The sequence below is a fragment of the Lissotriton vulgaris genome, chromosome 3_1 (assembly GCF_964263255.1).
Source record: "Lissotriton vulgaris chromosome 3_1, aLisVul1.2, whole genome shotgun sequence".
NCBI classification, from domain to species: domain Eukaryota; kingdom Metazoa; phylum Chordata; class Amphibia; order Caudata; family Salamandridae; genus Lissotriton; species Lissotriton vulgaris.
In genome coordinates this window covers 1,427,303,392-1,428,456,824 of record NC_141689.1, presented here as the reverse complement: position 1 = coordinate 1,428,456,824, position 1,153,433 = coordinate 1,427,303,392, and the positions used below count along the sequence as shown (strand labels likewise).

The following is a 1,153,433-nucleotide window of genomic DNA, read 5'->3' as shown; positions in this document are numbered from 1 at the left end:
GGAGATTTGGCAGTGGCACCACAGATCAAACCACCGCCTGCTGACATATCTGCAAAGACCTACATTCACAACCACCTCAGTAGAAGTAGGTACTGCAGCGCCAGAGAGTCAAACGTCGAAACACCCACCTACCACCAGTTCATCCAACACTGGCAGTGGCACCAGCTTCAGAAAGTTGAGCTCCCACGTTTGGGATTTCTTTTCGGTTAGAAGAAGGAGGTAAATATTGCCATATGCTACCTTTGCAGAGCAAGTGTTAGTCGAGGTATGCTTGGTTCAAACTATGTTACCAGGGCCCAAACAACCCATTTGAGAAAGCACCATACAATCCGTTGGAATGCACACCTTAGCGGAGGACAGTGACTGCCCTGCTGAGAGACATTGAGCCTATCACCACTGACTTGTCTCAAGAAGTCACCTGCATCAGTGGCATCAGGAGAGAAAGAAATTCAGGCTACTATTCCTGCCATGTTTAGGCAGAGGGGCAGGATGAACACAACCACCCAACGGCACGCTTGTCCAACGCGAAGCTGGCTAAAATGTTAGCACTGGACCTCATTCCTTTTTCTTTTGTTGAAGGGGTGAGTTTTCTTGAATTTTTGGCAGCCATCTACCCAAAATGGAAGGTTCCCTGTCGGTCCTATTTTGTCAGAGTTGCTGTTCCAGTGCTACATTGCAATGTGCTTGAATTGCTTGGACAAGCTTTGCAACAGAGTGCTGTCCACAGTATCCACCTGACAACAGACATGTGGACCAGTTGCCAAGGGACTGATTACATTGTTCATCACTGCACATGGGATCTCTTTTGTGGGGGCTAAAGAAAAATATCTGCAGGTATTGACACTGCTGAGATTTTTAATGCTGCCCAGAAGCATGCAACAGTAGCTATGTTCACAATGGAGAAATCTCATACAGCTGCAAAGATCTTGGAAGACTTTAACAACAAGGTCTTTGAATGGCTGCAAACAAGAGGGCTTAAGAGTGGAATTGTTGCAAGGACAAAGGCAGTAATATAGTTAAGGCCAAGGTTGATGGTCGTTATTTCTGGGTCCTGTGTTAGGCGCACTACATCAACATCAGTGTACAGGACTTTCTCAAAAAATAAGACCAAGTAAGCAACTTACTGTCCACCTGCAGAAGAATCTACACTCTTTTGAGCCGTTCATTTAAAATCCGGAAACAGCGGAGGGTCATTCAGCGTGATAATAGTATGCCTGTTAAACCACTCATACAGGAGGTGCCAACACGCTGGAACTCCACTTATTACATGCTTGAACACATGTAAGAGCCGTACAGACCTATCAATGAATATGTCATGCAAAGAGGAGATGCAACTGTACAAGGCATGATCACTGAGATGGACCAATGGGGCCTAGTCAAATGCCTGAGAGAGGCTTCTTCCTTTTGAGGTGTTCAACAGGAAGTTAGCAGAGGACAGTACCATGGGCCAAGCTATCCCATTGTTGCACATGCTACACGAAAAGTTAAAGGGGGTGTCTGCAATATACGCAGGTGTGGAGTAAAAAAAGATGTGTATTACTTGGTGAAGAGCTTAATCCTTCCCTGGTCTGCTAATACAAGGGTGCTTAGAGACACTGTGTCCTCCAAACATTAAATCTGTGCCACAATTCTGATCCACAGTACAAACCATTACTGTCCACTTTCACTCCTTTTTCAGACAGGGTTGCTAGAAAATAAAAGCATGGATAGCTGAGCACGGCAGAGAGCTAGAAAACGAATGGCAGAGAATTAGATGACCACTGGTCCAGGGCAAAAGTCCTGTGGGGAAGCCTTCAAGTTCAGAGCCTGAGGGAAGTGCTGTTGGCTAACAACAGCCAAAACCAACGACAACACCACCATCAACAACACAAGACCAGGTGCATCAACCCCCAAATCTGCAACTGAGTGTTTTCTACTGCAGGGTTTAAGGCCAGCGCAGCGGCGAAGGCAACAGAAGTAGAGAAAAGTGAAGCCCCAGCAATGAACATTGAGCGGATGGTATACGCTTATCCGGTTGACGCAACAGAGGTCTACTTTGATCAAAACCCATTGGTGTATTGGTATTGGAAGAGGTGCCAATGGACAGATCTCAGCAGTCTGGCAATAAACTATCTAGCTTGCCCTGTAGCTAGTGTCTCCACTGAGTGAGTTTTTAGAGCTGCTGTTGCCATTGTCACAGTAAGAAGGACCAGTCTCTCGGCCCAAAACGTGGAGAGATTAACCATGATCAAAACGAATCAGCACTTTATACCACCGGATTACACTATACGTAATGTACCACAGGAGAACGATGAGGGAGACTCTGGTAATGTAAGTAGTGTGTTAGATGACCTACTTCTGGGCGAACCACCAGAGTTTGATGACGAGCTCTACTTCCCTGACTGCTAGGCTTTCTTTATTTGATGCCCAAAAAAAATTATATATATCTATATCTATATCTATATATATATTTCTTGCCTACTGGCGGTCGCCAGTAGGTAGTTATAGTTGGCACCTATTATCCATAGGAAATCCGCAACATTCTTTTTGGAATAACTTTGGCGCCGGATGATAAATGTGCGTGAAATTTTCCAACCTTTTGGCCAGCTCAGTTCTGCTCCTACCCTGAAAGTTGGGGTGTGATTGGTCAAGCGGGGTCCGAGAAAAAAGGGGGGTCCCAAAACGCGTTTTCCCAATGCAATTTCCCATAGGACCTTTAGCCGCAGCTACAGTCCGAACTGCCGAATGGAATTACAGCAAATTTGGCAAAGAGGTAGTCCTTGGTTCAGACTCGTGCCTTTTGCTTATTTGTTAAGTAGTTCCAGAGAAAATGACAGTTAAAGTCACATATATATCTATGGGCGTGGTGGATCCGGGTATCTATCTGCAGCCTACAAGCACACTGCCGTGTACGAGATGAATGCTAATTGGCTGACAACTGCCAGAATAGGGAAGTGTTGGCAGCCATCTTGTGCCTCAATAGAACCGAGGCACAAGAAACCAAAAACAAACGCCGCAAAATGCGAAAAGGGGGCAGGGTAGACACACCCTGGCCCCCTAGGCCTGCTCAGAGGGTCCCACGAGGACCCCCAGGGCCAAAAACAATTAATTTTTATTAAATCGCTGGTTGCGCGTAGGATCCGCAATCCTAGCAATAGAAAAAAAAAAAAAGAAACGCGGTGTCCCTGTAAATATGGTAATTTTCCCCCAGGGGGGCCAAATCCTGGGGGCATTATTAAGAACAAGCATTTACAATGCAATGGTCTCTGCATTATTAAAGGTACAGCTATTGGCATTGCTCATGACATTATTTTTTTTTTAAATCATAAATAAATGGCATTGTCAATTACATTGGCAATAGCTTAATCGTTTGCATATGCGACACCTATTGCATTAGCACCCACACACAGGGGGCAGGGGCAGGAGAGCAAGCACAACAAACTAGGGGGCAGGGGCAGTCCAGCATGTGTACTTTGCATTTGGAGTGCGGGGGGATTTAAGAGTTGGCCCAGCCTGGCACCACACACTTGTCTGTCCCACGTGCACACCTTTGGTGTGTCACGCTGTCTCCGATCCCCACGGATACATTTGTTCCGAGTGGGAAACTGTTCCACAATCCGCCCACGGCCATGTCCTCCGAGATCCTACGTCTCTCCCCCTCAAGCACGCAGCCTGTCACCGTCCCCCACAGCCCGAGCTGCTCTGCCAGCACAGGTCCCACGCAGGCACGCACCTGGGCCCAGGGCTGGCCGGGCCCCCGCTCACTCACACTTCGCAGCAGGGGATGGAAGCAGGAGGGCACTGGCGGAGATCACACTATGAGTTAGATGTTCCTTCGATCGGCGTCTGATTACATCAAGGGAGGAAGCACGTTCCGAGCGTCGGCTGATAGTGGATGCCACAGGAGGCGGCGAGCGGCTCAGGCACCCTGTGAGCCAGGGGTCATCTTAAAGTTTCTACAACACTTTGGAGGGGAGATGCTGCTGCCCCTGCAGCCTGTGCCCCTGCTAGGACAGGGCACTTGTACCACTGAGACGCCCACATAGCATATGGTACTGCCAGGGTACCTGTACAACTGAGAGCTGCCCTTGTGGCACTGCCAGGGCACATGTACCACCATGAGATGCCAATGTGGCAACGCCAGGGCACATGTACCACCATGAGATGCCTCTGTGGCACTGCCAGGGCACATGTACCACAGAGAGACCCCCCCGCAACCTTTGGCACAGTCAGGGCACTTGTACCACCGTGAGATGCCCCCGTGGCACTGCCAGGGGACCTGTACCACCGAGGTGCCCATATGGCACTGCCGGGCTCTTGTTATCCAGGACCCTTGCTTTGTTCAACGGCCTGCCTCTTTAAAGCCTCCCCAGAAGCCCCCACACCACCCCGTCTGACTAATCCCCAGAGCCAAAAGCAACTAACCTTAAATCACTGCCGAGGGCAGCACTTAAAGACACAGCGGCGGGAGGGCGGCCGGCGGAAGAGGGGCGCTGGGACAGTGGGAACTGCGCTGGGACAGAGCAGTGCGCACTCGGGCACTGTGTAAACTCTGCTCAGGCAGCGGGCACCAGTGTGCCATGGCGGCACAGATTTCTCCAAGAAGATGGAAACTCAACGACTGTTGGGCCGGGTGTAGGGAACAGCAGACTGCAGAATCAGAAGGGAAATCACTGCCGGGAGAAGGGGGCAGCCGAGGAGGGCTGTGCCGGCCAGGAAAGCGCCGGGCAGCAGGAGACTCTGGACGAGGGGAGTTCATGGATAGAGAGGGCAATGAGACAGGAGTTAGGACTGTCCAGAGTCCCGGGGCAGTGGCAAGGCTTTGTACGCTCCGGGCAGTGTGCTACGGGCAGTAGGGCAATCCCTGCCCTGCGGGGACAGTCCTGCCTCCTGGTCGGGTTTCAGGCTGCGGCTTAAATTAGAGGAGGAAACAAGTTTTAACAGAAGCAGACACAGAGCCTCGCATTCCGGGCGGGGGCTGAGGTGGCGCCAAAGGGGATCCAGCCTGGTGGGGGAGGGGCCGCTAAACTTCACGTCCCCCACCAGCGGATTAAAGTAGGGTGGCAGAGATCACCCCCCCCCCCACAAACATACACAAGTATTGACAGGGAGAGGCTGAAACAGCTCCCGGCGGAATTATGTAAAGCGGAGGATCACTTGCAGCCCCCCTCCCCTCAATATAAACATAAATGCATGCCCACAGGGGGGGTAAAGATGTTTAACTCTCTTGCTTAAGAGGGGGGCACTAAGGTCCAACACTGTCCCCAAGGACACCCCCGCCTGCAATCCGGTGCGAGGAAACAAAGTTTGTGTGGGCTCCGGGCCTGCAGGGAGCCCTCGCCAGGACGCGGAAGTTTGGGAGTTTCTCTGCGGCCCCCGATCGCGGCCCCGGCCCCGTACCAGAGTCCCCGGGGTCTTCATGGCTCTGCACTCGATTTGCTGCACGCTCCTCTGCCCCGCTCAGGTCCTCATGCCGCTCCGGCGCCTCCTCGGTCCTCGCGTCTCCTCTCGTTTAGTATTTGACTCCTGGGCCGCCCACGCCGCCGCCCACTTGTGACGTCACCGCCGAGCACCGCGTCGCTATGGAGATCCCCTCCGGCCCCAGCGGATCTGGACCGGGAGTGCAGGTCCGGGTGGGGGGGGGGGGGGGGGGGGGGGGGTGGAGGGGGGGGCGACTGCCCCATGTCCCGAGGAAGGGGCGCTGGACCCTCCGAGGGGCCGGAGAGGGCGCAGAGGCCACGAGAAGGGAGAGAAGGGACGAGACGAGGCGGGGAAGAAAGAGTGAGAGAAGAGACACAGAAGAAAGAGTGGAAGGGAAGGGAGGAGACGAGGCGGGGAAGAAAGAGTGGGAGAGAAGAGACACGGAAGAAAGAGTGGAACAAGGGAAGAGAAGGCGAGCAGGGAGAGGAAGGGCAAGGTGAAGACACGACAAGACAAGAGATGCAAAGAAAGGCAGAGACAAGGGAACGAGGAGAAGAAAGATAAGCAAAGGAAGCGAAGAAAATGATGGGAAATACAAACATGAAAATATAGGTAAAAGAGAGTTTCGTAATCAGGGGCGTGTTTCTTGCAGAGTGACGGATGACGTCACAGATAGAAAGAACGCAAAAAACACGCCCCCGAATCTGAAAAAGACGGGGCTTGAACAGAGTGAAGCCCCTCTGCTCCAATGGCTGGCCTCCGTTAAGGAAACCAGCCAATGGAGAAGAGGGGCGGGTTCAAGCCCCCTAACTAAAAAACATAAAATCTTCGGACCGAACTGCGCAAGCGCAGCCTACGATCCTTGACCTAAAAAAGTGTGTGGGGGGATCCCAATCCCCACACACTGCCCCTGGAACAGCCACCCCCGGGGCTCTTAGTTAATGTATGGGGCTTTGTTGAAATGGGTGGGGGGCTCTGAGGCCCCCCTAGTCCCGTGGACCGCCACTCCCCGGGGCTCTAATTAAATGTATTGGGGGGGCTCACGGGCAGCCCTGGGGACCGCAACCCCAGGGGCATTCTTGAAATGGGTGGGGGGGCTCTGAGGCCCCCCAGCCCCGGGGACCACCACCCCCTGGGGCTCTAATTAAATGTATACGAGGGGGCTCACAGGGCCCCCTCGCAGCCCCAGGGACCGCCACCCCCGGGGATTTTTTTAAATGGTTGGGGGGGCTCTGAGGCCCCCCCCAGCCCCAGGGACCGCCAAACCCCCGGGGCTCTAATTAAAAGTATGCTGGGGGTTCACGGACCCCCCGCAGCCCCGGGTACCGCCACCCCTGGGTTTTTTTTTTAAATAAAAAAATCTGTGTGGGGAGGGCATGAGCCCCCCACACGCCCCGGGGACCGTCACCTCCCCGGGGCACCACATTTTTAATTTGGGGGGTCCGTCATGGACACCCAAGCCCTGGGGACCACCACCCCCAGGGCTTTTCATATGATGGGACGGGGGCCGCGAGGCCCCCCTCCTGGAGCTCTTGAGGGCCCTGGGGACCGCCACCCCCCAGGGCCGGCTCCTGCAGTGTCCCGGGTGCCCACTCCCGGGACACTGCTGTTTGCAATGGCAGGGCGGGAGCCTCACTGCTCCCACCCCGTCATAGCAAATTGCTTTCCTGTTTGGAAGAGAGAGCAGGGAACCTGCTCCATATGCTCCATATGCCATTGCTTTTCCATATGGGGAGCAGCATGTCCGCGGATTAAAAGGGAAAGGCATGGTGGTCGAGCACTCTCTTATAGGGGCCCCACTCTCTGGAACCCCTAACGCTGAGACAAAATTCCAATCTGGGAGCCTTTAGGAAATTCTTAAAGACACACCTGTTCCTGACTATTTAAACCTTGTATCTTTCCTGTCTGTTTTTTGGTCTCTGACTCTCATGGTTTATGGTAAGATACCCCTTTGGGGGTCGAATTCCTGCGCTATATAAGCAAATAAATCAAAGCAATGCCGGCTCCCGCAGGATGCCGGTTGGGACCGTGGGGGGATTGGGGACCCCCCACGGTCCCCAAAGGAGTGGGGGAGCCCCGGGCTACTAGTGACCCGGGAGGGGGGCCACGCGGCCCCCCTCCTCCAAAATATACATATTTTTTTTAATTGGGCGGCCTGGGGTGGGGTCCCCGGGGCCAAAAGTGGCCACAGGAGGGGGGCAAGGTAGCCCCCTCCTAATAATTATTATTATTATTATTTTTTTTAAAAGGCCCATGCCCCGGGGAATGGGGTCCCCGGGGCCGACTATGGCCGCAGGAGGGGTGTCACAGGGCCCCCTTCCAAATAAAAAAAAAAAAAATTGGAGGCAGGCCCTGGGGGATGGGGTCCCCAGGGATCAAAAATGATTAAAAGAAGGGGGGCTACACAAATGTAAAAAAAAAAAAAAGGGATTACGGTCGGAGGTCACGCCCCCTTATTGCACTACTCTGCAAACGCGCGAGGGGGAACAAATTCCCCTTGAATACTGGGGGTCCCTGGGGGCCAACTAGCCCACCAGGTACCTCCAGTATGTGCTAGGGGGCTGCGTTGCAGAGAGGTGTTCTGAGTCCACGCCCCTTTTTACACCTCTCTGCAACGCAGCTCTGTGGCGCTTACTGGAGGTACCTGGTGGGCTAGTTGCACCCCAGGGACCCTAAAGATTGAAGGGGAGTTAATCCCCCAACTTAAAACGTGCCACAGGCGCATTTGCACAGTGGTGAAGGGAGGGGGTGTGGCCTGAGGTGACATGTGCGCAAACAAGCCCTGTGTCGCGTTTTAAGTTGCGGGATAAAGTGCCCTTGAATCCTGAGGTCCCCTGTGGGCCAACTAGCCCACCAGGTACCTCTAGTACGCGCCACGGAGCTGCGTTGCAGTGTTGTAAAAAGGGGCATGACCTCTCTGCAACACAGCCCCCTGGCGCATACTAGAGGTACCTGGGGGCCCGCCCCCTTCCTTCACCATTGTAAAAGTTTCTAAGTGTTAATTTTTTAAACGTACATATATTCCTGTAAAATCAGCCGAACTACGAATTCCGACTTACTCACCTGTTATCAGGAGAGAACCCAGTGTGGCATCTTTTAGCCCAGCACTGACCCTGAAAAGTAATTCTAAGCGTACTTACCAGTAACTTGTATTTACTTCCATAGGAATCCATTGTGTGGTTTTCAGCAGAAAAGTTTCTAAGTGTTGATTTTAGAAATGTACAAATATACCTGTAAAATCAGCCGAACTACGAATTCCGATTTATTCACCTGTTATCAGGAGAGACGTCAGTGCTGCATCTTTGAGCCCAGTACTGATCATGAAAAGTAATTCTAACCGGAATTACCAGTTACTTGAATTTCCTTCCATAGGCAAACATTGCCTTGGTTCACTTGGAAAATTTTCTAAGTGTGGAGTTTTGGAACTTTAAAAAATTCCCATAAAATCAGCAGAACTCCGAATTCAGATTTACTCACATGTTATCAGGAGTGACCTCAGTGCTGCGTCTTTGAGCACAGTATTGATCCTGAAAAGTAATTCTAACCGTACTTAGCACTAACTTGTATTTCCTTCCATAGGAATCCATTGTGTGGATTTCACCAGAAAAGTTTCAAAGTGTCTATTTTCATAAAGTAAAAATATTCCTTAAAAATAGCCTGTATGACTTAAACGCATTCTTTCGACTGTTTACAGGAGATGCACCCGTGCAGGAACCAGGATCCACCACTGAGTAAGAAAAAGTAACGTTAACACTACTTACCTGATATGTGAATTTCCTCCCATAGGATAACATCGGTGATTCTATGTGAAAAAGTTTCTAAGTGTCATCTTTTAAAAAACAATAAAATTCCTTAAAAATCACTACTGTAACCAAAACGCTTTTAATCAACTGTTGACAGGTGATGTCTCAGGACTGAATTTAGGATCCAAAAAGTAATTAATTACATTTAACTAGAAATTCACATTGACCTCAATGTTGCATTGTGTTTGAAATTGAGTTGCCCATTGCTACAACTGTAACTACCGTACTTAAAAGTCTATTGCCTATTTGCAAAGTATTTAAACTAAAGTAATTCATTCTGAGAAAGTATATTTTGTAATGTAATGTATAATGTAATTTAAAAAATGAAATATCTAAAAAAACTTTTTAAAAATGTAGAAAATCAGTATAAAAAAATAAAAATAATAATAAATACATTTAAAAATTGTCCTTAACAAAACCTTTGAAAATCACTGAAAAAAACATAGGTTTGAGGCCTGTAATAGTTAGGAATTAGCATTAAAAAAAACCTTAGAAATTCACTGAAAAAACCATAGGTTTTACGGGTGTTATAGTTAGTTGGACATTTCACTAGTACAAAACCACTGAAATTCCCACGTTATAGTTAGTTGTACTAACTATAACTCGCTCGCCCGCAATCCACTGCTGCTGATGTCACATATTACATCATTCATGACATGGTCAGTGACATCACTGATGACATCTCAAATGACATCATCCACGTGGCAATCTGATACATCTTATCATACACTAGTATAACCTTTCAACACTCATCAAATATGGAGTACCATATTTGAAACCATTGACACACCAATGCAAGTTTCTAAAAAACCACTTAGTGATTCCTACATCTAAACACACACATCTAAACACTTACCTATAGATTCACTCATACATGCTAACAAAGATCTATAGAATACTATTAAATATACTTATACACCTACATCGACATTGCACACTAGCAGACATCCTATTCACTTATGCAGTCATCCTAATCACTTATGCAAATAATTGATCATACTTACATTTACTAAGCTACACACTTATACAAACACCACTTTAAGTATTCATATAGTTAGACAGTCATACTTAGTGTGTTATAAAATCACTATTTCAAGTAAACAGTTATCCATACAGTCACTCATACAATCACTGAGTCTTAGGTATACTTATTTATATACACAACTGTCACATACACTGCCTGTTATATTTCTAGTTTGTTGAATATGTATCATTGAGGCACAAGTTACTACTTGTGTAACGATATATCTGTAAGAGACATTAGTTAGTGATAGATTCCTTACCTTAGAATATCCCCAGGCGTCAGACTGGATCCGGAAATTTTTGCGTAGCAATACCCCTGCGCGCTGGTAGGCGTCGTCTGCGGCTCCGCGTCCGTCGTCGGCGTCGTGAGCGCCGGGATGACGTCGTCGGAGTATATAGACGGCGCCCATGCGCGCTGACGTCAGTTCTGATAACACAGCTTTTCCGCGCCAGATACGCAGAGCCATGATAGAACTAACACTGGTGCCATGAAACTAGGGCCCTGAAAGGGGATGACCTTAACCCTAAATATCGGTTCGCAGAACGGGGAGGATGGGAGGGCGGTAAGGAATCTATCACTAACTAATGTCTCTTACAGATATATCGTTACACAAGTAGTAACTTGTGCATCTGAAAGAGACACGTTAGTGATAGATTCCTTACCTTAGAATAGATACCCCAGCAATACCAACCCCGGTGGTGGGTCTGCGAACCAATATCACACCAGAAAGTCCTGGAGGACGGAACGGCCAAAGAAGCCATCCCTCCGGACTTGACTGTCCAGGCAGTAGTGTCTTGCGAACGTGTGCAGCGAGGCCCACGTGGCTGCCTGACAGATGTCCTGCAGGGGACACCGCGGCCCAGGGCAGTTGTCGTTGCCGTGGCCCGAGTGGAGTGAGCCCGCAATCCAGCCGGGGGCTCCTTCCTCGCCATGGAGTAGCATGCTTGGATGCACAAGATGATCCACCTTGAGATGGTCCTCTTGTGTACAGCCTTTCCCTTCTTCGCGCCCACGTAACCAACGAAGAGTTGGTCATCCACCCGGAATTGGCGAGTGCGGTCTAGGTAGTAGGAGAGCGCACGTTTTGGATCCAGACGGTGGAGCCTCTCCTCCTCTTTCGAGGGATGCGGAGGCGGAAAGAAGGTGGGCAAGGTGATGGACTGCCCGATGTGGAAGGCCGTGACAACCTTGGGCAGAAAGGAAGGACGTGTACGTAACACCACCTTATCAGGATGAACAGACAGGAAAGGTGGAGAAGAAGAAAGAGCCTGGAGCTCACTCACCCTCCTGGCAGAGGTGATGGCAACCAGGAAGGCCGTCTTTAGAGTAAGGAGACGAAGAGGGCAGTTATGAAGTGGCTCAAAGGGAGCACACATCAGATAGGTGAGAACCAGATTCAAGTCCCACTGGGGCATCACGAAGGGAACAGGAGGGAACATGTGTGTGATGCCCTTCAGAAATCTACTCACAATAGGGGACTTGAATAAAGAGGGTTGATCTGGTAGCCGTAAGAAGGCGGAAAGAGCAGAAAGGTACCCCTTAAGAGTGCCCAGAGCAGAGCCCTGCTGGGCAAGGGAAAGAAGGAATAGAAGAACCTCAGAGAGAGGGGCATTGAGGGGATCCACAGCCTTTGCTGTGCACCATGCCACAAATCTGTTCCACCGGCAGGCGTATACCGACTTTGTGGAGGGACGCCTGGCTGCCAGAATGATATCACAGACTTCGGGAGGCAAGTCAAATGGCCTCAACTGCCGCCGCTCAATCTCCAAGCTTGTAGGTGGAGACTGGACAGGTTCGGGTGCAGGACCGTCCCCTGCTGCTGCGACAGAAGGTCCTCCCGAAGAGGCAGACGAATCGGGGGATCGACTGACATGCTGAGTAGCTCGGGATACCAGTATCTTCGTGCCCAGTCCGGAGCCACAAGGACGACCTGGGCCCGGTCGCGCCTGATCTTCTTCAGCACTCTGGGCAGAAGTGGTATAGGCGGAAAGGCGTACAACAGACCGCAGCTCCACTCGCGACGAAAAGCGTCTCCGAGCGAGTGCCGCCTTGGAAACTCCAACGCGCAGAACTGCTGACATTGCGCGTTCTCTTCGGTGGCGAATAGATCTAACCAAGGCTCTCCCCACTGTCGAAAGAGACCTTTCCGAGGTCCGAGTTCAGACGCCATTCGTGATCCATCATGCACCGGCGGCTGAGTTCGTCCGCCCTGGCATTCAGAGAGCCTGCCAGGTGTTGAACCACCAGGGTCACGCCCTGATGTTCCAGCCACTGCCAGAGGCGCAGAGCCTCCTGGCAAAGGGTCCACGACCCCACACCGCCCTGTTTGTTGCAGTACCACATGGCGGTGGTGTTGTCGGTGAACACTTGCACCACGCTCCCCCTGACAGAGGGGAGGAATGCCTTCAGTGCAAGACGAATCGCCCGCAGCTCCAGAAGGTTGATGTGGAGCCGGGACTCCGCCGGAGACCAGAGGCCTCTGATCTCCGCCTTCCCCATGTGGCCTCCCCAGCCCTGGAGGGACGCGTCCGTCACAACTACGTGCTCCGGCTGGGGTAGGGAGAGGGGTCTGCCACTGACCCAGTCGCGGTCCGTGAGCCACCACTGCAGTTGCTTCGCAGTGCCCTCCGAGATCAGGACATGATCGGACAGGTTGCCCTGATGCTGGGCCCACTGAAACTTCAGGTCCCACTGCAGAGCCCGCATCCGCCACCTGGCGTGACGCACCAGAAGGATGCAGGAGGCCATCAGTCCCAGAAGCCGCAGCGTCAACCTGACCGAGACCCGGGATAACGGCCTGAAGACAGGAATCAGAGCCTGAATATCCCGAACCCGCTGTTCGGGTGGGTAAACCCGAAACTGCGCCGAGTCGAGAACCGCTCCGATGAAAAGGAGCTTCCGAGAGGGACACAGGTGTGACTTCGGCACATTGATGGAGAACCCCAGCAAGTGCAGGAGGTCGGCCGTAGTCTGGAGGTGGCTGACGACTGTCTGGGGCGAGCCCGCCTTCAACAACCAGTCGTCGAGGTAGGGGAAGACTGACACCCCTTGCCTGCGCAGATGGGCTGCGACCACCGCCATCACCTTCGTGAACACCCGTGGGGCGCTGGTAAGGTCGAAGGGGAGCACGGTAAACTGAAAGTGCTCTAGGCCTACCGTGAACCGCAGGTAACGCCGGTGGGCCGGCAGGACGGGGATGTGGAAATAGGCGTCCTGCAAGTCCAACGCTACCATCCAGTCTCCTGGGTCCAGGGCAGCCAGGACCTGAGCCAAAGTGAGCATCTTGAACTTCTCCGTCCGGAGGAAGCCGTTGACGTTCCGCAGATCCAAGATAGGGCGTAGGCCCCCTTTGCCCTTCTTGGGTACCAGAAAGTAGTGGGAGTAACAGCCACGTCCTACTTCTGGCCCAGGAACGCGCTCGATGGCCCTCTTGGCCAAGAGGGCCGAAACTTCCTCTTGCAGAAGTTGCAAGTGATCCCCCGACACGCGGTGGTATTGAGGTGGCATGGATGGAGGGGAAGACTCGAAGGGGAGGGAGAAACCCCTTCGGACAATTTGCAGCACCCACCTGTCCGAAGTGACTGTATGCCAGTGGGAGAGGTGATGGCGAACCCTGCCTCCCACAGGCGTCACATGGGCCTGAAAACTCGGACTAGGAAGGTTTTGAGGCGGGGGCTGCTGAGGGAGGTGTGGACTGGCCTCGCCGCTGACCCCGACCACCGCCGCGGCGGTTCCCACGTCCGCCACCGCGCTGCTGGACATTTTGCGGCGTGTGGCTGGCGGTCCGTGGTGGGGCGCCCCTTCCGTGGCCACGAAAGGAGCGAAAGGCACCCGATTGCTGGCGTGGGGCCGTAAGGCCCAAGGACTTGGCCGTGGCCCTGGAGTCCTTGAAACGTTCCAGCGCATGGTCTGCCTTGTCGCCGAAGAGGCGACGGCCATCAAACGGCATGTCCAGGAGGGTGGCCTGGACATCGGCCGAGAAATTGGCGGACCTCAACCAGGCGTGGCGTCGAACCGCCACCGTCGTTGCCATCGCCCTGCCCAGTGAGTCCGTGGTATCCAGCCCACACCGGATAGAAAAACGTGCCGCATCTCGGCCGTCCGCAAGGGTTTGGCTGAGTTTAGCCCTGACCTCCTCAGGGCATTGTGGCAGCACCTCCGCAACCGTGTCCCACAGAGTGTGGGTGTAGCGGCCCAAGAGACAGTTGGTGTTCACTGACCGTAGCCCTAGGCTCACAGACGAGAAGACCTTCTTCCCGAACTGCTCATATCTCTTGGATTCCCTGTCGGGCGGGGCCGACGGGAATGCGGTCTGGGAGTTGGAGGCCTGGATGACCAGACTCTCGGGGGTGGGGTGGGTGGACAAAAAGCAAGGGTCGCCCGGTGCCGGGCGGTAGCGTCTGGCCACGTTCCTGTCCACAGGGGGGCCTGTGGCGGGCTTGGACCAAGTGCCCAGAAGAACGTCACACAAGGCCTCGTTGAACGGCAGGAGGGGCTCCGCGGAGCCGGACTGCTGTTTGAGGACCTCAGTGAGGAGATTAGTCCTCACGGCCGCGACGGGGAGCTGAAGGTTTAAGGCCTTAGCTGCCTTCGTCAACACTACACTGTAAGCAGAACCCGCCTCCGAAGCCACAGTCGGGGGCGACGTAAATCCAGTGTCTGGCGAGGTGTCAATTGCCAGAGGGTCCTCGGACCCCTCCCATTGCTCCTCGTCACCTGGCTCCTGGAGACCAGGATGAACAGCCAGGGCCTCCTCGTGGAGATAGAACTCTCCGAAGGCCGACGGAATCGGCGCCCAGCGGCGCCCCTCCGACTCCTGAGGAGGACCGTAGGAAACATTGGGGGCGGCAACCACATCGGCTGCCGGGGACGACACCTGAAGGGACGGCGCCGGCGAGGTCGTAGGGTCGACCGGCGAGGTCCCGGATCCGGAGCCGGATCCAGCGAGGTCGTGCGGCGCCGGGACCGAAGTCGCCAGCGGCGCCGGGCCCGAAGTACCCGACGTCGTCGGGGCCGAAGCGCCCGACCCGGAAGGACCTCCAGACGGAGCCGATCGGCCCGAAGGCGCCACGGGAACCGACTGAGGAGGGAGGGCCCGCATGGCCATGAGGTACCTCTCTACCTCCTCCTGCGACGCGCCGTGCCCAGGGACCCGAAGGTGTGGGGCAGGCGGCGACGCTTGCGACTCCCGCGGAGCCGCGTGGGCGGTGTCGCCCGAGTCCCCGGTCGCATCGTGCGAGCGACGGGGCGGGTCGGAGGATCGATGGTGTCGCTCCGACCTCTCATGCCTCTTACCTGAGGACTTGGAACCAGACGATCGGTGTCCACTCCCGGAACGTCGATGACTCCGACCTCGCGACCTGTCCCTCGACCTCCCGTGGGACCGGGACCTGGAGCGGCGCGGGGCCGACTGCCTCAGCTCGAGACGCTTGCGGGACCGCTCCCGCCTAGCCTTCGACGTCAGGGCCCGGCAGTCGGAGCAGGTTCGATCGTCGTGGTCGAGGCCTAAGCACTTCAGGCACCGGCGATGGGGGTCCGTGACCGACATGAGTCGGCCGCACTTTGAGCAAGGCTTGAACCCGGGCATCCCTGGCACCGATAGTCGAGAATCGACTAAATAGAGGATCAAAAAGATCAAAAAAGTTTTCAGTCAAAAAGTGACTGGGGGTAGAGCTTCTTCCGGATCTGCGCTAGCTGGCGCGGAAAAAAGAAGAACTGACGTCAGCGCGCATGGGCGCCGTCTATATACTCCGACGACGTCATCCCGGCGCTCACGACGCCGACGACGGACGCGGAGCCGCAGACGACGCCTACCAGCGCGCAGGGGTATTGCTACGCAAAAATTTCCGGATCCAGTCTGACGCCTGGGGATATTCTAAGGTAAGGAATCTATCACTAACGTGTCTCTTTCAGATAAATATATTTACTCATCACCCCACCCATAAAGAGATTCACTCACCCAAACAACTGTTTCCACATACAGTCTTAACCTCATATACCTACTAAATCAACTATTTACACATCTTTGGACAGTCGCACACCTGCCACCCAACCACACACACATTCATTCATTCACTGTCCGATACAAATACTCACTTATTTATTTATTTATTTTTGGTTTTATAAAGCGCATAGCTGCCCAAGCAACGAGGCGTCCCAGCGCTATCAGAATCCTCAAGGACCAGAGCCAGTAGTGAAAACCCGCAGATAAGCTACTTACAGGGAAAAAGCCAGGTTTTTAGGGTTTTGCGAAAAGCCAGATGATTTGATGCAACTCTCATGGGAAAAGGGAGTGAGTTCCAGAGTTTTGCGGCCAGGTAGCCAAAGGAACGACCACCGGCCCTCGCTCTCCAGATGCGTGGGACACGGACCAAGGCAAGATCGGCAGAACGCAGTTGACAGCTTGGCGCATAGTACTCCAGCAGATGGAGTGGCCTCGTCAGGGCCTGTCGTGCCATAATCTTATGAGAGTAAAACAATGCTTTAAACTCGATGCGACGATCGACTGGCAGCCAATGAAGCCTCGGAAGCACATGAGCAACCTTGGCAGAGCAACTAGAAGTCGAGCCGCCGCGTTCTGGGCCCTCTGTAAGCGTTTGATGCTTGCTTTGATAGCGCCCAGAAAGAGACAGTTAGCATAGTCCAGTCTGGACATAATGGACGCCTGGATGATGGTCTGACGCAGCTTGGGAGGAAAGAACCCGGGCAGTGGTCTAAGGCCACATAAAAGTCAGACGCAAGTCCCTGCAACAGCCTTAGATTGTTTTTCAAAGGACAAGTTGCTGTCAAACAATACGCCCAGGTTCTTCACTGCCTCCTTGGGACAAGAGGCGGGCTTAAGGCGATCCGGCCAGCATTGGTCAGACCACAGCTCGCGATCCCTGCCAAAGAGGAGAATCTCAGACTTGCTTGGGTTCAACTGTAAACAGTTAGTCGCCATCCAGTCCGAGATTGCCAGGAGATCGTCCTTAAACTTGACCAGTGTGCTATTGCACTTCTTCGAGAGAGCCAGCACCAATTGGGTGTCGTTGGCGTAGGACACCAGGAATAGTCCTCTGCTGTTTGCCACCTCTGACAAGGGTCCAACATACGAGTTGAACAACAAGGGACTCAAAACGGAGCCCTGCGGGACTCCCCAATGTAGAGCCGCCTCTCGAGAGTGATATGGAGGGACCAGAACCAGGAAACACCTGTCCTCAAGAAAAGACCGCAGCCAGGACAGTGCCAAGTCACCCAATCCCACTTCCCTGAGACACTTCAAAAGGACGTCGTGAGAGATCGTATCAAATGAGGCACTGAGGTCCAGGACTTAACTAATTAATAACTAATATAGACTTTCACGTAGCTAGCAACCAACTTATGTAGTAGTTTATGCAAGAGATAGAGTGATACATGTATTCACACAGTTTATTCACTATCCCATATATTTAGTGAGACACTTTAAATTTGTCACTTAGACAGTCAATCACATTGCTACTGAATCCTCCATTCAGACACTTATACATCCACTCCGTCTTCAAGGCAGATTGATATATACATATATATATATATATATATAAATACTTATTTAAATATCGAAGCAAACCACATTCACTGGATGATGTCATCAGTGATGTCATTTGAGATGACATCAGTGACGTAACTGACCATGTCATGAATGATGCAATATGTGACCTTATCAGCAGTGGATTACGGGATTGTGGGCGCGTGAGTTATAGTTAGTACAGCTAACTGTAACTTGGGAATTTCAATGGTTTTGTACGAGTGAAATGCCCAACTAACTATAACACCCCTAAAACCTATGTTTTTTCAGTGAATATATATATATATATATATATATATATATACGGTCGCCAGTAGGTATATATAGTTAGGATTTTTTTCCTATGGGCTTTCTGAAAATTCTATGTTGAATAACTTTGGCATTTTTGGACGGAATTGGCTGAAAGTTTCAGGAAAATGGCACATTTTGTTTCTGAGCAGCCCCTGAAAATTTGGGGGGGTTTCGTCAAGGGGGGGCCGAGAAAAAAGGGGGGTCCCAAAACACGTTTTTCCCATTCATTTTTCCATAGGGCAGTTGGACTCACTTTTAGCTCGAACGGCTGAATGGATTTACACGAAACTTGGCAAAATTGTAGATATGGTTTGCCCGACGTGCCTTTGCTATGTCTCAAAATATGTGCTTCAGTGGATTTTGAGAAATTAACATTTCAAAAAACAGATATATCTGTGACAGCGTCCCGGTTAGCGCCCCGGTTCGCGTACCTGCCGCGTAACGGAACTTCGCGAGGAGAAGCCGATTGGCTCTCCGGTGTCTGTCAACATTCTAAACAGTCCGGACCGGCCGCCATCTTGTCTCTCGGTAGGATCGAGAGACAAGAGGTGGAGAAAAACGAAGGGGGAGTTTAATGAAAGGGGGCAAGGTAGACCCCTTCTGAACCCCTAAGATTGATGAGGGGGATATTAAAGTGCCCCGCGGAGCAAAAAATAAAATAAAACATTTTTTTTGGCGATTTTTCGCTGTAGAGGCGCGTCCCGGTACGCGAACCGGGTAGCTTACCGGCAGCGTAACGGGAGTTCGCCATTTTGTGTTTTGGACAAATTTTATCACAAGATGGAGGAATAACAATGTGGGAAATGGGTGTAAGGGGGCATGGGAGAAGTATCTTGACCCCCTAGGTTTTCTGAGGGTAGCTGAGGAGGCTCATATATGTCTTAAGAAAAAAAAATTCGATTTTTTCGCGTGGTTAGCTGCCGGTACGCGAACCGGGTAGCGAACCGGGAAGCGAACATAAGTGAAAAAAGGTACATTCGAAGTTTCAAAAAAGTAATTATAGTTAAGGTAGCTCTGAAAAGAGCTTTTGGGTTCTGTGTAAGTTCTAAGTAGGTATCAATACACAGTCTTAAATTTTTTATGAAAACTCTGTTTCCCTTATCTGAGAAGTGCACACCATCTCCTCTGTAGATATCTTGCATGTAGTAACGCAAGTTATTGTTGTAGATGGAGCCCATTCCATGGTTTGTTATGTAAGCTGAAACAGACTTATTTACATGCTTCCTCGCTTTCTCAATTTGTGGATAAAATTGATTGGACCACTTCCATTTCTGTCTTTGGCATATTTTGGAATATACCAAGGCAGTTTGAGGAAAAAGTGCCATCAATTGCTCAAAGGTGTCCTTTAAAAAGCATTTCCAGACCTACCCCAGAGAAGGACAAAATGTTGTCTGCTTCTTTAAACAAATATTTCACTTGCCCCATGATTCAGGGAGAATAATTTGCTTACTTGATGTGTATAAAAACGTTTCATGAAGTCATTTAGGTTTCTTGATATGTACTGCTAGAGTTTTATAGCCAGCATGGAGCATATTTACAAGGCCTTTAAGCCACTTTCAAGTTATTTTTCCCATGTTAAAAGTGATGCAAAAGTAGTGCAAGAGCCTTGTAAATACGCCCTCATGTGTGTTAGGGCATTTTAAGTAAATTCCCCATGAATGGGGGAGAATAATTTGCTTACTTGATGTGTTTAAAAACGTTTATTGAAGTCATTTAGTTTTCTTGATATATACTGCTAGAGATATCATAGTCAGCATGGGGCATATTTACAAAGCCTTTGAGCCATTTTAAGTCAAAAAACACATTTTTAAAACACATCAAGTAAGTAAATTATTCTCCTAGATTCATGAGAAAGTAGAAACAGATCCTTTGAGCATTCTCTGAGCACATAGTAATATAAAAATGTTGTACTCTTTACCATTAGTCTGACTTTTTTTTATAATTACTCTACTATTATATCTTAAATTTCAAGTAGTACTTCATCTGAAATTTCATGATCTTTTTTTTCATAAGTTGTCTCTTGTTTATCAAAATTGTCCATAAATTCCAACAGTTGTTTGTCTACTGTCACATTAAAAAAATCGTCATTTTTGTCCTGTATTTCAGGTTGTACTTTGGGTTCCTGTGCTTCTTTATCCATAATTGCTGTTAAGGTAGAATAAAAAGAGAGAGACAAATAGAGGTTAAGTAAGAAACTTCAACATTTTTATTTTTAACTTAACGTGTACAACATAGTTCTGAGTTTTTAAGAGTAAATTTATGTTTGGGCAGTGTATTCTACAAGGCAGGAAGTAGAAATATAAAGTACTGCATGTGATCAAGTCTAACTCAATCTATGACTACAACAGAGAAGCCTTACTCAATCTATAACTATAACTGAGGGACAGTAAATATCTAACAGGAAACGTTTTTATAAAAATAACTTTAGGTGCAAAACCTATTTCTCCTTCAAAACTATTAACTTACATTTGGAAAAGAGTCTTAGGTTTCTCAGGAAATGCTCTGTAAATGTGCCTCAGGGAGTTCCAGTCAAAATGGCTGTCTTTCCCTCTTATTTTTCATATATATTCATGTAACAAACCAATCAAATGTCAGCACATAAAAATACAACTTGAAAGTAATGTTATCATTGGTTGAAAATGTCAACTCTTTCTAATGTGTTTTTGCCATGTAATTTACCTCAGGTTATTTAGACAGGGCTACAACTTGAATGGCTCTATGGAATTCCATCAAATTTTGGAAAATGGTAGGGACTGGTATGTAGTAGGGACTATTCCAAATTTGGTGAAAGTGTCTGTAGTATTATTATAGTAGTATAGCTTTATTTCGATACGGTACATATCATAAAAGCAGTACAAAAAGTAAAATCATTACAAAGGTGCATAATATAAAATACCGTAGAGAATCATAATAGACATTAATACATAAAATACACATTTAAGCTATCCTTACATATATTTGCACTAGTGGCTAAAAACAGGTCAAAGAGAATAGGACATTATTGAATCAATAGCTTTCTTGCAGATCTTATACGCCATGCCCAACCAAGAAATTTTGCCATGCAGCATGCAAAGAATGGGCGGGCATCAGAGCGCAATATACGTAGGGCTTCTAGATGTGATCTTGTTCCCAGACTTCTGCACAAGGGCTTTAACCATTTCGATCTAGGAGCTGCATAAACACTGCACTCAAACAGAAGGTGGGCGTCAGATTCAACCCTTGAGTCGCAAAATGGAAAAAATGGGACCGTTTGAAAGGGAGGATTCCAGGAGGAAGTAAACAATCCTAAGGGGAGAACACCCACCCTAAATTTGAAGTAGAGTGATATGTCTCCAGAGCTGTGGATTAGGTCCAAATAAGGTTCCCTGAAGGGGAGATCTTTAACTAGTAAAAATTGGGCAACAGATTTGCAAAGATTGGAGTTGCGCATTCTGTTATTTTTTACCCATAGCCAGTAGGCATTCTTTAGAAGCAGCTTGGGTGGTGCTGTTTTGTTGGCCCAAGCATCTCCCAATCCCAGCTCATAGAGCAATCGTTTTACCTCCCTAAACCAGGGTATCTTATTACAACCTGGGAGAGACAACAGATCTTTCAGGGCGTCAGCGTAACTACACAATTCTGGGACATTCCATACCCGGGACCAAAGTAGCAGGGGGCGCAGTTTTGCTTGCTCACAAATTGGGCGAGTGCCTGCATCCAACAAGAGGGGGATTGTAGGAGTGCTGTGGGGTAGCCTCATCAGATCTTTATGGAAGTTGTTTTCCATCTTTGCCAATGTATCGACTCTCTGCGTACCCCACAGTTCGGCGCCATATAAAGCTGCGCTTACGACCCTTGCTCTGTAGATATCTAGCACTGCCCCGATTGGTTTCAATGAGGAGGCTCGTTGCTCCTTGAGCAAAACACCCGTGACCCTTTTGTGCGTCAGAAACACCTTTTGATGGTGTGCCTTCCAACTCATTGAGTCACACAAGCGAATTCCCAAGTAGTCAAATTCTTTGACTCTCTCCAGGGGGGTGGAGTCTAAAACAGGTGGGGCGACGGATTTCTTGGGGGGATTAAGGACAAGGAATTTGGTCTTGCTTATATTTATAGCTAAACCCCTGCTATCACAGAAGGATTTAAAGCTAGAAAGCAATTTCTGGATGCCAGCTGGAGATTTCGAGATCAGGAGGGTGTCATCCGCAAACAGGAGCGTTGGGATCTTTCTGCCCGCCAGGGTAGGCGCATCCGCAGGGTGTTGCAGCAGATGCTCCACCACTCCGTTGACATATAGAGAAAACAGAGTGGGGGCAAGCACACACCCCTGGCGGACGCCCCTGTCTACTGGGATGCGAGATGTTTTTTCTCCCTGGACACCCCACCTGATCTGGGCGAAATTGCCTTCATGAATTTTTTTAAGCAAGAACAACAGGTAGTTAGGTAGTCCTAGACCATCGAGGACATTCCATAGCAGTTCCCGTGGGACTAGGTCGAAGGCCGTTCTCAAGTCTATAAAGACTAGATATAACGTACCCCCTCCGAGCACCACCACCTTCCAATATATCATCAGAAGGCGGAATGTTTGCTCGATGGTGCCTGTCCCTGTTCTAAAACCTGCCTGAAAATCAGACAGGATCTTTTCCTCGTCGGCCCATTGGAGGATCCTACCCAGAACAACTTTCCCCGCAACCTTCTGGGTTGAGTCCAGCAAGCTAATAGGGCGGTAGTTTGCTGGGTCGTCCCGGCTGCCTTTCTTAAAAATAGGCACAACTTCTGCGCCCCTCCAAGAGTCAGGAAAGGATCCCCCTAGCAGAGCCTCATTTAAGAGTAAAGCAATTAATCTGCTCCATACTACCGGGTAGGATTTAAGTAAGTCCCCTGGGATACCATCAGGGCCTGGAGCCTTGTTGGGGACAATGCTCCTAATAGCCCCTTCAACTTCCTGACTGGTAAAAGGGAAGTCTATAGGAAGAGAGTTAGCTATTGTAATGGCCAAAGATCCCGGGCATGGAGGAGACAAGTCCAGTGCAACAGAATAAAGCTTGGAGAAGTGGGCAAACCAAGCATCACCCGGAATGTTGCAGGTTATTTGTTGGTCAATGGGCTTGTTCCTTGCTCTTAGGAGATCCCAAAACCGTTTGGAATCCTTCAAGGAACTAGCTTCAGTTAGGTCACACCAGAAATGGTAATCATGAGTCTCCTTTGCCTCAACCACTATTTTTTTGTAAGATTTCCTCGCGGAACTAATGGCGACCTTGTCCCTACTCTTTACTGCAGCAATAAGCTCCCCCTTAGCAATACGACATTTAGGAGAGTACCAATTGTCTCTAGCATCGGAATCACTTTTGGAACCCACCCTGGGTTTGGTATATTGAATAGTAAACAATTTACTCAGTGATACTATAGTCTCTATAAAAAGTGGTAAGACTTTAGTACTGGCTGGGCTTATGGCGTCAAGCCGAGGCTCCACCACTGACAAGATGGACCCGGCTTGCGCCATCCTTGCCTCATCAGCTTTAACTTTTGCCCACTTCAAACGTCTACCACAATTGGACGGAACAATTTCATGGGATGACTTCCAAGTGGGTGCTTGCTTGTACTTCTTGCTTTGCCAATTTGGAGAGAGGGTTAAGCAAAGGGGGTTGTGGTCGCTATCGCAAGATGCTACAACCTCCATATCCAAGTGGAATGGCCAAAGATTATAATTCAGGATAATAAAATCGATTCTGGAGGAGTGACCCGGTCTATTGTAGGTGTGAGCTCCCATAAGGTCCGATTTTGAGCGGCCATTCGCTGATCTCAAATTATGCTCCAAGCAGAGTGCATTGATATCTAACGCACTTTGTGTCCATTTGGGAATCGGATCCAGCGACAAGGTCGGGATACCCCTTCTTGCATCTTCTTCGAAAGAATTCAAGATATCCTCCTTTGCCAGCGGTTCGAAACAACAGTTGAAGTCGCCCGCAAGGAGAATATAAGAGTCAATCTTGCAAGCAGCTAGGTCGTTGCTAAGACCTGTCTGAGGTAGGCTTGATGTCCCGCTCCTGGCGCCCCTCAGATATAGGTTGAAGACCTCTAACATCTTGCCCCCCTCGCAATGTATTGAGATCCTCTGCAAGTCGGGAGAATGAGTGGACCTATCACTCACTTTTAAACCCAAAGCAATTCTAACCCATATTAAAAGGCCTCCAGATGGACGACTCTTTGAACCCCTTTGTTGGAGAGCTGGGACAAAATAGGTGGTAAATCCTACTCTATGTTTTGGGTCCAAGGTCCAGGTTTCTTGCAAAATGCAAATGTCAAATGGCTCTATGAACACATTCCATTCGGGATTGTCAAAGTTCCGATTTAGCCCTGCCACATTCCAGCTTACAATCTTTAACGGAGGTACAGCTGTGATAGGTTGACTGGGGGAGTAAGCAAATGCAGTAGAAGTTGGCACAGCCGCTGGGGGTAACTTGTCGAGGGGCTCATCTTGGGAAATTTTGTAGGAGGTTGTAAGGACCATAATTCCCTCAGACTGACTTCCTACAAATGAAGGTGTGGCCTGTACAGGGGCATTTGGTAGGATATGCAAGGATTCCGACTGTGCATTCCTACCTTGTGGACTAGAGGCTCCCAATACAGTCAGCTCGGCTTGATCTGCACTACTCTTAGCTATCAAACCCCCCTCAAAAATAGAGCTGTGTAGTGTTTGAACTAGGCCAAAAGGATGTACAGTTGCTGAGGGTTCGATGCCTGCACAATGGGACCCGGGACGCCCATGGGCTGGGAAAGATGGTACATTGCCCGCTGTGTGGGAACCTGGGTGCCTAGGGAGTCAATCTACTTCCTCCAAACCCCCGAATCTATTTGAGATTGGGAAACCATTCCAATGTGAAAAAGGATCCACTTGATGGTTAAAATGGTTTCTCCTTGGTTGTTGATGGACTAGTGACCAATTGTCCATCTGATTGTGGATCGGTCGTGGGGGATAGAAGAAGGACAAGGGTTTTGGAATGACAGAGGACCCTTCACTACAAGGCCACGAGCATATGTGCTGTGCTGTGTGCGGGTCATCGAAAGTTACAACTATGCAATCCCCCGCATTTGTTTTCCTAGTTGGGCCCACCCAGGAAGTTCTGCGCACCATCAGCACTTTACTTCTACGGCCATTGGGGATAGGTCTATTGACATTGAGCCAATGCATTATTTTATTTTTCAAGGACCAATGATCCTCATATTGGCCATTGCTGATCTGTGGAACCCCCATCAACACAACTACAAAATCATTTGCTTCCGGGGGAAGGTCAATATAGCCCCCTCTAAAATTGTTCTTAACCTGGAAGTCCCGGGTAGGTGGTATAGCTACCTTGTCAGGCTGGAGTTTTGAAGATAGCCCAGCTTTAGAATTGACAGGTAGGTGGGTTGGGGTCCGCTTCGGGGCCTTAGGGATTGTAACAGGAGGTATTTGATCCACCTTCACAGTCCTCGGTTTAGGAACCGGTCGTACTATCGTGGGTATAGTGGGCTGATTTTGGTGTGTTTGCACTATGGGAGCTGGAGAGATAGCATCGGCTACAGGGAGGCCCTGATTCTCAAGACTTCTCAAACCGAGAGTGGCCAGAGCAATAATGCTCTTTTCCATCTCAAGTAGATTATTTTCGATTCGTGAAAGTCTGAGATCTAAGGGGGAAAGGAGCTTTTTAAGGGATTCCCATACCAGATCTATGAATTCCCTGTCATTATTACCCAAACCATCTATCTGTGGACCTTCAGTCACTGGGGTGGAAGCAGGTAATTGCTCAGTGGTTGTCCCCACCCCAACTCCCTCCAGTGGTGGCTGCTCCCCAAACGGCCGAGCAACTTTGATGGTAGGTGTTGGGCCATTCGTCGGTGTCAGGTGTTGTGGCACCGCGATTTTCGCCTTTTTCCGTGAATAGGCGGAACGAGAGCGAGCCTTCCGGTTTAATTTGGTGGCACTAGGGGCACTAGAGACCACTGGGGGGGGAAGGGTAGGAACAGCATTCTGGGCGCAAGAGGTGACGGGGGCGCTCACTTCCAGTAAATTGGGTTGTGAGGTGTGGTGTGGGGAAGGGATGAGTTGAGGAGGAGTCTGGTGTACCTCTGCCTGGGAAATTATACAGTGGGGGATGGGAGGACGCTCTGGAGTGACCGCCACAGCTATAGAGCCCATGGAGGATTTTTTGGAAGTAGCAATGACTTCAGACAGTCTTCTGGCCGCTGCCAACTCGAGAGATACCCGAGTCTGAAGCTTGGATATTTCCCGGTCAATGGCGAAGTTAGTGCGGGTAATGAAGTCATCCATTGGACCACTAATTGGGTGACCACCTTTGGAGGCCTTACTCCTGGTTATTCTTGTGCACATATCTTAAGTAAGGGGCAAGGCCAAACAACAAAATATATATAAGAAAGGGAGGGCGTGGATCGAACTTTGCGGACCTCTGTGGTAGGAAGTAGCGGGCGAAAGAGAGCAGGCCAGTCCAGTCCGCTCAGTCCTCGAACGGCCTCAAACGGCCCGCTCTTTGCCCGGTCTTCGCCCCGGTCGCTCCCGCGCGCGCTCCCGCGCAGCGAGGGACAGCTGTATCTATAGGTCCTTGGGCCAATGGGCAGAGACGTTCGAGGTGGGGCGGGGCGGTCAGGGAGAGCGGGGCCAGGTGACTCGGCCTCTCACACACCGGGACTCCTGGGAGTGTGAGTCCCGGGTTTTGTGCTCGCAGCCCTGCCGCTTTTCACAACCCCACAGCAGCGTCCACAAGACGGGAGAATCCGAAGCGGGACCCGCGGAGCGGGTACCGCGAGGCGTTGGTCAAGGACAGAAAAGCCTCCAGCAATCAGCAGGACAGAAGAGCCTCCAGTAATCAGCAGCGCCGTCCAGGTCAGGCAAACAGTGTCCCACAGTAGAGAGGGTCCTTCCCTCTTTTCAGCTGTTCGAGGTGGGGCGGGGCGGTCAGGGAGAGCGGGGCCAGGTGACTCGGCCTCTCACACACCGGGACTCCTGGGAGTGTGAGTCCCGGGTTTTGCGCTCGCAGTCCTGCCGCTTTTCACAACCCCACAGCAGCGTCCACAAGACGGGAGAATCCGAAGCGGGACCCGCGGAGCGGGTACCGCGAGGCGTTGGTCAAGGACAGAAAAGCCTCCAGCAATCAGCAGGACAGAAGAGCCTCCAGTAATCAGCAGCGCCGTCCAGGTCAGGCAAACAGTGTCTGTAGTAGTTTTTCTGTAAATTACTTTCCCACCTTTTTTTATCGAGCGCTTACCGGTGCGCTCCCCGGTACGCGAACCGGCAGCGTTACGTGAGTCCTCCATTTTGTATATCGGTAGAATTGATACATAAGATGGAGGACAAACAATGTACGGAATGGGTAGAAGGGGGCACGGTAGACAGTTTATGACCCTCTAGGTTTTCTGAGGGGGGATTAGGACGCTGATATATGGAAAAATACAAAAATTTAATTTTTGAAAATTTTGCGGGGGAAGCGCCCGGTACGCGCACCGGTAAGCGAACCGGGGAGGTACTTTGGTGAAGAAAAAAAAAATAGAAAAAGATAAACGTTTTGAATGATCACAGGTAGGGTAGCTCTGAAAAGAGCTATTGTGTTCTGTGGCTAATTTAGGTACCTACAAGTAAGTTCCAATGCACACTTTTAAATAAAGGACGAATATTCTATTCCCTTCATCAGAGAAGTGCACACCATCTCTTCTGTAGATGTGTTGAATGTTGGAACGCAAGTTATTGTTGTATATTAAACCCATTCCATAGTCTCATGTAAGCAGAAATAGATCTATTCACATGTTTCTGTGCTTCCACAAATTGTGGAAAAAATTGATTGGACCACTTACATTTTTGTCTTTGACATATATTGGAATATACCAAGGCAGTTTGGGTAAAAAGTGTCATTTAAAAGAAGAATACATTTTACAGCTTTTGATATTTGCTATTAAAAACCATTGAAATTCACTGAAAAAACCATAGGTTATAGACCATATATAGTTAGGAATTAGCATTTACAAAACCTTGAAAATTCACTGAAAAAAACATAGGTTATAGACCATATATAGTTAGGGATTAGCATTTACAAAACCTTAGTTTGCTCGCACAAAACCATTGAAATTCCCATATATAGTTAGTTGCACTAACTATATATCGCGCACCCGCAATCCACTGCTGATGATGTCACATATTACATCATTCATGACATAGTCAGTGACATCACTGATGACATCACTGATGACATTATCCAGTGACTGTATGTTTCTGTAAAGTTAAAATATGTCTTACATATTAAAGAATGAGTGGATGTATAAGTGTCTGGATGAAGCATAGTAGGTGCATGACTGACTGTATGAGAGAGTGATTAAATGAGTCTCACTGAGTGCATAGGTTAGTGACTAAACTGCCTTAATGTGTGCATCATTATATCTGTTGTTCTGTAAACTGCTGCATGTGTTGATCAGTAGCTATATGAGTAACTATATGGGTTATTGATTGGTTGCCCAAGTATTTGTATGGGAGAGTGAGTGTGTGTGTGTGTGGGTGGCTGGGAGGTGTGTGACTCTGTGCATAGATGTGTCAACAGTTGATTCACTAGATGTATGGATTCAAAACTGCATGTGGAAACAACTGTATGGGTTGTTGACTGTGTGCATGGGTGTATTGGTGAGTGAATGTATATCTCAGTGCTACATGTCAAAGTAAGTACATATGTAAAACACAGTACATGTGAGAGTTGTCATATATAAATTACTGTGCATAAGAGCCAGTGAATGTGTGAGTGGCTGTATGCATCATTGTAAACTTGTATCAGGGATTGTATAAGAGAGTAAATATGTGTTAGTATATGTTTGAATAAGTAAGGTGTGTATAACTGTATAGTTGAGGAAATGGAGGTGTGATTGATTTTCTGCATGAGTGACTAGGTGTTTGAGTAACTCCATGGATGAGTGACAGTCTGTGAGTGTCTGTTTACACTGATTGTATCTAAGGTTATATTAGAATCTGAAGAGGTTCATTGTATTATCAAATAAATGATATCATCAGTGATGTGATGAGTAATGTCAAATGAGATGTCATAAGTGATGTCATTTGAGATGTCATCAGTGATGTCATCAGTGATGTCATCAGTGATGTCACTGACCATGTCATGAATGGTGTAATATGTGACATCATCAGCAGTGGATTGCGGGTGCGCGATATATAGTTAGTGCAACTAACTATATATGGGAATTTCAATGGTTTTGTGCGAGTAAAATAAGGTTTTGTAAATGCTAATCCCTAACTATATATGGTCTATAACCTATGTTTTTTTCAGTGAATATTATATATATATATATATATATATATATATATATATATATATATATATACACACACACACGCACATACACGCACACGCACACACACGCACACGCACACACACGCACACACACGCACACTCACACACACACAGCACACGGGGAAACCTTCAGGAGCCGTTTAATAAAGGCAGCAAAAGATAATGCATTTCGGCACAAATAGCCTTCCTCAGATGCTGCTGTTACCGTAATAAAACTGCACCCATGCCTTATGAGTGCCCTGCATTGCCCTCATTGGAAGGTAGGTTCCGACCCCAAGTCACCTGATCTTTTTTTTCAGCAAATGTAGTCCATAGTGGCACTTCATGTCCCAGCAAGCATTGCGCCCTGGTTGATGCTGCGTGGAAAAGGGATCCCTATTCAGGGAAAAGGCGCAGCAAATTCAAATGGAGTGTCCCGGTCAAAATGGTCCCCTTAACGTTCCAGCCTCCTGTGATGATGTCTGCTGGGCCTTGAGTCGACAATGCAGTGATTGTGTCGCTTCGTGCAGTCACGAGCTGCACCTGGCAGTGGTCCATAGCTTCACCAACACTTGAGGCGGGCAGGAGTGATTCGATACCTCGAAGAGATGAAAAACGCTGAAAACAGCTGATGCCAGCATTCTCCTGCCACTTAATGGAACAGGGTCTCTTGTGCACCCTTGGCATGCGCGCAAGTAGACTACAGACAGCACACCCCTCCGATAGGAAAAGGAAAGAGCCACACAGGGAAACCTTCAGGAGCCGTTTAATAAAGACAGCAAAACATAATGCATTTCGGCACTAATAACCTTCCTCAGATGCTGCTGTTACCGTAATAAAACTCCACTCATGCCTTATGAGTGCCCTGCATATATATATATCTAGTTGGGGGGACATTATTTACTTCATTATTTGTGTGTGTCTGACTGTCTGGTTGACCAATTCATCCCCACTGACTTACTCTTGCTGGAGTTGAGTTGCAACTGAGTGCAGTCAGTGGAGAGATCAGACTCCTGACTCACCCTCCAAAGCCATTTCCCTCAAGTCAGACATTGGACGGAGAATACAAACAAATGAGCGCCTACTTCCAACCCCAGGCCATGGCTATCTATGCTTTCCTACCCTGGACGGACTGCCCCACCCACATGTGACATTATAATTCGACTTACACTGGCAATTCTCTGCTGGAGGATCAGCATTCTCCAATGTACCACCAATTGATCACGGTGAGCACACCAGAAGAACAGGTAAATGCTGGTATACATTGCAAGCTGAAACTCTGTTTGATGTGATGTGTGAACTTGTTGTGTGATATGTCATCATCAATGTGTTGAGAATAGATTAAGAGATGAGATGATTCATGTGCTGACAGGCAGTGTGAAACTGGGTGTTTGTTTGTGACGCTTAATGTGTAAGTGATGAATTTGAGATTCCCAAATTGTTGGTGGCCTACGGGAAGCTTATCAATAATTTAACATTTTCAGCTGAATGTTATGTCTTTTCCTTCCCCTTTGAAAGATAGGATAGCGAGATTCCTTCACCAGGTCCAACTCACTCCAGACAGTCCACACTGCTTTGTTTTTTTAGTGTTTTATGCTTTATATTTATACTACTCAAAGATTCAGATCCGATCAGTCCCTTAGATAATGAAGTTTGCCAACACAAATCTATTCTAAACAAAAAAAGACTAAATCTTTCCCTTCTTGTTGTTCAATAGCAAAATTGTTCTACTACAGGCCGATCTATTGCATTTTGAGTCAGGACTCGGTACACTGTTGGTACGGAGTTGGACACCATACTTAGGTTCAGGCTCAGAAGGATCAGAGATGACGGATTGACTCAGGGTGTGGCTGTGAGCGGGACTACTATGAGAACGGCCACCTGAGTAAGATGTAAGTTTTCAAATTAACTGAAACCAACCGATTTGGATGATGATGAATTTGAAGTGGCCTAAAGGTGAACAACAGCACCAGACCTACACAAGTCTGTGTAGTGGTGGAATCATGAACTGTTTTCAAAGTTTTGGAGTACATTGATTTATTGTGGCTAAACATGGAAGAGCTTTGCAATGAGTGTTTAAAACACTACGAACGTTGTGCGCCTGGTATAAGGTGTGAAAAGTTCGCCCCTCTTTTGAAGTCTTCAGTATCACCGTGAAATCAGGGTAGAGCACGGTATCCAGGAAGCACGCAAATCAAAAAATAGTTGGCAAACAAGTGGACAAGAAATACATGTTAAAGAAAGGTGTGCACAGCAACGTTTGTGTAATGTATTACTTCCAGTCTACCCTACCAGCAAGTTGCACCCACAAAAAAACGATTGGAAATTATATTAAAGAGATACGAACTTACACACGTGAGATGTACATCTTAGTCATTGAAGGAACTTGCAAGCAAGCATTTGAGTTTCCCACATTTATGGACAAGAACATTTGATAACTCTTAAATGTCGCATTTCTACGCAATAGGAGTTTTGACTATTTACTGGTGTGAACAAATGTCATTTTAGATACGGCGCTACAGATTACATCAAAAGGGAGGGCGGGGTACAGAATTGAAGTGCTTTGGAAAACTACGAGTTTAATTAGAGAGATTAGAGATGGATTATTTCAACGAGGGAGTTGTGCTTTGGTAGTTTGATAAGAGATGAATTATGGGACATGGAGTCACTAGTGACGATGTAGTGAGTACAGGGAGGTTGTGATAGGTGGAACCAAAGAGGTGGGGCAACGTTCATGGGTTTAAATGACCAGGGAAACTACGGAGATAGTTTTAACATCGTTCCATGAGGAGAAATGGTTTTGAAAGGGAACGGTTTGGAGTAAAACTGCTAAAGGTACGAGCTGAAATAAATAAAAGCACGGGTAATAATCCACGGGTGAGGAGTGCGTTGGGTGAAAGTAAGCATGAAATAGAAGGTTAAGTAGCAGAGGAGAGAGTTTTCAGGCATAATGGCGGGAGTAATTAAGTTCCGCTTTTAGAGGGAAAAGCGCTGTGTAACAACAGGGTATAGATGTGTTTGTACAAATATACACAGCTTGTAATAGTGGTTAAAATTCAAATCCTAATGGTACTGTTCTTTTATTTGTAGAAAACCCCCTGAAGAAGGGCTAATAAATAGCCCGAAATGCATTTGGTGTAATGAGATCAGCAACTAAGAATGTTTGATGTTTTTTCCACGTGCCCGGAAAAAGGCTTGGATTGGCATATCTGCGGCATGAGAAGCAATGAAAGGCATATTCATCCCACGTGTGAGAAAAATAAAAGGAATCATGAACTGTTTTCGAAGTTTTGGAGTACATTGATTTATTGTGGCTAAACATGGAAGAGCTTTGCAATGAGTGTTAAAAACACTACGAACGCTGTGCGCCTGGTATAAGGAGTGAAATGTTCGCCCCTCTTTTGATGTCTAAATTAAATTTACACCATTAAGTGATCACACACTTGGTGGGGCTGATGTGGTGAAAGCAACACCGACTCCAGGCGGGCTAGGGTCTTCTTTTGTTCTAAGTATAGCCCACACTGGCAATATTATATATATATATATATATATTAGATTATCCACAGTATTAGATATTTACATTGTTTTCAGAGAAACATAATTCATAATTGCCTGCATCATCTTCCTTCCAGCACTATAGGTTACGCTTGTCTACTTCATAGCTCTAGTCAACTTCAGCTTGTAACTTTTCCTAGCTCACTGTCTGATTATTTATTTTACTTTAGCATTGCTCATCATGTTTTCTCGTTTGATACTCTTCTTTTCGTGTACTACTAATAGTCGTACTCTAGTCTCCCTCTGGTGACTGTCTCAAAGTTTTTTGCAAAGCTTGCATACAAAACGGCAATAACTGTTTTTTATTTCAATTTAATTAGTTCCCTGATAAGAATATTCCTGATCTTACAGTTTGATTTCGGCTAGGAGGAAGTGGAACCTCGCTTCTGGATGTTGTGCTTTCACTAGTATTTGACAACTAGTCCACAAGTATGCTGCTGCCTACTACCACCACCATGGCACCTTGGGAAGCCATGCAGCCATCAATTTGCCTAATCACAGGTAAGAGAAGAATTGTGGGGGATTATTGAGCTACAATAATCTATATACTCGAGAAATTCACACACCCACACCACCTCAGAGCCCTTAGGGGTTAATATAGTTGCAGACTGCAAAGACTAGGAGAAAGGAGTAGTAGGACAAGCGAGGGTACCACATAACTATCTGTTGATGTGTTACACTAACAGCAAATTTTGAAAACTAGCAGCGGGCCTGCGCTGCAAAGGAAACAGTGTGAAGTAAAAAATGTATTTCCCTAACAAATTAGAAAGCCCACAACACCTGGTCCACCCCTCTCCCTAACCGAACCAATGTCCAAAGTAAAGAAAGTCCAAATAATTGTCCAAACAAATGACCATAAATAAAAATGCCAAAAACCTCAAGATTTCCTAAACTCCCACATTCCCACCCTCTCAACAACAAGTCCCACCCACCAAACAAAAGACAAAAAATGGGGCAAGAGAGTCCTAACAGCGGGCTAGGAGCTTCCTCTCCAATCGGTCGGACTGCTCCTCTATCCTGGCTTCCATTTGTCCCATCCTCAGGAGCATGCAGCGTTGAAAGGCTCTACAGAATCTATAGGGGCAGCAGCAGTGTTTGACTAATGGCGCTGGGTGGCTGCCTGAACGCAGCGCCGTATAACTGGACGCACTAAGCCTCAGTCACGGGCCCTTGGGTAAGTAGCCTCAATAGCCAAGAAGAAAATATTTCATTTGCATGACAGTATTGTTGACTTTGTAGAAAATGATGAGCATGTGTGCAGGCCTTGGTAAGCTGCTATCACAATTGCTCCATGGTTCATATTCAGAAAATGGCCCGTGACGGATTGGATCGATCTTTTGGATGAATATTTTCTTCTTGGCTATTGAGGCTACTTACCCAAGGGCCCGTGACGCGTGTTTACATCTTTGTCCTGATATCTGAATCTCGATATTGGCATCTGCATTACTTCTTGGCCAGTTGTCTTGTCTACGTTATTTCGTCGCATCAAGATCTACTAACATCTTTGCCCTGACGAAGCTCTCATGGTTGTGGAGCGAAACGCGTTGGCTGTCTGAAAAATTGAAAAAATAAAGGAAAATATTTATCTTTTTGATACAACGTGGTCCTGTTTTACTTTACGCTTGGTGCTGCCTCCACTCTTTCTTCAAAGTTTTCATCTGGATTTCCAGTGGGACCAAACCGCAGCAGGTCCTGGAGGTTGTCAGCACAACAAAAACTGAATAAATCAGAGGGACATTGGAAAATAGAGGTGCTGGTCGCTTGATCCGCTGTGGAACACAAAAAATAATTGATGGAGAGGATGCAGAACAATGTTATACATTCATCCCAGTACAGAGATCTGGGCCTGATTCCATTGTTTCTTTTCTCACCATGCCATTCCAGTTTGGACCCAGCCATTTGCAAATCAGTCTTGACCCTACGCCCAAGGGGAACAGTCCAGCCCAAACTGCTGGGCCAGGTCCTCCCTGGACTGGAAACAAGCATCCTAGGACCGGTTTCCGGGTTTCACCCATCATCAGCTAGGATAGCTTGACTCCAGTGGCATGGAGAGCACGGGAGCCACGTCTGGGCATACCCGTCACACTTAGGGTGACAAATGCAAAAACAACAACTGACGGACAGAATGCAGAACAATGTCGTACATTCACCCCAGTAAAGAGATCTAGGCCTAAATTCTCCTGACTGGGAGTGAATGTATGATTTATTCAGCATTCTATTCAGCCAGGATAGCTTGACTCCAGAAGCATGGAGAGCAGGTGGATGATGGGAGATCCAGTGATGGTATCTCCTGTACTGATGGGATAAATCAGCTGGATAACATGCTACAGCGTTGGTGGTGGGGTGTGCACTGGCCCTCAAGTAAGGGTAATTTGAGCCGTACAGTACCCAAGTACTGGACTAACATCATCTAGCAAGTAAGCCTAGACTGCTTGAACATGGTACTCTTCTGTAATCAAAACAAATACAACTTTCTTTGGAACCAGCGAGCAGTGCCAATGTACCAAAGCTCCGGTAAAACAGCGGTAAACAACCATTACTCACCAGAGAAATAAATGCACAATAAACGTGGACTGCCCCAGGAGCTGAAGAAAATGCTGGACAACAACTGACTACTTTATGTTACTGTCACGGTCCAACAGCTCCTCGGAATCAAGAAGATGCTAATAGGGTTCCACCTCCAGTTTTCCCCGCACTCTGAACACAGGGCTTACAGAGTACGGTGGTAAGCAGGTGAGGGAAAAAACCGGGGCGGGAACTGCTGCGGAAGGGATGCCTGTAGAGATAAAGAACACACATTAGCATCTAACTCAGGGGTCGCCAACCAGACGATCGCGAGCTACCGGTAGCTCGCAGGTGCCCTTTCAGTAGCTCGCGGCCGGACTTCCACTTTAGGAGCCTATCATTGTCGTTTTGTTTGTTTTTGGGCCTTTTTCAGTAGCTTGTCTTCCGCCGTAGGAAGCAGCTGCTATTTGAGCCTAACTGGGGCGGGGTGAAGTGGTTGATGTCGGCCCGCGCATGGGCAGTGTTTGCTGCCCTCGGAGAACCACTGCGCGCGCCTTTTGGTCTCCGTTCTATGATCCTGTGACCCGTGCATTTTTGCGGCCGGAGCGGCAGCCTTGAAGGCATAATTGGATCTCCATGCTGACATACAGGAGATGCAGTGTCAGCCACCTTAAGCTGAAGCAGACAGATAGCAGGTATGTGGGCAAGAGGAGCTTTCTTTTTTTTTTTTAAATAGATACCTGTACATGCCGTTATTAGGGTTATCTAAATAAAACATGAGCAGTTGTTTGAACAAGTACATTTGGACCGAATTCCATCCAAATCGCTCTGGCGGTTTAAATTATATAGCTCTTGTTGAGCTAGTTTAAAAAGTCTTATAGTACGTGTGAAAGGCCTTATTATTCCCTCCCTTGTGTGGTTACTATGGCGCCCTCTGTGTCTCTACTGGTCATTATACAAGTGGGTGACTGTTCTCTTTTTACAAGCAAGGCTAAAAGGCATCCCATTCTATCCCTCTCTCGGTGCAGTGCCTGAAGATAAGAGCGTAACAGTAACAGTTCTCTTTGTTTCATTTTTTCTACAATTTCTGCCTGAAGAGCTGCACGTCTAATTTCAGCTTGAGCAGCTTTACCAGAGGCGTTCTGCTGGCGGATCAGCTCTATGTCTCTGTCTCTGTCTTAGTGTTCTGTGTTCATTTGCTGGTCATTGAGGCTACTCGTGAGTGCGCAGTACCTCTCAACTACTCAGTGACAGGCCTTTGATTTTAACATCAGCTGCCACTGCGCTTCACATCCGCCTTCAGTAACAAAGCACGGTGGCAGCCAACCTTAAAATCGATGGTCCTTGCAGCCACTGAGCTGCCACCCCAGTGGTGGCCAAAGTTAAATTCAAAAGTGCTTGCCTGCTGTGAACTGCTTTCACTGACTACAGCACCCTTTAAATTTGCCTTTGTGTTGTAGTCAGTAAAAGCGGCCCAGTGCATGCAAGGCCCTTTGATTTTAACATTGGCTGCCACTGTACTTTATTATATCTTCTTTCAATTTTAAAGCTTAGTGTCAGCCCAAGTTGAAATCAAAGCGCTTTACATGCACTGATCCAATCCTCCTAAAGCAGGCTCTTCACCTCTCTGTCCAGTCCATTCACTCCCAGCCTCTTGTCTCCCACACTCTTCCTTTGTGCAAAGGCAGCTGAGGATGAGTATGGGATGATGCAATTTTTTCTTGCGTAGGATTTTTCTGAACAAGGCTCATTAGTCCTTACCTGATTTTACCCATGCACTTTGATCCCATTGATGTTCTGTCTATATATGGCTTTGTTTTTGAGGTGTTACTTAGAAGAAAGTTCAATGAAGGACTTGATTGCCCTGATTTAAAAACTCATGGCCTATGTAGGAGGAAAGCAGGCTGGTGAGTGCAACAGATATCTGGAGTGTGTGTGCATGCACGAGGTGTGATCAGATACAACATTTGTTTTAAGGAACAAATGTATGCTCACTTGTTTAGAGCGTTTTGAAAATTTCATGATGTGTAAGTTTGAATAAATTTGATCTGTATATTAAAGTAGTTAATCATGGACCTTTCTGTTTATTGAGGGATGTGCTCAGGGACATTGCCATCTGTTTAATGCTATTATATTATTACTGGAAGTAGATTAAGTCTGTGCAGCGAGTGCACAGCTTAGCAGACAGTCTATTGCTCAACATTGCAGAACTATGCATTTTCTGAAAATTGACTTTGCAGCGTTAAAGCAGGCGTTATAGAGCGCAGCGTTAAAGCATGCGTTATAGAACTGAGTGAAGTGCTCTAAAATGAAAGTCATCTTTCCAAATATCTTCCATTTGTTGTTCCAGTAGTCTGCCAAGGCCCGGCCATGAAAGAAAATCATATGTATAATTACTAACATAACTTTTCTCCCTTTGCTTTACTTTTTTTTGATAATGATGAAAGTGGAAGCCTTCTGTTGCAGCATTGTAATAGCACTTACTAATGTGAGGCACTGAAGCACTTACCTACATGGTTAGCAAGCTATGGAAAGTGTAGGGTAGGTGGTTCAAAGTGTTTTCTTTGGTTTGTGATCCTATGTGGGAAGTAATTCCTTGTCTTACCTGATTAACACCAAGATGCAGTTATCGTTATCATGTTATGGGACACAGTGCGGAACAGTGTGGTGAATGAGGTGTGAGACAGATATACAGTTATGTTATGCTTTTCTGTCTTTTGACAGCTTTGAACAGCTTCATAGGTCTATGTATCTTGTTCAAGCCACAGTATGGGCACAAACAAACTAGGCTTAAAGACAATGAATGAGGGTGTGGGAGGTGTCTCCGAAAAATGCGCGGTTGCTTGGCCTTTAGTAGCTCACGACGATTTTCACTGATCAGAAGTAGCTCTCGCTACAGTAAAGGTTGGAGACCCCTGATCTAACTCTCTCCTACCATCGTGTTCTATGTTCGATTAGCGGAACCCCTACCTGATTACTCTCAGGCGTAGATCCTCTTCTTATAATGTGCAAGAGGAGATACCCTCTCTCATGTTACGGGACAGATCCCTGGAAAGACAGGAGCATCCACATTAGGCTGATACCCTTCCTTATGTATTCTTATCAAATACCCTTGACTTAGAACCATACATACCTAGCGTTCTCACCCCTTGTGCTCCAAAGGAAAACCAACCCCCCCAGGAGGACCCTTCCTGAGAAGCGTGCAATATGTGATAGTGAAAACAAAAAGAAAAAAAAAAACAGTTCAAGCGTCTATAGGTTCCTCTAAAGACTGTTCCTGGGAATCTGAGATATGAACAACACAATTGCCATCAGCAGAGGATACTGCAACAAGCATTTACAATGCAATGGTTTTGCCTTTGTTAAAGTTAGAGCTATTGGCATTGCTCTTGACATTTTTATTTATGTTTTTTTTAACATAAATAAATGGCATTGTCATTTACAATGCCACTAGCTTTATCTCTCGCAAATGACACACACAAACACACACAGAGCCCCCCCACACACACACCCACACAGAGCCCCCCACACACACAGCCACACAAAGCCCCCCACACACACAGCCACACAAAGCCCCCCACACACACAGCCACACAAAGCTCCCACACACACCGCCCTCCACACATCCACACAGAGCCTTCCACACACACCCACACAGCACAAGCAGGCAACAGGGGCACACGGAGGCACAAGCAGGCAACAGGGGCACACGGAGGCACAAGCAGGCAACAGGGGCACACGGAGGCACAAGCAGGCAACAGGGGCACACGGAGGCACAAGCAGGCAACAGGGCCACGAAAACTGAGGCACAAGCAGGCAACAGGGGCACGAAAACTGAGGCACAAGCAGGTAACAGGGGCACGAAAACTGAGGCACAAGCAGGCAACAGGGGCACACGGAGGCACAAGCAGGCAACAGGGGCACACGGAGGCACAAGCAGGCAACAGGGTCACGAAAACAAGCACAAGCAGGCAAAAGGGTCACAAGCAGGAATTGTAATTTAGACTGGGCTGAAGTGGAGAACGGTCAGTAGGGAAGTAGTGCGGCTGGTGCAGTGGTGTGCTGCAAACTTGAGCTGCAGTGAACTGTGAACTTTCATAACTGGAAGGTCCTAAACAAGTATTTGGGGGGAGTAGGATTCCTTTTCATTAACAAGGGTTCTATGCATTAGTTTGAGGGCAACCACTCTGAATTCCTGATTCAATAATGAACCTACAAAAAAAAGAAACTGCTTAGAAGGCAGGCACTGCATCACGACCAGGATTTCTAAGCAGATCACAGCACAGCTTCTACTAATGCAACCTGACTCTGCTTTACACTACAAGCCAGCACAACACTCCTTCATTGACTCCAGCAATGGATCTACTATGAGCTCTGTCAGCCTGACCCATCTGAATCCTAGTTCTCATTTCAAAATTAGGATCCAAGACAGCTTTGTGGCAATGCATCATTATAATCACTTGGCCCAGTGAAAGAAATTATATTTTCCAAAAGTGCCGTAAACACAGACAACGCACGCAACCACATAAACACAAATCAGTCTACATTTTAAGACAATTGCTACTCTGGAAGTGGGAACTAGTACAGGGATCCTAAGCAGAGCTCAATCAGTGCACACGTGATACCTCTACTGTTTATGATCACAACTGAGGCAGATGAAAGCTCAAAGTTTCTAATTGATTCACATAACATCAAGAGCACACACAATAAGGTCTACACAAAAGAAGATGGCTGGCAAGTGTATGCTGTATCTTTGGCTCCTAGGATTTGCACCTAGTGGCCCTCAGATGACAATCTTCGCTTGTATGTCAACAGATTATTCACTCACTAAACCAAAGAAAGCACCATCAACTTAAAAGCCATGTATAACATTTTACTGCAGCGACAGGTTAAAGCTCTGCAGTTAGTACATTCCCACCAACCTTACTGAGTGCCGAAACAGTGGAAATCTCGCTCAGATCCACAGTGAACATAACTAACGGGCCCGCACTATTTAGTGACCCTTGTCCCCAGAATTGTTCATCCTATGCTCCTGGCTCAAACGCACTACTCCACAGGATACCAGTCTTTCAATGCAATGATACAATATCAATTTCAAGGCTTTCACTTAGCCTACTTACCCTGAAGCTGGTGTATCACGGATCACGGATGCAGCATTGGCAAGAACAAAACCTTCACAGCAGAACTTACCTTCATTTGGAATATTGTGATAAGTCTTAATTAAATTCGTAGTCTTTGTTGAAAGTACTGTAAACAATTGTATAGAACCTGTCATTACCCGTGTTTATCCTAGACACTATAGTGCGTAACTGCTGTTCATTGATAACTGATCATACGTTATTGTATCTTTGCCTTTCCCGCCGACCCCTCGGCATGCCCATTTGACTATTATACCCATATCACCAACACTAAAACAGGACAAATCCTTTCTGTCCACCGACTTGGGACTTTGTCATTTTTTAATACTGTCTTTCCCCACAGTCCCTTACAACTCTGTGTGGGGTCCTCCTTGTTCTCTAAAGGACATGTATTGCTGCATTGAATTGCTTACCTATGTAAAGCCTTATAGATTTTTAACTAATGTTTGGAACACCACCTTTCGATTCCCAAAATCAATACACAAGAAATAAAGCTTTTGCACAATGATCAGTCACATCTGATAAGCTTCTGAATACTTCGCTTCCAAGCAGCTTTCTTGCCAAGAGCCCTTTGAAAGTTAAAAGAAACTGCAGCTCTTTCAATGTAAGAAACCATTTGCCCAATACCTAGCCCTGGCTTAGGGAGTCGCTTGGGACCACCTGGCACCTAGGTGAATACCACTGTTTATACCTCATGTTCTGATAAATAGACTATCACACATAAGTGACAAGTTTTGTTTAAGCTTTCTGGTAAGTCATGTATTTACCTGTCTTTTTCTGTCTGTTCTGTACGAAGTCAGAGCGCCGAAGAGTGGAGGGGGCTGTTCGCCTGTAGATACTGTTTCTTTCCCACAGGTCAGTATTGCGCTCTGCCTCGACCATGTCATGGTCGTTGTCCCTCCATTCTGGTGAAATTCTGCTTGGACTGTAACTCCCAGGGTCACAAAATTCATCGAAGTCCAAGTCCAAGGAAAGGCCACTTCGATTCCTGGAATTCTGCAGACCCTTGGCACGGAAACCAAGCTCCCCACGCTCTTGGTCTCGCTCTCCAACTTCAACAAAACCATCACACTCCTGTACCCGCTTCCTTGGACTATTATTTACCCTCCCAACCTCTTCTCCATCCACAGGGGCGGAGGGTTTATGGTCTATAGTCTGGACTCTATCTGTTCTACAGCTTCATAATCTTCATCCAAATCCCTGTGATCATAACCACGAGCATCCCCATTCCATTGCGTAGTACCATATCCATAGCGCCTGGATTCCTTGTAGTCCTTCCGACCCCTCTCCCAGTTTTCAAGTCCTACAGGACTGTCCATCTCTCTGTAGTATTTATTGTCGCGGTGTGACGTGCTGCGTCCACCTTTCCTAGAATCCTCGTAGTCGCAGCGCATTTTACCACGATCCACACTCTGACAGGGGGGTTTCCAGCAGTCTTCAGGGGCTTCTTCTAAGCTCCTGGTCTCGTCATAGCGCCTGGGCCCCTTCCTTGGATAGCTGTTGTCCCGACAATGGGGATCACAGTCATATCGGCTCCTGGCCTTCCTGCGCTCCACCAGGTCCTGGTCATAGTCGTCGATGGTGGGGTGCATGCCCCGTTCTAGCCTGTAATCCCGAAAGTTTCCATTTAAAGGCCTGTCGTCCACATTCCATCGTCCATCTTTTCCATAACAGCCATAATCTCTATCTAGTGACTTTGCATCGACATATACAGTCTTGGGCCTCCTGAGGTCTTCACCATCAGGGTACCTCCGGTCGGAGGCCCTATAGTAGTCGCAGTCCCGGCCACAGGCTCTGTCCTCCCTGTAGTCCCTGTCAGTCCTGTCGTACTCCCAGCCCCTGTCCACTCTCCTGTGATCCACATACCGGCCCTCATCCCTCCGAGGGTCCTGCTGGTAGTCCCGGTCCAGCCTCCTGCCATCCCTCCGCGGCGGCCTCTCCACCCTGGGGTCCGGGCCGCAGTCTCCCCTCCAGGCCCTTTGCCCAGGGGGGCTGCCCACCCCGTAGCGCCTCTCCAGCCGGCTGCAGTCCTCATACTCCCAGCTGAGCCCCTTGCCGTCCCTCCGTGGCGCCGCGGGGCCACCGCCCACCGTGTGGTAGTGGCGCTCGTAGTGTAGGGCGCACATGCTGGCAGGGGCAGCAGACAGATTCTCACAGCGGCCCGGGCTGCCTGCCTCTGCCCTCCTCGGTAGGGGTCATGGCCCCGGCTGCACGGAGCGCAAGATGCAACTTTGGTTGGAGTTTCGCCGGTGGATCCTCTCAGACGCTCCTCGCTTCGTCAGCTGGCGGAGAGTGTTTTCTTTCCTTCACTCCCGGCGCCCAATCAACAAGCAGCGGCAATCCAATGCACCTGATTTCTGGAATAATCAGCGACCGAAGCCCTGAGTGCAAGAGGAGCCCGCGAGCCTGGCCTGTGATTGGCCCGCGCACCTGGAGGCTGCCCCGGCCCGAACAGGCTCAGCCGCTTTGTGATGCTAAAGGCTGAAGGAGGCGCTGGGGGTGGAACTGTGACCGGGGCCAGCGAGGCTTTCTCCGACTCCAACAAACCCGTTCAGCACAGCTTTATATTTAAATCAAGTTCGCTGCGCTCAGGTTTGAGGCACAGGGCGGTCCTCCCCTCACCTTCCCTCGGTACCGGTTTCCTCCCTCCTCCGACCCTTGACACTCACCTCCGCGGTGTGTGATGTGTCTGCAGCAGAAGCTCTGCTTCTTTCTCCGGTGCAGGAGCCCCGGGCACTTCAGCAGCAGCACCGAGGTCAGCACATACCCGCCAATAGTGGAAAGCAAGTACAAGGCTCTCCACTCCTCCTCCGGATGACGTGGCGGAGGCTCGGCCGGCTGGGCCATTCCCAGCGCGGCCCTGGCTGGAGGCACATGGCTGCTTCCTTCGGGCCGGCTTCTCGCTGCGGGCAGCATCTCAAGTCTCCCTCACAACACGGGAGACCGGCAAGGCAGGCAATGGCTTCCCCAAGGAAGGGGGAAGCAGAAACCACGTCCTCCCGGCCCCGCCCACAACCAGGCGGCGGGCCGGACATCATCTTCCGATGTTTCCAATGCCGGACCAGATTCGGGGGCGTTCCCGAGAACAGGCTTTCGGCTGACGTCGCCAAAAGCCAAAAATTCTCGGGAACGCCCCCGAATCTGGTCCTGCATTGACGGACAAACGCGTCTTCCAATGGCTAGCCTCCATTTATGGAGATAGCCAATGGAAAACGGGGCGGATTCCAAGCCCCATATACTATACTCATTAGGTTTTTTCCTAGCACATGCGTACTTCGTACGCATTGGCTAGGCAAAACCTAAAAACGGAACAGTGGGAGATAATCCGAAGAAACGTCTCTCTTACCACTAGATGGAGCTCGCACCTTATTCAGTCTCTGTATCCTCAAGGAACCAAACAGTAAACTCCGGTCACAGGAGGGGGCAAATCCAGCGTCTCCCGAACCGGAGGAACCAAGACACTTCAAACGGTCACAGGAGGGTGCAAATCCCGCGTCTCCTACGCTGACCTGATTCTGGAAATATGTAGCGCACAGGTGAAGACTGAGAGGGGGCAACTCCGGCGTCTCCCGCACCGGAACAAAACACGGAACATGCAACTTGGGCTCAGGAGGGAGCAAATCCAGCGTCTCCCAAGCCAGTAACCGAGCGCACCTCCGCAATCACAAATCCGACGAACTCCTCGTTCATTAGCACCAGGACCCAACACAACCTCGCAGCCCGGGTCGTATCAGGAAAACTTCAGGACTCCGTCACTTAACTCCACAATGGCAGCGCGGGAGTCAAGCGTCTGACATCGAAAAACACCCAGTAAAGACAAAATCATGTGCACCACACCAATGCTCTCACGTGCATATATGTCCTCCTTCGCTCCTCCCAGACCGACGGTATTCTGGGAGATGTAGTCCAAAGCTGCATTCAGGTAGGCACCCGGCGAACCCTGACAGTTACTCAATCTCAGCACACTATCTGGCTGTATGACAGTCTCTTAGGATGTGACCTGTTGGGCATGTCTAATATAGTGTTGCATGATGTGTGGGCAGGAATACAAAGCAAGGTCGCCATGGCAATGCAAAACATCATCTTAAATATGCAACTCCATTCATACAGGCCTGGAGTTCATCACCTAGAACGGATAGGGGAAAAAAAACGCTCCAATATGTTCTCGCCATAGCACTTTATTTTTTGTTATTTAACACCAACAATTGAGGCATTGGGGGTGATAGAGGCAACAAGAGTGATTAAAGTAGGAAATGTAGGAGGGGCGAAGGAAACAAAATTGATATTACGTGACCAGAGGTGTCCACGTAAAATCACTTATTTTTCCTGTTAATCAACACTGACAATGGAGGCAGTGTGGGGGGAGACGACAGGGGCAACACAAGCGATTAAAGGAGGGAAGGTGAGTTATGGAGAAGACCAGCGATGTCTGCATCATAGAGCTTTTTCTTCTTATGGAGGATGAGGGAGCAGCACAGACAACATGTGGGAAATATCATGAAAACACGGACAACAGGAGGGAGCAGGCAAACAGAGACAGGCCTCAAATGAACAGTGGAGAAATACAGGAGGGAGCCCACCGCAAAAGACTCACTCTGTAGACTGACCCCCCCCACCCCCCCAAAAGAAATGTAGACCACAAAAGCACAAGCAGTGGAGGGACACAACTACTCTGGCAATGCCTATGGGGAGGGCTAAAGACAAGAGGAAGTGGCGGATGGACGCACTGACAGCAGCAAGCAAGCAAATGAGACTGATGATGAAGCAAACCAATGTAACCAATAGGAAGGATCCAAGCTTCCTGTAAGCAATCAAAACGTCTGGCAAGCAACACTGCTTGCGCAGTCCCATTCAAGACCTAAAAGTATACTTAGTTCTAAACGCCTCCTCTCTTGGCAATTTACAAAGAATCTATACATATAGGAATCCTACTACAAGATCTCATGGGGCGGGGACCCTTATATCAGTAATCCTTGTGCAGGGCAGACCCCTTCAAAATGTGCCTTATATCGCCTTATCTTGTTTAAATACTTAGAAAACAAAATACTAACCAAAGTATTGGCTTGAAAGATCAACAGTCAAATCTGATGTTTAATACGCTATGACTAGAATGGCTTTAGGTGAGGGTGTGATACACAACATTGTCTCTGATGACTCCCTGTGGTCCTTGTACAACAAAGAGAGGCTGGGACTGGTAGGGCCCTTTTCTCTGTGAACTTCAAAAAGGCATTTAATTCCATGCTTTGGCCCCTCATGTTCAAATTGTTGGTTCAGAAGAGCTTTGGACCAAAATACAGACTATATATACAGGGACGAAGCAGCCAAGCACTCCTCTTTGCCATCATTATTGAGCAGTGGTGGACTGAATCCGTAGGGACACTCAGCTATGTGGGTTCACGGGATGACACTTCCAGAGAGCACAGTCTCCTTATATGCCATTTGGGATGGTGACGGCATTCATCCCTTCACACACTTAGCTGAAAGATATGATATGCCAAAGACACAATGTTACTGCTACTTGCAGGCCCAATATGCTCTGGGACCTACACCAAAGATTTCACAGTCCTTCCTGAAAATAATCTATTAGAATCCAGAGCAAATGACACGCTGATTATGGACAGTATGCAGAGCAAATCAAACATTCACCCCCAGTCAAGAGATCTGGGTTGAATTCATTGTTCTTTTGCTCACATTGCTACCCCAGTTTAGACCCAGCCATATGCAAATCAGTCTTCATCCTGTGCCCAATGCAAGCAGTCCATCCTGAACTGCCAAGCCAGGTCCTCTCTGGAATGGAAACAGGCATCCTGGGAACGATTTCTGGGCATCACCCCTCATCAGCCAGGCTAGCTTGAATCCAGGGGCACAGTGAGCCCGAGACCCACGTCTGGGCATACCCGGCACACTTAGGTCAAGAAAGCAAAAGACACACAGATGATGGACGGAATGAAAAACAAATCAAACATTCAACCCAGTCAAGAGATTTGGGTTGGATCCATCGTTCTTTTGCTCACCATGCCACCCCAGTTTAGACCCAGCCATATTCAGATCAGTCTTGACCCTGTGCCTCATGGGAACAGTCCAGCCCGAACTGCCAAGCCAGATCCTTCCTGGAACAGAAACAAGAGTCCTGGAACCAGTTTCGGGGCGTCACCCCTCATCAGCCAGGCTAGCTTGAATGCAATGGCACAGTGAGTCCAAGACCCACGTCTGTGCATACCCGGTGCACTTAATGCAAGAAAGCAAAAGACACAATGTAGCGTATGGGGGAACCAAGGGAGTCTCTAAGATCTATTGCACATTAGTGAACATCACCCAAGATCCTCTCTAGCGTCTGAGAGAACGATGGTCTCAGGATGTAGAGGACCTGGACTACGTAGATTAGACAGAGGAGAGGAAGGCTCCCAAGGTCATCGCAGTGTCCATGTCCCTCTGACTCACAGAGCTTAAATACTTTCACAGAGTCAATTACACTGCCAACTTGGCTAAGCAGAATGAAACCGGGATTGGACCCCAAAATGGTGTCACTGGGACTTCTGGATAAGTGGAGGGGCCACCAAACCACCAGACTGTTTGTTGCACTGGCACCATTCATATCCAAAAGGGCCACTACCCGACACAGATGTGCCAACAGACTTAAAGTATGCACTACTGCACCAAAGAGGAAGATTAAATGTATATCTTGGGGGGGTATGTGGGTATGTATTTAGAAATATAAGGTCTGGGATTGTGGTGGAATTACCAATAACATAGTTAGTCACTTGCATGCTAAAGTACTGTATTATTTAAATAGTTACTGATAGGCTGGCATGGAAGTTGACTTAAAGTGCTTGCTGTATTTTTACTGCTTTAAACCAATAGTTAGTTAAAACATAAAAAACATGGATCTCTAACTTGCTAAAAAAAATTACAAATCGTGTTAAACTCTGAATATGTGGATGTGCAGAGAAATAGAGCTGTACCAAATAGATAACTTTAGTGGTTTTGGTACAATCCTTAATTCCAGGAAAAGTGTTTCCTAGATGGATTCATTTCAGCCAATGTGTCTCTAATCTCCAATAGAGAGTTTCTCTACAGAGACCTTTAAAAGGTCTTACTGACAAAGAAACAACAAATGGTAAAATACAAATAGAAAAAAGGTCATAGAAGCTTACCTTAACTAAGAATCTCCAGACAAAAGCTAATTCTCACAAATGCAGGGAATTTTATTTCTACACAAGTGGCAAAGAACCCCACATTAGACCTTGAAATATCTGTGGTGATGAGCCTAAGACCTTAATGCTACAAACTGTAAGAAGACTAATCAAGTTAAATCCACGCATGATGACAAAAGAAACATTGGGCATGAGGGTTAGCCGACTAACTATGCACAAGGAAAGCCAAGCCAGGTAGCCAATTTCATGTTTGCTCACAATCAGCATTGCTTGGTAATAAGCAGTGGGAAAATTAACTTTTCTAGAATAAATTAAGCTAAAATTGACAATATTTCCATGGATTTCATGTCTTTGAAATTTGCTATGAAAAGTAGGATGTGTTGGAATAAGCTGAAAAACATCATGTTATCAGAACAGATCACTTCAAACTCACTTGTTTTCAGGATGCACGGTTTTAAACAGCATTGATGCAAATCTGTTCATAGATTTCTCATTCAGAGGCTGACTTGAGCTTCCATGCTGCTCCTCACGTGCCCGAATAGTTTTCTGTGAGTTTGTAAGTTCCTGGGTCCTTTCAAGTATATCAACTTGATCTGCAGTCTGTTTTCTCAATGTATGGTGAGGCTCATTGATCTGTAGAGGGTTCCTATTAAGAAAGTGAGCCATTTAGCTAGCAGCCCAACAGATGGACAATTCCATTAAACAGCCGTAATTAACAAGTTACTTACCTTCCATAACACTGTTTTCAGTGAATACTCTATCTAATCTCAGATTCCTCACCTGTGAATATCCCCTGAGATCCGATTGGATCAGAAAAACATTCTCTATAGCAGTGCTACTACGTGCCGCTAGATGGCACCATACAGATCCACACTAATGCCACAACACCCCAGAAGTGATTAAGTTGAACCATGTTCTTTTGATGGATACGTAGAACTACATAATCCTCACTGTAGATTAGATACTAAAGTGGGGCGTCCACTCCCACAGAGTAGACTCGGACCAAAAGATCTTGCCGAGCACGTACAGTGCCCTTCCCCTGGAACTGGCTGCAAAGGCAAATGTGCTTTGTGAGTGTGAGCAAGCCCACATTGCAGTCAGACAAAAGTCAAGAACAGGCACTCCTGCATGCAGAGGAACTTTCTTTAATAAAGTGCCTTTGCTTGGTTTACCTCCATTCAGTAGTTTTTTTTTTAAAAAACACACCAAAAAAGTGGTTCTTGTAAATCCTCAAATTTAGAGAAGATGCAATCAAGTTAGAGATATCTGGACATTTGGTCCATACTAGATCTGTGAAAACAGGTGCATGAATCGTACGCAAATAAAAAAAAAAAATCCTCAAATCAGATTGGACAAGGGAGGATTTTCTCCTGTTGGCTTCACGCCTATGGACACCAAGCTCTCTCTCACTGCCTAGCTGCAACTTCAAAAAAAACGTTGCATCTGCCATTACGAGCACAGGTACTTGGTTATTGTGTTCTGGAAGTAAAACAAGAGGAGTCATAAAAGAAGCAATCCCCACCCAATAGCTCATGCGTGAGAGGTGTAATATGGTGGGTGTGGCAAGCCAAAAAGACCCCCCCCCCATCCACCTCTGACAGCCACGGCTCAGTTGTTATGAAAAATAATAAAATATTTTGCTGGTTTTGCAACAAGCTTCACGAAAGAAAGGATAGGGTCCTGGAACCACTGTTGGAGATCCCAAAGTCTTTTGAGGACAAACTACCAGATCCATGAACCCAACTGGATGCCCAACAAGATAGGGTCCATAAATGTAAACAAACAGGGCTGGGTATAAAGACTCTAGGGCAACCATTGGTGCACACAGCCAAAGGACAGGCACTGGGGGAGGTTGGCCATCTGCAGCAGGCAGGCCACTGCAAAATGTTTACTTTGAGCTCCACTGTGGGATTTTGATTCAACTCAAGTAAATACATCGGGAGAGGATGTAGCCTTGCGGCTAGAGCGGTTGACCTCGAAGCTGGGTAACCGGGTTCGAGTCTCAGCAATGATAATCAACATCCTGTGATTCTGGGCAAATCACTTGATCTCCCTGTGCCTAACAAAAATGAATGTGTCCTTCTGTAACGAAACTGGTGCTCAAGTAAAGTGCTCTGATACCCGATTTCTCGGGTCTAGTTCACACTATATAAAACTAAAAAAATAATAATAATAATTAGTAAGACTGGCAAGTGTGAATGATTTCCAACAGCCATAATTGTTTAAATATAGCAAGAGGCCAGAACATAGAAATACACTGCGACTGTTAGTAAGTTCACAGGTGCTCCTACTCATTTGCAAAGTGAATAGTCAGTGGTGGTAGAGTCTCAGTCAGTGGTTTGGTAAAATTATATGATGCATTTCATTGTGAGTGTCCACTAAAATCATCTGGGTAGCATAATATTTATCTTGTTCCACTACACAGGATGAGATCGTATTAAGGCATGGGCACTGCTTTTAGTTATTTATGAAAGGGACTGGTCCTTGTTAAGGATGGACATATTTCAATCTTCTGATGGAGGTTCTTTCATCACCCTTAAACAAAAAGTATTATGAGCACTTGTTTCCTATTCAGGCAATATTAATTAGGTTCACTATATGCCCGTATGTGGCTCTGGATTGAGGCATACAGATTGATCCCTGCTATTCAAAGTTATGGAAAAGCAAATGGTTAAATCACAGAGTGTGCAGCATTTGAGGGGATTCACATCACATAAATCTGAAAGCTGTTATGGTGATCACTTCATTAATTTACAAATAAACATGAAACTTTACATTCAAACAATAACCCAAGGGTGCCTCTGTTCATAATTAATATAAATTTAGGTCGCGCTTGTCATAATTGGAGTTTACCTCCTGGCTGTTTCTTCTTGATGTGTTTGATGCCACGCGTAAGACTGCTGCTACTGCCACTGTATATCTGCCAGAAATGTTTGGTAATTTGACAGCTAAAATCTGTAGTAATCTTAAGTGTTATAGAAATCCACCTTGTTGGCAGTATACCTCACATTTTGTCTTACATGTCCACTTCCATCTCTCAATCTATTGATTATGATACTTACCCTGTAAGCATATGTTTGTGGCATGTTCTAAAGTTAGTGCTTGGAGCTCACCGACATGCCTGACTGAAAGTAATGTCAATCAAAAAGATTACCTTCCAAAATAGATATTGGCAGGAAAAAATATGTAATGGTTCGAATGGTGGACCCATAAGTCTGGTGAGAACAATAGTGAGATTCCATGTGAGTGCAGGTGGATTTACTCTTTTAAGGCCTTCCATAAAGGCCTTTTAATAACTGGCAGTTTGAACAAAGATGTGTGTTGCCTGTTTGGGAGATAGCCAGCCACTGCAGCTAGATGCAAGTGTATTGAAGTGATGGAGGTCAGAGAGCTGAAAATGGAGAAGGTAGCACACAATGTTATGCACAGTTGCATTAAATGGATCAATGTGCTTATTACAGCAGTAAACAACAAATCTTTTCCATTTAGCTGCATAGCATGCTCTAGTCGTAGGCCTAGGAGCTTCTTTGAGACAGGGCATACATTTGGGTGGAAGATTCAGGTAACAAAATTCCTTGAACTCAGGAGCCAAATCGCAACGTTGAGTTCCCTTGGATTTGGATGCCTGATTTCTACATGGGTCTGAGTGAGAAGGTTTGGGTTGAGGTGAAGCTTCTCAAGGGGAACTACGGACAGTTTGAGTAGTGTCCTGAACCAGGGTTGACAAGCGCAAGTGAGAGCTTCTAGAATGAGAGTTAGACATTTGTCTGAGCCTCTGAACCAAAAATGGAAGAAGAGGGGGGAAAAAAAGCATAGGCAAATATCCCTTAAGAGTTCATCCATAGAGCATTACCCTTGGATGGCAGGTGGGAACGAGGAGGCAAGGTTTGGGGATTTTGCATTGTCTGTGGTTGCGAAAAGATATACCTGTGGAAACTCCTGCTTGTGGAAGTATAGGAGGACTCTGGAGTAGAGTTCCCACTCGTGAACTTGTTGCCATGTCAGTACCAATCCTTGCAAAGTCCCATCTGCAATAGGCTACCTTTGTGCAGATACCGGGATGTACACAACTGTAGTTTCCAATGAGAAACCCACATATACATGTGCTCATATGTAACCAGCCAAGTGCCTCTTCCCTTAGCTGCTCAGAAGTGGCCTTTTCTTAAAAGGCAAACACTAGTAGGTACACTCAGCCCAATAGCCATGAATAGCTAGGTACACTCAGCCCAATAGCTATGAAACTTTCTTGAGTGAGATTCGGGTAGGACTACTTGCTCACAGTAAAAGACCAAAAAACGGGTAGTCAAAAGCAAACGATTCTGGGGCACTAAATGGGTGGAGCCCATTTGTTTTAACAGTCTTTCCTTCATTTTTAACCAGCAATGTCTCCAGTGTTGCTTACTCTGGGATTTTAACAGCTGCTGATTAGAAATTGGTAATGCAATAGTGTGCAAAATTTCATGAGAGTTAATTGCAAACTATTTGGACGAGTTACTTACCTTCGGTAACGATGTATCTGGTAGAGACACAGTCTAGCCACAGATTCCTCAACTTAGAATATCCCGAGGCATCAGACTGGATCCGGAAAACTTTCCGCAGCAGTACCTTCGCGCAGCGGGGCGACGCCGCCCGGCTCCATCCTGATGTCGTCCTCGGACGTGCTGTCAGAGGAGCCATATATGCCCCTGCCAGCGCACTGATGTCAGTTTTCGTTGTAAAACCTTTTCCGCGCCACAAGGCGGAGGCAAAACCAAAAACTGTGAGAGCATGGAAACAATGTGCGTAAAGAATGAAAAAAGAAATGGAATGGTGAAAACAGCACCATAAAGGATAGTGCTAGGAACTGCATACTGCAAATGAACGAAGGGAAGAGCAGAGCACCGCTCTGAGAAGTAACCCCGCAAAAGCAAAGGCTAAACCCTCCCTGGAGGCAGAAGAAGATGTGAAAAAACATTATGGCAGACGTCAGAAGTCCGCAACCACAATATATAACCGAGAAGGACAACAAGTCAGGAACACATGAGCAAAGAAAATCGACCACAAAACGGCACCAGAAAGGGACGTCTTATCCCCAGTATGAAACTTCTAGTTAGAGGCAGATCCAAGGGACTTCAAACCAATGGACCGCAGGGGAGGCAAGAGACCCCCAAGACGATTGAAAAGGGGATAGCGGGGAGGCGGACCATGAGCAGATCCCGCACTGGACAACCCATGGAATAGGGATGTAAAAGGGTAATATGGGCATACCGTCCAATCCAAGAATGGGCGGAGCAGAGCTTACAAAACAGAATGAAGTATTCTGTGAGGGAGTGAAGTGAAAGATCACCCTGCAGAAAGCCAAAGCCACCCGGGGGGAGGCGAATGCAGGAAGCCCAACCTGAAAACGTCCTCGCAGAACGGGGAGGATGGGCGGGCGTTAAGGAATCTGCAGCTGGACTGTGTCTCTTTCAGATACATTGTTACGAAAGGTAAGTAACTCGTCCATCTGATAGAGACATCTAGTCGCAGATTCCTTAACTTAGAATAGATACCAAAGCCATACCCACAGAGGAGGCGGGTCTGTGACCGAACCCCACTAAGTTCCCAAGAGAACTTAGCCGTCAGCAAGGTGATGAAACACGGTGGGGACCGCAAGTCAGCACAGCCATGCCAGGCCACGAAGCCCTGAAAAGAGTGGGAAACAGTGGGAGGCCAATCACCACAAGCCGATAAAGGACAGCACGAACACCTGGTATATAGATGCGGGTTGAGAGAAAGGAAGCAGAAGCTAGAACTGTTGATGCGGAAGTGAGAGTTCATGGCTTTGCAAGAAGAGGAACGGAGCCTAGGGTCTGATGGATCCGCAGGACGATGTGTTGACTGTTCGTAAAGCTCCGAGATAACAAACTGGTATGACAGGGTCAGCGCATACCAGTCCAGTATGCTGAACAGTGGAAAAAAGACACAGTCGAACCCGCACCAGGCAAAATACGTGGGACAGCAGTGGTAAGATGCCGACCCATGGCCAATAAGTGTCGGTAGCACCAGAAACACAAGACACTCCAGCACACAGACGCCGTGTCACAAGACATGTGAGAGGGCCGACGGCAACAAACAGAAGCACCCAAAACAGGACTACAGTAAAAAGAATAGTCATTTGGAAGATAGGAACACACCTAAGCATACCCTTTGGGTGCTAGAACCACACGAAGCAGAGGGAAAAACCCCATAGGGTAGCGGGAGTAGCCCAGACATGAAGGATGCATTAGCAAGCAGGCTATCTGTAAAAAGGAGTTATATGGCAAGCTAGACACCCACACAAGAGCTCTTAGAATGAGCAGACCAGGCTGAAGACCACGGACACCGCAGGAAGGAACATCGCCTGAGAAACTCTGCTACGCGAAGAGCACAGAGTGGGTATAGATTAAGAAGAGATCGTAAAAAGCTGCGTTACATAATACAAGACTGGTACGCAAAAAGCACCAACAGACATGCGGAAGCAGAATTGCACAGGACTAAGTCCAGACCCGTAAGCGACATCAGCCACCCGCCCGGAAGGAGCAACGGTCCACTGCTAGACAGATAAGAAGATGGAGCCAAACACGATTGTGGAAACAGCCAGGACCAAGCTAATGGCCCAGGGACTCAGAGCGAGTAACCTGAAGAGAACACTCCCCTTGAGAGGGTTACAGTAGGAATCCGAAGCAGAAGTGTGGAAAACACCTGTGCAGAAAGCAGCAAAAAAAGAGAAAAAAAACTCCTGTTGGGGAAGTGCCCAGAATAGAGTGCACAAGGCCATGTACAGCAGAGATGTAGATGGCAAAGATGCCTCCTTTAAGAACAAGACCATACATGGCTAAAGTACGAGAATTTAGTACCCATCCTGAAGAGGGGAGGGTAGAACCAGTTCCACAGAAGCGGAAAAAAGAACGTAAACACCCTATGATAGCGAATCATATTAGGTTGCACTCTCAGTACGTGCCAACACTAAAGAAGCATGCCGCACAGCAGCTCTGCCCTGGCACAAATGATGACAGGGCGTTAGCAGTGGTAGAACTGTGCCTGAAAGGAACAGAACAAAGGCCCCAAGGGACAGTGGCTGGCTAAAAGAGGAGCAACCAACATGGACAAAGAGGAGCTCAGCGATGCTAAAAAATGCCTCTGTGAAGGGCAGGCGAGGTAGAAGCCTCACTGTAAGAAACCTATATCGGAGGGTCGAAGGAGTACAGACAACCGGAGACCACAACCTTAATTGAAAATGCAACAGATCGATACCAGCCTGTGGGTCGCATAGAGCAGTAAAAGAGAAGACCGAGTGATCCACAGAAGATCTTCTGGTAGGAATATTCCACAGGAGCCTACCAAGCCTTCCTTGTAGGAAGGCAGCTTCACAACAGCTACTAAATAACCCACATAGGGTAAATCTGAACTCCGACGAGGGGGCCTCCTTTGGAGCCAAGCTCACAGACAGAGGACTTCAAAAATTGCAGAACCAGCTGTATCAACCACGGTAAACATGGCGGAGTATCTGCCCAGACCATCTGGGTACTACGTCATGAACCCAGGGTCCAAAACAAAGAAGGCAATGCTGCCTACCAAGAAAAAGCAACATAAAGCCACACAGTGTGTGACAAAGACAGGCCACAAGGTCGAGAAAGCCTGGCCGTAAGGGCCAGCAAATCACAGGAGGACAGACATTAGGCAGGAGGCCGCTGAATCAGCGTGACGACAAAAAAGGTCCACACCATTGAATGGCAGACCCCACAGAGCGTCCTGAACATTCTCAGGAAAACGACTATCGCACATCCAAGCATGGCGGCGCAAAGCAACCGCCGGGCCATTGACCTACTAATACAGTCATAAGCATCCAGGGCTGATCGAATGGAATATTGTGCCAATCTGCGGAAGGCACGGATACTTGCACTGGCAAAAATATTGCGCCCCATGTCTCCAGCCACCGAGACTCCCTAGTGGGAGGGAGCAACGGCAGAGCGAAAGACGGTTGCAAGGCGAAAGCTGCTTGGACAACCAGACCCTGATCCCTAGGGTGAAGGGACAAGCAAAGCGGATCGTCTGGGGCTGGGCGATGCTGGCGAGTAATTGCTCTATCCACAGGGTCACCAGAGGAGGGCTGTGTCCATGTACCAAGCATGATATCAAATGCAAATGCTACTTACCAGTATGCATCTGTTCTTGGCATGTAGGGCTGCTGACATTCATATCTGTGCATAGATCGCCGCCTAGTGTTGGGTCCGGATGATTGCACATTGTTGTCCTGGAAGAGTCTTCGAAGTATCACGAGATAGGTGGCTCCTCCCCTGGACTACAGTGCGCATGGGCATCGCCTCCATCCCTAGATTGTTTTTAGCCATTGGCAGAGATGGAGTGAAGTATGTGAGTGATGACCATGCTATGAGCATATATATATACATATGAATGAATACTGCAGCTGCTACAGGCGCCGGGGAGGAGGGTGGGCGATATGAATGTCAGCAGCCCTACATGCCAAGAACAGATGCATACTGGTAAGTAGCATTTGCAGTTCGAGGCATGTGGGCTGCTGAATTCATATCTGTGCATAGAATACATAGCAGTCCCTCCATTAGCGGCGGCCGCCCGTGCCAGCTGCAGCAGTCTGAAAAAGTGTTTTGAGAACAGCCTGACCAACAGCTGCCTGCTGTTTGGAATGCACGTCTACACAGTAGTGTTTAGTGAAAGTATGTGTGGTAGACCATGTGGCTGCTCTACAGATATCTTCTAAGGGAATGTTACCTAGGAAAGCCATAGAGGCCCCCAACTTCCTGGTGGAATGGGCCCTCGGTGGGATAGTGAGAGTGCGCTTAGCTTTAGCGTAACAGATCTGAATGCATTTCACGATCCACCTAGCGATCCCCGCTTTGGAGATAGTGTTTCCCTTGTGGTGTGTGGCAAAAGCAACGAAAAGCTGCTTGGTTTTGCGAAAATCTTTTGTCCTATCTACATAGTACATCAAGGCTCTCTTAACGTCAAGGGTGTGGAGCATCCGCTCCGCCAGCGTCTCTGGGTTTTGGAAAAACACCGGCAACTCAATTGTCTGGTTTATATGAAATTCAGATACCACCTTGGGTAAGAATTTAGGGTTAGTGCGGAGCACAACCCTGTTAGCATGCACCTGGAAGAAAGGTTCCTGGATGGTGAGCGCCTGCAGCTCGCTAACCCTCCGTAGCGATGTAATTGCTACTAAGAACGCAACCTTCCAAGTTAGAAACTGAAGCTCACAAGAGTGCAGTGGCTCGAAGGGAGGACCCATCAGTCTTGTGAGAACCACATTGAGGTTCCATTCTGGAGCTGGTGGGGTCTAGGTGGGATGACTCTCTTGAGTCCTTCCAAAAAGGCCTTGATAGCAGGGACCTTAAAGAGTGACAGGTGTTGCCTATTCTGGAGGTATGCTGCCATAGCAGACAGGTGAATGCGGATGGAAGAGTACGCTAAATTGCATTGATACAGGTGGAAAAGGTAAGAAATGATGTTTTGAATGGAAGCATCTAGCGGGTCAATATTGTGGTTAGCACAGTAGATGACAAACCTCTTCCATTTAGCCGCATAACAAGCTCTAGTAGTGGGCTTCCTTGCCTCCCGAATGATGTTCATGCACTCGGGAGGAAGATTGAAGTAGCCAAACTCTAGGACTTCAGGAGCCAGATCGCCAGGTTGAGCTGTTGCGGATCCGGGTGCTGAATGTCGCCATGGTTCTGCGTCAGAAGGCTGGGAGTGAGATGAAGCCTTTGATGCGGTACCACAGAGAGTTCCAGAAACGTGGTGTACCATGGTTGGCGAGCCCATGTTGGAGCAACCAGGATGAGAGTCATCGAGTGCTGCCTCAGCTTGCGTGCCACCAGCGGTATCAGAGGTGCTGGGGGAAAAGCGTACGCAAATCTGCCTGACCAGTTCATCCACATCGCATTGCCCTGTGATTGCGGGTGTGGGAACCTGGCGGCGAAGCTTTGGCATTTTGCGTTCTCCTTTGTGGCGAACAGGTCTATCTCTGGATGACCCCACCTTTGGAAGTACGGTTGGAGTACTGATGGATGTATCTCCCACTCGTGCATTTGATGGCTGTGCCTGCTGAGCAGATCCGCCATCTGGTTGTCCTTGCCCGGGAGATGCTCTGCCATGAGGAAGATGTTCCTCTGAATGGCCCACTTCCACATGCTCTGAGCCAGATGAGACAGCTGTGGAGAGTGTGTGCCTCCCTGCTTCTGAATGTAGTACATGGCCGTTATGTTGTCCGTCCGGATCAACACGACTTTGTTGCACAGATGTACTTTGAACGCCTTTAAGGCCATGAAGATTGCCATCAGTTCCAACACATTGATGTGCATCTTCCTTTGCTGTAGTGTCCACAGTCCCTGCACAGTGTAATGGAGTACATGCGCTCCCCATCCCTGGAGAGAGGCGTCCGTCGTCAGGATAATCTGTGGGACAGGCTCTTGGAATGGTCGGCCCTTGCAAAGGTTTTGTGGATTCCACCAATGCAGAGAGTTGTATGCCCGACCGCTCACCAACACTAGGTCTGTCAGTTGCCCATGAGCCTGAGTCCACTGACGTGCTAGGCACTCCTGAAGCGGACGCATATGTAGTCTCGCGTGCGGGACAATGGAGATGCAGGAAGCCATCATGCCTATCAACTGCATGAACACCTTCGCTGGAAGCGAGTGTTGGGGTCTGAATCGTTGGATCAGCGCCTGGATACTGGCGATTCTCACTGAATTCGGCTGCGCAGTGGCTGCCAGAGTGTTGATTGTCGCGCCCAGATACTGTTGCACGTGGGCGGGCTGGAGATGGGACTTTGGGTAGTTCAGAGAGAATCCCAGATCGTGCAGGAGATGAATGGTGCGTGACACATGGTCGACGCACTGTTGTTCTGTCTTTGCTTGAATGAGCCAGTCGTCCAGGTAGGTGTAGACGTGGACGTTCTGGCGACGGAGATGCGCCGCCACAGTCGCTAGGCACTTTGTAAATACCCTTGGCGCTGTGGTGACCCCGAACGGCAGAACCCTGAACTGGTAATGCTGGTCTTGAATCGTGAATCTGAGATACTTCCTGTGGGAAGGATGCAGGGGGATATGAAAATATGCATCTTTCAGATCCAGCGTAGCCAGGAAGTCCCCCTGCTGAAGCAGAGGGAGTACTTGCTGTAACGTGAGCATATGTTTCCCTGAGGCCTCGAAGATTTTGGACTCTTTGTCTGGGGGAGGAGCGTCACCAGTGGTCTGCGAGTTCGCCCTCTTCCGAGCGTTGGATACGACCAACGAGTCCAGTGGCAAGTGTCCCTTGATGTATGTAGGATCTGAGGGCGCTGCCTTATATTTTTTGTCAATGCGAGGGTTGACGACACGCGCCCGGGTGGGCTCCTTGAAGACCTCCGTTGCGTGTTTAAGCACCCCCTTAAGCATTGGCAGTGTTTTGACTGACTTATCAGCCACTGAGAAAGTGTCAAATAAAAAGTCCACATCCACAGGGTCCGAGTGCAGCTCGACATCGTGGTTAGCCGCAGCTCTCTCGATCAGAGCGTTGAAGGCCGCTGAGTCCTCCGTCGGTGACGTTTTGGCCGCAAAAAGTTGCGTGTCCTGGCCCGACTGCGGGTCCTCCGCGTCGCCTCCGGCCGACCAAGGTTCGTGCTCCTCCTCCGGATCCGAGTACGCCGGATAGTTGTACTCGGCATCTTCCTCGTCAGCCTCGCCTGCGGCGGAATGCGTCGGCGAGTGCCCTAGGGCTTGTGGAGACACAGGTTCTATCGGGGCCGAAGTTTCCGCAGAGTCCCTTTTATTTTTGAGAGGGATCCGAAAATGTTCCAACACCGGCTCAGTGGTGATTTTTCTCTTGAGGAGAGACAGTTTCCCAGTATTAGCGTCGATGATGACCTCTCGACGCTCCTCCTCAGCAAGCGGCTGGAGCCGAAGCTTCGACACCACCAAGGCTGCTTTCGGTGTCAACACCTCCTTCGAGGGCCCGCTATGTTTCGGCGCGAAAGCCTTCGGCGTCGACTTTGGCGGCAGGGTAAAACGGATAGGCGTTTGCGCCTTCGCAGGCTTCGTGTGCTTAGGCGCCACAGTGTCCTGATCAGGAACCACATTGTCTTTCCGTATCCGCTGCAGGGATTCCGCCACCTTCTTTGTCAAGGCAGGAGAGGGCTTGACCGGCTCGAGCGAACTCCCCGAGTCGGGAGCCGGATCGATGGCAGGCACCTTCTTCGGGGCCGACACCTCACGCGCCCTGTCCCCAAGGGCCGGCGCCGGCCGTGCCCGGGTCGCGTCGTCGCCCTGATGCTTCTTCGGAGCAGTCTTCGGGTCCTCGACCCCCTTCGGCGCCGACGCAGCCGCGTCGGTCGACTTCACCTTCGGCGCCGACCCCGAGGGCTTCGGGTCGGCCATCTTGGCGTGGCTCTTCAAGTCGGCCATCTTGAATTTTTTGGAAGTTGACGCCTCCAGAACCTTCTGCCCCAGCACAACTTTCACTTTCGGTTTCGAAACCGAGGGAGCGTGACCAGATGGCTTCACTTTCGTTTTCTTCAACGGGAGTGGCGCCTCAGAAATGTCCGTGACCGGGCCCGGAGGCGGGGACGTAGGACTTATAAGCAGATCTTGGGTAAGGCCCAAAGGCGATCCCTCGACCCGGGCCGTATGAAGGGGATTGACCCCTGAGTCTGGTTGGGGATGCTCTTCCTCCGAGCTATCCCCTACGGTGGCAATAGCCGATCGTCGTCCCCTACCTCGTCGGCGACTTCGTCAAAGTCCTCATAACCCGTGTAGTAGGCATCCCCTTCGGACGCGGGACTAGATTCCGAACCTTGTACGTCGTCTTCGTCTCCAACAGATTCTTGGAATATGTCGTCTGGTGGGGGCGCCGCGGTAGCTGAGAACTTGGCCTGGAGCCTATTGGCCCGACGAATCTTGAGAGTTTTCTTGCACCGGAATTTCGAACACGCCATGCAGCTGTCTTCGTTATGGTCCGGTGACAAGCAGGTATTGCACACGGGGTGCACGTCGAGGTGTGAATATTTGGAATTACACACCGGGCACTTCTTAAACGGTGTCCGCTCCATAGCAGAAGTGTAGTGTAGGCCCGTCCGCGTCGAAAGCACGCGGAAGGGTAGCAAGAGTTCGGAGCTGAGAGTCAGACAAGAAAACCCGAACGCAACTATACCGACGCTCAGCCTAAAGACCTTCTGGTCTCGAGTAGAAGTTGAACAACTATCGGTTCCGACAGAGGGAACCGAAACACATCCGAACCCAATGGCGGAAAAAAACAATCTGGGGATGGAGGCGATGCCCATGCGCACTTTAGTCCAGGGGAGGAGCCACATATCTCGTGATACTTCGAAGACTCTTCCAGGACAACAATGTGCAATCATCCGGACCCAACACTAGGCGGCGATCTATGCACAGATATGAATTCAGCAGCCCACATGCCTCGAACCAAGAACCCGCCAAGGGGCAGTAAAGGCTCCACGTCCACAGGCTCCATGTGTAAGACATTCAGTAAAGGATCAGTGGGTAGGGAAACCCCAGGGGGCTGCATGCGGAGAATATCTGCAGCCCTGCGAATAGCTCTCGCGAAGGCCGCACTAGCCTCTGTCGCAAACCGTTGGTTGTGGACGGTTGAATGTTAACCTGACCGCTAGAAAATAAAGGCGGAGCATGCTGGGGTTGATCCAAAGGCCAAGGAACACTAGGAACCAGCACCAAGGGGCTGTGAAACGACCCTGGGCTTGGTGAGCCCAATGGGGGCACATCCTCCAATTGAGGAGCTGTATGGCCATTGGTCATACCTCCTTAGTACCAGTCTAACACCCAATTATAGCAGTAAGCAACAGAAAGGTGACGAGTCCAGCTTTGCAAAGGGCATTGCACTGTGCTGCAACACGTGCTGCTGCATTTTTAGCAACTTAAAACCAGTTTGAGCTAAAAACAAACCATTTTTTGTTACAATCTGCAGATTATGCAGCAGATGATGGATTATGTGGCAAATCTATAATTATGCTAAAATCACTGCTGCCGCACAATTGTATAATTCCAATGGCCCAGACTTTAGCATAGCATGTTTGAATACATTTAAGAATCCATCCTGCAATGCCTGCTTTAGAAATAGCCCGCCTTTATGAGGTTTGGAGAAAGCCACAAATAGCTATTGTGTCTTTCTAAATGATTTTAGTCCTTTCAATCAGGTACATGAGAGCTCATTTTAAGTCGAATATGTGTAAAGCGATTTCTGCAACTGAGTCTAGTTGGGGGAAAAAGACATGAAGTTAAATAGATTAAGGTGGCATTTTGAGACCACCTTTAGAAGAAAATTGGGGTTGGTGCTAAATACAACCCTGTCCCTATGTATTTTGTAGAATGGCTCTTCTAAAGTTGGAGCCTGAAGCTCACTGACATCTAAGCAAAGTGATAACAATCAGGAATGTAAACTTCCAGGATAAAAACTGGAGGGGCTTAACTGGAGGAGCTCAAATGGAGCGCCTATTAATATTGTTAATACAATATTGAGATTTCATGTGGGAGATGGTGGCACCCTCGGAGGATCGGTTCTTAAGATGTCTAGGAAGGCTATGATGATTGAAATTCTGAATAGGGAAGCGTGTTGCCTATACTGAAGGCATGCGGCTACCACTGCTAAATGCAGTCCTATTGATGTAAACGCTAAACCAGAGGTATGGAAATGAAATAACTTATAGACAATTTCCCCTACTCTGGCTGCTAAGGGATCAATGTGTTTGGAATGACAATAGTAAAAAAATCTTTACTATTTAGTTGCATAACAGGCCTGAGTGCTAGGCATCTGTGCAACTTTAAAAATGTCCATACATTGTTTTAGGAGATTGAGGAACCAAATTCTAGGACCTTAGGAGCCAGATCACAAGATTGAGGGATCTGGGGTCGGGGGTGTTTTTCTCCATGGTTCTGCGCGAAGGTCCTTCCTGTTCAGCAGTGCTTCGTGGGGGAACTACTTACAGTTCGAGGAGTGTGGTGAACCATGGTTATCGTGCCCATGTGGGGGCCACCAGGAGAAGGGTGAGAGATGTCTTCTGAAGTTTGCAAACAACCAGTAGCAGCAGGAGAGGTGGACAAGTGTAAGCAAATATACCTGACCAACTCATCTATAGTGTGTTGCCCTTGGACTATGGGTGTGGAAACCTGGAGGCGAAGGTTGAACATTTAGCGTTTTCTGCTGTGGCAAGGAGGTCTATTTGTGGTTGTCCCCAACAGTGGAAGTTTTGGTGAAGGACTTGTGGGTGGAGTTCCCACTCGTCGACTTGTTGGCACCTCCTGCTGAGATTTGCATAGTGTTGTCCATGCCCAGTAGGTACTCCACTAACAGATGAATGGTGTGTAGGAGAACCCACCTACAAATGGCTTGGGTTAAATGAGAACGATGAAGGGACTTGGTGACCCCTTGCTTCTTGACATAAAAAATGGCTGTCATGTTGGCAGTCTTGATGAGGAGTACCTTGCCAATGGTGAAGAAGGAAGGGGGTTTATGGGGAGATATTGCTGACTGGGTGTCCAGTGGGCCTGGACAGCTAAATGTTGCAAATGTGCTCCCCAACACATAAGGGAGGTGTTTGTTATAGTTGGGTGCGGAACTGGGCCCAGGAAAGGCTGTTCTTTTAACAGGTTGTTGGTGTTCCGCCGTTGCAGAAAGTGGCAAGCTTGACGGCTGACCAGAACTAGATCCTCCCATTGACCCTCCGCCTGTGTCCACTGTTGTGCTAAGCACTGCTGCAACAGGCAAATGTTTAGTCTGGCATGAAGTACTATTGCTAGACATGAAGCCATTACATCAAGGAGACGCATGTGTGTCCTCACTGTTACCAGTTGACCTGTTTGGAATTGTGGAATGAGTTCCTGGAATGACTGTATCTTAGCAGTATTCAAGTAAGCTATTCCTAATTGTGAGTTGAGAATTGCTCCTAGGTAAGGTTGGAGGTGGGATTTTAAGGCACTGATAGTAATGTCTAGGTTGTGAGTAGGGTTATAGTGACCTAAGTGTGTTGGCAACACTTTTAATGAGTTGCACTTTTGATAAGCCAGTCGTCTAGGTATGGAAAAATGTTTGCCATGTTTTGCCTGTGCAAGTGAGCGGCTACTACCCCAAGAAATTAGGTAAATACCCTGGGTGCGGTAGGGACCCCAAGAGGAGCACTCTGAACTGGTAAGGCAGCCTGTTTATTACAAACCTTAGATATAGGCGATGTGCTGGGTGAATAAGTATATAAGAGTAGGCGTCCTTGAGGTCGAGTGCAGAATGAAGTCACATTGTTGTAATAACGGGGTAACATCTTGGAGAGTAGCCATGTGAAAGTGCTCTGATAGAATGTATAAGTTTAAAGGTAAGAGATCCAATATTAGTCTGAGGGACCAGTCTTTTTAGGTAACAAGAAGTATAGTGACAAGACTTCTGGGCCCTGTTGATGAGGTGGAACAGGTTCTAGAGCTCCTTTTTGAGGACTGCGTGTACTTTTTCTCTAACAACGTTTTGAGGTTATGGGGAGAGTCTGTGTTTACGAGGTGGAATCTTAGGAGGTGTGGAAGTAAGCTCCAGACACAAACCATGTTGAATAACATCCATTATCCACAGGTCAGAGGTGATGTTCCACCAGGTGGGAAGAACCCTTGTAGTCGACTCCTGACAGGTGCTGTGAGTTTGGGGGGGAACGAGAGCCAAGTAAGGATTTGGTGGTTGTGGTGGCTTGTCTCTGCTTTTGTTGTAAACCCTCTATGAACATTAGTAATATCCTCCAGGCGAGGTGCTTTGGGTTTGTGGTCGCTGGTAAGAGTAGAAGTCTCAGTAGAGGTAGTTTTGAATCTTTCACTGTAGGATGAGCGACAAAAGGAGCCATGATGGGAGGGTGTGTTCAGAGCTCCCATGGCTTTGGCCGTTTCATTGTCTTTTTTGATTTTTTTCTAATAGCCTCTACTTGATAGCCATACAAATGTTGCCCATCGAATGGGAGGACCAGTCGATTTTGTGGACCTTGGCTTTGAACCCCAAGACCCTAAGTCAATCATGTCTGCGTGATAAGACACTGGAGTTTACTGCAGTATCCGCGTCGTCGAAGGCACAACGTATAGTTGTGTTGGAGATTAACTTTCCCGTAGAGGCTCCTTGATATGTTCTTCTGTGAGGTGTTGGAGGAGTTCTTCCATATCGTCCCAATAAGCCCAATCGTACCTAGAGAGCAGGCTGATGGAATTTGCGATACGCTAGTGATTGGCAGATTGTGTGGCTATCCTCTTTCTAGCTGCACCAATTTTCTTGTGCTCCTTATTGGGTGGAGGGACTTCATCGGTTGATTGTGAATTGACTCTTGTGCGGTTGCTACCACTAACGAGTCTGGTGGACGTTGATCTCGTATGCACAGCGGGTTATTAGGTAACGCTTTGTATGTTTTGTCTACCCTTGGTGACATCACCCGGAATGTCTGAAAGGGTATTGTTTTGACATATACTGGGTGCGCCCTTGTTTCTGGACAAAGCTAAACCTCTCTGAAGAGCTATAATGATAGCAAAACATGTGTGAGGGGTTGCTTTTTATTAATTTCGGGTAGACGTGGTTGGTATTTTACCAATTCACAGCTGTAATACTGTGCCTGGAGAGGTAAAAGGCTTTTGTCATGTTATGGCTCAGTATGGATGGCAATGGGCTAATCCTTTGCTTAAATATTTTGATAGAAAAGCAAACATTTGGGGTGAGAAAATGTAGTGTCTCACTGGTGTTGTAGTGTGCTCTATACAGGAGGTACTCTATACCTAAACTTGAGAACTACCTGGAGTTCTCTGCTTGTTTTTTGCACACATACATACACACACACACACACACACACACATATATATATATATATATATATATATATATATATATATATATATATATATATATGTATATATATATAAATATATATATAACTTTTCCAAAGTGGCCCATTTTCATATATATATATATATATATATATATATATATATATATATATATATATATATACACACACACACACACATATACACATACATAGGTACACATATATACACATATATATACACACATTTACATGCACATACACATGCACACATACTTATACATGCACACATACATACGCATACATATACACACACATACATACAGAAACAAATACATGCATAAATATATACACATTTATATACATTCATACACATACACATATATACACATACGTTTATACTGAAGGGGAGTTTGTTCCAGTGATAGGTGGCAGTGTAGGAAAATGGTTTGCCCCCCGCGTTTGAGGTCCGTATGCGATGGGTAGTCGGACTAGACTTATCCGAGGACCTAAGGCCTCTGGAGGGCAGATATGGTTTTAAACGGATGGACAAGTAGAATGGACAAGTAGACAGTGCGGGATTTGTAAAATGCCTTATGTGTTAAACAGCAAAGTTTAAAGATGACACATTTTCTAATTGGCAATCAAGGAAGCTTCTGAATAATAAGGGAGGAGGGGGAGCAAAAAGGAAGATTGCAGATTAATCAAGCAGCAGTGTTCTGGACCACCTGCAACTTGGTCAGCAAGGTGTCGTTTACTGATGTCAGCAGAGCATCTGCATAGTCTAGGCAGATGTGATGAGAGCCTGGACAAGAGTTTTCCTTGCACTGTTGTGGAGCCAAGTGAGGGACTGTTGAAGAAGATTCATAGTGGCAAACAGGTGCCGCAGATGTCGTTAACTTTGTCCTTCATGGAAAGTGACTGATCAAACTTCACTCCAAGATTTTTCACTGCCTGCTTCTGTGAAGGGGCAGAGCCAAGTTCAGACAGCCACCAGTCGGCAGACCAAAGATCTGATGCTTTCTTGTCACTGTTTAATTGGAGACAGTTGCTCGTCATCCCAGCAGCGACTTCCCTCATGCAAATAGCAAATTTGCTTTTCACTTTGTCTAGGTCGGGGCCAAGAAGTTGGGTGTCATCAGCGTACAACACTATCTCCACAGAGCAGGCTGTCACGACTTGGGCAAGTGGCGCTACATAGATATTAAAGAGGGTTAGGCTAAAGCACTTAAGCACTCCTTTGTTCAATTGCATAAGACGTGACTTGACGGAGTCGAAGCAGACTTGTTGTGTTCAATTTGCAAGGACGTTGCAGAGCCAGTGTGTTGCACAACAATGCAGCCCAGCCTTGTGAAGCCTGCGGATTAAGATGGGATGAGAGACAGTGTCAAAACGTCGCTGACAGATCCAGCAGCACCAGCATAATTGGGGGACCCCTGTCAAGAGAGAGCCTCATGCTATCAGCCACACCCAACAGAGCACACTCTGTGCTGTGGAGCTCTCTGAAACCGGATTGCGAAGAATCAAGGATGTGATTTTCTTCCAAGAAAGGAAGTGAATTTTTTATTGATGAACCTTTCAGAGATTTAGCAAGTAAAGATAACAATAAAATCAGTCGATAGTTGGCAGATTTGCTGTGGATTTCTTAAGCAACTGCTTAAACTTCCATTCCTTTGGCACTTTGGCTGTAGTCAGAGAGGTTGCATAAATCTGTGACTGCAGGAGCCAGACAGGTAGCTAAGCTAGCTGCTATTCTGGGAGGGCAGGGTTCAAGAGGTCAACTGGACTTGGCAGGGGATAGCATATCCAACACCTGAGCCTCAGAGCAGGGTGTAAATATGCTCAGGCTACCCATGGTCGTAGGAGGGGGATGATTATGGTCGGAATTGTGCTGAAGTCCGATTTGGTCTTCAAAATGTTCGCTAAATTATCACACAAATACAGAGACCGCAATGGAGGAGACACAGGTACAGGATTTCACAACATTATTTAATGCTTTCAAAAGCTCTTCGTGGAATTCCCCGCTTTCTCAATTTAGAATGCTAGGTAAGATTTCCGGGCTGACCTGATTAGAGTATGATAGACTCCAAGCATGGACAGGTATTCTGCTTTATCCTTAAGGGATTTAGTGAAGCGTCACCTGCATTCAAGGCGTTTGCAAATTGATTTTTCTTGGCACAGGGCGTCTGAATACTACAGGGCAGAACTTCTCGAGGAGACTAGGGATGTCCTCTTGAGAGGTGCAATATAGTCTATAGAGGTTGTTAGGGAGTCATGATAAATAATGTTGTGTCCACTTCTGCAGAGGAGGAAGGTGATTAAAAACCTCTGTGAAGGCAGAGAATACGCCGTGGCCTTTTTACTGCTTTTATAGGTTTGTCACAAGCTTTGTTACGCGAGAAGGAGAAAGGGATCAGACAATGATCTGACCAGGTAACAGGCAGAAAAGAGTCACACGCCACTTCCTCAATATTAGTGAAAATAAGATCCAACACATGACCAGCCGTATGTGTAGGGCCGGACACCAGCTGTTTCAGTCAGAGAGAATGCAGATCCGCTAAAAGTTGGGCAAGGCCAGGAACAACAGAGTTTTCACCATGGTCATTAAAGTCACCCTGTACGAGGAACTTCTGAGAGTCCAAGACATAAGGAGCAATAGAGTCAATTAGTGCTTGCGGAAAGTCCTTCCTAGTACCTGGAGGGCGATATATAAGCGCCCCTTTCCAAACTTCTGTAGACGATAGTGACAACGTGAAAATATATATCTCAAGCCGCCCGGTACGTAGTGTGTCAATGAGCTAATTCTTAAGGGAGCCATGAAAAGCTATGGCAATACACCCCCCCCCCCCCAGCTCCCCAACCCCGGGTGTTCTGTCCTGTCAGATTTGATCAGGAAGTAGTGCTCACAAAGACAGCTCTAAATGCAGCTACAGAAGAAACTAGGACTTATTTAGACACTTTGGAGTCAGAATTAAATGTTATGACTTCCCCAAAAGGGTACCATATTGCCAAGGCAAAACACTCGTATAGCACCATGTTTATGGACTACATCATTGGAGATATCAGATTAATACCCCAGCGACTCCCTCTCTGAATGGAAGGGCTAAAGGCCGACTATCTGTTCTAGTTTCTGTTACATGTCCCTTATTTTTAAAGAAAGCCTATACTGACACATTTTTTCTAATGTTTGTGGTTTTTAAGTTCCGAAAACGAGCGTTTTTTAATAATTATCTACTATAATAATATTTTTGATAATACTAGAAATAAGCTCATAATGGCACTTGAAAAAAAGTTAGATTCATTTATAAAACACATTACAGTGATTGTTTTTCTTCTGGGTTGGGGATTTTAATAGTAAGAAATGCAATATATTGGAAAGGGAACATTGTGTGTACAGGAATGAGCATGGCGAAAATTATTCCCACATCCCACACAAGTAGTATGGAGAAACTATTAATGGTGCTATGCACTGTTAGATCAGGGGGTCTCTAGTTGGCAATGGTATTCACCTTTGTCCAAATAGGGTCCCTTGCTTCTAAGTCAGGATAAGGGGATTACACTCCTAAATAACCCCCGCTCACCCCCTTGGTAGCTTGGCACGAGCAGACAGGCTTATCTCAAAGGCAGTGTGTTAAGCATTTGTGAATATACACAGTGATACAGTGAAAACACTACAGATGGACAACACAGGTTTTATAAAAATTCGTATTCTTTATAAAGACTTAACACAAGACCACAAACGACAAAAATCCACAATACTGTACTTAACATTGACTTAAAGATGGTAAAAGTTGCTTAGTTCAAGTTGGTGATAAATGCGACACAGTTCTCACAAAAGTACCTCGATGCGCAACGGAAAAAAAACAAAAGGCTTGCAAAAGGGAAGATGTGTTGGTTCCGTGATCCGTGGGAGGTGATGCGTCGTGCCTCAATGCTTGCTCAGAGTAGGGGATGCGTTGTGATCCTTACCGGTGCGGGATGATGCTTAGGTTCTCGGCTTGCGGTCCAGCCGCGATGCGACAATTCTGGTCCGATGCGAGAAGATGGCGCCCTTGATGTGACGATTATGCGTGGATGCCCCTGAAAGCCTGGAGACGAACCTGTACTTTGGAGCCGCGACAGGCCCTGCGACACGCTTCTCCGGTGATGCGATGGCGACTCTCTCTATGGCGTCACGCTTCTCCGGTGATAAGACAGCAGGAAGCTTTGACAAAGATTGGCTTTCTGGGAGATACGGTGCCGATGCGCTTCTCCGGCGATGCGACGATCTCAGCTGCGGCAGCGTCGCGCTTTTTCTCGTTGTGACGCGCTTCCAGCTCCCAGCGACAGGCAGGCTTCTGCAGTTAGAATTCCCAGCAAGGAAATTCAGGGGGGAGCTGGAGATTAAGCATTTTGTCCCTGAGACTTCAGCAGGAGGCAAGCACAAATTCAAGCCCTTGGAGAATATTCTGGAAGATGATGAAAGTCCTTAAAACTTCCTTCTCCTTTTCCTTGGCAATAAAGAAACCACTGCAGGCCAACCCAGCAAACAGAACACTGGCAGCGGGGGCAGTCCAAACTCCTGCAGCTTCCTTGGTTCTTCTCTTTGGCAAAAGGTTTGTCTTGTTCCCCAAAGTGGTCTAAAGTTCTTGGGTCCGAGTCACAATATATATACTACTTTTCTCTTTGTTATCTGAAGGCAGAGGGGCCTCTGCCTAGTCTAAACCAGTTCTTGAGCACTTGGTTTATAGGACTCCTTTCCTTTCACAGTGCAGGGCAGAAACATCAGACGCCCCACAGGAGGTGGAGCCAGCATTGTGGAGGGACAGCACAGCCCTGGAGCACTTTGTGGACACGATTCCTTATCTTCTTTCACAGTGCAGGGCAGAGACATCAGCCGCATCCCAGGAGGTGGAGCCAGCATTGTGGAGGGAAGGCCCAGCCCTATTCAGGTCCCAGGTGCAACTCCTCCCTCCCATCTAGATGCAGATCTACCTATTCACCCTGGTCAGACTCATTCTAAGATGTATTTTATCATTCTGAGTTCAGGCATACCAAATTCGAATTTCTACCATGTTCCCTGAGTCAGTTCGTATTATAAGATGTAATAATCTAACTGCTCATTCTGCCTCCATCCAATTGATCCATAAAGAAGTTGGGATCGAGTACATTTCTGACTTAGCAGCAGTTCGGCCACTCTTATTGTGGCGTTCTATTTGGGCTAAGCCAGAGACTCGATTCACCCAGGAAATTATTCTTGACTGTATAGGTTTGGATCACTCCTCACGTATATCCTGGTTAAGATACATCCATCGCTGGTATCTCCTTCTTTTTAACATTGATGTGTACCGTGAGCCCGAAAAGGTTGTCTCCATTTCAAAAAAAGAAGTTAAGACAACATTTTTAAATTTTCGTAAAGCTGAGCGAGATAAAACCGCTGGCAACCTTGTCACCGTGAAATTCTACAAAGATTTAAATCTAGCTCCTGGACTCCAATCCTATCTTGTATATGTGACTCGCCCCTCTCACCAGTATGTTTTAACACGGGTTAGATTGGGCATTGTTCACCACTTGGTTGCTTTTCCAAACACAAAAACCAGTTCTAAGATACCCTGTCCGTGTGATAGTACCTCCCGGCAGAGTAGTTGCCATTTTTTACTTTTTTGTAAATTTTTTCAGTCCCTCAGGATAAAGTACCTTAAACCAATTTTTATCAAATATAACATTTATACCACACAAACAGCATTGATATTTTTATCTTCATTAGAGAACGAGGAGATCTGTTTCTTCTTGGCCACTTTTATTTTAAAATGTACAGCTGCCAGGAAAAGTATTGTACTATAATAATGTTTACCTACCTGTCTGTACTTATGTTATACAGCTGCCAGGAACTGTTTATGATATTACCGTTTACACTCCTGTCTGTATATATATGTTCTTAAATTTGTAAACTTTATATCAATTTCTGTAATTAAGGTATCATTATATATGTAGAGGTCCACAGTATTGAATGATGATTATTTAATAATTTTAATGTACAGTTCCCAGGAAATGCCTAGTGAGTAACTCCTTCTGATCCCCAGTTTGTCCATGTAAGAATGCTTGTATTTTATACTAATAGGTTGACCTAAAGAGGCATGATTATTTACTACTTTCTGCACTTTAGCCTTTTTTTCCCCTTTTAGGAGAGATTATATGGTGATTTTAATATTTCAATTATGTATTTTGCTTGTATGATTTGTATGTACAAATCGAATAAAAGCTTTTGAACTGAACTGAGGGCCTATGGAGAACAGGTAGCCTTGCAATAGTGAAAAAAGAAAATGGCTGTAATTCACTACTAGGACACGCTACACACACCAGAGCATGCCCTACCTTATACTTACAATGCACCAATTACGCCAGGTCTAACATGCACAAATACATTATAGAATTACTGAAGCAGTTTACTGTGGAGCGACAACCTCAGTTACCAACTTCTGAAGGACATGGGCAGCCCTCCATTAATGACCATATACAGATTTCAGAATCAGGATGAGGGCAGATAATTAAGTTGGAGGTGACAGAATGTGTTTTTAGTGACCACCACCCGCTATTTCTGACCCTCAGACTTAATATGATTGAGTGACTTTGTTTAGCTCCTAATATTGTAACACAAGGAGAGAATGGTATCAGTATTAAATGGTCAGGTGTTAACCCAATTGCATTTTTAGATAAAATAGTGCATGAATGTCAAAACTATATTGGTACACAATGTCCAAATTGATGGGTAGAATCCTTTTGGAGAGACTGGAAACCTGGTTAACTGACAACCTAATCCTTACAGATACTCAGTATGGATTTAGAAGGGAGATAGGGACTGTCTAGCAGTGCATCAACCTACACGTAATAATTAAAAAATATACAGTTGCAAAAAAGGACCATTTACACATGTGTTCTGTTGATCTTACAAGAGCTTTTGACTTAGTAAATCCTGCAAAATATTTGCAGACCTTGGCATTCATGGGCACTCCAAGTGATATTATTGTCTACTTGTCACAAATATATAAACGATTAACAACAAGAGTTTGATATTGGACAAGACGAGAGTGTACTACCAGTTTTAGAGTAACACAGGGAATTAGGCAGGGTTGTGTTCTTGACCCACTCCTGTTTTCTTTATATATAAATTGTGTAGAGGAATGCCTGCAAAAGCTAAAGGCTGATGCGCCTAGAGTTGGTATCCGCGCCATCCTCACATTGATTTATGCGGACGAAGCAGTTTTATTGTCCAGAGCGTAATTGAGAAATTTGCAGAATATATGCAGGAAAATGATTTATTTCTCAACTTGAAAAAACCTTTTACTATGGTCAGCGGAAAAGGGAACCAAAGAATAGGACACACCATGTAAATGGGGTCCCTTTTGCAGAAACACATTCTTTCTCGTATTTAGGACTGTTATTTACATAAAACGGCTATTGGGGACCCTATATTGATAATTACAAATAAAAATTTACACAGATTAGAGAGGCACTTTTTAGGTTCTCAAAAACATGGGGAATAAGCCAATTATGGAAATATTGACCCTCTATAGGAGTAAGTGCCTTACTGGAATTTGCTATGGCGCTGCGCTTTGGGTAACGGCTAACTACTAGGAAAAACAATGGGAGAGCAAGAGTATTGAGGGGGCGCGTCCTGAACCCCTGCAGCGTATGATACATAACCAATGTGGAAGAGCCCACTATGTGTATGTGAATACTTGCTGTCACGGTTTGTGGCATGAGTTGAGACCCATTGGGTGTTTAAAAGACCCCTCACACACCAACCTGGTTGGTGTCATGCTTCATCATCGGTGTCCCAACCGGGTGGCCGAATGCCCCCGGTTGTGCTACGACGCCTGATTACAGCGGAGCGGGTGTTGGTGCGTTAGTGTGATGTGAAGTTCTACAGTTAAAAAATATCTCTGAGAATCCTTGCCTCAACTTTATTAATGGCTCTCCACGTCGAGGCTTACGAGTAAGGATGTCTCTGGGTTATATGTCCATGGTGAAAACCACCAATACCTACCTACAGGACACTAAAGACCTTCTCAAACTTCTCGAAGGCCTGACATATAACCCAGAGATATCCTTACTCGTAAGCCTCGACGTGGAAAGCCTGTACACGAGCCTCCCGCAAGATGACACCCTGAGAGTCCTGGAAATGACTCTTTAAACCACTGACTGGCCATATAACGCCTCCACTAAATTAATCTAGGACTGCGCAAAACTCGCACTAAAAGACAACTTCTTCGAGTTTGAGGGCCAACTGCACCTTCAAAAGTACGGTACTTCGGGGGGCGTGGCCAAGATGGCGGGCTGAGAGGTCGCACTCGCCGAGAGCTCCTGGACCCCTGAATTCCTGCACCGCTTGTAACCGCTGATTCCCCCCCGGATCACGCGGCGAATGAGCCTGGTGCCCCCGGTTGAGGTGTGGAGCGACTGCTGAGCATGGTTTGCACCGTCGGGGGTGCGATTCTGACCGGTAAAGCCTGGGTCGAGGCCCGCTGAATGGCCTGTGTGTGAGCCGGAGGCCGCGAGTCTCCCGACCCTCGGAGCCTGACGGAGCACCCTGCCTCCTGTGTGTGAAGCCCGCAGCAGTGCGTGTACTGTCGGAGTGGGAGTCGGCAGCGGCTTCGCGAGCGGAACGGAGTTGCCCATCGGCGGTGGTACGGAGCGGAGCTGAGCGGAGGTGAAGGGCGGAGGCGGAGCCGGCATTGTCTTGCTACGCCGGCCCGCGGCTTGAGGGGGCTTGTATTGTGAGGCCGCTCCGGCCAGCTGTCGGTGTTGGAGCAGTGTAACTGGGCTTCTGGAGCAGATCTCCCCCTGGAATTGCGGGCCCCGGCGACCATCGCACCGCGAGTTTGCCCACCGGCCGGATTTCTAGATCCCGGACCAGGGACGGAGAAGGGACCTCCATCTTGGGCGTTGGCCTCTCGATATCGCAGGGCGGCCATTTTGTGAGCTCCGGCCTGGCAGCTCGGTCCTCCTAGTGCTCTTTGTGTGGCGCTAACCCCGGCTGGTGTATAGCCGCGCCGGTACGGCGGTTCTCTTTGCTGGACAGTAAGTCTCAACGTCCTCTACTCAGCTGAAATGTCGAGCGCTAGAGGACAGAGAAGGGGCGACCGAACCTTGCCGGACATGCTGGGAACGCGGCGCCCTACGCAGTGGGGGAACCCAACCCACCACGACCTCCCCAGCCCCGGCCAGGGGTGCAGATGGCGGAGAACCCCCAGTGACGAGATCGTTTCTTGAGTCGCTCTTCAGCTCCCTGCGGGAGGACTTTCAAACGCTCAAGCGTGAGGTGGCCGGGGAGGTCCGTGAAGTAAGGAGAGAGATGGACTCCCTGGGGGAACGTGTGAACACGGTGGAGGAAGCGGGTCACTCCAGGGATGAGGAGATCACCCATCTGCAACAGGAGGTCCTGCGACTGCGGGAACAACAGATTGAATTGCAGGCCCACGCCGAGGACCTTGAAAATCGGTCCAGGCGGAATAACATACGGGTCCGCGGAGTGCCGTCCGGCGAGGAGGGTGAAGACGTGACTGCATACCTGGTGGCCCTCTTTCGTGCGATCCTGGGGGAGTCGGAAGACTTTCGGATCCGCATAGACCGAGCACATCGGGTGGGTCGCCCCCGCAGAGCCACGGCGCCCACCCCGGACATTCTGGCTTTCCTCCCGGACTTTCCCCTGAAGGAGCGGATCCTACGAGAAGCACGAGGGCAGCAATCTTTCCGATTCCGGGACCACCCTGTGACCCTGTTTCAGGACTTATCCGCGGTCACGCTGCAGAAGAGGAAATCATTCAAAATCGCTACTGACTTCCTTCGGGAGCGGGGGACACAGTATTCATGGGGGCACCCTTTCCGCCTGATTTTTAGATGGAACGGTGTTTTGCACCAGCTCCGATCCCTCCAAGATGTCTGCGCGGTGCTGGGCCTCACAGCATCGGACACGGATACCCCGGCTCCGCGGCGGAGGCGAAGCACTCGTGACGGATGGCAGCAGGTGGGAGAGGGAGGCTCTCCTCCGTCGGAGCGACCGGGCTCGCCCACGATCCGGGCGGACATGGCGGCCGCCATCCAGGAGGCCTCCAGAGTGGCGGCAAACGGCGAAGTGGCCATGACGGCCTGAACTCACTCCGGGGGGAGTCTACTCTAGCTTGTTCCCTTTGCAGGTGCGGGGATTCGGGGGGAGGCGGGGAGGTATGGCGGGTGCTGGAGGTGGTGGCTGGACGTCCACTAGACTGATTTACCACGGCCTTGTCCGTTCTGGACCGGACTGGGACAATGTCTTTTTTGCAAAGTTTGAGAAGTGGGGTGTGGGAACGGGACTGGCGGGTGGATGTTTTGATTCCGGGGCCTAGGGGGGGGGTTTGTTGCGGGGGGTGGTGTAGATTTGGTAGTGTGGGATTTCGGGGGGCAGGGGGGGCTTTTCTAGTTGTGGGGTGTTGGGGTTTGGGGACTGTACTGTGCCAGTGGACTGTTCATAATTGCTCTGTTTTGGGGCCTCGAGTGGTGCCTTCTGTGTTTGCCTGCTGGGCTTTGCTTCTTGATATGTGCCCCACTGATTCCCCTCCTTGATGGCTCTTAAAGTGCTCACTCTCAATGTAAAAGGGCTGAATAATCCGGTTAAGAGGCGGGCGGTGTTATCCTTGTTGGAAAACTCACAGGCGGATATCTGCCTATTGCAGGAGACCCATTTGCTAGCTAAGGACTGCTCGAGAATGCGTACCCCCAAGTTCCCCACGCAGCTGTTCTCCTCTAGCGCCTCCAAGACGGCAGGGGTGGCGATCTTGTTCTCTAGGGGGTTCAGGGGAGAGGTCGTGAGCAAGGTAGCTGAACAGAAAGGGAGGCTTCTGGTATATAAGATCAAGATGGGAGGTTTAGCACTGACTGTTGGCACCATCTACTGCCCCAATGATCATCAGGACCAATTCTTACACAGGGCATTGGTGGACGTGGCATCCACCTCTGATAGGCACATAGTGTTGGGGGGTGATTTGAACTTGGTTTTCGATGCGGCAATGGACAGGTCTGTGCAGCGGCGCCACCAGTTGGGTGAGCTTACGGGCTCGATTCGCACTCGACTTGAGGAGCTGGACTTGCATGACATGTGGCGCCACCTTCACCCTACTACCCGCGCATACTCCTATTTTTCACATGCCCACAGATCCTATGCGCGACTGGACCATCTACTTGTGTCGGGCCCAATGCTCCTTCTGGCTTCGAATGCAGATATGGGGGTCCTCTCTCTTTCCGACCACGCTCCGGGGGAGGGCGCTTTCACTCTGCCGCCGGCGGTTCGGCCTAGGGGGGTCTGGCGGCTCCGAGACACGCTATTGCACAGGCGATCGGTGGTAGACCAGATCCGGGCGGCCATCTTGGATTTTCAGACCGTGAATGATAATGAGGACACTTCGCGTGCGACACAGTGGGCAGCCCTGAAGGCGGTGCTCCGGGGCGAATTTATAGCGATTTCCTCGGCCGAGAATAGGGACCGACAGCTCAAGAGGGATGAGCTCACCCAGCGGGTGAGGGAGCTGGAACAGGTTCATCACAGGACAGGGGCGCCCAGGGTTTGGAGGCAGTTGAAGGCGGCACGGAAACTCTTGGTGGCCCTTGACACGGACCGGGCGGAGTATGCGATGCTCCGCCTGAAACACAAATATTACACAGGGGGCGACCGGTGCGGGCGGCTTTTGGCCAACAAACTCAGGGTGCAACACCAGCAGCACCGAGTGAAGGAACTAGTTGACCCAATCGGAGGTATGGTCACGGCTGACGAGCAGATAGCAGACGTCTTTCGCAGCTTTTATGCTGACCTCTACACCGGGGATGCCCCCTCGGCCCAGGCTGAGGAGGACTATCTGGATTCAGTACCGCTCCCGTCGTTGACACTGGATCAGGCTCAGTATCTGGACTGCGATATCCGTGTCGAGGAGGTGATCACGGCGATATCCCGGCTCAAATTGGGCAAGGCCCCAGGTCCGGATGGCTTTATCCCTCTGTTTTACAGAACCTTCTGTCAGGAGCTGGCGCCTCTACTGACCCGCCTTTTCAACTCCTTTGCGGAGCCGGGTGCCATCCCCTCCGAATTTCTCCAGGCCACGGTTTCCGTGATCCCGAAGCCGGGCAAGGACAGGACCGCCTGTGGGTCCTACCGTCCTATCTCGCTGCTGAACACAGATTTGAAGGTGTTCACCAGTATATTAGCTGCACGCCTGGCGTTGCACCTCCCGGGCATGGTTGATTCGGACCAAGCGGGCTTTGTGCCTGGTAGGCAAACAGACAACACAAAGAGGGTAACCCACATCCTTGAGAAGGCTTCCAGGATCCCTGGGGAGAGGATGCTCCTGTCCATAGACGCGGAGAAGGCTTTCGACAGGGTGCACTGGCCCTACTTAGAGAAGGTCCTGAGCAAATTCGGGATTGGGGAGAAGTTCCGTCATCTGATCTTCAATTGTTACCGGTTCCCATCTGCAGTGGTCCGAGTGAACGGAGGCAGCTCTCGACCCTTTCCCATTGAACGGGGTACGCGACAGGGGTGCCCACTGTCCCCTTTACTCTTTGCCCTGTACATGGAGCCATTTGCCCAGAGGGTTAGGCAGAACCCCGATATTGTCGGTGTCAAGATGGGTAAATTCCATCATGCGATTAGCCTGTACGCGGATGATGTCATTCTGACGCTAGATGACCCGCGGAGGTCGCTGCCGGCTTGCGTAGAGGAACTGGACTTATTCGCCGCTGTGGCGGGCTTCAAGGTGAACCTGGGGAAGTCGGCTGCCCTTGACATCTCGCTTACTAACGCCACTAGAGCGGAATTACAGAGGCTTTACCCTCTGAGCTGGTCCAAGGACCGGATCCCGTACTTGGGGATCCTGTTGGCGCCCTCCCTCCCAGAGATGGTCACGGCCAATTATGCGGCTTTGGGCACGAAAATCAGGGAGGAATTAGGCCGGTGGGATAAGGGTACGTTGTCGCTACTGGGTAGGGTGGCCGCGGTGAAGATGACCCTCCTGCCTCAGGTGCTTTACCTTTTCAGAGCGTTGCCGCTCCAGCCCCCCGCGGGGTGGCTTGCGGAGACACAGACTGCCATTGCGCGGTTCGTATGGCAGGGCCGCAAGCCGAGGATCAAGAGGAGTATCGCTATGCTGACGCCCGAATCTGGGGGGCTGGGGATACCGGACTTGCGGAAATATTTCCAGGCCGCCTAACTCCGCTATCTGGTGGAATGGAGCCGGTGGGAGTCTGACAAGCACTGGCTGTTCCAGGATCAGGCAGTGGCGGGTAGGACGCTACAGGAAATACCATTCTTGAAGCGGACCCATCGACCTCCTAACCTCTATGCGTCTCTGGTGACGCGGGTCCCGCTCCGGACGTGGGACTCGGTGGCTGCCAGGTACGAGCTTACTACCTTCCCCTCTCCCTTTACGCCGCTCATTGGCAACCCGGACTTCGGCCCCGGGATGGAGCAGGGTGCTTTTGAGCGCTGGCGGGTGGCCCGCTGCTGCACTTTGTATCACTTGTACAGCCCTGAGGGAGTTGTCCCCTTCCAGGACTTGAGGCGGGATTATGGCCTCCCAGAGGCGGAGCGCATGCGATACATGCAGGCGCGTCATTGGGCATTACAACCCCAGGTGCGCGATGCGGCACACCGGGAAATCACGGCGTATGAGCGCTGGTTAATCACTCGCACGTCGGACGCTAAACTGATCTCAGACCTGTATAAAATGCTGCAGACCCCCTCTTTTCACATTCACAACCCCGGTCGGGAACGGTGGGAAAGGGAGCTCGGGCGAGTGTTGAGTCACAAGGAATGGGAACATATCTCCTTCCGCGCGCGTCACTCGGCCTATCACACGGGTCTTACGGAGACCTTCACTAAAATCTCGACCTACTGGTACCGCACTCCGGAGAAACTGCACGAGATGGACAGGGCAATACCAGGGACGTGCTGGCGCAACTGTGGCAACACTGGTACACTAACACACATCCTGTGGGACTGCCCCCTACTAGCTCCTTATTGGGAAGAGGTCCTGGGTGAGGTGGACAAATGCTTTGGGATAGAATTGCCGAGGTTCCCTGCCTATGTTCTGCTAGGGTTACCAAATGGGTTGATGTATCCCCTTAGGTCTAAGAGGGGTAGACAGATCGCGATTGCTCTGGGGTCAGCGGTGCAGACTATTCTCGTACACTGGCGCACTACCACGCTTCCCTCTGTAGTTGGCTGGCTGCATAGATTATGGCATGTCCTTGGAATGGAGAAGATGTCCTTAGTAGCCCTGGGAGATACTGATACCTTTGAGGAACTGTGGGCGCCCTTTCACAGCCTGTTATGTTCCGAGTTTCGGGAGATCACTTGCCCCAGATACCTTAGGTTGTTAAGGCTGACGCTGCCACCGGACCCACCTGTCTGAACGGGCGGGGTCGATACTGCATAGCGGGGATTATTGGAGAGCTGAATGAAGAGGAGGCTGTAGATAATGGCACAGTACAGGGGGTGGGTCGGGGTATGGTAGTTGGGGGTTCTGTTTGGTTGGGTAGGTTTTTGGAGCGGGGATGCTTCCCCACCCTTCACCCCCCCCCCCCTTTTTTTTTTTTCTTCTTCTTTTCCCCCCCTTCCCCTTCCCTCTTTCCTTTTTTCCCTTATTTTTTCTTTGTCCCCCCCCTCCTGATTTTCTCTTCCTTTCCCCTATCCCGTCCTTCCTTCCCTCCCCCTTCCCCCCCCCCCCTAGTTCTTTGTATGTGACCACAGGTGCGAAAACTGTGCTCCCGAGTCGGATGAAGCCTCTTGCAAAGTTGTGACTGTATTGTTGTACTTGCTGTATAATGCGCACTGATTGTGCGGTTCCTGTGGTTTACCTGTTCCTTGCCCTATTGTGTCCTGCCCCACCCTGCTTCAATAAAATACTTTAAACCTAAAAGTACGGTACTTCAATGGGGAGCGTGTTCGCTCCCAGCATAGCAGGCCTATACGTACATCATTTTGAAACACAGCACATCTTTACCGATGACACACCTAAAATCCCAGAGATCAAATTCTATAAACGCTATATAGATGATATCCTAATGATCTGGGAAGGCAACAGCGAGACGGTGACCGCTGTTTGCCAATGGCTCAACACCTATGAGAGCAACCTAAAATTCACATACAGCTTTGACCCCCTAAAAACCACGTTTTTAGACCTTGACATGGAGGCGCAGGAAGGCCACCTGAAAAGCAAGACGCATTTCAAACCCACAGCACGCAACTCTCTATATTACACTTCTCCAGTTTCCATCCCAGGCCATTGAGGGAGAACCTCCCGTATGAACAGTACCTGCGATTAAGGAGGAACTGCAGCAACGTGACTGATTTTAAGAGACAGGCCAATGACCTTACAACCAAACTGAGAGACCGCGGATATCCACAACACATCACAAATAAAGCAAAGAAACGTGGCAGGAACCAAAATCTACAATACTCATTGCTGTTTCCGGCCAGGCTGTGAATCATAGTGGACGGCTCGACCACCTTCTGTGACACCCCGGAGGAGGACTGTGCATGACTGGAACGCTACAGGGCGGGGAAGGATGGCAAAAAACGAAAAGCACGGGTCCCGACAGACCTTCTGCAACAGAGGAAGTCACGGAGGCTCCGACGTCAACAGAGGAGCTTGGGGAGACCATTACTGCGACAGGTAGCGGCGGAGCAGCAAGATGCCCTGGATTCGGTGACGGCACTGTCGGGCACATCAGGACGACAATCTCCAGAAAGAACGGACTCCGACAAAGATAAAGATGGCTCGGACGCTGAACAGTCAGAAGAGGACAGTGCACGCCTGCCGGAGGTCACGCCCGCAACGGCGAACGGGATGCTGGACGAAGGCTGAGGTAACTGCTGGGCTGTATTGTGGAGGGCCGTGCTGGACTTGCTGGACTTCCTGCCGCAGGTTTGGAATGGGAGTAAAGGTAGGGGGGGGGGGGGGGGTAGCTGAGGGGCAGCTGGGCAAAGAAACCTGGAGGGCTGACCTGCTTGTGGACTTGGACCCAAATTTAACTCCCAAGCGTGAATTATCGGAGGGGTTTTTTATTTTTGTGTTGCTGCAGGGGTGGGGAGCGCCCGGGGGACCTCTTTATAGAGGGCTCAGCTGCACAGTGGGATCTGGCGTAGCAGGGCGTCGGCCTGTTGGCAACTAGGCCCCCCTAATTGCTCTTAAGGCATGCCCGCAGCGTCTGCTGTTGGGCTTAACAGTTGTTTGGTGGATGTCATGGTTTGGATGGGAACTAGATGGGAGTTGCTAGGTCCTGTTCTTGGGGGGAGGGGAGGGTTGAGATGTTCGGGGTGGAGTTGGGGAGGCATAATCACTGACGCAACGTTAGGGGTAGGACTTCAAATGCACAGGACACTATAGGAGAATGGGTGAATCAGCTAATTTGAGATGTATAACCTGGAATGTGAGAGGACTTCATACTATGACACGACGGCATAAGATCCACACCTATATGGTTCGCAGGGGAGTACACATTGCACTACTCCAAGAAACTCACTTAACGAAAGCTGAGGGGATAGCGCTATAACGTAGATGGCGGAGCCAAGTATACAACACCACATACTCTGCGTTTGCTAGAGGTGTACTGATCTGGATTAGAGCGGGGGTTCCTTTCCAGGTGACTAGACAGACGAAAGACCCTGAGGGAAGGTTTGTAGCTATTGCAGGGAAATTACGAGGTAAGGACATTGCCTTCTGTAGTGTGTATGCACCTAATGTTGATCAGTTGAATTTTCTGGCGCGGATGTCTGGGTCTTTGGCGTACTACCGCACGAGCCCTCTGGTGATGGTGGGAGACTTCAATTCAGTGACGGACGTCCCCCTAGATAGGTCGCATCCCCCCTGGCCGATTCCCCGATACATCGCCTGACCAAGGGTAGGCTGGAATGGCAGACGCGATGGGGGTTAAAACACGCCTGGCACGAGCACCACCCAGGGGACCGAGACTACTCCTATTTTTCTGGCATGCACAAGCTGCACGTCAGATTAGATGCAGTGCTGTGCTCCCCACAGTCATGCCAACTATTGCCCGTACTGAATATTTAACCAGAACGATATCCGATCACAACCCATTGTTAGTCACCATGCATAGGTCGCATCCCCCCTGGCCGATTCCCCGATACATCGCCTGACCAAGTCTAGGCTGGAATGGCAGACACGATGGGGGTTAAGACACGCCTGGCACGAGCACCACCCAGGGGACCGAGACTACTCCTATTTTTCTGGCATGCACAAGCTGCACGTCAGATTAGATGCAGTGCTGTGCTCCCCACAGTCATGCCAACTATTGCCCGTACTGAATATTTAACCAGAACGATATCCGATCACAACCCATTGTTAGTCACCATGCAGTGGATGACTGAGATCTCATGTGTCCCCACTTGGAAATTGTGCCCTGAAACGCTAGAGGATCCGCTTTTCCATACCGCGCTTGAGAAAGGGATCACCCAATATTTTGCGGAAAAAGCTGGCACGACTGCAATGAGGGCAACGGATGGGTTGCCTTCAAGGTAGTTGTCAGGGGGCTCTGCATAGGGAAACATGCGGGAGTGCGGAAGACACTCTTAAGCGACCTAGACCAGGCTGAAACTAAACTGCGCGAGACAGAATTATCAAGGCCTGGCCACCCTGAACTACAGGAAGAGCTTAGTGCAGCGAAAGAAGCGGTGGCGGCCGAAATGGAGCGGTTACGTAGCTTTGACCATAAGGCTTACACGATGAAGATCCACGCGGAGGGTGATAAGGCGGGAACTCTGCTGGCCTGGTTGGCCAACCCCACGAAGCGAAGTTCCCCCATCTTAGCTTTAGAAACGGGAGTTAAGAGTCTGAGGCAAGATGGCCGCGGACCGACCCACTGAGTGAGAGGCTGCTTTTTCCTCTCCCCTCTCATGGAGTGAACAGCGAAAATATGCAGATGCAGACGAGAGTTTTCAAGTGCACAGATGTTGAGTAAAAATGGGAATAAAGGAGTCGCTACTGTAACCTTCTTACAGTTGGGAGAATCAATCTATAATCGAGTTGTCTTGGCAGAGCGGCTACTAAAGTTTATTGCCAGTTACCTCAGGGCCGAGGTAGTGGCTGAATAAATTACAGTACTTTCAGAACGCGAGAGCAAGCAGAGTATGCCCTCGCAGATTACGACGAGAAAGCAAACCGCCAGAACGAAGAACCTGGAGACAGATGCCGAGATGGACTCAGCTGCCAAGAAGAGAGAGCTGAGAAAGAAAGAGAAGGAGCGCGAGGCTGAGTTGAGAGCCGAGCAGAGAGCGGAGCGCCGGGCAATTGCAGCAGCCGCCAATGCAGGTCGCGCGGAGAAAAAAGCACACAGAGCGGAGGCAGCAGAGAAAGTGTCGGCGTCAAAGGAATCAACACCCAGAGCAGGAAGAGGCGCTCTGAGGCAGCCTACCTTGGTCGAATCCTTTGGCAGGGAGACATCCACAGACAGAAACAGGACCCCAACCCCAGCTGATGCAGTGGTTAACAAGACGCCATCGCCATCACCACGAGACGCGGCTCCTGGAGAGACAGAGAAGGAGGTGGCAGAGTCAGAACAAGTCGGGTCAGCGCAAGTGCCGAGGGAAGCCGGGTCCAGCATAGACGATCACAGGGCGGAGGGAGTTACAGAACCAGACGCAGAGGCACTGTTAAGTGGCCCTAGTATCCAGACGGAGACCGAATCCGGTAAGGATCTGCCTGATTCTGTGAAGATAAGAGCGGAAGGGGAAAATGCAGGACTGGAGGGGGGAATCCCAGCAAAAACATTGGTGAACACAGTTCCAAACCAAGGCAAGAATGCAGGTGATTTGAATGGGGCGAAGGAGTCTGAGGGTATCATGACTGAGCATAATAATCAGAGTAACAGTGGAGCAGGATCTTCAGGAGAAAACGCTTTTATTAATATGAATATTAATAGCGCACCACTGTCAGTCAACTCCGCCACTACCTCAGGGCACAATCAAACTACAGAAACTGTAGCTGCAGCTGATTCAGCAGACACCCCCAACAGCGTCACTCCTCAAGAAGACAAAATAGATAAGGTACATGAGCAGAAGAGGCTTGAAGGGAGGGGTAAGGCTCCAGCATTGACAGTGGGGGCAGCAGACACATTACCGAGTTTACCACCAGGGACCCCAGGAGACGACATCTTCTTCTCTCTGAATGAGGAAACTATTGAAATAGGCAAGACAACAGAAGTACATAAAAAGAAGGGGGACATACTCGACTCTGAAATAACTGATTTAGATGGAAGTATAGAAGAGTCGGAGGCATCTTCCTCAGATCAGGGAAGCGAGACGGACACTGAGTCAGAGACAGGTCAGACAGGTCATACAGGGCGCACGCAGTCTTCCACGGATGATAGTGTTGAGAAGCAGACAGTTGTAAGAAGGAAGCAACAGAATATTAGGAAAACGCAAAGAAGATCCAGTACCAGACTTACTGAGAGACCGAATAATCTGATATGGGACTACTCAGCTACCTCAAGGATGTACCAGGAGGAAGGGGGAGCTAGGTCCAGGCATAATAGACCCTCAGGTTCGGGCTCTCAATTCCAAGGTCAAGGACAGGGACCTACTATGGAGATGCTTTACGCCACTCTTAGGCAAATGCAGGAAGAGGTGAGGGCTGAAGCTAAAAGGGCAAAACGGACAAGTAAGAAGATCGAGGGGTCATTGTGTAAAGTGAATAAGTTATATGCGGAGATGGCAGGCAGAATGACAGAAGTGGAAGAGAGAACTGGCCAATTGGAGGATGAAGTCTCACAGTGGAAAGAGTTTAAGACAGCACAGGAGAAATTCAATGAGGATTTACAATGGAAGGCTGAGGATGCGGAAAATAGGCAGAGGAGGAACAATATAAGACTTCTAGGGATTCCGGAGGGGGTAGAGGAGCAGAACCCCAGGGCCTACGTAGTCACACTGTTAAAAGAAGCATTTCCAGAGCTTGGAATTGGGAAGTTGAGGTACAACGGGCACACAGATTTCCGCTGACAATCAAGAAGTCCTATGGTGCCAATCAGAGTGAGAGACCAAGAGCTATGTTGGTATATATAGGGAACTTTCTGGCAAGACAAGCCATTATGGATAGTGCAAGACCACAAGATCGCCGGGCCTTCAAAGGGAACTCATTCTTCGCTCGCCCGGATTTTTGCCATGCCACAGTGGAGAGGAGATGGGGGTTGCGACAATTGATAGATCCATTCCAGAAAGCTGGGTGTGAGGCATACCTCCTGTACCCCGCAAGGTTGAAAGTAATAATAGAGGGCCACACGAGAATGTTCTTCTCAGAGATTAAAGCACAGAGTTTCCTGTCTGAGTTAAAGGAGAAAAGAAGAAGATAAACAATATCCCCAAAAAAATAAAAAAATGAAAAAGAGGGAAAAGGGGGGAGGGAGGAGGAAGCCTGAGTTGTGTTGTATTGTATTGAATAGGTTTAGAATTTAAGAGGTGAAGGGTTAGATTATTTGTATATTTTTTAGTATAGACTCGGCAGGACTCTTTTCTCTTTTTGTTTTTTCTGCAACCACATTTATTACTACAGGAAGAGAGGGGAGGGGCGGCTCCACTCAAGGGGGTCGGGAACCAGTCATACATAGGTCAGGATTGACCTAGTTGCCTGTGGGCAGGGGAGGGGGAAGGGGAGCGCCAATAAGGGGGAGACAGTGATGAAACCACAAAAGACAAAGTATGTAACACAGATGATACAATTAGCACAGCAATCTCAAGTAGCAATGCAAGTTGATGTAGCACAGGTAGAAGGAGTAGATGAAGTAAACACCTATCAAAAAAAGTGGGAAGAGTGGAAACAAACAAAAGAGCATATCGACTATAACATTTGCAAAGAAAATACAATGGGATTACGAGGTCGTAAGGAAAGCCTACATAACCCTCCATGAGTGGGAGTATTAAAATTATTACTATGAACGTGTGTGGGTTGAATGACTAATTAAAAAGACAGCGTCTGGCACTGTTAAAGAATACTGGGGCTGATTTTATATGCTTACAAGAGACACAGGTAGAAGGGAATAGGTTATTCTTATTGGAACAACTGGGATTCAGGGTACTAGTACATTCAAAACAAGGGGCGAGAATTAGAGGAGTGGCTGTACTAACCAAACATACAGACATTAAAGCAAGGAAGAGGTTCGAGGATGAGTGGGGGAGATGTGCCCTGATTGAGTGTTTTATAGGAGAGGAGTGGGTTACCATAGGCTCTGTTTATGGATCAACCGAGGATGACCCAGAGTTGTTCCTCTTTTTGGATACTGAGTTGCCTTCTTGGGCGTCACGGGTGATCCTGGCAGGAGACTTTAATATTGACGGGGCCAAGGGGCTAGATATAGATACAACAGGGCAATATAAGGGAAGAAAGAAAAGAGTCTGCAGGGCAATACAGAGTCTAGTAAGAAACAATGGAATGTATGATGTATGGGGGGCCAAGAAACAGTCAGATCCTGGATATACATTTTATTCAGCACCTCACCACAAATGCGTTAGGTTAGATTATTTTTTTATATCACGGGTACTATTAAATAATGCAACAATTGAGAGATTACCACGTATATTGTCAGATCACAACCCTCTAAAATTAACAATTGAAGGAGTAGGTTTTAAGAAGGTGGTGGGATCATGGACGTTCGAAAGGGGTTTGTTGAAAGACGATTATGTTCCATACATGCACGCATGGATTAAACAATTCTGGGATATTAATAGAGGGAGTACCAACGTTGGGAATGCTTGGGATACATTCAAGGCCCGTATTAGAGGGGAGACGCTTAGCTATTCCATTGCTAAACAGAGGAGGGAAAAAATAGAAAGAGATCGGTTGAACAACGCTCTGATTTTGGCAGAAGCACGCCTTGAGTTAGCTACCATTGAACAGCGGGGACTCACTGAACGACTTCTAGAAGTAACAGCAGCTAGGGCAGCGGCTCTGGAAGAAGTGGCGATTAGGGCCGCTAGATTGTATGACACGCAGAGAGAGAGGAGTTACGAATTCAGTGAAAGAATAGGACGCACGCTAGCTGCACGAACAAGACAAAGAGTAGCTAAAAGTGAAATCAAGGAAATTAAAGACGAGACAGGTCAGATAATCATTGATGATAAGGGAATCGCTGAGGTATTTAGGGCATATTATAGCAGGTTATATAAGGAGGAGTTAGTCCGGGATAGGAGTGAAATAGAGCAGTATCTAGACAACATCCCGGGTAAAGTACTTAGCGAAGAGGATAGAGAATATCTGGATAATGACTTAAGCGATGAGGAGATAAATGATGCAATACTGGGCTTACCAAATGGGAAAGCAGCTGGACCTGATCTGATTCCAGGAGAATTTTATAAAATATTTTTACCATCAATATTCAAAGACTTAGCGAGAACTTTCAAAGGAATTCAGCAAGGGAAGGCAATCCCAGGCAGTTGGGCGGGAGCAGACATTGTAATCTTACTAAAAAAAGGGAAGGATCCGATAGAACCTGGATCATATCGACCCATTACATTAATCAATGCAGATACCAAAATATTCTCAAAGATAAAGCAGCTAGATTCGCCAGGGTAATCACTCAACTGGTGAGTGTCAATCAACACGGGTTCATACCTCACAGAGATACCACAACACATGTAAGGAAAATGATAACACTGTTTGATATTCAGGAAGGGGAAGGGAAACCAATGGCCACTTTGTTACTCGACGCTGAGAAAGCATTCGACAGGGTAGCATGGGAGTATTTATGGGCTGTTTTGAGAAGAGGGGGAGTGGGCGAAACATTTATCAAAGTAATACAAGCACTCTACTCAAATCCAACAGCAAGTGTCAGGATAAATACAGGTCGCACGAAACCTTTTAATATTACCAGGGGCACAAGACAGGGGTGCCCCTGTTCACCTTTGTTGTTTGCAATGTATATAGACCCTCTAATATATAAATTAGAACAAAACGCAAGAATTGAACCACTACTTTCTAAGAGGGGAGATATAAAGGTTCTTGCGTATGCAGACGACATAGCGGTTATAACACCCAACCCAATGGATGCGATAAGGGAAATAGAATCAGAGGCAGAGCTGTTTGGGCGAATAGCGGGTTATGCATTGAATAAAAATAAGACACAAATTATTAAAAACGCACATACAGATTGCACAGACACACGGGTGGTTAATGAAGGTAAATACTTGGGTATTGTTATCACAGCAGATTTAGGAAAGTTGGTGGAAATCAATATCACTCCTATTTTCACAAAAACGAAAAAAGACCTGGATAGGATACACAATCTGCACATGACACTTGTTGGAAGGTTTAATTATGTGAAAATGAACCTGCTACCCAAAGTGTTATACTTGTTTAGAACAATTCCGCTGTTTTTTAATTTGATATGGTTTAAGAAACTAGAGAATATGGTAAATCGCTTCGTATGGGCACAAGGGAAGACAAGGAGGGCACTGAAATACATGTCACTACCTTATGATAAGGGAGGATGGACTCTACCAGACCTCAGGATGTATTATTGGGCAGCGGCTCTGCAACAAATGAACTGTTTACTGGGAGGGATCGAAGGAGAGGAGGAATTACATACAGGGTCTTTAGAAGTGTATGGCTTAATTTTGGGAGATGAAGCTAATAATGCTTTCCTGAGATATACGCAGCCAAGCTACTTCAAGCGAACTAGGTTTAAGACATTGGAAGCCGCCAATAAGATTTGGAAGGCATTTAAGAAGAGTTTCGGTCTGGGTAGACTTCATGGATATACAAGATTAGCAGGGGACACAACATTACCCTCGGATATTTTCTCGGATGTAATCTTTAAAGAATGGGTTAGACAAGGTATTAGAAACATGGGAGACTTGATGGGGGAATCAGGGGTACGGCAATTTGCAGAGCTTCAACAGGAATTCGGGATTAGTAATAGGTCTTTTTTCAAGTACTTACAGATAAGAAGTTTTTTAGGTAATAAACGTGGCGGTCAGGCAGGATTTAAGGAGAACCCAATACTACAGATGATCGAAGCAGAGCGACCATGTACAATTAAACGGCTGTATGCAGCATTAATAGAAAATAGAGGGGACGACTTAGGGAAGCATGAGGCCAAATGGATGGAGGCACTAGGAATTTCTGAAGGGATATTTACAAAATCACTAACCTTGGGGCATGAGGTATTATGTCTGGCATCACTACAAGCACAACATTACAAAACTCTGTTTAGACTTTACTATACCCCAGCTAGGATCACTCAGTGGGGAGGAACACAGGGGGTGAGGTGCCCGCGATGCGACAGTTCAGAGGCAGACATAATTCACATGTTCGCAGGGTGCCCAATCCTCTCACCACTCATAAATAGTATTGAAATGGTCTGTGATAAATCATTGGCTTTCAAAGTGAAATTGACACCTGATGTAATAATACTAGGCCTCGAGGCACCCAATATACAACAACATAGTGCAGGTGGTTTCATATTTGTGGCAATGGCCGTACTACGTCTTTGAATAGCGTCAGTATGGAACGATAAATTGGCACCCTCTTTTCAGCAGTGGCTGGCTAAGCTATTGTATATGCATAACCTTGAGAGGGCTATTTATGCTAGAAAGGGGAAAAAAGAGAGAGCACTGGGGTTACAGCTGTGGAAGCCGATATCAGACTGGAAAGATAGGATGTTAAATGTATAAGGGGGTAATACAAGGTAGTAGGCCCTGAAGAAGCGAATGTTAAGTTCTTTCCTTTTTTATTCTTCTCCTCCTACTTTAAATACTTAAAGTTTTAGTTGGTAGTCTTAAATTAGGATTTCTTTGTCGATTCTGTTATTTTATATCGTATTCTGTAAGAAATGCTATTATTGCAATATGTATCATCTGTAAATGAGTAATGAGAAATGATGAAATTTTTTTTTTTTGGCGCGGGGTGGGGGGGGGGGGGGTAAACTGTTGTAAAATGTCAATAAAAATATAAAAAAAAAAAAAAAAAAAAAAACGGGAGGAGGTGGTTCATACCCAAACTGAGATACTGCAGTGCTTTATGCGCTACTATGAGGCGCTTTATAAAAGCAAGCTCATGGCTGAAGACCCTGCCATTGATAGCTTCCTGGAGGGGCTGCACTTGCCGGAGCTAGACCGGGAGCAGGCGAAGGATTTGGGTAAAGACATAGAGTTGGGGGAAATTAGCGGCGCCATCTAACACATGGCCCGCATTAAAACCCCAGGATTGGACGGGCTCCCCATAGAATTCTATGGGAAATATGTTGACTTATTAGCACCAAGACTCCGGGAAGTCTACAGAGAGGCGAAAGAGCTGGGACAGCTGCCCCACTCTATGCGAGAAGCGCTAGTGATATCTCTGCTGAAACCAGGGAGGGAAAGCAAGGACATGGCCTCTTACAGACCATAGTCTATGTTAACCACCGACTACAAAATATTGAGCAGCATACTGGCGCCCCGACTGCTGCAACACATGACGACGCTAGTCCAGAAATATCAGGCTGGCTTCATACCGACGCGGAACACGACCACGAACATCAGACGTTTGGTGCGCCTACTCGAGAAACACCACCCGGAAGCGGCTAAGCCGATGATACTGTCGGTAGACATCGAGAAAGCTTTTGATAGTTTGGAGTGGGGCTATTTATACAACGCACTGGGCCGTTTTGGCTTGTGAGAGGGCTATTTGCAATGGACGAAGGTCTTGTACACGTCGGCGGTGGCCAGAGTGAGAGTAGGCACGCTGATTTCCTCCCAATACCCAGTAGAACGAGGGACGAGACAAGGGTGCTCGCTGTCCCCGTTGTTGTTTGCCTTGGCAGTGGAACCCCTCGCGGTCACGATTCGGACGGGAACCCATTATGGAGGACTGGAGAGCAGAGAGGGTCAACAGTATGTATCACTATATGCGGACAACCTACTGCTCTTCCTTGATGATGCTGACAGGGCGATGGCAGAAGCTGAAAGGCTGCTCTCGAGCTTTGGGGACGTCTCGGGCCTGAGAGTAAACTGGTCCAAGACATGCCTGTTCCCGGCACGGCAGGGAGAAGCCCGTCCCAGCATGATCCGAGTGGTGCGGTGGGAGCCCACCTGCTTGAAGTACCTGGGGGTACACATTTACCACAAAGCGGTGGACTTGCTAGAAGGAAATGTGGGTCGCAGGCGTGAGGGCGGTGAAGGGCAGCATGGCTTTTTGGGCCACCCTCCCTTTATCAGTGACGGGCCGTGTGGCCCTCTTAAAAATGATAGTTCTTCCTCGTTTCTTATATTATTTTAGGACGTTACCAGTGTGGATACCAAGCTCTGTGTTCAAATCACTGAAATCGCTAATAGTGTCTTTCCTCTGGGTATCGGGCAGGCGCAGAGTTGCGCAGGCGACGCTCATACGGCCTAAGGCTGAGGGAGGACTGGCGGTCCCAGACTTTGAGCTGTATTACCTGGCAGCCCAACTGCAGATCTACACACAAGAAATAGCCAGAAAATTTAGGGGACCGGAACATAAGAGAGGTAGAGGAGTCCCGCGCCACATCCTCTTATCGCGTTGCAACAGAAGTTAGACCTCAGAGGTTTCCTAACGGAGGAGAACACGCTCAGACTCTGTTGGAACCACTCCCAGCGCAGGGCGGGAGTATTGCACCCATAGGCACCCGAAATACCGATTGGAATGGTCACAATTGCTGTTATGGGAGGAGGCGGGACTCCAAATGCTGGGTGACCTCTACGAGGACGGGGCTCTGCTTCCATACCAGACGCTCCAGGAGAGGTTTGATTTACCGAGGGGAGGCTTCTTGTTGCACGCAGCGGTAACAAGAGCGATACAGGCGCACTGGCGGGAAGGCCTGCTGGAACCTCGGACATCGATGGCCTGGCAGTATACCATGATGGCGGCTGGGACATTCAAGGCGGTCAAGTGTCTATACTACAGAATGCTCAATGAAGGATTAGCGCCCCTGACAACGCTGAAAGGCAAGTGGGAGACAAATTTGGGGAAAGATATCCCTGACACAGCCTGGACGCAGATAGTGCGAAGGGCCTGGAAGAGCACCAGGAATGCAAGGTTCCAACTGGTACACTTCTACGTACTCCATAGAGCGTACTTGATGCCAGGTAGAATCTGGAAATACTTCAATATTGCAGGGGCGGCATGCCCCAGATGCACGAAGGAGGGGGTGGAGCTGGAACACATATTGTGGTCCTGCCCAGCGATGGGAAATTTTCGGAAGGAGGTGGGAGATACGCTAAATGCGATAACAGAGAGACAGTTGGGGTTCGATATGGCTATTAGCATCTTGCACTGGTTCCCTCACACGTCCAAGAATAAAGTCACAAGTAAATTTGTGGACATGGGACTTATGCTAGCGAAACGAGAAATCACGAAGCATTGGAAGGCAACTGTGGATCCCAATAGCAAAAAGTGGAGGAGCGAACTCCTAAAGTGGGCCAACTGTGAGAGCGCGTTGAGGTATCAGCTGGGGAATAGGCGGAACAATGATAAGGCGTTAGAAGCAGCAACGGCATGGGAGACCTTAGTGCAGGCACTGAGAGTCACAAGACGACTGAGCGAAATGGGTAGCTGATTGAGGGGGAAGTACTGGGACATGACAGGTACATCACATGGGGCAATACATGGTCACTCCTGTGCATGCATGAACAAAGGAACAGACACGGTTGTGCGCGTTGGTGATGAGGGGTTGCGGGAGGAGGGAGGGAGGGTAAAGTTCGAGGCGGCAGACCCAGAAGCTGAAATCGGCCCTGGACCAGGGTTCAATTCCCCGCCTCGGCGGGTCTTGGGCTCAAAAATTCCACGGACTCGATAATTCTCGCTCCGGTGCCTTCTCAACTCACGGGTTCACACTCTGCGACTCTGGGCAATAGCTTGCTTAATCTCCACAACGGCCCCTCGCGGTGGGATGCCTGGCTTTCACCTTGTGGATACCCTGTCGGGGTTATCTCACAGGGGAATACCAGGACGGGTTCCCTAAGCAAGCGCCAGGAAACCCTTTGTGGGTAGCTGTGCGCTATATAAGCTCAAATACATTTACATAGAAGAGGGTAGAGGGGCCATGTTTCATGGGTTTTGTTTTGTTTGATTAGGTGCACTAATTGTAAAGAGCTGATATATTAACGTAACACGTAAAAGCTGGCATTTGGGGGGGGTCTCCGACCGTCATTTGAGGCTGCTCTGGCAGTTGTAATGTAATTGTTTATGTATGTTTTGGGCACAAAAAAAAAACCTACGTTTAAAAAAAAATAATAATAACACTGGTCAAGAATACCAGGCTATTTAAATCAGACTAACGCGCTCGGTTAATTATTCTAACATACCAATAGCAAAGAATAATATCTCAAAAATACAAGCTAAAAACATCGCTACGGGCGATTACTCTTCAGTATACTCTTGGCTAAGAATCATGCTGGTAACGAGAGTCGGAATTATACAGCAGAGGTAGCTTACCTCAATGAAAACTGCTACTAGCTATCCAATTGACAGAGGAAGACGTCTGTCAATACATACAGTTTATCTATCAACAAGGCAAGAGAATGCCAATTAAGACATGTGATGAAATATAGTCGCACATGGATGTGCAACCCAATCACCATCTAATTTTTGATTTACACAAAAGAGCGAAAACGAATATCGCAAAAATGTTGTACGTCGCCATAGAGATCTAATGCAGAAATTACTTGGCTGTAACCATTTTTGGCCATAGATGAATTTGACTTAATTATTCATGAATGGTATAAAAATATGTCTTACGTACCTATTGAAAAACAAAGTTGATCAAGGGGCCTAAGCAATTTTGTGAAATGTGTACACAAGTCGCAAGTGAAGCTCTTACCTACAAATTTCGAGGTACAGGTCTACCCTTCATTTAGTGTAGCGTTAAAATAACTTGCTGTTAAGTCTGAGGACGACAAACGAAATAGAACGTAAATCTGACTGACATTCGTATGAAACTATCAAAATATTTCCAAGCCATTTCTTAGCGCTTACCGAGTACGGGTCTGCTAACTTCGTGGAACCTCCTTAAGATTGTCCGGTGGTTATTGTGTTTACTGCGATACCGCGGTTTATATTCCATCATGGACTATAGAAACCTGGAAGTTCTAAGTGGAGGAGTGTGAAACCAGAAGGGACTAACAACTCGGTCCCTTATCGAAAAAAGGGCGGCCATCTTTGAATGTCTCAGATTGCATAGATCGCCTAAATGTGGATCTAATTTTTATATCCCAATAGTGATAAAATGACTGGCAGGCAAGTTAGTCTCGCATTTTAAAACTGGACAGTATGCCCAAATAATGAACTCATACGATATATTGTGAATAATACGAGAGTATAACGCATTTGTGCTCTGCTTAATGCCTACTGGTAAATTAGGCTGATGGATGCTGCTGCATTGTTATATACGACTGTACCCTTTTCAATTTTATCGAGATTAAAAAACTCTTTGTACTTTTGGAAAAAGACTCTCCCGTGCTTTTGAAATTTCCTTATATTCATTGATTGTACATGTTTTGAATAGTTTCATATACGTTTAGATTATTTCAAGGGTTCAAGACCATTTGGTATTGAACATAAAATCAATTGCATATATCTTACACTGGAGTAATAATTTTCAAAACAATCCCTTGCAGGCATCTTTGCACTCATTATTAATTGATTGCCCAAGCCTCCAAGGGTATATTGGGTTCCCCACTTCCTTATACCGTCAAGGATTGTAGCGCCATCTCGACGAGGAGCAAAGGCCTATGATGAAGCATGACACCCTGTAAGAGTTTGTGAGTGCTCTAATTCCAAAAGAGAACCACACCCCTTGGCTCCATACACTACTCGACTTGTTAGGACTTATCTACTTTTTAATTTCTTTTCTACAGGAACTGAATCCCTCTGAGACTACTAGGACTATTCTCATCCTGGTCCCCTGTATCAGCCTCTGTGTGTGGAGAACCCTGTGTGTAATGTCTAGAGGGTTTGAGTATGGTAGTGGTAAACATGATAGAGGGGATTGAGGGTTAGGGTGGATAGGGCTTAGAGACATGTCCTTTTTCTTCTTTAGAAGAATTTTGTAGCTTGTATCCTCTGAAAGAATTTTCCTTTTGGAAAGTGTTACATCCTTTGCCAATGTATGTCAAGAATCTGGATTAATGTACGTTTTCTTTTGCTTAGGATCCAGTTTTTTCTTCATAATTTACAGGATAGGTTCCAGAGGTTTTTGAAGGGCATCTTTTGTTTTCGCTGCTAAACTGGACCCGTTCTTTTTATCCTTGAAGCTGAAGGTTTCAGTGCCAAAGGTGTTTTTTCTCAGATCGAGCAGGAAGGCTTGGTGTGCTGTTTCGGTGCCAAGCCCGAAGGCGGGCGTGGGAAGCAGTCTTGCAATGCCAACCATGGTCAGAAGGCAGTTGTGACCCAGAAGCATTTTGTTTGGTGGATGTTAGCTTGGTGAACAAGGGGTCTTTGGAACTCATGGCAGGCACCCTGTCTGATGGAACGTCTTCGGACTCTAGGATGAACTCCAGGTCCAAATCTGACTTGTGGACTGAGAAGGCCGCCTCCTCTTCCACTGCTGTTGCTTCTGTCTCTTCCTGTTCAGTATCTTCTCCGAAGATATCTGGGGTGTGTTAGATGTTTTCCCACTGCATGTCCCTTCGCCGAGCCAGAGGGTCCCGCAAAGTCTTTTTCACGATTGACAAGCATGGCAATGTACATCTTTTTGCTCTGGTGAGAGACACAAGTTGCAGACTTTATGCAGGTCAGTGTGCGGATATTTTGAGTGGCACCGAGGACAGAATTGACACCGAGTCCATTCCGTCTGCAGGAGACTATGTTTGTGATGGAGTAAAAGTAAACGGCGCAGCTAGGTCCGAAGGCTGAAGATCGTTCTTCTCAATCGAAGATGGAGATTTTTTTCTCATTTTCGAAACTAGGAGGGTGGTGAAACACGTACGATGCAAACAATACCGACGAGGGTACAGTGGGTTGCGTACCGAGGGGATCCCGTAGAACGTGTTCAAACCAGAGCACCGCAAACCACGTCCGAACCCACTGGCGGAAAGAATACGTTCTAACAATGAAGTCGATGTCCATGCACACCATAACCGAAAGGAGGAGTCTCCTTACCTCGTGATTGGAAAATACTTCTTCGAAGAAAAACAACTTGCAAACATCCGGACCATACACTAGATGGCAGGAGTATGTGTATATACAGCACACATGCCTCAAACATAAGATTATATGTCAAATTAAATGTGGTAACACAAAAATGACTAAATAAAGGTGTCCGGTTACCTGAGTCTAATATCTTTCTCTGAGGCAGTGTGTACAGATGGCTCAGTTTTTTGTGAAAACTCAGAAGGTACTGGAATCTTAATAAACCGGGGGGTCTGAATTATTTTGTCTTCAGGCTGACTGAGTTTAGTTAATTTTGATGCTGGTGTTTTTCTTCCAAATGGTGGTTCTTTATCCTTGAAGCTTAACCTATGAACACAAAAAGGGAACATTAATGACCGACTCAATATTTCCACTATATAGATTGAAATGTTACTGTCAATATAAAACAGCCTACTACATACATCCGACCTCTATGAACTGTTACCACTGACGGTTGTAAAAACACATTTTAGAAATTAAATGCACATAGATCAATCATTAAAAAAAAGAGGGCAGTATTCAGTATCCAACAGATCTATGACTATTCTTCACTCTGAAAAAGCAGAGGAGATCGGACAGTAAAGCTTGTGTCATTCCAGCTGGGATGCTTTGTTAGAGATCCATGGGCCTGGCTCCCTCTTTCTGGTTGTGAGCAGCAGTGTGAGCTAGTATGAGGCTTGCACAGAAGGCAGTCAGAACACTTTTCATGCAGATCAGTGACTGTAGTTGTTGCGCTCAGCCAGGAGTGTTGCATTTCTTATTTATGCCCTTTGATCTTTGCCCTCTGATGTTTTTACATTAATATAAATATTAAGTGGCTATGCTATAATCATAAACTTGCCATCTTAACTGGGATTTGAACATGGCTAGAGATGCTAACAACCAGACCATACTAATATGTCTTTTACAGGATAAATCAAATCCCAAAAGACTAACTAGATGCTCCTAGCCATGAGTTCCAATACCTAGGAACGAATATGCTACTTACCAGTATGCATCTGTTCTTGGCATGTAGGGCTGCTGACATTCATATCTGTGCATAGATCGCCGCCTAGTGTTGGGTCCGGATGATTGCACATTGTTGTCCTGGAAGAGTCTTCGAAGTATCACGAGATAGGTGGCTCCTCCCCTGGACTACAGTGCGCATGGGCATCCTCTCCATCCTCAGATTGTTTTTCGCCATTGTGGCAGAGATGGAGTGTAATACAGTGAGTGATGTCCATGCTACATAGTAATTCTGAATGCTACAGCTGCTACAGGCGCCGGGGAGGAGGGTGGGCGATATGAATGTCAGCAGCCCTACATGCCAAGAACAGATGCATACTGGTAAGTAGCATATTCCGTTCGAGGCATGTGGGCTGCTGAATTCATATCTGTGCATAGAATAAATAGCAGTTACCTCCTTATCGGCGGTTGCCCGTGCCAGCTGCAGCAGTCTGAAAGAGAGTTCTGAGAACAGCCTGTCCAACAGCAGCTGCTGTTTGGAGTGTACATCTACGCAGTAGTGTTTGGTAAATGTATGCATGGTGGTCCATGTGGCTGCTCTACATATATCCTCTAGAGGAATGTTACCTAGGAAAGCCATGGATGCCCCTAGCTTGCGTGTGGAATGCGCTCTTGGGGGAACTGTTAAAGTGCGTTTAGCCTTTTGATAACAGATTTGTATGCATTTAACTATCCATCTGGCTATACCTGATTTGGAAATAGGGTTGCCTTTGTGTTGTGGAGAGAAGGCAACAAACAGCTGTTTAGTTTTTCTAAAGTCTTTTGTCCTGTCGATGTAATACAGGAATGCCCTTTTGACATCTAAGGTGTGCAGTGCTCTGTCTGCCACTGAATCTGGGTTTGGAAAGAAAACTGGCAGTTCTATGTTCTGATTAATGTGGAACTGCAAGATGACCTTTGGCATGAACTTGGGGTTGGTGCGCAGCACCACCCTATTAGCATGAATTTGCAGGTAGGGCTCTTGAATTGTCAGGGCTTGAAGCTCACTGACCCTTCGTAGCGATGTGATGGCTATCAGAAAAGCCACTTTCCATGTAAGAAACTGTATCTCACAAGAATGGAGAGGCTCAAAGGGGGGCCCCATGGGCCCCATGAGCCTGGTGAGAACGATGTTTAGGTTCCAGACAGGCGAAGGAGGGTGTCTGGGAGGGATTACTCTTTTAAGGCCTTCCAAGAAGGATTTGATGGCAGGCACTCTGAAGAGGGAAAGGTACTGCCTGTTCTAAAGATAAGCGGCCATAGCAGCCAAATGCATCCTGATGGAACTATACGCTAGATTGCATTGATGCAGATGCAGCAAGTAACATATGATGTTTTGCGTGGACGCATCTAGCGGATTAATGTTATTGTTGGAACAGTATATGACAAAACGTTTCCATTTGGCTGCATAGCACGCCCTAGTTGTAGGTCGCCTTGCCTCTTTGATGATGTTCATACACTCAGGGGGCAAGTTGAGCCAGATCGCTAGGTTCAACTGTTGCGGATCTGGGGGCTGAATGTCTCCATGGCTCTGAGTGAGGAGGCTGGGAGTGAGGCGCAGCCGTTGGTGAGGCACCAGTGAAAGTTCCAGGAACGTGGTGTACCACGCCTGCCGTGCCCACGTTGGAGCAACCAGGATGAGCTTCATGGAGTGCTGCCGCAGTTTGAGCGCTACCAGCGGTATGAGTGGGGCTGGGGGAAAAGCGTACGCAAATCTGCCTGACCAGTTCATCCATATCGCATTGCCCTGAGACTGCGGGTGTGGGAACCTGGCGGCGAAGCTTTGGCATTTTGCGTTCTCTTGTGTGGCGAAGAGGTCGATCTCTGGATGATCCCACTGCTGGAAGAATGGCTGGAGTACCGAGGGGTGAAGTTCCCACTCGTGCATCTGATGACTGTGCCTGCTGAGCAGGTCCGCCATCTGGTTGTCTACGCCCGGGAGATGCTCCGCCATGAGCAAGATGTTCCTCTGAATGGCCCACTTCCACATACTCTGGGCTAGGTGAGATAGCTGCGGGGAGTGTGTGCCTCCCTGCTTCTGGATGTAATACATGGCAGTCATGTTGTCCGTCCGGATCAACACGACCTTGTTGCACAGGTGCAACTCGAACGCTTTTAGTGCCATGAAGATCGCCAGCAGCTCTAACAGATTGATATGCATCTTCTGCTGTTGTGTTGTCCATAGTCCCTGCACCGTGTAATGGAGGACATGCGCTCCCCAACCATGGAGAGATGCTTCCGTCGTTAGCACTATCTGTGGGACAGGCTCTTGGAACGGTCGTCCCCTGCAAAGATTTTGTGGAGTCCACCAATGCAGAGAGTTGTATGCACGACCGGTCACCAACACTAGGTCTTTTAGATGCCCATGAGCCTGGTTCCACTGTCGTGCTAAGCACTCTTGAAGGGGACGCATGTGCAGTCTCGCGTGCGGGACTATGAATATGCAGGATGCCATCATACCGATGAGCTGCATGAACACCTGTGCTGGGAGCGATTGCTGAGGCCTGAACCTCCGAATGAGCAGCTGCATGCTGTTGACTCTGGCAGAATTTGGCTGCGCTGTTGCAGTCAGAGTGTTCAATGTTGCCCCTAGGTACTGTTGCACATGGGCGGGCTGCAGGTGTGACTTTGCGTAGTTGAGTGAGAACCCTAGACTGTGAAGGAGGTGAATTGTGCGCGACATGTGGCTGGCACACTGCTGGGCTGACTTGGCTTGAACAAGCCAGTCGTCCAGGTAGGGATAGACATGAATGCGTTGTCTTCGAAGGTGCGCAGCCACAGTCGCTAAGCACTTGGTGAACACTCTGGGGGGAGTGGTGACCCCGAAAGGCAGGACCTTGAATTGGTAATGCTGATTGTTGATGGTGAACCTGAGATATTTCTTGTGACTCGGTGAATGGGAATGTGGAAATATGCATCCTTGAGGTCCAGGGTCGCTAGGAAGTCGCCCTGACTGAGCAACGGCAGGACCTGCTGTAAGGTCAACATATGAAAGTGTTCTGAAAGTATGTATAGGTTGAGGGGTCTGAGGTCTAGAATGGGCCGCAGGGATCCGTCCTTTTTTGGGATTAAGAAGTACAGAGAGTACACCCCTGTACCTCGTTCTTCTGCAGGCACGAGCTCTATTGCCCATTTTTGCAGTATGGAGAGTACTTCTTGCTGCAATAAGTGCATGTGCTCTGCGGACATAGGACAGTGTCTTGGGGGTATGTTGGGAGGGGTGGAGGTTAGTTCTAGACAATAGCCGTATCGGATAAGTCGTCTCACCCACCTGTCCGTGGTAATGCCTTCCCAGACTGGCAGGAACTGCTGGAGTCTTCCCTCGACAGGTGTCAGATGGTCGGGGGGAAGTGACAAGGCGTCACTTTGTTGGGAGCGGAGGATCTGGCGTTGTTATTGCCACATCCTCTGCCTTTGGCGCTGTTCCCACGGTATCCACCCCAGGTATTGCTTGTATAGGTGGATTGCGTGCTCCCTTTGGTGTACTGGGCCTGCTGTAAAGCCTGTCCTCTAGAGGCTCCCCTATTACTGGAGCGACGAAAGGAACTGCCCCGAAACTGCTGAGATTGCAGAGCCCCCATGGATTTCGCTGTCTCAGTGTCCTTTTTTATTTTTTCGAGTGTTGTGTCTACCTCGGGACCAAAAAGGAAGTCTGGGTTAACCGGCTGGTTGAGCAGAGTTGTTTGAATCTCGGGTTTGAATCCAGAGATGCGGATGTAGGAGAGTAGGGTCTGCAATCCTATGATCACCCAGATTTTTTGCTTTTGTTTCACTGGTTTACGACTTTCTCTGGCTGTGGGCCTGCCAATCAGACCCACAGCCTGGCTGTTCTCTTTCTAAATTACGATATGTACCCTAGGTGCATTTACCAATTGGTACTGGGCCACCTTATCAGACCCTGTAACTCAGGGCATAGGTGTACCCAGGGCCGCCAGGGGCTGCAGCATGTATTATGCCACCCCTGGCTGGCCTCCTAAATTTGACACAACTGGCTGCATGACAGCTGGGGCGAAGTCGTGTAATCACCCTTTGCTTTAGATATAGTAGCTCTATATCTAACCATACGATGGACACCCGAGTCCCTATCAGTCACTCCTATGGCAGGCCTTGACAATCCTGAAGGCAGAGTGCATGGGCTCGCGTGAACTGTGTTCTGGCCCGAGCCGAGCCGGTTGCAGCTTGCGGAGAAAAGACCCAATGGCTGTTCCATGGTAACGCGTGCCACATCGGTAACTTCGGTGTCGCGTTATCAAGACATGTCGAGTAAGGTGTCATACGAATCGGGATGCTGCCCTCTCACCAACTCTGGCGACGAGGTTAGCATTCCGCCCTTCTAGAGGGACACGACATGTACGTAACTGTGAACCCCGGTTAAAGTTAACGAAAGCCTCAGCTCCACAAAACGGATGCTGCCACCACAGACACGAGTCTGACCTCCTGCTGCTGGGAGTCCTTCCAGCGAGGAGCGCTTGGACAAAGGGTTTCCTGTCGAGGGCGGTGTTCGCACCGTCCCAGACAGGGTTTGTGTATTCTGGGTAGGTAGGGCTTTTGCGAGAAGGTGACTGCGGAGTGGCACCCCGGTGCTCACTACGCATCTGCCGGTTAGAACCAGTTCCAGGGGCGACAGCCCTGGCCTGGGGAAAGTCCGGCAGGGGAGAGGGGTGTAACTACCCCCCTTCCTGGTCCCACCCTTAGGGCAGGACCTAGTCATGTACCCACCCCTTTCTTTAGGATAAAGGCCGGAGCGGGGACCCTTCCAAATTAGATCATCTTTGAATCAAGAATACTTTCTACGAAAGGACTTCAAGACTCTTCTCAAGATTTCTCCCTTGTGGCTAAGGAGTAGTCACCCTGCATCAGCGGGCACCATCTAAGAACTCTGCGGTTTGCTGTAAGTCCTTCCTCAAGGAATCCGACGGCCCAGCTCGACGAGAACCGGCTTCCCTGGCACCTCTGACCTCTACCCCCGTCATCAGCTCAGCTGTGACCTGTGGGTGCGACGAGACCTCGAGGGACCGGCCATCATCAGAACCTGCACGCTCTTAAAAACCAGCACGACCATCGAGGTAACTCTCTGGTGAGTGCTCTGGGGTCCGAGAAGCCCCGACCCTGAGCCGCTCCAGCTCCGAAGTGCAGTCCCCCAGCATCTCCACGATCTGCGTGGGGCCCTTCTGCTCGCTGCTCAGCACGTTGTCTGGTCACTAGCCGCTGGCTTGTGTCCTTCTGTGACGACATCCGAGAATCATCACTGCCGGTCTGGTTGCTCCAGACTGGCCCTTGCTTCCATCTTTTCGAGAAGCACCCCGGACCCTCCTGGTCCACTCAAGACGCCGACAGCGACATCCGTCGTGGGACAGCTCGCACCTCCACCGTGGTCGCCGACAACGCCTCCTGGTCCGTGAGACTGCAGAGCCTAGCGTCGCCCACTCACCTGGTCGAGGTGACGGCCAACTGGTGCCTTCCTGGTACCCTCTGACTACTGGCTAGTAGTACGAACTTGGTCCCCTCTGCTTTCAGGTTTCTTCAATCTCCGATCCAGGCTTGGATCTCTACGAACTATTCAGCACTGGTCGCCGGCCAGCAACTCCTTTTCTTCCGGCTCCTGGCTCGTCAGCGAAGACCCCGACGCCTGTAAGACTTGTGCAGCCGCAGCCCTCGTGGCTAGGTAACTCGGCATTTCAGTGCCTGCATAGCCTCCTTACTCTAGGGTCCCGAGTCCCTCGCTTCCGACTTGCCTTAAACCTTTCCGTGTCCTCGGACACTTGTTTTAACTGTGCACTTAAAGTATTTGCTAAAGAGATTTGGTTTGTGCTAAGTACCCTGTCCTCATAAAGAGTACAGGGCTGTTGTGATTCTTAATAAATATACTGTTTATTTTCATAACACTTGTGTGGTGTCCTTTCACTGGGTGTTCAAGGGGTACATGTGTGGTAAACAGCTGGCTTAACGCGCCCTCTCGAGTCTTTAGCCTTAGACTGCTCATATCCACGCTACTAGGATAGCTGGTCTATAGGTTGACTTACAACCAAACACCATACGGGTCGTTGGAACGATACATAGCGGTCGCTAGAATAGCGAACGTTGCATATCGGGCCAACTTCTCACAGCGGAGCCATGCGTGACGTCTTAGCATTACACTAGTGTTGATGGCCCTAGCTGCCGTGTCTGCTGCATCCAGTGCGCATTTGATGGATGCATTAGAAATCAACTTCCCTTCCTGTATAATAATTTCTGCTCCCTCCTTGTAAACATCAGGCAGGTGTTGCAACAGCTGTTCTAGTGTGTCGTAGTGAGCCCTGTCATATCTAGCCAACAGGGCCTGTGTATTTGAAATCCTCCAAATATTAGCAGCCTGTGCTGCCACTCGCTTTCCTGACGCCTCCAGGATCTTTGATTTTTTGTTCGGAGGAGGAGCGTCACCACTAGTTTGCGAGTTTGCCCTCTTGCGGGCATTGGCCACTACAAGGGAGTCCAATGGGAGCTGGCCTTTGATGTAGGTGGGGTCCACTGGAGCAGGCCTATATTTTTTTTCAATCCGTGGGTTGATAACCCTTGCTTTCGTGGGTTCCTTGAAAATGTCCGCAGCATGCTTGAGGACCCCTTTAAGCATAGGTAAAGTCTTAGTGGATCTTTCAGAGGTGGAGAAAGTGTCAAACAAGAAATCTTCTTCCACAGGTTCAGCGTGCATTTCCACGTCATGGTTGAGGGCTGCCCTCTCTATCAAAGCGTTAAACGCCGCCGTGTCCTCAATTGACGATGTTTCGACGCTGTAGGACTGAGCATCCGGTGCAGCTTGTGGATCATCGGGGTCTACAGTTTGATCTACAGCCTCAGACCACTGTTGAGGTTCATCCTGATCAGTGTCAGTGTGATAAGTGAAGGCCGCCTGACCGTAGTCTTCACCCATGTCCTCCTCTCTTTGTGCTGGAGAATATACCATTTGTTGTGGATAGTCCTCAACAGGTTCAAAGAGAACTGGTGCGGTGGCCGAGTCTTTCTTCCGTTTAAGAGGAAGTTTGTAACCCTCCAAGGGATGTTCAGGTGCGATCTTCCGCTTATGGATGGTTAGCCTGCCCGATTCAGAGTCGATGAAGAGTTTCGACTGGTTGTCGTACGAGGGCTCGTGGAACACAACCCCTTCAGGGGTGGGCTTCGAAGGCGCCGACGACGTTTTTGAAGGGTCGGTGCCTCTGTGGTGTTCGAGATGCTTTGCTCGAGCCGTTGGTGGTAGTCTGAACTTAATCGGAGAGTGGCCGACTTGTTTGGAGCTCGACGTAGTGGTCGATTCGAGCTGCTTCGGCGACTGAGTAGGACGCTTGCTTGATTGCGTCGACTCGAGCTCCCGGTGTGTAGCAAGCCCGGTCTTAGGCGTCGACGACACTTGCTGTTTCGGGTCGGCTTTTGTTTTCGACTCGAGTTGTTTGCTCAGCAGTGGCTTGAGCGCTGAAATCTTCGGCTCGACGGCCTTATTGGTCTGGAGGCCTTTGGTCTTGTTGCCATGTTTGAGCGTCGACGCCGACTGCGTCGAGGTGACGTGTTGGACGGTCGAGCTCCACTTCGACGCTCCAGTCTTACAGGCGACGGCCCCTTTCGACGCCGAAGGGTCGTCGATAGTCTTTGATTCGACTGGCGTCGACGTCGAACCGACCACCTTTTTAAGTAGTTTCGGTTTCGATTTTGGCTCCGTTGGTTTCGGTTTCGATTTTGAAGAATCGACCGATGGCTCCTTCGATGTATTCTTAGCCTGGCTTGGACGTGGGGCTATAGAATGTAAAGGAAGATCTTGGCTAAGGCCTCTCGGCGATGCCTCGACCTGAGCCGTAGGTAGCGTAATGTCAGTTATAGGCCCCGCTACTGCGGTTGGGGCTGGCTCATCACTGGAGTCGTCATCGACGGCTCCGATGGCCCCTTCGTCGTCCCCTACCTCGACGACGTCTTCGTGGACGTACTCTTCAACCTGCTCGTCCACCTCGAAGTTGGAGTCGTGCTCCGACGCTGGTTCCGACTGCTCTTCAGGAACCTCTTCTTCTTCTTCTTCTTCTTCTTCTTCTACTTCTTCGGCGCCTTCTTCGTCACCGGCCTCGAAGATGTTGACCGGCTCGGGCGCCGACTTTTGCGCTGACTGTCTTGCTGCGCGTCGAAGTTTAAGCGTCTTCTTGGAGCTGAACTTCGAGCAGGCCATACAGCTGGCCTCGTCGTGCTCGGGGGACAAACATTTATTGCACACTGGGTGCACATCAATGTGGGGGTATTTTGAATTACAGACGGGGCATCGTTTAAACGGGCTCCGATCCATCGTCGTCGTAGTCTGGGCCTTTGTCGACGAAAGCGATAAGCAGCCTCCGACGTCCGGTTCGAAGAGCTGGAAAAGAAACAGGCACCGAACGAGACAATACCGACGCTTCAAAGGCCTTTTGGCCTTAGGAAAGAGTCAATACAAAGTTTCCGAACAAGAGTCGAGAAAGTACATCCAAACCCAATGGCGGGAAAAAACAATCTGAGGATGGAGAGGATGCCCATGCGCACTGTAGTCCAGGGGAGGAGCCACCTATCTCGTGAAACTTCGAAGACTCTTCCAGGACAACAATGTGCAATCATCCGGAGCCAACACTAGGCGGCGATCTATGCACAGATATGAATTCAGCAGCCCACATGCCTCGAACACTTTGTTTAGCTCCTAATATTGTAACACAAGGAGAGAATGGTATCAGTATTAAATGGTCAGGTGTTAACCCAATTGCATTTTTAGATAAAATAGTGCATGAATGTCAAAACTATATTGGTACACAATGTCCAAATTGATGGGTAGAATCCTTTTGGAGAGACTGGAAACCTGGGTAACGGATAACCTAATCCTTACAGATACTCAGTATGGATTTAGAAGGGAGATAGGGACTGTCTAGCAGTGCATCAACCTACACTTAATAATTTAAAAATATACAGTTGCAAAAAAGGACCATTTACACATGTGTTCTGTTGATCTTACAAGAGCTTTTGACTTAGTAAATCCTGCAAAATAATTGCAGACCTTGGCCTTCATGGGCACTCCAAGTGATATTATTGTCTACTTGTCACAAATATATAAACTACTAACAACAAGAGTTTGATATTGGACAAGACAAGAGTGTACTACCAGTTTTAGAGTAACACGGGGAATTAGGCAGGGTTGTGTTCTTGACCCACTCCGGTTTTATTTATATATAAATGGTGTAGAGGAATGCCTGCAAAAGCTAAAGGCTGATGCGCCTAGAGTTGGTATCCGCGCCATCCTCACATTGATTTATGCGGACAAAGCAGTTTTATTGTCCAGAGCGTAATTGAGAAGTTTGCAGAATATATGCAGGAAAATGATTTATTTCTCAACTTGAAAAAACCTTTTACTATGGTCTGCGGAAAAGGGAACCAAAGAATAGGACACACCATGTAAATGGGGTCCCTTTTGCAGAAACACATTCTTTCTCGTATTTAGGACTGTTATTTACATAAAACGGCTATTGGGGACCCTATATTGATAATTACAAATAAAAATTTACACAGATTAGAGAGGCACTTTTTAGGTTCTCAAAAACATGGGGAATAAGCCAATTATGGAAATATTGACCCTCTATAGGAGTAAGTGCCTTACTGGAATTTGCTATGGCGCTGCGCTTTGAGTAATGGCTAACTACTAGGAAAAACAATGGGAGAGCAAGAGTATTGAGGGGGCGCGTCCTGAACCCCTGCAGCGTATGATACTTAACCAATGTGGAAGAGCCCACTATGTGTATGTGAATACTTGCTGTCATGGTTTGTGGCATGAGTTGAGACCCATTGGGTGTTTAAAAGACCCCTCACACACCAACCTGGTTGGTGTCATGCTTCATCATCGGTGTCCCAACTGGGTGGCCGAATGCCCCCGGTTGTGCTACGACGCCTGATTACAGCGGAGCGGGTGTTGGTGCGTTAGTGTGATGTGAAGTTCTACAGTTAAAAAATATCTCTGAGAATCCTTGCCTCAACTTTATTAATGGCTCTCCACGTCGAGGCTTACGAGTAAGGATGTCTCTGGGTTATATGTCCATGGTGAAAACCACCAATACCTACCTACAGGACACTAAAGACCTTCTCAAACTTCTCGAAGGCCTGACATATAACCCAGAGATATCCTTACTCGTAAGCCTCGACGTGGAAAGCCTGTACACGAGCCTCCCGCAAGATGACACCCTGAGAGTCCTGAAAATGGCTCATGAAACCACTGACTGGCCATATAACGCCTCCACTAAATTAATCTAGGACTGCGCAAAACTCACACTAAAAGACAACTTCTTCGAGTTTGAGGGCCAACTGTACCTCCAAAAGTACGGTACTTCAATGGGGAGCGTGGTCGCTCCCAGCATAGCAGGCCTGTACGTACATCATTTTGAAACACAGCACATCTTTACCAATGACACACCTAAAATCCCAGAGATCAAATTCTATAAACGCTATATAGATGATATCCTATTGATCTGGGAAGGCAACAGCGAGACGATGACCGCTTTTTGCCAATGGCTCAACACCTGTGAGAGCAACCTAAAATTCACATACAGCTTTGACCCCCTAAAAACCACGTTTTTAGACCTTGACATTGAGGCGGAGGAAGGCCACCTGAAAAGCAAGACGCATTTCAAACCCACAGCATGCAACTCTCTATATTACACTTCTCCAGTTTCCATCCCAGGCCATTGAGGGAGAACCTCCCGTATGAACAGTACCTGCGATTAAGGAGGAACTGCAGCACCATGACTGATTTTAAGAGACAGGCCAATGACCTTACAACCAAACTGAGAGACCGCGGATATCCACAACACATCACAAATAAAGCAAAGAAACGTGCCAGGAACCAAAATCTACAATACTCATTGCCGTTTCCGGCCAGGCTGTGAATCATAGTGGACGGCTCGGCCACCTTCTGTGACACCCCGGAGGAGGCCTGTGCATGACTGGAACGCTACAGGGCGGGGAAGGATGGCAAAGAATGAAGAGCACGGGTCCCGACAGACCTTCTGCAACAGAGGAAGTCACGGAGGCTCCTACGTCAACAGAGGAGCTTGGGGAGACCATTACCGCGACAGGTAGCGGCGGAGCAGCGAGATGCCCTGGATGCGGTGACGGCACTGTCGGGCACATCCGGACGACAATCTCCAGAAAGAACGGACTCCGACAAAGATAAAGATGGCTCGGACGCTGAACAGTCAGAAGAGGACAGTGCACGCCTGCCGGAGGTCACGCCCGCAATGGCGAATGGGATGCTGGACGAAGGCTGAGGTAACTGCTGGGCTGTATTGTGGAGGGCCGTGCTGGACTTGCTGGACTTCCTGCCGCAGGTTTGGAATGGGAGTAAAGGTGGGTGGGGGGGGGGTAGCTGAGGGGCAGCTGGGCGAGGAGCACGGAAAACTGGAGGGCTGACCTGTTTGTGGACTTGGAACCAAATTTAACTCCCAAGCGTGAATTATCAGAGGGTTTTTTTTGTGTTGCTGCAGGGGTGGGGAGCGCCCGGGGGACCTCTTTATAGGGGGCTCAGCTGCACATTGGGATCTGGCGTAGCAAGGCGGCGGCATGTTGGCAACTAGGCCCCCCTAATTGCTCTTAAAGGCATGCCCGCAGCGTCTGCTGTTGGGCTTAACAGTTGTTTGGTGGATGTCATGGTTTGGATGGGAACTAGATGGGAGTTGCTGGGTCCTGTTCTTGGGGGGAGGGGAGGGTTGAGATGTTCGAGGTGGAGTTGGGGAGGCATAATCACTGACGCAACGTTAGGGGTAGGACTTCAAATGCACAGGACACTATGGGAGAATGGGTGAATCAGCTAATTTGAGATGTATAACCTGGAATGTGAGAGGACTTCATACTATGACACGACGGCATAAGATCCACACCTATATGGTTCGCAGGGGAGTACACATTGCACTACTCCAAGAAACTCACTTAACGAAAGCTGAGGGGATAGCGCTATAACGTAGATGGCGGAGCCAAGTATACAACACCACATACTCAGCGTTTGCTAGGGGTGCACTGATCTGGATTAGAGCGGGGGTTCCTTTCCAGGTGACTAGACAGACGATAGACCCTGAGGGCAGGTTTGTAGCTATTGCAGGGAAATTACGAGGTAAGGAGATTGCCTTCTGTAGTGTGTATGCACCTAATGTTGATCAGTTGAATTTTCTGGCGCGGATGTCTGGGTCTTTGGCGTACTACCTCACGAGCCCTCCGGTGATGGTGGGAGACTTCAATTCCGTGACGGTGTCTCCCTAGATAGGTCGCATCCCCCCCTGACCGATTCCCCGATACATCGCCTGACCAAGGGTAGGCTGGAATGGCAGACGCGATGGGGGTTAAGACACGCCTGGCACGAGCACCACCCAGGGGACCGATACTACTCCTATTTTTCTGGCATGCACAAGCTGCACGTCAGATTAGATGCGGTGCTGTGCTCCCCACAGTCATGCCAACTATTGCCCGTACTGAATATTTAACCAGAACGATATCCGATCACAACCCATTGTTAGTCACCATGCAGTGGATGACTGAGATATCATGTGTCCCCACTAGGAAATTGCTCCCTGAAACGCTAGAGGATCCGCTTTTCCATACCGCGCTGGAGAAAGGGATCACCCAATGTTTTGCGGAAAATGCTGGCACGACTGCAATGAGGGCAACGGAATGGGTTGCCTTCAAGGTAGTTGTCAGGGGGCTCTGCATAGGGAAACATGCGGGAGTGCGGAAGACACTTTTAAGCGACCTAGACCAGGCTGAAACTAAACTGCGCGAGACAGAATTATCAAGGCCTGGCCACCCTGAACTACAGGAAGAGCTTAGTGCAGCGAAAGAAGCGGTGGCGGCCAAAATGGAGCAGTTACGTAGCTTTGACCATAAGGCTTACACAATGAAAATCCACGCGGAGGGTGATAAGGCGGGAACTCTGCTGGCCTGGTTGGACAACCCCACGAAGCGAAGTTCCCCCATCTTAGCTTTAGAAACGGGAGGAGGTGGTTCATACCCAAACTGAGATACTGCAGTGCTTTATGCGCTACTATGAGGCGCTTTATAAAAGCAAGCTCATGGCTGAAGACCCTGCCATTGATAGCTTCCTGGAGGGGCTGCACTTGCCGGAGCTAGACCGGGAGCAGGCGAAGGATTTGGGTAAAGACATAGAGTTGGGGGAAATTAGCGGCGCCATCAAACACATGGCCCGCATTAAAACCCCAGGATTGGATGGGCTCCCCATAGAATTCTATGGGAAATATGTTGACTTATTAGCACCGAGACTCCGGATAGTCTACAGAGAGGCGAAAGAGCTGGGACAGCTGCCCCACTCTATGCGAGAAGCGCTAGTGGTATCTCTGCTGAAACCAGGGAGGGAAAGCAAGGACATGGCCTCATATAGACCATTGTCGATGTTAACCACCGCCGACAAAATATTGAGAAGCATACTGGCGACCAGACTGCTGCAACACATGACGACGCTAGTCCAGAAATATCAGGCTGGCTTCATACCGACATGGAACACGACCACGAACATCAGACGTTTGGTGCGCCTACTCGAGACAGACCACCCAGAAGCGGCTAAGCCAATGATACTGTCGGTAGACATCGAGAAAGCTTTTGATAGTTTGGAGTGGGGCTATTTATACAACGCACTGGGCCGTTTTGGCTTGGGAGAGGGCTATTTGCAATGGACGAAGGTCTTGTACACGTCGGCGGTGGCCAGAGTGAGAGTAGGCACGCTGATTTCCTCCCAATACCCAGTAGAACGAGGGACGAGACAAGGGTGCTCGCTGTCCCCGTTGTTGTTTGCCTTGGCAGTGGAACCCCTCGCGGTCACGATTCGGACGGGAACCCATTATGGAGGACTGGAGAGCAGAGAGGGTCAACAGTATGTATCACTATATGCGGACGGCCTACTGCTCTTCCTTGATGATGCTGACAGGGCGATGGCAGAAGCTGAAAGGCTGCTCTCGAGCTTTGGGGACGTCTCGGGCCTGAGAGTAAACTGGTCCAAGACATGCCTGTTCCCGGCACGGCAGGGAGAAGCCCGTCCCAGCATCATCCGAGCGGTGCGGTGGGAGCCCACCTGCTTTAAGTACCTGGGGGTACACATTTACCACAAAGCGGTGGACTTGCTAGAAGGAAATGTGGGTCGCAGCGTGAGGGCGCTGAAAGGCAGCATGGCTTTTTGGGCCACCCTCCCTTTATCAGTGACGGGCCGTGTGGCCCTCTTAAAAATGATAGTTCTTCCTCGTTTCTTATATTATTTTAGGACGTTACCAGTGTGGATACCAATCTCTGTGTTCAAATCACTGAAATCGCTAATAGTGTCTTTCCTCTGGGGATCAGGCAGGCGCAGAGTTGCGCAGGCGACGCTCATACGGCCTAAGGCTTAGGGAGGACTGGAGGTCCCAGACTTTGAGCTGTATTACCTGGCAGCCCAACTGCAGATCTATACACAAGAAATAGCCAGAGAATTTAGGGGACCGAAACATAAGAGAGGTAGAGGAGTCCCGCGCCACATCAGCTCTTTTATCGCGTTGCAACAGAAGTTAGACCTCAGAGGTCTCCTAACGGAGGAGAACACGCTCAGACTCTGTTGGAACCACTCCCAGCGCAGGGCGGGAGTATTGCACCCATAGGCACCCGAAATACCGCTTGGAATGGTGACAGCGCTGCCACACGGCGGGGACTGGTCACAATTGCTGTTATGGGAGGAGGCAGGACTTCAAATGATGGGTGACCACTACGAGGACGGAGCTCTGCTTCCATACCAGACGCTCCAGGAGAGGTTTGAGTTACCGAGGGGAGGCTTCTTGTTGCACGCAGCGGTAACAAGAGCGATACAGGCGCACTGGCGGGAAGGCCTGCTGGAACCTCGGACATCGATGGCCTGGCAGTATACCATGATGGCGGCTGGGACATTCAAGGCGGTCAAGTGTCTATACTCCAGAATGCTCAATGAAGGATTAGCGCCCCTGACAACGCTGAAAGGCAAGTGGGAGACAGATTTGGGGATAGATATCCCTGACACAGCCTGGACGCAGATAGTGCGAAGGGCCTGGAAGAGCACGAGGAATGCAAGGTTCCAACTGGTACACTTCTACATACTCCATAGAGCGTACTTGACGCCAGGTAGAATCTGGAAATACTTCAATATTGCAGGGGCGGCATGCCCCAGATGCACGAAGGAGGGAGTGGATCTGGAACACATGTTGTGGTCCTGCCCAGCGATGGGAAATTATTGGAAGGAGGTGGGAGATACGCTAAATGCGATAACAGAGAGACAGTTGGGGTTCGATATGGCTATTAGCATCTTGCACTGGTTCCCTCACACGTCCAAGAATAAAGTCACGAGTAAATTTGTGGACATGGGACTTATGCTAGCAAAACGAGAAATCACGAAGCATTGGAAGGCAACAGTGGATCCCAATAGCAAAAAGTGGAGGAGCGAACTCCTAAAGTGTTGGGCTTAACAGTTGTTTGGTGGATGTCATGGTTTGGATGGGAACTAGATGGGAGTTGCTGGGTCCTGTTCTTGGGGGGAGGGGAGGGTTGAGATGTTCGAGGTGGAGTTGGGGAGGCATAATCACTGACGCAACGTTAGGGGTAGGACTTCAAATGCACAGGACACTATGGGAGAATGGGTGAATCAGCTAATTTGAGATGTATAACCTGGAATGTGAGAGGACTTCATACTATGACACGACGGCATAAGATCCACACCTATATGGTTCGCAGGGGAGTACACATTGCACTACTCCAAGAAACTCACTTAACGAAAGCTGAGGGGATAGCGCTATAACGTAGATGGCGGAGCCAAGTATACAACACCACATACTCAGCGTTTGCTAGGGGTGCACTGATCTGGATTAGAGCGGGGGTTCCTTTCCAGGTGACTAGACAGACGATAGACCCTGAGGGCAGGTTTGTAGCTATTGCAGGGAAATTACGAGGTAAGGAGATTGCCTTCTGTAGTGTGTATGCACCTAATGTTGATCAGTTGAATTTTCTGGCGCGGATGTCTGGGTCTTTGGCGTACTACCTCACGAGCCCTCCGGTGATGGTGGGAGACTTCAATTCCGTGACGGTGTCTCCCTAGATAGGTCGCATCCCCCCCTGACCGATTCCCCGATACATCGCCTGACCAAGGGTAGGCTGGAATGGCAGACGCGATGGGGGTTAAGACACGCCTGGCACGAGCACCACCCAGGGGACCGATACTACTCCTATTTTTCTGGCATGCACAAGCTGCACGTCAGATTAGATGCGGTGCTGTGCTCCCCACAGTCATGCCAACTATTGCCCGTACTGAATATTTAACCAGAACGATATCCGATCACAACCCATTGTTAGTCACCATGCAGTGGATGACTGAGATATCATGTGTCCCCACTAGGAAATTGCTCCCTGAAACGCTAGAGGATCCGCTTTTCCATACCGCGCTGGAGAAAGGGATCACCCAATGTTTTGCGGAAAATGCTGGCACGACTGCAATGAGGGCAACGGAATGGGTTGCCTTCAAGGTAGTTGTCAGGGGGCTCTGCATAGGGAAACATGCGGGAGTGCGGAAGACACTTTTAAGCGACCTAGACCAGGCTGAAACTAAACTGCGCGAGACAGAATTATCAAGGCCTGGCCACCCTGAACTACAGGAAGAGCTTAGTGCAGCGAAAGAAGCGGTGGCGGCCAAAATGGAGCAGTTACGTAGCTTTGACCATAAGGCTTACACAATGAAAATCCACGCGGAGGGTGATAAGGCGGGAACTCTGCTGGCCTGGTTGGACAACCCCACGAAGCGAAGTTCCCCCATCTTAGCTTTAGAAACGGGAGGAGGTGGTTCATACCCAAACTGAGATACTGCAGTGCTTTATGCGCTACTATGAGGCGCTTTATAAAAGCAAGCTCATGGCTGAAGACCCTGCCATTGATAGCTTCCTGGAGGGGCTGCACTTGCCGGAGCTAGACCGGGAGCAGGCGAAGGATTTGGGTAAAGACATAGAGTTGGGGGAAATTAGCGGCGCCATCAAACACATGGCCCGCATTAAAACCCCAGGATTGGACGGGCTCCCCATAGAATTCTATGGGAAATATGTTGACTTATTAGCACCGAGACTCCGGATAGTCTACAGAGAGGCGAAAGAGCTGGGACAGCTGCCCCACTCTATGCGAGAAGCGCTAGTGGTATCTCTGCTGAAACCAGGGAGGGAAAGCAAGGACATGGCCTCATATAGACCATTGTCGATGTTAACCACCGCCTACAAAATATTGAGAAGCATACTGGCGACCAGACTGCTGCAACACATGACGACGCTAGTCCAGAAATATCAGGCTGGCTTCATACCGACACGGAACACGACCACGAACATCAGACGTTTGGTGCGCCTACTCGAGACAGACCACCCAGAAGCGGCTAAGCCAATGATACTGTCGGTAGACATCGAGAAAGCTTTTGATAGTTTGGAGTGGGGCTATTTATACAACGCACTGGGCCGTTTTGGCTTGGGAGAGGGCTATTTGCAATGGACGAAGGTCTTGTACACGTCGGCGGTGGCCAGAGTGAGAGTAGGCACGCTGATTTCCTCCCAATACCCAGTAGAACGAGGGACGAGACAAGGGTGCTCGCTGTCCCCGTTGTTGTTTGCCTTGGCAGTGGAACCCCTCGCGGTCACGATTCGGACGGGAACCCATTATGGAGGACTGGAGAGCAGAGAGGGTCAACAGTATGTATCACTATATGCGGACGGCCTACTGCTCTTCCTTGATGATGCTGACAGGGCGATGGCAGAAGCTGAAAGGCTGCTCTCGAGCTTTGGGGACGTCTCGGGCCTGAGAGTAAACTGGTCCAAGACATGCCTGTTCCCGGCACGGCAGGGAGAAGCCCGTCCCAGCATCATCCGAGCGGTGCGGTGGGAGCCCACCTGCTTTAAGTACCTGGGGGTACACATTTACCACAAAGCGGTGGACTTGCTAGAAGGAAATGTGGGTCGCAGCGTGAGGGCGCTGAAAGGCAGCATGGCTTTTTGGGCCACCCTCCCTTTATCAGTGACGGGCCGTGTGGCCCTCTTAAAAATGATAGTTCTTCCTCGTTTCTTATATTATTTTAGGACGTTACCAGTGTGGATACCAATCTCTGTGTTCAAATCACTGAAATCGCTAATAGTGTCTTTCCTCTGGGGATCAGGCAGGCGCAGAGTTGCGCAGGCGACGCTCATACGGCCTAAGGCTTAGGGAGGACTGGAGGTCCCAGACTTTGAGCTGTATTACCTGGCAGCCCAACTGCAGATCTATACACAAGAAATAGCCAGAGAATTTAGGGGACCGAAACATAAGAGAGGTAGAGGAGTCCCGCGCCACATCAGCTCTTTTATCGCGTTGCAACAGAAGTTAGACCTCAGAGGTCTCCTAACGGAGGAGAACACGCTCAGACTCTGTTGGAACCACTCCCAGCGCAGGGCGGGAGTATTGCACCCATAGGCACCCGAAATACCGCTTGGAATGGTGACAGCGCTGCCACACGGCGGGGACTGGTCACAATTGCTGTTATGGGAGGAGGCAGGACTTCAAATGATGGGTGACCACTACGAGGACGGAGCTCTGCTTCCATACCAGACGCTCCAGGAGAGGTTTGAGTTACCGAGGGGAGGCTTCTTGTTGCACGCAGCGGTAACAAGAGCGATACAGGCGCACTGGCGGGAAGGCCTGCTGGAACCTCGGACATCGATGGCCTGGCAGTATACCATGATGGCGGCTGGGACATTCAAGGCGGTCAAGTGTCTATACTCCAGAATGCTCAATGAAGGATTAGCGCCCCTGACAACGCTGAAAGGCAAGTGGGAGACAGATTTGGGGATAGATATCCCTGACACAGCCTGGACGCAGATAGTGCGAAGGGCCTGGAAGAGCACGAGGAATGCAAGGTTCCAACTGGTACACTTCTACATACTCCATAGAGCGTACTTGACGCCAGGTAGAATCTGGAAATACTTCAATATTGCAGGGGCGGCATGCCCCAGATGCACGAAGGAGGGAGTGGATCTGGAACACATGTTGTGGTCCTGCCCAGCGATGGGAAATTATTGGAAGGAGGTGGGAGATACGCTAAATGCGATAACAGAGAGACAGTTGGGGTTCGATATGGCTATTAGCATCTTGCACTGGTTCCCTCACACGTCCAAGAATAAAGTCACGAGTAAATTTGTGGACATGGGACTTATGCTAGCAAAACGAGAAATCACGAAGCATTGGAAGGCAACAGTGGATCCCAATAGCAAAAAGTGGAGGAGCGAACTCCTAAAGTGTTGGGCTTAACAGTTGTTTGGTGGATGTCATGGTTTGGATGGGAACTAGATGGGAGTTGCTGGGTCCTGTTCTTGGGGGGAGGGGAGGGTTGAGATGTTCGAGGTGGAGTTGGGGAGGCATAATCACTGACGCAACGTTAGGGGTAGGACTTCAAATGCACAGGACACTATGGGAGAATGGGTGAATCAGCTAATTTGAGATGTATAACCTGGAATGTGAGAGGACTTCATACTATGACACGACGGCATAAGATCCACACCTATATGGTTCGCAGGGGAGTACACATTGCACTACTCCAAGAAACTCACTTAACGAAAGCTGAGGGGATAGCGCTATAACGTAGATGGCGGAGCCAAGTATACAACACCACATACTCAGCGTTTGCTAGGGGTGCACTGATCTGGATTAGAGCGGGGGTTCCTTTCCAGGTGACTAGACAGACGATAGACCCTGAGGGCAGGTTTGTAGCTATTGCAGGGAAATTACGAGGTAAGGAGATTGCCTTCTGTAGTGTGTATGCACCTAATGTTGATCAGTTGAATTTTCTGGCGCGGATGTCTGGGTCTTTGGCGTACTACCTCACGAGCCCTCCGGTGATGGTGGGAGACTTCAATTCCGTGACGGTGTCTCCCTAGATAGGTCGCATCCCCCCCTGACCGATTCCCCGATACATCGCCTGACCAAGGGTAGGCTGGAATGGCAGACGCGATGGGGGTTAAGACACGCCTGGCACGAGCACCACCCAGGGGACCGATACTACTCCTATTTTTCTGGCATGCACAAGCTGCACGTCAGATTAGATGCGGTGCTGTGCTCCCCACAGTCATGCCAACTATTGCCCGTACTGAATATTTAACCAGAACGATATCCGATCACAACCCATTGTTAGTCACCATGCAGTGGATGACTGAGATATCATGTGTCCCCACTAGGAAATTGCTCCCTGAAACGCTAGAGGATCCGCTTTTCCATACCGCGCTGGAGAAAGGGATCACCCAATGTTTTGCGGAAAATGCTGGCACGACTGCAATGAGGGCAACGGAATGGGTTGCCTTCAAGGTAGTTGTCAGGGGGCTCTGCATAGGGAAACATGCGGGAGTGCGGAAGACACTTTTAAGCGACCTAGACCAGGCTGAAACTAAACTGCGCGAGACAGAATTATCAAGGCCTGGCCACCCTGAACTACAGGAAGAGCTTAGTGCAGCGAAAGAAGCGGTGGCGGCCAAAATGGAGCAGTTACGTAGCTTTGACCATAAGGCTTACACAATGAAAATCCACGCGGAGGGTGATAAGGCGGGAACTCTGCTGGCCTGGTTGGACAACCCCACGAAGCGAAGTTCCCCCATCTTAGCTTTAGAAACGGGAGGAGGTGGTTCATACCCAAACTGAGATACTGCAGTGCTTTATGCGCTACTATGAGGCGCTTTATAAAAGCAAGCTCATGGCTGAAGACCCTGCCATTGATAGCTTCCTGGAGGGGCTGCACTTGCCGGAGCTAGACCGGGAGCAGGCGAAGGATTTGGGTAAAGACATAGAGTTGGGGGAAATTAGCGGCGCCATCAAACACATGGCCCGCATTAAAACCCCAGGATTGGACGGGCTCCCCATAGAATTCTATGGGAAATATGTTGACTTATTAGCACCGAGACTCCGGATAGTCTACAGAGAGGCGAAAGAGCTGGGACAGCTGCCCCACTCTATGCGAGAAGCGCTAGTGGTATCTCTGCTGAAACCAGGGAGGGAAAGCAAGGACATGGCCTCATATAGACCATTGTCGATGTTAACCACCGCCTACAAAATATTGAGAAGCATACTGGCGACCAGACTGCTGCAACACATGACGACGCTAGTCCAGAAATATCAGGCTGGCTTCATACCGACACGGAACACGACCACGAACATCAGACGTTTGGTGCGCCTACTCGAGACAGACCACCCAGAAGCGGCTAAGCCAATGATACTGTCGGTAGACATCGAGAAAGCTTTTGATAGTTTGGAGTGGGGCTATTTATACAACGCACTGGGCCGTTTTGGCTTGGGAGAGGGCTATTTGCAATGGACGAAGGTCTTGTACACGTCGGCGGTGGCCAGAGTGAGAGTAGGCACGCTGATTTCCTCCCAATACCCAGTAGAACGAGGGACGAGACAAGGGTGCTCGCTGTCCCCGTTGTTGTTTGCCTTGGCAGTGGAACCCCTCGCGGTCACGATTCGGACGGGAACCCATTATGGAGGACTGGAGAGCAGAGAGGGTCAACAGTATGTATCACTATATGCGGACGGCCTACTGCTCTTCCTTGATGATGCTGACAGGGCGATGGCAGAAGCTGAAAGGCTGCTCTCGAGCTTTGGGGACGTCTCGGGCCTGAGAGTAAACTGGTCCAAGACATGCCTGTTCCCGGCACGGCAGGGAGAAGCCCGTCCCAGCATCATCCGAGCGGTGCGGTGGGAGCCCACCTGCTTTAAGTACCTGGGGGTACACATTTACCACAAAGCGGTGGACTTGCTAGAAGGAAATGTGGGTCGCAGCGTGAGGGCGCTGAAAGGCAGCATGGCTTTTTGGGCCACCCTCCCTTTATCAGTGACGGGCCGTGTGGCCCTCTTAAAAATGATAGTTCTTCCTCGTTTCTTATATTATTTTAGGACGTTACCAGTGTGGATACCAATCTCTGTGTTCAAATCACTGAAATCGCTAATAGTGTCTTTCCTCTGGGGATCAGGCAGGCGCAGAGTTGCGCAGGCGACGCTCATACGGCCTAAGGCTTAGGGAGGACTGGAGGTCCCAGACTTTGAGCTGTATTACCTGGCAGCCCAACTGCAGATCTATACACAAGAAATAGCCAGAGAATTTAGGGGACCGAAACATAAGAGAGGTAGAGGAGTCCCGCGCCACATCAGCTCTTTTATCGCGTTGCAACAGAAGTTAGACCTCAGAGGTCTCCTAACGGAGGAGAACACGCTCAGACTCTGTTGGAACCACTCCCAGCGCAGGGCGGGAGTATTGCACCCATAGGCACCCGAAATACCGCTTGGAATGGTGACAGCGCTGCCACACGGCGGGGACTGGTCACAATTGCTGTTATGGGAGGAGGCAGGACTTCAAATGATGGTTGACCACTACGAGGACGGAGCTCTGCTTCCATACCAGACGCTCCAGGAGAGGTTTGAGTTACCGAGGGGAGGCTTCTTGTTGCACGCAGCGGTAACAAGAGCGATACAGGCGCACTGGCGGGAAGGCCTGCTGGAACCTCGGACATCGATGGCCTGGCAGTATACCATGATGGCGGCTGGGACATTCAAGGCGGTCAAGTGTCTATACTCCAGAATGCTCAATGAAGGATTAGCGCCCCTGACAACGCTGAAAGGCAAGTGGGAGACAGATTTGGGGATAGATATCCCTGACACAGCCTGGACGCAGATAGTGCGAAGGGCCTGGAAGAGCACGAGGAATGCAAGGTTCCAACTGGTACACTTCTACATACTCCATAGAGCGTACTTGACGCCAGGTAGAATCTGGAAATACTTCAATATTGCAGGGGCGGCATGCCCCAGATGCACGAAGGAGGGAGTGGATCTGGAACACATGTTGTGGTCCTGCCCAGCGATGGGAAATTATTGGAAGGAGGTGGGAGATACGCTAAATGCGATAACAGAGAGACAGTTGGGGTTCGATATGGCTATTAGCATCTTGCACTGGTTCCCTCACACGTCCAAGAATAAAGTCACGAGTAAATTTGTGGACATGGGACTTATGCTAGCAAAACGAGAAATCACGAAGCATTGGAAGGCAACAGTGGATCCCAATAGCAAAAAGTGGAGGAGCGAACTCCTAAAGTGGGCCAACTGTGAGAGCGCGTTGAGGTATCAGCTGGGGAATAGGCGGAACAATGATAAGGCGTTAGAAGCAGCAACGGCATGGGAGACCTTAGTGCAGGCACTGAGAGTCAAAAGACGACTGAGCGAAATGGGTCGCTGATTGAGGGGAAGTACTGGGACATGACAGGTACATCACATGGGGCAATACATGGTCACTCCTGTGAATGCATGGACAAAGGAACAGACACGGTTGTGCGCGTTGGTGATGAGGGGTTGCGGGAGGAGGGAGGGAGGGTAAAGTTCTAATAGAAGAGGGTAGAGGGGCCATGTTTCAAGGGTTTTGTTTTGTTTGATTAGGTGCACTAATTGTAAAGAGCTGATATATTAACGTAACACGTAAAAGCTAGCAGTTGGGGGGTCTCCGACCGTCATTTGAGGCTGCTATGGCAGTTGTAATGTAATTGTTTATGTATGTTTTGTGCAAAAAAAAAAAACTATGTTTAAAAAAATAATAATAACACTGGTCAAGAATACCAGGCTATTTAAATCAGCCTAACGCGCTCGGTTAATTATTCTAACATACCAATAGCAAAGAATAATATCTCAAAAATACAAGCTAAAAACATCGCTATGGGCGATTATTCTTCAGTATACTCTTAGCTAAGAATCATGCTGGTAACGAGAGTCGGAATTATACAGCAGAGGTAGCTTACCTCAATGAAAATTGCTACTAGCCATCCAATTGACAGAGGAAGACGTCTGTCAATACATACAGTTTATCTATCAACAAGGCAAGAGAATGCCAATTAAGACATGTGATGAAATATAGTCGCACATGGATGTGCAACCCAATCACCATCTAATTTTTGATTTACACAAAAGAGCGAAAACGAATATCGCAAAAATGTTGTTCGTCGCCATAGAGATCTAATGCAGAAATTACTTGGCTGTAACCATTGTTGGCCATAGATGAATTTGACTTAATTATTCATGAATGGTATAAAAATATGGCTTACGTACCTATTGAAAAACAAAGTTGATCAAGGGGCCTAAGCAATTTTTTGAAATGTGTTCACAAGTCGCAAGTAAAGCTCCTACCTACAAATTGCGAGGTACAGGTCTACCCTTCATTTAGTGTAGTGTTAAAATAACTTGCTGTTAAGTCTGAGGAAGGCAAACGAAATAGAATGTAAATCTGACTGACATTCGTATGAAACTATCAAAATATTTCCAAGCCATTTCTTAGCGCTTACCGAGTACGGGTCTGCTAACTTCGTGGAACCTCCTTAAGATTGTACGGAGGTTATTGTGTTTACTGCGATACCGCGGTTTATATTCCATCATGGACTATAGAAACCTGGAAGTTCTAAGTGGAGGAGTGTGAAACCAGAAGGGACTAACAACTCGGACCCTTATCGGAAAAAGGGCGGCCATCCTTGAATGTCTCAGATTGCATAGATCGCCTAAATGTGGATCTAATTTTTATATCCCAATAGTAATAAAATGACTGGCAGGCAAGTTAGTCTCGCTTTTTAAAACTGGACAGTATGCCCAAATAATGAACTCATACGACATATTGTGAATAATACAAGAGTATAAGGCATTTGTGCTCTGCTTAATGCCTACTGGTAAATTAGGCTGATGGATGCTGCTGCATTGTTATATACGACTGTACCCTTTTCAATTTTATCGAGATTAAAAAACTCTTTGTACTTTTGGATAAAGACTCTCCCGTGCTTTTGAAATTTCCTTCTATTCATTGATTGTACATGTTTTTGAATAGTTTCATATACGTTTAGATTCTTTCAAGGGTTCAAGACCATTTGGTGTTGAACATAAAATCAATTGCATATATCTTATACTGGAGTAATAATTTTCAAAACAATCCCTTGCAGGCATCTTTGTACTCATTATTAATTGATTGCCCAAGCCTCCAAGGGTATATTGGGTTCCCCACTTACTTATACCGTCAAGGATTGTAGCGCCATCTCGAGCAAAGGCCCTATGATGAAGCATGACACCCTGTAAGAGTGTGTGAGTGCTCCAATTCCAAAACAGAACCACACCCCTTGGCTCCATACACTACTCGACTTGTTAGGACTTATCTACTTGTTAATTTTTCTTTTCTACAGGAACTGAATCCCTCTGAGACTACTAGAACTATTCTCATCCTGGTCCCCTGTATCAGCCTCTGTGTGTGGAGAACCCTGTGTGTAATGTCTAGAGGGTTTGAGTATGGTAGTGGTAAAGGTTAGGGTGGATAGGGCTTAGAGACATGTCCTTTTTCTTCTTTAGAGGAATTCTGTAGCTTGTATCCTCTGAAAGAATTTTCCTTTTGGAAGGTGTTACATCCTTTGCCAATATATATCAAGAATCTGGATTAATATATGTTTTCTTTTGCTTAGGATCCAGTTTTTTCTTCATAATTTCCAGGATAGGTTCCAGAGGTTTTTGAAGGGCATCTTTTGTTTTCGCTGCTAAGCTGGACCGTCCTTTTTAGGTTTCGCCTGGCCGAAGGCTGCGCTCTGCGCAGCTTTTCAGCGCAGGCGAAATCTTATGTTACAACAGAGTGGGCTTGGGATTACACCCTTTGTTCCATTGGCTAGCTCCATAAATGGAGGCTAGCCATTGGAACAGAGATCTGTCCGTCATGGCCGGACCAGATTCGTGGGCGTTCCCGAGATTTTTTCCTTCTCCGCCTCTGCAATGTCGTCATCGCGGCGGTGGGCGGAGTTTCATTTTTTTTTAAATGGGTTTGTTTTCGTCATTCGACCACAGCCGCCGGAAGAAGTACAGGTGAGTGCTTTGTTTTTCTTGCCTTCCCGCCCCCCTCCCCCTGTCCTTGTGCCCGTTCCCGCCCCCCTCCCGCTGTCCGTCTTCCTGTTCCTGCCCCCCCCCCTTGCGCTGTTCGTGTCCCCGTTCCCGCCCCCCTCCCGTTGTTCGTGTCTCACATCTCCTTGTGCTGCACAGTCCTCGGTTTCACATATCCTAATGCTGCACACACTCCACTTATCCACAGGAGGTTGACGTTTCCTCGTGCTTTCTGTAGTCACCTCAATCTCGCAGTGCCTCGCGCTCTCTGTAGTCCCATTAGTTTGGAATGCTGCCCTGTTGCACGGCGCCCCCATAATCTGGCAATTCCCAGTGCTTGCTACAGACTCCACGGGATTACTTCCTTGCGCTGTCTCCAGTGGGACCCTTTATTTTGAAGATTCCAATGTTGCTGTTCCTTGCATTTTTTGTACAATGTAGTCCCCATGACGCTAATAACGAGGCTCATTTCACGTTCCGTGTTTAATAAAATTGCTTTGATGGCAATGTACGTGACTCCTCCCAGTCCAAACCTGCTGTATCCAAGGAGATTGTGTAATGCTAGCACGTAAGATGACGCACAGAGGGGAAACCAGGTCAGATGCAAAGTCTTGCCATACTGTCGGCCTCTCCCTGACTCTTTTCTCCGCCTCTCTAAACTGTCTCCGGTCTACTCTCTACCAAGTTATCTCTTTCCCCTTCACCACACGCCCTTCTCTCTTTTCTTCAGTGTCCCCTTTGAATTTAATGACCCATAAAATGCCCCTTCTGCTTTTCCCGGCCCCCCTCCGCCCCCTCTCCTCGACGTCCAATCTAACTCTGCCCCGCTGTCCGTGTGCCCGTCCCCCTCCCGCTGTCCGTGTGCCTGTCCCCCCTCCCGCTCTCCGTGTGCCCGTCCCCCCTCCCGCTATCCGTGTGCCGTCCCTTTGCAAGGCTGTTAGGCTGTTCCTGTATAGTCTATGGACGTGTGGTCACTCCCCTAGGGACTGTCAGTAGTCCCACACCCTGTGAACACTCCGTAGGACATTGTTGTACTTTAAATTCTTGCCATTCACTTTTGGATATCAAAAACCTGACCTACTGTGCAACTGTAAGCCCTGACGGCCTGCTGTATGCGAATGGAAGCGGCAGCCCTAACGCATGCACTCGCATAATAGGTCTCTTCTAAGAAACATGGCATAACTTGAAATTTGCATAAGGCTGTGTTGCGTTTATCTTTGTAGCGCTTAGACGCAGATGTGACCTCAGACATTTCCATCGGCCTGTTGGTTGACTTGTGCATTAGCAGCAAAGCTAAGCTTTTAACTGCATTTTTATTGGTCTTCTGAACCATTCAATGTTTGTGTCAGCTGTTACGTTAAGAGCCGCGTGTAAGCATGTTTCTTTTTATACCATTTGTAGTATAAGCACAGCTTATACAGTTGCAAGTTAAGAAATACTGCTCTTCTTTTCTTTTGTGGTGGTTGTAAGGGTTATTATTCGTGCTCTGAATCGAAGCCAGGTTGTGGCTGCCGAATGCTTGTTAGAGGGAAATAGGGCTGCTTCTGCTTTAACTGAGCCCGCATCGGCTTAACCAGTCACTAGTGGCAACTTTTGTCAGCAATTAATTTTAGTTTGCTGAAAATGCATGGATACGCGTGATTTTGTAAATGAATAATTCATATCTTTGATGTTCGTTTCTATTCAGTTCACGTTGTTTGTACAGCAGTGGTTTAGCTCTTCACCGGAGCACCTTTATCTGACTGCTGTCTTTCTTTGCCCTCTCTCCCTGATCAGAGACCTTTCCACTGGCAGCTGAATTTTGCTGCTGAGACAGAGTAGAGTTCCTTCTCTGCCCAAGGATAAATAGAATGCTGTCTTTCCCCCTACCATGCCATAAAACTTGTAATTGTTGGTTATGACGCTGGTGTTTGGCGGTAGAACTACTCATTTGGTCACAAGATTCGAGACTTCAAACTCCTGGTGGTTATTATTATTATTATTATTATTATTACATTTATTGAGCGCACAGCTACCCGGAGGTTTCCCGGCGCTTGCCTTGGGAACCCGTCCTGGCTTTTCCCTGTGAGATAGCCCCTACAGGGTATCCCCAAGGTGGAAGCCAGGCATCCCGCCGCAGGGGGGCCGTTGTGGAGATTAAGCAAGCTTAATGCCCAGAGTTGCAGAGTGAGAACCCATGATTAGAGCAGGCACCGAAGCGAGAATTATCGAGTCCGTGGACATTTGAGCTCAAGACCCTGCCGCGTCAGGAATTGAACCCTGGTCCCGGGTCTGACCTCAGCTTCCGGGTCTGCCTGCTCTACACCGTGAGCCACACTTCTTCACTGGGTGATTGGTTTAAAGTTGCGACTGATTGTTGGCTCTTTGGTGACCTGGGGGAAGGAAGCAGGTGGTTTCAGTCCCTGGTTTTGCACCAGTAATAACATTATTGTGGTCGGGACACTTGTGAAGGGTCTTTGTGCCAGTAGGTGTCGAAAGGTGTGCTGGAGCTACAGCATAAGGCAGTGACATTGATGCAACAGGAGCTGGCACCTGCATTTTACTTTCCTAAAACCTCACCGAAAGCTATGTGGGATCAAAAGCTTAGGGAAGATATCCCTGATAAGGGATGGTCGAGGATCCTAAAATATGCTAAAACTGAAAATAGAAATTAGCGCTTTTCATTCACACAGTGTATTAATTAATTGAGCTGCACCTTTTTGTCTTTGGCATGGCTGGTCAAAATGTGCCTGGGAACAGTGGCATTATGTCCCAGATGCCGAAATGACTTCCCAGATTTGTTTCCAAATGAGTTTTCCCAGTATTTCATTTTGGGCCTCTGCTATCTGTGGAAGATCCATCCCTGCCAGATAGTTGGATTGGGATGAAGTGTTGACCTGTTCTGCTGTATAGAGTTTATTATATAAGTCCCCAAGTATGCAGGTTCTCTCCAGTTTGGAGGTCTCCATAAGTCCCTACACTTTGCATATATTACCTATATATTCCTATGATCGTTTGGTCTGTAGGTGGCGTGCTACAGGTGTGTCCACTTAATTACTCTGTGAATAAGGATCCTGTTTGAGGCGTAAAAGTGTGATTTTACCTGTTATAAATAGAGTTAATGTTCCCACTCACAGCAGTGACTTTCTACTGAAGGGCTAGGGTCTGCGTGGTTTTATTGCTGTCTGCTGAGCTCGTCCGTAGGGTACAATAGGTCTCACATTTGCGAGAGATTAAGCTAATGGCAATGTAAATGACAATGCCATTTATTTATCTGTTTTCAAAACCAACACATAAATACAAATTTTGTCATTTACAATGTCAATAGCTCTAACTTTTCCAAAGGCGAAACCATTGCATTGTAAATGCTCGTTATCCTTGAAGCTGAAGGTTTCAGTGCCAAAGGTGTTTTTTCTCAGATCGAGCAGGAAGGCTTGGTGTGCTGTTTCGGTGCCAAGCCCGAAGGCGGGCGTGGGAAGCAGTCTTGCAATGCCAACCATGGTCAGAAGGCAGTGGTGACCCAGAAGCATTTTGTTTGGTGGATGTTAGCTTGGTGAACAAGGGGTCTTTGGAACTCATGGCAGGCACCCTGTCTGCTGGAACGTCTTCAGACTCTAGGATGAACTCCAGGTCCGAATCTGACTTGTGGACTGAGAAGGCCGCCTCCTCTTCCACTGCTGGCGCTTCTGTCTCTTCCTGTTCAGTATCTTCTCCGAAGACATCTGGGGTGTGTTATATGTTTTCCCACTGCATGTCCCTTCGTCGAGCCAGAGGGTCCCGCAAAGTCTTTTTCAATTGGAACAATTGACAAGCATGGCAATGTACATCTTTTTGCTCTGGTGAGAGACACAAGTTGCAGACTTTATGCAGGTCAGTGTGCGGATATTTTGAGTGGCACAGAGGACAGAATTGACACCGAGTCCGTTCCGTCTGCAGGAGACTATGTTTGTGATGGAGTAAAAGTAAACGACGCAGCTAGGTCCGAAGGCTGAAGATAGTTCTTCTCAATCGAAGATGGAGATTTTTTTCTCATTTTCGAAACTAGGAGGGTGGTGAAACGCGTACGATGCAAACAATACCGACGAGGGTACAGTGGGTTGCGTACCGAGGGGATCCCGTAGAACGTGTTCAAACCAGAGCACCGCAAACCACGTCCGAACCCACTGGCGGAAAGAATACGTTCTAACAATGAAGTCGAAGAAAAACAACTTGCAAACATCCGGACCATACACTAGATGGCAGGAGTATGTGTATATACCTCAAACATAAGATTATATGTCAAATTAAATGTGGTAACACAAAAATGACTAAATAAAGGTGTCCGGTTACCCGAGTCTAGTATCTTTCTCGGAGGCAGTGTGTACAGATGGCTCAGTTTTTTGTGAAAACTCAGAAGGTACTGGAATCTTAATAAACCGGGGGGTCTGAATTATTTTGTCTTCAGGCTGACTGAGTTTAGTTAATTTTGATGCTGGTGTTTTTCTTCCAAATGGTGGTTCTTTATCCTTGAAGCTTAACCTATGAACACAAAAAGGGAACATTAATGACCAACTCAATATTTCCACTATATAGATTGAAATGTTACTGTCAATATAAAACAGCCTACTACATACATCCGACCTCTATGAACTGTTACCACTGACAGTTGTAAAAACACATTTTAGAAATTAAAAGCACATAGATCAATCATAAAAAAAGAGGGCAGTATTCAGTATCCAACAGATCTATGACTATTCTTCACTCTGAAAAAGCAGAGGAGATCAGACAGTGAAGCTTGTGTCATTCCAGCTGGGATGCTTTGTTAGAGATCCATGGGCCTGGCTCCCTCTTTCTGGTTGTGAGCAGCAGTGTGAGCTAGTATGAGGCTTGCACAGAAGGCAGTCAGAACACTTTTCATGCAGATTAGTGACTGTAGTTGTTGCGCTCAGCCAGGAGTGTTGCATTTCTTATTTATACCCTGTGAACTTTGCCCTCTGATGTTTTTACATTAATGTAAATATTAAGTGGCTATGCTTTAATCATAAAATTGCCATCTTAACTGGGATTTGAACATGGCTAGAGATGCAAACAACCAGACCATACTAATAGGTCTTTTACAGGATAAATCAAATCCCAAAAGACTAACTAGCTGCTCCTATCCATGAGTTCCAATACCTAGGAACGAATATGCTACTTACCAGTATGCATCTGTTCTTGGCATGTAGGGCTGCTGACATTCATATCTGTGCATAGATCGCCGCCTAGTGTTGGGTCCGGATGATTGCACATTGTTGTCCTGGAAGAGTTTTCGAAGTATCACGAGATAGGTGGCTCCTCCCCTGGACTACAGTGCGCATGGGCATCCTCTCCATCCTCAGATTGTTTTTCGCCATTGTGGCAGAGATGGAGTGTAATACAGTGAGTGATGTCCATGCTACATAGTAATTCTGAATGCTACAGCTGCTACAGGCGCCGGGGAGGAGGGTGGGCGATATGAATGTCAGCAGCCCTACATGCCAAGAACAGATGCATACTGGTAAGTAGCATATTCGGTTCGAGGCATGTGGGCTGCTGAACTCATATCTGTGCATAGATTACATAGCAGTCCCTCCTGTTAGCGGTGGCTGCCCGTGCCAGCTGCAGCAGTCTGAAAAAGAGTTTTGAGAACAGCCTGTCCTACAGCTGCCTGCTGTTTAGAATGCACATCTACGCAGTAGTGTTTCGTAAATGTATGTGTGGTGGACCAAGTGGCTGCCTTACATATCTCTTATAAAGGAATATTCCCCAGGAAAGCCATGGACGCTCCTAACTTACGTGTGGAGTGTGCTCGTGGTGGAATGGTTAGTGTGCGTTTAAACTTAGCATAGCAAATCTGTATACACTAAACGATCCACCGGGCTATCCCTGCTTTGGAAATGGGGTTGCCTTTGTGTTGTGGAGAAAAGGCAACAAAAAGCTGTTTTGTTTTTCTGAAATCCTTTGTTCTGTCTATATAGTACATTAGAGCCCTTTTGACATCTAACGTGTGTAGGGATCTCTCTGCGACATTTTCTGGATTAGGAAAGAAAACTGGCAGTTCTATGGTCTGGTTCATGTGGAACTGCGAAATCACCTTAGGCATAAAGGTAGGGTTGGTGCGTAATACAACCCTATTTGCGTGGACCTGTATGAATGGCTCTTGAATGGTTAGTGCCTGGAGTTCACTAACTCTCCTTAGTGAGGTAATGGCTACTAGGAAAGCAACTTTCCAGTTCAGAAATTGAATCTCACAAGAGTGTAGAGGTTCAAAAGGTGGTCTCATCAATCTGGTGAGGACCACATTCAGGTTCCAGACTGGTGACGGTGGGTGTCTGGGAGGGATCACTCTTTTAAGTCCTTCCAGAAAAGCTTTAATGGCAGGCACTCTGAATAATGAGAGGTGCTGCCTGTTCTGAAGATAGGCTGCAATGGCGGATAAATGTATACGAATGGAACTGTACGCTAGATTACATCTGTATAAATGCAACAAATAACAGATAATGTTCTGAATAGATGCATTCAGTGGGTTAATGTCATTGTTGGTACAATATATGACAAACCTTTTCCATTTAGCCGCATAGCATGCTCTGGTTGTGGGCCGTCTTGCCTCCTTGACGATATTCATACATTCTAGCGGCAAGTTGAGGTAGCCAAATTCTAGGACTTCAGGAGCCAGATCGCCAGGTTGAGCTGTTGCGAATCCGGATGCTGAATGTCGCCATGGCTCTGCGTCAAAAGCCTGGGTGTGAGGCGTAGCCTTTGATGCGTTACCACGGATAGTTCTAGAAACGTGGTGTACCATGGTTGGCGTGCCCACATTGGAGCAACCAGGATGAGAGTCATCGAGAGTCATCGAGTGTTGCAGTAGTTTGCGTGCCACCAGCGGTATCAAAGGTGCTGGGGGAAAAGCGTACGCAAATTTGCCTGACCAGTTCATCCATATCGCATTGCCCTGCGACTGTGGATGTGGGAACCTGCTTGCAAAGCTTTGGCATTTTGCGTTTTCCCTTGTGGCGAGCAGGTCTATCTGTGGATGACCACACTGCTGGAAGTACGGTTGGAGCACTGATGGATGTGTATCTCCCACTCGTGCATCTGGTGGCTGTGTCTGCTGAGCAGATCCGCCATCTGGTTGTCCTTGCCCGGGAGGTGTTCCGCCATGAGGAAGATGTTCCTTTGAATGGCCCACTTCCACATACTCTGAGCCGGATGAGACAACTGTGGAGAGTGTGTTCCTCCCTGCTTCTGTATGTAGTACATGGCAGTCATGTTGTCCGTCCGGATCAACACGACCTTGTTGCACAAGTGTACCTTGAAAGCTTTCATCGCCATGAAGATTGCCATCAGTTCCAGAAGGTTGATGTGCATCTTCTTTTGCTGTGCTGTCCATAGTCCCTGCACTGTGTAGTGGAGTACATGAGCTCCCCATCCCTGGAGAGACGCGTCCGCCGTCAGTACAATTTGTGGCACAGGCTCTTGGAACGGTCGGCCCTTGCAAAGGTTTCGTGGGTTCCACCAATGCAGAGAGTTGAATGCCCGACCGCTCACCAACAGTAGGTCTTTTAACTGTCCTTGAGCCTGATTCCACTGACGTGCTAAGCACTCCTGAAGTGGACGCATGTGTAGTCTTGCGTGCGGGACTATGAAAATGCAGGAGGCCATCATGCCTATCAACTGCATGAACACCTTCGCTGGAAGCGAGTGTTGAGGTCTGAATTTTTGTATCAGCAATTGCATGCTGTTTATTCTCGCTGAATTTGGCTGAGCTTTGGCAGCCAGAGTGTTTATTGTCACGCCCAGGTACTGTCGCACGTGGGCGGGCTGAAGATGTGACTTTGGATAATTCAGTGAGAATCCCAGACTGTGAAGAAGATGAATGGTGTGGGACATGTGGCTGGCACACTGCTGGGCCGTCTTTGCTTGAATAAGCCAGTCGTCCAGATAAGGGTAGACGTGTATTGCTGTCTCCTGAGGTGTGCTGCTACTGTCACCAGGCACTCTGTGAACACCCTGGGTGCCGTCATTACTCCGAAAGGGAGGACTTTGAACTGATAATGTTGATGTTGAATAGTGAACCTGAGATACTGTCTGTGTGATGGGTGTATGGGTATATGGAAATACGCATCTTTTAGATCCAGTGTTGCGAGGAAGTCTCCCTGACTGAGTAACGGCAGAACTTGCTGTAAGGTGAGCATATGAAAATGCTCTGACAGAATGTAACTGTTTAGAGGCCTGAGGTCCAGTATAGGTCTGAGACACCCGCCTTTTTTGGGTATTAAAAAGTACAGAGAGTACACCCCGACCCTTGGTCTTCTACAGGCACGAGCTCTATGGCCCATTTTTGCAGCATGCTGACGACCTCCTGCTGCAATAAGTGTAAGTGCTCTGCGGACATAGGACGGTGTCTTGGTGGGATGTTGGGTGGAGTGGACGTTAATTCCAGACAATACCCGTACTGTACAATGTCTCTCACCCACCTGTCTGTGGTGATGGACTTCCAGACTGGCAGGAACTGTTGTAGTCTCCCCCGACAGGTCTTATAGGGTCGGGGGGCAGTGACAGGGGGTCACTGTTTGGTATTGGCAGAGGATCTGGAACTGGTGTTTCCTCTGCCTCTGCCCTTGATGTTGTTGCCACGATATCCACCTCGGTTGTTCTTACTGTAGGTGGATTGTGTACCTCCCTTATTGTATTGGGTCTGTTGTGTTGACTGGCCTCTTGAGGGCCCCCTAGTATTGGAGCGACGAAAGGAGCCACCCCGAAACTGCTGTGACTGCAGAGCCCCCATAGACTTTGCAGTCTCTGTGTCTTTTTTAAGCTTTTCAAGGGTGGTGTCAACCTCAGGTCCGAATAAGAAGTCTGGGTTAGCTTGCTGATTGAGGATAGAAGTTTTTATTTCAGGTTTGAATCCTGAAATTCTCAACCAGGCGTGTCTCCTTAACATAACGCTAGTGTTGATGGCCCTGGCTGCAGTGTCAGCTGCGTTTAGAACGCACTTGATGGAAGGATTGGTTATTAGTTTCCCCTCCTGGATGAGTAGTTCTGCCCCCTCCTTGTACTGATCAGGTAGGTGTTGCAACAGTGTCTCAAGGGTATCGTAATGTGACCTGTCATATCTGGCCAAGAGTGCCTGAGTGTTGGCAATGCGCCAGATGTTGGCCGCCTGCGCAGCTACTCTTTCCTGAAGTGTCCATAACTTTTGACTCTGTCAGGAGGAGGAGCATCACCTGTAGTCTGGGAGTTTGCTCTCTTACGTGCATTAGAAACAACTAAGGAGTCATGTGGCAACTGTCCCCTTATATAAGGAGGGTCCACAGGGGCCGGTCTATATTTCTTCTCAATCCTTGGGTTTAACACCATGGCTCTAGTGGTGTCTTTAAAAATGTCACCAGCATGCTTGAGGACCCCTTTGAGCATGGGTAGGGTTTTGACTGCCCTTTCTGAAGTGGAAGAGGTGTCGACCAGAAAGTCTTCATCCACAGGGTCAGCATGTAGCTCGACGTCATGATTACTGGCTGCCCTTCCAATAAGGGCGTTAAAGGCAGTTGTGTCCTCAGTAGATGTTTTCACACTGTACACATGAGTGTCCGGGCCAGTCTGCGGATCCCTTGAGTCAGCAGGGTCCGTCATTGTTAGTCTTGATCATCAGGATCAGTGTCCACATGATAGAGGTCATCCTCATGTTCATCATCCCCTGCATCCACATCTGAGTATGTTGGGGGAAAATTTTGAGGTTCCTGTCCATAGTGATGGAGGGGTTCCACAAGAGCTGGAGATGTTGTAGAAACTCTCTTCTTCTTCAAGGAAATCTTATATGATTCCATGGGAGTTTCTGGCATTAATTTTCTTTTGTATATGGACAGTCTACCAGTTTCCGAGTCGATGAATTGCCTCGGCTCCTGGTCTTCAGGCTCTTCTGCAGACTCCATTTCCGCCGACACATGTTTAGTGGCGCCGATAGATTGTTTCGGCTCGAACATCTTCGGACGCACCGATGGTGGTAACCCGAATTTGATAGGTGTCAACGCGGTCTGAACTTGTCCGACCAGCTTCGGCGTCAGGGCCTTCTTCGGTCCGACCGCTGTAGCCTTATCCTTGATGCTTTTGAGTGACTCCGACACTTCCTTGGCTATGAATGGACTGGGGCGCGTCGACTCGACAGGGTCCTTGGAGCCAGTCTTCGACTTGTCCGTAGGCCTCGACTGAGGATCGATCCAGTCTTTCGGTTCAAGCCTTTTCTGCGAATCGACTCCCTTCGGCGTCGGCCTTGGTGGTTCGACGGCCTTGACCTTGGTCTTTGGTGCCCCAACCATCGGCTCAACGACCTTTTTGAGCTTTCCGGCATCAACGGCCATTTTCTTTTTCTTCGGTTCCGAGGGGTTTGAGGCCTTGGAGCCGACCAGAGTCACTTGCACTTTCGGTTTCGATTTCGGCAATGATGCTGTCGGTTTCGATTTCTTTGTATCGACCAATGGCGGTTTCGAAACCGAAGGTTCTTTAGTAATGTTCGAAGCCGGGCCTTTATGCGGGGCTGTAGAACGAGATTGTAAATCTTGGGTAAGGCCTAGTGGCGATCCCTCGACCTGAGCCTTATTGAGTGCACCATCGTCGGCCCCCGTATAGCCGGTAGGGCCTAGCTCTTCGCCTGAGCTATCTTCTACGGCCCCAAGGGCCTCCACGTCGTCTCCTACCTCATCGATGACGTTTTTGTCTTAGTCTTGCACCTCTTCGTCTTCGGCGTCATACTCTGAGTCATGGCCCGAAGCCGGATCGGAGCAGTGTTCCTGATCCTCCAGATCAACGACCTCTTCGTCTTAGGTCCCAAAGTTGTTTACGGGAACAGGCGCTGACTTCTTTGACTCCAATTGAGCCGCGTGTCGAATCTTAAGAGTTTTCTTCGACCTGAACCGGGCACAGGCCATACAGTTGGCTTCGTTGTGGTCTGGGGACAGGCACTTGTTGCACACCGGGTGGACATCGATGTGCGGGTATTTTGCATTGCAAAGGGGACACCTCTTGAATGGACTTCTTTCCATTTGAGATCGAAGATCGGGTCGAGTGTGGAAAGAAAAACCTGTTGAGTCCTCGATGTCCTCCTGAAACAAAGGCACCGATACCGAACGAAACAATACATACGCTGTCGAAAGCCTTTTGGCTTTGTAGAAAGTTTTCCTAACTTCAGCTAAAATAGTAACATCCGAACCCAATGGCGGAAAAAACAATCTGAGGATGCCCATGCGCACTGTAGTCCAGGGGAGGAGCCACCTATCTCGTGATACTTCGAAGACTCTTCCAGGACAACAATGTGCAATCATCCGGACCCAACACTAGGCGGCGATCTATGCACAGATATGAATTCTGCAGCCCACATGCCTCGAACAATTTATCTTTGAGGATGGTGGTATCTCAGCATGCATACATACTTTTCCCAAGCAGTAATATCAGGTTTCAGTCTGACAAAGTAGACCATAACACTACCAAGTAGCTGAACTAAATGTTTTTTAAAAACACCCTTCTAGCAGAAACCAACTGACTCTTAGATCAAAAGCTAAACATTCAGCAACATAAAGAGTCTGAGGAATTACTTTATTAACAAAGACCTTGATCAACGGAGCAGTTAATAGAAAACCATACAGATGACAAATTATTGTACTGAGAAGAAAAAGTTACTCACCTGTAATCCTAGTTCTCTTCCGGGGAAAAAACTAATAAAAGTCATCAGCATTAAATGGTCACGGCCGGGGATCCCAGAGCACTTTCAAACTATACAGTTATGTATATCTAATTTTGTACAATAGTTTGCTGCATCTATGTTTCAGGAACCCTTATCTTTAGTTATAAGCACTGAATTGAATAGCAACCCCATTTGGCCCAGTTGGTAGAATCTGACTGTCTAATATTGACATTGTCTCTTTCTTGCATCTGCAAACAAATCTATTTCTGGCTAACCAGTCTTGAAAAAGTTCCAGTAAGACTTTGTTGTTTACAACGCTATCGTGGTTTTCCAGAAATACTCCGCTGTGTGTGTCTGCTTGTACATTTTGTACACCTGGAAGGTGGAGTCGTTATTGTCAAATTTCTCGTTATTAACCATTTCCATATGACTTGAGATTTGAGGGATGGGGGTCTCAAGTGAGATCCCTACTGCTTGTTCAGATAATATATTGCTGTTGTGTTGTCTGTCTCGACACAAAATTACGTTATCGTTATGGACGGTACAAAAGACTTCAAAGCCAGATGAACAGTTCTTCATTTTAGAAGGTTGATATGGTAGGTTCATATTACTGAGTTTAAGTATCCCACATGAGATCCCTATTCTTACAGAGAAGGATCTGTGACTAGAGTTTGAACTGGAAGATCCTGAAGGAAAAATATTCCTTTTAGCAAATTATTTGGTTGTTTCCACCATAGAAGAGAGTAGATTGCAGATTATGAGAGAGTTTGTTTCTTTCCCAGTGGTCTGAGAGCTGGTTCCATCGGTCCTCTAAGCACTGTTGTAAAAGTCTCATGTGAAGTAGGGTATGTCGAAGTAAAAAAATGCAAAAGGCAATGGACCTCAGTAGGGATGATATCTTCTGTGACGGTGCATGAGGAGTTTGCAATAGACTAACACTTCAGATGGATTGATGATGATAATCTCTCCTCTGAAGGAAACACTTTTGCAGACTGGGTATAAAGCATTGTTCCAAGGTTTGGGATTTTTTTCACTAGTTAAATTGTAGATTTCCTGAGGTTCACCTTAAGACTAAACTTGGTCAGGGTGTTGAGGCATATTTTTGGAAATGTTTCACTGTCTCCTTTGATGTTGTGCCTTTTATTAGTCAGTCAACTAGGTACGGATAGACCAAGACGTTTTGTTTCCTTAGATGCGCTGCGATGATGTCGATACATTTTTCAAATGTTCGTAGAGCTGAGTTTAGAATGGAAAGTAGGACTCCACATAAGTGGTACGCAGAAAAAGCTACACAATTGTAAATAAATACTCCACATAATGTGAGACGTGTACCAAAAAGGGTATGAACTCGAGACTAAGTTCCTCATCAGAGTAAAAAATAAAAGAATACATGATCGTATTCATAAAGTAACAAAAAATGCAAAAACAACTATGAAGCTGAAAAGACAATCTGGAGAGTAAAATAGTTAAATCCGTAGTCAAAATGTTTCGCAGTAAGAAAAGAAGTAGTGCTTAATACTTTAACACCACAAAGTGCAACAACAGCAGCAGCAGCAGCAACAGCAGGAATTAAATCCTTAACCTAACCTAAAGATTCACAACCGTGGCTATATAAAAGGGTAATTTAAAGACACTTAATAATTGGTCCATCAATATAAAAGACCAACAAACACTGAAAAGGAATAGATATTGGAATGAAGGGCCATACCGAAAGGAAGGCCAATGGCAAAAAATGAATGCCGCATTGCAAGCGACTAGCCATGAGGCGTTGTAGTGCAGAATCTGCATGGCTGTCAAATAAGAAGACACAATCAAAAGTCTTATCTGTGAAACTCTCCCGAACAGTGTCAGAAAAATTTAAGCAGGTCTGAGCAACAGAGTGAGCCATGACTCTACCATAGAATCGGTGGTGTCCATAACAGAATTGATGGTAAACTTCACCATATCACGGCCATCTTGCACAAGCTGAGAGTTCAGTCCTAACCCCTTCTGGGAGGGAAAGTAGCAGATGGGCAATATGGTCACAAAAGCGTAAGAAGCCTGCCAAAAACTAGACACGTTTAACGACTTCAAAGCCAAAATAGTAGAAGAAAAGAAATTTCGGCCACAGAAATCCAATCACCAGAATTCTCTACCCAGTGGAAGCAAGGGAGAAATATCTGGATCCGGCGATGTCGTAGCAGCTTGCACCACCAGCCCCTTAGTAGTAGGATGTCGAGAAAGATAGGCAGGATCGTCTGGAGCAGGACAATGGCGATGGGAAATGGCATGATCAACAGAGACACCGGTCACTGGCCTCGTCCAAGTTCCAAGTAAAATATCAGGCAGAGAATAGCCAGGGCAGTAAGAGTTCAACACCTGTCGCACCCTGATGAAGCAGATCCACAAAGGGATCAGACAGCAAAGATACAGAAGGAAGTTGCAATTGTAAAGCTTCAGCAGATCTGGTCACAACCTCTGCATAAGCTCCACTAGCCTCCGTCGCCATTCGTGGAGGAGAAAGCATATCAGAAACAGGGGAGGGCCGTGGCTCACCGTCCTCACCCAATGCAGCCAAGGAACCTCCATAAGATGCAAAACAGGACTAACCAAGCAGTCGACATAGCAGACTCCAAAACAACCATGTAGCTCTGGGGAAACAGCAACAGGGACGGCACCAACTTCGGAGTGCAAAGGAGAAGATGATGGAGGCGCAGTGTCTAAGAGCGGTGTCACCGGCGCCAACTGATTTCGGGGCGTCGCTGTAACAACTTCAACCTATATGACTTTGCCCAACTGTGCCGGCGCCCTAGCTGGAAGAGATACCGGGCTGTGCACCAATGCCTTATTGACTCTTGGAACAGAGTCGGGCCTTCAACTGGCAACTAGGGCAAATCTCCCAACGTGGTTCCAGTCATAGTACTCTCTACCTCCTTGGGCCTGAAGACACTCCAGGGGAAGGCGTGGACCGAAAAATGACATGCAGAGCATGGTAGTATGCCTGCATCCGGGTCATAGTCGCCCTGGGTCCAGGATAAGGAGGGAGGTACGGGGTCGACACTAATGCACAGTCTTCCGCCATGGAACATGAGGAGCCGGCAGAGACCACGTCGCAACACGGTGAGACAAAAGGCCAAAGCGACTTTGATCGCTTACGATGGGATTTTCGTGACTTAGGTGAACAACGTTCAAGGGAACGGCTCCTTGGACGGCCCCAGACAGGAACCTCAGAGCAGGAAGAAGATAAGACGTCGCCTGGACTCAGAAGACAGGGAGAACTGCGCCGTCATAAGCTTCATCCGCCTGTCCCGCAAGGCCTTTAGCTTCAGCTGTTTTCAGCCGTCAGACTCCTCAGTCATGGTGCTCCCTCAGGCACAACATGCAGGTGGAATAGGGCACCATGGCCGACATTTGTAGAGCACAGGACTCTCACATTTTACAGCCCGAAGGCATAGCCACACTGTTACCGGTCGCAAAAACTTGCCGAAGTAGACCAAAAATACAATTGGCCTCAAACAGATTCTCCAGATCCGAGTTACAACACAGAAAAGGAAAAACTGACGCCAGCATGCCCGAGGGGATTTATAAGACTTCACTGATTTTACAACCGAAGTCGACATCAGCACGTACAACACCGTCCCCCGGTGCAAAGAGCTAAGCGAAAAAATTTCCAGATCCAATCTGGCGCCTAGGGAGAATTCAAAGTTACGGAATCTGCGAATATATGTCTCTATCAGATTATCTTACCCTTACAAAACATGGAGTACATACAAAAAAAGAATGTTTTTGGAAAGATTTTTCAATGATTTAAAGACAAAAAGGTTGAGCTCAGTGCCCCAGGAGCTGGGAAAATGAACTGACCAAACTATTATCTGTGGGGCATGAGGAGATGCAGGGCGTACTGTGAGGTACTTAAAAGTCACAGGGCCAGTTGTTATCTCCTACGCTTTCCATTGCAGCCTAGATGTCAGTCAGAACTAGGCTGAAGGACATGGGAGCCAAACTCTACTGTAATATCCTCCGACATTTAGACATAGTCGGAGAGGTCCCCTTAATGCTGGCCCCAATTAAACATAAGACCCTACTGCAGAGCCCACATTTGCCAACTGGCATGCGGTACCAACAGGATGCTGAAGGCCATCAGTTCCAGCAGCCACAAATTCAACCTCACTGAAATCCAGGACAGAGCGTGAAAGATCAGGATCATAGCCGAATGTCCTCAAACTAAACCAAACTGGGTACAAAATGGCATGGATGAAGGAGAGTGCCTGAGAATGAGTCGGGTATGACTTTGGCACGATAATAGTGAACCTCGAAGATGAAAAGAAGCTTGCCCCAATCTGGGAGTGGTGGGCGACTGCTTGGGGTAAGCTTGCCTTCAACAGCCAGCCGGCGAGGTAGAGTAAGACTGGGACCCCTGACTTCTGACAGTGTGCTACTACTACACCATCCCTTTACGGAACCCCCCAAGGGGCACTGATGAGAACAAAGTGGAGCTCATCAAACTGAATATGCTCCTGTCCCAGCAAAAACATGAGTTTCTACATATGGGCCTACAGGACTGGTGTATTGAACTAGGCATTCTGCAGGTCCAACACGACCACTGATTCTACAGGATCGAGGATGGACAAGACCTGGGCCAGGGTGAGGATGCTGAATTTGTCCTTCCTAAGAAAGGCATTGAGAGGGAACAGGGGTAAAATAGGACACGTGCCTCCATCTTTCTTTAGCAACAGAATGCAGCAGAGTACCAGCCACAACCCACCTTTGAAGCAAGCAACCTCTCAATAAGTCCTTTGGCTAAAAGGGCTTGCACGTCCTGTCATAAGACGGACATATAGTCCTCAGTCAGTTGCCTGAGGAAGGTGGAAGGTGCGCTGGAGCAGGTACGAAGAGTAGTGAATACCCAACCTGGACAATTTGCAGGACCCAACAGGCCACTGTTATGGCCTGCCAACCTGGTAAAAAAAATGGTTGGATCGTATATACAACAAGGCTGCTGTGCTCCTCTAAGAGAGCACTAAAGGGGTTTGGCAGTTGGGCCTGCAGTTATGTGGGGCAGTGGACTTATTGCTGCACTGCCCTGACCGCCAGGTTGTAAAACGGTTGGGGAGCTTGCTGAGGCTGAAGTGGTTGTCTGTATAGGGTAACCTTGCCAAAGCCACAAAAAGAACACAATAATTGACGAGGTTGGCATGGTGGAGGAGGCAGGCCGGAGGACAGCGCTGTGGTCTGCTCTCTCTGAAACGGTCCAGTCAAGAATACGCTTTGTCTCAAAAGAGGCGAGTCCCATCAAAGGGAATGTCTATAACAGACTGAACGTCACCTGTAAACCCAGTCGACTGTAACCAGGTATGATGACCAATAGTTACACTAGTGCCAATGGCTCACCCGATGAAATCCGTGGATTCCAGGCCACAACGGATTGCAAACCTGGTTGCCTCACGGCCATCATTTATTGCCTTGGTCAGTACAGGCCGGTGGTCTTCCAGAACACCTGGGAAGATTTGAGCAACAGAATCCCACAGAACATGAGAATAATGGCCGAGCAGGCAACTGGAATTGACCAACTAGAGGGTCAAACTAACAGAGGAAAATACCCTCCGCATGCCAATCATAAATGAAGCACTTCCTTCAGTGGCAGGTCCCGGGGTGAGTTGTCAAGACTGCAGGCAACCTGGAGGACATATACCAGTTTTCTTCATTGTAGGGTTGGTCACTTTCCCCTCCCACATTGAAGTCATGATCGGAGTCTGTCCCAAACAAGAAATGTAATGTATGAGGTCTGCCCTGCAGAGGTGAGGCACTAAGAGGCTCAGATGGAGAGGGTTGCAGTTTAATGGATACAGAGGAAAGCCTTGTTTAAGGATATAGCACTGCAAACCTCAGAGAGGACAATGGTTTGCGACTCGCCTTCCAGTGTCACTGAGTCAGCATCAATGTTCTGGGAACCAGCATAGAGCAGGAGGTGAGATCGGCAAATGTGTGGGTGAAGCAGCAACAGTGTCAGAGGATCCAAAGGGCACTTGCGGTCATGTATGGCCCTCTGATTTATTGACGCCAATAATAATAATAATCCTGTATTTGTACAGCGCACAGCTACCCGTAGGTTTCCCGGCGCTGCGGGCCATCGGGAAGATTAAGCAAGCTATTGCCCAGAGTCGCATGGTGTTGGGCAGACCCCTGCCGCCGGTGCCGGGGATCGAACCGTGATCCCCAGCGTCTGGCATCAGTCGCCCTGGCCGCTGCGCCACACCTCTTCCACACGCTAGGTCACTGCAGGTCTTAGACTTGGGGCTTGACTACAAGCACCACAGGTAAACCTGATGCGGATCTTTCAAAGACATTTGTTTGATACAGTCCATACAAGTATTAAACCCTGTCGTCTTGGGAGGTGACTTGTCCATGTGGGATGTGAGGTAAACAAATTTCAAAGAGATGAGTGGAAGCTCTGGAACTATGTCTGGTGGTGTGGCATAAATTAACTGACATCAATGAATGGGAGTGGAAATTGTATTTCTTATTTGGCAAGGTAGGTGGAGAGAGGCTGTGAAACATTTGGGCTCCCTCTTTCCAAAGCATGACATATCAGCGACACTGAAACAAATAATGAGGAATGCCTTGCATTGCTGCCTTGACTATACAGCATTGCCTCGTGGATCCCCCTTTGCAATACGCATATTCAAAGTACAGGCAGGATAGAGGCAGAGGCAGTTGATGAGGGCACTGAAGCGTTTATAGCAGAGGGACTATGCAAGATTGTATAGCCCACTACCACTACACTGCCTCCAATGGTGGTCTGCACATTAATGGTTCAATAAAAACTAAATGTAAAAATGGTTGTAGGAAGGTAGGATCCTTCTAGCATGGTTACCCCCACGTTGTGCCAGGTGTCATTGTGTTTTGACTAGTCTGACTAGGATCCTGCTGAACAAGACCCCAGTCACAGTGCTTTCTCACTAAATTTAGCTATGGCAATTACTTCTGTACAACCCTAATTAGCTACTGGTGTACTCTTGTAAGTCCCCAGTATACGGTACTAAGGTACCAAGAGCATAGGTATACAAGGGGTCTCCCATTGGCTGCAGCATGTATTGTGCCATCTATGAGAGACCACTCAAAATGTGATTATTGCAGCCTGTGTGAACTGGTGCCATCACCCCTCACCACAGATATACGTTTTCTTATATATGAGGTGATTACAGTTAAAACTTATAAGTCACCTCTATGGCAGGCCTTTCAGTCCAGAAGGGAGGGTGCTTGCTTATAAGGGGGATGGTGCATGAGCAGGACACCCATACAACCCCCGGAGTTGATTCTCTAGGCTTTGTAAGTATGGTCAGCCATTTTAATACATAGAGGCACATTAGTCATTACAAGATGTCTATCTTTATAGTGGCTGCACCGTACCCGGTCACGTTTGGTATCAAATATGTTGGAATCATACCCCAACACCGATTCCAGTGTTGGACGTATGATTCCATGTACTGGGGGGCTCCCTTGAGGTACCCCCATGTACTCTCGGTTACACCCTTTTAGGGTCTGACAGCAAACTTGTTGCTGCCGACCACAGACACAATTCTACCCTCCTGCTGCTGAGCCAAGCTCGAGAAGGGGAAGGTAGAACAATAGGTTTCCTTTCACAGGGAGGTGTGACCACCTCACAGATGGGACTTAGTGTATTGGGCTGGAGTAGGGGTGCTTGCCAGCGTTACCAGACTACTTTGAAGGGCATATTTGGTGTCCTTCATGCATACTCCAGTTGAAACCAGTTAAGGGAGTCTGTGGCTCACTCTCTGGAGCAAAACCAGAGAACGGACATGGGAGTATCCTGCTCTCTGTCCAGCTCCTCCTCTGGGAGGACTCCACTCCCCCGAGTCATTCCAATCCTTTCCCTAGGGTACTTAAGGGCTTACAATCTTCAAATTCGTCATGGAACAAGACTCAAGCCTGAAACCACGTCACTCTTTGACCGTCTGGACACTTGGACTTCACCTGGAATCAAGACTGCATCAAGGAAGACCCCTGGTCTCGCAGTTCTGCAGGTCTTCTATGTCATCTGTGTCTGTGCTTATTCCAGGATCTTTACCAGACCTGTGCGCATCAAGGACATCCAAAGTAATCTCCCTTGGAGTGAAGGAGTCACGCCCCTGCATCTGCAGGCACCGCAACAAAGCAGACCTTTCTGCTACTCCTGAAGTCCCACAGACTTTGAAAGGCTCATCAACACAGCTGGTGGTTCTGCAACTCCCTCGAGGCCTGACCTGCCCTCTGCAATTTTGAGGCCAATGCCCCTCATCGGAACCACTGGGACCAATCCCCGGTGCAGTCTACTTGCTGTTGCCAATGCTTGTTGGCTATGCACTCCAGAGATCTTTGGGCTACAAGAAGCTCCAAACTCCAGCATCTCTTCCTGCGAAGTATAGCGTTTTCACTGTATCCTCTGCACTGTGGCCATTTCTCCTTGGTTAGCTGCTCGAGGTCCTCTTGCGACTCTTGTGCCCTTGACCTGTGGGTCCTCTTTCTTCTGCTTCAGTGGGCTCCCTTGCTTGCTAGGGGCCCGCTCTGACACTGCTGATTGTGGCGAGTTCTTTGGACCTTGCTGGTCCCAACGTTGCTCCTTCTTCGCTTTCCACACCCGTTGCAGCTGCCAAGGCTTGTTGTTGCTCCTGCTGGACACTGACCCCTTGGTTCTCAACTTCCAACATGGGGCAGCTCATGCACGGCTTCTGTCTTCCACAGCGTATCCAGGTCATCACAGCTGCAGCAGCAAGTCTCCTGACCTCTTCATCATCGTTGGGCATTGCACTTCCGTGCCTGCTGGTCACCGCCGAGTGGCATAGACACTGTCCGCTCTGCTTACAAGTTCTTCACTTCAAGAATGCACCATTTGATTCCACCGGACACTTGCACAATCTTCGCCAGAGGCATCTTTCCTGAAGGTCCTCCATTGTGGCCTACGGCGGTTTCTGACGTCAATTCGCACCTATGCACACAGCTTCTCTTGGCTAGGTACCCTGGTTGCTGGAGTATCCACAGGTGGGGTGACTCTCCAACCTTCTGTCTTCCACAGGGTTTCTTCAGGGTCCACTTGAAAGGCTCCTTCTTCAAAACTGCAACCGCGACTTCCACGTTGACTTTTATTGGACACGCAGCTGTTTCCACTTTGCACACCACCTCCGTAGGGTTCCTAGGTACTGACCTTGGGTGGTTCCTTGTGTCCCCAGCTCCTCTGAGTCTCCTGGTCCAAGTCCTGATTTCGGTCGCATTCCATTTTTTTAAAGTATATGGTTTGGTTTCGACCAGGAGACCACTGAATTTTGTGCTTACTTATCTATTGCAATTGAAGTATTATTGTGATATCTCCGGGTAGGAGATATTCCAATGTGTTAGTGAGTGGTGATTAATAAATAGACTTTTGTTTTATATATACACTATGTGATTCTTCTTCATTTGACCTACACTACATAATTAAACTGGTAAATCAAGCTGCTTAACATTCCTTCAAGATAAGCCAGAAGGCTGCTCTTTACAGCTACCACTATGATAACTTTCTATGGCTGTCTAAGACCACTAAAATCACCATAAGGGTTGCCTGGATTAGTGCAAGGTACTTCACTTAAATAAGTGTGTACCACATACTAAGCCAGCCTCCTACAATGGTACTTCAGAGTTTTACTGCCGGCCTGGATCATAATTGTTTCCATTTTATAACATCTTGCTTAGGAGTATGTGAAAGGCAACATAAAAGGCCTGCTGACATACTCTTTGATTTTCAGAGAAATGGTTGTTTTTAGGATCAGTAAAATACCTTCTTCTCACTGTTAAGATTAGTTTGTTTGCACGGACAGTTGCATCATTAGGTTTTCAGCCGCTGTCTATGTAATCACATTAACTTTCATTTCTGATATGCTTTCCTTTAAAAAATAGAGCATCGTGGAGCAGAAGCCAGATCCCATTTTAGGTTGCGTTTGTTTTAAAAAAAAAATGTAATTAAAAAAAAAATTGGGAAAAAAATCAAAGCATTGATTTAACATGTAGCACATTTTTTTTTTAGACGGGGATTATTAATTGTTTAGGACTATCATTCCACAGCCTAGGAAGGACAATGTGTATTGCCTATGTTCTATTGGTGTTTCCCATAGCTACAGAGTCACAATCAAAGTTCTTCAAACATACATTAAAGATAAAGTTGCCTCAGCTATCCATTAGACATTTTTGGATAGTGATATGTTAGCTATTATAAATGTTTCAACACAATGCAGATAAGTACTTATATTCTACTGTCCCAAGGAAAGCAGCAACGGAAGACCAAATAAAGTAAATTGAGGTTACATATTCTAGTTACAATTGATGGTAGAACTAAATTTAAAGAGCTAAAAAGGGATAAAGTGTACCTTTATCAATGGAACATTAGTGGTGACTAACGGGCAGCAAAGACAACTTTATAAAATCCTAACACCAAGAATTTGCAATAATCTGGACTTGAATCATTGAGTTCAAGACTAATGATACTGTAATAATACTAGTACAAATACTGAGTTGGAGGTCGACTACTAGAGTTAGGCTACACAAACCTCACAAAAGCTAAGATTTGCAACCCTTCTGCAACTCCATTTAAAAGGTGTTGCTGCATACCGAATAGTTTCTTACCCATCGGTGTAGTTTTGCAGCTTGAAGATCTTTCTGGATTCACTTTGCTGTGCATATTCCGCAATCTGGTGGTTGGGTCCGGAATCGTAGTCTTTTTTCTCTTTTTTTTTTTCTTTTTTTTTTCGTAGCCCAGGTGGGCGTCGACGTCCCACCTTCTGGTGTACCTTCGGTGACGTCGGCATGCTTCCGGCGGAAGCTACCACCCTTGGGCGCCATCTTCGGATTCTTTTTTCTGTCTCTTTTTGTCTTTTCTGCTTGCAGTGAATCCATGGCTATGTATGTTAATCCTCTTTTTTTTTTAACATGATTCTTTTCACATATCTTGCAAGCTTCAACTTTCTTTCCTTTTCTATGCATTTCCACCTTCTTTTCCAGCCTCATCTTTCTGGCGGAGGCGGGTGGGTTCGCTAGTGAATCCAGAAAGATCTTCAAGCTGCAAAACTACACCGACAGGTAAGAAACTATTCGTTTTGCAGCGTGAATCTTTCTGCATTCACTATGCTGTGCATAGATTTTGTAGCGGTTTTTGTTACTTTTGTGGCAGTTGGGTGGAAGATGAGCGTTGGTTGTTGAAAATATGTTGAAGCACCTTTTGTCCTACTTGTGCTTCCTTGTTCATTTGAACATCCACGCAATAGTGCTTAGTGAACGTGTGCACTGAAGCCCATGTTGCCGCCAGGCATATGTCCTGAACTGGTGTGTTGGCCAGAAAGGCAATTGTTGCTCCTTTCTTCCTGGTTGAGTGGGCCTGTGCCCCTCCTGTTAGCTCCTGGCCCGCTTGCTTGTGGCAGAATTGTATAGTCTGTGTGATCCATCGAGCTATGGTGTTTTTTGTCACTGGTTTACCCATGTAACTGTTTGCGAAGGATACGAAGAACTGTTTTGTCTGCCTGTGTCCTTTCATCCTTTCAATGTAGTGCATCACTGCCCTTCTTGCGTCTAGAGTGTGGAGTGCTCTCTCAGCCCTTGTAGTGGGGTTTTGGAAGAAACTAGGGATCTGAATACTTTGATTCATGTGGAACCTTGACACCACCTTCGGCATGAAATGCGGGTCCTTCTCATTACGACCCTGTCACTGTGTATCTGAATGTAGGGTTCCTGTAGTGTTAGAGCCTGCAGTTCGCTCACTCTCCGTAGCGATATGATTGCTACCAGAAAGGAAGTTTTCATTGTCAGCATTTGCAGTGATGCTTTGTGGATAGGTTCGAAAGGTGCTTTTATGAGCTCTGTCAGTACTACATTCAGGTTCCAAGCCGGTGGTGGCATTCTTTTTGGTGGCGCTATTCTTTTAGCCCCTTCCAAGAATCTTTTCACGACCTGAGATGTGAAAAAGCTTCTCCCTGTTTCTCCTCTTGTGTATTCCACAATCGCTGCCAGGTGTACCCTTAGCGAGGATGAGCTTAGTTTAGCCTTTATTAGGTGCGTGAGGTACCTTAGCACCGTAGATTCCCTTGTCAGTTTTCTGTGTAGTTTTTTCTTGCGACACCACTGAGTGAATCTTTTCCATTTTTCCCCATAGCATTTGCGTGTGCTGGGCCTTCTTGCCTCTCGCAGCACTCTCAGGGTGCTCTCTGGTAGTTTTAGATGTGCAAACTCTAAGTCCTCAGGAGCCAGGCTGAGAGGTTGAGGCTCTCCGGCTCTGGGTGTAGAACTTCTCCGTTTTCCATAGAGAGTAGGTCTCTTCTTTTTGAGAACTTGTGGGGGGGCCCCTGCGCCATCTCCATTATCTGGGAGTACCAGGTCTGCCTGGCCCATTGTGGTGCCACCAGGATCAGCGTCATGTTGCTCGTCATGCATTTGTTGAGAACCCTGGGGATCAGTGGTATCGGGGGGGAAAAGCGTAGGCAAATGTCTTTGACCAGCTTATCCATAGGGCATTCCCCTGCGATAGTGCCTCTGGTTGCCTGGATGCAAAGTATTGGCATTTTGCATTCCGGCGTGTTGCAAATAGGTCTATTGTCGGAGTGCCCCACCTCCTGAATAGTTTCTCTGTCTCCTGTATATTGAGTTCCCACTCGTGGGATGCTGAAGTCTGCCTGCTGAGCCAATCCGCTTCTACATTGTCCTTCCCTGACAGGTGTATGGCTAGCAGGCCTATTTTGAGTGGTATTGCCCATCTCCAGATTTCCTGTGCCAAGCTTGACAGGGGGAATGATTGAGTTCCCCCTTGTTTGTTTATGTAAAACATCGTTGTGGTGTTGTCTGTTTGTATCAGCACCTTCTGGCTGTACAGGTGTTTCTGGAAGGCCTTGAGTGCTATGAAACACTGTTTTCAGCTCCAGGTAATTGATGTGTCTGACCGCATCTGTAGGGCTCCACAGGCCCCTCACTCTGAGCTTGTTCATGTGTGCGCCCCACCCCTTCTGGGATGCGTCTGTGGTAATGGTCACTGTTGGGTCCGGTGGTGTTAGAGGTTTTCCTACTGTTATCCTTTCCTTGGTCCACCACCTTATTTCTTCCTGCCCCCTGTGCGTTACAACCACTAGATCCTCCCAACTTCCTGTAGCTTGTGACCATTGCTGTTGTAGCCACTCTTGGAGCGGTCTCATCTGTAGGCGTACATTGGGGACCAGGTGTATGCACAACGCCATCATCCCCAAGATCTTGCTCACTGTCCTCACTGTCAGAGCTCGCCCCTTCTGGTAGTGACGTTTCTCCCTCAGCAGGCTGAGTGTTCTCTTTTCGCTGGGTGACACCCTGCATTGGATGGTGTCGATTTGAGCACCCAAGAAGATCATCACCTGCTCCAGTTCCATTGAGCATCTTCCCCAGTGTATGGAGAAACCCAGGCTTGTTAGCATTCTCGTGACTTGCTGTGCGTGATCTTTGCATGTCCTGTACGAGCTTGCCTTTACGAGCCAGTCGTCTAGGTAGGAGTACACGTGTATCCCCTCCCTTCGCAGATGCGCGGCCACTGCCGCGAGGCATTTGGTGAACACCCTTGGTGCGGATTTTAGACCGAAGGCCAGGGTTGTGAACTGGTAGTGATCGTTGTTCACTGTGAACCTTAGCATGTGCTTGTGCTGCCTGTTCATGGGGATGTGCAGGTACGCATCCTTGAGGTCTATGGTGGACAAGAAGTCTCCGGCCTTTATCTGTGGGATGACTTCTTGCAGGGACGTCATCTTGAATTTTTGGGTCTTAACATATTTGTTTAGGAACCGTAAGTCCAGGATGGGTCTTAGGCTTTCGTCCACTTTCGGTACCAGGAAGTAGTTTGAGTTCACTCCTCTGTTCCGTTCTTTGAATGGGACTGTTTCAATGGCCTCTTTGAGGAGCAGTTCTTGGGCTTCCTTTTGGAGCAGTCGCAGCTCTGTTCCAGAGTGCTCTGTTCTCTTTGGCTTTCTGTTTGGTGGATTCTTTAGCAGCTCTATGCAGTATCCGAACTGCATGATGTTCAGTATCCACTTGTCTGTGGTGATTTTTCTCCACTCCTGGAGAAAAAATCTTAGCCTGCCTCCAACTGGAGTTATATGATCTTTTGTGTCCTGTCCGTGTATCCCTCTCCTCTTTGTTTTTCCGTGCTCTTCCCTCGGGTGGGTGAGCACCTTTTCTCGTGAGCAGTCACTTAGAGGGGGGTTGTTCACCACGTCTTCTTCTTTGTCCTCGTCCGTTTCCTCTTGATCGAAAGGACTGGCCCCTGTTCTGGTTGTTCCAGTTTTGCCTCTGCTGGCCCTGGTGACCTTGATTGTCACTCTGTTGTCCCTGGTGGAACGCCTGGTGTGATTCTCCTCGCTGGTTTCCACCTCTGCCGTTTGGCCTCCGCGTAGGAGTGCCCCTTCTCATCCTCCTGAATTGCAGGGCCCCCATGGACCTTGCTGTCTCGTTGTCCTTCTTCAGTTGTGTGAGCTTCTCATCAACTGTGGTTCCGAACAGTGTTTCACCATTGAAGGGTGTGTTCAGGATGTTGTTCTGCACCTCAGCTTTGAAACCTGAGATCCTGAGCCAGGCTTGCCTTCTCTCTGTGATGCCTATAGCCATCAATCTGCTGGATCTTTCAGCCCCATCCAAGGCTGTCTTCAGGCATGAGTTTGCAATGCTTTTTCCTTCTTCCACAAGGTGTGATGCCCTCTCACTGTATTGTTCCGGGAGGTGCTTGAGCAATTGCCCCGTCTCATCCCAATGTTGGTATTGATGTCTGTTTAGGAGGGCGTTTGAGTTCGCCATCCGCCAGTGCGTTGCGGCGTTTCTCTCTATTTTCCTCCCAGTTAGGTCCATTCTCCTGCTTTCTTTGTTAGGTGAAGGCCCAGATGTTGCTGGGACGTTGGCCCTTTTTCTGGCCGTCGCAGCGATAATTGAATCTGCTGTGATGGACCCCTTGATATAAGCCGGGTCCTGTGAGGAGAATTTGTATTTTTTTTCCGTCCTCGGCGTTACTGATCTGCATGTAGCCGGGTCCTTGAAGGCTTCCTTCCCCTGGTCTGTGATACTTTTCAGCATGGGAAGGAATTGGCTTCTTGTCTGTGTGGGGAGCAATGTTTCCAGCAGGAAATCTGCTTTTGGCTTTTCCTCCTCTAGCTTAACCCCATAAGCTGCTGCTGCCTTCCTGGCGACCTCGTTGTATGCCCCGATGTCATCCGGTGGCGAAGGCCTCGACAGATATGTCTCCACCGCCTCCTCCGGGTTTTCGGCCTCGATGTCCTGCCACTCCTGGTCTTAGGCCGTCGAGGAACCCGAGCCGTAGCTTGACTGCTGTTCCCCGTATTCACCTTCTGTATAACAGAGGTCCTCTTCCTCTTCGTGCTCCGAGAGCTCTGGAGTTTTCGGCGGCTCTTCGACGTCGAACTCCTCCTGTTCTGTCACCTCAGCGACGGACGTTGCCGGCCTCGAGGGAATCTTGTAACTTCTCATTTTTTCGTCGAAGTCTTTCTTTCTCTGGAGGATGTTCTCCATTTCGGCCTCGAGCCTTCTTTTCTTTCTCAGCATCTCTGCGGCTTGGTCGTCGTTGAGCGTTTCGGCCGCTCTCTTCGGCGGCGTCGACGTCGAAGCTTTCTTCAGCTCCTTTTCCTTCGAAGTCGAAGACCCTTTTTTGCGGGGGCTTGCTTCGACGACCTTTGCTTTTCGCCGGTCTTCGGGAGTCCTTGTCGAAGGATCCGCTGGGCTCTTTTCCAGAGGATGCAGCTTCGGCCGTTGAACTTTTCGGCGCCGCTGCTCCTTTCGAGGCTTTGGACTCTGCCTTTCGAGAGTCCGCCTCTGGCTTTCGAGGCCCTGAGGGAGTTTTCGGGGTCATCTGGACCTTCGGCGATGTTGTCCTCGTCGTCGGTGGAGAGGCCCAGTTCGTAAAGTGTCGGGGCCTGGCCCTTGCCCTGCATCGTGTGATGAGCTATCCTCTGCTTCTCTCGAACTCTGAGTGTCTTTGGCAAGATGGAGCAGGCGTTGCAGTCTCTGCTCTCCTGGTCGATAGGCAGGCAGATGTTGCAGACCGGGTGTTGGTCCTTCTGCGCGAACTTGTGGTGGCAGTTTTTGCAGAATTTAAATGGAGTCTTGTAGATCCCTGCGCTCAGGGGGCCCCCTGTATGTGCATTCCTCCAAGGACGTCGAAGATCTCGATGTTCTTCTCTTTCTTCGTCGTCTCCTCTCTGATGGTCTTCTTCTCCCAATTTTTTCCGGTCTTTACCGTCGAATAGTAGTTGTATTTTCTCCTTTTTCCCTCCAAAACTTCTGGAGCTTCACGCGACGATCCAGACCCAACGGCGGAAAAAAGAATCTGAAGATGGTGCCCAAGGGTGGTAGCTTCCGCCGTAAGCATGTCGACGTCACCGAAGGTAAACCAGAAGGTTGGGCGTCGACGCCCACCTGGGCCATGAAAAAAAGAAAAGAAAAAAAGACTACGATTCCAGACCCAACCACCAGATTGTGGAATATGCGCAGCATCGTGAATCCAGAAAGATTCACGCTGCAAAACTACTTTGACAGAGAAAACAGTTAAATAAAAAAATAACAAATCAAAACATTTGGATTGGAAAACACAATTAATTGCCACTAAAGCTTTCACAAGAAAAAACAATGTTACAAATGCACATTAACAATTTGAATGATTTTACCTCTTTCGTGCCTGCAGCTTAACTGTGGGACTTGATGGTTCTACAACAACCGAACTGTCACAGGCATATAACTTGTCCTGTGGTCTTTCCACATCGTGCGGATCTAAAGGAGCAGCCGTCATTTGAGCATCTGCCCCCAGAAGAATGGCTTCACCTTTCTCAGCTTCCACGTCTTCCTCATCATCACTCTCAAACATCATGGGCCTTTTTCTTTCTAGAAGGTTCTCTCCCTTTTTAGCACCTTGTCCAGGTGATCCAGAAACAACGGCATGTTTATGCAAAGTATTAAAAGCCTGGTCAGATTCTGAAAGACATATTAAAGCCTTTGTTTCAGGTCAAATCTCAAACACTGCAATTATTAAAAGGTTAACAGAATATATATAAATATATATATATATATATATATATATATATATATATATATATATATATATATATATATATATATTTACTCGCTATAACGTGGAATTACAAGAGCACACTTTAAACATTCACATTTCCCTGTAGACCATCAAGTGTCAGTCAATTCTATTTTAAATTTGCAAGAATATTACAAATGTCGGTATTTAGAGGACGCCAGAAAAAACATGGTGTAGGAAGGTGGACATCTGACTATGGTTGCCCCCAACTTTTTGCCTGGTGTTTTGCTGGTTTTTCGACTTAGTTGACCTGGGGCCCTGCTATTCAGGACCCCAGGCCCACTGCTCTCTCTGTAAAATGGATTCCATGTACTCTAGGTACATATCAAATTGGATACTGAGTCACCTTATTAGCCCCTGTACAGTGTACCTTAGGTACCCAGGGCATAGGCGCACCCAGGGCCTACCAGGGGCTGAAGCATGTATTATGCCACCCCTGGCTGGCCATCTAAACAGACACAACTGGCTGCACGACAGCTGGGGAAAGGTGGTGTGATCACCCTTTGCTTTAGATATAGTCCCCTAAATCTAAACCTAAAATGGACACATATATTCCTATCAGTCACTCCTATGGCAGGCCTTATCAATCCTGAAGGCAGAGTGCTTGGAATTATGTGAGATGGTGCTCTGGCATGAGCTGAGCCCGTTTGCAGCTTGCAGAACCAAGTCCGAATAGCTGTTCCATGATAACGCTTTACCATATACTCTTAAGTGCATTATGAACCTCGCGGTCAAATGCTAACTTTGGCATAGCATTATCAAAACATGTCGAGTAAGGTGTCATACGAATTGGAATACTAACCTCTCGCCAATTCTGGCGACGGGGTTAGCATTCCACCCTTCTAGAGGGACACGACATGTATGTAACTGTGAACCTCGGTTAAAGTTAACTCGAGCCTCAGCATCTCAAAATGGATGCTGCCACCACAGACAAGTCTGACCTCCTGCTGCTGGGAGTCCTTCCAGCGAGGGAGGCTCGGACAAAGGGTTTCCTGCCATGGGAGGTGCTAGCACCACCCCTGACAGGATTTTGTGTATTAGGTAGGACAGGGCTGAAAGGAATGAGACATGCCTGGGGCACACAAGGTGTCCCTGTGCATACACCGGTCTGAACCAGTTCCTGGGGCACTCCAGCCCCAGAGCTGGCACCAGACCGGACAAAGGAAAGGGGAAAGGGGGTGTAACCACCCCCCTTCCTGGTCCCACCCAGAGGAGGGACCTAGTCGTAGTGCAGCCCCCTTCAGCTGAATAAAGGTAGGAGCTGGTCCCATTCCCCTTTAGATTAATCTTGACAACTTCCACGAAGAAACTCTTGACCTTCGACCTCCTGATTTCCAGAAGACTGAAGAATCTCCCCTATGGTCAGGGAGTGACCATCCTGCTTCGCAGGCACCATCAAGCTCCTGTGCAGTTTGCTGCAAGTCCTTCCATCCCGGAATCCGACGACTCAGCTCCACAAGACCCGGACCTCCAGACTCCTCTGACCTCTACCCACAGCCACAGCACAGCTGGGACCCGTGGGTGCGACGAGCAACGTGGAGACGGCCATCTTGAGAAACCTGCCCAGAGCTTCCAGCACGACCGCCGAGGGATCCTCGAGTGAGTGCATTGGGGTCTGAGAAGCCCCACACCGACGCAGATCCTGCACCAAAGACCAGCCACCCAGCATCCACGAGATCTGCGTGGGGCCCTTTTGCCTGGTTGCTGCTTGTCCTGTTGTCTGGTCACTTGCCGGCTGGCTCATGACCTCTGAGACGACGACCCGAAGAATCCAACACTGCTGGTCTGGTCCCCCAGACTGGCCCTTGCTTCCTTGTGACAGAGAAGCACCCCGGATCCTCGTGGTCCGCACCAGACGCCATCTTTGTTCCACCGCGTGGCTTGCATTAGCCAAGGCCTGTTGACCAGATCGACGATCCAACACCGCCAACAGCAGCAGACTACGTGGGACAGCTCGTGCCTCCAGCCTGGTCGTGAAGAACAGCTCCTGGTCCGCGCAGCTACAGAGAGAAGCGACCCTTCCTTCACCTGACTGCGGCGACAGCATCTGGTTCCCTCCTGGTTCCAGCACCGTCACTGGCTAGTGACCGAGACTCTGTCCCCTTCCCTTTCAGGACTCCTTCTTCTAAGTTCCATCCTTGGAACCACCGAACCCCTCCACCTGGCTGCCTGCCAGCAACTCCTTGTTTCAGGCATCACCGGGACCAACGCAGCAAACCCGACACAACTTCAGCCCTATGCACCCGCAGCCTGTGGGTTAGGTAACTAAAGCTTCTAGGTGCTGAAGTCTGTGTTCACTCTCCTAGTGTCCAGGTCCACTGTTTTCCCTCCATCCAGCCGGGTTCGTCCGGAATCCGTAACTTTCTAACACTGTAGTATCCATAGACGTTGGTACGCATCCCGCGTGAGAGTTCCCACTCTGCATGTGAGTCCCATGGGCCTCCTGCTCCTTACTTACCCAGTTTGTAGCGTAGTCCCAGCGATCCACCAGCCTCTGGATCTCCTTACACTATTTTCTTTCCTCGCATTCCATTGTTTTGAGTATATGGTTTGTCGGGCCCTAAGGCGCACTTGTAAATATTGTGCGAACTCGTATTTCCTATTAAGTATTGTCATGTGCTTAGCCCTCTGACCTCATAAAGAGTTCAGAGGTGTATGTTAGTTAATAAATATCTGTTTATTTTCATAACAACCTGTGTGGTGTCCTTTCATTTGGTATTCAAGGAGTTATATGTGGTAAAACAGCTGGCTTCACATGCCATTCAGAGTTTAGCCTAAAGACTGCTTTTGTCCACGCTACTAGGATAGCTGGTCTATAAGGTTGACTTTACAACCAATCACCATAAGGGTTGTTTGGACTGATACAAGTTGATCACTAGAACTAGTGAACATCATATATCAGGCCAACTTCTCACACATGGGTGACAGACTTTCTCTGAAATCTATTTTTGTTTTTAAATTTAAATCAAACACACAAGACATATTGGAACAATGAATATTCATAGACTATGAACAATGACAGCGGTAATAGCTATTTAATACGTTGTCTGGAGCCTAGTAAGCACAAAACAAAGTTTACTCAACCCAAAAGTGATTGACTAAAAAATACATGATCATCAATTAAACGCTCCCTAAAACTGCATAGCATTCCAGAACTTTTCCATAAAAGGACAAATCAAATTTGCAACCTATCTGATAGAGAACAAGAAATGCGTTACTTACCTGTAACAGCAGTTATCCAGTATTGGTGTCTTTCATAGATTCACATGCCTGAATCATTCCCCGTCGCCGAGACGGGAGCCTCCGGTACATAAAAAAGTAATGTCCTAAGGACATACCTAGAGAATATAGGCCGAAGGGCCTCCCCTTTGGGGCCTTTCCACGTCCTTATGTAAAAAGGACCGAACTCTCATCGTTAGCCAATCAGCTCCGACCTCCCTCTAGAACCTTCCCGGGAGGAGCCTCAGTCCCTCAGATTTTCGTACGCACCCAGATAGGGTGTCGCAATGTAGACATAGAGGTACGTGAGTCCTTACCGGGGAGGCGGGAGGGTTGCATGTGAATCTATGAAAGACACCAATACTGGATAACTGCTGTTACAGGTAAGTAACGCATTTCTTATCCAGTATTTGGGTGTCTTTCATAGATTCACATGCCTGAATCAGAGTAGCCAGCAGTTATACATGCATAGTGGTAAAGCACATTCTCACAACCAGCAGGCCTGCATAAATTACAGACAACGTGAGAGAAACATGGCAATATACAGTCATGCATATAGCAGAAAAAACCCATGAAGAATGTGCATACCTGGATGGCGGGACGAGGTAAGGCTCACCTTATTGGAAGAGATGGCGCAGCACCGCTTGACCCACTGCAGCGTCCTTCTGCAGTTCGATGTCCAGGCAGTAGTGCCTGGAAAAGGTGTGCGGGGACTTCCAGGTCGCCGCACGGCAGATGTCCAGGATCGTCACTCCAGCGAAGAGCGCCGCTGACGTTGACATCGCTCTGGTAGAGTGGGCAGCCACTCGGTCCGTCAAAGGCCGTCCGGCCTGATCATGGCAGAAAGCAATCGCTGAAGAAATCCAGCGGGAGATGCTCTGTTTTGTCAGGGGCAAACCCATGCGCGGGTTGCTGTAGGCTACAAAGAGTTGAGAAGACTTCCTGACCTCTTTGGTCCTGTCCAAGTAGAATTTGAGACACCTTTTAAGGTCCAAGGAATGCAGCGCCCTTTCCGCCGCTGTGGAAGGGTTTGCAAAAAATGACCTGAGGACAATTGGTTCGTTCAGATGAAAGTCTGACGGCACTTTAGGAATGAATTTAGGGTTGGGCCTGAGTACCACTCGGTCGTGCCTGAATTGGAGATACGGTTCCTGAATAGACAGCGCCTGAAGTTCGCTGACACGTCTGGCCGACGTCAGGGCGAGCAGGAGTGCTGTTTTCCATGAGAGATGTTTGAGAGTGGCCCGGTGTATGGGCTCGAAAGGGTGTTTCATTAGTTGGTTGAGCACCAAGTTCAATTGCCAGGTCGGAGGGACTTTCCGAGGCCTCGGAAAGGACCTGTAGAGCCCTTTCAGAAATTGCTTTATCAGTCGACTGGACCATAGGGAAGGTCCTGATGAGGTCCTGGTGAATCTAGAAATCGCAGCCAGATGAACCTTAATGGAGGCGTGAGCCAGCCCCGATTGAGCCAGGTGGAGGAGGTATGGTAGCAGCTGTACTGGGGTGACCCGGAGAGGGTGTAAGCCTTGTTCCGAACACCACAAGCAGAACCTCTTCCACTTCAGCGAGTAGGTTTTGTTCGTGCTGCCCGCCCTCGCTTTGGCTAGTATGGCCCTGCAGTCCTGCGGGATCTCTAGGTCTCCGAACTCTCGGTGCTCAGGAGCCAGGCCGATAATTTGAGCGAACGGAGGTTCGGGTGGTGTACTTGGCCTCCGGACATCGTTAAGAGGTTCGGGTGTTGTCGCAGGTGAATCGGGGGCTTGATGGAAAGGCGAAGCAGGTCCGAGAACCAGTGTTGTCTCTGCCAGTACGGAGCAATCAGGATCAGGGTGCACGGCTCCGTCTTCATCTTCCGGAGGAGCCTCGGTATCATCGGGAACGGAGGAAAAGCGTACGCAAACACGCTGAACCAGCCGATGGAAAAAGCATTTCCCAGCGACCCCCGTTGGGGATGCCAGCTTGCGTAGCTTGGGCATTTGGCGTTCCCTGCCGTCGCGAAGAGATCGATCCTCGGGGTCCCCCATTGCGAGAAGACGTGGGCCACCGTGTCGCCGTTCAGCTCCCATTCGTGGGAGAGAGAGGTCTGTCTGCTGAGGGCGTCCGCGATAGTGTTGTCCTTCCCGGGAACGTACTCCGCTTTGAGGGAGAGCCCGTGTGCCACCAACCAGTTCCAGATTTTTTGCGATTCTCTTGAGAGAGAGAGAGATCGCGTTCCCCCTTGTTTGTTCAGGTAGTGCATCGTCGTGGTGTTGTCCGTTTTGACGAGCACCGGGGAAGTTCCGATACGTGGCAGGAATGCCTGCAGAGCCAGATACACTGCCCTCAGTTCCAAGAGGTTGATGTGTAGTTGTTTCTCTTGGGCGTCCCATTTGCCGCTGACTCGAAGGTCCAACAGAACCGCGCCCCAGCCTTCCAGTGAGGCATCTGTCGTGATGACCAGAGGTGCCGGCGGCAGGAGGAACCGCAAGCCGGCCGTCAGGTGTGTCCGGTTTCTCCACCACAGAAGGGCCTTTGTGATGGCCGGTGTGATTGTGATAATGTCCTCGAAGGAGCCGGAACTCTGTTTCCATTGTCTCGCCAGCGCCTCCTGCAGGGGACGCATGCGGAGCCTGCAGTGTGGTATGAGGAGAATGCAGGAGGACATCATCCCTAGCAAGGAGGTGAATGTCCGGACTTTGATGCGAGACTTCTTGGCCACAGCCGCGGCCAGAGACAGTATTTTGTTGGTCCTGTCCTCCGAGGGGAAAGCCTTTGCGCGCTTCGTGTCCAAGGTAGCCCCTAGGAAGGTGATCCTCGTTGATGGAGTAGTGCATGATTTTGTGAGGTTGATCGTCAGACCCAGTTGTTGAAAAAGAGCGCTGCAGGCGTTGGAGGAAGCAGTCGCGCCCTCCGGGGAAGGCGCCTTCACCAGCCAGTCGTCCAGGTAGGGGAATACCTGGTGACCCCTTTGTCGCAGGAAGGCTGCCACCGGCGCCAAGCACTTCGTGAAGATACGTGGAGCAGATTTGAGGCCGAATGGCAAGACCTTGAACTGGTAATGTCTGCCTGCTATTTCGAACCGTAGGTATCTCCTGTGCCGTATGAGGATGGGGATATGGTAGTAGGCGTCCTGTAAGTCCAGGGAGACCATCGAGTCTCCTCTTTCCAGCGCCCCCAGGATCTCCTGGATTGTGACCATCCGGAAGGATTGAGTCCGCAGGAAGGCGTTGAGTGCCCGGAGGTCTAAGATCGGCCTCCATTTGTCCCCTTTCTGTTGGACTAGGAAGAAGTGGGAATAAAAACCCTTCCCCTTCTGGGACTCTGGGACTCTCTCGATGGCTCCTTTGACCAACATGGCGGATACTTCTTTGAGAAGGAGGTGCAGGTGTTTGTGAGCACGCTTCAGCGGAGGAGTGTTGGGAGGGGTGTTGACCATTTCGAGGGAATGTCCAAATTGAATTATTTGTAGTACCCACCGATCCGTAGTGATTTTTCGCCAATTTTGGAGGAAGTGGGTCAGCTTTCCCCCAATTCGAAAGGATTGAGACGGTGGTGGGACTGGCTGGAGTAAATGGTCACTGGCGGCCGCCAGTGCCCTTCTTGGCGGATTTGCCTCTGAAGGACGACCTCCCATAGGACGATTGCCGGGCCTGTTGTTTGTGCTGGGGCTGGTTCCTGTTGCCGTAGGAGTAAGACGACCGATTTTGGTAGGAACCTCTGTAGGAGTACTGACCTCTGGAGCGGCCCCCCCGAAAGGACTGGTTCCGGGACTGGAGGGAGCCCAGAGCCCTCGCCGTATCGGTATCTTTCTTGATGGCCTGGAGTGCTTCGTCTATCTTCTCCCCAAAGAGAAACTGACCATCGAAAGGCATGTCCAGCACCTTAGATTGGACCTCTTGTCGAAAGGACGTTGCTTTGAGCCAGCCTTGGCGGCGGAGCACGGCAGCACCGGCCAACTGGCGGAATCCCGTCATGGCTGCGTCGATGGCGCAGTCGATGATTTCTGCCGCGGAGTTTTGTCCTTCCGCTAGGAGAGCTTTCACTTCGTCCTGGACCGTGGATGGCAGACCTTGCAGATAGGGGGCTATGTCTTCCCATAGCTGGCGGTTGTAGCGCCCTAGTAGGGCGATGGAATTCGCTACCTTGATGGTCATGGCGGACGTGGTAGAGAACCGTTTGCCTATGGTGTCCAATTTCCTTCCTTCCTTGTCTGGGGGTGCGGACAGCGGCGAGGATGGGTTGCGGGATTGCTTTTGGGCCGCCTGAGTCACAACCGAGTCCGGTTTGGGGTGGCCGGTCAGGCAGGCTGGCGCGGTGATCGGGGCCTTATATTTTTTGTCTAGGCGCGGAACCACCGCAGGCACCGAGGCAGGCGTAAGCATCAGCTTCTTGCCCTGTTCCCACAGAAAGTCTATAAGTGGAATAGACTTGGCCAATTTCTGGCTGTGCTCCTTGAAATCATGGAGGAAGCATTCCGTTTCCGTGGATTCCACCGCCATGTGAAACCTCTTTGCTGCTCTGTCCACTAGTTTGTGGAAACCCCCAACGTCCGCCGTCTCAGATTGGCGCGGTCGCGGGGATGCCGGGGTGGACGAATGGTGTGATGACGCAGCATCGGCATCGTCGTCTCTGTGGTCCGAGTCAACGTCTTGCACTTCGCCTTCCTCCAAGTCCGTCTCCTCCTCCTCGTCTTCCGAGGAGTCCTCCACCTGAGGCTGGGGCCGAGTGTGAGGCTGGGGTTGGTTCCGAGGACGGGCCTGGAGAGCGGAAGGGCGCGAGGCCGACGGTTGCGCTTGGGTGACCGGCACCTGGGTTCCGCTGTCGGCATCCGGGAACCGTTGTTTATAGTCCTGCACCAGGGAGCGCAAATCGTTGACCAGAGACAGGGGCAAACAGATCATCGGGGTGTTCTCCGTGTTGACGTTCATGGAGCGTTCCTGATACATAACTTCGTCCTGGTCCTCGTGAACGTCCTGGTTTTCGTCGTCGGACTCCTCACTCTGCAGTGTCACCTGCTCTTGCTCGGGTGCCAATTCCACCGTTGGGGGAACCGAGGAAGTTGGAATCGAGTGAATGGAGACTTCGACCAATCTAGATTCTTTCCAAGATGGCGCCGGGGTCTCTTCCGACGACGTGCGTGAAGATGGCGCGCCCGCCGTGTGTGTTGGTGACTTGAACGTCTCCGTTAGTGTCGATGGCACCAATTTCTGCGGGGATAAGTGAATCGCCGACTTACTGGTGGTAGAGCCTTCGACTTGAGATTTCTTGGGTGAAGGCGGACCCTTTGAACTTGACCTCGACCGTTTAGGTGACGATCCCTCGGTATGAGATTTCTTCGGCGAAGGCGTACCTTTAGATTTGGACCTCTTAGGTGACGATGACGCAGATAGTGGGGACACCGTCGATGGTCCTGTATTAGGCTTGGACGAAGGCTTCGGAGGAATGGTAGAGGAGACCGGTGCGCCTGAGGACGCAGTGGTGGTCGTTGTGGCCGTCGCGGAGGGCGATGAGGCCGTAGTGGTCGACACAGTGGTCGAGACCGAGGTGGTCCGCTTAGTAGATGGAGCGGGTTTCTTGAACCTCTGGCCGTCTTTAACAGACACGGAGGAGGTGGTGGAACGTGCCTCCGAAGGTTTCCTGTGCGCCTTCTTAGGAGGAGTGTCTGTCTCTCCAGGGGACTGCACCCTGGGTCTCTTCTTGGAGACTTTGGAGGTCACGGAGACACTACCCTCGGAAGATTCCAGAGTGTCTCGGACCTTAAGCCTGTCGAGCCATTCGAGAAGGCGAGCCTCTCTTTCCTTAACAGTCTTTTTTGGGAAGGCTCTACACACCCTACACTTGTCAGGGACGTGGTCAGGGTACAGGCAATATAAGCACAGATCGTGCTTATCCTCCGCTTGAATCCGCTGCTTGCCGCAGGAGGAACAGGCCCTGAGAAGGGCTTTCTTTTGCGAGTCCGCCATGGATGAAGCCTTCTTATTGGATTCCGACATGGGAGACAGTAGTCGAAGATAGGATAAGTATTCTGTTCGTACAAAGTGTACTTCCAGCGAAGTTTGAGACTTCGAAGCAAGAAAAACCTGAAGAGCTCAGGTTGGAGACTCCCTAGCACAACGTGCGGTAGAAAATCTGAGGGACTGAGGCTCCTCCCGGGAAGGTTCTAGAGGGAGGTCGGAGCTGATTGGCTAACGATGAGAGTTCGGTCCTTTTTACATAAGGACGTGGAAAGGCCCCAAAGGGGAGGCCCTTCGGCCTATATTCTCTAGGTATGTCCTTAGGACATTACTTTTTTATGTACCGGAGGCTCCCGTCTCGGCGACGGGGAATGATTCAGGCATGTGAATCTATGAAAGACACCCAAATACTGGATAATCCAACTGAGCCGATGAGTAGTACATTAACATAAGAACAAAAAATATACAAAGAAAAAGAAAATAACGAGAAAGAAATCAATTTACAAAAGCAGCAAGTATGCACTGATGTAGCATCAGAAAAAAAACATGCATTTGCAAAGGCAATAGGTCTGGATCTCACGGACTGCCTGCTTTGTTGGCTGTCAATGCTGGTTTTGTTTTGCCAGGACTGGTAAAAAAATTCTGTTGAAGGGAGATGCTGGGCCCTTGACAATGAAAAAAAATCTTTGCCCAAAAACAAATCACCTTTTTGGTTTCAAACAGCACACATTGCCATACTAGCCCCTGACACTTAAGAAAACTACTATGTGTTCAGATGTGCCCCCTGTGAAAGAAAAGAATATCGTCGCTCAGGGAAATTAGTCAAAGGCTTAAGTGCGCTGATCCATTAACACATGCTCTGTAGTGTAGTGGGTGGAAGAAAAATGTGAAAGACAATAACAGGCCAAAAAGGTGTGACTAATATAATTTTAGTAAATTCAAAATGTCTGGGCTAACATCAGACCTAAAAACATAACCCTTATTTACAACTTGTGTGGCTATAATACTCACAAATATGCTGGTCTAAATCATCTTCTCCAACAACCGGATCAACTCAATTCTCATCACCAGCTCACAGTCCCTTGAACACACTTTCTTTGTTCCATCTCTTTCCACTATTAACAGCTAACCTTGAAATCTCTGTAACTTTGCTCCGATCCAAACTGGAGGCCACCCATTCTTTTCTCCCCCGGGCTTTCCCGTATGTCTTTTATACAACTGAGTCTCTCAAATCTAATCTTATCCATCATCTCTCCTTCCTTCAGTTTAATCTCCATTGCATTCCTCACACACTCTGCACCTATCACCATTTCCTCTTTTGGGCAAGCACCCCACATAATATACTAGCTTTACATCCCCTCAAAGAAAATAGTGTCACAATGGCAGATAAACAAGGTCTAGTTTGTATGGTATGCTATCTGGAGGCTGTCGGAGTTAGGACCAGCACCCACAGACCACTCAAGAGATCTAGGGATCATCCTAGATGACAAGCTCAAATGACTACTACAACAAGATTGGGCATCCCAATATACCCTTGAAGGCTTGGCTAGATTTCAGAATCAGGTAAGTATGCCTACAAGTGTTAATGAGAAACAAACTAGTGTTTTAAGTATTTATCTCATTCACTTTTGTATACTTGCGATTTGTTTTTTGTACCCTGAAGTACAAGTTACTTACCTTCGGTAATGATGTATCTGGTAGAGACGATTCTTGCTGCAGATTCCTTAACGTAGAATTATCCCCAGGCATGAGACTGGATCCAGAAAAATGTTTTGCCACAGCATCCCTGGGCGCCATGGTGCGGTACCACGTGACTCCGCCTTGACAACGTCTGGGGACGTGACGTCAGCGAGGTCACACAAGTCCCGTCCCAGCGCGGTGACGTCAGTTTTCTTCAGAGAACTTTTCCGTGTCACAACGCGTAGCAATCCCAAACAAACCTGTGAGGGTATGGGAACAGTGTGCGGAAAAAAAGCAAAGAAACTGAAAGAAAAGAAGCGAATTGAGAACAACACCACCATTAGGGACAGTGCCAGGCACTGTGGTACTGAAAAGCATGGAAGAGAAAAAGCAGAGCACCGCTTCTGAGAAGCAACCCCACAAAGCGAAGGCAATATCCACTCTAGAGGCAGAAAAACATGTGAAAAAATATCATAGCGGACAACAGAAAGTCTGCAGCCACAGTCTATAACAGTGGAGGGCAACAAAACAAGAACAGGTGAGCAACGATAAATTACCCCAAGACCATACCATCAAGGAGTGTCGTGTCACCTGTAAAGAGCTAAGGGCCAAGGCCCAGCCAAGAGACCCCAACCCAGAGGACTGCAGAGGAATCAGAAACCCCAAGCAATGAAAAAAAGTGGAGAAGATTTTGAGTAGGCCCCACACTGGAATAATCACGGTGTAGGAATGCAGAAGAACACATGAACCGGACGTCCAAAGTACCAGAAAGGAAGGAGTGAAACACAAAAAAAAACAAAGCATACTGCCAGGGAGGGAGAGAAAGAGCAGAAGACAAAGCCCCCCAGAGGGAGGCGAGTGCAGAAGACCCATCCGAAGGTCCTCGCAGAACGGGGAAGGGCGGGCCGAGAAGGAATCTGCGGCTAGAATCGTCTCTATCAGATACACCGTTACCGAAGTTAAGTAACTTGTACATCTGATAGAGACTACTAGCCGCAGATTTCTTAATGTAGAATAGATACCCTAGCCATACCTAAAAAGGGGTGGAGGGGTTGCGAGAGAACCTCAACAGTGTGAACAACACAGGGTCCTAAATAGGGAATGTGTCATGGGGACAGGGAGGACGGCCCAGCCCCTACCAAGAAAAAGTAAGCAAGAACAAGGAGAAGGGAAGGCCAGGATACCACATGCATACCTGAGGGCAAAGTGCGTCTGGCAGAAACCCCGGAGGGAGAAACTGCACCAAGAGAGTACCAAGCAAAGAACCACCCGCGAAATCCAAGGAACAGAGGTGGAAACTGAGGCAGAGCCTGCTGCAGGAGAACACCCACACAGCGAAGGGGACAGCTGAACTGGCAATAGCCCAGCGGCAGTAGATAAGGCAGGAACGGCCCCACAGGCGAGAAGCACAGACGTGAGAAGGAAGACAAAGTCGCGCAAAGCTCCAGCAGAGCAAGGGACAGTGGCACACGGGTACACGCCGAGGTCCACAGAGGTTGACCATAACGACCAGGTGTGCACAGCCGGTAGCTGGTAATACTATGAAGTAGTGTGCCCAGAGCAAGCCAGTGCAAGACGAAGGCATAGTCAAGGAAACCCTTGAACAAGCCCCAGAGAAGGGCAGTCCCAGTGGCGCAACCCGGCCCACGAAGAAATATGCAGTACAGCCCTAAAGCCGTCAACCAAAACACAGGAGAACACAAGAAGTATCCTAGCCCCCCTGAAACACAAGGCAGAGGACCAGGCCGAAACGTCGGAGAACAAGGTGGAAACACAACGACCCGACGCCGTAGACGGCATGACAACAGTCGGGCTGGCGATCCAGAGGCTGAAGAGGGAAGGCAAAACATTCCAATGCAGATATCCAGCAGGAACAAGGGACAAAATGCACGACATGCAAGCCCTGTAGACAAAGGATAGAAACACTCTCGGATACTGAGCAGGATAGAACCTGGAGCAGCGCAAGCTGCGCTAAGACAAAAGAAAAAAGAGACCGCACCAAGAGGTATACAGTAACGCCAAGAAAGGCAAGGAACCTGAGAGGATATCCACACCCGCCCAGCTTAGGACAGAGCAATACAATAGCTACAAGTACCCCACCTAGGATATGACACACCCCACAACAAAACATGGGACCCCTTCTTAGGGAACAAACCCACAGCAGAGGTCAAGAACATAAAGGACCTGTGGGTAGCACCATAGGCGGCTTACCAAGCAGCCAACAAATACACAGATGGTCTAATCCTAAGCACCTATAAGGCTTCACCAACAACCAAAAACACACAAAATCTAAAAGGTTGTACCAGCAGCCAACAGTACAGAGGGGCAAACTTAATGACCCTGAAGGCAGTCCAAGCCACACAGGACACACAGACGGTCCAACCGAAACACTAGGCCCAAAGAGATAGGTGGGATAAACGCCTCCCATAAGTCCCCTGTGGACCGACAAGCCGTAGCTTACTGAGGGGGAGGGGGGGGGACGGAGCCCCGCAAAGAACCGTTGAATGGCGGAGTCCACGTGGGTGTTAAATTAAAGAATCCCATCAAAAGGCAGGTCAACAAGACGCTCCCTAATGTTCTCCGGAAAGACGCCATCACGCAACAAAGCATGGCGGCGGAGAGCCACAGAACTCGCCATAGCGTGGCCGAGCGAATCAAACATCCAAAGCCGAATGGAGAATAAAGGCAGCCAACTCCCGACCATTAGCACATGGTGCCGCAGATCAGCGCAGACACCTTCATGTGAGGAGCGAGACAGAAGGGACTCCGTGGAATCCCATAGGCAGGAGGTAGCCCTAGCCAACACATATAGTGTGTTAAGCGCTCGAAAAGCAGCACTAGTGGAAGCGAAGATGTTACGCCCCCAGGAGTCCAACCACCGGGCCTCCCGTGACGGAGGGAGCAACACTGCAGGCAAGGAAGGTAAAGCAGTCTGCACGAAAGGGCCCTGGGCAGAAGGGTGGAAAGAAAGGCAGACTGGATAGTGCGGAGCAGGGCAGTGGAGGAACGGCTGAGGCACCGGATCCCCGTGGCAGGACGCCCCAGGCCCCCAGAAGAGAGTTGTGGAGCTAAGCTTCAAATGGAAGAAGCAGTTCCCATCCACCAGAGCCCTGGTGGAGAACTTCCAACAAATGGTTCATAGGGAAGGGAGTGACTGGGTTGCCCATTTGCAAAATCCCAGCGGCCGTGAAAATGTCCCGGACAAAGGCTACACTCACCTCCGTAGGGCGTCGCGGGAGAGAGAGCAATACCTCCATGGGCGAAGGCTTCAAGCTAAGTCGCCCATCCCAGAGTCCAGCAGGAGGAAGAAATGGCTAGACCCTGTAGGATGAAAGATCCATGGACCAGGGGGGAACCTGAGGGGTCTCTGGAGAAGGCGGAGAAGCCTGCAGGGCAACCAACCGCAAGGTGCGGAAAAGAGGATCTAGGGGCTGTGGCCGAGGAGACGGCGTAGGGCGCACCTGGGAAGACGCCAGGGAAAAAGCAACAACGCTGCGTTTAGTCTCCGGTGAAGAGGAGACAAGGAGATGATAAACCTCCTGAGAGGAAGGTAACTCCAGAGACGAGTCGACATCCAACGCCGTAGTGGAGTCCGCCATAGGTGCCAGTGTGTCCTCAATCGGCGCCGGAGTGCCTTCAGGGATGCCGAGTCGACCTCCACCACCACATGCTTCCTAGGAGAATGGGGTGGGGTTGGAGCGGCTAATGAACGGTGCCGAAAAGGCACCGGCTCCACCTCTGACGAACCATGAGTCCTGGCGACCTCCTGCGACACCACAGGGAACCCCGCAGGGTTTTGCAGCGAGGCAGGGACGCCGTGGGCCGATGAGGGGAACCCATTAGGGTCGCACCTCGACGACAACACAGCCCCAAAACCTAAAGCTGAACCCGTCTGCACAGAGGTCGAAGCCGCCGGCGACTCTGTGGTAGGCCCGAGCATGGCAAGGGATCCCCGGACGTCTCAGGAAGAGGGGGGGCAAAGAAGCCTGCAGAGGCGCAGCACAGGCCTTCATTTGGGCCCTAGTTGCCTCGACGCCAGGAAACGGCCGATAGGGTGGCGAGGGCAAACGTCCCGAGGTGAACCCGCGCCCTCTGCAGAACTATGACAAGGCCCTGGAGACAAGCTATAGGACTTACCAGCGTATGAGCAACGCCCGTGGGGCCTCAGCGAAGGACGATGCCGCAGTCGGAACCAGCGGCTTCTGGCTTCTGAGGTAGAGGACAGACGCAGTGATGAGACCGACCTGGACAAGCCGGCCGAAAGCAATTTCATCCAGCGCTCCCGCCGGGATTTCGGCTTGAGATGATGACAAGCGTCGCAGTCCATAGAGTCATAGTGCTCGCCCAAACACCACATACAAACAAGGTGAGGGTCTGTCGCCGTCATCAGACGCTTACAAGTACACGTCTTGAAACACGAATGCATTCGCACACTGATCCTCAACGCAAAGCGTTAAAAGACGGCCTGAAAACAGGTCAAGGGACATAATCCGGATCCGCATTGCACGCAGAAAAGAAGGCAACGGACGTCAGCGTGCCGGGGCTTATTTTACAAATATACGCTGCCAGTAATGAACTTTGCTTCAGTCATGTTCTTTCAAAAGATCCGGATGGATACAGTTTGAACACTAGAAGTTTGGGAAATAGCAATAACACTGCACGTGTGGATTCATGTTTGGAGAAAAGGGATGATCTAAAGAAGTTTGGAATACAAGGAGTACATTGAGCAACGTGGATGAATATCTTAGTGCCAAGGTGGCATAACCAGCAGTGCAATTGGTTGGTGCGAGATGACGCCCCATTCTAAAATGATGTTGATTATCTTCGTGCCAATGGGTATGGCACGCAAACCAAGTGTGCACGCATTCACTGCTTAAATTGGACACGTTTTGGAGAATAAGAAATAGAAGGAGTACATCCTGTTCCTATAAGAATGATGACTCATAACATAATGCCCAACATCGGGATAGCACCCTTTGGTTGAAAAAGGATGGAATAAGGAGTAATGAATGAGTCCACACGGCCAAGATTACAACGTGGTTCATGAAAGACAGTGTTGAAAACGATTGAGAAACGACCTCTAATCACAGTGAAATTATAGCTTAAACACTCACGATTACTACATGCTTGCATAGTGTCACTTATCATTTGCTTACAGGAATGTGGTCCGCATTTTGTGGTTTAAAAGAAGTGAATTATGGAAAATTGAATTTTGGAATGGAAAACCTCCGGTGTAATGAATTGTGGCGCCACTATGGCGGGAAATTTAAATCAACGGGCCAATTGGGTGGTTCAGAAGGACGGGTTAAATTAGCAAGTGACTGCGGGCGCATAATGCCTCGCTGAAAGGAACAGCCAGGATGGATGGTTTTTAATCTCATGGCAGGTACAGAAATGATTGCAATTCAATTGATAACTTTATTTCGGTCAAAGACCATAAAAGTGCACATAAAATACACACAAGCATAAAATATTAAAACAATGAACAATCATCAAATGTTAAGAAGAAAATTAAACAATGAGTTATCAAGAGCTGGAAAATAGACGGTGTCATATTTTCTATAGTTTTTGTCTTCTACGCCACATACTAAATAAGTAACGGGATACAGCAAAAACAATAGGGGGATGGGTATCATAGGTTAGTATCCTGGAAGCCAAATTGAACTTCAGAAGTTTGAGGTTCTTGCAAATTGGAGTCAGACAACAGTTTCTAATTGTAGAATAGGCAGGACAAAAAAACAGTGCATGTGGTACATTTTCGATTTTAGAATCACATGCAGGGCAAGCTTCATTGTTAGATTTTAACCATTTACATGTAAATGACCTAATGGGTAAAGTGCCATACCTTAGCTGAAGATACAACTTTCTAGCAAGCGGAGGTTCAATTACATCCAGGAATTCCTCAATTTTAGATTCCAATTTAACTAAGAGGAACTCTGTTGTTAGCCTGCCCATGGTTCCAGAGCTCTGTAATGTTAGAAAATTCTGCCTCCGAATCGGAGTATGGAGTTCCCTTTTTGATATCCCAGGGCAATAGGTCTCGGGTGTTTCCCAAAGTTCCGGAAGGCCTATCCGGGTACTAACAGCCCTTATGTGCTGCAGCCATGGGATCTTTTTACATTTAAGGGAAGTCCAAACCTCAGATAATTCTGCTCTGTAATCTGCCAGTTCTGGGACTGACCAGAACCTCTTCCAATACATAATTGGCCTTGCGCTTGTAATCTCCTCTATAGGCTCCATCCCAAGGTCTAGTCTAAGTGGGATCAATGGAGTACTTGTAATTTGAGTGCCGACTTGGCAATCTGTGTGTTCCACTCAAGGCTTTCTGTCAGGGTAACACCCAAATATAAAAAAGTCTTGACCCTCTCGAGGGAAATACCGTTTAAGACCGGGTTTGGGCGTGTCCGCTTCGGGGGGTTGAGAATCATGAACTTTGTTTTTTCCAAGTTGATTTCCAATCCCCGCAGCGCGCAAAACGCTACAAATCCGTCGAGTGTTTTTTGAATGCCCGTTGATGTTTTAGACAACAGGAGAGTGTCGTCTGCGAACATCAGAGCGGGCACTCTCCCTGTGGCCAATTTTGGGGCATCGTTATCCACCACACCATTCAGATAATCCCCAAATGATTGCAAGACAAATTGGGGGTGAAAGATTAAGGTCAAGAGTACGATTCAGTTAAAGTAAATGGTGGCAGCAGACAAATGCGATATTCCTGAGCAATGGAAAGCGCAGGAAGTGAGAGTGAAAGCATATTTAGAGATATAAAATATGGAGGTTTACACCACCAACTGATCGTGATTCGGAAGGGAAGAGAAAAGTGATGTGGACATGGTGTGAATGAGGGGACCTAATTAGGCAATGCAATATTTATATAACTACCAGGATTGAGGGATAGAAATAATATCGTATGAGAACCATGTGCAAAAGGGACACCGTGTGAAGCAGGTTTCAGAAGGGAATTGGCAGGCTTTGTGAAGAGAGGAAAACCAGTTTAGGAGGGGTAAGTAGTGATTCACTAAAAAAAGTATATAATGGTTTTGTTGCATAATGTTATGCTGATTTTTTCACTAATGACACAGCAATGAAAGATGTTTCATGTTTGGTATAACAACAATCAGTGATCGGGTTTTTTATAATTATTTACAGTGACCCCTGAAGAAAGGCGTTAAGCCTGAACTGCATTGGGCATATTAGGAATAAACGCTGCCAGTAATGAATTTTGCTTCAGTCATGTTCTTTCAAGAGATCCGGGTGGATACAGTTTGAACACTAGAAGTTTGGAAAATAGCATTAACACTCCACGCTAAAGAAGTTTGGAATACAAGGAGTACATTGAGTAACGTGGATGAATACCTTAGTGCCAAGGTGGCATAACTAGCAGTGCAATTGGTTGATGCGATATTACGCCCCATTCTAAAATGACATGAATGATTTTTAAAGACAGTTTGTTTTAAATACCATTTTCATTTATTTTTATTTTTTTAATACAGGTAACGTGGGGGAGTTCCTTACAGACATTTTGTACAATACTGAAAAGACAAATCAGTCAGTCAGTCAAGATTGCTTTATTGGATTAATTAAAACCATAAAAGCATACAAAATATGCAGTATTCCAGAGAGATAAAATCTATGACATATCATGGGCCATTAGTAATAAAATACAGGGCTAAATATTTCATGTTAAAAATGTACGACATAACGGGAGAATCTACTACACAAATAGATAAAACAGTCTTAAAAGCAACAGTCATTAGGGAGACAAGAATATGACACATAGACGCTGCAAACTTGCCTGTGGTGTGTAAGTCCAGGCTGGGACTACCGGGACCAGCAAGCCGCGAGGGCTACCACCTGACATCCAGCCCCTCCCGCAGCCACCGGAGGACTTCAAATACCTCTTGCGCCTCCCGCTTCGCAGGAGAAGCTGCGAACTTGCCTGTGGTGTGTAAGTCCAGGCGGGGACTACCGGGACCAGCAAGCCGCGGGGGCTACTGATGGAGCAGGGATTCGCACGTTACGCGACTTGCTTGAATTCAACACCCTCGCATAATGTTTAATGTAATAAGCAATTTGCTTTGTTTATTAATTTTGCACTTTTACACTACACACGGGTGTCCCAGAGATGCTTGCCTATGTGTTTATTAGTCCTAACTACGCTTGCACCTAATATGGTCGCTGCTATGTTGGATTTCAGTCTGCGCATGCGTCGGTCATACCCATGTGATGTGACGCACTCGTAATTCTGGAGGGATTTTTCGCTCATGCGCAGTACTGCTAAAAATGGCTGCTTTGTCCTAACATGCTCTTTGCTTGCCACCGCTGCTTTTGCTCAGATGTTTCATTCTGCTTAACTCCTAATGCTATAGATATTATAAAGTAAGGGGTGTAGTGAAGCCAATCATGGTATACAGTGTATTCATTTTTTCTATGTTTCTAAATTGTTTTCGCTTACTTTTCATGTATCGCTTATTGTGGGCCTGGGAGCGGGGAGCCACTCCATCTTTGAAGCCCATGTAGCCCTAACCACGTGATGATGGAAAACCGAATCACGCAGTAGTGGAACTTAGCCAGCTGGCTGCCGAAGCTGAGATGCTCCTGGGAATCGACCTGCGACCAAGCGAGAAGAGCCGAACTGCACCTGAAATTGTTACAATTTTGATATTCCACTGTGTGCGCTATTGTTTCTGTATGCTTATACCATGGGAACTGGAATGTAAGGGGTGGGTTCAAGAAATTGAATATTAGGGAGGAGCCTAGCCAGCAGCCGAGATGGCCGCCTAGCGCTTCGGCTCCGCCGACCCGTGTGCCTTTTACCAATATCCTGCTTCAAATCCTGCACCTCCGTGCACCACACTTACCTAGGAGACGCTCCTACTCCCGCTGCTACGAATCCCGGTGAAAGCGGAGCGATCCCGGTGGTGAAGAGCCTCTGTTTCCATCCCGGCCTCTCGAGTGGCCGCAGCAGGGACATCGAGTTACGGAGACGGCCGGCGGCGACAGCAACAGCAGCGGCCCCTGCGGAGGGGGAGGAGCCGGTGGACTGTATCTACAGACTGGCGCTGGGCTTTTTCATAGTAGCTTTCCTCGGCTTGGCTGCCCAGCGCGCCTTACCTGCAACATTGTATCGGCTCCCGCACACTGTATCCCGGCCTCGCTGGAAGAGAGCCGGGATTGCTTCATTGTTGCACTCCCCCGTGGCGGACGCCATTTTCCGCGTCTGCAACCCTGTGCCTGCCAGAGGGATTCCCTGCTCCGCCGGCTTCTTGATAATAGAAGCTTCCCTTCGACCGGCTGCCTTCCTATCACGGTACCAGCTGTGCCCTGCAGACATTGCACGGATTTCTCGGGGGCGGCTCGCTGACGAGTGAGGCTTGCTTTTCGTGGCGCTCTACAGCTGTGCGCACAAGATGGTGGCCAATGATGCACCCCCCATTCCGGATCCACCGCTGGCACTTCGGGATGTCCTGGATGCACTTGAAGATCTGCGTATGGCCTTTCACAACTTTGCTAATGATTTGGGGGCCCGGCTCACTGAGATCCTTCCAGCTGGTCACGATGGCCCCTCAGCACTGCACACTACGCCACATCCTCCATTGGTCGACGGTGGATCACCCGCTCTGGAGTGTACGGAAGCGACGGATGGGCGCGCCTCCGTTACTGCTGCAGTACTCCTCGGCTTCGCCTCGGGGGAGTTCGGCGACACTGCTCCTTCGCGAGGGCCGGTGCTCAAGTCTCAGACGCCATGTTGCCCTTCTCCTTTGTTCTCTGGAGACTTGCTTCTTTGCATCCTTCTGGACTTGCTGTTTGTGCTTCGTCTGGCCGCTACGCTGGAACTCTCATCTGGTCTTGCACCCCGTTGTGCTGTTTTCGGTTTGGCGGTGAAGATTTCTTGTGCCCCCTGCCATCGAGCTCCAAGCCAGTTTGCCTCGTCGCAAGCGCCTCGACTCCCGCACTGGATTCCACGGGGGCCCTCCCCATCCATGTTGGCTGATCTGGAACTGGACTCTGTTGTCATGCTGGTTCGAAGGGGACAGGGCTGATGATGTATTTTCGTGTGCTGCAACTTCCCATGTGTATGGCCGGGACTGTGAATGACACTTGTTGGAGGTACATGTGGATTAGGTACTAGGTCGGGCCTGGGGTTGGGCGGCCGTGGGTAACGTTATTGTCTGCTTTGGTGATATCCTGGGCCCTCCTCCGATCAAACGTGAATTTTTTCTTTCTTTTTCTTCATCTTCTTCTTCTTCTGCATTTCGGGCACTCCTTTGGGGCGACAGACACACTGCTAGGGGGGGGTAGGCCGTAGCCTCTGCATGCGTGTAGGGTGGGGGGTTAATTTTTCGATCGTTTTAGTTTCCATGGGCCTCTTTTTCTTTCTTTTTCTCTTCTTATCACTTTTATCCTTTATTCCTTTCCTTCCTTATTTTCTTGGGTCAGAGGGTGGATTGGGAACTGATGGGTAGCGATTGGAGGTCACTAGGTGGCGGAATTATTTTCTATCCTGATTTACTTGCTTACAGTCGATTGTTTTGCGGATAATGCTTGCTGATTATTATGATGTTCGTTGCCCACTTCTGTCCTCATCGTATTGTTCTGACTCGGATCCTTCTTGACCTTAATGCTGTGGACTCATTTAAAAACTTTAAAATTAAACCTCATTATCCTACCTCTCGGTGGCGCGATTATGTATAATGTAACTTGTATTACTTGTGCCTGCTTTGATATGCTGCTGAGTCGCTTAATTGCTTGCTGATGTGCCTTTTATTGTCGAGGCCGGCCTGTGGGTTGTAGGCCCGTATTTGTTTGCACATACTGTCCAATAAAGGTTTTCAAAAAAAAAAAAAAAAGAAATTGACTATTAATTGTGGTGACAATGACCTAACCACCTCTCTTGTCCAATCCGAAGTTGGGGATCCTTACACTTGCAACATTTGTGGGTCGTCTACTGACCCGAAAACAGTATAATTGGCCTAGGTTTAGCTAGAGAAATTGTCCGACTTGTCCGAATAGCTGACCTGTCACTGACCCTACGAACTCTATAGGTGATTGATACAGAGAGCTGCGGAGCACTCTGTCCGTAATTGCCACAAACTTAGTCTGGGGTGGAGAAACCTTTGAGTGCTGGCGAAACACTTTGCTGGAAGATTCGAGAACCCAATCGGGGTTATTGGCAGATTCCTTGCAGAGAGGGCGTAGCGCAGGCGTTGCATCCGAAGCTGCAGGTGTTGGTCGTACCCTTCCGTGAGCCCAGTCCTGATCTAAATCCTGGGGTGATCCTGTCCTGACTGTCCATGAGCTGTACCTGCTCACCTACTGGCATCCTAAGTCCTTGAGGGTCCTTTCCCGCCTTTCCCAACTGACCCGTGGCCAGGGTTAGTCCTCATTCTGTCCTAGGGAAATATAATATATGTGGGTGTTTGTCTATCTAAATCTTTCTCTCCTATTTCCTTAATAAAGCAAACTTGCCTATGTTATTTTTCTCTATCTTTATATAAAATTGTCTTTCATGCAAATGGTTTTCTAGCCTGGTCCATATTTTTCCCTACCCTTAGTCAAACACTGACCCTGTTTTCATATATAGTATGTCCCATTCTTACCCTCCCTATAGGAAATAAGTACTGGTTGATATAGAAATTTCATGAGCGACGTTTTCTCTTTAACTGATAGCATATTAGGAAAGTTACTTTTGATTAATATGTTCCCTTTCTTTACCCGCCTTTAGTAACATTTTTGAAGGTCTATTTACTATAATAGCGTGTTTCTAGTTTCCGTCTCTTATATTTCCTAAAATTCTAAATGATTCTTGCTTTGATTCATAGCTACACTGTATTTCTGATTTTAGTTATTGATAGTCTGATCTGTGCAAACCTTATTCTCATGGCATATGATAACGGAAATTAATAGATAAAGGTTTTTGAAACTTCTTGAGTGTGTGGTTATTACAAAGTCTATACAAAATTTTAAATGTATATGGTATTGGTGTTTATCTACTTGAACTCAAACTCAGCTCCTGATCCATGGTGATCATAGGTACCTGTTCTCGAGGATTTGGTAAGTCAGGTACACGTACATAAATAGCCAGGAAAAACCCTCGAATTACTGATAGCGGTGTGTGGGTTACCTGATTTATGGAAAATAGTGACAAACATGTATTGGGCCCAGTAGCGTATATTTGATATAAAAAGGATCGGGGGACCTGCGCGCTCTATCAGTAATTTTCTGGTAGCGAGATGATGGTTAAGACTAGTTGAGACAGGTAGATAGGTCAATTGTTGATAAACCGTGAAAATTTAAATGTGCTGCTAAAATTTATTTTCTCCTTGAGATCGATCGACTGAAAATTATTGGTTTAAAATGTTACGAAATGTTTAAATTGTTTTATGAAATGCTGCTATATTAAATGTTTATTAACAAATAGTTAGTGATTGTTATATGTTGTCTGGAAAATTCCCCGGGGACAGAATAGCGGGTGGTGAGTAGAATCCACTCCGCAGCGAGGTCACTTACTGTGAAGAAGATTAGTGAATGGTTAGGCAGAACTGGAAGCACTAATTAGGGTTTTCTGAATGAACAGTTGAATAAATGGTAGCAACGAGTCCGCTAATGAAACTTCAGTTGTGATATTACCTAGTAAGGGTCACACGAGGAAGGAGTAATAGGTTCATCGGAGCTTGAGTGATAGCCAAGGAGTACATTGGTGAAACTTTAGACTTCGTATATATCCCGGAAAGAGTGGATGAGTCAAAAGAAGTAACAGGTTCTCTAAGGCTTGTGTGAAGGGTAGGCAGAAGGGTCTATCCGTAGTGTATGAAAAGTAGACAGAAGAGGTTTACTTGCAGTGAAACAAAACGTTCTTACAGACACTCGAGTACAGTGGCGAATGTTATACGTTGTTAACTAAATTGAGCACTTGCACTTTAAGAAAATTCAAAGTTTACGTTACCTTGTGAAGGAGGGAGTCGGTCGCGAAGCTGCGCTGACGTCACTCCGTGCCGCGCTGGTATTGGCTGAAACAGCGGGCGTGTAACGAAGCTAGTATTGTAAAGGAGGGGTGAGTGCCGGAGCGTGAGACCGCGTCTCGCGAAAAGGCCGTGCACCCATTGGTCGAGAAAATTTGCAATACCTGTATTGATTGGTTATTGAAAAGTTATAAGACACGCTAGTATTGGAAGGGGATTTGTAAACAAAAGTCGTAGTTAACCACGGAGCTTCTGGTTACGCAGTCTATGTGGTATCCTGAATTCTTACCTGATCCACAATATTAAGGTTTTCGCAAGGATCAGATGCGAAGAGGTAGACCTTACAATATGTACGGGAGCAAGAGGAAAATGTCATTTGCTGACAAAATCAAGAATTACTTCAAGAAAGACAAGCCCATTAGAACTAGAGAAGGTGTAATCATTCCACCTCCTAATACTCCCGCATCATTTATGATGTTTGATAAAGGTTATCATACCTGCGTATGGTTGGAGAATTGGGTAAAGTATACCCAAGACGATGGAATCCTAGCATTTCCCTTAGATGGTACCTTTAACAGTAGAATTTTGTTTAATTTGAGGACCCGAATGAATGACTTACATCCCAGACCAAGATTGACTCAGTATGAGGCTTTAGAAGAATGGGAGATTGAGGCCTTAGAGCGAGACAGACCCAGAATGGATAAGGGAGTGAGCAAATGGTACCCGAAATTGCAGCGAGATGCCAAAGAGAAAAAGATGAAACAATGGAGACAGAATGTGATGGTCGAAGGACTATTTCCAGTATTTGGGGTAAACGAACCTGTAGGAGAAAAAAGAACAGAGAAAACCCGAAACTTAATGACTATGGGTGACTCGGAAGATGAATACTTGGAGGATTTATTTATGAAAAATCCACCCCCTTATGATGAGGAGTCAGGGTCTTTGAGCTCGAAAAACCCATTCTTTAGACCTCCTAGAAGGAGAAGTGCTAGTGAAACAGATACAGCAGATATAGCCAATAGCCAAGCTAGTGGAGACGGATTTTGTAGACCTGATACCACTGTCCCAAATTATAAGCCATTTGGTGAGGAAAGACCAGTTACGACAGTCCCGACTGCCCCGAGTCTGTATCCTCCTTTAGTTCCGCAAGTATTACATGACACTTCCAGTGACAGGGTTTTACACGAACGAGAAAAGGAAGCCCTAATTAAACAGCGAAATGAGCTCATTCAGACCATAGCTCAGATAAATCCCAGTCCTGAAGCCCTAACAATTCCAGTAACTATTGGTCCCGTTGTTCCTCTTTATGGGGATAGACAGGCTAGTCCAAAAACACCAGTTATTACACCACCTGTAGCCCAGCCCAGAAAAGAGCCTCTCATAGTTGATGATCAGGCAAGCGAATGCGAATCTGTAATCTCCCTGATGGATCTGCCCATAAGGGAGCCGGAAAGCAGTGTACCACGGACGAGAACTCAGACTAGGGCCAAGGAAGTCCTGATTGAAACAGCTTCAGGGACCCGGAGCGCCACAGTAGTGACTCCGGAGGAACTAGATCGATGGACCCGAGAATTAGAAAGGGACACTCCCCAGCCCAAACCATTAGATATTTACAAGCTAAGAATAGAGTTGGAAGAACTAATGGCTGGAAATGTGGGACTGGACAGATTGAATACCCTTAGTGAAGATGAACTTTTGTTCATCTGCAAAAGTATTACCAGAAATACCAGAGTGTTCCATGAAAAACTAATGGACACACCAGCTAATATGGGAATTGATGTTAGCAAGTCAAAAGTCCTACAAAAACCTTACAGAGCAGAGTTTTCAGACAAAGACCTAGAAAACATGAATGTGTCCGGGAAAAAGGTGCAGATAAGGGAATTGTTAAACCTGTTGCAGAAATGGGGAGACTTAGAAAAATGGAAAGCCAGATGGGCAAAGAAAAAGGAAGACAGTAAGGCCAGACCGAGGACTTCTGAATATGTCCTAAAAGAAGTCGATAAGGCAGAGACTTTGTATCCCATGAGAGAAGTGCCAGGTGGAAAATATGTACATGTACCATGGTCCCGACAGGATATTGTGTCCTTTACCAATGATTTCCCAAAGTTAAGAGAGAAGCCTGTTGAGTGGTATAGGCAGGTCGAGAGGTTCGTCAAAGTCCAAAAGTGCCTACTGAAGGACCTGGATGGGTTCTTCGACATTGTAGTTCCTGTAGATTTATGGACAGAATGTAAAATTGCAGTTGATTGGCCCAGTGAGGAGTATGAAAGCGACTCAAGAACAGGAGCTCCCTCTCCGAATGTAATGAGGCAGTATGATAAGGTAATACAATATTTGAAGGGGAAGGTGCCAGCCAAAGAAACTGATTGGACCCGCATAGATAGAACTACCCAAAATCGTGATGAAACTGTTCACTCCTATTATGAACGGCTGCTACAGGTATTCAAAACCTACAGTGGAATTGATAACATTGAAATGAAGGATATGACCCATTTCATTTATCGATTTGTGTTGGGATTGAGACCTGAAATCTCCCAGTGGATTAGAGATAAGAAAATCTGTTGGCAGGGAAAACCCATAGATGAGGTCCTGAAGTACGCCAAGTACTGCGAAGATGAGCTGGAGAACAAACGGAAGGCCTTAAAGGAAAAGGTCATGTGGGCTCAAGTGAAATTGGCGCAACAACAAGAAAAACAGTTAAGTAAAATGAATAATAATACCCCAAACACAAGCTCTGGGGGAGGAGGGAAACCCCGAGTTAAAATGAGTCGAGAGGAGGCCATGAAGAAATTTCCCTGCCACGGGTGCGGTCAGATAGGGCACTGGAGAGACGAATGTTCAATTTACAGACTGGTAATGTCACCATTAATGGTTTAAATCCACAGGAGCAGAAAGAGGGGCCACGAAAGACCCAGCAACAGGTAAAACAGAATCAGTTGCCTCGCGCTCCTAGACCTAATTATAAGAACCAAGCTCAGCAGAATGAAGGGGTCGAGGTATGGGAAGGAAGGGAGGACAGAAGTAAAGGTTGAAGGAAATGACGTCACCTTTCTGTTGGACACTGGTGCTACCCGTTCTACTGTGAGAACAGCAGGCGTTCCTAACCTACCCCTCTCGGGAGAAGCAATCCAAGTAGTGGGTGTGTCAAACCAGATAATTAGTACTCCAGTAACAGAACCAATAGAGATTTCAATAGGGAATTTTAAAGAAATGCACAGATTTGTGGTCTGTGATTCTAGTCCTGTGAACTTACTGGGACGTGATTTGCTGTGCAAAATGAACTGCACCATCTTTTGCACACCAAAAGGCGTTGAAATCCAGACTCCAGATGAAGACGGATTGTACAAATTAATGTTGCTAAGGCCTGACTCAGAAATCAAGAAATTGACAATGCAAGATTTACCTGAAGAGCTCCAACAGACAGTGATACCAGAAATGTGGGATTTCACTGGAAGGGATGTAGGATTAATGGCAAATGTAGACCCGATTCAAATAGCCATAAAACCAAATGCAGTTTACCCGAATACCAAGCAGTATAAAATGAACGCAGAAGTGAAAGCTGGAGTTGCCCTCGAAATAAAAAGATTGCTAGAAGCCAACATCATACAGGAAGTAATGAGCAGTCCTTGTAATTCGCCCATAATTGGAATCAAAAAGCCTAGTGGGAAGTACAGGGTAGTGCAAGACCTGCGCTCGGTAAACAAGATTGTTGTTCCTTGTTGTCCTATTGTGCCAAACCCTGCAGTGATTTTGTACCAAATTCCATGGAATGCTGGATGGTTTACCGTCATTGACTTGTGTCACGCATTCTTTTCTATTCCATTGCATCCAGACAGCAAATTTCTTTTCTTATTTGAATTCGACAGTCATGTCTACGTCTGGAATCGTGTCCCTCAAGGGTACACAGCGAGTCCTTCTATTTTTAATCAGATTTTGAAAAGATGCCTTGAATCATTAATCTTACCTGGAGAATCAGTTTTGGTCCAGTACATAGACGACCTCTTGGTGGCCTCTAAAAGTCGTAACGACTGTGTTACTGATACCATTGCATTGTTGAACCATCTAGGTAAAGGAGGGCATAAGGTATCGCCAGACAAATTACAGTTCTGCAAAAATTCAGTGAAATATCTGGGGCACCAGATAGGAAAAAGGTATCCGAAAAGTTACTTCAGAAAGGATTAGGATAATTCGAGACATGGAATTACCCCGTACTCAGAAAGACATCAGAATGTTCCTGGGAGTAGTAGGATACTGTAGACAGTGGATTGTGGGATTTGCAGTCCTAGCCAAACCATTAATAAAAATGACCAAGAAAGGAGCAAAGGATCCAGTCGAGTGGGATGATGAAAGCATGACATCCTGGATAAAATTACGAAACTGTCTGTGCTCAGCTCCTGCATTAGGAATGCCTGACTATTCAAAGGACTTTGCCTTTTTTAGTGACACACGAGACAATTGTGCACTTTCAGTCCTGACTCAAATTCATGGTCTAACTAGACGTCCGGTGGCATATTTTTCTGCTACCCAAGATCCAGTGGCTGCTGGATTGCCTGGATGTCTGAAAGAAGAAGCTGCAACTTGCACGAGTCTTGAACAGAGTGAATCCATTGTCATGGGACATCCAGTGACTGTGTATGTTTCACATGCAGTTGTAATACTACTGACCCGGACCAAGACTCAGTACCTCACAACTAGTCAGCTGACTAAGTATGAAAGGATTTTAGTGGGAGCTGCAAATGTAACTATCACTAGATGCAATATGCTGAACCCAGCAACGCTATTACCAAATATACTGGCTGCAGAAGTCAGGGAAGATGTTGAGCATAATTGCATTGATCTTACTGAATATAGCACAAAACCACGCCCAGATATTAAGGAAACAGCTTTGCCCATAGAAGACAGTGAATTGTTTGTAGATGGCTCATGTTTGAGACATGAGGATGGAGGCCTAAGTGCTGCCTATGCTGTGGTCACACTAGAAAAAACAATAGAAGCATCCTACCTATTTGGAGTAAAATCTGCACAAGTAGCCGAACTGATTGCATTGACAAAAGCTTGCAAAAATGGGAAAAATAAAAGAGTAACCATATACACTGACAGTCAATATGGTTACGGGGTTGTGCATGACTTCGGCCAGTTGTGGCTGCAAAGAGAATTCATGACTTCCTCAGGTACCCCTATCAGAAATGGAAAAGTAGTACAAAACCTACTTGAAGCAATCCAGTTACCAAAAGAATTGGCAGTGGTCAAGTGTACTGCTCACAAATCTGGAAATGACAATGTGACAGCTGGTAACCGATATGCTGACCAAATAGCCAAATATTGTGCCCGAAACAAAATGTCATTGAACATCACGTTGGGGGGAGTCGGAAACAGCTGGGAGGAACTGAAAGGGTTGCAACAAGCAGCAGAACCAGAAGAAAAGGAAAGATGGGAAAAAGATGGTTGTCAACCACGGGATAGAGATGGTGTTATTGTTTATATGAATGGTATGCCTGTGTTACCAGACAGCATGGTTACTTCTATGGCAAGACTGATACATGGAGACTCGCACATAGGGAGAGACGCGATGGTTCGTGTTTTTAGACAAACCTGGTACAATTCGAAGTTCAGGAACATTGCAGAGGCACTTTGCCAGAGGTGCTTAACTTGTCAGCAGTTTAATCCTGGAAAGAAAACAGTGGTGTTACCAAGTACAATTGGAAAAGCAGAGGGTCCTTTTATCAGACTACAAGTTGACTTTATTCAGCTACCCATTTGCAAAGGACATAAGTATGTTTTTGTTATAGTCTGCCTATTCTCAAAATGGGTGGAAGCTTACCCAGCTAAGAAAAATGATGCCATTACTGTAGCCAAATTGTTACTAAGGGAACTGATACCTAGGTTCGGTTTTCCGGTCACAATTGAATCAGACAGAGGTGGGCATTTTGCCAATGACGTAATAACTCAGCTCTGTGAAGCATTCAAAATTACCCAAAAACTGCACTGTGCATATCATCCAGAGGCTTCTGGAGTAGTAGAACAGCTGAATAGCACTATAAAATCAAGACTGGCAAAAATGTGTAACTCTACTGGATTGAATTGGATAGACGCTTTACCCCTTGTCCTGATGGGACTAAGAAGTATCCCAGACCGAAAAACAGGCCTGAGTCCCCATGAGATACTAATGGGAAGAGTGATGCGGCAGGCATGGGTACCAGGACACAAACTGCTAAGTATTTCTGATGATTTGGTACTAGAATTCTGCAAGCAGCTGGGTGACCAAGTGTGTTCTATCTTTCACCAGATTGGGGAAGACGCCGTCGCCAGGCCAACAACTCCAGTCCATAATCTGAACCCAGGGGACTGGGTTGTGCTTAAGAAACACACCCAAAAGAGTTGCCTAGCACCGAAGTGGGGAAAACCGAGGCAAGTAATTCTTATCACTACGACTGCGGTGAAGTGTGCAGGTGTGCCAAAGTGGATCCATGCAAGTCATACCAAGAAAGTGACTGAAAAAGAAGCGGCTGAAGCTGAAGGTTGTGCAGCTGAAGGGTCTCCAGACGATGGTCCTGAAATAGCTGAGGACGAACAACCGAGCGCCAGTCAAGACGAATGGTACCCAGCAGATGACCTGGTTCTTGATCCAATAAGAACCAGAAGATACACCTACCTAGATAGAGAGTGGGATAGTGAGGACGAGACAGGACTAGAAGGAGAAAATCAGATAATCGAAATACATGACAGATCTGATGAGGAAGGAGGTCAGATAGGGACAGGACAGGTCATCGACACACCTCCTACAACTCCAGAAACGGAAAAGGGACAGTTAGAAATTAGGGCGGAAGTTCATGCGGAAGAAAATCAAGGGTTCGAATTGCATGAACAGGATCAGATAAAAATAGACTAACGTTATCAGGAAACAGAATCTGAGACAAACAAGAGTCAAAATCAGCATACACCTGAACCAGGCCAGTTTAGCAACCAGGCAGAAGAAACTGTAGTAAGACCTGGGACTAGTCAGACAGGAAGAGAAAACGGAAGCGTCGAAATAGCTGTGCCACAAATGAATGAAAATAAAAGAGCTCGTGAAGAAAGCCAAATTACAGTGCCAGTTAAAAGACTTAAAAAGAAGAAAAATGAACCAAGATTCATAAAAAGACTGAAACTGAGATTGAAAACTGTGGAAGAAAAACTAGAAGACAGAAAAAGGGCTGCCAGTGAAAGGGCTGAAGCCAAGCCTAAAAGAAGAAGTGACAGAATAAAAAGACAAAACGAAAAATATCGGGGTCCTGAATGGACTTACCTAGTACTAGAGGAATTTGAAGGCCTCGAGATAAGTGACAGGAGTGACGAAGAGTCGATTGCTGATCAGGGTTCCGAAGAAGAAGACCCCACCTGAAATTTAACCTGCGTAAGCCACCTGTGTAAAGTTACAAAGAGGGGTTGAAAAACTTCTTCTAAGCTAAAATGTCTGATTCAAATGTGAATGGAAGACCTAGACAGAATTGCTGTAAAACATGCTGTAAAATATGCTTGTGTAGTGTAGCAATAGTATTGATAATATGGATAGGACTAACAATCGCAATACCATTTCATGATAAGTAAAGACTCTAACCTGTACCCTACTAAACTAGTGACAAAGGACTCAGACGTTCTGCCGACAGAAGAGACACTACAGAGTGTAGAAAGACGCGAGAAAACATCTAGCCTTAGACAGACAAAATTGGACTTAGATGCATCAGATGAGGGAGGACTACATTATCACAGAATAAAAAACAGGACACACTTGAATGTATTTGCCAATCTTTTTGTACACTATGTAGAAGCTATGGAAATAGAAGTCTGCTATGTCTGTATGAAGCTACCCACTTCTGTAGCTGAAGGTGTGACCTATCACCATTTACCCTTAACCTATGGAATTTCCTGTAGTATTTTAGCAAGTCTATTCTATAGAGGAACCTTACAGTATTACTATTCTAACTCTGACGTAATATTTTCTGATCTTCCTATTCGGGGAAATCTGAACATTGTGCACACCAAGAGTGATGTGACTCGTTATATGGGAGAATACTTTTTGACTGTAGGTGACATAGATTTAGGTGAAGCACACAGAAATAATTTGACCTGTTCATTACATGAACAAGAAAAGATGTTTTTAAATATGGCAGAAAAGAGAAGGGAGAATGTTCAAAGAAAGGCAAATGATAAAAGACAGAAAGCTCCTAAATGGGCAGAAAATATGGAAAGCACCTCAAATGGTGAAGAGAATGCTGCACTGTTGCTGGACTTCGAAAGAAGGGGGAAACTGTGTCTTCACAGAGAAAAGACTAGTTATTATAACAATGTATTCATCAGTTCCAGTGAATGCGAACACAATTATAAGGTAATTGGAGGTTGGGGTTTCAAAAATGGGTCAGAACCTGTGTTTCCCGGAATTTATTATATATGTGAAAACAAGGCTTATTTCAAATTGCCGGATCACTGGTATGGAAGCTGCTATTTTGGCATCGTCTTCCCGAAAATATACCATGTGAATGACGTCGCTGGAAGCAATGAAAATACTAATGGTTTAGTGCGTAGTAGAAGAGAAAGTGTAGGAGAAATTATAGGTGATATATTTAGTGCATTGATACCTGGAGTGGGAGTGGTTCTGAATACACACCGAATTTTCAAATTGTCTACAGGGGTGGATCGGTTATCTACTGACACCGCTGCTGGTTTCCAGCTGGTCAATACTGAAATGGTTGCGATCAGATCAATGGTTTTACAAAATAGACTTGCTCTTGATACCTTATTGGTAAAAGAGGGCGGAGTCTGTAGAATGTTGAAAACGCAACATTGTTGCACTTACATTCCAGATAAAAGTATTGAAATTAAGAAATATGTGAAAAACATAACTAATTTGGAAAAGGAACTCAAACCACTGGAGGTTGACAGTGCCTGGAAAAGACTAACTGATGGTCTCTCCTCTGTATGTAGTTGGTTTTCTAACATGGGTGAATGTCTCGTGAGTAAAATACTGATGCCAATAGCAGGAATTAGTTTAATTGTGCTAATAATAATAATTTGTTGTAAATGCCAAAAATGCAAAAAGAAGTATGCTGTGAATAAGAGAGGAGTGAAACGGAATGTTGATGAGCTTGAATTGGAAGAGCTGAATAATCAAATTTACAAAAAAATGAAGAATTACCATCCTAATAAGGATGCAGAAAAAAGGCTGAGTAAAAAGTTTGTCGAAATCGAGATGGGTGAGATGTGAAAGGGAAAAGTTGGCATCTGGTTCCATTAATAGTGATGATAGTAAATATCATCAAAGAGGGGATTGATGGAGCAAAGATTTGCACGTTACGCGACTTGCTTGAATTCAACACCCTCGCATAATCTTTAACGTAATAACCAATTTGTTTCGTTTATTAATTTTGCACTTTTACACTACACGCGGGTGTCCCAAAGACGCTTGCCTATGTGTTTATTAATCCTAACTACGCTTGCACCTAATATGGTCGCTGCTATGCGGGATTTCAGTCTGCGCATGCGTCGGTCATACCCATGTGATGTGACGCACTCGTAGTTCTGGAGGGATTTTTCGCTCATGTGCAGTACTGCTAAAAATGGCCGCTTTGTTCTAACATGCTCTTTGCTTGCCACCGCTGCTTTTGCTCAGATGTTTCATTCTGCTTAACTCCTAATGTTATAGATATTATAAAATAAGGGGTGTAGTGAAGCCAATCATGGTATACAGTGTATTCATTTTTTCTATGTTTCTAAATTGTTTTCGCTTACTTTTTATGTATCGCTTATTGTGGGCCTGGGAGCGGGGAGCCACTCCATCTTTGAAGCCCATGTAGCCCTAACCACGTGATGATGGAAAACCGAATCACGCAGTAGTGGAACTTAGCCATCTGGCTGCCGAAGCTGAGATGCTCCTGGGAATCGACCTACGACCCAGCGAGAAGAGCCGAACTGCACCTGAAATTGTTACAATTTTGATATTCCACTGTGTGCGCTATTGTTTCTGTATGCTTATGCCATGGGAACTGGAATGTAAGGGGTGGGTTCAAGAAATTGAATATTAATTGTGGGAACGTGAAATTCTAGGTGGTGACAATGACCTAACCACCTTTCTTGTCCAATCCGAAGTTGGGGATCCTTACACTTGCAACATTTGTGGGTGGTCTACTGACCCGAAAACAGTATAACTGGCCTAGGTTTAGCTAGAGAAATTGTCCAACTTGTCCGAATAGATGACCTGTCACTGACCCTACGAACTCTATAGGTGATTGATACAGAGAGCTGCGGAGCACTCTGTCCGTAATTTCCCCAAACTTAGTCTGGGGTGGAGAAACCTTTGAGTGCTGGCGAAGCACTTTGCTGGAAGATTCGAGTACCCAATTGGGGTTATTGGCAGATTCCTTGCAGAGAGGGCGTAGCGCAGGCGTTGCATCCGAAGCTGCAGGTGTTGGTCGTACCCTTCCGTGAGCCCAGTCCTGATCTAAATCCTGGGGTGATCCTGTCCTGACTGTCCATGAGCTGTACCTGCTCGCCTACTGGCATCCTAAGTCCTTGAGGGTCCTTTCCCGCCTTTCCCAACTGACCCGTGGCCAGGGTTAGTCCTCATTCTGTCCTAGGTAAATATAATATATGTGGGTGTTTGTCTATCTAAATCTTTCTCTCCTATTTCCTTAATAAAGCAAACTTGCCTATGTTATTTTTCTCTATCTTTATATAAAATTGTCTTTCATGCAAATGGTTTTCTAGCCTGGTCCATATTTTTCCCTACCCTTAGTCAAACACAAACTGTTTTCATATATAGTATGTCCCATTCTTACCCTCCCTATAGGAAATAAGTACTGGTTGATATAGAAATTTCATGAGTGACGTTTTCTCTTTAACTGATAGCATATTAGGAAAGTTACTTTTGATTAGCATGTTCCCTTTCTTTACCCGCATTTAACATTTTTGAAGGTCTATTTACTATAATAGCGCGTTTCTAGTTTCCGTCTCTTATATTTCCTAAAATTCTAAATGTGTCTTACATTGATTCATAGCTACACTGTATTTCTGATTTTAGTTATTGATAGTCTGATCTGTGCAAACCTTATTTTCATGGCATATGATAACGGAAATTAATAGATAAAGGTTTTTGAAACTTCTTGAGTGTGTGGTTATTACAAAGTCTATACAAAATTTTAAATGTATATGGTATTGGTGTTTATCTACTTGAACTCAAACTCAGCTCCTAATCCATGGTGATCATAGGTACCTGTTCGAGGATTTGGTAAGTCAGGTACACGTACATAAATAGCCAGGAAAAACCCTCGAATTACTGATAGCGGTGTGTGGGTTACCTGATTTATGCAAAATAGTGACAAACATGTATTGGGCCCAGTAGCGTATATTTGCTCTATCACTACCACCCGACATCCAGCCCCTCCCGCAGCCACAGGAGGACTTCAAATACCTCTTGTGCCTCCCGCTTCGCGGGAGACGCTGCGAACTTGCCTGTGGTGTGTAAGTCCAGGTGGGGACTACTGGGACCAGCAAGCCGCGGGGGCTACCACCTGACATCCAGCCCCTCCCGTAGCCACCGGAGGACTTCAAATACCTCTTGCGTGTGGTGTGTAAGTCCAGGCGGGGACTTCCAGGACCAGCAAGCCGCGGGGTCTACCACCTGACATCCAGCCCCTCCGGAAGTACTTAGGGGAACTATTGTATCCGTCACGCGGGACGCGCGCGGGCGTGCCCGGGGCTAAGCCCAGGCAAAGGGCGGGCCATCTGTGGCCGTCAGGGGCCGAAGGAGGCTGGGCTGGGCCACCCCTCTAACCTACAGAACGGGTAAGCGAAAGCAGTTGTGCAACGTGTCACAGGAGGGGAAAAAGGCAAAGGTGCCAAGAAAGTCCGAATCTATCATCTCCTACTTAACATCGGCTGTGGGGGTTTTAAGTAAGGAGATCGCAAACGCCGAGAAGGAACTGGGCTTGGATCGTCCCACTTTAGTTTGTGATGACTCTGATATTTTACCAGCACTGCCTGTGCCCATTGTTCCCCTGGAACCGGTAGTTGTGATCACACAACCTATGCTTCAACCTACGTCTGTAGCTGAGACTATAAGTGGCCCTTCAATAAATGATGCTATAGACTGTCCCAACGAAGGAAATACAGTAGCCCCCTTGCCACATAACAATTCAGGGAAAGGTAGACGTTCAAAGAAGGCTACTAACCGATCCAAACCTGTACTATTGCCTAAAGGTGTGGCGCTAAGTATTTCTGATCAGCTGGCTGAACTAGTAGAAGACATGTTTGATAAACGATTGGAGCCAGTGTTGGTTGGCATAGCCAAGGACATTGTGGACTCTCTCAATACCTGTGTAGCTGGTCTATTGAAAAAATGTGAATACATTGACCAATTTATTAGAGAGTACAGAGGGCAGAAATCTTCGGAGCAAGAGCCGGAGAAAGTTCATGATCCTAAGGCTAATAAGGGTGCTATTAGTACTCAGCTTAAGGGTTTAACCAGCAATTCACAATATGTGGTAAATGGTTTTCTACCGCGAGGGGGATCTCAACGGGTTGAAATCACTGATATAAGCAGTGATATCCCCGCTGTGATCTCTTCTGGTGATAAAAGTTCTACTTATTTACGTGGTATGTCCCTGGATCTCCCCCCAGAGGCTGCCCCCTTGGTGGCTGTACTCACAAGGGTTCCTCCCTTAAATGCGGGTGCAGTTGAAACTACCCATGACCTCCTTAGGTAGTCCAGAAATTGGTGTAACCAACTTAGCAGTGGTGGCCAAGACATAACCCTTAATATTATCATGGCCAGACGGGTGGGCTGGGTAGGGCGTTGCACGAAAAGCATTGGGGGGGATTGCATGGTAGTAAATTTTATTAGGTGTAATGTGGCTGACAGATTGTTTTGGGATGCTTCAGCTATAGGAAAATCCAAAATCAGACCACTACCACTGGGTTATTTCTATCCTCCACGGAGCGCACACGTAAATTCCCATCCCAAACAATCATTATTGCCCCCACAGACTAGTACAACATGTGGTTCCAAACATATTCCTCAGGGTATTCCGACTAGAGGGCTCTAATTGGGAGAGAAGGAGGGAACTGTATCTGCTCCCTCACAACCCACTGGTAATTCCACGAACCCCCGAGAAACTGACATAGCCTTAGTGAACCGTTTTTCCCCGTTAGCCAATCTGGAGGAAATTGACTGACTATATCCCCCAGCCTCAAAGCTGAATGTTGATCCCCCGATCCCAACGAATGTAACCACATGTAAATTTATAAGCTGGAATGTGGCAGATTCTAGACAAAAGATAAGTGTTGACATCTGGGTAGATTTTATTACTCAATACCATATCATTGGCCTCCAGGAAACGTGGGATACATCCAGGACCTTCTTTCTGGACGGTTTTATGAGCTTTGTCGTCCCAGCAACCCCTGGATTAGGGGGCAGATCAAAAGGAGGTTTAATCCCCCTTATATCTTTAAAATTGAAAGGCTCTATGAAAATGTTGGAGTCAGGTTCAAGCAATATTTTAATTGTTGAGTGGGTTATCCCAAATCGGTCTAATATTTTATTAATTAACTTTTATAATGCCAGTGAGAGCGAAATAATCAACCAACACTTAGGCTCCCTGGATGCTTTATTAGCAGATTATGTCAAAACATAACACTTTATTCGATATCATTATTATGGGCGATTTTAATATTCACCCATGTAAATGGGATTGTGCGTTAGATCAATACCAAGGGTTTTCAGGTACTGAGGTCCCGCACTTTTACTTTTAGCCTTGAAGAAGAGACCTAGAGACAGGGACACTGTCCGTAGCCTTAGAAAACTATATAAAAAGGCTATTAGTACGCGGAAGCAAGAGATTAAAGAGGAGGCGTGGAGCAACCTTTTATCCACGAATGTTCTGCAGGATAGTAGTAAGTTTTGGGCAACTATCAACCACCCTTTTTTCTCGGGCTCGGAGAATCCCATTTTGGACTGTGTCATCCCAGATGAACACTGGCTCTCACATTTTAATGAGATTTATGGCTACGGGGGCCAGGGACATGGGGAAAATCCTAAGGTGTATAATCAGTCTTCACCCCTTTTAACATTTGAAGTGGAGGAGGTACAAAGGGCTATAAGGGAAATGTCTAAAAACAAAACCCCAGGACCGGATGGGGTCCCAGCGGATTTGTATAGTACCTATCCTAACTTCTGGGCAAAAATCCTCACCAACGTCTTTAATGCTTCTAGTGAAAAGTGGTTTCCGGTATCCTGGGCCACCTCAATCATTGTACCGGTGTTCAAAAAGGGGGATAGGGGGGACCCCTCTTGTTATAGACCAATCTCTCTGATAGACTCTGCTGTTAAAATCTTGGGCAGAGTCATTTTACGTAAAATGAGAGACTGGCTTGATGACAGAGGGGTCCTCTCCAACCTTCAATATGGCTTCAGGGAAAAGAGAAACACCATGGATCAATGTCTTAACTTGCATCTTCTTATAAATAAATACACATTGGCCAAAGAGGGGTCCCTTTATATGGGTTTTATGGACCTCTCCTCGGCCTTTGACCTGGTCAACCGGGAAAAACTCTGGTCAATTTTGCTGGATCTGGTAATCGATCCACCCTTGGTAAATTTTTTTGCTGTCCTCCATCAAGGGCTTTTAGCTTCAGTCAGGGTCACACAGGATGGTAGATGCACTACCCATTTTAGTTCAGTGAGAGGAGTTAGGCAGGGCTGTATTCTGGCCCCCCTCCTCTTTACCTTATATATTAACGCATTGGAGAAATCTCTAGCGGGGGCCTCTCTGGACGTACCGCGTGTAGGAGACTCGGTAATTCCGGTTCCCCTGTACGCGGACGATGCCGTTTTACTGTCCCGTACTGGCCGTGGCCTCCAGAGGTTGTTGGATTCTTTCGGGGACTTTATGGGATCGTTGGATTTGAAGGTTAATAGTAAAAAGTCACACGTTATGGTGGCTAGTAAACGCCATAGGAGTGTTAAGCTACGTACCTTTTTTTGCAATGGAGCCGAGGTTACCAAGGCCCCTGTGTTTACTTACTTGGGGGTACTTTTCGATGAAAAGGGCACCTGGGGACACCAACAGAACACAAAAAGTAATTCTGTAGCAAGGTCCACTGCAGCATTGATGGGCTTTGCAAAGCGGCTGGGGGCGCGACGGCTGGAGGCGCTTTTGAACGTCTATAAAGCTAAGTGCCTGGCCATAGCTACTTATGGCTCCTCGGTCTGGGGTTATACATCACACGATAAGATCCAAGTGGCAAAACATTAATTCTTGAGATCGCTTTTGGCTGTACCTCAATCTACCCCTACTTATTCGCTCCGCACAGAATTGGAACTGGGTTATGTTACTGATCAGCTGAAAGCTGCCCCGCTGACATGCTGGTTAAAGACCTGGTTGAACCAAGAAATCACATTGAATCATCAAATCTTACGTGATTGTCTTTCCCTGGATAAAGTTAGCAGGGTGCCATGGTTAATGTATATTAAAGCTGTGTTTACTAAACTTGGGCGCCCTGAACTTTATACCTCACCGGACTCTATTACCAGGGAGGACATATGCTGGACTAAGAAAAATGTTCTTATTATGTTGACAATGGAAAGGGAGGAGTCAGAGTTACTGAAACCATGTGTTAAAGCAAATTACGTACTGTGAACCTCTCCCTCCGTTGAACCATACTTAAAAATTGTCACTAAACCGTTCCATCGCCAGCTTTTAATTAGATTTTAGTTCAACTTAATCCATTTGTCCCTTGGCGTTTTCCCCAAATGGTGTAAACCTGAAAATAGCGATCCCTGTAGGTGTGACAACTTTTCTAGACCAGACACAATGCACTTTATCATGTTCTGTGACTTCTATGCGGATATTCGTAAAAAGTTTTTATTGCCAATTCTTAGAGAGGCAGGCTTTATGCAAGTCAGGCCCGCTCTTACTTTTCTCCAGATGCTAGGCAGTACACAAATGATATTCTCCGTTGCTAGTTTTCTGCTGGCTGCTGTTCGAATCAATAGCAAAAGATTAATTGCACAGAACAACCCTGGCTGATTTTATCTGATGTTTTATTTGGGCTTTTTAACTGTTTTAACCCCTTTTTTGTACAATGCTGGTCTTTTATTGATTGATTGAAGGATTTTATATATCAACATGAATGTTTTTATATTGTCTTTTATGATTTTAATTAATCGAATAAAGTGTTTTGACTGACTGACTGACACATATTAAACCAGCCACATAAGAGGTTATTTTCTTTTGCTTCTTGCTCTAACTGCTGCAACTAAAAAACTGGCAATATTAAACATTTCCTAAGGGCTGTTCAGCATCTGCAGGTACACTAGGGCTGGTCGAACCTGCAGGAAGCCCTTATCCTTTAGAATTGGGAAAATAAAACGCTTCTGTAACTGCAAGAAGTGATGACAAAACATTACCAAATGCATAGTGTCTTGCCTTGAGAAACTGTCACAAGAACAGGGGCCCAAGTCGTCTAGCCTGCTCCAGCCCAGGGGCTCAGCCAACACGAAATGTAAAAGGTGAAACCTCAGTCTAATCAATAAAAAACGATGTCTGGGTTTAGTAACTATGCCCAGGTAGGTCTCCAACATGATGGAAGTTTTTAAAATCTGATGGGCTCGTACCGTGGGCTTTGGTAGTTTAACAGCCTCTCTTTCTATGGATGTAAGGCGCAAAAATGACGTCTTTCCTAAACCCACATCCTTGTTACATAAATGTTCTGGGTTATTAACATTGGGGCGACCTAGCTTCCTTGCAATGTTTTTCACATAATTGAGCCATGGAATCCTACTGGCCCTGTCCAATGACATACAATCTACAATGATCTTGCGATTTAGCTCGAGTTCTGGGTTACACCATATAGAGATCCACTTGATAAAAGGGGACATTTTAATTACATCAGTCACACAGCCAACACCCAGTTTCTCATGTATATTATATGAAGATGTAGACTGAGGAACTGAAAGCAGGCTTCTTAGGAATTTATTTTTTACAGTTTAGATCTCTGGACAATTTGTAAACCCCCAGATGTCAGAGCCATTACAAGCGATAGCTATACACTTAGGTTTATATATGTTTAACATTGCCTTCATTGGTTTAGCACCTAACTGTCGTGTGAAGTCAAGTATCGAGCCTGAGGAGAGAGCCATGGCTATTCTTTTTGCCCTCTCTGTGTAACCCAAGAGCATCTCTTATCGAATAAGATGCCAAGATACGGAAATGAGGAGACCCTGGTTATTTCATTCCTGTCGCATCCAAATGCCTTGATTTTACTAGTCTTTTCTCCCAGACTCCTAGCGTGTGATTTGGAAAAGTTGACGTTCAAGTCCAGTGAGCCCATAAAGTCAGCAAACTACGATAGCAGATGCTAAAGCCCCACTGCAGTGCGTGCCAATAAGGCTGCATCATCTGCATAGAGCAGGGCTGGAATAAGTCGATTCCCCACATGGAGAATATCCTAAGCAGCACCACACAATACCAGGTCTAATTTGTTAATATAAAGGGTAAATAACAGAGGATCCACAATACAACCCTGTCTGACTCCTCTTGTCACATCTATCTTCTGTGTCAGATTTCCCATTTGGCCGAATCTTACTGCAGCATACAGATCCCTATGCAGGTCGAACAAAAAATACACAATATTTTTTATCCATACCCATTGCTAGTGACAAAGCCCACAGCTTGGATCTATTTACTTGGTCAAACACCAAGGATAGATCCATGAACGCAATATGGAGGGATTCTTTTTAGGCTATAGTATACTTTCCTATTATGAGATAAAGACCTAAAACCGCTTGGATATCTGACAATATACCACGTTCACCAATCCATTCAGTTAGTTTGTTGAGCACCACTCTTCCCATCACTTTGACCGTGGAATAAATCAGGGATATAGGCCTATAACACCCTGGGTCCCCTCTGTTACCCTTTTTGAAAACCGAGACCATAATTGATGTGGACCAGAATTTAGGCGTTCCATTTTGACATGCCGTGCTCAAAACGTTGGCCAATAACTTTGCCCATAGAAGAACATCCGTTTTTAAGAGATCAGCGGGGACCCCGTCCGGGCCTGGGGCTGTATTGCCCGTCATTTGGGTTACGGCCACAGCCACTTCTTGTGCGGAAAAAACAACCTGTAAAAGGGGACTATTTACTATTTTCCAACATTTGGAACTGTTCTTGATTATGTCGACAGACAGCAGGTCCTCCCTTGCTTCTAAGTTGATTTCCAATTTGTGTGTATGCCTGGCCTGATTATACTCTGCCCTTGCCCTAATTATTAAACTTCTATCATGTGATTTCTGTTGTAGGGCACATAATAATTTCTGATGGGCGGATGTGCATTTATGATCAAACCACCTCTCTACTTTAATGGTTGCACTTTTGTTAGGTAAGGAGAGGGCACTGGCTACATGCTTACATATCCTGTCAAAAGCTGTGGCACTCCACCGCGCCCCCCCCCCCCTCTGTGAACTATCTTGGCAGATAGCCATCTCGTTCCCAATGGTGTTTAACAGGTAATGCAAAAAAAATTCTTGACTTTAAAAGTTGAAAATAATCATTTAGAAAAGTAGAAAAGACAGTGGGATGAGTTACAATCCATGTTGATTATACAATTTTCAAAATACATTAACCGCTTATTTTATAATCGTAGTACATTAAGACTGGATGGAGAACTGCAGCATTGATGAGTAATATGCATCCCACAAAACAAAGGTAAATAAAGACAAATAAAAGTTTCAAAAAATAAAAGAAAGTATGCTCGATTTCTAAGTATAGTAGTATAACGCCATGAGGGGTGTATATTGAAGTATTAAACAGTAGCACATAGGGTAAGGGACTAATAATGTTAATGGTCTTAAAGATGGGGTGTATTTTCCGATACGCGTGTGATGCTGGAAGACGTTTAAGAAAGTTGTAAAAGAGGTGAGCATGGAGGATTTGATTTTTGCATATATAAATCTAGTTAGCTCCATACTTTGCGTGAGGCCCGTGGGCTGAGGTTCCCATTAAAAACAGGTGCTGTCCCCACTTCTGACCCATGCCCACCATGTGTGGCATTAAATGTTTTTATATGATTTCCATTCTCATAGTATATTTTTATGCCTAGTGTGAGGAGGAGATCGAATTATCTGAGATCCTGTGTGTTTAATGTAGGAAAAGGTGTTAAGGACTATGTGTCAAGGTATATGTTGACAAAACTAAGGGAAAGGTTAATGTTGAAGTTCTTGTTAATAGTTTTCTCGATTTCAGATCAAAACATATTTAGGATGGGGCAAACCTTTTCTGATATTCATTCCAATTCACTTATATCAGACGTGCCTCCCATACCTGCTACTAGATGTTCACATCCTCATAAACAAACTCCTTAACCTCCCTTTCTGCTCTTCTGTTTGTGTCAATCTAGGCAAATAATCTGCTTTCTTATTCTGAGCTTTACGAATAAGATCAACTTTCAAGGTTTCCCTACCTAAAATGTCATCAATGGCTTGGGGTCAGTCTTTAGAGTAAAACTCAATCCTTTTGAACTAGTGCACCGCACATGTACATGCCAACATCTCCTTCTCTATGATGCAATATAACCTTTCAGATTATCCGAGGGCACTTGATGCAAAAGTCACATTCCTCTCACCATCATTTGTCCCTTTGTGTTAGAACTGCACCAAGCCTTTGTGCTAGAACTGCATCAATATCATTCTCACCAGTGTCCTCTAGAACAGCCTTAACAAAGGTGCATTCAATATGTTTTAAGGGGGGGGGGCGTGGCTTCCACACCGTGCAAGATTGTGGCAGTCCCCTGAGCTCTGTCGAGTTCCGGAGACAAATGTTATTTTATTCCCTTCTTCTGCCTATACCTGCCAGGTCCTGACCAGTTTCTCAGCTCTTGGGTGCCTTCCCTGCAGTTTCTATCAGTGTGGTACCGATAACCAGCCTTTAATCTAACCGGGAGCTGCGGTGGTGAGTTCTTGTCAAACACAAGCGGCCGTCATTTAGTGACATTGCCACTTGCTTTATAAGCCTTCCTCTAAATTCAACTTGGCATATTCACCTCTTACTGCTCCATTTGATTATGCAAATGCTGGAATACAATGTTTTAATACCTAGAACTTGCTTTTTCATCATTTTTCTACCAAGTTAGCTGCACTAATTTTCATGTTGCTTCAGCGGTTGCTGTTTACTGTGCTGCCGGTGCCTCTGCTTTCAAGCCTACCACTGATTCTTTTCACTGGAACAATGTCTATATATTTAGACTTTTGCTATTTTCATCCTCCTTTGTGGCTATATTGCTAGGAGCCACCATGAATATTCCTCACTACACTTTTTTCTCTTAGGACTTATGCCTGTGCATTCATTCATCATTTTGTTGCTTGCCTAAGTGGTATCACTCCTACCTGAGATTGTGCCTCTCCACTGTTTTGACCATATCACTTTCTTTTAAAATCATTTCTGAACTGCTACAACGTTTGACTAAAATTTGCCTCAGGCTTTACCAGAGATCACCTTATTATTCTGCACACTAAGTCAAAATGGCCAGTGACCGGTTTAGTAAGACGTCTACCTCTGGCACTAAACTTAAAGGGGCAAATAATGACCCCCCTCGCCAGTCATGTCCTCTCATAATCCAGTATTGGAGACTACTCTTGACGAGATACCAGGTCTAAAGCCTTTTATGTGCGTTACCACTGGAAAACTCCAAAAAACAGAATATCGGTAGATTGCGATGGAAAGTAACCAGTTTAATTTGGAGCAGCTTGTTAACACTTTCCAAGAGGTAGCCACTAAGATTACTTTCTTCAGCAAGAAATGTTTAAACTTAAGCTTCATACTGAAGACCTTGTAAACAGGAATAGGCATACTAATCTCCGCCTAAACGGTCTGCTGGAGAACCTTGAGAGTCCTGACCTCCTCCTCTGCTTAAAAAAGTTTCTACCAGATCTTTCTTGGTCTTTCTTCCCAATACTCCACCTCTCAAACTCCAGCAAGCTTATCGTCTTGGTCGACCTCACCTTCGCTCTTCTGGCCCTAGAGGTATTATTCTGCTGTTTCTGGAATTTACAGATCTTCTACCGGTCCTCAAATCTGCCAAGGAGAAGTGTCGCCTTACTTGGTTTGGTCATAACATTTAGATTTCGCAGGATCTTTCCACCGCCAGAAAGAAGGAATTTCTTGTCCTGCGTCCTCAACTAAGACAAATGAATATTTGTTATGGTATCTTGCATCCTTGTATCTGTGAAATCACCTACGAAGGCACTTCAAGATCTTTTGTTGACCCTGTCAAATTAACATTTCTTCAGAATATTTCATCTACTAACATGGACTCGAAAGTTCAACGTTCTTGAGTATTTGTTTTTTTGTGCATTACTGATTAGTTTATTTTATAGCTCTTACTTTTATGCCATCTTTTCGATATCTTAGTCTTCTCTTGATGTCTCATTTGCTCTTGCTTCAGTGCGGACTCATCTCATGCTCATTTTCGATAATCTTTTTCTCAGATCTGGATTCTCATCCTTGATCTGTCTCTTTACTCTTCTGTTCACTCGCTATTCTTTCATCTTCTTCTTTTTCCTGTGAGCATGCAAGTGATAATTTGTTTTTCTTTGTATTTTGTTCACATACATTTTACGTGTCATTATTATTAACATATGGTGTCTTTTAGTTTTCCTCTTCGTTTCTGCAGCTAGTCATCCATGTTCCTGTATCCCTATTTTACTCCCCAACATGTTTAACATTGCCTTGCGGAATCTTCGTGGTCTGGGACATCTTGCCAAGAGTCAAAAGGTACTTTCTCATTTGTTATAACTTAACTCTCTTACTTTTTACAGGAAACTCATTGCAATGATGTTGAATCACATAAGCGTCAATGGGTTGGCCAAACCGTTTTTCCACCTGCTATTATTCGCATGGGTGGTATTGCCATTTTGTGTTTTAAGTAGTTAAATGTACCAATTCTATCAACTGAATGTTACACAAATGTACGATGGGTATTACTTAATGCCATTATAAACATCAAACAAATTTCTTTAACATCTACAGCCCTGTAAAATCTGACCATGAATTCTGGCATAGCATTAAATTAAAATTGGCTTCCATAGAGAGTCCCAATATTATTTTTGCTGGCGATTTAAATGAGTGGTAAGACCCCTTTACCGATAGGAAATCCAAATGTAAACTTAATCATGATAAATCCCATGAAGCATTCCAAACCGTTCTCACCTGTCGTCCATTTTTTGATGTATGGAAAACTTGTAACCCTGACTAATGTTCACCATACTATGTCCAGAATGTATTATATTTTAGTTTATAAATCCTTACTCCCTTCCATTCATTTATCAGAAATTGGCTCCATTTTTATTTCTGACCATGTCCCTGTTTTATCTTCTGTTGATCTAGCTTTCAATAACTCTAAACATGGTTGTTGGAGATTTAATAACTCCCTGTTGTTGGATCAAATTTTAGCATGGAAGCTACTTCATTTATTAGAGATTTCTTTCATTTTAACCAACATACTGACACTTCCACTCATAACAGGCATGCTTTTAAAGCTTCCTTTAGGGCCATTAATATTGCGTACTCAGCTTAAAAAAAAATCCCAATACCTTTCTACTCTTCAACATATTGAAACACTTGAGCATACTTACTTCACTTCAAAATCCTCCATTATTTTTGCAGGAATTGATTTAAGCCAAGGTAGCCATCCATAAACATGCAACTAATGATACATTTAATATCCTTTTCAAAGTTAAATATAAACTAGCAGCCCGTCTCAACGTTGTCAGGGTATGAATTGCTGCCGGCCAGTAGTATATTGTTTTGTAGGATTTCGTTTTGATAGCAATTCCTATCTGTGACAGGCCTGTGAAACGCTCCGATTCACAGTGCACTGCTGATGCACTTAAGAGTGCGCTTTCAGTAGTGTGTGAACTCGAGTTTCCCTATTTTATTTTTCCTTGCAATATTATATAGCGCAAACTCGACAACATGGCATGAGCACAATTTGCATTACAGAAGAACACATTTATTTGTGGTAGGCACGGGGAGACAAAGCGATTTGCCTGGAATCACAGGATGGTGAGCTGATGCCGAGATTCGAACGAAGCTCCCCAGCTCTAAAGTTCGCAATTCTAGAACTTGTGGCGGGAGGTGTGCTAAAAGTGTATGTCGGTGCTGGACATCAATGAGAGAGAACTGTGCATTTTTCAAATGGTTGGTGAAAATATATGAGTATGTTGCTGGAGATGTGGGCCACCGTGCCACAAATGTACTTATCGGGGAGGGTAAACACCCATTATTCCGCAACTTTCTTTCCGCATACCATCACTCCGCATCCTTTCATTACGAAAGTACCATGACTCCGCAATGCCATTATAACGCATGGCATTACATTTTATATGCTTTTACCACGCATACATTTACAACGAAATTCGTTGTAAATGCATGAATGGTAAAAGCTTTTTTTTTTTAAATCTTTGGATGAGGTAAGAATGGGTATAGGGGTATATGTTTTGGGGTACTGAGGAATATGTTTTGGGGTGTTTGGGTATTTTAAGGGTTCAGATATAGTTTTGGGTTATGGGGTACAGGGGTAGTTTCAGGGTTTTGGGATAGGTATGGGTTTGGGGGTACACAGGTATTTTTTAAGGGTTCAGGGCTAGGTTTGGGTTTTGGGGTATAGGGGTATTTTTAGGGTTCAGGAGTAGGTTTGGGTTTTGGGGTACAGGGGTATTTTAAGGGTTCAGGGCTAGGTTTGGGATTTGGGGTACAGGAGTATTTTTAGGGTTCAGGGCTAGGTTTGGGTTTTGGGGTATTTTAGGGTTCAGGGGTAGGTTTGGGTTTTGGGGTGCAGGGGTATTTTAAGGGTTTAGGGCTAGGTTTGGGTTTTGCGGTACAGGGGTATTTTAGGGTTCAAGGGCAGGTTTGGGTTTTGGGGTACAGTGGTATTTTTAGGGTTCAGGGCTAGGTTTGAGGTTTTGGGGTGCAGGGGTATTTTTAGTGTTCAGGGGTAGGTTTGGGTTTTGAGGTACAGGGGTATTTATAGGGTTCAGGGCTAGGTTTGGGTTTTGGGGTACAGGGGTATTTTTAGAATTTAGAGATAGGTTTGGGTTTTGGGGTACAGGGTATATTTATAGGGTTAAGCTGGGTTAGTGTTTAAGGGTGGGTTATGATTATGGGGTGCAGGGGTATTTAAAGGGAGCAGGGTGGGATTAGCACACGATATGAGACATGGCATGAAGGGCGGAACGTACCACACGCCCCCAGCGTTTGTCATGCCCCCAGCACACGCCCACAGCACAACGCAGACACGCCCACAAGGGACTACTTTGCTGGCACGGTTCTTTTACCTTTTAAATGTATATGGTGGGCATCTGCATAGCCTATGTCCTGCTGCTGCAACTGCCCTTTCCAACGCTGTATTGGGTGTTGTGATTGGTGCTGTGGTTCCTGAGATTACCCGCCTCAAAGGTTTGGGCTCTCTCTTTATTATATTAGTATGGATTTCATGGTAAAAAAAAAGCTGGTACAATGTTGCCCAATTATTTGAAAATGAAATTGGAACAGAAGAATATTGAGCCTATTCTTAATAAACTTACCAATAGTACAGTAACCTATGACCTAGATATTACTACTGCCTTTCAGACTTATTATGAATCACTATATACAGATATTACCACTCCCTCAGAACATGTCATTAAATCTTTTTTTATGGGCTTCACAACCTTCCCCCCTTCTATTCTTGATACTATTATTGCTCTTAAAAGTGACATAACTCACCAAGAGGTTATTGATGCTACTAAGTCTAACTCTTCCCAAAAAGCCTAAGCTCCTGATCCAGATGGTTTCAGTATGGAAAAGTATACTTATTCTCTTCTTGTTTTGCCACTAAATTACTTAAGCTCTTTAACTCTTTTTTTATAATTGAATTCTTAGGCTAATGGTTCCTTTTTAGAACCCCTATTGTCCTGATCCCTAAACCAGATCAGGACCATACCTTCTGCAAATATTATCATCCAATTTCATTAATTAACTAGGATTGTAAAATATTTGCCAAAATTCTAGCATCCTGACTAGAAGATGTTATTCCGCTTATTGTTAAACCTGACCAATCTGTTTTTATTAAGGGTAGACTGACTATGGATAACTCCAGAGTGTTCTTGAAAATTACTGCATTTGGAAAGAAATACCACTCTTCCCATGCAGCCTTACCCCCTGATGCCGAAAAGGCATTTAACCTCATTAATTGGCAGTTCATGTTCACTACTCTTCACAGGGTTAGTTTGGCCCTAAATGTATTTCATTTGTAAAACTATTATATTCTGAAACTCTTCCTAGTGTTCGTGTTAATGGATGTTTTTCCCCTTATTTTAATTTACATATAGGAGCTAGACAAGGTTATCCTTTTTCTCCCTTGCTCTTCTTTCAATGTTTAGAACTCTTCTTGGAATGTATTTGTTGTAACCGCCTCATATCTGGATTCAAACATGACTTCCATGAAATTAAGCTTTTAGCTTGTCTAATCACCTCACCTCTTTAGATCCTTTTTTGCAAGAGAATAATTTATACTCTAATATTTCTGGTTCTGGTTATAAATTAAATTTCTCCAAGACGGAGATCTACCAATAAATACATGCTTGCTAATACTAATTTTGCATGGTGCCCTTCCAAAATTAAATACCTGGGTGTTTGATTTTCTCTCTTTCTCCAACTATTTCTAACATACTTACTCATTGACTGAGTTCGCGCTGTATGTGGCTGTACCCTTGTGAATGTGATGTTTCTGTGACAAATTGATTTTAGCATTTTAGATGTTTCTGTGACGAATTGATTTTTTGCATTTTAGACCTCTGTAAACACTCGGTGCTTTTAAACGCTAAAGCTGACTAAAAGCTATTTTGCACTCCTTACCTGCGCCGCACGCCCCCCGGTCCACCACAGCTGACGCTGATTGAGTGGAGGGCGGACCGGGCAGAGCCAGACACACCCCCTGATACGCCTTTCCCGTATATATCATGAACAAAACAAGACGCGCAGCGGGCGCATGCAGCGGGCGCGCCGCCGGTGCGCCGAAGGCGCGCCAAAGGCAAGCCCGTCTGCGCCCGTCCGCGCCGGGACAGGACCCAGGGCCATGATTTCTGCCGTAAATATTAGCGATAACACGGGGAGGGTAAGATACTCCAAGGAGGATCTAATTCTGTTAAGACCCAGACCATGTTGCTGTCAGCTCTCGCCTATATTAGAAATAAAACATTGCGTGAAGTGCCAGCTGAAGTTTGAATATTCACTGATGTGTTCTTGCATGTTTAGATATTTGTCCAGGGTGACACCTAAAGAGCAAGCGAAGTCCACCACATGCGGGGAGCAGTTGCGTGCAGAGATATTTGTGTTCAAATTCTGCATTGGGGTCTCTTGTTTGCGGGGTTTAATCAGGAGAAATTCTATTTTGAGGGAGTTTAGTAACAGATGGTTATGTGTTAGCCATTGCTGAGTTTTTGGGAGCGCTCCATTAAGAGTTTTAATGCCATCTGGAGAGGAGATCTTCAAATACAGTTGAGTATTGTCCGGTACATATGGTATTGAATGTTTGACCCATTCAGAATAGCAGTTGGCGATGCCTTGAAGAGATTGAAGAGCGTGGGCGAGAGTGCGGAACCCCGAGGTACCCAAATAGTGACCCAGGTGCTTGCAGCCAAGATTGGTTGACTTTGATACTCTGTGTTCGGTTGTGCAGGAAGGAGGAGAACCACTTTAAGACAGGGACAGATAGCCCCATCCTATATTGCAGAAGGTTAATCAAGTTATCATGTTTAATAGTGTCAAAAGCAGAGGACAAATCCAGAAGAATTAGAAGGCAAGGCGTAGCTTGGTTCAGAGCACTCAAGGAGTCATCCACAATGTGCGGTAGGGCTGTTTCTGTACTATGAACTGGTCTAAAGCCTGACTAATGTCGGTCTAGCAGCTGAAATTCCTCGATGTGTTTGCATAGCTGTGTGTGAACGCATTTCTCAAGCAACTTTGTTAAAGACATGCTGCTGGTGATCAGTCGGTAGTTATTGGGGTCTGTTAGGTCTCCAATTTCTGCATTGGGCTTCTTGGGGATAGGTGTGACTTGCCCCATTTTAAGGCAGTCGGGGATCCTCCCCTGTAAGAGAGTTTTGGATGATCTTGGATCAGCGAGGCAGAATGGCCGATTTAAGGTCTTTGAGCAGCATAGCGGGGAGTGGATCACTGAAATGGTTGGATGGTTTAAGAGATGCCAATGAATGTGATACCTCCTCCAGGTCCGGGAGTATGAAGGTGTTCCAGCAGGCATTGTTTTTGGGTATGTACTCTGTGGGGTAAGGTGGAGCACTCACTGCTGCAGGTACTGTCAAACCCAGGGAGCTCATCGACAGCAGGTTAGCGGCGGCACACTGCAGTTCCAGATAAATACTCCTAGACTTTACCGAAAAGTGCGCTGAGAAGACTTCTTCGCTGAAACCAGTGGTTTTGATTGCAGGAGTAGGATTAGCCTGTTTGATGTTATCGAAAGTTTTTTAGGACGGTTTTTAGTCCTGTCAAGCTGAGCTCTGAAATGATCTAATTTAGCAATGCAAATGTGTTTGTTATAAGAGCTTCTCTTCTTCCTTAACGGTTTGAGACTAGAAGTAGAGGGGGCATTTCTCTATTTAACGGTTTGAGACTAGAAGTGGAGGGGGCATTTCTCTAATGTCTCTCAGAGAGCCTAGAATTGCGTCTTTCATCATTAAGAGCACCATTGAACCAAGGTTTAGATTGCTTGCAAGGAATCCTTCTGAGCTGCTTCTGGGCTGCAGAGTCTAGAATATTTGTCATGGCGTTGACGTAGTGATCTGTCAACTCTCCCAAATTATTCACGTTAGTGGGAGGTTCTAGAAGATTCTTGCTCAAGTTGGTGAGGTTAGGGATGTTGATGTCTCTCAGGTTACGAGACAGTGGCTTGTTTTTGAGCGGTTGACCTTGTCTGAGCAATACCTTTTCCTGGATGTGTAATTAGATTTGGTGATGATCCGACCAATCGCATGGTACTAGATCATCCAGTTGAATGATGTGAACTCTAGCTATAATAAGGTTGAGGGTAGCGCCATTGGAGAGAGTGGGTCCATTGCAAGCCTGTTTATAGTTGAAGTCGGAGAGGAACGACTTAAGAGAGCAAACTAGTGGATCATTAGTGTCATTCCAGTGAAGATTGTAGTCACCTAGGAAGATATGGTAGGGGTGGAGGGTGAGCTAGCAGAGATGGATTCCATCAGTTGCTCTACAAAGCGTAGGATATCCCCGGGGAGGATGATAAATCGAGTGAAGCACACAGAACATCTTGTTCTTGTTCCAGATTTCGGTGACTAGGACCTCACAAGAGGACATCATATCATTATGGGTCTGCTTCAGAACGAGGCTAGAGCGATGGATATAGGCAATGCCACCCCCAGTTTTAATAGATCTATTGCATTTGATAATGTCAAAGCCAGTAGGAATTAAGATGACAAGTATAGGGGAAGATGAGTCATTAAGCCACGTTTCCGTAAGTATCAAGAGATCTAATTCTTGTGATAAGATGAGTTCGGAGATATCCGCTGCGTGTTTCACTGCTGATCTGCAGTTGAGATGCATTAATTTGATATGAGAGTTGGTAGTTGCTCCAACTCGGTGCGACATGGCGATCTAAAGTTAACGATAAGTTCTCTATCTGGATCAGAAGTGATAGTGGGTATGTTGCTATTAGGGTCCTCAATGTCATCATATGAAAGTGAGAGAGTGAGCGCGTCTTCCTCAGACATCTGAGGCGGGAATCTAAGGGGTCTAGCAAGGAGATTGGGAAGAGGGTGAGTGGGCCATTGTGGGTTACTAGGATAAGTCTCAGAAAACTTTTTCAATCCACCAATTAAAGGGGATGCTAGGGGCTTAGGGAGATCAGACCTAGGGAGTGGATAGGGTTTGCATAACTTCTCATTCTTCCATGAGCAGTGTAGGAGGGTCTGGAGGTTATCCTTTACAGTAAAGAGGTCCGGCTTCAGTTCAGCTTGTTTGTCTTCAATCCGGCGCAGGCTGTCACTGTCATGACTCGCCCAGAATATGATGAAGAGAGAGGCCCATTCTTCTCACAGTGCTTGCACGGGGGGATGGACGCCTGCATGGGCTCATTTATGGGCTCTGACATGTTCTCAGTGGTACGAATGGTTTGAATTCTATTCATGAGCCTGGCTAAGGTTATATATTTTTAGACTGTGGTTTTCCACAAAATAATTTTTAAATAGTTGGATGGCACTAGTTCAAAAGGCTTGTGAAACATCCTAGTGGGACAAAGGTGTATGTCCCAGAGAACATATTACGGAGGGGGGAGAGGGGAAACACTGGAGTAGGCCCTTCAGATGCCCCTTATGGCTCATGATCAATGGTGGAGGAATCCTAGGGAATGCTGTGGGAGATATGTGACACAAAATAGGTTTTGCAGGTGCATGTCCATATAAGAGTTATCCAAGTGGAGCCAACAAGACATTACATCAAATGAGAAACTAAGTGTAGAGATGTTCAATGACAAAACTGCAACCATTTCCTCTTGTCCTGGATTCCAAGTTGTGTTCCTGTTTACAATCATGAACTCCAAGTTCTCAGAGTAGGCCTAGTCCGAGAAATGCCCATATGCTGTAACATTCTCCTTTTCTCCAGGAAAAGGACTGCTCTTTTGTTTCTGGAGGAGGCAGACATGGTATTTGTGCTGAAGGTGAAGTGAAACCTAGTACCAAAACCATCAAGGCCAGACGGAAATTACTGGGATTACAGAGAACCCTGTTCCTGCCCTTGTTCTTCTGGAGAGATCAAATGTGGGAAAATCATACAGTTACATATATCCAGTCATACAGCAGGTTATACTGCTTGAGTTAAGAACTTCAGGTTTGATATGTCACAATTTCAGTTCTTCCTTTCATGCAAAATCAAAACGCATAAGTGCCATCAACATTATTGAACTGGCTCTATATGTGCAGATTTCACTGATGTGCTTTTCATTTGCATAGCTTATATGCAGAGATGCCTAGGGGAGCAACGTTTTTGCATCCAGTTAGTGAAAAGCATAGGAATCACACATGAAAAAGCATTGTTAAACAACCTATTCAGGCAAGCCACTAATACTGGCAGCTATCAGTTAGAAAACATTTGGTGGTATATACGAAAACAACATTTTGGGGTTGATTTCACTTCTCAGGCATGTATTATAAAAAGCCACTCTCATAAAGTAAAGCTCAGTCAATCTTCCTACAAAGTATGTTAAAACCCTGTAGTAAACAAAGAAATGCCAACCTGGCCTGCAGGTTGATTGGATTCTTCGGTCAGACGACTTGCCTATTGATTCCCTTATCGTTGTCTTCACAATCCCAGCCACACCTGTTGATGCCACCAACTCCTAATTAAAAATGTAGGGAGATAAGAACAGCGGGCTTGAGTAGGATGTTACAAAATGTCACTGGTTGAGTAACACACTTATCACAAATAAGCCCCATGAGATTCTGGCACTTTGATTGGTTTATTTATGTACAACGTCTTAGTCATTATTCTGTAAAAATAAATCAACCATCTCAGTGTACCTTCAGCAAAAGAATTAGTAAAGCATAACATTGAAACAATGAAGAGATAACCAGAGTAGGAATTCCATCACCACAGAGGATAACGGCATTGGAAAAACTCGGGAACCTTCCTACCTAACAATGGATTCTCAAATGTCATGCTCTTCTTTGTATATCGAAGGAAATTATATCAACTTCTATGAAGACTTTCTAGAAATACTACCTGACCCATGCATCTGTTAACATTTTCAATGTTTATTCCCTCAATGAATCAGGCATTAATTTGCCACCGCTCAATCGCCAAGCATGGAGATGCACCCTGCCGAAGCTGCAGCTTCATCAAATGACAGATGCTCACGGATAGGATTTCCAGGTACCATACTCTCCTTGCCCAATCGGTACCACTAGGGTGAAGCACGCTCGGTCCTTTTCTAATCTTCTTCAGAGCTCAGGAGAGGCAGTGAAGGCATACAGGAGTCTCAAGCTCCTCTAAAGATGAAAGGTATCTCCAAATGAGAGAGAGCCTTTGGAAACTCCAATATACAAAGGTTTCATTATTGCACACACTCACTGGTGGCAAAAAAACACAAGCCAGGGTTCTCTCCATTGCTGGAAGATGCCTTAAGCCACCTCCTTGTGGAAATTATTATTTGTGATCCGCTATGCCCCTGCAGCTGAGGTTGTTCGCGCCTGAAGCTTAACGCTCTTGCCAGGTGGTTTACCACCAAAGAAATACTTTGATAGTCCAACCACATCCAGAGGCTTAAAGCCTCATTACACATGAGCTATTGGGGGGGATAAAGGGTGAGGCTGAAAAGGGGAAGAGTGGAGGGAGGAGAGGCTGACAATTGCCTGGGGCAAGCCCTTTTTAAAAAGCAGTCTTTGAGGTAGAATAAGACTGGTACTCTCAAAATCCTAAGGTGTGCTGCGACCCCAGCGCTTATTTTCGGGAACAGCTGAGGGGCGCTGGTAAAGCCAAAGAGGAGCACTGCAAAACAAAAAAGATGCTGACTTAAAGTGAAGCGTGGGGAGAGCCTGTGGGACTGCAGGATGGAGATATGAAATAAGCACCCTGAAGGACCAAAACCGCCATCTAGTCTCAAGAGTCCGAGACAGGCAGAACCTGAGCTAGTGTGAGGATTTAGAATTGGTCTTTTCTCAGGAAGGAGCTGGGAGGTTGAAGATCAAAAAAAGGTCAAAGGCCTCCATCCTTCAGCACAAAGAATTAGCAGGAGAAACACCCAGTTCCAACTTCCAGGTTGTGGACCTCTCCATGGCACTACTGGATAAAAGGGCCAGCCTTTCTGTTGCAAAACAGATAAATGTTCCTCCATCAGCTGCCCTAAAGGAGGTGGAAAGTATGGCAGGGTAGAAAGAAGTAGAAAGGCAGAGCCACTTGTCTGAAGTGAAGGCCTCATATCCCTGGAGGAAATAAGGGATCCCGACTCCAACCAGGTGGCTCCCAGCCAGCACAAACGCAATAAAGCTGTTTTGTGGCAGTCAAAGGGCCACAAGGATGAGCTACATTTTGCCCCTACTGTCCTCTTGGTCGTTGAGAACCTAGGCCTTTAACACGAAAAGGCTGAAAGGCCTGCTGGGAGGAGTCTGACACTCACTGATGAAATGGAAAAACCTCAACCGTAGCCACGGAGAGGGCGATACTGCTGGTGGAATTGGCTTGCGGGAGCAGAAAGTAACACGCTGCGGCTATCCTTGAAATGTTTCAAGGATGAGTCCCCTTTGTCACCAAAAAGACCAGAGCTGTCAAACAGCGAATCCATTACTGATGTTTGGACATCGCCGGAGGAGACCCTAGAAGTCATTCAGCCATGGCGCAGGAAAGTCACAATGGTACCTACTGACTTTGCTGTGGCCAGTACCGAGCAGACGACAAATTTCACTGCATCACATCCATCCTGAATAGCCTGGGTAAGGGACACTTGATGGTCAATGCATTTGGATTAGTTTTGCTGAGGAACGACTGTATTACCAGACTCTCTAGCGTTGGGTGTTGAGTAAGATAAGGAGAGTTCCCAGGTCCAGGGCGATGAGCAACTTATCTGTTAACAGGTAGACCTGAAGAAGCCTTGTTGCAAGGATCCCGCTCCTACACAGAACTGTGGCACAGACGCACAGGACTACAGTGAATTGTGGTGTACAAAAAACTCACCCCAACCAGCTCGCATCAGTGTCACATTAGCTCTTCATCCGATAGCAAAGCAACCAATAATTAGACAACCTAGAACATGTGACTAAGAATATACTCAGGAATGGTGGGAAGGGAGAACACTCTTTTGTTATACTGTCATACCAGTCCACAACCGGAGTAAATAAGAGACACAGGAAAGGTTAAAATATTTATTTTAACAATGTGCTCTCAGGTGCAGTATCTTTGCACAACATAAGCAGACATACGATTAGAAATAACATGGTCAGCATTGTTACAATTCCATAAAACACAAAGGGAGAAATCATATTACAATGATGGTGAAAACAGGTCTTATAATGCCTAGTTAGAACATCCTCCCATTCTAGGAACTATGTTTTATAAACTAAAGAAGGTCTCTTAGGCTTGTTTGGGGGGCCCCATTACCTCTCAGCTCAGCATGAGGGAATCACATCAGGATCAGCAAAAGCAAGCACTCTGCATCACTGGAAACGGAAAATCTTCCAAGTGTGTGAAATCATGGCTGTCGTGCAATAATAAAGGCGCCAGAATTTCAGTTGACTTCGCAGCTGCCCTATGTTGTGTCTAACTAAGTGAGCCGATCAGTTCGAACAACAGCTACCATGTTATGATAACCTTGGCGGCTCGGGCACTCAGAGTGCAGACTTGGGTCACGATGTAAGTCTAGGGATGTCGAAAACAAGTGTTTCTCATGTGAAGACATTTGCTCAGCTTAACTTACAAAAACAGCTATATGCAGTGTTGTGTGCAAAAGCAGCAAAAGGTAAAATGGGGTTTAAACTTTCTAATAAGCCATGCTAACATAGCAATGTGTGCAAACCAGGCTTAGGCCACACACAATACAGCCTGTGGCCAAGGGGCTCATTAAATGGTAACAGCGGCTTTGTGGGAGCCTGACCAGGTTACAATAATCCTTCAATATATTCATTTTAACTTTCATAGTTGGTAGTTGTATGTCTAGAACAGTTGCTGCTCTTCACATTATGTTATAAAGTGAAAGGAGGACCCCCCGCAGACTTATAGGGGACTGGGGGGAAGGTAGTTTTTAAAGAAAAGCAAAGAAATCCCCAAAAAATGGACAAAGTGAGGGTGTGTCCAATTTCAATGAATATTCCCTGGGGTGAACCTATTATCTAAAAAACAGCACGCCATCAATTGGGCGGGAAAGGCAAAGGTACAAGGCGTTGTATTCAACTTATAACAATATGCTCAAACTGGACAACAAAAAGTTATTCTCAAATACTGCTGTGTTTGATAAATAACAAAATTAAAAAAGAGATGATCCCCACACTATATATTTGGTAAAACTTTGTTTAGATTTATTCTGATACAAAAATTACTCCATTATTCATTATCACAATATTTAAAAACACGTTATACATTTTATTAAAAATTTCATTTAAAAACACAAAGAATCAAAACAAGTCGACGCGTCGATAATGAATAATGGAGTAATTTTTGTATCAGAATTATGAGTTTATGTCTTTCCTGCCCAATTGATGGTGTGCTGTTTTTTAGATAATAGGTTCACCCCAGGGAATATTCATTGAAATTGGACACACCCTCACTTTGTCCATTTTTTGGGGATTTCTTTGCTCTTCACATTAGGACCACGAAAGAGAAGCTTTCATCCGTTGCGCGGCACTGGGGAGTGGTATGTACAGGGACAAAGCCAATATATGGAAAAGTGCCCAGCCCACTGGCATCCTGAAGATGTTCATACCAGTTTTACTCATCCTACTGGGAAATACAGTCATCCCCGCTTACATTGTTTGACTCTGTGCCAAAAAGACTGTGAAAGTTCTGGACCCTAACATGTGGGAAGGGCGAATATCAGAATGAAGGTTTGCCAAGTGGATGCGTGCCAGTCAGCACCAGGCGTAACTTAGGTCAAGGTGGGTTCAGTTCAAAGTTGGATAGCACTATATGCTGCACACCCATATCGGGCGTAGACGTCTGTATATGTGTCTTTGAGAGAAGAACAGGCGCTGGAGTTGCATGGGAACCCGAGCCGGGGGTTGAACCTGGTGCGGGCCCAAGAGGCACAGATGGCTGAAGTGGACTTCCTTGGGGCTTGAAGGCATGCCAGAGGAAGTCGATAAAACCTCCCTGAAGGTCTCTAATTGCTGCAACGTCAGAGGCGAACAAGTGTAGAACACATGCTAACGCCCTCACACCCTCTCAGGAGTTTGAGATTGGAAGAAAGGGATGAGTTCGCCTTGAATTCTTGTGTTTTTTCTTTGACTTACTCGAAGACATTGATTGTAATGATGAGCTGCCGTGGGAACGGGACTTCTTTTTGACTTCAACCGGTCGCAGCATGGAGTCTTTTTGCGCTTGGCCTCACTATCCCGTATGGCCATAGGGTTCATCTTGGTGTAGTTGACAGAAACAGGTTTTATGAGGGTTCTTCACAGACATCTGTTTGTGATAGTTCCTACATGGTTTAAACCCGGTTTTCCCTTGCACACTGGTAGAGTTGCTCAACAGAATCTGGTCCAAAGACCAAGGAGAAGCTCAGGCTCTGTGATAGAAGGTGCAGAAAGGAATAAACATTATCATGCCTAGGTGCCACTTAAATGCAGATTTGCTGGTCACCTCTGTAGCAGAATCACATTGGCGCAAAGCTGCATGATGCCACCTTCTGGTGCACAGGACGACTGTTTTTATAGTTTCGGGATCCAGTCAGACACCTGGGGAATAGTCACATGGTGAGGAGTCTGCGGATAGATGTATTCATCAAAAACACTTGGTTTATTTGGCTCAAGAAGTCAAATTGTTAAGGAGCTCCCCGGGCTAGGGATCGCCATTTAGCATAAAGCCCCTTTGAACCCCCCCACCTCCTTCAGTTGTTCACGGAGTCCAGAACGACGCGTCAATAGAACAACGAGGTGATACAACAATACAGCTAAGAATGAAACAAAGACCATGCCACAGCAATAAAAACTGGCGATATTCCCTGCTGGGTGCCTGCAAACAGTCGTCCTGCTGCCCCTGTGTGGCCAGTCTCCTCTTGAAGAAACGGCATCCTGAGCCTTCAATAACAAGCAGGGTGACACTACGAGAATCACGGACAAGAACCACACAAGAACAAGGAAGAAGGGAAAGGCAGGAAGGTTTTTCCCCTACTATGTGCCTGCAAAAGGCTGCCAGTCCTGACATCCCTGTGCAACCAGCTCCCTTTAGGAAGAACAAGGGTTCTCATATGGAACTAACTGCATGTCCTTACAGTTGAGTACAGATACTGCCATCCCAATTTCCTATGTGACCACAGCCTGCCGAAGCGGGGGATATAGAGAATGAAGCTGCAATGTTGCCATGAGTAGAACCCACCGCCGGCCATCCCTTCCATCAACCTCCTTCAGCCTGCATCGCTCGACCGGCCACCGGTACTGTGAATGGAACTCAGATACCTTGGACGACCAGCTCAAAAATAGGTGGTGAAACTAGAGTTGATCCCCCCCGCAGCCCCCGTGCTTCCCCCATGATCACACAACCGGCCCCTGCCTGAGGGCCAGCAGTCACTGAACTTGATGAGCGTTGGATATAATGTTATCGGTGGTTAAGCGTAAAGAGATTTGTGCGACCAGTTCATCAAAAGGGCAATTCCCCCATTGATTTTGGATTCCATACCCACAATATGAATTTTGGGCATTTTGCATTGTGTATGCTTACAAACATCTATTTCTGGAAACTCCCAGTCTCTAAAAAATTATTTGAAAAACATCATTGAGTTCTCATTTGTAGAACTGTCTGCTGAGCTAATCGGCTCGCTGAGTATGTTGACCTGGCAGGTGAACAACTTGAAGTGACAGATTTCTAACCAGCAGCCAATGCCAAATTTCTTGAGCTTCTAGGGAAAAGGTCCTTTATCTTCTTCCTCCTTACTTGTTTAGGTAATTGTGAGGAAATGGGGTGTATTGCTTGATGTGGTTGTGCGTCCTCACGTGGAATACACTTGCCAACCCCTTCGGACCCTTGGATTTTGTTTGCCAAACATTCAGCTCAACCCTAGGTAGCTGTGGCTCGGAGCAGCAAGGCTTACTCAACAGAACAGGCGTAAAGCACATTAAAAAAGGAGCAAAACAATTGAAGAAAAAATGTATGTAATCAAAATATTTTGACATCAATTTAGAAACATAGCCTGCATTTTTACATATTTTTAGACACCACAATGAAAAATATGAACCAGAGGCTTCTGGAGATATAGAACTTAGAAGGTAGAGCAAATCAAAGTGTTTTACTCAACTGTGTCAAAGTATTGGCAAAATCAACAAATGTGACACTTCAAAGCCTTTTCACTAAAATGTTTGGGCTAGCTGTACTGCAGTCATTGGGAGTAACTTTAAGCAACCCACTCCAGAAGTCTCTGGAGTGGGTTGCTTAAAGTTCAGCCAGCAAAGTCCTCAGAAACAGTTACCTCTGCAGGTGAAACAGTCTTTAGTAAGTTCCATACACTTATCTTTTGCAGGGCTTTCCTATGGAAGTGGTCCTGGTTCAAGGGATGAAGGATGCTGAAGATGCTCATAGGATGCTTTGGATCTAATGAAGTCAACGGGGTCTTGCTGCAACTACTCCTTGGTTTACAAAGGGGGGGAGGCGGTCCTGGGCTTACAGTCAACGTTCCTCAAAGTCCTCTCGGTACCATCAGAAGTCCTGTTGCCACTGGACTACCATTATTTCAGTATTGCGGTCACGGGCCAATTTTTTCTGGGTCAATAATTCGTCCCCTGGAGGCCCCAGGTGCAACTTTATGCATTGGGTCCTGGTCCACAGGGCTGCATGCCCCAGCAGACTTCTTCGGCATTTGCATTCCTATGCTGCGACCAGGAAGCTAGTAGGCTGTCCCTTGGAGTCTCCTGGCCTATGCAGGGCCCTGGAAACATCTCCTCAAACAGGACACAGCAGGCACAGTCCCTTTCCTCTGCTAGCTACCAGGTTCAGTCCATGCCAGTGCAGCCTCTCTTTGCCGGTTCCAAGGTGCAGCAGGATATTCCTTCCTTGGTCCTTCTTCCATTCCAGCAGAGATCTGAGTTTGGGGTGCAGAGGTTCCCTACTTACACAAAGGAAATGTCCCCAAGGCTCGATGTGGGGGATAGCCAATGGCCACCAGGTTCCTTCCCACCCGCTGACCACTTCCTGGGTAGTATGGTATCTGGGAATCCCAGAATGCACCAATCTGTCCACACCCAATATGGCAGGACCCCTCTTCCAGCTTGTGGAGCTTCCTAGCCTTACCCACAGGTGTTGTTAGCATGCCCCTGGAAAATGGTTTGGCAACTGGTTTCCCCTCTCCAGTCCCAAAGGTCAGCCTGTCTGTCTGAACAAGGAAGCACACCCCTCTTCCAAGTGTTACCCACTAGTCCTTTCAAGGCGGCATCTCCTTTGAAGCTCACTTTTTGGGCCAAAACACATGTGGCATCCTGCAGAAGGGAGGTGAAACCTCCTTCCAGAGCAGACCCCTATTGTACCCTTTCCTGTGAGTTGTTCTTACATCTTCCCAGCAGAGCAGAAAGTGGATATGGCAACAGGACTCCACGTAAAATCGCCATGGGCACAGGGGACTAAAGGCATCTAAATGGCAAATTTGCTAAAGTTGAGCACTGCAACTGGTTACATTAATTGTGACCGGAAGATAAAGCCTGGCTTAATGTACCAAGTTATTTGATACCTTGCATGACCCACTTTGGTTGCACCAGTCCAGAGTTAGAACAGCTCAGGGGTCCGCGGTTAACTCTACACTGGCAATTTGGGCCACCAAACCTTTCCACAGTAAAGACAACTGTTTCCCATTTTACTATCAGAACATGTAAAATTACACGTTCTACCCTTGGTATATGTTGCACCATGCTTTGGGACTCAATGGGCTTGCCAAGGTGGAACTTGTACCTATACCAGGGTACATCAGGCTTTGCCATTGCTTTAGTTGGCAAAGTCGGCCCAGCAGTTAAAACTGCTTTTCAAATGCTGTGCTGGGAGTCTCATTTGACTTATAACGCATCCAGGGGTAAACAACCAGTGCTGCAATCCCTGAGGGGACCCTCTAACTTACATGAGTACCTTGGGTACAATGTACTAGGGTCCTACAGGTAAGACAGCATGGCCAAATGGGTAAAAGCCAATTCCACATACTAGTTTAAGGGTAAGGACACAGGTCCTGTGGTCTGTTCAGTAAGTGCACTCTCAGAATCGAAAAATAAGCATCATCAGTCTGAAAACTTGGGGGTGACCATTCAAAAAGGGGTATTTGCTTACTGTAACACATTGTGTGGAATTGTCACTTTGTACTAAAATTTTGTATGAGACCAAAGCTGGCTGAAACACTTTCAGAGCCAGTAGGAACTGCTTTGAGCTTGAAAATACTGATGTGATAGAACTATTGTTGAGCAGATCATTGACCTTCAAAGGTCGAGATCATCAACCTAACAGGGCTCCCCAGCATAATAAAGACACATCTGACACAAGGGTCTGTGATGGAAGATAATGGAATGGAATTCCTTTCAGAAGATTCATTGTGTTCATCATCCAATAAAAAAAGGTTGTTGAGCTGGTTGATTCAAGACAATTCTGTATTCTCAGCTTCCTTGAACTTGTGTTTCATTGTTGTAGCCATCTCATGTATAAATGGGCATTGGGAACAAGAAGATTGCACCACGCCATGGACTCTAGAAATGAAGACTCTATCCTTACGGTTGGATTTGTGATATGTAGTAGCCAGAGACATTTTTGAAATATTGAATATACTCTGTCCTTTTAGTTGCTTAACCGCAGCAGCCAATCCACCGCGGTGCGGCAGTTTAAAGAAGTGGGAGGGACCGCGTCGGCCAACAGACGTGCGCAGCACTACGGAGGTAGTGCTCCCTACGGCCGTTGGCCGACGAACGCATGGAAGGGGTTAAGGATATACTTCTCCTTATATTGTATTTAGAGATGCTCCCAAATAAGATAGTACTTGAACAGGCGTTGGGGTTGATTTGTCCAGATATACATGCACTCCCATGTGGTTTAACAATTTAAAAGTATAGTTGAAGTCTTTTTGTGCTTGGGTATCTGACTGAGATTTTTTAAGTCAAACAGGGATAGACAAGAATCCTTTTCTTTTTTTTTTTTGAGACCCCAAACAATGTTTTTACAAATTCATCAATATATCACAATATAAATGTCCAATAATGCGCTTACGAACAGAAAGTACGGCACACATATTTAAGAGTTAAAAAAATAATACAAAGCAGAATAAAAAACAGAATTACATTGAAATTAAAAAAAAACCATTAGAGACCAGGTGCATACTAATTAAAAAAGTAACTTAAGTGCCCATTGTGCATTAAAGTGCGAATCCGACTGAAGCATTGAGATATAGCAGATGAGGTTTCTGATAATATTTTGCCATAAAAGACCAAGTACAACATCAATTGCCTGTTTTAAGAAGAACTAAAGTGTCTATATTGCAATAAAGTTCAAGTATGTTGACATATAAAACATCGGATAATATTTCATCATATTAACAGTGGCCATTAAATGGGAGGCTTTATTTAATACTTAGTCAAAATATGCCTCCCAGACTTTTTCAAATTTCTTAACCCCCCCCCCCCACTTCGTATTGCAAAAAAACATTCACTATTTCTAACCAGTTTCATTTTCCAAACCACTCATCTTTTGTTGGTACCAGACCTGATCGCCATCTTTGAAGCAACAGCGACCTGGCGACCGCCATTGCAATATATAATAGTTTAACCCATTTATCTGATAAGCGAAGGGAGGGATCATAGCCCAGGACTTTCAGCCAACTGTTAGAATCCAATTTAATAATTAGACATTCGGCCTCCAAATGTCGGAAAACATAATTCCAATACCCCTGAATTGAAGGGCACTGTGAAATGATATACGTCCAGTTGGCTGTCGACTGATTTGAGCAACGAAAACACGGACTAGACTGACTGGGATAAAGCTTGGATAAAAAATGTGGGGTTCTATATAGGAGCCCTTTGCTAAAAAATAGCATCCGGCACCAATTAGCTCCTCGTAGCATACTTAAGTTACGTTTATTTACTTAAGCCAACATTCTTGCTGTTACATCCAATCCTGCATTTTTTTCCCATTATATTATTGCTTTCCGAGCGAGTTCCGGACGTTTGAAAGGGCGTTAAAGTTTTATCCTCACCCCGGGTTTACTAACTACACTTTCTTTGAATAGCGCAAGCGCCAGATTTTTACGCTTATTAATATGCATCAGATCCAGATTTCGAAGGAAAATGATGAACATACTATAGGACCCGAGGAGAAGAAAATCATTTGGAATTCGATCATGCATTTTGGAAATATTTAGCCGCCTATCAATCGTAATAAAGTCTGAGATTTTCAAGAATCCGGCCTTGGCCCATTTTTTAATAATTCCAGACGATTCTCTAATCCTAAATGCCGAAGTGAGTTCGGATAAAGGGGTTGAAGTATTGATTGCTGGGATTCTATATCTTCTATGAAAGTCCTGACATTTGTGAAAAAAGCACTGCAAACACTTATAGCGCATTCGTTTCGGTGATTTTTAATGGACAACGTATCTGGTACTCTTTGCAGATTAAGCTCATGAAATAGTCCACAAACACTCCTGTAAGAAATTCTGACTTAAACCTAGACATATATTGTGCAAAGTATGCAAAATAATAATCCCCAAGATTAGGGAGGGCTAACCCACTCTTCTCAAGCTACTCATATAAAGTGTTTAGTGCAATTCGGGTTTTTATTTTCCCCCAGAGGAAAGGCGTAAACATGGACTCTAGTTTACCAAGAAAGGTGCTGTTAAAACACACAGCATTGCAGAGAATACGAAATTAAACAGCGGGAGAACAGACATCTTCATCAATGGAAACACTCCCCATGATCGTTAACGGGAGCGAGTTTAAACGGAGAAATAAATCCTGTACTTTCAACAGAAGCGGAGCAACGCTTAAATCATACAGATTAGAGATTCGTGACGAAAAATTAATTCCCAAGTCTTTCTTTGTTTTGGAATTTACGCATGACAAGATATCAGTATGTAATACATCAGACTTGCTCCGTACTGGATTATTTCCGTTTTCTTTTTATAAATTTTATATCCGCCGAACGATTCAAACTGTTCAAAGATCTCAAAGACCTTTGCTTGAACCCTCTTACCGCAATCGATAATGAGCATGATATTGTCAGCGTATAATTTTTGTTTACCCATAGTAGGTAGAGGGGGACGAATATCTACATTATCACGGATGGCAATAGCCAAAGGCTCTATAAAAAAAAAGTGAATAAAACAGGGGCAGTGGATATACTTGCCTGCTCCCACGTTGAACGCCAATTTGTCCTACCTCAGAAGCATTGCCAATAATATTGGCTTCTGCATTGTGATGCATTTTCTGAATCAACCCATGATCTGGCGGGGGGGGGGGGTTGTATACCAAACCTAGACAGGATACAGAATAAAGTCTCCCAGACCAGGAGGTCGAATGCCTTCTCGGCATCCAGCAGAAGGAACAGGGCCGGTCTTTTCTTGGTCTCTAAATAATCCAGTGCTTCTGATAAATAATGAGTATTTGTCCCAAGAGGTCTTACCGCAATCAAACCATTTTGATCAGAATGGATCAGGTTTGAAGCTATTATATTAATTATATTGGCTAAAAGTTTGGTAATAATTTTCTAGTCTGAATTCAAAAGTGTAATTAGGCAATATAAATTAGGTTCTTCACTGTCCTTTCCCTTTTTTAGGTCTCGCCTAGCGACGCAGCAAAGCTGCTCGCTAGCGAAATCCATTGTCGCCGACTTGCTTAGCGATGCGGGACAGGAGATGTGCACTTTCCCCCGGACAGGCCATGTGCACGCTCATGCCGTCAGTTCTCTACGCTGTTGCTAAGGGGGCCAGGAGATGTGCGCTTTCCCCAAGACAGCCAATGTGCACGCTCACAGCGTCTGTGTCTGTTCTCCTGATGCGCGCTCCCACCGCACTTGCCTGGACAGCCCGACGCTATCTTTGTTGACTGGCGGCCAGACAGCATATGTGCACTCAGGGCGTTGCGCGCTGCCACCGTGCTCACCTGGTCATCCCGACGCCACACGGACAAGTGCGCACCACTCGCGCCAGTGCTCCAGACTCATGGGGGATCGAGGACATCCTGAGCTGAGCGTGTGTGTTCATCAGAACTGGCACCACGCCCCGATACCAACCAGCCAGCCACTATTACCGTGCTCAGCCGCTGTTCCCATCTGCCTGGCACACGCACACAGAATCACTCACCTGCCGGACTCACCCAACAGCTCGAGCTGTATCTGGGTAAAATTTCTCGCAAGCCGGTCACTTCCTGGATGAAATCATTTACCTTTGAGTTATCACGTGTGCGTCCTGATAGAAGTTGAGCTGAGAGACGTCATCAACGTAAGTAAATTCTACAGAAAACTGCACGAGCATATTGAGAAAGTGAAACTGCATGAGGCTTAAAACGGCTGACGCATGTGCGCAGTGCAGTTAACAAAGTCTTTACTCTGCACGTCTGGCACATAGCAGTTTCCATTTGGTTGGCAGTACTTCTGTAGTGGCTTCAGGCGAGAGCTCCGGGGGCACCAGCGGTAATATTTGTTGCCCTGGGTTTGGCACGTAATCTGCTTGTTATTGTTATGCAAGCACTGATAGACAATGAAGTTCTCTATTTATCTGCTTTTCATAATTTTTGTTGGGTGTCTGTTAAAAAGGGTTCCAAAGACAACCGGTAACCAAAGACCCTTTTATGTTGCCCGGCAGTATCGCCTCTATGACCCACCAATATTAATCAATGAAGAAGCAGGCGCTGGAGACTGGAAGGCGGGAAACGAGGATTTTATTCTCTCCGGAGGAGAACACATCAATTCAGACAGCAAGTATCGTCACGAGGTGCTCTAACCACATCTCTGAGGCCTGGCCTCTTATACTAGGGTTTACGACCTTTATTGCACATAACACATTCTCGCAATACTTTAGAACTTGAAAGAACATCCTCGGAATCTCCCCTTCAGACCCGTTCCCACACACATTTACAGTTGGATTCCCCACCCTGGTCACAACAGGTGATAGTCGTCGCACAGCAGGGCATTCCGCCGATTCACGGAATGCATGGGGTTGATCGGATCTCATGGGGTGGGGGCTTTGATCGGTTCGGGGGTCTTTTGATGGAGAAGGGAAGCTTCCTACTGTACGGGGTAATAAACAGTATCCGCAGAGCCAGGTGGCGGCCTGGGAACAGGGAAGGCAAACGGGGGCAGAGGAAAAAGGGGTTTGTATAAGAAGGATCTGAGGCCATGAAAGGAATGAGGGGAGGTGTCGCGCTGGGAACAGGATGGGATTCCGTGGTGAAGCTGCGCTGAAGAGGGGTTTATGACCCGAGGCATGAGAGAGCGGGGGTTGTCAGCGTGCGGGGGAATGCTTGCGAGGTTAAGAGAGAGAGAGAGACGCGCTGGCTATTAGTGAGGGGCAGGGAGGCCATGGTGCTCAAAATGGCTGTCGCTTACGCGCACGAGTGGGCTTGGAAAGGGGCAAGATGGCGCCGATAATGTTCACCAAGTTTGTACTTATTTTCCACAGTCCTCCCTTTAACATTTCCAAGACATCTTGCTGGCCTATTTCCTATCTACACCTATATGCAGCGGTCATAAGTAAGGGAGAGGGGACTTAGGTGAAAGAACTGTACATAAACATCACATTATAAACATCATATTGAAAAATCTCATCATTTAGTAGGCGGGTTCATCGTTAAGTTGGTTGCAAAAAAGTCATCGTAATGCAATATCAGACTAGAATTACGTAGCGAGAGCGTTGGGTACAGATCATAGAATGAGAACTGGTAAGTTATCATATAAGTAAGTCCTTTTTGTATACGGCGGGTGCATAGTCAGTCCAATGGTGGTTGGGAGAGAAAGGAGAGACAGTAAAAATATCAGAGTTCTCGTTGTCTTTTGTCATCTTCTGTTGGCACTGTTAAGCACCTGGATTACAATTCGGTCCGTCAACAGGAATGTTCATGTGGATTGAGTCGTTGGAGGTCTGCGGGCAGGGGTACATTTTGTCTTGTTTCGCCAGGCCTCATAGGAGCAATGCGTTACGGTTTTGGGGCAGGTGCATCTTCTTCCGTAATGCAGAGCATAGATTTTGCAATGGAAAATGCAATTTGTTCCGGAACTGTGAGATCTGTTCGTTCCTTGAGTCTCTGTGGTGGGCACTTCCTGTTGCTTCCATCATCTTCAGGGTGCTTGGTAGCGGGCAGAACCACAGACTTTGTTTATCTTTTCTTCGGGGGTGACCCTTGGTGGAGTTCTAGGTCACCGTTCTGGGATTTAACATAGTTCGTGGTCTACTTAGTCGGAGCTCCCCCCCTTTTCTGACGCAGGGAGTACTCTTCTCTGGGTAGCTCAGTAGGTTTTGGAGGAATTTGGGAGTTCGGATGGAAAGGTGCGGGTGTGAACAGTCCTTATGGTAGGTCGGAGGAGGAGGGGATGGAGCAAGGCCAAGTCGGGGACAGATCAGGGGGAGGCGGAGAGTTTGCGACAGGCGAGTCCGTAACCATGTTCAGAGAGCGGGGACTCTTGGCACACGTTGATCATAGAGCAGGGGCTTCAGGTCAGCCCTTTCCTTAGCTTTGTTTGAAACAGTGCCTCGTCCGGCGTCTCCTTACTGCTGTGGTCTCGCCTCGGCCTCCGTCGCTGATGTTCCACAATCCGCAGTCAGGCCGCGTGCTCCCACATCCGGTCTCTTTCTCCTCCGACAGTGATACCCTTAAATGAGTTTTGAAAAGACAGTCTTTAGAGATTTTGCAGAAAAAGGTAATTACATAAGTCTATTTCTCTCCCAACACCAAGCAACTGGGGTAAGCACTCGCTACATTGGAGATTCTTGCGGCTAACGTATAAACAATTGAGGATGGGTTTGCTGGATCCCTTACAATTTCCTTTCGCTGGCTAATTCTTTGGCGCTTTGATGACTATTTCGTTCATTTGTCATATGTCTAGTATAGTAGATGTCAGTTCTTCTGGCAGAGACCCATTTCCCTAGTATAAGTAACGTGCTATTCACCATAGTCTGATAGGCATCCTTCTGAGGGATGAACATAGGCTAAACAAGTCTGCATCACATAAAAGCATCTTATTTTCAACCATGCTTACTGCAACAAGTTCTTTCGTTTTTCAATCTAATTTTCAACTTTGCACACATCCTTCTAACTTTCTATATAAATCCTCGCAACTTGGTTACTACAAAAACTCGGGAGGGGTGGTTTGCAATAATTATTAAACTTATCCTCGGGGAAGGAGGGATCTTATGGATACCAAACTGGGGGCATTTTGGGTAGATGGGGGTGTCCCGATCATTTCTTACAGCTTGGGGTACGGAGACAATTTTCAATGGGGATGGTCGCATTACCACAGACACATTTTATCACAGAAGCCACTGACAAATAGTTCCCTGAGAGTGGGTCAAATTTAGGGAACCTTAGTCGTCTTACCTGTCCCTTTCTTATCGGTCAATTTAAATTTCATCCATATTTTAGTAGAAAAGGAGAGGTAGTAACGTGGTACCAATACAATTTTATTTAGGACAAATTTGCGCAAATACTTGTGGTATTTGGGGCCAATCAGGAGGTGCACCAGGTTCGCCAATTAGGTGCCAGTTGCTAGGAAGAGGGAAAGTGTGGAGGGGTGGAAGAGTGAGTGAGAGAGAGAGAGAGAGAGAGAGAGAGAGAGAGAGAGAGAGAGAAAGAGAGAGAGAGAGAGACAATAGGCCGAACAGTACACCGTGTATTGTTTGGGCTATTCAGTGCGTTACCCAACGTTAGATGTTTCGGGTCTGTGTTAGGAGGTAGGAAGCATGCAGTTTTGGGACAGAAAAGCGTTAGATTTGGTAAAAAGGTCGTGAGAGCGTCCTTGTGGTGCCATTTTGTAGCGTTAGTCCGTCTTCCTGCATCGGGCGTGACGTGGTTCCAGATCCCTTATGATACTCTAATCGGGATTTCTAATGTAACCTGCAGAGGAAAAAGGGGGGGAGAAATAGGGGAGGTAGGGGGACAACATTCGAACACATCAAATGTAAGGGCACGAAAATCCTTTACTTACCACATACTCGTACTTGTCTCTTCGGGATATAATCCCTTAGGGTTCTGGTTTCTTAAAGTCATGGGGGCAGGCAATGTGATGGGTGGTTCATGGGGAGGTTCGAGGATGGCATTAAGGATCGTGTGTAGTGAAAAACGCTAAAAAGAGGAATCGGGGGTGCCTAGCGCGAGGTACCCGGTTTCGTAGATGTATCCGGTCATCGGGGTCCCTAAATCATTCCCAAAGCTGTGATGTTCTTAAGGCATACCAGTTCTTCGTTCAACTGTACCTTAGTACCTTCGACCACCATATCCTTATAACAATTTATCAATCACACCATTTTACTTTACCCACTCTCTGAAGTCGAGGTCCTTCTTCATACGTCAGTTCCTGAGCTTAGTCGCATATCTTGGAGGCAGCGTATCATACCTTCGATTTGACCATCAACCCAGGGCCGAACAACCATTTCTCGGATAACCTTAAAAAGAGAGCAGAACAGTTGCGCACAGAAAAACCCTCCCACCGATACCCGTATTTACAAAAGTACGCGAAGCCTATCCATAGCTTTTAAGACTTTTATTTGTAGAATTATTCAGTACGTAAAATGTGAGAGCGCAATTCATATTTTGGCCTGACATGTCGTCGATGGAAGCACATACAGTAGGGGGTTATTTTGTAGTACAAGAACATGTAAAAAGGTCTAATTAATTATTTGTAAGTAACCAAAAACATTTCATTGCGTGACGAAGGAATCAGGGGCATTTCAGTTCATAGATGGAAACACAGTCAAGCTCATCGTAATCACATTTCCTAAATGCAAAACCGCGGGCGTGCATCATGAGCGACGTTATGTATCAGTTACAACAAATATCAAAAATAAATTGTTCATTGAAATCAACATTTTTACGGAACCCTTCTTAAATGTTCATCAAGTGAACCCTCCTCCCTTTAACATCGAGTGCGCAATGGTTCGTATATATATATATATATATCTTAGTACGTCCAGTTTCATTAGCTAAGGAATACCACGAGGCATCCGTTAGTTTCGGGCGCTACAAAACACCTTACATTGATACCAGCGCCATTTTGGGCGAGGCCGGTTTAGTCCGGAAGTAGCATCAGGGGCAAAATATCCCCGCCAATTGGCGGTTGGACCAGAGTCCCTTTCGGTAGTCCAAAAGAAAACTGTGCTAACAAAGGGGGCTGGTGGTGTGGACCGTCAATCAAGAGAGGGAGGGGGTAAAGTCTCTCTTACCAGGTCATGTTGATGTTCAGCCGGAACTTGCTCGAGTTCGTTAGCCCATAATGTTCCTGGGTGGTTCAGACGGAAGCTGATGCAGACACGAGAGCACCGCCATCTTGTTGCTGTGCCGTGGTTATTTCATTTGAGATCAATGCAACTGTTCCTCACCGGAAGCCTAAAGGGGCCGAGGGCTCTTGGGACTTTGGTAGAATCTTCAAAGTCGAGGGGATGTTTGTCGATGGTGGGGGCTTGCGCCCAGGTGGGCAAGCGCCCGAGTTGCAATTTCGGACAAAGTTACTCCAGCGGCCTAGACCCACCTTTCGAGGGCCCAGACGCCATTTTGAGGCCCTGCAGCAACCTTTGCCGTATCCATCAGGAGTGGAGGAACTTCTTGTGATGGCGAAAAACAGAGCATCATGCGGCTGGAGCAGGACATTTTGGTTCGGGGCGCCAGGGTGCAGCAGTGGAGCCTTCATCTGGGGAGGTGAGGGAGGCTCACCCGTGCCGTCTCCCTCTCCCGGCGCATCCTTCGCCGTCCCTTTGAATCAGGGGCGCACATGATGACCACCCTACGCCCCTGATTCCGACTCTTGGGGGACCACTGTACATCCGGTGCTCCGCAAATATACCAGTCGGGCGTTGTATGTCTTGTGCTGCGAAAATATACCAGGCGGGTATGATATGTCCTGTGCAGCGTAGGTATATGGCCGTCGCCCGGCTGGAGGACTTCGGCGCCGGGCCAGGGCAGGGAAGCCTCCTACCTGTGGAGGTGGGAGAGGCTCGTCCGCGTCGCCTCTCCCTCCCTGCCCACCCTGCATCCGTTCGATGGAGGAATTCGTGATGGCCGGACCAGGAGATACGAGGGAGGGGGTCATTTGCAGCCGCCCCCTCCCTACTCGCGGCCCGGGGGACGCCATCCCTGGAAGGGCAGTATGGAAAGACCATTTCATTGCCTGCTTTGTGGAGTCCCCAGTACCTTCTCACCAGCGATCTCTTTTTGGCCCATGGTTGCTGGCAGGCCCCGCCCCACACGTGCTATGTGTTTCGGATGGGCGGGACCATCGAACTGTTACATTTCGAGGACTTCCGGAGTGAGCATAATATGTTCTGTATTTTTCCTATTAGTCAAGTTTGCTTTTTAGAGAGTTCTACTAGTTATTCTATTTACTGTTGGTTGTGTGTTTTACCGTAATTAAATCCTAAGTTATATAATAGACGCTTGGCTTTCTTGAATCTTTTCTCTAACGGGGGGTTGTTTACACTGACCTGCAGTTGTGTTTGTTTTTCAGAGTGGGGGAGCAACAGAGAGCAATCAGTCCCAGAACTCTAACATGTCGTTAAAATTGGTCTGACGAAATCTGTGCCACCGAGCATAATCAAACGGGGTGGTCCTGTCTGCACTAGTCTGATTGGTTTTTATCTCGTGCCTTTTCCCTTTCTGTCGGCCTGTTCTTTCTGTCGACCCTCCGTTCTTACCTATGCTTTGCAGAGTCGGGCATTGGGCTTTCCAGTGTCCAAGACATTTACAGAAAGCACATTGGTTTTGTTTTACATCTGTTCGTCCTGTGCATAGTGTCGGGGGATTACCTTCAGGTCGTTGTGTTCCGGGGTTGGCTTGTCGGCACATCCCTTTACACCGTTCGCTTTTCATGTCTACTCCTCGGGACTGTGCCATCGCTGGCCCTTCCCTTTGCCTACTAGACGTTTGGAGGGTTATCCGTCGTGTCCCCTCATCTTTTCTAAATTCGTCGCCTTCCCTTCGTCGTGTGGCTTCTTTGCGCCACATGCCGAGACTATCGAGCATAATAGGTGTTGTTTCATTCCTACGAAGGGCTATTTCTACTGTTTCTATTTTGTCGAGATCAAAGGATCCTCTCAGTGGCCACTGTCTTTCTCGATCCCTTTTCGTATATTTATGCCACAGCTCACTATAGGCTATAGCAATTAATCCATGCTTCATGAACATGTCCTTATTAGGGGTGCCTTCCAGCGGAGCCGGATGGTTCATCTCTAATAAGCGGTCCGGGTTAAACAGGCTATTGACCAGTGGGGAGAAGACAGGCATGACGGATCGCAATGGGATAATAGTCAGCACTACCTATCTTATCACTGCGCGCAAAGACTAGACAGAATATTTCTATTCTACGTTGTTTGCACGTAGTGAATACCTCATGAACCAATTCTGAGCAATCAATCAATGTTAGGTCAAAAATAAAAAATCAATATGGTCAATGGGGAGAATAAGTAGGCTCGCAAAGGTTCGCGTCACCTACCCTTTCACTATCTGTAAAGAGGGGACCTATTTTTCCCTGTTTGCAGACGGAGAATCTCCAGAAAACAATCTATAACAGTTAATCAATGTTTAGGTCGAAAATAAAAAATCAATATGGTCACTGGGGAGAATAAGTAGGCTCGCAAAAGTTCGCGTCACCTACCCTTTCACTATCTGTAAAGAGGGGACCTATTTTTCCCTGTTTGCAGACAGAGAATCTCCAGAAAACAATTTATAACAGTTAATCAATGGGGGAGAAAGATGGGTCCGATGGGTGCGTACCTATCCTTCGCTGTTTATAAAGGGAGAGCCTGTTGTTTCTCCGTTTGTAGACAGTGAATCTCTAATAAATTAACAAAAAGTAATACTAGTATTTTCTCAACAATTATCAACCACTTCCAATTATCTATCACTTTCGCAATTCGTCGTGTTTACACGACCTTACCCGGACCGCATGGACAGTTTCTCGTCTTCCGAATCCAGCGCCCGATCGTCCTCTTCTCTTCGTACTTCTCGTGGCGCTTCCTGATGGTTCCCAGTCAGGACCGCAGATCACTCGAGAGAGGTCTGTTCGGAACCAGTGAAGTTCGGATGATCGGCTGTCAGACAAGGGTCTATCGGACAGGGTACCTTCCGATCGTTGCAGTCGTTCACTCTGTCGTCGGGACCTCTCCCACTGGATCCACGAGTCGCTGATGGGCCCCACGTTTGGGACGCCAATTGTTAAAAAGGGTTCCAAAGACAACCGGTAACCAAAGACCCTTTTATGTTGCCCGGCAGTATCGCCTCTATGACCCACCAATATTAATCAATGAAGAAGCAGGCGCTGGAGACTGGAAGGCGGGAAACGAGGATTTTATTCTCTCCGGAGGAGAACACATCAATTCAGACAGCAAGTATCGTCACGAGGTGCTCTAACCACATCTCTGAGGCCTGGCCTCTTATACTAGGGTTTACGACCTTTATTGCACATAACACATTCTCGCAATACTTTAGAACTTGAAAGAACATCCTCGGAATCTCCCCTTCAGACCCGTTCCCACACACATTTACAGTTGGATTCCCCACCCTGGTCACAACAGGTGATAGTCGTCGCACAGCAGGGCATTCCGCCGATTCACGGAATGCATGGGGTTGATCGGATCTCATGGGGTGGGGGCTTTGATCGGTTCGGGGGTCTTTTGATGGAGAGGGGAAGCTTCCTACTGTACGGGGTAATAAACAGTATCCGCAGAGCCAGGTGGCGGCCTGGGAACAGGGAAGGCAAACGGGGGCAGAGGAAAAAGGGGTTTGTATCAGAAGGATCGGAGGCCATGAAAGGAATGAGGGGAGGTGTCGCGCTGGGAACAGGATGGGATTCCGTGGTGAAGCTGCGCTGAAGAGGGGTTTATGACCCGAGGCATGAGAGAGCGGGGGTTGTCAGCGTGCGGGGGAATGCTTGCGAGGTTAAGAGAGAGAGAGAGACGCGCTGGCTATTAGTGAGGGGCAGGGAGGCCATGGTGCTCAAAATGGCTGTCGCTTACGCGCACGAGTGGGCTTGGAAAGGGGCAAGATGGCGCCGATAATGTTCACCAAGTTTGTACTTATTTTCCACATGTCAGCCAGGTCTTTTAGGGTGTACGCTGCTGCAGGTAGTAGTGGGTCTGGGCCAAAGCAAGTAGAACGCTAGAAAGTTACATTTACACCAGGGGCCTTCCCTGAGACAATGGAAATGCAAAGTTGTGAGATGTTTGCACAATCTGTTGAAAACCTACTAAAATGTACTTGTCTAGGTAGAGCTGATTTTCCTAAAGGGGAGTCGTTTTGAGTGCTTTTCTTGCATCGGACTGTTAGACGGTAGGAACAGCTCTCTGTGTTTCTGAAACCCTCGGCTCAGAAAACGGTAATGTGTAGACATGCAGGTCACATGTTCTGTCGTGAAGGCATGTCTGACATAATTGGAGCCAGTGAAATGAGATCACTGAGGTAAGTGCTGCGCCACCCTCTGCTACGTGCAGTAGGTGATTGATTGACCCTCTCCACAATCATTGCTAATTAAATCCAGGTTGTTGTTCTGCCTCTGGGCCGGCGTCTTCCATGTCTGTGCTAGTGATGTGTCCTAGTCCTTTCATAGCACACAGCCCTTTTCTTTTCTGTCTTGTGGAGGCCCTGCAAACCACCTTTTTTTAAATTCCAAAGCATTTTGTTAGCGTTTATGGTTAGAGCCCTGAGGACATCTTTTCCCCTTCATATTGGTTTAGTCACCTGGAGCACAGGTGGCGCTGAGTGCAAGTGCTGATGGCGTACTCCTCTCTGCAACACCACCCCTGGTGTATTATGGGGTGATCTTAAGACGAAATAGGTCTTTCATTCTTTATTTCGGTGAGAGAAAGACGAGGTAGCACACCAGCATTCTGGCCAATGTGTTGAACACAATATTCTTTTTTGATTTGCTTTACTGGACAGGATGCCATGCTCTGAAACTGTTATCTTATTTCATTTTAGACTATTTATTCTTTACAAACATAGAAGAAAGGGTAGAAGTAAACATAAGATGTCATTCCGAGCAGAGGTAATCACTCCAGAGTTGCAATTTAGAAAATGGTACACAGGATTCACAGGAATAAACATTAATTTAAAACAAGCATTTGCAATGCAATAGATCTCGTAGTTGTGAGAGTTTGAGCTGTTGGCATTGTAAATGGCAATGCCTTTAATTTACGGGTTGGTTTTTAAAACAAAAATAAAATGCGAGACCTATTGCGTTGCAAATGCTTGTTTAAAAACTGACTACATTCCCTCTTCGGAATGACACTGGTATCGGACCTCCCTCTAGGCTCTAGGATTGAGTTGGCAATCAATAAATAATATTCTGATAAAACCCTTGAAAATGTTTTTAAAAATTCAGCCGGAAGACCATCCGGTCCCCAGGCTTTACCATTCAGAAGGTTTTTTATAACATCACCCAGTTCTTCGGGACACATCATAATATTACTTGACCATAGCGCGCTGCCATACTCATTGCTGCACTTGCTGCTGATTTTAACAATTTTAAAAACGTAATCCTTGCACTGCGCGCTCGCGCTGGTATTCTTTGCGCTCTCTCCTGCTTTAGCGCTTATTTTAGCACCAGTCTCCCCCTCATACCTGCATTATAAATTGGGTCCTCATTCCGCACTTTGCGGGAATATTTCACCGTGTTAGGGCTTCAGGGCTCTCGGGGACATCGCGTAGCGGTTGGTAGCCGCCATCTTGGGTGAGTGAGGGAACCAGGAAGTGCCGAATTGCGGGCACCATCTTGGTTGGGGGGTATAGTGATCGCTGGATAGGACTCCTGCGCCTACGGCTATAAAGGACGACCATCCCAAAAGCGCGCAGCGAGGGCGCGACGTAGGCACGCCGGAGGTGCGCCAGATGTAAGCCCGTTTGCGCCCGTTCGCGCATCGGGCGCGCATAGGGCCGCTACCTCTGGCCATCCGTCCTCCCCTCGCTTGATCTACTCTCGGACGGATCTGCTGGAACTAAGACCGTCTCAGGCTCCCGTGATACAGAGGGCTTCCGTTCCTTCTCCATCTCAATCCCTGTCTTGTGGGCTGCTCAATGTTCCGTCGCTTTGCAAGCACCACACTGAGATTGCCTTGCTGATCGACTCTTCTGGGTTGGACTGGTTGTTCCTAACCGAAACTTGGACTCGGGAGGACTGTTCAGTTGAACTGGGGTTGGCTTGCCCCCCAGGCTTTAAAATTATCCACACCCCTCGACCGAAGAACCGGGGTGGTGGGATTGGCATTATCTATCGTGAATGGCTGGGTCTTTCCCAGCTTAAAATCAGCGAGGTATCGGGCTTTGAATTGATGGGGGTTTCCATTAAAGATTCGGAGAAAGCACTGATTTCGGGTGTGTTGTGTTATCGGCCACCGGGATCGGCTTCCTCTCTACCAGAGTTCCTCGACCTAGTGTATGACTTATCCAACACCCATTCGAAGTTGTTAGTCCTGGGCGACTTCAACCTATGGCAGGGGGGCCCTGCAGACGGAGCGTTCACGTCTCTCTGCCAGGCTCTTGCTGACATCCAACTGCAGCAATTGGTCCGCTCGGCGACACATAGGGGTGGTCATGTCTTGGACTTGATTTTCGCTGACGGTGAATCGGCAGTGATTAACGACATCCTAGCCCAGTGCTGGACTGATCATGCGCTTGTGGCGTTTTCTCTATGTTTAGGGGATTATTCCTCTGAAGGCGCCGGGGTAGGACTTTAAAAATGGGGCAGATCTTGGTCCCGACTGCTCAGCTCATCTCCTAGGCCCTCCCTAATTCCTGCTAACTTCCGCTTGAGTAACTCGGTGGAGGAAATCTACTCCTTGTTGTGCCGGTCGATTACTGATACGCTTGACAAGGCTGTGCCCCTCCGTAAATCTAGAGGGAGAGTGAACAGGGCTTTTCCCTGGTACACGGAAGAGCTACGACAATTGAAGCTGAGCTGTAAACATGCTGAAAAGAGTGTGGAGGAAGCAGTACTCCGCCCCGGAAAAAATCTCGTACAGGCTCACATTGCGGGATTACAAGGCTCAGATTAAGAGGGCCAAAGCGGCCTTCTTAGAAGCTTCCTTGACTCAGGCGTCTAATAAATCCCAAGCCCTGTTTAAAATTGTCAGGGACCTGTCCCACCCTGTCTGTGCGGCTAATACGGTCCGTGCGTCGCAGGCACTTTGTGACTCGCTGGCCATTGCTTTTGAGGAGAAGACTGCTAAGATTCTAGAGGGCCTAACGCACCCTTTACCTACTGCCGTCGGCTCGGGAGCTCCGGTTGGCTCGATCAGTCGACCCCAGCCAATTGCTCCTAGCATTGGTTTGGGAGCTCCGACCGCGCCACCCAGTCGACCCCGGTCGTCTGTCCTTCCTCCAAGAGTGTCGGATATGGGAACTCCGGTTGATCTGCCCAGTCGACCCCGGACTGATGCCTTTGGCCCGAGTCCGGGAGCTCCGGGCAGCTCACCCAGTCGACCCCAGCCGACTGGCTCTATCTGCACCTTGGGAGCCCTGGGTGTGGGAGCTCCGGTGGGTCTGCCCAGTCGACCCCAGACGGATGGTGATGACCTGGGTCTGGGAGCTCCGGGCAGTCCATCTAGTCGACCCCAGCTCAATGCCCCTGACCTTAGTTTGGGAGCTCCGGTTACCTCCTCCAGTCGACCCCAACTAAGGTTTTTTCCTTCCCCTTCCTTCGAGGAATTCTGTAAGGTGGCACATACGGTGTCCTCGGGGTCCCCGCTCGACCCACTGCCCCCCAAATTCTGGAAGGCTTTCCACGCAGATCTTTTCTTGCCTTTGTACTCGATCTGTCTCCAATCTTTGGAGTCGGCATCGGTACCAGAATGCTGGAAATTAGCAGTAGTGTCACCTCTGCTTAAAAAGCCCACTTTGGACCCTGCCTGTCTTTCCAACTACAGGCCTATTTCCTTGCTCCCTTTTCTGATCAAGATTCTGGAAAAATGGGTGACTCGTTCACTCTCAGGTTTCCTGGAGAACATCGGCTGGCTCGATGAGGACCAGTTTGGCTTCCGCCCCGGACACGGGACGGAGTCCGCGCTGGTGACCGTGTTGGACAATCTTCTTTCGCGTGTCGACAGTGGTCGGGCAGCCTTCTTAGTGCTGCTCGACATGTCGGCCGCGTTCGACACGGTCTGCCATCGGACCCTTGTCAGGAGACTGGAGGAGTGCGGGGTCATTGAGGGGGCAAGAGATTGGCTGACATCCTATCTTGGTGGCAGGCAACAGTTGGTTTCACTTCCACCATTCAGCTCTGAGCCAAGGAGTGTAGGACAGGGGGTCCCACAGGGCTCGGCCATCAGCCTTATACTCTTTAACTTGTACCTCCGTCCCTTAGTCCAGCTAATAAAATCTTTCGGTGTCTCGGCATTTAATTATGCCGATGACACCCAGCTGGTATTTTCCTTGGAAGGGAATAATGCGGTCTCGCTGGATACTTTCCATCGCTGCATGGCAGCCACAGCAGACTGGCTACGAGCGAATTCCCTACAATTTAATAGCTCCAAGACGGAGGTACTCCATTGTTCCATCGACCGGATTCCGCGGGCACTCCCAGAGAACTTTTGGCCTAGTACCTTCCTTGAGCCAGTACTGGCGGCGGAATCAGCCCGTAATTTGGGGGTGATTTTTGGCCCTAACCTACAGCTTGACATACACGTCAATAAAACCACTTCTAAGTGTATGATGCTGCTGCGCATGCTGCGCAAGGTTTTGCCCCTTCTCCCCGCTCAAGCAAGGCCGGAAGTAGTTCGTGGGACCATATTAAGTCGCCTCGACTACTGCAATGGGCTTCTTTTGGAGGCCCCAAAAAATCGGACCGGTAAGCTACAGCGGGTGCAAAACATGGCCGCCAAACTGTCTCTCTCTCGCCCTAGGTCCAGCTCCTCCACCCTTGCTTTAAGAGACCTACACTGGCTCCCGGTTCATCTGCGGGTACAATATAAAGCTGCGTGTCTTGTGTTTAAAGCTGTTCACCAACAGGGCCCCATTCCTTTGCAAAAGATGTTTGCATGGTACTCTGCTTCGCGGCCCCTCTGCTCTTCTTCGGCGCATCTTCTTGTAGTTCCGAGGTTTCACAGAGTGAGGATGGGTGGCCGCTCCTTCAGTGTCGCAGCGGCCAAACTTTGGAACTCCCTGCCACTCTCTCTGAGAAGCCACAAGGACTACCTTTCTTTTAGAAAAGCGTTAAAAACCCACCTGTTTCCATAAATAGCCTGAGTTGTTAAAGTTCTATGGTTCTCGTTCAAAGCGCCAGGATGCCCTCTGGGTGACAGGTCTTGCGCTCTACAAATATACTAAATAAATAAAATAAATAAATAAATAAATAAATAATTATCGGTCTCGAAGAGCACCAGAATTTTCCATTCCTGAAGGAACATTTCCAGGGACGCATTGTCAATTGCTTGTTTTTGACCATAAATATGCCTGCAGTGTTCCAGCATTATGTCCCCTATGCTAGCCGGGTCCTTGCTCCGGGTACCAGAAACGGGGCATTTCAATAGGCTGATCCAGTTGTTTGCGGCCTGCTCCCTAGCCTGCCATGAGAAAAACCTCTCTGTAAAATTACTTTCTCCGTATACCTTTTGCCTATAGTTACGATTGGATTTTTCACATTTTAAATATTATGCTTTGCTTAGAGCCCGTTTAGCCTGGTCAAGTTTCCGTTGGTTGTTAGCTGCAGGACTTCTAAGAAAGGTATCAAAGCACTTCTGCACCTTCTGCTCTAGGATTTGCTTTGTTTCTTTCTCTTTTTTGAAACGTTCTCAATCTTTACCAATAGCCAGGCCACGAATATATGCCTTAAGGGAGTCCAAGACAATGTGAGGAGGAGCTGTCCCATGTTTTCTTCCTATAAATTCCTTTATCTCTGTTTTACAGGGTGGCATCCAACTTTCTTCCAGCAAGTATTGCCTATTAAATGCCCATCACTTGGGGATGAACCAGAACTTTGCCTAACTCAACCTCTAAAATAATCATGGCTTTATCCGCGAAGCTACTGGGGAGGATTCTCCGATTACTAAAATACAGGACCTTGGATAGAAGGAAAAAAAACAATACTTGAAGAAGTGCAGAATCTGCCCAAAAAACAGGTACACGCAATTTTAGTCGGAAATGCTTCCCTCCATGGGACACCGTTAAATCCAAAGTCTTACTATAATTTTGAATAATTGTTTACGTTTGGGCTTTTCATTGTTTTATGGAAATTTCTGAGGAGTCAACTTTTGGGTTTGAGAAAAAATTGAAATCGCCCCCAATGATTATTTCACCGGGAATTTGTATTAAGGATTGTAATAATTGTTTGTATGGCTCAGAGTTATCTTCAACTAGGGCATAAATGCTAGCGAAAGTTAGATATCTACACCCCAGCTTACAAGTTGCTCAACACCAACTTCCTCTCTTGTCACTTGCAAAATTCACAACCTCCGCTTGAAATATTTTACCCAGGAAAATCGCTGTGACCTGATGTGTTGCAGGGGAAGAGGAGAAGCCCCGATATGCTACCCAGGACCTAAACATAGAAAAACTGCTACCTTCCCAACTGGTATATGGGTTTCCTGCATTAAAATTACAGATGGATTTACCATCTTAATCCAAGATTCAATGGCCCGCATTTTCTTTTTATTGTTGAGGCCATTAACATTAAAGGAGACCACCTTTAGGATTTCCTTTTTATCAATTAGCTGGATATACTATTTTAGCCCTAGAGGGGTCTCAAATATAAACTGCAACTTAAGACAGATAAATCCGAGGAGGAGCTTCGCGGGCAACTAAGATGGCCGCGTGAGATCGGAGCTCCGAAGACCCTCCGATCCTCCGCATTGATCCTGTCATCTATCCTGATCCACAACCGTGGAAAACTCTGGGTGAACTGCTGTTGGTGCGGGACTCGTTGTCCGATTGAAATTCCGACGTCCCTAGGTGAAGTTACACCGTGTGCAAGTTTGGGGACGACGACGTGACCAGCACCCGTGCCTGAGCCGGCGAGTGCGACACAACCGTACGGAGGTGGCATGGACAGAGAGTGATTGTTCCGCCTCGAAGCGGAGCTTGCGGAGTTCCGGAGTGTGTTGGTGCGGAACGGACGGCGGGGACAGCTGCGACCGCTTGTCACGTTGGTGAGCCGGCGAGGCCCCGGGGTATTCTCGATCGTGGTGGTCGTTCGCTTATCATTGCGGGAAGAGGTGAACCCGACAGAGGGAAGCCCCGGGCCAGTAGAAAACCAACCTACTCCCAATCCAACAACATGGAACGATACGCCCACCCTAAGGACATGCATCGAGAGGTGTCGCCAGACGACTCGGCCCCAACCCTCCGGGACGTTATGGGCGCCATCGCGGGTATAAAAGCCGAGATGCACAAACAGCACGAGATCCTGGCACATAAGGTCGACACACTGGCCATTGAGGTCAACCTGATCAGAGCCGATTTGGGCAAGACCAATGATCGGGTCAAGTCACTTGATATAAAAACCTCGAGCCTGACCATGGACGTCTCGGACCTGCAATCAGAGGTTCGAGACCTGAAGTCTGCGAACTCGCTATTTGCCCATAGGCTTGAGGACTTTGAAGGACGTGCCAGGCGCCAGAACATCCGAATTGTCGGTGTTCCGGAGGGGGCCGAGGAGGCTGCCACCGACCTCTTTGTCGAGGACTTGATCCAGAATCATCTGGCCCCTGGGGGCCTCAGCAAGTTTTTCTCGGTTGAACGGGCTCATGGACTGCCCGAAGGCCGCCCGAAGTTGGGGGCCCTTCCGCGTCCCATCATTGCCCGTGTGTTCAACTTTAGGGACCGGGACACTATCCGGCAGGCATCGAGGAGAGGTGAGCCGCTGAAATACCAAAATGCGGAAATTAACTTTTTCCCGGACTTCACCCAATCAGTTCAGAGGCGGAGGCAAAGCTTCACGGGCGTGAAACGGAGACTACGTGAGCTGGGGATGAAGTACTCCATGCTGTTCCCCGCGAAACTGCGTATCGAGCATGATGGCCGTGCATTCTTCTTCGACTTGCCTGAAGTCGCGGGGGACTGGCTGGACACTTTGCCTCAGCGGCGTGAGGAACCTGAGGAACAGTCGGAAGGAGCAGCGGGTGGTCCTGAACATCAGGAGTAGAATGATCCTTCGGACCTTTTTCGGACAATGGGACTGCCCAAGCAGTCGGTATCACAGTACTGTACTCTTGGTTACTATCCTCGATTTTTGAACGGGGGAAGCGGGGGGATAGGATAGACTCCTTCCTCCTCTAGGGGCTTTTCGTAGAGTAGTTTTCTAGGGGCGACAGGCACACTGCTAGTTGGGGGGGCTCTTTAGTCTAATGCAGGGGTGCAGGGTGGGGGGTGGATGGGTTGTTTGTTCTTTACTTGTTCTCTTTCTCCATTTTTCTACTTCACGGCAAGGTAAATGTTGTGCTACTAATTGTGTTGTAGCGACGCCACCCGACAGGGCTGGCATGGGCCTGCATTTTGACGACGGGGGGTAAGAAATTGAATGTTTTGTGTTCGAATGTTAATGGGCTGGGGGATCGTATTAAGAGAGGTGTAGTAGTACAAATGTTCAAGAGATGTATGCCTGATATCATTCTGTTGCAGGAAACTCATTTGGTAGGAAACACGTGTCATGAGCTTAATAGAAAGGGTTTCAAGATGGTGGCACATTCGGAGGTTCTCTTCGGGGTCCCGCGGGGCGGGGATCATGGTTCGGGTGTCACTCTCATTCGAGATAGAATCCAGCGTGACTGATGAGAGGGGGCGCTACGTCGCCGTCACGGGCAGATGGGAGGGGTGTACCCTAGTTTTGGTTTCTGTTTACGTCCCTCCTGGTTTGCAAACAACCACGTTTCAGGATCTCGGGGGAGCCATTTTGGGTTTGCCTGAAGGCCTGCTTATTGTGGGTGATGACTTCAATGCGGTTGGTTCGGGGACCTTAGACAGGCATCCATCCAGAGATATTCGAGGTGCGCAGTCCTGCTTCCCGACTTCTTGGATACTATGGGGCTTATTGACTGCTGGAGGCTTCTCCATCCCACCCAGCGTCAATACTCATTTCACTCTGGGGCGCATGGTAGCCTCTCCAGAATTGAATACGTTCTGGCTCTAGCGGCCCACGCGTCGGCGGTCTCTGAGGCCCGACTGATGGCCGGGGGTATCTCGGACCACTCTCCGGTCTAGGTGTCCTTTGACTTTGACATTGTGGTGACCAAGAGGGTGGCGCCGGTTAACCCGTGGTACTTTCGTAACCCTAAGACGCGTGGACTCCTGGCCAAGGCCATTGAGCTCTACTTTTCTGAAAACACGGGCTCGGTCACATCAGCTGTCTCCCTATGGGAGGCCTTTAAGACTGTCTTGAGAGGAGAGGCCTTCTCCTTAATAGCCGAGGTGCGGAGACGTAGGGACGCGGACGTGGTGCGGATTGAATCAGAGATCGAGGTTCTTGACTCCCAATTGGAGAACGATCCGACACCGGCCCTACTCCACGTTCTCTCGCTTAAGTAGTCAGAGTACCGGGCCACTGTTACTGACGCTGCCAAGACTATGGGCAGAGAACAGCAGGGGAGGATCTATGATGTCGGGGACAAGGCAGGCAAGCTTATTGCGTGGCTTGATAAAAAGGAGATGGCCTCCCGGGTGGTCCCTGAGGTGCTGGGGGAGGACGGCTTGGCTGTTACCGACCCCAGCGCTATAGTCATGGTCTTCGCCGAATATTTTGAGTCCGTTTACACCTCGGTCTCTGAGATGTCTGAGGCGGACTACAATGCCCTACTGAGAGAGGTGGACCTTCCGTGCCTGTCAGATACTGAACGCGACGACATGGATAGGGGTATAACTGCTGACGAGATCGCACTTGCGATACGCTCCCTGAGGTCCGGCAAGGCGCCCGGCCCCAACGGTTTCCCGGTGGAGCTTTATAAGATAAAGCCTGACGCCATCGCCCGCCCTTACGGGACATGCTCCTGGAGGCGCGGGAGGTGGGCACGCTTCCCCCCGGACCAGAGATTGGCCACCATCGTGGTCATTCATAAGGAAGGGAAGGCCAGAGACCTGTGTAGATCGTATCGCCCCATTTCTTTGCTGAATGCCGAGCCTAAGATCTTGGCTAAATTGCTGGCCAACCGACTGGTTGGCGCGACTAGCGACTTGGTTCATCCGGATCAGTCGGGCTTTATTCCTCATCGCAACACCGCCCTTAACCTTAGGAGACTCCATGGGGCTCTGGCGAGGATCCGTACGCTCCGGGAGCCGGACGTTTTGGTGTCTTTGGATGTCCCGATGGCCTTTGACTCCCTTGAGTGGAACTACCTGTGGGCGGTGCTGACGAAGTTCGGATTTGGTCCGGAATTTATAGGATGGGTCAAGCTTCTGTATGCCAGTCCACTTGCCAACGTTACGGTCAATGGCTGCGTATCTGCATCCTTCGCTCTCCGCAGGGGCACCAGGCAGGGTTGCCCCCTGTCGCCCTTGTTGCGTTGACACTTGAGCCTTTGGCTGCATGGCTGCGATTTCATCCGGACATCAACGGTATACGGTGGTCCCCCGGATTTGAGGACCGTGTGTCTTTATACGCGGATGACATCTTGCTTTACCTCACCTCTCCCTGCAAGTCCCTTATCGTGGTGTGCGACGTGCTGCATACCTTCGGTAGGTATTCAGGCCTGGTCATCAACTGGTCGAAATCACATTTATACGTTTTGAGAGGTGAGGTTCCGTGGCTCCCGAGGGGTTGCAACATACAGGTCGCGAGGCAGGGGTTCAAATACTTGGGCATCTATATTTCAGCCGATGCCAAGACACGTTATGCGAACAACTTGCTTCCCCCTCTTGCACGCCTACGGCGGGATGTAGAGGGGTGGCGGAAGCTGCCGCTTTCCCTGCTCGGACGTGCGGCATTGTTCAAAATGATGTCCCTGCCCAGATTCCTGTATGCGCTTCAGAATACCCAGGACCCGGTCCCATCCGGGTATTTCAGAGAGGTCGAAGGCTTGCAGCGGGCCCTTCTCTGGGATGGCAGACCACGCATTGCTATCACTAAACTCACGCTTCCGTGGTACGACGGAGGTATTGCATTGCCTGACATCCGGAGGTATTATTGGGCTTCCCAACTAGCCGCCCTCAATCATGGTTTCTACGGTCCAGCTGAAAGTCCGGGGTACGCCATGGATCGGTGGCTCCTTGACGATGGGAAATATTACAGGGCGTTGTACTCGAGATCTCTGGATGGCAGAATGACAGGTCCGACTAGGACGGCGGTACACATATGGAGGGCTGTCACAAAAGCACAGGGATGGAAAGGAAGACTCACGATGGCCACCCCACTCTACGACTCGACCTACTGGGCAAATTGTGGCATACCAAGGGGTTTGATCGATGGGACCTGATTGGTATTTCCAAAGTTGAAGACATGATGGTCAAGGGTGAAATAAAATCTTTCACTGCTCTACAAACAGAGTTTCAACTGGGTGCGACAGAATTTTTTAGGTACGCCCAATTGCGACACACCCTTTTGACAGTGATGCCGGAGGGTGATAAGGTCCCTGAGTCATCCCCGTTGGAAGATAGGGTGCTGGACGGTCATATGCCGGATAGTGCCATCTCTTTGGTCTATAAAAAACTAATCAATGTCCGCACAGACCTCGTTCTAGGTGTGAGAGAGCAATGGGTTCGGGATGGTATTGAGCTGGATGACGAAGATTGGCAATATGCGGTGTCATCCCCAAGGAGGTAGCGATCCCGGCCAGACTACGCTTGGTCCAGCTGAAAATCTTACATAGGGTGTATGTGACCGATCCTCGGTTGATACATATGGGCCATTCGGTCGATGGACTCTGTAGGCGTGGTTGTGGTGCATTGGCCACCTTCATGCACATCATTTGGGAGTGTCTTGCGGTCACTTCCTACTGGAGGCGTGTCCACGCGGTGATGAGTGAGGTGACTGGAGTTGACTTGCCGGCTGAGGCCCGGCGCTGCCTACTGAATGTGGGGGGCCCCACGGACTACAACAGTGCGCAAACGCAATGGGTCACCTTGGGAAACATGGTGGCAAAGCGTGACATCGCTCAGAAGTGGGGCGCAACGTCGCCTCCCTCTGTGGAATTGTGGAAGACCAATATGGATTGGTGTATGGTTCGTGAGAAAACAGTGTATGTGGCCCGGGGTAAACCCAAGAAGTGGCATAAGGTCTGGGGGGCCTGGAATGAATATAGGGGTGATATCTGTCTCCCACCCGACACTGCCCCCTTGGAGGAACAACTATCCCCGTAGCCTGTAGTTCCAACCCAAATGTTACTACATTGCACATCCTGCACTCTTTCCCTCCCGATATCGTCCATTTTGCACTGTTCATACGTGTACTTTTCGGGTTCCTTGGCCCAGCCTTCCCCTGACCTGGGTATTGTCGCAATTATGCTCTTTTGCCTTGCCTTTTAGCACTGGTTCTGGTGCTCTTTTATCGTGTTCTATTTCATGTTTTCTTATTTTATAACATAAAACTAAACCTGGTACGATTTTACACTATGTACTGTGTGCACCGGCCGTCCTACCTTTACTATGCTACCTAGCCTCTGGGATGTAAGGCTAAATAGCTGTGTACTTTGATTTGTAAATAAAGGTTTTTCCAAAAAAAAAAAAAAAAAAAGACAGATAAATCCTCCGACATACCTGGCCACCCCCAAAGGTCCAAAATATTTACAACAAGGGGTGGTGAGGGACAGAGTCTCTGAATTAAGCAGAAAGCTCTCACCCAGTCAAGATATCAGGGCTAGATCCAACACCGTTTTTTAGCTCACTGCACCATCCCAGTTTCAGAACCTGGCTGTATGCAAATTAGTCTGTTCCTGTAATGATGGGAACAGGGCAAACCAAACTACAAAAGCCAATTCTTACCCCCAAAGGTCCATCATGGATACAACACTGACACTCACAGGGTGTAAATTTACAAATAGAGTTCAGATAGCGCAATTTACATTTGACTTTGGAATTTAGAAATGGCTCTCTTTTTCCCTACTTACTTCCCAGTCCTACACACCGCCATGCCCCCCCCCCCGCCCCCCCCCCGCCCCCAAAGCCACGGTGAGCAGTCCACCGTCCCCGCTCACACCTGACAGGCTTACCCCACTCCCCTAAACTGGCACCTTGGCCTTGTGCCAGAAGCTATTGGCCTACCCACCCCAGGACGTGAAAAAAGTAAAGAAGCAATCCCCAAAAAACTATCTGAAACAAATTCACAAAGGGAGAGAAGAAAACTGATATGCAGACAGTCATGGCACCCAGAGCCCAGAGCTAAGAAATTAAGATTTGCTAGAGATTTGTTGCAATTGCTCCTGGGCTTCTGGGACATTGCAAAATACATGAAATCTTCCTTTTACAAGCATATTTTAGTTTACTTTGTTCTGCAATCATTGCATGTGCCCCATGTTCTTTGAAAAAGTGTAGCATTTTAATGAATTCTTTCCGCCTTTTGTTGAAGGCAGGGTGTTGAAGCATGATGACGAGACGGCGTTGACTTGTCTGGTCATCGAGAGGGAGGAGTCCAGGATGAAGCCCAGGTTGCGTGCATGGTCCGTTGGTTTGGGGGTGGTGCCCAGGGTAGGGGGCCACCAGGAGTCGTCCCAGGCGGAGGGCGATGATTTAGGATGAGGACTTCCATCTTGTCAGAGTTCAATTTCAGGCGGCTGTTCTTCATCCATTCGGCGACGTCTTTCATCCCTTCGTGTAGGCTGGTCCTGGAGGTGGTGGGGTCGTTGGTGAGGGAGAGGATCAGCTGGGTGTCGTCGGCGTAGGAGATGATGTTGAGGTTGTGTTTACGTGCGATTGCCTGCGAGGGGGCTCATGTAGACGTTGAAGAGGGTTGGGCTGAGTGATGACCCTTGTGGTACACCGCAGATGACTTCGGTGGCCTCGGATCTGAACGGGGGAGACGGACTCTCTGGGTTCTTCTGGCGAGGAACGAGATGATCCACTCCAGTGCTTTCTCTCGGATTCCGATGTTGCTGAGGCGCTGTACTAGGGTGCGGTGGCAGACAGTGTCGAACGCTGCAGAGAGGTCCAGGAGGATGAGGACCGCTGTTTCCCAGTTGTCGAGCAGGGATCTGATGTCGTCAGTGGCTGCGATGAGGGCGGTCTCGGTGCTGTGGTTGGCTCGGAAACCGGACCGCGAAGGGTCGAGGGATCCGTTCGTCTCGAGGAAGGCGGCAAGCTGTCTGTTGACGGTCTTTTCGATGACCTTGGCAGGAAAAGGGAAGAGTGAAATGGGTCGGTAGTTCTTGAGGTCGGTGGGGTCCGCTGTTGGTTTCTTCAGGAGGGCGCTGTGCTCGGCGTGCTTCCAGGTCACCGTTCTCCGTTTCTCTTAATGGTAATTTTGAGTTACCTATTTTGATTCTAAAAATTTTACCTGCATGATGTGTTGACTGAACCTTGTTTAAACCTTTTGGAACCATCAGGTCAACACTTAAGATGCCCAATCCAGTATGTTTTATCTCATGTTGTTACTTTGTTTTTCGTTCTTGATAACTTAAGGTAGTATTTAATTATTGCTTTCACTAGTCTCCTAAATTCTGCAGTAAGTTGTGTGACGCTTTGAATTTCCTTTTGCCTAATTACAACAAAACAAGAATGACTTGAAGATGACCTTTTGGTAAAATAACTGCATTTACAATTAACACAGTACTTAATCTTCCCCAACCCAGAAGTGAGGGGCTATTTTACCTATTTAAAAAAACAATTTTAACTCAGTGTACATAAAACAACCTATGGCGCAGAGGTATGGGGCATTTCGAAATGTAATTATATTCCGTATGAAGAGAACAGGTTCAGTCGAAAGTTCCCGGGAGTTCCAATCTCTACGTCTCAATTCGTGTGCTACAGTGAACTAAAGTTACATTATATTGAAGACTATATTAGGGCGCAACCTGCTCTATTTTGGCTAGCCATATGGAAAAATGAGGCAGCCTTCCTCAATAGAGATATCATAACAGACTGCCTCAATTGTGAAAAAGGCATGAATATCCCATGGCTAACAGAGGTGAGAACTAGTTTATGTAGGTCCAATGACGAACATATCTAACAGCCCTAATGAGCTAGAGTGACAAACAAAAAAGATCTCCAGGCAGCCCTATATAGATAGGTACTATAGAAAGGACAGACTCGACAGGGAGTCTACCAAACTTAGTACAGCCACTTTTATGAACATTGAGAATGATCATCAACTGGCTAGTTACCGGACTAAATCCCTTTGGTTCACTGGGAGCGCAGTCTCTGCTTTTGTTTAAGGGCAGGCACTGTGAAGTATTTCTTATGTTTCCCCTTGGTTTTCAAATCAATCGATCTTGTTCCATGCCATGGATGCTCAGACCAAACCACATTACTTTATTCTTGTTTAAGTATTATATACAATACACTAAACTGTTCTGACCTCTGACCCTACTCGCAGGCAGGTCGCTCCCCACGCTGCTGCATGGCTCTGCCTGCATTGTTTTTGGCTAATCTTGTATTTTTCCCCTGTGCCTAACTTACTTTCTTGCCCAGACTTGATTTTATTCCTCTGTGCCTGTACTTGCTTTCTTGCCCAGACTTGATTTTATTCCTCTGTGCCTGTACTTGCTTTCCAGCTCAGACTTGTTTTTATTCCTCTCTGCCTGTACTTGCTTTCCTGCCCAGACTTCATTCACTCAAAATCTTTATTCGGATACAATAAATATCCATAAAAGCACAACTACAGAATTTCAGGTATCACGTTTTTAGATAAAACAAAATATCCAGACTTTATTTTATTTCTCTGTGCCTGTACTTGTTTTCTTGCCTTAAATTGTTTTTCCTTTCTGTGTCCAGTTCTCACGCGGCCCACCCGTTTTTTCTGCCGCTGCTTCTCTGCAGCCATGCCCCCCTGCAATCCCATTCGCCGCCCGCTCCTCCTTCCCAGCTGCTCCTCCCTCCCACATCCCCTGATATGGAGGCCGGCTGGTGCGCCGAAGGCAAGCCTGTCTTCGCCCGTCAGCGCCTGGACCGCGCCCAGCGCCAGGACCCCGCAAACGCCACGACGCCAGACACCGCTACGATGCCAGAACCCTCCACGCACTCAACACCGGATGATCACACACCTGCTTCCTGGCGGCCCGGAAGCGCACCCACTGAGCATTCACCTGCTGGAACTGCAGCTTCACAAGCATCCGCCCCACCATGCTGTCGACCAGGATAGAACCGAACCACCTTAGTTGCATCCTTCTCAACACCTGCTCGGCCCGCAAACACGCCGTTGAACTCTGGGACCTACTCGACTCAACCTACCCTGACGTCGCCTTCCTGACGGAGACCTGGCTGAACCCCGCCTCGGCACCCGACATAGCCATATCCGTCCCGGAAGGCTACAAGATCACCCTCGCCTCCACTGACTACATCCTCCTCGGGGACCTGAACTTCCACCTCGAGAACTACAACACCAACTCCACCACCCTGATCGACAACCTAGCCAACCTTGGAAGTCAGACAACTGGTCACAACACCCACCCACTCCGCCGGTCACAAACTTGACCCCACCTTTTCTGCAAGCCCCTGCGTCTCATTCTACCACACCACCGAACTCCACTGGACCGACCACCGCTGCAACCACCATGCACTACCGCACCCAACAGATGCCTCGCCGCTGCTGGAGCAAAGTCACCGAAGACCAGCTAACCACCACCCTTGCCCAAAGCCCACCTGCCGACCCTACCGACCCAGACACCACCGCCCGCAACCTCAAACAGTGGATCAACGACTGCGCCAACACCCTTGCCCCGATCAAGAAACCCTCCAACAGTCACACCAACAAGAAAGCCAACTGGTTCACTGAAGACCTCCGGGCCTCCAAGCAAACCTGCCGAAAGCTGGATAAGATCTGGCTCCGTGAATGAACACCGGACAGCCACGCAGCCCACCAGAACGCCACCCGCAGACACCATCACCTCATCAGATCTGCCAAAAGGGCCTCCTTCAAAGACCGCATAGACAACAACGCGCACAACAGCAAAGAGCTCTTCAACATCGTGAAGGAACTCTCCAACCCCAGCTCTAACACCAACGATGTCCCACCCTTGCAAGACCTGTGCGACTCGCTGGTCCCCTTCTTCCACCGAAAGATCGCAGACATCCACAACAGCTTCAACGCCACGACCGCCCCGATAACCACTGAGACCTCCGCCCCACGACCACCATCCGCACCAATCGCTTGCTCTCCTGGACCAACATCAACGACGATGACACCATCAAGATCATGAACACCATCCCCTCCGGATCTCCGTCAGACCCATGCCCACACCACATCTTCAACAAAGCCAGCACAGCTATCACACCCCATCTCCGGAAAATCAACAACACCTCCTTTGAGATAGCAACCTTCCCGGAGAGCTGGAAGCACGCTGAGATCAACGCCTTACTCAAGAAACCCAAGGCGGACCCCAAGGACCTCAAGAACTTCCAGCCCATCTCCCTGCTCCCGTTCCCAGCAAAGGTCATTGAGAAGACCGCCCACTAACAACTGACCCGCTACCTCGAGGAGAACAACATCCTGGACCCTTCCCAGTCCACGTTCCACAGCAACCACAGCACCGAGACTGCCCTCATCGCCGCCACCGATGAAATCAAGTCCATGCAGGACAATAGCCAAACGGCGTCCCTCATCCTCCTGGACTTGTCAGCCACCTTCAACACGGTCTACCACCACACACTACAAACATGCCACCACAATGCCGGGATCCAAGAGAAGGCCCTGGACTGGACCACCTCCTTCCTCTCAGGCAGACCACAGAGCGTCCACCTAACTCCCTTCCGCTCCAAAGCCACCGAGATCATCTGCGGCATACCCCAGGGCTCATCCCTCAGCTCACCTCTGTTTAACATCTACATGGCACCGCTCGCCCACGTCGCCCGTCGGCACAACGTCAACATCATCTACTACGCCGATGACCCCCAGCTGTTCCTCTCCCTCACCAAGGACCCCCACACCGCCAAAACCAACCTTCACGAAGGAATGAAGGCTGTCGCTGAATGGATGAGGAACAGCTGCCTGAAGCTAAACTCGGAAGTACTCATGCTCAGATCCACCCCCTCAGCCTGGGACGACTCCTGGTGGCCAACCGCACTGGGAACAGCTCAAATACCCACCGACCACGCACGCAACCTAAGGTTCATCCTCGACTCCACCCTCTCCATGACAAAGCAGGTCAACACGTCTCATCCTCCTGCTTCAACACCCTCCACATGTTCAGCAATATCTACAAGTGGATCCCCTCAGAAACGGTCCCCCGGTCCCTCGTCAGCAGCAGGTTGGACTACGGAAACGCCCTCTACGCAGGAGCCTCGGCCAAACTCCTGAAACGACATCAACGCATTCAGAACGCCTCTGCAGGCCTGATCCTAGACATCCCTCGTCACAGCCACATCACACCCCACCTGAGAGACCTTCACTGGCTGAAGTCCTCCCGGCTGACGCTGTAACGCCGATAGTGCTTGCTGCGTGCTGCAGGCCCGGGTTCGAGGCTGTTCAATCCTCACTCTCATAGTGTTTTACAGTGGGCACAGGGTGGTGTAGGGTGGTGTGGGGCAGAGAGCACTAGCACAAGAGCAGGGAGCCACTTTGCTCCACTTGGCTCCACTCACCCCTCCCCCCCAGGCACCACTCACCACCACACGGCTCCCTGCGGCTCATCGTGGCTCACAGCAGTTCCTCACAATGCAGGAGCAAAGGCAGGGGCAGGGCACACTGGAGCTCACTGGAACAAGTGCCAACCAGGAGTAAAGTGGAGTCGAGAGAACGTGTGCATGTACGTGGATCAGGAGGTGTGCGAGCAGGAGTAGAGTACACTGGAGCTGCAAGGGCTGCTGGTGCCACTATCGCCCCCCGCGGATCTACCCACTCCACTCACAGCACTCGCCGCTCTACTCTGCTCCCTGACTCCTTGCAGGTCCTTGCGGCTCCTCGCGGCTCCGTGCGGTTCATGGAAGGTTACAAATTAAGACAAGGCGGTACTAAGGAGAAAGTAAAAAGCCTATTAACGAATCAGAAGCCAGCATTTAAGAAGGACAATGAGAAGCCAATGACAAATATGGGTTGGGATTTAAGTCCATACTCTAATTCAGCATGCCTAGCAGAGCATGCTTACTGCCCAGGTTCTACCTAACCAGCATTTGCAAGGCAATAGGTCTTGCAGTTATGCAAATTGAAGCTATTGGCATTGTAAATGACAATAGCTTTTATTTATGGTTTTAAAACGAATGTGCGGCCTAGGGATCACTTGAAATAGATATACAGTCTGTAAAAGAACCACCCCCCTACCTTTTTGGTCCCAGTCCCTCGAATGCATTTTTTTTTTTTACAGTTATTGAAAATGTCTGGGCTTTGGTTGTACCTCATTAGTACCAGTTCAACACATCATCTAGCAATGAGCAACAGAAAGGTGCCCGGGCAAGCTTTACAAAGGACCTTCCCCTTTACCTGCGCCTTTTTTTGTTAAAATCTGTAATTATGCTGCAGATCACGGATCATTTGGCAAATGCGGAAAATCAATCATTATGCGAAAAACGCCGCAGCCTCCCAATCACATAACTCCAGTGGCCCTTCCTACCCTGGCGTCCACCTTCCACAGACCAACTGATGACGCGTGTGCGCTGGGGTCGGTGGAAGATTGTAGAACCGCCTTCGGTTGCCATGAGAACAGAAGTAAAGTGAAAGGTCGCGAGACCTTCCTGCCTATTTCACACCCGTCCCTTCGGCACCCCCGCAGAATGCAAACACCAACCCGAACCAGACCACCTGGGTGTGACAGCTCACAGAGCCGAGAGGTCCTGTGCTTGTTGAATGCAGCATTATTCAATGCACGGCGGTTGTGGGTGGCTGTACGGGTACAGACCCCAGCCACTTACTGTCTATTGTGCAGGGCGTGGGGAGGCGACATACGTGTATAGAGCTGGATATTTTTTTACAAATGAACAATGTTTGTCGTCCCCCAGAGACTTACACATACACAGAGCCTCGTTTACAGCTTTCTCGAGTCAGTCTAGTGCACACTGGCCTTTGAGCAAGGCAGGCAGGTAATGTCACGTGTGCGGTACACACTGAGGCTCCATAGGAGTTAGCGCGCTCCCTATCTTATCAACCACGCGTCACACTGTCTGCACCCTTGAAAGGTCAGAGTTCTAATCACGGGAGACTGCACCAACTACGGTATGTTATGTTGTTACCGTCAACCAGCTATGACCTATACAAGTGTGAACACGCACGTGCATACATCAGGCACATGGCTACATTAAGGTCACTGCAGGCAATTGCGTTACGGTGACATCACAGACAGCCACTAGGAGGTGCCATATTCTAATATAGGACATTACATACGTGGCCTTGTAGGGAAGAGAAAGAGGGCTAAAATCCTTGCAGCGACCCTGAGCAGGAGCCCACACACTTCACCTGTGGTGCAAGCATGCACTGGTTTAGGCTGCACATACTAGCAGCATCCACTGGTCTAGGCTGCACATACTAGCGGCATACACAGTTCATGGTGCAATCAGGTGTCCGTGTACCCCTCAATGTTATGATTCGAATAGTGCTTTGCACATGCATAACATATGGCACTATTCTATTGTGCAATTTGATGAACAGGGCAAAGTTAATGGTGCAATGTGATGATGAGTTGGGCATATTGGGTAGCACAATATCCTGGGCATAGGTCATGGTGCAATGTGATGTGCATGCTTCCCTGCAGAATGTAATTGGAATAGTACCTTGCACGTGTACAAGAACATGGGAATATTCCATGGCACAATGTGATATACGTGCTATCTTGCACAATAGTCAGGAAATGTCTCATTGTATAATATGATGGTTCGCTCTCTAGAGCAATGTGATGAGTATAGTCTCTTGCACAATATTTGGGGCACGCTCCATGTCATTAGGTCGTGTGCTCGCTCCCTAGAACACCGTGATGACCACGTCACGTGATATAAAGATAATGTTAGCCCTGTGGCTAACACAGGTGCTCGCTGCTCATATCTGTGTGCCACATACAGTTTACAGATTCGAGCACAACTTAGTTCATGTTTACAAAGATGATAAACTGGGTAACAATAACATCAGTTACCCACAATTCTGCCCAAGGAATAATCCCCTCTAGTAGTGAACGCATAACAAGGAAAGGTTTATTATATGTCAAACAAATTCTGCTACAAATCGAAATCTATTTCCCACTACCAGGGTGTGGTCTTACAAATAAGGATGAAAATGTTATCTGTCAAAATGTAATGGGTATGCTGCATCTGTCTGTATTTAACGTTAAAAATAGCTGTGCATAGAAAAGCTCCGCAAAAAGTAAAGTTGCACAGAAAATGCTCCAGGCTGGAACTATGATGCAAACATACAAGCAGTTGTTGATCACACAAAGACAGAATGTTCCCTAAACTGGGCTTTATTAGGATAAAAATGCTCTTTTTAAGTAGAGAAAACCTTTGCACGATCAAAGGAAAACTAGGGAATTTAGCACGCTATGCTAAAGGTGAAAAGTATGAAATCGTCAAGTGAAAACTTCACTTGCACAGCTCGGACGGTGCCCAGTTTGCATGCACAGCCGGCCAGTGTCTTGCACTACATATGGAATTACAGCGTGCTGATCTCCGATCGTGCGACTTGGACACAATGGGTATTGCAGTCAGATAATCTGTGTCCATATGGCCTGCTGACAGGGATCTTTATCATCACACCATATGTGGAAATGTAATTTAATACTGAGGCATCGCGGCCTCCTCATGTCGGCTTTATTTGCTGAGATGTGCAGACCTGTGGTAGACGCTGTTTATGAGTGTTTGAGCCTGGATAAATAAGATGGTATCGTTTTTATGTACACACATCACAGTGGGCTGCTGAACGCGGTATTTCCAAAAGTGATGCCTTACAGTTCCACATAATCTCACACTGAGGATGTGTACCTGTGAGTGAAACTGCTTATGCAGCACTTTGAGTGGATGAGGCATGCCTTAATACAGGTCGCATCGTTTTTATTTACACACATTAGAGTGGGCTGTCGTGAGTAGTATCCCCAAAGGTGATGCCTCATAATTCCGCATAATTTCTCAATGAGGTTTGGGTGGGAGAAAATGGGGTACATTTGAAAAAACATATGGATGCCCAGAGTAGTTCATGCTTGACGATGCAGTCTCGGGAAAATGGGCTCATTGGTCTAAATTACATTTCACTACTCTAGCGTGTGTCTGTTTGTGCGTGTGTGCTTGCCTGCGTGTGTGCTTTACTATGGAATAAAAATGTGGAGTAGATAAAACAAGTTGATTACACCTTCTAAATGAAGAATACTAAGTGGAACCAACATACTATAACCAGACCAAATGCCAATCGGATTTTGTACTAGTGACCATTTATAACTGGTCAACTGGAAGGAGTGCAGGCCCTTTGGACACATTTTGATCTCTTGAGACATTTTCATGAGGCCCCAGCTCCAAAACCTTTCACAAGCCTTCCAAGATCTGACAGTGCCGCAGCTGCTGAAGACGAACAGATCCTCACAGACCCCTACCTCACCTCACAGACCACAACCACACTGCAGGCGCCAGGCAGCCAAACCTCACTGTATACCGCCCACGGCAGGACCCGTCTCATACAGTCTAAAGTTAGCGGGCTCGCCTTGGTTTTGACGCCTGCCTGCAGTCCTCCGTGCCGCCTGCCTTGCCAGAAGTGTGGGACGATGTCTTGTGCATGTCACTGGAGTGCCCGGGGGGAAATGCCGGCTGTCGAGGCTCACTTTCAGGGGCTCTCTCGAATAGACAGCCACCGTCTGATGGGCCCCCGGCTCTCGCCCGCTCTGCCTGAGCTCGTGGAAAATAAACGTAACCCAAGTCAACAAGACGCCGTGAGTGTGCACATGGGCTGTCCAGGTGCCCTCGCTCACAAAAGGGAAAGCGTGGGGGAGCGCGACAAGATGCTGCTAACGCAGCCGTACACGCTCACAGCCCATGTCTCCAAAGCGCAGGTTCACAGCGCATGGCTCCAATGTGTTTCCACACTCGTGCATCTCTCCTGTCCCACTTCGCTAAGCTACCCAGCAACAATAAGTCTCGCTTACACGAGCAGCTGGCGCTGCATCGCTAAGCGAGACCTAAAAAGGGTAACTTTGGCCTTGCTTGTATTCTTTTAATAGAGTTCACCCTTCAAATGAATATATAAACAGTAAAAGTTTATGTAGCATTTAAAAAGAACATGTTTCATTTACCTGTTTATTCTGATTAAGTGCAGCAGTTCGGGAATTGATGCTGATGGGAGTGGAGCAAATCAGAGGCTGTGGATCAACTGTGCTAAGATCAGCAACAACTAAGGATAAAGAAATAAAAAAAGATAGCATTAAGGAAGAATTTGATTTAAGATGATAGCAATATTCTGAGTTCTTGTAACACCTCCTTTACAAATGAATGAGAATTGACTTCATTACAAACAGGAATGGAGAAGGCTTTGTTTGAAAATGTTGTACTTCGAGAAAAGGCCTTTCATGAACATTCTCCTTCAAGTTTTACATTCAAACTAGATGTTTCAACCTGATCAACCACAGTTCCTATCACATTCTCATCAAGACAGTCAGTGATGGCTAAATGATTTTTACACAGGAAGAAAAAGACCCATATGTACAAACCAATTTTGCATTTCTTAAAGTCCGAATCACTAGTTCAGGCCATTAAGAAATGCAAACTTGCCCTTGGTATGTAAGAAAGCCATATACGTCATCGGAAAAAGATTTCTACCCAGTTGAAAATGTATTTTGGGAATCGCAAACTAGGAAATGGCAAATAGGGATTTCCTATTTGCAATTCTGTAACTGCATGTATGTATGTATGTATGTATGTATATATGTATGTATGTATGTATGTATGTATGTATGTATGTATGTATGTATTGGCATACTTGTATAGCGCAATGACTGTCAACGGGTATCCTAGCGCTTAGTCTTCAGTCACATTACATAGGATTTCCTCACTGAGACTAATGGACATTTAGGAAATGCAATCATCATTGATTCTGAACTGGTGGTAACTGTAGCACCTGGATTACAAGGGCAGTGGTGACCTAGGCCGCAGAGTGGGGCCTAACTAACGGTATGAATAATCACACATACACACTAGCTGCTGGCTCGGGCCGAAGACCCCGAGCGGTCTCGGGCCCATTTATTTATACCCAGGGGCTGCCCCGCCCCTGAGGTGTATGCGTGCGTGCAAGGACGGGCCAGGTGGCACCGTTACTACATCCCTCTAAACTCACGGATCAGTAGTCCCGGTCATGGGAGTTTCTTGAGGGGACCCAGACCCCACGCATAGTCCTTGAGTCTCTGGCTAGGAGTTGGGTTGGACCTGAGATGGTATCTTTGGCTCCGTTGATTCTCTGTCGCTCCCTCCTCTCTGGACTGCTCAACTGGGTCTGGGGTTTCTCTTGAGGTACCCTCCAGGGTGTCGTTCTTCTCTGGTTCAGGTCTTGGCGGGGATGTTTCCCCTCCTCGCTGGCTTGTCGGCATTTCGTTGTCGGCATGACCATCGCCCTCATGCTCCACTTCCTCAGATGTTTGGCTGGCATCGTCGCGCCCTCTAGGGACGCGTTTGAACCATGACACGTTTTGTGTGACTGCTCTCATGCCTCAGGTTGCGGATATCATGGTGCCTTGGACATTAACAATCTCCCACACTTCAGGCTCGATAGGCGTTGCCATACTTCCAATTTGGGTGTCTGTTCTTGAGGACAACTTTGTCACCGACCACCAGGGACCTGGGTTGGGCTCTTCTGGCCCGACTGGCTTTTTCGTTGGTACGTCTCCTCCTGCTTTGGGTGGCGTTCTGGTCTAACTCTGGCAGGCACCAGGAGGGACCGTTCGGCACACAGTCTCTTGGCATTTTCTTGAACAGCAGATGAGCCGGGCCGCATCGGGTGGTGGAGTGAGGAGTTTGCTGATACGCGCACAAAAACTGGGACAGACATTCTTCTGCTTCTTCTCTCCTTTCTACTCCGATCTGGAGCGCTCGGTTCAAAGTCCGCATGATCCTCTCGACCTCACAGTTCGCCTGAGGCCACTGTGGGGTGATTTTCCGGTGGTGTATGCCTCTGGCTGCCAGGTAGGTCTGGAAGTCTTTTCCTTGAAAGGGTGGGCCGTTGTCCGACCTTACTTCCGCGGGCAGACCCATCATGGCGAAGATTCGTTGTAGTGCTCTCTTCACATGCGTGAACGCGGTGGAGGGTACTACCTCTACCACCGGGAAACGTGAGTAGGAGTCATTACCACCAGCGTGTGCCACCCATCCGGTAAGGACCCGAAGTCTATGCTGAGTTTCGGCCATGGCTAACGACACGGGTCTTCTGTGATTACGGGATGAGGGGCTGGGTCCTGGCCAGTGATAGTACACGAATGATAGTTGCGGATTTCCTCTTCCACCGCGGAGTCCATGCCGGGGAACAATACTTTACTGCGCAGCTGCGCCTTCGTCTTCAACGCTCCCTGATGACCTTGGTGGGCAAGGCGCACCACTTCTTTCTGCAGATTGGACGGAATCACTATCGCCGTGCTGCAGAGGACTATCCCGTGGGGTCCCACACGGAGTTCATTCTGTGCCCTCCATATTTGTTGTCTAAATTGTTGTTCCGTGGCCGTGAGGTCACTGACCCAGTCTAGGAAGTTTCCAGCTGCGATTGGTGAGTGTGTTATTAACCCGGTTGAGGCACTCATCTTCGTTTGTGGCCTTTCCAATGGCATCCTGGGTGAGGGCGGCGGGGCACGCCTCCTGCGACAGCATCCTCACAAATTCTTCGACCTCCTCCGTGTCTTCCATCGCCTGATCATGGGCAGCCGTGCCCAGGTGTAGTGACAGGAAGTCTGCCGGGTTATCCGCTCCAGGATGGTAGATGACCTCGAAACAGTATGTCTGCAGCTGGACAGCCCATCTTTCAATGCCGGGAGGAGCAAGCCTGGCCGTCCCTGCGAACAACGGCACCAGAGGTTTGTGGTCTGTGACAACTTTAAACTCGTGGTCATATAAGTACAAGTGAAAATGCTGGCATGCCCACTTAATGGCTAACGCCTCCCGTTCGATTTGTGCATACCTCATTACCGTAGCGGTCAGTGCCCAACTGGCATAGGCGGTGGGCACCCATTTGTGGGCTTCCGTCTCTTGCATCAGGACAGCTCCAAGGTCAACCGGGCTCGCATCCACAACCACTTACGTGCGCCGGTGCGGCCTGAAGTATGCCATGACCTGGTCGTCGATCAATGCGTCCTTGACTGCCGTGAATGCTTCATCCTCTTTCGCGGACCACATCCATGGCTGTCCTGCCTTGGTCAGCACCCTTAGGGGTTCCGAGAGGGACGCCAAGCTAGGGATGACGCGGCCACAGTACGTGGCCATCCCTAAGAAGCTCCTGACCTCAGTTGCAGATGTTGGTTTCGGCGCTGATCTGATTGCTTCCGCCTTTTTCGGGTCTACCTGGAGTCCATCCCTCGAGAAGACATACCCGAAGAACTCTACCGATTCCTGGTAAAATGAGCACTTGGCTCGAGGTAAGGTGAGGCCGTGATCAGCCAGGCATTGTAGGGTGGCACGAAGGTGTACGTGGTGTTCTTCGAGCGTCTTCGAGAAGACCAGGATGTCGTCCCTTAGGCTTGAGTCCCGACAATCCAGACAGTGTTTCCCTTATGGCGTTTTGAAAAACTTCGGCAGCAGATGAAACACCAAAGCTTAACCATTTGTACCTCTGAAGGCCGATGTGCGTAGAGAAGGTGGTTATGTTGCGGCTATCCAGGTGTAGCTCGAGCTGGTGGTACCCGGCATTCAGATCCAGTTTCGAGAACCAGCGGGCCCCGTTTAGGTCCGCTACGATGTCGTCCATCGTGGGCGTCAGATGCCTTTCTCTTTTCACTGCTTTATTAGGTAGGCGCATGTCCACGCATAGGCGTATGGCACCGGGTTGTTTGGGTTTAGGGGCGACCACGAGAGGTGAAAGCCAAAGCGTCGGGCCTGACACCTTCTCTATGACCCCCAAATCCTCGAGCTTCCGCAATTCCTCCTCCACTTGCGGTCGCAGGTGAAACAGCACACGTCTGTGTCTCAATGCCGTTGGCCTCACTGTGGGATCAATGTGTAGCTTGAAGGTCTTTCCTTTCAGGCGACCGAGCCCTTGAAATAGTGCAGGGAAGTCTTTCAGCATCGCGTCGGCGTGTAGCTCTTGCACTTGGCGTGCAAAGAACACCAGCTGGAGATCCTCGGCCGTATGGCAGCTGAGCAGCGTGCCACGCTTTCCTCCCGTTACATGAAACCTTGACTACACCTCCTGGTCGTTGCAGGCAGCCACTAATTCTATTATCCCTCTCAGGGGAAGTGGGTCATCGCTGTCGTAGGTATAGATTTTGGCTTTAGATGGCGCTAGTGGCGGGCGTGGAGACAGTTTTTCATATTGTATGCTGTCCATCACTTTTACAGACGCCCCCGTGTCAATCAGAGCCTGTACTGGGGAACCTGCTATGGTAATCTCGCACATGGGAGGTGGCTGTCTCCTCCACCCCTCTCTTCCTACGAACAACACAAAGACGTCGTCATCATCATCTTCTAGGTGGAACGCTGACCGTGAGGCGTCGCTGCAGGGTCCAGGGTCCTCCAGTGACAGATGTTGCACAGCATGGACAGGCCTTATCGTGCTTGGCCCGGGGCGGCGACCGCCACTGCTGCGGCACATTTTCACAAAGTGGTTGGGCTTTCCACAGTTCGAGCATATTTTGCCTTTCGCGAAGCATCTCCCTCCTGCCGGGTGGTCCATGCCGGTTACGTCCCACGGCGGAGGCCAGCCTCGAACACTGCCCTGAGCCATGGTCTGCGGGCCGCGAACGGTCCAGAATCTACATGTCCCATGAGCGTTTGGCCTGAGAGCGTGTGACGTCATCACGCAACTTTACAAAGTGATGCCAGAACTCCAGAGCGGTGCCGTTGATTTTGTGTTGCTGCCGAAGGAGACTGGTAGGGGTGTTCGCACCAACATTTGTTGTCTTTGAAGGGTAGATATTTCCCGCATCTCCCTTAAGTTCTTTTATACTGTTCCTCTCTTCCAAGCAGTGAAGGGGCAGTCCCGTTGGCCGAATCCCTTGTGGATTCTTGCGGGGCTGCTGTGGTCAATCCTTGTTCCAGCTGTTGCTGAGCAGTCCCGTTGTTGTGTGGAATTTTCATGCTTCTAGCGGGACCATATGTTACTAGAGTGCATACTGTGGGCAGCTCTGGGCGCAAGCTGATAATCACCTTCTGATGCAAGAAGGACATTTTCTATTACAGTATTCTGTGGGCAGTTCTGAGCGCGAGCTGCTGATTGCCTTCTGAGGTTAAGAAGGTTATTGTAAATTTGGAACTTTTTTCAAGTGTGACTGTGCTTAGAGATTACCGGGGTGCTGATCCATCAAGGTTGCTGGGAATTAGATTTCCCATCCTCCTGAGTTCTGATGAAACTCCCAGCGGGAAAAAGCATCACCAGAATTTATTGTTTTGGCCCTACAAATCAGCTTTAGTTTTGAGCATCACGGAGCACTATTTAATTGATACTCCTTGGTGGAGTTAAACCAGGAAGTCTGAAGCACGTTGTTAATTGATGCTACAATAACCTTACCCAACCATTTTATATTTACGCAGCAGGGGTTGATTGAGCTACCGCCTGGCAGGCTCCGTTCTACTATCCCCCCTGTTGAAGAGATCCTAGCTAAACCTATTGGTATGTCTGACACATTTACATGATTTCTGTGTTCATGCAAACACTACAGGGTTGATTCTAATATACTGTTTATCGCATAGGTTACTATTGACTACACTCTGCAGGATACCAGGTTGCCAGGCAATGTTACGTTCTTTTCATTTACAGCTATTACTATTTCCTACTATGCAAGATAATTTAGATTTATGTATATGTATCAACAAATGTCTATGCTCAATGTAGTATATGTTTTTGTCTCATAGTGCCTTGTTCTCGTTATAGGTCTCCCTCCCTGCTGTCTCCTTCCTTTCCTTCCCTCACTGCGCTGAAGAAGGCTAAAAGACGCCGAAATGCATTCGCCACTGCAGGTGTTTGTGAATTTCTTTGCCGGCTGTTTGTGGAATAAAGCCACTTTCCACGTTTCCCCTGCTGTGGCCTTTTCTTCCTTTGGAGGAGTGTTCTGGACATATATATATATATATATATTCATATATATGTATATTCATACATATACGCATTTATTCATATATACACGTATACATCTATACGCAGATATATATATACACATACGCATATAGATATACATACATATACACATATACATACATCTACATATATATATACACAGACATATATACACACACACAGACATATATACACACACACATATACGCATATACACACGCATATATACACACACATATATATATATATATATATATACACACACACACATACACATACACATACATATATATATATATACACACACACACACACACACACACACACACACACATACATACATATATCGATATTTGGGAATTCTGCCATCTGGCTCAGGCGTTATGAGCTGCGAACGTTTGCAACTAGGACGTGTCGGCAGCCATTTTGTGTTTCAGTTGAAGCGAGTAAGGGGAAAAAAGGGCAAAAAAAGTAGAAAAGAGGTGGATAGGAGCGCTGTGAGCTCTGTGAGGTGGTTAGGTGTGCTAAACAGTGCGTGTGAAGTGAAGTATTTACCCCTACCGGTATGAAAGTGCTGTTTTGCTCACAGTGAGATGGTGCTGAGGTGAGGTGCTGGTACACTTGGGGATGAAAGCGGGCGCCTAAACTGTGAGCGGAGGGCTGTAAACTGATGTGCTCTGGGCGCAGTCGCATACTGCGCGCTGTAGCATAGCTGTACAGGTGGTGTTAGTATGCGTTTAGACAATAGCGGGAGTGGGAAGCAAACTACTCACTGCTACCAGTCTGAAGACTTAGGGATGAAACCGTGAGCCTAAGCCGTGCGCTGATTGCTGTAAAGTAGTGTGCTGTGGGCGCTGTAGGATACTGGCCGCTGTAGCATACCTATGTAAGTAGTGTTAGTATGTGTTTATACTATACATCGAGACATCGAGTGGGAAGCAACCTACTCACCCCTACCGGTCTGAAGACTCTAATGCAGTGTTTTAGCAAGCAGGAATAAAAAAATAATCGTGAAGAATATAATGCAGAATGTTGCAATGCCGCAGAAGCGAAATGGTGAAATCAGGTGTGTCTAAGAAAGTGACTGTGTGTAATAAAGCGATGGAGTCTGAAAGTTATATTAAAAAGTGTCTTTATTTAAGTGCCATAAATGGACCCACTGGTGCAAGATCTAAGGCATCCAGCTGAGGCAAACTCCAACCGCTTCTGCTGTATCCAAACCGAAGCTCCTGCATCAGTGAAGGAGTAGTTTCTGTCCTGTAACTCCAGTTCTGTAGTAGGGGTATCTCTGTTATAGTCATAATCTAGTGAATAGTCCCGCCCATGTGCGTGGACCCCGGAGCAATCAAAAATAATCTCTTAAAGTGTCGAAAAAATGCAGAACTGCACAGACACTTAAGAGAGAATTTAAAGACAGATAATGCAGCCTATAACCAGGCTACACTGTCCAGTACTTCAACTAGAAATTCCACCACAAATCCACAAACAGCAAAGTCTGTCCAGATTTCCCTTGCCTCAGCAGCAAAAACCCTCTGGAATGATAGAGAGGAAGACATGAACAGACAAGCCCCATAGGCTGCCATTATGTGGCTCAAAACAGGATACTATGCCTTTAAGAGAACTTTCCAGAACTTCACAGTATCCCAGAATGCACTGCAGGTCCCTTTTACTTTCAGTTCTTTTTGAAGGCGTAACACGCCAGACCTGTAGCATTCCTTACATGAATATCTCTCTCCACCGGGGAGGAGGGCGGTTATGACTATAACAGAGATACCCCTACTACAGAACTGGAGTTACAGGACAGAAACTACTCCTTCTGTAGTAGGGGATCTCTGTGTATAGTCATAATCTAATGAATAGAATGGCAAGCCCATCCCCACACCAAAGCGGCGGTGGAGAAACGAGAAATAACACCACTATTGTGCGAACAGATTTCGCAGCGAAGCCTGCCCAACCAGAGCGTCTGCCCTGGCATCCGGGTCCAGACAGTAATGCTTAGCAAAGGTATGGGCCGACTTCCAAGTGGCGGCCTTGCAGATTTCTGCAATAGGAACGTTACGGAGCAAAGCCGTCGTGGCAGCTTCGCCCCTGTTGGAATGAGCCTTAGGTTTACCCCCCAAGGTCTTATTAGCTTTCTGGTAACACAGTTGTATGCAGGACACAATCCACCTAGAGATGGACTGCTTAGAGGTAGCAAGACCCGTCCTGACTGATCCATAATTGATGAACAATTGGTCTGACCTACGAATATCTTTGGTCTTATCCATATAAAATTTTAACACCCTCCTAACATCCAGGGAATGTAAGGACCTTTCCGCTGGAGATGAAGGATTCTGAAAAAACGTAGGCAAAGTTATAGTCTGGTTGACATGAAAATCAGAAATGACCTTGGGAAGAAATTTAGGGTGAGTACGCATAACAACCTTAGCAGCATGAAATACAGTATAAGGTTCTTGGCAACACAACACCTGAATTTCACTCACCCTGCGGGCCGATGTAATGGCCACGAGGAACGCCGCCTTCCAGGACAGGTGCTGCAACGAAGCCTTATGAATAGGTTCAAAAAGGCTCCTTCATCAATCTGGACAGCACCACATTCAATTCCCATGAAGGCGAAGGAAGCCGGACAGGAGGGAATACTTTCTTCAAGCCTTCCAAGAAATCTTTGATCACAGGGATCTGGAAAAAGGAAGTCTGTGAAGGGCATTTCCTGTAGGCAGTCAATGCAGCGAGATGCACCTCAATGGAATGAACATTAAGGCCAGACCGCGCCAAATGCAGAAGGTAAGGAAGGATGACGTCTTCCTAGCAAATAATGATATTCTGAAGTCTATGTACCATAACACCTATTGCTCTCCTTGCCATGCATATGTTTGTGTGTAGAAATGTCAATAAAGACATTAAAAAAAAAAAAAGTGATTCACAGGCTTTGAGAGGGCTAGTGGATTGAGGCAAGTAAAGTCACGCTGGGGAGCCCTACTTTGGGAACTTTTCTCTGGTAACTGCAGAGACCGACTTCTGCCCCTCACTGGTCCAGTTGCGGAGTCCTTTGACCTCATGAATAGACAACAGAGGAGTATAGGATTAGATTCAAGGGGGCTCAAAAAACCCCAAGCCAATCCTGGGTTGACTTCATGGACTACTCAGTAAAGACACTACATGGTTGGTTAACTGGAAGTGATGTGCATAACTATGTTGGGCTTTATAATATGTTGATGAAAGAAAACGTTAAGTAATTGCACAAATGAAACTTACATCAGTAACTAATGGACCTAGGTCTAATTTCTCCCTAAGAATTGGGAAAAAGATAGACCATTGGGTCAAGACTAGGGTGACCAAAACTTCCATTGTTGGTGACCAACAGAAGGGGGTTACAAAACCTTCCCAGGGGAGAGGGGGTGAACACCCCAAGATAAAAACCAGGAGTCTTTTTTAAAGACCCCAAAACATGTTCAGGAGGGTGGGCCCCGGAATCCTTCACAGTCCACTAGTGGGTATAAGGGTAAACATTTTTATCCCTTAAAGGCCTGGTGTCGCACTTGTAAGAAGGTTGTACACCAAATTGGAGCTTCTGCCTGTCCTAACAAAAATGCCCCTAGTCTACCACAAGTTAGCCCTGGTGTGGCAAATCTTCAGTGGGGATTAATAGTGTGCCCAGAGAAAATCAGGGTTCACAATGAAGCTGTTCTAGGTTATGAAGGGGGAGGGAAAGTTGGCCACTTTAGCTGTCCGGCCTCCTAACTTAAAGAAGTACTTGGAATGCCCCTTAGTTAATAGGACTAGAATAGTAGAAGCCCCAAGGGCTACAGGTGCCAGTATCACTATGTTTTGAGATACAGTGGTTTCCCCAGGCAATATGTGACTGAAAAAACCTATCCAGTCACCATCGCTGACAGTGTCACAACAGATCATTCCATGGCCATAGTTACATTAGACTGGGGGTGGGGGGGGCTGGGGCTCAAACAAGTAGTGGTCTCTCCAAAACATCCAACTGCCTGTCTGCTTAGAAATGACCTGGAGACCTCAGCATGGGCAGAGGAAGAACTGGAAACCCATGCAGCCATGCTGCAAATCCCTGAGATAGTGTGTGTGAAGACAAGAGCAAAAAACCGAGCACAGTGAATAAGAAGGGTTGGAGCCTGAAAGGATGACCCAACCTTCCAAGAGGAAAGGCAAGAAAACTGGGGGACCAGCTTATAAACAGCAAAGAGCTCAGGACCCCTCTCCTCAGGGAGAGGACTTGTCAGCTCCAGAGGGAACGGAGCCCATGGAACTAACCAGGTTGAGCTCCGGGGTCCAGGGGGACCCACTAGGGAACAGCTGTGCCTTGGGCAGCAGGTCTGCACCACTCTTGAGCAACAACAAGCTGCTGCACAGGAAAAGGGAGATGTCAGTGGCGGCTCCCACAGGACCTATTGGGAGGAAGAACTCCTGTATACTGAGGCCAGCGAACCCAAACCTGGTGCCACTAGGAGAGTCAAGTCAAAGTCAAATGATTTATATAGCGCACTACATACCCAGAGGGTCTCAAGGCGCTTGAAGAAGGGTGGGGGAATTACTTGTCGAATATCCAAGTTTTAAGTTGCTTTCTGAATGCTCGGTGGTTCTGAGTGAGGCGAAGGTGAGTGGGAAGTGAGTTCCAGGTTTTAGCTGCCAGGTAGGAGAAGGATCTACCTCCCATTGTGGTTTTGTTGATGCGAGGTACAGTAGCAAGGGCTTGGTTGGAGGATCGTAGCTGGCGGGAGGGGTGTAGAAGGAGAGTCGTGTGTTAAGGCATTCGGGTCCAAGTTCGTAGAGTGCTTTGTGTACGTGGGTTAGGAGGCGGAAAGCAATCCTTTTATTGACGGGGAGCCAGTGGAGGTTTTTCAGGTGACCAGAGATGTGGTCTTTACGCGGGATGTCTAGTGTGAGTCTGGCTGAAGCGTTCTGGATGCGTTGGAGTTTTTTCTGGAGTTTTGCGGTGGTACCGGCGTATAGGGTGTTTCCGTAGTCCAGGCGGCTCGTGACCAGTGCGTGGGTGACAGTTTTTCTAGTTTCGGTGGGGATCCAGCAAAATGTTTTTTTGAGCATGCAAAGAATATTGAAGCAGGATGATGAAACAGCGTTGACTTGTCTGTTCATGGAGAGTGAAGAATCCAGGATGACGCCCAGGTTCCGTGTGTGGTCCGTCGGGATGGGTGCTTTTCCAAGGGCCTCTGGCCACCAAGAGTCATCCCAGGCGGAGGGGGAGGTACCTAGGATAAGGACTTCTGTTTTGTCTGAGTTCAGTTTTAGTCGGCTGTGCTTCATCCACTCGGCTACTTCTTTCATTCCTTCATGTAGGTTGGTTTTGGCAGTGTTCGGGTCTTTGGTGAGTGATAGGATCAGTTGAGTGTCATCAGCGTATGAGATGATGTTGAGGTTGTGTTGGCGTGCGATGACTGCGAGGGGGCTCATGTATACGTTGAAGAGGGTGGGGCTGAGTGAAGATCCTTGTGGCACGCCGCAGATGACTTCAGTGGCCTCTGACTTGAATGGTGGGAGGCGGACTCTTTGGGTTCTTCCGGTGAGGAACGAGGTGATCCAATCCAGTGCTTTTCCTTGGATTCCGATGTTTCTGAGGCGCTGTAATAGGGTGCTATGACAGACTGTGTCGAAGGCTGCGGAGAGGTCGAGGAGGATGAGGGCGACTGTGTCTCCATTGTCCAGTAGAGTTCGAATGTCGTCTGTGGCTGCGATGAGGGCGGTCTCAGTGCTGTGTTTGGCTCGGAAGCCGGACTGTGAGGAGTCGAGGGATTTGTTGGTTTCGAGGAATGCGGCGAGCTGGTTGTTGACAGCTTTCTCGATGACTTTGGCCGGGAATGGAAGGAGCGAGATGGGGCGGCAGTTTTCGAGTTCGGTGGGGTCAGCTGTGGGTTTTTTCAGAAGGGCGCTGAGTTCGGCATGTTTCCAGCTTTCCGGGAAGGTGGCGGAGTTGAAGGAGCAGTTGATGACGTCTCGGAGGTGTGGTGCTATGATGGAGTCTGCTTTGTTGAAGATGTGGTGAGGGCATGGGTCTGTGGGGGATCCTGAGTGGATGGAGTTCATCAGGCGGATGGTGTCCTCAGTGGAGATTGGGTTCCAGTCATTAAGGATGTTCAAGGGGGGGTGAAGGTCCTGCAGAGGGTTGGGTGGGTAGGTCTCCGAGTCGGTTGTCGAAGCTGTTGTGGATGTCTGCGATTTTGTTGTGGAAAAATGAAGCTAGGGAGTTGCAGAGGGCTTGAGAGGGGGTGATGTCGTTGGAGTTGGCTGAGGGGTTGGTAAACTCTTTGACGATGTTGAATAATTCCATGCTGTTGTGGGCGTTGTTATCTAGTCAGTCTTTGAATGCGGCTTTCTTGGCAGACCGGATTAGTTGGTGGTGTATGCAGGTGGCGTTTTTGAAGGCATCCCTGGTGCTGGTGTTTGGGTCTTTTTTCCAGGCCTTTTCGAGGGAGCGACAGAGTTTCTTAGATTTCTTAAGATCGTCATTGAACCAGGAGGCGTTTTTACTGCCTAGCTTGATTTGGCGTTTTTTCAACGGTGCTAGGATGTCGGCGCTGTTGGATAGCCATTGGGTGAAGTTAATGGCTGCTTGGTCGGGGTTTGAGGAGTGGGCAGGGGGGTTTTGAAGAAGCGATGAGGAGATCTGGTCGATGGTGATTTTGTTCCAGTTTCTTCGCAGGGTATGTTGAGGGTGGTTGTGGGTTGTGGTCTTATTGTAGATAAAGTGAACGCAGCTGTGGTCCGTCCAAAGGAGAGCTGTGGTGTGGCTGAAGGAGATATGTTTGCTTGAGGTGAAGATAGGGTCGAGTGTGTGACCTGCAATGTGGGTGGGGGGTAGTGACAAGTTGTTTGAGTCCGAGGTTGGCGAGATTGTCCAGAAGGGTGGTTGCGTTGCTGTCATTGTTCTTTTCCAGGTGAAAGTTGAGGTCTCCCAATAGAATGTATTCCTCGGAGGGGAGGGCGTGTGGGGTGATAAAATCAGTGATGTCGTCACTGAATTGTGCACGGGGTCCTGGAGGCCGGTAGAGGAGGGTGCCTCTGAGTGTGGTCTTGGGGTCGGTGTGGATCTGGAAGTGAAGGTGTTCGGCGCTAGCGAGGTTGACGTCTGAGCTGGTAGAGATGCGGATGGAATTCTTGTGCACGATAGCGATGCCTCCTCCAGTTTGGTCGGTGCGGTCCTTACGGATGATCTTGTAGCCTTCCGGGATGGCAATGGTGATGTCTGGGGCTGAAGAGGCGTTCATCCATGTTTCTGTTAGGAAGGCGACGTCTGGAGAGATGGTGTCTAGTAGATTCCAGCGGTCGAAGGCGTGCCTGTGGACCGAGCGGGTGTTGAGCAGGATGCATTGAAGGTGGTTGGGGTCAGATATCTGTTTTGTGTCCGAGGAAGAGGAGTTGTTCTTGGTGCCGTCGAACTTGCAGGAGTTGCAAGATAAGGGTCCATGTGTGTGTCTAGGAGCGGCTTGGACGCAGTTGGGGAAACGGCCGGGGTTTAGAGCTAAGAGGGTGGTGGCGTCGTATGTAAGCCGGGTGGGGTAGGTGGTACAAGGGCCAGGGGGTCTGGCGCTGGGCGCGGTCTTGGCGCGGACGGGCGTAGACGGGCTTACCTTTGGCGCACCTTCGGCGCGGCCGTAGCGCGTGGACGTTGCGCGTTGGGTCATCAGCCTTAAGTGGAGAGTGGAGGGGGGGCGGAGCGTGGGCGGGGCAGCTGGGAGGCGGGAGCTGGGAGGAGACACGGGCTCACACAAGGTAAACAAACACTCCACAAAATGGCAGCCCGGTACCAGAAACGAAACTGGGGCCCAGCCGGAGTGCGAGATAGGTACACCAATTATTAAAATAATTTAATGACTGTGCAGGCGCTTTTTACCTTCCTCGCAAAGCAAGGCCAATGAACAATAATTATGTAGGCAATTAAATGATGTCAGGCGCGATGCAAACGCTCTAATAGGGCAAGCAGGCAGCAGGCATAAAATTAATAGTAACGATACCAAGCGCGATACCAAGCGCGGCGTGCACTTCGAGGCGCTCAATCAGGGCAATCAGGCAGCTGGGAGCAAAGCGTCTGTAAGAGTGGTAGTGCCTCAGCTATATAGAGAGTTCTTACTCACTTTGGTCCATGACATCCCCCTAGCTGGGCAGCTGGGGTCAGACAAACTTGGGAACGGCTTATCAGCCATTTCCACTGGCCCCAGATGTCCCAGAAAGTAAAGGAGTTTGTCAGATCCTGTGTCACCTGTCAGGCAAGTTGCAAAACAGGTGGGCATTCAAAGCCTCCTTTAACTATACAGCCATTTATTGAGACTCCCTAAGAGAGGGTTGATGTGGACCTAGTGGGTCCACTTGAGCCGCCCACAGCCTGATGAAACAAATTTATACTGGATGTAGTAGATCATGCTACCAAGTATCCTGAAGCAATTCCCCTTAGGACTTCTACAGCTCCTGCAGTAGCCCAGGCCCTCATTGGTGCCTTCACCAGGGTAGTGTTCACTAACGAGTTGGTGTCAGACAGAGGTACCAAGTTCATGTCTGCATACCAGAAACACACATGGAATGAGTGTGGAGTGAACTACAAATTCACTACACCTTACCTCCAACAAACCAATGGCCTTGTTCAACAAGACACTGAAAGTCATGATCATGGGGCCCCCTGAAAAACTCAAAAGCAGAGGGAATGTCCTCCTTCCATTCCTGCTTTTTGCTTACAGGGAAATGCCACAGAAGGGAGTAGGGTGTTCCCCCTTTGAACTTATGTTTGTCCATGCCGTGAGGGGGCCACTTGCTCTTGTAAAAGAAGATTGGGAGAGGCCTCTCCATGAACCTAAACAATATGTGGTGGACTATGTACAAGGCCACCGGTCCACGATGGCAAAAGTACATGGAAAAGCCATCCAAAAATCTTGAGGCCAGCTAACAGCTCCAGAAGCTGTGGAACGACCAAAAAGCTGCACAGTTCCAACCAGGGCAAAATGTGTGGGTATAGGAGCCTGTGGCACGAAGGGTCCGTCAGGACAGATGGAGTGGCCCTTACCCTATTCTCGAGAAGAAAAGTGAGGTCACCTACTTGGTGGACCTGGGGACTAGCAGGCACCCCAAGAAGGTGAGCCATGTAAAAAGCTTGACATTTATCTGTGGCAGGACTGATGTGTCCATGCTGTTTGCCACTGATGAGGAATAGGAGACGGAGTGAACCTTTCCCTGGCCTCCTTTCTTACAGTCCAAAAGACGGGTCAGTTGATGGAGTTATCTGCTCAGAAACTCTCACTGCCCAACAACAGGCTGACTGTAGGCATGTCATGCAACAGTTTGCTGGGCTCTACTGCTTAACCCCTGGACAGACACACAGATGTACCCAGGATGTGGACACTGGGGACAGCTTGTATGTCAAGAACAAAATCTATCAACATTATGAACAAGTTAAGGAGAGCATCAAAGCTGAAGTAAGCAAGATGCTGGAGTTAGGGGTTATTGAGCCATTTGATAGTCCCAGGGCCAGTCCAGTGATCTTGGTCTTCAAACCTGACCCTAGGATGGAAAAACAGATGTGGTTCAGTGTGGACTATAGGGGTCTCAATGCTGTCACTTAGACAGATGCTCACCCCATACCCAGGGCTGGCGAGCTGATAAGACTGGCCGATTCCTCAGCACCTCTGGCTTAACTGCAGGGTACTGGCAGATTGGCATGGACCCAGGAGGCATAGACAAAAACAGCATTCTCCACACCTGATGGGCATTATCAGTTCAGTTTTGCCCTTTGGTTTAAAGAATGCCCCTGCCACCTTCCAAAGGTTGGTGAATCCAGATCTTGCTGGATTGGAAACCTTTAGTATAGCAGATCTTGATGATATTTCAGGCTTTAGCTCCTCCTGGCAGGATCACCTGGCCCACCTGGGGAAGATTTTACATGGAAAAACAACTGTCAAAGGAGGGTCTAGGGGACTAGATTTACCGACCTATCAAGCTCATACCCCTTATGAACTATGCTACAACAACAAAAAAGCTTGAAGGTCTGGAAGGTTGAGCAAAAAAAGTGGCCACAAGGAAGTGTCACACACCACTATCACAACTAACGGTGAGAGACCATCAGATGTAAAGAAGTCCTATCAGCCCACCCATGTGGCGGAACATCGTCATCTAGGACCTTATCAGCAGGTTCTTATGTGGCCAAGCCCAAAGATAATGGCTTGGTACCAGTAGATCCTGATTCTGAAAAAAGATGCGTCCTCACCGAAAGTGGTGTTGATAGGGTGCAGTGCTCAAAAAGATACGTGATGATGATTAAAATGACGGTCAAGGTAAAAAAATATGTTTATTGGTATCTACCGAGACGTCAATTATAAAAACAGTGTGATGACAGTGTGAGAATATCACTGTACAGTAAGCTTGTGAAATTTAGGCCAACATGTTTCTGCCGTTATGGTATCAGTTTACCGGCATTCTTCAGGGCCAGGCTGGATTTTTAGCTACTGCAACATCCACCATAGTTAGTGTGAAAAAATGATCATTTAATCAAGAAAACATAATGATTACAGAGATGGAATGGTGTGGCCAAATAGACCACCCTACCGTATCCTCGTAAGTAACTGGGTAACGAGGAGTCCTTTCCTGTAGACATCAGAGAAAAAAATGTTATGTCAACAATGAAGCAATGTGGATTTTGATCAATGTGATGTGAACTCAAATTGTGGCATATTCATTCACTCAGTGGGCCAGTCAATTTCATGACGGCCAAATTATATCCTGTGCATTATAAATAGTCACATACAGTTAATCTGTGTACAATATGAAAATAAATCTTACAAGCACTTACCCAGCTTTGTGTGGGAAGTAAGCCTCACCTCATCCGGCAACGGCTCGGATACTGAGGCCCCGCTCTATTGGACATATGGAGAAGGACAATTTCAGGGCATGATGACTGTCACTATCTCAATATGTGCTAGGATTTTATTACATAAAAAACTTGGTTGTTCAAGATAGCCCATGAGGTCAAGAAACACGATGCGCTGCACTGAGAGGGCTGCATCCCATTAGAGATTTATTGTTAAATCATAATCCCCAGTTTAAAGAATTAAAAATTAGGAATTATGAAGACAACTTTGGAGTCTATGTATCGAAATAAGCACTTATATTTTCAGTGTTGTTGTCTAAAGTTAGTTATCAGGCCCCAAAGCCGCGCCTAGTTTAAATAGTTAAGCATCACATGAGAAGTGTTACAAAGAAAGACTAGGGCGGCTAGCGGGTAAAAATCACGAGCGGGTTCCCAGCGTCCTTCCCTGTCCGTCGGTACCTCCAGGAGCGTTCCTGAACTGAAAGGGAGGTGCCGACGGGCGGTAGGAGACGCGTATTTATACCCCCGTTGATTGAAGTGTTACTAGCAGATACTGAACACCTGTGGAAGACGTCCGTAACTCGTCCGGGACGTCCAATCAAAACACGGCACAGAACGGCTCAGATCTGGGCATGCGCGCCTGTCTAACCGCTCCGTTTTGCAGCGGGCAGCTGTCACTCCATCGCGCATGCGCCGACTCATGTGGTGCCGTGTCTGGAATGCTACCTCGATCGGGTAGTTACGACTATCGCGGGAGTTGCACCTATCTTGCTAAATGCTTAGGTATATGTGCTTCGCGCATGTGCAGCTGGAAAAATACTACCATGGAACGCTGCTTTCGTATATAATCTATATGATCACATGCCCATGCAAGCTTGTGTATATCGGCCATACTACCAGGAAGATCAAGCTCCGTATAAGCGAGAATAAAAGCACCATTCGGTGGAATAAACAATCAACTCGCTTAACGAATCACTTTTTGGAACTTAAACATAAATCAGACGAACTCAAGTGGGTAGTGCTGGAACAACCGTTCATTCCCCCGCACGTAACTGATGTGTCACGTTTCTTGTTCGTCAGGGAACAACGTTGGATATTCAAACTCAGGACGGATGTTCGGGGGTGTTCAGTATCTGCTAGTAACACTTCAATCAACGGGGGTATAAATACGCGTCTCCTTCCGCCCGTCGGCAACTCCCCTTCGGTTCAGGAACACTCCTGGAGGTACCGACCGACAGGTAAGGACGCTGGGAACCCGCTCGTGATTTTTACCCTCTAGCCGCCCTAGTCTTTCTTTGTAACACTTGTCATGTGATGCTTAACTATTTAAACTAGGCGCGGCTTTGGGACCTGATAACTAACTTTAGACAACAACACTGAAAATATAAGTGCTGATTTCGATACACAGACTCCAAAGTTGTCTTCATAATTCCTAATTTTTAATTCTTTAAACTGGGGATTATGATTTAACAATAAATCTCTAATGGGATGCAGCCCTCTCAGTGCAGCGCATCGTGTTTCTTGACCTCATGGGCTATCTTGAACAACCAAGTTTTTTATGTAATATAATCCTAGCACATATTGAGATAGTGACAGTCATCATGCCCTGAAATTGTCCTTCTCCATATGTCCAATAGAGCGGGGCCTCAGTATCCGAGCCGTTGCCGGGTGAGGTGAGGCTTACTTCCCACACAAAGCTGGGTAAGTGCATGTAAGATTTATTTTCATATTGTACACAGATTAACTGTATGTGACTATTTATAATGCACAGGATATAATTTGGCCGTCATGAAATTGACTGGCCCACTGAGTGAATGAATATGCCACAATTTGAGTTCACATCACATTTATCAAAATCCACATTGCTTCATTGTTGACATAAAAAAAAATTCTCTGATGTCTACAGGAAAGGACTCCTCGTTACCCAGTTACTTATGAGGATACGGTAGGGTGGTCTATTTGGCCACACCATTCCATCTCTGTAATCATTATGTTTTCTTGATTAAATTATCATTTTTTCACACTAACTATGGTGGATGTTGCAGTAGCTAAAAATCCAGCCTGGCCCTGAAGAATGCCGGTAAACTGATACCATAACGGCAGAAACATGTTGGCCTAAATTTCACAAGCTTACTGTACAGTGATATTCTCACACTGTCATCACACTGTTTTTATAATTGACGTCTCGGTAGATACCAATAAACATATTTTTTTACCTTGACCGTCATTTTAATCATCATCACATATCTTTTTGAGCACTGCACCCTATCAACACCACTTTCGGTGAGGACACATCTTTTTTCAGAATCAGGATCTACTGGTACCAAGCCATTATCTTTGGGCTTGGCCACATAAGAACCTGCTGATAAGGTCCTAGATGACAATGTTCCGCCACATGGGTGGGCTGATAGGACTTCTTTACATCTGATGGTCTCTCACCGTTAGTTGTGATTGTGGTGTGTGACACTTCCTTGTGGCCACTTCTTTTGCTCAACCTTCCAGACCTTCAAGCTTTTTTGTTGTTGTAGAAGATTTTACATGTCCAGAAATCTGCACACCTAACTATCAAGGTATCCAAGTGCCAGGTAGGGTGGGAACTGTTGTATACTTGGGCCACCTTGAAGGTGGAGGCCAAGAGCAACCTTTGTAAACCAAGATCCAGACTATTCTGGATTGGGAGGCTCCAACATCCCATACCCAAGTAAGGACATTCCTTGGCTTGACTGGGTATTACAGGAGGTTTGTGAAGCGATATGGGTCCATTGTGACCCTCTCACAGAATGTACCCCCAAGAAGATGCCCTAGAAAACAAGCTGGACAGTTAGCTGTCAAAAGGATTTTGACACTGAAAGAGGCAATGTGCTCAGCACCTATTCTCAAAGCTCCAGACTACTCCAAGAAGGTAATTGTGCAGACTGAGGTCTCTGAGATAGGGATGGGAGTAGTCCTATCCCAGACAAATGACGATGGCCAAGACGAACCTGTTACTCCCCAGGGGACAGCGTTGGAGTGCCACTGAGACGGAGGCCTTTGCTGTGGTTTGGTTCTTGAAGAAGCTGAGACCCTACCTGTTCGGTACTCACTTCCGATTCCAAACTGCCCACAGACCTCTTGGATAGCTAATGCAAATGAAAGGTGAAAATCCTAAACTGTTGAGGTGGTCCATCTCCCTACAGGGAATGGACTTTACAGTGGAACACATACCTGGGACTGCCCATGCCAATGCATATGGTCTTTCCAGGTACTTCCACTTAGACAATGAAGACCCTCTTGAGAAAGGTTAGTCTCATCCTCTTTCGGTTTTTTGTTGTTTTTTTGGGAGGGGGTGGGGGTGTAGGAAAATGGTCTTTTTTGCATGTTTGCCCCCTAACTTTTTACCAGCTACAGGATGCCACCTTGACTGAGTTTTCCCTGGGTCCCTTCCAATCAGGTTCTCAAGGTCTGTGTACTTTCCCAAAACTGTACCTTTATTTCCACAATTGGCACACCTCTGAGCCACCTGTCTAAGTCACCTGTAAACGGTACCCCGGTACCAATGGCCTTGTTACCAGAGAGGGCCTCCGAGGGCTGCAGCATGTATTGTGCCCCCCTCAGAGACCCCTCAACTTAACACCCACACACTGCCATTGCAGGCTGCATGTTGTCGTGCAGACCAAACTGAAGAGTTGACATGGCACATATCCCTGTGTGCCATGCACCTACACTGCCTGTGGCATGGGTAATTCAACCCTCTAGCAGGCCTAACAGCCCTAAAGACAGGGTGCACCGAACCACAGGTGAGAGCTTAGCACGAGCAATATGCCCCTACAGTGTCTGTGCCATTCACAGACATTGTAAGTGCAGTGAAGCCAATTTGGGTACATGGACTGGGAGTTTGTCAGCACAAACTCCACAGCTCCATGATGGCTTTACTGAAGACTGAGAAGTTTGGTACCAAACTTTTCAGCACATTAAACCCACACCGATGCCAGTGTTGTATTTAATGTAAAATGCACTCAGAGGGCATCTTAGAGATGCCAGCTGAAAAACTGGTGTGGTTCCGGTCTGTCTACCAGACAACTGCCACCACCAGACAGGTTTCTGAACCCCTGGGTATTGAGCCCCGCTCTCTGGGTCCTGAACCAAAGCACAGCCTGGGCAGAGGTGTTATGCCTCCTCCCCCGGGATGAAATGGGTCCCCGAAGGCGAAGCTTCAAAGACTTGCTGCCTTTGTTAGCTACCCCCAGCCTCTGCTGCTATCTGCAGCTGGCTCCCACAGCTTCTGACCCCCACTTTGGGCGGAAGAATCAGCTGGGAAATCTAGTGAGACAGGGAGGCCCCTCAGGTGAGGGAGGAGAAGTGAAGCACATATCACAGTCCCACCTTGGAGTTAAGGGGACTCCCCCAATCAGGACAAGGCAAATGTCCCACTCCCACTGGAGGGTGGCATAAAGGTGGGTATAGCTCCCTTAGGGAAGGGACCCATTGGTCCCAACATGCACGCCCCTGTGACACCCCTAAATCTAATATTTAGGGGCTCTCTGAACCTTGCTCCTTAGATACGATGACCTAAGAAGAAGGGCTGAAGAGCCGTGCAGCAGTGGACAAGAGCAGACTGACTTGGCCCCAGCCCTACCGGCCTGTCTCTTCCTCCAGCGACCTTGCTTCCAGACACAGTCATGGCCCGCAGCCAGCAACCTCAAGAACCCCAGAGGATCTGTGCTGTCTTCGACAAAGACTCCTGTCTCCTGTGGACACTGGATTGTCAAGTAAAGAAACTAACACTAGTCTCCGGATTCCGGCGGATCCGCGTCACTTCACTACTCTGCACCAGACGCCCACCGCCCGAGTTTGAGTGATTCACCTATCCTGTGAAGTCTAACCGGTGATCCTGACCTAGTCTGCATAGGTGGCTGACCTCTCCAGGTCCCTACCTCCCTTCCCTTGACGCCTGCAGCCTCTGTTCGAAGTGTCACCCGACCGCGACCGGATCCTGCTAAAGAAACCAGACACCAAAAGGTATCCCTGACACCCCCGACATTGGGGGAGCCCAGCCGAGGAGCCCAGGTGTCCCCCAGCTATCCAACTTACATGCCCAGCCGTTAGTCGCCTTTGTCCAGCCTTCTGGTCCAAGCCTGCAGTCTCTTTCGAGAACCAACGACCTCTATTGAGAAGCATTGGCCGCCCAATGCTGATTTTGTACCCTGCTGCCCCTGTGCAGCTGGTTGTGTAGCTTTGGTGCTGCTTTGTGCCCCCCCCATGCTCACCTCAACCCCTGGGGTAATTGCCCTAAGACGGCGGGTACCTACCTGAAAACTGTGCCTCTTTGAGGTACCACTTCGGATCCATTGGATAACACTGGGCCCAGTGACCTCTGCACCCATCTGCCCTAGCGCCACTAGTGGTGTAGTACCTTGCCCTGTGTTGTCCTAAATCACTGAAGCCTGGGGAAGAAAATCTATTACTTACCTGCAAAATGCCTGATATTATTTTCCTCCATAGGATTGCATTGTAGTTTTATCTACTGCCTTGCACTGTCTAACTTTAACACTGCAAAAGTATACAACTGTACTTGATTGACATTTACAGAAACTATTCTTAAAACTGTACAATATACAACTGCATTTACAAACCATTACTACATTATTGAAAAGTATTGCTAACTTTCAAACTGTACAACTCACTTGCACTAAGTGATTCTTGATAAAACAAAAAAAGCAACTATTTTTTATACAACCAATTGCTTGGAGTCAGTCTGAGTGTGTGACATCATTTTTTTGCCTGAGTGGGTATAATAACTTCCTAATCCTCTGATAAGCGAACGGCACAGCCCAGCTACCACGAACTTGAGTAAGGTATTATCTACTTTATCCTCTGCTTTACCTCTGGGGATCCACTGGACTCTGTGCACACTATACCTTACTTTGGTATATTATATAAAGCCAGATTCCTACATTCCTCCTCCACCTCTCAGCAGCGTTCAACACTGTATACCCACCACACCCTCATCAGAAATCTCTGCCATGTAGGCATCCAGGGAGACCCTCTCAATTGGATAGCATCCTTCTTCTGAGGGCTCACGCAGAGAATCCGCCTCCGCCCTTCAGTTACGAGCCTATCATCATCATCATCTGTGGCATCCCAAAAGGCTCTTAACTCAGCCCCACCCTGTTCAACATCTACATGACACCCCTGGCTGGCATTGTCAGAACCTTTGGACTCTTATTCTCTGTAGACGATACCAAACTCATCCTCTTGATCACGGAAAACCCTGCCACCACCACCAAATGTCCGCAACACCATGCCTCTAGTAGCAGACAGGAATAGGACCAACTGCATAAAGCTCAACATGAAAGTGCACTCCAACTGACCACACCTGCAACCTAGGCATCGTTCCGGGCAGAAGACTCACTATTAAGTGCCAGGTCAACGCGGTCTTCTCGGCCTGCTCCCATACCCCTGGAAGCGCGGGACGGTCTTCAGATGGATTCCCAATAAGCCCAGGAAATTGTTGTGCAAGCCTTCGTCACTAGCTGGATAGGCCTATGGAAAAACACCCTACGGCGGAACCACCACCCAACTTCTCAAGAGACTTCAGACCATACAGAATGCAGCGGCCAGACTCATCCTCAACTGCCTCCAACGGACCCACATCACCCCACACCTCAGAAACCTCCAATAACTCAACCCCCGAAGAAATGCCAGTTCAATTTACTGACAGACATCTAAAAGGCTCTCCATGATCAGGATCCAGCATACATTAACCACCGCCTCAACTTCTACCAACCTACCAGACCGCTGCGCTCCACCCCTTTCGCCCTTACACACATTCCCCACATCCACCAAAGCTACAGTAGAGGTCGTTCCTTCTCCTCCCTCGCTGCCAAGTCCTGGACTGACCTACCCTCCATCAGCCTGTGAACATCACACTCCCTCACGGATTTCAGAAAACGATTCAAGACCTGGCTTCTTGACAGAGACCAGCAAGATTGCTTCACCTGGATGCACTCAGGAATTAATTGCCAGGCTATACAAGCACTGATTGATTGCCTGATAGAAGCTCTGACACTCCTGCTGCTCTTCGTAGGTGAGAGAGGAACATAAGGAAGCTTCCGACCCCCCCCCCCCCCCCCAAGCATCCTCCCTGTATTCTCCTATCTGCATTTTGCTACCTCCGTAGGAACAGCTACCTCTTGTGTACTAGATTCTTGCTAGTCACCATCTAACTTACTGTGGCTCTCTATTTTCCTTCCCCTAGTCTGAGGGTACTTTTCCTTACTGTCCCTTGCCTGTCCCGGGTTTGTTCCCACTACCAGTAGTTGGCTTGTCTGTTTGTCAGGGCCAGAGACAAGAGGAACTCAGAGGTATCTATACTGCTTCTTCGTCTGAACTGTGGCACCAAGTCCCTCACAACTCATGTTAGTATTGATAATCAGGAGGTTCTAGCAGTTACAGCAACAGTTAATGCTGAGCTTCAGTCAATCTCTGCACCAGATCCTCAGAACCCAATCTGAAACAATAAGGCACTTGATGATATCCTATTTTATGCAAAAGACAAAGGATACGTGAAATATGAGGGAATCAAGGGTGATGGAAAGAAGCACCACATCAGACAAAAGCATCGCTTTTGGAATCCAAGGGTGGAGTCTCTTTGGAAAACTAAGCCCTGTGTTTGCAAGTCGAGAGCAAGCAATCCATCTGAGAGGCCACCATGGAGCAATGAATTAAAGGAGAACACGTTTTAGTTCCCATTCATTGTTGGCATAAACCAATCTGCAGTGATACTCCTTCCCACAAGTTGTGGTGCAGAAAGGGAAACCTCCATGGTCCGATACTCCAAACCAGATCTCACAAATGCTGTGGCCTCAGGACACAATAGTCTTGTCAATACACTGCACTTCTCGATGACAAGTTGCACGGCTAGTGTCATGTTTACTTCTTCAATCCCATTAGTCAATGGAACATCAACAAATTACTCTGATCACTAATCCTCTTGGAGTTGGAATGCTGGTAGCGTTCTCCCAAATGCCAAGCCCTTCTGATGGAACATCCATGAAGGAGCAGCAGCCTACCATTGAGGAATATCTCACAAACATTTCTAACAGCTAGCCCTTTTAAACAATCCTTCCTATGTTCATCACTCAAGACTGAGCAGTGAGTTTGTGACATCAAGATTGATTCCAACATATCCCGCCTCTGAACTATTTTCACTTTTATTGCTGTTCTAACTGCATTGTTCGCACATGCAGACTGGCCTGTGTGAGGAGTAAAATGGGTGGGCTAGCAACCTTGCCAGAGTTAGCTGCATGGATTTTAACTGTACCCTCACTTTTCACAACAGGATGTCTGAGGGTGGCAAGAAAGAAGGAAGAGGTCAGATATCCTTGTCCTCCAGACCGGTATTGAATACTCCGCTCTAATAATTTGAAGGGCTAAATTGTGCAAGGTAATTTCTTTTCACCTCTTCAGGAAGATAAGACAAGACACAAGCTAGTGGGAATGGAAAAGGATTAGCGGTTTGAAGCTACTGTGGTGGAGTCTCAGGGAAAGAAGCAGTATGGCCTCTGGAAACTACATGTGGAATGCCAGTGCTAGCTTTTGCCTCCGTTTGTGGGAGTCCACAATTCTGAAACCTGGGAGTAATCTTTCTAATAGTGGAAAAACAATGAAATATGATTTTAAATAACTATGTAATTTTCAAGAGTAAATTTAAATTGAGACCAATGCGCCCAAGTAACAGCACAAACTGTAGGAGTTGATTCCGTCACTGCCCTCGAAGGAGCATTTGACAATGGGCAAAGTAAAAATTAAATGGATGTGGCTTACTTCTATCCACAAAGAAATTCTTAAATACGTCTCTCGAACTGCTATCAGCCCCATGAGCAGGTGGGTTTTGTTGCACACTGCAAAGAAAAAAATACACTGTACATAATTCAAATATAAGAATCGATACGTAATTATTTACATTTATTTTTGACTGCAGTGGTACAGTGCAGATTTTAAAGAGGCGAAGATACACATGATTCATTAATAACCGCGAGGCAGAGTCTGAATGGTTATCCTGTAAAGACATGCTACATGGCATGAAGTTACCTGAGGTGTGACCCTTATGTTCGAGACATTACCTCAAGAAACCAAGCCAAAAATTGAGAATCCTGTCCAATGAAATGAGCTGGAAATATGAAGGATAGAGGGTAAGGTGAGGAGGAAAATGTGTCTGTGGGCTGACAATTTGATATACAACTTGATCTGTACAATGTTGAAAATCGATAGGATGGTTTGGCAAGAAACGTTGGATATAGGGATGATCTTATGCACAAAGATTCTGCGATTTCAGTGCTTCGCTTGCACTGCATTTGGATACCACCAGTAATGGCAAAAAAATTACCTCAGAACAAGAGGCTTGGCATTTCATTCAGCGAGAAGTCCTTTACCCACTCTTGCTTTGAAAGGGTGCTTGTTCAACAGATACCTCTAGCACCTGATTCAACAAACACTCGCAATACGATAAGGAGTAGATTATAAGTAAAAGTAACTCTTCAGTCACAGGCGAGTCAAGGCATTCAATTCCTCATCATACATGGACTCTCACTCATTCCTGCACCCATGTTTAAAGTTGTCTACCACTAGCTCATTCTTGCAGTTACTCACTTACCAATCCACGATAAAACACAAACTAAAAACATATGGAGGATAGATGAAAAGAATAGAAATAGCAAAAAGAAAAAATGCTGCTGCCTAAATGTAGCATGTGCAACCTTGCAACAAACATAAGTGAAAAACGTTAACACAGCAGCAGAGTTCATCATGAAATGGTACTCTGCACAGTTAACCATTGTTTTCGAGTTGAAATATACTACCCACATTTAGAAACATCAGTATGGCTATCCTAAAAAGGTACAGCAATATGCTATACACAATACCATTCCCAGATGGCTGCCCAGTAAAACCACTATTTTATTTGCAAAGTTTTATATATTTCTGGCTAGAGCCGGAGGTATCAGAGCGCTTTACATGAGGATAAGCGAGTTACAGGATACATAGTTACATTAGTTTGAATCAAAGAATCACAGAGGGAGGAGGAGGGGGAAGGATGAAGACACGAACGGGAAGACGAGGAAAAATAATGTCAGATGACCGACTGGGTAGGTGACGGCCAAGGGGCCAGACTCCTCTATAGCTGTATAGGACAGCTCCACCGGGCATCGGCCTAGGTTGCTCGGGCTCCGCTGTAGGTAAAAACAGTTTTGGTATCCGCCCAGGGTAGTCATCATAGTTCCATCGAAGGGGGAGGGAAAGAGACAAACAGGAAGACAAGGAAAACCAATGTCAGATGCCCGGCAGGGTAGGGACGGCAAGGGGCCAGACTCCTCTATAGCTGAATAGGACAGCTCCACCAGGAATCGGCCAAGGTTGCTCAGGCTCCGTGGTAGGTACAAATATCTTTGTTATATACATCAGTTGAATCAGCGAGTTACGGGTTACATAGTTACATCAGTTTGAATCAAAGAATCACAGAGGGGGGAGGAGCTTAGCGCGCATCCAAGATGGTCACGTGAGCACAGGGCTCCCCAGACCCTCGTCACTCTTTGCAATCTATCCTGATGATATCCTGAATTCTTGGACGGATTCTTTGAGATGAACCTCGACTGAGTCCATAACTCTTTTCAGAATTTAAATCGGACTTGGGCAACCGAAACCACATCGATCTGAACTTTTTGGGCTAACCTGGAGGGGAGCTGGGGACTGGGCGACTTGTGGATCCGGGACGAAGTTGAATAACAACGGCAGTGTGGTCTCCTTGGTAGCCCTATCACAACTTTCGGTTTCGTTTCTGGATCCCGGCACGGTTTGATTGAGAGACCGTTTCGCTCGGCTGGGGGCCAATCCAGCCTCCATTTAATGCAAGCACTGCTTCATCGTCACAGCCTTTTGGATCACTTTGTGACTTTGTCTTGGCCGTACGAGCCAGCTTTTGTGGTCTGTTGGTGCCCGGCCTGCCAGCGGCCATTTTCACCAGGTCTCGCGTGCCCCTCCGGGGCGCCTCTTCCAACATGGCTGGCAGGGGTGATTTTGAGAAGCGGAAGACAAAGGCGTCTCTTCGTGGGGGACCGGTCCAGACAAACGTTATGGACCGATACACTCAGTCCAAAGGATCCCCCGGACTCTCCAGTCGTACCCCAGAGGACGCCAAAGAGGACCCGTCCGCTCCTGTTGATCTGTCCCTGCAGGACATTATGGGCGCCATCTCCAACAAGGAGACCATCGGCCAGCAATATGAGGCTCTGGCTCGTATAATCGACACGGTCGCCATTAATGTCACCTTGATCAGGGCCGACCTGTCCAAGACCAATGAGAAAGTGAAGTCATTGGACCTGAAGACTTCCAGCCTCACGGCCGATGTGTCGGAACTTCCAACTGAATTTGGCAATCTGAAATCGGCCAATGACTTGATGTCCCACCGGCTGGAGGATTTTGAGAACAGGGCGCGACGCAACAACATTCGCGTCATAGGTGTTCCAGAAAATCCCGAGACTCACTTGGTGGATCTCCTGGTCGAGGATCTCGTCCTGAACCATCTTTCCCCCTCTGGACTCAGCAAGTTTTTCGCAGTGGAGCGTGCACATCGTGTTCCGGGTGGTAGGCCCAAGCCGGGCGCTCCCCCGCGGCCTATCATCGCAAAACTTCTCCACTTCAGAGACTGGGATGTGATCCTGCAGGCATAGAGGGTGCACGGCCCGGTAAACTTTGAGAACTCCTCTGTCAATTTTTTCCCGGACTTCACTCAACTTGTCCAGAGACAAAGGATGGGTTTTCAGGGGGTAAAACGACGTCTTCGGGACCTGGGACTAAAGTACGCAATGCTTTTTCCTACTAGGCTTCGAGTGGAGTATGAGGAGCGGACCTTCTTTTTCGATCGACCGGACAATATGAGTGTCTGGTTGGATTCCCTGCCTGGCCGAGGCGATCGGACGGCGCACCCTGGCGGTGCCGAGGGTGGTGAGCCTACACAGAAGTGACTTTTCCGTCCCTGACCTCCAAACATTGGACATTTTCAGCTGGGTTCTATTTCTTTTTATAGTATGTTTCATTGTTGTCCACATCCGGGTGGCGACGGGCCTCTTTCCTCCTCCGGGGTCTTTTTGTAGAATGGGGCTGTTAGGGCGACAGGCACACTGCATGTTGGGGTGGCTTCTTAGTCTACTGCAGGGGTGCAGGGAGGGGGGAGTTGTAACGGGTGTTGGTTGGGGGGTGGGATGGGGTGTTTGTGTGTGTGTGCTTTTCTCTCTCAAGGCAGCATATTGTTTTTTTCTTTGCTTCAGGTGTCCTGCTCTTTGTGGGGTGACTTATGCATCACTTGTGGGGATGGGGGGTAGTGGGTTGTGGTTGGTATCTTGGAACGTCAATGGATTGAGGTATCGTATAAAACGGGGTGTTGTACTGCAATATTTGCGTCGTTTGTCTCCTGATGTGGTACTCTTGCAGGAGACGCATTTGGTGGGAAATATGTGTCATGCTATAAATAGGTGGGGCTACCGCTTGGTTGCTCACTCAGGGTTCACCACTGGTTCCAGAGGGGTTGGTATCTTGATTCGGTCTTCTCTCCCTATAGAGATTGATAATGTAATCCTTGATGACAGAGGGCGCTACGTCGCCCTCACTGGTAGGTGGGAGGGTAAGACTCTTTCATTGGTTACTGTATACGTTCCCCCGGGTCTCCAGACCTCGACTTTCTCGGATGTTGGCCGGATGATGCTGAAGCTCCCTGACAGTCTTCTCCTCATGGGTGGGGATTTTAATTCTGTGCTTTCAGGCGGTTTGGATCGCCACCCTCCCAGGGATCTTCCCACTTCCCAGTCTTGGCTCGGTGGGTTCATAGACACCTGTGGTCTGGTGGACTGCTGGCGGTTAATGCATCCGACGCAATGTCAATACACCTTTCACTCTGGTGCTCATGGGAGTCTCTCCAGGCTCGATTACATCCTTATGCCTGCTGTCCAGTCTTCCTACGTTAGGGAGATCAGACACTTGGCCCGAGGCATTTCAGATCATTCTCCTTTGTGGCTTAGTTTTGATACGGGGATACACGCTGCGGGGCGGATCGCCCCTATCAATCCATGGTACTTGCGCAACCCAAAGACCCGTAACAGCCTGATAAAGTCCCTAGATCACTACTTCCTGGAAAATGAGGGGGTCCGTTTTGTCCTCTGTGTCCCTGTGGGAAGCCTTCAAAACTGTTATTCGTGGACAGGCCCTATCTTTATTAGTGGAGACCAAGAAGGCTAGAAATAGGGAGGTCATGAGTCTGGAGGCCGAAATACTGGAGTTGGAGGCTGATCTAGACTTAGGCATCACCCAGGAGAGACTCCACGCCCTTAGTTTGGAGCAGTTTGATTATAAATCCCTTGTTACAGATGCTGCCAAGACAATGTACAGGGAACAGCAAGGTAGGCTGTATGATGTTGGGGATAAGGCGGGTAAATTGATCGCCTGGCTTGATAAAAAGGAAAGAGCGAATCGTGTGGTCCCTGTGATTCAGACTTCGGATGGTCTGTGCGTGACTGACCCTGGCGAGATTGTGGAGTGTTTTTCCGATTATTTTAGTGTGGTCTACTCCCCGGTGTCCGACAGAGACGAAGATGACTCTTGTTTGCTGCTGAGAGACATCGCACTGCCCTGTCTGTCTGAGGAGGATCGAGAGCGCATGGAGGCCCTGTTGTCGGTTGACGAGATTGCTACCGCAATCCGTTCCCTCCGCACTGGCAAGGCTATGGGCCCTAATGGCCTGCCTATCGAACTGTACAAACTGCGCCCGGACAAAGTCGCGCCTTATCTCCGCGCAATGTTCAGGGAGTCATGTGAGCTTGGCACCCTCCCTTGTGACCAGCGTCTGGCTACTATAGTTGTAATTCCTAAGGAGGGCAAGCCTCGTGATCGCTGTGCGTCGTATAGGCCTATTTCCCTATTGAATGCCGAGCCGAAGATTCTCACCAAGGTTCTCGCTAATCGTTTACTCACTGTAATTTGTGACCTGATCCACCCAGATCAATCCGGTTTCATTCCGCACCAGAACACTGCTCTTAATTTGCGGCGCCTACACGGCGTTCTCGCCAGGGCGGAGTCCCTTCCGGAGCCGGCCATCTTGGCTTCCTTGGACGCCACAATGGCCTTTGACACGATTGAATGGCCATATCTTTGGGCCACTCTGGCGAAGTTTGGTTTCGGTGTGGAATTTATCAGTTGGGTTAGACTTTTATATACGGATCCGTTGGCTCAGGTCGTCGTTAATGGCAGAGTGTCCCAGTCCTTTGCTCTCGGGAGAGGTACTAGGCAGGAATGCCCGCTGTCCCCCCTGCTCTTTGCTCTTGCTCTAGAGCCACTCGCGGCCTGGCTCCGATGGGAGCCGTCGATAAAGGGCATTCAGTGGACCCCCGATTTTGAAGATCGCGTCTCGTTGTACGCCGACGATATGCTCCTGTACCTCACTTCCCCTCGTAAATCCCTTAACGTCCTGTTCGACTTTCTCACTTCTTTTGGTAAGAACTCCGGCTTGATCATTAATTGGTCCAAATCGTGTGTGTATGTCATCTCGGGCGGCCATCCCCCCATACCGAGTAGGTTTCCCATTCAAATCTCACAAGCAGGCTTCAAGTACTTGGGAGTCTATATATCGTTAGATCCAGTTGTCCGCTACGAGCATAACCTCCTTCCTCCTCTCCGACGATTAAAGTTGGACGTGGCTCGGTGGCGTAGATTGCCGCTGTCGCCACTCGGTCTAGCGGCACTCTTTAAAATGATGTCTCTGCCTCGATTTCTCTACGCACTTCAAAATTCTTTTGACGTTATTCCGGCGGCCTACTTTCGGGAGGTGGAAGGTTTGGGACGGCCGTGCACGCATCGCTCTTGCAAAACTAACTCTCCCTTGGTATGACGGGGGCATCGCGCTCCCGGACATCAGGAGGTATTATTGGGCCTCCCAGTTGTCCGCCATCAACCATGCTACGTATGCACCCTGTCCGACTCCTGCTTTCGAGATGGACAAATATCAGTTGACCAGTGGTAACTTCAATAGAGCGCTCTACTCTCGGACGGCGGGGAGGAACCTAACGGGACCCACTAAGATTGCGGTGCGTGTGTGGAAAGATGCCAATGTGGCCATGGGATGGAATGAACGATTGACGCGAGCGACCCCTTTGTATGCTTCTGAACAATTGGGATGCCTCTGGACAACGAAAGATTTTGAGAACTGGGATATGATTGGTATTAGCAGAGTGGGGGATCTCTGGGTGAAAGGCGCGGTGAAGACCTTTGAGATGTTTCAAAGTGAGTACGAGTTGGGGGACCGGGAGTTCTTCAGGTATGTGCAGGTTCGCCACGCTTTGCTGTCTGTCTTCACAGCTGGTGTTACGGTTCCTGAACCTTCCCCAGTCGAGGACCGTATACTTGACGGTCATCTGCCCGATAGTACGATCTCCTTGATCTATAAGAAACTAATTAACAATCGGGCAGATCTCCGTGCGCGTCTCAGAGAGGTCTGGACCGGAGACGGGTTGGAGTTGGATGACGAGGACTGGCTGTCCGCCCTATCCTCCCCAAAAGAGGTCGCCATTCCTGCCCATCTCCGTCTCGTCCAGCTCAAAATTCTTCATCATGTGTATGTTACGGGTCCTCGTTTGGTTGCGATGGGTTTTTCCTCGGATGGGTTGTGTAAGCGCAGATGTGGAATGAGTGCCACCTCTCTCCACATCCTCTGGGAGTGTCGGGAGGTGGCGGCGTATTGGCAGCGGGTGCATGCGGTCATGGATTGTGTCACTGGGGTCGCTTTGCTGCCTGAGGCTCGTAGATGTTTGTTGAATGTGTGGGAGCCGAATGATTACAACGTTGCTCAGGGCCGGTGGGCGGCACCGGGGAACATGATCGCAAAGAGATATTGCGCAGCTGTGGGGTTTCCCACGGCCTCCCACCGTGTCGGTATGGAAGGAGAATATGGACTGGTGCATGTTTAGAGAGAAGACGGTTTATTTGGCTAGGGGCAAGACTAGGGCGTGGAGTAAAATTTGGGGTCAATGGAACGCCTACCAAGGGAACATCTGCACACCCCCCTTTGAAGACACTCCGGACATTCCACTTTCCCCCTGATCCGGAGGTTCCTGAAACGATTTACTCCTATTTCCTATGGTCGGACTTCCCCACTGCCTCCCCCTCTGATCATCTTTCTTGCCCTCCTGATTCGTTATCCGGTACTGTAGGTCCCCCCATCGGAGCTCGACATTGTCTAGAATGCTTTTCGCCTTGAGTTTTGTTTCTTTGTTTTCCTTTCTGTTCTGTTTCTAAAAAATTAAAAACATCTATATCCTGCCTACATCCTGTGTTTTGCCGAAAAGGTATCCTGTACTATGCTGGACCACTAGAGATCGGTCACTGCTTTGTGAGTTTATACAATTGCTTTACACGTTCTAGCGGCCGGCCCTTGTGGTTGTAGGCCCATACTTGTAATGATATTTTTTGCACAATAAAGTTTTTCAAAAGAATCACAGAGGGAGGCGGAGGGGGAGGGAAGGAGACACAAACGGGGAGACGAGGAAAACAATGTCAGATGACCGGCTGGGTAGGTGACAAAACTGTATAGGACAGCTCCACCGGGCATCGGCCAAGGTTGCTCGGGCTCCGTGGTAGGTAAAAACAGTTTTGGGGTCTGCCCAGGGGGGTCATCATAGTTCCATCGAAAGCATCCGGTGTTTCTGACTGCTGGGTTGGAATGTGAGATGGGCGGTGGGAGCTTAGGCCGATCCATGTAGAGGCCTGTTTTGCTGAACCCAATGCTTAGGTGACATCATAGAAACAGCTTACAATAACACCAAAATGCCTTTTTTTGGTGTCATATATGCAGCTCAGTGAGTTCTCTTCTCTGGGGCAGTGTACTCCCCCTCCGGTATGTGGCTTCTTTGCGTAGATGAGGCACGTAATGGTGTCTATCTGGTATGTAGAGGCCAAGTCAGTAGCACATTGCAATAATTGTAAACCAGGGCGGCCATCTTAAAGTCAGGCATGGAGTGTTGCTCTGTGCATCATTTCTCTGGAGTCTGCGCTCTTGCTGGTGAGTGTAGGGGGTCAGGGGGTCTCCACTAGCCTCTTAATCGGTCACAGCGCCTGTATCTCGAAGACCCGTGGCCCCAAGTCTTTCAGGCTCTCTCCCTGCGGGCGCTATTTTGGAGTCAGGCCGCTAGTCTCACCCCCATCAAAGATCTAGGCCTCTTCAGCCTCATGGTAATCTGCCGGGGATCATCCTCCCGAGCCGCCCACGTGCTGTACTCCACTGCTCTTGCTGCTCCCCCTTACCTGCGCTTCCTCAATGTACTGGGTAAGTTCATCCCAAGCCAGTTTGATTTCAATGTTTTGCCGCACATTTCTACACCGAAAAAAACAGCTAAATATCACAGAGTGCCATTCTATGGGGTCCTGCGGAGCGCCGGGATGCCTGCTGCTTCCTCCGCGGCATCCTGGAGAGTTTCCTCAGCCCCTCTTCGATCCCTGGTCTTTTCATGCAGGAAGGTGGGGGCATTAAAAATACAAGAAAGGGGGTCCTCGAAGTCTCCGGGGCGGTGGGGCGGGCTCACCGGGTAAGGTTCTGGCTGCGGGCTGGACGCGGTGGCGCCACCGGCGGGGCTGGGGGCTTAGTGGCCGGCCGCCGCTGCGCCTCTGAGGCTTCGAGGCTGTGGGCACGGGCGGGAGGGTCGGGATCACTATCTGTGTAAATCCCCGAATTACCCTGCCATCCAACCTCAAATTTGTTCGCCCCTTAATTACCTTTCTCCTGAGGTCCATAGATTCGCCGCCGACGAACTGGCCAGAATGGTATTGTTCCACCAATCCAAAATAGAAACCACATTGATTTAAATGTGGTGGCCACCATGGAACATTAAAACAATAATGCAATATTACAACTCCATGAATGCCGCACGCTTAGAAGTCATAGCTGACTTGCGTGGGGCACACTGCAGATGAAATGGACAAAGTTAGTGGCCTAACATAAATGGATAGGGAGTTACCAGGGGCCACCTCCGTGGGATGTAGCTGTGCGCTTTACAAATGCTGGCATTTGGGTGAGCAAGAATGGCATCAGCTAAGTCGAAGAAGGAGCGTTCGGTCCGCGATTTACTCCTAAAGGGCGATGGAGAATCCCTAGGTGAAAAAGCACCTATGGGCGAGCTGAAAACATTCGGCGGAGGAGAGGGAGCGGAGAGTCCAGTGACGGGCAAATTTCTGGAGGCTTTGTCCGCCTCCCTGAGAGAAGATCTCCAGGCAGTGAAGACGGATTTGCAAATGGAACTCCGAGAAGTTTGCTGAGATGTCCGCAGCCAGAGATGAAGAAATAGAAGCCCTCTAACAGGGAATTATCCAACTGCAAGACTAACAGATTGATTTGCAAGCCCATGGAGAAGACCTGGAAAACCGGTCCAGACGGAATAATATCCGCATCCGTGGGGTCTGTTCGAACGCAGAAGGCCTCGAAACTTGAGGACTATGTCCGGGCCTTGTGTAGCTTTGACTTGGGGACTACAGTAGAAAATGAGGTCAAAATAGACCAGTGTCATTGTGCGGGCTCTCCCCGGCAGCCTTCCCATCCTCCCGCAGATATCTTGGTCTGCGTGCACAATTTCACAGTGAAAGAGGCTATACACAAGGCAGCTCAAGACGCTCAGAAGCTGCAATTCAGGGACCACGAACCTCAACTCTTCCAGGACCTCGCAGCAAGTACCTTACAGAAACTGAAGGAATTTTGGCCTGTGACTAATCATCTGTGGGCAGCGGGTATTGCCTACTCATGGGGCCACTCATTTCGTCTACCTTCCCTGGCAGAAACTTGTAAGGTCCTCAAACTAGATCTTAGTGAGCAGGTCCCCCGAAGATCAACGGCAGATGACAAATCACCTGACAGAGACCACAGAAGATCTCGATACTGATCTCAACTCTGGTGCCACCGCCCTGATCCGGACACAATCATCAAAGAAAGATCGGCTGTGCTGCGCTCTCTCTCTGGCGCTGGTGGAGAAAACGCTGATCCTCTATCCTGAGGTATTGCTCGGAATATGTGGTAGATTGGTCCTTTCGGAGTGGTGGAGGCGGGGGCATTGAGACTAGATGCTGTTAGATGACTCTTCCCACCTTGGTTGATACCCTCTGTACTGGCCTTCCTACTGTGATGGACTATTCCAATTTTTCATACGTTAACATTTCCATTTGTTTTGTTACACTGTTGGGGTTTATGATGTCTTGTTGGGGTGCCCCTTCTGAAGAGCCAATTCCGATAGGTTATCCACACACACACAAGCTGCTGTGCGAATCTCCCTCCAATTAAGTGACATGATCCCCACAGGCACGACCATGGTGACACTTGCTCGATTTCTCAAAGCTTGCTTTCTTCCCTTTGACCCTGGAGACGAAGATAGTTAGCCTCAATGTACGAGGCCTCAACAACCCTATCAAGAGATCGCGGTGCTTTCCATGCTGCAGCACGCTCAGGGGGACATATGTCTGGTTCAGGAGACACACTTACCCCCTAAAGATACACAAATAATGCACACTACAGCAAGGACCACAGTAATTTTGGTCCACGGGGAGGAAGAAGGGGTGTGTGGCTATTCTCCTCTCCAAACACTTTTCCGGTACAGTCTTGGGTCCTATTGCAGAGATTAAAGGTTGCCTACTGGCCCTACGAATGCAGTTGGTGCATTCAATCTCACAGTGGCATCGATTTACACCCCCCAAACGAGCAGCAGACGCCCTTTCAAACAGACGCCACACCCCAGATGCCCTAGCTCATTGCACCATCAGGATTCAAGCAAGCCGGGCCGAAGACGGCTGAAATGCCAAAGTTCCCATGATGCACTGGGCCAGGGTCAGACTAATTTGCATATAGCCAAGTTCTGAGCTGGGATGGTGCAGTGAGCTGAAAAACGGTGATGGATCAAGCCCTGATCTTTGGACTGGGTAAGAGTGGTCTGCTTAATTCAGACACTCTGTTCATCACCACCCCCTTTTCTGAATCACACCCCAGATGCGGCGGTGGTGGTGGGAGGGGACTTGAACATAGTAATGTACTCTGAGCAGGTCTGTTCAGGGTTAGATCTGGTAACAAAGGGACTCTTGCCTCTGGGAGGCGGGAATGAATGGAAGAGTGAGGGATGCATGATGTGTGGCGCTCCCAAAACATTAGAAAGCAAGACTACACATTTTACTGCGTGGCCCACAAAACATATGCTCGATTAGATCACTTTCTAGCCTACCCGTCTGCATGGGAATGAGTGCTCAATTCCACCATTGAGCCCCACTTGCTATCAGACCATGCACATATAACGTTAACTCTACGTACTTCTTTCGCCCCCACATGAGTGCCTTCCTGGCACCTCCGTGAGACAATGCTACAGTCACCAGTGACAGTTGCAACACTTAAAAAACTATACAAGATTATTTATCTCTTAATGACACAGGTTCCACTGCATTGTCTTCAATATGGGAGGCCTTAAAAATGGTCCCCCGTAGGGCTTTTATTGCGAAAGCCGCACACGAAAATAAGATGAGGAAAGTTAAGAGGAAAGAACTGGATACTTCGGTGCTTGAATTGCAATCTATACATAAATGCACCGGGCCCCTCGGATCTGGAGGCAACTCGAAAGAGAGCGCCTACTACTTAAAAGCCTCCATCTGGATAGAACTGAACATGCAATGTTACGCCTAAAACATACATTCGACATAAGAACTAACAAAGCAGGTAGTATGCTCTTGCATAGCCTCAGCAGTAAGCAATTTGCACAAGCGGTTAAATCTGTCCAGATGACCTCTGGGGCGGACGCATTCCGGGCCTATTATGCCAAATCGTACTCATGTGAACCTCCTAGTCTTTCAGACCAACAGGCATATTTAGAGACATCGATTTCCCCCCTTCCTCCAGCAGAATCTGAAGCACTAGACGGGCCATCCGAATTGAAGAAGTGATCTCAGGGATTGCTCGCCTGAAGCCTCTGAAGTCTCCGGGACCGGATGGGTTCAGCGCAGCATTCTATAAGGCTTTCTTCTCGGAACTCGCCCCTATACTTACTCACTTATTAACTCCTTTGCTCAAACGGGCACCCTTGCAGAATCGATGCTCCAAGCCTCGATTTCTGTTATCCCTAGGCACTGGAAAGACCCAAAGCAGTGACCCTCATATCGTTCTATTTCGCTTCTGAACATTGAAACAAAAATATTTGTTAGCGTATCAGCCCACCGTCTCAATCCTGAAACTAGGCAGGGTTTATCTCCAGCCGTCAGTGTGGGGACAACACTAAACGCACTTGCCATCTGATAGACAAGGTACACCGATCTCAGGAAGAAGACTTGTTACTGGATGTGGACGTTGAAAAAGCAGTAGATAAGAGTGCACTGGTCCTATCTATTTGCGACTCTCAAGCACTTTGGCATGGGCATGCGCTTTAAGAGCTGGATTTCAAGCATTTATAGCTCCCCCAGGGCAGCTGGCGGGGTGAATGGCCCAAGCTCTAGCAGCTTTTCTATAGAGCGGGCACAAGGTGAGGCTGTCCTCTCGCGCCACTTCTTTTTGCTCTTTATAGGGAGCCTTTGGCACAGAGATTAAGAGACAATCCTAATGCTAGGGTGTGAGGAAGAGACCGGAATACCAGAGCACAATACCTTGCGCCGCCCGACAGTCGGACTACATCAACCACGCTCCTTTGCTATCTCTCCCCAGACGTTCGCACGTAGTGAAGGTGGTGACCCGGAAGTGAAGGAGAAATCACCCGGACACAGTCCTGCCGGACGAATGAGAAACGCCTACAAAGAGGCGGGGGCGGAGAAAGTGAGCGTCCACGCTGAAGAAGGAGGAGGAAGTGCACCGACGGAGAAAGAAGACGCGGGCCCGTAAAGGAGGCAGGAACTCTTGAGGACGACGGCGCTGACCCGGTGAAAGAAGACGCGGGACCCGAGGAGACCCAGACAACACCCGAACTGGACGTCGAAGAAGACAGCTGGAGTGAGGACTGGTGGTGTCCGGTAGATGCTGGAGAGCGGCCGTGACTCTAGGAAGAGTTACGGCAGGGTCGGTGAGTGACATTGGCCCTTGGGAACTGTAGTGGGTAGCGGGTGGGAAATACGGGGAGGGTTTGTTCGTTTAAACGGGGATTGCACACGTTCAGTAACTTGTACACCCTGGAACCAGTACCTGCTACATAGGCTGGTTAAATGCATGGCACCATACTGTTGTATTCCTCTTTATGACGGAAAACGCTAGACACTGTGAGCACTTTTTATCGTGTTGCTCTAGGCACTGTGAGCACTTCTATCGTGTGGCTCTAGGCACTGTGAGCACTTCTATCGTTTTTCCCTAGACGTTTTTTGAGCACTTTTTAAACGTTCTAACCTAGGCACTATAATCAAACACCACTATTCCAATTTCACTCTACCTCGGTCTGAATTATATGGACTGCCTATTCTGTTACTCTACTATTGGCCATAAACACTAAAGGTGTGGTGAAGGGAAAAACATCCTTTTAGGTTATTATTGTCATTCTCACGGTTCACTCATTTATTCCTCCCTTCTCTTATGAGCCACCGGGGAAACCAACCACGTCCTGAAGATAAGGCGAAGAACACAAGGGACACTTCATCACCTGATCCCTCCCCGGAGACATCGGAAGAAGAAGAAAACTTTGAAGATCCTTTACAAATCCCTGTCACTTCATCATTTGTTTTCAATAAACCTACTTCCTTTAAACCACCTCTACCGCCTCCACGCCTGTTTATCAAACCCGCCCTCTTACAAGTGGTGTCAGAAGTGGGATCTCAAGGCAAGATGGAGGCCGCCATGGCGAAGATGGCCGAAAATCAAGAACACCTGAGGAAAATTATGGAACGATTTCTGAACGTTGTGGAAGAAGACCGGGACAAGATCCAAAAGGTCATTTCCGGACAAGGACAAACACATGAAGCAGCCATGGGCAAACTTACTGAAGTACTAGGACAACAAAGAGGACCTACCACTTTACCTTCCGTGGTTTTGCAACGATACGTTACAGGAGAAGATCCTGATTTTTTCTTTAATAATTTTGAGAGAATGGCAACTGCAGCATCCTGGCTGGCCGAAAAATGGGCAAACAAAACAAGTGATGGACCGAATGTGGATCAATGTCACACATTCACCCCAGTCCAAAGATCTGGGCCGAAATCCATCGTTTTTTGCACTCCACACCGCCCTGGGTTAGACAATGGCGATATGCAAATCAGCTCTGACCCTGTGCCCCATGGGAACAGTCCAGTCCGAACTACAAAAGCCATGTCCTTCCCAGAACGGAATCAAGCATCCGAGGACCGGACCGGTTTCGAGGTAACACCTCTCATCAGCCCGGCTAGCTTGACTCCAGTGGTGTGGAGTGCCTGGGACCCACGTCTGAGCATCCCCAGCGCACTTAGGGCGGAATTTGAAAACAAAAATGGGGCCAATATTTGGGACCATTGTTATCTGGCGACTTACAGGCCGCATACCAAGCAGCGACTCTACAAGGAGCAGTCCCCTATGCCGACATTAAGAGATGTATCCTGGAGCGACTGGGAATAGATGAAGAAACTTATAGGGTGAAGTTAAGGCAAATGAAAGAAGGACCTCAAGAAACCCCACGTGCCTTGTACTTCAGAGTAAAAGATATGACAGATCGATGGCTTAAACCTGCTACTACGGATAAGGACGGGATCATGGCCAAGATCCACCTAGAACAATATCTGACCTCTCTACACCCCCCAATTCAAAGATGGGTGCGACAGCAGGCAAACCTTACTTTGGAAACAGCTGTCGAGATAGCCAGCGCCTTCCATAGAGCTTTAGATTTTCAAAAAGGGAAGGATGAGTCCACAGGGAAAACAGGAGGCCATACAGGAGCTAGGCATCCTAGACCGCCACTAGTAAGGAAACCTGAATCCTTGACTTTCCTGCCAAGCGCTCCATCTCTTAGTACTCCTTTTCCTCCACGTCCACCTTCTGCAGGCCCACAATGTTTTCAGTGTGGAGGGATAGGACATATAGCTAGGTTTTGTACACAGAAAGAGGAACCCATGGAGATCGGGATGGCCCGTAATTATTACTGTTCTCCTACCGAGAAGAAGCCACCCCCATATAGGTGTACGGTTTCAGTAAACTGACAACCTCTCACTGCTTTGGCTGACACGGGTTGTTTACATAGCGTAGTCAGGCCTCAAGATCTGGGTAAAAAGCTAGGACCTATAGATGGAATGGTGGCCATTAAATGTGTTCACGGAGACACGAAACCCTACCCCACTGCTCAAGTACAGATTCAACATTCCCATGATGATGGTACGTCTATGACTGTAGATCTTATACCCCGACTACCAGAACAAGTAATCCTAGGAAATGATTATCCCAAGTTGACCCAGTTCACATATAATGAGGTATGGATCGGATACACCAGAAAGGGTGGTGTTTTAAAATGGCCTCAATAGGGTAGTTTTGACACAGAGATCTTAGATAATCTAGAGGTTAAACTTTTTAAGAAGAAAGCCCGGCCGGCAATGTTGGACTCTTTTCGCATATGGCACAAGAGTCAAAGGAGAAACTTGATCAAGATCCTCTAATGTCTCATCTACTGAGTTCACCACCTCCTTATGCGCAGAGTGCTACAGCCCCTCAGCAACCCTTGATTGTGCAACATCCCATTGTTGGATCACCGGTTCTACAACAACCACCAGCTCCTCTTCAGCTGGTTCGGACTCCTCCGGCGCAGCCCCCTCAAGGGCCGCCGCTTTTGCTATCTACTCCATCTATGTTCCCTACGACTTTGCCTACTGCTCCGACTGTTTATCCTGATACTCCTTCTGTGTCTTTCTCCGCTTCTGCATTACCTCACCCTGTCTTTCCTCCTGTCCTTCCGTCAGTTTCTCCTTCTGTTCGACAGAGAGTGGCCAACACTGTTGCTGGTCTTTACTCACCTTTCTTTGGGTTGCCTAATACGACCCCTAGCACAGAACGAAGGCAGTTGCGGAGTCAGCTGCCTGACTATCAAGAGAGAATTACTGAATAGGTTAGCGCGTAAATGGGTTGTCGATACTGCAAGATATGACGAAGAGTCTATCATAGAAGTCTTCCGTCAATGGGAAGCATCGAAGAAGAGATATGTTTTTGAGCAAATGTGTGTACTTCTCCATGAAGACCTGGAGGGAAATGACTCAGAACACGACCTGTCTGAATTGTGCCGTGTGCGGTTCAAGTTTGCGGAGGGCATGATCGTAGGCACCGATGTTGAAAGAGCGGTTGCAACATTGTTGTCGTATCGGAGTAAAGGGGGCACTTCTCGATCACTATCTGAGCGTGACGCATCCGGTAGGAAAAAGGCGCAACAGTATCCCATGAGAGAGGTTCCACCGGTCTGGAGGGAAGGGGACGCAAATGCTAATCCAGCCATTCCGCCACATTTTCAGCGTGTGTGGGTACATGTTCCTTGGAAGAGGTCTGAAGTTTTGGCCCTTAAACAGACATTGCCTGACCCCCGTAAAAATCCTGCAGGGTATTATAAGGAATTGTCACAGACTGCAAGCTTGTGTATTATGAACTTAGCTGATATAGACATGTTGTTTGGGAACGTGGTTCCACAGCCTTTATGGGGAAAGATTCGCCACACCGATCACGATCAGGAGTTAGGTGATACATGGGCTAATATTGCTGCTGTAGATAACAGACAAGTGGGTGGTGCTAAACCCGAGCCTTTAATTGCAGAACTCCCTAGTAGAATAATTACTTATATGAAGACATTAATGCCTGAATTACGTGTCAATTGGGATAAATTGTCTGCATGTAAGCAGAAGAAAGACGAAGCGGTGTCCGATTTCTTCACATGGTTTGAAGAAACTTTTGTAGATCATAGCGGTCAGGATATGGCTACTGAAGGTGGCCAGAGATTGTTCGTCGACACATTTGTGCATAATTTACTTCCGGAGTTGTGTGCTAAGTTGAAGGATTCCGAGAGTGCTTGGGCTGTCTCAACGTCAGCGCAGATTTTAGCTACAGCCCAGTACTATGAAAATAGGCGCAAAGATGAGTTAGAGAAAGCGGATAAAAAGACTAAAGAATTAAAAACTAAAGTTCTGCTGCAGCAAGCGTATCCACCCCGCACTAATAATCAGCGCGATTATCAGCAGCCTCAGAAATATTCGAGGAACTCGCAAAGAAACGAGTCTTCTCAACAATGTTTACGGTATGGTCCCAATCAGTGTGCGTATTGTAAAGAGGAAGGCCATTTTAAGAATAGTTGCCCGGCTTTGTTACAACATACAAATGGTGCTACCGGTGTGCGAGGCCGCGGTATTCAACAAGCGCCTAGAGGCAGGGGACGCGGTGCGTTCCCACAAAACGCACGTCCGTTTCCACCACAGAATTCAATGAACAGTTTTGACCAACATAATAACGCGTCTGGTAGGACGACTCAGTACAATGCTGATGACTACTATGCAGAGGATGAAAATATGATAGGCAATGATTGCTAGGACAGCCATGGACAAAGAGAGGGAGTTGTTTCAGTTCCAGTAGATCAGAATGGACCTTATGTTGAGGTGATTACATCAGGTGTGTCAGAGCCTTTTCTGTTGGATAATGGTGCTACAAAGAGTTCTATTATGCACTCAAAACTCCCTGGCGCACCTTTGTCTGGCGAAATGAATGTTTCAGTAGGTTTTTCTGGCGCCCCGGTTAGGAACCCGATCTCTAGTCCTATGTCTCTTTCTGTTGGACCTTGTGAATTCGAAGCACCCCTTATTCTTACAACAGGTTGTGGTGAAAACTTGTTGATTTGGATCTATTGAAAAGATTATACACGACTCTGTACTGTTCTCCTTCGGGAGTACAATTAACACTGGGAAAAAGAGTGGTTTTTCCAATGTATGTATGTAAGGATAAAATCCCGACAGAATTATCTTCTCTTCTGGATACTCTTTGGGCTACTGGTCCTAATGATGTAGGTCTTTTGGAAATATCACCATATGTCGTGACATTGAAAGCCAATGTTAAAATGCCACGTATTCCCCAGTACAAAATATCCAGTGAAGGTGAAAAGGCATTGTTGACGATCATCTATGACCTGGTTGATAAGGATGTGATTGAAGAGACGAGAGGCAACATTTGTAATAGTCCTGTTCTGCCTGTTTTGAAGTGTACTGATCCTTCTCAGCCACCTGTCTATAGGTTTGTGATTGATCTTAGGGAGGTGAATAAGATTGTTGTGCCAGTTTCCAGTTGTCCCTGACATCACTACCCTATTGACTATGATTCCAGCTTCCGCCACTTGGTTTTCGGTGATTGACTTGAAGAATGCTTTCTTCAGCATCCCGATTGCCGAGGAGAGTAGAGATATTTTTGGCTTCAGTTTAGGAGGCCGAAGTTTCCGCTTCAAGCGCGCTCCTCAAGGCTACTGTGAAAGTCCATCAATATATAGTCAGGCTTTGAAAACACAGCTTGACACGATTGTTTTACCTGATGGCGCTACACTTGTTCAGTACGTCGACGATTTGCTGGTAGCTGCAGATACTGAGGAGATTTGTAAAGAGACTACCTTGTCGTTGTTGCGTCATTTGTCTGATTTCCATCACAAAGTGTCTCTCTCTAAGTTACAGTATTGTCGACAAGAAGTGACCTATTTAGGTCACCTCTTATCGAAGGAGGGAAGGAAACTGAACCCAGAAAGAATTCAGGCAATTGCAAAATTGAGTGTACCAAGGACACAGAGAGAAGTGCGTGCTTTCTTGGGCATTACATCATATTGTAGGCAATGGATACCGAATTTCTCATTGTTGGCCAAACCTTTGGTGGCATTAACTTGTAAGGATACACCGAATCCCATTCCGTGGTCTGAAGATTGTCAGAAAAGTTTTTCCGAATTGCGTGACGCTTTGTGTTCGGCTCCTGTGTTGGGTACCCCCGACTACAGTAAGCCCTTTACACTGTATGTCCATGAGAAGGAAGGTTGTGCATTATCAGTATTGACACAGTCTTTTGGGGACAAGCAACGTCCATGCGCGTATTTCTCGTCGACTTTGGATCCGGTAGCTAGGGCATTGCCAAGTTGTGTAAGAGCCACAGCAGCAGCAGCTGTTTCTATTCGACAGTCTGCTGGGTTAGTGATGAATAACATGTTGGTCGTAATGGTCCCGCATGCGGTAGACACTTTGTTAAATAGAACCAAGACACAGCATTTAACTAGTGCTCGATTGTCAGGTTATGAGTTAACCTTGTTAGCAAGTCATGTCCACATTAAAAGATGCAGCGCATTAAACCCAGCCACATTGTTGCCAATTCCAGTTGAGACAGAGGATGCTGAAAAGCAGCACAACTGTTTCTTTAGGACAGAAGAAGAAACGAAAGGGAGAGTAGATCTTAGGGACACTCCTCTTACTAGTGCAATGGTACTTTGTGGGTTGATGGTTCGTGTTTCAAACTCCCGAATGGTGACACGACTGCAGCATATGCCGTTACGACTTTGCATACGATTCTTGAAACTGCACGTATCCCACATAACTCGGCACAAGCAGCAGAGTTGATTGCATTGACAAGAGCGTGTGTGTTGGCGAAAGGAAAACGAGTGAATGTGTACACTGACAGTCAGTATGCCTTTGGTGTGGCTCATAGTTTTGGACGTTTGTGGCGTGAACGTGGTTTTCTGACTTCACATGGTGCTAAGATCCAGCATGGTCAGTTGGTGAATGAGCTTTTCGAGTCACTGACCTTGCCGTTACAAGTTGCGATCGTGAAATGTAGTGCACACAAAAAGGTGACAGATGATGTTGGTCGTGGAAATGCGTTTGCGGATGAAGTCGCGAAAGAAACTGCGAAGAATGTGATGAGTCGAATGTATGTTGTGGGTCCGGCGAGATGGGTTCCGGATAGAGGAATGTGTGAAGATTCGATTGAAAGTGTGAAATCCATTCAAGCTGAAGCGACAGAGAAAGAACTAAAGGTGTGGAGAGAAAGCACGGGTAAATTGGATGCGAATGGTTGTTGGGTCGAATTGTCAGAGCATCAGCGATGGTTGTTACCCGATGCGTACGTGCCTGCAGTGGTTACAATGGCACATGGAATGGCACACATCAGTGTGAAAGGGATTTGCAAGCTACTGGCTCCAGTATGGCAGAACACTAGAATCCCTAAGTATGCAGAGAACATAGTCAAGAACTGTATGGTGTATCTGAAGTACAATCCTGGTAGGGGAACCCCAACTCCAGCTGGTCATTTTGCTCCTCCTACGTACCCGTTCGAGGTTTTGCAGCTAGATTTCATCCACATGGAGAGGTGCAACAATCTGAAATACGTACTCTTCGTTGTTTGCGCCTTTTCAAGATGGATAGAAGCATAGCCATTGAAAGACAATAGTGCCTTATCGACAGCTAAAGCCCTTGTCAAAGAATTCTTCCCCAGATTTGGAATGCCGAGAATGGTCTGGAGTGATAATGGGAGTGAATTTGTGGGACGAGTGATGAAGAGAGTATGTGAAGGGATAGGCATTGATCAAAAGTTCCACGCTGCAAATCACCCCCAATCAGCTGGATTAGTAGAATGCTATAATGGCACCCTTAAACTGAAACTGGCCAAAATCCAAGTGAGCACTGGTCTTAAATGGCCTGACGCTCTACCCTTGGCACTCCTATCAACAAGAATGACTGTACACTCAAGGGTGGGGCTTAGCCCCTATGAAATAGTGTTCGGCCGTCCAGCCAACATCTGGGGAGTGCCAAGGCCCACGAAATTTAGCGAGTTAGAGCACCCTGTACTGCTTGATTATCAGTACGAATTGATGGCTAAATTGCGTGTTTTACACCAACAGGTACATGACACTACCTCAAGCTACTGAAGCTCCAGGACACCCTATCGATCCTGGAACCTACGTACTCGTAAAGAATTTCCAGCGGACAAAGAATGATGAGCCCCGCTGGACCGGTCCCCACCTAGTACTTCTCTCCACAAGATCAGCCGTCCGAGTGGAAGGAAAGAAACACTGGATCCACGGGACCCATTGCAAGAGGGTCCCTTTACCTCTGCCTCACGACCGGTAGGTCCAGGAAGGGATTGCTGACTCTGAGACCGAGACCTTGCCTCGCTTCTTGCTCTTTAGTGATGCACAGGTAAAAGGAACTAACTCTGTACGCGAAAGTGACAACATTCTGCAAGGATCTGTGCCACCGTCAATGCGATTAGACACTACAGAGCCTGAACTTTTGTTCCAGGACCAGACAACACCTGGAAGAACACATTACAATTTGAGGCCGAGAACTAGGACTATGGACAAATAAAGAATTGTTTTTTATGTTTTTGAAAGTGCAGCTCTCTCTCCTCTGAGGAACTTGCTTATTTTTGTTTTTCGAACCGCCATCTGGGTTCTGCTGCTAGGGTCGCGGTTGTCCAAGTCTTTGGGGTGCAGCCGAAGACGTTAGGTCAACGGTTCTGGTTGGTCTAAGGGAGTTGCCCTGAACTGACAGAAGCATTCCTTAGCATAGAACACCCTACCGCAGCGGGCAGCAATTCTAGAGGATGGAGTTTTTCACGATGGAGAGACCTGCCAAATCAATGAACTTTGAAACCAGAATATGCACAGTGATGGCAAGAACACGATTTTTGATAATATGCATTTTCATGTTGTGTAGTGTAATAAACAGGCTATGTTTTATTCACTTTTCGAGTGACATTGGCACACACCACTCAGCCCACACCTCCTCCTCCTGTTTCCTCACATTCTTTTCACCCTCTGCCTGAACACGAGTCTGCCAGAAGATTGGAGTTTGTAAATAATTCATTCGTTCAGCTTTTACACCAACACCAGTTAGTAATGAACACGACTAATTGTTGGGTGTGTGGACTTATGCCACATACCACAGATAAAGGTATCCCATACTTTGTCTTGCCATTTAGCTACTATGGTTCTTTATGGGCATTCCAAACGATGTTCCTATTTGCCATCGAACCATATCCCCCACGTTCCACGAGAAGTAACATAAGCAACAAGGCATTAGTGGTGGGAATCACAAACATGAGCAGAGATATCGGCACGTATAGAACGATTCCCAGAGATGAGTTGAAGGCTTACAGTAGATGGAACACAACGGGGTATGGAGTTGCCTTGAGTGAAAACATGCTAGCAAAGAGATCCTCCCCAATCTGGATCGTACCCCATCAGGGTCACCTATGTCTGCAGGGAAATGGCAAGAACCCCAGAGCTCAGTTAGGGAAGAGTGTCTGTACTGAAACTTATGTCTTTTCGTCCCAGACCTCTCCCCCATTCCTGGCAACTAAGGGCACCTACTTCATCTGCCACGATAGAGCATATACATGGTTGCCCCCTGACTTCTCGGGCACATGTTTCATTTCGTTCCTGTTGCCTCCCACCTACACGGCCGCAACAGATTACCATAGGACAAGGACAGTTAGAGGTGTCGTGAGTCAAGACGACACTACGGGTCAAGAGTTTGGTGACTTCGTAAAAGGTTTTCTGCCGTTTTGGGGGCCTATGGTGAACAGCAGGAACATTCGCCAGTTGACGAGGGTAGATGAATCTACGATAGTTGAAACTACCGGTGCCCTTGGTAACTTGACTGCGGAGCTCCAGTCGGACCGCCTTATGACTCTTCAGAACAGGGTCGCCTTAGACGTCATACTTGCAGACCGAGGTGGGGTATGTAAAGTGATCCAATCAAGTTGCTGCATTTTCATCCCAGATAACGCTCCGACGGTATACCAGGCCATCTCCAAACTGCATAAAATCTCCAAATCAATTCATGTGGATAAAGGAGACTGGTCACTGATGGGGTGGTTCTGGGAACTGATATCGGCCTGGGGATGGAAAATTCTGATAGTCATTGGGATGGCCTTAGCCATTCTTTTCCTGCTCTGCCTATGTATACAGTGCGCTCCTGCAATATGTGGCCTCTGTGCTGCATCATGTGTAAGGAAACCTGTATCAAGAAACGAGCTAAGTAATAGGATGATGCTACAGCAACATCTCAATGACTTCGTGAACATAGACCTAGACTCAGATTAGCAGGAGTATTGGATGTTTTGCCTATGTAAGGGCAAAAGGAGGGTCTGTGGTGCTGAAAATTCTGGACCCATGTCATAAACATCGTCGCACCAGGACGATTTTGGTATCAGCGAACCGGTAATGATTTAAGCAACAGACACAAGCATTTCCGTCACTATCGAGTGACGGAATCACCCTGAAATCAGCATTTCCGTTCCGAACCCTCGGGTTCCATTTTGTGAACGGCATCCATTTTGTGATTGCCCTCACATAGCCAAATGATTAGAAGCCAAAACCTGGTCCGAAGGACACGTACACCTTAGCTGACTCCTCTGTGACCTGGGCATGCTGACTCCACTGCCCGAAGCCAAACCTGTTCGGCCAGGTCCTTCCTCTGTGGCCGAGCTAGATTCGTATCAAGGCACAACATGTCATAAACCTTTCATCGCACACAAGCCATGCCTAATCTTACACACACCTGTCCCTGTTTCTATCTTTATGACTCGCTTTACGAGGAGGAGGTGCCCGATTTTATTGGGGGTCCGTCGATATCTGATGAAAATACTGGGTCTTGCCGGGTAATCAATTACGGGTTGGACGAACTGAAATATGTGCTTGTCATCATGACTCTGCTTTTCCTTTGTAGTGAAAATATGTGTATGGTCTAACTGTAAAATAAGGAATTTATGCCCGAAGCTTATTATTTTGTATAAAAGATGAAGGCTGGCTTTGTAAGTTTGAGAAGTCTCCTGAGAACATACACGCCGTTGTACTTCTAGGATACCTGTTACTGGTTGCAGCCAATAAATACGATCTTTGACTTCACCTAGAAGACTCAGTGTTTCTGTGGTTTGAAACAGGAAGGACTCCGAGTTTTCAGGTTTCTCCCTGCACCGCCGGGTCCATAAAAACCGGGACTCCACCATTGGTTGGCTTCCTAAACGGAGGCGAGCCATTGGAGGAGAGGAGCATCACTCTGTTCAAGCCCTGTCTTTTTTCGGATTCGGGAGCATGTTTTTTGCAGTTTTTAACTCTGTGACGTCATCCGTCACTCAACAGCAAAAACCACGCCCCCGAATGCGAAAATGGCGGCGCTTTTCTGACGCCATTTCTGCCCGACCGCCGCAAGAAGTCGAGAAGCTGCCGAGTCCTCCGGTGAGTGCTCGCTTTTCTTGCCTCTCTTCCCTGATTGTGCCCATGTGCTTGCCTCTGTCTCCACGTTGTGCGTCTGACCCCTCGTTGTGTGTCTGCCCCCTCGTTGTGCTTACTTTCCGGCCCCCCCTCGCTGTGCTTGCTCCCCTTCCCCCTCATTCGTTGTGCTTGCTCTCCTGCCCCTGCCCCCTCGTTCGTTGTGCTTGCTGTCCTGCCCCCTCGATGCTTGTGCTTGCTGTCCTGCCCCCATCGATGCTTGTGCTTGCTGTCCTGCCCCCTCGTTGCTTGTGCTTGCAGTCCTGCCCCCTCGTTGCTTGTGCTTGCAGTCCTGCCCCCTCGTTGCTTGTGCTTGCTGTCCTGCCCCCTCGTTGCTTGTGCTTGCTGTCCTGCCCCTCGTTGCTTGTGCTTGCTGTCCTGCCCCCTCGTTACTTGTGCTTGCTGTCCTGCCCCCTCGTTGCTTGTGCTTGCTGTCCCGCCCCCTCGTTGCTTGTGCTTGCTGTCCTGCCCCCTCGTTGCTTGTGCTTGCTGTCCTGCCCCCTCGTTGCTTGTGCTTGCTGTCCTGCCCTCTCGTTGCTTGTGCTTGCTCTCCTGCCCCATCCCTCGTTGGTTGTGCTTGCTCTCCAGCCCCCCCCCTCGTTGGTTGTGCTTGCTCTCCTGCCCCCCAGTTGGTTGTGCTTGGTCTCCTGCCCCCCACCCCTCGTTGCTTGTGCTTGCTGTCCTGCCCCCTCGTTGCTTGTGCTTGCTGTCCTGCCCCCTCGTTGCTTGTGCTTGCTGTCCTGCCCCCTCGTTGCTTGTGCTTGCTCTCCTGCCCCCTAGTTGCTTGTGCTTGCTCTCCTGCCCCCTAGTTGGTTGTGCTTGCTGTACTGCCCCCTCGTTCGTTGTGCTCTCCAAGCTCCAAAGATGTGGTTGTGTCCATAAACTACAGCAAGAAAGCAGAAGCCGAGGCCTCTAAACCTTTCTCTTCGTTATCTGCTGACAAAAGTCCTGTCATGCAGAAAGGTACTGTAATGAAAAACACATTCATCATTGCCTTGATAATTTATGAATTAGAAGTAAAAATATAATGCTAAATGTGTCACAAGATGTGTAGCATTATTGTGGGTGGTGATTTGCAAAATGAATAAGAATATAATTTCAGATATTGGTTAGCCTTCTACAATATCATATTTTAGCATATTTAGAAGGCCAGCCTTTACAACCTTATTTGCATGAGAGAAAAATTGCACTAGGCCTGCCAGTGCAAATGGTGGTGACACTGCTGTGCACTTGCAATTGATGGAACACTTTATTGTGAGCCAGATGTTTTAGGTTGTCTCCTATTCACGTGGGCACAGTGGGAGAGATTGGATTCAGGAAACGCTTCCTTATTGAGCAGTGGTGTCTTAACATCTTAAACTTGCTGGACAGTAGCCATTGACCACCCCCATTTCGCTCTCACTATGTTTTGCCTTGTTCTATTTTAGCCAGACTTCTTGTTCGAAGGGTATGTGTTGTCTGTCCTACCTAAATTAAAAGTAGTCTTGCTTCCTCAGCAGTGTCACTTAAAAATTGCCTGAAATGTCAAACATTCCCTGTGCTTGCTGTCTTGCCCCCTCGTTGCTTGTGCTTGCTGTCCTGCAGTCTCGTTGCTTGTGCTTGTTGTCCTGCCACCTCGTTGCTTGTGCTTGCTCTCCTGCCCCCCCTCGTTGGTTGTGCTTGCTGTCCTGCCCCCTCGCTTGTGTTTGCTCTCCTGCCCCCCCTCGTTGGTCGTGCTTGCTCTCCTGGCCCCCCCACCCCCACGTTGGGTGTGCTTGCTCTCCTATACCCCCCTCGTTGGCTGTGCTTGCTCTCCTGCCCCCCCTCGCTGGTTGTGCTGCTCTCCTGCCCCTCCTCGTTGCTTGTGCTTGCTGTCCTGCCCCCTCGTTGCTTGTGCTTGCTGTCCTGCCCTCTCGTTGCTTGTGCTTGCTCTCCTGCCCCCCCTCGTTGCTTGTGCTTGCTCTCCTGCCCCCCCTTGTTGCTTGTGCTTGCTCTCCTGCCCCCCCTCGTTGCTTGTGCTTGCTGTCCTGCCCCCTCGCTTGTTGTGCTTGCTCTCCTGCCCCCCCTCGCTTGTTGTGTTTGCTCTCCTGCCCCCCCTCGTTGCTTGTGCTTGCTCTCCTACCCTCCCCTCGTTGGTTGCGCTTGCTCTCCTACCCTCCCCTCGTTGGTTGCGCTTGCTCTCCTACCCTCCCCTCGTTGGTTGTGCTTGCTGTCCTGCCCGCCCCTCGTTGCTTGTTCTTGCTGTCCTGCCTCCTCGTTGCTTGTGCTTGCTGTCCTGCCCCCTCGTTGCTTGTACTTGCTGTCCTGCCCCCTCGTTGCTTGTGCTTGCTGTCCGCCCCCTCGTTGCTTGTGCTTGCTGTCCTGCCCCCTCGTGGCTTGTTCTTGCTGTCCTGCCCCCTTGTAGCTTGTGTTTGCGGTCCTGCCCCCTCGTTGCTTGTTCTTGCTGTCCTGCCCCCTCGTTGCTTGTTCTTGCTGTCCTGCCCCCTAGTTGCATGTGCTTGCTCACCTGCCCCCTAGTTGGTTGTGCTTGCTGTCCTGCCCCTTCGTTTGTTGTGCTCTCCAAGCTCCAAAGATGTGGTTGTGTTCATAAACTACAGCAAGAAAGCAGAAGCCGATGCCTCTAAACCTTTCTATTCGTTATCTGCTGACAAAAGTTCTGTCATGCAGAAAGGTACTGTAATGAAAAACACATTCATCATTGCCTTGATAATTTATGAATTATAAGTGAAAATATAATGCTAAATGTGTCACAAGATGTGAGGCATTATTGTGGGTGGTGATTTGCCAAATGAATAAGAATATCATTTCAGATATTGGTTAGCCTTCTACAATATCATATTTTAGCATATTTAGAAGGCCAGCCTTTACAACCTTATTTGCATGAGAGAATAATTACAGCTAGGCCTGCCACTGTGAATGGTGGTGACACTGCTGTGCACTTGTAATTGATGGAACACTTTATTGTGAGCCAGATGTTTTAGGTGGTCTCCTATTCACGTGGGCACAGTAAGAGAGATTGGATTCAGAAAAGAGTTCTCTCCTGAGGCGGAAGCCGGGAGCTAGGCCAGCACATTATTTTAACCTTTTTGAGTGTCACTTTATGTCTGTTGTTCTTAAAAGTAATTTGGACTTCGCCTACCTCACTCACGTTGCTGAAATCACCCGCGCAGCGGATATTATCGCTGGCACGGATTCAAAAAGCATCAGAAAGGCTTCCCCCGCCGTCACCGGCACCGGCACGAAGCACGGACACGCCCCCTTTGACGAGGCCACGCCCTTTAGAAGCACCTTTTTCTCCCTACAAATATGTGCCTTTTCCGGACGCGCAGCGGACGAGCGCAGCGGGCGCGCCTAAGGCAAGCCCGTCTGTGCCCGTCCGTGCCGCGGCCGGGCCTAGGGCTAGCCATGATGTCCAAACCTCGGTATGTACTACTCTAATACCTACTCTCACCAGAGATAAGATTCTCTCCCTAAATCATAAGACTAAATACTGTCACAAAATGATTGACGTTGAGAAGTGGTTAGGGCCATTATGCTGCTATACTTGCAGAACCCTCCTCACCCCTGAGCAACAGCCACCGACTACGGAACGCGCGATCTCCCTTTGAGGAGGATTGATCAACGCCAGGTCAATGTGCAAGAACGGGGCGCACATTCACGACCTACTTACGGAGAGTGATCTTGACATGCTCTTCGTAACGGAAACTTGGCTTAAAGCATGGTGCAACCCAGTCATAGCCCAAACAGTTCCGCAAGGCTACCTCATTCAGAGGGTCGATAGACAGGAACAGAGAGGGGGTGGCTTAGCCATTATTCACCGGGATTTTATTAAATGCTCCACGTTCGAACTCTCGGACATAAAGGGGGCAGAAAGCATGGGTTTCTGTATTCAGATAAATGAGGAGAACACCTTTGCTGGTGCTCTAATTTATCGACCACCAGGGCCACAGAATGGCTTCTTAGAAAGCTTTGAGGAGGCACTCAGCAATTTAACTCTTAAATTCGCCAATTTTACAGTACGAGGCGACCTAAATTTCCACCTTGATAAAACCAACGACCCTAATGCAATATGGCTCAGAGATCTAACTAATGTCCTGGGACAGAAAATACTGACCAAAGTGCCCACACACAAAGCAGGCCATATCTTAGACTGCATCTGTACCTAGCAGTTGAAGCTCCCCTGATTCAAACGTGGACTGACCATTGGTTGGTTCCCTTCAATCTGACTACAAATAAGAAAAGGTCTAAAACAGCCAACATGAAAATCGACGTTCAGATAAAGAGAGACTGGAAAAAACTTACAGACTCTCCCAATCTGCATCTTATTGCTGAGGATACTAAACCGCCCCTGACTGGAAACACTGAAACAGACTACAACAACTTCTGCAAATGGGTCACAGATTTCTGTGGACCAGCAAACTCGGAAAAAGTAAGAAAAAAGCAGAACAAAAAATCCGCCCCCTGGTCCTCTCCCCCTCTAAAAGAAAAACGCATAGAGGTCAGAACCCTAGAAAAGAAATGGCGCCGTACCTATGATACAACTAAACTTCTCGCCTATAAAACTGCTAGAAAACAATATCACACAATGATAAAAAATGCTAAAAAAGATCACTTTCTAGAAGTTATCAACTTGTCTAACAACAAACAGAAAGAAATCTTCAAAATAGTTGATGATTTCATGAATCCCAGATTCCTTAGACAAGAAATCCCGCCTTCGCTTGCACTATGCAACTCCATAGCAAATTATTTTGAACACAAAATACTTAATCTCATCAAAGACTTCCCAGACCCTCCAGAATCCCTCTCCACTGAAAACATACAACCAATTAATAGTAAATTTCAGCTAAATAATTTTACCCCTGTCAGTCTTGATGAAACCCGTCAAGCTATCCTCTCCAGCAAGTCAGGTTCCCCTTTTGATCCGTGCCCCCCTCTGCTGCTTCACGCTTTAGTGGACACTGTAAATCCAAGTATAAATGCTATCATTAACTCCTCTCTGGCCACTGCCGCCATCCCACCTGAATGGAAACTAGCTGCAGTAAAACCTTTGCAAAAAAAAACCCTAGCCGACCCCACCACGCTCTCCAACCTCCGTCCTATTTCACTGCTCCCACTGCTTTTCAAATGCACGGAAGCAGCGGTAAATAAACAACTGACCAGGTATCTGGAGGAAAACTACCTCATACACCCCAACCAAGCAGGTTTTAGAGCTAAACACTCCACGGAGTCAGCTCTACTACATACGGTGGAGACGCTCAAGATTGCAATGGATCAAGGTAAAAAGGCCGTCCTGGTCCTGCTTGATCTATCGGCGGCCTTTGATACGGTCTCACACCCCGTATTAATTGGCCGCCTAGCAGAATCAGGAATAGCAGGAACTGCTTTCAAATGGCTGAAAAACTTTCTCAGCCACAGGAAACAAGTTACCATACTAGGAAGCCACTGCTCAGACGAAAAAGCATTAAAAACAGGGGTACCACAGGGCTCCAGCCTGAGTCCAATTCTTTTTAACCTTTACATGACCCCTCTGATTGAGCTCATTACATCTTTCCACATCAGCACGATATCTTATACTGATGATACTCAGCTCATCCTCGTCCTGGACAATAACACGACTAAGGCAGAGGAAAATCTGAGAGACTGTCTCGCTGCAACATTTGAATGGATGAGAAACCACCACCTCAAATGTAACTCACGCAAGACTGAAATCCTCCCTTTTGGCCAACAAAACCTTTTTTCCCCTAAAACCTGGTGGCCTCAAGACGCCGAAGTCCCCCCGAACACTATCACGACGGCCCGTAACCTTGGGATAAGGTTTGATGAAGCTCTATCTTTCAAACAACAAGCAGGCACTGTGGCGGGGTCCTGTTTCAACATAATCAAGGGCCTCAGAAGGTTCTTTGACCTCCTCCCCCTGACAGCCAGAAAGACGGTAGCGGTGGCCCTCATTACATCTCGTCTGGATTACTGCAACAGCCTCTATGCAGGTTCCAACAAAGCTGTACTGCATAAATTGCAGATGGTCCAGAACGCCGCCGCCCGTCTAGTGCTGAGATGGCCTAGGAAGTCACCTGCATCAGCAGCACTTAAGATCTTGCACTGGCTGCCAATCCATAAGAGAGTGCTATTTAAAATCCTATTATTCACCTTCAGGGCCTACCACCAGTTGGGCCCCACCTGCCTGTCAAGAAGGTTCGGATGATATGCACCCGCTCGCTCACTCAGATCCTCCAACCTAAACCTACTTGTGATCCCTAAATTTAGACTCGCTACAAAAGGAGGAAAATCCCTCGGAGTGTTGGGAGCCAGAGCCTGGAATAAGCTCCCACTCCAGCTGCGTCTGATCCAGTCATAGAACCTGTTTCGAAAGGCTCTTAAAACCTGGATTTCAACATCACTGACACTTTCTGTTTAGCGTTAATTTAGCCTCATAGATGCTATTAAACATTCCTCCCCAGTGCTGCGCTGTCCATTGGAACTAGTGCTGAATGGACGTCCAATGGTCGTGCGCAGCACTGGGGAGGTAGTGCTGCCGTCGGCCAATGCACCGAGGCAGCACTTAAGGGGTTAAACTTCTCACCTTTCAGACACCTTTCAGACACACCAAACCTTCCCCTACTGAGTTCTTATATGGCTTACTTGCCTTTTCCTCTGTGACACGTATGACTAGCGCCAAGATGCTCCGTGGAGTGTAAGTCGGGCTTTATAAAATCCAAATCATATCATATCAGTGGTGTCTTAGCATCTTAAACTTGCTGGACCGTAGCCACCGCCATTGACCACCCCCATTTCACTCTCACTATGTTTTGTCTTGTTCTATTTTAGCCAGACTTCCTGTTCGAAGGGTATGTGTTGTGTGTCCTGCCTAAATTAAAAGTAGTCTTGCTTCCTCAGCAGTGTCACTTAAAAATTGCCTGAAATGTCTAACATTCCCTGTGCTTGCTGTCCTGCCCGACGTTGCTTGTACTTGCTGTCCTGCCCCCTCGTTGCTTGTGCTTGCTCTCCTGCCCCCCTAGTTGATTGTGCTTGCTCTCCTGCCCCCCCTAGTTGGTTGTGCTTGCTCTCCTGCCCCCCCTCGCTGGTTGTGCTTGCTCTCCTGCCCCCCACCCTCTTTGGTTGTGCTTGCTCTCCTGCCCCCACCCTCTTTGGTTGTGCTTGCTCTCCTGCCCCCACCCTCTTTGGTTGTGCTTGCTCTCCTGCCCCCACCCTCTTTGGTCGTGCTTGCTCTCCGGCCCCCCCCCTTTGGTTGTGCTTGCTCTCCAGCCCCCTCGTGCTTGCTGTCCTGCCCCCTCGTTGCTTGTGTTTGCGGTCCTGCCCCCTCGTTGCTTGTGCTTGCGGTCCTGCCCCCTCGTTGCTTGTGCTCGATGTCCTGCCCCCTCGTCGGTTGTGCTTGCTCTCCTGCCCCCACCCTCGCTGGTTGTGCTTGCTCTCCTGCCCCCCCTCGTTGGTTGTGCTTGCTCTCCTGCCCCCCCTCGTTGGTTGTGCTTGCTCTCCTGCCCCTCTCGTTGGTTGTGCTTGCACTCCTGCCCCTGCCCCCCCTCGTTGCTTGTGGTTGCTCTCCTGCCCCCCCCACGTTGGTTGTGCTTGCTCTCCTGCCCCCCCTTGCTGTGCTTGCTGCCCTGCCCCCTCGCTGTGCTGCTCCCCTGCCCCCTCTCTGTGCTTGCTCCCCTGCCCCACCTCGTTGCTTGTGCTTGCTGTCCTGCCCCCACGTTGCTTGTGCTTGCTGTCCTGCCCCCTCGTTGCTTGAGCTTGCTCTCCTGCCCCCTAGTTGGTTGTGCTTGCTGTCCTGCCCCCTCGTTCGTTGTGCTAGCTCTCCTGCCCTGCTATTGGCATTGTAAATGACAATGCCACTTATGTATGTTTTAAAAACAAAAATATAAATAAAAATAATGTCATGAGAGCAATGCCAATAGCTCTAACTTTAAGAATGCCGAGACCAGGAGGAGGAGCTTCGCGCGCATCCAAGATGGACGCGTGAGCACAGGGCTCCAGAGACCCTTTCTGCCTCCCGCATCTATCCTGCCACGTATCCTGATTTAGACGACAGGTTCTACTAGCTGATGTCCTGCTGACAAGATATCTCTTTTCAAAAATCGATTTGGCCGCCGGGAACTGGACTTACGGCCAATAAAACTTTGCGGCCTATATCAAGGATTATCCACGGACTTGAGTCCCCGAGGTACCCAGGTGGCAATTGAACAACAATGGCCAGGGAGACTCGGCCGCTGCCCCTGTGGTACTTTCGGTTTCGTTTTTGGTAATTGTCTACTGCGACTTGCTGCCTGTTGACACAGCTGGCCTGAGTCTTGCTGCCGGTTCTAAGCTTGTCCTTCGCCTTCGTCCCCTGACTCTACAAGTCTGTTTTGCGGAGAGCCATTCTAACCAGGTCCCAAAAGGCCCGTCAGGGCTCGCCGCTCATAATGGCGGGCAAGGCGGAGAGCGAGAAGCGAGCCACCAAGGGCACATACCGAGGAGGTATCATCCAATCCAATACCATGGATCGCTTCACCCGCCCGAAAGGATCCCCTGGTGGTGTGGGTAAAGTCTTGGACGAGACTGGAGATGGCTATCCTGCAACGGATGAATTGACATTGAGGGACGTCATGGGCGCCATCGCAAGTGTTAAGACCTCTATGGGCCAGCAGTACGAGACACTGGCTTCTAAGATAGACACGGTGGCGATCGAAGTCAACCTCATCAGGACGGATCTCGCGAAGACCAATGAGCGGGTCAAGTCCCTGGACATCAAGACCGCAAGTCTCACTACGGATGTCTCAGATCTTCAGACCGAAGTTCGTAATCTCCGAACATCTAATGACTTGTTTGCCCGTCGGCTGGATGATTTCGAGAGCCGGGCCAGGCGCAACAACGTCCGCATCATCGGTGTTCCGGAGAATTCCACGGACTTATCCACAGACCTTCTGGTGGAGGACCTCGTGTTGAACCACTTAACACCCAAGGGCCTCAGTAACTTTTTCACGGTGGAGCGTGCCCACAGAGTTCCCGGTGGGAAGCCTAAACTGGGTGCCGCCCCGAGGCCTATCATAGCCAGGATTTTTAATTTTCGGGACAGAGACGCTATTCTTCAAGCATCACGCACCAATGGTCCCACTAAATTTTACACAGGCGGTGCAAAAACAACGCATGGGCTTTACGGGGGTGAAACAGCGACTTAGAGACATGGGACTGAAGTACGCTATGCTTTTCCCGGCCCGACTGAGGATTGAATTTGAGGAACGTGCGCTCTTCTTTGACCGCCCTGAGGTGGTCAGTGAGTGGCTCGATACTCTGCCGACGCATCGTACCAGCCCGGAACAATCGAGGGGCGCTGAAGGTGGCCTGGAGGAACAGGAGTAGTGAGTCCGTGCCGGCGAGCCAGCTTTATGGACTTACAGCAGTGGTTCTATGATTCTTGTGTACATATATTACGATTACCCGGGGGTGGGGGGGAATCGGGACTCTTCCTCCTCTAGGGGTTGTTCTCTCTTCTTGTAGGTAGTTTAATGGGGCGACAGGCACACTGCAAGTTGGGGTGGCTTTTTGGTCTAACGCAGGGGTGCAGGGTGGGGGTGTGTGTTTTGGGGATTCTTCTGGGGGTGGTGGGGGGGCCTTTGTTTCTTTGTTTCTTTTGAGGCTACGCTCTGCTGCATATTTTGTCTTTTGTGCCTGTTTCTTCGTGGGGGGGGGGGGCATTGTTCTTATTTCTGGGATGGGGGTAGGGGGCTGAGGGTGCTGAGCTGGAATGTCAATGGTCTGGGCGATAGGATAAAGCGGGGGATAGTTTTGCAATATCTGAAGCGTCTTTCCCCAGATATAGTCTTACTACAGGAAACACATCTAATAGGAAACATGCCATGCACTGGATAGGCGGGGCTATCGCCTGGCGGCACACTCCGGCTTCACTACTGGGTCGAGGGGGCGGGCGTCCTCGTTAGGAGCTCCCTACCCCTGGAGATAGATGACACTGTGCTGGATGATAGAGGCCGATATGCGGCCATTACGGGTCGCTGGGAAGGGAAGACTATCTCCATACTCTCTGTATATGTCCCGCCAGGCCTACAGTCCACTTCATTTTCTGATTTGGGAAAGGTGGTCCTGGGGTTTCCTGAGGGCATGTTGGTTGTGGGTGGTGACTTTAACTCGGTTGTCAGTGGTAGTGAGGATCGTAGCCCCCCCAGGGTTCTCCCAAAATCGCAATCATGGCTGGGCAATTTTTTAAATGCGCTGGGTCTAGTGGATTGCTGGAGACAACTGCACCCCGGACAGTCACAGTATACCTTTTATTCGGGAGCACATGGGAGTCTTTTGAGGCTTGATTATATCCTCATACCGGCGGTGCAGGTGGTCTCTGTAAGGGAAATTAGACACCTTGCTAGGGGGATCTCGGACCACTCCCCACTTTGGCTTACTATTGATGTACAGTTGGGAACCGAGGGCCGGATCGCTCCGATTAACCCCTGGCACCTTTGTAATCCTACAACTAGAGCCGAGGTGGTTAAATGCATGGATTATTACTGTGCTGAGAACGTGGGTTCGGGGTCCTCCCCCATCTCCCTGTGGGAGGCTTATAAGACCGTGATTCGTGGTCAAACTCTGTCCTTGATTGCCAGTGCAAGGAAAAGTAAGAATGAGGAGGTGGTGCGTTTGGAAAATGAAATTACTGCATTGGAAGAGGAGTTGGAGTCTGGGGTCACACCTGAGGGATTACATGTTTTAGCCCTCAAACAGTCTGACTACAGGGCTCTGGTGACTGACGCGGCCAAGGCAATGAGTCGTGAGCAACAGGGACGTCTGTATGATGCTGGTGATAAAGCGGGAAAACTGATTGCTTGGTTGGATAAAAGAGACAGATTGAATCGGGTGGTGCCTGTTGTTGAAAGAGCGGATGGAACGCGGGTTGTGGACCCGGTTGAGATAGTCGCGGTCTTTGCCCAGCACTTTCAGAAGGTTTACGCGCCTGTTTCGGACAGACCGGAGGAGGACTCACATTTGCTACTTAGGGATGTCGCGTTGCCTAGCCTGTCGGAATCGGACAAGGAGCTTATGGAGGCAGATTTTTACACCGATGAAATAGAGCTCGCTATCCGCTCACTTCGATCGAGGAAGGCCTCAGGCCCGAATGGTATCCCGATTGAGCTGTACAAGCTGTGCCCCGACAAAATGGCGCCGTATCTTCGCCAAATGTTTTCGGCATCGCGAGATCTCGGATTCCTTCCCCGGGATCAGAGACTGGCGTCCATTGTAGTCATCCATAAAGATGGGAAGCCCCGCGATCAATGTTAGTCATACCGGCCGATTTCGCTTCAGAACGTAGAGGCAAAGATCCTGGCAAAGCTTTTGGCAAATCGGCTGATAAAGGTGATCAGCGATTTGATACACCCGGATCAGTCTGGGTTTATTCCCCATCGCAACACCGCGCTCAACCTTCGCCGTCTTCACGGCGTACTGGCAAGGGCGGGGTCTCTTAGTGAGCCGGCCATCTTGGTTTCTTTGGATGCCTCGATGGCCTTTGACACAGTGGAATGGCCGTATTTGTGGGCGGCCCTTGCAAAATTTAGTTTTGGCCCCAATTTCATCGGATGGGTTAGACTCTTATATGAGCAACCGCTAGCCCAAGTGGTAGTCAACTGTAGGGCCTCGGAACACTTTGTTCTCGGAAGAGTCACACGGCAGGGCTGTCCTCTGTCGCCGCTGCTCTTCGCGCTTGCCCTTGAGCCCCTTGCCGCGTGGCTTCGGTGGGAACCATCGCTTAAGGGCATTTGGTGGTCCCCTGACTTCGAGGATCGTATATCGTTGTATGCGGACGATATATTGTTGTACCTCACTTCCCCTCGTAAATCATTGGGAGTCTTGGTCGACGTTTTGAGTTCCTTCGGGAGAAATTCTGGCTTGGTTATTAATTGGGCCAAGTCCTGTATTTACTCTCTTACTGGAGAATTGCCTCCCTTGCCCCGGGTCTGTCCGATTCCGATTTCGCACGTCGACTTTAAGTATTTGGGGATTTATATATCGTTGGACTCCGCAGCACGATATGAGCGAAATTTGCTTCCTCCGCTTGTCCGGCTTAGAGCGGATGTCGCGGCGTGGTGTAGTCTGCCGATGTCCCCGGTAGGGAGAGCGGCCCTCTTTAAGATGATGTCTCTTCCCCGATTTCTGTACACTATTCAAAACACGCTTGATTTAGTGCCTGCCAGCTATTTTCGCGAAATCGAGGGCCTCCAGAGGAAGCTTGTGTGGGGCGGGCGACCTCGCATTGCACTTGCGAAATTGACTTTGCCCTGGTACGATGGCGGCATAGCGTTGCCCGATATCAAACGATATTATTGGGCATCTCAATTGAGTGCAGTCAACCATGCAATGTACGGTCCTGTTTCGAATCCCGCATTCGAAATGGATAGATGGCAGCTGCCGGGAGGCGACTATAATAGGGCACTCTACTCTAGGGCGGCTAGGAAGAATCTGACTGGCCCCACTGGGGTAGCGATACGGGTGTGGGGTAGTGCGACCGCGGCCACGGGGTGGTCGGACAAGCTAACTAGAGCCACCCCCCTGTACGCGGCGGAGAGACTGGGCAGTCTTTGGACGACGAAAGGATTCGACAAATGGGACCTCATTGGCATCAGCAAGGTTGGAGATCTTTGGTTCAAGACCAGAATCAAGACTTTCGACGAACTCAAACGGGAATATACATTGAGTGATAGGGCGCACTTCCGCTATATCCAGATCCGCCATGCGCTTGAGTCTTTCTTCCCAGCCGGAACCACTATTCCAGAGTCCTCTCCTCTGGAAGATAAGAGTGCTTGACGGGTATGTCCCCGATAGCACTATTTCTCTCATTTATAAAAAACTCAACGACCGCTCGGATCTCCTTGTACAGCTTCGCGGGGCTTGGACCAGCGATGGATTGGAGTTGGCTGATGAAGACTGGCAGGCCGCGATATCTTCCCCCAAGGAGGTCGCGATTCCGGCGCGTCTCCGGCTGGTGCAAATGAAGATTTTGCACTGTGTCTATGTCACGGGTCCACGCCTGATGTGTATGGGTTATTCTGTGGATGGGTTGTGTAGGCGCGGCTGCGGTATGCTTGCTACTTTTCTTCACATTATATGGGAATGTCCGGATGTTGCGCTGTTTTGGAATCGAGTACATTCTGTTATGTTAGAGGTGACGGGTGTTGCGTTATTGCCAGAGGCCAGACGCTGTCTGTTAAACATCTGGGAGCCGAATGATTACAGTGTTGCTCAGACTCAATGGGCCACCCTCTGCAACATGATAGCGAAAAGGGACATAGCCCAACTGTGGGGGTCTCCAAGGACACCTTTAGTTTCAACATGGGAGGAAAACATGCATTGGTGCATGTTCAGAGAAAAAACTGTATAAGTTGCCCGTGGCAGGCCCAAGAAGTAGGGGAGGATATGGGGCCAATGGAATTCGTATCGTGGAGAGATTTGCACCCCCCCTTTCGCAGAAGTCTCTGACATTCCTCTATCCCCGTGACCGTGCATTCCATGTTATCTACTTCTTAATGTGTATGATTTGCTTGCCTACTCTCGGCCCCCTTCCCTCTCCGAGATCTTTCATCCTTCACTACATTCGCTCCTTTAGCTGGGTCGCTCCCCCTACTGTTTGAGACAGCCACTAAAATGTATAGTCTATCGCCTCGAAATTTTTTGTTTGAGTGTGTGTTTATAAAATACAAAATGTGAAACCTTTCGTTTATCCTCCTATCACCACAGGTCTTCTATATTACCATAAGGTATCGCAGCCGGGCCCAAGGGTTGTCGGCTGATGAGCTGTGTAACACTTTGAATTTGGTATTTATTGTTACTGGCCGGCTCTGTGGTTGTAGGTCTGTAATTGTAATGCTTTTCTTGCAATAAAGGTTTTTAAAAAAAAAAAAGAATGCAGAGACCATTGCATTGTAAATGCTGGTTTACTTATGCCATCGGAGTCGGTTGGATTTAAGAATATACGCTCAAGATGTACGCTAATTAGACTCTTCCTAACAGCAGCAAGCCAGTGTATATCCCTTCCTTTATCGCAGCTAAGACAATCTGTGATTATTTCCCTTGTTAGCTGTGCCACAGGGTTCTTCCAAACTGCAAGCCAAAATAAAGCAGGTCGGGCTTTAATATAGTCTTCAATGTAAGGACGTTTTAATTCACTGTGGCAAGCATACTGTGTTGTAGAAATAGGGGTGCCCAATAATTTATGACAAAATCTATTTTATTCCCCCTGTATGCTGTCACACTGCCTAAAACCCCAAACTTCTGCACCATAGGTGGCAGAGAGGATAAATTGTATTTGGTGATGGCAGAAACGACCTGTGTCTTTCCAGGCTGGGGCAAGCTGAGTATGTTGTTAATCGCTCTAGAAAACATTTTTCCACAATGTGCTACGTGCTCCACCCATAGACCATTCCCTGCAAAAACCAGCCCCAAATGGGGGAAAGAGCAAGTGCTCTGTAAACAATCTGAATCCAAAACGATGGTGTTATTTAAATACTTTTTTGATCAACAAGCCATTAAAAACGAGTTCTTAAAATTAGCACATAAGTCCAAGCTTGCCATAAAATCTACAAAGCCCGGCACCAATATGTGTAGGGCGTTCGGGGTGCGTGCCATTAAAATTGCATCATCAGCGTAGAGAAGGGCCGGGAGCATGTTACCATTAATGATAGGGACATCAGGGATAAGTGATACCAATGATTCGCTCAAATCATTGATATAAAGGATAAAAAGCAGAGGGGCCAGGACACAACCCTGCCCAACTCTGATGCCCTTCGATACCGCTCTGCCCTTCCAGATCTGCACCCTGGCGTGCAGGTCCTTATGTAAGTAGGCTAAAAAATGCACTAAAACCTAATACAGGCCATATTTTAAAAGGATGGACCAAAGCCGAGACCTATTAACAAAATTGAAGGCTGAGGTAAGATCCACAAATGCCAGGTAAATAGGAGAATGTTTAGCTATTGTGTATTTACCTATAATCAGATTGAGGTTAAGGCACTGCTCAACAGTGCCAACTTTGCTCATAAACCCCAACTGGCAAGGATGGAGGATATGACCTCCTCGGCCCATACCCTGATCTTGTTAAACAGGATCCTCCCTAAAATTTTCAATGTATTGTCGATCAGGGAGATCGGCCTATAGCAATTTGGGTAAGAACGGTCGCCCTTTTTAAAAATTGGCATGATGATACTGGTAGACCATGTTTTTGGGATTGATTAAACCGATAAATTATTAAAAACATTCAATAAAAGAGGCGCCCAAAATTCAGGCTGGTTTTTAATAAGATCAATTGGCAAGCCGTCTAGGCCTGGCGCCTTATTGCCCAGACTCTGATGTATTGCTTCCTCTACTTCAGACAGGGTTATCTGGACCTTGGTAGCTACCAAATTCTCGTTCAAGACCATGTTTTGGGCTGGAGCTAAATAGAGCTTTGAGAAATGATTCTCCCATTTCTCGCAACTGATATTACAACTGATGGGAGTCAGCAGGTGTCCTATAGACTTCAAGGCTTTGACAACCTGCCAAAAACCTTTCCCGTCCTTTAATGTAGCGGCACATGCAAATTTTTTCCAGTGTTCTTTGACTAAATCATCTTTTCTTAGTTTAATGGTAGCCCTGTATCGTTGTCTACACAATTTAATGGCCACCTGGTCTCCGGGAATTTTTGGGATTGCCCTTCTAAGATCTCTGTGAGCACCAGAGCAATTGCTGTTGAACCATCTAGGCCCTAAGGGTGCTTCTTCTACGGGCCTAGAAAGCATGTGTTTGATACCCTCACATAACTGCGTGAAGGCGCCAACTGCGTCTGAGTTATGTTCTTTAAAAGTCAAACAAATGTCTACGAGATCCGAATGCTCTTTTAGCAACTTGCCAAATAAAACTGTGTTATCAGCACCACGCCAAACCAATCTAAGATTATCAGTAGAAGGGGACAGATCTCTTGCGCCACACTGTTTACTAAATTTTGGTCTAGGAGCAAGTCTCAGGGTTACATTTACAGGATTGTGATCTCCGTAAATAGTATTGATAACCTCAGCTTTGAGTTGACAGTCTTCTAATAAGGGGGATATAAAAACAGTCAATAATAGAGGCACAGCCCCTGCCTCTGTATGTAGGTGTGATGTGTTTATCACATTCAGCATCCACATCAATCTACGTTACATCCACAAAATTGTGTGTACACAAATAGTTTGTTAATTCAATCCCCCTATTACAAGTAGGTGTATTACTAGGTTGATGGGTAGCAGTATAGCTACTGTTAAATATATTGGCATTTAAATCTCCCCCTAAGCAGATCCGTGACAAATTGGGAAAACTATTTGAGTTCTGTATAGTGCTTATAAATTTGAATAGATTAGCTAAATTAATATTTGGTAGATTCTGAAAATCGTTATAAAAATTAATAAAACATATAGAAACTCCTCTTTTATAAATAATTGCCTGGAATTTGTCGTTATTGGTATCCAAGGCCTTTACACTTCCACCTGCAGAGATGTTTATCCAAGTTGACCAGCCTCATTACGGGCGACCCAGATTTGGAATAGAAGCAAGAGAATTTGAAAACTCAAACCCCTCCAAAAATAGGTCTCTGGTTGCCTATGTCCTTTTTTTGGACAAATTCTATCCAGTCTGGAAAATTAATGTTAGAAGCTAGGCCGGCATCATTCCAAAGTAGTATTTTTAAGTCGAGATCGAGGTCAGGGGTGGGCACGATTGAAATACAGGGACCCCGAGCTGAGGGTTCGGGATCGGGGTAAAAGGTGGGCGCGGTAGGAATACTGGGGCCCGAGATAGGGGTAAGGAGTTGCATTAGAGGACACAGCAATTGGAAGTAGTCAATCCTGATTATCCATCTCAGACATTCACAAAAACCTATTGTATGTGGAGACAGGAGCTGCGGTGTTTAGTGTCCCCAAATGAAATGAAATGAAATGAAAATGAATTTTGTAAAGCGCACTTAGCTGCCCTGAGGCGTCCAAGCGCTGAGACTAATACAGAGGTGCAGTTAGATGAAAATGATGTCCTAGTGAGAGTTCTACTTACTGAACAAAAACGTTTTTAATTGCTTGCGAAAAGAGGTGAGTTCGGGATTAGACCTTAGACATTGGGGTGTCATATAGTTACTGCTTTTCTATATCTTGTGTTAAGTTAGCATGAGTTTATTAAATGTTTAAACTACATATTTTCCTTCGGCTTCAGTTTGCACACGACACATAATTGTTATTGTAGCTTTCAACCTAGACGAAAGATGTGATTTATTTGAGAATAATATGTTATTGCTCTGATATCAGTTGTGCTTGGTACACTTGGTACATTGTCTGCACACTGAGAACTGCACCCTCTAAGAATAACCTAACACAAGGTTGCTGGGAGGCCTGATCCTCGCACCACATTAGACATAACACAAATAATATTGCTGCCAACATTGGGCTCTAAGCGGGTTTAAGATAGAGTTACCGAGAATGCAAAAACACACTTGATGGTGCTTTGCATGCAGAGAGTTGGTAGCTGATGATGTGATCTTCTTCTGCTGACATTTAGAGGTATGGGCCCGCCCTGCTAAAACCCAAACGAGACCTTCTTAGATATAATATAGTATGCTAAATAGGGTGCGCGAAATATAGGTGATACAGATTTCTATAGATTTTTGCATTATAATATGCTATCACCGTTCGCTTACTATGGATTAGTGACTATGCTGATAACTCTGATTTTTATAATATGTATGTTGGTATTATATAAGATACTGCGTTTGAGAACCTTGCATTGAAAAATAAATATTTCAAACTTGCACGTGTGTTCTTTTACTCCCGTTGTGGTTTGAAATGATTATAGAGCGAAAGAGTGTTCATGTGTTCCACGATACCTGAGGTACTCAAAGTTCATGTTCTGGTTTGTCTAAGTCATTGGGAGTTCTTTATGACCAATGAGACACTGTAGCTAGCTCGGTAAGGGGATTTCTGATACTAAGGTGAGTTTTGGGTCACCCTAATTCACTAAGGTTCTAGATCTCTATGCACAGTTCTGTGGGAGAACGGAAACCCTGCTACATGGCGCCCATACGTTGTTGGCCTAATATCATGACACTCGAGTAGTATATCATTCAAACCTTAACCCCTTCATTCCCGTTTCCGGAAAACGGCGGTGTCGGAAAAACCTACCTACTTTTGAAATAGGTCTTTTCAAGCTTGAATCTATCTAAAACGGTTTCCTTGAATTACTACCCAGTTGTGCTACAAAGTAATCTTAGTTTTTTTCACGTTCCTGTGCAGTCATGGCTCAAGTCGTGGACATTCCGCTGCATAGTCGCATTGCGGTGCGGGACCATTTGCGGGCTTATGATGTCCCTTTGGAAGGCTTAGCTGTGGTTATGGTGGTGAGTGCAGAACATGCTTACCCTTACGAACTCTTTTATTCGTGGGTGACATTCCCGGCGGTGGACGCTAATTCTGGAGTGTTCCATTTGTACACTCCCTCTGCTGTACCTGCGGTTTATGCTCCGTACAGGGCACAGGAAGTACCTATCTATGTTTGGCAGCATGGAGTTTGGTTTGGTGGCGCCCTACCCCATTCTTTGACGGCTCCGAGGTTAGGTCCTTTGTCCATTCCGGGCACAAATTGGCCCGCTTTGGCTGGATTTACTCCTCATCCTAATCGCGCCACTTGTAACGTAGGTGACTTGCGTCGTCTTCACGAGGTCGCGGTTGAAGTAATTAGGGTACTTGTTCATTACACAAGTCGTAATGTTCAAGGCGCGGCCCCTAGGGGTGCGCAGCTTCAAGCAGGTCAGGCTGGTTTGAAAATCAGTCCTGTCATGGTGAATTCCGTAATGGGCAAGAAGCCCCAGGATAAGGATGACTTTCCTTTCTGGCTTGCCGAGAAATTTGACCAGATGGAGGCTGTGTTTCCTAATACGAATCCTGGTGAAAAACACCGGATTCTTACGCTTAGTTTGCCGAAGGATTTGGCCCCTGAGCTTGATGACTGTGAGACATGGGGTAAGACTTTTGCAGCGGTCTATTCGAGGTGCTTTGGCTCCCCGTCTATGTCCAACCTGTCTACGGTCCTTAAACGTGTTCAAGATGATCACGGACCGGAGGCAGCGGTTGAGTTGGGTATGCGCCTGTGTGGCTCCTTTGATGTAGTTTACGATCTGATCCTTGCGAATGTCAAGGGGGATGCAGTGAACTTCCAGGTGGCTAACGCATTAGTGGTGATTCCCGACGCGGGCAAACCCCGTCAGTTAGCAAGGATAATTGTGGCGGCTTATAAAATGGTTGGCCGCAATGCAAAGGGTCTTAAGACTTTTTCTGATGAAGAGAAAAAGCAGCCCCAGGGACAGTCTTCGGAGGCGAACGCTCAGCCCAAGTCCAAGAAACAAAATTGGCCTAGAAAACAGAATCAGGGTAAGCAACAGCAGCAACAACAAACACAGGTTTCGCGTCCTGCGTCTCCGTTGCCTGCGCAGTCGGAACGTGTTTATGATTTGCGCGACCGCGCGATGATTAAATCACCTGAACGTTTTCAGGCTTCTGACCAACGCTCTCCTCGTTCCTTTCGGGACTCATCGGCTCCGTCAACCGGTGGTGGAGGGGCGGCAGGGGCCGGGGTGGCCAGCAAGGACGTGGTCAGCCCCGCCCGCGCAACGGTGCAGACCAGCAGGAGGGCTCCACGCCTCAGAGACCGCAGTTTGCCAAGAAGAAAGTCGCAGCCTTAACGGCGCATCGATATGCTCCAGATTGTGAGAACGAGGCTTCGGAATCTGACTTGGGCTCTGACCTTGCTGGACAGCGCGGCGGAGATTACCATAGTGAGAGAGGCCCTCCGTCCACTACTGAAGGTGACAGCGACTGACACTTATGTTGTGATTGAAACAGCTGATACAAGAGTTGCTCCCCCTGATAGACTTTTTGAAATTGTCCTGTTAATTGAAGGTGACATACAACGTACCATAAAAGGGGTATTTTGGGAAAATCTTTCGTCTACGTATGACATTTTGCTTTCGGAGGCTGACTGGCCCCCACCTTTTGTGCTCGCAGCTCCACGAGGGGAGGAGGTAATCCTCCCCAGTTTCGCGAACACTGTTTCGAGAGTGGAAGCGCTGCACTTTGCAGAAGAGTGGGCTCTGGCGCTTGCACCGGCTGTGTACCGTAATCAGTGTGGCTGGGATAAATTGTCCCCAAACCACGAGATTCCTTTACGGTCTCAGCCGCAGCCTCAACCTCAATATCCCATACGACGTGAAGCCAAAGCTTCAGTCGCAGCGATCCTTGAACAATTGGAATATCAAGGTGTAATTGAAACGTGTGCGTCACCGATGAATAACCCCCTTTTTACTGTAAACAAGCCGGACGGCTCTTACCGTTTGGTTTTGGATTACCGGCATTTAAACTCGCATTGCCGTAACTGTGCAGTACAGAATACTCACGGCTCTGCCCTTGTAAATAGTCTTGTGCGTAAGCGGTTCAAAACCACGCTTGACATTTCCAATGGTTTTTATGCCCATTCATTGGACAGTCTCAGTTCCCAATGGACTTCTTTCACATGCGGCGGGGTTCAATAAATGTTTCGGCGTCTCCCAATGGGCTATAAGAACAGTCCTGGAGTATTTTCCGCCCGCATTGTCTCTCTGTTGGAGAGGGTTGACCCAGATGCTTGTTCCTATTTGGATGATATCTATCTCACAGACGACGAACTTTGGGAGCATCTGTGTCGAGTGAACAGTATTATTTGTAACTTTGCAGACATGGGTTACAAGTTTAATTTTGCAAAATCGCACATTGCAGAATACACAGTGTTGTTTCTAGGCTATGAACTAACTAATGTAGGAAAAGGCTTGGCTCCTCTCTTCCTGGAGAAGTGCGCACAGTTGCGCTCTCCGACAACACTGAAAAAATTACAGTCTTTACTGGGCTTTTTGAATTTCGGAAGAACCTACATTCCGGAATATGCCCAGCGTATCAAGCCTTTGTATGATTTGATAGAACCATCTTTTTCCAAATCATGCTGGCTGCCTGAGCATTCAGCTATTCTGCAGTCATTGCAAGCTGATTTGCTCGCTTCTGAATACTTACAGACTCGTGATAACCAGACCAACCTGGTGATAAGAATTGTCCCGGGGACGGTAGGTTTCACATACCTAACTTTTAATGAAGGAGATACAGTACCTATGGCTTACAAGTCACACTTGTACACTTCGGCTGAATTGCGCTTTTCCACTGTGGAGAAAGTTTTGACGGCTGTGCAGATGGCAATTCTCAAGGAACGTGCCCCGTCACAGGGAAAACGCATATTGGTTGTTACCCCGTGTCCTGCCTTGGAGGCAGTTACGAAAGCCAGTGTACCAAATTCTAAAGCTTTTCACCCGCGTTGGATTCAATGGGCTGCATCCTTGTCATCCCAGGATGTCACGTTTATTTTTGACGCCACTTTATGGTCGCAGGAGTCCTTACAGTATGAATTTGTTCATCCTGCTTCTTTAGCAATGCAGCCGTTGGAGGATTTCCATTGCATCATTTACACTGATGGTTCGGCGCAGGTTGCGCATGGCTCTAAACATGCCTACGTTTCCGCTTGCGCCATTGTGGTCGGTGCCATGGTGAACGATGAGTTCAAGTCCAGTGTCGTGCACACGCAGATGCTTGGAGACTGCACCGCACAATTGGCTGAGCTTCGTGCTCTGATGCTTGCATTGGAGTACGCAGATCCGAGTGTGACGACTTTGATCGTAAGTGACTCTTACTACTGTGTCCAGTCTTACAATGAGAACTTGTTCTTTTGGATTCGTAATGAATTTCGTGATTCCAAAGGTAGCATTATAAAACATAAAATGATCTGGGTCCGAGTGGCGGAACTCAAAGAGAAGTTGCCACTCGTGTTTGTAATTCATACTCTTGGCCATCAGCGCGTGGGGGTCCACGCTGTCGGAAATTCGCTTGCAGATGAAGCAGCGAAGTCAGCAGTATCAAAATACTTAGTTGCAGCAGTCACGAGGTCCAAAAGTAAGATAGATGATGACATCTTGGCAGCGGTTGCTGCTACTGAGAAGGGAAGTAAATATCCTGCGGGGTTCCCTTCTAAATACACATACCACTTAAGTCCCAATAAGGTTCCTTATGTGAAAATTCCTGAAGTTGGCGAACGTTTAATTCCCAACTCGGATCGCAGGGCTGCTTTGATTACAGCGGCTCATGAAGGTGTGGCGTCTGCGCATGCGGGCGTCTCAGCCACTGTAACTCAGCTACAACAGAGGTTCTGGTGGCGGGGACTGTACAAACAGACGTGCGATTATGTCCTTCAATGTGACATTTGCCAGCAGATTAAACCTTCAACTGCTGCGCGGCCGCCTCAGACACAGTTGTACATTTCTAATAAACCACTGGGGTGTGTTTATTTAGATCACTGCGGTCCTTTTTCTTCTGATACTGCATATAAGTACATCTTAGTAGCAGTTGATTCAGGCACACGCTTTGTGTGGGTCTGGCCCCATCGGAGCGCTGATTCACGGACTGTCATTAAGGATTTGCGAGTCTTTGTAGGGATTTTTGCCTGTGGTACCTTCCATTCGGACCAAGGATGCTATGGTTAAGTTGGGGGTCCAAGTCAAGTTTTCGTCCCCGTACAGACCCGAGGGCAATAGTGTAGTGGAACCGTGACTTAAAGCAATCTTTGACAGCTCGAGTTATAGGCACTGGCAGAAACTGGTTGGCCCACCTCAATGGCGTGCAGCGTGCGCTTAATAATCTCCCTAGAAGGTCTCTGGGTGGGCGGACCCCATACGAAATGCTCTTTGGTATCAAGATGTACGTCCCTGACCTCGACGGTCTAGATTGCAAGGCCCAGGCCGCGGCCTTTGACGTAGATGAACATTGCAATGTTTTACAGGATCTACAAAAGACCAGAGACAGTCTAGCAAAGGAACATTTGCCCTCCACATCGGATGATGCGTTGCAGATCCCGTTAGTTGGCTGGCTACCCCAAGTTGGAGAACTGGTTCGAGAGAAGATCGATAACAAGAAAGAGTTTGGTCCCTCATATCGTGCACCGGTTCGAGTTCTTGGAGTGAAGGGCACAAGAACAGTCATATTACCACCACTTCCAGGTCGTAAGGAAAACAGATTTATTTCTATTGACAATGTCAAGACACACAGGGTGGCCGATTCTTCATAGCATGACACCGGCTGTATCCTGTCCTTCCATGGTGAGGCATTCTGTGCTGGCTATTATTTCTGGTGCAGAGCCGGAGGTGTCCCTCGAGATGCCTGCTATATCCAGTCCTTTATTAAATACTATTCCCGTTACTAACATTGAGGAGCTGAACTACACCTATCCTGCTGATTTATCTATGCCAGATTTGCAGACTCGTTTGGCCGAACAGTCCAGATTCTCTTTTGACTCTGTTTCGGAACTTTCAAAGAAACCCTCAACTATTGCAAAATATGCCACCTTATTAAAAAAACATTTTTTAATTCCCCCTTGGACATACATTTGGTTGGTTCTATTTTCATTTGACCTTTTTATGTCAATTGGCTTTGTGTTTTATGTTTCCGCCTGATCGATGGCCACTATGTTAAAGAAAGAACAGGAATTTGGTACCTTAATGGAACATTGGCCCCTCTTTCCTCTTCACATTCAGCACACACACTGAAAAGAGACTTGAATACAGTCAACATTACTGCTTGGCCTGTCCTTGATGGGATTGTGTGGGATGTGGTTAGATTTCAGATACATGGGCCCACTGAAGTGATTAATGTTCCGAATGTGCTTAGAGTAAACATGGGGGATGTGATTAAACAAAATATACGTTCTGATGATTGGGATATTCAGGCCGTAGAAGAATTATTCTCTGATTTAAAATATTATGCAGCTTTTGATGCTGGGGATTTATATTTAGATTCTGTTAATTATGGTGATTTGTTTTGCTTCCAACATTATGGTAATCATTTTCTCCATAAGACGAATTCCAGGAGGGTTGCTGTGAATTACACACAGTGGGAACACTGCCCAGCTCCATTAATAGGTAGCTCCAGTACATTTCTGAAAAAATACACTTATTTTACAGACTTTAATCAATCAAATCCTGAGTCATTTTATTTCAAAATGACACAAAAGTCCATGTCCAAAGTTAGACTTACCGATACAAAATTGCTGTATTCGAAGTCCTTTCTAGACAAATTGGCTGTAGATGGCTACGAATTCTGGAAAGGAATAATTGACCTTAAATCGGTTTGGGGTACCAAAGATTGGCAGGTACAAGGCACTGAGGCATTGCACCGTGCATGTCTCATCCCGAATCACATGTTGTTTCTAAAATCTACTATTTCCCAAACAACTTGCTTTGGATTGGCTACTTCTAAAAAATTAAATACACCAATTATCCCCGAATTGGAAGAATATTCAGGTGGGGGTAATTTTTCTGAATTGTCTATTCGTGAGTTACAGGCTCTATTACACAATTCATCCTTTAATGTATCCAGTTTGGACCCAAAGGGTTGGCTGATGTGGCAAAGAAGTGCTGATTCTTGCCAACGTCGTTTTCTGGGTTTGGCTGAAGGGTTCACACAAGTCACCCTGATCCCCGTTTTGAAACTGATTATACTGTCACCACTTATTCTGTGGGGAAACTGTATCAGAATTGGTTACAACATTCCACTTTAGCTGCAGTTAAGCTACATCTGTCTCAGTTGACTGAAAATGTGGATTTAAATGATTTTATAAAAGGCCCAGCTAAGGGTAGGTCTAAACGGTGGACTTATGCAGTTTACAATGAAATTTGGAAATTTTCGCAAATTGAAGCTGCTAAGCGCCTAAGGGCAATTGACCAAGCAAATTTGGAGAAAGTGCTTGCAGTTGTCGATAACAGTATTAACATGCTTTCTTCCCGAATTTACACGTTGAACAATATTGTCTCTTCTGTAGTTGACATTGTGAATGATGAAGTGTCGGTATTGTACCATGGACAAAATCAATTGCGTTCTGTGATGCAGTTTGCATGGACACTACAGACTCTGAAAGCGGGTCGCGTGCCTTTGAGTTACATGAACGTGTCATCACTATTTGCCCCATTTAATTTGACTGACAAGCAGCGCATGCTTTCCATACGGGATGCATCGTTTTCTATGTTGCACATTGAAAAGTTAGAATCTTTGCCCTTTTCTGTAGCGGAGGCAGCTGCTGCTACATGGCTTATCCATGGTGTTATTACTTTACCATTTGCTTTGTATAAATTTACTAATTGTATGCGATCTATTGCAATAGGGCGATATGAACCACTGGGCAGTGCTTTCCTACATGAGGCATGGTCTTTACCATACGCGTACAGATGCCTGAAGGATGGAAAGGAAGTGAATCTGAATGGTGAAGAATGCACACAGTCGCCTGACCGTTCACTGATATGCAGACACATCCCAGTTGCATGGTTCTTGTAATCAGGACCGGCCTAATTTGGACTGTGTTTTAAAAGGCACACCAGTTCCACCAGTGGACATGGAGCACGTGTGGGGAGGAGGGATGGGGGTTCACAACGTTTATGTGTTATTTTGCTTTTTCCTTCTAATTTTATTTCATGTAAGGTTATCCTACTTTGGTACAGACCCATTGTCGTACTAGCAGACCCGGCGTGACCCTTCCAGGTCATATGCCTAGCAATGTTAATGACATGACGACTAAAACTGAAAGATTATTTTTGTGTATATTGACATTTCAATAAAGAGATTTAAACCATAAAATGCCATTGTTCAGCTCAGCAGTCTTTTTTAAATTTTGTTTTAATTGAATTGTTTTATAAAGCACGCAAATGCCCAAACGAGTCTGAGCGCTGGCCTATGCTAGAAGTAAAAGATTATGAGACTAGTTGGGCAGCATAGATGAAAAAGGCCAGGTTTTAAGTTGTTTTCTAAAACATATTAAATTGGATTGAGTTTTGAAATGCAGAGGCATTTTGTACTAAAGTTTACAGGTAGCACAATAAAACCTCTGCCACCGCATGACGCTTTAATTGTTTTAGGAATTTCCACTGTTCGAGGTGGCAGATCCGAGCGCTCTCCTGGGTGCATACCATTTGAATTTCCTCTTGAGGTACTCGGGCCTATCTCATGAAAAAATTTGTGCGCAGTGCATAGTGCCTTGAAAGCTACTCGCTTCCTGATGGAAAGTCAGTGTAGCTCAACTAGTGCATGTGAGACAGATTTAAACTTTGGAATTCTCATTAAGAGAAGCTGTGGTATTTTGTAGAATTTACAAACTATTCAGAGATTGATTAATCCATATAAAGGGCATTACAGTAATCTAACATGGACAGCACTACAGCAAGTATTACTGATTTCTGAAGCTCAAATGGAACGAATGGGAGAATCTTTGTTAGAGTTCCTAATAGAAAAAACAGGAGGTGAGCTTGTTTACCTGATCTGAGAATGTAAGATTTATATCAAAGATTACTCCTAGGTTCCTGACTTTATGGACCAGTAGGGTAAGGAGGCCCAGATGTTGGGGCCACTAGGACGTGTTCCAGTACTGCTCTTTCCCGAACAGGAGGACCTTAGTTTTCTCTAAATTTAATTTGTGACAGTTTTTTCTCAACCATCTAACCACTGCGCTCATGCAATTGTTGAAGGGGCAGTGTCTTCGACATTGCTTGAAATTGACCACAATTTGTGTATCATCTGCATACAAAATTGTAGAAAAACTAAAGGAGCGGATTAACCTGGCCAGAGGGGACAACATACATCACAGAGGGTGGGACTCAGAGAAGACCCCTGTGGAACGCCACAGGGCAATGAGAAGCACAATGTGAATCACGATGTTGAAGACTAAGAATAAATCCAACAGGATTACCGCAGCCTTCCCTCCGTTGTCCATGACTGACCTGATCTCTCCACTGGAGACTATCAAAGCATACTCAGCACTGTGGTTCCTCCTGAAACTATACTGTGCATCATCCAATACTTCATTTTTATCTAAGGAGGTCATTAATTCAGAGTTGAGATGTCTTTCTACGATTTTGGTAGGCATGATATAGTGAGGTAGCTTTTTGCTTCATTGGGGTTAAGAGAAGGGTTTTTTTTTTAGTTTTTTTTTTTTTTAAATCAATGGAAGAATGGGTGCCTTTTTCCAACCATTGGGAAACTGTCCCATACGAATATTGCCATTCAGCAAAATGGTAAGGGGGGCTGCTACTGCTATCTCATGGAGACTCTTCAGGGGGCAAGGATCAGAAGGATCCCCAGACTTGGTGATTTCAATTAGTTTAGTCACTTCAAATTCTAATCTTCCTTCATAAGAGAAAATTCCCTGAGCTGACTCTACCTGGGACCTAAAGGTTCAGTTTTGAACCCAGCAGGAATGATATTGCAGCTACCGTCGAATTCGTAGTACACTTCCTCTACTTTAGTTTGGAAGAATGTTGCCAGTTCATCACATAGGGATTGACTTTTAATCTTCGTCTAATTAGATTATGATAGAATGATATTAAGACCCCCTTAAATGAGGAATATTGTATCTGCTAGAGTCATCAGTACTAGATTTGCACAGCAACTAAGATTTGCATGATGTACAGTATGAACCATGAAAAGATGGAGCTACACATCTCAGCTCAACTGGTCAAACACTGAATCATAATGCAAAACAGTGGAAATCAGACCCATTTTGGTCCCCAGACCTATATAACATGTGGCTTAAATGTTTGGTTATTTTGCATTCCATTGATTATGTGCTGCTTAACATGCCACAACATAAAAAAGGCAAAATACATAGATGTGCTGTTGACACCACTGACAAGCCAACTGTACCAAGCAAACTTTAACCAAAATAAATACGATCAATTACCTTTCAGTTTGCAGGTATCTTGTCCTGTATTCATTCCTGAATCGGTTCTGCAAGGTATAAAACCAAAGATCAAGTACTTCTTTTACACTTTATTTTTTCAATATTTACAATCCACTGACTTTACAGGCAATAAACACAGATATAGCAGATATTTTGGGGATAATGCTTTGGATTCCCTACATTCACTAGTAACAATGACAAGAGGTAAACTAACAATGGTCAATATAACATCAAGAGGTGTATCTAAATACTTGATCACACGTATTGGGATACTTTGGAGTTTCAGCAGTTGACACCCTACTGATTTTTTTTTTTAGAGGAAGGTAATTGTCAGGCACTTGTACTTTGTGCTCCTCCATTCACTCTTCTCAAACACCTCGCCATTCTTGGCTTGAGACCTCTCTGCAAGTTTTCACATCTTTGGGCTTGTGTGTGGCTGTGAGCCATTTTGGCTGCGATTACCACCAGTACTTCATCTGATCCCCAAATGGGGAGACTTACTAAAAAGCCTGCATTAATGTCTTATTGTCAGTGGGAAACTGGCCTTTAGAGGATTGTGTGCAGTTAATAAATCGATTTCCTAATGATATCCCCACATGTGCATCTGGCTAAGGAGCTACCAAGGATCTCTTACGAAAGTATTCTAAATAACTGAAGAAAAATCCAAAACCGTAAGGAGAAAAGTAATTTTATTAGTGTCATAACCCACAAGTATTTAAGATGCTCCAGGCCAACAGGTTCTCACAAAAGCACTGAAACATCCAATTTGTATGTAGGGTAAGACAGTCTCACGTTAATTGAATCAGACTTTATTTTCAGTTTGGAACATACAATCTTCTCCTAAATTGTGTCCCTACATTCTTATATAGGGATTTGGGTTATCATTGAGTTCCCGAAGAATAAGACATGAACAATGTGGACTATATCAAGGGCTACTTAAGTCCTAAGGGTACTCCTTTTGTTTTAATCTTGCTATGGATAAGGCTCAATATTAAAAAAAATTATCTGTTTCCCATGGCAATGTAATCTCTCCTGAACATAGTTCCCCTACTTCCCACCTATTTTCCACTCCAGTCGAACCAGGGCATGCGTCAAAGGTTGTGTAGATCTGAAAACACTAGAGAACAGATCTTCATCGAAGAGCCCCATCAAGGGGCCCGTAGGGGATTGCACCACCCACAGATCATGGAGCATGACCCGAAAATGAAGCCTGCCACCTTAGTGGCAGGCTTCACCGTAGTCGGTGAAGGTCTGTGCATACTGAAGAGGGTACTCTCCTCGGCATAGAGACAGCAGTCAATGAGAGCAAACTCTTACTGTTGACTTTGTTTGCATATACTACTCGAGCAGCCAGACATTTTTTGGTTTATATATTATTGAGGGGAGCACATGTGACAGACCAACCAATTTTTCTTCTTCCCCCGTTAATTTGCGGCTGTGTATTTCCAAACCTCCATGGGGTAGGAAGAAAATTGCCCGTGATCCGAATAGATAAAGCTATTTGTATATGGTTGTGTTATGGTAAACCTGAATATCTACAAATAGTCACTTTTACAAGAACTCCCAGATCTAATAGGCAATTTGCAAGTTCTAGTTAGGCAATAGGTCAATAATATTAAATATCAACTGTTGGGAGGCGTGGCTTGCTGTGCCGCGGAATGGCCGCTCTCTAGGCGAGCTCAGCCGGCCGAGGCCCGATCCATCGAGGATCCGCATATGACGAGCAATTCCCATTGCCCAGGGATCATGATTGAAGCGGCCATCACAGGGGGATACTTTGCTTTTTTCATATCACCTGCCGGCCGAGCTTACTTAGATCTCGGCCCGCGTCTGAACACGACTGCGTTGCCTTGGAGCTCCGTTGCGGCCACCCCTTCTACTCTAGGCCGGTGCTCTGGTGGAGGCCTGACGGCGCGGCCTGCACTGCTTGAGGTGCCCGCCTGTGGTATCTGAGGAGCAGGGGTGCCATGGACACTCCCGCCTACTGAAGGAGAACCGGACACCTGCTGGACATCTTGGTTTCTTCGCTGTGCAGGAGGAGCGCTGGAGGCCGGTTCGGGTCGGGCCCGCTGTGTTGCAGAGCGAGGGTCGATCCGGCTCGGACTGTCATCACCAACGCTGAAGCCTGTGGTTCATGCGCTGTCGGAAGGTGAGGTGCGGGGGCTAAAACGAGGAGAACGCGGTCCTGGACTGGCCAAGTAATTAGTTTAGGAACTATTTGTGGACAGTGATATCCTCCCTAGTCCATCGGCCGCCATCTTATACAGGGAGCCCACACTTTTCTTTTCACGCCGCACTGTCCTGAACTGCTGCCAGGACTACCGCCACTGGAAAGTTGGGGGCCCTGATGGTGAGGTGACGCGGGGGAGCGTGGAGGTCTGAGGCGGCCACTGCTTTATCACCATCTGTCATTTGCTTTTGCCCGGCCGCCATTTTGGGTGCCTGGATGTGCTTGTAAAAACGGTGCATTTTGGAGGCCTGGGGAATCCTGGAGTTGCTGGGCTGTGCCTGTCCGCTGCTTTGCCTACATATGCTCTCTTTGCTCCTGCTGGTTCTGCGTTTTGACACACATCGGACCTCCACTTCCATGGCATACCTGTGCTGCGCTTTCTGTTGGGTACCTCTCTGGAACCTGCTGCCTTGCTCGGGGTAGCCTTCTGGAGGGTGTCTGGATCGTGTGGTGATATCTGGCACGTTGGGGCTCGTCCCGGTCACGTGCCGATCGTGCTCAGTGCCTGCGGCGTGTAAGCCTCCATTGTACACTTAAGGTGACCCAGCACCATTCGCTTTTTGGGGTGCTGCCGATTATTTGCGCCTGCAGGATCAGCGGAGGAGCTGCCTAGTTATGGGCAAGCCGGATACTAAGCAGCCGAAGATCAGCTTTGAGCAGCGCCAATCCACCAGACATATGGAGTCAGACTCGGAATCGACCACAGGAGTTGCGGCTGGTGGACATCAAGGTGACCTAGGTGAAGACATGCGCATGATTATTTTGGAAATGCGGTCCAGTCTACGCACCATTGAAGCTAAATTGGACACTTTGACATCCCAGATGGAATCAGTTAACGCGCACGTGGGGGTCCGGTTGGACGTTCTCGAAAATAAGCACTTCCAGGTGGAAACTAAAGACCAAATATCACAGATTGATCGTCTCCTGTCCGTGATTAGAGCCAAAAATGAAGATTTGGAAGTCAGATCGCGCCGAAACAACCTACGTATCACTGGAATCCCAGAGACGACAGCAATTACGAAGATGGAGGTGTACGTGTCCGATCTATTGCGAGACCTCTTTGCTAGACACCTCTCACAGGTGTTTGCGGTGTAGAGGGCCCATCGTACTTTGGGAGCCAAGCCACCTGTCGGAGCCCCTCCACGGCCAATATTGGCAAGGCTTCTCAACTATCAGGATAGAGATGTGATTCTACGCCAAGCTCGTTCTATGGGGAAGATAACACACCAGGGCAATCAGATCGCCTTCTATCCGGACTTCACCCCCGCGGTGCAGGCTGCCAGACGTGAATGCTTACCGGCGAAAAAGATCATCCTACAAGCACAGATCCCGTATTCCCTCCTCTAACCTGCAAAACTCAAAGTGTCACATGAGGGCTCTGCTCACTTCTTCACGGATGCCAAGTCGGCCCTGAAGTTTGCTAAACAGGATTGCGGCAGACGTGGCAAATACAGTCCCAGATCCGAAGCTGCCTCCTCCCAACAGTTAAGTGACAATGACTGATGATGCAACAGTTTGCTGAGGTGCTTTGTTCCTGCACTGTAGCTGCCATTTCCTTTTTTTAGGTCTCGCCTATTCTATCCCGCAGGGATAAATAGGCGAGATTATAGTAAGCGGTCCGAAAAGTCTACCTAGCTGCGGATCGTGTACAGTTCTTGTGAGCCAGGCGCGTGCACATTATCGCCAGCTACATCACTCACCACCATTTGTCTGTGCCTCTGCATCAGACTTCAAAGGCTGCCTCTCCCCCGCCCGCCCCCCCCCAAGCCGACTTCAAAGGAAGCCGCTCCCGCCCTCCTCCGTGCAATGTCAGAACATCCTTTTAGGGCTGCGACAACCTGCCCCGCTCCCCCTCCCCCTCTCCTTCTCCCCTTCTCCCCTTTCCTCTTCCTCGCACAACCTCGCGTAAAGCATTTCATGGCCGTCACTTTCACACGGCTGTGTCTCTTTCACGGCGGCGCGGCATTTTCCCTTTCTCTGCTCGTAGCCCCTCTCTCTAAGGATTCTGATATGCTTTGCAGCTCCCTTCTGTCCCCTATGATCTTTTCAGCCCCCTTCTGCGCCCTGCTCTCTTCCAGACACTGATTCCGTGCCACGTTTTCCGCCACTGTTCTCCTCCTGAGAGCCTAAAGCCATACGTATCTCCCGCTCCCGCCCTTCCTAGACCGTTTTCATGGCAGCTGCTGTGTGGAGTCGCAGCTGGCATGCCAAAGCCAAGCCAGTGTCTACCTATTTGCACCTCAACCGTGCCCTGTGCCTGAACCCCTGGTCCACCAGCACCATCCAGCTAACCCACACTGCAAACATTAGAACCCTCCAATCAACATCTCTCTCTCCTAGCCGTTGCTTCCTACGCAACACATGCTCCTCTCGATTTCTGCCATACAAGTCTTGAAGCTCCATCATGACCTCCCACCAGACCTCACAGAAACCTATTTAACCCCACTTCTGCTCCTGATATTACCAAGGCCCCCCAGCTCAAATACAAAATTGTTAGGCAAGACAGAGGCATGATTAAATCTACATGTGTAAATGTACCATTGTAAATAGTATTACTGCCAGTGGATCACGACATGATTAGTCATGCATCAACATTTCCGATTTTTAATAACCCCTTCTTATACGTCTGGATTTCTGTGGCGATAGTAATTATTTAATCACTAGCACTAACATTTACTCTGCTTTGCTTTTCCTGCCTTTCGTCGCCTCTAACAACTGCACCTCCCCCTTCCCCACCACAGAGCGTTTCACGGCCGTCACTTTCACTTTCACTTTCACACGGCTGTGTCTCTTTCACGGCTGCGCGGCGTGTTTGTTATGGTAAATGCCACTTCTCCTAAAAGTAGCCACACTTCTTTTGAAGCTACGCTCGTGGATTAGAGGTCCCTTGTGACCTTCCACCCCTTGCCCTCCTGAACGCCCCCACACTCCAGCACCGGCTCTGGTCCGGACCGGTTCCGTGAAGGCGGCAGGGCTTGAACCCGCACGACCCTCGAGTCATGCAAACACGCAGCCCTTGTGGGCAGCCAGCCGTCTGTAGCACCCTCCACGACTGTGATGTGCACACACACGCGCACACACACACACACACACACACACACACACAGAGACAACAGACACACAAAAATCATTCAAATGCCTTTGCTTTCTCAGACGAAAATATTCATTAAAAACTTTTCATCGTGCAGCCTTTTAATATAGCGAGGGCATTCAACCCACGCAGGAAGCTTCCCAGAAGTGCACAAATACTGTGTAATTATCTTGTGGCTCCCTGCTGGCTGCTGCATATTCCAGGCACAAAGTGAGCAGACACGAACTGTACATGGTTACAGAGTCGCACGTGATTTGTGTAAAGACATGAACTGTACATGTGTATAGAGTGGCCGATGATTTGCGTACATGCATGAACTGTACATGTTTACAGAGTAGCCAGTGATTCGTGTTCAGGTGTGAACTGTACATGTTTACAAAGTGGCTTGTGATTTGCGCACAGGCATTAACTGTACATGTTTACTGAGTGGGGATGAACCACAGACAGGCATGAACTGTAAATGTTTACAGTGAGTCGCATGTTTTCCATGTACACTGGTTACTTTACTGTGAGATGTGTGCTCTTGGGGAGTGTGTGTGAACCATGGTTGCATGTGAAGTAGCTCCCGTGCTAGCGCCTTGCAGGCTGACGTCCTGGCGCTTGCAGGGGGCATTGGGTGAATTCAGTGTGGGTCAAGGGTGCACTGCGGCTCTCAGGGTGCGCGCTGGTGTGTATCGTGATAGGGTGACAAAGGCAGGCGGGCCTGGGGCGGAGCTAGCCAGCGTCGATGGCAGACGCGTGAGCCTTCGGCTCCTTGCCTTAGCCCCGGAAAAATCCTGATAACTTATCCTTCAAAGTGTCCAGACTCCTACATTTGGCCCTTTTTCACCTACTGAGACCTCTGGTCACCAGTGAGAGGCTCGGTGGCCCTGGTAGGCTGTGACCTCCACGTGGAAAGAAACAGAGAGCTTCGGCGGCTCGGCGGCGGCGGACTAGGCCTGAAGACGCGGACTATCCTGAAGGGCGGGCCGTGCGACGTCACTTGACGTGCGGCCGCGGTGAACCCCGGAGACCGGAGTATTGGACCGCCGGGCCGAGACCCGACATTTCCTCGACTGGCGCGGGTGCGCCCTTTCCTCCCTGGTTGCCACCCTCCTTTTCGGACAATCGCCCTCACGAGAAGTGGTCCCTTGGCGGCGCAGGAGCTGTATCTTGAGCTACCTTGTGGTGGCTCCACAACGGCGGAGTACTAGCGAGCGCACAGCCGGTCCAGTGCGTACCGGTGGACCTACGGCCCTCTCCTCCTCTGTGTTGTGAGTTCAAGACAGGAGCATCTGTGGCGGTATCGGCTAGGGTGAGTGGAGACTTTGCTGGAGCGGTGAGAAACTGGAGATACTCCCTTGCGGGCGCCATCTTGGGTACATCGCGTCGGCAACCCAGGCCTGGCGGCCCCGGCAGACGGTGGTAGCGGTTCGCCATCCAGAGCGCTTCGACCTCTGCCCCAGCCCTCTGGAGGGCGCGAGGTATTCACCGCTCTCTCGTCTGTCCTCTGATCAAGACGGCCATGGGAAAGAACGATGCCACGCAGGCCAAACTCTCCTTCGATCGGCGTCGGCCGAAAGGGTCGGAGACGCCGGCTACCGAAGCGTCCCCAAAGGGGGCCACAGCGACAAGCCCAGAGGGCACAGAGCTGCGTGACATGCTAGCTGCCATGGAAAAGGGAATCCAGGACAGTATTGCGTCTGTTGGTTCCAAAATAGACGCACTATCGTACCGTATGGACCGCATGGCGGAACGAGTCGACAAACATGCGGAGCGCCTGGACATGGCGGAACGGCGACTCACGGAGGCGGAGGAGGCGCAAACCGAATGGGACAAAGACAGGAAACAATTCGGCAGACTACTCCAAGTAATTCAGGACAAGTCGGAGGATTTGGAAGCGCGGTCGCGCAGATCTAATGTCCGCATTACGGGGGTGGCGGAAACCACCCAGACCAGCAAAATGGAACTCTATGTCGAGAAACTTTTGAAGATTTTGCTCGGAGAGGAGGCTTTTTCCCCTATGTTCATTGTGGAAAGGGCGCACCGCACGTTAGGCCCGCAACCGAAGCCAGGCGCGCCCCCTCGCCCCATCATCGCGAAGCTTCTCAATTATCGAGATAGGGACACTGCCTTGCGCCTGGCGAGAGACAAAGGCAAGCTGCAGCACGAGGGCATGGACATCTCCCTTTACCCGGATTTCACAGCTAAGGTCCAGGAGGAATGGAGACAATTTGCACCGTACAAGAAACAGCTGCGTATCCTGGGCCTAGATTACGCTATGCTGTACCCCGCCAAGCTCCGTATCAACAAAGGGGGGCATTCCCATTTCTTCACAGACCCCAGAGACCTTCAGAAGTCCCTGAAGGAATGGACCCGGGAAGGCAAGGAAGCCCAGAAGAACAATGAGGATGACACCGGCTCCGCATCCCACATGGAGGAGCAGGACTAAGTGGGTCCCCGTTGTGTACGCTGCTTTCTTCACTACGGGGATGGTACTGTCCCTCAATCGGAGACGCTGAACCACGCCCCCTGGGGGCGGTAAGTTTGGGTTGAAATGTTACTGTCAGTCCTACTGGGTCGGAACAGTGTACGAGACCAGCGGACTCTCGGTTGGTGCTGGCCGATGAACTGTACCTGTGCTGCTGCACGCTATCGAGGGGGAGGGGGGCATTGTCACACGTGGGGCCGCGCTGGCCAGCGATATGCCTTCGGGAGGTCGGTGGGATGGAGGGGCATTTTGGAGTGATTTGCCAAGGACACTGAGTTACCAGCGGGGGCAGGCCTGCGAGACGAACTTGATTTGTGCGATAGAACAGTAGGAGGTACTGTTCCCAGCAGGCGTACTTTGCCCCGGTGCTTTTGGCTGTGTGACTCCCTTGGGAGTCGGTTTCAGAACGTTCTAGAATTTGTTAATTTCGGGTTGATGGGGGGTGGAATCGGGGCCTGTCTGACCTGGTTGGGGGTGGTCGGCTGTGGGCGGGTAGGGTAGCGGGTGGTTGAGCTGGGGGGGGCTGATGAAGGGGGTTTTCGTTTCATTGGTTATGGGGAGTTCTGTGTTACATTGAGTGGAATGCTGTGTGGAGTTGTGCTTGGTCTGAAGTGCCTGTTGGTAAATGCGGCGCAATGTGATTTACTGCAGTTTATTCAATATACAGTGCCGCTAGTGGTTGCCCCCGACTCTGGGAATGGCGCTATCGCTATCCCCGACGATGCGATGGTTCAACTGTCCTTGCTATGTGTAATACCGCACTGAGTGACGCTACACATGCCCCTCACACACTGAAAATGATGTCTTGGAATGTGCGGGCCTGAACGATTAAGGTCCTTAGCTACCTACATCGACACCATGTCGACCTGGCCCTCCTGCAGGAAACTCATTTGCCCGTCAATAGTAGGATGTTGAAGTCTCGAGGGTTGGTGGGAAACACAGTGGCGGCAGGATTCACAACACATTCACGGGGGGTGCTAACCTGGGTCAGCCCATCCTCACAACTAAGATTGATCCCGGTGGTGGTGGATACAGAAGGTCGGTTTGTCCTTGCTAGGTGCGTGGGTAAAGGGATTGACCTATTGATCGTCAATGTTTACGGCCCCAATTACGATAACCCAGATTTCTATGCCTTCCTGTCCGCACACTGTAGGTCTCATGCACGACCCGGGATGTTATGGGGAGGCGATTTTAACTTTGTCTTTGACCCCGTAGTGGACCGCTCCTCTGGCCCTGCTCGTAGACCGGTGGCCTCTGCCACCTACATGAAAGCTGAATTAATCAAGCTAGACCTGGTTGATGTTTGGAGGGATAAACACCCCACGAAAGGTGGCTTCACACACTATTCGGCATATCATAATATCCATACCAGGATAGACTATTGGTTGGCAACACCATCTGTACTGGGCAGTATTAGTGTCTGTGAGGTTCTCCCGCGTACCCTTTCGGACCACTCCCCCATTTTGCTGCATCTTTCCACCGCTAGGAAGGGCATCCCCTCCTTCACCTGGAGGTTCCCCCCCTTCGCCCTGCTGGACGGCGCATTTTGGGGCGAATTGGCTGACGACATTGATAGGTTCTTCGCTACTAATTTGGGCACAGTCGACAACTTTTTCACAATATGGGAAACATTCAAGGTTTATATAAGAGGCATGGCTATGTCTAAACATTCCAGTGTACTACGTACCATTAGACGAGAGTTGGCGGCACTGGAGGCTCAGCTGGCAGATCTAGAGGACCGGCAGTTGCGGGACCCTGGGCCCGACGCTCACTCGGGACTCAAACCCTTGCTGTCGGAGTATCAGACACTAGCAGACAGGGAGATTCTCTACATGGGAAAATACGCTACCGCCCGGGTCTACGGGGAGGGGGACAGACCGGGCGCCCTTCTGGCTCGAATGGTTACAGGCTCTAGGCGACCACTAGTGATTGACGAACTGCGCTCCCCGGAGGGTGAAGTGGTCACCGATGAGGAGCAAATCCTCCTCGCCTTCAGGCGCTATTACGCCGAACTTTATCAGTCCAGGACACGGGGCGCAGAGGATGAAATGGACGATTACCTCGGCCACATTGCCATGCCCTTCCTGCCGAGCTCGGACAGGGACTTTTTGATGTCCTCCATTCAGGAGGACGAGATCCTGGAGGCCCTCTCCGGCATGAGAGCGGGCAGTGCACCGGGCTCTGACGGGCTCACAGTGGGTTTCTACAAAGATATCCTGCTCCCGCACCTGATCTCCCTCTTCGATACGATCTGTGAAGATGGTGAGATGCCCCTCACTATGCGAGAGGCCCTGCTGGTCACCATTTTGAAGCCGGGGAAACCTCCGGACCTCTGCAGCTCATACAGGCCTCTCAGTTTACTAAACGTGGACGCCAAGATATACGCCAAGGTGCTGGCCAACCGGCTGGCTCTCTTGGTCCCCGAGTTAGTTGCGCCTGAACAGTCCGGGTTTGTCCCCTGCAGAAACCTAACGTACAATATACGTACTGTGCTGGGGACGATGCAACATGTCCGACAGGAAAATACTGCACTAGCGATTTTCCTGGACATGGAGAAAGCATTCGATTCCGTGGAATGGCCATTTATGATTCGGGTGCTCCGGAAACTTGGCCTGGGTGAACCGTTCCTGCAGATGATCGGCGCATTGTACCACTGTCTGTCGGCCAGGCTGAAGTTAGGAGACAGAGTGTCGGAACCAATTCATATCAGTAGGGGCACTAGGCAGGGCTGCCCCCTCTCACCTCTCCTATACGCGCTAGTGGCGGAACCTCTGGCTTGCGCTATCAGGGAGTACCACAGCCTGGAGGGGATAAGCTTTCCCACCTACAAAATAGGTATATCTACGTACGCTGACGACACTTTGTTGTACGTCCGCAACCCGGAGTCGAACTTGTCTGCGGTTCTTCGGGAGGTGGTCCGCTTTGGCTCACTCTCAGGGCTCTGGGTGAATTGGGATAAATCTATCGCCTTCCCTCTCACTCCAGTGACACAACCCTTCGAAATGGAGTACCCCCTGAAGTGGTCCACAGACTCGGTCCGGTACTTAGGTATCCGACTGCACACTGATCCGGAGGTCCTGGTCCGGGATAATTATGGTGTGGCCTTCAATAGGCTAGTCGACGATGTAGACACGTGGAGTAAACTCCCGTTATCTCTCCTAGGCAGGATCGCCATCATGAAAATGATTGTGCTGCCTCGGTTTCTGTTCCTTTTCACAAACATTCCGGTGGTCCTATCGAAGGCCTTTTTTACGCGGCTCACACAAGTCCTAATTCGACTGGCCTGGGGTGGCAGGCGGCCAAGGTACAGTGGGCGATGCTGATTCTCCCCTGTGAGATGGGGGGTCTGGGTGCTCCCGATTTGGAACGCTACTACCGGATAGCGCAGGCATCCCACCTACATTCATGGGTTCACGGAGACGCACGCACGCCGCATGTGATCCTAGAGAAGCTGTTTGCAGACCCGCTCCCCCTGCCTGCTAGGATCTGCCTCCCGGTGGATCGCTCTGTTGGTCGACTGGATTCTCTTAAGGCGACTAACCATGCCTGGCATGCCCTGGCTCGCGCCCGCGGCTGTACTATATTATATTCCCCCCTGATGCCGATCGACTGGGCACTCTGGCTGGACCCCCTAGGGGAGAAGGGTGTCATTGAGGCACTTCGTTCTCTCGGAATTACGAAGATGGAGGACCTGTTTACTGAGGGCACCCTAAAAACCTGGGATCAACTCACCCCCACATCATCGGGCCCCTCATTACTCCAGAAATTTCAGTTCCACAGGCTGCGCTCGGCGTTCCGGGAGGCATTGGGTCCGGCCATGGAGGAGCCGGAGGAGGTCCTTGAACTGACCTATGTCATTAAAAACAAGACACCCGCTAAATTAATCTCGCACGTCAACAAGCTGGGAGTGGCGCACCAACAACTGCTCCATTCTAAAGCCAGGGCAGCATGGCAGGAAGATTTACAGTCGCCCATTGACGACAACATGTGGCGATACTGCTGTTCCAGCACACGTAAAATCTCCCTCAATGGCAGGCACAGATTGGTGCATTTTAAGTTCCTACAGCGGGTGTATTACACCCCTGAACGACTGCACCGATATGGCCTCCGGCCCACGGTGGAGTGTGAACGATGCTGTACTCCTGTTGCCGACTTTTTCCATATGGCATGGCACTGCCCTGGTATACAGGCGTTTTGGGGGGAGGTTTTCTCTGAGCTTGATCAGATACTGGGAGAGAAACTGCCTCGCAGACCAGAATTAGCACTACTAGGTTACTCTAAGTTACTCCCCCCATCTCTACGTCGTCTGGCCGACATGGCGCTGCTGATAGCCAGGAGAGTGGTGGCGAGTTGTTGGATGAGGGGGCCTCTCCCCACCAAGAAAAGATGGGCAGGGGATTTACTTTACTGCAGTACTCAAACTGAACTATACAGTGACCTACTCCCCCCCAGGAGCAGACCGAAAAACTTTTGGGGCCTCTATCAGGAATACTTGCAGAAGGGAGAGGAAGGCGGTTCAGATACCTCTGAGGTGGTGGAACTTCAGGACCAAGTATCGGAGTAGGGGGCTGGGCAGTCGCGGGGCTACTCCTTTAGGAGAGGAGGGGTGGGGGCGGTGAGGTGGGACAGGGTTGGCTGGCAGCTCACGGTACCATTAGGGGTGTGATTAGATACTCATCGGGGAGGACTGTCATTCCAGGGTTGGGGATTGGGTAGGGCACTCATCAGGCACACCAAGTCTTTTCCACGAACTAGTGTACATAGGTAATTCCACAGGCACACTCATGGGGGGGTGGGGGGAGTTGGGGTGGGGGTTTCGGTAGTTTTTTGACTTTTTCCTATTCCTAAGACCTTGGTCACAAGCGTTCGTCAGAGGATTGCAAGTTGCCATGACGCACTTCACACTGCTCTCAAGTTGATATCACTATTTGTACTCCTGAGCTAGTGTAATTCCACCTCGCCGCCGGGCCTCCGGGATGCCGGCTGAAATGGCTGTGTAAACCATCAGGTTATCCTGTCTCAGTGATGTGAAGGTACCGTGAAATGTGTGTTTGTATGTGCTTAAGTGGCAACATTGGCTTTACTGATAATAAAGGTCTTTTTAATAAAAAAAAAACAAAGGCAGGCGGGCCTATGTTTCAAGTTTAATGTTTATTGCTTGATTAATTAAAATCATCACAAACCCCCCCCCTACATAAAATAAATTGATTGCATCTACACGGGCAGGTAGGGTTGTCATTATGCGAGCGATCGTATTATGTCCGTGCTCTGTCTGCCATACATTTCGAGTGTATAAAATTCTATTATAAAATCATACTAAAACTGTATTAAGATCAATTTACAGCAAATAAATAAAATGTCATGGACCTCCAAGTAGGAGTGTGGGGAGGTGTTACATACATTTAAGTTTAGACATCGTCCGCTTGCGATAGGCAGCTGTTTACCAATTTCATATACTTGACTCCTCGGCAAGCCAGAATGCATGACGAACCCTCCAGCCAGCTTATCACTGCTTGTCTGCTAGAGCGAATGTTCAGATTGATTAAAATCGCCTTTAGGTACTGTTGGCTTAAGATGGCTGGACAGGCACACAACAAATGGGTCAGGGTTTCCTTTTGAAATCGGCATAAGCGACAACCTTCTGACTTAAAACCTGTCGCCCAAGAGGGGGAAAAATCCTTGGAGACGTGCACCCCCATCCTGAACTTTAAGAAGCACATCTTTAAGTGGGAACTAAAGTGGGCGTATAAGTAGGCTTGTGGCTTTGTAGACGTATATGATTTCATAACTGTCCATCCGTGCCGCCTCTTTGTAAGCACCGATTCATCTTCCAGTAAAGATTTCTTTTTGCTTGCGACATTCACAGTTTTATTAAAAGACACAAAGACACTCGATCCATCTTGTTCTCCCATGCTGGTTGGAGTTCCAAAGTGGCCAGAGATGTACTCAGGAAACTCCCCCAAGAGTTTGGAATTTCTTGCTCGTTCTGGGTCCTAACTTCGTCCTAGCAAAGTCTGTTTAGAGTGTCTACTTCGGATAGCCGGAGAGTGTGGCAGAATTTAATGAAGTTGCTCATTGCCCTGTATTTAAGATCCTGGAGCCCAAATTCCAGTCTTACCTGGGCAGGCAAGGCGCATTTTGGCAAATCAAAAAACGATTTGTAGATTTTTGACTGCAATTCGTTCTGAAAATGCTAATCTTTTCCACACCAGGGGACGAGGCCGTAGGACACACTTGGTTGGATTTGGGCAGCCATAACTTTTAACAGATGCGAATAGTTTGGGCAGTCCAGTTTTCTGCACAAGGATCTGTAACCATAGATCAAGGACTGGGTCTTTGCTCTAAGGGCCAGTTTGTGCACTTTGTGACTTGTGTCCTGCCCGATTATTACGTCCAGATATTTGTATGAGTTTTTTTCTTCCACGTGAGCCCCGTTAACCCTCCATTTAAACTTTAATTTCCTACTGTCAACCAAGCGGACGACTTTTGTTTTGTCTTTGTTAATCTCTAGCTGTTCCGAGTCCAAGTAGGATGCCAGGTTATTTATTGATCTTTGTAGCCCAACTGGGGTTTGGCTTAGCAAGACTATATCGTCTGCGTATTGGAGGATTGGGACGGCTCGTTTGCCAGTTTCGGAGGTTGGCAGTCTGGGTTTTTCAAAGTGTAGGGCAATATCCGATAAGTACAGATTAAAAAGGCTTGGGGCCAAGACACAGCCTTGCTTAAGACCACTTTGTGTAAGAATACTTCCGGTGGTGCTCAACCCATTTCCCAACTTGACTCTTGTCCAGGTGTCAGTGTACAAGTTTATGATGGCAGTGAGGAGTACTTTTGGTAGGCCCCATCTTTTGAGTTTGCTCCATAAATGATTTCGGCTGACTCTGCCAAATGCTGATTTGATATCCACGAAACAGGTAAAGAGGCGAACTTTCCTTCTTTGCGCCTGTTCTGTCAGGAGGGCTAGGGTTGCAATATTCGATTGAGTACCCATGCCTTGCCTGAATCCTGTTTGAAATTTGGGGATGATGTTTTTTTCCTCCATCTAGCCTTGCAGATGGTTCAATAGACACGAGGCATATCATTTTGCTTCCACGTCAATCAACGAGATTAGTCTATAGTTCCCTGGCTTGCCGTGGTCTCCCTTTTTGTGTATGGGGTGGATGACAGTCCCCCTCCAGGAAACTGGGATGTTAGAATATACATAAATCTCATTGAAGACTGGGGTTAGGATTTGGGACCACAACTCTGGGTTGCTCCTGAAAATTGCATTTGGTATGCCATTTGGCCCAGCCGCTACCTCAGACTTTAGTTTCTTTATGAGGCTTTTGAGTTCTTTCGCATTTGTCAGAGGAGTTTGCTCTTTAAACATGGAGTTTGAATGGGCTGAATTGTCTGTTGATGTTACATGACTCGATACGGCTTCAGCCTCCTTTTGGTCATGGTGTTGCACCTTGGCTTGTTGTTCTAGGTCCCTCGTGGGTTGGTTGAACAAGGTGTTTACGTGGTCTGTCCAGATTTCTGCACCAATTCCTGCCTGTTGCTGAAGTGTTGGACCAGCTGTTAAAGTATTAATGATCGCCCAGAAATCGCTGCTGTTGGATTTTTTGCTAGCTGTTAATAGTTGCTGCCAGATTGAATCTTTATATACTGATTTTGCTTTCCCCAACTTCTTTCTATAAGCGCTCCTTAGTGCCTGCAACTTTATTTTTTCTTGCGTTAAGCCCTTTTCGCCCTCTCGGGATTGGCGTCGCACTTCTCTCGCGATCTCTCTATTGCACATTTTGAGATCTGGAGTGAACTATGGCTCCCTTCTGGCTGTATTTGAAGACCTCTGTTGCTTGGAAACCGCGAAGGAATGGAGCAAGAACTCAGCTATTTGCTCCCAATGGTTTACGTGAGCCCGTTCTTGAACTGGGCCTTGGGTTTCAATAAAGGCCTTTGCTTTGTCCTCCATTACTTCTGGGGCCACTCCTCGCCATTTTACTTTGCGCAAATTGAAAGTTTCTGGGTGCTGGATAATGGTGTTACTCTTCTGAGCAATTTTTGTTCTTTTCTTCAGATTCAGTGTTAGCGGGAGGTGGTCACTTTCTCCTCGTGGAATTATTCTAAAACTGTTTATTTCTGAAAGCAGTTTTGTGCTAGTAATGATAAAATCTATTGTCGAGGTGACTTTTCCACTCAGATATGTTGCCGCTGGGGGCGAGTCCCTCGAGGATTTACCATTCATGATTATTAGGCCAAGTGCTGCTAGTTTGCAGACGAAATCGGACGCACCGTTCGGAACTTTACAGTTTCTTCCCCGTTTAGTCGCTAAAAGATTGGTGTTAAAGTCGCCGGCGATCAACATATGAGCATTTGTGTGGCTTTTCTGCAATGCTTTTAGTAGTTTTATAAGAGTTATGTATTTACCATTTTGATTCTTTCTCTCCGGATGAATGTAAATATTTATTAGGAGGAGTTTTATGGTTTGATCCTTGCTGGTTACCTTAGTCACTTGGATCCAGTTTGCCCCTGTGTCTATTTCTTCCGTTGCCCAACTCAAATTTTGAGTTATGAAGGTTGATAAGCCCCCTCTTGGATGGCCATAATTTGAGCATCTTTCTGCCAGGCAATGATGTTCAATGAAACCGGGTATTGAGGTTGCCCCCATGTTCCATGAAGCAGAATAATTTGTTGTTGCATTAAAAAGGTTACGGTCTCTTGATCTTGGCCCATGTCCCTGAAGCCATGCACATTCCATGAACAGAGCGAGATGCTAATTAATTCATTGTTCCCCCTTACCGGTCCCGGTGATTGTATCCCTTGGTTAGATATGCTTATCATTCAGCGTTTTTGCAATCCAGGCCCAATCCTTGAGTTCCTGCCGGCTTCCCCCTGTGGTACCCAAGCTTTCGCTTTCGGGTGCCTATTGGTTTGCAGGGACTTTGTTGGTGAGTTGGAATGTGCTCAGCGTAAGCATGCGTGCTGGTTTGTTCGGGGGTTTTGCTCTTAATTTGGATTGTTTAGAAAGGGATACGGGTACCTTTGGCGTTGCACTGCCTGGAGCCTGATTCCCCATGTCTCGAATCTTCCGCTCATTGCTACAATGTTGCCCACCAGGTCCTTGGACGCCCACGTTGTCAGGGACTCCTCTACCCCCCCTTTGGGGTGTTTCCCTGAATTCCACAGAGATTAGGTCCCGTGAACAGATTCCTTTTAGTTCAGGGATTTCATGGAAAAGTCTCAAGAGGTTTTCCCTGTTGAGAGTGTCCTGGATGCCTTTTGATGAGTATTCCGGGATAAAAGACAGCTTCATTTCACACAAATCAATTTCAACTTGCTTTTCGGATGACTGTGGTGTGCTTTCATTTGTTCTCCATGGTCCTGTAAGGATTAGCGGGGGTTCTTCACTACTTCCTTGTTCGTACTCTACACGGTTTTCAATTCTTACCTCTTGCCTGGCATTTGTAGAGCCAGGGTTTTTTTGGGGCGACGTCTTTTGAGTCCGCTTGCTCCTGGCCTGAGAGCTTACAGTGGCGAACCTTTCCCCTTAGTATTACAGCAATTGATTTCAGGGGGATTTGACGGCTAGTTGACAATGAGCCTTCCGACCTAGTTTCTGGGGGCTGCTGAAGTTCTGCTAAGTTGGGCCCCTCATGTGTCTCTTCTTGTTGCCATGCACAGTGTTGAACTTTTTTTGCTTTGCCACCCATCGGGCTGCTGTGTCCCGGCAATTGCTGATTTTCCGTGTGTACCGCTTCGTCCTGTTCATTTTCATGTAATTTTGTCTTCTTCGATTGCTGCATCGCCTGGGTTACTTTACCGATTGCTTTGTCCTCACGCACTTGGATTCTAACTCCTTGCTTGTTTTGAGGCACAAAAAAGGTTTTGCCGTGTGCCTAGGACCTCGACTGTTTGCAAGGGAGGACTGTGAAAAGTGTGTTCGATTTCTTTCGTCGCTTCCACCCTCGGGTAGGGAGCAATACGTTGGTTCTGTTTTCGTGGTTGATTTTACTGTGAAAAGTGAAAATAGTTTTACCGGGGCAGGGCTTGGTTGTTTGTTATATTTTAGCCTGGCCTTCCTCGCGCGCTTTCTTTCCCGTTTTGTGATTTTAACTCCCGCCTTTGTTATTGGCTGTGGTGCCACTATTTGATCTACTAGTTGACTTTGGTTTAGCTCTAGATCTGAAATGATTTGAGGGTCGTTTTTATTTTTGGCTTCCTCGTTGTTGGCTTTGAATAGGTGGGAGTTTTGCTCTTGCGCGAACGGTTTTTGAGATGTTCCTTGGTAGGTAGTTTTTAAAGACTGTTTTGCTGCCCCTAGAACATCTTTTAAGAGTTCCGGTAGAGTTGCCAGTTTCTCTATGACCGGGCTACAGTGGCATGTGGCTAGTTGGTTATTCGAGTCAGTTTGCCTTTCTGGAGTTTCTTTTTTTGTTAATAGCGCAGTTATTACGTCCAGTTTTTTATTTACTCCAGCGATGTGGCTGGCCATCAGAATGATTAGGTCTATTTGGACATCCATTTTGTCACATTGGAAATTTAGTACTCTTATAGATTGTTACAAGGTGTGAATCAGAGATTCAGCCCATTTCGTGTAGTGATGGTCATCATTATGTTGACCCAGAGCTAACGAACCAGGGCTTGACCCGTTTCCGGAAGAGATGGTTATTGGTGATGACAGGATTAGTTGTTTGTTTGTTATGGGACTGTGTCCATCCTCCTGTGGTTCTGTCATGTTGACTTCTTGATTTCTTTGAGGATTCAGAGGAGTTGACGAGACCAAAAGAGCTCTTCTTTGTAGGTTTGTTTTCATTGGACTCGGGGTACGTACCATTTCCTGACCCATCCCTTCTAAAGACTCCAAGATTTCAATTAGGTTCGCCTCGCTTGTATTGAAGAATGATTTGCCGGTCCGCAGTTCCTTTGAGGCTGCACTTGCTGCTGATTTTATTAGATCTATTTTTTCCTCCTTTGACCATCTTGTATTAGCACGGCACTGTTCCTTGTTTACTTGGGGGGGTTCGCCGAAGTTAGGATTTAATCCTTAAGTGAAGGATCTTTTTGTTCCTGTATTGGTCCTTCTGGACAGGAGTGAGATTTTTCATGCTCTCTTCCTTTCCCCGCGGGGGCCTCTAGATCCAAGGATTCTGCAGTGTCCCCGGTAGTAATTATATTTACTTTTGCTGTGGTTTCTTTATGAGGTTCGGTTAATTCTCCCGATTTTATTTTGGGAATTCGTTCTGTCTTTTCAATAATTACCTGGTGCACCTGGGCTATTACTGATACCAATTTCCTGCCATCTGGATGAGCCAACTAATTCTCTGGAAATAGTTCTTGTGATGGTACCCTGTCTGGCGTTCCTGGGGTACCTCTAGGAGAAGGTTGTGTTTTGACCACTGTATTGGGGTTGGTGGTAAAGCAGATTCCTTTTGGGGGGCGTACATAGCCGCCATGGGGTCTTTTAAGAAGAAGAACTTTTGAATCACTGTTTGATGAGTCGGTTTGGAGTTTAACTTTGTTGGTGGGGTGGGGACTGAGACCAACCTATCCCTGTGTCCCACTACGTTTTTTCCGATATTGGTTTGTGAGACCTCCTCCTCTTGTGATTCTGGTTTTGGTTTTTTATTTTTGTTTCCTTGTTTCCTTCGAGGTCTTGCTATGACCCCCTGGCGAATGGTTCCTGATCGCATCTGTGCAGAACCCTGACACTATGTTTTTTTAGAGCACACCCTGGTGCTGGAGACCGGCATACGCTTCCTTGACTTTTACTGGGAGGTTTCGTTTCCTGGCACTTGTTATCTTTTACTCGCAAAGAATACGAGTTGCTAGCTCTTTTTGATTGTTAACTATTGCCGGATTCTTGCGGGTGCTACTGATTGCTTGTGCAAGTTATTATTGCATTTGGTATTATGACTGTTCCAACTGACCTCCCGAGAAGGGGTATTTTTTCCTCTCGCGGCACCCTACCCAGCACCATACCCAGCTACTGGGTAGATTCCCAGAATCTTTTGTTGGCACTGAGGGTGAATGGAGTCTGGAGGGGGTACAGACTCGGATTTCTCTGGTTCCTCTAGTTTGTGCCAGCACCTCTGCTGCTAGCGCTGGTTAACAAGTTAAACTTGTTGCTTGGCGATCTCTTGAAGCTCTCTTTAGTGGCAGTGCTTCGATGAGTGCTGCCGTGGACTGACTTGCCCAGTGGACTTATGTGTGGCTGCTAATGGAGCAAAATCGCTGGCCGGGAACCCAGCCCAACCCACGACAAAGATATCAGGGTAAACAGGGCACTTCTGGGCGATCTCTCACCTCTCACCTCTCACCTGGCTGGTACCACAGCTGCCGCTGGTGGGGATGGTGTTCTCTTACTGCTCTTGCTGCTCCCCCATCACATTACTGCGGCTGGCTGATGTAGCGGAGGTAGCTGGTGAGCTCTGGCCGCTCCTCCTCCACTATGCTCTCCTCTGCTATCCTCTGCTGCATGGCTTACTGGCTGAGCTCTGTTCCCAGTGCACCGGCTGCTCCCCCACCTGCACCTTCTCTCTGTGGCCTCACTGTGGCCGGAGCTGCCGCCGGATGTGCTGGTAGTGCCGGTATGCTCCAGCCGCTCCTGCCGCTCCTCCACCGCTCCTCCCCCTCTTCACCACCCGTCTGTCTGACCGGCAGACCGCACTCTGGCTGCCACACCCCTCCTAATCTGCCCTCGAATCGGCCTCTTCCCGCCGGGGGTTAACAGCGGTTGAGCGGGTAGCAGCGGCGGCGACCGCGGTGGGGGGGGGGGGGGGCTTTTTTCCCCGGAGCCTGATTAACTGGCAGCCTCGAACAACCTCGAGTGTCTCGAGTGTCTCCCCTGCGGCAGCCTTCTCAACAGCATTCACACCAGCAACAGCACAGCACAGCACTCGCTCCTGGCGTCTGACGTCACTGACAGGAAGCACTCCTGAGTAACGCTTCAAGGGAATAGGGAAGGGAACTGCACGGCGGGCCTATGATGTGTATCCTGTGACAGCTTTACAGTACTGCTGGGCTGCACTCTGCCCCCTTCATGTCTCTTCCTGACTCAGCACCACGTGATTCTGGGCTAGTCACTTTATGCGCCAAGCTGGGGTACTTGTAGCTCGTCCCCACTCACACGTGATGCGCCAATCTGCTCTGCTTCATGCCCATGCAGACAGCTCCCCCAGAAAGTAATCCCCTGCAGAGATCTTTATTAAAGCTGCAGGTTTCCAAATCATTCCCAGGAATGACGTGAAATGATATTGTTTTACAAAGGGCACTAAAACCCAAGGTACCAAAGCGCTATTGCGAGACAGACTAACCTACAGAGTCAAACCAACCAAGAAGTAAGCGAACTGTTGTGAGAAAAGCAAGTATCCAAATGCGTTTTAAGGGAGTCTGCTTCAGAATTGTGAGTGGGCTATGCCTTTCATCCTTCTGAAGTAGATAAAGCAAGCAGCATGCATTAGAGCCACGCCTCCCTCATTTACTGATCGGATTGGTCCCAAACCAGGTTTCTTTAGATTTGCCAACACCCGCCACAATGTTTGGAGCAGGTCTTCGAACCGCATGTACAGAAGACCCCTCTCCCATCTAGCGCTTACCACCCCCAGCTCTATTCTAGTTTTAATTTCGTCGTTGATGCATTTTTACTCTACTCTGGTGGCACCCATGGCAATTTTTTTTAAAAGGTTTTCTACTTTGTAACTTTGTGCTAAGGTCGTCTTTTAATGATCACGTTTCCAAAAGAAGACCGAAAACAACACTGTGGCAATATGTGAAACTGCTATCTATCTATATCGCCCTCACTCCATCCATCGCCCTCACTCCATCCATCGCCCTCACTCCATCCATCGCCCTCACTCCATCCATCGCCCTCACTCCATCCATCGCCCTCACTCCATCCATCGCCCTCACTCCATCCATCGCCCTCACTCCATCCATCGCCCTCACTCTATCCATCGCCCTCACTCTATCCATCGCCTTCACTCTATCCATCGCCCTCACTCTATCCATCGCCCTCACTCTATCCATCGCCCTCACTCTATCCATCGCCCTCACTCTATCCATCGCCCTCACTCTATCCATCGCCCTCACTCTATCCATCGCCCTCACTCTATCCATCGCCCTCACTCTATCGCCCTCACTCTATCGCCCTCACTCTATCTATCTATCGCCCTCCCTCTATCTATCGCCCTCCCTCTATCTATCGCCCTCCCTCTATCTATCGCACTCCCTCTATCTATCACCCTCCCTCTATCTATCTCCCTCCCTCTATCTATCACATCACAACAGAATCCCTCAGCACCACCACAGCCTCATTCAGGGGCACCACAACATCACTATGCGCTACCACAGCATCACTGAACGCCACAGCATCACTCGTCGCCACCACAACATCACTCAGCGCCACCACAGCATCAATCTGTGCATTCAAAAACAACTGGTTCAAATATATTCTCTCAATGTTTCAAGCTTTATTACAAATGTCACAAAAAGATGTTAATATTTCACTTCTGTTCTTGGATTTTCGTCACAATATAATACACTGAACATAATTTTCACAAAAGTTATTTACAAAAGTTTAAGATATTGCTATTATAAATTACAATAACTTTTGTTTAAGTATTAATTATAAAAAAATGTAAAAGCCATTGTTATTTGTAATATCAATACATCTAAGTCACGTAAATACAACACACATTGCTTTACAAATGCTATAGGTGTCACATTTGCGAAAGTTAAAACTATTGGCATTGTAAATGACAAAGCTATTAATTTCGCTATTAATTTTGCAATTTTCAAAACCAACACATAAATAAAAAAATTGTCATTTACAATACCAATAGCTCAAACTTTCCTAATGCAAGATCTAATGCATTGCAAATGCTTGTCTATATTAGCACTGTTGATTGCGTGTTATTGCGATTTGAGTAATATTTGACCTCCCATGCTTTTAAAAAACTTGTATTGCAGGGCTTGATATATTGTCGCAACTTAAGGACTATGGACTCTACCATTCCTGCTAATGCTTATTGATATTGACTACTGCTGTGCGTTTACCTTTTCCCTTGTTTTCCTTGTTGGGGCAATTGTCTTGTTATGTTGTTCTTGGGGGGGGATCGGGTGGAGGTTGGGGGGGAGGGGGCGGAGGTGTTTTATCTGATTTTAACGGCAGGCCCATTTATATTCCTATTGCCCCTTGCCGCTATGCCGCTTCACTCTCCAACTTTATCTTATTGCAGGCCTCGCCTCTTGCAGTATCTTGGCCACCCTGTTATGGTAGGGTAGTTGGCCGGCTCGCTCTCGTCCCCATGGGAAATTTCCCTTTAGATTGCTATGTTGTGTGTTCTGGGGGAGGGGTTCTGCTTCAACCTAATTGGGGGGTTGATGAGGGTTGGGGGTGGGCAGGGGGTAAGGTTTTTTATTTCTTTTGTGCATTGTTCGGAACCGGAATGTTATTTGTGATTGCGCTGGGTCCACATACACGCAGATTCAGGAGAAGCATTGCCTTGCACGCAGCTTTATGGCCACACACGAGACAAGTGAAATGCTTCACATGGAACAAACATGATCTAAATGACAGTAGAAAAGCGAGGCTTGTGCAAGCATATCTCACTATACACAATATTGATCTCTGCCGCTTACAGGAGACACACCTTCAATCCCAATGTTCCGCTAAACTCTGTCACAAACGCTGGGGGGCAAAACATGCTTCCGCTTATTCGAATTATTCCAGAGGGGTGGAGGTGCTGGTAAAGAGGGGCTTAGACTGGAAGGAAAGAGATTTACATTGATCCAGACGGCCGTTATATCATTCTGCTGGGTCAACTGGGGGGTGTTTTGTTGACCAATGTTGTGGTGTATGGACCAAACACTGACTCTCCCGTTTTTTTTTCAAGAACTCTGGGCCAAGTTTAGAGCCACTCGTTGCACCACGGTTCTGTGGGGGGGGGGGGGCGATTTTAATGCCATCCTTGTTGACAAATTAGATAGGCAGGGATCGGCGAGAACACATCACCCTGCGGCTGGCAAGGTGTTAAACACTTTCCTCACTGACGGAGACATGGTTGACATTTGGCGCTTCCGTAACCCATTGATAAGGGAGGGCACCTGTTTCTCTGGCCAACATTGCGCCTGGTCCCGTCTTGATTACTGGCTGGTGTCTCGTGACGTGGCAAGCTGGGTGGTGGAATTTAAACACTTGTCAAGGACCATCTCTGACCACTCGCCGTGCCTGTTTTCTTTGTCCCTCCCTGGTACAACGCGCTGTCAATTCACCAGGAGACTCCCTCAATATGCGTTTCATGATGAAGCGTTTAAGGAGGAGACATAACAGACTACTTTAGGCTTAACACGGGCTCTGTTGACACTGAGTCTTCACTGTGGGAGGCCTTTATGGTGGTCATTAGGGGGCAATGTATATCCAGGCAAGCGGAGGTTCTGAAGGCTATTAGGAACACCCTATCCAACTTGGAAGCGCAGAACAAGGAACTTGAGGGGAGGATCAATATTGACCATTATGTAGCCCTATTGGCAGATCTGAAAGTTAAACTGTTAAAACATGAAGAGGAAGCCCAGAGAGAAGTTCAAATTCAAATTCAAATTCCTTTATTCGGTACTTAAAAAGATACCATTAAAGTGCATAGCAAATACATACATACAATTTATATAAAAACAGTTAAAAAATTATTAAAAATTTCATATATATCTACAAAAAGGTACAGTTTGTCATTTTCAGGTAATGGGGGTTTCAGTCTGCGTTCAAGTGGAGTCTACAGATATTTCCCTCATGTTCCTCAATTTTATAGCAGATTTAATAAAGCTAATAACACTTAACAAAGTATGAGGATCTGGTGCCTTTTGCAAAAATAAAATGGCATCTTTGGCGTGCTTAAATTTTCGGTTTTTCAAGATCCTTACTAAAAACTTCTTTCTAGGTTCTGAAAAGCGGGGGCATAATAAAACAAAGTGAAGGGTGTCCTGCGGAGACCTAGAGTCGCAGCCGCAGGAGCCCTTCGCCTCTACCGTAGATGTGTAACCAGCAGGACTTGCCAATAAATGATGTAATAAATTCAAACGAAACCTGGTCATGTAAAATCTTTCCTGCGCATTGTACAGTACAGCCAAATATGGTTCCATTTTAAAATTTGTGGTTACCACTGGTCCATGAGCCGCTACCGAGGGTTTTTTGTTTTCAGTGAGCGCCCTCCTATCAGTTGACCATGCTTCAAATGAATTTTTAAGCAATGTTTTGTTCTGTGTGGTCAGCTGCTCTGGGTCAGTGAACATGTTTTTGCAGCCAATGCGGACCAGGGTATCCCTAACGTATTTTAACCACGTGATTTGTTCCCATTTGTCCCGGTTTAGACAGTCCATAATTATCTGTCTACTAAAGCTGGCTTCTGGGTTTGTCCATATCCTGATCCAGGCCATGAGAGGTCGAATCTTGATTTTATCCTCGATATAGGGTTCTCCCAGTTCCAGATGGGTTATATGTGCCGGGGTACTCTGAGGGACCTTAAGTAGTCTTTTGAAAAATTTATTTTCCTCCGTTTGTATTTGTTGTATGAGATTAATTTTGCAGCCCCACACTTCTGCTCCATATAACACTTTCGCGCAGGATACAGCTTTGTATAAGTTTAGTATCTGTTCCGGTGACCACCTACCAAGCCTCCTTCCATATGCCATTATAGCACCCGTAGAGGCCACCAATTTGGATGCATGCTTTTCGGCCAGATTTTTAAATTCTAGTTTCTCGTCGAAGAGGACGCCAAGGTAGGAAAATGTCTTAACTACTCCCATCTTATGACTACCTATACTGTACGAGAAGTTATTTTTTGCATTCCGGCCTGTGGTCATGATGAAAGATTTATCCAGGTTGGCTGAAAGGTCCAAAGAATTCATAAAATTTACGAACCCATTAATAAGTTTTTGGAGTCCCAGTGGCGTTCGGGCTAGCAACACAGCGTCGTCCGCATAAAGGAGGACTGGTACTGAGCGCTGGCCGATCTTAGGGCAGTCCACTTCTAGTTCCATGAGGCTTTTGTCCAGATTGTTTATGTATAAAGAAAATAAAAACGGCGCTAAAATGCAGCCCTGCCGTACTCCACTTGTGCAAGGGAACGGTTCGGTCTTCATCCCTTCGTTGCTGTAACGGACTGTGGCCGTGGTCTCCCAGTGCAGAGCCTTTAAAATGTCTACTATTTCATAATCCACCCCCATCAAGATCATCAGGGCCCATAATTTCTGTCTATTTACACGATCGAAGGCAGCTGAGAGATCCATAAAACCCATATATATGGTTCCGTTGGCTGCAATGGTATATTTAGCGGTAAGTAAATATAGATTTAAGCATTGGTCTGTTGTGGATCTCCCTTCCCTGAATCCATACTGTACATCAGTTAAAATGTGATGATCCTCTGCCCAAACTTGCAGACGATTTAAAATGGCGCGTCCCATGATTTTTGCCGTAACGTCTATCAATGAAATGGGACGATAACATTGGGGGTCGTCCCGACTGCCTTTTTTATAGATGGGGACAATGGTTGCAGAGGACCATGAGCGGGGCAGTCCTGCCACAACTGCCTCGTTCAATACCCTGGTAAGGACGGGAGCCCACAACTCTATATTGCTCAGGTAGAGGTCAGGGGGAATGCCATCGGGACCAGGGGCTTTATTCTTGGACAGCCCTTGAATGGCTGATTTTATTTCTTTTAGTGTGAACGATAAACATGTGGTTGTTGGTGGTTTTGACCCTTTTTCTTGCAGTGTGGCCCCCATATGGTTGTAAAGACCACAGAAATGATTCCGCCATTGTTCAGGAAGTATGGTATTTATTATGTCCGGCCCTCTCGGGTCTTTAAAGCAAGGTTCATTAATAATTTTCCAGAAAGCCGACATATCTCTACGCTCTGCCGCTTCCCTTAAATCCTCCCATGCTCGATATTGTAGAGTTTTTACGAGTTTTCAGGGCTTTTTTATAAATAGCTCTCTTCCCCGCGATCTTGGCTTTGTCTTTCGGTTGTTCCGTAAGGCTTTTTTTTAGCTCTTTTAGTGCCTTGGTGCAGTCATGGTCAAACCAGCGTGGCATTAACGGCTGTTTAGGTCCTGTTCGTGGTGAGGTTTTCAATAGATTGTTTATAAGTTTGGCAATTTCTTCAAATGCACTTACTACAGTTGGGCCTGTCACATTTTCATCTAGACAAATCTTTAAATGTGCTTGTCCCTTCCTCACTAGATCCCGATAGAATTTGTCCCCATCTATCTTTGCCCATTTGAGCCTTCTCCCCTGTGCGGTTACCTGTTCCAGGGCTTCCGGTCCACCCACTCTTAGGCTGAGATTCATGCATGTAATGTTCAACTTCAGTGGATTATGGTCGCTGAAGGGACTCAAAATGATGTCACAATTTGTAATCCATTTTTTGAGAGTTGGGGACACCAAAATGAAGTCTATATAGGAGTGACAACCTCTTCCTTTAAATGTTGGATTGGGTTCCTTCTTGTTATCTATCTTAATCAGGTCCAGATAGATAGAAGTTAAATTCTTGGGGAAGTATGCGGAGGCTCATCGGTACGGCGAGGGTGACAGACCTGGTTGTACTCTCTCCGGCATGCTGAGTGTTCCGCGCTCTATGGCCTATGTCTCTGAATTAGTGGGTGAGGATGGACAGTCGATTAGGGGGTCCCTACCTATTCTACAATTCTACAAAGAATTATCTTCTTTTTATGCTCATTTATACACAGCCACACAGTCCGAATACTCTGTAGGCATGCAAGAGTTCTTAGACTGCCTAGCCCCCGTATGGTTTAATGATCACCCTAGAGAGTATATGCACTTACCCTTCACGGTGGCGGATGTCTCAGATGTTATTAATAGCTTACCTTTTGACAAAGCTCCGGGTTTCGACGGCCTCAAAACCGCTTTCTATAAAGCATTTGTTCAAGAACTAGCCCCCAGGCTCCTTGCTGTTTACCAGGAAGCGTATAACACTGGCATTTTGCCGAACTCCATGCGCGAGGCAATAATTGTCACCTTGCTCAAACCTGATAAGCCTGAAACAGACATGAATTCCTATAGGCCTTTATCACTCATTAACGTAGACATCAAGATACTGGCTAAATTAATAGCGAACAGGCTGCAACCTTTACTTCCACTTATTGCCTTGCCGGATCAATCCGTGTTCATTCCCGGGAGATCCACATCGCATAACTTGAGAACGGTGTTTTCCGTCCTACATTACCTCCATCCGGATGTCCAGGCGGCTGTAATGTTGCTAGAGGCCACAAAGGCTTTCGATTCGCTCAAATGGCCGTTCTTGTTTAGAATACTGATGCGGATGAGTTTTAGCCCCTTATTTCTCAAGTGGATTCAATTACTATACATTGAACCAACGGCCAGGGTGCGGATGAATAATATCGTTTCTGATCCCTTCCGGATTACGCGTGGCACACGGCATGCCTGCCCACTCTCGCCCTTGTTATTTGCCATCGCAATGGAGCCGCTAGCCGCACGTATACGTCAACACCATACTGATAAAGGGATTGGCTTTAACGCTCGTACTCTGTTGATCTTGCTCTATGCGGACGACATAACATTATACATTGTTAACCCTGGGCGCAATCTGGATGTCGTGCTGCGTGAGTTCATCAAATTTGGCAGGTTATCGGGGGTAAATATAAACTGGGCAAAATCAGTGCTATTCCCCTTAACTGACAATACCAAGGCGGTGGCTTCGGAATTCCCGTTGAAATGGGAACAGGACCAAGTGAAGTACTTGGGTGTCTGGATTAGCCGAAACATACAGGAACTTTGGGCTTTGAAATATGGGAGGGCTGTGTCCTGGCTGGAAGACAAGGTCGCTTTATGGTCTAAACTCCCATTGTCGCTTGCAGATAAAATTGCACTTCTTAAAATGGTTATCTTGCCTACATATTTGTACCTTTTTGTGAACCTGCCACTAATACTCACTGGCCCCTTTTTCAAGTCAAATACAATCCCAATTAGTCTCTCTGGTCTGGGCGAATGGTCAAGCTTGGGTGTCCTGGGCCCTTTTGTCGCTACCGACTGCTCAAGGTGGGCTGGGTGCACCCGATATGAAATTGTACGCATTGTGTGCGTAGGCGCAGTTCCTGCATTATTGGGTGAACCCAACGCCGTTCCAGCCTCATGTAGCAGTTGAGGCAGACGCGGTGGCGCCTGTTCCTCTTCGGGTTGCGCTTTACCAATCATATGAGAGGCCTGGGAAGGACATTGACACATCTGAACCCTGCGGTGGGCATGGGATGGATTGCGGAGAAGGGCTGGAGTGAGGGTGCTGTATGTCCCTTCTATCCCTCTTGCACATAATCCTATGTTGCCCAATGTTACAGATGAACTGGGTGGTAAGATGGCACAGAAACTGTCTTTGCACACCTTCGCTGACTTCTATCCTGAGGGGCAGTTTCAGAAGACGGTCAAACAGTGCTTTTTAGTGAGGTTTTTTTTATATCACAAGCTTCGAGCTGCATGTAAGGCGCTGCATAGTGATTTCCCCTCCCAGCCAATCCCGCTAAGTGCCTTGGAAAACCTCTTGCGAACTCCGTCCTCGCGTCGGGTCATTACCGGACTATATACAGCAATCCAGAAAGAGGCCTCTGTGACTACCTTTTCTACACTGTTACTACCTATTGGATTACATAGGATGGGATTGAGAGAGGATGACTGTTAAAAATTTTGTGGTGAAGTGGTGTCATATTTAGTGCATTTAGGGGTCTTAGGTATATAGTTGATCCAATGAAAGTCCAAATTTCTAATGTCCATTAAAAAAAACAGGAAAAGATTTATCACTTTTGTATCTGGTCAGTGGTCTTTATCGACAGAGTGCTGTTGCCCCCACCCTGTCCTACTCATATGTGAAGAAAAAGAAATCATGTGGTGCTTGGCATGGATGTGATGCAACCAAGAGTAGGAGTTCTGATGGTGTCCTCTAGCAATGCAAGAGAAAGCATCAATGCTTACGGTTTAGAATTAAGTGGATGGGGAAAGGTCAGGGATTTTTGCCAGTATGAGCGCGCTGATGTGCAGAATTCAGTAAAGATGCTTATTCTCAAAGCTTGTTAAGTTTGATTAAGGAAAGAAGCTTTCTTTCAGAGCTTAAGTTTAAGAGCAAGGCGTACTTTATTCCCCACTCAGCAAGATCCTTGAAACAATGATCTCTGCCAAAGTATAGCTACCCTGATACTGGGGAAGACATTATGTATCATATACTTATTAATTTAAATACAAAATGGGCAAAATCCATCGAGTCTAGATATTTAGTATGCATTTGGTGCTTGCAGGGACATCAGTATGTCATCCTCCAACACAAGGGAATCCAATTTATCTTTAACATTATGTCCTCAATACTTAAAGAAGCATTTCTCCAGTGTCCGCTCCGAAGTGATAGATAATTTACAAGTCATTTTGATTGGTTCAGCCTACTGGTGATTTGGTCCTTGGTAGTCACATGTATTGGGATACAATTACAGTAGTCATTGCTTTGAAAATGTGGGACATTTAGGTTTCTGCATTAACGTTGCCGAAACGTGTTAAGAGGAAGAGAGTGTGCCTTCTTATGAATTAAAAGCTTTGTGTGTTTCTAGGAATAGTTCTTCAACGCTTCTTTGTGCGTTAAATTTGTAGCAGGGTGCTCCATCCTGTAGGGTTGGGGGCTTCCGTCGACAGAGGAATGTTCCTTTTGAGAGAGACAGATATTTTATTTTCCTCTCTCTCCCAAATAGATGTCAAAAGCTTCAGGGTCAGATTGTTGGTGATTATGGCCCTGGCTTATGGGCTCTGCTGACCACATTCATCCCTCATTAAATTCTGCGGTGCTGCTTGAATGAGGCGAGGCAAAACAACAGGCGACTCTAAAAATTAAGTTGTGTCTCTGGTGTGATGAGAGGGTTGGATAAACGTGAGCCTGCACAACTTTGATGAATGTGCAGGTTCATGTGACCCTCTCTCAAAAACTGGGACATGTCTGTTTTGCCAGAAAGTTTTGGGACGCCGGGATAGTCCTTAAAAAAACCTGACTGTCCGTGCAAAACAGGGACGTCTGGTCGCCTTACGGAAATGCGCCCCACAAGTAGACTTGTGTGGTCTCCATGAGACACAAGGAGCAAAGTGCCAGAGACAGGTCTGATGGACAGATTTTAGATGATTTTACAAGACTCAGGGCAAGCAAGAGCCAGAGACAAGGCCTCCGGAAATGCACAAGGGAGGCAGAGGTAATTGGACAGGAAACTGAGGGCCAGAGCTAAGAGGGCCTCCAACCCTCTCACCCATCCTTCAGTCTCTTACTTGGCAATCTGATGGAAACTGTGCTGTCCTGCTCCATACAAGCGTCTCAAGTTGTAATGAAAAAGCAGCTCGAGTTTGCTTTTCATCAATCTCCTTTTCACAAATAACAGCAGCATAGAGCCCATCCTGAGTCCCACCCCTGGCTGGGTTCACCAATCAGAAGCAACAGTGGATTCATGCTTGATCCAATCACAATAGTGACTACACTTACGTCTTTCAGCGAATCATAGGCCATTAAACATTTCAGTTATTCAAGGCATCTACTTCCGATTTCTTGATCCCCTGTAAGCTAGAGGGAGCTGCAGTTTTGTCACTAGTTTAACTATTATCAAGTCTGCTTGTCATTCGGACAAAATAGACCTTAAAACTTCTTCCCCTGAAAATTAATCTAGATGCCTCTGGCATTGAGTGATATAAATTCACCATCCCTGCAAAATACATTCCTTGATATCAGAACTTCTCCTATTACTGCTCTTCAGGCCTCACCAGTCATAAATATAAATGCTGTTGATGAATCTGAATCCTTACACAATGTTAATTTAACACTTCAATTAAAATGTTTAACTCTATAAGCAGTACTTTGGAGACAACCGCTTCAGCTGTCACAATGCAGTTGATAAGCGGATGATGCAGAATGATCAACTGCAATCACAAGATTATTATGGTACTTCTGTAGACACCAAGCTGGGGAGGCTAAATTAGCTGGGTAATTGGGCTACAAGTGAGGTAACAAGCAATGCCAAGCAAGGTTCTTGTAAACCCATCTTAGATAAACTTTCTACTCTTCCAGAAATGTGAGGACCATAATAGAAAAGATCTACAATTAAGTTTTTTAGATATTTAAATGTCCTCCAGAAGCACACAAACTCAAAATTCACTTTCGGTTTCAAATCTCGATAAGCAGTCGGCTCGTTATAAGGGCCATGAACCTGTTTTAAACATAGTTGATCTAATGCTGAAAAAGAATATGGTAGAAAATAAAGAGAGCAAGGAAATTAAGGCTACAGTGTTTGATCTTGACAACAGGGACACGACTTAGTCTGGGCAGTGAGCTCCGCTCTGCTTGCGGAGTTTTCCGCACTCTGCGTTACGTGGAGCTCGCAGAGTCTCAGAAAACCTTTTTTTCACCTTCGCTTTCGTTCGTCACCGTCAAGTTGTCAATAGCGAGCAAGGAAAATCCACCTCTTTACGAGATTTTTCCTCGTTCGCGATCGTCAACATCAAGTGGGAGAGCGTGGAAAAAACAACCTCCCAGCGAAATTTCTCAACGCGTACAGTCAGATTTCTCATGTCGAGTGGTCGCGTATGCCCGCAAACGATCGTGTTGAGGAAGCGTCCGTTTGCGTTTCAGAAAGATGCAGCTCAAGTAAAAATCTACTCAAGTGGCAGAAAGGAAGAAGTGCGAGCTTGCTCTGTGCATGGTACCGTTCGCCATGATTGCATAGTGCAGACAAGCACCTGGCACTGAAAATCACAGCGAATGGCATTGATCTAAACGCACTCTGCTGCTCGCGGAGCTAGTTTTTTTTTTAACACTTCGCGGAGTTCCGCGAGTCAAGACTAGTGGAGTACTTGTCTCAAGTGAAAGGTCTGCATAGTAACTACATCTAGTAAGTCACAAGATTCTCTGTCATCTCCCACAAATCCAACTTTGTAACAGAAAAAAAAAAGAAAAAAACTCCACAAAATTCAACAAAGGGCTAATTACTTAAAATGGCAGGATACCAATCAATCTTGAATAACAAACGTTTATCCTGCCTGTGCTCCTAGGGAGGATGGGCCCAGCATAACATCTTCTGCGCTTCATAAAGTGAAACTTCCTGAAATAGGGAAGATACTCAATTCAATGGGTCCAGCGACTTGTGCTAGGTCAGGCTCTAGTGATATCTTTAGCAGAAGGACTGTTAGGAGACCCTAACTCCACCCTCTGAGGTACCCTCGTCTACCGACCCCCCGGACCCTGCCCCCAGTTCAGCGACTCCATCGCTGAATTGATCAGCACGCACACCCTGACCTCCACCGACTACATCCTCCTCGGAGACCTGAACTTTCACCTTGAGAACAACAACTCCACAACCCTGATCAATAACCTCGCCAACCTCGGACTGAAGCAACTCGTCACAACGCCCACCCACTCCGCTGGCCACACGCTCGACCCAGTCTTCTCCTCAAGCCTGCACGTCTCCGTCGGCCACACCACCAAACTCCTCTGGACCAACCTCCGCTGCATCCACTTCGCCTTCCAGAAACCCACCGCACCTAACAGATCCCCCACCGCTGCTGGAGCAAAATCACCGAAGACCAACTACACGCAAATCTCGCTCTCAGCCCACCCACCGAACCCTCCAAAACCGACGACGCTGCCCACAGCCTCAGACGCTGGATCAAGGACTGCGCCAACACCCTCGCCTCGCTGAAGAAACCTCCCCACAGAGACACCAGCAAGAGGGCCAGCTGGTTCACCCCAGAACTCCTAGCCTCCAAGCAAGCCTGCCGGAAACTAGAGAAGAAATGGCATAGTGAAGAAATTCCGGACAGCCACGCAGCACACAAAGACGCCATAAGCAACCACCACCACCTCATCAGGGCGGCCAAGAGGACCTCCTTCAAAGACCTCCTAGACAACAACGCACACAATAGCAAGGAGCTCTTTAACATCGTGAAGGAATTCTCCAACCCCAGCTCCAACACCAATGACATTCCGCCGTCCCACGCCCTGTGCGACTACCTCGCTACCTTCTTCCACCGCAAGACAGCAGACATCCACAACAGCTTCAACACCCAGACAGCCCCAACAGACAGCAACACAACAGACCCTCCACACACCATCAACCACGACCCCCTGCTAGCCTGGGCCAGCATGAGCATCGATGACACCATCAAGACCATGCGCGCAATCCACTCCGGCTCTCCATCAGACCCATTCCTGCACCACGTCTTCAACAGAGCAAGCAGCTCCATCGCACCCCACCTGCACAACATCATCAATCTCTCCCTCGAGACCGCGACCATCCCAGAGATCTGGAAACACGCTGAGATCAACGCCCTACTCAAAAAACCTAAGGCAGACCCAAGAGACCTCAAGAACTTCTGGCCCATCTCTCTGCTCCCCTTCCCGGCCAAGGTCATCGAGAAAACCGTCAACAGACAGCTAACCCGATACCTCGAAGAAAACAGAATCCTGAACCCTTCCCAGTCAGGGTTCCGCAGCAACCACAGCACAGAGACTGCCCTCATCGCTGCCACGGACCACATCAGGACCCTGCTGGACAACGGCGAGACGCAGCACTTGTCCTCCTAGACCTCTTTGCCACCTTCTACACCATCTGCCACCGCACACTACGCGCATGCCTCCACGCCGCGGGGATCCGAGACAAGGCTCTGGCTTCACCACCTCCTTCCTCTCTGGCAGAACCCAGAGCGTCCGCCTCCCCCCATTCCGTTCCAAAGCCTCCGAGGTCATCTGGGGCGTACCCCAGGGATCCTCCCTCAGCCCGACGCTGTTCAACATTTATATGGCCCCCTTCGCACACGTAGCCTGACAGCACGACTTCAACATAATCTCCTACGCTGACGATACTCAGCTGATCCTCTCCCTCACCAAGGACCCCATCACCGCCAAAGCCAACCTTCACGAAGGAATGAAGGCCGTCATCAACTGGATGAAGACCAGCCGTCTGAAGCTGAACTCTGACAAGACAGAGGACCTCATCCTTGGCTCCAACAATTCCGCCTGGGATGACTCCTGGTGGCCGACGGCACTGGGGGCAGCCCTAACACCCACCGATCACGCACGCAACCTGGGAATCATCCTCGACTCAATGCTCTCAATAACCAAGCAAGTCAACGAAGTCTCCAACTCCTGCTTCAACACCCTCGGCATGCTCCACAAGGTCTACAGATGGATCCCGACAGATACTAGAAAGACAGTCACCCAGGCCCTCGTCAGCAGCAGACTCGACTACGGAAACGACCTCTACGCGGGAGCCCCGACCAAGCTCATCAAACGACTACAACGCATTCAAAACTCCTCGTCACGACTGATCCTCGACGTACCCCTCCACGGCCACATCACCCCCACCTGAGAAACCTGCACTGGCTCCCAGTCAACAAGAGGATATCCTTCAAGCTCCTCACCCACGCACACAAGGCACTCCACAAGACCGGCCCAGTCTACCTCAACAGACGGCTCTCCGTCTACATCCCCAACCGCCAGCTACGCTCCGCCGACCTCTCACTCGCGACCGTCCCGCGCATCTGAAGAACAACCAGCGATGGGAGATCCTTCTCCCACCTCGCCTCCAAGACATGGAACACCCTCCCACTGAGCCTATGACAGACCCAAGAACTGCTGACCTTCAGGAGGATACTCAAGACCTGGCTGTTCGATCAGTAGCGCCCCCTCCCCAGCACCTTGAGACCCTCGCGGGTATGTAGTGCGCTTTACAAATGATTGATTGATTGTCAAGAGGACAATAGAACCAAACAATACTCCACGGTTTAAATTTCCTTCCCATTCAACTAGGTCACAATTTGCCCTTCTTACAAGTATCAAAATATAGAATTGGTTTATTCTCGGAATATGTGGAGTTAATTTTTGGGTAGGGTTATTCTGAGGGCAGACAAAAATATGTTCTCCCCTGAGTCCAAGTAGGTAGAAGAGATCACCATCCATAGGAAAGATACAAGCACTCAGATTTACAACAAGAAAGTGTTGATGGGAACAACAGAAAACCTATTTGCACAAAATAATTTCCTTTTTGCTGCACATCACCAAATTTGCCTAAGAAAAACTGAAGGGCACAGATTTCTTTCTAATGTGTGTAGCCATGATACTATCCTTCAAGCCTCCAACTCGGAAACTTGGCTCTCCCCTGAGTAACTACCATGCCACTGCAACCTAGCCAGGCTATAGCAGTTGAATATGTGCAAGATAATGCAAGACAAAAGAGATGCCGTCTATAATATTTGGGTGTATCGATTTTTGATGTTTTAAACAGAGGCAATGTTATTAAGCTCTTAAAATCAACATCACATCTTATAACAGAGATAACAAAGACAAGGGGCCTGGCCCAGAGTTTGGAACACGGGGTATCAACCCCTCAGTCTGCCCATCTCATTTAGTTAGGCAGACTATTAGCTTTCTGTTGGTGGAGTCCCTATTGACTATGTCGACGGAATGCTTCCTTCAATGGCCTGAGGGAGTAGGGACAGTCAGAGGAAGAGTAACACGCTGAAAACTTTAGTTAGGGTGCACGCAGTGTCCTTTGTTTCTCTCAGTCATTGCAAAATTACAGCAAATAACACCCATATCAGGGAAAAAACTCTGTAGTGTCATTATTTGTTTTTCATTGTTTTTGACAAACCAAAACTTTGTTAAGCATTTAGTACATTGATAGGAACCACCAATAGTTGTTCTTATGGTACAGAGATAGACGCTTGGCCTGCAGTGATCTCTAAACTTGGTGGGCAGTAGTCCGGCAGGGTGGCTGACTTAATGATCTCCATTCTCCTGACAGACTGTACTCCACTGGCCCAATGGAATAGAAGTTGTTGGAGAAAGGGCATTAAGGCAGCGGTCTGGCCAGTTAAGGGAAGAAAGTGTCATGGCCTTACTTCTGTCTGTCAAGACCACAGAGATCTGCACCCTCTTGAAAAACACTTGGTACTCCAGAAAATTAACAGAATTTAAACGGTTGCTGTACAACAAGCTTTACAGAAAGACCTTTAGCATGTGTAATGAGGAGTTAAAGCAGGAGGCCACCCGAAAAAGGGCACAGAATAGAAAGCAGTATGGCAGATAAAATCCATAGCAAACAAAAGAAGTTAAAGCAAATTAACCAAGGCTTATAAATCATAGTATCCCAGTAGGTTCTAGGGATATAGTAATTACTTAATCAATTTTTTTTTAAAAGTCCGGACACCAACAGTTTTTCCAGAACCAAATGGTTAAACTAAGTTAGATTATTGTATGTAGTGAACAGAACTGCAATAGCACAAATAACTAGAGGTAGAACCGCTTCCCTTTCACTGATGATTACCACCGCCACACACTGTGTAATACCTTAATTACAATCAGCACTAGGGGTATTCCTGGCCTTACTGGCCACCCGGCACTTATGTCATGTGGGCAAAATGATTACATACACTGTACTGTTCTTTACCACAGAAGTGAACTAAGAGTTGACGAGGATACATCTTATTTCCTATTTATGAGAAAGGCATATACGCAATTCAAACCTTTTTACTGCTAATTGCCATATTTGATACTTAAGGCAAATGTTATGCTAAAGTATTACAAGACTTCGAGGGATGTGCAACAAACATGACTGATATCTTGTTCCTAGACTTGCTTCCAACAGGGCTGCGTTATTGAAGTTAACCTCCTCACAATGTCAGTCGTGATTTATTGTGCCACACACTGGAAAGGCTCTGCTCTATTTGCAGCTTTTAAAGATTTTAAAACAGCATTTGATACTTTAATAAGCTAGACTGGAAACGTTTATGGCTTAATGTGTACAACTGGGAAGTCCCTGATCAGCTACTAAGGGCATACGTACAATGAGACAGAGGTTAAAGATAAGATCCACCTCAGTTACTTCTAAAAGGGCCTTTACCAAAAAAGGGATCAAATAAAGAAGCATAACCTTCATGATTTTTAGTCTCTACATTGCTCATCTTGGAACAGCCATCCAAGCGAATAACTTATTTTCCCAGAACGTTGGTAGTCAGCCTCTCCAACTGATTTAATACAATAATGCAGTAATTCTGATCAGACAGCTGTGGGCTTACGAGAGGACTAGGCAGGCAAGACACCCAATAAAAAGTAGATTTACTTAACATAAATATGGATAAAACAAAGATTGTGTTATTATGGAGGAAAATCGCTACGACAGTAGAGCGCTAAATTGGAATGCCTTTCGATATATAAATATTTGGGATTCTGGTCTGATGAAAGAGGGAGCGTAAAACGACATCAACATTTTATTATGAACCAGGCGAAATAAATATCCTTTCTTTGGAACTGCCTTACCTGGAAGAAAAAAAGTATACATGGCGGACAATCACCTCATATTTTCAATAGGATCAGAAATACTTTGAACTTGCTTTTATTTTCCAGCACCTGGGTAAACGTCATCAGCCTCTGCTGTGGTATGAGTCCGCCATTAGCTTTTAGACCTACCTGGAAGGAAACTTGTGCTGTACTTGTTTTGGTAGCCAGAAACACTGATCCATGATTTATGCATTTGCCAAGGTCCAGAGGTCCTCAGTTAGAGGATTTTAAAATCAATGTTTATTCTCCTGAGCATCTGAAGATTTAACAAGGCAGTTTAAGCATAACTGAAACGTGATGATTCCCCAATTGCTTGGGTGTTTTTTCTTACTTCATGAGACTAAGCTCCGGGTAACTTACCTTGAGCCTGTTTAATCATCCTGTATTTGGAATTTGTTTGTGTGCTTTTACTTGTTTGTAGCTATATTTATTAGGTCCTACTGTACACTGTAATTGTATGTATTATTTCAGAAGTTAGGCCGCCCATGTGATTTTTGTAGCTTCTGATTTTAGGCCACAGGCGTAGACTTCACTTCGTTTTATTGCTTTTACTATTGTAATGGTTTTAATTAAGTCATACAAACATTTAATACTATTATAATTGCAATAGAACCAAACCATACATTGCAAATTACTGCATAACATCAAACTCTGAATAAGACAGATTGGTTATATTGCTCAGGTTTGTACAACCCCAAACGATATTTTTTAGGTCGAAGCCTAGCGTAAGACTGCGCACATGCGCAGTCTCACTGGCGAGATTTAGTGTCATCAGGAGGGCTCACTGGCGGGCTTTAAGCCCCACCCCTGTTTTCCATTTGCCGGCATCACCATTTAGGCTAAACGGTGGCCAGCCATTGGAAAAGAGCTTCCAGTGACGAACACTTTTCTCTGTTAGAGCCGTCCCACTTTGACTGGCTGCCCTGACTGCTGGCGTAAAAGCTTTGTTATCTTTATGGGGCGAAACATATGGCCCCATATGGCCCCATAAAGATAACAAACCTGGCCAGGCCGTCCAAGTGGGACGACAGAAATAAGAAAAGTGTATGTCATGGCGAGTAAGAATTTGTGATCGTCGACACTGGGGCTAAAGGCGGAAACAATTCAGATCTTGAGAAACAAAGAGGAGCAAAGAGATTTGCAAAAGACAAACATGTGTCCCTGCCTTCCTTCCTTCCGCGGAGAGTGAAGCTCAAAGGAGTGACATTCTTACAGGAAAAGAAAAGATGCAAACAAGAAGTACGAAAAAACGGTCGGCCCGGTTGCAGCCCCTCTGTTTGTAAGAGGAGGTGTCGGGCTGTTTCAACACGAGGGAGGCTTTGTGAGGGGGCTAAAAATCTCATTTTCATTCTGCACAGGACGGAGCGCTGGCATCATGCGCCCGCAGCCTGTCCGAGGTCTGCATAGCAGCAGCGCCAGCCGTCGCTCTTCCTTCGTCCTCTGCGACTCGAGGGGACAGGGAACGACAGGCCTCATTCATCGCACTTCCAAACACAAGAATCAGAAATATCAGGGGACAGGCTCTGTCTGCGACAGACACAAAGTCGACCTTGCGCATTTATGGCCAGGGTCCGGCTGTCCGCAGAGCAGGCATCCGCTAACCTTGGCTGGGAGCTGTATGGACAGTGCAGTCCCTGCGCCGTCCGCCCTATCTCCTTGAGGCCCTGGGAGCTGCCTCTAAGTGCGCATCCCCGCTGGTACCCAGGACTGCGCAGTTTCTCCTTGAGGCACGAGCCGGGTCAGGGTGACCCCAAGCTCTGCCTGAAAGTCGCCCACGGCTCCCCAGGAGCTTCTCGGCTGTCCTTTAACGTTACATCTCTCAGAGAAAGAGTTTGCTTCTTGCGCCAGAAACGCAAACACAGCTGCGCTAACCATCCCTGGAGTGGAAGCTTCCACACGGGGCCAGGAGGACACTACATGCTGCTGAGAGAAAGGCTGCAAGGGTTGGCAAGGAGTCAGTATCACAAGTCTGATATCTCTGTCCCAGACATCCTGGATTTCAGTCACCCCACCTACCCCCAGACCTGCCATTTCTAGATGTAAAGTAAAATCGTGTATTACTCCGCTGCGCCTCTCCCTTCTCTGCACACAATAAACACAAGGCTGCCACGTAGCTGCACGTCATCCGTGACACCTTCAGCGAGTCCAGACTTTCTAGCCAACCACACTGAATGCTGGGACTTGTAGTTTTCTTGTTGCCATTATAAGTGTGGTTTTAAAAATCCCATAGAGAAGGGCACAAGCCTGTACCCAAACATATACATAGCAATTTATGCATTTCACAGACATTTAAAACACCATATACTGTGAAATGCATAAATTGCTATGTTAGGCTAGTAATGGTGTTAAATGGAATGTCTGTTACTGTAATATCTACAGAAAACCACAGCTTTTGCCTAATAACTCTGTTCTATTCTCTGGCCACCTTCCTCACTATGCCATTTTGTATATGTTTGGGTACAGGCTTGTGCCCTTCTCTATGGAATTGTTGAAGGTATCCTTTCAAAACATTTGTTGTTTAAAGTAAAAATTGGACCTCTGTCCGGCTGGACAAGTCAGTACTTAATATAGTTTCCAACGTGTCTATATTTATTCTGTGCTCTCAATTCTATGTCAGGACCGGAGGCTTCAGATTATGCTATATCTTCCTTCGCTTTATTAACATAAAGTCTCCACAGCAGCTTAGGAAAAGATATATAATAATAACCAAAAATGCTTTAAACATAAAGCATTGACGGAATGTTCAACAAATCAAACAACAACTCCCAAGAGTCTCTTTGTATAACGATAGTCCATAGTCCTTCCACTCTGTCCATCACCACTATAAATCCGGACTTCTCATCTTCTTCCTCCTCTTTCTTCGCTGCTCCCGCAGCCAGATAAGTGCTTTTTATGTTTTTTCCCTTTTTCGATATTGCTGATTGTATTGTGTACGATCGTTGGGGGACTCACTGCATGGTTTATTCCCTTACAGAGTCCCCGGTCGCGGGAACGTTCTTCGTTCCTACGCGACCTTTTTCTTCCCACTTGTGTGCGGTGCGTGAGTAGACCGCCAGGGGGCGGCCTGTCGTCTCGCCGACCCCTCGGCGCGCCTCCGCAGTGCCAGGAGCCGCGCCGTGGAGTCTGCTTGCGCAGGAGCCAGCCCTCGCGTACCCCTCTGACACCTGGTGCCCCGGGTCTGTACTTTCCTGCTTCTGATGCCCCGTTGGGGTCTGTATTGCGGCTCTGACCGCGTGATCCGCCTTCGGGTGTCCTTTGTGCACCTCTTGATTCAAAGTGTGGCTTAGCGCGCTTGAGGGGTGCGAAGACCCGGTCCCGGCGAGGAGGGTCTGCGCGCTTGGGGGTTGGTGCAGCCCACCTGCCACGTCAGTTGGCCAGAAAACGTGATCGCAGCCGGTTGGCCTGCCTATATCCGAGTTTTATCTCGACTGCCGCCCTACAGGGTGCCCCAGATTTGCCCTTGGTTCAAGGATGGAAGGGGAATACGAGGAGGAACCTTACCCCTATCTGCAGGACGACGAATTCTACCAGGCGGTGGACAATTCGATTTACCGCTGCGTGACGGAGGTGGTAGGCCCCATGGAAGACCGCCTTTCCGCCCGCATCGTGGAGGAATGCGCGAAGCTGGCATCGGCGCATGTGCCCCCGATCCCCGATCTCCCGGGGACGTCCGGCGGGTTGCCACCCGCCCCGAAGAGGCCTTGTAAGGAGGGGCCGTCATCGGAGGCCCAAGGTGTGGACAGGGGCGCGTTTGAGCGTCTTCGAGACGCCTTCCTGGCAAAGGCAACGGCGGTGCCCCCTGCGCCCCTTGGTAGACCCTAGCGCTTCGGGGGACGTGGCTACGGCCCCCGCCTCTCCAGTTTACGACTCTCCGGACACCGACGACGACGGGGAGTCGACCAGATCTTGGCTTCCGGCACCCTCTGCCAAGGAGATGCCTCGAGATGAGTCGGGCATGCTGGACCCGGACGAGATCGTCCACCCCCGCTCCGCGGCCTGGACACCGGGGGAGACGGTGGCGAAATTTGTAGCGGGCAGGCTGCGCAAGCCCCTGGAGAAGGAGGCGAGGGGTTGCCTGCGTGGGGAGTGCCCTCGGCCAACTTTGGAAGGGAAAGTGGCCATGACCCCGGAATTGGATCCCAAGATGGCCACCTTCCTGGCGAAATTTATGAAGGACCCCAGGAAGGGAATCGATCGGTCCTGGCGGGCCTGCCAGGACAAACTGTTAGATGCGGTTGGGCCCGCCACGAAGATCCTCGATATGGCGGAGGAGGCTAGGGCGAATGGCACCGTCATTTCCCCGGAGGTGCTTTCGAATTGGGCCCAGAGGGTGATAGTGTTCTTGGGCAACGCCAACTGTGCCCTGTCGACGGAGAGGCGGCGTTCGCTCCTGATCAAATTGGACCCAAAATTGGGGGACCTGGCCTCGTCGGAGGCGGGTGCTGTGGCCCAGGGGGGCCTCTTCGGCGAACCCTTCATCAGGGAGCTGGGCAAATTCGTGAACACGTTCACGTCGCTGGATAAGGCCCAGTCCAGCAGTAAGAGGGTGTTTCACCAGCGTTTCTCCGGAGGGGCCGGTCGCGGTAGGGGCCGCGCGATCGGCCGTGGCCAGCAGACCAACAATAAAGGACAAGGCTCCGGAAGAGGTCAATACCAGACCTCTGCCAACTATACCAACTTCTACCCCACCAGAGGGCAACGCTTCGGCGGCAGAGGGTTCAAGAAGAACTCCGGACAGGGAAATGCCCCCGGTAAGTGTCCTTTGTTTGGATCAAGTTCCTATTGGGGGGCGGCTGGCAAGCTTTTACGGGGAGTGGGAATTGCTCACTGCCGACGCTTGGGTCTTGCAAACTGTACGAGGGTTCCACATAGAATTTTACGACCAGCCCACGCAAGCGAGGCCCCCGCGCCCAATGGTCTTTTCGGAGTCCGACGCGCAGTTGATAGACGGGGAAGTCTCGGACTTGCTGCGCAAGGGGGCCATCCGCCTATCAACGTGCCACCCACACGGGTTCCTCAGCAACGTCTTTTTAGTGGACAAGACGGATGGGGGCAAGCGACCTGTGATCAATCTCAAGGAATTCAATGGGTGGTTGGTCTATCGACATTCCAAAATGGAGGGTATCCACCTCCTTCGAGACGTACTCCTACCTCGGGATTGGATGGTGAGACTGGATCTCAAGGACGCCTACTTGGTCGTCCCCATCCACCCCCCTCATCGTCGTTTCCTACAATTCCTGTGGAACGGCAAGGTGTTCGAGTTCACCGCGCTGCCGTTCGGTCTTTCATCGGCCCCGTGGTGCTTCACGAAGGTTCTCCACCCGGTAGTGGAGTTTCTCAGAAGTCAGGGGGTCCGTATGTTAGTATACTTGGACGACATCCTCCTCATGGGGCAGTGCCCGGAGGTGTTGGCGGGCCAGCTGCGACAAGCTGTCGGTCTGCTCCAAAGACTGGGGTTTGTGGTCAACGGCTCCAAGTCGGTTTTGGTTCCCACTCAGAAGATCACCTTTTTAGGTTTCGTGGTGGACTCGGTGCAGGCGGTCTTGAGCCTGCCAGGTCGGAAGGTCACAAAGATACGACACCTGCTTCGGCAGACGATCGCGAGGGATCGTACGTCCCTGCGACATATCGCCAAGGTGGTGGGTCTTCTCTCGTCCTCCATCCAGGCGATTTTCCCAGGCCCACTGCACTACAGGGCTCTCCAACGTCTGAAGGCGCAACATCTGCGCCGTGGGATGAGTTACGATCAGTGGGTCCCCCTCACGGACGAAGTGAAGGAGGAAATGTCATGGTGGCTGTCTCACATGGAGGCATGGAATGGTCGGGCGATCTTCGGTTCGGCTCCGGACCTGATCATAGAGTCCGACGCCAGCAGGTCGGGCTGGGGCGCCCGGTGCGGGGATTTTTTCACCGGCGGCGCCTGGTCTTCAGAAGAACAACGATTGCATATCAATTGTTTGGAGCTCCTGGCGGGCTCCTTCGCAGTTCGTTGTTGGACCAAGGATTCGGTCAAGGCCTGTGTCCTGCTACGGATGGACAATATTTCGGCGGTTCGTTATGTGAACCATCTAGGAGGCCCTCGTTCCCGCGCATTGGCGGACCTGGCGAAGGACTTCTGGGATTATTGCCTGTCTCGTCACATTGCGGTGACGGCGGAGTATCTGCCGGGTCAATCCAACCAGGTGGCGGATTGGCACTCCAGACATCTCAGGGACGCCAGCCAGTGGAAACTGGATCCGGAGGTCTTCCGGTGGCTGCAAGCTCTCTGGGGTCCCTTTTCGGTGGATCTCTTTGCGTCCCGTCTCGACCACCAGCTGCCGCGTTTTTTCAGCTGGAGGCCAGACCCTCTAGCGGAGGCCACGGACGCCTTTCTGCAGGATTGGAGTCGGGAACAGCCGTTTGAGTTTCCCCCGTTCTCCATGATCATGCGAGCGGCGGCCCAAATACGCCGCCAGGGAGCGGAGCTGGTGTTGGTTACGCCACTCTGGAGGTCTCAAGTGTGGTTTCCGGTTCTTCTGGAACTTTCTTGGGATTTTCCAATCCTACTCCCCCTGTTTCCTCTGCTCCTGACAAATCCGGATCAGGAACCTCATACCCTCGTCACACAGAACTCTCTCCGCCTCCGTGGAGGCTCTCAGGAGACGCTGGACGCTCCCAGGCCTTTCGGGGTCGGCTGAGCACTTGCTCTCCAAAGCATGGGCCGATAGTACGGCGAAGCGTTACAGATCTGCTTGGCTTAAGTGGATGCGTTGGTGTTTACGAAGGGGTTTGGATCCCTTGGTCGCAGGCCTCGTTCCCGTGCTGAATTTCCTGGCGCATTTAGCCGACAAGGGCTTGGCCTATAGGACGATCAATGCTATCCGATCGGCGATTTCGGCAGGCCACGACAACATCGATGGCCATCCAGTAGGGGAACACCCTTTTGTTTGTCGGCTTCTGCGGGCTATCCGCCTCGCGTTGCCTCCTGAACCCAGGTACTCCGTCCTTTGGGACGTCAATTTGGTTCTGAATTTGTTCTTGTCCTGGCCGGCCAATTCCTATCTGTCTCTTAAGGAGCTGTCGGCGAAGTTGGCCATGTTGTTATGTTTGATTTCTTGTAGACGCGTCTCTGATGTGCGCGCGCTGGATGTCTCTGCACGCATTTTTTCCCCGGATGGGGTTACTTTTAACGTGGGCCGACGCACTAAAACGTCGTCGCGGTCCATTTCATATCCAGCTTTTCTTGACACTCCTAAGTTGTGTGTTGTGCAATGCCTCAAGGCATATGAGGACCTGACCTTGGAGTTACGCCCTCCGGGCGAGCGTCAGTTGTTGATTGCCCTGCGGAAGCCACACAAAGCTGTCTCCTCGCCCACTATTGCTCGGTGGGTGCGGTGGGTCATGCAAGAAGCGGGCATCAATACTTCTCTCTTTGGAGCACACTCCGCCAGGGGGGCCATGGCCTCTAAGGCATTCTCGGTGGGTGCTCGTTTGGATGACCTGATGCGAGCGGCAGATTGGTCCTCGGATTCCACCTTTAAGAGGTTTTATTTTAAGCCGGTGGTGGATTTGGCCCAGTTGGTGGTAAGTAAGCTTTGAACTAGCATAATCTGAAGCCTCCGGTCCTGACATAGAATCGAAATTTGCCTAGCTTACGTAACGGTAAGTTTCAATTCTATTAAGGACACGGAGGCGAGGATTATCCCACCCAGGCTACAGTGGTGTCTCTTCCCACCCGTATAGCAGTAAGTAAAGCGTTTTCCTTTACGTTGTTGGTACTGTGACAGTCACTGAATGCTCCTCGCCTTGTTGTCACATTCCTGGACCATCTCGCTGATGCTGTTTCTTTTTCGACAGGCAACGAGGGTGCTAAACAGGACCAATGAGGCTTAAGCGTGATCTGCGCGAAGAAAGAGGAGGAAGAAGATGAGAAGTCCGGATTTATAGTGGTGATGGACAGAGTGGAAGGACTATGGACTATCGTTATACAAAGAGACTCTTGGGAGTTGTTGTTTGATTTGTTGAACATTCCGTCAATGCTTTATGTTTAAAGCATTTTTGGTTATTATTATATATCTTTTCCTAAGCTGCTGTGGAGACTTTATGTTAATAAAGCGAAGGAAGATATAGCATAATCCTCGCCTCCGTGTCCTTAATAGAATTGAAACTTACCGTTACGTAAGCTAGGCAAATTTCGATTCTCTTGTGCATGGGACCACTGTTGTCTTCATTAATATGTTCCCCGAGGTCCTGTGCTGACTCGAATGGGTGTCCTTGTTGTTTTGTAGAATTTAAAAATCCCAGCATGCACAGCGCCTGACTGAAGGTGTCCCACATGACACATGCCTACACAGCAGCTACGGGGAGATGCACGCCCGGGGCCTGGAGGCCGGGACCGGCGCAGAGAAGCAGTGTGAGCGTTAAACCGATTATACCATGTGCTGTTAGAACTGGGCAATTAACTTTACGCAGCTGCAAAGTCAAAGGCACAACAGCTAGGATTTCATGAACAGGAACACGACGCGCAAGTACAAAGCCACCCTGCCCCATCCAACAGGCCTCACTGCCGCAATGGTCTCTGGGGTTGGCCCTGTATGGGAGCCAAGCGATTGGATGACTAGGACTCTGGTAGGGCTCTGCAGACCGCGCACACCGTAAGGTTTGAACCTACCCACCCTGTGCCCTGGGGGTTGCCAGCACGATCACTGCAGGGTAACCACCTGCACCCTCCCACCACCCAACTCAAGCTGAGAAAGAACTGTGCTCCTCCGGCGTGCTATGTAACCGCCCCTTCACTAACCAGGGGCCAGTGGGCAAAGGGGGCACTGCAGGACCTGACACACCCCAGAAGTACTTGCTCAACCAAGGGCTATACCAGGGTCAGAAAACAGGCTCTGGCACCAGAATATAAGTGCCCCTAATTGGCCAATCAAAGAGCAAAAAAAAACCTGAGTTCACAAACTGGGGCACTTCTGAACTTGCAGTCCCTGCCTGGCCTCCTGGTGGTTATTGGCCGACAGCAGCGGGTCCATGCCGACCCACATCCCAGGAGGGGAGGCGTCCATGATGGCCCGTAGGGAACTCAAGCGGGAGGTGGAGAAGCGTATCTCCCGGGGAGCGCCATGCAGACTCGAGGAGCTGGAGCGCGGCTTCTGCCGCATGGACACCTGGTAAGACATCTCCGGGGTGTCTGCGGGGCTCTGAGAGGATCTGTCTCCTCTGGCACCTCTAGCGCTAAAACTGCTCTCTTCTCTGCCCAGCAGTCCTTCTCTCTGGCCCTACTTCTCGTTTTCCTCATTCTCTCCTTAGTTACCTCCTTTCTTCATTCCCCCATGTTTCATCTTCTGCCCGCATCTTGCATTTCCTCCCTCTATCCCTTTTCCTTCCATTCCTACTTGTCCCCCTCTTCCTTCCCTCTCCCCTTCTTTCTCTCCCTTCCTTCTCTCCCTTCCTTCTACTTAACTGTATTTCTCTTCCTTCCCCTCTCTCTCTCTCTCTGAATACTCCTGTTCTGTTATCTTCACCAGACATCCCTCCACTCACCCTCTTTCTTTTGCTACATTCTTCCTTCCTCCCCTCACCCCCCACCTCCAGTCCCTCTTTCCTCCCTCATTCTCTCTTCCACCATCCCTTCCCGCCCCCTGTCGTTCCTGTCTTCCGCCCCTCACAAATCCCCTCCAATCCTTAATGCGTGAGGTGGGACCCCTTTAGAGGTGCGCGAGCACGGCCAGAGTCACCCACTGAGGGAGGGTGGGGGGGGGGGGGGGAGGGGCAGTGCCGCAAGATGAGTACTCCATACACCCCTCCAGGGGCGCGGCCTATGCAGATTTGCCCAGGTGGGGCTGGCCAGATACTACCTGATTGGACGGGTGCTGGTTGCAGGTGTACCCTGGCACGCCCCGAGTTTCCAGGGTGACCGCCCCCTCTCTTATTACGCCCCCACCTGCAGCAGTCCAGCAGTTTGAGCTGCTCTGCCTTCTTCACTCCTGAGAGACATCGGTTCAGAGGAGCTTCACCCATACCTGGCAGGTGCCCCCAACCGAATCCCCGTTACCACCCTTGGCAGATGCCCCCACTCTGAGGACGTTCTGCCACACCTGGCAGGCACGGCAACCCCGAAGCCCTGCTACCACACCTGGCAGGTGCCCTCTTTAAGCAGCTCTTAGCTGGTGCCCGCACCCCCAGGTGGTATTCAGAGCAGTTCCTCCCACAGCACCCAATGCTCCACTTCTAGGAGCTCCAGGAATCCCCACAAGTGCCCCTCTCTTTAGAGAGCTCCTAACCCGCCTGATAGTGCCCCAGCCCACCCACCGCATACGATGAGTCTGTACGGCAGACGCTAAAGGGGACGGTCGCAGCGGCTTCAGCAGCAGCTCCCAGGGGTCGCAGTCCCTGTCCGGCTGCCCCTAGTCCAGCGGCGGGGTGATGGGCTACCAGCCCGGGCTCCAGAGGTCCACCAGCGCCCTGACCCAGGCCAGGAAGGGTCCGGGGCTCACCCGGGCCACCCCCGGCTTCCTGCTCTCCTCCATGCCCACCCTGGAGATCAACTGCCAGCTGCACCAGATCTGCTCCATGGAGAAGGAGCAGATGAAAGGCCTCAACAACCAGTTTGTCTCCTTCATCAACAAGGTAAGCCCTGGCTGCGGGCCTGTGGAGGAGTCAGTCACATGTTCATCTAGCGCCTCAGAGAGGCCGGTAGGACTGGGGTTGATCAGACCACATTTAAATCTGGGGACGCAGAAAGGCCGGTAAGTCTGGGGCAGTCACGTGTGAACTTCCTGCATCAGGAAAGGCAGTAGGGATGAGTAGTCAGTAACGTGCACGTCTGGCGTCTCTACAAGTCAAGCAGGATTACGTATTATTAGTCACATAACCAGGGCCACTGGCATTATGTGCTAGGGGAGAGGCAAAAATTATGCAGCAGATGTGAGAAAATTATGCGGCACAATGTGGCACATTTTGTGAAAGTATTCATTATTTTGTCATTTTTACACTGCCATGGTATTGTTTGCACCTCATTAGTACAAGTTTGACACCCCGAGGCAGCAATAAGCAACAGTAAGGTGACAGTCAAGCTTTGCAACAGGCGTTCCTCTTTGCGGCAACACGTGTGACGTATCGATGCATTTTTAGTAACTTTTGGTTCGCTTGAGATAGATTTTTGGGGGGGCAAATTTTTAGCAGAATACGATGAATTGTGTGGCAAATGCAGCAAATATGCAATTATGGGAAAATCACCAAAGCCGCACAATCCCATATTGTCAGTAGCCCTGTATATAACTAACTGGGCCGCATGACATCCGGACCTAGGCACAGCTGAGACACAAGCAGTCCTGTGTCTTGCTGGATTCAGCCATTCATCCTTCTGAGGCCAATAGAATCAGCATACTGGGATGGCTGATAGAGTGGCACATAGCCAGCCCATCCACCATTCCTTGCGAGGGTACTCACGATGTGTAGTGTGGGGAATCAGATAGTGAAGCATTTCCAGGCAGAAGGATTTAGGGTTTGTGATTGATCTCCTCACCCTAAATATATAGCTGGGAGGCTTCATGCCCGGCTCGTTTTAGGGTCACAGCAGACACCGCCATTCACAGCAAGGGGTGCTTGGAAGTCAAGCCTGTGCAGTAATGTGGAAGAAGGGGGGCACGAGGCAGGGGGGTAGGAGAGAGAGAGGAGAGAGTGTATTGTATAGCAAAGCAAATGGCTTTAACTTAATAAAAGGCGAGACCTATTGCATTTTTAATGCTCGTTATAGTCATGCCTAGTGTAGCACGGAACACATCATTCGGACATTCTTAGTGATCTTTTTCCGGGCAAAGAAATGCAAATATCAAGGGATGTTCGATCCAAAGAGACCATACTACCATCAACGTGTAAACAGTCATAAAAACCTTTGCAGATGCATTAAGTTAAAGGGGCAAAAAAAAAAAGATTGGATGCCCTGATGGTTGCACTTTATCTTGTGTCGTATTAAGGCACAATTTGATACATCTGCTCAGGCAGAACTTTGGGGATATATCTATTTGGAGTATGGGCTTAACAAGCTTCCTAAAGGACAGAGGTTTACACGGCTAGGTCACATAAGCAACAAGTGTGGCACGTCTGCTCTCTGAAGTGCACAACTGCAGGATCCGGTGAAACAGTACAGTAGTCTTGACCCTCAAGATACATGCCTGTAAAATCTGTAACCTGCAGGATAACTATGCTATTTGAGCGCTGCACAACTGTAACATCTGAGTTCTCTATATGAGATACATAAAAACGACATGAGAACAAGTAATAACTCAGCTGTTTACTAGACACTTAACAGTTCTAATCAGAGAGCTAGCTCAGCTGTCAGAACACAGTCTGTTATCAATATAACCAAAGGCACAGCTATTCTGTCCAAGAGACATGTAACTGAAATGGGCAAGCCAACTCTGTTGTTTGAAGCATATTATAGCCCGCCGTAACGGGCTATACTGGCTATTAAAGGCCCGCTGCAGCGTTCGGCAAGGGCCTTTAACAAGGGAGCGGGACTTTAATAGCTGGTACAGCCCACTACGAAGGGCTATAAGGTTATTAGAACATTCTGAAATCCCCTCAGGCTCCCTGAAGCCTTAAAGAAATATTGGAATGTTGGAGCTCCTGCCTTATACCAGCCATTATAAGCCCGGAGCTACTTCATTGTTTTCAATGGAGCTCCCAACATTCCAATGTTCTAATATCTCTTCCGAAAATAAGTAGAGCCAGGCACTGCTATTGGTAATGTTTCTTTAAGAGGGTAAAGAGTTTATAGGTGCTCTCAGGTGTCGCCCATCACTCTGGGCGAGTGTAGATAAATCAGAATGAGCTCTCCGGAAAGGTGGCGGATGCGAAGGAGTTGTTAATGATGTTCCGGAGTTGGGGTGCGATGATGGAGTCGGCTTTGTTAAAGATGTGGTGTGGACAGGGGTCGGCAAGGGAGCCGGAGTGGATGGTGTTCATCACGAGGGTGGTGTCTTCAGTGCTAACAGGGGTCCAGGCGTAGAGGATGGAGGTGGGGGCGTTGGTTTGGTGGTTGGGTGCGTGGTCTGGGCGCTGAAGCTGTTGTGTATGTTGGCGATCTTGAGGTGGAAGAATGAGGCGAGTACGTCGCAGAGGTCTTGTAAGGGCGTGATGTCGTTGTTGCTGGCGCTGGGGTTGGAGAGCTCTTTAACGATGTTGAAGAGTTCCTTGCTGTTGTTGTCCAGTCGTTCTCTGAATGCGGTCCTTTTGGTGGTGCGGATCAGCTGGTGGTGTTTGCGGATGGCGCTCGAAGGCTGACATGTTTTCTGTCGCCAGGCTTTCGAGGGTACGGCAGGATTTTTTGGAGTCTTTGAGGTCGTTGGTGAACCACGAGGTTTTCTTGCTGCCGGGTCGGCTGGTAGGATTCTTCAGCGGTGCAAGGGCATTGGCGCAGTCGGCGAGCCACTGTGTGAGGTTGCGGGCAGCTTCGTTGGGGTTCGTAGTGTTGGTGGGGGGGTTTTGGCTCAGGGCGGTGGTGAGCTGGTCGGCGGAGAACTTGCTCCTGCTTCTTCGGGGAGCCTGCTGCGGGTGGTAGTGGGTCGTAGTTTTCCTGAAGTTGAAGTGGACGCACCTGTGGTCCGTCCAGTGTAGTCCGGTGGAGTGGCTGAAGGCGATGTGGTTGCTGGAGGAGAAGACTGGGTCAAGCGTGTGGCCGGCGTAGTGGGTGGGGGTGTTCACCAGTTGCTTGAGTCAGAGGTTGGCGAGGTTGTCAAGCAGGGTAGTGGTGTTGTTGTCGTTGTTTTCCAAGTGGAAGTTGAGGTCTCCCAGGAGGATGTAGTCTGAGGAGGTGAGGGCGTACGGGCTGATGAAGTCTGCGATGGCTTCGCTGAACTGTGTGCGTGGACCTGGGGGTCTGTAGAGTACCTCTGAGGGTGGTCTTGAGGTCGGTGTGTATCTGGAAGTGAAGGTGCTTGGCTGCGGTGAGGGTGTCTTCGGAGTTGGTCGTGATGCGGATGGTGTTTCTGTGGACGATGGCGATGCCCCCTCCGTTTGGTTGATGCGGTCCCTGCGGGTGATCTTGTAGCCGTCCGGGATGGCTATGGCAATGTCGGGGGCTGAGGAGGTGTTCATCCAGGTTTCTGTGAGGAAGGCGACGTCTGGTGATGTTGTGTCGAGGAGGTTCCAGAGTTCGACGGCGTGCCTGTGGACGGAGCGGGTGTTGAGCAGGATGCACTTGAGGTGATTGTTGCTGGTGCCTGGTCTGGCGGGTGCGGTGCAGGTCCGGAGGCAGGTGAATTTGCAGGCTTGGCAGGTGAAGGGTCTGTGGGTGCGTTTCGGGGTGGCTCGGTGACAGGAGAGGTTCCGGCCGGTGTTGAGTGCGTGGAGGGTGGCGGCGTCGTAGTTCAGACGGGTGGGGTGGTGTCGCTGAGGGCCAGGGGTCCTGGCGCTGGGTGCGGTCCAGGCGCGGACGGGCTTGCCTTTGGTGCGCCTTCGGCACGCAATCGGAGCGCCTGCTGCGCGTTCGCGTGGACTCCGCCAGAAATGGCGAAGTGGGAGGGAGGAGCAGCTGGGAGGCAGAAGTGGGCAGTGAATGGGAATGGAGGAGAGGATACAGAAAAGAAAAGGGGGCGGGCCGCATGGGAGCAGCGGAGGGGATCGGGGAGCGGGAGGTGCACAGGCGTGAAAAAAACAGTCCCAAGGGGCGGCGTGGTAGAGGAAAAACACAATCACTGTAACAGTGGCAAAAATAGCAGTCACAGGACAACAACACAGTTACAGGGCACAAAATACAGGAAGCACAAAATACTAGTTAGCAGAGGACGCTAACTCGCGGCAGCAGCGGTGATAGCCTGAGCGCACTCACGAGGAGCCATGCGGTGCGTGGAGCGACCGGCCCTTCAACAGGGTCAAAGGTCACAGCTCACTACCGTGTGGACTCAGCAATAAATGGCCAAGTGGGAGGGAGGAGCAGCTAGGAGGCGGGAGCGGGGAGGCGAATGGGAAGGGAAGAGAGGATACAGAAAAGAAAAGGGGGCGGGCCGCAGGGGAGCAGCGGTGGGGGATCGTGGAGCGGGGTGGTGCACAGGCGGGGAAAAAACGGTCCCAAGGGGCGGCGAGGGAGAGGAAAAACACAATCACGGTAACAGTGGCAAAAATAGCAGTCACGGGGCAACAACACAGTTACAGGGCACAAAATACAGGAAGCAAAAAATACTAGTTAGCAGAGGACGCTAACTCGCGGCAGCAGCGGTGATAGCCTGAGCGCACTCACGAGGAGCCGTGCGGTGCGTGGAGCGACCGTCCCTTCAACAGGGTCAAAGGTCACTTGAGCTAGCTGGTCTATAGGCCAACATAACATGCAGGGGTGTCCGGAATCAAACTTGACACCAAGACCTTAGTTTATGTTGTCCAAACAATGTGCAGATTCTACGGATTAATAGGAACTACACAACATGGCGCCAACATTGATTAGGCACTTATTTAATGGTCAAATCGGAGTAGTTTACTCGTGCTCTCTCAGAGACCCCCTAATCACATTAAACCAGACGCCCGTAGTGGGAAAAGGGAATCTGTCTCAGCCGAGTAGGTAGTCCTAGTTATTGGCTGTAGGTTTTATCAAGCTTAAAGGATTAAAAATAAAGTACCATATTGTACGAACAGAATCTAAAATAAATTTTCATAAAAACAATTTTCATTTTTACAATGTCCAAACAGAGACGGCGTTTGAGTACAGGAAGATACTCTAAAAATTTCAGAAAATTGGAGAAAGGCAGTTACTGTGAAATTACTACAACATGGCCTCCCAGCAAAGGGTGGAGATGTTATCTTCGTGGTTGAAGGTCCAAGGTATTTTATTCTTGGGTTACATTCCCAGCTTCCGGCGCACAAACGCAATTGTTTCACACTTACATTGAAGAGGAGACACCAGATAAATACTTTCCACACGTGGACATATAGAAGTCCCGTTAACTTACCAAGAGCATATAAATTTGTTTAAAGGTGCCCTCCCCCACACTGTAGAAAACGTGAGACTCGATCAGCACAGCAAAGAAGGAGCAACCAGGCCGGCCTTACTTTTGTGTACACTACATCCCAACATGCACAGGTTAGGAACAGCAGAAATGCGCACACTATACGCAGATTTAGTGAACATTTACAGAAATCTTACACAATGCAAACAATTTTAGTTCAACCTGTGAGGGCCTCTCAGGCTGCACAACCTCAAATACTCAGGTATCAGCCCTCAAACGCTGAATGGAAAGAATTACCACCAGTCGGGAACAAGTACTGTTCTCTACAGCACAAAAAATAGCACAGCTTGAAGCGTTTTTCCCTTATACGGGCCCACAGGAAAAAACACAATATTCTAACAATTTGCTTGCCAATAGGTAATACTAGAGGTTTTGAAACAAATCCAGAATGAGTATGGGGCTGAACCTATCCTGGATTTAGGGATGAAAATAATAGGCAATATTGACCAAGTTTCTGCTATTATGTTGAGCAACATAAATGGGAAGGCAGCTGCGATGGCTACAAGAAACGCCTGAGGGAACTCTCTCTCATACAACAGGAGAGGGAGTTACCCAAGATTATCGTAGCAACCTACTCTTCCCTGGAAAAGATAATCTGGGAGATTCAATGGACTAACTCTCTCACTGCAACAGACGTAGATTATAGATTTGACGCTACATTACAAATACAATCATTCCTGCAGCACGAACAAGAATATCCTCGGCCGAATTAAATTATGCCTCTAGATTGATTTGAAACTTTCATTTATACCGATAGAGCTGCTCAACCTGCCAAAGGATCGAAACAGCAATATTCTGCTGCATGCACAATAGTAAGAGGGCACATGAAAGATGGGAAGATTTTTCCCAAGAATAACACACACAGTCCTTAGGGGACTGCATATCGCAGTTGGCAGAATTAAAAGCCCTGATACTGGCACTACAAAATACGGATCGCGAATTCCCCACACTTACCATATGTGATTAATTTTACTGTGTCCAGTCTTACAATGAATTTCTTCACTATTGGGGGCAAAATAGGTTTTGAGATTTGAAGGGTTGCACAATCAAGCACAAGATGCTTTGGGAACAAGTGGCGAAGATGAAAGAAGATCCGCCACGGACTCATGTTTTTCATACATTGATTCATCGTGTTGAAGTTCATGATGAAGGGACTTCAATGGCGGATGAAGCCGCCAAGGAAACAGTTTGTACTGCTGCCGTTGCTCCAATCACTCGTTATAGTATGAGCATAGATGGAACAACTAGGATAGCTGTCCATGCCCACACAACAGCTAAGCATCACCAAAAGGCTTCCCACTCAAGTTCTCTTACAAGATAGATGCACAAAATAATCTGTATGCTCAAATTCCAGGAGTGGGGGAAGAGTAATACCAAACACTGATTGCAGATTGGTATTGATACTAGCTGCACATGAGGGTCTGGGTTCAGCATATGCATGGATTATAGCCACAGTTTCATTAGGGGCAGCACTACTAGTGGCCCGGTCTCACTAAAGAGACCAAGGACTTTGTCCCTAAATGCGACATCTGCCAGTAGACAAAAGGTTCTACCATAGCACGTCCACCGCAAACACCTTTAGTGATCTCAGACAAACCTCTTTCTTGTGTCTGTTTGGATCACTGCGGCTCCTTACACTCAAACAGGGCTTAGAAGTGCATCTTGGTGGCAGTAGATTCATACTCTAGATTCCTGTGGGTTTGGCCCCAGTGCTCGGATGGCGGCCGAACTGTTATAAAAGATTTGCGAGTCTTTATCAGGACATACGCAATTGGCACATTACATTCCGACCAAGGCCCAGCGTTTAGATCTCAGTCTTACAAAGCAGCCATGGGAAGTTGGGGCGTGGCCTTGCGGTACTCCTCCCCCTACCACCCAGAGGGAAATTCAGTGGTAGAGAGGAAGAACCGAGACTTATAGCAATACTTAACAGCTAGGGTACTAGGCTAGCGTGGCAGTTGCCAAGAAAATCCAGGGGGGTGGGGGAGGGAGGGTCGTACACCCTTTGAGATCCTATTTGGTGTGAGAATGTGGGTACCAGACCTTAATAATGTCAGCGCAGTGGCGGCGGAAACTCCATTTGACCTCAATGATCGTTTGGATGTTTTACAGGACTTAAATTATACAGAGCTTTACAAGCACCGCCACTGGAGAAGTTAAAGCAGTGTCGGCAAGACTTGCCTGGATCCCGAAGATTGGGGACCTGGTAAGAGAAAAAACAGTGGGCAAGAAAGAATCTGGGCCATCGTACAGAGCGCCTGTACCTGTCCTGGCTGTTTAAGGTAGCAGAACTGTACTTCTTACGCCTCTTGCCGGTTGCTGACACAAAAGGTTTTTCTCCATCAATCAGATCAGATCACATATTATGTGGCCGATTCTCAACAGTAGGCCACGTGGGCTCCTGGGTAGCCACAGATCTCTTCTCAATATTGGGCAGGAAGTTCAGATGGAAGCCTTAATATCACACGAAGATTCCACTTTCCAAAGAGAAGCAGTAAACAACAATGAAATTATATTTATCCCTATTGAAACAATTACAACTGTTAAGTCAACTAGTTCAGAAATTTCAATTCGACAACATCTATATGAATACAGATCAGATCGAGTCATCTCCTGGTTCTACAAAACCTGCTGAGCTGCCAAAAATAGACCGGAAGGTGTCTGGCTACTTTGAGCATTATGATGATTTTTCATTGGATACCAGTGAACCTGAATTGCCAACACCGCCACTCACTTTCAAGCTACGAGTTTATTCTCTCTATCTTTGGCTGAAAAAGACACACCTTCTTGCCCCCTGGGTACATCTTTGGGTTACAATTGGATTACTTTTCCTGGTACTCAGGATTGGTTTGGTGACTGTCTTTTTTCTAATTCTGAATGGAAAGGATCTCCCAGAACACTCTGGAGTACAACAAGAGAACTTGGTACTGAAACCACATGCATCATCGCACCATGAACTGAGGGATCTGTCCCTAGTGAACATTACAGCAGTTCCAGTTACCAATGGAATAGTTTGGGAAAGGTTATTGTATGATGTTTATTGTCCTACTGAACTTTTGCAAACTCCATAGTTCTGTAAAATGTCTTTAAATGATATATCACCTCTAGTACATTCTCTGATGATTGGGACATTGAAACTGCATAATTTGCTTTCAGATCTAGAGCAACCAGCAGCATTTTCTAATAATCAAGTGTATGCTGGTACAAGTAATTTTGGAGATATGTTCTGTTATCTACATTATGGTCACCACTTTTTACACAAAGCTAGTATCCCACGTGCTGTTTAAAACTACACCCAATCGGAACACTGCACAAGAGCGCCGAAGGGTAGTTCAAAAAACATTTTCATAGAAGTTTGCATATTTTTCTTCTTTTGACACATCAGACCCAGCCTCTTATTACTTTATGCTTTCACCAACACTCACAAAGAAGAACATGCACAGAAACACCAAGCTGATTTACTCTGCTTCCTTAATTTCCCAACTATCTATACGAGGTTTCGACTTTTGGAATGACACAATAGACACAAAATCTGCCTGGGGAACAAAAGATTGCCAGGTTCAGGGAAAAGAGGCATTATTTAGAGCATGTTTCATTCCACATCAAATGATTTTCCTGAATGAAACAGTGCAACAGACTTCATGCCTTGGTTTAGCTAAGGCAAAAGATTCTAACACACCGCGCATTCCCACATTTGCACGCTTTCAACATTGGCAACAATACACAAAGTACAGTGAGGATACATTAGATGCCATCTTAACTCTAACCGTTATTTATGATTTATGCGGAGTACAAGATCTTCTTTTTATTGTGACTATTGTTATTTCTTGCATCACTAAAAAGTCACTTTGGAATTAAATGCCTGAGGTCAGAAAATCTGTTGATTTCCAGAAACCCTGTCACTTCCTGCTCACTTTATGTTACTGTATTTTTTCCATGTTTGTTTCAGTGAAATAAATCGTAATACCTACTATTTGGATAGTAATAGACCCAATCCTGATTGAAGTTTTGTGGCTACTATTATGTATTTTTCTTGAAAGGGACACTGTCTCTAATAACATGCTCCATAATGGATCATACAATACATCAGACCCCCATCACCAGGGTTGGTTGGTTTGACTTCTAGACATGGACAGATGGCAGTCTAGATTCTTGGGTGACACAGGAGGGTTTAAGATCAACAAGCCTGACCTCTGCTATGTACAAAAAGAACACGCTGGGGTGGTGACATCATATAGTGTTGGGAACTTATTCCTAGATTGGCTTAAGACCTTAACACTTTCTCAGGTTAAACAACACTTGTCCCTTCTTTCTGATGACCTGGATCTCAGGGATGTTTTACTAGGTCTCAAAAACTCACGTCTAAAGTGCTTGTTGTATGGAATATACAACAAGCTATGGAAGACTTCTTAGCAGGAAGCTGCAGAGAGATTGCGCAAGATCGACAGGGTAAATATGGAAAAGGCTTTGGCAGTGGTTTTCAATGGTATGACCACTTTATCATCCCGAATGTATTCACTAGGAAACATTGTGTCTTCTGCAACTGACATAATACAGTAAGACTAGTCTATTTTACAACATGGGCAGTCACAGATGCGTTCCATCGTAATGACGGGGTGGACGTTGCAAACTCTACGTTCTGGCCACGTGCTGTGGCGCTACAATTCAATACTACCTGTCTGTTTTCTGAATACAATCTAACGGAAAGAGATAACTATGACTCGCAGGGATGGAAAAACACCATTTGTACATTGAAAAATTGAAAAATTAGACCAATTACCTTTTACCATGGCAGAGACACCATCCACAGACTGGATTATCCATGGTTATATCACCCTACTGGTCACGACTTTCCAATTCTAATATTGTCTCCAAAACCAACAGGTAGGCAGATACCAAGCCCTAAGGGAAGGTTATGTACATAAGCATTGGGTATTACCGTTCAGGTTTAAGTGCAGGAAAGGGGACACAGAAGTTTTTCTTAGTGGTTCCAACTGTGAGGATGCCCATAGTGGTTCCTTGTCCTGCTACGTTTGGCAGGAATGCCGATTTTAATTTTTTCTGCTCCACAATGGGGGTCCCAGTTTGATTCGGAATGGATATAGCACTGCGGGTGCTATGATGTGTGAGCACATGATTTACACATTTGGCACACTTCGACTTTGAGAACTGGACGAGCACTGACTGGTTCTCGTCCTTCATGCCTGTTTGGCTTAACTGCATACAACATGTATTCTACTGCCTGCTTTGCGGCCACAAATGCTTATTAGACATAGCCTAGGATCACAACTGGTTGCGCCACTGGACACTGATGTACTACTGGACCCAATAACGGCCCCTGGGTATTATTGTACCCAGCGTTTTCCGTTGCTGATGAATGCATTTCTTGAGCCACCCGGTGGTGCTTCAGCTCCTAGCGACCTGGACAACGGCTTTACGATACACATACAGGATGCAGTCTCTCACTAAGCAGCTATGGGAATTGGATGGAATCACGTTTGCGCTCCATAAATGTGCTTTGAGGTGCCCCTCTGGGAGAGAGGTCTGCGATTATGGACAACAACAATGTTGTGTCTGCCACTCTGGCACAAAGCACAAATCTAAAAGGTTCTTCTAGTTCGAGGCAGATGATCCCTTAGGGCAAGTTTTTTTCCAATGTAAAGGGCGGTCTTTAAGGTTCTTCATACTTTACCCATTTCCAATGCAATCTAGAACATCAGCAAGTACTCATTCAAATGAACATTCTGGTGCCTTTGGCATACACCAGTTGCCAAGAGGAGCTTGTTACAGATCTCTCAATCTGGTAAATGCAACTGCTGTCTCTCAAAGCGGTCCGGTTCAAGAGTGAGGCATATACCCGAGCAGACATACAGAGCAAAATCATTCCCTCATTTCAGGAAGTGTTACTCGCCTCAGAGATCTTCAAGTCCATTTGCCAAAAGTTTGGGAGGTCATTCCTGGATCTATTTGCCTTCCCAGAGAATGAACAGCTTCCCATATTTTACTCTCCCTTTGAATCCTTTGAGTACAGTACTAGTTGCAAGAAAATGTAATAAACAAAATGGCACAAAATCAACAAAAATCCATTAAAGGAGACAAACCATGGATATGAATTTTCAAATTTTTAAATTAAAAGAAAATGTAAAACACCACTTCGTACTAATGATAGTCTACGTAAGCATAGACCAGGACCTATACATGATTTCAGGCCCACTACAACGAGAGCACAGGTCAGATACACCAAGCAGGTTCTTTGCAGGCAAAGATTTACCCTTCGAACAGCCTGTTTTACAGGGCTTAAAATCCTCCAGCGGGGCAAGCCTGAAGCTATATTCGAGGAAGATGCATAATAACTATTGTACACCTTTATTACAAGGTTCTCCTGACAGCTCGTGGAAATGAAAAAGATGTCTACGTCCCAAATTTCCATAACTACTGGAGTAGATACTTTGGGTCACTTCTAGGCTCGTAGAAGCTCCAGACGGCATTTAAAGGCAAGATTCATTACAGCAGATATCTTCAGCAAGCTCCAGTCCATGACCAATTTGATACTGGTCACTTCAGGTTTTCCCTTAAAGTGGGTTAGTCAAATCGATTCCAATTAATTAGGCCACAGCTCACATAATGCAATGATTTTGTAAATGTAGCCAAGAGACTGGAAACAAAGCGAGCCAACAATTCTACTCGGGTGTGCTGTGGAACCAGCCAAACGAACTTTGCAATTTTGGACAATAAAAAAACTGAAGGCATGATGACAATATGCTGCAGGTAGTTCACACAAGTAGTGCATTTTTCTTTGCAATCGTGTTACCTGTCAGTATGGCTTATCAACTGTAAAGGAAGGATAAAAGTAACACAATTCAGAGAAAAGAAAATATATACTAGGTAACCTGTAGGTACCCGATGTGGAAACTTCGGATCACAAAATGCTGGATGTCTACATGAGATCTCGGCTAGATGAAAAAATCTTGACTCCAAAATACTTCAGGGGATCAGAAAAGGTTGACAATAATTTGACCTGGCTTTGGAAAAAGATGACATGATGGTACGCTAGGCTAATAACTATAAATCCACAAATAACGAAACAGCAGACACTGAACAGATTACCATCAGGGTACAAAAAAAAAATCGGGGGCAAAGCCAGCATCCAAACACAAATCTTTACTACCAATCCGAAAGGTGCACTTACCAACCCGCTGCACATTTTGCTTTCTTGGGGAAGTGCAAATTATGGCGCCAGTTCACAGTGCGCTGACAGGGCACCCATACTTTCACGCCCAATCCTGTTCGCCAGTGCAGCAGCAACGGCTACGGCGTAGCGTACTACCAAAGCAGTATTACCTGCTTCGCGCCTGCGTGAGGCACTAGAGTCCTAAAAGCGGCCATGTCTGTGACAGGCATGCTAGTACTTTCCTGCTACTATGTGCTGTTTTTTTCAAAATAAGTTACTGGTAGCACCTTTAGACACAGCTGTTAGGGGATGGATGCCGGGGGAACACCGTACATTGAGTCCAGTGGTCAAGATAAGTATTGTTGACAACTTCGAAAAGATAAACGCCCACAAAGGCAGAACGAAAAAAGGCCGAAAACAGGCCTCTACCCACACAACGACAAAGAAAGAATTAGTTAAAGCCAATTGCATACAAAAAGGGCACACGCTGATCAATAAGCTGTTTATTTTTTATATGATTTTCTATAACGCAATCTGACCTAACGCTGTTAGAGCGTTTAATAAAACAATCCACAGGAAATCAGTTATATTAAACGGTTTCAAAACATAAACAAATGTATAAGTCATAATATACAGGAACAGCTGTGACGTTTTTAAATTTGCGTGAGAAATTTCCATCGTTTCAGTGTACGAATTCGCGACATTCTCCTGCCAAATGAGTGACACTTCAAGTGACAGTTTCTTGCGAGTAAAACGAAGCAAATGAAGATCATTTAATTATCAGGATTTACACCCTTTTGAGCAGTGCTTTAAATGGGGAAAAATAGTGCAGGTACTCATTAGGTCTCGCCTGCCAATGCACTTGCGTATTGCTGGCTAGAGATCTAGAGGGCCACCAGAAAATACTACCAAGAGGGCTTTGGAATGCGAATTATGCCCAGTGCATGTGCGACAGGCGCTCGCTCGTTATTTGTTCCCCGCACCTCCCCCCCTCCCCCCCTCCCATCAAACTTGAAAGGAAGCCGGTCGCACACCACCATTTGTCTGTACCTCGCATCAGACATCAAAGGCTGCCACTCCCCCGCCCACCCCCCCAAAGCAATGCCGAGAGCTTGTTTTCCGCTGTCCCTTTGTCCCCCACCTCTCACGTTCTTCTCTTCCTTGTTCTTCCGCTTTTCTTGTGTTCTCTCTCTCTCTCCCGTTCTCTCACTTAATGCCCCTATATCTCTATCTCTTCCTCCCAACCCCTCTCTCCCTTTTTTTCTCTCTTTCCCGGACTCCATCGCTCTCCCGTTTTTTCTGGAGTTTTTTTTACAAATATATACTGCGAACTCGACTGAAAGATAACGGCGCGCTTTACATGAGCGCCCAATTACATTACACAAGATCACACACTTTCATGTTTCTCTCTCTCTCTCCTCCCTCCTCGTTGTCTCTTTGTCTTTCTCACAAACCCACCCACACTCTTTCCCCCTCTCTCTCGTCCCTCTCTTTATGCCTATCTCCTTTCTTCTCGTTTGGTTTCTCTCCCTAAGTCTCTGCTCTGTTCTCTCTCTCATCTACTTCTTCCCTGTTCACCACTCTCCTTGCTGTTTCCTTTGTCTCACACTCTAATATCCTTCACGATAAAGTCTCCTATGCCAGACGCACTTCCCTTTCTCCTTGACACTGAAAGGGCTCTTTCCCAACACCCCACCCCACACCTTTACCCCCCACCCTCACCTGACTTTACTCACTCCCTATTTGATCTTCTTCCTCATACTCATACACTCGCATTCAGGAGTCTCACCTTCTCTACTTTACGCCTCGCACTGCTGCACGCCTCGCACTGCTGCATGCCTCACACTGCTGCATGCTGCACACTGCTGCACGCCACAAACTTCTGCACGCCACACACTGCTGCACGCCTCACACTGCAGCACTCTACATACTGCTGCATTACTCACACTGCTGCATGCTGCACACTGCCGCACGCCTCACACTCCCGCACGAATCACACTGCTGCACGCCTCACACTGCTGCACGCCTCACACTGCTGCACACCGCACACTGCTGCACGCCGCACACTGCTGCACGCCTCACACTGCTGCATGCTGCACACTGCTGCACGCTGCACACTGCTGCATGCTGCACACTGCTGCACGCCTCACACTACTGCACGCCACACACTGCTGCATTGCTCACACTGCTGCATGCTGTACACTGCTGCATTACTCACACTGCTGCATGCTGCACACTGCCACACGTCACACTGCCGCACACCTCACTCTGCTGCACGCCTCACACTACTGCACACCTCACACTGCTGCATGCTGCACACTGCTGCACGGCACACTGCTGCATCCCTCACACTGCTGCACTCCTCACACTGCTGTACGCCTCACACTGCTGCACGCCTCACACTGCTGCATTACTCACACTGCTGCACGCTGCACACTGCTGCACGCCTCACACTGCTGCATGGCTCACACTGCTGCACGCCTCACACTGCTGCATTACTCACACTGCTGTATGCTGCACACTGCTGCATGCTGCACACTGCTGCGCGGCACACTGCTGCACGCCTCACACTGCTGCACACAGCACACTGCTGCACCCCAAACACTGCAGCATGCGGCACACTGCTGCATGTCTCACACTGCTGCACGCTGCTGCATTACTCACACTGTTGCATGCTGCACAATGCTGCACGCCTCACACTGCTGCATGCCTAACACTGCTGCATGCCTCACACTATTGCACGCCTCACACTGCTGCACACCTCACACTGCAGCACGCCTCACACTGCAGCACACATCACACTGCTGCACGCTGCACACTGCTGCATTACTCACACTGCTGCACACCACACACTGGGCATGCTGCACACTGCTGCATTACTCACGCTGCTGCTCGCCACAGACTACTGCACGCCACACTGCTGCATGCTGCACACTGCTGCACGCCTCACACTGCTGCACGCTGCACGCCACACACTGCTGCATGCCACACACTGCTGCACGCCTCACACTAATGCACGCCTCACACTGCTGCTCGCCTCACACTGCTGCACTTCTCACACTGCTGCACACCACACACTGCTGCACGCCACACACTGCTGCATGCCTCACACTGCTGCATGCCACACACCGCTGCACGCCACACACGGCTGCATGCCTCACACTGCTGCATGCTGCACACTGCTGCACGCCTCACACTGCTGCACGCCTCACACTACTGCACGCCTCACACTGCTGCATTACTCACACTGCTGCATGCTTCACACTGCTGCATGCTGCACACTGCTGCATGCTGCACACTGCTGCACAGCACACTGCTGCACGCCTCACACTGCTGCACGCCTCACACTGCTGCATTACTCACACTGCTGCACGCTGCACACTGCTGCACGCTGCACACTGCTGCACGCCTCACACTGCTGCACGCCTCACACTGCTGCTTTACTCACACTGCTGCATGCTGCACACTGCTGCGCGGCACACTGCTGCATGCCTCACACTGCTGCACGCCTCACACTACTGCAAGCCACACACTGCTGCACGCTGCACACTGCTGCATTACTCACACTGCTGCATGCTGCACACTGCTGCACGCCTCACTCTGCTGTGTGCCTCACTCTGCTGCGTGCCTCACACTGCTGCACGCCTCACACTGCTGCACGCCTCACACTGCAGCAGGCCTCACACTGCAGCACACAAAACAGGTGATGGACCGAATGTGGATCAATGTCACACATTCACCCCAGTCCAAAGATCTGGGCCCAAATCCATCGTTTTTTTGCACTCCACACCACCCTGGGTTAGACAATGGCGATATGCAAATCAGCTCTGACCCTGTGCCACATGGGAACAGTCCAGTCCGAACTACAAAAGCCATGTCCTTCCCAGAACGGAATCAAGCATCCGAGGACCGGACCGGTTTCGAGGTAACACCTCTCATCAGCCCGGCTAGCTTGACTCCAGTGGTGTGGAGTGCCTGGGACCCACGTCTGAGCATCCCCAGCGCACTTATGGCGAATTTGCAAACAAAACAGGTGATGGACCGAATGTGGATCAATGTCACACATTCACCCCAGTCCAAAGATCTGGGCCCAAATCCATCGTTTTTTTGCACTCCACACATCCCTGGGTTAGACAATGGCGATATGCAAATCAGCTCTGACCCTGTGCCCCAAGGGAACAGTCCAGTCCGAACTACAAAAGCCATGTCCTTCCCAGAACGGAATCAAGCATCCGAGGACCGGACCGGTTTCGAGGTAACACCTCTCATCAGCCCGGCTAGCTTGACTCCAGTGGTGTGGAGTGCCTGGGACCCACGTCTGAGCATCCCCAGCGCACTTATGGCGAATTTGCAAACAAAACAGGTGATGGACCGAATGTGGATCAATGTCACACATTCACCCCAGTCCAAAGATCTGGGCCCAAATCCATTGTTTTTTTGCACTCCACACCACCCTGGGTTAGACAATGGCGATATGCAAATCAGCTCTGACCCTGTGCCCCATGGGAACAGTCCAGTCCGAACTACAAAAGCCATGTCCTTCCCAGAACGGAATCAAGCATCCGAGACCGGACCGGTTTCGAGGTAACACCTCTCATCAGCACGGCTAGCTTGACTCCAGTGGTGTGGAGTGCCTGGGACCCACGTCTGAGCATCCCTAGCGCACTTATGGCGAATTTGCAAACAAAACAGGTGATGGACCGAATGTGGATCAATGTCACACATTCACCCCAGTCCAAAGATCTGCGGCCAAATCCATCGTTTTTTTGCACTCCACACCACCCTGGGTTAGACAATGGCGATATGCAAATCAGCTCTGACCCTGTGCCCCATGGGAACAGTCCAGTCCGAACTACAAAAGCCATGTCCTTCCCAGAACGGAATCAAGCATCCGAGGACCGGACCGGTTTCGAGGTAACACCTCTCATCAGCCCGGCTAGCTTGACTCCAGTGGTGTGGAGTGCCTGGGACCCACGTCTGAGCATCCCCAGCGCACTTATGGCGAATTTGCAAACAAAACAGGTGATGGACCGAATGTGGATCAATGTCACACATTCACCCCAGTCCAAAGATCTGGGCCCAAATCCATCGTTCTTTTGCACTCCACACCACCCTGGGTTAGACAATGGCAATATGCAAATCAGCTCTGACCCTGTGCCCCATGGGAACAGTCCAGTCCGAACTACAAAAGCCATGTCCTTCCCAGAACGGAATCAAGCATCCGAGGACCGGACCGGTTTCGAGGTAACACCTCTCATCAGCCCGGCTAGCTTGACCCCAGTGGTGTGGAGTGCCTGGGACCCACGTCTGAGCATCCCCAGCGCACTTATGGCGAATTTGCAAACAAAACAGGTGATGGACCGAATGTGGATCAATGTCACACATTCACCCCAGTCCAAAGATCTGGGCCCAAATCCATCGTTTTTTTGCACTCCACACCACCCTGGGTTAGACAATGGCGATATGCAAATCAGCTCTGACCCTGTGCCCCATGGGAACAGTCCAGTCCGAACTACAAAAGCCATGTCCTTCCCAGAACGGAATCAAGCATCCGAGGACCGGACCGGTTTCGAGGTAACACCTCTCATCAGCCCGGCTAGCTTGACTCCAGTGGTGTGGAGTGCCTGGGACCCACGTCTGAGCATCCCCAGCGCACTTATGGCGAATTTGCAAACAAAACAGGTGATGGACCGAATGTGGATCAATGTCACACATTCACCCCAGTCCAAAGATCTGGGCCCAAATCCATCGTTTTTTTGCACTCCACACCACCCTGGGTTAGACAATGGCGATATGCAAATCAGCTCTGACCCTGTGCCCCATGGGAACAGTCCAGTCCGAACTACAAAAGCCATGTCCTTCCCAGAACGGAATCAAGCATCCGAGGACCGGACCGGTTTCGAGGTAACACCTCTCATCAGCCCGGCTAGCTTGACTCCAGTGGTGTGGAGTGCCTGGGACCCACGTCTGAGCATCCCCAGCGCACTTATGGCGAATTTGCAAACAAACCAGGTGATGGACCGAATGTGGATCAATGTCACACATTCACCCCAGTCCAAAGATCTGGGCCCAAATCCATCGTTTTTTTGCACTCCACACCACCCTGGGTTAGACAATGGCGATATGCAAATCAGCTCTGACCCTGTGCCCCATGGGAACAGTCCAGTCCGAACTACAAAAGCCATGTCTTTCCCAGAACGGAATCAAGCATCCGAGGACCGGACCGGTTTCGAGGTAACACCTCTCATCAGCCCGGCTAGCTTGACTCCAGTGGTGTGGAGTGCCTGGGACACTGCAGCACGCCTCACACTGCTGCACGCTGCACACTGGTGCATTACTCACACTGCTGCACTCCACACACTGCTGCACGCCTCACACAGCTGCACACCTCACTGCTGCACGCCTCACACTGCTGCACACTGCTGCATTACTCACACTGCTGCATGCTGCACACTACCACACGACTCACACTGCTCCACACTGCTGCATTACTCACACTGCTGCATGCTGCACACTGCTGCATGACTCACACTGCTGCACGCCTCACACTGCTGCACGCCTCACACTGCTGCATGCCTCACACTGCTGCACGCCTCACACTGCTGCATTACTCACACTGCTGCATGCCACACACTGCTGCACGCCACACACTGCTGCACGCCACACACTGCTGCACGCCACACACTGCTGCAGGCCACACACTGCTGCAAGCCTCACACTGCTGCACGCCTCACACAGCTGCACGCCTCACACTGCTGCATGCCTCACACTGCTGCATGCCTCACACTGCTGAACTCTACACAACACCACCACATCACTCAGGGACACCACCACATCACTCAGGGACACCACCACATCACTCAGGGACATCACCACATCTCTCAGGGACACCACCACATCACTCTATGACACCACCACATCACTCAGGGACACCACCACATCACTCAGGGACACCACCACATCACTCTAGGACACCACCACATCACTCAGGGACATCACCACATCACTCAGGGACATCACCACATCACTCAGGGACATCACCACATCACTCAGGGACACCACCGCATCACTCAGGGACACCACCACATCACTCAGGGGCACTGTTGGACCCGGCCCTTTCTGGCAGGTTCACCCCAAGACATTTTGCTTTTTCCTAGCCTGTTTCTGTGAACTGGTATTGGTGATTTTAGGCCTCTGCGCACTTTTTTACTGTGGTACAGTGTAAAGTGTGTGAACTCTCTGTGTGTGTGGTGAGAGTGACCTGCCCTCCCATAGGAATGAATGGGGAATATGTATGCCCATGGTAGTTCCTGATGTGTGGGGAGTGCAGGGTCGAGTTTGGTATGCGCAAACTCGTGAGATTGAATGCTGCGCAATGGTATATGCGGCATGATTGTGTCTAGTGGAGAAGTGCCATTTTTAGAAGTTGGCATATTTGTGTAATTTGTGTCTGGCGTGTGATTGGCTAAGGCTGGCTGGTGAGCCTGGCTCCAAGAGTCTGGGAGGGTCTGCCCAGGTGGTGAATGGAGTGTTTAGCATGCTGATGTGAGGGGAGGAGTGAGCCTGGGCCTGCTTGTGGATTGACCGTCTGGTTTGAGGGTCCTGAATGAGGCTGGGTTTTCCCCACACAATGCTGGCTCCACCCCCTGGGGTGCGTCAGATGTCCCTAGCCTGGCCGGTGAAAGGAATTCCCTATAACCAGTTCTAGCTGGTTCTCACACTGCCTGCACCCTGCTAGAAAAAGGAATTTACAGTATAAAAAGGGGCTGTGTCCCCTTACAATTTGTTTCTGACTTGAATCCTGCCAGGGGCGTGCTGCTGCTTGGGCCCAGGGGAAGGCTTGCCTCCCTGGGCCCTGCCCAGCCCCTGGATGCCTGGAGGATTTTCCTTGCTGGGAGCTCTGTTGCTCCATCCTTTGATCTCCAGGACTGCTGATACCTTTTTGGATTGCTTTGGTTTTGCCAAGGCTTTATTACAGCCTTACTGCGCCTTATTTTTGGGCTCGGGCGCTTGAATTTAACTTCCCTGAGAAAAAGAGAGAGAGCCTGGGGTCTGAGCAGCGCGCCGCTTTAGCCCTGGCTGAGGGAATCCCCCTCCTCTCGTGGGCTCGTTGTGGGTGTCACCCCGCTTCGATAATCATTTATATTGCGAGAGCCCACCTCGCTTATGTCTGATTGTAATTACGCAGGTGTCCACCCTGCTTTGTGTGCATTGCTGAGGACGAGGGAGCCTACCCCTCCTCATGGTGCCCACCGTCCCGCTTATTCACCGCCGCTGCCCGGGGCCTGAAACTGCTGAGGATGAATCACTGCCATCGGCCCGGGCCGCGTTCATTGTTGGAGCGGCCACGCTGTGATTGGCTCGCTCTGGGGGGCTCGACTGGAGAGGCTGCGCCGTGATTGGTGCCTCGCTGCAGACTGCACCGGTGAAGACGCGCTAGGATTGGCCCAGCGCAGAGAAGTGCAGCGTCATAGAGAGGCTCGTCTCGTGAGCCGCGCTGGGATTGGCTCAGCGCTTACCCCTATGGTAGAAGATGACCCGGAAGGCTGGCGATGGATCCTGTGGGGCTCCCGTTGCGTGGAGGGAGCCCCGTGTGCCGCCGTGCTAAGGAAGTGCTTCCGCTGGAGTGCCCTACAGCCTGGTGAGTAGAAGAGGCCGCTGGCCGTGTTGTCGTTTGCGGGCCAGTCCCACGTGGGGCACAGAGTCAGGGCGGCCCCGGATGGCAGTGGGCCGCCCCCACGTTGGTACTGAGCCCGCGGGGCTCCACCTAGGGGCATATTGACTTTGTAAGCGGCAGTGTTTAGGGGGCCAGCTTTTCCCCTTATCGAGCACCGCATGATTGTTTGAGGAGCCTGAGTGCTCTAACGGGCATAATTGATGACTCGAGCCCGAAGGCTCCAACGAGGCCCACAGTGATTTTACGGTCCCTACGAGGGACGTGTGCATGTGTTGCTTAAAGCCCCCATCGCTCCAACCTACAGGGGCATATTTGTTTTAGAGTCTGTGTGGCTCCAACGGTTGGGGGCATGTGTTAGGTCAGAGCCTGTGTGGCTCCAACGTGGACACGAGTGTTTTCAGAGCCTGTGTGGCTCCAACGTTCTGCGTAGTGTTGTGTCAGAGCCTGTGTGGCTCCAACGATTGGGGGCAGTTCTGTTCTAGGGGCAGTGAGGACCCTGTTGCAGTTTTCATTCCCAGCTGCCCAGCAATTAGTGGGCAGCTGCACCGTTTAGGCCTTGTGATTGTTCCCAGGTGCCCAGCAAGTAGTGGGCACCTGCAACGTTTAGGTTTTGCGCCGGTGGCGCACCCCTGACTGGCGCTGCGTGGCAGCGCGCCCTGACATTCTGGACACGGGGCTCTTTAGTCCCTTTATTAGATGGGGGGCTGGTATGTGATTTTATTTAGGCGCAATGTGATTATCTATGTGATGGTAATTGCCTAATGTGAGTTTTGCGCAATGTGATGTGGTGCTAGGAAATGTAATGCATTTAATATGATTACGCACCTTGATCTTACACCTCTGAATGTTTTTAGGCCTCATGTGTTTTTGCGCTATTGAGTTATGCTCTGGCACCTCTGAATGTTTTTATGCATCATGTGTCTTCCTTGATTTTACACCTCTGAATGTGTTGGTTTATGCATCATGTGTTTTTCCTTCCTTACACCTCTGAATGTTTTAGGTATCATGTGTTTTCTCCGGTACCTCTGAATGTGTTTTGATGCATCCTGTGCCTTGTTATTACACCGCTGAATGTATGTTTTACGCATCATGTGTTTTCCTTCCCTACACCTCTGAATGTTGTGATGCATCATGTGTAATGTGTTCTTGCTTATACCCCTAATTGTATTGTGATACTTAGGTGGTTGTTCCTTCTAGTACAGGTGGTCCTAGTGAGGTCCTGGTTCCCTGCGTGACATTCTCCTAAGGTGTTTAGGGTTGCGTAGGTGGTACTTACCTGTTACCAGTAGTTACTGGTTGTGATTTATATTTGCTAATTTGTGCTACAGTGATTTTATATCCTATATTCCATTTTCTACTAAGTGCTGATTCTGACAGGTGCCCACGTGGCCCTGTCCTGTGTAAATAATCCCTTGTGAATATTGCCCGTGCCAGTTGGCACAATGTACATGTGTGATTCTATCTGATGTGTTTTGACAATACAGAAGTTATTTCTTATATAACCTTGTGTGGAGTTCCTTTTGTGGAGTGCCTAGGATGTTGTTGCTGTTGTGTGCTGGCGCAACTGCTTTACACATTGCCTCCGGGATAAGCCTGTCTGCTCGTGCCAAGCTACCAAGGGGGTGAGCAAGGGTTATCTTGGCGTGTGACTCCCTTGCCCTGACTAGAATGGGGGTTTCTGCCTAGCTTTGGCGTCAGCCTTAGCCAACCAGAAATAGCCAGTTCTAACAGGCACCACCACATCACTCAGGGGCACCACCACATCACTCAGGGACACCACCACATCACTCAGGAACACCACCAAATCACTCTGGGACACCACCACATCACTCTGGGACACCACCACAACCCTCTAATATACCACCACATCACTCATCCCAACCACATCATCACTCAGCACCACAACAGCATCACTCAGCACCACAACAGCACTGTCCTTGCTTGCTACCAACAAGCATTGCCATAGCCAATTGGACTCGCATTAGGAAAGTGTAAGCTATTGGCTTTGTGAATAACAATGCTATTAATTTATATATTTTCAAAGCCAACACATATTTAAAAAAATTGTCATTTACAATACCAATAGCTCACACTTTCCTAATGCGAGACCTATTGCATTGCAAATGCTTGTTTAAATGAGGCGAGGGGGCGGGGCTTGTGGCGGGACTAAGTGCAAGGCATACTGTTTCTTATTGACTTCAGTAATAGTTGGAGCATGTACCAAAACACAAGAGAAATTCGTTTCTATAAGCAAAATAGGTTAACTCCTAACGAAAGCCTAAAGCTGTGATGTTTTAACATTTCCTTGTGTTACAATATTTGAAGTTTCCATACTGTTTTTGGGTGTTGCTTGGCACAATACTATATATTTTTGTGTGTGCACACACACACACACATGCGCGCACATGCACACACACAAGCAGACGTGCACACACATAGCATTCCACACATTTCCTTTAATATACCTCCCAAGAGTGTCTCGAATCTCCCACCCCCCACCCCTTATCTCTCACCTTTTTCCTCACACAAAACCGGCCACAGGCAAACAGACAAAAATAAGCAGACACTCAAGCAAAATAATCAGGAAAGATTAAAGCAATTTTAACCTCGTTACCTTCTTTGGATTTCTTAATTGCGCCGTCACCTGGCTGCAATCCTATGTTTGCAACACAGCAGGATGGTGAACACCGGACGTTATGCAAATGAGCCCCTGCTGAACAGTTCAGCAGGGCTCAGCTCACTTGTCACTGCTACAGAAGTGCCTTGGCTGTCAGACAGGTCACCAGCACTAACAGCCAAGGCGCCTACCGTTTATGAGTACCGGTACTCTCCTTGGCAGCAGAGAAGAGCCGCTACTCAGAGTGCTAAAAATAAGAAGTGCTGGTACTCAGTACCTGTGAGTACCGGCCCATTTAAATCACTGCTTTTGAGGAATGAGAAGTGATGGTTTTTAGGTCTCGCCCGACCGAGGCAGTGCATTTCTGTCGCGTATGAGACAGTTTGTAAACTCAAAAGCATCGGCAAAGCCAACAGGTCGCGCCTTCAGGGTGCCAGGGTAGACCTAATGCCATTGCCAATGATTTTGCAAATGCTGCTCTGCATCGGCAAAAATAAAAAAGAAATTACTTTTTACTAGAGCTTTGGAGTATCAGCAAAAAAGAATTAGCTAGCTCTAACCTATGGTTCGGGAGTAAATGTTACTGCTATTATTCACCTCAAAGCGCTTCATCGCCTCTTCAGGAATATATAACCCCTGTATAAATACAATTGCAATATACCTCATTATTGACCACACTGGGATTAGACATTGATATTCATGTCACCCTCAGCTCTGCTGGTGCAAAATCCACCCAAAGCAATCGAACTGTATATGAACTTGTCTAATAGTTACAAAGGATTCCCTGCAGCAGGTACATTAGCACTTAAAAGATAGGATACATTTTAAGAATTTGTACCCGAAGGTTCTGGGTACATATCTGTAGAGAACATGCATTTATGGTACTGTAGTAATGTGCCTTTAATAGATTGTAGAGTTTGGAATGCTTTGTTGACTCTGTATTCTGGTGGTGATAAAATAGAATGTATAGGACAGACACAGTGTAGCAGTGGACGTGCTCACACCTCAACATCTATGCTGTCATAGGTTGTCAATAAACTTCTTGAATTACTTCCAAAGGCAATTATCATCATTACATATTTAGCGACGCAGAGTGGAAATCTCAAGGGACTCACGCTGATCTGTTTTCAGTGGATCAAATGCAAAAATAACTATGATTTGTCCTGCATTCCGTCCATCAATTGTGTGTTTTTTGCTTTCTCGCCTTAAGTGATCCAGGTATGCCCAGACGTGTGTCTAGGGCTCACTGTGCCACCGGAATCAAGCTATCCTGGCTGAAGAAGGGTGAAACCCCGAAGGTCCTAGGATGCTTATTTCCGGTCCAGGGAGGACCTGGTTTGGCAGTTCGGGCTGGACTGCTTCCATGAGGCACAGGGTCAAGACTGATTTGCATATGGCCAGGTCTAAACACTAAATAATTCACCATATGATGGCAGGTAAGACGCACTTCGCTCTCACATTGGAATAATCATCGAGATAACCGCGTTAGAAGATGCTTTTCTCGTATATACTTGCACATTCTTTTCTCAGCATGAATATCGGTTAACAATGCACGCGCCGCTTTTACAGCACTATAGTCACCTTTAATCTGCACATTCTTGGAAGTATCTACTCACCACCCAGCGAAACTATTTTGATTTTATATTCCTTCACATTCAGTCACGTAACATGAGCTCCACAGTTTTACTTACAATTACCAAGTCTTTTCCCCATCCCACCATCACTTAGTATAACAGTGAATTAACTTCCCCATTTTCACCGATTTTCTCTATAGTCAGATCATTAATTTATTAAGTCACTTTTTAACATTGAATACCTACACGCTTGTAGGATGTTATCCTCAACATGAGTTCATTGATTTTTTGTTTAGATATTCCCCTGATGAAGTGCACGTAGTGCACGAAATGCATTGGGAACGCCTTTTGAAAAAGAAAGTTGAAAGAAGTGTAAACTTCAACTCACCATACAGTAAATGGGAAATATAAGAAGTATATGATGTGGTGACCAGGTATGAAATAGGCGCACAACAAGAGTATGGCAATTAGTAGATGTTCTCTGTACAAGAAATATGCTACAAAGTAAAGAAAAGGAAGGTCACCACTCTTCCTTAAAAACCTAGAAGAAACCTCCCGGTTGAAACAATCAATTCAAATCTTTGCTGAGCAATAACAATCATATATATGTAATACTTTTGTATCAATCCAACTATGTTACGCAATATTCCACAGTATTTAACGAAAAAATGTCCAAAAGTCAAATCCAACTTAATGAAGTCTCTTCTATGAAAACACCAAGGTATGTTGTTACAGCATCAGTTCCATTTATTTCTGGTTTCCATCAATCACAACACAGCAGCCTTGTTCACGATTCATATTAAGAAAATACTCGCCACTTGTGGCCGCCCCCACCAGAAATTGACACAAGTATATGATGAATCGTGAACAAGGCTGCTGTGTTGTGATTGATGGAAACCAGAAATAAATGGAACTGATGCTATAACAACATACCTTGGTGTTTTCATAGAAGAGACTTCATTAGGTTGGATTTGACTTTTGGACGTTTTTTCGTTAAATACTGTGGACTATTGCGTAACATAGTTGGATTGATACAAAAGTATTACATATATATGATTGTTATTGCTCAGTAAAGATTTGAATTGATTGTTTCAACCGGGAGGTTTCTTCTGGGTTTGTAAGGAAAAGTGGTGACCTTCCTTTTCTTTGCTTTGTAGCATATTTCTTGTACAGAGAACATCTACTAATTGCCATACTCTTGTTGTGCGCCTATTTCCTACCTGGTCACCACATCATATACTTGTGTCAATTTCTGGTGGGGGCGGCCACAAGTGGCGAGTATTTTCTTAATATGAATCGTGAACAAGGCTGCTGTGTTGTGATTGATGGAAACCAGAAATAAATGGAACTGATGCTGTAACAACATACATTGGTGTTTTCATAGAAGAGACTTCATTAAGTTGGATTTGACTTTTGGACATTTTTTCGTTAAATACTGTGGACTATTGCGTAACATAGTTGGATTGATACAAAAGTATTACATATATATGATTGTTATTGCTCAGCAAAGATTTGAATTGGGAAATATAAGAAGTTATACAAGAAGTTAATGAATACAATTTTCTTCTGAATAAACAAATATATGCAATCTAATGAAAGATTCACATTGGATTATTTCACTTAAGATTCAAACGCTATATAGCGGATTGAGAGCTGTGCCTAGAGGTCATCCCCTAACCAGAGGATGCTTTAATCATACATGTATGTATGGGCCTACAACATGTGCATGAACAGTTTCTACACAATCAAAAACCATACCAACAATAAACTGCCTGTTTGGAATCCTTACCCAAACTGAGATTTCCACATGTCTGTGCAGGGTACGCAGATTCATCCAACGTTGCTATCATCAAGAGGAATTGCAGGAGGACCAAGATGATACGAACAGACAACAGGTAGGGAGACCTGGAAAGGACAGGCACACAAGGGGTCATGTACTGAATATATTCTTTCAGACATGATCATGTACAATACACTAACAATGTAGTACACTTGTTCATTCAAACTTCAAGCATTGCGCTCATGTGTGTGGCATGACATCGTCACTTGTGTGACACTGCACCACAAACCTCAAAGTGACTTTGTGTACAGTCTGCTGGACGCACAGTATGCTAGACATGTCACTCTATGGTAGTAGCTTGCACACTATTTTACCGGTACTCACCGTTATGAGAAAAAGTTGCGTATGAGCTGCCTCCGGATATCATCCTCCTCATCGCTAGCATCCTGGACAAGGCCTTCGTCCTCAACGGGTGGATGGTCCTCATCATCAGGATCCAGGATGAGTGGCACGTCCCCCTCCACTGCCATGTTGTGCAGCATGCAGCACATGGTGAAGATGTCACACACCTTGAGCTGGGAGTATGGTACGGATCCACCTGTCTTGTCGAGACACCTGAACCGGCTCTTCAGGAGTCCAAACGTACGCTCCATCACACGCCTGGTCTGGCCGTGTGCATTATTGTAACGCTGGTCTGCGGCACTTCTGGGGTTGCGTAGTGGAGTCATGAGCCACGGCATGTTCGGATATCCAGAGTCTCCTACAACAATACATCATGTCAATGAGTGTGCAATGAGAAGTCATGAGAAAGCAAAATTACATTGAGACATACATGAGAAACAGTGTTTACCCACCAAGACATGCCCAATGGTTGCGCAGCTGCAGCATCATCTGTGGTACCCTGCTACGCCTCATGATGAATGCATAGTGGCATAATCCTGGAAAACGAGCACAAACATGGGAAATCATCATGTTAGCAAGACACACCACCAGGGCATTTATGGAGTGGTAATGTTTCCTGTTGTGGAAGGCCTGCTCCTGAGCCTGTGGTGGCACCAGTCCAACATGTGTCCCATCAATGGACCCAATTACATGTGGCATGTGTCCCAGGGCAGAGAATGCACCCTTGACATTGTTCAAATCTTGTGGAGTAGGGAACTTAATGAATTCATCAATGTGCTGCAACATAACAGCTAAGACATCACGTAGGACACAGCTGAACATGGTCTGGGATATACCCCCCACATCACCTATGGTGAATTGGAACGTACCTGTGGCAAAGAAATGTAGGACTGCCATCACCTTTACCTTGGGTGTCAGCACAGTTGGATACCTGTGTCGCGGTTGTAGATGTGGTTCCAGCCTGTCCGTCAAATTCTGAATCAACTCCTGAGGGAATCTGTAGCGGCAAATGCAATCACGTTCCCTCATGGCATCCAAGTCAGGCAATGGCCTTGGCAGAGGGGGTGCCCTGCACGACATGTGTAGGTAAAAAGGTGTACAACTATCAGCAAACAACAATTACAATGTACATAGCACAATCAACACTGCATAAACACATGAAATCACTTATGAATCTGGCGTGGGCTATACATCATGGACACTTATGCCAGCTAGTTGGCACTCCTACAACAAAACTGATTCCCCTGTTGGCTGTGAAATGGACATGACATGCACACAAATGATCATCTGGGCATGTCAGAGTTAGCAGAACAATGTATTGCGTCAGTGACACACATCACGTGACCTGCATGAGAAGGTGGTCAACACATCCAGACAGCTGACTGCAAGGAACACACCCACGTCACATGTGCTATATATTTTACATTTCAGTGATATTGTGCATGAGTTGTGCTTTTTACAAAGCTACGCCACAGCCATCCTCTGAATGCAGATCTGTATGTTTGTGGCCTAATGCTCTATGATGCTATCACGCACATGAGCTGTTGAACTGCCCCTGTGGCATGGTGTGCGTACATGTGAGACACTTGCAATCACGACACAGACCCATCATAGATGCACCAAAAGAGGATTATGTTTACCCGATACAAACAGCATGTCCAATATATTACATGTAAGAAAAAACAATTCCCAACAGGATTTATGTCAAGACAGTTTCAATAATGTATGCAATGTGCATTACAAGAAAGGAAAACCAAGGAGTCAGTTGATTAAAGGCAGTATTATTCACCAAGGAACAAAAGAAAAGAATGGTCTTTCACATATCAATACAGTTAGAGACAGCACTGTACAGAGTGGATCATGTGACAACCACGTGACACTTGGTGCAAGGTGCTATATACAATTGACGAACCTGAAGGTGCAAGTGTTTAAAATAAACAGCGTAATCGACGCATTAGCCAAATTAATACATCAAATCATGGCTCCAAAGCAGCAAGTTATAGTCACTTAAAACAAAATTATTCATATAGGAGCACAGAACGTGATATGCGTCGTATAATTCAAGCTGTATAGCCGACGGCGTTTCGACCCCCTTTAGTCGGGATCGTCATCAGGACAGGGTTGTCGATGGGAAACAGTGCTGTGGGCAGAAAGGGCAAATTGAGCGGAAGTCCAACGGTTGGGACGGGGTGGGAGGGATAGGGGAGTGGCGGAGGTGGAAAAGGTGCATGAGTGATCAGGTTTAAGCTTAGGTCAGTGAGAGTGGTGGCGGTGAGGTGGGAGTGGTGGGGTGGGAGTGATGGCTGAGCGGGGATATACTTCAAATTGTGAATTGGGGGTGTCTAGGATTAGATTATCTATATCAAGAAGGAGCCAAGGTATAATTGAAAGCCAGCTAGTTTTAGTTGGCAAAGGATTGATCTAGAGTAAACTGTGTGGTTCGGATTGTTGAGTGTGAGTGACTAGGGTTTATGTACCAACAAGGAAAATTAGACGTTTTGGTAGTTGGTATAATTATATAACCTGTGTTGTTGGTTGTATAGAGATTAGTGCAATTTACGCGGTGAATGGGGAGGGGGGGGGCAGGGGGGGTTTGCAATGCTGGTGTAAGCAAGGGAAGTAACTTACAGTAATACCCAAGCGTAAGGGCGAGGGTAGTTGAAGTCCGGTTAGTCATTAATCGATAGCTAAGGGGAACAAATGATGAGTGATTACAAAAAGTAACATGTTAAGAGTGTGGACTGGATTAAAAGACCACAGGTAGTGGAATTACCTGATCGATGACTTTAAGGTCAGCGCATGAAACTTGCTGTGCCTACGGGGGAGAAAAGCACTGGGAGTCAGAAATGGCCGGTGGCGTGCACGCTCGTAAGCAAGCTGCAAAAACCGATCGCACCGAATGTGCGAGGTGTGGACTCACCTGAATAGATCAGGACAGCGGAAGGCAATTGGGGCTCTTCTGACGGGTAGGCTGCTAGCAGTGAAGGCTGGAGCTACCTGGGCAGGTCAGAGCTCTGCGTATAAGAAAGCTAGAGTCCGGGCAGCGCGGGAGGCAGGGTCGGGGGCGTGTCGCGGCGTTACCGTGGTAACTAGGCAAACGGGAAATGGTTGGATAGAAGAGATTCAGGAAGTGCCGGATAGTTGTCAGGGCAACCCTGAAGGCATGACGCAAGGGGCGGAGGGGGACGAGTGGGCTTGGAAACGGGCTTCTGTTCTAGATCGAAAGCCGGCTGGATTGTTCCCGTCATGGTTGTAATGGGTACGAGTACATTTCAATTACATTTTACATTGGATGTACATTTCATGCCAGAGTGCGGAAAAACAAAACAATTGTACATGTAGTCTCAATAAATGCTGAACCATCGTAAGGAACGGTGAGACAGGTCATGGGGGATATCAGAGAGGACGGTATAAAACCAGGCAGTTAGTTACATTGGAGGTCTATTCAGATGGAGGCAAGCGGTGGGGGTTATCTGAGAGCAAACAGTAGGAGACATTTAGGTACATTGGAAGTATTATCAGGTCAAAGGTATTAATCCCATGAATTATATGAATACCCGAGTCGACTCATGCAGCCCATTTATATTAAGTTCTATTAGGTAGAGTGGTCATGTACCCCCCTCATTTTAATGGGAGAAAGCAAGGTATGAAAACAAGCAGTTAGGTACATATAGTCAGGGAGCATGGTATAAGACCGGACAGTTAGGTACATTGGGAGTGTATTCATGTGGAAAAATGGAGCTAAACAGTGATCGTGTTCGTCCATTCATCAAGAGTGTTTAGCCCATGGTTGACCGAGTCGACTTGTGCAATCCATTTACATTCAGCTCTATTGAGTAGGGTGGATATGTTACCCCCTCTTATGGGTAATGTGGGTTTCTCAATGACTAGCCACCTTAGGTCTGTGTCAGTGTGTGATTTTTCCATGAAATGTGCGACCAATGGAGCAGTAAGTACTTTGCAGTTGATTCTGCTCTTATGTTGTATTATCCTTTGTTTGACCATTTGGGTAGTCTGGCCAATGTAAAGAAGGTCGCATGGACAACGGATGGCGTAAATGACATTTTGTGTTCTGCAGTTTGAGTGATGTGATAATTGGTGAGCATGTCCATTGTAAATGAATTCTTTGGTGTTGAATGTCAGCTCACAGACACTGCATGATTGACATTTAAAATGTCCAACCACTGGGTTCAAGCCCCATGCGGCTGTGATGGTGTGTTTATCAGTTGTGGTGGTTGGCCAGGTAATAGCATGAACAAGATGGTTGGCAATGTTGTTCCCTCTCTGGTACGAGAATAGCGGTGGTGCATGAAATTGTTCCTCAAATCGTAGCATGGGCCAATTTTTCTTGATTATTTTGGAAACCTTGTTGCTGTCCGGGCTGAAAACAGAAACAAAGGGAATTCTGGTCATTGGTTCTTTATTTTGGTTTGGCCTTAGTAAGTCCTCGCAATGGTTATACCATGCACGTTTCTTTGCTTGTGTGACCAGACGTCGTGGATAGCCTCTACTGACAAGTTTTGTCACCAAGATGTCTGCCTCTCTGAAGTAGTCTTTCCGCCATTTACAATTTCGGCGAATTCGTAAGAACTGGCCGAACGGCAGTCCATCACGTAGGCCTCTTGGATGGTTGCTAGAATAATGTAACAGGGTGTTACGTTCTGTGGGCTTACGGAAAAGTGATGTTCCAAGCGTTCCCTCTTCTGCATGTATGATGCCATCAAGGAATGGTAGGTCATTGGATTTGGTATCAATTGTGAATTTGAGATGTTCTTGTGAGGAATTTAGCCAATCAATGAAGGGTTGTAGGGTATCAGCCATTCCGTTCCAGATCAATAAAATGTCATCTATATATCGGCGCCACAGATGGATTTGGGGCCGATATGGGTTGATGGGATTTAGAATCAGTGATTTTTCCAGATCATGTACATACAAAATGGCAAAGTTGGGGGCAAAACAAGCGCCCATCGATACTCCTTTGATTTGCAGGTAAAATGTATTTTTGTACATGAAGTAGTTGTTTTGTAGAGCCACTCGTAGAAGGTCCATGATGAAATCGGTCGGGATCTTCGTGGGTTGAGGTCTGGAGGACAGTAAATTTTTGATTACTTCGAGCCCTTCCCGATGAGGGATATTGGTGTAAAGGGACTCGATGTCCAGACTTGCCATTATTTGAGTATTCAGGTCGAAAGGTTGATCTTCTATGGTATTAATCAAATCCATGGTGTCACGTATGTACGTGTCTGTGATAGGTACAAATTCTTTAATGATTGAGTCCAAATATTTTCCCAGTGGTTCCAAAATAGAGCCGCAGCCTGATACGATAGGACGTCCAGGTGGGTTCCTTGCGTCCTTGTGTATTTTAGGGAGGACATACAGGACAGGTGTTCTGGGGTGTGGGTTGTTCAGGTACTCAAATTCTTTCTTGGTAATGATGTTGATGTCTCTGGCAGTAGTAGTAATGGAAAGAATTTTTTGTCTGATATCTGCTACAGGATCTTTGGAGAGAACACGATAATGTTCGTTATTGGTGAGTTGTCGTTCAACTTCTTTGTCATATTGTGTATTGTTTAGAACGACAATGCCCCCATTCTTATCCGCGGGTTTGATGACAATCGCCGGGTTATTTTGGAGAGTGTTAAGGGCTTCTTTTTCAATTAGGGGTAGATTGTAGGGGATGAAGCGTGGTGTGGTTTTGAGGTCCATTACTTCCTTCAGGACTAACCGCTCAAAAGCCAGTATTGTAGGTGTCATTTGATTAGAAGGGGGGTTGAAGGTTGAGGGTAGCCGAAATGGAGAAATTTGATTGGTAACAACGTCTGGTTTATCAGCAAAAAAATATTTTAGCCGAATCGGAATTCGGAATCCTGAAGGAATGGGCTGCACGAGTCGACTCGGGTATTCATATAATTCATGGGATTAATACCTTTGACCTGATAATACTTCCAATGTACCTAAATGTCTCCTACTGTTTGTTCTCAGATAACCCCCACCGCTTGCCTCCATCTGAATAGACCTCCAATGTAACTAACTGCCTGGTTTTATACCGTCCTCTCTGATATCCCCCATGACCTGTCTCACCGTTCCTTACGATGGTTCAGCATTTATTGAGACTACATGTACAATTGTTTAGTTTTTCCGCACTCTGGCATGAAATGTACATCCAATGTAAAATGTAATTGAAATGTACTCGTACCCATTACAACCATGACGGGAACAATCCAGCCGGCTTTCGATCTAGAACAGAAGCCCATTTCCAAGCCCACTCGTCCCCCTCCGCCCCTTGCGTCATGCCTTCAGGGTTGCCCTGACAACTATCCGGCACTTCCTGAATCTCTTCTATCCAACCATTTCCCGTTTGCCTAGTTACCACGGTAACGCCGCGACACGCCCCCGACCCTGCCTCCCGCGCTGCCCGGACTCTAGCTTTCTTATACGCAGAGCTCTGACCTGCCCAGGTAGCTCCAGCCTTCACTGCTAGCAGCCTACCCGTCAGAAGAGCCCCAATTGCCTTCCGCTGTCCTGATCTATTCAGGTGAGTCCACACCTCGCACATTGGGTGCGATCGGTTTTTGCAGCTTGCTTACGAGCGTGCACGCCACCGGCCATTTCTGACTCCCAGTGCTTTTCTCCCCCGTAGGCACAGCAAGTTTCATGCGCTGACCTTAAAGTCATCGATCAGGTAATTCCACTACCTGTGGTCTTTTAATCCAGTCCACACTCTTAACATGTTACTTTTTGTAATCACTCATCATTTGTTCCCCTTAGCTATCGATTAATGACTAACCGGACTTCAACTACCCTCGCCCTTACGCTTGGGTATTACTGTAAGTTACTTCCCTTGCTTACACCAGCATTGCAACCCCCCCCCCCCTCCCCATTCACCGCGTAAATTGTACTAATCTCTATACAACCAACAACACAGGTTATATAATTATACCAAATACCAAAACGTCTAATTTTCCTTGTTGGTACATAAACCCTAGTCACTCACACTCAACAATCCGAACCACACAGTTTACTCTAGATCAATCCTTTGCCAACTAAAACTAGCTGGCTTTCAATTATACCTTGGCTCCTTCTTGATATAGATAATCTAATCCTAGACACCCCCAATTCACAATTTGAAGTATATCCCCGCTCAGCCATCACTCCCACCCCACCACTCCCACCTCACCGCCACCACTCTCACTGACCTAAGCTTAAACCTGATCACTCATGCACCTTTTCCACCTCCGCCACTCCCCTATCCCTCCCACCCCGTCCCAACCGTTGGTCTTCCGCTCAATTTGCCCTTTCTGCCCACAGCACTGTTTCCCATCGACAACCCTGTCCTGATGACGATCCCGACTAAAGGGGGTCGAAACGCCGTCGACTATACAGCTTGAATTATACGACGCATATCACGTTCTGTGCTCCTATATGAATAATTTTGTTTTAAGTGACTATAACTTGCTGCTTTGGAGCCATGATTTGATGTATTAATTTGGCTAATGCGTCGATTACGCTGTTTATTTTAAACACTTGCACCTTCACGTTCGTCAATTGTATATAGCACCTTGCACCAAGTGTCACGTGGTTGTCACATGATCCACTCTGTACAGTGCTGTCTCTAACTGTATTGATATGTGAAAGACCATTCTTTTCTTTTGTTCCTTGGTGAATAATACTGCCTTTAATCAACTGACTCCTTGGTTTTCCTTTCTTGTAATGCACATTGCATACATTATTGAAACTGTCTTGACATAAATCCTGTTGGGAATTGTTTTTTCTTACACGTTATACCCATCCCAACGAGGTCTATGGGTCTTCTCCTGTTTTTTATACAACAATGTATTACATGGCACACTCATTACATTGTCACACAGGGTCATGCAGAGCATCAATTGGTAAAGTGAGACAGTGCCCCTGTCCCTGGCATCATGTGTCAGAAGCCCGTAATGAAGAGTGTGCCATCACAGTGTTCATGTGAATAACAACATGTTCTTGATGTTACTCATGTGACAAGTGTCAAGGTAATGTGAACCACATAGTGGCCCATCACAAATGTCATGTCTCCACAGCCCATCACACATCAACTGTGCCACTAGATCACATGCCCTCTGCTATATAACTGTTTGCCACACCTAGGGCCTGCTCATGTAAGTATGCCATGCCAACACATACATGGACATCCTCATTATGACCTCACACCCACATCCCGGCCATGTGTTTTCCTGTTATCACTATAGTAATGGTGCCATGCGTGTGCTTCTGGAACGCACTGTACACATGCATTCACTAGAGCATGTGAGATGCCCAGTACCCCACTGGTGCGTGCGTGTGTACGGGTCGTCTCACCATTGCATTGTGGCCATACGCGATACAAGTGTGGAGCGTACCCCACTGGTGCGTGCGTGTGTACGGGTCATCCCACCATTGCATTGTGGCCATACACGTGTGGAGCATACCCCACTGGTGCGTGCGTGTGTACGGGTCGTCTCACCATTGCATTGTGGCCATACGCGTGTGGAGCGTACCCCACTGGTGCGTGCGTGTGTACGGGTCGTCTCACCATTGCATTGTGGCCATACGCGATACAAGTGTGGAGCGTACCCCACTGGTGCGTGCGTGTGTACGGGTCGTCTCACCATTGCGTTGTGGCCATACGCGTGTGGAGCGTACCCCACTGGTGCGTGCGTGTGTACGGGTCATCCCACCATTGCATTGTGGCCATACGCGTGTGGAGCGTACCCCACTGGTGCGTGCGTGTGTACGGGTCGGCTCACTATCGAAAACTGGCGTTTGCAACGATTCACGCAGCGTACTTGTGTGTGGATGCCTGAAAATACATAGGGAACACCTAGGGGACGAGTAGAATGCACAAAATGCAGGCTGGTTGTCAAGGAAACAGAGATTTGAGTGTGCTACAGGTGTCCTGCAAAAGTCAGTTGGCCAAAACTATACAATGTTGCAATGTTTGTTGTGTAGCTAGAGCTAAAATTTCAAACCATGCAAATGTGTGTCAGGGCCTTATGTGGAATGGGATTGGATGAAACATAGGATGCAAAGTAATCTGCCCTATCACACTGTCTTCCTGAGACTGACAGCCCCTCAGCAGCACAGATTTAAGGCTGCATATGGCTGTGAGAGGGCACTTGCCTGCACAACATTGGAGTGGACAACACTGCTGCTGTCTCTGCATTCCCTGGACCCTGATTTTGCTGAGCATGGAGAGGGCACCTGCATTCAGTGAGGAGGAGAACCAGGCCCTGCTGGATGCCCTCCTACCCAACTACAGCAAGCTGTATAGGAAACCAGGGGATCAGGTGAGTGATGAATGTGTGAGTGTCACTGCAGCCATTGTGTTTTTAGGGAACTGAGAGATGCAATGTACTTTGGAGTCAGTGCCTGGTGTGTACATTAAGCTATCTACCATGCAGTGAATGATGTAGCTAAATAGTGTTTACTGCTTACCAGCATTGTGCTAAGTGCATTCACTTGAGCATGTGTGGTCTGCTGAGAGTTCTTAGGTGTAGTGGGATATGTGCCAGCATGTCAAGCATGTCACGTGCTGTACACCACCCAGCAATAGCATATCTTGTTCAGTATTAGCCATGCTCAGTGAGTGGTTTGCAAGCCTTAGGGCATCTGTAGCCTTTCAAAGGCATGTAGTGCATTGCTGTTTGCTCACAGGCCACATTCATATGGACTATGATGCAAGTCCTGTCAGCTTCCACTGCCCTGTTCTCATCATCAATGTAATGCAAGTGTGTGTCTTTGGGACATGGAGCGGGTGTACTGATGTAGTTTCACTTTGTTTTCATAACAGGTATCTGCCCATGAGAAGGGGGACATCTGGCTGGACATAGCCAGGGCTGTCAGGGATGTCAGGTCTGAGGGGGACCCTCACCGCAGGATCCGGAACATCCACAAAAGGTGGCAGGACATCCGGTGCTGGACCCGCCGTATCGCCCGGGTGCATCTGAAGCTTGAAGCTCCACGCAGGCATGGCGGCACACGTCACCTCACCCCCAACCTGCTCCGGGTCCTGGCCGTCGTTTTCCCTGACCTCCATAGGCATAATGCAGGAGGGACAGCAGCAAGGAGGGGGTAGGTACATGTCTGTTTGTTGTCATGCGTTTCACATGCTACCTGCAGTGTTTGTTATCCTGGTAACACTCCCACAGTTGGGGTGGTCTGGTCAGACAGGCACTTTATGCATTGTCATTTCAATGCCCCATATTGAGCAGATGCTCTTTTACATCCCTTCCCCTCTTTTTTTTGAAAATATATTTTTATTGCAGATATTCTTTTACACATGTATGCCGGTCAACAACTACATAAACAACGTTTGTTATCGATGAGAGAGTAAAAGTCATATTACACAGCCATTTAGCCCACAACCCGAGGGTCGGGCGGCAAGAATCCGAAATGCAATATGTGTGTGTACTTCATGTAGCCATAACCATGTTCGGCCAACAAAGAATTCTTGTATCCGCTTTTCTTTTACTCCCACTACCTCAACACACAAACCATAACTACCCCTGGGAGCTCATACTGAATGATACACCCTACTATTCCCTGAGTCCACTGCTCCCGTATCCTGTGTCCAATCCTTCGTCCCCAGAAAATGTAGCACAAAAATTACGACATTCAACTCAACATCAAGTGTAATCGCTAGCCTAGCCAACCCCCTACAGCGGGAATTCCTTTTCCCCGTATTCAGCTCCCCCCTCCCTCTCAGTTCCTTCCCTCCTTACATGAATGGTGGTATGGGCGCTCACAGATGTGCTCAAAATTCTCAACGGCGTTACCAATGGGCTAGCAAAACTACACGTTATATGTAGTAATCACATGGACGGGAAACTCACTCCTCTTCGTCCGTCATCTGTTGGTCCTTCAAGGATTGGACCAGTGCTTCCCATGCTCGAGCTACCTCCAACGCTTTAACATTACCTGAGCGGGTAGCCTGCCGGAGCCTAACTACACACTCGCAGCTTGCCCACTTGCAGAGTTCCCTCCTCCATCGCCCAAACGATGGACCCTCTGTCGCCTACCAATGCCATTTCGCGTTTAGCCAGCAAAAGCGCTAAATCGATAAATTTGCTGGTTACCTTAGTCTTGGCCGTATGCGGAAACCAGTGTAGCAAGCAGGTGGCCATGTCATAATCTAATTGTCTGTCTGTGACCGCATTCAAGAGTTCCCCCACTTCCTCCCAGTAGCCGTCCATGCAGGGACAAAACCATAGCATGTGTTCCGGCTCAACATCTTCCTCCTTACATCTCGGGCATGCCGGGTTCTAGACCTGGAAGTATCTTCGGATCTTCGCCGGTGTTAAATAGGCCCTATGCAGCACAAAGTATTGAATTAGCTGGAGACGAGCATTCCTAGTGCCCTTCCATGCCCGTTTAAGGATTTGTTCCCAAGTGGTCTCCGGTATCTCCTTGCCTATGCTTTCTTCCCATTTCGCCTTAAGAGCATCTAAGGGTCGCATGCCTTCCCGGAGCAGCCTGGATTGGAGGCAAGTCACAGCCTTGACTGTACCCATTGCCATCACAGTATACTGGCAAGCAAGGGTCACCACCGGTTCCATCTTCCCCGTTTTCCAGAGCTTTTGGATTGCAGTCGCGACTGCAGCATGAATCAAAAAGTCCCCCTCTGGGAGCCCATACAGTTCTTGCAGCACCGGGAAGGGCACCAGCTCCTGGTTCACATACAGGTCTCCTACCATCTGGATGCCCAATTGCTCCCAATTCGCCAGCGGAGTCCAATCCCCACCATGTGGCAGCGTCGTCAGCATGCCCAGTGGGATCTCCGGTGCATACGGGCGAGGAGTCCCTGACTTTCGCTGCATTCTGTTCCAACACAGTCTCAGGGTCCTTTCTTCCCCGGTCAGATCCCTCAGGTCGATCTTTTGCTGCAGAACTATATAGGCCTGTACATGACGTGGGACCCCTTTCCCCCAGGCAGTCTCCGGGCCCCGATATTCCTGTGCTATATTTTGTGTCAAAACTTGTAATTGGGCCGCCAAATAATAGAGTTCAAAATCCGGCACTGCCAAGCCACCTTCTGATCTGGGCCTCATCAGCGTCGCCAGAGCTACACGTCGTGTACCGCTGCCCCAGATGAAACCCACCATTAGCGATCTCAGTTCCTGAAAGATTCTCTGCGGGAGCCAGATCGGGAGTGTACGGAAATAATAGAATAGCCTGGGGAGTGCCACCATTTTAAGCAATGCCACTCTGCCCATTACCGACAGAGGAAGCGTTGCCCAGAACTTCATACAGCTCTTTAAAGCTCTAATACACCTGCATATGTTACCCTCCAGCAAATCTTGTTCCGTGTGATAAATCCGAACCCCCAGATAGGTGATGCATGCCGGTTCCCATTTAATGGTTCCCAGCTCGGCAGGCGGAGGAAGATTCCGTTGTGCCGGGAAGAGGTACGTCTTAGTCCAGTTCACCTGAAGACCAGAAACCTTCCCAAAGCTGGACAGCATAGCAATCGCCCCCTGTAGATCCACATCGACCTCCCGGAGAAAGAGGAGCAGATCATCAGCATATAGAGAAATGTAGTGTGGACTGCCCCGATGCGGACGAATATTTAAAACCTTTAGTCCAGAGTACCCCTACCTACTTAAAAGATACCAGAGACCTCCTGACTCAGATTGCAGATCGGGAATTCAACCCAGATACGATGTTACTGGTGGGATTGGATGTGGAGTCTCTCTACACTAGCTTACCCCAAGAGGATACCTTAAAAATGCTAGAAGATCTTCTCTTTTTGCAAGACTGGACACACAAAACTCCCCGACATTTAATTCTTGAATGCTGTAGACTGGCCCTACAAGAAAATTACTTTGAATATAATGGCCAATTTTTCTTGCAATGCCATGGAACATCCATGGGCAACGCTTTTGCGCCTTCAGTAGCGGGACTCTATGTGAGCCGCTTCGAACAAGAATGTGTCCTCCATAACACCAACCCATACGTTTCCAGTATAATATACTGGAAACGTTACATCGATGATGTTTTACTCATTTGGGACAACAGACTAGATCTCACTACCTTCATGGAATGGCTTAATGGTAGAGACCAGTGGCTGAAATTTACCTTCACTGCGAACAATCAAAAAATTGATTTCCTGGACCTAACCATTTTTGCTGAGAATGGAAGATTGGAGACAAAAACTTTCACTAAACCTACAGCTAAAAATAGTCTGCTTTCATATCACAGCTACCACCCCCGCCCTCTGTGAGATAACCTTCCCTACAGTCAATGTTTGAGGCACAAACGCAACTGCAGTAAAAAGGAAGACTATACACAACAAGCACAGGAACTGAGCCGTAAGCTACGAAATAGAGATTATATTCCAGCAGTAATCTCCAAATGCAAGAAACGTGCCAAACATCAGCCCCGAGAATGCCTTTTACAGAACACCAACAAAGAACCAATAAAAGATCTTGTCACCTGTGTCACCACCTTCTGCCCGGCAACCTATGATGTTCAAAAACTCATAAGAACAAGCATTTGCAATGCAATAGGTCTCGCATTATTTAAGTTTGAGCTATTAGCATTGTAAATGGCAATTGTTTTTTGCTTTATGCTATATTTTTTTTTTACATAAAAAGCTTCATATAAAATATGTTTTATTAAAGTTATTTATGCAGTATCTAAATTTTGTTTGCATAAAACAGTATAATAATATCTTAGTAAAAAAGTCAAATATTTTAATGGAAATTTACCAAACGTTCATTTATGTGTTGGTTTTGAAAATAGCTAAATTAATAGCTTTGTCATTTACAATGCCAATAGTTATAACTTTCGCAAATGTGACACCTATAGCATTTGTAATGCAACATTTGTATTTACGTGACTTAGATGTATTGATATTACAAATAACAATGGCTTTTAATTTTTTTTAATACTTAATAAAAGTGATTGTAATTTATAATGGCAATAGCTCAAACTTTTGTAAATAACTTTTGTGAAGATTATGTTCAGTGTATTTTATTGTAACAAAATCCAAGAACAGAAGTGAAATATTAACATCTTTTTGTGACATTTGTAATAAAGCTTGAAACATTGAGAGAACATATTTGTGCTGTGGTGGTGCTGAGTGATGCTGTGGTGGTGCTGAATGGGGCTGTGGTGATGCTGAGTGATGCAGTGGTGGTGCTGAGTGGTGCTATGGTGGTGCTGTGGTGGTGCTGAGTGATGCTGAGTGATGCTGTGGTGGTGCTGAGTGGTGCTGTGGTGGTTCTGAGTGATGCTGTGGTGGTTCTGACTGATAATGTGGTGGTGCTGAGTGACTGTACTCACTGTCACTCTGCACTCACTGTCACTCTGCACGCACTGTCACTCTGCACGCACTGTCACTCTGCACGCACTCTGCACTCACTGTCACTCTGCACTCACTGTCACTCTGCACTCACTGTCACTCTGCACTCACTGTCACTCTGCACTCACTGTCACTCTGCACTCACTGTCACTCTGCACTCACTCTGCACTCACTGTCACTCTGCACTCACTCTGCACTCACTGTCACTCTGCACTCACTCTGCACTCACTGTCACTCTGCACTCACTGTCACTCTGCACTCACTGTCACTCTGCACTCACTGTCACTCTGCACGCACTCTGCACTCACTGTCACTCTGCACTCACTGTCACTCTGCACTCACTGTCACTCTGCACTCACTCTGCACTCACTGTCACTCTGCACTCACTCTGCACTCACTGTCACTCTGCACTCACTGTCACTCTGCACTCACTGTCACTCTGCACTCACTGTCACTCTGCACTCACTGTCACTCTGCACTCACTGTCACTCTGCACTCACTGTCACTCTGCACTCACTGTCACTCTGCACTCACTGTCACTCTGCACTCACTGTCACTCCGCACTCACTGTCACTCCGCACTCACTGTCACTCTGCACTCACTGTCACTCTGCACTCACTGTCACTCTGCACTCTGCACTCACTGTCACTCTGCACTCACTGTCACTCTGCACTCACTGTCACTTCGCACTCACTGTCACTCCGCACTCACTGTCACTCTGCACTCACTGTCACTCTGCACTCACTGTCACTCTGCACTCACTGTCACTCCGCACTCACTGTCACTCCGCACTCACTGTCACTCCGCACTCACTGTCACTCTGCACTCACTGTCACTCTGCACTCACTCTGCACTCACTGTCACTCCGCACTCACTGTCACTCTGCACTCACTGTCACTCTGCACGCACTCTGCACTCACTGTCACTCCGCACTCACTGTCACTCTGCACTCACTGTCACTCTGCATGCACTCTGCACTCACTGTCACTCTGCACTCACTGCATGCACTCTGCACTCACTGTCACTCTGCACTCACTCTGCACTCACTGTCACTCTGCACTCACTGTCACTCTGCACTCACTGTCACTCTGCACTCACTGTCACTCTGCACTCACTGTCACTCTGCACTCACTGTCACTCTGCATGCACTCTGCACTCACTGTCACTCTGCACTCACTGCATGCACTCTGCACTCACTGTCACTCTGCACTCACTCTGCACTCATCATTACTGTTCCTTTTGTGGCATAAAACGGGTACCTCTTCTGCGTGCACTGGTTTATGTCAGAGGAGCTAAGCTTGGTCAATGTCTGAACAAAATGGCAAAATGATATGTTCCTGCAACAGCACAAGGCCGTAGATTAGAAGCTACGAGGTAAGAGACAAAATGTACCCGCAATACCAAAGTACTAAACGTTTCACTGTATCTTGGAGGAATGTACTTACAAAAAAAAAAATCAATCACCCATAACAACGAACCCACCCGACCCGTCCTTATCAAAACAGATCAGACGAAGACTTGATGGAGAGGGCCAGGCACACAACCCGGCCATCGGTCGCCTGGGAAACCAGATCCATCCACGGCTCAGGAGTCCTCTGTGCGTGGACAGGGTGTACTCCAGGAATCAAGTCCGTGCAATTGTACCTAATAATTTTCTCATAAAAAACTCACTGCGCATACCACCCTCAACGAACAACACGCTTGGCAAAACAACATGCACGGCAAAGGAAACCGGCCGCTCGCACACTCTCCTCTCCTGCCTCCTTGTATCATACCAAGTCACGGACATGCGCAGACGTCGTGATGCGCATTTGATTCAAGTATTTTACAGTTTTATAAAAAATACTCACTGCGCATTTACCAATCAACGCGCGCGGCAAAGGAAACCGCCGCGCACACGCTCCTTTGCCCTAAGGTAAGCAATTACGGCGGACTCCCGCTTTCGTTTTCCGCCGGCCTGCGAACAGGAAGTCAGGCAGGCCGGGCGGGACAACCGGAAGTAGGAGGGCGGGAGCCTACCCCGCCTCCCACGGAAGAGCCGCGATTGTTTGGCGCACCGGAGCAGGCAGGAGCCTACCCTGCGCCCCGGTGCCGAAGAAGGGAAGAAGAGTCTTGCTGCCGGTGGGAGCCGCTGCACTGAGGATGCCGGTGAGTGGGGCGTCGCCTTGTTGGGGGGGGGCGGGGGGCATCTGTGTGCGCGCGCGCGGCGGCGGACTGTGTATGTGTGTGAGCGTGCATGTGTGTGTGTATGTGTATGTGTCCTGGAGTCTGTGTGTATGCGTGTGTATGCGTGTGTGTGACGGGGGGGGGGGGTTGCCTGTCTGGGTGCCTGCGTGTCTGTGTAAGTGTAAATGCGTGTGCGTGTGTGTGGAGCCGAGAGGAGAGGGGCTGGTGTGTGTGGAGGGGTCTCTGTGTATGCGTGTAGGTGACGGGGGTGTGCCTGTGTATGCGTGTGTATGTGCGCATGCGTGAGTGCTGTGTATGCGTGTGGCTGTGATGTGCGCATGCGTGAATGTTGACGCGCGTGCACGCAGCTCAATCCACGCTCGTCACAGTTTTGTGTCCCTCATTCCCCCGTGTCAGCCGACTATAAGTCTCCGCCCTGGACGCATCCTTCGGATGCGAATTCCAGGGCGAGACCTAAAAAACTGGCAAATACTGACTTCAGGCAAATTCAACTGGCCCAAACCCAGATTTGCGAACAGAAGGACGAAAAACATCAAAGACGTCCTTGTGCACACCAGGCCAAGGAATAAACCACTCAAGTCTACCATCAGAGATACAAACATGACCCCAATCACTGGCCACTACCCTTGTGGCACATGTGGAGTTTGCAAGTTCACGAACACCACCAAGACACTACATTTAACTGACAACATACTGTGGACTCAAAGAAGCCAACTGTAACTCAACTCATGTAATCTACCTAATCACCTGTCCCTGCCAACGCCAATACGTAGGTATGACTTGTCGCAAAGTCAAACTCCGCATAGGAGAACATCGGAGCAACATCAGACTCAAGAAAAACAACACTAAACTATGTACTCACTTTGTAGAGGCAGGTCACACCTGTGATGAACTCAGATGGACAGTTATTGAAATGCTTCAATTCAAAAATCAAAATGCAGAGCAAATTCTTTTCGAAAAAGAGCAAAGATGGGTAGACCGCCTCAAAACAGACACACTGGGGATGAACGATCATATTCCTTGGCATCAGTTCTACTGAAAAAACGACATCGTCTTGAGTGTCCTCCATCTTACTAGTACCTACTCACACATAGAGTTGTCCCTCTTTTGTGTTCAGGACCCATATAAAAGACTGGGATCTATAGTCCCGCCCATAGCCAGGGGAAGAGTCAGCACAAGGGACACCAAGCTGTACCTCATGGGTAAGAATGGTAGCACACCGCTTTCCAGCAAAACGGGTAAGACTAATAACTGTACTAATCAGTGGGCCCATCTTTACTTTGACAGTAAAATACCGTATGCGACTCTGGTTCCCCTGTTGAAGTGCTCACTTTGCGCAAAACAGGTATTTACAATTTTATTCATCAAAAAGGGTTACTCAAGTAACTATTCACGTCTCCTTTAAAAACCCAAAATGACTCATCAAATAACTACCACCACCGACCATGCACTATTTTTCACTTAACAGATGATTGCGGGGCACATAGGTTACCAACTCCCCGACCAAAATAGAACAGCGTTCAGACTCAATAACTTTTGGTCTACTGTGCATGTGATATACCTGTGTGTTTTGTAAATACATGCCGCCTTGGCTACCACAATCTTTGAATCGCTACTACTGCACTTCCCCTCTCTCAGACCTAGTTTGTTTTCCTTTTCTCCCTATTTACTGTGTAAATGCCAAAATGCTGGCGCGCATTCTATATTTGGAGTAAAACAATAGCGCTCCCCATAGAATCCTGCATGACTGTCTACTCACCTGAAAAAAGTACCAACCTTCATAATAGTCTGTGTTGGTTTTTGTCTCCACAGCATGGGAATTTCCCATTACTCAAACACTAAATCCCGCACAAATTGGGAGAAGCTCATTTCTTAATTTTTCTTCGTATGTTTTGTTTGTATATACGTTTTTTGTCCTGACGAAAGCTCCATAGACCCGACCGGGCCAAGTGAGCTGAAACATGTCGACACGTCTCTCAAGAGATATGGTAGTCCAGTAACTTGACCACCTACATATCGCAATTCCTTTTTAACCATAGTGCCTAAACTATCCAGAATAAATAACTTTTTTTGATTAGACACTATTTTTAGTCTATTCCTTCACATATATTCTTTTGATCTCTGGACACTTCTACTTGTACCAGAGGTAGCCTCAGGTGAGGCAGGCACCCAGCACGTCAATCGATCACCCGATGAATACGCCATGACTCCTGATGGGGCGGAGAAAAGATACACCGCAAACGACAATACCAGGATGTCTATGAGGGTTTTCGAATACAAACCAATGGTTTTGTAGAAACAAGTGTCCATTCTATTTTTTATTATTGAACGTTTACTTAGGGGAAATGAATGGACTTCTAATCCTCTTCCCTCCTATTTTTGATATAAACCCTATACAACCTCCTCAACCTCGCCTGTGCCGCCAAAGGTTCAATCGCCAATGCAAACAGCAGTGGCGACAACGAGCACCCCTGTCTCGTGCCCCTCATGATTGGATATTGGCCAGATATCACCTCGCCCAGTTTCACTCTAGCCGCGGCTCCGAAGAGTACAACACTGTTGTCCACTTCACGAATCTGTCACCCAGTCTGAGGCGGTCCAGAACTCTGCAGAGGAAGGCCCATTCCAGACTGTCAAATGCCTTCTCTATGTCCACAGAGAGCACTGCCGCCGCGCTCTTGTCGTTCTGATGTTCTGCCATAACCCGAAGAAAGTGGCGAATGTTCGGAGCCGTGCATCTCTTGGGAATAAAGCCCGCCTGGTCCATGTGAACCAGCGATGTCATGTGCGGCAGGAACCGGGTCGCCAATATGCGCCTCAGGATTTTGTAATCCACCGATAGCAAGGATAAAGGCCGATATGAGGCCACGTCCAGCTCTGAGCGACCCGGTTTCAGATGAGGGATTATCAAGGCCTCACGGATCGAGCCTGGCAGGTGACCCTCCGTCTCTGCCTCCTGATATACCTCCAATAAGGCGGGTGCCAGTTTATCAATGTATTGAGCGTAGAATTCGATAGGTAGCCAATCAGGTCCCTGCGTCTTGTTCCGGGCCATGTTTTTAATCGCCCCACGTACTTCAGCCAATGTGATATCCTGTCCCAACAGTTCAGCGTCTTCTTCCTCTAGCCGCAGTAAGGGGGTTCCCTCTACATACTCCTCTATGTCCCCCTCTGTCTCCTCTCTTCTACTGCGATACAGATCTTCGTAATAAGTAGCAAAGCGAGATAACACCATATCCTGTGAGTGGGTCAGAGCGCCACTTTCCAGTGCTATCTGCATAACTGGACCACTCCGCCTCACCGGGTCAGCCAACCTGGCTAACAGCGTGCCGACCTTATCCCCCTCCGTATGAACCTTCGCCAGGTAATCTTTGTGGTCAAAGCATCGCAGCTGTTCAGTTTCGGCCGCCACCTTCTCTTTTGCCTCCAGCAATTGCTCCTGCAGGGACGGCAACTCCGGCCTCCGCTGCTCCAGAACTCTCAGGACCCTGTCCGGTCTTGCTATATCATCTGCCACTGATTTCCTAGCTCCCGAGTACTTGGCAATACATAGCCCTCTGATAACCACCTTAAAAGCATCCCACTCCAATGCTCTTGAGCTTGCCATACCCCAGTTTTCCCAGAAATAATCATCAATACCTTCTCCCACCTCTGTCCTAAACATCTGGTCTTCTAGAGTCTCTGGGCGCAGGCACCATGTTGGGATCGCCGTCCTCACCTTCTGCCAATTAAGTGACATCAATAGTGGGTTGTGGTCAGAGATAGTTCTGGTAAGGTATTCAGTATGCGTCGCCATAGAGGCCATCAGGGGGGAGCACAGGATAGCGTCAATGCGTACGTGTAGGTCATGCACAGATGAAAAGGACGAATAATCCCTATCATGCAGATGTTGAGCACGCCACACATCAATGAATCCCCAGTGTTCTTGCCAGTCGGACCTAGTTTTAGCCAATTTCCCCACCGGTGCTGCCGCCAGAGGAGGGTGTGACCTATCCATGTCCACATCTGAAATAGCATTGAAATCCCCGCCTATAATGGCCGGGCCAGCCAAAAGGGGCGCCAGCGCACCTGACAGACTAGCTAGGAAGCGAGCCTGCTCAGTATTTGGGGCATAAATACTGCACAACACAACATCCCTGCCATACAGTCTACCCTCCACAGCTACATACCGGCCTTCTTGATCCAGCACCTGCCTAGTAACCTGAAATGGGACTCCAGTCCGTACCCACACGAGTACCCCCCTAGCGAACGCAGAGTAAGCTATACTGAAGACCTGGCCCCTCCACCTCCGCTGCAATGCCTGATCTTCCGCCTTGGTAAGATGTGTCTCCTGCAATAGAGCTATGTGCACCCCCCTCCGCAATAAATACGCATGCACTTTATGTCGTCTAGTCATAGTATGTAAGCCTCTCACATTCCAAGGGATACATTTCAAATCACGTAATGTCTCCATCACTGTAGCCTTGCTTTCCCGCCCCATCACAATATCAGCGCCCACACCATTGCCAACCCCCAAAAACTTAACACCCCAAGAAAACCCCCCACCCCACGCCCCCAATTCAGGATCCACCCTCACCCCCAGAACAGGACCCAATAACAGCGTACCAGTCCCCGTCCAAACTGCCATAACAAAACACACAATACTATCCTGCAGTAGTCACCACAGGTTGCCTTAAGGGCAATAGGAGTGCAGGTCAGCCCCGACAGGCGGCAGCTTCGCCCCAGCCTCCAGCCCTGAACCCCACACCGCAGCATTCCCAGCCACATAAACATAAATTTTACCAGGGGCTCCATCCCCTTTCAGTACAGTCCATTGGCGGGGATCCGCAGGCAAAGATGATCACTCTACAGGTCGTCCGCTGATCTAGGCATCACCTCCGGCCCCTGGGTGCTGTCCACATCCGAAAGTTCAGTGCCCAATTGCCTCTTGTCCTCATCAAGGTCCGACCCTCTGTTCGAGTCCCCCTTCTGCGACCCTGTTATTTACGCTGTCGCCGCCAGAGCGCCCCGCTTGTCAGCCGCTAATTGTGCGAGCAGGAGGGCCTGCTGGTTCTTGTTTTTCTTCCGGAGACGCTGCGATTGGCGAATCCTTGGTGGTTTCATTTGTCCCCGGCCTCCCCTGTCTCTGTGGTCCGTGCCTGCCCTGTAAGATTCCAGCCACGCCCAGGCATCCTCAGGTGTCAAGAAGAAGTGGGTCGTACCGTCCATAATGACTCACCGTTTAGCAGGGAATAACAGTGAATACTGGATCCCTTCATCTCTAAGTTCTTTTTTAATGGTTAAATAGGAGGCCCTGCGTCGCTGGATGTCTTGTGTGTAGTCCGGGAAAATCATAACAGTACCGTTTTCCACTTTAAAGGGCCCATTTGCACGCGCATTTTGGATCAGCAGGTCCCTATCTTTGTAGTGGAGGACTCTAGCAACCACAGGACGGGGCGGACGGCCCGGTAATGGCGGCTTGGCCGGGACCGTATGCGCCCGTTCAAGCGTGAAAAAGGCGGAGAGGCCCTCCGGAGCAACCTGCGCCCTGAACCAATTCTCCATGTACGCCACCATGTCCAATCCCTCCACTTTCTCGGGCAGGCCCACCACTCTGACGTTGTTGCTCCGATTTCGGCTTTCAGCATCCTCGGCCTTCTTTTCAAGAGTTGCGAGGCGCTGCAGCGCATCCTCCAGTTTGCGTTCCACTGTCACCACCGCTGGTTTCAGTTCTTGCACCACCAATTCAGTATCCTTCACTCTATCCACCAGTTTCGAGTGGTCCGCTTTCAGGAGGCCCAGCCCTGTCGCGACCTGCAAGATGTCGTGGTGCAAGGACTCTTTCGTTGCCGTGATGGCCTCTAAGATTGGGTCCAGGCGCATGTGCAGCCATTTCTCTGATTCCGTGCCCTCAGCATCCTCGTCGTCGTTGCGGACGGTGCCTTGTTCCGCAGCCTCTTCCGTCCTATTTATGGGCTTCATCATGGAATATGGGGCCCACCCTGTCCCACAGAGTTAGGTCTGCCTGCGCCAGAGAATGCACCCTCAATGGTCGGCCAGGTTATTGCACACGAAGGTCGGCTCCAGCCAGCACCAGAGCTCTGTGTCCCCTTTGTCCCAAAGGGTCACCTCCCCATATCAGCCGCACTCACACCATCGCAGCCTCCTGGTTTGTCCGGCACAGACCACCTCCAGGGGCCAGGGACCTCCGGCCACTCGAGTGCACCTCTAATCCATGCACTGCAGCCAAAGGCCAACAATAAGGTCCGGCGTTCAGTCTCTGCGCCACTGTTCAGACCCCTGTCAATGCTATCTGCCGATGACCGTGCTGTATCAGTGCCCAGGCCGTGCCATCAGTATGCGCTCAGTGGGTTATAAGACTGCGCCGCTATTCAGGCCCCTTGCACTGCTATCCCCGATGGTCTCACTGTGTCCGTGTCCTGGGTCGTGCAGTCAGGGGGGGCATAACCTGTTGTGAGGCTGAAGTGAACCTCCGGAGCCCTGTCCTTCCACCAGTATTTAGGCCTCTGGTACTGTTATCCCCGATGTTCCCACTGTGTCCGTGTCCAGGGTCGTGCAGTCAATGGGGGCAGAACATGTTGTGATGCTAAAGTTAACCTCTGGAGCCCAGACCTTCCACCACAATTCAGGCCTCTTGTACTGCTATCCCCAATGATCTCACTGCGTCTGTAACCACGTTCGTGCAGTCAATGGAGGCTGAACGTGTTGTCAGCTTGAGGATAGAAGCACCTCTACAGCTCATATGCCTGCATTCTCTGCTCAAGACAGCTCAGGTGCTCAGAGCGAATAATCGTGCGCTTCCTTGATGGGCTGATGTACTCCCCTGTCAGCCGCCATGAAGCTTGGCCCGCTGTCCCTGCAACGCCGCAGGCCTGCCCCGGCCCTCTACTCCTCCTCTCCAGGTGCAGACCCGCAGCCCCATACACCCTCAGGGCCGCCGGAGGGACACGTCTACCGACCGAGTGCTGTCCCGGTACAACTTTCTGTAGACTCCGATCTGACCTACTAGCCGCAGGATGTCGGGGCCGTCCATTTAATCGGCCTGCAACAGTGTCCAGCCCAGGTCCCGTTTCCCGCACAAATACTCCAGCAGCCCCGGGTGTCTCAAGCCGAACGTTCTTCAGGCACTACTCTCCGCACCTCAATGTCCGACAACACCGTCAGCAGGGCGAAGATCCCCCGACAGCAGGTCCATGGAACAGTATATCCCAGGCAACCCGCCCGGCGGCCGCCATCTTAGGGCATCTCGCTAGTCTCTTCTTCCCGGGCTAAGTCCGAACACGCCCGCTCGCCAGCGTCAGTCTTCCGGCCCCGGTAATAAAGTCGCCAGCCGCTCACCGCCCCTTGTGCTTGTTGTTCCTTAGATTCCGGTCGCCGTGTTTCCAGCAGCGGGCCTCATATCATCATCCTACTTCGGGCCTCCAACTGCTGCCGCCATTTTGTGGGTCAGCTCACCGTACCCCGGGCACTTCATTTAGCTCCTACAGCGCATCGGAGCCCTTTCAAGCCGAGATATTGCACCCTGGACGTGCCCCCGGTATTCCGATATGCGCTCCACTGCTGCGATCTGCAATCAGGAGTAGTAAGCAGGATGAAATTGGGGTTCGGGCGCAGAGTTATCGGCTCACGGCCGTCCCCATCACCGTTCAAGCCACGCCACCACATCCCTTCCCCTCCTCCACATTTGTCCCCTGCTTTCTGTAGTTCATTTTTGAGCATGTCCTCCTGTATTAGTATTTATATTGCTTAGCACATCATCATGTTGGAGGGGGGTCTGTGACATTTGTTGGTACCTTAACTGTTCCACGACCTGTGCACTGTGGTTGCCCTTCATGATATTTTGCCACTGATCATGAGTCTCACCATGGAGTTCTGCACGGGTCTGCATCAGTGGCCTTTGTCCTTGGTATGCTTTGTATTTCTCATCTGTTAGCAACATGTGCACACTGTCCATGTATACAAAATTTGGCTTGTGCATACTCACACTGGGCAGTGCGTGTGTGCATATTCACAAGAAATGTGGCAGGTTCTTTGGGACTAATATTGATGTGCAGCCACACAATATGACCTTGGCTTACTTTATATAGCTTCCCAGTTATTGAGAGCCAGATTCTGAGTTTTCACTACTTGGGCTGTATTACTCACATTGACGGAGTGATTGGGATGTTGTGCATGGGAGGTGTGATGGGCCTGCCTGTTTAGCCTTGTCAGTGGTGTGCTGAGGATGTCATATCTGAAGTGGACTTGTCACTATGCACTTAGACTGTGCTGCTGGACAATGTAGTCATTGTAGGATTTAGAGGCAATGTCATTGGCTCACAGAGATGATTGTTCCACATCGTTTTATGCTACATGTATGTATTGGTGGTGCAACGCAGTTTTGGCTTGGTTTTCACATTCACAATTGTAGGGACATTAGCTTTCCCTTTTTCAGGATTTTGTACATGTGTGCCACTTCACTTGCAGCCAGTGTGTGTTATGTGCTAGCAACTGTATGGTCTGGGGATAGATGCCCATGTGAAGAGTTTCAATAAAGTGTGTGGTGATGGAGGGAGCCTCTGTACCAATCATATACTCACACCCAGTCAACAGGTCAGGGTTTTAACCATCACCTCTCTGTTGCACACTCTTGCCCAAGTTCAAACATGGTGTTGTGCAAATCTGTCTGTCCATGTGCCTCATGGGCCTTCCCTGGACTGGTAACAAGGTTCCTGCAACCACTTTCTGACATTACAGCTGTCTTCAGCCATGCTTGTTTGTATACACATCTGTGTTTCACACAAGCCTAGCTGTAGACAGCTGTGATGCCAGTGAGGGGACTTGTTTCAGGTCCAGGGATGGCATCACATGGCAGTTCGGGCAGGACTGTTCCCATGTGGCACAGGGTAAAACAGATTTGAACATGACCATCTCTGGCCTTGGGTGGCAGAGTGGGCAACTGGATGGGGATTGCTCAACACCTATCCTGTTGACAGGCAGTGGCTCATCATTGTGACTGTAATCCAAGTTGTGGCCTGGTTTGTTACTTGTATCTTTGTATACAATGAGCGTTGTGTCTATTACAATTGCGCATTACTAGACTTATATATGTGCAGAGTTATGTGGCATGTGACTCATGATGCATAGCATGATTAGAAATGCCCCCAAATTAATTCTTGCTGATATGTCTGATGTGTACAGGTGACTGATATGGTTTTTCATTTTCTCGTTGCCAACAGCATCATCACCACAACCTGGAGGAGACACAGGCACAGACCAGACAGAGGGACCCAGCAACACTGCCACCAGCTTTGAGGAGTCGGAGGGAGGCAATAGCACAGAGGGTGAGGAGAGTCAGGCGACCGGACCCCATGAGCACGACACCTCCTACCATGCGGACGCTCGGATTCTGACTCCCAGGAGGAGGGGGAATATGCAGCTATGCCATCTTCTACAACTATGGCTGTCCCCTCTTCCTCAAGACCCATTTCCACCCTCCCATTTGTTAGGGTCCCTAGGGTCCGTGCTACTCCCCGTGTCTCCTTTGTCCCAGGCACCGCAGCCCCTGCCCCTGTCTCCCCTGCTGCCCTCAGTGCTGAGTCTGTGGACCTGCTCCAGCAGATCCAAATTGGCCAGACGTCAATGCTGACGGTCCTCCATGGACATACACACATCATGACACAGTTGTTGTCATACATGGAGGGCATGTCAGCAGCCATGTCTGGCCAAAGTCGGAGTTTGTCAGCCATAGAGTCATCACTGATGGCAGCACTGTCCATCCTGCAGCGTCAGCCCCCCCCTCTCCTTCAGACCCATCCACATCACCCTCTCCCATACCTGTCCAACGTACACGCAGACGCCACAGGTCAGACACCACAACAGACACACCCAGCACACCCACACGCAAGTTGAAACGCAAATCTCCACGCACACAATCTCAAGGGGAAGTAGGCACACCCACAGGGAGAGGGGACAGACATCACACACGCATCCACAGAGACACAACACCTGACTCACAGCCCGCTACCTCCACCCCCATTGTGTCCCCGGGTTCAGGTAGTAGTTTGTCCGAGCTGGCAGCAGTGTGCAGCGCAGAATATCTGACAACCTTTTGCGCTGCACCGTCCACTGTGGAGGAATCCACCCCACCTGCACCCACTACACCTGCCCTTCTCTCTCCTGTCCCTGCGGTGCCGGACCATGACTCAGATGATGCCCCCCATGTGTCCACAGACATTTGAACTCCTTGTGCAGGCAAGTTTGGGTGTGTCAGCATCCACAACGCCACCACTGTTGGGGACATTTATTTGGACTGGCCATTGGCCTTTTGTGAGCCTGGACTCATTACTTGCTTATTTTACATTGTTCGGCTGAATAAAGCTTTTCTTTTTTCATTCAGAAATTACTTAAGCTGCTGTGTTCCTACAAGTTGTTGTAATGCTCATTTTTGGGTATTGTGACAGATGACTATTTCATGATGGTAATGAGGTGGACCATGGTATGTTTGTGCTATCCCAATGTTGCATCAAATTTTCTAAATTGGTGTGTGCACTTTGCAGGCAGACATTGTCCCAAAGAGTGTTCCTTCCTCAGTGACACATGTGATCTGCACTACGGACAGTTACACAATTGTTGTGATGAGGTTTGTGTTGCTTCCCTATAGATTTGTAGCTTCCCTTCCGCAATGGCCATGCCTGCTCACAAATCCATTCTGATAATTGGTCAGTGCCATCAATGCTACTCACTGTGCTTGGGGTTGCAGTATGTAATAATGTCTTCAGGGAGACCATCAAACGTTATCACACTATGCATGACAATGTTATCAGCCTTGACGTTATGATTCAGATTGTACATTTTTTACATTTGGACACACAAAATACATGTTGGTGCTTTGTATCTAGGGGAGTACATGTTGCACCACCTGGACATTGACATCATGTCCGTTATGTACATAACACTTCATTAGTCCATTTGTGCATCATTTATTTGGTGGTCTGTTACATGACTACACACTATTGACTCATGATGGAGGGGTGTTTGCAAGCAAACTAGACGGGTAGATATACATGTGGGATCTGACAATACACCCACATGTGGTGTGTCACCCAGTGTGTGACAGGATACCATTCTACGTGGAGTAGGTCACTGCTGTGTGTGATGTGTTGATATGCAACTATCATGAGTGTTCCCAGTTAGGGATATACACATACAGGCATGTACTTGCTGTATGATGTTGGACATGCACACCCCTATGACTGAGCACTGCTGGGGGTCCTCTGCACCCACCCCATATACTGTTGGGCACTGCTGGGGGTCACCTGCACCCACCCCCTATACTGTTGGGCACTGCTGGGAGTCCTCTGCACCCACCCCCTGTACCCTTGGGCACTGCTGGGGGTCCTCTGCACCCAACCCCTATACCCTTGGTCACTGTTGGGCACTGCTGGGGGTCCTCTGCACCCACCCCCTATACTGTTGGGCACTGTTGGGCACTGCTGGGGGTCACCTGCACCCACCCCCTATACTGTTGGGCACTGCTGGGCATTGCTGGGAGTCCTCTGCACCCACCCCCTGTACCCTTGGGCACTGCTGGGGGTCCTCTGCACCCACCCCCTATACCCTTGGCCACTGTTGGGCACTGCTGTGGGCTCCTCTGCACCCACCCCCTATACTGTTGGGCACTGTTGGGCACTGCTGGGGGTCACCTGCACCCACCCCCTATACTGTTGGGCACTGCTGGGCACTGCTGGGAGTCCTCTGCACCCACCCCCTATACTGTTGGGCACTGCTGGGGGTCCTCTGCACCCACCCCCTGTACCCTTGGGCACTGCTAGGGGTCCTCTGCACCCGCCCCGATACCCTTGGCCACTGTTGGTCACATCTGGGGGTCCTCTGCAACCACCCCTTATACTGTTGGGCACTGCTGGGGGTCACCTGCACCCACCCCCTATACTGTTGGGCACTGATGGGCACTGCTGGGAGTCCTCTGCACCCACCCCCTGTATCCTTGGGCACTGCTGGGGGTCCTCTGCACCCACCCTCTATACCCTTGGCCACTGTTGGGCAATGATGGGGGGTCCTCTGCACCCACCCCCTGTACCCTTGGGAACTGCTGGGCACTGCTGGGGGTCCTCTGCACCCACCCCCTATACCCTTGGCCACTGTTGGGCACTTCTGGGGGTCCTCTGCACCTACCCCCTATACCCTTGGCCACTGTTGGGCACTGCTGGGGGTCCTCTGCACCCACCCCCTATACTGTTGGACACTGTTGGGCACTGCCGAGGGTCACCTGCACCCACCCCCTATACTTTTGGGCACTGCTCGGCACTGCTGGGAGTCCTCTGCACCCACCCCCTGTACACTTGGGCACTGTTGGGGGTCCTCTGCACCCACCCCTATACTGTTGGGCACTGCTGGCCACTGCTGGGCACTGCTGGGGGTCCTCTGCACCCACCCCCTATACTGTTGGACACTGTTGGGCACTGCCGAGGGTCACCTGCACCCACCCCCTATACTTTTGGGCACTGCTGGGCACTGCTGGGAGTCCTCTGCACCCACCCCCTGTACCCTTGGGCACTGCTGGGGGTCCTCTGCACCCACCCCCTATACTATTGGGAACTGTTGGGCACTGCTGGTGGTCCTCTGCACACACCCCCATACTGTTGAGCACTGCTGGGAGTCCTCTGCACCCATCCCCTGTACCCTTGGGCACTGCTTGGGGTCCTCTGTACCCACCCCCTATACCCTTGGCCACTGTTGGGCACTGCTGGGGGTCCTCTGCACCCACCCCCTGTACCCTTGGGCACTGCTGGGGGTCCTCTGCACCCACCCCCTATACTGTTGGGCACTGTTGGGCACTGCTGAAGGCCCTCTGCACCCACCCACTATACCCTTGGCCACTGTTGGGCACTGCTGGGGGTCCTCTGCACCCACCCCCTATACTGTTGGGCACTGCTGGGGGTCACCTGCACCCACCCCTATACTGTTGGGCACTGCTGGGCACTGCTGGGAGTCCTCTGCACCCACCCCCTGTACCCTTGGGCCCTGCTGGAGTTCCTCTGCACCCAACCCCTGTACCATTGGGCACTGCTGGGGGTCCTCTGCACCCAACCCTTATACTGTTGGGTACTGCTGGGGGTCACCTGCACCCACCCCCTATAGTGTTGGGCACTGATGGGCACTGCTGGGAGTCCTCTGCACCCACCCCTGGATCCTTGGGCACTGCTGGGGGTCCTCTGCACCCACCCCCTATACTACTAGGCACTGCTGGGAGTCCTCTGCCCCCACCCCCTGTACCCTTGGGCACTGCTGGGGGTCCTCTGCACCCACCCCCTATACCCTTGGCCACTGTTGGGCACTGCTGGGGGTCCTCTGCACCTGCCCCCTATACCCTTGGCCACTGTTGGGCACTGCTGTGGGTCCTCTGCACCCACCCCCTATACTGTTGGACACTGTTGGACACTGCCGAGGGTCACCTGCACCCACCCCTGTACTTTTGGGCACTGCTGGGCACTGCTGGGAGTCCTCTGCACCCACCCCCTGTACCCTTGGGCACTGTTGGGGGTCCTCTGTACCCACCCCCTATACTGTTGGGCACTGCTGGGCACTGCTGGGTGTCCACTGCACCCACCCCCTGTACCCTTGGGCACTGCTGGGGGTCCTCTGCACCCACCCCCTATACCCTTGGCCACTGTTGGGCACTGCTGGGGGTCCTCTGCACCCACCCCCTGTACTCTTGGGCACTGCTGGGGGTCCTCTGCACCCACCCCCTATACTGTTGGGCACTGTTGGGCACTGCTGGGGGTCCTCTGCACCCACCCCCTATACCCTTGGCCACTGTTGGGCACTGTTGGGGGTCCTCTGCACCCACCCCCTATACTGTTGGGCACTGCTGGGGGTCACCTGCACCCACCCCCTATACTGTTGGGCACTGCTGGGAGTCCTCTACACCCACCCCCTGTACCCTTGGGCCCTGCTGGGGGTCCTCTGCACCCACCCCCTGTACCCTTGGGCACTGCTGGGGGTCCTCTGCACCCACCCCCTATACTTTTGGGCACTGTTGGGCACTGCTTAGGGTCCTCTGCACCCACCCCCTATACCCTTGGCCACTGTTAAGCACTGCTGGGGGTCCTCTGCCCCACCCCCTATACTGTTGGGCACTGTTGGACACTGCTGGGGGTCCTCTTCACCCACCCCTATACTGTTGGGCACTGCTGGGAGTCCTCTGCACCACCCCCTGTACCCTTGGGCGCTGCCTGGGGGTCCTCTGCACCCACCCCCTATACCCTTGGCCACTGTTGGGGGTCCTCTGCACCCACCCCCTATACTTTTGGGCACTGCTGGGCACTGCTTGGTGTCCTCTGCACCCACCCCCTATACCCTTGGCCACTGTTGGGCACTGCTGGGGGTCCTCTGCCCCCACCCCTATACTGTTGGGCACTGTTGGACACTGCCGGGGGTCCTCTTCACACACCCCTATACTGTTGGGCACTGCTGGGAGTCCTCTGCACCACCCCCTGTACCCTTGGGCACTGCCTGGGGGTCCTCTGCACCCACCCCCTGTACCCTTGGGCACTGCTGGGGGTCCTCTGCACCCACCCCCTATACTGTTGGGCACTGCTGGGGGTCACCTGCACCCACCCCCTATACTGTTGGGCACTGCTGGGAGTCCTCTGCACCCACCCCCTGTACCCTTGGGCACTGTTGGGGGTCCTCTGCACCCACCCCCTATACTGTTGTGCACTGCTGGGAACTGCTGGGAGTCCTCTACACCCACCGCCTGTACCCTTGGGCACTGCTGGGGGTCCTCTGCACCCACCCCCTATACCCTTGGCTACTGTTGGGCACTGATGGGGGTCCTCGGCACCCACCCCCTGTACCCTTGGGCACTGCTGGGGGTCCTCTGCACCCACCCCCTATACTGTTGGGCACTGCTGGGGGTCCTCTGCACCCACCCCCTATACCCTTGGCCACTGTTGGGCACTGTTGGGGGTCCTCTGCACCCACCCCCTATACTGTTGGGCACTGCTGGGGGTCACCTGCACCCACCCCCTATACTGTTGGGCACTGCTGGGAGTCCTCTGCACCCACCCCCTGTACCCTTGGGCCCTGCTGGGGGTCCTCTGCACCCACCCCCTGTACCCTTGGGCACTGCTGGGGGTCCTCTGCACCCACCCCCTATACTTTTGGGCACTGTTGGGCACTGCTTGGGGTCCTCTGCACCCACCCCCTATACCCTTGGCCACTGTTGGGCACTGCTGGGGGTCCTCTGCCCCCACCCCCTATACTGTTGGGCACTGTTGGACACTGCTGGGGGTCCTCTTCACCCACCCCTATACTGTTGGGCACTGCTGGGAGTCCTCTGCACCACCCCCTGTACCCTTGGGCACTGCCTGGGGGTCCTCTGCACCCACCCCCTATACCCTTGGTCACTGTTGGGGGTCCTCTGCACCCACCCCCTATACTTTTGGGCACTGTTGGGCACTGCTTGGGGTCCTCTGCATCCACCCCCTGTACCCTTGGGCACTGTTGGGGGTCCTTTGCACCCACCCCCTATACTGTTGTGCACTGCTGGGAACTGCTGGGAGTCCTCTACACCCACCGCCTGTACCCTTGGCACTGCTGGGGGTCCTCTGCACCCACCCCCTATACCCTTGGCTACTGTTGGGCACTGATGGGGGTCCTCGGCACCCACCCCCTGTACCCTTGGGCACTGCTGGGGGTCCTCTGCACCCACCCCCTATACTGTTGGGCACTGCTGGGGGTCACCTGCACCCACCCCCTATACTGTTGGGCACTGCTGGGCACTGCTGGGAGTCCTCTGCATCCACCCCCTGTACCCTTGGGCACTGTTGGGGGTCCTCTTCACCCACCCCCTATACTGTTGTGCACTGCTGGGAACTGCTGGGAGTCCTCTACACCCACCGCCTGTACCCTTGGGCACTGCTGGGGGTCCTCTGCACCCACCCCCTATACCCTTGGCTACTGTTGGGCACTGATGGGGGTCCTCGGCACCCACCCCCTGTACCCTTGGGCACTGCTGGGGGTCCTCTGCACACACACCCTATACTGTTGGGCACTGTTGGGAACTGCTGGGGGTCCTCTGCACCCACCCCCTATACCCTTGGCCACTGTTGGGCACTGTTGGGGGTCCTCTGCACCCACCCCCTATACTGTTGGGCACTGCTGGGGGTCACCTGCACCCACCCCCTATACTGTTGGGCACTGCTGGGAGTCCTCTGCACCCACCCCCTGTACCCTTGGGCCCTGCTGGGGGTCCTCTGCACCCACCCCCTGTCCCCTTGGGCACTGCTGGGGGTCCTCTGCACCCACCCCCTATACTTTTGGGCACTGTTGGGCACTGCTTGGGGTCCTCTGCACCCACCCCCTATACCCTTGGACACTGTTGGGCACTGCTGGGGGTCCTCTGCCCCCACCCCCTATACTGTTGGGCACTGTTGGACACTGCTGGGGGTCCTCTTTAACCACCCCTATACTGTTGGGCACTGCTGGGAGTCCTCTGCACCACCCCCTGTACCCTTGGGCACTGCCTGGGGGTCCTCTGCACCCACCCCCTATACCCTTGGCCACTGTTGGGGGTCCTCTGCACCCACCCCCTATACTTTTGGGCACTGTTGGGCACTGCTTGGAGTCCTCTGCATCCACCCCCTATACCCTTGGCCACTGTTGGGCACTGCTGGGGGTCCTCTGCCCCCACCCCCTATACTGTTGGGCACTGTTGGACACTGCTGGGGGTCCTCTTCACCCACCCCTATACTGTTGGGCACTGCTGGGAGTCCTCTGCACCACCCCTTGTACCCTTGGGCACTGCCTGGGGGCCCTCTGCACCCACCCCCTGTACCCTTGGGCACTGCTGGGGGTCCTCTGCACCCACCCCCTATACTGTTGGGCACTGCTGGGGGTCACCTGCACCCACCCCCTATACTGTTGGGCACTGCTGGGAGTCCTCTACACCCACCCCCTGTACCCTTGGGCCCTGCTGGGGGTCCTCTGCACCCACCCCCTGTACCCTTGGGCACTGCTGGGGGTCCTCTGCACCCACCCCCTATACTTTTGGGCACTGTTGGGCACTGCTTAGGGTCCTCTGCACCCACCCCCTATACCCTTGGCCACTGTTAAGCACTGCTGGGGGTCCTCTGCCCCACCCCCTATACTGTTGGGCACTGTTGGACACTGCTGGGGGTCCTCTTCACCCACCCCTATACTGTTGGGCACTGCTGGGAGTCCTCTGCACCACCCCCTGTACCCTTGGGCGCTGCCTGGGGGTCCTCTGCACCCACCCCCTATACCCTTGGCCACTGTTGGGGGTCCTCTGCACCCACCCCCTATACTTTTGGGCACTGCTGGGCACTGCTTGGTGTCCTCTGCACCCACCCCCTATACCCTTGGCCACTGTTGGGCACTGCTGGGGGTCCTCTGCCCCCACCCCTATACTGTTGGGCACTGTTGGACACTGCCGGGGGTCCTCTTCACACACCCCTATACTGTTGGGCACTGCTGGGAGTCCTCTGCACCACCCCCTGTACCCTTGGGCACTGCCTGGGGGTCCTCTGCACCCACCCCCTGTACCCTTGGGCACTGCTGGGGGTCCTCTGCACCCACCCCCTATACTGTTGGGCACTGCTGGGGGTCACCTGCACCCACCCCCTATACTGTTGGGCACTGCTGGGAGTCCTCTGCACCCACCCCCTGTACCCTTGGGCACTGTTGGGGGTCCTCTGCACCCACCCCCTATACTGTTGTGCACTGCTGGGAACTGCTGGGAGTCCTCTACACCCACCGCCTGTACCCTTGGGCACTGCTGGGGGTCCTCTGCACCCACCCCCTATACCCTTGGCTACTGTTGGGCACTGATGGGGGTCCTCGGCACCCACCCCCTGTACCCTTGGGCACTGCTGGGGGTCCTCTGCACCCACCCCCTATACTGTTGGGCACTGCTGGGGGTCCTCTGCACCCACCCCCTATACCCTTGGCCACTGTTGGGCACTGTTGGGGGTCCTCTGCACCCACCCCCTATACTGTTGGGCACTGCTGGGGGTCACCTGCACCCACCCCCTATACTGTTGGGCACTGCTGGGAGTCCTCTGCACCCACCCCCTGTACCCTTGGGCCCTGCTGGGGGTCCTCTGCACCCACCCCCTGTACCCTTGGGCACTGCTGGGGGTCCTCTGCACCCACCCCCTATACTTTTGGGCACTGTTGGGCACTGCTTGGGGTCCTCTGCACCCACCCCCTATACCCTTGGCCACTGTTGGGCACTGCTGGGGGTCCTCTGCCCCCACCCCCTATACTGTTGGGCACTGTTGGACACTGCTGGGGGTCCTCTTCACCCACCCCTATACTGTTGGGCACTGCTGGGAGTCCTCTGCACCACCCCCTGTACCCTTGGGCACTGCCTGGGGGTCCTCTGCACCCACCCCCTATACCCTTGGTCACTGTTGGGGGTCCTCTGCACCCACCCCCTATACTTTTGGGCACTGTTGGGCACTGCTTGGGGTCCTCTGCATCCACCCCCTGTACCCTTGGGCACTGTTGGGGGTCCTTTGCACCCACCCCCTATACTGTTGTGCACTGCTGGGAACTGCTGGGAGTCCTCTACACCCACCGCCTGTACCCTTGGCACTGCTGGGGGTCCTCTGCACCCACCCCCTATACCCTTGGCTACTGTTGGGCACTGATGGGGGTCCTCGGCACCCACCCCCTGTACCCTTGGGCACTGCTGGGGGTCCTCTGCACCCACCCCCTATACTGTTGGGCACTGCTGGGGGTCACCTGCACCCACCCCCTATACTGTTGGGCACTGCTGGGCACTGCTGGGAGTCCTCTGCATCCACCCCCTGTACCCTTGGGCACTGTTGGGGGTCCTCTTCACCCACCCCCTATACTGTTGTGCACTGCTGGGAACTGCTGGGAGTCCTCTACACCCACCGCCTGTACCCTTGGGCACTGCTGGGGGTCCTCTGCACCCACCCCCTATACCCTTGGCTACTGTTGGGCACTGATGGGGGTCCTCGGCACCCACCCCCTGTACCCTTGGGCACTGCTGGGGGTCCTCTGCACACACACCCTATACTGTTGGGCACTGTTGGGAACTGCTGGGGGTCCTCTGCACCCACCCCCTATACCCTTGGCCACTGTTGGGCACTGTTGGGGGTCCTCTGCACCCACCCCCTATACTGTTGGGCACTGCTGGGGGTCACCTGCACCCACCCCCTATACTGTTGGGCACTGCTGGGAGTCCTCTGCACCCACCCCCTGTACCCTTGGGCCCTGCTGGGGGTCCTCTGCACCCACCCCCTGTCCCCTTGGGCACTGCTGGGGGTCCTCTGCACCCACCCCCTATACTTTTGGGCACTGTTGGGCACTGCTTGGGGTCCTCTGCACCCACCCCCTATACCCTTGGACACTGTTGGGCACTGCTGGGGGTCCTCTGCCCCCACCCCCTATACTGTTGGGCACTGTTGGACACTGCTGGGGGTCCTCTTTAACCACCCCTATACTGTTGGGCACTGCTGGGAGTCCTCTGCACCACCCCCTGTACCCTTGGGCACTGCCTGGGGGTCCTCTGCACCCACCCCCTATACCCTTGGCCACTGTTGGGGGTCCTCTGCACCCACCTCCTATACTTTTGGGCACTGTTGGGCACTGCTTGGGGTCCTCTGCATCCACCCCCTATACCCTTGGCCACTGTTGGGCACTGCTGGGGGTCCTCTGCCCCCACCCCCTATACTGTTGGGCACTGTTGGACACTGCTGGGGGTCCTCTTCACCCACCCCTATACTGTTGGGCACTGCTGGGAGTCCTCTGCACCACCCCTTGTACCCTTGGGCACTGCCTGGGGGCCCTCTGCACCCACCCCCTGTACCCTTGGGCACTGCTGGGGGTCCTCTGCACCCACCCCCTATACTGTTGGGCACTGCTGGGGGTCACCTGCACCCACCCCCTATACTGTTGGGCACTGCTGGGCACTGCTGGGAGTCCTCTGCACCCACCCCCTGTACCATTGGGCACTGTTGGGGGTCCTCTGCACCCACCCCCTATAATGTTGTGCACTGCTGGGAACTGCTGGGAGTCCTCTACATCCACCCCCTGTACCCTTGGGCACTGCTGGGGGTCCTCTGCACCCAACCCCTATACCCTTGGCCACTGTTGGGCACTAATGGGGGGTCCTCTGCACCCACCCCCTGTACCCTTGGGCACTGCTGGGGGTCCTCTGCACCCACTCCCTATACTGTTGGGCACTGTTGGGCACTGTTGGGCACTGTTGGGCACTGCTGGGGTCCTCTGCACCCACCCCCTGTACCCTTGGGCACTGCTGGGCGTCCTCTGCACCCACCCCCAATACTGTTGGGCACTGCTGGGCACTGTAGGGAGTCCTCTGCACCCACCCCCTATACCCTTGGGCACTGTTGGGCACTGCTGGGGGTCCTCTGCACCCACCCCCTGTACCCTTGGGCACTGCTGGGGGTCCTCTGCACCCACCCTCTATACTGTTGGGCACTGCTGGGAGTCCTCTGCACCCACCCCCTATACCCTTGGGCACTGCTGGGGGTCCTCTGCACCCACCCCCTGTAGCCTTGGGCACTGCTGGGGGTCTTTTCCACCCACCACTCTGATGTGAGGAACCGTACCCTGAGGTTTCAGACGTGTGTGCGGCACGTATCACTATTGCAATGGTGATATGCGCTAGCGTGTGACGCACCGTACCCCGAGATTTCAGACGTGTGTGCGGCACGTATCACTATTGCAATGGTGATATGCGCTAGCGTGTGATGCACCGTACCCCGAGATTTCTGACGTGTGTGCAGAAACGGATCACTATAGCAATGGTGATATGCGCTGGCATGTGGCGTGCCGTACCGGTATACTTCCGTTGTTGCGGTGGGTTGCACTCACCGTCTGCGCCGTCGTCGGTTTCTATATACGAGGTCGTAGGTGTACAGGGCTGGGATGAGACGCTCAAAGGGGTTCATGTTGTTTATGTCGCGTTCGTTGCGGGTGCAGTTCGTGTCGGACTCTGGTTTTACGGCAGTTTACAGCTCTTGTAGCAAAAGGGCCGTACGGAGTGTCGTCAACACGGATCGTACTTCCTGGTCCGGAATTGGCTGCCTATTTATGTACGGATGTAGCGTACAGCGTCGGCCGGAGTAAATCCGTATGTACTTTAGAGTTGTACGTGTTTGGTACGAGTCGTACGGAGTGGCGGTTTGAGTTTGGATCGTACTTGCTCGTTCGGACGAGGACGCTGTAGGTGTACGATTCGTACGGAAAAAAGGCTACGTACAGCTAATCGGAAAGCTTTTTCCCGAATCGGAATCGACCCTTTAATGTCTATGTTGTAATGTGTATGGTTGTGCTTTTATGATAAATTGTCGAATAAAGCTGTTTGAATATGAATAATATCTATATATATAAAGTTTTCATTAAACAATTTTTTATATATTGGTAGTAATAGTTTTTAATAGGTAGTAGACAAAAATTACACAGTTTTTGAAAATTAATTTTATTTAATTATTCATACAGTACATAAATCAAACAATACATTTTTTATTAATGGATGTATACAATTTTAACAAATAAATACAATAATTTTTTTAAACATTTTTAAACAAAATATTTGGTTTTTGTATAGTTGTTGAGTCAAGTACATTTTAGGTATATATAAACAATATAGTAAATGAAAATATATTTAATATTGTAGTGTAGTTCCTATTTTCCCTATAGGCCCTGCGGATTGGAATAACATAAACAGCAGTGTAGACGTAGGACTGCGATCTTCTAGGTCTCTACTGACTATGTTAGACTTAATTTAGGTTTGCGCCAGCTAGCTCAGAGGTCACTGGAAACTTTCTTGACTGAATAGGAAGTGATCAGCTTCCCTGGCTCAGACAAGAAGGGATTCAGCTTCCGATAACCGCATTAACATGACAACTTTGCTCCTCAGAATAAGAGTCAATCTCTAGAGTCGTGTGAAACAATAGACCGCTATTTCACTCAGTTAGTTGTGCAGTTTTACTTTCACCAGGATGCAGAGAATAGAGAGACGGGTGTTTTCAATAAAATATATTATTTATTGAGCAGTCTTCCTTCTCATGCAAGAGAAATGAATTGCCACAATTGAAAAACTTGTTATTATGAAAAGTGCGTACAGCAAAAGGAGTATTACGAACAATACTGTAAAAGCATTGATATGGTTTCTTAGCCATAAGATAGTTAAAATGAATAAAATATATACATTCATATATACATTGGCTAACGACCTCAACTGGTGCTTCTAACTACGCCTACCCCAGTGTACCTGACCTAAGCCTAATACATGGGCGGGAGTAAGTAGCAGTTTAAGTTAAGTTGGTTTTGCCAAGAGTTTGTTTCAAGAATTCTCTCTAAGGGTTTAGTCAGCACCGTACCTCTGGAATAGAATGCAGGAGGTCTGGTATCTCCTCTCAGGACCCGATATCCCAGTCACCCGCAAGGGTAGGCTGGAAAACCCAGAGCTGGATTTTCTCAGCAGGAGAAAAGACAGCATCTTTCTCAGCGCGTCAAGGAGGAGGTGCAGCGTCCGTGGGCTTCTCGCATTTGCTGGGCTCTGCAAGGAGACAGCTGATCTGCTCCAGTATTCACCACCACCGTGTGTTTGCTTAAGGCAACGTTGGTATATTTATACCTGAAAGGTGCCGAGTTTGAAGTAAGTTTTTGGACATAAGACTTCAATAAAGATGTCACTAAGAACTGGTCGTTCTTACAGTGCTCGCAGGAGTTCTATTACTAATCAAAACAAAGCAAGCGGAGCTTTCCCAGGTTGCTGAGGGGTTTGAGATGTCGAAACAACTCAGTGTGCTATCTAGGAATCTAAGGAAGTGGCTTCTGCTGTGTCATGGACTGTCATGAACTGCAGAGACGAGTTATCTGTATTTCAAGTGGGAAGAGCGTTTCAATTGCTTTCCAATATGTTGTGAACTTCTCAGGTATTTAATATTTCTTGAGCTTAAATGTCAAAAACAAGATGTACGGCCTGATACTTCGAATTTTCATGAAGACGAGAGCACGGAGGAGCAGGGAGGCCGTACATTTACCAAAAGATATCCTTTTCTACCTATCAAGAGAAGAATTGGATCACTAAATATCATCAAACCAATATACTAAAAGATTCAGCTGATATCAAAGCAGGTCTAAAGACCCAAAGAAGCTCCTCCCTGTAGCAACGGTGGCCCCTCCGTGCGCACAGAAGATCTTATTTTTGACATTTAAGCTCAAGAAATATTAAATACCTGAGAAGTTCACAACATATTGGAAAGCAATTGAAACGCTCTTCCCACTTGAAATACAGATACGGAGTCAAATGTTGTAAATGTCCTGAAGAAGGTGTCAAGATTGAAAAAGCACTGAAACGCTGCGTCGACTGTTTTTACTTTGACTGTACATATATTCACTGTATTACCACTGTTGGTGGTTTTTTAAATTGGTTTTTTATTATGTTTTAGATTGTAACCCAGCCGGGAGGTAAAGAATAAATTTCATGATTATTTTTAATTGACAAAAACTGTTTGCCTGGTATATCTACTAGTGGTTCCAGTTTAATTCACTTTGTTTTAGTTGTCCACTCTGCCTTGCTTGTGTTACTAAATTGTATTGTTATGGTGATATGGAGAATTATCCTACTTCGCAAGCTAGACCCCTTCTATGAGTAATGATTCAGCAATCCTAGTCTGCTACGTTTAAGACAGGGACTCTAAATCTTTTTCGATGTTAAGATCCCCCTCCCTGCTATAAATTACAGGGGAACCTCCTATTTTCTTTTACAAGTGATAGTAGTGGAAGACAGGTGTCTAACACGTATTCCTCTCTGCATAGCATACATCGAAGCACAGGTAAGATGCAGGTCTGCCATATAGGTCTGAATGAAAGAAACCAGGTCATATTCAGCTCTCGTAGCCGGGCTATCCCAAGGACTTTAGTTATGCGGTCCCGGTAGCGTATTGCTAGGATCGTTTCTTCCATCCATGCCGGAGTCATGTCTGCGGTTTGGTTTGCCATATCGGAGCAGGAGAGTCAAAAATAAAATACCTGCTACGAGTCCCAAAAGTAGTGGTACGCCGCCAAAAATCGAATGTACAAAATTTGGAAAGATACCCAGGACCGCTTCAAATGGTGTTAACAGTCCCGAAAAAACTGTCTTAACCGCATGCGCGCTAGCGGGTTTTCCCGCTGTGCGCTGAAATGAAAAAAATTAGCCTTACGTGACAAAGTCAGCTCGTCATGCGCGCAGCGCAGGTAACGCCCATGACGAGCTGGCTTTGTCACCAGCATCGAAGGGGTTAAATACATTCAAGATACCACTGCCATTCGACATATTTAGGATTTGGCTAAGCATTTCTGCCGCCGTCCTTGCAACTTGGAGATCATACGTCTCTTTTGATGACAAGATGGGCACTGTTGTCTGCAAAAGTACAGACTTCATTCTGCTTAAAGTATCAATTCGTATAGAAGAGATATTCAAACTAGGCCAAATCGGAGCCACTGAGTCTCCATGGCCGTTCGGATACAATGCTTGCATACAGCAAATGATCATGGAACTCACACTTAAGAGATATGCCTTCCCTGGCACCAAGCCACAACAGCTGTGATCCGTTATTAGAACGTAACTCCCGTTAGAAAGTTGTCTAAAGAATGGCTCTATTTGTGCTGCAGGTGTGCCATGCTGGTTGCATGAAAGGTTGTTTGAAGTACCCTCACAGGCCCCATGTAAGTTAATACCTTGGCACAAAAGTATACCGCTTAGTGAATGTTTACACTCATTACCACTAAGAAATACATTTTTGTTGTTGTCACTATAACATGTGTGTGTATAAGGTAATTTCCATGATGACTTAATGTATCCTTTACCCAACTTTTCATACTGGCCTGCCGGTATATACTCAAGGCAATTTTTAAATTGGAAAGTTGTTATCGGAATTGTGATAATCCCGTGTATTATCCATTCAATGACAGGTCTTTCTGACATTGTCAATGGTAATCTCTCAAGTTTTTCAATGCTCAGGATTGTATAGTCTGCTCCTTTCTGTGCCAAACTGATTTGTTTATCAGTAAGGTTAAGGATGGAAAACAATAACGTTGTGTAGATTAAACGCCATGGCTCATAGCCCGAACGGAGATTTTGCAACGTCCAGCCTAGCTGTACAATAGAACGCAATTGGGACTGGCCATGTTGTAACATTAGCAAGTCCTGGTCTATTTTATCAATAGCAGATGATACAATAGTGTCCAGTGAATATATTCTGGAAACAGAGTCATTAACCCATTGTCCACAACAGAAAGTGATTTTTCCAATTTAATACGATCAATTTCTCGTATTTTCTCGGCTGTTTCAATTTGAGTTTCTTTCCAAGCCTCGTTGTATGCCGCATATATGCTGGCCGCTATGAAACGTTTTTGACGCTGTTTGCGTGGTCCCATAATGAAATCGCGCAAGTCAGCACCATCTTTAAGTAAAGACAAGTGTTGCTTAATTTTTGCCAGTGTGGATGTTTGTAGCCATTCAAGGCAGAGTTTCCCTACACTATATGTTGTTACTATCCCTTCATGTTGTCTCTGGGAGTATCTAGGGTCTGGTCTGGACATTTTTAACCCCTGTATTTTGTTCAGGAATCTATCTTGACAGTTTTTCGTGTCTGTAGGCCAGATTAACCACTTTTTCCAATCAGGATGTGTTCTGTTTTCATTTAAAATTTGGGATACGTCTAATTCAATATCTGTGGTTGCATTATCAGGTATTGGCTTTGGAATAGACGGTTTGTTAAGGTCTTTAATCTTGGCTAGACCAAGACAGGTTGTTTGTTGAATTGTGTCATTCAAGAATATTATTTGTTCTAGGATCATGCAGACTCGAAATAATGCTTCTAGGCCTTGTACCTGCCAATCTTTTGTACCCCAGATGGTTTTTGTTTCAATGTTATTTTTCCAGAAATCAAAACCAAATGTAATCATTTTTTCATAAAATGCTTCTGAATATATCAATTTAGTATTTGTCAGCATGGTTTTCGTCCCTCTTTTATCCAACAGTTTATAATAAAATGTTTCTGCATTACTCGTGTTAAACCCTGAGAAGTATTGGAATTTCTCATAGAATGTTTTTGAACTGCTTTTAGGTGGAGTAGCACAATGTTCCCATTGGTTATATTTAAAAACATTTCTAGGTTGAGCAGGTTTATGTAAATAGTGGTCTGCGTAATGAGAGAAACAGTACATCTGTTCATAATTAGATGAACCTTGTAAATAATCTTGTTCTGTAAATTTTGCTGACAATACTAAATCCGACATCATATCATTTATACTTTTAAAGTCCCAATCATCAGAGAATGTACTTGGTTTTACAAAGTCACTTAATGAAACCTTAAACTGGTGAGGATATTTCAAGATCTCGACCGGGCCATATATTTCATAGTCTGTCTTTTCCCAAACTACCCCGCCGGGTATTGGAATGGCTGTGACATTTACTGATGATAGTTCTCTTTTCACGACGTGAGATGATTTGTGAGGTTTCAGAACTAAGTTGATGTTCTGACTTGCTGTGTCCATTGAACTGTGATAAATTTTCCTAAAATTAAAACTAAAATTAGGCATAGTAGGAGTATACGTACCCCTGTTACAATCCAATGCTCAATCAATGGTGCATTCAGATATGCTTCTTTGATTTGATGAAAGAGTTCTGTTGCTTTTTCTTTAAAAGTCTTTGTTTCTGGCGTCAGTTCAGGGTCGCTTTGATCTTCAGAAAAGTTGTCGAAGTTGATGAAGTAGCCAGATGCAGTTCTGTCAATTGTTGGAATTGTTTTTCCCATTTGGCTTTCATTAGCACATTCTGATTCCACATCATTGTAGACTGGTGTTTCATGACGAACTGTTTCAATTTGTGTTTCAAGAGGAACAAGTTCCATGGCATTTCTGCATAGTCCTTTTTTATTCACTGCAGGTTTATCAAATGTGATTAGTCTTTCAGTTTATACCTCTTGGATACTTGCAAATTTGGGTATTCTGTTACTTGGGAGTCCACTGGGCCTGCTATTGATTATAGGCCACATGATTGTGGTTTTACCAGGTCGATTGATACAAGTCTGTTCTCCTTTTTACCAGCAAGACAGGTACTGATTTTCTGTAAGAAGGCCCAAATTCCTTCTTCACCGCTATTTTCTCTCTGACCAGATACCCAATCTTTGGAATCCAGACAGGTCTTGCTGGGACAGGTGGTGTGTCTTCAGTTGTGGTTGGCTGTTGTTTTAACTTTATGTTGCTCAGGGCTTTTCTTGTTTCATTTAAGTCCTATAAAACAGCCAAAGGATCCTTGATGTCAAAGTCTTTATTCGTATCTTCTACCACTGAAGCAAGAATATCTAAGTCCTGAACATGCACTCTAGTTCTGAACAATAGTTCGTACGGGCTGAAACCTTTTAGAGAATTTCTTGGCAAATTGTTAAGACTACGTTGGACACTTATTAAATGTTTGACCCACCCATCACCCGAACCTAATACCTTTGCTGTTATAGATTGCTTTATGTCTCGGTTTTTTCTTTCCACTACGCTATTTCCCTCAGGATGGAAGGGACAAGAGAATCGCAATCCAATGCCCATGCTGGTCATGGCCTCCTTATAAGCTCGAGAGCTAAAAGCAGGACCCTGGTCAGAATGAAGCATGGCAATTGCGTATGTGCCGATAAAGACTCGCAAATCTCTATAACAGTTTTGGCGTCAGCCGAGCGCTGGGGCCACATTTTTAAAATGAATGTAGTCTTTTTTTTATTTTTTTATTTTTGGAAACCTTTATTGTGCATAAACAGCAAACAAATACGGGCCTACAACCACCTGGCCGGCCACATAACTCTGAGCACTGTTGCGAGCAATACGGTACATCGGCAGTAAGGCGATACTATTAAGCAAGCATTTAGAGTTACACTAGACCATGCTGTACCGCCGATATGCAGGAAGACTGAGGTTAATTTTAAAGTTTATAAAAAAGGCATGAACAAGAATTAGGTCCAGGAGAGCCATAGTCCAGTACATCTCACTTCAAAACTGATAGGCAGCGATCAGCAGGCGAGTCCCATGAGACAAAGGAACATTGCAATCAAAGTAGCGGCATCGCGAAGGTAACGACAGGATAATTAAGCAAGCACTGCGGCGAGTGCAAACAGGAACCCACCCAGCTTCAAGCCAAACTATAGCCCAAGGACAGGGAGAAGACAAGAAAAGATGGAAGAAAGAAAGAAAATCAAGGCCCATAGAAACGAAAAAACGAACATATAAATCCCCCCACCCTACACGCATGCAGAGGCTACGGCCTACCCCCCCCCAATGAATGTAGTCTTAAACAATTAATAGGAAGCTGGATTGCATGTGTAGATAGCTTTATGCTACCTTCATAAATGGCCATGGCATTACTCCGCTTGACTCGTTACTGCGGTCTCTGTCGCAGTCTGGACAGCTCTTTACAAATTTATAATGGTGCAGGCTCATCCCCGGCCACCAGTATACTGATTGTAATTCGGTCAGAGATTCCTTCATCTGTTTGTGCCTTGGACCTTCACCCATGTGTGCGTCTGCTATTAATAACTTTCTCCGATTCGTGTTTGGAATTACCCTATCCCCCACTCTCGGGATTCGAGCAAAGGGAACGGAGTTTGCATCAATTACATATGTATAATTGAGTGGATAGTTCACAGGTAATGCTGCACAGTTGCCTTTTGAAGACGTTTTTGCTGCCAGCATGGTTTCCCCGTCTATGTATTTTTCTTAACGCTTTTTTGTGGCTACGGAATCCGGTTTAGTTGCTTCCGCTATGGCTGTATTAGCCAATGAATTCCCTGCAACGTGAACGCCATCACGTTGATGACTCAGAGTGTGTATCACGTGAGTCTTTTGTAGTTCTTTCTGTAAAAGAACTACTTGTTTCCAAAGCATTTTATGCTTGATTGTGGCACCTGTGTCATCCTTATAATCATTTTGAACCCAGCTCTGCAAATCATTATTGTAAGAATAGTTTTTTTTTTTTTAAAACCTTTATTTTGTAAAAAGAAAGTACAGTTACAGACCTACAACCACGGAGGCTGGTCAGTTGCACACAACACCAGTAGCACAATAATACACAGCTCATCAGCCGACAACCCGAGGGCCCGGCAGCGAAAAGTCACAATATAGTGGAAAGCATGTGGCAACAAGAGGATAAGTGAAAGGTTTTAAATGTTATGTTTTTCATAAATAAATAACAAAAACTGAACACAAAAAAGAATCGAGGCGGTACCATGCAATGTAATGACTGTCTCATACGGCAGGGGGAGACAAATGATGGATATGCAATACTATGAAAGAGGAGAGATCCTGGAGAGGGGGGGAGCCGAGAGCAAAACGATACATCACATACAACAGGAAGCTAAGAATGTGAAACGCACAGTCAAGGGAAGTGAGGAATATCAGGAGCTTCAATGAAAGGAGAGTGCAGATCTCTCCACGGTACGAATTCCATTGACCCCAGATCCTACCCCATTTCTTGGGCCTACCACGGGAGACATACACAATTTTTTCTCTAAACATGGACCAGTCCATGTTTTCTTTCCAAGTTGAGACTAATGGTGCCCTCTGAGATCCCCACAATTGGGCTATGTCTCATTTCGGGACCATGTTGCCCAGTGTGACCCATTGAGTCTGAGCAGCAGTGCAGTCATTCGGCTCCCAAACATTCAATAGGCAGCGTCTAGCCTCAGGCAATAACTCAACACCCATCACTTCACCCATCACCGCATGCACTCGATTCCAGAAAACCACCACTTCCGGATATTCCCATATAATGTGAAGGAAGGTAGCCAGCGTACCACAACCACGCCTACACAGCCCATCCACAGAATAACCCATATGTATCATCCGTGGACCCGTGACATAGACACAGTGCAGAATCTTCAGTTGCACCAGTCTGAGACGAGCCGGAATCGCGACCTCTTTAGGGGAGGATATCGCAGCCTGCCAGTCTTCATCATCCAATTCCAGCCCATCGCCAGTCCAGGCACCCCGAAGTTGTACAAGAAGGTCCGAGCGGTCGTTAATAAGTTTTTTATAAATAAGAGAGATAGTGCTGTCAGTGACGTACCGTCTAGCACTCTATCCTCCAGGGGGGAAGACTCCGGGATCGTATTTCCAGCTAGGAAAACCGATTCGAGTGCGTGTCGGACTTGGAGAAATCGGAAATATTCCCTGTCACTCAGTTTGTACTCCCGCTTGAGTTCATCAAAGGTCTTAACTCTGCCCTTGGCCCAGAGGTCGCCCACTTTACTGATACCAATAAGGTCCCATCTATCAAATCCCTTCGACGTCCATAGACCACCCAGTTTCTCCGCAGCATATAAGGGGGTCGCTTTAGTCAGCTTGTCCGTCCATCCCGTAGCCGTGGTTGCACTACCCCATATTCGCACCGCGACCCCAGTGGGGCCCGTCAGGTTCTTCCGGGCGGCTCTAGAGTAGAGCGCTCTATTATAGTCGCCCCCGGGCAGCTGCCACCTATCCATCTCGAATGCGGGATTCTGAACAGGACCATACATGGCATGGTTAACAGCACTCAGTTGGGACGCCCAGTAGTAGCGTTTAATATCAGGCAACACAATACCACCGTCGTACCAGGGCAAAGTCAATTTTGCCAATGCAATGCGCGGTCGCCCGCCCCACACCAGCTTCCTCTGTAGGCCCTCGATTTCGCGGAAATAGCTGGCCGGCATCAAATCAAGTGTGTTTTGTATGGTATATAAGAATCGGGGGAGAGACAACATCTTGAACAGGGCCGCTCTTCCCAAGGGGGACAGAGGCAAGCCACACCACGCCGCAACATCCGACCTAAGCCGGGAAAGCGGAGGTAACAAATTCCGCTCATAGCGGACTGTGGGGTCCAATGAAATGTAGCTCCCCAAATACTTAAAGCAAACTCTAAAAACGGGTATCGGGCAAACGCGGGGTAGAGAGGGTAAGTCTCCCGTGAGCGGGTAGATACAAAACTTGGCCCAGTTAATAACTAAACCAGAGTTCTTCCCAAAGGAACTCAAGACGTCAAATAGGACACCCAGTGATTTACGGGGAGAGGTAAGGTACAACAATATCTCGTCGGCGTATAGCGATATACGATCCTCGAAGTCGGGGGACCATCGGATGCCCTTAAGCGAAGGTTCCCAGCGGAGCCATGCGGCCAGGGGTTCAAGGGCAAGCGCGAAAAGGAGTGGCGACAAAGGGCATCCCTGTCTCGTGCCGCGTCCGAGAGCAAAGTGTTCCGAGGCCCTGCCGTTGACAACCACCTGAGCCAGTGGTTGCTCATACAGAAGCCTGATCCACCCGATGAACTTAGGGCCAAAACCAAACTTAGCAAGGGCTGCCCACAGATATTGCAACTCCACCGTATTTAAGGCCATCGAGGCATCAGGTGAAACTAAGATGGCCGACTCCTCAAGAGACCCCGCCCTTGCTAAGACGCCATGAAGACGGCGAAGATTGAGCGCGGTGTTGCGATGGGGGATAAAGCCGGATTGGTCCGGGTGGACCAAGTCATTGATCACCGTAATCAGCCGGTTTGCCAAGAGCTTCGCCAGGATTTTGGGTTCCACATTCAAAAGCGAAATCGGCCAATATGATGAACAGTGTTCACGGGGTTTGCCATCTTTATGGATGACCACAATGGACGCCAGTCTCTGATCCCGGGGAAGAGACCCGAGATCTCGCGATACCGAGAACATCCGACGAAGATGTGGCGCCATTTTGTCAGGGCACAGCTTGTACAATTCAACTGGTATACCATTCGGACCTGAGGCCTTCCCAGAACGAAGTGAGCGGATAGCGAGCGCTACTTCATCGGTGGAAAATTCCGCCTCCATAAGCTCCTTGTCCGATTCCGACAGGCTAGGAAGCACGATATCCCGAAGCAACAAGTGCGAGTCCTCTTCCGGCCTATCCGAGACCGGCGCATAAACCGTCTGAAAATGCTGGGCAAAGACCTCGACTATCTCAACCGGGTCCACCACTCGCGTACCATCCACTTTTTCAACTACAGGCACCACCCGATTCAATCTATCCCTTTTGTCCAGCCAAGCAATCAACTTTCCCGCTTTATCACCAACATCATACAAACGCCCCTGCTGCTCATGATTCATTGCCTTGGCCGCGTCAGTCACTAGAGCCCTATATTCAGACTGCTTAAGGGCCAAAGAGTGTAGTCCCTCAGGTGTGACCCCAGACTCCATCTGTTCCTCCAGCTCAGTGATTTCATTCTCCAGGCCCACCACTTCCGCATTTTTGCGCTTCCTCTCGCTAGCAATTAAGGATAGGGTTTGACCACGGATCACAGTTTTATAAGCCTCCCACAAGGAGACAGGGGAGGACACGGATCCCTCATTCTCAGCAAAGTAGTATTCCATACACTTAACCACCTCCGTTCTAATCTTGGGATTACGAAGGTGCCAGGGGTTGATCGGGGCGATCCGGCCCCCGGCCCCCAATTGTATATCAATAGTAAGCCAAAGTGGAGAGTGGTCAGAGATCCCCCTAGCCAAATGCCTGATTTCCCTTACAGAGACCATCTGCACAGCTGGTACGAGGATATAATCAAGTCTCAAGAGACTCCCATGAGCTCCCGAGTAGAAAGTATACTGGCGCTGTCCAGGGTGCAGTTGCCTCCAACAATCAACTAGACCTAACGTTTCCAAGAGATTCCCCAGCCATAGCTGCGATGCGGGCAGGAGTCTGGGGGGCTACGGTCTTCATCCCCACTGAGTACTGAATTAAAATCGCCACCCACAACCAACATGCCATCAGGAAACCCCAGGATCACCCTGCCCAAATCAGTAAATGTGGTGGACTGTAGACCGGGTGGAACATACACGGACAAAATGGAGATCGTCTTCCCCTCCCACCGACCCGTAATAGCCGCATAGCGGCCTCTATCGTCCAGCACTGTGTCGTCTATCTCTAGGGGGAGGGAATTCCTGCCCAGGACTCCCGCCCCTCTCGACCCAGTGGTAAAGCCGGAATGGGCCACCAAACGGTAGCCCCGTCTATTCAGTGCATGGCACGTATTTCCTACTAAAAGTGTCTCCTGGAGTAAAACTATATCTGGGAAGCATCGCTTCAAATATTGCAAAACTATCCCCCGTTTTATCCTATCACCAAGACCGTTAACGTTCCAGCTCAGCACCCTCAGCCCCCTACCCCCATCCCAGTAATGAACACTCTGCCTCCCCTGCCACAAAACAGGCACATAAGATAAAATCTGGAACAAAGCGCAGCCTCGATACAAACAAAAAAGAAAAGACCCCCCCCCACCACCCCCAATGAACCCCTCAAAAAACCTCCCCACCCTGCACCCCTGCGGTAGACCAGAAAGCCACCCCAACTTGCAGTGTGCCTGTTGCCCCATTTAACTAACCTACAAGAAGAGAGAAAAAAGTCCCCAGAGGAGGAAGAGTCCCGATTCCCACCACCCCCGGGTATCCACACTGTAGAAACATAACAGACACAGAGCCACTGCCATAAGTCCATAAAATTGGCTCGCCGGCGCAGACTCACTACTCCTGTTCTTCCAAGCCGCCTTCGGCACCTCTCGAACTCTCTGGGCTGGTACGGTGTGCCGGCAAAGTGTCCAGCCAGTCACTGGCCACCTCGGGGCGGTCAAAAAAGAGCGCACGTTCTTCATATTCAATCCTCAGGCGGGCCGGAAAAAGCATAGCGTACTTCAGTCCCATGTCTCTGAGTCGCCTCTTCAACCCCGTAAAACCCATACGTTGTTTCTGTACCGCCTGCGTGAAGTCCGGATAAAAACTGACCGACGCATTCTCAAACTTAGTGGGACCATTGGTACGTGAAGCTTGCAGGATAGCGTCCCTGTCCCGGAAATTAAAATTCCTGGCTATTAAAGGCCTCGGAGCGGCCCCCAGCTTGGGCTTTCCACCGGGGACTCTATGAGCACGCGCCACCGTGAAAAAGGTACTGAGGCCCTTTGGTACCAGATGTTTTAGAACAATGTCTTCCACCAGAAGATCTGTAGACATGTCCGCGGAGTTCTCTGGAACACCTACGATGTGGACGTTGTTGCGCCTGGCCCGGCTCTCGAAATCATCCAGCCGGCGGGCAAACAAGTCATTGGAAGTCCGAAGATTGCGAACTTGGGCCTGGAGATCCGAGACATCAGTGGTCAGGCTCGCAGTCGTGATGTCCAGGGACTTGACCCGCTCATTGGTTTTCCCCAAGTCTGTTCTAATAAGATTGACTTCGATCGCCACTGTGTCAATCTTAGCTGCAAGGGTTTCATACTGCTGACCCATAGTTGTCCTAACACTTGCGAGGCGCCCATAACATCTTTCAATTGTAGGAGGACCATCGCCAGTCTCCTCTAGGACCTTGCTCGCTCCGCCTGGGGATCCTTTAGGGCGAGTAAAGCGATCTATGGTCTGGGACTGGGTAACCCCTCCTCGGTATGAGCCCCTGGTGGCCCGTTTCTCGGCGTCCGCCTTGCCCGCCATGATGGGCGACGAGCTCCGACGGAACCGTTGAGATCTGGTCAGAATGGTCCCCTTCACGGCAAGCCTGTAGAGGCGAGAGGGCAAGGATCAAAAGCAAGCGTAGGACTGGCAGCAGAATCGGGTCAGCCGTGCAGATCGGCCGCAAATCGCCGTCAACAATGACCAAGAGCGAAACCGAAAGTACCACAGGGGCAGTGGACGTGTCACACCAGCCGTTGTTGTTCAATTGCCACCTGGGTACTTCGGGGACTCAAGCCTGTGGATGGTCTACGATATAGGCCGCAAATTTTAAGGCGCAGTAAGTCCGGTTCCCGGCGGCCAAATCGATTTTTGAAAAAAGGTTTTTGTATCAGCAGGGCATCAGCAAAAGGTACCCGTCGTCCAAATCAGGATGCGTTGCAGGATAGATGTGGGAGGCGGAAAGGGTCTCGGGAGCCCTGTGCTCACGCGTCCATCTTGGAAACGCGCGAAGCTCCTCCCCTCATTAGTGTAAGAATTGACACAAAAATGCGAATCGCACACGATTAGTGTTGTCAATTCACGTTCAGCAATTTCAAGCGCCATCTTTAAAGAGCCGATCATTTTCTCAGTGATTCAGTTTTTGGTATTTTCGGTCTGAATTTACCGCAGAGCCAGCGACCTTTAACAATCGTGCACGCTGCGTCGTAGGATTTATTTTCTACATTGTAATGCTGTACAAATCTGTCTGTATAGATTATACAGGAGTACTGTTCTAGAGGGAGAATTTCGATTGGCAGAGGATATTCTTTTTCATATTTTAAATCATTCAGTTTTTCATGTGCGGGGCAAAATAGTATTTCACGTCTTCTGCAGCAAGAGAATTTTCCCACTGTATCCATTTCGGATCCAGTGACACTGTAGGCAGGTTTACTGGGCTGAATAGTGCCTCGAAGGCGGATTCTGCTGTGAGAACAGTGATCCTTTTGCCTTGTGCTAGTGCTCGTTCTTTCGCTATAGCAGTTTGCACTGCCTTTACAGTATTTTCTGTAAGACTGAATGTTTTTTCTGCTTGTGTGTACAAATGTGATTTGTAGGCTATTGGTACCGTTTCTCCCTCATTAGAGGTCAGGTACGTGAATCCGCATCTTCCTGGGATGACCCGGATTACAAGGTTGCGTGTATTGTCACGTGTTTCTAATTTTGTTTTTGCTAACATGTCTGTTTGCAGTGATCTCAAAATTTCCGTGTGTTTTTGAGTCCAGTTGATTGGTTTAAAATCAGGTTTAATTAATTCGTAGAGAGGTTTAATCCTCTCTGCGTAGTTTAGAATGTAAGTTCTTCCGAAATTCAGGAAGCCTAGAATCGATTGTAAGTTCTTCAGCGTTTTTGGTGCTTGGAGTACAGCGCATTTCTCTAAGAAGTTGTCCTCTAGGCTTTTTCCTTCACTTGATAATTCATATCCTAAAAATAAGACTGTTAGATGGGTAATTCTCGACTTTTTAAAGTTGAATTTGTAACCCTCTGCTGCGAACCCAAGTATTATGGTGTTCACCCTTTTCAAGTGAGTATCCAAGTCGTCGTCTGTGAGATAGATGTCATCGACATAAGATAATGCCTCATCATCATATATTTGTAGTAACTCTGTTACTCTGGCTGAAAATAGTCCTGGGCTGTTCTTGAATCCCTGTGGGAGCCTACAGAAATTTTTCTGTGACCCCATTATTGAGAAAGTGGTTAAGTACCTGCTTTCTGGTGCAATATTTTGGCAAAAGAACCCATTAGATATGTCTAATGTCGTTTTGTACTTTTTGCGAACTATGTTATTCATTAGTACCGCACTGTGCGAATTTTGTACTGCAAATGTTTTGCAACATGAGTTAAGGTGTCTGTAGTCCAAGACTAGACGATACGAATCGTCCGGTTTGGAGACAGGAAACAAAGGATTGTTCATTTGAGAGGTGCATGTTTCAATTACCCCTTGGTATTCAAGTTGATCTAAAATCTCCCTGACCTGTTTTTTAGCTTCTTGCTTAATTGGGTACTGCCTTTGTGCAGTTGGTTGACATTTTAACTGGATTTTGTGAGGAGGAGAGTCCTCATCCCATCCTACATGATTTTTATATAATGCTGGTGCCTGGGCTACTGCCCATTTCCTTGCATATATATATATTTAGTGTGAATTGGAATGTGATTTGAGAAGGCAGGCATAATCATTTCTTCGCAATGAGGGCACTCCCTGACAAACTCTGGGGGCCAATCTTTCTCGGCTAACAGGATGTCATAGCCTTTTGAGAGGTTATCCCAAAATATACCCCTTATTTTTCTAGTCTTATCTCCCTCTATACGTAGTGTTATTTCGTATATCTTATGAGGTTCGCTAACTCTGGTGCCTGCAGTTTCTACCTGAATGTATTCATTTGTGTCCACTGTCTCCAGATGACTCATCAGGATCTTGCGAGCTATGCTGATTTCTGCTGCACTGTCTAGTATTGTCTGAGCCCACTCTCGGTTTTTCAGCTGTGTCCTCAGTATTCTCGGCATGTTTGATTACTCTAATACTGGCTACCTTCTTCCTTGGGAATTGTAATTTTTTACTTTGAGCAGGTTCCTTGTCTTTGGACTTGGTGTGCTCTTCCCTTGGATCTGACCGTCCTCTTCTTTCCGATTTCTACGAAAAAGATCGAGAGGGACGTGTATCAATATTTTGATATCTATCAGGCTTTTTCAAGTTATCCCTATTTCTAAGGTTATATCTTTTCTCAGAGTGCTCCCTCTGGGGAGACTGGTGTTCTCGAGTCGGAGTTCTTTCCCTCCGTCGAGGAGACCTTTCTCTGGACTGGAAAACTTTTTCTTTGGGAGTGGACTGTTTATTTCCATCCCAGCTCTTTTTAGGAGTGTTTAGATTATTTTTAATAAATAATTTTTCAGGATTTTCGAGTAGTTGGGGTTTTACTGGTTTCCCACCCAAACTATCTCTACCTAATTCTTCATAGCATTTTTCTATAATTCTGGCAAGCTCAATTGGTTGATCTGTTATATCTGTTTCTTTCAATTTCTGGCGGATCGCCACAGATGCTGCTTTTCCTTTTATGTTGGCTATTAATATAGCCGAGACCTGCTTGAAGTCTTTCAGTAATTTCATACCAAGAGTTAAAGCAGGTTCTGGACCGTATTCATTCTGAATTTGTTTCAGCACATCCGGTATTACCGCCATGGACGGAACACCATGTGATTTTGTGTAAATGGAAGCAAAAACTGTACCCCAAGTGTCACAGTCCTCCACATGTGGTGCGACCCCCATTGGAAGGCAGATAGTCAGAATTCTGTGTTTCTCAATAGGGGTAGTATTCGGGAATACTGCCTCTATTTGAGTAATTTTCTGTGCTAACCAGAAAGGAATTTGTTCCCGTTTTGCTGAAGTTTTTTCAAGACATGATTGTATGTTCTGTGGTGTAATTTTATTTGTGTTCCCCTGATGAGGGGTCAGCTGTGGAACATTAACAGCTGTTTGGACTGTTGCAGTCCGCATTACATATTGGACTAACTGTCTATGTATTATAATCAGTAATTTTAGCTGTGCTAAAAGTTCTTCTCTTGACATTTTTTCAATGTCTGGATCTGGTATGTAGCTGGCTAGAAACGGCCACGTTGCTCCTGGTCTACCTAGTGGACCGAGCCTGGTGATGCGATCATTATGTTTTAGGGCGCCTTTAAACCAGAGCAGGTGCTCTTGGTATTTTAATGGGATTTCAATCTCCTCGAAAGGAGCGTACTCTTCCGGTGGTTCCTCTATTTTGTAATAGTGAAACTCGTGTGTTGTAGCGTTTGCCACTGGAAAGTTTATCCAAGAATAGAATACCTCTGTCTGCCGATATTCGTGTGCCTCTATCATGAAAATGACTGTACCACCTCCTGATGTCAGTCCGTTTTCTATAAGTTTTGAAGTTATAGATTTTCTTATGTTTGCCAGGATGATAATCGCACCCGGTTCATTAATCCCTGTAACATCGGGACCCTGCTGATTCGCGTCTACCGCGACCTCATTGGTTCCGTTGTTATTGCCATTTACTGACATTGTATTAATGAAGGTTTGCAGAGCAGGTTTCCAAGGAAACAAAGATTAGGTGCACAATATTTTGGAACACTGTATCCTTCAACGTTGACTAAACCAGAAACTTTACATAGGAATCTCTTCCTACTAAGTTCCGGCGGATATTAACCTTTCACCCACTCCAGACGTCTATTGGAGTATTTACAGGAGAAAGGGTCTGTGTGAAAAAGCACGACTGAGTTACTCTAACGTCTTGCGTTAGTTTTATCACCTTACCAAACGTTGGGCACCATGTAGTGTAGTTCCTATTTTCCCTATAGGCCCTGCGCATTGGAATAACATAAACAGCAGTGTAGACGTAGGACTGCGGTCTTATAGGTCTCTACTGACTATGATAGACTTAATTTAGGTTTGCGCCAGCTAGCTCAGAGGTCACTGGAAACTTTCTTGACTGAATAGGAAGTGATCAGCTTCCCTGGCTCAGACAAGAAGGGATTCAGCTTCCGACAACTGCATTAACATGACAACTTTGCTTCTCAGAATAAGAGTCAATCTCTAGAGTCGTGTGAAACAATAGACAGCTATTTCACTCAGTTAGTTGTGCAGTTTTACTTTCACCAGGATGCAGAGAATAGAGAGATGAGCGTTTTCAATAAAAGATATTATTTATTGAGCAGTCTTCCTTCTCATGCAAGAGAAATGAATTGCCACAATTGAAAGACTTGTTATTATGAAAAGTGCGTACAGTAAAAGGAGTATTACGAAATAATACTGTAAAAGCATTGATATGGTTTCTTAGCCATAAGATAGTTAAAATGAATAAAATATATACATTCATATATACATTGGCTAACGACCTCAACTGGTGCTTCTAACTACGCCTACCCCAGTGTACCTGACCTAAGCCTAATACATGGGAGGGAGTAAGTAGCAGTTTAAGTTAAGTTGGTTTTGCCAAGAGTTTGTTTCAAGAATTCTCTATAAGGGTTTAGTCAGCACCGTACCTCTGGAATAGAATGCAGGAGGTCTGGTATCTCCTCTCAGGACCCGATATCCCAGTCACCCGCAAGGGTAGGCTGGAAACGCCGGAGCTGGATTTTCTCGGCAGGAGAAAAGACAGCGTCTTTCTCAGCACGTCAAGGAGGAGGGGCAGCGTCCGTGGGCTTCTCGCATCTGCTGGGCTCTGCAAGGGGACAGCTGATCTGATCCAGTATTCACCACCACCGTGTGTTTGCTTAAGGCAACGTTGGTATATTTACACCTGAAAGGTGCTGAGTTTGACGTAAGTTTTTGGACATAAGACATCAATAAAGATGTCACTAAGAACTGGTCGTTCTTACAGTGCTCGCAGGAGTTCTATTACTAATCAAAACAAAGCAAGTGGGGCTTTCCCAGGTTGCAGGGGGTTTGAGATGTTGAAAGAACTCGGTGTGCTATCTAGGAATCTAAGGAAGTGGCTTCTGCTGTGTCATGGACTGTCATGAACTGCAGAGACGAATTACTGAAATATGGCTCTGATCGTTATGCCATTATAGGGATATGTATTGATTATAGCAGTAGAGCGGCATGAGGTCACAATATTGATCGGGGTCCTAGATAAAACACAACAATATTAGAATATATATAGTACATACAGTTGGAAAAAAAACTTTTTAGATTTCAACATTTTTATTCCTGTACATTTTATAACATTTTTAACATATAAATTTTGTGTCGAAATTATGTTGTACATGTTGATATAGTTTTCAAAAACAAGATTGATATCATATATTGTTTATATCATACAATATAAATTTTATTAATAACATTTTTGAATTATAATATCTGTTACATGTATGTATTTTATTAATATTAATATTTTATTATTAATATTAATAATTTTAAAATGTTAGTAATTTTTTAACAAAATACATAAAAAGTTTACATTGTTTTTAGCATTTTATATCAGAAATATTTTTTTATAAATATAAAATTAAATATTATACTGTAATAATATTTAATTTTATATTTTTACAATATATGAATATAATAATATATATTTTTTTAAATCATACATAAATTACATAAATTTGGAAACATAATTTAATAAAGTTTTACTAAATTTTTCAATGTTAAATAATTTTTTTTCTCATTTATTTAACTATTTCTGTGGTGATTTTATTATTTGGGTCTTTTATTTTCTAACCGCTCTTAGTCCTTTTGGGTCATTTGGGAAGATTCAAGCTCGCGGTTGGAAGCTACTTCGCATCTGAGAAGGTAAGAGTTCTATTCTTTATATTTTAATTATTTTAAGTTTATTTGGAAGGTAGTAGTTTGTTATTTAGGGTTTGTGGACTTGTGTTTTAGGAGTTAGATTGTTTGTAGTTGGTTATTTACGTTTTTATTTTTTTCGGCGTTTTCTCGATTTAGGGCCTTGTTGGAGTTATTGTGTTTGTGTGTATTTACTTACTTTTGGTTTTAAATATGTATGTAATGGTGATTAATAATGTATGGTTTTAAGTTTTTTGTGGGTGGGAATGTTTATTTTTCTATTCTAGGTTTTTGGATACAGCGTTTTCGGAACTTTTCCGTTTTTTTAAAAAAAAGGAAGCGTGTTTTAGTTGTTTCAACTAATATGTATGTTACACTTCCTTTATTTTTCGGGTTTCCTGGAGCGTTTCTTATTATTTTTAAACTTTTTCGGGTTTTTGATGGATTCTGGATTATCGATTTATTTGGATGTTCGATGGATTTAGCACAGTTGTATTTTTGCATTTTATTGGGGTATTTTTTTTATCCTGTGGATTTATTACTACCTGGATTATTATGGACAATTTGGATTTGCTATTTCCATTGCTGTGAAAGGTAAGTGATTTTATATTAATATTTTTGTGGGTTGGGAAATGTTCTATTTTTGTACAGTTTTTGTTTAGTTAAATATTTATTTTGTGTATATATTTTTAGACATTTAAATGTATTAGACAAACTAAATATGTAACATTTTGTAAAGGAAATGTGTTTGTTTATATTTTAGGGATGTTTAGGATTATTTTTAGTTTATATGGTTTGTGTTTTTAGATTAGTGTTTTGGCAATCATTTTTAAGTATTCTAGTCCTCTTGTTGTAGGATAAAGTTGTACTTGTTGTTGTAAATATTGTTACATTTGGGCAGTTTGTCTTGCTAGATTAGGTTTTAATTGTAAGACAGATTGCTCCATTCTTAATTCTGGAAAACTTTGTTCTTTTTGTATTGCCATTAGGAGTTTGTGTAGTGTAGGAGTTGTTCGGTCAGTTGAAGACAGGAAGGCATTATGCCAACCCTCCACTGTGTTGTTTGTTTTGGCTTCTTGGTTTAGGGTTGGTAGATATACATTCCACCAAGGTATTTGGAATTTTGGTTGGCGTCTGTGGCCTGGCCTGTGTAGTCTCCCCACCCAGGTGTCCTCAAAATAATCGAGAAGTGGAGCTAGTTTTTGTTCATTTTTTGTATAGAAAGGACTTTCTATTAAAAGGTTATAGTGCTCAGCCACATCGGTGATTGGCACGTATGCTATGGCTATCAGGTGTTTTATTTGGTATGCAAATGTGATATTGGTTGCATATTCAATACTAAGGGGGTCATTAGGATGGCGGGCGGACTTTGCCCACCCGCCATCCTTACAAAGCGGCAGGCACCGCGCTGTGCCTGCCGCTTTGTAAATGCAAATGAAGGGGGGTACCACAGGTACCCCTGTGTGCACCCCCCACCTCTACTTCACTCTGGGGCCCTCAGGGGGCCCCCAGAGTGAAGACCGCATGCCTTTCCGTGGCGGCATCGCCGCCGCGGAAAGGCACCTAAATACAAACATCATAATATGGCTGGCGGTGTCTGATAGACACCACCACCATATTACTCCTTTTCCGCCCCGGCCGCAAGGCGAGAGGGGCGGAAAAGCGGCGGACGGTCTTTCCGTCCGCCGAGATCCCCCCGCCATACTAATATGGCGGGGGGAAAACTAGTGTGGATGTCGGGCGGATTGCCTCCGCCAGGCCGGTGGTGGCTACCGCCAGCCTGGCTGAGGCAATCCGCCCAACATCGTAATGACCCCCTTAGTGTTGATTTTTGCAAATGTCTCCATAGACATTGGTTAAAGTGGAAGTAACATCCTTGTATGGATGTGTGAGGATATATTTTAAGGATGGAATTTATCATGGCTTGTTCAAAGTCTATTATAATTTTTAGTGGAAAGAAGTCTGTTGTTTCTTCTTTTATTTTGTTTAATATTTCTGTCTATGTTGAAGTTTGTTTGTTTGGTAACAAACAATAGATAAATGGTATGCAAGTATTATGGTATTGCCCAGGTATGGTATATAATTGATAGAATGGTTTAGGGCATATGGTAAATGTGCCATCCATCGTCCATGTTTGGCTTTCTTTTAATTTTTTATGTTGTTTATTGTAGCAAACATTATTATACTTTTATCTTTATTGTTGTTATCGTAGAAGATAATGTTGTAGATGATTCTAGGACTCTAATAAATATTCCAGATTTCATGCCCTTATATGATTATATCAAATCATACCCTTATATAGGCATAAGAATAATACCCATATTAAGACATAGTCAATGCAGTCCAAATACAGCAAGGCTACTCCCATAGACTCCTAGAAAGCACAACGCGTTCTTAAACAAACCAAGCCTCCAGCAGCCCGGGAATTCCCCCTGCTTCTATATTGATTTGTCCTAGAACTCCTGGAGTCTTGAAAGAAGTGCGAGTTCTTAGTGACGTCTTATGTCCAATCTTACGTCAAACTCGGCACCTTCCAGGAATAAATATACCAGCATCTGCCTTAAGCAACACACAGTGGTTTGGAGCAGATCAGCTATCTACTTGCCCGAGGCCCTGCTGATGCGAGTGCCGAAGGATGCCGACCCTCCCTGCTGAGGCACTGAGAGAGACGCTGTCTTTTCTCCTGCCGAGAAATCCAGCTCCAGTGTTTCCCTGTCACCCTTGCGGGTTGCTGGGAGATCGAGTCCTGAGAAAGAGATACAAGACCTCCTTCATTCTATTACCAAGGTACGGAGCTGATTAGAACCATAGAGAATTCTTGATTCAGATTCTTGGCTAAAACTGTAACTCATCTACTCCTTCCCTGTACTAGGCTTAGGTAAGGTACACTGGGGTAGGCGTATCTTAGAAACACCAGTTGAGTACGTTCAGTGATTATTTTATCATTGTATGTATTTTATCCATTTTAAGTATCTTATGGCTTAGAAACCATATAAATGCTTTTACAGTATTATTTCATAATACTCATTTTACTGTACGCACTTTACTTTCTGACAAGTATTGCAATTGTGGCAATTCACTTCTCTTTTGCATGAGAAAGTAAACTGCTCAATAAATAACCACTTTTATTGAAAACACCCGTCTCTCTATTTCTCTGCACTTCTGGTGAAACTAAGCATGCACGATTAACTGAGTGAAATAGCTATCTATTGTTTCAGCGACTCTGGAGATATACTCCTTATTCTGGGGGAGCAAAGTTGTCATGTTTATGCGGTTGTAAGAAACTAATCCCTTCTTGTCTATTCAGGAAAGTTAGCACCTTCTTGTTTACTCGAGAAAGTTTCTAGTGACGTCTGAGCTAGCTGGCATTTCATAATTAAGTCTAATATATTCAATAGAGACCTAGTCGACCTCAGTCCTACGTCTACACTGTCATTTATGTTATTCCAATGCGCAGAGCCTATTGGGAATATAGGAACTACACTACATGGCGCCCACCATTTGGTAAGGCGATAATTTAACGCTAGATAATAGAGTAACTCAGTCGTGCTTTTCACACAGACCCCTTTTTCCATAAAACTCCAATAGACGTCTGGAGTGGGTAAAAAGGTCAATATCTGCCAGAACTAAGTAGGAAGAGATTCCTATGTAATAGTTTTTGGTTTAGTCAACGTTGAAGGATACAGTGTTCCAAAATATTGTGCACCTAATCTTTGTTTCCTTGAAACTTGCTCTGCAAACTTTCATTAAACAATGTCAACTAACGGCGACAACAACGAAACCGATGGAGCTGCAGTAGATGCGACTCAACCAGGTTTTGACGTTACAGGGTTTAATGAAAATGACCTGGATGCTTAAAACATCCCGGTAAATGTAAGGAAAACCATAACTATGAAACTTATAGAAAATGGAGTATCATCGAGAGGTGGTACAGTCATATTTGGGGTAGAGGCACATGAATATCGGCAGACAGAGGTATTCTATTCCTGGATAAATTTTCCAGCAGCAAATGCTGTAACACACGAGTTCCACTACTACAAAGCAGGGGAACCTCCAGCGGAATACATTCCTTTCGAGGACGTTGAAATTCCACTAACTTACCAGGAGCATCAGCTCTGGTTTAATGGCGCCCTAAAACATCAAAATCCCATTACCAGGCTCAGTACACTAGGCAGACCAGGAGCCACATGGCCGGTTCTAGCCAGCTATACACCACATCCTGACATTGAAGAAATGTCAGACAGAGAACTTTTAGTAAAAACTAAAACAATTAATTAAAATACATAGACAATTAGTACAATATGTCATGCGGACTTTAACAGTCCAACCTGCTATAAAAATTCCACAGCACACCCCTCACCAGGGGAACACAAATAAAATCACACCACAGACTATACAATCAGTCATTGGTAAATTACCCGCAAAACGGGAACAAATTCCGTTCGGTTAGCTCAAAGAATTACTCAAATAGAGGCAGAATTTCCTGATACTACCCCTCACGAAAAACACAGAATTCTGACAATCTGCCTACCAATGGGGATTGCACCACATGTGGAAGACTGTGACACTTGGGGAACAGTCTTTGCTTCAATCTACACAAAAACACATGGTGTTCCGTCTATGGCGGTTGTACCAGTTGTACTAAGACAGATTCAAAATGAATACGGTCCAGAGCCTGCTTTAAATCTAGGTATGAAATTACTGAAAGACTTTAAGCAAGTCTCGGCTATACTACTAGCCAACATAAAAGGAGAAGCAGCATCTGTGGCAATCCGCCAAAAATTAAAAGAAATAGATATAGCAGAACAACCCTTTGAACTTGCCACAATAATTGAAAAATCCTATGACGAATTAGGTAGAGATAGTTTGGGTGGGAAACCACTAAAACCACAACTAACAGAAAATCCTTAAAAGACTTTCATTAAAAATAATTTAATAACTCAAAAGAAGAAGTGGGAAGGTAATAAACAGACCTCTCCCAGAGAAAAACAGTTTCAGACCAGAGGAAGGTCTCCAGACCAGGGGGTAGGTCCCCACAACGGGAGCCCTCTGAGAAAAGATATAACCTTAGAAATAGGGATAATTTGAAAAAACCTGACAGATATCAAGATATTAATACACGTCCCTCTCGATCTTTTCAGACTTCCTCACAGAAATCGGAAAGAAGAGGACGGTCAGAACATAAAGAAGAGCGCGTTAAGTCCAAAGACAAAGAACCTGCTCATCAAAGTAAAAAATTACAGTTTCCCAAAAAGAAGGTAGCCAGTATTAAAGTAAAACATGCCGAGGACACAACTCAAGAACAGAGAATGGGCCCAGACAATGCTAGACAGCGCAGCAGAAGTGACCATAGCTCGCAAGATCCTGATGAATCTTCTGGAGACAGTGGACACGAATGAATGCATTCAAGTGGAAACTGCAAACATCAGAGTCAGTGCGCCCCATAAATTATATGAAATAACATTATGTATAGAGGGGGACAAAACTAGGAAAATAAGAGGTCTCTTCTGGGAGAGCCTATCTAAAGGTTTTGATAGCCTTCTAGCAGAAAAGGACTGGTCACCAGAGTTTGTCAGGGAATGCCCACATGGCGAAGAAATAATTATGCCTGCCTTCTCAAATCACATTCCAATTCATAAAAAATACACATATGCTAGAAAATGGGCAGTGGCCCAAGCCACTGCATTATATACAAATCATGTAGGATGGGATGAGGATTCTCCTCACCATAAAATCCAGTTAAAAAATCAACCTACTGCACAAAGGCAGTATCCTGTTAAGCAAGAAGCTAAAAAACAAGTCAGGGAGATCTTAGATCAACTTGAGTACCAGGGGGTAATTGAAACATGCACCTCACAAATGAACAATCCTTTGTTTCCTGTCTCCAAACCAGATAATTCATATTGTCTAGTATTGGACTACAGACACTTAGGGGGTCATTATGATTGCGTTTTTTCCGCATCCTCTGGGCAGGCGGAAGGCAGCAGCGGACTGACCAAAGACCCACCGCCACATTAGGATGGCTGGTGGGTCCTGGTTTCCGTCCGCAGCTTTTCCGCCGCGGTCGACTTACAACCACGGCGGAAAAGCTCTAATATGGTGACGGTGTCTTCCAGACACCGTCCACCATATTAGGGTGGCCTGTAAATTATGCTTTTCCGCGGCGGGTTTTCCGCCGTGGAAAAGCATACGGAACTTCACTGCGGGGGCCCGTTGCGGGCCCCCTATGTGAAGGGGGGTGGGGGGTGCACATGGGGGGTACCTATGATACCCCCCTGCATTTGCATGCAGAAAGCGGCAGGCACCGCGCGGTGCCTGCCTCTTACTGCATGCAAATGCAATGCGTGCATTTTTAACATTGCGGCGGGTGCAGCTTGAAGCTCCACCCGCCGCAATGTTAAAAATAGAGGATGTGACCGCAATCCTTGCGGTCACATCCTAATTGCACAGGAGGGAACTCCGCATGCCATGCATAGGTTCCCTCCTGCTCTGGGGTCGCGGACGGACGCAAGTCCGTCCGCGATCCTAATGACCCCCTTAAACTCTTGTTGCAATACAAAACTCACACAGTGCTGCACTAATGAATAATATCATGCGCAAAAAATACAAGACAACATTAGATATTTCAAATGGTTTCTTCTGTGAAAACATAGCACCAGAAAGCAGGTATTTGACAGCTTTCTCTAGTATGGGGGCGCAAAAGCAATTTTGTCGTCTCCCACAGTGATTCAAGAATAGCCCAGGATTATTTTCAGCCAGTGTAACATAATTACTACAAATGTATGATGATGAGGCATTATCCTATGTCGACAATATCTATCTAACAGACGATGACCTGGAGACACACTTGAAAAGAGTGAATACCATAATACTTGGGTTCGCATTTGATGGGTACAAATTTAACTTTAAAAAGTCACGGATTGCCCACCTCGCTGTCCTACGTTTAGGATATTAGTTATCAAGTGAAGGCAAAAGCCTAGCAGACAAATTCTTAGAGAAGTGTGCAGTACTACAAGCCCCAAAAACGCTGAAAAACATACAATCAATTCAAGGTTTCCTGAATTTCGGAAGAACTTGCATTCTAAATTATGCAGAGAGGGTTAAACCGCTCTACGAACTGATAAAACCTGATTTCAAAGCAATTAATTGGACTCAGAAACACACAGAAATTTTACGATCATTACAAACAGACATGTTAACCTAAATAAAACTGCAAACACGCGCGAACGAACGCAACCTTGAAATCCAAGTCATCCCAGGAAGATGCGGATTTACAAACCTAACCTCTAATGAGGGAGAAACGGTACCAATAGCTTACAAATCACACTTATACACACAAGCTGAAATGAAATGTAGTTCCACTGAAAAGATTCTAACTGCAGTACAAACTGCTGTAGCAAATGAAAGAGCCCTGGCACAAGGTAAACGCATAATAATCGTTACACCGATACCTGCCCTAGAAGCAGTAACAAGAGCAAGCATTCCGAATGCTAAAGCCTTACATCCGAAATGGATACAATGGGTTAATTCTCTTGCTGCATCAGACGTAGTATACGAATTTGATCCTAACTTAAAAACGCAAGAATTTCTCCAATACGAATACGAATGTCCTCTGCCAACTGAAATTCTACCTCTGGAACAGTACACCTGTGTAATCTACACAGACAGATTTGCACAACACTACGTTGTGGATAAAAAAGTTTACAATGCGGCATGTGCGATTGTAAAAGGTCGCTGGCGCATAGGAAAATTTAGACTGTTAATCACTAAAACTGAATAGCTCAGAAATTGTACAGCTCAGCGAGCTGAACTACAGGCTTTTAAGATGGCGCTTGAAAATAGCGATCGCGAATTCCCCACACTAATAGTGTGCGATTCATATTACTTTGTCCAGTCTTACAATGAATACTTACAGAACTGGGTTCAAAATGTTTTCAAAGATGCAAAAGGTGGCACAATAAAGCATAAAATGCTCTGGGAACAAGTAGTTCTTTTACAGAAAGAACTACAAAAGACTCACATGATACATACACTGAGTCATCAGCGTGATGGCGTTCATGTTGTAGGGAATTCATTGGCTGATGAGGCTGCGAAGGCGGCTGTGCAAACGGCTTCCGTAGTTGCAATCACCCGGTCAAAAACAAAAATAGACAGCGAAATAATGCAAGCTGTCAGTGCTTCAGTAAAAAACAGTAGTAAACACTCCCGAAAGGCTATCCAGTAAAGTACTCATACAAAACTGATGCGAATAATGTTTCTTTTGCCGTAATCCCTGGAGTGGGGGATAGGGCAATTCCAAACATGGAACACAGATTAGGACTAATTTTAGCGGCACATGAAGGGCTCGCTTCTGCACATGCTGGTATTTCCACCACAATATCTTTATTAAAACAGAGATATTGGTGGCCACGTATGAGAAAATAGAAATTATGTTCTAGAATGTGAAATATGCCAAAGAATGAAAGTATCAACAGTAAAACGACCAGCACAGACGCCCCTTCTGATCTCTGATAAACCATTAGTGTGTGTTTACCTGGACCACTGTGGTCCCTTGCAAATGGATGGCAACTATAAATATATCATGGTCGCAGTGGATTCCTGCACGAGATTCATTTGGATGTGGCCCCAGCGCTCGGCTGACGCCAGAACTGTTATAAAAGATTTGCGAGTCTTTATCGGCACATACGCAATTGGCATGCTACATTCTGACCAGGGTCCTGTGTTTAGCTCTCGAGCTTACAAGGAGACAATGACCAGCTTGGGCATTGCATTGCGGTACTCTAGTCCATTCCATCCTGAGGGAAATGCGGTAGTGGAAAGAAAAAACCGTGACATAAAGCAATCTATAACAGCGAGGGTATTAGGTTCGGGTGATGGGTGGGTCAAACATCTAATAAGTGTCCAACGTAGTCTTAATAATCTGGCAAGAAATTCTCTGGGTGGAATCACTCCGTATTAACTTTTGTTTGGTACAAGAATGATAATCGAAGATCTCGATTGTCAGACTTCAGTGGTGGAACAAAAAGCTTTTGATATCAAAGATTGTTTGGCTGTTTTACAGGACTTGAATGAAACAAGAAGTCTAAGTAATACAAAGCTAAAGCCATCGGCCACTGAAGAAAAACCACCTGTCCCAGCAAGACCTGTCTGCATTCCAAATATTGGGGATCTGGTCAGAGAAAAAATTGTGGTAAAGAAGGAATTTGGGCCTTCTTACAGAAAAGCAGTACCTGTCTTAGCTATCAGCGGAACAAGATCAGTAGTACTACCACCCCTTGCTGGTAAAAAGGAGAACAGAGTTGTATCAATCGACCTGGTAAAACCACAACCATGTGGCCAATAATAAGTAGTAGGCCCAGTGGACTCCCAAGAAGTAGCAGAAGACCAAACCTTGCTACAATCCAAGAGGTTCAAACTGAGAAACTAATCACATTTGATAAATCTGCAGTGAATGAAAAAGGACCAAGCAACAAACCCTTGGAACTTGTGCCTCTTGAAATCCAAATTGCAACAGTTCGTCAAGAAACACCTGTCTACAATGACGTAGCCTCTGACTATACTAAAATGACAAAGGAAGAAGCAACTACAAAGATTAATAACAATCCTGATGCCATTCAAACAATTGACAGAACTGCATCTGGCTACTTCATCAATTTCGATGACTTTTCTGATGATCCAAGTGAACATGAAGACAAGCCAGCAAACAAAACTTTCAAAGACAAAATCACAGAACTCTTTCATCAACTTGGGGAAACATATCTGATTTCACCGTGGATTGAATTGTGGATTGTGTTAGGTGCACTTTTCCTCCTGCTCTGGCTCATTTTGGTTCTAAGCTTGGGAAGAATGATTGATGGAAAATACAGTACAATGGACACAGCAAGTCAGAACATCAACTTGGTTCTAAAACCTCACAGATCCTCTCACATTGAGAAAAGAGAACTATCATCAGTGAATATCACAGGCATTCCTATACCTGGTGGTGTAGCATGGGAAACTACTGATTACGAAATCTATGGCCCGGTTGAACTCTTGAAATATCCACATCAGTTCAAGATTTCCTTAAGTGACTTTGTATCACCTAGTACTTTCTCTGATGATTGGGACTTTGAAAATATTAACAATATGATGTCAGATTTAGAAATGTCAGCTAAATATACAGAACATGATTATTTACAAGGTTCATCAAATTATGAAGAAATGTATTGCTTTAATCTCTATGGGCATCACTATTTGCATAAATCGGCTAATCCTAGAAATGTTTTTATTTATAATCAATGGGAACATTGTCCAACTCCGCCAAAAAACAGCTCAAAAACATTTTATGAGAAATTCCCATACTTTTCAGGATTTAACATCACTAATCCAGAAACGTTTTATTTTAAAATTATGAATAAGACAGGAATGAAAAACATGTTGACAAATACTAAACTGATTTATTCTGAAAAATGTTATGAAAAAATGTCTACGTTTGGTTTTGAATTTAGGAAAAACAACATTGAGACATAAAACTTTATGGGGTACAAAAGACTGGCAGGTACAAGGTTTAGAATCCTTATTCAGAGCCTGCATGATCCCAGAACAAATAATGTTCCTGAATGACACCATTCAACAAACGACCTGTCTTGGCCTAGCCAGGATAAAGGACTTAAACAAACCGTCTATACCAAAACCCATACCTGATAGTAATAACACTACAGAAGTGGAGATAGACGTATTCCATATTTTAAAACATAACAGAACACTTCCTTATTGGAACAAATGGTTGATCTGGCCCACAGACACTAATAACTGTCAAGATAGATTCCTGAACAAAATACAGGGGTTCAAACAGAACAGGCCAGACCCAAGATATTCCCAGAGACAACATCCAGGGATAATAACAACATAGATTGTAGGAAAACTATGTCTCGAATGGCTACAGAAATCCACACTACCTGAAATTAAGCAGCACTTGACTTTTTCTTAAAGAAGGTGCTGAATTGCGAGATTTCTTACTGGGACCTCGCAAACAGCGTCAAAAACATTTCATATACGCCGGTATATACGCAGCTTACAATGAAGCTTGGAAAGTAACGCAAATTGAAACTGCAGAAAAAATACGAGAAATTGTTCGTATTAATTTGGAAAAATAACCGTCTGTAGTGGACAATGGGTTAACGACTCTGCCTCCAGAATTTATTCACTGGACAGCATCGTATCATCTGCTAATGATATAATAGAACAGGATATGCTAATGTTACAACATGGCCAGTCGCAATTACGTTCTATTGTACAGTTAGGCTGGACGTTACAAAATCTGCGTTCAGGCTACGTGCCATGGCGCAATGTCATTATTTTCTATCTATAACCTTACTGATAAACAAATCTCTTTGGCACAAAGAGGGGCAGACTATACGGTGCTGAGCATGGAAAAACTAGAAAGATTACCATTGACAGTCCTCGAAAAACCTGTCATTGAATGGATAATACATGGCACCATTACAATTCCGATAACGACTTTTCAGTTTCAATATTGCCAAAAGTATATACCAGCAGGCCTGTATGAAAGGTTGGGTAAAGGGTACATCAAGTCAACCTGGAATTTACCTTACACATATAGATGTTGGAGTAGGGGCAAGAAAGAGGTATTCCTTAGTGGTAACAACTGTAAAAATTCACTAAGCGGTACACTTCTGTGTCAAGGAATTAACTTACACAGAGCCTGCGAAGGTTCATCAAATAACCTTTCATGCCACCTGCACGGCACCCCTGCTACACAGATAGAGCCTTTTTTCAGACAGCTTTCCAACGGCAGCTACGTTCTAATAAGTGACCACAGCTGTTGTGGCATGGTGCCAGGAACGGCCTATCTCGTGAGCGTTACTTCCAGGGTCACTTGTTGTATGCAAGTATTGTATCCAAACAACAAGCTAGACATGGAGGCGGCAATATGGCCTTCTTTGAATATCTCTTCTATTCGAATTGATACTTTAAGCAGAATGAAGTCTATTCTTTTACAAACAACTGTGCCTTTAACCTCGTCTAGAGAAACGTATGATCTGCAAGTTGCAAGGACAGCAGCAGAGATACATACATTTTTATCGACAAATTGCCCCATACATTTCGTAGAAATGCTAAGCCAAATCTTAAACATGTCTGATACCAGTGGCATCGCACATGTATTTAAGACAATTTTTTCGGGCTGTTAGCACCCTTTGAAGCAGTCCTGAGCATCTTCCCGAATTTCGTGCACTCTGTGTTCGGCGGCCTGCCTCTCATCTTGGGACTAGTAGCAGGAATCTTATTTTTGTTCCTTCTGCTCCAATATGGCAAGTCAAGTCACAGACAAAACTCAGGCTACAATGAAAGACACGATCCTAGCAATGCAATACCGAGAGTGGATTACTAAAGTCCTCGGCTTGGCTTGGCTAAGAGATCTGAATACTACCTGGTTTCTTTCATTCAGACCAATATGGCAAGATTGCATCTTACCTGTTCTACGATGCCTGCTATGCGGAGAAGTATGTGTGTTAGACGTCTGTCTCACACTTCCATCAGCAGTACCTATGGATATTGATACTTTGCTTGGTTCGGTAACGGCTCATGCAACGTGTTGTCCCCAGCGGCTACCCATTCTGATGAAGGCATTCGTTGAGAACTCACCATTACGATTAGGTGGCGGTGAGGTACGAGATGAAAGCGGCACGCAGGTACAACCTTCTGTGAACATTGCTGATCCAGATAACACTGACGGTAATGCATCTCACTTATGCACTATTTCCACTTTTTAGGAAATGGCCGAACTTTAACCTACTGTTGTAGACAAATTTTTTGCTAGCCTATCTGAATTGATGTTCTCCCCTAACAACGAGAATAACTGTTGAAAAAGCCAGCATAAGGCGTTCCCTGAAATCTGAATTCGGCCTTCAGTTTTGGTAAACAGCACCTAAAAAACTTTGGAACTATTTTTTTTCCCCAGAGAGCGAAATAGATTTTTTCCAGTTCCCAAAATATTTACCTTTTTGGAGCATGATACTCTGCTTAAAGTAGAACTATTCTTAGAGACAAGATTTCTATTTTTAGAAACTCTAGAGACAATATATTTTTACTTAGTCTCTCGCACATGTACAGTCTTGTATAAATATGTGATGAAATGGTCTCGACCTTCTCTTCTGTATTAAGAGCCATTTCATAAATGTAACTTTCGTGATTCAGTCAACATTTTAAATGTACAATATATGCATTATCTGAATGACACCACTGCTCACAAAAAACGTACAGTATAATACTCATTTTCGTGTATATACCATTTCAAATGCATTTTATGCATTTTTGGGGTGGGATGGAAAACACATGCTTAGATATGCTTAAACATTGCTTAGTATTTAGTAATGATGGACATTATACGTGGAGTGGGTGTTGTAGATGATTCTAGGACTCTAGTAAATATTCCCGATTTCATGCCCTTATGTGGTTATATCAAATCATACCCTTATATAGGCATAAGAATCATACCCATATTAAGACATAGCCAATGCAGTCCAAATACGGCAAGGCTACTCCCATAGACTCCTAGAAAGCACAACGCGTTCTTAAACAAACCAAGCCTCCAGCAGCCCGGGAGTTCCCCCTGCTTCTGTATTGATTTGTCCTAGAACTCCTGGAGTCCTGAAAGAACTGCGAGTTCTTAGTGACGTCTTATGTCCAACCTTATGTCAAACTCGGCACCTTCCAGGTATAAATTTACCAGCATCTGCCTTAAGCAACACACGGTGGTTGGAGCAGATCGGCTATCTACTTGCCTGACGCCCTGCTGATGCGAGTGCCGAAGGAAGCCGACCCTCCCTGCTGAGGCACTGAGAGAGACGCTGTCTTTTCTCCTGCCGATAAATCCAGCTCCAGTGTTTCCCTGTCACCCTTGCGGGTTGCTGGGAGATCGAGTCCTGAGAAAGAGATACAAGACCTCCTTCATTCTATAACCAAGGTAGAAGCTGATTAGACCCTTAGAGAATTCTTGATTCAGATTCTTGGCAAAAACTGTAACTCATCTACTCCTTCCCTGCACTAGGCTTAGGTTAGGTACACTGGGATAGGCGTATCTTAGAAACACCAGTTGAGTATGTTTAGTCATTATTTTATCATTGTATGTATTTTATCCATTTTAAGTATCTTATGGCTTAGAAACCATATAAATGCTTTTACAGTATTATTTCATAATACTCATTTTACTGTACGCACTTTACTTTATGACAAGTATTGCAATTGTGGCAATTCACTTCTCTTGCATGAGAAAGTAGACTGCTCAATAAATAACCACTTTTATTGAAAACTCCTGTCTCTCTATTTCTCTGCACTTATGGTGAAACTAAGCATGCACGATTAACTGAGTGAAATAGCTATCTATTGTTTCCGCGACTCTGGAGACATACTCCTTATTCTGGGGGAGCAAAGTTGTCCTGTTTATGCGGTTGTCAGAAACGAATCCCTTCTTGTCTATTCAGGAAAGTTATCACCTTCTTGTTTACTCGAGAAAGTTTCTAGTGACCTCTGAGCTAGCTGGCATTTCATAATTAAGTCTAACATATTCAATAGAGACCTAGTCGGCCTCAGTCCTACGTCTACACTGTCGTTTATGTTATTCCAATGCGCAGAGCCTTTAGGGAATATAGGAACTACACTACAATGAAAGGTTCATCGTTATGAGTTATGGTAAATTTTTATGGACCTCTTCAAAAGTTTTTATGGACCTCTTCAAAAGTTTTAGGTGTTGATACTGTTGGTCTTGTGGATTTTTTTGTTCTAGCTATGGTTCTTTTTATAGAAGCTATTGTTGGTAATTGAACTCTTGCTTCTCTAGGTACTCTAAGTAGTATTTCTTTAAGTATCACACTTGTTGGTAGTTTTGAGGTGCTGCTTATTTCCTTAATATTTAGAGTAGATCTAACCTCTATTTCTGAGATATTAGGTGGATGGTTGTGTTCAGTTGTATTAATTACACTTGTTTCTCTGGTTGTTGCATGCCCATAACATTTGTTTGAGTAATACTTAGTACATTTCCAGTTTACTGTAAGGTCTTTTTGTTTTTCCTGAGTATAAATATACCCCATATAGCATAACAAAAAGTTTCCTTTCTGAGATGTAATACATTTTGCATCTTCAGTCATTGTTGGTTTCTTAAATCTAGAAAGGATGTATTAAATATTATTAGAACATGTATTTATAATATAGGAATAATTAATAATATATGTACTATTGTTAGGTACTTACCAATTGTAATGTAGTTGACTTTCAATGTAGATGTTGTCTATTTTGGTTGATGCTGTTCTGGATTTTAGTGGTCTGTGGAAAGAAAGTTAAGTATATTTTAGCAAATGTTTACATGTGTATTTTGGTTAAACATTTTGTAGGGTACTATATTTTATTATTAAAAAGTTCTATTTATTTTATAGAAATTAAATATGGGTTTTAAAAAATACATATAATTTTTTAGTTAAGTATTAACATTCTTGTGTTTTTAAGAGAAATAATAGTACATATGCATGTCTTATGTACTTACCAAGTGTTCTTTATTTGTTGTTTAATGATGATTTTTTCTTGATATATTGCTGCTTTTCCTTTTTAAGTTGTCTGTGGAAAGAAATAAAAGAATGTTTATTATTTTGTTTTGTATTTATATGTGAAGTTGGATTTTTTTAAAATAGCTTTTTATATTTTCTTTCTTTTAAACATGTGTTTACATTTTTTAACAATTTTGAAAGTAAGATAGGAGTTTCTTAGATGCTTATAACATTTGAGCATTTTATTTAGCTTTTTCTTAGTGTTTAAAAAATAAATTTAGTATACTTACATTTTCAGTTGGTTGTTCTAGTTTGTAGAAAATGTTCTTATTTTTCTAAAGGTTGAATCTGTTGTGGAAATATGATAAGATAGAAATATAATTAAGTTTTTAAGTTCTGACTATGAATTGTAGGTTACATTTAATTTAACATTTTATCCAGAAGCATGTGTTTACTTACTTTTTGTTATCCGTAGTTTGTTTGTTATCAGATGATTCTTTAAGGTTGTCGAGAATTTTGCAGTGTTTCTTCAAGCTGAATATTTTCTGCTGGTTTTAGAGTATTGAGTTTACTTCTTTATATAGTGTGTCTTTAATTAGTGTTTGTATGTCATTGGCCAGATACATTTAAATGTGTTTCTATTGGTTAGTTTGAATTTTTTTAAGTAACTTAATTATGTTAGTTGTATGTGAAATGGTTATTTTGAGATTTTTTGTCTTTTTATGTATTTTATGAATAGTTTTTAGATTTTGTATTGCATTTAAAAATGTATCATATTTTTTAAAAAATGTGTATATTTTAAATGTGTTTGTTTAAATTGTTTTCATTTATGTAGCATTTTTTAATAATTATTTTAGGGCGATATATTTTTTTAGTTGTGATTGGTATGTATATAAATCGTTATAGGAGTGTATTTTTAATAGTTTAAAGGTCTAGTGTGTTTAATAAGCATTTTTTATTAGTTTAGAGATGTCGATATTTAGGTTATGTCGATAATATTGATGTCTATATTTTTGTTTTCGATATTTTTGCAATGTGCTATATTTATTTATAACTGTCGATATTTTTAATTTCGATATGTGTGTGTACGATTTTTGTGGGGCCGATGTTTTTGTTTTACGATATTGTTTAACTGATGTTTCTGTTGTTTTATAAATGAATATAGGGTGTCGATTTAATTGTACTCTATATTTGAGACACGATATTTGTGTAAATCGATTTTTGTGAATTCAATAATTTGTCAGTGATTCCGGGGAAGCACCACCATTTTCAAGAGCACCACACGACCCATCACAGATAGCGGAAGCGACTTATGGATGGTCATCTGTGCACATAGAGACGTGACAGATCGGCCGGGTTGCCCACAAACAGGTCTAATGGAGAATGATACATTTGAATCCCAGATATCTAAAGAAATTAGGTTGCCAGGTAAGTGGGATTGTGTCCACTAGGATATTGGGGTCTGGCACAGCAGGGTCAAACAGGAATGAGCATGATTTACTTCAATTCACATGTAGGCCAAAGATAAAAGCAAAGTGCCTTCAAATGTTCACAACCTCCGCGGGGGTGGCAGTGACATCTTGCAGATAGAAAAGTAAATCATCTGCATATAGAGATACAGTATGTGTGCCATTCCCCAATGGAATGCCCGATTCCATGCCACTAGCCGATAGACGGGCTGCTAAGGGCTCCACTGCCTGCGAGAAGAGTACCAGTTACATGGAACACCCTTGCCTGGTGCCACGGCCAATGCAAATGGGGCCTGGCAGCAGGGATGGCAGAACCACCAATAAATAGGACCACTCTAGCGATCAAACACTTTCTCCATATCGAGCACTCAGCAGCCTGAAGATGGCCAAGCCTCCAGGCCATACTTCAATATTCTGAAAAACCTGCATAGATTAAGATAATGGGCTCTCACCTAGTCAAAATCATGTTATTTGCCATATAACTTTCTTTACACTCACTCCAACCCACTACCGGTGTCTTGCAGTTTCTTTTAACATAGTATACCATTTATCTGTTTGTTGCCTGATCAAAGCTGAGACTTGAGTGCACATTTGCCATCCCGACTTTATTCTTTGCCCTTCTAGTTCAACCTCTGAATGTCAGCTTTGGTTCATTGAGGCCTTCCACCAACTCCTCATCTCTATTTAACCTGCACGTAATATAACATATTATTGTTTGTCTCCCAGATGCCGTGCTCGTGCCCGCCCACACACGTTGTGTGTCACATGCCGGGATAGCGAGGAAGCTGGGCCTCTGGCTGTCGACAGCTGCTGAGGCACATCTTTTCGCTGCTCCATACCGCGTTTCCAACACCGCTGAGGTTGCCTAACTAAACTCTCTTTCGGGTTCAGTTTAAGGGAGGTGGGGCAATGCATGTTGCCTTCACTGTCAACACTGCCAGCGCTCCAGCAAACTGCTGCCCCATCACTGAGCTCGGTCGTATTGTAGAGGTGTGCGGCATGGCAGGTGACAGGGCGGCAGCAACAAGCTGTTTATTTTTTCTTTCCTTTTTTTCGGAGAAAATGCTGGGAAACATGGCATAGCCTTTGGCCCGAAGAGCTCCCACTTTAGCCCTCTTCCAGCTCCTAGCTTTGGTCCCTGACATACTTTTGGCCCACCCTGAGTTATGACAAGGGTCAAGATATCAAGTGTGAATTGAATGCTGCAACGTCTAGCTCTTTTCAGCTGCAGCTATTCTCGACAGCCCACAATCTGACATCTAGGAACTGAGCGCGATGAACTGCGACTGCTGTTTGTGGACTGTGGTCACTGCTACACTGTGTGGGTGGAGGCAGCGGCTGCCAGACCAGGGAGAGGTAAATGGACACCCCTTCTGGGCACTGCGTGGTGTGTGCTGTCTTATGCTGCAGACCTTGCCAAAAATTTACCCGTGCAATAGTCTTCTTATTCTTCTGATCTTGAGTGTCGGAGAGTGCTGGATAACTCTAACAGCGTTCCTTCCCACTCCAGACCTGTACTGTGTCGTGCAGGTGTAGTGGAAGCGAGTGGCAGGCTGGTGCTATCTTCAGAACATTGACATTGGCTATTGTCTTTGTGGCACAGTGGGGCAGAGGGCTTGAACTTAGGCTGGGTTAGGTGTTGGCATTGCCTTTGCCCTTTACCTTCTAGATCACTCCATTGGAATTTGGTAAATTGTGTGAAAGAGGGAAGCCACAGGGGGAGAAGGATAGTGCACCCCATCTCACAGGCCAAAGGAAAAATTTTGGGCACGTTTTAGTCCGAGCAGTAAGTGTCGTCTCAAAGGAGATCAAGCTTGCTGAGAGGCGATTATCATGGGACTTTAGCATTGCCCCAGAAGGTTCCTTAGTTTCTACCCGTCAAACTACTGAGCATGTTGTTAATCAAACTAGCAGCTCCAGTGAAGTCTGCTATGACATGACACTCAGTGTCAAGGGCCCTTGCACCAGAAGAAGCGGGCAATGAAGCAAGGGAGTAGTACACCATCCCATGTTAGGCCTTGACCTGGTGGTGGCGCCACTGAGTTGGTGAACCTTCCTTCACTGACTCCAAACGATTTACAACTTATTGATTGAGGATGTCATTTCCACTCGATTCGAGTTATTGTTTCAAAAATGTGTTCCCCCTTTGATCGAAAAGCTACATGCATCGGAGCTTACTGTAAAGCATGGGGCTTTGGGCACAAACAATGCAGCAGTTTCACAGACACCTGTACAAGTTCAACCACCAGAGTCTGATGCTGGCTCTAACTCTGACAGACCACTTTCCAACCTTAGTGGTGACGGTTTAGACCACCCCTTCCAGGTGTTGGATGGTCCTGGGGTGGTTGATGTAGGCGTAGGTGGGCAAAGGGGTCATGTTATGAGTAATGGTCCCAAAAATAGTTCTGTGAATGATTATTGACAAGGAGCCAACTCTTTTATTTTTTTGTAGAGTTTTATCTAGCGCGAGCTAGACCTGAGACATAGAGTATCAGAGCACTTTATATGAGCATCAGTTTTGTTACAGGACACATTCATTTTTTTTTGTGAGGCACAGGAAGAATAAACGAATTGCCCAGACTCACAGGATGTTGAGCTTCGTTGCCGAAACTCGAACCCGGTTCCCCAGCTTCGTGGTCGACCGCTCTAGCTGTAAGGCTACATCCTCTCCCCCTCTTCTTCTAAAGACGTCACCTTCTGTTGTGTCGCCATGCCTGACTCTGTGTGCGACTTACGAGTCAGGCATGGCAGGAAGCGGAAGGGAGGGGCAAGGCGCAGGGGTGCCAGTCGGAGGTAGGACGAGAGAAAACAAAGAAGTGTGAAACTCCCAGTTCGTGTCCGCGTGTCATTTCAGTGCGGGACATAAAAGTTGGCGACGAGGGTGGGATGAGAGGACACCCCCAAAACCACACGAAGAAAAGAAACGCTGCCCGTGAGGTGTTGCAACCACCAAACAGAATGCTCTACGCGTATAGTAATTCAGCTTACATTCCGGTCCACGACGAGAGCGCCCTGTGGAACAAACCTCCGGAACCGCAACTGCATGAACAGTACACAAATTGGGGTAAGGACATTGATTCTCCACCAGCAAAATTGGCATGCAGAGAGGTCGCATTCGGTGGCCATTTTGAGGTCAGGCATATCTCATAGGGAAGCATTGCCACTAGCCCGGAGGCCATTTTAAAGACAGGCAAAGAACAGAAAACACCCCTGGGCCCGCCAAAATATATTTTGGAGTGCAGTGAAGCCACCAGTACTTTGTCATGACCACCCAGCCTGATTCCTCACGAGACGCACTGCCAGGTCCAGCTCAAGCCATGCCACGTGGACCTATATTAATGGGGGTATCATTTCTGCGTCCCCCACGATCCTCTGATGCTGACCTCTGGAAACAGCATGGGTCCTAAGTGGAAGAGCTGGTCAGAAGATTTTGAAGACTTCATGAAGGGCTGACAAGTCAGTGACCCTGGCCATCAACTCATAGCAATACGGAACCTGGTGGGTAACGACATCGGACAAATCATCAAAGAACTACTTCCAGCATATGCCGAGTCATACACGGACATGAGAGAAGCCTTAAACAGGGAATTCCTTCACAAGCACAATTTGGATTACGAACGCTACACGTTAAACCTCACATCTCAAGAACGAGACGAGTCCATGAGCTACTTAATTTCTCGACTAAAGAGTCTAGCATGATATTGTGAATTTGATAATTTCAACACCGAAGATGCACGTCGTCTACGAATCATCGAAGAGTGCCAATCAGAGTCACTACGACATCGGCTGTTAAAGAAACATTACTCACTCAACGACATCGAGGAACTCACACCGATAAACAATCAAGCTGAGGAGCACGCAAAAAAGATGGAAGCCAGCAAGACAGAGAAACAAGAACAAGCCTTCCGAATGCAATCTCAAACAGAAGTGACACGTCGACCGGGTCATCGGAGACCTGAAAAATCCACAAGTTCGTCCTGTGGTGGGACCAGAAGCGGCAACACCCAGAAACAACCACCACAATGTTATCATTATGGTTTAGACCACCCTCACACAGGCCCCTGCTCAGCCATGGGACAACAATGTCACCAATGCAGAAGGGACAATCACTTTGAAGCAATGTGCCAAACTCGTCGCAAAGAAGCAGGACCGACCAAGCGAAGTACTGGACCACGTCACCATGTAAGGGCAGTGCAAGGAAGAAGGGACGGCTCAACAAGCTCGTCCAGATCCAGCACCCAGTGACAAACCTCATATCGATCCCGACGATCAACATCAAGAGAATCGGCCGCCACGACTCCCATATCGCAAAGACAGTGACGAATATGTGTGCATGGTGGCAGACCTGGACCGGCTAAAGAAATATCCCTGGTTACACATTTAAATGGGAAATCATTCCGCAAAATTTGTTCTATACCCAGGAGCATCGCTCAACTACATCTGCACGACTGAATACGAGAGGATGTGTCCGAAGCCGAAGATAGAATCAGCCACAGTGAGTGTCTACACATGGATGTCCAAGGAACCACTGCCATGCTTAGGACGATTCCCCACATCATTAACTTACAAAGACAGAACAATTCAGGCTCAAATTCACATAATAGAAGGCCCTGAAGCTGATGACTGCCTTCTTAGCTTACCTACAAAAGAACGTCTGAAGCTTGTAAAGATTCTATTCAAAGTTGACAACTCGTCCGACATAATAAACAAGTTCCCCAAACTATTCTCGGGCCTAGGAAAACTAGCCATGTCAAAGTTAAACTACACATCAACGAACAAGTCACGCCTGTGGCTTAGCATCACACGAAAGTACAGTTCTATCTCCAACAAGCAGTTGATGATGAACTTCAAGACTTGCTGGGAGCAGACATCATAGAAAGGTCAACCGGACCTACTCCATGGGTGTCTCCAGTAGTAGTTGTACCCAAACGAGGACAAGAGAACAAAGTACCCTTGTGTGTGGATATGCGAGCTTCGAATACCGCCATTGAACGAGAGAGACATCTAGGACCTCACATCAGTGACAGGATCACTCGTTTGACTGGAGCAACAGTTTTCTCAAAATTGGATCTCAATAAAGGGTATCACCAGCACGAACTCCATGAGAAATCCAGATACATCACCACTTTTACCACACACCAAGGGTTCTTCAGGTACAAGCGCCTCAATTTTGGTATCTCTTCAGCAGCGGAGATCTTTCAAGAGACGGTCCGGCGAGTAATCCATCACATACCAAACTCATTCAACTACTGTGACGACATCCTTGTATTTGGCGCAACATGCGAGGACCATGACAGCTCTGGATCGCGTGTGCCATGCTCTTCTCAATGCCAACCTCACACTCAACCGAGACAAATGTGAATTCCGTAAGTCAACTCTCAAGTTCTATGGTCACATTTTCTGATCCTGAAAAAGTGTCAGCCTTGACCAACACTCCGCAACCCCATGACGTCAGCGACATTCGATCTGTCCTGGGCATGGCCAGTTACTGTGCCCGATATATCAAGGATTATGCGACCATCAGCTACCCACTGCAAGAACTCACAAGACAAGGCCAAAGTTTCCACTGGTCCAATGCATGCGAGCATGCATGGCGGTTGTGTGGGCATGTGAGCACTTCCATCTGTTTGTATATGGGAAACACTTAACGCTCATCACCGACCATCAGGCCCTAATCACCATATTTGGCAACCCTCGTGTGAAGATGCCTTCATGGATCGAAAGTTGGGGGATCCGCCTGCAAGACTATATGTACACCATCAGTCACAAACCGGGGAAGGCAAAGTACCCAGCGGACCACATATCACGCCATCCCCAGTCGCTGACACAGGCACGTGACTCGCTAGCCGAAGAATACCTTCACTTTGTCATTGATCAAGCACGTCCACCTGCCATCCCACTGGAAGCCATCATAGAGGCCACTGCCAAGGATGCCACACTTCAAGACGTCATACAACGTATCCACACAGATTCCTGGAGACATCTGGACGATCCACATACCAATGTCGCAATCAATATGCAAGAACTCTCATCTTTCAGACACGCCAAAGATGATCTCACGATCAGTGCTGACAGGTTACTGTTGAGAGACAGAAGTTGTTCCTCACCAACTAAGACAAGGAATCGTCAATCTAGCACACGAAGGTCACAGAGGTGTAGTGGCCATGAAGAAAGCACTGCGGGAGAGAGTATGATTCCCATCCCTCGACCAGATGGTAGAAGCCACACTTCAAGATTGCCCACAATGTCAACTGGTAGGGCAAGAAGAACCGCACACCCCACTGCAGATGTCTGACCTTCCAGACAGTGTATGGCAGCAAGTGGCTGTCGACTTCTTTGGCCTGCTGAAATCCGGAAAATATATCATCGGCATCATGCACGAATATTCCTGATTTCCTATCGCACACCTAATTTCATCCACAAAAGCATTCGCCGTCATACCTGTCATCGATGAAGCATTCGCAGCATGGGGAATCCCCAAAGTGGTGAAGACAGACAATGGGTCACCCTCCAACGGGCATGAGTTCACAGGATTCACCACCCACCTGAATTTCAAACACTGAAAAATCACTCCCTTGTGGCCCCAAGCCAATGGGATAGTTGACTGTTTCATGGCCACCCTAAAGAAAACGATACAACAAGGTAAACTGACTCAACGTGACATCCAACCAGCACTCAACAAAGTATTGCGAGCCTATAGGACCACACCGCACAGCACTACTAACAGATGTCCTGCCACCCTGATGCTCGGAAGAACCCACGCACCAGGATACCGACCTCGGACAGCAGTCACACAGTCCAAACTCCCGACCTCGGACCACGAGACACTGGTGAATCTCGACAAGACCAAGAATGCAAAAATGAAGGAATATGCTGATAACCATCAACATGCCAAGGTGTCCGACATCCTAGAAGGAGACAGGGTTCTGGTGGGGCAAGAGCGAAAACCAAAGCAGACAGTCGCTATTATGCCCACCTGCTCTGAGTAATTAAAAAAAGGGGACTATGATCACAGCTGCCTCCGGAACCAAGAGGACCACGAGAAATGTGTCGCACTTCAAGAAGTGCAATCCAGCGGCACACGCTCGAGAAGACGAAGTTGCTGGGGCACGGTCATATCAAGCACAGAAACAGACAATCGAGAAGAACCTTCTTGTGTGACTGACACAAATGAAGTGAGAGAGAGGCGTCTCTCTCGCAGACCGCAGAAAATCATCCGGAGACCAGCTCGACTCATTGAGGAACTCTAAGAAGTAACATGGGGCTGCTGACAAATCAAAAAAGGCGGAGATGTTTTGTCGCCATGCCTGACTCTGTCTGCGACTTCCGAGTCAAGCATTGCAGGAAGCGGAAGGGAGGAGCAAGGCACAGGGGCGCCAGTATGAGGTAAGACGAGAGAAAATGTGTCCATATGTAGCTGTCCTTACAGGAGTACCCCCACCTTGGGACTCTAGCAGAGAATCGTATGTTGATCTTAAAAACAAAGTCTGTCATTGGCCGAATCATAACACCAACTTTAGCCTATTGGAACATGATGCCATTTTGCTAGTCAAGAGGGTGAGTTGGATCGGTCTGAGGGCAAAGAGTATCGATGGGGACTGTGTTATCATGAATTGTAGGGGCCCTGGCTTAGCTCAATAGCCGATTACCTGCATGAGGGAGGCCCACTTGAAGAAAGATGATATTAGATTGCTCCCCCTTTGTTTTTTTTGTCGCCCCTCCCAGCTGGAACAGTGGCAAGATCCAGGTGCCATGGTCTCAAAGTGTCAACAGTGGAAAAACACCCATGGTCCTGACCTCCAACGAATGTTATCCCCTCACCAAATTGTACGAACAAGATTGACTCTCAGGCCAAGCCAATAGTTGTAGCGCACCTTTAGTTCTTGTGCCTGAGAGGGTGGGGAGGGAGGTTGTTTGCTGGCAGCCCTCGGCTGGTGCTAACTCTTTGCTGATCACTACCTACAAAAATAATTCTTACGGGGTAACCCAGTATCCCTAAGAACCTGGGCAATACAATAGTAATATCAACAGTGGTTCTTTCGGGTTTCTGAAAAATTGCTTTAAATCATCCGTATGCTTTCCGCAATAAACAAGATATAGTTTCAAAAGTATGCTACATTAGTCATCTTTAAAGTGCAACACCAAACAATAGAAGAAGGGTCAACATGATTTTTAATGAAACAATTATTCTTCTGCTTTTTAGTTTTTCAACTGACGCCTTCCGTTAGAACATCAAGAGCAGAAATTTTTACTTTTTCTTAAAATACAAAATACGGCGCAACAATTCAATTCAATATAAGAAGTGACTGAGTGTGACATATAGTGACATTGTGACATATAAAAGTGAAAATCTATATACAAGTGAAAAAGTGATTATAAAGACTGGGGGAGAGGTTAGAGAAGGCCAACTACTATCTCAATAGTACTCAGGGACCAACACGCTATTTCAATTTAGCTGTAATGTGTTGGACTCGGTAGGTTGGTCCTTTGAAAGTTCTGTCGACGTTTCGACCCTGTGGACATCTAATTTGTGGGTCACTGGCGGGTCTTCTTCAGGACGGGGACTGGGAAAGGATTATTGCGCCTGTTGGTTTAAAAGGAATGAAACCATCAGGTTTAGGTGTTGCACATGGATTCATTTATTGGAAAAGGTGGTTAAAATCATTACCAGGTCTTCACCGAGCAGACATCCATATATTTTACTTTGTGTGGGTGTCTTCAGCAATCTTGATTCTGAATAATCCAAAAAATGAGTATTAATGGACTGATTGCTCAATATAGGCCATACTAGGAATTGGATTAGACCTCAAGGGTATGTTACACTCACCTATTCAGTGTATCTTATGGCCATATTTAAAGATGTTTCTATTTGTAGGTTGACTGTTGTCTCTAGTCACCACGATCGTTGTGCATTATTTCCAACAATCTGCAAATTAATGTCATTTGCAAAACATTAGTGTTTTAAAAACGAAGATCATTGGGAGTGTCTAATCATGATTAATCCACACACTCAGTTCACTGGGCAGCACTCACCATTTGCATATGTAGATATCCATATAGCTGTCCGAAATCAATTAAGCCCACTTGCTTACAGGGCAGGATTTCTGTAATAATGAAAACGGAAAAATCCGTCAGATGCCAGGACCTCACTAGCGTAATTAGAAATTGGTGTAGGTCTCTATTTTCGCAGTGCTTACTTAAATTTTTGTGGTTTCCTGTCGTCAGATCGGGAATCAGAACACGTCCGCTCGGCAGAGCAGTGCCGAATAGTTGTGAACAAGTCCTACACGGCGGCGGTTATACACTTCCGCGTTCGCCTCGAGGACGTTGGCGTTATGGTTGCATAGCAACCACGCGCTAGACACGGCACGCGTCAGAATGACGTCAGTCCGTACAAGTTGTAGGTATGCCGAGTCAGTTACGGGTTGCTAGGAGATCAGACCGCAGGAAGCTAAACTGACCTCGAGGGTATTGAATAACGGTATTGATGCTGCTGCCTATATTTCTAAGCAGATTAAGGGAAAAGGAGACGCAGAGTGTTAACAACATATCCCAATGGCAAAGTCACAGCACTAGCAAAGTCACAATTAACGTTAACATGTCTTTAAAAAAAAACGTTAACATGTCTTTAAAAAACATAAAACGCTAAACTGATCCAGAGCGTTATCAAAATATCGCAATGGCAATGTCACAGCACTACCAAAGTCACAGTTAACGTTAACATGTTCCAAGCACATTGTATTTTAAAAACATAAAACGCCAACCTGATCCATGTACATTGTGTTTGCGAAACATACAGCGAGATATTTCAAGGTTAGAGGTAAATTCATAGCCAGAAGTTCACAATTGTCCCATTTGCCTCGCTGTTTCTTCTCTCTCATTAAGCCCTTGTGAAACACTGTTCAAAGAATGTATCCATTTGCACTCTTTATAGCTCATTGCCTTTGCTGTGGAACCTCCCCTTGGGCCTATGGTTACCTTTTCCACCACCCTCCACTTGATCTCGTCATGCTTATGTTTAAGGGTGTTATAATGCTCAACTAATGGGGCCCCAATAGTGTTGCATCTAATTCGGCTCATATGCTGCAATATTCTTTGTTTGACTTTTTGGGTAGTTTGTCCCACGTAAATCAATCCACACGGGCAAGTGATGGTGTATATCACATGTGTACTGTTGCAATTCGTGAAATGTGCCAATTTGTATGTTCTGTAGTTGTGCGTGAAGCTGGATCCTTCCTGGCAAAGATCGCACACTTTGCAACTACCACATTTGTGGTTGCCAACCACAGGAGGCAAATTCAACATACTTCTTAAGTCTTGTTGTTTGGGTGGATTGAGAAAGGCGCTAACAACTACGTCCTTGATATTCCGTCCTCGTTTGAATGCGAAGAGTGGTTGTTCCTCCATTTGTAGGTCACTCGCCACCAGGTTCCAGTACTTCTTTATCGTTTTTTTGATATCCGCACTTTTGGTGTTATATGTGGTTACACATACCAGGTTCTTCATGCCATCTGTCTTCTCTCTTGGTTCCAGCAGTTGTTCACGCGGTTGGTACCATGCGCGTTTTCTCGCTTTCTTTAGCAAGCTCGATGGATATCCGCGACTCCTTAGTCGCGATGTCAGGTCTTCCGCAGCCTTGAAGAAGTCCTGGCGTCTGTAACAGTTTCTTCTCACCCTCAGATACTGCCCATAGGGTAAATTGTCTCTCAAGTTCCTTGGATGATGTGACTTATACATCAGGAGTGTATTTCTTCCCATAGGTTTGCGGAACAGATCAGTATATAATTGACCACTTTCAACCTTAAATGTGAGGTCCAAGAAGTCAATCGATTCTGAGTTGCTAGTCATCGTGAATTGGATATCGCTATTCCTGGTATTTATCCATGTGTGGAAGTCTTTCAGTTCCACTTCTGTTCCAGACCAAATCATGAGCACATCATCAATGTACCGTTTCCATACATCAATGTTGTGCAGGTAGGGATTGCTGTGGTCATATAGATGCTCCTCCTCATAGTGGTCCATAAAGATGTTAGCTAAACTAGGAGCATAGGTAGCCCCCATGGCCACCCCTTTACATTGATAGTAGAACTGATTCCTGAACACGAAGAAATTCTTCTTCATTGCGATTTCAAGGAGGTTAATCAAGAATTCGGTCGGTATCCAGTGGGGTCTCTCTCGTCTGTCAAGCGTTTTCATCATCACTTCTATTGCAGTGGTCTGGGGAATAGAAGTGTACAAAGATGACACATCTAATGTCACCATCATCTGTTTCTTGTTATCAAATGACTGGCCTTCCAGGAGCTGTATAATGTGCATGCTGTCACGTACATAAGATTTGGTTTGTGAGACCCAGGGTTGTAGGAAGTGGTCAATGAATCTGTTTAGAGGCTCCAAAATTGAACCACAACCCGAAACTATGGGTCTACCGGGAGGCTTCTCAAGTCCCTTATGTACCTTGGGGAGTGTGTATATTGTAGGGATTCTTGGCTCTCGTTGATTGAGTATGATTTCCTCAATCAACGAGAGCCAAGAATCCCTACAATATACACACTCCCCAAGGTACATAAGGGACTTGAGAAGCCTCCCGGTAGACCCATAGTTTCGGGTTGTGGTTCAATTTTGGAGCCTCTAAACAGAAGGCCAGTCATTTGATAACAAGAAACAGATGATGGTGACATTAGATGTGTCATACCGACCGAATTCTTGATTAACCTCCTTGAAATCGCAATGAAGAAGAATTTCTTCGTGTTCAGGAATCAGTTCTACTATCAATGTAAAGGGGTGGCCATGGGGGCTACCTATGCTCCTAGTTTAGCTAACATCTTTATGGACCACTATGAGGAGGAGCATCTATATGACCACAGCAATCCCTACCTGCACAACATTGATGTATGGAAACGGTACATTGATGATGTGCTCATGATTTGGTCTGGAACAGAAGTGGAACTGAAAGACTTCCACACATGGATAAATACCAGGAATAGCGATATCCAATTCACGATGACTAGCAACTCAGAATCGATTGACTTCTTGGACCTCACATTTAAGGTTGAAAGTGGTCAATTATATACTGATCTGTTCCGCAAACCTATGGGAAGAAATACACTCCTGATGGATAAGTCACATCATCCAAGGAACTTGAGAGACAATTTACCCTATGGGCAGTATCTGAGGGTGAGAAGAAACTGTTACAGACGCCAGGACTTCTTCAAGGCTGCGGAAGACCTGACATCGCGACTAAGGAGTCGCGGATATCCATCGAGCTTGCTAAAGAAAGCGAGAAAACGCGCATGGTACCAACCGCGTGAACAACTGCTGGAACCAAGAGAGAAGACAGATGGCATGAAGAACCTGGTATGTGTAACCACATATAACACCAAAAGTGCGGATATCAAAAAAACGATAAAGAAGTACTGGAACCTGGTGGCGAGTGACCTACAAATGGAGGAACAACCACTCTTCGCATTCAAACGAGGACGGAATATCAAGGACGTAGTTGTTAGCGCCTTTCTCAATCCACCCAAACAACAAGACTTAAGAAGTATGTTGAATTTGCCTCCTGTGGTTGGCAACCACAAATGTGGTAGTTGCAAAGTGTGCGATCTTTGCCAGGAAGGATCCAGCTTCACGCACAACTACAGAACATACAAATTGGCACATTTCACGAATTGCAACAGTACACATGTGATATACACCATCACTTGCCCGTGTGGATTGATTTACGTGGGACAAACTACCCAAAAAGTCAAACAAAGAATATTGCAGCATATGAGCCGAATTAGATGCAACACTATTGGGGCCCCATTAGTTGAGCATTATAACACCCTTAAACATAAGCATGACGAGATCAAGTGGAGGGTGGTGGAAAAGGTAACCATAGGCCCAAGGGGAGGTTCCACAGCAAAGGCAATGAGCTATAAAGAGTGCAAATGGATACATTCTTTGAACAGTGTTTCACAAGGGCTTAATGAGAGAGAAGAAACAGCGAGGCAAATGGGACAATTGTGAACTTCTGGCTATGAATTTACCTCTAACCTTGAAATATCTCGCTGTATGTTTCGCAAACACAATGTACATGGATCAGGTTGGCGTTTTATGTTTTTAAAATACAATGTGCTTGGAACATGTTAACGTTAACTGTGACTTTGGTAGTGCTGTGACATTGCCATTGCGATATTTTGATAACGCTCTGGATCAGTTTAGCGTTTTATGTTTTTTAAAGACATGTTAACGTTTTTTTTAAAGACATGTTAACGTTAATTGTGACTTTGCTAGTGCTGTGACTTTGCCATTGGGATATGTTGTTAACACTCTGCGTCTCCTTTTCCCTTAATCTGCTTAGAAATATAGGCAGCAGCATCAATACCGTTATTCAATACCCTCGAGGTCAGTTTAGCTTCCTGCGGTCTGATCTCCTAGCAACCCGTAACTGACTCGGCATACCTACAACTTGTACGGACTGACGTCATTCTGACGCGTGCCGTGTCTAGCGCGTGGTTGCTATGCAACCATAACGCCAACGTCCTCGAGGCGAACGCGGAAGTGTATAACCGCCGCCGTGTAGGACTTGTTCACAACTATTCGGCACTGCTCTGCCGAGCGGACGTGTTCTGATTCCCGATCTGACGACAGGAAACCACAAAAATTTAAGTAAGCACTGCGAAAATAGAGACCTACACCAATTTCTAATTACGCTAGTGAGGTCCTGGCATCTGACGGATTTTTCCGTTTTCATTATTACAGAAATCCTGCCCTGTAAGCAAGTGGGCTTAATTGATTTCGGACAGCTATATGGATATCTACATATGCAAATGGTGAGTGCTGCCCAGTGAACTGAGTGTGTGGATTAATCATGATTAGACACTCCCAATGATCTTCGTTTTTAAAACACTAATGTTTTGCAAATGACATTAATTTGCAGATTGTTGGAAATAATGCACAACGATCGTGGTGACTAGAGACAACAGTCAACCTACAAATAGAAACATCTTTAAATATGGCCATAAGATACACTGAATAGGTGAGTGTAACATACCCTTGAGGTCTAATCCAATTCCTAGTATGGCCTATATTGAGCAATCAGTCCATTAATACTCATTTTTTGGATTATTCAGAATCAAGATTGCTGAAGACACCCACACAAAGTAAAATATATGGATGTCTGCTCGGTGAAGACCTGGTAATGATTTTAACCACCTTTTCCAATAAATGAATCCATGTGCAACACCTAAACCTGATGGTTTCATTCCTTTTAAACCAACAGGCGCAATAATCCTTTCCCAGTCCCCGTCCTGAAGAAGACCCGCCAGTGACCCACAAATTAGGTGTCCACAGGGTCGAAACGTCGACAGAACTTTCAAAGGACCAACCTACCGAGTCCAACACATTACAGCTAAATTGAAATAGCGTGTTGGTCCCTGAGTACTATTGAGATAGTAGTTGGCCTTCTCTAACCTCTCCCCCAGTCTTTATAATCACTTTTTCACTTGTATATAGATTTTCACTTTTATATGTCACAATGTCACTATATGTCACACTCAGTCACTTCTTATATTGAATTGAATTGTTGCGCCGTATTTTGTATTTTAAGAAAAAGTAAAAATTTCTGCTCTTGATGTTCTAACGGAAGGCGTCAGTTGAAAAACTAAAAAGCAGAAGAATAATTGTTTCATTAAAAATCATGTTGACCCTTCTTCTATTGTTTGGTGTTGCACTTTAAAGATGACTAATGTAGCATACTTTTGAAACTATATCTTGTTTATTGCGGAAAGCATACGGATGATTTAAAGCAATTTTTCAGAAACCCGAAAGAACCACTGTTGATATTACGATCACTACCTACAGTTCCGTGCATGAGCCTTCTTGCTTGTGTGCATTGCCATCTAGGCGGGAGATTTTACCTATAACCTTGCTGAATGCATTGGACCATTCTGAATCAAGTGCTTCTTCCCATCCAAATCCCAACAGTACTCTATTAGTCTCTATGGAATGTTGATGGCCTACTCTCAAAGCCCTCTTGTCCCATTTGGGGTACATTTATAGACAGACACATTTGATATTTGTGCTTTCCAAGAAACATGGGCACTGCCCCCACCATTTTGTGCAGGGTTTGTGAATTTTTCTGTGCCTGCTACCACCTCAGGGAAAGGCGGCAGGCCATGGAGAGGGCTCCCAGACTGGGTCAGGACTTCTTATTTATTTATTTTTATTTATTTATAAAGTTTTATATAGCACCAGCTAGACCCAGGGGTATCAGAGCGCTTCACATACACAAAGGAAAAGAAGAAGTTGCACTACATCGTAGGACATGAGGAATCATACAATATATAAGCAAAGACATCACACTTAAATATAAATTGAGGGAGTGAAAAACGCAGGTGGTTGAGACAGTCAGATGACCCCCATCCCAGAAAAAGTCAGAGTGAGAGGGTAGACCATTAGTCTATTGATGCCTGGGTTGGTTTACTTGGTCAGGGAAGTATTGGTTGAGGAGCAGTAGTTTCAGTTCCTTTTTTGAAGCAAGGGAAGAAGGGGTTGCATCTGAGGTCAGTATTAAGTCTAAGGTTATCCCCTCGACAGTGCAGATTCCCAATGTGTTGTTTTATTGTTCTCCTCTGAGGGTGTGTACTATTTGTATAATGTATATTGTAGGACCAGCAATAGTGGAGCTGAGTCCCAGGTAATTGATCTGCTGGCCGGCCATTTGACCGACCTGCAGATTTTGTTTTTAAAGTAGTTGTAGGGGACTTAAATTGTGCATACGAACCTTTGGCAGCCCCGTAAGAAGCCCTTTGCAACAAAGTAGACCAAGTTAAGGGTATCCCAGAAATATTACTCCCTCTTGTAAAGCGGCTGTCTCATGTAGTACTGCAACTGAATGCATTTACTCTCAGATATGGCCTTCAGGCATGTAATGGAAGATAGGGTGGGGAGAGTTACGCATAATCGACCACACCACTCCAGCCTTATCGATTATATTATCCTGGATATAAAACTGTGGCCAACCTTGGTAGACATGGTGGTAATTCAAAGGTAGGATAGTGATGATAATGCTTTGAGCTTATTCCTGGCAGCCCTTGGTGACTCTCTCCCTGCAGCATCAAATGTGGTACTAGATAGAAGGCTAGTGCCCACCAATAATCGGTCAAGGCTTAAGTGGAGTCAAGAAGGTGCTAGAGGTTGTAACTGCAGGGCTGGAGTCAGTGGCAGGTGTGAATGCGGACAGTAATAACCTAGACCCTTGGCAGAATTTACATGCAATGCATGATTCTATGTTTGCTTCGCTTAGGGCACTACTTACAAAGGACTCCTGGGTGGGCAAGGAAAAGGAAGAAGGAGGCCTGATGGTATACTAAGTTTTTCCCGGAAGTCAGGCATGATTTGATAGGGTCCATAAGAGCAGGGCATAGAGATGCTATACGGGCAGCCAGGTTACATTATGAAGCCACTATACTAAAAGCTAAAAGAGAGTGGGAATGTGATGAATGGTCTATGATGTTAGATGCCATTAAAAGCAAAGATCTCTGTACCATTTGGCTTTTAGTTGCAGGGAGTGACCCAGGCACACAGGCCCCATTTGATAACAATATTGTGGCCAATGTCTGGGTCCAGCATTTTTCCAATTTGTATGCTCGAGCAGAAATCCAGGGAGCTTCAACTCAAAATCTGTCAGGTGTCAGGAAGCTTCCAGAACTCGACTGTAGGAGAGGCAGAGTTCCAGACTACTGCTGATAATGGTGGGTGGCTATTTTCAATATTTATGCCAGGGGAGTAGCGAGAAGTCAAACATCAGAAGTAATTGCCGCTCTTGATCTTGAGCTCGAGGCACTCCCAACACAGCTGTATTCTATTGTGGGGGGTGATGTCAACACCACATTTGAACCGCTTGGCCAAGAGGACCAAATCCTAACAGAAGAGGAGGATAGCAAGTGGGGTGTCCCCCAGCTAGAACTACCCGTAGTTAGAAGATGGACAGCGGTGGCCCTCCAATTGAAGGCCCTATGTCTAGCAAGAGGACTCAGAGCAGCTAATGGACGCACCCCTTCTGAAAGTCAGGAGAACAAAACCTTCGACAATGGTAGGTTCTCTAGCCGAATTGACTACTTCTTAGTGGACATTAAAGAATGGCACAGGCTGACTGATATGGCTGTAAAAATCAGGATGGAGAGTGACCACAACCCTCTCTGTATAGTCTTTAAGGCAAATATGGGGCTAAGAGAACCAAATCTTGGGGGTGGCAAAGTCACCTTAGACATTGTAGCCTCAAATAACCTGCGCCATATAAAATGGGGTAGATTCATCGAGAACACAGAGAGGTTGGAGGATCTTAAAAAAGTGGTGGTTGAAGAAGTGGGTAAGATAAATTCATATACTACAAATCAAAACTTTCCTGAAATTATGCTTGAGGCTCATATGAATTTTTTTGCCAAGCTTCAGGAGTTTTTTAAGAAGCCCACAAAATCAGACAAAGCTCATAAAAAACTACCCAAAATGGGATGGGACGATAAGTCCTGCAGAGTAGCCCGCCAGAATCTCAGCACCGAACTTAGAAACAAGAACATCCTAGGTGTGAGAAAGGCGAGGGATATATATAGGAAGGCCCAAAAAGAGGCCAGGAAGCAGTGGTATGAGGCCCACTGGCGTGATCTCAAATCCGCCTGTGCTGCAAAGAAGCAAAGCCAATTTTGGGCCCTGGTCAAGTGGGACAGAGGGAGGGTGGCTCAACCCCCGCAAAACAATGTTGCTAAAAACCAGTGGGTAGACTTCTTCAAACCTCAATACACTCGTGATTTAGCGGAAGGAGAGTGTATACTACCTCCCACAATTTTTTATCAATGTCAGCTATTTACTAAAAAAGATGTTAGCATAGCGCTAGACTGCGTGATAGGGGGCCGAGCCCCGGGAATGGATGGCATACCTGCTGATGTGTTTTTTTTGTGAAAGATATTTTTATTGAGAAAACAGAGAGATAGAATAAACAGAAGAGAGAGGGGATGGAATCACATGAAATGCAATAAATAAGAAAAAAGAAAGTGCCAATTCAATAGGGCCAAGCAGCAATAGTAATGATGAAGGGTCGTATAGTGTCAATGCTCAGGGCAGAGGAAAAAAAAAGAGTTCAAAAATCTGCCCGGGACAAAATCAAACCCCCCGAGGAAGCCCGGAGGGGCAAGAGCCCTCAATGGCACCGGGCAAGCTATCCAAGTCAGAGGCTTATTCGACCAAGTCCATTTGCGCCTCCAAGCGTCCCGGCCATGAGGAAGACAATACGGCAATGCCGAACATGAAAAAACAAGAATCCTCATCCCCCTCTAGGAAAGGAAAACAAACCAACCCCCCCCCCCCCAAGAGGCTCCAACCTCCCCACTATGTCCCTCCCCCCGGTGGTGGCAGCCTAGCAACAAACGCTCGCACAAGCAGACTTCACCCCTGAAACAGATGTAGGGCGCGTATGGTGGGTGGGCAAACCGCTGACGGAAACCCTCGAGAGAGAAAGCGGACCAGTGGGCCCCATCTGAAAGTAAAGTTCTTGAAGTTATTTCTGAAAATGTCCGCCATACGCTCCACACTCAGCAACTTCCACAACCTAGCGAACCAAAGGGAAAGAGCAGGGGCCTCCCTCTTCTTCCAGGCAGCTGCCAGGGTTAACTTGGCCGCACCCAAGCAGAGCCAAAGGATGTGTTTGTCAGCCCTGGTCTGGTGCTCCAAAAGCGAATCCCGAAGGCCAAGGAGCACGAAGCCAATGGAATCCGGAATCGGGTAGCCCAGGATCTCCCTAATATGAGACAATATCTCCTCCCAATAGGGGCGTATGACGGGGCAATCCCACCAGATATGGCGAAAGTCCCCAAGGAGACCACAGCCCCGCCAACATCTGTCAGATGCAGAAGGAAAAATCTTTTTCAACCGGGTCGGATACAGATACCAATCTAACATGGTCTTCATATGGGCCTCCCGAAGATCGATAGAATGATTAAATCTATGCAGATCACGCCAGAGATGAGACCACTCCTCGTCAGAGATATCCCGCCCCAGGTGTTCCTCCCACAAACCCATGTATCTAGGGCGAGGTGAGATAGCTGTGGTCAATAGCAAATCGTAGAGGAATGAAATCACCCCTTTCATAGAGGATGTGCGAGTGATATAAGATTCGAAATCCGTGGGAGGCCTTGTCGCAGCATCCCGTACCTCAGGCGACAATGCCTAATGCAGCAGCTGGGCATGCCGGTAGCGCTCAGTGGGTGGCACCCCATAGTCACGCATGCAATTGTGAAAGGTGAGCAGCTCAAAACCATGGAACAAATGCGTGAGTGCGTGGCATCCCCCCACCCTCCACCCATCAAAGGGCCCCTCAACAAGAGCCGGCGGAAACGCTGGGTTAAAGTGAATAGGCGTGAAGGGGGCGGGGAAGGAGGTCCATCTCTCATCACTAGAAACCGAATCCCAGTCCTTCAGAGTAGTACTCGTAGGGGTGCTAATGTAAGCGTTGCGCGGCCGATCCCCTTTCGCCTTCCAAACCAGGTCCCAAATAGAACGACCCGCAACACTCCTATCCATATGCAGCCAGTGCTTCTCTGACTCCATTTGGGTCCATTCGGCCAGCACTCGGAGTTGCGCCGCTTTGTAGTAAAGATGCATGTCTGGAAGGCCAGCCCCGCCCTTCCTCAGCGGCCGGCGAAGCGTAAGAAAGGAGAGCCTAGCTCGACCTCCTTGCCAGATGTAGCGCAGGATCATAGACTTAAGACGCCGAAAAAACCCCCCATCCAAAGTAATCGGGAAGGCTTGGAACAGATAAAGAAGCTTGGGGAGCATCGTCATCTTGATGGCATGCACGCGTCCCAACCAGGAGATAAACATGGGCTTCCAGCGATGAAGCTCAGCCTGTATCTGGGTCAGCAAAGGAGGGAAGTTAGCCCCATATAGGGTGGCGATGGATGAGGTCAGCCGAACCCCGAGATATTGTATGGAAGAGCCAGACCAGGACAGGGGCGTGAGCGGTTGGATGTGCGCTACCTCAGAGGGTGGCAGCGTGAGGTTGAGAATGTAGGATTTGCCAGGATTGACCCGAAACCCCACCACCGTTTCGAACTGGGAGAGCACGTCCTGCACACGCGAAGGGAAGTCCCGGGGTCAGCTAGCGATAATAAGACATCGTCAGTAAAAAGAGATATTTTGTGCTGTTCCCCCGAACAGGGAAGACCTACAATATCCGGGTCCTCCCGTACCCTAATGGCAAGAGGCTCGATGCTGAGCGCGAAAAGTAAGGGAGATAGGGGGCAGCCCTGCCTCGTACCCCGGGAGTGCGCAAAAAAGGGTGAAACATGACCATTCACCATAACCCTCGAGCGCGGGGCACGATAATTGGCCCGGAGCATATCTATGAATTTGGGAGAAAAACCAAAGGCCTGTAAGGTGCCAAAGAGGAAGTCCCAGTCCACCCGATCAAACGCCTTTTCAGCATCAAGGCCTACCAGAACAGCTGGAATCTTGAAGCGATTAGCTTTCTCAATCAGATGGATCAGCCGTCTAGTATTGTCATGAGTCTGGCGACCCTTTATGAAGCCCGATTGATCGGGATGGATGAGGGCAGGCATGAGGTCCTGGAGTCGGGTAGCTAAGATAGAGGAATACAATTTAGCATCAACGTTTAGCAGGGCAATGGGCCGGTACGATTCGCATTTAGAGGGGTCCTTCCCCGCCTTGGGAATGATCGAGATCATAGCTTCCGCCATAGTGCCCGTAGTGTGACCCGCCTCCCTCATACTGTTGAAAAGAGTCACCAAGCGGTCCCCCAGTTCAGACGCGAACGTCTGATAGAAGGAAGCCGTGTAGCCGTCTGGGCCCGGAGCCTTCTGCGGTTTAAGGGACCGAATGGCGGTCAACACCTCCTCCCTAGTAAAGGGGGCCTCCAAGAGTTCGTTCCATTCCTTGGAAACTTGCGGCAGTGAAAGGGCCTCTAAGTATTCCCGTTGAGCGGCCGGCGCTAGGCGGTCAGCCGAGTATAAGGCGGCATAGAAATCGCCGAAAAGCTCTGCCTTAGCCGCATCTCTATGTTCCATGACGCTGGAGGGGGTCCGAACGCCACCCACATATTCCCTCTCTCGTTTATCACGGAGCTGCCGTGCCAGATGTTTCCCCACTTTGTTGCCCTGAGCATAAGAAAGGCGCCGGAGGCGCAAGAGGGTATACTCAGCCCGATTATTGTAGTGCGCCCTAAGCTTCCCCCGCACCGCAACAAGAGGGCGGAGGGTCTTTCTAGAAGGATTCTGCTTATGCGCAGTCTCCAATGTCGCCAGCTCCGCCTCCAGCGCCTCCCTCTCCTCACGCCTAAGTTTGTTCAGGGCGGAGTTCAACGCAATGCACGTGCCTCGCGTCGTCGCCTTGAAGGCGTCCCATTGGGTGAAGACCGAGGTGTCACCAGCCTTGTTAAGCTAAAAAAACTCACCAATGGCTGCCCTAAGCTTTTTGCAGGATTCCTCATCCCGCGTAAGGGATGCAGGGAAATACCATTTGCGATGAGGGGACGACTCTGGGGCCCAGATCAAGCATGTAGCCAAAAGGCTATGATCGGAGACCGAGAGTGGAAATATTCTGCTGTCCCGCAAGTCGCCCTGTAGAGATTGATGCAAAAAAATGTGATCAAGACGGGAATATGTGTGGTGGACATGGGAATAGAACGTGTAGTCCCTAGTGCGGGGGTGGAGGGAACGCCAGCTATCAATAAGGCCCAAACTCAGCAAAGTATCGCGCAATTCTGGGGAGAAGAGACCCGCCTCCGTCCTCTGCTGATGTGAACAATCAAGACATTTGTCCCAAACCAAATTGAAATCTCCCAGCACAATCAATGCTCCCTCCCCGAAGTCCCCCACCACCCTCAGAAAGGCCTCAAGGAACCCATGCTGGCCCGTGTTTGGTGCATACACAACTACCCACGTGCAAAGCTTACCCATGAGCATCCCCTTCACCATCAGCCACCGCCCTTCCTTATCCCCCGCACTCCCATGGGTTAAAATTAAAGTGTAGAGCGGAACAAAAGCGCTTGGAAGTGCTTGGAAGTGGCCGAGGACTTATAAATCAGGGGATATTGCCTGTGTTTAAGCCTAGATTCATCTTTACGGGCCAAATGAGTCTCCTGCAGGCCCACCACATCCAACTGATGATCAAGAATATACTTCCACACTTTCTGGCGCTTTTGAGGAGAATTAAGGCCTTTAACATTCCAGGAGCCTATTGTAACAGGTGACATTGAGTCCAACACCGCCCCCCATCGCCCCAATCAGTGCAGCCCATAGCGCCAGAATCAAATCAGACACACTACAGCCAAACCAAGTCCCCAGCCACCACCACCAGGTCCCTTCCCATACAATCCTACCCGAACCCACAGGAGCCTCAAAAACAAAACCCAAAAAGGAAAAAGTCAGAACTAGAAAAAGAACAAAGAAAGTCGGACATGACCATAAGGGTCGGGAGTAGAAGACCCTGGTAATGCCCCCCTCGAGTTCAGGGTCGGGGTAACCCTCCAATGGAGAACTGTCCCACAGAGTATCTGAGATGGTAGAGCCCCCCCGGCTCCCACGGGCCGCTGTCGAGGGAGCCTAGGCCGCCGAGGAGCTGTCCACTCGGCCCGACTCAGTCACCAGGGCCAGTGAGGCCAAAACATCTCCCCTTTCACTGTGGCTCGCCGATGGAGACGGACCCTCTGCCACGCCATGGCGGCCCACTCTCTGCCATGCTGGAGAGCGGGAGCGGCGACGTCTTCTTGGAGAGGCGCTGGCATCCGCCGACGCGGCTGTTTCCTCCATTCCGAGTAGTTCCCTGGCGGCTGCTAAGGTTCGCACCTGCACCAGTCTATTTTGCCACCTGAAAATGAGCCGAAAGGGGTGCCCCCAGGAGTAGGACACCCCTTGTTCCCTCAGGAAGGCCGTGATCAGGCGGAAGTCCCGGCGTTTTTGCAAGGTGGAAGCTGCCAGGTCTTGAAAAAGCTGAGGGCTGTGCCCACGAAAAAGCAAGTTATTGGTGTCCCTCGCTTTCCGCAAGATTGCCTCCTTCAATTGGAAATCGTGGACACAGACCAAGATGTCGGGAGGCGGCGAGCGCGCGCCACGTGGAGGGCCTACCCGGTGTACTCTGTCCATCTTGACCTCGGTGCGATCATCCTCCGCCAGAATGTGCAAAAATAGAGCCTCCACATACTCCCGTAGGTTCCCACCGTCTCCATCCCAGGGCACCGCTCGTATTCGGATGTTATTTCGGCGGGACCGGTTTTCCAAGTCTTCGCAGTGGGTCTGGAGATCCAGATTTTGCTCGCGGAGCTGGAGCAAGTCCTGCTGTAGCTGATGGACATCCCCACTGAGGCCCAAGTCGTGGTCCTCTAGGGTCGCTACACGCTCGCCGATGCCGTCCACATCTCGGCGGACCTCACGAAGATCTGAAGCTAGTTGTGATTTTAGTTCCGTAATATCGTCCTTGATGGAGGAGAAAAGCTCTATCAGAAAGGCCTTCGTGACCGGGCCATCAGCGTCGTCCTTGGCCCGCGACTTGCTAGGGCCGGGGGGCGATCCAGATGCTCCCTTACCAGGACCATCCTTCCCCGGTTTATTCAAGCGGTTCCTTGTCGACATGGTGCGACGCCTCAGCCCAGATCGTAGCTCCGCACGACCTCCCAAAACGTCCCGGAGAGCCAGCTATGTTCTTCAACCAGCAGCTAAATTCGCTTCGGAGACACCGGGGGGCCGATGCGATCAGAGGGCAGTACTCGCCCCTTCGCTCCGAGTCCGTAGGGTAGTCTGACGGGTCGCCCCCAGGGCACAGATGGTGAGAGGCAAGATGGCACCACCTCTCCCTCCGTTAGCTTACTGCTCTGTCCAGCAGCCTCCAGACAGGCCGGCGCCTCTTCGTCACCTCCGCTCGGTAACAACAGCCAGAGGGACGCCGGGGTCACAAGCAGGCTCGCTACAATCCCAGTGGGGGGGACTCGCAAAGCAAGTGCTTCAGTCGTTAACTTGCTAGAGATCGGGGTCCCCTCGTGTGAAGAGCCGATGCCGCCCAGGCGGTGCTCCGTAGGCCGCTCCGATGCTCGTGCGTCACCAATCTAACACCTCGGCTAGGTCCGCCGTCCCAGGTCGTAGCTCGACGGGAGAAGGAGCAAACCAATCCAGGGCACCTCAGCGACCCCAGGAGAGTCAGAGCCGGGGCTGAAATCGCCCCAGTGCGGCTAAACAAAGCTATGAAAGGCTCGGGGTGCCGGAGGAGCTCGCAGGCACGTCTTACTCCGTCGCCATCTTGGCCACGCCCCCCTGCTGATGTGTTTTTAAGTGATCGATTATCTTGGTGTCAATACTTTGAGTGGCTAGCTAATTCAGTGGCTAGGGGTGCACCAATATCGACCTCATGGAAGGGTGCAGAAATAATTCCAGTTTTAAAAAGGGAGACAAATCATTACCTAGCAATTACAGACCTATCAGTCTCATAGACTCTGCCCAAAAGTTAATAGGTCGATTAGTGCAAAACAAATTGCAAACTTGGATAGTAGAAAAAGATATTTTATCCCCTTATCAAGCAGGTTTTCGTCCCTGCACAAGTTCTGTCGATCAGGTCTTTTTTTTCATAGCTTTATACTGGAGGAACGTGATGTTAACTAATGGGTCTCTCTACGCTGTTTTTGTAGATTTAAAATCAGCTTTTGATTTAGTTCCTCGTTCTAAACTTTGGAGGGTACTCGCAGAAGCCGGGTTGAGCCCGGAATTGTTAACGCTTCTAGTCCGCTTACATGAGAACAATTATGCTAGGATCAGGTGGGGGGCTCAGGTGAGGTGACGGAAACATTACCTGTCGAACGTGGGGTCCGGCAGGGGTGTGTTTTGGCACCCACCCTGTTTTCTATTTACATCAATGGGATTGTAGACCATCTAAGCCGTTCTCCCACCGATGCTCCTGTTTTAGCAGGGGCATGCGTGCCAGTCCTCATGTTCGCGGACGACACTCTTATAGTTTCTCGAACATCAAGTGGGCTCCAGAAGGCAGTTAACGCTTTCGGTGAGTTCTGTCAAACACGTGGACTTGAGATAAACACCTCCAAAACCAAGCTCATGTGCTTGAATCAGCGGAACACTTTTAAGGGCTCAATCAATTTTAATGGCACACCCCTAGAACAGGTTGAGGCTTTCACGTATCTAGGAATATCCCTCCAGTGTAACATGAGTTGGAAAAACCATATCGACATGGCTGTTTTAAAATTCCACCAGCTGGCGGGTGTAGTAGCTCTAAAATATAATGCCTCATTAACTAAGCCAATCACCCCTGCTTTAGAACTTTATAACATGAAGGTGATCAGTGCCTCTTTATACGGCTCAGAACTTTGGGGATTTTCCAATTTGAAACAACTAAAACAGGCGGAAAACAAGTTTTTACGCCGTCTTGTTGGGGTTCTCCAAAGTACTCCAACCGTTTCACTGGCATACGACCTTGGGAGGAAGAATATTGAGGATTTGGCACGGTTGCGACCCATATTTTACTGGAGACGCATCATGATTACCCCCGTACTTGTGCACTTTGCTACTGCCCTGAAGGATATCATCAGGGCAGATCGCTTCCACTCGATCCCGTGGTTAAAGGAAATAAGAGGTTTGCTTATGAAGCTGGAATTAGACCACCTATGGATTTCTCCCAATGCTGAAAGCTTTCCATCAAAGGCAACATTGAAAAAAATGTATTGGGAAATGGTATGGTCAACCGCTTATAGTATTGGATCCAACACAAATCTAACAGGACGTTTTTTGGATATCAAACCCTTACCATCTTGTGAGCCTTACTTGGACATTATTGAAAGGCCGTTTGATAGAAAATTGTATTTCCAATTTAGAACTGGGACTCTTCCTCTAAAGGCATTTACCCGCAAATGGACAGCTATCCAAGACGACAAATGTCCCCATTGTATAGACTTGATTGAGAATGTTGCTCATATACCGTTTGTTTGTCCCCTTTATGTAAGCCCACGACGGCAATGGATAAAACCTGTGTGTTTAAACCTAGGCACACGTAGGTGTATAGAGGCGCTAAGAATGCTGGAATCAGATTGCACACCTTGCATGGCGATTGCCGTTGCGAAATTCTTAGGTTGGGCATGGTCTATACGCACTCGCACTTTACAACAGTTAGACACTGCTCGATGAAATAACTGACACCGTTTATCGTAGATTAGATTTGAAAAATTCATGTTTTATTGAATCATTTTTAACTATTATGTATAATTTGTCTTCTCAAGTGTAACATGACAGCACCATGGTTTAATGATTTTTTAAAATAATGAATTTAACATTGTAGTATTTATTGTGTAGTGTAGGTTGTATAATTGCTTTTATGACTGCTGCCGAAAAAAGCTTTGAAACTTGTGAAGGTTATGAGGAACACTGGTAATTTTGTTGGTGTTGCCACTACTTATTCTTCAATCACATTTAGATATTACCTACATAACAGAGATAGAGGTGTCCAATGCCCTGGATCTGATTGTGCCCAACAAGGCATCAGGCTTTGACAAAGTGCCTGTTGACCTGTTTAAGACGTTCAAAGACATATGATGCCCATATTGTGTCTTCTTTTTTTATTGCCTTGCAGTCTGGTGCTCCCATGTCCTCAATGTGGACCAGGCTAGATTTTGTTCCAATTTTGTAATAAAGGTTGCAGATCAACCCCTGCTAACTATAGACCTATAAGCCTTATTGTTAGAGGCCAAAAATTGTTTTCTCATATCATCCTGAATAGACTGAGTGAATGAATGGTTGACGCATGAGGTCTTGACTCTGTTTCAGGCTGAATTCAGAGACCATATCAGTTGATCAGGTCTTTCCACTACAGCTAATGTACTGGAAATATTGTATTGTATTGTAATTGCATTTATATAGTCCTTACTACCCCAGACGAGACTTTAAAGTGCTTTTTCGGGGAATAACACGCTACTCCGGAACCCATAAAGGATTAGTGGTGAATTAGTATAGTGAAAATATGAAAGTAATTTGAGCGGTGGATAAATTAGTTAGTTATTTGGATTGCACTTGTTACCCCGGGTGGGGTGTTCAAGTGATTTTTTGGCGAGTAGCACACTACTCTGGAACCCATACAGTGTTAGTGGTAAATTAATATAGTGAAATATGAACGTAATTTGAGTGGTGGATATGTTAGTCAGTTATTTGGATTGAGAAGGATAGCAAAGGGGTAGAAGAGGTAAATAGTTTTGCATTTATATAGTGCTTGCTACCGCTGGTGAGATGTTGAAGTGCTTTTTCAGCGAGTAGCACGCTACTACCGAACCCATAAAGGATTAGTGGTGAATTAGTATAGTGAAATATGAAATTAATTTGAGTGGTGGACATGTTAGTCTGTTATTTGGATAAAAAAGAATAGTGGAGGGATAGAAGGGAAGGGTTTCGACTTTTTTTGTTTGTTTTTGGGCTCATAGCAGTAGGATTGAATCATGTAAAAAAGTTTTTGCTTGTGATTGTTACAGTTTAAAAATAGAAGATTTTAACCTGCCCGTGATTGCATCGTTTCTCACCAGGTTTGTTTACAAACTTCTGGGTTTTACTTGCCCATGACTGTTTTATTTAACCTGTTGAATTGTGGGATTTGCAGTCCAAAATCAGTTTTTTTACTCACATTCCCCGCCACTACCTGTTTTTTCCCTCCTGATTTCTCCCTTGCTCTGTGCTCAGATCTGTAAGTTAAGCAATCCACCCCAGCTCCCATTTTGTGTACGCAAGTGAGTGAAACCAGATTCCCCCCTCCTTTCCCCCTTAGCAACAGGGATATTCTACATCAGAGAACAGATGGGGCTCTGAGACAACAGTAATCTGCTGTGAGCTGTTTCAGCTATGTTTTTTAGGGATTGTGCACTCGTTTTTTGGTTAGGAGAGTGAGTAAAGTTTTAGTCAAACAGTATTGTTAGAGGGCAAAGTTTGTTAGGGCCTTAGCAGCAAAAGTCCAAAGTGTGGATTGAACCTCTTTTTCCTAGGAGATTCTGAATAGAGGAGCAGCCTAAGCTTGCTGATTGGCTCCCCAGCTCCCATGCATCCCCGAGCCATACTCTCACACCTGCCCAGGCCCCTCAAGGGTTTGCTGGGTGAACCCCAAAACATTAACCTTGATTTTGTGAGCTGCAGTTTCCTGAAATTTAAAAAAGCCATTTTCCCTACCTGTGATTGCATCATTAACTGTTTTTGCTTGTGGTTGTTACAGTTTAAAAATTGAAGTTTTTAACCTGCCATGATTGCATCATTTCTCACCTGTTTTGCTGGAAATGTGTGGGTTTTCCTTGCCAGTGACTGTTTAATTTAATCTGTTGAATTGTGGGATTTGCGTTAAAAAATTATGTCGTTTTTTTTTCTCGCATTCCCTGTAACTACCTTTTTTCCCTCTTAATTTCCCCCTTGCTCTGTGCTTAGATCTGTATGCGATGCAAAAACCACAGTTGATGGACAGAATGCAGAATAATGTCATACATTCTCCCCAGTACAGAGATCTGGGCCTAAATCAATCGTTTTTTTTGCACGCCACACCACCCCTGTTCAGACAGCTCTGTATGCTAAGCAATCCACCCCAGCTCCCATTTTGTGTTAGCAAGTGAGTGAAACCAGATCCCTCCCCTTTTCCCCCTTAACAACAGGGATATTCTACATCAGAGAGTGAACAGAGGGTACCTTGAGACAGCAGTAATCGGCTGTGAGCTGTTTAAGCTGTTTAAGCTGTGTTTTTTAGGGATTGTGCACTCATTCTTTGGCTAAGATACTGAGTAAAGTTTTCTACAAACAGTATTTTTTTAGGGCAAAGTTTGTTATGCCCTTACCTGAAGAAGTCCAAAGTGTGGATTGAGCCTGCAAGTCACCTAGGAGATTCTGAATAGAGGAGCAGGTTCTAACTACCTGGCCAGCAAACCTTGCCTGAGCTCGCAGGGACCGTATATAGTCTGCTATTGGATGGTACACGTGTGGACTTATTGGTGGTTGCATCTGGTGTTTCTATTGGATTAGGGTTAGTGTTCTCATTCATTGGGTATTGGGGGGTACTGATTGGTTCCTGGGTCAGTAATTCTATTGATGAAGGGCTTAGGGTTAGTGATCTGATTGGTGGATATGTTTAGGGTTTTGGATTGGTTCCTGGGGCTGGGCTTTCTAATGGATTTAGGTCTTAGGGTTTCCTGTGTGATTGGTTGCTGGGACAAGGGTTGGAACTAGGCCTAGGGTTAGGGTTTCTATTGTATACAGGGCTAAGGGGTTCCTGTGTGATTGGTTGCTGGGAATAGGGTTGGGATTTATGCTTTCTATTGGACATAGTGTTTAGAGTTTTATGCCTGACTGAGTGCTTGGACTGGGGCTATGATTGGTTGTAAGGTCTTGGTCTCCTATTGGTTCTAGGGTTTAGAGCTAGTGTTGTGATTGGTTAGGGTTAGCGTTCCTCTTGGCTGAAGGGGTCACCGGATTAATATGTCTATAAAAGGCCAGTGTTCAGGGCATCCCAGCCCAGGCGTCAAGGCTAAGGGTGGAGAGGACAAGGGAGAGTGCCTGTTTGAGCCTGTTTGAGATTGGTTGGGACTAGGGCCAGAAATGCTGCCCAAATTCACCCACATCCACTAATAGAGTAACATATTCTCAGCACATGTACTCTACTCATTTACTACAAGCTAACCTTATACAAAATGCTATGTCTCAGCACCCACTACAAAACCACACAAACCACACCTGTACACCCTTCTATCCCAGCTACCACACATTTACACCATCACCTACAAACATCACACAACTCTATCCTATACCACTAGCCAATCCACTCATGACTAACATAACACAATTCCACACCACACTGAACTATATCCCAACCAGACACACACTCCCTGCTCTAATTACTCCTAGCAGACCCCTTTTGCCACTTACAAACCTATAACCAGCCTTCAATCATTTCTCCAATCAACACCCTCCTCTTCTTTCAACCACAATAAGACAACCACACAACATTTACACTCCACTGCACCACACATATTACCTCTTGCAGCAAACAAGTCTAAGACAAACACTCACAACTCTACTTCATCCCCTCTTACACACAACATACACTCTACTCACAAACATATCATCACTCCCTTTACCTTACAACTTTTACTCACAACAACTTTTACTCACAACTAACAAATCCATCTTATAAAACAAATATGTCAGCATCTCCTCTCACTACTCCTCAAAAACAAAACATATCACACACACCAGCACAACAAAATTTCTCAAGCACAACACCTCCTAATACTTACCATCACAAACTACAAACATACACCCACCTTTCAAATTATGCAAACAAACAAACTCCAATACCACTCTTTCGGTCTTCCCCCGCGCCCAAAACATATACAGCATCACAGCAACTTTCTTTCAATCGGCTCTCATCCATTAGACAATTCAAAACCTTACTAAATGACCCACATGCTGCACCGCCACCCCTAACTCATACACCTTCCACCCTAAGCAGATGCAAACAAAAAAAGCAACGTGCCACACCTCAAAACTTCACTTCTCCATGTCTACTGCACAAAAAGGTTACACTACAAAAATAACACAGCACACCAACTCACTCTCAAACACCATCTTCACCACCTAAGCATGCAGACTCATCAAAATGCCTTCTTAACCTGCTAGAGGAAGAACATGATTCAGAAAAGCTACACAATATCTATCCTCATATACCTAATACCAACACTAAGGACAAACCAGCTGCAAGCTCACAAAATACTGCTCACTGCTCTACAAAACAAAGTCACACTATCTCCAAAGCACATTCTCTAAACTGTCTACTAATAAACGCAACAGAACAAAAGAAAACAAGCACCTTGGAGAAATACAGAGATAAAAGAGATAAAACAACAAATTAGAAATCTGCAACGTGCTTGGCTCAAAACAAACACAATGCGCAAAAATAGGAGCTTTAGAGGGAAGAAAAACCAGGTCGCCCTCCACTCAACAGTCAATCAAAAAACATAGAGACCTGGTTTACAAGGCACATCTTTTTAGATCAAACAATTCCGAACGGAGGTAAGGATTCATAAAATGTGAATGCCATATACTCCTCTCTTTTCCATAATGAGGTAGTAACCATCCGTTCTTTTGCCTTCACTTAGAACTAAAACCACACGGTATGCATGATAAGCAACTGCTTTTATTTTGAATGAGTGTACATCTGAATAATAAAGTTGGTTCTGAGTAAAGTGCACTTTTTTCAATTTTAACTTCACAGTGTCGCATCGTGGGATCTGATCTCTTCACTTCACAACACCTACTCTATTCTTTTTTGATTTGGACACCACATTTATTATTTTGTTTCAAGACAAGATGACTATCAATGATGATAAAAGTGGGCACAACTGGTGAGTAGAAACCAGTGAGCTTGTTTAGTGGTGCACACGCGAGGGGTCATCTTGCCTTTCCACATTTTTTAAAATTTGTTTGAATCTTCTTGCACTTTTTACAAACTCTATTGTATGGTGATGTAAAAAATGTGGTGACTGCTATTTGTAAAAACGGTTTTAGTTCTAAGTGAAGGCAAAAGAATGGATGGTTACTACCTCATTATGGAAAAGAAAGAAGTATATGGCATTTACATTTTATGAATCCTTACCTCCGTTCAAAATTGTTTGATCTAAAAAGATGTGCCTTTTAAACCATGTCTAAATGTCAAAACAAACACCAACCAAGAAAAACTTTGCCTACAGAAAATTAACAAATTAACAGGTTGTACGGTGTCTGCTATCAAAAAAGCAAAGAAAAAATACTATTCTGACAGAATTAAAAAAGCTAAATGTTCAAATAAAGAATTCTATAAAATTCTCAATGAATTTCGTAAAACAAAATTGCCTAGAAGCAGCTCAACCCATTACTCAAGAGTTCACAGACAAACTGGCAAATCATCACACGGACAAAGCAGACACGTTGGACTCATACTTAAAACAGGCAGAGCATCAGCACTAACCCTTTTACAAAGCTACAGTCCAAGAATATTCTAACCCAGCCTCTCGTTCCTTCCAACACATTTCACACAATGAATTTAGGGACCTGGTCAAAGCAAGCAGGCCTGCCAGCAGCCCTTCTGACCTGTGTCCATCGTAAACCTTCAAAACTATTCTTCTAACAACCTCTGCTCCCACTCCAGTAAGGAGAATCATCAACAACTCCTTAAATACCAGAATATTTCCAGAAGCACGCAAAAAGTCATACATAAGCCAATTACTGAAGAAAAGAAATTTGGACCGGCTGAACCCTGACAACTACAGACTGATTTTAAATGTACCTTTCCTTGTCAAACTGATAGAATGAGCAGCTTTCACCAGGACGTCACAATTCATTGAAGAGAATGCCATACTTTCAGACTTCAGGAAGAGAAATCTGCCTTCCTTGCCGTCTGGGATGACCTGAAGAACACAGTTGATTGCAATGGGGTTGCTGCACTACCTCTCGGCTGCCTTTGACATGATTGACCATCACACTCTGCTACAAAGATGCTACAAAGCCGGCATAGAGGGGACTGCTCTAGTCTGGATTGAGTCCTACCTTCGCAACAGAACTAATGTCATCCATACCCCACCTTTCTCGTCCAAACCGCACTTCACAAAAGCAGGGGTCCCTCAAGGCTCTATTATCTCGCCCATGCTTTTCAACATCTACATGAAGTCATTACCGACATTGAGCAATCAATTTAACCTCAAGTGCAATAACTATGCAGATGACACGCAAATAATCCTTCAACTGCAATGCCCCAAAGACATTGGAAACACAATCATTTTCAGTTGTCTCAGAGCCGTGGATCAATGGATGATGTGGAGCCATCTCAAATTGAATGCTTCCGCGCTTACCGAATCGGAGTTGTAGCCAGGCATTGGGACTCACTCACCCAGGCTTCCCTGCATCGCTCCAGCATTCCAGCCCAGCTGACACCACTCCTCCATCACCGCTGCGGATAAAGCTGGCAGAGGCTCACCGCTGCGCGGGATGCGCTTACCGAATTGGGGTTGCAACCAGGCATTGGAACTCACTCTCCCAGGCTCTCCTGCATCGCTCCAGCATTGCAGCCTAGCTGACACCACTCGACCATCACTGCGGCGGATAAAGCTGGCAGAGGGTCACCTATGTGTGGGACACACCCGGACTGAACCCGGACCAGGTACGGGTCCGTCTGTGCCCGTCCGTGACTGGACGAGGCTGGGCCCACCCTCGGTGACTCAAGCTCCGTGGTTGGGGGCGCTGTGTCTGCTGTAAGGATCTAATCATTTATAAAGTTGAACTATGGCGATGCTGTTGGTCTAGTAACAGGTTGAGTAACTGTGAGGCTTTAAATTAGTGTCACTTTTGGCCAATAGGTCCGGAGGACTTGTTAGTGAGGTGACCCCTGAACTGATAAAACTACCCTGTTTGATGTTGATTGTAGTCTCTTGCTGCCATTTCTTGACCTTCAGCCATGGTTAGGCGTAAGGCAACGACGTCTACTTCTGCATCTGTCTTGGGAAAGAAGAAGGTGGGAGCTGCCTCATTGGTTTCTTTGCTTTCCACCATGGATTCTTTCTTGCAAAGAGCTGCCTCTGTGCTGGACAAAGAGATCGAGTTGGTGAATAGGCGCCTCTTGAGGTCTCCTAGTCTTCCCTCCAACTTGTCTTCCACGGATGCTCATGTGTTGCAAGTGGTACGGGAGGGTGGTACCAACAAACCCACAGGCCTGACCAACTGCTCTGGGCCCTATTCGAATTCTCAGGGTGGTTTGGGGTCTCCTAGATCATTACCTGCAGCCTCTAATAGAATTACAGGGTCTTTGCCACTCTCGCCTGTTATTGTAATACGTGACAAGAAGGGTGATGACCTGATTGAGAATGGGTACCCATTTGAGTAATAACATGCCAACACTCGCCACCGTCCAGCGCATCAGAAGAATAAGCACCGGCGGGAGATCCTTCTCCCACCTAGCGCCAAGACATGGAACACCCTCCCTCTGAGCCTACGGCAGACCCAAGGCCTGCTGACCTTCAGGAGGATACTAAAGACCTGGCTGTTCGATCAGTAGCGGCTCCCACCTCCCACCTCCCCCCCAGTGCCTTTAGACGCTCGCGGGTATGTAGTGCGCTTAACAAATGACTGGTTGATTGATTGATTGAACACGTCCCTCATGCAAGTGTAGGGGTAATCCCAGTAGCGAATGGTAATCTACAACATGGTATGGGCACCAAATGGAAAATTCAAGCTATTGGGGGGAATGCGAAGAAAGTGGAATCTAATCTGGCTTCCAACACCACCCCAATCGATTCAGCCCCCTCTCCTATCACCCCCATATTAGATTTCCCTGGGGTGCTAACAGAATTCCAGCTAGTAATGTCCAAACTGTTAGATCTTAAACTGAGCCCTATTGATAGACTGACTAAAATTGAGGATAGCTTAGTGTCACGCAACACAGCGGAGGCAGTGCCTCTATTAGGAGCCCCCAGTATAGTCCCTGAGCAGAAGTCTGTATGGGTCCCTGAGTTACAGACCAATCAGCAGTATCCTCTAAATCACTGCTTAACCTTACCATCTCTGCAGCCTGCTGACCCTGGACTTGGGGATAAGATTCAAATAGTAGGCCCAAGAAGTAACCCCCTCACTCCTATGAACGGCTTAGACTTTAGATATGGACCCCAGGAAGGGAGGTTGGAGAAAAGCAAGGTGCCAATGAGTCTCCCAGTAATAGACCTACCTCCTGAATCCACTCCTTATGGAGGGGTTTTGGGGAGTGTTCCACCACTCCCCCGGGGGGGGGGGGGGGGTAAAGAGGATTTTGGGTAGTTGAAAAACAAAATACCTCACTGGCTCACTCATAACACCACCCTGGGTGCTCGCGTGGCTAAAAACATCATTATGGCCCGCAGGGTTAGCTGAATTGGGAACTCCCGCAAATTGGGCACAGGTGATTGTGTAATTGTTAATTTTGATAATCCTCACATTGTGGGTAGGATTTTGTCTAGGGATACTTGTCACCCTAAACCAGAATCTGTTATCAGGGCATTCCCCTTGGCTTTTTCTATGAATCTGTTTTACCAAAGGAATTGCACTCTAATGGCTGTATGGAACCCCACCTACGTGGGCGGGTTTCACGAACAACTTCCGCATAACAGCTTGCCTCTGGGACTCACTTACCATCTGTAATACCTGTTTTGCACGAAGCTCGCCATTTTTGTTCTGGAATATCGCAGGGTTGGCCAACAAGTTCCAGGACCCACTATGGTTGCATTTTGTGAAGCAATTTCAACCTGCAAGAGACATGGTTGGTGGACTGTGATCTATTCCTGGAGGGTTATAAGGCTTTATATGTCCCAGCCACTCATAAGACTAGTGGAAGACCCAAGGGTGGTTTAGTGACATACATCTCCCTGGCCATTTATTGTCAGATTCACGCTGTTCCATCTTCATGCCCGGGTATACTGCCACTAATGGTAAAAAAGGGGAACATTAGATGGGATCTAATCAATGTTATAATTCTGTGCCTTATCCTCCCGGTGCCTGTATCATCACCTGCTTGGGCTCAGTTATAAGACAGTCTTTTGTCTCTATTTTATATAACCTCATGGTATTTAGTGATTTTAATATCCACCCTTGTGGCAACCCAATGGTATCTTGTAAATCTGAAATGGGCTGTCCGCGCATGAAGGGGTTTCATTTTAAACATCTTGTGCAGGGAGAATTGTTAAATAACATGTTAAATGAATTTGGCATGATTACCTTGATGTCCTTAACTGCCCCGCACACCATTTTTCCTGCCCCCACCTTTAAAGGGACTGGTAGGGGGGTCCTTTATTGATTTTATTTTAACTTCCTCTTCTTTACAATCAATACTTTGTTATTTTACTATTCTTTACTATTGAGGAGAGTGTATATAGTGATCATAACCCCCTCTGCGTCTCCATGAGGGGCCCATGGTCCGTACGGAGTAGGGATACAGTACCGAGGGGTACCCTCAGACCTTAGGACGGCAGACAACGTCTGAAATGGGCACAGATTTCCTCAGACAAATTCTATTGGGCAGTTAGAGAATCCTGCGCCCTTGAGCTAGCACAGTGTACCCCAGTTGGTGCCTCCTCAGGTGAGGTTATTGGTGCCTATGAATCTTTAGCACACAAAGTCGGGGAACTTTTGAGTATCCCTGCAGGTAGAACAGTCAGTCCCAAGCCTGGTTGGTTTGACGCGTCTTCTTCTCGGGTTGCGAAAAACCTGAGGAAAGTCCTGGCCGTCAAAACTGGAAATCAAACCCAGGTGTGTGTATTTGCCGAAAAGAATATAAATGATCCCTGGTTAGACGGAAGGTTGCTTTGAAAGAGGAGGCTTGGAGGGAGTTGATAGATTCAAGTACCATGAGAAATAGCTCTAGGTTCTGGAGCATTGTTAACAGCCCTCTTTTTGGATCAGCAAATGGGGGGGCCCTAGACGCACACATAACAGAGGAGGAATGGGTGCGGCATTTTAAATCAATGTTAGCAAGCCCAACGGATCACCCCTGTCCTTGTCAAGTAGCTTGGGATTCAAATGCCCCGGCAATGATTTTTGATCAAGGTGAAGTGGAGATGGGCATGGCAGGGCTCTCTACTAATAAAGCACCGAGCCCAGATGGCATTCCTCCGGACCTGTACAAGTCTGAACCTTCCTTTTGGGTGCCGGTACTCGTGGCTTTTTTTTTTTTAATTGTCAAAAAGCTTTATTGAGGAAAATCATGGCAGACACAATACACCGTGCAATACTGCAGCTCAAATCGACAATATACAGAGCAGGTCAAGCGTTTAGTAACAGGTAGATTACATCTTGCAGCAAATTAAGAAAGCATGAAAGTTGAAATCACAGTTCCACTACACTGGGATCCTTCCCCCCCATGGGGAACACACTCAAAATAGCAACATCAGTGGAGATACTAAAAAAGCAGGGGCGCTTATGGAAAGGGAGAGAGCAGTCAATGACCAGCGACGGTGGCCGCCGCTTACACAGGGCTGGGGGGGAGCGTCGGAGAGGCAGCGCCACTGGGATGGGAACGGGAAAGGAGATAGATAACTAGAGGGCCCCAAATGTCAACAGGTCGAGCCCTGGCAGGCATTAAATCCCAGAACTCCGATAGGAGAATCTGACACCGAGAGGCATCCTCTAACTAACTCTCGGCATTGGGGGCAGGCCGACGACACCAACACATGGCCACCCTGTGCCTAGCAAGGACCAGCAGCATCGAGATCAGATGTCGAGAAGCATCAGGACAGAATTTAACATAGCCGAGAAGGCACAGGGGTGGATCAGGGTGCACTGCAGCGCCGGTGATGTCAGAGATGGTGGAACACACCACCCACCAGAACTCAGAGACCTTAGGGCATAGCCACGCTAAATGGGCAAAGTCCGCAGCAGGAGCAGCGCAACACACACAATTGTCCCCAAGAATTAGCCCAAGCCTGTGGAGCTGCACTGGGGTGCGGTACAGCCTGTGCAAATACTTGAAATGGATCAGACGGAGCCGGTAGTTTGGTGACAGCTTTTTCGTCTGATTACAGCAATATGGCCAGTCAGCCTGCAAAATGTCAATACCGAGATCCTCACCCCATGCCTCCAGCGCACGATCCAAGGAAACGGGGGCGGACACTAGGGTGAGAGCGTATAGTTTGGTGATTAATTTGTGCAGCGACGGGGAAGTATATATGAAATCCAGAGCCAGCATGGTGGGCGGGGGCTGAGGAAATGTGGGCTGCAGTTTCCGGCAAGTGGCACGCAGCTAAAAGAATAAAAGCGTGTCCAGCGGCCCTGAGGAGTCAGGAAGAGAGTAGAAGGTATTCTCTGGGTATAGATCCCCACCACCGCCCTCAAACCCAAACGCGTCGCATGTCTAGACATGCTGGAAGACTGAAGTGAGGGGAAATCTGGGTGGTTCACTATTGGTACAGAGTTGGCAAAGAGTCGAGGAATGCTAGAAAGCTGACGCAGGCCAGACCAGGCCAATCGCAGCGTCTCGACCATGTCAATCTCCACCCGAGGGCGCACCACGAGCGTGAACAAAGCTGTGGACAAAGGCCAGGGAGAAGCTACTTCCGTTTCGACTGCGACGTGAGGCTAATAAGGGGTAGGGTGAATCCAAAAATGCAGGAAGCTGGCCTGGGCACACAAAGCATAGATCCTGAAGACAGGCGTGCCCATCCCACTGGCAGACATGGGGAGAGTAAGGATATCATAAGCTACTCTTGGCTGTTTACCCGCCCAAACAAGCAAAATGATTAGGGAGCATTATTTGCTAAAGAAATGAGAAGTGAGAGGGATAGGGATGTTTAAAAACAGATAGAGAAATTTTGGAAGGACCACCATTTTGGCGATTGCGATTCGGCCCGCCAATGATAGCGGAAGTCGGCTCCACAATGGAATCCTGGATTCCAGCAAGTCTACCGCACACCTGAAGTTAGACCTCCACAGTTCATCCAGATCCTTACTCAGCCAGATGCCCAAATAGCACGTGGGGCCAGAAGCTCACACAAACGGAAAGTCAGGTGAGAATGGCGCAGTGGCATCCGTCAAGGAGAATAGAACAGACTTGCTCTAGTTCACCTGGATGCCCGAAAGCCCACCAAAGCGTATAATTTCCTGGACCAAGGGGCTGAGGTTCTCCTGAGGATGGCGGACATATAGGGTAACATCGTCCGCGTACATTGAGACGAGCAGGGAGCAAGACAAGAAACCAATACCCCTGTGGGTGTGGTTCTGCCGAAGCCTGGCGGCCAGGGGCTCCATTGTGATGGCAAAAAGCATGGGCAAAAACGGGCACATCTGGCGTGTGCTACGAGCAAAACTAATAGGGTCGGAGACCTGACCATTGATGCGGAGACGTGCCGGGGGATTGGTGTAAAGGAGTGTAACCGTACACAGAAAGATTTCACTGAAGCCCATACACGGCAAGATGTAAAATAAAAAGGGCCACTCCAGTGTATCGAACGCCTTAGTGGTGTCCAGCAGGGCAGCCACCGCCAGTAGGTTTGGATTAATTGGATGCAAAAGCTGAGAAAATAGTACGAAGGTTATGCGAGGTTGCCCTACCGGGAATGAAACCTGATTGATCGGGGAGAGCAATGGTGGGCATAAGTAAAAGAAGGCGGGAGGCGATCAATTTAGCAAAAATGTTGTTATCTATGTGTAACGGGGTCCCCCTTGGGAGCACCGCCACAGGGCGCGAACTGACCCAATGTGACCCCCCCCTCTTCTTTCCACAGCCCACGCAGTATTCGGAGGGGTACAGCCCCGACACCTACAGTTGTGACGAGGAAGACGTATGGCCCTTTAACCAGCCCGGCGGTGTAGAAGAGGCGGAGTCTCCCAGGTGGATAAAGGAGGAGAACGCCCAGCCCCAGGTGTGTCTATACACCGGAGGAGCGGTCAGAGTGCAGAGGAGCAGAGTGGCGGGAAGCAGCGTGGAGGAGCGGAGAGAAGAAGGACGAGAAAGCGGAGAAGAGGAGCGGAGGAGAGGAGGAAGCGGAGAGAGCGAGGACAAGCGGAGCGACAGCATCAGGAGGATCGACGAGACCCCACGCTTTGAAGGAGAGCCGACGGATCAGGCGTGGACCTGGGAGCTGATCTCCGAGAGCAGTTCGGACCGAGCCTTGCAGGAGGAAGGAGACGCCGAGAAACCAGAGGAAGAACGGGGAACGCCTGGAGGCCAACACCACGCGTCGCCCAGCCGTACGCCAGGAGGGGTACGGCTCACGGAGGTACGTAAACGCTTCCTGGGGTGGTTCACCGATAAAGCCCGACGACTAGCAGACAGGGGAGGGAGGAACCTGAGGGACGTCCCCAGGGGGGAAAGCACGAGCACTCGCCCTCCTCCTTGAAGTTAAACTAGCAGAGCAAGATCACTGTACTACGTGTTCCCCTCACTACCCCAACCTTGTGTTTCCACCTGCATATCTGTGGCTCTATACTGATACTTGCCTCTCTTTTCCCTTTTCCCCTTCGGCATCGGCGTGGGCGGCCAGCACGGAGCCTCCAGATCCCCCTGAGCGGCGGAGTCCGGTCCGGAGGAAAGAAGAGGGAACCCGTAGGAAACAGCACAGAGAGAGAAGCCGATCACCACGGAGGTCCACAGTTCGCAAAACCTGTACAGATGCACTGTATGAGCAATTAAAAGCCAGAGTCACTAAAACACGTCTCCTGCCCATTTCTGGTCCCGCAGTTACACTATGTTTATAAGGGAAAGGGGGCGGTATGAGTCGCGACGGTCGGCAGGCTTGTCAGGTTTGAGAAGCACGGTTATCAACGCCTCATGCAAGGATGGCGGGAAGAGACCGGTATCAAAAGATTCATTATACATAGCCGCCAGATGTGGCTCCAAGAGATCGGCGAACGTTTTATAGAACGAGGCTGGCAGGCCATCCAGGCCAGGGGCCTTGTCTCTAGGTAGACCACTGATGGCAGCCAGTATTTCCTCCCTGGAAAACAGTTCATCAAGGAATTTACGGTGGTAGTCTTCCAGCCAGACCAGTGCAATAGATTCAAAGTATTGATCAAAATCCTCCTGTGGCAGAGAAGTACCGGCAGAATAGAGTCGTGAATAAAAATCGAGAAAGAAGGATTTTTGTCAAAGGTTTATTGGCATTTTTTTAATAAACATAGAAAAAAAGGAAGGAATTTGCGACACTCCCGCATATCTCCCACGCAGGGGTTAGCTGTGAAAGTAGCCCACCTCCAACCCGCCAACTGGACCGAGCTCTTTCCAGTTAGGCCCCGTACACATCAAGTAGTGCTCAAATAAGTGAAAACCCTGTTGAAGAGGGGTGCCCCCGGCCAACAGGGTAAATGAAAAATAGATGACAGGTAGGCCAGACACCTCCATTACTGATCAACCAAAGTCTGTCCGGTCCAAGCCAACAAAAGTTAACAACCACCCTCTTGTGATGGGTCAAAGGCGAGCATCCACGTGTGGCACCTTGGTGGGGTTCGCCATGGAGGGAGCGAAAAGCGGGATACACAGTAATGTCAACAAACCCCCCTCAATCTTCCCCCCTCCCCCGTGTTGGTAGCAACTCTTAAGAACTAAAGGGCGCACAGTGTTAAAGGTTCACAGTTGGAATAGGTGAAGGGCTCTAGCGCTAGCAGGACACACTGCGGATGGCAGTCCTTTGGAGAGGAAAGTAACCAAGGGGCCCCCGCAAAATTCAAAGTTCTTAAAGTCGTCTAGGAAGATATCGGCCATTCTCTCCATACTTAGTAGCCTCCAATGGCGCTAGTGCCAAAGAGAGATGGCCGGGGCTTCCCTTTGCTTCCATGCTGCAGCGAGGGTGAGCTTGGCGGCCACGATACTGAGCCACATTTCATTCATTATTAACTTTATTTTGACTTATTTAAGTCATAAAAGTACATGGTTAAAAATACAGCAGTTGAATTAAACATCAATATTTGGTTTACAGTTGTGGCTATAAAAGACTACAGGAGCAACAGAGTCCAGAATATTCAAGGTATTGGTACAAAGTAGCATTTAAGGCCCCCTTATTTAAAACAATAAGTTAGTATAAAAGACATTAAAAAAATCTATTAAACACTTGTATAGGGGCCCATAAAAACAAGCACAACTCCCGTGGAGATACAAAATGATCATAGTCTCTACACATCAATTTCTAAAAGTCGCCCTCTCTTTCTCCACATTTCCTGGAGAAATTTAGACATTGCAATAACAAATATAGGTTTTGTGTCAGATTTTAAAATTCTTAGTGTGGCAGAATAGTTCCTTATGCCTAGGTTCCTACATACTTGTGTGATCCATCTATTCCTAGACTTCTCATAGGTCATAGAAAAGAAAAACACATGGACCTCTGTTTCTTCTTCTGTGTGGCACCCAGGACAAAGGTAGCAAGATTCATCTGACCACTTGTTTGTTAGTGCAAATAGCGGAAGAGTGCCATATCTAAATTGAAGATAAAGCCTCCTTGTCAACGCAGGATATATGATATCCAGGACTTGTTCAAAGGAGTAGGAGATTTTATCATTCAAAAACACCCAAGTCAGGCTTGTATTAGAGTGAGCTTGGGTTAAGGACGACAAATTATGCTCTTTCAGGATTTTGGATAAATTATTTTTCGAAGTAGTTGGACATGCTTCTTCCGGTTTTACCCAAAGGTCCTCTCTCCCAATAGCCTTACAAGAATCCCTCACAAAGCACAAACAGGGTATACTTCTCACTGCTCCTGGCAACTGCAGGAACGACCTGAGCTCCTCCCTGTAGTGTCTTAGCTCCTCAGTGCTCCAAAGGTGACGCCAATATAGCAGTGGTCGACTTGAGATAAGATTAGCCACAGGGGAGACACCCAGGTCCATCCTCAGTGGTACCAGTGGGGTGTTAACTAGCAGTACTGCAATGCTTCAGAGGAATTTATTTTCAGTTGTCGTTAATTTTTTGGAATTACTGTGCCCCCAGAGTTCCGCCCCATACAGGGCAGCGGATCGGGCTTGCACTTTGTAAATCTCCAATAACGGGCCTATTGCCTTTGATGAACAACCATTATTAATTTTCCTTATCCCACTTATGGTCTGTATGAGCCTCAGTTTTGCCTTTTCAATTTAGGGGATCCAGGCCATTTTATCGTTCAAGGTCAGTCCAAGATATTCAAAGACCCTGACACGCTCCAATGGAATGTCATTCATGGCAGGTTCCGGATAGGTAGACGGTTTGGAGCTAAACACCATGTATTTTGTTTTATTGATGTTAATTTGTAGTTTCCTATTTTTACAAAAGTCAGTGAATTCCTTTAGTACTCTCTGCATCCCCATAGGTGACTTAGAGAGGAGCAGGGTATCATCCGCAAACATTAATGCGGGAAATTTGCGGGAACCCAATTTTGGGGAATCCAGATCTTTAGCTTGGTATAGATCTCCCAGTAGACCATTGAGAAAAAGGGAAAAAAGGGTTGGTGCCAGTACACAGCCCTGGCGAACTCTTTTATCAACCCGAAATGGGGCCGTCAGGTGTGCATCTCTTCCGTACCTTACTCTGGCAAAAGTGCCTTCATGAAGGCGTTGCAGTTGGAAGCAGAGGTAATTGGGAACCCCCATAGTATACAGGATCTTCCATAGTTGGTCTCGGTCAACCATGTCAAAGGCTGACTTAAGGTCAACTAATGTAAGGTATAGACTCCCCTGTTCAAGTATGACATGCTTTCAGTGGATAAGTTGTAGCCTAAAAATCTGGTCCACTGCGGACATCTTGGCCCTAAAGCCTACCTGAAGGGGGGGTCAGAATGGACTGATCTTCAATCCAGACTTGCAATCTCCCCAGTAGTAACCTCCCGTAGAGTTTTTGGGAGACATCAATAAGGCTAATAGGCCTATAGTTTGATGGTTCCAATGGGGATCCCTTTTTGTAGATTGGAACGATCTCAGCGCCAGCCCATGTCAGCGGCAGAGGGAGACCATATTGAATTGCGTTAAAAAGTACCACAAGATAAGGGACCCAAATTATGTGTTCACTTTTGAATAGGTCACCCGGAATTTTGTCCTGTCCTGGAGCTTTATTAAATTGCAGTTTAGCCAGAGCCGATTCCACCTCACCCAAATCAAATGGGGGTGTATCAAGTAGGCTCTGAAGATTAAAATTATGTCCTGAAGTTTTATTAAGATTAGGCTCCTCAGGCAAGGTAGAATTAGGGGCCAGATGTAGGAGCCCTAATACCGGTCGGAAACGGCCGATTTCGTCCGTTTCCGACCGGTATTAGGCTTTTCAGATGTAGGGGGCCTACCGAATCGGTAATTTTACCGATTCTGTAAATATACCGATTCGGTAAAATACCGAATCGGTATATTTACCGAATCGGTAAATCCATATGTAGCTGACACTCCTAAGAGTGCCACAGGCCCTTAAGAGTCGGTATTTTACCAAACAATCCTATTGTGTGGTAAAATACCGAATTCAGGTGTGCATGCACACCTGTGCCATGTGACACACAGACATGCCCTTAGGGCATGTATGTGTGCCACATGTCACACAAGCCTGTACTTGGGGTGCTAGAGGGTGTCAAAGTGACACCCCCTGCACCCTTGCAGGATTCGGTATTTACCGATTCGGTAAATACCGAATCGGGTTTTCCCATTGATGCCTATGGGCTTCAAGGCCCATAGGAATCAATGGGCAATACCGATTCGGTATTTACCGAATCGGTAAATACCGAATCTTAGAGATTCGGTATTCCTAAATTCGGAATTACCTAAATCTGCCCCTTCCCATTTACAGACTCTTAAATACCGATTCGGTAAAATTCGGTATTTAAGAGTCTGTAAATGGGAATTACCTACATCTAGCCCATAGTCCTTTAAAATACGAGAACCAGGTGCCCTCGTCAATGTTGGGGTCAAGGGTAGTTCTACCCTCTATTTTCCCGTGGTGGACAAGGTTCCAAAAGCTTTTACTATCTTTACGCTCGAGGGCACTCTTGATTTCTTGCCACCTTGCAGTTTCCCATTCAATTTTAGCATTCTGAATGGTTCTCTTATGTATCCTTCTTGCTTCCCTAATGCTCAGGAGGTCAGACCCCTTTAATGTTTTCAGAAGGGCCTGCTTCGCTAGCCTACATGCTTTTGTGTACCATGTATTCCTTGGATCTTCAGTTCTATAGGTAATCTTGCCGCTCCTGTAAAAGAACGCAGCCAGAGCCTCAAATAGGGTATGGTGTAGGTTCCCAATCTCAGTATCAAAATCAGGGTACTGACATTTCCCTGCCAAATCACTAACCCTTTCTAGTATCGGAATGATACTAGCATACAATGTGGGCAATGATTCCTCTGACTCAATTGCCTTGGTCCATCTTATTCGCCTCCCTCCCTCTACAGCGCACATTGACTTTTTGCGCATATTGATTTATTGCCACATGCTACCCTGCTCACCTGGGGCCACACGTTTCTGCCTGAAGTATTTTCCAGGTCTACTCCACCGCTGCCGCACTTTCCCATCTGTGCGCGGCCGCCGAGAGGGGAGACTACAACCCCCGGCGATCCCTGCGGCTGACCACGCCCACCATTCGTTTTGGCACCTGGCGGCGCATCAAAAGAAGGACAGAGCTGCAGGGGAGCGGGTGCCCTCTGCAGCGCACATTGACTTTTTGCGCATATTGATTTCTTGCCACACGCTGCCCTGCTCACCTGGGGCCACACCTTGCTGCCTGAAGTATTTTCCCGGTCTCCTCCGCCGCAGCCGCACTTTCTCATCTGTGCGCGGCCGCAAAGAGGGGAGACCACAACCCCCGGCGATCCCCGCGGCTGACCACACCCACCATTCATTTTGGCGCCAGGCGGCGCATCAAACGGAGGACAGAGCTGCAGGGGAGCGGGTGCCCTCTGCAGCGCACATTGACTTTTTGCGCATATTGATTTATTGCCACACGCTGCCCTGCTCACCTGGGGCCACACGTTGCTGCCTGAAGTATTTTCCCGGTCTCCTCCGCCGCCGCCGCACTTTCCCATCTGTGCGCAGCGCCGAGAGGGGAGACCACAACAACCCACGGCGATCCCCGCGGCTGACCACGCCCACCATTCGTTTTGGCACCAGGCGGCGCATCAAAAGGAAGACAGAGTTCCCGCGTCGCTGGACGCGCGCGGGTGTGCGCCGGGCTAAGCCCGGGCAAAGGGCGGGCCGTCTGTGGCCATCAGGGGCCGGCTAGAGCCGGGCTGGGCTACCCCCTTTGTTCCTCTGGACTCTGAAGTAAGACTATATGCATTCACAGAAAGACTTCACATTCTCATCATTGCCTATTGTGTTAAGTCCACTGTACAAAATATGAATACCATATTGAGCATAGGACGGAAATCGTCAGTGGGAGGCTCTGTTAGAGGGACATTAGACGCATTTATTATAAGGGCTACTTCAGTGTTAGAAAAAGAAATAGCTCTTACCGAGAGACGAATATCCTCAGAATGGCAGAGCAAACACTCATCTTTGGGGGCTATTCAGTCAGCAAGGACGCCTACGCAACCAGTATTAGCAATGAACAAACAAATGATATAGGTATTCCCCCACAGCTCCAAGACCTTCCAGCTCGAATAGCGACCCATGGGGATCCTATTATTTCTGAACCCAGTTTAGATTCACAATCAGAACCCCCCTCGGAAGAATCATTACTTGTAGTTTCTAGGAATCTTATTCCTGAGAAGATCACCTGTACCAAACTACCAGGGGCAGGCATTCCCTTAAAAAGAAAGTGCGGTGGCATGAAGCAAAAGGGAAGTCGAGCAAAATCCCGCAGGGCCGTTACGAGTCCTACGAAATCCAAAGGTTTAGATGCTAGTGGGGATAACCAGGGTTATTCGACTACATACTCTAAGCAAACATTAATGAATAACATTGAGCATTTGATTAAATCCTTGCTATTACCTATAGTTGAGAGGGTTAAGCGAATGAATGAGCAATTAGGGTCTATTACTGATATTGGAATTGCTAATTCCAACCTACTTAAAGAATGAGGCCTCCCTTGATTGATCCTGAGATGAGGATAGCGCCCATAGTAACTAACAATGAAACTAGCAACAAGTTGCATCCAATAGTCCATGATTACATCATAGGTACACAGAGTCCGAACATAGTTCTCAAGTCTATTAACCCTAGAGAAATACCAGAAAATAGGCCACTAAACAAGAAAGTCCAGGGGGAACAGGTTAACATGCAGAGGACTCCTAATAAGGATAAACAGACTATGGGGCCTGCCAATCACATTGCTCTTCCATCGGAGGCAGAACCACTTGTCATTTTACTAACAGGGGTCCCGGAGTTGTCACCAGGGAAATTCGAGAGTCATCAGACCCTCAAGAATAAAGCTATGCATTGGCTAAGAATACACAGACCATTACCTGCACATTTAGATGGTGAAATTCTAAATGTTAGAAGGTTAGGTTGGATAGGAAGAAGACCGAAGGACATTTCCGGGGACATAATTATTATAAACTTTAGAGATCGCAGGGTGACAAACTGACATATTCGAGACTGGTTCCCTGAGGGTTATGAGGGAGGTATATCCACTAGAGACTTAAGCTATTTTTACCTGAAAGCTTTAGTGGGTAACCCCTGGAGACGAGGGAACTTAAGTTCTTGGACCATTCCGCCCCCCATGTTCAACATCCTTACCTCTAATCGCTTCTTTTCTCTTATGGGGTTGGAGGGGGTTGATTGACTGCCATCTAGGAGCGATAAGTCTTTAAGAGACTATGAGCCTCCTTCAATCCTAGACCAGAGGGAAGTAAGTAAGGAAAGAAACTATACAGATATAACTAGTAGCATAGGAGGGGTAGATAACAATGTGGACAAGCGAATGGCCAATACCCAAATTATTTCCCTTCATTCATTACTTGTTCCTGACAAAAAATCAAAGTTAAATCCAAGTATGGAAATATCGAGAAATGATTCTTGCTGCCCTAGAGAGTATAGCAACTGCCCAGATTTATATATATTCTCCTGGAACATCGCAGGGTTAAATAGAACTCTGCTGGATCCTACTTGGCATGTATTTATTGGAATGTACGATATCATATTTTTGCAAGAGACTTGGATGTTAGAATGTCCCCACAGGGTAGGTTACAAAACGTACTGGGACGGGGCGACCCCTTCAGTAAAAGGAAGACCCTCTGGAGGATTGACTATATGGGTCCGTGTGTCTTTGCAAATTGAGATCACCTCTTTAGATATTATTTCTCCAGACATACTGGGTCTAAAATTAAAGGCTAAAGATGACAAAGTTACATATCTCTTTAATGTATATAATAGACCATCTCCTTCACATGGCGCATCACTAGTTAATAATCAGCTGGACAGTGCCCTCGATACATTAGGCCATAGTCCAAGTGTATTTATAGCTGGTGACTTTAATTGTAACTTCGAACCAGTGCTCAGCTTTGGTGATTTGATGGAATCCCAAGACCAATCATATAATATTCCATCTCTGGCTAGCAAAAAGAAGGTGAAGTGCACAGTAGCTGTGACTCAGCTCTTAGGTTTAACCCTGACACATAGTCTTAGATCATGCAATGGGCGTCTTTCATCTGATAGACCTAAAGCCCATACGTTTCGTAGAAACATCTCACAAAGTCATATAGATTATATGATGGTGTCACTAAGCTGCTGGTGTTTTTTGCGTGACTTTAAAATAATCTCTAGAAAAGAGAGTGATCATTTACCTTTAAGTTTGAGGGTCTCAACAGAACTTCTTTATACAGCAGACTCTGCAAAAGAGATTTATGACTTCTTAGATGATCAAATCATGTTGAATAGGAATCACCGTACTGTAAAATGGCCAAACATCCTGGGGGATAAAAAGGCAATGATTAATATCTACTTAACTTTTTCAGATATTTTATCTCCGTATACCGAGAGTAACGTTCCGCCGATTACGATGACTGATATTCATGGTAGGCTGGTAGATGCTCTAAGCCCTATACTAAGTAAAACAATACAAAGTAAGAAGGGAGAGACAACCAAAAGGCCAGTCATGGTAAACCTTTGTTCAGTAAGGATTGTCGAATAGCGAAGTCCGGGTTAATAAAAGCAATAAAAAGTAATGATATTGATAAAACTAGGGCAAACAGGCGTGCCTACAACCAAACAATAGATGCTGCCAAGAGAGTTTGGGACAAGGAGATATGGGCAGGTCTTATAAATGCAGCCAAGACAAAGGATCAAGCAGGATTTTGGAATTTAATCTAGAAAGGTAACAGGGCAGGTAGCAAACATAGAGCCCTCTATTTGGATGAGGATACCTGGGTTAACCATTTTTCTGCGCTTTTCTCTGAATCCAATATTGAACTTCATACTGATAATTTTGAATTGACGGTGAAATGATTGAGCTAGCAAAAGTAGCCAATCTACATTTTTCACTAAAAGAAACTAACTATGTTTTAGAAACAATAAAATCTGGTAAAGCCCCGGGTCCTGATAGAATACCCGGCGACCTACTAAAACATGACCTGACAACCTGGGCTCCTTATATGAATGTTTTAGGTAATGCAATAGCAAATTTTGACCCGATACCCAATACATGGAGGGGGGCTGAAATTATCACGATTTTTAAAAAGGGGAATAGACTTGATCCGGCGAATTATCGCCCGATCAGTCTGATAGACATTCCACAGAAAATATTTACCAGGCATATATTGTCGCCTCTTTCATCTTGGATTGAAGAAGTTGATCTGTTAACAAAATTCCAAGCAGGGTTTAGAAAAAAGATCAGTACCATCGATCAGGTCTTTAGATTTCTATGCCTATGTTGGAAATATATTACGATTAGACAGGGTACATTGAATGTAGCATTTGTGGACCTCAGAGCTGCTTTCGATTTGGTCCCTAGAACTAGTCTCTGGATCCATATGAGAAACCTGGGAATACCTATCAAATTACTAGTTCAAATTATCAGAATCCATGAAAGTAACTTTGCAAAAGTAAGGTGGGGACCACGGGGAGAACTTACAAGAGAAATTCCAGTGAAGCGTGGAGTGCGACAAGGTTGTGTATTGGCACCAACCTTGTTTTCCTTATATTTAAATGACATCACCTCCTTCCTCGAAGGAAGTAAGAGTGATTCACCAAAGTTAAGGGAGGAAGTGATACCCGCACTACTCTTCGCAGATGACACCATCTTAATTGCTCAGACTCCTGGTGGGCTCCAAAACCTGATAAATACCTTTAATTTATACTGTAACAAAAAGGGACTTGAAATTAACCCTAGCAAAACAAAATATATGTCTATTAACCCAAGTAAAACGTTTAGAAAAAAGCTGGAACTGCAAGGTGAAAAATTAGAGTATGTGAATAATTTTAATTATTTAGGTATTACGCTGGATTCCAAAATGTCATGGAAACCCCAATTGGAAAAAACTAAATTAGTTTTGCTCCAAAATTCTATGCCTATTATAAAGAGATATACAGAGAGTACTTCTAAGGCTGTATCACCTGCTATAGAGGTCTTTAAATTTAAGGCCCAGTCAGCAGCCCTCTATGAGGCAGAACTTTGGGGTCCACACTACAAGTGTAACTTTGAAGTGGATGAAAACAATTTTGAACGAAGGTTACTATCTTTACCTAATAGAACTCCAATGGTACTGGTTTTCCTAGACATTAATCTACAGCGCACCGAATGTCTTGCTGCGTTACGTCCCCTCATGTATTGGATAAGAATTTGGACAACAGATGAGCTTGTCCATTACAGATCGGGGTTACAAGAGATAATGCCCTTTGGTATTCTAAAAGATATCCTATGGTTTAAACATATTGCCACCTGGTTCAAAAAAATAGGATTATTAAACTATTGGGAAAACCCACAAGAGCTAACGAAATCCTGTAGCAAAATAGCAAAACGTTCATTTGGGAACTATTTAAGTAACACATTGCTACAGGATATTAGTTTAGGACCAGAAGGTTTTTCCAGTTTAAAGACATTCCTAAATTTGAAATTTTCTTGGATGAGATTAACCCCTCGGTAGCAAAATCATTATATCTTAAATTCAGATATGGGGTCTTGCAGACCAACAATGAGAAATCCAAATGGGGTAGTAATGCACAAGATAAAGAGTCTGACAAATGTGGTTTTTGTAAAAATGTTACATCTGTCAAGGAAAATGGTATGCATATTTTATTTTTCTGCCCGGCTTACCAATACTCGAGGGAAAGATGGATCAAACCTTTATGCAACACCCTCAATCTAAGACACTGCAGACAGGCAGAACGGATTTTACGATCAGACACTACTCGACGGGTAGTTTTTTGTGTGTCCAGGTTTCTTATGAACGTAATGTTCCATAGAGCCAAAAATGGCCTAAAATTGTAATTGCAGTAGTTCTTTATCTAAACTGTTACAGGAGGTAATGAGTCCACTTAATCTTTATCTCAAAATGTCGTTTCTCTATTTTTATAACATTATATTGGAGTAATCTAGTAGTGATTGATCGACCGTATAGCAATATTTTAAATTCTAATGGAATGTATGATTTTAGCTTTAATATCCCCGTTTATTTTTATATTAATATAAATAATTATTGTATTTTTTACATAAATGATTTCATATGCAAACTAATGATGAAATGTGGAAACAATTTCCCCATCCCTGTTATTTGATTTAATTGTCAAGATTGTTTAATTGCTGTGATGATGATTTTAAAATTCAATGTGATGTATTTTTATCTCATGCACTTTTATGGTCCAAAGAAGACCGAAATAAAGTATTGAATTGAATCTTGCCGCTCCTGTAAAAGAACGCAGACAGAGCCTCAAATAGGGTATGGTGTAGGTTCCCAATCTCAGTATCAAAATCAGGATACTCACATTTCCCTGCCAAATCACTAACCCTTTCTAGTATCGGAATGATACTAGCATACAATGTGGGCAATGATTCCTCTGACTCAATTACCTTGGTCCATCTTATCCGCCTCCCTCCCTCTACAATGGTCAAATTGTTTTGGGTATTTCTCCTTGTTTGAATTATTAGTTCCAGCCCATTTACAATCCCATGTCATGACTAAAGGATTATGGCCGCTCTCAGGTCTGTCTCCTATGGCAAAGTCCCTCACCTTTTGCCATAGGTCCATACTGATCATGATGTAATCAATAGTCGAGGACTGCCCGCGTCTCACAAACGTCGGCCGACCAGGACTATCATTTGGAAAGCGCCCATTGCATGCACTTAATGCAAAATTCAGTGTCAAAGATGTTATCTGGTGGGCTAGTGGGGTGGAACGACTGGTGGAGGTCATATTTAGGGGCGGAATTAGCCAGCTAGAATCCTCTTCCTCAGTGATCTGAGATATGTCACCTCCTAATGGCTCAAAAAAACAGTTAAAATCGCCACAAATTATAAATTTACAATTTCCTTCCAAACTTGCTAAAAGGTTAGTCAAACTAGTAATTACTGGTGAGATCTCACCATATTTCATAGGTCGAGAATAGACATTAATAATTGCTAGTTTTTGAGTATTCTTACGGGTGAGGGTAACGCAATTTATTTCCAGTGAGTGCGTCTCAATACGCTTAACAATGCAACCAAGATCTAGGGCAACCCAGACACAGAGGCCTCCAGATGGTCTACCCATTCGTCCTTTAACGGCCCCCTCACAGTATGCCACAAAACCTTCCCTAGATTTTGGTTCTACAGCCCATGTTTCCTGGAAAGCACATATATCGTGGGTATCGATGTATTCCCCCCAATCTGGCTGGTCAAGTTTAGAAGTGAGACCAGCAATGTTCCAGGACAATATTTTTAGGCCATCATTGGTTCTCTGCTCTACAGGTCCTCCCAGTCTCCCAGTTGGTATATTACTGCCTAGAGTAGTGATCCTTGGCATGGTAACATCGGGTGGAAGCAGCACATCGGTGCCTTCAACTTCAGTTAACTGGACCCCTATGATACTGTGGGAAGTTTCTTCAGTCATGCGTACACTTTGCAGGGGATCTTTGGTGAGACCCCTGGTTGACTCCACTATCTCCTGCGAGCCTTCCCCAGATGGTTTTTGGTTTTGTGTACACCTGGAAGAACACAATTCTTTTAGATGGGTTACACTCTTATTTATGTTTTCCCTTGATCTGTAGTGCAGTGTGTCAATGAACAGAAGTTCGCCCATACCATGCCCTCTAAGTCAGTCTACTCCCTCCATCCCATACAATTCTGTGAAGCGATTAAAAGTAGGTACGGAGAAGTTAGCTTTAGAACCTTCCCAGTCCCCTGCGCCTTGCAATCTCAAGGGGTTATACTGTCCACGTGTTGCTTGGGGTGGGGGATAAAAGTAACTCAGGTCAAAAACATTAATCGCTTTCCAATCCCTTTGAAAGTATTCATTAATTATAAAATCTACTGCTCGTCTGTCCCTAAAATTAACTACGATAGAATCCCCCGGTATATCCTTTCTTCTTTGGCCCACCCAGCTTACCCGTCTTACAAACAAAACTTCCCCGTTGATGCAACCTGGGAGGGGCCTATTCTTGTTTAGCCAGAAAGTTACTTTGTTCTTTAGTTCTGGGTAGCTCTCTGTTTTCCCATCTTTTAACTCCGGTACACCAGTGAGGACAACAACGTAGGGGGAGGACTCTAGAGGCAAGTGAATGTGTTTAATCAAAGGTTTTTCATAAGCCTCGTTAATCGTTGCTTTATCAGTGAGGGGGGCCTTATTATACGGCTCTCTCAGGTGTTTTGAGCCAGTCTCCACCTCTTTTTTAGGCTTACGGGAGAATTTTTCTGTTCTCTCCCCTGCTTTTTCTGAGGTAGGAATTTGCCGGTTGTCGTGGGAGGCCGCAGAAATGGATGAGAAATGAGATGTGGGGTTTGGAGCGACAGAAACTTTCTTAATGTTATCTCCAAGAGTGTTAGCGCTCTTAGTTCCCTCAAACTGAGCTTTTAAAGCCTCAAAGTTTTCCTTGGTGAGATGTTCAAACCTCTCCAACCTCTCGCCGATTAGCCTTGTTCTTTCCAGCAGAGGTAGGATAAGGGACTTAACCTAATGGCCTATTTGGTTGAGGGAATCTTCAGAGGGCTGGGCTAAGGGGGTTGTTAAATCTACCAACATATTGTTCGTAGTTGCTATGTTGGAAGCTGGGGATTGCACCGTTGCCGGTTGTGCACTAGATTTGATGGTCTGCACTACCTTTGTGTAAGTTGGTAGAGCCCTAAAAACTCTCGGCATCTTGGGGCGTCTCCCCTTCTGTGTCCCCCCCCCTCCTCATTTCCGTTTAGCAGTGCCTAACTTGTTCCCTCCACTAGTGTTTACTGGGAAGCCTGGGGTTGCATTATTTGATGTGTTTACACGTATGGTTGGGCTTGTTGGCATGAGAGAGCAGGTTCTACTTAGTCCAGATGTTTCTATCTCACTCTCCTCCTCGCTCTCTAATATTTTTTCTTGGCGTAAGGGTCGATTACCAGCAGTGTTCCCCTCTTGTTGGTTTAGAGATGGTACTAGCATTAAGGCGCCTAGCGAGGAATGCCTATTATACATCGGTTCGATTGATAGGCATCGCTCAGTAAGTGCGATTTCTTTTTCAAGAACAGATGTGGCACTGATAATGAATTGGTCAAGTGTACCACTTACACTGCCACCCATCCCCACTCCATTCCATTTCCCAAATCGAGTTGCCATTAGAGTAAGGGACTATATTTTTGCTCCCCCCCAGATAACAGTATGTCAAGCAAACTAGCGGGAGCAGGACAAAATTACCTGGTTTAAGAAAGGGTTTCCAACTTCCAACCTAAATAATAATTCTCTAAGCAAGTAGCTCTGCCCAGCCCCGAGTCTGAGTGGAGCGACTAAGGACACAATATTTCCAGACAATTCTTGTAACGATTATAGTCAAAAAGGCCAGTGTAGTCTAATTATTAATATAACCCTCAATAGACTTATGGCAGTGAACAGAGCCAGTACTATAGTTCACTTTGGTTTTACAAAAAAGTCAAGAGAGTCAAATTATTACCCTTATGATCAGCTGCAACATCTCCTTATGCTGGCTCCCTATTGAGATACTCAGAGAAGGGGCCCAGCCTCGTCTGGCCTCGGACGGCCACAGACAGCCCACCCTTTGCCCGGCCCGTGCGCGTCCCGCGACGCGCGTTGATGGTGCAGGATTTAAATCACTTGTGGAGGGCGTGTCGGGAAGGTGCCTCCTAGCCCAGATGTCTTGTGGGCAATGTTGTTCTACCTCTCTCTTGACCACAGAGCCCCACAGCAGCAAGCATTTCCCTCGAAGCGGGAAACGCAAGAAGTTATGGGCAGGTAACGCTGCGATATTGGGGAGCGTGGTTCTCCACCTTGTCACGGCCGCACTGTTCAAAAGGACAATCCAATTCTGTCAGCAACAGCAACAGGTTCCCGCGATGCGCGTTGATGTTGCAGGATTTAAAAAACCTGTGGAGGGCGTGTCGGGAAGGTGCCTCCTAGCCCAGATGTCTTGTGGGCAATGTTGTTCTACCTCCCTCTTGGCCACAGAGCCCCACAGCAGCGAGCGTTTTCCGCTAAGCGGGAAACGCGAGAAGTTAAGGGCAGGTAACTGTCATGCCTGTCGTGTAAGCGGAAAGCGTAACACCGAATCCGCTCTTAATTAGCGTCCTTACCGGCAAACTGCAGAGAAAGACGTGGTTGGCAATGGTTGGCGGAATTACATACGGGGGCTTTGAAGCATGCGCAGTTACCGCGCATGCGCAAGGTAGGTGTGTTTCGGTTTTTAAACCCGCCCCAAATGCTCAGGAAACGCTTCGCGTTTAGCCAGCTGTTACTCATCTCGTTCCGGGTCACGGTGACGGCGTCCGAGGAGCTAGTGGTTCGTGTATTGGAAGGAGCTTGTGTCTTCCCGCGTTTCTGAGCCAGTTTATCGTATTGTGAGTCCTAAGAAGTGTCTTGCTTCTTAGATATCGTTCTATTCTTGTTAAAGTACTTTATTGTTTATACCGCTTCTGACTATTGCGGTTTTTGCAAGCTAATTGAAATACAGCTTGCTAGGTGTGCACTGAACGTTTATATGCACTCAGTTCTGAGTGGTGTTTAGTTTGATATTGCCCTACCGATTCCTGGTGAGCTTAACAAAGGTATTTTGTACGGTGTTTTGAGGCAATTCCAGGGTTGCATTCTCATTTATTAGCGGTGAGTCTCACGAATAGAAGAGGTACATTAGCTGAAGTGTGACTTACGCTTTACTTATAGTGTCCCATTACATTTAGATTTCTGTTGCATCTGACAAACCATATCAAGGCTGATATTAGAGTACAAGTTATTCTGCTTTATTTCCTTATCATCTCCCTCCACTTTCTAAAGGTACATCACATCACAATCCTCATTTTAGGAGCATTAAGGGGAGGGATTGTTTTCACTCATGTTTATTGTATCTTACTACAGTGCCATTTAAAGAAGATCGAGTATCCTCTGAGGTGAAGAAGACTGTGGAGTGTTGTTGTTTTTCCCCTTCCTACCCTTGTTTTGTTCCCCTGTTTTCCCCCTGGTTACAGTTTGGGTGTTAGTGTTAATCCTGACCCCTGGAGGGTGACAGGGGGAGGCAGGGTGTTTAGCATCGTGAATCCAGGACACTTCTGAGATAAAGAAGGTGCGTGCATGACAGTAACGCTGCGATGTCGGGGAGCGTGGTTCTAATCCTTGTCGTGGCCCCCACTGTTCAAAAGGACAATCCAATTATGTCGGCAACAGAAACAGTGTCCCGCGATGCGTGTTGATGGTGCAGGATTTAAATCACCTGTGGAGGGCGTGTTGGGAAGGTGCCTCCTAGCCCAGATGTCTTGTGGGCAATGTTGTTCTACCTCCCTCTTGGCCACAGAGCCCCACAGCAGCGAGTGTTTCCCGCAAAGTGGGGAAATACGAGAAGTTAAGGGCAGGTAACGCTGCGATGTCGGGGAGCGTGGTTCTCCTCCTTGTCGTGGTCCCCACGGTTCAAAAGTACAATCCAATTTTGTCAGCAACAGAAACAGTTTCCACAGAGCCACATAATCCTCTTGTCCGCCCTAGTCTGGTGGTCGAGACTAGGATCGCGGAGACCCAGAAGGGTAGTGGCCATCGAGGTAGGAATGGGATACCCCAGCACCTATCCGATGTATCATGGAATATTTGTCGCAGTTTGGCCAGGTATAAGTACCAATCCATCATGGTTTTCATGTGTGCTACCCTGAGTTCAACAGAGTGGTTAAACTTGGCTATGTCCGACCATAAGTGTGTCCATTCCGTATCGTGAATATCCCGTTGGAGTACCCCCTTCCACATGGACATGTAGGGAGGCCGAGGGGAAATCCCAGTGGAAAGTAGGAACCCATAAATAAAGGTGATAGCGCCCTTCATGGAAGAGGATTTAGTCAGAAAGGCTTCGAACTTGGTGAGGGGTCATGTAGCTGCATCCCTCACTTGAGGAGAGAGTGCCCAGTGGAGTAGCTGCGCGTGGAGGTAGCGTTCGGTCTCCTGAACCCTATAATCTCTCACAGCTGTCGAAGGTGAGTGGGTCCCAATTATGGAACAGATGTGTTAGAGCTAAACAGCCTTCCTCCATCCAGGCATCAAAGGGGCCCTCTGTCAATGCTGGGCAGAAAAGTGTAGGGGAGTGAAGGGGGAGGGGAATGTCGTCCACCTATCATCCTTGGAAACCAAGTCCCAGACCGAAAGCAAGATTTTATGTCCTCCTGGGAGGTAGTCCTGTCCGGGCCACCAACACTGAGGGCCGTTATATAGTAGGCAGCTCACGGTGGACGAAGAAAGTTGGCAAGAGTACAACCCGGGCAGTCCCCTTCACCAAATCGTAATGGGCTGAGCCAGTAGTAAACCATGGAGGATCACATATCTGCCCTCCGGATCCAGGAGTACCCGGACGGTCTGCCAAGGGAGGCCGCGGCGCATCCGAATTGAGACTCCACTGGCATACAACAAGTAGGTGGAGGAGTGGGATTCCCCCCAATAACGGGATTGGAGTCTGGAGACGGATCCGGGCAACAGGTGCGTCTCCTGTAAGAGACATATATCTACTTTGTGTTGCTGTAAGTGTGAGTGAATCAGTCGGGCCTTGCAGTGGTCATTCAGGCCCCAGACATTCCAAGTCCAGCAGACGATGTCAGTCATAAGGGGGCGGTTCAAAGTGCAGCACAATGCAGTGCAGATGCAAGCTACACAGACAAGCACAGTGCACATAAGAAACAGGAAAGTCAGAGGGTGGCAGGAAGCAGCGCAGGTAGGAGGCAGCGCAAGCAAATAGAAATGGCCCTCGGGGGATTTCCACAAACAGGGCAGTGCAGGAGAGGTGCGCAAGCATCTAACTGACAGGTATTGCTCAGAGAGCAGAGTGCACCGGTGGGCAGTGATAGCACCCCACAAACCAAACCACAAGGGGCGCAGCTTAGAAGGGGAAGGAGGGACCAGTGGAGCAACATGTTGACCAACAATATATGACCAGTGAACGTAACCAGAACAAATCAGAGAGCACATTGCAGTGTAGCAGACAAGACTTACTGCGGATAGCAATCGACTTGAAATGAGGCGATGCAGGGAGCACAATGCAGTGTCAAGAACCATACATGTGGAGGCAATATCAAAAAAACATACAGTGGTAAAATAAAGCCACAACCAAGGAGAGGCCCCCCTCTCAAACAACCCCCCACCTCAACCCCAAGAACCCAAGCAAAAGAATACTCCAACCCCGCACCCACTCCAACCCCCCAATTAGGCTGAAAAAACCACCCACCCCACCCCCGGAGTCCACAACTGGGAAAGGTTATCCTAGAACAAACATTGGGAATCATCCCGTGGGGGGCATGGCAAGGCTCAGCGAACACCCCTGTAGTGAAGCAGGGTGGCCAAGCTTAGTGGTGTTTGACATCCCATAGAGCAAAAATAGCTGAGAAACATAGTGCACACTTCAGTCATTATCACTTAGGCGATCTGCGCTGTCAGTTTGAGATTTAGCAGGAGAGGAGCGGTTAGGTTTGTCTAGCTTCATGGCAAAGACGAGGACAATCCTGGGGTCCGGAAAGACCAGTGTTTTGCAGGGTAGGCCAGAGAGCAAGAGACCTCATGCTTCAGGAGGATGCGCTTGGCTGGGAGGAACTCACGCTGGGCTGCCTGAACAGTAAGGGTGTAGTCAGGGCAGAAGGAGAGTTTGTTACCCAGATGGTTAATGGTGCCCCTGTCCCATGCCGCCCGAAGGATGGCAAAAAACACAGTTGCTGTCCATCACCTGTAGTTTTTGCATTTGTCACCCCGAGTGGGATTGGTATGCTCAGACGTGAGTCCATGCACTCCACACCACTGGATTCAAGCAAGCCGGGCTGAAGACGGCTGGAATGCCAGAAACCGGTCCTCTGTAGCTTGTTTCCATCCAGGGAAGGCATGGCTTGGCAGTTCGGGCTGGACTATTCCCATGAGGCACAGGGTCAGACTGATTTGCATATGCCCATGTCTGAACTGGGGTGGCGTGGAGTGCAAAAAAAAGATGGATTTAGGCCCATATCTCTGTACTGGGGTGAATATATGACATTGTTCTGCATTATGTCCATCACCTGTAGTTTTTGCATTTGTCACCCCGAGTGGGATGGGTATGCTCAGACGTGAGTCCCATGCACTCCACACCACTGGATTCAAGCAAGCCGGGCTGAAGACGGCTGGAATGCCAGAAACCGGTCCTCTGAAGCTTGTTTCCGGTCCAGGGAAGGCATGGCTTGGCAGTTCGGGCTGGACTGTTCCCATGAGGCACAGGGTCAGACTGATTTGCATATGGCCATGTCTGAACGGGGGTGGTGTGGAGTGCAAAAAAGCGATGGATTTAGGCCCAGATCTCTGTACTGGGGTGAATGTATGACATTGTTCTGCATTCTGTCCATCACCTGTAGTTTTTGCATTTGTCAACCCCGAGTGGGATGGGTATGCTCAGACGTGAGTCCCATGCACTCCACACCACTGGATTCAAGCAAGCCGGGCTGAAGACGGCTGGAATGCCAGAAACCGGTCCTCGGAAGCTTGTTTCCGGTCCAGGGAAGGCACGGCTTGGCAGTTCGGGCTGGACTGTTCCCATGAGGCACAGGGTCAGACTGATTTGCATATGGCCATGTCTGAACTGGGGTGGTGTGGAGTGCAAAAACACGATGGATTTAGGCCCAGATCTCTGTACTGGGGTGAATGTATGACATTGTTCTGCATTCTGTGCATCACCTGTAGTTTTTGCATTTGTCACCCCAAGTGGGATGGGTATGCTCAGACGTGAGTCCCATGCACTCCACACCACTGGATTCAAGCAAGCCAGGCTGAAGACGGCTGGAATGCCAGAAACCGGTCCTCGGAAGCTTGTTTCCGGTCCAGGGAAGGCATGGCTTGGCAGTTCGGGCTGGACTGTTCCCATGAGGCACAGGGTCAGACTGATTTGCAAATGGCCATGTCTGAACTGGGGTGGTGTGGAGTGCAAAAAAACGATGGATTTAGGCCCAGATCTCTGTACTGGGGTGAATGTATGACATTGTTCTGCATTCTGTCCATCACCTGTAGTTTTTGCCTGAAGGATGGCGGCACAATCCCGAAAGTTTAAAATCTTTGTAATGATAGGGTGCGGAGGGAGCCCAGGACCGGGGCGCGGGCTAAGGGAGCCATATTCGAGCTCCACAATGAAAAATGGAGAGAAGGTCTCACCGAAGAGCTCCTTTATCAACTGTTCCACAAAGTCCTCCATTTTTGAGATGCTGGTGGACTCCGGCAGGCCCGTAATGCGGAGGTCGCTCCGACGGGAGCAGGCCTCCAAGTCCTCGTTCTTCTCCCTGATGACAGCCAGAATTGTATCCATTTGAAGAAGTTTCTGACGATCCTGGGTGGCAGCATCCTCGGCGTCCGACACCCTGGACTCAACATGAAGCAGACGGGTGTCGTGGGAGTCAACACGGGCCTTGACCGAGTCCAGACGGACAGAGAGTTGGTCCAGTTGGGTTGCAATGCCAGTCACGGTCGACTTGACATCGAGCATTATGGCTTTCAGATCCTCATCGCAGCTAGGGGGGCATCCATAGTTGCAGCAGAGTCGGCAACCTCGGAGCCAGCTCCTTCCTGATGAGAAGACCGCTGGAGCTCGAAAGCAATCTTAGGCTGTTTGGGGTCAGACTTTCCCATGATGATGAAACCCAGTGGACTAGAAGAAGGCCAGCAGGAGGCGGAGACACAACAGAAGGGAAAGGAGCTGGCTGCCACCCAGTAGCAGGTATTACAAGGCAGGATGTAGTTCAGCTGAGCCCTTGTAGTGAGAGTGGCATTTGATCAAAGAATAGACTCCGGGGGCAATGTGAAAGGTCAGAGCCGCCAAGCCTTTGTGACTGTCCAATGAATCAGCGAATCTGCGACTACAGGCACCCGCAGACCCTACTAGCAATATGAGGAAGTTAGCAGCCCAAATGGTGGCCCAGGCGCCCCCGCAAGGCGCCAAGGACACAGGAGATCAGGTACAGGTAGAAATAATACGTAAATGGGCAGCTGAGAATGGGCATCACTCGTAGCAGGACACTGTCAGAATGTACAAGAGCTCCTCCCAGATAGGAAGACAAGGCACAGGCGGGTCACCCCAGGCAGGCAGCCACCGGCGGCGCCCACAACACCCCACACCAGCACCAGGAGAAGGAGAAGGAGAGAGTCAAGCGCCGGAGGGCCCCAGCGATGGCCGCAACGTGCAACAGAAGTCGAGAGGAGTCTGATGTAGGGCCCAACATAAGGCCGGCACTGGGTCTCAACAAGGGAAAGGCCTCCCCAAGGTGCGCGCCCGGGGCTAGTTTCAACAGTCGTAGAAGCCAGGCGATGAGGTGCTGAAGCAGAACAAGCTCGGGTCCAGAGAGCAGGAGGCCCGACAGGAGAGTCCGGGGAGAAGTTGCAGCTCAGCAGCGAAGGCACAGCGGGTCCCAGTTCCGGCCACGCCCCAACGGAAGACAAGCAGGGGGGGCGCGCAGCACCCCAGGTGCAATGCAGGCGAGGAGGCACAGGGGACCGCCGCCCCCGCCACCGGGTTCAGTAGGAGATTGCACAGAAGGCTTTAGCTGGAAGTGGGCACCGCCAGGCACCCAACACCCTGGGCGTGCACAAGGGGGCCCCCCAGGCAGGGGAGCAAGGCACAACCGGGTCCTCCCAAGCAGGAGGCGTCCGGGGGCACCCGCAACAGCACGCACCCGACACCAGGAGAAGGTCGCGATGTCCAGCAGAAGCCAGCAGGAGACAGAGGTAGGGCCTAACACAAGGCTGGCGCCAGAATTCCAGGAGGCTCCACCACAGATGCACGCAAGGCTACAGTCGCCCTTCACAGGAGCCTGGCGATGGGGCTCTGAAGCAGAGAAGACTCGGGCCCAGATGGCATGTGGGCCGAAGACAGGGTCCAAACGGGCATCTAGGGAGCCGTCACATCACAGCAGCAAGGGCAAGGAGGGTCCCAGGCCCGGCGGAGCCCCAACAGCAGACAAGCGGGCGTGCAGCACACAGGGGGGCAAGGCAGGGGGGGAGGCACAGGGGGACCACAGCCCCCATCACTGGGTCCGGACATAGGAGGCCGCCATTAAAGGCGGCCCGAGCGGGGCGGAGCAAAGCAGCGCAAGGCTGCGGCTTACCAGACCCGGTGGTACGACCCGCGGTCCCCCAACCACACCAGCAAAAGTCCCCCCTGAGGCGGCGCAACTCACCGGGGACCTGGTACATGGATCTCCGATTCTGGGGCTGCAGTGGGAGGCACCAGAAGATTATGTGCTCTCAGGGGATGTCGTCGCAGCCCACACGGGAGCCGGAGCACAGGCCGAGTGCTGCCTCACAACGACGTTATTCAGCCGCCCGGCCAAGCAGCAGGACAGGAGCAGCACCTATCGATCCCCCTCATCATGGGGATTCAGGAATCAGTGTTGAAGAGCAGGTAAGATGGGATAGCCTGCAGAATGATGCCGGATATTAAAGCTGTGTTTAATGCAGCCGCAAGGAACAGTTGTCCAAAGTCCTGGGCCGCTTCTACCATAGTTCCTGTTTTTAAAAAGGAAGATAGGATTATCACTCATTGCTATAGGCCTATCTCCCTTCTTGATTCCGTGGTTAAGGTTATAGGTCGTATTCTCCTGGAGAGATTATCTACTTGGGCAGAGGAGCACAAGATTTTGTCGGATATCCAGTTTGGATTCTGACCGGGGATGTTATTGAGCAAATACACAGTTGCCCGCCCGGGCACTGTTTCCCTTGCTTTCATTGACGTGTCTTCCGCTTTTGATTGTGTCAACAGGGTCAAATTGTGGCAGTCCATGAGGGCAATGGGGGTGGACAACAGTGTTGTTAACTTTCTAGAGGACCTGCATAAGTCCACCACGCCAATGTCAGGTTTTCTAAGGATCTTAGGGTTACCAGGGATTTGGAGATTAAGACGGGAGTCCGGCAAGGCTGTATTTTGGCCACTTTTATATTTACCATTTATAATAATGATCTGGACAGTGTACTTAGAGCCACGGGGGTAGACTTTTCATGTGTAGGGAGGCACGGCATCCCTTTTATACTTTATGCCAACAACACTGTTCTTTTATCCAGGACTGCATTAGGATTGCAATATATTTTAAATGCATTCTCCAAATTTATGATGGACCGTAATTTGGCAGTAAATAGTGCAAAATCTTATATAATGCAAGTGGGGCAGAGACCTATAAAAAGTTATCAATTTAGTGTTGGCCCTGCAAATATCCCTCGCACAAACGCCTTTTCTTATCTAGGGGTTCTCTTGGATGACCAGCTAAACTGGGGGCCACTTATTTTGAAGAAAAAGGGGGACATGTCCCGGGTAAATGCTGCAATTTTTAAGTTTGCTTTTAAAGTAGGGAGTAAACCGATTGGAGCCATGTTAAAAGTTTATCAATCCAAAAGCGTGGCTTTAGCTAGCTATGGAAGTGAAATTTGGGGACATATTGCTGTGAACAAATTCCTGAAGCGGTTTTTATGTGTCCTGTGCGGTTTATCTAACCTAGCGGCCCATGGGGAGCTGGGAGTCCCCTTTCTAAGTGATACAATGGCTCTATACCCTCTTGTGTTTTAGGTGAAGTGCTGGATGAACGAGGAGTTAACTTGAAACCATTTTACGGGAGGGCATGTCTTTTGACAATGCAATGCGAATTCCCTTGTTAAATTATATTAAAAGAAGTTTTGCAGGGTTAGGGCGAGCTGATTTATTTTTTAAACCTGAAACTATTGTTAAGAAAGATGTGGAATCAATTAGTGTAGCTTTTCTAACCCGTAGGAAATTGGAAAGGGATGAACAGGAGCTGCAGAAACCAAGTGTTCGGAAGTTTTTAATGCTAAAAACAACTCAGTTAACGGAGCCCTACCTTATAGGGTCCTTATTCACACATGAGAGGTTTTTATTAACTAGGTTTCGGATGAATCTTTTTCACCTCCTCTTAGCAAGGCCCAAGGGATGCAGTAGAGGACAAGTGCTTGCACCCTGTGGCTGCGACGGTCAGTCTCCACAGGATTTGCTGCACTTTATGTTTATATGTAGGTTTTATGTAACTCCCGAAAGGCATTTTTTGGTTCCCATCTTAAAGCAGTTGAATTTTATTCAGGCTGGCCCTGCTCTTTTGTATTTGCAGTTGTTGAAAGAGAACTGTCTTCTTTTATTGTGGGATATTAGAAATCTATTGTAAAAAACAGGGCCTGCTTGGATGCTTAGTTATTATTTGGATAACTAGGTTCTTGACAAATTGTGAAGTTTTAGTTCCCATTACAAGGTCAAACATGTGAAGGGAGAAATGTCCCACATGGCACATTGCACTTTATAATTGCATATTATGTTTTATATGTATTGAATGCGGTCTTTTATCCTAACCTATGTTTCTTATATACTGGGGCTTTATATATTAAATTGTGGGGGTTGTGCAACTGGATGGTTATTTTAACTTGTTTTTTAACGTAATTGGGTTTTATGTCTTTGTATGTTTTATCTTTCATGGTTTTCTCTTACGATATTGAATATTATTTATTGGATTTGATTTGAATGCTTCCAAAACAGAAATACTCATGTGTGGCAATTAGAAACATTATTATCCGCTCACCGCGTGGCCTGATGGTCTGGGAACACCGCCTAAAATATTGAAGGAAGTGAGAAATCTCGGAATGATAATGGACTCCAAGCTATTGATGAATGCCCAAAGTGGACAAACTAGCAAGATCATGTTTTGTCACTTTAAAAACTCTGTGACAAATCTTCCCCCATTTGGGATTTCCACACAAGGTCGGGGCTACCATCTCCCTTGTTTTGTCCATGCTTGATTGCGCCAATAACCTCTACCACGGATCACCCTTAACGACCATGAAAAGACTACAAAGGATTCAGAACTAAGCTGCCAGAGTACTCTTACATATAAAACTGCAAGACCATATCTCCACTGCCTTGACAGCCCTGCATAGGACACCGGTTGCCAGTAGATCCACTTTCAAGCTACTTTGTATCACCCACAAGGCAATACATGGAACGGAACCACTCTTCATCTGGAATAAAATCACCAAACACATTCAACAAATTAACCTCCGCTCTAGAGGGGCACCTCGGCTCAAAATCCCAAGATACAAGAAAAAAACAATGGGTGACACATCATTCTCTGTTCAAGCAGCCAAACAATGGAACTCTTTACCCCCAACATAAGATCCATGGATAACCACCTTATCTTCAGAAAACTACTCAAGAATTGGCTCTTCCCCACATAACCACCATATGCAAACAGATAGAAATATACAGCATACCTCTCTGTATAAAGGCATTTATTTCTACTATAGATATGTACCTATATATGTGTATTGCTTTGTATAAACGTGTAGAATACTTATGTTTAAAAAAAATATATATATAGATATTCATTAGTTCTGCTTAACAAATGTACATATTTCTGAGAGTTACATTATTCTATGTTTTTAACATGTATATTAGTGACTGCATAAATAACTGAATCTTTTTATCATAACTATTGATCTACAATTGCTTCACTATTGATCTACAATATATATGTATACATATCACTCGCTTTCATGTTGAAATGATCGTGAATAAAATCCTATTGTGGAAAACTAAAGGAGTGCGCCCCAGTTCTTTGGTGAGCCGAAGGAGGTGTTTGAATATATATATATATATATATATATATATATATATATCAACTCCTTTGCCAGCCGGCGTTTTGCAATTCTACAAAAAAGCAGGAGCACGGACCACCATTAAGTTCACAAAATCATTTAATTAGATTGTGCTCAGTCAGCCATTACGCTTTTCAGCACCAAAGTGCCTTGATCACATGACACGTACATACATCACCTGACTGCTTTTAAACACATTTTTTTACTTTGTAATCACACCCATTAAAGTGACAGTGCACACATTACGTTACGTGAACTTGCATGAACATTGTTTCTTTTTTATATTTAGTTTTCACTTTTTTTTCCTCCTTTCCCTCTCTCAAGAGTATTTTTTCAAAAATCGTGGTATGAATACCATATTTTTGTTGGTTGTTCTAATGCAGTCAAATCCATTTAAGCAATATGACATCCTTATATTATAAAGTGTTATGTGCAATATAACATCATTTCAGTATATACATTTGTACAGATGCAAACAATAGATATACACTAAATATATAAAAACACATAAATATGTTAATATAAAATTGGATTTCAGGAATAAAGAAGTCAATAAATAGACATCCATATATTTCTTTAAAAAAGTTTTTTAAATAACATACTTTCCAAAATACATCTATTTACATCCACTTGACCTGATTTAAGTCCTAACTGCATATAATCTAGGTATTTAGTTTCTACTATACTCTTAGTTTATTGTTTATGCAAAAAGTGCTTTCTATTTATTTGGAGCAACAGCAATCCCTGTCCTCTATATAGTGCAATATGTGATAAGAATTTGATAAATGTGAATTAAATACCATAACATTTTCCAATAAAAGATGATTACCCTTGATGCCCTGCCTATGAACACGTTTTCATAAAATACTTGTTATTGTCCTATATATTTTTTACATTGTTTTCTTTCCTGTAATGCCAGATTATTCTAAACTATGAAACTCTAACCTAAAACTGACCTCAAAGGATTCCTTAATTCTAAAGTCTTTTTGTCTGATCATTTTATAGACAGGTATATAAATCTTCTGTAATATTGAGTCCATTTGGATGTTTTGAATCAAGTTCTAGAATATATCTTGTTTCAAGATTTCTCAGAGCACCTTCCCTGTCTCCTCCTCTTTTATTGAAGGGTACACTGTCTATGATATAATATTTCAAGAGCTTGGAATCTGCTTGGTGAGTTTCATTAAAATGGCGAGCCACTGGGTACACTGGGTCACGGTTATTAATTGTTCTAATTTGTTGAAAAATCCTTTTGTGCCCCAGCAGCTTGGTGCTCCCCACGTACCTAAGCCCACAGGGACACTCGAGGGCATATACCACATAGTCCGTTTTACAAGACAGGGATTTTGTGATCATATGGTTACCTGCCCCAAATGCTTTCGATATATATATATATAAAACTAATTTAAAATACACTTGAAAGCCAGAGTTTATTTAATGCATATTTAATCTACATATACTACCTTCCTTTATGCATCTATATACCTTCCATGTACTTTTGGATCTATATATTTATTACTTTTGGATCTGTATATTTATGACTTCTCTTATAATTCAGCTTATCCAATGCACTACCATATTATTCACCCTATACCGCTCTCAATATATCCTCTAGCTCTACTCTCTGACTCATCTCAAACTTCTTTCTGCTACTCTTTCCAATGCACTATCCTTTTTCTCACCCTATACCTCTATCAATATATCCACTCACTCATTCATCCCAATCCCTATACCATTACTATGACCCCCAAAATAACCCTTTTGAGACTCTTCCCTATTCCAACCCTCCTTGCATCATCTCATGCCTCTTTTTACTATTCCGATCCCCCAAAACAAGCCTTTCTAAACCCTCCCTCTTACTCACCACCCCCTTTTACTCATTCCAAGCCTCCCCCTACTGTATGAGCTCCAAAGCAAACAGACATACAAAAATTCTAAATCCTTCCCTTCTATCCCTCCAGTATCCTTTTCCATCCAAATAACAGAATGTGTCTTTGAGGGGAGGTCGAGTGTACATAATATTTGTAGATCTTAGATCTGATTTCGATCTAGTCCCAAGAGAGTCTTTACGGAGAGCTAAGGTGGAGAATGGGGAGTCTGTCTACCTTTTAAAAATTGTCATTGAGTTACATACAAATCTCTTTGCACAGGTCAGATGTGGACCCAAGGGCTAACTGACTGATCCTATCCCTGTAAATTGGGGGGTGAGGCAGGGGTGCATGCTGGCCCCAACCATCTTCTCCTTTTATATTGATAGCTTAGTTTCATGTGAGGGTCATGTTCCATCTCTTGCCGGGGTGAACGTCCCAACTCTACTGTTTGCGGATGACACCCTTTTGCTGTTCAAATCTCCCATGGGCATTCAAAAGCTTTTGGATGGCTTTGGGGTCTTCTGCAAACAAAGGGGCCAGGAGATCAACCTTTGCAAAACTAAGTACTAAATACAAGGGGACAGATTTATGTTGGTAATGCGCCACGTTTGCGTCACGCAACTGCGGCGTGAACGTGGCGCATCCCTACGACCAATTTACAACGTGACGCATCTAGGCAGATGCGTCACGTTGTAAAGCCCTGCACCACTTGTGGGCGTTCCGGCGCAGGGTGGGCGTTCCGGGGCAGTTGCGTCCCGCAAAAGTGGCTGAGTGAAATCTATAAGATTTCACTCAGTCACTTTCAGGCCACTGCTGCGTCAAAACCCTGCGCTTGAAGCAGGCGTAAGGCTTGACGCAGCATTGGACAGATAGGGCACCCCAGAGCCGTGCTGGAGCTGCGTCGCGCTTGCGACGAAACTCCAGCAATGCGCCACCTTTACAGCACAGATGCGTCACGCATCTGTGCCGGTTTTGCCCCATGGTGCGCCGCATTGTAAATGTGGCGCACCATGGGTGGCGGAGCAGCGGCGCAAAATAACTGGCGCATCCCTGGGGATGCGCCAGTTATCATAAATCTGCCCCGAAGTATTTAATCCCTGCCCCACAACCTGCTCGAATCCCACCCTCAATGGTGAAAGTTTGGAGCGTGTTTGAGTGTTTGATTACTTGGCGGTGAACTTATCTGATCACTTTGACAAATCATTCCATGTTCAGAAACGAAACATTAAGCTTGAGCAATACTGTGTGGGTATTTTGAGGGCCCAGAGCACATTCTCATACCGACCAATTACCCCAGGTGTAGAGATCTATAGATGTCAATCACTGGGGGCCACACTGTACGGTGCTAAATTATGGCGTGTTTGTGACTCTAGTCCCCTTCAAGTAGCTACAATTCTGAGGGGCTTGAACAAACTCCCAACAAGTACCCGCCTTTATCTTTTACAACTAGATTATGGATTATGGATTAAAGAGAGTTAATTACGTAGTGGGGTTGTAACCTTTAATGTATTGGCGAAGACAATGCTCATCCCTGAAACATATATTTCTCCGAGGAGCCTAGGAAGAAGTAATGGGGCAATATGGGTCCAGTAAGATTTCCTGGTTTAGGGTGGTCAGATCTCATGGCTCCTACCTTTTCTTTATGCTTCGTTGCACACCCCACCTCTTTTTCCCCTTTTGCTTTTTTTTATGTGTGCGCTCATTGATGCTTGGCACACTTGCAGTGCTTATGCAGCTTACAGCGCTTAAATTGCTTACATTGCTTATCTTATTTCCAGGGTTAAGGAGGCCTGGTTTGAGACTTCTGACGGGTAACGACTGGTACACACCGACTTGTGCGCATGCTCTTATTTTCAATCTTAAATGTTCTCTTCCTCTCAGACTTAAAGCACCTGTTTCAGATGATGGTCTGTGGCCTTCTGCTCTGACATTTTTTCCAGAGGTGTTCTGTGCTTTTATGTGCCGTCCTCCAACTTCCCAAATCAATAGCCCGCTATATTCACAGAGGATGTGGGGGGTAGAGGAATCAAGCTGCACAGTACCCTAAGCTGGCCTTCTTAGCGCTGCTGCAACTGCCTAAGACCGGACAAGCTCTTATTAGCCGACACTTGTTGGATCTCAGCTCAAGACGGTGCACATGCGCTGTCCCAAACCGAGCCATGCTATATCTACATTGTGGGCTTAGAGCCCGCCCATAGGCTTTCCATTTGCTGGCACCATTGTTGCTCCATTTTGAGTTCTTCCCATATGTCAAGTGCATGCATACACCATGCCTCTTCTTGTGTTTAACCCTCCCTGAGTCCACCGCCCAACTACATTTAATCATACGCAGCGGCCAATGTAGGGCATTGTTTTGTGACTAATTTGTTTGGTGTGAGCGCCTAACACAAGTGCTCGTCTTTACAGTTGCTCTGTTTATGTAAACAGTCCTACAGGCCTGTCAATTGTTGCTGTATTCCTCATTTGCTGCTTCCCTGCTTAAGCATGTCTCCTGTCCCCACGTGCTCACACCTCTCACTTTGCTACCCCAACCCCAACTCACTAGTATTTGCCACCCCCACCTTCCCGTTGTCTTCTCCCTCACAAATCTTCTTTGCTCCTGCATCCCCATCACGTTCTTCGAAACAAAAAAGTGAGCCAAGCAGCACTATTTTTTTTTCTTCAAAAAGCGCTTTTGCTTTTCATTTTTTGTGATTTGGAAACAGGTTGTTTCTGCATTACTGGCTGTGTCAGGGGGTTAAAAGGAACACCTCTTCATGTGAGCAAGGAGCACCTACCTCTGTGCATATGGAGAGCACTTACTATGCACCAGCAGCCCAACTGTACCACTTCCTGTGAAGCATGGACTGCGCCTTATTAACTCAACTTTTAGCCCTGGCTGCTCTGAGATCACAATGCAGCGCGGAAACTGCAGTAAAAGAACGGTTGCTTCCAAGATACCCTGGGCCTCATTTATGAAAAGTGACGCATCGCTGCGTGAAAACAGCGATGCGTCACTTTTCAATGCGCTCTCCCTGCGACACTAACGATGCGTCATATTTACAGTATGACGCATCATGTCACAAGGAGTTACAGATACGTCAGTATTTCTGACGTATCTGTAAGCGCAAAAGTGACGCATTGCTGGAGTGTGTCACAAAAGGGACGCAACTCCAGCAATGTGTACTTTCACATGGGCAAGTCCCATGTTGTTAGTGCCTGCGTCAGTCTTACGCCTCCCATGAGGCAGGCGTAAGATTTTGACACATTAGCGTCCAAGAAATGGCGCAGTGAAATCTTATAGATTTCACTGCGTCACTTCTATGACTCTTTCTTGCGTCAAAACGCCCCCCTTGCATACATTATACCTGGAGCAGGTATATTGTGGCGCAGGGGTTTACAAAGTGACGCATCTACCTAGATGCGTCACTTTATAAATATGGTGCAACAATGCACATTTTTTACTCCGCTGGTGCGTCACAAAAAGTGACGCACCAACGACGTAAAAGTAACGCAAGGGCTCATAAATTAGCCCCTCTGTCTGTATACAAGAAGCACAATGAGCATACTACACTTTACACCAGCCTCCATTATCCACCAACATGCTCGATTGGTTGGAGAGGCCAGTCTAGCCAAAACTTTGTTTTGCAGTATTGAAATGTTTGGCATTCCAGAAGCAAGAATGGAACAGATTAAAGCAATCAAACACTCTGACTCAGCGAAAATGCTATGTGTAGAAAGAAGACTACAATGGAAAATGTAACCTACAACGCTGTTGCCACTAATTCTGAAGCACAGAGTCAATACCAGAATAATTCTTTTGCTGTGTAAGGTAGACCTATATGTATTTTTTTTATTTTCTAGTATGTAATATATCGATGGCAATTCAAGGAAAATAAATGTAAATTGATACATTTTGAATGAAGGACATTGCTCAAAATTAAAGGATATAGGGCCATATGTATGAAGCCAAATTGTGATTGCAAACGCTGAAATTCGCAGAATTTTAGCATTTGTGATTGCAATTTAGGCAGTGTGCAATGTAGCACACAAAAGCTCATTCGCAAAATAAGGAATTGCAAAATTTGCGATTCCCTATTTTGCGAATGCATTTAAGGAATCCCAAATTGCGAATTCTTAAATGCAATGTAGGAAGCACCCTCTGTCAAAATACGATTTGATTTAAGTGTGCTGGACTATTGTATTTAAGGAAGTTTTGGGATACTTTGTATCTCAGGAGATTTAGGGGTTTTGAATCTCCAGTCCCTAGCACCTTGTGTACTTTGTTTATGGTCACTCCACTAAGGATAGGTGCAATCTATCGTTGCCTCAATCCCCTTTCCATTTCTATTGTAGAGGTGGCATGTCTCCCTACGGTCAAACGTCCGCTCAGGCCGCTGACGCCTCATATCAGTATGGGTCTGGATGGCCGTGCTGGGCGCCTGCAGTCTGCAGCTGTGCATAGATGCCAAGGTTTCAGACTGCGTATGTGTGACATTTTCATAATTTCAGTGCAATTATGAGTGACATTCAGCGACTGTAAGTGACACTTTCTAGTAAGCAAAATAAAGCAATGAAGATAAGGAGACATAGAAAAATCAGATGTACACCCATTTGAGCAACAGGAAACTCTAAGAATACCTTAAAAATGCTACAAAGCACAAGAAATGGAAGGGCACTGTGTTTGACCTGACTGTAGCAAACAGGATGTGAGAGACCCCGGCACGGTTGATCTCAGCTGCCTGCTTATAAATTGTCATGATTACTCAGAGTCACTACCATAGCTGCCACGTTTTAAGTGTGGTTGTGTGTGACATTTTTATGTCTGCAGTGTGCTTATGTGTAACCTTTTAATGCATTATGTGTGGCATTTTGCATGACATTTTAAGGTCAGTTGAAAAAGTAGTTACGTAATGAGGTTAGCATCTCACACAATGTTATGTTTTGGGAGGGGGCTTTAAAAACACGTACAATCCTCCTGCAAGATGATTAACCTTTTTTAACAAGATCCCCCAAGCATTTCTAAACTAGTTCCTGCTCTCTCAGTCTGACTTCGGCCTTCTGTATATGCCTTTCTACCTCATTTAACACCCCCTTCCATTTTTAATTACTACAGATTTTTTCTCCTCACATCCCTTTTTAGGGATAGGTTCTTCGTTTCACCGATTATCTTTGTGTCTAGCCCTTTCCTCAGAGTACCATTGCCAGTTCTGACTAATACACCTGATCTCCCTCTCCCTACTCTCCTGTGGTTCTGTCTTTTTGTGATGACTCGTGCGGGTGCCATTTCCTCTTTCCTTGTTGCCCACCCCGAATTTTTCTCAACTGTTGTTTTTAGGTTGATAATCTCCAGTGAAATGTTGGTATATGTAAGAGTGTTATTTTTTTTACTTTAGTCTTGTAATGCAGTATTTTTTTTCTGTAATGTACTCTAATGCCCTTCGGTCATGTACTCCAAATCACTTTTGTGCAGTAGACAGGGCTCCGGCAGTATATTTGAGATAGTGCCACAAGAGGACAGCAAACGACATATTTTCGTTCCACGTGTCCTTTCACTTAGTCTTTCGTAGTAAACTACGACTTCCCATTGCTTTACTCACTGGCTAAAATGTAAGCAACACTAATCACGAAACTTAAAACTACAAGTTCAATCAGGCTCAGCTTGAACAGGTGGTCAAGGTGCTAAAAAAGCATGATTGTGAGGATGTGAGTCCCAACATTTAATTAATGCAGATGCTGTGAGTTTGGGCCACGTTGATTAGGCCCCAGGACAGAGCTCCCAATCACTGTCAGGCGGACTCTCAGGTAGTGAAGGCCACGAGCGACCATCAGCCAGTTTATTTATACCCTTGGGCCGCGCCCGACCCTTGGATTGAGAGGGGATATAAATTATTATAGAGGCCGGATGCCTCTCTACATACCTCAGATCTTTTAATAAAGAAAACAACTGTAATACTCAACAAGCATTTACAATGCAATGGTCTCGGTATTATTAAAGGTAGAGCTATTGGCATTGCCCCTTATTTTTTTAAAAATGTTAAATCATAAATAAATGGCATTGTCATTTACATTGCCAATAGCTTAATCGTTTGCATATGCAAGACCAATTGCATTAGCGCGCACACACAGAGTAAGTAGTAGAGTGAGTAGTTGATAGTGAGTAGGAGAGAGTTATTAGTAAAGAGTATTAGAGAGCGAGTAGTAAAAAGTGAAAGAGTGAGTATTCTATAGTGAGAGAGTGAGGCAGGATATAAGTCCCTTGTAGGTTTATATTAAACACAATTGTTTTCTCAAGCACAGTGCAAGTGTTATACAGGTGAAACCTAAAATGAGTACCAGGCATTAGCAAACGATCACCTGAATGGAAATGTACAGATTTGTTTAATCCTGCATTTTGGCCCTGACAAATTTGGTGGAAACCGGATACTGTAAAATATTCAAAATATATATATTCACAAACCAACGCACTTACTGCCCTCAACACTCTGCCCTCTGCCCTCAACACTCTGCACTCTGCCCTCAACACTCTGCCCTCAACACGCTGCCTTCAACACTCTGCCCTCCGCCCTCAACACTCTGCCCTCTGCCCTCAACACTCTACACTCTGCCCTCAACACTCTGCCCTCAACACTCTGCCCTCTGCTCTCAACACTCTACACTCTACCCTCAACACTCTGCCCTAAACACTCTGCCCTCAACACTCTGCACTCTGCACTCTGCCCTCAACACTCTGCCCTCAACACTCTGCCCTCTGCTCTCAACACTCTACACTCTACCCTCAACACTCTGCCCTAAACACTCTGCCCTCAACACTCTGCACTCTGCACTCTGCACTCTGCACTCTGCCCTCAACACTCTGCCCTCTGCCCTCAACACTCTGCCCTCTGCCCTCAACACTTTGCACTTTGCCCTCAACACTCTGCCCTCTGCCCTCAGCACTCTGCCCTCAACACTCTGCACTCTGCCCTCAACACTCTGCCCTCAACACTCTGCCCTCAACACTCTTCCCTCAACACTCTGCCCTCTGCCATCAACACTCTGCCCTCTGCCCTCAACACTCTGCGCTCAACACTCTGCCCTCTGCCCTCAACACTCTGCCCTCTGCCCTCAACACTCTGTGCTCAACACTCTGCCCTCTGCCCTCAACACTCTGCCCTCAACACTCTACACTCTGCCCTCAACACTCTGCCCTCAACACTCTACCCTCTGCCCTCAACACTCTACACTCTGCCCTCAACACTCTGCCCTCAACACTCAAAACTCTGCCTTCTGCCCTCAACACTCTGCCCTCTGCCCTCAACACTCTGCCCTCAACACTCTGCCATCTGCCCTCTACACTCTACACTCTGCCCTCAACACTCTTCCCTCTGCCCTCAACACTCTACACTCTGCCCTCAACACTCTGCCCTCAACACTCTGCCCTCTACACTCTGCCCTCTGCCTTCAACACTCTGCCCTCAACACTCTGCCCTCAACACTCTGCACTCTGCACTCTGCCCTCAACACTCTGCCCTCTGCCCTCAACACTCTGCCCTCAACACTCTGCCCTCAACACTCTGCACTCTACACTCTGCACTCTGCCCTCAACACTCTGCACTCAACACTCTGCCCTCAACACTCTGCCCTCAACACTCTGCCCTCAACACTCTGCCCTCAACACTCTGCCCTCTGCCCTCAACACACTGCCCTCTGCCCTCAAAACTCTGCCCTCTGCCCTCAACACTCTGCCCTCTGCCCTCAACACTCTGCCCTCTGCCCTCAACACTCTGCCCTCAACACTCTGCCCTCTGCCCTCAACACTCTGCCCTCAACACTTTACACTCTGCCCTCAACACTCTGCCCTCAACACTCTGCCCTCTGCCCTCAACACTCTACACTCTGCCCTCAACACTCTGCCATCAACACTCTGCCCTAGACACACTCTGCCCTCTGCCCTCAACACTCTGCCCTCTGCCCTCAACACTCTGCCCTCAACACTCTGCTCTCTGCCCTCAACACTCTACCCTATGCCCTCTGCCCTCAACACTCTGCCCTCTGCCCTCAACACTCTGCCCTCAACACTCTGCACTCTGCCCTCAACACTCTGCCCTTAACACTCTTCCCTCTGCCCTCATCACTCTGCGCTCTGCCCTCAACACTCTGCCCTAAAAAATCTGCCTTCTGCCATCAACACTCTGCCCTCAACACTCTGCCCTCAACACTCTGCTCTCTGCCCTCAACACTCTGCTCTCTGCCCTCAACACTCTGCCCTCTGCCTTCAACACTCTGCCCTCAACACTCTGCTCTCTGTCCTCAACACTCTGCCCTCAACAATCTACACTCTGCACTCTGCCCTCAACACTCTGCCCTCAACACTCTGCCCTCAACACTCTGCCCTCTGCCCTCAACACTCTACATTCTGCCCTCAACACTCTGTCCTCAACACTCTGCCCTCTTCCCTCAACACTCTGCCCTCTGCCCTCAACACTCTGCCCACACCACATCATCAGAGCTCTGTGAATAATAACAGCGTCAGCCCCGTGCATGAGGTGCATCATCAGAGCTGTGTGAATAATAACAGCTGTGAGCCCGTGCCTGAGGTGCATCATCAGAGCTGTGTGAATAATAACAGCTGTGAGCCCCGTGCCTGAGGTGCATCATCAGAGCTGTGTGAATAATAACGGCGTCAACCCCGTGCCTGAGGTGCATCATCAGAGCTGTGTGAAAAATAACAGCTGTCAGCCCGTGCCTGAGGTGCATCATCAGAGCTGTGTGAATAATAACAGCTGTGAGCCCCGTGCCTGAGGTGCATCATCAGAGCTGTGTGAATAATAACAGCTGTCAGCCCGTGCCTGAGGTGCATCATAAGAGCTGTGTGAATAATAACAGTTGTGAGCCCGTGTCTGAGGTGCATCATCAGAGCTGTGTGAATAATAACAGCTGTGAGCCCCATGCCTGAGGTGCATCATCAGAGCTGTGTGAATAATAACAGCTGTGAGCCCGTGCCTGAGGTGCATCATCCGAGAAGTGTGAATATAAACTGCATGAGCCCCGTGCCTGAGGTGCATCATCAGAGCTGTGTGAATAATAACAGCTGTGAGCCTGTGCCTGAGGTGTATCATCAGAGCTGTGTGAATGATAAATGCGTCAGCCCGTGCCTGAGGTGCATCATCAGAGCTGTGTGAATAATAACAGCTGTGAGCCCATGCCTGAGGTGCATCATCAGAGCTGTGTGAATATAACTACAGGCAGACCCGTGCCTGAGGTGCATCATCAGAGCTATGTGAATGGATGTACGTTGTTACAACGCATGCTTTTAGCATGCATGCTGTAACAACCCAAGTTTTAAAACGCATTCCATGACAAGGCATTACACTAAGGGGTCTTGGATAGTGAATATTTTAATTTACTATTCCAACACCAGTCCCCGTGGACACTAGGGAAGGTGTTGGATAGTAAATTAAAACTATTCCCTATCCTAGAGCACCCCCCAGTGTAATGCGTTGTAATGGAATGCGTTTTAAAGTCTGCGTTGTAATAGCACTGCGTGCTAAAAGTTGCGTCGTAAACAACGTTTCCCGTGTGAATCCACTGTCCTTTGAAGGCGACCCGCCCTAGGTACCCTCCCCTCAACCCCCCCACCCCAAGTGCCCCCGCCCAGGGTGTAAGTTCCAACGCTGCTCCTCGTGCCCTCTGCTGCTTCTGAATGAGGCAAACAATGAAGTTTCTGTGGCCCCCCTCCCCTCCTCCACCTACGTGCCCATGAGAAAAGCTCGCTGCCCCCCTCCCCGCTCATCTGACTGCTCTGCCTGGAATTGCTTTGCCAGCTGAGCTGGAAAGTAATTTAACCATCGCAGAGCTGGGAGGCGGGGGGCAGAGGGGGGCAGATGGGGGAGGACAAGGAGCTGAGATGAGGAAGAACCGAGGAGGAAGTGAGAAGGGGCGAAGAGGGTGGTGCAGACGGAGCGGGTGGATGGGCGCCGTCGAGGGGTGCAGGGGTGAAGGTGAGGGGGGAACAAGAGAGGCTGGGGAGAGGGGAGGAGGGACTGAAAAAGAAAAAAGTGGTTCGTTTTATGAAAACTACACTCGTATTGCGAAATTAAAACCAAAATAACCAGCGTGAAAACCTGCCTTGACCTGTGGATGCAAGGGCAGAAATGGCTACGAGGAGGGGGCGGAAAGGGAGGGAACAGACGCCCACCACTAGAAAAGGGGCGGGGCTTAAAAAAAGATAGAAAAACGCCCCCGAATCTGCTCAAGACGGGCCTGAACTGAGTGACTCCCCTCTTCTCCAATGGCTGGCCAGCATTTACGAGGCCAGCCAATGGAGAAGAAGGGCGGTTTCAAGCCCCCATACTGCAAAACATAAAATTTCGGACTCCGTCCACTGCGTGGGACGCTAGTCCGAGACCTAAAAAGTGGTTTGTTTTATGAAAACTACACTCGTATTGCGAAAGTAAAACAAAAATAATCAGTGTGAAAACCTGCCCTGGCCTGTGGATGCATGGGCAGAAATTGCTACGAGGAGGAGGCGGAAAGGGAGGGAACAGACGCCCACCACTAGAAAAGGGGCGGGGCTTAAAACAAGATAAAAAAACGTTCCCGAATCTGCTCAAGGCGGGCCCTGAACTGAGTGACACCCCTCTCCTCCAATGGCTGGCCAGCATGTACGAGGCCAGCCAATGGAGAAGAGGGGCGGGTTCAAACCCCCATACTGCAAAACATAAAATCTCAGACTCTGCCCACTGCGTGGGACGCTAGTCCGAGACCTAAAAAGGCGTTAGGCACAGCTTTAAGTGGGCCGGGTCTCACCGGGTCTGAGCACCAGCAGTTTTTTAAAGGGGACCTTGAAACGTGTCTCTATTGGGCTCTGTTTTGTGCCCTGGCACAGGCGGTCCGTTTTTTCCGGACTGCAGTGACAGCAGAAATATCGATGTGCCTGTGTTCACACTGCTCATTTCTCACTAGTGGAGAAGTTACACGGCATGACATCATGCCTCTGGTGAGTGTTGTAGGGGAAGGGAAGTCCTTTAAAGAGTGTAATTTTCTCTCTGAATTTCCCTTCTCTTCTTGAAACACAGGAGCGGCAACACTGTCATGGTGTGACCCGGGCTTTAAGTGGAAGCTTTTTCAATATTATATACAAGCAGGCGGGCAACTAGAGCCAAATTTTGGGGAGGGGGCTGAAAAATATTTCTGGGGGGGGGGGGCTAATTCTTCCAACCACAGACAGAGTGGCTGTAAGAAGGGGTGAACACACAACAAACACCTCATTTACAATTAATGGTCTTTTAAAGACCTGTTAAGGACTCAGGTGCGGCTGCAATTAAGATGCTCGCCAGCCCGCGAAGACGTGTCAGCCTGGGCTGACACACACGACGAGGTGTGCGCAGAAGCCCTGTGAGCCCAATGGGTGTTGCGCGCCTGTATACAACAATGGATTTAGGCCCAGATCTCTGTACTGGGGTGAATGTATGACATTGTTCTGCATTCTGTCCATCAATTGTTATTTTTGCATTTGTCACCCCGAGTGGGATGGGTATGCTCAGACGTGAGTCCCATGCTCTCCACACCACTGGAGTCAAGCTATCCTGGCTGAAGACGGCTGATAGCCAGAAACCGGTCCTAGGATGCTTGATTCCGTTCCAGTAAAGATATGGCTTGGCAGTTCGGGTTGGACTGTTCCCATGAGGCACAGGGTCAAGGCTGATTTGCATTTGGCCATGTCTGAACTGGGGTGGTGTGGAGTACAAAAAAACTATGGATTTAGGCCCAGATCTCTGTACTGGGGTGAATGTATGACATTGTTCTGCATTCTGTCCATCAATTGTTATTTTTGCTCCTGTATACAAGCCATAATTGCTGCTTATTTATCTCATGCAACCAACAACCATTGACAAAGCCAATAGTCCTGGCTTGTTGTAGGTATGATGTTACTTGTTGTAGCATATATCTGGACGCAATGATAGAAGTAGCAAAATACAAGTCGGGCGGCACACTATGTAAAGCACAGATTTTTAGCTTACGTGATTTTTAGCCACATCCTTAATTACATTGGCCACGCCCCCTTGAGAAACCCTCCCCCATTTTTTTCATCCCACTTAAAGCCCTAGCGTGAGGCGCACACAAAGTCTTACAGCTTCTGGCTGGGGGGTAGAGTTTGGTCACAAGCTGTATCTCTGACTTCAGGGAGCTCCCTCAGCTCCCGCCCCTTCATCCTGTCTCTCAGGAGTTACGCTGTCCTGGGCAGTTGATGAGTCCAAGAGAACAAACGGTGATTGCCCATTGGTGTTTGTCTCTTTCTTCACTCAGGGTAGGCTGGGGACTGTCAACTCTTCGAGTTGTGGGGAGAGTGGCTTGGCAAGCCAACATGGCGGATGCCAACTAACGGAGATCTGATCCCCCTGGCCTTCTAAATCTGGCAAATTCCTTAAAAACCCCAGAGAGTGAGCCTGCTGTTACCTGGGGCTGGCGGCAATCCACCTGGGAGACTTGACAGAGACGGTGAGGCTTTGTGTGGCAGTGCCTAGACAGAAAACAGCGAAGAGTGCCTGACAGTGCTGCGCCTCTGCCGACATCCTGGCCCTCTGTGTCTGCACACCCAGTAGATTCGCTGTCTCATCTATGCCATGGGCCGGAGGCCCGGCTGGGGCCTGGGGAGGCACTTGCGAGCGGCCCGGCGAGTACGGTTGTGGTGGGGAGGGGCTGAGGCCTGCGATGTTCGTGTCAGCTGGAGAGGCCTACGGGGTGCGGCTGGTGTGGCGTGAGGCAAGGCCATGCCCTGGAGGTGAGCCGGTGCCACCCTGTGGCCATGTTGCACGCCAAGTTGCCGAGCTGCTTCCTCGGAGCCTGTGGGGCGGCTGCGGAGCAGTCAACATCCACGGGGCACCCTGAACATGGAACCGGATCCTGCAATCGGGAGGCAGCAGCCTGGATGGTCGAAGGCTAGCCTGCCAGGAACCTCCGCGCTGAAGCAGGAGGTGGCCCCTTCCCCTCTTACTCACTTGGGGCCCCCAGAGCCACTCCGATCCCTGCCCGGCTTCCTGGGGCTACCACTGGGCCTTCCTGATGCTCGCACGGCCCATGACGTGGGGGACTAGGGTACCCTGTCGGGGGATGCCAGACCTCAGTCTCAAATACCTGACCCACCACACATTGAGGAGGTAGGCCTGCCGAACACCACTGCACTACCGGAGCCGGGAGCCCTCCCTTTTACCCTGTCTGAGACTAACCCGGGCTCCCTGGGGCCCATACTGGCAATACTTTGGGGCTGAGAGGCCCGTAATCGCAGGGGGCCAATGCACAATCGACAGCACCTGTGACACACCTGTGCCACAACATGGGCACCGCCGTCTGATGGCAAGGGATCCCCGGGGCCCGATTACTCTGCATCAGACCTGGGAGGATGAGCCTGCTGAGGGCTGCCATGCCACTGTGGGACCAGTACCCCTGACTTCCCAGGGCACCCTTCGAGATATCCAACCGCGCATGACGCCACTGGGGCCCAGGAGAAGTATGGACACACACTGCGCTTGGTATTGGGTGCAGTGGGAGAAGCGCTGATGGTGGGAAAGCCTGACTGGGTCTGAGGAGACGCTGCTGGGTGGTGGTGGTGCAGTGCGCCTGATCCAGCTAGAGGGTCTGCTTTTGGGCCAGCCATGGGTGACGGAAGCGGCCGTGCTAGGACCGGTGCGGTTTGCAACTCAGGGTGCTCCTAATCCGTGAGGCCCGAACCTACTTGTCTCACCCCACAGTAGGGCCAACAGAGTGGTCTGACAGCGTTCTCCTGGTGGCTATGGAACCCTGTGTGAAGGTATACAGCACCATATTTCGGTCAGGTCCGGGGAGTGTTCCCTCACATTGTCATGATGAAAGACAAATCCACCAGTTCCCCAGTCACATGATATGGTGGAAGTCAAGATTGGTGCTGTTGGGTGTAGGAAGGTGGATATCTGACTATATGGTTAACCCAACTTTTTGCCTAGTGTTTAGCTGGTTTTCGACTTAGTTGGCCTGGGATCCTGCTAATCAGGGCCCCAGGCTATCTGCTCGCTCTGTAAAATTGACTCCATGTACTTTAGGTACATCTCCAATTGGATATTGGGTCACCTTATGAGCCCCTTTATAGTGTACCATAGGTACCCAGGGCATAGGTGCATCCAAGGCCTACTAGGGGCTGCAGCATGTATTATGCCATCCCTGGCTGGCCATCCACATTGACACAACTGGCTGATCACTCAGCTGGGGCAAGGTCGTGTAATCACACCTTGGTTAGATATAGTATCCCTATACCTACCATTACATATAGACACATATATAAGTATGTCACTCCTATGGCAGGCCTTAACAATCCTGAAGGCAGAGTGCTTGGTTTTATGTAAGATGGTGCTCTAGCATGAGCTGAGCCTGTCTGCAGCTTTCCGAACCATGTCCTTATAGCTGTTCTATGATATAGCCATACCATATACTCTTAAGTGCATTATAATCCTTGCGGTTAATGCTAACTTTGGTTTGGCTTTATCGAAACATGTTGTGTAAGTTGTCATACGCTTTGGAATACTACCCCCTCGCCAGTTCTGGCAACGGGGGTAACATTCCACCCTTCTAGAGGGAGAAGACATGTAGTTATAGCTTTACCCGGTTAAAGTTAAACAGAGCCCCAGCATCACAAAATGGATGCTTCCACCACAGACACAAGTCTGACCTCCTGCAGCTGGGAGCCCTTCCAGTGAGGGAGGCCTGGACAATAGAATTCCTGTCTTGGGAGGTGCTAGCACCTCCCCAGACATGCTATAGTGTATTGGGGCAGGGTGGGTTGAATGAACTGAGACACTGCCTGGGGCACACAAGGTGCTCCATGCATAGCCCGGTTCAAACCAGTTGCTGGGGCACTCCAGCCCCAGCTCTGGTGCAAAACTGGACAAAGGGAAAGGGGTGTAACCACCCCCTTCCCTGATCCCACCCATAGGAGGGACCTAGCAGGTAATCCAGCCCCTTTAATCAGTATAAAGGTAGGAGCTGAGTCTAGAGACTTTAGATTATCCTGAATGGAAACTCTGAAACTAAACACTGGACCTTTGACATTCTACTGCAACTAGAAGACTGAATAATCTCCCTTGTGGTTAAGGAGTTACCACCCTGTGCAAACAGGCACCACCTAGTGAATTGCCAGTTTGCTTGGTCGACGCTCCCGAAGGATCCCGACAACCCTGCTTCACAGGACTGGACTTCCAGACTTCTCTGACCCCGACCCACATCTCCAGCAAAGCTGAGACCCGTGGCGGACACGAGAGACGTTGGACCGGACACCTGGCCATTTTGTTCTTTGCTAAATTATGCAGCTTCTCAGGCATCCTCGAAGTTGTGCATTTGGACTTGAGAAGCCCCAACCCCGAGTCGTAAGTGCACTGAAGCTCAGTCCTCCACACTCCACGAGTGCCGCTTGGAGCCTGCTCTTGCATTTCCTCTCAACGCGTCTTTGCGGTTGCTATCCGGCTGGCTAGTGGCCATCTTGAAGACTCCATTTTGAAACAATGCTGCTTGCCTGGTTGCTCTGGGCTTGCTCTTGCTTTCCTGTAAAGGGGAAGCTCCACAGAACTTGCTGGCCTGTACTAGAAGCCGATCTTCACTTCCTGCGTGGGTTGCCTCTGCCAAGGCTTGTTGACTCCAATCCAGAAGCTGACACCGCCAACAGCGAGACCCTTTGTGGGACAGTCTGTATCCAGTGCCTGGTCATCGTCGACGCCTCCTGGTCCACGTGGCTGCAGAGACAAGCTTCACTTCTTCACCTGTTTGCAGCTCGACATCGCCTGGTTCCTTCCTGGTTCCTTCCTGGTCACTGGCTAGTGACCCAGACTCTGTCCCCTCTGCTTTCAGGTTCTTCACTTCTCTGATCCACCCTTGGATCCATCGGACATCTTCCTTCTGGTTGCCTGTAGCATCTTCTTGCAGCTCTCCATAGGAATCGACGACGAAACCCGACACAACTTCACACCTATGCACCCGGCTTCCCTGGGTCAGGTAACTCGAGTACTCCAGTGCTCAAGTGGGTAATAACTATCCAAGTGTCCTGTTTTAACTGGGTTTCCCCGCAAGTCCACCCGGACTGTCCGAAATCAACTAGTTTCTAACTTTTACGTTCCCATTGAAAGTCTATGAGAAATTGCGTGTGTGTTTAGACACTGCACACGCATCCTGTGAGACTCCTACTTCCTACCCTGTGGTTGTTCAGTGTAGTACCAGCAATTCCCTAGGCCCTAGGTCTATTCACCTGTTCTGAAGTGGTTCTTATACCACTTATTTAGTATATGGTAGGGCAGAATTGTATTTGTGCAACTTATAGTATGCTTATTGAGTCACTTGTGCTGTATCTCGAACTCTGGCCTCATAAAGAGTGCAGAGGGGTTGTGTTAGTAATAAATACATATATATTTGATATATACCTTGTGTGGTGTCCTTTCATTTGGTATTCAAGGGGTTATTATTGGTAAAACAATTGGCTTCACATGCTCTCTGAAGTATTAGCCTAAGAATGCTTTGTCCATGCTACCACTAGGATAGCTGGTCTATAAGGTTGACTTTACAACCATCACCATAAGGGTTGTTAGGACTGATACAGGGTGCCCACTAGAATAGTGGACATCACATATCAGGCCAACTACTCACATTGGGGGGGAGATATCGCTTCTGCGACAGGACCTTAGGAAGGCAGTAGACAGCATAACTGGGACGGAAGCCATGGTGTCTACGGTGGAGGATACTATCACGACTCTTCAACAGCGAGCCAACAAACTTACTGTGGTGACCCAGGAATTGGCTGCGGGGGTGGAGGGTGCTGAGGGCAGCTCTGCGAAACAATCTTCGCTTTGTGGGAATCCCGGCAGGGTTGTGAGGGTGGCTCCATGGAGACATTTCTAACGCAGTGGTTACACTCCCTTCTGCCAGAAGAGTTGCTCTCTCCCTTCTTTGTTGTGAAGCTCGCCCACTGGGCCCAAGGAAGAATCCCACTCCTGGAGCGAGACAATGTACTGTGATCGCCAAGCTTCTCAATTATCACGATCGTAGGACCATCCTCAAATCCACATGAGGCAACAAAGCCAAGCTCACTTACGACTCTCAGGACATCATAATATTTCCCGGCTATAAAAAAATAGTCCAGCAACAGCGTCAGTCGTTTGCGGTAGCCAAACGTGGGCTCAGGGAACTTAGCCTTCAATATATGCTTCTTTACCCAGCCCGGATGTGGGTCATCTACAAGTATGAGTCCTTGTCTTTCGACACACCTGAGGCGATATTAGCAGGGACTGATGAAACTGTTCACCTTAGGCCGCACACACCGCAGCCACCCGAATCTGACTCCTCTCAGGGACATAGACAGACCCATCCGAAGAAATCCACATCAAAGCGGCGGCATAGTTCACGCTCCAACTGACATTCTCAGAAGCAGGGGGAAGACTCCTGACGGAGAGATTGAACAGCCACAGACAGATGCTAACCAGCCTATACATTACAGCCAAAGACAAGATGGCTGGCCTGCTCTCGTTGGGCCTGTAGGCCAGTGGGGACCCTAATGAGTCATACTTGAAGCTCCAAAGACTTATGGTTGAGGGTTTTGGGAGGTTGGAGAACCATTGGTGTGAGATCCCTATGAGCTCCCGTTAGGCTTCGGGGTTACCTCAGCAGCAACAGATACTTCAAGTTCACAGAGGTATTGGGGTGGAGGGAGAGGGTGGGGAAGTCAGATATTTGTTGTTGTACGTTTTATACTGTTACGGCACAGACACAGGGGTACTACTACTTTCGAGCACACCATACACAAATGGTACCTCCTGGACTTGTCACGTCTCACCAGGGAACATTGTGCAAGCGTCCTTGAACACTGACATCAGGAGTTTTCTGAACTCCAATTCCCATCGAGCCGTGCGCCACGCTAGACAGGCATGCGTCATTGTGGCGATCTGTTGCCCTCAAAAGCACTTACGGGGCAAATAACGCAACGATTATTCTCGTAGCAGATGGACGAAGATTCACGGAGCCGGTCTGGTAAGGGTGCTTGTCACACAACCCTGGAATTACTTTCCTGTCTATTGATTTAGGAACCTTTGTGGAACTGTGAGGTGGCGGTTCATTATTTGCTTTTCAGATTGAACACTGCGTGTTCTCCTCTGTTGGCGAGTCTCGGCTAAGGCTCATGCAGAGGGGAGAACGAGTGCTAGTTGGTTTTCTCTTGGATCTGACACACTGTTTTCTCCTCCGTTGGTGAGTTTCTTGGGAAGCTCCTGCGGAGGGGAAAGTAACTCTAACTCTGATACGATTAAGCTTTACCTGGCATTTTGCAATCAAGTAAAGTGGGACATAGGAGGGTGTGTAGGAAAGTGGGTTTCTGTTGCAGTAACCCCCCCACTTTTTGCCTGATGACGGATGCACTTTTCCCAGCCTCACAACCGGAGACCCCTCCAACCACGACCAGCTGAGGGTAAGATTTCCTGCCACTAAAAGACACCCCTGCACCCGGCGCCCCATGGCCCCCTGTGCCCAACTCATGGGTGGCTACCTAACCTACAGCTTCCCAATTTACTTCTCGAAGTGGTGGTCGCACCTGAAAAATCTCCGTCCCTGAGTTTGCAGCCTTTGTTCGTCTTGCAGCTTTCCCATTGAAATACATTGGGCCCCAACGGCCCAGAAGCACCCTGCACCCAGCCGCCCGAGTGCCACTGGAGGTGCAACATCTATCCTATCCTACTTCCCCACTTGCCCTGTGTAAGTGACTAGGAGCTCAACTCCCACAGCCGCGTGGCCTGCCTGCTAGCAGCCACCAACCAAAGGCCCCCTACCCGCCATAGGCTAACATTGGGCCTACTCACTCTGCACCCGGCTGCCACTGTGCCGCTGAGGGTGTAACAACTGTACCTACCTGACCCTTGGAGACCCCTGAGTCTACCCCCAGAACCTTAATTCTGCCAGCCGAGTACATACCTAACGACTTATAACTTGATTTTCTCCCTAGGGTAACATTGGCTGGGTTTCACTCAGAATTTCTTCTAAGTGTTGAGTTTTGCAACTTTAAAATATTCACTAAAAATCGTCCGATCAACAAAAATTAAATTACTCACCTGTTATCAGGAGAGATCCCAGTGCTGGATCTTGATGCCCAGCACTGACCCTAAAAAGTAATTATAACTGTGACTTACCATTAACTTGATTTTATTGCATTTACTTAAAACTTCCCATTGAGCTCAATGTTATTGTGTTAAGTTTATGTTGCAACAACTGTATCTATTGTATTCTAAAGTCTATTCCTATTTGAAAGCATTCAATTGCAACATCTCATTCTGAGAAAGTATTTTATACCTACTTGTGGTTCTAAAATAAAACAACAATATATCTTTATATACAAAACAATTTGCCTGGAGTTCAGTTTTTGAGTGTGTGAGACCATTTGCTGACTGAGTGTGTTCAACAAATGCTTTACACTGTCCTCTGATACTGCTTTACTGCTCGACCAAGCTACCACTTTAGAGAGTAAGGTTATATGTAACTTTAGCCTCTGCCATACCTCTGGGGACTGTGGAATCTGTGCACACTGAACCTTACTTTGGTGCATTATATACAGTGCCACTTTCCTACAGCGTTGTCCGCTTCCTCAGTAAAGCTGGCCTTGAATTACTGTGTCATTTTGTCTTGGGACTGCCACGTTGTTTAAAAAATATACCTTATGGTACAGCTTTGCCTATGTATTGATTCCAGACGCTATCATGGGAATAGTATATTGATCTTCATTTATTTCTTACATTTTTTTATGCTATAACAGGGGAAGAGTGTAAGAACTGGGATGGATATTTATCACCTTCCCTGTGATTCAACGTATACAGATAAAGGGTTATATACATCGTCAGACTACATATAGCCAGAAGTGCAAAACAAAACAGTGTGCAGCGAGCCTCCGAATATGGGTCTTGCCTTATTTTTGTTACAGATCTCCCTCCCTGCAGATCTCTACCTTTCCTTCCCCCACGTAATCAATTCAATAGTCTGCGCTGTAAGTGCATTCAGACTTGGAGCTATTGAGAGTTGGCCCTATACTAGCATACTCCAACCAAGAGGATACATAAACTCTAACAGAATAATCGGCCCACAAATTTGGGTCCTCCATTTCGGTTTGATACAGGATGGCCACATTAGAAGACATAGCCCCTTACAGTGTTACAGATCGAAGTAGCCGCATCTCACACTTAAACAGCTACTCTTCAAGCAAGAGTAGAACGTATGCAGCGTAACCCCTTTGAGATCGGAAGTGGATCTCAAACTCATACCAGTCTTTCAGTTGTTGAATTACCTACACACATTCCCTTAGCACCACCAGAATGGTTTTAAGGGGATCGTAGTAAAGTACAGGCGTTTCTTACACAACTCCTGTTACATTTTACATGAAAATCTAAAGCCTTTACAACCAATCAATCTAGAGTTACTTTTTTAATCTCATAATTAGCGGGAGAAGCAGCACAGTGGGCTGTACCCCTGGCAAGAAGAGACAATCCCCTTTTCTATGACAGGGGCACTTTTAAAATAGACTTTGAAAAGTTCTTCGACAAGAGATCAGCCTCTCTTTCATCTGACAATGAATTGCTTGATTGCGACAAGCAAATGAAGACCTAGTGCTTTATTTAAATGATTTCCCGAGTCTTGTGGCTGAAACTGAATGGCCCTGATGAAAACAAGCTCCCGTATTCTACCAAGGGCTCAAAGAGGAAATAAGAAGAAGTCTGTTTACTCACATTACTTGCTAGAATTCAGGGGAAGTATCTTATATCACCACTTTGAAAGCTCTTTAGCCACTGCTTAAGAGCAGAATTGTCAGGGTGCAGAGGAGGCGATGTAGGAGCAGAATGGGTGCTGTGTGTGAAGAGAGGACAGGAAAAGAGATATGGTAATTAAATAACAACACTGCTTAATCTCAAAATTAATAAATATGTTTACATTTCAAAAGTGGCTAAGCCCTCTGTTAGACCTGGCACCTTGGCGTAGGTCTCCCTTCCATTTTTTGCTGTTGCCACATGTGTTTTCGCTGGTTATAGATGCTTTGGGCACTGTCCCACTGCTGTCCAGTCGTTCTAGAAAGGTTGTTCCTTCAATGGTCATGAATTTCACTTAGCACTATACATAGAATTATTTAAACAAGGTGACAGAATTATATGACAGTGTTTACTTCATCATAGTTTTTATTTTCATTTGATACAGTTCTTCATTTCTCTTTTTTGTAGAAAAAGCATAATTCATCATAAATACATTTCTCAAGTGAATATTTTTTGTTTTTAAGAACCAATACAATTATTAACACACCAATGTTTGAAAATATATACAAAATTATAGTACACAATTAATTTTTAAGAGAACCACCTGATATCAAGCACTCAACTCAATTCACTAGCATACACACATACATACCACAATCAACCCACACTACCAAAAAGGAAAAAAGGGGGGAAAAACTGAGTGTTAATTGACAAGATCAAAAAATGTCAATACTAGGGTCTCAGGATGAATTCGAGACCCCTGCACATGATCGGTCGACGCGCGTTTCGGTGGATAAACCACCTTCCTCAGGACCTTTTTTCTCTTGTGATTCAAGGATATCAGGGGACGATAAAGAACAAGGAGGTTTCTATTTCTTTAATACTCTTTTCCTACCAGGTGAGAAGTGTTAGGACAGGATACATGTTAAAGGGCCGATTGTCAAGGAAGATGAAAACAGACTCCGCGATTTAAGACGTTCGGACTGCAATTGTCGAGACCTCGAAGATTCAATTTTTACGCTACCTGTGCCGTACCGCTGAGGGCATTACCAATCACTAAAAGCCAATTCGATTTACTGGAGAACAGAAAATTACCTTTCAACAGATTGGAGTAATCGGACCCTGTCTTGTATTGCAAACTGGTGCCCTTTAACATGTATCCTGTCCTAACACTTCTCACCTGGTAGGAAAAGAGTATTAAAGAAATAGAAACCTCCTTGTTCTTTATCGTCCCCTGATATCCTTGAATCACAAGAGAAAAAAGGTCCTGAGGAAGGTGGTTTATCCACCGAAACGCGCGTCGACCGATCATGTGCAGGGGTCTCGAATTCATCCTGAGACCCTAGTATTGACATTTTTTGATCTTGTCAATTAACACTCAGTTTTTCCCCCCTTTTTTCCTTTTTGGTAGTGTGGGTTGATTGTGGTATGTATGTGTGTATGCTAGTGAATTGAGTTGAGTGCTTGATATCAGGTGGTTCTCTTAAAAATTAATTGTGTACTATAATTTTGTATATATTTTCAAACATTGGTGTGTTAATAATTGTATTGGTTCTTAAAAACAAAAAATATTCACTTGAGAAATGTATTTATGATGAATTATGCTTTTTCTACAAAAAAGAGAAATGAAGAACTGTATCAAATGAAAATAAAAACTATGATGAAGTAAACACTGTCATATAATTCTGTCACCTTGTTTAAATAATTCTATGTATAGTGCTAAGTGAAATTCATGACCATTGAAGGAACAACCTTTCTAGAACTAATTTTCTCTTTCCCCTCGGTTCCTTGGTCACAACTTATTCTTTGAGGGGGTCCCATCTTTCATGCTGTACCACTGCTGTCCAGTGCCACAATGCAAGTGCTCCTTATGGTAAATTGACGTATGGATTAGTGACTACGTGATTGACTGGTTTGGTTTACTTGTCAGACCCTAGTACAGTGCACTGAATGTGCCCAGGGCTTGGAAGCCAAATACTGCTGGTGGGCTTGCAGCACTGGTTGTGCCACCCACAGAAGCAGCCTGTAAAAGTGTGTCTCAGGTCTGACATTGCAGAGCCATTGTGCAGTCTGGCACTGCCATGTTGACTTGGCAAGTGCACTCACTTGCCAGTCCCTAAACCTTCCCTTTCCTGCATATTAGTCACCCCAATGGTAGGCCTAAGGGCAGGGTGCATTGTAGGTAAAAGGTAGGACATGCCCTGGTGTGTGTGGCATGTCCTAATAGTGAATTACAGCCATTTTCGTTTTTTCACTATTGCAAGGCTACCTGTTCCCCATACGCCAGAATGGGCAGTTTGATTATTACACATTATAATCCTAACTGACTCAGGGAACCAGGTAGAATTTCGAGTTTAGTATGCCTAAACTCAGAATGATAAGATGCATCTTTGAGTGAAGTTGGTTTTAACATTCTGTGTTTGAAAATACCACTTTTAGAAAGTAGGTATGTTCTTGTCTAACTATCCAAGCCTGCCTCTGCATGGTTGTTTATTCCTTGTCTGGTGTTTGAGTGACAGGGGCTGGGGAAATCCAGGAGTCAGGATGAGTCAGCACAGCGCTGAATAGAGAGATCTGCATGTAGATGGGAGGGAGGAGTTGCACCTGGGACCTGAATAGGGCTGTGCCTTCACTCCACAATGCTGGCTCCACCTCCTGTGGTGCGTCTGATGTCCCTGGCCTACAATGTGAAAGGAAAGAAGGAGTCTAGTCAACAAAGTGCTCCAGGACTGACCAGAACTGGTTTGGACTACGCAAAGGCCTCTCTGCCTTTAGAGAACTAAGGGAAAATTAGTATAAAAGAGGGGACCCAAACCCCAGGACTTTAGATCACTTTTGTGAAACAATAAAAAACCTTTGCTGAGGAGAGGAACCAGAGGAACTGAGGGTGAGACTATCCCTAAGCTGAGTGTTGTCTGGGGGATTGGCCTGCAGTGGTTGCCTTACTGTCAAAGAAAGGAGAAAGGATTTTGTGCTACTTGTATTCAACTTGTGAAGGATCTCCAAGGCCTTGATATGGAGCTTGCCTCCTGCTGAAGTCTCAGGGACAACAGACTTCACCCACCAGCTCCCCAAGAGTTCTATTGAAGTGTCTGCCGTAGTGTTGGCCTTTTGAGGGACTGCATGTCGCAAGGAGCTGGAAGCGCGACTCACGAAGAAGAAGCGTGTCACCGTCGCAGCCGCTGTCGTCGCATCACTGAAGAAGGGTGTTGTTGCTGCCGCTGTCGCTTCGCAGAAGCGCCTCACCTCCCTGGAGAAGAGTGTCCCTGTCGCATCAGATGCCGTCGCTTCATCAGAGAAGCGTGTCGCCGCGGCAGCCGCTGTCGTTGCATCACTGAAGAAGGGTGTTGCCAGTGCCACTGTCGCATTGCATCACTGAAGCGTCTCGCATCGCCGGAGAAGAGTGTCGCCGTCGCATCAGACGATGTCGCATCACCGGAGAAGAGTGTCGAAGGGCCTTTCGCGGCTCAGAAGAATTGCTGAGTCACTGCACAGCCGTTGGACATGCACGCATTGTGTCGCATCAAGAAGAAGACGCCATTTTTTTGTTTTATTGCACAGGATCTTCATCGCATCACAGTGCTGCTGGTCGCATCGCCACAGAAGCGCAGTAAGAAACCGACACATCACCTCCTCACGCCGAGAAGAATCGACGAATCCCTTACGTATCAGAAGGAACCTGACGCATCACCGTTCTTGCGTGTAAGGAACCAACGCATCACCTTCCCCGCAACACTTTCATTGTATAGCGTTACGCATCCAAAGGTACATTGAAGTCAAAGTGTTGCATTTTACATCTAAAGAGAACTAAGCTAATTCTACCATTTTTAGAGTACAGTATTGTGGATTTTTGTCATTTGTGGTCTTATGTTAAGTCTATATAAAAATACTTCTTTTTGTACTACAACGTGTGTGGTGTCCATCTGTAGTGTTGTCACTGTGTTACTGTATGTGTTCACAATGCTTTACACACTGCCTCTGAGATAAGCCTGCCTGCTCATGCCAAGCTACCAAGGGGGTGAGCAGGGGTTATTTTAGGAGTATAACCCCTTACCCGGACTAGACGCAAAGGTTCCTATTTGGTTAAAGGTACCTACCTCTGCCAACTAGGACTCCCACTTCTTATTCAAAATTGGGGTATGTGATCTGGTCCTACCCTTTGTGAACCTGGCTTCTTTGGCTGTTGGGGCTGATATGGGAGAGAAGAGATGGCCCTGCATGGCATACTGCAGCTGGGAAGAGCAAAGCAAAATGAGGCAGACTCGTGGAGGAAGGATCCGAATGAGGCTGTTGGGGGCTGCAGCAACTGAAACATCCAGAGTGCCGGAATGGGTGGGCAGAACAAACTGCTTACTCTGCACAGCATAAATGTAAATGAGAAAGAAAACAAACAGGCTCACGTTCCTCTGTATCGTCATGGAGGACGTGGCAGCCATTTTGAATGAGGGAAAGTCCCTTATAGCTAAACTCTCTCAGCAAATAGGATTCGCCTATCAAAACATGAGTTATGCTCCAGTTAATGTGCGCAGTAAGCATATATCATGGTGTTGTACTATTTTCGCAGGTAGTACAGTTTTTCACTAGTGGGTTTAGGCAGGTGTATTGTGGGAATTTGAGTTGTTAGGTGGAGCGCTGGAAAATAACGCGTGCAGAGAGTGGGGAAGCAGCCATGTGTTAGCAATTAACATCATGATTCTAGCCTATTTAAGAGCTAGTGTGTGTGAGTTAAGGTAATACAGTTCATTGGTCCGGAGGTACGAGGGATTGACAAGCTAAAGGAAAGAAGCATGAGGAGGTGAGATGGTTGCAAGCTGTTTTTTGCCAGTGAGAGGAGCGAGAGATGGGGTTAAGAAGGGGGAGGGGACCACAGGATGGAGTGGGTTTATGAAGATAAGCGTGAAATGGGGTTCATGAGGTGGAGGGAGTCAAACGATGGAGAGGGTTAATGGCGATACGGGTGAGGGTTTAGTTAGTTTATAATAAACTTCGCTTTTTAGAGAACCACATGGCCATTTGGTGTAAGTGAGGGAGGTGATTAAGGGAGAGGGATGGGAAGCACTATGTTATAGTAAGGGTGGGAATTAGTTTAAAGGCAGAATTGGTTTGGGTAATTGGGGTTTAGTTAGGAGCAGCGTAGGCTGTGAGGGGGTATGCAGGGGGTTATGGGTTTACACCAGGGGTCTCCAAACCGGACCTGGAGGGCCGGATCCATGCCAGATTTTTAAAATTACTACATGTATCTCAATGGGGATATCCAAAACATCTGGCATGGATCCGGCCCTCCAGGACCGGTTTGGACAAATACCGTTTTGTATTTATGTCCATAAGTACGTAGTATTGAAGATTGGTCTGTGAAACTGTTTATTTTATCTGTTTTAGGATTCCCTGACGAAGAGCCTTATGGGCTCGAAATGCATTGGAAGAAAAAAAACATTATGCTTACTTTCAAATCTATTTTGTGATCAATTTGGACGTACCATTGTACGAAGCCCAGCATGTCATACAGTCGGTATTGGAAATGTTTAATAAAGATTGCAGATTGACTCACGCTGTCTCTGTTGTGATGAAGAGAACTAAGGAAATGTTTTAAAATATGGTTGGCTAACGGCAAGCGAATACTGCTTTACTCTGGAACACCGGGACGAATTGGATACTTTGGCGGTATAGGTTCCCGTTCCCCGCAGTGCGACAGTAATGAGCACGAGAAGAGTGCTTTGTTTTGGACACAATTGTATTTGCAGTGGTGGGGGCGATCCACAGCACTGATCGCACCCACTATTCAAAAAGACTTAAAGCATGGGGGCATATTAAGGAAAGGAGTGCATGCTCAGACAATGGTGGTTAACTTTCTAGAAGTGGCATTTCCAGAATTGTAATCTAAAACAGCACTTTATCATAAATAAGGATTTTTTTAAATTAAGATTCTAGAGACACCAACCCTGAACTAGTTATACTAGCCCTGGGCACATATAGTGCAACTTTACTAGGGACTTATGAGTAAATTAAATATGTCAATTGGGTAAGAGCCAATGTTACCCTGTTTTAGGGAAAGAGCACCAGTATTTTAGCACTGGTTAGCGTAGATAAAGTGGGCAGAACCTAATGGCAAGCAAAAATGAAATTAGCAAAAACGGGAGGTCTGAAGGCAAAAAGCTAGGGGGAAATTACGACAAGGATGCCAGGTCTAACAATCTGCCGCAAGACATGTATCTTCATTTATTGAACAAAATAACCTTCTCTCAGATTACCAAAGCAGATTATGGTATGGCTGTGGCACTGATGCAGCACTCATTTCCACAGTGGATGATTTTAAATCGACATTGGATTCAAAGGAAGTACTGGCACACTTAGTACTTGAACTCTCCCTTGCATATGATTCTGCTCATTACTCCAAGCTTCTACAGAGACTTGGAACTGGACAATTCTTCCTCACAAAAGTTTGCATCGATAGTACAGCAAGACCTCTACATTCTAGGCTGGCAGCTCTGCTCATAATACTTTCAGATAAAGATAGCACAACTAATTTTTACCAGCTGTCAGCCGCCGTCCTTGCAGGTAACAGCAGTGGGGCCGAGTAAGGGGGGATTTCGAGGGATGATGCAGAGGGAAAATAAATTAAATAATTATTTTTCACTCTGCATTGTCCCTCAAAAACCCCTCTTACGCAGCCCCACTGCCCCACCGCTGTTACCTGCACAGACCACGGCTGCCAGCTCTCTAATAACAGCCTGGTGCATTCATGCCCAGATGTGGATCATTTATCCAACATAAATGGGAACTGTTGAATGTGGCATGCTAACAGCAATTATTTCATTTTTTGTGTGTAGCACAGATGCATGGTAGTGCAATTTCATGCAACAATATTAGCAACTCACTGGCACACATTTACTCTCGGGAGACTGGAAAAGTACTTCAGGTATTGAACCTGTGACTTTCCTGTTACACATCCTCAACTTAACATGTGATAACCCACTAAGCCTGATACTTTGAGACCTGAAAATAAGAGCAGCCTCAAGGATAAATGTTTTGGAACCTATCAGTGGTTAAATTAAAATTGTTCCTGAAGTCGGCAAAAGGCAAGGATAGTTTTAGTAGGGCTGGAAATGATGACTAATTCACAAGCAAATTGTCTGCCACAGAAGGAATCAACACAGTGGCAAAAAAAGTTGTTATCTTGAAATAACCTGAAAAACAAATTGTGAATGGGCTTGGGACTAAAATATGAAGAAGTTGCTTTTAACTTGCCAATGCGCTCAATCTGCCTTTTAAAAGAACACTGTCAGAGGCCTAGGAACAGGGTGAAATCGACAAAAACATTCTTTTTCTATTATTGGTTTGTTTAAATTGCAGATGCTCACATCTCATATTAGCTATGAGGATAGCTCTGCCCCATTGCTTGAAATGTTTGTCTTATCCCAATGCTAGCAGCATGGGTTGCATCTCCCCCCTCCACCTCCAAAGTTCAAGTCTGGTTGCCCCCTGATCCCCTGGTAAGGAGAATATGCTACATTTATCCGTCTACTACCCTTTTTCAATTCAAATAATAGACTCCCATGTCCATCACTCAAATTCATTACATATATCCCTATACTCATTCACAACTAATCCTTTTTGGGTTCTGGAGTAGCGTGCTACTTGCTGGCCTAGTCAGGGGTGCTAGGCTTTATTAAAGTCAATTACAATTACAGGAGATAAGATGAACAAGCTTGGACAAGGAAAACCATAGAATAAGGAGCAAGCAACTGAGAGTGACAATAAAGGCAACCAATAGGCAATGGGTGGGCTGTAAAGCCCTGGAAGATTTTGGTAAGCCCAGAATAGATTTTTGGCAATCAAATTGTGTGTGTTGTCTTGTAGGCAAACGGCACTGGCAGAGCCAATAGGTCTTGCTTTTTTGGACGTATTGGATTTGCCAATGTAGTCTGCGAAGCAAACATGCTTTTCATCCGTGCTGGAAAGTGTCGGCAAAAAAGATGCTTTGATGTGATGGCTGTGAGTCATCCTGTAGGCACAGGATGTGTCACTCACCATTCATCATTTACAGCTCCAAAATGACCCCACTTGGATTGGTAAATAAATATATATTTTCTAGTGTAAAAACACCAAATAAATATAACAAACATTTGCAATGCAATAGGTCTCGCATTAGGAAAGTTTGAGCTATTGGTCTTGTAAATGACACATTTTTTATTTATGTGTTGGTTTTGAAAATAGCGAAATTAATAGCTTTGCCATTTGCAATGCCAATACTTTTATCATTTGCAAATGTGACACCTATAGCATTTGTAATGCAACATGTTTTGTATTTATGTGACTTAGATGTATTGATATTACAAATAACAATGGCTTTTAATTTTTCTAAATAATTAATACTTAAATAAAAGTTATTGTAATTTATAATGGCAATAGCTTAAACTTTTGTAAATAACTTTTGTGAAGATTATGTTCAGTGTATTTTATTGTAACGAAAATCCAAGAACAGAAGTGAAATATTAACATCTTTTTATGACATTTGTAATAAAGCTTGAAACATTGAGAGAAAAAATTTGAACCAGTTGTTGTTGAATGGTTGCACGGATTGATGCTGTGTTGGCGCTCAGGGATGTTGTGGTGGCGACGAGTGATGCTGTGGCGTTCAGTGATGCTGTGGTGGCGCATAGTGATGTTGTGGTGCCCCTGAGTGATGCTGTGGTACCCCTGAGTGATGCTGTGGTGATGCAATAGTTAGAGTGAGTGTGATAGATAGCTAGAGGGAGGGCGAAAGATAGCTAGAGGGAGGGCGATAGATGTAATGTAATGTAATGTAAAAATCACTTATATCGCACAAAAACTGTCACCCTACGGGTATCCTGGCGCTTTTAGAAATGGTGATGGTCAGCACGTTACCAGCCCGTAATAGGCAGTGAAAGAACTAGTTTTCCTTCCTAGGAAACAACCAGGTTTTCAGATACTTTCTGAAAACAGGTCCATGAACTGGCCTGTCTGATGGTATGGGGCAGCTAGAGGGAGGGTGAAAGATAATTAGAGTGAGGGCGAAAGATAGATAGCGTGAGGGCGATAGGTAGATAGCGTGAGGGCGATAGATAGAGTGAGGGCGATAGATAGATGTGTGTGGTTGTGTGTGTGGTTGTGTGTGGTTGTGTGTGTGGTTGTGTGTGTGGTTGTGTGTGTGGTTGTGTGTGTGGTTGGCTGTGCGTGTGGCTGTGCGTGTAGCTGTGCGTGTGGCTGAGCGTGTGGCTGAGCGTGTGGCTGAGTGTGTGGTTGAGCGTGTGGTTGAGCGTGTGGTTGAGCGTGTGGTTGAGCGTGTGGTGAGCGTGTGGTTGAGCGTGTGGTGAGCGTGTGGTTGAGCGTGTGGTTGAGCGTGTGGTTGTGCATGTGGTTTTGCATGTGGTTGTGCGTGTAGTTATGTTTGTGTGTGGGGTGATGTTTGTGTGTGGGGTAATGTTTGTGTGTGGGGTGATGTTTGTGTGAGTTAAAGAAGGAGGTGGGGTGGAAGAGAGCAGCAGATCAGCACAGGAGAAGAGAAGAGAACAAGGAGTTAGAGAAGGAGGTGGGTGGAAGAGAGGAACAGATCAGCACAGCAGAAGAGAACAGGGAGTTAAAGAAGGAGGTGGGGTGGAAGAGAGCAGCAGATCAGCACAGGAGAAGAGAATAGAACAGGGAGTAAGAGAAGGAGGCGGGTGGAAGAGAGCAGCAGATCAGCACGGGAGAACAGAACAGGGAGTTAAAGTAGGAGGAGGGTGGAAGAGAGTAGGAGATCAGCACAGGAGAAGAGAAGAGAACAGGGAGTTAAAGAAGGATGTGGGGTGGAAGAGAGCAGCAGATCAGCACAGGAGAAGAGAACAGGGAGTTAAAGAAGGAGGCGGTGGAAGAGACAGAAGATTAGCACAGGAGAAAAGAACAGAGTTAAAGAAGGAGGCGGGGTGGAAGAGAACAGCAGATCAGCATGGGAGAAGAGAACAGGGAGTTAGAGAAGCAGGTGGTGGAAGGAAACAGCAGATCAGCACAGGAGAAAAGAACAGAGTTCAAGAAGGAGGCGGGGTGGAAGAGAGCAGCAGATCAGCACAGGTGAAGAGACCATGGATATAAAGAAGAAGGCGGGTGGAAGAGAGCAGCAGATCAGCGTGGGAGAAGAGAACAAGGAGTTGGAGAGGGAGGTGGGTGGAAGAGAGCAGCATAACAGCGCAGCAAAAGAGAACATAGAGTTAAAGAAGGAGGCGGGTGGAAGAGAGCAGCAGATCAGCACAGGTGAAGAGAACAGGGAGTTAAAGAAGGAGGCGGGTTGGAAGAGAGCAGCAGATCAGCACAGGAGAAGAGAAGAGAACAGGGAGTTAGAGAAGGAGGCAGGGTAGGAGAGCGCAGCAGATCAGCACAGGTGAAGAGTACATGGATATAAAGAAGGAGGTGGGGTGGAAGAGAGCAGCAGTTCAGCACAGGAGAAGAGAACAGGGAGTTAAGGAAGGAAGCGGGTGGAAGAGAACAACATATTAGCACAGGAGAAGAGAACAGGGAGTTAGAGAAGGAGGCGGGGTGAAAGAGAACAGCAGATCAGAACCGAAGAAGAGAAGCGAACAGGGAGTTAAAGAAGGAGCTGGGGTGGACGAGAGAAGCAGATCAGCACAGGAGAAGATAACAGGGAGTTACAGAAGGAGGCGGGTAGAAGAGAACAGCAGATCAGCACAGGAGAAGAGACCAGGGAGTTAAAGAAGGAGGTGGGGTGGATGAGAGCAGCAGATCAGCACAGGAGAAGAGAACATGGAGTTAAAGAAGGAGGCGGCGTGGAAAAGAACAGCAGATCAGCAAAAGAGAACAGAGAGTTAAAGAAGGAGGCGGTGGAAGAGAACAGCAGATCAGCACAGGAGAAGAGAAGAGAACAGGGAGTTAGAGAAGGAGGTGGGTGGAAGAGAGGGAGGGCGATAGATAGAGGGAGGGTGGGCGATAGAGTGAGGGCGATAGATAGAGGGAGGGCGATAGATAGAGGGAGGGCGATAGATAGAAGGAGGGCGATAGATAGAGGGAGGGCGATAGATAGAGGGAGGGAGGGGGATAGATAGAAGGAGGGCTATCGATATAGAGGGAGGGCGATAGATAGATAGAGTGAGGGAGGGCGATAGATAAGAGTGACGGAGGGCGATAGATAAGAGTGAGGGAGGGCGATAGATAAGAGTGAGGGAGGGCAATAGATAAGAGTGAGGGAGGGCAATAGATAGATAGAGGTAGGGCGATAGAGTGAGTGAGGGCGGTAGAGTGAGTGAGGGCGGTAGAGTGGTAGAGTGAGGGCGGTAAAGTGAGGGCGGTAAAGTGAGGGCGGTAGAGTGAGGGTGGTAGAGTGAGGGCGGTACAGTGAGGGTGGGCGGTAGAGGGAGGGCAGTAGTGTGAGGGCAGTAGAGTGAGGGCAGTAGAGTGGTGATGGTGTGTGAGAGGGTGAGGGTGTGTGAGGGTGTGTGTGAATGAGGGTGTGTGAGGGTGTGTGAGAGTGAGGGGGTGTGAGGGTGGGTGAGGGTGAGGGGTGTGAGGGTGTGAGTGTGCGGGGGAGTGAGTGTGCGGGGGTGTGTGGTGTGAGGGAGTGGGGGTGTGAGGGAGTTTGAGAGTAAGGGGATGTGAGGGTGAGGGGGGTGAGGGGGTGTGAGGATGAGGGGGTGCGAGGGTGAGGGGGTGCAAGGGTGTGTGAGGGTGAGAGGGTGTGTGAGGGTGAGAGGGTGTGTGAGGGTGTGGGAGGGTGAGAGGGGGTGTGAGGGTGAGAGGGGGTGTGAGGGTGAAAGGGGGTGTGAGGGTGAAAGGGGTGTGAGGGTGAGAGGGGGTCTGAGGGGGTTGAGGGTGAGAAGGGGTGAGAGTGTGTGCGAGGGTGAGAGAGTGTGAGTGAGGGTGTGTGAGGGTGAGGGTAAAGGTGAGGGGGTGTGAGGGTAAGGGTGAGGGGGTGTGAGGGTAAGGGTGAGGGGGTGTGAGGGTGAAGGTATGTGAGGGTGTGTGAGGTTGAGAGGGTGTGTGGGTGAGGGTATGTGAGGGTGAGGATGAGGGGGGTGAGAGGGTGAGTGAGGGTGAGGGGGTGGGAGGGTGGGTGAGGGGGTGAGAGGGTGTGTGAGGGTGAGAGGGTGTGTGAGGGTGTGTGAGGGTGAGAGAGGGTGAGAGGGTGTGTGAGGGTGAGTGAGGGTGAGAGGGCGGGTGAGGGGCTGTGAGGGTGAGAGGGCGGGTGAGGGTGAGAGAGGGGCTGTGAGGGTGAGAGGGGGTGTGAGGGTGAGAGGGGGTGAGAGTGAGTCAGAGTGTGAGAGAGTGTGAGTGAGGGTGTATGAGGGTGAGGGTAAGGGTGATGGGGTGTGAGGGGGTGTGGGCTTGAGGGGGTGTGTGGGTGAGGGTATGTGAGGGTGAGGAGGTGTGAGGTTGAGAGGGTGTGAGGTTGAGGGGGTGTGAGGTTGAGGGGATGTGAGGTTGAGGCTGTGTGAGGGTATGTGAGGGTGAGGGGGTGTGAGGTTGAGGGGGTGTGAGGTTGAGGGTGTGTGAGGGTGAGGGGGTGTGAGGGTGGGGTGTGTGAGGGTGAGTGAGGGTGTGTGGGTGAGTGAGGGTGTGTGAAGGTGAGGGGGCTGAGGGGGTGTGAGGGTGCTGAAGGGACGTGAAATAGCGTGTCCCATCTGTGATGTACTGGTCGGTGAAATAACGTGTTTTGCGAGTGCTGAAGGGGACCTTATAAGTGTTGAGTCACAGATATTGGCAACGTTTGTAAGGTATGTTGTAGAGCAACGTATCTGCTGTGTTCAGTACTGTAAAGTTTGTGTGCAAGTTGTGCTTAGTATAGTGACGTGAGGGCAGTGGCATGGTGTGGAATGTCGTGGTGAGTAGTGATATGATGTGTAATGTTTTTAAAATTAAATACTTTTTTTGTTGTGTGTTATTTTTCTATATTTACTGCTCAATAAAATATTAACCTATGGACGGGCTGGAACATTGTGTATGGTATTTCCACCGAAAACAAAGTGAATGCTCTTTGTTGTACTTACTGTACTGCAAATGCTGGTAAATGAAAGCCAACGTGAATATCTATTTAGCAGTGAAACTTGTATGTGTTTGCGCATTACCTTGCAATCCGCACCTTCGTTTAGCTTGCAAATCTAGTAAGTGAGGAAGGGGGCGGGAGTAAAGACAGCAGGGACAATGGGCGGGAGTGAAGAGATCACAGACAACTTTGTAAAGAGGCAACGGGCAACGGAAGGGAGTAAAGAGATCACAGACAACGGGTGGGGGCGGGAGTAAATAGGGCACGGACAACGGGCGGGGGGAGGGAGTAAAGAGATCACGGACAACGGGTGGGGGGCGGGAGTAAAGACAGCAGGGACAATGGGAGGGAGGCAGGAGTAAAGAGATCACGGACAACGGGTGGGGGGCGGGAGTAAAGACAGCAGGGACAATGGGAGGGAGGCAGGAGTAAAGAGATCACGGACAACGGATGGGGGCGGGAGTGAAGAGATCACGGACAACGGGTGGGGGGTGGGAGTAAAGACAGCAGGGACAATGGGAGGGAGGCAGGAGTAAAGAGATCACGGACAACGGGTGGGGGGCGGGAGTAAAGACAGCAGGGACAATGGGAGGGAGGCAGGAGTAAAGAGATCAGGGACAACGGGAGGGAGGCAGGAGTAAAGAGATCACGGACAACGGGTGGGGGGCGGGAGTAAAGACAGCAGGGACAATGGGAGGGAGGCAGGAGTAAAGAGATCACGGACAACGGGTGGGGGGCGGGAGTAAAGACAGCAGGGACAATGGGAGGGAGGCAGGAGTAAATAGATCACGGACAACGGGTGGGGGCGAGAGTAAAGACAGCAGGGACAATGGGAGAGAGGCAGGAGTAAAGAGATCACGGACAACAGGTGGGGGGCGGGAGTGAAGAGATCACAGACAACGGGTGGGGGGCGGGAGTAAAGACAGCAGGGACAATGGGAGGGAGGCAGGAGTAAAGAGATCACGGACAACGGATGGGGGCGGGAGTAAAGACAGCAGGGACAATGGGAGGGAGGCAGGAGTAAAGAGATCAGGGACAACGGGGTGGGGCGGGAGTAAAGACAGCAGGGACAATGGGAGGGAGGCAGGAGTAAAGAGATCACGGACAACGGGTGGGGGGCGGGAGTAAAGACAGCAGGGACAATGGGAGGGAGGCAGGAGTAAAGAGATCACGGACAACGGGTGGGGGGCGGGAGTGAAGAGATCACGGACAATGGAAGGGAGGCAGGAGTAAAGAGATCACGGACAACGGGTGGGGGGCGGGAGTAAAGACAGCAAGGACAATGGGAGGGAGGCAGGAGTAAAGAGATCACGGACAACAGATGGAGGCGGGAGTGAAGAGATCACGGACAACGTGTGGGGGACGGGAGTAAAGACAGCAGGGACAATGGGAGGGAGGCAGGAGTAAAGAGATCACGGACAACGGGTGGGGGCAGGAGTAAAGACAGCAGGGAAAATGGGAGGGAGGCAGAAGTAAAGAGATCACGGACAACGGGTGGGGGGCGGGAGTGAAGAGATCTCGGACAACGGGTGGGGGGCGGGAGTAAATAGGGCACGGACAACGGGTGGGGGTCAAGACTGATTTGCATAATGCTGGGTCTGAACTGAGGTGTCATGGGGAGCACAAGAACAATGGATTTAATCCAGATCTGTGACTGGGGGTCAATGTATGAATCATTCAGCATTCCATCCATCATTCAGGTTATAAATGGTCAGCAAAGTTAGTAAAGGTTCGTGCATGAGTAGCATGGAAGCAGAGATACGTATGCTTCATACATGTTCAGAGCAGATGAATGTCAGCAGGTCATACATGGGCTGTTACTCCTGGTTCATACGTGGTCTGGCTTGGAAGCTCGTGGGTTACACATTGTATGGCATGGATGTCCATGGTTTATACATGGTACGACATGCATAGCAATCATTTATACTTACTTATAAGCGGTGTCAATTATCCATATGCAGTCACTATGGCTGTTTATGTCTCATGTGGGACCAGCAGAGATGTCCTTGTGTGATACGCAATCAGCAGTGACGTACATTGTCTATACATGATAAGTGGGGATGATTGTCGGCAGATTATAAACCGCCATGAAGGTCACGCTGGGTTGATGCACACTGGGCGTGGACGTACATGATGTAGACATTGTAAGTTTGGTTATCCATGGTTTAGGAACGCTTACATTGATGTATATGTATTGTTTATACTTAAGGAGCGTAGAGGTTTATGGTTTATTAATGGTCATACCCAGGTCCGGTAGCTCAGTGGACTAATGCGTCCCCTCCAGGAGTCTGTGTTTGGGCCAATGGCCAAAGGTCCACACAACCTTTCATCCTTACAAGAATGATAAAATGAGTACCACTGAGTTGGATAACAAACGCACCTGTTATTTAGTGCTAAGATGTCCCAGGGGATGAATGCGTGATTGATAAATGTATGATATGCTATGGTATGTTATGGCATGTTATGTCATGTAATGTTATGCTATGTTATGTTATGTAATGTTATGATATGTTATGTTCTCATGGAGGGAGGTGGTTTATATAGACTTTCAATTAATTTCAACACTTTATATACTTTATACAATGTCAGCCTGGACGCCTGTCACTTACCTTTGTTGGTCCCGCCCATTTCAGCTGGAGGCTCAGCTCACACTCTGTATTTCCTGTCTGTGCTAACATGCCATTCACATGACCTTCACATGAGCAAGGGTCCTTCCTGTTCTCTCCCTCCATCAGCACTGGCAGTGACAGTACCAGGTGCCACTGTTGTGTTCCCAGCCCCGTCCCAGGGTCATGCAGCAGACCACGTGACGTACACGGGCAACGGGCGGGAGTAAAGAGATGACGGACAACGGGTGGGGGGCGGGAGTAAATAGGGCACGGACAACGGGTGGGGGCGGGAGTAAATAGGGCACGGACAACGGGTGGGGGGCGGTAGTAAAGACAGCAGGGACAATGGGAGGGAGGCGGGAGTAAAGAGATCACGGAAAACGGGTGGGGGGCGGGAATAAAGAGATCACGGACAACGGGCGGGGGGAGGAAGTAAAGAGATCACGGACAACGGGTGGGGGGCGGAAGTGAAGACAGCAGGGACAATGGGAGGGAGGCGGCAGTAAAGAGATCATGGACAACGGGCAGGGGGAGGAAGTAAAGAGATCACGGACAACGGGTGGGGGGCGGGAGTAAAGACAGCAGGGACAATGGGAGGGAAGCGGGAGTGAAGATATCACGGAAAACGGGCGGGAGTAAAGAGATAACGGACAAGGGGGGGAGGGAGTAAAGAGATCACGGACAAGGGGGGGGAGGGAGTAAATAGGGCACGGACAACGTCGCATGGAAAACAAACGGAAGAGAAAGCACGCCTGTTCCTCTGGGAAAGGTGTTGTTGCAGCAGGCCTAGGCAAACACACCGCTCATCCACCAAGGCCTGGAAGACATTGGGGCCGAGGTGACAAGGGAAGGGGTCAGAAAAAACACAGAGCTCCTACTGCTCCAGCAACAGGAAGGAAACAACGGACATGCACTGGTAGGCGTGGGCTGTAACGGAGCCCCTAAAAACACAACTAACCACCCTAATACCCATCATCGCTCAGTGCCTGCCTTCCCAGTGCGGCCCTGCTGAAGGGAGGGAGCGAGCGAAGGATAATGTCGTGATTGTGCGAGCATGCGCCTCAGCTGTACGGGCGCACACTCAGTCACGCTGTGCGTGGTTCCGTGTACCGTGAGCGGGCACATTGGACGTCTAGGAAACTCGTCATCTGCGAAGCCAGCGGAAGATTTGCAGGTGCGTGATCATGGAGAACCCCGCCTGCTGCCAAGCCTGAGCCGCTGACACACACCTGAGGAGGAAAGACCGACCTGGAGAGCAGCGGGGGAGTCCTGAGTCAGCCCGGTGAGTAGGGGGGACGTTTTTTTGGTGCATCAGGCTAGCGAGACAGAGATGGGCACTTGGAGTGTATGGATGTGCGTGTATGACTGTGTGTGTGTGCGTGTGAGCAGGTTGGGGGGGTGCGCCTGTGTGTGTGAGCGTGTGTGTGCTTGCGTGTGTGTGGTTGTGCGCGCGCACGCGACTGAGAGAGGCATGGCTGGCATCTGGAGATGTGCACAGCTCCAGGGGGCGGGGCATGCGCGTCAACGCTGTGAAATCGCCGCGCGTGCCCCTGTCTACGTCCCTTGAGAGCCGACTTAATAACAATAGGTCTCGAGCGAGACCTAAAAATGGACTTCCGGAGAAAAAAGAGGCAGGGGTGAGGGGAAGCGGGTGGCAGAAGGAGGTTAAAAGCAGTACAGGTGAGGGACAGCAACAGAGGTGTGGGGGAGATAAACAAAATAGAGAGAACAACACAGAGGTTTTGTGCTTGGGGGAGAAGCACACAAAAGAGAGAGAGCAACTCAGGGATGGGAGAGAAGCACACAAGGGAGGGAGCAGCACAGAGTGCTGGGGCAGGTATTTGGTGCACAAAGAACCACACTAGCAAGAGAACTAGAACACACATGCTCTCCCATGCAGCGCTTAGCCAAAATAAAAGCTAAATTGTTTACTAAAAGCCAACAATGGAAGAATACAAGTCAGCCAATCAAATGGATGGCAAACAGGTTAATGTCTAGAGGAGGGACAAACACAAGTAGAGAAACGAATAAAGAGCAAGTAAGCAAGACTGTAAATAAAGCCAGCCAATGATAAGCAATGGGTACGCAATGTTTGGGCTTTAAGTCAACCTAAAATGTCCCTAGGGAAGGAGAAAACACAGCAGCTCCAGCATACGTCGCCATCTCGTGGTATGTTAGGTGCCATGAATAAACAGGGCAAGTTTGTTTTAACCTCTCTAAAAAAACATTTTGCAGCAGGAGCTAGGGTCCCTGTAAGAGCGCAGCCCAGGGAATAATGCATCATGCTCTGGTATTTCGTCTGCTGCCTCAAGATGAAAGAACTGGGTTGGAGAAATAACCCCAGCCTGGGGTGATAATGCAGTTGAACACACTCAAACAATAGGGATGGAAGCACTCCTTTCCACAGCCCAGCTACCGCAGGTAAATCAGCAGAGTCGGGGAACCTACCTGAACCCCCCTGCAGGGAAGCCACGCCTCGCTTAAAGGTTAGCTTTGCTTGCTGCTTTCAACATTGGCGCCATGGAACGTTTCAGTTTTTAATAAGAACTAATTTGATCACTCTTCAGGCAATGACACTAAAACCGGATACATTATCAGGATCTGCTTGCTGAGAATTTAAAGTTCAAAACTAAGCTCAATTTCACATAAAAGCAATGAGCCGCAGAGTGCTTCTAAATATGAATTACCCTTTGCCCCCGTTACTAATTTTCAACGCGTTTCCTGTCCGCGTCCGCCAGGGGGCGCAGGCTGTGTACCTGTGGGCTATGTTTACCTGTTGCCAGGTCCCATTGTCAGGCCGAGGGGTGGGACGGACTGTTGAAGTCCAAGGTAAGAAGAGGAAGGCGAGGTTAGTTAGTTGCTGTGCCGGCCGAGAAGGGGAGAGCAGACACGGAGGCGGCCGAGCTGGAGGAAGCGGCGTGAAGGGGAGAAAGAAGGGAAGCTCTGCAGGAACTCTAGGGCAGGACCATGGCAGCCCCTGTGCCCCCTCGGGCTGCGCCCAGGAAGGTGTTCCAGGAAAGGCAGAGAATCACATCAATGCCCTTGTACTACGACGGCTTCTTGTGTGTGAAGCGTGCCAGGCAACAGGTGAGCAGCTCGGTTGCACCAGAAGTCTAGACAGTGTGCTGTGAGATCAAGATACAAACAGCTCCTCTATGCGAAGCTTTTCCACTTTGGATTCACTTTTACAAGTGTCTTTAACCACGTGCAATACGCTGTGGACAATATATTTTTACAGCTATGTGTCTTATATTTAATTTAGTCCTCTGTGCTCCCTGTAATGAAGGGTCTTTTGCGAGGTTACAACTGTAACTCAGCAGTTTAATGTGTATGAGGTTCACGCACAGCTAGTCCGTGCACGCGCTCCCGCTGTGTTGTAAGTACATCTAATGCTTGAAATTAGATGCGTTTGTGGAAATCCCCTCTCTGTAAGTCAGTGAGACAGGATCTTAACCGAGAATTATGAACCGTAGCAGGTGCTGTAAACATATACAGGGAAAGACTGGCTTCCCAGCACCACACATTCTGGGTGCAGCGAGGATTAGAACTGAGGTTTTCCAAAGGGAAAATCAAAAAGTTTTTCTTCTAACATTAACAAGAAAGTAATTTATTGATTACTTTTTATTTTTATTTTTTTATTATTGATTTTTACAAGAATAACGGGTTACAGTGCAGTATATGTTGATACACATATATAAAATGACTATACATCATGCATGTACTTAAATACAAAGCCAACACCAGTTACAATAGGTGAATATCACAGCTGACAGACAGTTACAACGGGTTCAGTACCTCATCTATCTCTAAAGCATCTCTCCTGGCCTCAATGGGCGCGTTCAGTGGCTGTGAGGGTACTGGCGTGGCGGAGTATCTGGTATGTCCCAGAGGTACACGTGTAGTGGTTGCCATATATCTAGGGGTCTCGCCGTGGGCGGCTATATTTACGCATAGTTATCACTGTTAGTGTTACAGTATGTCATACTGCGCAACCATGACTTGACTGTACGTGTGCGCTTATTACGCCAGTTGATTGCCACTCCCCGCTTAGCAATAAGCAATGCAATAGCAATAAAATGACGTTCGGATCTGGGGGGAGGTCATGTGTGTACCCAAGGGGCGCCATTAGTGGCGTGGGCGTGACAACAAAGCCTATCATTTTGGAGATTTCGACAAAAACTGCCCACATTGATGGTTACTTAATATCACAACACTATAATGCTAAAAGTACTGTAGCTAAACATTGTTACTTCATCGCTGCAGTAAATCAAACGTGGTCGAATAAAATATTGATACGATATTAAAAAAAATGATCAGCATAACTAAAATATTTTAGAAGCTTTTCTATCATTTGAGGATAGGGGTGATTGGAACTGTAATTAATTTAGATTTTTAACACCCGAATCCCAATAGCAACAATCAATGGTTTTAGCAGGCGAGATAATATGAAAGATACATTCTCCACATGTCCCCACACAAAAAACATTTTGCTGCTATGGCTTTTTAACTGTCGCAAAACATGTTAGAATTCGCTCAGAGCAAGTAACTAAAACCGCATTCCCAAAAATGTGTAATTTAGCACTTGCGCCAAATCGGCAATTAAGTAGTCCTGAGTTGTACCATCTTTATAGCGCCTTACACCCTAAGAGGAATATTGCTCCAATCCTAATATTTGAAAATCTGCAGCATTTTTCAAGCCATCAAAAATAAATTGTATTTGGGCTTTATTTTAGAATTCCGAATATGTGGCACTGGTAATCCAAACTCTCAAAAAATCCAAAGTTCTTAGAGTTGGTAAAATCCCCTCCCACCTTCTTTCCCCCACCACGGCTCGCTGTTCCTTTGCCCTGGTTAAAAGCACTAATGCTCTATATTGTGCCCATCACTGAGTCCGTCTCTGGTCTCCAAGATACAACCAGGGATCCAAGGACAAGGGAGTTGCCAGAAAATTAAAATACCCCCCACTTGAACGACTAACCATACCTCTAATCTTAAAGCAAGTGAAGAGGCCAAACCTGACCCTTCTTAGAAAAGTTCCTTTCATACTTCTATCCATGCATCCTTTGACACCCCATCTACTAATTTCCATCTTTCATTCATCCAGTTGTCCTTCTCTTCACCTTTTCATCCACCCACCCATCCAACCATACTTTCTTTCATTTATGCATCCTGTCACTCTTTCATATATCCATCCTGCATTTCAACCTTCCACTCATCAATATATTCATGACTCCATTCATCCATCTATCCATTCTTTCACCAATCCATCCCTACACTATCCCTTCATCCATCATTTCACTCATCTTTCAGTCTTTCCATTCAAGCACTCTTTCACTCAGCAATCCTTCCCTCTACAATCAATCCTTCCACTCTTCCATCTATTCTACATTTCAGCCTTCCATCTTTTCTCCTTTCCACTTATCCATCATTGTACCCTTCCTTTATAACTTTCTTCCTTTTTTCATTTCACGTTTCCTTTCCTTCCACCATTCCGTCCATCTCTCATTCATTTTTTGCCGCTATCAACCCATCTTTACTATTTTACCTTTTTCTTTCACGCTTACTTTCTCAGTTTGTCCCCCACTCTTTGTTTTTCCTTATTCTCATCTTTCTCCTTTTTTTAATTCCCTTCATTGTGCAGTAGCTCAAGGGAACACACACCTGCACAAGCACCGGGATACCCTCACGGGTGATTACTGTGCTCTACAAATATACATAAAATAACATAACATGCAAGTGAGAGCTATGCTGTCAAGAGGCATAAGGAAATCCGGAAATGATGCATTTACAGGGGTTGTGTGTTGGAACCATGCAGGCATTTACCACACATGCTTTAACACAGTGGTCCGAACCACAAATCCCTTTACAACGCATTCCTTTACCACTCAAGTCGTTACAATTACATGCCTTAGGGAAAGCGCTGGACTTCGAATAGTATAATATACTATTCCAACTCCAGTCTGTGCAAAAGTAGGGAAAGTGTTGGACTTGAAGTCGAACATCAGTCCAAAATGCTTACCTTAAGGCAAGTCGTTGACTTGCGTGCAGTAGCGGTTGGCGTGTTGACAGAGTGGCAGGCGGGGATGGGGAACAGGAAAAGGGAGGGAGGGTGACAAATAAAACAAAAATAAGATACTTACCTGCTCACTGCATCGCACCCCTCTCTTCTCCAGGCACAAGCTCCCAGAGTGCACTGTGGCCAATCCTGAAGCTGCTTTCATGCTGCCGAAAGCAGCATCAGGATTGGCCGGAGTACCGAGCCTATGCCTGCCCTTTCCAATCGGGTAAAACAGATGGTTATGGAGAGTACTTCAGTGTGCATGACAGTTTGGTCGACCAGACCGTCATGCACACTGAATAGCAGTGCTCAACCATCCCCCTCACACCTTTCATCACCCTGGCCCCTCCCCCAAACCTCTGCTCATAAAGAAAAATAAAATGATAATAAACTAGAGTTTATTGTTGTTTTATTTTACATTTTTCCAGCTGCTGGTAGGTGGAGCGATGCTCCTCCACCATAGTGGAGGAGCCGCTGATGCTAGTGTGGTAAAGGAATGCGTTGTAAGGATGCATTTGTGGTTTGGACCACGTTGTTAAGGCGCAGCGTGCTTCAAGCCGTTTCCCAATTACGGGTAGCCCACTAATTTATAATTTCGTGAGATTACACTTATTCAGTAAAAATGATGTATAGGCCTAGCTGTAGTGCATGTGCAGGATTCTTTTACCTTTTATCTGTTTGGATTCCTGTAGCTGTCCTTTGCAGTGGGGGTTATGTACGTACTGGCTGTGCAAGGCTTGCTGTAGTTTCTTGAACATGAAATTGAAGGTTAGCAGGCTAAATAAATATATACATGCCTACATTTTAAAAGAGGAAAGTGGGTGTTTTTTTAAATTAACAGGTAGAATGTATTTCTCCTGTTGACTTCTGTTGATGCCTGAATCTGGTCTAGTGTCATGTACTGGGACTAAATGAAAATACTCAGTTTTTTTGCTTACCTGTCAGGAGCAGGGAGAAAGAATATGGCAGGCAGAGAGACAAAAATGTTGTGCACTGGCCTGTAGGAGTAGGTTATTGGTAGTGCATACTCCGAGCCACACAAGACCAGTTCTTGACTGCAGAAGCCTGAGGAGGAATCGGATTTTTGCTGACAGGAATCAGGAGGCGGGAGACTAGCCTTGCAATCGGTAATCTCCCGCCTGAATCGGATGGGTTGGCATGCATGTGAATATGTGTTACTGGTAACTTGCGATGTTGGCGTAGCGTGGTAGTAGTTCAAATTTCCATACTGTTGCTTCGGTTCTTGTTTACTGAGTGCTTGGTGGCGGAGAGCGTTTGTGACACCTTCCATGTAGGTGAAGCGAGAATGTAAACTGTTTCTGTATGTTTAGGAGCAATGGGGACTTCCTTGTTCAGCTCTAATCCATTGTGTTGGTAATATCAATGCAAGTGCGCCATTATTTTGCCCTTGTGCTTATCTCAATCGCTTTGGTTAACCCTTCATGAAAGTACTGATAATTACACTATCAAAGTTTTGTGGTTACATTTGTTTAAGCACAGAGAAAGGCGCAGGTTGCTGTTTTTATACTATCCTATGATGAACATGTTTTGAAGTTGAAGCAATTGTGAGGCTAAGGCATACATAGTTTAGGGCATGATCTAGTTGCGTCATTACAAACGTATACATTTTTGTTTTTATTTTATGACATGCTTAGCGGTAACCATTCAGTAAGTCTAGGTTATTTGTTGTGCCTTTCCCAAGAGACACATAACAGCTCTATTTACTTAAAGCAGTCATTGTATTTTGGTGGCAGGTAGTGGGAACCCTGTGGGTGGAGAACTCTCAGTCAAGGTTAGTAGATCATGTAAGACTGTGGTAAGCATTGTTGGGGTGTTGGTGCCACTGCCTTGGCTTTGTTTATTCCTTTCTACTGTGCTCAAGTCATTGTTCTCTATTATAATCAATTTCATGTTTTCTACTGTTCTCAATACTATGTTTTCTACTGTACTCAAACCCATGTTTTCTACTGTGCTTAAACCCATGTTATCTACAGTGCTCAAACCTGTACTCAAACCCATGTTTTCTACAGTGTTTAAACCCATGTTTTCTACTGTGCTTAAACCCATGTTATCTATAGTGCTCAAACCTGTAATCAAGCCCTGTTTTCTGCTGTGCTTAAACCCATGTTTTCGACTGTGCTCAAACCTAACTCAAACCTATGTTTTCAACTGTGCACAAACCTGTACTCAAACCCATGTTTTCTACTTTGCTCAAATCTGTACTCAAATCCATCTTTTCAACTTAGCGCATACCTGTACTCAAACCCATGTTTTCAACTGTGTGCAAATCTGTACTCAAACCCATGTTTTCTACTGTGCTCAAACCCATGTTTTCTACTGTGCTCAAGCCCATATATTCTACTGTGCTCATGCCCATGTTTTCTACTGTGCTCAACCCCATGTTTTCTACTGTGCTCAACCCCATGTTTTCTACTGTGTGCCAACGCATGTTTTCTACTGTGCTCCAACCTGTACTCAAACCCATGGTTTCTACTCTGCTTAAACCCGTGTTTTCTAGTGTGCTCTAACCTGTACTCAAACCCATAGTTTCTACTGTGCTTAAACCCATGGTTTCCACTGTGTTCAAAACTGTACTCAAACCCATGTTTTCTACTGTGCGCAAACCTGTACTCAAACCCATGTTTTCTACTGTGCTGAAGACCGTGTTTTCTTCTGTACTCAAACCCATGTTTTCTACTGTGCTCAAGCCCATGTTTTCTACTGTGCTCCTACCCATGTTTTTTACTGTGTTTAAATCCATGTTTTCTACTGTGCTCAAACTTGTACTCAAACCCATGTTTTCTACTGTGCTTAAATCCATGTTTTCAACTGTACACAAACCTGTACTCAAAACCCTTTTCTACTGTGTTTAAACCCATGTTTTCTACTGTGCTCAAACCTGTACTCAAACCCATGTTTTCAACTGTGTGCAAACCTGTACTCAAACCCATGTTTTCTACTGTGCTCAAGCCCATATATTCTATTGTGCTCAAGCCCATGTTTTCTACTGTGCTCAACCCCATGTTTTCTACTGTGCTCAACCCCATGTTTTCTACTGTGTGCCAACCCATGTTTTCTACTGTGCTCCAACCTGTACTCAAACCCATGGTTTCTACTCTGCTTAAACCCGTGTTTTCTAGTGTGCTCAAAACTGTACTCAAACCCATGTTTTCTACTGTGCGCAAACCTGTACTCAAACCCATGTTTTCTACTGTGCTGAAGCCTGTGTTTTCTTCTGTACTCAAACCCATGTTTTCTACTGTGCGCAAACCTGTACTCAAACCCATGTTTTCTACTGTGCTCCTACTCATGTTTTTTACTGTGTTTAAATCCATGTTTTCTACTGTGCTCAAACTTGTACTCAAACCCATGTTTTCTACTGTGCTTAAATCCATGTTTTCAACTGTACACAAACCTGTACTCAAACCCATGTTTTCTACTGAACTCAAACCTGTACTCAAACCCATGTTTTCAACTGTGCGCAAACCCGTACTCCAACCCATGTTTTTAACTGTGCTTAAACCCATGTTTTCTACTGTGCTCAAACCTGTACTCAAACCCATGTTTTCTACTGTGCTCAAACCTGTACTCAAACCCATGTTTTCAACTGTGCGCAAACCTGTACTCAAACCAATGTTTTCTACTGTGCTCAAGCCCATATTTTCTACTGTGCTCAACCCCATGTTTTCTACTGTGCTGAACCCCATGTTTTCTACTGTGCGCCAACCCATGTTTTCTACTGTGCTCAAACATGTACTCAAACCCATGTTTTCAACTGTGCGCAAACCCATGTTTTCTACTGTGCGCAAACCCATGTTTTCTACTGTGCTCAAACCTGTACTCAAACCCATGATTTCTACTGTGCTTAAACCCATGTTTTCTACTGTGCTCAAACATGTACTCAAACCCATGTTTTCTACTGTGCTCAAACCCATGTTTACTACTGTGCGCAAACTTGTACTGAAACCCATGTTTTCTACTGTGCTGAAGCCCATGTTTTCTACCGAGCTCAAACCCGTGTTTTCTACTGTGCTCAAGACCATATTTTCTACTGTGCTCCTACCAATGTTTTCTACTGTGCTAAAACCAAAGTTTTATACTGTGCTCAAAGCTGTACTCAAACTCGTGTTTTCTACTGTGCTCAACCCCATGTTTTCTACTGTGTGCCAACCCATGTTTTCTACTGTGCTCCAACCTGTGCTCAAACCCATGGTTTCTACTCTGCTTAAACCCGTGTTTTCTAGTGTGCTCAAAACTGTACTCAAACCCATGTTTTCTACTGTGCGCAAACCTGTACTCAAACCCATGTTTTCTACTGTGCTGAAGCCCGTGTTTTCTTCTGTACTCAAACCCATGTTTTCTACTGTGCGCAAACCTGTACTCAAACCCATGTTTTCTACTGTGCTCCTACTCATGTTTTTTACTGTGTTTAAATCCATGTTTTCTACTGTGCTCAAACTTGTACTCAAACCCATGTTTTCTACTGTGCTTAAATCCATGTTTTCAACTGTACACAAACCTGTACTCAAACCCATGTTTTCTACTGAACTCAAACCTGTACTCAAACCCATGTTTTCAACTGTGCGCAAACCCGTACTCAAACCCATGTTTTTAACTGTGCTTAAACCCATGTTTTCTACTGTGCTCAAACCTGTACTCAAACCCATGTTTTCTACTGTGCTCAAACCTGTACTCAAACCCATGTTTTCAACTGTGCGCAAACCTGTACTCAAACCCATGTTTTCTACTGTGCTCAAGCCCATATTTTCTACTGTGCTCAACCCCATGTTTTCTACTGTGCTGAACCCCATGTTTTCTACTGTGCGCCAACCCATGTGTTCTACTGTGCTCAAACCTGTACTCAAACCCATGATTTCTACTGTGCTTAAACCCATGTTTTCTACTGTGCTCAAACATGTACTCAAACCCATGTTTTCAACTGTGCGCAAACCCATGTTTTCTACTGTGCTCAAACCTGTACTCAAACCCATGATTTCTACTGTGCTTAAACCCATGTTTTCTACTGTGCTCAAACATGTACTCAAACCCATGTTTTCGACTGTGCTCAAACCCATGTTTACTACTGTGCGCAAACCTGTACTGAAACCCATGTTTTCTACTGTGCTGAAGCCCATGTTTTCTACCGAGCTCAAACCCGTGTTTTCTACTGTGCTCAAGACCATATTTTCTACTGTGCTCCTACCAATGTTTTCTACTGTGCTAAAACCAAAGTTTTATACTGTGCTCAAAGCTGTACTCAAACTCGTGTTTTCTACTGTGCTCAACCCCATGTTTTCTACTGTGTGCCAACCCATGTTTTCTACTGTGCTCCAACCTGTACTCAAACCCATGGTTTCTACTCTGCTTAAACCCGGGTTTTCTAGTGTGCTCAAAACTGTACTCAAACCCATGTTTTCTACTGTGCGCAAACCTGTACTCAAACCCATGTTTTCTACTGTGCTGAAGCCCGTGTTTTCTTCTGTACTCAAACCCATGTTTTCTACTGTGCGCAAACCTGTACTCAAACCCATGTTTTCTACTGTGCTCCTACTCATGTTTTTTACTGTGTTTAAATCCATGTTTTCTACTGTGCTCAAACTTGTACTCAAACCCATGTTTTCTACTGTGCTTAAATCCATGTTTTCAACTGTACACAAACCTGTACTCAAACCCATGTTTTCTACTGAACTCAAACCTGCACTCAAACCCATGTTTTCAACTGTGCGCAAACCCGTACTCCAACCCATGTTTTTAACTGTGCTTAAACCCATGTTTTCTACTGTGCTCAAACCTGTACTCAAACCCATGTTTTCTACTGTGCTCAAACCTGTACTCAAACCCATGTTTTCAACTGTGCGCAAACCTGTACTCAAACCCATGTTTTCTACTGTGCTCAAGCCCATATTTTCTACTGTGCTCAACCCCATGTTTTCTACTGTGCTGAACCCCATGTTTTCTACTGTGCGCCAACCCATGTTTTCTACCGTGCTCAAACCTGTACTCAAACCCATGATTTCTACTGTGCTTAAACCCATGTTTTCTACTGTGCTCAAACATGTACTCAAACCCATGTTTTCAACTGTGCGCAAACCCATGTTTTCTACTGTGCTCAAACCTGTACTCAAACCCATGATTTCTACTGTGCGCTTAAACCCATGTTTTCTACTGTGCTCAAACATGTACTCAAACCCATGTTTTCTACTGTGCTCAAACCCATGTTTACTACTGTGCGCAAACCTGTACTGAAACCCATGTTTTCTACTGTGCTGAAGCCCATGTTTTCTACCGAGCTCAAACCCGTGTTTTCTACTGTGCTCAAGACCATATTTTCTACTGTGCTCCTACCAATGTTTTCTACTGTGCTAAAACCAAAGTTTTATACTGTGCTCAAAGCTGTACTCAAACTCGTGTTTTCTACTGTGTGTAAACCTGTACTCAAACCCATGTTTTCTACTGTGCTGAAGCCCATGTTTTCTACTGTGCTCAAACCCATGTTTTCTACTGTGCTGAAGCCCATGTTTTCTACTGTGCTCAAACCCATGTTTCCTACTGTGCTCAAACCCATGTTTTCTACTGTGCTCAAACCCATGTTTTCTATTGTGCTTGAACAAATTTAAGTCATCTACTTGTTTAAGTGGAAGAACCAGTGGCATCTAAGGTCAAGAAGAATGAGCTGTCGTGACCTGGTCTACAAAGGCTGTTTAATTCTATCTATCATTTATTAGCCAATTCCACATTCTTGCTACAATATACAACAGAGGTTTTCATCCACGCATTTTATTGCAAGTAGCAGTTGGCAACACGCGGTGATTCAACTGTAAAGAACGCATTGGCTGGTAGATGGACGTTGAGATGTTTTTCACATCTCAGGATGTGGCCATTGATTGGCTGTGGATCAATGTTTACAGCTTGAACTTGTTTTGGGAGACAGGGATAAATCCTATGGAAAACAGAATTACTATCCTGACATGTTCTGAGTGTACCTGGTATCCCATCAGCAGAAGCATTCTGTACCATCACTGGGCACCGTGTCAGTATTATGGAACTGCTGACCAGTAAGACCTAGTATCTAACTAATATCTCAAACGAAAAGGACTCAGTCGCTATTAAGCAAACAATTTGGGTCAATAGCATAAGGGTGGTCTCCACTGATATAGAAGAAACTGTCATCAAACAGAAAGAGTTTTTTCCCGCTAATTTGCAAAAGTATAAGAACCAAGGCCAAACATTTTGCTCAAAAGCATGCAGCACGCTGACTACCCAGGCTGTGTGTAGCCTTAAGCCCACCACACCCCTCTTTAATCCACCAGCAGATACAGCTTTCTGGTTCCTATTCTCTTCCTTTATCAATATTTTCCCGTATTTCTCTTCCTTTTCCCCCCATGTGTGGTTTTCTTTCTGTTGCTGAAAGTCTGATGAGGAAAAATAAATGCTAGCCCCCATAAATGAGTGCTTTTGTTCCCCAACTACACCCACTGGTTATGGATGATGTCATAATATCTGTTTCAGTATTACCACTTAAAATTGATTTGGCGTGCCGACCAGAGAGGGAGGGCTGGCTTGGCTATTTAAAATCAGTCAGTCACATTTGCTTATCATTGGTTGTGGTCATGAACCACTCTGAATAGTCATGTATTTGCTAATTGGACAGATCACGCTGAAAACTATTCGCCTATCATCTGAAAAGTTGCTAAATTTCTCTGGACTGAGGAAGGATATTGTATAGGACAAGGGCACACATGATGAATAACTAGGGTGATATGAAGGTCCCTGCAGGTGCTCCCACATAACAGCTCTTGAGTAAGAATCAACACCTCTGTAACAGACCAGGGCTACGCGCCAGTTAATATTCCCCGCCCCCTTCTAGATTTTCCTAACACCCTAAACAGAAACATCAATGTTGTACCTTTAATTTTAAGCAGACAAGGTATCCTGGCTATTGACAGGACACTGCTAGTAGTTATGGGTCAGTCAGAGCTAGAGGAGGTGGAGGAGGAGCCGGAGCAAGAGAGGAAAAGGGAGAAAAGCGAGAAAGGATAAGGAAGAGAAAGATAGCAAAATAGTGGAGAACCTGCAAGAGTGAAATACATAGACAGATAATATCGGGCGACGTAAGAGAGCGATGTGGTACAATCAAGATAAGGCAGGCTTATTAAACGACACCCTAATTCACCTTTTGCTGGCAGCTAGAGCCTAAGAATTTTTTTTGCGCCCCCTCATTTATTTGGATTACCAATAATAATAATGGTAATAACAATACTAATAATAATAATAGCAATAATAATACTCCTACTACTAATAATAATAATAATAATAATAATAACAATAATAACAATACATATTATTATAATGATTATCATCCATACTAATAATATTCATTATAATAATAATACATATTATTATTACTAAGAATAATAACAATACTACTACTACTACTACTAATAATAATAATGAATATTAATATGCACTGGTCATTAGTAGGTTCTCTCTCAAGGGTGGCTTTATCAGATTGGTTCAAAATATCCTTTGGAAGAAGACAACCTGGCTGTCACTGGTGCTAATAAGTTAATGCACCCTGCTGTAACTAAGCTGTAGCAAAGGTTTGCTCGGCAGCAGATAGGTTACTTTCTATTAATGTCTGTATTACATGTCCACATTTACTTAGTGAACCAAGAAAGGATGGAGCAGCATTAAAAGCTTCACCCCCTCTTAGGACCAGACGTTTTATCCCTTTCAAAATGAGGATTCACGGCCTATGGAGATGCCAGAGAGCTTAGCAGACCGTTTCTAATCTGTGTTTTGCTTTAAAAGAGTTGTGCACTCATTGTTCCACTTCTTACTAGTAAACGTTGGTGAACTAGAGCCTTATGAAGTGTTTAGGATAGACAAGAGCTCGTTGTATACAGCTGTGCTGCAAACCTGGAGAGCTTCTAAGCTGAAACGATTTTAAGTGTATAATCCTTACATTCTAAACGCAATTATTCCTGTATTGGTCAGTTTGACTTTACCCACCGGTTTTGAAGCTTGCTTGGATTGTTCTCCTTTCTTTTTGATCAATACTAAATCAGACTTAAGATTTAGACTGGATTTCTACAGATCCCCACAGAATCTGAGTTAGGCAAGCAGGTGTTACAATCGCACAGCACTTTATTGTCCTCTAAGTTTCTCGAGACATATCAAAGCAAGGTCCAATGGGTTACAGAATAACGTATGAAATCTATAAAGCCCAAGCCATAAATGCAGCCCTCTGAGACAGGGAGCTTTGTGGTCATGGTGACGTGTCAAAGTTAAGGGTAAATTAGAACAACTCTGAGAGGTCCACATTGAACTCAAGTCCGGGCAGTCCACTACTCCTATCAAGACTTGCGCGGACGCCGGCAGGTTGAAGTGGGTTGGCCTGTGAAGAATGGGTTAGAGTACCTCGGGGGATGGGGTTCGGGTAGTTTTTTAAAATAGGGGTTAGGGTTTTAGGCTTCAAGGTCAGTGGAAGGGGTTGGGTTCGTTTTAGGAACAGCGCGGGGGTGGGAGGGGGTCGGGCCAGTGTATATTAAGGGTGAGGGACAGCGTGGTGGGTGGAAAGGGGTTGGGGTATTTGGACATTTGGGCAGGGGGCCAGGTAGGGGGCTGCAGTACACCTCTTTTCCTTAAAATCCTTGTTCCTGGTGTTGAAGGTTCCATAACATCCTGCAATCATTTATGAATTTAATTGGTGTTTTATATCACTTAGGTACACGACCTTCTTTTTTTAATAAGGGAAATGTTTGTGTATCATTTAAATGCCCATGGTCATTTGCAGTGACATGCCACCTCATATGTGGTACTATGAGCAGAAAATGTGTTTAAAGCCCATGTTGCATTAGTGCAAAGTACAAGAAAGAAGTTAACCTTTAGCGTATGAGATCCATATGTTATGGTATGTTATGTGGATTTGTAGAGGGCACTCTCCCCTCAGAGGGTATCCTGGTGCTGAGCAGTTGTGAGTCTAGGCAAACCATTGTCTTAGTGGGACTACTCAAAAAGCCAAGTCTTCAGCTTTTTTCAGAATTCAAGAAGTGAGGAAGAGGCTCTTATTTGTAGCAGCAGGTCGTTTCATACTTTATGAGCAACGCACAATAAGGGTCTACCACCGGCTTTGGTTTTTCATATGTGTGGAAAGACTTCAGACGACCGCAGGCGTCTGGAAGGTTTGTGAAAGCAAATGCGATTGTTGAGGTATGCTGGGCCAGTGTTATGTAGTATGGATCAAGACTCTGAAATGTGCAGTTTTGTGTATGGGGAGCCAGTGGAGCTCCTTCAGATGTGGTGTGATGTGAGTGCAGCATGGAGGTTGGGAGTGATTCTGCCACTGAGTTTTTGTTGATTGTGGTATAGAGGGTGTTCCTGTAGTCCAGCTTTCTTGTGATGAGGGCATGTATAACAGTTTTCCTGGTGCTGATTGAGCGTCATTAGAAAATCTTCCTCAGCATCTTCAGGGTATGGAAGCATGAGGCGATGACAGTGTTGACTCAGGCGGTCATGTCTAGTTTGCTGTTGATGATGAGCCCGAGTTTTTTGGTGTAGGTGGTGGGGTGGTTCGTCGGTCCTAGCTCTGTTGGTCACCAGGTGGAGTCCCACTGTGAAATGCTGTTCCCAAAGATGATGATTTTGTTCTTGTTGGTATTCAGCTTCAGAGAGTTAGTCTTCATTTAGTGGTCGATTTTAGTCATAAACTTGATCTACATACTCAGCGTTTTTTCATTAAGGTGAGAATGAGTTGCAGGCTGTCGGAGTAGGAGAGGACGTTGATGTTATGAGAGTGGATAATGCTGGCTATATGGATCATGTATGCATTGAAATGGGTTGGGATCAGGGGAGGTCACCGGCATGCGAGGTGTACGGTGCCTAGCTGACCATCTGGGCCTCAATCAGGAAGGAGCAGATCCATGTGTCCTTTGATTTTGATGTTGTGTAGGCATTGGATGAGGATGGGGTGGGAGCAGTACTTAATTTGAGCCAGTTTCTGGTCCTCGGCACCGGCCCTTAATTGCCATGACCGGTACCTATGACAGCCTGCCACATGCCGCTGTTTTTTTTAAATTCAGAGATGAGCCAACAACTGTTGTTTATTATTTCAGTACACATTAAGAATGACTACTACCTGCTGCCAAAGCCATTCTTTTAACTTTGGGGTCCTGAAAATGTCAGAATTGTACCACTTGTAGGAGTGTGACTTATTAGTTATGCTATTACTGTAATTGACAGCGGCAATGGCCAGTGGAAGTGGACGTGACTAACTGACTTAAGCTCTATCACTTATATTTTTTACAAATCAAGTACTGGGTGGGAGACCTTGTCAAATGGTGCAGAGATGTCTAGGAGGATGAGGGATGCTGTGTCTCCTTTCAGAGTCATGCAGATATCATCTGTGGTGGCGATTAGGGCAGCTTCCAATCTGTGGATTGATGCAAGAGAAATTCATGGTTGTTAAGGTATTCAGAGATGCATCTGGTGATGATTTTCTCTAAGACCTTGGCCATGATGGTTGCAGGAAGATTGGTTTGTAGTTGGCGAGCTTTGAAGGGTCCACCGAGGGTTTCTTCAGCAATGGGAGGACCAGTACATTTTCAATCATCTGTGAAGGTCACAGAAGAGTTGGAGACATTTAGAAAGGGTGTGAGCATGGCGCTCATGGGTTGCAGCCCTCTAGAGTTGGCATGGTGGAGAAGGGTACAATGGGGCCCCTGAGTGGATGTACTGCACGGTGACGTCACTTTCTTCTAGGGTGATGATGTGCCATATTGTTAGCATTGATTCTTTGGATAAGAGCAAGAGGTCTTAGGCGAAGTCTGTTGGTTCCGGTTGCGGGATGAAGTTTTTGTAAATGGCGGTGATTTTGTTGACGAGGGATTCACGGATATTGTTACAGAGGTCCTATGAGATGGTGAGTGAGTTGAAGGAGCTGCAGGTGAGGTGATTTCTTTGCTTCTGTTGGCGGTGGCATGGCTCTGGTCCACCAGAGCAGCACTTTTGGTGGTCTGGATCATTTGGTGGTCCTGTCTCATGGTGGTTTTGAACGTGCTCATGTCTGCATTGCCCTGGCTCATTCTCATTTATCCAACTGAGTTCCTCCATGTACCAACTTGCCTGGGGTCTAGATCTTGTTGTATTGCTGTGTTTGATGGGGGCCAGGGATCCAGCACAGGAGGTGATCTCAGCTGTTGCTGTGTTTTGGTCATAGGGTGTTTAGAGCAGAGCTCCAGTCCTTGTCAGTGATGCTGCTTCAATTTTGTCGGGCTGGCCCAACAGAGGTGCATGTTAATTTATCCAGGACGGATATGCTGAACTTGACAAAGGCATGGTCTGTCCAGGAGACTGATTTGGCCTTGTCGACTTAGATGTTGTCAAAAGAGGTAAAAGATATGGTCCAGGAAGTGTCTGGCCATGTGTGTAGGCTCTTTAATCGCTGAGTAACGCCCAGACTTACAAGGTCTTCAATGAGTGCTTTTGAGTTGGGGGTCAGTGTAGTCTTCCAGTTGGAAGTTTAAGGTTTCTGAGCAGGCTGTAATTGCCAGTGTCTAGAGTGAATTAGGCAACAAAGTCTGTGCAGGTCCCTGAAGTTTGAGCGTGGTCTCAGTGGTCTGTAGATGAGAGTGCCGCTTAGGCTGAAGTTGGCTGTGATGTGGGGCTTGAATGACAGGTTTTCCATTTTGGAGGATGATGTGACTGTGGAGGTGGTGCAGCTGATGCCATTTTTGTGGATGACGGCGATGCTGACTCTGGGCTTGTGGAGTCTGTCTGCCCCGGCGATCTTGTAGTGGTGGGGGATGGCTGAGGCAACATCAGTCACTGATGATCGGTTAAGCCAAATATCTGTGAGGAAAAGTAGGGTGAGTGTGTCGTCAGAAGAAGGTCCCAGATCTCTGTGTCGGGTTTGGTGAGTGAGTGGGTGTTGAGGAGTGTGTATGCAAGTGGGGAGTGTTGTGTGGATGGTTGCAGGACGACGTGAGTGTGAGACAGTGGGGTGTAGGGTGCTGTTGGTGCAGGTGTGGTGAGCACTGGGTTTGGGAAAGTACATGAAAACGTGCAAGAGTCCCTCCACATACTAAATGGCCCCTCCCATATACTAATTGGCCTGGCCATGCGGGTCTAGAATGCACTATATGGCATGTTCCAAAGTGTCCGCGTGCAGTACTGTGTGGAAGTGTAAAACTCATGAGGTTTCGTTAATCCTCACCCTTTACTTTGTGATGGAATGAAACATATTGATGGTTTATTGTAAATAAGCTCAGCCAGCTAAAATTGTCAGTCATTTGACAATGTAATAGCATAAAATATCATAAAAATATGCCCCACTGAAATCGTAATTTTAAAACTTAAAATATCATAGGTCCTTGAGACAGATTTAAAGGCAGGGGTGCTTCCTATGGTACCCTGTGCTGTGAAGGTCAGTGTCCTGCTGCTTTTGGTAAGCTTCTCACTGTAGCAAGACAGTTTTGAGAAAGGTACTGCAGCTCCACCTACCCCGGACCGTTTTCTAGATGAGGGAACTGCTGTTGCTTGCTCACTAAACCGTTTGAATCAGCCGTCCTGCAAAGTATTCTGTGACTGTAGTTCAATCAGTTGATTTTACTCAATTATTTTAACTTGTTCCGCTTTTTGTAGGGTCGCGCTCTTAAACTCACAAAGATCTGAGCAATAGAAAAAAATGCACTGACACCTACAAGATGGAGTCTAGCCATATAAAAATGAGAACTACATAAATAAATAAACCTATAGGAAGGAAATGATCAGGGCTAGTCGAGACCCTGCTTTAGGTGGGAAGATGGGCGGAAAGGTACTTTCAAGGCTCGGGTTTGGGAGCCTTCTGGTTACACAGTTACATTTTACTGTGTCACACTCGCCTCTGATTAAAAATAGAAATGACCATTGTGGGCTATGGTTGCAGGTGTGAAGCAACAGTTTGATAGGATATTTCCCTTTTTTGTTGGCTACCCAGAACTGATAGAAAGGTAAGGCTTGGTCTGAATAGCAGCATAGAAGATGGAGAGGGTCAGATCGAAGGCAGCATCTGACGTGTTATTTCGATTGATTATTCTAAGTATGATGCTCGAGGTTTATTTGGAGAGCAGTCAGTAACTAATGCCATGGGCCCTGGTGCAAGCAAGCAAAATGGACTCTTTGACTGCCCCTCAGAGCTCTGGGTCCTGGTGCCACTGCACCTGCTGCATCCATGGTGGCTGTGTCCTTGAGAGCAGTGTATAGCTGCCAGCTCTAGAAGGTCAAGGACTCCCGTTGAGGTGCGATTGTTTTGCTCTGTGAAAGTCATAATTAAAGTACACTACTAGCAAAGCTCCGTGCAAGTGTCAGTAAGATGAAAGTCAAAACAACATTCTTCTCTGTTGCCGTAGAATCACTAAGGGCCTGATTGCGATGTTGGGCGGAAAGCCATCCAACGGCTAGTCGAAGACTTTCTGCCCGACATCAATGGTTTCCATCCGACCGACGTATTACATTACTGGCGGTCGGAGGGAAACCCACGGGGGAAGTCCCCTCCACTACCGACTGGCTCACAGAGCCCATCAGGGCGGGAGGCGGAATGGTAAACCCATAATAACAGCTGGACCAGCCTTGGCTCCGCCATCAGGATTACGATGTCACTTTCAACCTGCCCTTTCATGGCTGTCTGCCCACCATGAAAAGGCGACGGAAAGTGACTATGGGGTCCCTTGCAGGGCCCTCTACCCCCCTGGCCCTCTGTTATAGGGCTCCCCCCTAAACATCCCTGCACCGTTTGTTAGCCACCACATGGTGCCTTCCACACAGTGCAGGGATGTTTGAAAACATCTATTTCACAATTATAGCTTGTGCTGCAGGCCTTTTCTGCATGCCGCACAAGCTGCAAATATAAAATGTTTCTGGCCGCCCATAGGGTGGTCACATCCAAATACAGCTGGTAGACCCGCCGACCTATGTCCAGGCTGTACCATTCCGCAACAGTGTCGGTCGGACGGTCGTCCGACCGACATTGTAATTAGACCCTAAATGTAATTCATCATCATTTGGGCTAGTGGGGATGTGATGTTATGTTATGTTATGTTATGTTATGTTATGTTATGTTATGTTATAATGCGTTTATATAGTGCACGGCTACTCGAAAAGAGTGTCCCGGCGCTTTCCACATGCAGCTCAGAGTAGAAATAACACAACAGAGCAAAAACAGAATCAGAAACAAAGAAGAGAACAGAAAAAAAGGCCTAAAGGTTAAAAAGCCAGGTCTTCAGGCTCTTCCAGAACTGGAGCAAATTGGCGGTGCTGCGGAGCATCAGCGGAAGCGAATTCCACAGCTGGGGAGCTTTACAACTGAAAGAGCGCCCCCCAGCGCGGGCCTTCCTCACCCGCGGCACCAGCGCAGTAAAAAGGGATTCAGACCGCAGGGAACGGGCTGGACGATAGAAGGCCAATCTCCGCCGCAGATATCCGGCACCTGAGCCAAACAATGCTTTGTGCATCAGCGTCAGGGATTTGAACAAGATCCGCTTCCGGATAGGCAGCCAATGGAGCGTCTGTAGCAGCCCGGAAGCTCGGGCTCGTCTGCGCAGGCCGAAAATTGCCTGGGCGGCGGAGTTCTGCGCCACCTGCAGGCGTTGGACCAGATAGTTCTGTTCAAGATATTTTTTTTAAAATCCTCTAAGATATTTCTAGCCTTAACTTGTGCGGATCTTTGACTGGCAAATACATATTTAAGGAGTGAGTAAGTAGGGCTGGAATGAGTAAAAGGTTTCAAGATGTATCAAAGGCTTGCAGAAGAGCTGTATGGACCCCTCGTCTATTTAAATAGGAGAATACTTTGTGTCACTTCCTCATGCTATGTATTCCTCTGTCATTTCAGGACATGATCTTGTAAGTCATAGTATTATCCATTTGTACAGCACTTGGCTACCTCTGTCCACCCCCATTTGCAGCCATTTCTTTCATGTGGGTCAGAGCAACCCTCAGAGCTTTCGACCAACATATCAATTGACTTATGGATCCTGCAGTGACCCCAACTAACAACTTCTTAAACCCCAAACTCCCACGCCCCAGGACAAGTGAGTGTTCCTCCTCCATCCAAACTCTCTGCAAATTTTGCATTTAGAACCCAAAAAAGAATAATGAGCGTGGGTAGTGGAAGCCGCCTAGGAGGAAGGTAAAACCAACACCCCTTGCTAACCCAAGGCCATTGCCCCCACCCGGCATAGCGCTTCTACATATTATTTGACATTCCTAAACGCCAGTCCATGGACCTCTCTTCAGTAGACCCTCTCTCCCCTCCACACACCCTCCTCTTATACCTGCTTGCTGGTTACAGTTCAGATAATTTCATCTACCGATATTGGTGTCACTTCTGGGAGATCTAGGATGCTTCCGCCTAATGTGTCCGAGCTATGATCCGAGTCCAAATCTCTGGATTCCTCCCCTGTTGGTGAGGGCTCGTCTCCAGCCTCTGATGCACTCATTGAAGCAATCACTGCCATCGCTCTAACTCTTTCCTGCTGAGTTTCCACCGCTGTTGGGGACTGCTGGGTCTAACCTCCTCTTCTCAGAGTGTGATCCGTTGACTTCCCCCGGTTCTCCCATGGCCTCCTATCCATCCTGGTGGGTGCCTGGAGGTCAATCCAATCCCTCTCTTCCTGTGGCTTCGCAAAGAACCGTACTCATGCTGCTGTCACCACATATAGTTTAGCTGGAAATATCATCGAGTACTGAGTCCCCTGTTGACATAGCTTTTGTTTCACCCCCAGGAAGGATGCTCACTGTTTTGGTACCTCTCGAGGGAAAATCCAGGAAAATTCTACCTGCGCTATTGTCCACCACTATGTGGTCTTTTAGCCTGGCCTGGCGGAGCAAGTAGTCTCGATCTTTGTGGAACAACAAGTGTGCCACCACTGGTTGTGGAGGTCCCCCCGGCAGGAGTGGTCGTGCCGGAACCATGTGAGCGCGTTCCAGAGCAAAGTACGGAGAGAGGCCTTCCTCTGCAACATTGTCCCATATCCATTCTTCCAGATATGCGACCATGTTACCTTCACCTTTTTCCAGAAGTCCCACAACCCTCAGATTATTGCGGCGTGGCCTATTTTTACCATACTCCGCCCTTAGTTCTAAAGTGTGCACCCTCTTTTCCATATCGGCAAGTTTATCCGACGCTGCAGTGACCAACGGTCTCATGTCTTTGATATTGCTCCTATTGGTTGTGCCCTTTTCTGCCAAGCATCTGTGATACTCTCAAAGGAGTCCCAAACCCTCTTTCATGGTATCTATTTTGTTTTTGATGGCTGTCCTGGAGGTCTTTATGGCTTGGAGTACTTCCTGAAGCGTCGGGCTGGGAGGAGGCTCCAGCTGATACGCTCCTCCTCTCCCCCCGATCCTAAACTTTCAACACTGTCGAGCTCCTGGTCTTGAGGGTCCAGATCTTTCCTCCGGGTGGACTTTCCCATGCTGAGGCTTAACTTTTTTGGGTCTCTCTCTCTAATTTTGGCCCCTAAGTTGACAACCCCACGCTCTACCTGTGTGGGCTTCTTTTACCCTCTGCAGGCCTTCGGCTTCTTTTGGTGGATTTTCCTCTCCTTTTTCTTTTTTAGTGCTCCCACTGTGCTTCCCCCTAGTGGGGGCTCTTTTGTGCCCGGAGTAGAGCTTTGTAACTTGGTCTAAGTTCCAGGATTTGTCCCCCATCGGGCCGTCTGATTCCTGCAAACTCGCAGCTCTCCTTCACGACTTTGCCTCTTCTGGCGCTTTTCAAAGGGCGGACGTAGTAGTATTTAAGCCCTTAAATGCTCTTAGCTGTGCGATCGTAGACTGCCTCTGCCTGCTATTCCGAGGGCCCTCTCTCCTCTAACGGGGAATGCTCCCCAACCTCCGTTGGCCTCAGTGCCCACACTCACTTCATATCCTGGGCTCTCCCAGCCTCCAGTCCTGGTCCAATTTCCCGGACCTCCTCCTGCTTCTGGTCACTGTTTGGGGGCAGTAGTGCCCTCTCAGGGCCAAGTCCCCATTCCGCCAGCCCTCACCACAGGCCCCGGTTTGCAGTTGCTCACAGGCGCGGCTCCTCTCACTCCTTCTTCCACGATCTCTATTCTGCGGGCATTTACAGCGCTAGCGGGGTATGAGCCCCAGCCTCCGTCAGCCGCCACGATCAGGCTCATCCCAGCTCCTGGGCTCCCTCGGGCTTTGGCCCTGGTTCTATTCCCCGGGCCTCCTCCTGCTTGGGGTCTCTGCTTGGGAGCGGTAAGGACTTCTCAGGGCCAAGTCTCAGGCCCGCCAACATTCACTGCAAGCTCCAGTCAACAGTCACTTGTAGGTGCGGCTCCTTCCATGTTGCCTGCTGCGATCACCACATCTCCCGGGCTCTCACCACCACTGGCAGCAGTTCTCCTTGGCTCCTCTTTTCCCTTCACAGAGTTGGCAGGGGTCTCTCTGGGAGGTTATGTGGCTAATCACCCACTGCGTGCTCCGCATCGGCTTCGTTCAGGGCCGTACTCGGACATTGGCCCGACCGCCTGTTTGTTTACAGGTCTGAGCTCCCCCGTCCATCATTTTTGTTTTATCTGCCTGCGTTAGGGCCATGTCGACTTCGCAGTCAGAACCCTCCTTACTCCCGTGAGCTCGTCTTTAGTATATTGGCCTTTGGGTGTCTAAAATAACATCAGGATGGTGCCGGATCAGGGCTCGCTACTGGGAGCGAGGTTCTGAGCCTCCTTCACCATCGGTGTCTAGCCACGTCCCCATCTAAAACATTGTCTCTTAGTCAAATCATCAAATATTTTTCCCCATTGGTTGTGTGGACCTTTGATAGCTGATGTGAAGCATTGAAAGGGAGAAAACATCAACAATACATTTCTAACTTGTGAAGCCAATGTGACTCCACAATAAGGACCAAGAATCACTGAATATATTTAAAGAGTTTTATTTGGAATAACCACCAATCTTGTATATATGCAGTCCCATGGACCCACCAGACATCCCCTTTAAAAGTGCTGGTGGGTGCAGTCACTGACTGCACCCTCCTGCAAGGGGATCTCAATTCTCCTTTTAAAGAGCAGGTAGGTTGCCGCCTGCACAGTGAAACACAGAGCGGCTATAAAGCAGCCGTTCCGTATTTCACATGAATGAGCTGCCTCTAGGGCAGCACGAGGTTGCTGTTGTCCCGGGGGGCAGCACATTCCCCATAATGTGACCCACTTTCCTTTATTGCGCCGGGCGCACCTTTTGAAAGGTGTGCCCGGCGCAATGAAGGAAAGTGAGCCACATGTGTAATGCGGCTCCAGGTGTTCCATAAAAAAAGTCTCTTCTCTCTCCTAAACATGGATCAAATATAGGGTCATCTATCGTGCGCCTCTAAATCAAGTTGCACAGAAGAAGAAGGTGTCAGTATGATCATACTTTAGTAAAAGTCTAAAGAAAAAAGAAATAAGTGTTTAACGTAAAGCTTCACACGTTCAAGAATAGGTGAAGCAGAGAGGTCTGTACCACCCTAAATATAAAAGGAATCTTCTCTATCTTCATCTATGAGAGCACCTATTTAAAAGTAACAAGAGATTCAGAAACATTCTTATCTCCTTCACCCCACCAGGTACCAATCAGAGTGCTACTTGAGTGAATCTGCAAAATCAGTCCAGGTTAACATCACAACTAAAACTTAGGTTCCCAACCTTGAACATCTTGCCATCCTGGTACATAATAAACAGAAACTCTCTTTCAACAATTGTTTCTCCACGTTCACTGCCAAGTTTCTCTCAGGCCTCTCTATCAGCCGTCTGATACAGACAATAAGCCTTTCTCCAGCTAATGTAAATAATGATAATGAACCTGTAAGAAAAAGAGCAAACATGCTGGCAAAGCAAAACGCATTTTAACTGAGGCCTGTAGTCAGGTTAATTGTAGTTAAGCATTTCATGTGCACTTTGGATACATGGTTAAACATTCACATGTGCATCTATAAAATAATTGCAAATCGTGAGCAAAAAAAATGCATGTTTACAAATGCAAATATCTTGAAGTGTAAGTACAAGTGTAAAATGTGAATAAGAAATACATGTTTTCATGTTTTAATGAAACATTAGTGCACACACGTATATAAATCTCTAGTTTCTACAGTGAATACATTTCATTAATGCCTTTAAATATTTTTCGCACATTAATAAAGTTAAGGCACCTAGGGCCCGATGTAGATAAAACCCATTTACCGATTTTAAAATACTGATTTTTACCGAATCGGTATTTTGAATTCGGAAAATGATATGTAGGAAAAAAAAAATCGGTAAAATACCGATTCGGTAACAATCGGTATCGTGTTTCGATACTTACCGAATCTGTATTCACTGAATCGGTAATTACCGATTCGGCGAATACCGATTCGGCAAATACCGATTCGGTAATTGCAATACAACCCTATGGGCCAAAAGGCCCATAGGAATGCATTGTAAATACCGATTCGGTATTTACCGAATCGGTATTAGCCGAATCGGTAAATACCGATTCGGTAAATACGGAATCGGCGAGCAAGTAAAAGTAAAACTAATGACAACAGCAAATGAGGTGGAACCACCCTCCCCCACCCTAGCAGGGAGTGGCTACCCAGGCAGGTGCAACTCATTAGAACTTTCTGGAGAGACAGCCTGAGCTGAGCATTCAGAGTGAGCAGCAGAGAGAGTGGTAGCACTATCCTGATCTGTGTGGAAATGGCAAGCAGCTCTGAGAGCCAGAAGGCTTCGCGCAAACACAAAGTCAAGTTCAGCAGCATGGAGCTGCAAGTTTTGGTGGAGGAGGTGGTGAGGGTCCACAGGCAGCTGTTTGGGAGGCTGTCCCTCACAGTCCCAGAGAGCACCAAGAGGAAGCTGTGGAGTCACATTGGTGAGAGGGTGAATGCAGTTGGTGTCACCCCCAGGAGCCTGGACGACCTCAAGAAGAGGTTTTATGACATTCGCAGCCTCACCAAGAGGAAACTGGCCGAGCTGCACAAGCAGGCAGGACTAACAGGTGGAGGCAGGAACCCGGCGCCACCCCTCACTGACCTTGAGGAACTTGTGTCCACGACCATTGAGAGCGAGAGTGTGGTGGAAGTTGGGGACCTGGACAGCTCATCCAGAGCTATATCAAAAGGTAAGAAGCATGCGCAGCATGACACACCCTACCAGACACCTCCCCTTTAGCCCCAATGCACAGCCAAACCCCAGCCCAGTACTGCTAGCAACATACATGAGCATTGCATCATGGTAAATGTAGTCAGCAATTGTAGTAACAAATGCCAGTGCACATTGAACTGAAATGCACCTAAAAACTGAATCAGAGTATAGAAAATGAGATGTGCAATGCTTTTATTGTAGTCACTGTAAGACATTTGCACTGAGTTCACAAATGCTTCTTTATACCTAAGGGCACCATCAGGCAGTGGAGCAGCAGCTACACAAGCTCCAGCTCCAGCACCATCAGACAGTGCGGTGGCAGGGCCAAGCACCATTGTTCCATCACAGGAGGAGGAGGAGGAGGAGGAGAACAGCAGTGCCGTGGGCAATGAGGATGACACAGGACGTACCCTCTCATTTCCCCACTCCCCCCTACTGTCACTAACGCCCCCATTGCAGTTCTCACCGGAGAACTCACCCACACAGACCCACCCTGCACCTGCCACATCTCCTGCCAGGAGGATCATCGTTGCACCATTGAACATCATGGAGGGAGCAGCGGGTCAGGCTCCAGCACCCACCCCTGCAACACCAGCCCACACAGCAGGGCAGCAGCAATCAGCGCCGGCCACGCACATCCAGCAGTGCTGTACCAGCACGGGAGGGCAGCGTATTCCATGGGCTGGAGGGGGGCATGGTCCGGATCCAACGGATGCAGGCCAAGCCAATCCTGGCTTGCCAGCGCCAATTGCGGGAGCACAACCTGCAGATGGGGGAGATGACAAAGGGATTTAAGAGTTTTGTTGACAGTAACAGGGATATAGCAACTGGACGGGGGCGCATGACTTCTGCCATAACCCAGCTGTGTGGTAAGATGGAGGAGCATGAGCAGAGTAGGCGCAGGGATGCCCGCGTGCAAAACCGGGCAATCAACTGCCTTGCCGCAGCAACCGCACAGCTATGCCGCCGAGGGGCTAACATGGAGGACTGCCTCACCCAGAACACTGCAGAGGTGACCAGGGGCATGGCCCGCATCACCACTGCCATGGAGGCACTAATTATCTCAAACACGGTGGTGAATCCTGCCCTGGACGTGGGCGAGGCTGGGGACAGCAGCAGCCGCAGCAGCCCAGCCAGCGCTGTATCTGAGCCGCGCCGGAGCACCAGGCGCTCCACTGAGGCAGCCGGACACGCAGAAGGGGGTGAGCCACATCCAAGTGGGTCAGCTAAGCGCAGCAAGAAGTGAGACTGCCTGGGTGGGTGAGGCAACCCGGCCCATTTACATTCCCCACCTATACTGTACTTATTTAATTTGTTGCACATCAGTGCAGTAACGTTGTGCCAACATTATTAAAAAAAATTCACATCCCTTGACCTGTCTGTGCATCTGTACTCACTCAGAAATAGTTTTCTGTTATCTCCTCACGTCTGTATCTGCCATCACTTGGTGTAGACACCCCAGCAGGTTGTGTTTGTGGCACAGCAACGTCGTCATCATGGTCCTCGTAGTCTGACAACTCCACCTCAGTGCCTTTCTTCACCGCAAGGTTGTGCAACATTGCACAGACCGCTATGATCCTGCAGCAGGTGATAGGGGTATACTGCCTTGCCCCTCCACTCTTGTGCAAGCATCTGAACCTGCTTTTCCAGATGCCAAAGGTCCGTTCTACTACATTCCTTGTGCTTTTGTGAGCCCGGTTATACCTCCTTTGGCTGGGTGTAGAGGGGTTGAGGTAGGGGGTGAGTATGAATGAGCGGAGGGCATATGCACTGTCGCCTAGAAGGAAAAGGGGTAACATTACTCACATGCATACATGTACTTTACTGTGCTACTTTTTGTTATGGGGGTCTGATGATGTGTCTCACCTAGGAGGTATCCTACACCAAATTCGCCAGCCGTCAGCCGTGCATAGATGCCGCTGTTTTGAAAAATGTACGAGTCATGGGTACTCCCTGGGAATTTTGCTACCAGGTCTGTGATGGTGCACTTAGTATTGCAGATCACCTGCACATTGATGGTGTGCGTAGACTTCCTATTGCGGTATATGTATTCTGTGTCAGCAGGGGGGCAAATCGGAATGTGCGTGCCATCAATGCAGCCGATGATGTGGGGGCATCGTGCCATCTGGTAAAAGTCTGCTTTTGTTTGTACCAGTTCCGCATGGGTTGCAGGGAAAGATATGTATTGGTCCATCCTCTGTATCATGGCGTCAAGGAATTTGTTGAAAAACCTTGACAGGCTGCTCTGGGTCACCCCTCCTACAGCAGCGACTCCACTTTGATAGCTGCCAGACGCAAGCAGGTGTAGGCTGCATAGCACCTGCGTTGGGATGGCGTGTGCCCTTGGGGTGGGGTGGTCCAACAGTGGTTGGAGGTCCCTGATGAGCTCCAGAATGGTGTCTGAGTCCATCCTGTACCTCTGTAGGATCTCTGCCTCTGTGAGCATGAACAGGGTGATCCTCTATCTGTAGACCTGTTCCTCTCTTTGCCATTCCCTCTCTCCTTCCTGCTGTAGCCATAGCCGCCTTGCAATGACATAAAATGCCGCCATCCTGCAAGTTGCATTGCATTTTGGGTCTCTTTTTATAGGTTGCAGTTGGTTACCACCTGAATGGAATCCATGGTAAATACCGAATTTGAAATACCGATTTTGAGGCAAAATCGGTATTTCTGTGCTTCCCTACATCTCAATCAGAGTTTTGGCCTGTCCGATTCGGTAATTTACCGATTCGGTAACTCTACCGATTCGGTAGATAGTCCGAATCGGAATATTTACTGATTCGGTATATCTACCGAATCGGTACATGGTCCGATTCGGTATATTTACCAAATCGGTATGTTACCGATTCGTTCTTTTACCGATTCGGTGTTTTTCCGAATCGGTTTATGTCCGATTCGGTAACTATACCGATTCGGTATGAATACCGAATCGGACGGTTTTCAGCATCCTACATCACGATGGCTGGATACCGATCGATAAGGGCCGAAAATCGGTATTTTCGGCCGTAACCATTCAGTTAATGTTATACTTTGCCTTGCATAGATTGGGCTTCCTGCTTCACACTGCATCTCCCTTTTCAGTTGGATGGGCAAGAGGTCTTCAGCTTCTTCAGTGGTGGTTTGTCAGTTGCTTTATGTGCTCATTGGAATGATCCAACCTTTGGCACTCCTTCTATGGTTACCGACACAGGTGTAAAAAGTTTATTCCAACACCCGCAGAGCAGTGATTTCATTGTGACACAATTTTCAGATGTGTTGTCTATTTACTGATTCACAACAATTACGTTTGCTCTTTGGTTTGATCGGGGCTCTGTTCAGTGCAATTTAAGCATTCATCTGCATGAAAAAAACAGGGCACTAGAGTGTAAAGGTCTATGAAAGCTTTATTCTTACACTGAAACACACTTCCACAATATGATCATAAGGATTTTTGGGGCACTGGGCAAGACCTATTTTGGGTGCTCCAGTTTGGAACAACTTGGAATCTTATCAGAGCTTTTCGGCTAAGTCAATCCCTGTGATACCAAAACATATTGTATTGTATGTTAATGGTTGAGATAGAGAAATAGGCAAAAATTTGATAGAGAGAAAATTCCCTTCCTCAAAGGCCCCATGAAAGGTGGGGGCCGTGGTCAGTTGCCCACTTGGCCCATGCCTTAAAACGTCTTTGCCTTCCCAAGTTGGTCGGGGATAAACTTACCAAAATGGCCGCTGTTGCCATTGATTCTGTGAACGTTTCAGTAGTGGGAAGAAAAGTTTTCATTGAGCATAGGTACAAGGGCAAATTATAGGAGACACCACAACAATGTTCCTTTAAAATGTCGAGATCATTTGCTTTACTCACTCAGTGCTACATGGTTTAAAGGCGAGGGAATTTTATTTTTTGTGGCAATTCCCTTGCTTTTGGTCTAGTTTTTGTGCAGCTTAAATGCTCTACTCCCTTTCTAATTTCTCATTCTTTTTAGGTCGAGCATCAGCGCATATGCGCTGTCTGCAACACCTACTTTCATCAATATTACCACTCTATTCCCTCCTGCTACTCACCATTGGTCAAAGTCCTGCATGACCCTTCTTTACTTCTTCGTAACTGGTACAGCCAGTGATACGTCACATCGTCACATCCATTGTTCAGCAGAGGGGCGCCGGCTAAGTACAGTATTGTTACCCAAGCAGTGCTTTTCTATTAGTTTAACAGAACTCTTTTTCTTTCCTGCCCTGTGCTGCTTTTTGCCTGGTTTATTTAGCAACACTTTTCAGACTGACTTTTTCATTTTTTATTATTTTTAGGCATGGGGAGATTAAGTAATGTGTCCACAATCGCAGGATGTTTGAACGTCCCACCTGACTCAAACCTGGTTCCTCAGCTTCAAAGTCATCCACTTTGGCCATTAAGCCACTTCCTCGCTAACTCCCTGAAAAAAGAGATCATAATACCTCCTTGGTTTCCTTTTCCCCCTCGGTCTCGTGGCCTCTGGTGGCACCGCTAGTGTTACACCACGTCAGGTGGGTTAAATGAATGTGGTTTGCACGAAGTGTCCTACCAGTATAGTGCTGCTGGCCACAGGCTGTAGGCGCTAGAATCCTATTCACCACACTATGTTAAGCAGCAGAGCCAGGCCGGGGGACACGTGTGTGTAAATGGAGGAGAGAAGAGTACTTGTCTTGGGTGGTTGCTAATCGATGCCTAGGGATCCTGCAGCATCTTATTTATTTTTTATGCAGCTACATTTCAGCCTTTAGCCGGTAGAGTGTGCATGGGACGAGATGTAGAACAGGGAGACCCCTTTACTTCACACTTAGGGGCAGATTTATGAAGGGCTTGCGCCACGTTTACGCCGCTGTTGCGTCACGCAACGGCACGGAAACGTGGTGCATCCCTGCGCCCTATTTACAACGTGACGCATCTAGGAGATGCGTCACGTTGTACAGCACTGCGCCATGAGGAGGCGTTCCTGCCCAAGGGGGGGCGTTCCTGCGCAGGAACGCCTCCTGAAAGTGGCTGAGTGAAATCTATGAGATTTCACTCAGTCACTTTCAGGGCAATGCTGCGTCAAAACCCTGCGCCTGCTTGAAGCAGGCGTAAGGCTTGAGGCAGCATTGAAAGAATAGGCCCCCCCAGAGCATTGCTGGAGCTGCGTCGCGCTTGCGACGCAACTCCAGCAATGCGCCACATATCCGGCACAGATGCGTCACGCATCTGTGCCGTTTTTGCCCCATGGTGCGCCGCATCATAAATGCGGCGCACCATGGGTGGCGTAGCTGTGGCGCACTGTGGCGCATGTTAACTGGCGCATCCCTCGGGATGCGCCAGTTAACATAAATCTGCCCCTTATTATTTGTATTCCTATTTTTTTTCCAAATGCGCTTTTCCTGGAATTGAAAGGTGACGAAGGAAGCCAGATCGATGTCATGAATATATTTTCAAGCTGGCCTGTCAACTTTCCTTTCAAAGTGCGGGAGTTTGCATTCCACATTTGCAGTCCTGCCAAGCATCACGCATCAGGCGTTAGACTAACGCATTTCAGTGTGGTGCTCTGCAACACCGCACTGAAATGCATTGTCACGCATATGTATAGTGCCTCAGCCGCCTCACTGAAGCACTGCCTAAACGATATTATCGAGAGCGTGGCAGCTGGCAGTGCGCCGCCCGAGACTGCACATGCTGGTCCTGGTGCAGGTTAGTTCTTGCAGCTGAGTTATGACTGTTGGCAAGCTCACTGCACTGTGCAACAATGTTTAAATTGGGAATATTTTTCAATGCGCGGCTCACAGCCTGACGTCACAGTAGTGCCCAGTGATTATATCCATCTGGCGCCGTGGGGGACGTCACGTCCTGCTAAGGAAGGCGTGGAGTTTGTTTTGGGAAGAAGGGTTCGGGCGGCTACTGGTTTGTGGGCACCATTGCAATCATGTCCCTCGCAGCACTGCCTGCTCCTCGCACCTGCCCAGTGCAGGCCGTCGTAGCGTGCTGTCTAAAATCTTGTGAGCCCGCGTTAAACTCTATAATTCATTACCGAACTCACGTTATGGAGTCGGTGACCAGCAGTTGCAGCGGCCGCCCGAGGACAGTGTCACCGGACAGCAGCAGACTCTGAGAACATCCGGGTAGACTTGAGAACAGCCCTGGACTAAGGAAACCGGAGGCAAATGATTCTTAAGTACCAGCCTGTCAGGGTTCTGATTTGTATTAGCGCGCGTACAATTAGCGCCGCTGCAATTAGGGACCCGGACACCTGGTTTACTTTCCGCGTGGTCCCGGACTTACTCTCGGGGGCCACGCCTCCTTTATTTATAGCGCACACGGCGTCCGTACGACATCGCGAGTGCGCACGTCTACGTGCGCAATAGACTAGACTGCAAACCTGCAGTATCGCGACATTACATTCCTTTCAACCTTTAATGAACAAAAACACAAACATTCACTTGAGAGTCAATATGGGATACATCAGTGAAAGATAGCAATAGGGGCCATCCGACCTGTTACCAGTCTCTTGGCTCGAACATCAGGAGTCAGTCCACAGCGAAGTCCGCCAGTTGTGAGGACGGGGCTGGGTTTCTTCTTAGCCCATAGCCTGCCGCTTATCCCCGGAACAATTCTCTCCTGGAAGTTACTTGACCTTGGGTCCTAGCAGACCAGGCCCCTGAGGACGGCTGAGGACTGGTGGTTCTTGGCGTTTCAGTGGCACTGGGACTCGCTGCTGAGATCTCACTTCTTCTGCCAGCCCCACTTCCGAGTGGACTATAGCTCTCTTCTGGCCGAACAGGTGAATCTTGGCTTGATTCTTGGTAGGGGTGATCCTCTGTTGGACTGGCTGCCTTCTTGAAGAATGAGACATTGCGCGTGACAGTCTCTCCTTCCCGCTGGGCCGTCACCATAGTGCCGGTGCGGCGTGTGACTGTCCACCGCCGTGGCTCGAAGGGGAGTCTAAACTTACTCCCTGGATATCTGTCCTTCACATAGACTCGGTCCTTTTCGTTGATGGACGGTTCCTTGGCTCTCCGCCGGAAGCTGGCGTAGTCGTTTGACTTCCTTCGGTTGTACAGTGTCCTCCCTGCATCTGCGCTGCGTGGAGTCCAGGTGTGATGGTTGGGAATGGTGTCTCGGACTATCCTTCCCATTGCCGATGGGCTAGGGGCGGCTTCCGTAGTGCGATGTGGCGTGAGCCGATACTCCCTGAGAAACGAGTAGATTGCCTTCTCCAATGGAGCTCCTTCCGCATGGGCAATCCGGATGAACTTATTTAGAGTGCGCATAAATCTTTCGACTTCTCCGTTTGCTTGAGGCCATCGGGGCGTCACCTTTCGGTGTTGGATCCCCCATTCAGCAAGATAGTCCGCGAACTCTTGTCCCTGGAAGGGAGGTCCGTTGTCGGTCTTGACCCACTCGAAGATGCCATGGGTGGCGATGGCCTTCTCAAATTTCGCTATGACCTCTTTGGCTGCGAGCGTTGTCACGATCTCCACTTCAGGATACTTCGTGAAGTCGTCAATGATGACGAGCATGTGCCTCCCATCAGGTAGATGTCCGAAGTCTGCGCTCACGCGTTCCCAGGGACTTCGCGGTTCGTCTTCGGTGAGGACTGGAGGTGGGCAGTCAGGTGATCCTGCGGCTTGGCACCACTGACATTCCTTGACGGTTCGTTCTATTCTCGTGTCCATGTCCGGGAACCACACTTTCGCACGGAGTCTGCTTTTAATTTTTACAATGCCTTGGTGCCCGCGGTGAGTGAGTTCGATGGCTTGTTGTGTTAGGCTTGCAGGCATTACGATCCGGGGGCCTCTCAATAGGCATCCTTGGCTGTCGACGGACAGTTCCTCCCGTACTCATATCAGTGCTTCTAGGGTGGCTCTCGCCTGTGGGGTCCTTTTGCTCAGCGAATCTTGAAGGGCTCTCCAGTCGTTGGTTCGAAGGGCATCCGCCGCTAGTTGGAGGGTGTCATTGTTGCGGGTCGCTTCGATTATCCCGTCCATGCTCATGGGCAATGGCCTTGACCTCTCTATTATTGCTTTGACGTACTCCTCCGTCTCCTCTGCGTCTTTTTGTTCTCCCCTAGTTGCTGCTCAGGGATGTCTGGAGAGGTAGTCTGCGGGGTTCGTCACCCCCGGTTTGAACTCCAGTTGGTAATCGTATTCCTGTAGTTGCAGAATCCATTTCTCTATTCGAGGTGGTGGTTTGGAGACCGACCCTCGGAACAGGGGGAGCAGGGGCTTGTGGTCAGTGGAGACTGTAAAGGGGTGTCAGTACACATATACGTGGAAGTGTCTGCAGGCCCAGTGAATTGTATGGCCTCCCTCTCAATTTGGGAGTACCGCTGCTCCGTTTCGGTCAGTGATCTACTGGCGTATGCAATGGGTGCCCAGTCCTCCTCTCCTTGGCGCTGCATCAGGACCGCTCCCAAGCCGTATGGGCTGGCATCAACTGCAATGTTGGTCGGTTTGGTGGGGTCGAAGTACGACAGTGTCTTCTCCGCGGACAATGCGGCCTTGGTGTTGTTGAACGCCGCGATCTGTTCCTCGCCCCACTGCCAGGGGGTCGTCGACTTGGTGAGTTCCCTAAGCGGTCTGGTGAGATTGGATAGATCCGGGATGAACCTCCCACAGAAGTTTACCATTCCAAGGAGGCTTCGTACTTCGGATATGTTCGTCGGGGCAGGGGCCGCTTGCACATCTTTGACTTTATCCGGGTCCGGGGCGATCCCTTGATCGGAGAAGGTGTATCCAAAGAAGCTGATCTTATTCTGTAGAAATTGGCACTTCTCCCTGTGTAACGTAAGGCCTGAGTCTCTGATCCTCTGCAATACCCCTTTTAACCTTTGGTGGTGCTCCTCGACGGTGTTTGCATATATGAGCAGGTCGTCACTGACGTTCAAAACCCCTGGGAGTCCACTCAACACTTCCCTGATGGTGTTTTGGAAGACTTTGGTGGCGCTGGAGATGCCAAAGTTGAGGCGCCGATAACGCCTGAGGCCCACATGGGTAGAGAAAGTGGTGATATATCATGAGTCTGGGTGTAGAGGCAACTGATGATACCCAGATCGTAGGTCCATTTTGGAAAACCATTTTGCGCCGTTTAACTCTCCCAGGATATCATCAATGGTAGGCGTCAGGTGTCGTTCCCTCTTCACTGCCGCGTTGGGTAGGCGCATGTCGACGCATATGCGGACTTGTCCTGGCTGTTTGGGTTTTCGCGCCACTACGATTGGCGATACCCATGGGGTGGGTCCACTGACCTTCTCAATGATGCCTTGCTTCTCGAGGGCCTCGAGTTCTTCTTCCACTTTTTTCCTGAGATGAAACGCTATCCTCCGATGTCTGAGGGCGACTGGTTGGATGGACGGGTCTATGTGGAGGGATACCTCTCTTCCTTTTAGACACCCTATGCCTTGGAACGTGTCTTCAAATTCATCAAGGATTGCGTCTAACTCTTCTTCCAGTACAGCCATCGCGAAGAAGATTAGTTGGAGTTCTTCCGCCGCCCGTCCACTGAGGAGCATGCCGCTGCCTTCTTTGGTTACGTAGACGGTAGTCTGAACCCTCCTATATTGATGTTGTAGTTCCGTTTGGAAGCATCCAATCAGCGGGATCGGAGTCTTTTGCCCATATGCAAACACGCGGATTTTCGCTGCCTTGAGAGTGGGCTTGTCCCGCAGTTGGCTTTATACGTCGGCCGCCATCAGTTCAATTGAGGCTCCTGTGTCGATGGTAGCCCTCACTTCTTGTCGGTTCAGCGTTATGCAGCACTTTGGGAGACGTCTTTTCTTCCTTTGTGGCTGATTGATGGCAAATACGTAGTGGACCGGATAGTCGCTGGAGTCATCGTCCATGTCTTCGCTGTCTGGTGTTTCCCTGATTGCGTGAGCTGCCTCAGGTTTCTGTTTAGAGGACCTGCACACCGATGCGAAATGGTTCATGCGTCCGCATTTTTTCCCGCGCGCTGGGCAGTCCTGAGCGCGGTGAGGTACACCCCCGCAGTAACCATATTCCTTTCTGCGTTCTTGCTGCCTCTTTCCTCCAAACTGTCGCTGCTAAGACCGGACCACATTCACTTGCTCCGCGGTGTTGACTTGCTCTGCTTTCACCGGTCTGTGGAGGGCTGCCTCCATGTGAGATGCCCTTGCCTGCGATAACTCTTTCGAGCGGCCTAGTTTTAGGATGTCGGCTAACGGTTTCCCATCTTCTTGAAGAATCTTGACTCGTAAATTGGAAGAATAGCATCCCTGAATTATTTGGCCCCGTATTTCCTCTTGTTCGTCCCTGAAACCACACGTGCTGGCGAATTCTTTTAGCCGGCCATGGAATGTGTCTAGTGACTCTTCCGCTTCCTGTCGCGCCTGCCTGAATATGAAACGCTCATAGTCCTTGCTGGCCATGGGTTCAAAGTGTGCGTTGAGCGCATTGAGGAGTGAGACGTAGGTATGAGGTGTAGCTTCCACTAGCGTCTTGTAGATTCTGTGGATATCTTTCCCCCCTAGATGAAGGAGGAGAGCTCTGCGCCGTTCCCTCGCCGTTCCAGCACCTTCGAAGTAGAATTGTAGTCGCTCCGTCCAGTCTTTCCATCGTGGCGCTAGGGACGCAGGCGCACCATCCACCACAAATGGCTCAATGGGGGGAATGGCCGCCATTTTGGCACGTGGTGTACCTCTAGGAGCGGATGGGACCCAGGAATTTCAGTTGCTGGGGAGTGATACCCTCTGAATGGGTTATGACGCTGGGCTTCCGGTCATAGCACTTTCCCCATGGAGTTGGCGAAAGATAGGGCCCTCCTCGGGTGCTGGCTTAGGTGGCTTCTGCTTCCCCCTTGGCAGTTGCATGCAACGACTGCTACTCACGCTTCTGCTGACAGCCAAAATGAAGAGTCTGTGCTCATGAGGCTCACAATGCAGAGCCTAAACCCCCGGGCTCATCAGCCCTGCAGGGCATCGACCGCCGACTTCTGGGGCCGGGAGGGGGTCTTTGCTGGGCCGACCGCATTCGGCGCCGTGTGACACGATCAGGCATCAGAATCCGGCAGGGTAAACAGAGCGGCCGCTGGGGCACAGCGTGGGGTCTACTACCGCCTCGTCGCCATTGTCAGGGTTCTGATTTGTATTAGCGCGCGTACAATTAGCGCTGCTGCAATTAGGGACCCGGACACCTGGTTTACTTTCCGCGTGGTCCCGGACTAACTCTCGGGGGCCACGCCTCCTTTATTTATAGCGCACGCGGCGTCCGTACGACACCGCGAGTGCGCACGTCTACGTGCGCGATAGACTAGACTGCAAACCTGCAGTATCGCGACATTACACAGCCCACCCGAGTTTTGATTAACACCATGCGGCTGCCGTGCCGAGAAAACTTAAAAAAAAATTCTGTTGCAGTTGTTCCCCAATCCCGGTATATGAAATATAGTTTCTGTGTTTTGACAACACTTGCCTCTGATATTCTTTGCTTTTATACAGTGCAAACCTGAACTAAGCGCTTTAAAGTAAGGTAAACAAAAAGATGAAATATGTAAATAAGACGGTTTTGGAGGAGCAGTACTGAAGTGTTTTTTACCAATTTGCTTGTTATCGTGTTACACATAACGTTTAAAATCGGTAATTTGCATGGTTTATAAGGCTTCCATCAGCCTGAGTTTCTGTTGCACTTAACTTGCTAAGCATTTGAGGTGAGTAAAATTTGCATAGATAAGACCCTCCTCAGGCCCGAGACTCCCGAGTTTTGAAGCCAAAAATGGCTTCATTGTACTAGTTGTCTCCCTCCTAAAATGCCTCTGCTTCAATATGGGAGTGCTGGCTCACAGGTATGTGTACACATTTAGAGATAATCCTGTGTGTGTATTGTGGTACACAGGATGTCAGGTGTGCATGTGCACATTCAGAGGCAGGTTTCGTGGTAATCTCACATGTGCGGCAATGGCAGGAGTAGGAGTGCACATTCCTCGATAATCTCACCTGTGTAGAGGTCTATGAACAGATTTTTGTCTCTGAGTGCATATAAATTCACAGATGTAAATTCAGTGCGTTGCAGGTGGATGAGTGCAGATAATGAAAGCCCGATCAGGAGGAAGACGCTTTTCGGTACAAGCTGCACGCCTGTGGAACTCACTCCCTCGCGACCTGCGTCTTGAACCACAATATCTGCGCTTCAGGAAGCAGCTTAAGACGCACCTCTTCCCCTAGTTTTATATATGTCCTACTTCTTTCTGAATCCGCATCCCTCCTTTTTCATGCTCTCTGCGCCTGGTTCCTCAGGTCTGTTATATTAGGGTTCTTAGCGCTGGGATACCTCCGGGTGACTACGCGCTTTATAAAAATAAATAATAATAATAATAATAATAATAATAATAATAGAGTTGACTGAAAGTGACTCCTCCGCGAGTTCACTTTAGTTTTCGCCATATCATACTTCGCCCCCTCGGCCAGCTAACAGTAAAAGGCTGCTCCCTGTGTGACGCCAGTTTGCTGCCTGTCCTCATGGCGACCATTGACTTACCGTTTTACAGTCATATCTGCTGAGGCTGGATCTGAAAAGATCTGACTGCTTCCGATGCCCTGCTGAAAGACAGCAAACATTTCAGTTTTTAAACATAGTCCCTCATGAACTCCAATTTCTGATATTTATGTTCCCCTCATCTTCTTTGCTTGATTTTGCTCGCGAGAAAGTGTCACTCATAGTTGTTGAAATGTCACTCATAAATACAATGAAATTATGAAAATGTCACACATAGCAAGCTGAAACCTTGGCAGCTATGCATTTGGGACAAGTGTTATTGCAAGACATACAGCCCAATCTTTTCTGTCACATGGTGCAGTGAAGACTGGGGTGGGAGGGTGCGGTGTTCAGGGCCGGACTGGTAATTCCGGGCACCGGGCAATCCCCCAGTAGGCTGGATGGTGTGGGGGCCGATGCTTTCACAGGGGGCCGGTTTTGTTGTTGGGACCGATTTTCGGTCCATGATTTGTGCATCAGAGTCAAGACAGTAGTAGTCTGACTCTGACTGTCTGACCTCCGCTGCAGCTCTGTGCGGGGAAAAGCACAACTGTCATTGGGGTCTGGTGCACGAGCACCGTCCGTGACTCGGTGCAGCCAGGCAGAAAACGGTAATAATAAATAATAACGTAATAATCAGGTGCGCGCTGCGCTCAGTTGCCTTCGCGACCGCGTCTGCGTGCTCACCCTTAGGGTGGGGTCAACTGGTGACCAATTGTCATGTGCACATGTCATTGCAGCTCGCGTGATTAAAAAGTGTGCTTGACTGGTGAGGCGAGGAGGCATCCCTGAAGCCAGAGACGCCTGCTAACTGTGCGGGTGTGTCCACCGCCCATAAATTAATTATTTCTAGCTCCTGGCTATTGCCCTGTCTTCTGCTTGCTGCCCGCAGGTGAGTCCGTCCAGTCGGCAATGCATCAGTGGGAGGGCATCGGGGCCGGGCCGGGATTAAAAGCAAAAGGTATAGGCCCGACCCGGTTCTGCGTGCAGTGGATTTGTGACTGTGAGAGCGGAGCGAGGTGGCTTTCGCACCCATGGCTGGCTGCAATAAATCAACATTTTAGTCATGATGATTGTCATGGTCCCTGACGTGACAATCATCATGACTAAAATGTTATTTACAATTTTTGATTTGCTGCCGGGTGGGGGGGGGGGGGGGGGGGTGGCGGGCGGGCGGTTTGCGCATTGGATTATTCATTGTCCGAGTTTGTGAGGAGTGGGACTGCGGAAGCGAGGTGGCTTGCTCACCGTCGCGAGCTGTGGCTCATGGCTAGCTGCAATAAATCAAACATTTTAATCATGATGATTTTCACCAGGGCATTCCTCATGATTAAAATGTTTGATTTATTGCAGCCACGCCACGGTGCGCACCGCGCAGTGCAACTGCATGGCAGGGTCGGCCGGCCGGCTGGACGGCCAGTACCGTAGAACGAAGGTAACGTAATACAAACAGGCCCCGGATCCTGTTCTGCGTAAGAGAGAGTCTCTGGAGTCTGGAGACGACTGCGACGATGATTGATTGCTCCAGACCAGAGCCTCCAGATTGTGAGTGAGAACGAGGAGGGGTGGGGTGGGGGGGGGATCCATCATCCATGTGCTTGCAGGGGTCCCCTCAAGTTTGGTTATGCCACCCACTGCCCTAGATCAATCATCGCCTCCCTAGTGCGCGACCGCTTCCTCGCACACACACGCAGGTACTAGTAAATTCATTCACCCGGCCCCACAGGGCAGGTACTTTCACTTTTGGCACCACACTACCACAACTCCTGACCCGACCAGACCCGAGTGATCGATGACCCTCACGTCACCAGAGAGACCCCTGATCAGTCCCATCCTTAGGGCGCAGCCGGGTCGGCTGCAGGTACGCCGAGCTACAATGAAACTTGCGGGTTGGCAGGTGGGTGGGGGGGGGGGCTAAGCCCCAAATAATGATTGCTCCATTCTTTTTGCACATACAATCCGATTGTTGTCCTTGGTGTGAGTGTGTGTATCAGGCATTGCGGTGCACATCAGTTGCATCATTATCAACTCAAGTTCTTACTGCATTCGTTGTTGGGCAATTTAGCATGGTAATCATGTACTATGCTCAGGGCCGGCTCTAGGGCGGTGCGATTGGTGCCACCGCACCGGGCGCTGACTTGGGGTGGGGGCGCAATTTTTGCAGGGATATTAACATTTTTAAAGCACCTGCTGCTGAGTTCCTGGCCTCCAGCAATCTTCGGGCATCAATTAAAATGTCAAGAGAAGTCCAGTGATTAACCGTCTTCCTGGAAAGAGACTGGAGGTTTGTATAGTGGAAGTTTTGACTCATCCTAAGGTAGTGCAGAGGGTTAAAATTCCTGCTGCTAAGAACGTCTATTATGCAGATCACAAAGTGCATGTACTGTAAATAGGTCAGTGGGTTATGGCTTCTGTAAAAGAGATTTTTGTTATTTGTAGTTTATAAGTCAAAATCCTAATATAGAACATTGAGCTATTAACTCTCATCAAAGAGCTGCTGCAAACTGCACAGTATTTTATTTTCCTAATCTTCCCAAAAGGGTTCATTTGGGTAGAAAACAATTCTTATCAAACAGAACCCCTAACAATGGTTTTACGTTTTAAATTACCAGTATCGATGACATGTCACTCCTATACTACAACTTGTAGTCCTGTCTGATGTAACATTAACTATGCACTGATTTACACACATATGATTGGCTCTGTGCAACGTGTGTGTGATGTAAATTGCTCTGACACCTTAAACTGGTATGAATGTCGCTATAAAACTATAAGAACCTGGGAGACAGTGGTTATGGAGACTTGAGGGGCACTTTCAAAGGGTGCTAGTGAGGGAATCTGTGGCAGAGGTGGCCATTTGGGGGGCGCCAACAAACATTGTCGCACAGGGCGCCACCTGTGCTAAAGCCGTCCCTGACCATGCTTTAAAAGTTAATACAATCTAATATGTAATGAAAAATGTGTTAAAAAATGCATTGTTTTGGCCTTTCTGTCTCCAACATTTTCTTAGGGGGAGAACTCCCCAAAATCCCCCTAGTAGTGGTTGCTCACTGCGCTCACTCGCTACACACCATATGGGGGCTGGTCTCACTTTTACTTTGTTCTCTCTGATTCACTACTCGTGTCTATTTTTGGTGCTCGCCGTAAGAATTTCTTTGGGTACATATGACTGGGTGGGTAACCTGGTGCTCTTTACGGTCATCATCTACTATTTACTGTGCTTTGAAAGTTGATCCAATTAAATTTGGAATGAAAAATGTCTGTAAAATTCACAATTTTGGTCTGATTTTTTCCAAAATTTTCTTGGGGGGAAAACCCCCCAATCCCCCCTTGTAGTGGTAGGGCTCGCTCGCTGCTCTCACTCTCTACGCCGGATGGGGGCTGGTCTGGCAAAATTTGCCAGGGCTGCTTTCAGTTCCCAGTCTAGCCCTGGCGGTGTTGAGGTTGGAGGGGGATGGGGAGAGTCTAAGGATGCTGAAGCGGCAACATTGGGAGACAACTGGTGCATGACAGTTTATGAATAACTTGCAGTTTTAGAGAAACTAGAAGATACGCCCTTCGTTTTGATGGACGTATGTGTTGTTGTGCCGTTTCTCTTCAAGAGATTTAACGAGGATGTCCCTTGCTGTATTTCTTAGGTGTGGTGATTCATACGTAACCTTTTTCAGCCTAGCCTAGAGATAGACAGCTTCGTAAAATTGAAAAAAAAATGAATACATTAAAAAATAGGTGCCTACATATAGAGTGGCTTTGGACCAGCCCTCTTTATTCATTGCTCTAATAAACTGTCAAATCAGATGTTGCTTCTACCACCGCAGAAGGCAACATGGGGTAATTCATGGTCAGCCCACTTAAGTCCTTGGCTCTCTTGCACTGTGGGCAATGCATTTTGCCTCAACATGTGCGCATCTGCCTAAAAAGATGTATGCTTTAGGGCCAGGGTAGGTGGGTCAATAAATTACTTTGCAACTACTTACCTCCATTCAGGGCTTTAAGTGGGATGAAAAATCTAGAGGGTCTCTTAAAGGTCCTTGTCTGATGTAGAGGGCGTGGCTCAAAACACTTAAGCTAAAAATCTGTGCTTAGCATAGTGTGCCGCCGGACTGGTAGTTTGCTGCTTCCGTCAATGCATCCAGATATATAATACAAATAACATTACATCTACCACAAGTCAGGACTATTAGCTTTGTCAATGACTGTTAGTAGTATAAGATAAAAAAAAGCAACAACTATGTTTTTGTTGTATATAATATTGAAAATGCTTCAGTTCTAAAATGATAAGACTGTGAAATAACTATAATGAGTCTCTTTGAAGTTACATTAAAAGTAGTGAAGGGGGGCCCTGCTGCAGAGTTACAATGTTTTTCTCACCGAAGGTACTGCCGGTGCTCAGGACCTGGCCCGCTTTAAGCCCTGCCTCCATTCTTTATCATTTTTATTTTTTAGTCTTGTGTGTTAAAACATATATTTTTATAAAGGTCCACAGCCAATAGTTCTTTTTCTGTGTATCATTAAGATTCATCTTTTCCTGTTGTGTTCTTTAAAGCTAAATTATGGTTTCAATGCACACTCCAAATACAGCTGTAGGCTAGGAAGCACCCTTACTGTATTATTACAATTATTTGCAATAGTTAATTCTTTTTATTGTAATTATTGTAATTAAATATTTTGATTGGAAATATAGCCACCATTTTTACGTCTCAGCATGACCTCTGTGTTTTTTTTTCTTTGCACCATGTGGCATGTGTATGATATTAATATAAAACAAGAATTTGCAATGCAATAAGTGTCGCATTTACGCAAGTTTGGGCTATTGGCATTGTAAACGACAATGCCTCTTATTTATGTAAATGTTTGACAAATAAGGAACCCGGTCACTGTTAAATTCTGCCACTTTGAGCAGATTGTCACCCTAAGGTAATTAATCCTTGGGTGATGTATATACTTTTTTATGTCCAGTACAAGTTACATCACTTTGTAGATTTTTCAAACAGTCTGTGGATTTACTCGTTGCCGTACAAAAACATAAATTTACACATATACTATAAACACTTTTCATTTATGTAAGGCATGAAAGGCATTGTCATTTACAATGCCAATAGCTGAAACTCTCGCAAATGCGAGACCTATTGCATTGCAAATGCTTGTTTATACTTGGACCGAAAATAGAAGCTGTTGTCCAGCAGCACTAGAGGGTGACAGCCGAGTTGAAATCACTTAACATTTTTTTCCTACGAGTAGCAACACCTTGTAGGAAACAACTCTGTAAAAGGGCCTGTGCTATTTATTTAACTGTTGACTCTGGCGAGAAGCTGCTAATTTACGATAAGGTTTATGGCCGTGTTGGCCAGAGGCCATTAAGCTAGGCTCTCATTTTAAAGCCATGGGTATGCCAAGAAACCCTGCTGATGCCAAGGAGGCTCGCTTATGCCAGGGACAGGATCGGACTGGGACAGAAAATAGGCCGGGGCACCAAAATAAAAGTGCCCCCCATCAGTGAATTAGAGAGCTAAAAAAAGTGGCTCTTGTTTGCAAAATGGTGCAGTTTTGAACTTGTAAAGACACACTGTGTAAGTGTTTTTCAAGGTATGGAAGGCTGCTTGGATTTGAGCTTGCATGGGGCAATGTTTGTTTTAATATTAGGGAAATGAACAGTTAAGACCAGCCCAGCAGACCACAAAACAAGCCCAGACACAGCCAAGAACTCGAGCATGCACTGACCTGTCAGTCTATCCCGTCGGTCACTGCCTGGTTGTTCTCCAGGCCAGTCCTACCCTAGCCCAGAAAGGAGATAAAAGGCAAACCTAGGAGAGCAAAGGGTGCAGGGCACAGCACACTTCAGTTGTTACATATACTAAACAGTGTTAAGTTATAGGCTGCTATGTTTGGTGCCTAATTTAATATTTCAAGCTGACACTTACATCTATGTGGCCTTTTCTTTTTCTCTTAAACTTTCATCTGATTTACTACAGCATCACTTGTATGAGGCAAGAAACGACTGGGTATGTCCACGGAAGATCTGACAGCATTTGTGTTTTGGGGGAGCATCTCCACCCGAAATCTTTACAGAGGTTATGTTAAACTAACGATCCATAACTCAACAGTCAGTGGTAAATGACAAGTAGCACCTGGGAGATAGTATGAAGAGTGGGACACAACATTAAGGCATCTCCAATTCTGTTTACCTTAACTGGTAAGTTATGCATTATGATCACATCAGACATGTGCATTTAAGCCTTAGTCAATCAATCAATCAATCAATGACATTTGTAAAGCGCGCTACATACCCGTAGGGTCTCAAGGCGCTGGGGGGGGGGGTGCCGCTACTGCTCGAACAGCCAGGTCTTCAGCTTCTTCCTGAAGGAGAGGTGGTCTTGGGTCAGGCGCAGGTCGGTCGGAAGGGAGTTCCAGGTCTTGGCGGCCAGGTAGGAGAAGGACCTTCCTCCTGTAGTTGCTCTTCGGATGCGGGGGACGGCGGCGAGGGCGTGGTTGGCTGATCGGAGGTGGCGTTTGGGAGCGTAGAAGTTGACTCGGCTGTTGAGGTAGCTCGGGCCTTGGTCGTGTAGGGCTTTGTGTGCGTGGGTGAGGAGGCGGAAGGTGATTCTTTTGTTGACGGGGAGCCAGTGAAGGTCTCTCAGATGTCTGGGGATGTGGCTGGTTCGTGGGATGTCGAGGATGAGTCTGGCTGAGGCGTTCTGGATCCGCTGGAGTCTCTTCTGGAGCTTGGCGGTGGTACCGGCGTAGAGTGCATTGCCGTAGTCCAGTCGGCTGGTGACGAGGGCCTGGGTGACGGTCTTCCTGGTCTCGGTGGGGATCCACCAGAAGATCTTCCGTAGCATGCGTAGGGTGTTGAAGCACGCCGAGGAGACGTTGTTGACTTGCCTGGTCATGGAGAGGGAGGAGTCCAGGATGAAGCCCAGGTTGCGTGCATGGTCTGTCGGTTTGGGTGCGGTGCCCAGGGCGGGAGGCCACCAGGAGTCGTCCCAGGCGGAGGGTGAGGGGCCCAGGATGAGGACCTCCGTCTTGTCCGAGTTCAGTTTCAGGCGGCTGGTCGTCATCCACTCGGCTACCTCTTTCATCCCTTCGTGCAGGTTGGCTCTGGCGGCGGTGGGGTCGTTGGTCAGGGAGAGGATCAGCTGGGTGTCGTCGGCGTAGGAGATTATGCTGAGGTTGTGTTTGCGTACGATGGCCGCGAGGGGGCTCATGTAGACGTTGAAGAGGGTGGGGCTCAGAGATGATCCTTGAGGGATGCCGCAGATGACTTCGGAGGCCTCTGACTTGTACGGTGGTAGGCGGACTCTCTGAGTTCTTCCGTCGAGGAAGGAGATGATCCATTCCAACGCCTTGTCCTGGATTCCGATGTTGCTGAGGCGCCGTACTAGGGTGCGGTGGCAGACCGTGTCGAATGCCGCGGAGAGGTCTAGGAGGATGAGGGCCGCTGTTTCTCCATTGTCCATCAGGGCTCGGATGTCATCGGTGGCGGCGATGAGGGCGGTCTCGGTGCTGTGATTGGCTCGGAAGCCGGACTGTGAGGGGTCGAGGGATCCGTTCGTCTCGAGGAAGGTGGCCATCTGCTTGTTGACGGTCTTCTCGATGACTTTGGCTGGAAACGGGAGCAGCGAGATGGGGCGGTAGTTCTTGAGGTCGGTGGGGTCCGCTGTTGGTTTCTTGAGTAGAGCGCTGAGTTCGGCGTGTTTCCAGCTCTCAGGGAAGATGGTGGTGTCGAAGGATGTGTTGATGATGTCTCGCAGGTGGGGTGCGATGACAGCGTCGGCCTTGTTGAAGACGTGGTGAGGGCAGGGGTCGGTCGGTGATCTGGAGTGGATGGAGTTCATCGTGCGGATGGTGTCTTCGGTGCTGATCGGGGTCCAGGCGTGGAGGGTGGTGGTGGGGTGTGGTTGTTCGGTCATGGTGTGCGTTGGTTGGTTGTAGAAGCTGTTGTGTATGTCCGCGATCTTGTTGTGGAAGTATGAAGCGAGGGAGTTGCAGAGGTCTTGCGATGGGGTGATGTTGTTGTTTCCTGCGCTGGGGTTGGAAAGCTCTTTCACGATGTTGAAGAGTTCCTTGCAGTTGTGTGCGTTGTTGTCCAACCGGTCCTTGAATGCTGTTTTCTTGGCGGCGCGGATCAGCTGGTGGTGTTTCCGGGTGGCAAGTTTGAAGGAGGTCCTGTTGTCCGGTGTCGGTTCCTTTCTCCAGACTTTCTCGAGGGCTCGGCAGTTCTTCTTGGAGCTCTTGAGTTCGTCGGTGAACCATGGAGCCTTCTTGCTGCCGGGTCTGCTAGGCGGGGTCCTCAGTGGGGCGAGTTCGTCCGCGCAGTTGCTGATCCACTTCGTGAGGTTGTCGGCGGCCTGGCTGGGGTTCGCTGAGCTGGCAGGAGGGTGCTGGCTCAGGGAGGTGGCGAGCTGGTCTGCTGTGATCTTGTTCCAGCTTCTGTGGGCCGCCTGTTGCTGGTGTTGGTGGGTCGTTGTTCTCTTGAAGGTGAAGTGGACGCAGCTGTGGTCCGTCCAATGAAGCTCTGTGGCGTGGCTGAAGTCGATGTCTGTGCTGGAAGAGAAGACTGCGTCGAGTGTGTGTCCGGCGAGGTGGGTGGGGGTGGGGGTGCCCATTAACAGTGGTTAACGACCTTTACAAAGGGCTATAACAAGTGCTAATCGCCCAATTTGCACATACAGACTCGAGCCAAAGGTAATAGAGGGGAAGGGTTATCAATAGCTTTTAGCGCATGGCATCACCTGGGTATTAAGGTTGTTATTACAAACTCCTCCTATATTAAGCTTACACAGCTAATTGCATATGTATGTTCCATGTCCATGCTTCACACTGTAATTAAAATTACAATGCAGGCACCATTCCAATTGGCTAAGCTAAACTCAGTACTCCTAACAATTTAGTATTTTTTTTTACAGTTAAATTTCATGGTTTATGATGGGGGTGTGGGGTGGTAGATCGGAGCGTCACGTCCCGTATTTGGTGAGGCACACAGCTGTGATATGGGAAATGGTGGTCATAAAGGTAATTTGTAGGGCTCTCTTCGACAGGGACCTGGGGCTCTGAGATCTTGCACCATTTGGGGCAATTGATGCTGATATATCCAAGGATCAGTAGAGGGCAGGAGGCTGTCTGGTGACTGGATATCTGTATCTGAGGGAGGTTTTTCTTACCTTCTCTGATGGGCGCTGCGCTTTCGGCATAGAACTGGGTCACCTTCTACACTCTGCTAAACTGGAAAGCACGGCGAGGGAGGTGTGGAGTGATTTCCCTGTGGCACCTTAGCCTTCCCAGGTATTGGGCGGCTAGCTGTGTTTGTGGGGAGGGAGGCCCCTGCTCATCCCTTTTTATAAAGCGCTTAAGGGGGACACGCAGCAACTACCCTATAAAGCTCGGTGGGCTTGGAAGACGGATCTGGGAGAAGTTCTCGCAGATACAGATTGGGCGCAGAGCTGTGAATTGTAGGATGGTGCCCTGCAATAACCGGTTTAAATTACTACTCTTTAACTATCTGCACTGCACATATTTAACCCCTTTTCAACTTAATAGGGTGAACCCCACTAGGGCAGGGAGCTGTGCGCGGTGATGAGTGCCACCTTCTTACATCTCGCGTGGGCTTGGGCCACGATTCAGGGGTTCTGGGGGGAGGTAGTTTCCAGGATCAAGGCTGCCACTCGCATTGGGATCCCCTTACCCCTGAGGCCAGCCTGTTGGGTATGGTTGCCGGCCCAAGCGTTGAAGGATTCCATACACACTTTCTCAACTTGCACTCTTTGTAGCCAAGCAACGGGTGGCCATTGAGTGGATGGGATCCAGAACACTGTAGATATCTTTCTGGCTCAGGAAGCTGCTCGAGTGGAGGGTGGCTAAAGAACACCATGTGTGCCTCTCTCAGAGATCCAATGAGGGGGCTGCGGAGGAGGTCCTGGCTTGGGGGCTTCTTGTGGTGAAACTCAATTCAAAGAGGAGCCAGACTTACATTCTAGCACGGATGATGAGGTGTGACCTCTGCATGATATGTGACGCTATGTACAGGTGATATGACAGCCAAGTGTGGTTGTGATTGATTTCCTCATATGGGACTAGCTCAGAAACTTTCCTCTCATGCTATTTTGTCATGCTTGACGGTGCTCATCATCGACAACTGTTGTATTGCTTATATGGGACGTAAAGTTCCTGTACTTGAGACTTTTGCCCTGCTTGTTTTGTTGTTCTTTCCGAGCAAAAGTAATAAAGAAAATATAGATGTTGTGGAGGGATGAAAACGCAGAAAGAGCACATGGCATCTGAGTGGGCGAAGAGGTTGATGGGGGTGGGGGAGGAGAGGTAGGAGTAATGGGCTCAGTGGGATATGGCCCCTTCCTGCTTGAAGTGTTTTTGAAGGTGACCGGGCAGGTGGGTATGTCAGGGCTATGTTTCTTAGGGTTTAATGTGAGATTTAGAAAGTTGATTAAGGGTTGATAGGTCAGGAGTACAGAGGGGAATTCAATGCAGAAGATGAGAGGGGCATGAATAAAAGGTCTGTGTGCTTAAGTGAGCCATTTGTTTGGGCATACTGTTAGCAGTCGGGTGATGTCTGTGGGGGGAAAGTGGAGATTGATCTAAAGAGAGTTAAAAGAATGCAAACAATTTCCAAATATTCAGGAGCTTGTTGATTTAGAACCAATTTACTTTACCAGGAGTTACTCTCCACATAACTACTGCCATTGTTAAATTCCGGGTCTTGCCTTTGGAATCTCTCTCATCCCATTGTATCTGCTGTTTTTCAAGTTCGTTAGATTTAAGTAAACTCCAGCTCTCGTGATCTTGTTTACCGCATATCCTTGTCACTGGACATCCATCTACTTACTCTGCCAGCTTGAGACCTCCCCATGCCCAACCTCTCATGAGCATCAACACCTTATTCAAACCATGCCCTTGATTACATGCTCTCCACCTGTGCAAGTTCTGCATTTGAATTGTGTGCCACCATGACTTGTGTTGCTCCTCTGGACAAACACAGCCACCTTCCATGACTGCATAAGCCCCCTCAGTTACTGTGAACCACAATGGACTGAGTGATGATTTTCACAATAGGTAATGTAGCGGTAGGTTTCACTACTACCACGTCTCTGTAAAACAAGACCTATATTGGAAGTTATGTAGGAAAATGGAGCCTCTCATAACTCGCAGCATATGAACAATCGGTACACTGGTGATAACTAGTGGTAAGGTTTCCAAACCTGTTGTGCTGCTCTTAATGTGTTGTTCTTTATCCTTCACTCATCCCCTACAATAATCACTAGTATTCGCACTACTACTTTAAGTGTAATTTCTAGATTTTTCTGCTGGTCCCATGTAGCACAGCCCACTTCAGACCATGACAGCTTCAGTGTTGGGTGTTCCTATCCTACTCGAGGTGTTAAAGAAGCGCGATGTGATAGTCCTGTGTGTGCTTCTATTTCAGGGGTCTCCAAATCGGTCCTGGAGGGCCGGATCCATGCCAGATTTTTTGGATATCCCCATTGAGATACATGAAGTAATTTTAAAAATCTGGCATGGATCCGGCCCTCCAGGACCGGTTTGGAGACCCCTGTTCTATTTCATATGTCATGCTTGCATTGGATAAAACTAAGATTTCTATATTGTCATCCACATTGAGTGTTGCCTGCTGGTATGGGCCCCTTTCTCTGGATCAAGAGCCGTGCTGGGTTATTTTAGTCCGTCAAAGGGGAGGGATGGACATCGGCATATACTACTGATGTTATCAGTCAGGAGAAATCTCCTAACAGCCAGTTATGGTGAGTGAGCTCTGGTAGAAAGAGGTGCCTACAATGTCCATTCGTCCCAGCATCCCAGGAGATCCCCCAGAGATTCTCATCCCCTTTTCCAAATTCGGCAATCCTGACTGTAAGTATTGGTTTCATCTTTCCTACTTCCCTGATCCCTGGTTACCTGCTGTAAGTGCTTGGTGGTTTAGAACCCAAAGACCTCAGTCCGGACCTCACCCCCTCAAACCCAAACAAGATAATGACCAGCCACCAGTCTGTTTTTGTTTTTGGGGACACAGGCGGCGTATATTACTGTACAAAACACTACATAAATTGGACAAAACGTCATAACTTGTCAGGGAAATATAAAGCAAACCATAGCAATCGTTGATAACTACAGCGCAAAATCTAGAATGCAACACTATTAAGAGAATGAGTACATATCCCATGGTCCGGCCCCTCCAACACCACGCTGTTTCAGGAGCTCCAATAAGTGCGACCAGGAGCTAGAGCCCCATGCCCTAAACTGATGAACCGTGAACCTACGCCCAAGCTGAAGTGTACATCCTTTATTGGAATCCGGATTGCTGTCCTCACCCTCAGTGCTGCTCTAAGAAATATGAGATGGAAGGTCCCCAGTTGTTGAGAAGCAATCTTGGAGGGAAATACCACCCTCAAAGAAAAGAGGGATGGGAGGTTAGGCTTAAATCCGCCTGCTCCCAGCACCAGGGCTCCATTCTCACTGTCCTGATGGTCACTGATGAAATGGGGGTGACCAAGGCCAGCCTGGCCTAAATAGGCCTTTACCGTCACGGTAGCAGGGGTGGACGTGATGCACAAATTGCGCTAGTCCCTTCCTGTTCCTGTAGCCAGTTCTTTGACTCACGGGTCCAGCAACAGGAAGCTCCAACACGATCTGGAAGGAATCCTGTCCTGCCCGCCCATGGCCATAGAGTCACATGTGCAGGAGAGGGTGTGGTCATCAGGGCCTCATGTCCTAACGCCGTGCACCACTGAGGCATGGCGCTGTGATAAATAGGACCCGAAGACCCCAGTCTGGACCACTCCCCCTCAAATCCAAACGCGTCATTGACAAGTCACAAGTCTGGTTTTGGGTAAACATTTGACACAACATAATAAATTGGCATTGAATTATAAACCAAACCACAGCAAGTGTTGATAAATACAGCAGAAAGAAGTATGAGATGGAGGGTCTCCTGCTGTTGAGAAGCAATCTTGGAGGTAACTTTTCCACCATAAGGGAGACAGCATTTTGTCCATCATTTGGGTGTCTTTTGCTTTCTCGCACTAAGTGTGCCGGGTATGCCCAGACATGGGGCCTGGGCTTACTGTGCCAATGGATTCAAGCTAGCCTGGCTGATGAGGGCTGATACACCGAAACTGGTCCCAGGATGCTTGTTTTTTGTCCAGAGAGGAACTGGGATGGCAATTTAGGCTGGAATGTTCCCATGAGGAGCAGGGTCAAGACTGATTTGCATTTGGCTGGGTCTAAACTAGGGTGGCATGGTAAGCAAAAGGAGAATGGATTTAACCCAGATCGCTTGACTCTGGGTGAATGATTGATTTGTTCCGCATTCCGTCCATCATTTGTGCGTCTTTTGCTTTCTTGCTCTAAGTACTCCGGGTATGTTCATACATGGGTCCTGGGCTCGCTGTGCCACTGGATTCAAACTAGCCTAGCTGATGAGGGGTGATTCAGTGAAACCGAACGCAGGATGCATGTTTCTGGACCAGAAAGGACCTGGCTTGGCAGTTCAGGCTGGATTGTTCCCATGAGGAGCAGGGTCAAGACTGATATGGCTGGGTCTAAACTGGGGTGGCATGGTAAGCAAAAGAAGAATGTATTTAACCCAGATCTCTTGACCCACCACAAAACAGGGATTGAGTAAACGCCCGTATGTTGTCAATAAATAGGTTGGTCCATATATCAGATAAAAGAATCCCATCCTGGTGAAACATGATTACCCCATATCACCTTGTTGGGAATATTCCTTATGGTATAAAACCAAAGTAGTCCTAGACACAATTTTTCAAACACATATAGATGAATTGTTCATTTTTTACTCTTTGTATGACTTAATCCTGGAAAGGAAGGAGACAGAAACCACAAGCCAAATGTCTTTGCAGTATTATCTTAAACACCCAAAACAAATTTTATGAGACTGCGTTTGTATATAGCAATATAAATTTGCAATATATTTCACAATCATATATACATATTTACAAAAACCCAAAAAGTTGGGGGAATTCTCCCAGGTGCAGTAGAAAGTGCAAAGGTTTTTGTGCTCAAGTGAAAGTAAAGAAAAAGAAAAAGTGAATTTTACTTAATGTCCCTGCCCCAGTTGCAAAGCAGTAACATGTGGAACCAAGCAATGACAGCTTCCGGGAAAACCCAACCCAGTCATTCAAACTGAAAAATGGCTTCCCTGACTGTTTTGCAACCCAATTGTACTAAGTCATTACCACCTATGTGCACGATGACAAGGTCTGGGAACTGAAATCCTGCATGGCCTCTCGTTCCCTCCACCAACTGGCAAAGCTGCGAAATCCGGAGACCCCCAACTCCGCAACACCTGAACAAGACGACCTTCTGCAGTCCTAGCTTTGGCTTACAATACTGTTGCAACCAGTGGACGTGGTGGCCCTCAAAGGAATGGCTGATGACCTGCAGCACCTTAGAAGGAATATTACTAGAAAGAGAGCAGAGATACATATGACAATTCCTAGAAGAGATAAGGCACCACCTACATCAACTCTGGACGTATATACACCGCTTCACACAAGATGAGGGCCACTTACCTATCCACGTAACATCATGATGTGAAAGGCCCACCTCAGCTGCAAAAGTCACCATGCCTATCTTGAAAGAATGTGAAAAGATCCATCCCAATGACTTTGAGGGCACTGTGCAAAACAGCTGAAAACTGGTATCGTGAAAGGCTCCCTTCGAATGAATGAACAGTGCCGATGGACAACAGAGAAGTATGCCCTCATGCGAGCAACCAGGCAGATAGGAGAAACGTGGGCTACATTGATTTCTATGAAGGTCCCTTTCCATTCTGGGTCAGTCTTGCATCTAATAAGCTTAATAACAAGTTTTCCTGCTCAATGTGAGTATCAATTCACTGCAGCCCACAAGTGTAATCAGATTGAGAGGGTCCAACCAATTCACCTACTCTGAAGTCACCATATAAGGTGACTGTGACTGCAGCTTAAAAAAAATCGATCTCATATGAAGAGCTGAAGACCCTATGCAGGTTCATGGTGACACCCAGCAATAACTCATCAAGTGGTCTCTTACCATCCTTGATGGTGTCTCCCAGCCTTGCCTATCCAGCCACTGCCTTCCTTACCAAGAAACAACTGCCAACACCCTGTGCACCTCTAAGATTGGCAAAGGAGCAAATGACTGCAAAATGTGCCCTGGAATTAGAAACCGCCTGCCCTGGTCCCTCAAAGCCCCAAGAAAAAGACAAATGGAGTTAACTTCAAATATATCAGAAACGTTCTACTTTGGTAAAGTAGAACGTTTACGTCAGAAAAGTTTTCTTATAGGTCCCCCGCATGCGCTTCACCAGAGAGACTGCTACTAAATATGGTAAGACAGGGCTCAAATCTTCAACATATGTTTTGGGAGCTCCATCATTTTCTTGACTGCCTGTGCTTAAAAATTCCACAAGTTCTACAACTTTGAGCGAAACAAGGCATCAGCAGCATTATTGTCGATCGTTGGCACATGTTTAGCTTCACATAAGGCACTCCGTTTCAAGAAGAGCAAGACTAGATGCTTCAACAACCTCAGAACCAATCTGCAAGAGCCCCCGTCAATTAATTGCTTCCATCACTGACACATTGTCAGACCAGAAGATAACACTTCTGTTCTTGAACACCTCTGACAATATGGTCACTGCCACCACAATCTGGAATAATTCCAGGAAGGAAATGTTCCTTGTGACCTCACTGTCATGCCAATTTCCAAGCCAGTCCCCCCTACCGCCCCGATGACAGCAATGACAGCTGAGTCCATGAAGAGACCAAGAATCTGATTAGAGATTGGAGGCCACAGGCCAAACCACTTAACCACTTAATTGCCGCAGAAAGCTGTGCCATATTCTCAAGTCCTCTTTCACCTCTGCGTGAATTCTGGTATGGTGATGCTTCTGGGTGAGGACAGCCATTGCTCTGGGTAATAGACCTGGAAAAGAGGCATGCTGTGGGAATAATCGTAGAGGCAAAATTTAGCTGGCCCACCAAAACTTGAAGGTGATGTAAAGTGAGCTTCTTTTTCAGGGTGAGCATCATGTTCATAGAGTGACAACAAACAAGCACTTTATCTGTTGGGAGGCGTCCTCCCCCACCACTGTGTCAATATCTATACCTAAAAAGGTGATACATGTGGATGGGCCAAATGTTTTTTTCTGGTGCCAAGGGTACCCATAAGTCCTAGAATAAGGGTGCCAGTGCTTTTAAAGTTCAATTTCATGCCTCTGTACCAGGCAGGTCCATGATCAGGAAGTCATCCAAATAGTGAAGGATGTCCTGGTGCCCAAATCTGATTGTGAATATTAATTGTGACATTAAACTACGCTATTCAAAATAGTTGCCATACAGGTTGCCCCACTCTTTCTGTCCTGATGAAGACCAAGTTAAAGCTTTTGAATGACCACGTTTTCTGGGTTGAAACCTCAACAACTTCATTATCTTTGCCTGGACTGAATCATTATTCTCAAAGAGGGAGTTAATCGATTTAACACCTTCGGTGCTCATGATGAGCTCAGCTCGTCATGAGGCACAGTGGCGCTGTGCTCATGAGGAGCTCATGACTACCGCGGCGCACCCACGCGGGGAAAATTCCCCTGCTGTGCTGGGCATTCTGTTCTGGACGTGGTCATGACGAGCTCAGCTCATCATGAGCACAGCGCCACCGTGCTGCGTGACGAGCCGAGCTCGTCACAAGCACCGCATCGCCGCGCGCCCCCCCCGCGTCTCGGGGGAAATAGCCCTCTGGTGAAGGGGTTAAACAAACACTTCTAGTAAATGGCTAATTAATAGGTTACTGACCATTACTTCGGACATTCTGTATGCAGTTGCCTGTGTGTACTACGATTCATACTTCATTATTTTATTTGAAAATATTAACCACTTGTGACTTTACTTGAGCTCTTTTCCCAGCACTTTGCACATGATGGAGGAACTATGACGTTTCGAATTGTGTATAAACTACATATTTTAAATAATGCTTGGTTTTCTTGCATGTCTTTTGGCTCAGGCATTGTATTTTTTCTGTTCTCTTCTTGTTTGATCCCTCACAGGGTCCATCATATGAATATTAACAATGCGTGTTATCTGCAAATTAGTTTCTCTTTTTCAATCTTTGTATTTCCTTTTTGGACCATTTTTTTGTCTTTACCGAACTGCACTCAGGTCCTACGGCCTTTTGGGTGACCCAATTATTTGTTAATAGGCCATCACAAACTATAGCAATTTTAATGGGCCACCACAAACCAAACAAATGGCATCAAACTGTTTCTGCAAATCTGCTATAGCGAATATAACCGTAGCAGAGTGGTCCATGAAGAGGTCCATGAAGAGCCCATCTGAACTTTATCCATAGTTAAGACTAAGCGGGCAACAGAAGACAACACACCAGTAGTAGGGGCAGAAGGGTCTTTCCTAGAGATTTGAGACGTGGTGCCTTGCTCACGATGTGAAGATGACGTTGAGGACTGAGTCAATGCCACAGGCAACTGCTGCTTGCTAGTGGCCAGGGAAGAATGAGATTGATCCTTGGGAGTCCCATACAAGCCCACGGAAAGAACCCTTAAGGTCTGCATAATCTCCGCTAGGGAGGTAAGGACATCTATATTTTTAACTTCGATATTTTTGATTCAATATTTTTGTATTTACCTGTTTAAGTATAGGGAGTCAATATTTTTACTATCTATATATTTCTTTCGATATTTTTACCATCAATGTTTTTACCATAGATATTCTATCAGTGAACCGCACAGACAAAACAAGCAGGTAAGCACAAACAATGCAGCATAACACACACAGCACCCCCAACCAGGAGCTTAGCACTGACCTCTGTTGACCCGGTCTGCGTTCCTGACCCTGCTGCGAAGCTGCAGCTTCTCTAAGGGAGGGTTGCATACACAAGCTCTCCAAAGTGCAGCAAGAGTCAGTCAGGCAGGTACAGTGACCAGATAGTCAAGGGCACAAATCTAAGGGGCTCATTATGATGGCGGGCGGACATCAGCAGTGGAGCTAGAAGAACGAGAAGCTCACTCCTGGTGTAATTTACTTGGGACATATTCCCAGGGGACTTTTTGAGCCACAGCTCAAAGGTTACTTCAGTCAGTTTGGAAATGTCACAAGAGTACGACTTTCGAGGAGTATAAAGGTAAATAATATAATCCTGTGCTATTTCCTCTCTTCATTAAAACCCTCAAGACGAAGATACTACTGTATCTGAAGTTGCTCAATTTCCCCTAAAACTCAGCTTTGTCATATTTGCAAGCAATAGCTAGATGTACAGTTAGGTTTTAAGTGTTAACTTCTCAATTAGTTTTGATTTTAATTCGTTGAAATAATTTTTAACAGTAGTCAATAGGCTAAACCCATACCATTTTGTTACCCGCTGCTAACAGTTTGTGCTGGTGATACAATTGGAAAACGTTTTCTGTGTTACTTTAATAGGACATAGTTTTCTGTATATGCTAAAATTAGTGAACAGTCTGGAAACAAGCATGGCATGGACATTTTCTGAGTGGGATTGCTGTTCATTTTGTTCCTACAGCACTTCCCAGTGAAACATAATGTAAAGCAATTAGCTATCTTGAACCCATTGGATGTGGAGGTCTCTGTTAATTTGTCGAGAGTATGTCTTCCCTCAGGATTCCTTCATCACTGCCTGCATTAGGGGTTCCACTCTTGTAGGATGTTCTAGTATTCTGATTCTTATTTTGCCATTCTGGTTTGGGGAGGGAGCTGAAAAGCTGCATTCTTTCCCAGGTTGTTTGCACTGGCCTACGAGGACCTCACAAGGAGAGTCTTCCTTTTCATGTAGTGCCCTATATCTTTGTGATTGTCCAAACGTACCCAAGCTCTACCGTATGAGACTGTATTAAACAGAATGCTGGTTCATTAGAAATCAAGTGAGTAATATTCCAGTGACTGTCCTTTAAACAATGTTTTTTTTAAATCAGTGATTCTTGCATTTTATAGTTCAGCAAATAGAAGAAGTACAAATATGTAGACACACCTTACAGCGTGTCAGAAGTTCATAATATATTTGGTTTAGTATGACCTTGATAGGCCTAGATTGCTTTAACAGAATAGGAGTAGAACCAAGAAATAAATGAAAAACAAACAAAGGATTTGTTTAAAAAACAACCATGTTATGCAATCCTGACCTGAGAACTAAGGTAAAAAAACTTGCACCAAGACCTAAGCCTTTAACAGTTTCCCAGATTAAAAAAGGTTTGGGTCATTGGTGCAGCAGTAGAAAGGGCATGGTTTTAGTACTCATAATATTTTATGTGCTGTATGTTTGAGTCATGTCAATGACAAAGGATTTGGTCTCTGGTTCTCTTCACTTCCGCCGGCCTACTTAAAGCTCCACCTTTTTCAACGCGCAGCGGTGACGCGCAAGGTGGTGCCTTCTCTGTGCCTGAGTCGTGCCAGAGTCCTGCCCGTCTGCGCCCGTCAGCGTTCCGGCAGCAGACGGGGCAGGACGGCTGGCTGGCACTTTCCTTTGGCTGGTACCTTTCTTTTGTCAGTTTTAGCTATGTGTCTCTCTTATTCGTCAGAGACCCTCTCTAATCTCCGTCCTCCGGTAGGTCGCTGCCACTCTGTTTTTCCGGGCCGTCGCCTCCTTAGAAAAGGTTGCAATGTCTGTGGTTGGCGCGCTCCTATATATAACAAACCAAAACTGACTCATCCTCCGATCATTACCACCTGTCTACTCCTTAATACACGTTCTCTAGGCTGTCACGCGCTAGATATATGGAATTTGCTCGATAATTCCGATATATCCTGCCTTTTTCTCACTGAGACATGGCTTAGTGATACCTCGGCCCCTGACTTAGTCAACGCCATCCCACCTAATTATTCCATCATTAGGAGGGATAGAACATCTGGGCGCGGGGGTGGTGTGGCTATTATAGTTAACAACCAGTTGCACTGCACTACCTTCCCGATAGACAATATTCAGGACACCGAGGCACTCGGCTTCACTCTTCATTTGTCTCCCCATCAAGCATGCACCGGTATTCTTGCATATCGAACTCCCGGTCCACTAGGCTCTTTCCTGCATGAATTACAGGTAGCACTTTCAGTCCCATGTCTTAAATCTGAATATAGTCTATTCTTAGGCGATTTAAACATACACATGGATGAGGCTACAAATCCTGATACAATGAAACTAATGGAGGTCACAGCAACATTAGGGCTCAGTCCTTTCATCCATGATTCTACGCACAATAAGGGCCATATTTTGGACCAAGTTTTTTCCACCGTTCCGATTAACGCACTTGCTCCTCAACCGGTATTATGGTTGGATCATTACTTAATTACTTTTAGCCTACCAAGCGCCCCTCCCCCTAGATCTAATCCCACTACCTCTGCTAAACGTCTTTCCAGGCCTTTTCATCTGCTATCTAATGAGACGCTACTACAGGCCATGGCACGTTCACCTTGCACTTTGTTAGGTAATGTGGAAATTGATCTAGCTCATTACACGGAATGGCTTACAACTATATTGGCGGATCTCGTGCCCGAGAAAGCCGCCAAACCCGGAAACAAACGTCCTTCCGCTCCTTGGTTCACATCTCAGCTTAGAGAAGCCCGTCAAAACTGCAAGAGAGCAGAAAGAACCTGGAGGAAAGACTACAATCCTCTTGAGAAAGAAAAGTTTAAAAACCTAACTAGATCCTACCACAAGATGATTTGGAGTGGAAAAAAATCTTATCTTGAACGTCGGATAGACGAATCTGATAATTCCTGTAAGGAAATTTTTAAAATTGTTAAGGACTTCACTTCTCCATCCCTAGGCATCTCTGCTCAGTCTCACTCAGAACTTTGGCTGAAAGAACTCGCACATTATTTTGTAGACAAAATAACATCTATCCAAGCCTCTCTTGCTACTTATTCCAAACAGCCTCTGGCTGCTGATCTTGATGCCCCCTCCTCTTTTCAACCCACTCTCTGGGAATTCCCACAGCTAAGCCTTGCTGCCTCATTAGACCATCTGACAGGCTTGAAATCGGGTTCTCCTTTAGATCCCTGCCCGGTCTCTTGCCTCAACAAAATAGCCCCTATGCTAAACGGCCCCATCAATTCCATTCTCAATTCCTCATTGTCTTCTGGCATAGTCCCTCAGGCTTGGAAGAGCGCCCTCATTCTTCCACTAATAAAAAAACCAACTTTGGATCCCATCATACATGCCAACTATAGGCCTATCTCTCTCCTCCCCGCTCTGGCGAAGGTGGCGGAAAGACACGTGCACAGATCTATCTCTGACTTCATCGAGAATAACAACTTGCTGCACACTACTCAATCTGGGTTTCGTGCGAATTACAGCACAGAGACCGCGCTACTTGAAGTCACCACCGCCATCAGAGAGGTTTTAGATACTGGAGGAAAGGCCATGTTGGTCATGTTAGACCTGTCGGCGGCGTTCGACACCGTTCCCCATGATACCCTCCTAACTCGACTCTGGGATTGTGGCCTCAGGGGGACGGTGTGGAACTGGCTTAAATCATTTCTAGCCAGCCGTCGACAAACGATCTGGGCGCCACCTCACTCCGCAGCTATGGCAACCCTGGAAGTGGGGGTCCCTCAGGGGTCTATTCTTAGCCCCCTGCTTTGTAACATCTTTATGGCCCCCCTTGCAGAGGTTGCGGAGTCGTTTGGCGCTCAGATCGTGTCTTACGCTGACGACACCCAGCTCTTGTTTACTTATAACAAGAACGAGGTGTTCGATGGGATCCGTATCAGAGGCTGCTTAGAAGCAGTCTTTGATTGGTTCAAAAGACACGGCTTGAAATGCAACTCCGATAAATCGGAGCTGCTTTTTTTCGGCTGTGTCTCTGAACCAAATTGGAAAAGTTGGTGGCCACAAGACCTGTTTCCTCCAGCTAATGCAAGTACCAAGGCTAAAAACCTAGGTATCATTGTTGACAATGAGTTAACCTTTGGACCGCAAATAGCCTGTCTTTCGGGGAAATGTTTTGGAATCCTGCGGATGCTCAGGAAATTTCTCCCCTTGATTTCTGTGAACCATCGAAGGGTCATTGTCCAAGCACTTATCGGGTCGCGTTTGGACTACGCAAATGCCCTCTATCTAGGACTCCCAAAATATCTCGTAAGGAGACTTCAGGTAGTCCAAAATTCAGCCGCCAGGGCTATTTACGGACTCCCTAGACGAGCTAGTGCTTCTAACTTGTTGAAGGAACTGCACTGGCTCCCTATAGCCAAGAGGGTTCTCTTCAAAAGCCTGACGCTAACCTACAAGGCCCTTCATGATTCAGGCCCTAGGTATATTAGAAAGCGCCTTGCTCTTTACAATCCGAGCAGAACTCTGCGATCTGCCTCCTTGTCTAAAATGGTCGTTCCATCCATCAAGCGAACCAGACAAGGGGGGCGTTCTTTCCACTACCTGGCCCCGCGCGCTTGGAATGAACTTCCTATTGTTCTTAGACAGGCCCCCAGTCTGATGTCTTTTAGAAAGGCATTAAAAACTTGGCTTTTTACTAGTTAATTTTGCTGTTCCTTTTTTTTGCAGTTATGTTTCCTTTCCATTAAAGGACTTCTTCGCCAACGCGCCGGGACACTCCGACTGGAGTAGCCGTTGCGCTATAGAAGAACCCAATTAACATAACATAACATTAAGCAGTTTGTTCCCTGGTATGTTGCTGTTAAGTAAATGCATCCCAAATTATACAGGGAACAAATGTGTTGCAAAGTCAAATGTAAATAATCTAAAATGAGATAAACGTGCTCTAATTTAAGGACAACTGCAATCCAGTTTATTACAGCATGAAACTGATCTCAAAGGGGGAAGAGGGGAACCCGAAAGGTCTACAAGAAATGTAATACCTCTGTCTCAATGGAAATAACCAAAGGCCTGGGTGAAAAAAATAAAAATTTTAAACGGATATAAGATACTCTTTCTGGCAATGCAATCAAAGTTGGAATTCGTTTGATTGGGCTAACTTGCCCCACATAGATCAAAAGTTTATTTTAAAAAAAGTGTGTGTGTCTGTGTGTGTGTTTTGCTCTGAACAGAATAATCACTGATGAAAATAACTAGAACTTGGGGGCCTATTAGGATGGCGGGCGGACGCCTAGCGGTGCTGGGACCGGCCGCCAGTAGTGAGGCGGTCCCGCCCCGGCGATAAGATGCCACCACTACCGTGGCGGTGGCATCCTCCATTCCCAGCATTGTTGCAGGCAGTGCTCACAGCACCGCCCACCACAATGCTGGGAATGCACTGTGTGCATTGTCATGCACAAGGTGACAGGCACTGCGAGGTGCCTGCCACCATGTCCATAACAACGCAAGGCGACCGGGGCGGAAAAGCGGCGGACGGTCTTCTCGTCTGCCGCGGCCCCCCCCGCCATATTAAAATGGCGGGGGAAATGGGTGGCGGGTGGGTAAGGATGTCTGGCGGATCGCCACCGCCCGCATGTTGGTGGCGTTCCGCCAGACATCCTAATGGGCACCTAAGGTCTCTGGCGATCTACATCAAAATACCTAGTAGGAATTGAAATACTCATCCGCTAATTTTATTGAGAACCGTGGTTCTTTAATTGACAGCCCTGTGAATGAAATGCATAAAAAAGGAAGAGGGTTGATGGTATGAAGGAGAGTGGGGCGTCATGTCCTCTTCGACCCACCATTATGCTTGTTCAAACAAATCTTTATCAAATGCCATCCATTGTTAGGTATCACTGTGTTGATGTTTCCACTTCAGCTGGTGAGATCTAGGTATTTTCAGGGTGACTGTATAGGTAGGTGGGGCTCCTGCTCTCCAGTAGCTTCATAAAGTCACCCCCAGTGTCCATTGAAATCTTCTGGGTTTCCATATCCCAGTTTCCGAACCAACTTTCCAATGATGGGACAGTTATCTTATCCGCGATGTCCCAGGAAATCCAATGGAACCACTGTGGGGTCACCGCTAAAGAACAGCATGGTCTTCCATCAATCAAAATCAGTAGTTGTTAGCTATGTGTGAGGCAGCAACTTCTCAGGCCATCATCTGGGTGTCATCCACGTACCCAGGGAAGCCAGTCCTTTGTCGAGGGGTGTCCAGTCATGACGCCATTGAACAGGATCAATGTCTGTGTTGCCCTCTGAGAGACAATGTGAGAAATGTAGATGCTCTCAGATCCTAACCAGTGTTTCCATTTAATTTGGGGGTCCTTCTTTTAATAGATGAAATGCGGGTACCTGCCTATGGAGTCAATTCTATACATGTGCCCCATATTTTGACAATTCACAGAAAACGACTGGTTGTTGGTGCCATGTGTACAATTGTTCTTGACTATAATACATTTAGAGATATTGAAGGCTCCAATAAAATTCAGATTTCCCCCCTCAGCTCCTTTCCTTGGAATATACTCTTAAATGTGATGAGAAATTATTTCTGGTTCGGGGAGCCAGGCAGTGTAATACTATCCCCTTGGAGATCCACATAATACAGTTGACCGCAGTGGGGTTGCTGCGCTACTCCTCTTGGACCTCTCAGCTGCCTTTGACACAGTTGACAATGACACTCTGAAACAAAGACTCTATGAAGCCAGCCTAGAGGGAACTGCTCGAGAGTGGATCGCGTCCTACCTTCAAAACAGAACTAATGTCCCCCATACCCCACCTTTCTCGTCCAAACCATAATCCACAGAAGCAGGGATCCCTCAAGGTTCTATCATCTCGCCCATCTACATGAAGTCATTACTGGTAGTGATCAATCAATTTTACCTCATGTGCTATAACTATGCAGATAACACGCAAATAATCCTTCAATTGGAATGCCCCAAAGACATTGAAAAATCCCCAATTTTCAGTTGTCTCAGAGCCGTGGATCAGTGGATGATTTGGAGCCATCTCAAATTGAATGCTTCAAAAACGTAAATACTCATGTGTGGCAATTGGAAACATTACAACCCGCTTACGGCCTGGCCTGATGAACTGGTATCACCACCTAAAGTATCGAAGAAATAAGAAACCTAAGAATGACCATGGACTCCAAGCTGTCGATGAATGCCCAAGCGGACAAAGGAGCAAATCAAGCTTTGTCACTATAAAAACGCTGCGACTAATTTTCCCTCATTTGGAATATCCTAGGCTACCATCTCCCTTGTTCTGTCCAAACTCGATTATGCCAATAGCCTCTACCACGGATCCACTTTAACAACCATGAAAAGACTACAACGGATTCAGAACTCGGCTGCCAGACTACTCTTGCATATCAAACCCCGAGACCACATCTCACCTGCCTTGAAAGCCCTGCATTGGTTACCGGTTGCCAGAAGATCCACGTTCAAGCTACTTTGCATCACCCACAAAGCAATACATGGAATGGGACCACTCTTCATCAGGAATAAAATCTCCAAACACATTCAACAAAGGAACCTACTCTCTAAAGGGGCATCTCCCCTCAAAATCACAAGATACAAGAAAAAAACCATGAGTGGCACATCCTCCTCTGTTCAAGCAGCCAAACTATGGAACTCTTTACCTCCCAACATAAGATCCACCGACAACCACCTTATCTTCAGAAAACTACTCAAGAATTGGCTCTTCCCCACATAAGCAACATAAGCAACCAGAAATTTACAGCATATTCCTCTGTATAGACATATCTTTGTGTATGCTTTGTATAAACATGTAGAATAATTATGTTGTTGTAAATAAATAAATAAATACATAAATAATCATCTTTGGTCTACATGTACTTACTTCCATTGTGCATCTATGTACCTTCCATGTACTTGGATCTGTGTGTCTGTTACCTTTCTCCTGAAAAAGCATACCCAATGCACTACCATATTTCTCATCCTGTACCTCTATCAATATCTTTCATCTATATATACTTTCCTCCTCAATGCATCTATATACTTTCAATGTACTTATGGCTCTATAGATTTATCATTTTCTTCTAATTTAGCATTTCAAATGCACTACCCTATTTCTCAGCCTATACTTCTCTCAATATATCCTCTTGCCCAACCTTCAGACTCATCTCAAACTTCTTTCTACTACTCTTTCCAATGCATTACCCTATCTCACACTCAATACATCTATCAATATATCCTCTACATCCACTCTCTCATTCATCCCAAACCCCATACCACTACTATGATCCCCAAAATAACCCTTGCTAGACTCTCTCCTACTCTACCCCTACTTGCATCATCTGACACCTCTTTTTACTATACTGATCCCCAAAAACAGACCTTTATAATCTCTTCCCTCTGACTCTTCCCCTCAAAACCCCCTTTCACATATCAAAAAGCTTCCTCCTACTGCTATGACCTAAAAAGAAAATCTCTTTCTCCTGTCCCTCCACTATCCTTATCAATCAAAATAACAGACTAACATGCTCACTTCTCAATTTCCATATTCCACTATACTAATTCACCACTAATCCTTTATGGTTTCCAGAGAAGCATGCTACTCGCCAATGCAGCACCTAAAACCCCCATCAAGGGAAAGCAAGTGCTAGATAAATACAAACCTCTTTCCATCTTCTATCCCGCAACCTACCCTTCTCTATCCTCATAACTGAATAACATATCCACCACTCAAATTACTTCATACTTCACTATACAAATTTTCAACACTAATCCTTTATGGGTTTCACAGTAGCGTCCTACTCGCCAATAAAGCGCTTCAACACCCATCAGGGGTAACAGGTGCTACATGAATGCAAACCTTTCTTCCCTTTTTTCCTCTGCTACCCTTCTCACTACAAATAACTAATATCCACCACTCAAATTACTTTCATATTTCACCATACTAATTCAGCACTAATCCTTTATGGGTTTCCTGAGTAGCGTGCTTCAACACCCCATCAGGGGTAACAAGCGTTTTATAAATACAAACCTTTTTTTTCCTCTTCTATCCTTCTGCTATCTTTCCGAATCAAATAACTGACTGACCTATCCACCACTTGAAATTTACTTACATGTTTCACTATACCAATTCAACACGCATCCTCTATGGGTCCCGGAGTAGCGTGCTACTCGCTGAAAAAGCGCTTCAACGCCTTGTCAGGGGTAGTAAGCGCTATAAAAGTGCAATTACCATACAATTACAATAACAGTGCTTGGACCGCCCGCCAGACGTGCGGCGGTCCCACCAGTCCAATTAGGATGCGCCCACCAGTATGGCGGGCGCATCCTGCCCTTTTGATATTGCGGATGGGGCAGCTGGCTGCAGCATCATTTGCAATGCCAAAATGCCACGATGAGCATTTCCATGAACAACGTGCCTGCCAGCTTGTGCAAGGGAATAAAGGGGGTAACATGGGTATCCCCTCAGAGCACCTACACCCTCCCCCTACACTGAGGGGGCCCGCAACGGGCCCACAAACCTAATCCCTGCCAGCCTTTCCATGGTGGCGAAAGGCATCTCCCAGGTCATATCCTAATATGGCGGACGGTGCCTGCTAGGCACCACCATCATATCAGTGGCCCTTTTCCGTCCACCAGGCAATCGGTGCGATTGCCACCAGCGGAAAAGTGGCAGACGGAGTTTGCGTCCGCCGCGATACCCACCGCCATCCTAATTTGGCGGTGGGTGAAATGCTCAGTGATGGCGGAAGGACCACCACCGCCTGAGCCCCTATGTTCCAAATAGCTGCATTGATGCAGTGGCCCCCTGAACAATAATAGATAAGATTGAAGCTCAGCTGGGACATGGTGCTTTAAACATTAGGCCAATGAGGTGACTTTGTATAGGAAGATTTATTGGTACCAAAAAGGAATACTTCGTAAGCATGGGGAAGAGTAACCTACTTTAAATAAAGGAGTGTGCAGTTCCCTTAGAAAATTGGGGAAACAAGTGGGACTCCAGGTCAGGGGAGTTGGTTCCAATAGGCGCAAGTGCCCTCACACACCTGGAGAGGTGTTATGCTTCATCATTTGTGCATGCTCCTCGTAGGGTCGGCATACCCTGCCAACTTATGGCGAACAAAGAGGTACAAAAGGGGGGTGGTGATGGACGGAGCATTTGAACCAATCAAAAACTCACACCCAGTCAACAGATCTGGGTTTAATCCATCACCATTCTTTAGCCCACTCTGCCACCCCAGTTCAGACATGGCCATATGCAAATCAGTCTGACCCTGTGCCTCATGGGAACAGTCCAGCCCGAACTGCCAAGCCATGCCTTCCCTGGACCGGAAACAAGCTTCTGAGGACCGTTTTCTGGCATTTCAGCTGTCTTCAGCCCGGCTTGCTTGAATCCATTGGCAAAGTGAGCAAGGGTCTCACGTCTGCGCATACCCTGCCAACTTATGGCGAACAAAGCGGTACAAAAGGGGGTGGTGATGGACGGAGCATCTGAACCAATCAAAAACTCACACCCAGTCAACAGATCTGGGTTTAATCCATCACCGTTCTTTAGCCCACTCTGCCACCCCAGTTCAGACATGGCCATATGCAAATCAGTCTGACCCTGTGCCTCATGGGAATAGTCCAGCCCGAACTGCCAAGCCATGCCTTCCCTGGACCCGAAACAAGCTTCCGAGGACCGGAGGCCTTGAACCCTCAAAATAGGCCTTTTTATTATGGGCCCAACAGGAGTCTGAAACAAGAAAGCCCCAGCCATCCCTGCCTGCACGTTGTTGCTTATCAAAAGCAGACAACGTGCAGGCACTGCTGAATGTGTCCCGTGGACGATTTCAGCACATTTCTCAGTGGGGTCCAACTTTCTCGGCAGGGTGTACGGCGTCCATCCTGTGAAAATAGTTGGTGGACGCCATCCAACCACGTGTACCCCTACTTGTGCCCTGGATCTTTGGCTTGAAAGATCCACACTGCGTTAAATGTAATGGAACTAAAAGGAAGATTGGGATGTCACTGCACTAAGATATCTTCCATTGGAGAGGTTTTTCTAGTGATTGTAGTGTACCTCTCTTTCACTGAGCTCACAACAGAGGAAGGCTTGCCTTACTCAGAGGGAAGGGTGTAGCAGTAATGTTCAAGGATTAAAATAGGAAGGAATGTGCTGCATTGTAATATATGAACAAAATGAAATAGTAAATCAAACATAAAACATAAAATCATTTTGTAGCATTGTTCAGTATGAGTCACTATTAAATTGTGTTGTTTCCCAATGTACCCACCTTTGTCGTAGCTGTGCCTTTACACCCCCCTCCTCCCGCTCCTTGTACCTCCCCCTCATATAAGCCAGCTTCCTGAACATCAGCAGAATGTCTTGGCTTCTGCGTCGCTGTAAAACAAAGGCCTTATCCAAAGTGCACCTAGCCCACATAACCATAAACCTGTTCCTAAATTGATAGCATCTCGCCAAAGTCAACAACCAAACACGCACTTTTATAGTGTTGTCAGTAGGTGCTACTTGTAAGGAAAATGACGAAGTGGAGACATTCCAACTCGAGCAAGACCTTTCGAGCTGGTCTCTGGAGTTTCACAAGCATTAGATTCAGTTTTCTGGCTCACGATATTCAATTGAATAAGAAATAATAAAGGTGAACTGCAAGCACATTCTACAGCAAGGACTGGAACTGCTAGAGCAAGAGCAAGGAAGTAGCCAGAGATATAAAATGGCCGCCACTTTGAGCCATGTGACAGCGAATGAGGAAGCCAAGTGAGAGATCCCGACCCTTTCTAGGAAGATGGTAGTAATGTGTCTTCTCTTTCTCTTTTGCCTTGTGTCTGTTTTCTGAGTGGAAAATCCATCACATGACTTGAACGATCACAGAGTCAATAGCACCAATGGCTGTTTTTAGTTTGTCCTCTGGACTTTTGGGAAATGTTTCGTGTTTTAAGGGACCGGAAGAAGATTGACCACACATTCATCAATAAATAAATAACCAGTCAAAAATTGTGACATGAAGACGAAACTGCTCATCAGATTTCAAAACGTCTTCTTTGGACCCTGGTTAGCAGCTGCTGTGCCTTGTTGGCCTCATTGTCATTGTGTATAGAATGACCACATTTCAGCAGCCATTACTAGGTCAGGCAGATTGTGACGGCCACTCAGACACTCCTTATATGACCATTTGGGGATGCTGTATTTTAACTCTGCCTAATAACGTTCTTAACTTTCATGTGAAAAATTGGTGTGGAGGGCAGCAGATGAACCTGACAGTGGGAACAATGCTCGAAGTTGGGTGTAGTATAACAGAAGGCGAAGGCTAATGAGAGTGAATTATTCACGTAAATTGGGGATATATATAAACCGAAAACAAAGGAAAGGAGGGTCTAAAGGCCCGTATCACCCATCTGGGATCTATTATTGGAGGTGCTATGAAGTAATTAATGAATGTTCAATCTCCATGAAAAATTGACAACTGAATGAAAGGGTGATGAGCCTGGAAAACAATCTGTGGCAAAAGATGTTAATATTAAGGCAATACTAACCATGAGGGATTGTTGCCATAAAAACGGATCATGTGTAGAGAAGAATGAACATGCTAAACAACGAGAAAAGGAACATGAACTGACTATCTGGAAAACTGATCAAGGAAAGCAAAATTAGAGTGCTCAATCTATTCTTGGGTGTGTTGGGTGATAAATCACTATATCGCATCACCCAGTAATTCTTTTAAGTTCCAACACTTGAATCTGAACAATTTAACTTGTTATAGGTTTTAGAATAGATAAAGTCCAACACAAAGAGAGAGGTGCTCCTGATGGAGCAAGGATTCGCACGTAACGCGACTTGCTCTCTTTCATGAACCTCGCCTTAAATCATAACTGTACTAACTCCGATTGTTTGTCATTTATTTGTATTTCCCCAACACACGGGTGTCCCTAGGAGGCTTGCCTATGTGTTTTTCATCATAATCAAGCTTGCACATTAATAAAATGGCCGCTTTGCAGAAATCCAGACTGCGCATGCGTCGGTCATACCCATGTGATGTGACGCACTCGCAATCTGGAGGGAAAAGTTCGCTCATGCGCAGTGGTGTTAAAATGGCCGCTTGTCACTAATCATGCTTCATGCTATCTTAAGCCGCTTTTGTCTATGCATCTTTTCTGCACTAACTCTTAATGCTATAAGTATTATAAAATAAGGGATTAAGAGTAGTTGGTCATGGTGTACAGTGTATTCATTTTATTCTGTGTTATTAATTTGTTTTCGCTTACTTTTCATGTACCGCGTAAATGAGGGCCTGGAAGTAGGGACGGGAACCATTTTGAAGCTGACGTATCCCTCATCACGTGATCAAAGATCTGGGACGTGCAGCAATGGAACCTGGCCAGTTGGCCATTGAAAAGGGGACTGTCCTTTCCAAGCGCACCTTCGCCCTTGAAGACTTGCTATTTTTACTCTGAATGAGCAACAATGTTGCAAACCTTTACTTTACTATTGTACTTTCCCACACGTATGCCTGGGAACCCAGATGCTAGGGGGAGGGTAATGTCACGTGAAATACGTAATAGAAATATAGGTGGTGACAAATGTCTTAAACCACCTCCCTTGACCAATCAGAAGATGGGACTTTGTCATTTTGCAACATTTATGGGTGGTCTTGGGGACTTAAAACTGTATATATAGCATAGCTTAGCTTAGAGAAATTGTCCGACTTGTCCGAGTAGCAGACCTGTCACTGACCCTACGAACTCTATAGGTGCCTGATACAGAGTGCTGCGGAGCATTCTGCCTGAAACTTTCCACAAACTCCAAGGGGTGGAAATTAGTCCTAAGTGCTAAGCGAAGCACTTTGCTGGGAGATTCGAAAACCCAATCGGGGTTATTGGCGGATTCCGTGCAGAAGAGGGGGTAACGCTGGCGTTGCATCCGAAACTGTGAGGGGTTGGTCGTGCCTTGGTGAACCCAGTCCTGACCCAGACCTGAGGGGTATCCTGTCCTGACTGTTCATGAGCTGTACCTGCTCACCTTCTGGTATTTCCTGAATCCTTGAGGGTCCTTGTCCCGTTCTTTCCCAACTGACCCGTGGCCAGGGTTAGTCCTCATTCTCACCTAGGTAAATATTGGCATAGGTGTCTGTCTATACTATACCCTCAACTTTTCCTCCTCTGATTAAAGCAATCTTGCCTGTGATATTCTCCATTTCTCTTTTGAATGTAATTTCATGCAATTGATTATTAGTAAATGTTCCACTTTTACCCTTCCTATAGGACATTGTTAAACCCGACTGTTTATCTAGATTGTTCCACTTATTCCCTTTCCCTTAGTATGGTTGCCGTGAAGTTAGTAAAGATAGCATAAGGTTTAGGAATTAGTATAAAATTATTAGGTCACACATTAGGTCCTCCTCACGTCCTTGCCCTAGATTAAACTGTATTAGATAAATGGTTTATTATGATTCATGCCCTATAGTGTTCCCTTTTACTCTATGATACTCACTTTAATCCATAGTTATATCCTGGTCCTGATATTAATCATTGATGTATTACTTTGCATTTGCCTACTTGTAATGGCATTTTCGTTCTAAACTTATACTATATAAAACCCTTAAAACCAGCAAGGTGTCTGTGGTCATTATACATTAAAGTGATATTAAAAGTATTTAATGTGTAAAGTAGAATTTTCTCCCTTTTAGGAAAACCCTTATCACCTGTCCACTGCTAGCTCCTGATCCGTCAGGAGTAATGTGCCTGTGGTAAGTCAGGTACATGAATAGTGAGTGGTGTAAAAGTCACCCACCCGATTACTCATAAGAGCGTGACAGAGGTCTCACCCGGTTCATGCAAAACACTGTCATCCTATGCACGCCAGGGCCCAGTGCGTGGAAAATTTGGAAATCTAGTGACCCGGGTGACCCGCGCGCTCTATCACTCCCAGCCAAGAAGACAGAGATAGGGAGCATATCCTAACCGCAGCCAACAATAAGAGAAAGATAGCCTTTGATCAGCATAAAACTTAACTCACGTAGGGTACAAAAATAAGAAGACTTAATGATTGTGGTTAGTAAGCAAAGTTAATAAATCACATCTGCCCTTCCTTGTATGGAAACTTGTCCATGTCACCAGCTCTCTAATAAGAACTACAAAGATCGTTTAGCCCAGTCTAGGGTTAATTAAGAATTTAAAAAGCAAAAGTCAGCCTGAGCAGGAACAAGATAGCAAGCAGCTGTCACACAGGAACCCCCCTCACCGCCAGGGAGTCCCCAGCAGTAGCCAGACAGAAAAGCTCTTGCTCAATTGCGCCACCTAAAGTTTAGAGGTGGAAAAACATCCGCTTCTCTAAACTCTGATACTTTAAACAAACCAAAGAAAAAACAACCCCCAAAAAACACACATACACACTCACACATACCCACACACCCGCACACAAACACATGTGCGCGTACACACACACACACATGCACACATGCACACACACCCATACACACAGACACCTACATTCTGCCCCTTCTAATCTACACAACAAGATCTACATGGTTTAGAGGATGGCTGCAATAGCTACATGTCCAAGGTCTTACCCTCTGGACTCTCCTCCTATAGCAACTGAGACTCAAAGATTTCCTAAAATTCAGAAGACAACTATAGACTTGTCCACATCAATGTTGGCTTCTCTGCAGCATAACTTTTTTTTAATGAACACATTTTTATTGAATGTTTCTCAAACAGAACCGTAAACCTTATAATGTAAGTGGGCCGAGAATAACAGGTCCATACATTTTTTCATGTGAGTCATTCCAGCCCATAATAACCACACCACTACCCCCAAATCCTCCTGTGGTTATAGGGACAGGCTCTTGCAGTGTTGATAGGTTCATATATTTTTGTGCACCAGTCCATTGCTCTGCACCAGACTGCCACGACAGGCGGTTTTGCTGTGTTCCACACTTGAGCAATGTCTCGTTTTGCATCCAAAGTCCCTAGGCCCAAAAGAGATTGCTCACTCCTGGTACCCCACCAGAAGTCAAGGAGGGTAATACATATCATACCTTTGTTTCAAGACATTAACTTGCCATCCTTGCCTTAAGTGTCTGTCCTACTCAAACTGGCCATCCACGTACCCAGGACTGTGCTTTTGCTGCTTGAGCATTAAAAAGATGTGTGAAGGCTATGCTTTCTTCTTCTGCCTGACGAAAGCTTTGTTATATTATGCTATGTTAGTTGGCATTCCTAGATCAGTGAGGAATACAAAACACAGTATTACAGAATCAACGGGGTCCTAGTGACTTTTGTGGTACACCATATGTTTGTCGTGGTGATCTATCTAGTCTATCTGTCTTTTAGAATTATTATTCTTTTTCATTTGTAGCACCCTGAAATTAGCAATAACCAACACAGAAGCCATTACAAAAAAAGAAAATAAATATACAGTCGGCGACACAGAGTAATATGAGGCCAACATATCAAGGCAAACCACCTCAGGCACCATCAGTTGTAAACAGAGTAAGAAGGATCAAACACACCTCCTGGCAAATCACAGGCTTTTTCCAGTAATAACACCAAATAACATCTCTCTGTTCTATCAAATTGCGGACTTCATTGGGGTCTCTAAAGGTATACATTATATTATTCCACATCACCTTCAGGGAGGCAGGTAAACGAAGGTTAAAAGTAGCCTCCAATCCTCTCAGTTCTTGAATACATTTCCCTAGCTCCCATTGGCAATCTTGTGTGGTGCGTGAAATATCTGACCGTATACGCAAGTACCAGTTTCCTTTCTTATAAGTTCCTGCTTTAAGGCCCCCAGCAAGGATTCTCTCCTAAATAGAGCATGATTTGAAATTGACCAGGATTCTCCTTGGATTTTTCTTTCCTAGTCTCTTGAGGTAGGGGTCCCGATGGACTCTCTGAATGTCATCTTCAATATCCATATTGTACTCCTTCAAGAGCCTGATGGTGAAACTCCTGATGTCCTCCCCTTCAAAACCTTCCGGGACATTCAGGATCCTGATATTGTTTCTCCTGGCCTGGTTTTCGAAAACTTCTAGTTTGTCCCAAATCTCTTTACCGCTATCCTTCAGTTTTGTGATCTGGTTTTTATTCAAATAAACTCTTTTTGAGACGTCCTCAAGGTAGTTCTCCATTGCCTCGACTCTGTCCATCAAATTATTGATTTTTCTTTCCAATACCTCACACGTGCCCTGAATCTTTTGCTGATTTTTCTCAGAGACAGCAAACATTTCCCTGACCTCCATTAACAGAGTGGATAACAATCTCTCTGTGCCAGTTTGATCGAGCTGGCCACCGGATGCAGTAGCTAAATCTCTCTGTGCAACCGGTTTATTTGAGATAGAATCTCTCTGGCCTGCTGTCTCTTTCTCTACTGCTGCTAAAGAGCTAAACCGATTCTTGAGGCTTAGAGTGTTTTCCCTGCTTTCTTTGTTAACTATACCCTTCATGGTGATCAGAAACCAGTGAACTTCAGAAATATGTATAAACCCTGAATGTGTAGAAGTAGAAATAGAGGCGGTGGTAGGCTGCACTGTCTGGGATTGAACTTTAAAGTAAGAGCGAAGTGACAGTACAGGCTTTTCTGCGGGTGGCTTTTTTGTTATGCTGGCATGCAAGGGAATACAAGAGACTCATTTATCTGGGTTATTTTGAGGGGATAGGAAGGATTTCTTTTTAGCTTCATGTCCTAACGTATTTTGAGCTTTCCCCTCGTATATCCCGGTTTCTCAGGGTGTAGCTGTTTGTGTAACAGGCAGGAGCTTCACTCAAAATCTCACCCTCCTCTGAGGAAACACTAGGCAGTTTAGAAAATCCACCTAAAACGTCTTGATGTTGGGTCCCCTTCTCCCTTCTTACCGGTGTCATCAGAGGCTTTGAGGTGACATCCTCCGACGTTTTTTCTCCCTCCTCTTTGGTGAATAGATCGATTTCAGGCAGGAAAATACTCTCAAGTGAACAGCCACCCTACAGCTCCCGCTACCCTGGAAGCCAATCCTAGGGGTGGCGCAATGACCCCTACCGAGCCGGGCTGCCACCTCTGCCCACACAATACTCTGTGGCTGCGCCGCCGTACTGAGAACAGGACAAGAGCTTCTCGGGGGGCACGAAAAAAAAAGGCCACGAAAACACCCAGAGCAGAGAAACCCTCAGCAGCCTCCCTCCACTGCACCACCACAAAGATCCCCCACGAAGTTTCACGAACACCAGTACAGCTCAATCCTTACTGCTGCATGAGCGATGGAGCTCGCGACCGACACTAACTGGCGACCGCCATGTTTTCCCCCGAATGAATGAATCATTCCCAGCACTGAAGAAGTCGTGGGATATTTCCCATTGTGACGAAACACGTGATGGCTGGTTGCTCTTTTGATGTTACACTGATTAAAAGACAAAGAACAGAGCGTTTGGAACTTTAATGACTTTGTTTTCATGATCCGCACTCACCTTCTACTTTTCCTATTTTCTGTGGTGCACCTAACCACCTGCGGTACTTGCTTCTTCTCAGGAGAATACTCTGTACTTTTCCCAGCAAAACTGCAATTCATTTTAGAGGTTTTGCCTCTTCTGAAAAAAGGGCTGGCAAGAGCCATTGATGGCTTTTCTAAAGAGTGAATCTGGAGTGTTTGTGCCATATTGAATGGCAGATCCCTGCACCTGTTTGATATATTGGGTTAGGTGCTCAGGAGAATGGTGTAGGTGTCTTAGTGGTGAATAGGCACTGTTAGACTGTGATCCCTTCCATTCTCCAGGAGCTGAGATGTATATGTGCATAATTGAGCACGTGAGTTGTTTTGGTACAAATGCTTGTGGAGAACATCGCCCTTGACCCCTGGTACCAAGCTGGGCCTCAGGTCAAGCACGTAGTCAGTCATGCCCCATTTGCAGATCTCTGGGCTCATGCTAGAACACAACGGTCTTAGAAATAATGGGCTAGAAAGTGATCCTGCACAATGTTTTGTTTGCAATATGGAAGCTTGGTATAATTGAAAGTGGAGACTGGAAGTAGAGGCCTTCCATATCTGAGTGGGGGCGAATTTAGCTGCAACCAATCAAGCAATGGCTGTGTGATAGGGAGCTGGTATGCCTTTCTCGAAGTATTTTCCCAATGTGTTGACATTCCATTTACTGGTGAAGGATTTCACTTTTAACCTCCAACAAAAAGCATCAGAGTGAAGGCGCAGAGATTTGACACCAATATCCATGAGAGGGTGAAGTCAAATGCATCCCTCACAGACAAATGCCTCTGAATAGGAAGAAATTGAAGTAGGTCATGCTACGGGTTCACCAAGCAAATACATTCCACTATCTGAGGTAAAATAATTTCCTTTAGAATAATGAAACATGTTTGAGGCAGTCTGAGGCACTGACAACAACCAGTTTGCGAGAAATAGCTGCTACATAAAGGAATGCCCTGAGGTTCACCATGGATTCTATGCCAGTCCCATTAAGCTCACAAAACTGACCAGAATTTGAGAGCTCAGCTTCCAGCTCGTAACATACAACCAGAAGTGGAGAGGCAAAAGTACAAATGGCTGAAAAAGATGACAGTAGACCTCCATGTCAAGGAAACATCTTGCTGTTAACAATGGATGAGGATCTGGTGGGCCAAAGTATACATTTATCTGTCATTGAATATCAAATGGCATGTGACTCCCACTTATGTGTCATGCAGGATGTATGACGTTACAACACATACTATTACAACGCATACTTTTACAACGTGGTTTTCACAATGCAACTTCCATTACAATGCATGCTATTACAACGCAAGCCATTCCAACTCATGCACCACTACAATGTAATTTACTATTCGAACACTGCCGGTGCTTACCTCAGGAAAGGTGCTGGTCAGCGTTGTTATGGCGTGTGTTATAATGGAACATGCGTTGTATTGGCTGCGTTGTAAAGGCATTGTGTTGTAATGTCTGCTTTGTAATGGATGTTTCCCGCCATGCAGCGTCAGCTCTCTTGTGCTATTTTGTTTTTTTTAATTTGTTTTCACTTCTGTGTGCACAAACATTGGGAGTTAGAGTGGGTTTGTGAATGTCAATTGTCCATTTGCTCAGATGATACATGAACATGCATGTAAGTGTATTTTCAGGTCTGGTGTTGGCCAATACTTTGATTTTATTAAAATTATTTGCATAATATTTTTAAAGGGGCTTTTTAGACAGCCCTCTTCATCCATCGGTCTGTTATTGTGCCATTCATGTTTTTCTTTCGCCTGCTACAGCATATTGCATAAGGCAAAGGGTCAGCCCACCTCAGTCATTGGCTAACATCACTGTGAGTGAATGTATTCATCTCTTTCACAAGGAGCACCTCCACACACAGTAATTCCAGTCAGTGCCAGGCACTGCTATGGTCAATGTGTTTTAAGATTGATGAGAGCCCAGCAGCTTTCTCAATAATTGAATTTTGCAAAAATCATAACAAAACAAAACAAGCATTGGCGTAGCCAAAAGGTTATTTGTGAAAGTCACACATTTTAGAGCACCTCCCAATAACCTTTGGTGAGTTTGAACAATCCTTATCAAATTTGACATGCATCAAGGTTTCCTATTGAATACTGTTTTCTCAGATCTGGTGCAAAATGCTCAAAATAAATCTCACAGCACTCTCTATCCCACCATCCAGATAAGATTAGGCAAAATCATTTGTATTTTTCTAAATGAGGTTTTGTAGTAATAACGTATATATGCTTAAAATCACCTCTACAAGATCAGCACAATCTTAATCAGATACCTTATGACAGGCTTTATCTACTTTTGTTTGAAGAGCACTCAGCTTTCAATGGCTCACAACATTACAGCCACTTTATAGTAGAACCTGCAATGATTTGTATAGAGCTAAGACCCCAGTTTAGAGGCGGTTGGGGCAAATTGTTTTTTATTGCATCCACCCTACCGTGTGACATGGTTTTTATATTGCTGCACTTAAAGTTTGTAATAAAATGAACATATAGATGTTATCTTACATGTAGTTTTTTTGTATCAATATTTCAAGAACAATTAACAACATTCGCATGATCGTAAAAATACCCTGTTTACTCTACACAGAATTTTACCAAATATTGGGCAGAGCTCAGAGGAACAACTCTTTTCCTGTATGCTGATAGCAAGCAAGAAATGGTGAGTATTTTTATGTGAGATCCTTTTTGGTATTGTATTTTGTTCAATGTGTTCAATAAATACCTTTAAAGGTATTCGCTGCTACTACACTGTTAATAAAACATATGTGCCTTATGTACATCTCTTTGAAATGAGTTGCATAAAAATAACACAAGTACTGACAGGAGAGAAAGTGGGGTGGAGGCAAGAACAGAGAATATGGTGCAAGTAGTGTACTTCATTGTTTCTACATCTATTCCATCCCACTGCCACTACTTTGTCACATTTACTCTGCCTGACGTAAGTCTAAATGTGACCTTTACTTTTAAGGCTAATTTGATTTTCCAACACCAGTCATTCAAAATTTGGATACGCGCGTCATGTCTAGGTTGAGGTGCGTGAAAGTAAGGGTGATCTTGAAGTTACAGTGTGACCTAAATTTGATTAAATAATGAAGTAACGTATCTTAATCTACACAGCTGAAAGGTGAACGTGATTGGAATGCCCCTGAATGTTTTTCTGATCAAACATGAGTAGGAGTGTGGGCTTGAGAAACCAGCTTCACAATGGAAACTGTGGATCAGAAACTAGGATGAATGGAAAACAATGTATAAGGAGTACATACAACGTAAAGGATTGGGCATGATATAATGTGTGAGAAATATGTGGACTCTGGTCATCCACAGGTTGTTTACATTAACTTTTGTTAAGGAGGCCATGTGGGCCACTAAAAGTGTTTTCCCTGCTACTCCAACATTCAGAAAACCGCCTACCCCATCCCATTAAATAATCCAACCATGAGAAAGGTATTCCTAAAAAATATCTCCTTGTAGTTTTTTCTTATCCCAAAGTGTTTGCGGCACCCCAAATATTTAATTTTATGGAAAGATTTAAGGATACACTCCTTTATCAAAACTTAGGATCATAGCTTGGAGATATACAGTGTATATGTCCAACTCAGTACTGAGTGGTCATTGTTATTTGTCCATTGTAAATTTCTTGGGCAGGTGCATTCCTGATTTGTGATCCAGTTTAGATAGTTTGCTGTGGCAAATTCCCAGGGCTTTTTTTTTTAAGGGGAGGGGGCACGTTAATCCCCTTCCCGAGCCTTTTTTGGCCGTGAGGACTCCACACCCTGGGGCCTTTCTTTTTTTATAAAGGGGAGCGGGGCACCCAGCCTCCTCTCCCTAAGCCGTTACGGGCCCTGGATACACCATTCCCCGAGACTTTAAGTGGGTGCTCCGGTGCCCCCACTAAACACTATGGGGCTCATTAGTATGGCAAGCGGACTTATACCCCTGGGAAATGGGATCGCCTGCAATGCTTGCGGCGGTCCCGCACATCCCATTAGGAAGCGCCTGCCAGACTGGCGGGCGCATTCCGCATTTCTGACATTCAGAAATGCAAGTTGTGCATTTGACAGTACAACGTGACAGGCACAGCACGATGCCTGCCACGTTGTACTGTCAAATTCAGGGGGGTACCGTAGGTACCCCCCCTGTGCACCCCTCAGAATCCCTGGGGGTCCGCTACGGGCCCCCAATGCTGGGAACCGCATGCCTTTCCGTGGCGGAAACGGCATGTCCCTGCATGTATGCTAATATGGATGGCGGTATCTCCCAGATACCGCCACCATGTTCACAGCTTTTCTGCCCGGTCGACTCTTCGACCGGGCGGAAAACCTGCGGCCGGTCTTTCCGTCCGCCGTGGTCCCCCCCCACCCCCCTGCCATGGTAATGTGGTGGGGGAAATTGACATGCGGGCGGTGGATTTTGGCAGGCGGATCGCCACCGCCATACGGGTGGTGGCAATTTGCCCGCTATCTTAATGACCCCCTAAGTTGGGACATGAGAGGGGAGCCCAGGGCCTCCGTGGCCCCACCAGCACCCTGCATGCATCTTTCCTAGGTGCATCAGGAGCTGGCATTTCTCCCACTTGAAGGGAGTAGTTGTTTTTGCATGATCCCGCTGGAAAAGCAATCTGAGTTTCTTTGCTCGCAATAGCGCAGGCAAGGAAACAAATGTCCGCTCCTAGCCAGCAGGAGCATTCCCCTGGGTGGGAGCAGCCAAGAGGTCCCTGTCTGCACTCTTGTGGGCAAGGAAACTGGTATGTCACAGGGTTGGGCCAATAAAAAGCCACACAGAGCAGCAATTGCAGGATCCCCAGAACTATCCTAGTTTTTACAGGGCTGTGCTTCCAGACTTATCAAGAAGCTGAGATAGTAATAGAAGTTGGTCTGCCCCTTCCAAACTTGCCCTTGCTGCTCCATCTGACTCATCATTGGGAAACATGGCTGGCTAGTTCCAATGCACAGCACTATATTCCTGTTCTGCTGCTGTCATTGAGCCTCCAAGCTGCCAGCTAAGTAAGGTAAGTAAAACATGTATTCCTCTATGCAAATGCGGATGTTATGCGAGTGATTGAGAGTGGATGGGATTAAGTGAGAGTGTGTGTGTGAGTGTGCTTGAGAGTGTCAATGAGTGACATTCATTAAGAATCATAGTTTAAGAGTGTGAATAAGTAAAAGTAAGTATGAGGGAATGAGTGAAGGAGTGTTAGTGCATTAGAACGAGTGATTGATTGGAAGTTGTGAGAGGAAGAAGAAGTGAGTCAGGGGTGTAGCTAACAATGATGCAGCATTTGCTGTTGCATCAGGGCACAGAGTCAGTGAGAGTGTGTGTAAGTGTGTCAGTAAGTGAGAAATAGAACCAGAAAGTATGCCTGTGTTTGTGTGTGAGTAAAAGTGAGAGGGAGTGAGTATGAGTGGGATGATTAAGTGAGCAAATGTTAGAGTGCATGAATGGTAAGAGAGTGAATGTGAGAGGGAGTGAATATGAGTGAGGCAAAGTCTGAAAAAATGTGGTGAACTTCTGACCAATATGCCACCCCGCAATTTTCAAAGATTACCAGCCACCACTGCAAGTAACATGAGGTAGGAACATTATAGTGGTTCTATATGAACATATTAGTTTAGCCCCTAAACCACTTAAAGAACACAATTATGTACTTTTAGCTTGTGAGCGGATTTACTAGAGAGTCATATATGTTGCAACTTCAGGTAGTAGCAAGAGAGTTCCATTCGGCCTTATGATGAAATGTTTGGTTTGAATAGAAAGGTGAGGGGAAGCCTATTGGTCAGTTTGATCTGGAAATTAGGTTTATCATTAAGCTGGTTTGTTGGCAACAGCAGAAAGGGATCAAAGATGACTTTCAAAATTTTGATTGAGACAGCAGGGATTACACAGAACCACGTTTGCAGGTCAGGAGATTAAAAGACAGAAAGAATACTAGATAATGCTCCCTCATGACCTGTATTGCTTCCGCTCTATGGCCATTCCATCATGAAACTTGTTAAGTCATACATGTAAACACAATCATTTGTATGTTTTTATTCTATATTTTATATGAGAAAGATTTTTAATTACTAGTTTGCATTGGTACACAAAGAAGAAATGGTCTGATTATACAAAGTTAAAAAAAAAATTGTGAAGCCACAGTTTATTCATAATTACAAACATGCTGTTACTGTTCATTGTAGGACATCAAATATTTTTTGCATTTCATGCTAAGATCAATTTAGAAGCTATACAAACAGCAATAGGACAATAGTGATAATAACATGTAATGTGCCCCCTATATAATCAACTACGCACAACCATTCTGACCTCATACACAGCAGCACACTCCCACACTCACATTGTGTATTTTGGATTGCAACCATGTGATTATCTGCTCGAACTTTTTCATGACCACAGGTAAAGGACCATGTGTAATAGAATGTTGTTCTGGTTCTGAAGAAGGCCAGTCAACAGCAATTTTACATGCTGACCACAAATAACTTGGTACTACAATGTCAAACAACATATTCAAATTAATGCACAGTACATTCTTAATTTTGACAAATCGATCAACTTGCTTGGACCACTCAACAGGTTCTTCCCTCAGCCGAGGAAAATCATTGGCAAACTCTGCCAAATCACCTCTATTCAAAGGCACATGCACATACCCCTCCACTCTGTACTTCTCACAAAGGGTAAGCCTCTACTCTTACTGTCCCCCCTCCTGAAGGCGGTGTTTCGCCTATACCCTTCTTGACAATCTTCTTCTTGGACCATCTTTCTTCCCATTTGTCAAGCATGCTCCATGCACGTATCCCTACAATCAATTCTCGAATATGTGTTTTTAGACCTATGACCCTTTTCTCTTACAGTTCCTGATCACTGTATTTCAGTTCCTGATCACTGTAAGTTAACCTGTGGCTTCCCTGTAACATTTTTCATTTTTGGACAAATCTACATCATACCTCTATGCCAATTCTGTCGATTTCTCATGCGCTTTCCTTGCCTTACAAGTTACATCTTTCACCACAAACAGCAATTCATCTGGCTCATAAAGTTCCACCCTTTCTAAAGGCAAGCGTCCACTGATTATCTAATCTACTTCTGCCTTTAGCATCATACCTTCCAGCACTTTAGCCCTTAAAGCAGCCTTAATCTTTCCTCAACTTGATGCACTACTCAACTCTCCACTGTCACTACTCTGATCTCCGCGTTGATTCTCTTCCATTAAGTTCTGTGAGACAGATTGATTCCCTGAAACTCCCTGAGAAATGTCTCCTCCCGTCACACTTCCACTAGGACCTCTCACTGGAGGTTCCCACATCCTCAAATCAGAACGTGAATCAACCAAAGACCTTTATCTCGCTGGTCTTGGTTCCACATGACCTCTGGAGGAATCTGCAGTGGATGGCAAAGGTGTACTCAATTCTGTGTTTCTTGAAGGATGATCTGTTCCACTCACTATACCATTTATCTCAGAACCAGTGCTTTCTCCTATTGCTGATCATATTAGGCTACTGATTTTCACCCGATCTGGATTGTACACTGACACTATGGGACCAATGGTGGCCGCACTGTAAGAGCTTCCGGTAATCTTGTGACAATATTAACTCCACCTGCTTCTGTACTCCTCGATGGTTGTGTCCCTCTTCCCTCTGTTCCTGCTGAAATCCTTCCCCTTATTCCTTCATTATAGTTTGTCTGCAGCTCCCTAGGTTTCTCTGTAAGTGGTCTCCTTCCCTCCTCTGAGCTTGGGTTATATGGAGGTGGACGCTCTGCTAGTAACTTCTCCAATAAACTGTCATGTGTGTCACTATCATCTTCCTCTTCTTGTTATCATCTTCCTCTTCTGAGCATCTCCCACCTTTACTAATAGGGAAAACAGTCTTTCTTCCTCGATAGTGTCTACCCTCCATCTTTTCGCCAATGCGTTCGATCGTGCATCTTGAAGCGCCCCGATTGACATTTTCACCCTTTCCTGGCTTCGATCTCTTTTCCTCGCATGTGCTGCTCTCATCCATGCGTCTAGTGCTTCGAACTGTGTTGGTCTGGGTAGAGGTCGCAACACAGTCATCACTGATCTCAATTGGTACAGCACATCAAATCTGAATGAACCATAACATAGGAAAGCCAAATCTCCCTACTTTTCAGTAATCTTTTGCCAAATGCAATCAAACATTTCACCACAGGACATTGATTGGGTTAAGATAGACAGAACTGTTCAGGAGCCAAAGGAAACTGTACATGCCTATTACGAGAGGCTCTTGCAAGCCTTCAAGCAGTACAGTTGGTTAGATACTCTTGATCCAAGGGATATGGGACAGTTTGTCTCTAAATTTTTCTTAGGATTAAGACCCGAAGTTAGCTTCATGATCCAACAGCATTTGATCTGCCGTGAAGTGAATCGCTCACTTAAAATTGTGAGACCCACATGTTGGCTTCTTCTGGGCCACAATCACAGTGCCCATTATAAAATCATTTTCTGCGTTGACAGTAATGACAGATGAGAAGCCATGGACATACAGCTAAGGATGACACTATGTAAGGTGGAACCAGCAAGGGGCACCAACGCAATGCTCCACATCACCTTCCAAATTTTAACTGAACCTTGTTTGCACTTTTCTGCCTTTTTGCTCACATGGCACACATGACTCATTGTATTTGGTGGAAACTGTGTTCTTAATTTGCCTCATTCGCGCTCCTTCAGATGTGCTGAACTAGCCTGTGATTGACTGGGGCTGGCCAATCAGGCTGCTGTTTGAGTGGGATCTGTCAGAGCTCCTGCCCCTCTTAAAGCAGGCGGCAGCATGGACATGCAGCAGATGCATTCCGCTGGCGCCATGAAGGCGCACCTAAAGTAGGCCCATTTACGTCTGTCCATCTGGGGCCAGGGACCAAACTTTATAGCCAAAACATGGCATTCTCTTCATAAGACCTCAGATCCTTCTCCTCTATTAGTCACCATCTTGAAGCACCCCTTATTCAAAAACTGTATAACTCCTTCGACGCTCATGACGAGCTCAGCTCGTCATGATGTACACCTCCCTAGGCATCTTAAAAATCCATCAATCTGTCTACTCACAGTCGTAGAGGCCGCTGACAAGCACCACTTCTACGACCATGAGGGATAATGGCCCTCGGTTAATGACTAAATCCACTAAATGGGATCCAAATATTGTCTAGCTTAACACACGCTCTTTGGTTAGACATCAGTTTGAGATATATTACTTTTAAGAGTTAGAATCCAGATGTACTGTCTCCTATAGAAACCTGTTTAACAGAGGACTCCATGCCTGATATTTTAGCAGCACTTCCTGAATATTATTTACTTAATTTTAACAGACCTCAGGGTAAAATAGGTTGAGGGGTAGCTGCAAGTCAGATGATGTTGATGGGGCAATTTCTGACTGGCTCAGGGAAGCCAGCGAAATGCATGTACCAATGCGTAAAATAATATCAGTTCTTCGTCATCAAGCATCTATACTGACAACTTAAAAAAGCAAAGCTCGTGGTATGCCACTCAGAGCATAAATGGCAGAAAGCTTACTTGCAAGATGAAAAGAATTGCTTTGCAGCTTAAAATTTATGAGGAACTGATATGGGAGGCTAAACTCACCTACATCTCTAATAAAATAGTAATCTCTGAAAATAATACCAAGGCAATATTCAACACTGTTACTGAACTCTCCAACACGAATCGCTTAAATGTCCAGTGGTCCCCACTCATAAATTGTGCAATTACCTGAAAAAATTCAGATGATAAAAGATAGCACCCCTTCAGCCCTCTTACGTGTGCAGTTCCATCTGAAGATATAAATCCTAAAAAACTTACAGCATTTCCTGCAATCACCAAAGCTGATCTCTTGAAGCTGATGACTAAGATCAAATCTGGCTCACCTAAGATGTTTGTAACCCCTGGTTCCGGAACACAATTTTTTCTGAGCTTCCTGACCCGACAATCTCTCTGCTCAACCTATCCTTAAGTCAAAGCATGGTCACACACACTTTACCAGGAATTTGTGGTCATTCCATTGCAACAAAAAAAGCTGGGTAAAGTCTTTCACTGTTAAAGAATTATTGCTTCATCTCTTTACTTCCTTATTTAGCTAAGATATTGGAGGCTCATATTGTCCAACATCTAGTTGATGACATGAGAGAGGAGGCAGACAAAAGACAGGCCCAGGCATGAGTCATTTGGACTTATCAGCAGCCTTTGACACCGTGGATCATGACATCTTAATTGACTGTGTCAAGGCCGCTGGTTTTCAGGGATTGGCTGACATCTTTTCTCTCAGATTGGTAGCAGTCTGTCTGCATTTTTTCTTTCTGCTCTCCCATGGTCAGACTAGAGTGTGGAGTACTTCTTGACTCTTGCTTGTCCCCCTGCTATTTATTCTCTTTATCTGCCAATTGGTTCATCCTCTACAGAATCGAAGAGTGACATATTTACCTACACTGATGATATGCAGCTAATCTTCAGTGTTGATGGTTCTCCAGAATCTATAAAATGTTTTCAAAGCACTATGTTCTAGATCTGTGACTAGATGAACTGTCATCAGCTGAAGCTGAACTCCGATAAAACAGATTGTAATGACCAAAAACAAATTGCATAGTTGGAATCTTTCCATCTACCCGTTGGAGGTGGCTGCTCTCCCTACCTCCAAAAATACAGTTAAAAGCCTTGGGATCTCAGTCGATGAAGACCTTTCACTGAAGCCTCAGATAGGCGCAGTGACCTCGTCTATTTTTTATACTTCAAAAAGTTTAAAAAAAATAGGAAATTATTTTCCATGGAATCTATTATCCAGATTATAATTGCTCTTGTCAAGTTACAAATTGATCATGCAAATTCTCTCAACCTGGGCCTTCCATACGGTTTGATTCTGAGACTCCAGCTGGTTCAAATCAAGCAGGTAGACTGGCTTTGCGTCAGCCTAGATTTTGTCACAGCACACCTCTGGTGGTAAAATTACACTGGCTTACAGTTGCCCAGAGAGCACTCTTTAAAACCAAGTGTATGATCTTTAAATCTCAATATGGCAAAAGGCCATCTTTCGTGACCTCCATAAATAAAAAATGTACCACAAAGTGCAATCTGAGGTCTGTGCTTAAAATCTATTAGAGGTCCCTGAGTTCAGCAGGAAGAGACTGGATGATACAGGCTTTCCGTATTTACCTCCGGCTTTTCAAATTCCCTACTCCCTTAGCATCAGAGCCACTACCTCCTATATAACATTTAGTTCTCTACTAAAAACCTGGATTTTTAGACAGGCACACGGCTAAGATTGGAAGTTCCTTTTGCCACAGTGCTTTTAGCGCCATGAAACCTTCCTGTTGTTCGTGTGCTTTATAAATTTTCTATAACGTAACTTTGCAGCTGCAAATAGGTTATATAGCCTTTTCTCAGAGAGGCGTGCAAAATTGGCTAACTGTCATTTTTTCTTTGGCCTAGAATCCATTCCACATTTTTGATGCAGCTCACACCAGGCACAGATAAATAAAACAGGACTGGTTGTTGGATTTCTATTGCTATTGTAGTTAGTCAGCTATGCTAACCAGTTTAGCTTGCAGCTTCCTACCCCTTCATGCATATTCCAAAGCCATATACTTCTGAGTTTAGCAGTTGTCATCATCTGCCATTTCAAAGTAGACCCCTTCAAGAAGAACAACACCTGTTGGTGGTGCCAAGCCAACAAGTGCAGGGTTTAAACAAAACTCAATCAAGTGATTCATGTTCTGCCATATAAAAGGCAAAAGGTTAATCATCTAGAAACTTTGACAGTGTCTTCTAACATCCTGTGCTCCAAAAGTGCTAGAGCGGTAATCAATTTAAATATGAATTGTTTAAAATCTATGTCTCACACCACCCGGATTAATGCCTGCTCGAGGTGTTTTTGCCTCTGACTTCTCTGTGACAGACCTTTGCCGTAGTTTATGAGAAAATCAGGAGCTATGCATCACTTAAATTAAAATCAGAATATTATTTCTAAGTTCAGTCAATAACAAGAGTTAGGTGTAAGTTATAAGAATTTTATTTTCATTAAAAGTTTGGTAAATTCTCAGTCTTTTTATTCAATTAGTTAAATGTATCAGTCAATTACAGAATTGATGATAAAAAAAATATGGGTAGAAAAATTATAACCCAAATAATGCATTCAGCGCGTTCCATAAAGGAAAGAATTCCTATTCTAAAGAATGAGGCAAAATGGTGTTAGCCTAAACTTTTCAAGAGTTCAAGTTCGAGAGGCAAGAGTGAGATAGAGCATAACGTTCAAAATTCAATCAGCCAATAATGCCGGAGAGGTTTACCAAACTCAGTAAATCTCAGCATTGAAGCAAAATAGTCATGCAGTAGCAGTAGCAAGTGCATTCAGCAATCAGGTCGGAAAGGGATAGCAAATCAGCGTTCAGCCTTCAGCATTAAGCCGTTAGCATCCAGCATAAAGGGTATGGAGCAAGAGTCTGGGAAAAATGGCATTACCTACTCTAGGAACATACACTTATATAAACATTCGAAAAGAAATGTTGCAGTTGCACTTGTATCTTCTTTTCTTCTCATCGAATCAGCTTTCGGTGTTCTTCTGAAAACAGACTTTCCTTTTCCTTTCTCACGATTTCACACAAAGAACTTACAAAGAATTATCACGAAGTATGAAGCATTATTAAAACTATGTACAAGTATGAGGCCTTCTCGATTCTTAGACCTTCTTTCACATGGGTATGATCACATTCTGAACCTTCTGAGCAAATAAATTGTATGTTAGCTAAACAATAGGCTATCTGAATAAGAAACATCACCTGCAAACAATATTATTCAGCATCACATCTCTTCATTAAAAAAATGAGGAACCAGGCTAAAGGATCAATATGTTCTATTCATGCATTGTATTCAGTGTGTGAAAAAAGGATTCATTTTCTTTAACAATAAAGCATTTCTAACATATTTCAAAACGTTATTTTTAATCAGGAACACTACCTCCTCGTCCTGTCTTCCTCGCCACAGTAATTACCCATGAGCCTCCGGCTCCACACAGAACTCCAAGTACAAAAACAGCGCTCTAGTCTCCCTCTCCCTCCTCCAAGATGGCCCCCAGTGGCTCCAGCCAATCCCATAAAGGGACACAGAAGCACCAACACGACCTGTTCTTTTTTTCTGCACTTCTCCGAGTGCTGTGTTCCCTGCTGGTCAGATGAGTGGGGCTGGGGTCCTGCTTGTGCAGCCCCTTATGTCCCTGGGTATCAAGTTGGGGGAAGTAGTTTTAGTAAGTTATTGCTTATTGTTTTTCATTCAGCGTCTTTCTTTATGTTTATGTTTGTATTCCCCCTTCTTCTGCCTACACGCCTCTAGTCCTGCTTTAGCGTGCTTCTGTGGCGTCTGTTTGCGGCTGGGGTCTTTTTTCGACTCATTGTGCTGGACGCATGGGATCCTGCTCTGCCGTTTGTGTGTGTTTTCCTTCCGGCCGCGCGTCCTGCTGAGCGGACGTTGCACGGCCGGGTGCGTTTCCTCTGGGCCCCGGAGTCTCCCGTTGTGTGTGTATATTTTCTAACTTTCACTCTTACGGGGGCGCTTGGTCTGGGAGCTGGAGGCTCCTGGTCGGGTTTGATACGTTTTCCCGGGGCCGGGTGAGCTTCCTATGGGGGCCGGAGGCTCCGGTTCTCTTGTTACCTGCTGCCGGTTCTGTGCAATGGTACGGTGGGTGCGCCTTCGGGAATCCGTGGCTCCTGATGCCGGTTACGATATGGGGCTGTTTTTGCGCATGCGCGCGGATCTTCATGCTGACTTTCTGTTGGTGTGGGTCGGGCGGGGACTGGTTTGTATGGTTGCCTCGCAACCTCAGGTCTTTTTTATGCCGGACGTGTTGTCCCATTACTTGCCTGTTTTCTTTCCACTACTTCACTCATGGGAGACTGTGATGGAGGGTGGTTCGCCTGATTGTCCGGATCCTGGTTCCTTGATGGAGGCTTCTGGTTCGGGGGTGCAAATTCCTTCTTTGGAATTGTTGCAGCACATGTTTGATTCTGCTGTGGCTGCGGCATTGCTTGGTCAGGTTCCTGTACCTCCTGCTACATGGGCAAAGGTTGATGGCGCTGCTCCTGCTGATTCTGATAATGAAGAGGAGGTTGATGTCAGGGGTCGCTTTGTGCAAGGTGCCGTCCTATAGGAGGTGCTGGGTCACATTCGCGTATACTTGGTGTTCCCTGCTTCTGTTGTACCTCTGGAGGACGATCTGTTTTCAGAGTATCGGTGTCCTGCACCTGATTCTTTGACTGTCCATTCTTCTATTTTAGGGAATTGGATGTTGAATGGTGTGATGTGTGCGAGGGCTCTTTTCTGCGTTTTTTGTGTACACGCTGTCCTCTGCTTGACTTTGTTGATGCCTTCCCGTCCTTGGTTGGGGTTGAGTCCTTGATGATGGTTTATCCTCTCATGGGGGTGTTGTTTCTGGGGATTCCTCTCCTATGGATCCTGTAGATCGTAAGGTGGATGGTGCGGTTAGGCGCAATTTTGCGGCTGCTTCTCTCTCTTTCAGGGCTGCTGCCTATTCCTCTTACGCATTCCAATCCTTGCTTCAGTATTTTCAGTCTTTGGCTGGTTTGTTGGCCCGAGGGGTGGATGTATCTGCTGCTTTGTCGTGGAAGGAGCAGCGGGTTCGTCTGCTTTCGGATGTTTTTTTTTGTTTGATTCGTTGGGGGCGGCGGCCTCAGCAGCTGGGTCTTCGATTGCTATTGTGGCTCCGCTCCTGGATGTCTGATGCGACGCAGTGGGGTCTCCTGATGGTGATCCAGTTTTCTTGGGTCTAATTGTTTGAGTCCCCTTTGAGGGACATGGTGATGACCTGGATGTGCTGGTCGCTTCCGAGCCTTTGGTAACCAGACGGCTTTTTTGGTCATTCTCGTGGGGGCCATGCATGGTCAGCCCTTTCGTGGGAAGGGGCGTGGCCGGGGTGTTCCTTCCTTTGTCTAGTCCTGGTTCTCCGGTGCTTCTACATCCTCCGCTCCCGACTCGACATCCTGACTGGTTCACTCCTGGGGTGGGTCCGGTTGGGGGTCCCCTCGCTTGCTTAATGGTCTCTGGGCGCGAGACTGTGTCAGATCAGTGGGTGCTACGGGTGGTGTCCGGAGGTGTGCGTCTTGGTTTTACCCTGTCTCCCCCTAACTGTTTCAGGCCCGCTCCTTGTCCCAGGGACGCTCTGAAGCGGGTGGCGCTTCTGGAGGGTGGCGAGTCCTTTGTTCTGGGGACTGCCTTGATTCCCGTACCCGTGGATCAGTTGATGTTGGAGGTTTGTTCCTTCCTGTTCCTGGTGACACAACGCCCTGAGGTTCTCAGTTCTCCAGGGGATGTTCTGGCCTCCTTAGGCTTGTATAATGCTTTTCTGCATATGCCTGTTCATCCGGATTCTCAGAGGTTTATCCATTTCTGCTTCCTGGGTCGTCGCTATCTGTTCCGGGTTTTGACTTTTGGCCTCTGCTCTTCGCCCAGAATTTTTTACTGCGATTCTGACCGGATGCATCACGGCTTCCTGGTGAATGTTCCATAGTCCTCCCTGGTTCCTGCGCGGCACTTGACTTTCATTGGGGCTCTGTTCATGTCTCCGTTGGGAATGGTGTTCCTGCCCCCTGCTCGGATTCTGTCCCTGTTGTCTGCTGTGCGGTCCATGTTGTCGGGGCCTTTCTCATCCTGTGTGCTTGTAGTTACGGGTTCAGGGCCTGATGTCTGCATTCTTGTAGACCGTTCCAAGGGCTTGCCTTCACAGGTCCCCGTGTCCCCGGCGGTTCGGGTGGTCCTGGAGTGGTGGTTGGTTTTGGGTCATCTGTCCGGGGGCCGCCCGTTTCCGGTTGTTCCCTCCCGGGTTCTCTCTACCGGTGCCTGTCTACTGGGGTGAGGTGCTACTCTGGGGGATTCGACGTCTCTAGGGATTTGGCCTCAGTCGGTGTTGTTTTCCACCTACGAGGTGCTGTAGCCCGTCCTGTTAGATCTGTTGGATTTTTCGGATCTTCTTCGGGTTCGCCTTGTACGGATCTGGACGGGCGATCAGGTGGTGATGTCTTATCTGATCCTTCATGGGGGGTGCAGGGTTCACTCCCTCGGTTGGCTCTACCGTCGGTTTTGTTGTTGGGCGGTGGTGGACCTGGATCACTGTCTACCGTTTACCTGCCTGGTGCGGTGAACACTATGACGGATTGTCTGCACCGGGTGTTTCCTTCCATGGGGTCTTTGTCCCTCACGCGGTTGATGTTCGGGTGCTTGCGGGAGTTGTTTGGCTGTCCGATTGGGGGCCTGTTTGTCTCCCGGTACTATGCCAGGCTCCGCTGCTTTTGCACGATTATGCCTTGCCGGGATGCCTGGAGGGTGGACGCCCTGTCGTTCCTTTGGCCGAATGGACTGTTATATGCCTTTCCTTCCTTTCCCTGATTCCGTTGGTCTTGCAGGAGATCGAGAGGGTGGGGTCGTTTGTCCTTCTGGTTGCTCCGGGGTGGTGCCATCGTTCTTGATATCCCCTGTTGCTGGAATTGGCTGTGTCTTTGGGCTGGACGTTACCGTTCGTGCCTTATCCTCTGTTGGATCCTCTTCTACCTCTGCCTATTATTCCGGTCACTGGGTCTGCGGGCCTGGCTCTTGAGTGGGGATCACTGATGCGTGCAGGTTGTTCTTTTGCGGTTGCTGGCGTCGTACGGCAATCTCGGAGGCCTTCTACTCTTGAGTCCTTTGCTAAGCATTGGGATGTCTTTGCCTCTTGGTGTGGGGGTCACGGGTCTGTCATTAGATTCTTTGGACCCTACTCGACTTCTGGATTTTTTGGATGATGGTTTCCTTTTGGGCTTGACCATTTCCTCTCTCGGGGCTCGTTGGGCCGCCATTCGGGCATTTCTTGTCCTCCCTTTGGTTCATATTTATCCTTTGATGGCTCGACTTTTTAAGTCGCTTTCTTTGCAAACGACCCCGTCTTATCTTATGTTGTCCTTCTTGGGACCTTCCTCTGGTGTTGCGTTCCTTGCGGTCGTCTCCTTTCGGGCCTTTGGTGTCGGTGGGCCTGGAGTTCTTGACACTCTCAGTGGTGTTTCTTGTGGCTCTTGCCTCTGCCTGGCGTATTGGTGAGCTGGGTGCCTTCCTGCGGTCTGCTCCATTTTTGGTCTTTTGTCTGATCGTGTGATATTGCGCCCTCCTCCTACGTTTATTCCTGTGGTGGTTTCTTATTTCACCGTTCTGCTGCAGTGGTTCTTCCGATTCTTTGTCCTGATCCTTCCTCGGCTGGGGTTCGCCTTCTCCGCCTGTTGGATGGGCGTCGTGCGTTGTTGGTTTCTTTGTCACGCACTTCTTACTTTTGTAAGGTTGCCATTTTGTTTGTCAATTTTCATTTGTCTCGTCGGGGCCTGAAGCCCTCCCTGTCCACTGTCAGTCGTTGGATTAAGGAGGCCATACTGTTGGCTTATGGTTCTGTTTCTGACCTTCCCCCTCTTCATGTTCGGGGTCGGTCCACCAGGTCTGTTTCTGTATCCTGGGCTTCTTTCAAAGGGGTGTCCATGGAGGATGTTTGCCCGGCTGCCACATGGTCGTCCCCGCATTCTTTCATGTCCCATTGCCGCCTTCGGATTGGGGTGGGGGGTTCTGTTTCCTTTGCCTCTTCTGTTCTGTCGGCTGGGGTTCCTTGAGGTGTGTGTTTCTTTAATATTTTTGAACCTCTTGTGATTGTAATATGTTTCTCTGCATGATTTCTGTGGAGTGTTTTTCCTTGCATGAAGCGGATTGCTTTGGTATCGGCTCATGGGTAATTACTGTGGCGAGGAAGACAGGATGAGGAGGTAATGCCCCGGTTACTTACCGGTAATCTTCATTACTCCGAGTCCATGTCTCCCTCGCCACAGTATAGTTTCCCTTCCCTCCCGGCCCTGGTGGTGGCATCATTTTTGCGGCTTGGTTCTTCAGGTCGTGTTGGAGCTTCTGTGTCCCTTTATGGGATTGGCTGGAGCCACTGGGGGTCATCTTGGAGGAGGGAGAGGGAGACTAGAGCGATTTTTTTGTACTTGGAGTTCTGTGTGGAGCCGAAGGCGCTTGGGTAATTACTGTGACGAGGAAGACATGGACTCGGAGTAATGAAGATTACCGGTAAGTAACCAGGGCATTCTGCAATATGATGTGAAGCTTTTTATCAAAGACATGTCAGAGTAAGGTCAACTTTTAAGCAGTTTGTGCACACCTCCGCACATTTCAGTTGCTTGCAAAATGAAGCTTGTTTAAATATTTTGAGGCTTAGATTTAATAGGTATAGTTACATTCTGCACATTTTAATGTCTTGTCAGTTCAATGTAAGTTACACGTTAATGTTACACATGTAACTTTTGAATAGATTCATTTAACATTTTAATAAAAGTCTATCTCCAAAGTATCTTTTGAAAGTAATTTATAAAGACACACAGCATGTACTTTATACTTGGACTTCTTGTAACAATAGCGATATGCAGTTGCAGACCTTGTTAGTCATGCCACATTCTTCGTTCTTGAGTAACCCCTCCCCCACACCTAAAGGTTCGCCAACCTATAATAATCTGTTACCGTTCATTGTCTATTGTACTTGAATGGCGTTGCTTAAGTTGGAACTATTGTTTAGTATACCTGAACTGGAGGGGACTGTTTCCTTTCTGGGAAGGAGAGAGGGGAGGGGGAACTTGAAAGGTAGGAGTGGCTGGCTTGTAGGAGGCATTTGCTTCTTAGTTAGATTTTTCTTGATTAGTCATCTTAGGTTCCTGGCCTCTTTCTGCCACCACCTTCATGACCACCTGCCACTTAGATGTCCATATAGGACAACTGAGTATTGAGATTATTCCATTGGTATGCGATTATAATATGTATGTTCCGTTGTTTGCCTAGATTGTATGAATTTTTGTGGTGATGTATTCAATGTTTCTAATGTGGTGGGTAAATTGATGTCCGTGATCACTTTTGTCTGAGTTTAAATCCACATATTGATTGGAAGTTTAAAAAATAATTGTTTGACTGTTGAATGATTATTTACGCGTAAAAAAGGTACTTGGAATATTTTTAGAAGGAAATATAGCTATGCTCTATGCCAGGAGGATGTGCTTCTCTTAGAAAAACACAGTTTGAATGAGGATTATTTATTCCCTGTGACCAAGCGAGTAGCGCACATTATTGTGTCTACATAAGATCCACCATAGAACCAACTCGTTATCAAAGTTCCCTAGCTCTTTAATTTCTAGAATGTTGTTTATAATGTAATTATTTTTTCGCATGGTACTGTATTCGGTACAAAATTGCTTATCAAAAAGCTGAAGTAAGTAAACAGGGAAATGAAAGTTCATATACGCAGGTCTCAAGATCATAGATAGTGAATTATTGCAAAATTTGTATGTTTGCAAATTACATAGTTTATTTTTTATTACAATGTTTAATATTTTTTTTCTATTGTCACAAACAAGACATACATAAAACACAAATCCAGTTGCCAAAAGACTACTTTGCACACAGTAATAAAGTACATATCGTATTTAAAATCACCAACTGCCCTCTTTAGATGACTTTCTAGCCAAATATTTTCACGAAAAAAATGGAACGCTAAACAACTAATTAAAATGGGAGTAAAGGTTAATCTCTGCAGTTATCTGGTGCTACAAGTGGTATCCAATTAGCTTTAAGGTGCAAATCTTCTTTAGTAAACATATGATTTTAGGTATGGGGTGTTAGCTGCTGCTCACTGAGAGGCCTAAATTCTCATTTCGATATATTTTGTATCTCTAAGCCCCCCATCACCATGGGACTGTAACTCTAAGCCATGGTGTCACACAAGCAATATGAATCACTCAGGGACCCAATTACCACAGGCAAGGAAAATCCCACTCTCTTGGAGACCCTAGCCCTCAAATTGTGCCTTCTTTTCAGTGGCACAGAATATATAGTACCGATAATCCACAAAACAGGAGTTCCCTCAGTTTAACTGTGAATTATTCTTTCCATTCCCTCAGATATCCCATTCTTAATCTCCACTGCTTGACATGGGTAAGATGTCTGACCTCCAGAGGCAAGTGATGCACTCATTGCCAGCCACTACTACCATGAATAGTAGCCTCTCCCTGAAATATGGATGTTGTGGAAGAATCAAGTTGAATATGCCTTCATTTCCCAGTGCAATTTAAATCTTGAGTTTTGGACTTGTACAGTACGTTGCTATCAGTACTTCTCTCACCAAAATGTCTGCAACACTATCCTCCCTTGTTTTCCTAATGTTTGTCTGGGCTGGGATCATACAATAGCGAATTGTCACTTTGAATTGGCAGTACCTCCTCGTCCTGGTCTCCCCGTCCCATTCCTGATACGTGAGCAGCTAGTCTGCTCTACAGAACCCCTACCTAGCTGAGCTGTTGGCACTTCCCCCTAGGATGACGTCACCATCACGTGACTACAAAAGGGGGAAGTGCCGGAAGAATCATCCTGAAAATACCAAAGACAACAGAACGAAACACATACAATCACCCACAGAAAACCCAAACCAGGGAGGGAGGGAAGGGCTCAGGAATGGGACGGGGAGACCAGGACTCGAAGTAATGGTTATTACCGGTGAGTAACCGGGCATTACCTCCTCGTCCTGGTCTCCCCGTCCCATTCCTGATACGTGAGCCCATACCCAAGCACACGGTGATTGTAAGAAAAAAACAGACCAGAAGAATGTCAGAAAAACAGGTCCATTTTAATCAATGTAAACAGTACAAAACTACAAATCAAGCACTGCAGACAGGACACTAGTCCCAAAGGCAGCGGAGGCCGCCATCCCCAACTCCAGACGATAATGGGCAACAAAAGCGTGGGGAGAAGCCCACGTAGCAGCATTGCAAATGTCTCGCAAAGAGGCACCCCTGAATATGGCCCAGGAGGACGAAACGCTCCGAGTCGACCGACCCTGAACAGAAGAAGGCAGGGGACATTGGACCGAATCATAAGCAGAAACCACTGCGCCCTTGACCCGACGAGACAAGGTGGACAAAGAAAGGCGAAGCCCCAGACCCGACAGGCCGTAGGTGACGAACAGGGAATCAACCTTACGCAAACCAGCCGTACGCTCCAAGTAGATGTGGAGAGCCCTCAACACATCCAAAGAATGGAGTAGCTCCTCCTCAGGAGAGGCAGGAGCCGGAAAAAACACAGGGAGAACAATATCCTCCTGACAGTGAAAAGTTGAAATCACCTTAGGGAGAAAAAACTGACTCGGACGGAGAACGACCTTGTCTGCGCAGAAGAGCAAGAAGGGGGGAGAAGCCATCAGCGCACCAATCTCACCAACCCTACGCCCAGAGGTAATGGCCACCAGGAAGATAACCTTGGCAGAAAGGAACTTCAGGGCTACGGAGTCCAAAGGCTCAAACGGGGGACCCGTCAAAGCCCGTAGAACCAAGGGCAGATCCCAAGGAGGCACAGGGGAACGGGAGACAGGAAGTTGAAGCAAGAAACTCCTCAGAAGGCGAGCCACCAACGGGGAGACAGATGAAACAGAGGAACCCCGAAAGGCAAGAATGGCAGCCCATTGCGCCCGCAGGGAAGAAACCGCCAGTCCCAAGACAAAACCATCCCATAAGAAGTCCAACACCCGCACGGCCTCACAGGAGGCAGGAGAGAGACCCCTCCCAAGACACCAGGTGGAAAAATTCTTCCAGTGACGGCCATAAGACTTCAAGGTGGAAGGACACCGGGAAAGCTGAAGACACTGGGCAACCTCTAACGAGCAACCCAGACCCAGCAAACTCAACCTCTCAAGTGCCAAACCCCCAGCCGGAGGCGACGCAGGGAGGCAAGACTGAGAAGAGGAGCCCGCAGGGGGAGGGAGACAGGGGAAACCTCCAATGAGGGCAAACGGCAAAAGTCAGCAGAAGGGGAAACCAAGACTGCCGAGACCACTCTGGAACCACCAGGAGAACCTCCGCCCGATCCAAACGAATCTTCCGGAGGACCCTCGGAATTAAGGCAAATGGAGGGAAGGCAAACAGCAGACCCCCCGACCAAGGAATCGAGAAAGCATCGGCCGCCCAAGCCAATGGAGACGGGATGATGCTGCAAAACAGAGGAAGAAGGGCGGAATCCTCCGAGGCAAAAAGATCCAGCCAAGGAAGGCGGAATTGGAGGACAATCTGCCCGAACAGATCCGGGGACAGACAGAGGGAAACCGAGGAGGGGAACACCCTGCTCAAAGTATCCGCAGGCCCATTCGCCTTCCCCGGAAGATAGACCGCCGTCAGAGACAACAGATTCGACTCGGCCCAAAGGCCGATCTCCAGGGACAGGAGAAAGAGAGAATGACACATGCCCCCTAGGTGATTCACATAGGAGCGAACCACCTGATTGTCGGTCTGCACAGAGACCGCCCGACCCCGAAGGAGAGGAGCGAACCAAAGGAGAGCAAGCCAGACCGCCCTCAACTCCTTCCAGTTCGAGGACTGGAGGGACTCGAATCGGGACCACCGACCCTGACCCTTGGAAGAACCCAGAACAGCCCCCCATCCCAATGCACTCACATCCGTGGACAACACAATCACAGACTGAGGGGGAAGGAGATCGAACCCCCCGGAAAGGGAGAGAGGAGACAACCACCACTGGAGATCCGCCCGAATCCCCGGAGTGACAGGGATCAGAGTCTCGTAGTCCAAGGAGGCGGGGTCCCAGTGAGACAGGACATGATGCAACAGGGGGTACAGATGCAGTCTGGCCCAAGGAAGGAGATGTAGAGTGGACGCCATCTCCCCCTGACTCCGCAACCAGAGACGGGCAGACACCTGCGACTGGGAAAGAAGCCATGAAAGGTGGCGAAACAAAGTCAACTGGCGCTCCTGGGAGAGGAACACCATGCCCAGGTCCATCTGGAAGAAAGCCCCCAGGAACTTCAGGGACTGAGAGGGCACCAGGGAGGACTTCAATGGTTGATAAGGAACTCAAAGGAACCCAGCAGAAGACACACCTGGGCCACATCCGACAGAGCCTGCGAAAAAGAGTGAGAGACAATCAACCAGTCATCCAGATATGGAAACACCAGCAGCCCCCTGGAATGAAGAATACCCACTAGAGGGGCCAGGAGCTTGGTGAACACCCTGGGCGCAGATGACAGGCCGAAAGGCAGCACCCCGAACTGGTAGTGACGGGACCCCACAGCAAAGCGCAGAAAACGCTGGTCGGCAGGATGGACAGGAACATGCAGGTACGCATCTATCAAATCCAGGGACGCCAGGAAGCCACCCGGAAGGATCAGAGGCAGGATGGACTGGAGGGTCACCATCTTAAAAGGGCGATGGACGACGAAGCGGTTGACACGCTTCAGATCCAGAACAGGACGAAGATCGGAAGTGTCCTTCTTGGAAACCAGAAAGAGGATTGAGTAGCAACCCTCGCCCCTTTCCAGCGGTGGAACCTCCACAATAGCCTTTTTCTCCAACAGGAGTCGAACACCTGCCAACAAAGACACTCTTCGCAAAGGAAGACGGGGCAGGGGAGTCTGAACAAAACCCGGAGGAGGAGGAGAGGAAAACTCTATCCGGCAACCTTCCGAAACAATCTGAACCGCCCAGGCATCTGGAACCGACAACCACTGGGCGCGGAAGCACTGGAGTCGACCACCAACGGGAAAAGGCAGACAGTCATTGAGAAGAGGAGGAAGCGGGGGTGGCAACACCGGCAGCGGCCCGGGGCTTGGCACTTCCAGGGGCACCCCGGCCATGACCCCTGCCTCGAAAGGGCTGAGAAGCGCCACGAGCAGGAGGCCCAAAAGCGCGACGATAACCAAATCCACGCCCCCGAGCAGGAGGACGGATCAGAGCCACCAGCTTGCGGTTCCCCACGGACTACTTGACCATGCCCTCCAGCTGAGGACCGAACACCTTAGAACCTTCAAAAGGCAACTTAAGGAGGACCGACTTCTGCGAAGAGTCCGCCTTCCAGGAACGCATCCAAATATGACGCCGGGCAGCAACGGAAGCAACGGAAGCACCAGAAGCGGCGGCCACCGCCCCCAAATTGTCGAAGGAAATGTCCGACAGGTAACGCACCTGCATCTCCATCAAAGACAGAAGAGGAGTGGCATCCTCGCCGTCGTTCAGCAGTACAGACAGAGACTGGAAGTCCTTAAGGAGTGACTGAACCATATAGTTGGAATAAGCAGTCGCCCGGACAGAGAAATTAGAAGCAGCATAGGAACGCTTCACCGCCCCCTCAACACGCTTATCCACAGCGTCCGCAGGAAGGGCGTCCACAGAAACAACCAAACCCTGAGAGGAAAGGCCAGCCATTAAGTTGTCCATTTTCACAGCCTGAGGGAATTCGTCAGCAAAACCCTCAAGAGGGTAACGTCTGGACAGGAAACGAGGAAAAGAAGACTTATCCACCTCCTTCCATTCGTGAGACAGCACATTGCGCACAGCACCATGCAAAGGCAAAGAATCCGGAGCAGGCTGGACATACTGCGTAAAAAAGTCATCCTCAACAACAGCATCCGCAGGAGGAGAAAAACCCAAGTTGGACCTCACATGGGCAAACAGGTCAGTGAGCTCAGCACCCTGAACAAAACGACCACGGACACCCTCATGCTCACCAGGATCAATGTCATCCTCAGGAGCATCTTGTGGATCTAAAGACACACGAGGCACCTTGGGAGGAGGCCCAGCCGCGTCCCTAGCCAGGAAAGCAGCAGCCACAGCCTCATTAATAATGAGGCGCAGGGCATCCAGAGGGGTCGCAGAAGAAGAAGCATCTGAATCCATCGCAGAAGCACAAGTCCAAACAACACTCCCAACAGGCAAAAACAAGGACAAAAAACATCCCAAAAAGGACCCCAGATATAGGCGAGGACCCGAGGGGGGAGGGGAAAAAAAACCGGGCCAGTATAAGAAGCCCAGCCAGCCGCCAAAATCGCCCCCTCAAATGATGCAAGACACCAAACTCCATGGAAAGCCCCTGCCCGCTAAAGCAGGGCGAAAAACGGACCGGAGAATGCCGAGGAACGGCCGCTGGAGCAGGCCAACCCAAGCCAGGTGAGCACCACGAGGCACAGAGCACAGAAACGGCCGCTAACGCGAGCCACGTGCAACAAAGCGCCCCCATAACAAAGCCGGCCGCTAACGCGAGCCGTGAGTAACAAAAATGCCCCCAAGAGTAAAGGAAGCCTAATGTAGCTTGGGGGAAGCGGCAGCGAAAACAAAACAGAGGCCGCCGCATAAAACAAAGAAACAGCAGGGAGACTTACCCGAGAAAAAGGAAGCCTCCAGGAAACAGCCCAGCCAGGAACACGGTCGTGGACTGCAGAAAAAAGAAAACAGAAAAAAGAAAACAGTATGATTCTTCCGGCACTTCCCCCTTTTGTAGTCATGTGACGGTGACGTCATCCTAGGGGGAAGTGCCAACAGCTCAGCTAGGTAGGGGTTCTGTAGAGCAGACTAGCTGCTCACGTATCAGGAATGGGACGGGGAGACCAGGACTCGGAGTAATGGTTATTACCGGTGAGTAACCGGGCATTCCTTTCAAGTCACACTGCTCATCTAATGAAGGCTGCATCTAGGACTCACGTAAATTGCATTACCAGCTTCTTGTATAGTCTAGTATCTGGTTTTGTCAGTGAGACCGGCACACATTGAAACAAATGGAGGAGGCATCAGAAGAGATTCATCTTGACGTCGTCATCTCTATATTTTAAAGACAGTGGTGAGACAGACCATTTATTGATGTGATGCTTCACCAATTTCCGTAATGTTATAAATGTTCTCTGGATCTGCTCTTACTGAGATGCCCAAGTATGTTATTTTCGGTACAAATTAAAAGTTATCCTTAATAAATGGGCTCAAGTTAAGCCATTAGGCCTTATGGGAATTAAGTTCATAACCTGAAACCACTCTAAAGTCATCAAGGATAGACAGAAATAGTGATGCCACCTCTTCAGAGTCTGAGACGTAAAGCATGCCTTCATCGGCAAAAATCATGCCACCCTCAATGCCATAATACACGTAAAGAGAGGAGAAGTCCTAATCCGATTTGCCAGGGGCTTCATGGAAGGGGTGGCGGGAGGGAGAGTATGAGGCGGCAACACATTCTTTAATCCTCTCTTCAATGCAATTCTGTCATGCAGCATCCAAATAATTCCAATCTTGGAATAAGGATTTGCATATAATTTACCAACCAGTCCAGTGAACCTCATTGGAAGGACACGCCAAGCCTCCTCCGTAACAAATGCCATCACCGCCTGTTCCCTATTCAGGTCATGTTGCAGGTCCTTTGACCACAAGTTCACTGTTAAGAGCCTCCTTATGCAAGTATCACCCAACTTAATTTTAATTTAATTTAATAGCGATTTCTAAAGCGCCTGGTGACCCAAGGGCATCCCCGCGCTATATGATTTGTGATCCTGTTGAGGGGGAAGAGAGAGAGGGGAGAGCGACAAGGGGACTTTATTTAGGGAACAGATGAGTCTTTAGTTTCTTGCGGAATGCCAGGTAGTTGGGTTCAAGTCTGAGGGAGCGGGGAAGAGCGTTCCATCCCTTAGCTGCTTGAATGGAAAATTGCCGGCCTCCTGTACGGGTTCTTTTAAATCTAGGGGTGCTAGCTAGGTTCTCATTCTGGGATCGTAGGGATCTGGTTGCTGTGTAGGGGGTAATCATTTTGCTGAGAATCGCCGGACCAGATCCGTTGAACAGCTTGTGTGTCGTGCACATCGCTTTGAATTGCACCCTTTGGCGCACAGGGAGCCAGTGCAGAGCTTTGAGGGCCGGCTTGGCGGACGTTCTAGAAGGGGTGTTAGTAAGCATGCGTGCCGCCGCATTCTGTGTCCGCTGGAGTTTCGTTAGGGTGGCCTCAGGGGCTCCCAGATAAACCAGGTTGCTGTAGTCCAGGCGGGACAGTACTAGTCCCTGGATGAGTAGCTTCCTGGAAGTAGGTGGCAGTAGGGGCAGGATTTTACGGGTCGTGCGCATGAGCCCGAAACAGGTGCCCGAGGTTTTAGTTGCTTGTGTTTTCAAAGTGAGTTCTGGTTCGAGCCACACCCCGAGTGTCTTGATTTCGCGTTTCGGGGGGGGGGGAATTTCCCCGAACACATCGGGCCAGAGTGCTGGGGGGATGGTCGTCCATTGTTTTCCTAGTAGCATCACCTCCGTCTTTGTCCCATTAAGTTTTAATGAGGAGTTATTCATCCAGTTGTGAATTCCTGTGAGGCAGTTGGTCAGGTTTTCTGGATGGTCGATCAGCTGGGACAGGGAGACGACTAATTGAGTATCGTCAGCATAGCTCACCATTTTTATGTTAAATGGTGTTACCACGTCCTCAAGAGGGGCCATATAGACATTAAAAAGCGTCGGACTCAGGGAGGAGCCCTGAGGAACGCCGCTTGTGAGTGGGAGGGTGAATGAGTGATGATTATCGTCCCACACTTGGAAAGTGCGCCCTGTAAGGAAGGATTCAATCCATTTGATTGCTGTCCCGGTAAGTCCTGCATCCGCCAGTCTATGCAGAAGGACACGGTGGTTGACCGTGTCGAAGGCTGCGCTTAGATCCAGGAGGATCACTGCCACTGATCCTCCTGAATCCAGTATGCCCCTTGCTTCCTCAATGACTGCGAGGAGTGCGGTGTCTGTCCCATGGCCCGGGCGAAATCCAGTTTGGGATTGTCTAAGCAAGTTGTTAGTTTCAAGGAACTGTGATAATTGAGTGTTTACCAGTTTCTCGGTGACTTTGCTGATCCCAGGAAGTAGAGATATTGGTCTGTAGTTAGACAGGTCTACTGGGTCAAGCTGAGGCTTTTTTAAGAGTGCTTTTACAACCGCACTCTTCCAGCTGTCGGGACAGTACCGTGGGCGAGCGAGCTGTTGATGAGATCCGTGACAGTAGGTACGATGACTGAGGCTACGGTCTTGAGGAACCTGATTGGTGCTGGATCCAAGGGTGACCCACTTTTCATTTTCGTTAGGGTTCGCTCAACCTCTAGGAAGGTTACTGGTCGGAATGTCGGTAGAATGGGGCGTAAGTTACTTTCAGCCTGGTCAGGGAATGAACGGCTTCCGTGTGGCTGGGGGGACCGGGGGGTGGGAGGGAGGTCAGGATGCGGGTGATTTTGTCATTAAAGAAACTCGCCAGCTCGTTACTTCTGTCAATTTTGGGGGTGATGGAGGGGGAAGGGATGGGGACTTTGAGCAGCTCCTTTACAATTAAGAAGGATTCTCTGGCTGAGTTGGATGATTCTTGTATCCGCGTATCATAGTATAAAGCTTTGGCTTGTTTGATGGCCTCTTTATAGAGTCTGACCGTGGACTGGTAAGTTTTTTTGTTGGCATGTTGCCAGTTTTTCCTCCAGAGCCTTTCGGCTTTTTTGCAATTTTTGCGGTGTATTCGGAGGTCCGCTGAATACCATGGAGCTGAGCCAGGTTTGCCGTTTTTGTCTTCCCTGGTTCTAAGTGGGAGTACTAAGTCTAGGGAGGAGGTGATCCAGTCCCTGAATTTTCTGTCTGCTGTAGCCGGATCTTCTGCGTGTGCAGGGGTGGTTCTTTCAAGGGTCTTAGCCCATTCTTCCGTGGGGAGTCTGGACCAGGTCCTGTCCTTGCTGTAGGTGGGGGGTTTTCGGTGTTTCCTGAAAGTTCCAGGTAATTGGAAGGGGACTAGGAAGTGGTCTGTCCAGGGAAGGGGAAGGGCCTCCTTCGCTTGCATTGAGGGAGAGCTAGTGAATACCGGGTCTAATAGGTGACCCTTGATGTGGGTGGCTCCGGAGTTTAGTAGGCGGATGTCAAGTGCCGCTAGATCTTGGATCAGATCATTAGCTACCGAGTCTGCCGGGTCTTCCAGATGGATGTTCAGGTCCCCAACTATCATAAAGTTTGATAGGGAATGGGCCTGGGTTGTGACTAAGTCTAGAAGAGAACAAGCGAAGGGGCCTGGAAGGCCGGGGGGGGGGGCGGTACACAAGTAATCCTGTGAGTGAATTGGTAGGGTTTAGTTTGAAGTTGAAATGAAGACTTTCTGAGTCGGTAATCTGCGCATCGTAGGTTTTACAGTGGAGATGTTCTCGATGAATAATGGCGACACCACCACCTCTGCCTATAGGGCGGGGTAGGGACTGAATGCAGTAGCCCCGTGGGGTTGCTAGTACCATGTCTGATTGAGAATGTGGACCGAGCCACGTTTCGGTGAGGAAGAGTATATCTATCTCCTGATCTTCTAGGAGATGGACAACCTATCTTCTATAAAGCCAGTTTGGTCAGTGTGAGTTTGGTGCAGCAAAAATCTTTTCATTCTTTTAGAAACCATTTGGGTCAAAATGTTATAGCATTGGTTCAACAGTTATAGGGTGACATGGATCCACCTCCTCTGGGTTTTATCTAGCTTAACGTTCAATGTTATAGATGTTGAAAACCAGTACCGCAGAATAGCAATGTCATACCTCCTTGAGGGCTCCAAGCAAACCAGGGCCAAAAATTCACTCTATATTTTTATAAAATTCTTGCATGTGGCCAGTAGGTTTTGAAGCCAATTATAGAGTCATTACTTTATACTATTTTTTTTAATTTGATTACTGGTTTATGGACTCTCGTAAACTCTCACAAACTTTTAAGCTGTTAAGTATAGGTGATTTAGAAAATCTTTGGTTTGATTGTATATCATCCATACATATGTCAGAGACATCACAATCACTAGGAGCTGTGTAACGATCAACAACAACCTGAGAAAAACCTTCCGCCTTTAGAGGACAGATCTGTTGAACAGGCAACATTATTTGATCTGATGTCACATTCGATGGAAAGACAAATAAGGCACGGGGATCAGGGCAAAAATGTACTTGGGCCTTAACTACTGGTACACGGGCCTTCCCTCTTTTAGATGAGAAATTTTTTGTAACAGTAGTTTTTGAGAAAAATCCTCATTATCAGCAGGCTGTGTCACATAATCACCCATCACAGCTCCCTGGGATAACGCACCATCACACTTTGCCAAAACCATTGTTGGTGAGCATAGAGCTGCTGGAGCTGATCTGACCATTTAAAATAGTCCATAATACAGAACTGAGAGAGCTGGGTCTGATTGTTATTAGCAGTCTTAAATACTTGATCATGTTCTATAGGTGCCTCAATATGGACTTGCATTTACTCCAGATCTATCTTGTTGCAGGGTAATGCAGCCTTACGGACTTTCTTGATGATCTTCTGCCTTTTTTGTGACTCTGTGGGTCCACTTAGGCGACCTGACCTCATAATATCATCCTCCAGTTATCCTCCAAGACAAACAAATTAACACAATCAAGATTAGCAGTGACAAATTGGTAGAAAGGTCATCTACTTCTACCACACTTAGCGAAACACCAGTACTTCCTTGAAGACACAATGGGTTGGTTGTGAGTCGCAGAACCTTACATAAATTCACTAAGATAATATCAATGGAGAGAAGTGGAAGGAATTCTCAGACCACAGAGGCGTGCGTGCCTCCAAAAGAAGTGCCAACAGGGGTACCAAGGCCTAATGCTAGCGAGGGAGCACACTGCAGCCTTGCTATGTGCTTACTGTGTCTATTTCTATGGGTATTAGTGCCCAAAGGGTTGCAGGGGCTCATAAGCTTAAAATACTGTTTAAAATACTGCTGCCTGACCTCCACCAGGCTAGATCTGCATCAGCATAATTTCTTGTAAGAGTTAGAGCTAGAAAGGGCTAGAAGCAGTGAAGCTGTCTTGAATGCAGAAGATTTTTTTTAAACTGCTTAAAAACAGACATGTATTTACCCCCCACTGGCAGCAACAACTCGATTCCCTCAATACACTCAGGGGCAGATTTACAAGCTCCTTGCACCACTTTAGCGTCATTTTTAACATGTTAAAAATGACGCAAACGTGGCGCAAGGGGCTTGTAAATCTGCCCCTCGATCAATCAATCAAGAAATTTATATAGCGCGCTACTCACATGGAGGGTCTCAAGGCGCATGTGGGCGGGGGGTCTGCTACTGCTCGAACAGCCAGGTCTTGAGTTGCTTCCTGAAGGAGAGGTGGTCTTGGGTCTGGCGGAGGTGGATGGGGAGGGAGTTCCATGTCTTGGCTGCCAGGTAGGAGAAGGATCTTTCTCCCATGGTGGCTCTTCGGATGCGTGGAACGGCGGCGAGGGCGTGGCTGGTCGATTGAAGCTGGCGGGTGGGGGTGTAGAAGGTCAGGCGGTTGTTGAGGTTCCTGGGGCCCAGGTCGTGGAGAGCCTTGTGTGCGTGGGTGAGGAGTCGGAACGTGATTCTCTTGTTGACGGGGAGCCAGTGCAGGTCTCTCAGGTGTCCGGAGATGTGGCTGTGACGGGGGATGTCAAGGATGAGTCGTGCAGAGGCGTTCTGGATGCGTTGGAGTCTTTTCTGTAGATTGGCTGTGGTTCCGGTGTAGAGGGTGTTTCCGTAGTCCAGACGGCTGGTGACGAGTGCCTGGGTGACCGTCTTCCTGGTATCAGTGGGGATCCATCGGAAGATCTTACGGAGCATGCGTAGGATGTTGAAGCATGAAGATGAGATGGCGTTGACTTGTTTGGTCATCGAGAGGGAGAAGTCCAGGATGAAGCCCAGGTTGCGTGTGCGGTCCGTTGGTTTGGGTGCGCTGGGGCCACCAGGAGTCGTCCCAGGTGGAGGGAGATGGTTCCAGGATGAGGGCTTCCGTCTTGTCTGAGTTGAGTTTCAGGCGACTGTTCGTCATCCACTCGGCAACGTCTTTCATCCCTTCATGTAGGTTGGTTCTGGCGGTGGCTGGGTCGTTGGTGAGGGAGAGGATCAGCTGAGTGTTGTCGGCGTAGGAGATGATGTTGAGGTTGTGTTGGCGTGCGATGGCCGCGAGGGGGCTCATGTAGATGTTTAAGAGGGTGGGACTGAGCGAAGATCCTTGTGGTACGCCGCAGATGACTTCGGTGGCCTCAGATCTGAACGGGGGGAGGCGGACTCTCTGGGTTCTTCTGGCGAGGAACGAGATGATCCACTCCAGAGCCTTCTCTTGGATTCCGACATTGCTGAGGCGTTGTACTAGGGTGCAGTGGCAGACAGTGTCGAACGCTGAGGAGAGGTCCAGGAGGATGAGGGCCGCTGTTTCCCCGTTGTCGAGCAGGGCTCGGATGTCGTCAGTGGCTGCGATGAGGGCGGTCTCGGTGCTGTGGTTGGCTTGGAAGCCGGACTGCGAGGGGGTCGAGAGATCCGTTCATCTCAAGGAAGGCGGCAAGCTGTCGGTTGACGGTCTTCTCGATGACTTTGGCAGGATGGGGCGGTAGTTCTTGAGGTCGGTGGGGTAGGCTGATGGTTTCTTCAGGAGGGCGCTGAGTTCGGCATGCTTCCAGCTCTCCGGAAAGGTGGCGGTGTTGAAGGAGCAGTTGATGACGTCTCGGAGTTGGGGTGCGATGACGGGGGCGGCCTTGTTGAAGACGTGGTGGGGGCATGGGTCGGTTGGTGATCCAGAGTGGATGGTGTTCATTGTGTGGATGGTGACTTCGGTGCTGACCCGGGTCCAGGCGCGGAGGGTGGTGGTGGGGGGCGTTGGTTCTGTGGTTGTGTGCGTGGTCTGTGCGCCGAAGCTGTTGTGTATGTCTGCGATCTTGCTGTGGAAGAACGAGGCGACTGAGTCGCAGAGTTCTTGTGAGGGGGTGATGTTGTTGGTTCCGGCGCTGGGGTTGGAGAGCTCTTTGACTATGCTGAAGAGTTCCTTGCTGTTGTGTGAGTTGTTGTCTAGTCGTTCCTTGAATGCTGTCTTCTTGGTGGTGTGGATCAGCTGGTGGTGTTTGCGGGTGGCGTGGTTGAGGGCAGTCATGTTGTCTGTAGTCGGGTCTTTGCGCCAGGCTTCCTCGAGGGTGCAGCAGTTCTTCTTGGAGTTCTTGAGATCGTCGTTGAACCAGGAAGCCTTCTTGCTGCCGGGCCTGCTGGGATGGTTTATCAGGGGTGCGAGGTCATCAGCGCAGTTGGTGATCCACTGGTTGAGGCTGTCGGCTGCTTGGTTGGGGTCCGTTGATCTGGCGGGAGGATTCAGGTTCAGGGATGTGGAGAGCTGGTCGGAGTTGATCTTGTTCCAGTTCCTACGGGGAACCTGTTGCGGGTGGCGGTGTGTCGTGGTCCTTCTGAAGCTGAAGTGGACGCAGCTGTGGTCTGTCCAGTGGAGTCCGGTGGAGTGGCTGAAGGCGATGTCCTTGCTGGAGGAGAAGACGGGGTCAAGCGTGTGTCTGGCGTAGTGGGTGGGGGTGTTCACCAATTGCTTGAGTCCGAGGTTGGTGAGGTTGTCCAGCAGTGGGGTGGTGTTGCTGTCATTGTTGTTCTCCAGGTGGAAGTTGAGGTCCCATAGGAGGATGTAGTCAGCGGAGGAGAGGGCGTGCGGGCTGATGAAGTCTGCAATGTCTTCGCTGAATTGTGTCCTGGGGTCTGTAATGAGGGTGCCTCTGAGGGTGGTCTTGGGGTCGGTGTGTATCTGGAAGTGAAGATGTTCGGCGGCTGTGAGGGTGTCGCCGGAGTTGGTCGTGATGCGAATAGTGTTCTTGTGGACGATGGCGATGCCTCCTCCTGTCTGGTTAACGCGGTCCCTCCGGGTGATCTTGTATCCGTCCAGGATGGCGATGGCGATGTCGGGCGCTGAGGAGGCATTCATCCAGGTTTCCGTGAGGAAGGCGACGTCTGGAGATGTGGTGTCGAGCAGGTTCCAGAGTTCCACGGCGTGTCTGTGGACAGAGCGGGTGTTGAGCAGGATGCACTTCAGGTGGTTGCTGCTGGTGCTCGGCTTGGCGGGTGCGGTGCAGGTCCGGATGCAGGAGAACTTGCAGGAATGGCAGGTGAAGGGTCCGTGGGTGCGTCTTGGGGTGGCACTGTAGCATCCGGGGATCCGGCCGGTGTTGAGTGCGTTGAGTGTGGCGGCGTTGTATGTCCGGCGGGTGGGCTGGCGTCTGTGGGGGCCAGGGGTTCTGGCGCTGGGCGCGGTCCAGGCGCGGACGGGCGCAGACGGGCTTGCCTTTGGCGTGCCTTCGGTGCATCCGCTGCGCGTGAACGCTGCGCGTGCGCGGGGGAGTCATAAGTAGGGAGCCGGGAGGGCGGGTCAGCGACGGGGCGGCGAATGGGCTGGCGGGGGCGGGCCACAGGGAGGCAGCGGCGGGAAAGTCTCGGGCGGGCGGCTCAGCGGCGGCTGGGTCGCCCGGGCAGGACAGCAATGAAGTGGCAATCAGCGAGGAGGCTCAGGGGAGCAAGCAGCAGGAGGAGTGTGGGGACGACCAGGCCTGGGCACAGGCACAGTGGTCGCTCCCGATATGGTGGACGCGGCTCCCTTAAGTAGGGAGCCAGGAGCGCAGGTCAGCGACGGGGCGGCGAATGGGCTGGCGGGGGGCGGGGCCGCAGAGAGGCTGCGGCGGGAAAGTCTGGTGCGGGTGGGCGGCTCAGCGGCAGCTGGGTCGCCCGGGCAGGACAGCAATGAAGTGGCAATCAGCGAGGAGGCTCAGGGGAGCAAGCAGCAGGAGGAGCGTGGGGGCGACCAGGCCTGGGCACAGGCACAGTGGTCGCTCCCGAGATGGTGGACGCGGCTCCCTTAAGTAGGGAGCCGGGAGGGAGGGTCAGCGACGGGGCGGCGAATGGGCTGTCGGGGGCGGGCCACAGGGAGGCAGCGGCGGGAAAGTCTGGTGCGGGCGGGCGGCTCAGCGGCGGCTGGGTTGCCCGGGCAGGACAGCAATGAAGCGGCAATCAGCGAGGAGGCTCAGGGGAGCAAGCAGCAGGAGGTGCGTGGGGGCGACCAGGCCTGGGCACAGGCACAGTGTGAAAAAGCAGTGAAGAACAGACGGGCAGCAAATGTCTTTTTAATGCAAATATATTTTCAATGTGGGGCCCCACCAACAGCACAAGAGCTGGAAAACAAAACTCACCGGAGTCAGGAGCCAAGAACCTACTGAGGTATACAGGTGATGCCTGGCAGGGTCCAGAGTACCGGGGGGGCGGGGGGTCATAGGGCTGACTGCAGTCACATCAGTCAAGAAAACAACTGTGTATACCGCCCTGCTAGCTCTCACCTGCGACGTCTGCTATTTTAATTTTTTTTATTTTATAAGGCGCACAGCTAGCCGGAGGTTTCCCGGCGCCATCAGACACACGCAAAAAGAGATAGAAACAACTATTGGTTAAATAACTAACAATGTTTTTAGGCCTTTGCTAAAGTTGTTATAGATGGTTTCGTACCGGAGTGGCGTGGGGAGAGAATTCTATAGTGAAGGGGCCAGGTAAGAAAAAAAACGCCCACCCATACGCGACCGTTTGATCCTAGGGACTAAAAATGTAACCTGAGTAGAGGATCGGAAAAAGGCGCATTGGGAAGTAGGGAAGGCACTCAAATACTGTGGCGCTGTGCCCGATTGGATTTTATGCATGTAACATAGGGCCTTGAATTTGATACGATTCTCGATCCTAAGCCAGTGGAGGTCAAGGAGAGAGCCTGAAATAGAGGCCTGACAAAGCGGTGTGGCCGCCGAATTCTGTACTACCTGCAGTTTTCGAACCAGCTCCTTGTTGGCTCCTAAATACAGGACGTTGCCATAGTCCAGCCTAGAAGTAATCAGGGCCTGGATCCCTGTTCTTTGTGTGGGACTAGGCAATATCCAGAGCATTTTTTTGAGCCATTTTAGGATGGTGAAGTAGATTGAGGCGACCTTGACTGCTTGCTGCCTCACTTGATAGCTGCATAAGTGATGAGGGACTAACTAGCCCCTAGGTCAAATGCACAGCTTTGTGCCGCTATTTTAGCGTGCACTTTTATTCCAAATCCTTTCATCCTTAATCCTTTTTAATCCAAATTTAACCAACTATTTTCTCCATTAGTAATCATTTGTTATTATTTTTCTGTAATACCACGATCCAACATGCAAAGTGAAATGCCAATTTCCAAGTTTCTAATATTCAAACAGGGCCCATTCGGTGCCTTTCAGAAAGAATATGAATGCTGCAAAAAGTCCATCGCAAGCAGTTTTTTTATTGCATAAAAAGAACCCAATGCATTTCGGGCCATCGTGTGCCCTTCGTCGGGGGTCACTACAGATAAATCAAAGAATACATACATTAGTACCACTTTTTTCATACCGTGAACTACATTACAGTTTCAATGTGAAATGGTTATAACTCTACATAATCACTTTATAAAAACAAACATGACTCCAGAGTGCGTAATCCCACCAGGTTTCCCTCTAAGTTAATTAGGTTGTTGCCTGCCGTGCCTTCACCTTCAAAATGTAAACCCAGCGTTCCCTACTGATTAACTAGTATGAATACTCTTCTTTGTTCCGATTATTCACCCTTTCTACTCATAAAGATACTTGCGTTTTTTTGGAAAGGGATCCCTATATTTATCAGGTAAGTGAGATTTGTCCATTATTCAACTCGTATTACACTGCATGTTTTTAAATAGTGCACAGACATTCCTGACTACAAATCACTCGTATATACATTCTGCCAGTACATTTATCTAAACTATCCCATCCATCCACGTACCTGCTGTGCTGTTAAAATAACGTCTCCCTCTCTCATCGTTTTGGCTCCAACCACTTATCAAGTATCCCTTTTCACACGTTCTTTTTATAGCATCTCCCTAGTAATCTCCCTTCCTATTGGCCTTGAGACTGCAACTTCCTGTTTCTTTATGCCTGACTAAGTGAGGAAACTACTATACCCAGAATGCATGTCAACTATTTTCAATTTAGTCCTTAAAACTGTTCACATGTGAATGTCGTGGTTTTGTATCCTTGCATGTTATTACTGTCCATACAATTTGTTGTATTTAAAACCAATGCGATGAACTTTGGTTGTTAAGCCGAATGTTGATTCTATATGTAAAACGTTTTCTTCTTGGGTGATGTCCATCTTCATTTCGGGTGCAGACCCTGGGTAGGGCTTTAGTTACGACTGTTTTTTCATGATGGGGGAATGCACACCTTCCTTTTTAAACTCCATTATTCGTCTCCATTTCCTGTTTATCATTCCTGCAAATGCACGCTAAAATAGCGGCACAAAGCTGTGCATTTGACCTAGGGGCTAGTTAGTCCCTCATCACTTATGTTTCTGTAACTACGTGGCAGAAGGGCATGCCTATCAGTCGACCTGCACACAACCATATCTAAGGAATGATAAACAGGAAATGGAGACGAATAATGGAGTTTAAAAAGGAAGGTGTGCATTCCCCCATCATGAAAAAACAGTCGTAACTAAAGCCCTACCCAGGGTCTGCACCCGAAATGAAGATGGACATCACCCAAGAAGAAAACGTTTTACATATAGAATCAACATTCGGCTTAACAACCAAAGTTCATCGCATTGGTTTTAAATACAACAAATTGTATGGACAGTAATAACATGCAAGGATACAAAACCACGACATTCACATGTGAACAGTTTTAAGGACTAAATTGAAAATAGTTGACATGCATTCTGGGTATAGTAGTTTCCTCACTTAGTCAGGCATAAAGAAACAGGAAGTTGCAGTCTCAAGGCCAATAGGAAGGGAGATTACTAGGGAGATGCTATAAAAAGAACGTGTGAAAAGGGATACTTGATAAGTGGTTGGAGCCAAAACGATGAGAGAGGGAGACGTTATTTTAACAGCACAGCAGGTACGTGGATGGATGGGATAGTTTAGATAAATGTACTGGCAGAATGTATATACGAGTGATTTGTAGTCAGGAATGTCTGTGCACTATTTAAAAACATGCAGTGTAATACGAGTTGAATAATGCACAAATCTCACTTACCTGATAAATATAGGGATCCCTTTCCAAAAAACGCAAGTATCTTTATGAGTAGAAAGGGTGAATAATCGGAACAAAGAAGAGTATTCATACTAGTTAATCAGTAGGGAACGCTGGGTTTACATTTTGAAGGTGAAGGCACGGCAGGCAACAACCTAATTAACTTAGAGGGAAACCTGGTGGGATTACGCACTCTGGAGTCATGTTTGTTTTTATAAAGTGATTATGTAGAGTTATAACCATTTCACATTGAAACTGTAATGTAGTTCACGGTATGAAAAAAGTGGTACTAATGTATGTATTCTTTGATTTATCTGTAGTGACCCCCGACGAAGGGCACACGATGGCCCGAAATGCATTGGGTTCTTTTTATGCAATAAAAAAACTGCTTGCGATGGACTTTTTGCAGCATTCATATTCTTTCTGAAAGGCACCGAATGGGCCCTGTTTGAATATTAGAAACTTGGAAATTGGCATTTCACTTTGCATGTTGGATCGTGGTATTACAGAAAAATAATAACAAATGATTACTAATGGAGAAAATAGTTGGTTAAATTTGGATTAAAAAGGATTAAGGATGAAAGGATTTGGAATAAAAGTGCACGCTAAAATAGCGGCACAAAGCTGTGCATTTGACCTAGGGGCTAGTTAGTCCCTCATCACTTATGTTTCTGTAACTACGTGGCAGAAGGGCATGCCTATCACTTGATAGCTGGTCATCTATGACTACGACTAGATTGCAAACTTATTGCACCTGTTGGGGAAGATCACCCATTTGAAGAGCCTAATGTTGGGGGCCCCAAAGATATTTGTTTTTCCCAGGAATTAAAACTTCAGTTTTTCCTCCGTTTATTTTTAACATGTTGGCATGCATCCAACTACCTATCTATTGCAGCCCTACCTGGAGAGAGGACACCTTAGATGACTCATTGGTGGACAGAGAGAAGATTTACTAGTTATCATCAGCATACAAGAAGATGGATAGTCCAGCCTCTTCAGCTATTGTGGCCAGGGGACTAACATAGATATTAAATAGTAATCGACTGAGGATAGAACCCTGCGGTACTCAGTAAGGAGAGACGTGGGACTTAGAGCTTGCTTACGCGGAAAAGACCTGAAAAGTCCAGCCGGTCAGGAAATCAGTAAGCCATTTGAGTGCTGATCCGACAATGCCCAAGGATTGTTAAACTTTTAGTAGGGCAGTATGTGACACAGTGTCGAAAGCGGAACTCAAATCAAGCAGTATGAGTGCCACAGTTTCACCCATGTCAAGACGTTGGCGCAAAGTTTCTTTAACTACCAAAAGCGTGGTTTCTGTAGAGAACCCAGCTCTAAAGCCAGATTGTGATGCCTGTAAGATTTTTTGTCAGTCAACAAACTGTGTCAGTTGTTGGTTGACGTATTTTTTTTCTAATATTTTTGAAAAAGCTGGAAGTAAAGAAATCTTGCGGAAGTTAGATAATTTCGCCGGATCAGCATTAGCTTTTTTTCAAAAGGGGGAGAACCATGGCATGTTTCCATGCCGATGACACGGTTGCTTCCTGCAGTAATGCATTAAGCAACTCCATAATGAGTTTGAGTGATGATGGTTCCAATTTTTGGAGAATGGAGATGGAATTCGGTGTATTAAGACGAGTTGTTTGGAGTAGATTTACTTGGCAAATAGAAACCTGCGTAATTCTATGATGGATTTTTTACCCAAATCGTTCTTTTTTGCATGTTAGGCCTGAGAACCAATAAAATGAAATTAAGTTAAAGGCATTCACCCTAGTCTGAAGTCCTTGATCTGAGACCCAAGTAAGACAAGGTAGTTATGTAGCATTCAACTTGGTTGATATATTAGAGGTGTTGTTGCACTATATACCCAGAAATGTGGCATCCGCATATATTTGGGTCCTCGTGTCATGTTATGTCATGCTCCTGGATGTTGTCTTACAACGGGCCTGCATCAATCCACTCAGTAAAGGGGCACAATATTGCTGAAAAAAATTGGCTGCCAATTAGGTCATGTGATTTTAGGTAAAAACGAAAAAAGAATGTTTATACTTCATTTGCCTTACTGAGTGTACATAAACATTTTTGTAATTAAAATTAATAAATTGAGTCACAGTTCCTGTTCTATATAACTATATAAATACAAAGGTTATTTATGGGGGCGTGGCTTGGGCACCGATGGAGAAGGCGGCGTGAGCCGATAGCTCCGCGCCCGATCCCGGTATTTATCCTTTGGAGGCATCCTGCATGTAGCTCATGATAACGGAGCTTTATCGGAATACCAGGGGCATATTCCGAGCCCAGAATCGCGGCTGGCGGGGGCTCCGCTGCGCCGTGGGAGCCGCTTGAAGTGCCAGAGGAGCAGAGGTAGGACCAGCAAAATGGCGGCGGACATTGGCTGCCGGGTCTGACCAACGCTGGGAGGCCCGCTGCGGAGTCATTAAGGGGCCGAAGCTGGCAAGTGACGAGAGCGCGGAACGATCAACGGCTGGCGGCTGTGCTCTTGAGATCGGCGAAATTGGAGTGGTGAGCGGGTGGAAGTGGACTCGAACTGGCCAGACAGAAACTGCACTAAGATGGCGGCAGCTGGGAGCATTGCCAGAGGAGAGCTGCATTCCCGAACCTGCAGCCAGAGGATCATAGGCGAGCTCACGGCGCCCGTGGAAGCTGGCCAGCAGGGTATTGCGCCTGGCCAACGGCTGCATAACGGAGCCTAGAACTTGTGGGGTGCCAGCACGGACACCGGGGCAGAGGCTGGAGACCATCATTAGTGGGACTTTTGGAGGACCCCGGCATCCCGCGGACAATAGGGGCGTACGGAGAGCAAGAAGGGAGCGCCGAGGACAATGGACTGCAAATGGAGGGGTCAGAGTACCTGGCAATCGGTATGAATATTATGACTATACCATGCTACTATGCGGGATGCCCATGGTATAATAAGGAACAGTACGCACTATCGTATGGGATCTAGGGCTAGGGGAGATGGCGAAGCATGCCGCCCGTTGGCCCAGAACCACCCTCCTATTGCCCTTAAGGCTCTCTGTGGTGGCTACCACAGACTAGAATTGTGTGCATTGTCAAGGGAGTTTGGATGGGGACTAATGATTTGTTATTGGGTCCTGTTCTGGGGGGGTGGGCCAAGGGAGTTGTGCGGGTTGTTGTGATTGGGGGTCAGTGCTGTTTTGGTGTGGGAAGACAGGATGGGAAGACTAAGGAGCTGAAGTGCAGTTACAATGGGGACGTTACTTGATATGAAGTGTCTCACATGGAACATGCGTGGTTTGCAATCTATGTCAAGACGCCATAAGGTGCATGCTTACTTGGTGAGACGTGGGATCCAGATAGCACTGCTTCAGGAGACCCATCTTACCAAACAGGAATGTACTGCCTTGCAGAAGAGATGGCATGGCCAGGTGTTTGGCACAACATACTCTGCGTTTGCCAGAGGGGTCTTGGAGTGGGTGCGGATCCGGAGGGTAGATACGTGGCGGTAGAAGGGAGGTTGTATGGCCGTGATTGTGGTGCTTTGCAGTATTTATGCCCCAAACACGGATCAGACCCGCTTTTTTGATAGATTGTCAGGGTCCCTGGCACATCTTCTGGCGGGACAGGTCTTGCTGGGGGGGGACTTTAACTCGATCACAGACACATTGCTAGATAGGTCGCATCCACCATTGAATGATTCCCCGGTTCGCAGGCTTGTTTCGCAGAGGACAGCATGGCAGGACAGATGGGGCCTCATAGATGTATGGAGGGGGCAGCAACCCACAGATAGGGACTACTTCTTCTTTTCTGCACTCCACGAGATGCATGTCCGAATGGATACAATCCTGTGTAGTAACACAATGGCAGCCTTGATGACACACTCGGAATATTTGACTAGGACCATGTCGGATCACAACCCCCAGTTGGTGTGTATCAAGTGGCAGCGTGTGAGAATGGCGATCCCCACGTAGCGGTTACAGCCGGAAACCCTTGAGGATCAGGTTTTCAGTGCTGGCCTCCATGAAGGCATTGAGCATTATTTAACTGAGAATAGTGGAACGGCTACCACCAGAGCGGTGGAATGGGATGCGTTCAAGGTGGTGGTGAGAGGGTTATGTATTGGAAGATACTCGGGTGAGAGATCGGTAATCATTGCCGACTTTGATAAGGCAGAGGGAGCACTGCGGGACTTGGAGCAGCGGCGGCCAGAACAGCCGACTCTGCACACACGGTTATTGGAAGCAAGGGAACTAGTTGCTGCAGCAACGGAGAGATTGAGGAGTTATGACTATCGATTGTACACAACAAAAGTGCATGCAGAGGGGGACAAGGTGGACACGTTGTTGGCGAAACTAGCGAATCCGGTGCCCAGGGGCTGCCGATGATGAGCGTGCGCGAGGCAACGGGGAGATGGTCTATTCCCAGACTGCAGTCCTCTCACGCTTCTTGGGCTACTATACGACCCTCTACCAAAGCCGACTGGAGGCTGAGACTTCCGACATAGAGGGTTATCTGGCGGAGATTCAGCTCCCTCAGTTGGATGAGAATAGCGCTGAGGATCTGGGCTGCGCAATAACACTTCCTGAGATAAGAGGGGAGATCAAGCAGATGGCTCGGAACAAAACACCGGGAGTAGATGGCCTACCAATAGAATTTTACGCAAGATATATTGATATTTTGGCGCCCCATCTGCTAGTGGTCTATGCCGAGGTGATGGGATGGGACACCTACCTCAGTCGATGAGGGAGGCGCTGATCGTTCCACTGTTGAAGCCAGGGAAGTAGAGTAGCAATGTGACCTCATATAGGCCGTTGTCCATGCTGACAGTGGACTATAAAATTCTGAGTCGTATTCTGGCTACCAGACTATTACCACACATGACCACACTGGTCCACGACGGACAGGCCGGGTTTATCCCAACCAGGAATACCTCGACTAATATCCGTCGCCTAATACGGGAGCTGGAGAGTTCCTTGGACCCTGATCAGATGCCGGCAGTGCTGTCTATAGATATTGCAAAAGCTTTTGATAGCTTAGAATGGGGGTACCTTGATAGGGTGCTGGAGAAGTTCGGCTTGGGCGACCAATTTGGACGCTGGACAAGAGTTCTCTACTCCTCTGCGACAGCCAGGGTGAGACTGGGACCGGTCTTATCTTCCGAATATCCGGTACAAAGAGGGACGAGGCAGGGGTGTTCACTTTCCCCTTTGCTGTTCGCGCTGGCGATAGAACAGCTGGCGGCCCAGGCTAGAACAGGGAGGGCTTATGCTGGTATTGTGTGGGGCGGGATCATACAATACATCTCACTTTACGCGGATGATTTGCTGGTGTTCTTGGAGGACACGGCTAAGGCTCTAGAAGGAGCGACTGCAATGTTGTCGCACTTTGGGAGGCTGTCGGGCCTAAGGGTCAATTGGAGTAAAACTTGCCTTTTCCCGTTACGGGCAACCATGCCCCGGCCTCGGCTGACGGAGGACATCATTTGGGAGCACTCATGCTTCACCTATCTAGGGGTCCGCATCTACCATGGGGCCGATAGTATGTTAGAAGGGAACGTGGGGCGTTGCATTCGGGCTCTGAGGGGCTGCATTGCGTTTTGGGCGACTCTTCCCCTCTCGGTACAGGGCAGGGTGGCGCTGCTCAAAATGGTGGTTTTGCCTCGGCTGCTCTACTATTTTCGCACGCTGCCACTGTGGATTCCACAACGTATCTTTAAAGAGTTACGCACCCTAACAACGGATTTTTTGTGGGGCCACAGAAGGCGCTGAGTAGCACTGAATACGCTGCTGAGGCCAAAAGCAGTCGGGGGACTAGCGATTCCTAATTTTGAATTATATTATTTGGCGGCGCAGCTACAGATCCTCACACAGAATGTAGCGAAGGAGTTTAGAGGCCCGGTCCGGACCAGAGGGGAGGGAATACAGAGGCACATCCTGTCCTATATTATCATGCAGCAGAAACTTGAGTTACGAGGTTTAACGTTAGAGGAGAAGACCCTGCGGTTGTGTTGGAACAGAAGCCAGAAGAGGGCGGGGGTGGTTCACCCATATGCTCCCGAAATCCCACTAGGTATGTTAACGGCGCTACCGCATGGTGGGGACTGGTCCCCGCTCATGGACTGGGAGGATTTGGGTCTCCACATGGTGGGCGACCTATATGCTGATGGCGAATTACTGCCATTCCGGACGGTGCAGGAACTTTTCGGCCTACCGGATGGTAGTTTCCTCCTACATGCAGCTGTGACAACGGCGATACGCAAACACTGGAAAACTGGACTGACGGAGCCCAGCACGACCATGGCCTGCCAATACGTGGTAATGGCGGCGGGCACATTCAAGGCGGTCACCTGCCTCCATTCCCGAATGTTGAATGAGGGTCTGGAACCACTTACGGTGTTGAAACAGAAGTGGGAGGAGAGCATAGGGAAATCCATACCGGATGCGACATGGGGCCATATTCTGAGAAGGACTTGGAAAGGGAGCAGAAATGCTCGGTTTCGGCTGGTGCACTTTTTTGTAGTGCATAGAGCTTACCTTACCCCGGGGAAGATCAGGAGGCATTTCCAAGTCCAAGGGACAGTATGTCCTAGATGCCTGGCACCTGATGTGGAACTGGACCACATGTTATGGAACTGTCAGAAACTGGGGCAATATTGGTCGGAGGTGGGGGAGCTCCTTAGAGTAGTTACTGATCGACAGGTGGAATACGACATGGTGACCTGTTTGCTGCTTTGGTTCCCCCATACGGCAAAAACAAAAATCACTAGTAAATTCATTTACCTGGGCCTCATATTAGCACAGAGGGAAATTACCTGGCACTGGAAGTCGAAGGAGGCCCCATCCAGCAGGAGATGGATAAATAAACTACAGAAATGGGCCCGTAGTGAAAGTACGATTAGGCTCCGGCAGGCCACCCGGACGGCTAATGGAAAGAGTATGGAGATGGCAAGGGCGTGGGAGGGATTAGTGCAAGCACTGAAAGACTATTCGGTTGAAGATGAGGAGTAGAGTGAGGGACCATTGTAAGAAGTTCCATGAGACACGATTGGGAATGAATATTGACCCTCGGATCTCTTCTGAATCTAGTTATCTATGTTTGAATGAAGCCCACACCAACAGCAGTACGGGGGGAGGGATGTGGGAGGGGGAGTTGGGGAACCCTTAAAGAGTATAAATGTTGAGAAGGGCAACTGAGGGGATACAGAAAAGCGGATGACAGACCATTATAGCGGCTGGAAACGATTGCTTTCTCATGTGTTTTTTTTTCTTCCTTTATTACTTAAATCTCTGGCATATTATGGCTGACGCCGCCCGGCCTCCGGGCTGTGGGCTGAATGACTGTGTGTTGTGTCAATTATGATCTGTGGATGGCGCCTGCCAGAGGCTAACATGTCGGAATGATTGTTTATATACCCCATGACTCTGCAATAAAAATATAGTTTACAAAAAAAATAAAAATAAATGCAAAGGTTATTTATTTTGGATGTATAGAAATACTAAAAATGTAAACTTTTTGTGGGAATGTATTGTTATGTTACTTGTGTAGATTCACACAACACATTTTTCATTAATGTCCATGCCCAGTGCATTCGTTGGTTAATTATGCAATTTCCTCAGCCATCAAATTCCTTATGCACTGGTTACATTGTGATTTGGTAGGCACATTGAATAAATTATAAAGCACAGTGATGCAAAATGGGTTCTGCCTATTTAGTGCACCCGGCTTCTTGATCACCCGGTTTTACTTTAGGTGAGTCTCACTACTTGTGTCTCGCCCACAGTATTCACATGATAAACGGACTGTGCGTGTTTACCTTTTAAGATAAGGCTGCTGCAACGCAGTTGGGTAATGGGGACTTGGCTGGTTACACGTGAACCCATATGCAAAAGCATGTGCACACGTGTGGGCTGCGTGTGTGAGATTTCTGTTGTGGGCAGCCCAGTAACAGTGCACAAGTAGCCTGGTGCAGAAGGGCTCTGCAAGTTTAGATGGCGACCTGGGATAGGCCATATAATATTAGTGGCCACTTATAGGTAAAGACAGTTTACTGTTTTTTTTCTGCAGTGACACTTTAGGGGGAAATCTGCCTTAGTCTGTAGTTTCGCTTCCCTGAGACCTATAAAGTCCTATGAGATATGAAACTGGGGTGGAAAGTGTGCACACAGGTCATATACGGGGTCCCCAAGATCATACATGTACACTTTATGGATTGTCCAGAATTTTTATATTTCCCTGACTCAGCTCAGGATCAGAGCCTGGTCCATTTGCCACCTTGATGGACCAAGTGAATTACTCTGCTCTACAGCAGAGGGAACAAAGGCCTCCTCACACAAAAGGAGCAATTAGCAGTGCTTCCCTCAGCTCCAGAGGAGGAAGGGGTTGGGAAGAAAATCTGCATCAGTTAAGTATCTGTCAAACTATATCAGGGATTGGGACACCCCAAGCCCCATGAATAAAGGAAGACCAGACAACTTGGGACAATTTAGGAGGGGGTTCCTCTTTGATGAATTGATGGGAAAGGCCCTGGCAGTGATGTCAGTGAGAGGAGGAGCTGAAATCCCCAGAGGAGATGTGACCAGTGACTTCTGGACGGCACCATCCTGGATTGTCCCAGCATGCTGTGCAAGAGGGTTAAGACAGGGGTGAACAACGTTGAATAAGTGATGTGGCACCCTAGTATTAGGCAGGGGTGCCTGACTTCTAGAACCTTCCACCCTATTTAGAAATTCTTGGAACGTGAAAGAGTGTTTTGTGTGCTGTGTTTGTTACTGGAAATGTGACTGCAGCAGCAGCCGTGGACAACTGGAAGGGAAATCTCTCTGATGCACTAAAGGACCAAGCACTCTGCCACGATTTACCCAGGTCCAGTGGTCTCTCCAAGGGCCAATGAGACTCGCCCCCTTATAACCCCATGTGGACCAGTCGGGGGAAAGATCTGGACTTTTTTGCCCAGTAGAAGGAGCTGAGCACCACAGACAAAGACCAGGAGGAAAGCTGGTACAGGGAGCCTTTGGAACCACCTCCTTGCAAATTACATTTTTTTAGGCCAGAAGGCCTGCTGGATCTTATCATCAGGAGTAAAATGAGCCCAAGATCATGCAAAACATACCAACAGGCCAGAGAGTTCCACGTTTGAAGGCTGGCTACCTTTGACCTTTCTCAATTGATGGAGCGCATGGGATCCACTTTTGGAAAAGGGGGTGGTGATGGACAGAGTTTCTGAATGATGCAGAATACTCTTACCCAGTCAAGAGATCAGGGCTTGATCCATCACCGTTTTTTAGCTCACTGCACCATCCCAGCTCAGAACCTGGCTATATGCAAATTAGTCTGTTCCTGTCCCAGTGCATGATGGGAACAGGGCAAACCAAACTACCAAGCCAATTCTTATACTGGGAAGGAAACAAGCTTCCGGGGACCGGTTTCTGGCATTTCAGCCATCGTCGGCCCGGCTTGCTTGAATCCTGATGGTGCAATGAGCAAGGGACTCACGTCTGAGTATACCCTCCCACACATAGTGTGGACAACCGATGGGATCCACTGCATTTCCAGGAATTAGTCATGGGGTGAGCCAGGACCTGGGGGAAGGGAGAATGGGGGGTTATGCAGCATTCATCTGGGAAGGGCCTCAGTTGTGCCTGGACTCACCTACCTGTGTGCCAATTGCAGCAGGTGGCCTTCATCTCCTATGGGGCTGCTGCAAGATGGACGGAGCACAATGCACTCACCCTAAGAAAAAACGAAGGCCCCAGGACCCCATCTCTGAGGCCCCAACCAGCAGAGGAGGAGGAGGTGCTTGCTTCATTGCACCCCCGCAATATCGGTGGGCTCGCCCAAGTCCCTATGCATGTTCCTGGAGGAAATGGGGCAGCCACCACACACTAAACACCCTGCCCACATGGAGTGGGCACAGTAAAAAGTAGAGTTCCAGTTCCTGCACTGGAAGAGAAGGAGCCGTCTAGTTGGGAACCGGCATGGGCAGCCGGGTGGGGGGTTCCTGAGCTGGCCCCAACGTACTGACCAGCTGGGATACCCGGATATTACTGGCCCCGCCCCCCAAAGAAATAAAAGTCAAAGGAGGGTGGCAGCACGAGGCCGAATGCGACACACGAAAAGTGTTTCCCCCTAGCGCAGTAGGAGAGCTGCTCATTGAATATTCTCCACTCCAGAAGAAGCGTCCCATAATGGCCTGCTGGGGTGTCCAATTTGCTCTGCTGTGGTTTCCAATTTGCATATTTTTATTCACTGTGGCAGCCCTAAAAAAGATGTCAAGGGCACCACCAATGATTAAAAGAAAGTATGCGAGGGCTGCAGGAGTGCAGCAATTCCCCCAAGAAAAGTCCAAATGTACTGATCCTATGTTTTCAGGAACTTGGTAATGATGACTCCCCTAGGATTTTCTTCATTTTTCAAAGCACTTTCAAGGCTGAAGCTTTTGCTTTTTAGCTAGGAGTGCAGTGCTCTTCAGGGGATAGTTCTATCGCAGCATTTTATGTGGCTTACAGGTGTATAAAAAAGTCAAAGTCACATATTGTATTGATTTTTAATGATTTATTAACATTTTATGTTTACAGTGGCTTTGATCCATGTTAAAATGATTTATTGACATTAAGGATTGCCTTTAGACATGATTACAGTGGAAGGTTGATGATGTTTAACATTTATCATCATTTATTGTGCGTTATTATTGCTTGCCAGCAAATGATGATTACTAGCCCACACACCCTCCGCTGAGTATGCTGTGGACTGCTCTGCTTCGCTACCCTGATAGAGTCAAGCGCTACAACGGATGAATGTTTCCGTGTAAGGAGATATTGCGGCCTCACATCTTGCACAACTAATAACCCAATTTCCTACACATAGTCTAACCTTTCTTTAAGGGTCTTTTTTAAATGACCCAAGTCAAAAATGTACCATTAATTATCTGGTTTAGATTGAATAAGTTCACCCATTCTTTGAGAGCAATGAATGACTCTATTACAGCTATACTGTAGATTAGTTAGAAGACTCTGAGAGTTTAAATGGATCAATTAATGAAATTGCGTGAATAAATATTTAATGCTGAATAATTTTGCAATATTCAATCCCAGTTCACACCCAATCTAAATAAAAGTCATCTAAGGGTTGTCAGCCTTAATGAGCCCCCAGATATGCTCACGTCCTACGTAACTGTAAAGTCATTAAATAGAACCTCACTTGCAGGACAATATTTAGTAGTACCAAAGTCAGTCAACCAATTGTATTCTTAAATCAAGGACTCCATATATTGATGTAGTAACATTTCTTTGTGCCTGTCATTGGAACTCACCAATGTGCCACCATCTTTGATTTTTACTAGGTCCCAATGTCATCTGTTGTGTTTTTGATTGAAGGAGCCCAAATCGGTTAAGCAAAGAGAAGCTTTGCAACATATGAAAGGACCAGTCTGCATAGCCACCATTTGTTGATTGCAGGTCATTTGTGCACTGCCTTCTTCATTTGTTCTTAGCTTCATGCCATTATTGTTCGGTTTACCCTATTCTTTGATTTTTGTCTCTTAAATTTAAAAGTGTTTTACGTCCCCAGCGTTTAACTTGGGACTGTTTCCTTTCAACTTCTTCTTCTGTTGTCTCATTTCCCCATTATACATTTTAGTTTCCGCTACGTTTTTTGACCAATCCGATCTGGCCTATTCTTTTTATTCGGGGGGTCTCTTGGATTTGACTTTTTTGGTAAAGAGCATAAAAAAATAATTAGCAATATTTTGAATAACTCATCATATTTTATAATTTATACAGCCAGAATAGGTACGCTGAGAACTGGGCCTACCAGGCCCCTGATGATACACCCACTTTGGTTTTTGCAACCCTACTTGATTCTAAGTGACTACACGTTATTTGCTGAGTCCAAAAGAGGAAAACGCTGTGAACAGTGCCTAGTAGTTTACATTCCCTGGGTGTTGCCGCATATGAGTGGGTAATAACAGCACACCCGTTGCATAAGAACTTGGTAGCCTGGGGGTGGCCTGACAACTGCTATGGTGCCTACCTCAAGGGGTACTGTCTATTGCTTATTGCATGTTGTTTACCTTTGCATGTTTAGAATTATTAGAAATAAAATACGTCTTTTTTTTTTTTTGTGTCCTCATTACGCAACAGTTAAAAGTCAGGAGTTTTCAGGGACCTTTCTCAACTTCGTGGCACCCTTGAAAAAGGAGACCCCTTACGTCCACATACTTATAAGGAGGAGGCTTGGTTGTTCATAGTGGGTTGAGCTAGCCATCTTTGCTACTCTTGCAAGCCTTTCTCGTCATTGTTGCGATAGCGTAATCATTGGACAGTAAACAGAGGATGTAGTTGGAAAACCAGGAATGATTCCATCATGTTGCATACACATGTTATATATACCACTCCCTTTAATTCACCTCTTACGGTGTTCTACCCACAAGTCCCAGAATCTATATTTTTTAGAGGCGTACTTCTTATTTTTATCTAAATTAAACACCTTCAAGATTGAGGCCAACCATTCGTTATGAGTAGGGGGAACCGGAGTTATCCATTTTACACAAATCTCCCTCCTTGCCAAAAGAATCAGAATGAAAAGTAAATTCTCTTGAGCTTTAGTAAGAGGTCTTTCTACATTTGTTCTTGAGATCCCAAAAATAACTAGGTCCATACTTACAGAAAGTTGTCTTCCAAATACCCCTTCTAAGGTAGTACCCACTTCTTTCCAGAAGGCATCCAGGCTGGGACAACGCCAAAACATATGTAAATCATCAGCCATCTGTAAATCGCACTATGGGCAGCTCTTCACTGTGGCCCCATTAAGTTTGGATAATCTTTTCGGTGTCCAGTAGGCTCTGTGTACAGTGAGCAAATGATTTCTTTTAAGAGCAGCAGATGTTACAATTGACCAGCATATGCTCATAGATACTTGCCATGTGTTACTTGTATCCAGCGCCAGCAGATCTTTTCCCCAGATACTTTCTGGAATTCGGAAATCGTCCTCCCCAGCCGAGATTAGGGCCCAGTACCAGAAGGAAGTTTCTTTCCGAAATGGTTTAGACGTCTGCATCTTTATCTCCAGGGTGGTATTACCTTTTCTAGTTTCTTTGAGAGACTTACTCCAACTCAGTAGTTGGTAATATTTAAATTTCGAAAGAGTGGAGTTCGTGCAATGAGATAATATATCCCAATCAAGCAGTTTATTTTGAAACAGAAGCTGTCCCCATTCCATTATTCCTGCTGATCTTAGCGGTGTTGCTAAGGTATCCTTAAGGCAGTCTGGTGTGGTCTGAGAATCCCAGATCGGGGCCTTATCACTATAGAAGGGGATATCCATTGTAGATCTAATACAGTACCATACTCTAGCGGCAGAATTCAGGACCTTTAGTTTAATTTTTTTAAAGAACTTTGGATGGCCAAATTTGTAGAGAAAGTGACTGGTATTGTTTGTTAAAATAAGTAAGAATAGTGGGTAATTTTCATATGGACCCAACAGCACCCTACTACTTTTGAATTGGAAGGCCCTGCAGTATTCTAATAGATCTGGGCTTGCTATTCCTCCTTGCTCTTTAGATCTTCTTAATTTACGCCATGCAATTCTTGGTTTTTTAGATGACCATATGAAACTAGATAGGTCTCCCTGCATCTTTTTTATCTTATCTCTGTTGAACTCGAGCGGGATAACGTTGAAAATGAAGGTGAATTTTGGTAAGATTGCCATTTTTATGATGTTCGATTTACCCAGGAATGTTAAGGGCAGAGCTCTCCAGACTTTCAATAACTTTTTTACTTCGATCTCTACCCTATGTAAATTTATTTGGGTAATTCTATCAATCTCCTTTACCAGATCAATACCCAGGTATCTTATTTTATCTTTACTAAAGGGGGATACAAAGTTTTCATTCCAGCTTACGGTTTCAGTTTTTGTTTGATTTATCTGATAACCAGATATCCTCCCAAAGTTTATCAAGGTCTCTTCTGTTGTTTTTAGAGCCTCTTCTAGGTCTGAGGTAAAGATCATGAGATCGTCCGCATATAAAGCAACTTTCTTGTGCCACCCTTGGTAGGAAAATGGGGAAATTGAAGGGAGATTCCTAAGATGTTCTGCAATCGGCTCAATATAGAAATTAAAAAGTAGGGGGGAGAGGGGGCAACCCTGGCGTGTACCTCTACCTATCAGAATGTTATTTGTTAGGTGGCCGTTAATTAGTATTTTGGCTCTGGGCGAGTTGTAGATATTTTCTACAGCTTTTATGATGTTATCCCCCAGATTGAATTTCTTTAATACTTCACTTAGGTAGGACCAATTTACTCTATCAAATGCTTTAGCAGCATCGATCGTAATTATTGATAGTGGGATTTTCTCTACGATAGCGATATCAATTGCTGCAATCAGCTCATGAGTGAGGTCCTGTAGATGCCTTCCTGCCATGAAGCCTTTTTGATTAGAGTTTATCAAAGTTCCCGCTATTTTCCCTAATCTTTTTGCCAAGATTTGAGTAAAAATCTTATAATCGCAATTTAGAATGGATATTGGGCGGTAGGATTCGCATTGCTTTGGATTTTTACCTGGTTTCAGAATAATAGAAATGGTGGCGTCATTCCATGACTCCGGAATTTTAACGTTGTTTATAAAAATCTTGTTAAATAGTATTGTTAAATGGGGAACCAGCGTATCTTTTAACTTTAAATAGAATTCATTTGGGAGGGCATCAGGCCCTGCAGCTTTTCCTCTCTTTAGCTCTTTAATCGCTTGGGCAACTTCCTCTGATTTTATTTCACTATTTAAAGTTACTTTTTCCTCTGGGGTTAAGACTGGAGTATTTTGTGTTAGTAGGAAATTAGTTATTTCTTCAATTTTTGGGTTACAATCCTCAGGGTAGAGTTTAGTAAAAAAGGCCGAGAACTCTTCTTTTATTACTTTCTCTTCAAACCCATTTTGAGAGTTGTCTGTTGGGTGTATATAATTTATTTTATTTCTAACTTGGTCTGTTTTGAGCTTCCACGCGAGCATCTTTCCACAGCCCTCTCCATACTCATAATGGGCAAGTTTACTACATTCCCATCTTTCCCTAATTTTGCCTTCTAATAATGTCGATAATTTTTCCTTCAAATTGAGCCTTTCCCTCATTAATTCTTGACATCTCGGGGGGGAAGTGTCTATCAAGATCTGTCGGTCCAGTATTTTTATGTTCTCTTCTATTTTCTGGATCTCTTTTTTTGCATCTCTTGATTTATGGATAGCCAAGCTACAGATCTTGCCCCTTGTTACTGCCTTGTATGCATCCCAGACCATTTGGGGTGAAGCACTCCCATTATTGTCTTGGAAATACTGTTCTGTCTCTTGTGTAAGTTGGTCGATTATTGTGGGATCTAGGAGGACCGAACGGTCTAGAGTCCATCTCGGTATAGTTGTAACGTCAATTATTTTTAATGTCATTTGGACAGCCGAGTGATCTGAGAGATGAGCGGGAAGGCGGGTCATTTTATGAATATTTTCTACTAGTCCCTGATCTATTAGGAAATAGTCAATTCTTGATTGTGTTCCAAGTTTTTTATTGTTAAAGGTAAACCTATCCTGTTTGGAGCCCTTTTCGTCCCATACATCAACAAGATTTAGATCTCTTTTATATATTACCAGCCATTCTCTCATTTTGGGCAGGCTGTTCAGTTTTCCTTTTGGTATCCGATCTGTGTGTGGATTTAGAATTATATTAAAGTCTCCGCCTAGGATCACAGGAAAGTTTACCGAAATTAAATGGGAGTATAATGATTGTAATGGGGTGGGATCATCTATGTTAGGGCCATAATACCCGGCTAAGATAAAGGTATTATTAAGAAAGGCAATCTTGGCTAGCGCCCATCTCCCCTTAGGGTCTGTCTCGGAGGATAGTATTTTTGCCTTCAGGGATTTTTTTATGAGAATAACAACCCCTTTTGTGGCGCATTGTTGGTCAGTACAAACATAGTCTTCAACCCAATAAAGAGTTTTAATGATCTCCTCCCATTCTGTTTTCATTAGGTGGGTTTCTTGTAAGATTAATATTTCGCTATCGGCAACTTTAAATTATTCAAAGATTTTCCTTCTTCTACTCTTGACTCTTAACCCATTAACATTCCAGGTAATTATTTTTATATTCTTCAGATTTTTTTCCATCTCCCTCTGTAAAGTGTATGGCGCTCGTTATTAATCAATTGGTTCCTGATTCTCTCCTCTGGTTTGAGATGAGGACATTTTTTTATTTTTTTCCCTATTTTACTCCCAACCCCCATGTGCTCCCCCCCCCTCCCCCTCTTCCCCTCTTAAAATGGCTGAAAGCCACTTGTGTTTGTGAGTATTCAAAGAAAATGCAGAAAAGAAAAGAAAAAAGGAGGGACGAGGAGACACAAACCCTCCCTGGGAAAGCCTCCCTTTCCTTTGGGCCTTAATTATGGCCCTCTTTGAGCTCCGTGCCTATATTTAAAAGAAAAGGAATAGATAAGGATGCTAGTGTTATAAGTAAGTCTTAATTCTAGTTTTCATAGGATCATTATAAGTATAAATCGCCCAGAACAAATGTATACAGTCTAGGAGTGGGCTTGGGATTGGATTTGAATCTGATCCCGCATCTGTGCTAACAGGTTATCAACTTCTAGAGGATCTTTAATATTATACATCTTGTTCCTCCACATAATCCTGAGTGAAGCCGGGAACTTCATTTGGACTGTAGCCCCGAGTGATTTTAGTTCGGCCATTTTTTGACCCAACTCCCATTGCCTGTCTTGTGTCACCTTCGCAATGTCAGATCGGATCTTAAAAGACCAGTCATCCCTGTTAAATGTTCCTGTTTTTAGAGCCTCACTCAGGATCCTCTCTTTGATGTTGTATGATTTAAAATTCACCAGAATCTTCCTTGGATTCTTTCTTTCTTTAGGTTTCCCAAAAGGATCACGGTGAACCCGCTGAATGTCATTTTCCAGGTCTGAGGTTTTACACCACGGAAAATATTCCTCTAATAGCGAAATTATGAATTTCTTTATGTCCGACCCTTCTCGCCCTTCCGGCACATTAAGAATTCTCAAGTTTGATCTCCTAGACTGGTTCTCCAAGGCTTCCAGTTTTTCCTCCATACTCTTGTCCTTTGCTTTTAAATCTCTTATGTTTTTTTTCTGATGCTTCCACCCTCCTTGTCAGACCCACAGCTACAGCTTCCACTGTAGAGACTCTCTCATTTAAAGCCAATAACTTTGAGTCCAGAGATTCAAACCTATCATGGAGTTTGATTTGGTTATCTTCTGATATCCTAAATCTAGATGTCATCTCTGCAAACATTTTTTTCCATAAGGACCTCCATATTGCTGCTAGACTCACAGAGCTTTTTGACGGGATTATCAGATTTATCAGATTTAGAGTCAATGTTAATTATATCTGAGGTGATGGCGTCAGGGGATACAGTATTTGTAGCATTCTCTAGCTCTGGAGCAGAAGGCATAGTAGAGCAACTAGGGGTAGGTTCATTTCCAAAGGAGTCTTGAGATGTAGTTATTGTCTGACTCAGAATCTGGCTGGAGGTCAGGTCCTGGGATTGGACTATCGTCTGTGATTCCTCGAGATCCTGATTCTCTATCTCCCTCATTGAGAATTCAGTCAAAAAGTTGCCCGGATCGCTTATATCCTCCATTAGTGACTGAGGTAACATTGGTAACGCTGGTGAGGCGGACTCTTCCATTACAGATATAGAGTGAACTTTGTCTTGGAGTTTGTCCTGCACTTTAAAGTAAGACCTCAAAGAGGGTGTAATTTTTATTAGAGATTTTTTTCTCTTTTCAACTAGTTCCTGCCTTCCTTCTGACGCTCCTTTCTTATTTGCTGGTATCCCTTTATCTGGTTTAGGGGCTTTACGCGAAACTCTGTGATTCGCGGAATTACAGTTTGCTTAAGAGCTGGAGGAGCTGATTTTTTAAGAAAAAGCCTATTCCTTAGGCAGTAGGTGGACTTTTCCTGCCGGATCAAATCAAGATCAGGCTCGGTTTTAACGCCCAATTCAGAGTTATCAACTATGGTATCAATTTTATCTATACCTGTAACACTGTAGTTAGGAAAAACTCTTATCTGCTTTAATAGTTCAGGGATTACTGGGGGTGTGGTGGCGCAAACTGTGCTTTCTTTCTGCCCCTCCACTTTTACTCCAGCCAATCTCCCTAAAGTGATATGCTGTAATTGTGTCTGAAAGTGTTGTAACAATGTATTGCTCTCACTAGCTCCTAGCAGGTGAACCAGCTGGGGTAGGTAGTCCGGTTCGTTTAGTTTGTATAAGTTCCCCAAAACTGGCGTGTCAATTACAGGGCAAGAGCAGTTCTCAGAACCAAAGAACTTCGCTGAAAAAAATGTCCAGTTTCTAAGCACTTCTAGTCCCCCCGCCTTACCTCTGGCACTGAACGAAAATCGGCTCACTACTTTCCTGCAGATCCGCCGTGCACGCAGGGCTACCTCCCACTTTCCAGTGACTGTGTTTGTAGAGGGCTCTGAATCGAGCTCCGATTCACTGATGGGAAAGTTCCGTTTGCCGGTGTTCTCTGACACACCAGCATAAAATACGTCTTGTATCCAAAATAAGTATTTGACTGGGCATTGATTTATTGTGTGCGCTGTGTGCATGTTCAGTTATGAGTAGTGTTCACTGATCTTTATCTACACTTCACTCTAAGGGAGCCGTGACTGCTAGCGCAACGCTACTAACTCAGAGTCAGGTGGATAAGGAGGTACTTGACGAACTTGAGTAGGATTCATAGTAGGGTGGGCCCCTGGCCATCAGGAGTAAAAGGCCTCAACCACCTTGGTTAGGCCTCATGACCCTTGCTTGCCCTGTGATCCTCAAAACGGAGTTCTGACATTCAGATTTTGATTGTCACAGCCTGGGAGGAGCTAGCTATCCCTAATCACAAAGTTGCAACACTGATTGCTAAGTAAATTAGGATAGTGCCAGCACACTGCCATTTTGTTGTCTTTATCTAGAGACATGTGGAGGGCCGAAGCATTCAGAATATTAGAGACTGCCATTAACAGACCAGTTTGGGTACGCTTTTTGTGTCTCTGGCTGTAACAAATCTTCACCGAGACCTCTTTGCTTCTCTTCAATCCGAGGGAAGCATCACTTGAAATTTAACCCCAAAAACTTTAAAGCCACTGCTCCGGCAAATAACGAGTTAAGCCTAGAACAGTCCATAAAGCAATAGCCTTCACTGCACTTGGTGCATATAATTGTCCAAGATTACTCTTTTGGGGGCAGTTGAGGTAGGTGATCAAGAGACCTGTCTTCTGCTATAGCCCAATGTCAATTTTGTAGCAATTATGTTGCAAAGGAAGCGCCTTGGTGGCAGCTGCTTCGACCACCTTGCAGCCACCTTTTGGAATTCGCTTCCCTTACAATTAAAACTGAGTGGAGATCTTCTTAGTTTTAGACATTCCCTCAAAACCTGGCTGTTCTCACAGGCCTATTGCTGAGCTGTATCTCACTTTTAACTGCTGTGTTGTGTTCTCTTTCTATAGCGCCATGAAGGCCCCGGGCGTACGAGCGCTTAATAAATACATATTAACATAACATAACATAACATTTGCATCTTAAGGGTTTGCTCAAAGAATAGCTGCAATTGGATCTGTGCCCATCGGAAATACGTGTTGCTTGTTAGAAGTGTTGTAATGGGGAGAGCAGTGCTTATTTTGAAATGGAGTGGTTAGCCAAACAAACTCATTCACAACTGCATTATGCTAATTACACTATCCGTACCCTAGCATTGCATCCAAAGCAGGTTTCCCTGTACGAGACTCTATGCAAGGTGCCTGCCTTGTAGAGTACCAAGAGTATTGTGTAGGCAGGTGTTGCACATAGGCTTCCCTGCTGGAGAAGTTGATTTCAAGACCACTGTCAGGGATCCGGGCAATGGCTTTACCTTAGTGCAATTATCTTTAAGCTAAATTCACTGCAGAACCACTCACAGTGCTGTTAAAAGAAACTGTATTTGGCCCAATATTTTGCCCACCCCTAGCGCTAATGACTGGCTTGTAGGTAGTTTCATCATCTTTTTGGGTGTACATTTGCTTGTTTTAATGCCTTGACTTGTACAACTGGTTTCGCTGTTGGGATGCTGGAATAGAGAATTTCCAGTTCTGTGTATTGATCCCTCTGTACTTGTTGCACTGGGGTTGTGATCAGTGTAATCACCAGCAGAGGTTGAAAAGACAACCTGTTCTTAATTTTGGAAGGGCGACAACACCAATATCATGAAAATGAGCTTCCGCTGAGTTCCCTAGTTTGTTTCAGAAGCCTAAATCATGGTTCTTTGAGTTTGATATAATGACATTAAATGAAACAGGAAGTCCACAAGATCCTTGGATCTTGTTTTTGAGTGAATTTGTGTCTAAAAATAATATAAATTCTGTCTCTTGGCTTGAGTGTGTCTTATCCCTTTAGAGCACTGACATGACTCCTTGAAGGTATTGAAAACGGTTGTGCTCTGATTGGACTTGGATAAGATCCTTAAGCTAACTCACTTTGTCTTATTGAACCATACCTTATCATGGACTTTGGAGTGAGAAGTGTATGTGTTTTTCAATACATTCTTCTTTGAACGGTGCAGAAAAGAGTGGTTGGTTGTGCTGTAGAATATCTTGTCATAATATCGATGCAGCTTGTGCCAACATCCCTCCTTCTGATTCATCATCAAGAGAACAGTTTTCCCTCAAAAAGTGCCCAACTTCTTTGTTTCCAACTAGAAGCACATCTCAGCTTTATGTGTACACCTCAAGTTAAGAAGAATTGCCTAGAATGTGTTGATGTAGCTGTCTCCAGTGAACACTGGACACATTTCTTCTAAGCTGCTTTGTTCTTCTATAGTAGAAATGCGTAAGTTCACCCAGTGTAAAAACTGCATAATTTTGATCAAATGAAAGGCTCTGCAAATGAGTTCTTGAATATTAAATGCTGTAAAACTTAATTTCCATGTCCGGCTTGTTTACCATTTTTACAGTGGAAGCATGTGAGGCCCTCTGCCTGGCATACTGCATCCCTCACAATCATGTCTCCCTCTCCTAGCTTGGTAATCAGCTCTTCATCTTGCAGATTCAAAACACACAGCCTTACACGGGTATTCACTTTAAAACTTGATATAAGGAAGAATTACTGGGCATATTATCAAGGGGGTTTATCTCCACTTTTTTGGCTTTAAAAGCCAAGAAAGCGGAGATAAAATTATCTCCCTATTACCTAGCTGCCGCTAACACCAGTTAGCGACAGCTAGTAGGAGATAGCGACCATCTTGGGCCCCGCTTTGCATGTCAGTGATATTTATCACTAATGAGATGCAAAGTGGGCGTGCCAAGATGTTAGAGTCTCAAAACAGTCGCTAACATCGCTATCTCCTATTACCAACTTTTGGAGATATTCGCGCTAAGCGGGAATATCTCCAAAAGCTAACACCTGCCCTGAGCAGTTCTTAGCCATGTTATCCAATGGGAGATGGAGAACATGGCTAAGAGCATTAGCTCGCTAATGCATGAATATCGCTGATTTTTCAGCGATATTCATGCTTTGCGGCGATTTTTACCGCATTTGCGTTAAACCTTGGTAATACCAAGGTTTATTTGCGGAAAAAATCGCCGCAGCGCTGCGAATAAATTTTTGTCTCTAACCTAGCAATAGCGATAATTATCGCTATTGCTTGGTAATATGCCCCTACGTTTTTGCACCAGGGTCTTTATCATCACAGAAAACATTTTGTTCCGACTTGTCATGACTGGAAGCAACTTTTTCCCTACTTGTAGAAAGGGTATTACATTCACTTAGTGACATCATGGCCACCAGCCCCCACCTGCCCCGCTAGCATGCTTCCCACAAATAACACACATCACACAATAGTTAACTTGGGAAAAGCTGCTGCAGGTTTGTTACATACAACATTATGTAATGCTTGTGGGTTATCTTACAGGCGATCCAAGGGCAGGCAGCATTCTCGCCACCCGCCCGCCTGAAGAGCCGGGCAGCACCGTGGTGAACCACTCCTATGCTGTCCCTTCCGGTGATCCTTGAAGAATCACCTGACCATCCTTCCTTCTACTCACCCCCCTTTCGGGGCGGAGCGGAGCTAGGCAAGCCCCCGCTTGCTCAGGCAAGGGGGGAGCCCAATGCCAATAAGGGTGCCTCCCTCTTTAGTGGCCCCCTACGGTGGCCTTGGGCAGCTGCATAGTGACATCATGGTGACAAGCCCCCCCCCGCCCGCTAGCATGCTTCCTGCAAATAACACACATCACACAATAGTTAACTTGGGAAAGCTGCTGCAGGTTTGTTACATACAACATTATGTAATGCTTGTGGGTTATCTTACAGGCGATCCAAGGGCAGGCAGCATTCTCGCCACCCGCCCGCCTGAAGAGCCGGGCAGCACCGTGGTGAACCACTCCTATGCTGTCCCTTCCGGTGATCCTTGAAGAATCACCTGACCATCCTTCCTTCTACTCACACCCCTTTCGGGGCGGAGCGGAGCTAGGCAAGCCCCCGCTTGCTCAGGCCCACAACCGCCCGAAGGACTAATGGGGCGCTGACATCGGTTCCAGGAACCTCACATGAGGCCCCTGGTGTTAGGCTCTGGCACCCCTATGTGCCACGCTGAGGTACCCATCTGTACCATCTGCTTCCAGATCGCCATGTAACTCCGCCACAGGCCTGGCGGCGGCCACCGTCACTGACAGGGCCCCCCGCCATGCCCCGATTCGACCTACTTACAACCGTTCAGTTTCAGTGTTTTCTGAAGGTCTAGCCGGAATAAGTCCATACCTACTGGTGTTAGGTGGACCCCATCCCTTTCATAGTAACCCTTTACTCTCTCCTATACAGGCCCCCTGCCAACATGGGCAGGAGACCCCATCTATATCCCAGTGACCCTTGACGATAGACCGCCAGAGTCTCATGATGAAGGCCTTTCTGGCAAGTAAACTTGTGCCCAGAACTAATCCTCCCATTGGGAAGTTCCATCGCTTACATGAATCTGCCCCAAGCCACTCAGCCGGGGCGGATTCAGGCACCATGGTTCACCTGGCCCCCTGAATTTGCTGGTTGTACCAGGATACCCGAGTGTCTTGCACACCTGTGCCCCACCTCCTAAGGGGCAGCAGCCCACTTGTTAGCTGACCGCTCCCACCCCCACTTAGGCTGTTAGGGTGAAAAGGAATGTACTTTAGCATTTGCAGTCATTCTGCTTTCTAAATCATGCTGCACCTGGGTGTCCATAACTATACGTATGAGACAAAGATCAAGACATCGCCAATTCAGCTCCTTCTGTGGTGGATAACCCTGGGCCTACCGATTCACACAATGTCTGTACTATGCTGTGCCCCCTGCCGGTCATATGGTGCCTACCTTTAAGGACTTACCAAGTCCTGCTTAGCCCCTCCCTAGCGTATACACAAATAGGGGGTCGGGGGCTTCACCTGTACACGCTGGGCAGCCTCGGGGTTGGAGTATGACCTGCCCTGCTGACTTTAAATTCTTGTAGCACACTGGAAAGCCACATGCACTATTACATAGTCTTTTGTGCTTGACACCTTGTTTCCCCATTTCTAGGGACGGCAGCACAGGATGAGCTTGGAAATTCTGCTTGGTGTGCTACGATAAACCACAGTGGTTATGAGGACCTTGAAAAGCACCCAATTTCTCCTTGGGCGTACCTCAACATTGAGGCTGGCTTCCACAGCTGTAAGGCCATAGAGACACATCTTACCTATTTACTGGTTGTTGCCACTCAGCACCTTTCTGGTTGCAGATATGTGGTTTAGTGGAGCGCGCGTGCCCCGGGGCCCTCCCTCGCTGAATAGACAGTATATGTTACCCATTTGATGAAACAGTGTATCATTAACCGCCCAACTTGGATTTGAAGGAATGCTAAAGGGGGCCCCTGGCCTTTGGACATAATCCTCCCCTCAGTTTGCCCCAAAACAACAACACATTTGAGACACCAGTCACAGGGGCTGCACTTTTAGTCTCGGTTCAAACCCAGGAAGAAACACCCATGTGGGGCAGGCAAGAGTGATTGAACCAGAGGGATACCTTATGTGCAACTATCTTCAGTTTCCCGTATATCGGGAATGCCCCATGTTCTAAAATACCCTGTCGCCCCATGGCTCTAACTCAGTGTGTACCGAGTTTTTGCACAACAGCACACCTGTTAGTCTACAACACAACCCCTCGCCTGCTGGCCTGGCTAAAGCGCGGGTGAATGACTTCACTGTGACCTGTAACCTGCCCTTGTATGCAGAGGGCACTTTTTCGCTGCCTCAGCAAGATGGTACGAGTTTGCGAGCCCCACTCCCCCACAATGAACTTTCAACTTAGTCCATCAGTGGTCAAGGCGTTGCCTTCGCCGCCCTCTCTTTTCTTGTAATTGCCAAGGGTAAGTGTAAAATTGTACTGTCCTCACTAATAGGCTAGTTGAATGGCTGACACCCTTGCAGGGACCTGGTAGTGGTATCAAACCTTTATTGAACCAGCCACTTACAGTTCTGCCGCGTCCCAGGCCCGTGCCTTGTCTCCCAGAGCCGACTGCTAGCATGTGAATCCCTACTAGGACATGCCTGACTAGAAACCCCATATGAAGGTGGCCTGCCACTGGCTGACCGCTTCCAACACGAGAGTGACAAACAGCCACTGCTCAACCTGGATACCAAACCAGTATATATGTATTGGGAGACCCCTCTCCTGGAGCCTACCAGCCCCAAATTTGGCTGCATGCCCTAATCAGTTAAAACCTGGTCCCAGGGGAGCCTGTATGGTGATGTAGTCCCCAGACCATGCTTGTACCATCAGTCAGCCACCAACTTACTTTGCTCCCAGAGCTATCCCCAATAAAGACTTCCTGAGTGTTCTCTGCATCCAGGTTCCCCAATAAAACCACATATTTTGGAAGAATGTGAGCACTGAGCACCCAAGATAATTACTGTATGTTATTAATTCTAAATCGTTTTAGGCTGGATTTTCATATCATGTCAGACACTTAGAATTGGTTGCATCCGGAAGTGTCTATTGATTCCTAGCTTTTATTTCGAGAAAAGACATGGGGCCACCTTTTGTAAGGTTGCTGCTCCAGGAGGGAGCTCCTAAATGAATGGTGAGAGTCTGGCCCTTCAGGGGGTGGCTTAGGGGTGAGCCCAGTCTGCTGCACTCAGAGCGTTGTCCTGCGAGCTGCACAGGAGCTCTCCGAATATCCCTGGATATTTTACATATCCTCCCGGATGACGAGGAGAGGGGGGGTGGAAGGAGATGTGCGAGGGGGGAGCCCAATGGCACCTTAGTGGCCGCCCTCTTCAGTGGCCCCCTACGGTGGCCTCGGGCAGCTGCATTCTAACACCTGGGCATTATTCAACTCGGAAGGTTCCTCTTGTTTACTTTTCTTCCTAAAACACTCAGTAGCATGGTCCACTTCCTTGTGCCTGTAGTGGAAATTGGACTTTATGTGGAATTTAGCTTTACCTCGAAGAAGAGGAAGGTAGCTATAATTCTACATTACTTGAAACAAATGATTGAACGCACACCATATTTTCCTGAATCAGCCATTGTTTAGTAATGCTCCAAGGCAAAAGTATAGGAGTGCTGGATCCTCATTGTGCTCTGTTCCAAAGGCTCATGAATGAAATTCAAAGCAGTCTGTTACACCCTTGCGCTCCCGTAACAAGCCACACAGCAATGTAGGCGAAAGCCATAAGACTCAATCCACTTGAAACTTTTTTTATCCATTTTTCAATCAATCAATCAATCAATCAATCAATCAGGAGTTTGTTAAAGCGCAACTACTCACTCGTAAGGGTCTCAAGGCGCTAGGGGTGGGGGGGGTTTCAGGTTCCATTCCATCAAGGAGGGGGTCTGTCGAAGAGCCAGATTTTGAGGTTTCTTGCGAAGATGGGGAGCGATGTTGTCCGTCTGAGGTGGAGCGGAAAGGCGTTCCATGCTTTGGCCGCGAGGAAGGAGAAGGAGCGGCCTCCCGATCTGGTCTTCCTGGTGCGGGGGACCTCGGCGTAGGAGAGCTGGGCTGATCGTAGGGTCCTTTGGGGTGCGTGGAATTTGAGCCAGCTGTTCGGGTATGCTGGTCCGGTCCATGTTTATCCTTGTTCATCCGTATTTCCTGAGTATTCACAGACACATCGTGATTTATAAACTTTAAATGCGTCTATGAGTTAAAACTGTACCAAAACATGGCCATAGTAGCCACATACATCTTGCAATTGCTGTTATAAAGACTCGAAGAATTGTTCAAATATACCTTCAGTAAAGCCACTACTTTTTGTGCAAACATATGGACCTGCAGTGGGATATTTAAGTCTCAAATCAAAGTCCCTTTCAGATATTTTTCTTTAAAAAATAGACATTAGGAAAGCAGCAAATTTCTTGGATCGGTAATTTTGCATGATTTTGATATACAGAAGTGGCAGCTACGGAAAATAATGGTATATAACTTATACAGAGAATTGGTTGCTGAACAAAATTTAAAAAAAGGTGAAATTCTTTTATCCGTTCAAAAGTTTCCATGGCTATTTTCCTTCCAATATGGCCGTTTGGGGATCTTGGAGTAAGTGCCCACAGTACTCAAAATTACAATTTGGGTATAAAGAACACTTCTGCCAGGTTGTAGACTTTTACCTAAAATGCTCTATTTGAAACATACCCGCTGGACTTCTGCCTATGCTCACTAAGTGCAAGTGTTTAACACAAACTATGATTCAACATTCATGTGCTCTAGAATGTAATTGCATCTCGCAGGGACACAAGCTCAATTGCTGTGTACCAGCACCTGTCCTTCAACATCTTGGGGCGCTTCTGTGGACCCCTCCAGCCTTGTAGCTTGAGACATCTAGGGTAATATATTGATCAAGTCTCTTGCGTCATACTTACAACAAGGATGGCTCCCAGGGCCGGACTGAGATCGCGAATGAAATGAAATACCAGCATTTGTAAGGCGCACAGCAACTTCCAGAGAGGTGTCCCAGCACTGGGGACCCTCCCACAGTCACATGGTGCTGGGCTAACCTGCCACCGGGGCCGGAGATTGGACCGTGAACACGGTGGTCCGGAGTCAGGCACCCTGGCTGCTGCTGCACTTTTGTTACAAGGTGCCGTTTTTGCAGCACTGCAGCAAAAGTGGCCCCCAGTAACAAAAACGGCCCCCACCAGTCCAAAACCGGCCACACCCTTCCGGCCCACCAAGGAAATGCCTGGGGCCCAGTAAGGCCAGTCCGGCCCTGAAGGGTCTTCATTGTGCCAATTGTAGGAGAGTAGGGTCTGCAATCCTATGGTCACCCCCGATTTTTGCTTTTTGCTTCACTGGTTTACGACTTTCCCTTGCTGTGGGCCTGCTAATCAGACCCACAGCCTAGCTGTTATCTCTCTAAATTGACAAGCATGTACCTTAGGTGCATTTACCAATTGGTACTGGGCCACCTTATCAGTCCCTGTACAGCATACCTTAGGTATCCAGGGCATAGGTGTACCCAGGGCCTACCAGGGGCTGAAGCATGTATTATGCCACCCCTAGCTGGCCATCCAAAACTGACACAACTGGCTGCACGACAGCTGGGGCAAGGTGGTGTAATCACCCTTTGCTTTAGATATAGTATCTCTATATCTAACCCTAAAATGGACACATATATTCCTATCAGTCACTCCAATGGCAGGCCTTAACAATCCTGAAGGCAGAGTGCCTGGAATTATGTGAGATGGTGCTCTGGCATGAGCTGAGCCCGTTTGCAGCTTGCGGAACCAAGTCCTAATAGCTGTTCCATGATAACGCGTACCATATACTCTTAAGTGCATTATAATCCTCGCGGTTATTTGCTAACTTTGGTATCGCATTATCAAAACATGTCGAGTAAGGTGTCATACGACTTGGAATACTAACCCCTCGCCAATTCTGGTGACGGGGTTAGCATTCCACCCTTCTAGAGGGACACAACATGGATGTAACTGTGAACCCCGATTAAAGTTAACTCGAGCCTCAGCATCACAAAATGGATGCTGCCACCACAGACACAAGTCTGACCTCCTGCTGATGGGAGTCCTTCCAGCGAGGGAGGCTTGGACAAATGGTTTCCTGCCTTGGGAGGTGCTAGCACCACCCCAGACAGGATTTTGTGTATTAGGTAGGACAGGGCTGAAAGGAATGAGACATGCCTGGGGCACACAAGGTGTCCCTGTGCATATGCCGGTCCAAACCAGTTCCTGGGGCACCCCAGCTCCAGAGCTGGCGCAGGACCGGACAAAGGAAAGGGGGTGTAACCACCCCCCTTCCTGGTCCCACCCAGAGGAGGGACCTAGTCGTAGTGCGGCCCCCTTTAGCTGAATAAAGGTAGGAGCTGGTCCCATTCCAAATCAGATTAATCTTGACAACTTCCATGAAGAACTCTTGACCTTTGACCTCCTGAATCCAGAATACTAAAGAATCTCCCCTATGGTCAGGGAGTGACCATCCTGCTTCGCAGGCACCATCAAGCTCCTGTGCGGTTTGCTGCAGAGTCCTTCCATCCCGGAATCCGACGACCCAGCTCGACAAAGACCCAGACCTCCAGACCTCTCTGACCTCTACCCACATCCACAGCACAGCTGGGACCCGTGGGTGCGACAAGCAATGTGGAGACGGCCATCTTGAGAAAACCGGCACAGCGCTTCCAGCACGACCGCCGAGGGATCCTCGAGTGAGTGCATTAGGGTCCAAGAAGCCCCACACCGACGCAGCTCCTGCACCAAAGACCAGCCCCCCAGCATCCACGAGATCTGCGTGGGGCCCTTTTGCCTGGTTGCTGCTTGTCCTGTTGTCTGGTCACTTGCAGGCTGGCTCGTGACCTCTGAGACGACGACCCGAAGAATCCATCACTGCTGGTCTGATCCCCCAGACTGGCCCTTGCTTCCTTGTGAAGAAGAAGCACCCCGGACCCTCCTGGTCCGCACCAGACGCCATCTTTGTTCCACCGCGTGGCTTGCATTAGCCAAGGCCTGTTGTCCAGATCGATGATCCGACACCGCCAACAGCAGCAGACTACGTGGGAAAGCTCGTGTCCCCAGCCTGGTCGTGAAGAGCAGCTCCTGGTCCGCGCAGCTACAGAGAGAAGCGACCCTTCCTTCACCTGACTGCGGCGACAGCATCTGGTTCCCTCCTGGTTCCAGCACCGTCACTGGCTAGTGACCGAGACTCTGTCCCCTTCCCTTTCAGTACTCCTTCTTCTAAGTTCCAACCTTGGAACCACCGGACTCCTCCATCTGGCTGCCTGCCAGCAACTCCTTGTTTCAGGCATCACCGGGATCAACGCAGCAAACCTGATGCAACTTCAGCCCTATGCACCCGCAGCCTGTGGGTTAGGTAACTAAAGCTTCTAGGTGCTGAAGTCTGTGTACACTATCCTAGTGTTCAGGTCCACTGTTGTTTTCCCTCCATCCAGCCGGGTTCGTCAGAATCCGTAACTTTCTAAACCGTACGATCCATAGACGTTGGTACGCATCCCGCGTGAAAGTTGCCGCTCTGCACGTGAGTCCCGCGGGCCTCCTGCTCCTTACTTACCTAGTTTGTAGCGTAGTCCCAGCGATCCTCCAGCCTCTGGATCTCCTTACAGTACTTTCCTTCCTCGCATTCCATTGTTTTGAGTATATGGTTTGTCGTGCCCCTAAGGCGCACTTGTAAATATTGTGTGAACTCGTATTTCCTTTTGAGTATTGTCATGTGCTTAGCCCTCTGACCTCATAAAGAGTTCGGAAGTGTATGTTAGTTAATAAATATCTGTTTATTTTCATAACAACCTGTGTGGTGTCCTTTCACTTGGTATTCAAGGGGTTATATGTGGTAAAACAGCTGGCTTCACATGTCATTCAGAGTTTAGCCTAAAGACTGCTTTTGTCCACGCTACTAGGATAGCAGGTCTATAAGGTTGACTTACAACCAATCACCATAAGGGTTGTTTGGACAGATACAAGGTGATCACTAGAACTAGTGAGCATCATATATCAGGCCAACTTCTCACACCAATCCTAAGATGTTCCCTTTTGGCAACTAAACCCATACAGAGGAACATACTTTGCACCTTGGCTTCCAAATCAGGCTCTTTGTGGAGTAGTGCTACCTTCGGGTCTTTGCAGGGCACAAGTCCTAAAAAAAGAAGTGGGGGGACGCTGACGTCACGACAGGAAGTGACGTCACGAAAGGTGACTTGCACCATCGGACTCATTGCCTCCCCTCGCTCACCCCTTAGATGCAATTGCATCAGAGAAGCCAGAGCCTGAGCAGCGTTCTGAATGAGCTCCGATCTCACCCCAGAGAGGCCAAAGAGTGAATGTGTGGTTCCATTTGCTCCAGTAATCGAGCTCCTGGTCAAATAAGTGGGGGGACGCTGTCCACCCGCGTGGTACCCCGACTCGAGCCCTGTGTCTTCGACTATGTTCCACCTCAGAACCTTATTAATACAAACTATGCTTGCCTCTCCCAAGGTGCTCAGTGTTCCAAACCTTTGCCCATGGATGGCCTTGGTTTGTATCCCTAGCCTTTATACATTTTCCCTTAGCACACAGAATATTCAAATGGGAGAAATCCCTCTTTTTTGTTGAGAGCTAGCAATTGAACTTTACAGATAAAAAAATGTATTACCTTCTTACTGTGTCATCAATTCTATTTTTTTTAAGACCTGGAAAGCAAACAACTCAACAATACCTTTATTTGTACATTAAAACTATATAACTATAAAACATGGAATGCAATCACAAGAATACGGACTCGAATGCATATTGAAAGTTAATAAATGCTTAATTCAAAGATGGTGAACAGAAAACCCATTTTAATTGCTATGGGGCAAGTTCTGCCTTCGTAGATGAGGTTGTTAAAGTTCCTAAGCCTATTTTTTTTGTATATTATGTTTCATGTGCATTTCTCATTTTGAGGCTGTTGGTATTTGAACTGGAGTTCAGTTTTTTCTAAGGGTGCACCTAATAGCCTTATAGAGTTGGGATATCAACACTTTATTAAAATTGCTCTTTACTTTAAGCCTGCAATTAATGCCCCTTTAAGCCAACGATAGTCTGACACTCACAGTGAAAAATTAGTTGTCTGGTTTTTATAGTAGATTTGTTGTTCTCTCTAATCTGATTTTATCTGTTCCATAAATAACTCTATTTTTGTCCACAGGCACTCAAAAAGTACATATTCTTACTTGAATTTTACTATTTCAGACATTCAGTGCTCCCTTGAAGCCACTAAACTCTCCCTCAAGCAGTGGAAGGGATTAATAAAGCAGTAGGAGAGTCCTTCGAGGGCTGCCTTGACATCAGTTTACCTAACAAGATCACAGGGGGATTTGAGAGGAAAGAGTAGCAAACACCGGCTGGATCACTGGCAGCATTACACTAGAATCACAATGTAGTGCTTCCCATCAAGGCGTGAGAGTATCCCCTGGTGCACAGCTCATAGATACTTCTGGCTATCCCAGAGTTCCTCCAAAATTCACTCCAAAAATAATATTTCACTTATTATAAATTTATTTCATTCATAAATTTTTCAAGAGTTCATATTTCATTTGCAATTGTTTTCTTTGAGATTGTAATCACTTTAAATCCATTAGTCCAATGCATTTCGGTCGTTGTCGACCTTCATCAGGGACAATCAGCTGAAACAAGGTATAGTAATACACATAACCATTGTCAATCAAATCTCAATAGCATAATCACTATACAGTTTTACAAAAACCTTATAAGCCAACATTGTGTTCAAACTCGTGTTCATGCGTGGTTTCCCCAGTGCATAGGTGTTACGTAACGTGAATATCACAAAACTGATAAAAATAATGCCAACTAGGCACTCACAGGTGCTCATGTTCAAAAGTTCTTCAATAATGCACAACTGAAAAATAAGATGAGAGCAAACGGCGCGCTTTACATGAAACTCTTTTTAGATATTAGTTGTAGTTTATAAGAAAACGATATGCTCACAGTAAAATTAACTTACATATCAGACGAAAAACGCCTTTGGGAATCATCATCTCCTCATTCCAAATGTTGCCGGCATTAGCAAAGCGTCTAACCAATAGCATTACTTTTCTTAGCATCAGTGTCAACTTGAATAAGATGATTAACTCTGATTGGCTCGTATCCCGGTCACATGATCGGAAAACTGGCCAATGAGAGGGCTGCTATACTCACGCTGATCAAAGAGACACTTGCTCGGTGCACAATAAAGTTTTCTACGTTTCAAGTCATAGAATAGTGATTATCACGCTGGCTTATAGATTAATTAAATATAAAAATAAATGAAAATAAACAAACAAAACAATCCGAAGGATGTCCAAACATCCTTTCGCGTAGGCAAGGCTGAAGCACCTGGGTGCTTTATCATGTTCCAAAAAGATTGTCTACATAGTTCAAAATTGTCATGTGTCTTTAAAGATAGCATGTAAATTCAGTGCGATCATTAAGACCGAATGGCTTATGGGAGTTCAGTAGGTACATCCAATTATTTTCCCTTTGGAGGAGAAAACGATTATTATCACGTCCTTCTATCTTTTCAATTATTTCCAGAATCAAAAATTGCAGTTGCGACACGTTGTGTTTCTCTTCTTTGAAATTCTTGGCCACTGTCGATTTAACGTTTCCGGTCCTAATGTTAGACTTGTGTTCATTGAGTCTTATTTTTATCTTATGTGTGGTCTTCCCCACGTATACTTTCCCGCAGGGACATTTTAACATGTATATTGCATTCGCTGTGTCACAGGTGGCATTTACGTGCAATTTAATTGTGTGTCCTTTCATCGGATGCGTCACTGTATTACCCCTCATAATGTTATTACAGTGTCCACATTGTAGGCAAGGTCTAGTACCTCGATAACACGTCTCTTTTTTAGTTGTTCTTCATATGCTTTCATATATATGTTGGCATACACTGGGGCAGCACAGTTACCCATCGAAGTCCCTACCAATTGTTGGTACCAAGTGTCATCCATTTTGAAATAGCTATGAAGAGTGTAAAAAGTATGAGTTCCATCAGGAACACTTGCATAGGTTGATCGTAATCCGTAGATAGAATTGCTTCTTCCATAGCTTCAATTCCAGCTCCATGAGGTATTACAGTATACAAAGATTTTACATCGGCCGTGCAAAGTAACAACTGCTCATTGGTTCCTATCTCCAACATATCCAGTCTCATCAGGAAATCAGTGGAATCTTTGATATAGGTGACCATTCTCTGTACGGTAGGTTGCATGTATTTATCTATCAGTTGACCAGTAGGCTCATGTATGCTGTTCTTTGTCGAGACAATAGGGCGTAGTGGTGGGTTCAACAGATCCTTATGCACTTTTGGCATCCTATAGAATGTGGGACTTTTTGGATTCGTTTTTGTGAGAAAATGTTTGGTTTTCTCGGTTATTACTCCGTTTTTTTTTGCTCTCCCAACGATTTCTGCCAGTTTGTTAGCATATTCGGATTGTAGTTTAAAACAGCATAAGTGTTAGTATCCGCTAAGTGTTCTTTGACCTTTTGTTGATACATTGCTGTGTCCATTATAACAAGGCCTCCGCCTTTGTCTGCTTTTGTGCAGATTATATCTTGATTGTTAGCAAGTTTCTTTAAAATGCTCATTTCCTTGTTGGTCATGTTTCTTTTGATCTTTCTTTCAAATGTAATCTTACTCATATCTTGCTTAACCATTGTCTCAAATAAGTCTAGTGTTTTGTGGCTTGTTGGGGCCATAAAAGTGCTCCTAGTTCGAAGTCCTTTCAATTGATCTGGTTCTGAAATTGATGGTTTATCGTGAATGGATGTTTGGACATCCTTCGGATTGTTTTGTTTGTTTATTTTCATTTATTTTTATATTTAATTAATCTATGAGCCAGCGTGATAATCACTATTCTATGACTTGAAACGTAGAAAACTTTATTGTGCACAGAGCAAGTGTCTCTTTGATCAGCGTGAGTATAGCAGCCCTCTCATTGGCCAGTTTTCCGAGCATGTGACCGGGATACGAGCCAATCAGAGTTAATCATCTTATTCGAGTTGACACTGATGTTAAGAAAAGTAATGCTATTGGTTAGACGCTTTGCTAATGCCGGCAACATTTGGAATGAGGAGATGATGATTCCCAAAGGCGTTTTTCGTCTGATATGTAAGTTAATTTTACTGTGAGCATATCGTTTTCTTATAAACGCAATGGGTTAAATCCACTATGCAACACTCCCTGCCCGCTTATCTCACTCTTGCAGATTCCTGCTTTCAATCTTTGTGATGTTTTTCTGTCTATCTCTAACTCCTTCTTTCCTCTTTGTGTGATTTAACCTCTCTTGCTTGTTTGATGAGGAAAAGTAAGGGCTGGTCCCAAAAAGAAGTGCCAGTGGGCCTCAACGGCAACCACCGGATCAAATTAGGCTCTGGACACATCATACCAGTGTTAGCCCCGTCATACCTCAATTGAGTCCCTCATCCCCCTGTTTATTTTTCATAACTAAGAATTGAGGAGTGAAGACTTATCTGCCCTACCCCATGTGCACCGTTCTGTCTGTCTCCTCCACGATCATCTATCATCTTAGACTGGACCCATATATCATTCCTGTTAGGCTGGATTGTCCAGTCTAGTTCGACACCGGATCCATGCACCATTTTCAAGATAACCACTGTTTATTTAAACAAGTCACGTTTAAATGTGTTGTATGTAAATATATCTTATGTAGAAATCTTGAAAATCTGGCAAGGATCTGGACCTCCTAGACCTATGTTGGACACATCTGCAATACAGCCTCTGAGAGCCATACTGTACGGAATGTGCCCTGTGTGTAACTGTGAATCATGGCCTGTTGTCCTCTGTGTAGTGCAGAGCTACAGGTGAGCAAGCACAGCCTACATAGCCACTCCCAAAGTAGAAACCCAATTATTAGTTGTGGGCATAGGAATCCTGTATCCTGCCATTACATTGAGCAGGGTGCAAAAGAGAAGTGACAGAATTCTTGGGACTCAATATTTCCAGTTTAAAATTACAAATACATTCTAGCCACTTTAATTTCCCTCCCCACTCAATAGTGTAGCAAGGAAGATATGGGCCATGGTGCAAGCAAGGAAAATGGTCCCTTTGCCTGCAGTTGGAAAAGTAAATTATAGCAGTTATCAGGGTCTAGTGGGCTCCTCAGGGCTCTGGTCCCCAGTGCCAGCTGCACCAATGGTAGCTACGCCACTGTCCCCCCTAAGTCCCCGTAATTCAGAAGGTGGGAAAATAATAGGAATCACATATTTTGTGGGAATAACTAGGACTGGGCGGAGTTCGTGGAGTTCTGCTACGAAGAACTCCATGAAGTGTCGAAAAAACTCTGCAGCACTCCGCAGAGTTCTGCAAGCGGTGGAATGCGGAAATCATGCTATTTGTGTTGAATATTAGTGCCAGGAGTTTGTCATGCGCTGTTAAATCAGTGCAAATGGCACCACGTGCAGCTCAAGATGGTGCTGGTTCTTTCTGAAGCTCCAGTAGATGTTCTACTCAAGCGGCAGCTTCCTCAATGTGAGCGGCAGGTTTATCAATGCGCGTTGTAGTGACCTGCCTCGACCGCCAGCATTAAGAAATCTCAACAGGAGGTGGTGTAGCGTATGATTTTCCTTGCTTGAAACTAAAATTTAGCGACCTGTGTGAGAGGAAAAACTTTGCTCCACTTCACGGCGTTTTTGAGAACTCTACGCAGAGTGGGCAAAAATCTGCGAACTCTGCTGGCGGGGCGGAGCATACTGCCCACCCCTAGAAATAACCTGGAAAATTCATGCATGTTTTTCTTTTTTGATGAGTCCAGTAACTCTTGTTATCCCCATTACAAAATAACAAGCACACAAATCCCATTTGATGCCCCTGTGAAGAGGAAGTTCTCATATCAAAAACTGGAAAACACCCACTGAAATACCTCATAGCTTTAGAACTATTTCCCTTTTTATGACAGCTGTTTATGCCCCAAAGGCTGTGTGCTTGGCACTGCTTGATCTTAGTCGGCCTGACCAGTAAAGGTGAGGGTCTGCACAATTTAGCAAAGTTTTTGTCATCCGAGATGACATTTTATGGCATTCCAAAGGGCAATGGTCAGGGTTAGGCATTCTGGTGCATTGATTACTGTTGTCATAGGAGTGCCATTTTGTTATTCCTGATCATGAGCATCTTTTTCAACATCTGCCTGCAATAAATACCATTATTATTCATATTTGCTCTATTATTTTATTATTGGTATTATTAATAATATTTGTTTTTTTACAGGGCACAGTTCACTCCTAACATTAGTTTGTTGCTAAAAGATAACTTTGGCAACAGTAAAACAGATGACAAGATGTACAAATGGACCACAGAGGAAAGGTGACAAAATTCAAATGTCTTAAGTGCTTTCCTGAAAGAAAAATGATTCTGTGTCCTGCACAGGTCAAGAAGTAGGCATTCTATACTTTGGGCACAGATAAACAAATGACTTGTGAGTCTGATCCATGGAGTCTGGAACTACAGCTAGTAACGTGGATAGTGAAGCCTGCCAGATGCTTGTCCTGGGATTCTCTCCTTAAAAAAAGATTTGTTATTGCCTCAAGAGTCAGCGCTGGTTCAGTGAAAATGTCCTTCTTAGGGGAGGCATGGAGTCGGCGGTGTGATCCTGAGCTCCAGTGCACGTGGCAATAAATATCCGGGGGCCCAGGAGGCCCCCGCTATCCCACGAACGAGCAGCAGCCAGCTAGGGGGGCCTGTGTTGCAGGGACACAGTCACAGCTTATGAGGCGGGCAAAAGCCGACCGAGAGACCACCACTGGGCTAGCGGGGCATTCATGAGGGCTGCTGCACAGTGAATGCGATACCAAAGGGGATGATGGACGGAGCATTTGAGCAAATCAAACACTCACCCCCAGCAAACTGATCTGTGTTTAATCCATCACCGTTCTTTAGCTCACTCCACCACCCCAGTTCAGACATGGCCATATGCAAATCAGTCTGGCCCTGTGCCTCATGGGAACAGTCCACCCCGAACTGCCAAGCCTTGTCTTCCCTGGACAGGAAACAAGCATCCTGAGACCGGTTTCGGGTTCATAACCCTCATCAGCCAGGCTATCTTGAATGCAGTGGCAAAGTTCTTGACACGAGCAACCTACAATCAGTGTATTTCCCAACAGCAACACTGTAACAGGCCAATAAACAAAGGTTAATTTGGTTGTAAAATTTATCACCAAATTTACCTTTTTACGTCTACCAGGAATTCATAAGGTGTTTCCTGGCTGGCATAAATCCCTTTACGATGGAGGAGAGCTCCACCAAGAGCAGGGAGGTCTCTACCATCATAAATCCCTTTTGAGCAGTGGGAATTGGGCTTTCCAAGGCATGGTGCCTTGGAAGATTGTGGACTCTCATTAACATGGAAGTTGCGGGAAACTCCTATCTGTCCCCTTTCCACCCAGGAAATGGTCAGAAATTTACTCCAGCAGAGGGCTGCAGTAACTCCACTTCCAGGTTTTGAAGAGAAGCAGTAATCCCCAGTTTTGGCTCTCACCCTACAGGCTGTCCCCATCCCGCCCCCTATCCTCATGAAGACCCGCTCCGAATGCAATTAATATCCTGCACCATCCCTCCGGGTCGAAACGTCAACGATATTGTCTCCACCAATCCATACAATCCGCTAAACCAAAGTAGAAATAAAATCCCCTGCTAGCGTGATATGTTTGTAAAATTGGACCTGTCTATCAAAAAAGTCCCTTGCAATTGTTTATATTCACATGTCTTTGTTATCACTTCATGTACAGCACTACAGTCACTAATCACCTAAAGTCACTCAAGACACTCTTGAACATTGTACAGTCACCGTTTATGTATCTGGTCACGTGACAGCCAATCTAAAACTCCTGTAAAGTAAAGATACTACTCACTGCTAAAGAAAAAGCTGTGTATATGATTATTATTTTTTTAATTTTGGTGGGTTTCTTACAATTGTTTCCAGAGTATTTATTACCTTGTACAAAGTAGTTGTTATACCCAACAGAACCAATTCTTTTTGCTATATGATTTACCCAGGTTCTGAGGGACACAGGGTCACCCTATTAATTCTAATAAATGTCCCACCGGGAGTGGTGTGCACTGATATCAGTGTGTATGACAGTTTGGCTGCCATGCCACCACCCCGATCCAGGACAGTCAAACTGGGCTGACGCCTGCCTGATAGATTCCAAGTTTTTTGTGGGGCCGTACGGGCAGCGTGGTGGTGCCTTTCAAAGGCACCTATGCATTCCTTAGAAAGGCACTGCTGCAGGACACCTACAGTGCGTTCCAGCTCTGCATGGACTGTGAAGTCCATGCCGTACTGGAACTCGGGGTGCATGCACACAAGGGGGCACAACATGTACCTCCCTGCATGCACCCCCATGCAAGGGGCACGAGGTTCCCTGCAGGGCCCCCTTTGTTTCATGACTGCCAGTAGTTTCATGGAGAAAGAACCTTCATGACACCACTGGTGGTCCTGAAATTTGTAATATGCCCAGTGGTGTTGCAACAGCACCACTTCGCCCCGCGAGTCGGACCGCCTGACTCGTAATCAGGTCCTTATTCTTGTTAACAAATGCTTTCCTCTTAGCCCCAACCCTATCTCTTATAATGTCAACTCAGATTTTAAAATCTTGGTAATCATGACACTGAAAATGAGTATTTAATGGAAGATTCACTGCAAAATTTTCTTTTTTTTAGAAAAAAATAACATTGTAACGATTTTAAGTAATCATATACAATAAACTATTTTGACTTTTGACTGACCCAAACTCCAACCTTAGTCCACGGTTCAATTTGGTGACTACCTCCACTTATATTTTCCCTTTAAAGTACTGAGGAAACGCATACAGTATTTAAGTAGATAAGAGATGTCCTGATAACACATTTCAGAACTAATTTTCTAACACGCTCTTCTAAATGCTCAATATTTTCCTATTTACGGGATTAAAAATCGCTTAATTTGTATTGTGCCTTGTAGTTGCGGTTCCACGCGGTGAACTCTGGTATGTTAAATGTGTTTATTTTTGTTTCCTCCTTGCAGCACTCAGAGATGGTTGACCTAATGGACTTGAAATCTCTCGCTGATTTCTTCCCATCTGACAAGCAGCTGACAAAGGTCACTCTGACTCTACCGCATGAGGAAGTGCAGCTGAAGGTAAATTCCCGCCATTTAACACGCGGCTGTTGAATATTACCGAGTTGACGCTCAGATTTCTTGTGTGACTTTCTGCTTCCTCTTTCCCAGTAGTTTGAAATACAATTCAGGTCGAGCTCAAATTCCTAATAGCTTTGTACGTAGCAGATTGTGTTCTACTCCCTCCTTTCTCTGAACACCTTGGGTAAAAAAACCTGCTCTCCATTTCCACCAACTCTTATATGTGACGCAGCCTTGAAACGTGATTAGAGGAGAAAAGAAACCGCGCCTCGCCCATATCACTTCTCAATTCCCTCACCGTTGGCAGTTTCCTCAGTTGTTTTCCCGTCTTCTGTTTCTCTATCATAATATGGAGGCCTCTGGGCTCTTCTCCTTAAGCTTCAAACCCTTAGGACTCATGGCATTGACCAATTGTCACCCCACGAACCCTTCCTGTCACTTAATCCTCGAAAATTTGCGCGACACTTACCATAAATGTTGCTGTTTTTGTGTCCGTTCACGGCTGCCTTCTACTTATTCATGTAACGCCCACCTAATATTTTGTTAAGTACAGTGCTGCTAACGCTCCAACAAAAGGTAAAAAAAACAACAAAAAACAAGCTTTACACGTAAGTAAATACAACACGATGTGCTTTCAGAAAGCTGTGTATTGCGGTGGGTTACCACTATGTCACTTCTTGGCAGGAAGCAGAGACTCCCAATCAGGGCTTTAAGTGGGATAATAAAAAAATGGGGTGTCTCTCAAAGGGGCGTGGCCAATGAAATTAAGGGTGTGGCTTAAAAACAAGTAAGCTAAAAGTGTGTGCTTAGCATAGTGTGCCGCACAGCTTGTATTTTGCTGTTTCTGTTATTGCATCCATATATATGATGCAACAAGTACATCCATACCTACAACAAGTCATGAGTATTGGCTTTGCCAATGGTAGTTAGTTGCCTAAGATAAATAAACAGCAACTATGGCTTGTATATAATATAGAAAAACCTTCCACTTAAAGCTTTGCGGACACCACAACAATGTTGCTGCTCCTGAGTTTCAAAAAGAGAAGGAAAATCCAGAGAGAAAATGACTCTCTTTAAAGTATTTCCCTTCCCCTACAATGTTCACCTGGCAGGACGTCATGTCGTAACTTCTCCACGAGTGAGAAATGAGCAGTGTGAGCACGTGCACATCAATATGCCTGCGGTCACTGCAGTTCGAAAAAAAACGGACCGCCTGTGCCAGGACACAAAACCGAGCCCGATGGAGAACCGTTTTGAGGCCCCCTTTAAAAAACTGCTGGTGCTCAGTGTGATGATGCCGCTCAAGGCGTTGGATCATCGGCCGGGCACATGGGAAATTATTACATGGGGCAGACAATATTAATGAAGCACACACACAGTGGGTGATAGGCGAGAGATCAGCCACGTGCGGTTCCGCCTCTTTTATTCAACCCCGTGGACCACACCTGGCCCGCGGATGAGGTCCCCCACATCTGGCAAACATGCCGGGAGACATTTACATCCCTCCCCAAATTGGTCTTTTTGACAGTAGTCTCTAAAGTTCAGTAGGCACCAAGTCTCCTTTGACGGCAGTCTCTGACATTTAACAGGCAAAGTCCTGCAAATGCTGGTTAGGCCGAGGGTTCGGCCTGAGGCTGTAGCGATGGGGCTGACTTTGGATGGGTGGTTCACCCCGCAGTGGCATAGTTGGCAGAGGACTTTGGAGCTTCACCTGAGACTGAGCGGGATCCGGGTCTCCGGAGTCTTCACCTACAGGGCTAAGGGTGTTCCCGCAGGGTCTGGAGGTAACCAGGCGTCCTGATCGGCTAGTGCAGATGGGACTTCCTTGAACCACGATATGTTGCTTGAGATCTCTTCACTCCCTCTCCGGGCAGTCACTATGGTACCACTATTGGCCACCACTGTCCAGGTGCCAGGCTTGTGGGTAGTTCGAAACTTTCCACCGGGTTGGCGATCCTTGAGGATTACCGCTGTTCTGGGCAAGAGGGACCTTGATGCGGCGTGTCGCTTATCGCAGGCTTGGTCGTTGCGCCACTCCCGTCGTACCTGGGTGTCTTGGATGCTGTGGGTTGGTGGCCTCCACCCCGGACAGGTGGTTATAGGGTCTCTCCAGGGACCGACGAACATGAGCTCCTAGGGCATTTGGAGTGTTGTGCAGTGTGGGGTGCTCCGGTACTCCTAGAGGAATGTGTTGAGGCACTGTTCCGGGTCCTCTTGTTTGGCTGTAGCAATACCTAGCATTTTGTTTGGTGTCCTCATAAACCTTTCCACATCCCCATTGGCCTGGGGTCCACTGGGGAGTGATCCGTCGGTGATGAATGTCGCACTGGTTGAGGAATGTGGCAAATTCAGACCTGTGGAATGGTGGCCCTTCGTCGCTCCAAATTTGTGTGGGGAGCCCAAAAGTCGTGAATACTTTCTCGAGGACTGGCGCCACATGAGTGAAGGAGGTTGAGGGGATAGTCTCGACTATCGGATATTTTGAGTAAGCGTCCACCAGGACGACTGTGCTTGTCCCTCCGGGGAAACTCCCAAAGTCCATACTCAATTTTGACTATGGGTCGGTGCCCGCCTCTTCAGTGAACACCGAAGCAGGCCGTTCTGGCATAAAGGTCATCTGGCAGGCATGACAGCGACAAACCAAGTCCTTGACCACTGCCTCGAACCCTGGGAACCAGACCGTTTCCCTCATCTGGGATTTCACCCTGCTGGTGCCCTGGTGACCGCCATGGGCCAGCTGGGTCACTTGAGGGATCATGAAGTGCGAGCCTCGCAGAAGTACTCCGTCTTGAGTGGCACTCAGCTCGATCCGCACCCTTCATATTTTTGTCAGTTCTTCCCTGTCTTCTGGCACTCATATGTTCGCTTGCTGGAGGTAGTCTTTCCATGACCCTATTTGGATGGCCTGGAGAGTCAGAGCTCGGCTGTCTTCTTGATTTCTTCCATAGTCATTTCCAGGGGGCATGCAGCGACCAAGATCATTTGGATATGTTGTTCTGACCCTTCAGCGTTGTCCTGTTCTTCTTCTGGTAGGGGGTGTCGAGATAAGAAGTCTGCAGGGTTTTTCTCTCCGGGTCAATAGACCACTTTCATCTGATAAGGCTGAAGCTGGATAGCCCACCGCTCGATTCTCGGGGGCGGGTGAGGGGCAGAACCCTTGAAAAGTGGAAATAGCGGCTGATGGTTGGTTACTACGGTGAGGGGTTGGCCACTCAGGTAGAGGTGGAAGTGGTTGCAGGCCCACTCGATGGCGAGCGCCTCTCCCTCGATTTGCTCGTACCTGGCTTCGGTGGGGGTCAGAGACTTGCTGGCGAATGAGAGGGCTGCCATAGCCCTGGTTCCTGTTCTTGGACTAGCACTGCTCCTAGCCCCACTGGGCTGGCGTCCACCAGTAGCTCACTGCGCTTTGCTGGGTAGAAATAGGCAAGCATGGCTTCTCCCAGGAGGGCATCCTTGATATTCTGGAATGCATTTTCCCCAGCTCCACTTGACGTCGGTCTTTGTGAGCACCCGTAGTGGCTCGGCGTGGGTTGCGAGGTCTGGGATGAGCTTTCCGCAGTAGGTGGCCATGCCAAGGAAGTTTCTTACCTCTGTGGGCGAGGTAGGGGCAGGCACACTCTGGATCGCTTGAGACTTTCGCGGGTCCACTTGGATACTTTCCTGAGTGAAAATGTACCCGAAGAACTCCAGTGAGGGTTGGAAGAACAGGGTTTTTTCCCAATGCAGCATCACTGACGTTGAGGACCCCGGGCAGGCCAGAGAGCAGTTCACGGATGGTGTTCTGGAATACCTCAGCCGCTGAGGATATTTTGAAATGTTGCCGTTTGTACCGCCGCAGCCCTAGATGCGTGCTGAAAGTTGTGATGTACCTGCTGTCTTTCCCCAAAGGCAACTGGTGATACCCAGCATTCAGATCTAACTTGGAAAACCAGCGGGATCCATTGACATCCGCAATTATGTCGTTCATCATGAGTGTGATGTGGCGCTCGCGCTTGATGGCGTGACTGGGCAGCCTTATGTCGATACACAGCCGTATCGCTCCCGGTTGTTTGGGCTTCTCTGCGATTAACCTCGGGGATACCCACGACGTTGGGCCTGAGACTTTTTCAATTACCCCTTGCTGTTCTAGTTTTTCGAGTTCCCTTTCCACTAGGGGGCCTCAGGTGGAACAAAATCCGTCTGTTTCGTAGCGCCATGGGGGTGACTGTCTTGTCAATATTTAGTTTGATGGAATGTTAGAACCGGCTGTCTCTAGTTGGCAGAGGTATACACTTCTGACAAATAGGGACACTCCTTTTCTAGTCAGGGCAAGTGGATCACACCCTTCGATAACCCCTGCTCACCCCCTTGGTAGCTTGGCAGAGCAGAACAGGCTTATCTCAGAGGCTGTGTGTTAAGCAATTATGACCACATACAGTAATAAAGTGAATACACTACAAATGGACACGACACAGTAGTATTGTAAAAATAAGTATTTTTATATTAGACTTAGCACAAGACCAAATAACGGCAAAACTGTACACAATCGGAATAAATACGTTTAGGAAGGAAAAAGGATAGTTCAAAGGTAGTTTCTTCTTTAGCACAAAAGTCTTTAGAATCAAGCAATTCTTCTTCTTGGAAACACAGTTCTTAGCAACAGGGTAACTCACACGGGAGCTACACAACGCCGGGGCAAAGATAATCCACAGGTTCGGCGTCGACCGCGAGGAGCGCTGCGCCGAGCCTGGAGTCACACGGACCCCCAACAACACAGTACCTTAGGAAAATGAAGCACACGATGATCAGCGGCGTCGAGCAATCCGGCGTCGCGTCTTCGGTGTCGATCAGGCCTCAGCAGGCGTTGTCGATGATGCAGTTGCACAGAGTGAGCAGCGCTCACGGCGTCGAAGGGCACACGGTTGATGCGATCAGCAGCGGGGCAGACACGAGGTCCTCTGGAGTTAGAGCCGTACTCCTACTCACTGGCGTTGCTGCTGGCGTCGGTCGGGCCCAGCGTCCGATCGTCGTGATTGCTGGTTCTTTCAGAGGTGCTGGATTCACACTTCCAGCAAATAGCACTTTTTAGCAGATGAAGTCCTTTAGCCCCGTGACTTCAGCAGGAGACTGGCACTCTTCCAGTCCTTGGAGATTTTCTTAGCAAGCGTGAGAGTACACACACAGTTCCTCTCTCCTGGTTCCTTGGCAAAAATAAAGAAGCACTGCAGGATTCCCCCAACAACAGCACACCGGCAGAAGGGGTAGGCAGTCCTTTAGATCAGCAGGCTTCTTGTCCTTGGTTACAGGGTTCCTTGTCAGAAGTGATCTGATTTCCTAGTTCAGGGGTCCTTCTCTTATACCCCTCTTCGTCTTTGATCCCTTTGTCTATGCCGGGGGTTTCCCAACACCCTGGGTCTGCGGTGGGTGGAACTAGGTAGTCGCACCTGGCCTATTCATTGAGCCGGGCCGGGTCCTCAGACGCCCCGCAGGAGGTGGAGCCAGCATTGATACTGGCAGGAGCAGAGCTATCGCCCTCCTGGCAGGAGGTGGGGCTAGGATCGTCCATGGCAGGCACAGAGCCATCAGTCGCTTGGCAGGAGGTGGAGCCAGCATTGTATCAGGCAAGGCAGGCTATCAACAACTACTCTCCCCCTACTCTCAACGTAAATGTCCCACTCATCCCACACTGACTCATCCAGACCTCTCGGAGCCACCCAGCTCCTGTCACACACACGTAAGACCAGCAGAGACCAGATATGGTTAGACAAGAAAATAGACACTTTCTAAAAGTACTACTTTCGAACCCAGAGTCCAAAAACCATCCACACCAACGGATGCGTAATTAAACCCCGAGTTCAGGGATACCAAACTCGACATTGCACCGTACTCTCCGAGCCAGCTAGGATCATAGCATTAATAATCCCGGCGGCCCATTCTATCCAACGGAGAGCAGGCTACCTCGCAATAGTGAAGCACTAAGATGGCGGCACTTCACTATCAGGACATGCCAACTTGGTCAGGCTTGTCCTACCTTACACTTACAATGCACCTTGCCCACGGGCCTATCCTAGGGGTGACTAACATGAAGTTAAGGGAAGGTTGGAGGGGCTGGCAAGTAGGTATACCCGCGCAGCCGACGTGACAGTGCAAGACTGCACGTGGGTCTCGCAATGACCGACCCGTAGACATTCTTTTACGAGGCCGCTCCTGTGGGTGGCACAACACGTGCTGCAGGCCCACGAGCGGCATTTGTATTTACAAGCCCCGGCACTCTGGGTGCACTAGACTAGGGACTGACAGTAAACCAAATAAGCCAAACATGGATACAATAGATACATCATTTTAACATAGGGAGCACTTGCGCTATGGCACTGATCAGCAGTGACACGGCGCCCAAAGCATATACCAGCAAAACATCGTAAAACAGTAGAGGCAACCAGAAAAATGGAGGAGAGACTCAAGCCAATGATGTCAGGTCTAACACGTGTCCCCTCCAGCTGAAATGTGGGGAGAACTACCCTTAACCTAGGGAGTCCTCATCACTAAGGCGGAAAAATCTGGACAGACCATCAGCATTGGCGTGATCTGTACCAGGGCGGTGTTCCACCGTAAAGTCCATCCCCTGTAGAGCAATGGACCACCTCAACAGTTTTGGATTCTCACCCCTCATTTGCATCAACCATCTGAGGGGCCTGTGGTCTGTCTGAACCCGGAAGTGAGTCCCAAACAGGTAGGGTCTTAGCTTCTTCAGCGCCCAGACCACAGCAAATGCTTCTCTCTCTATCGCACTCCACCTCGTTTCCCTGGGAAGTAACCTCCTACTGATGAAGGCTACCGGCAAGTCTCGGCCCTCTTCATTCACCTGAGCTAGAACAGCCCCCACGCCATGCTCTGAAGCGTCCGTCTGAACAATGAATTCTTTCGAAAAGTCGGGTGCCTGGAGTATAGGTGCTGTGCACATTGCAGTTTTCAGGGTGTCAAAGGCCGTTTGACAGGCATCAGTCCAGATCACGTTTCGTGGCTGCTTCCTGGAAGTCAGCGAAGTCAAGGGGTGCACAATGTTGCCGTAATCCTTGACAAACCTCCTGTAATAACCTGTGAGTCCTAAGAAGGCTCTCACCTGTGTTTGGGTTTTGGGCGGTGCCCAAGCCAGGATGGTATCAATCTTGGGTTGCAGGGGGGCCACCTTACCGCTCCCTACTTGGTGCCCCAAGTACACCACAGAACCCTGCCCAATCTGGCACTTACTGGCTTTGATTGTGAGGCCTGCTCCGCGCAGGGCCAACAACACTTCCCGGAGGTGGCGCAAGTGTTCCTCCCAGCTGGCGCTGAACACTGCGATGTCGTCCAGGTAGGCGGCACTGAATTCCTCCAGTCCAGCCAAGACCTGGTTGACCAACCTCTGGAAGGTGGCAGGGGCATTCTTCATCCCAAAGGGCATCACCCGGAACTGGTATAGCGCATCTGGTGTGGAGAACGCTGACCTCTCTTTTGCCCCATCCGTCAAGGCGATCTGCCAGTACCCAGACGTTAAGTCAAACGTACTAAGGTACCGGGCAGCCCCCAACCGATCGATGAGCTCATCAGCTCTGGGGATGGGGTGCGCGTCAGTCTTCGTGACTGAATTGAGCCCTCGGTAGTCCACGCAGAACCGGAGTTCCGGTGAAGCACCAGGCGCTGCAGCCTTCGGGACCAAGACCACTGGGCTGGCCCAAGGACTGCTAGAGGACTCAATCACCCCTAACGCGAACATTTTGGAGACCTCCTCCTTAATGTACGCTCGGACCTTGTCAGTCACCCTGTAAGCCTTGTGCTTCACAGGAGGGCTGTCTCCGGTGTCAACGTCATGGACACACCAATGCGTGACACCCGGAACCAAGGAAAACAGATCCGGGAATTGCCCCAACAGTTGGTGACAATCCTGTCTCTGCTCAAGGGTCAGTGTGTCAGAGAGGACCACACCATCCACTGACCCGTCTTGCTCTTTAGCATACAGGAGGTCAGGAAGAGGCTCACTCTCCTCCTCTGTTCCATCATCTGTAGCTAGGAGCATGCCCACTTCGGACCTTTCTAAGTGGGGCTTCAAACGGTTGACATGCAGGACCCGCAAGGGGTTCCTGGGAGACTTCAAGTCCACCAGGTAGGTGACATCGCTCTTCTTCTCCACAACCTTAAACGGTCCAGTCCACCTGTCCTTGAGTGCACAAGGTTCCACAGGGGACATTACCCACACTTCCTGACCAGGCTGAAGCTCTACCAGAGTGGCATTCCGGTCGTACCATCGCTTCATCTCCTCCTGGCTGGCCTCCAGATTTGCCTGAGCAAGTTCTCTGAAGCGCCGAGTCTGGTTCCAAAAGGCCAGCATGTAGCTGTATACATCCTGGGGAGGTTTCCTGGGAGATTGCTCCCAGCCTTCCTTGACCAGACTCAAAGGTCCTCTTACCAGGTGACCGTATAAGAGCTCAAAGGGGCTGAACCCTAGAGCCTTCTGCGGCACCTCACGGTAAGCAAACAACAGGCATGGCAAGAGGACGTCCCATTTCTGCCTCATTGGTTCTTCAAGACCCATAATCATGCCTTTAAGGGTCCGGTTGAATCTCTCAACCAGCCCATTTCCTTGAGGGTGGTAAGGAGTGGTGAACTTGTAGGTTACCCCACACTCCTTCCACAGAGACTTCATATAGTTCAAAATGAAGTTGGTGCCTCGGTCGGACACCACCTCTCTGGGGAACCCCATCCGGGAGAAAACACCCATCAGTGCCCGTCCCACCACGGGGGCCGTCACTGTCCTGAGAGGGATGGCTTCCGGGTACCTTGTGGCATGGTCCACCAAGACCAGGATGAACCTGTTGCCCAGGGCTGTCTTGGGGTCCAGGGGCCCAACAATGTCAATACCCACCCGGCCAAATGGGGTGCTGACCACCGGAAAAGGTTGGAGGGGAGCCTTCTGCTTCCTTCCGCTTTTCCCACTTGCCTGGCAAGTGCGACAAGTCTTGCAATGGATGTCTACATCCCTACGCATCTGAGGCCAATAAAAATGGGTGACAAGCCTGTCATAGGTCTTGTCCTGCCCCAGATGTCCAGCTAACGGTACGTCATGAGCCAAACCCAGTAGGAAGGTTCTGAAGCGCTGGGGTACCACCAGCACACGGGCTGACCCAGGCTCAGCAGCCTTAGGCTCGCTATACAGGAGGTCGTTCTCCCAGTACACAAAATGTGACCCTGACTGATCACCTGAGGATTGGGCTGAGGCCTGCTGCCTCATGCCCACAAGAGAAGGGCACACCTTCTGTTCCGCACAGAATTCCTCCCTGGAGGGACCACCATCCTGCTGCCAGTGGGTCAGCTCGGGCAGATCTCCCAGTTCGGCAATTTGTTCCCCTGTGGGCTCCAGGGCATCCCCCTCAGGGTCTACCTCCTTCTGGACCACGGGAACAACGGGGGCCGGTTTCCCGCGCCTCCTGCCTCTTCTCTTCACAGCTGGGTCCTGGGCCGTACTTTCAGGCTCCGGGACCCCATCAACACCCTTACTCGCTGTCATGGATCGAGTGGTTGCACACACCCACTCCGGTACACCCAACATTTTCAAGTGCGCCGCTCGCTCCACCTTAGCCCAAGGGGAGTCTTCCAAATCATTGCCCAGGAGACAGTCGACAGGCATGGCGGGCCTCACAGCAACCTGAAGAGTACCTGAAACTCCCCCCCATTCAAAGGAAACCTGAGCCACCTCACACTCTTTCTGGGAGTTATCGTCAGCTATCACGGGGTAGAATGCGTGGGGAACCACCTGCTCTCTGGACACCAAGTGACACTTGACAGCTGTCACACTCGCTCCGGTGTCTCTGAGAGCTTCCACTCTATGGCCATTAATGGTCACCCACTGCCTATATTTACTAGTGTTACTAGGCAGAGGGGGTGGAGGGACCATTTGCATGTCTCCTAGCGAGACCAGGGACATTTCTGCGGGACCCCTCCCACCATGGACAACCATCTCCTCCCCTCCCAAGGCTACACTTGCCAACTGACGAGGGGGTGCACGCGGCGGTGCATTCGAATCCTTCTTGGGACACTGGGGGTCATAAAACCGGTGTCCCACCTGCCCACAACCGTAGCAGGTTAGGGGGCCCCTATGAACAGGTTTACCCGTCGGGGCCCCTGGCTTCTTCTCAGGGGGAGGCTGGGAACCTTTCCCTTGGTTCCCTTGGGGATTACTTTGGGGCCCTTTCTGAGACTCCTTCTGTTTACCCTTGTCCCCCCCTCTCTTCTGCTGGGGACCCTGCCCACCTTTGGCTGAGTCTCCCACTGGACCCTTGACACATATTCAACCCACGTCGTACCAGGCAACTTCTTACATTCTCTAAAAGCTTGTCTGTACTGCTCGGGGGTTAAACCATATCGCAACATTAAAGCATCTTTCATATGAGCATACGACATCCTATCCGCAACAGGCATGTCTAACAGGGTATCTCTTCCCTCATTCACAAAGCGACCCCACAACCCCGCTCCCCAATTCTTCTCAGGGACCTGGTGGGCCAACAATGCTAACTCATATGCTTTAAACCATTGACCAATATCTTCATTCTTATTGTAATCTTTGATCACATCTTTCGGGAAGTAAAACTTACTTTCTGCAGGCTCGGATGGAATGCTGCCACCAGAGGGATTCAACTCTAACTTTTTAGCTTGGATATCCAGTTCCCTCAACCTGGCTTCACGCTCCAAAGCTAACTTCTCTCGTTCAAACTCCAACTTTTTGATCTCTAAATCAGCTTCCCTTCTACCTCTCGCATTTTCTAACTCCAACTGCCCATTTATCTTTAGCCTTGCCATCTCCATGTTGTAAGCTCGCTCTTTCGCCCTTTCTTCTCTTTCTTCAGGGGAAAGACCTTTGGAGGAAACACTGCTTCCGGGAGAGGGCACAGGTCCATTCACTGGCACCTCCTCATCCCCTTCCTCTGTGGGTACCACCACCACATCAGAGGGATTTCTGTACTCCCACCAGGCCTGTAATGCTTTATAAAAATCATCTTTTCTCGAGAGGCCAGTGGTAGGAACTTCAAACTGGTTGCAAAAGTGTTTCAGCTCATCTTTCTTGTATCTCTTTAGCTTACTCCTCTCGAACTCTTCAACAACAACGATAGCAGGGGTAGTGACTCCGTTGTCACTCATGGTTAAAACTGGCAGTGTTCAGAAAATCACGTTTCAGGAAAGCGGAGAACAAAAAATAGGATCCTTCCGAATCAGATTGTGACTGCGTTATGGTCTGCTTTCACTACGTAGCGCACACTAATCACTGTACATGGGTCATAAATGCAAGGTCCAAATCCTCACCGCTGCATCCAATGTTAGAACCGGCTGTCTCTAGTTGGCAGAGGTATACACTTCTGACAAATAGGGACACTCCTTTTCTAGTCAGGGCAAGTGGATCACACCCTTCGATAACCCCTGCTCACCCCCTTGGTAGCTTGGCAGAGCAGAACAGGCTTATCTCAGAGGCTGTGTGTTAAGCAATTATGACCACATACAGTAATAAAGTGAATACACTACAAATGGACACGACACAGTAGTATTGTAAAAATAAGTATTTTTATATAAGACTTAGCACAAGACCAAATAACGGCAAAACTGTACACAATCGGAATAAATACGTTTAGGAAGGAAAAAGGATAGTTCAAAGGTAGTTTCTTCTTTAGCACAAAAGTCTTTAGTATCAAGCAATTCTTCTTCTTGGAAACACAGTTCTTAGCAACAGGGTAACTCACACGGGAGCTACACAACGCCGGGGCAAAGATAATCCACAGGTTCGGCGTCGACCGCGAGGAGCGCTGCGCCGGGCCTGGAGTCACACGGACCCCCAACAACACAGTACCTTAGGAAAATGAAGCACACGATGATCAGCGGCGTCGAGCAATCCGGCGTCGCGTCTTCGGTGTCGATCAGGCCTCAGCAGGCGTTGTCGATGATGCAGTTGCACAGAGTGAGCAGCGCTCACGGCGTCGAAGGGCACACGGTTGATGCGATCAGCAGCGGGGCAGACACGAGGTCCTCTGGAGTTAGAGCCGTACTCCTACTCACTGGCATTGCTGCTGGCGTCGGTCGGGCCCAGCGTCCGATCGTCGTGATTGCTGGTTCTTTCAGAGGTGCTGGATTCACACTTCCAGCAAATAGCACTTTTTAGCAGATGAAGTCCTTTAGCCCTGTGACTTCAGCAGGAGACTGGCACTCTTCCAGTCCTTGGAGATTTTCTTAGCAAGCGTGAGAGTACACACACAGTTCCTCTCTCCTGGTTCCTTGGCAAAAATAAAGAAGCACTGCAGGATTCCCCCAACAACAGCACACCGGCAGAAGGGGTAGGCAGTCCTTTAGATCAGCAGGCTTCTTGTCCTTGGTTACAGGGTTCCTTGTCAGAAGTGATCTGATTTCCTAGTTCAGGGGTCCTTATCTTATACCCCTTTTCGTCTTTGATCCCTTTGTCTATGCCGGGGGTTTCCCAACACCCTGGGTCTGCGGTGGGTGGAGCTAGGTAGTCGCACCTGGCCTATTCATTGAGCCGGGCCGGGTCCTCAGACGCCCCGCAGGAGGTGGAGCCAGCATTGATACTGGCAGGAGCAGAGCTATCGCCCTCCTGGCAGGAGGTGGGGCTAGGATCGTCCATGGCAGGCACAGAGCCATCAGTCGCTTGGCAGGAGGTGGAGCCAGCATTGTATCAGGCAAGGCAGGCTATCAACAACTACTCTCCCCCTACTCTCAACGTAAATATCCCACTCATCCCACACTGACTCATCCAGACCTCTCGGAGCCACCCAGCTCCTGTCACACACACGTAAGACCAGCAGAGACCAGATATGGTTAGACAAGAAAATAGACACTTTCTAAAAGTACTACTTTCGAACCCAGAGTCCAAAAACCATCCACACCAACGGATGCGTAATTAAACCCCGAGTTCAGGGATACCAAACTCGACATTGCACCGTACTCTCCGAGCCAGCTAGGATCATAGCATTAATAATCCCGGCGGCCCATTCTATCCAACGGAGAGCAGGCTACCTCGCAATAGTGAAGCACTAAGATGGCGGCACTTCACTATCAGGACATGCCAACTTGGTCAGGCTTGTCCTACCTTACACTTACAATGCACCTTGCCCACGGGCCTATCCTAGGGGTGACTAACATGAAGTTAAGGGAAGGTTGGAGGGGCTGGCAAGTAGGTATACCCGCGCAGCCGACGTGACAGTGCAAGACTGCACGTGGGTCTCGCAATGACCGACCCGTAGACATTCTTTTACGAGGCCGCTCCTGTGGGTGGCACAACACGTGCTGCAGGCCCACGAGCGGCATTTGTATTTACAAGCCCCGGCACTCCGGGTGCACTAGACTAGGGACTGACAGTAAACCAAATAAGCCAAACATGGATACAATAGATACATCATTTTAACATAGGGAGCACTTGCGCTATGGCACTGATCAGCAGTGACACGGCGCCCAAAGCATATACCAGCAAAACATCGTAAAACAGTAGAGGCAACCAGAAAAATGGAGGAGAGACTCAAGCCAATGATGTCAGGTCTAACAGATGGTATCACATTTGAGGCACCCTAACCCTTGGAAAAGCTCGGGAAACTGATCCAATACATCATTCACCTGGTGTGCTCAGACGCTTCTGGCAAATTACAGTAGCCCTAGAGCCTCAGCTGTGTACCTGCTGATCAGGGTGTCCGCCTCTGAGTCTATGACATGGATTGTTGTCATCACCGCCTGTCCTTCGGACTTCACAGGTACTGGTATCTTACCTCTGAGTGGCAGCGGGGACGGGCTCCAACAGGCAAATATTTTGGTCCGAGATGTGTGAGGCGGCCTGGGCTGGAGGCAGTGATATTGCTGGAAGCTAATCACGTTCACTTAGGCTCCGGTGTTGATGATTGCATTGACTTCGGATACGGCAATCCAGACAACGCATGTTGGTTGGGGTCTTCTGCAGTGCTTGAGTTCTCGTGTGAACGAAATGAGGTAAGTGTCCTCTTCATCTTCATCCATGGACGAGTCTTCCAACCCCTGGTACCATCGACTGGCCCCTTGTAGTTCTTCTGGCTGCGCTGGGTCTGTGATGGACAACTGTCACACCGCTCTCTAGGGCGGTCTTTGTCCTCTGGTGTCTCTCCCTCGGTTTCTCTTTCTGCATACTGCCGCAAAATGGTTGGGGATCCTGCAGTTGGCAAAGGTCTTGCCCCTGTGCCCGACACTCATTTGCCGAGTGTGCCTCACGCCCACAGTACCCGCACCTCGCCTTGAGTGGTTCAGGCCTTTGCTTCTTGGGAGTGTTGTTCCGTGTCTTTGTGCAGAGAGCATCGGCTTGCTCTGTCTTGATGCTCGCCGGTCTTTCATGGGCTTTCATTAGGGCCTGGTCCATTTCACTGTATCGGGCTGAGGACAGATTGTGAGTCTGTGCCAAAATCAGTATATTCTCTAGGATGATCTCCGGCTGGCGTAGAATGAGGTCTCTTAGTGTCTTGTCCGGCACCCTTGGATGATTTGGACCCTGATCTCCTTCTGCTGGTCATCTGCTGTGCATGTGCTGGTGAGCAAACGCAGCCTGGCGTAGAAAGTATCGATTGACTCCCCTTGGCGCAGTTTGAACCTCTTCAAATCAGGGTTGAGTTGGGGGTCAATGTGAGCATTGAGCGCTACCACCGCAGAGTCGTAATCCGTGGCAATACCTGTGTGTGGTAGATGCTTGAACAACTTGAAGATTTCATCTCCAGCGTAATGGAGGAGTAAGGACTTTTTCACCGCTCCGCCAGTCTCCCTTGTGGCGAAGAATTAGTTGATGAGCCTTTCGATCCATATCTTCCATCGTGGGGATGCGGTTGCCGGGGTCTTCTAAGTCACTGAATAGGGATAGTACCCCGGTGAGGGCGTGTTGTGCTGGGGCTCTCTGCTGAGGCTGGGCCTGGTTGTCGTCTGCCATGTTGCTGTGTCTATATAGTTCCGCTCTGCCTTATCTCTTTGACTATGTGATTTTCTTATCCTTTCTGTTGTATTTTATTTGTTTGTTTGCTCTTGAATGCCTTCTTTCCACTTCCTTTCTTCTTTTCTTTTAGGCGTGGATAAGATAGTCCATGTTTGCCCCTTCTGATTACTGTCACAGCCAGGGGCTGCAACCTGCTGCTTTCATGATGGCACTAGCACCGCGCGGTTGTGTGTGCATGTCCAGCAGTTCTATCATTGCGGAGGAGTCCTCAGGGGTGTGGCGCACTGTGCTGCGTAGACGCGGTACAAATGGTGGCTCTCTTCAGCATCGGGCGAGGCAGCCGCACTCACCGCTCTTGTGCGCTCCCTGCGTTGCGCTCCTTTCTGTCACATGAGTCATTGCGGGCCCATGCGGCACCGCCCGCAGCGTCAGCTGAGGTGCCGGCATAGTGCGGAGCCAGGTGAAGGGTGAGGCGCGTGGAATCCAGCTCCCCTTGGCGCCAGTGTGATGATGCTGCTCATAGCGTTGGATCATCGGACGGGCACCCGGGAAATGATTACATGGGGCAGACAATATTAACAAAGCGCACACACAGTGGGTGATAGCCAGGAGATTAACGACGTGCTGTTCCTCACCTTCTATTCAACCCCAAGTGCCACGCCTGGCCCGCGGGTGACGTGCTCCTACATCCAGATAACATGCCGGGAGACAAGACAGCTGACCTGTTACTCTAAGCACCAGTGAGACCCAGCCCACTTAAAGCCCTGCTCCCAATTATCTGAATGCAGACCTAAGAACCTGGTGTTTTTTTTAAAGCTGCGTCATCTGGCACCTATGCTGCTTCTAGGGGGACCCCTGAAGCAACTAATGGCATTCCGACACATAGAGCCTCAGTATGAATTGCCTGAAGTGTTATAGCCAGGACTCCTCTCCTGGCAGCTACGAGTGGCTCAGTGTTTCTGCACTCAGCACTGCAGGGCTTGGAAACACTAGACTTGTTTTTACTGAGTGCAAATCTGCACCACTTGAAATGGTGCACGCGCACTCGTCAAACCCAAAAATCAAAGAAGGTCCAACAAGTAAGCCAGGTGGCATACAGAGGACCTCCGAGAATCAAAACGACATGGTGAACAGCTAGAAAAAAAACTGAGAACCAGCCATTAAACCTCTGAAAAACCCATCCACAATGCTGCTCTCAGATGCTACCATCAGCAACTATGAGACACCAAGAACGCGTTAAAGCTCCATCAGTAGCATAGAGGCCTCTCGGTCCTAAAGGACTTCACTACACCTTCTACAAGAGTCAACAACATCTCCCCATCCAAATAACTCTGCAACAACCTATCAAACTTCTTCTGCAGCGAAATCGTTAACATCTACAGCAACTTTCCACACCAACTGGACACTGGCAACCTCATTGCCAAACTACCCACCAGCAGTCGAGACAACCACCTGACAGAAGGGACACCCCTTACTAGAGATGACACAGTGACAATCATGCGGGCAATTCACTCAGGGGCCCCCAAGGACCCAAGCCCCTACCGCTAGAACCTAGTAATGTCACCAATCAGCACCATTCTCTCCCACGCTATTAACACTTCCTTTGAGTCCGCTACATTCTTGGATGACTGTAAGCATAAGAAGTCAACGTCCTCCTAAAAAAACTTCAGCCGACCCAAACCAACCATGCAACTTTCATCCAATATCTCTGCACCTGTACCCAGCCAAAGGGATGGAGAACTCCATCAACAAACAATTCTCAACCCACATTGGGCTTCACCACCTACTGGACAACACCCAATCAGGGTTCAGAAAGAACCACAGCACCAAAAAGCACCCATTGCATCCACTGACAACACCAGGACCATCCTGGACCATGGAGAATCAGCAGCTCTCATTCTGCAGGACCTGTTTGCGGCCTTCCACTCCATTGCCTACAACACTCTGATCAGAAGACTTCACAACATAGGTATCCAAGGACCCATACGCCAATCGATTTGCTCCTCCCTCCTGGGAAGATCCCAAAGAGTGTGAATGTCACCATTCACATTAGAGACCAAGAGGCTGATCTGTAGTTACACACAGGGATCGTTCCTCAGCCCCAACCTGTTCAACATCTACATAAATCTGCAACCCAGCATTATCCGAAACCAAGGCATCTCCATCAAATTATATGCTGACAACACCCAATTCATCCTCTCCTTGATGGGTAAGACAACCACCTCCAGAACCAACTACACCAGCTGCATGACCGTTGTAGCAGACTGAACGAGAACAACCTGCCTGAAGATCAATACCCATAAGGTGTAAGTTCTGGTCTTTGGAAAAACACCTTTCCATGGGACACTGTATGATCTTGATTATGCTTTGTATTGTTTAAAAGGCTGTGGTCTAAATAAACAAAAGTTTCTCTCTCTCTCCAACATCTTCAGGCTCAGTTTCCCCATTAGCACTATATAAACACATAGAAAATGAGTCAATACATTAATAAAGCAAGACTATTGACTTTGTCTGTGCTTGTTTTCCACTGAGGGTGGCATTTTGTTTGTCCTGTGTTGTGATCTTGGGTTTTGATGGATAAGCTTTAGGTTTTCCAACCATAATTTACTGACCTCCTCTGTGCCTCCAGAGAGAGAAAGTAAAACTTGGTAGCTTATTGAGGAAAATACTGGTGCCCGAAGACACCAATTGAGCAGAATTCTAATTTGTTGCCCAACCACCAGCCTTGTCAAGCCAAGAAAAAAAAAGATAAATGAAAAGTGTCCCAGAAATGTTTAAGAGGAAGAAGACTATCTCCCAGCTACACAATGACTCTATATCGGAATAGTGAAATTAAAACTGTCTAATAGTATCAAAAAAATTATTTATTACTTGATTAATTGGACATATTAAAAGCAATGTGTTGGAAACCACACCAAATAGAATGTTTGGTTGTTTCCTATAGAATTAAAAGGTGGTCAACATGTTTCTGCCAATGTTGGTGTTAGTTTACCTGGCATTCATCAGGACCTATCGTGGACTAAACCCCGTCGGTATGGGCACTCTAAGGCCCACCCTAACCTAGGGACGTGAAAGTGAAAAAAGGAGTGAAAAAAGTGCATAAAAAGGAAATTAAATAATTCCCTTTAAGTACTCACAATTATGGACAAAAAGACACAGGTGGTAGTGTTCCCAAAAGGGAAACGTCCGCACACACTCTACAGAACAGTTATAGTATCTCCAAATTCAGTACACATCAAACAGTATGTTTTATAGGAAAAGTAATCAAAAAAGGGTGCTAAAGAAACTCAAGGCACCTACCACCTCGAGGTGCCGTTAGTGCACACAGAAGTGATACACATACAATCAAGCAAAGTTTTGAGAAACTATTGACAGCACTCCTGTAGACAAGTAATTCTAACAGTTGGGCATAAGTTATAAGCCCTGTTTATCTCCAATATATCAAGCTCTACTCGTTATAGAGTTTTACAGAAAGGGAAACTGATGACAGAATAATATTCAAATGAGTGTTGTCAACACAGGGGGTTCAAAAATATAGTCCACTTATTTCGTTTTCTTCAATCTTTATTCTTTCAATTTTCATAAAAACAGATATTCCCAGCAATAAGTAAAGATCTTTAAACGGGGCTTATAACTTATGCCCAACTGTTAGAATTACTTGTCTACAGGAGTGCTGTCAATATTTCCTCAAAACTTTGCTTTACTCACAATTATGGAGTTCAAAAATTAAAATGCACCTGTGGAGAAATGACACAGACACACATGAAGAGACAAACAAACAGTTAAGTTTCTCCATTCAGAGGTATATCAATAAAGTCAGGCAGGAAGTTGACTTGGTGCTCTGGTCGTTCTAAACACACCCATAGATGGATATCGGTAAATTATGCATCCAACCCAGGGATAGGTGTTACTCCGAGCCAAGAGCGGGTTTATAAGTGCTTAGTCGATCAATAGACAATGCCAGTGGCGATAAACACTTACTCAATGACCCAGCGAGGCGAGTGTGCGTGGCGGGATCAATGGACCAAATTGCCAGTGGACCCCAGCACTCAGTGTCAAGGATAAAGAAAAATGATTAAAAAGTTCTCTCTTTGATGGTGAGAAAACCTCACGTCATGGACCTCGGGAGGGGGGTGATGGTGATATTGGCACACCCTTGAAAATTATGAAAGGAGAGAGAAAACTGTTCAGCAGGAATAGACAAGCATTCAGTACTTAGCACATAATGTCGTTGATGGAAACGGAGGACTTACGCCCTCGACGCCGAGCACCCGCTGGAAACCTGCATGCACCCTCTGAAACCGGGTCCCGAAGATAAAACCTGAAGCCTGACCACCAGTATTAGTAGGCCGGTAGCGAGAGAGCGCTCAGTTCCGGGGTGGGCGTGGGGCGAGCGTTGCTGGCGTCAGGAGGCGCTGTGTCACCCAATCATTGAGCGCGCTCAGGTAGGAAAGGACGTGCCTCTAGCCCGCAACTAGAACGCGCAAGGCTGACTGGTAGCGTAAGAGGGATTTGAAGGGAGAATGAAAACTTTACTGTGCCCAGCGTGCACAGGCGATTGCCCTTCGCAGGATAGGTGTTGCACACTGGTGGCTATGCTGACAAAAGGAAGGGATTGGTGGACTTACTTATAAAGTGTGTGATGAAATATCACGACAGAAAACGAAATCAAATTACACAAGAAAAAAGGTATCCCAAACAAATGTGGCATTGGTACAAGATGCATGTTGCGTGTAAGGGTTGAAGCATGAATTGCTCATACCGGCAAAAGAGGAGATTAAAGGAGATAAACCTTGGGATCAGAGTGAAAACAGTGGCCCTAATGTTTTAGGGACTGTTGTGATTGCCCTCAAATAAGTTGGTGTTATTGACAAGGACAGTGGTCTTCGCCACAGTCATTAGAGCCCGAGGGGGATACAAGTGCCCGTGGAGAATAGATGCGTAGGCGAGTAGGGTGCCAGATTTGAAAAGCAGAACCTCCTAGAGCAAGTGAGATATAGAGAGGGGGGCGATAGGGTACAAATGTGTTAGTCGCCCAGATCGTGATGACAGGGTCTCAAAATGGAGGTGCCTACAATAATAGGTGCTCGCCCAACCCGAACATTCCAAGGCAGAGAAGATGGTTGATGCCAAAGGGTTTACTTGAGTATTGATGACCACGGGATCTCATCATTGAGACCCTGATTATGGGTTCCTAAGCGGTACACCCATCTCTGTTCTTTTTCAAAAAGTCAGTTGGTGATATTAGTGCCCCCGAGGATCTGTTCGATTATGGTCCATCGCAGGTCATTCGTGGTGTGGTTAGTCTGAAGGAAATGTTCGCTCATTTTGGTAGTTGCTTTTCGGCATCTTTTTTTACTTCTGTGCTCACAGATTTTTTGCTTTATCTTCCTGGTGGTAATGCATATGTAGCGTAAATCACAGGGACGTGATTAGGTATATAAAGTTTGTCGAGTTACAGTTGGTATGGACTCTTTGTGTCCATATTTTTTCTGGTTCTAGGGCTAGTTGTTTGGTTGCAGTTGTTAAATGGCAGACGCTACAATTTGAACAAGGGAAATGACCAACACTTCTACCCCGCATACAGACATGCATAGAAACCGTACTACAAACGGGCACACATGCATACACACGCTAAGAAACACATGCACCCCGTGAGACAGACACACTAACACATATAGCCACCAATGGTAGAGGTGGAGTATCGTTGGTGCAGCAGGGTGAAAGGGTGTAAGAAGCCCATTAAGCCCCAATCATTACTACCGAAATCGGGGTGAAGGAGGTATTTACCCCTTGAATTAGGGCCCATGGCCCTCTTGCTACATGACTAAAGGAGTTGGAGGAAGAAAGGGTGAATAACATTGGGCTGGATCGTGCTCAAACCGCACACACAAAAAGTAAGGTTGATGAAGATGCTGACAGTGGCTAACAATTGAGAATTGACAGGATTGTGACATGAGGAGAGTCGTATAACTGATGCTTGGTAGTGGTGCATTGTCCAATTCCATGTTTAACAGCCCAGATCATTAATGTCTATCTCCACTGCCGGGTGGTGCTTGCAGTGCCCCGGTTCAAATGTAGTAGCCCTGCTGGGCAGTGCTGGTGGTGTATCATGAAACATGCCTCTCCACTGCCAGGCAGTACTGGCACTGTCTTAGTAAACGCATATCTGCACTGCAGGATAGCACTGGCACTGTACCCATGACGTGTGTACCACTTCAGCTGGGTAGGCTATTCATATTTTATTAAACATTTATCTGCCCTCCTGGGCAGTGGCAGCACTGGTCAGTTCCACTCCTAAGCACTGCTTACACTGTCGCATCACAAATACAACAAGACTTCTGTGGAGTGCCGGTGCTGACTCATTAAGGGACATATTTGTCTTCGGGGGGAGGGGGGCTGACGCTGTAGAATTAGTAGTACGGCTCCATTTAAATAGGTCGCCACACCTGCTGGGCATTGCTGGTACTGTACCAATAAAGGGTAGCACCCCTTCTCAGTAGTACTGCCTCTGTCCGGTGCCAAGAGCGTAAAAGGAGGAACTATGGAACCGTGGTGATTGGGGAGAGAGAGAGGGAGATAGACTGAGGAAGCGAGAGAGAAAGGTTTGGACGATGGGAGTTGGGAGAAGGAAGGAGGGCAGTAATGTTTGAGAATAGGGGTGCTGGCGGGTTGCACAGGGAGGGGGAGGGGCAGGCCTCACTTCTCCTGAGGAGCCGATGCAGACGGGAGGAGTACTGAATCATGGCCCCAGTACAGTATTTATAATCCCTGGCGTCGGCACTTGCTGCACAGTGCATTCGATGCCACCAGGGAATCTGCAGCTTTATTAATTGCAGGGACTTCCCTGTGTGGACAGCTCCATTCAGGATTTCTTTTTCCGTCTATTCTGGAGCGAGGATTATTTTTTGTCAAAAAACTAAAATGATGACTCGACAGCAGAGATGGGAGGGGGGCCCCGGTGTAAACGTTACAGCAGCCGCCAGAAGCGTGGTCTTCCGCAGGCCCTGGGCTGGGGGATGACGGTCATCACATGCTAAGCCTTTGCGAGCCCCGGGCTTTGCACACACGAGGGTTGGAAGAATACTGTTGTGAGCATTGGTTGCAGCAGAGATAAAGGGGTATCGTCATCATTCAATAACAAGCCATTTAAAAAATTTTTTTGCTTGAATACTATTCTGAAGGTTTACAGAACTGCAGGAAATCGAGCATTGTTCTGACAGTCCTGGAACACTGACTAAGCCCCCGGGTTCCCCCTACCGCTGCGCCTCCTATACAGTTAGAGCTGCGCGCCCTCTGTACCCAGCGGGAGCTCGCCATGCCTTCCGCTGTTGTTGCTGGCACGTTTTCTCTAGTGGCCCGGTGTGGGAGAACAGCTCGCGCGCGGCTGACGTCAGAGGCGCGGCCGCCTGGGCTTGGAGGCTGCTGGAGTACGAGATGGGTGCGTGGGCAAAGAGTTGCTGGCAGAGCAAGGAGTTGTGCGGGGGCACGTGGGCAGCCGAGAGGGAGCTGGAGCCTCAGGAGGACGCGCGGGTGGAACGATGGGGCTCAGGGGCGCCTCCCGCTGCCGCCAGCAGCCATGGCGCGGACGCTAGCTGCGATCCTCAGGACTTTACTTGGACTTGTGGTTGCGGTGCGAGAAGGTGAGACCTACACAGGTAAGAAGAGCTGCGACCCCTGCGAATGGGACAGATCTGGGTGCCGGGGGGGGGGGGGGGGGGGGGGGGGGGTCAGACCCCCTGTTTGTTGTGCTTTTGGTTGATGATCGCCGGTGCAGCAGAGAACCGGTGGCATGGGACGTTGCCTGCCCTTGTGGTGCTGACAGTGCCCCAGCCAAGCTAAGGGGTGCAGGGGGACAGGGGGCATCTGTAGTTTAAGGGAAGTGTGTTCATGTAGAGGCCCGTAGGGTGGGTGAGCCCTTCTCAATCAGTGCATGACAAAAGTGAAAGTGAAACTGCGTGCTGACTTGCCTCCCAAGGGGGACAGGAGATGTGCGCAGCACCTTCACATTTCCAGTCCGGCCTGCAGCCTGCGCATGCCCATCTCCTGTCTCCCTTGAGAGCCCTTGAAAACCTAGTCGATGACAATAGGCATCGCCAGGTGCGAGACCTAAAAAGGGGATGCCTTGTGTCCATCCACGTTTAGAGCAATTTTCTTTATTGGCAATCTGCAAAAAAATTTCACCAGGCAACTGCTTGACATGTTGCAAGAGTGGATGGACACTAATCAAATCCTGTCCTCTTTCCAGACGTGTTTCTGCCCCAAAACTAGCATGTCGGACCACGTTTTTAATTGCACACTATTGCATTGGAAGTATGTATTAATTGGATCTCAAAAACTTTGTGCTATTTTGTAGGAAGGTGGCTACCTGACTATGGTTTCCCCAGATTTTTTGCCTTGTGTTTAGCTGGTTTTCGACTTAGTTGGCCTGGTTCCCTGCTAATCAGGGCCCCAGGCTATCTGCTCTCTCTGTAAAATGGATTCCATGTACCCTAGGTGCATAACTAGATTGGCTTGGGTCACCTTATCAGCCCCTGTACAGAGCACTATAGGTGCCCAGGGCATAGGTGCATCCAAGGCCTACCAGGGGCTGCAGCATATCTTTTGCCACCCCTGGCTGGCTATCTAAAATTGACACAACCGGCTGATCACTCAGCTGGGGCAAGGTGGTGTAATCACCCCTTGCTTAGATATAGTATGCCTATATCTAAACCTATCTGGACACATATAAACCTGTGAGCCACTCCTATGGCAGGCCTTAACAATCCTGAAGGCAGAGTGCATGGTTTAATGTGAGATGGTGCTCTAGCATGAGCTGAGCCTGTCTGCAGCTGCCGGGACCAATTCCCTTAGCTGTTCCGGGATAATGCCAAACCATATACTATTAAGTGCATTATAATCCTTGCGGTTATATGTCAACCTTGGTTTGGTTTTATCAAAACATGTCGTGTAAGGTGTCATACGAATTGGAATACTACCCCCTCGCCAGTCCTGGCGACGGGGGTAGCATTCCACCCCTCTAGAGGGGACGACATGTTACGTTTGCTAAAACGCGGTTGATTTTTAAAAGAGCCTCAGATCCACAAAATGGATGCTTCTGCCACAGACACATGTCTGACCTCCTGCTGCTGACCGAAACTCAGCAGAGGAGGCCTGGACAAAGGCTTTCCTGTCACAGGGAGGTGTCACACCATCCCAGACATGAGATAGTGGATTGTAGCAGGGAGGTTTGAAAGAAACCAGACAGTGCCTGGGGAGCACAAGGCTTCCCCTTGCATAATCCGGTCAAACCAGTTCTGGGCACACCAGCCCCAGCTCCAGTGTGACCTAGACAAAGGAAAGGGGGTGTAACCGCCCCCCTTCCTGGTCCCACCCATAGGGAGGGACCTAGCAGGAGATCCACCCCTCAGATTGGAATAAGAGTGGGAGCAGTGCCAATGCAACTCAGATCATCCTGAAGAAACATAAAAAACGTATTCTGGACCCTTCGACATCCTACTCAACGTAGAAGAATGAAGAATCTCCCTTGTGGTCAAGGAGTGACCACCCTGTGCAAACAGGCAACATCCAGCCCTCGACCCTTGCTTTGTTGCAGTTCCTGCCGGAACTCGAGCGACAGAGATCGATGAGATCAAGCTTGCCTGCCTTCCCCAGCCCGATCCACAGTCCCTGCAGAGCTGAGACCCGTGGAGGCGACCGGAAGCGTGGGGCACGCCATCTTAAAAAGGCCACGAGACACTGACCGTGCGGCCCACGAGTGACCCTCAAAGCTGTACACCAGGGTTTGAGAAGCCCCAACCCTGAGCTACACTTGCATCAAAGCTACCCCCTCCACACTCGACGAGTGCTGCTTGGGGCCCTTCTGCTTGTGTTGGCTCGACGCGTTGGCCCGGTCACTTGCCAGCTGGCTTATGGCCCCTGTGCCAACGAAAACTTGAATACGACTTGCTTTTCTGGTTGCTCCAGATCTGCACCAGCTCCTGTGAAAAGGAGCCCCCACTCTGACCCTCCTGGTCTGAGTGAGAAGCAATCTCCCAGTTCCGTGTGGATTGCTTTTGCCAAGTGCTGTTTGCTGCAACCTTGAAGCCGACGGTGCTGACGGCGAGAGCCTGCGTGGGACAGATCGTGACCTGCTCCTGGACATCGCAAATGCCCCAGAGCCCACGTGACAGCGGAGAGAAGCCTCTCGACAACCATCTGATTGCGCCCGACATTGCCTGGTTCCGTCCTGGTTCCACCCTGGTCACTGCTGAGTGACCCAGACTCTGTCCCCTCTGCTTTCAGATTCATCTCGACTTTGATCCACCCTTGGATCACACCGGACACTTCTGCTTCCCATCGCCTGCAGCTTCTCCAGCTCCAAGCACCAAGAACCTGCGTGTCAAAACCCGACGCCACTTCGACCCTGTGCACCCACTTCCTGTGGGTGAGGTAACATTGCAACGCCGGTGTTCCTACACTGGTACACACCTCTAGGGTCTGTGTCTTAAGTTTTGTTCCTCTAGGTTCAGCGGAAGTATCCTTAAACTAACTTTGTGTAACTTTTATGCACCATTGACTTTGCATTGGTGCAAGCCGCACTTTACGTGCTGCACCTGAGTCCTGCGGGCTTCTCCCGACTTCAGCATTGCTAGTCCTGACTGCTCCCAGCGATTCCCTAGGCCCTAGGCCTAACCACTGTTTGATTGGTATCTCTTATACCATTTTTTTAGTATATGGTTTGAGTGGCCACCCGCCCTCATCCATAATTGTGCAACTTTGTATGTTATACTGTGCCTTTGATTTAACGCTTGTGCCCCTTTCCTCATAAAGAGTACTGGGGAGTAATTTAGAAATAAATACATATATTTTTATAATATATACTTGTGTGGTGTCCTTTCATTTGGTATTACAGGATTGTATGTGGTAAAACAGCTCGCTTAACACGACCTTTTAAGTTAAGCCTTTAAGGCTGCTTAGTCCATGCTACCACTAGGATAGCTTGTCTAACAAAGTTGACTTACAACCAGACACCATAAGGGATTGTTTGGACTGATACAAGGTGGTTCCAGAATTGGAAACACCACATATCAGGCCAACTTCTCACATTGGTGCGCAGCGGTGCGGATTTGAGCTTGCTGTTGTTTTACCATTGCAATCTTTTTATCAAATTGAAAGATCACATCAAGTACCTTAGGTACAAATAAATCAAAAGCTTAGCATATTAAGTTCTACTGAACTTAGTAGTTGTAGATTAAAGGGATTAGCACACCCTGACTACAACTCACTAGCAAGGTACAGTAGGCAAACACTTAGTGTAGGTAAGTGCACCACTTACACCTCACTAGCAGCCATGTCTGACACAGTAAGAGCTTCAGGCTCTGCCCCTGTGATAGTTGACCCTACCAAGGCAACTTCCAGATATGACAACCTTAGCCACAAAGACTTGTGTGCCTTGTGCACTGCAAGAGGGCTAAAGAAGGGCAGAGGCCCTACCATTCCTTCCCTGATAGCCATCCTGGAAAAGGATGACTTAGATAAGGCGAGTCAGGCTCCCTTAGAGTTAGGAGATGGAGTGAACCCCCTTGAGCATGAGATAACTCCAGAAGAGGAAGAAGGAGAGGAGGAAGAGGAGGAAGAAGGCTCAGAGGTAGATGAGCCTGCTCAGAGTCAGAGGGGTAACCAGGTCCCAGTGGGGAGGCTTAGCCAAGCCAACTTGGACCTACTAGGGAATGGAGAGGGCCAGCACCTCCCCAGATCCCATAACCTAATTCTCCCAGGCAACAGAAGGGTGAGATCTCCATCAGGGGACTCTCATGTTTCTAGTGTCTCAAGAGAATCTCAAAGGGGAATGACTTCCCCCCAGAGTAAAGAGCATAGGGCCAGGATGAGGGCTGTCCAACTCCAGATAGAGAGGGAAGAGATAGCCTTGGCTCAAGCTAAACTTGCTTTAGCAAGAGAAAGAAAAATGTGTGGATTAGATTCCACTGGTGGCAGCAATATTCCTAAAGAGAAACCCAGGTCCTATGATAGTAGAAACCTGACAAAGATTGTGCCCCCCTACAAGGAAGGGGATGACATCCACAAATGGATGACTGCTCTGGAGAGAGCCTGCATGGTACAGCAGGTTCCTGAGGAACAGTGGGCAGCAATCCTATGGTACTACTTTTCAGAGAAAGGGAGAGATAGGCTCCTCACTGTCGGACATGAGGATGCCAACAATTACCAAGTCCTGAAGAGTGTTCTAATAGATGGGTTTGGCTTAACCACTGAACAGTACAGGTTAAAGTTCAGAGACACCCAGAAGACACAGACTCAGGACTGGACTGATTTTGTTGATTGTGCAACTAAGGCTCTGGAGGGTTGGCTAAATGGCAGCAAAGTACATGACTTCACAGGATTGTATAATTTGATTATGAGGGAGCAGATCCTAAGTAATTGTCAGAACCATCTCTTACACCAGCACCTGGTGGACTCAGATTTGACCTCTCCCCAAGAATTGGGAAAGAGGGCAGATAAATGGGTCAGAACCAGGATTAGGCCTAAGAATCAGGACAGTAACCAGAAGAAGGAGTCTACCAAGCCTTAAGATAAGGGTGGGGATAAAAATAAAGAAAAGACTTCCCCAGGGCCCCAAAATTCCAAGGAAAAGGGTGGGCCCCACAACACTTCTTCAACAGAGAAAAAGCCTTATTGTCATGCCTGTAAACAGGTTGGGCATTACAAAACAGACAGCTGTTGTCCCAAGAATGGCAATAAAGAAAACATACCTCCAAAGCCAGCTCCAACACCTCCTGTTACTGTCAGCAGTAATCCCCCAGGAAGTGGGAGCACACCCAGGAATCTGGGCGGGTTTACTTTTGGAGCCCAGGAGGACCCTGGCCTATCCAGGTCCCCATCACCCAATGATCTTGTTTATGAGACTGGCATGGGGTTTGCCAACTTCTCTGCTTGCCCAAATACCTTGAGCTACTCACCGGCAGTGTAGCTCTTGGGACGTTGTTTGGGGCTGGAGGATCTTGTGCTGATTTTCCCCGAACTTTGGATCTTGGTGGTTGCCGGTCGCGGCACCCGCTCATTGCTTCAGTTACCGGACCCGCCCACACTGCACACACCGCTGCGGGACTGCGAGGCAGTGCCTGACACACCTGAAGCCTCTTCCCGCAGCGGCAACGCCCCCCTGCCTGGCTCAGCTCGGCTATAACTGTTCGCAGCACCCGCTTCGCGGGTGCTACTCACCGGCAGTGTAGCTCTTGGGACGTTGTTTGGGGCTGGAGGATCTTGTGCTGATTTTCCCCGAACTTTGGATCTTGGTGGTTGCCGGTCGCGGCACCCGCTCATTGCTTCAGTTACCGGACCCGCCCACACTGCACACACCGCTGCGGGACTGCGAGGCAGTGCCTGACACACCTGAAGCCTCTTCCCGCAGCGGCAACGCCCCCCTGCCTGGCTCAGCTCGGCTATAACTGTTCGCAGCACCCGCTTCGCGGGTGCTACTCACCGGCAGTGTAGCTCTTGGGACGTTGTTTGGGGCTGGAGGATCTTGTGCTGATTTTCCCCGAACTTTGGATCTTGGTGGTTGCCGGTCGCGGCACCCGCTCATTGCTTCAGTTACCGGACCCGCCCACACTGCACACACCGCTGCGGGACTGCGAGGCAGTGCCTGACACACCTGAAGCCTCTTCCCGCAGCGGCAACGCCCCCCTGCCTGGCTCAGCTCGGCTATAACTGTTCGCAGCACCCGCTTCGCGGGTGCTACTCACCGGCAGTGTAGCTCTTGGGACGTTGTTTGGGGCTGGAGGATCTTGTGCTGATTTTCCCCGAACTTTGGATCTTGGTGGTTGCCGGTCGCGGCACCCGCTCATTGCTTCAGTTACCGGACCCGCCCACACTGCACACACCGCTGCGGGACTGCGAGGCAGTGCCTGACACACCTGAAGCCTCTTCCCGCAGCGGCAACGCCCCCCTGCCTGGCTCAGCTCGGCTATAACTGTTCGCAGCACCCGCTTCGCGGGTGCTACTCACCGGCAGTGTAGCTCTTGGGACGTTGTTTGGGGCTGGAGGATCTTGTGCTGATTTTCCCCGAACTTTGGATCTTGGTGGTTGCCGGTCGCGGCACCCGCTCATTGCTTCAGTTACCGGACCCGCCCACACTGCACACACCGCTGCGGGACTGCGAGGCAGTGCCTGACACACCTGAAGCCTCTTCCCGCAGCGGCAACGCCCCCCTGCCTGGGAGGACAAAAAGCAGGATCATAAATCCGCGCAGCGGGACGCGTGCGGGACTAAGCGCGGGGCTAAGCCCGGGCAAAGGGCGGGCCCTCTGAGGCCAGAAGAGCCTGCCCTGGGCCTCCCACGCTGCCTGTTGGCTATTAGCTCCTGGGACCACGGACCCTTAAATAACTGTAAGTTTGGCTACTGTTAACGTTTCCATATTACACGGGACTGACCTACCAGATTGACTTTTGCGCTCAACCAGCATAACTGTTAAAACCTACCACTGTTATCTTTTTAGGGTCTATTATGAACTGTCGAGAGACCAGAAGTATGGCAGTTGCTGGAGCAAAAAAACTGACTGGCACTCTTGATGATTTTATTGTTCGGACTCATGCACTAATAGACGAAGGGATTATTCTAATGGACAGAAGGGTGTCCCAAGACTTGGCTATGGCCAAGCGATCCTCTTTAGGCCTTATAGCCCAAGCCCGTACCCCACACGCTGCAACAGGCCCAAATGCTCTTGTCACTGTACATAGTGAGGGGGGAAATGACGTCTTGAGTTCTCAAGACGGTTTGGAGGCCACCCCTAATCTCACCTTGTTTGCAGACAGTGGCCTAGCTGAAAATGAGCCTGAAAATCTCCCTATGGCCAATGAATTACATCAAAGGGGCATGAAAGAGGGGGCAATTCCAAAACAAAAGACTAAGAAGCCTGTTAGTCGCAAAGGTAAAAAAGCACACATTACCCAAAATCAAGATTTACCCACCCCAGATTCGGCGCCGATAAATATGAGTAGTAATTTGGTTGCTCACATTGCTGATACGGGGGAAGTACACCAAGTTAATGTTGGCCTATCCTTAAGTCTACCAGATGACACTGTTATAGACAGTAGTTTAGAGGAAATTTTGGAATTAAGTGGGGCGGTAGATAATCATGTCGGAGCCAGTGAGGACAGAATGAGCCTAGGTATGGTAAACCATAATGTTTTTGAAATGTTGAAAATTCTCTTGGAACCCATCGAAGTTAGGCTACGCTGTTTAGAAACAATTTTAAAAAATATTCATAAAGATATAAGTGCCCCTAGTTTTAATTTGAATAATAAGGTGCCACATGTAAAAACTGTAACGAACAAGCCAACTGTGACTGATAAAAGTGTCCCCACTACCAAAAAAAATGTACCCAGTAATCCTGGTAACACCGTCAATCCAGTAAGTACCACATTAAAGACCCCCAACCCTAACCAAATTTTAAACTCAGCTAAACCCAAGGCTACCCCACAAGTTAAATTTAAAGACCCTACACCTCCGACCCCTAAATCTGACCAGGCTGAAAAAGATAAGAGAGAGTTTCGGAGAAACGTCCACCTTCCCCCGGATGCATGTTCGTATGTTGTGATCCTAACTGGGGTTACTGAACTTGCATCAACTGAAGTAGAATCTTACCAGGCATTAAAAAATAAAGTATGTCACTGGTTGTCAAAAAACCACCCATTACCACCTGGCATGCCTAGTAACATCTTAATGATTGAGAGAACCCCTTGGGTTGGTGGCAATAGGAAAAACCTAAAAGGTGACTGCATTGTGGTTACCTTTGAGAACCCACAGGTGGTCAATTACATCTTTGCCGGCGCTCCGCGCTACCAGGCAAGCACGGTTACTGCCAGGCCACTTTCCTACTTCTATGCACAGGGGAACCAGTTAGACAAAAGATGGAGTTGGTTAAGGGGACCACAGGACTATAAAAACAGACAGAGGTTTAACCCCCCATGGGAGGTGCACCCCCGTGGCTGGGAGGAGGGTGGCGATGATGGATGGAACCTAGTCAGGAGAAGAAGGGCTAGACCTTCCCAGGGAGGGTTTGCTCCAGGGCCCCAAAATAGCTACCCACATTATGACCACCATTTTGGGAAAGGGCAAGAAAATTACTTCAATGTTCCAACGTTCAACCATTACGAGTGCCCATCATTCATGGAGTGGGTAGATTGACAAGAATCGGGCTCACTCACCAAACAGCTGCAAAATATCCCTTCCACCTCCCTGCAGGGCAGTCAGCCCGCACAAGAACTAAACATTGAGACAAATTCTGACTCTGTGTTATTTGTAGGTCAGGGTACTGAGGGTAGAATAGCATCCTGTGTGAAAGATAAAAGTGAAAAGGGCAGGGGGGGGATCACATTGGCTACATGGAACATTGCGGGTCTTAGGAGCAAAATTGATGACCCTTATTGGAGAGACCTTATAGGCACCACAGACATAATAGCCATGCAGGAAACATGGGCCACTGACAATACACTTACTGTGGATGGCTTTACCACTTTTTTTCTTCCAGCAGTAAATTCAAAACGAGGGCGGGCCAAAGGCGGCTTGGTTACATTAATATCCGCCAAGATCCCGGGCACCTACAAAGAAATTCCCACTGGTAGCCCTTACTGCCTCGCAGTCTCAATAACACATAGGGGTTCTAATACGGTATTGTTAGTGAATTTCTATAACTCTTTTGATAGGGAACACCCAGTTGACAACCTGCTGAGGTTGAACTCTTTTTTAGTTAACTTCAAGGAGTCTATAGAGACTGAATGTACCGTCATCTTATTGGGAGACTTCAATGTTCATGGTTGCCTGGACAAATGCCCCCCCAATGTTTTATTTGGCCCTCCAGAAGAAGAGAATATCCACTTCGAACATTCAGAGCAGGGAATGTTTTTAGAATCCCTGTTGGCTGAAAATGGGTTGATGTTGCCGAATGGGGGGGGGGAGGATACCCCTACTTTCACGGGTCATGGATGTGGGTCCACAATTGATTACATTTTTTTGAGTAGCAGTTATGGGAGTCAAATTATCAATTACTATGTTGTAAGGTCGCATCATAGTGACCACAATCTGGTTGTATTAAAAGTCAAGAATGTATTTGACATTAAGGAAAGTAGCTTGAGTTTAGTGGATAAAAGTGATATTCGATCAACCGACCAGGCACGCAGAATCAAATGGTGTAAGATAATTCCTGAGGACTTTTTTAGTAACCTGTGTATCAGTAGTCAGGAGGCCATAAAACTCTGTTTGGATGATCAGGCGGAGGATAATGAGGTAATAGAGGCGTATAAAAGGGTCTGCGCCGATATTCTGTCCAACCTGACGCGACAGGGTAAAAGGAAAACTCAAGGCAAGGAAGGCTGGTTTGATAACAAATGTTCTGCTGCTAATCACAAGTTAAAAGTAGCACTTAAATCCAAACCAGTAGATAGAACGCTTGTGGCCACCCTTAGGAAAGAATATAAGTCCACCATTGAAAATAGGCGCCGGGAGATCAGAGAGGACGCTTGGGCCGACCTGACCTCAATTGATGTTTTAAAAAGCAGCGCCAAATTTTGGGCCTTGGTCAACCAACCTTTTTTCTCGGATTCCAGCAACAACGACCTGGATTGCGGTATCCAAGAAGAAAAATGGCACTTGCACTTTAGATCTGTTTATGAACAGGAAACCTCTGGAGTTGAAGATATGATTAGTTTCTCTCAACTCCCTTATAGCTTAACGGTAGATGAGGAAGAGGTGGCCGTGGCCATTGGGAAAATGACCAGTAATAAAGCTCCTGGGCCAGATGGGGTTCCCGCTGATCTTTTTAAAATTGATATTTTATTTTGGTCCAAAATCTTAGCAAGAGTATTCAACAGAATTTTTAAAGTAGGAATCCCAGAATCATGGACCCAATCAGTGATTGTCCCCATATACAAAAAAGGGGACAGGGGGGACCCTGGAAACTATCGCCCTATATCCCTAATAGATTCTGCGGTTAAGGTCCTAGGGAGAGTGGTTCTTAGCAAACTGACTGAATGGTTAGAGGAGACTAACACCCTCTCCCCCCTTCAGTATGGTTTTAGAAAGGGGCGCAGCACTATTGACCAAAGTCTAAACTTACAATTGCTAATAGGGAAATATACACAAGCAAAGCAAGGATCCCTGTATATTGCATTTATGGATCTGTCCTCGGCATTCGACCGAGTTAACAGATCCAAGTTGTGGGGACAGCTCCTTAGTATTGGAATTGACCCAAATGTTGTGTATTTTCTAGCTGACCTCCATAGGGAACTTACTGCTACGGTCCGCTATGACAGAAAAGGGAATTGTACAGGGAAAATTAGTATCACCAATGGTGTAAGGCAGGGTTGCATTCTTGCTCCCCTGCTTTTCACACTATATATCAATGATTTGGGTGGAATACTGAATACAGCTTGTAAGGATATACCCAGGGCAGGGAAATACCTACTGCCAGCATTATTGTATGCGGACGATGCTGCTCTCATAGCTAGAACCACAGTGGGTTTACAAAGTCTGTTGAACTCTTTTTATACTTTTATGATAAAACTGGATTTAAGTATCAATTTCGGCAAATCTCATGTTATGGTGGTAGGCCACAATGCAAAGGCCAAAAAGAATGTCATGACACTGCACTGTAACGGCCACAAGTTATCAAGAGTTTCAAGATTCCCGTATTTGGGGGTCGTGTTTGATGACCGTTCTACATGGCACCCCCAAATGTTGGAGAAAAAAAAGGTTTTGGCACGATCTGTTTCGGCGGTATTGGGTTTCTCTCGTAAACTTGGGGTGAAGCCCATAGAGGCAGTTTTAAAAGTGTATGCTGCCAAATGCATTGCTATCGCCATGTATGGCGCAGATTTGTGGGGCTTTAGGCCTATTAAATTCCTTCAAGTGATTGAAGATAATTTTTTAAAATCAGTACTCTCCTTGCCAAGATCCACTGCCAGCTTCATTGTCCATCAGGAATGCGGGGTGGATTTCTTGGAGGATCGAGTCTCTATGGCCCCCCTTTTAAAATGGATATCGGTGTGGCTTAACTTAGAGCTGGAAGTCAATCATGAAATCCTGAAGGACTGTTTAAAACTAGATCATTGGAATAAGATCCCCTGGCTAAAATATGTTGAACAGATATGTGTAAAGTTGGGACGGCCTGATATGTTTCATAATCATTCCGCCCTTGTGAAAGCTGATTTGAAGTGGGCAAAGAGCAGTTTCTTGCAGTATAGTGGGATGGACAGAGAAAGCAGGGAGCTGAAAAAGCCCTCTGTTCGGTCCCACCAATTGATTGTCTCTTCAGACTATGAACCGGAACTTTATCTGAAGGTTGTTAATAATTCCAACCACAGGTATCTTCTTACCAAGTTCCGCTTGAACAAAGTCCATCTGGTAATCTCTGGCCGTCCTGGCTGGACCAGGGATTTGGATCTGAACCTATGTAACTGTGATGGTCACTCAATCATGGATACTGCCCACTACTTATTTTTCTGTGCCCATTTTAATGATATCAGGAAAAAATTCATTATACCCCTATTAAAGGGGAGAGGTTTCAGGCAGGTCAAACCAGCTTTATTGTATCTTCAACTGTTAACAAACATTTGGGAAATCTATAATGTGGCCAAATTTTTAACCATTGCAGTGAGATTGGGAAAAAAGATTAACTGGACATAGATTACCCACCATAACTGTGCCTTCTGTAACTTGAATCAAGTTTTTTTACTCTGCGAAATCTTAACTGTTGTACATTTTCTTTTTAACTGTAGAATGATATTTTTTTTTAATGCTGTATTGTGATCTTTGGACCATTTTCTATGTATGTCTTGTACTTTTATGGTTTTTGAATATTGAACCGAATAAAGTATTTCTTGACTTGACCTTGAGCAAATATAGACAAGAACCCATCATCAATGGTTTGAAAGTTGAAGCCTTTAGAGACACAGGGGCTAGCATCACCATGGTGGCTGACTGTATAGTCCCCTCTAAGCAACTTTTACCTGGTGCCACATACCAGGTAACAAACATTGATGGCATCCAAACAAATCATCCCATGGCAGTAGTAAGTCTCAGCTGGGGAGGTGTCATTGGCCCAAAGAGAGTGGCAGTGTCACCAAACTTGCCTGTAGACTGTCTACTGGGTAATGATTTAGAAATCTCAGCCTGGGCTGAGGTTGAACAGGAAATCCATTCTAGAATGGTAAACTCCAATGGAAAGGTTAGTGGGGCTGTAATAGCTACAGCCCCAACCCAAGATGTCCTTCCTGAAAAGGTTGGTAGGGCTGAGCAACTCTCTGCCCCATCTTTACCAGAAGCTCTTCCAAAACAGAATTGCAAAGCTGTTATGATAACAGCAGTAACCCAAACTGAGTCTCCTCCTGAAAAGGTTGGTGGGGCTGTGATGGCCACAACCCAAACTCAAACAGATATGTGTGTTGTGAAGCCTGAAATGATGGATCACTCCACCCAAACTGAGAGCATGGAGGAGGAAGAGAAATCTTCCCCTCACCAGACATTAGGACAGGATCAGCCTCCTCAGGGAACTGATCTTACCCCTGATGAAGGAACTTCCCCAGAGGTTGTTAGGCCTGGCCTGACAGAGCCTCTGATGGCAGTGGACCCTTCTCAGGTGGGACCCAGTCTGGAGCAGGTAACCTGCCCCTCTCTACCTTGCCTTAGTCAGCCCAGGGCTGCAGAGGACAAGAAGGACAGTGTGACCCAGAGGGCCCCCTGTCAAATAAAGCACCCCCATCAACAGATTAGGGGCACCAAAACTAGTAGCCCTAGTAAGGTGAAAACTTTAAAAACTCCTGAGGGAGCCCCCTTAAAAGTAGTTAGGGACCTCCCACAGATGGATTCTGTTGGACACAGCCAAACCTGGGACCCAAAGGGCCCAAACCTGAACTGTCCCTCCAGCAATCCAAACAGAGGGACTCAGCCTCCAGCTTTAGGTAGCCAGAGGTTGACCCTGAGAGCACAGTGCAACTCAGTTGAAGAAAGAAAGGCACACATGGTGGAAGATAATTGGAGGAAGCTGAGCCCCAAATTAGTGGAGCCTCACTTCAATACTCCATATCCAAACCAGCCTTTAACTGTGCTTAAACACACCCAAGGTAGTGATTCCCTATGGTGGAGACCCTCTAATACCCCAAGGGTGAGGGACTGCTTAGTGGACCATGAGACAGGGGGTACCCATGCTAGTGCAGGTACTTCCCTATATGGCCACTCAGGCAATATAGGCTTACCTGGCCAAGGATAGCCTTATCTCCTTTCGTTTGGGGGTGGGGGGGGGGGGGTTGTGTAGGAAGGTGGCTACCTGACTATGGTTACCCCAGATTTTTTGCCTTGTGTTTAGCTGGTTTTCGACTTAGTTGGCCTGGTTCCCTGCTAATCAGGGCCCCAGGCTATCTGCTCTCTCTGTAAAATGGATTCCATGTACCCTAGGTGCATAACTAGATTGGCTTGGGTCACCTTATCAGCCCCTGTACAGAGCACTATAGGTGCCCAGGGCATAGATGCATCCAAGGCCTACCAGGGGCTGCAGCATATCTTTTGCCACCCCTGGCTGGCTATCTAAAATTGACACAACCGGCTGATCACTCAGCTGGGGCAAGGTGGTGTAATCACCCCTTGCTTAGATATAGTATGCCTATATCTAAACCTATCTGGACACATATAAACCTGTGAGCCACTCCTATGGCAGGCCTTAACAATCCTGAAGGCAGAGTGCATGGTTTAATGTGAGATGGTGCTCTAGCATGAGCTGAGCCTGTCTGCAGCTGTCGGGACCAATTCCCTTAGCTGTTCCGGGATAATGCCAAACCATATACTATTAAGTGCATTATAATCCTCGCGGTTATATGTCAACTTTGGTTTGGCTTTATCAAAACATGTCGTGTAAGGTGTCGTACGAATTGGAATACTACCCCCTCGCCAGTCCTGGTGACGGGGGTAGCATTCCACCCCTCTAGAGGGGACGACATGTTCCGTTTGCTAAAACGCGGTTGATTTTTAAAAGAGCCTCAGATCCACAAAATGGATGCTTCTGCCACAGACACATGTCTGACCTCCTGCTGCTGACCGAAACTCCGCAGAGAAGGCCTGGACAAAGGCTTTCCTGTCACAGGGAGGTGTCACACCACCCCAGACAGGAGATAGTGGATTGTAGCAGGGAGGTTTGAAAGAAACCAGACAGTGCCTGGGGAGCACAAGGCTTCCCCTTGCATAATCCGGTCAAACCTGTTCTGGGGCACACCAGCCCCAGCTCCAGTGTGACCTGGACAAAGGAAAGGGGGTGTAACCGCCCCCCTTCCTGGTCCCACCCATATGGAGGGACCTAGCAGGAGATCCACCCCTCAGATTGGAATAAGAGTGGGAGCAGTGCCAATGCAACTCAGATCCTGAAGAAACATAAGAAACGAATTCTGGGCCCTTCGACATCCTACTCAACGTAGAAGACTGAAGAATCTCCCTTGTGGTCAAGGAGTGACCACCCTGTGCAAACAGGCAACATCCAGCCCTCGACCCTTGCTTTGTTGCAGTTCACGCCGGAACTCGAGCGACAGAGATTGACGAGATCAAGCTTGCCTGCCTTCCCCCAGCCCGATCCACAGTTCCTGCAGAGCTGAGACCCGTGGAGGCGATTGGAAGCGTGGGGCACGCCATCTTGAAAAGGCCACGAGACGCTGACCGTGCAGCCCACGAGTGACCCTCGAAGCTGTACACCGGGGTTTGAGAAGCCCCAACCCTGAGCTACACTTGCACCAAAGCTACCCCCTCCACACTCGACGAGTGCTGCGTGGGGCCCTTCTGCTTGTGTTGGCTCGACGCGTTGGCCCGGTCACTTGCCAGCTGGCTTGTGGCCCCTGTGCCAACGAAAACTTGAATACGACTTGCTTTTCTGGTTGCTCCAGATCTGCACCAGCTCCTGTGAAAAGGAGCCCCCACTCTGACCCTCCTGGTCTGAGTGAGAAGCAATCTCCCGGTTCCGCGTGGATTGCTTTTGCCAAGTGCTGTTTGCTGCAATCTTGAAGCCGACGGTGCTGACGGCGAGAGCCTGCGTGGGACAGATCCCGACCTGCTCCTGGACGTTGCAGATGCCCCAGAGCCCACATGACAGCGGAGAGAAGCCTCTCAACAACCATCTGATTGCGCCCAACATTGCCTGGTTCCGTCCTGGTTCCACCCTGGTCACTGCTGAGTGACCCAGACTCTGTCCCCTCTGCTTTCAGATTCATCTCGACTGTGATCCACCCTTGGATCACACCGGACACTTCTGCTTCCCATCGCCTGCAGCTTCTCCAGCTCCAAGCACCAAGAACCTGCGTGTCAAAACCCGACGCCACTTCGACCCTGTGCACCCACTTCCTGTTGTGCACTGGTACACACCTCTAGGGTCTGTGTCCTAAGTTTTGTTCCTCTAGGTTCAGCGGAAGTATCCTTAAACTAACTTTGTGTAACTTTTATGCACCATTGACTTTGCATTGGTGCAAGCCGCACTTTACGTGCTGCACCCGAGTCCTGCGGGCTTCTTCCGACTTCAGCATTGCCAGTCCTGACTGCTCCCAGCGATTCCCTAGGCCCTAGGCCTAACCACTGTTCGATTGGTATCTCTTATACCATTTTTTTAGTATATGGTTTGAGTGGCCACCCGCCCTCATCCATAATTGTGCAACTTTGTATGTTATACTGTGCTTTTGATTTAACGCTTGTGCCCCTTTCCTCATAAAGAGTACTGGGGAGTAATTTAGAAATAAATACATATATTTTTATAATATATACTTGTGTAGTGTCCTTTCATTTGGTATTACAGGATTGTATGTGGTAAAACAGCTCGCTTAACACAATCTCTTAAGTTAAGCCTTTAAGGCTGCTTAGTCCATGCTACCACTAGGATAGCTTGTCTAACAAGGTTGACTTACAACCAGACACCATAAGCGATTGTTTGGACTGATACAAGGTGGTTCCAGAATTGGAAACACCACATATCAGGCCAACTTCTCACATATTTGTAGATTTACATGCTGCCTTCCATTTAGTTCCACCAAGGCTTTTGTGGAAGGAGCTCGCTAAAATGGGAGCCCTGCCAATTTGATCAATTTAATTGCAAAGCTGTATGAAAAAAATGATGTCCAGGTACGATGGGGGAAATCACGGGGAACTGACAGAGCAAATTCCAATCTTAAGGGAGGTACGCTAAGGGTGCGTATTAGTACCAACTTTATTTTCTTTATACATAAATTATGTTGTTAAGGAACTCCAGGATTGTAATAGTGATTCCCCTGTGCTGAATGGCAGGAAGACTCTAATATTGCTTTTGCAGATGGTTCGTTACTTATTTTTAAAAAAACATACCTGTCTTCAAAATCTAGTTAATACGTTTTTGAACTTTTGTGTTTCTAGGGGGCTGGAAATTGATTTGTCAAAAACCAAATACATGATTTTTGGCAAAGGTCCCAGTAAAATTAGAAATAGTACTGTGAGAATTGCTGATGAACACCCTGGAAAAAGTGTACTGTTCTGATTATCTAGGTGTCAAATTGACCGACAAGCTTAGTTTGGAACCCCAGCTAAGTAATCTTGATTTTGATACAAAGATCTAAGGCCGTACTCGGATTGCATAAGCAGACCCAGTCCAGATCCATATCCCCAGCCACGGAGGTTTGTCACGCCAAAGCTCTCTGTTCTGCCCTTTTTGGCGGAGAAATCTAGGGGTATGTTGATATTAGGAAGCTTACAGTGCAGGAGAATACATTTATTAGATGGCTTATGTGTCCCAACTAGCACTCCTGAAATTTCACAGTTTCTTGACTTGGGTAGCAAAAATATTGCAGACTTGGCACTTTTGAAACCATTGATGTTCAGGGTACATATTTGGTTTACCCCTGAATAAGTAGTCCACAGTGATTCATTGAGGGACCTTTTGAAGACCAGTGGAGCCCTTAAGACTCCTTGGCTACAATCTATTTCAACACGGTTCAGGAAATTGGGGCTGAACCGTTTGTGGGACAGTCCTGAGAATATTGGAAAATCTGAGACTGCTGTACTCAAGCCTAGATATTGGGATTGTTTTACATGAACAACAACTAACATCGGTTTCTTTAGGTCATTTGACTAATCAGTTTTCAGAGTTCAAGCCTAGTCCAAAGTTTGAAGTTTATCTGGATGTAATTACTCCTCTCCTGGTCGAAAGCTTGATGGTGAGATTTAGACTGGGCAGTCTACCTTTAAAAACCTTTAAGAGCAAGTGGACATGAGGGAAATTCGGATAGGTGTCCTGCCTGCGTGGCAGCCCCTGAGACGTAGAAACATGTTTTGTTTTTCTGCCCAGTATTATGTGGCCCTAGCAGGAGGTGGATACGCCCAGTTCGCTTGAACTTGAAGGTCAATTCTTATAAAACTGCATTTAGAATCTCAAAAACGGATACTTCAGAAGTAATAATTTTTACTGTTAGCTAGAATTTAGCCAATGTTTGGCAAAAGCGTTTAAAAGTTGTAGTTTAGTGGAGAGCAAAGGTACATCACTTCCTCCCTCAAGGTATTACATATGAATTGGGTAAAATGTCAGGAACGAAAATAGATTTCAATTCCAGCCGCGGCCACTGCAGGTAAGAGCTGTGGGTCGGTGTGGCTGGCTGGAGGCGATTTCGAGAGACAACCACAATGGAAAATTCAATAAATAATTAATTTTCTATCGTGGTCGTCTCTTAACCCATTGCATGCGCCGCAAATGTTTGCGCTGTGCGGGCAATTTACATAGTGGACGGGTTTCAGACGGCCGTCGTGAGCACACGCCCACTGTGACTCATGATGGACGGGGGCCGTCATGAGCATGCAAGGGGGTAAGGCCCCCAGCCATCCCTACCGCTCTTAACTGCAGTGGCCGCACCTGTTTAATTCTTTTCGCTGGGGCCCTAGTTTTCTCTTTCTACAGATTATGGCATTTCTTCTTTTATTGTACTGACTGTTGACCACAAAGTTTATTTTAGGACACATTTGTATTTAACTAAAACTAGCACTGATGTAGTTTAGTTTTAGTTGGTATAAAAATACAGACTAGATTCTTATATATGGGAAGAAATTCTAATTGATTTTTTTCACTTACCTTAAGTTTATTTTATCTTTGTATGAATTGTATTTTATGTTTTTAATATTATATCTGTATTTATTTGTATCCTTTGATGGTTTATGGTAAACCGAATAAAGCTTATTTGATTTGATTTGAAACAAAATAGTTATCCAGGAGGTTCTGTTTATTTCTGTCGGTGGGCCTTTGTGTTTCATATCGTATAAATTATTTTTCCAGGTAAAACTTTTAACCATGAAAGACAAATGCATAGTGATAAACAGTGCAAATGACCAGAATCCACATAATAAATCATGATAACAGATTATAAAAACCATATTGATCAGTGACTGTAAATAACAAAGCCCAACCCAACCGGAAAACAGTGGTGAATAAAACTATTTTAAAAAAGTCACCGTAACAAATTAATTAAATGTATTAAAATCACAAATGCTTTTTCATTCTTAGCTCAGCTTGAATAAACTTCACAGCAGCCCATGGACTGATGGCAACAACTGAATGAAAACCAGCGCCTGTCTACACTGACATTGAAAATTAGCAGTTCATAAGATGGGAACCAGATATTTTCTCCTAATGGGCACATAACATTTACAACAAAAAAAATCCTCGATTTCATCTTGAAGGTCAACTGCCAATAGATCGACTGCACTTCTTTGTTTATACTATTAGATTCAGCCCGCCCAGATGTTCAGTTGTGATAAATCTCTGTGAAGTGTGCGACCCATCTATCTGGTTGGATTACAGTATCCAGCCCAGTGTCGGGACAGTCCTTGAAATGGGAAGATTTAATCACCTGCCAGATAGATCTACAGTCTTTGCAGAACCTGGCTTCAAGAAGAGATTCATAAGCCTCCTTTCATATAGTTGTCCTTCTCATGGCCACTGTCTTCTTGTACTGTGTCCAACAGAGGTGTACCTGCTCAAGACTTCTGGGTACTAGCTTAAGTACCTTGACCAAATTGCTATGGGCCCTAGAACATTGCTTATCAAGCCATTTTGAGTGTATTGGTTTCTTAGTAGTCCGTGAAGGGGCCATTTGTAACTTCCTGATTGGGGCACGTAGTATTGAGTGGCAGGAGGTGATTCTGTCATCTATATGTTGCTGTTTGAGAGTCCACGGCTTTTATCAGCAGACAATATCAACATTTTACACAAAAGCCAGTCAATCAGGATTTTGAAGTGTGCCGCCCAAGTCTGTTACGTTCCAGGAGACAAACATATAAGGTGGTTTAAATTGTGAACAACTTAATAGTGGTAAACGATGAAATCGGAACATTAGCTTCCCCCAATTAAGGATGGTTTTGAATTAGACTTAGTTAGATTAATAGACTTTGAGTAGATGTAGCTTGTGCCTCGCATCGTAGTTGTCAGTTGACTGACTTCAGTCTGGTTAGAACTGAACATCGGTTCCTGATTGGTATGGACAGGCTTAGTAATGCAACTCCCCCACCCCCACTTTGCATCAGGCAGAATCAGATCTCATGGTTCTAGAGCAGGGTCAATAAAAAAAAAAGTGGGAGTGCCTCTCTTCTGCTGTGTGCTAAAAAAGGGCTGCTCAGCCTGGGCAGCAAATTATGCACCACAGATCAATATCTGACAATTGACTGATTCCATGTTCTAACCTAGGCTAGACGCTTTACTGCTACCTCATATACTTGTGAACTTATCTCTATATCTCACAGACAAAACTATATAACCTCTACCTCACTTTATTTACTTATCTATATTATTCTTGATCTGCACTGGAATGCCTTATTTTTTTTTTTTTTTTTTTAATATATTTTTATTGCAGAGTTATAAACAGCAGGAAAAAGTAATCAGCCAGTACATTTGTGGGCCCCTCCCACTAGTAACAGTTCACAATTGTACACAGCCATTCAGCCCGCATCCCGGAGGCCGGGCGGCATATCAGATCGCTCCGGAGGAGCACAACACAGTGTACGTCCCATTGGGACCCTGGCGAAAGGTCGTTTTAAGTATCTGCTTTTACCCCCCCACCCGCAACAACAGTCCCGTCAGCCAACTCCGAGGTATCAACGTAATCTCCCCCATCGGGGCCTGCTCTAGGCTATTCGGGCCTTCGTGCCAGGCCGTTCCAACCACTCAATCCGCCCGCCACTCAATACCCCCAGTCCCAGTAGATCCAGGCCTCCACCAGCAACCCTCCAACGGCCTCCGGCCCTCCCCAACCCCCCCTACAACTAACCCCCCCAACGCCCCCCCCCCCCTGGCAACTGCTAAGGTGCATGTTTCGCTCTACTGAACTGGATGGTTCCACTACAGTGCGGGATGTCATACTCCTGTGTTCGCCCCGCGGTGTCCAGCGGCTTAGTCCTCGCCGTCTTCATCCTCAACCAAAGCATCCCGCAGAGCCTGTACCACTAACTCCCACGCACGCGCTGCATCCAGAGCCTTCTCATTCCCCAGCTTCACTGCTTGCTTCATCCGGAGCACGCTCTCGCAGTCAGACCATCGCAGCAACTCATTCTTCCACCTACGCAGTGAGGGACCCCCCCTGGCCTTCCAGTGCCACGATATTTCCCTTTGAGCCAATATCAGACCCAGATCTATAAAGTTACTGGTCACCTTGGTGTGCTTAGTATGTGGGAACCAGAGCAATAGACACGTCGCCATGTCGAAGTCTACCTCCCTGTCAGTCACTTCATTCAGGAGGTCCCCTACCTCCGCCCAATAAGTTCCCAGTTGCGGACACCCCCAAAACAAGTGGTCCATGTCCGCCCCTAGGGACGAGCACCGGGGGCAACAGGCATCCGGCACCCTAAAGTGCCGCTGTAGTTTTTCTGGAGTCAGGTAGGCCCTATGGAGCACATAAAAATGGACCTGCTGAAAGCGCGCATTCCTAGTGCCCTTCCACGTGCGTCGCAGGATATGGCCCCATGCCGTATCCGGTATGGGCCGGCCAACGCTCTCCTCCCACTTAGCCTTGAGCCCATGGAGTGGTTCCAGCCCATCGTTCAGCATCCTGTTATGGAGGCACGTCACAGCTTTGAATGTACCAGCCGCCATCACCACATATTGGCATGCCATAGTCGTCGCGGGTTCCAGGAGCCCCTCCTTCCAGTGCTTTTGCACGGCAGCCACTATAGCCGCGTGCAGTAGGAAGCCCCCTTCAGGCAGTCCGAACTGGTCCCGGAGCACGTCGAACGGTGCCAACGCCCCATCTATATACAAGTCACCCACCACCTGCAACCCCGCGTCCTCCCAATCCATCAGCGGGGACCAGTCCCCTCCGTGCGGCAAAGCTGTCAACATCCCGATCGGGATCTCCGGGGCATAAGGCCGCGATGCTCTCGCTCTCCGAAGGCTCCTCTGCCAGCACAGCCGGAGCGTCCGCTCCTCCATGGTGAGGGCCCGTAATTCGAGCCGTTGCTGCATAATGATGTACGACAGCACGTGGCGCTGTATCCCCCGACCCCGGTCTTCCTCCGGCCCCCGGAACACCCTGGCTACATTCTGCGTTAGGACCTGCAACTGCGCCGCTAAGTAATATAGCTCAAGATCGGGTACAGCCATGCCCCCCTCCAGCTTGGGGCGAAGGAGCGTGCTCAAGGCTACCCTGCGACGACCATGCCCCCACAGAAAGCCAATAATCATTGACCGCAGGTCCCTAAACACCCCCTGGGGAATCCAAACCGGTAGCGTTCGGAAATAATAAAGGAAGCGCGGGAGCGCCACCATTTTCAACAATGCTATCCTGCCCAGGACTGTCAGCGGTAGGGTCGACCAGAAAGACAAGCTACCCCGCAGTGACCGGACACAACGGCCAATGTTGCCCTCCAGGAGGTCGGCGGCCGAGTGGTAGATGCGGACACCCAAATAGACGATGCAAGAGGGCTCCCACGTCACACCCAGGTCGCTGCTAGGGGCTGGCGATCCCGCTCTCAGCGGAAACACGCAGGTCTTTGCCCAATTGACCTTAAGGCCCGACAATCGGCCGAACTCGGACAGCAGAGCCATCGCTCCGACCAATGCCCCCGAGGTGTCTGCTAGGTACAGGAGCAGGTCATCCGCATAAAGCGATACATAATGCCATTGCCCATCCCCCACTACTCCCGCGTAACGGTCGCCGGATCTCGCATGGGCCGCCAAGGGTTCCATCGCCAGGGCAAACAATAGAGGGGAGAGAGAGCATCCCTGTCGTGTTCCCCTGCCCACCGGATACGCGGCGGATACCAGGCCGCCCAATCGTACCCTCGCCGTCGCCGAGTTATACAAGACCCTCGTCCACCTCCTAAACCCATCGCCCATGCCAAACCGCTCCAGCACTCCATCCAGGAAAGGCCATTCCAAACTATCGAAGGCCTTCTCAATATCCACGGACAGTACCGCTGGCGACCCCTCCCCTTCCAAGATGGCGTCCATTATTCCCACTAGGCGGCGGATATTCATCGCCGTGCTCCTCGTGGGTATAAACCCGGCCTGGTCCCTGTGCACCAGGCCCGTCATGTGCGGGGCCAGTCTAGTGGCTAGGATGCGACTCAGGATCTTGTAATCCACCGTCAGCATGGACAGTGGGCGATAGGACCTCACGTCCGCGGCATCCCGGCCCGGCTTGAGGAGTGGTACTATCAAGGCCTCCCGCATGGAGGCAGGCAACACCCCCTTCTCGAAGGCCTCCGTATATACCACCAGCAGCCTGGGCGCCAGAGCGTCTACATAGTGCTGATAGAACTCGATTGGGAGTCCGTCCACCCCTGGTGTCTTGTTACGGGCCATATGTTTGATAGCCACTCCAATTTCCGTTAGCGTGATCGGGCTACCCAGGTCCTTCGCGTCGCCCTCGTCCAAGACCGAAAGCGGCCTCTCCCCCAGGTACTCCACGATGTCCTGCACCCCCACTCCCAGCTGACTCCGGTACAATTCCTCATAGTAACCCCGAAAGCGGTCCACTACAGCTGCCTGAGAGTACACCATCTCTCCCTGTGCGTCAATAATGCTGAGGATCGGGCAACCCCTAAGTTCCGGGCTAGCTAATCTGGCCAAGAGGGTACCCACCTTGTCCCTTTCTGCGTGCGCCCTAATCATGTACTGCCTGTAATCATAGCATCTCAAGCGTTCCGTCTCCGCGGCCACCACTTCCTTCGCGTCCAGTAACTGGGCCTGTAAATCCGGCCCAGTTGGCCTGCGGCGTTCCAGGTCCCTCAGAGTCTCCTCCGCTTTCATTAGGTCATTCAGCACAGTCGTTCGAGCATTCGAGAACCTACCCAGGCACACCCCTCTCACCACCACTTTCATTGCATCCCATTCAACAGACCTGCTCGTCGCCGTTCCGTCGTTCACACCGAAATAACTATCAATGCCCTGCCGGACCGCATCGTCGAACACAGAATCCTCTAGCGTCTCCGGCCGAAGCCGCCATGTTGGAATTACTGAGCGCTCCCTCTGCCATTGAATATGCACCAACAGGGGGTTATGATCAGATATCGTCCTAGCAAGGTACTCAGCATGGGTGATCAATGGTGCTAGGGAGCCCCCACAAAGCATCGAATCAATCCTAACATGTAAATCATGTAAGGCAGAATAAAAGGAGTAATCCCTGGTTCCCCTGTGCCTCTCCCTCCAGACATCCAGCAACCCCCACCGTTCTTGCCAGTCCTTCCTGTGCGCGGCCAGCCTGCGCACAGGAGAGTCTACTAGGGGGGGATGGGACCTATCCAGAGCCACATCCGTAATCGAATTAAAGTCCCCCCCTAATACTATCGGACCCGCCAGGAAAGAGGCCAAGGACCCCGAGAGGCCATCAAAGTATCGGCCTTGGTCAGTGTTAGGTGCATAAACACAACATAAAACCACATCCCGTCCATACAGTCTCCCCTCCACCGCTACAAACCTGCCATCCGGATCTATTACCTGATTCAGGACCTGGAAGGGGATCCCCGCCCTCACCCAGATCAAGACCCCCCTGGCATACGCTGAATAAGTGGTGCCAAAAACCTGGCCCGCCATCTTTTCTGCAAGGCAGCGCACTCTTTTTTAGTGAGGTGAGTCTCCTGGAGCATAGCTATCTGAACCCCCCTGCGTACCAGGTATGCATGCACTTTGTGACGTTTCACCATAGTCCGCAGCCCCCGGACATTCCACGTTAGGCATTTCAAATTAGGTAATGTCCCCATTCCAAGTCCGTACAGTCCAATTCACACTCCAACGGTCCATGACCCCCCCAATGCAGTTGCCCCCCCCCCAACAACAACCCCAAAACTGAAACATTCCCCAACCCCCACTCCCCAGGACAGAGCATACGAACCCAATGGCCGCCCCCATCCAAACCTTGAACCAACTGCTCGCACACTTACCCTGTGGTCTCCACCACAGTCGGCCTTAAGGGCCTAGGGGGGGTGAGTTGCCGCCGACCCCAGCCAGCGGAGCCCGCGTCCGCCCTTCATCCCCTCAGATACACTCCGTTCCCCCACCCGGCAACAGGATATCACCCTACCATGAAGTCCCGATCAAGACCAAAGTCCGTCTTAGCCGCAGATAATATTATCCGAAGTCTGTGGGGTCACTGTCGGCCCCTTCTGGCTCTCTGCCTCCGAAAGTTCCTCTCCTGTTCTGCTGCCCTCTCCTCCCGAGTCCGTTTCGGCTCGTTCACTATTCTGTTGCGACCCTGTAATGGCCGCCGTCGCCGCGAGTGCGTCCCTCTTCTCCGCCGCCATTTGGGCCTCCCGCTTCTCCCGCTGGCGCCTGTTGCGGGACCTGATACGTTGTGACTGCCGCACCCGGGGCTGCTTGGGCTGGTCTCGCCTACTTTGGTGTGTCCTGTCTGTCCCCGCTCTGTACAACTCAAGCCAATGCCAAACTTCGTCCGGAGTTTGGAAAAAGTGTGTGGTGCCATCCAAGATAATCCGCAGCTTGGCCGGGTAGAGCAAGGAGTACTGAATGCCTTCCTCCCTGAGCTCCTTCTTCACAGCAAGGAACGATGCCCTGTCCTTCTGGACCGCCTGCGTGTAGTCCGGAAATATCGTCACCTTGCTGTTCTCCACCCCATAAGGACCCGACATCCTGGCCCGCTGGATGAGAAGGTCTCGGTCTTTGTAATGGAGGAGCCGCACCACCATTGGACGGGGGGGGCGGCCAAGCCCCGGCGGGCGAGCGGGCACCCGGTGGGCTCGCTCCAGAGTGAAAAATGGAGTAAGCCCCTCCGGCGCCACCACAGTGCGGAACCAGTTCTCCATATAGGCCACCGCATCCTCCCCCTCAATCCGTTCCGGCAGGCCTACGACCCGCACGTTGTTCCGCCTATTGCGGCCTTCGGCATCCTCCGCCCTCCGTTCCAGAGTATCCAGCCGGGCCAAAATGTCTGTAATCCTGTGCTCCGCGGTCACCACCGAGGGCTTCAGGTCCAGCAACAGTTGGTCATGATCCTTGACCCGATCCGCCAGCTTCGCGTGATCCGCACGTAGCAGCCCCAGGCCCGTGGCCACTTGGGCAATGTCGTTATGTAACGCCTCCTTGGTGGAGGTGATCGCCTCAAGGATGGCATCCAAGCGCCGGTTCAGCCGCTGTTCTTGGTCAAGCTCCGGGGAGGGACTCTCACTCAACCGGGTCGATGTCGCCGAGTCCCCTTCGCGGCTCCCGGGTGTCGGCCCTCCGATCGCCGCCATGTCAGGGCGCTGCGTCACAAGTCCGGCCACCCTGTCTGTGGGGTGCTCTCGTGGGCCCGTGCCGAGCACCGGGCACCAGGCAGCACAATGTCACCGCCAATGGTCACAGGAGCAATGACCAGGCGGATGAGCTCCGGTCCGTCACCCCCACTAGTCCGGTGGGGGGAGGATGAGTCACGGGACGGCGGCCGACGAGGGCCCCGGGTCCCCTGGGTGAATCGGGCAGCGTCCCCCGGTCTCAAGGCTTCGCGCCGCCAATCCCAGTGCGTCGGGCAGTCGGTGCAGGGTCCCTCTCTGCTTGGCGACAGCCGGACTCAGGGCTGTAGTTCGGGACCATCCGATCTCCTCGCCGCCATTTTCTTCACACCCTGGTCTACACCTCGGCCGCCTCTTTCTCGATCTCCTCGGGGCCAGCAGTCCCCCAGCAATTAACCGATTATGTCCAGCTGTCCCCCTACACTTCAGAGGGCAGGAACGTCTTCTCCGGGTCGCCTGGGGTCCCGAAAAACAGGAGAATTAGCGGGAATCCGCGCGGAGCTACGAGCTCACGCCGCCATCCCGATCGGCGTCCAAGCCACGCCCCCGCACTGGAATGCCTTATAACCCTACCTCACCAAGCTTGAAGTGTTACCTTGACACAAGCCAAGCTTTGTTCGCACCTAATGCTAATTGCACAGACATTAGGAATATATATATATAATCACGTCCAGACAATATATTGCCTCTACCTCATATCTGTTTTGTTGTTAGTAATGCTATTATAATGTCTTTCTGTAACTCTTTCCATGTTAAGCGCTCTGATACCCACGGGTCTTGTTCGCGCTATACAAAACACTATAAATAAATAAATAAATAAATAAATGAGCATTCTTAATGTTGGTAATGACTCAATCATTAGCATCAGATTTTGGTGTACATCCTATCCACAACACTCTCTGTACCGTGTTTTTCTCATCATGTAGTGAGTACATAGCCCCTGCACGCCCTTTGAGCCAGGGGGTAATTTTATTAAGGTATTATTCATACATTTTACGCTTACCAGAACCAAGTAGTGGTAGTCCTTTTAAGATAATAGTATAAAGAGTTGCTGCTGAAGGTAACTGCAATGCCGGTTGAGATGCGGCTGGTACTGGACTAGGAATCATTAGTGGAGCATTTCCTACAAATACATATGTTGGCATGATTCCAGCATGCTTGTGGCACTCATATGAGAGGTATTTTGACTGGGTACCATATTGTCCACTTGAGCAGCACATACTCTGTGCCTAGACTCTGGGAGTTAATGTGGAAGCGATCACCATAGGTGCATTGGTGTGGATGCAGTGCTTAGCTTTCAGTTCTAATAAGTGGTCCTCAATTACTCCAAGCCTACTGTAAACCGCGTCCATAAAAGCATAAATATGATTCTTCATGGCCTCATGAAGCGAAGAGCAATAATATCACTAGCCTTGCTTTCCTCACTGGAAGCATCAGTAGCATATTTAGACATTTTTGCTAAGATCATGTCATGAGAGAATGTGTGGCATCCTTCGTTTTCTTAGGTGGGGGTGATAGACAAAATCGATGCCCATGCTTGGATCCTCTGCTGATACTGGTGGAAAATAGGACTTATAAAAATTATCAATGGCCCCGTCCAGATCTCTCCCCACAGATGAGCCTGAGGTGCTCTTGGGTGCAGAAGTGGAAACACTCTGACAGTTAGTAGATTTCCTGTTCACAACCTGCTTAGTAATCAATTGACACTCCTCAAAATAATCAATCTGTTCATGAAGATCACCCAGAGCATTTATGAGAATCTTAGCAATTGAGTTAGATGTAGACTGTTCCTTATCCGAAGTAACTGAAGTCTTCCTCTTAGCCATGCTTGCTTCTGGTGGAGATGGAAATAGAAAAAAGCTGTCCAGACAAGGGAATAGTAGAAAGGCCATTGTTCCTGCAGAGAGGGGACCAAGAGGAGCGGCCCAGCCCTCCCTCCTCTGAGCGCTGACAAGAGCTGATGGGTCTGCTCTGTCTTGGCCCGGTCTTTGCTCGGACAGAGCACAGGCACGCCCCACGTTGCAGGTTAGTAGAGAGTGCTATATGCACAGCAGCCCCTACTCCTCCCACCTCCCTCTAGACATAAGGATCCTGGTCTTTGCATTTCAAATAGCACCAGCAGGATGTCAGACTCTTATTTTTTTATTTCATAAAGATCATGTGCTTTGCTAACAAATTAGAGCGTATATATCTCAGATATTCTTTTGGAAAGAGTTGAAAGAATGGGTATACATGTGCTATATGGAGATCTATTGTAAATCACTTTATCATGCGCTTCCTTCTTAGAATTAGGCCATATCTATAAATTCTTACCTAAATAATATTTATGCAGTGTTCTGATATGTTTGATGCTTGATTATAGCCTACTTTACTTAATTTTTAATGCTTTTGCTATATCTAAAATGTTTTTTTCTCTGGAAAATGACACACGAAATAAGTCACTCAAGGGCATTATTCATCTATAGAATGTTACAAATATAGAATTAAGTATCAGGGTTGAAAGGGAAGAAGCCTGTGATTTCAATTAGAAAATCATTAGATTAACCGTAAAAAAGAAAGGTTTATGTTGCCTCTGGTTACCATCTATTATGGAAAACGTATCTTACACCAGGGAAACAGAATATATTGTTCATTATCGTGAGATACTTTATCACAGATAGAACTGAAAACCTCAGTGTAAGGTTCAAAAACTTGATCACTCTTATCTCTTGACATGTAAGACTTTGCAATTCAGTGAGTCAGTTTTGAACTCACTGTTACAAGCAAAAGTAATATGTAATCCACTTTGCAAGGACCTGTTGTTAGATCAACATTTGTAGTAATTGACTGTAATCAAAATCATGGGATATTGTTTGTGAAGTAGTGTGGCTCACTGGTTAGAGGCGGCAGACCCGAGAGCAGAGGACGGCCCGGGACCAGGGTTCGATTCCCGGCGCGGCAGGTTTCTGGACCAGGGTCAGCGGACTCGATAATTCTCTCGCCTCGGTGCCCACTCTGATCAGCGATCACACTCGGCAACTCTGGGCATTAGCTTGCCTCATCTTCACTAACGGCCCCACCAGACCGCCGGGGATGCCTGGTCTCACCCTGGAGATACCCATTAAGGGACCATCTCTCAGGGAAGCCAGGAAGGGTTTCGCAGCGGTCGAAGCGCCTTGGGACCCTACGGGTAAGTAGTGCGCTATATAAATGCCTATACATTTACATTTACATTTGTGTTCATTCCTGCATTTCCAAAGACTTTTTCTCAAGCTTTGACTTAGTTGGTAATGTTCAGGGATTTTCCTACATTAGTAAAAAAAACTGTGGTCTAAGCACAGATCTGTTGATTTTTCTAAATTGGAGAAGGGTTGTTTTACAGGACAATCAAAACAACTTTAAGACATCCAGCTTTTTCAAATTGATAACTTTGGGTAAATTCAAACTATTTGAGCTGTAAAATTGAGTACAGAAACAGGTCTACTATGTCTAAAGTATGTGTCCACTGTAGGAGACAACATTTTGGGGTGGCGTGCTCAGAAGGGGTTGGGAGTGTACCTCAATCCCAACAGCAATCCCCAGATTTTGATACAGGAGATACAAGAGTGTGAGGCAGACATCACTAGTGAATTTCAAGAGGTGTTCAGGGAAAGACTTGGGTGTTTGAAGAACTACTGTCACAAAATAAAATTGAAGGCAGATGCCAAGCCCGTTGTGGCAAAAGTCAGAAGACTCCCCATAGCCATTCAGGAGGAGGTCAGAACCGAACTCGAGAAACTGTGCAAGGCTAGAGTTATCGAACCCGTGGAAGCGACCGAATGGTTGGCGCTCATTGTGGCAGCGAAGAAAAAGGATGGGTCAGTCCGGCTCTGCATTGATTTGAGAGCACTCAATAAAGAGGTTGTCGTCGACCGATACCCCTTGCCGAACATCACCCAAATGATGAGCATGCTAGAGGGTGCCAAAGTGTTCTCCACCCTCGATCTTACCTCGGCCTATTTCCAGATAAAACTTCACGAGGAGTCTCAAGAACTCACTGCTTTTGTGACACCCATGGGCGCTTACAAATTCAAAAGGATGCCTTTCGGCCTAGTCTCGGCGGCTGCCGTTTTCCAAAGAATCATGGGCAACATCCTGAAAGGCATTCCCGGCATCTTGTGTTACCAGGATGACGTGTTGGTCTTCGCTAAGAACCAAGTTGAGCATGATGAGAGACTGAGATGTGTGCTGAGGAGGTTTTTGTCCCAAGGCCTTACCGTAAAGAAGAACAAATGTGTGTTTAGCTGTGCCGAGCTGAATTTCCTGGGTCACAAGATAACGACAGAAGGCATACGTCCCAAGGCCGAACTGCAAAACACCATTGTGAATCTGTCACCCCCCAAAAGCAAGGACGAGATCAAATCATTCATGGGGATGTTGGAGTTCTATGGAAAGTTCATTAGAAACCTAGCAGGAAGGACTTACGCCATCAGGCTGTTGCTGAAAAAAGAAAACGAATTCAAATGGAGCCAGGAATGCCAGGACGAGTTCAAAGATGTAAGGAGAGCTCTTGCTGAAGCCCCTAGCTTGAAGTCTTACCTGCCCGGCCGGGCAACGATCCTCACCACTGATGCAAGTGCAAAAGGGTTGGGAGCCGTCCTTACCCAGAAAGGTGTGGAAGGAGAAGAAACCGTAGCCTTCGCCTCAAGGTCACTCCAAAAATCTGAGAACAACTACTCAGTCATCGAAAAAGAGGCATTGGCGGTATCCTGGGCAGTAGGCAAATTCAGAGACTTCCTGTGGGGCACGCAGTTCACCCTTCGAACCGACCACGAACCGCTGGTAGAAGTGTTCAGCAAGAAGGGTTTGGATGCCATCTCCAGTAGGATAAGGCGTTGGGTGGTCAGTCTCCAGGCTGTTAAGGATGAGTTAACAATTGTTGACGGATGCCTGTTCAGGGGAACAAGGCTCGTGCCACCAACTACTGTGAGGAACAACCTGGTCGAGATAGCTCACGAAGGGAACTTAGGTATCACCAAGACCAAGCAAAGACTCAGGGAGAGCTATTGGTGGCCAAATATGGACCTGGTCACGGAAAGAAGAATCAGGGAGTGCATCCCGTGCTGCAATAGCGACAAGGTCCTGAAGCAACAGACACCACCCATGGTGTGTAGGCCGCCCCGTCAGGACCATGGGACGAGTTGGCTTTAGACATCGTGGGCCCGATGTCTGGGAAACTGCGGACACCTTACATCTTGGTGCTCGTGGATCTGTATTCTCGGTGGCCGGAGATAAAACTCGTCAGTGAAGTCACGACGAAAACCGTCATCGGATTCTTGCAGGAGGTATTTATCCGAGAGGGGCTCCCCAGCAACATCCTCACCGACAACGGAGTGCAACTATGCTCGAAAGAGATGGAGGACTTCCTGGAAGAAAGAGGCATCAGACAAAAGCGATGCGCATTATACCACCCAGAAACCAATGGCATGGTCGAGCGCTTTAACAAAACCATCAAGGAGAGCATCCAGCTAGCCAAAGCCAGTGGCATAAGCTGGAAAGAAGAGGTGTGGAGGCGTCTGGAAGCATACAGGTTCACGCCGCATCAGTCGACGGGCGTCACCCCGTTCGAATTGCTCCGCGCAAGGACACCCTAACACTAAGCTCACCCCGGGGTGGATGGAATGGCACAAGGGGTGGTCGGACCGAACCAAAGAAAAGGACAGTCTGAGGAAGCAAGAACAAGCCATGAGGGTGAGAAAAGAAGGTTACGACCAACGCAAAGCCACACAGGAGGTTGGTTTCAAAGTAGGTGACAACATCAAAATCAGAGCTCCCACAGGGAAGGCAAGCTGGTCAGAGTACAGCAGTCCCACAAAGATCACAAAACTTTTCAAGAACGCAGTCAAAACCCAAGAAGGAAAAATATGGAACCTAGGGAGAGTTGTAAAGTACCACCCTCCAGTAGAAGTCCCTGAAGGTGCAAGGGGGGGGGAGAGTGGTCCTAGTATGGATAGCGGGTTCGCCAGCAGGAGGCCGTCAGGCGTCCCTCTCCCAGGCCACAGGCCCAACAGGAGAGTGATCAGACCTCCCAGGCATTTCAACCAATATGTAATGATGTAACCATTGATATTGCTGCCTAATGTAAGCTTTTCCTCCATTTCTGTTTCCTGCACATTGTGCTATCTAATGTTTTCTATTTCTGCAGGGAAGGGGGATGTGTGGTATCTCCCTCTTTCTGCCTCCCCCCGACGGCTCTGCATGTGATGGTGCTGCTCGCGGTGACATCACTTAGAATGTCACCGCGACCAGCGTTCCAAGGCGAGCGCCGGGGACACTCTGAGGCGACAGCAGTTCGTGAGGCTGTGGCTGAGGTCACGGGAGTGTGTACTTTAAAATAAACGGTTCTTTGAATTCACCACCCTGAGTTCTGGTCGTTCCTTGGTGAATTCTACACACTGTTTGTATTATTTCATAGTAGGATTAGGCTAGGAGAACTGAGGAACATGAGGAAAGATATACAAATTGTATGTTTTTTATGTATGAGTGTTAAGTCAAAGATGAACAATACGTACAGTTATGTAGTTATCATATATAATTCTTTTTCAATACAACCTTAAATGAGAAAAAATGGAAATTTCAATGAGATCCCTTTCTTGATATGATGATCTAAAATGACTAGGCTCCTTGCCATGATCTGTGGCCAGCACTCACATCTTTGCATTAGCAGGCCTGCAAGTTCAGTACTCTGACTGGCAGGTACTACACATATTCAGGGAAGGGTAAGGCTGGCAATGGCTGTAAAGCATGACTGTTTGGAACTAGGCATTGCATCTTTGAAGGACATACTGCCAGAGGCGCCGAGTATAAAGCACCTACTTTGACTATAATGCCACAGGTCTCCTTCAAAGTTTGGAAATGGTGGCCGCCATTATGAGGTACTTGTGTAAGTTCCTCATGCTCCAGAGCAGCCTTGGTAGGCAATTGAGATACAATGTTGCTACAGCCGGGATCTTGTTGACTGAGCTCATGGAAAATTTAGGTGAATTCTTTTAAATGTTTTTTTAAATGAGGTAACTCTGAAGTGAAAACTAAGAAGTATTCTTAGGACTCCATTTGAATTTGTGGAGACAAACTGTGTCATCTAAGTTCTCTTTCAGAACAATCCTTTGAGGACCATAAACTTATATTTACTGTGCACGTCTTGTTTATTTATGTGACGCACATGACAAATACTCATAACTTTCAAAGGCTCTGGTATTTTTATGTAAATTCACATATTTTACTAAGTTACTGATAGACTAGGGAAGTTATTTATCGGTATTTATGTGAACTTATGTTTGTTATATTTGAGTCTCAATAAAAAACCTTGAATATATTCTTGAATGAGGAAGCATGTTCTCACAAAATAGAAGGTAGTTACTTATCACCACAAGAAATTATAATGTTGTGTCCTTAGGCCGTTGTTATTAAAGAGCATATTTTGGTTTCAGTGTTTAGGCATCCCAAAGTTTCTCTCAAACACAGACAGCCAGAGATGTAGAGATATTCTGAAGGTATATAGGGGCATATTATCAAGGGGGTTTATCTCCGCTTTTTTGGCTTTAAAAGCCAAGAAAGCGGAGATAAAATTATCTCCCTATTACCTAGCTGTTGCTAACACCAGTTAGCGACAGCTAGTAGGAGATAGCGACCATCTTGGGCCCCGCTTTGCATGTCAGTGATATTTATCACTAATGACATGCAAAGTTGGCGTGCCAAGATGTTAGTGACTGGAAACAGTCACTAACATCGATATCTCCTATTACCAACTTTTGGAGATATTCGCGCTAAGCGCGAATATCTCCAAAAGCTAATACCGGCCCCTGAGCAGTTCTTAGCCATGTTATCCAATGGTAGGTGGATAACATGGCTAAGAGAATTAGCTCGGTAATGCATGAATATCGCTGACTTTTCAGCGATATTCATGCATTATTGCCGATTTTTATCGCATTTGCGATAAACCTTGGTAATACCAAGGTTTATCTGCGATAAAAATCGCCGCAGCTCGGCGATAATTTTTTATCTCTAACCAAGCAATAGCGATAATTATTGCTATTGCTTGGTAATATGCCCCATAATTTTGTAATAGAACATATTAGATGGTGTAATGCGTTGGTAAGATACTTAAGCTACAGAGACTTCCTACCTAGGCAGACTTCAGTTCCTACCTTTACTTTTTGCCGTATGCATCATCTAACAAGGTGTCCACCTTATGCAAACAAATGCTGCAGTGTTCTGCACAGTTCCATTCAGTCAGATAAGCTAGCATGCAGGTTGGCATTTCACCAATATCTAAGCACATGCAGTTGTGCCAGATGTGACTGTTGAAGACTGCCTGATTAAATGATCTGTCCAGAAACATACATTGTTACAAATAGGTGAGCTCAGGAATTTAAGCTGAGTCCCCTGGTGTCACATTCAACAATTTACAAATTACACCACATCCTGCAGTTCAGTTAGTTTTTGTGGATATGTTAATAAACAAAGTCCATAGGTTTAAATTGATAATTGATATATCTTGTTGAAAACAATATAGAATAAAAGGTTGATGCAATCATGAATTTGTTCTAATATTTGCACAGGGATCATATTATATTCCCTAATGTCATTTATAACAAGCATTTACAATGCAATGGTTTTGCCTTTTGAAAAGTTTGAGCTATTGGCATTGTAAATGACAAAATTTGTATTTATGTGTTGGTTTTGAAAACAGATAAATAAATGGCATTGTCATTTACAATGCCAATAGTTTAATCTCTGGCAAATGCCACACAAAAACACACAGAGCCACACACACACCCAGAGCCGCACACACCCAGAGCCGCACACACCCAGAGCCGCACACACCCACCCAAAGCCAAACACACACGCAGGGAAGCAAGCACAGCGAGGGGGCATGGAAGCAAGCACAGCGAGGGGGCAGGGAAGCAAGCACAGCGAGGGGGCAGGGAAGCAAGCACAGCGAGGGGGCAGGGAAGCAAGCACAGCGAGGGGGCAGGGAAGCAAGCACAGCGAGGGGGCAGGGAAGCAAGCACAACCAGGTGGCAGGGAAGCAAGCACAGCCAGGTGGCAGGGAAGCAAGCACAGCCAGGTGGCAGGGAAGCAAGCACAGCCAGGGGAAGGGGAACCAGGGGGCGGGGGAGCAAGCACAGCCAGGTGGCAGGGAAGCAAGCACAGCCAGGTGGCAGGGAAGCAAGCACAGCCAGGGGAAGGGGAACCAGGGGGCGGGGGAGCAAGCACAGCCAGGGGGCAGGGAAGCAAGCACGGGCAGGGAAGCAAGCACGGGCAGGGGAGCAAGCACAGCCAGGGGCAGGGGAGCAAGCACAGCTAGGGGGCAGGGGAGCAAGCACAGCCAGGGGCAGGGGAGCAAGCACAGCCAGGGGGCAGGGGAGCAAGCACAGCCAGGGGGCAGGGGAGCAAGCACAGCCATGTTTCCAGTGCTAGACTATTCTGAACAAACCATTGGTATCCGGCCTGCCACTGAAACGAAAACAACTCCCAGAATATCTTCTATGAGCATTGGTACCCAGGAACCTGCACTAGCCTAACTGACTTGATAAAGTAACCGTGACCAAGTGGTCTCACTAGTGGTGTGACACCTTGAGCCAGTTCGGACCTTTTATACAATCGCACTTTTGACTCTGGGAATAGTGAGTCGTTGACTTGTGACTGCAGTATGCGGCTACAGATCCCTACGCACATCGCAACAGCTGGTAAACGTCAGACACTATAGTGCTACCTATTGTGTGTGGGAAGAGGGGGTGCACACTGGTTCCAAAATGCTTGGGCATATCTTCAGCCCTGACTATTTATAGGTGGGGGGAGCCAACATGTTAACAGGCAGAGCAAGGAGTAAACGAACCATAACAACCCTGCCACTGATAACTGTGTGCGGGTTATCTCGCTATTGTCTGGGATTAATAGCCCCAATATAACCAAGCCACACAAATACGAATAGCATCAATAATAGAAGTACGAGTATATACACATGTATAAGCATTTAATACAAATTATTCAAATATACTTTGATACCTTATGTAAACAGTTACTGACAAACGACTCGGAACTTGGCCCCACTATCCAATTCATTCAAACTCCTCACCCATACCTACACACCACAAACACTAACCATACACATGCTATTTATTATCACCTACCACACTACATCTCCTTTGGTACCCACAATACACATAAAGGTAAATAATTACAACAGGGGCAAAATAAATGCATCAGGATGAAGATAAAAGCAGTCTAGCGCTGGATAGGTTTCAGTATTGAGGTAGATGGGTTTCTTACTCTCCTGTTTAAATCAATAGGTCCCCATGCCCTAGCCAAGGAGGGTATCAAAGGTTGCCATGCTCAGCTCAGGCTATGTATTATTGGTACGTTGCCCGGATAAGGCTGAGTGCCAGATGCTGTCATTCCTTGGCTAGGGAGGGTGACAGAAACAGCCGGTTTCCACCTTTGGCAGTGGCCCTTGCAAGTTGCGTGCCAGGCTGCCCGGGGCTCCCGTCCTTCGGTTACTGACTCCGGGTGGCAGAGAAGCTGTGCTCTTGTCTGGCTGGGTACCATCGTTTACAGTGCCCAATGCCTAACTGGGTGCAAAGATTGCAGTGCCCGGGGTTCACTCGGTGCCAGGTGTAGCCGCGCACTGAGCACCTGCTGTACCCAGGGCAGGTTGGATGCCCTGCTGAAAATGGCTGTAAAAAAAGGCGACCAGGGTGACCGAGGCTGCCAGGACATGCTCCGGGCAGGCATTGGTGTAGAGTCTGCGCCTCAGCTGAGCGCTTCCCGACACTTCAGTACAGGCATTTGGCACGGGCTTTCATGCCCAGTAAGCACTGGTGGTAGAGCATGCCAGCCCTCCAGGTCCGAATGCCTGGCTTCCGTGGCAGCTACGCCCCTGCCTCCTTGTCGGTGCCCGGAAAAGGCATTGTGCCACGGGCTCTCGTGCCCAGAGCGCAGGGGGGGGGCAGTGACCCTGTGCTGAGTCCGCCGGTGTATCTGTCAAGCTGTGCTCCCAGCCATGCCTCTCTCTCCTCCCCCGCCCCCAGTCACTGCAGCTGCTGCCACATGTGTCGTGTCTCACTCAGCCACTCACTCCAGCCTGTGCCCTTTCCACAACAATGAGCATTTAAAACACCTACTTTCCCATTCAAATAACACCCTTCGCTGCGCAGCCTCTGGAAACACCATTACCAATCTGCCGAGCACAAAGTCATGGCGCGCCTCACGCTGCACACTCAGCAGTAATTAACTTTTCAGACTGTCTGGAATAAAAGTTGCATCGAGTCACGCAAGTACCTCTAACTTCACACAGCAATACACACATGAATGCAATAAATCCAACACTGCCCGATTTCCCACTTCTGGAAGTGCACCGACCTGCCCTCTCTGTGTGAACATTGACAGAAGTCTCCCACCCGCCCCACGCCCCCCCCCCTTTCCTGTTCGCCCCTCACTCACCTGGCAGAAATTGTGTGCTGCTAGGACCCAGGGTAGAAGCCACCTCATCCCTGTCAGCCGGGGCTAGATACATTGATTGGACCCAGAATGGCACCCTTATTTTAAAATCCAAAAAAAACACCACTTAAGAGAGTTTCCAGCAATCCCAGCCTGGCAGGTCCCGGCAGCCAGCTCTGTCCTCTTTAGGGTTTTATTAAAGGCGGGTCTGACGTCAGGCAGAGGGACAGGCCCTGCATTTTTTCTCCAAGGAAACTTTTTTTCCTGCCTTGAACTTGCTTTTTTCTTCCCACCTCCACTATTCTCTGTAATGATGAGTCTAAGGATTCTTAGGATTCTTAAAGGTAAAGTAACCGTGCACACATTCTGCGGTGCACCGGGACATCACTCCAGCGTGGCTTGTAGCGCTGCAGGGGGGCGGGCTCACGGACAGCGGGAGGGGGGATGGGCACACGGACAGCGGGAGGGGGGACGGGCACACGGACAGCGGGAGGGAGGGCAGGAAGAGAAGGCTAAAACGAAAACGACCCACATCATTAAAGGGGGAGAAAAGACACACAGCAAGAGCAGGACAAAAGTGAAAGGGTGCAAAGAAATTAAGAGAGAGGGTAGGGATAAAGCACACAAGAAAATGGAAACAGAGCAGGGACGAAACAATTGTTTGTTAAATCTTGCCAATTATCAAGCCGATAATGTGTGGGTATCCCAAGGCATCTTCACCATCAATCAACCAGGATCAAATAAACTCTAGTCTCACTCGCCCCTTGAGTGAATCCGGCGGTTGACCAGCGACGTCAGACGTATTCACTCACTCATACCCGTAGTATTCCCTCCCCCCACAGCAGTGAGTCCCTCCCGCCTGGTACTCACACGTAGACCCCGAAGAGCAGGGCACACATGGCCCATCATGTAGCGCCACTGCCCTACAGCCTTCCGAATGGCCCTCGTGCACAACTAACCAATGGCTCTTTTGCAGAGCTCTAAGCTACCACTGTTAATACCAGCAATCATAGCATCTACTGCAGCTTCCATTGCCTCTTACACATTGCATCTCTCCTACAGAACAAAACAGCTCATACCCAACAGCGTCTGTCCTGAACACACCACCGGTAGAGCCACCGCTGTATGGAACTGTCATAATCCGTTATACCGGGGGGGCGTGGCCAAGATGGCGGCGTGAGCAGACGTGCTTTGTCGGAGCTCCCGCCGCCGGCCGTTATCTACAGCATCCTTTTCAGCGAAACGCCCTGAACCGAGCACTTCCCCGGCGGGCTGAGGCCGGCATTGCTGCGGGGGATTGCAGGACGGCTGTGCGGTCGGTTCCCAGCGCGGAACCCCGGCTGGGCCCGGCCCGGCGGCCTGGTGGCGCTGACGGCCTGAAGGGAGCGCGGCACGACAGCGAGGCCGCGGGGGGCGGAGCCTACAGGCCGAGTCGCGGGCGTCTGTGCCCGGCAGCTGCTGACCCGGCGAGCCCGGCCCGCGCGGCTGAGCGCGAGGCCCCCGTGACCACCTGTCGGGGGCTTCTGCGGGCTCGCCACGCGGACCTGCTGCTGCTCGGAGTGCCTGGCTGGTGGTGGTCGACGGCGGACTCGGCTTGGGTCGAGTGAGAGACCCCAAGTCAAGGAGGTGAGGAGCGGTGGTGGAGGGAGCCCCCACCCCCCCGGCCCAGCAGACCCCCTTCCACGTGGAGCCGCCGGGGGACAGCGGAGACTGGCTGGCACCCCCGCAGGCCCGCCCACTGGCAGCGAGACACGGCGGCAGGCCGGGACGGTCGAGAGCACGTTCGGCCAGCGCAGGGCCTGTTGGCGAGGCCCCCCGCGGTCGCCGATCCCCGCCTGCAGCATTGCCCCGGTCCCTGGCTGCATCCACGCACCTGGGCATTCGGCAGGGGAGGTGGTGGCCGGTCGGCGCGGGGGGCGCGGAGAAGATCCACAGGGGCCACGCACGTGGTGGGCCAGCACGAGGGCCCTCAACCTGAGCAGACGCTGGAGGCACCCACACGAGTAGCCGAGCCCCCCCGACCACGACCCCCACGGAGGCGAGCGGACCCCCCTTGCCGCGAGGAGGCCCCCGCGACCATACTGGGCTCTCGCCCCCCGGACAGTGCACCGCGGTGTGCCGCGAGCGCCATCTTGGGCGGCCTCCCGCCCGGTCCGGCCGGCGCTCCCCGCCTCGTCCTCTAAAGCCGGCGCCTCTGCGCCCATCACGCGGCCCCCCCTGAGCCCGGCTGCAGATTTGTGGAGCGGCCACACCACACTGCTCCCCCGGAGTGGTGGAAGACTTGGAGGATCGCGGAGGTGCCACTCACACTGCACTGGTTGTCCCGGGGCCGGAGCGGTGCCCACAAAGCCTTAGGATCGATCTGCGGCCAGCAGACGGAGATACCGGCGGACGCGGCTGGGGTCTCTGGGACGATATGTCCGGCGGGAGGCCCAGGAAGGACCGCACCATTAAGGATCTCTTCACCCCCCCCTACCGTGGGGAAGCGGAATGGCCCCGCGGGGTCAAACCCCTGGGGAGACACGGACAAGCAGACAGTGGCCTCGTCACCCCCTGGGGGAGCGGATCCCGAGGCTCCAGTCACGCGGTCCTTTCTGGAGTCCCTGTTCACTGGGCTGAGGGAGGACATCCACGCCCTAAAGAAGGAGCTCCAGGACGAGATCAAGGAGGTCCGCCGCGACACCGACGCCATAGGGGAGAGAGTGGCAGACCTGGAAACGAAGAGCGACACTCGGGACGCCGAAATAGAGGCCCTAAGGCAGGAGCTGGCCCGCATCCATGACCAGCAGGTGGATCTCCAGACGCATGCCGAGGATCTGGAGAACCGCTCCCGGCGGCATAATATCAGGATCCGAGGAGTGAAAATGGCCCCGGACACGGAGGACCTCTTTCGGTTCACACAGGGTCTCTTCAACCACATCTTGGGCCGACAGGCGGATGCCCCCCTGCGACTAGACAGGGCCCATCGGACGGGCCCGCCGAGGGCCGACGCAACGCACCCCCCAGACATCCTGGTGTGCGTGCAGGACTTCAGGACGAAAGAGGAGATCCTGAGCAAGGCACGCCGCATGGAGAGGATCACCTTTGGCGACCATTCACCGGCGCTTTACCAGGATCTGGCTGCACTTACCCTAGAGAAACGGCGCACCTTTCGGCCAGTGACGGCGGAACTGAGACAGCGCAACATTTCCTACAGCTGGGGGCACCCCTTCCGCCTGGTGTTTCGGCTCGGCAATATCCTTCATCAGCCACGCACCCTCAGAGACGCCTGCCGCGTGCTGGGCCTGGAGGAGCCGATGGTCGACGATGGGTCGCCGGGAGAAAAGACTTCTAACGAGTCTGGCCCAGGCCGCTGGCAGCAGCAACGGCGCAGACGCAGGCCGAGACGCCCCGCGGCAACTGAGATAGAAGAGGGGCAGAGGGCTGCGGTGGAGACGGTGGCGCAGGGCCTGGCGCCGGCGAACAATAGCTGACCGCTGGGAGAGCGACGCACTGGTTCCACAAGCCATGGTGGGTTCGGGCTAATCTAGTCCGGCGGCGGGGGCGCGTGCAGAGCGCTCCTTGGTCTTCCCTGATGGTGACTCTGTCTCTTCGTCTGTGGCGGAGTGCTTCGAGCGGGCCGACCTGCTTGCGACGCCGCCACGGCCCCCATTCTACGGACTTACCTTACCACGGGTCCAGTGGCCATGAGCCTGGACCTGGGACAATGTTGGACCATATTTTTTTGCCAGTTGGGGAGAAGGGTTGGGTAGGGGGGCGGGCACGGGGAGTTGGCTGGGAAGCGTTTGCACTGGGGGAGGGGGGGATCCAGGTGGGGAGGTTGCTCCAGTTGCTCCGGTTGTGCGGGGACTTGGGGGGGCAGTTTGGGTTGGGGGGGTCTTGGGGAGAGAGGGGGGAGGGGCGGGAGGGTTCTCCTTGTCCAGAGGGTTCGGTCGCCAAGAGGTGCCCTGACGCGGCCCCTAGCGCAGCGTCTTTCGCGACCCGCGGGCCCACAGTCACGGCCGCCGGGCAGGCTTGGCTTTACTCGTACGATCCCAGATATGCCACGACACCTCATAGTGCTTACGCTTAATGTGCGGGGTCTCAACAGCCCGAACAAACGCAGGGCGATATTATCCTATCTCGAGCGCTCCAAGGCAGACATCTGCCTCCTCCAGGAAACACACCATGTGCGCAGCGACCAGCATAGACTCAAATCCCGCGCGTTCCTGTGGCAGTTCTTTTCCTCTTCCCCGAAGAAGTCTGCAGGGGTGGCGATCCTAGTGGCTAAATCCTTTGAGGGGAAAGTCCTCCAAAAAGAGGCCGAAGTTAGAGGGCGGCTCCTACTCTATAGCTTCCAAATCGCGGGCCACACCTTGCTTGTGGGCTCTGTTTATGGCCCGAACGAGGGCCAAGAAAAGTTCCTGCATACAGCTCTAGAGACCGTTACAGCCACCACACACACTCACTTGCTGCTGGGGGGGGACCTCAACATAGTCTTTCATAACACGGCGGATCGCTCGGGTCAGAGATCCGGTCAAGTAGGGGCGCTCACGGCGGCGGGTCACGCGCACCTGGCAGACCTGGGCCTCATCGACCTTTGGCGGCACACGCACCCCCAAACTACCGCCTACACGTATTACTCGGCTGCGCATAAGACATATGCGAGGCTAGACTATTTTCTGGGCTCCTCGCAGCTAGCGCTACAAGTGGAGAGCGTGGAGATACTGCCTGCCTCGCTCTCGGACCACTCCCCGGTGGCGGCGACGCTTCGGGTGGGAGCCATGCCAGCTCCACAACGGCACTGGAGGCTGCGGGACGGTCTCTTACAGCTGCCTGACACCCAGGCCCGACTCGCGACGGCGATTAACCGCTTTCTGGAACACAATGCCAATGATGACACCACCAAAGCGACCCAGTGGGCGGCCCTCAAAGCGGTCCTGCGCGGGGAAATCATTTCCATCGCCACGGCCAACAACAAGGAGAGGGAGCTGAAACGTGCCGAGCTCTCCCAGCGCGTGGCGGAATTAGAACAGATGCACCAACGCACAGGGGCAGCCAGAGCATGGCGTCAACTATGCGCCGAGCGGAAAATGCTAGCGGCCTTGGACCAAGATGTGGCGGAATACGCCGCGATGCGCCTCAAACACGTCTACTATACCGGTGGCGACTGCTGCGGGAGACTGCTGGCGAGTAGACTTCGGGCGCAAACCCAGAGGCAACAAGTGCGCTCTCTCCGGTTGCCCAGTGGCGACCTGGTCACAGAGAACGCAGCGATTGCGACGGCTTTTGGCAATTTCTATGCGGCGCTCTACGACGCGGATCACCTGGACCCTGACGCCGGCCCAGCCTATTTGCGGGGCGCGGACCTCCCCGCCCTTACCCAAGCCCAAGCGGACTTTCTGGAGCGGCCCATAGGCCTAGAGGAGGTCATCTCGGCCATTGCCCGCCTCAAGGTCGGGAAATCCCCGGGACCCGACGGCTATACTGCGGCATTTTACAAGACCTTTTGCCAGCAGCTTGCCCCCCTCTTGCGCGACCTGTTCAATACATTTGACACGCCCGGCGCCATACATCCGGACCTGCTGGAGGCGTCTATCTCTGTTATTCCCAAACCGGGTCGTGATCCGGCAGTCTGCGGCTCCTACAGACCCATATCGCTACTGAACGTAGACCTGAAGCTCTACACTGGCATACTAGCGAGCCGCATCGCCCCATATATGCAACAACTGATAGACCCCGACCAAGCGGGCTTTATCCCCCAACGGCAGACCAGCGACAACACCAAGCGGGTGCTGCACCTCATTGAGGCCGGATCACGCACTAAACCCGGCTGCATGCTGCTCACCATCGATGCGGAGAAAGCCTTCGACAGAGTACACTGGCCATACCTCGATCAGGCCCTCCGTCACTTCGGCTTTGGGGAGAAACTCCGCCACCGCATCTTCAACTGCTATCGCCGGCCCAACGCCGCGGTACGAGTGAACGGTCATACCTCCCCGAGGTTCGACATTGGCAGAGGCACGCGCCAAGGCTGCCCGCTGTCACCGCTCCTATTCGCATTGTACATGGAGCCGATGGCTCAGAGGGTGCGGCAACATGCTCTCATTTCAGGTATTAAATTTGGGGCCGACACGCATAAGATCAGCCTGTACGCCGACGACGTATTGCTGTCCCTCACTGACCCGATGCGATCCCTGCGCGCTCTCTTTGTGGAGCTACACACCTTCGCCCTGGCCTCGGGCTTCAAAATCAACGAAGCCAAATCTGAGGCCTTGAACATCTCACTGAGCCCGGATGTGGTGGACGAGATTAAATCGGAATTCCAAATCCAATGGTCGGACGCAACCGTCCCGTATCTGGGCGTTCGCCTGGCTCCTACTGTCCGAGGCACTGCGCGGGCCAATTATGAGGCCCTCACCCGCAAACTCCGGGAGCAGCTCCGGCGTTGGAAGCCACTTACGCTGTTGTGGTTAGGAAGAATTGCCGCAGTCAAAATGACACTGCTGCCGCAGATTCTGTACCTGTTCCAGACGCTCCCTCTGAACCCCCCGGCGGGTTGGCTCCAACAAACTCAATCGGAATTGTCACGGTTCATCTGGAACGGCCGGCGACCCAGATTCAAGCATACTCTCGCCACCCTACCCCCCGCGAACGGAGGGGTCGGCGTGCCAGACCTTACTCTGTACTTCCAGGCGGCACAGCTACGCACCTTTGTGGAATGGTTCCAGCTGGAGTCCGGTAAGCACTGGCTCTTCCTGGACCAGGCAGTGGCCGGCCGTACCCTCCAAGGCGTGCCCTTCATTCCGCGTCGACACCGTCCCCCTAACCTGTACGCCTCTGAAATCACCAGCACCGCCCTGCGAGTGTGGGATAGAGTAGCCGTGGCCAAGGGGCTGACCACCTTCCCCTCGCCCATGACTCCCATCTTTGAGAATCCAGACTTCACACCGGGCTTGGACACCGGCACGTTCACGACGTGGCGGACGACACCCTGTCGCGCGGCAGGACACATGTTCGACATCAAGGGCATTCTGCCGTTCCAGCAGGTCAAGGCGGATTACGGCGTGGCCGAATCAGAACGCTTGCAGTACCTGCAGGTGCGCCACTGGGTGCTCCACCCCTCGATCCAACCCGGAGCCCAACGGCACCTCACACCTTACGAACGATGGCTGCTGACACGCACCTCGGATAAGAAGTTGATATCGGACCTCTATCAGCAGCTGCTACTCACGCAAGCACACACCTACAATGCGGGCCAGGTCCGGTGGGAGAGGGACCTGGGGAGGCAGCTCACTAGGAAGGAATGGGAGGGGGTGTACCATAGAGCCAGACACTCGGCGCACCACACTGGCCTTACCGAGACATTGACTAAGGTAGCAACATACTGGTACCACACCCCTGAGAGGCTACACCACTGGGATGCTCGAATCAGTGACAGATGCTGGAGGGGATGTGGGGAACTAGGGACACTGGAACACCTGCTGTGGAGCTGTAAGGCGCTGCGCCCCTATTGGGACCCTATCCTGGATCTTATAGATGCACATCTAGACACACAACTGCCGCGCTTCCCAGCGTACATTCTACTAGGCCTCCCAAACGCACTCATGTATCCTCTGAAATCCTGGCGCGGGCGCCTGATCGCACTTGCGCTTGGGGCTGCGGTCCAAAACATTGTGGCACACTGGAGGGCGACCCAAGCTCCGCTACAACTGGGGTGGCTTCATCGACTGTGGGCGATCCTGGGAATGGAGAAACTATCGCTGGCAGCATCAGGGAGGGGGGCGGACTTTGCGGAACTCTGGCGGCCATTCCTCGCCTTGCTCACCGGGGAGTTTCGGGAGGTGAGCTGCCCACGCTACCTGCGTCTGCTACGCTTAGCGGAAACGCCTCTCCCGGACCCCAAAACACATACCCGTAAGCGCACAGACCCCACGCGCGTGGCGTCCACTGACTGTTGAGGGTGGCTCAGACCTATAGCTGGATTCCGGACATGGACAAGGAGAAGGGAGGACTGGGGTGGGGTGGGTGGCGGGGTTGTTTACAGTTCTTTGTTTCTCGTGTTTTCTTACAATGCACTAGCACTGACCAGCTTGCACCATTGTAGCACCTCTTAAGACGCGGCCGGCCTATTGGGTTGTAGGCGGCTTGCTGTGTTAATAAGATGATGTACCCGCTGGCCCTATTTTGGGTATCCGCGGGGTCGCTGACCCCGGCCTCCCTAGAGTGGTGGCGGCCCTTACAGAAGTCGCTGAGGTGCATTTTTTTGCCTATGCTCAATAAAATATTTAATACATAATCCGTTATACCGCCCCAATGCTTCTCCGCAGCCTACCTGCGTTTACCCTCCACAGCTCATCGGTGCCTCTCCAGCTAGGACCATAACATACACTGCCCACCAGCCTCTCCTCCACAGCTTATCAGTGCCCCTCCCGCACAGACCACCGGTGCTCTTGCGTTTACCCTTCGGCCCCGAATTAGTTTATTTAAATATACATCCAGCTCCCACGGTACCACTGAAACATCCCAGTGCCCAGGACTCACCATGAAGTCGCTACAGAAGCTGTCGTCACCGCAGGGCTCCTTCCTCTCCATGGCTCTCATCCGCTGGATAAAGCTCCATAGGATCACCACCTGCTCCATGCTGCCTCGCGACGTGCCCGTTCCCCTATATCAGCAATTCCCCTTCAAGCCCCCATCCAGCCCCGTGCCGGGTCGCTCATCACGCCCGGCGGCTGTTCCCAGCCTGGCTACTCTTCCTAGGCTCGGAGACTCCTCCGGGTAAGGGAGGGACTGGCCGGAACTGGCGGCGCCGAGCCCTCAACGCCCACATAGAAACAGAAGACGGACTCTACGTTAGGAACCGTGCGTGCGTGAACAAAGAAGAAGGACTGGGGAACCGTCGCCGTGGCGCTAACGTGCTGCCATCATCCAATGGGAGCGAACTCAGCCGCCAACTAGAAAGGAATTGAATTGTAGCCTGACCTGGTTAACCAGACGAAGAAAGAATGTTTTGTTGAGTATTAGTCAACATGTTGGAACGGGAATAGCTCGGAGTCTCCAGTATTGACGACCTAATGTGGGCGGATTCAGTAAATTTCACTAAATATAATAAAGGGCGTGCTATAAGCTTTATGTTATCTTGTCCCTGAGCATACCATTATTTCGATTACTCTATTATTCAGATGGAATAGAGCAGTGGTCTTCAAAAATGTTTATACTGCACCCTCAATAAATAAACCAGGAAACAAGTCAGGTCCCGGGCTGGCAGCCAATCACAGCGCGGCCCGGGGAATGACGTCACGGGGGTGTCCCGGGCCGGCAGCCAATCGCAGCGCGGCCTGGGACAAAGGGGCGGGGCTTAAAAAAAGCACCAGAAACGCCCCCGAATCGCGTTTTCAAGAGAAAGCGCGATTGACAGCCTCTGTCTCCCAATGGCTAGCCTCCATTTATGGAGCTAGCCAATTGGAAACAGAGGCGGTTTGAACATCCCTACTGAAAACAAAAGTTTTCAAACTGGGAGGGGCACTTCGTGCCCCTCGCCAGGTCGAAACCTAAAAATGAGTATTATGTAATGGTAGTTAAAGATTTCGAAAATTGAATCTTTTTTTAAGATACAGTCAAAATGAACAGTTACCATGATGATAACCAAGAAAACAAATAACATTTCGAAATCGTTAGGTACAAAAGAGGGCATTCTGTATGATAAGTGCATCACCATCGCTCTTTTTTGTGTGTATTATGACGGTAGGGTTCCATTAATTAAATAGCCAGATGTGATGTGGAGGTGTTGGCCTATAGTTCCAAAGGGTTTCATCCACAAAACGTGAGGTTTTTCAAAACTTCTTATGCTTTGTCAAGGTTGCAAGGCTATTGAAGTATACATTATGGGAAAACAATCTTTTAAATGCCTGAAATCGGGAAACATCCTTTACAACGCAACTTTTACCACACAATGCCTTTACATCACAACTTTTACAACGCAAACCATTACAACGTATTGCGCTGGGGTGCGCTCTAGGATAGGGAATAGATTTAATTTATTAACAAATACCTTCTCTACTATCCACGGGGACTGGAGTTGGAACGGTAAATTAAACTATTCACTATCCAGCACCCCTCAACACTATGCGTTGTAAAGGCATGCGTTGTAAAACTTGCGATGTAAGAGCATGCGTGGTAAAAGCATGCGTTGTAATGTCATACATCCCCTGAAATCCCTAGCAAACATCTGCTTCTAGCAGGGGTTAATAGGTTTACAGGGCAATTCTTATAAAAAAAAAATGCAAATGTTCGTAGGAATATTTGCCTGCAGGTGCAGTTTTTCAAAGGTAACTCCTATGAAGTATGCTATTTTTCAACTTCGCAAAATCTTTTTGTCCAGGTTTACATTTTGCACAAATGCTAATTCGAAGGTGCCCTGAAATCTAAATGTTCTGCCTTTCTGTGTGTTTTCCTTTTATTCTGTTATCCTTTTACTGTGGGATGTGTGTGCCTGGAAAAATGTTTGACTGTGTCCAGAGTCAGGTTAAATCACCACTTGTCCAAGAGGGCACAGGGTTTGCAGCAAAAGGTACAGTTCTCGTAAAATGAGGAATTCCTTGCTGATTATATGCATCACATCCTCACAAAAGCTTACTGTGTATCAGAGTTGTATGCCCTAGTCTCAGACTTCAGCCCCGCCAGGCACAGGAGAGAATGTGAGGTGTCTGTGGGGTGGAGGTTGCATAAGGCACATCTCCTTGTTCCAGGGACACTTTCTGATTGAGGTTAGCTGCACTTCAGAAATCGTTGGGCCGCTACCACGCCTGGCCGCGATTCATCTTTGATAAGAGCGTGGTATTCTTTCGCAGATTCAGAGTTCGTGAACGTTTTTAAAGCGCTTGTTTAACGTATTTCGTGTGTAATTTTGAAGTGGATTTTATTACATTCACCATATTAGTTTAGTAGATGCAAATATCTAAAACTTACATTTGAACCTAAAATAAAGCGAATCCAAAATGAGTTAAATGAAAGAAGCATTCCCATGGCTGATCTTAACAAGGGAATTAGATACATATTTTCATGGTCACTCCTGGGGACCAGAAAACCTTTTAGCCGGGGAACCAAGTAATCCTTCTTGTCATCTCTCCGAGCAGGAGGGGTCAGACAAGCCATCAATCACAAAAGGGCAACTTAGAAATCTTTTCCACAGTCCTAGAAGAGTAGCTGACCTTACTGTCAATTTACGACTTATCAGACAAAGGTTATTCTGAAGAATCTGTTAATAATATTTTGTTGAGCACCAGAAGAAGCAACGACGCAATATTTATAACTGTGCTCACAAGGTCATTGGAAATGAATTGCCTGCCATTTTGGCACTATTAGAAATACATTGATTTTCCAGTTTAGCATTACAATCTAACTATGTACGTTTTTTTTCCCCATTGTGACTTGTAGGTGTCTGTTCAGGCAGTTGATCCCATGATTCAGTCCTAGGAAGGTTTACTAAGTTTCTAATTGTGAAAAGATTGAATAATATTTATCCTAAAGATGTGTATAGTAACGTATACTATTTAAACACCTACTAAATAGATACAACTTGTGTATTAGCACTCTATATATTATTATTATTATTATTATTATTATTATTATTATTATTATTATTATCGTCATATTCAATATTATCATCACCATCAGTTTATAACTTGTGTATTAGCACTCTATATATTATTATTATTATCATATTCAATATTATCATCACCGGGAGGAGGAGCTTAGCGCGCATCCAAGGTGGTCGCGTGAGCTGAGAGCTCCCGAGACCCTCGCCGCCTCCTACATCTATCCTGGCACGGATCCTGTTTTTAACAATGGGTTATTGTAGCTATAACTCTCCTGATCTACTTGGCCTTTTCAAAAATTGAATCGGACGCCGGAAACCTGAAATACTCCGTCCTGACGCCTGAAGGCCTACACCGTGAGACAACCTGGGACTTGAGCATCCGAAATACCCGGGGGGTAGTTGAACAACAACGGCTGATGGAAGGATGCTACCCCTGGTCTACTTTCGGTTTTGATTTTCCTGCTCTCGTTCGATGAAAGACGGCTGCTCTTTGTTCTTGCCGGTCCATGAGACAACTTGCTCAACTGCTCCTGAACGGCGCCCTGCATTTTGACTTTTCGCAGTTTCTCTCCGTGAGGAGCCATTCGCACCAGGTCCCAAAAGCCCCTTTGGGGCGCACAGCTCAATATGGTGGGCAAACCTGAAAGCGATAAACGGACGACCAAGAATACGTCTCGGGGTGGTGCCACTCAATCCAACATCATGGATCGATATACGCGCCCCAAGGGTTCCCCCAGCGGGACTGGCAAAACTCCGGAGGACCTCGGAGGTGGCCCCCCAGAAACGGAGGAGTTGACTCTGCGAGATGTAATGGGCGCCCTCGCAAGCATGAAGTCATCCATGGGCCAGCAGTATGAAACTTTGGCCTCCAAGATCGACACAGTGGCTGTTGATGTCAGTTTGATCAGGACGGACTTGGCCGAAACCAATGAGAGGGTCAAGTCGCTGGATATCAAAACTGCCAGTCTTACCACCGACGTGTCCGACCTCCAGGCCGAGGTCCGGAACTTACGAACCTCGAGTGAACAGTTTGCCCGCCGGCTCGAGGATTTTGAAAGCTGCGCAAGGCGCAACAATGTTCGCATCGTCGGAGTTCCGGAGACTTCTGCTGAACAATCAACTGATCTCCTTGTGGAAGATCTGATTTTAAACCATCTTGCTCCTAGGGCCTCAGCAACTTTTTTGCGGTGGAGCGTGCCCATAGAGTTCCGGGAGGAAGATGCAAACCGGGTGCCACACCACGACCCATAATTGCTAGGATCTTCAATTTCAGGGACAGGGACACCATCTTGCAGGCCTCGAGGACCAACGGCCCCACGAAATTTGAGAACGCATCCATCAGCTTCTACCCTGACTTCACCCAATCGGTGCAGAAACAGAGACTGGGATTTACCGGGGTGAAACGTAGACTAAGAGACCTGGGCCTGAAGTACGCCATGCTCTTCCCTGCCCGGCTACGGATCGAACATAATGAACGTGTACTATTTTTTGATAGGCCGGAGGTGGTTAGTGATTGGTTGGACACTTTGTCAACGCAGTGGGACCATACGGAGCAACCTAGAGGCGCGGATGGAGGCCAGACGGACCAGGAGGAGTGAGGAGACCGGCGTGAGCAACTCCCATACCGCGTAGCGGTGCTTCGTCTTATTTTTGGGTCAATGACACTTTCACGATACAAACCCTGAGGCGGCGGGGGGATTGGGACTTTTCCTCCTCTTGGGGTGTTCCTTTTTCTTTTTGTAGATTCGTTTTTTGGGGTAGGGCGACAGGCACACTGCAAGTTGGGGTGGTTTTTTGTATTATCGCAGGGGTGCAGGGAGGGGGGATGTGTGTTTGGAGCTTTTTGGGGGAGAAGGGGTTCTTTCCTTTGTTTGAATTGTTTTAGAGGCTACGTATTGTTGTACATTTTAATCTCTGTGTCCTTCTCGGGGTTTGGGGGACCCCGCCAGTGCTTATGGGATGGGGATAGGGGGTTGAGAGTCTTAAGTTGGAATGTTAATGGCTTGGGGGACAGGATAAAGCGGGGGATAGTACTTCAATACTTGAAACGCCACTCCCCTGATATTGTACTATTGCAGGGAACACACTTGGTGGGGAACACGTTTCACGCTATGAATCGGAGGGGCTATCGGTTGATTGCACATTCTGGGTTCACCTCTGGATCGAGAGGGACTGGTGTTCTGGTTAGAACTTCCCTCCTCTTGGAGGTTGATGATACTGTCCTGGATGATAGGGGACGGTTCGGGGCCATTATTGGTAGATGGGAGGGGAAGACGATCTCCATCCTCTCAGTATACGTTCCTCCGGGTTTACAGACCACGACGTTTGCCGACCTGGGGAAACTGGTGCTGGAGCTCCCCGAAGGGATTTTGGTTGTGGGAGGAGACTTTAACTCTGTTGTTTGTGGCATGGAAGATCGTAGCCCTCCCAGAGATCTCACGCGGTCGCAGTCCTGCCTTGGTGGCTCTCTGGATACATTTGGGCTGGTCGATTGTTGGCGGATGTTACACCCTGGGCAAGCTCAATACACCTTCCATTCGGGGGCGCACGGGAGCCTCGCTAGGCTCGATTACATCCTCATGCCTGCGCCCCAGGCCGTATCGGTGAGGGAGGTCCGACATTTGCCCAGAGGCATCTCGGATCACTCCCCGCTATGGCTACTCATAGATCTCCATCTGGGAGCCGGGGGTCGAGTTGCCCCGATCAATCCTTGGCATCTCCGTAATCCGGAAACCCGGGCTGGTGTAGTTAAGGCTATCGACAATTACTTTGCAGAAAATGTGGGATCGGTGTCCTCGTCTGTGTCCTTGTGGGAGGCTTTCAAAACTGTTCTCTACGGGGCCAGAAGCTGTCGCTGATTGCCTGTGCTAAGAGACGTCATAATGAGGAGGTTGTGAAGCTAGAATCTGAATCACTGCCCTAGATGCCGACCTTGAGTCTGGGGTCACGCAAGATAAGGTGCATGTCTTGAATTTAAAACAGTCTGACTATAAAGCCTTGGTGACGGATGCTGCTAAACCCATGAGTCGCGAGCAACAGGGCCGTTTGTATGACGTGGGTGACAAAGCAGGGAAATTGATTGCATGGTTGGACAAGAGAGAAAGACTGAGTCGAGTGGTGCTGGTTGTTGAACGTGCGGATGGTGTGCGTGTGGTGGATCCACTGGAGATCGTGGAAGAGTTTGCATGTCATTTCCGAACGGTGTATGCGCCAGTCTCCGATAGGCCGGAGGAGGACTCGCGTCTTTTACTAAGAGATATCGCACTGCCTAGCTTATCTGACTCTGATAGAGAGCTTATGGAGGCGGAATTCTCCACCGATGAAATAGCGCTCGCTATTCGCTCCATTCGCTCGGGAAAAGCTACAGGCCCAAATGGTATACCCATCGAGTTGTACAAGTTGTGTCCGAACAAAATGGCGCTGTATCTTCGTTCGATGTTTTTGGAGTCCAATGAGAAGGGCTCGCTTCCCCGAGACCAGAGATTGGCGTCTATCGCCGTAATCCATAAAGAGGGGAAACCCCGTGAGCTGTGTACCTCTTACAGACCCATTTCACTTCTGAATGCCGAACCTAAGATCCTGGCGAAATTGTTAGCTAATCGATTAATTAAAGTGATTGGGGACCTGATACATCCAGATCAGTCTGGCTTTATTCCAACCCGCAACACTGCGTTGAATCTACGCTGTCTTCACGGCGTTCTTGCGAGGGCGGGGACATTGCGTGAGCCGGCCATTTTGATTTCTCTAGACGCCACTATGGCATTTGATACAGTGGAATGGCCATACCTGTGGGCGGCCCTTGCGAAGTTTGGCTTCGGGACGGTGCTCATTAGCTGGGTCAAGCTTCTCTTTGAGGAGCCTCTGGCTCAGGTTGTTGTTAATGGCAGGGTCTCAGATCCCTTCGTTCTTGGGAGAGGTACGCGACAAGGTTGCCCCCTGTCCCAGCTGCTGTTTGCTTTGGCTTTGGAACCCCCGGCCGCATGGTTGCGGTGGGAACCATCGCTCAAGGGTATCAGGTGGACCCCCGACTTTGAAGATCGCATATCATTATATGCGGACGACATTCTCCTTTACCTTACTTCCCCTCGGAAATCGCTGGGGGTACTGTTTGATGTCCTCAGCTCCTTTGGTAAGAAATCTGGTCTGGTGATCAACTGGAGTAAGTCCTGTGTCTACTCGCTCACTGATGATACACCACTCGTACCGCATAATTGCCCGATACAAATTTCACACTCCGGCTTCAAGTATTTGGGAATATATATCTCGCTTGACCCCGCAATTAGGTACCAGCGTAATTTGCTCCCTCCGCTTCTCCGGTTGAAAGCCGATGTGAAAGCTTGGTGTAGGCTGCCGCTGTCGCTTGTGGGCAGGGCAGCTCTATTCAAAATGATGTCCCTGCCTAGATTTTTGTATGCACTCCAAAACACTCTTGACCTTGTGCCCACCAGCTATTTCCTTGAGATCGAAAGCCTTCAGAGAAAGTTACTGTGGATCGGACGACCCCGTATTGCCTTGGCCAAGCTAACACTGCCTTGGTATGATGGAGGCATTGCGCTGCCTGACATCAGACGTTACTACTGGGCCTCCCAACTAAGCGCGGTCAATCACGCTATGTATGGCTCGGGTTCCAACCCGGCCTTCGCCATGGACAAATGTTTGCTCCCGGGAGGGAACTATCACAGGGCACTATATCCCAAGCAGTCGGGCAGGACGTTAACGGGACCCACCAAGGTGGCGGTGCAGATTTGGTATAGTGCGAACGCAGCTATGGGCTGGGCGGATATTGTCACTCGAGCCGCTCCACTATATGTTACTGAGAAGCTAGGCAATTTATGGACCACCAAGGGCTTTGAGAAATGGGACCTCATCGGTATTAGCAAAGTGGGGGATCTTTGGATTAAGGATAGGATAAAGACCTTCGATGAGTTAAAAACTGAATATGCGCTCAGCGATAGGGAATACTCCCGGTACCTGCAGGTCCGGCATGTGATTGGCTCGGTCTCCCCGACCGGTACCCTCATTCCGAAATCCTCACCCTTCGAAGACAGAGTGCTCAACGGTCACGTCCCGGACAGTACCATCTCTCTCATATATAAAAAACGGATAAACGACCGGACAGACCTTCTTCTACAGCTGCGGGAGGCCTGGACCAGCGATGGAATGGAGTTAGAGGATGAGGATTGGCAGGCAGCGATATCCTCTCCTAAGGAGGTGGCTATCCCGGCCCGTCTTCGACTGGTGCAACTTAAAATTTTACACCGCGTGTATGTGACAGGCCCCCGATTGTTACGTATGGGATACTCTGTGGATGGACTGTGTAAGCGTGGGTGTGGAATGATGGGTACCTTCCTCAATATTCTATGGGAATGCCCCGAGGTAGTATCCTTTTGGAACCGTGTGCATGACGTCATGAAAGAGGTAACGGGAGTTTCAATATTGCCTGAGGCCCGTAGGTGTCTGCTGAATGTGAGGGAACCCAACGATTATAACATGGCTCAGACACAATGGCCCACTTTAGGAAATATGGTCGCCAAACGAGACATTGCACAGCTGTGGGGGTCCTCGAAGGCACCCAGTCTGTCCGCCTGGTCAAAGAACATGGATTGGTGCATGTTTTGAGAAAAAACGGTGTATGTCGCACGGGGTAGACCCAAGAAGTGGGGGAGACTATGGAACCAGTGAAATCAGTATCGCAGAGAGATCTGTACTCCCCCCTTTGTAAATCCACCGGAGGTGCAGCAATCCCCTTAGCCTGATGTTCCTTCTGTGGTCTTGATTTTAGTTGATACACTGATTGCTTGCTCTCTTCCCCCTTGCCCCCCTTTTTTTAACTGCTTATAGCTTCATCTGCTGATACATAAGAATCTTTTAGGTGCGGTTCTCCCCCTCCCGGAGGGATCACTCATGTATATCATTCCTGTCTTGCCTCGTCAGTTATATATATTTTTCTTTCTAATTTATTTTGTTGGTTTCCCTTTTTATAAAACAAAAAAAGAAAAACCTTATTTCTCCTGTGTCTCAAACTGCATAGATATGACATGTAAGCTTAATCGCCGCCGGACCCCCGGGTTGCCGGCTGAAGCGCTGTGTACCTGCATTATCCTATGCATTTGTCTATATTGGAGACAGCCGGCCCTGGCGGTTGTATGCTTGCTACTGTATCATTATAACTGACAATTAAGGTTTTAAAAAAATATATATATATATTATCATCACCATCAGTTTATAACTTGTGTATTAGCACTCTATATTATTATTATTATTATAAATTGTTATTATTATTATCATATTCAATATTATCATCACCATCAGTTTATAAAGCAGGTGTTTGAGTAAATGAATTTAAAGGAAAGGTTCTACTGCTTGTAAAGTTTTGTGTTTTTCATAAAGGACACTGCACCATTGACTTTATTTATGTTTCGTTCTTCAGACTGAGACCCCTGAAGATGTGGAGGAATGGAAAGGCTTCATTCTCACAGTGACCCAGGTAAACCTATCAAATACAATCCTGTGATTTTACTGTCAGTCAATCGGTTTGCCCTGAGACCTTTGCATAGGAGATGTTTATCTGCTGAAATAATGGTATTCAACAATTTCTGTAAAGTATTAGTCAAGAGTAAAGGGCGGTACTCATGTGAGTGCATGATGTAGTTGAATTGCAAGATTGACCCATGTCATCTACTACTGATGACTTACGGTTTCTGGGGGGCTAGTTACTAGATTTATTTTACTATGGTACAAATTCTACCTGCCCAGTTACACAATTCCTGCACTTGGTCCAGTTGCTGGCAGTGCAAGGGCTGTTTTGGACATTAGTTGATGTCACTAAAGAAAGCTGATGCCTAGTGTGTATGTTTTTTACCCAGCAGACTTTCCCTTTTTCATCCTGGAGTATACAGGTCAGTGCCCCAAAACGCATATGCTCCAACTGGATCCATTAAAAATATTTGAAAATTGTAACATTTCCACAGGAAATAATTAATGATGTATTAAAATGAACTATGAATATAAAATAGCTTATTAAAGAGGCACCACATTATAGTAAGCTAAACAAACATCTACGGTCATTTAAAAGATATATATTGGACCACTACCGGAAACACTAAGCAAATGAATATCAAAACTGACTTCTTTATTAAAAACAGAATCACTTATATTGAGTAATTATACATTAGCGAAGCAGGATTTCATTTACCTCTGTTTCGCTGTTCTCTCCAGCACCTTTGATGTAGTTAACCATTCAAAAACTTTGATTGACATGGGTGCTCCCATGGATATTGTCACTCATCTCTCTCAGATGTACTCTTCTATGATTCGGGCTGGAGCGAGAGGGCACATCGAGATTTAGTGTTAAAAGAGGGATAAGGCAAGAGTGTGTTATAGCTCCCACTCTTTTTCCCTTTATGTGAATAGGATGACAAGGAGACACAGATGATAGATGCTGATGCACCCAAAATTGGATCTCGTTGTACCCCTGTGCTCCTATATGCTGACGATGAGGTGTTAATGCCCAGAACCACAAATGGTTTACACAAATTAATTGATGGTTTCGTCGCATATATGGAGCTTAACGACCTTAAATTAAATCTGGCAAATACCTACACTATGGTGTGCGGAAGAGGCAGATCCAAAAATAAATCATACTTTGATAGAGAACACAAATTATCAGATGTAACAACTTTATCTTATTTGGGTGTACTTTTCTGAAGTCACGTTTTGTTAGATCGAGTGAGGCTTTGTTTAGGTTTGCCAGCTAAGTCAGCAATAAAACCAGTCGGGAGATGGTGCATCTTTATTGGAGCAAATGCCCTCAGCCCTCTATGGAGCAATTCGCTGGGGGCTGAGGGAGCAAAATACTTTGCAAATACAGGAGAACGTATTGTCGGCTAGGCTACTTGCTGTATCACGTTCAGCCCCATTTTTATTACTCACAGGGAACTAGGTGTAATATATGTGGGAGATAAAATCGACCTGTCTGTGATTATTGGTTAGCATAACATTTGGAGCAAATCAAGTATAAATTTACCAGAGATTTTAATTAATGACTGCCCTTCGCTCGAGCACTGTAATGAAATTCCTTTGCTGGCGTACGTCAATAGGCTTTTTATGGAAATTGACGTAAAATTACAAATTAAGAATCCAGCGAACAACCTACAGTATGAGAAGAATGAACTAAAAGTTATTTTACCACTAAAAGTTCAGGCGAGAGGGAATTCAAAGAAATGAAGAAAATGTCAGTAAATAATTACCTGGAAGGGCCCTTACAAAGTGGATTGCAGTACTCTCTTTTGATGGTCACAGATATACAGAAACATTTTATTTTACCATGTTTCGATTAGGTATTGCATATCGTCTTGTAGCAATCCAAAAAAGAGACATATGGTCTAATAAACTTACTTGATGCCCTTATGATGGTGTCAGCCTACTCCTCAACATATTTTATATTATTATGTGATTTTTATTGCCAAATCAGGAAACGTGTTTTACGCCCGATCCTATTATCGATGATTTTTTCAATGCATCAGGAAGCCTATATTTGAAAGATTCCAACAATGGAGAATTAAAGTTACAGCTTCTTTTTCAAAACCGCCGCAGACAGAATGCATTGATCATGATATATTCAACTCACAATTTATTTTGGATAGCAACTGTTTTAAATATTTTTTGGAATGAAATATTTAATAATTGGTTTTGATGACCTATTCCAGTCCAAGGAATCACATTTGATTTGTCCCTTTCAAAGAAAGAATGTTGTTAAAGCACTAATACGGGGGGGCATCTGAATTGAAACCTGAAAGCTAATAGAGGTGAACGTTATAGGTGATGATTCCCCATAACCAGGGTAGTGATGCGTTTAGTTGCATACATAAGTAAAGCTGTTTATTTGTTCTGAAAGGAGGAGTCGGCATGAGAATGATAATGTACCAGTAGCTGTTCATGGTGGGAGTGCTGCGGGTGGTGGGGCGGGGCTGGGTGGACCAGGGTGGTGGGTAGTAAACTATGGAATATGGCCCAACGGAGGAGAGTAAACAAATAAATAAATAAAACAAATTTTGTTGCCTGCGCTGCATCATATTTGGCAATGCAGCGCGCGCAATGAGATTTGTTTTATTTATTTGTTTACTTACCTCTGTTCTGCCATATGCCATAGTTTACTACCACCCACACTGTTCTTCCCCCGCCCCGCCTCAGCGCCAGCAGCACTTCCACCACCGGCCGCTACTGTAATGTACTAGCAATAGACCAATCATTTGGCAATCACTAATTATTTGTCCTCTAATGATTGATGGTTCTTAAAGGAATAAGCAACATAGATCAATAGTGACTCTTTTGGGCATAATGATAAATAGCAATTCACTGTAAAATATGAAGTTCTGCCCATAATTTGGAAGGCAGTATTGCCTTGCATGTGTGTCTGTTTCGTTGTGCATGAATGTGTGTGTGTGTGTGTTTGTGGGTGTGTGTGTTTGTTCCTGGTGTAGATTTTTCCATGATTAATAGCATCTCGTTCCCTACATGTTGACTAGCCTACATATGACGGGGATGATGGTACACACCCATAGCGTAAGGTAGCCCTGGCATATTGGTTGCCATTCTGTGCATGTTGAGGGCACCTCAGGTATGATGGAGCCCAAAGGAACACATTATTGGCCTTTTGTGGGAATCTGTGTTATGATGCTGACTATTCTGACCAAGTTTGTAGGCAAATACGGCTTGATGATATCCAGTCTGGAATAATGTGGGCCATAGCATGGTCACTTTTGGCATACTGTGAGTGTTTTTGTTATGGTGGAACCCCGCGTTGTTTTATTGGTGCCCATTCTTGACATATTGTGGGTTTGGTAGACATATTTGAGCCCATCCTTGGAATGATGGTGGCTTTTTCAGAATTGTTGCAATTTAACCACTTTGTACCATCTTTAGCTGCATTTTTCCAGCCTTTGACCTAAAACTGGCATATTGGTGGCAATGTTTGCCGTATTGTGAGCATATCTGGCATGAATGGGCCAATTCTGGGGTAAAGGCAAGCAATACATGGCATATTGTGTGCATCTTTCGTATGATACACTCCCCCTCCCACAAGGAGTTTGTCCATGTGTGGCAATGATACATATGAATATTGGTGAAAATGACAAGCTGGTGTTTGAGGACCAAACATGACTTAATTAAAATGATCAGCTTCCATTCAGTTTTAATTAAACTAAAAATAGTAGTTTTCATTAAAATGGCAAGCATTTGTTAGGGATGATTTCATTTGGTTACCCGAAATTAAAGGTTCATATTTAATGTCAAAATAATTTCGGAAACCAACAAATTGATGTTTTAAAACTAATTATCCATGCGGAAATGCGTACCAAGGTTTTTCTAGATGCCTTTAAATCAGGGCCGGACTGGGACCTAAAACCGGCCCAGGCAAAGCGCTTGGCCAGCTCCCCAGGGGTTTAGGGGTGCGGCCAAGCTGTTACCAGGGCTGGTTTCTGCCAATTTCGTTAAAGTGGCCGATATTGCAGCGATGCTGCAAAAATGGCCCTGTAACAAAATCGGCACCCAGGGGCCCAAAACCGGCCCCCAACCATGGTGACCCACCGGGGAAATGCCCGTTGCCCGCTATAGCCAGTCCTGCCCTTCTTTAATACGTGTAGCTTGTGATCCAGCGTGGTCTGTTTGCTTCCTCAGTGCAAAGCGAAGCGGGTTTCTGCACCCCGCAAAGTGCAGGAATACCTCTGTCTTGCCCTTTAGCACAACACGAATGTGAACAGCAAGCAGTGATAATCATAAACGCAATGTACTCTAGGTAATAAACTGGCTATGAAGAAAACAGAGAAATATTAGACAACGTCACTCTATCACAGGCAGACATGGACACAGCGCCAGGTTCCAGTGTCTCATCAAACAAAAGCAAGCCTGTTTCATCTGTTTAGTAGACACTGAAGAGAAAATGGCGCATTGTGTGTCCCATTCTCACCAGACGGATTGATATTGCAATAACTTAATTGACAGAAAAGAGAAAAAACTGCAATTTTGAAGCAGTGTTTAAGCCACTATTTTAAAAAACCTGAAAACTATCAACTGTGCTCACAGAAATACATACATATTAATTTTATTGCTATCCGTCAGCAAACATGACAGGTATAAAAAACAACATGTACAAATTAAAGGATAAAATGTAATCAATGAAAAAAATTCCTCCCAAATCTCTGTGTTCAAAGAAAGAGACACTACCGGTGCTCCCAGGAGCTATGTTTCCTTTTATGGGTAGTTCTAATTTCCATGGCCTAGATTTAGGTAATTGTCTGCTTACCGTTTCCAACTGAATTTGAGTAAAAAGAGAGAACATGATATTTTGACGTGACTTGTAGTAATCGCCCTCGGATGTTTCATTGCCAATTATACTACAAATACAAAGTAAACATAAAAATAATGCTGATAATAATAATATACACCTACAGAGAGCACTTATAGCTCAAAAGGTATGAAGACATTAATAGAGAACTAGCTTTTAGAAAGAGCGGTAGGTCGAAGAAAGAAAAGTTTGAAGAAGCTTGCAGAGATACAGACTATTTGTTTCTGCCTGTGACTGTAAAGAGAGAAGATTCCAAGCTAGAGGAGCCAGGAAGAAAAAGGATCTGCCCCCTACCCTGGCCTTATTAGTTTTAGGCTCTCTAAGCAACAGTTGGGAAGAAGAGTAACGATCCTCACAGACTAACAGATGGGGGATCTTCTTAGGGAGGTATTTACGGTAGCTGGTGTCAGGGAAATGTAGTGGGACTGTGTGGGGGGAGGTGGTGCCTGTAACAAAACAAACAATAAAAAAACAAAAAACTTGCCACTCTTCTGCTCCTCTGGGCACAGGCTGAAGCTATATGATATCAACAAGGACTAGCCAAGGGTTACCTATGTAGGACTCTATGCTGTATTTATCAGCAGGCACCTAGTAGGTGTTCATGAAGCCCTCACCCACCAACCTAGTTGGCGGCATGCCTCATCATCGGGCCCACCCAGTGACACCTAGCGTGTCCCGGGTGTGCTACGACGCCTGATTACAGCGGAGCTGGTATTTTACTGAGAGTGCATTGTGGTGAGTGAAGAGGTGAAGATTAAAACTGCTTCAGGGTGATCCCAGTACCCGAGGGTAAATGAAATGTAATGACTGGGTCTCCATGAGCATTTAAAAGCAAGGTAGTGGGACGTTGTGGTGGTGAAGTTAAGACCACCTACGTCCAGTGTAGGTCGACATGTTTCAGCCAGTGCCTTAGTTATGCCGGCTTTCCTCAGGACCATAGGATAGTGAGTGCAAAGATAAAATTATTATTTAATTCTATTCTTAAGTGAGTGTTATCGAGTATGTACGTAGTAGGTATGTAGTGCCGCCATCATCCTCCGGACCCTGTAGGCATTGACCGACACTCTCGGTCAATCCCCTTGCTGATTCACTCCAGGAGGCATACCAGGCAAATTGCCAGCGTATGCTTGATGAGGGAATCCCCTCATACACTAAGAGCACCTTAGCGAGTGTGACACATAGTCGATAACACTCACTTAAGAATAGAATCAAATAAGAATTTTTATCTTTGCACTCACTATCCTATGGTCCTGAGGAAAGCCAGCATAACTAAGGCACTGGCTGAAACATGTCGACCTACACTGGACGTAGGTGGTCTTAACTTCACCACCACAATGTCCCATTGCCTTGCTTTTAACCGCTCACGGAGACCCAGTCATTAAATTTAATTTACCCTCGGGTACTGGGATCACCCTGAAGCCGTTTTAATCTTCACCTCTTCACTCACCATACTGCACACTCAGTAACATACCAGTTCCGCTGTAATTAGGCGTCGTAGCACACCCGGGACACGCTAGGTGTCAGTGGGTGGGCCCGATGATGAAGCATGCCACCAACTAGGTTGGTGGGTGAGGGCTTCATGAACACCTACTAGGTGCCTGCTGATAAATACAGCCTAGAGTCCTACATAGGTCACCCTTGGCTAGTCCTTGTTGATATCATATATAAACCCCGGGGATCCGGACAAGCTAGTTAGTCCTCCCTCTCTCTCTTGATATACGCACAGGCTGAAGCTCCCAGACTCTCCTGCGGCCAATCCAGATATTGCTCTCATACCCATGAGAACAGTGTCGGGATTGGGGGCCGAGTGATTTGTTTTGTGCTCCATCGGGAGCTGGGAACCTGTGCCTTAGAGAGATGTCAGTGCGCATGACGGTGTGGCTGTCCTAAGATGGCCGGCCAAACCGTCATACACATTGACAGCAGTGCCCACCTCCTTCCCCTGCTGCAGTGCTGTGGCCCCACCCTCCCAAGGCTCTGCTACAGGACGAAAAATAAAATGATCATCATTTTATTTTTCGTTTGCCTCTGCAGGCAGGGGTGCGATGCTCCTCCGCCATAGTGGAGGAGCTGCCACTGAATATATATAGAGCCATATCCATAAACTGCTCTGTGACAGATGGACAAGACCTTGAAAATAATGTGTTTTCTCTATTCTGTGGGGATCCAATGTAAAACAGCTAGCACACTTGAGATAAAAAAAATACGAAGAAAGTTAACAAGAAGTCGAGCAGCAGGATTATGTACTAGCTGTAAATGATGGATGGGTTATTTGGTATGTCCAAGCTAAAAAGAATTTGCATGGTCCAGCCTTGAAATGATCAGAGTGTGTACTTGTAGTTTACAGAGTTCGGGCAAGATAAACATCTTAGGATCATTCTTGGGTAGTAAAACAGGTGAAGAAAACCTTATTTTTCTGAGTGGAAAAAAAATGAAGAGAATCCAAATAGAGTCCCAAATGAATATCTTTGTGGTCAGGAACAGTAGAAGAGACCAGTGTATCTGGTCACCAATAAGTTTTCCATCATTCTAATTTTGGTTTTATCTGGATTTAGCGTAAGGCGATTACGTTTCATTCTTTGCAAATTTCAAGGAGGCAGGCAAATGTTAGCTTGGGTCTGCTAGAAGACTAATCAATTCCTGGCACTCTGTGTGCCATCTGCATAGGCTATCATTGAAAAACCAATGTCTCAATGAGGAAGACAAGAGGAGCCATTAATTAGCTGAAAACTCAGGGAGGAACACTGAGCCACAGCAAACATAATAGGTCGAAGGTCTGACTGATGAGAAGGAAGACAGACTACCAGGAGGCGATCAGAAACAAAGTATTTCAGCCAGGAAATAGATCCATTATGAATGCACACCAGTGATTGATAAGAATGGGATGGGTCACTGTATCAAACACTGCCTGCAGGTCAAGGAGGACCAAGGAGGCATGCGTACCTGTTCTGCCATGAGACTGTGGTCATGGGGGACCGACAGCAGGCCTGAATCAGTAGTGTGCCTTTGTCTGCATCCTGATTGAATGGGATGAAGCTCACCATTCGCTTTGAGAAACACAGAGTTGCCCATTAGCATGTTTTTCTCAAATTTGTGAAAGAAGGTAAATTTAAAAAAAACAACAAAGGTTGGATAAGAAGGTTTATTAAGCTAGGGAATTGCCAATTCTTTTTTTCCGAGAATCGGGAAGTATGGCAGAAGTGAGAGACAAATTACACATATACGTAGGTAGTGTGCTGATTCAGTGGCACGCCATAAAATACGAGGAGGACCACGGTCAAGCAAAGATCCAGAGCAGATTTTGATTGTTTTGGAATATGACTGGCTGTTTGTGCAAGGAATGTGGAATGGATTGAATTGATAAACAAGTACCATATTGTGTGTTAAAAGGAAACCTGGGCTTGCAGCAGAGTACACATTTATGGGTTTATCATCGTGTCAACACCGGCTGTTGACTCCAAGTTAGGGCATGATTGGGGGCATGTATGTCGTTACAACGCATGCTTTTTCCACGCATGCCTTTACAATGCAGGTTTTACAACGCAAGTCGTTACAACGACTTGCGTTGGGGGGCGCTGGATAGTGAATAGTTTAATTTACTATTCCAACTCCAGTCCCCGTGGATTGTAGGGAAGGTTTTGGATAGTAAATAATCTAGTCCCTATCCTACCGCGCCCTCCAGCGCAAGTCGTTGTAACGACTTGCAATGTAATTCCTGCGTTGTAAAGATACTGCACGGAAAAAGTTTCGTTGTAAAGGATGCTTCCCTGATCGGGGCGGCCTGTTAACTTTGGTCCCTGTTTCATTAGAAAGCAGGATTTCTAAAACCTATTGTGATCCACCCCATTTTCAAATGATATGCCTGACCTTTGCTGCTAAGCAAACAATTTTATTAGCAACTTTTCTCTGAATAATTTTAATTATAACACAGATATAGACAAGCCACTTGTTTGGACTATCCGTAAGGCACTGGGAGAGTTAAAGGGGGAATTATGTTGTAATCAGGGTGGGGGTTTCTACAGCAGGCTCTGCTCAATATCGAGAAATTATTTTTGTGACATGACTTGGTGTGGCAATATGGATCAATTGTTCTTTGAACATAATCCGTGTGGTGAAGTTCTAAACACAATCATGAGCAAGTACTGCCACGTGATTTCATTAGATCTTACATCGGCTCCAACCCAGAAATATATTACTTTGATTGGAAAGGGTTCGGGACGCATGACGGATTTTATTGCTATTTTAGAGAGGTGTAGTAACAAGGTTACCCACTTTTCCATCCTCCATAATTGAATAAGTGACCACAACCCCTTGGCACTATGTATCCTAAGGGGGCCATGCACAGAAACAGAATACTCAACCTATTTTTCCACTAGGTACCAGGAACACCAAGGGTATTCTGCAAAAACGGGCCACTGTGGATTCTAGATACTTGTTAACTGAGGTGTGTCTTGAAACAGGGATCAGCTGATGATGTGTCTTGAGTTTGGGCTAAATTCCTTGTGTTTGCTTATGGCGTACGAGGCGGTTAGTAAAACTGTGACTGAACTCTTAACTATTACAGCGTCTCGCGGGGAGGCTAGAAGCCAGAAATGGTTTGATGAGGCTTGCACCTAAGCACCTAGATGTCTAAAGAGGTCAACAAGGGATGTAGAGGAAGTGAGGCTATGCAGACTGAATTACAAGCAGGTGAACAAGAAGAGAACGATAGCTATAAAGCCGAAAGTCTGGGTGCAATTGCGAGAGGATAGCAGTTGGAATGATACTTTCCTTTTTTGGAAAACGGTAAATGCCCCTATTTTTGGAGACCGTCATTTATGGACACGATCATCCTTCCACATATGTTGGTTGAGAGCTTTTCAAAGGTGTACAATAGTAGCATAAAATCGGATAGTTCATTCAACCCAGCACTGAGTTACGGTATCTGGGGCAGTAGAGATTTTACACCTATTACTTTAGAGGAGGTAATATCTGCAATTGAACACTTTCCAAGGAACGATCTATTCAAAGATAATATAAAATGAATCGTTAATACCCTGAGGAGTTGAGTTAATGCAGGCCCTCCTAAGTCATGGTTTAAGTCCATTATTGTCCACATTTACAAGAAGGGTGACAAAGCAGAAGCCCGCTGCTATTGACTTGACAGTGAAGGTAATGGGCAGAGTGTTACTAGATCGACTAGAGGACTGGGTCATATAAAAAGGAATACATTCCACCATTCAGAAAGGGTCTAGGTACCATATATCAATGCCTGAACCTTCATTTAATTATCAGTAGGTATATTAAGGCAAAGAGCGGTTGTTTGTAGTAGCATTTCATGGACCTTAACTCCACACTCGGTTGTGTTAACTGAGGAAAGCCATGGGGGAGGATGCTAGAAATGGGAGTGGATGTCTCAATTGTGCATTTTTATGCCAACTTAATGTGGATGTCACTGGGTGTATTCATTATGGGCATAATGGTGAATGCACAACCACGATCAAGCATGGTGTGAGGCTAGGGTGTGTTTTGGCATACTTTCTTTTTTATTTCTATGTTAATGATCTCCATTCATGTATGGGTATGGGTCAAGGAGAGGCGGATATGCCTAGGGTGGGAGTAAGAAGCCTCCCTAAATTGCTATATGTAGATGATTGCATTCTAATGTCAAGAACAGGAGTGGGTCTTCAAAGGCTATTGGACAGATTTGTGTTGTTTATGAGTGACTTAGTTTTGGCAACTAATATAGCTAAGATGAAAACCATGGTTTGTGGGCATGTATCTAGAAATATGAAATCACACTATATTAATAGGACCAAACCTGTTTGCGTTCCAACTTTCACTTATCTTGGGGTACCTTTTGATAACAAGTGTAATTGGGTGCATTTAATGAAAGTGAGGAAAGCCCAATTTGATCTAACCATAGAAGCAAACTTTAGGTTCTCTGCAAAGTTTGGTTCTAAACCCTTAGATCGGAAGATTAATAGCTAAAAAGCATAATGAATTTTTGCGCTGGTGTTTGGTGTTGATAAATGGGGAAATTGCAACACAACACACTCATGTTAGTGAGAATGTGTTCCTGAAAAGACGTATCTCTCCCTACTAGTGTGTCCACCTAGTCTGCCCCTCGGAACTAGGTTTAGAAGATCGTGTCGAGTAAGCAGCACTTATGCTATGGCTTTCCTTCTGGTCAAAATCCAATCCTCTTCTCAACCAGGATATAATCACTGATTGCCTTTGGCATGATTATGCATGCAATATACCATGGCTGAAATATGTCAAGGACCATTTCTACACGTTAGGGAGACCCGAACTTTTCAAAACTCCACAGGGTATCAGTGCTTCAGCTAAAGCTCGATTTTAAAACAGAATTACCTACCATGTTGGAAAGCAGACGAGAAGCCGGAGAGTGTAGCAAGAAGAGAGGGGATGCCCATCAAACTATAATTACGACTAACTGCATGGAGCCCTATCTATATCTTTCTACCAGAGAAATTACCTGGTTAGGTTCACATTTAATTTAGCCTATCTCCTGGCCTCTTACCCAAAAGACGTTTACAGAGAAGTGGGCCTTGCATCATACCCATGTGATTCACGGTCAGCAAAATCCATGCTAAATTTCTTCATTTTTTCGTGAATTGTATAACAGTATTAATCCCATTACTTAGGTCCCTGAACATCAGAAGAGGTAGGGTAGCTTTACTTCACCTACAATTACTGCAATTGTAATTACTCTATATAATGGGTCATTAATTCACCTCGGCTGCTGTAAGACTGAGTCATTTGGTGGGCAGGAAATGTTTTAATCCTGTTTTATTCATTTTAACATGTTTTCAGTATTCATAATGAGCTGTATATAAATGAGTTTTTTGATGTACAAGGGGATGGATTATTTTTGTTGCCACTAATATTCCCCCTCTTTATGCACAAGTCACTTTATGAATTAACTTTTATAATTATTTTCGGATATAAGAACTATTTGATGCATTATGGGTTGGATTACTCGTATGTTTTGTTAATAATCCCCTTTAATGCACAAGTCACTTTATGAATCAATGTATTCAATCTTTGTCTAAATTGTTGCTGATTTTTAATGTCTGCATATTATTGGTTGGTGTGTTATGTACTCTCTTATGGTTTCAATGAGCCGAAAATAGATTGATGATGATGGTGATTTAGAGCACACAGAGTTAAGGAGTTTGACTGTATAATAATGGGTAAGAGGACAGGAGTTACAATTAGATTTATACTCCAAGGAGGTGTATCTTTAGCCAGCGTAGTCATGCAGCTGTTGGTAGGAAGAACAGCATTTTAACTATTATTTGAATCAGTTTTAGTATCAAATAAAGTAGCTCATATAGTTTCACTTTTGGTGAGAAAAAAGTCAGACTAATTTGTGACCGATTTCTAAAATGGGTTTAACTGATGCGCTTATCAATTCAGATAAAAACAAGTAAGCCTTGGCAAGACCAATAGGTCTGAATGGTGTATGGTAATATGAATCTTTACGTAGATAGCACAGGAATGGATATGGATTTTCTTGGGAGTAAATAACTGTAGAATGATATTGGTGTAGGTTGAAAGGTCAGGGGACAGATGCACTGTCAAGCCAGACCTAAAAATCCTTGCAGGTTAATGACTACTCTCCTCCCATCTCAGCTGCTGCTGACCGCGAAATACACCATACATTATCTAGTTAGCTAAGACACTTTAATACCATTACAATGTCATGTGTGCACCCCTGATCGTTCAAGCTCAGGCAGCTGAATAAATAAACAAAATGGTCACAGCTGTTCAGGTGGCAAGCACATTTTATGGAAGCATACAGCTTCGCCCCAATCAAAACACGTACTCTTGGATTCTACCAAGCAAAGCCAAAGCCCCTCCCTCTCTTGGTGCTTCGTGCATAATTGTCTGGTGACAGCAGCACCGTCAAACTAAACCATGAAAGGCCTTTAACAATATGAAAAAAAATATATAAACATTTTAAAACTTTCTAGAGGAATTAGCTGTGTGAGAGATGGACGAAGAATGGTAGGACGAGCATGCCTGGTGAATGGTTTTTTTAAATAATGTTTCGTGGTGTGAGCATTTTGCTTTCCAGGGCTTAGTATAGTAACATTATTTGATTTGGTTTGAATTACTTGTTATTCTTAACTGATTTGTGTCACTAGAAGACACAGCTATGTGATACTAGCTTCAGGACAACCACAGGCCACTATATATAATCACAATTAATCAATCCTCTTCATGACAATGCATGGGATGTTTTGTTCAATCATGTATTTCAATCTTTGGGGAAGATTCCAGCATTAGAAATTTTTGGCCCCAAGTTTACCCCCTTAAGATTTCGAGGCCTGTTTTTAGGCCTGTTGCCTGACCCATTGACCACTTGTGTGGATTATTTGCTGGGTGCACATATGGGGTGCTAGTCAGAAAGGTAAATCTACAGGTGTAGATTTACTACATGTAAATTTACTTTTGAGTAACTTTTAGCTATTCACCATTAATGAGTGTAAATTTACTCAAAAGTGTAGACTTGCATGTCCCCAACCCCTGAATTCAGGGGTGGAGTCTAAGTTATTAATGTAAAACTTCAACTTCTGAATTTTCACACGTAGGCAGTGGTCTTTGCCACCAGTGCTGAGATCTCCTTATGGTAAATTCTAGGGAAAAGTTTAAACTTTTATTACACTTGAAAAATGATTTGTACAAATATTTTCATGTTAAATAATGTAAATTAATGTGAAATAAATATTTTAAATGTTGAACAAAGTAAAAAGCTACAACATCAATTTAATGGTTAATTAAATATTATTTTTATGATATATTAATTTAAAATTACTTTCCTTAGGATTTAAAAAAAGCACCTAAAGTGTACAATTTATATGTATTTATCATATTGTGTAACATATTTTAAGTTATGTATAGGATTAATATAAATTAATTAAAATAATTTTAATTTTTTTTTAATTACATCATTTTTTTAATTTAAAAAAAGTTTGCAATATTTTATAATAAACTGATAATTAAATACATATTTTATATATTTTATATTAAATGTACTTATACTTCAAAAAACTTAAAATAAGTTGGACTTTTTTTAGGCCCCTGCAGTACCAGTGGATGGCCATGTGTGTTGCTGGTCTTCCTTAAACCCCTCATTTGCCTTCCCTTAACCCCTCCTTACTCTTCTGAAAACCCCTCCTCTTTAATTGTAAATCTTCTCCAATCTTCAGCTCCTCCCCCGCTCCTCCCACATTTACTACTGAAATGTATACCCACATGTGTTGAGCTCTCTGCAGTCATGGGCAGAGATCTCTGCACATAAAAGATAGGCGAGGAAAAGATGTTGATGTGTGCATTTAGGTTTGTGAATAGCATTTAGTAGTACATGAGTCGTACTATTGTAGTACTACTAAATAGCCTACAAAATGTAGTTTGTGAATAGGCTCTGTGGCTTCTTGATGAAGACGACAGAACCTCCAGGAATTGAGTATGGAGGAAACCTTTCAGGTGGGGGAAGAGACTTCTCCCATGATAGCATGTCGTGTGTATGCATCAAGAATGGATGTTTTACTGACATGGATTAGCACATACACATATTGTGTGCAACAGGACATTGAGTAGAATGCTCTGGTCAAGAACATTGCATGTTTTTAAATCACTGCATCAACTCTCACCCATGTTCCTCCACACGCTTGCATTGTTCTCTCGCTGAATCCATACAGTGCTCTCTCGCTGGATCCTGTGAGACCCCTCTGCATCCACAGATTCCAATTCGCAAATACAACGCAGGTGCAAGGCGTACAACGCGCAACTCTCCTCAGCAACCTGGCACCCGTAAAGTGACACCACTGACAGATGCCTGGGAGGATCAAAAAAGCCTGATGCTAGCGTTTGATCTCCCTGGTAACCATCACATGTTCACGCATTACGGCAACAATAGGGCATCAAACCATACAAGCATGTCACCGGTGCTCACGGCGATGTCCCTCCCTTTCTTGAACAGCCACAATGCAATGCCCTCTGCAACGGCGCAGCCAACACCCATGTCAGTGGTGCCAGCTCACGCTGCTGCTCTTGGAGGAATGCCAGCAAGGCTTGGTGAGTAGCGCGTAGACACATTCGAAAATAGCAGTTAGCACAAGCGTAGAGTCCTGGTCCTTTCGCTTGTCCACTCAGCACTCTTGAGCCAATTGCTGAACTCACCCCAAACTCCACGAAGTAACGTAAAATCTGCACAAGTGTTCACCACCAAGATGCGGTATATCCATAAAGTCCAATCCACCGCAAAGCAGTCCAGGATTTTGTTTCGCTGGCAAACAGAGACCGTTTTTTTTCGCCAACAAGCACACATGCATATTATCCCCAATACTTCACACCATGTTTAGCGCCTCAGGAATAGGCCATTCCATCCTCGTTGCCACTCTCAAATCACCTGGACGTGTAAAGAAAGATTAGACTGGGTACAACAACTCCTGCTGTCCTACTCTTCAGCAACTGCCTGCTTTCTGTCCATAGAATCCACTATCTAGAATCCAGTTGAGATAGCAACCAGATGCTAGGATATAACACTGGTGGTAGTCCATAAGCTCAGAACGACTTCCACAAATATATTTATTCATTTATATTTTGCCTACTGGTAGTCATGTAGTTAGGACCTAGTTTCCCTACGAAAGCGTTTTTTGATTTTGCCAAGAACTTTGGTGTCTTTTGACGAATCCTCGCAAAATGTTCAAAACTAGTTTGACACTCACTTCAGCAGCTGTCTTGAAGATTTTGGGTGATCCGCCAAGCAGGGGCCGAGAAAAAGGGGGTTCCAAAATTCGTTTTCTCCATGTTAATTTCCATAGGACACTTTAGACATGGCTACAGCTGCTGAACGGAATTTCACCAAATTTGGCAGAAAGGTAGCTATTTGTCCAGAAAGTGCCTTTTTGTTAAATGGTGTAAATCCGTTCAGTAGTTGCGGAAAAATGTAAATGTTTTAAGATATAAAACTGGGGACGTGGAGGATTTACGTCTGCATCAGAGATCTCAGGCTGGGATCTGATTAGGTGCTAACACTTCAAACCAAGTCACATAAAAAAAAATTTGAGGTAGGGGTGGGGGAGTCCGATAGGGACCCCGTACCCGCAGGGCCAAAACATCATTTTTTTTCAATTTTCAGCAGGAATTGCACTGGATCCTTGACCCCTGCCAAAATGTTAAAACAATCACTTATAATAGGCCCCCCGGTGGGCCAGGTCTTGGGGGCATATGTAAAAATATATATGAGGGGGCGCACAGCGCTCCCCTCCTTGGAGCCTTAAAGCCCAGGGGACCGCCACCTCTTCGGGGCTAAATATGATAAATGCGGGGGGGCAGGCAGCACCCCTACATCCTTGGGGGCCACCATCTCCCCAGGGCAAATAGATATAATTACAGTGGGGGCCGTGTGGCCACCCATAGCCCTGGGAACCTCCACCTCCCAGGGACTGTGTTATATAATGGAGGGGGTGCACACGTCCCCCCTACTGGAGCCATAGATGGCCCAGGGGGCCGGCACACCCCAGGTCCAGCTCTACCTACCTCCTGAGGTGCCCACCTTCAGGAGGTAGCTGTTTGCTATGGCTTGGCGGGAGCTTTACTGCTCCTGCCAGCCATAGCACACTGCGATCGCTTTCAGCAAGCGAGAGCATTGAAGTGAGCACAATTGCTTTTATAGAGAGGGAGCTGCATGTTAGTAGCTCCCTCTCTGTCAAAGCAGTGCCGGCTCCCGCAGGAAGCAGGGGGACGGCAGGGACTGTTGGAGCCTCTCCCTGCGGCCACCATTATTGCCAAGTGGGTGCCCTTGGTGGGACCAGGGCATCCACACTAGAGGCCGGGCCCCATATATCAGCCTGGGGAGGGGGGAGGCACAGGCCCCCCATCCCCCATAAAAAAAGGACTGGCCAGAGATGGGGCCGAAAATGGCCCAGGAAGGGGGGCCACGCAGACAGGTATTTAGGCTTTTTAGGAGGGGAGGAGGGAGAGAGGATTTTAAGAATGGGGAGGGGGTATTTTAGGGGTGGGGCGGATGGTCTAATCATGGCTTGAAATGTCTGCTTTGTGGTTGAGGTTCTCAGAATTCCAGCTAATGGAGAATTTTTGGGAGGATTGTGTGGCAAATCACGAGGTATGAGGGATCATAGCTTACCAGTACTATCAAGCCTGTAGGATGCAGAGCTAACAGGCAACACTATTTTCTAGGATTTACAACCCCTGAATCTCCAGAATAAGGACACAGTGCCGGAGAAGCATCTGCATTGATACTTTAAATAAATCCATTGGCCTGATCGAGAAACAGATCTACCTGTTTATCTGAAAAGCAATCTGCCCGCCTGTCTGAAACGATCTGAGCTCTTGCCTAAAAGGAATGTGCCTGTTGGTTTCCCTACAAGAGATTTGCCTGGAGTGACTGCAGGGGTTCTGCCTCTGCATTGCTAGAAATACTTGCCTGCATGCTTTATTTTTGATACAATTTTCCTATCACCATATTCTTTCTTAGAGGTAAATGACAAGTACAATTTGAAGTTCCTCGTGCACTAGTTGCGCTCACGTGCAAATTCCTTCACCTGTAATAATACATATTTCCTGAAACAACAGCCAAAGTCCAGGCCCATAAAAGGGAAGCGCACGAGGTTTGTAATTTACAGCTGTATTTGCTGTCATAATCCTGTTGACCGAATGCCAAGAATTTAGGACTGTTTGACGATGAGTTAGTTCATTAAAATGTCTCAGTGGCTTCTGCCACGTATTTCTGCAAAATACAGCGTTGGGTAAAACTGTCTTATTCCTAAATAGCAATGCCTTTCGCTAATAACAAATAGCAATATGACATAAACACATTTGCAATTAAGAAAGTTTAGATCAAGTAAAAAATATTTCGATTATTTTTGTGTGTTCCTATATTTTGAGCATCTCGAACAGAAATGCTCTTGGAGGTGACACATACTTTTTTGTGCTTAGTTAAAAGAAGCTTACAAACTTGGGTGGTTGGACCGCCACATGACCGCTGCAACTGCCGGGGATTCGTAATCCTGTGACAGTTGCACTGCAGTCAGTGGAAGCAATATGCTGGCGGTGCTGCTGCGGCGCCCCAAGCATATTACAAGTTGCCTTACTGCCGTTATTTCCATGGTAGTGAGCCCATCATGGATAGGATGGGGGTGAGGCAACTCAGGGGGCTGTGGGCCTGGGAATGCATGCAGGGGGGCACATGTTTTGTCCCCTGTATTTTTGCATCCCATGTTCCTGCACAGAAAGAAATGCACAATAGTGTGCATTTCTTTCCATGCAGAAAAGGGCTGCGGCTTTCTCCCATCACAAAGTAAACAGAACAAAATGGCTGGATAGGGAAAGTTTGTATCATGAGTATCAGTCACGCAGTCAATATGTACTACGTAACCAAGGTCTTCTGTACCAAAACAAATTTATTTGATTTTTTATCTGGTTTTTCAAAATTTCAAAAACACATGGACAAACCAAAGACTGTCACGACAGTGAATACATGAATACAATATCTACACTTATACACACGTACCAATATACAATATTTACAAAGTGAATGAAACACAATGAAATAAAGACAGTTGAAAATGACACACCAAAAGCAATAACGTGATTCAATATTCAAACATTAGTTGCATTTATATACAGTGAAAAAATTCATACAAGAAAGCAAGGGTACGACCAGTCCATGGGGATGTAAAACCAAGGAACAGGCGGGGACAGATGGAGTAGTACGCCTGCCTGCCTGACAACACTGTGGTTCAATATTTATATTGGGTTGCACCACTAGGGTCCCAGATGGTATACAGTTTCTCTTCCTAGGTGCACCCTTTTGAATAACCACAGGATGGGAATGTCGACGCGTTTCGAACCGGATTATTGACGGTTCTCTTCAGGACGGGGACTGGGAACAGTGAGTCTGTAACAATATACAGAATGGGTGTCAGGGTTAAGTACCATAGTATTGTAAAAAACCTTAAGCAGTGACTCCACACCATGAGATAGACTTTTACCTGCACGTGGCAAAGAACGTGCCGTGGTGTCTGTAAATCGCCGGAAAAGGGTTGTTTCTGTAAAAACATACAAAATCGGAGCTTAGCACTCTAGTCCGTAGTGGAACGTTAAAGATCTATGCTGGTACATATCACCTAGTGCCATAAAGGATAAGGGCTCATACCTGTGGTTAGCCGGTTCTGGTTCTTTAAGATATGTTGTCCGCCGCGCGGTACAAACACGAGAGTGAAGCCGCTTACATACTGACTATGTTTCCTTGTGCAAGCTGGAAATGACACACAGAAATCGGTGCGCGAAATTAGCCAACTACTTCTGTGTGAGACCAAATATGACAACTACGGAGCAAAGTAACAGTTCCTACCTGAATAGGTAGCTTTTGCAGAGTGTAGCGTCTGGTACCAGAAATCAATTCAGGGCTGGTGGGTGGTATCTGAATGGTATCTGAATGAGCCGGGACCTGCATTACAGCAAAGCAAGTGTATTTTTAAAAAAAAGCGTTCCCGTGAGGCGGCGGGTCATAGCGATGTAGCGCTTAGCGCGGTTTGCAGATAGCCTGCAGTACACTTACTTTTTCAGGAGGATTCAATCTCTCGAAATCTCTCGATCTGGAACACACACAGTCTGTCAGTGTGTCACGGCGCTTTACCTGATTATTTGAAAACTCCCGGGCCGGTTGGCTTGTGGGAGTGTCTTGGGGGCGGGGTTAGTGAAGGATCATGGTCCATGTAGTTCGGGCCATTTTTTGCAATGAAGTATGTCAGGCTTTCGGGGTAAGTGTCGCGGTAGATTTTACATAGCCAATGAAGGCTGCCTAGTGCAACTGAGGGTCCGCATTTGGCCCTACCGGGGCATAGGTGTTTACAATCATATTGGGCACTAAATCAACAAGGCATGGCGAGTTTGAAATACATTGAACCTTCCAAAAAGGGACAGAGTGCCAAGGAAGATAAAACAGCAATCGTGGTTTGTACAAAGTGTAAGAAATGAAAGAAACAAAGTTATAGACAGCAGCACAGCCAAGCTCAGCCGAGAAATTGAACTGTGGATCATAGACTGGAAATTTCAGACATTTCGTTAAGGCCAGTGTTGGACGTATCAAACTTTAAAATGAGATACGCTTCTTTCTGAGACAAGCGCAGATCAGGGTCTCCGCTGCCACCCCTGATGACTGCCAGGACTGTCCATCTGATGTCTTGACTGGAATATTTTTTTTGTAAAAAGTGTGAAACAAGTGGGGCTGTCAGGATTTTATTGTTGATTCTTGAGCGATGTTGAATGATACGTTGGCGGACCTCCTGCGTGGTTTTGCCGATGTACAGCATGTTGCATGGGCATTGGATGGCATACACGGCGTACTTGGTTTTACAGTTTGTGTGTTCCTTGTGGCGCCAGAACTTCTTCCCATCTGTGAATAGTGACCCCTCCATGGTGAGTTCGCAGACGGAGCAAGTCCCACACTTGCGGTGCCCCGTGACTGGATTTGCTCCAAAGATGGTATTCTGGTGATCCCTATTGGGTGGCGGTCTGGTCGATGTTATCATTTGCCCAATGCTCCTGTTCTTTTTCAGAGCAAAAAGGGGGGCGCCTATGTCCGGGAGAATTTCCTTGACCAGGTGCCAACTTCGCCTGATAATTTTTTGCAGCTGGTTGGTATAGGGGCCGAAAGTGGAAACACATTCCATCCGGTCCGTCGCGGGTTTAGATCTTTTTTCAAGGAGATGTTCCCTGGGTGTCCATCTCGCTCTCTTCATAGAGTGTTTCAGAAGTTTCTGGGGATAACCACGTTCCTGTAACTTGGAGGTCAGGGCTTGACCATGTATTTCAAATTGCTCGATGGTAGTACAGTTGCGTCGCACGCGGAGGTATTGGCCATAAGGGAGATTATCCCTTAGGCTTCGCGGGTGGTAGCTCTTGTAATGAAGAGCATTGTTCTTATCCGTCTTCTTCTGGTACAAAGAGCATGACAACGCATTTTCTTTCACTGAGATTTCGACATCCAGAAAAGGGAGGGTTTTTTCATGGTAGTTCAAGCTGAATTTAATATCCGGGCTCCTGTTGTTCAGCCACACATGAAATTCTTCCAATTGTATAGATGTGCCATTCCACACGCACCACACATCATCTATAAATCGGAGCCATTGTCCAATGGAATCTCTGTAAGGGTTGTTATTCAGGACAAATTTTTCTTCAAACTGGCCCATAAACAAGATGGCTTTTTCGGGGGCGAATGGACAGCCCATCGCCGAGCCTTTAATTTGTAAGAACATTTCGTCCTCAAAGGTGAAGAAATTTTTCTTGAGGGCCACAGTCGCCAAAGAAATTATGAGTTCTGTAGGCACCCTGTGTGGGCGCGGTCGACCCTCCAGATAGAGTTCCATGACATCCAATCCGTCTTGCTGGGGTATTTGGGTGTATAGCGAAGACACATCCATGGTAGCCAATAATTGACAGGAAGGATCAAATGGTACGCCTTCGACCTTGTTGATAAAGTTCATTGTATCCCTCAGGTAGGATGGCACTTGTACAACCAGCGGTTTCAGGAATACATCCACGAATTTGGAAATGGGCTCAAGGACAGAGGCGCACCCAGAAACTATTGGGCGCCCCGGTGGTACTTTAGGGTCTTTATGCACCTTGGGTAGGAAGTACAAATGTGGAGTCCGTGGGTGTTGTTTGATAAGATATTGCGATTCCTTTGGTCCCAGAATTCCTGCTTCCCTGGCTGCATTTACGAGTCCTCTTATTTGATCCTGAATTTGGGCAGTTGGGTCATGACTGATCTTGCGATATCACTCCTGATTATATACGTGATTGCGTCCCTCTGTCCTGTAAAGTTCTTTTGACCAAAGGACCACCGCTCCCCCTTTGTCCGCTTGCCTGATAACTGCTTCCTTCTGAGTCTTAAGTCCTAGAATGGCTTCTCTGTGTTTCTTGGTAATGTTTCTTGGAACAAAAGGGCGTTGATTCTCTAATGCGTTGAGTGATGACATGACTGAGCGTTCGAACGCTAAAATGTTTTTAGAAACATTGTGATTGGCTGGGCAGAAGGAGGATTTGTTCCTCAAGCCTGAGGCTTCCGTGGTGGCTTGTTCATTCGCATCCTTGAAAAACCATCGCAATCGGATCTTCCGAAAGAATTCCATCACTTCCAGTTTTATCTTGGTAAAGTCCATGGCAACCCCAGGGACAAAGGAAAGACCCATTTCTAAGACCTCTTGTTCGGCTTTTGACAAAGTCTTCTCAGAGATGTTTATAATGGCCGACGGTTTTATGAGTTGTAATGCTTCTTGCGTGTGGTCATTTCCCATTGGGGCTTGAATCTTGTCCTCTTTGGCTGTTGGCCTTGGCCTAAAAAAGGCCTCTTGGGGGTGTTCCTGTTCTGCTGATTTCTATTCGATGGGCCCTCTCCTGCGTCAGAATCCTCCATCGATTCAGAAGAAGATGTTTCCGAGAAGGTGGTGAATCTTCTCTTCGATCTCCCCTGGTTGGAATTCAAATACCTGATTGAGTCCGATCTACTATAGAATTCGTCTTTTAAGTAGGGATACACATTGTCAATGTTAAAGTTTTTTTGATCTTTTTCAAACTTTGTTGTTATAAAGTTGATGGTGTTGTCTCGAAACGTGAAGCATTACAACTCATAAAACCGCCCAGCCAATCACAATGTTTCTAAAAACATTTTAGCGTTCGAACGCTCAGTCATGTCATCACTCAACGCATTAGAGAATCAACGCCCTTTTGTTCCAAGAAACATTACCAAGAAACACAGAGAAGCCATTCTAGGACTTAAGACTCAGAAGGAAGCAGTTATCAGGCAAGCGGACAAAGGGGGAGCGGTGGTCCTTTGGTCAAAAGAACTTTACAGGACAGAGGGACGCAATCACGTATATAATCAGGAGTGGTATCGCAAGATCAGTCATGACCCAACTGCCCAAATTCAGGATCAAATAAGAGGACTCGTAAATGCAGCCAGGGAAGCAGAAATTCTGGGACCAAAGGAATCGCAATATCTTATCAAACAACACCCACGGACTCCACATTTGTACTTCCTACCCAAGGTGCATAAAGACCCTAAAGTACCACCGGGGCGCCCAATAGTTTCTGGGTGCGACTCTGTCCTTGAGCCCATTTCCAAATTCGTGGATGTATTCCTGAAACCGCTGGTTGTACAAGTGCCATCCTACCTGAGGGATACAATGGACTTTATCAACAAGGTCGAAGGCGTACCATTTGATCCTTCCTGTCAATTATTGGCTACCATGGATGTGTCTTCGCTATACACCCAAATACCCCAGCAAGACGGATTGGATGTCATGGAACTCTATCTGGAGGGTCGACCGCGCCCACACAGGGTGCCTACAGAACTCATAATTTCTTTGGCGACTGTGGCCCTCAAGAAAAATTTCTTCACCTTTGAGGACGAAATGTTCTTACAAATTAAAGGCTCGGCGATGGGCTGTCCATTCGCCCCCGAAATGGCCATCTTGTTTATGGGCCAGTTTGAAGAAAAATTTGTCCTGAATAACAACCCTTACAGAGATTCCATTGGACAATGGCTCCGATTTATAGATGATGTGTGGTGCGTGTGGAATGGCACATCTATACAATTGGAAGAATTTCATGTGTGGCTGAACAACAGGAGCCCGGATATTAAATTCAGCTTGAACTACCATGAAAAAACCCTCCCTTTTCTGGATGTCGAAATCTCAGTGAAAGAAAATGCGTTGTCATGCTCTTTGTACCAGAAGAAGACGGATAAGAACAATGCTCTTCATTACAAGAGCTACCACCCGCGAAGCCTAAGGGATAATCTCCCTTATGGCCAATACCTCCGCGTGCGACGCAACCGTACTACCATCGAGCAATTTGAAATACATGGTCAAGCCCTGACCTCCAAGTTACAGGAACGTGGTTATCCCCAGAAACTTCTGAAACACTCTATGAAGAGAGCGAGATGGACACCCAGGGAACATCTCCTTGAAAAAAGATCTAAACCCGCGACGGACCGGATGGTATGTGTTTCCACTTTCGGCCCCCATACCAACCAGCTGCAAAAAATTATCAGGCGAAGTTGGCACCTGGTCAAGGAAATTCTCCCGGACATAGGCGCCCCCCTTTTTGCTCTGAAAAAGAACAGGAGCATTGGGCAAATGATAACATCGACCAGACCGCCACCCAATAGGGATCACCAGAATACCATCTTTGGAGCAAATCCAGTCACGGGGCACCGCAAGTGTGGGACTTGCTCCGTCTGCGAACTCACCATGGAGGGGTCACTATTCACAGATGGGAAGAAGTTCTGGCGCCACAAGGAACACACAAACTGTAAAACCAAGTACGCCATGTATGCCATCCAATGCCCATGCAACATGCTGTACATCGGCAAAACCACGCAGGAGGTCCGCCAACGTATCATTCAACATCGCTCAAGAATCAACAATAAAATCCTGACAGCCCCACTTGTTTCACACTTTTTACAAAAAAAACATTCCAGTCAAGACATCAGATGGACAGTCCTGGCAGTCATCAGGGGTGGCGCTTGTCTCAGAAAGAAGCGTATCTCATTTTAAAGTTTGATACGTCCAACACTGGCCTTAACGAAATGTCTGAAATTTCCAATCTATGATCCACAGTTCAATTTCTCGGCTGAGCTTGGCTGTGCTGCTGTCTATAACTCTGTTTCTTTCATTTCTTACACTTTGTACAAACCACGATTGCTGTTTTATCTTCCTTGGCACTCTGTCCCTTTTTGGAAGGTTCAATGTATTTCAAACTCGCCATGCCTTGTTGATTTAGTGCCCAATATGTTGTAAATATGATTGTAAACACCTATGCCCCGGTAGGGCCAAATGCGGACCCTCAGTTGCACTAGGCAGCCTTCATTGGCTATGTAAAATCTACTGCGACACTTACCCCGAAAGCCTGACACACTTCATTGCAAAAAATGGCCCGAACTACATGGACCATGATCCTTCACTAACCCCGCCCCCAAGACACTCCCACAAGCCAACCGGCCCGGGAGTTTTCAAATAATCAGGTAAAGCGCCGTGACACACTGACAGACTGTGTGTGTTCCAGATCGAGAGATTTCGAGAGATTGAATCCTCCTGAAAAAGTAAGTGTACTGCAGGCTATCTGCAAACCGCGCTAAGCGCTACATCGCTATGACCCGCCGCCTCACGGGAACGCTTTTTTTAAAAAATACACTTGCTTTGCTGTAATGCAGGTCCCGGCTCATTCAGATACCATTCAGATACCACCCACCAGCCCTGAATTGATTTCTGGTACCAGACGCTACACTCTGCAAAAGCTACCTATTCAGGTAGGAACTGTTACTTTGCTCCGTAGTTGTCATATTTGGTCTCACACAGAAGTAGTTGGCTAATTTCGCGCACCGATTTCTGTGTCATTTCCAGCTTGCACAAGGAAACATAGTCAGTATGTAAGCGGCTTCACTCTCGTGTTTGTACCGCGCGGCGGACAACATATCTTAAAGAACCAGAACCGGCTAACCACAGGTATGAGCCCTTATCCTTTATGGCACTAGGTGATATGTACCAGCATAGATCTTTAACGTTCCACTACGGACTAGAGTGCTAAGCTCCGATTTTGTATGTTTTTACAGAAACAACCCTTTTCCGGCGATTTACCGACACCACGGCACATTCTTTGCCATGTGCAGGTAAAAGTCTATCTCATGGTGTGGAGTCACTGCTTAAGGTTTTTTACAATACTATGGTACTTAACCCTGACACCCATTCTGTATATTGTTACAGACTCACTGTTCCCAGTCCCCGTCCTGAAGAGAACCGTCAATAATCCGGTTCGAAACGCGTCGACATTCCCATCCTGTGGTTATTCAAAAGGGTGCACCTAGGAAGAGAAACTGTATACCATCTGGGACCCTAGTGGTGCAACCCAATATAAATATTGAACCACAGTGTTGTCAGGCAGGCAGGCGTACTACTCCATCTGTCCCGGCCTGTTCCTTGGTTTTACATCCCCATGGACTGGTTGTACCCTTGCTTTCTTGTATGAATTTTTTCACTGTATATAAATGCAACTAATGTTTGAATATTGAATCACGTTATTGCTTTTGGTGTGTCATTTTCAACTGTCTTTATTTCATTGTGTTTCATTCACTTTGTAAATATTGTATATTGGTACGTGTGTATAAGTGTAGATATTGTATCCATGTATTCACTGTCGTGACAGTCTTTGGTTTGCCCATGTGTTTTTGAAATTTTGAAAAACCAGATAAAAAATCAAATAAATTTGTTTTGGTACAGAAGACCTTGGTTACGTAGTACAAATTGACTGCGTGACTGATACTCATGATACAAACTTTCCCTATCCAGCCATTTTGTTCTGTTTACTTTGTTGTTGAGATCCGGGCTGGGTAGACGTAGGATCCAGAACCTTCTTTGTTCTACAGTTTCTCCCATCACAGCAGGACTGGCTGCACAGGATTAACTCGTGATCCGGTGGGCAGCCTGACTATGGGTTTGGCGGTCTTGCACCGGGGTGCTGGCGTGGTGTCCTGCTGCAAAACTGCCAAACTCTTAATAAGGCCCTCGGGTTTTCTTGGAGTTGGTTTCCAAATTCTTGGAGTTTGCTGTAGGAATGTCTGTTTTATTGTCTTTGCCTTTATTTTGGGGACTCCAGTAGGAAGGATGATTTGCTCTAGTGTTCCTCTCACCTCTTGAGATGCGTGGCCTGCGGTATTTAGACAGCACATCGTAAACAGAAATATGATGGACCAAAATATTGTGTCAAGTATATTGAAGACACAAATATTGTGAAGGTAAGTTTCTATAGGTATGCAACGTTTTTTACTATATGTAACTCCACATATATTTACCTTGACAATATGTATATATCTTCAAGGAACTTACTACTTACCTAATTTCTCTTACCTTTTCGATATTACAGTGCTGATATTTTTGACTATATTATGTCTACACAATATTTTTGTTTACGATATTCTGTCAGTGATCCGTGGCCTGCATTTTAGTTCTCTGGGGAGGCCTAGATGTAAGACTTTGAGCGTGAAACAGGCCATTTTGAAGTTAATTTTGGCTTCACATGGTAGGTCTCTAAGAACTGGGGTTGCATGATCTGATCTCCTCGCACCTATTGAGAGGCGAGCTGCCAAATGGAGAATTGCTTTGAGTGGAGCAATGGTGGATTTTGGAAAACCAGAAAGAAGAGCATTGCTGCCATTGAGGAGAGAGAGAACTAAAGCAAATGCTTCATTTCTGAAGTCGATATGAGAGATGAATGTTGTCAAAGCAATCAGAAGGCTTCTGCGGTACTTTTTCACATGGAAGCATTATGGCACTGAGTATTTGTCCTGGGTGCAGGTCAGTCATGTTCTGGCAAAACAGAAAGGAGTAGCCTGGTCCAAAATACTGTTTGTGTGTCGTATTGAATCCGGAACCATGAGTCCATCAATAACACTGATGTGAAAGTACTGGGCTAGAAAAAGTTCCCATCAGCCCACCCATCTGGTGGAGTATCGTCACGTGGGAGATGTATCATAAATCCAAATCTCAATCAATGCACCTAATAATGAGGCGGAGATGGATTTGGAAGATATAATCTTAGACCACAGTGCTTCACAGGTAGTGCCAATGGAGTGCAGTGCAGGTGTGAAATTATGTGAGAGAAAGGTGAAGATAAAATTGTCTCATAGGACCAAAAATGAGTTTAATGGATATGGTCCTAAGGTCAAGCTTAAACACAACGCCAGATAGTTTTAAATAATAACTATATGGTGGCATGGTATCAAGGTCGACATGTTTCAGCTAGATGGACAATTGGTCCAAGCTTTCTTCAGGACCAGGTGAATTTAGCGACTGCAAATTGAAGTGAGCAAATACAAAATAGTGACTGTGTACTTATATAGCGGATAGATCCTACCAGATACTCTGAGCCCAGATGTTCTCTGGTGGCAATCCAATCATGCGGTCTCTCCTAAGAACAAAGAAGAGTGTACAACAGTACTCAAAAAAACGTGTATGATGGTATCAAGGATACAAAACACAAACACTAAGCACACAAACAAAGCGGAAGAGAAAGTCTCTTCGCCACACAGAAGACATAAGGTTCTACTGGTATTAACATGTCTCAATCACAAATAGTAAAAGCTTTAACATGTGACTCACCCAGCATTCTGTGGGAGTATGCCTCACCTCACCTGGCAGAGTATCTAGTAGGTTCTATCCGCTATATAAGTACACAGTCACTATTTTGTATTTGCTCACTTCAATTTGGATTTATGATACATCTCCCACGTGACGATACTCCACCAGATGGGTGGGCTGATGGGAACTTTTTCTAGCCCAGTACTATCACATCAGTGTTATTGATGGACTCATGGTTCCGGATTCAATACGACACACAAACAGTATTTTGGACCAGGCTACTCCTTTCTGTTTTGCTAGTTGTAATAGGGGCCTGAGTTGCCCTGGTCGTTAAATATGCCCTTCTGACCCTCCACACAATATTTTTTCAGTCATGTTCTGCCCTTTCTTCGTTTATCAATTCATGGGTCACACCCATCTCCGGGATGGCCCGCACAACCTTCACATCTCGATATTTCAAAGGGATGAGTGTTGGGAAGGCCTGGTATAAACACCCTTAACCAGGGGCGGAGCTAGAGCTTGTGGCGCCCGGGGCTATCCCTCAGATTGCCGCCCCTTAGGGGGGGGTGTTGGTGAAAGAGGACAGTGAGCACTTGAAAGATGTCCGAGAGACACGTAGTATTTCTGCTAATAGTTACCTCGATCATGCAAGTTACATGCACATACATGACACAGTCAAAGGCTACACAGGTGAATACACCGGTGACTGGGAGTACAAAAGAGAACACACAGACTGCATGATCTATCTGGGAACTCAGAAAAAACGCATGTGACATCCATCAGAGAGCTATGTGAACAATTACCTCTCAGCACAATGCAAACATGCACATACATGACACTGCTCAGGGATCCATCATATACAGCTGACATTAAATGACCATACATCATAGTCCCCCCATTAAAGCAGTGGGGACCTGCAAAAACGTGATGTGCTCTCTGGACCCAAAACCCACTTAACAGTGTCGAAGCCTGTGATTCTTTATCTTTCAAAAACAGCCAATTAATTTTTCACAGGGAATGACTCACTGTGTGCCCTTAGAACTAAACACAGCACAAAGGGGTCAGTCAGCTCCACCTTGCCAACACAGACTAGATACACAGCCCACTCTGGTGGCCCAATGGCAACAACCAGGGGTCGCGCCCTGTCATTACTTCTAAGCAGCAGCAACCAACTCCCTGGGAATGAAAAGACGTGTGCTCTTGGGACACAAAACCAGCCTGTAATAGTGCATCTCTCCTTCAGAGCAGCCTCAGCACACACACGGTGTACAGCCTGCCTGGGGGCCCAAAGCTAAAATACAGGGAGGGGTGACACATTATCATCACAAACCTTAAACACAGCTGTAGGGGCCATGGGAACATGTGGAACTCTATCCAAGGCCCGGGACAACTGTTCCGGCGCTGCGGCACACCTTGAATATTCAGAAGAAACAAGAAAAATTCAATTTTCCTGCAATTTTGTTTTCACGTTACTTTCATGGTAACCAACAGTGTTAAAAAGTCTACAAGAACAGTAAAATCATAATAATGGGTCAAGTACAGAATGGCAAGGCTTGTACACTGCCGGGTGGGGGTCACCTTCAGCCCCTGGTGTGTGAAGGGAGGGGAGTGGAGGGGCCATTGACTGTTTAACTGCGGAGGATTAGGACAGTCAAACCAGATTTTTATGTCGTTTGGTGCCAAAGACTGCTCTGGCCTCTTCCCAGATGAGAGGCCTGGGGGTCCTGCATGCCCTATAGAATCTGTACCCCAAACATGGTGGGAGGGCTCCCTGCACAAGAAGCGTGAGGGGGGATGGAGACAGACATGAATTCATTGTAGTAAATTCACTGAAAACAACACTAAGGTTAATATGACTTTATTGTTACATCTTGTTATAATATAAAAAATATTGTTTTAGTTTGCAGCCCCTCTTAATACCCACCAAAATTACAACAAAAATTCAAAATGATGTATAGGAAAGTAAATGAAAACACTATTGATTTTTCAAGTAAAACTTAAATGCAACATTCTAAAATGTTATTTTTCTTGCTTTTCTATTAGCAAAATCATCGATGACCATCAAAATCTACTGCATCACTCAGTCGCTGTTCTATAGACAGTATGGCAAGATTTCTTAAATGTAAGGCACTCATTGTAGGTCTTAGGTCATTCTTAATCAATTTCAATTTAGAAAAACTCCTTTCACATACAACAACACTTACAGCAATTGTGAGGAAAATTCGCAGTAGTATTCAAGGGGACTCTGTTTCGTGTTGCAAAGCAGCAACAGAAATAAATCTCTGAAGTCTTTTTCTCTCAACCAGGAACTCTTCCTCATTAATGTCATCATGATAATGATTTAGTTGAAATTCGTATTTATCATTCAAAAGATTCGATGGAGTAACGAAAGCATATTTTTCAGCAAGAACATGAAGTTGTTGAAATCTTGTGGTGATTTCTTGGACCACTCTGTCCAGTGAAGAAAACATTTCTCTCCTCAACTCAGTTTCGTGTGACAATTCAGCATCTCGTGATTCTTCACCTGCCTTTAGTTTCTTCTTTCTACACAGACGATCCATGACTATCCCAAGATCATCGCATTTTTTTTGGCGTAAGCTACTGAATTGTTAACTAATTCACACCTATTTTCAGTTAGAAATGCTTTTAAAGCATTGAGCTTTATGTCACATTGTTGTATATTCAATCCTTTGGTTTGGAGGTAGACCTGAGTGTTGTTAATTTCTATAAGGACAGATTCCCACAGGCCAAGAAAGCACAGGAAGGAAAAAGATTGTAAAGCAACAAGCAGCACACCTGCATCTGACCTGGTAACTCTATTTTCGTCTTCACCAGTTAAACGTTCTACAGCACTTAAGATTTTTGAGTAATTCTTTTTTACAACACTCACAGCATCTCCATGTGCACTCCACCGAGAATCTATTACACACTTGACACTTTGACCAGTGAATGTCCCAGCGTTGGGGCGAGGAAGAGAAAAACGTGAACAAACGCTCCACAGTTGCAAAAAAGGTAACAGAATTCACAGCAGCAGAAGCTACAGCGGAGGAGCTGCCACTGAATATATATAGAGCCATATCCATAAACTGCTCTGTGACAGATGGACAAGACCTTGAAAATAATGTGTTTTCTCTATTCTGTGGCGATCCAATGTAAAACAGCTAGCACACTTGAGATAAAAAAAATACGAAGCAAGTTAACAAGAAGTCGAGCAGCAGAATTATGTACTAGCTGTAAATGATGGATGCGTTTTTATTGTGCTTTAAAGGTGGTATTATCACTGTGTTATTCTGTGCAGTGACCCCCCTGCGCTTGTAGCGCTTTAGCCCCCTTCTCACCCTCTACCTTCTAGCACCGGACCTGCTCTCGGCTGAGTGTTGACGCCGAGGGCAGGCTCCGGTTTCTGGCCGCCATCTTGGGTAGGGTTGGGCTTTCTGACGCGATTTGCGGCGTCATAAAAACGGGCAGGGATGACTTCGCGCAGCGGACGCGTTCAGCGGGCGCGCCGGATCTGTGCCGGAGTCGTGCCAGAGTCCTGCCCGTCTGCGCCCGTCCGCGACACGGCAGCGGTCGGCACATCGGCAGGCTCTGGACACAGGCTTATTTACTCTGCTGAGGATCTACTTTCCTTTAACCCTAATACCGCTACTTGTCGGTATGTTTTTCCTGGACGATTTAAAGGTAAATGCTGCTGCCCAGGATGCGGTTGGTATCCTAACATCTACCGGGCTTGTGAGGGTTCCCGTCCATCCCCGTCTAAACAGTTTAAGTGCTTACTACTTAACACCCGTTCATTGCACAGGCACGCTTTGGACATCTTTGAGCTACTCACCTCTGAGAAACCACTCTGTCTCTTGCTCACAGAAACATGGCTCTGCGAATCGTCTAATCCTGACATCGCGGCAGCCTTCCCACCAGATTATATTGTTTACAGACAGGATAGGACAGTGGGGAAAGGTGGTGGTGTTGCTCTTGCAGTTCTAAGATCTTTTGCCTGCTCAATAATTCCATCTCTGCCTATTCCTGGCTGCGAATCCCTCGCCTTTTCCATTGCACTCTCCCCGCATCAATCCTTTACCGGGCTTCTTGTTTATAGACCCCCGGGTTTGCGGGGTTCCTTCTTTGAGGACCTTCAATCTGTTATCACTTCTCTTTGCTTGAAGGTGGAAAATTGCATAATGTTAGGGGATTTTAACATCCATATGGACGTTGAGTTGGACAGTGAAACGGTAAAAATCAAGGACATTACTGCTCCTCTTGGTTTAATTCCCTACATCTCTAGTGCAACGCATAACAAGGGTCACACGCTTGATCAAGTGTTCTCCACTTTTCCCCTTATTATGTCCCAGCCTACCCCTGTTCTTTGGTCTGACCACACTTTGATCAGTTTTTTGATCCAGGGCAGAAGTAAAACTACTTACACTAACTCAGACCTCCTCAGGCACCCCAGAAGACCCCTACATAAAATTACTCCTGAGAATCTGACTCAAACGCTTCAGGATTATCCCTGTATCCTATCCGGCCATCTGGAGAGGGACCTTGATACCTTCCAGGAATGGTTAACGGATAGACTTGATGATCTCGCGCCTCTTTCCACCCCTTCTTCATCCGCCAAGCGTTGCTCGGCCCCTTGGTTTTCTAAATCACTTGCTCTAGCACGGCGTAACTGTAAGGTAGCCGAAAGACTCTGGCGGAAGCATTATGATCAAGAAACCAAGTCTGCCTATAAACTAGCTATCAAATCTTACCACTCTGATATTCTTGAGGCCAAAAAGAACTACTTTTCAGATAGAATCGAGTCGGCGGCAAACTCCAGTAAAGAAATTTTTACCATTGTCAAAGAATTTACCTCTCCCAAATCTAGCATAGTCCAGCATAAGTTCTCCGAACTCTGGGTTAAGGAGATGGCCATGTTCTTTAACACTAAAATCAAATTGATTCAAGAATCCTTTCCACCTGCTGCCCCAATTGCATCTATGCCTGAATCTAATGTGACGTCCTTATCTCCTGATTCCTGCCCTACTCTATCGGAGTTTCCTCCTTTACTGGAATCTAATTCTCTGGATCTTTTACTCAAAATTAAATCTGGCTCCCCGCTTGACCCTTGCCCGGCGAGCTTTTTAGCCAGGAATGCCATGACTCTGAATCCCATAATCTTTCCCGTTCTGAACCTTTCTTTGTCCTGCGGCACGGTTCCACCAGCCTGGAAGAAGGCAATGGTCGTTCCCCTGTTAAAAAAACCAGGCCTCGATCCAGAGATACATGCTAACTATAGGCCCATATCTCTCCTGCCCACTCTGGCTAAGATCGTCGAGAAGCACGTTCACCTTGTGCTGTCTTCCTTCCTTGAAGACCATGGGTTACTCCACTCTACCCAATCTGGCTTCCGCTCCAATTTGAGTACTGAGACCGCTCTTTTGGAAGTTAGCGAAGCCATTAAGGAAGCTCTCGACGCAGGTGGAAGAGCAATGCTGGTGATGTTGGACTTGTCGGCGGCCTTCGACACCGTCCCGCATGAGGCCCTCTTGAGAAGACTTCACGAGATCGGTCTCAGAGGGACGGTGTTGAGTTGGCTGAGATCTTTCCTAGCGGGCCGCCGACAAGTGGTCTGGGCCCCCCCGTACTCCGCCGAAGTTCCGCCCATGGATGTCGGAGTTCCACAAGGGTCGGTGCTGAGCCCGACCCTTTTTAACATCTTCATGACTCCATTGGCGGTGCTGGCGGAGGCAATGGGTGCCCAGATCATATCATACGCCGATGACACCCAGCTACTCTTCACCTGCAAGAAGGGCATGGAATTTGACGGGGAGAGCATCCGTGGTTGCCTTGGGGCTGTCTTCAACTGGTTTCAGCGAAGCAGCCTCAAATGCAACCCTGATAAATCTGAGGTGCTCTTCTTCGGATGTCAGGCAGAGCCGCCCTGGCAGGAATGGTGGCCAGTGAGCATGTCCCCCCCTTCTTCCTCCTCTTCGGTCGCTAAAAACTTGGGGGTCAAAATAGATAACACCCTCGCTTTGAAAACACAGATCACAGGTCTCACAGGTACCTGTTTTGGTCTGCTAAAAATGATTCGTAAATTCCTTCCTATGCTCCCTGTTGCCCATAGGAAGATGACAGTACAAGCTCTGATCTGCTCCAGGCTTGATTATTCAAATATCCTCTACCTGGGCTTGCCGGATTACCTCTTGCACAAGCTCCAGGTTGTTCAAAACTCTGCGGCTAGAGCCATCTTCGGCCTACCCCGGCAAGCCAGAGCATCTGAGTTGCTCGCCTCCCTGCACTGGCTTCCGATTAAAAAGCGAATCACATTCAAAGCTCTTACACTGGCTCACAAGGCACTCCATCTGGTAGGGGCCTCCTACATTCAGAAACGGCTTTCCTTTTACAAGCCCACCAGATCTCTCCGGTCCGAAAATCTCGGCTTGGCAATGGTGCCTCCAATTAAGAAAGCCAGAATTGGTGGACGCTCTTTTAAACATCTTGCCCCCAAACTATGGAACTCCCTTCCCGTTGATCTCCGCCACATCCCCAATCTGCTTGCCTTTAGAAAGGCCCTGAAAACGTGGCTTTTTAATCAATAATACTGTTATGTCTGTTATCCTTCTCTTTTTTCAGTAATGGGTCAGAAAGCGCCGGGACACTCCTTGGAGTAGCCGTGCGCTATATAAGTTACCCATTAACATAACATAACATAACATGGGTTATTTGGTATGTCCAAGCTAAATAGAATTTGCATGGTCCAGCCTTGAAAAGATCAGAGTGTGCACTTGTCGTTTACAGAGATCGGGTAAGAGAAACATCTTAGGATCATTCTTGGGTAGTAAAACAGGTGAAGAAAACCTTATTTTTCTGAGTGGAAAAAAAGGCTTTTATCTGAATTTAGAGTAAGGCGATTAAGTTTCATCCTTTGCAAATTTCAAGGAGGCAGGCAAATGTTAGCTTGGGTCTGCTAGAAGACTAATCAATTCCTGGCACTATGTGAGTGCCATCTGCATAGGCTATCATTGGAAAACCAATGTCTCAATGAGGCAGACAAGAGGAGCCATTAATTAGCTGAAAACTCAGGGAGGAACACTGAGGCACACCAAACATAATAGGTCGAAGGTCTGACTGATGAGAAGGAAGGCAGACAACCAGGAGACGATCAGAAACAAAGTATTTCAGCCAGGAAATAGCTCCATTATTAATGCACACAAGTGATTGATAATAATGGGATGGGTCACTGTATCAAACACTGCCTGCAGGCCAAGGAGGACTAAGGAGGCATGCGTACCTGTTCTGCCATGAGACTGTAGTCATGGGGGACCGACAGCAGGCCTGAATCAGTAGTGTGCCTATGTCTGCATCCTGATTGAATGGGATGAAGCCCGCCGTTCGCTTTGAGGAACACAGAGCTGCTCATTAGCATGTTTTTCCCAAATCTGTGAAAGAAGATAAAGTAAAAAAATACAACAAAGGTTGGATAATATAGTGGTGTCAGCTGAAGGTTTATTAAGCTAGGGAATTACCAATAATTTTTTTCCAAGAATCGGGAAGTATGACACAAGTGAGAGACAAATTACACATATAAGTAGGTAGTGTGCTGATTCAGTGGCATGCCATAAAATACGAATACAACGGTCAATCAAAGATCCAGAGCAGATTTTGATTGTTTTGGAATATGACTGGGCAAGGAATGCGGAATTGAATGAATTGATAAAGAAGTACCGTGGAATGGAACGAATTGATAAACAAGTACCATATTGTGTGTTTAAAGGAAACCTGGGCTTGCAGCACAGTACACATTTATGGGTTTATCCTCGTGTCAACACCGGCTGTCGACTCCAAGTTAGGGCATGATCGGGGTGGCCTGTTAACTTTGGTCACTGTTTCATTATAAAGCAGGATTTCTAAAACCTATCGTGATTCACCCCATTTTCAAATTATATGCCTGACCTTTGCTGCTAAGCAATCAATTTTATTATCAACTTTCTCTGAATAATTTTAATTATAACACAGATATAGTCAAGCCACTTGTTTGGACTATCCGTAAGGCACTGTGAGAGTTAAAGGGGGAATTATGTTGTAATCAGGGTGGGGGTTTCAACAGCCGGCTTTGCTCAATATCGAGAAATTATTTTTGTGACATGACGTGGTGTGGCAATATGGATCAATTGTTCTTTTAACATAATGTTTAGTTCAATCATGTATTTCAATCTTTGGGGTAGATTCCAGCATTAGACATTTTTGGCCCCAAGTTTTCCCCCTTAAGATTTCGAGGTCTGTTTTTAGGCCTGTTGCCTGACCATTGACCACTTGTGTGGATTATTTGTTGGGTGCACATATAGGGTGCTAGTCAGAAAGGTACATCTACAGGTGTAGATTTACTACAAGTAAATTTACTTTTGAGTAACTTTTGGCTATTCACCATTTATGAGTGTAAATTTACTCAAAAGTGTAGACTTGCATGTCCCAAACCCCTGAATTCAGGGGTGGAGTCTAAGTTATTAATGTAAAACTTCAACTTCTGAATTTTCAAACGTAGGCAGTGGTCTTTTTCACCAGTGCAGAGATCTCCCTATGGAAAATTCTAGGGAAAAGTTTAAACTTTTATTAAACTTGAAAAATTATTTGTACAAATATTTTAATGTTAAATAATGTAAATTAACGTGAAATAAATATTTTAAATGTTGAACAAACTAAAAAGCTACCACATCAATTTAATGGTTAATGAAATATTATTTGTATGATATATTAATTGAAAATTACTTTCCTTAAGATTTTAAAAAAGTACCTAAAGTGTACAATTTATATGTATTTATCATATTGTATAACATATTTTAAGTTATGAATAGGATTAATATAAATTAATTCAATAATTAAAAAAAAACAATTAAATGACATTATTTTTTTAATTTAAAAAAGGTTGAGATATTTTATAATAAACTGATAATTAAATACATATTTTATATATTTAATATTAAATGTACTAATACTTCAAAACACTTAAAAAAAAGACTTTTTTTAAGCTCCTGCAGTACCAGTGGGTGGCCATGTGTGTTTCTGGTCTGCCCTAAACCCCTCATTTGCCTTCCCTTAACCCCTCCTTACTCTTCTTAAAACCCCTCCTCTTTAATTGTAAGTCACTCACCCATGTTCCTCCACACGCTTGCATTGTTCTCTCGCTGAATCCATACAGTGCTCTCCCGCTGGATCCTGTGAGACCCCTCTGCATCCACAGATTCCAATGCACAAATACAACACAGGTGCCAGGCATACAACACGCAACTCTCCTCAGCAACCTGGCACCCGTCAAGTGACACCACTGACAGAAGCCTGGGAGGATCAAAAAAGCCTGATGCTAGCGTCTGATCTCCCTGGTAACCATCACGTGTTCACGCATTACGGCAACAATAGGGCATCAAACCATACAAGCATGTCACCGGTGCTCACTGCGATGTCACTCCCTTTCTTGAACAGCCACAATACAATGCCCTCTGCAACGGCACAGCCAACACCCATGTCTCAGTGGTGCCAGCTCACGCTGCTGCTCTTGGTGGAATGCCAGCAAGACTTGGTGAGTAGCGCGTAGACATATTCGAAAATAACAGTTAGCACAAGCGTAGAGTACTGGTCCTTTCTCTTGTCCACTCGGCACTCTTGAGCCAATTGCTGAACTCACCCCAAACTCCACGAAGAAACCTAAAATCTGCACAAGTATTCACCACCAAGATGCGGTATATCCATAATGTCCAATCCACCGCAAAGCAGTCCAGGATTTTGTTTCGCAGGCAAACAGGCACACATGCATATTATCCCCAATACTTCACGCCTCAGGAATAGGCCATTCCATCCTTGTTGCCACTCTTAAATCACCAGGACGTGTAAAGAAAGGTGAGACTGGGTACAGCAACTCCTGCTGTCCTACTCTTCAGCAACTGCCTGCTTTCTGTCCCTAGAATCCACTATCTAGAATCCAGTTGAGATAGCAACCAGATGCTAGGATATAACACTGGTGGTATTCCGCAAGCTCAGAACGACTTCCACAAATATATTTATTCGTTTATATTTTGCCTACTGGTAGTCATGTAGTTAGGCCCTAGTTTCCCTAGGAAGAGCGTTTTTTTGATTTTGCCAAGAACTTTGGTGTCTTTTGACGAATCCTCGCAAAATGTTCAAAACTAGTTTGACACTCACTTCAGCAGCTGTCTTGAAGATTTTGGGTGATCCGCCAAGCAGGGGTTGAAAAAAAGGGGGTTCTAAAATGTGTTTTCTCCATGTTAATTTCCATAGGACACTTTAGACATGGCTACAGCTGCTGAACGGAATTACACCAAATTTGGCAGAAAGGTAGCTATCTGTCCAGAAAGTGCCTTTTTGTTAAATGGTGTAAATCTGTTCAGTAGTTGCGGAGAAATGTAAATGTTTTTAAGATATAAAACTGGGGACGTGGAGATTTTACGTCTGCATCAGAGATCTCAAGCTGGGATCTGATTAGATGCTAACACTTCAAACCGAGTCACATAAAAAATCTTTGGAAAAAAACAAAGAAAAGGGGGCAGGGTAGGGGTGGGGGAGTCCGATAGGGACCCCACAGGGCCAAAAAATAATTTTTTTTCAATTTCCAGCAGGAATTGCACTGGATCCTCGACCCCTGCCAAAATGTTAAAACAATCACTTATAATTGCCCCCCCGGTGGGCCAGGTCTTGGGGGCATGTGTAAAAATATATATGAGGGGGGGGCACAGCGTTCCCCTCCTAGGAGCCGGAAAGCCCAGGGGACCGTCACCTCTTCGGGGCTAAATAGGAGAAATGCGGGGGCCACGCAGCACCCCTACATCCGTTGGGGCCACCACCTCCCCAGGACAAATAGTTACGATTACAGTGGTGGCCATGTGGCCACCCATAGCCCTGGAGACCTCCACCTCCCCGGGGGCTGTTATATAATGGAGGGGGTGCGCACGTCCCCCCTACTGGAGCCATAGATGGCCCAGGGGGCCGGCACCCCCCAGGGCCAGCTCTACCTACCTCCTGAGGTGCCCACCTTCAGGAGGTAGCAGTTTGCTATGGCTTGTCGGGAGCTTTACTGCTCCCGCCAGCCATATCACACTGTGCTCGCTTTCAGCAAGCAAGAGCATTTTTTTTACATTTTTTATTGAGTTCTTGACATTCCATTCATTACATTCATTACAATATATCCAACATAAATAATAATGAGCTGAATTAAAAACAAGCGGCATAATACAATCCCCAGAGGGCATACAGAAACATAAAGATTGAATTCCGACAACATACATCCAATTTTAACTACCATAATCAAGAAATTAGCTTAATCAAAATAGGATTCCCAAATTATAGTGAATTTACGCAATGCCCCAATCCTTTGAGCAAATATAAATTCACTTTTCCTGACTCTCTTGATTTTTTGATACCACTCCTCTACGGATGGAACTGTATCCGTCTTCCAATACTTAAGAATCAGTGATCTAGCCACTGCTACTATGATATACATAAGTTTTGCGAAAGACTCAACCAAATTAAGCTCTGGATCAAATCCAAATATAATTAAATTTTCGTAGCTAGTAATCGTACAATGTAAATGAAGAGAAAGCAAAGAAAATATTCTGTTCCAGAATGCTTTAATTTTAGGACAAAAAGCTATTATATGGGACCAGTTAGCCAGGTCCGGTTGAGTACATCTAAAACAGGTAGACGACGTGCTACTATACATTTTGGCAATGGCTGCGGGAGTGTAATATAAGAGCCACTTACTGAAAAAGAGCATTCGTCTCCAATTGGCACCTCTCAGAACAGTACAATTAAATTTATTTAAGGTTTTCCACATATTATCGGTAAGTTTAAGACTTCTGCCATTTTTTAATTGCTTTGGCGCTTACATCCTCCTCCCTGCTATGCGCTAAGCTTCTTCTCCATTTTTCGAGTTTCTTGAAAATTGAGGACCAAAAAAGATCATTTGTTAAGTGAGAGGATTGACTTATCTGCGTTAGATCAATTTGAGCCAGAGCCTTATACAGTAAGTTATATGAACCCATAAGTAGAAAGTTTCCACAGACTAAGATAGCCATCTCATTAGGGGTCAACCAAGCTCCATTTTCCACAAAATTCGATAATGTTGTGAAGCCTGATCTGGCCCAGTTTTGTATAGTTTCTGGCCTCATTTTAATCCAGAAACGGCTTCGCTTAATGGAGTTATTAAGTTCAGGAGGGAGAGTGAGTACCTTTTCAGCATAGCATAGCGTTTTTTAAAGAACCAATTCAAAACCTTATATCTAGCTAATTTGGGTGATTTAAATATTGAGAGTGGGGAAGGAATTTCGGCCTCTTTACAGATTAAGTCAAAGAAAAAATGTATAAACAATGCCTCTCTGGGTATTGAGTGTTTAAATCTTGAGATATACTGTGCAAAATATGCATAGTAGTAGTCTTTAAGGCTTGGTAGTCCAAGACCTCCTTGTTCTTTATCTTCGTATAGAGTATTAATAGCTATTCGAGGTGTCTTTTTTGCCCATACAAAGGCTGAGAACAAGGACTCGATTTTTGAGAAAAAGGAGCCTGGTAGGGAGCAAGGAATAGTGGAGAACAAAAAATTAAATAAAGGGAGTACTGACATTTTAATTAATGCCACCCGACCTAGAATAGATAAAGGCAATACGTTCCATCGTGAAAACATATCACAAACTTTTTGTATTAAAGGTTCAAAATTCAAAAAATACAACTCACGAACTAATGGCGGAAAATAGACGCCAAGATACCTTTTTGGTCTATTGTTAATACAGCTCTGAATATCAGGGTGCAATTCAGGATTTATACTGCCACAAATTAAAATCTCAGTTTTCTTTTTATTAATTCGATACCCCCCCAGCGCTTCAAATTCTGCAAAAACAGAAAAAGTCTATATTTGCGAATGCATCTCAGGTTTCAAAAGCAGCATTATATCATCCGCATATAGTTTGATATTATCCATGAAAACAATAGGTGGTAAAATATCCGTCCATTTCCTGATTGCAACCACTAAAGGCTCAATAAAAAAAGCAAAAAAACATGGGACAGTGGGCAACCCTGCCTCGTCCCTCTTTGTACTGAGATCGAGCCCATCATAGATGTATTGACAAGAGTATGAGCTTTTGCACCCTGATACAAATTTTTAACTAAGGTAATGATTTGTGAGGGAATGCCAAAATATTGCAAAATAAAAAAAAGTGTATCCCAGACCACCAAATCAAAAGCCTTTTCTGCATCTAAAAGAAAAACTAAAGCCGGCACCTTACGTGTTTCAAAATAATCTAGTGCCTCAATCAGATAGTGTGTATTAGTGATAAGTTGGCGACCTGCAATAAAACCATTCTGATCTGCATGGATCAGTTGCGAAGATACATGATTGAAACTAATAGAAAGCAATTTTGTGATAATTTTATAATCCAAATTCAATAATGTTATGGGCCTATAAGAGTTTGGGTCTTTAGCTTCCTTTCCTTTTTTAAAAAAACTGACCACAGTTCCATCGTAGAAGGATGCTGGGATTGGGCCACCCTCCAGCATAGAGTTTGATAATAAAAGAAGAAGTTCAGAAAGGGAGCTAAGAAACGTAACAAAAAATTCAGCAGCAAATCCATCTGGACCACAGGCCTTACCGTATGGGAGACATTTAACTACCAGCTCTAATTTATCCCTCGAAAATAATGTTGCCATTGCTTCTTGATCCAGAGGAGAAAGAGTGGGCAGACAATATTTATCTAAGAATTTTTTTAATCTACGTTGATCCGTGGTGTGATGTGAAGTGTAGATATTCTCATAATGAGACAACATTATTTCTCCTATCTCTCCCGCACCTGAGGTATCCAGATCACTAATTGGAGATTTAAGGGAACGAATTACATTGGCTGCAGCTTGTTCTTTGACCTGCCACGCCAAGAATTTACCCGTAAAATTGCTGTGTTCGTATATTTTTTGAGCTTGTCTACAAAAGATTTCCTCACTTTTTTCTAAGTAATGTGCACTCAGCTCACGTTTAGCAGCATTTAATTGATTCTTTAGCCTAACAGAGGGATTATGATACATTTGTTCTACTAGAGGCTGTATATTTTGCTGCAATAAATTCTTTGTATCCCTGAAGGTAGCTGATTCCCTTGCGTCCCTTCCAATGACAACCCCCCGAATAAATGCCTTCAGTGAGTCCCATACCACATGAATAGGGGCTGTCCCCATATTTCGTTCAACAAACTCATTTACTCCTTTTTAAGTGAGGTAAGCGATATTTCGTCAGACAAGTAAGATTTGTTAAAGACCCAACATTTCAAGACATTCATGCTTTGATCCAACACAAATTCAGCTACTAACATCGCATGGTCGGAAAAGCCATTATGCAAAATCCGTTGATATCGACTTTTAAGTTTTGAAGAGACAAGAAAGAAATCAACACGAGAAAATGACTTATACCTTCCAACCAACAAGTATAATCTCTTTTGTGAGGATTTATGTAACGCCAAGGGTCGACAAGATCTAAGGTCCTTACATTATTCATAATTGTCTTGAATGATTTGGGTTTCGACTGCCTTTTACCACCAGTAGTAGAGTCTAAATTCAGATTCATAAGAATATTTAAATCCCTTCCAATCACAATATCCCTGCCCACCATCAGTAAGGCCTGAAACATTTCCTCATATATCGCTGGGTGGTCCTTCACAGGGGCATAAAAGTTTACAAATGTAATGGGCGACGGTCTATTCTTTAGTTTACACGTGACCCAGCACCACCGACCCTGACTCCCCGCATCAGTTTGAATAATCTCCGCCTCTATTCTCCTATTAAGGAAAAGTGCGACTCCCCTCTGTGACTCAGAAAAAAAGAAAAACCCCGGTAAGAGGCCCACCCTGTAAACATAGAAAAATTATCAGCTTTTGAGAAAGGAATGTGAGTTTCTTGTAAGAGTATAACTGCAGGGTTTTCAGTCAAAATCCATGTCTCTATCGCCCGCATTTTCTTCTTATTGTTTAGGCAGTTCACTTTAAAAGAGATAATTTTCAAACCTATTTTAACAGTATTTGAAATATTTACTTAAATCCAATAATACAATTTCTCCCTCTTTCCTTTCCATACCTTCTTTAAACAATCTAAACCCTAATCTGGAACGACCACAAAGACCACTTTTATCTTCAGCAAATAACAAAACAGCGAAAAAGAAGAAAAGAATTTTGCCAAGAACGTCATTTTTAACTTTTTTAACCAACCCACCCCCCTCTACCGCCTGTGGCACCCTCCTAGCTCTACCTCCCTCTACCCACGCTCGCCACAAGAACCTCACCCTTGACATTGAGGTGTCGTAGAATTCCACCCCTTCAGCCCCAAAACCGTGCCCCCCTCCCCCTGAACTTGTAGACATTATCATACATAAAAATAAAGAAAGGCATTTGGGAAAATACCAAATGTCCCAAGGAATTTCCAGGAGCTCAGTCTTATGTCCAAACTAGCCATTTTGGATTCCATGTAGCAGCTCCTGTGCGTCCTCCACATCAGATAGCATATAGAATTAGCCTTTAAACAACACTCTGAGTTTTGATTGCTGAGCAATCATTGCTTGGGCCCCATGGGCTTTAAATAGGTGAAGAATCTTAACAAACTCTTTCCTACGTCTAGCCGCTACTGCAGACATATCGGAGAAGATTCGACATTTCACCGTAGCATTCACCGGAAACTGCCTCTGTTGAATCGCCCTGGACAAGATTTGCTCCTTGACCCTAACATCTGCAAAATTTAAAAGGATAGTTCGCGGAAGAGTGGAGTTCGAGAAGGGGTGAACGGGAACCCGATGAGCTCTGGTGATATTTAAATCGCCTTTATGTTCCGGTATCACCCCCTGTTGAAGAAACGTGGTTACCCATGAAAGCATGTCTGACCCCTCAATTCACCCAGGAACCCCCACTATACGTAAATTGGATCTTCTGTTGTAGTTCTCCAAATCATCCAATTTGATCTCAAGGGCTCTGGTTATTTTTTATACATCTTTAGCCTCTTTCTTCACCACGACCATTTGATCCTCTAAAGTAGAGATCCTTTCCTCTGCCTCAACTAGACGGGCTGGAAAAGTGGAGCTCCTCGATTTTGTCCATTTTGTCCAGTCTCTGATTAATCGCGGTCAGTTCAACATTTTGCGACCTCTTTATCTTTCTCAGTTAATCTAAAATTAGATTTAACATATCCTTCACGGACATCTTCATTTCCCCCTCTGTCTCCGTATCCATCTCTAACAGAGGGCCAAGGGGATCTGCCACAGCCCGACAGGTCCCTTATCAGATATTACTAGCGGCTGTAATGCTATGCTCCTTAAATCTTCTTTTTTAGGATCCGCAGAGTCAATTACTATTTGCCTTAGATCGGATGAAGAAGTGGATGCAGCAGGTGCAGCAGATGGAGCAAGTGGAACAGAGCTTATAGAGGTGCTTACAGCCAAACTCAAATCATTTGTGCTGATATGTTGATTCTGACTTATCGCCAAATTTAAGGAGTTTAAAGAGGACACGTTATTAGGTGAGAGAGGAAGAGTTTTTTTTTTACAAACAAAGGGAATTGTTTAGATGGCGGGGTTGTAGAGGAGGCTGAGGGGGCTCAAGAGTCTTGGATTTATCTTCAAGGTGAGGCTCTGCGGTTTTGTCCCCCATACTCAAATGAACAAGATTCTCTGTCAATAGATCCTCCACCTCTGAACATTCTGACAAATGCACCGAGTCATCCTCCTTGGAGTTGCCTCCATCTGTTAGCTTAGCCGCGGCCTCTTTTGCCTGCTGTCGGCGTTGCTTAGCTTTAGTACGAGCGTTTAGTAATTTTCCCATGACGCCCGCAATTCAAATGTTCGTAAAGTTTTATTTTATTTTGTTTTAAAAAAAAAAATCCCCTTCAGATTGAGAGATTCAACTAAGTTCAGAGAATTCACGAAGTTCACCACTTGTCACCAGTCACAAGTCTCTCTCAGTTAAAAAAAATGATTTTCCCCCCTCAATGCCTCAAGGAAGAGCAGATATAATATTGTTAACATGACTTACAGTTGCATGCTCACTCCAGAGTAACTTTGCTTCCTCCACTCCTTTTAGCAAACGTGCCAGAATACAAATATCCTTTCGCTCCTCAAGCAGCCGGACTGGCCAAGCACCTCCAGAAATTCAGGAAAGAATTCAGCAGACCCATGCACGATGTGGCGTTCCTGATTTTACTTCACTTGCCTCGATCACAGCCTCTGTCAAAGATGAACATCCCAGTAGCTTGCAGAACGCCAAAAGCAAACAGACTCAGAAGTCTCGAAGGAGGCCGCTACAGTGGAGTTCCACTGCTCCACGTAGCACCTGAGAGCCGTGCTGCTGCCCCTCCCCCACACGAGGTCTGTGATGGCGGAAGACGTTCGCTGTTCCCTGCTGCTGTTTTTGCGGTCCCGGCTCTCGCGTACCTGTGATTTTTGAGGTCGGTGAACGACGGAGCATCCATGCGTGTGTAGACTTTTTCGCTTTGCGTGCTGCAGTTGAGGCTGCTTCAGCGTCTGGTGCACCGGTGGGGTTGCGGTGGACAGCAAGCGAGAGCATTGAAGTGAGCACAATTGCTTTTATAGAGAGGGGAGCTGCATGTTAGCAGCTCCCTCTCTGTCAAAGCAGTGCCGGCTCCCGCAGGAAGCAGGGGCCGGCAGGCACTGTTGGGGCCTTGAGGCTCCCCCCTGTGGCCCCCATTATTGCCAAGTGGGTGCCCTTGGTGGGACCAGGGCACCCACACTAGAGGCCGGGCCCCAGATATCAGCCCGGGCCTCCCCCCCCACTTCCCCATTAAAAAAAAGGACTGGCCAGATGGGGTCTCTGGGGCCGAAAATGGCCCAGGGAAGGGGGGCCACGCAGACAGGTATTTAGGCTTTTTAAGAGAGGAGGGAGCGAGGTTTTTAAGAATGGGGAGGGGGCATTTTAGGGGTGGTGTGGATGGTCTAATCATGGCTTGAAATGTCTGCTTTGTGGTTGAGGTTCTCAGAATTCCAGCTAATGGAGAATTTTTGGGAGGATTGTGTGGCAAATCACGAGGTATGAGGGGTCATAGCTTATCAGTACTATCACGCCGGTGGGATGCAGAGCTAACAGGCAACACTATTTGCTAGGATTGACAACCCCTGAATCTCCAGAATAAGGACACAGTGCCGGAGAAGCATCTGAATTGATACTTTAAATAAATCCATCGGCCTGATCGAGAAACAGATCTACCTGTTTATCTGAAAAGCATTCTGCCGCCTGTCTGAAACGATCTGAGCTCTTGCCTAAAAGGAATGTGCCTGTCGGCTTCCCTACAAGAGATTTGCCTGGAGTGACTGTAGGAGTTCTGCCTCTGCATTGCTAGAAAAACTTGCCTGCATGCTTTATTTTTGACACAATTTTCCTATCACCATATTCTTTCTTAGAGGTAAATGACAAGTAAAATTCGTGCACTAGTTGCGCTCACGTGCAAATTCCTTCACCTGTAATAAAACATATTTCCTGAAACAACAGCCAAAGTCCAGTCCCATAAAAGGGAAGAGCACGAAGTTTGGAATTTACAGCTGTATTTGCTGTCATAATCGCGTTGACTTAATGCGTAGGAATGTTTGACGACAAGTTAGTTCATTAAAAGTGTCTCAGTGGCTTCTGCCACGTATTTCTGCAAAATACAGCGTTGGCTAAAATTCACTTATTCCTAAATAGCAATGCCTTTCGCTAATAACAAATAGCAATATGACATAAACACAATTGCAATTAAGAAAGTTTAGATCAAGTAAAAAATATTTCTATTATTTTTGTGTGTTCCTATATTTGGAGCATCTCGAACAGAAATGCTCTTGGAGGGGACACATACTTTTTTTGTGCTTAGTTAAAAGAAGCTTACATAGCTCTTCCCTGGGTCACAACTGCATTGTCAATAATTTGTCATTTCATTGTATTTTTTATAAAAACAGAATTAGTGTGCAAAATGTAAAGGTGGTTTTTAGGCACTTTTGGAATGGAAGCAGATTGGAGAACAGTTTTATAGCCTTATTATGACTACGGTGGTCCATAGGATGCAGTAGTCGCGGTTCATGGACCCCCAGACTGGTAGTCCACCTGCCCTATTTTGACTTGGGTGGTTAGACCGCCACATGACAGCTGCAACCGCTGGGGATTCATAATCCCGTGATGGTTGCACAGCGGTCAGAGGCAGCAATATGCTTGCGGTCCACTGCGGCACCCCCAAACATATTACAAGTTGCCTTACTGCCAATATTTCCATGGTAGTGAGCCTATCATGGAAAGGATGGGGGTGAGGTAACTCAGGGGGCCTCTGGGTCTGGGAATGCATGCAGGGGGGCACATGTTGTGCCCCTGTATTTTTGGATCCCCTGTTCTTGCACAGAAAGAAATGAACAGCAGTGTGTATTTCTTTAAATGCAGAAACGGGCTGCGACGTTCTCACTGCAGTGCATGTCTAAGGCACACCTATGTGCCTTAGATAGGCACCACCTTGGGCCCATCACAGCAGGACTGCCTGCACGGGATTAACTCCTGATCCGGTGGGCAGCCTGACTATGGGTTTGGCGGTCTTGCAACGGGCTGCTGCCATGGTGGCCTGCTGCAAAACTGCCAAACTCTTAATAAGGCCCTAGGGTTTGCTAGGAGTTGGTTTCCAAATTCTTGGAGTTTGCTGTAGGAATGCCTGTTTCATTGTCTTTGCCTTTATTTTGGGGACTCCAGTAGGAAGGATGATTTGCTCTAGTGTTCCTCTCACCTCTAGAGATGCGTGGCCTGCAGTATTTAGACAGCATATCGTAAACAGAATTATGATGGACCAAAATATTGTGTCAAGAATATCGAAGACACAAATATTGTGGAGGTAAGTTTCTGTAGGCAAGCTATATGTATCTCCTTATGAATATATCTTCAAGGAACTTAGATGTGGAGGTAAGAATAGTGAATCTATACTTACCTATTTTCTCTTACCTTCTTGATATTACAGTCCTCAATATTTTTGGCAATATATTATGTCCACACAATATTTTTGTTTACAATATTCTGTCAGTGATTCGTGGCCTGCATTTTAGTTCTCTGGGAAAGCCTAGATGTAGGACTTTGAGCGCGAAACAGGCCATTTTGACGTTAATTCTGGCTTCAAACTGTAGATCTCTAAAAACTGGGGTTGCATGATCTGCCAAAGGGAGAATTGCTTTGAGTGGGGCCATGGTGGATTTTGGAAAACCAGAAAGAAGAGCATTGCCGCCTTTGAGGAGAGAGTGGACTAAAGCATGTGCTTCATTTCTGAAGTAGATATGAGAGATGAATGTTGGCAAAACAATCGGAAGCCGTCTGCGAGTATTCAAGTGGAAGCATTATGACACTGAGTATTTGTCATGGGTGCTTGTGAGTCATGTTCTGCCCTTTGCTGGTTTGTCAATTCATGGGTCACACCAGGGGCTGTTCTATGATTTGCGAGGCCCTGGGCCACAAGGGAATGAGCGAGGACCCTCTAATTTACTTAAGTGACCACTTGCAAGGAAACCATTCAGAGACACCGCGGGAGGCCCATTGTACAGGATTTTACCGCCCCCACAGTTTTAACTTTCAGCCCACAAGCAATTCTCACGCCTCCAGCCTGATAGGCGTAAGAATTGCTTGTGGGCTGAGAGTTAACATTGTGGGTGAGCTAAAATCCTGTACAATGGGCCTACCACAGTGTCTCTGAATGGGTCTCCTTGCAATTGGGACAAGGGGAAGCGTCTCCCTCCCCTAGGCCTCCAGACGCCATCCCTGAGAGGCCCAGGGAGGGGACCCCTCCCATAGACCCTATTTGCACGGAGACAGGGAAACAACAGGGCACACGATTGGTTTGGGGCCCCATGCTGGTGGGCTGAGTGTGAGGCCCTGGGCAGCTGCCCATGCCCAGCTCCGGCCCTGGGTCACTCCCATCTCCGGGATGGCCCACATAACCTTCACATCTCGCTATTGCAAAGGGATGAGTTTTGGGAAGGCCTGGTATAAACACCCTTAAGTAGAAAATAGCCAAAGGGATTTTTAGGTTTCGACCTGGCCGTAGCTCTGCGAAGCAGGGCTACGCCCAGGCGAAAGCTATTGTTTACATTATGGGGGACTTGAATCCGCCCCTTCTTCCATTGGCTAGCTCCATAAATGGAGGCTAGCCATTGGAAGACAGCGTTGTCAATCAGTCTTTCCCACTGAAAACGCGATTCGGGGGCGTTTCTGGGTCTTTTTTTAAGCCCAGCCCCTTGCTGCTGTGTGTCCCGGGCCGCGCTGTGATTGGCTGCCGGCCCGGGACACCCCCGTGACGTCATTCCCCAGGCCGCGCTGTGATTGGCTGCCGGCCCGGGACCTGACTTGTTTTTTATTATTATTGAGCTGTATCCGCGTCTTGACCGGGCTGCTTGAACCATCCCAGTCCCCCCCGGTTGGAATCCTAAACAAAATAAATGCAAGGGATGCTTTTTTGGCACGATCGCTTGGATTTGCCTACTTCAGGTCCAAGGCGCTTACTGACCGCTCGTACAAAAGTCCGTCCATAATTTGCACAAAACTCATCTCAAAGAGTATGAACTTTAAAACAAACAACATTTATTGAATTAGACCCGTTATTTTGTATACCATGTGAGGACATAGAGAAGAAGTTACCTGCTGATCGTTACATGCAGATCGTTACATGCACCGCAGGAACACACCAGAAACATGCTTTCGTCGGACACAGGATCGCACATAGTGTAATGGTCAGAAAAGCGTGGCTAAAATCATGCCTCGGTTGCGTGCACCTAGCAACGTAAAATGCAATCTATGCGAAAACTCCCGCATCAAGCGGAGGGCTCCCCAAAGTGGATCTTACCTCCCGCCTCCCGACAGAAGATCTTAAATTGCCTCAACTTTGGTTTCCAGAGTATCCGACTTCAACATATGGAGCAGCGAGAGGCAGTGGGAAAGCTACTTCGAAGTGATTGACAAGCTATGGCACGGCACGGGGCGGGGCTTAGGAGTTGGTCCGCCTCACCTATCCTGTGATTGGTTGGTTAAAAGAACTATCCCGCCCCGGAAAAGAGAGCCCTCAAGCCACCGCCCCTTAAACTACTGCGGCGGAAAAGGTAAATCAATAGCCAACCTCACGTGGGTCGGTGCACCAGGCAGAGCACGCTTGCTTTCTTCGTTTGCTTACTTAGTTCTTGTTGCCGCCTGGACAGGCTGTATTGTTAACGCTCCCGACTGTAGACGGAGCAGAGCAGGCGTCAGACGCCCACTCCTGGGACCTGCGAGCAGCAGTGAAAGAGCACAGGGTGGAAGCACTGTCACCCGCTCGTTCTTTGAGCTGTGCTTGCGGCGGTGCCAGGCTGTGAATGGGAAGGGGGGTCGGCGGAATGCTCCAGACAGCCCGGACTCTCAGGGAATCCCTATTTTAAAATATCCAGCAAGGTCATGGAACAGGCCGTCGCACTCTAAATCTGTGTGTTGCCTGTGCTTGTTTATACCCAGCCGGCCACTCATTCTTGTAAGGGTTCTAGCTTGCTAAATTGTATATTTCAGCCTTGCAGATTCTGCTCAGGTAACACTTAGGCTGTCTTGTTCTGAAGATTAAATAGCTCAATGATTCAGCTGAGATGTGTTTAGAGATCTGTTTTTTTTTTAAAAATAAAATAGAGATCTGTTTTTAAAGCAAACTCCCTCCGAACAGTTTGAGTAAATTAGATTTTTATCCAGAAATAGCCAGAAAGGATACAACAGCTAGCAAGTATTCAAATGTTTCTCATAATTCTCATGTGGTTGTTGACACGAGGGAAGTTAAGACAATGACCATGTCTGGTCCACTGGTAACGACCGGGGCTTTAGTTTTTTTGGCACTGCTAGTAGGGGAACACGAGGTTACAGTTCTGGGTTAAGGTTTCGAGTGTGTGTGATCATTGTTTTGTCTTTTTAAGTGTATGTTTTCCAGCAAACTAACAATAAGTTAACAAAGAGCGGGCAGCGCAATCGCCGGTTATCATGATAGAAGTGCAATGCCTCAGATTTGACAATGATTTCATGTTTTGGACACGTTTTAGTTCGAATAAAATGCTCCGCACATAGCAGGTTTATTTATTCTGGGATGTCGATTGTGGGCACGTGCAGAGTGAATCGCTCTCTTCCGGCTTTAGCAGCCACCATTGCTGTATCACCACTGTCAACTTAAAAATATTCTATCCCAGGGCTATGAAATCTCATGTTTCTTTTTCACTTGACAGTATTCGCTCTTCACTGAAAGTAGCCACGTGCTTCTGAGAAATATAAGCAATAACAGAGATGCTGCTGGGAGCATTTAGGTGGGCAGCAAACTGGGCACACTTTGGAAAACTTAATTCATGCATTTGTGTGTGGGTGGATGGATGTTCAGAAAGTAGACAATATAGGTGTTTTTTTAAGGAAACTGTATGACAGAGTCCACTATTGTATATCTTTTTTAATGCAGCAGTCAATCTTCAAATCTGTATGTGACTTCACTGCACTATTATGAGAACTGTTTAGTGCTTTTTATTATTATATTGCAGATGTTCACGTTCTGGGACCATGATTAAGCTATTGCCATTGTAAATGACAATGTCATTTATTTATCTGTTTTCAAAACCAACACATAAATAAAAATGTTGTCATTTACAATGCCAATAGCTCTAACTTTTGCAAAGGCGAAACCGTTGCATTGTAAATGCTTGTTTTATAAATGTCAAAGGATTCTTTCCAAATCTTGTCAAAATAAATCCTACAATGTGCTGGTAACGTGAATGCCCGATTAGTGTAAGTCGGCCTGAGGTGTGAGTTTTCCATAAGGAGGCAACATTTGCCTCCTGTGAATAGTAGTACTGAAGTGACTCTTATGGCTGATTCAGGCTTTCTACAGAATGCTTCACGTAAGCCATGCAAGGCTCAGACTTAAAGGGCGCCCTGTAAGGTAAACAATACATTTGTTTTTTTAAATGGGCAGAAACTATTTGGTTCACTGTGATCACTTATGAATACAAGTGGAAGAGTCTGACCAGCTGCCACCTACCAATGATTGTAAAGGTGTCCCTTCCAACAAAAATAAATCCTCCTCAGCAGTGGTGGGCAATTCGATAACTGTCTGCTTTCAACACTCCCCAGTTGTAGATAGAATATATTCTTCTCTTTCACAATAGCTGTTTGGTCTTTGCAGAACACTAGTTTTGAAAACAGTGGGCTTTTCTTCGTGTGTAGTTTTTGCTGGGTGCTGCCCTTCATGCCTATGCTGGAACTGAACTGCCCATGTACTAGGTCTTATGTCACTTTTTCCAGTGCTCTGCATCTTTACAAGACCATACATTTCAAGGCATGTTTCTGCATGTTTTGGCTTTAAATACATAATTAGAGGCAATACTGAGTGGAAACTCAGGAAATAATGACTTTCTCCATCATGTTGTCCAAGACCATATATGAGACTGGGCACCCAATATAAACATGAGGTAAACAGCAGCAAACATGTTTGTGCAGCAAAAGAAATCGCCATACCACAGCAGAAAAGGACCTTCAAAATTCTTGTGCCCGATGAAATAGCACCACTTTTAAATACTGTCCCAGGAGATGTAACATCTAGCATTGCTTCCATCAGTATACATCAGAAATATCGGAATTATGTTGTTGAAATAGAAACATCAGAATGCCTGCTATCACATACCTTGTTGCTGCCTGGGTTGGGGAGGGGTATGTGTTGCTTTAATGCTACTCACATTTTCTCTCTGGCGTTATATTGGATTATTGGGCTGCCATTGAGTCTTGGCCCTTTTTGTACTGCCTGTGCCCAGGAGCAGTCAGTATGAGGCTTCTCTCAGGCTTGGGAGTGGGGCACAGTGTAGGCTATGATTAAGAGCAGACAGTGCCTTTACACCATTTTTCACTGCCAGTAATCTAGGGTTGCCAGGGCACGGCTAGGACCTCCAGACTCAGGTGGGGCTGTAACTGATCATCAATACCCAGTATCCTCTGAGCTAATTTATTGAAGATGTAATATGTGTTGTCTTCGTCTTCAGTGTTGTGAGTGTAAGATCATGTTTGGGAAGTGGTCAGACCGTCTATTTCCGGTATGTTCAGACTTCATTCCCCGAGTCTATGAATGAAGGACAGTATAGGAGGGGATGCTTGAAAATAAATCATTGAGTGTCCTTCAGCTGTCGCTGTGTGTCAAGGCCTAAGAAAGTCAACTTTCTCAAGTTTAATTAAGGTTGAAGCAGTGAACATGCATTTTACAGGTCCCTCATTTTTCAACCCAAGTAACACCAAATATTTACACATTGTATTCTTTAGGTGCTCAGTTCTGTGAACTGAGCGCTGATAGAGCATGCTCGGTGCTGTGGAAGATACTTTCATTGGTGCACTGCTACAGCTCAGAGGCTAATTGTTCATTTTCATTGTCCCAGATTGCCTTGCATTATGCAACCCTCCTCGTTTGTTTGCTATTTTTAGATCTTTTGGCAGAACGCTGTAGAGTGTGCTCTTAAACGTTTCTCAAGAATCAGCGGTGACTCCAGCTGGCTAGTTCACCTGAGGTCTCCCCTAGGATATTCACAGATGTCTGAGTAGCTGGCCTGGACTGTATGTAGGGCCATGGTGACTGGAGATGTCAGATTCTGGTGTGTCAAATAACTAAAATGAAAGAATACGTTTGACGTTATAATGTAGTCGATCTGTGCAGTTCCATTTGGATCTGCTTTGGAGTCTAGAGTTAGAGCTCAGTTTTCTTGTTCAGTATCATTTCTGTCCCTGCACCAGGTATTGCCCAGACATTTATTATGTATTTATTTTTGCAATTTATAAAGCGCGACTTACACCCGTAGGTGTCTTGGCGCTGTAGCTCAACTTCTTGTCTCAATAGGAACATTGTCTGATTTCAAAAGTGGTACAGTGAGAAGAGTAATCATTGGTCAAATAGCCAAGTTTTTAACAACTTTCTAAATTGCAACAATGATGAGGTAGTTCTTATCGCCATCGGCAGAGTGTTCCAAAGTTTGGCCGCATGACGTCACTGATGCCATATAGTGCCATCCCTGAGCACTGATGTCACTTACTCAAGCATTTGTTCTGAGCCCTTTGCAGGGATGATCTGAGCTTCAATCGAAGTGAAGATCCAGTGAAAGAGTTCACATTTTGAACATTATTATTCAGGCAGCTAAGGTCATCTTTCAAAACGGAGAGGGTGTGGTATTGGTGAAGAATATCCAGGTAGATAGAGTATCCTTCAGAATTATTGTTACTGAAGGTGAATAACTTATTCTTCTGATACATACTTCTACCTACTGATTGCTCATATTTTGAGTATATAACTCAGCAATCCCCCTTTCCAGGTGATGTGTCTGAAGAAATGGTCTAACCCGAAAGGCCTGATGCACGGTGCCACCAAAACTGTAATTCCTTCCCACATCCAAGTCCAAGTAGTAATGCTTTCCAGATCTTTCAGGGACATCCCCTGTCACTGCACGGTATATTTCTACCATTGGCACACCTCTAACAGTGCTGAAAGATGCTTTCACTCTGGTAGAGTGGGATTCTTACTGGTGGTTCCTTTTTGGCAGGGGTAACAGATTTTGATACAAAGGATAATCCACTAAAACAGAGTCCTCTTCTGCACTGCCTGTCTCTTCTTGCTGCCAGTAAAAGATGGTTGTCGTATCTGAAGTCTTTAGTTTTATGGATGTAGTAGCTCCACGAGGGTCCAGCCTGTGAAGCCTCTTCCCCTTGGTGGTATGGGGTGGAGGAAAGAATGTAGGAAGCCTGATAGACTGTCCGATACAGAAGGTAATTTTTGTAACAAATGTGACTTTTTAGGCTTTGCCAGCACAGTGCTTGCGCTGTGCTTGTGAAATATATTGTTAATATATATCTTAAAAGGGACTTGCATCCCGCCCCCTGCTTTTCATTAGTTCCTGTGCTTGCCACTTACTTTTCCTCTGTTTCTATTGGCTGTAGAATGCTATTTCCCATTTCTTCCTCATGTGTTTGCACTTATCAGATTCCCGAGGACCAAGTACTGTTTTCATATGCTTTTGGGAAACTTTTTTATGTTTAGCCTGCACAGCGTTAAACAAAGACGGTACTCTGACCACGATAATCAGCTCACTGCAGTACCTGTGTGCATGTGTGTCTGAGCTCCACCTCTTCCTCGATCCCTTATAAGCTCGTATGCAGTATGCGACTCTGAGACGAGCATAGGCTTATCCTCTGTGGATGTGTGCCTTTTACACAGTTCCTTTTATTCATGCCGCTTCAATGCAACAGCGGTGGTAGTTTCTGCACTAACCCGTGGTAAACTACCCGCTTCCCTATTGCTTGTGGAGTAATCCAGATTCGCACTGGATGTTTGTATTGGAAATCAGCAGTCATTTAGCAGTTTTGAAGACAACACTTATAACAGCTTCTGCTTCGAATGCCATCTAGAAAGGTTCTTGCAGGCAGCATGTCTGTCAGTTACCAAAGGCGTAGCTTCTTTGGAGATGTGCATTGGTTTCCACCTTGTGCCACTCGGAAGTTTGAAGGACATTTCTTTTATTTCCACTCACTGAAGTGCCTTGTATGATTAAGAATGAAGGCCCGGTCTGTGCTCCCAGTTGTTTGACAAATGAAATCTCTACACTCCTGTTTACATTATAGCTGCATTTTCGGCATTCCTCATCTCCACCCAAATACCAGCCTTTGTCTGGATGTGGACTTTAAAGCATTGCTGGACAATACACACCCATTTGTAATTCGGTTGCAAAATGTAAACCAAATCGAGAACATTTAATAGATTGCTTTGACAAGTATAATTTATTAGAGTTGGTCCCCTGCCATGCATTGGGCAACAAGTGATACTCTGATCCACAGGTGTTATAAGTGACATGAGGAGCCGTTGGAATTTGTAAGGGCACAGGTTATATCGAGAGGAGGGATTGTTGAAAGTAGGGCGGTGTTTATTTTGTGACAGACAGGGAGGAAAACAAGTTGCATTTCTCAGCTGCCTTGCCAAGGCTTCATATAAGCCTCTTCCATGCCAATGACGAGTCCAGGTCGTCATGAGTCACAGAAGAGCTGTGCTGGCTCGTCATAACTGCAGCGATCCGCCCACTCGCGATTGATTCTCCGCCTGTGCGGGCGAATTAGTCAGTGGGCGGAGTTGTAAGGAGCCCAGCTTGTCATGAGCACAACTCTACTGTGACTCATGACGAGCTGGGCTCGTCATGAGCACCGCGGCGCCACAGCCCCACCCTCTCCCTCCGCGCGGGAATTACCCCCACAGTGAAGGGGTTATTGAAAGGCTGATGTAGCCTTTGAGTGATGGCGTGGCCAATTTATTTGCATTTTTGAAAAAAACTAGACTAGTGCCACCAGATAGGTGAATGATAAACATTTCATAAAGTGAACTTTCATCCTGCCCAGGATATCCTGACTGTTGCAAAAAGGTCCTTGCTTGCAGATGTTTTTTTTTAGGGGGGGCAAGAGAAGTAAGCAACTTGACAACTTGAACTCCTTCATGTGGCTACGTTTGATGCAAGCATTGGCCTTTGAGAGTGTGGAGGCCTTCACCAAACTACTGTTCAAATCTCAAGAGGAGCAGCAAGTAATAGTGTCTGGAAGATAACCTTGGGCGTCAGAATGGACAGTATGGGAGAAGGAGTTTAGGTAGATAATCCAGAGTGCCTTTGTGCAACGACGTATGAAATATTATCTTGCTTTTCTTCAGACAAGCATGAGGCATCAGACTTTCTCTCGTTGAAGATTTGTAATAGTTTTTTCTGGGTGATCCTCATAGACAGTATTGTACTGTAGACTCCATTGTAGTAAAGGAGGATCTAACGAAGGAGACTGAGCAAGAACACTACAATCCATGTTAGAATGTTTACTTGCAGGATAATTAACAACTTTGAATCAAAGTTAGTTCCAAGATTCCTGGACTTGCTTGTGGGTGTTGAGAGTAGGGCACCCAAGGCGTAATAATAATTCAATGGGTGTAATTAAGGTTTCCAGCAACTAGCATGATCTCAGTTTTATTGCCCTCAAGCAGACCCATTAACAACCCTTATGGCGCGTGCAGTAGGCAATCCATTGACAACATGGACATTCCTCTGGTCCTTCGTACCTCAATGTAAGTCTGCTTATTGTCGATATACAAGTGATAGTGGAAAATATAGCGGTTGGAGACGATCACTGATGTGTCCTGATTTTTTTGAAGAAACTGACTGGAGGCAAAAGCATTGTGATGCGCACTAAAACATTTTAATTTAGTAGAAAGGGTCTAATTAATTTTACATGCTAGATTCAGTTTAAGAGGAAGGATTTAAACCTGTAAGTGCTTTCAAACTCTGTTATCACACAAGTTTATCAGCCTCGTAAGCAGAATGACTTAGTTCATGGTACCCCTGGCACTGTGCAGCTGTAGAAGTATTTCTGTGCAGTCCTGGTCCTTTTTTTGTAGCCCTGAAATGTTTGTTTCTTTTGTTCCTTAATGTTGATGTCATACCCCAGCATGGTACGAACCCCAACTATAAATCCCCGAGGAAAGTTTTTGATAACCAGGTAATTCTGAAACCACTGCTTCAAGAATAAATATTTTGGGAGGTTGACCAAAAAGCAGCCAGTAATATGCCAGAATCTCTAGATGAGCTGTCAATTTCTTAAGCAGCTGGGTTACAATGGAATGTTTTAGTTTCTGGGTAGAATCCCTGATAGGCATTAGCCGTTTTTTTGATGATATCACGTACATGCATACATTTTATTTTAATACTAGCAGCCCGTCCCGACGTTGTCCGGGTATGAATTGCTGCCGGCCAGTAGTATATTGTTTTGTAGGATTTTTTTTTGATAGCATTTCTTATCTGTGACAGGCCTGTGAAACGCTCCGATTCACAGTGCACTGCTGATGCACTTAAGAGCGCGCTTTCAGTAGTGTGTGAACTCGAGTTTCCCTACTTTATTTTTCCTTGCAATATTATATAGTGCGAACTCGACAACATGGCATGAGCACAATTTACATTACAGAAAAACACATTCATTTGTGGTAGGCACGGGGAGACAAAGCGATTTGCCTGGAATCACAGGATGTTGAGCTGATGCCGAGATTCGAACGTAGCTCCCCAGCTCTAAAGTTTGCAGCACTAGAACTTGTGGCGGGAAGTGTGTCTAAAAGTGTATGTCGGTGCTGGCCATCAATGAGAGAGACCTGTGCATTTTTCAAATCGGTGGTGAAAGAATATGAGTATGTTGCTGGAGATGTGGGCCGCCGTGCCTTACGGGGGGAGGGTAAACACCCATTACTCCGCAACTTTCTTTCCGCATACCATCACTCCGCATACTTTGATTACGAAAGTACCATGACTCCGCAATGCCATTATAACGCATGGCATTACATTTGATATGCTTTTACCACGCATACATTTACAACGAAATTCGTTGTAAATGCATGAATGGTAAAAGCATGTTTTTTTTTTAATGTTTGGATAAGGTAAGTATGGGTATAGTGGTATATGTTTTGGGGTACTGAGGGTATATGTTTTGAGGTGTTTGGGTATTTTAAGGGTTCAGATATAGTTTTGGGGTACAGGGGTAGTTTTAGGTATGGGTTTTGGGGTACAGGGGTATTTTAAGGGTTCAGGGCTAGGTTTGGGTTTTAGGGTACAGAGGTATTTTTAGGGTTCAGGGCTAGGTTTGGGTTTTGAGGTACAGGGGTATTTTAGGGTTCAGGGGTTGGTTTGGGTTTTGGGGTACAGCGGTATTTTTAGGATTCAGGGGTAGGTTTGGGTTTTGGGGTACAGGGGTATTTTTAGAGTTCAGGGGAAGGCTTGGGTTTTGGGGCACAGTGGTATTTTTTGGGTTTAGGGCTAGGTTTGGGTTTTGGGGTACAGGGGTATTTTAAGGTTCAGGGGTAGGTTTGGGTTTTGGGGTACAGTGGTATTTTTAGGGTTCAGGGCTAGGTCTGGGATTTGGGGTACAGGGGTATTTTTAGGGTTTAGGGATAGGTTTGGGGTACAGGGTAAATTTTATAGGGTTAAGATGGTTTAGTGTTTAAGGGTGTTGGTGTATTTTAAGGAGTTTGTCACGCCCCCAGCACACGCCCACAGCACAACGCAAACACGCCCACAAGGGACTACTTTGCTGGCATGGTTCTTTTACCTTTTAAATATATATGGTGGGCATCTGCATAGCCTATGTCCTTCTGCTGCAACTGCCCTTTCCAACGCTGTATTGGGTGTTGTGATTGGTGCTGTGGTTCCTGAGATTACCCGCCTCAAAGGTTTGGGCTCTCTCTTTATTATATTAGTATAGAGTATAGATTACCTGAACTATGGTGTGAATATATTCCTGCGTAATGGTCTTTCAGTGAATCTTTATCTAATCTGCATTCTGGGGCAGGAATGCCCTGAAGGTTTGGGCATCAATTCATGGCCGATTCTCGTACAGGAGTCAGCCGGAGATGTTTTCCCTTCAAGTACAAAAGGAAATCAATTTCCAGTGAAAATGAACTTTTTCGAAATCGGTGAACTATAGGGGAAGTAGTTTCACTGTGGATAAAATAAAAGTGCAGTTGCACTAATACAAAGGCATTTTTACAAGTGCAATTGTACATTATTTATAATAACACGTGAAGTTCTGTCTTTGCAAGCATCTACTTGGGAATTCATAAAACTTTTCAAAGGCACTCAGTACACTTTGCAGACTTTATGTATTCAAAACATTGCTAAGTCTGCACTTGAGTAAGGGTGTAAACCTGTGGGTGCAGATTTACATTTTTTTTAAAAAAGAATCGGACCCCAATGTATGAAGTTTGTCAGTCCTGTAGGTTCAGGGAGGTTAACCAACACTACAACCCCGAATTTGCATTCTGTTTTCAAATTAAAGCCCTGGCCAAACGATAGGGATCAAAATGGCTGTCCTAAAGAAGAATCAGTGCCACTTGTTGTCTTGCTCCGGTTATAACCACCACTTTGGCAGATTGAGCTGCCTCTGGGAAACACTATGAACAGTTTGCTGATAAACTTTCCTTTCAAAACAAAACTGAGTGGACTTTCAGGTGGTAGTCAGATAACATTGTTTGTGGTGAGTAACTTCAGAAACAAAGAGTAAGGGAGAAGACTTTGATCTGCCATTAGATTGTTGCAGATGTTCTGGGATTATCTGCAGGTTTGTTATTTTTGCGGCACACCTCTTAAATTGGACGGTTGGAAGAAATGAAATGAAATGAAAATGAAATGAATGAAATGAAATGAAAGTGGGTTTTATAGAGCGCATTACTACCCGAAGGCCTCGTAGCGCTGAGGTTGCTTACTTCTGGGAGACTGTAAAACTATGTGGAGAAAAGAAAAGTTTTAAGGGTTTTTCGAAATTTTAAAAGATTGGGCTCATTCCGGAGCGAGGAGGGTAAAGAGTTCCAAGTCACGGCCGCATTCAGGGAGAAGGAGCGTCCGCCCCACCTGGCCCGTTTGATTTTGCGTGTTGTTGCCAAGAAGGCTGTGCTTGAACGCAATGATCTTTGGGGATGGTAAGGAGTGGCTAAGGAGCAGATCATTGCGGGAGCATTTTTCCACATGGCCTTATGCATTATGCACATCGCTTTAAATTTTACTCTGGCTTGGATGGGCAACCAGTGTAAATTTCTAAGGGCAGTAGTGCCTGAGTGACTGCGGGGGAGGCCTAGCAGTAGACGTGCTGCTGCATTCTGGGTGACTTGCAATTTTTTGAGTGTGCTTATCGGTGCACCCAGATAAAGGGCATTCCCGTAATCGAGGCGGGACAGGACAATGGCCTGGACCAAGATCCTGCGGGCCTGAAAAGGGAGAAGAGGTAGAATTTTCCGCAACATGCGCATCAGCCCGAAACAAGTGGCGGACAGTATGGTGGCTTGCTGATTGAAAGTAAGGGTATTGTCTAGCCACATGCCCAAGCTTTTGATTTGCTTTTTTGGTTCAGAGGAGGAACCCATACAGGGTGGCCAAAGTAGAGTGGGGCTGGGGGGAGCTGTGTTCCCCAGGAACATCAGTTCAGTTTTGTCCCCATTAAGTTTTAGATGGGAAGAGGCCATCCAATCTGTAACTGCTACTAGACAACTACTCAGGTTCGATGGAGTGTGACCTGGCTGATTCAGAGCTCGCACGAGCTGAGTGTCATCAGCATAGGTCACAATTTCAAAACCAAAAGGGTGAACAACCTCCGCCAATGGTTGCATATAAACGTTAAAAAGCGTGGGACTCAGGGAGGAGCCCTGAGGCACACCTTGATTAAGAGGCCAGGTTTTGGAATGGGTGTCGCCCTCCACCACCTGGAAAGTTCGGTTTTCCAGGAAAGATTGTAGCCATAAGATGGCACTTCCCGTCACTCCGAGTAGTTTTAATCGGGAGAGGAGGATGTTACTGTTCACGGTATCAAAGGTGGCACTTAAGTCTAACAGCATAATTGCTGTGGTGCCGCCTTGATCCATGTGCCTTCGGGCTAATTCTGTTACAGTCAACAGTGTCGCTTCTGTCCCCAATTTTGGGCGAAATCCAGCTTGAGAATCATGGAGCAGATGGTTCGCTTCCAGATAAGACATAAGACTGGTGTTGATATGTTTCTCCAGCAGCTTAGCCACCCAAGGGAGGAGTGAGATGGGACGGTAGTTAGTCATTTTGCTGGGGTCGAGGTTGTTTTTTTTTAGCAGAGCCTTAACTTGTGCACGTTTCCAGATGTCTGGAACTTTTGCTGAGGTGATTGACCTATTTACAATGTTTAAAATTACTGGTCTAATGGTGTCCGCAATTTTCAAGAGCTGTCGTGGGGGAGCAGGATCTAACGGGGAACCTGCTGTAACTTTCAGCATAAGAGAGTTAAGCAGGTCTTCATCTAGTAGTGGAAATTCAGCTAGTTGACAGCCGGTGGGTGGAGGAGCAGAATCAGTTTCCACTAGATGTTGGCTGACCTGAACGAAAGATGAGGAAATGGCTTGGATTTTTTGATAGAAGTACTCTGCCTGAGTATCACAGCGAGTTTGGGCTTCTCGGGGGTCTTGCAAGATAGGGGGGGTACTAATTAAGGATTTTGCTATCCGAAATAGTTCCCTCGAGGAATTGGCAGAGTTAGTAATTTTTTCCTCATAGAACAGAGCTTGTACCAATATAATCTTAGCTTTATATTTTTTGATAGCCTCTCGATGGCTACTTTTATCCTGTTCCTTGAGAGTATTTCTCCAAGTTCTTTCCAGTTTCCGGCAGATGCGTTTTAGCTCTTTCAACTCTGGGGTGAACCACGGAGATTTTTTGGACTTGGTTTTCTCCTTAAGGGGTTTTTGAGGAGCGACTATATCTAAGGTGGACTGTAACCAGTTGGCATAATAAGTGTAGAGTGTATCTACGTCACCCCCAGTGTGTCGAGGGGTAGTAGAGAGTGAGTCCACCCATAGGTCTGTGGGTAACTTCGTCCAGTCCCTACCTCTTAATGTGGATCGGGGGCACAGAGCGGGGGCTAGGTATGTGCCAAAGGAGTGGGACCAGGAAATGGTCGTTCCATGGGAGAGGAACTGGGTTGCCAGTATTGAGTCTCTGGTCGTTACTTAGAACTGCGTCCAGTAGGTGGCCTTTGTTGTGAGTAGGTTCAAAACCCTTCTGGACAATCTGAAGGGCTGCGAGACTACTCAGAAAGGTGATAGCTAGGGGGTCCGTGGGGTCATCTAGGTGAATATTCATATCACCCAGGACTGTGAAGTGAGGCACAGAGACCGCTGAGTCGGCACCATAGAAGGGAGATGATTCAATAAGTCGCCCATTTGGCCCGGGGGGCGGTAGATGAGTAGGCCCGAGACGGTTAATGTAGGGGATAGGTCAAGTGCAAAATTCATGCTCTCGCAAGAAGAAATTATCGCAGGACTGGTTCTGCATTGGTAACAGTCCTTGAAAAGTATGCCTAATCCTCCTCCTCTGCCCTCTACCCTGTCTACCCTTTGAAGTCCGTATCCTTTTTGTAATATGGCGGTAATGTCAGGGTTAACATCGTCTTTTAACCAAGTTTCCGTAAGGAAAATTGCGTCAGGGTTAATGTCCTCAAGGAGGATTGCCATTTCTACCGTGTGTTTGGACAGGGAGCGACAATTTAAAAGGAACAATTTAAAAGGGGTTCCAGTCTCGTGCTGCTCCAGTGTGGGGCATAGTGTGTATTGACAGTGGGAACACTTTACCACAGGTTCATCCAGATACAAGGAGTGGCAGCATAAAGCCTTTAGGTTGGGCATAAGAGATTTTAGTTGATCGGGGGCATACCTGATCTGAAAGGGCAGGTCATCCGTGAGTGGAGCAGGGGGCCTGGCCCCTGGGCGCTGCTGGGCATGGACGGGCGCAGACGGGCTTGCCTTAGGCGCGCCTTCGGCGCGCCCGCTGCGCCCGCCCGCTGCGCGGACCGGATAGCCCATTGTATTTAACCATGTTCAGGGGGAGTGGAGGAGGGAGGGAGGGAGGAACAACTCGACCGGCAGCCTTACCCAACACAAGATGGCGGCCAAGCTGGATCGAGCAGACAAGTTTCTAGCGCTTAGCAACAGCAGCGCTGTGTCAGGGTGGTTCAAAAGCAGCCTCGGAGCGACGCAAGTCTCGCGCCAAGGTGAAGAAAGTATTTAAAATAGTACTGGCTAAAATATTCACATTTGTTAAAATGCGCGTTATTTTTCAAATCAATAACGTGTTAATCATACAACAAGAAAGGACAGCAAAGAACCCCGGCTTCCGCCTCAGGGGAGAAGTAAGCAGCTACTGTGGATTAGAGGCACCCGCTTAAGTAACCTGGGAGGGCGGGAGGGAAGATGACCTGTAAAAGAGTGGAATCAATTTTCATCTTAAATCACACACAAAAAGTGCATTAGATTTTTTATTTTTTTGCATTTTCATTTTAATTTTTTAGGAGAGCATGGATATCATTTTTTTTGTGCGCCCTTTTTATAGTTTTAAACACCTGTTCTCTAAGGCCTATGCTGAAAAGGTATCAATTTATCATGGGAACTTGCAAACAACAAGCATAGACAAAATCAAGATATAAAAAGCAAAAGTACAAGGTCCCAGAATGCACGGTTCTGGTAACCTGGAAGCAAGACTAGCTTAAGCAGTCACACAAGACAAACCTAAAGAGAAAAGTAACTGATTTTTTCAATAGCATTTATGTATGGTGAAGGTTGGAACATGACAACATCCTGAAAACTCAATAAAGAATGTTTGGACAAAAAATATATATTTTTTAAATAGTTTAAGATTATATATATGTGTATTACCATACTCACTTTCATATATGTGTGTGTTTGTTTAACTCATTAAAAATGTATATATTTTTAATATTTTTTAATTTATATTTTATTAATATTTTATGTTAAAATATTTAAGTTGTATTTATTTAAACGACATATAGTAAAAAACTATATTTTTGTATATATTTTTCGATATTAGTGTAAAATTATATTTTATCGATATTTTTAAACGACATATAGTAAAACACTTTATTTTTGTATATATTTTTCGATATTAGTGTAAAATTAAATTTTTATCGATATTTTTGTACTTAATATATGTATAGGAAAACAATATTTTTGTGCTCAATATTATTGACATGATATTTCTGTATCACAATATTTTTGGTTTTGATATTGTGTCATAGAACCATGCCACTCCACTCTACACCATTGCAATCTACTATGCGCCACTCCACTTCATCTCGCTGCACTCTAGGCCACTTTACTCTATGCCAATGCACTGCACACCACTTTACTCAAAATCAGTACACAATGCCACTGCACTCTATGCCAATCTGCTCTGCACCACTGCACTGTATGCCACTACACTCTACTCTACAACATTCAACTCTGCACCACTGAACTATATGACACTGCACTTTACACCAATGTATTCTACGCCACTCGACTCTGCAACACTACACCCTCTGCCACTGAAATCTATTCCACTCAACTCTGCGCCTCTGCACTCCGCTCTGCACCAGTCTGGTCTCTGCCACTCTACTGCACTCTATGCCAGTGCACTCTACGTCACCATACTCTATGCCACAACATTCTACGCCAATCCACCCTATGCTAATTTATTCTACTGTGGACTACTGCATTATATGACCCTGCACTCTATGCTACTTCACTCTATTCCTATCTCTTCTACACCACTCTACTCTATGCCAATACACTCTATCCAACTCTACTACCCACCACTGCATTCTATGCCATTGTACCACTGTACTCTGCTCCACTCTGCTGTATACCAGTGCACCGTACCTCACTTCACTCTGACTTTCTGCTATGCAAGACTGCACTCTCCTCCTCTGAAATCAATGCCACTCTACTGTAATTTTACTCTGTGCCACTGCACTCCGTGCCATTACACTATACTCTGAACCACTCAATTCTATACCACTCTGCTGCACTCTACATCAATGCACTCTATGCCACTATACACCTTTCTACTGTGCATCACTCCACTCTATGCCACTCTAATCTATTCTGCACCACTACAGTCCATGCCACTGCACTCTAAACCACTCTACTCTACACTGCTCCACCCCACCCTGCACCGCTCCACTCTACCCTGCACTGCTCCATTCTACCCTGCACCATGCCACTGTGCGACCTCTCACTCTACTCTAAAACAATCTTCTCTATGCCAATGCACTGTACTCCATTGCAATCTATTTGGCACCACTCTACTCTGCACCACTCTGCTCTATGCCACTCTATGCCAGTCCATTCTACATCACCATACTCTATGCCACAACATTCTTTGCCAATCTACTCTACAGCAATCCACTCTATGCTACTCTATTCTACTGTGCACTACTGCATTCTATGACACTGCACTCTAAGCTACTTCGCTCTATGCCTCTCCTCTTCTCTGCACCACTCTACTCTATGCCAGAACACTCTACCCTACTCTACTATGCACCACTGCATTGTACGCCACTGCACCCCTCTACTGTATGCCAATGCACTCTACCTCACTGCACTCTGACACACTACTCTGCAAGACTGCACTCTCTGCCTTTAAAATCAATGCCACTCTACTCAATGCTGCTCTACTGTCACTCTACTCCGTGCCACTGCACTCTATGCCCTTGCACTCTACTCGGCACCACTCAATTCTACAACTCTCTGCTTAACTCTACATCAATGCACTCTTTGCCAGTACACTCTACATGATTCTACTCTACACCGTTCCACTCTACTCTGCTACACTCTACTCTGCACCACTCCACTATGCGACCCCTCACTCTACTCTGAAACAGTCTTCTCTATGCCACTGCACTCTATGCCCCTCCACTCTACGCCATTGCACTCTGCTCCATTGCAATCTATTCAGCACCATTCTACTCTGCGCCTCTGCACTCTACTCTGCACCACTCTGCTCCATGCCACTTTATGCCACTGCACTCTACGTCACTATACTCTATGCTACAACATTCTTCGCCAGTCTACTTTACACCAATCCACTCTATGCTACTCTATTCTACTGTGCGCTACTGCATTCTATGACACTGCACTCTGCGCCCCACGCTCTATGCCTCTCCTCTACTCTGCAGCACTCTACTCTGTGCCAGTACACTCTACCCTATTCTACTAAGCACCGCTTCGTTCTACGCCACTGCACCACTCTACTGTATGTCAATGCACTCTACCTCACTGCACTCTGACACTCTACTCTGCAAGTCTGCACTTTCTGCCTCTAAAATCAATGCCACTCTACTCAATGCCGCTCTGTCACTCTACTCTGTGCCACTGCACTATATGCCATTGCATTCTACTCTGCACCACTCAATTCCAGACCACTCTGCTGCACTCTGAATCAGTGCACTCTGCGCCACTATACTCTACGCCACTCTACTCTGCATCACTCCCCTCTAAGCCACTATAATCTATTCTGCACCAGTACACTCCATGCCACTGCACTCTACGTCACTCTACGCTGCATCTCTCCACTCTACCCTGCACCACTCCACTTTACAACCCTTCACTCTACTCTGAAACAATCTTCTCTATGCCACTCCGCTGTACGTCATTGCACTCTACTCCATTGCAATCTTTTCTGCATGACTCTACTCTGTGTCACTGCACTCTACGCCAATGGACTGTACACCACTTTACTCAAAGCCAATGCACTCTACGCCGATCTACTTTGCACCACTGTACTTTATGCCACTTCACTATAGTCCAATCTACCATACTCCACTCTACGTCATTTTACTCCATGATGCTCCACTCTGACGGACGCTCTACTCCACTAAACTCTACTCTACTCTATGCCACTCTACAACACGACTCCACTCTACGACGCTCTACGCAACTCCCCCTACGCCACTTATTCTATGATGCACTACTCCACTTTGACACTCTATGCCTCTTGACTCTATGCCACTGGAGTCTACAATACTTTACTCAACTCCATGCCATTCCACTCTCCTACACTACTCCACTGTATGCCACTCCACTCTACAACAACCTCTACTTCACCCTACATCACTCTACAACACTTTACTCCACTCAACACCCTCTACACCACTCTGTGACACTCTATGCAACTCTACTGTACAGCACTCTATTCCACTCTGGCACTCTACTCCATTCATGCCACTCAACTGTACTCCACTCTACTCCCTCCAGAACACTCTGCACCACTCCACTCTCTGCCACTTCATTTCACTCCATTCAACTCAACTCAACTCTACTCTACAGCACTCTGCGACTCTCTACGCCACTCCATAACATTTCACTCTGCTCCAGGTTATGACACTCCACTCTTCTTTACCCCACTAACTTGTAGTCATGCTTAACAGCAGCCATGCTGGTGTACAACATAGCTAAAACATATTTGCAAAGCCAGTGGCTCTTGCATAGGCTAGACCTATTGGCTTTGCCAATGCTTGTCCTATAATTGGTAGTCCTGTTTTAATACAAATGCAATGGGCCCACAGGAACCCCATTGGCCAATTCACGGTTGCTGCTGCCTTCAGACTGGCGGTGACCCGGCTAAGGGCTGGAAATTTGCACCCAGTGATGGTGGCTTCAATATTAAAACTAGAGTTAATTCCTGAAAGTCTGAGACAAGCAAGTCTGTAATTCGTCACCGGATAAAGCATGGACTTCAAAGTACCACCCACAGTGGTCGATATTGCAAAGTTGAGATAGACATTATTGGAGAGAGGCAGGGGTGTAGCTACCATTGATGAAGTAGATACAGCTCTGGGGGTCCAGAGACCGAAGGGTCCTATTGGACCTTGATAATTGTTGCATTTTGCTATCCCCAACAGCAGTTGAATGGCTAATTTTCCTTGCTAGCACCTGGGCCTTTTCCTTCCTTGCTACGCTACTGGGGAGAGGGTATTTTTTGACATGGAAAAAGTAGAACAAAGATGCATTGAGAAAGAAGAGGTGTCTTCATCAGTGGGAGAGTTGCCTCTCTGACTGTGGGATGTTGGGGGTAGTGAGATACAACTGCTTGTAAACAATGACTTCCCTCCGTCCGGTGACTCAACTCTTGATTCAATGCTCTTATTTTTTTCAGCTGTCTGTGCCCTCCCGGTTGGCTTTGCTTCCTGGGCAAATCATCAGACTGCACGAAGTTCTAGAAAAGGAAAATCTTAGAAGGGCATCCCAGATAAGTAATTCAGTGGGTACTCCAGTTCAAGGAATGGATTCACCAGGCGGGGATTACATTGACGTCCTAAGCATGCCATCGTAAGTAAAAATAAATAAATATATATGTATATATATATATATATATATATATATATATATATATATATATATATATATATATATATATATATATATATATTTATATATATGTATGTGTGTGTGTGTGTATATTGCCTAACACCAGCAGTTCAGTTTTCTTTTTTTTTATAGATCCTTTACATAGTTTAGAGTATTACTGGAAAGAGTAGTATTGCTTGATTGTCTGCACTGGGGAGACATTTAGACCTCCAGCAAGGACTGTTTCCTTAACAATTTGCAGGCCCATGACCCTTACATTGGAACTCAGAGATATAGATGGCCTGAGGTGTAGGTGCTTTGAACAAGCTGGAGAATGTGTAACAAGATGCTGTTTAGGAAACTTAAAGATATTCACTTAGCAACACAAGGCAGCCACCCTACTATCCTGCCTCAGTAGTGTTAGATCTTAGTGATGTTGCTGCTTCATGAGGGTGGGTCAGGATGAATGGGAAGATTGAGGAGAAGATATTTCGACAGACAGAGCCAGTTTTAGAAATAAGTAAATCACATAATTTCAATATTTTGTAATAGATGCCGTTCCAAAGTCCATTAGAGGCGGCAACAGGGAGAAAAAATTGCGACAACTTGAAAGTCAAAACATTGTACAGCTAGACAACAAAATGCCGAACGATTTAAACACGGGGGAAGATTTATACAACATTTTATGAATATGTAATCTCTGTATTTACTGCTATGCTCTTGATATTATGATGATAATTTTATGGATTGAAGTTTTAGTTTTGTGTAGATGGTTTTTATATGGACTTTTAGCTTTACTTTTACTGGATTTTAACTTGTTTTACTAGTTTTCTGGTTTTACTGGTTTTTATCTGGTGTCTGTTGAGTGGGAGGTCCGTTGATTGCTGTTTGCACAGGATTTTAACTTTTGGTCTATAGATCATTATCTTAACTATGTTGGTTTCTTTACAAATTGTACTTGAGTTATGTCTTGAATTCACAAATGTACACAAGTCTTATCAATTGATATGCATTTAATACATTGACAGTCTTGAATAAATGTTTGCATTGACACTTTAGTCAATCTATGTTCTCTGGCTTTGCATTGCACTAAGCACTTTATTTTTGCAAGAAATATTGCGGTCCTTAGCATTTGCCTCATGTTTAAAAAAAAAATTCTCCAAAAACGGCAAGCTATTCATGCATTTAATGAAGGAGTTGCATTTTTGTCACACTTTTTTAACACACACTGTTTTTGAAATTAATTAAATTTTCTGTCATACTGTTATGAGCCCATAGCACTTTGCCTGACAACAGATTACTTAGTATAAGTTGTTGTTTGTTTGATTTGAATTTGCGGGTTTAAGGGTTGGATATTTATACTAGGGGCACTTGCCCAACATTTCCTATATGTATTTATACATTAAGTCACATATGTGATACAAAAAGGAACCTAATGTTGGACAAACATGGATTGATTCAACAATATTATTTATTGAAATGATTTTCCTAGATCTGATTTTTTGTCTGCAATGGTTTTTAATTTACATCACTATTAAGTATTTATAGTCTGTTGTTCACCTCCATGACTTGGTTGGGAGGAGCCAATGTTCAATGAAACAGTATATAATCACATAGGGGGTCGGGCATGTCATGTGATCAAGACCGGGGTTCCCGGTCGAAACGCATCATGTCTGCCGATATTGGAATAAAGCACTGAAAATAGTACCTGCTTTGTGGTGGTCCGTTCCTGGTCTCGCTTTCCTGGAGAAGAGAGGAATAGGCGCTTTTGGCTATCAGGACTGCGTCTGCAATATATATGCGTGTGTGTGTGTGTGTGGGTGGGGTTGTGTGTGTGAGAGTGTGTGGGGTTGTGTGTGTGTTGCCTAACACCAGCAGTTCAGTTTTCTTTTCTTTTTTTTTATAGATCCTTTACATCGTTTAGAGTATTAATGGTAAGAGTAGTGTTGCTTGATTGTCCAAACTAGGGAGACATTTAGACCTCCTGCAAGGAGTGTTTCCTTAACAATTTGCAGGTCCATGGCCCATGCAGTGGAACTCAGAGATATAAATGGCCTGAGGTGTAGGTGCATTGAACAAGCTGGAGAATGTGTAATAAGATGCTGTCTAGGAAACTTAAAGATATTCACTGAGCAACACAAATCAGTCACCCTACTATCCTGCCTCAGTAGTGTTAGACCGTGGTGATGTTGCTGCTTCATGAGGGTGGGTCAGGATGAATGGGACGATTGTGGAAAAGATATTCCGACAGACAGAGCCCGTTTTAGAAATAATTAAATCACATAACTTCACACTTTAGAACTGGTATCATAATAAAATGAAGGGTGGGAGGTAAGTGAGCCTGCTTGCCCTTGGAATGGTAGCCCGTCCTTCCTATAACTTGTCAGTGTTAGCTACCTAGTAATGGTGGAGTGAGATATGTTACTGTTCTGGTGCCTGGATTGCTAGTTTGTGGAGTGCAGATCGGCTGCTTATCCCATATTCGTTGTGTACCTTGACCTCTCCTGCTAGATACTAGACAATGACAGTGTAACTCCATTCATCACTTGCCACTGAAGCTGCCTAGATGTAAACTTCTCTTCCTTTGTGAGAGGCGTTCCCTTGTGCAACTGAACAAGGGGCAAGTTGTGATGAATATAAAAGAGAGTGCACATAAGTGTCCAACAGTGGAAGAGAGCATAAATGGATCTTAGCTACTGAAGTATGGCGTGGGCCCTCTGGGCATGTCCTACATGTGCAGCGACTGACTAGTTTCGCCATTATAGTGCACTGTGGGGGTTGCTTGCCATGTAAATGGATTACTGCGAACCTGATATAGAAAGTATTATAGAGATCCCTCTGGAAATCCTTCTCTCTGTGTATTTTAAGGGACATGGATACAGGGGAAGCTTTTGCAGTGCTGATTGGATAATGCATTAATGAACAGTGTGAATTTTGCTTTTGATACCGTAGGGGAACATAGTATGGTTAAAGCCAAGAAAATGAGCAGTGACCCTAAGGCTCATGTTATAGGTTTGGATATGGTGCTGGGTATGAGTCTTACTTATTATGCATTGCAATAATGCATTTTGGAAAGCAGATGTACCACCAGCTTCGGAGACCCAATTTCAAGTGGCCTACTATAAGACAGAGTGCATAGGGTGGGCCTAGATGCAGAAAGTCGGTCAAGTTGATCATGTCGCCATGTGTTCTTGTTCTGTACTCGAAATTTGAAGTAGGATATAAAAGAGATTTCAAGAGAACTCCACCCTAGCCAAGAAGTAAATTGGCTGAATCAGCACTGCGCCAACAATGAAAGAGCACTACGGTGACAACTCCCATAGAATACTAAAATGTGAGCCTTAAAAGCACTTTCCTACTTCTTTGAATAGTTGTCATTGTTGGAGGTTGGTTATATATAGATGTATAGAACTGCAGGTCTTGGAGGTTGAGATCTCTTCAAAACTACTTTAAGTGACCCTCAAGAGTACTTTACATGAGTTATAATAAGGTACAAATTCTGTGTAAATGGAAAATCCCAATACAGTATTTCTTTATTTCAGCAAAGCCATAAAAGTTGTCATTAAAATACAATAAATAAAAATATATAAAACCCAGTTCATTATTATTGGAGAAATGTCACAAGGAACAGACTAAGCTCATTTTAAAACATTGTGTTATACGAAATTAGTTCACATATTTAGAAATAGCACAAACATTACGATTAATAACACCAAGCACTAATATATCACAATTGTAAAATCAATGGCAAGACGTGGTCATTTAATACCTATTCTTCTTTTCACCCACACCAGACACAAGTCTTTTGCTACTGCACAAGTGTATAGCGGGGTCGAATCCGTTCTTAATAGCCTCAGAGCAGTACAGTGGCTAGAAGTGCTCAGTTGTCTACAGATGGGTTACAAACAAGCAGAGAAAGCCTGGGTGTAAGCCGGGCATGCACATGGCACAAACTCCACTTGGTCAGTACAGAATGGGCAATTTTCTGAGTCTGATCAAAACAACTATGCAGAGAATGGCTTTAAGGGGAGCGTGCCTGCTATGAATTGTTGGTATAACTTCCTATCTAACGGAGCCATAATCAGGTCCCAGTACTTCTCTAAACCATGAACTGCTTTAAAAGTCAAAAAGTCCCCCGTCAATGTGGTGTCGGCAACTTTTTGCTCCTCCCTCTGTAACATAAATGCCCAGTACTGTTGTTTCAGTGCCCCCGTATAATAGGTTAGGCCTGCAGCGAGATGGTGCCAAAATTCACCAAGTTCTAAAGAAATCAACAGGTTCTTGATCGAGCTCAACCAGGGTATTTTATGGAATCTATCTACCTTAATGATATCTTGTATGGCAGCGACATAATGAGCCAATTCTGGGTGGCCCATAGTCTTCTTCAGAACAACAAAGGGTATAAGGGTGCCTTAAGGGCTACTTTTTTTGACACCCATGTCAAGGAATAAGGGATACAATGGGGTGCTAGGCGGGAGGGAGCCCAATGCTCTTAGAAAACTATTCTCTGACACCTCTAAAGCGGACACATCACCAAAGCCCCACAACTCAGCACCATATAACGCAGCACAAGTGGATTTGGTGTACACTTATAGAGCTGCTGCTAATGGCTTGATGAAGGATGCAGGATGTTCTTTTAAAATAGCACCAGTGGTCTGCCTATGTTTCAAGCAAGCCCCATTACTGTGTGGGGACCACGACTTGTTACACGACAGTTTCATTCCTAAATTTTGAAGTGAATCGATTTTCTCTAGGGTCTTGTCCCCTAGATTAGGTTACCCTTGACCTTTTTATGGTTGCTAAATACCATAAATTGTGTTTTGGCTACATTCATTTCTAGGCCGCGATTCTGGCAAAAAGTCCCACATTTATTAAGAAACATTTGAAGACCTCTCTGAATTTTAAAATTAAAAGAGAGACCCTGCACTGCAGCTTCTTCTGGGGACTACAGGATCCTGCAGCCCCGGGCCTCAGAGAAGGCAAGGCGGCCTCTGATGATTCCTTCACCTGTGTTGCATCTAGCGCTATAAAGTGCAACTTGCAGTCCCACCGCACGGGACACCGTCCAATGCAGATTCCTATGGGGACGACAGGACCCGGCAGGCCAGGGCCCCTCGTGCTTCCTTCACCACCTGCTGGATTTGTGGGGACTGATTATCTCTTGAGGAATCCTTAACACAGACTGTGTGCTTTGCATCCTCCTGGTTTACTCCTTCTTCCTTGGATCAGTTGCACCCCCCAGCCACTACACCCTCACCATGTCCCCCGAATTATGATTAATTGAGCTCTCCCTCCCAGCCCCCGTCACAGCCATAGACGCATAGTACGGGTCCTAGAACGGTTAAATCGGGTTGGTGCGGGGGATTTGAGCTAATTCCAAAACCATCAGGGGTGCCACATAAGATCAATCAAAATCCGGCCCCTAACAAAGTAGTGAGCAAGAAACTGGGCAAAACCTCAGCAGACGAGGGAATTTTTCTCCATCCATCACTCTCACCCAGCTTGAAAGTAAGATCCTAGGGGCTTTAGACACCCTCAGGTGGAGTTGTAGCGACTAAGAAGCTAAGGTTGCCTGCCTAAGAAAGGGAATTGCGGACATTTCAATACAGTTTGCTTCCTGAGTCCAGGAACACATCCTTGTCCATCTCTGCTATGCCTTCCTCTATGTCCCCGGTAGCTCTTAGTACCCTGGAAAGAGCGTTACCCTCTCTCACTATAATGGGGGAGGGACAAAACCAGGTGCATACCTCAGCGCCAATCCTTCCTCATACGATTTCATCAGTGTTTCAAACACCCCCTCCGACCCGGCTCCCGGTCATAAGAAAAGAACCAAGGGCTCAATGTCTCACCCTATTACGTACCCCAGCCAAATCTTCATGGCACCTGACAATCAGACCAACCTTGGGCTCCAAATTTAGTGAGGTGGTCACTCAGCTTCCCCCATCCTGCACACAATATGAGGTTTTTCTTAGTAATATACCCACAATTAAACACACAGAATCATAAACATATATTCAAGTAAAGAACAAGGTGGTGCATTAGCTGTCTAGAGGCTTCCCAATGTGAATAGTCAATGCCTTTACAGAAAAATCCTCATGCTTAGGGGAACCGGCTGGATTGGGACTTCACCAAAAGTCTGTAAAAAGGGAACTGTATTAATGTGAATTTTGCTAATCCACTCAGGGCGGGTGCCATCCCAAGGGATGTCATGTTCATTCCTGCCACCCCTCTGCTTTTTCTGTTTCTTCTCTTGGGTTCTTTTACAATTTCATGATACAGGTGGTAACTTCGAGAGAGAGGTCTCTCTGCACTCACTGATGCCAGCTGCATACATTTCCTCCTGTAGGCAGCACCCTCCCCCTCTTTGCATAATTGCTTTGAGGTGTTGAGTGGGTTAAATGCTCCAGATTGACTGTCTATAGCCGGCCCAACTACACCCTCACCCAATGCTACTACACCCCTAGAGCGGATAAGGATCTTGAGCTGGAATATGGCACGTGATGAGGGCAAACTGGGGGACTCTGATATAATAGTTTTTCTCTAAAGTTCCGAAATTATTAATCTACAGGAAATTAGGACACTAGTGTTAATTTACACTTGGATGGTTATGTATCCTTTAATTTAAAGAGTATTCCCTCCCGAAGTGGGCTAGTGAGACTGGTTACTTTGATCTGGCATCCAATCCCACACTGATTCCTTCTACTTCTTTCTTTTTGGGAGTTTTTCTACCCCTCAACCATCACGTATCCATCCTCTGTATCAACATCTATAACCCCAATCATGTGGAGTGGGCGACTTTCTAGAGTAATTCTTTCTTTCCCACTCCACTCAGTTTGTAGTGCTGATTTTATTGGGGGGTTTTGATCTTCAAACCTGTAAGGAGTGCAATTGTATTATACAGATGAACCAGAAGTTACTTCGGAAGATCAGGCCTATGTGAAGCATACTGTGCAGGGGGACATGCTAAACTATTTGACCACCCAATATAACCTGGTCAATCTCCTTCATAAAAAGGCCTGAAACAGCTGGCTGTTACATCTACATTTAAAGGCCATAGTGCTGGATCCATTATTGACTGCATTTTTGTCTCAAGTGTTTTTTTTCTTCATTGTTAAGCTTTGCACCCGTTTGGATCCCACAAAGTGACCACAACCCTCTGACTGCAACTTCTATGTGGGTAAAAAAGAAACTGGCATCAACCGACCTTTACAAAGCCCTAATTAAGACCAGGGCTGCAGTTTAAATTAAGGGGAATGTAATCCCTTGGAGATTTAATACTCTTATGATTCAAACATGCCAGGATGACTTTGATAATTTCCTGGAGGATAATCCTATAGATCCCCAGATTCGTATGCCAATTGAATGTATGAGTATATACATTAACAATTATTTGACCAAACTGAGCCCGGGGGCCCTCCTAAATCATGTGGATGGTTCGACACCCATTGTGTCAGGGCCAAAAGGGAGTTAGTGACATTAAAATGCATACTACGGGTTAGGGCCACTATTAAACTTGCTGGAGCAACTTTCAGAGATGCTCTTGACAAGTAGAAGCTGGAGTTGAAAAAAGAGCCATGGTATCACCTAGCATCTGTGAGTTCTCTTAATGATAGTGCCAGGTTTTGGACCTTTTTGGTCAGCTGTCAGACCAGACAGCCACTGCCCCAGGCTAGGTTTGGGTGAATCATTTTACAGGTCTTTTATGACTTAAAGGGCCCAGAGTTTTTGTTATAACTACCCACTATTACCCCTTCAACTAACGTTTACATTGAGTGGGAGTAGGTAAAACATGCTATTCACTCTCTGCCTCTAGGTAAGGCTCCTGGGACCAATGGGGTCTTTTGAAATCACTGGTGAAATCACTGGTGGATCTTTGGGCCCCAGTTATTACTCGTTACACTAATGCGACTATCAGAGGTCCCTTCCCCTTGCATGCAAGTGCTCTGTTATTGTCCCTTATTTAAGAAAGGAGATAGAGCTGATCCAGCCTGTTATAGCTCCATTTTATTAATTGTTGTAGAAAATTAAGATCATTAGGAGGGTAACTTTGGAGAGACTCAGCATATGGGCGGATTAAAGGGCTATTCTCTCTGATGTCCAATATGGGATTAGACTCAGCAGGGTTATAGTTGAACAGAATCTTTATCTTCATCTTTTGATCTTAAAATATACTGAGGTCAAGGGGGGCGTCATCCACATGGCCTTCATGGACCTCCACTCAGCCTTCAATAAAGTTAACAGAATGAAGCTCTAGACTGCGCTGGAGTCCATAGGGGTGGACCAAGCTTTGATGGCATTTATGAGAGATCCTCATGATTGTTTCAATAGGGTCGTCAGATATGGCTCTAACGGTGAGTGCACCCAGCCGTTTGAACTTAAAAATGGTGTTCCGCTGGGGGTGCATTTGTACTCTATTTTTATTCATCATGTACATCAATAGTCTTGAGGACACTTTAATTAATATCGAAGCAGGTGTGCCCAGGGCCGGTCGAATTGCACACCCAGCCAGGAGTTTGTAACGTCTTTTAGATTCCTCTATCGCTTTTATGAATAACCTGGATATTTCCTCACATTTAAAAAAAATCTGTTTTTATGGTTGCAGGCCCCAAAAATGCTAAATCCTGTAGTCTTCATGCACAGGGTCAGGTCTTATCCAGGGTGGAGGACTTCTCTTATTTGGGCCTGCTGCTGCCTTAGCCGGATCTCATTAATAAAGAAACAAGCATTTACAATGCAATAGGTCTCGCAGCATTAAAGTTTGAGTTACTGGCATTGTAAATAACAATGCTTTGTATTAATTTTTTTTATTTGCAATTGGTATATAAGCATTGTTTGTGAGTGCGGTGTGTGCAGTGTGTGAGTGCAGTGTGTGTGTGAGTGCAGTGTGTGTGAGTGCAGTGTGTGTGTGAGTGCAGTGTGTGTGAGTGCAGTGTGTGTGAGTGTAGTGTGTGTGAGTGCAGTGTGTGTGAGAGTGCAGTGTGTGAGGGTGCAGTGTGCATGAGGGTACAGTGTGTGTGAGGGTGCAGTGTGTGTGACAGTGCAGTGTGTGCAGTGTGTGTGAGGGTGCATTGTGTGCAGTGTGTGAGGGTGCATTGTGTGTGAGGGTTCAGTGTGTGTGAGGGTTCAGTGTGTGTGAGGGTTCAGTGTGTGTGAGGGTGCAGTGTGTGTGAGGGTACAGTGTGTGCAGTGTGTGTGAGGGTGCAGTGTGGGCAGTGTGTGTGAGGGTGCAGTGTGTGTGAGGGTGCAGTGTGCGTGAGGGTGCAGTGTGTACAGTGTGTGTGAGGGTGCAGTGTGTCTGAGGGTGCAGTGTGTACAGTGTGTGTGTGAGGGTGCAGTGTGTGTGTGAAGTGCCCACTATGAACTGAATGTATGCAAGCACAGGTGTACAGGATCTGGTAGTCCACAAGGCATGGCTCTTTGTCACAGAGAGGTCACTAGCCTAGGTAGGGGTCGGGCCAGTTTGCCAACAATTAATCATGCTTGGCCCTAGAGAGCACACACGACTCAACTGGAGAGTCGTGATTCAGCACATGAAGGATGATTTTCAAGGGGGAGGACTGTTCTTGTGTGGGCTAGACCTCCTGAAATGCAAAGTGCTTTTAGAAAGTCAGAAGCCTCCTACCCTCTGAATATCTGCGAGTTCTAGGAAACACAAGCGCACTGTTTGCCTCGTCTCCTACTAATGGCACAATTCATACAGATCTTAGACCTGCCAAACGGTGTATAAAATGTTACTGTGTGAAGGGGGAGGGTGGGGGGCAGAGCTTCGTGGCGAGATCTCCCTAAGAGACAATCTGTTCTGCACCAAGCGCACCTCCTTTAATCTCACACACACAAATAGATGAAAACAAGGCAGACTTTGTAGCAAAGGCTTTGGGCCTGGCTTCCCGCGCTGTGTCGCGGCAGCGAGATCCAGGGGCACCCACCCTCCCCCTGTGTTCTGCAAAGCTAGTAGTGAAGTGAGACCTCTTTCTCGGGTCCTACAAAGCTGGGTGTGGCTGAATGTTACCCAGACGTTTCGGGCTTTCTGATGCATCGCCAAATCCTCAGTAACACAATTAACGCCAGACAAACAGCAAGGGTGGTGTGTAGCGTGCAAAAAAAAGAGTGTTTCTCTGCAAATCCCTCGATGCCCCCACATCCATGAATCACAAGATAAAACACCACTTCGGAGACAAACTGAACAAGATCACACCCTTCCCTGCTGCGGTGACTCAGTTCACCCAGCGCCAACTACGCATTCGCTCCTTAGTAAGGCTTAGGAACGCGTCTGCGTCTGTAGAGGATACTGAGGGGGCAAATGTTACTAACTGCTAGCCTCTATATAATAACTACCGCATCTCTAGAGGGGAGCGATGTGCCTTCTGTTCACCAAATGTACTCTCCGCTCCTTGACACCTGAGAGGCGCTCAAAACACCTTCCCAGCAGTCACAGCCTTGATAGTACACTGTCTCTCCACACCTGCATGCATGAGCCTCCCGGCTCCCGGTGCATTGTACACAGAGGAACTCCGTTGTGATTCTAATAGTGCGCATAAGTAAACATTTGCCTCCAAAGTTGTTGGAGTTTGTTAACTACATAAGACAATACTGGCTTCTGTACTCGTACGACAACTGCAAAGTTTAAACAAGCACCATAGTTCCCAGGAATTCCAAATAACGGGGGGCAGGGGTGGGGGTCATGCCGCGCAAATTCAGTTTCTTTTCCTCCCATTAAAAGGCGCGGCTGAGCACCTACAATCTAAAACATTATATAGTGCGGACTTTACCTGGGCTCCGACTCTGTGCTCGTCAACAGGGTGACTCAAAACGAAACTGAAATATACGAGCCACGCAACGTGAGCTGTCTACGGTAGAAGCTCACGCGCGCGACCCAATCCCAAGGCGCGCGTCGGAATCCGACTCTGCCATGCTTCTGAATCTGCGAGTGGCCATCTGTTGTCTCCAGTCCTTGTCGGCTGAGCCGACGACTATAGGTCTCTGGCGAGAACGCGCTTCGCGCGCTTCTAGCTGAGACCTCAAAAAGCCATTTCTGGAGTGCGTGATTTTTCTAGGTGCATCGGGCTCAAGCCACCAAAACTTGTGTTAGAGACTTCATAAGGCCAAGTGTATCCCGATGGTTACCTTTGGGTGCAAAATCCGGGGGCATGCCAATTGATTCCATCCAGGTGATAGAAAACAGGTTCTTGAGAAATCTCTCGGCAGTCAGTCAGGGTACCCCGCCAAGATTTTCCAGAAGGAATTGGGCCTGGACTTTATTTCTGACTTTATACACATTCACCCATTGCTCTTGTGGTGCTCAGTTTGATATAAGGAGGACCTATACCTAAATATACTTATCCTTCAGGACTGTCTGGCTTTAGACAGTGTTGCCAATATCCCTTGGATTTCATATGTTAAGAAATCCTTTTTTGAACTGGGTCACCCAGATATTTTCTTTGATCCTCTGAGTATTGTCAAAAAGGACTTAACCTGGGTCAGGCAGGCTTTTGCCAGAGAGTAGCTGCAGCAAGGGAGAGCGTTGCCTTTGCAAAACAGTCATTTTGAGGTTATAACTTAGTTAAATCAGACCTGGGAATGGAGCCCCACCTACTTTTTGACATGTTCAACTTACATCTATGTCTTTAAAGATTCCTGAGACTGAATATTTTTCATCAGTTATTTCCAAAGGATGTTTGGTTTTCACAATCTAATCTGCCCCCTGAACTTGTGACAATGTTTCTATCCATGCACATAATTCTGCTTTGACCAAAGTTTTCTGCCCTGCGACATACATTTTTAAAACCTATTTTGTCTCCATGTGGATTTAAGCAAATTAGACCAGCCTATCTATATTTACAGCTCCTGACCGCACTAAAACTGTGCTCATTGGTTTCCCACTGTTTATCTGGGGTTTTACGTGCAGTTCGATAGTAATATGTTCTTCTGTTTTAGGATATTTATGCAAATTTTATTGTTTGTAACGTTCCAGATTTTTAACTTGATTGTTGTTTTGTATCTATTTTATTTGCTGCTCTGTCAGTTTATCTACATACGTTTGTTTGTTTTAGCATGAACACATTTTTATATTTTATGCTTTTCCTCGAAAATCGAATAAAAGATTATTGAACTGAGTGTCGTCTGCAAAACAGCAATATAGGAGACCTGGTGTAAGTGAAAAATCAACTGAAAAGTAATAGTTAAATAGATTTCAAGTCTTAGCTAGAAAGCAGTAAGGGATGTGGCGAGACAAATGTTGAGAGTTGATTGGATCCTCTCATTGGAATCTAATTTGAGGAGAAAATCATAAATGGGAATTTGGAACAAGGCAGAGATGAGATCAAATAGTGATAGTAGGATTTGATTAACTGAAGAGAAATAATACCAAGCAGGGGACAGTTATGAATATAAATGAAGAAGGACTGTGGGTTGTCTTGAAATTAGGCAACATAACACAAAACTGATAAAGGTGTAATTAAGACTCACATGGTAGAGCGGGATATAGGCAGATTGTTGACTAAACTACTGAAATTAAAATGAGTTGGAGAGATCAGTTGAAAAAAGTTGAAAGACTGGTGTGGAGCGCTGAGCAACCATGAAGACTTAGCATTAGTGCCATAAAGATGTTTAATTTGATTAATGTTGAGCATCTCTTAAAGATGCAAGATTGCACTCTGCTATAGTAGAAGATTAGAAAGCCAGAAATATTTGGTGTTAAAAGAATATTAATCTCTAGATTGCAACAAAGATTTCTGAGAAGTGACTTCCAATAGGTGCCACAGCAAATTGATCACAAAGAAGAATCAAATCTATTCCAGAAACTTGTAGGATTCTGACCTAAGAAAGGAGCACTTATGTAGTGTTGTGCCTGAGACACATTAGTTATAGAAACAGGCAAGTTGGATTATCTACAGCATGAAACATAATGGTACTTTCCAAGAGTTCTAAAGATAGAAGAACAATTGCAATTCTGAGCATTGGCAATAATGTCAGAGAGACAAATACTTGCCATTTCCAAAGGATAAACTAGTCAGACATTCAAAAGGGAATGTAGTGAATTTGTCAAGTAAAAAACAGAGTTCTTTTTTGTTTACAGATGTAAAAAGCTTTCATGATGACAAGTTGATTGAAGCAAATTTTGTGCTTCAAAAAGGTTTTGAGTTGCCTATAATTCTTCTTTTACCACGTAATATCTGCAGTGCATACTTCCTTTTACGCTCTTTACGGGGCTTCTTTTCAAATGTTTTTTTTTCATAGATATCATTTATTGACTTGCGTAAATATTGGACACCAGATTGGAACAGGGATTGGTAATTTGTAGCCCACCTCGATTTCAGCCGTACGAACTGTTTGTGGCTTTCACCTATGCTACCAAGGTTTACACACAGTGAATTATCCTAGAATGATGAACAATTTGTTTTTCATTATGTACATCTGTACACTGTGAAACGAGCCAGTGCATGTAGTACACTGTATGTAGATATATGATGCACTGCAAAAACACTGTTCAATAATTTGTGGTCCACATGGACAGGAGATGATCTAATTGTGTGCTGTTACTGATTTATTGCTACCTTGTATGCAGTCCTTTTTGTTGAATAGAAAATAAAGAAATTTGAAAAAATAAAATAGAGAATTTATTGACCATATCTTTCATAAGAAAACTGTGCCTGGTTGACATGCAGTGTGATCATTGGACTACCCATTTTGGGTGCAGTGTATTCCTTATTTCTGTTGTAAATGGTTGCTGCAAACATTTAGCCTGTTCCCAGGATAGGAGGATGAAGTGAAACAATGTGAGGGAAATCCCACTGCAAGCATATTTCCCATCTCCAGGCCATATGTCTAAAAATGTATTTAAGAATCGTAACTATTATATTATTGAAAAGATAACTTTATCTTTACAAAGTTGTGTATAAATGTTGAAATATTCAAACTGACTATCTGAACTTTCGGAAGGCTCCTTGATAGCATTATATTTTCGTTATAAAGGTATACATGAGTTATGTGCATTTTAATAAACAGTTTAAGCATTTTAAATGTGTTACATTCATTAAATATACATTTTTTTACAATCACGTATCCTTTTAAAAAAAAAATAGTGACACATTTGTATAGCTATAAGAAACTTTTCTAACATTTTCTCAAACAAAGCCCCCTTTTTGAAAACACTTAAATACCTTTAAAAGTTTTACATTCTTGTTGCAACATTATGAGTTTTTATACCTTGAACAAACAGTAACTAGGCAGTTTTCGACGTTACTGCCTATTGTTGGTTTGTTCTACAATAGGCCGAGTAATTTAAATTTTTTGCATAAATGGTCCTATGCTTCTTTGTTGCTGCAGTGCTTGCCACCCTCTTGTCCTTGCCTTCCTACATATATTACTTGGCGAAAAGGAAAACTGAGAAGGAAGGAGCTAGTACCCGAATTCAGAATTTTGTGTTAATGGCCTGTCGCCACTTGTTCATTGTGTTGATTTGCTTGTGGTTTTTCATATAGAGGGGTGATTCCTTTGAGTAAATTGTTTTTTTGTGTCCTCATTCTGCCAATTTACTTCCTGGCTATACCTGCACCCTTCTCTGGTAAAACCCAGGCCAGGTTGGAGTCCTTCCAAACAAGAGAGAAAAGCTGTTTCCAATTCCACCCTTCCCGAGAGTGCCCATAGCACCGAAGGGACACCGGACGACCAACTCAACATTGGCTTAATCATTGGACCCCAGATTTTGAAACCAGTTTACCAACTTAAGCCATACTTTCTCTTTACTGCTGGGATCACACATTAGGTCCTGCTTACTTATATATATATATATATATATAGCACTTTTTCTGCAATCCAGGAAATGCGGTGGAAGGTTAGCTTTCCATGATCTCAAATCTCTCTTCTCCCTAATAAAATTACATAAAAAATAAATATTGCATCTAATCTACTAATAGTAGTAACATTATTATGCCAAATTCCAAAAAAGACCAGGGCAGGACTAACCTTCACAGATATGCCTATAACTTCGGTTAAAAATTGGCACACGTCAAACCAAAACTTCTCAATTTCAGGGCATGTTAGAAACATATGCATGTCATCAGCTACTGGATCTCTGCATCTTGGGCATTCATAGTGTGTCCCTAAGAACCTCTCTAATCTCGCCGGGGACCAACAACACCCTGTAAACCGTGAAGAGGTGGTTACGTTTTAGATAGGCAGGTTTCACACTTTCCCTCAATAGTGCAAAGGAGGCCAACCATGCTTCCCTTAAATTAGTATCCACTACTCCCTCCCCCCAGGGCCTTTGAATGTCTCCTAAATCATCTTCTGCATTAATCAAAGATTGATACCACAGAGCTACTTCCATCTTAATAGTGCCAATTTTAGTCGCTTGAGCTAACCAAGTGTCATCCTCCTCTTCACTCCAAATTCGATCCCTCCACCATGCAGAGAGCTGGTAATATTTAAACCTGGTTAGGTTTCCCCCAGTCATTTGATTCAAAACTTCCCAACTAACTAACTCAGTACCCATCTTCAAATCCTCCCAACACGAAATACCTGAAACCTTTAATGGGAAACTAAGTGAGTCATTCAGGCATTCCGGAGTCCCTGGGGACACCCAAATCGGGGCTCTAGACGCATAATAAGGAAAACCTAACGTTTTTTACGAATATAAACCCAGGCTTTCAGAACACCCGATAGAATCTTCAATCTCACTTTTTTTAAGAACTTCGGGTCTCCAAACTTAAACAAAAATTGATCTTGACCCTCCCTTAGTTCTTCCAACATAGCTCCAAACAGACTGCCAGTAGCTGAACTGTCCACCCTGTTTAAAAGCATCCTGCAATTCTTAAAAAGAAAAGCATATCCATACATCCTCAAATCTGCTAACGCCAACCCACCCTTCTCCAATCTCCTCCTCAATCTCCTCAACGATATGCGTGAACCCTTAGAGACCCAGATAAAACTTCCCAGTCTTCCCTGTAACTTAGCAATTTTCATTCTATCAAATAATAATGGTATTGAATTAAAAAGAAAAGTTATCTTAGGTAGAATGATCATTTTAATAAGATTCACCCGACCATACAGATTTAGCGGGAGATTTGCCCATCTGACCAACAATTTCTCTACTTCTTGCTTATTTTTTTCCCAATTTACCTTAGTGACTTCAGCCAATTTCTGCGTAATTATCACACCAAGATAACGCATGCTCGATTTTGCCTGTACTTGTTGTACTGATTGGTTCCATTCCATAATTTGAGTATTATTTATATTTACTCTGTATCCTGAAACTCTTCCAAATGCTTCAGTTTGAGCCATTAATATCGGAATAGACATTTGCGGATTTAGTGTGTAGAGTAAAAGATCATCCGCGTAAAGCGCCAATTTAATCTCAAGATTCCAATATCTAAAAGAAATAATCGCCAGGTCTTGACTAATCCATGCCGCTAACGGCTCAATATACATATCAAATAGAAGCGGAGACAGGGGACATCCCTGCCTAGTTCCTCGTGATATATTGACCCAATCAGTTAACTCCCCATTAACCAAGACATTTTCTCTTGGGGATTTATACAGAAGTTGAAAGGACTTTATTACCTTATGGGGAAAGCTGAATACCTTTAAACCTTCCCACAGATATGGCCAGTAAACCTGGTCAAAAGCCTTTGCAGCGTCTACCGCCACCATCGTTAGAGGAAGATTGTAAGTTTCTGCTAGATCTATTACTCCCAATATTTGAAAAGTTAACTCATTGAGCTGCCTTCCGGGAATAAGGTTATTAAGGTATACCCTTAATAACCTTTGCAGTTCTGCGGGGCGGAGCTTGCCGGCGTCCATGAAAGACGTGTGAGCGTTGAGCTCCTCGCCTGAGCCCCGTTAAAATCCGTCAAACTTATCCTTTTGGCACCCAACTAGCTCTAAAAGTTGGTGTGAACTCCCAGACTACGCTCCAGCCTGGTGGGGGTTCTTTGTCCTGACGAAAACCGGTGTGGTGGTGCTTTGCTGCCAGAGTGACCTTGCCGGGACGGACCAGGCCGGCATCCGCGGACTTTCCTGTGGGGCTGCCCGTGCTACGTCACGCTACGTGCGGTTCGCCATACTGAAGAGGGACCGGTGTGACTGATCTGCAGCCAGGCACAGACGGCTGGGCAGTGCTGATACGACCTGCTCTCTGGTGGCGGTGTGGCTAGTCGGCGTTCGTCTAAGGAGAGACAGAGGTGGCCCGCGTGGCGGTGTTTGCAGCGGTGCTAGCCGCCCGGGGCAGTGATCGGCTGTCTGCCAACCCCTTGGGGAGATACCCTGTCGCCCTGTACCCGGTCGCCCCGCTGCCCACGGACGTGTGCAGGGTTGAAGGTGTGGTGTGGTCTAGAAAGGCGGTGACCCCTCTGCCCGGCTCCTGGACGGTGTGGTGGATGGGGAGTGCTTTTACGGTGGAAGAATCTGGCGGTTGGGCCTACTCGCGCTGCCGTGCGGATGGCCGCCATTTTGGGCGCAATTTCTTGCTGCGCAACACACTGCTGTTTGGCGCCAACTGACTGAGCGGCTCCTGTTTGATCCACTGCCTTCTCCCTGCGGTACACTACAGTTGGTAGAGTGAATCTCACGGATGTCTACTAGGAACGCCATGGGGAAAGGCGACAGGACCCAACCCAAACTGTCCTTTGACCAACGTAAGGCGAAGGGGACTGAAGGGCCAGCCCCAGAAACCTCGCCGCGAACCGCCGCCTCCGAAAGTTCATTGTGTGCAGATATACGCGAAATGCTGGTATCGATGGAAAAAGGCTTACAGGACAGCATGGCGGCGATTGGTACTAAACTTGATGCCCTGACATATCGCATGGATCGCATGTCTGAGAGAGTCGATAAGCACGCAGAACGGCTAGACATGGCGGAAAGGCGTCTGACGGAGGCGGAGGAGGCACAGTCAGAATGGGACAAGGATCGCAAACAGTTTGGCAGACTTCTCCAGGTCATTCAAGACAAGACGGAGGACTTGGAGGCGCGCTCCCGGCGCTCCAACGTGCGCCTCACTGGGGTGGCGGAGACCACCAACACTGGCAAAATGGAGTTGTTCGTGGAGAAGTTACTGCGGACACTGCTGGGGGATGATGTCTTCTCCCCTATGTTTATCGTTGAGAGAGCTCATCGCACTTTAGGGCCGAAACCACAGCCGGGAGCCCCTCCGCGGCCGATTATAGCGAAGCTGTTGAACTACCGTGACAGGGATCTAGCGCTTCGACTGGCCAGAGAAGAAGGAGATCTGCAGTATGAAGGTATGAACATTTCCCTATACCCGGATTTCACGGCAAAAGTGCAGGAGGAGAGGAAGCGCTTTGCTCCATACAAGAAGCAACTGAGAGACCTTGGGCTTGACTATGCCATGATGTACCCTGCGAAACGCCGTATTAATAGGCAGGGGCATTCGCATTTCTTCACTGATCCTATGGAGCTGAAAAAGTCACTGAAGGAATGGGCTAAGGAACGGCGGAATAGTCCGAGGAGTCAACGAGAGGACGCCGATGCCGCATCTCACATGGAAGATCAGGAGTGAGCAGGAATGCGGAGCTGGATTGCCCCATGAAGCCTCGCAGGGATGAAGTATGAATGGAACTGTTGCGATGACTTCTATGCGGGCCCAGTGCGGCCCGACGGACATTGGCCCTTGAAGGGAGTGTGCAGGCCCACTATGAGACGCTCTCACGGTGAGAACTTTCCGGTTACTATCTGCTCTAATTCGCCTGTGCTAGGGCGTTGGTTGGAAGCACGGTCTCCTTGTTTATGCGGAATGTGCCCTCCCACAAGCGGGAGTTCACTTATTTGACTGCTGGTTGAAAACTGTCGAGGGTGCCGATCGCTAGCAGGGGGCAGGGTCGAGGAGTAGCTGAGCTTTGCAGTCACGGACTTTAGTTGAACTGTTGTCTGGTTGGAAACCTCTGCCCCTGCGCTTTTGGCATTCAGCTCTGTCAAGAGCCATATATGGGTTTGTCGGGTTGGCTTGTTGTGTGGGGGGAGGATGGGTGGTAGCGGGGTCTGTCTGACCTGGTTGGGGGTGGTCGGCTGTGGGTGGGAGGGCGGGTGTTTTTCTTTTCTGAACAGGTTGGGTATGCTCGATTGGGACAGTTGGGAGGGAGTTTTCTTTAGGCCTACTACGGGAATGTGTATGCGATCCAATGTGTGTGAGTTCGATAAACAGGTCATATTGGAATGGCGGGCACTGAGGTCTTAGAGTTGGAGGGCGGCCCCAACTCTCTTAGAGCGCTAACATGGAATGTGAGGGGATTGAATGACTACCGTAAACTCCGGAAAGTGCTGGCCTATTTACAAAGACACCGCGTTGACCTTGCACTCCTCCAGGAGACGCACCTCCCTCTCTCCAGCCCTATGTTGACGTCCAGAGGCCTTGGAGGCAATTGCGCAGCAGCGGGCTTCACCACGCATGCAAGGGGGGTGATCACGTGGGCTAATCCCAAAGCGCAACTGAAGTTACTACAGCTGATTGTGGACCCGGAGGGTCGTTACCTAATTGTACGCTGTGTGGGGAAAGGTCACGATTTAATTGTTGTGAATGTCTATGGCCCCAATTATGACACCCCTGCCTTTTACTCCTCTCTAGCAGATTTGTTCAGACAGTACGTGGGTTCCAGGCTGCTGTGGGGGGGTGATTTCAATTTTGTGCTGAGGCCGGATCTGGATAGGTCGGCTGGCGCTGCCCGCTGCCCGGCGTCCTCGGCGCTACTTATGCAGACTGAAATGATAAAGCTCGATCTGGTGGATGTATGGCGCCATAGACACCCAGGGAAGGGAGGTTACACACATTACTCGGCCTATCATAACATACACACGAGAATTGACTATTGGTTTGCGTCCCACTCACTGCTTAACTCGGTGAAGGGTGTGTAATTCTGCCCCGTACGCTGTCGGACCACTCACCATTGCTACTGCTGCTGGAAGCTCCGGCTAGGAGAATCCCCCCGTTTACATGGAGGTTCCCCCCATATTCGCTTCTGGATGAGGTTTTTAGAGGGGAGTTGGCTGAGGACATAGATACTTACTTTGAGACCAATATGGGATCGGTAGATAGTGTTCAGACACTCTGGGACGCATTCAAAGTGTACATCCGAGGTATGACGATGGCTAAACACTCTGGGGTACTCAGAGCTATTAGGCAGCGGCTGAAACACTTAGAGACACAGCTGTCTGAATTGGAACAGCGCTCTAGACATGCAGGAAACACTGACACTGAGGAAAGGATTAAAACCCTGATAATAGAATTTAATGAGGAAGCAGATAGAGAAATACAGCACATGGGGAAGTATGCCACGGCACGCACCTATGGGGAGAGAGATCGCCCTGGTTCCCTCCTGGCTAAACTCATGCGCAACAGCAGGCCGCAATTGGTGGTTGAGGAATTAATTACATCCAGTGGTGAGGTGGTCACAGAGGAGGGCGACATACTAGCGGGATTCCAAGCTTACTATACTGAACTCTACCGATCACGGTCTGGTCAGCTTGAGGATGAAATAGATGACTATCTTAGTTATATCAATATGCCCTTCCTCGCCAATTGGCAGAGGGAATTTCTAATGATGCCAATTCAGAAGGATGAGGTTTTAGAGGCACTTGAGGGAATGAGATCAGGCAGTGGTCCGGGGGCTGATGGGCTTACGGTGGCCTTCTACAAAGCTTTTCAAGATAAACTTATTCCGCACTTGATGTCACTATTCGACGATATTTGCCAACAAGGTAGTATGTCTAAGTCTATGCGGGAGGCGCTCCTCATCACAATCCCGAAACCGGGGAAACCCCCCAATGAATGTGGCTCATATAGACCGCTCTCCCTGATAAATGTAGATGCTAAGCTATATGCGAAAGTTCTGGCTGCGCGGCTGGCCATACTGGTCCCTGAACTGGTTGCCCCCGAGCAGGCCGGGTTTGTCCCCGCTAGGAATTTGACGTATATTATTCGCACAGTGTAAGGCACTATTCAGCATGTCCGGCAGGAAAATAAGGCAGTTGCTATATTCTTGGACATGGAAAAAGCTTTTGATTCGGTGGAGTGGCCGTTCATGCTCAGGGTCTTGCGGAAGTACGGGCTGGGTGAACCTTTCTTGCAGATGCTGGGGGCCCTATACTACAAGCCGACGGCTCGACTGAAACTAGGGAATATGGTCACCGCCTCGATAGAGATCAGCAGGGGCACCAGGCAGGGCTGCCCCCTTTCCCCTCTTCTGTATGCCTTGGTAGCGGAGCCACTAGCGTGTGCTATCAGGGAGTATCATGGGTTTGAAGGGATTAATTTCCCCACTTACAAGATTGGCATATCTACGTATGCCGATGATACACTGCTGTACGTTCGGGAGCCGGAGGAGAACTTGGTGTCTGTATTTAGGGAGGTGGTGAGATTCGGGGCATTGTCTGGCTTGCGAGTCAACTGGGATAAATCAGTGGCGCTCCCCCTGACTCCGGTGACCTGCCCGTTTGATTCGGAGTATCCACTACAGTGGACCACGGACTCCATTCGCTATCTTGGGATACGTTTACATACTGACCCCGAGATCCTTTTGCGCGAGAACTATGGGGTGGCGTACTCTAAACTTGTGGATGACGTGGAGGTATGGTGTAGACTTCCGTTGTCATTGATGGGAAGGATAGCGATTATGAAGATGGTGGTCCTCCCCAGGTTCCTTTTCCTCTTTACTAATATCCCAGTAGTGCTGTCTAGGGCCTTTTTCCGGCAGCTCACGCAGACACTTATCAGACTTGCGTGGGGAGGTAAACAACCCAGGGTCCAATGGCAAACTTTAATGCTTCCCTATGACAGAGGGGGACTAGGGGCTCCTGATTTAGAGCGTTGCTACAGAATAGCGCAGGGGGCTCACCTCCACACCTGGGTCCATGGGAACCCCGATATCCCGCACATGAAATTAGAACGCCTGTTTGCGGATCCCACTCCGCTCCCGGCTACGATATGCCGCCCAGTTGACCGCAGGACTGGGATCTTGGACTCTATAGTGGCTACGAATCACGCCTGGCATGAGCTGGTCCGCTCGCGGGAAGGTGATCTGCTGTATTCACCCCTCATGGGTGTGGAATGGGCGGTGTGGTTAGCCCCGTTGACAGAGAAGGGGGTGCTTAAGGCACTAAGGGAGCTGGGCAGAGATAAGATGGGGGATCTCTTCTTGAATGGCACTGTGAAGACACTCCAACAGGTACTCCAATCCCAGACCGGGAAGACGCTGTTGCACAGTTTTCAATACCATAGGGTCTGTGGCGCACTACAAGAGTTGCTGGGTCCGGAGCTGACGGAACCCCCGGAGGTGCCGGAACTCACCTATGTTATCAAGACTCCGTCGTCCAGTAAATTGGTCATGAACCTCAAGAAACTGGGGGACCGACACAAGCAATGCCCGATCTCCAAGGCCAGGTTGGCTTGGCAGAGTGATTTACAGCTGACGATTACGGACGAGATGTGGCAATACTGCTGCACAAACACCAGAAAGGTGTCGCTCAATAGCAGGCATAGATTGATACATTTCAAATATCTACAGCGTGTCTATTACACCCCGGAAAGGTTGCACAGGTACGGATTGAGGGACTCGGCGGAGTGCGAGCGTTGCCACCTTCCAGCGGCGGACTTTCTGCATATGGCTTGGTCTTGCCCTGGCGTTCATAATTTTTGGCAGGGGGGTTTCTCTGAACTAGGCCTGATGTTGGGAGTAGATATCCCGCCATGTCCGGCCCTGGCCCTGCTGGGCTATTCCAAGACACTGCCGGTTGCCGTGAGGCGCCTGGCGGATATTGCACTGCTGACTGCCAAACGCCTGGTTGCCATATGTTGGATGAGAGGGCCGATACCAACTAAGAAAAGGTGGGAGGCGGACTTACTATACTGCTGCACGCAGTCGGAGACATACAACGAGCTGCTACCTCCGAAGAACCGGCCCAAGAACTTCTGGGGGTTATATAGGACTTATCTGTGTGCCAAAGATAGTGAGGAGTCGGAACCGGACTCGGAGAGGGAGGAGTTGGGTGAGGTACAGGAGGAGGGGACAGTGGCTTTGGAGAGGGACACACTACACATTTAGCTATGGCAGAGTGGGGAGTGGTGATCCGGTCCTCCGGGGCTGTCGCTGACGCTGAGTGGGGTGGAAGGAGGCAGGGGGAGGGACACATGGGGCTGGTGGTCGGTGGTCACCACAGAAGAGTCACTCTCACACAAGTGGGTATGTAGGAACTGTGACTGTGGAGCGCAATGTTAGTCATTAGATTTCTAGAGATAACACAAGTGGGTAGGTAGGCACAGGTTAGTGTAGGCTGACTGTTGGGGGTGTGGGGGGATTAGTTTGGGAGTAGGAATCACTGTACGGTTCTATGGCGAACGCTGATTTTTGATTTGAGGACTTGCTATGCACAGACGCTCTAGCTGAACTGCAGCTGCACCATATACTGCGGTCTTGGGTTGCATCACAAGGCAATTTTATTACATACTTGCTAGATGGCCGTGTTATGCAGGCATAATACTCTCTTCGTTTACGCCGCCAGGCCCCCGGGATGCTGGCACTGTGGCTGTGTACACTGTTTATGAGACCTAGACCGGATGCTATTTACTGTTGCCGCCGGCCTCCGGGTTGTGGGCGATGTGTGCTATGTGATCCTTGAACATGCAATAAAGTACAAATTTAATTAAAAAAAAAAACCTTTGCAGTTCTGGTGGCCAATATCCCCGCAAACACCTTATAGTCCGTGTTTAACAATGATATGGGCCTATATGAGTCGACCGCAAGGGGGTCATTATTGGGTTTCAGTATCAATGTTACGGTTGCCTCAGCCCAACTTGCAGGGGGATCTTCTCCCTCTCTTAGTATTAAGTTGAAAAGTTCCCTAAATACTGGTACCACCTCATCAAGGAGTTTAAGATAAATCTCGGTTGGAAGGCCATCCGGCCCTGCAGCTTTTCCTCTGGCCATTTTCCTAAACTGTTGTTGAATCTCCTCTTCTGTTATATCCACAGCTAATATTGTCTTCTGGTCTTCACTCAAAACTGGGAGTTCAATTTCCTTTAGAAAACCTATAATGTTATCCCTCCCAGGGGAAATTTCATCCTCATACAACTTACTCATATGTCTAGAGACCTCCAACCAAATTTTGGCGTTAGTATCCAATGTGTCTCCTGTCATATGGTCGGTCAGGCATACTATTTGATTACGCACCCTATCAATCTTTGCTTTCCATGCCAACAAGGCACCACTCTTCTCCCCCTAAGCAAAATGCTGCAATTTACTAACCTTCCATTTATCTATCAATAACTTATCCAAAGCCTCTTGGTATTCTAATTGCAACATTTCTAGTTGTTTCCTAAGAAAGGCCACATTATTAGAGCTCTCAAGGGAAGCTTCCTGTACCTCTTTCTCTTTATTCTTAATAATTTCAAGTAGCCTTTATTCTTCGTGCCTCGCCATTCGTTTTTTACCCACCATGATGCCCGTACTTATAGATCTCAAAAAAGCCTTAAGGGAGTCCCATACAATTTGAATTTTAGCTGACCCCCTGTTGGCCTAAAAAAAATACCACAACCTCCTCTTTTATTTTATTGATTACCCCCTCATCCAACAGAATTGTCCTAGTGAGAGTCCATCTAGCTATACCTCTCTTATCAGGTATGTTTTATGATAAGAGGACAACCGAGGAATCCGAAAGTATAGCAGGTACGTGCTTAATCGTTTCAACCCCAGTTAAAAGGTCATGATTCAGTAAAAAATAATCGATTCGGGAATGATGACCATACATTTTACAAAAAAAAGTGAAATCTCTCATCCCCCATCTTATGTCTCTAGATCTCAATCAAATTGAACTCTCTAATCATATTTTTAAGCACTGCCATAGTTTTAAGTGGCGTAACATAGTTGGCTTTGGAGGTTCTATCCAAACTTTTATTAAATACTAAATTGAAATCTCCTCCAATTACTACTGGGGTATTAAACAGCATTAAGCATAGTTCCAATTTGACTAATACATCTGGATTATCCTCATTATACCCATAGTAGCTGACTACAATCACGGATAATCCTTGTACTTTTATCTTGACTAGGGCCCACCTCCCAGACGAATCTGTCTGCTGACTTTCTACTATAATACCCGCATTCTTTCTTATAAGTATAGCCACCCCCCTCGTATTACTATTTTGATCTGAACAGACATTATCTTGCACACAAGTCAATTTTTTAAAAGCATTCACGCATTCATGTTTTGTTAGGTGGGTCTCTTGCAATAATATAACGCTTGCCTCAGATCTCTTCACAAACTCCATTACTCAACCTAACTTTCTTGCAGACCTCAAACCATTAACGTTCCAGGATACAAAGTGCACTAAATTCTTCGTCATCTATCTATCCTCAAACCTCTACCATTACCTACTAAGTCAGTCTTGTATTGACCTACCCTTTGTATACATCCACTAATACACCAGTCACTATGAGTTAGTAGGGTGCACCCATCGCATAGCTGAAAGAGGACTATATTTTTTATTTTTTTCCCTGCATGCTCCCAGCCACACGTGCCCCCCACCGACCCCCCTGGGGAACCACCCACCCTATCTCTAAGGCAAAAGGCCTTCGAGGTCCCGCCGTGCAGAAAAAAAGAGGGAATCTATTGCAGATTTATAAGGGCATATAAACGAAAATCTTATACTTGTATATTGCTATATATTTGCTGTACATTCCTACATATTTATTAACCCTTGTGTGTCTCTTACATATGAAGTGTTTTGCTACTCAGCTGTGTAGCTTCTCTAATGCACCTATATACATGAACTGTCCCTATTTTGGGTTTTTCATCTGTTTTAGCAAACCATCCACCACCGTAGGGTCTCTGATCACGTGCATTTTGTTGTGCCACCTTATCTTGAGCGTAGCAGGAAATTTCATTTGGACTTGGGCCCCTCTGGAACGCAACTCAATCATTTTAGAGCCAAGCTCCCATTGTCGCTGAGAGGTTCTTTTACCCAGGTCCGAATGTATCTGATACGTGACATCCCCGTGTTTTATCTCTCGTTCCTTTAATGCTCGCCCCAACACCAACTCCTTAATTGAATAAGATAAGAAGTTAACAAAAATTCTTCTTGGGGCTTTTCTACCTGGATGTAATCTATAAGGGTCTCTATGAACCCTTTGGAGTTCTTTATCCCAGGCAATTTCGCTCCTATCCTGAAGCAGGTCTCTCAAGAGGTTACATACAAAGCCCTTAATGTCCGAGCCTTCTGCATTTTCGCACACCCCCACAATACAGACATTGTTTCGTCTAGCATGAAGTTCCAGCCTTTCCAGATCTTCTTGTAAGGACTGATTTTCTTCTCCTAGGCTTGGAATTTCTTTAGAATTCCCTGCTATAGCCTCACCCAGCCCCTTCACGTCCTCCTCCAACGCTGTCATGCGCAACGCAATCCCGTCCACCTTTTGCTCAAGAATCCCACATTTATCCTGCATAGCCCTCTGATTGTGTTCGGAGGTTTCGAACCTAGACAACATATCCTGTCTTAAACTCAGTAGAAGATCTGTCACTTGAGTTGTCAGGGGGGTCCCTCCCGAGACACCCTGCTCCATCCTCGCTCCTTCTTCATTGGGTTCTGGGGGGCCCTCCCTGTTAGAATCCTCCTCTGGGACAGGTAGTAACGTAGGCATAGATTTAGACCCCGGCTCAGGCCTCAGAATAGACATGGAAAATGTTTGTGCAGGAGTGCTCAGAGCTCCTAGGGTACCAGATATAATTTCATCTAAGCTCTCTCCCCCAATGCCCATAAGAGGAGAGAACCGATTCTCCAAACTCAGTGACTCACCCAAATCTTTCTGCCCTGTCTGTGTAACTGGATCACCTGCACCCTTCCCTATATCCTGAAGGGACTTCTCAGTTCTTACTGGGCCAGCCACATGCTCCATGATTTTAAAATATGACCTGAGCGAGGGTGGTGGTTTAGAGAATGAAGCTGCTGCTTCTTTTTTACACTTTCTCACCCTTCCTCCCTTTGAAGGTTTCTTAACCAGAGTAATAGCTCGGGGGGTACAACTTGTTTTACAATAGGACTCCTCCTTTCCGGAACAGAGCGCAAAAGATATCTACTCCGTCCAGTTAAGGTAGACCTAATACGAGCTTCTTCCAGGGCTCCGGTACTCTCAAGACCACAAAGTGTGTTTGGCCCCTCTAAAACAAGCTGCTCCTGCCCCCAAACTCGTTTAGTCTCCGACCTCCCTGTATCTTTTTCTCCCTGTAATCCACCGGCGCTCAAAACATTCAGGGGTAAGTCTCTTGATGCAGGGTCCTTCTCCTTCTCCATCCACTCCTGGATCGCAATAGACTTTAGAATCTGCTCATAGAATGTTATTACAGGGGTAAACCTTTCACTAACCCATGTTCTTTCTAAATTCTTTTCAGCCCCCTGAGCTTGCCATACACGATCATAGGCAATGGAAACACTAACCTTCCCCTCCGCCCCTCTACAAATACACTGCACCCTTGTTATTGCCTTCCGCGCAGACCTCAAAAAGGCCCCTGCCCGAACCCATCTTTCTTGGGGCTTGGAGTCACGTCCTGCTGAAACCGAGCCGGTATTAAGGCTCATATGTAAATAAAAAAAGAACTCAGGATTATGCAGGAATTAATTAGTCCAGAAAAACCAGGGAATATGCCCGAAGGGGGTGGAGTTGCGTCCTAAAGTCCTGGAGTCTGACAAAAGCCTGAGAGCCGAGTGCTAAGGCTTAACAGTAAACATACATAATGGGCGCAGGAAACCACTTAGTCCGATATGTCTCGAGCTGAGAAAACCCATAAAAACCACCACCTCACCTTACTTAATCGCAGCATGTCAATTAACTCCGCAATAGCTCACTCTCCTGCCACACGGCGTTCCTCCAGACCGGCGTTAGCCAGCCGCCTCCATGTTCCCCAACCACGTGACCTCTGCCCCCCTTTGAGTAAAACTGTGAATTATTCGTATAACTTTCAGGCATTCATGTTTTTATTTTCATCTTAATTTTTGATATGATTGTTTCCCTTAAGGTAGCCAGAAAGCACATACAAAAACTGTATTCAAGGTCAAATCAAATCAAATCAAATCAAAATAATCTTTATTTGGTTTCAGACAATAAAACCATAAAAACACACAACAAAATATGATAAGAGTCCTCACAGGCACATACTGTATAAAACAATAACCTTAGTTAAAAATAAAGTCGGGTGCGATGGCTCCAAAGTCACACATAAAAAACTAAGTGGAAAGATTACATTAATTGACACAATTAATCACATCTGATAAAAACATTAATAATAGAGCAAGTGAGTGAAGTGATACAAAGTTCCAGGTGCCATAGGTGGTATGCTGAAAACAGGATGATTAGGCGCAACTAGACCTGGGCCTGACAGCAGATTTTAAAACATGTAGCACATAAAAAACAGAGCTGCCCATAAGCATTGTAAAAAGATAAAAGCGGGTCGCACTTGCCTGAAATGAGCCTTTTTCAGGATCGGGACTATCAAGGTCAAGTTAAACTGCCAAAAACTGAAATCCAATGTCTTACTTTTCACAAAATTAAAGAATATTTCATTCTGATTCCTTATATTTTGAATGGCAACCAAACCAAGCTCTCACCTAAGACCTGCCTGCAGTGGTGGCTTCTCTCAATGCCAAGTGGTGGAACAGGGCAAGGGGAAATACCAGGAAAAAAAACCTGATGAAATTATGAAAACAAATATAAAATAGTACTTAGCTGCCGGCTGCCGCATTGCTCCTCTGCTCCTGTCTCTATCCTCGACACTGCTCTCATGCTGGAAGTACTATTATCCAGCCTGCGAGAAGTGTTGGGATTGATCTGAGTGGCCTAGTTTGGCATTCAGACAGTGCCTGAGAGCCTGTGCCTGTTCTCCACCTGACTGCAACAGAGTTCGGGTTGGAGAAATGCTAAGTGTGCATGTTGGTTTGCCCATCCTAAAACAGCCGGCCAAACAGACATGCGCACTCACAGTGCCCACCAATCCTCCTCCCTGGAACTGAGGATGGCCCTGGCCATACCCCTGCTCTAAGGCACAGTGAAAAAATAAAAATTATGATAACATTGTTTTATCATTTTACTTTTTACGTTTGCCTCTGCTAGCTGCCAGGAATAGGGCAACACTTTGCCATAATGGAAGAACCTCCGTTGCCTAACTCACTCAATAAGTAATCTCTTTATTGAAGTGTAAAGAGAACACCCATAAAAGACAGCTGATTATCCTTGGTTAATTATCTCACAGTGTGAAAAGCAGTTACAAAAGAAACTGTTGAAAATGCAGCTAGGAGTCTGATAAAGACCACAATCGGTGCATTGAGGGCTGGCTCCTTCATGCAAGTATTACTTTGATTATTGATGGTTTATCAAATAGCAGCAACTGTGTTAAAACTACTAAATATAATTTATGAAGTTTTAACAAATAACACTAACTTTTCAGGCCCACAGTTAACTTTAAAAACCTTTTAACAGTGGATTCCAACTCTATGCAAAAGATGTATGAGATTTTTAAATGATTTCCTCAGAAAATGCACATTTTGCATTATGACCCCCCCACCCCCACCCCACACACTTTTTGATAGATTTTAGTGCACTGAACATTGGGGCACTGCCAATCAGTGCCCAGTGTAGGTGCTCTGACCCCTAAAACAGGTAAAATTGGCTAATCCCTGATTGACATATTTTCTTACCTGCAATCCCCTAGTAGATGGTACTCTGTGTACCCAGGTCCTGTAACTTAAATGTCGCTAATGGACTGCAGCATTTATTGTGCCACCAATCATGTGACAAGTGAATACATGACTCTAGGTGAGCCACTGTAGCATAGCATGACAGTTTTATCATGGCCATTTTGCCCCTGCAAAAAAAACTCTTGCCAGACATAAACCTTCCTTTTTGATGGTTATAAGTCATCCCTAAGATAGGCCCTAAATACTCATAGGGCAGAGTGCATGGTATTTAAAAAGAAGGCATGAGTACTTCAGCTTTATATGCTGTGGCAGTGAAGAATCTCCAGAGTCAGTGTGGTAATGCTGTCTCTCCCATAGGAAGCACTGGGCTACATTATACCACCTTTTAATACATAACTTCAGTTTGGGAATAGATAGAGCCATGATTCGAGGCCAAACTTGGTCCCTGTATATGACCTGCGCTCCATCTTGGTCAGCATTAACATTTGACTTTATCCTGGTATAGCCCGACCAGATTCCCACAGTAAGATGTATGCACTTTTTGGCACTAGAAACACCTAAATCTTCAAAATGTATATCTCTGGTTCCCTAAATCCAATCTTTCTTGTTTTGTTGTCTATTTACTTATTAAAGGTTTCACAATTTTTATAAATTGGAGCAGGATTTTTATTGTGCTGTGTTTCCTATGTTTTAGCACTGATAAATGCTTTACACTTTTCTCCTAATTTAAGCCTATCTTCTCTGTGCTACAGCTACCAATTATTGAGCTCAGATTTAAGGATCGAGACCTATCTGGGCCTAGACAGCACTAGTCACTTCAGCTAATAATCCACTTTCTCATGCTGATGTTCAGTGGTGGGATTCAGAACTTGTGTTTAGAAGTACCACTCAGTTATTGAGCTAGAAAAACAAAATCCTCTAAATTCACTGAAGGCAACAACTGTTTTGATTTTCAATTGGGTTAAGTTTATATTTGACCATTTTTTATTTTTCAAAATAATTTACATTTTTGCATATGTTTTAAAAATCAAAGGGAAAATTGAGTTGTCTCAGGCTAGCCTTCCCACTATAAAGTAACGGAGCTAAAAGCCCTGTGCAGAGACAAGAAACAGAGATTGAGCCGCAATGCTATGAAGGGAAATTATAAAAAAGACTGTCAGGGCCTGGGGAGAAGCTCACCTAGCCCAGACTACGTCTGAGACAGAATACACTCCAGGAGATGAGAATGAAGAAGACAGAACCACTTCATAGAGTGGGGATGAAAGGGATCACTTATCCCAGCATAATCAATTAAGAATACCCTCCAGGACTGAAAGTGAGAGGAGCGCAGCCAGCATCAGGTCTTCTCAACTGGTCCTTCGCCAAAGAGAACTAGAGGCCAGTCTGGTAACCATAGCACTGGGGAAAATATAACTTGCCCTTGAGGAAAAGAGACTGGCATTGGAAGCAATGAAGGTCAGACTGGGCTTGAAGCCCAGTGGAAATTATGGGAGCAAAAATGAGTAATGTGCAAGGGGGTGACACACCCCTCGTCTGTCCAAGGGCATTGTACCTAACATTGTGGTGGGGTGACACTGATAAATGGTTTTCCTCTTTTAAAAGGCATGCAGAATGTCCAAGGTGGGTCCCCAGAACTGGGGCTTCTTACTCTGGGAAGTAGTCCTGCGAGAGAGGAAAGATATGCTTTTGTCTCTAGAGGAGGGGGTAGCCAAATCCTACCAGCACATGAAGGTTGCCCTAAAGAAACATTTGGGCTTACACCAGACCTGTATTAGGCAAACATTCCGGGACACACACAGAGATGCACAACAGACCTGGATGAACTTTGTGGACATCTCAGTGAAGGCACTAAAGGGCTGGATACAAGGTAATAAGGTAACCGCTTAGTATGGGCTATACAATTTGATTGTCAAGGAGTACATCTAAGTAACCGTTCGCAAGAGATATTATATTGGCACCTACTTGCTTCAAACTGTCGAAACAAAAGTGCTGGGTAAGAAGCAGGTGAATGGGTATGCACCTGTGTATCCCAATAATGCAAGGGGGGTGATCCCAAGAAAGGGGGGCTAGACCCACAGAAGGAAAAGAAGGGGAGCAACAAGTTTAAAAATGAGAAACTTCCTTAAGGCCCTAGAAAACTGAAGCAGGGAAAGAATCCCAAACGATGCATTGGATGCATCAGCAGTGCAGCCCTGAACTGAAATCAACTGGATATGTGGGGCTTATGCCATGATTGTCACGTGGATGCCTTCCCCTAACCTGCCCTTTTGGGCCCACACTTGCTGTACCCTTTATGGGGGATTACCGGCATGCGCCCCACAAGGCCTACTCCTGGAGCAGCTCTGAGGCCCTAAACACCTGGCCATTAACCACACAGTGAGTCCCAGGTAACTGCTCACCCTAACGGACGCCCCCAACCTGGGGTCCCCATCAAGCACACACAAGGTGCAGAGAGGGGGAGAATTTTCCTCTGGGATCCTCGCGCTGGGACTTCCATTAGGGGGGCCACTTCCCCACCAGGCTACGGCACAACCTTGTGGCAGCGCGGACCCTTTGTCGGGGAACAACATGCACCATTACCTGGTTAGCCGGAGGGTCCGTAACTCAAAATAGTTCATCCCCTGTGTCTATTTGAGGTGGTGAGGAAGGCTACCTCTGTAGGGGAGGACACTGGGGGGCACTGGTCATGACGGAAGGCGCTCGCCTCCCGTTGCAACACCTTCAGGTGGCACAACCCGGGGGGGGTGCGCATTCCAGCCCGGAGGATACAACACCTTATGTAGAGGAGACCCAGCTTATGGGTGAGGATTCTCCAGTGCCTCGCAGTTCATCCGACAAACTGGACCATATCCTGGAGGCCATTGCAGCCACGCGAGAGACACTTGAGACCAAGATCGAAAACCTGGCAATTGACATGACTCTCATGTGTCTCTTCTTGTCACGATTGCTGATGTACAAAAGCAGTATACAATTACGTCCACTAGAGCCTTCTGGTTGCGAGGATATGTAGGGTATGTGGATTGTCCAGAAACCAGAAGTACACAGAGCCAACACCCGAGCTGTACCTTACAATGGTTTTTCACTGTGTACAGAGTCTAGTGCAAATTATATGGTACAATATAAAGATTGAAAAATGGGTATTAAGGAAGTCTATGTATTTCTGAAATGTACAACAGATACTGAGTTTAGGAGCAGTGGTTATGTGTAAATCTCTGTAATTTGTGGGTACCTATACTAGCATGTGATTCAGAAGGCATTTTTCTAAATGTATTCTTTCTTACATATTGGCCCACCCACACAAGTGAGGTACCATTTTTATTGGGAGACTTTGGGAAATGCAGGGTGGGTGGAATTTTGTGAATCCATGCAGACTCCAGAACTTTCCATCACAGAAATGTGAGGAAAATGTGTTCTTTTTACAAAGTTTGAGGTTTGCAAGGGATTCCGTGTAACAGAACCTGGTGAGAGTCACACAAGTGACCCCATCCTGGATTTCCCTGAGTGTCTAGTTTAAAAAAATGTATAGGTTTGCCAAGTTTCCCTGGATGCTGCCAGAGCTAGGGTTCAAAATCCACAGCTAGGCACTTTGCAAAAAAAGTGTGAGGTTTCACTGCACAAATGTGGTGCGTCCATGTTGCATTTTGGCCCGTTTCCTGTTGCAAGCACTAGACCTACCCACACAAGTGAGGTATCATTTTTATCAAGAGTCTTTGGGAAATGCGGGGTGGGTGGAATTGTGTGGATCCACGCAGATTCCAGAACTTTCTGTCACAGAAATGTGGGGAAAATATGTTTTTTGACAAAGGTTGAGGTTTGCATGGGATTCTGGGTAACCGAACCTGGTGAGAGCCACACAAGTCACCCCATCCTGGATTTCCCTGGGTGTCTAGTCTTCACAAATGTATAGGTTTCCTTAGGTGCTGGCAGAGCTAGGGTTCAAAATCCACAGGTAGGCACTTTGCCAGAAAAGGGTCAGTTTTCACTGTAAAAACGTGGTGTGTCCACGTTGTGTTTTGGCCCGTTTCCTGTCAAGAGCACTAGGGCTACCCACACAAGTGAGGTACCATTTTTATCTGAAGTCTTTGGGAAATGCGGGGTGGGTAGAATTTTGTGGATCCATGCAGATTCCAGAACTTTCCATCGCAGAAATGTGAGGAAAATTTGTATTTTGACGAAGTTTGAGGTTTGCAAGGGATTCAGGATAACAGAACCTGGTGAGAGCCACACAAGTCACCCCATCCTGGATTCCCCTTGGTGTCTTGCTTTCAAAACTTTATTGGTTTGCTGGTTTTCGCTAGCTGCCTGAAGAGCTAGGGTTCAAAATACACCGCTGGGCACTTTGCAAAGAAATGTTCAGTTTTCACTGTAAAAATGTGGTGTGTCCATGTTGCATTTTGGCCCGTATCCTGTTGCCGGCACTAGCCTACCCACACAAGTGAGTACCATTTGTATCGAGACATTTTGGGGAATGCCGAAGGGTGGAATTTTGTGGATCCATGCAGATTCCAGAACTTTCCATCACAGAAATGTGAGGAAAATGTGTTTTCTTTTTTACAAAGTTTGAGGTTTGCAAGGGATTCTGGGTAACAGAACCTGGTGAGAGCCACACAAGTTACCCCATCCTGGATTCCGCTGGGAATCTAGTTAAAAAAAAGGTATAGGTTTGCTAGGTCTCCCTTGGTGCTGGCAGACCAAGCGTTCAAAAGTAACAGCTAGGCACTTTGCAAAAAAAGGGTCAGATTGCAGGTGTGTCCACGTTGCGTTGTAGGCCGTTTCCTGTGTGGGCACTAGGCCTACCAACACTAGTGAGGTACCTTTTTTATCGGGAGACTTTTAGAAATGGTGGGTGGGTGGAATTTTGTGGATCCATGCAGATTCCAGAACTTTCCATCGTAAAAATGTGAGCAAAATGTGTTTTATATTTTAACAAAGTTTGAAGTTTGCAAGGGATTCTAGGAGACAGAACCTGGTGAGAGCCACTCATGTCACCCCATCCTGGATTCCTCTGATTGTCTAGTTTTCATAAATGAATAGACTTGCTAGGTTTCCTTAGGTGCCGGTTGAGCTAGGGTTCAAAATCCACAGCTGGGCACTTTGCAAAAAAAGGGTCTGTTTTCACTGTAAAAATGTGGTGTGTCCACGTTGCGTTTTGGGCCATTTCCTCTTACGGGCACTAGGCCTACCCACACAAGTGAGGTATATTTTGTATCGGGAGACTTAGGGGAACACAGAATTGTAGAGCAACTGTTATTACCTGTTGACTTTCTATGCCTTTATGCCTTCGAAATGTAAGACAATGTGTAAAAAAGAAGTCACACTGAAAAATGTCCTATAATTCACATGCTCGTATGGGACCCACCATTTCGGAGATGTGCAAATAGCTACTGCTTCTAAACTCTATATTTTTTTCCTATTTCGGAAATACATAGGTGACCTTGATACCTATTTTTCACTCTTTATGTTTTATCAAATGAATTGGTATATACCCGGTACACAATGAAAAACCATTGCAAGATGCAGCACAGTTATTGGCTCTGGGCTCCTTGGGTTCTTGGTGAACCTACACGTCCTATGTATCTCCACAACCATAAGGGTCCAGCGGATATAACAGTATATTGCTTTAAAAGATCTGCCATACTTAGATGAAGTTACAGGTGAAAATGTTGGCACAAATGGCTGTTTTTTTCAACTCATTTTCAATTTTTCTTATTTTAAACTGTTAGTTTCTATAAGAAAAACTTGAAGCATCTACACAAATGACACCTTGCTGAATGTTGAATTTTGTTTACTTTTCAGAAATGTATAGGTTTCTGGAATCCATTATTGCTTTCACACCCATTTCTACCACTAACTGGAAGGAGGTTGAAAGCACAAAAAGTAGCAAAAATAGGTAATGTCCCAGTAAAATACCAAAACTGTGTAAAAGATTTTTGTTTTCTGACAAGAGTCTGCCTGTCCCTAAAAGCTGGGAAGATGGTGATTTCAGCACCACAACCACTTTGTTGATACCATTTTTAGGGAAAAACCCAGACGCTTTCTTCTGCAGCACACATTCCCAATTAAAACAAGCATTAGTGAAGTAGTGTGGCTCACTGGTTAGAGGCGGCAGACCCGAGAGCAGAGGACGGCCCGGGACCAGGGTTCGATTCCCGGCGCGGCAGGTTTCTGGACCAGGGTCAGCGGACTCGATAATTCTCTCGCCTCGGTGCCCACTCTGATCAGCGATCACACTCGGCAACTCTGGGCATTAGCTTGCCTCATCTTCACTAACGGCCCCACCAGACCGCCAGGGATGCCTGGTCTCACCCTGGAGATACCCATTAAGGGACCATCTCTCAGGGAAGCCAGGAAGGGTTTCGCAGCGGTCGAAGCGCCTTGGGACCCTACGGGTAAGTAGTGCGCTATATAAATGCCAATACATTTACATTTACATTACACATTTACATTTACATTTACATTTGCAATACAATAGGTCTCGCAGCATTAAAGTTTGAGTTATTGGCATTGTGTATGACAATGCGTTGCATACATTTTTTAGCATACTTTGAATTGGTGAGCAGTTTGAGTGTGTGCAAGAGTATGCTGTTGCTCACAGCTGTTATTGGCAGACTGTGAACAGACAGACAGTTCTGAAGACTGCTTGACACTTTTTTTCAAAGAGAATGAGTGGTTCTTTAAGGAACTACTGTTAGATCTCAGCAGACAGAGAGGTCGGGAGGTAATGGGAGAAAGAGGAATGAAACATTTGACAGTAGTGGATAAGAGCTGACATTTTTATCAGTCCATTACCCGCTCTGTCCATTTCATACCTACGTTTCTGTTAACTGTCTGACACTCAATGCATATGCTTACAAACCAGCCTATTCATCCATTCACACTCCCCAGTCTACCCGCTGACCCATCCATGTATCTGTGGTCTGCATACCCACCAGTGTATTCATCCAGTCACACTTACAAATCTATCCACTTATCTCTCCATCTATGTCTAATTCTCTCTTATGTCTGCATAGCTATCAGTCTATTCATCATTCACATACCCAGGTCTATCCACTTATCTATAAACCTGTTTATGTAGATTACTCTCTTGTGTCTGCATATCTACCAGCCTATTAAACCATTCATACACCCGAGGTATCCACTTATCCATCCGTTTATGTATGTTACTCTTATGCCTGCTCATCTGCCAGTCGATTCATCATTAACACACTCCAGTCTGTTCACTTATTCGTTTACTTATGTTACTCTCTTATGTCTGTGTATCTACTAGGTCAATTAATCCATTCACACACCCCAGTGCATTTACTAATCTGTCTATCTATGTCTGTCACTCCAGCAATCTCCCTCTGCGCTCCCTCTATTTATGTGCCTATGTCTCTTCAAATCTATACAACTATGCACTCCATGCTATCCATAGGTGTATGCCTATGTACATCTATCTATGCCCTCCAATCAATTCCTACAGTTATGTCTAACTACAGACGTCTCAGCACTTCACTTTATTTATCCTATGTAGGACTATCTAATGTGTCTAGCTGCATCTGTCCGTGCACACCACTCTGTTTATCCATCTATTTATGCCTATCCACAAACTTCCATCTACACCTATGCACTCCGCTCTATTCATCCATATATGTATAGTTGTCTACATCTATGTATGCACTCCACTCTGTTTATCTATCTAATTATGCCTATCCACAAACTTCCATTTACACCTATGCACTCTGCTCTATTCATCCATGTCTACATCTATGTATGCACTCCACTCTGTTTATCCATCTATTTATGCCAATCTACAAACTTCCATCTACACCTATGCACTCCACTCTATTCATCCATATATGTAGAGCTGTCTACATCTATGTATGCACTCCCCTATGTTTATCCATCTATTTATGCCAATCTACAAAATTCCATCGACATCTATGCACTCTGCTCTATTCACCCATATATAACTGTCTACGGCTATGTATGCACTCCACTCTGTTTATTCATCTATTTATCCCTATCCACAAACTTCCATCTACACCTATGCACTCCACTCTATTCATCCATATATGTATAGCTGTCTACATCTATGCATGCACTCCCCTATGTTTATCCATCTATTTATGCCAATCTACAAACTTCCATCTACATCTATGCACTCTGCTCTATTCACCCATATATATCTGTCTACGGCTATGTATGCACTCCACTCTATTTATTCATCTATTTATACATATCCATAAACTTCCATCTACATCTATGTACTCTTTCTAGTAATCATACATTTATATCTTTCTACATATATCTATGCATTTCACTCAATGTATCCATCCATACCTAGCCACATATGTATACATATATCTATGCACTTCCCTCCATTTATTTATCTATTTATGCCTATTTACATTTGTCTATCTAAATGCATCTGTGCACTCCCCTCTATTTATCCATTTATGCTTATCCACATGTCTGTCTTCATCTATGCACTCCGCTCTATTCCTCCACATATTTCATATCTTTCTACATGTATAATCTGCACACTCCACTGTATTTATCCATATGTTTAGCTTTTTCTAGGTGTATCTGTTCGTCCATATATTTATATAAATCTACATATATCTGTGCACTCCAGTCTATTTATCCATCCATGTATACCTACCAACGTGTGTCTACATATATCTATGCACTTCACTCGATGTATCTATATATTTATGCCCTTTTACGTTTGTCTGTACATGATTCTGTGCACTCAACTCTATTTAGCCATATGTGTATGCCTATCTACTTATGACTACCTAAAAGCATCAATGCACTCCATTCTATTCGCCTGTCACTTGTACCTATCTACCCACGACTATCAACCCATTTATTCAACTATGTATCCATCTATTTACGCCTAACTACTTAGGATTACCTACATTTATCTGTGCACTATCTATGTATGCCTGTCAAGGTAAGTATAATGTAGCAGGCGCTGCACCCCAAATAGCGATAGAAAGCACTATATAAATGTTGCAATACAATACCTCTATCTATACTTTCAACTTCATTTATCTATGTATGAATTATTTGGTAGTTAAGCCCCTCTACGTGTATCTATGCACTCCAATCTGTGTATTTCTGTCCATACAACCCACTATTTACAGCTGTCACTTTGTCGTATTACCAGCTGATTTAAGAATCTATGAATATATATTAAACATCTGAGAGTCAGACTACAAATCTACCTACTCTTTTTATTTGTCTTTCCGCCAATCCGTGCATCCACCCGGCAGTCTGCCCGTCAAAGAATCTGTCCAAGTGGCTATATTTGCAATCTGTAATAGCAGGTCATGTGCGATTCCTGTGTTCTATAAACACCAGAATGATCCTCAGATTTAAATTCTGGGTATAGTCAGGCTGGCCTCTGTGTTCTCTCTCATCCGAGATGTTTTCATCTCTAAACGAGGGTGCAGCGCGTGTAGTTTCCTAGGTCGACCCAGGCTGTGACGAACACTCATGCTCCTTAAATTAGTAATGACAGCGGCCCCGGCTGTGTGAGCTGCCAGCGGGGCCTCAACTAGCGCCTTCGCGAAGGTTCTTCACAAGGCGCTGGAGAATGAACAAACTTGGTGTGGAGGTGAGAGGGAAAGCTTCAGGGCCGAACTCCATTTTGTCAGAGAACCCCCCCCCCCCCCCCCCTTGTACTCCCCTTCCGCCAGAACGGGCCCTCGGCTCTGGGCGCTGCCACACCTCCACGCCCCTACCATGGCGCTTTCACCAGGCGCAGGAACCACGAACGTCTGATCTAAGCGGTAGGCTTTCAGCACAGTCCGTGGAGCAAGGCTGCCAGGGAGGCATTCAAGGGAGCGTCCCGAACCCCCTCCGTCCCCTCCCCTCCATACGGCACTCATGATAAACAACCCTGGGGGTCCTGTCTGAGCGTGGGGGGTCTTCAGCGCCAAACTCAGTCGCGCGATAAAGGTGTTAAGAGGCATCCAGAGCAGAGCACCCACAGCCTTCAACTGCTGCCCCCCACCGCAGGTACTGCCTGTCTGATCCGTACTGAGAGTAATGGGCGTGGGGGTGCGGGGTGCACTGCTCAACAAAGCTGGACAGAGGACACGGGAATGTGCATTTTCCAATCCCGTTATTTTTATTTCTACTGCGAGAGAGGGTGGCGTTTGTGGTAAATACAGGAAACATGCAAAAGTGCTGCGGCCCAAAAGGAAGGACTACCCCTCCAGTACCACATCCTGTAGGCAAAACGGTAGCTGGTTGGGGCGTCCTGCATTACCCATATGAATCCAGCCCTTCCGGCACCAAGTTTAAACCTTTATTATTCTGCCCGCCGGCGAAAGCCTATGTTTATTTCTTCGTCTTTCGGGGGCTTCGCTCTGCAGCGTCAGGAAGCAGGGGCTGCAGGGGGCTCCGGGCTGGAGGTGGACAGGCTGGGGGGGGCATCCTGTAGATGCTGAGCTCATGAGGGGGGCGGGGGGGGCGGTCAGTGTGTGAGGTCTACTGAGAAGGACCAATACAAGCGACATTGTGCAACCATGCTAATCAGGTAACCGAAACAGAACGGCCACAATCATGTAAATCGCATATCTCCCATCTCTGCATATTTAAAATGGATCATGTTGTTTTTAGTTGTTTCCCGTGTTGGGGAGAGCAGACAGTGGGGTTGACTGAGTAAAACGATGATAATACTTAAAATGGATGGGCACATTATCTGACTTCTGTTTTAGCGCAGTTAGAGAAAGGCTGCATGGATTACATTACCTAACGTGGAGGTGAAGAACACTGGTTCTGATCCATTCCCAACATATGACTCACCACCAGCAGATATTGGCCGCCCAGCCAGCACTTCATCTCAGCGAACCTGCTCCTGTACTCCCCAGCTGGTCGTGTGGTGCGCGTGAGGAAAAACTACTGTGGGGCGGGACTTCCGTTTCCTGCTGGAAGCTCGTGCCCACGCAGAGCCCCGCTCCGTTTTCTATGTTCATGCCGGCTGCTATCTATGCTAATGATAGAGGAAAGCAGGAAGTGATAGGCGGAGTCCCCGCTGCGCGCTGGTTGATGGGATCGCTGGAGGTCCTCCCTCCGGCCGCGCGCGGTGCAGGCTGGGATCGCGGTGGCGGCTGCGGGCCCCGGCTGACGGAGCCCTGGGAGATAGTAGCTGGAAAGGAGTGCGGAGGACCTGGCGGCAGCCCGCATGGAGCGGCTCACACCGGGGAGGGGGGCACCCGGCGCCAGCGAGCGACCCCGCCCCCCCGGGATGGGAGACAGCCGGGGTAAGCTGCGGCAGCGCGCGGGGCACTGTGGGAGCTGGGGGGAGCTATGTGACCCCCTCAGGGGAAGGGGGGAATGCCTGTATGTGTGCGTGTGTGTGTGCGACGGCGGAGGGGTGGGGGGGGACGTCACCCCGTGCGTGTATGTGCGCTTGTGTATGTGTGTGGTGCTGTGTGCGCATGCGTGCAGGGGGAGGTGTGCCTGTGTATGTATGCTTCCCAGGAGACAGCAATGGCGAGCGCGTTCGCGCGAGCGTGGCCTGCGCCGATCGCCTTTTGCGAGATGCGCGCGGCCAGGTGCTGTCTCCTGGGAAGCAGAGTCAGTAACAAAAGATCTCTTGCGAGACAGCGCTTACGCGCTGTCTATCGCTACGAGACCTAAAAAAAATGAAATGTAGCTATTATTTGGCAAATTTCTGGGTCCCCTCCAGGGCATCCACAAACCCTGGGTACCTTTAAAATCCCCATGATGTTCGAAGTAAATACGCAGATTTGGCGTGGATACCTTATGTGGACAAAACAACAGGGGCCTAAATGCGAACACCCCAAATAGCCAAATAAAGGCATAGCATAGGGGGGAAAAGGCCTAGCAGCGAAAGGGTTAACCAGAAATATTTGTATTGAAGATTTTTACGAATCCAGGTAACAGTCAACACAAGACACGGTCATCATATAAAGGCATCTACCACAATACCATGCTTTGCAACATTATGATGACGAGTGCAACTCTATACAGGGAGTATAAGGCAGGCCGACCTGTGTAGCTTTAGGGTGCTCCACAAGAGAAAAGGGCTTGTGTGGTTTCCATGCAAGCGTAATCAGGGAAATAAAGAAAAAACAGTACAATTGAACATTACAAGTTGCAAGCACGCTTCTCATGCATGGCATAGTATCATGAGAATTAGAAGCCTTGCTGGGAAGGGACAGTGCATAAGAAGGGGAAGGGGAAAAGTCTGCATGTGTGTAGGAGTAATGCAGGTTGGGATCAGGCCAATGCCCTTGTGGCTGTTTTACAAAGGCTGGGGTATGTCTCAATCAAAGCGTTGGAGCACTCTACGCCTGGGCGGGGTAAAGCATGAGTATTCTATGCGAGTGAAATAATCTATCAAAGGTTGCCAAGTGTTAGTAAGTTTACTATTTGTGCTATCTTATGGGATAAGAGCTCCATGGCCATGATGTGCCAGAGGTAGGTGAACCACAGTGCGATAGGAGGGGTGGACAGTTGCTTCCAGTGAAGTGCTATGAGTTGTTTAGCAGCATCCAACATGTGACTTATAAGGTGCCAATAATTATGGATGTATGACGTTACAACGCATACATTCACAACGCATACCATTACAACAAACCTTTTACAACGCGGGATCCATTATAACGCATGCCATTACAGGGCATGCCATTACAACGCAGCTGCAATTACAACGCATGCCATTACAACGTAAGTATGGGTAAGTATTTTTTTTTAATTAATGGGAATGTAATAGTAGTGTAAGTATTGGATAGTGTAGGGGTTAAAATTACTATTCTAACTCCAGGGGGGTGTAACAGTAGGGTAAGTGATGGATAGTGTGGGGGTTAAAATTACTATTCTAACTCCAGGGGGGCATAATAGTAGGGTAAGTGTTGGATGGTGTAGGGGTTAAAATTTAATTAAATACTTACCCATACTTACGTTGTAATGGCATGCATTGTAATAGCAGCTGCGTTGTAATGTCATGCGGTGTAATGGCATGCGTTGTAATGGATCCTGCATTGTAAAAGTTTCATTGTAATGGTAGTGCGTTGTTTAGTTGCGTTGTAATGGCTGTATCCCATAATTATGAGACATCACCTCCAGTTCCATTGGTGGAGGCCCTGAATGGCTGTCTTATAAGAATTAGGAAGGGGGAACCCTGCTGTGCCCTTAATGATGCCAGTATCTTCTTCCAGAAAGTGGTAATGAGGGAACAGGACCACCCTCTGTATGCTGGAAGTCTCCCAGATCTGTACCACACCCCTAGCATGGGTCAGAGGCCGTTGGAAAAATGGTTTGAAGGCGAGTCAACATGTAATACCACGGTGTGATCAGTGTGTATGCTGTTTCGAGCTGCAGCATGCTTCTGTAGGTCTTGTGGATGCCCCAGCAAAGTGTTTATCATTGTTTCTGGGATATGTCCTCAGTAGTGTCTGTGTGCCACAGCAATTGATGTGTGGAGATTCGCTGGTACAAATTGTTGGAGGACCTGATAGGTAAACGATATCAAATCCCTTGTGGCATCATATGCATTTACTAATGTCTCGCAGGGGATGTATTGCGGTGTTGCCCTTTGGGTGTTAGGGGGTGGAGCTCCCAGTGGCGCAGCTGACAGTATTGCAGCCGGGACGTTTCAGGGTCTGAAAGTCAGTTTTGCATTGCTCAAATGTCTTTATGGTCGAGCCCTCCAATAAGTTGCACAAGGTACAACAGTTGCCCACCTCCCAGCTGGGGAATGAGTAAAACTCAAATGCTGTTGGAAACTCTGGATTTCGATCCAGAGGGGTACTCGAGGAGGGGAATGTGGTGAGACCTTAACTTAAGTGCCATCCTATCCCAGATCTCGTGGACGATCCTAGTAGGAGTTGCTATGTAGGCACATCGGAGTCTCACATGCTTGGGAAGCCAGGCAAGATGCCATATAGGGTCCTGTAGGCCATGGCCTCAACCATGTGGAAGCAGTGCTTCTCTCTTTCCTGGACTACCCATTCAGAAATGTGCAGGTGTGCTTCTTACTTGTAATCATGGAGATTGGGACAGGCTAACCCCGCCTCCCAATCCCTGGGGAGAACAAACACAGTGTTACAGAATCTGGGACGCTTCCACCTCCCAATAAACGTTTGTATGTTGCATTGGAGGCAGACTATGTCATTGTGTGGGATGGTGGTCAGCAAGGTCTGAAAGAGATAGAGGACCTTTGGGAAGACAGTCATTTTTGATAGCCCGCCCAATTAACCTACGTCCAGGTCGTCAAGGTGGGGCTCCGGTTAAGGCTCAGATATCTTATAGCCCTTGGAGCCTGTTTGAAAGGGGCGAGGAACTGCAGGAAAGGGTGTTCTGGTGTATTGATCGAGTGGTTCAAGGCATGGAATTTAGACATGTTGACTCTGAAACAGGAAATTTGCTCAAATTCTGTCAGGGTGTGTACTACTACAGGGAGGGATAGAGCAGGTTGCGCAAGAGTGAGCAAGAGGTTGTCTGCAAAGTGACTGAGTTTGTGTGGACGCCCGCCGAAAGTAATGCTTGTGATGGATGGTGATGGCTAAGGGTTCCACTGCCAGGGCAAACTCCAGGGACGGGAGTGGGCATCCCTGCTGAGTGCCACTCGCCAGGTGGATCAGTCATGTGTGCTGGCCATTGACCAGAATTGTGGCAATAGGGGAGGCACAGGAGGCCATAATCTTAGAAATCATGCCCGGACCTGGGCCAGTCTCTCCAAAGACTGCTCATAGGAATGGCCTGCTGACCCTATCAAAGGCCTTCTCTGCGTCAAGGGAGAGCAGACACGACGGTATGTTGTGCCGGAAGGATTTCACCACTAGGTGCAAAATACACCGGATGTTGTCCGTCCCTGTCGATTACGGATAAAACCCTATTTGAGTCGGCTCGATCAGGCCAGGGAGGTATGATTTCAGCTGGTATGCCAAGATGTTAGTGAAGGTCTTGGTGTCCATGTTTAAAAGAGTAATGGGGTGGTAAGAGGCTTAGAGGGTGGTATCCTTGCCAGGCTTGGAAATAAGCCTGATGGTGCCTTTGAAGCCATCCCAAAGTGTTTGCCCCGAGATCCCCTGGAGGTCATTTAGGCTGCAGTAGTCTGTAATTCCTTTTTGAATCTCAGCAACATGGACAGGGTCTCTAAGCAAGTGTGGGGGGAAGTCCCAGTGTGGCAGATCCTGCCTTGCACCTCCAACCCGCATTTACACAAGTTTGATGTGGGTATGGTCAGAGATGGAGATATCTGAGATGGTGACGCGCTCCAGGTCTTGGAGCAACTAGTGGATGAGAAAGAGATACTCAATGTGGGAGTAAGAGGGATGGACATGCGTGTAAAAGGAGTAACCCCATATGTCAGGGTGTCTGTAGTACCACACGTCCACTAACCTCAAGTCCGTAAGATCCTGCTTAAGAGTGACTGACATCGCCCCAGCACCTTGAAAGGAGGCAGTGCTCTGATCAAGTTCAGGGTGCTACACCAGGTTTAGATCCCCCTCCCACCACTAGGTCCCTTCTCCCTCACCAGCTGCTCCTGCAAACGATCTTAGATAACTATCTTGTGCCTGGTTAGGAGCGCTAGCATTAAGGAGAGTGAGTGGGTGGGCACACCTTTGTAGGGTTAGTTTCAGGTAGTGGCCTTTAGCGTCCCCTGTGATCTTTAATACTTTGGTGCAAAGTCTCGTTTTACACACAATAGACCTCTGACTGTCTTGGTAGGGTGACTTGGATGTGACATGCACCGAGACTCCTCCCACAGGAGGTGAGTTCCTTGAGGGAAAATTACGTCTAGTTCTTGCAAAAGAAGATAGTGCCACACTTTTCCCCATTTATTAGGGGAGTTCAGATCCCTGATGTTAAGAGAAAGTATTTTAATGTGGTGTGTAGTGGTCATTGTGCAATGTAAAAAGCGTAGCAGTAGTGTCTCCAAGGTGGCACACGTTGAAGCCCCGGGGAGTAGTACTGAAGTGGCACAACAGGGGAAGGTCCCACTCCCAGGTGCAAATCATTGCCCAGGATGGGGTCACAGGAAGTGCAGGGGGAAAGATTGGGTCAAATAAGGAGGCCTGAGTGGCGATGTGGGCGTTGCGGGTGACTGGTTATGTGCTGCATGTGCTTGAGGGAGGCAGGTAGTCCTTCCTTGGGGGAGCATCCAACCTAGGAAGGTTAAAAGTTACGTTAAGAACACAAACTCAAAAGGCCAACAGGGCCTAATAGCTCTATTCACGTCCTGGAGTGACCAGCGCCCAGTCACGCCAGTCACAACAGTGGTATCACTCTCCTGAGGTATGAATCGAGGGGAGTAGTCTGTCAAGAGTATTTGCCCAACAGGAGAGGGCTTGTCTCCTCCACAGTACAGGTGGGCCAATATGTCAACGGCCCCCAAATACCCCCGAGTCCAGCGGCCCACAGAGGTTGGAGACGGGCTGATGATGAAGCAGAGATAGGCCAGACAGATACCCAGGACCCCCGTATCCGGCGAGCCACCAGTTAACATTCCCTGTGGTTGGCCTGCGAGGAGGCCTGCAGGAGAAAGAGTGCGTACCTTGGCTCCTGTACTGGTGGCCAAGACCAGCAAGCCCTCCAGAGATGAGAACATATTACAAGTTCAGCATCATGTCTCAGGAGTGAGGAGGGAAGCACCAAGGCAGCCCCAGCTGCCCGTCCCATAAAGCAGGTTGAAGTGTAATGGAGGAAAGAATTACGAGTTAGCAGTCAAGTGAACTGAGGTAGGCCCCTGTTCTATGTCTGGAAAATGCTTAATTATGTATTTTTCAGTTTCTTATGAGGCTGCTTCCTTGAGTGTTTGTCCGAGTGGTGGGGCTGCGCAGTGGTCCAGATGAGAAGCTGTGGTTCGCAGGTGGGTGAGTGGGGCGGCATTGAGGCATCTTCCTGTGGATCAGTTTGGAGCCTCAGGAGCTGTTTTGCATCCATCAGGGAGTGGAGAGCCTGGCTCCCCTCCTACGTGAACATGATGACAAATGGATGGCCCCACTGGCAGCGTATGTCGGGTTTGCGCAGCTTATCGGTGACAGGCTTTTGGAAATCTTGGCACAGCTAGATAGTGTTTGCCATGAAAAATCAGATCAGCTTTCCTCCGCGACACCTTCAACACTGCTTCTTTTTCAATAAAGAAATTGACCCCTGTCAGGATGTCCAGGGTGGAGTCTGGTCGGCCCAGTCTAGACACAACCCGATAGGCCCTGCCAGTGCTGGGGGGATGCATCGTCATTGTGGATCGTTTGCAGCAGTTTATGTCAAGCCCCACCGGTCGAGCCCAGACGCCATCTAGAGGATTGAAGCACTGATTAGTGTCTATGTTGAGTGCTCAAACAGAGCCCGACTCAGGTGGCATGGTGTAGGAGTAGGAGTAGGTGAGAGGGTCTCTAAACAATTGCTGGGGGCTCCTCTGGTGCAGCGTCCACCAGGTCAGGGGCTGGGGAGAGTATTGCCTTCCCCACAGCGCTCCCCCTCACATCAGGCCCAACAGAGGCTCCACAGCATGCTGGCTAGGGGAAAACATGGTGAGCCCGCAGCCCACATCCCCCAGGACTCCAGAGCCTCCGCTGGGTCCAACAGAGCAGGCAGAAGAGGCCGTTGGGATCCCCTACAGCACCCCGCTTCCGCCATCCCCAGGGGCTCCAAGCTAAGCTGGTGCTCTGCAGGGGCAGGTGCAGGCTCCTCTATCCAGACCTCTGGTGTACAAGTGAGGCTCAGGAAATCACATCCTGCACAGGGCTGCTCCACTGTCAATCTGGTGAGTCACGGTGCAGAGGCAGATAATAGCCCACAGGTTAGAGCCCAACTATGCTGACGGGTCTTAATGGTCGCTGCTGACTCACCCGCCGTGGGGCACGGATGAGGAGTCAAGGCCTGTTGCTGATTCGTGGCCGCTGCTCCCACAAGGGCAGGGCCTCATGCACCAAGACTCTCTAGGCAGGAGGAGAGGGGGATCGAGCACCCTCTAACAGCAGATCTTTACAGATAACGGCCTTTGCTTCCAGCCCTCTGGGTACCCCAAGTCGCTTCCCCGCCCAGCACAGGGCTAGTGCAGAAGGGCACAGCAAGTCCTGGTGATGCAGTGACCCATTCTCTCCTCGAGTGCGGGGTCCACTCGCTCTGGTCTCCCACCAGCAAGCTTGTGGGGGCTCAGCAAGGGTGTGGTGGTGTGGCCTCTAGTCAGCTGGCGCTTACCTTTAGCTTGACTCGCCAAGCGGTCGCCAGGTGCAGGAGATAGCTGCTAAACCGGGTCAAGCGTCTGAGGTCATGCGGCGCCCCTCGCCTCTGCGGTTGTTCGTACGCGGGGTAAGTCCCCTGCAGGAGTCCGCTGACAGCCATGCCCAGTTCAGTGTAGGAAGATGTAACTTGTTGCTGGCCGGCCTCAGCACTTCCCTGGGCCATCAGAAGGTCCACCAACACAGGGAGCACCAGTTAGGCCACAACAGTGTGTGGGTTGTGCCGTAGATACCCCAAAATGGTGGTCCCTTAGCTTTCGATGGTAGTCCTAGGCAGGTGGGCCACCAGCGGGGCTATCGTCATGGGGTCATCGCAGCTGAGGAGTTTTCTGCTCTCTGGTGAGGGTTGGAGCCCGATCAGCCTACTAACTCTGCCATTGGAAGCCCAAGCAACCCGCCGGCCTTTAGTGTCAAAATGGCAAGTTGGGCAGTGTGATGCAGGCAGGTGCCAAAATATATGTAGCCGGGACTGCTGTTTTGAGTGCAGATACCCCAACGCGAACATGGTGGGGGGAATAGGCACCCCACTATGGTTACACCTATTAAACGTGGTTCCGGTGCCTCAGATGGTGCTGAAAGACTGAGGGGTCTTAATCGGAGCTAAGACGAGACTCATCCTACTTCATGCTCCGCTAGGCCATGCCCCTTAAGAACATGTTTTAACATATTATGGTCCTCTGTGTCACTGACTGTCTCATAATTCATTACATTGTAGCTGTTCATCACTACAGTGTGCTTGTTTGACTCCTGAAGTCTAATGAAGTTACACATGCTCCCCCATACCCCTTACAACATCTGTAGAGGGCTTCAGTTTCATAAAAACAATTGTTTCGATCCAGACGTTTGGGTCTTTGTAATAATACCATCAGAATCATCTTCAGAGGCTGCCCCCCCCCTCCCCTCGAATATTCAAAGATACCCTTTACTCAACCTGTGGAAAGGAACTAGCTAGAAGCTTGCTAAATAAGCCCTTGGAATTAGGATCTGTGCCGCTTCAATTAAAAGCTTCTTATTTTAGACCACTCCCAAGAATTAGAATCTAGACCTATCCACCCCATCAAAACTATAGACGAAACTGTAAGAGCTCTTCCCTAGGTAAAGTATTTGAAAGAGCAATTCTTAATCAGCTCTCCATTTTTACTTAGGAAATATAACGATGTTGAATCAACAATCTGGATATAGACCAAGTAGAGGCACAGAGTCAGCATTCTTAACCATATGGGTTCATACATTTTAGTAGGCAAGAATGGAAAGGCTGCCTTACTGCTTCTGGACTTAGCAGCATTTGACATTGTTCACCACTAGACACTACTACTGAGACACCGTTTGGTTTGACTCATATCTCAAAGACAGACAAAGTTTGATATCCAAATCGTCTATGAGATCTACCACTCACAAATCCAACATTGTTGCATCACTCGAGTTCAGTCATCAGTCCTCTCCTATTCAACATCTAATAACCTTACTATACCTGATCAATCCATTTAACCTTACATGTTCTAACTAGGCAGATGATATTCAAATCATTTTAACAATGGATGGCACAGAAGACCTTTACATTTCAAGACATGTCGATTACCTTTGTGCTTTAGATGCACGGATGAAGATTAACCACCTAAAGCTCAGCACCACAAAGACATTGACCATGACAGGTGGCCAATGGCACAAACACTAGCATATGAAAATATGACCCAAGGAAGTTTATGGCCTCCAGCAATATCAAGAGATGTGAGAACCCTGGGAATAACCATGGGCTCTTGTCTGTCTGATACCACATGCCAATGAGGTTACAAGAAGTACCTTTTGCACAATGAACACTGTGACACATAATCTCATACCTCGCTTAGCAACAAAAAAGACAAGCAATTCTTGCTCTTGTGATCACCAAGCTTGACTATACCAATAGCCTATACCTTAAAGACGTGTGCTTCCTAATACACAAAATTAAGCAACTCCAAATCTGTGCAGGACTCCTATGTCTTTGTCTCAGAGAACACCTGACACCAGTGATGCAAACACTATAGCTAGGTATTCAATGTTCGAAGCAATTTGCATAATTCACAGACCCTTCAAAGGGAAAGGACCACTATACCAACAAATTCATTTTTTACAATACTTTCATGTTACAAGCAACCAAGCTCAAGAGCTCATTGAACACCGCAATTCGAACCATCCAGGAGCCTTTAAACTTCAGATGGCAAGTTAAACATTATTGTTCACAGGATAAATACATGAGCTGCTAACTATGAGATAGAACTCAGAACGATAACCCTTTTGCAGTATAAGTTGGGTCAAGACCTATGGAATAGTATGAACCAGTTCACCATACCAAGAGTATTAAAACATTGGTGACACTCCACAATTTTGAATATCCTCAAGGTTCCCCAACAGTTCATAATTTCCTAAAACATAAGATCAAATAAATTAAAATATTAAAATGTGTTATATATATCCAACATAACAATACTTTTGATACAGTACAACAGCCAACTTATGTTTTGTCCATTCATAGGACTTTTTCAATGCTGCGAAATATAAACATAAAATGAGTTAAAGTGCTAAAGCATAGTTAATACATACAAATCCCAGGGTTGAAACATGCTAGAGTTTAATAAAGATGATACCTGAAATCAAAACATCCCATTGAGTACTATAGCCTTATAGCCCGCCGTAGCGGGCTATACCGGCTATTAGAGGCTCGCTGCAGCGTTAAAGGCCCGAGCCGAAGGCGAAGGACTTTTACAAGGCAGCAGGACTTTAATAGCCGGTATACCCCAGCTATGAAAGGCTATAAGGCTATTAGAACATTCTGTCACTAGAGGGCAGAATGTTCTAACAAATAAAACAAAGCCTACAGGGAGCGCGAGGGGATTGAAATTCCCTCAGGCTCCCTGAAGCCTTTGTTCACAGCCAGAGCTGTGAACAAAGAAACATTGGAATAATGGAGCTCCGGGCTTATACCACCCATTATAAGTCCGGAGCACTCCATTGTTCTTAATGGAGCTTCCAACATTTCCAATGTTCTAATATAGCCTTATAGCCCACCGTAGAGGGCTATACCGGCTATTAAAGGCCCTCTCCAGCGTTAAAGGCCCGAGCCAAAGGCAAAGGCTTTTAACAAGAGAGAGGGACTTTAATAGCCGGTATAGCCCAGCAACAAAGGGCTATAAGGCTATTAGAACATTCTGCCACTAGAGGGCAGAATGTTCTAACAAAAACAACAACGCCTTATGGGAGCCTGAGGGGACTGGAATCCCCTCAGGCTCCCTGAAGCCTTTGTGAACAAAGAAACATTGGAATGTTGGAGCTCCAGGCTTATTCCAGCCATTATAAGCCCAGAGCACTCCATTGTTTTCAATGGAGCTCCCAACATTTCAATGTTCTAATGGCTATTCAAAGTAATTTCTTCAGTGTGATCGCTCAGCCTGCTGTAAGTCCTTTTCCATTGATTACACTAATTTAATGATTGTCCATATCCCAGTCGTGCTTCACTCATATATTTTCCTCTCTAAATTATAGGTTCAGTGTTCTCCTAAATTATTAACTGGCCTCGGTATTTGCATAGAGGTTGAAACGTCCTCTACTGTAGCACAATGAGACTCGCATGACCTTATTTGCCCTGGAATTCTTTCTGGGTCTAGAGTCTTTGGTTTTTAATTGTATACAAATTTGTCACTGTTGCACTGTGGGATCATTTTGGATTGAGCACTTTATTGTCATTAAGGAACAAATGAATATTTTCTGTATTTGTACCTTGCTGCATGTAATAATTAAATATTTTAGTCATGCTGTTTTATGTACTTTTTCAGATGTTACATGTAATAGAACTGTGGATGGTTCCTCACGTCTACTATAATTGGTATTTACTTTTTGAAATGAGTCCACTGTGGACATTGTTCTTCATATCTCACTTGAAATCAAAACACCTCTCCCTACACATGACTCATGGTCAATCGTGACTAACACAAATGTCTCACTAGCCTCCTTATTTTATACAAAGACTTGTGTTTTTAACATGTTAAGAGCTTAGTTCTTGTGATTTTTAGCAAGCTTCCACTATCAAACGTAATGGTTTTAAATAATAGAGTAATTCCCACAAAGTTATGGAATGGAAGTTAATCATACTTCGGTGAATTTAAATTGTAAAAATGTGTCAGTGAAAGGATCAGAGGATAATTTCATTGAGCTATATAGGACCAGCAAGAAAGCCTAGGTCACAATACTAATCAGACAGGCCTGCAAAGATCAAAGAAACCAAAGCGATCTGTCACAAATTGTCAAAGATTGTTAGTCAATTGCTGGTCAACAAAGGTCTCTAACATAGTCCACTTTTCAGGTCCCAAATAGTCACGCACGCGCACCCTGAGCACTGACATACTACAATGACAAAACAATGAGAATAGTGAAGTCCATCTAGGCAAACCTTCTCAATTGACATCTTATAATGGTAATCATATAAAGGGCTGTAATGCAATCTATTTGAGCAGATCACTGACATCCCTCGGGGCCCCCTTCATGCTTTATCGATACCTATTACCTCTAGAGATCCCTAAGATCAGAGTCGACGTTCTTCTGCTACAGCCAGCATTGAAAATCAGATCAAAAACATACGCGACTCTACCAAAACAATAAATATACCTGCAGAGCCAATCAGAGTAGCCAGTATAACACGTATTTAGATACATGTTTGTCTATCCATCACATTTTGTCAACCAACGCATCGCTAAGCATCCCATAATACAATAACCACAGCTTGATGGTCAGCACACAACATGGAAACACTTCCCCATAGTCTCAAAGCGAAGACTACACTCTATCAATCATAGACTTAGATGGTGCAGCATGCTTCCCACATGGGCAAGCACTTCCTCACCCCACATAAATGTAGTAACCTCTATACAAATACTATAATATAAGACAATAAAATACAATTATTCCATGATCTACTTCTGTATTTGTAGCCACAGTTCCTTGGGGCACCACTCATGTTTGCCTTTGTATCAAAATTTTAAATCAAAATTTTCTTGTCCCATGATTTAGGCAGGGGCTTGTTATTCAACGTACAGCTGCCAGGATAAGCATTTTGTGCCAATCTATTTATTCCTGTCTGTGCGATTTTAACTTTTATACCTTTTTGTCATCTTCATGTTTTTTAATTGAGATCCAATGTTTAAACGCTTGTTAATATGTGTTCTATCCCCATATGAATTATTTTGGATTCCCCTGTATAAATTTTGTAACAATTTTTTAATGCAATGGATTTATTTCATGTTTTGCTTGTATGATTTGTTTGCAAATCGAATAAAAGCTTTGAAATTGAAATTGCCTTTGTTAACAGATAATAGGTATACTTTGGCAGAGTTGCAGACATTATTCACAAAGGATTTATTGTACCTTACACTTGGAGTACTCGTCTCTTACTACTAAATTCCAGTAGTAAATCGGGAGTAATCTAGGCATATTCCAGGAATTCAAGAGTTAGCCAGAGAAATTCCCAAGATTAGGCCACATATAAATATAGCAAAATTATCTGGAATTTTACCAGTTTACATTTCTTTGGACATTTCTATCAAGTGGCATGTATGTGCACGTGCGTTTGCAGTGCCTTTTGAGTGCATACTTGGTCTGTGCATGTTGCTCACCTGCAGTCTTGTGTACTTGCTAATATTTCCTTCTGTGCATAAAAATGCTCAATAGTGCACATTTGTGTTGACCTCTCGATTGAGTACCTGGAAGATATATGTTTAATGGCATGGGACAGTGGTCTGAAAGCCCTGCTCATTGCTGTTCACCTGGCAGTGATTATTGAAGAATAGTGGCGATTATGCCATTATCGGCTGTGTGACGGACTTTACCTCAGTATATTTAAGTGCTTTGCCTATTTACCATTGTAAATAGATGCAATGAATAGGCTTTCTCAAGCGTATTTTACTTCATTACAAGTGGTCCTTTAAATTGAAGTCCCTGATATTAATGATAAAATATGTAATGTTTATCACATCCAGTAATTACAACGTGCAGTAATAGTCACACCCTTTATTCAATATGTGATTGGTCAATCCTGTCAGAATTTATCGTGGAAAAAGGACTGGTATGTTGCAGGAAATGAAAAATGGATACTGTAATAACAAAAATACACATTATTCCCCAAAAGGTCAGAATGGATGATAATTATTGTGCTCAATAAATTCTGAATACCTCGACATGGAATTTTATTGGGTAGCAATAATGATCAAATTTAAAGCGGTCTACTTGCAATCTGACCCTAAGCGTAGATGGAAACTTCATGGCTTCTGCAGCTGAGAAGGTTTAAGCAAAACTTGATCCATCTCAAGCATTGTCTGCTCTGCAGAGATGAGTGTTTGTATCCAATCTAGTTCTACTTGTCAACATGTTGATTTCACCCCCAGATATTTTCTCATCTCTGCTTTGACTTCTTGCTCTACAGGTGCTTCTATCAAGTTAGCAGGAAAGAAGCCAATGACATGCTAGAGCGGAACCCCGGCTGTGGGAATCTGATTCTGAGGCCTGGCGGTGACAGCAAGAACTTTTCAATCTCTATCATGCAACCCTCAGAGTAAGTTGGTCCCAGAATCGACTTCTCTTCTTTTTAAATGCAAAAAATAATTTTATTACAATAGAAGCAACCGAAGGAAACATGGAAATTGAATGTAATCTATCTGTCGGCTTTAAACTATCCAGTACACTTGCCTCCGCTTCCATTTAAAAATAACATTTACCCTGCTATTCTTTCATTGTTTGTGGAAATATATTGATTTTAAATTACGCCCCAAATCCTACACATGACTGGGCCCTACATCCATAGATTTGCTCCTGTATTACACTCCAGATCTAACACATTCATAGGATCTACTTAAAAAGAAGTGTTCCTACTTTAATTTCCCTCTTCTATAATTCACTAGGTCCTACATCGACAGATTCATACCAATATTAACTTGATATTACATATTACTAGGAACTATGTCTGTACATTTACTCTTACAGTAAACTGCGCAGGGACACAACACAGCCCCCTACAGGCCCGCTTACCCCAGAGGAACTCATATGCAACCGTCAAGCTTATATTTATTGCTTATATTTACTCCTTATATTCATCGAGGTCTACAGTGGCCAAAAGACTTCATAAGCTGGACCCTTACACCACATGAAATTAATAATTACTATTGAGACAAACCAATTTCCATTAACATGTGTCGTGTATTTCTATCTTTTATCAGAGCAGAGAGACTTTTAATATTTTGTGTGTCCAGGAACATTTTTAAAAAAATTATTTCTCTGTCAACATTAACCCCAGAACAAGTGACATTTTGACAGCAAATTAGTGCAGTGGTGTGTACAAGTACAGGGGTGACATAGCCCTGATCAATCTTTCATAGTTCCCTCCTACCACCTTCCCCCATAGTCTAAGAATCCAATTCAAGAAACATGCTGGACCAAACCTGCAGGTAATCCTGTAACTTTGGGTCGGTCCTGAGTCCAGGAGCCTTTTTTTGATCAAATCTCCTCCATTGACTTACCTACTAGCTCCTGCTGACTGCTGCTGGACACCTTTCTTGACTTTTGAAAAATGTGAACCATATCATGCACACATGGGAAGGACCACTTCGGAGTATCTCTATACTAACCTTATGTCAAGGATAAAAGGTCAATCAATCAATCAATCAAGGCATTTATATAGCGCACTACTCACCCGGAGGGTCTCAAGGCGCTCGGGTAGGCGGGGGGTCCGCTACTGCTCGAACAGCCAGGTCTTGAGCTGCTTCCTGAAGGCGAGGTGGTCCTGGGTCAGGCGGAGGTGAGTCGGGAGGGAGTTCCAAGTCTTGGCGGCCAGGTAGGAGAAGGACCTTCCTCCTGTGGTGGCTCTACGGATATGGGGGATGGCGGCGAGGGCGTGGCTGGTCGATCGAAGCTGGCGTGTAGGAGCGTAGAAGTTGAGGCGGCTGTTGAGGTATGCTGGGCCCTGGTTGTGCAGGGCTTTGTGTGCGTGGGTGAGGAGACGGAAGGTGATTCTCTTGTTGACCGGGAGCCAGTGCAGATCTCTCAGGTGTCCGGAGATGTGGCTGCGACGGGGGATGTCCAGGATGAGTCGTGCTGAGGCGTTCTGGATCCGCTGGAGTCTCTTCTGGAGTTTGGTGGTGGTTCCGGCGTAGAGGGAGTTGCCGTAGTCCAGTCGGCTGGTGACGAGGGCCTGGGTGACCGTCTTCCTGGTCTCGGTGGGGATCCACCAGAAGATCTTACGTGGCATGCGCAGGGTGTTGAAGCACGATGAGGAGACGGCGTTGACTTGTTTGGTCATGGAGAGGGAGGAGTCCAGGATGAAGCCCAGGTTGCGTGCGTGGTCTGTTGGTTTGGGTGCGCTGCCCAGGGCGGGGGGCCACCAGGAGTCGTCCCAGGCGGAGGGTGAGGATCCCAGGATGAGGACTTCCGTCTTGTCCGAGTTCAGTTTTAGACGGCTGTTCATCATCCACTTGGCTACTTCTGTCATTCTGTGGTTCCCTTGTTTGCTGAAATATGTATACATCTACAACAATATGCAAATGCCTCTAGAATGAGAAATGATTGGCCCTCTTTATGATCATTCATTAGAGAATTCTCAGGATGGACTAATTTTATTCTTTTGTAATAAGTTGTTATTATCGATGTTAAAAAAAAAGAATTATCTACTGCTTTTGGTTTATATCATTCGTAGAACCCGAGTAGGACGGACCGCTTTTTCTTACTTTACAAATCTTGGAATAAACTGCCGGGAAGCCTCAGAATCTATCCCAATCCCTTGCTCGCATGAAAAGCCTCCAATTACATCTTTTCACTGTGCTGTAACGATGATCAGGTGAACTTCAGGTTCAGACAACATCGATCTACCTCAAGATCCTCAAGACCCACAGCCTAAAATCCGCCGAAGCGCCTAATACAAACAACACTAAACCGACAGAAGCTACCTCATAGTTACCTCAACGCTGAAATAAAGAGATTCAAAAGGGGCAGGCGACAACAGCAACAGCCAACTTTAAACCAAGAAGGAAGAACGACGCCAGCCCCAAGAACTTGCACAAGACTCAGAGACTTAGGAACGGACGATCGCTGATCGCTGAAGGAATAAGGAATCAGCAACCAACCTACCTCAGGAAGATGCGGAGCAAAGGAACTTTGTTGTCGCACACCCACTATGCAAGTAAGGGGGGGAGGGCGGGGAGGGGGGCAAGGGGGGGAGGGGGGTGCGGGGAGAACACACATGGGCTGATACTACTCTTTTCTCTTTTCCTATCTTTCTACACCTATCACCTATCCCTAGAGAGTGCACACTGGAACTCTAAACACAGAACTAAGACAAGTAGACGATCAAAAGATAACCAGGCAAACCGCCACTTTAGAAAGAACGAAAGATGACACACAACTCGCACCACAATCTCACGACTGACATCAAGGTAGTGTCCATGAACGTGAAGGCACTCAACCACCCAGTAAAGAGGAGGAGGGTCCTAGACCACCTGGCCAAGCTTAAAAGTGATATCTATGTCCTGCAGGAGACAAGACTAGAGGAAGAAGACATAGACCGCCTAAAGGCCAGCTGGATAGGTCAGGTAATAGGATCACCAGCAAAGAACAAAAAGAACGGGGTCATCACAATACTTAGTAAAAAGTCAAAACTCACACTAGCTAATTCGAAGAAGGACACAGAGGGCAGATTACTAGTCACCAGCCTGCTCAGGGGGGAGGAACCTATACATGTGGCAAACATCTATGGCCCCAACACCGAGGATAAGGCATTCTTGGAACAGACTGGCAAGGAACTGGGAACACTATCACTAGGAGAGCTCCTAATAGTAGCCGGAGACATGAATCAGGTACTGGACCCAGCCCTAGACAGACACCCACAAAGATACAGCCAGACTACACAGAGAGGTAACACACTACGGAACCTATGCACAAAACTAAGGCTCGGAGACCCATGGAGACTACAAAACCCGGATGGGAGAGAGTATACCTTCTACTCGACTCCACACAACTCCTACAGTAGAATTGATTATATCCTCATGTCAGACACACACACGCACCTCATAGATCACACAGAGATAGGTCCAAGGACCATCTCAGACCACTCTCATATCTGCCTAACACTGACGGGCAAACACAATGAACGCCCGACACGAAGGTGGAGATTTGACGCCGACCTACTCAAAAACACAAGCAGCAGTACTGAAATAGAACTAGCCGTAAAAGAATACCTCACAAACAATGACAGCCCAGACATAGACAGGGAGACGCTGTGGGATGCACTGAAAGCCACGGTACGGGGTACGATAATCAGTATCAAAGGAAGACAGAACAGGGAAAGAGGCAAAAAGATAACCGACCTAGAGAAGGAAATTAAAAAACTAGAATCAGGACACGTAGCCAATTTAGAGGACAGGAACAACCTCACGACCCTAACAAAGAAAAAATACGAACTGAACAAGATCCTTAGCGAGAGGGCAGGGACCTGGATTAACAAATACAAGGCAATAAATGTATGCTCTGCCAATAGAGCAGGGAAGGCACTGGCATCTTACCTCAAAGGCAAACAGAGACAACACACAATAGCTGCCATCAGGGACAGTACGAACAAATCACAGACGACGAACAAAGGAATACTCAACACCTTCAGAGACTTCTACGCGCAGCTCTACAAAAAAGACGTCACACTAAGCGTAGATGGGGGCAAAGAACTCCTGAAACACATCACAACACCAGAATTGACGGAAACCCAGAGGGAGAGGCTTGACTCAGAAATAACAAGCGAAGAGATAGAAAGAGCAGTCAAAAGTCTAAAAGATAACAAAGCACCAGGGCCAGACGGGTTCACAGCCAAGTTCTACAAACATTATATCACCACACTCAGGCCAACGATGACATCAGTGTTCACAAGCTGTGTACACAAAGGGCGCATGACCCAATCGATGGCAGAAGCCAACATTATCGTTATCCCAAAGGAAGGCAAGGACACGCAACACCCCAAAAACTACAGGCCAATCTCACTCATAAATGCGGACTGCAAAATATATGCCAAGATCCTAGCAACCAGACTCAACACATACCTACCCTCCCTCATACACTGCGCAAAGGTGGGATACCTGAAGAACAGGATGTCCCATGACAACGCAAGACTACTCTGCCACGTAATCAACCACGCAGCCAAAAGCAACAACGCGGCGGTCATGATCGCCCTTGATGCAGAAAAAGCTTTTGACAGAGTGTTGTGGCCGTACCTAGACCAATGCATACAAAAATTCGGCTTAGGCCACAACTACAGGAAGATGGTAATGGCCCTATATAACGAACCCAAGGCACGTGTGGTAGTAAACGGAGGCACGTCAGAGCTGCTAGACCTAAAACGAGGAACCAGACAGGGATGCCCGCTCTCGCCGGCCCTTATCCTACTGGCAATAGAACCCTTGCTCAACATGATACGAGCAAACCCAGACATAAAGGGTATACCTATAGAGGGAGAATCCTTCAAGCTAGCAGCATACGCTGACGACGTCCTCATTGTAACAGAAGACCCAGAGAGATCAATCGAAGCTCTAATGGACACTATAGATCAATACGCGCAGGTGTCAGGATACAAACTGAACAGAGAGAAATCTGAGTGTAAGCCATTGAACATCCACACCAACAGGACAACGCTGGGGTCCTCTGGACTGACCTGGCAGAGGAAAGCCATCAAATACCTAGGCCTCCTTTTCGAGAGAGACCTGCGCACCACATTAGACCAGAACGAACAAGCCATCTTAAACAAAATCAAAGAGAAGCTTGAGGGATAGTTACCCAAATTCACTACATGGTGGGGGAGGGTAGAGACTATCAAAATGATGGTAACCCCAATGGTTAACTACATGCTCAACATGCTACCACTAACCAACACAGCAGACTTTCTCAAAAAGTTGGAAAAGCTACTTAGCACATTCCTATGGAGAGGGAAGAAACCCAGAATTAGCCTTCAAAAGCTCAGACTCCCCAAGACACTAGGAGGTCTTAACATAACAAATTTCAAAATTTTTCAAACAGCCTGCATAGCAAAACAAGGCTTGTACTGGCTAACTCCGAAGAACGACTACACCCCGGCCTGGCTCTCTTTAGAAAGGAGACTGTTAGGAGGAATGGAACCCGTAGCCCTGCTCACGGCGACGAAGCACCCTGCAATCAAACAAAACCCAATCCTAAGGAACACAAGACTGGCCCTACTAAGAATAGATAAGCTACTAGACACCAGCATCAGACACACCCAACTAGAATCCCTGTGGCACAACCCCAGAATAAAATACAGGAACAACACACTAGATATGCATACATGGTACCGACACGGCATAACCACAGTAAGCCAGCTACAACACAAAGGAACTCAAACAACCTTCGACACACTCAAAGAGCAACACAAGTTTGATAGCGCAGAGCTCTACAACTTCCTAAAAATAAGAGTGGCAATCACCAAAGCAGACATAAACAAGCTCACTCCCTCAATACTACAATACACCACTAGCCTAAACATAATAGGACACAAAGTGGCGCACATGTACAAAGCCCTGTGCCCCAAGACTTCTAAACTAAATAACAAAATTACAACCCATTGGGGAACAATGGCGGGGAGGGAGCTCAGTGAGGAGGAGAGGGCCGACCTCTGGTCCTCCACATCAAGAAGGAAGGTGACAACAACACTAGATCAGACAAAATTCTGACTGATACACAAGGCCTACTGGACCCCTGCTCGCCTAGCCTCCATGGGTATCCGAGAAAACGACTCCTGCTGGAATTGCAATAAGCAGAAAGGGGATCTGGCACACCTCCTCCTCCACTGCACCAAGGTCAGGAAATTCTGGGTCTCAATTAACACACTGATCAACGACGTAACAGGAGCCACACTAACACTTGACTTTCACTATCTGGCACTGGGGTACACCGATCCCTCCATAACATCCGAAAAAGACAGGGACCTGATTGACCTCCTGCTCACAGCGGCGGTCAAGACGGTATTGAACAACTGGAAAGACACAGCGAAAGCCACCTTCAAAGCCTGGTTCAACTGGGTCATATTCCTGCGGGGTGCTGACACCATAAGAACCAACAGCCTACCGAACTCAGGGAAGAAAAGTGAAATGTGGCTCTCGCTGGACAACTACCTGTCCTCACACAAGCCACCCTGAACGTTAGGGGGACAAACGGGAAGAAAGCCCAGAGCCCAGACAAGGCAGCACTACATAGACTACATAGATCACCTACTCTGTAACACACTGTGCCTCTTTACTCTCTATATCTCTACACCTCTCTCTCCACGCCACCAGGGGAGCGAAAAGACAATCGGACAGTCTGTAAGGGGGAATGGGGAATGCAGAAAGGAACGACGAGAAGAAGAAGCAAGAATGGAAAATGGACAAATAGCCGCGAGCCAATGCTTAACCCCCTCCCCCCCCCCCTCCCGCGGCGCCTTTTCCCGGTCTTTTCTCTTGTTTTCAGTTATCTCCCATGTATATCCTCTGCACCATGTAAATATAATTTTTAATAAAAAATGACTGAAATAAAAAAAAGAAGTAATTACAATGAAAACTGGCATCATTTGAAAATCTTGCTCAAGTACAGTGACCAAGGAAGCCTTGATCAGGATAATACAAGGAGGCCTGGGCAAAAAAGTATGTTACTCCGACGTAATCTCATAGAATGTGAATTTCGAATTATGCAAGTTGCACAAAATTCACAAAATTAAGGCTTCAAGGGCCGGTAAATGGCCAAATTCTCCCACCTACATCTGGCCCTTAGTGCAGGAGCACGGGAACAACACAAACAGCAAACAATGCAAGCTCCTGTTGTTCGCGGCATTGGGTTTTTTGCCCTATATTTTTAAGTTAAAAATGCTTCCTCGCTTCCATAATGGACATAAAGATGTATTTCACGATAAAGTATAGTGCTACATGCTGCTTTTGCATAATTTCACATTTAATTTGCAGCATTACGCTTAAATTTCATGCATTTTGCGCATCCCTTAATGCGAATCTGTCTCCAGTATGCAGAGCTGGGTAATCAAAGTTAAAAGTTACCTGCTGCCTATTTATTGTTGTGAAGCAAACCTTTCAACATGACCTGCTATTTAGTCCCTCAAAATGTGGAACCCTGAGAATCGAGCCTCTCGCAAATCCACAGGCTGAACACATGGGCTGCAGGGCCCTGTGTTGGGTCTGGCCTCATCGATTGATGATTGATTGCCGCAACCAATATTGAACTGAAAGAATCCAAACTTCAAATTTATATTTTAAGCATTATGTTTGAGAAAAAAATCTACTTGACCCCTTAAGCTTGGCACAGACGGTATTATGCATGCCCATGTTTTGCGATAGGTAATACTTCACCTAGCACCTGCTTCCCTAGTGAAACCTGGACGTCTGTGTGAATTTTGGGAGCTGCTCCACTAACCATAGAAATGTGTGTGCCCCTTCATGTACATCACAGCTTTGAATTGCTGTGGCCAACTCAGCTTTTTATTATTCCATTACTGATAACAGCACGATTAAGTTCAAGTGACTGAGAGGTTAACATGTCTAACCAGAATTAAAATCTAATATAAAGCATTACTTCATATGTAGTGCTTATTATTGTTTTCTGCACAATTCTGGTAGTTAATATTATTTTCATTATTACTTACTGGCTCGATCACCAATGAGGTTTTTTTTTACTTCTGTTTTGTCTCTCTCTCATCTCAGACAGCCTTCTGTTGACAGTCAGTTCTTCAACTGATGCTGACTTGATTGCTTGGAACATGCAGAAGGCTAGGATCATGTGGAAGAGGTGGACAACCAAAGATTTTCAGGGGTGCTTTGAAAATATCGACAAGTTCCTAATGGGCATTGAGATTGGAGTGTGTCTCTAATTCAGTAGATTTATGTGGCCTTTGCTGCCTCCCTATTCATGAGTCCACCCAAGAGTTCTCTGTTCCATCGCCTTCAATCCTAAAGGTTCTTTGATGCCATGCATACTAAACCAGACTTTTTCAAGCGATTCATGTTCTCATTCTATGGCCGCATGGCTTCTAGTGCTGTAGCATAGCAAACATTGTGACTTAATTTGTGCCTCCCCCAAGCCTTTATTGCCGCCTGCATTACTTCAGTTTGACTGAATGGTATTTTGTTTGATAGGGGTATCAAAACCTCAGAATCTGGGCATATTTCGCGTTCAGTTAAAGTTTTTGGGGCAAGTTGGTATTTTTTCAAATGAGCAATAAGATACAATTCACTTAGTCATGCAACCAGCACTAAGACTGAGGAATTGTAACCGCTGCATTCAGAACAGACACTATAACCACAGGAAACTGTACACTGAATCTGGCTTCCAGTTTAGAATGCTGCCTGGATGGTATGCTGGAAAGTCACTGACATGTGCAGATGACGCCACCAACAACTACCTGATCTACTGATCATTCGCTCTGATTGTACCGCTTCCATAGTGTATAAAAAAGACCCTGAGACACTTCTCTCTACCACATGCTCACACCCCCACCTATGTCTCTGGACTGGTAACCTGCACCTGTTTGACTCCATTGATGTCGCTAACAAAGCTCAAGATCTGTCCTCACTGATCAACCAACTTAGGTGAGAGAAAAGGGAGGAGCAAGCAGCGGAGTATTGCGATGAGGCTGTAGCCACGGTCCCTAGCGGCCATCAGCGAGAACTTTCCCCACTTTCGAACTAGTTTTAACTTTTGCCGCTAGCATGGTCCAGCAACCCCAGAAAGCCTTATCATATTACGTCATTTTCGAGCTGGAGGTGAGTCAGAACCCAGGATCCGGGCGTACGGAGCAGGTACGTCAGGCAGAAGAGCGGCTGAGACAGAGCCGGAGTGCAGTAGGTGATGCAGTGAAAGGGTAGAGTCCTGACAGCACCCCGCCTGTGAGAAGTTGGCCTGGTATATAATGCTCACTAATTCTTAGTGATCACTTTGTACCATGCCAAGCAACCCTTATGATGATTGGTTGTAATTCAACCTTGTAGACCAGTTACCTAGTGGTAACGTGGACAAAGCAGTCTTAGGCTAAACTCTGAAAGGCATGTGAAGCCAGCTGTATTACCATACACAACCCCCTTGAATACCAAATGAAAGGACACCACACAGATATATATTGAAAATATATATTGATTTATTAACTATAAAATCCCCTGGACTCTTTATGAGCACAGAAGCACAAGCGTTAAATCACAAGACAGTTTAAAATACACAAAAGTTGCACAATATGGATGAGCCCTAGGGGCCACCTAAACCATATACTAAGAAAGTGGTATAAGAGATACCAAATAGAAAGGGAACAGGCCTAGGGCCTTGGGAATTGCTGGAGCTACTCGAGACTAGCAGTGACTAAGTCGGGAAAGGCCCGCGGGACTCGGGTGCAGTGTTCAAAGTGCACGCACTTTCCAATGTAAAGTCTATGGTGCGTAGAAAGTACAAAGTTAGATAGTTAGGAACCTTCCGAGTGACCTAGAACGCTGAAACTTAAGACACAGGCCCTTGAGATGTGTCCCAGTGTAGGAACACCGGCGGAGCTGAGTTACCTCACCCACAGGAAGCGGGTGCACAGGGTCGAAGTAGTGTCGGGTTTCGTCACGCTGGTCGATGGTGCTTGGAGCTGAAGATGCTGCAGGCGGCTCGAGGTGAAGAGTTCCGGTGGATCCAAGGGTGGATCTGAAGTTGTGAAGTCCTGAAAGCAGAGGGGACAATGTTCAAAGTCACTAGCCAGTGACTACCGTGGAACCAGATTGGAACCAGGCGATGTCGGGTGCAAACAGGCGTTGTTGGGTAGCTTCTCTCTGCAGCCACGTGGACACCGGGGGTCGAGGACGTCCAGGAGTCGGTCACGAGCTGTCCCACGCAGGCTTCTCGCTGTTGGCGGTGTCGGCGACCTGATCGGAGCAAACAGGCCTTGGCTAATGCAAGCCACGCAGGAATCGAAAGATGCTTAACACTCGGACCAGCAAGGTCAGAGCGAGGGCTCCTTTTCACAGGAGCTTGGGTGAGTCTGGAGCAACCAGACCCGCTGTGTAGTTTGCCGGTTTAGTTGCCAAGATGGCCGCTGACCACGTGGCTAGTGGCCGGGATGGCGCGTCGAGTGGCACAATGCAAAAGGGCCCCACGCAGATCGTGGAGATGCTGGAGGGCTCTTCTTCGGTGCAAGGGCTGCTCGGTGGTGGGGGTTCTCAGTCCCCAAAGCACAACGTCGAGGATGCCTCAGATGCTGCGCAGTCAGCTTTTCAAGGGTCTTCCAAGAGGTCCGGTCCCACGTCACTCGGTGCCTCCACGGGTCCCTTCTTTGCAGGGACTGTGGATCGGGCTCTGAGAGGTCTGGGAGTCTGGTTCTTGTCGGGCTCTGGGCTCGGGCTCCGGCAGGAGGCGGCGGCAAAGCAGACGTCGAGTTGCTGGTTGGTGCCTGTATTCACAGGGTGGCCACTCCTAGGCCACAAGGGAGATTCTCTTCAGTCTTCTGAGCGGCAGAATGTCGAAGTCCAGTCTTCTTCTTTGTTTAAAGTTGATTCAGGATGATCTGCTGTGCAATGGCACTGCTCCCACTCTTATTCCCAATCTGAGGGGTGGATCACCTACTAGGTCCCTCCTCTGGGAGGAACCAGGAAGGGGGGGCGGTTACACCCCCTTTCCTTTGTCCAGCTCCTCGCCAGGCCTGGGTCTGGAAAGTCCAAGGACCGGTTTGGACTGGCCTATGCACGGGGACACCTTGTGTGCCCCGGGCATGTCTGATTCTATTCAGCCCTGTCCTACCCAATACACAAAACCCTGTCTGGGGTGGTGCTCGCACCTCCCAAGGCAGGAAACCCTTTGTCCAGGCCACCATCTGCCGAGTTTCGGTCAGCAGCAGGAGGCCAGACTCGTGTCTGTGGTGGCAGCATCCATTTTGTGATGCTGAGGCTCTGGTTAACTTTAACCAGGGTTAAGGCTACACACATGTCGTGTCCCTCTAGAAGGGTGGAATGCTATCCCCGTCGACAGAACTGTCGAGGGGATAGTATTCCAATTCGTATGACACCTTACTCGACATGTTTTGATAAAGCCAAACCAAAGATAGCATTTAACCGCGAGGATTTTAATGCACTTAAGAGTATATGGTATGGCAATATCCCGGAACAGCTTAGGGAGTGGTTCCCGACAGCTGCAGACAGGCTCAGCTCATGCTAGAGCACCATCTCACATATTTCCAAGCACTCTGCCTCCAGGATTGATGAGGCCTTCCATAGGAGTGGCTGATAGGAACATATGTGTCCAGTTTAAGGGTAGATATAGGGATACTATACCTAAGTAAGAGGTGTTTACACCAACTTACCCCAGCTGAGTGATCAGCCAGTTGTGTCAAATATGGAGGCCAGGGGTGGCACAATACATGCTGCAGCCCCTGGTAGACCTTGGAAACACCTATGCCCTGGGTACCTAGGGTACACTGTTACAGGGGCCAATAAGGTGAACCAGTTCCAATTCGTAATGCACCTAAAGTGCATTGGCAGTAATTTAGAGAGAGAACAGCAGGCTGTGGGTCTGATTAGCAGGCCCACAGCCACATTAAGTCAGAAACCAGTGAAGCAAAAAGCAAAAATTTGGGGTGACCATAGGATAGCAGACCCTACTCTCCTACACTGCCCTCCAAGTCCTGCACCCCTGAAATCCTGTTTGCTGTCTACGTGGCCTAACTTCAGTGGGCTCTATGGTAAAGGTGTGCTAAGTGCTCACTTACACAGCAGCAAGTGGACCCGGCAGTAAGAGATACTTCAAGGAATGTGGGCCCAGATGTATCAAACAGTTTTACCCATTCTGGTTCTATGGGAAAATGTGTTCATACATCTGGCCCATAGAACTTAAAGAAGCTTCCAATGACTCCCAAGAGCCTCCAAGGGTGCCAATTGAACAAAGGAGATATCAGACCCATATGCTATATGACAGTGCGCGTTGTCAAGTATGGCTAAGAGAGAAATCTCCAGAAACGCTAATTCTCTCCGCCAGAAAAACTAGTACACCCCCTCAGAGTCGTGCTCGTGCCTTCCCATAACTATCACAACCCCAAGCTGTGGGCGAAGGGAGCGACTGCGGATGGGAGGGGAGTGAGGAGGCAAAAGGTTAGATTGAAAATCAGGCCTTAATTCAGTACTACATACGTGCCGGTGGATCTTTTCATAGCAGCACACGCATTAATTATTCTGATACTTAGCAAAAACTGCCTGACCCACGTTAGGCTGAGTGCACCTTGCTCGTAAACGAAAGAGGGGTGGCCAAGATACACCACATGAGTAAGCCAAGGATGGACAGAGGCAATTGATTTATCCAATACAGCACAAGATGAAAACAAGAGCATAAAGGTCTACTCATAGCTCAAGAAATGGAAAATCACTGTGATCCCCCTCACACGGGTAAAGGATCAGTGTGACGCAAAAAGTCACAACTGTTCCAAAGCAAGGGATGGTGAAAAACAAGTCACAAACTATTACATATTGCTTCCCAGGCGTGTGCTCACAGGCTTCAGGCACAGTAGTAGTAGGGAAGGATAACGCAGAATCCGCAAGTGCAGCAACCAATGACTTATTAGAGGAGGCACAACAGTCAAAGAAATTAATAGAGGTTTGTACGCGGATAAACCGTCCAACAGCCGACAGTCTCCCGGACCAACCAGATGTACATTCGAACTCAGAGTCCATTGTAGACCATAAACGTCGGAGCAAGTGTGGGAATCTGGCACTGCCAGAAGCAATCAGCCAAGTATAGGTAATTCAATGGTTGACTCTGATCTATTTAGTGAACTGAACTTATTAACAAAATGCCCTCAACAACAAGTGAGGTCCAAGAGATCCATTGAGCAACAACTTCTAAGCTCCTCTACGGTACCAAATCTGGCTATGGTACACGCAAAGCCCAAATCAGACTCTTCTATCCAGACAGATTCAGATGCTGAGGAAGATGTTCCACCTACCTATTCAATACTCATTGCTATGAACGCTATAACACACACATTAGCAAGAATATCTGGGACTCTGAAAAATGTATCTTTTAAAATGGATCTCCAGACATCATTAATTGAGGAGATGGCAAGTAACATCAAAGACATACAAAATCAGCAACTAAAAAAAATGTCACATCATGTTCCTCTAGACTCTACAGTTTACTAAACACTCTCATTGTGTAGAACATTGTTTGACGGATATGGTCCGTGATATGCGCGTGGCGGTCGATTATGTAGTGTGCCAGATTCCAGATATTTTTGTCAGGTGGTGGGGGGCCCAACATCTAAATAAAATCAGCTGGGGGGGCTCAACCTACAACAGTTTGAAGACCTCTGTTCTAGAGACAGTGGTGTTTAAACTACAACTGTATTCTCTGCAATTGCTACCACAGAAACTGAAGACACTTCTTGATGGGGGCACTGTAGATCTACCCACAAAGCCGAGAACAGGGGGGTATGTATCATGGGCCCAGTACCTACCACGAACGCCAAAAATCTCTAAGCAAAGTCCAAAAAGCTGGATGAAGAAGGCTCTGCATAACCCAGGAGAATGACTAAGTGTACAAACAGCAAGAACACAAATATGAATAACAACTCAATTCACGCTCAGGAAGGTGAGAGTCTGGAAGCTGCGGATGAGATGCAGGACCAAAACCTGAAGGCAGAACAGCAACTGGATGCCCTTCAACCATACATAATCAAAAAACAAAACCTAAAAAGACCTCCCAAACTACATAGAAGGGCCAAACCGAAAAGCAGAAACAACTCGAGCTGCACAGGCCACCAGACAAAGAATGTATTCCATTTTTGATAGCAACATAAACAGAGAAAAAAGTGTGAAGCAGCAAAAATCATTCAATACTGTTGCATAATCATACCATAGTTCTAGACCTGACACAAAATAAGAACGCAATTGTCCAACTGAAAGAGCCGCTTTTAGTTACAATGGAAAATAACACTGGAGAGGAAAGCCCATTACTTGACATCCATAACATACAGCGCAGAGGGATCAACCAGGAAAGAATTCCCCATCCGCAAAAAAACAAGGGACAGCTAAGAGTAAAAAACAAACGAGATCTCTCACTAAGGAAAACAGGTCTGGTCTCCAAGGAGGATAAGAAAGGAATCAGCTCATCCTCTTGAAAATCTCTGAAGGCATAACAAAAATAGTGAAATCTTTACAAACCCCCTAGGAATCGAGAGTTCAGAAAGAAGACCTCGATACCCTCACATGTATGCAGTTGCGCTCTACAAATCCAATTGATTGATTGATTGAAGGAAAATACAGTCCCCGCCAAAACCTATTCGGCAGTCATAGGGAGTATCCCTAGCCACAACACAGGGAAACACATATCCCCTGACATCCTGGCCCATACAGAGACACCAGGGCCACGAAGTAATGATATAAATGAGATGCAGGAGGCAGGGGGAATGTCCCAGTTTGTAGCTAACTTTCACCCTAGGTATCTGTGTGAAGTGCCGTAATATATCTTAAACAGAAACAACATTTTCAGAATATTGCACCACTGTAGTGAGCTGGAAAATATTTATATAGGTGACCTATTACACATCTAGTTTAAATGGGACAGTGAAGCCCAAAAGGAGTATACAAGAACAAACAAGCTGTGCCATGGGCGAGCTATATACAACACTTCTAAGCACTAAGCAAAATCACTACGATGAAGACTTGGTAGATAACAATGAATCCTGTTGCACCTAGTAAATTCTCACATTTCCTAAAATCTCTTTCAAATGACTATGATGGGTATAAAAGACATACGACCTCGACACGTATGGAAACTTTTAAAGGACCTGGAGTTGCATCTTGGAATAAAATCCTTTGCCTGGCAGTTACCCTTGCAGAGAACCACCAAAACTTAAGATGGGTAAGCTTCCCAGCTGTTTGAATGCAGAAGTTCACTGACCATTATATTGCTGACGAGATGGGCACCCGGAAGACAGATGGCACGGCCCCCCTGAACGTTTGCTCCTGGAACATTGCAGGATGGGACCTGCAGCTAAGGAGAGTAATGGCAACCTAGACTCCTTCCTCAACTGCTATCAAATAATCCGCCTACAGGAATCCTGGAAAATGTCAGAGATTATGATGCAAAACTATATTACTGTAGACGTTCCAGCTATAAAAGAAACAAAGGGGAGACAAAGTGGTGGTCTTGCAATCCTATTTAAATCCGAAGAAGGTAGAAATAGTTATCAAGTTCTCACGAGTGCAAGAAAGTTAATGGCTGCACAAATTATACATTTAACTCTTATGTTCGGCTATGCGTGATCAACGTCTATATTTCCCCCACATTTGGCAAACAGAGGAAAGAAAAAAATGCTTTGGGTAAACAGTTGTAAACTGCGATTGATCTAAAGGCAAATTTTACAGTGCTCTTAAACAGCGACTTTAATAATACATTACTACAAATTTACCACTGATCAAACTTTCAATGGTTCTGAGGCAGTTTTTAGGAAAACTGAAGTGAAACAATCAGCAAAATTAATTAGCTCCACCGTATTTGAAATAGGACGTCATCATTTAAATAGAAGAGCTTTAAAGGACGAATAAGCACAAGCTACTTTCAGTACAAGGGGGCTGATATCAACAATTGATTACACATTTAGCAGACTTCCATGAGATAAAAGAATACCAAATTATACTGAGACCTGAAAGCAATCACAACCCACATCTTACAACATTAACTAAAAATATCAGAGTTAATTTGTATAAAAAAAACTACCAGGTAAACAATTTGTAGTAAATTCGGGGAAAAACATCGTATGGTCCTACTCCTTGAACAAACAATTACAAGATATATGGATTCAAACTTTTTATAAGACTACTATGAAAGGACCTAAAATAGTGACAATCAGCCATGGCCCGTGCAGGTAAGACGGTGGACCCGTCGGGGGTGGAGGAGCGGGGGATGGGGGAGCGGGATTTGACAGATGACAACAAGGTAAGATTCATTATTTATTTAATTTTCCCTAGTCATTGTACGTCGAAATCCCCCCTACCCGGCCCCACCACTCTTACCTGCACGGGCAACGCATAGTGACATGTACTCAAGTCCTGGACTTCCAGAAGTGCACTAATCTTCTTGGGGACAATATTCGATTTTCTGTCATTCAATTCCCAAAGCCTGTCTTGCCCAAGGATGCAGCTAAGGCCTTACTAGGCAAAAATGTTGATAGCTAAAACAAAATGCCAGAAGACAATGCCTATATAAGATGGCACCCAGCCCGGATAACTCTCAGGCCGCAAAACAGTTAAAAAAAGGCTGAAAACAGAAATCTACAACATAAACAGAAACCATCAGGAACAACTATGTATTGAACGGAATCTAGATGCAATACGCACAAAAATGCAAGGAAGTTCTTGAGGCTAGTAGGGTCTGAAAGTAACACAATCAGAAAAGGGGGAGATTACTGCATCCCATCCAAGTTCTAGAACGAACACCTAGCAATGCGTTACAGATGGCCAATATTAAATCCATCGCCCGACAACTACAGGGTACCGACTAGTTATGTCATCTCACATCAGGAGACCAAAAGGATCATTAGCGAATGTAACAAATCTAGGGCCCCTGACCCAAATGGCCTGCCTATCCCAGTAATTAAATTAGACTCAGAAGTCTGGAATGTGCTAGTGTGTACTATATTTAACTTAGTGATCTACACAGGGGGTGTTCTGCCCTTTCGGGGATCTTCAAACAAGGCCTGTTGCAGAAGGGGAAATCTTTGCAAAGCCTTGATTAACTCATGTCCAGAAATGGGCAGAAGAAGCCAGGAGGCTAACGTTCCATCAATCAGGCTTCCGAAGAAATTGTTTCACCACTGATAACATTTTGTCTCTCTCTAGTTTAGCTCAGAAAGGAGTAAGAGCAAAAGACAAAAATCTGTTTGTATATTTCATCGACTTCTCAACTACTACTGATCCAGTAAATAGAGCAAAACTGTGGACAAAGTTGGATTCCTTGGGAGCTGAAAACAGTCTGCTAAAGCTCATTATTGATATCTACAGCAACATTTGGGTGAAGGTGAAGCTTTCCAATGGCAGAGGAATGACTCCAAAAATTAACACCTATAATAGGCTTAAACAAGGTTGTATGTTAGCCTTGATATTGTTTAGTTTATATCTTTCAGACCTCGCAGGAGTGCTGCAACAAGATAGGGGAGAACCCCCCAAATTGGCAAACACCAAAATAGAATTCTTGACATACGCAGATGACCTGGTCATTTTATCAGCCACTCAATGTGGCCTTCAAAATCAACTGACTAGACTACACCTGTAACTTGGATAACGACCTGCAGATTAACATCAATAAAACAAAAGTTATGCCATTTGGCTATCAAACCCTTGATACAGCTGGTTTGTTGGACTGGATAAAGTTGCGCAGGTGACTACTTATTCAGACCTTGGGATGACATTCAATAGCAAACTAATCTGGAACGCCTATGTGGAATATCTGCATCAGAAATTGGCGGCAATGTCAGGAACGATAAAAGCTTTGCATTAAAATAAGGTGGGAGCACCCTCGGCACCACGTTAACTGGTTCCATTTTGTACATATAGTTTAGCTTGTTGACCACCTGAAACTATCAGGAAAGTAAAAACTGTGTTCATGAGGAGAATTAGAAAGATATTTGACCTAGGACAAGCTACACCGCAAAGTCTAATAAGATTAGAACTTGGACTAATGTTGAATTCATGATAACTACTGCATAGACAGTCAAGGGGCGGTGAATAACACAATAGGATTTTATGTTAATATAGAAATTTCGAAATCACACTGTAAATCGCTGGTGGCAGAACTTTGTGTTAAAGATATTTTGGAAAGTACAATCTTCCAACTGTATAAATAAAGTGCACAAAATGAACAAAGTCACTCGTATGTTACTGCTAAAACAGGAAATTAAAACATTCAGCTGCCACTTAGACATCAACAGGGTGCCCAATATAAAAACTCCATATACACTCTGGAATCCTTTACAATCCAAAGGCGACCATACTTAGACTTCAGCTTGAACACGAAGGCAAACCTATCTTTCTTACACTTCAGACTCCTCTATTTACTTTTTTATCCGTTTGATGCACGATGGAGAAACCCCCAATGAATAAATAGCACATGCAGTTTTCGCAGCTCAGAGACAGACCCAATGGAACACATTCTTTGTTTATCTCCCAAATTATCGAACGTTTGTAAGAATGTCCTGAAACAATTCTTTTAATCTGGAAGGGATAAGAACAACATTAAGGCAATTTTGTTTTGTTTCAGGGGTACTTCGCCAAAACAAATGGGCCAGACAATGACATTTTTAACTTTAACTATTAGGAGGTGGGATTTAAAATCTTTGATAACTTAAATACGGGGATAATTTGACCAAAGAGAATGATTTTTTATGATTTTAAAATATTTTCAAATTTGGGCTGGAGATTAGTATTTACCCTTTTGTCTACCTTGTTATGACGGTTTCATAGATTGTGTATGCTTAAAATATTATTCATTCATTCACTTTGGTGTTAGTGCTTTTCTGAACATTTCTGGAAGAGTAATTCTCCTTCTGAAACCGTGCAATGCAGCATCATTTTGATAGTTTGTTCTAGTTGTTTATCCATATGGAATCTCCTCCTTGATCACAATACTATCCAGTGTTCCTCACAACAATTGTCAAGCTTAATCTCAACATCTCACCTTGGAAAACACAAATGGGGATAAGAAAGTCAACCCAAGCATCACCAGTTCCATCATCCGCATGGGAAAAAACCCATTATAAAATTATATAAATCTAACAATCAAAACCAAGCCTTACCCAGCCTGTGCCCTGGTCAAAAGGTTCGATCTGATCAGGACATGTTAGCCATTTCATCTAAGCAGATCGCTGCATTTATTAAATCTGCCAATTCATCTGCAGCAATGGGTCCAGATAACATCCCGATCAAAGTTCTCCAATTAAACCCTGAAGACTGGAGCAAATTTTTAACCCCTCTTTTTCAATACTGTCTTGACACTGGGAAAATACCAAAATCTGGGGAGGGAGTTTTGTGGTCCCCCTTTAAAAAAAAGGCTAGATCAAATCCAATTAACTATAGACAAATCGCCCTCCCAGACGCCACTGGAAAAATCTTTGCAGCATGTTTATTGGACGACCTAAAAGACAGGGCATTCATGAATGATGTGATTCCTACGACACAGGCTGGCTTTCGCCAAAACATTCAGTTACGGACAATATTGCTATCTTCCCGACTGTCCTTGATAAGTACTGAGTGCTAAAATTTCAAATAGTTTATTACGATTTTATTGACTTTTCAACTGCTTTTGATAGCGCGGATAGGTCAAGGTTATGGAAAAAGCTAGAGAGTTTAGGGATTCTCCATGATCTCCTTACAATAAACATTTCTTTGCATACAGCAACATGGTGTAGAGTCCAAATGGGGGAGAAAGGGGCCTAACTAGTTCAATTCCCACTACGAATGGTCTGAAACAAGGATGTCTCCTTGCGCCCTTGCTATTTTTCATTTACATAAGAAACCTACCAGGGTATTTTTCTCAAACTAATAATTTTCCTCCAAAACTAGCACAAAATGATATTAATAGCCTAATGTATGCAGATGACATGGTTGTATTCGATTGTACCCCAACTGGCCTGCAAAGAAATTATATCAAACTGAAAAGAAACGCAAAAGAAAACTTCTTGGTCCCTAACATCTCTAAGACTAAAATGTTACCTTTTCGAGGAAGAAGGAAATTTCTGCCTTTCACCTGGACACTGGGAGCTAAATGGATTGAGATAGTGAAAGAATATGTTTATTTGGGTTAAATCTTTTCGTATAACCTTCAAAATGCTTCCTACCTACAGCACCTCGGGCGAAAGGCAGACGCCCATGCTGGGGCATTGCAGAGATTCTATTGCTCAACTGGGAATAGATACTTCAAATCCCTGCTGAAGGTCTACAGTATGAAAATCCAACCCATTATATCTTATGCCTTGGAATATGTAAATATTAAAACCTGGCACCCAATAAAAGTGAAAGAAAGGATTATCCTACGGAAACTGTTAAAAGTCACCCAACAGTCCTCGTACAAGCCTTACGTCTCAAGCTTTCTTTAACGAGCATATATGCTCAAGCTGTTTCCAATATTATGCGGTGCACTTTTAACCTCTTACACACTGCTCCTGGCACCCTAAGACACAGATTAAAATTAGAGACTTTTAGAGAAGAATCGGTACTGCATACTTTCAATAGGAACTTTAAAGGAGCCCTTGAGGCATCACAATGCACTGAAGCACTTTTGCAGGCTTGGTCTCCAGCGCATCTGAAGCACTTTTTAAAACATATGATGCAGAGAATAAGCTTTGTAATAGATAAGGAGCACTGTCCCCAATTAAAGTATTATAAAAAATTGCGGAAAATGTACTGTATAAAACTCCTGAGCACTATTTACAGTTTCAGTTAGAACATAGAGTAAGGCACTGTATTCTACTTCTGCGACTAGGAATTCTCTGTTTAAAAGTTTGTTCCTCCAGATGGAACTCCTATGAACATACTTCATGTATTTGTGACTTGTGTAACGGCAGAGTACAAGACCTCTACCAAGTATTTTTAACCTATCCAAATCCAACTTTGGCAGAGGCTCAGCGACTTTTTATAAAACCTATCCGCACCAGATATAATGTGACCTTAACTCAAGATTTAATTAATCTGTGTAAGTCTCCCGCAAATTAATTTGTCTGCTATAATTTACGTTTTTAAAGATTTTTTTACAGCGGTTTTTAAATTGTATCAATCTAACAGCAAATATTCATGTATTTTATTCACCAACTTTAAATTTCTATGCCTATAAAGAGTTTTAAAGCATTTCTAAAAGGTATAAGTACAACTATTTTATATTATGTAATGTTATTTGTTGACCTCAGTTGAGGGCTGAATCAAATAAATAAAAAACTTGAACTTGAAACTTGAACTTGAACCTTGTAAAATGCCTTCTTTGTGGTTGTCACTTATGCAAGGATTATGAGTATACCAACAGATAGTGTCTAAACTTCAAAAGGTTCTTTGTAAAAACAGAATGGTAAAAAGATACTGTTGAAGGTGCCTCCTAAAATACTGTCTTTAAAGGTATTGTTCCCCTTTCTACATTCAGTAGCCTTGTTGTCTTCCCCTTCTATCTTTATCGCTTTTCAGTCCTCCCCTCCTATGATACATATATGCCCTACAGTTAACTGAAACACCACCGGCCAGTGGATGTAGGTGGTCTGCTTTTCTATCTCCTCCTCTTTCAATTGATAATAAAAAAGATCTAAAACCTAAAATACTGACTGATTTTCACATCATCCTCCATATAAATAAGTTTTCGTTTTAAAGAAACAATACATCCTCTGTGGTTTATCTCAATATAAATAAAGTTCTTATATTGTATATCAGACTGGAGAAAGACCTTTACAATGGGCATTTTTCTGGTTTGATCACATCTATTTTCACCCCATTAATGCCTTCATTACATACTGGTAGTTGTTTGCTTACTTTATTGATTAACAAATTAAAAGAAACTCCTAACTTAGGGAATTAATGAGTAATTCAACTTTGTTAGAATTCCTAAACGATATCTATGTTGAAAAGGGCACAGTCATACTACCATGGCAACATTACATAACTTTTGTAAATCCTACTGTTTGTAACCTAAGTGACACCACAGATATGATGCTTGATGATCCAGGAAGAGCCAATAATAGGTGACTCGGGGGAGGGAGAAGGGAACTGTGTTTGTTTGTTACTAGTGTATTATTACTTGAGAATATAAATGACTTGATTGTATAGCAAAGGTCCAAAACAAAATGTGAGAAAACTAATGTTCAATTATACAATGTACCTTATGACTATGTAATACACTGATGCACAGAGACATAAAACCAATAAAATCAGTTTAACAAAAAATAATAATGCTTGATGATTAATTGCACCAAATTGGAAGGAGAAAGGTCTGTTAATAGGTTTTCTTAATTCCATGTGTAGCATCATACCCATCGCCAAAGCTCTTGCCTCTCCACCCTTGGTTCTTAGGCTGGTACTCTGTGGCAGGCACAATTCTGGTGTATTCAAAGGTTTATAGTTGGTACACCCAATAAGCAAAACACATATTTATAGTACTTTTAAAACTGAAGAAAGACTCTTTGCTCTGCATACAGTTACCAGGAATTTGGTAGCCAGAAGCATTCTTAGTTGTTAATGGGCCATTAACAAAAGTTACTTTGTATGGCTATTATTGTTAAACCTATGGCGTATGGAGGCCCACCTACTCAGGGAATCCCACCTTGGCAGCATTCGGTGAGCACATAATTGAAATGTTCAATTTTAAGAGCCAGCCACTTTAATGAACATTGATTCAGTAAAAATTCCTGGGGTAGTAGAAATGACATCAGACATCTTTTGGCCGCCCACTCATTTCATCACAGTTTTGGCCTTATGTGCCACCTTTATCCCATATATAGACTCATACTTCCTGGTGAAAAGCTAATATAAGGGCAGTGTGTGGAAACTACAGAAATTAATCAAAGCTCATTGAGCCCTGCTGCTCCTCTCTTTCTATTACTGCCTTCATGACCCTTAAGGCCTGTGAAGCAAGGTCAGTGTCATGAGCAGCAGAGTGCATGCCGGGGAAGAAGCTTCTCCCATTGGCAACCCCTAGTAACATCCATATGCAATGGAAATATCCAGAACACCCTTGTCATTAGATGTTGAGTGTTTTGTGGTAGGGTGGATTTCCCATTAATGGTTGGGCAGTTAAACTGTGAGTGATGGTAGTCTAGAAGTTCCTGTTCATATTTTGTAAAGGATGGTATGCTAAAGAAGCATCAAGATACGTGGTTTTAAAGGATGCAGCATATTAAGTTACTGCACAAAATTCTAATTTAATTTTACGAAACCAAATAGAATGCGACCAGCTATACATATTCCAGTTGCATTGTTAGTGTATTCTGCAGATGGGATTGTATTAGGAGTATTCGGAATATGAACAAAAGAAAATTATGAAGTCCATTCACATAACCTGAATAGGATTTATGTGTACATGTTGTTGTTTGCATTTGGCAAACATGGAGAACATGTGTATTTGCATCACTTTTGCATGGGCGACATTGGCAAGCTACATGGTGAAGACATAACTGTGTGCTCTGCTTTTGCCATATGTAAAGCGTATCATCTCTAAGTGCACTTTCTTTACCTTTTATAAGTATGTTCAGGTTGAAAAGGCATATAGATTAAAACAAATGCAAACACATTTTAGCACCAAAAGTCATAACTGTATAAACCAAATAAAACAGACTTAGCAATTTTTGTCTTTATTAGTAGCATGATGTTTAAACTACCTTAAAGGTGTGATAACTGTGAGAAGTTGGCCTGGCATATGATTTCCACTATTCTAGTGGGCACCTTGCACAAGTCCAAACAACCCTTATTAATGGTAGGTTCAAGACAACCTTTATAGAAAGCTATCCTAGTGGTGGCTGTGGAGAGCAGCCTTCAGGCTAAGTCTTGAAGGAATGTAAAGCAGCTTGTTTTAACAGTCTATAATTCCTTGAATGATCAAGTGAAAGGAGAACCACACCAGGTATATATATAAAATATATGTATTTATTGTAAACACACCCCTCTAGTCTCTTTATGAGGCTAGAGGCAAAAGTACAATACAAGGACTTAAATAGCACACAGTAAATTAGCACAGTATACGTTTTGCCCTAGGGGCCTCACAAACCATATACTAAGAAAGTGGTATAAGAACCACATGAGAGATAGAAGTTAGGCCTAGGGCCTGTAGAACCACTGGAGCAACCAGGAACCACCCAAGGTAGGGACGCAGGAGACCCACGGGGGACGCGTGCAGTGTCTAGACACAGCAGCGAATCACCATTGACTTCTATGGCGAAAGTTAAAATTCTAATTTTTTAAGAATAAGGACACTTAGGAGTTGACTACGATAAAACCCTTTCAGTACTAGACACTTTGAGAGTCAAGACCCACGGGAGCACCGAAGTACTCGTGTTACCTCACCCAGGGAAGCCGGGTGCATAGGTGTCTTTTCGTGTCAGGTTTTGTCATCGTTTTCAATGTAGCGCTGCCAAGAAATGCTGCAGGCGACCAGAGGAAAAGTGTTTGGATGGATCCAAGGGTGGATTGGAGATCTGAAGAACCTGAAAGCAGAGGGGACAGAGTGAGTCTGTGTCACTAGCCAGTGACCAGAAGGTGACAAGAAGATGCCAGCCGATATCAGGTGCTTTAAGGTGATGTAGGTGAAGCTTGACTCTTCAGCCACGAGGACCAGGAGGTATCGACGACAACCAGGAGTTGGATTCAGGCTGTCCCACGTCAGATGTTGAGTGCTACAGCGTCGGTATCTGGATTGGACCCAACAAGCCTTGGCAACAGCAACCCACGCAAGATAACAAAATTGGCTTCGGTGCAGACCAGCAAGGTCTGAGGTACTCATCCTTTGGAGGGGAGTCAGGGCGTGTCTGGAGCAACCAGGAAAGCCCACAAAACAAATGATTTACTTTTCTAGGGACCCACCAGTCCATGGACTAGGGATCGCAAAGGATCCTTGAGCAGAAATGCCAAAAGCGGGCCCACGGAACAGTCGTGGAGTGTAGACCCACAATCTTTGATGCAAAAGGTGCTCAGGGCTTGGACTACAAGTAGTCCAATGCACAACTTTGGGAAAGCTTGGGAAGTTGATGCACTAGCAAATGTGCAGGATGTCCAGGAGGTCCGGTCCCACGTCTCTCGTGATAGCTACAGGTCTCAGCTTTGCTGAGGACTCGTGTCAGCCTCGGAGATGTCTGGAAGTCCATGTCCTGTGTTGCAGATTCTTTGGGATCTGGAGGGAGCCTTGAAATTGCAGACCCGCAAGATGTTTCTTTGGTGCCTGTTTGAACAGAAGAGTCACTCCTTGACCCCAAGGGAGATTTCGTCCAGGGTAATCTAAAGTCCTAGGGACTGGGTTCCTATACTTATACCAAGTTTAGGCATTGGATTAACTCTAGAGTCCCACCTAGGGGAGGACCTGGGGAGGGGGTGGTTACACTCCTTCCCCTTTGTCCAGTTTCACGCCTGAGCTGGGGCTGAGTGCCCCAGCAACCGGTTTGAACTTGGAAATGCACAGGGACACCTGTGTGCCCCAGGTATTGTCTGAAAAGCATTCACTGAATGCAACCCACCCTGCCCCAATACACTAAAGCCTGTCTGGGGAGGTGCTAGCACCTCCCTGGACAGGAAACCTATTGTCCAGGCCTCCACTGCCGGAGTTTCGTCCAGCAGCAGAAGGTCAGACTCGTGTCTGTAGCAGCAGCATCCATTTTGTGATGCGGGGACTCTTTAAAACTATTACCGGGAAAGTAAGTGTGTACATGTCTTCTCCCTCTAGAAGGGTGGAATTCTACCCCCGCCGCCAGAACTGGCGGGGGGGGAGGGGTAGTATTCCAAAGTGTTTGACACCAAACCCAACATGTTTTGATAAAGCCATTCCAAAGTTAGCATTAATCGCGAGGATTATAATGCATTTAAGAGTATAAGGTATGGACATATAACAGAACAGCTATAAGGAAGGGATTCCGAAAGCTGCAGATGGGCTCAGCTCATGCTAGGGTACCCTTTCACACAAAACCAAGCACTCTTCCTTCAGGATTGTCAAGGCCTGCCATAGGAGTGACTTATAGATTTATATGTGGCTGTTTTAAATGGTAGATATAGGTATACTATATCCAAGTAAGGGGTGCTTACACCACCTTACCCAGGCTGCAAGTGCAGACCTATGGTGCCATTGTGAAAGGCTTCCCAGGGGTGGCATAATACATGCTTCAGCCCCTGGTAGGCCTCTGGGGTACCTATGCCCTTGGTACCTAAGGTACCATATACTAGAGACTCACAAGGGTAACCCAGTAACCAATCTGGAGTTTACCTAATGTACATGCAATCAATTTAGAGAGAGAACAGCTAGACTGGGGTCCTGGTTAGCGGGGCCACAGCCAGACTAAAGTCGATAAACCAGAGAAACACAGCAAAAAGTGGGGGTAACCATAGTAAGCAGATCCTACTCTCCTACAACACCTGCAAATCAGAGCACATTCCTGAGGTAAAACATACCTGCCTCGTCATTAAAATCACTGAATAGATTTGAGTGGAGCCATCAATCTACAGTCCCTGACCAACCCAGTGACATCTAAGGTGTGTGCATGCTGTGAAAATCTATGGTTCGACCTTTCCTTGATCTTTCCAAATGATACATTGCTGTACCTTCAATTTATATTATTCAATGCGGAAGTAGAGAATTTACATTAAAAAATCCTTAGGAACACATCGAGTGTGGTGTTGGAGTCCTTTGGGCAGCGTCAGTTGTGATCCACACAGTGTATCGTTCTCTGCAAACCATCCAGAAGGAAACAAACAGGTTGGGTTTTGGATGATGCCTTAAGATTCTATGATGATGATGGTGCGGGCAGCCTACTGGTCATGCTGGACTTTAATAATGAGGAAATTCCTCTCTTACTGAGCAAAGGAGCCTCACAGCTCAGGTGGAACATGATTTTCTGCAATGCCTTAAGTTCTTTATGCAGTCACAACTGTAGCAAATGTTGTTGACTCTGTTCCTTTCTCAGCAAGAATCCCCTAAGTGTGAGGGCTCCTTGGGGGTTTCCGTTGTCAATGAGTAATCCATTCTATCTTTTACTTTGCCCCTTTATTGGAAATCTTTACATATCAGAAGTAGCAGTTCAGTCAAACGGAGATGCCATGTGGGTGTACATCAAGTGGGTACAATGCAAAGAGATGATTTGTATCCTCTGTGAACAGTTGCAGGAGCTCTAATCAAAGATGATGGGTTTAGTTCCCAGCACAACAAAAACACTGAAACTGAGCTTACCTTATTTAGAATTGCGGTTCAATCTAAACTGACCATTTTGCTCATCCCTTGGTTGAAAAACAGAAAAATCTAGATTTAACAACATGTGAATCAAACACTGAAGGTTCTAATATTCACAATTACCTCTAAATATTTCTACAAATGTATACTTTTTGAACTTATTCAAACTTTGCTATCTCCTAAACGTACATTGCATGACAGCGGGTGTAGCTAAACCTTGTAAATTGAAAACTGCTCAGTCTGTACATTGTACTGCCAGCCATTCATATTCAGTGCCCTGAAACGACTCAGTACTCTACATTACATCTGATCCGCGGGTCAAACGAGAGATAATGTGTTTTGAATATATAGAAAATAGCACTGGTTTGCCCGTGTGGCGAATGGAAAGAATTGTTGAAAGAATACCCCTGACGAAGGGCCACTTATGGCCCGAAATGCATTGGGTTATCTGGATGAACTTTGAGGATTACTCACTGTTACGCCGAGCTTCAGATTAAGGCATGTTGGCATTTCTGCAGCGTTAAAGGTTACCGTAACCAATGTGAGACGTCTCTCATGTGACTGTTGAGAAAACTTGGGATTAAAAACAAACTTCGTGATGAAAATGACATTCAAATAAAGGATGAACAAAATTGGGATCAACTTGTTGCATTATTGTCATGCACTCGTGATTGCTGTGCGCCTGGACATGGTGTGAGAGGTTGCACCATTTCTCCTACAGTCTGTACATTGTCCTGCCAGCCATTCATATTCAGTGCCCTGAAACGACTCAGTACTCTACATTACATCTGATCGGCGGGTCAAACGAGAGATAATGTGTTTCGAATATATAGAAAATAGCACTGGTTTGCCCGTGTGGCGAATGGAAAGAATTGTTGAAAGAATACCCCTGACGAAGGGCCACTTATGGCCCGAAATGCATTGGGTTATCTGGATGAACTTTGAGGATTACTCACTGTTACGCCGAGCTTCAGATTAAGGCATGTTGGCATTTCTGCAGCGTTAAAGGTTACCGTAACCAATGTGAGACGTCTCTCATGTGACTGTTGAGAAAACTTGGGATTAAAAACAAACTTCGTGATGAAAATGACATTCAAATAAAGGATGAACAAAATTGGGATCAACTTGTTGCATTATTGTCATGCACTCGTGATTGCTGTGCGCCTGGACATGGTGTGAGAGGTTGCACCATTTCTCCTACAGTCTGTACATTGTCCTGCCAGCCATTCATATTCAGTGCCCTGAAACGACTCAGTACTCTACATTACATCTGATCGGCGGGTCAAACGAGAGATAATGTGTTTCGAATATATAGAAAATAGCACTGGTTTTTGGGAGGATCAGGTTCAAACTATGATGTATTCATTTTAAATGTTTCAATAAGATGGCTCTCAAATATTTTGAGAACAAACTGCCTAAGTGTCATCCAAGGAGCAATAGGTCTAGGCGGTGAACTCTGCTCCGTTCACCGAGTTAGCAGAGTTTTCTGCATTCGTGCTCCGCATTGCTCGCAGAGTGCAGAACACTCTGCTCCATGTAGTGCAGCAGAGTTTTTTTCCTGAATGCGAACGGTAAGTTGGCGAGTGTGAGCTGCCACTCGGGTAGAATTTCTACTTGAGCGGCAGGAGGATCATCGGGAACAGCAGTTTGCACTGCACTCCGCCACTTGCGGAACTCTGCGTAGCTTTTCTGTCACTTCAGGGAGTTCTGCATAGCGAAACTCCACAAACTACGCCCAGGCCTGTTTAAAGACCGACTACAAATGCTGATACCTAGAATAAAATAAACTGAGGAGGATTGTCTCTCTCCGCTGATGGGGCTCTTCTTGAAACTCCCTTCTCTAGACACTGAGAGTGGAGTTATCTTTAAAGGTCTTGCAGAAAGTACTAAAATCCCACTTATTTTAGATGGCACTTAATGACCAGCACCAAGAGATCGATTGGGTATTCTGCGTGGTATCAATGGCATTAGTCATTAATTTTCAATTAATACACACTTTTCGTTTAATGTAAAACATTTTAAATTTTGTAATTGTTCACCTGATAAAGTTAAGTGTAAACACACACACACCACAATGTTGTTCTAGGGGATGTTTTCACTCTTTCGCTGCTGCGGCTATTCTGCCGCAGCGCTAACAGGGCGGGGCGGCCGCGCGGCGGCCGCATGCTGGTGACAGAACCGCTCCGTCACCAGCCGTGGTTGAGCTGTGCTCGTGATGGAGAGGTTCCGTCATGGCCCGCCCCGCTCAATAGAACGCGCCGCGCAGGCGCGAAATCAGTGCCGCGCAGGCGCGGCGGCCGGGCCATGACGGAACCGCTCCGTCATCAGCACAGCCCAACCGTAGCTGATGACGGAGCGGTTCCGTCATCAGCATCCAACGGGTTAAAATATTACCAACAAACAGTGTGAGAGTAAATTTGAGGCTGGTCACATTAGCTCAGCTCATTGATACGGAAGTTGTAAAACGTTTAACTGAATTGTTTACAGAAATATACCAAACAAGCCTAAGGCTTTACTGTCAAACAGTTACCGTTGTACTTCCATAATTTACAAGCCTATTACATCAATGCTATCCAAAAGCTTTCTAGAATGTTTTATAAACAACAACAAAATAATAACATTTTTGTTCAATTTTTTTTGCTCGTCGAAAGATGAGGAGAGATACAATTGTATTTAGATTTATGCGACAGGCGCTAACCCTACATGATTTCAGTATTTTGTCAGAAATGCATGCTATAAAGCAAATATATAAACACATGTGACTACATACAGATCTAATAAAGCATTTCTGGTTTTTCTTTCGATATACAAGTAATTGTAGCAGAATTACACCATCTTTAACTGTGACTTTTGTGATGTTTATTTACTTTCGCAGAGGTTGGATAGGAAAAAGGATTTTAGGAATAAGCTTTATAAACTTTATAACCAATTTGTAAGAAATTGTGCTTTTTTGTTGTCTATTGTTGTACATTGAGGAGGGTAGACACTGCCTGGAAGGAAACGCTTATTTGGAACACTGATTCAATTCAAACTGCCATAGAGGAAGTTGACCTTGTTTGTTCCATATGCATAGTGCAATTCAAGGCAGGTATTAATGCCTCTCCCCTTTCAAAGTTCACCATTACTGGTGTCCTCAGTGCAGAGGATGGAGAAAAATAGATCAACTGGCCCTCCATTCGCCAAACATACTTTATCATTAACCTACGTTGCATGTGAGAAAGGGCTGACACCTTGTTATATTTACCAGGCTCCTTTTTGGCATTCATTTAGTGGACTTTGAAGGCTACATAACCTTAATGGATATATCAAGCTGATGCTGGTTTGATTCACCTCCCTTCCTGAGGTCTTCAAATCCACTCTACTGAAGCCTTAGCCCAGTTTAATTCCAGGAGGATAAAACTTAGGTTGAGGAACACCATAATTGTGTGTTTGGGTAAGGTGTGGCGCATTACAAATAGAAACATAAGTTGGACACAAAATTAGTGTGTCAATGACGATACTTATATCTTCCCTTTAGAGACACAATTTGCTCACTTTTCTGAAGTACATAAGAAGTCTTTCAGAACAAAAGGGGGGGGGGGGCAGTGCTTCTCCAGTTACTAGTATACAGGCCATATTTTTACACACTGCTTCAAACCGCTTGAGAAAATCATTGTAGCTGCTCTGAGCCATTAGCCATAACCAAGAAGTCTGGTGACACTTAAAAATCCCACATTGGATTTCATCCAGAATTACTTTTGTCAAGCAGTTTTTGGGGGCTCTAAATGTTGTCCTGGTTTGCTAGATGATGTAAAGTATGGGTCTAATGCTGCCTGTGAGTGGATGAACTAGATTTACCTAGCACTGTTCTTCCCTGAAAATATATATTGCTATTCTTCATATGGACCAGGTCTGTATGTGGTTCTTTGATCCAAGATGTCTGCTAAGACTAAATGGCTAGACTGACCGGATGAAATTTCACAAAAAACTTGAAAGTTAAAAAAAACTAAATTTAAAGTTTAGTGTGAAAATATGTAGTTGGACGGATTTCATAATTAGTATTTGCTTGGTGTGTACTAAATTGATAGATACGTGTTTATTAAAAACTTTTTGAAGTGGAGAGTTAGCTGGATATGTTCAAATCCATTGTTGCAAAGAAGTGGGTTACAGCTCTGCAATTTAACACTATTCAATTTTGAGACGGGGCTAGGTGGGATCTAATGAAGTGTTTTTCTTTGTATTTGTAGCTTCTGAGTGGATGAGTGTCTTGTTATGCTTTATATCAGGATCTAAGAAGAATTTTCATCAGACTCCAAAGGGTTGACTGTGAAATAAAGCCAGGGCCTAACCTATAGGTTTGATCCTTGCTGCTAAGGAAATTATTTTAAATGATAATCTCAAACTCTACGTGCTTCATAAAATCAACCTGTCTTTTTAAATAAACGTAAGGCTATAACACATAGATTCATCAATGTCCTGATTTGCGAGCCCTTAATAGCGATTATTAAGGAATCGCTATTAAGGACTTGCAAATCTGCGTCTGCACCAGATGTACTGGCCGCGCTTCCACCAGGATATGATATCAAGAGAGTTGACAGGAAGAAGGGGAAAGGGGGGGGATTGCGATTATACATAAGCATGAGCTGACTTGCACTCTAGAAGAGAGGTACATTGGAAAAAGCGAGACAGGTTTCTTTTCCCTAGCAGTGCCCCATGGATACGGTCTCCAGGGATTTTTAATATATCGCCCACCGGGACCTGGAGCCAGCTTTCCCACGCAACTGTTGGATACTCTCACACTCTCTGCTCTAACTCATGAGAGACTCCTCCTCTTAGGGGGCCTAAACTATCATTTTGATGACCCCCTAAACAACGAAGCGCAGGAACTCAGACAGGAATTAGAAGGCATACAGATGTTGCTAAAATCAGATATGCCCACTCATTGCCAGGGCCATCTTTTGGACCCTATCTACGCCAACTGGAATACTCTGACCGTAGCAACCCCAACGCCTGTCATTTGGTCTGACCATTTTCTGGTCCCATTTCGGGTAGCGGTCCCGGAAAACGGACCTCAGAATGGGAAAACCACTACTAATAAACGCAGGAAATGGGCCGAGTTTTGCCCAGAGGACTTTAATAAAATAATAAAATCAGAGGGCCCGCTTGAGGTCGAGGAAATTGATTCTGCCTGTGAAATATTAATCCTACGAATCCAAAAAGCGCTAGATCACACAGCCCCATGGACTCGGAATGCGCCAGTAAGGAAATCTAAATCTGCCCCCTGGTTCGACACGGAACTGCGAGATCTAAAAGCCTCATGTAAAAATCTAGAGAGGAAATGGCGTAGGGCATATTCTGAGACAGACAGAGCCGAATATAAGAAAGGCCTAAAAGAATATCATGCCACCATCCGGAAAACGAAGAGAACCTATTACTGCACCAGAATTAAGAACGCAAACAATTCCATGAAGGAAAGGTTCCTAGTATACAGGGAACTATCTGATCTCACCTCACTGACAGCTCCAATAGACGGATCAGTCAGAGCTTGCAATCAAATAGCAGAGTTTTTCACCAGTAAAGTGGATAAAATCTATACGGCGTTTCCGGAGGCAGCTAGAGTAGGGGGTGGGAGAACGGAAACCCCCCCCTACTATACAAAACAACAACTGCCTCTCGGCATTTTTAGTGCCCTCACGGGAATCAATATGCCATATAGCAGGCAGCATTAAATCAGGATCACCTAATGACCCAGCCCCACCAAAAAAACTTTATGGTAGCTTAACCACTCTGGAGCCATATATTAGTCACTTACTCACTCTCTCATTTGCATCAGGACAAGTACCTGCTGCCTGGAAGAGAGCAATAGTCCTCCCTTTGAGGAAAAAACCCAACATCAGCCTTGCAAAACTGGACAACCTGCGACCTATTTCCCTTCTCCCCTACTTTGCTAAAATTGCGGAGAAAGCAGTAAATCAACAACTGTCTGCATTCGCAGAGACCAACGGTCTGCTCCACCCCTCTCAGTCGGGATTCCGTGCTTTACACTCCACGGAGTCGGCCCTACTGGCCTCAACGGAAACTCTCCGGAGCTACGCAGATGAAGGTCAGACAGCGGCACTCATTATGTTGGACCTTAGTGCCGCTTTCGACACTGTGGCGCATCACACACTGCTGCAGTGTCTTAGAAAAGGAGGAGTAAGAGGCAAAGCATGGGAGTGGCTGGAATCATTCCTTACAGGCCGCAGTTTCCAGGTTGCACAAGGACAGTTTAGGTCCAATGAAATAAAACTCAAGCAGGGAGTTCCACAAGGCTCCAGTCTCAGCCCCACCTTATTTAATTTGTATGTGGCTCCGATTGGAGCGATCACAGACAAATTTGGGGTTGAGACAGTGTCATACGCAGACGACACGCAACTGATTGTGACGCTCACGCAACCAGAAGAGCAATGCGCTGCTAATTTTAAGACCTGCATGCAGGAACTGGCCAAGTGGATGACGGACAATTGCCTCCGTCTTAACGGAAATAAAACAGAGGTACTGATCATAGGCAAAACTCCATCAGTATGGACCTCAGCTTGGTGGCCAGACGAGCTGGGTGAACTACCCACACCCAGCAATCTAGTGAAAAACCTAGGAGTCTGGCTGGATAAAAATGTATCCTTCGATCACCAGACCAAACAAGTGGCAGGCACTTGTTTTGGTATACTATGGGTCCTTAGAAAAACATTGGACCTTATGCCTACGCCGGTGCACCAAACCCTAGTTCATGCACTGATAACATCCAGGCTGGACTACGGAAACGTATTGAATCTAGGAGCCAACGAAAAATGCATCACTAGACTGCAGCGCACACAAAATGCGACGGCCCGCCTGATCCTTCACCTGCCCAGAATGGCATCTTCACAAAAGGCTCTAAAAACACTTCACTGGCTCCCTATTAGGGAACGGGTGAGGTTTAAGGCCCTCTGTATAGGACATCGTATCCTAAACGGGAAAGGCCCTAGGTACCTGCTCAACTATCTTAAACGGTATGAACCCACGCGCCAATTAAGATCATGGGGCACGGGACTGGTGCAGGTCCCAAAGATAAAAAGAGTAAGAATGGGTGGAAAATCCTTTAGAGTCTCGACCGCTAAGCTGTGGAACAAGCTGCCAGAGAAGATGCGACTGGAAAAATCCGAACTGATATTCCGTAAAAAATTGAAAACAATCCTGTTTCCCAACTCTCAAGGCCTCAAATAGGGCTTCGAGCCACAACAAGAATCCCTCTCTTAAGGAACAGACAGCAGCTTCTAGCGCGGGGACACACCAGCAGGTGTAACCAAGCGCTTTATAAAATTTATAATAATAATAATCGGGATTCATGTAGAAATCGCAAAATAAATTGCGATTCCTACAGCCTCCTTATTTGCGATTAGCAAATTGCTAATCGCAAATAAGGAATAACTCCCCATTCATTCCTATGGGCCTAAAGGCCCATAGGAATGAATGGGGAGTCAATCCTAATTTGCGAATAGCAATTTGCTAATCGCAAATAAGGATGCGATTTCAAGGGTGCTAGGGATGTCCAAAGGACACCCTGTAGCACCCCTGAAATGTCAATGTAGACTGATGCTGCGCACACACATGTCCAAAGGACATGTGTGTGTGTAACATACCACTTAGAAAAATGCACTAATGTGCATTTTTCTAACTTTTCGCTATTTACCACGAAGTCAGACTTGCAGTAAATAGCGGTAAAAAATAGCGAATTCGCAATTTTTCAAAGGTTTATGAATAGCATTTAAGGAATCTCTAATTGAGATTCCTTAAATGCGATCGCAATTTGAGAAATCGCAATTATTTGCGATTTTTCAAATTGCGAGTTCATGACCCATTGATGAATTCTAAATGACATTTTTGCGGGCGCAAACAGCCGAATTTTGCGACTCGCACCGTTTGCGCTCGCAAAAATGCTTGATGAATCTACCTGTAACAAACCAATTAGCTATTCCTTGGACGGGGAATCTCAGATTTTGTGAGCTGTTTCGAGGGTGTTAACTCTGTTGTGTGAATTCGAAGTTTATTTAATGAACGCTAATATTACTTATATTCTGAAGCAATTGCACGATTCTGATAATGAATTATGTTAATAATTCGAGTAATCAGATTAAAGATTAGTCAGCTACTACTGCCAGCTCAGATGCTTGGAACTGGCAGTCACTCGTCTGGACATAGGTGAGAAACTTTGTAAATTGAGTTTCTCAGAGGGTACGTCAACAACAGCCTCATTCAACTGGACCTATGATGTCACAAAGCTTTTGTTGATCATTTGAGTACATGTTGTGGCAGGAAATCAACACACTGGAAAACGTTACTTGTTTAGAGTCAATATTACAATGAAAGTTATCTTGAAACAATTCTGACAATTTTGTATTTATATTTTTCAGTCCACCAGTTTTGAAGCATTACAGAGTGCTGAAAACAGACACAGGATACACGATAGAGCTCGAAAGGCCGGTGAGTTAATTGTTACCACATCAAGACATTTGATGGGCAATGCACAAAAGAAAACCTACTCCCAAAAAGTCTTGCATATCCTGCAGATGTGTAATTTATGAATGATTAAAATATGTCTAATTCACTGAGGAAAGTAGAAGGGCAAATTAAATGTGTCAGCTTGTTCCGGTTTGCATACTGTGGGCAAAAATGCCTGACTAGTAGTAATACGTAGATATCAGAAACCAAGTGTGTATATGAAGCGAAATGTATATATATATATATATATATATATATATATATATATATATATATATATATATATATATATATATATATATATATATATATATATATATATTCACTGAAAAAACCATAGGTTTGACACCAGTTATAGTTAGCTGGAAATTTTACTGACATAAAACCATTGAAATTCCCACGTTATAGTTAGTTGGACTCACTATAACTTGCGCGTGTAATGCACTGCTGATGACATCACATATTACATCACTCATGACATGGTCAGTGACATCACTCACGACATCACTGATGACACCATCCAGTGAATGTGTGTCTTTCTGAAAAATAAATATGTTTTATATATGTATATGTAAAGGTCGATGGAAGAATAAATGTTTAAATAAGTGTCTTAATGGATGTTTTTTTTAAAAGAAATTGATTGGTTAACTGGCTTATTAAGTGTATTTTAGTGAATACATATATTAGCGAGTATTGTTTAAATATTTCAATGTTTGTATCAGTGTTTCACTTTGTGTATAAGTGGCTGCATGGGTTGGTGAGTAGCTACATGTGTGTGTATATGGGTTATTAGATGTTTTTTTAGTATCAGTATGAGTGTCTGTATGGTTTGGTGGGGGTATTACTTAGTACATAGATGCATCTATGACTGACTCACTGTTTGTATGTGTTTGGAAGACGTCATATGTGCAGGACTGTATGGATGGATGAGTGTGTATATGTGTGTGTTAGTAAGTGAATGACTGTCTCACTAGTGTCTTTATCAGTAACTACATATGTTTTAATCTAGTATATGTGAGTATTGATGTATATAAGTGAGTATATGTGAGAGTGAGAGATTGAAAGAGTTGTTGTTTAAATAAGTATGTGTTTCTATAAGTGATTGTTTAAGAGAGTAAGTATGTGTAAGTTTCCTTAGAAGTAAGGTGGTAGTGTGTGTATAGCTGTATATGCAAATAAATGGATATTCAATAGTTTATTTGCATGTGCGAGTATGTGTGTGAGCAACTTTTGGAAGACTGTCGGTGTGTTACAGGATGTATAGGTGTATCACTACATATGATGAGTGAGTATATGTATGAGTGACTATATAGAACTGTTGATGAATGAGTGGATGTGTATATAAATGGTGGAATTACTGAATTGGTTGTTGTAACGGGTATGGGTATCTCCACTTTTTTGAAAATGTTAGTTTCTATTTTTGAATATGTGTTTCAAGGGTTACTTTACAGTGAAAGGAGGTCTGTCACTCTGTCACAAGGATGGTGTCATCAGTGATGTCATGAGTGATGTCACTGACCATGTCATGAGTGATGTAATATGTGATGTCATCAGCAGTGCATTACACGCGCAAGTTATAGTGAGTCCAACTAACTATAACGTGGGAATTTCAATGGTTTTATGTCGGTAAAATTTCCAGCTAACTATAACGTGTCAAACCTATGGTTTTTTCAGTGAATTTAATAGGTTTTTTAAATGCTAATTCCTAACTATAACTGATCTGAAACCTCTGTTTTTTCAGTGAATTTCATAGGTTTTTTAAATGCTAATTCCCAACTATAACTGGTGTGAAACCTATGGTTTGTTTTTTCAGTGAATTTCATAGGTTTTTTAAATGCTAATTCCTAACTATATATAAGGCCCCAAACCTATGTTTTTTTCAGTGAATTTCAAAGTTTTTTAATAGCAAATGTCTATAGCTATGAAATGTAATATTTCTTTTCTTTTTCTTTTTTTTGCTCTGGAGCGCTCCCGGTGAGCGCACCGGAAAGCGCACTTTTTCGGGGCGCGCACCGGTGAGCGTCCCGTTAGCGCTATTGCCGCAAACGTAAATATCATCGTGACGTATTGTGTAGCCGCGTCCACGTGATACGCACTGCGTAAGCGCACCCAGAAGCACTCAAGCGAATACGATCGCGCAACGTAAGCATGCGACGCGCTTACACGACGCGCCCCTGGGCGCGCCCCGGGGCGCGTAGCGTAAGCGCGTCGGGTCATGTGACCTAAAAATAACACTTTTTATTGGTTCAGGACAGTTTTGGTTTCAAAATGATCAAAGCCCTGGTCATGTGTCCTTAAAATAACTATTTTCATTGGTTGTTATCAGTTTTTTTTACAACTAATGAAAACCCCACCCATTTCCTTAATTTCTTCTTTCACTTTGGAGACAGCAAGACCTGTTTTTTTCTGTCCTACCATTTTGTGCAAAGAATGGCAGCTAGACCATCCAGCAGTAGTGAGGACTCAGATGGCTTCATTCAGGAAGAGCCTCCTCAGCCCAAGATCAAGGAGCATTTTATTTGGAAATCTTTTTCAATACCTGAAGGATTAAAAAAGGTGAATGCTCCCAAAGTAGAATGCCAAATCTGCCATACTGTGCTTTCCCGAGGAGACCCAAAAAGGAAGTACAGTTTTGGCAATTCGACAATGAATCGCCACGTCCAATGCAGGCACCCCCAGAACTATGCCCGGGAGAGTGTCCGAGACCTGGCACGTAATCCCCCAAGGGAGGACCCACAACATCAGGGAGAGGACGTGCAGCGGAATTGGAGATGATTCCGAACATTCAACCTGTTTTTAGTGACATTACTATAAAATGCAAGCAATGCGATGAACTGCTTTGCTATGGTGAGCAGAGCATCAAGCTCATTGCACGAAAGAGGCAAGAACACTGCTGCCTTCCCCAGCCCTAATTTTCCCCCTTTTTTTTTCTCCTGTTGAGCAGTTTTGTTTTTGTTCTGAAAAAAACAACAAAAAGAAAAAAAAAACAGTTCTTTTTAGAACTACCTCCAAATTATAAAAAAAAAGGCTACATTTTTTAAAAACTCTGTCATTCTTTTTTCCCCATGGTACGCTCCCCGGTGCGCGTACTTGGCGCTCCCCCCCCCGCGAAAATCAACATTTTAAAAAAAAATTTGGGTCCCCGCAGGGCCCTTTTATGGCCCCCACATCAAACCTAGGGGGTCAGGGGGGGTCTACTCTGCCCCCTTATGGTCATTTCCCCCTTTGTTTTTGCCACCTCTTGAGTCTCGATTCTACCGAGACACAAGATGGCGGCCGCTCCGGACTGTTTCGAATGTTTACAGACACCCGAGAGCCAAGCTGCTTTCCGTGCGCAAGTCGCGTAGCGCGCCCGGTGCGCTCCCCTGTGCGCGTACCGGGGCGCTACCATAGATATATATATTTTTTTGAACCTAAATTACTCAAAATCCACTGGAGCACATATCTTGAGACATAGCAAAGGCACATTGGGCTACCAGTCCCTACAATTTTGCTAAGTTTGGTGGAAATCCATTCAGCCGTTCGGGCTAAAAGTGAGTTTGACCGCCCTATGGAAATTAACATGGGGAAAACACGTTTTGGGACCCCCCTTTTATCTCGGACCCCGCTTGACGAATCCCCCCAAACTTTTAGGGAAGGACCGGAGCTTGACGAGGCAAATTTGAGGAAATTTTCAGGCAGATTCGGCAACCGGCGCCAAAGTTATTCCAAATAGAATTTTGAGATTTTGCATTGAAAAAAATCCTAACTATAACTACCTACTGGCGACCGCCAGTAGGTAATATATATATATATATATATATAGCACAAATCTAGATGGGCAATAAGAGTGCTATAGATTAATGGGCAGCTCAGGGTCGTTTAAAAGATTATACAAGAGCATGTGTATCAAGTGAGATTTCATATTTTTGAACCAGACATTTGAAATGGTATTTTATTTTACATTAGGCGCCAAGAGCTTAAGTGAATTGCATGCATTTGGATCTAGCGATGCGACCTATGGCAGAGGAAATTGGTTGCAGACCCCTACTATTTTGGTGGCGCCTATGGGCGACACCCGAACTGTCCGAGTACAGGTCTGAGCTCTTAGAGCTCCTGAAACACCCTGGCATAGGCACATTGGCTTGGTTTGCACATATCACAGAAGATCTTAGTATTATCGGTAGAGACAACATATGATATAACGCGGAGTTGGCCTGCGTGGCAATCACACGCAAACAGCTAGTCAGTAGCTACAGGGGGGGCAAACCTGCCAAACTCCATGAAAACTCCACCACTGGTTCCCTTACAGTAAATTTTCTGGCAGTAAAGGATATGTACAACTTAGAGCCATGTCTAGACAAAATACGACCAACACTAGCCAGGAAACTGTAAGTGCAATTCCGGCATGGCTCTCTTCCCCTACATACACTCACTAACAAAACAAATGGTCTAGTCGTGCCATTCTGGGGTGTCCAGCTTGTAGTTCGGGAGAGGAGACTGAAATCCATGTATTCTTCTTTTGCCCGGGTTACCACAAAATAAGACACAGATGGTTGATCCAATTGTGTAGGAACCTAGGCTCACAACACTGTAAAGAAGCATTCAGGCTTCTAAAATACAATACTGAACTCCAAAATGCTTATGCTGTTTCCCGTTTTTTTAAGCTCTATGTGGTGGACATGGAAGACATTTCTTAAGAACTAATCATGGCCATACCATTGACTGACTTATTTTTACTGTCATATCTTGAATTATATTTTTAATCTACTACTGTTTTTATCATGGCTTTCTAGGGCCATATGTAGGTAATCTCTAGTTACCGATTCTTAAATACCAAATTTTACCGATTCGGTATTTAAGAATCGGTAAATAGTATGTAGGTATAAATTCGCTAAATTTTACCAAATCCGTAATATTCGGTATTTAAGAAACGGTGTTTACCGATTCGGTAATTCCCATTCATTCCACTGGGCCTGGAGGCCCATAGGAATGAATGGGAAGCCATTCACCATTACCGATTCGGTAAATACCGAATTGGTAATGGGGGAACATATTTAAGGGTGGCAGGGTGTCACATTGACACCCTGTTGCACCCCTGAATCGTGCATGTGTGCACATGTGGCACATATACATGTCCTAAGGGCATGTATGTCTGCCAAAAAAGCACAAAATTGCTTTTTTAAAGGTATTCGATATTTACCACCAACTTGTAGTTGGTGGTAAAAACAAATCCTCAAATCAAAAATACACTCACTTGAGTGCTTCCTACATAGGATTTTAAAATTCGGTAATTTACCGATTCGGTATTTTAAGGAATCGGTAATTTACCGAATCCTTAAATTACGGAATCGGTAAATTACAGAATCCTAAAATTAAGCCACCTACATTAGAAATAGCTAAATACCGGTCGATAACAGCAAATTTACCAATTTTCAGCCGTTACCGACCGGTATTAAGCTACCTACATATGGCCCCTAGTCTTTCAATCTATTGTGTATAGTCTGTATATATCTGTGTATGTTCTAAATAAAGAATGAATGAATTGCATGGAAATCACATAATTTTACCCAATTTAACATTAGCATCACTGTTTTGAGATATGTTAGGTTTCTATTTCTTGGTTAAGATTGCCTGCCAAAATATCAGAGTAATTAAACACAATTTTATAATGTATTAAAAATTTAATAGCACATTAGAAAAATGCCCAATAAAAAAAGGGAAAAAACCTTTAGAATATAAAGAAGGTTTAAAATATAGATTCCATCTTCATAGAAAGCTCAGTAGTCATTAATCACAGGGCTCTTACCAATAGCTCACTGAACTCATAAAACTTAAATCTTGCTTATCTAATATCTGATGACAGCATGACAGATCTCTGGTTCCATTTCTTTTAATATAAGTTGCAGTTGACTTTATGTCATATTCACCATACTTATTAATTTATGTTTTTTCAAAGTTTGTTCTATTGGTCTTTAAAGAGAGAAAAGTTCAAACACTTTAGTATTCAACATGAAAAGGTTTAAAGCTACAGGTGTGACAGCATTGCCATGAGCTGAAAGAAAAGAGATAACAATATAAGCACAATACATATTGGGATGTTGCAATACTCCTTGTCAGAACCAGAACCCTGCTCTCTCCATCAAGAGCATTCAAGACAACAGCCCCAATGCATTGGGATAGTCTAACTGCATTGTTGTTTTTAGATTTTGAGACATCACCATTCCCATGTAGCTGCAGGATTTCACTCTTTCTAGACTAGCTTCTTAAATTGACCATTTAAAGGAGTTTTTCGTTTGTACGGTGCTTGAGATCATTATTTTACTTTTTGCTATATTAGCAGACAATAAGCTTGAGCATACAACTGTGATGTCAGACTCATTTGTATTCAATTTGGGAGACTGGTCCAAGATGACTAAATTATTGGCCTATGAAAGGGTGTTCATTGTTACGTTTCCAACTATTGGAAGAAATGTAGTTACTACCCGAATACATGGAGAAAGATCATTTAGAGATATCATCTAGACAATAATGGAGCAAACAGACAAGTTCAAGTACAAGTTCAAGTTTAACTTTTGTATAGCGCTCTACTCACCCAGAGGCTCTCAAGGCGCTTGAGGGAGGGGGTACTTACTTATCGAATATCCAAGTTTTTAGTTGTTTTCTGAAGGAGAGGTGGTTCTGTGTAAGGCGGAGGTGGGTGGGGAGAGAATTCCAGGTTTTGGCCGCTAAGTAGGAGAAGGATCTTCCCCCTATGGTTGATTTATGGATGCGCGGAATTGCGGCGAGGGCTTGATTGGACGATCGCAGTTGGCGGGTGGGGGTGTAAAAGGACAGGCGCGTGTTGAGGCATTAGGGTCCTAGGTCGTAGAGGGCTTTGTGTGCGTGGGTGAGGAGACGGAACGTTATTCTCTTGTTGACGGGGAGCCAGTGGAGGTTTTTAAGGTGATCGGAAATGTGAGCTTGGCGGGGGATGTCTAGTATAAGTCTGGCTGAGGCGTTTTGGATGCGTTGGAGTTTTTTCTGTAGTTTGGCTGTGGTTCCGGCGTAAAGGGTGTTTCCGTAGTCCAGTCGGCTTGTGACCAGTGCGTGGGTGAGCGTCTTTCTTGTTTCGGTGGGGATCCAACGGAAGATTTTTTTGAGTGTGCGTTGGATGTTGAAGCATGATGATGAGATGGCGTTGACTTGTCTGGTCATCCAGAAGGAGGAGTCCAGGATGAAGCCCAGGTTACGTGCGTGGTCCGTAGGTATGGGTGCGGTTCCCAGGGCCGGTGGCCACCATGAGTCGTCCCAGGCAGGGGGGGATGAACCTAAGATGAGGACTTCCGTTTTGTACGAGTTCAGTTTTAAACGGCTGTTCTTCATCCACTCGGCTACTTCTTTTATTCCTTTGTGTAAGTTGGTTTTGGCGGTGTTTGGGTCTTTGGTGAGGGAGAGGATCAGCTGGGTGTCGTCTGCGTATGAGATGATGTTGAGGTTGTGTTGGCGCGCAATGGATGCGAGGGGACTCATGTATACGTTGAAGAGGGTGGGACTGAGTGATGATCCTTGTGGTACGCCGCAGATGACTTCGGTGGCCTCTGATCTAAAAGGGGGGAGGCGGACTCTCTGGGTTCTTCCGGCGAGGAATGAGATGATCCAGTCCAATGCTTTTCCTTGTATTCCGACGTTGCTGAGGCGTTGTATGAGGGTGCTATGACAGACTGTGTCGAAGGCTGCGGAGAGATCAAGTAGGATGAGGGCAACTGTTTCTCCGTTGTCCAGTAGTGTTCGAATGTCGTCTGATGCTGCGATGAGGGCGGTCTCGGTGCTGTGTTTGGCTCGGAAGCCGGACTGTGAGGGGTCGAGGGATTTGTTGGATTTGAGGAAGGTGGCGAGCTGATTGTTGACGGCTGTCTCAATGACTTTGGAAGGGAATGGGAGGAGCGAGATGGGGCGGAAGTTCTTAAGTTCAGTGGGGTCTGCTGTGGGTTTCTTCAGAAGGGCGCTGAGTTCGGCATGTTTCCAACTTTCCGGGAAGGTAGCGGAGTTGAGGGAGCAGTTGATGACGTCTCGGAGATGGGGTGCGATAATGGAGTCTGCTTTGTTGAAAATGTGGTGGGGACATGGGTCGGTTGGCGATCCTGAGTGGATGGAGTTCATCAGGCGGATGGTGTCTTCAGTGGTGATTGGGTTCCAGGCGCAAAGGTTGTTAGAGGGGGGTTTTAGTTCGAAGGTGGGTGGAGTGGACTGGTCTCTGGACTGGTTTTCAAAGCTGTTATGTATGTCAGCGATTTTGTTGTGGAAGAATGAGGCTAGGGAGCCGCAGAGGTCTTGGGAGGGAGTGATGTCGTTGGTGCCGGCGGTGGGGTTGGTAAATTCTTTGACGATGTTGAATAGTTCTTTGCTGTTGTGGGCGTTGTTGTCAAGTCGATCCTTGAATGCTGACTTCTTGGTGGATCGGATCAGTTGGTGGTGTTTGCGGGTGGCGTTCTTGAAGGTGGCCAGGTTATCAGTGGTTGGGTTTTTTCTCCAGGCTTTCTCGAGGGTGCGACAGAACTTCTTGGATTTCTTAAGGTCATTGCTGAACCAGGGGGCTTTTTTGCTACCTTGCTTGATTTGATGTTTTTAAAAGGGTGCTAATTTGTCAGCGCTGTGGGTGATCCATTGTGTGAGGTTGGAGGCTGCAAGGTTTGGGTCCGATGATAGTGCAGGAGGGTTTTGGTGAAGCGATGTGAAGAGTTGGTCGGTGGTAATTTTGTTCCAGTTTCGGTGGGGAATTCGTTGTGGGTGGTTGTGGGTCATAGTCTTTTTGTAGTTGAAGTGAACGCAACTGTGGTCCGTCCAATGGAGAGCTGTGGTGTGATTGAAGGAGATGTGCTTGCTGGAGGTGAAGATTGGGTCGAGCGTGTGTCCAGCATAGTGAGTGGGGGTGTTAACAAGTTGTTTGAGTCCAAGATTGGCGAGGTTGTCCAGGAGGGTGGTGGTGTTGCTGTCGTTGTTTTTTTCCAGGTGGAAGTTGAGGTCTCCCAGTAGAATGTAGTCCTCGGAGGGGAGGGCGTGTGGGCTGATGAAGTCAGTGATGTCTTCGCTGAATTGTGTGCGGGGTCCTGGTGGCCTGTAGATGAGGGTGCCTCTGAGTGTGGTCTTGGGGTCGGTGTGGATCTGGAAGTGAAGGTGTTCGGCGGTAGCGGGGTTATCGTCGGAACTGGTTGTGATGCGGATGGTGTTCTTATGGACGATGGCGATGCCTCCTCCTGTTTGGGTGGTGCGGTCCTTTCGGATGATCTTGTAGCCGTCGGGATGGCTATGGCGAGCATCAGTCCATTCTGAGGAGATATCATTCTAATTAAACCTTGTTGCAATAAGGACAAGTATAAAGTTTTCAAGGCTATTTAATGAAAACCGTTTAAGCTGTAGAATTGATCTATCTACATTATCAAATGCTATATTGAAATTGATTAATGTAAAATAGGTTGGTTGTGTATGACCAGCAGCATATTTGTCTTTTATTTTGGATTGCAGTTTTATTATCTAAGACTCATTGGTTACCTCGAAAAACAACTACATAAATGGGGAGAATTTTATTTGTACCTTTCCATGTTTGTAAATGTTATAATGCATTCAGCAAACAACTTTCCTAAAGGATCTAATCATTCTATTTCAAAGTTGTGGTAGTGTTCTGCTACCCTTAAATTTGGTACCTTCTGCGTTCTATAGCATAAAGTAAACAGTGGCATTAAAACATGTTCCTCAAAGATCCAGGCCTTTTTTTTTAATACTATGATCAAAAGTATTTCCGGTACTTATGGGACCTGAGTAGGTGCATGGCCTGGCATGCCTCCTTACGAATATGTGACATGAGAGCTGATCGTCTGTAATCTCCTACGAAACCTAGTAGGAACCTCGTGCTTAGCTAAAATACTGGGACGTTCTTGGCCACATAAGAGTACCCAGAGTCTTGACATGAATGGTAATGTGCAATGAATAACAGTGTATTCCGAAAGAGGATTGGGCAACAAAAATGGTGGCATGTCGAAATACAGAAAATAAAAATGAAAACAGGGCCAGGCAGGTCTTGATGAAAGCTGGAAAACTATTTGTGGCTCAGGCAACAACTGAAACATGTTGACCTATTGACAAAGTAACCTTTGATACTCTCTTTGCGTCCCACTGTCCAGAGCACTTCATTAGTAGTAAAATATAAAGTTATTCAGTAACACACCTTAGGGCATTTTTAACAATTCCCGGTTCTACACCTATACTATAAATCAAAACGCTGGGTAGAGCCCATCTTGTGTCACACCACCGCACCTGGTGAGGACTCAATGATGAAGCATGCCTCATAGAAATATGTTAGTAAAAGTCCTTTTAAAACCAAAACCAGGAACGTCCCCCTCATAGTGGGTATCTAATTTTATCTAAGAGGATCTCTCCCTTTTCTTTACATAGAATCTGGAACTTGAGCCTTAAAGCCTCTTGTTTGCCGAATACATCTTTCTGTATCTTTTTGGGTCATTTGTAAGTGTGTACAGAAGGGTCATTTTAGTATGTCTGTTTCAGTTATATAAGATACATAATTTGCTGTACATAAAGATGGTATGTAATTCACTCTAGAGTCTTGTGAGATGGGACATGACTGCTTCTGTAATCTTTCATTAAAGTATAACATGACTAATCAGCAGACGTTCCAGTGGTAAACTGTCTCTTTTACTTGAAACCATACTTTCAAATTCTGCTGATCTCTAAAAGTGCATTGATTGCCTGATGAAAAGCAGAAAATTGTATTTAAACCACGACCTGGTTTTGTTTTTTGTTCTGTATTATAAGAAATCGAATGTTAACCATTTTTTCTTACATTAAATCGAAGGAGGATATTGCATTGTTGTCTTCCATGAAAAAAAAAATTCAGTTAGGGCATTTAGCAGACATTCATGTAGCATATCAAATTAATCAAAAGAAAAATGGACACTTGTAACAGTTCTAAACCAGTGGTTAGAAAAGTAAATGAAACACCCTCAAAAACTCAATGTTATTCGGAAAAAGCGGTATATATGTTTTGTCCGCCCCACATTGATGTTGTGGCAGTTATCATTGGATGTTCCAATACGTGCTCAGTGCCAGCCTCATCCAGAGGCACCTCTGGTATAGAATGCAGTGTCCAGAGATTGAGGGTTACCCCCACACAGGATGTGAACAAAACAATACAAGATTTCTTGAAAAAACAAAATGTTAAAAAAGAGAAAGTCACCCTTATGCTTTAATGTAAGGTGAGATTCAAATGTCATAAAATCAATTGATACTACAAAAAGATCAAGTTACTGGATCTCTTTAGTATTCTAATAGGCTTGTCGACATGTTTCATCTCCTTTTGGCCCTACGGGGTCTATGGAGCTTTCGTCAGGACTCACACACATAAAAAATTCTTTCTTACTCACACAATTCGTGTAGTATATTTTGAGTGTACCCTTTCTGGCACTCAGTTATGGAAATTCGCTATCCACTATCTGTAATAAAGAGAGAGAGACATACAACAGTACAAAAAATTATGTTCACCTGTTATGGTGATTCAGGGTGGTGGGGGGATAACAAGGAGGAATGACATTGATATCCTCCTTTAAAAATATCAGCTTCTTATTATCGCTGAAGTGTTAATTTAGGAATGGAAGGGAGTTAGTTCGGCATTGGATTGAGAATTAGAAAAAGTCATGCGGATTACATCATTACATTGGAATCAATTGTGGCAGTGTTATTGGCTGTATCTCGCTTACTCTATATCTCAAAAACATGTTATCGGCTATGGCTAGTAGCTGCTGTACTATATAACGATGTTTTTGTAATAAGGTAGCTCTAAAGGTCTAACACACTCGTTATATAAAAGAAAAAAGGGAAGCAACAAGATTTCTCAACTGTTATGTGGTTCCTATCAGGGGGGTTTTTGATATCCTCTTATAACGATAAAGTTGCATAAGGCTAGATAGGTAGTGGCTTTCGATATCTAGCGCAATAGTTATATTGGTGTTCTGGTTCCACCAGTTTGCTCTAGCCTCTGTGTCAATAAGACTGTCCCACAACAGATGGGGGTTACGGAGTGTAAAATAGCTTAAACAATTTCACTCGCGGGTAGAGATACTATCGTGTCAAATCATACCTGTATTAGAAAGGTCGCAAACTCCATCAGGGGGTGCCGCCTCTTGGAGGGCAGAGCTGCAGACAAGGGGTTGGATATTAGAAATGCCGCTATTGCGTCTTACCGGTATCCCTGAGAAAAGTTGGAACGGAGCCGCCATTACCCGCGTGGTATGTAGTTCAATGACTTGTGCTGACTCTGCCCTCGGACGTCAGGTCTACGTATTGAGCTCTTATTTATAGGGCCAATGGCGGTATTTGGGAACAAAGTTTTTTTCGAAGACAACTTTATGTGTCGTTTTATCGGCTTAAGCGGACAGTAGTATTTTGAAATATAGCGAAGATGGATACATTGTCGATTCAATTTTGACAAAGGTTTAAAGTTCGCTGGTTATGCTAAATTGTAGGTTAGATTGAGTAGATCTTGTTCTTTTCTTAGACCGGTTATCTGGTGGAACTAGTCTTAACTCCTTTAGTAGTGGTTGGGAATACAATGCGGATGTATACATTATCAATCAGATTTTGACAAAGGATTATAGTTCGTTGGTTATGCTGAATTATAGGTTAGATTGAGTAGATATTATTCTTTTGTTAGACAGGTTTTCTGGTGGAACTAGTCTTAACTACTATCGTCAGCAAGGTCTGTTATTTGGCGAATTGATGCCAAGGAACATTGTCATTAAGGCCTTGTTGATAGGTTTTGAGGCGGTTCACCCACCTCTGTTCCTTTTCGTAGAGTATTTTTTCTGAATTCTGTGATTTTTCTGATAGCATCTCTATCACAGTCCAATGTAGATCGTCACAGGAATGGTTCGATTCTATGAAGTGCGCGCACAATTTTGTGGTGTTCTTTTTCAGTCTTATGTTACTTCTATGTTCCCCAATTCTTGTTTTAACTTTTCGGCAGGTCATCCCTATGTATTTCTTCATGCATGGACAGCTTACCATGTAGATAACATGGGTTGAATTGCAATTTGTATGCTGTCTTTGCGTCCATACTAGGGTTTCTGATAGTTGTAATGTTTTTGATGCTCTGGTTGTTTTACACGCTACACATGTGCCACGGGGGTAATGACCTGTTATGGGTGTCATTGAGACATCTCTTGTTTTTGCTGGTGGTTTCTTTTTTGTGGGTCGTGTATGTACCAATACATCTTTCAGATTTTTTGTTCTTCTATTAGCAAACCTTGGTTTGGGCCAATCAAATCTCCCGGTGTTTAATATATGCCAATTTTTATTTACCAATTTTTGCACTTCATAGGTAGAAGGGCAGAATGTTGTTACACAGGTGGTTAAATTTGGTATTTGTTCTTTTGGGTGGATCTGCAGGAGACAATCTCTCGGTTGGTTGCTCGCTCTTTTTCTACATTTAGAGATGGTTTTCTGAGTGTAGTCTCTGTTTCTTAGTTTCTCACTAAGTTCTTGGGCCTGCATTTTATAATCTTCATCTTTGCTGCAGTTTCTTTTCAGCCGTAGAAATTGGCTATATGGGAGATTGTCTCTCATTGGTTTCGGGTGATAGCTCTTATAAGATAATAGGCTATTTTTGGCAGTTGGCTTGGTGTAAGTTTTGGTTTGCAGGGTATTATTTTCTGTGAAAATTGTAAGGTCCAGAAAATCTAGTTGTGTATTGTTGGCAGTGTAGGTGAATTTTAGCCAGGGATTGAGTCTATTCAACCAGTCCATGAACTTTGTTAGGTCTGTTGAGGGATAGTCACAAAGAGAGGTGAAACCTCCATTGACTTTACCTGCTGAAAATGTTCATGTGGGGTAAATATGTACTGAGTCACCCATTGGTTCTTCAAGGGTCACTGTTGACAGTATATCTCCTGAAACTCTGCGGTTTAACATAACTAACTAATCACGATTCCATACTGTCAGCAACTTTGAGTTTTGCCCATCAGTCACACCTTTAAGTGTAGTCATGTGTGGCTTGGGAATATTGCAAACTAAAGTTTGGTTTCCATCCTCAAATAGTTTCATCAAGATATGGGAGATGTTTGCCCTGAAATTGCCAGCTACAGTAGTACTTGTTTCTCCTCTCATGCCAACCACGACTGTTTCTTTCGTTAATATATGAACAAGTTAGTCATTTACACTTTTCGGCCAAATTTATGCATTCCAAAGGAGAAATGTTGTCATCAAAACTCTAGTTTGCATGAGTGTTTTTAGTGTCCATTGCGACTGCTAAACCTCCCTTAAGATGTCCGTAGGTACTATGTAGGATGGGAGATTGAAGCACATAATGATCTTGGAGCGCCCATTCACTAACAGACCAACTCTTCTGTAGTCATACAAATGATAAATTTAGGTTTTTCCAAAAATATGTTTTACTATGCAGGTTGATTTGTCCAAAAATATGTTTTACTATTCAAATTAACCATATGTGCAATGTTTTATCTTCCAATTTGACGGAGATGGCTAACCCGAGTGTTTTGTCATGGTTTTCAATACGATTGACCAATGGGACATCGGTGAGGGTGGTCTGTAACTGAACCATTAAAACTTCCATATATGCAAAACGCATTCTCTAAATAACCAGGATTTCCACATAACATTCAGAAATGCATTTAGACAGTTTCAATGTCCTTGTCAGTAGGTTGAGGATCCATTACGTGTGAATGGTCTAGCAGGCTCTTGATTGCTAGTGGAACCAGAGAGGAAAGTAATGAGCTGCTCTTGTGCTCTGCTTGGGTTGTTACTCTTGTAGTATCCAAACAATTCATATTTAAAGGTACCTCTGGCACTATTTTACCTTTACTATTTTTCCTTGGAATATATTATGTAGATTGCTCCAATCTTGGGGTTTTCATTAACTTGCTATTACTCTTTCAGCTGGAACTTTACTCGTTCTTTATTAGTACTTTGAGTAAATAAAGAAATTGCAATGAACTACTTCTGTGCATAATTTTTCGATTACACCACTTCATAATCATCACACTGACTTCACTCAGTCTTTACAAATCAGAATACTGTAAAATAAAATAAATAACCACAAAGGTTATCCAATGTGAGAATGTATACCTGAATGTTTGCCACGTCTCCCCACCCCATCGCCCACCAGTAACACACTTCGCACACTGGTGCTCTGCATTACAAAATAGCTTGGTACCGGAATGGGTGTGGTCTAAGGAAATCCCTTTTCCCCAATTAGGCAAAGTGTCCTGAGGGCTCAATGCTTCCAACCACAGAATCTAATATTGCACAGGGCAAGAGACTAGCAAATAGTACTGTCAAAGTGAAATATGCTGTGTCACTGAACTGGTTTTTAAGGTCTTTGTGTGTGGGTAGGAGAGGAACTTATAAATGTGGTGCTAGTTAACAGAGGAGGGTAATCTGAGGTAAGCACTCACCTCCGATCTGGCAAAGGATCATGCGAGTTCAACGTTCCCACCACACAAGGATCCAACGTAGTACAGTGCAAGGTAAAAACAAACAGTAAACAAAGTGACACTCACCCATTATCACTGAGCATGCTCTCAAGTTCTAGAATGGTGTTGTCATCTGTTGACAAAGGAAGTGTGGTCTAGGGAGCCAAGAAAGGTGTAGCCACTTAACAAAGGAGGCGGGGGTGGATCTGAAGGAAACCCTCTTCTCTGATCTGGCAAGGCGCCATATGGGCTAACCTCTCCTCCCCACACAAGGATCTGATGTACCACAGAGCAAGATAAAAACAAACAGTATTGCTAAACAGTGAAACACAATCCACATCACCAAGCGGGCTTTTACAGTTTTTCTGGGTAGGTGAGAGGGGAGCCTAGAAAAGTGCAGCCAGTTAACGAAGGGGGGGTGATCGAAGGGAAGCCCTCTCCTCTGATTCGGCAAGGTGTCCACAGACTCTATGATTCTCACCGCATTAAATAGTACAGTACTGATAAAGAAGGTGAAATATGCTCCACAATTCCAAGTGGACTTTTAAGAACTATGTGGCTGGAAGCTAGTAGAGAGCATAAAGGTGTAGCCAGTTAACGGAAGGGGCATAGTGCGAGGCAAGCCTCCGCTGCACCGGGATCCAATGTAGCACGGTTGAAGGCAAAATCAGAATACTGCCAAAGAAAGTAAAACATCCTGTGCCACTGAGCAGGCTGTTAAGGTCTTTGTAGGTGACTGGGAGGCCAGCCTAGAAAAGTGTAGTTAGTTAACGAGTGTGGCGTTGTCTGAAGAAAGTACTCTCCTCTGAACTAGCTCAGTGTCCTAGGGGCTCAAGGCTTCTCACTACACACGGATCCAGTGTAACATGGTGCAAAGTAAAACAAACTGTATGGCTAAACAAAATTAAACAAAAAAGATTGGATGCAGGGTAAATCCCTGATTTAACCCTTTGGAAATAAGGATGTTCAGTCAAAGCAGAAATTATATTGTCACAAATTGTGGTAAGTTCTGAAAAGCATTGTAACATTACATGATGGCCCCACCCTGTTAAATGTGATGCAAGGAATCTAATATTTCTCTGGTTGATCGACTCACAAATATACAATGGCCTTGGGCAGAGAGGGGTGAGCTTCCCCATCCCCTTACCACACCCCTTCTTGCTGTGACTCCAGGGACACACGTTACCATTCTGCATACTGTAGTTGCGTCCTTGGTAGTGTTACTATATCATTCTGTGCAGATGCCTAAAGCACGTCAACCTATTAGAATACTCCGTTTTCAAACAACGTATTACACAGATTATTATAACAGGCTCAGAGTTTAGTTATATCTAGCTGTTTCGGTTATTATTGTGGGTGTTAGAAGTGAGTCTAAAGCTGTTTTAAATAGAAGGGTGCCATGCAGATAAAGAGGAGTACAGTTGAAGAAAGAAATAAAAACGTATCCACATGTACAGACTGAAAACCTACCAATGCAGGATCATTACCACGACCTCTTGTTTTTTTGTAGATCATGCTAAGGAGCCTGGATAAGGTCGTTGAGTACTTTATCAATGAGACCAAGGGAAAATTGGTACCCTATGCATGCAACATGTACGACACAAAACTCGGTAAGTCAGAAATGTGTTTCTGTGATTATTTGGAGCCTCAGCAACAGTAGTGTCCATATTGATGTGGGCGCCGCCAATTCACCAACATTCCAGGGGTGGCGGAAGTGACATCACACACCTTTTGACGTTAACAACATCATTGGAAGTGTCATCATATGCCCTTTGAACCTGATTATTTCCAGGAAGTGAGGTCACACAAGGTTAATCCTAACGGCATGACAATATTTAACATTGCTAAAGTGTCATAGGAACGGTAATATTAACAACACAGCACATACAAATGTCTCTTAGTGATACCACCAATATTAGGGTTCTGACAAGATCTTTGAAAGTGGTGAGACGAAATCTTTGCCCTTAACTCTAGTGAGCAAGTGAAGCAAGTGAGTCCGAGCTTTTCTATGGGAAGTTTGGGGCCCTCATCCTGAAAAAATAGAGTTAAATAATACATCTTAAGGCACAATTTTCACATAAATTGGCTAAAAAGATTGGGCTTTGAAGGGCTGCTCATTAAATATTCAAGTCCTTTATTGTGTGTTAAGCCAACAAAACCTGATGCTCTCCATTAGCTAACCCCTGCTTTTTCAAAATGTGCTATGGGTGTCCCTATATGTCAAAAATGTACTTCTTTATGGCAGGCCCAGGATTTTATCATGGGTGTCCACATGCCAAATATTTTATGCAATATTTCAGCCTAGAATTCTGCGATTAAGGTCATCCATATTTCATGGGTAACCCATTTGTCAATAAAATGACCTCTAGTATATGAGGGCCAGGGTTTTTCCATTGCTGCCTCGCCCATATGCCTTAGTTGTCCTCCCTTCCGCCAAGAATTACCTCCAAGGTGCTAGTGCCAGCATTTTCTCTAAGGATACCCACATGCCAAGAATTACATCTGGTATGTAAGTGCCAATATTTTACAATTGGTGTCCATCATGCCAAGAACCACCTCTTACCCTGGGCGAAGTACTACACTACGCTCGCATAGTTTGTGAAGTTTGCGCTACATCGCACTACGCGAATTGCACGTAGCACAGAGCAAACACGTGTAGCAGTAATTTTTTGCTTGCTCGCAGTCCTCAACATCAAGTTGGCGACCGTGAGCGAGCAAATTACATCCCGGCAAGACTTTTTTCTCGTTCGCGAACAGCAACATCAAGTTGCCAATCGCGAGCGTGGAAAATAAACCTCCCGGCGAGATTCTCAATGTGGATAGGGCAGGTTTCTCATTGCAAGGGGTCGCGTATGCTCGCGACAGCTCGCAATGAGAAACTACCAGTCCATGTTGAGAAAGCTGCTGCTCGAGTAGAAATCTACTTGCGCGGCAGAAAACGACTGCTTGCACTGTGCATGATGCAGTTTGTACTGATTGCACAGTGTGGACAAGCATCCGGCACTGTGCAATCAGTCCGAACAACATTTTGCACAGTGCACTACACAGTTCGCGTAGCTATGCATAGCTCGCGTAGTGCAAAGTGCACTTCGCGTAGCGCTACTACGTGAACTACGCCCAGGGTTAATCACCTCCACTATGCCAGTGCCAGTATTTTCTTAGAGGTGTCTGTCATGCTAAGCATTGCCTCCGGTATGCCAGCACCAATTTTTGCCATGGGTGCCTCCATAAGACTAAATTTACCTTCAGTATGCTGGGGTCAAAGGAACTCACCAGCATAAAACCACATTCTCACTCATGATCACTTACATTCACTTATTTATACTCACTCTCACTCACTTGCACTTAGTCTCTCTCATTAATATTCACTCTTGCACTCGCTTGTTATTTCTCCCTCGTTTTGCACTCACTCTTATTTTCACTAACGCTCACTCAGTTGCACTCTTCACTCATTTCCGTTCTGATGTACTCATACTTTCTCACACTTGCTTGCTCTCACTCATTCGCAACCCCACATTTTCATACACACATTCTCACTCATTCATTTACACTCACTCACTTTCAATCATATTCACTCTTACTCTGACTCAGTCATGCTTTTCCGCCCACTCACAATCACTTGAAATCACTCCCGATCTCTCATTTGTATTCACTCTTAATCTCACTCACTCGTTCTCACTTACTGATTCACTCATATACCCTGACTATCAATCTCTCACCGACTGGCACTCGCTCACTTGCACTCAAAAACACAAATGTTCGCATATACACATACTCTCACATACAAATCTTCTTCTCTCATAGAAACACACTCTCACCCACAAGCGTGGACACAAAATACGTTTGAAAGAATGTACTTACCTCAGCTGCCATTGAAGGTATTGCTCTATCTTCTGGTGTCACATTTTAGATTACAATAATAGTGAATAATACAATATTATTGCTGTAAAAAAAACGTAGTGCTTAATTTGTGAAAACATAAGTGCAGATAACCAAAATTCTTTCATGGATGGTAACACCCTGTTTTCCCACTAGTGCTACCCACTTCCATCATTGGAGCATCCACTGCCTGATTGGGAAATGTGCAAAACAAAACTCGAGCTAGCGAATGCAATGAGAAAGCCGAGCTTTTTCAACGGAGACAATTATTCACTGTAAAAAATTTGAAAAATGCTGCCAAATAGATCAGCACAGGGATCATTGAATTTTGCTAAAAGCCATATGTTTTTAAAGGGCACTCTTGAACTATTTGAGTACTTAAATGGTGTGTTTAGACAAGGGATGGGGTGTGTTAACGGCTATTTCATGCTTTATTTTGAATTTAAAAGTTCTTAACCTTTTCAGTCTAGTTCACATATTTAACCATTGAAATTACATATGTTATGTAATTACAAGATCGAAAATGGTGAAAAAACACACTCACAGACCGTATATAGACAGAGTTCCGGGCAGTACAAAAATTACGCATTTCATGGCTGGCAGCATTTGACTGTAACCAGGCCCAACAGTTTGCTTGACAAAACAGTAAATACGCTATCATCAGTACTAACTCCAAATGTCATAAGGTTGTACCTGTACCCACAAGTGAGGATCATTTTCCTTACTACATTTCACAACTCACACTTAGCTGTTGATCTAAAATACAACTTCACAAAGAAATGCTAAGACAAATACTGCCCAAAATCTCTTCTGAAACACTTTCTCTCCAAAAGCTTCTAGCTAAGTATACGATCACACTAAAGTCAAATGTACAAAAAAATTGCAACAACTGGGCAGGAACACAAGCTCTGGACACTAAGGGGTCCATTACAATGGGTGGGAGACAAAGCCCACCCGCAACCGCTACACCATAGGTGCGGCGGTCCAGCCTTCCTCATTAGGATGCCCCTGCCACACTGGCGGGTGCATCTCGCATTTCATACATTGTGGTGGGCGGTGCTGTCAGCAGCACCCGCTGCAATGTAAGAAATGCATGGTGTGCTTGCATGTTGCATGCACAACGTGACAGGCACCGCCCGGTGCCTGCCACCTTGTGCATGCAAATGCAGGGGGGTACCATAGGTACCCCCCATGTGCACCCCCAACACCCTGGCGGCCCACAACGGGCCCCCAAAAGCAAAGACTGCATGCCTTTCCGTGGTGGCAACGCGACCATGGAAAGGCTGATCTCCGCCATCATCCTAATATGGATAGCAGTGTCTTGCAGACACCGCCACCATATTAAACATGTTTTCCGCTCGGTCGACAAGTCGACCGGCGGAAAGCAGCGGATGGTCTTTCCGTCTGCCGCGGACCCCCCAGCCATCCTAATATATCTGGGGGTCTTTTAGGTATGGATGGCGGGCAGATCGACCCCGCGGGGCCAGTGGTGGCTACAGCCGTCCTGGCAGTGGCGATCCGCCCTCCATTGTAATGGGGTACTAGGTTCTAACGATTTAAACATTCAGCCCCATAAACATTTTTTAACTTCGTAGAAATGATTGACAATCCATATTATGTTGTAATATTTGCATCGGATCCAGTACCAGTACATGACATTTCTATTTTAGAGGCAAAAAGCCAATTAAGAGAGGGTTCTAGATCAAGTGGCACATCACATATATTAGCCCTTGTAAAATTGGATCTTGGAGTTTTATAAGGAAAAATCCATCAATATATCATATTATCATTAGCCCAGTTTAGAAGTCTTATAGTTCTATGACGTTTTTCCTTACCATGGCAAAAGTTAAACGTCACTGTTTAGATTGAGTGAAACTTTCCCTGTCTTGGGTAGACTTGTGTTGAGAAGCCAGATGTTGAGATAAGGTTCAAAGCCCTTTTTCTGAAAGTAGTCAGTTTGTGTTATTGTTGAAATCATGTTTTGATCAAACGTTTTATGTTCAAGATAATATTTTTGGAAAAATCGAACTGGCTCAGCATCGAACCGACAAAGTCCTAATCAGCCCAAAATGTTTTAGCAGTTCAAGCAGTTCTGGGATGGTTGCTTCAGGGGTGGATAGTGTAAAAAAATATTGTTGCAAAAAGGCAAGATTTATATTTATTTTCACCTATTTTGACGTATGAAATGTTATTGTTAGTCCTTGTAGCTATTATCAAGGGTTCAAGGGCTGTATTAGGTAGTAGAGGTGATCATGGACACCTTTTTTATTTATTTATGAAGATGAACTGTCCTGGATAATAATCTATTTGCAATAAAATGTACTTTGGAAGCATTATAAACAGGTTTAACGCTATCAACAAAGGCAGCTCCAAAAGTTCACTCAATGAAGTTTCAAACAAATATGGCAAATTGGCATAGGCAAACTCATTCTCTTTTTCTAGTTGTGTTATCTTACAGCATATTTATAAATTGCAGGTACACCAGCAAGGTTTCACGGTGCTGAAAAATACAGAGGAAAGATAAACTCAAATCTTAACCATATGCCTGTTTAAAGAGCCAGGTTTTTAAGAACGGCCTAAAACTCATATAGGAAGTTATTGCACTGTTAGAGGGAAAGAAATTCCAGATGCTTGGGTCGAACAAGGAAAAGCTAGCTCCAACCAATCTCATCCTGTAAAATTTAGGGACGTCTAATAGATTTTGGAGTGCCGACCTCAGATTGCGCTTGGGAGTGTATTTCCAGATTCTGGAGGTCACAAAAGTTGGGCTTTTGACGAATCAAGATATGAAAATAACACACCCAGTTTTTAAAAGGGGTCTCTGAGCGACTGGAAGCCAGTGTAATTTTACCAGCAGAGAGGTCTGGTGTGGCAGAATCTAGGCAGATGTCAGACCAATTTAGCCACTTGGTTTTCGCCCAACTGGAGCCCCCCGACTTAAACCCCTGGGAATGCAAAGGTACAGAGATTTATCATGGTCAATTCGTGACATGACCAGAGCAATTGGATGAGGGCCTTGATGGAAAAGTATTTCCTAAATGTTTTTATTTTTCAAAGTTGTAAAAAGCAAGACGAAGTCACAGTGTCTGTCTGGGGATTCATTTAGAGATCTTCATCGCCTAGAATCCAGAGGCTGTTAACTCCTTTTTTCAGGATGGGGACATCCATCTCCATTGGCCAGATAGAGGGATTCTAACCACACAGTTTGATTTTGGTCATTACAATCTCAGTTTTGTTTGAAATCAGCTACAGCTGATGACAGTTTATCCAGTCACGGATATAAAACATAGTGCTCTGAAAAAACTCTATAGATTCCGGTGAGTAATCACAGTTGAAGAGTAGCTGCATGTCATAGTTATATATATTCACCCTTCGCCTCTGTAGAATGTGTGCCTATGGGTGGATGTAGAGATTGAATCAAAGGGGGGGAGATAGTGGAGCCCTGAGGTACTCCACAGTCAAGTCTGACCTTGGAAGAACAGAATAGAAAGAGGCGGACCACCTGAAAATGGTCTAAGAGGAAGAATATCAACCAATCTAATGCTAATCCCTGAAAAACAGCAGCCTTGACATGGTCAATTAGGATGTCCTCATTCACCGTGTCACAGGCCACAGAGAAGTCCAAAAATACTTATGCCTGGGCTCTTCCTTTGAGAAGAGATGTTGGGCGATGTGTGCCTCCCATATCTTGGCTAGGTAAGGAAGTAAGCCGATAGGGTGATAGTTCTTTAAGACCGATGAATCTTTCCCAGATGTCTGTAGTAATGGAGTGACTACCAACTCCTTAAAGGTATGGGGGAACATGCCCTGACTTATGGATAGATTGAGCAGAGAGATCGCTAGCTATGGAAGATCTGAGAAGGGAGAGCGGCAAGTATCATTAGTGGAACAAGATTTAACCTTGGTCATCAGCTTCGAGAGATCATCTTTGATGATTTTCGGAAATGTTGTGAATTTTATTAGGTTTATATCTTCAAAGGGGAGATCACTGGTGAGAGGGCTGGGGGGCACTATCTTTTATCATCTGAATTTTCTCGACGAAGAAAGAGTTCCAGTCATCACACATTTTTTAGTAGGAACCACTGGGGCATTTGGGCGGTCCAGGTTTGAGAGTTCAGTAATCATCTCCGACTCCGAGGATGGTAGTCCTAACTACAAAAAAAGGAGGACCGATGAAGATTTTAACAATGTTTGCATCTTTGTCTTGGCCTACTCCGGCTACATTCCCTATCCAGATGAGGTATGGTAAACTTTCTTTTCAAGCAGCTTATTCAGTATATGTTTGTTCAGCACAAGTTATTAGTGTTCTCTTTGGATCTCTGTAGAATTATGCAAGGTTTTTTCAATGCATATAAAATGTGATATGTCACTTGTCCAAGTGCCTACGTGGAGTAACACATCTGCGCCAAGGATCTGTGTTTGACCTCACTGACTCGAGTTGAAATCCTGTGAAAGCTCACTCTGCCTTTCATCCTTCTAAGGTCGTTAAAATAAGTACCATTGAGTTTTGTAACAATAGCTAGTTGTCAGTAGCACCAAAGGGTACACAGTCAAAATATCGAGTTGTAAATATCGACCTACCAGAATATCGTGTTAGAAATTTCGAAGGTATAGAATATCGATGTCAAGAATATCGTTGGACAGAATATCGACCCTAAGGTAAGTAATATCGAAATTATTTATATCGATGTAAGTAATATCGAAGTTAGTAATATCGATAGCATATATATCGATGTCACTAATTTCGATGACACTAATATCGATATTTGTATGATTTTTTTGTTTTTTATTATGTATGTGTTATATGTGTTACTTAAGTATTTAAAATAAATAATATTATATGTGTATTAATTTTATATATTAATAAATTTATTTATAAGCAAATTATATGTTTTAGTACCGGAGCGGGTAGTGGGTTTATAGGGGAATAGGGTGGGAAGTAATTTAATTATGTTTAATTAAGTATTAATTAGTAGGAGTTATATATTAATTTTATTTAATTTTAATTATTTGGAAATTATTTTTAATTAATTGATAAATATGTTCTGTAGCGGGTTGTGGGTTTATAGGGGAATGGGGTGGGAAGTAATTTAATTATGTTTAATTAATTATTAATTAGTAGGAGTTATAAATTAATTTTCATTAATAGCTAAATAATTTTAATTAATTGGAAATAAAATATAATTAGTTCATTAATTGATAAATATGTTTTGTAGCGGGTTGTGGGTTTATAGGGGAATAGGGTGGGAAGTAATTTAATTATGGTTAATTATTTATTAATTAGTTGGAATTATAAATTAATTTGAAATAATTGCTAATTAATTATAATTAATTGGTTATTAATTTTAATTGATTGGTAAATAATTTTCATTAATTCATAAATAGATAAATGTGTTCTGTTGCGGGTAGTGGGTTAATAGGGGAATATGGTGGGAAGTAATTTAAATGTAATTAAGTAATAATGTATTTAAATTAATTGTTTGGTTAATAATATAATTGATAATTATTAATTGGTGATTAAATAATATACATTGGTATTTTTTAATATTTAATTTGGGCTAAATATATTTTGATAATCATGTATTTAACCCCTTCGATGCTGATGACGAGCTCAGCTCGTCATCAACCACGGGGGGCGTGTGCGGATGACGAGCTGAGCTTGTCATCTAACGCGGCTTTTCGAAAAAAGCCGCGTAGTGCAAAAATCACCGCAGCAGGATGCGGTTAATAATTATGTATAGGCATTGTGTATGGTTTATATTTATTTAATAGTTTAAATTTTTATTACTAACACATTTTTTTATTTATAAGTATGTTATTTTAACCCCTACGCTTCTCCAACGCTTTCCCTAATATTGCACTCTCTGGAGTGGGAATAGTAATTTTTAACCGTACGCTATCCTACGCTTTCCCTACTGTTGCAATCTCTGGAGTTGGAATAGTAATTGTTACCCCTACGCTATCCAACACTTTCCCTACTGTTGCACTCTCTGGAGTGGGAATAGTAATTTTTACTCCTACGCTATCCAAGGCTTTCCCTACTGTTGCACTCTCTGGAGTGGGAATAGTAATTTTTACTCCTACGCTATCCAACGCTTTCCCTACTGTTGCACTCTCTGGAGTGGGAATAGTAATTTTTACCCCTACGCTATCCAACGCTTTCCCTACTGTTGCACTCTCTGGAGTGGGAATAGTAATTTTTACTCCTACGCTACCCAACGCTTTCCCTACTGTTGCATTCTCTGGAGTGGGAATAGTAATGTTTACCCCTACGCTATCCAAAGCTTTCCCTACTGTTGCACTCTCTGGAGTGAAAATAGTAATTTTTACCCCTATGCTGTCCAATGCTTTCCCTACTGTTGCACTCTCTGGAGTGGGAATAATAATTTTTACCCCTACGCTATCCAACGCTTTCCCTACTGTTGCACTCTCTGGAGTGGGAATAGTAAAGTGTACCCCTACGCTATCCAACACTTTCCCTACTGTTGCACTCTCTGGAGTTGGAATAGTAATTGTTACCCCTACGCTATCCAACGCTTTCCCTACTGTTGCACTCTCTGGAGTGGAAATAGTAAATTGTACCCCTACGCTATCCAACGCTTTCCCTACTGTTGCACTCTCTGGAGTGGGAATAGTAATTTATACTCCTACGCTATCCAACCCTTTCCCTACTGTTGCACTCTGTGGAGTGGGAATAGTAATTTATACTCCTACGCTATCCAACGCATTCCCTACTGTTGCACTCTCTGGAGTGGGAATAGTAATTTTTACTCCTACGCTATCCAACGCTTTCCCTACTGTTGCATTCTCTGGAGTGGGAATAATAATTTTTATCCCTACGCTATCCAAAGCTTTCCCTACTATTGCACTCTCTGGAGTGGGAATAGTCATTTTTACCCCTATGCTATCCAACACTTTCCCTACTGTTGCACTCTCTGGAGTGGGAATAGTAATTTTTACTCATACGCTATCCAACACTTTCCCTACTGTTGCACTCTCTGGTGTGGGAATAGTCATTTTAACCCCTATGCTATCCAAAGCTTTCCCTACTGTTGCACTCTCTGGAGTGGGAATGGTAATTTTTACCCCTACGCTATCCAACGCTTTCCCTACTGTTGCACTTTCTGGAGTGTGAATAGTAATTTTTACCCTTACGCAATCCAACGTTTTTTATAATTAATTGTAAAAATATTAAAAGTATATTTAATTTTGTATGTGTTTTACATTTTATTTATGTTATTGTTTTATATTTGTAAATGTATTTGTAATTCAGAATATATTTTATTAATTTATAAATTACTAAAATAATTATTACAACTTATTGTTCAGTACATATATATTATATATTTACTGTATATATTTAAATAATGTTTTATTATTATATATGTATTATTTATTAATTTTAAACATTATTAGATACTTTTAACTATGTAGAATGTATTTATTAGTGTTATTTACTTTATTTTACATTTATATGTAAAAATAAAACGATATTTTTAACATCGATATTTTTAACATCTATATTATTTTTTCGATATTTTTGTACTTACCATGTTGTAGATAGGATGTCGATATTCTTGCCTTCGATATTTTTGATTCGATATTCCTGTAGGTCGATATTTTGAAGGTCGAAATTGTGTCAATGATTCGCACCAAAGACCTTCCTTGGGTGAACATTACATTGTACAAATAGGCATGTTATTTTATGTAGTCTATCATTTGATAGGCTGGTAACTTGTCTCAATCACGGAATGTCAAAGGAAAGCCTTTACCTGGCAGGCGAATTAAGTGTACAGAAAATTGGGTAGATGTAGGGGTAGGGTTCGTTTTTTGTATAACAATATACCCGCCCCTCCTCTTTTTAGGTCTCGTCTAGTGATGCAGCGCATGCGCTGCTCGCTTGCGAGATCTATTGTTGTAGATTTTTCTTCAGAAGGGGGACAGGAGATGTGCACGCATATTCTGATTGCGCACGGAGTCTCTTCTCCATGCATACAGCATCTCTTCCGCCTTTCTGCACGTTCTTGTTCATTGCAGCTCCCACTCTTAGTAACTTCCCGAACAGCCGGAGGCCGGTCGGCAGAGGAGCCCTCCGTTGTGATCTATTGTTGTAGATTTTTCTTCAGAAGGGGGACAGGAGATGTGCACGCGTACGGACAGGAGATGTGCACGCATATTCTGATTGCGCACGGAGTCTCTTCTCCACGCATACAGCATCTCTTCCACCTTTCTGCACGTTCTTGTTCATTGCAGCTCCCACTCTTAGTAACTTCCGGAAAATCCGGAGGCCAGTCGGCAGAGGAGCCCTCCGTTGTGCGCTCTACTACGTGCTGGTTCTATGGCCTCTTACATATTCATCCCCACTGCCACATTCAGCCGCTGAATTGCAGCAAATTGCTGGACATATGCCCTGCAAGTCACAGGAACATCCCGGGTGACGCCATTACTCACAGCCACTTTGCCCCTCCTACAGACGGTCTCAGCTTGTATGCAGTCTTCAAGGCCCTGTGGTTGGCAAAGCACAGGTACTTGGAGCCCCGCAGGCTCCGTGATCTACACCTGGTCACCCGGGCCTCTTGGGCACTACTCGGGACCAGTGCGGCAGTCACCCCGGGTGGCCGCAAGGCAAATCCGCAGGCAGGCTCCAGCGGCGGTCTCTTTATGCCCCGCCCTAGGGATCGCCCACCACTCTGCTCCCCCCGTCAGGCTGCACCACAACTCTGGCCGCACAAGGTCGGCATGCACACCGTCACCAGCAAGGTGTCTAGAGTGGTTCTGTGGCTGTAGGTTTCACAGCCGCTGTGACTCGATGCCGCTGCCCATCTCCCCCGTCGCAGGCGTTACACCCTGCAGGCCTCAAGACAGTCCTTAGGTGCCTCCGCAGTCTGTTGCCGCTACACTTCAGAACCAAGGGCCCCAGTAGGTATGTAAATTAACAGGAGCTACAGGTGGTTATGATAAAAGTAATCCACTCACATTTGGTTGTGTAGTCCAGGTTGGCTCTTATAAATTGCATATATTTGTTCTCTTTTCAGTTTCGGAAACAAATGTGGTTACCATTTTTTTCATTAACTTGTTTTTAAAGTGACGTCAACACCGCCCCATTGCTTTATACATTGGCTATTGTGGTGCTACATAGGTGGGAGGGGTCCTTCGGCGACGATGCAGGTTCCACAACGGCTGGTCTGCAGCTTTTTGTTCTGCTGATGTGTGCGTCTGGAACAGATTGATGATCGCCTTATACATGCCAGGCAAGAGCGAGGTGCTGAGAATCAAGTGGCGAGACCAGGACATGGAACAGGGAGAGCCTGACACAAAAGAGCTGTAAATCTGCTTCTAAAGATTAACAATCAACCCCTGGCTGCCCCCAAATATAAGATTAGCAGGTGATTGTCACTGGGATAACTATATGCAATCAAGTTATTTTGTCTCATTGGAATTGAAGAAAGACTACATGTCCCAGAATGCATCTATTTATTAACTGAAAAGTCCAATCGGGCCGCACTTTCAATGCACGACCCATTGAAAGAACCTTAGTAGAATGCATGGTTGATTACTGCATTCAGGCCCGGCTTGGTTACCAGGTTCTGAATACTATTTTACATCTCTTCTCGCTCCTGCCTTGGGCGGCATCTGCCTCCGTTTTCGAAGAATAGTCCCTCATTTCAGGCAACATACTACTCTTGTCATCTCTGCATTCTATAATGTATAAGCGCTTACAGCCCTGCCGATGACGCAAAGCACTAAGCACTAGAAAGTACCAGGTGAATGGCAATTTGGATCTCTAGGGGTGGAGTTGGGTTAGGCCCGTTGGGGGCAGAGGATGCCTTTCCGCAAATATTTATCTGTCCCTCATTCCCCCTCACCCCACCCCATAACAGTACCCTCCTTCAACAGTCAAGGCGTCCAGTGCCTAAAAGGGCAATGGGATTGGCACATCTCGGACAAGGCGGTTTTAGCCGGATCTCAGGCTCGTCAGAATAGGATGAGGGCCTAGCATTCGTTCAACTGGGAAGCAATAGTTTCATAATGCCATTCAATTGGTTTCTAAATGCTCCAAAACCGCAAGACATAAAAAATTGTGCCCAGGATTACACGGTCTGTTCATGCCTGGGCGTCAGGATAAGACTTTCTTCTATTTGTTAATTATAATGGCATGCCCCGTTATTGAGTAATAAAAGATTTTGTAGATCTATGTTGCAGATATGATGGTTGGTTTTGGTCACTTTTTACCTTCTTTGAGATTTTGCAGCTTTTTAAATGTAATGTACGGACTGTGGTCTTTTTATGCATGATATCGTTGTGATAGTTTGAAAGAGCATTGTCTACGTTTCCTAGACTATGTAGGTGTCTTTATTCACAGTGCTTTCTGCTGCAGCTTTGGCAAAGAGTAAGAAACGGGTGCTCTGAATTTACCCAATTTACTCATATAAACCTTACAAGAATGAGACCCAGCGAGACATACCAAAATTTTAACATACGTGTGTGTGCAGGTATTATTGTTTGTGCACAGTCGTCAGCTGGTCCTGTGTCGAGGCAGTTACTCTCAGTTCACTCTATATTATCAGATGACAACACTAATGGATATTGAAACTACAGCCCACTAGCCCAGCATGTTTACAGTTGTTAAAAAAAATCTTTGCATCATGCGTGTTGTGGTGGTGGAGGAAGGACGTTTTGGAGTTATATTTTTAAGCCGGAGTTTCTGCAGTTTCTAAGCACTCTCGAAGTTCGACAATATTTTATTATTCCTTAAATTGTGTACTCTAAGCTCCTATAAAAGCGCCACAGGATTTTTCAGTTTGTGTTGGCCGCTATGAAAATATGTTATATTATTTTATTTGTTCTTGTTACTAATATTATCCAAAGTTCCAGTGTGTTTTAAGAAGGTTAGCATCAATCATCTGCCTTTTCATCAAAACATGGGGGAGTGAGCCACTGCGCCTGGTGAGTTCTAAATAAACTTAAAAAAATACAGTTGGCATTCTTCACCCTCCCCTTTCCCATAATTCTCACTCCCTCTCAGAAATCCCCTCGCTCAAGGTGCCCTGGCATTTGAAGACAAAAGGGTATAGAAGAAGTTACATAACACATATCAAAAGTAAAAGTTACAGAACAAATATCAACAATATCGATATCCATGTGAGGCGCGTAGCAGAGAATAGGCATCAAGTCAATATTAAGTGTAATCAGTATTACCACATTAATATTAGTAAATATATTTTATTTGTTTTATAGCGTTACTTATATAGGGTGTAGGGTGTCAGAGCGCTATACGTCACAAGGGACAATGAATCATACATATGTAAATCAGTCTATACAAATTTTCCATAAAAACAATGAGGATTACAAGCTGTAGGAATCATTTAATCCAGTTGTCAGTATGATTTAAGTGTCTGATCTGGAGAAGCACAAACTCAGGATTTAAAAGTGACATCCTTGGTTGGGGATGGCTTTACTAAGAAGTGTGAAATTCTATCTAAACAAATCTTTCTTAGAAACATTACCATAATGAAAGATTAGGGATAAAGCAGCTGTCTCCGGCTCAGCACCGAAGATCTGGAACTCTCTCCTACCGGAAATACGTAGAATCTCCTCCAAGGTTGCCTCCAATTGGAAGTAAAAAGATTCCTTATGAACAAGTTCTTACCTTAATAGGTTGATGGAACGTCTGCTCTAATGTGTTGGACTTACACCTTTAAGCCCTGCGCTGGATACTATTTCTTTTTCTATTGTTTCCTCTCTCTCGATGCACTTGCTCCCCACCCCATTTCGCTATCTACCAGTTATTGTCTTATTATTTTGCTGACCCCTTGTACTTGTAGCAGTTCTTGTCCTGTGAGTTCTATTTTGATATGTGATTTTGTCTGTATTCCTATTTGACACATGTGCTGCAACTGTTACCTTCCTTTCCCCACAATTGTAAAGCGCTCTGATATCCCTCGGGATCATGTTCGCGCAATATAAAACTTTATAAATAAATAATATCAAATATTACTTTGATTTTGTTTTCAAACTTTGAAATTTTATTAGAGAAGTAGGTAAATTTGGCCTCCCACATCAATTTCTTATAGGCCTTAAATTGCAAGACAAAGCTATCTTTTTTGTCTGGTAATTATGCTTTCCACCATTTACTCTCTGATTGGCGTAACTCGAGTTTAGCTTTCTTTCAGGTATCTGTATACCATTAAATGCTTCATAGCAGTGAATTGATTTTATTTTATGCATTGGGGCATGCAAATTTCTGGCTTATCTGAACTGTTGGTAATTGCCCCATCAAGAGCGTTTAAGCTCTTACTATAAGAGGGTTGAGACTGTGCCAAAAAGAGTTACAGAAAGTGTTAAGGTTAACACACATCCCATTTCTGGAGGAGATGCTGGACAGGTGAGGGATTTCCTAGATGTTATATAGTTAATTTCAAATTTGATTAAGTGATGATCTGGCCCAGGTACAAGGGGTGACCGTGAGGTTGGATATAGTAAGACCAAACCTGATCTAGTGTATGGCTCTTAATATATGTGAATTTAAACAACTGCTAATCAAAGTTCAGACTAATGAGAGATTCAATAAGATCAGAGGAGATATGGCTGCCATTTTCCTCATTGGCCCACAGGTTAAAGTCTGCAGTAAATAATATTTTTGCATAATTGCTAGCTAGAGCAGATAAAGCATCAGTTAGGTGTCAAGGAAAATGTAACCTATAGCTTGGGGGGTATTCCTTTAAATGAATGATGTGTCAGTTTGGATTTTGTGAGGCATAATAAATCTGGAACTTCTCTTAGGTTGTTACTGCCCAATTTGCCCTTCATGATACTTGTTTGGTCTTGTGCTTATTAAGTGGAGTACTATTTTATTCAACCTGTTGACCAGTATTTTAGACAATATTTTAATAGCAAGATTTATTAGAGAGATTTGTCTGTAGTTTGAACAGTCTTGGTAGCTTTCATTTGGCTTTCACAAGAGAATGACATAGGGTGTCACGAGAGAATGACATAGGGTGTTTACATGGATTCAGGGAATGTTTTGTCTTGTATGCATTTTTATACTAAAGTGACCTGAGCACGAAAATATGACTTTACAACGCATACAGTGGCGTAGCTAGGGGGGGCTGCACTCCTTCTGGCCTGCTTTGGTAACCGCTGCACTGTGCACACAACACAAACGCGGGACTTCGTTTTTAGCAATTTAATTGAAATGACTGCAGGTGGCTGCGGTGCTTTCAATTAAATTGCCAAAAACTAAGTCCCGTGATTGTGTGTCCTCGGACTCCTCGACCGTTGTTGCCCCCCCACCCGTCCCAGCCTCCAGAGTCCAGGGCCATCAATCTTGTGGCACGCACGAGCGCTACCAATGACGGCTCTGTAGTGACATTTTGGCCAGCCCTCGCGATTAGAACCTAGCAGTGACGCGTTACCCGCTTCCCCGCTACGCTCTCGTGAGTAGTCAGTTCAGGCCTGGGGAAGAGCTTTATGCTTGCAGGCAGCTTTGGGCATTTTGCTGGCTCTCTGGACTGTGAGTCTGGCTTCTGCACTGCAGACTCAGTACAGTAGAAGTCATTTGGGGAACAAAGTTGGAACCGAACCACCCCTGCCTGCCATAGAGACCCTGCCTGGAGCGAGTGAGGTAAGAGAAGAGCAGCAGGTTCAGAGGGGTGGGTGGCGGAGTCTGTGGCTCATCCATGATAGCTTCAAGGTTTCAGATTGCTATGTGTGGCACTTTCAGAATTTCATTGTAATTATGAGTGACATTTCAACGTCTAGGAGTCACACTTTCTCACGGGCAAAAATTAAAATCACTCAATAAAGATGAAGGAAACATATGAATACCAGAAATTACACCTATTTGATTATGAAGAAACTCTAACATTTAGAAACAGGTGCAAAACAGCTGATCTTTGCAGCATGCATTTTAACCCTATATGCACAATTTTATGGAGAGTCAAAACTTTCTACTAGACAAGTAACTATCTAGCAGGCGCTTTTACACCCATGTCTAAGTCCATCATCCTGTCTGCACCCTTGCTATTCAGTGAAGATGTTTGAGATACAAGGATGGGCTGTCTGCGCCCTTGTTATTCACTGAAAAGGTAAGAGATACATGGATGGCTTGTCTGTGTCCTTGTTATTTCATGAAAAGGTATGAGATACATGGATGGCCTGTCTGCACCCTTGATATTCAGTAAAGAGATATGAGATAGATGGATGGCCTGTGTGCACCCTTGTTATTCAGTGAAGAGGTATGAGACACATGGGTGGCCTGTTTGCGCCCTTGTTATTCAATGAAGAGGTATGTGGCACTTGGAGGGTCCTGTGGGCGCCCTTGGTGTTCAATGAAGATGAGTGAGATACATGGGTGGCCTGGGTGTGTGCCCTTGTTATTCAATTAAGAGGTATGAGATACATGGGTGGCATATGTATGTCCTTTTTATTCAATGAAGAGGTATGAGAGACACTGGTTGACAACTGTGCAGCCTTTGACCATGTCATGTATGTGCAAGTAACTTGCATGATCGAGGTAACTATTAGCGGCAATACTACGTGTCTCTCGAACATCTTTCAAGTGCTCGCCATCCTTTTTCCCCAGCAGCGCCCCCCCCCCCAAGGGGCGGCAATCTGAAAGATAGCCCCGGGCGCCACAAGCTCTAGCTACGCCTCTGAACGCATACATTTCAACACATGTTTTTACATCTCAGTTTTTACAATGTAAATACCATTAGATTGCATTTTTTTACAATGCATGTACATGGAGATATAGTAAAACAACCATTACAACGCATTCCATCACAATGCATACTATTACTACGCATACCATTACAACGCATACTATTGTTTTATTTTTTAAATAAATTTGTATTTTTTTTTAACCTTCCCCTGGGACGGGATGCAAGGGTAATAGGGGTTTTGGGTGGGGGAGATTATTATTACCCAGGCATTAATTTTCCTACTTGCATACTTTTTAAAGTACTTTTCCATTAAAATACCTGAGTATTAATTTACAATTCCCCCAAAAATTTCGAAAAGACGGGGAAAAAAGCATGCATTTAAAACAATTTCCAAAAAATAAACACACTACTCTTAGAGCCAAAAATAGATTAAACATACAATCTTCTTTGAAGAACATAAAACATAAGTCCTTAAACTATTTTATTCCACTCCCTGTACAAGCAACTACACAAAATAGCTGACATTCCGAGAAGGAATGTATAAACGAACATTTTTACACATGATAAAATAAATATACATTCTGTCAAGTTGTGAATCCTGCGAAAATACTGTTTCCAATACATGTTTTCTTTTAAATTATTGTTTACCCTCAAAAAACGTACAAAAGTAGCCGACCACCATTTTGTACTCAGTGGTCAACTGACTTCCGAGGTGCCCACACAGCAGGAGTAGCAGGAGAATACTGCCATTTGACAAATTGAACACTGCCATCTACAGACCGAAGTAAGTCTACGTTTTCAATAAAACAGCATCAAAATATTGACACATAAATCACAAAAACTCACAATATAATTTTACATTAATATACAGGATTTACACATTTTGGAAAGCAATCTAAAGCAGAAATTAGACTAAATATCTTAACATTAAAAAGTAAGAGGCCCATTAGGATGGCGGGCGGACGGCAGTCCTGCACCGGTGATTAGGATGCCACCACTACCGTGGCGTTGGTACCCTCCATTCCCAGCATAGTGGCGGGGAGTGCTCCCAGCACCGCCCGCCACAATGCTGGGAATGCACTGCTTGCATTGACATGCACAAGGTGACAGGCACTGCGAGGTGCCTGCCTTCATGTCCATGACAATGCAGGGGGGTACCATAGGTATCCCCCATGTGCATCCCCCCCCCGCAACGGGCCCCGTTAGAGAGTTCCGCATGCCGAAACGGAAAGGCATGTTTCCGCCCCCATGCTAATATGGATGGCGGTGTCTAGCAGACACGCCACCATATTAAACCCTTTTCTACCCGGTCGACTTGTCGACCAGGCGGTAAAGCGGCGGAGGGTCTTCCCGTCTGCTGCGGTACCCCCGCCATGCTAATATGGTGAGGGGTAAATGGGTGGCAGGCGGGAAAGTATGTAGGGCGGATTGCCACTGCCATACGGGCGGCGGCGATCTGCCCTACATCCTAATGGGCCCCTAAGTGTTTAAAAGAAAAAAATTATGTCAATTTGAAAAAACCCATAAGGTAAAAAAAAAACAATAATCTGAACGTAAAAAAAAAAAGCTTAATTGATCCCATAAATAAATCATTAGCAGACAAAGATCAGAATTATTTTTTAAAATATTACTAATTTAACTACTTCTTGTTTCTAACTCAAGAAACAGGCTGAGGAACAGAGATGGATAATGGTGGGGGCACATTTACTATTCCTACTCTGACAGGTGCTTGCCTCAGGGAAAGTGCTGGATTGTGGTGAGAGCAAATTTACTATTCCTACTCTGACCTGTGCTTGCCTCAGGGAAAGAGCTGCATGATGGTGGGGGCAAGAATTCCTCAATAACAGTGAATTCAAAAGCTCATCACCACTGGAGAAGCCAAAGCATACGAGGTAAAAAATATTCAAAAACAACATTAAGCTTTTTTTGTTGCTGGTTTCAAGTAAAGAATCAATTTATTTTAAAAAGAATCTGTGCAATAAAAACGTCAGCCTCATAAACAAAAGCAAATTATTTTTTTCAACGTCAAAAACACTAATCAATTTCTTTGCAGGCTAATTGCAAAACAAAAAAAATAAATAACAAACTATAAACGTTTTTCTACTTTTTACAGAACCAAAGAATCCAAACCACCAAACAAAACATAAGGCTTATTACAATGGCAGACGGACATGAGTCCGTCTGCCTTCGATGCAAGGACTGGGACCGCCCGCTTGTAAGGCGGCGATCCCGCACCCCCGATTACGATGCATGGCTGTCGCATCCTGCAAGTTTAATATTGAGGCGGGTGCTGCTGGCTGCGGCCGGTGTTGCTGGCTGCAGCACCCTTCGCAATGCTCAACAAGCATGTATCACACAGGGAAATGTAGGGTGGTACCATAGGTACCCCCCAGAGCACATCCACCTCCCACAACACAAGGGCGGCCCGCAATGGGCCCCCGAACTCAATCCTGCCAGTCTTTCCATGGTGATTTCACTGCCATGGAAAGGCAGCCACGGACCAGCATAGAAATTTGGCTGACGGTGCCTACTAGGCATCGCCACCATTTTACAGATACTTGGTGGGTCCAGCAGGCATTTGGAACGATTGCCTGTGGCAGACCCAAGGAGGACGGACTTTGCATCCGCCAGCACACCGCCCACCATCATGATATGGTGGGCGGAGAAATGCTAAGAGATGGCCGTGAAACCTCCACCGGCACACTTCCAGTGGCGGTTTTACCGGAATCATAATCAGCCCCATGGTGAAGAACTGCAACAAAAATCCAAAGTAAACCAAAAAATACACCAGGCCTTTTCAACAAGACAACAGAAAAGACTTAAAAAGGTAACATTTACCATTCTGTAAAATATGACCAAAATTAACCCTTTTTTTTCATCCAAGGAACAAAAGCAGGAAACAATTCAAACAAAACATTTTCAAAGCAATGCGATTAAAACCTGGTACAATTTTGCAAAAAATTAAAGCTGTAAAATAAACAATGTGTACTAACCTTTCACTTGCAGGCAAATTCGTTTTTAAAACAACCACTTTTAAAATCATTAAAACAATCTTTTTTTTTTCTACTTTCTACATAGAATGGCAGCAAGAAAAGAAGCCAAATATATCCAATCAAGCCGTGGTGATAGACTCTTAAATCATAGTGGCTATGTTTATTGTAAGGAGAGATTAACTGAGCCCAAGTGTCATTGGGGGTGTGTGCAATATTACTTATCCCATTGCACAGGCAGAGCGGTTACTCTTGGTGACACTGTTTAAAGGACCACCGAGCATAACCACTCTGCCTCTGCAATGGAGATAGAGGTAATAGAGAAGACTACCTAGATAATATTGCACAAATCCTTCTAATCTACACTAACTCCTAAATCACCTTACTTGCCTGTTTTCCACAAACAATCCCCCTAATTCAATTGGCATTTAAAAAAAAATGTAAACAAAAAAAACAGTTGGCTCTCTTACCTTCAGTTCAACTCTTGGACTTACGTACAATCCAGCATTTCACCAAGAGTCTTGAGCAGTCCTTTAAACCATTGCAAATAATCGATAATCCGCGAAATAATCCATGACCCAAGTTAAACTAACCAAAATGAGCACAGTTCGGCAAAGCCATATTTTTACAGCAAAAAATGAAACTGTAAACTATACTGCGCACACCTACAAAAAACACACCTCAAATAAAAATCCAGAAAAAGAATTCTTGTTTGGCAAAAAACCCAACAAGATTCCATCAATACAATCCTCTCTCACTCGAATTCAAGTTTAAAAAAACCATTAAAAAGTAGTAAAAGTTCGAAATAAATCACACCCCGAAAATACATTGTTGCAATCCGCTCTCAACCAAAGTCCAGCAGAAGTCCCAAAATCCTTTCAGCAATGGTTTAACAATAGCCCATAAAGTTTTTTTCCAACCCACAATGTCTTTCTCCATGTTCCTTCATCCTATCCGGAAAACCACGATGACGCAATTACAAATTTTCTAAAAACCCGTCGCAACAAAAAAATTACCAAAAAAGATTACTGTCATGACACTTTTGTTTAATAGAATAAATAATCAATCTTTTAAAATTCATTCTACTAAACAAAAAGTGTTACAAAAGTAATCAACCTGATGTGGGACTACATCTGATACCTGTTTTGGAAAAGATTTTTAAGTTAACACGCACAATAACATCAAAATATACCTATCCTAGTTCTTACTACCTCCCTCCTCTCTCCTTCCGATAAACTTTACCACCTTTAATCTATTTTTAATAATTTAAATTTGCCTTACCTGGATGCTGCTCTCCCTTGCTTCTGATCCGGACCACAACGAACCTCGCAATGACAACACTTACGTATATGCCGCATGTCATCTCTTTCCGTAAAAAGGGAAAAAGGAAAATTTCACCCATTGCCTTCAATGGGCAACCGTGGGAAAACTTTAAAATAAATAACATTTAAATATGAATTAAAAAAAAAAAAAATATTACTAATAAGATATTTTTCCAAATTTTTTAACATATTTATTTAGTCTATTTTATATTTCTAATAAATACAATACAAATATTTACAATACTATTAATGTGTCTTGATTGTTTTTTTTAAATATTAAGGGGGTTATTAGGATGGGGGCGGACTTTGTCCACCCGCCATCCTTTCGTGAAATGGGACCACCCGCCATTGCTGCGGGAGGTCCCGGGGGTGCCATTAGGATGCACCCGCCACACTAGTGGGCGCATCCTGCATTCCTAGCATTGCGGCGGGCGGTGCTCTCAGCACCACCTGCCGCAATTCCAAGGAGGCATGTCGTGCACTTCCATGCACAACGTGGTAGGCACCGCACGTTGCCTGCCATGTTGTGCATGGAGCTGCAGGCGGTACTATAGGTACTCCCCATGTGCACCCCCCAGGATCCCTGGGGGCCCGCTATGGGCCCCCAATTGCGTGAACCGCCTGCCTAAAGGCATTTCCCCGCAGACATTCTAATATGATTGGCGGTGACATCACCACCATGTTAGCAGCTTTTCTGCCGGGTCGACTCTGCGACCAGGCGGAAAACCAGTGGACGGTCTTTCCGTCCGCCGGTGTCCCCTGCCATGGTAATGTGGCGGGGGAATTTGTAAGCGGGCGGTGGTTTATGGATGGCAGATCGCCACCGCCATATGGGCGGTGGCGATCCGTCCGCCATACTAATGACCCTCTAAATTTTTAAATTACATTTTTACTTCTCCAGATTTTATATGTCTATTTCTGCATGTCTATGGTGTACAATTATGCTATATTTATTTTTTGAAATAATATAATGAACTTTAAAAAATATATATTTTAAAAAATTTAAGTTAAAAATATTATACATTTTTCTAATTATAAATTACATTTTTTCCTTCACATCAAATCACCCCTACCCAAAATCACCCAGATGTTTTCTGCACAGTACTTTTTTATATTATTAAATTAAAAGTTTAACAATTAAAAAACATATAAATTAAATATTAAATAATACTCAAGAATTAAAATTAATACCTAAGTATTAATACAATCCCTCACCAAAAAACCCTGTTTCCCTTGCATTCCATCCCAGAGGATAGGTGCAATTGTCTTTTTAAATATTATTAATTACATTTTTTTTATAATTTACTATCAGTAAATCTGAATATCAATTAATACTCTTGAATTTTAAAAACATACCTGAGTATTAATACTCCCCCCCACCCAAAACACCTATTTCCCTGACTTTTGGTGCAAAATACTTTTTCAATAAATGACGTTTAAATTAATTAAAAAATTAACAAACAGTAAAACTTAGGAGCACATTAGGACAAAGTCCGCCCGCTATCCCGTCGTAAAAAGGGACCACCCGCCATAAGGGCGGGGGTCCCGTGGGTGCCATTAGGATGCGCCGCCACAGTGGCCGATGCATCCTGCATTCCTAACAATGTGGCCAATGCCAGGAAGGCATGCCGTGCACTTCCATGCACAACATGGCAGGCACCGCGCGGTGCCTGCCATGTTGTGCTTGCAACTGCAGGGGGGTACCATAGGCCCATGTGCACCCCCCAGAGTCCCTAGGGGCCCGCAACGGACCCCCTCAAGCAATTCCCGCATGCTGCCGCCACGGAAAGGCATGCTTCCGCCCTCAGAGTAATATGGCTGGCGGTGTCTAACAGACACCGCCACCATATAAACTGCTTTTCCTCCCGGTAGGCATTCGGGCGGATTGCCTAGTGGCAGAAAACCGGCAGACGGTCTTCCCATCCACCGGGGTCCCGTCCGCCATGGTAATGTGGCAGGTGGAAATTGGTAGCGGGCGGAGGTTTTTGGCGGGCGGATCGCCACTGCCATACTGGCGGTGGCGATCCACCCGTTATCCTAATGTGCCCCTAAATTTCTAATAATTCTCAAGTATTTATATTAATACCTGTGTATTAATACATTCTCCCACCCAAAACCCATGTTTCACATACATTTATCCCCAAATTATAGAAGCCTTAACAGTTTACAATTATATAAATTAAAATTTGTTTTTTGAATTTTTCATTATAAATAAACATTATTTTAATATAAATGTTAATAAATATTACCAGGGTAATATAATAATAATAATAATCTTTATTCGGCATATAAAAATATGACCATAAAATATATATACATCAGGCAAAAGCAGTTTTTATAAAAGAAGCCGTATACACAATAAAACCAAGTTTATATAATGTCATAGTCCCCCACTATCGCTTAATTTCAAAGTACATCCAACCAATTTCACTGCAGGTTAAAAAGTATATAAACAATAAAATACTCGACTAATACTTTTAAGCAGCAAAAGGATTTTTATAGGCTTCAAACACCCCTTGTGGTTCTTAACTTTAAAGCAGATCTTAAAAAGTTGGAAGCACAATAGAGTGTAAAAATATCTGATGACAATTTTAAAAATAGTAAGAACTATTTAAATCTAAGCTTCAGGAACCCTCTTCTGGGATATGGATACTGCAGAGGAGGGCAAAATGCAAGGTATCCTGTGGAGACCTATTGTCGCAGCCACATGCTTTGCTGGGCCTTTGGTTGGAATTGTATTTTTGCTCATAACTTTGCTTGGGGTGGTCATGGGAGGATTGGGCCATCACTGAATCATTCATCATGATATGCTCTTGTGTTCAAGGCATCTGCTTGCCCTCCCCCTAGGTTGGGGTGACCCAAAATCATCACCTCTCCCATTGCCTGGTATTTTTCAAAGTTAAATTCTGTGAATTGGTTATATGCTTTTTAGTATGTAAAGGTAAAGTTGTTTTATCAAAGGGTTGTGGATGCAGTAGCTAACTCCACTACGTGGCAGAGTTGGAATTATTGCATGAATTTTGTGTTTTCAATGAAATGCGTAGTTACCAAATCTCCACAACCTCTGCTAGCAGAGCGGAGTTCATTGCCAACAGTTAAGACAGCCAATAGATGATGAAATAAAGTTAGTCCAAAACGTGTAATTAGAAATCTGTCATGTGACTAGTTGTGAGCGATAAATATGGTTCCATGCCCTGCGTTGACTTAACTAAGATGTGTTCTCACACCGTGGGCTGGTTAAATTTCCTATCCTCACATTGCGTGGTAACATATTTAAAAAACAGGTCTTTGATATGTGCCTTTACCTGAGATCCCACCTGATCAGGATTAGTGGACAGGTCTGCACACCCTAGTGTTGAAAGGGTTTCCTTTACATATTTTAACCTTGGGATTTTTAGCGCATCATCAAGGGAGAGACAGTCCTGGATTACCAGCCTATTAAAACCTGCCTGTTGGACCAAATCTTCACCCAACACAATAGGGGTTTAGCAGCCACCATGTCAGAAATGTATTTAGACCCTAATTCTTTGTAAACAATATGCACAGGGGTGCTGCGAAGGACTTTCAGCAAGCGCCTAAAATATTTATTCTCTTCAGTTTGTTATTTGTTAAACACCTTGAATCCCAAAACCTCACTACCATATAAAACTTTGGAACAACAGATGGAATTATATAACTTTAAAATCATTCCTGGTGACCAACGGCCTAATCTATGAGTAAAATTAGCGATTGCTCCCGTGGACCTTATCAAAGTGAGGCACTTCTCCTCTAATTTAAAATTCAGTTTACCATCGAATAAAATACCCAAGTATGAGAGGCCAGTACTTTCCCTAAGGTATGTGTGCCTATGGTGTAATTGTGAGGCTTTCTGCACTTCTTCCCAATTTCCATTATGTATGATTTAGTTAGATTAGGGGACAGATTCAACTTATTCATGAAAGTCACAAAACCATCTATTAAAAGCTGCAGGCCCCTTGGGGTGCATGGGAGGAGTACCGCATCGTCTGCATAAAGCTGAACAGGGACCGATCTTGTGCCTATCCTCGGGGAGTCCGCATGTAAGGCCATCAGGGCAGAGTCAAGGCCATTGATACACAATGTAAACAAGAACGGCACTGATATACAGCCCTGTCTAACTCCACTAGAATAGTTAAAATGATTAAGAGTTTTCCCCTCCTGTGTATATCTGCCTACTACTGTGGTATTTGAGTGTAGGGCCATTTGAGTGTTAATTATTGCTGGGTCCACCCCGAGGTTTCCCATGAGTGTCCAGTGTTTGCAGCGGTTCACTCGGTCATAGGCAGCAATGAGATCCATACACCCTATATGCAATGCCCCTGGTTTGGCTAATGTGCAATTAGCAGTGATAAGATAAAGATTGATTCAGAAATGGGGGTGGTGATGAACAGAGTGTCTGAATTAAGCAGACCACTCTTACCCAGTCCAAAGATCAGGGCTTGATCCATCACCGTTATTTATCTCACTGCACCATCCCAGTTCAGAACCTGGCTATATGCAAATCAGTCTGTCCCTGGCCCAGTGCATCATGGGAACAGGGCAGACTAAACTACCAAGCCAATTCTTCACCAGAAAGGAGACAAGCTACCGGGGACCGGTTTCTGGCATTTCAGCCGTCGTCGGCCCGGCTTGCTTGAATCCTGATGGTGCAGTGAGAAAGGGACTCATGTCTGAGTATACCCTGCCACACCTATAGTGGCCAAAAACGATTCAGAAATGGGGGTGGTGATGAACAGAGTGTCTGAATTAAGCAGACCACTCTTACCCAGTCCAAAGATCAGGGCTTGATCCATCACCGTTATTTATCTCACTGCACCATCCCAGTTCAGAACCTGGCTATATGCAAATCAGTCTGTCCCTGGCCCAGTGCATCATGGGAACAGGGCAGACTAAACTACCAAGCCAATTCTTCACCAGAAAGGAGACAAGCTACCGCGGACCGGTTTCTGGCATTTCAGCCGTCGTCGGCCCGGCTTGCTTGAATCCTGATGGTGCAGTGAGAAAGGGACTCATGTCTGAGTATACCCTGCCACACCTATAGTGGCCAAAAACGATTCAGAAATGGGGGTGGTGATGAACAGAGTGTCTGAATTAAGCAGACCACTCTTACCCAGTCCAAAGATCAGGGCTTGATCCATCACCGTTATTTATCTCACTGCACCATCCCAGTTCAGAACCTGGCTATATGCAAATCAGTCTGTCCCTGGCCCAGTGCATCATGGGAACAGGGCAGACTAAACTACCAAGCCAATTCTTCACCAGAAAGGAGACAAGCTACCGGGGACCGGTTTCTGGCATTTCAGCCGTCGTCGGCCCGACTTGCTTGAATCCTGATGGTGCAGTGAGAAAGGGACTCATGTCTGAGTATACCCTGCCACACCTATAGTGGCCAAAAACGATTCAGAAATGGGGGTGGTGATGAACAGAGTGTCTGAATTAAGCAGACCACTCTTACCCAGTCCAAAGATCAGGGCTTGATCCGTCACCGTTATTTATCTCACTGCACCATCCCAGTTCAGAACCTGGCTATATGCAAATCAGTCTGTCCCTGGCCCAGTGCATCATGGGAACAGGGCAGACTAAACTACCAAGCCAATTCTTCACCAGAAAGGAGACAAGCTACCGGGGACCGGTTTCTGGCATTTCAGCCGTCGTCGGCCCGGCTTGCTTGAATCCTGATGGTGCAGTGAGAAAGGGACTCATGTCTGAGTATACCCTGCCACACCTATAGTGGCCAAAAACGATTCAGAAATGGGGGTGGTGATGAACAGAGTGTCTGAATTAAGCAGACTATTCTTACCCAGTCCAAAGATCAGGGCTTGATCCATCACCGTTATTTATCTCACTGCACCATCCCAGTTCAGAACCTGGCTATATGCAAATCAGTCTGTCCCTGGCCCAGTGCATCATGGGAACAGGGCAGACTAAACTACCACGCCAATTCTTCACCAGAAAGGAGACAAGCTGCCGGGGACCGGTTTCTGGCATTTCAGCCGTCGTCGGCCCGGCTTGCTTGAATCCTGATGGTGCAGTGAGAAAGGGACTCATGTCTGAGTATACCCTGCCACACCTATAGTGGCCAAAAACGATTCAGAAATGGGGGTGGTGATGAACAGAGTGTCTGAATTAAGCAGACCACTCTTACCCAGTCCAAAGATCAGGGCTTGATCCATCACTGTTATTTATCTCACTGCACCATCCCAGTTCAGAACCTGGCTATATGCAAATCAGTCTGTCCCTGGCCCAGTGCATCATGGGAACAGGGCAGACTAAACTACCAAGCCAATTCTTCACCAGAAAGGAGACAAGCTACCGGGGACCGGTTTCTGGCATTTCAGCCGTCGTCGGCCCGGCTTGCTTGAATCCTGATGGTGCAGTGAGAAAGGGACTCATGTCTGAGTATACCCTGCCACACCTATAGTGGCCAAAAACGATTCAGAAATGGGGGTGGTGATGAACAGAGTGTCTGAATTAAGCAGACCACTCTTACCCAGTCCAAAGATCAGGGCTTGATCCATCACCGTTATTTATCTCACTGCACCATCCCAGTTCAGAACCTGGCTATATGCAAATCAGTCTGTCCCTGGCCCAGTGCATCATGGGAACAGGGCAGACTAAACTACCCAGTATAAGAATTGGCTTGGTAGTTTGGTCTGCCCTGTTCCCATGATGCACTGGGCCAGGGTCAGACTAATTTGCATATAGCCAATTTCTGAGCTGGGATGGTGCAGTGAGCTAAAAAACGGTGATGGATCAAGCCCTGATCTTTGGACTGGGTAAGAGTGGTCTGCTTAATTCAGACACTCTGTTCATCACCACCCCCTTTTCTGAATCAAGATAAAGATTGAGGCATTGGTCTGCAGTAGATTTACCAGACCGGAACCCATATTGGACGTCCGTTATAATTTTGTTAACCTCTACCTATTTCGACAGCCTGTTTAAAACCGCCTGGCCCAGAACCTTCACTGTCTCATCAATTAGAGATATGGGGCGATAGCAATGTAGCTGTTCCTATCTCCTTTCTTAAAGATGGGAACAATAGTGGTATTGGACCATGTTGCTGGCATTTAATACCCTCACTAGGAGCAGTACTCATACCTCTATATTACATCAGAGGAGGTCTAGCGAGATCCCATCTGGTCCCGGTGCCTTGTTCCGTGAGGGACCCTCAATTCCTATTCTCACCTCGTCTAGAGAGAAGGTAATGGGGTCAGCTCTCTGCTCCGGTTTTGAGGCCGAGGTTGCCCTGCTCTATGGGGGTGGTTATACAAACCCTCAAAATTATCCTGCCATTGATCTGGTAGAATGTTGTGGCTTTAATCCTGGTTTATTCGAGTCTTTAAAACATGGATTGTTAATGACCCTCGAAAAACGAGTAGAGTCCTTTAGCTCAGCTGCCTCTGTTAACTCCTCCCAGGCTTTCTGTTGTAGTTGGCCCGTTCGCCCTTTGAGGGCTTGCTTATAAATGTTACAGCAGGTCGCCACCCGATCCCTATCTCTCGGGGACTGCTTAAGGGCCAACTTTAAGTCTCTGAAGGCCCGAGAGCATTGCCCCTCAGGCCATCTTGGGGTGTCCGTACTAGGGTAATAAGCTGGTGCTTTAAGTAAACCATCCACTAATTGCACAATATCACTAAAGGCCTCTACTAGTTCAACCCCTTGCACTACTGGATCTAGACATTTCAAAATCACCTGCTTACCTATATTAAAAAGAAAAATGTTAAAAGCAGCATGTTCTACCTGTGCCCAGTGTAGCCGCCTACCTTGATCAGTTGTGGAGATCGTACCCCCAGCTCCTCTATGAGGTGCTGGATGATGGTGTGAGATAACAAGTGACAAAGTCAACATATTATGGTCACTAAATGCGCTATAAATCAATAATTGATGAGTGGTTTACAGCGAGCACTAATACTCTTTGAGGAATTTTGTCACAGGCGGGGTCTTGAGATAAATGTCTCAAAAACGAAATATATGACATTCGACCCACAAAGATCCTCAGGAGGAGTAATGGTATTGAATAAGCGCCCTCTGGAGAAGGTGAAAGATTTCACATACCTAGGCGTTATTATTCAGGATAACATGAATTGGGGTAAGCATCTGGACAAGGTCACATTAAAACATCGCCAGCTAGTGGGAATTTAATGCATCTTTTACCAAGCCAGTGAGTCCTCCTCTGACCATCTATAACATGAAAGTTGTCAGTGCAGTCCTATATGGGGCTTTAATAACCTGTCTAAACTGGCGCGGAGAATAGTTTCTTCAGAAAAATTGTGAACCTCCCGCAAAGCACCCCAGTAAAGCCCCTGCTCAATGATCTAGGAAGGAAGGGATTAGCGAATGGTGCTAGACTACGCCCCCTGTTGTACTGGTGGAGAATCTGGACGACCTCGGAATTGGCACATTATGCTGAGGGCTTTAAAGATCTGATACGCTGTGATCGTTTTAAAAAGATTACTTGGTTACAGCAGGTTAGATCGCTTTTGTTAAATATTGGTCTGGTGGCCTTGTGGGAGAACCCTGAGAATTCCCGGTTCCCGTCCAGAGAGCAAATGAAGGAAATGTATTGGGGATGTGTGGTCGCCAATACATTTAGGAATAGCGACCCTTTGACACTGACGGGTCAATTCCTCATGGCTAAACCAGTCCAAAAAATAGAACCTTACTGGGACACTACTACAAAGCAACAAGATAGATAGCTCCTGTTTCAATTAAGAGTAGGCACGCTTCCAGTCAAAGTGTTTACTGCAAGCTGGGAGGCATCAAAGGATACTCCTTGCCCCAATTGCAAAGAAAGCCCCGATTCTTTGGCTCACTTGCTATTTGCCTGCCCCGCCTATATAGTTCCAAGGCGAATATGGCTGGCCCCCATTTGCCGAGTGGTGGGGACAAGGAAATGTGATGAGGCTTTAAGATTGATTCACACCGAAGCATGGTTGCCACTTAACATCACAATAGCCAAGTATTTAGGTTGGACATGGATTATAAGAGCTAAAGCAATCGTGGCATCATGATCAATGTATATTGTGTATATATTTCTAAATCTTATAAAGACTTGTTTATATATGAATTTATATACGATCATGGCCCCCAATTGAATAACACTGTATTGTTCCATTTCTATTGCCATTATGAGCTGGGATTTCATGAGTGATTACTGATTTTGTCCTGGTGTTTTTATAACTTTTTATACAGATGTTTTATAATTGAGAGATACTACAAATTTTTTTGATCTGTTTTATTGGGTGTTTTATGTAATGGATTATGCTTTTATGTCAAATTGTCGAATAAAGCTTTATTGATGATGATGAATAATTGATGAGCAACTTCTCCCTTTGTAAGTCTGGGGCACAGCTATGTCCGAATGGGTGGCAATCAAGTCCAGCATGTGAGATGACCCATAGGTGTTTTTAGGAGGCCACTCAAATCCAGCCCTTTCAGAGTATGCTTCATGTGTGGTCCCTCTCTTAGCGTACAGGACGACCAATCGTGATGGGTCTCCCTCAAGTTTGAACACAGATGGCAATTAAAATCTCCGACAAGAATCAATTGGGACTATGCCAGACCTACATCATGTATTTGCTCCAGCCATGTATTTAATTCATTGAGGATAGTCAGTCCCTGAGAGTGTGATTTTGCATTATAAAAATTTATTAAAACTCGCCTGTACATGTTGTTAAAGAATGTAAGTCCTTGGGCGACATCCGAGTCCCATAACTGAGTCTTCCACCTACAGTGAATTCATAGCTCTATAAACATGATTAGGCCACCTTTGCTGTCCCTGAACCCGACCTTAATGCTGGGCAGAAGAAAGTTTTATAACCTTCAATGGAGAAGTTATTTTCTGGCTCCCACGTTTTCTGGAGGCATTTTATATGGAATTCTCTGATGTAATGGAGCCACTGCTCGTCCGTGAACTTGTTAGTTAAACACACTACATTCCGCGAGATTATTTTTAGATCGCCCACAATATGCCTCTCCAAGGAACCAACGGACGGGATGATAATAGGGGCGGTAATAGCCCTCTCTATGCTATCTGGTCCCAGCTGAGTTTGGTCCCTGCACTCGTGGGGGGTTTGTGTTGTTATCCCTAAATTGATCAACACCCTCCCCCATGCTGTACCAATGGATTCAGGCCAAGTATCAGTAACTCTACCCAAGCCCTCCCTTTCTTGTAGTCAATTTATGTCATTCCTGCTACCTGTAACAACTCTTACTCCTTCCAATGCTCCTGTTCCTGTTTTTGTACATATCTTTTTCGTCCTATTGTAATCAAATCGCTCGCCGATCATGAAACTGATTGACCCTTGTATATTTCCACAGCTTGTCCTACTTTTGTCATTACCCCAACCCCCATCCTTGTATTCTGTCCATGCCACCCTGTACTTGGACCTGTACCATTTATTGTATATATATCCTCCTTTTGCCTTATTGTACTCAAGTCTTCGCGAATTGTGGAACTGAATTGACTCTTGTATATAGCCACGGCTTTGTCCCACTATTGACTTTTCCCCATCCCCCATCCCTTTACTTTGCCCTTGCCTTCTTGTACATATCATATCTTTCCTTGTAAAGCGCTCTGATACCCTAACGGGTCATGTTCGCGCTATATAAAACTTAAAATAAATAAATTCAGGTCCCTCGATGGTGCAAATGCATTAATTAAAGTCAAGGGTTCCCTGTCCTGGGTAAAGCCCTCCTCTTGTCCTGCAAAACATTGAGACCGTTTTAAGCTAAGCGGTGGCCTATAAAAGAAGCCCAGCTGTAATGGTTTGATCCCTGATTCTACTGGAAATAGGTGCGAGGGGAGAAATAGAATCTTGTGGACCAATTCAGGATACCTAAGCGTGACAATCACACTGTCTCCTGAAAATGCTTTCCTAGTCCTGCCATTTCATGATACCCTCCTGGCCATTAGGATATATCTATGCACGGAAATATTAAATACAGCATGTTTACACAGCCAGTGGGTCACTTTATTGATTAAGTGGGTGGTGGACTCATCATTTGCGTTATTAAGTTCTGGTACACCTGTCAGGACCACTGTTGGGGCCGTTTGCTGGTGGGAGGTCTATGAATGGTAAGTCTTGGGTATTTGGTGGCAGCTAAAGTAATCCCCCTGCATGGCTGGTGTTGCAATCGATGATCCCTTTACTATTAAAAGAAGCCAGCGGCCCGGGCATCATTAACCCCGGATTCGCGACCTGTGCAACAGGCCTTGTTGCACCGGGAATATTTTGAAGGATCTGGGTCTCGGTATGCATCTCAGCCGGAGGAAATACCGGGGGATTACTTGTTGAACCTCCTGATTAATAGGTACTGCGTTCTGCACAGCCTGGCTAGAGGGGGACAATGTGTTACCAAATTTATTGAGTGTTGCCCTTGTTTCTGCCAATACTTTTACGAATTCATTTAAAAAATCATTCAGACGGCCTGTCACTGTTTCCACAATTTTTTTGTTTTGTTTCAAGGGCCCCCACAAATCTTCAAAGTCCTCAGCAACCTTAATGTCTGAGCTTGCGGTGCCTTCCCCTTTCTTCGCCAGAATTATTTTCTTTGTTGCTTTCCGTGTTTCTTTGGGGCTGGTGGGCCACTTAGTTCCGCACCATGAGTGTTGGTCGGCCTGGCCCTATTGCAAGTTAGGGTAAGACTGGTTCCTGGGTTGGAGCCTCCTGAGACATCTGCAACCTTGTCTTGACATTGGCCTTGTCCCAGAGAACCTCCTGCTGGTTTTTCAGCCACCTCGCAGCCCTGTCTATCCCTTTGGTAATTGCCCCTACTTCTTTTACCAGAAACTAGTCAATGGTTCCCTTGTTTAAGTCCTGAGGGGAACACGTGGGTGGACCTTTCCTCTTCCCAATAGTGTGTTTTAAACGATCAGCCTAATGGGCCCACCTCCTAAGTAAAAGTCTAAGATGCTTCAAGGAGCTTCGGAAGGAGGTAACGAGGGAGAAATTACTCACATAAGCTGGTTCAATTGTCACTGTCCTGCAGTAAGCCGTCGCCAGCCCCAGATTGCTTCCTTGCCCCTCTGTCTCATTGCCGAAGTTAAAACAAAGATCACACTGCTCCAGCCCATGTTGATGTTGATGTCATTACTGTCCCACTAAGAGTCGGCCTGGCCTTAAACGGCCGCGGACGTGCGCAGATGGGCCTGCCCTTGGCCTGGGCTTCGCCAGGGCGCGTCCCGCACTGCTGGAACCCAGGGGTGACTTTATGCGCCTCTGGGCGCGGCGGTCTCACGTCGGCACCTACTGGTGCAAGGGGCACTTGGGGGCTGGAGTCCCAGGCTCAGCAGCAATGTGGCGGTGCAGTAAAGTTTGCTATAAGGGCTCCCACTCAGAGGGAGCCCAGGGTGACTTTATGCACCTCCGGGCACAGTGGTCTCACGTCGGAGCCTCCTGGCACAAGGGCACCTGAGTATTAATACACTCCCCCTCACAAAACCCCTATTTCTCATACATCTGTTCCAGGCAAAAAATGCACAGCATATTTAATATTTTTTAATTTATGAATTTATATTATAGATTATATATATTTTTTTAATGAACTCCTAATCCAATACTCGAATATGTTTTTTTAACAGAGAATTATTACACTAACCTATCCAATTTAAATAATTTATATGATATATATTTTTTAAAAATAATAAAAAATAGTTTAATCTATTTTAATATTTTTAAAATAATACTATTACTATTAAAATAATCAAAATTAACAACTTACCTCAATTACAACGATTACTTACCTTACAATGCTTTGAAATGGTATGCGTTGTAATGACATGCATTGTGATGGCACATGTGTTGTAATAGCATGCAATATAATGTCACCTGCATTGTAAAATTTGTGTTGTAAAGGCATTAGGATGTACTGCCTGCATTGTAATGAACGTCCCCCCCTTAACACACTGTGTATGATATCAAAAAGCATCATTCATCTGAGTAAAAGTATAGGTATTTCATTTTGGTTTTAAGGAGTTTTGTTTTAAAATGTTTACATTTTTGTTAGATTTTTTAATTATTTTAAAGGTAAGCATTTTAATTATTACAGCAAATGTATTTCAGACTCATGGGTATTTAACTGTTAGTAGTTTGGAAATGTAGGGCCTGATTACGATGTTGGTGGGTCTGACACTGATGGCTCGCTGGTGTCGGACCTACCGACATCTGCAACTGCGGTCTGCCTGTGGCATTACGATGCGGCGGGCAGAGGCATCTGGCGGAGCCATTGACCACTGCACTTTCGATGGGCTCAAGGAGCCCGTTGGTGCTTCGAAAGGTCAGTAATTCCTACAATGAAGGTGGCGCCTGCTCAGGCACTGCCGCAGAGTTTACAATGTCCTTTTCCTCCTGTCCTTTCATGGCCGTTCACCCACCAAGAAAAGGCAGGCAGAAAGTGACTTTGAGGCCCCTAACAGGGCCCTCTTAACCCCTGGCCCTCTGCTATGGGGCATGGGGGCCACAAATGATGCCCCCCCCTAAACATCCCTGCACCATGTGGCTGGCACCACATGGTGTCTGCCACATGGTGCAAGGACGTTTTTAATGTGTTTATTTTCTATTGGGGTGTGTGCTGCTGCCCGCAGCACAAACCACAATAGAAAATATACACATTCAAGGCGGTCGCATTATAATCAGGGCAGCGGGACCGCTGACTTCTAGTCCGGCGGTCCTGCTTCCCCTATGGACCGTCATCGTAATCAGGCCCGTAATTTTATAATTTTCTTATTTTTAGTACAATAGTGTGTTGTGGGGTTTATAGGGGTGCAGGGTGGAAAGAAATTTAATGATGATTATTTGACTTTTAAATAATATTTTGTAGTTCATTTGTTATTAGTTATGTTAATTATATAATGATTTTTGTAAAATTAAGTTTTATGTGTGGGCTGTGTGTTTTCTAGGGTTATAAGGTGGGAGGTAAATTAATTATAGATAATTAATTAAAATGTTATAAAAATGTAATTATTTAAATGATAATTAAATATGTTAATTGTATAATTATGTGTTTGTTTTAATTAAGTTTTAGCTGTGGGTTGTGTGTTTTGTTGCAGTATAGGGTGGGAAGTAAATTATTTGAAATTAATTATTAATTTGTAATTAATAAGTATGTAATAGATAATTATGGTAATTGTATAATTATTTTTGTTTAATTAGGTTTTACGTGCTAAGTAGTGTGTTTTGTAGGGATCTAGAGTGGGAAGTAATTAAATTAGATGTATTTAATACTTTTATTTTTGTTGAATTAAATTTTAAATTATATTAATTATTTAAATGAGGATTGTGTAATTTTCCGGAATATATTAAATGTTTTTATTTTTGTTTGGTGCTGGGGGTTTTAAGTGTAAAGGGTGTGTAGGAAATTATTTATACTAAGTAGTACATTTATTTTATAATTTTTATAGAAATGATAAATAAATATATTAAATATGTACATAAAATATTATTTAAATTATATATTAGGTGTGAGTACTTGACTTTGTAGGAGTAAATGGTGGGAAGTTATTTTAAATCATTAATTAGTTAAATATTATTGTTTACTTGAGATTTAATTATGAAAATTATGGAAATAGTTAATTTGTATAATTGATGTGGGTTTTTTATGGGTAAAGATAAATGGTGGGATGGTAATTAACTTTAATTATTTAAGTAATAAATATTCATTATGAATATTTTAACTAGTATTTAATTCTTTTTTTAAAAATGATTTATTGTATGTGTTAATTGTGTTTTTAAATGTAAATAATATTGTATTTTCTGATATTTCGAGACTATGGCTTTGTATTTAAATTCAAATGTATAAAGTCTAGTAGTTTATGATATGTTTTTTAACATTGTAACGCAGATTGTATTTCATTTCAATAAAAAAATCTGTTTCCTTTTTTACATATTTATATTTATAATTGTTTATTTTTGTTGTTGATAATATTTTATTATGTTGATGTGAATTAGTTTGATCCTAATGTTGCATTGACTCTAGTGGGAATAGTAAATGTTACCCCTCTGAAATCCAATACTTTCCCATCTGTTGCACTGACAGGAGTGGGAATAGTACGTTGTCAACCCTCTGCAATCCAAGACTTTCCCTACTGATGCATTGACTGCAGTGGGAATGGTAAACTTTACTCCCCCACAATCCAACACTTTCCCTACTGTTGCATTTTAAAACATTTTTTTAATTTTTTTATTGAAGTTCTTGAGGTCATTAAAGCAAAACATACCAATATGTACTGCAGGATAAAGACACATAACAGGATTTACAAATTCTTTATAAAATGACAAGTATTGTCCTAAATCAATCAAAATAAAATCTCCAAATTTTATCAAACTTTCTCACCCCTCCAATTTGTTGTGCATATAGTAATTCACTCTTCCTAACTCTCTTCATCTTTTGCAGCCATTCCTGGGACAAGGGGACCTGCGTTGAGCGCCAATTCTGTAATATTGCCACTGCCATTGCTATATATATCAATTTTACCAAATGGTCTACTAATTCAAGGTCAGGGTCAATGTCATACAAAATTAATTTAACATTGGATCCGATCGTGATCCTGAGATAAGTTTGAAGGAAGAAAAAAACTTCATTCCAAAATGGCTTGATTTTAGAACAATGTACAATTATATGAACCAATTGGCGGGAGCGGCTTGCAAACATCTGAAGCAGTTAGCTGAAGTATTAATATACATTGTGGCGATAACAGCAGGAGTACGATATAATAACCATTTGCTAAAAAATAACATTCTACGCCAATTTGCGCCTCTCAATATACTAAAGTTAAATTTATTAATAGTCTTCCAGGAATAAATAGATAATAGATGGTTCTCTTGTTCTTGCCATTTTTTTATTACTTTTATGCTCAAATCTTCCTCCCTACTCTGTGCTAAGCACCGTTTCCATTCCCCGGGTTTTCTAGCTCTTATAGTCAGAAAGAGATCGTTCCATAACTGAGTAGGAGGGCTTATGTATCTTGGGTCCAATTGTGTCAAAGTTTTATAAATCAAACTGTAAGAATTTATTAACAAAAAAATTTCCGGGATTAATCGTCCCATCTCACCCTGAGATATCCACGTTCCATCCCTCAAAAAATCTGGTAATATATTGAGCCCAGCACGTTCCCAATTTCGAATTATTTCTGATCCCATTTTATTCCCCGTTAGGAAAAAAACATTCATTAAAGGGGTTGTTAAATTAATCTGGGGGAGAGAATATCTTTTGAGCATGGCTTCCGGTCTTTTAAACAACCAGTTCATAATCTTATATCGAACAAGTTTAGGTGATTTAGGAACTTGGGGGGGGAAGGAATTTGAGCCCCGAGACTGATTCGATCAAAAAAAAATTAATAAATATATCCTGCCTATTAGATCCAATTTTAAATCTTTCTAAATATTGTGCAAAATATGCATTGTAGTAATCTTTAAGATTTGGTAACGAGAGACCGCCCTGATCTGTATCTGCACAAAGTGTACCTATTGAGATACGAGGAGTTTTATTACGCCACACAAAACCTGAAAACAATGATTCTACTTTTGAGAAAAAGGTGCCGGGCAAAAAACAGGGAATAGTAGAAAATAAAAAATTAAAAAGCGGAAGTACGGACATTTTAATCAGTGCGACCCGGCCTAAGATGGATAATGGCAAAGGGTTCCACCTAGCAAACATAGAACAAACTTTCTGAAGAAGAGGATCAAAATTAAGTGTATATAAATCTGATACTGAGGCAGAGAACAAGACCCCCAAGTATCATTTGGGCCTTGAATTAATACAGCCGCTTAAATCTGGATGTAATTCTGGCTCTCCGCCTCCGCAGACCAAAATTTCAGTCTTTTTTTTATTAATGCGGTATCCGCCTAAAGCCTCATATTCTTCAAAAATCTGTAAAACATTAGTTTGAGATTGTAGATCTGGTTTAATTAATAACATGATGTCGTCCGCGTATAATTTAATTTTAGCCATAGAAATAATCGGGGGAGCCACATTCGCACAATTCCGAATAGCAATAGCTAGTGGCTCAATAAAAAAGCAAAAAGAATAGGAGACAGGGGGCATCCCTGCCGTGTGCCTCGTTTAACTAGAACTGATCCCACCCCAACAAAATTAATAATCACATTGGCTTTAGCGCCGGTGTATAAATTCTGAATTAATTTAATGATTTGTCGCTGTATTTTAAAATGCGCTAAAATAGTAAAAAGTGTTGCCCAAACCACCAAATCAAAAGCTTTTTCTGCATCTAATAGTAAAATTAAAGCAGAAACACCTCGTGTAGCAAAATAATCTAACGCCTCAGTCAAATAATGTGTGTTTGTAATTAATTGACGACCCGCAATAAAACCATTTTGATCCGGATGAATCAAATCAGCAGCAATAGTATTAAAACGAATTGATAGTAATTTTGTAGTAATTTTATAATCCAAATTTAATAATGTTATGGGTCTGTATGAATTGGGGTCTTTTGATTCTTTCCCCTTCTTCAGAAAGCTAACCACCGTGCAAAACGAAAAGAGTCTGGGGCTTGCCCACCTTCGAGTCTAGAATTTAACAATTGCAAAAATAAATCAGAAAAAGAACTGAAAAAAACTTAAAATATTCAGCTGGGAGCCCATCCGGGCCACAAGCCTTGCCAGTTGGAAGGTCTTTAACTATCAACTCTAATTCTTCCTTAGAAAAGGGACTAATCATTGTCTCTTGGTCTATTTGTGAAAGATAGGGCATCGCATATCTACCCAAAAAATTGGAAAGTTTTTGATGATCTGTAACGTGATCTTTGCTATAAATTTTTTGATTGTGAGACAACATAATGGAACCAATTTCCCCAGGCTGTGACATCTCGATATGTGTGATGGGGCATTTTAAAGAGCGGATTTGATTTGCAGCTGCATGCTCTTTAACCTGCCAGGCTAAGAATTTACCAGTGAAATTACTTTCCTCATAGATTTTTTGAGATTGTCTACGTAAAATGTCTTCACTTTGTGCGAACAGATCAGAGCTAAGTTCTCGTTTGGCTTCATTTAATTGCTTTTGGATAATACTAGAAGGATTAGATTGCCTTTGCAAGGTAAGGGCCTGAATTTTTTGCTGTAATAAATTCCTAGATGCCTTAACGGCCGACCGGTCAGCTGCATCCTTGCTTATAACGATTCCTCGAATATAAGCTTTCAATGAATCCCAAATAATATGAAGAGGGGCTGTACCAGAATTATGAGCAATAAAATCTGTAATCTCCAGTTTAAGTAAAGTGACCCAGTTTTTATTCTGCAAGTGCATTTTATTAAATATCCATCTCTTAGGAACTCTCAACTCCCCTCTCAATTTGAACTCAATGGCTAACGCATGATCCGAACAAACCATTATGAAAAATCTGCTGATAAGAAAAATCTAACTGCCTTGAAGCTAAAAAAAAATCGATTCGGGAGGAGGACTTAAACCTACCCGACCAGCAGGTGAAATCTGTTTTTTGTGGATTTTGTAGACGCCAGGGATCACACAAATCGAGTATCGTCATATTATTAGAGATTGATCTCCAAGATTTAGGTTTAAGCTGTTTTTTTGAGGATGTAGTAGAATCTAATTTTGTATTCATAAGAATATTAAAATCCCCACCGATGACGATATCTCCTCCCACCATTAACAAAGATTGAAATAAATCCTCATAAGGCTGGGGGTTATCGTTAGCATAGAAACAAACAAAGGTAATCGGCCTATGTCTGTTCTTCACTAGACATGTAGCCCAGCACCACCTGCCTAAGCCACCTTCTTCTGATTGTATAATTTCAGCCTCCAAGTTTTTATTTATGAAGAGTGCAACCCCCTGTTGGGACAATGCAGAAGACGAAAACCCCCGGAATGAGGCCCATGTCTTAAACATTGAGAACTCATCCATTCTAGATACAGAAATATGGGTTTCTTGTAACATAATTACCGCAGGATTTCCAGTTTTAATCCATGACTCAATTGCTCACATTTTTTTCCTATTATTTAGGCCGTTAATATTGAAAGAAATTATTTTAAGGCCCTTACTAAAAATGTAAATGTAAATGTACAGGAATTTATATAGCGCAAATCACCAAGCGGTTTCTAAGCGCTTGCTTAGGGAACCCGTCCTGGTATTCCCCTGTGAGATAACCCCGGCAGGGTATCCACAAGGTGAAAGCCAGGCATCCCACCGCAAGGGGCCGTTGTGGAGATTAAGCAAGCTATTGCCCAGAGTCGCAGAGTGTGAACCCATGAATCGAGTAGGCACCGGAGCGAGAATTGTCGAGTCCATGGACATTTTAGGACTCAAGACCCCGCCGAGCCGGGAATTGAACCCTGGTCCCGGGCTGACCTCTGCTTCCAGGTCTGCCTCCTCTAACCAGTGAGCCACACTTCTCTTTAAAATTATAATCATTAAAGACACACATTGCAACAATTATAGACAGATTCTGTCGGAACAGTTTTTCTCTTATTACTAACATATAATAACAAAAACCTTCAATTCCACAAGGAAAAACACAGCCTCCAATTACTTCAATATTTTTTTCTTTTTTCACCCCACCACCCGAGTCGCCCACCCCACCCTCCTACTCCTTACCCCATGGCCCTTCTCTACTCCTTTACTTCCCCCACACGCTGGCCACAAGGTACTAACCCCTATCATAGAGGTGCCTTGTTATTGCACCCCTTAACCCTCTGGGTCCCCCCCTTGACCCGGCCCCTCCTCTTCCCACAAACACCTGTAAAATCCATGCGAAGTTTCCTAGTAAGAGAAAAAGAAAAGGCAAAGACAAAGAAAACAAAAATAAAATAGTTGCCAATTAAGTCTTTCAGAACAGAAATATAGTAGCCAGACAAAAATAAGTCAAATCATTAGGGTCTTCCCAGTCTTCCTAATTTTGTGGAATCTGATTAAGTAGATCCTGTGCTTCATTCACGTCTGACAGCATATAGAATTTGCCCTTGACCAAAACTTTAAGTTTAGATTGTTGGGCAATCATAGCTTGGGCCCCTTTAGACTTGAATAGGTGCAATATTTTAATGAACTCTTTTCTCCTCTGGGCTGCTGCAGCAGACATATCTGAAAAGATTTGGCACTTCGTAGTGGCATTGGCAGTGAATTGTCTTTGTTTAAAGGCTTTAGACAAAATTGTCTCTTTAACTCGAACATCGGAAAAGTTAAGTAAAATAGTACGGGGAAGTGTGGAGTTAGGGAACTGATGAGCTGGAACCCTATAAGCTCAGGTGATCGTTAAGTCCCCTTTAAACTCAGGTATTACTTCATGCCGTAGAAAAGAGGTTACCCATTGCATCATGTCAGACCCCTCAATTTTTTCCAGGACTCTTACAGTTCTAAAAGTCGATCTTCGATTATAGTTTTCCAAATCGTCAAGTTTAGTCTCAAGTTCTTTTGAAGATTTGGAAATAATTTGGACCTCTTTCTTGACTTCTACCATTTGGTCTTCCAGACCTGAAATTCTAGTCTCTGCCTCTTGTAAGCAAGCAGGAAAAGAGGACACTGAATCTTCAATTTTATCCAAGCATTGATGAATAGCTGCTAACTCAGCTTTTTGAAATTGCTTCATTTCTCTTACCTCGCCCAAAATCAGATTTAACATATCTTTAACAGATATCTGAAATTCCCCAGTCGTCTCAGTATCCATTGCTAAAATTGGACTATTTAGATCGATGACAGCTGAAGATCTGAGATCAACTTGTGAATCTTTAGGATTTACAGAAACGTCTATTTCTTGCGCAGCAGATGTTGAGCTTTTTTCCTGAGAAGGTAAAGGATTGGCTACCGTAATATCCATATCAACAAATTTTACGGCAGGGTTCAAATTTTCCAAAAGGGGCATAGCAGTAGCTGGTTTATCTGGCAAAGCATTAGATATTAATACCATGGCAGGTTGGGTTGGACTATTAAGCGCTGACATACAGGATTTCTTCTCAAATAGGGGAAATTGTTTAGGAGCTTTAAAAAACGCCACCGGGATCTTCTGGTCTTTAAGTGCCTTAGAATTGTCAATAGTCCCCTCAGATGCCACTTGCTCTTGTACGAAATAATTTTCCAAATTGGGGTGAATATTCCCTAAATTAGGCTGTATAAGCACAACAGGCAAGTCCCCGAGAGACTCTTCGTCCTCCTCCACAGAGCTCCCAGAGATATCGTCGGGTGTCTCTTCCTTGCCCATCTCCATACCTGCCCGTTTGGCTGCGTCTGCCTCCTCTTTTTTTTTTTTTTTAAGTTTGAAGTTTATTAAGGTATAAAGAGGAAATAACAGGGCATGAAGAGACAATCAGAAGTTATAAAAAGCAATAAAACTCTCTTACATCAGAAAAATATTTGATCAAAAAAGGATGTGAAACAAAACCAATGGAATTCAAAATTGCAGAAATATTGAGGGTGGGGAAAAAACATGAGAGGCATACATCATAGAAGTGATAACAAAGAAAAAGAAATTAAGATGCATTAATAAATTTACAAATATTGAGATAAAACAATTCACGGTGGTTTTTGAACTTCAACAGAACGCGGTGGAGAAAGGGGGGAGGGCCTGGTAATTCTAGATAAATATTCGGTGAGGGGAAGCCATAAAAGGTCACGTTTAATTGCTAAAGAAATAGGGGAGACAAAATTAGTGTCTAGGCGGTGATTGAAACAAACTGCGTTCCACCATGCAGAAAAAGAAACATCCTTAGCTTGTTTCCAATGTGTTGTAATATGATGGAAAGCGATGGCTATCAGGAGATCAAGTAATTTGTGTTTATGGTGGGATCCAGAAAGGTCAGGGGAAAGGGAGCCTAGGAAAATCTGAAGGACAGAATAGGGGATAGTGAGTTGAAAAAGTTTTTGTATTTGAGACCAAACTAGATGCCAGAAATGGAGAATGGGAGGGCATTCAAAGAGCATGTGTTTCAAATCAGCCAAAGGGCAGGGACAGGACCAACAAGTGGGAGAAGTGTCTGGAGAAAAAGAAGACAAAATTGCGGGAGTGTATAATGTACGATTATAGATAAAAAATAAGGTTTGGGTAGTATTGGCAGCTCTAGATGTACTTAGAATTTTAGACCAAACTTTATCCCAGAGACTAGGGGGCCATGTTTGAGACAAATCCTTCTCCCACGCCAACTCAACCTTGGATTTAGTGCGATCTATAGGTGTTTGAAGGGATTTATAAAGAAAAGATGCAGAAGGGGATTGGTCGAGAGCATTTGAAATGGAAAAATGGAGTTTAGGAATAGTGTTGGTGGCGGGGAGAGAGGAAAGATATTGGGTAAGGGAGGGAAGAAGAGATAGATATTGTTTGCGAGACGAGGAAGGTAATGAAAATTGGGTTTGAAGTAAGTGGAAGGAGAGAGGGGAGGAGTCAGAGATGAGTTGAGATATCCATTTTAAACCACGAGAGTGCCAAGATTTCCAGTAGATTGAACGATTTTTAATTTTAAGAAGTTTATTATGCCAAATAGGTTGGGAAGAAGTAGAAGAAGCGGAGGGGTAGGTGGATATTAAATATGGCTGAAGAAGAGAACGAGTATGAGAAATGATGGGAGATCGAAGAGAGGTGACGCCAGAGGAAAAGGAAAGAACTTCATTAAAGTCATAAGGGTGAAGGAAAGATGATTCCAATGTCAGCCAAAGCGGAGGATAATATGGAGTATCCGAAGAAATCCAACGTAAGGCTTGTTTCAAGGAGAAAGCAGTATGATATGATTTAAAATTGGGGAATTTGACTCCGCCTAAAGATTTGTCTTTCTTTAAAGCAGAGAGGGCTATTCTGGATTTTTTGTCTTTCCATAAAAACTTCAATAAAATAGAATCTATTGATTTAAAATGATGATTGGGGATGCGAATGGGAATCATAGAAATAGTGTATAGGACCAAAGGGGCTAGCATCATTTTTATGGAATCCAGACGACCCCACCAGGAAAGAAAGAGAGGGTTCCAACGATTGATGGAAGAAGTGAGCTTAGTAGAAAGGGATTCAAAATTAAATTTGAGGGTGTCAGAGAGACGAGGGGCGAACCAAACACCTAGGTATTTAATCTTAGAGGGTTGCCAGGAAAATCCGGAAGAATCAAATAGATGTTTAAGACATAAGGGATTCAGGGGTAGTATTTCACATTTGTCCGTGTTAAGCTTATAGCCAGATACATTAGAAAAAGCGGAGACTTGGTTTAGGAAGGAAGGTAGGGTTGTTTGAGGGTCGGAGCAGTAAAATAAAATATCGTCAGCGTACACCGATAGTTTAATTTGTTGTTGTTGGGGGCCATATTGGAAACCGGAAATGTTCTCGTCACGTCTAATTTTGGTTAAAAAGGGTTCTAAAGCTAGAATAAACAAAAGAGGAGATAGAGGGCATCCTTGACGAACTCCCCTTTGGAGGGGAAAATAATCAGAAGTGAAGCCGTTGGCAAAGATGGAGGCATGGGGACTAGAGTAAAGTAAAGAGATAAGGGAAATGAATTTAGGTGGGAAACCGAACCAACGAAGAGCTTGGAACATAAAATCCCAGTTGATTCTGTCGAAAGCCTTCTCGGCATCAAGAGAAATGGCAGCCAATGGGGAAGTAAGGGAAGAGGCTCTACTTAAAATGTTAAAGAAAACACGAGAATTGTCTGTTGACAGACGACCTTTAACGAACCCAGATTGTTCCGGACCTATAAGTTCTGGCAATAGAGGATCTAATCTAAGAGCTATGATTTTGGCAAAAATTTTATAATCTGTGTTGACCAGGGAGATAGGGCGATAATTTTTGCATAAAGTATGATCTTTGTCTGGTTTGGGTATTAAACAGATTAAGGCGTCTTGGAAAGTTCCTCGAGAGGAACCAGAATCAGCAAATGACTGAAATAACAGGAAAAGTTTAGGGAGGAGGAGGGAAGAGAAATGATTATAGAATTCAATGGTGAAACCGTCAGGACCCGGGGCTTTACCTTTACGTAGGATTGAAACGGCATGAGAGATTTCAGAGGGGGAGATGTCTAGATTTAGTGGTTGAAAGTCAACATGTGCAGATTGTGGGGAAGGAATATCTCGAAAATAAGCAAGGAGGTCATCAGGAGCAGGGATAGATTCAGGAGTGTATAGGTTTTGGGAGAAAGAGACAAATTGAGCTAATATGTCCTTATCTTTGAAGAAGGAAGTACCGGTTGGACCCTGTAATGATTCAATCTTTGTTCTTTCTTTGCGTATTTTAAGGTAATTAGCTAACAGTTTACCCATTTTGTTCTGTCCCCCGTAATAACGGGAATTACATTTAAGGAGAGTGTTTGATGCCGCATTAGTGGTAAATTTATTGAATTCAATTTTGGCAGAGATAAGTTCGTTAAGTGAGGAGTCAGAGGAAGAGTTATAGTAGGAGTATTCAAGTTTTTTAATTTTATCTAAAAGTTGAGTTGATTTGGTGATTGATTGTTTTTTCTTTTGAGAGACAAAATCAATGATAAAACCTCTAGCAGCTGCTTTGAAGGAATCCCACACCGTAACAAAGGAAGACCCAGGGAGATGATTGAGAGTAAAAAATTCAGAGGTAAAAGCTGTAAATTTAGTGGAGAAAATGGGGTCTAGGAGTAAGGAGTTATTAAATCTCCAACGTCCTGAGTGAGGAGAGAAGGGAATAAGGTCAATATCAACAAAAACGGGAGCATGGTCTGAGATTAGAATGGAACCGATGTCCGAATGTGTGACCAGTTGTGCTAGGGGTTTGCTAAGGAAAAGGTAATCAATACGGGATTGGGAATGATGGGTGGGGGAATAGAACGTGTACTCTTTAAGGTCAGGGTTACATAGTCTCCAAATGTCTACTAAAGCATAATTCTGAAGAGAGGCAATAAACTGAGAGTGCATCTTAGAGGGAATAAACTTAACTTTGGAATTCCTGTCAAGAAAGGGGTCCAGAACTTGATTGCAATCACCACCAAAAATAACATATTTCTCATTAATTGTTACTAATTTGTCAGAAATAGCAGGCCAAAATAATTTATCAATACCTGTAGGAGCATATACATTGAAGATAACAATAGGAATTTTATCAATAAGAAGGTTAGTAACAACCCAACGGCCATTGTCATCATTTTCATGGGAGACAACTGAAACATTTAACTTTTTATGACATAAAATAACAGTGCCATTTTTCTTACCTAAAGCAGGAGAATGAAAGACATGTCCTACCCAGCAACGCTTAAGTTTATTAGCCTCCTTATCAGAAAGGTGAGATTCTTGGAGGAGAGCTATATCAGCTTTGAGGCGTGTCAAGTGGGTTAGGACACGTTGACGTTTAATGGGGTTGTTTAACCCCTTAACATTCCAAGTAACTACTCGGAATTTGTAACTTCAGTAGAATGGTGTGAAAGAAGATATAATGAAAAGTGAATATGAAAAGAAAGAGAACAGTAATAGGCATGTAAGAAACATGAGGTGGAAGAGAAAGAGAGCAAAAGAGAGGAAAGAGAATGGAGGAAAGAGACAGAAGAGAAAGAGGTGAAAAAGGGGGAAAGAGAAAGAGAACAGTAAAGAATAGAGAACAAAGTGTGTATAAAGAGTAATAGCATAACAGATAAAAAGAGATCAAAAAAGGACTGAGGGATGACGACGCCAGAAGAGGACGACATCAACAACGGAGACTCACATCGTCGAACACTTGAGGAACCAGCGAAGGAACGAAGTGGAGGGAAATACGAATACACCGGGATGAGGAAACACGGGAAAAGGATCTGTAAGAAGGTAAAAAAGAGGAAGAAAATATTAAAATACACATGGTAAAAGTAATAAAAAGTAACATAAGAATATGGATGAGATAGACAGGGGTGGAGAGCACTTAGTCAGACACGAGGATCAGAAACAATGAGAAAACATGGCAAAAAACAGACAAAACAGATCAAAATGGTCAGACGGGTCTTGCAGTGTCCATGCTTTCGGCTTCATAGTGACGCAGGAACTCTTCAAGGACGAGTGGATCTTCAAATGTAGTAGTTCGTTCTTTGTAGGTGACCTTGAAGAGGCATGGATGTAATAGCCCATATCTGGCGCCAAGGGCTCTCAAACGAGGTCTCAAATCCAGGAACTGCTTCCGACGGTCGGCTGTGATCTTGGCAACATCTTGAGAAAGGTATAATCTGCGGCCTTCCCACATAACTTGTTTTTTAGCCTTTACTGCAGAAAGTACTTGGAGGAGATCAGTGTATTGAAGGAACAGCATGATGACACCTCGAGGTTTATCAGAAACTTTCGGGCCAAGTCTGTGCGCACGTTGAATATTTAGAGAGGTGGAAGGAGGAAGGTCTAAGATTTTTGGTAGAAAAGTTTGAAAGAAGACTGTTGGATTAGACCCCTCTGTAAGTTCCGGAAGATTATAAAGGCGTAGGTTGTTCCTCCGGTTGCGATTTTCCAATTCCTCCGACTGTCGTTTTAGGAGGGAGACATCTTTTTCCAAGAGCGAAATTTTTGCATGTGAGGTATGAAGAGTCTCAGTCGATTGTTCCACCAAAAGAACCCTAGATTCCAACGTGGACCACTTGTCATGGAGAAATTGTAAGGTTTTAGTAGTTTCGGCCATGAAGGGTTTAAGTGCTCGAAGTTCCTCCAGAATAAGATCCATTGAAGCAGAATTTGATGATGAACCTGGAGATGGAGGATCTTTTTTTAAACGCTTCGTTGAACCAGGTTGTATAAGCTTACTAGTTGAAGTATTTTTAGGAATAGCGCCGTGAGTAGCGTTAGGTTTGAGAGAAGTGGGATCATCCATATTAGGAGTTGTGGAATCAGAGTCTGAGGAAAGTTGTGGCTTGTTTTTTGATGCTGTGAGCTTGAGAGTACGGAGTTTCCCCATAGAAGGCAGGAGAAGTAAATACAATGTCACCACAATGGGTTGATGAGAAAAATGTTGTAAATAGGAAGCAAAAGGTGATTTTTATAGTGGAAGGCACCAAAAAACGTGTATTTGCTGCACGAAAAATGAGGAAATGCAAGAAAAACAGTTAATTAGAGCAGTCAATAAAATATAGAACCTTTCCTCAGGTATAGCCAATAGATTTTCGTGGATATAAACTATCACCTCATGTCATGTCAGAGAGTTTGACAAGGAGGCGCTGAATGCAGCTGGAAAGTTCAATGAGCGTTATGCAAAGCAGCGCTCCGCCTTATTATGAGGAGATTATCATCTTCAGTCATGAGGAAACATCGATGAAAAATGAGGAGTGAAAACTGATATTAAAGCCAAGAACCAGCATGAAAGTCACAGACTGTATGTATCAGAGCAGGAAAGGGCGTTTTAAAGGTAATTGGCCGGTGTAAATAGCAACCGCATTGCACATGCTGAGGTAGAGAAGCGGCGCTCGTTGTAAAGGAAGCGCGCGGCAAGTGCAGAAAATGGCGGCCGCCGGGGAGCTGAAGAGCGTCACTTACGGAAGATATGCATTCCGTCGGAGTAGAGAAATGCTGCTCGGTTCTCCTTGTTCAGCTCACGTTCCGACGCACAAAAATATCATTTGCGCTCACCAAGGACCGGTGGGAGCGGAGAAAGTCGCCGGCTCCGGTGCTCGACTTGCGGAGCTCCGGTGCTAAGCCGCCATCCTGTGCGGCGTTCAAGCCACGCCCCTCGTCTGCCTCCTCTTTAACCTGCTGATGACGTATTCTTGTCTTAGAACGCGCAGTTAGTAGTTTCCCCATCACTTAACTGTTGGAAACTAAGGACTTAAAGAGGCCCCAAAGAAAGCAATCCAAAAACTAATTATGGCAGTACTCTTCAGTTTATAGCGGAAGAAAAGAGAGAGAAAAATAATGTGTCCAATGCGAAACTCACCCAGGAGTATGATTTCGGGCTTTTGGAGACAGGCAATTGAGACCCTAGCCGGGAAAGAAGTCCATCGGCTGCAAAATGCCAAACTCTCAGACGGGACCCACACCTGCCAAGGTTGCTGCAAGGAATCCTGGAGCTTGGAGTCCCTCCCGCACTGCGACCGCAGCCAGATGACCAAAAGGCTGCGGCGGCGGGGAGGAACTCACACCAAAGCAGTACGCAGTATGGACCCAGACCAGCGATAAAGCGAAGCAGGAAGCAACCAATTCAGATTTTTAATCCAGGCCAGTCTCTGATTCTCCGAGTCTCCGAGTCGCACCTCCGCCTGCACTTGATCTGACCGTGAATCAGCTCCTCGCTCCGCTCCAACTGCTACACAGTTAATTTCGTCCTCAGCATCCTCAGCCCTCGCGGTCCCCCGCAGCTCCAAACACTGATGTATATATCGCTTCAAACCGCACTGAAAAACTCAGCAACTTGGCGGCTACTCAGCAGAACAACGACATCTCGCTGCCGCCGCCATCTACCTCGTGGGAGGGAAGGAGCAAGGGAGGGGAAAGCCCAGGTGCAACGTGGAGGCGTGGAACTCCACCGTAGCGGCCCTCACCATCGCAGGTTCCCCCCCTACTGTTGCATTGACTGGAGTGGGAATGGTAAATTTTACCCCTGTGTAATGTAATATTTTTCCTACTGTTGCATTGTTTGAAGGGGGACTAGTACATTTTATTCCTCTTTAGTTGAATAGTTTGTGTACTTTTGTATAAACTTTAGATGGAATAGTATATGTGTTAAATGTAAAATATTATATTTTATTTTATATTACAATTTATATTATGATTTAGTTGATTTACAATTATATTTTTGAATAATATTTGTAATATATGCAATAGTTTTCGTTTATGTTTGCTTTTTAAAAAAAAGAACTGTTATTTGGTATTTGCGTGTATATATATATATATATATATATATATATTTATATTTTTACATTTAGAAAGTTATTTTATAATAGAAATTAAAATGAGTTAAATCTTTTTTAACTAGATATATTTAAATGTATGTTAATGTGTTTATCTTTAAAAAATCAGTTTAATGTTATATTTGTTTATATAAATACTAAACATATATTTTTCTTGTTCTTAATACATTTAATATTTAATATTTAAACTCTATATATATATTTTTTTAACTATAATTTATGCAACTATATTAGTGAAAACAATATTTTGTAAAAATATTTTTGTATTTGCCATTATAAGCATAGAATGACTATATTTTTGACATTGATATTTGTCACAATATTTTTGTATCTCAATATTTCCAGAGGTGATATTTTGTCAGAGAACAGGTTACTGTCATTCTCCACTGTTAAAAAACAACTTTAAAAACATCAATTAAGCAGTAGTGTTTCAAAAACGTATGGCATCCTTGCCAGCAATGGATCCTTTGCCTATTCACCTTCCACTTTTCCACTCTTTCAGTTTTAATTAACCACCTTTTTTTTTTTTAGATGAATTGTTGTGTGCCATAGAGGAGGATTGAAACAATGATTTTCTCCAGAATTTGTTTTACTATGGTGACAATCATCTTATGGTGGCCAAAAAGCTGCTTTTGTAGCTAAAAATAAGATATATCCCCCTTCAAAGAGCAATATCAATGTCATTTACAACATTAAAGCACCAACATTTAGTGAGTCCAACTACTCTGGAAACCTCAAATGAAAACAATATGCAGTTCAGAAACGCATGAAAGAAACAGTCATGAATACATTTGCATAGAAAAAACAACTCTATTATACATTCCCAGGAAGTTGTATCTTTCCATAAACTTGAGGACCATGGGGTTTACGAGAGTAGAGCAATTGGGTTTGCCCTGAAACCACAAGGCACGGGATGAGAACTTGACGGTGCTGATAGAGGAGTGAAGACACTCCACTGGCCCCTGTGCTATTGGATCTGTCATCACTGGGAGAAGGAGACACCAATAGAGTCAGTCAATGATTCTGTGCAGAAATAGCAGTGTACACTATACCTCTATGTTGGGAGTGGTCACCTAATGACACAATAGAAAACTATGCATAAGAAATATTACAGTAAGAAGACTGAGGCATGTCTTTCCTTATATGAGAGGCTTGGGTCTGCTGTGTAGGGAAACAGCCACTACAACGCGGTCATTTCCACGAACACCATAACCACGCATGCATTACAACGCATGCATGGTTACAACAAGAAGCCTTTACCACCCATACCTTTACTACGAAATATATAGTAAAGGCATGTGTGCTAAAGTAAAAAAAAAAAAAAGGGGGGGCTTGTGGGGCCTCCCCTCCCCCCAAAAAAAAGTGTGGGTTTAAAAAGAAAAAAACGCACCTGTTTGTGAAAAAGAAAGAAAAACATGTGAAAGGAGATCGACGTCATAAGAGGAAACGAAAAACACTTCGGCTTCCTCTTAATGACGTACAACGTCATCACGGAAAAACAAGGAGAGGAGAGGTAAGGAGGAATAAGCGGGTGGTGTAGCGGAGAGTTAAATTAAAAAAGTAAATTTTTAGGGTGAAAATCCTTTAACATGAGAATACCATTTACATGCATACGGAAATCGTTGTAAAAGTATGCGTGTAAAAAGTATTTTTGTGGTAAAGGATATGCGTGGTGATTGTATGCCCGTTGTAACCCATGCGTGGTAAAGGCATGTGTTACAATGGAATGCGTTGTAAAATCATACAACCGCTGTGTAATAGATATTAATGTAAGACTATCATGTTGTATTTTGGTGAAGGATGTCAGGGATTGGTTTCTTCTATCATCTCTGAGTTAAATCCTTTTGGTGCCCCAAAATTGAAATTAACGCACAGTATAGGTGTGTATTGGCAAAATGTGCTTAGGGCTTCTCCACTTCATTTTTCCACAGACGTAATTGGTTCTGGTCCTGTCAGGAGTGATGCAGACAAGCAAAACAAACCTAAGGCAACAGTGGCTCCTATAATAAGCCTTCCAGTCAAAAAATCAGAGCCAGCCAAAAAACAAGAAAAGCCAGTGAGGCCGGAGAGGCTAGCAAAGCCAAAGATTCATATTCCGAAGGAGGAAGATCCTGACAATACTTACCTGACTGGTAAGTATAGAAATCTTTCCTGAAAGCATAAATGCATGCAACTAGGTATGAATCACAGACATGGGTGTCCGTCCCTGCCTATTTTGTTTCTGCAGCCCGCATGCATTTGCAACTCATGGAAATAGTCCAGCAGGCAATATCAGGCTGATGTCTCATTGTTGTGAACTATAAATCTTTTATGAACATATCAGCTCTACTGAACAATTGTGTTAATTGGTTCAGTGTTTAACATTCTGCCAAATGTTGGTTATTTTAAAATTATTGAGCTATGTGATTATTCTCCCAAGAATGACTACAGGTGTGATATTTTGGAATGTTTTAGGGATAAAAGGAACATAGAAAACACAGGAGAAGTGCAGTGGGAGGTGGCCTAGCGTTCATTGTGACAGTTATTTCTGTAAGCAACCATTTAAGCAAGTCTGAGTCACAAAAATAAGTGTAGAACAGGCTGTTTCAAGAAATGATGTATTGTTACTGTTCTTCATATCTATGAGTGTATTGCCAAATAATAAAATGGTGTCTGTGGGGTTCTCTGGACAGTAGCATTTTGCTTGAGCTCAGTGGAAAAAGAGGGTATCAATGCATTGCATGAGCACGATACCCCAGTTTAATTTTAAAATAATTGCCTTACCAAAGGTCTGCTTTAGATTGGGGATAGTGGCATAGTGGTTCCTGGGCACCTGCTTGGTAGGCTCGGAGGTGGGTGGTCTTGATGCGGGGCACAGTGTTGAGACGGCTTAGAGGAGTAGGTAGCAGAGGTGTCTTCCCATGGTTCAAGTGGCCAGGAAACACCTGCAGAGGCATTTGATATTGCTGATTGTCTCAGAGGTGATAGTGGAGAGGAGCCTAGCACACCGGCAAAATTCAATCCGTATGCTAAAGCTTGCAGAGTTCTGCCTGTTGGGGTAGGAGGCTCTGGAGGAAGAATGTGGAACAAGTTCTGAGTGTAGAGCAGTAGTCACCAATTCAAACACAAGGGAATGTGGATACTGATTCAGCAAGGGATCAGTGTCCGAGCATGGAGAAAGCACAGAAGGCTGAGGACGTGACAATTCCACTACTACCCAAAAAACAGAATTAGGTTTTAAAGTCATTACTCCAGACTATCATGTAGTCTCGAACGAGTAACGTAAAGTACATTGAATGGTTTAAATTCAAATAAGGAATGAAATACTGTCAACCAGAAGCATTTCAAAAAGTCCCAAACATGGACGGTCAACCTTGTTGCACAGAGAGAAGATAAAAGGATGAGGAAAGTAACTATTAGAAAAAGAGGATGCCTGGACACTGGGGAGTCAACTTCCAAATTTCCCGGGGGGGTGAAGGCAGAGCTATAAGGCATAATCTTTGATCTCTGTGACATCACCAGAAGTGGTAGCACCAGAAGTGACGTTAATGTTCTGTGGCATTGAGGAAGCCACTGGATAAATAGGTTTTAAAATCTTAGGAAAATATACCAAGGTTCAGACAACCCAAGTGTGTACAAACACGTCACAGTCAAGTTCTAAGCTGCCATATATTTGTCTCTTACCGAAAATGCACAACTTCTTTGGATCTTGCATTTCCTGGATCAAATGTAAATGTGTAAATGTATGAAGCTTATATAGCGCATGACTTACCCTGGGGCATCTCCGCGCTTGCTTAGGGAACCCGTCCTGGTATTCCCCTGTGAGATAACCCTGGCAGGGTATCCACAAGGTGAAAGCCAGGCATCCCACCGCGAGGGGCCGATGTGGAGATTAAGCAAGCTATTGCCCAGAGTCGCAGAGTGTGAACCCGTGAGTCGAGAAGGCACCGGAGCGAGAATTATCAAGTCCGTGGGATTATTGAGCCCAAGACCCGCCGAGGTGGGGAATTGAACCCTGGTCCTGGGCCGAACTCAAGCTCCAGGTCTGCCGCCTCTAACCCCTGAGCCACACTTCTCCATCAAATAACTCACACTTAGGGACATACTTCTGACTTTTCCTGCAATGCAAAAATAAGCCCAACATATATTCCAATTAATGCCAAACTAGCCTCCAGAGAACATTTTTAAGCATTAATTTAGACAGTAACTTATGATCAATGCAAATCACCTATTATTATTACCTGTCATAATAATTACCTACCATAATATTTTGCCAAACGCTGCCAAGAACACAATACCTTTAAACACTACATCAACACTGAATACTGGTGACAGGAAACGCTTCGATAACATATATAAATGGATCTTATAAGCATACAGCGACGGCTCGTGGAGGGAGTTACGGTGGGGCAGGAGGGCGGGGAGGGGGAGGGGCAGGGCGGAGGTTGCTAAAAACCGGCATATGGATAATTGCAGGTAAGTAAACAATTTAATTAATAAAACGAATTTCGTAGCTCGCACTGCATTGCATTTTGCGATGCAAGGTGCACTACGAAATTCGTTTTATTAATTAAATTGTTTACTTACCTGCAATTATCCATATGCCGGTTTTTAGCAACCTCCGCGCTGCCCCTCCCCCTCCCCACCCTCCTGCCCCACCGTAACTCCCTCCACGAGCCGTCGCTGTAAGCATATGAAAGAAGAACTATATATAGCAATAACTGAATGCCAGTGATGCACTTTTAAACACTGCTGTTTTTTTAACAGCCCAAGCAAGGGACAAGTGAAACTGTAAGCCCCTTAATGCAAGTTTTTACTGGCTGCAATGTCAGAACAGACTCAGGATGTTACACATGACATGAGAAGAATTGGGAGCTGTTCAAATTCACACAAAAAAAGCATGCAGGTGCCTGGGAAAAATGTGGCATGGAGCAATGCTTATTGGGAGAGTATTTGCAAGATGGTAAAAAGATAGATACTGAATGGGATGGAATGCTTACCTCTAAGAGAATGTGTAAATCAGTGATACATTTCTAAAAAAAAAAAAAAGGAAGTGATAGATCTGCACACAGAATTACAAGTGAACAACAAAGAGGGACCTAAAAAGGACAATATTTATAGGGGTCCAGTGAACCTGTCCTAAGAACCTGTAACCAAGTAATGTACAAAGTTCCCCAAATGATAGTATAGCAGAGTAGTCTCTCTCTAAATAAATGTGTGATCAATAATCAGGGAACCGAAGGGATCCCTTGTCGGAACTTAGGATGCCTCACACAACTAATTAGCTGGATGATTATTTCCATCCCGCAAGATGGTTGTCTTGCCTCATCATCGGCTTCCTGCTCCAACGTCAAGCCGGCGCTGCAATGCCTGACGGGTAGCACTAGGTGCTACACTTTTGTGGAGTTCTTTTGTTCCTTGCCGTTTGTTGAGTGCGTATGAGGGGCCTAAGGAGGTGAAGTAGTGAGCGTGAACAAGTGTGTTAAAAAAGGTTAGTTTAGTCCACTAAGACTACTTTATTCATGTGGCTAACTGCCTTGTTAAAATAGTGAAGGGAGGGGTACCGGGACTCAAAGTAATTATAGTTTGGTCTCGCTCAACCCTCACCTGTGGTCAACATGTTTCATGCCGTACAGGCAATTCTTCAGGACCTAATTTGTGCGCATAAACTTGAAGAATGCCCAACGTGGGCTGCAATGTATGTAATATACCACCTGAAGGGTCATTAACCAAGGCAGGCAGGGGTTCCTGCGTGGAAATCAGCCCCTCAAACCCTGGAAAAGGTCCCCACAGACTGTTCTTGTGGGACCTGTGCTTCCAGGTGAGTACCCAGTAAGCGCGAGGCCCTTGCATCTAGTCACCTACCCCCACACTTCGGCGTGGTAAATCACGCAGAACAGCCGATTATTGATCACACATTTATTTAGAGAGAGAGACTACTCTGCTATACTATCATTTGGGGAACTTTACACAGAATTACAAGACAATATTTTAAAGAAGAATTGTGAACGCTAAAATCAAATCTATGTGAGTTAGAAATTACAATTGTTCTGTCAGTAAACGGTGGCTATAGAAGAGAAATTGGAAAGTATGGAAAAACATGCTCTATTAAGAAGAAAGACAGACGTAGACTGCACAACAAGATCTAGAAAATTGCCTTTACAGTTTCTAGGAATTCCGGAAGGGGATGAAGATAATTCAACAACGGAACTGCTTGTTACAAATATAAATAAAGAGTCATCATTTTTAGAGCCCACTGTAGCGCTATAAGATGACAATTCCCAGGGCATATAGATTACCTTTCAGAGAAGCAATAAGGGGAGTTTCCTAGAAAAATTATGGTGTATTTTCAGGATAAATATTCCTTATATGTGACTTGAACGAGCCTAAAGCTCAATAATTAGAGATTCCATGCCTACGTTTAAGATACAAGGCACACAAGCTCTAATTGTGCAGCAAAGCAAAATGAGGATTCTGTGAAATACGAAGCTTTTAGCTTTTGAGGAGGTTAATAGGATAAAAAAAGAGATTAAACTAAAAGGGCACAGATTATTTTAATGGTCTATAGCCTTAGAATGATTGAGGGTCGAAATCAGAGGAAGGAATGGTAATGTGAACATTTGTGATAGCTTCAAGAGCGAGGTATTTAGGTCAAATTTAAGAGGAAACAAGTGTAGACATCCCACACAGCAAGTTAAGGAGGGTTTAAATGGGTACTCATTTTGGAAAACATAATCACCAGTCGATTGACAAGGGTCACCCCCCCAACTGGGAGTGGGATCCAAAGTCAACTAAAATCAGGGTGAGGAAGATAGAAATGGGGGGTGGTGAAAGATAAAAAGGTAAGAAAAGGGCGAGCAAAGGGGAACTAACTAGCAAGTGGACTTGCATATTTAAAAAAAGGTATGAGAGAGGAGATGGAAAATGTCCATGATTGTAAAAAATAAGTCCGTATGGAACTCATAATCAATGTGAATGAGCTAGTAAAACATAACAAATGCAATATGAAAATGAGTTTACTTGAGCAGTCTAAAGTGCTGTGTTATGTGAAGGGAAGCTACTTCAGGAGATACATCCCATGATGAAAATCAGGTATTAAATACATGTTATGAAGTACAGGAGAGCAGACAGTTTTTCGTGTTGGTGTCTGTATGAAGTGACAACTTTGCTTATAAAATAACAGAGTATTAATGGTAATAAAACAACAAAAGGAAAGGCATGGAGATGGATTTCCCTTTCGCTGAAATAAGTTTTCAGAAACATTTATGTTATGTAGTTATTACAGCCCTGTTGTAAATGCCCCACATATCATTGAGGAATTGCTCCTTACTATGGCTGCCTTCTCCACCTCATTGATAGGAGATGGGGTTTTCAAAGTAAACTTAAAACAAGTTGACAAATAAATAAAAGTATTCATTTGTCTAAAAGCCCCAGAAATCAGTGTTTGTGAGAAAACATTTGAGTCTTTCAGCACAGCCTTTGTTGGGCTGGTTGATATCTAGCAAGAACATTTTTTGAAACTAAAGACAATGCGTTTGGTGCATAATTATCGTTGCTCAAACAATCTCAAGATCAAAAGAGTAGAAATTGTTCTCCAAATTCTCACTCCCCAGTTTATATGATTTTGTCAGCTTGAAGGGAGACAGAAACTCATTAGGTTTAGTTTGGAGAAAAAAACCTGTCACTGTTTTCAGACCCTTATTTTATTAGTCTATGTCAGGAGGAGATTGTGGAATTTTTAAAGATAAATCTAATCTCAGCTAAAGTTGGTTTAACATAGGATGCTTTCAACACATATTTTTGAGGTCTTTTAATAGAAAAAACCCATTTATAATGGATTTCTTCAGGAAAAAGAATAATTACTGAAAAGGTCCTCGAAAACCATGATAAACAACTCCCAAAAATGTAAGCATAGACAGTTTTGAGGAACAAATGATGGAAGTTAAAAACCTTTGGGTACAAAAATAAATTGTAAATAGCAAAACTATGTTCCAGCGGGGTGATGTGGAGCGCAAGAAAATAGGGAAAATTGTTGATTGGAGACTACAATCTAGAATGAAAAAGAGTCGCCTAGCTAAAATGCATTGCTGGGATACAGGGACTTTACATTTCAAAGGGACTATATAGAGAGTCTTTGGCTCTTGCAAAAAATGTGGCTTTTCTACAGGAGGCTAGTCTGGTAAAGAGAACAGAAGAACAATAGCAATTTTTGAGTGGGCCAATAAGTAAGAGAAAATTGAGGAGGACTTAAGATCGATGACAACCGCAAAGGCTCCTGAGCCAGATGTAGTTCCAGTGGAGATATGTTAATTGTTTAAGCGTTAATTGATTCCTCCCTAATAAATACTTTATACTACTATATTACAAGAGACAGGGGCACCTCAATTGTTTAATCAGGGTAATGTAATTCTTAAAACTGCAACCTGAGCAATGTGGGTCCTATTGCCCTATAACACTGAAAACATTTTTTTATGAAATTTCTCTAATAGGCTAGCCAGTATGATCAAAGAAATTAAAAATTACACCCCAGACAGTATTTATTCCTGGGAAATTGTTATCCTCAGTTACCCATTATCTGTGGGAGGTAATTGATTTAGCAGGAAACCATAGCTCGCAGTTGCCTATCTGTTTTCAAGATGAAGAAAAGGCATTTGACCAGGTGAACGAGAAATCTGTGATTAAGAGCTTAGATGCATGATTTGGTCTCTATGGCATTTGTCAGAGGCAAATGCACTACTTTTTCAGAAGATGGCTGGTGGATTTCTAATAGGATGTGGCAGAGATACCCATAAACCCCCTTTGCTTTTCACATTGTTTAATAAACCCCATTAAGAGTTATATGCCATAATAAAATGATTAGAGTAGCACCAAAAATACTTGGAGCTACCCAGATAATGCTATATGCGGATGATGTAGCATGTTAGATTGGTATTTGATACTATTAACCAGTTCTCACAAATATCAGGAGATTAGGTAAACTCGATGAAGTCAGAGACCCTGCTGTTGAATTGTAGCTCAAAATATGTACTCAAGGAATTGCGTAGTACAGTAACTTCATGAGTTTCTTAATATCTAGGAATATGTGTTGAAATCGGTGGATGATATGTAGTATTTAAATTGTTGGATATTATTATTCAACTTGAAGATAGAGCTCAACAAGTGGTATACCTTTTCCCCTTCAATTGTACAACAGATAAATATTACTGAATATTGCTAAAATGGTAACAACCACCCTTATATTTTTTTATGTATAGCTTTTAAGGAAATTAATGGACTGATTCTTTGACCGGGCTACTTTTAAATGTAACCAGTATTCTTTAAACCAATAAACTCTCCCTCACCACCCCACCCCAGATTTCATTCGATAAAGGCACTCTTTCAGTTTATGAGAGCTGCTTGGGCATGTGGTACATGGACCGATACAACAGATTTTTTTTATCAATGAGTGGCTTTATGATAATAGGGAAATTCGGCCTTTCAAGCTGAGTATGATTTGGTGATTGGGATTAGGGTATTGAATCTCCTCTGAGTTTCCAATGCAAAGATCTCTTCCACCACAAACTAAAACAAGAGTGGTTAGAAGAGGGCCCTTCAAAGGGATGCATTGTGAGGGTAGGATTACACAGGAAACACCGCTGTTGCACACATTGTATTTGGAACAGATTGCAAGACTGAGCGATTTAATATTGGAATTTTCTGTTTCTGTGAGGTGTGGGACAGCACCAATTAAAAACCTTTGTAACACTTCAGCAAGAATATGAGCTCCACAAAACACAGCTCTTTAGATGCCTCCTATGACTATTGTTGAGGTCAGTCAGTCAGTCAAAACACGTTATTCGATTATTTAAAATCATAAAAGGCATGATTACAAACATTTACCATTGTTGAGAGACATGGATTTGTATTATAAACTACAGGAACAATTTTTCAAATCAGGAGATTATCTAAACTAACACAAGAACATATGGAGACACTGATGGGAACATTTTCAAATGATCCCTGGATAAATATATTGGGCCTGATGTACAAAGGCATTTTGCATTTTTTAACAGGCTAAATCGCAATTTTGGCCCATTAAGAAATGCAAAACAGCCTTTTCCTATGTAAAAAAGGCCTTAAGGGAATCGCAAAATGTGATTTCTACCCAGTAGAATTTGCATTTTGCGATTCCCTCAATAGGAAATCGCAAATAGGGATTTCCTATTTATGATTTCTTAGCACATGTACAAAGCATTCCCTAAATGCAAAATAAGCATTTATGAAATGCAATTACCATTCAATCAAAGTCTATGGTAGCCATGTGTAATGAAAAAAATTAAACACCTGAGGTGTTTCCTTTAAAGTGCAACAGAGCCCATACATGCCCCTAGGGCATATGTGTGCTCTACATGTGCACCACTAGTTTTGGGGTGCATTGTGGGGGGCCTTATGCCCATAGCCATCCATGGTTTAGCATTCACTAAATAGCTCTTTCCTATTTGGAAATTGCTATTGAGGAAATGCAAAACCGGCCTATTGGTACGAATGGCATGGGATATCCTAATAGCGATTAATACTCTGTAGGAATCGCTATTAGGGAATTCGGTAATTTCATACATATCATATTGCATTTCCTAAATAGCAATTCCTATGGAGTTGCTATTTAGAAATGTCAAAATTGCATTTTCATACATCTGGCCCTTTGAGTGTTACTTAACTAGTGATTTATGAAAATCTGCTATATTGTTATATAAATCTGTATTCTTAATCACCTTTTTAATGAAGGTGTATAGAATAATCCGGTCTGCAATGTCACATTGTTCATAAAAAATTCAATAAAAAATGTTTTATCAACCAAAATTATTGTGTTTATTACGTTTAACAAAAATTAAGTCAGCCACTGGAGAAAAGAGGTTTTGCCTTGCCTTACTTAGAATCATATTATTTGGTGGCTATAGTTCATATCTTCCTAGTTACAGAAATCAATAACTATTTCCAGATAGCCCTTCAAAGCCGTGAGTGGGAAGTCAGGCTTGCAAGGCTTTTCATCTAAATTTGCTAATTCAAAAAGATGCAAAACAGTTGATTTCCACGCGTTGTGTTGAGTGTATTTCCGTGGGATAAGAAAATCAAATGTATAAAATCAAAAGGAATGTGTACCACTATGGAATAATCCAGAGCTCCCTGCACAAATAATAGAAACAGTTTCAGAGAGGACAAAAAGGTTTTATGGTAAATTAGACAGATTTCAGATCAAAAGGGATTATGCCATTCGAAGAAATCAGGCAAAAAATGTATCTCTAGTATTTTATGGTTCCCACTAGAAAATGTAGGACTGCATATTCGGGCAAAAGGGCTTCAGAATGAAGGGACTAGGTTCATCTACATCATGAGAAACTGTTGGCCTAATTCTAGCTAGCTCACAGTGCGTCACCTGAACCCCTAAACCTTCTGGGGTGGCAGGTGATTTTGGCATTCTCGATCATGACACTCTGATCCCCAAAGGAATTGTAGTAACTGATCTTACACCTTTCATTGATTAGTCATGTGTGCCCTTGGTAAAACACAGGAAGAATACAAAGAAGGTTTTCAATATGTTTATTGAAGCACTAGTAGTCTTACATAGAAAGAATGAGCTACGATTATTAGGCCTATAAAACAAATCAAAGTAACCAGCATTGTCAACATGGTGAAAAGAAGGAACAGTCCAATCATTTCTATGTATCCAGACTCCTACCTAACTCTACTCTTACTCGAAGAGCATAATGGGTGTACCCTCTGCCCGATCCCCTAGAATTGCCTAAGACCCCATACCTGGATGATATGGTCTGGAGTTGGATTAACAATCCTCCTCTGCAAGATTAGCATGGAGAAGATCAGCATCTTCAGAGCTGCATGTCGAACATAACGTTCGTCCCATGTCCATTGTGGCTGGAGTGCCTCCTCTGGCTCACAAAGGAACAGTGCACTGTATATATAATAAAACCACTGTGTAATAGATACAGCTCTTATGTCTAGATGTTAGAAACTGTCTCCAAGTGGACAACACATGTACTAGGACATCTCGTACTTGAAGGGTTTAGAAGTTTTCAAAGAGGATTTCCATCACTGACACAGAAAACATTATATCCCAGTGGACAATAGGAAACTGTGATGACAAATTAAAAGCGGCTTGGGATTTGGATCTGAGCTTTCAATTTAGGGAATTAAAAGGGGCGAGCATAAACAGGTAGCTCTAACATTCAATATTTCTCTGTTTACTTATTGTAGCTCAACATAGAATGGATTTATATGATTTATTATACAATCCCTCTGATTACAAGGTACCACACTGAAACAGAAAACTGGAAATTTGTGTTCAGATTGCAGTAAAATCAAACCTTTATGGGATTCAATGTTTAACTGTCTGAGGGAAAGACTGAAGATGCAGTTTTGAACCATACCCTTGTGTGATATTGCTTGGCAGACGAAGAGCAATGGGAAATGCCTCTATATTTTGGGTTGCATATAACTAGATCTGCACAAATGGAGATATTTAGAGAGCCCTACAGCAGAAAAGCAAATGAAGAACCTGTAAAAGATAAGTTATTTGAAGCTCTTGCATGGCTGACCTCCTCCCTGGCAGATCATACCTTTTAGGTCTTCTCAACTAATGCAGTGTCCAACCCACATACCCCTTCCTCAGGAGTCCTGCAGGGTCGAGCATCAGGCCTAGGTTATTTAACATATATGTCCACCCTTTAGCAGACCTAATGGAAAGCTGTGGTCTCACCCTGTTCTCCTACAAAGACGACATCCATATACATTTTTCACTGACGTCTGGCTGGAGCACAACTCCGGAGATCTTACATCCTTGCCTCCTTCTTGTCTACTCCTGGATGAAAATAAACTCATTAACACTAAACAGTTAAAAGACTGAAGTAATTATATTGGGCAAAAATCCCCGTTACTGGGGACCCCAGCATTGGCCTTTTACTTCAAGGGCTTTTCAAGAACCAAACCACAAGGTGAAGAACCTAGGCTTCTTGCTGAACTCTACCCTATGCATGAAACCACAGGTGGGAAAAGCAGCTGCTGCATGCTTTGCCAGTATGAAATGGCTAATAAAGATTTTGTGGATTCCTCCTTTTTCGGCCCAAAGGACAGTAATCCAGGTTAAGATCTTATCAAGGTTAGATTATGGCAAAATCCTGTATCTAGGGGCAGATAAGGCTGTGATAAAATGCCTTCAAGTGGTCCAGAATTTGGCAGCCAGGCTTCTCGTTCGACTTCCAACACATGCCTCTGTGTCTGATTTCCTTTGAGACCTTCACTGGCTCAAAGTGGACAAGCAAATCCAGCTTTAATTTATGCATAAAATCAACTCTCATTCCGGACCATGGTACCTGTAAAAACTTGTGGTTCCTTAGCACCCCCCGTGCATTGCGCTTGAGGAATTGATCGCTATAAACAGTCCCCAGAATCAAACAGACCCGGATGGTTGGCCGTTACTTCTCTTTCCTGGGCCCCAAGCTATGTAATAATCTGAGTCCATGAGAAGCTGTACTTCCCTAACCCCTTTTTGTAAGGACCTGAAAAACTTGGTTATTTTCTTTCTTTTTTTTTTTATTTGTCCTCATCTCACCTTTTAAGCCTCTGCGGATCTTGTGAAGCCGTTTTCGCTAACATAGGACCTCTCGGCTTACCGCACATGCTTGGGTCATCTGACCTATCCCCTTTTGTACGGGGCTTGGTGTAATCATAGGACCAGCTAGATCAATCTTAGGCTGCGCCCCCAACTCATAAAAGGATGCCAGATGTTTAATGACTTATCTTCTGCGCCTTCATATTCTAGCCGGGCCATAGCAAACGAAGCTTTAAGCCAGTCCTCTCTTTTTGGTGGGAGGGGATCTTTTCATTTCTTGCAAATCTCTCTCCGCGCCAACAGAATCATATATAATAAAATACCTCTGTGTAGCTGTGAGGCTGTCTGGAAGAAGAAACCATCATCTCCGAATACAACTAAGGAGAGATTAACATCAATACTGGTTTTAAAAATATCCCGAAGTGAGTCACCCACCTCATTCCAAAGAAATTCCAATTCTGAGCACTCGAAAAAGACGTGGAGGTCATTAGCTAGAAGAGTGTGATATCTTCAACATTTGGGTGGAGGTACTGGAGCGAACTTTGCTATCCTTGCAGGAGTATAATATAGTCTATTATTGACAAAAAAAAAATCTTTTTCAGACAAGCAGGTTTTATATACTTATATAGTGTCTTCAATGATGACTCATAAAGGGACTCTACTGAGGATTCTAAGGGGGTTCGGTTCCATACCGCTTCTAGGGGAGGAATCACTAGATCTTCAGCTTCTAGTAGGTGGTGATACCATATTGAGATTTCCTTGTTGACTGGGAGAGCAGATTGACACAGCCTCTCAATCACTCCGTTTCCCCTTACTTCCTCCCTCTCTGCATCATACCAAGACACTAGCTGCAAATATTTGAATCTGGATAGTCCTGAACCTATCTTAAATCTCAGATATTCCCAGGGGTGTACTCCTTCAGAGTCTACCAGCTTATTCCAGGTGTTAATGCCTGCCCTCTTTATAGGCAATGCCAGGCTGTCTCTCAGTCACTCCGGAGTTACAGGCGATTCCCAGACTGATGCAAGTTCTGAGTAATAGCCTATCCCGCAAATGAGTTTTGCCCTGTGCCACAGCTCCAGAGCTGCCCTCAAAACCTTCAGACGTACCCGCTCAAACAGGCCCGGACTGGCCGTTGCGGGCACCGGGCAATCCCCCGGTGGGCCGCACGGGTGGGGGCCGGTTTGGGGCCCCTGGGGGCCGTTTTTGTTACAGGGCCGTTTTGCTGCAAAAACGGCCCTGTAACTAAATCGGCCGAAAACCGGCCCTGGCAAAGAGCGCGGCCACACCCCCCTCCCCTCTGGTGGAGGGGAGGGGGGGCCGGCCGAGCACTTTGCCAGGGCTGGTTTTGGTTCCCAGTCCGGCCCTGCGCTCAAAGAATCTGGGGGACCAAAACTTGTACATAAAAGCCTCGCCTCCTCCTTCAGCTCTCACCATTTCTTCCAGCAGCCTAGCCCAAGCTGACTCATCGGGTTTCACAAGTAGCATCCGGATGTTCCTAAACTGAAATGCTACTGCATACAGGCCGATGTCAGGAAGGGCCATCCCTCCTTTAATTAGTCTACGTCTGAGTTTTTTCCAGGCCAGTCGGACCCCCTTGTCCCCCCACACAAAGCTCCCAATCTTGCTCTGTACCTTACTAATGCTCTTTTTCGAGAAGGTTAAAGGTATAGTGGTAAATAGATAGGAAAGCTTAGGAAGAATGACCATCTTTACCAAATTGATTTTCCCGTAAATGGTTAAGGGGAGATTTGTCCATCTGCTAAAAATAAGGTCTATTTATTTGGTCACTCTGTTTAGATTGATCTGAGGAATTTTTTCCAGATCTTTCACAATATAAATCCCCAGATATCTAAACTCTGTGCTAACTGGTCCCCTCCACTGCTCCAGATTGCAACACATAACCTCTGTTTTTAAGCTGTTACCCGCATAACCTGACATGGACCCAAATGTGACCAATAACTCCTCAACCTGAGGAATCACCACCTACGGGTCATTTGTGTATAATATCAGGTCATCTGCATAGAGGGCTAATTTCGAGCTATAGTGTTCAGACCTATAAGGGCAGATTGATTCATTTAACCTTATAGCTTGAGATAAGGGTTCTATATAGATATTAAATAAAAGAGGGGAGATTGGCCAACCCTGCCTAGTTCCTCGCTGGATAGTAATACTTGATGTTAATAGACCATTTAAGAGAATCCGCGCAGAGGCTCCCTGATAACAATTTCGTAGGGTTTGGATGAAAATGGGACCGAATTCCATTACCTCCAAAACCTCCCAAAGGTACACCCAGCAGACTCTATCAAACGCCTTGGCCACGTCTAATGTGACCATGGCCCAGGGGTCAGATCTCTGAATTGCTAGATCTATATTGCCTATTAAAAGATGTGTTTGCTCCTGGATGTGCCTTCCAGCCACAAACCCCTTCTGATCTGTATGTATCAGCTTGGGAACCAGTTTTGCCAATCTCCCCGCCAAAATGCCCATAAAGATTTTATAATCGGCATTTAGCAGGGAGGTTGGCCGATATGAGTCTGCCCTTAAAGGATCCTTGCCTGGCTTTAAAATCAGAACGATTATTGCCTCCTTCCATGAGTTGGGTACTCTATACAGACAATATACTGCTTTAAAAATAGTGCCCAAAACGGGAGACAGCTCTTCTGCAAGATGCTTATATACTTCAATTGGAAGTGAGTCAGAGCCCGCAGCTTTTTTATTCTTAGATTTTTTAATCTACTCTATGATTTCTTCCAACATGATTGGAGCATCTAAAGTGTTCCTACCCTCCTCAGATAAGGCGGGCAATAGTTTATTGCTCAACCATGAGCGGATGGAACGCAGGGATGAAGCCAAGTCCTCTTCATAGAGGTCTGAGAACAGCGAAAGAAGCAGGTTTGCACATCATCATTTTTACTTGATGTCTCTCCGTTACCATTAACGATCAGTTCTTTAATGTCGTTTCTGGTACGGTCAACTCTGGCTTTCCATGCCAGTACAGCTCCTGCTTTTTCCCTATACTCAAAATTTTGCATATTTCTTGCGTCCCATTCCGCTCTACACCTTGCATCCAATTTTCCTCTATTCTCCTGTTATGCCTCTTCCAGGTCCTGCAGAACTTGCGAAAGGCATTCTGAGTCTCCATTATTTAAGCCATTTCTGTCCTTCTCTAACTGACTTATTCTTTCCTCAATATTTTTTAGTACCACAGCCTCTGCCCTATTCTTGGAGCCTATGGTGCCATGTAGTCTATGTAGTCTCCCCCTTAGACATGCCTTGTATGCATCCCAAATAAAATCCATAGTTGAAGATCTCATATTCAAGGGAAAGAATTCTAAAGAGAAAGACTTGATAGTCTCAATAACTTCAGGGTCGAGGAGAATGGCCCTCGTTAGCGTCCATATTGACTGTACCTGCAACCCTTTATTCTGAAATATATACTGCAATGGTGCATGGTCTGAAAGGTGGCTTGGCATAACGGTAATCCCCTCTATGCCATTCGAGAACTGTCTATCTGTGAAGACATAGTCGATCCTAGAGGGGTGGCTGTGTTTCTTACTATAGAACGTAAAGCCCTGTTGTTTACCCTTCAGAGCTCTCCATACATCAATCAGATCTAAATCTTGGATCAGGTTTAATAGTGCACGACGTATCTTTGGGGCGCCTATATAAGGACTCGGATTAGACCTGTCTTTTAAGGGGTCCAATAGGACATTGAAATCCCCACCTAAAATATAGGGAGATGACTCCAATGTCAGTATTGATTTCAGCTTGAGTATATCGGTCGAATCGTCAATATTGGGACCATAAAACGAGGCACACACTACGTCCGAGTTATTTCATGTAATTTGAGCCACTAACCATCTCCCAGAGGAGTCTGTTTGTGTTTTTTTAATGGAGTATAAGGCGCCATGCTTTACCAGTATTGCCACGTCCCTACTGTGAGACGTCTGATGAGACACACTAAAACATTTTATCCAAGGGACTTTAGAAAAAATCGAACAGCTTTCTGTAATACTCAGATGTGTCTCTTACAATAAGCAAACATGGGCAGTGGATAATTACAGATATTTAACCCCTTCGATGCTCATGACGAGCTCAGCTCGTCATGAGGCACAGTGCTCCTGTGCTCATGACGAGCTCAACTCTTCATGACCACACCCGTTTTCATTATGGCCCAGCACAGGAGAGGGATACCATCAGCAGGGATGTGGTTAAAGATTAGCCTTTGCCTCCGAGGGCACCTCAATCCATTCACGTTCCAAGAGATAAAGATGGTCCTTCTACCCCTTAGACCTTAGTTTCCTGCCATCTTCAAAATCCACCTGAATGGCCTGTGTGGCATGATGTATTACAAACTAAGGTGAGATTAGATTGTTTTTTATTTTTTACCCAATGCTCCCCACCCGTGTGCCACCCCCCACCCCCTTCCCCGACCCCCTGTGCCTATCCCCCCTATTCCCATGAGGAACCCTCCCTTCCAAAAGGCAAAGCCTATTCGGGTCCTCCTTTCCCCTGAGATGCAAAATCTAAGTTCCTGCTAGTACCGGTACAATAGAGTCAAAAGCTTTTTACTTATCTTTTACCTCTTACCTCCCCCCTACTTTTTAACCCCCTGCTCCTCCTTTATTTTTACAATGAGGGTGTCGGCTTCCTCGCCTGATTTTATCTGATACATGTGATTGTTCCACATCACACGAAGCAGTGCTGGGAACTTCAGCTGTGCCTTGGCCCCCATACTATTCAGCTCTTCCAGCCTTTTTCTCAACTCCCACTGTCTAGTATCGGTGACATAGGAAATATCTGATCTGATTTGAAAGGAGAAGGTATTAGAACTATTAAAGGAGATGAAACTTTCTTTTAGGGCAGAGGACAGGATCTGCTCCTTAACTGAATACGTTAAAAAATTAACCAAAATCTTCCTTTGTTTTTGCTTAGCAGGGTTCCTTCTAAAGGGATCACGATGCACCCTTGGATTTCGTGCACTAGGTCCACTCATAGCACTCCTTTCAGGACTGTTCCTTTTAACAGAGAAATTACAAACCCCTTAAGATCAGACCCCTCCAAAGCTTCAGGAACATTTAAAAGCCTTAGATTGTTCCGCCGAGAATTATTTTGTACGCGTTCAATATTCTCTTTCTATTCTCTATTCTGAGCTGATAATTTGGCTACCTCCGCTTCGGTAGATTGCATAGAGTCCTTCATCTTTGGGATTTCTTAATCCATGGCCTCAGTTCTTAATGTCACTTCGTCTAATCTTTTTGTTAGTATTTCACAAGAGGCTTGAATTGCTGCCTGATTAGCCACCGAGGTTAAGAATCTACTGGTCATCTCTGCTTGATTATTTTCGGAAACTGTAAACCTACAGGCTATTTCGTCCTTCATTGCCAAAAGGATATCCGCCAGAGTGAATGAAGCTACATCAGGTTTTCTTGTTATATCTGCTACACTATTAGTAGTACCATTATCCTCTACAACTCCTACAGCTCCTTGTTTTTCTAAATTACCAGCACCAAACAGCTCCATCGAGGAACTTCCTGGGTCATTGCTTGCCAAAACTGAATATTTATTTGATAGTGTTACTGCAGGATGAATCGTTATCGGGCTGTAACTGCTTGCCGATCCCTCGCCTCTTTATTTGCTGGACTTATGATATTGACAGTATTAGCAGTGTTGGCAGTGTTGGGGCTTCCCTGACTTACATTTTCTATGGTAACATCTGCATAGTTTGGTTGGGTGGGGGTTGTTGAGGTGGTACTGGTAGACATAACTTTATAAAAAGTTTTAAGCGAAGGGGTAACTTTCATCTTGGGAGGAGATCCCTTCTTACCCTTTCCTTTTCTTCTAACAGCAATATCTCCCGTTTTGATTTTAGACCCAGCGCCTTCGTCGGAGTTACACCCTTTAGTTTTACCTTGTCTGGTGCCAAACTCTTACTTCAGAGACAGGGGGGGAAACGCGTGGGAGGTAAACCGTTTTTTCGTTTAGAGGATCAAAAACTGACCTGGCACGGAGGGCATATCTATTAACTTTAAGGGCCTGAACCTACTTTGGCGGTGCCACTTCCGTGCTTCCAGGACCATCCAGTCCAGCAAAACTACCAATACTGGACCCTCCCTCTGCCTCCATCCATCTGTCCGAAGCCTTAAAAACTCTCTCCCCACTTTCTTCAGGCACAGTACATTTCTCCAGGGTCCGCACTCTCCTACAAGTCCTCCCGGAAAATAGTCTCTATTGGTGAAAACGGGACACCGACTCCCTACCTCAGTGCTGGTTTCCGCTGCAAAAGCTGAGCAAAAACTCACTCATCTCTCCGCTGCCTCTGCCACATTTGAGAACAAGCCCGCGCTACCACCTTTGCTCCCTCCCGCAACCCAGAACTGGAACAGAGCAGAGTTGCGTCTCCTACGTGCTGGAGCTGCTTCTACCCACCGCCAGCTCCAGCCGCGACTGCCGCCTCCTTCTCCGCCCGGACCGCTCTCCTCGCTGCACAGGGATCTAAAATCCAGCGCGACGTGCTCCGGCAGCATAACAAGTAATGGGGGGGGTTTGACTCCAATTTCAAATTCATAACCTAGCAGGAATGGATAAACAAACTAATAAAAACATCTCCTGAGGGGAGCCGCGCCGCGCCGTTCAGCTGGCGGCCGCCATGTTCCTCAAAACGTGGTTATTCTCAGCTCTTCATGTCTAGGCTGCCTACCTGTTGCCAAAGCGCTGAGACACCCTTTTGGGTAGCTATGCACTATACAAGATTGTATTATTAATATTTATAATAATATCTATTTCACAAAAGAATTGGACTTCAGAAGATATTTGACAAGAGATGGGGACAGCTCAAGGAATGGCTAGGCAGCAGTGTTTGATCTGTTAGATAAATAGTTTAATTTGAATATGCATTTATTTCTTTTTATTTCACAAGAAAATCTACCCTCATGAATTGCAATTGTAGTTTTATTCACTTTCTTAAAAAAGGTTTGCAAGGCCACAGTACATTTATGCATCAGCTACACGAAATATATTTCTTTTGGAGGGTTTTACAGTACTCACAAACATAATCCATGATTTTATTCCATGTTAAAAGCAGCTCAAAGCAACTTGCAATACAATTTACAACAAAATTAAAACAAAACAATCACTGTGTGGACCAATAATATTTTCATTAAAAAAAAAATTAAGCACAGGGAGAAAAGAAATGTATGACAGTAATATAGAGCTCTGTAATAAGATTTGGATGTAAAAGGGGAAGGACTAGACAGAGGTTGTGCATTTGCCCAGGTCAAACCAAGAGCTTTAGGAATGCTGCAGGAGTATGATGATGTTTACAAAAGGAAATCGGCCCAAATTAGCTGTGAGAGGCAGCTCAAGCTCTTACTGATGAAGGAAGGAGCCTTCCACTGACCAGTGCCTGCGGAATATCAACCATGGCAGGGAGTGGGGCTTTTATATCAGCAAAGGCAGGAGGCAAGGCTTTTACCTTGGGATCTGCACTAGACAGATAGTACCCCACCTCCTTCCTGGCCAGGACTTGCCCATCAAAAATACAACCATTAGGGAGAGTTGGTAGACTTTCGCTACAAAGCAGAATGTGAATGTGGGCTCAGCCTTTGGAGCCATCCTTCGCTCTGAACTCACATGACAGTGCTGCTGCAGAGTTCTTTGGAGTGTAGCCACGGTGTGAGTGGAGATAGAGTCTGTCTGCCGGTCTTGTGACTCATGGGGAAAACACTGTAGAAAACATCTACATGGGCGTGTTTAGCCCAGAGGTGGTCCTCCTCCTACAGAGTAATTCTTTAAAAATAGATCAGTGTTGTAGGCAAAGGAGGTCATCTGATGGGGAGGGTTCTCCTCAAATAAATTGTCTCTGGAGAATCCAGGAGCCATTTTTAACCTCACATACATGATCCCACTTCTACTCACTGCACATAGGCACCCTCCAAAAACATCCTTTAGCTTCACGATGGCAAACCAAGAAGTCCTCCGGCAAAGAGCCCCCGGTGGGGCCCGTAGGGCATTGCAGCACCGGCCCAACGAGGAGATGCCCTATGGTGAAGCATGACACCCCTCAGTGTGTGTGAGGGCTCTTGCTCCTTATTGAAGCTATCCCTGCATTAGCATGCACTGTCTTGTTTTATCTAGCACTTGTCCGTAACTGACAATACTGACGTGGCCTGCCACATTCCTCATCCCATTCCCTGTAGGAACAGCATACCTTTTTTCGTCTACCAGTATCCCCGGGTCTGTATGCTGGACCTAACAAGCCCTGCGTCCCTCCCTTTGAGATTGCAGCTAGAAGAGTGTCACAGAGGTGTGTACTTCCAGTAATGACATACTCAAAGAAAAAAGTAAAGCACCTGGAGAATGTCATATACTCACAGATCCTTTTGGCTCTGGATTGGCCGGCAGTGGCCAACTCCCACAATCTTTTGAAGTTCATTGTCCTGCGACAAGAGGTGTTGAGAAGATAGTGAAAGGGAGCAGGGGAAGGGAAGGGAGCATTGGGTTACATAGAGAGACTGAAGGATGATGGGGGAAATGACAAATGGTGGTGATCTTGTTTAGGTTGGAGGGTGTGGCAGATGCTGTTTTCAGGGCAGCCTATAGATCTGGATTTAGTGAGCTATCTATGCAGCTTTAGCACACTAGAGCAGGGCAAAAAGGAGAAAACCAGCAGGAGTGGACATAGACCACTATAGCTGTAAGATAGCCCCTCATGCAGATCAATACAAGAACTCGAGTGGAGAAGGAAGGTTGCATCCAAACAGCAATAGAATTAGGTGAGAGATGAATACTGCAGTGGGTGAGAGATGAATACTGCAATAATTTAAGCCAAGGCGTGCTTGATAAAGTCTCAAGCAAAAGGTTGTTAGAGACTCCTTGAAGAAAGCACAGCTTACACTGTCACATGCATGTTTGCCATAATTATTATTATTGTATTTCTGCAAATTGCCCACACCTCATTTCAAATATCGCAAATACTCCTTATTTGAAAGTCAAAATCCTGCAACCTAACAATGTCTAATCACCTCACTCATATTTGTTAATCCCACCAATCATGTGTGTGAAATCGCATTGTTACGACTAATGATCGCATCTAACCCTATCAATGTAACGTACCACAATGAAACTGGAACAAATGCATGGAATTCTGTCTTTGAGTGAGCAGGTCTAATCCCAATAACAAACAATAACCACTAACCTTACATTCCTGAGCAACATGCTGCCCAAAATAAAGCACTTCAATGCCTCATCAGGGGTAGTTTAGGAAATGCTACGTAAATGCAATTGCAATACAATAAGTTCAGACCTAACAAGTATGGTAAAATGTGCTTTTGAACATGCCCCTAATCTTTAGGGTTATTAACGCACATTTTACTAAACAATGTAATATTACTCTGCATTGCATCAATTATAACAATGGCAAAGCCAAATTCCAATCATGGCAATGCCATAATACTTCGAAGCATGGTGTGAAGAAATGCTAGTGCTTCCTCTGGATCGGCTAGAGCACAATTCTGACCAAAAGTAGTTTAGTGAGTAAGCCTGAAAGTATAGAATATGTCCCCATATGATCAGTAGCATTATACAGCAGCAGGTGTAGTGGCATTAGCAATTAGCATCATGTTAATGCATATAATTACGTGGTAGATGTACTAAGAATGCATTCAGTAAAAGGGATCGTGATTTGTAGTGGCATTAGCAATTAGCATCATGTTAATGCATATAATTACGTGGTAGATGTACTAAGAATGCATTCAGTAAAAGGGATCGTGATTTGCACATCAATTTGTACCAAACGTATTGGTATTTTGCAAACTGATTTATGTATTAACAGGTTGGTTCACAAAATACTGAATCGTAGTGGGTCGTAATTCGTCCTACCTAGCGAATATTAGTGAGGTAGGTTGCAAGTTGCTGCCTGTTACGATTTGCTAAAGAAACACAATTGATGGACGAAATGCAGAACAAATCAAAACATTCACCCCAGTCAAGAGATCTGGGTTAAATCCATCATTCTTTTGCTCACCATGCCACTCCAGTTTAGACCTGCGAGTTGCTGCCATCACAGTGATGGTAGTCTGTTGAGATCAGCAGACCACCATGTCTGTGATTGCTTTCAAGTAAAACTCTTTTTTTAAAATGCATCTTGTTTCCCTAAAGGAAAAAGAGATGCATTTCAAAAACAAATGAAAAGTTCCATAAACTTTTTTGTAGAAGTAAGCAGTGGTTTCCGGGAACACTGCATACTCCTAAAAAAATTTTTTTCAACATTTCGAAGCAAAATGGTGCTGTGGAAACCACTTCCTGATTATGAATGTATTACCACCTTTGTTTAGGTGTCGTAAAATATGTTTTTTTAGACCGGATTCAAGTCACAAAACATTAATACATACATAAGAAATCGATATATGGAAGGGCGACCTAAAAACAGACCTTTTAAATATTGATCCAGTTTGGTTTCCTAAACCCTTTCAACGATCTGGAAACACTTTTCCGAATCGTTAAATAGGTTTACTACCGTTGAAAAAGGGTCTTAACATTCGCAAACCCTCTGATTTGCTAAATCAGAGGGTGCATGGAGGGGAGGATCGGTTAATGGTTTATGTCCACCTGCATTTTTGTTGAAATTCAGCCACTTGTGTATTTTGAGAGGGCGGAGGTCATTAGGAAATGCACAACTCACTTCTGTTCTGTAGGATGTATAGTTGTCAGCTACTTTATTTGAACCTGATGTCTATCCGAGTGTTAGATTTTAATATGTATCCTTTATGAGCACAATGCTGCTGGAATGTTTGCCCTTTGGAAATCGGTGACGACTAGATCTAGAGATAGGACTGGCTAAGGGTAGATAACCTTGTGGTGAAACTCTCAGTGGGCAAAGTATTAGGAAACTGGGTGCCTTGGAGATAGGGAACATCAGAAGCAATTAGTCTTGGGACTGGGAAAACGTAGAGAAAAATACAGGGAGGCACTGTGTCGTGAACACACTTGGCACTGGACTGGTGAACAAAAGGAAATGGATGAGAGGGGGACAGACTGGATGCAAGTAAAAGAAAATGGAGAATAAGAGATATTTTGGCTCTGACAAAACGTACCACAGGAACATAACCCTCCAGAAACGTTCAAAAGAGTCACAGGCAACAAACTACAAAGACTGATGTTCAGTAACATAGGTGGAATGATAATTAAGACCGATAATGCGTAGGCAGTGCTTAATTTGTAATAGAACGAGTGCCGGTGCCCGAAGCTCTGTGAAGAAGCCCATGGCTGAAGCAGTTAAATATTGGTGCCCAGAATATCATTGCTGATAGTCTCAAGTTCACCTCATGCCTATTTAATCCACTACAGGCACACCCTGACCATTTATCTCACTCTTGCAGGTTCCTGCTTTCTCCCTTTGTGACAGTCTTTCCATCTTTCTCCTCCTCCTGCTTTCAGATTTGTTTGCCTTTCATTCCTTTTCTCATGGTCAATATCTGATGGGGAAAAAAAGTGCTGTGGCCCCTACCAGCAACCACCAGTGCAAATAAATCACTAGGGGAGGGGAGCAATACCCAAACAGCACCCTCTGCCAATGCCCTTTGGGAAACACATGTCCATATTTACAATCTCATGGACTATAGTGGCTGGTCAAAAGATCCCCTCTAAATCAATACAGAGCACAACCAAATATACATCACTGTATAAAACTACAACACCCACCTGCTCAAGGTTCAGGGGAAGGCACAAAGCCCTTTGGTTGGAAAAAAAACAATCTATGGCAGACGGCAGTCCTCCCTAAGAATCTAAAGCACCAAGAGACAAAGGAATTAAAAAAAACCTGCATTAACATAAAACGGCTAAAGGTGTAATTTAACATACTGTTTGGGAAATATTTCAAATAAGGCCACAAACTCTGTGCACTGTCATGATCTCTGCCTTTTGTACTTTCATAAAGTGGATTTTGAACGCAAACTTTCAAATACAAATGGAAATGGTTTGCATGTTTATTTAAAAAGCACTGGTTCATACTAAGTTAAGGCTTAAAAGCTAGTTCACTTGTCTGTCTTAGCTAACCATATTAGCATCATCTTAAGTCAATGCACATCTTGAAATATGCCAAGATGATTCACAGTTTGAAGAGTGATTGCAATTAAGAGCATCATTTAGTGGTTGTTGGTAAAGGGACATCGCTAAAAAGTGTCCTGAGAAATCACCTTCACTGTCCCCAAGTAACCAGAGTGCAGTGGAAGGAAAGTTCCTGATGGTAGACCTGCCAATGTCAGAGTATTTAGTGGTGCTCTATAGACTTTCTCGGGGCCACCAGAAATTGTGATGGAGGAGTTGCCCAATTAAGGGCAGCCCCAGCAATGTCATTCTTTCCACTAGACATTCTGTCTGCAGCCACCACTGAAACCATGACCATCCCAGACAGAAAAAACGTTTACATGTTCACCATGTTATGGGCCTTGGAGATGGGCCCTAGGTTGGGGGCAGGGCACAGGTCTGTCTTCATAAATCAATGGTGATAGAAGATCTTCCATGCCACCATGGCACTGCAGTCTTTTTGTCATTGCTTTTTGCCAGACATGGTTACCAAGGTAATTTTGAGCAAGAAATATCTACCTGACCAGTGGAATACTCTAGATTTAGCAACCTGGCCTTTCTTTGCCAGTGTCTGCCATAGCAGCACCAAACCCTAAGTCATCCCCCAGGCAAGCTGTAGAGTGTTTATTCTCTTAGAGTGGTGCTATATCAAGAGATCGACAGATGGCTAGTAAATCCCCTTTCATATTGCCACGTTTGTGAGATATATACTTGCTGACTCCCTAACACTGACTTGAAAACAATAGCACACTGGTAATGGCAACTCCTCATAGCATAAGCACTCAATGGTTCAAAGTATAGATTGTGTAACATTCATGTTTCTTTCCTGTATTTCAGCGGATGACACTGAAGATTTTCAAAATCCTTCGCTGGGATACAATGGTTGTGACAGGAATCCTGCAGGTGTGTCTCTACATTGTTATCTTTTAACTCTATATTCTGTTTATAGAGCATATAGATCCATTAGCATGTTTTCTTTCTCTTCTAGACAGATTATGCTGATTAATTGCTCCTTTTTACTTGTAGTTCATCGCAGTATTTGCCAATATACACAAAAAAATTTGGACCACATTGCTGCATTGCACCACTGGTACCATTTGACCATCCTACCAAACCACAACATATAGTGCAACACCAGACCTTCTCTTGCTTTTCACTATACCACACATTATAATATATCACATCACAGTCTTTACCATGTAACCTCACCTTGCAACATATGCCAACATACCTTAGGACACATCATACCACTAGACACCACAACACATGGGACACTGCATCCCGCCACAATGAACAGTAGCATAACTACCAATTTAATTCAGCGCTATCTCTTTGTATAATATCATAACGTAGAGGGGCACCACATTACACCTTACATGACCAAACAGCACCTCAAGACTCCACAACTTGCAAAACCATATAATATGCCATGCCATACCATGCACCAGCATGCTTTCCCCTTTGCATCATTTCACCATATCACAACACTTCTCACTAGGACTTCACACAACTATTCTCTACTTCACACTGCTCTGCAGCTCATACATATACCAAATTGACAACAAGTCATATGACACCACCCTTGAAAGACCACACCATTCTACAGCATCCTATTGTACAGGTTACACATAGAGGCTAGAGCCAGGGCAACATCTGGATGGGAGGGCTCATAAGTCAGAAAGATATGTGAGCCAGAGAGATATTAGGGCATGGAGACACTTGAACCTGGTAGATATGCGGTCATGAGAGACACATGAGCAAACAATACCCACCTCACAATGTTTAAAAGTAATATCACCAGGTTTGGACACAACTATACAACACCACATTACTCCATGTTAAACTACTACACCTCACAACCGAACATAACATAATAAATTAGATTTCACTATATACCACCTGTATAACTCACTACTACATGACTTAACATATCGTTACAATCTTCACACTTCAGCAAAGCTCACTGTGCCACCTATCTCTCAAGGAGTAACTGCTAGCAAATAGAATTTATTTTTAGGTTTGGCTTGATAACTACACTGTCGCTAGAATGTGTGCGATCAATGTAGAGAACAAGTTACTTACCGTCAGCACTGCTTATTCTGGTGAATACTCAATCCAACCGCAGATTCTTCAGCTAGTGAATATCCTGAGGTGCCAGACTGGATCTGGAAACTCAAAGCAGTGCTCCTGCATAACATTAGTTTGCTTTGTGCAACTCTGTGTCTACTTCATTCTGCTCCAGATGTGACAAGTGAAGCTATACATAGGCAGAATGGCTCAGATTAAAAACTCCTGCAGGACCAAACAGGCAAAATGTCATCCAGACGAACCTGACTGTCAAAGGCAATAGTGCTATGTGATTGTGCACTCTGATGCTTATGTAGCAGCCTGACAAATATCCTGGACTGGCCCTCAGTGTGCCAACACAGAGGTAGGAGCATTGGCTATGGTGGAACAAGCACTCAGACCTTCTGGATGCTGTGTCTTAGTCAATGTGTATCAGATCATAATACAAAGGGCCAATGTTGGAAATGGCCCTTTCTGTAGGGCCACCCTCAAACCTTTTGCCTTCCTCCTCCCCTTTTTAATAAAATAGTTATTGTGGGCCTTAGGACTCTGTGCACTTTACCAGTGCTAACCAGTGCTAATGTGCTGGTGCTCACTCCCCTAAACATGGTTTGATTGGCATATACCTAATTGCCATATTTTAATTTACTTGGAAGTCCATTATAGAGTGGTATTTCATATACCCACGGCCTGTAAATTAAATGCTACCAGTGGGCCTGCACCACCTAAGTAGCTCTCTAAAACTTGTCAGAGGCTTGCCATTGCGGTCTAAATGCATTGTCACACTGCCATATCGACCTGGCATTTAAACCCCTTGCCAAGCCTCAGACTCCCCTTTTATTACATTCAGGCCACCCCTAAGGTAGGCCCAGGGTAGCCCATAGGACAGGGTGCTATGTAATTAAAAGGTTGGACATGTACTTTTAAGTTTTACATGTCCTGGTAGTGAAAAACCCACAAATTCATTTTTCACTACTGTTAGGCCTACCCCTCCCTTAGGATAACATTGAGGATTCCTTTTATTACATATAATAAGCTATAATTTCTAATTGAGAGAAGGTAGATTTGTCATGTTTGGTTTCTACGGAATTGTAATGATAAACTCTCTTTAATGGTAACATTGGATTTTTCATTAGTTTTGAAAATGCCACTTTTAGAAAGTGGGCATTTCCTGTCCTTAACCCTTCGTGCCTGCAGTCTGTCTTGGATCACAGGGCTGGGTATAGCTGACAGACTTTTGTGAATTCCCCCGAGACAGCCCAGCTGCATGGTTGACGATTGACGGTTGATATGAAGCCCCGCAAAATGTAACATTGGTTCAACGCTCATTCGATAAATGGCCCTAATGAAAATGAACGCCTTGAGAAAGTAAAATAGACACAGTGAAAAAAGAAGAAGCCACTTTCAAGGTGGATTGCAAGCCTTTATCTAAAACGAAAAAGAAAAAATCCACTGGAAATATGGAGTGAAACACAGATGAAAATATTTAGTTCACGCGAGCAACAAAAAGAATGTGTACCACAAGAGTGAGTTAAGTTAATGAATACCTGATTACACCGTGGTTCAGCCCTGAAGATAATCCCTGACCTCAGAAGGGGATTAGAAACGCGTCAGCCTTTTTCCTTTTTCGCCAACGAGGGAACCTTATTAAGTGGGACTCTTCTGAGGGTGCAATAACATAAAAACACACCCCTAGAGAGAATACAAAGAATATCTAATTCCCCGTAGCGAGTCTGTTTGTGTGCTTTACAAAATAAAAAAGTGTTAATAACCTTAGCTCAGGCAGGCAGACGTTCTATAATATTGACTGGTGTAACTATTGTAGAATCTACAAAATAATTCATGCAATGGTATGCTTTATCGTATTGATATGTTTTTAATGGTTTTTTCACTATTGTTGGCACAAATTGTTCTGAAAAATGAGATGAGTATCCCTGAATGCACCTAAAATATATAACTGTTGGAGAAAGGAAATTGCAATATACACAAATGTTAAAGTGAGATACAATAACTGAATGTATTGTATTTGAAATCTGCTGAATAAATAAGCAGTAATGAGAATTGGAGGCCAGGTAATTTCTATTTGATACTTTTAGAAAGTGGGCATTTCCTTAACCCTTTATGCCTGCAGTCTGTCTTGGGTCACATGGCTGGGTATAGCTGACAGTCTTTGTGAATTCCCCTGAGAGAGTCACACAATAATTGGATTAGCTGAAGCTCAATGGTCCTATTTCTTCACAAAAGGCCTAAAAACCCTGTATTGTTACTAAAGCCAGCTTGGAGCCAGGGTACGGGAGTCAGGAGATTCCAAGAGTTTCAAAGAACATTTCTATACGTTTCTCCCACCTTCTAGGAGAAGGGCACCAGGGTATAAAAGTAGGGCCTTCAGACCCATTCATCAGTTCATTACTGGACCTGCGGAAATACTCTGAGAGGACTGTATGATGCTGTGACCTGCTGTGCACTGTGCCAGATGGCTGCTGTACCTGGAAGGATTGCTTTGCTGCCTAAGGTCTGTCTTAAACCCTCAGAGGCCAGGCCTACAGTTGAGCCCTGCATCTTCACCTGCACCCAGAACTACTAGAAGTGGATCCACAGGCTAGTTTACTGGCCTCCTGTTCAGTACCACAGGGACATAACAGGCTCCCACCAATTTGAACCTGCACCTGGACCCAGTCTGAGTGAGTCCTGAACCCACATCCAGCCCTTGACCCTTGGTTGTGCTGCTAATGGGGCCCACATGACCAATTTTCAAGACTGAGGACTTTGGCTAAAAAGTGCACTGAGAACCAGGGGGAGAACGGGACCAACCTGCTTGCCTAGCCGCCCGATGTGCATCGCTGTTCGAATTGAATTAGCTGCTTCTCCCGCTATGTTCTTCTCCACAGCAGCAAATCTGTTTCAGCGGTCCTTCGCCAAAGGGTTATCCGAACTCTTGGAACTGTCATCAATTACAGCATTCTGCTTCGTCCCACTGGAGAGTTTCAACTTCCATTTCGACAACTAAGTCCAAAGGTAAAAATCTTCACTGCGGCTTCGCTCAATGGCTATCCAATGATAACCCTCCCTCCTCAGACACTCCTGCAGCCTTGCTCAGCTGAACTTCTACCGTCTCAGACATTTTTCTTTCAAAATGCTTCTAAGTGCGAAGGTATGCACTGACCAGGCCTAATCCCATTCTTTTACCCGAACCCCGCTCCATTGCGGCTGGCCTTAACGTTCAACTTTGGTCCCGTCTCGCATGACCAGATGTCCGCCATTGGTGCTTTGATCTTTTAGACACTAGATTTCCTTTAAAACTTTAAAAATTCATAACTCTGGTTCTACTGATTGGACTTTTGCCATTTTGGTGTCAATTTATTAAAATGTACAAAAATTTTCTAAATTGGATTGGGATTGTTCATGTATTGTGTTTTCACTTTATTACCGTATGTGTACTGCATAAATACTTTACTCATTGCCTTTAAATTAAGCCTGGCTGTTTTTTTGTGCCAGGCTACCCAGGGTTAAGCACAGGTTAATATAGTGACTTGTGGTTCACCCTGCAAGTGATTGTGGCTTTTGCTTGAAAAATCTTCACACCCCAGTCAACCAGCAGCTCAGTTTCTCAAACCAACCGTCATGATATGGTCCGCTTCTACACCGCCTTGTCTTTCTTTGCCCCAAAGTCCACCCAGTAGTCCTTGGTATGATCAAATGTAAAAGCTCAATGCTTTTGTGGGGTCCATGCGATGCAGTCTCTCTACCTTGTTTGGGAGATGAGGCGCAGCAAAGAATGTTGGAAGAGTGAAGGCTTAGCTGACATGAGTGTGACTACCTTTGGCAGGAACGCACCTTTAGTTCTTAACACCAGTTTGTGCTGAGAAAAAAAAGTAGTATAAGGCTGTTGGACCAAGAGGGCCTGAAGCTTACTCGTGTGACACATGGATGTTATCGTGACCAGAAAGTCTGTTTTTAAGCTCAAGGGCTTAATGGACAACTGTGCCTTGGCTTGAAAGGGGTACACATTAGGAAAGTGTGAACCAAATTTAAGTTCCAAAGTGGCATCGGAAACATATGTTGCAAACCTTTTAGAAATCTGGGGCCAGATGCATCAAAGGGTTTTGCCTACTCTGTGTCTATGGGGAAATATGTTGATACATATGGCCCCAAATCACAACAGGTGATTTGAACAAGGACAAATTGTAGAGGAAACTTAAGAAGGCCAAGGGTGATGGAAAGCAACCTATAACAGTGCAAATTGCAAGTCCTCGCTGGCCCAAAGATAAAACATACGACAAGACTTTCAACAGTTTGGCTTGCAATGGGTGCATCTGGTGGGTGATGCACAAAGTCACAAGCTTATCTCAGCACCCAGCATACACCAAATTTGTGGAAGGCTGCATCACTGCCAAGATCACATCAATGACTTCATAAGAAATATCAAAGGACGTCATCTGCTGCTGCTCAATCTCCAAGCATGGAGGTGCAGAATGCTTAGGCCCAGGTGCAAAACCCTGCCTTGCTGCTGCAACAGAGGTTCCCCTGAAGTTACAGCCCGATCTGAGGACCAGTGCTCATGCCCAGAATATCCAGGTACCCTACTCTCCTCGCCCAATACGGAGCCGCTAAGATGACGTGGGCCAGGTGTTTCCTGATCTTCCTCAGTACTCCCGGTAGGAGAGGTAGTGATGGGAAGGCATACAGGAGTCCTGTGATATGCATTTCTGAAAGAGAGCCCTCTGGGGAATGTCAATGCACAAAAGGGTTGACGCTGTGCATTCTGAGCAGTGGTGAATAGATTGGAGCCTGGGTTCTCCCCGTTGCTGTAACATGCCCTGTGCCACCTCTGTGTGTTGCTGCTATTCGTGATCCACTAGGCATTGCCAGATGAGTTTGTCCACACTAGCATTCAAAGACCCCACCAGGTGGATCATGACATGGGAGATGTCCCAACGTCCCAGCGGCGCAGAGCTTCCTTGCACAGGACACAATCCAATCCCCCTCTGCTTGCTGTAATACCACATGGCAGTGGTGTTGGCCATGAAAAGCTATACCAGCCTCCCTTCAATGGTTGGCAGGAAGGCCTCCAACAGCAGGAGAATAGCCAGCAATTCCAGCAGGTTAACGTGAGGGTGAGGTCCATCAAAACCAGAGTCCTCTGATCTGTACTGAGGTGCAGTTAACATCTCTGAGCATATTGGGCGGGAACATGGAAATAGGTGTTCTGCATTCCCAACGTCACACTTCATTCTCCTCTGTCTAGGGCAGAGCAAATCTGGGCCTGTGTAAACATCATGAATTTTTACTTCTTCTGGAAGATGTTGAGAGGTCAAAGAACTAAAATAGGGTGAAGTCCTCCACCTTCTTTGACACTTGAAAATAGCAGGAATAACACCCATTTCTGATTTCTGAGCCTGGGGTCATCTCTATGACTCCTTTCTCCAAAAGAGTCTGGACTTCCTGCAGAAAAATGTACAAATGATCCTGTGAAAGCCATTGTGATGTAGGTGGGATAGGCAGTGGTATCAAAAGGGATGGCAGGGCATAGCCCCTTTGGACGATCTAGAGGGCCCACCTGTTGGACGTTATTACTTGCCACCACTGGAAAAATGTATGATTCTGCCTCCCATGGGGGGATTGTGTAAGGCCATGGGTAAATGAATGTGGCTTGAAGGCTTCTGACAGAGAGGTTGGGGGCCGGGCATAGCCTGCTGGGCTAGCTGCTTTTAGGTTGTCTGAAGGCAGAGACCTTAGCAATGCCTCGAAAAGGGCAAAATTAATGTGGATACTGCCTTGTGGGTGTAGAAAGGCCAAGATAGCACCCAGGTGTTCTAATTTCTTTAAAGCTCTTGAGGGCAAAGTCAGCCTTCATGCCAAAGAGACAAGACCCATCAAAGTTCAAGTCCGTGAGTGATGCTTGGACGTCATCCGAAAAGTCCGTGCGTCTTATCCACCCGTGGCACTGGAGCACCACGCTACTACTCAAAGCTCTGCCCAAATAGTTATTGTGTACATTCCTGATTGGATGACATAATTGAGTCTCAAAATGCATGGCAGTAGAGTCCCATTAAACAGCTGGAGTTGACCAACATATGAGCAAGCCTGGCAGATAATTATATTTGACTTCTTGTCAGGCAGGGTCATAGAAAAGGAATTGTGGATCACTCTGCTGGTGGAGGTATGTATCCAGGCTCTAGAGAGTAAGATGCAGTGTAAAAAAAACAGGCAGCCATCAGGAGCTGAGCAATGGCACTGTGCTACTTGATTATTTACGATTGGACAAGAACAAGCTTTGGACAAGTACCCATTAGGGTATGACTCCAAGGACTTTTGTAAGTCCATATTTTGGGGAACTATCATCCCCGTCATCACCAAAACCAGGTCAGCTGTAGTCCAAATCGGATTCAAATAGATGTGCGAGTACTTGAGGACAGACTCTTGGCAAAACCATTCTCTTGTCTGAGTCAGAAGGAATGAGGTGGGCAAATAAGAACTGTACTTGTGCTTGGCTTCTATCTAGGTCAGGACAGATTTGGTTTGAAGTCATATAGAACTAGGATCTTGACCTCCTTCCCCTAAAGTGGGGTCAGGAGGTACAGGCAGTGTCAAAGGCGTACCCACCAACAGAAATCCAGTTGAAGGCCTCCGTGGATCCCTGGGTGCAAAGGCACACCATGTGAATCAGTAAGGTGCTGCATCCCATGAGCATCACCATTTTGCACACCATGCTACCTCAGTCTGGATCCAACCATATGCAAATCAGCCTTTACCCTGTTCCAATAGCAATAGCCCAGCCTAAACTGCCACTCCAAGTCCTCCCTGAACTGGAACCTAAGTACCCCAGAACTGGTTTCATCCTGGTTAGGGCTCCTCAGGCAGGTATGGCTTGGTTCCAGAGACACAGTGAGCATGGGACCAACATATGGGCATACCTGTCCGACTTAGGGCGAGACACTAAAGTATGCAAAAAAGGGATGGATAGACTGCTTGAATTAATCTCATCCACTGGTAATTACTTGGGGAAAGCACTCCAGTCCATTGCCATTCTGCACACAATGACACCTCTGTTGGGACGCAGCCATATGCAAATCAATCTTGACCCTGGTGCAATGGGAGCAGTCCAGCCTGAAATGCTGGGCCAGGTTCTCCCTGAACCAGAACACAAGCAACCCATGATCTTTTTCACCCTAGTTAAGCATCATCAGACAATGTATAGCTTGGTTCCAGTGACATTGTGCACAGGACCTACTTCTGGGCATTCCGTCCCATTTAGGAGTGCCTCACTAAGGTATACAAAAAAGTGATGGATGGATGGCTTGAATTAATCTCAGCAATTGGTAATTGCTGAGGACGCAGCTATTTTGGCACAAGCCCCATTTTTCTTGCTTGTAGTGGGGCGGCTGGTGCCGTTGCCACACCATTGCACCACACAATGTTGCACAGGGAGCCTCCTCGTGTTACAGAGTGGTCCATATAGCACATAGATAAGTCAGCAATGTTGCAGTTCACATTAATAATCTCTTCTGCCCCTTCCCTTCAGCTGAATGAGCAATCTGTCATTAACACTGGGGAGCTAGTATTGAGTTTCCTCTGTTTCTGTCATCTTGTGACTTTTGTTATTCATGCAGCTCTTGCTGGCATCTAACTCTGTGAATCCACATGGAGTTATTCAACACCATACACAGTGGCAGGTACAAATTATACACACACACATTTTTTTCTTAAATCTATGTAAGCTTCTCCTGCAACATACACAGGACACCTGACCCAAATGTGCAATCTCTGCAATTCAAGATGGAGGCAACACATTGAAAAGGAAAAAGTAACCTAATTGCTTAGTGCTAATCTTGTTCGGTAGGCGAGGGCGTCTCAAAGTCCCTGTGAGGAGAGGATCGAGTTTTCAATGGCTGACGAGAAGGTGAGCTCTCTGATGATGGTGAAGAGTTACTTGATTTGGTTGACGCTGGTCTCAATCCGGGGGGTCAAGGCCTCCTTTTTTAGACTTTGAGCTGGAAGTGGTAGTCATTGAGGGCAGATTTGTAGGTGGCTCAGTCAGTTTGGTTCCTGCTGGTGCTCCATCTTCTTTCCAGTTGCACCTGATTTTCAAACTGCTGAGTTCAGGAGTGTACCAGCAGGCTTGTTTGGTAGGTCTTTGTGTTTTGACTGGTTTGGTGGGAGCGACTCAGTTGGCAGTGCTGGTTATCCGGACTTTGAAGTTCTTCAATGTCTGTTCCAGGTTAATGGTGATCTTGTGATGTGTGGTGCTGAGGGCATCGGTCCATTGCTGATGAGTGACCGTGGCCCAGCTGCAGTAGTGGGCGCTGTGGTGGTTGGGGGTGGTGCAGAAGTCCAATGATGCTGAAGTGTATGATGGAGGGGTTGAATCAGGTTAGTTCAGAGATGTGCTTGTGTCTGATCCTGCTGCTGGACGTAAAAATGGACGTCCAGTGTGTGTCTTGCTTTGTGCATGGGTTCAGTGACTACCTGCTTGGTGTCAGTGAAGTCGTCCAGATGGAAGTTGAGGTCTCCCAGTGTTCGGATTCAACGGTGAGCGGGGTGATGAAGTCCGCAATGGAATCGCGAATGCCGGTTCATGGTCCTGGCTGTCTGTATTTGAGGGTGCCTTTGATGGTTGTTTTGTCGTCGGTGTGAAGCTGAAAGTTCATGTGTTCCATTATCGGTGTGGTATTGCCATCCATGATGGTACAGGTGATTGATCCCTTGTGTAGGATGGCGATGCCACCGCCGTAGGTATCATTTTGGCTACAGTGTTCCATCTTGTAGCTGCTGGGTGTTGCCGGGGCTGATGTGGGGGTGAGCCAGGTCTCAGTGGTGAAGGTCCATCGAGGATGAGGGTGGAGATGTTGTCCCGGACTTTGGTGGTGTGTTTGCAGAGGGATCTGGCATTGATTAGGAGGCAGCTGAGTCGTGCCAGGGGGGTGACGGCATGCAGGGTTGGCTTGGCGCTGTTTGCTGTGGTGTTGGTCAGTGCTGGGGTGGAGGTGAACCGGCAGCGGATGCAGGGGAAACGAGGTAGCAGTTGTTGTTGTATCGGGGGTCCAGGCAATTAAGGCCTGGAGTGAAATATATGTGAGGGTGCCAAGGGCTAGGGTTCCTGGCTCTGGTTGCGGGTCAAGAACGGACGGTCGCAGATGGGCTTGCCTTTGGTGTGCGTTTGGCACGCTGGCAGTGCGACCGCACAGCGGCCTCCATAAGTAGTCCTGGGAGGTGGGAGTGGCTGTACGTGAGGCGAGAGCAGGGGACTGGAAACAGCAGGAAAAGGGTGCAGGTGACAAAACAATAACAAGCCGTGAGGGAGGAAGAATACTGCAGAGCAGAATTAACAATGCGGGCACTGTAGTAGGAGCACAATAGTCCTAATTTAATTAAGCAGTTTAAATTAAGCAAATCCAAATTAAAGCAATCCCAAAAGTGAAGATGGGCAATACCAAACTTCAAAAGGCCTGTTTTTCCAACCGTGTAATTGTATGAAATATCAATACAACACTTTATTACCAGAGGAAATTGCTGGCACTGCCGGTTTCAGACCACAGCAAGGGGACAAGACAAACCCCTGGAGATATAGTATGATTTGCTGCAAATAATGAAGGAGGAACATGATGATCCATCTTGACGTTTCACCAAGTCTTCCTTGACAGGCAAGTTTCAGTAACCCACCATCCACCATCATGCTGCAGTTGTATCCACCCTTCTTGTCGAACAGATTCTTAAAGATCAACATTCAACATTTTCCATCAAGCAACAGGCTCCCTGAAGGGTTGTCCCCTTCTACGTCCACAATGGATGAACCATGTTCAGTATTAACATTGTGTCTCTTTTTTCCTGCTTTGTAAACTCCAGTTTAGTGCCATTCTTTTACCGATGACAAGCAATTGTACCTCATCAATGAGCCTGCGTTCTTTGACCCATTAATTTAATACCCAGATATCATTTAGTCCTGGGTGTGTGTGGCTGGCTGCAAGTAAGAGATGTGACTATAAGAATTCTATTGTTTGGTCTGAAACCATTGGAGATTCATCCCCACACTCTGCAATGACTCCTAATTCAATCTTCAAATTTATTTTATGCGAGGTACCTATTTTTTCAACGAGGAGAAACCAAAAGGCATGGCAGATGGAGGGGTGAAAGAGGATTGGTGAACGAGGCATAGTGGCACAAAGGAATAAATGTTTCAACTCAGTTCAGTTAGAACCGCATTCCTCCCACGGAGGTAGGGTTGTGCAAAGCTTACATTCGGCTGTGAGTTTGTGCAATCCAAAATTCACAACTTTGCACTTTCTAATGCCGCTCAACCTTGTCAGCGGGAGAAATATCTCATCAAAAATGTTTTAGTTGGAGACTTTTTCACAGTATATTTCTGTAGGAGAGCACTCACGCAAGACGTATGTTTTTTGGGTATTTTCTCCTGCCAAACCAATATTTTGTACTAGTAAATGTTCCTTTTTTCTTTACACTAACTTTGTGAAGTTCACAAAGTTGATGAAGTTTTTAAAATAAAAAAATAACATTTTATGAAGCAGACCCGAGCACAGTAGTTCTACTTCCCACATCTGTAATAGAATCCCGCCACTTTTCTTGGCTTTACGCACATTAGGGCTCCTCATGCCGTATGCATAAAAGGGGAACCTTAAAAAGCAGTATATGTCTATCTAACTGAAGATTCTCTGCAACATCTCACCCGAATTCCATTTTGCACTCGTCAGTCAATGTCATTACTTGGGTTTTGCTGTCTCAGGAGAATAGGATAGGATGAACATTTATATAGCACTACTACCACTCCAAGGAGCATCTTGGCGCTTTGACTCGTGCAGCTGCAAGATGGTCACAGCTCTCCTTTAGTCAGCTAGGGAGGAGGTTCACACTAGGGCTTTGCATACTGAGTCCGCAAGGCTATAGATCCATGTTTTAAGGGATTTCCTAAACTTCTGTTCAGGAGTGATTGTGCGAAGTTGGTAAGGCAGTTTGTTCCATGCCTTTGCCCCTTTTACCGACAGGGATTTTCCTCCCTTTGTCGCCAATCTGAATTTCGGGACTATCATCAGATTGGCTGTAGCGGATCTTAGTTCCCGCATGGGATGGTATCGCTTGAAGTTTTTGCAAAGATACAATGGGCCTTGCCCATGGAATGCCCTATAGGTAATCGTCAGGACTTTAAACAAGATACCCTTCTGAATTGGGAGCCAATGAAGGGTATGCAGCGCAGCAGAGGCCGAAGATTTCCGTGGCCATCTAAGTACTAATCTTGCCGCCGCATGTTGGACCATCTGCAGTCTGTGCAGGGCCGATTTATTTGCCCCTGCATACAGACTATTGCAGTAGTCCAGTCTAGATGTAATTAGTGCTACTGCGACTGTGCGCCTGGCTGCTATGGGAAGGTAATCAAAACATTTCCTAAGACCCTTTATAATATTGAAGCAGGTACCAGCTACTTCCTTTGCTTGCTGTATAAACATGAGTGTCTCATCAAATTTAATCCCCAAGTTTCGTGCTGCCATGATGGTATTAGGCGGGGGTTCAGCATCCTCTGGCCAGCACATCTGGGGGGAAAAAGAGTTGTTTAAGCCGAACGGCAAAATTTCCATTTTAGCTGAGTTACATTTAAGATGTTTATTTGTCATCCATGTAAAGGTCGCCGTCAAACATTCCTTCAGGGTCTGTTTGGCATTTGCCAAGTCCTCATCCAGGACTAGGACTAGCTGCGTGTCATCAGCGTAGGCTTTTGTGCTGATGTTGAAAGAGGAGATCAGTTCAATCAGGGGGACCATATAAAGATTGAAAAGAATCGGGCTTAGACTCGAGCCCTGTGGTACCCCTGACCTCAATACCTTCTCTTCTGAGCAAAACTGTCCCAGCGTAGTTACCTGGCGTCTGTGTGTCAGGAAGTTTTTAAACCATTTTAACATGGTGCCCGCTATACCCGCACTTGATAGACGATATAATAGGATAGCATGGGACACCGTGTCAAACGCTGCAGATAGATCTAATAGGATCAGGATTGCCTTCTTTCCCTGATCCAATGCAGCTCGTATGGTCTCTGTTGTAAACAACAGAGCAGACTCTGTGGAATGATGGGTTCTAAAACCAGCTTGGTTGGAATGCAAAATGTTTTTCTCCTCCAGGAAAGCTGTGAGCTGTTTATTAGTACAGGCTTCAGCCAGTTTAGATAAGGCTGGAAGGAGGGAAATAGGTCGTAGGTTAGATAGGACCGTAGGGTCCTGTAATGCCTTTTTCTGTAGCGGTCTGACAGCTGCCACTTTCCAGTGTGTAGGGATCTCCCCTGTTTGGAAAGATGAATTAATAATGGAGTTTATTACAGGATTGACCTCCTCTTGTATAGTTCTTAATAACACTGGAGGACAAGGGTCAAATGGGGATCCTGACTTAATTGATGATATGGCCTGGAGGGAGTCCTCCAGGGCCATCGGGGCAAAGGTCTTCCAGCAAGTTAAGTGAGAGTCAGTAATGTGAGTAATATCCATTAACTCTGGATCATCCAACTTAATCTGAGGGAAATCTTTCGTGATACTGTATATTTTCTGTTCAAAGAAATCCGCTATCTCATCACATAGTGTCTGAGACGCCGGTATTTCCTGAGATATTATTTTAGGATTCCTGAAGTCACTTACAATTTTAAAAATTTCTTTCTGGTTACTATTAGTGGCTTCTATCCTATTTGTATAATAGGTCGCTTTAGCCCGTTTAATTGACACGTGGTAATGCCTTCTAGCTATCTTATAGACCTCTTGGTCATTGCTATTATAATGGCGACGCCATCTGCGTTCCAGGACTTTCACTTCTCCTAGTGTCTATTTTAATTCACTCGTAAACCAGGGTGCAGATTTTTCCCTTTTCTAGCACTAGGCTTTGTCCCACGTGATTTCAACTTTTCCCCAATGGACTTCATCCACCCCTCATATCAGTGATTATCGGAAATTACATTCCCTGATAGTAATGGTTTACTCTCCTCAACCCAGCTTTTAAGGTCCGGATGCTCTATTATTTTCCCCCAACATGGCAAGGCCCTCCCAGTGTCTTGTATTACTGGCTTCATAGCCTTATTGCCATCCACCCTAAGTGTGAACGCAATAAATTTATGATCAGTCCATGTTTGAGTCAAGGGGGATTCTACTTTTATCGTGTCCAGGTATACAACCTATCTTCAGTAAATTACTGATGCTAAGTTAGTTTGCTTCTTTCCCCAGTATCTCCTTGCTCTTCTTGTTCTCTTATGGCAAAAATATTCTTCTGACGAAAATCACTTTATGCACCTCATGTGGAGTTACAGGCATGGAAATGATGTTGTCAGATTTCAAGATAAGGGTCAAATACCTTTCTTCGTATGGTCAATCACCTATGGTAGTCTTGGTCCTGTCACTGTAATGCTAACACAGCATATGTATGGATAGCATCACACATTTCTCCAGTTGATAAGTGTGGGCCTTCAAATGCTAATAAGTCACTAATGAATCTCCTGCTACAGGGTGTAGGTGGCCTTTTTACCATCTCATCACAATACTGGAAGCCTCCATGTGTCGCTTCTTCTAGCCAGAGAAAGAGGTAAATTGATCTTTAGAGAGAATATTGTCTTTTATAACTGCAAGTGTTAAGGATCACCCTTTTGGGCCCTCACATGCCCTTTCATGTGACTTCTTTGTTTGACTACGGTTCCCTCAGAACTATTGGTGCCTTACAAGAGAACGCCATTGCTTTGTGTGTCCCAGCCATCGGGTGAGGGGGAAGGGGTGCAGACAAGCAGCCCCGCAAGGGAGGTCCAGGGGAAATGAGCTCCAGTTGTCCCATCAGTGAGTGCTGGTAATAAGCAGTAGGTGCAAAGAAACAACCCCAACATCCAAAGCCTGGTTAGCAGCCGCTTAAAGGGAGCTTCCATCAGGAGAGTTGATCTGTGAACATCCCAGTTCAGCGGTGTCTGTCGTCCATCCGAACCGACACCCTACCAAGGTATGTATCCCAAGCATCCAGCAAAGGCGCCACTCCATGTTGCAATTGAAGCAAACGCCACGTGGCCATCTCAGCGGATGGCCATTTAAGAAGGTCCTTCAATCAGTGACAGTCGACAGCGTTTCAATCGCAGTGACTAGAGATCATCTTCAGGACATCGCATATGTGAGCCAGCTGAATCTATATGAAACATTACATACATTATTAAGGTATGGTCCCTGGACAATCTTATTTCATCATTGCTTTTTAAAACTAGTAAAGTACTGCTCCCAGTGAAATGAAGAAACTCATGCCTTTTGAACGCTTGGTAACTTAGTATCGTTCACTGTCTGGTGAACAATTCTCATGTCAGACAATTAATTAAATAACATCAATGTGGGCAAGGCAAGAATTAGTGCCCTGGGAATAAAGTAGTGAGTTGTTGTAGGCTTAAGAATGGAATCTTCTTATTTAGCAAGCAAAGGGCAAGGTTGTCTAGAGGTGCGAATAAGGCAGGGAAATTGGTTTTGTCCCAGCACGAATGGAAGGACAGAGAGAAAGATATAAATTAACATGCCACAGCGCAATTGCGTAGCAGAGGCATCTTGAAGCACGTAGTACGTTAGAGGGAGCACTACACTTACTCTCGAGACCGGAAGCAAGCCGGTGAAAAAGTGGAAGAGTGGTGAAGACACAATTAAGGTGTTCAGTCGGTAAAAACGTAGTCGAACGGTAAATGAAGACTGAGTCTGAAAAAGTGGGTTGTGAAGACCCAGGATGCTAAAGGAGACAAACGAGTGATCAGGAATAGAAAATATACACGTGCGACAGTTAATAAACAAGCATTTGCAATGCAATAGGTCTCGCATTAGGAAATTTTGAGCTATTGGTATTGTAAATGACAATTTTTTTATTTCTGTGTTGGTTTTGAAAATAGCTAAATTAATAACTTTGGCATTTACAATGCCAATAGTTATAACATTCGCAAATGTTACACCTATAGCATTTGTAATGCAATATGTGTTGTATTTACGTGACTTAGATGTATTGCTATTACAAATAACAATGGCTTTTAATTTTTTTAAATAATTAATACTTAAATAAAAGTTATTGTAATTTAAAATAGCAATAGCTTAAACTTTTGTAAATAACTTTTGTGAAGATTGTGTTAAGTGGATTTTATTGGGACGAAAATCCAAGAACAGAAGTAAAATATTAACATCTTTTTGTGACATTTGTAATAAAGTTTGAGACATTGAGAGAACATATTTGAACCAGTTGTTGTTGAATGGTTGCACAGATTGATGCTGTGGTGGCGCTGAGTGAGTGCGATAGAGTGAGGGCGATAGATAGAGTGAGGGCGATGGATGGAGTGAGGGCGATATGGATGGAGTAAGGGCGATATGGATGGAGTGAGGGCGTGCTGGATGGAGTGAGTGAGGGCTGGATGGAGTGAGTGAGGGCGTGCTGGATGGATGGAGTGAGGGCGTGCTGGATGGATGGAGTGAGGGCGTGATGGATGGATGGAGTGAGGGCGTGATGGATGGATGGAGTGAGGGCGTGCGTGCTGGATGGATGGAGTGAGGGCGTGATGGATGGATGGAGTGAGGGCGTGATGGATGGATGGAGTGAGGGCGTGATGGATGGATGGAGTGATGGAGTGAGGGCGTGATGGAGTGAGGGCGTGATGGAGTGATGGAGTGAGGGCGTGATGGAGTGATGGATGGATAGAAAGTGCCTATAAATTAACCCATCAGAAACATAAACACCTAATAAACAAAAATGCCTGATTATTGAAAAGGAATAGACCAAGATATTAGATTTGTGCAAATACAATAAACAGAAGCAAGACCGTGAAGGGGCAGGAGCGAGTGAGACTGAAAATGAGGAAGAGTGGAGAGGCCAAGACAGGGCAGACATGGCTTTGGCGGCGATGGGACTGCGTTATTACAGGGAATGTCTCAGCACCAGCTTCTGCACGATCGAGGTACTTGCAAAGTACTCGATAAACACTGCTAAGCTCCAAGTAATAGACCTGCTGAGATAGGTTTACTGTCTTAAGTGTAAGCCAAGAAATGATGTGTCCTAGTGCGCAAATCTGAATCCCCCCCAAAAAAAGGCTGTAGAGCAGAACTAGAAGATCCCATATCCTCAGCATGCAGACTCTGATAGCGAGAGTACATGTTCACTCTAAGATAGTTACATACCAGATCACCGCCCAGCAGTTCACCTCTCTGACACCAACAACAAATGCAGGCGCCCTCGACAAGGACAGACTGTATGAACACAAGTGGAATGAAAAGAGGTCAGTAAATTCAGTCACAAGAACATACCCGCAGACGACGGGCTATGAAGAAAACATGAAAGGGCACGAGAAGACAGGCTCTGCAGTCACGTGACAGCTGTTGGCGGATAGGTTAGTAGTTAGCGGCTCCAAGAGCCACTGCCAAGGGGGAACGAAAAAGCTTGTTTCAAATATTCAATTATTATCGTGTCATCCCTGTGACCGAGTATGCATGAGTGGGTCATAAAAAATGAAAAAGCGGAGTCTCTGGTAAAGCTAACATTGGGCCGGGCCGTGCATACCTTTCTTTCTCCCTTGCAGACAGCAATTTGACGCTTTAGAGCATGTGCCTCCGGCATCAACCCTCAGTGGTTGTGTGCAGTTTCCAGGCTGAACTGCACCATTTAATATGGGTTGGCGAACGCTCGCTGAATTTCACCTGGGCATCGTGTGAGTCTCATTCCTGGTGATTCCTTTAAGAACCATGTACTGGGACACTAAGTAAGAAGACTGCCATACATACACATTATATAGTTATTTGTGAACAAGCACTAATAAAGCCTATGAGCTCTATTGGCTTTGGCAGCGATTTCAGCAATGGTGACAGCTGCGTGGCTGCTGTTCAGCAGGATAGCAAATCAGTATTTTAAAAGTGCTATGACGCAGCCGGCACTAATGCGCGTAATAGATGGGTGATAAGTCAATAGACAGAGAGAAAAGGAAAGGAGAGTGGATGGGGATAGGACATGCGAGAGACAATGGGTAACCATACTGAAACCAGGCCGGTGCCCACCCGGCATTTGCCCCGAGTGCACTTTATCTAATTATTTACGGGACCCGTTTTTAGGTCCTTTGCGAGTGCCCACCTTGCATATATAATTATATTTTAATTCGAGGGTGCCTACCGCTCTTGCCCCCGAAAGAAATCACCGCCGCAGCCCTGCTCTGTGAAAACCGGAAGTCAGGCACTTTTGGCCGAGACGGGGGCGGGGCCTGCAATCCGGCAGGAAGTCCTGCCAGCCGCCGCCGAGGAAGAAGTAAAGCCGGCCGACTGATGGCCTCTCCGCAGACCGGGGCTCCCATGAGTTGAGGAGAGTCCCGGGACTGCCAACAGCAAAACAGCCAGAGTGTTGCGGGGCTCCCAGGTGCTGGAGGGAGCCCCGGAAGTGAAGTCCTGCCCCCTGGTGCCGCGACGAGACAAGACTGCCGCAGAGAGGAGCTCGATCCCCAGCAACAGCCCGGTGAGTGCCCGACCAGCGCTGCAGAGGAGACACGAAACACGCCGAAAGAGCCCGGTGAGTGGGAGGGGAGGGGGGTGTACGCGCGTGTGTCTGTGTGTGTTCGAATGTGTCTGTGTGTGTGCTCGTGGGTCTGCGTGTGTGTATGCAGTGCATGTGTGGCTGTGTATGTGCGCATGCGTGAGTGTGGAGTGTGTTTGCGCATGGGAATGAGGCACACGAGGTGAAATCTGCGCTCGTGCACCCTCTTGTGTCCACATTCCAAAATACGGGTAACATTAGTTGTCTTGCTGACAGCATTCAATGCGAAAGCATTGAATGCTAGGTCAGCTCGACCTAAAAAACGGGAGGAATTAGATTTACAGAGGGGTAATCAGAGCGAGTCGAGAATACTAATGCCTGATTAGAAGGCAATGTGTTAGGACCGCGCATACAGCCAAGAGCTGCAATTAGCAGGGTCTGTGAGAAAGGGGTGAGAACATCACTGATTAGGAAAGTGCAGTTTTCCGGGTCTGAAAAAGCACATGCCAATTACTGTTGGATTTACATTGCAATCTTAATTGGAGATCGCTAGGACGTGGGGCACCGCGAGCTGGCCATCGGAGGACAATTAGTAGGTCTTCCGATGTGTGTGATCTGGATGGAGAAGAGCAATTATTAGGCAATGGAGAGCTTATCTCGAATGAAAGCATTCTCTGGTGGACAGAAAACTTTCTTTAAAAAAAAACGCAAGTCAGTCGCCGCACGCTGAGTGAATGCAGGAAGTTCAGTGTAACACCTGTGCTTAAATCGTTGACGCTGTGCACGTGCAGCGTGCAGCAGCTAGATGGAGAAGGGTATGCGTCTGATAATCCAGGTGGGCCATTCCTGAGGCTGCGCGGTCCCTGAATACCAGGGGCCTCATTTATGAACCCTTGCGTCACTTTTACGCCGCCGGTGCGTCACTTTTTGTGACGCACCAGTGGCGTAAAAAATGCACCTTGTTGCGCCATATTTACAAAGTGACGCATCTAGGTAGATGCGTCACTTTGTAAACCCCTGCGCCACATTATACCTGCGCCAGGTATAATGTATGCAAGGGGGGCGTATTGACGCAAGAAAGGGTCGTAGAAGTGACGCAGGGAAATCTATGAGATTTCACTACGTCACTTCTAGGTCGCCGTTGCGTCAAAATCTTGCGCCTGCCTCACAGCAGGCGTAAGACTGATGCAGGCCCTTTCACATGGGGCTTGCCCTATGTGAAAGGACGCATTGCTGGAGTTGCGTCACTTTTGTGACACAGTCCAGCAATGCGTCACTTTTGCGCTTACAGATACGTCAGAAATACTGACATATCTGTAACTCCTTGCGCAATGATGCGTCATAATGTTAATATGACGCATCATTAGTGTCTCAGGGAGAGCGCAGTGAAAAGTGACGCATCGCTGTTTTCACGCAGCGATGCGTCACTTTTCATAAATGAGGCCCCAGGAGCAAGGAGTTAACCCTTGCAGAACTCCACTAATGAGGTGCAGTAGGAGCACAAGGCTTTTGAATTACTCGTGTTGACTTGAAGGGTAAATGAAATATGGGAATTGAATAAGCTGCATGGAAGGAAAGAGTTATGAGGGAAAAACCAAAACAATTAACACAATTGATCTAATTCAATGCTTAGGCTGAACCATGAAAGGATAACACAGCTGGGCATATAATTACAATTGGACCTCGGAACTGGGGATCTGGGTTCGAGTCTCGGTAACGACGCCAAAACCTCCTGTGATGCTGGGCAAATCACTTAATCTCCCCGTGCCTAATATGAATGTGTGTCCTCATGTAACGTAACTGGTGATATGTAAAGCACTCTGATACCTGATTCGGTTCGGATTCGGTTCGGGTCTAGTTTGCGCTATATAAAACTCTGAAAAAAAAAAACTCCAATAACTGGTTCAGCGATACAAACATTGCAGAATCAGGAAGGAGAACAACACCTGGTGCTGCGAGTTGCACAGCCAGTAGTTTATGTGATGGCATTCCATTCATCCATTGAATTTAGTCCGTGTTCAATTGTGCGGCAGTTAAAAATCCATTCGCACTGTAGTCTGTTTAGGGTGTGTTGTTGACTGCCACCTCTGCAGTTCGGGCGTAGATTTTCAATCACTTGCCAAGTGAGATACAGTTCAGAAAGTTCTTATTCGAGAAAATGTTCCACAGGTGATGCTGTTGTGACCTTACAGGGGATCCGGCTTTTATGTAGTGAGATCTTGGTCTTTATATTCTGGGTCGTCTGGCCTATATTGAACAGTTTGCATGGACATTGAATGCAATAAATCACATTTTGTGAATTACACTTGGAAAAGAAATTCAACGTGTGTTTTATGCCTCCATGCTCAAACACTTTAGTGTTCACCGCAGATTCACATGCTAAGCAGTTGTTACATTTGCAGTGACCATTAAGAGGCGGCAGCTTGAGGTAGGATTGGAGAGAATTGTCTCAACGTGCAGGTTTGTGTGCCTTAACCAAGTGGTCTTTGATATTCCGAACTTTTTTTAAAGAGAACAAGGGCGCTCCTGTAGTCAAATTCAAAGGAGACAGACTGACCAATGTTTTTTAATCATTTTAGGTTTTTATTGCTCACTGGTCATTATGTAGTGACACACGTGACTTTAGAAGGGGATGTTTTATGCGTAGGTTGTAGCAGGTATTCCCGGTGCGAGTACCATGCTCGTTTCATTGAGCGTTTGACTGGGCGTCTAGGATTTTTTTGTTTACATTTTTTTATTAGGGTTTTTTACATTTCCGAGATAGGTCACATAACAATCAACATAGATGCCAACATTACATGACAATTGCAATCGTGGTTCAATGGCAACAGGTTGGCCCTTGTCTCCAGAGTGTGATAGTTGTGCAATGAGTCCCCTGAACTCACCAGTGGGCTATCTTGTTGCAGGATGCCATGTCTTAGTGTACCTGATCCCTTGGACGATATGATTGTGGGGTCGAGTGGAGCTGTTACCCCTCCGTCAGTGTTCTACCCTACTTGACTTGTGCTAACAGTAATGTTGTATGTAAATGTGTCGGACTTGAACCTGCTGACTGAAGCTGAACTGGGAGCCACCCCCCGAGGATACCCCCCGAGGATATGAGAGGGAAGGAGGGGGGGAAGGTAGCATGAGGATGGGATAACAGCGAGCAGAGGGGGCGCGGCGCTTCCGGGCGGTGCCCTGGCGGACACCACCCCGTGGGATCTGGCCATGCGTGTCGTGGGGGGCAAACAGGGCGGGGGGGGAAGACCCACGGCCGTATCAAATGACCATATCTTCAGGGTCGGCCATCGCAGCGAATCGACTTCCCTGCAGGGGCCCTATGCATGCAGAAGTGGGGGGCCCGTGGGCTGGGGTCTTGAGGGGGGCCGCCAGGTTGGGACTGCGTTGACTCTGGGGTGTCTTCAGCCATCGTCTCGTGACTGGGCGCAGTGGGCGTCTAGGATAGCCTCTGTCCGTCAATTTTTTGCATAGTATCTCTGTGTCATTGAAAAAAATCCTCTTTGAATTTGCAATTCCTAGGAATTGTCCGTATGGTAGCCCATCTCTGAGTGCTTGGAAATAAAAAAAGGACATCTTGTACAAAGAGTAAAGTATCAGCAGACAGTAATGCTTTTAACAATGTTGATGACAAATGTCCGAAATGTCGCTGGAGTCTAGATGGCCAGTATTTGTATACACGTATTTGTAATGTTGAAACTTAGAGTCTCATTTAGAATTTAGTGAGGGAGCTGACAATACATTTAATTTCTGGAGAAAACTGTAATTATGGAGCACAATCCACCAGCTGGCCCTTCCTCCATCACAGGGCATATTTTGGAGTTAGTTTTGCCAGTGTTTTCTACTCTGTATTACAGTTTGCTCCAGAGACTGGAGGATTTTCAGTTCCCACCAAACTCTGAATAAGGCTCTGGGTCGGAATCTTCGCCTTTAATTCATCTCCTACCCAAATGAAGACATCTGTTGATAACATTTAGTAAAAATTCCACGAAATCACTAATCAAAACTGAGAACAATTGGCAGCTTTGTTGTTCATCCCAGAAATCCCCTTTCAACCGCTCCCAAGGGATTGTATATTTCAGTTACCAACGCAAATGCACAGTAATGTTTACATTTAGATCACAGTCTGACTAAATATCCCCAGAACTTACACATGCAACATTTATTGGCCTTCACTGAAATCAAAAGCCCTCAGCTCAATTAGCTCCTAAATCATTTTATTTTTTGTGAAACTACCTAGACATTACATTGTAGACTTGCAAACATCTTATGTTTGCCTCCTCCCTGACGATCCACACGGAAGGCCTCTCAACTACCGAACTCATCAATCATTACAACACCTCCACGTCCGCCATCCTAGACCAACTGGCACCCCTAAAACAGAAAAAATCCAGGAATATCCCTTCAAGAACCTGGTTTAACAAGGACATCAACGAGGAAAGGAGGCTCCTCAGAGCCACAGAACGTCAGTGGAGAAAGAACCCCTCCTCTGGCCGTCGGGAGGAACTCAGAGAAATGAGAAGAAGGTACAAAAATCACATCAACAATGAAAAAACAAACTTCTTCTGCAATGCGCTTACAAAGGCAAAAAACAGACCAAGAGAACTCTTTGATATCATCAAAAAACAAACCTCCAAACCATCCAATGTCCATGCCCAACCCTCCAAAACCCTATGCGACAATTTCGTCTCCTTCTTCAACGAAAAAATATCCAAGATCGAACTATCCCTAGACATCAGCCCAGTGCCGAGCATCAACTTCAATACAACCTCAACACCAACCACTTCCGGAGACTCACCCCCCATTGCCTGGTCCTCCTTCGACCCAATCCACGAAGCCGAGATCCACAATCTAATCTCAACCTCCAAACCCTCCTCCCATAACCTTGATCCCATCCCCGCCCAATTGGCAAAAGACCTCAAACTCTCCCTTGCTCCACTCTGGTGTAAAATCATCAACAGCTCCCTAAAAACTGGCATCGTTCCGGACTGCCTTAAAGTTGGACAGGTCACCCCCCTCCTGAAGAAACCAGGGCTAGACTCTAACGACCTAAACAATTTCAGACCAGTCTCAAGTCTCCCCTTCCTAGCCAAAATCTTGGAAAAATGCGTACTTCGCCAACTCAACACCCAGCTCGACAACATCAACCTCCTAGACCAAAACCAATCAGGCTTCAGAAAAGGCTACAGCACCGAAAGCGCAATCCTGAACATAGTAGATGACATCCGCAACTCCCTTGACTCGGATCAATGTTGCCTACTCATCCTCCTAGACCTGTCAGCAGCGTTTGACACGGTTGACCATAGGCTCCTCATCAAGGCCCTCAAAGATCGAGTAGGTGCGGATGACGTGGTCCTGAAATGGTTTGACTCCTTCTTTCAGAACCGCTTCCAAAGAGTAAAAATAAAATCCTTCACATCCGATCCTCTCCCCGTGACCAGAGGGGTCCCCCAAGGATCTGTTCTTTCCCCTCTTCTGTTCAACATCTACATGGTTCCCCTCACCATCATACTGAAGAAAGCCAACATCCCTTTCCATCTATACGAGGACGACACACAAATCTACATAGAAACCACTTCCTACAATGACATTCTAAGACTCAATAACACACTAAAAGAAATCCATGACTGGCTAGGGACGAATCACCTCAAACTCAATCAAGGAAAAACGGAGATCCTCCTCATCTCCAATAAAGATGACAACCCCCAAATAACTGAATGGGTGAAGGCCATTGACGCCCTCGAAGGAAATCTCACCCTGTCCAACTCAGTAAAATCTCTTGGAATCACCTTGGATCAAAAACTAACTATGTCCAACCACATCAAGAACTCCGCAAAAAGCGCCTTCCTTAACCTGAAGCTCCTCAACAAAATCAAACCACACATCCCACAAAAGGATCTCCAACAAGCCACCCAAGCACTGGTCCTGTCCAGACTGGACTACGGGATCGCAACCCTAACCGGCACAGCCATATCCCACCTAGCGCCACTGAAAACCACCCTCAATGCAGCAGCCAGATCGGTCTCAGGCGCTAGGAAATTTGACCACATATCCCCCGCACTCAAAGATCTTAAGTGGCTACCAGTGGAAATGCGCGCAAAATTCAGAACGTCCTGCCTTACACACAAAGCCCTACACACAGGGAAACCGGAATATCTAGCCTCCAAGCTCAAAAAAGCGGGTCAATCCAGAAACCTCAGAAGCTCAAACTCCCTACTACTGATCCCCTTGAAAACGAGGAAACAAAAAACTGCCTGCCGCTCATTCGCCGGCAACGCCCCAAAAATCTGGAACTGCATCCCAGTGGACATCAGAACCACCCCGTCCTTCCCTGAATTCAAGAACCGTCTAAAAACACTCTACCTCAACCTTGCGTTCCCGAACTCTACCTCTATTGCACATCCGAGAACCATGACTACCTCAAAAACACTACCGCACAACCGCCCCTCAGGCGGAAGAACACTTTGTTAAACATTGAACTTATATGAAGCCTGCGGAAAAAATATATATATATATTTACTGTACCATTTCACACTTGTCACTCCCAATGTAAAGCGCTCCGATACCCTCGGGTCTGGCCAGCGCTATAGAAAACTCCAAAAATAAAATAAAATAAATAAAATATTGTGAAACAATTTATGTACTGAAATTCCCCATGAGCCACTTATTTTGTTTTTTTAATTTGTATTAATACTTGTTTATGTTTGATCTGCATCCTGGAGCTATCTCAAGCTACTTACAGCAGGACAGAATTGCATACATGTGGATGAGTAGATTTTGAGGAGAACCTGGGCAGTCTTATGGTTTAAGAACGTTGTTGGTATTCCATGCTCCCTATAAAGCAATTGTCAATCTTTTGTTACATCAGAATAATGTGTGGGGCATTACTGGGTGCCCTTTTTTAAACTTTGACATTGTTTGATTTTTGAGAAGGGTCATATATCTAGTTCAAAGTGGTGCAAGACAACGGCACAAACTCTGGACGCATCAATCAGTACGAACTAGAGCCACAGCTCATTTCGGGATACACTAATATCCACTCACAGCAAAGGGGTCGACGCAGCAAGAAATATTTGTGAGCTGAAGAATTAAAGTAAAAAATTAGGCCAATCACCCTATAATGAAGTTGCACGGTGATTGGTTGGTTCTGTTTTGTTCTACCACCACTGTGCTGGCATTCATACAGACACTTTGTGCACCGGAGAGCACACAAGGGTGCTGCTGCAGCGGCCTCGAACCAGGGCAATCAACCTCAGTGCTGCCCTTTAACATAAAAGAGATGTCATCAGGATTGGCTGGCTTCCTCTAGGCAGTCACCTGAGTGCTCCAGCAGCCTGAGGCTGGGGATTGTGGTATATCTTACACAGAAGAGGCCTTAAAGTGCGCAGGTCATGCCTGAACTGAGTTGCTTGACATGCACACTTTATTTCTAGGTGTTGAAGGCAGCACATTTGTTTAGCTGTCACTCAAAGTGTGGTCTTGCAGTGCGAGACAAGATTGTATGACAGAAGCACGCATGGCTAAACTATACAATGCTGCCCGAACAACTAATGTGTCTGACCAACGGATGCCATTACCACAAATGCCTTTGCCTCACATGCCTTTGCCATGCATGCCTTTAGTAAGCAATTTTGTGGTAATGGTATGACTGATAAAGGGATATGTGTGGTAAAGATCACAACCCAGCCCCCCCAAGCACTAACAACAACTCGACCCCTAAAAATAACCCCAACCCTACTCCCACTGAGCCATAAAAACAACCCGCCCCCAAACCTAGAATCAACCCTGACCCCCAGTCCTATAAACAACTCTCACCAAGCCCTAAAAACAACATCTACCCCAACCCGAAAACAACCCAGACCCCCTCCGAGAGCCCTAAAAACTACCCCAACACTTACAAACTACTTCCCAGCCCACCAAACCCAGCTACAGCCCCTCTTACCTCTCTTCCTCGAGCTTTCTGTCCTGATGCTTCCTGTTCTCCTCCCACCCATCCAGACATCTAGACCGCACACTGCCTTAACCACACATATGCGTGGTTAAGGCAAGCGTGGTTCTGCTCGTGGGGAAACGGCTCGTTTGGCTCTGCCCGCGTTGTTTAGGCCATTTCCCGCATGGCAACCCCTCCTGCTCAACATTAACTAACTCTCCACTGCAGCCATGTGCCACCTGGCAATAGTAGATATTTACCTTACCATGACATTAGGGTGAACTATTTCAAGCATAATTAGTCAGTGCAACGACTCACAGGTGTTGAGGTACTGCTCTAGCACCCCTATTAGCAAGCCACCCCTGCCACAATCACATGCTAATAATAATTTGTTTCTTATATTATGCTCCATGCAATACATCTGCCATACCTAAGCTCTATAAATTACAGATGCTATCATTACCCAAATTATGGTACTCATTTTACTAACCTTGGATGGGTGGAAAGCCAAACTCATCTTGCCAGGATGTGAACTTGTGACCTTCAGAATGCCGCCAGGCATTTAGAGTTTGGCAGATTTTTTGTGGTAATGCCTCGATTCAGTACTTGCATTACTGAAACCTTTAATCGTAATAAAACTGCAAACTTAGATCCAAATGCAAAATAACTTATTGGCAGAACATTATCCGCTTATAAAAATGTGATGTTAGCATCAGCTTTTTTGTTTGTGCTTTCTATTGCAGTGAACAGGTGTTACAGCGTTTTTAATGCGGTAATGTCACTTTCCTCTGCTTAAATTGCAAAATGCGAAAAACTCAGCTTCCACACTATTTGCCTGTTTTTCTAAAATGTTTTACCTTGGCTAAGTACGGGCCTGAATTAATCTGGTAGGCGGAGGTAAAAAAAAAAAAAAGTTCATTTTAAAAGAGCCAGAATTTGTGTTGTGGTCTGAAAACATGTGGCTTTATGTGGGGCGTTTCAGAAAACGAATGCTCACTTTTTACGATTTAATTTAATTGTATGTCTGGAGATTAATCTTTCACTGCACTTTGATACCTTTGAATTTTTCAAACGTTCAGTGCTTTGTACTGAACTGTGAAATTATTCTTTTTATGGCATTTCACCTGTTCAGATTGTTGATTTAGATCTTTTGCACTGATCCACTCCCTCCTATTTTTCACAGGACGCCTAAGCGATGAGCTGGTCGACATATTACAGAAAAGAAGGGAGAAGATGCAGCTATCGCCATCTACACGACCTGTGGCTAACCGAAGAACATGAACGTAGTGCTCAAATATCTCTTTATGGCACCTGTATATGACAGCATGACTAATTACCACCAACTTGGCCAAAACAAGCGTAGTGATCAGTTTGCGTCATAGCGCATACGAAATTTAGCTCTTGCGAGGTTCACCTACAAATAAATCTGCTCTGGATCTAGTTTGTGAAGCCAAATTGCTCTTGTAAATGCTGTACATTTTGTAATTATTAATTAAAATCTTAATATTCAGAAAATATTACAGGTCTTAATATTCAGGAAATATTCTCAAATGTATACCAAAACAGTTCGGATTTTAAATAATGTTTGAAGGTGTGGCAGCATCTTAGGCCAAGTTACAAGCAGTGATAAAATCGAACATTCTCATAATATACAGAGACAACTGAAGAGCAAGGAAAAGGGCTGGCACGAACTCCTGAGTAATGCAGGGCACACTGTAATGAGCTCTTAGGGAGGATGTAGCGAATGCAAATAAAACTAATCTTTGTATGGCTCACGTCTTTGGATACACCAACCCAACTACACACAAAGTGTTCCATTGAGAGAGAGGGTCTCTTACCAGGCACGATTACTTTCTGGATTTTCCAAACGGCGCCCTTCCTCATCCTTTCGCAGCAAATAGGAGGCTGTTGATGAGCAAACTGTGCAGGAGAGTCAACCATGTGATGATAGTGGTGCTTCCATGGAGCTGGGTGTCGTTTCCTGGTAAGATTAAAAACTACTATCAAGCAAGGGATGTCAAAGAAATACAATGGTTCCCACCCCCAAACGTCAACATGTTTCAGCCATTACGCCCAATGAGCCAAAGGCTTAATGGCTTTCATCAGGACAATCAGTCCCCTTTCCCTATCTAGAGTGTGTGCAAATGTGCAGAAATGATAGGAAAAAAAACTCGCAGTAAAAGGATCCAAAATATTTCCTAATAGAAGTAGAGATACATGTAACCCAGTCAATTATATTTGCTCATAATTTTCTCTGTATCGTACATTTAAGGTAAAACAATACACTCAGCCATGCCCCCGAACAGTGAGGGCATCTCTGTAGAACACCACAGAGCACACAGAGTAAAATATATATCTGTGCAAGAAACCTTGTATTAAAACAAGAGTCCTGTTGTCTTACATTTCCTGCAAAAAACGGATTTAGAGCCCCATGGATGAAAAGAGGAGGTAAACCCTCTAGTCAAACTCTGACCAAGAGGATGGGGAGATATCCCTCAAGAGAAGAGAGTTAAGACGATTGGCAATTCAACATTAGAAACGTCACAAATGGCTTCATCAAGGATATTACTCCCTGGTGCACATGTTGCTCTTCCGTTTTGTCCAGATGTTAAAGCTAAAGTGTAAGCTCCAAGCTCTTAATCTATGCGCCTCACACCGTCATGTTGGCGAAGGTGCAGCGACTGTGGCCATTCCTTGAGTGGGCATCCTCACCTGGAGTGAGCGAATCGCCAAGCTTCTGTCTTGTGATTCCGTAGCCTAGGCTCAAGGACGGCATGCTGACAAAGGGGGTCCCACCTAGTACCCTACTAGGATGTATGAAAGCTTATAGCCATCAGAGGAAGCCACCATATTTCTAGAAATATAGGACTTCTCAATGTATGTGTCTCAAACTAACATTCCTAAGCCAGTGACCTCAATTACCCTCCCTAGTAGCTTGTTTTGTCATCCGTGCTGTAGTATTTTCAGCTGTTTGTATATGGGGAGAGGGGACAGTCTGCAGACTTCTATTTCGTACATATTTCATTAGACAGCTTTTTTCCATTGTTATTTAAAGCTCACAGATGTGATTCAATGACAACATTGCTTCACGCATAGCTTCTGAAATGAGACCATTCATCAGAAGTTGGTTGGTTGCAAGTGTTGGTCATTAACCATGTGTAAAGCATGGATAACCTTGGTTTGTCCATTAACATGATCAGGAGGACTTGTCTAGGTGTTAAATGGACAAATGAGCATAGAAATATTTCATTAATTCCCCATCTTGTTTTAGATGTACTAATGTTACAGTCTATATATCCTGAGCACAAGTCCTATTAATGGCTACATTATTATATTGAGTGCAAAATGAAGAGAAATCACGTTCACTGAATAACTCCTACCTCACACATCTTGAGGCCACTTTCATAATATAGGGCCTGATTTAAGTTTAGCGGTCAGACTGAAGGAAGACAAGGTGAAGAGCTTTACTCCGCCTGCCAGTTTGAGAGATGCTCGCTAGCCCATGGATAGCTCTATACATTGGCAGGAACCACTGCCATAGTGGTTTCTGTCAATGGTGGGAAAGATTGGCGTAGAGCACCGTCAAACATGAGAGTCGGCTCTCAAACTTTTCCAAAGTTTTACAATTTTCAAAAATACTCTCAAAGCTGGGGTTTGGTTTTTGAGAAATGTAAAACAAAGGGCCCCAACACCATGGGATTTTTCTCCAACGGTGTGGGGCTCATTTTTCTTATCTTTACTGTACCTCACAGATGTACAGCAAAAAAAAGTCCAGTCTAATCTGAGAAAATAGTTAGATGACTTACATCCTACGACCCGTACTCCGTCATGCTGTCTGAGGAGAATGCCGAAGATGGAGCCGGAGTAGGCTTCGCCGTCTACATATGACTGCTCACTCAGCTCTAAATCACAGGAGTGGACTGAGTTTGGTGCAGAGGGTACTCCGTTGCACCCTTCCTGCCAAGCTCTAAATCAGACCCATGGCTATTTGGCTGAAAGTGGTATCTACAATTTTGGATTGGTAAAAAAAAACCAAAGCAAATGGCTCATGCATCATTTTGCTGGCACGTGGATGTGTTGTGATGCATACACATGTCTACATCATCAGACAGGCATGCACCAACGGAAGGTTGCAACAGCCAGTGGTTCTTCATCGTGTCTTTTTGAAAAAAACAAATCATTGATGCTGCAGAACATTGGGAAAAAGCTTTTTCCTTTTACACCTGCCGCTATAGCATCACCAAAAGCCATTGGCAGAGAAAATGCATCCCAGAGGCAAGATCTATTGGCTTTGCCAATGCTTTTTGAAAAAGTTAAGATGGAGTACCACACTTAATTACTTTAAATGCTGAATAAGTAACTTTAAATTTCACCCTAGCTCCCAAAATCGGACACCGTATGCTACACTTAATGGGAGTATGCAGAATCTTTGCTACAGCATAATGTGGAACCCTAGAGATAACTATTTCAAATAATTTCAAAGGTGTCTGCAAATTTTACATTTGACTACATCCATATGCAAGTGTAGATCCATGTTTTGTGAATAGAAAACACAAATCAATTGTGTTCTTTGCAAATAAATATGTGACAAATATTTTTCTTAATGTATTAAATATTAAAAAATGTAGTACCTATATATTTTTTTATGGCTGCAGTGTTTGTATTTTAGAATGAAATCAATAAACCAACATGAACAGCAAAAAACATATCAGCAAAGTACTTTCCTAGTGGAAGAATGGGAGATCATGGGAGGCGTGGATTGAGGAGGTGGGACCTGATCAACAAGAGTAATGTTACTTACTGTTGTGGTTCTGTGCACCTAGCAACAGATACACAGACTGCCCCAGCTATGTTCACACTGCTTCCATTTGAAAGAATGTAAACAAAGGGAAGTAACTTGTCCGTTAACACTAGGAAGTTTTGAAGTATTGTCTTGCCAAATTCTAAATCTTTCCTGAAGCGATCATCCGAACAGTAGTGTTTTAAAAAGGAATGAAAGAAAAATATAGGATGATTTTTGAACGGAGAGCCACTCCAAATCCATGTGTTAGGAATCATCAAAAACAGAATGGATGATGGAGACTGGGTAACATCACTTAAAGACAGCAGCGGCACATCTGTACCGGTAAAGGGGCTGTGACACCCCACCTTTTTCCTGACAAGAATAATGTCTGTCAGCCTGAGCAAAGGAGAAGGAAGATTCCTTCTCATCTACCATGCCTCTCCCTGAACTCGAGTGTTTGTATCTTTGCTCAAGAGTTAAAGTTAAGTAATGTCTCTAATTCCTGTTGAACGCAAAATTCTGACCAATCTCCTTCTCACAGATCTGGCTGGTGCAGCAACTAGAACATCATTTTTGTATCTATTTCAGTAAGCCAATTGGGCTCCAAAGTGTAGACTGCCAGCCACTGCCAGAGCAAACAAACAAGTTACTTACCTTCAGTAATAACACTATCTAACTGCAGATTTCTCAACTTGTGAATTTCCTCAGGTGCCAGACTGGATCCAGAAACTTTTTTTTATAACCAATTGTTATTCTTTTTACATTTGCTTGGTGCAAACAAATGCACAATAAGCCATCAACACATCTTCATCGGAAGTAAACATGGAACAAAATGCAAATAGCAGCTTTATCACAATATATCCACAGTGTCTCAGCGTCCACCAACAGCTTTGACTTCAGCAATTTTGGAACATCCAGTCCTTGCCCACTTCTCCCCACCATTTACTCCAGATCTTATGATACTTGGCAGGGCAACCTCTCGCTTCACATACCGGCTTTTCCTGCTGGGCGCATTAATTTACCCCTCTTCGCCATTGATTGACCGTCGAAAGTGTTGCCAATTTCCAGTAAGCAGTTATGTCCCTCTTGGCTACAATGGTGGCCGTGCCTAGCAGGGCTCTATGTGACCCCATGCCCCCTCACATCAACTCCAATATCCCCAGTAAGAGCAACGTAGAAGAAAGTTCCACCTCCCAATCCAACGCTGTTGCAAGCTCCGCCACTACCATCTCCTAATATCTTTGAATGTGGGGACATTCTCAAACTATATGTTAGACATTTGCCGGAGTGTGGGAGCATCTGGCGCATTCAGCGTGTGACATAAGGACCGCTTTATGTAATCGTTCTGGCGTGAGACAGGCACAGTGTAGGTATTATGTTTGGACCAGTCGTAGCCTTGATGAGATCGACCCAGGTGCCATCATGGCATCCCTCCAATCATCTTCCATTGGCCCACCCACTCCTCCCATTTCACCCGGAAGGATCCAACCGAGTCTGGGGCATTAATGATGTGTTCGATAGATCTGTGAGATCCCTCCTCTCCCAATGGCACCCAACATGAGCTACCCTTCAAGTGGGCTGAATTCCGGTAGGGTGGTGCAATGAATTTAATTTGGGTATATAAAGCATAGCGCAGTTGCATTTGTTAAATTGGGTCAGGAACAGCTTATATGTTGCCTGAAAATCTTGGACGGAGCACACATGTGATCCAATCCTTACATCTCCAAATAGGGTAATGCCTAGTGTATCCCATTGACTGAATCCTTCGGGTGCAGACACTTCAGCCAACCATTTACCATGCCATAGGAGGGTTTGTTCTGTCAGTCCAACCAGTGTGAGTCAGCGCCGCCCTCCAACCAAGAAACACCATAGATGTCACCTCCGGCATGGTAATGGGGATCATGGCCCCAGGCAACATAGCCATAAAGGTTGAAAAGTCCATAGCAGCAAGTTCCACCCTATATGCCGGGTCAGACTATCCCCCTGAAAAGCAGTAGTTCATGATAATTATGTTGCTAGATAGTATAGATATAGGTATATCATGCCAAGGCTCCCATCGTTTGGCCAATCTGGTTCTTTTGTTTTGCCATTAAAAGCATGTGGCTAGGGAGTTTATCTCCTGGAACCAATGTCAAGATATCACTTCTGGAAAATTTTGAAAAACACATAAAAATCGCAGAAGGACCATCATTTTGTATACAGCTAACCTGCCCATAACATTCAGGGGGAGGGGTTGCCACTTCTGTAGGTCATTTTTAACTTTCTTGATCACGGGTGTCATATTAAGGATCTATGTGAGGGTCAAATGGATTGCCACCTAAATATCAGAAACTTAGCCTTCCCATTGTGATGTCAGTTACCAGCTAACAATGTCATGTGTGGGCGATAACGATACCAAGGTGGATTTGGCAGAGTTAAAGTTCAAGTCCGAGGCTTCGGCAAAGAACTGGATAATCCAAAGGTAGCAAGGACCACTCTGCTCATGGTCAGAAAGTGTAGTAGGACATCATCCGCGTGTAACGATATTCGGTTGTTATGGTCGGTGTCCCACTTCCAGCCTCTAATCTGCGCATCGCATCTGATGACGTAAGTTAACGGCTCGATTGCCAATGCAAAAAGAAGTAGGACAACCCTACTCGGTCCTTCTCTGTATGCGAAAAATGTCACACACCACCCCATTTACCTGGACCTGTGTAATAGGGTTGTACTAAAGTATTAGGATGATTTTTCGAAAAAGGGATCCAACACCATTCCTTGTAGGACCTGGGACAGATATCCTCAGCCCACAGTATCAAAAGCTTTCTCAAAACTGCCGGCGTGCTAGGGCTACGTGTACCCTGCTCAGGCAATGCAGAGTACTCCTCGTTGGCATGAAACCACATTGGTCTGCATGGATGAGGGCCTGCAGGATATGTTTCAATTGTGTAGCCAGAAGGGTAGCAAGATTTTTTTCTTCTCTGTTGAGAAGCGAAATGGAAGGTACTCCGGAGACTGATGGGTGCTGGGTCTTAGGGGATCACCGCTATAGTGGCTTGATCAGTTTTCTCCGGAAAGAAGCCTGTTTCCATTGTCTCCGTATATCATTTTAATGAGTACAAATCAACTATATCCATGTATTTAGCGTAAAATTCTGTGGGGCAGCCATCCAGGCCAGGAGTGTTCCTGGTTAAGGGCATTGCAATGCGCTTGTTATTTCTTCAAGTCAGACGGGCTCATCGAATTCCCCCTGCTCTGCTGGTGTAAGTCGTGGTAGGGGTATTTCTGCTAGTAGTGAGGCCGCCTCATCTGAGGGTTGTGGCACTGCCACATAACATTGTGTATAATAGGTAGCAAATGTCTGGGCTGTGGCCCCAGAAGTGTGTTGTGTTCTACCCTGACTATCTACGATTTCGGGAATTACCCTACGAGCCAGTTGTCGGGATGCCAACCAGTACAGGAGATTGCCGTTTTTCTCGCTCCAGCCGTAAACTTGGGCCGTAGTCGCTTCCCAAATCTGTTTTGCTGCCTCGAGGGACATAGTGCATATCTCCTCTCGTATCAACTCTAGACGGCGGTTATTGTCGACGCAGGTGTAGGAGGGGACTGTGTTTCCAGTCGGAGGGCTTCGGCCTCAAGATGGGTGATATGTAGGTGTACGGCATGTTCCTGCCGTCTCACCAAGGCTTTGGCATGACCCCTGAATGTGGCCTTGCAGGCCACCCACAGGGTGCCCCCAGACCTCACTAACACTTCATTGATCTGAAAATAAGTTTTGATCTCTTCTCCCACTGCTTGGGCGTACTAGTCATCCTGTATGTACCGCGCATTTAGGTGTCACACAGGACGCAGGCCAGTTGTCTTATCTTTGATCACTAGCTTTACAAGTGCATGATCTGAGATCCCACATGTCAAGATTCGTACCGCTGAGATGCTCCGACAATCAGCAGCTGCATGAGGATCATGTCAAATCGGCCTTGAGTGTGATGGGCAGCTGAGGTATGCGTGTATGGTTGTTCCCATGGGTTCAGCAGTCAAGTCAAGTCAAAGGATTTATATAGCGCACTACATACCCAGAGGGTCTCAAGGCGCTTGAGAAGGGGTGGGGAGTTACTTGTCAAATATCCACGTTTTGAGTTGCTTTCTGAATGCTAGGTGGTTCTGGGTAAGGCGAAGGTGAGTGGGAAGAGAGTTCCAGGTTTTAGCTGCCAGGTAGGAGAAGGATCTACCTCCCATGGTGGTCTTGTTGATGCGAGGTGCAGTGGCAAGGGCTTGGTTGGAAGATCGAAGCTGGCGGGAGGGGGTGTAGAAGGAAAGTCGTGTGTTGAGGCATTCTGGTCCGATTTCGTAGAGTGCTCTGTGTGCGTGGGTTAGGAGCCGGAAAGTGATCCTCTTATTGACGGGAAGCCAGTGGAGGTTTTTCAGGTGACCAGAGATATGTTCTTTACGCGGGATGTCTAATATGAGCCTGGCAGAGGCGTTTTGGATTCGTTGGAGTTTTTTCTGGAGTTTAGCGGTAGTCCCGGCGTATAGGGTGTTTCCGTAGTCCAGGCGGCTCTTGACCAGTGCGTGGGTGACCGTTTTCCTAGTTTCGGTGGGGATCCAACGAAATGTTTTTTTGAGCATGCGAAGAATGTTGAAGCAGGATGAGGAGACGGCGTTGACTTGTCTGTTCATTGAAAGTGATGAATCCAGGATGACGCCCAGGTTCCGTGCGTGGTCTGTCGGGATGGGTGCCTTTCCAAGGGCTTCTGGCCACCAAGAGTCGTCCCATGCGGAGGGGGAGGAACCTAAGATGAGGACTTCTGTTTTATCAGAGTTCAGTTTCAGACGGCTGTGTTTCATCCATTCGGCTACTTCTTTCATTCCTTCATGTAGGTTGGTTTTGGCGGTGCTAGGGTCATTGGTGAGTGATAGGATCAGTTGAGTGTCATCCGCGTAGGAGATGATGTTTAGGTTGTGTTGGCGGGCGATGGCCGCGAGGGGGCTCATGTATACGTTGAAAAGGGTGGGGCTGAGTGAAGATCCTTGTGGTACGCCGCAGATGACTTCAGTGGCCTCTGACTTGAATGGTGGGAGGCGGACTTTCTGGGTTCTTCCGGTGAGGAACGAGGTGATCCATTCCAGTGCTTTTCCTTGGATTCCGATGTTTCTGAGTCGCTGTAGAAGGGTGCTATGGCAGACTGTGTCAAAGGCTGCGGAGAGGTCGAGGAGGATGAGGGCGACTGTGTCTCCATTGTCCAGTAGGGTACGAATGTCGTCTGTTGCTGCGATGAGGGCGGTCTCAGTGCTGTGTTTTGCTCGGAAGCCGGACTGTGAGGAGTCGAGGGATTTGTTGTCTTCGAGGAAGGCGGCGAGCTGGTTGTTGACAGCTTTCTCGATGACTTTGGCCGGGAATGGAAGGAGCGAGATAGGGCGGTAGTTTTTGAGTTCGGTGGGGTCAGCTGTGGGTTTCTTCAGGAGGGCGCAGAGTTCAGCGTGTTTCCAGCTTTCCGGGAAGGTGGCGGATTTGAAGGAGCAGTTGATGACGTCTCGGAGGTGCGGTGCTATGATGGAGTCTGCTTTGTTGAAGCGCTGTTGGTGGAGCATAAAGACAAGAAAAAACTCAGTGGTTCCCCTCCAGTGTCCTGGTGAGTGCAAGGTATCTCCCCTGGGGGTCCGGCCATGTCTGTGTGACCACCATGGGGAAGCCATGGCGCAGGAGTATTGCCACCCTGCGGACTGCTCGAGTATAGCCCACGTGATAGACTCGATCAAACCCCTGACAGGCCAGGAATGGGCAATGATTCCCCAGCAAGCGGGCTTCTTGTAATATAGGAACTGAGGGACTGAAACAGTGGTCATACCTCAGTAATGCAGAGTATTTTATATGGTCCAAGAGACCGTTAACATTCCATGTCATAACCTGAATAGACGCCATTGCCCCAGAAGGTACATAAATGTGGGAAGGTAGTGTATCCTGGTTCCCCCAGGCATAAAGAAAGAATGCATAGGGTGTGGCTCCTCTCTCTTAGTCACTGTGGTTGCACGCCAAACAAAACTTAAGTGTCAGCGGGATGGAACGTGTCAGATGTGCACAATAAGAACAATCAAACAATATCTCCCAAGATATCATAACAAAACCCCTTCCCCCAACCACCTCCCACCACATTCTCCCTCCCAGAAGCATCTGTAGCCCGAACTTGATAACAAAACAGAAGAACATAGTGTTCATGGACGTGGAGTGGTGGACCCCTCCTTAATGCAGGATCATTGGTGTTTGTGTGAATGTAACTCTTCTAGCGGCTGGTAATTGATTCTGTTACTTTGGCATCTCAGTTCATTCCAAGCCCTTTCCCAGGTGCTCCCGCTGTAGGCAAGGGGAGATGCGGGCGGAGGCAGCGAATCCCTTTCCACCACCCCCTCACCAGAGAGTTTGTTACTTGAATTTCCTTCACAGGCCTGTCATTGTGACCGCCCAGGCAAGGCCAGTGATGAGCCAGATGCCGGGTAGGACAAAAGAGCTTGATGCAGTCTTCCCCCCTGTCGAAAACTGGTATGGGTCCACCTTCTATGACCTCCCATTACTCTAGCAGCTTGGGTTGGGAACATGAGCATGTGCGACAGGTTTAAAGCTCGAAACATCTACTTGACAGTCTCAAGGGAGCGCCATTTTGCCTGGACCTCCTCGGTGTAAACCAGGAACAGAAGATTTTGACATAGGAGCTCCGTGCACCTCCTTACCTCTCTGAGAATGCTATGTCTGTCTTTGAAATTAAGAAATGAAGCAATCACCGGTCGGGGTGAGGACCCAGTAAGGGTGTCTGGGAACGAGCACCCTATGTGCACGTTCTACGGTGAACCACGTTGAGAATTTCTCTGCTAGCATTCAGCATTTGATCTATTGTTCCAGGAATTCGGCTGGTTGGGTGGTCCCAATCCCTTCAGGAAACCCCACAAATGGGAGGCTACTGCGCCGCAAGTGGTTTTCCGCATCCTCTGTGTGCCGTGCAGTTCATCTGTTTGGGTGACTTTAGTCTTGAGATCTGAGACATCGTCTTCCACAGTAGAAATTTTTCCCTCCTCTGTGATTCTTGCTGTAGCATTTCGCAGGTCTTCGCGGCGGACCACCATGTCCACTTGTACTTCCCTGTTTTTTTTTTTACTGAACCGCAGCCTGATAGGACTGTATTGCTTTGAGAATCATGATTAGGTCACTTTAAGGTGGTGCCTCCTTCTCTGTCACTGCCAGTCCATTTGTGCCAGTGCCAGAGGTGAACTGGTCGATACGGGTCTGGGAGGGCTGCTGCTTCTGAACCTTGTCTTTCCCCATGGTCGTCGCCAGAAACTGCCTTTAATATATTGGAGGGCTTCAGCCCACTTGCTACCCCCTGGCAGCAGAGGAGCTGGTGTCCGCGGTGGTAATAAAAGTTTCTTTGAGGGTAGGAGCTGCGTGCCTTCCTCCCCATGTTAATAAATCAGCCCCCAGGGGATGGGGTCCCCAGGATGAATACAGCTCAATGATGGGAAACATGCTCTCCCCTCCCCTTAATTAAACAATGCAGCCCTGGGCCACCATTTAGTTTTTTTTGCCGCGATCCTGTGGGACTCCCGCAGTATCGCATCAAAAATTGCTGATTTGTTTTTAACATTTTGGCCCAGGTGCTGTGGGGATCCCTTTGGGTCCCTCCCATGGGGCTTGGGGGTCAGGGTATCCCCACTGAGCCCCCTTATATGATTTCTGTCTTTTTAAGTTCAGGACAGGGGACTAAATCCTCCAGTCCTGTAATGGCTGCCAGCAACATTTTTCTCATGTTGCTGGCAGCCTATTAGAGTGCTCACTCTGGCAGTAGTCTGAATCCCATGGGAGCTAGATGCCCCAAGTGGAAAAAAGCTTCCTGGGTCAATCAGAACATATTTTTTTAAATTGTGTTACAGGAACTATCGTGAGAGTCCCTCGAATCCAAACATCCAGCTATACAAATATTTTTTAACGATAATTTCTCAAAGACTACAGAAATTATTTGCACCAAAATGCCACATCTGCAGACCAGGGTCTAGCTCCCTGGCAAATTTAGTGTAATTAAGGACAGCAGTTTGCAGTTTTTGCTGTAGCCCTGCCTGAAAAAGTCTATGGAAAATCTATACAAAATAAATCCAACGGCGGACTTATAGGTATGCACCTCACGCTAGTTTTGCAAGCATCGTGTCATGCGCACTGACTCTCCAGCCCCAGCCGTTGTGTGGTTCCAGATCTGTGAAATAATGAAGCAACCGGGGTGCACCAGGTAATGAAGTCCAAAACACTGTTGTAGTTTCAAAATCTTTATTTCAACTTACTCTTTTCTTTATTTCAATATGACATACAGCTCAGCCAATGCGTTTCATTCCCACAAGGAGAACTTCATCATGGTTTAAATGACTTAAAAGTCTTAATCCTTATGCATCGATATCCAATGTGTTTACTCCAGATTATTGAACTGGATGAAAGGGAAATTCTCAGGGCATTTTCATACCCGTAAGTGATGACCTTGTCACCCTTATTGCAGGCCTATCGAGTCCTAAGGCAGGGTGAAACATTTCTCATGGGCAGAGCATGTCGTTTTACATGTTCAAATAGTAAAAACGTGATCTTTCATTCTTGCTGTAGAAAGGTTTGGTTGCCTAACTAGAGGGTACAGAGTGACAAGTTGACCCATCAGCTGTGCTAAGCCGACCTGGTTACAAGGTCGAAATTAAGGGAACAAGTTGCAACATGCAACTTTAGCAAAGTTGCCACTTTGTTATCTTAAGTCCCCTGTGCCCACACCAGTTTCAAATGGTGTCCTCTTACCAAGACAGCTTTTTACCTTCCAGGGGAGATAGTCTAATGACTCCCAGGAAAAGATACAACAGGGGCCCACTCTGGAAGGAGGTGCCTCCTCCCTCCTGCAGGAAGCCACACAGGTGTTGGCCCAAAAGGCGAGCTTCAAAGAAAAAGCTGCCTTTGAAGAGCAAATGGGTAACACTTGGGACAGGAGCTGCTCCATTGTTCAGGCAGACAGACTTGCACTAGGGACAGGAAAGGGGAAACCAGCTGCCATATGTGTTTTTTTCAGGGGTGTGTAGCCCCCTTGGTAGTCACACCTCTGGGTTGAGCTAGGGAGCTCCACACGACAGGAGAGAAGATCTGCCATATTGGAAGTATTCAGAATGGTGCATCTCGAAATGCCCAGATGCCACACTTCGCAGGAAGTGGTCACCAGGTGGGAGGGAACATGGTAGTCCATTGACTACCAACCGAATCCTGACCTGAGGGCCTTTTCTGAGTACAAGTAGTGCACCCCTGGCACCCCAAACTCAGATCTCGACTGGACTGGAGGTAGGACAGAGAAAGGACTGCCCTGCTGCACCGTGGAACCGGCAAAGAGAGGCTGCACTTTCGTGGCCTGCACCTTCTGCACCTGGAGGCCAGCAAAGGAAAGGGACTGTGTGCTGCTCAAGGGACTCCAGGGGCCAGGTGAATGGCCTCCTGTTCGCAGTACAGGGACGCTACAGCTGAAGAAGTCTGTTGGGGAAGTTGGTAGTGCAATGTTTTCAACCCGCTGTCAACTGCTGCCATGAAGCACCTGGGACCAGGATCTGATGCACAAAGGTGTACTCAAGTTCGCTGAGCCTCGGTATGACATCAGAGTGCATCATGGAACCCTACAGAGGACAAGGTATCAACCCAGCAAGGATTGACCAGCAATACTGGGCGGCTTGTAGTCCAGTGTTGAATTGACTTCTGCCAGCAACACAGGACTTTGTGAAAGATCGACCCTGTGACAAGGACCACCTCAACCCCTTTGTAGACGGAGGAGTAGTTGCAGCAACATCCCAATTGACTGCATCACATCCACAGCATCCATTATCACTTGCATTAGGACCACTTCTATAGGAAAGCCCTGCAAAGTATAAAAATACATGGAATGACTAAAGACTGCTTCACCTGTCGACGTAACTGTTTCTGAGGACCTTGCTTGTCCCACTGACTGGCTCCTTACTGGAGTTGGTCATCTAAAATGACTCCAAGTGAGCGCATTACAACTAGCCCAAACCAAAACCTTTTAGTGAAAATGTCTGTGCTGAGTAAAATGCTTTGATTTGCTATACCCTGTAAGTTCTATAACTCCAAAATCTTCCAGTGGATTTCTTTTCTTTGTTGTGGTGTCTAAAGATACGTAAAATACAAGTTATTTTTATAAATTGGTGTTGAATTTCTTGAGTGTCTCATGCATTTCTTCTTCCCATTGTTTTGGTGCTGTTTAAATGTTTACCACTTGTTCCTTTGTGTAATTCTGACTGCTACAGCTGCCCAGGGTTCAGCGTAAGGTTTAACAAATTAAACCTAATGGTCCTGAAGAGGTTGGTAAGTGTGTTACACAATGAGGTCGCACAACCATACCATATAAAACACCCCATTTTCTCACACTGTGGAATTCAAGTGTGAGTTCTGTGTGGGAGGTTGATGATGAGTTTGGCTGCCAAATTCCTTGTGGTTTGTAGTCTTCTAGTGATTTGCCTGTTAATCCGGATTAAGAGGGTGTTCTCATAGTCCAACTTGCCGGTGACTAGGGCATAAGTGACAGTTTTTCTAGTGTTGATTGAGAGCCATTTGAAGTCTTCCTCAGCATCTTCAGGATATGGAAGCAGAACGTAGTAACAGTACTGATTTGTGCAATCATCTAGTTTGCTGTCGATGATTACTCCAAGGTTCCTGGCATGGAGGCTAAGTCTGGGTCCAAATTCGGCTGTCCACCTGTTGGAGCTCCATGGTGCGGTTTCATGCTGAAGATCACTACTTCTGTCTTGTCGATGTTGAGCTTTAGACAGCTGGCTTTCATCCAGTTAGCGACTTCGGTCATGCAGGCGGTTAACTTATTTTTTGTGTTGGGGGTCTGATGTGAGAGGGAAAGAATGAGTTGTATATCATTGGCATAGGAGAGGATATTGATGTCATGTGCATGGATTACAATGGTCAGAGAGATCATGTATGCAATGAAGAGGGTGGGGATGAGCAATGAACCTTGAGGCACTTCACAGATGAGTTTGTTTGCTTTTGATGAGTAAGGTGCCATGCTGAGAGCTTTAGTTCTATCCATTAGGAAGAAGCAGTTCCAGCAAACAGCGGGTCCTTGGAAGCCAATATCGTGCAGGCACCTGATGAGGATGGGATGTGAGTCCGTGTCAAATACTGCATGGTGTGAGATCGTGTCAAATACTGCAGAGAGTTCCAAGAGAATGAGGGTTGCCATGTCTCCTCTGTGAATGATCATGCGGTTGTCGTCTTTTGCAACAATAAGCCCTGTTTCTGTGCTATGTTTGGGCCTGCATTTGGACTGTATGGAATCAAGGAGCTGGTGGTTGCTGAGGTGGTCAGTGAGGCATCAGTTGATTTGTTTCTCTAGGACCTTTCAGAGGTATGATAGCAGAGGGATGGGTCTGTACTTGGCAATCATGCCTGGGTCAGTGGATGGCTTCTTGAGCAGGAACATGATGGTGGAATGTTTTCTGGTGTCTCGGAAAGGTGCTGAATCGATGGCGGCACTGATGATGGGCGTTATGTCTCCACTGATCGGTAGGAGTCCTTTGGCGAAGGTGTGGTGAGGGCATGGGTCAGATGGGGTCCCTGAGTGAATGCTCTTCATGGTACCAGCGATTTTGATAGTGAGGCACTGAGCCATGAGATGAAGGTTTGTTCTTAGGTATGATGGGAAGTTGAGGTGAGATCCTGGCTGGGTCAAAGATTCTGTATATGGAGCGGATTTTGTTACAGAATAATTCTGAGAGCTTGTTCCAAATGTGTTGTGAGGGGTGATGTTGCTGGAGGCAGTAGAAGGTGCAGTAAAATCTTCGATGATGGTGAAGATTTCCTTGCTGCTATTAGGGCAGGCGTCGATGCGAACTGCCAGAGCTGTGCACTTGGTGTTTCAGATCAGCTGGTGGTAGCGTCTTGCGGCTGATTTGAAGATCTCATTATATGTGGTGTCTTGACTTGTCCTCTATTTGTGTTGCAGTTGCTTTCAGTAGTGTTTTGACAGCCTGAGCTCCATGGCGTACTGTAGCGAAATGGGTTCCAACCCATGTAATCATCTCAGATTTGTTGCTAGTGGATGACCTGATTTTGGACTTTTTACTGTGGGTGAGCTCACTCACTCACAGTAAACGGACTGCACATGTTCACCAGTGCTGGAGTGTGGTTTTTACCACATAGGTTTGCCTGGAAATGTGCTATCTGAAATAAGACACTCATCTGAATATGCAGGAATTGAGTCAGGAGTGACACTATTTATTCAAACAAGTTAGAAAATAAATGTCAAAGATACATCATTAATCGAAAATAACACCATGAAATCTAGCAAGTAACAAGTGTCAAAGACACATCGCAGATCCATGTCCTGAGGATGGTCCCTCACACGAAAGAATAGAGACCGAAACGTCGACTGTGGCTTTATCTACCATTGAATGTTTAATTAATTCTGTGATAGGTAGAAAAGCTTGAGCAATTGATGTAGTAAGGGCTGTGTAGACTAATGTATTTTCCCTTCTGCGTCATTGCTGTTCATCTTGTACCCAACATTTTAACTTGATTTGATAAAAGATTAAATACTTTTTTAAATATACACCCGTCTTTCAATCCCTTTTTGCTCTCTCCTTTTTCTGATCACTAACAAGTGACAGTCTTGAATATACATCCATCTCTGTTGTTGCATAGCTAGCACTAGTGGGCTCAAATCACTAAGCCCACACAATTTCATTCCTTAAGTGATTCCAAAATTCTTGTTTTACTAAAATCCCTTGAAGGTATCTTCACCCTATTATATAATTCTAGGCAGTCAACGGCTGTCCTGATTTCAACCATTGAGATGGGATCATTTAGAAACTATGAATGTCGTTGAGCCTTGCAAGTGTTACCTCATTTAAGTTCTTTTCAATTAGTCTGGTGGAGACTACAATCTTGAGGTATACAATTGGGTGTAAAATGCTGTAAAAGTCTTGTGCATACTAATGCTATCTGTCAACCCCACTCTCCATCTCATAAGATTTCCTATAAGGCCCTCTAGCCTCTCTTTAGTAGTCAAGCGAGAGTCCTCCTAACAGGCCTCTCTACCGCACCATTTTGATGAGCTTTCATAGGTCTGCATGGGTAGGCTTCTTCTTCGTCTGCTACCACCGAAATGTCTGGAGAGGTGCACTGAACTTGAAAAGACATTTAGGGTTGCTGGTTTCTTTGTGGCAGTTTTTCATGCTGTGTAGCTGTGCGGGTAGCGTTCTAGCATACTGCCCCCATAGAAGTAGCACATTCCTAACGACGATGGTGTATTTGGGAACCAACCATATATTTATTTCAAACTGTTCTCTGGTTAACATACATATTTAATTAAGAAACTTGGGGTCTAGAAGTGCAGCTGATGGAAATCTTCAGTATCCGGCGGTAAGACTATGTGTGATTGTCATAATCGTGAATGACCAGACATGGCAAGTATGTGACACTTGATACCCATGGCACCACGTGTCTCAAAAAAAGACAGTCATTTCTATGTGACATTGAGTCATGTACTAGCGAGTGTTGGACTTGGCCCTGTTTGGCTAAAGTTCCCAAAACTTTTTGCATTCCCCTAGACCTTTTTTCTGACATGGTGTTGCCAGCTTAGATGCTTTGGGCACTTTGCCACTGCTGATCAGTGTCAAAGTGCAAGTGCTGCCTGTGTATAGTGTTATGTTTCATTTCATTTCATAAAGCTTTATTCGGTATATATAAAAAATGACCATAAAAGCACATATCACAAACACTTTTGGACAACAGTACAGAGTTAATCAGTTATACACACATAGTTAAAACATCATACTTTTCCTGGCATTCATTCATTTATATAAAAAAGGTGGCAGTAAAAAAGCAAATGTCTGGGTTTTGCATGCTTCATTGCATCATTTACAGTACAGATACCATTTTTTATAAAAGTAGGTTTTAGGTAGGCGATACGGAAATTCAAATGAGAAGAAAGTGCAATGTACATTGTTTAGATTGACCATCACACGGGCAAGGGCCTTCCGGGTGCTTTTTAGGATGGGAGAAAGCCACCAGGTGATGTACCAGACCGAGCCTAAGCCTAGTAAGGATAAATCTATGTGATTTTCTACTCACCTGGCTTAGGTATAATTGAAAACCTTCACGATCTATATATTTGTTATAAAACATACTGGTAGACAGTTGGCCACTGATATTCGAACGCCTCTTAGCTCTGTAGGACATGAATTTATTCTTCATCTCAATTTTTGGTATTGCCAGAACAGCATATGGGTCAGACAAAATATTTATGTCAAAGATTTCCTGAAAGCCATATACAATATATTTTAACCAGGGAATCCTAAAATAATAATCCAGTGTGAGGTAGTCATTAATAAGAAGTCTGTTAAAAACTGTCTCCTCCTTTTGCCAAATAGATCGCCGGATCATTAGAGGCCTGAGAGATATCAGATCTGCCAATTAATTGATCCCGATTTCTCTATGGATTAAATCAATTGGGGCTGAGGTTGGTAGACACAATAATTTTTTAATGAAAATATTTTCCTCAATTTGTAGGCAGCCATCGAGGCAATATTGCCACACCCCAGCTCCATAGGGCGATCGACACACATCTGGACTGATAGATCTGCATCATGTCCCTGATATGTCTGTCGCCTATATTTGCCCAAATCTGAAAACTCCATGGGCACTTTTGGCCATCTTTGCACGAACATTGGTAATTTCGTGCGACCTTGTTCTATCTTTTGCGAAGGTAATACCTAAGTAACAAAATGTATCCACTTGTTGCACTCTCTCTCCGTCTATAAAAAAGGCATAGGATCTCTTGCGGCCTACCCTGCAGATCATTGTGTCAGTTTTATTCTTATTGATCAGCAATTTCCTGTCCTTCATAAAAACAGAAAACCGATCCATTTACCCCTTTGGTGCTGATGACTGCCCCAATCCGTAATGCACCGCAGTGGGCGTATGCTGATGACGGCTGGGAGCCGTCATGAACCCGCCCACTGTTAAAAACGGCCGCACAGCGCGAAAATTGCGCCCGCGCCCAAGGGGTTAAACGCTGGAGGCGATAGGGGTCCTGGACAATAACACAGCATCGTCCGCATATAAAAATACCGGCACATCAATCCCTTTTACCTGTGGTGCATCTGCGCTTACTGTTTTTAAGACTGCATCCACCTCATTAATAAAAAGGGTAAAAAGCAAAGGGGCAAGGACACAGCCTTGTCTAATGTCACATTTAACGTTAAATTTGAGAGTACACTCCCCTCTTACCCCATATCGGACGCAGGTTTGCAGATTTTCATACAGCCGGGCTAAAAAGAAGATTATTCCTTCTGGGTCCCCAAGCTTTAGCAGCGTTGTCCATAGGGTGGGATGATCCACCAGGTCAAAAGCGCTACTTAAATCCGCAAAGCAGAGACAAAGAGAGCCCTGTTTGGCCTGGGTGTATTTTCCAATTAACAGATCTAAGTTTATACACTGATCGCACAAGTTACCACTTGTGTAACGATATATCTGTAAGAGACATTAGTTAGTGATAGATTCCTTACCTTAGAATATCCCCAGGCGTCAGACTGGATCCGGAAACTTTTGCGTAGCAATACCCCTGCGCGCCGGTAGGCATCGTCTGCGGCTCCGCGTCCGTCGTCGGCGTCGTGAGCGCCAGAATGACATCGTCGGAGTACTTAGACGGCGCCCATGCGCGCTGACGTCAGTTCTGATACACAGCTTTTCCGCGCCAGATACGCAGAGCCATGATAGAACTAACACTGGTGCCATGAAACTAGGGCCCTGAAAGGGGATGACCTTAACCCTAGATATCGGTTCGCAGAGCGGGGAGGATGGGTGGGTCGGTAAGGAATCTATCACTAACTAATGTCTCTTACAGATATATCGTTACACAAGTAGTAACTTGTGCATCTGAAAGAGACACGTTAGTGATAGATTCCTTACCTTAGAATAGATACCCCAGCAATACCAACCCCGGCGGTGGGTCTGCGAACCAATATTACACTGGAGGACGGAACGGCCAAAGAAGCCATCCCTCCGGACTTGACTGTCCAGGCAGTAGTGTCTTGCAAACGTGTGCAGCGAGGCCCACGTAGCTGCCTGGCAAATGTCCTGTAAGGGGACTCCTCGGCCCAGGGCAGTTGTTGTCGCCGTGGCCCGAGTGGAGTGAGCCCGCAGCCCAGCCGGGGGCTCCTTCCTCGCCATGGAGTAACATGCTTGAATACACAAGATGATCCATCTCGAAATGGTCCTTTTGTGTACAGCCTTTCCCTTCTTCGCGCCCACGTAACCAACAAAGAGTTGGTCATCCACCTGGAATTGGCGTGTGCGATCTAAGTAGTAGGAGAGCGCACGTTTTGGATTTAGACGGTGGAGCCTCTCTTCCTCTTTCGAGGGATGCGGAGGCGGAAAGAAGGTGGGCAAAGTGATGGACTGCCCGATGTGGAAGGCCGTGACAACCTTGGGCAGAAAGGAAGGTCGTGTACGTAACACCACCTTGTCAGGATGAACAGACAGGAAAGGTGGAGAAGAAGAAAGAGCCTGGAGCTCACTCACTCTCCTGGCAGAGGTGATGGCAACCAGGAAGGCAGTTTTCAACGTGAGAAGACGGAGAGGACAGTTATGGAGTGGCTCAAAGGGAGCACACATCAGATAAGTGGGAACAAGATTCAAGTCCCACTGGGGCATCACGAAGGGAACAGGAGGGAACATGTGTGTGATGCCCTTCAGAAATCTACTTACAATGGGGGACTTGAATAAAGAAGGCTGATCAGGTAGCCTTAAGAAGGCGGATAGAGCAGAAAGGTACCCTTTAAGAGTGCCCAGAGCAGAGCCATGCTGGGCAAGGGAGAGAAGAAAGAGCAGCACTTCCGAAAGGGGTGCAGAGAGAGGATCCACAGCCTTTGCTGTGCACCATGCCACAAATCTGTTCCACCTGCAGGCGTATACCGACTTTGTGGAGGGACGCCTGGCTGCCAGAATGATATCACAGACTTCAGGAGGCAAATCAAATGGCCTCAACTGCCGCCGCTCAATCTCCAAGCTTGTAGGTGGAGACTGGACAGGTTCGGGTGCAGGACCGTCCCCTGCTGCTGCGACAGAAGGTCCTCCCGAAGAGGCAGACGAATCGGGGGATCGACTGACATGCTGAGTAGCTCGGGATACCAGTATCTTCGTGCCCAATCCGGAGCCACAAGGATAACCTGGGCCCGGTCGCGCCTGATCTTCTTCAGCACTCTGGGCAGAAGTGGTATAGGCGGAAAGGCGTACAACAGACCGCAGCTCCACTCGCGACGAAAAGCGTCTCCGAGCGAGTGCCGCCTTGGAAATTCCAACGCGCAGAACTGATGACATTGCGCGTTCTCTTCTGTGGCGAATAGATCTAACCAAGGCTCTCCCCACTGCTGAAAGAGACCTTGCGCCACGTCCGAGTTCAGACGCCATTCGTGATCCATCATGCACCGACGGCTGAGTTCGTCCGCCCTGGCATTCAGAGAGCCTGCCAGGTGTTGAACCACCAGGGTCACGCCCTGATGTTCCAGCCATTGCCATAGGCGCAGAGCCTCCTGGCAAAGGGTCCACGACCCCACTCCGCCTTGTTTGTTGCAGTACCACATGGCGGTGGTGTTGTCGGTGAACACTTGCACTACACTTCCCCGGACAGAGGGGAGGAATGCCTTCAGTGCTAGACGAATCGCCCGAAGCTCCAACAGGTTGATATGGAGCCGGGACTCCGCCGGAGACCAGAGGCCTCTGATCTCCGCCTCTCCCATGTGGCCTCCCCAGCCCTGGAGGGACGCGTCCGTCACAACTACGTGCTCCGGGTGGGGCAGGCAGAGGGATCTGCCACTGACCCAGTCGCGGTCCGTGAGCCACCACTGCAGTTGTCTCGCAGTGCCCTCCGAGATCAAGACATGATCGGACAGGTTGCCCTGATGCTGGGCCCACTGAAACTTCAGGTCCCACTGCAGAGCCCGCATCCGCCACCTGGCGTGACGCACCAGAAGGATGCAGGAGGCCATCAGCCCCAGAAGCTGCAGCGTCAACCTGACCGAGACTCGGGATAACGACTGGAAGATGGGAACCAGAGCCTGTATATCCCGAACCCGCTGTTCGGGTGGGAAAACCCGAAACTGCGCCGAGTCGAGAACCGCTCCGATGAAGAGGAGCTTCTGAGAGGGACACAGGTGTGACTTCGGCACATTGATGGAGAACCCCAGCAGGTGCAGGAGGTCGGCCGTAGTCTGGAGGTGGCTGACGACTGTCTGGGGCGAGCCCGCCTTCAACAACCAGTCGTCGAGGTAGGGGAAGACTGATACCCCCTGCCTGCGCAGATGAGCTGCGACCACCGCCATCACCTTCGTGAACACCCGTGGGGCGCTGGTAAGGCCGAAGGGGAGCACGGTAAACTGAAAGTGCTCTTGGCCTACCGTGAACCGCAGGTAACGCCGGTGGGCCGGCAGGACGGGGATGTGGAAATAGGCGTCCTGCAGGTCCAACGCTACCATCCAGTCTCCCCGGTCCAGGGCAGCCAGGACCTGAGCCAAAGTCAGCATCTTGAACTTCTCCGTCCGGAGGAAGCCGTTGACGTTCCGCAGGTCCAAGATAGGGCGTAGGCCCCCTTTGCCCTTCTTGGGCACCAGAAAGTAGTGGGAGTAACATCCACACCCTACTTCTGGCCCAGGAACGCGGTCGATGGCCCTCTTGGCCAAGAGGGCCGTGACTTCCTCTTGCAGAAGTTGCAAGTGATCCCCCGACACACGGTGGTATTGCAGTGGCATGGATGGAGGGGACGCCTCGAAGGGGAGAAAGTAGCCCCTTCGGACAATCTGTAGCACCCACCTGTCCGAAGTGACTGTGGGCCAGTGGGAGAGGTGATGGCGAATCCTGCCCCCCACAGGCGTCACATGGGCCTGAAAACTCGGACTAGGAAGGTTTTGAGGCAGGTGCTGCTGAGGGAGGTGTGGACTGGCCTCGCCGCGGTCCCCGACCGCCGCCACGGCGGTTTCCACGTCCGCCACCGCGCTGCTGGACATTTTGCGGTGTGTGGCTGACGGTACGTGGTGGGGCGCCCCTTCCGTGGCCACGAAAGGGAGCGAAAGGCACCCGTTTGCTGGCGTGGGGCCGTGAGGCCCAAGGACTTGGCCGTAGCCCTGGAGTCCTTGAAACGTTCCAGCGCATGGTCTGCCTTGTCGCCGAAGAGGCGACGGCCATCAAACGGCATGTCCAGGAGTGTGGCCTGGACATCGGCCGAGAAGTTGGCGGACCTCAACCAGGCGTGGTGTCGAACCGCCACCGTGGTTGCCATCGCCCTGCCCAGTGAGTCCGTGGTATCCAGCCCACACCGGATAGAAAATCGTGCTGCATTTCGGCCGTCCGCAAGGGCTTGGCCGAGTTTAGCCTGGACCTCCTCCGGGCATTTTGGCAGCACCTCCGCAACCGTGTCCCACAGAGTGTGGGTGTAGCGGCCCAAGAGACAGGCGGTATTCACAGACCGCAGCCCTAAGCTAACAGACGAGAAAACCTTCTTCCCGAACTGTTCGTATCTCTTGGATTCCCTGTCGGGCGGGGCAGACGGGAATGCGGTCTGGGAGTTTGAGGCCTGGATGACCAGACTCTCGGGGTGGGATGGGTGGACAAAAAGCATGGGTCGCCCGGGGCCGGGCGGTAGCGTCTGGCCACGTTCCTATGCACAGGCGGGCCTGTGGCGGGCTTGGACCAAGTGCCCAGAAGAACGTCACATAAGGCTTCATTGAATGGCAGCAGAGGATCCACGGAGCTTGACTGCTGTTTGAGGACCTCAGTGAGGAGATTAGTCCTCACGGCCGCGACGGGGAGCTTAAGGTTTAGGGCCTTAGCTGCCTTCGTCAACACTATGCTATAAGTAGAACCCGCCTCCGAAGCCACAGTCGGAGGTGAGGTAAATCCAGTGTCTGGCGATGTGTCAATACCACTGGCCTCCCAAGCTCATATGTCCAGTCCTGCTGTGACTGGCAATCTTGTGCCAGAGGGTCCTCGGACCCCTCCCAATTTTCCTCGTCACCTGTGTCCAGGAAACCAGGATTAGCAGACAGGGCCTCCTCGTGGAGATAAAAATCCCCAAAGGCCGTCGGAATCGGCGCACAGCGGTGCCCTTCCGGCGCCTGAGTAGGACCGCAGGAAACATTGGGGGCGGCAACCACATTGGCCGCCGGGGGCGACACCTGAAGGGACGGCGCCGGCGAGGTCGTAGGGTCGACCGGCGAGGTCCCGGACCCGGAACCGGATCCAGTGAGGTCCTGCGGCGCCGAGACCGAAGTTGCCAGCGGCGTCGGAGCCGAAGCACCCGACGGCGTCGGGGCCGAAGCGCCCGACCCGGAAGGACCTCCAGACGGAACCGATCGGCCCGAAGGCGCCACGGGAACCGACTGAGGAGGGAGGGCCCTCATGGCCATGAGGTATCTCTCGACCTCCTCCGGCGTCGCGCCTTGCCCAAAGACCCGAAGGAGTGGGGCAGGCGGCGACGCTTGCGACTCCCACGGAGCCGCGTGGGCGGTGTCACCCGAGCCCCCGGCCGCATCGTGCGAGCGTCGGGGCGGGTCGGAGGATCGATGACGTCGCTCCGACTTCTCAGGCCTCTTACCTGAGGACTTGGAACCAGACGATCGGTGTCCACTTCCGGAGCTTCGATGACTCAGACCTCGCGACCTGTCCCTCGACCTCCCGTGGGACCGGGACCGGGACCTGGAGCGGCGCAGGGCCGACTGCCTCAGCTCGAGTCGCTTGCGGGACCGCTCCCGCCTAGCCTTCGACGTCAGGGCCCGGCAGTCGGAGCAGGTCCGATCGTCGTGGTCGAGGCCTAAGCACTTCAGGCACCGGCGATGGGGGTCCGTGACCGACATAAGTCGATCGCACTTCGAACAAGGCTTGAACCCGGGCATCCCTGCACCGATAGAGTCGAGAACTCGACAAAAATGAGAGATCAAAAGGATCAAAAAGTTCAGTCAAAAATTGATTGGGGGTAGAGCTTCTTCCGGATCTGCGCTAGCTGGCGCGGAAAAAAGAAGAACTGACGTCAGCGCGCATGGGCCCCGTCTAAGTACTCCGACGACGTCATTCCGGCGCTCACGACGCCGACGACGGACGTGGAGCCGCAGACGACGCCTACCGGCGCGCAGGGGTATTGCTACGCAAAAGTTTCCGGATCCAGTCTGACGCCTGGGGATATTCTAAGGTAAGGAATCTATCACTAACGTGTCTCTTTCAGATAAGTGTTCCACGCCCTTTCCTAAAGCCATACTGAGTACTGGCTAGAATCCCATTAGCCTCCGCCCATTCTTCCAGCCTTACCAGCAGTGTCCTACTCATGATTTTAATGGAGGAGTCTAGTAGGGAGATAGGGCAGTAGTTTTTAGCATCCGACCTGTCTCCCTTCTTGTGTATCTGGATTATAATAGATTCTCCCCAAGTCGGTGGAACACCGCTGCTCACAGCTGCATTAAATACAATAGTTAGTAGAGGGACCCAAAACAACGGTGCAGCTTTATAGATCTCTATAGGGACCCCATCCGGTCCCTGGGCCTTCCCTCCCTTGCTAGCTCTAATGCCTTGTTCTACCTCTACTGTGGTGAAATCTAGGGGTACAATAGGCCAGGATCTATAATTAGCACCATAAGGGCTATCAGCTTTAAATATAGCAGAAAAATGGGTTACCCAGGCCTCAGTACTAACATGGGACGTGAGCTCTGGGATCGAATCATCTTTTAGGAAAGGGGATTTAACTGTTGCCCAAAGAGGGCACAATTAGACGTTTCTGCTGCCTGTGCTAAATTTTCCCAGGTCTCTTGCTGCAGCTCTCCTTTCCTGTGCTTTAAAGCAGATTTGTAATCGGTTCTCAACTGGGTTACCAATTTCTGGTCCCTAGGCCTAATCGCTAATGCCTGCTTTAGTTGTGAAAGCAATGCGGAGCAGGTATGGTCAAACCATCCCTTACTATGAGTAGTTTTCCCATTGCCAAGCCTAGTAAAAGTGGTGTCTATGAATTTATTAATACTTTTAAAATTCCCTAAAAAAAATTATGAGTCATTATCAGTGTTCACAAAGACTTCAAAGACATTTAGGGGGATAACAATGAGAGCTGAAACCCCTGAATGTTGGAATGATCAAGACTGAAAAGGATTAAAACGACTTTGTGGTCAAGAGGAACCTCTGTCAACGAAGAACAGCTGAAGAGACTGAAGAGAAGGACTGACCCTTGCTGTGTGTTCTGGGGCTGGCCTGCAGTTTGCTGATTTAATAAGCATAGGCTAATAGGCTTTGCTGTGTGCTGTGTCCCCCCTGCTTGCAAGGACTTTGCTGTGTGCTGTGTCCGGAGGTAACTTGTCCCCTAGGGCCCAAGGAGAGCAGGCTCCCTGTTGTGGAAACTGAGGAAAATGAAAGTTTCCAAGTGAGTATCAACGACGCTGTATGCATGTGCTTCGTGCAGCCTGAGACCTTCGTGAGGATTGCCCTGTGATTGTGCGCACCCGGAGTCCAAGTGAGTCTCAGCGACGCTGTGTGCATGTGCTTCGTGCATCCTGAGACCTTTGTGAGGATTGCCCTGTGATTGTGTGCACCTGGAGTCCAAGTGAGTCTCAGTGATGCTGTGTGCGAGTGCTTTGTGCAGCCTGAGACCTTCGTGAGGAATGCCCTTTGATCGGGTGAACCCGGAGCTCAAGTGAGCCTCAGCGACGCTGTGTGCATGTGCCCAGTTGCAGCCTGAGACCTTCATGAGAAATTGCCCCGTGACTGTGTGTCCTGGAGCAGTCTTGTTCTCTGCTTCGATCGACAGCGTGACCGGAAGTGCTGCGATCGTCAGTGCTATTGGCCCGGACCGGCATCCCCAGAGGAGCTGTGAGAATTCACCGCCACCAACCCAAGCCTGCCTTTGCCAAGGAGAGACCTCGAACCATGACCGTCGGGGTCCGAGTTCCACTGCCCAAGATCAACGAAGTCGCATAGGAGACCCAAGCCGCGAGGAGAGGAGAGCAGAGTGAGATTGTACCCCCACCAGGTAACGCTCAGCAAGCATGCATGTGTCACCGCCTGAGGCGGGGTGCGGACTACGAGAGAAACGCTCTCTGCCTTTACCATCTTTGCAGTGCGAGCCTCCGCTCAAGTCCGTATCACGGCCTGTACTTGCCGAGGAGTTGCAGTACCAGGGCCAGAGTGTGGAGCTGCACTTTGTTTTTTATCAGAACAGTGTTAGGGGCATGTTTTGGATTAGCTGACCGCGAGTCAGTAGGAGTGGCATAGAGACCGTCCAGAGCATCCCGATCAGTGCCGGAGTGCATTATTTTAGCATTACGAACTGCCTCTTTGTTGCATTAGGAATTGCATTATTTTTGCATTACGAACTGCCTGATTATTGCATTACAAATTGCATTCTGTTTGCATTACGAACTGCCTGATTGTTGCATTACAAATTGCATTATTTTTGCATTACGAACTGCCTGATTGTTGTATTACGAATTGCATTATTTTGGCATTACGAACTGCCTGATTGTTGCATTACGAACGACATTATTTTTACATTATGAAGTGCCTGATTCTTACATTACGAACTGCATAGCAATGCATTAGGACTGCATTGGATCACTGAGTATTGCTCATTAATACTGCAAGAACCTACAAGGGCTTCCTGGCCTTATAACTGGCAGGGTGAAATATAAAAGAATTAGATTATGTCGGATTTTTATTGTGTGGTCTCATCGTATATTTTTTTTTATAAACATATAATTGTTTTTTTTTATTAAACTCGTGTGGAGTCCATTTGTGGTGTTATCATTGGGTTATTGAGAGCGTGGTTGCAAATACTTTACACATTTGCCTTGGAGATAAGCCTGGTGACTCATTCCAAGCTACCGAGGGGGTGAGCAGGGGCTATCTGAGAAGCTGTCCTTTTTTCCCTGACTGAGAAGCAAGGGTCCCTATTTGGACTAAGGTACCTACCTCAGCCAACTAGAGACCCCCAGTTCTAACAGCGAGCAATATGAAAACTATTTTTCAGTGTCATGCCTCCAAATAACTTCCTCTTCCGGTATGTCTATAATGTGTTGCATTGCCTTTGCTGCATTGTTCAGGCATCCTGGTGTCGAACTGATTCGTCCTCCTGAATGAGTGACATTGAGGTCCCCCCGACAAGACATAATACTTCTAGTAGTACTCTCGTCTCTTTCCACCGGTGTATCTTGCAACAGGGCCTTGTCAGCCTCCGGCCTCTACATATATAGTACAAGTCGAGTATTTACTATTTTGAGAGTTCTTTACTTAAGCTCTATGTTCCAGGGAATTATCGAGATATATTTTTCTTATTAAAGATGATAGCCATCCAAGCCAACTTCTTTTGTACAAATGAAGAGATGTATTACTCTGCCGATTTTCTAATAAGTAGCCTCTAATTAGGTGTAGACAGATGTAAAAATCCCTCGAGTTGATCATCTAAATATGTGTGACAGTCGCTACGATTCCGCCCTTATCTAGAGCAACAAAAAAATGGACCCTGTTACACATGCACACACACACACAACCTGCCCCCCCCCCATAAAGATTATCACTCTACCCTCAAAGCCAATAACATATAAAGCAATAACTCCTGGTTTTGCAAAATATGTATTTTAGTGCCCATGTGTCTAGTATCGCTGGTAGCCTCTACGATTCTTATTTTTTATGTTGGCGGACCCAGTTTCACTATAAACCTCATGAGCCGCCTGATATCAGCCAGTCCTCGTATCCCATAAGGAAGCCCTGTTATTTACAACATCAATAGTATCCTGAGCAATTTCCAGAGTGTTCACAGCATGGATTCGTTTGGTCTTGTTATGTCTTCCGGTCACTTTCCTTCTCTATGCGCTAATTGACAAATTATGCAGGATAATGTGGATTGGAGAAGTGAACTTTTCCCTGGGGAGTTGTGGGTAAATTGGCTGGACAAATCGATTAGTATTGCACATCCAGTGCTTTCAGCCTCTTCTTGACATGTAGGAGTGCTGGACAATGGTCGAAGGGGACCTTCTCCTTGGCCTGCCTCAAGGCCATACTGTGATTTCTGGTTTAGAATTGTAGGTATATGATGGGTAACGAGATGCAAGTCCCTGGCAGGGAAGCCAAGTCAGAGTCATTTCCAGCACTATCCACGACCTCATTGCGCCAGTCCATGGGGGAGGAGCGGGAGAGGAGCAAGGAACAGGACTCCATATCCCAGACTCCCCCGGCACCACTGTAAGCCTCGCTGTGCCCGGAGGCGCATATATTACAGCGGCAGCTCCCGCGGCGCAGGACGCCCGCGGCCACACCCAGGTCCGTCCGCACCTGTCCAAGTCCAGAGGAGGCTTGGCTGGGCCACCCCTCTTGGCTCGGAGATCTGTTGGTAGGAGCCTGGCTTAATGCACAAGTTACTTACCTTTGGTAACATTATATCTGTAAGAGACATTAGTTAGTGATAGATTCCTTACCTTAGAATTACCCCCAGGCATCAGACTGGATCTGGAAGTTTTTGTCAGCAGGAGCCCTGCACGTCGGAAAGTGGTGTCGTGCGGCTCCGCGTCCATCTTAGGCGTTGTGATCGCCGGGATGATGTTGCGGCAGCTACTTAGATGTTGCGGCAGCTACTTAGATGCCGCCCTCACGCGCTAGCGTCAGTTCTGTACACGACTTTCCGCGCCAGGAACGCGGAGCCATGCAAGATACTGCCCACTGGCGCAGTGAAACTAGGGCCCTGAAAAGGATGACCTTAACCCTAGAAATCAATTTGCAGAACGGGGAGGATGGGTGGAGCGGTAAGGTATCTATCACTAACTAATGTCTCTTACAGATATATTGTTACCGAAGGTAAGTACCTTGTGCATCTGAAAGAGACGTGGAAATTGCCCTGCCCAGCGAGTCGGCGGTGTCAAGATCACAACGAATCGTCAACTTGGCTGCATCTCTCCCCTCAGCGATAGCTTGGGAGAGCATCGTCTGGGCCTCCTCCGGACACTGAGGCAGCACCTGTGCCACTGTATCCCACACAGAGTGGGAATAACAGCCCAAGAGGCATGCCCTGAACTGACCGAAGAGAAAATATTCCTACCAAACTGCTCCAGTTTCTTGGATTCCCTCTCAAGAGGTGCGGAAGGGAATGCACTTAGGGACGCAGAGGCTTGGACAACCAAGCTCTCAGGGGTAGGGTGTTGGGAGCCAGGCGATGGCGTTGGGCCACGTTCCTATCCACAGGAGCCCCTGTGTTGGGCGTGGACCAGGTGCCCAAAAGGACATCTGAAAGTGCATCATTAAAGGGCAGCAGCGGCCGAAGCACTTCTGTCATGAGGTTAGTCCTGATGGCCACTGTAGGGAGCTTGAGGTGGAGAGCCTCTGCTGCCCTACGCAACACCACAGAAGAAGTACCACCCTCCTCCGTAGCCACGGTAGAAGGAGACAGCGCGCCAGGTTCTGGTAAGAAATCCAGATCAACTGCGTCCCCAAAATCCTCTGCCCAGTCCGGGTTTAACTGGCATTGGTCTGCAAGAGGGTCTTCAGACCCCTGCCAGTCCTCCTCTTCCTCCATAACCTGCTGGGCAGGTGGAAAAGATGTACGAGGATGGAGATAGGGATAAAAATTCCCCATCAGCCTCGGAATCGGCGTCAATCGACACCGGTCCGGGACTGTCTCCATGTCGGGGTGGAAGCCGGGGACGGTATCGGCCGGGGGTCCGGCTGACACCGGTGGCGGTGCCTTAGAAGTTGATGTCGGTGGAGGTCATACAAGGTCCACCAACATCGGCTTGGATCCATGTATGGATCCATGGGCGTCTCACGGCACCGAGGTCAGAGCCCTCGATGATGTCGGGGCTAGAGCCGCCGACGAAGGGCGAGAAACCCCAGTTGGACCCGCAGGGCCTGAAGGCGCACCGGCGGGGCCCGACGGGCCAAAGAGGGGGGCAATGGCAGACAGGAATTCCTGCACTTGGGCCGGAGTCGCCGACGGACCCGGGGGCTTCGCCGGAGGCACCACCCGCACCCTGAGCTGTGCCGCGTGACAGGCTAGGGAAAGCAGAAGAGCGACATTGCTTCTTCAACTTCTTGTGCTTCGCCTCACCTGACCCTGAGTGGAAAGACTTCGTCGAAGGATGGTGGCGGCTCGGCGACCAGGCCCTCAACCTCCCACGGGACCGGGACCGGGACCGGGACCTTGAACAGCGGGAAGCAGACTCCCGGGCCTCAAGCAACTTTCGGGACCGCTCCCGCAAAGTTTTCTGAGCCATGGCCCGGCAGTTGGGGCACAACTCGGGGTCGTGGTCGCACCCCAGGCAGTAAAGACACTTACGGTGCGGATTCACACTGACATCATGCAGGGACAAACCGCGCAAGACTTGAGACCGGGATCCCTACACACCAGGATTCAAAGACTCAAAAAGACATAGACAAAAGTCCCCAAAAACTCAGTCAAAATTTGACTCGGGGTACAGCTATCTCCAGATCTGTGCTTGCTGGCGCGGAAAAAGAAAGAACTGATGTCAGCGCGCGAGGGCGGCATCTAAGTAGCTCCTGCAACGTCATCCCGGGAATCACAACGCCTATGACGGACGTGGAGTCACACAACACCACCTTCCAATGCGTAGGGGTACTGCTGACAAAAACTTTCTGGATCCAGACTGACGCCTGGGGGTAATTTTAAGGTAAGAAATCTAACACTAACGTGTTTCTTTCAGATAAATCTATGTACAATAGGGGACTTGAAAAGAGACGGCTGCTCAGGAAGGCGAAGAAAGGCCGATATGGCCGAAAGATAGCCTTTATGTGTGCCCAGAGCAGAGCCCTGCTGGGCCAAAGAAAGAATGAAGAGGGGAACCTCTGAAAGGTGGGCAGAAAGGGGATCCACAGCCTATGCCGTGCAGCATTTCACTAATTTGTTCCATCTACAGGCGTATACCGTTTTAGTGGAGGGACGCCAGGCTGCCAAGATTACATAACAGACTTCTGGAGGAAGGTCGAAAGCTGTCAACTCTCGCTGTTCAATCTCCACGCAAGGAGGTGGAGGCTGGAGAGGTTCAGGTGGAGGACCGTCCCCTGCTGCTGCGATAGAAGAACCTCCTGAAGAGTCTGTCTGATTGGAGGATCGATGGTCATGTTCAAGAGATAGGGATACAAGACTCTTCATTACCAATCCGGAGCCACTAAAATCATTCATCATTTGATAACTTTATTTCGGTCATAGACCATAAAAGTGCACATAAAATACATACAAGCACAGCATTAAAATCCATTAATAAAAACAAATTAAAAAAAATTATTAAACAGTAAGTTATCAAGAGAGGGTTATTTCCCCAGTTAATTCCTTAAAACGAAATTGGTCCTTCTGCGCCAGAATCCATGTAAGAAGCGGGAAACCGAAAAAACAATAGGAGGGAGAAAGGTCGTATGTTAAAATTCTGCAAGCCTGTGCACATTGTTTAAGTCCCAAGTTTCTGCACAGCGGTGTCAACCAATATTTCCGTATTTTGCTATATGCCGGGCAGAAGAACAAAACATGTGCAATATCTTCTATGCTATTGTTGCAGGCTGGACATGTTCCCTCTTCAGAGTCGGCCCATTTAGAAGTCAGTGCCCTAATGGGCAGGCAGCCATGTCTTAATTGAGTGTATAATTTTCTTGCGAGGGGAGGCTGTACTATATCTAAAAATTCCTCTCTCTTTGGTGCAATTGTCACCTGTAAAAATTCAGTGGACAGCCTACCCACAGTAGTCGAACTATGTAACACACTAATGCTATAATATCTCATAGAGGCCAGCAACTCAGACCTCTGTACCCTCGGGCAATTCTCCTCAGGGGACTCCCACAGTTGAGGCAGGCCAATTTGGTAGGTGAGGGCCTTGATGTGAGATAACCAGGTATATTTTTGTTCTTAATCGGCCCCCAAACTACAGAAAATTCCGCTCTAAAATCTACAAGCTCCGGTACGGACCAAAGTCTTCTCCAGTAGAGCAGGAGGCGTGCAGCTATTGATTCTTTGATGGACTCTGGGCCCAGGTCTATCCGCAGAGGTATGAGAGGGGTGCTTTAGGGTAGGCCCACCAGATTTCTCATGAAGGACTGCTCAACCTTTAATAAGCTCAGTGTATTCTTGTGTCCCCAAAGTTCTGCACCATACATAGCTGCTGGTCTTGCCTGAGTTCTATAGATCTCGAGAACAGGGGCAACTGGTTTAAAATGAGATGTGTTATGGAATTTACCAATACCCCCTATAATCTGTGAGAGTCTCAAGGCGGAGCTAGATACCTGGGAACCCCAATCAAAGTCTTCGGACAGCTTAACTCCAAGATAGACAAAAGTTTTTACCCGTTCAAGCGGGGTGCCATTCAATACAGGGTTCGGGCGGGTATGCCTCAGGGGATTGAAGATCATAAACTTGGTTTTCTCCAAGTTTATCTACAATCCCCGCGAGGCACAAAAGGTTGCAAACCCGTCCAAAACCCGCTGGATGCCCGTTGATGTTCGGGAAAACAACAGAGTGTCATCCGCGAACATCAAAGCTGGCACCCGGCCAGTGGCCAACCACAGGGCATCGCTATCCCGGACTCCGCCCAATTCATACACCAAGCCATTAAAGTAAAGGCTAAAGAGTGTAGGGGCCAGGGCACAACCCTGGCGTACACCCCTGGTTACGGGAAAACGGGCCGATAGTTCACCGTTCCTCCCACACCTCACCTGGGCATAGTTCTCTGCATGGAGTCGAATCAAGACATTATAAGTAAGACGGAAGACCTAGTTCTTCGAGCACCTTCCATAGTCTCTCCCTGGGCACAAGGTTGAAAGCGGCCCGCAGGTCTACAAAGACAAGGTAGAGGCTGCCACCCTCTACTCTTGCAGTTTTCCAAAAAAGGACCTGCAGCCTAAAGATTTGGTCCAGGGTTGAGATCCCAGATCTAAATCCGGCTTGGAGGGTGGTCAATATTTTATGTTCCTCCATCCACCCGAGTATTCTGTCCAGTAGGATCCGGCCCATTAGTTTTTGAGGGGTATCTAATAAACGAATGGGCCTGTAGTTAGATGGAACTAACGGACAGCCCTTCTTATAGATGGGGACGATCTCAGCTCCCAACCAGGTTTCCGGTACCTTGGAACCCCAAAGGACTGCGTTAAACAGAATTACAAGGTACGGTGCCCAAATTTTGGGCTGGGAGCGAAAGAGGTCCCCAGGTAATTTATCAAGGCCTGGAGCTTTGTTTGGCAGCAATCTATCAATAGCAGATTCCACTTCCTTGAGAGAAATACTCTCAAGCTTTTCAGAGGGAATAGTCTCCCGGGGATCCGACAGGTCCGACCGAAGACCCAAGCCCGAGGCCCCCGGCAGTCGATACTCGTGCGGGAGGTCTAGGGCTGGGGAAATCCGAGGGGCACTATCTACTTTTAGCATCTGATCTTGTAGTATGTGTGCCTGGAAGCCAGTCTCGGGACTAGTGTAGAGGGCTGCAAAATGTGCCTCCCATACTGAGGGTCTAATGTTCGGTAGTACAGCAAGTCCTCCCCCTTTGGCACCCAGATTAACTATGGCCCAAAATGATTTGGCATCCTTTGAGTGGAGCGCATATCTCAGTTGCTCCCACCTTGCTTCCTCCCACTCTCTCTTGCCCCTGATGATCTCCTTTTTATACAGCAATCTAGTTGCCCTAATTTTTACATTATCTTTAGATTTGATTGCCGCAATGAGATCCCTTTTTACTTTCTTACAGGTATGATCAAACCAGGGGTGTGTCCTAGACGTGTGCCGTGTATTTCCACTTGCAGTGTAGAACACTTCCCCTAAAGTCACGGCTAACTGCCTGTGTATTTCTACGGCTTGCTGACAATGAGTCTGGTCACCCATCTCGCTTATGTAAGGAATTGCGATCTGGTATATTTTTGCAAGCCGGGTAGGGGAATCCACAAAATGGGGCCATTTAATCCTTCTCTTGTTATTTGTTACCATGAGAGGTGGCATCACCATAGCTTGGTTGGGATCGGAGTTTGTAAGACCAAAAGAGCCGGGCTTAAGGGTTAAAACCAGGGTATTATGGTCACTATCATGCCTTGGGACAACCCTGAATTCTTTCAGCCTAACCCAATGTTTTGCTTCAATCATGAGATAATCAATGATCGAAGTTTGGTTTGCCCTATTAAACGTGGCCTGGCCTGGGCAGTCGGGATCCAATCTCCCATTGCACGCCCGCAAAGACGTTGCAAGGGAGAGAGATTTTAATTGGAGCACCAGCGGGGTCCATGCCCTGACCGGGGTGATCTTAAGGTCGGAGATGCCCCAGAGTGAGTCTACTTCGTCTTGTTCATACGACTCCAGACCGCCCAGAGGCTCAAACTGGCAATTGAAGTCACCGCCTAAGATTATCGCAATTGCGGGGTCTAATGCCTGGATAAAGAGATCAAGCGCTTTAATTGTGTTTGACTCCAGCCCGTTCCTGACTGGCCTTGAGTAGATATTTATTATAGCTACTTGTTGTTTATTTTGAGGTGTTAGTAAAACACACTGGATGTCCAGGGAATTGGTTTGCATTTGGGTAGCCTGTACACCCAAATGAGTGCCTATCCATATCGATAGCCCGCCCGAAGGGCGGCCCCTACCTGTAGAAACTGCCAAGATATCATAAGTTGCAAAGGCCGGGCTAGTGGTCTCCTCTAGTGCCCAGGTCTCCTGCATCAGGCAGATACCGTGAGTGGCCATAAAGGAGGCCCACTCGGGAGTGAGCAATTTGTTTTTTATCCCCGCTATGTTCCAGGAAAGGAGTTTTAAGCAACCTTGCACTACCTTTTCAGAACACTGTACGTCCAGGTTTGCCTTTTCTCTAGACCCTTCCCTCATCAAGGAGTCGAATACTAAGTCATCTCCAGTGGGGGTAGTTGGAGCATTTTCCACCAAAGACCGTTCTATAGGGGGCTCAGCATTAACGGTTAGTGAAGGAGGATTTCTCTTCAATACGAGTCAATCTACCTCCTCCAACACGCTAAACCTATTCCAATGAGGTTGCAGCGGGTGGAAAGGATTGTATAGAGGCATGCCCTCCCCAGATGTTAGCCAGTGTTGCATTCTATTCGATGGGGGATAATAGCCCCTATTAGGAATAGCCCTGTTGGAGTAGGTTGGATTAGAGTTGGGGGTAGGGTAGAAGTATGACAGATGTAGTGGGTGTATTTGTGAATTTGACCTACAGGTTGGGGCATTGCAAATGTAGTCCACAGCAGAGGTGTCCCTAAAATGTATGATTACAACACCTCCTGACACTGTTTTTGGTCCCCTCCCTATCCAATCTGTTCTTCTAACCGCCAATATTTCCCCTGATACATTTGGGGGTAGTGGTCTATTTACACTTAACCATTGGATGCACTTGTTTTTTAACAAGTGCAACCAGTCGCGTTGGGCGCGTCACTCCTGCTGCGCCTGACCAGGTGGTGCTGGGAGTTGTAGTTTGCCCAGCGCGGTCGCCTTCACAGCGCGGGGCTCTCTGGTGGTAGAGATGCCGTTGCCCTCACGGCAGGTAAATTGCGCCGTTCCCCTCACGGCGGTGATGGACTCTGCTGCTCTGCCCCCACTGCCACTAAAAATGACTTGGCCCCTGTCGAGCTTGACATTCTTCAGCACTTTGGGCAGAAGTGGCATAGATGGAAAGACATATAGAAGACCGCAATTCCACTTGCGGAGAAAAGCGTCGCCAAGCGAGTGCCGCCTTGGAAATTCCAACGCGAAGAACTGCTGACATTTTGCATTCTCTTCGGTGGCGAACAGATCTAACCAAGGCTCTCCCCACTGCTGAAAGAGACCTTGAATCCCCTCTGAGTGAAGACATCATTTGTGATCCATCAAGCACCGGTGGCTGAGTTCCTCCACCCTGGCGTTCAGTGAACCTGCCAGGTGTTGAACCACCGGGGGCATGCCCTGATGTTCCAGCCATGTCTAGAGGCGAAGGGCCTTTTGACATAGGGTCCATGACCCCACCCTGCCTTGTGTGTTGCAGTACCACATGGTGGTGGTATTGTCAGTGAACACCTGCACTACTCTCCCCTGACAGAAGGAAGGAAGGCTTTCAGTGCAAGACAAATAGCCCGGAGCTCCAGAAGGTTTTTTTTTTTAAACTTTATTTATCATTTTCCAAATAATAAATCAAGGATGCGGCGTGAGTTACATATTGTAACATATCAACAATATCGCAGAAGGAGAGGACACACATATATCACATAACAAAATACATCATGGTGTTCAGGTACTGAAATTCGTTCGGGTTACCACTGACTTTACAATGATGCTAAGTAGGGCAGCACGAAAGAAAGGGAAAAAGTTAACAAAAAGGACCAGCATAATGAGAAACAGTGACCTATGCAATCAAATCAATCCGATATGACATATGTTACGATCAACCAATTGATATAACCCCGGTGACCACGAGAGGGGCCCCCAGCAACTAACAATGTAAATGCATATTTAAAAACATACATAGCATCTCAGCCCACTCCCACCGGGACTATATGACTCTGTAATTGAGTCTGCTGCTCAGCCGTGATCTTGGCAATGTAGGAACGTTATGGCCCCCAAATATCAATAGGCCGGGACGGCCCAAGGATCTGTGCCGAATATTCAACGCAATTAATATTGCAAAAAGCCATACTCCTTAGCCAGGACTTCACACTTGGGGTCGTCTAGCACACCAGAGCAATGCCACCTCCCTTTTTGCCAACAGGAATCCTAATGCTGCAAATTTACGAATAGTGCGTGGGAAATTGTAAACATAGCCCAGCAATGCTATTTCTGGGGTGGGAATCAGATTCAGCCCTAGGATGCCGCTGAAAGTGCGGTGCACTTGAGACCAGTAATAATGTAAAAGGGTCCAAGATAGATGGGCGAAGTCGGCGTTGGGGGCCCTGTATTTGGGTCACTGGTGGGAGCGACTAGAGTCTATTTTGTGTGAAAACGCTGGGGTGTGATAAAGTCTACGTAGGAATTTAAAATGAATGAGTTTATGTCTGCTGTTTAGAGACACATCCTTCGTAGCTTTGCAGCACTGCGCCCATTGATCGTCCGATATGGGTTTTCCCAGAACCTTAGTGTCCAGAGTGGGAAGTGAGGCACTGCACAATCTATACATTTTAGAAACCAGGTGCGTTCCCAGTGGGTGTTGTATGATGAGTGTGAGAGGGGGGCCTCCTCAGGGGCGAGCGGAAATGTGGAAAACACAGCACGCATCATGGATCGCAGTCTGGTCAATACAAAGGAGTCCATGAATGAGCGATCAGAAAATCGCTGATCTTCAGCAGTGGAAAACGCGTGGCCTTCAGGAAAAAGGTCGCCGACAGTGTGGATGTGAAATTTGGCCAGAGAGTGTTTGACCACTGTCTCCTCAGTAATCGGGAGCCAAGAGACATTGGGCAATGGGAGGGCGGGAGAATACAGTTGGTCTAGGCCAAGGAGCCTGCGTACTCTATCCCAGGCCCAGCAGGTAGATGAGACCGTCTGTATGTCTTGCGGGTCCCGGGGGAAACCCTTATCCAGAACGGTGGAAAGCGATCCAGGCAGGACCAAATCCACTTCCGGTTTTAAATATAGAATGCGGGCATCCGGGTGGAACCAAGAATATGCAAACGAACATTGTGCGACTAAAAAATATAAATAAACTCCATTCGAGAGGATAAGTGCAAGTCCATTCTGTGGTACTCGGGGTAAGCGGAAAGATGACTGATTTGTGTCAATTGATGCGGAGACCAGAGCATTTGCCGAATCGTGTTATCTCCAAAATAAGAGGTTCCAGATTGATGTGTGGCAGTCTGACATACAAAATTGTGTCATCCGTATATAAAGATACCAATAGAGGGCCCGTGCGGAACTGGAGTCCCCGGTGTAGGTGTTTTTCCTGAAAGTGGCGCACCAAGGGATCCATTGCCAAGATGAAAAGCAACGGGGACAAGGGGCACCCCTCACGTGTGCCACGTGACAAGGAAAACTGCTCAGTAAGGGTGCCGTTGAGGCGCAATCTGGCCGTGGGTGCAGTATACAATAATGCTAATGTAGAAACAAAACATTCCGGCATACCCATGCGCCTAAAGATGGACAGGAAGAAGGGCCATTCTAAGGAATCAAAACGCTTTCTAAGCGTCAAGAAGGACCGCGGCAGCCGATGTGGAAGGGTCTATTTGGTGCAAAACAGAGAACAGGGTCCTCAAATTCAAAGAGGTGGAACGATGTGGGACAAATCCAGATTGCGCTGGAGATATAATACACTCCATCAGTAAGGAGGGCCTAATGGCGATGACTTTAGCTAAAATCTTGAAGTCAAGATTTAATAAAGAAAGAGGTCTATATGAGCTGCACAATGTGGCATCCCTGCCTGGCTTGGGAAGGAGAATTATAACTGCCTCTCTGAACGTGGGAGGAAGGCATCCCGTCTCAAGAGCCTCCGCGTTCGCCTCAACCAGCCGCAGAACTAGGACCTCCTTGTTGGCTTTGTAAAAATCATCAGAAAAGCTGTCTAGGCCCGGTGCCGAGGAATCCCTCAACGCCTCAATGGCTTCTACTATACTGTCCTGAGTGATGGGTGTAGCTAAGAATTCCTGCATGTGCTTTTCAAGATACACCATAGCGATCTCGTTTAGGTAGGCCCCTTGGTCCCCCAGGTCCCCGGCCAGCGTGGACGTATAGAGGCGTTTGTAATAGGATAAGAATGTGTTGCCGATTTCTGGTGTGGAACGAAGCACCTCTCCCTGCGGGCCTATAATCTCTGTGATATAACGTGCCTGATAAGGGGGGCGAAGTAGTTGCACCAATAGTTTACCGGGTCTGTCGCCCTCCCCATACTGTTGCGCTGTGTACTATGTGGATAAAAACCGCAACTCCCTATCTGCCTCCTCACTAAACGCCATCAACAATGACAAGCGTCTGGTCTCGGTGTCCTCCGATGGATTCTGTAACAATTCTTCATCGAGTGCAGCAATGTCATTCTCAATGCGAGATAGAGTGGGGCGGATATCTCTCAAAGCCCCAACATGTTTGGCGATGCAGGCACCCCGAATAGTTGCCTTGAACCCCTCCCAAAGAACTGCCCAAGACTCCACCGACCTGGTGTTCAAGTTGAAGTAGTCCTCAATGGCCTGCCGTATCTCCTCAGTGAAAACAGGGTCAGTCAGAGCTCTCCCGGGAAATCGCCACTGCCTCTCATACCCACCCAACCTTGGGATCTTCAATTTAAGGATTATTGGAGAGTGGTCTGACAGAGTGCACGGGAGAGTGAGAAGGTTCTCAACCCACCCAGCAACCCCAGGAGAAAGGAGCCAATAATCAATTCTGGTCAAGGTGTTGTGGAATCCGGAGTGGTGTGTGTACTCGGGAAGCTGTGGGTGAAGCTGTGCCTCTATGTCGATTAAGGAGAAGTGTGTGCATATATCTAACAGAATTGACCGTGATCTAGCTTTAGCATCAGGGGAGGAGGAAGTGCTGTCCTTCGTCGGGTTCAATAATAAATTAAAGTCTCCTCCAACACTCAATAACCCAGAGTCGAGTGTGAGGAGTCTCACTTGTAAATCTTGAAAAAAGGAAGGGGTGTCAGCATTGGGGCCATGGATCCCCACTAATGTGAGCTTGTACCCTAAAAGTGTACCAGTGACTATCAGGTAGCGACCCTCCCCGACACTGCTGGATAAGGCAAATTGCACTCGTTTGTGTATAATTATGGCTACCCCCCTAGAGTATCTGCTATAATGAGAAAAGAACAATGGGTACCGCAACTTTTCGCAAGTAACGAGGAGTCAGAGGGGGCCAGATACAATATCAATCCTGTGCCTAGTGATGTAATTAAAAACCTGTCTGTGCTTTCTGGTATTATTCAGCCCCCTGACATTCCAGGAGATCAATGAAAGCCCGGAAGGACCGAACTGAAGGCCTAACTTGGCCATCTATTAGACCATGACATAAATATACCAAAATGTGTGTCACTCCATCTCGACTCAAGTACCTGATAAATGATGTAACAATCGCAAATACAAAAGAACCAAACAAACCCCTCCCCCCACCCAGCCTCATAGCAACCCCATAGAGGCCAACCCACTGTAATCGTACAGCAGAACGCAACAATATACATGCCACTGACCTAAAAAGAGGGTAATAAACAATTTCAAAAGAACCCCCAAAAAACAATAACACAAAGGCATCTGTCATGGGGGCAGCAACGCCACACCGGACAGGCATACCCGTAAATTAGAATATGAATAGACCTAGAATATACATAATCATGTAACGTCCAAAAAAAAGCAAAAGGATATGCATTATTGGATCTTCAGCCAGTCCCAGGTTCCATAAAAAGTTCTGTGAATCGCCATGGACCGGGGAAAGTGAACCAGCAGCCGAAGTCACACTTGACCCCTGCTTTTTATACTGCTGGCAAAACTCCTGAGCTTCCGCAGGTGACTCAAAAATGCGGATTCGTCCGGCAACCTCCACCTTCAGTCGTGCAGGATATAGCATACCATACTTGAGGCCCAAGTTTCGGAGCGCGGCCTTCACCCCATTATATTTCCGGCGAGCCTCTTGGACCATAAAGGTAAAAAAACGGAAAAAAGGATATGTTGCTGCCCTGCCACTGGATCTCACCCTTTTCACGAGCAGCTCGAAGGGCAGCGTCGCGGTCCCGAAAATTCATGAGCCTAGCAATGATGGGGTGAGGGGGCAGACCAGGGCGAGGCCGAGGACCCAAAGATCTATGGGCCGGTCCACCACAAACCCCTGCGTGAACACTTCTCTGCCAAACAGGTCGACGAGCAGCTTCTCCACGAAGAGATCCATCCTTCCAGTCGACGTCGTCTCCGCCACGCCAAGGATGCGGATATTGTTGCGGCGGCTACGCGCCTCAAGGTCCTCGTTCTTGATGGCTACTTCCTTGAGGATCTTTTCGGCACGCTCCTGTCTCTTGAATGACTTCGATGCGTTATCCTCAATGTCTGAGACTCTAGACTCCACCACATCCAGCCGCCGGTCGTGGGCCTGGACCTTAGATCCCATGTCCGCTAATTTTTGTTCGAGACTGTCGAACCGGCCATCCACGACTTGAAGCCCGCCCTCATCTCAATCATTATGGCAGTGACCAAGGAGGTCGCGTCTTCGCGATCCGCAGATTCCACAGCACCCGTGGAGGAGCCTGGCGGAGCATCAGTGGCGAGGAGGGACGCTTTGTCAAAGATGAGCTTGCATTGGTTTGGATCCCTTTTCCCCATGGTGGAAGTCGAGGGGGAACGAGAGGTGCTGAGGAAGGAACGCAGCAACCGGCAAAGGCTCCGAATAACAGGTATGGAACAATTACCAGCACAAAAAATTTCACTATCGCTGTCAAGTGAGAGGCCAAGGCAGCGATTGGCGTGCCTCAGGGAACGCAGTGACGCGAGGGCCGCAGCAAAAGGTGCATAAGAGATCAGCACTCACGCCCGTGGCCTATCTTGTAGCTGGCCAGGGGTCACCCATAGTATATAGCTCCGTCAAGAAGTGCCTGGTAGCAGCAAAAGATTGTGGATGTAGCTGTGGCAACAGGACCGCTTCAACAAAATGGCTACGCAGTAAGGGGCACCGATCACGCTGCCACGCGGTCCCAGGAGATCCACCAAGGTGTTCTCAGGGCTAGGCCGATCATGTACAAAGGGCGCAGACGGGATCCCAGCCCAAAGTTCGCTAAATCTGGCCATGCGGTCAGGCCAGGGGAGCACCCTCGATATAGTCAGCCCGTGTGTCACAGGAGGGCATATGCAAACAGGGGCGTCTTTGGCATGGAAAACAGGACAGCGGGATGCCAGGGCAGGGTCACCACAATGCCGGGGGGGGATACCAGCACCGCAGCGTCCACCACCGCTCCCACACACCCCCGCGGCCCACAGAGCGCCCAGGCCCCACCCCCCAGCCCCAACGGGCCAAGCCGCAACTCAAGGCCCCGGCCCGGGACAGCGCTGTAAGCCAGAGAGCCGCTAGCGCATCCCCGGGCGGCCGGGAGCAGCACCACTCAACCCGGAGGCAAACGGGGCGAAGGCAGGGCAAACCAAGCACCGCAAGAGGGCGCAGAGCGCGGCAGGGGCACGACAAGCGCGGCACTCACCGTCCGGCCGGGCGCAGTCAGGGATTCTTCCGCGAGGGTTATAGGCCCTCGGTCCCCTCCGCCGTTCTTCCTTCTCACGCCGTCCCCAGGTTCCGCGCGGGTGTCGATAGACACCAAATCGGGGCTGCTGCAGGATGGAATCGATTTGCAGGATGGAATGTGGGAACTTACATGCTTAAATGTTTATACGGGAGCCCGGCCGGCGGAGCTTCATGCAGAGGCAGCCATCTTGGTTGCCTCCGTGGCCAGGCCCCCGGAGCTCCAGAAGTTTGATGTGGAGCCGGACTCCGAGGGAAACCAGAGGCCTCTGATCTCTGCCTCTCCCATGTGGCTGCCCCATCCCAGAAAGGGACGCATCTGTCACCGCTGTGAAGTCTGGTTGTGGAAAAGAGAGGGATCTGCCATTGACCCAATCGTGGTTCGTTAGCCACCACTGCAATTGGTGTGCAGTGCCTGCAGAGATCTGGATGATGTCCGATAGATTCCCCTGCTCCTATGCCCACTGGAAGTTCCCACTGCAGAGCCCGCATGTGCCACCTGGCATGGTCCACCAGTAGGATGCAGGAAGCCAGCAGCCTTAAGGTCTGTCTCATCAGAATCATAGGCCAAATATCCCAGACTCGCTGCTCGGGAGGATAAGCCTGAAACTGCACTCTATCCAGAACTGCTCAGATGAAAAGGAGCTTCTGAGAGGAATCAGGTGTGACTTTGGCACGTTGATAGTGTGTAGTGTAGTTCCTATTTTCCCAATAGGCTCTGCGCATTGGAATAACAAACAGCAGTGTAGACGTAGGACTGAGGTCATCTAGGTCTCTACTGACTATGTTAAACTTAATTTAGGTTTGCACCAGCTAGCTCAGAGGTCACTAGAAACTTTCTTGAATGAATAGGGAGGGATGAACTTCCCTGACTCAGACAAGAAGGGATTCAGTTTCTGACAACCGCATAAACATGACAACTTTGCTCCCTCAGGATAAGAGTGTAACTCTAGAGTCGTGTGAAAACAATAGGCAGCTATTTCACTCAGTCAACCGTGCATACTTAGTTTCACCAGAGTGCAGAGAAATAGAGAGACAGGCGTTTTCAATAAAAGGTGTTATTTATTGAGCAGTCTTCTTTCTCATGCAAGAGAAATGAATTGCCACAATTGCAATACTCATCATAAAGTAAAGTTCGTACAGTAAAAGTAGTATTATGAAATAATACTTTAAAAGCATTGATATGGTTTCTTAGCCATATGATACTTTAAAATGGATAAAATATATACATACATAAAAACATTTGACTAACGTACTCAACTGGTCTTCTAACTACGCCTACCCCGGTGTACCTGACCTAAGCCTAATACTTAGGAAGTAGTAAGTAAGTAGAAGTTTAAGTTAAGTTGGTAAAGATTGTTTTGCCAAGAATCTGCATCAAGAATTCTCTTAAGGGTTTAGTCAGCTCCGTACCTTGGTAATAGAATGTGGGAGGTCTGGTATCTCTTTCCTCAGGACTCGATCCCCCAGCAACCCACAAGGGTAGGCTGGAAACACCGGAGCTGGATTTTCTCGGCAGGAGAAAAAGACAGCGTCTCTCTCAGTGCGTCAAACGGGAGGGGCGGCTTCCGTGGGCTCTCGTATCAGCTGGGCTCTCGAGCAAGTAGATGGCCGCTCTGCTCCAAACTACCGTGTGTTTGCTCAAGGCAACTGTTGGTATATTTATACCTGAAAGGTGCCGAGTTTGACGTAAGGTTGGACATAAGACGTCAATAAGAACTAACAGTTCTTTCTGGACTCCAGGAGTTCTTGTTCAAATCAAAACAAAAGCAAGGGGGGATTTCCCGGGCTGCTGGAGGCTTGGTTTGTTTAAAGAACGCGTTGTGCTTTCTAGGAGTCGATGGGAGTAGCCGTGCTGTGCTTTGGACTGCATGGGCTATTACTGAATATGGATATGATTCTTATGCCTTTATCAGGATATTATTGATTATAACCACATAAGGGCATGAATCAGGAATATCGAATTAGGGTCCTAGATAGAAACACAACAAGTGAACCCTAGCGAATGCGGGAGGTCCGCCGTAGTCTGGAGGTGGGAGACGACAGCCTGGGGCGAGCCCACCTTCAACAGTCAGTCGTTGAGATGGCTGAAGCCTGCAATCCCTGATCTGCACCAAAGAGCTGCGAGCACCGCCATAACTTCTGTGAACACCGCGGGGCGCTGGTAATGCCAAAGGGGAGCGCAGTAAACTGAAAATTCTAGTGGCCTATCGTGAACCGTAGGTAACGCTGGTGGGCAGGCAAGACGGGGATGTGGAAATAGGCGTCCTGCAAGTCCAATGCTACCATCCAGTCTACAGGGTTGAGGGTAGACAGGACCTGAGCTAACGTCAACATTTTGAACTTCTCCTTCCGGAGGAAGCGGTTGACGTCCCTGAAATCCAAGATAGGATGCAGGCTTTTGTCCTTCTTGGGCACCAGGAAGTAGTGGGAGTAGCAACCACAACCTACTTCTGGAATAGGGACTCGCTCGATGGCTCCATAGGCCAAGAGAGCCGTAACTGCTTGATGGAGAATGGCCAAGTGATCCTCCGACACGTGATGGAGTGTTGGTGGCATGGAGGGAGGGGTAGTCTCGAAGGAGCGGGAGTAGCCCCTTCGGACTATCTGCAAAACCCAAATAAACAAAGGAAGAGTGTCCGTCAGGCAAGCATCTCAGGTATGGGTCAAGGGTATTGACCCAGCTCAGAAACTGTGTGAGGCTGTCTTCGTTCCCTGTCCATAGGAGGAGAATGTCATCGATGTACCTCCTCCATAATCCTATGGAGGAGGCATAGGGGTTCGTGGTGGGTAAGATGTGCTTAGTTTCAAAGTCATATACATACAACCCCGCTATGCTGGGGGCAAAAGTGCTCCCCATTGAAGTGCCCGTGCACTGGAGGTACAGTTGTCCTTTATATTCAAAATAATTCTCTCTGAGTGCCATTCTCGCACACTGCAAAATGAATTCCTTTGGGGTGGTGTACTCCCAAATGACTGTATTTAGTGCTTCTGCCAGTACCCGCAGTGTTTCTTCCTGGGGGATACTGGTATAAAGGCTCTCTATGTCCATGGTGACCAGTAGGACAGAGTCCCTTGTAAAAGAGATATCTTGAAGTAGTCCGAGTAGATACCCCAGACTGACAAGTTTGTATCTTTTAATGCACCGTTTTACGCATAGTAAAAATTTTAACTTTCATTTCCTTTGGCAGGGTGGCCTTAGCGCGCCCATACCTGTCAAGGTAACACTCGCTTACTGGTCCTGAAGAAAGCCCTGTAAATTCACACATAGCACGGGCAGAAACATGTCGACCTTCCTTTAAAAAGGGAAACACCAGTATAATTTATTTGGTTAGTTTTCCCCACACATAGTTTTTACCATGTCAGGTTGACCAGCCAATAAATGATTTTTTGGTACAACCTTTGACATTTTTTACTCACCACACTTTTTTCACTCCCTATCCTCACAAAACAACCAGCTCCGCAGTCACCTGGCGTCGCAGCACACCGGGGAGATATTCGATCTCACCCGGTGGACCCAATGATGAAGCATGTCACCATTAGGGTGAGTGAGGGTTTCCTTAGAAAATACTGTATTTTTTCTTGATTCTGGTCATGCCATACGACCACTCACAACTGGCCTCTCTTTCACGTGCTATTATCATTTTTTGAATGCTTGCCTGACGGACACTCTTCCTTTGTTTATTTGCTATTGATTGGGGACCGAGAGTGCCCGAATCCCTCTCTCTCCTTTTGTTGATTGGTATCTGCAAAACCCACCTGTCCGACGTGATGTTGGGCCAGTGGGGGAGGTGATGGCGGATTCAGCCGCCCAATGGCAACTGGTGGCCCTGAAAGGTCGGACTAGGAAGGCTTAGAGGCTGCTGCAGAGAGGGCACTGGTGGAGTGGCCCCCAGCCCCACAGCGCTGGGTTCCATGTCCCCAGCCGCTTGTGCCGGCCTGTGACCCTGAGCGGAACATGGATGATGGTGGGGCACCCCTTCCGTGGCCACAAAATGGGTAAAAGGCAGACTGCGCAGAACGAGAGGTAGTAGCGAGGCCCAAGGATATGGCCGTAGCTCTAGAGTCCTTGAAGTGCTCGAGCGTGCTGTCTGCCTTGTTGCCAAACAGGCAATGGCCATCAAAGGGCATGTCCAAAAGAGTTGGCAGTGTCCAGCCCACAGAGGTTGGCAAACTTTGGTGCATCTCCCCCTTCTGCGACCGCACAGGAGTGTGTGACCCGGACCTCCATTGGGCACTGCAGCAGCACCTGCGCAACCATATCCCACACAGAGTGAGTGTAGCGGCCCAAGAGACATGCAGTGTTCCCCATCTGCAGTCCTATGCTGAAGGAAGAAAACATCATCTTCCCAAGATGGTCCAGCTTCTTGGATTCCCTATCTGGGGGAACAAAATGGAACGCACCTTTAGATGTTGAGGTTTGGACCACCAAGCTCTCAAGGGTAGGGTGTTGGGAGAGGAAAATGGGGTCACCCGGGGCTGGGCAGTGGTGTCGGGCAATCATCCTATCCACAGGAGCCTCTGTGCTAGGCCTGGACCATGTGCCTAGAAGGATGTACGTGAGAGCCTCATTGAACAGCAGCAAGGGCTCCGAAGAGGCCGCTGCCAGCTGAAGCACCTCAGTCAGGAGATTTGTCCTGACTGCCACCGTAGGAAGCTCAAGGCCTAAGCCGCAGCCACCCTACGCAACACCACAGCATAAGAGGCTCCCTCCTCTGTGGCCACGGTAAGGGGAGAAAGCATGCCAAGGTCTGGGGAGGTATCCAGACCACTGGCTTCCCCCAACTCCTCTCTCCACTCCGGTTCCTCGCGCTGATATGCCAAAGGGTCACCCGACCCCTTCCAGTTCTCCTCACCTTCCTCTGAATGCCATTCAGGGTGCTAGGGAATGCCAGGGGAGAACAGCTGTACAAAACAGGCTCCGGTTGATGCCGGTCCGTCTCTGTGTCCAATGCAAACGGGAGGCCGGGGTCGATGCTGGTCGGGGGACACAACTGGTGTCGGAAGCGGCGGAGGTGTCATCAGAGGTATCGGTGCCGGAGGAGGCATTGTGATGTCGACTGGCACCAAACCGGATCCAGGTCTGGATAGGAGCTGAAGCCGCAGGCATTGAGGGCTAAAGCCCCCAACTGAGTCGCAGGGCCCAAAGGCGCGCCTGCGGAGTCGGGTTGCCCAAAGATGGAGTGGAGAGCGTCGTAAAACTGACGAAGTTGGGAAGGGGAAGCTCTGGCTCCTGGGAAAAGAGGGATGCTCGGAGCTGTCCCCAGTAGGGTCCGTGGGCGAAGGCAAAGGACAAAGACCTTCCGCATCCCGCGTCCCGTCGGCCGGGGAGAACGCGAAGAGCGTCAGTGCTTCTTCGCCTTCTTTTAGTGCTTCGACTTACCTGAAGACAAAGACTTCGACGAAGAATGATGGTGGTGACTTCGCGACAGGTTCAGGAGCCGGGAAAGCGAGATACATCGGATCTGGTACCACAGGCTCTGGAGCCATTCAGGGAGGAACTAGAAGGGCCGGACTCACCCTTGATGACAAAGTCTGACAGATCTCATCCCTACGATGACGTCTGAGACTCAGGGACACCAACTTCTGAGTTGCATCCTTCGAAAAACGGTGCATAGAACAATGGCACCACATCTTGTTTTTCATCGAAGACCTCGAAGTGTGTGGAGTTGGTGACTTCGACTTGACCCCCTGCAACTCTCTTCTACTTCCTCGCATTGGCAATGAACAATTTCGCCTCCCTCTCCTTCAGCGCCTTTGGATTCCTGCACTTGCACAAAGTGCATGTCCCAACGTCGTGGTCCGACGAGAGACACCACAAACAATCCTCATGGGGGTCAGTGATGGGACATCTAGCCACCCCATTCTTTGCATGGCTTGAAACCAGACTTCCTCAGAGTAGTCATCTTCATACAGCAACAAAGTTGAAACAGCAGCAACAAAAGAACTCCCCGAAAGGAAGAGACTGGGAAAAAAACGTTAAGGGTCGATGGCGCGGACACAAGGGATCTGACGTCAGCACGCCGACGAGGTCTTCTTATAGCTCCGATAACGTGTTGTGGAGTCACATGCCGAGCTGATCCATTGTGATGTCCTTGTTGCTGTGGGAGAGCTGAGGAGAAAGGTTTCAGTGGAATGCTGCGCATTGGGTAATTCAAAAGGTGAGGAATCCACAGACAGATGTGTCCATCAGATAATTATATTCATAGCAGCCCCTAGTTTTGTATATATACGTTTTATATAGCACCTGTGCACTTTAGTTCACTCACTTTCACTGCGTAGTTTTTGCCTGAGCACCTTTTTTGTGATGCAATATGTTCATATATATTTTTAAGATGTTTTATAACAAATACCTTTGATTCAAATCCTTGAAATCAATCAGTTGATGGGTTTTTATATTTGACATGAAAGCTGAGGCTTAACGCTTCCCTGAGGGGAACAGTGTTTTGTTCTATTACTGATTTTCCCCGGTTTACAAGGCTATAGGGCTGCTCCTTTTATTTAGCACTGGCCCATTGTCTTGGCTTGACCAGTTGTCGTTGCTTGACTTGGCCCCATGCAACTCCCCTTCAACCCCTTATTCAGGTTGTGTTACTTCTCTGTCGCTTCTACCTTCCTCCTGTGTTGTGTTGCTTCAGCCTGTGTCCAATCCTGACCAATTTGTTGCTATCCCTGTCCTGCTCTCTGCTCACAGTCTGTTGTGTTACAAGCCCTGTCTTGCCCTCTCTCTGCTATCCTGCGAGTTACTTGTCTCCTACCACCCTCCCCCTTCTGTTCATGTTGGCTGCCCCACTCACCATAAAAAACAAGCATTTACAATGCAACGGACTCGCCTTTGCAAAAGTTAGAGCTATTGGCATTGTAAATGACAAACTTTTTATTTATTTCTTAGTTTCAAAAACAGATAAATAAATGGCATTGTCATTTACAATGCCAATAGCTTAATCTCTCGCAAATGCGAGACCTATTGCATTTGCACACAAACACTCACAGAGAGCCACACACACACACACACACACGCACACACACACACACACACACACACATAGGTCATGATACTTAGTACACCCCGGGGATTTTTCGGAGTGTAACTCATTCCCCTGCGCACTGACCACTGGAGACTTGAAGGCCTCATTAAAACAGTCATCAGAGCTTCTGAGAGATCCACTTTCACAGCACGGGTTGTCTCGTGCCAGCGGTCTGGAGACATCAAGGACGGGTTTGTTCGAATCCAGGGTGTCTGTTGCAGATTATCATTTATTATTTGTATGGTTCATTTTCCCCATGTTATCAGATGGTGGCTTAGAAGACTGTAAACCGCTGTGTTCTTCTCATAGCTCTGCCAAGACACCTCGATTAGGTTTTACACAACCCTTGCTATTCCCATATATGCCAGCATTTAAGAACAGAAAGGTGGGAGGTGGTGAAAAGTAATCAGGGGAAATATATTTTTCCCATTGACTTCTATCGAAACGGGGGCTATTTCAGGTGGGAGACTGCTAAAATTAAGCCATTTTTTAGGCACGGAGATATGAAGCGATTTGCCCGGAATTACAAGATGCTTCAGCCTCCCACCAGACTCGAACCCTGTTCCTCAGCTTCATGGTCGGTCGCTCTAGCCGTTGCGCCACATCCTCTCCTAAAACCCCACGACTCTCCAGCCGAAGCCGGTCTATTGGCATCTCTTCCTGCCCTGTAATCGGAGCATAGAGTTGCCGATGTAACACATAAATTCCAGCATCCTTTGCTACTCTGACTGACACCTGAACTCTGCTCTTCCAACGCACCTCAATCCACTTTTGCTTCTGCCATTTCTGCTCTGAAACCTACACCCAAACTGTTCCGTTACTAGGACATCTCTAATCTGCAGCAACAAGCTGTCTGTTCTAGTACTTGACTGTACAAGCGGCTCTGTCAATGCAACTCTACAGAGGCCTGCTGCACCGATCTGGGTCCTAGGAAGCAGCGAGCACGGATAGCCGCCCAGTGCATTGCGTAACAGTGACAGTAATGAGGTGCGGAAGACGGGCCACACCGGCGAGCAGATACAAAACTAGGCAGCGGAATGAAGAGGTCAGCCACAGGGTCACAGCAGGATGAGGAACGGCCTGTCCGCAACATCCTTCTGGACGTCGGACTGCAGTATATTATCTGCTGCTCGGTGCATTGGCTACCGTGCAGGCCGAGCTCGGCACACCGGCCTCTCCGCAGCGCTCAGCGGAGACTGGTAACTGGATGAAGAGAAAAATACCAGCCGCATGTAGTAACAATCTATTTTCTAATGTAGCGCCTCTTGACTCACATCTACAGTGTCTAAGCGCTGTAAACAGATACTTCTATTAGCCACTCAAAAAGTGCCTATTTTACAGATGCAGGAAGAATGAGGTGGCCTTTCCAGACACTAGGAAGCCAGGCACGGGTTCTAAAACATCCATTGATTATTATTTTTTTCCTAGTGTCATTGTTGAACGTGTAAAATTTGTTTCTCTTAGTTTTAGGATAAACTCGGGAGGATTTTTGGAACTCGTTTGGGTCTCTGCTGTTTAAACAAGCACTGCCATTTATCTCTAATCCCCGTCCTTTTCGGATTGGGGGCGTGTTTTTGACTGACAACGTCACAGGTAGAAAGAAACTAAAAACACGCCCCCCAATCCGAAAAGGTTGGGGCTTAGATCGAGAGGATGTCGTCACTGCGACCTCTTCTCCAATGGCTGGCCGCCGTTTAGGAGGCCAGCCAATGGTGAAGAGGGGCGGGGCTTGACCTCCCTACTCTAAGACTTTAAGTCTCCCCAACGAGACTGAACATGTGCGCAGTTCGCAGGCGGACACCTAATTAAAACATTGTATTACTCTGCGGCGTCCCGTAGCGTTGCTGCTAGCCAGCTATAACTTTTCTGCTCTGTCCCGCAATGCTTGCCCTGATTCTGCCACAAAAAAAATGGACAAAGTCAATTTGTTCTCGCATGTGTGAGAGCTAATTAGCTTTGCCAATGTTTTTACACATGTTGTACACCAGCACAGTTGCTATGTAGCATGGCTGAAAGTAAAAAACTAAAAAAACGCTATGAAGCTGTTGACCACGTCATAGCACTTTTTTTAAAAAACTTTCTGCCTTGCTGTACAGCAGCCGTCCTGCCATATAAGAAAAAAACATTGGTTGGCTTTGGTGTGCCTTTCATTTGCTTGCTTTTTTGGTCTCGCCTGAGCAAATGCGCTTGCACATTGTTCCGGCGAGATTATAGTAAGCGGAAAAGAAAAGTCTACCAAATCGGCTGCGGATCGCATACAGTTCATGTGATCTATGCGCGTTCACACCATCGCTAGCCACATAACACACCACCATTTGTATGTGCCTCGGCATCAGAATACAAAGGCTGCCGCTCCCCCGCATCAGACTTCAAAGGAATGCGCTCCCGCTCCCCCGCCACAGCAATGCTGAGAGCTTGTTTCTGGATGAAAGTGAAAGCCTACCGTGCTTGTTTACAGTAGCCTTGCTCCTCAAATGCTGTTGCTGTGTTGACATCTCTCTAGGGACACTCCGCTTTAAAACACTGGATTTGCTAGCTGCAATGCTACACCCGCTATGCTTTGCCTCTAGACACGTTGATCCCTCGCAGACTGTGCGGACTCTGCCCCTCCTGATTCTGAAACTGACCAACGCAGTCACCACGCAGTCTCTTCTCTCGGTCTTATGATGTCTGCCCTGCCACCATTTACTTTGGACCCTCACCCTCACACCTCCACACCCTCACCCCCATCACCCTCACACACCCTCTCTCACACCCTCACCCCCCCATACACCCTCACCCAACACATCCCTCAGGAACCACACCACATCACTCAGGGACACCACCACATCACTCAGGGGCACCACTCAGGGGCACCACCACATCACTCAGGGACATCTCCACATCATTCAGGAACACCAACACATCACTCAGGAACACCACCACATCACTCCACCACATCACTCAGGAACACCACCACATCACTCAGGGGACACCACCACATCACTCAGGAACACCTCCACATCACTCGGGGACACCACCACATCACTCAGGGGACACCACCACATCACTCGGGAACACCACCACATCACTCGGGGACACCACCACATCACTCGGGGACACCACCATATCACTCGGGGACACCACCATATCACTCGGGGACACCACCAGATCACTCGGGGACACCACCAGATCACTCGGGGACACCACCAGATCACTCGGGGACACCACCACATCACTCGGGGACACCATCACATCACTCGGGGACACCACCACATCACTCCGGAACACCACCACATCACTCCTTGACACAAACACATCACTCGGGGACACCACCACATCACTCGGGGACACCACCACATCACTCGGGGACACCACCACATCACTCGGGGACACCACCACATCACTCGGCGACACCACCACATCACTCCGGAACACAAACACATCACTCCTTGACACAAACACATCACTCGGGGACACCACCACATCACTCGGGGACACCACCACATCACTCGGGGACACCACCACATCACTCGGAGATACCACCACATCACTCGGCGACACCACCACATCACTCCGGAACACCACCACATCACTCCTTGACACAAACACATCACTCGGGGACATCACCACAGCACTCGGGGACACCACCACATCACTTGGGGACACCACCACATCACTCGGGGACACCACCACATCACTCAGGGACACCACCACATCACTCAGGGACACCACCACATCACTCAGGGACACCATCACATCACTCAGGGGCACCACCACATCACTCAGGGGCACCACCACATCACTCAGGGCCACCACCACATCACTAAGGGACACCACCACATCACTCGGGGACACCACCACATCACTCGGGGACACCACCACATCACTCGGGGACACCACCACATCACTCGGGGACACCACCACATCACTCGGGAACACCACCACATCACTCGGGGACACCACCACATCACTCAGGAACACCACCATATCACTCAGGAACACCTCCACATTACTCAGGAACACCTCCACATCACTCAGGGACACCACCACATCACTCAGGAACACCACCACATCACTCCACCACATCACTCAGGAACACCACCACATCACTCAGGGGACACCACCACATCACTCAGGAACACCTCCACATCACTCGGGGACACCACCACATCACTCGGGGACACCACCACATCACTCGGGGACACCACCACATCACTCAGGAACACCACCACATCACTCGGGAACACCACCATATCACTCGGGGACACCACCAGATCACTCGGGGACACCACCAGATCACTCGGGGACACCACCAGATCACTCGGAGATACCACCACATCACTCGGCGACACCACCACATCACTCCGGAACACCACCACATCACTCCTTGACACAAACACATCACTCGGGGACATCACCACAGCACTCGGGGACACCACCACATCACTTGGGGACACCACCACATCACTCGGGGACACCACCACATCACTCGGGGACACCACCACATCACTCAGGGACACCATCACATCACTCAGGGGCACCATCACATCACTCAGGGGCACCACCACATCACTCAGGGACACCACCACATCACTCGGGGACACCACCACATCACTCAGGTGCACCACCACATCACTCGGGAACACCATCACATCACTCGGGGACACCACCACATTACTCAGGGGCACCACCACATCACTCGGGGGCACCACCACATCACTCAGGGGCACCACCACATCACTCGGGGACACCACCACATCACTCAGGGACATCACCACATCACTCAGGGGCACCACTCAGGGACACCACCACATTATCGGCTGTCGCAGAATTCAGGAGCAGATATTGTCACGGCACTCCCAGTGGGCTTCAGTATGCAATGCCAACATAGGTCTCACGGGAAAGGGGGTGGACTAGCGATAATACATAGGGACAAATTTGTCTGCAGAGTATCAGAGGGTGGTGTCAATGACTGTGAAAGCACTCACTTCAATTTGCAAATTACCCCAAATAAATCACTATCAGGCCTATTAATATATCGCCCTCCGGCCAGGCCTGGTCAATTTACAGGATCACTTTTAGAGAACACCATAGCCCTAGCCTCGGTTGCACCCAATTTTATCCTACTGGGGGATTTAAATGTTAATTTTAATGACCCATGCGATAAGGGGGCTATGGATCTTAAGTTTGAGTTAAAATCCCTGGAGCTGGATCAAAAAAATAAAGATGCCACTCACATTAAAGGGCATCTTCTCGACCCCATATTTACGAATGTTGTACATTTGGCATCAAGGCCCCCCCTCCCGTTACCCTGGTCGGACCATTTTCTGGTCCCATTTGAGTGGCAAATTAACACTGACCGTCCACAGGCACTTTAGAGAGAGTGTGGTCCAAACTCCCTTTGGAGAGCTGGACTCACAGACTGGAGCAGACAATTCCCCCTTCGGATCCTGACCCCGTAGAGGCGGATAAAAACCTCTCAAACTGGCTCAATAGCTCCCTGGAGGTAAGATTGGGCCTCCCACAATAAATTCGAGTATGGAGCAGCTATGAGGACATACAAATTATCCCGGAAATTGGCTCAAGCCGCATACTTTGAGGAGAAAATTAGAACTTCCTCTAATTCATCTAGAGAGACATTTAAGATTGTTAACAATCTCTTTAAGGCACCAAGCCCCCCGACTGTGCAAGAGGCATCGGAAGCTAGGTGTAATCAATTTGCCGCCTTCTTTGAAAGCAGAATTCAAAATATATTGAAAACCTTGCCGCGGAACGATCAATCCTTTGACCTAGCTTACTCCTCGGCCTTTCCCTCCGGCCCCCGCCTTGATTCGTTTGCCCCGATTTCAAGGGACGGTTTCCAAAAAATTCTGCCCACCGTGAAGAGTGGTTCTCCTAATGACCCTGCTCCTATGCATATTTTGAATCGGGTAACGGCCACCATTGCCCCAATAATCACAGATCTTCTTAATGCCTCCTTTACTCAGGGAATTGTCCCCCCTAGCTGGAAGCAGGCCACGGTCAAAGCGCTCCTCAAAAAACCAGAGCTCGATCCCGCAGAGTTGGCTAGCTTCCGACCAATCTCGCTGCTACCGGGCATTAGCAAGATGGCGGAGAAAATAGCTAATCATCAGCTTCCCTCTTTCTTAGAAAGTAATAAGCTGCTTCGCAACTCCCAAACAGGCTTCCGCCCAGGGCAGGGAATAGAGCCTGCCCTATTAGCAGTGGTGGAGGAGGCAAGATGCATCTTGGATTCAGGAGGATCAACGATGGTGATCCTCCTGGACCTAAGCGCAGCCTTTGACACGGTGGACCATAAGATCTTAATCCTTCGCCTGAGCAACATGGGAGTGTCAGGCACAGCGCGGCGATGGCTCACATCTTTTCTGGAGAATCGAACCTTCCAAGTTTGGGAAGGAGCAACACGCTCCAAATTAACCCCCCTCGAGTGTGGGGTCCCACAGAGCTCATCACTGAGCCCTACCATGTTCAATGCATATACGGCTCCCCTGGAGGATGTGGTGAATCCATTTGGGATTAAAGTAGTCACCTACACTGACGACACCCAACTGGTCGTCTCGCTCTCCCAAGAAAAACATTGCATGGAAAATCTTCACTCCTGCCTCTCAGAAATCCACTCCTGGATGAATAGCTCGCGTCTCAAATTGAATGGAGCTAAAACAGAGCTCATGCTGCTAAGCCACCATATAACATCCTTACCTGATTCCATCTGGCCTGCCTGTCTGGGACCCGCACCCACCCCAAAGAATGAATTAAAAAGTCTGGGGGTATGGTTGGAGCAGGATCTGACATTTAGGACCCAAGCAAAAAAGGCATATGTATGGGGTTACTTTGCTCTGCCCGAAAGATTCTTCCCCTATTGCCAGAGCACTCAAGGAGACTACTTATTCAGGGACTGATCCTGTCAAGATTGGATTACAGTAACGCTCTTTTTTTGGCTGCCCCCGAAACTACAATTAATACTCTTCAACGAGTCCAGAACTCGGCAGCAAGACTGCTTACTGGCACTTCCCGCAGATCGTCAGCCAGACCTGCACTCAAAGCCCTTCACTGGTTACCAATGCGTGAAAGGATTAAGTCCTTATGTATTGCTCACAAGTCCCTACAGGGGAAGGGACCCCCTATTTTAGGGAATCTTGTCCGCCCATACAAGGCCACTAGATCGCTTCGTTCCGATCATGGCAATCTGGCTATCGTTCAGAGAGTCAGGCGGACTCAAACTGGGGGACGCCGTTTCTCAGTGAATGCAGCGACCATGTGGAATGCCCTTCTGCCCAGGATCCGGATGGAGCCAAGCTATTCGAAGTTCCGAAAGCTTCTCAAAACCTTTCTGTTCCCCCAGGACTCCTAGACGCTGGTACTTCCCTCGGTATTCCTTGTTCTATAGCGCTGGGACGCTCTCGTGCAGCCATGTGCTGTACAAATCCATTTTCATTTCATTTCATCACTCGGCGATACCACCACATCACTCGGGGACACCACCACATCACTCAGGGACACCATCACATCACTCAGGGACACCACCACATCACTAAGGACACCGCCACATCACTAAGGACACCACCACATCACTCAGGGACACCACCACATCACTCAGGGACACCACCACATCACTCAGGGACTCCACCACATCACTCAGGAACACCACCACATCACTCAGGAACACCACCACATCACTCAGGGACACCACCACATCACTCGGGGACACCACCACATCACTCGGGGACACCACACTCGAGGACACCACCACATCACTCGGGGATAACACCACATCACTCTGGGACACCACCAAATCACTCTAATACACCACCACATCACTCAGCCCAACCACATCATCACTCAGCACCACTACAGCACTGTCCTTGCTTGCTACCAACAAGCATTGCCATAGCCAATAGGACTCGCATTAGGAAAGTGTAAGCTATTGTCTTTGTGAATAACAATGCTATTAATTTATATATTTTCAAAGCCAACACATTAAAAAATGTTGTAATTTACAATACCAATAGCTCACACTTTCCTAATGCGGGACCTATTGCATTGCAAATGCTTCTTATTATTGGTTAGCATGTGCAGGTTTTTGGTTCTCCTCATGTTTGTGCCTCCCCTGAAGCATTGCCTCATTATTTGAGTACTTCCACTTCATACTAAGCTACAGCCCCTGTGTACTTCTCTTCCCCCTGCCACCGCACTCCGTATTGCTTCCTCTAGCCTGTGTAAATCTACCCCACTACCAACCATGTTATGCGCTGTTTTCTTGTCTGCATCATTTCCCCCCCCCCCCCCCCCCCGAGCTCTACGTAGCTCTCTCTCGACCGTGTGCCTCTCTTCCCTGGCACTCCACGTTGCTCTCTGTCACTTGTATCCTGTATAGATGCTTTTTACTGTACTTTTATGATCTTATACTGTAGACATCGAATAAAGTAAATTGACTGACTTGTCTCGTGTGTTTCTCCAATCGCTCTCTGTATTGCTTCCGCCCCCTCATGCTACTTATGCCCCTCTCTATGTTGCTGCCCACCCCAGCTTCACATTTAAAAAAAATGCTTTTCCGCTGCTTTTTTACTTTTTATTTACTAATCCAACTCA

General features: G+C 46.7%; 2 protein-coding genes across 3 annotated transcripts in view; one reads left to right on the top strand and one right to left on the bottom strand.

The window, feature by feature from the left end:
- The window catches only part of CENPC (centromere protein C), a 1,111,772-nt gene extending 721,052 nt beyond the window's left edge, over positions 1-390,720 (bottom strand). The window contains exons 1-9 of one of the 2 annotated variants that reach the window (XM_086961919.1): positions 390,369-390,720; positions 329,059-329,105; positions 276,830-276,906; positions 251,246-251,343; positions 206,446-206,548; positions 151,907-152,210; positions 127,889-128,077; positions 96,806-96,994; positions 48,144-48,356 (exon numbers count right to left, since the gene is read on the bottom strand). In XM_086961919.1, the coding sequence (XP_086818045.1) occupies positions 48,144-48,356; positions 96,806-96,994; positions 127,889-128,077; positions 151,907-152,210; positions 206,446-206,548; positions 251,246-251,343; positions 276,830-276,906; positions 329,059-329,105; positions 390,369-390,383 (1,235 nt within the window). In that variant the 5' untranslated portion in view covers positions 390,384-390,720. Of the gene's footprint in view, positions 1-48,143; positions 48,357-96,805; positions 96,995-127,888; positions 128,078-151,906; positions 152,211-197,526; positions 197,604-206,445; positions 206,549-251,245; positions 251,344-276,829; positions 276,907-329,058; positions 329,106-390,368 lie in introns of those variants that run through there. The other variant, XM_086961921.1, reaches the window with a different exon arrangement.
- A 195,622-nt stretch (positions 390,721-586,342) lies between these two features.
- On the top strand, positions 586,343-1,098,579 carry STAP1 (signal transducing adaptor family member 1). The gene is made up of 11 exons (XM_086961918.1): positions 586,343-586,641; positions 662,117-662,188; positions 736,231-736,344; positions 814,510-814,566; positions 883,126-883,298; positions 937,663-937,791; positions 973,565-973,634; positions 990,621-990,720; positions 1,042,657-1,042,857; positions 1,067,232-1,067,297; positions 1,095,059-1,098,579. The coding sequence occupies exons 1-11, from the start codon at positions 586,522-586,524 to the stop codon at positions 1,095,154-1,095,156; spliced, it is 1,200 nt and encodes a 399-aa protein (XP_086818044.1). The 5' UTR covers positions 586,343-586,521; the 3' UTR covers positions 1,095,157-1,098,579.
- Positions 1,098,580-1,153,433: the final 54,854 nt, after the last annotated feature.

Excerpts from the sequence above, each read along its gene's own strand:
- STAP1 (XM_086961918.1), top strand. The coding sequence starts at position 586,522 with ATGGCAGCCCCTGTGCCCCCTCGGGCTGCGCCCAGGAAGGTGTTCCAG. Across the intron at positions 814,567-883,125 it reads TCATTCTCACAGTGACCCAG|CTGTCTGTGCCCTCCCGGTT; the intron begins GTAAACCTATCA and ends TATTTTTTTCAG. Across the intron at positions 1,067,298-1,095,058 it reads TTGTGACAGGAATCCTGCAG|GACGCCTAAGCGATGAGCTG; the intron begins GTGTGTCTCTAC and ends TATTTTTCACAG.